The 1,153,433-nt window shown below is 38.9% G+C and overlaps 9 protein-coding genes and 5 long non-coding RNA genes across 50 annotated transcripts; 2 read left to right on the top strand and 12 right to left on the bottom strand.

Annotated features, from left to right (window-relative positions):
- Positions 1-147,970: 147,970 nt before the first annotated feature.
- On the bottom strand, positions 147,971-187,062 carry LOC120298759. The gene is made up of 3 exons (XR_005554204.1): positions 186,943-187,062; positions 160,323-160,541; positions 147,971-151,420 (listed from the first exon to the last, which is right to left on the bottom strand). It is a non-coding gene; the product is annotated as an uncharacterized LOC120298759 (long non-coding RNA).
- Positions 187,063-187,547: 485 nt separating this feature from the next.
- On the top strand, positions 187,548-826,386 carry ADGRL3 (adhesion G protein-coupled receptor L3). 28 transcript variants are annotated; one of them, XR_005554203.1, is made up of 30 exons: positions 187,548-187,661; positions 335,111-335,176; positions 403,129-403,249; positions 428,991-429,231; positions 456,988-457,201; positions 494,230-494,339; positions 520,537-520,551; positions 526,675-527,475; positions 557,137-557,217; positions 569,275-569,577; positions 580,113-580,216; positions 583,820-584,005; positions 597,023-597,061; positions 597,782-597,965; positions 608,888-609,010; positions 622,862-623,070; positions 623,466-623,642; positions 630,860-631,069; positions 647,770-647,990; positions 685,021-685,087; positions 687,784-687,875; positions 705,292-705,318; positions 721,023-721,191; positions 737,137-737,262; positions 744,765-744,861; positions 765,967-766,095; positions 806,774-806,825; positions 815,488-815,577; positions 821,006-821,070; positions 825,314-825,388. XR_005554203.1 is itself a non-coding variant. In XM_039322772.1 (30 exons), the coding sequence occupies exons 4-29, from the start codon at positions 429,174-429,176 to the stop codon at positions 821,035-821,037; spliced, it is 3,882 nt and encodes a 1,293-aa protein (XP_039178706.1). In that variant the 5' UTR covers positions 187,548-187,661; positions 335,111-335,176; positions 403,129-403,249; positions 428,991-429,173; the 3' UTR covers positions 821,038-821,070; positions 825,314-825,442. The 28 variants fall into 28 exon arrangements, 27 of the variants coding, with proteins under 27 accessions (XP_039178706.1, XP_039178705.1, XP_039178709.1 ...); XM_039322772.1 differs by having other exon boundaries at positions 806,774-806,791; positions 825,314-825,442; XM_039322771.1 differs by lacking the exon at positions 821,006-821,070 and having other exon boundaries at positions 806,774-806,791; positions 825,314-826,386.
- A 70,465-nt stretch (positions 826,387-896,851) lies between these two features.
- On the bottom strand, positions 896,852-975,411 carry SYCE3 (synaptonemal complex central element protein 3). 2 transcript variants are annotated; one of them, XM_039322790.1, is made up of 4 exons: positions 975,316-975,411; positions 945,348-945,375; positions 902,846-902,954; positions 896,852-897,113 (listed from the first exon to the last, which is right to left on the bottom strand). In XM_039322790.1, the coding sequence occupies exons 2-4, from the start codon at positions 945,348-945,350 to the stop codon at positions 896,947-896,949; spliced, it is 279 nt and encodes a 92-aa protein (XP_039178724.1). In that variant the 5' UTR covers positions 945,351-945,375; positions 975,316-975,411; the 3' UTR covers positions 896,852-896,946. The 2 variants fall into 2 exon arrangements, with proteins under 2 accessions (XP_039178724.1, XP_039178723.1); XM_039322789.1 differs by lacking the exons at positions 945,348-945,375; positions 975,316-975,411 and adding an exon at positions 906,558-907,093.
- Positions 930,086-975,411, bottom strand: FBXO40 (F-box protein 40). The gene is made up of 4 exons (XM_039322788.1): positions 975,316-975,411; positions 945,348-945,375; positions 941,362-943,245; positions 930,086-930,731 (listed from the first exon to the last, which is right to left on the bottom strand). The coding sequence occupies exons 2-4, from the start codon at positions 945,348-945,350 to the stop codon at positions 930,486-930,488; spliced, it is 2,133 nt and encodes a 710-aa protein (XP_039178722.1). The 5' UTR covers positions 945,351-945,375; positions 975,316-975,411; the 3' UTR covers positions 930,086-930,485.
- A 7,224-nt stretch (positions 975,412-982,635) lies between these two features.
- LOC120298752 (importin subunit alpha-5) lies at positions 982,636-1,032,211 on the top strand. 2 transcript variants are annotated; one of them, XM_039322751.1, is made up of 14 exons: positions 982,636-982,790; positions 999,204-999,337; positions 1,003,504-1,003,611; positions 1,007,401-1,007,500; positions 1,013,850-1,013,944; positions 1,016,825-1,016,956; positions 1,017,257-1,017,345; positions 1,017,742-1,017,841; positions 1,020,798-1,020,961; positions 1,022,177-1,022,255; positions 1,026,784-1,026,909; positions 1,027,391-1,027,518; positions 1,028,336-1,028,514; positions 1,029,574-1,032,211. In XM_039322751.1, the coding sequence occupies exons 2-14, from the start codon at positions 999,209-999,211 to the stop codon at positions 1,029,759-1,029,761; spliced, it is 1,617 nt and encodes a 538-aa protein (XP_039178685.1). In that variant the 5' UTR covers positions 982,636-982,790; positions 999,204-999,208; the 3' UTR covers positions 1,029,762-1,032,211. The 2 variants fall into 2 exon arrangements, with proteins under 2 accessions (XP_039178685.1, XP_039178686.1); XM_039322752.1 differs by having other exon boundaries at positions 982,787-982,805.
- Positions 1,032,212-1,036,980: 4,769 nt separating this feature from the next.
- LOC120298760 (protein FAM162A-like) lies at positions 1,036,981-1,061,654 on the bottom strand. The gene is made up of 6 exons (XM_039322787.1): positions 1,061,612-1,061,654; positions 1,047,876-1,048,065; positions 1,047,535-1,047,669; positions 1,043,092-1,043,194; positions 1,039,811-1,039,919; positions 1,036,981-1,037,400 (listed from the first exon to the last, which is right to left on the bottom strand). The coding sequence occupies exons 2-6, from the start codon at positions 1,047,889-1,047,891 to the stop codon at positions 1,037,311-1,037,313; spliced, it is 453 nt and encodes a 150-aa protein (XP_039178721.1). The 5' UTR covers positions 1,047,892-1,048,065; positions 1,061,612-1,061,654; the 3' UTR covers positions 1,036,981-1,037,310.
- A 14,683-nt stretch (positions 1,061,655-1,076,337) lies between these two features.
- LOC120298769 lies at positions 1,076,338-1,089,382 on the bottom strand. 3 transcript variants are annotated; one of them, XM_039322801.1, is made up of 12 exons: positions 1,080,796-1,081,576; positions 1,079,838-1,080,078; positions 1,079,655-1,079,731; positions 1,079,353-1,079,443; positions 1,079,003-1,079,076; positions 1,078,789-1,078,852; positions 1,078,627-1,078,688; positions 1,078,362-1,078,425; positions 1,078,205-1,078,270; positions 1,077,925-1,078,068; positions 1,077,398-1,077,484; positions 1,076,338-1,077,139 (listed from the first exon to the last, which is right to left on the bottom strand). In XM_039322801.1, the coding sequence occupies exons 2-11, from the start codon at positions 1,079,859-1,079,861 to the stop codon at positions 1,077,407-1,077,409; spliced, it is 744 nt and encodes a 247-aa protein (XP_039178735.1). In that variant the 5' UTR covers positions 1,079,862-1,080,078; positions 1,080,796-1,081,576; the 3' UTR covers positions 1,076,338-1,077,139; positions 1,077,398-1,077,406. The 3 variants fall into 3 exon arrangements, with proteins under 3 accessions (XP_039178735.1, XP_039178736.1, XP_039178737.1); XM_039322802.1 differs by having other exon boundaries at positions 1,079,003-1,079,443; positions 1,080,017-1,080,078; XM_039322803.1 differs by lacking the exons at positions 1,078,789-1,078,852; positions 1,079,003-1,079,076; positions 1,079,353-1,079,443; ... (1 more) ...; positions 1,079,838-1,080,078; positions 1,080,796-1,081,576 and adding exons at positions 1,088,849-1,088,912; positions 1,089,061-1,089,382.
- LOC120298771 lies at positions 1,086,957-1,088,199 on the bottom strand. The gene is made up of 3 exons (XR_005554207.1): positions 1,088,114-1,088,199; positions 1,087,587-1,087,673; positions 1,086,957-1,087,328 (listed from the first exon to the last, which is right to left on the bottom strand). It is a non-coding gene; the product is annotated as an uncharacterized LOC120298771 (long non-coding RNA).
- A 352-nt stretch (positions 1,089,383-1,089,734) lies between the features above and the next one.
- On the bottom strand, positions 1,089,735-1,091,355 carry LOC120298770. Its single transcript, XR_005554206.1, has 3 exons — positions 1,090,849-1,091,355; positions 1,090,075-1,090,136; positions 1,089,735-1,089,789 (listed from the first exon to the last, which is right to left on the bottom strand). It is a non-coding gene; the product is annotated as an uncharacterized LOC120298770 (long non-coding RNA).
- A 25,809-nt stretch (positions 1,091,356-1,117,164) lies between these two features.
- On the bottom strand, positions 1,117,165-1,122,400 carry LOC120298773. 3 transcript variants are annotated; one of them, XR_005554209.1, is made up of 13 exons: positions 1,121,621-1,122,400; positions 1,120,663-1,120,903; positions 1,120,480-1,120,556; positions 1,120,178-1,120,268; positions 1,119,828-1,119,901; positions 1,119,616-1,119,679; positions 1,119,454-1,119,515; positions 1,119,189-1,119,252; positions 1,119,032-1,119,097; positions 1,118,752-1,118,895; positions 1,118,225-1,118,311; positions 1,117,898-1,117,966; positions 1,117,165-1,117,530 (listed from the first exon to the last, which is right to left on the bottom strand). XR_005554209.1 is itself a non-coding variant. In XM_039322806.1 (11 exons), the coding sequence occupies exons 1-10, from the start codon at positions 1,120,684-1,120,686 to the stop codon at positions 1,118,234-1,118,236; spliced, it is 744 nt and encodes a 247-aa protein (XP_039178740.1). In that variant the 5' UTR covers positions 1,120,687-1,122,400; the 3' UTR covers positions 1,117,165-1,117,966; positions 1,118,225-1,118,233. The 3 variants fall into 3 exon arrangements, 1 of the variants encoding a protein (XP_039178740.1); XR_005554210.1 differs by having other exon boundaries at positions 1,119,828-1,120,268; positions 1,120,842-1,120,903; XM_039322806.1 differs by having other exon boundaries at positions 1,117,165-1,117,966; positions 1,120,663-1,122,400.
- A 4,896-nt stretch (positions 1,122,401-1,127,296) lies between these two features.
- LOC120298774 lies at positions 1,127,297-1,132,533 on the bottom strand. 2 transcript variants are annotated; one of them, XM_039322807.1, is made up of 12 exons: positions 1,131,786-1,132,533; positions 1,130,828-1,131,068; positions 1,130,645-1,130,721; positions 1,130,343-1,130,433; positions 1,129,993-1,130,066; positions 1,129,781-1,129,844; positions 1,129,619-1,129,680; positions 1,129,354-1,129,417; positions 1,129,197-1,129,262; positions 1,128,917-1,129,060; positions 1,128,390-1,128,476; positions 1,127,297-1,128,131 (listed from the first exon to the last, which is right to left on the bottom strand). In XM_039322807.1, exons 2-11 carry the CDS (start codon positions 1,130,849-1,130,851, stop codon positions 1,128,399-1,128,401), a joined length of 744 nt encoding a protein of 247 aa, XP_039178741.1. In that variant the 5' UTR covers positions 1,130,852-1,131,068; positions 1,131,786-1,132,533; the 3' UTR covers positions 1,127,297-1,128,131; positions 1,128,390-1,128,398. The 2 variants fall into 2 exon arrangements, with proteins under 2 accessions (XP_039178741.1, XP_039178743.1); XM_039322809.1 differs by having other exon boundaries at positions 1,129,993-1,130,433; positions 1,131,007-1,131,068.
- Positions 1,132,534-1,140,531: 7,998 nt separating this feature from the next.
- LOC120298765 lies at positions 1,140,532-1,142,273 on the bottom strand. Its single transcript, XR_005554205.1, has 4 exons — positions 1,141,937-1,142,273; positions 1,141,158-1,141,219; positions 1,140,796-1,140,872; positions 1,140,532-1,140,584 (listed from the first exon to the last, which is right to left on the bottom strand). It is a non-coding gene; the product is annotated as an uncharacterized LOC120298765 (long non-coding RNA).
- Positions 1,142,274-1,148,667: 6,394 nt separating this feature from the next.
- Positions 1,148,668-1,150,536, bottom strand: LOC120298764. Of its 2 annotated transcripts, XM_039322794.1 has the most exons (7): positions 1,150,270-1,150,536; positions 1,150,059-1,150,122; positions 1,149,897-1,149,958; positions 1,149,632-1,149,695; positions 1,149,475-1,149,540; positions 1,149,195-1,149,338; positions 1,148,668-1,148,754 (listed from the first exon to the last, which is right to left on the bottom strand). In XM_039322794.1, exons 1-7 carry the CDS (start codon positions 1,150,425-1,150,427, stop codon positions 1,148,677-1,148,679), a joined length of 636 nt encoding a protein of 211 aa, XP_039178728.1. In that variant the 5' UTR covers positions 1,150,428-1,150,536; the 3' UTR covers positions 1,148,668-1,148,676. The 2 variants fall into 2 exon arrangements, with proteins under 2 accessions (XP_039178728.1, XP_039178727.1); XM_039322793.1 differs by having other exon boundaries at positions 1,148,729-1,149,338.
- Positions 1,150,537-1,150,624: 88 nt separating this feature from the next.
- LOC120298753 lies at positions 1,150,625-1,151,346 on the bottom strand. Of its 2 annotated transcripts, none has more exons than XR_005554191.1 (3): positions 1,151,284-1,151,346; positions 1,150,922-1,150,998; positions 1,150,625-1,150,710 (listed from the first exon to the last, which is right to left on the bottom strand). It is a non-coding gene; the product is annotated as an uncharacterized LOC120298753 (long non-coding RNA). The 2 variants fall into 2 exon arrangements; XR_005554192.1 differs by lacking the exon at positions 1,151,284-1,151,346 and adding an exon at positions 1,151,105-1,151,210.
- Between the last annotated feature and the right edge of the window lie 2,087 nt (positions 1,151,347-1,153,433).

Consider the following 1,153,433-nt stretch of genomic DNA (forward strand, 5'->3'; position numbering starts at 1 on the left):
GACAGAACTCAAAAAAGGAGGACTGTCCTCCCAAAAGGAGGACGGTTGGTCACCTTAAAAGAGTACAAGAACAGTGGGAAAAACTCCTTGGATCAGGCACTCTAGGGTCATTGCTCTTGATTACCTCTTGCTTCCAATTAGGCCAGCAATTTCAATTCAGCCTGAGCAGTACCAACACTCTAGATGGAGACTGGGAGATTTTGAGAAAAAAGCATTTGTGTGGGCTGATTCCAACATTGAAGTGTTTGGAGGACAGTCTGGCCTAGCCTGCTAAAATCAAAAGAAGCTCTGCTTTCCTATAAAACACAATCTTTTTCAGAAATCTGATAAGCCTGCTTGCCTAATCCTTGAACTCAGAACACACACTTTTTCGCAACTTTTGATGTAACATTTTTTTGCAAAATGATTTGACTCAAGATTGCCTGAGGAGGGCGATGCATTTTGACCTGAGGTATTGAGCAGGAGAACATCCCCATTGTGTGGGCTGTGTAGACTATTCAAAGGGGGTGTTTTCCAAGGCATGTTGTACAACTGAAGTACTGCTCCTGAAGTGCTGAGCAACACTTGTTTCCCCAGCTGTCTGTGCATTTGTCTGAATGCACACATCACACTTCCATTGGCATGCCAGTTAAGCAGAGCAGAAAAGGAATTCTGGATGGATGGCTGAAAGGCTTTTAAAGTGTATTTGGTGATACAGAAAGTTCCAAGGGATTTGTAATGTTGTAATCCCAAGTCAATCTCCCAATTTTTTTTACAACTTTCAAGCTAATTTATTGTGCTTAATATAAGAAAATTATATGACATTGATAATATTTCTTTGCTGTTGAATAAAATAGTTATACACCTTATTTTAAACATTTAATAGTCTTAACTGAAAAATCTTGGTATTTTAGAAAAGAGTGATTGAACTTTATTCATCTGGGACCAAACTGACACTTTGCTTGCTAATCATTCTGCTTGCAAAATTCATTTTAACTCTAGAAAACTTTCTGCCTTTTTGCCTTTGCACTGGGCAAATTTATCAACAAATTTCAAAATGAAAGTAAGGAAAAAGAGAAAAAAGATGTAAATGTGTTTTAAGTGCAGGTCTGAGAAATGTTCAATGAAAGATTATATGATTTCCTTATGGTGGGAATTGTCTTAGTTGAAAAACATCCAAATAAATTTCAGATCTGATATTGCTAAGCGTCCCTCATGTTTGTTAATATTTTATGTACTGCTTAATGTTTTTATTAAGTAAGTAAAGAGCAATAGAATTGGGAGTTGGATAAAAAAAATCAATATTTGTGTAAGTATAATTATTTTAATTTTAATTATGCCATTAAGCAATAATAATAGAAAACATTGCTGCCACTTAAGCTTCATTGTAGTCTTGCACAAAAAAGAATCATGATTATATTTTAAATTTTGAATTTAAATTTAATTAAGTTAAATCATTTCTAATAATTATTTCTAAATATCTTCCTCTTAGATTAATGTGAAATCCAGTCACTCTTGAAACACTTTCTGTGATTCTTTGTCAGTGTTAATTATTAACATAGCAGAAAATGTGACAAGTTCACTTCTCAACCTACTGTGAGTTCATTTAATTCAGATTTCAATTGAGCCATATCTCTGCTGGTACTTTTAAGAAAATTAGCATATCATCCTGAAACAAATGCATTATGGTTAAATTCTTTGGCCTTAAATATTTTTACTCTAACATTCTTTGCTTCTATAATGTTACCACATAGTTCTTAAAATAGTGGATCCTTCTGGGGAAAAAAGGTACTAGTCCTCATTAGTACATAATACACAGGGATTCAGAGCCAGATGTTTTGAGATGTAACTCTCTGACCTGCACTGGACAGTTTCACTTTCTCTGTCAAATGTGTAACTTCTCCATGTGAGGCTGAAACACAATCTGGAGGTCCTCTTGGACTCATAAGTCAAAGAACAGGTGGCAGCTGAGACCTAAAGGGCCTTTGCACAGGTTCACCTTGTGCATCAGTCACATTTGTTCTGGGAAGGCCTCGTTCTATGGTCATCTTTCAACTGGATTACTGTAATGTGCTCTAAGTGGGGCTGCCTTGAAGACTACTTAGGAGCTGCATCTGGTCTAGAATGAGTGATGTGGACAGTGATGAGTATGTCTCAGAATGTACATGTCTCTACTGCTTGTTTGGCTTTTGGGTGGCTGTTTTTCTGCTACTTTATGATAGCAGCTGTTCTACCTGCAGTTACCCTGCTCTCAGATGCCTAGAGGACAGACATGTTGGGCAGCCCTCAATGAAAGGAGCTGCAAATAGATGCAGCAATGATCTCTGTTAGCATCTTCATGTATTTTTTTTCTTTTTTGTATTCCTCTCCTTTTGCTCTTTGCCTCATAATATCAGTCTTTACTGGTCTGTGGCCTTTTGAATTAGTTAGTTTGCATCCTGGTGAAAATTTCTTCTCTCCTGATTTAAAATAGTGAATTTCAGCTTCAGCATTTTAAGGAGAAATATCCTAACTGCAAGAGCATTTTAGAATCAATTATGCAAGGATATGCCAGCTCACTGGATATGCATGGATTCAGCCTGGATTTTCTACTATACTGGGGGATGGGAGAAGGACACGGTCTCTCCCTCAGACAAACAAAATACATTGTGCGCTGAAGGAAGCAACCAATTTATTTCTGCATAGAGTGGGTGATGGTGGGAGGGATGGACTATTCAGAGAGTTGCTTCATGCCTTGTCAGTATGCTTTTGCAGAAGCTGAAAAGTGATACTACTCTGCAGGCATACTGATTAGAATTTCAAGGTTGAGTCCCAAAGCCCTGAGTATGTTCTGTTAGACAGAGCAGCATACCTGAATTGCCAGATGCTTTAACAGCAATACAACCTCTTTGCTTCACCTCTCTCATTCTGCAGGCTTTCTTATAAACTCAACATCAATAAATTGCGTTCAGGTTATGTTTGTGTTTGGCTCATTTCCTAAATACTAAATTTGTCTTTGTCCCCACTGCTAAAACTGGCATGAAACAGAACCAAAGTCCTCTCCCTGCAACTTTTTACCCTAGTTAACACCCATGATTAAATTAATGCTGTTAATAATATATGACAACGGAGGTTCTGGCAGGCACTATAGCTCTTAGCCAATGCTTTTTGTTCAGCAGAAAATTGCTTTTCACTCAAAACAATTGTTGCTCTACTTCTGTTCATACAGACTGAAACTTGTTGATACTAACAAGCCAAAGGGGGGGAAATGCAAGTATTCAAGATATTGTACAATTTGATGAATGGGATCTTTGTGCTTCTTGGGAGATGGATAGGAGGTTACAATGTATTATCTAGGATTTCATGGGATGCAATAAATATATAGCTTGTTCCTCATCCCCCCCCCCCATTTGTCTTTCAAGCTTGATTCTTGGTGTCTTCATGGATATGTTTATATCATTTCCTTGGCAACAATAGGGAAGTGGTTTGCTACAGCTGCTGCCTGGAAGACTATTCCTTTTTTTGCTTTTTTGGGAGGGGGGTCTGCCCAGCACAATGTGCAGTCCTGGTATCCTTTGAAAATCTTATTTACAAGTACTAACAAGGTCAAACTCTGTTTAGTCACTGCTCCAATAGGATTATCCAGATGTTGCCACCTGCAGAAAGACATTTATTTTACATATACGTATCATTTTATAGAGCAGTGTAGCGGCAAATGTTTCTACCCTAGGGCACAAAGAAAAAATATCTGCTGTGAACTCCACATGGATCAGAAGGCATTTGGCCAGTAAACACTGAGCTCCATCCAGTTGCCCCAACTCTACCCCAAATTAAGGGATTACAGGGTTGTAAAAGGGAGGTTTCTTATATGTATCATTTTCTAATGTGATGATAACTCCCAAGTAAGACCCCCCTCAGCAAATCCTGGCAGGCCTAAGGGTAACTCCGAATGGACCCAATCACGCACAGGATGAAATTAACTTTCTATCCTGTTTGTTGTGCATGGGAATTCCACAACCCAGTCAATGGACTCATTTTGTGTATCTAGTTCAAAAATCCTGGAAGGAAAGACAAGTTCTCAGATTTACACTCCCTTGTAATTTGCACTCAATCACATTCCTTGCCAACCTTTTCTGTAATTGCTTTCAGTCAAATGATGATGCTCTGGACAGAAACATGTGATAAGGCAACAGGTGCATCTAAAAGGCATCCCCAAAGGCATGATAGGAGAGCCACACTTGAAACATCAGCCATATCTCCTGTTGGCCCTCCATCCCCCAAGAAATGCCAATGAGCACTAGTGAGAAAAGCACAGAATAAAAATGAAGATTACCAGTGACATTTTTGTTTTTGAGTCTTTTATTCCATTATGTGTCGACTTTAAAGTCACCTAAATTGAACATTTCTCTGTTCTACCATACTTATCCATCTCAACTATAGCAGACTTTACATTATAAAAAGTTAAACAGGTTGCTTAATGTTCCCCCAAGGAGTTGACTACACAGTTGTCCTACAAAGTTGGTTATCAAATTTGGTCTAAAAAAATTCAGCCAACTAATCACTCCAGAAATATATAACAACTTATGCTCTGTACCCAATTTAGCTTATTTCTCATAACAAACACAATGTAAATTCAGCATATATAAGAAGCAGAGCAACAGGACAAAACTGGGAAAAAAATAAGGTAAAGTAAGTAGCTGGTTGGAAGGCACTGTTAAATTTCAATAAAGGGCAGTACTTGGGCTGATACTTGAGTCATTGTGTAAATAAGGGTGGGAAATTAGCTTGGCTGGCTCAGGAATTCTGGCAGTTGAAGTCCACAAATCATAAATGGACCATAGTTTCCCACTTCTGCTGTAGATAAAGATCCCCTCTTCAGTGTTTTAATCATTCCCTTTTTGGGACCAAAAAAGATAGCATATTCTAAAGAAAGGAGTATGCTAAGAGGGAGTTTTTCCAACTATGGGTTTAAGATTGGCCATATAATATGCTTTGGCCTCAGCTGTCCCTACTGCAGTCTAGCAATAGGCACAGATCTGGGAATGGCCAAAGCTAGTCACAAAAATGTAGATCAAACATTCTGTAATGGACCATGATATCTGAAGGCTATGTTCACTGCTGTATTTATTAAGTTATTAAATCTTGATCCTTATTTTACCTTTGGTAAAAGGGGATACTTTGTTGGTATTAATAATTTTAGATATTTTTACTTTGTTGTAATTTTAGATGCTATCATATTTAATGTAGTGTTTACTTGTGATTTAATTTAGGCTGGATCCTGTATCTCACTTATAGATGTTAGCTTGGTTGTTTTATAAATGTATTTTAATTCTATCTTAAATTTTTATTGTCTATTATATATACTGGTCTATGACCACAATAAATTGGAATAGAAATTGAATAAATTGATGTCACACACATCTAATAATCCTGCTTCCTATTTTCTCTAGAATAACCACCCTATGAGAAGAGTTAAGTCGAGGGGGAGTGACTGGCCTAAAGTTACTCAGCCAGCTTTCATTCCTAGTTCATTAGAACTCAGTTTCCCTAACCTTTAGTCACTATGACAAACTGACTTTCTGAGTTGCTATCTTAGTTTCAATGATATATTGAGAAATTACCCCGTCTGCTCCAAGAAAATTGTGAATACCACTTCTCTATTCATTTACATGTGTGCGCTGAATGTGCACATTCAGTGCAATAATTATCTGGGAAACAAGTTTAAAAGATTTTTTAAAAATTAATTTTATTAAATATTTTAAAACATAATTAAGAAAAAAGAGAGAAATGTAGGAAAAGAAAAAGTAAATGGGGATTTAAAAGCATTATAAATTAAATATACATTTCAAAATATATAACATTTGTGTAGTTCAAGATACTAAAATTTATCATTTTAAAACTTCACATTTTTGAAAGCAAGATAATATGTAATATATATAAGAAATAACAGTAGAGTATGGATTGTAAATCAAAGTGAAAGATAATCTTTGATGTGTCTAATTTTTTTTAAATCTGAATTTAGCATGTCATGGAGAAATTTAAATGTGAAAACCTTATTTTAGAAGAAACTCAAACTTTGGATATGGTACATGATACAAGCCCATATGCAGAATTATAATCCAGGAATGGTTTCCATGATGAATTCATTTCTATAGTAGATTTAGCTTTTAACTATAAGATTATTTTTTGTAGTTAAAAGATAAATGTACTATAGAAATGATGATTGAATTAATGAATTAATTTTTTTTACATTAGACTACTCTTACAATTTAATTTGCCATTCTTTTATAGAAGGGATTATGGAATCTTTAATACTCCCTGAGCTTCTTTGCTTGCAGACATTTCATTCCCTGGCAAGGGAACATCATCAGGGCTACCTAGTAATGGAATGTCTACAAACAAACAACCAAGCTCAGAGAGCACAAAGGACTCCACAATTCAACCTTGAGCTACATACAATATATTCCATAGCCTAAGCAAAAAGAGCTATTATTTAAGTCCATAACAAGATAACATTTGGAAACAGCTGGGACAGATATCCCTCTAATTCACTGAATTGTAAGGAGGAGGAGGAAATTACAGCACAGACTTACAAGTTTCTGTTATTATTTCCAAGCTCAATAAAAGTAATTTTAGCATTCCTGTAGAGTTGATTTTCTGATCTGCTCTACATATTGGGGCTGACAGTATCCTAGCAGCTGTAACCATATTCAAAGCCAGTTCAGTATACTTTGTGAAAATATGAAGTATGATAATAGTCACTGGAAAAGTAGCAGTTTGGAAAGTGAATTCAATCTTTAGAATTTGTTTTATTCTGTTTTATATCATTTTCTAGAAACTGGGCTTTCAATATATAGCCACCAAGGATGAAAAAAAATTAATCAACCTGATTATTACATTTCCAACAATTTTTAGAGAATGAAATACCTGTTTTAGGAATCAGTACTGCAGTAATATACCATCAATAAAACATCTTGAATGGTTTTCTCCAACTGTAATATTCGCTGTAAATTTAATATTATTCTATTCGTATTCCCATTGTTGCATGTCACTTGTTTTGTTCATATTCTGCATTCATTTAATTATATTGTCATTGACTGAATCCCGTTTGAAGCAACTCCAGCAAATGTTATATGTTTTCTGTTGCAAGTTTTTCAAATTTTGACAAGTCTTTAAATAGTCTACTTCAATTTTGTAATTATACTTTAGAATTGTACTACCTCTCTGGAGATATTGAAACTACTCAGGTGACTGTGAATATTTCAAAGAAAAAAAATCAGAAAATATTTCACATTTTTCTTATTAACAGTCAAATCTTGCAGCTTTTGCAAGTTAGTATCTCTCTACAGGTCACATTTCTTGGAACATTCACCTCCATAGAAATAGACATTTAATACTGAAGCAAGAGGCAATAAGCCTGATCTAATTATATACTTTTAATATTCTGCTTATTAAATTTCTCTTACAGGTTATATTTTTTTCATTTGTATCCAACCAAAGATATTTATGCAAACCATCTGGAAGTCCTGTTCCCTCAACAGAAGCTATTCAGCCATAAAAGGATATAATCTAGCCAGTAATCCAAGTTAAACAGCCAGCTGGGTAACACTGGTTTTACTTCGATACTGCCTGATTCTTTTGAATCTTGAGAAATCTTAAGTTGGATCCCCAGTCTATGAGATCATATAAAATTAGACACTTGTCTCTATCGGTCTTCAATAATTATTAGAATGATTTCAAACAGAAAATTTGACAAAATGTTAAATTTTACTGCTGTCATTCTTCCCAATAAAGATAACTTTAATTTTCTCCACTATTATATTGTTCCAAGTGTGCAAATAATTAGTCTTAAATAAATTATTCATATTTGTTGTTGTAAAAAAATATTCTCAGGTACTTAGTCTTTTTATGATCCTATCTTTTTAATCAAATTGCCAACTATTGGCATCTATATATTTTGCACTTCACTTTGCAAAGATTACATCTACATCATTATCATCATCATCTATTTTGGTCATTGGATAACAACATTTATATTCATTACTAAAATTAAAGCCATCCCATTGTTCCAAGAGTCTAACCTACATCTGCTATAAGAATCATTAAAATTTAAGATGCTAGCAAAAGTATGAAAACATAATACTAAGCCAGTCCTAAAACTGTTTCTCAGTCAGTGAGGTAACCAGATTATCATTTCCATTAATCTGCCAATTTCTAGCATAGATGATCAGCCTATAATGCTGATGACATTCAGTGGACTAAATAATTTATAATTTTTCCCTTTTTATATATAAAGGCTACAATTGCCTGCCTCTAAATTTAATCTATTTACCAACTGCATTAAATGTAGACCTATTATATTGCCTCTTTTGTCTTTAGATTGTTTTATATCAACATTAGTTAAATCTCAGTCAGATGCCCTGGAATGAGCGAGTCATCATCTGCATCCATTTTGGCCCTAATGTCTCCAGCTAATATCTAAATTTTATTAATTTAAATAGATGTTCATCAAGCTAGTTCTATATCTCCTTTATCTGCAATATACTTACCTTTGAAAGGAGATCGACATTAATTGCAGAAGGAAATGTGCTGTAACCATGATGCAATTAGGTAGTATAATATTAATCCAAGGACTTCATAGATGAAGCCACAAGCTTGAAGGATACAAAAATAGCTCATTTAAACTTTGGAAGGCCCAAATACTAACGGTCAGGGAAAACCTTTTCCTCTGCCGTCACACATGAAACTGACTTAGCTTCCTTTCGGCATGAAATCCTTCCTCAAATTTAACTTGGTAGTTCATCCAAAGCAGATGGTGAAATTCCTGACCTTTGGAATTCTTGTTGCTATTCATTCATAACTATGCCAGACCATGACTTCCCACCAGGTAAACATTTTTTTTTAAAGCTCTTTCTTCTCCAGACTGTGTGCATTTCAGTCACAACACTTTTTACCATTAGGAATGTTCATTCATTGGCTAAAAATAAAGAGAGACCTTTTTATAAGATAAGAGGTAGAAAGTGGCTACAGGCTTTACATATTCTGACTTCTAGAAGGAGTAGAGACCAGTTCTTTCTTGTTTAATGGAAATAGAAATATGAGAATTATGGCTCATCCTGAGATGAGATCAGTTTCCCCCCTTTGCAAGCACCCTTGTCAGTAAGCCCTTGTGCTCCGTCACTGAAAATGGCTCTCATCTTCCAGAATCAGCAGAATCTGAATCTGTAGAATGGACCTTAGTAATTAATCACTGTTTCACTTTGTTTCTGTGACCTTCTTTTAGTGTTCTAGTACTTTCCCAGATTTAAGATTGCTCAGGTGAAAGTCATAGGAGATTTGAATACCTTAAGGGGATTCTAGCTTTGCACTGTCTGCCCTTTAATCCCATAAAATGCTGAAAAGATCAGAAACGTCAAGAAGGATGCTGACATATTGTCTATCCAACCAAAATTTAAAAATCACAAAATGCTTCATAGTGCAAATACAACATGAAACTGTACTTTTCTCCTAAGTTGTGCTTCGACAGGCAAATATTTGTTTGGTTGACTAAAACATCAAAATATCCTGTCAGAAATCAATGGAGGTGAAGTTGAAACTTGTAGAACCACAGTGAACCTGCAAGCTACTTGGTAAATTTCTAGAAATACAGGCAGCTCTTTGTATGGAGCTATTTGGTCAATCAGCCTACACTTTATTTATACTGAATTATTGCTCCAATTCCTTCAGCAAGAAGGAGAAAGCAAATTAAACTTAACAAATAGTAAAGCATTAAGGTCCTCTGAAACTGGGGAAGAGGGGAACTAGTGACTCTTGTTATCCTAGATGAACAATAATTTATCCAAACTGACCCACATGAGACATTTTTAGTACTCTGTTAAATCTATCCACCAATTTCTCAAGTGTTTTATTCCTGTGCAAAAACATATTAGTTTTTCTTACTTGGTGTCAAGGCTCCTTTTATTTTGGTGGTTCAGGCAGCCCTTGTTATTCACAGGGATTGTTCCAGCCAGGAAAACTACAGATAAAATGACCATAGATAATACAATTATGAGAAAACATGCTTTATACATGCACAAAATTCTGTCTACCATTTTTCAGATATCTAAACTCTACAACATTCAAATTGCAATTATGTGAAATCCTTCACTGTGGATAACAAGGTTTGGTCTGCCTTTTCTAGCCATGGATACTTGAAACTGCAGATAACAAGGCCACAGTTAATGAGGGCCTCCTGGTTTCATTTTTTTTCTTTTTTGTCTTATTTTACTGTTGTGTGATGCCAGAGGAAATGTATTCTCATTTGTTTTATAGCTGCTGCAATATGATACCCATTTTTGCCTTTATAGATGCTTAATCGTTTCTTTTTTCCCCCTTTTTTCTCCCATTCTTCCTTCAACTAAGCCTAGCCAGAGATTGTACTGTCAAAAACTATGCAATCAATCAGATTTGAATAAATGGATTGTATCACTGAGGGTAAATGAAGTCCCCTGAGAGAGAGGTTAAGTCATAGAATCCAATCAGGTATCACAAATGAACTAGAGGTCCAAAAAAGTTGCAGAGAGAACAAGGGAGTTTCAGTGCTACTGCTGAATTTCATAAAACAATCCTTCCCCTTCCAATTCAATATCCTTGTCACCACATCGGATATTAGTTGACCTGATAACCTTGGAAGTTCTTCATACCTGTGATCCCTTCATAGAAACTTCAGAAGCCAGTGGGCCACAATAGCACCCGTTTGCTCAAATTCTTCACATCACCTCTCCTCTTTGTCATCTTGCATGGCACAGTAGTGTCCCCTCTCTACTTAACAGACATCTACTATTTTCTTGTTCTTCAGTGCCTTTTTTTGTTCCCCAAAGGGTTAGAGTCTGCTTCTTCTGCAAGCTTTTTCTTCTTTCTAGCAATACAAAATATATTTTATGGTTCTTGTTTCTAAATTGTTACTGTCTGGCATGGGGCTTAGTCTTTTTTTAAAGATCTCTTCCTTAAAGAGAATTGCTTCCTCTGTCAGATCTTTTTTCTTCTTCATCTGATCAGTCTTTGTCCTCTCCTTACTTGGAATGTCCCACTAGCAGCTTTAGTCTTTTATGTTTCCCAAGAATGGTTACAAGTTAGTACTTGCTGCAAATGCCTGCAGCATTGAATACCATGACTATAGTGTCTTGGCCATTCATCTTTGAATGAATTTTTGAGATACCACTGGTAGAAGGCTCTCCCTCTGTGGATTTCAGATTATCCAAGTCTGTACTGCTAATTCAGAGGTTTTTTTAAAAAAAATAATACTCCCTGTTCAAACCTGCCAATCTTCCCTGGGAAATTCTTGTTCTTAAAAAGAACTTTTACAAAATGGTGGACCATCAGTATATGACATCAGAGAATTTATCTAGAATAGGGGTCCCTAACCCCTGGGCCACAGCCCATTACCAGGCCATGGCCCATTCAGAATCAGGGCACGGAAGTGGTGGGCGAGCGCATACACAGTTCTACTTGCACATGCAGCAGGCGGGCGAGCATGCAGGCACAACTCCATTTGTGCAAGTGGTAGACTCGTGTGTCTGTCACTTGTGCAAATGGAGCTGTGTGTGCATGCACACTCACCCACCATTCATGCAGAACCATCTCTCCCCCCCCCCCGGCCAGTCTGCAAACCCGAAAAGGTTGGAGAGTGCTAGTCCAGAAAGGCACTTCAAATTTATGTTGAAAATGTGAACAAAAAGTATCTGGTGGGTGTGTACAAAAACTAGAGAATTTTGGATTTAAGTACATACACAGATTCAGAAAATTTTAAAATATACAATTGAGAGCAGAATTTTTCCTCTTGGAACTGGTGGAGAAACAGTTGGTAAAAAATCATGGAACTTTGTTTTTATGTATGATAACTGCAGCAAGGTTATTGTACATACAAGATGAAAAGATTTGGCAATATCTACAATGGAGGAATGGTTGGTGAAGATGATAGAACTTGCTGAGATGCCCAGATTAATTTGCTTGGTTGGAGAAAATTTCTGCAATTTGCTAATTGGAAATCTCTAATGGGCATTTTGCATAAAACAAAAAAATAAACTTATGAATTATAGTTTTGATGATGAGTTAAGATAAATTATAGAGAGAAGAGAGTCATGATGTAACTTTAGAGAAAGAGGCAAATTTATTATTATACTTATAATTGGTACAAAAATTGGAAGCCACTTTTTGAATTTTTTTCTTGTCTTTTTTTTTCTTTCTTGCAGGCTTACCTCTGTCTTTGATTTTTTTTTCTCTTTTCTTCTTTATTCTACATTAATATATATTAATCTTTAGCTTTGTTTTTAAAACTTCTTGCACAGACAGACAGACACACACACACATATTGTAAAGTCAGTTCGGTCACATAATAGGTAAGCTCCATTATGGTTGTAACTTGATAACAACTGTGTTTATTCCTCAAGTAACAACCATAATGGAGCTTACCTATTATGTGATTGAACTGACTTTACAATCTTTTTTGCAATGGTCATTAAATGAACACTATAGTTGTTATGTGAACCAATGGTTTTTTTATGGGCTGGTTTTGCTGAAAACTGAAAACAAATGCCAGTTTTCAGCAAAATCACAGTAAAACATGGTCATCATGAGACATAGCAAATGGCCGTAAATGTGGACCAGTTGCTAAGCAGCCAACCTGCAGTCATGTGACCATAGGGGTGGGGCCTGTTGATAGGAATTCCAGTTATAAGTATCACCCAGGGATATCCATCATAATTTTGACTAGTCCTAAGTCAAAGACTACCTGTGTAGTCATTTGATCGATAGAACCCTTGTACTTGGTTCCCTTTAATATTTCTCTTTTTATTAATCAGGAAGCTGTGACTAATAACTTGCAAGACAAACCCATTCAGTGCATGATCTTTTCTGTGTTCACAACTGATCCCATCCCTCAGAATATAGAACTTTTCTGTCCTACCTCATCTCTTCCTTATCTTTTGCTCTTGTTGAGCTCTCCAATTGGCAAACTCCAATCTGTTTGCTGAGTGATCGTTAGAAACAATTTACAAGACTTTTAATTTTGCCTAAAAGTTGAGCTGGGAGTTGAGCAAGAGGAGCAATGATAATATAAGGCAATTTCCATACTGCCTGTAGATAGCAAACATAGTTAACCAATGGATGATGGAGGTCAATGGGCCATATAGTCATTAGATTATTTAACAATGTATTGTATGTTATAAGAAGACTGGGTACACTAATGACATTCACTGTTTCTGCTGCAGGAAATGGCCCCTGTGAGCAAAGATAAGCATTCATAGACTAGAATGTATGTAACAGCCAATCATCCAAATGAGAAAAATTCACTTGAGTGGTGTTTAATCCACTTACTTATCCAGACCTTTCATGAAAATAGAACTCTTAGTAATTTGCCAGCCAAGAAACTTGCTGTTCAAAGAACAGGCTAGTAATGCTAGGCAAACCTCATCTCAATTTAAAATGGGCTAAACTGAAGTACTCACAATCAGGTCTTTACTATAGGTATTAGTCTGAGATGAGCCAGAAGCCAAAACCTAGAAAAAGTGATCAAATTCAGGAATAAATGAGAAGCAAATCACCAGCAAGGAGGTACATAAGGTATGCAGATGGAGTTTCAAAATGCCAATGAAGAACAAAGGCCAATGTATGAAATAGTGTAAGGTTATGAAAGCAAGGAGGATTTAAAGTATGGAAAAACAGTATCAAGGGCATTATCTACTTAGATTGGTCCAGTTTGTTCAGTTTCTTTTTAAGAATGCTTGTTTTTCTAAAGAAGGAGCAAACCCAGGTCTGCTGCACCATCAGCAAACAGCTGTTCAGGCAGTTCTGGGTGATCATCATCATCCATGGTACTGGAAGAGACAGATCTTGGTTGAGCCTGGAGTGCCACATAAGCCTTCTTCCTTCTCTTCCACTTCCAGCTCTTCCTCCTCTCCAACAGTGGCAACTGGAGACCCAATGTGTCCAAACATATTGTTCCGCCCATATTTTCACCCTAGGCAGTCAGTTATCCAGACATCACTTTCCAATTAAAGGCTAGATCCCTAGAATGATATATTATAAGGCAAGGCTTTTCAACTAGTGGTACAGGTACTACCTATGGTACATTGGCACCTGGCAGGTCGTACGCGACCATCCTAGAAAAGTAGTGGGGGAGGGGAATGAGCTGAACTGATGACAGCACCTCACAAGCCTGGCTGGAGCTGCAGGGCTGTCAGGGCTCAGTGGAAGCGCCAGGATCAGCGCCAGGCTCCAGCTGGAGCTCAGCGCTGATCCTGGCGCTTCTGCTGAGCCCTGAAGAAGTGCCAATCAGCTGAAATGTTGCAGCATCTCCAGAGTTTTGTGATTTACATTCAGATGCTTGGTAACTGATTCATATTTATGACGGTCACAGTGTCCCAGGGTCATGTGAAGTGACCAAAACTTGCTGCAACCACCCAGCAGACAGGGGGAATAAAAACCAAACACCCCCCACCCCACCTCCGCTGCCAATCCTCAACAGAAATGCTCACAACAATGAAAACCTTGGACAGGAGGAAGAACGTCGCCGGGTGAGCAGGCAGGTGTCTTGCTCGGCTGTGGCTTGGGGGGCGCTTTTTTCAGTGCCATTGTAACTTCGAACAGTCACCAAGTGAACTGTTGTAAGTCAAGGACTACCTGTACTTTATCACTTTTTTCCTCTTTTTTTTTTTGGTCATCAAGTTTTTGATACCTTGCTAGGCGACTGGTGGTACTCGGATATTGCCATATCCTAAAAGTGGTACAATGGGTGAAAAGGTTGAAAAGCCCTGTTTTAAGGCATAAGTATCAGGTAGACAGGTGCCTTTATATGAGGAAGAGTCTAAATTCAACACAGAAAAGTTGTCTGCTCCTGGCTCTGCCTTAAAAGTGAAGCATTAAGAACAGGTTTCACTTGTCAATTCTGAAACAGAATGAGATAGACCACTTTCTTCTACAATTCTGCTATTTTAAGGACTTTACAGTTTTGTAGTAAGAACTTGAGTGCATGTGCAGGCAAGAGCATATATGTCTGTGCAATGACACGTTGATGGCTGGTGCTCTTAAATGGGTAATCAACAGTAGATGGAATCAATGAGTTGCAATAAACACAGCTAAGAGGTCAGTGAATGGAGTCACAAACCGCAAACTGCTTCCGCTTCTTCTTGTTCTTCAGAGCAGGCAAACGTAAATCACTAAATATAACAAGATACTGTATGCCAAAACATGGGTGCCTGGAGAGGGAAGAACTCTATAAAATATAGATAATGAGAAGATAAATGAAAATGTATGGAAAAAAACCCAACCATAATAGAAGAGAAATTTGGAATTCCTAAAACACATAGAAAATACTGAGGATCATTCCCTGGAAAATGGAATGGAGAAAAATAGGAACAGTCATGGAAAAACATAAAAACACAGCAAGGAGTTGTGAGTTCTTGGACAACCTCCACATGTGCCTAAAATTACATTCAGCACTCAAAATATCAGATGAAATTTAGCTTTTAGACTTTGGGTTTTAAAGATTAGACTAGATTTGACTAGAGAAATACTGTAGCTTTTTAAATATAAGATTATTTGCATTTGATAATTTACTGTGTGTTGGATAAAATTAAGACGAGAATATTTTACAAATATTGTATTTTCGGTATGTTGATTATTAGTATTTTAAGATATTTTATAGATTGGGGTTATTTATTTAAAGTTAGAGAGAGATGGTCCTATTGTTATTTGTTGTATTTTTAAAGAAAGTCAGAAGTCAACTTTGTTATAAATTTACTTGATGTATTTTTTATCATTTATCAGTTTTAAATTGTTTTGTTATTCCCTTGCCCTTTATGATGTTTGTATGTTAATGTTTAACATTGAACTTTAAGAAAAATATACATAAAAAAGTAGAACTACCTAATTGCCAAAGCTGTCTGGGCTCAATGTAAAAAAAAGAAAAATAAAGAAAGCATTTACTATATTTAACACTGGAAAATATAAAACAAAAAGTAAGATAATGCCCTCCTATATCTACTCATGCTATTGTATGCACAATACCAAATATCCACAATTATGCTTTAAGAAACAGAATCAAAATTGGAAAATAAAGACAATTTTAACAAAATTAAAAATGGGCCAAAATTAAAGAAAGATTATTGAGAAATGGAAGCTCTTGGGACAATACTCTATATTGCCAGTATTATTCCAAGGATGTTTATATATATATAGCTCTAGAAAAATCTGATCACAAACCCAAACTCTGGCTCAGATACGTAGACGACACCTTCATAATCTGGCCACATGGGAAAGAAAAACTGGACAACTTCCTCACACACCTCAACAGCCTACACCCCAAAATACAGTTCACCATGGAAACAGAAGCTAACAACCAACTTCCCTTCCTGGATGTCTTAGTCTACAAGAAATCCAATGGCTCCCTAGGACACACCATCTACCAGAAGAAAACACACACAAACCGCTATCTGCACGCTCTCTCACACCACCACCCAGCACAGATCAACTCTGTAGCCAAGACACTCATCTCCAGAACAAAACGCTTAGCTGACGAACAACACCTAAAACCCGAACTACACACTCTCACCAATGTACTAACATCCAATGGATTCCATAGAAATAAGATTACAAACCTAATCCAAAAAGAAACCCCTACTAAAATCCAAGACAAAGAACAAGAAAACGGCAAAGCCCTCCTCCCATACATAAAAGGCACCACAGACAGAATCAGTAAGATCCTCCATAAACACAACATCAAAACAGCATTCTGCACAAACAGAAAAATATCCACCATCCTTAGAAACCCCAAAGATAAAATTGAATTAGAAAATCAAGGAGTATACGAAATCCCATGCACCACTTGTCCCACCACATACATCGGACAAACCAACAGAAGAATAAGTGCACGCATTGAAGAACATAAGAACTCAGTCAAAAAAGAGGAACCAACATCTTCCCTGGTCCAACACCTTAAAGCCACAGGACATGAAATTGACTTTAAAAATACCAGAACCATTGCCAAAAGTGAACATTTTAATAACAGAATAATCAGAGAAGCCATCGAGATAGAAAAACGCCCACACAGCATGAACAAGCGAGATGATACCTCCCGCCTACCAGCCATTTGGAAACCCGCCCTCATTGACAAACGACTCCCTAACACAAAAAATGATACCAGACCCACACTCACAAAAACCACACAGGATGTCACCACCAAACATCCACGCAAAAAACAAACCCAAAGCCACACTGACTATGAGGCACGACCACAAACCAGAAGCCAGACCACAGCTGCATCATTAGCCACTTTAAACCCCCCCAATCCATACATGAAGCAAACTGACACCCTCCATGAAGAGGAAGCACGACCACGAACGCGAAGCCAAGGAATGGCAGGGCAGCCCAAAATCTTGAATCCCTCTGCAACTCAGACTAACCTGAGCACAACCAAACAGAACACTCCCCCAGCCAATCAGAGCACAGCCAACCCCCCAGCCAATCAGAGCACAGCCAACCCCCCAGCCAATCAGAGCACAGCCAAGCCCCTAACCAATCAGAACACACCTCCACCCAATCAGAACACAGCCAAGCTCCCACCCAATCAGTTCATACCTCCACTGGCAGTTAAAAGGAAGAAACAGCCAAGACCACACACTGCTGCTCGAGGCACGAAGCTGAAAGCACCAGCCTGAAGATGACGAATGGGACTTCGTCGAAACGTCGCCAAGACACTTCCAATTTTACGTGGGAGAAAACCCGAACAACCAAAGACCTACATATATATATATATAGATATATATATATTATATATATATATATATATAATATATAAAAAACATCCTTGGAATAATACTGGCAATATAGAGTATTGTCCCAAGAGCTTCCATATATATATATATATATATATATATATATATATATATATATATATATATATATATATATATATATATATATATATATATATATATATATCAAAATATACTTTGAAATATTTTTAATATATTTTCTCAATATATTTATTTGTTAATTTGGCTTCCTTTTTTTTAAAAAAGGAGGCCAAATTAACAAATAAATACACTGAAAATGACAAAGATGGGATGTGACTGAATGTTATTTTAATGATATACTTATAGATGTAGACTTATGATTAAAATGACATATAATCAGCCTTTATTAAAACTGTATCTCTGTCCAGAATGCTTTTCCTTTTCTTTTTCTTTTGGTTTAATTAAATAAATATAGGCAAAACATTAGGAGATGAAAACCATTAGTGACAACCATTCACTATCAGTGACTGTTGACCTTATGCAAAACAACTGATTCTTGAAATAAACTGAAGTAAAACTCATTGATGTTGTGATGTCCTCTCAGTTAATGTTATTGCAATCCAATATAGCTCCTCCCGGAAATGGAAGAAAACAAACAGACATTTTATTTATTTATGAAATTTGTAACCATATAAATTTATATTTATGTGTAAAACAATACACCACGAGCTATGAGAACTTAACTGCACACTGCAAGCTGGATCCTGTGGAAGGTTATCACCATGCTAGACAATTAAGGATGAATGTGGATGGTGAAAGAAGTCCACTTGTGAAAAGAGCATTGCATCAGTTTTGTAAGTGATACAGTATTGTACTCAATATCTCAAAAGGACAACTGAGAAAAGACAATCTGAATGAAAACAAGGGGCAACTTCATGCAATGTCACGACAATATAGAAAATTATCTTACCCTGTTTTGTAATCCTAGAATTTAAGGTTAACCCATGAAACTATTTGCAGTGATCTTTTGTATCATTTTTATAAAGGTAAAAGAAAAAAGGATTATTCAAAATTAATGTATGAATTCAGTGTCACAGAATATGTTGATCAATATTAGTTGTGACTCTTTTAAAGTAGTATTAGCGATACTTTTCCTTGCTGAGTTTCACAGTGCTCGCAAGTTAATATGGTTACCTGTATATGCAAGCTCTGAATCTGGAGATGATGTGGCTCTGACTATCAATAGCAAGGGAATAGCAATTTTTTTTTCTTTAATTGACTTCCAAAACTCCCTTGTGACAACTCCAGTGTTCCTCATTCTTCCTGAACCATTTCTCCAAACAAAGAATACTGCCAAATACAGAGGCAGCCAAATCTATATGAATTCACATCCTGGGCTGATTTCCCTTAGGACTCAGCCTTATGCCAAATGGGTTCTGCAGATACAATCTGAAAGACAGTTGATGAGGTATTGATTGATCTGCTTGAATTTCTTTCCTTAGAAGCTCCTCCATACCCATTACACTCCTAAAATCTCAGTTTGGTGAAAATTATTTTATCATCAAGTAGTTGGCAAACAATGACACCCAGTTATGCTTGGTAAGTATCCCAAAGGATTCCAGTTTCTGATAGGTTTAGGTTGTTAAAACTAGGGCTTTTTATTTAAAAAGAGCATCTATCCATTTCTGACTCCTGCTTGCTCGATTTGAGCAATATGCCAAACTGGAATCTTGATTTAATTTTTCTGAGTTGAAGTGTTACTTGTATAAACTCTTCAGTTTCCCTTTGATGATGGCAATATCCATTCAGTTGAATCCGACTCTTGGCCATTCTGTGAGGCAGGTCTCTTCTGATCTTGCACTATTTCTTTGAGCTTTTCTACGCTCTGGCTGTTGTCAACTTTGATACTTTCCCTGTACCTGCTATGTTTCTTTTCCCACTTCTATAACCTCAAATTATTCGAGCTTCTGGAAGAAACAAATTAATTTTAAATGAGGAATGAATGAATATGACATTTAAAACTTATATATTACTATGGGGCTCTTTTATTTCCTACAAATGAAACAAATAAGACTGATTCATTTTCATTAATTGGCATATTAATGAATGCCTCTAATGCAGCTACAGCTGTAAAAATCACATGACTGTATTTCATAGGAAAAGACAGCTTTGACTCTTAAATACAGTCATCACGTCTTGAAGTTTAAGCAACCATTTTATTCATTCATTCATTGAATCAATCAAATGTATTATAACTACCCAACTAAAACGCACTCTTATTCAAAACAAAAAAGCAGTCAGTCTTTTCAAGCACATTTTGCATTAAAAAGTTGGTCTATCTACCTTCATTCTTTGATTCATCAATCTGATGTGCTCTTTGCAAATTAAGTCCCCCACATTTTTCATCTTTTAATAAAATTATCTAAAAACCCTTCTTCCTGCTATAAACCCATTACTATTTTATTTCTAGAGTGAATTGTCAAACCACCAATGCTGCCATCCACTCCCACCCCCAAGTGTATGTAATAGAGCAGCGTTTCTCAATTTTGGCAGTTTGAAGATATGTGGACTTCATCTCACATAATTTCCCAGTCATGCTGGGCTGGGGAATTCTGGGAGTTGAAGTCCACACATCTGTGAACTGTCAAGGTTGAGAAACACTGTAATTAAGCTGTACTCTTCATCATCCCCATTGTTCTTATTTTGACAATGGACAAAAATCTTAACTATTTCCTATGGAAGTGGGATTTTTACTCTCTTCTTTCTCTTTTTAAATAAGTTTTATGATTTCTTATTAGTATTGAAGCTGCTACAGGAGAAGTCAGGGATGCTACAAAGTGACACATTGGGAGAGATGCTATATCATTATGCAGTGTTGTTCCTCGAAGAATTGTAGAAAATGCTCTTTGAAGAAGTGGCAAAATCTCGATGGGAATTTCACGCCTGATGAAGTAACACTGTTTCCAGAGACATTGCAGGAAAAACCCAAGGATGGCAATTATCTGTTCTAGAATGGAACTACATTATGACACCCATGTGTCTGTTTTCTCGTCTGTCCATGGTATTCTCAAGAGACTTCTCCCCCACCAAAAACATTAATACTTTATAACAGAGCTCAATTAAAGCTAAAGTTTTCTTACAGAAATGGTGACTAAGCAATATTTTTTAATCTTTTTTTAGATTTCTGAGGGTTTATCATCTACTTTTAAAAATGTGTTCTTTTTCATAGTACAGGTGGAACAAGTTACAAGGAGAGTTAATATTCATTTAGAGCAATTTGTATGGTACAATGGTCAGTTCAGCAGAGCAAGTGATATTGGTTCAACAACACCCCCAGTGCAATGACAACTTTGATTCTGGAAAGGAAGATTGTTGTCTTGAACTTGTTTTATGACTGAACAAAATGGTAACAGACTGCTCACTGCAGCCCCTCACTGAAATACTAATAAAATGTTAACTGAATAAAGAGTGAGCAGGAATGAGAACCAGTTACAGTCTTTTGCATCAACTTAATGGTAAGACCTATGAATCACTCAAAATATGAAGAAATCAGAACACTCCCCCTGAGCATTTCATGTCACCTTTAATTTTGATGAGCATTCCAATCACCATGACCTCTGGGTCACTAATAATATAGAGAGTAGTACAGGTACAGTAATACAGAATTGAACATTATAGCATTGCATTTTATCTCACGTTGGATGATCTGCTCTGGAATCTTCTCAGAAATCAGTGTCAGAATGATGATTTATAATTTTCTGAATCTTTATTTTCCCTTTAGTTTGAACATAAAAGTTATTCATTATAGTCTTCAGGCAATTCAACATTTCTCAAGAATAATAAATGTTATCCAGCTTATCAGCAGTATTGATCACTTTCTCCCACTATAATGCTAGTATGTATAACCTTTGTTAGAGCCCCAGCTGCAGAAGCAGCAGGAGCATATAATAATATGGAAAGTGGATTGTCATCTAGAAATGAGGGTGGAATTCAGCTCCTCTGAGGTATCCAATTTCAGCCAACTCTTCTACGTCACTGAAACCACCACTGATGAGTAGGCAGTAACAGCTTCGTTCCAATAGCCAATTTTAAAGCTGATTAAAGTCTGAGTTGTGAAAAGAATCTAACATTATGTACCCAAGGCCAGGATTTACAAATACCTATTTATTTATCAAAAGAGTGGCTATTTTCTTTCTCTTCTTAATATTTTTTGCCACCAGGGTTTCAGCAAATACTTGGTTTTTAGCATTTTGGAGAATTGACATAAATTTCAAAGTATTTTAATATTAAAGTTGATTTTACAATGTTCTCATTCCTGCAAGGTCCCTTGGAAAGCAGCCAAGAAAATAAATAAATAAATAAATTCATTCATTCATTCATTCATTCATTCATTCTTTGGGTTCAAAGAGGACATACTGTTGTACATTTCAACTGTTGACACAGAGGTGATTCTGCAGTCCCAATCTGCAATCTAGCACAATGGGGGCACTGAAAGTCCATTTTTGTAGTAATTGTAGGTGTTGTTCTGTGATGTTGTTTACAGTTTTCTATCAGTCTATCAGTATCTGTCTTTTATGGCATGTCTTTGGTCTAGATGTGTGTGAAATAAAAAGGCTGAGTACAAAACAACAGACTTTGAGAGAATTAAGTTCCAAATCACTCAAATACGTCAAACATTTCACCAAAAGGTATAATGGGGATTCTTAACCACCCCACTTCTCCTTGTTTTTCAAAAGTATACAGGTTGGTCATCCAGGCTGAATGTTATATCCTGTGCAATGGTTTAAGAAAAACCCCACTAACCACAGGAAGCTATAGCTATACGCTTTTTACAGCCTTCCCCAAGAAACAGCTGAACAATAGAGTTCAGCTTCAAAATCATTTAGGTAGGGTCATTTCAACAACACAGTCATGAACAGTCTGAGAACAGCAAAAAAAAATATGCTTTTCTGATTGTGGACTCATACTTCTTGTTTATGCAGATGCCTGGTACATACTTTTTACACTTGACAGCCTGCTTGCAAAAACAACACCAATAATGTTACAGAATTTGAATTTAGTGACCTGAAAACTCAATAAATAGCAACATTATCTGTTACCCACATGTACAATGTGTACAAATTTGGCACTTTTGTACCTGGTAATCTGTTTAAGAGGAAGAATATATCACATCACAGAATAGAATAACGTAAAATATTAAACTTAACTATGAAGCAGGCATGTGTGAAGTTTTAACTGCCTTTTTAAGGCCACAGCTGTCCTTGGAATCAATGTTGGAAAATATCTTAATGATCATCTAAACTAACTCACAGTTCAGTGCAGGATCTGCTCATATTTGGAACAGAATAAACTGCAAGGGACCTTGGAGGTCTTCTAGTCCAGGGCTTTTCAACCTTTTTACTGATTGTACCACTTTTAGGATATGGCACTATTCGAGTACCACCTAGCAAGGTGTCAAAAACTTGATGACACCTCCCCCGCTGCATTTCTTGCCTGTTTGCTGCTGCCAGCATAAGTGGCTGCCACAGCAGTTGTAGATCGGCTCATGGCCAGCCTGCTTGATCTCCTCTCCCCCCACCCTCCCCCTCCTTCTTCTTCCCCTTCGGTGCAGCTGACTCCCAAGGTTGCTGCTTTTTTTCTCTCTCCCTCTCCTGCCCAAACTGCCTCCTTTTATAGGCTCTCCTGTCTCCACCCCCCTCCTCCTTTCTCATGGGGGAGGGTGAGCCAGAAGTGAGCCTGGGGCCTTTGCAGCTCCAGAGGACTCTCTCGCTGTAAGTCCTTGCCTGTGCTGGCTCTTTCCCTCCCCCACTACACTTGGCTAGGCAGGGCTGCGTACCACCTGCCACTCATTAATGTACCACAAATGGTACACGTACCACCGGTTGAAAAACCCTGTTCTAGTCCAGCCTCTTGCTCAAACAGGAGACCTTATACCATTTCAGACTAGTGGCTGTCCAGTCTCTTCTTAAAAACCTCCAGTGATGAAGCACCTATAACTTCTGATTGCAAGCTGTTCCACTGGTTAATTGTTCTCACCGTTAGGAAGTTTCTTCTTACTTCCAATAAAGGAGGCCTCTTATTCCAATGACCAAAAGCTCTTACCATCAGAAAATACCTCCTAATATCTAACCTGAATCTACTTCCCTATAGTTTCAATGCTTTGATTTTAGTTGATGTCTCCAAGGTAACAAAGTCTACCCTCTTCTCTAATGACAACTCTTTAGAAACTGAAGGCTTCTATTGTATGCCCCCTCAGTCTTCTCTTCCAGAGGCTAAACATACCCAGTTCTTTTAACCAGTGCTTACAGAACCAGTTTTACAGTTCCTTCTGAATTCACTCTGGTTTGTCTTTTAAACTATTGCACAGTACTGATGCAGTATTCCAAGTGGGGCCTGGCCAAAGCAGAGTGATTGATAGATTGTGTGCCATAAAGTCATTGTAAGCTACATAGATTTTTCTCAGATAACCTGATCCTTCAGCTCTTCCCCCACCATCACTGTAATTGAATCCCTCTACCTGATAGATAGCCTTTCTTTTTACTTCTAACTTTCCCAGCATTAGAGCTTTTTCCAGAGAGCTAGGTCTTTGCATAATGTATCCAAAGTGCAGTAATGTGAACCTGGTCATTTGTGCTTCAAGTGAGAATTTAGTTATTTGTTTAATAAGCCATTTGTTTTCTTTTTTCTTAGCTGAACTCAGAGTAGATTGGGACAATTATTTCCTGTGATCTACAATTTTTATCCTATAAATACATCCAAAAATAGCACTTGCCTGTTAGCAGCTGCATCACATTCTTGGATCATATTCAGCTTGTGATCTGCTAGAACACCCAGATCCTTTTCACATGATTTACTATTAAGGCAAATCCTTGTATTTGTATCTTCTCTTTTTCTCCCAGATTAGTAATTCATATTTCATCCTACTTATTTCAGCCTGTTCAAGCCTGGCATGAAACTTTTTTTATCATCTCTTTTTCATCTGAAGTGTTATCCACTCCATCATGTTTTCTGTTATCTGCAGATCTGATACAATCCCTCAATCTCTTCATTCTGGTCATTAATAAAACAGGTGAGCAGCAGAGGGCACAGCACAAAGCAACATGGCTCTCATGAGATGCTACTTTCCAAGCTGGTATAAAGCCATTTGTGATTACTCTCTGGAGACAATCATTTGACCGGTTATGAATCTACCTACTAGTTGTATCACTTTGCCCAGATTTCACAATTTTATTAATAAGAATATTATAAGCCAGACTTCTGGTTAGGCATCGTGGTGTGACGGGTGAAGGAAGATGGAGCTCCATCTTCTGCATTCAATTTCACCCTGCTGGGGACCCTAAAAAGGGTTTAAGGTTGGCCTGGAGAGGAATGATGAAGGAGAGGACTCTAGTTGATTGCAGACGGGTGGTGGCCCCTCCGTTTGATCCAAGGAAGCCCTTCAAACAGGCAGGGGAAAGACTGGCTACACTTGGCCAGTCAGAAGCTGCTCAAACCGAAGAAAATAAGCACTAAGGAGCAACTTTTGAGCAATGTGAATGGAACTGGGTGAGACTATATCCTCTCTTTATGATTTTAAGACTTTTTCCTGGAAAAAAAACGCCCAAAGTAAAGAATTCTCCCCAATGAGAGAGGGAAGCGGAATTTCTCTCAGGAAAAGAAAAGCAGCAGATTAATTGCTTGGGGGAAAACAGAGAAAAATTACAAGATTAATTTGGAACCAATACAGATACATAGCTTTGAAATTTGGGGTCTAAAATTATTTCTGAGACTTTTTTAGAAAAGAGACTTGAAAAGTTTATAATATAAGTTTGGATTTTAAAAGCTGGAAGACAGCATTAATGACATCTAGTGGAGAACTATGGTATTACAATTTATTATTAAAGGAACTTGTCTTGAAGCCCAGACTCAGATAAGACTTTGGTTGTCCTTGGAAACTTTCACTTTTGAAGACCGCAGCTGGAAAAGGGAAAAAATATTCTTGGGCTGCTTATCTGTGTTAGGGACGTTAATGGATTATAAAAACTACATACAAAAACAAAATGAATATTTCATACTTAGACTTAAATGGTAAAAAATCATTGTTAACACCTGTCTCTGAAGCTCCCAGCTTGATATACCAACAAAAAATGTTAATGAATCTCAGAAAAAAAATCTTTCTATGTTGAAATTAATCCAACAGACAATTATTTTATTTCATGATGAGACTAAAAATAATGCAAATGAAATAAAAGAACAATTTTCTAATCTAAACTTACAAGTCCAGATAATGACTACAAAGAAGGAACTAGAACCCAGAAAACAAAAGGAAAATTAGAAGAAACGGATCCAAAGCTGGAGGACCTAAAAGAAGGAATTACAGATACACACAAATGAAAAATTAGAAGATACAGTGTTAACACCAGAAAGGGAAAAGATATCTTACTTGTCAAGATCTCAGAACACATTTGAGGATAAGAAAGAAGAGCTGATTGGATGATAAAGCTGTTAGGAGAAATTCTGAATATTGACAAACAAGAAATGAAAAGAAAAATGGAAGGAGAAAGATGGAGGCTGTTTAATGAATATAAATGGGTTGAGCATTCTTCCAAAAATACTTCAATCAAATTCTCTTCCTCACTTCAAACATTATATACAAAAACAGAGGAAGAATATTTGATGATTCAAATGTACTGACTTGGAAAGTTATTTAGCAAAGGAAGAAAGCTAAAGTAAGACTGAAGAAAATAGAGGTTTTGACCTATTAGATGGAATATTATATTATTAAACAGATGTTTGAACATGGTTAAGAAAATAGATAACTGTTAGAAATAAAATATTATAATTAGAAGGATAGGATTTGTAACTAGAATATTATATTTTGTTATGAGATGGTAAATATGAAAATTCTAAAAGGGTTTGAATAAGGGAAGCCTTTGGTTACCCAAATATAATTTATTACGAGAAAATTATAAGCAATAGAGATACTTTGAACATTGAGGGGAAATTAAAAAATTTTTAAAAATGGGAAAAACAGGATATTGATTGAACAAATGGATTTTAAGTGCAAATGCAATTGAGAGATGTTTTGGCTAGAAAAGATATTATAAACTGACATTATCGATATTATGTACAATACCAGAAAAATGTGATGAAGATGTCTATATTTAATTGTATACGTATTAACAGTAACAAGAATTATATTTGCCCAGTGTGGAAAAATGCATAACACCGGAAGAAGAGAGGGTCAAGGAAGCACTGGATGGTGTAGTATTGGAACTAGACTGAAAAAGTTAATATGTATCACTGAATTACCAATGGACCCAGACAACATGTTGTTTATTAAGTACTTACGATTGTAAAATTAGAAAATTAATAAAATATAAAAAGAGAGAATATTATAGAATATTATTGAATGGCCAGCTAGAAATTTGTTTATGTTCTCATCAAAGTCAGATTAAAAATATGTGAAGACATTCTGCCTTCTTACCATTACCCATTATTAATTTACTCCTTTCTCCATGCAACAGATGGCAGCCCCCTTATGTGTCCTTTTGTTTCTTAGCTACCCCAAATACTTTTTTCCCCTTTTCCCCCCAAAAGAGATTTTTCACTCTTTTTTTCATTAAAAAAAAATCAATTCAGTTCATTTCAATTCCTAAACTGCTTGATGACTATTTTGCATCTTTCTTAGGTGCTATGCCTCTCCTCCCATTTCCTACAGACATCTCCTTTATTTCTTCTTCTATTTTCTGTCAAATAAAGTTGCCAGGAAAAGAGCACAGGAGTGTATTTGTTGGACTTCAGACACTTGACAGATTTAGATTTCCAATAGATGTCAGTGTAGTTGAAATCACCCATTGTCACTATTGTGTGTTTAAGGCAGACAGCTGGTCATCTGTTGTCCAGGCTGTCTATAATAAACTCCCATGACAGCATCACTTTTGTTTCTCTCTCTCTTTATTCTTATCCAAACACTCTCAACAAGATTTCCATGCTGTGGTTCATTAACTTCTGTGGAGGTGCATGGTATGCTTTCTTTATGTGCAATACCCTCACAGACCCTTCCTTCTTAGTTAATTATTTTTCAGTAAGTTGTAGCCTTCCAATCATGTTTTGTCCAATATATTTGTCCTCTTGAGTAGAAGTTCATGTTCCTCCCATTTGCAAGATATATGGATACCTAAAACAACATGAATTACATCAATACCCTAATTAACAACTAAAAGCCACACAAAACCAGGCACTATATAATTGCCGTGTGTAGAACAGCTGGTACACACATTCTGGAGAAAGAGGTGTTTCCTGAAGATGGGCTCCAGCACAAGCCCAAAAGTTGACCTGATAGCATTTTGTATACCTCCTTGATACCTCAGCAGTCAGCAGTATTGGACTGACTTTAAGTTTGGAAGCTAAACAAGAACTGGCCTAGCTAATACATGGACAGCCATAAGTATTCTGGCAAAAGATCCCAAAAAAGACAATGACAATCACCTCCAATTATGGTCCAGAAAACTGAATACACATGACAATCAGTCAGGCACAACTCAAAGGAAACTTTTCTTTTATCTTTAATGTGTTAAGTCTAGCTCCATTAGAGTCCAGGTGAAGCCTGTATTTTTTGCACTTGCCTTTTGCACTTGTCACATGTTTTCTAGCACCTAAAGAAAATCTAACCACTTCACCTGTGAACCATAATTCACCTACTGAAATTGTCCAGCTTCATTGGTCTAGTTCTTTCTACACCTAGAACATGCTTCATTTTAGACAAAGCTTTTTTGAGCTTTTGGGATTTCAGCTTCCTATTCAACAACTTTACTGCCATATTCCAAAACCTCCCAATGACCTCTCTCCATTTCACATTAATCAATGTCATGTCCTCTTTATTGCTCACATTAGCTGGCTGCAATTCCAATATTTTGTTAATTTCTATGCTTTCTATGGGGCAACATTAATTGCCCCAATATTTCTTTTTCTTTTTTTCCTTTTTTATGTGCATTTCCCTAAAGCAGGTTTCCAAAACAAATTTCCACAATTGAAGCTCTTTTAAAATATTGACTATTGTAGGAGGAATAATATGGTGACATTCACATATGTATTCATCTTTAATACTCTAATACCTACAGAGATATGGCACATACAACTTCACTATATTAATTTATTTCTATGAGGATTATATTAAATGTTATGTAGCAATAGACATAAATATCAGGTTGGGCTACCAGATCAGGTCTACAAACTTTCCAGAAGCATTAACCAATTTCACCTTTAGATCAAGGAACAATATTCAGAAAACTGACTTATTGATGGCAATTTATCTCCCCTTTTAAAATTTTCCTGGTTTGGTTTACTCTCTTTGCACATTTGTTTGAGATTTATTGTGAAAACACATCCCATGAAAATTGCAGTATTTTTTTATTTTTTACAGTGTGCCTTCATTCACTTACAAATTGACTGGGTAAAATAGGATTAGAATTCTGTTCAGGGCATAAGAATAATAATTTATGGTGCACTCATTTTAGATCAGTCTTTTTTTTAATTTATGACAGAAGAGAACTCAGTTTTTTGGAGTTGAAAACTTTCCACTGAATTGTTAACTGCAGAGTATATAGCTATTGGTATGAATGGGTAATCTATTTCCTTAAAATAAAAGAAAATTCTTCCCATTGGTTACAGTAGCAAAAACTATATTTAGATGATCTTTCAACTTAATTCACACTTCTTTCTAGGTTAAAATGATCAACTTTGGCCTATGAATGTCCCGTTCAAAAGATTTTGCTACCTTACTTGAGTTACCATGTATTGCCTACAAAAATCTGAATGACCATTAGATGGCTACCTTAACAACCTCAACTCTCCCTGGTTATATCATCTCCTCTAAAACAAGGGCTTCACAAAGGACAGGTACATCAGTCAGTCACAACCCTAAATTCCGCAAAGGGATAGTCATTTGGTGAGGCTATCCTTAGTTGGTGAAACTGAGTGTTTTTGTTCCATCTAATTCCTCCTTTGTACTACCTTACAATTTGGAGGTCACTCTTAGTAAGTATACATATTTTTCAAATACCATTCTTGGATTTTTTTTGATGGTTTATCCCAGTGCAAAGTCCAAGGTCATGTCCAGAAGAATTTGTGACAGAATTCTTTTGCAGCTTGACAGCTGAGTTCAGCCCTAGTTCTATGTCCCAGGCTATTTACAGAAATCATGATATATAGCTTTTGTACCAGGTGGTAAGTTAAATGAGATCTACATGTTGATCACAGACCTACCGTAGATATCTCTGTCTCTGAGTGTCAAATTACCCACCAGTCTTCCACTTTCAAAAGTGAAATCCTGGGCATCTGAAGAATCTATTCATCCTCCAAGGAAGGCATCTCTTCAAAAGAAACACTTCCCTCTTCCTTACTGTGACATTTTCCTTCCTTGAGAGAAGGTGGCACCTGGAGAATGAGACATCACGATTACTTCCATTTATCCACCAGATTCTCCATCTCTCTTTCTCTCTCTCTCAATTTCTCCACAGCAATAACTTGTTCCCTGAGAAGCAAGAGCCATTTCACATAGTGTGCAATTGAAAATGTGGTTCAGCAGGCAGATAATCATACACTGAGGTGGTCGGGGACAAGCCACCCGCTTCAAAGAAGTTCCAGAAACAGACTGTTGCATGCCATTCATTGGTCAATTTATCTCACTTTATTCCTGGTATTTTGCCAAAATTAACCTTATTTTTTTCAGAACCATCCTATCCCTTTCTGGTATTTAATCATAAAGTAGTTGAATTCAAGCCATTGTGATGCATTTAGGCCTTTAAAAAGCAAAACCTTCTTTTCTCTTCTCAGATTGTCTGAAGACAATTCCTTACAGACAGGTCTACTGTCTCCTACCTCTATGATACACAGATAGTTTAGTGTAGTGCTTAAGGGATTATACTTCAACCAGGAAGGAAAAGGAAAAGTGTTTTAAAAAAATAACACACAGGTTAAAAAAATAAAGAGGGAACCAGAACTTCAATTCCACAGTTATATCTGCCATTTTGATTTTCTTTCCCCCCCCCTCCCCAGCAGAAGCCCCCAAGCCAGGCTGAAGTCGCTATGGAGATACTGGATGAGCTTGGGAGATTACTCAATCTCTCGCCTTGCTTTACTTCATGGGATTGTTGTGGGAGGAAATTAGGAGAGATATAAGCCATCTTGAGCTGATAAATAACAAAGACAAATATCCATAACAAATATAGCTCAAGTACTGCAAGGATGGTATGGATTTAGTTGGATTTGGAGAGTTTTGTTTTGTTTTTTGAAACCCAAATATACTGATCTCTTAGGAATATACTTTGCTTATTTTTTTAAACTCAATAGTGCAAATTAAGGACTTCTAAAAATAATTTTATTGCTTTTTAAAATAATAATAGAAAAGGAAAACAAGCAAAAAGAAACACAAAAATACATTATGAAAAAAATATATAAAAGCACTTTAAAAAGTTAAAAAAACTATAGCAGAAAAATAAGATATACAGCAGTATGTTATTAAAACAATAAATAGTTATAGTTCAGTGTATAATTATCTAATGCAAACATTATTCAAATACACATAAACATCACAAACATGCACATATATTCTATTACACTTATATGAGTCAGGTTTTTTTGTAACCTGAACCTATATTTTTGATATTTATCCATACAAAACCTACATCTACCAGCAATCTGCTCATAGGTAGGAAATATAATCAGGTCTTCAATTCATTGACTAAGTGGAGTTATATACATTTATCTTTCCAATGTTGAAATATCAGTTTTTTAGCTATAATAATGGCATGCAGAATCTATTTATGTTGTCTCTTGTCAAATTCCAGGTACTAATATAATTCAAGAGAATATTATTCTTTGAAAATTATGCCTTTTGTCACATAATTTATATTTGACTTCTTTTTCTCAAAACTTAATTATTATAGGACATTGTAAATACATGTTTTTAAAAAGCATTGTCCTTATTACATCTCCAACTAAGTTCTGTTCTAGACAATTCCTTTCTATACAGGAATACACAAAAGTCCAATAAATTCTAAATATTATTTTTGCTCTATAATGGACATGGGCACACTTGTTATAGAAGTTAAGACATTTTCCCATTGTCTAGGCAATATACGATACAATATAGTTTATTGATTAGTCAATTGACCATATCAAACGTGAGCATCAGACACAGTAAAATACAATAAAATGAAATGATACATAGAAGTGATATATAATAGCTATGGTGAGATAAAATAGAATTAAATACAGTAGGTACGATAAAATGAAGTTAAAAGAGTAAAATAAAATAATCTAGTAGAAGAATAAAGTAGAATAAATTTTAATTAATAAATAAATTTATTTTAAATAAATTTAAAACATTTTGAAATATTTGTTTTAAATAAATTAAAAAAATAAATAAATTTTAGAATAAAGTAATCTAATAGAAGAAGAAGAGAACCCCGTAAGACTAATAAATATATAAAACTGATCTAAAAACACAATAGATAAAAAGAAGAAAAAACTTCCTAACAGATCATCACCCCTACAGTTAACTCGAATCTGATCAAGGTATTCTGTCCTCTTCGAGGTGGCCTTTGAAATGAAGAGTGTAGTCTTACTGATGATGTGCAGATTTGTGTCCTGCAAGAATAAGACTGTTTCTCCCAAGTGCCCCAATATTTTTTAGTTTTTAAATAAAGATCGAAATACGTGGCCCTTTGTGGAGAGTACAACCTGCAGTCGACAAGAATGCATCCAATGTCTTCGGTTGCTGGTGCTCCATAAATGCACAAACTTTCTTCATTTAGGACTCCACGAACTTCCCATATCTTACCATGAAGTCCAGTTGTTTGAACTGAACTCTAGAAAAAGCTTTTCTGAGAAGCTGTTAAATATTTTTCCTAACTGAGAGGCTGTGTTGTGTTGTGTTGTATTGTTGAGCCAGCCACTTTAGAGACTTGACACATTTAAGTGCTGCAATGTCATCTTGGGCAGCCACATCAATAGTTCTTTGTTTGAAAGCTTCTTTGGCCTTTAGAGCTGATTGGACTGGGAATTGGATGGAGAATCCATATTGAGAGATGACATTTGAAAGTTGGGTGGCCAAGTGTGAGGTTGCTTGTTGTGTGAGTGTTCTTTGAGGTACAGCCTGCATAAGCAATATAGGAACCTCTTTTTACTCCACTCATCTCTTATCACCTGCATATCAAATTGATTTATAAATAACAAATAACTACAGAAAGTAATAGGAGGTTTTTTTTTAGTTTTAAAAGATTTAACCAGTTGTTCTTGTATCTCAGGTATTTGTGAAGCTAAAAATGCTGCTGGTCCAAACAATATTGTTAACAGATGTTGTAACTGGAAATATTGCTACTGAATTACATCTGATACATGGTATTCCTCTCTTAGCACAGTGCATTTAAAAATTCATTGCCATCATCTATCAAGTGATCCAAAGTCAATATCCCTGATTTCATCCAATTTTTCCATCTTTTTCCAAATTTTTAATGTTGGATTTACCTATAAAGTCAAATTAGCATGGGAAAAAGAATCAGATCTTTTTTTAGATATTACATTCCAAAGCTTTCTAACTAATGATTGTTTTCAAAGATGCTAGAGTTCTATTAAATAAATTTATCTGGGTTGTTTAGCAATTAAGGCAAACACTAAATTATTAAAGTGCCCTGGAAATTTAAATAAAAGAGGGGTAATCAATTGGTAATCATCTACAGAATGTCCCTATAGAATATGGGCTGTGGTTACTATGGCACCCATGTCACAGGGGCAGTACTGGATTTCATATCAAGTTATCATTCTTCCTGCATATAAATCCTCAGAAAGTATTGTGATGATGACACCGTACTGTAGCATGGCAACCAGCTTTTCCTAACAACTGCAACCAGAATTCTCAACAGTAATGGAATACTTGTGTGTGTGTGTGTGTGTGTGCATGCGCATACGTGCGCGCGTGTGCTGAGGGGAGTAATGATTTATTTGAGTCCAGATGCTGGGGTGAGTAAAGATGAGAAACTGACTAAAAGTCTTAGGAACAGAGAACCCCATCAGTAAGGTTGGCTCTACTACTAAGTTCATTGCTCGGGCAGTGGGAACTGAAGTTATGCAAAAGTTCCTGGAAGTGCAAATACAATCTGCCACCATATCCTGTAGAGCTCTTGGTTTCCACCTTAATAAAATGGCATTATTGGAGTTCACATTGAGGAGCCATCATGTCAGTTTTAAGAATAAAAGTTGGAGGGGCAGGGGTGGTGGCTAATACATTAAATTACTAAATGATATTGCTTAATTTAATTCAGTAAATTCAAAAAGTGAGTTTCTCAAATGATAAAACTCTTTTACAATGATGCCTAGCTGAACATTACATTAAAGTTTAAGAGAAATTTAAGTGTTCTAAAGTATTCATAAGAATAATTCTACTTCCTAAATGGAATCACCAATCAGAGTTTAGCGACAAGATCCCAGAATGTATATGTTTTAAAAGTACTATATTTTGGGCAATCTTCACCAAACTACCTATGATATTCCTACAGAAGGCCCAAGGCCTATCCCATTTTGATATTCTTAAAGTGTCTCCCTTGTATTTTATGAGCAGTACAGTATATTGGAACATTCAGAAAGAGAAAAAGGGGTGGTACATTTGAAGTTTCATGAAGAGAATATGCCATCCTATTATATTCCTATTTTAACATTTATTAAATATGTTATGTCCTGGGCCTGCTGAATGACTCAGCAGGCTCAGGAGGCTGCAGAAGGCCCGGGCAGACCATGTGGTTGCCTGGGATCAGACAGGCTGTCTCCAGCCTTGTGAGCATGTGCAAGGTGGGAGACTAGCCTTGCATTGATAGGCTGATGCTGTCCCTGCAAGTGCCAGTGCCAGTGCCATTTTGTTTGCTGTTTTGTTTGTGATCTCAATAAAAAAGTTGTGTTGTGTTTTGCTACTCCTGCCTCACTTCAATGTCTCTGATTCTAAAATAGAACATTGGCGACAAAGGTGGGATTGGCTGCAAGAACAACAGGAGAAGCTAGGCTGACTTACCAGAGGAGGCCTGAAGCGCTGGGAAGTTCGTTGTCCGGAGGAAGAGGTTGCCTGCCAGTACAAGAACGCTGGAAGTGAGCTCAGCTTCATGGGACCCCTTCTCATACCCTGCAGTGAGAGGCATCGAAGAGGATCCAGGCTGTAATGATGTCAAAGCTAGGCAGTCTATCGGAATTTGATACTTCTCACCATGAGCGCTGGTGCTTCTACGTGGCTCGAGTAGAGAATTACTTTCGAGTAAACAAGATCCAAGAAGACAGCCTTAAAGCTGCTACATTGCTGTGTGACTGTGGGCAAGAGACTTCTGATATCGCAGAGAATCTTGTAGCCCCAGCATCACTGGAATCAATTTTGTATGCTGCCTTAAAGAGGATGCTGTGAGAGCACTTTGTTAGAGAATTTTAATTTCTCTATTGGTGAAAAATAAATCAGAAGCTCTCACAGTTGACTGCATTTAGCTGATTCAAAATAACTTCTTTATATTTATATCAAAATATTTACAATACCATACATTCTTCTTTACAGCAACATAACTCAATTGAAGACTTCTTACAGAGAGATACAGAGACAGACCTGAGACTGGAAATTCAGCTCCTAACTCAATACTCTTTTGCACAGACTCAGTAGCACTTTCTTCACATTGGCTGACTGAGTTACCACATGACTCTTCCTGCTCATGAATATTCCAACACTCCTCCCTTCATGACAGGAAGAGACATCAGACCTATTGACTTAATACATTCTCCATATTGAACACTACCCAATGGTTTAGTCATCATGTCTGCCAAATTATCCACAGAAGAACAATGATGTAAACTAATCAATTTTCCTTTTACAGCTTCCCTGACATTACAATACTTAATGTCTACATTTTTACTCCTGTTCTTCACCCTGTCACCAGTTGCCATTTTTATACAGGCAGCATTGTCTTCAAATACCTTTACAGATTCTTTTACATTAATATTTAAATCTTGCAACAACTGTACCTCATTATTTGGCAATACCTTTTTCTTATATACCCACTTACAACCCACAGCTTTGGTTCCCTGTAGCAAAGTCACTGATTTAAATACTTCATGGTCTTCCATGGATTTCATCTCTTTATCCATGGCCTCCTTCCATCTTTCTTGTTCAGCTTTTGGTAATGTCAACACTTCTTTATAACTTCTTGGTTCATACCACACATTGCAAACCTTTACCTTGCTGGCAGAATACCTGCCAGGCGGAATTCGTTTGTTACATCGCTCTGACCTACGTGGTATTAACTGCTCCTGTGTCTCAATTCTTTCTGGTTTCATGTCTTGTTCAGCCTCTCCTCCCTGAACATTGACATCTTCAATAATCATTTTTATCATTAGATGAGTTATTGTCACTAAATAGATCACCATCATTAAGTGAGACATATCCAGAATTTGCATTAATTCTGTCCCAATTTTGTTCTGCAAAATTAGCAGACCTTGAAATTACAATTCTTTTATTTCCATTGCTAAAGCGATATCCTTTTGACCCTGGCTCATAGCCCACAAACCTGAGCTTTCTTGCCTTTTGCTGTCCCTTTCTTCTGATTGCTTTTGGAATATATACCCATGCAGTACTTCCAAAAATTCTCAAACGTGCCAGTGATGGCTTTCTCCCATATAGAATGGCATATGGAGTATTATTAATGGAGGAACTCTACAGCCTGTTAACTATATAATTGGCAGTCAATATGGCTTCTCCCCAATATGACCTGCTCATACCAGAATCCTCTAATAATGAATCTTTCATTGTTTGCAAAACACCATTCCTTCTTTCAGCTATACCGTTCTCTGCTGCTGTGTAAGGATTTGTACGTCTGTGTCTTATCCCCAACTGCCCAACCATTGTTGGAATTTAGTTGACATAAATTCAGTACCTCTGTCAGTTTGCAACTGACACACTTGTTGTCTGTATCTTCTCTCTACAAAACTTACCCACTGTTTGAATTGTTGTAGCACCTCTGTCTTTGCTCTAAGCAAGTAGCAAAAACTATACCTGCTTTAATCATAAACAATTACCAGTGCATATTTTGCTCCTCCCAAATTGGTTTGCATAAGTCCCACCAGATGTGCATGGACCAGCTCTCGAGCTCTTTTTGTTTGTCTTGTGCTATATTTACTAACTGGGAATGCCTTTGACTTCAATGCTTTGCATACTGCACAGTCCAAATATGTTTTGTATCCCTTCAAATTTAGCCCTTCTGCAAACTCTTGCATTTGCTGCAAAACTTTAAAGCTTGCATGGCCAAGTCTTCTATGTAGAAGATGAACACATGAATCATGCTCTGCAACATACTTAAATATATGGGAACATTGAACCTTTTGTCCCTGCAATACATATAGATTATCTTCCTTTATGCCTTCTGCACAAATATTCCCATTCCTTTTGATGAGACACTTCCCATTTACAAAAATGATCTCAAAACCTTGTTTGTCTAAATTAGACACACTTAACAAATTATGTTCCATCTCAGGTACACAAAGCACATTGGTAAACTTTGATTCCAAATATGGAATTTTTACATCGCCTTTTGTGATGACTTTTGCTTTCTGGCCATTTGCCAAAGCCACAGCTTCTTGTGGTACTGGAACAAACCTGCAAAATAATTCAGAGTCATTAACAATTGTTTGATTTGCCCCACTATCTATTAGCCACTTGTCTCTGTTGTTGCTATAGCAAACTTTTGCAACACCAAAATGTTCCTTTTGCAAATCAGTCCTTTTTGCTTCCACAAATGTCCTTTGCTGCAAATAGTTCCTTTGCAAACAGTTCCTTTTCAGATGGTTGTTTGCTCCACAAATGTAGCAATTCTTTTTTTGCTTAGCTCTCTGCCTGCAAAATGTTTCTTCTTCGGAGACTTGCAGTGTGGACACCCTCCTCAGAAATTTCACCTCCTCAAGGCTGCTTCTAAAATGGCGCTTTTCTTGTTCATTAAGCAAACATGCCTTTAAAGCCTCAAATTTAAGTCTTGCTCTTCTTTACACTCAAATATGGCAGAAACTGTGTCCCAGGTTTTATCTAAACTGTTCATCACCAATAAAACCTTCTGGGACTCAGGAAATTTAATCCCACGTTATTCTAAGTCCAAAAATAAACTTTGCATTTTATTTAAATGCTGTTCCACAGATTCACCTGGTTTCAAACAGGCCCTATAAAGTTTTCTTGACAATTTCACTATATTGCATGCAGAAACATTCACGTGCACAGCTCTCAACTTCAACAAAATCTCTTTTGCAGTCTTTAAATTTGCAACATTTAGAAATTGTTCATCATCTAAATTCAAGATGAGATAAGCCATTGCTTGATCATGACTCTTCTGATCAGCAGCTGCAAATACTTGTGGATTTTCTACAATATACCACAGCTCTTTAGCTTTCAGCAAACATTCCATTTTTGCAGCCCATATAATGTAATTCTTCTGGCCCAAATGAGGCACACAGCTTTCCTTAAATTCCATTGCAGCCATTCTGCTAATTCTGCCTTGTTCTTATACTTTCTAAACACAGGCAATTTCTTCCAGCTTTAAATTACAATGCAGTCCTTAGTAAGCTCTGGGCCCATAACCTGTTAGAGAATTTTAATTTCTCTATTGGTGAAAAATAAATCAGAAGCTCTCACAGTTGACTGCATTTAGCTGATTCAAAATAACTTCTTTATATTTATATCAAAATATTTACAATACCATACATTCTTCTTTACAGCAACATAGATCAATTGAAGACTTCCTACAGAGAGATACAAAGACAGACCTGAGACTGGAAATTCAGCTCCTAACTCAATACTCTTTTGCACAGACTCAGTAGCACTTTCTTCACATTGGCTGACTGAGTTACCACGTGACTCTTCCTGCTCATGAATATTCCAACACACTTCGAACCCAAGCTCTCAGTAATTGCATGGAGGCACGCCTTTGAGCAGAGGGATCAGAGGACTGGTGAGTCTGCTGCGGACTTTGTTGCTGCCTTAAAACATGTAGCTAGGCCGTGTGCATTTAAGGATCTAGAAGAGAGGCTCTGGGATCGTTTGGTTTGTGGCCTATGAAGTTGTGAGCTGCAACAGAAACTTTTTGCAAAAGAAGATGTCTCATTTCAAGATTCTTTGAGAGAGATCGCATCTGAAGAAGCAGTGGGAGGAGCTGTGAAGGCCATGCAGCTTGCCAAGAACCCCCCAACACCTAGCACCATCCATCACAGGTTAGCTGACTTTCTTCTTTGCCACCGCACCACACCTTGCACTGCCACAGGGAAGAGCCCAGCTGAACTCTGCTGGGGTTGCAGACTCATTACCAAACTGGACAGTTTGCACCCAGACCGGGTGGCTTCACAGATGTCACAGCCGTGGGCACCTAAGAGACTACAGGTGGGCGATCTGGTCTGGGCAAGGAACTATGGACCTGGACATCTCTGGGTGACCGCAGTGGTATGCAAGGTCTCTGGGCCACTATCATACAAAGTGGCCTTGGACGATGGTCGTGTGTTAAGGCAGCACATCGATCAACTACACAGGAGGCTTCCCAGTAACACTTCCACTCCTGGCTCTGCTCTCGGGGGGAGGAAGACCATGATTACAATCATGGACCACAGTCTCTCCATAAAAGTGGGGATAAACTGGCTCCAGAAGGGGGTTCTGCCTACAAGGTGGCTCCTGACTTGGGCACTGGGTCTACAGATTTGGCCAGCCAACCGGCACTACAGGCTTCTCCATCTTCTGGTCTTGGGCTCATCGGACAGTGCTTCCAAGAGGGGTCCATTGTGGACTCGGGGAATTCCACCCCACCAAGGAACTCTAGTCTGGGGTTACAGGCTCCGGCTAGTCAGTACGATAGAGGGTCGCCGGATTCAAGGGGGCATCTACGTCCTGGTCTGCCAAGCCTGGCAGGCGAGCTCGCAGGCCAGGCACCCACAACAGCTCTAAAAAGATCAGAGTGAGCAAGGGGTCCCCCCCAAGCATTTACAAGACTATGTAAGTTTCTTGTCAATTCCAGGACAGGCCTAATAGTCTTGTGAAAAAAATAGAATGTATGTAAGGGAGGCTTAATAGTTCTCTTGAACTCAGGGCACACTCAGAGTTGGGGTGTTTTGTTTGATAGTATTAAACAATATGTGGTATTCATGTAAATAGGAGAAATGTAATGATTGGGTCTGCCTGCATGCAGGCATAACTGTGTTTAGAAATAACAACATGTTTAATTGAACACATCTATATGTATGCTACTATAAAACAGTAAGTATTCACTTATTGTTTTATCCAAGGGGGAGGGGTGTTATGTCCTGGGCCTGCTGAATGACTCAGCAGGCTCAGGAGGCTGCAGAAGGCCCGGGCAGACCATGTGGTTGCCCGGGACCAGACAGGCTGTCTCCAGCCTTGTGAACATGTGCAAGGTGGGAGACTACCCTTGCATTGGTAGGCTGATGCTGTCACTGCAAGGGAAGTATAAAAGAGCCAGTGCCATTTTGTTTGCTGTTGTGTTCTGTTTGTGATCTCAATAAAGAAGTTGTGTTTTGTTACTCCTGCCTCGCTTCGATGTCTCTGATTCCAAAACAGAACAAAATACATTTCTTCTGCTGTTATACAATAATATGTGGCATCGCATATGGTAAATCTATTGAAGACATAGACACATAAACATACATTCACAGAGAGGGGGGGAGGGAGAGAGGGAGAGAGAGAGAGACTATGCATATGTTGACATTTCAGTTTCTGTAATATGTATCATAACAGGAGAACTCAATCTTATTTAAATAGAAGTCAATGGCTATTAAGGATAAATGCCACAAGGGTTTAAAATCTCTTGGAATTAATTTTAGGGTTAATTATCATATTTGCTTGTATATTTCACCAAAGAAAATGAATTAATTTGAAGCTTATGAATTTGCATATTGTTAAAAAAGTCTGAAGTGTGACTCATCATACTTGTATCTTAAAATAAAGACAAGAAACACATGGCTGATACTTTGTTAGCCACTCATCTGTAACCTCTGTCCCCAATTAACTTTCTTACTTTTTCTTAAGTAGCTAGTGCCACCCATCGCTTTGACATATTTTACGTCACCTTGACTCAGAGCCTCAGGTGCATTTTTTTATTAATTGCACATGGCCAAGGCACCCTGAAGTCAAAAATCAATTCAAAAACTAGCCAGCCTGGTAAAATGATGAGATTACCTGAACTCAGGACCCTAGCAATTTGCAAGCCTTGAGAGATTTATCTCTAAAGTAGAAATATTTTCAATTTCACTACCATAGGGTTCTGACATAAGGCCACCATAGTAAGTAAATAAATAAATAAGTGACTAAGTAATGGTTCCTTTGAGGGAATTTTCCAAGAGATTATTTTGTGGAGCTATAATTCCTCTACACTAAATAATGCAGTTCCCATGTAAAAGCTGATTAAAATATCACAAAATTTGAAATTCTCCAAAGCTGCTCTTCATACATTCAGAATGGCTGCTTTCAATGTAGCACTTGCCTAATTTTGATAACATTTTTTTTTACACATAGACCAGTCTGAGTGTATTTGCTTAAAGATTTCTGTGTTTAAATGTTTAAGGGGGAGGGACATTTTTCTACTACTTGCAGAAAGACGTTTTACTTGGAATGCTGTTTCTGCCAGCCATTCGGGTAATTATATCCAATTTGAATTTTTGTCTCATATGCTGCAACCCTTTAAAACTGTATGGCTTGGCTGCCATAAACACAACCCTATTCCTGTTTCTATCTGCAGTTATCTGGGGTTGGAAATGATTTTTGTCCCATGTTGAAAATGTTTTGGAAGGTTCAGACATGGTATAAGCAGAGCATAAACTCAACCACTCATTAAAGGACCCAAACTGTTTTTCATGTTTCCACATGCATCTTTTAAAAATGCACCACTGCTTTAAGAGTTGAATTAGTTTTAATGAGTGGATTCATTCTATGTCGTTTTTCATCTTTTTCTTTTCTTGGCCACCTTCCTTTTCTAAATGCTTGCTATCTTTCTCAGTGGTAGAAATGATCTCTTGATGAGGATGGCTGTTATTGGTCATATTCTAGTGTGAATGACATTCCTGTATGTACATTGTTTACATTCATCTGTCTTATCCTGATCTTGACATTAATAATTTATCAATAGAACAAGCCAAAATAGAAAAATATTTTAAGTACTCTATGTAATGCAGTTACAAGAGAAATTGGCTTGAAACTTGCATGTGGCTCTGAAGAGGAAACTTGCTTACTGCAGCTGTTAATTGCTAATCAGTTGCATCTCTTTGGTGTTTTGCATCTTTCCCCACTAAATTTCTCAGTGAACTTTCAAAGGCTTAACATTTAAAAAGATACACTAATTACTTTTTTTAAACTCCCAACTACGTTACATAACTTGGTTTATTAGCATTTTCAGATGATGTAGAAAGAAAGTTCTTATAGTCTTGTATCTAGATTATAAGTCATTACACTTTGGAACAAGGACTAGAAAAACAAGGGGAAGCTCAGGGCTGATTTTTGGAACTATTTGTTCCATTCCATTCTATATGTCTCAGTTTTGCTCCTAGATGGCTCAGCTCTCTTACCTTTTAGATTTTAGGATGTGGGAGGTAGAATTAGGAAATAAAGAATTGGGTCTTATACGTCGTCTTATTAGTTCATCTTTTTAAAAATATTATAGCATAGTTACTAGATAATTTATAAGTTTAATAAATATTAATAAATGCTCCTAAAAGGCACTTGGATGTTGGAATAATGTGGGGAGAGGCACAGCATGAGTGAGGGAATGAAAAGGTCAGATCTGATTGGTTAGAAAGTTGACAAGAAAGGTACAGACAATGCAAAGAAAATGAGAAAGGAAGAAAGTAGGCAACCTCAACAATGGTAGAGGTTGCTGCTTTAATTAATTTTTGTAAGTTAACTGACATGTTATGTTATAGAAAGAGCTACGGTTTTGTTGTATCTTCAGTAACTCAGCACATTAATTTTAATGTAAAACAGTTATAAATCATTGGAGTCTGGATTGATTGTACTCTGTCTCCTCTAGGCTTATGCATCTGTTGTAGCAGAAGCCCAATGTTGGGGTAGATCAGGTTGATTTAAAACAGGTTTTGTTTTAATTTACTCTGAAGCAAATGACTCTCAACTTGCTCCATTCTTATTCTAAATCTCCATAAAGCTTTGGTCCCAATCCGTTTTTTGAGAGAATCTCTGTGCTTCAAATCACTCAACCAGGCAGTCATGCCACAAAGAAGGAGAAGCAGAAGGAGTCTTTGTCATGTACAAAAAAGCATCACTGTGACTGGGAAGGCAGAGATAGAGGGGAAATATTGGATTCAGACCACTATTGATCTTGAAGAATGGGAAGATCTTGGAAGAAGATTCTTTGTTTTCCTATCTGACCTAAATAGTTCTGAGACAATTACTTTGTGAACTATGAAGTAGCTATGAGTTGTAGTAAGCATAACACTTGATTTATTTTATGGGAAAAACATAAATTGTTCTCTAACATTTCTGCTCACACTTTTAACAATAAACCAGAATCACTTTTTATTATAAAAACAGTTTAGAAGCATAAGTCAAAATACGGTGTTGAAAGTTCTACAACATTTGGGGCACTTGTGATTCCCTGCAGGAAAGATAAGCTGAAGAGAGGATGTTGTAAATCTCTCCATTTATGTAAAGCGTGTGTTACCCCATCACCTCTATCCCCCTTTCACACTTATAGTCACTTATAGTTAGTTGAAGTGGGACCTTATCAAGATGTAAATTCCCACTTCAACTAACCACCCAAGAAAGCAGAACTCTTGAAACAGGCATTGTCGCAAAAGGATACTTATTAGGGGTCAGTGATAGTAGGAAAGTCAAGGCAAGATCTGGGGATCTGGGGAAAAGCCCACAGAAACTGTATAGTTAAACAAGCAATATTCCTCCTCCCACCAAAGTCATAATGTCCATTTGAAATCCAGCCAATCCACAGGTGGCCTGATGAGTGGGTAACTGGCACAGTTGGTGCGCATCTCAAGGTCTTCTCCAGTTTCATTTCTCTGCAACCGTCTCCCTGATAAAGGGAGACACATTCCTATTTCAAGGGGATGGAGGGAGGAGGGGAATATAGAAAGCTCCCCCTCCCCCCAACAGAATGGCAGGCCCCAAAAAGCAGAATATATGGCTAAGGAAATGGAGGAGGGTTTTGGGGTCCTGACATACAGCCCCCCTAGAAGAACAGGAAATCCACTTGGGAAAACAAAAAGGGGAAGGGAAACAACAATATAAAAATTCAATGGAGTTTGTCTGGGTAGTTAGAGTGGAAACATTGCAAAAGCCTAGGGGCTTGAATATGTTTCTTATACACCCATTTGTTTTGGCCAGAAGGGAGATTCTTCCAAGCAACTAAATACTGTGTCACCCCATGGTGTATGTGAGAGTCCAAAATGTCTCTAATTTCAAAGTGTTGTTCACCCTCAACCATAATAGGAGTAGTCACCGGGGGTGCAGGAGGTCTGAGATTGGAAGTAATCTCTGGTTTTAGTAAACTGCAGTGGAAAACAGGGTAGATTTTCCATAGATTCTTAGGTAAATCAAGCTCAACAGTCACAGGATTGATGATGCATTTCACTGGAAAAGGTCCTATAAATTTAGGTCTTAATTTCTTTGAAGGTTGCAATGATTGTAGATACTTTATGGAAAGGAAAATTCGATCTACCATCTGATATGGTTTCTGATCCACCCTACGTTTATCCGCTTGAGTTTTGTAGGCTTCCCTGACTTCGTTCAGGGCTTTCCTAACCACTGCCCAGGTGTTTTGATACACTCTTTTAAAGAGGGAATTTCAGGATCTTTAGTGAGGAGTTCAGGTATCACAACAAAAGTGTGACCATTTGCTACTTGAAATGGGGTAAACTCGGTACTGGAGTGTACAGTGTTATTGTAAGCAACTTCAGCAAAATGTAGCAGGTCAGTCCAATTATCTTGTTAATAATTAATAAAGCATCTCAGGTACTGCTCTAGAACTGAGTTACATCTCTCTGTCCCCCCATTTGTCTGTGAATGATGGGAAGATAATAATAATAATAATAATAATAATAATAATAATAATAATAATAATAATAATAATAATAATAATAATAATAGTACTGAATAACTCAGGACATGGCTATCAAACATCAAAAACATCTGCCAGACTATCCCACCTCCTTTATATGGATGATCTGAAGCTGTATGGAAAAACATCATCTGAAATAGAATCGCTGCTCAACACTGTCCGTATATACAGCCAAGATATTGTAATGGAGTTTGGCTTGGACAAATGTGCCACACTTACTATCAAACAAGGAAAAGTAGTGAAAACTGAAGGAATCAAGATGCCCCACGAAAATAACATTAAGAGTCTGGATGAGGAAGAGTACTACAAATACTTGGGTATCCTTCAAGCTGACAACATCAAGCACACTGAAGTCAAGAAAAAGATTAGAGGTGAATACATCAAGAGAGTGAAGAAGATCTTAAAATCCCAACTCAATGGAGGAAATACCATAAAGGCAATCAACACCTGGGCAATCCCAGTCATTAGGTACACAGCTGGAATAGTGGACTGGACTCAAGCAGAACTAAAAGCAATGGATAGGCAGACCAGAAAAATAATGACAATGAATCATGCCCTTCATCCACGCAGTGACATTGATGGACTTTATCTACCAAGGCAAATAGGTGGGCGTGGAATGCTACAAGTACATCAGATGGTTGAAGAAGAAAAAATGGCTTTGGAAGAATATCTGAAGAACAATGATGAAGATGCACTGAAATTAGTATATCAGGAAGGCTTACTAACTACTGGAGAGACCATACTGGCCTACAAGAAAGACCAAATGAAGAACAGAATAGAGGCATGGGAAGACAAAGCACTACATGGCCAATACATGAAAAAAAATAGCTGGGAAAGCAGATAATAACAAGACCTGGCAATGGCTAAGAGCAGGAAAATTGAAGAAAGAGACCGAGGGACTAATTCTGGATGCACAAGACCAAGCCTTAAGAACAAATGCATACAAAGTCAAAATTGAGAAGACAGCAACAGACAGTAAGTGCCGCCTATGCAAAGAAGCTGAAGAAACAGTGGACCACTTGGTAAGCTGTTGCAAGAAGATTGCACAAACTGATTACAAGCAGCGGCATGACAAAGTAGCAACAATGGTGCATTGGAAGATCTGCAAAAAATATCATTTGCCTGTAAGCAAAACTGGTGGGATCATAAAATAGAGAAAGTCATAGAAAATGATAAAATTAAACTGCTCTGGGACTTCAGAATTCAAACAGACAAGCACCTGCAACATAACACCTCAGACTTAACAATTGTCGATAAGAAAGACAAAAAAAAGTCTGGATAGTGGACGTGGCAGTGCCTGGAGACAGCAGAATAGACGAGAAAGAACTGGAGAAGATAACAAAATACAAAGACCTACAAATAGAAATAGAAAGACTGTGGCAAAAGCAAGCAAGGGTAGTACCAATAGTCATAGGCTCCTTGGGTACAATCCCAAAACAACTGGAGCACCACTTGAACACCATTGGCATTGACAAATTTGCTATTAGTCATTTGCAAAAGGCGGCCTTATTAGGAACTGTTTCCATCCTGTGACGATATCTGTAATACCATCAAACATCCACATCTGCCTATCCCAGGTCCTGGGTAAGGACTCGATAGGTAGACAAAATGCCAAATCCAGTCTGAACATCTGGCTGACTGTGCGATGATCCATAATCATCATCATCATCATCATCATCATCTTTGGAAGAATATCTTAAGAACAGTGATGAAGATGCACTGAAATTAGTATATCAGGAAGGCTTACTGACTACTGGAGAGACCAAACTGGCCTACAAGAAAGACCAAATGAAGAACAGAATAGAGGCATGGGAAGACAAAGCACTACATGGCCAATACATGAAAAAAATAGCTGGGAAAGCAGATATTAACAAGACCTGGCAATGGCTAAGAGCAGGGAAATTGAAGAAAGAGACCAAGGGACTAATTCTGGCTGCACAAGACCAAGCCTTAAGGACAAATGCATATAAAGTCAAAATTGAGAAGACAACAACAGACAGTAAGTACCGCCTATGCAAAGAAGCTGAAGAAACAGTGGACCACCTGGTAAGCTGTTGCAAGAAGATTGCACAGACTGACTACAAGCAGCGGCATGACAAAGTAGCAACAATGGTGCATTGGAAGATCTGCAAAAAATATCATGTGCCTGTAAACAAAAACTAGTGGGATCATAAAGTAGAGAAAGTCATAGAAAATGATAAAATTAAACTGCTCTGGGACTTCAGACTTCAAACAGAAAAGCACCTGCAACATAACACTCCAGACTTAACAATTGTCGATAAGAAAGACAAAAAAGTCTGGATAGTGGACGTGGCAGTGCCTGGAGACAGCAGAATAGACGAGAAAGAACTGGAGAAGATAACAAAATACAAAGACCTACAAAGAGAAATAGAAAGACTGTGGCAAAAGCAAGCAAGGGTAGTACCAATAGTTATAGGTGCCTTGGGTGCAATCCCAAAACAACTTGAGCACCACTTGAACACCATTGGCATTGACAAACTCGCTATTAGTCAATTGCAAAAGGCGGCCTTACTAGGAACTGTTTCCATCCTGCGACAATATCTGTAATACCATCAAAAATCCACATCTGCCTATCCCAGGTCCTGGGTAAGGACTCGATAGGTAGACAAAATGCCAAATCCAGTCTGAACATCTGGCTGACTGTGCAATGATCAATAATAATAATAATAATAATAATAATAATAATAATAATAATAATAATAATAATAATAATAATAATAATAATTGGAAGGGACCCTGGAGGTCATCGAGTCCAACCCCCTGCTAGGCAGGAAACCCCACACCATTTCGGACAGATGGCTGTCCAGTCTCTTCTTAAAAACTTCCAGTGTTGGAGCATTCACCGCTTCTAGTGGTAGGTCGTTCCATTGGTTAATTGTTCTAATTGTCAGGAAGTTTCTCCTTAGTTCTAGGTTGCTTCTCTCCTTGATTAGTTTCCATCCGTTGCTTCTTGTCCTGGCCTCAGGTGCTTTGGAGAATAGCTTGACTCCCTCTTCTTTGTGGCAGCCCCTGAGATATTGGAACACTGCTATCATGTCCCCCCTCGTACTTCTCTTCATTAAACTAGACATACCCAATTCCATCAACCGTTACTTATATGCTTTAGCCTCCAGTCCCCTAATCAACTTTGTTGCTCTTCTCTGTACTCTTTCTAGAGCATCTTTTTTACATCGTGGTGACCAAAACTGGATGCAGTATTCCAAGTGTGGCCTTACCAAGGCATTGTAAAGTGGTATTTAATACTTCATTTGATCTTGATTCTATCCCTCTGCTAATGCAGCCCAGCACTGAGTTGGGTTTTTTTGGCAGCTGCAGCACACTGCTGGCTCATATTTAAGTGATTGTCCACTAGGACTCCGAGATCCCTCTCACAGTTACTACTATTGAGCAAGGTACCCCCTATACTATACCTGTACATTTGGTTTTTCTTGCCTAAATGTAGAACCTTACTTTTTTCACCACTGAATTTCATTTTGTTAGATAGCGCCCAGGGTTCAAGTCTATCCAGATCCTCCTGTATCTTAAGCCTATCTTCTGGAGTGTTGACTATTCCTGCCAGCTTGGTGTCATCCGCAAATTTGATGATTTCCCCATCTATCCCCTCGTCCAAATTGTTGATGAAGATGTTGAAGAACACTGGGCCCAGAACAGAGCCCTGGGGCAGCCCACTACACACTTCCCTCCATGTAGATGCAATTCCATTGAGGACCACATGCTGAGTACGGCCGATCAGCCAGCTACGAATCCATCTGGTGGTGATGCTGTCTAACCCACTTTTTTCTATCTTATCAAGTAGTAGGTTATGATCTACTTTATCAAATGCCTTACTGAAGTCCAAGTAAATTATATCCACAGCATTCCTCTGATCCACTAATTTTGTCACTTGGTCAAAGAATGCAATAAGGTTTGTCTGGCATGATCTGTTTTTGACAAACCCGTGTTGGCTTTTAGTAGTGATTTTGTTTGCCTCTAGGTGTTCACTGATTTTTCTGGAACCCAACAGCCAAAGTTCTTTGACTGATGGGATCCACAGTAGGCTCCTCTGCTGGCCTGAGCAGGACGGCCTGCAATAAGCTATTGATCATGCAGTAAATTTAAGTGAGGGCAGCTAGAAGCCTCCAAAAACACACTGCACACCGTGCAATTATGAACAATGGTGTCCATATAGGACAGTGGTTCTCAAACTTTCTAATGCCGTGACCCCATAATACAGTTCCCCATGTTGTGGTGACCCCCAAGTGGGTGTGGCCACCAATAAGAGGGAATAGGACGGCTAGGAAAAAGGGGAAAAAATGGCAGACAGCGTGTTTTGGCGACCCCCGTGAAATGGTCGTTCGACCCCAAATGGGGTCCCGACCCACAGGTTGAGAACCACTGATATAGGATAACTTGCAGTTGAATATGGTGGACAGCATCTCTGCTGGGTAACTTGTTCCAGGGTAGGGATGAGAGACCCATTTGCTGACTCTCATTTGTGTTAAGGAATCACCTCTTCAAGAAACTTGACAGGATTGGGATGAAAGCAGTATTCATTTTTATTTATTTTAACATTCATTTTCAATATTGAGGTTAGTGAAAGTCATAATACTATTTCAGTAAGTAATAATGCATTATGAAGAAAATTAACTGGAGCTTCATTTATATAGATTATGAGAGTTTTTATTATAAGAATAGATATATTAGTGAAGTTCTTTATATCTGCCAATGTGGAATGAAATTATTATAGCATCAGCAGAAAATTCCTAATGAACATGTATGAGTGTCATGGTTTTACTGAGCCCAGTAAAAACAGAACTCCAATGCAAGGGGTTTCCTTAAAGAACATATTTATTGGCTACAAAGTATCGGCACAGTCAAAAGTGAAACCAAGTCTGGAATTCCCTCCCAAAAATTATAATATTACAAAGTTGAACTTTCCCACTCCAGCACTATGTAATTATCCTCCCCCAATAGAATACTTTGGTGGACATTCTAATGGAAGGCTGAGCCAGCCAAAAGTCAGGCAGCAATGACCCACGGGACAATTTATTGTTTAGTCTAACCTTAAAACCACTGATCCCTCCTCCCAGTACTGTGGCAACTGAAAACAAAGCAAAAATGGCTTCAGCCAAGATAATTGCAGTGCTGACAATGAGAAGGTTTGCTATGTATTTATAGAGCTAATGAAGAAAAAGAAGCCATTATTGTCTAATGTCTCAACAAAACAAAACAGTACATTTGCTGCTATCTGTTAAATCTAACATATAGATTGCTGTGAAATGCTTACAACACTGGGCCCAGAACACAGCCCTGGGGCACCCCACTACACACTTCCCTCCATGTGGATGTGGTTCCATTGAGGACTACATGCTGAGTACGGCTGGTCAGCCAGCTATGGATCCATCTGGTGGTGATGCTGTCTAACCCACATTTTTCTATCTTATCAAGTAGTAGATTGTGATCTACTTTGTCAAATGCCTTACTGAAGTCCAGGTAAATTATATCCACAGCATTCCTCTGGTCCACTAATTTTGTCACTTGGTCAAAGAATGCAATAAGATTTGTCTGGCATGATCTGTTTTTGACAAACCCGTGTTGGCTTTTAATAATGACTTGGTTTGCCTGTAGGTGTTTGCTGATTCGTTGTTTGATTATCTTTTCCAGAATCTTCTCAGGTATTGAGGTCAGGCTGATAGGTCTGTAATTTCCTGGGTCCATTTTTTCCCTTTTTTGAAGATGGGAACTACATCAGCTCTTTTCCAGTCCTCTGGTAGTTCCCCAATGCTTCAGGATCTTTGAAAAATATAGTTCAGTGGTTCTGAGATCACATCTGCCAGTTCCTTGAGAACCTTGGGATGTAATCCATCTGGTCCTGGTGATTTGAACTCGTCTAGGCTGGACAGGTGCTCACTTACCATTTACTTGTCTATCTTAACTTGTGTTTCTATTCTGTTTTTTATGGCACTATTTTTGATAGGTTGGTCTGCTTTTTCCCCTTGTGTAAAGACAGATGTGAAAAACAAGTTAAATAGTCCTGCTTTCTCTCTGTTGCTTGTCACCTTCTTGCCACTTTCACCCACTAATGGACCAATCATTTCCACTTTTTTCTTGTTTTTTACATGTTGAAAGAAGCTTTTTTTGTTAATTTTGATTTTGGTCGCAAGCCTTAGTTCACTTTGAGCCTTAGCTTTCCTCACTTCATCTTTGCAGACTTGGGCTATTTGCTGATATTCTGACTTAGTTATGTGTCCCTTGATGATAGCCCTTGACTAGAACCCATCAAATCCAGAAAAGCTTTCCAGAACTTAGAAGTTAATTGAACTCCCCAGTCTGAGATTATATGTTGTGGAGTTCCATGGAATCGATATATGCTTTGTACAAAGAGTTTAGCCAAAGTTTTGGCAGTAGGAATCTTGGGGCATGGAATGAAATGAACTTGTCTGGAGAACAAATCAGTTACAACCCAAATTACAGTGTTTCCAGCACTTTCAGGCAGCTCCACAATGAAATCCATAAAAATCTCTCTCCAGGGTGCTGATGGGCTAGCACCGGCTGCAGCAATTCTGGGATTTCCCTTGTCACCTTTTAGCTGCAGCACAAGTAGGGCAACTGGCTACATAGCTTTCTATGTCTTTTTTTAATGCAAGCCACCATAATTGTCTCTTAATGAGATGTAAAGTCTTTACAAAATCAAAATGTCCAGCGGTTTTTGAATCATGACCAGCTTGCATTACCTTAAGTCTAAATGCTGCTGGGACATATAGTTTCTCCCCAATCCATGCCAAACCATCTTTCATTGCACACAGATTATTGTGATTGCGATGCCACTCATCAGTTTCTAAGGCTGTTTTAAATTCCTGTAATAGTCTTTTTAGCTGGATCTACTGGTTTAGATTGGACCCTGGTAATTACAGGAGCCACTAATTGGTAGAGTTGCAAAAATGGCTTTCTTGCCATTGTATTGTGGTAATCTGAATAAGGCATCAGCTAAAAAGTTTTTTCCTCCAGGGAGGTAGTGAATGGTAAAGTTAAAATGATGGAAATGCTGGGACCACCGTGCTTGCTTAGGGGAGAGTTTCCTGGGAATTTTCATAGCCTCTAGATTCTTGTGATCAATCCACACCTGGAATGGTATTTTATTACCTTCCAGGAAATGCCTCCAAGTAAGTAAAGCCCATCATACTCATAGGCTTCTTTTTCCCAAGCTGACCACCTTTGATCAGTCTCTGAGAGCTTTCTCGAGGTGTAAGCACAGGGTTGTAATTGTCCATCTTTATTTCTCTGTAATAATACTGCTCCCACAACAACATCACTGGCATCTGTCTGAATTATAAAAGGTTGGTCTGGGTCCGGATGTTTTAAAACCAGCTCCATAGAAAAAAGTCTCTTTATCTTTCAAATGCTGCTTGGCATTCTCCTGTCCATTTCAATGGTTGACTGGGCTTGGGCTTATCTCCTCCTCTTGTTTTCAATAGGTTTGTGATTGGTAGGGCAATTTGTGCAAAAGATGGGATGAATTGCCTATAGAAGTTTTCAAATTCTAAGAAACTTTGTAACTGTTTTCTGGTTTTTAGGGGAGCCCAGTCCAAGACTGCCCTCATTTTTTCAGGGTCCATCTCTATTCCTTCATTTGATATGTGATAATCTATGCAATCTTTGTGAAATTCACATTTTGGCAGCTTGGCATACAGTTTAGCAGAGCATAGGTTTTTTTAACACTGCTCTGACCAGTTTGATGTGTTCATCTTTGGTTTCAGTGTAAATAAGGATATCACCAGATAAACCAAAACCTCCTTATACAGATGATCATGCAGGACTTAGTTGATCAGCTGCATGAACACTGCAGGGGCCCCTTGTAATCCAAATGGGAGAATTTTAAATTGGTAGTAACCCAATGGGCAATTGAAAGCACCTTTCTTTATTCTTACATGGTAATAAGCCTCCCTCAAGTCCAGTTTTGAAAAAAAAATTCCTCTCGATAGGTGCACTAGCATGTATTTCATTAAAGGTAATGGATACATGTTTTCCATGCACACAGCATTCAGGGCCCTATAATTAATGCAGAGATGAAGACAGCCATCTTTCTTTTCTCTGAATAAAACAGGAGCTGGTTCAATAAAACTCTGCTCTAAGTTCTTTTTGATAATTTTTTCCAGTTCATTTAGCTTCCTAGGAGTCATCAAATACATTTTTGGCTTTGGTAATTTTGCCTCTGGAATGATCTCAATAGCACACTCTGTGGGTTGGTGATGGGGAAGCTCACCCACCCTCTGCTCAATGAATGCTTCAGCCAAATCTCTGTATTCCATTGGAAGGCTTTGCAAGTCTGACTCACTGAGGGTGGAGGCAAAATCATAATGTAATCCACATCTCCCACCTGTTTCTTTAGAGGTGGGTGGGGCTCCCTCCTGTGGGAATCTCAGCTGTCCTTCCTTCCAGTTGATCATGGGGTTCCATTTCTTTAATCAAGCCAGCCCCAGAAGTAATGGCCACTCCATATCCAAAGCCACAATAAATGCTAAAGTCTCTGTGTGTGGCCACCCAGGTCGATGTGTAATGGTCTGTAACAAAACTGGCAGGCACACCCCCCCCCCAGCGAATGAACCATCCAGTTGGCAAAAAATGATTGGGGTTTTTAGTCTCCTGAGTGGAATTCCCATTTTCCCCACTAGCTCTGGGCTAATCATACACCCCGAGTCCAGTAAAGCTGCTAATTTCACTGTCCTCCCAGTGCCTGGTATGAACAGTTCTAGGGGCACTGTAATGGGAGTTATAGGTGCACTCACCAAAGGGTCATCCCCATAGTCATCTTCTGTTGCTCCTGGATCATCATGGTGTGGAACCAGAGCTCGACCCTCTTGATTGTGGTCACAGGGGAACTCTAAGTTTCCTGAGACCTCATAGCAGTCTCCCTTGGGCATGATGGGGTTCTTGGGAGGGTCTCCTGGCTGACAGATGATCTCCTTTCTTAGCAGGTGTTTTGCTGTGGCAATCCACAGCTTGATATCCTTCCTTGCCACATTTGAAACAGGCAGTGGTGCGAGGTGGGGCAAGTGAAGATCAGGTGGTCTCCCCTCACTTCTCAGTCTGCGGCTTGAAACTTTATCTCACCAGGTGGTGCTGATGCTTGCATTGATCAATCACCACTTCCTCAGCTAGCAGGCACCAGTTGTACAGCCGCCCCAGGGCTCTGTGAGCTACGCAGGCATTGTACAGCTCTTTGTTGAGTCCATCTTGGAAACAGCTTACCAGGATGTCCTCTGGCCAACACAAGTGACTGGCTAACTCTTTGAACTCTTAGGTATATTCAGGAACTGGTTTTCTCTGTTGCTTCACCATTTTAATCCACTCCCGGGTTTTCTTATCGGCCAGCCGGTCTTCAAAGCGTCTGCGGAGGGCAGCCATAAAATGATTAAAATTCCTCAGCTGGGGTGTGTTGCAATTATACAGAGTCACCATCTAGTCAGCTGCTCCACCATGACTACTTGAATCTTCTCAAAATCAGTTGGCTGTGATCTCTCATAGATTTGCATGTAGGTGAACACTTGGGTCAGGAAATAGCTCAGTTGCTTTGGGTCTCCATAAACTTCACTCCGATTAGGATCGGTTTCACCTCGCCCAGCTGAGGTGCTATGCCTCTGGTTCCTTGAGATGGATGGCCCCACCACTGTGCTGGTTCTTGGGCTCCAGCCACTGCTCTCTTGGGAACCTCTGGCTCATCCTCCTCCAATTCCTCCTCCAACTCTTCTTCTGACTCACAACTTTCTTTCAGTTGCACCTTAAATTCATCAAATGTCTTTTTCACATATTCCATCAGAGCTTCCATTGGCCCCACTTTCAGCTCCTCTTTCTCTCTGTCTTTATCAGGAGGGGCAGGCTTTGGATTCTTTTTCTTTGCCTTCTTTTTTCCTCTTCCTCAGGTCAGGGTAACTTTGGGGGGGATTCCTCCCATCCTTCCTTCTTACTGACCCTGAGTGACCATCTGGCTCAGTCTTCTTTGCCAGAAGGTCCAACTTCCTCCAGGTCCCTGGAGAGGCTTTCAAATGCTTTCAAGCAAAGGAGATCTTTGGACCATTTCTCTGCCTGGAACTTCTCCATGTAGATTTCGTTTGCGACTCCCCCGGTAGGGCAGCAGCTTCTCTGGGTTGAGTACTATGCAGATCTCACCTTATATAAGGACCCACTTCAACTAACCACCCAAGAAAGCAGAACTCTTGAAACAGGCATTGTCTCCAAAGGATACTTTTATTAGAGATCAGTGACAGTAGGGAAGTCAAGGCGATATCTGGGGAAAAGCCTGCCGAAACAGAATAGTTAAGCAAGCAATATTCCTCCTCCCACCAAAGTCATAATGTCCATTTGAAATCCAGGCAATCCACTGTCAGGAAGTTTCACCTTAATTCCAGCTTGCTTCTCTCTTTGATCAGTTTCCAACCATTGTTTCTTGTCCTGCTTCTGGTGCTTTGATGAGTAACGTGACCCCCTCTTCTTTATGGCAGCCCCTCAAATACTGCTATCATGTATCCCCTAATTCTTCTTTCCTTTAGACTAGCCAAACCCAAGTCCTGCAGCCGTTCTTCATATGTTTTAGTCTCCAGGCCTTTGATCATATTAGTTGCTCTTCTCTGAATTTTTTCCAAACTCTCAACTTCTTTTTTGCGATATGGTGACCAAAATTGGCTGCAGTATTCCAGGTGTCTGTAGTTTCCTGGGTCCATTTTTTTCCCCTTTCTTGAAAATGGGAATTACATCAGCCCTTTTCCAATCCTCAGGTACTTCCCGGTGCTCCAGGATTTTTTAAAGATGTGGTGCAATGGTTCTGAGATAACATCTGCCAGCTCCTTTAGAACTCTGGGATATAATCTGTCAGGCCCTGGTGATTTATATTTGTCAAGGTTGGATAGGTTGTCTCTTACCATTTTCTTGCTTATTTTAATTTTTGTTTCTAGTTTGTCTTTTGCAGTGGTTTTTTAGTATGTTGGGCTATAGTTCCTTTTTGTGTGAAGACTGATGCAAAGTATGAGTTAAGCAGCTCTGCTTTCTCCCTGTTGCCTGTTATTTCCTTGCCATCTTCTCTCTTTAGTGAACCTATAGTTTCCTTGACTTTTTTCTTGTTGTTAATATGTTAGAAGAAACTTTTTTTTATTATCCTTGATTTTTGTCGCGAGTCTTTGTTTGTTCTGAGCATTTGCTTTCCTGACTTCATCTTTGCATGTTCTGGCTGTCTGCTGATAATTGGCCTTAGATATGTCCCCTCTTTCCATTTTTTGTATTTGTCCTTTTTGCCTTTCAGTTTGTCAGAGAGATCTTTGTGCAGCCATGCTGGTTTCTTCTTGAATTTCTTGTTTTTCTTTTTCAGTGGTATTGTGCTGGTCTGGGCTTTTATGATCACATTTTTCAGAGTTTCCCATGCTTCTTGGGTTGTTTTCCTCTTTAGGATTTTCATCCATGGGATCTTTCTTAGGTTCTCTCTGAGTTTCTTAAAGTCAGCTCTTTTGAAGTTCAAGACACTGGTTGGATTGTTTTCTGTTGCTAGTGTTATATTAAATTCCAGTATGATGTGGTCACTTTTGCCCAAGGCTCCGCAACTTCAACTCCCTCTATCACTTATTCTCTTTTAGTTAGAATTAAGTCCAATATGGCTTTACATCTAGTTCCCTCCTCCACCTTTTGGATGACAAGGTTGTTGGCTAAGTTGGTCAGGAATCTATTTGATCTCCCGCTCGCTGCAGAGTTTGTCTTCCAGTTGATATCTGGATAGTTGAAGTCTCTCATTACTACTGTGGCACGCATACATTTGTTAACTGTTGGCAAAGAGTTCATCTATTTATTCTGATTGGTTGAATCAACCATCTCTGTTGTTTTCATATTATTTTGCAAAAAAATGAAGTGATTACAGACAATTGATAATTTCTTGTAATAGCCAATTGATTAATCTTTTTTTCAAACTGAATTCCAAAACAAGATGGACCTCAAATCATACATTCAGATCAAATCATGCTCTCTTCAAATCTCAGCCTCCAGTAAAAATTGAATTAGGGCAGATTTGCCCAGAATTAAGATTGTAGAAATTGATTGTGCCAGGATGGATTTTTCAGTTTGTATCTTCCTCCTCTCAACCCTCTCTCTCATTGACCAATTATGACTTTCTCTTCATTTAACATTCTGTAATATTGGTTGAGATCCTTTTGAACGAATCAATAGAGCAGTAGCAGTGGCTTATGGTTATCCACACTGTTGCTAGGATATCAGGAATATATATAAACCAAGAGGAACATTGTTTAAGTGTGCAACTGCTAGAAAACATTAGGCCATATGTTATAAGATGAGGTCACAACAGGTTACAAAGTAGTGTTAATGTAACTGATTCAAACCCCTATATATTTTAAAATCTATCAGAAAGCCTACCAGATTAGAAGATTAACCAACTGATGCAAACAAAGAAGAGAACAAGATGTTTAGCAATTTGCATATCCCAAGACATGAGTGACTTTAACTTCTGAGTGTCTACTAAACTTGCCAGAGTATGCCACCAAAGGTATCATCTGGAAAAGCTCAGCTGGATAATGCTGGGAAGATGTGCTAGAAGTGATAAAGAAATGTTTTACCACTTATTTCCAAAGAGGGGTCGAGCAATACATCTTGAAGGGAGGGAGTTCTATTGCTATGGTGACTGAACACAGCCATCCTGTTTCTTTTGCTTCCTGCTGCATTTGATCTCTCCTTCTACGTTCCTGCCTTGACACCACAGACCTCACAATGAGTTGCATGTCACAACAGACTCTGTGAGTGGTGGCAAACCAAGACAAAAAAGTTTAGAAGAATTAACACCTTGAACTGTTTGGTGTGGTTCTTTGTTTCTCTCCGTTTATTCTTTCTTTTAACTTGGGTCTCATGCTTAATTTATAATGCAAACAGTTATAATGCACGTCAGTCCCATAATTTAGTATTAATCTCAGTGCTTAGTGGAATAATTAATCTAATTTTATTTCAAGGTTAACAATATGAATATTAGATCTGAGAAGGGAATTAATGGTGGGAAATAGAAATAGCATTACTAAGTTTCATCAAGAGGATCCAAGCTGATGGCAATGGTTGACAGGGCAAAGGAGCAAATTCTGGGACACTGATGTCAGAGCATCTATCTGAAAATAAAATATACAAAGAATGTCATAGTGATGAAATCCAGTTCTGTTCAATTTCTCAAGATCATGTTTATTTTTTATGCCACCTTTTAAAACCAAGTTTACCCAGGCTGGATTCAATAATAATGAAAACATGCCATAAAAACATTAATTAAAATGCCCAGTAAAAAGCAAGGGGTTAACAGTGAAAAGCTCTATCTTAAATAGTCATTCATTGCACTTCACAGATCTAGAACAAGTTAGTCATAAATGATCTTTTAATACAAACAGACTGTTGCTTGATGAGACAATCAGCTACTATGACCCATAGCTATGGAAACTTCAGATGACTACATAGTATCCCCATATGAACCAATAATGAACTGTTCATTATTGACTTTAGCTGTCAATAAAGATCACAGAAATTGGCATAGCTCATAATTCACCAAATCCACTCAATATTTTGCATTCACTGGAATTTCCAGATATCCTCTAAGGAATTCCTATATATAAGATAAGACTTTGCAGTCCTTAAAATTATAGGCTACTAAAGCATCAGTTGCTCTATAACCTTATCTCTATTCAAACATAAATGTAGTTAGTACATCAGTTTATATTAATTAAAAGTATTTCATTTACAGAGTACTTTTCTGTATGCACAGATAGATATAAAAGCACTTTCAAAGAATGAACTTGATCTCACAAAAGCAGTTCCACCCAATTCAGAAAGTATTTCCAGAATAGTGTTAGGTGAATTCACTGTGTCTTGAACATAGGTCATTCTACAAGGCAATCAAGAATCTAAACAATCCACTTCATGAAGGAGTATTTGTTTCTGATCAGTCACCACTCTCTGAGCACCTTGTCAAGAGATTAAAATTACTCACATCTGAATCTTATGTTTTTTTTTCAAGACTGGTCTCACAAAGGGCTCCTTTTCTGATGCCAAGCCCCCTTGCCTTTAACCATGAAACATTGATTCCTTAGCACAAGCATGACATTGTTTTCATCTTCTCCCCAGCCCATGATTAGGATAGGCTTAATGCATCCCTAGCTCTACCAGTATTAAATTAGTGCTTTCCCATTTCTATCAAAACTCTCAAAGTGTGTAAAATTAGTGTGGAGTGAATTTAAGTGGATATAAATGGAGAAGTGCTTATGGGATGAGTAGAGGGTACCTTTCCTCTTTTTCAGTCCCAGTCTCTGCCATTGTCTCCCTAAAAAACTGCATCAACCCAGGCTTTTTAAATTGTTCATAAGATATACCCAAGAACAACAGGCCACTCTACCCAGCAGCAAGGTTGAAACAGTTCAACTAGGAACAAGGGACCAACTCCTTTCCTCTGCTATTTTTGCCACCAGAACACAACACAGAGAAATTCAGACATTTATAAAGGTGACTATATAGAAGAAGGAAGGGAAGAAAATAATAATACTCTCCCCAAAGAGCCACTGTCAGAACTCTCTTCTATTCATATTTTGCACGCTTTATTCAACTTGTTTTTGACAAATAAGAGGACTTATCTCTGTCAAATAGTAGCAGGTGTGTGTGTGTGTGTGTGTGTGTGTGTGTGTGTGTGTAGAAAAAACAATTTCTAACAGAATACCTGACAGAGACTTGGTGTAAGATCCATCCTTCTACTGCACTGTGATTGGTGGATGTTTTTCACACTGTCAAGTGACAAACTAAAGGTCTACTGAACAAATCACTTCATTATCACACACTGCACACTATTCAGCAATGACTTAGAATAAAGATAGGATAAAGATTGGCACTAGGGACAGAAAATTTCATGCAGATGTTGTTTTTTGCCAACTCAAGGATAGGTCAATGACTCTTTAATTGTATAGTGAGAAAAGGCTCTGAGACTAGGAATACACCTTTTTATAATGAGTAATTTGCTGGTCTCAGATGAGTGTCCCATTCCTACAAGAGGCAATCAATCTAATGAGCAAGGTTCAAACAAGCAGGTCAAACCCTTCCATATACTGTCTCTACATCCATATAAGAGAATCAAATCCATATAAGAGAATCTGACTAGAAAATGGCCTTTAACTTAATTGGCTGTTTAATGGCCAAAATGGCAGTCTAGGTCATAATTAAAATAACATTCATTTTAAAACATCTAGCCAAGGCAATACCAAGGGTTGTTCCAAAGATGCTTTTTCACAAGGCAACTGGACTTTCTTGTTTTTCTTTGAAGGTGTTTCATTTCTCATCCAAGAAGCTTCGTCAGCTCAGACTGGATGGTGGGGAATGGAAGGATTTCTGCTCCTTGCAGACAGCTGGTCATTTGCATTCTTTTAGAGAGTTGTTGAGGCCACCTAGAGTTTATCTGTGTCTTCAGGGTCGCCTAAGTAGTGCAAATGAGTATGGAGCCTCCTTGGAACTGTTGAAAGGACTGTGTTGTAGACTGGAGATAGAGGATGTCCTATCCCTCCCCCTCTGTTGAGAGAGGATGGTTCAATTTTGTCATAGATGACCTCTTTGACCCCTCTTTCAAATCAGTAGTCCTCTCTCTCCAAACTGTGAACTTTGCTGTCTTCGAAAGAGTGGTCTTTGTCTTTTAAATGCAAATGGACTGCTTGTTCTCCTATGTCAAGGGTGTCAAACTGCTGGCCCGTGGGTCGGAAGTGTCATGGCAAAACTGCGCCCACCCCATTGCTGGCAATGGGAAAAAAGTCATGATATATTGTGACATGTCACATGACATTGTGAGTTTGACATCACTATCCTATGTTGTGCCATACATTTATCAATTGGTTGTTTTGTTTCCCCAATGTCCAGATCTGCACATAGCTCACTGCAATGTACTGCATATATCACATTGCTTAGTTTGTGTCTGTGTGTTTTACCCTTGGGGTGGATGAGCTTCTGCCTTAGTATATTCTTGGGTTTGAAGTGTGCATGTATGTTGTGTTGGCTGAAAATCCTCCCAAGCTTTTCCAATATTCCTGCAACATATTGAATGACTATGTTGCTTCATTTATTGTTTTCTTCATATGTTATGGAGGAGCTCCTACTCGGTCTTTTGGGAGATTTGATGAAGACCCACTTGGGATAGCCACATGTTCTGAGGACATCCTTGATGTGTTTTAGTTCTTTTTCTTTCTGTTTCCTGGTAGGCAAGTGGTGGTGTAGGGTTCTGATAACTCCCATTTTGTGCTCCAGTGGGTGGTGAGAATCAAAATGTAAATATTGATCTATGTGTGGGGATGTTCTGTAAACTTCAAAGCTAAGGCTTAAACTTAAACTTAAGGATTAAACTTCCTTAATCCATACTGCACAGTCCAAGTAGGCTAGACTATTTTCCTTAACATCTTCCCATATCTGATGTATCTGTCCACAGAGTTGATATGTTTGGTGAATGCTTCCAATTTCTGTGTTTTGATCTTGACCCAAGTATCGTGCCCTAAACTGCTTCACAGGAATTCCACCCACTCACTGGTATAGGTATGTGGACGATACTTGACCTTAATAATGACAGGTGGATGCATGTAGAATGGTGAGGAGGAAACATTGACAGTAATCCAGTCATATTCATTCTAATAAAAAGGCTTCTCTTTTGGAAGTCTTGAAGCAAGACTAAATTTGCTTTCTTAAAATTCCCCCAATGCATAAACATGCTTTCCTTTCTGGCCTACTATGCATCATGTTTTGCTCCATAAGTCTGCTTTCTCATGTAGGCCTCTCACATGGGAATGAAGTTGGCTGATGCACAAGAGTAAAATATCAACCTCATTTATTTAGATGCAAGGCATTATAAACAGGTAGATAAAAAGTCTGCAAAGTTTCAGGATGGCAGAAATGGCTCTTATGAAGATGAGCCTTTAAATTGAGAGAAAATGTTTCATTTGGGAGAAGGCATGAAAATGGCATTTATTATGGATGAATATTTAGACAAAATTCTGAAAATTTTCAGGCATACTAGAAAATTAGCTCTTCTGTCTGGCAAAAAATACTGGCTTTCTGATCTGCATAACTGTATTTGCTGGCACATTTATTTCATTGGAAAAATATTGGGAACTTTAGAATTGTGCAGCATTGTTTTTAATATATTTCTGATCAACGGGCTGGCTTCCTCATCCTGCTCCCCAACTCTATGAGTATTTAAGTTGAGAAGCTGCTTTTCATCCTGACCCCTTGTCAACAAGGCCAAGATGGTGTGACAGCTGGCACTTGCATAGTATTTGAGAAATGTCAATTACTGGTAAAAGTAACAGCAATGCAGCTATTGCAAATAACCTCAGCACATTTGCTAAATTCTGCAGCAGGGTTTTTTTAAAGATGCATAGAGATACGCTTAAGATTTGCTCATTGATATTCCACAGACTTCTCCCCCCCCAAAAAAAAAAAAACAAGACAATTTTCTTTATGCTGTGGGCAGCAATCAGTTGGAGACATACAATTATATCAGAAAGCTAGTATGGTCGGAATGACAGAGACATGGAATCTCTTAATAACTTAGCTGAAAAATGTACTGCTACACCATAAGGATTATTATATGGTAATTTGTCTCATAGTTGCATCCTCTAGGTGAATAAATTCTTAAGTCTTTGGGGAGCTATTCAAATTGAGGTTTTGAGTGTTTTCCAGCTCTTACTAGGTAACCTTCATGAATATTATCTGTATTTAGAACCTAAGATATATGACAAACTGCATATTTCTTAATTTATAAATAGCATAATTAATCTCCAATGAAGACTTTCAGCTGTGTAAAGCTGTATGTTCTATTTTTAATGTCCTGTTTTTTTTCCCCTTTAAGGGGCTCTCAAGTAATTCACAATTAAATAATATAGTGAAAATTTTAACACTAAAACAAACCTATAAAATAATGGGCAAGTATAATCCATTAAAATAAAACAAACTATTATAGAATGCCTATCATAAATGAAGAACAAGAAAATAGCTGAATCAAAAATATTAATGATAAAATAGTGTTAATGATGCTTTTGGAAACTCCTGAAATGGAATCTGTTGTTGCAAACCTTATAAAAGGATGCCACTAAACATTGAATTCATTGAATTCCTGCTTTCTTGTAGGGTTTTCTACAAATGCTTCTCACCATAAAACCACAGTATACTTATCACTAATGTTGTGCTTGGCTTAGTTTCACAACTCAGATCATTCTCTCCACAATAAAGAATTGGCTATAAGATCTCAACATTGAAGTTCAAAAATTCATGGAAATAGTGACTGCAGCCATGAAATACAGAGATTGGGAGAAATACTTGACATAATACTGAAAAGCAGAGAAATCACACTGATAAAAGAATGTGTTGTCAAAACCAAGATTTTCCCAGTTATCAGAAAGATTGAATCAAAAACAAGGGATTGTTTTTGAATTGTGTTAGAAAAAAATGCCTGAGAATATCTTGGACTGCAAGAAGGACTAATCATTTGATTCTAGATGAAATCAAGCCATTAGAAAAAGTACTAATAATGAAGCCCAAACTAGATATTTTGTACATATCAGGAGAAGGCAAGAGTAATTGGACAAGCCTCATAAAAATCAATGTTTGTTCATGTCCTTTAAGTCAGTATTGACTCCTGGCAACTACCTGTGTTAACTAAAAAGACTGGCTGATTCACTGAACCAAATGTGCAATAGCCAACAGACGCACTGAGTCCAGGAAGGCTTTAAAAGCTGTTTATTTCAGCACAGGAACAAAGAGGACACTTCCTTGATCTCTTAACCAAGAGGGACAGTTTAGTATTATTTGTGCATAACTTTTATATCCTCTTAAAACAAGGAAAATTATTCATTGGTTAATGGAATGCAAACTCACAAATCTAACATTTGTGTCCAAGCTTTGTCTATCCCATTATATTCTTAGCATGTAACATGTTTTTTTCATTATAATACTGAGGGATGTCTTTTTAATATTATAATGAAGCAAAGAGTGTAAAAGTTCACAAAAAGTTCACATCTCTGGACTAAACTAGTCTGATCTGAATTCTGCATTCTTTCTCTTATCATACCAATGCACAGACAAGTATTTACAAACCCCTCCTTCCCCTTTTCTGAAGACTCATAAATATTGCTATCCCCTGAATTAGTAGTTTTCTTGGGAAGATTTTCAGAAGTAGTTTGTCATTGCCTTCTACTTTCTCACTTGGTCTCTCCATACGTCATCCTTAGTGCAAACCAGTGCCTGCATTTCCTGCGTCGGATGAGGACAGCTCATCTTTCTCCTTCTGTCCTGGCCACTTTTTACAGAGGCAAAATTAAGAGCATCTTAACAAACTGCATCCATGTTCAGTTTGGTGGCAGCAGTGCCTCAGATAGAAGGTCCATACAGAGAGTGGTAAGGACAGCTGAGAAGATTATAGGAAGGTCACTTCCCGTGATTCAGGATACTGCTTACAAGCGCTATATGCTTAGAGCTCGAAGCATTGTTAGAGACCCCACACACCCACTTCAAGGTCTGTTTCTGTTGCTCCCCTCTGGGAGGAGGTTTTGAAATATTTCTAGCAGGACTATCAGATTCTGTAACAACTTTGTTCCCTATGCCATCCATCTGGTAAACTTGCAAGATTCGTTTTTCTCGCCATGTATATGTATACATCTGAACTAAACTGTATTGTTTGTTTGGGTCATACATGTGTGTGTATGTGAATATATGCATAATTTATTTTTTTGGTCATGTTTATGCAGTGTATATTGGAGTGGTTACCCTTTGAGAGTTGTATGCAATAAAATTTCATTTTTAATGTATGCTGATTAATATACATTTAAAGTGCCAAAAAGTTATTCTATCCTATCCTATCCTATTATATTCTATTCTACCTAGGTCTCAAAAAGAGTAACTGGCTCAAAATCATGCAGCTAGCTTCATGCCTCAGACAAGACTAGAATTCAGTCTCATGGTTTCTAGTCCGGTACACACCAAATTGGCTCTGTAAAAAACAGTCAATCAAAAATAGTCTGATAAAAGATAATGTAATTATATACAATCAGTGATGACCCAAGCTTGTGCTTTCAAGAACTCAAAAAAATAGTATTAATAGGAAATTCTGACAAAATAATGCTCATTGAGTCATGAAAAGTCAAAAGCAACTGAGCTACTGAGGAACTTGCAATCCAATAATCAAGGTGTGCCAAGTTTTTTTTTAGAAAGTTAAAAAACTTGCCTAACCTTATCCTGGAAGCAATATCATTAATAAAGGGATGGCTTTGCAGAAGATAGAAGTTTTACTGAATGCCTTCTCTGATTGTTCTTCTTCAAGGCTGCATTGCAATTAATAGCTGTTGTAACTGCTCCTCATTGTTTCTTGGTTGCATTTTCTATTGAGAGAGTAGAAAAAATTGTTCGGTAAGAGAGAAAGCATTGGATATTTTCTGTCTTTTATGTTTGCATTAAATACTTTTTCAGACATTTGAAAAGTAAGCAAAGCAACTTTGCATTATCTCTCTCTCATTCTGCCTTATGAGAAAATGTGACAAGGTAAACATACAACTGAGTCACAAATTCTAATTTAAAAATTAGAACTATGCATGAATCTAATAATGTTAAATCCTTCAGAGTTGCCTGAACCATGAGAAGGGCGGCAAATAAATTTGATGAATGAATGAATGAATGACTTATTTAAGAAGCCCTAATTTTTAAAAGTGTGGCTTAGAATGAAAAGTAAACCCTCTTGAAATGTTGGCATTCAGCACCAAATATCGCAAAGCAAATGTATTTGTTGGGGCCCCCACTTCACACCTGACACATTTTTTGGTTCTCCAAAACAGATTTAATTAAAGAAAACAGCCCATGACTGAACATTTCAGCATTTAAAAATTGCTCTATTATTTATTACTCTTTTCTCTAAATCCAAAGACTTTTACCACAGCATAGCTTTCAAAAGTATTAATTGTAGTAGCAAATTGAACTCTTTATATTCCTTCTTATCAGTTGATTCTTGAGAGGAAGTATATGTAACTATTCAGACATTACATTATTAGGACAAATATGAAAAGAAAGTCAACTGTCAGCCACAATCAGTTTGGAGAATAGAAATTACACTGAGTTTCTGGAAATTATCAAGACTGAAATTGGACACTACAAAACTGTCAGAATGAATTGCTGCAACTCCCACAGTGAAACCAATTATGGGATTTTCTAAAAATTCTTGGAAAAGTTCTCTCACTTGTTGATCTTTAATAGAATAGGACTGCCAAGTGCCCCTGCAAAATTATTTAGTCCTTGATTTGGGATATGATGTAATAAAAGCAATATTGTTCAACTCTATTACCAGCCACCCAACAAAGGAGAAGATAGGGATGATACTACTCAAAAACAAATTGGAGATCATCTAAAGTGGCATGAAATAATAGTGATCGGAATTTTTAATTACATATCTATTGGGAATGAAATATTTAACAACTGATCTCTTTAGGAAATTCCCGACCTTTCTTCATGAGCGATCCGCAGAGAGGAATAACTGCCTGTTTCAGATAAGCCATATTCTCAGATGCCCAAAGTTCTTTATTAAAATAGAGCTAGTATGTAGCCCTTATATAAACTGAATTATGGGGCTAAAGGTATTCTGCAACTAATGCCTATTCTCGCTTTCCAATGTTTTCAGACAACAAACACTTGCAATGACTGGTGCAAACACTTCCTATTAGGAAGCAATTGCTGTCTTATTAAAAAAATACCTTCAGAAGTCTTTTGTTGTAGAAATAATTTGCTAGCAGCTTGTTTATGAAAAAAAAAACCCCAAACAAACAGTAGGAATAAGCACAAAATTGTAGTATTTTTATCTTTGTTCTGAATATCAGAAGATATTCTGAATATCAAAAGATATTCTGAATATCAAAAAATATTCATTATAAAATCTATGACTACTCTCTCTATAAATCTCACTAAGGCTTCAGAAGATGAAGAGATGAATGTTTAGTCCAGTGCCAGACTCTGCAGGTTCCATAGTTTTAGTAAAAACTGCAGTCTTAAAACTTGGAGTTCTGCAGGCAGTCACTGTTGATAATAAAGATGGACTGTGGTCTGGATCAATTAAAAAAAAAATTCTCATGCTGCTGGACCTGCTTCCCAAGAAAACATATGGAGCTGTTAGTTTAATTAAAAAGACATCTGTGTCTCAATCTTGGAATGTGGCAGTGAACAAGGCATACACAGAAGCCCTTCTTTGAAGTTCTACAAAGTACCCCATAACATTCTGATTAGTAAGCCAGTTAAATGTGGATTGAAAGACGTATTTATTATATGCAGCCACAGCTGGCTTGAAAAGTGTATTCAAAGAGAGCTCATCAGTGTGGATGAATTATCAAATGTGTGCTGCAAAGGTCAACTTGGTGTCTTTCAGCGTTTTTATTAATGACTTGAATGCAGCGATAGAAGGAATTCTTCTAAGATTGGTGTATATCATTAACTTGGACAGGTAGCTAATACCTGGCAAGACAGAAATAAAATTCAACATTGGTTTGGTAGGTTAGAGAACTGAACTGAACAGAATGAAATTTATTAGACACAAATTGCAATATTTTTTTTATTTAACAAATAAAATAAAATAGCAGGTTAGATATGGAGGTATCTGGCTTGATTATAGTACTTGTGAAAAAGAACATGGGCTACTGACTGGCAGTCAGCAACATGACCTGGGAGAAAAAAATGTCAAAAGTTAAATTTAAGAATGAATTAATAAAAGTTTCAAAGTCAAAGAAACTAATAATTTCCATTCTATTTACATTGGTTAAATCCTTCCTTGAGCATTGTGTAAAATAGAAACTACCTCCTTTAAACTATATATTCGCTCAAAATTTAAAAGTAAGAATATTGATGTGATGAGTGCTATGTGATTTATTTGAATAAAATTTTCTTGAATATAAATTATTAAACTTCAACTCTTGCCATCTTCAAGCAGCAAGGGAAATAATGAAATTTGATGACTTTTTGGTGTGCTACTCAGAAGGTGGGAGTAGTTATCACGCTATCATTTTTTAGAATAATATAATTTAGTGCACTCTTCAAAACCTACCTATTGGTAATACTAAGGACCACAAGCAGCCCCAAATCATAGTTTGGAGCAAAAGAAGCTTTAAAAAGGGCTAATATAACCTGCATAAAGGTAGCAGTCCAATGACAACAGCACACAACCTACTTAGCCAGAAGCAATGCTATAAGCAGCTAATGAAGCAAAAGAAAGAAAAGGAGATAAAAGCAATATGGTTTCCCCTAATCCTGACATTCCAACAAAGAACCCAATCTTTTTTAGGTGTATCAGGGCACTCTAGTAATGGCCCACTTCATCTGAAGAACTTTATCTTGAGAGAAGTCTGGTGAAAATATTTCAATGAACTCTGTAAGTAAAGCAATATGGTGTGTAACCCTTTTTACAGCCATCAACAAATATGGACGCATTGCAATAACTGGGAACTAGCTTATCACTGTGTCAGTGTATAAGAAAAATAATAAAACTGACTCTGCTGAACCCATTAGCTTCTTCAATATTTCCAATGAACTCTATAGGAGACAATGCAATGAAAATTTGGAAAATGGCTGAAACAGGAAGATCTGTTTGCAGAATAAGCTGGCCACGACTGATCAGTACCGCATACTTCAATATATCATTGAGAAATGCACTTAGAACAGTCAGAGTAAATCTGAAAAGTCCCTAAAAGGTGCAAAGCAAGCCCATTGCCAGAAAATTCAGAACTTTTTTCAGGACCCAACAAATACCAGATGAATGTGGCAAGGGATCCAGGCCATTATGGATTACAAGGTGACTCCATTGAGATGCAAGGACAACACAGACTTCCTAAACAAACTGAATACATTTTTTGGTAGATTTGAGGCATCAAATAGTACTCCTGCTAGGAAAGCTGTGCCCCATCCTGATGAGCAAGTGCTAAGATTTGATGTCACCTCTGTCCGGAAAACACTGCAGAAAGTTAACATTCGGAAAGCAGCAGGCCCAGATAACATCCCTGGATGTTATCAGGGAATGCACAGAGGAGCTGGCTTGTGTTCTCACAGATATTTTCAATCTCTCATTGCAGCAGGCAGTGGTCCCATCATGTTTTAAGACAGCCATCATCTTGCCAGTGCCAAAAAAGTCCACAATTACAGGCCTCAATGATTACCGTCCGATTGCACTGACATCCACCATTATGAAATGCTTTGAGAAGCTGATAAAGGACATTATTGTATCTAGTCTCCCACCAGCATTTGACCCACTTCAGTTTGCCTACCGACCAAATCGCTCTACGGAGGATGCTATTTCTTCCGTTCTCCATCTGAGCTTGAAACACTTAGAGGAAAGAAATACTCATGTGCGTTTGTTGTTTGTTGACTTCAGTTCGGCATTTAACACAATCATTCCTCAGCATCTAGTAGACAAACTGGGCCTTTTAGGCTTAAACACTCCTTTGTACAACTGGATTCTTGATTTTCTTAGCAACAGGCCCCAATATGTGCGAGTTGGAACAAATACCTCTAAGCACAGATTTTCCTCAGGGCTGCATCTTAAGTCCGCTGCTGTTCACCCCATTGACCCATGATTGTTGTGCTAGGTTTGCCACCAACCATATTGTGAAGTTCACAGATGATACAACAGTAATGGGCCTTATTTAGGATGACAAGGTGGAAGCTTACGACAAGAAGGTTGAGGGGTTGGTGAACTGGTGTAAGGAAAACAGCCTAGTTTTAAATACTGGAAAAACCAAAGAGATCATTGTCAATTTCAGAAAAGGCAAGCACAGCCACACTTCTCTGTGTATTAATGATTCACCTGTGGAGGTGGTTACCAGCATCAAATTCCTGGGTGTGCAGCTAATGAGTAGGCTGGCTTGGTCACTCAACAGTGAGAAACTGGTGAAGCGGGCACAGCAGCGCCTGCATTTTCTGCATTGCATGAGAAAAGCACATCTTCCTTCCCCTGCCCTGACCACTTTCTACAGGGGGATGATCGAGAGCATCCTGTCATACAGCATCACAGTCTGGTTTGGAAGCATCACTGCTTCAGACAGGAAGGCGGTGCAGAGAGGGGTGAGAATGGCCGAAAAGATCATTGGCAGTTCCCTCCCTCCCATCAGGACATAGCACAGAAGCGTTGCTTGAGCAGGGTCTGTAAGATTATATATACACATCCTCTTCACGACCTGTTTTCCTTGTTACCTTCTGGGAGGAGGCTTCATGGTATCCATAGCAGAACATCCAAATTCAGCCATAGTTTCATTCCATATAGCATTAACCTTGTGAACTCTCAAGCTTCCTCCTTCCGTTACATATTCAAGATGGACAGTGTTTAATATTTATTTGTTATGCATATATAGGGGTGTGGGTCTATACATATGTTGTATATAGTATGTTTAGGTGTGTGTCATGTATGTGTTTCACTTTGAAAGCAGGCAACTAAATTTCATTTTTGATGTGTGCCGTTGTGTCTACAGTAAAAAATGACAGTAAAGTTTATCTTGCCTTGCCTTGCCTTGCTTTATCTTATCTTATCTTATCTTATCTTATCTTATCATCTTATTTTTGTAGAATAGTATCTCTCTCCTCTCAGTTTTTACTGATCTTAAAGCAGCATTGAATTCCATCTCCCAGACTAATCTGGGACCAGCTGAAAAATAATTTGGACTTAATATCATGTCTTCAGTGTCTTGTGGAATAGTGTCAAAGTGAAGGCCACTTTGTATCTCTGTAGGAATGATGATCCACAGGGAGGGAACCCTTCTTCTTGGTCCTGCTAGATAGATTTCCTTAGGAGAGGGAACCCATAGCATTCCTTGCCTCTCCACTCTAGTGGGTCAGGTAGATATGACTTGTAAAACACAGTCCTTTTCCCAAGTCATGTAGGGCTTTTAAGGTAACAACGAGCACCTTGAATTGGGCATGGAAGCATTGTTTATTTGATGAGGGAGGGTCATAGACCGGACCACAAGGTTCCCTGGGGTAGCACTGACAATCAGGAAAACTTTACCCTCAGATGCTGATCCTCTAATTATACTGCCATTTGCATTACTGTGATTGTAGATGGGCTTTTGAAATTTTGTAGTGGTGACTGGGCTGCCTATGTTTCTTCTTTTATATGGTTTTAAATTTATTTTGGGTGGGAGAGAGAGTTACTTTAACCTGTGATGGGGATGAGTTTAATGATGTTTTATGGTTCAGACTGTTTTTGTACGCACCCCGAATCTGGTGATATGAATGGCATAAAAATATTAACAATTAAATTAAATATTCAATTTAATACTGATTACACATGATTTTTTTTTCACTAACACTATACTGTAGTTACATATGTCTTACAAAATAGACAGCTATCAGTTACTATTTACCAAAAACTAGGTCATTATAAAGAAAAATCATAGTCACTGGTAAAATGTTAAATAGCAGCAAACCCACTTTAAACTTTCTTGAGGATACTCATTTTGTCACCTCCTAAAAATCTTAAAGCTCACACAGAAAGATGAAATCCAAACATAATTTATATATATTTAATGAAAAAAATAATCTTTCGTCTCATATAGTTCATTTTAAAACCCTGGTATACAATCTCACTGTAAAATAATTTTTACCAAATAAACATCATAAATCTGTTCTGTGGAGCTCATTTCTCTGGAGAAGCTGGTACTGAACGTAATTTACTTTCTTATTGCTCTACCTGGTACTTATCACGGCTAACACAATTGAGCCTGTAACACTAGAGAAATTTAAATCTAGTATGCTCTATTAAAAATATTTGCATCTTGCTAAACAATCTTGCTGTATGGACTTTTTACAAATACATATTTAAGCAGTTATATAGAGATGTTAATTAGTGCATGTCTACATCTCTTATAAAAAAGATTACAAAATAATTTTCATTAAATCACTGAGAAGCTCTGCAATTTAAATGAAAATATTCAAAAGTCTCTATGTAACAATGCAGCACTTAGATCAGGTCCATCTGGATTAGTAATTACTTCTCTGCAGTTATGTTTCATATTGCTACATTTACAGAAACTATTAATGTAATATATTAAAGGAGCATTCTCAACTTGATTTAAAATTTGTCTATTTTCTCATAACTTCGAAGTTTTTACAAACATTAACCCATATACCCAAATTATAGTACTGCAAATGGTATAATACATACCATCTGTGACATTATGCATAGTATAAACTATTTAGTCTATAATAATTGAGTAGCCTTACTGCAATATTCATAGTTATTTCAGGATGAGATTTATGTTGTTGTATACATGTATGAAATAAATAAGTTCCTAATTTATGTATCCTCCTGTACCTTGAAGTAGTAGCTAACTGACAGGTTGATAGGATCCTAAATTTAATTTTTATGTACCAATTTTTAATAAGAAAGAATGCAGAAGTATATTCTTAATTAACTCTAGTTCTCTATTTATCTTGTTTGAAAAAGATCTGAAAACACTAGTCTTTGTACTGTTATAACTAAACATTTTATGATACTTTCATAGCTGTCCATATGGCAAATTCTCCATAGAATAAGTTTGATGAAAATTTGTATAACATAAAAAAAAATCTATCAGCTTTTTGAAATTATAGAAAGAGGTCTTTCTTTCTGTGTTCTAATCTTATGCATCTAACTTTATACGTAATTTGTGATAATTTGCATTAAAACTATGTTCATAATTCTATCTTTTTAATTCATTAAAAGTCAACTTCTCAATTCCTTGATATATTATTTATCATTGGAAAGTGATAAACAGTTAGAAGATAGCTGTCCTATAAAGACCTATGAAGGAGATAGCTAGAGATCACATGTATTTAAGACTCATTGAGAATCCTTTTGTTGCAATTAAAATGTAATTTAAACCTGTTACTAGGAAATCAAAGAATTACATAAACTGTAGATACTTAATTCCTTATATTTTGGGGCCTCTGACACATGGATATGTATATTAGTATTATTAAAATAACATCTTATGTATTCAAATGCTACCAAATTTATTCATAATATCATTGTATCTCTTAGATTTTAAAGTTGTTTCACATGAAAATTGTAAAGTTTGAAGCACGTTTTTGCTGGTCTGGCAATTATTGCTTCTCAGCTTGCCAACAAACTAGATTGGAAGCAAACTGTATGTCCCTGATAGCCTATGACTACAAGTGCTGCAGAGGAGTCATGATGCTAAGCAAGCTGGACGTCTTGAATTCCTAAAGACCTTACACTTAACTAAATGACAGCTCTGGTGGCCAGGGATCAAGAAGGACAAAGAAAGTTATGTAAGAAGCTGTGTCGTGTGTACTGCCATGAAGTGGAGACCAGAAAAGAGTCTGGGATTGCTGCAGCAGGTGGTTGACCCGACCCGGACATGGGAAGCAATAGCCATGGACTTCACAGTTGAGCTTCCAGAAAGTGAAGGGAATATGGACAGTGATGGACCTGTTCTTAAAGCAGGCCCACTTTATAGCATACTCCAGCCTCCAATCAGCCCAGAGACTAGCCAAGATGTTCCTGCAACATATTTACTGGCTGCATGGAGTGCCTAAATGCATAGTCTCTGCCAAATTTTGGTGTGAATTTATAAAGCTGAAGGGTCCTCCCAAGATCTTAGTTTGGCTTTTGATCTGAATACTAATGAGGCCACAAAATGGTAGAAAAATATCTGCATTGTCAACTACCAACAATTTAATTGGGCAGAGCTCCTGCCATTCACAGAAGAGACATACAACAATGCAGTGCACAGTAACACGGGGCTTACCCCTCTTTAAGATAGCTACCGGAGTGGAGTTCATGCCAATGTCAGAATGTCTGAGCAAAAGCCTCAGTGACTGACTGAATGAATGGATTCCCGCAAAAGCACTGGGTATCAGAACCCATTTCTCTGATGGGGGGGTCTTTTCCTTTTCTTTTCCCCTTCTATGGGTTCTGCCATACTCCTGGGGGAGGGGGGAGACCTTTGGGGAATTGTATGTGTATTGCCCTTTTGCTTAGCTGCTACAATGTATCCTTTCCGCTTCCTCTATCTGCTTGCTCTTTGAACTATTCTCCCCTTGATGCAAACCTGGAGTGAGAAAGGAATGTGCCTCTGGCCATCTGGCTTATCTCCTGCTGCGGAAGAGAAGGTGCAAAGACCCAACATTTTCACAGCCTTGGGAACGGAGTCTTATCAGCTTCATTCCCACAGTGGACTTAACACCTGGGGATTGGGTCATTTGAACTGACCTGATGAACTGTTGGGGCGAGGTTTGCTTTTTGCTCTTTTAACCTATTGATTTGAGCAGGAAACCCTCAGATCCTGACTTCTATGCCTGCTGTAACTTCTCCTAATAAAAGTTCCTTTTGGGATGAATCTGTTCCAAGAGTTCTGCTTTCTTGGGAAAAGGTTTGAAGCAGGTCCTTACATTAGGCAGGATCTGCAGAAGTCAGTCATCCCAGAAGGAAGACCCTTGCCACGGGGACCACGCAAACCATGTCTGAATTAGGTACAGAGAAAGAGGAAGCCACCATGGGGGGAGAATTTTCCCTCCAGGCTGGCCCAAGCGGATGCAGCTCGCATTCCTCCAGCACCTCCGACGAAGCCGTGGTCATCGAGCACCGAGATAAGCCAAAGTGGTTGATGGGAAGAGGGAGGACTGGGAGCAGAAGGCTAGAAAGGTGATCCTCAAACATGGCAGTCACCAACTGGGATGGAAAGATCACTCTATCTCAGCAAGAATGAGGAAGAAAGACCAGCCCACTCCAGCCAGTTCCTAGAGCAAACCATTGACATGCTGAGAGTTGCTTTTGCCTCCCTCAAGGAAGAGAGAACTGATCTGTGTTGTGGAATAGTGAACCCTGGCACCGCGGAGGAGACAGGGGGTGATGAAATCCAAGTAGCAAACCCAGGTCCTTTTACCAGTACTTCAGAGACTGCAGCCACCACTATAGCAGCACTCACTCCCGCCCGAGCCACACCACCTGATGGAGCCAGTCACCGACCCAGGAGGAGGAGAGGCCACTGGGGCAGTTGGAAGTTCCCACAACTGGGAGTAAAGTACAGTGGAGAACCACACAGACTGGGGTTTTTCCTGGTTCACATCCTGAGCTACATGGAGGAGTATGAGCGAGACATCCCCAGTGACCATGGACGGGTGAGAATTGTGACCATGGCACTAGAGAGGGCTGTGGCCGAGTGGATGGTGAACCTCCACGATGCAGACATGCCCGAATTGCAGAATTTTAACCATTTCATGGCAGCCCTCAGGAGATGTTTCAAAGACTCCTTAGCTGATCAGAAAGCCAGAGAATGCATAAAAACTGTCAAGCAGGGCTGGTGCCCCATGACAGAATACACAGAGAAATCCTGAGCCCTTGCCAGCAAACTTATTTGGCCAGAAGATATTTTGGTGGGACATTTCAAAGATGGACTAAATGACGACCTGCATTATGCCTGCATTCCCTAGGGTGACCCTGACTTACTCCACAACTGGTACATCCTGGCTGAGGAGGCAGAGATCAATCAGGCCAGAAGGCAACGGCTTCTGGGGAGATCCTGGGGAAAATCCCTGGGGAGGCACCCCAGGAACTGGTGAAACAGACTCCCACTACTCCCCAAATAATGGGCTGTTTCAAATGTGGGAAGGATGGTCACCAAGCTGCCGAATGCCATGTGAAGTATTAATACCACTTTACAATGCCTTGGTAAGGCCACACTTGGAATACTGTATCCAAGTTTGGTCACCATGATGTAAAAAAGATGTTGATACTCTAGAAAGAGTACAGAGAAGAGCAACAAAGATGATTAGAGATCTGAAGGCTAAAACATACAAGGAACGGTTCCTGGAATTGGGTATGTCTAGTTTAATGAAAAGAAGGACAAGGGGGGACATGATAGCAGTGTTCTAATATCTCAGGGGCTGTCACAAAGAAGAGGGAGTCAAGCTATTCTCCAAAGTGCCTGAAGGCAGGACAAGAAGCAACGGATGGAAACTAATCAAGGAGAGAAGCAACCTAGAACTAAGGAGAAACTTCCTGACAGTAAGAACAATTAACCAGTGGAACTACCTGCTTCCAGAAGCGATGAATGCTCCAACATTGGAAGTTTTTAAGAACAGACTGGACAGCCATTTATCTGAAATGGTATAGGGTTTCCTGCCTGAACAGGAGGTTGAACTAGATGACCTCCAAAGTCCCTTCCAACTTTATTATTATTATTAAGTCCAACTTTGAAAAAAATCTTCCCTTTAGACAAATGCACCAGCATGTCCTTCATCAAAGAGAGGGAGTAAAGATGAAGGCAGGACAAGAATTAATGGATGGAAACTAACCAAAGAGAGAAGCAACCTAGAACTAAGGAGAATTTTTCTGACAGTTAGAACAATTAATCAGTGGAACTATCTGCCTCCAGAAGCTGTGAATGCTCCAACACTGGAAGTTTTTAAGAGACTGGGCAGCCATTTGTCAGAAATGGTATAGGGTTTCCTGCCTGAGCAGGGTGTTGGAATAGATGATCTCCTAGGTCCCTTTCAACTTTTTATTGTTATTGTTGTTATTGTTGTTATTATTGTTATTGTTATTATTGATCCAGAATGAGATCATTCACGAAGTGCTAGGCACTCTCGATTTGCCCATATTACTATGTGAGCTGCACTGGCTCCCAGTTTCTTCCAGTGTGCTTATAGAGTGGTGGTCATCTCCTTAAAACAGGCATGTCAAACTCGCATTGTCACGTCACGTTGCGCAACATATCATGACTTTTTCCCCATTGCCGGCAATGGGGTAGGCATGGTTTCGGAGTGATGAGATTTTCCCTGCCTTAAAAGCGCTAAATGGCACAGCGGCAGGTTACGTGCAGGACTGCTTCTCCCTGAAGGTATCTGCCCATTCCACCAGATTGGATAAAACGATCATGCTCCAGATTCCTTCCTTTAAATGTTGCCATCTGGTGGGACCTAGGAAATGTGCTTTCTCCATAGCAGTGGAACACACTTCTCCCAGGGTTCAGTAGATGCCCACAATTTTAGTCTTCCAGAATGCTGTAAAGAACTAACTTTTCTCCAAGTACTGGGAATAAAGTAAGATGGATCCTAGAGATTGCATAGATGAGTGGACAGAAATGATGGGTCAGGGGCCTATTTTTTCTTGTGGTGAGCCATCTTGAGTTGGGTGACCATATAAATTTTGTTTGCCAATGCAGACATGTCATTAAACCTCAACTGAGCTTCTTTAACCATAATTTAATGGAATTCCCATCAAAGTCTAGCTATAGTAGTTTTATGAGTATACTGTTCATTAGGCATCAGTCAATATTCCCTGTATGATCTTGCCAAAACCAAAGAAGGTCTATAGACTCTCTCTATACAGCATCAGCCATCAGTCGTAGTTGCATCCCCGCTGAACTCAGTTCTATTTACTTGCAAGAAAATGCTGGGGATTGCATTGCAAATGAATTATTGAAACTGCAGGCTACTGCATGCTGAACTTTTAGTTCTATTGTAAGCTCATGGTGCGAGTGAACAAAGAAATATCCCAAAGTCATTTCTCTTTTTTCCTATTGTTTCATTCCTGCACGCAGGATAAATAGCATATAGCTAGAGATAAGAAAAAGACTTTAAAACACTTACCATTTATCATTTTCTTTAAGTTATTACTATTTTGCTATCCAATGTTACTCATAGCGATATCTAAATGTAATATATATGCTGCTCAAACAATTGTTGGCAGGGATTTACCCAAATATCCTAACCTTAACCATCTAATAAGCAACATTTAACTTGCAAGAGAACAGGAATGAATAAGAATTGCACTATAGAACAGATTTTTGAAGACATGCCATTTGAATTATGATACTTTGTTATATGTATAATTAATTGTCTAATTATATAATGGCATGGCTTGTTAATCCCGAGAGGTTCTTTAGCAGAAAGTGATCATTTGAATTCTGCAATGCTCTTCTGATTGAAAAAAAAAGCAAATTAAAATTTCATTAGGTAAAACTATGGGGAAAAGTTTTTGGGAATTTCCTTTCATGCACTTGTTGGAAAATACATGCCAAACAGATACATAACATCATTTTTACAGGAGATAAATGAACATGGCTACTCTCTGCAGTGATTTAGAATTCAGCCTCTCTTGATGGGCACAGGCTCAGTTCATAGACTTCCGAATATCTGTCAGAAATCTAGAAAATTAAAGGATAATACAAAATTATCTTGTTGGAACAAGGAATCTTTTACTGTTTTTTTTTAATATTGGGTAGATAAAGCCTTCTAAAATAATCAATTCTGATAAATATAAGCATGTTGAATGTTACATTTTAAGCAATTGGGCTCAGAATAACAATTTGCTAAATATAAAATTTTTGTGATTGTTAGAAATTAGATCACTTAAGATTGAGAATACGTTTGACTGAACTCAGCTGGGTTTACTTCTGAGTAGACTAGTACTATAGCGCATTCTATGTGAGTTAGAAATTAAAGACATTGGGGAGATACTGTTCCATTTGAGGATAGGAAAATACTTGTTAAATCATCAGCCCAGTATCTGAAATATCTATGTGGTGTCTGTTTTAACAGCTTTTTTTTGTCATATGATGAAGGTCTGCCTATCTAGCTAAAAAAAAAATATGATTTTGACACCTTTTGTTTTGTGGCCTGTTATGTCCTGGGCCCGCTGAATGACTCAGCAGGCTCAGGAAGCTGCAGAAGGCCCAGGCAGACCACATGGTTGCCTGGGACCAGACAGGCTGTCTCCAGCCTTGCGCGCATGTGCAAGGCGGGAGATTAGCCTTGCATTGATTGACTGATGCTGTCCCTGCAAGGGGAGTATAAAAAGGCCCTGAGCCATTTTGTTGACTGTTCTGTTGGTGAAATTGAATAAAGACTTGTTTTTGTTACTCCTGCTTCGTCTCAATGCCTGTGACTCGCAAACAGAACATGGCCTTTTCTGGCTGAGTTCACTGATCACCAGATACCAGAATCAGAGTAATAAATGTACATTGTTTTGTCTCATTTTAGATGTTAGCTGCTTCTCCCCAAATCATTTCTGTTTCATTGTCCTGGGAGCAAATGTGTGTTTGGAGGTTTTCTATACTTAGATTCATTAATATCACCTACTGGTGTAGATGGTGCTTCAACTATCACATGAGGTAGAATAGCAAGTATTAATTCCTGCTTCATCTATCATAAAATATGACTCCAAATGGAATTAAATTTATGCTTGGTCTTATTCATTTATTTAGCTTATGGTGCTGTTGCATTAGCTAGGAGACTACAGTGCTAATGCAGACTAGTAATATGGCTGCCTAGCCCTCTTTGGTTCACGTTTGTGTGCTTTCTAAAGTGTGCCAGCTTTCTAAATTGTGCCAACTCCACCAGAAAGAAAGATAAGCACTATCCTATAGCGTCATGCTGGGCCCTTTTTCTCTACCAAAGCTGCCTCACAAATAGGCATTGCAATCGAGAGGATCCAGCGCCATCAGAATTTTAATGCACACCGAAGTGGTGCCTATTTATCTATTTGTATATAACATGCATTCAAATTGCTAGGTGGGCAGAAGCTGAGGTAAGTTACAGGAGCTCACTCTCCAGAAAGTGCTAGGACTCAAACTGCTGGAGCAAAGACCATCTCCATATCATTAAGCCACTGAGCCACTGTGACTCTTATGCTTGGTCTTATTCATCCTGAATTTGCAAATCTTTCATTTTACTATCTTCACTGCTTTCACCTTTCATTAAACTCAAGAATTGATGCAGCTCATTTCTGTACTCCGTAGAATGCCTTAAGCTTCAATAATATCACCAATAGAATAAGTAAGTCTATCTACAACAGATTTGGGACCAGTGAAATGATTAGGCATCTAGACTGAACCATATCCACTGAGCTTTGTGAATACAAAAGTGAATTATCTACCACTCCATCAAATGTAATGGAAATGCAAGCCTCAGGCTCAATGCTATTTTGACCAGCTGTACCACAGGCCGTTAGACATAAAATCCTGAGCCACTTGTGACTGAGCAACCTCAGCAATGATTGAAATATCCTAGGATCAAAAACATAGAATAATCTAATGCCATCCCAAAAATTACAACTTTTGCTTACTGAATTATCTCATCTCAAAGACTTGAGTTCAATAATTTGGTTCAACATCTGGATCAAATGTACTTTTTCATGAACCTTCTCAATGTCAAGACATATCCAATTTTAGCTTTTATATCTAAAATGGAGGGCAGGATTTTTTAATTTTTTTTTTTTTTGCTTGCACTATAGACAAATGTCAAATACAAATTTACTAACTTTTTCTAGTGAAAAAGAAATACCAAGAAGAGCATACAGCTCAGCATATCTAAGATGTATATTTCAGAGCCATTGTTTTCAATCAGATTGGTTCCTTTGGCAAAGAAGTATTGAAAGGTAGAAATAAAATTATGAACTGCAGACAGTCCTGGCAACAGAGCATTTTAAATTCCATCAAGGACTAAAGATAAAATAATCAACATGAGAGCATGCGCTAAGACAGGAGAGTTTGAATGTCTATTCACACTGTAAATTAACTGACATTTCATCTTGATTTGAACTATGAGGATATTTATGTTGTTTGCAATGACGTCAGGGTTCATCATGCACTGCAGGATTAGGAACTCATTCGAAATATGAAACTGATTTCAAGTTTCGGCAGCCATCATTATTGCTACCCACAATAGCATCTCTGCATTTGTCTTTTTCATGATAGTGTTTGAAGAGCTAAAGCGTACCTCAATTGTCTGATTAATTAACCCCAAGGGCCACCTATTAAACTTGGCAGGACTAATTATTTATTGCAGTATCTTTCCTCTGTCCCTATCAAAAAGATTCCTTCTGCTGAAGGTCAAATCCAATCTCCCATCCAGGCAAGGAGATTTAATGAGGCAGTAAGGTGGGGAGAGGGGAGTCTTGGTATATTCAGAAATAAAAGGACATTTGGCTAGGCAATTCACATTCTTCCTTACTGTTTCAAATATTATTCAAGGAGGAGGCATCACCTGCACTCAACAGCACAAGTTTCAACTACAATTGAGCAGGAAAAAAACCACTTTCATTTCTTTTCTCATTTATTACCTATGAAGCAGTATTGCTGCCTGAAATTCTCGAAGTATTAATAGGACTGAATTAAACCTAGAACATTTCTTACAGAATGAGGAAAGGAATTGTAGGAAAAAAAATTAAATGGCAGGGAAAATCTCATCAAGACAAAGCAAGAATAGCTGACTTACTAGTCCCCAAGGAAATTAAGAGAAGATGAGGTGTAACCCAGGACCCTTTTATCATGTGACACAGTCATCATAATTCCCACCAGGGCCACAACATTATTTTAAGTGGGTTGTTTCAAGAACTTTGGGAAGTGTTCCAAGACTGACACTCTCATTTGCTATTAATCAAATGAGATTTGAGTTAAATGGTTCAAATCTGAAGTGTTGCATTTCCATTGAAAGTTTTGTTAAATGCTCTGTATTAGGAAACTTGAACCAATATACTCTTAAGAACTTGAAAGTTCTGTCACAGCTTTTGTGTTTGACACACATCTTTGAGACATGTGACACATTTATAGTGGTCACTTGAAACCCATTTCCAACCATATAGTCCTTGAGGAGTCTATTTATTGATTCCAGCAGCATATGCTTGCCATAATTCCAAGAGATCTTTTTTTAATGTAAATTTAATTCAACATTTTCCAGATTGAAATGAAATACAGATTTATCTTCAAAAATATCCCAGAAAATATTCAGTTATGTTCATGTTCCTGCTCCTGCTTTATCATCATTTGATGGGTGGTTATATCACCTACCTTTTGGCCAAATTATACCTGTGATGATAATCCAATAGATACAATGGATAAAATTATTAATCTGATTTTTTTTCAGACTGACCTTTTTATTATTAAAATAGTTTTTGTTTTCTTCCCAGATGCTATAGCTGTTCAAAGATGGGAATAATCTTCAAGGGGCTGTGTAGAGAAATGTGCTATAAGAACATTTGTGACTCCTTTTCCCCTTTTCAGAATGGAGTTTTTCCAAATTCACCCTGCAGCTTTTAGGCATATTAAATATATTTCAAGAAAAATAAAAAAAGCATAGCGTGTTGTTTACACTTATTTAAATACTTTGCATTTGATTTGTGTGCCCTCCCAAAGAGATGAACAGAAGAAGTGAGAAATGTGTTACAAATTAAAAGCGATCACAACATTGTTCTGCTGACATATGGAATCAATCAACATCAGCCCTGAAGAAGCAAAATGTAAGTCAATTGTTTCAACATTTGGGGCACTGCCTTTGAGTGAAGGATGATGACTGAGAATAACCACAGGACTTTCTAATGTTGAAGCCCAGTTGGTATTAATCAATCCGATTATACTGCATGATCTTCTCACTGATCACACAGGAAATAATAGAAGACAAACTTTCATCAAGACAACATATTTCAAGCATCACTTGTTGGATTTTTTCACTTGTTAAAATATTAAGGCAAGATTAGCTGGGGCTCAAATATACCAAAAGTCTTTCATGCAGCATTGACACTGTCCAAACTAATTCATATGAAGTATTTTAATCCAGAATACAGACACATTCAGTCAATTATTGTTGATTTTTACATGGTATAGACTGCAGGTTTTGCTTTAAAATACAATATGAGTAAGGGCTTAGTTCTGTTTGCTGTAATTTACCAGTGCTAATTATTACCAATGCAGATTACAAGAACAATATCTTTATTTGTTCCACATGACTTACTTTTTTGATACTATGCTGGAAAAATAATATTCATTACTCATAAGTATAGGTATAGGTAAGAATGTCAAGGCTACAGTGTTCTTGTTTTAAGTAGTTTTTGCATTGGCAGATTATTTTTGCATTGGTCTACTTCATAAGGACCAAAACATAGAAACCAAGCATGCACATATTGTATATTAAAGCAGCTGAAAAGTTGTAAGTAAAATACATGTAAAATCCAAATCAGCTTATTGGAAATCTAATTATGAGCGGGGCTAGAAAAGTAAATACCCAATAGTAGTTGCAACTAATTTAGCAGCCCATCAAGAGATCTGGTGATCTATCAGCTAAGAGGAGGCAAATAATTTTCTCCTCTGATCTTGCATGTCTTTGGGTTAAGGGAGATGCTGTTACTTAATTTTGTCACATCATGTAGAAAGGTCATTACAATAGAATATGTAAGACAGAATAGAATAGAATAGAATAGAACTAGAAGGGACTTTGGAGGCCTTCTAGTCCAGCCCCCTGCTCAAGCAGGAGGACCTATACAATCTCAGATAAGTGACTGTCTAGCTTAGGGGTGTCAAACTGCCGGACCATGGGCCGGATACATCACAACGTAACCGCGCCCACTCCATTGCCGGCAATGGGGTAAAAGCTCTGATACATCGTGCGACGTCACATGATGTCACGAGTTTGACATGTCTGGTCTATCCTCTTTTTAAAAATCTCCAGTAATGGAGGGCTCACGATTTCTGGAGGCAAGCTATTCCATTGGTTAATTGTCCTCACTGTCAGGAAGTTTCTCCTTAATTCCAGCTTACTTTTCTCTTTGATCAGTTTCCAACCATTGTTTCTTGTCCTGCCCTCTGGTACTTTGGTGAATAATGTGACCCCCTCTTCTTTGTGGCAGCCCCTCAAATACTGGAATACTGCTATCATGTCTCCCTATTTCTTCTTTTCTTTAGATTAACCAAACCCAAATCCCATAGCTGTTCTTCATATGTTTTAGTCTCCAGGCCTTTGATCATCTTAGTTGCTCTTCTCTGAATTTTTTCCAAACTCTCAACATCTTTTTTGTGATATGGTGACCAAAATTGGCTACAGTATTCCAGATGTGGTCTTACTAGGGTTTTATAAAGCAGTAATAATACCTCACGTAATCTTGACTCTGTGTCTCTGATTATACAACCTAGGATTGTATTAGCTATTTTGGCTGCTGCTGCACACTGCTGATTGTTTCCATTTCTTTTAACGATGTGGCTCTTCTCTGGGTCACACAAAATGGTTGGCTAAGTATTTAGTATGAGGAAGCCTATTGTTTACAAACAAGGATTTTTGGTTAAATTCTGCTTGAATGTCAATATTGAAAGTCTGTTCTTTTTGTTCCAACCAGGTAAAATTTATGTGAAAATTACCATGGGAAATGCCCATTTTATTTTGCACCCAGCACATTCCCTGTCAATCCACCTTCAAATAAAAGCAAGCAATTTGAGTGAATTGAATGCTCAGCTAAACCAACAAAAGCCTATTATTTCAACCCTCAGAGCTGTATGTAGGGCTCTGATGAAATTACTCTGGATTCTAATCTTGAATGGAAGTTAGATATACATGTAAACTAAAATATCTATACTAAAAGAAGGCCTTAGAAATTTACATGAAATTGCCTCAATGGGTTGTGATAGTAAGACATTTGTGCACCATGGAGCAAATGAGCAGTGAACTTGGCTTTGAACGTTTTCATATCAGCTCAGACATGCTTATTTCCATTAATGGTTGTCAAAGTACAGAATAGCATTTGAAAGCTTATGAACCTAGGCCATGATAACTCTCCATTGTTCATTCCAGGTCATTGAGGCATCGAAGGAAATACCCAGATGTCTGAGTGCCCTAAATTGGTCAGTGCTGAAGCTATTAATTTTCCAGTGGTAATGGTCCCTTGGAGAACATGACAGCTTTGGTTTTATTGTAATTGAGGATAGGTTGCTCTTCTCTGCAATATTGGGCAATGGCTCAAAGGTTCCATCTCAGGCCCAGTTGCATTAAATACATATTTCAAGCTTTGGATAAGAACATGCATACCTGCCAAATGATACACGGGCTGCTTGTTCCCGTCCTAAATCTTGATACAAATGATGTTGCCTAGTGTTGAAATGACAGTACTTTTATATCCTGCAGTATTAATTCAGTACCCAGGTGTGTGCTTTCTACCACTGAAATCGATATGCAAGGGAAGAGTTGTATGTTATATGGCAAGGAACTGACTACAACACCAAAATATCTCAGTGTGACCCCAGACAGGACACTCTCTTTTAAACAGCATTGCCTGAATACTAAGGCTAAAGTTAGCTTGCAGAGCATTATCATCAGGAAATTGATAAACTATACCTGGGGAGTTCAACCATCTACACTGTGCACATCAGCATTGGCCTTGAGGGTCTCTGTAGCAGAGTATGCTGCCCTGGTATGAGTGCATCTGCACATACGAAATAAGTTGACAACTCTGTCAATGAAGCAGTATGCTTAGTGACAGGATGTCATAAAACAGATATGTCGAACACAAGGCCTACGGGCTGGATTCAGCCCACCATAAGCCCAGATTTGGCCCATGGGGCTGCCCCAAAGATGGTGAGGGACTGACCCTTGCTGCCCTGGCATCTTCAGCCTGGCCGGGCATCTCCCCGGCATGTGCCCAGGAGGCGGTGAGCAGACAGGGGCCAATGGTGTCTGGCAGCAGCTGCAGCCCACTGGCCCCTCAGTTAGTACACTCTGGGGCTCTGCAGCCCACTGCAACCATTGGGCCAGCCCTCCAAGCAGCAGACACAGCAGCACCAGCAGCAGGTGGAGGCAGAGGTGCAGAGCGCCTGCTCTGTCCCACCTTCTGTTTGTGCGGCCACTGCTTCTGGGATGAGGCAGGAGGCTGCATGGCCATATGGATCATGTGCCTCCCTCCTGCACCTCTGCCTTTGGCCCGCCAAGCAGCAGGTGTGGCAGTGGCACCAGCAGCAGGTGAAGACAGAGGTGTGGGAGGAGGCATGTGATCTGGCCTGCCAGATAGCCACGTGGCTGCCTGCCCCATCCCAGCCATGGTGACTGCAAATACAGAAGGTGGGACAGAGCAGCCATGTCCAGCGAGCCAGATCATGTGCCTCCCATCCCCCTACACCTCTGCCTCCACATGTTGCTGATGCCACCACCATGCATGCTGCTTGGGGGCCGGGCTGGTGGTCAAAGTGGGTTGTGGAGCTCCAGAATGCACCAGCCAAGGGGCCAGTGGTCTGCAACAGCTGCTGAACACCACTAGGCCCCACCTGCTCACCACTCCTGTGTGTGCACCAGCGAGATGAGGAGAGGCAGGTAGTGGGGCAGAGGTGGTGCCACACCATGGTCCCTGCGCACTTGGCCCCCACCGTCCAACCTCATTGTCCATTGAGCACCCCGGGAGCTCAAGGGCCAGGCCAGGCATCTGCCGTCCAGTCCCCAGAAAATCTTGCACTTCCGTCCGGAGGCCCCCCCATGCGGCCTGAGTGATCGGCGAGACTCCTCTGGTGATCAGGGCCCAGTGACTGACCTCGTCCTGACCCCCTCTGCCAGAGACCCCTAGATCCCCCCAGCCCTGGCTGGGCCCCCACAGGTGCTCCCTGACATGAGCAATGTTAAGATGGCCATGCCCACCCTGGCCACACCCAGCCAGTTGGCCAAGACCACCCCAGCCACGTCCACTCGGCCCCCTGAGGACAACCACAATGCTGATGCAGCCCTCAATGAAATCAAGTTTGTCACCCCTGCTATAAACCTGCACCAATTGAGAAAATATATCCTCTTGCTAGCATTGTCCCACTTAAGAAGAGAGGTAGCAGCAGATGCTAAGAGAACTAAACTTGATCCTTGACATCCTCTGAATGGACATATGCCCCCAACTGCTGAGTCGAACATTGTTGAGGGCATGCAAGAACAAACTTGAATTAAAAGATGGAGGAAGGAGACCATCAAGCAAGGAATAACATTGAAGGAGGATATGGCTGAAGGATCTGATCTTCTTTATACTACCTAGAGGACCTGAATAGGTTGAGAATTGGATTGCCTAAGTGTAAAATCAACATGCTGAAGTGGAGGCTTTTAACAGATAACAACAGGATGTGTGAATGTGGAGAGACACAAAGCCCGGCCCATCTGCTGGTATGTCGGCTACTACCAGAAACATGTACCAATAATGACTTATTTTTGGCCAACGACAAAGCCAAGAAGGTGGCTTCATTCTGGCAATCTAAATACAATCTAAATCTGGTACACAGAAGAAGTAGTATCAATTCACTGAGAGATAAATTGCATACACATTGAAAAAAATTGTTACATCAAATGTCTTAGGAAAGGAACAAAAGAAAAAGGAGGAAATAAGACAACAGCTTAATTTAGTGCTACAATTATATACTTTATTATATACTTTATCAACAACTTTGCTGTATACATCGTCTCTTTTTACTTCTCAGTTTTTCTGTTCCTCTATAAGTTCAGCTTACCTTGCCTGGATCCATAAACTAAACAGTGTCAGAACTGGTTGTACTTGGATAGGAGACCATTCAGAAATATATCCAAAACTGAGAAATTAAACAAACAACTTGAAAGAGGGCAGTGACAAAAATTATATAGCTAGGTCCATGGAGCTACTTGTTTAATCAATCCTATATACAGTGTGTGTGTGTGTGTGTGTGTGTGTGTGTGTGTGTGTGTGTGTTATGCTAAGAAAAACTGCCTCAAAGTAACCCAGACTAAAGTGTGTGTTTGTGTACATGTGTGTGTATGCATACACACACACACAAACACACGCTTTTGTCTGGGTGACTTTGGGCCAATCGTTCTTAGCATAAATCACCTCACAGGGTTGTTGTTATAGGGAAAATAGGAGGAGGAAGGAGTATTAGATATGTTTCCTGCCTTGAGTTACTTATAAAGTAATAAAGACAGAGAAAAAAATCTAATAAATAACCTATCTTCTACAAAATCTACAATGGTGAGAAAATGTGACAAAATTATGTGGAATTTTGTTTAATTATATATTATTAATGGTGCTGGATGCTTAATTCATAGAAATTTTAATATGTACTCTCAAGATAAATATTTAAAATATTTTTAAATATTTTAAAAATTAAAAAAAAGTAGCATGACTGCTTCTTCCTGGAATTTGTTTGCAAAATGTGTATTCAGAAATTGTATGCATTTCTTTGTTTGTTTCTGCTATTTTGTTCAGAAATATATAATATCAGTGCTTAATCCTTTCTTTCCTCTATGAACCTAAGCTATGTTTCCCCCTCATCCATCACTCTCATTGGTTAGTCTGCTAGACTGGCCAAAAATCACTCTGTGAGCCTCCATAGCAGAAGGGCCTCTTGAAACTGAATTCTTCCAATCCTCCCCTATCGTAATCACAACATGACCCATTCTTTCCATATTTTAGATTTTATTTTGCCCATATAGTATTCCTGTTTTCAATTCAAATAGCAACAGGTCTTTACTGGAACATATAGAAGTTAATTTGTAGCTAGTGCTACTGCTCGATTATTTCCTTACTGGTTAATTCTTTTTCTTCATCAGACATCTGCTGTAGTCTCAGAAATAATCCATGAAAATTAGATTTTGGTTGTCTTTCATAGTGGAATGTAGGTCATCTTGAATTTATCTTGGGGCAACTGGGGTGCCGGCCTGTGTTATTCATAATTCCAGATTGAATAATCATTTGACAGCCAGATTTACTGCAGCAAGCAGGGCATCCTATTTTCAGTCTTCTGTCTGATGTTTTCACTTAACTAGAAACTTGTTTCCCAGTTCTTGGTCTCCTTACTACTCTTTTTTTTTGTTGACTATATTCATCCTACTGATTAACTCTAGTGTGTTCTAATATCAAGTCACGTTCTGCTCTGGGCTAGGAGACATAAATCACAGCACCCTATAATTCAGGGAGACTACACTGCAGTCATTCTTTTACAGCTGTAAACATGGAATTCACATTTTTCTGCATTTCTTGTATCCACTCATCAGTCTCGTCCCAGACACTGTGAGGAAGAAGCACACTTTACTATTTATATTTGTGCCACATACCCCCACTCATGATTTATCTTCTTAAAGAATAAACAACAACTGATAATGTATCTTGCTAGCCTCTGATGCCTAAAAATGTTGAAAAGGGAATTGCAATCAAAGATTTCATTAGAAGAAAGCAATTTGCATTCTGGAGTTGCCATTGAAAATGTAGAGCTGTACAAATCCTTCAAAAAGATGTGCAAGCCTGGAAAATGATTTTGCAGCTCTAGCAGTTGGGAAAGGGATGCTCTGTACTAGGGCTGTGGTTTGGGTTTAAAAGGCTCGTGAATGCACAAACACACTCTACTTGGCAGCAGCTCCTTAAACCCAAACATATCTTTCCTGAGCTGTGAAGGGCAGGTACGTGATGCTGACGAAAAAGGCAGCCACTTTAAGGAGCTGTTGACAGGTGCTTGGTGAGCCTCCCCACTTGACTCAGAAGCACCTTTTTCCTTTTGAATCAAAGCATTGCACAGCCTTAGTTTATGCACACTCTCACACATTCTGAAAAACCTCTGTCACCTAATTTGTTCGATGATAGGTGTGGCTGCTGCAAAGACAGGTGTGGAGGTTGGTGGAATGCCCCCCCCCCCATCCATAGAGGAGGAAATAGATTGCATTAGAACTGATCAGAATTTTTCTGTCCTGATCCTTCTTCTCACCTCAATGTTTCCAAGTTACAATATCAGCAGTCTCGTATTTTAAAACCATTGCAACCAAATGCTGATTCAGAAGAAAACTGTCAATCAGGATTTAATCTTGGAAAAGTACATTGATCCCAGTCAAAATCCTGGTGTGGTAGACAAAGTGATATTCTGTCAAAGATCTGTATGCTCGGTTTTCAGAGGACATCGCTTGCAAGGTGGAGGCACAGCTCCTTATTGATTTATTGTGGAGTTGAGTCAATAAAATGACAGAACAATAGAGCTATGAATTTTATGGGACATAAGCTAAAGTTCACTTTACAGGCTCAGCTATGATGCCAGTGACATCAAAGATGGAACATTTTTCAGTCAGCACTGTGCTTGCCCAGAGGTATTTATCCAGCAGAGCTGAGTTTACAATAAAGTAATGGACATTGTTGTTTAGCATATGACCTCTTTCCTATGAAATTATCACTCTTCTGTGGTACTGCAGACCTCAATACAGACATACTTAGTAATTTTAGATCAGCTTTTCCCTTAACCTTAACATTTGTTTTTAATAGATTGTTTTTAATTTTAGTTTTCATTCTGAGTTTATTGGATTTATAAAATAATTCAGGATTTTTTTAAGTGAGAAGCATTATAAAATACTTTATACAAACCAATGAACTGTATGATAATCAAACTGCAGTGCAAAAGAAGAATCTTGAGGGAAAATGGAGTTACGTCCTGTTTATTCTATGGTTAAATCAATGGAACTGGTGCAAATTAGTAACTTGAAAGAAACACATGGAAATTATGTAGACTTCAATTTAGGTGGCGCCCAACTCCAAATTGACTCTGGGTGGCTCACAACATAACAAACAAAATAACAAATACAAATACAAAACTTGAATAGAAACAGTAAACATGGAACAAGATGACAAATCTGCTCAATATTAATATACACCCAACTAGGAGCTCCAATCATCCTAGCTCAGAGCATGGAAGAAGAACCAAGACTTTAAGACCTTATGGAACAACATCAAGGTGGGAGCCCCCGGGATTTCAAGGGGAACCTCGTTCCAGAGGCAGTTGCTGTGAGGGAGAAGGCATGCTTTGGGGGTTCCAAAAGATAGCATTGCTTAATCAAAGGGATCAGGAGTGCACTAACCTAGTCAGATCAAACCAGTTGGGCAGACAAGAGTTAGACATATAAATCCTTCTATTCCCCACCCATCCAGTTCAAAGATGAAGAGAGCTTCTTGGATGAGAAGCAAAACGTCTTCAACGGGGGGGGGGGAAGAAAAATAAAGGAAGTTCAGTTGCCTTGTGAAAAAGCACCTATAGGACAACCATGACTGAAAATCTCCATAGGCAAGAGTTAGACAGTTCTGAAGTAAATAAACCCTATGCCAAGTAGGGCTTTATTGGTCACTAGACAACGCCTGACCTGTTGGGTCATCCATAATGACAATTTGACATTCTGACCAGATTCCTTAATGCCTTCAACAATGACTTCTATGTACTGACTTCACTGAAAAAGTTGGGATACATTCAGAGATCTATCTGACTTCAAAATAACCCATGTTGAACTGTATAGCACAAGCAAACATCAGATCAGCAATGTTTTATGACATTTTGTACTGTATTGTCTCATATTCTGTTTTATTATAATGTTTATGTCATAAAACAGTGGTTCTCAACCTGTGGGTCGGGACCCCATTTGGGGTCGAATGACCATTTCACGGGGGTCACCAAACAACGCAGTCCGCCATTTTTTCCCCCTTTTCCTTAGCTGTGCTACTCCCTTTTATTCTATTGGCTTTTGAAAGCCAATAGAATAAACTCTCTTGAATAGAGTCTAATTCTATTGGCTTTCAAAAGCCAATAGGAATTGTCCAGGCTGTCTCTGCCCTGCTGAGCCCGCCAAAAGTCCCACTCTGCAAACGGTGCTGCACCAGTTGAGTAGTCCTCGACTTACGACTGGTTGAGTAGTCCTAGACTTACGACCAGTTGGGGGTCGCGGCATTAAAAAGGTTGAGAACCACTGTCATAAAATTTGCCAACTTGGCAAATTCCAAAGGAGCCATGGACACATTCTCTAAGTTAGCCCATTTTAAGTACCTTGGTTCAAAAAGTGTTGCCCTATGACATACCCTTTGTCTCAGTTAAAGGTTAGAGAGTTTTAATAGTATATAGATAACCAAGATCTTGAATCATACCTGGAAGTAATATGGCAATCAGTGTTATTCATGGAGCAAAGATGTCACATGGGTATACTGAGGCATATCCATTACTGCCTGCATTACTACGTTCTGGGCTTGGTTCTGATTGGTCTTCAAGGATAGCCCTGTGTAGAACATGTTGCAATAATCAAGTCATGAGGTCACTAGGACATGATTAAACGACTGACATGCCTCTCACTTCAGGAAAGTGTGCTCCGGTGCACCAGACAAGCTGTGCCAAAGCCTTCCTGGCCATAGCTCCACCTGCTTATTAAGCAGACACATTGAGTCCAGGAAAAACCTCAGATTACAGATTCCCCTCTTGAGTGGGGAAGTGCTACCACATCCAAAGGTAGAGATAGAATAACATCCACAGCCACTCAGTCTTGATAAGCTTGCATAAGAAATAGTTCTTCCAAATCTGTGTAGCCTCCAGGCACTGGGGCAGGTCCTTGGCTGGTCTGGGTTCAAATATATAACTGAGTATAATCAATGTACTAATGATATCAGATCTGGCAAATGGGCTCACTCAGCAGCTTTATGTAAATGTTGACTAGCTGTGGAAAGAATACCAAACCCTGTGGCATTCCACAAAATGGGGTGGGGGGGGGAGGCTGGGAAGCAACCTCTTCCCACAGCCAATACCAACTGAAAATGGTCTCAGAGGAGGGAAGAGACCCACCATAAAACAGTTCACCCTTCCCAATGTTTAGTGCTGGCCCAGAAGGGTACTAGGGTCAACAGTAGCTGTCAAGAGATCAAGGAGTACAAAAATGCATTACCCCTGTTCTGACTCCACAATAGATCCTCCACAACTAACTCTATCTCTATACTGAAAATATGTATTTACAGCAGTTTGAATAAATCCCAGAAAGCTAGGTATGGTTATTCCTTTGTATAAATAAGAATAGCTAGTCAAAATTCAGATATCAAGACCTTAAATAAGGGGAGAACTGAATGAGCATCCTTGCCAAGGATTGAAACTATATTTTTAATGCTATCAAGAATGTTACTCTACCAGTGGAAATGCAGACTACATTCTACTTTTGTCTCTTGTTCCTTAAATTCATCTAAGGATATTATTCATGAGTAGATGTCCACATCTAGCTTCATGATTTTCCTCTGGATTAAGCTCTATCTTGCTAGTTATAATTCCTATCTGGAAAAAAAAAACATATGTCAAACAAGTTCTTTTGAATGCAACACTCTATATGTCACCAAACAAAATTAATATGAATTTTTATCAAGCTTTCCATATTGTCCGAAATGGTGTAGGGTTTCCTGCCTGAGCAGGGGGTTGGACTCAATGACCTCCAAGGTCCCTTCCAACTTTATTACTATTATTATTATGATGATTTATTATCACTCTGCAGAGTCCAGATTGGCCATAAAACTTGGTTGGACTCTTAGTGAAGATGAATATTAACTTTCATTCTCAGCCCCTTCAGCTTCCTTAACAAATAAGAATATGTAGCATTTGCTAACAATGTGCTGATCTTAAGGCAAAGCACCTACAAGAAAGTTTCCTCTTACTTTGACCACCAGAGCATTTAAATACTCATCCCTTATCTTGCCTTACTGTACTTAGCTCTCCTTGATCCATGTGACAACTCCGGAATAAACTTTATTTTTCCTATTAAGACATAGTTCTTTGAGAATAGACTGCCTTGGAACTCTGTGTGAGTGTTCCCCATAAATCCCAGAAACCCATATAAAGGCCACACTGCTGAATGATATTTTTCTTTGAATTGGTCAATTTCTGATTTGCTTTGGATAGTTGTAATTTGTATATAGAAGTGATTGGCGCTTTCACACTTGTTGGAGCATCTCCATCAACTCTAATTTCATATTCATTTACACTTAGAATTATTAGTGAGTCTATTTTCAGTGGTGAAAGAACTTAATTTCAGCTTTTGGTTAATCATCCACACATTCTATAACAAGTGTCTTGGAACTGTGTTCCTCATGTTCCTTTAGCTTTCTATATCCTCTTTCCACCTTCCCATCGTAACTGTTTCTCTTCTGTTCTGCATTCTCTAGAGTACAAAGACATCCTCTTTTCTACTTCAAAGGTCTCCCCCAACTGATTCTGCACTTCTGTGTATTTACTGTGCTTGGCTTCTAAATGTTCAAACAGATTTGTAGTTCATTTCAGATTTCATGCATTGCTTTTGCAAGAATTGCAAACGAAAGAAAAGAATTTCTCTTGCTTCAATATATTATCCACAATATTTTCTCTGCCCCCTCTCCCAATATGGCATAGAAATTAGCAAATCTTGAGAAGATTTTCTGCCTTGAAAGGTAGGACATATATTTATAAAATAAATTATCAGTAAGAATGCAATCTTAAACATATTCCAATGGGCTTGCTTTCAGCCTTAGTATCCTTGTTAATGTTTAATATTGCTCCTAGAAGCAAGAAGCTGAAAGCACCAGCCTGAAGATGACGAATGGGACTTTGTCGAAACGTCGCCAAGACACTTCCAATTTTACGTGGGAGAAAACCTGAATAACCAAAGACCTACATACACCCGCAAAAACCTCAGAAAACATATATATATATATATGTGTGTGTGTGTGTGTGTGTGTGTGTGTGTGTGTGTGTGTGTGTGTCTTTGGTTATTCGGGTTTTCTCCCGCGTAAAATTGGAAGTGTCTTGGCGATGTTTCGACAAAGTCCCATTCGTCATCTTCAGGCTGGTGTTTTCAGCTTCGTGCTTTGAGGAGCAATGTGTGGTCTTAGCTGTTTCTTCCTTTTAACTGCCAGTGGGGGTATGAACTGATTGGGTGGGAGCTTGGCTGTGTTATGATTGGGTGGAGGTGTGTTCTGATTGGTTAGGGGCTAGGCTGTGCTCTGATTGGCTGGGGGGTTGGCTGTGCTCTGATTGGCTGGGGGAGTGTTCTGTTTGGATGGGGGCTTTGTTGTGCTCAGGTTAGTCTGAGTTGCAGGGGGGGTTAAGATGGTGGGCTGCCTTGCTATTTTTTGGCTTCGCGTTAGTGGTCCTGCCTCATCTTCATGGTGGGTGTCAGTTTGCTTCATGTATGGATTGGAGGGGTTTAAAGTGGCTAATGATGCAGCTGTGGTCTGGCTTCTGGTTTGTGGTCGTGCCTCATCATCGGTGTGGCTTTGGGTTTGCTTTTTGCATGGATGTGTGGTGGTGACATCCTGTGTGGTTTTTGTGAGTGTGGGTCTGGTGTCATTTTTTGTGTTAGGGAGTCATTTGTCAATAAGGGCGGGTTTCCAAATGGCTGGTAGGCGGGAGGTATCATCTCGCTTGTTCATGCTGTGTGGGCGTTTTTCTATCTCGATGGCTTCTCTGATTATTCTGTTATTAAAATGTTCACTTTTGGCAACGGTTCTGGTATTTTTAAAGTCAATTTCATGTCCTGTGGCTTTAAGGTGTTGGACCAGGGAAGATGTTGGTTCCTCTTTTTTGACTGAGTTCCTATGTTCTTCAATGCGTGCACTTATTCTTCTGTTGGTTTATCCGATGTATGTGTTGGGACAAGCAGTGCATGGGATTTCATATACTCCTTGATTTTCTAATTCAATTTTATCTTTGGGGTTTCTTAGGATGGTGGATATTTTTCTGTTTGTGCAGAATGCTGTTTTGATGTTGTGTTTATGGAGGATCTTGCTGATTCTGTCTGTGGTGCCTTTTATGCATGGGAGGAGGGCTTTGCCGTTTTCTTGTTCTTTGTCTTGGATTTTAGTGGGGATTTCTTTTTGGATTAGGTTTGTAATCTTATTTCTTTGGAATCCATTGGATGTTAGTACATTGGTGAGAGTGTGTAGTTCAGTTTTTAGGTGTTGTTCGTCAGCTAAGCGTTTTGTTCTGGAGATGAGTGTGTTGGCTACAGAGTTGATCTGTGCTGGGTGGTGGTGTGAGAGAGCGTGCAGATAGCGGTTTCTGTGTGTTTTCTTCTGGTAGATGGTGTGTCCTAGGGAGCCATTGGATTTCTTGTAGACTAAGACATCCAGGAAGGGAAGTTGGTTATTAGCTTCTGTTTCCATGGTGAACTGTATTTTGGGGTGTAGGTTGTTGAGGTGTGTGAGGAAGTTGTCCAGTTTTTCTTTCCCATGTGGCCAGATTATGAAGGTGTCGTCTAAGTATCTGAGCCAGAGTTTGGGTTTGTGATCCGATTTTTCTAGAGCTTGGGTTTCAAAGTGTTCCATGTAGAGGTTAGCAATGACAGGTGAGAGGGGTGATCCCATGGGTGCTCCTTCTGTTTGTTTGTATTTTTGTCCATTATAGATGAAGTATGTGTTGGATAGGCAGTGGTTGGTCAGATCTAAGATGTGTTTGGGGGAGTTATATTTGGTTTGGATAGCTGTCAAGGCTTCTTTGATAGGGGCTTGGCTGTGCTCTGATTGGCTGGGGGGCGAAAACCTCAGAAAACATACATATATACATATACATATACATATATATTTGTTTTCTGAGGTTTTCGTGGGTGTTTGTATGTAGGTCTTTGGTTATTCGGGTTTTCTCCCGCGTCAAATTGGAAGTGTTTTGGTGACGTTTCGACGAAGTATCATTCGTCATCTTCAGGCTGGTGTTTTCAGCTTCGTGCTTCTAGGAGCAATGTGTGATCGTAGCTGTTTCTTCCTTTTAACTGCCAGTGGGGTATGAACTGATTGGATGAGAGCTTGGCTGTGTTCTGATTGGATGGAGATGTGTTCTGATTGGTTAGGAGCTATATATATTCACATTAATATTTAGAATTATAGTGGGAATATTCAAGGATCAAAATGGTTATATACCAAATTATTTGAATGAACACCTACACCCATACAAATGTACCTTAGCTTTAGGATTAGCATTTTAAGCCCTATTGCTCAGTCTCAAAGAAAAGTAAGATGGCCTTACAACTTTAAAATGCTCCGTCCTCAAAGTATCTAAGGATTCTTCTTTGCTGGTCCCTTGAAAAATTATGTTATTCTTGTCTTCATGGATTGAGCGCACATTGCTTAATTTATCTGCTGTAATTATTTTGATGTTTTAACTATTTGGGTATTAAATATTATTTTCAGAGTTTGATTATGAATTTATATTTTAATTACTTTGTAAATTTATTTTTAAAACTGAAAGCACAATGAATATCATAAATATTTTTTTTTAATTTGTCCATCCATTTCTACCCCACAATTGGGCCTCAAGGCAGCTTAGGCTTACTTATGAAAAAATAATGATACAGCAATGTGAAATGAAGTTCAAAACAACCAGTAAATGCCCTCATGATAGGATGGTGCTGAGGACAATAAAAAAAATCAACATAATCCAAATGCTTGGAGAAATAAACATATGTTCATGTTTCATTGAAAAACCGATTGAGACAGAAGCCTGTCAGACTTCCTATGGGAGAAATTCCACATTCTGGGGAGAGCGCTTTAATAAGCCACATGCTCCATCCACGTCAATTGGATTTCTGAGAGAAACTGAACAAAGCCATGAACAAATTGGCAGACCCAGCAGATTAAACAACATTAAAACGATGTCTTGAAGAGCAAAACACCAGGTATTGCATTTTGCATTGAATAATGTTTCTGGATATTTTTCCACACCACATTTAGGAATCAAATCTATATCCGATGATAGAATATAAATGTAACAATGGATTTGGAATCACTGTTACAAAACCAAAGATTTATCTACATACAAACCACTTCAGAAAGTTGTCACATCAAAGCTGCACCATCTGTTACAGTGTTACTACTGTTAGAAATTTGGAAATGGAAAAGACATAGAGGCATACTTTATTCCAGTCCAGAACAATAATTCAGATTAAGGCTTTCCCTGAATTTGTGAACAAAGCATTTTAACAGATGCTTGGACTTTTAATATTAGTTGAAGGTACAACAAATGCCTCGAGTAAGGAAAGCAAATTAAAAGTAACAGCAGATCCGCTGAAATAGTATTAACCCAGAATGGGTAAGAACATGATAGAGCCCAGAGAGTGGGGAGGGTATAAATCTTCAACCTCCTTTCATGAACCCTTTCCAGGTCTTCATACCATGACTCTAATTTCCTGCTTTTGGTTTAGAGTAGTACCGTTGTAGTTCCTGGTTTTACCACCTGCCTTGCAGTGACCAGCTTATTTGGCATCCTTCTCCTAAATCCAGTGTGTGAGAAAAATCTATAACCTTCTGGCTATAATGCACTATGTGGCCTTCTTATACAGCAAGCCATGGTGGTGCTATACCAGAAGTGGGCACCATTTTGGAATTGTGGCCATTCACAAAATGGCACCTGCTTCCAGGATGGTATAAAGCTGCCTCTGTATAGGAAGGCTGTATGGTAGATTGGTTGCTTCTCCTTGGGAAACACAATCTTTAGAAAGGGAAAAAAAAACACAATGGGGCAGAGGGGAGAGGAGAACCAAGATATGGACATAGTTGTTAATGGTTTTTCTATTTACAATTATAAGAAAGATTAAAAGTAGACAAATTTGAAAATTTTAAGACTCACTTTGAAATGAAGTTGTATACAAATGATGAACGTGATTGCTAAAACATATAAACTTTACTGAAATTTGAAACAGATAAAGAACAAGAGAAAGAATGTATGATAAAGTGGGCTAAATTTTTGGGTGATGATAAAAAATATAACAATGGGAAAATATATGATTGAAAAGACTGACATTTACACTACGTTATAAACTTAAATATTTTTTTTATAAAATGATATATACCATTTTCTGTAAAAGAATAAAATGAATGGATCTATGGTTTTCATGACAGATAGGATAGATTATAAAAAGAAGAGACTCATGTTGTAATTTTAGACAAAGAGGTAAATTTACAATTGTACTTACAACTGCTTTAAAGAAGATTGGAAGGCACTTTTAAATATCTTTTTTTTAATATCTTTTCTATTTTTCTTCTATCTTTTTTTCTTTTTGAATTTTAGTTTCCTCATTTATTTATTTATTTATGTTTATTTTTTTCTTTCTTAATCTATTTTAGTTCATATTAACTTTTACTCTTATTTTTAAAACTTTCAATAAAATTATATTTTTAAAAAAGGAACCTCTGACTCTAGCAGTATGAAGATGTGCCAGAGCTCAGCTGTGGTTTTATCTGGATTAAGAGTGGCTAATGCTAGGAAGAAAAAGCCATAGTAATCCAACTCAAGTTTAATTTGTCTTCTTTTGAAAGACTCAAACCTACTTAATAAGGCAAAGTGGAAAGATGTTTCCCAAAGAATTTGCTTCAGTCAGTAACTAAGGTGGCATAGCCCCAGAATGGGCTCCAGAGGAAGCACAACCTAATTTTAAATGAATAAGAGAATTAAGGGTGGAATAAGGAACAAGATTGTTGCCTTTAAAATTTGGATAGCATATTTCTAGGCTGGAAGCATCCCTGTAGAAACAGATTAAACTCAAAACTTCAGCCTTGAATAGTTTAATGGCTGATAGTACATAGTTGTTGCCATGTTAACTTGTGTATCTAAATTGCAAAGGACACTTTGGGGGTTCTTATAAGAAGCAACTTTCCTTGATTGGTCCACTGAGTAGAAGATTGAAAGTAAATAGTACCTAAATACTTAAGTCACGACCTGCTGATAGATCTTCTATTGATCTTGGAGACCTGAAGCACTTTTTAGAGTTATTAAAATCTTTGTGATTAAGAGTAAATAATCTCAAGATGTTCCCTAAAGCATTAAGAAGATTATGCTTCTAAGCATCTATTCAGGCCACTTGGGTTATAGAAAGAATAGGTATATTGTCGGTATAGAGAAGAATAGGAAGAGGACACTGAGCGGAAGATTGTTAATGAAATTCTGATTTAGCAAAACAATTACAATATCATTAATGTGTAAGTTAAACAATAGTGGGACATGAATATATTTTATACCTGTAAAGCTGGGCATAGTTTAGTCTCCTCTACAAATTATCTTAATTTGTATGGTGGTATTAACATAGATGACAATTAATTAATATTCTGGCCAGTTTTCTTCAGTCTATTATGTAGTATGTATATATTATGTATAATATATACATACTACATATATATATATATATGTATGTTACACCCTGTGCTGTATGTTACACCCTGTTGCCCAAATATGGGAGAGAGAAATCTTTTGCCTTGTATCAGCTCAAACTAGAGCCATCCACAGGCAGCAGTCACAACTGCTGCCTGTGACATCATATACATTTCTCTCTCCCATATTTGGGCAACAGGGTGTAACATACAGCATTCTAGATAACTCCTCCCCTGTTTCTTCCCTCCCTAACACAGCTGGCAAAAGTGAGACAGAGCCTGTGGCCTAGAGGTTAATACAGCTGCCTAACATGCAGACAGCCCAGGTTCGAATCTCAGAAGGGTATGTCTGGTTGAAAAGAGCTAAAGAGTTCGAAATAGCTATTCCAGTTCTCCCTTAATTCTTTGCTAGCAATCCAAATTTTAGAAATATATAGGTCTTTGATTATTCGGGTTTTCTCCCGCATAAAATTGGAAGTGTCTTGGCGACGTTTCGACGAAGTCCCATTCGTCATCTTCAGGCTGGTGTTTTCAGTTTCATGCTTCGAGCAGCAATGTGTGGTCTTAGCTGTTTCTTCCTTTTAACTGCCAGTGGGGGTATGAACTGATTGGGTGGGAGCTTGGCTGTGTTCTGATTGGGTGGAGGTGTGTTCTGATTGGTTAGGGGCTTGGCTGTGCTCTGATTTGGCTGTGCTCTGATTGGCTGGGGGGTTGGCTGTGCTCTGATTGGCTGGGGGAGTGTTCTGTTTGGTTGTGCTCAGGTTAGTCTGAGTTGCAGGGGGGTTAAGATTTTGGGCTGCCTTGCTATTTTTTGGCTTCGCGTTCGTGGTCGTGCCTCATCTTCATGGAGGGTGTCAGTTTGCTTCATGTATGGATTGGAGGGGTTTAAAGTGGCTAATGATGCAGCTGTGGTCTGGCTTCTGGTTTGTGGTCGTGCCTCATCATCGGTGTGGCTTTGGGTTTGCTTTTTTGCGTGGATGTGTGGTGGTGACATCCTGTGTGGTTTTTGTGAGTGTGGGTCTGGTATCATTTTTTGTGTTAGGGAGTCGTTTGTCAATAAGGGCGGGTTTCCAAATGGCTGGTAGGCGGGAGGTATCATCTCGCTTGTTCATGCTGTGTGGGCGTTTTTCTATCTCGATGGCTTCTCTGATTATTCTGTTATTAAAATGTTCACTTTTGGCAATGGTTCTGGTATTTTTAAAGTCAATTTCATGTCCTGTGGCTTTAAGGTGTTGGACCAGGGAAGATGTTGGTTCCTCTTTTTTGACTGAGTTCTTATGTTCTTCAATGCGTGCACTTATTCTTCTGTTGGTTTGTCCGATGTATGTGGTGGGACAAGTGGTGCATGGGATTTCGTATACTCCTTGATTTTCTAATTCAATTTTATCTTTGGGGTTTCTAAGGATGGTGGATATTTTTCTGTTTGTGCAGAATGCTGTTTTGATGTTGTGTTTATGGAGGATCTTACTGATTCTGTCTGTGGTGCCTTTTATGTATGGGAGGAGGGCTTTGCCGTTTTCTTGTTCTTTGTCTTGGATTTTAGTGGGGGTTTCTTTTTGGATTAGGTTTGTAATCTTATTTCTTTGGAATCCATTGGATGTTAGTACATTGGTGAGAGTGTGTAGTTCAGTTTTTAGGTGTTGTTCGTCAGCTAAGCGTTTTGTTCTGGAGATGAGTGTCTTGGCTACAGAGTTGATCTGTGCTGGGTGGTGGTGTGAGAGAGCGTGCAGATAGCGGTTTGTGTGTGTTTTCTTCTGGTAGATGGTGTGTCCTAGGGAGCCATTGGATTTCTTGTAGACTAAGACATCCAGGAAGGGAAGTTGGTTGTTAGCTTCTGTTTCCATGGTGAACTGTATTTTGGGGTGTAGGCTGTTGAGGTGTGTGAGGAAGTTGTCCAGTTTTTCTTTCCCATGTGGCCAGATTATGAAGGTGTCGTCTACGTATCTGAGCCAGAGTTTGGGTTTGTGATCCGATTTTTCTAGAGCTTGGGTTTCAAAGTGTTCCATGTAGAGGTTGCAATGACAGGTGAGAGGGGTGATCCCATGGGTGCTCCTTCTGTTTGTTTGTATTTTTGTCCATTATAGATGAAGTATGTGTTGGATAGGCAGTGGTTGGTCAGATCTAAGATGTGTTTGGGGGGGTTATATTTGTTTTGGATAGCTGTCAAGGCTTCTTTGATAGGCACTTGGGTGAAGAGGGATATGACATCGAAGCTCACGAGTAGGTCGCTGGGCTGTAAGTTTTGTTTCTTTATGATCTCTATAAACTGGAATGAGTTTTTTACGTGTGAGGTGATGGATTCTGCATAGGGCTGTAGTTGTTTGGCGAGAAATTTGGCTAGGTTTTGTAGAGGTGAGCCTATGGAGCTGATTATAGGTCTGAGTGGGGTTCCTTCTTTGTGTATCTTGGGGAGACCATAGAGTTTGGGGCATCTGGATGATTTCTCTCTGGGAATGATTCTTTGCTGGATCTCTTCGCTAATGGGGGAGGCTTTTATTTTGGATATGGTGGTTTTTTCCAGGTAGGTGGTGGGATCTGTATTTAGGGGTTTGTATGTGGAGTCTTGGAGTAGGTTGGTTAAGCAGGTTAAGTAGGTTGGTTAAGTAGGTTGGTTAAGCAGACAAGGGCAACGCCACGGTGGTTATGAACACATCTGACTACCAAACCAAACCTATCAGCCTGACCTCAATACCTGGGAAGATCCTGGAAAAGATAATCAAACAACGAATCAATGAATACCTAGAGGCAAACAAAGTCATTACTAAAAGCCAACATGGGTTTGTCAAAAATAGATCACGCCAGACAAATCTTATTGCATTCTTTGACCAAGTGACAAAATTAATGGATCAGAGGAATGCTCTGGACATAATTTACTTGGACTTCAGTAAGGCATTTGATTAAGTAGATCACAACCTACTACTTGATAAGATAGAAAAATGTGGGGTAGACAGAATCACCACCAGATGGATCTGTAGCTGGCTGACCGGCCATACTCAGCGAGTGGTCCTCAATGGAACTGCATCTATATGGAGGGAAGTGTGTAGTGGGGTGCCCCAGGGCTCTGTTCTGGGCCCAGTGCTCAACATCTTCATCAACGATTTGGATGAAGGGATAGATGGGGAACTCATCAAATTTCAGACGACACCAAGCTGGCAGGAATAGCCAACACTCCAGAAGACAGGCTTAAGATACAGAAGGATCTGGACAGACTTGAACACTGGGCACTAACTAACAAAATGAAATTCAATGGTGAAAAAAGCAAGGTTCTACATTTAGGCAAGAAAAACCAAATGCACAATTACAGCATAGGTGGCACCATGCAGAGTCCTAGTGGACAATATGAGCCAGCAGTGTGCTGCAGCTGCCAAAAAGGCCAACACAGTGCTAGGCTGCATTAACAGAGGGATAGAATCAAGATCACGTGAAGTATTAATTCCACTCTTCAATGCCTTGGTAAGACCACACTTGGAATACTGCATCCAGTTTTGGTCACCACGAAGTAAAAAAGATGTTGAGACTCTAGAAAGAGTACAGAGAAGAGCAACAAAGATGATTAGGGGACTGGAGGCTAAAACATATAAGGAACGGTTGCGAGAATTGGGTATGTCTAGTTTTACGAAGAGAAGGACAAGGGGGGACATGATAGCAGTATTCCAATATCTCAGGGGCTGCCATAAAGAAGAGGGAATTAAGCTATTTTCCAAAGCACCTGCAGGCAGGACAAGAAGCAACGGGTGGAAACTAATCAAGGAGAGAAGCAACCTAGAACTAAGGAGAAACTTCCTGACAGAATAATTAATCAGTGGAACAGCCTGCCTCCAGAAGCGGTAAATGCTCCAACACTGGAAGTTTTTAAGAAGAGACTGGACAGCCATTTGTCCAAAATGGTGTAGGGTTTCCTGCCTGAGCAGGGGGTTGAACTAGATGACCTCCAAGGTCCCTTCCAACTTTACTACTATTACTAAAATGATATAAAGGGCACCTTTGGGAAGATTGTACTATTTCTCAGCTAGGTGGCGTAGCAATGTACTTTGGTCTATAGTTGAATAACCAGGTCTAAACTCTGTGTTAATGGTTTACTTTCATACTTTAAACTCTTGGACTGGAAAGCATTCAATCCAAGAGTTTATAGTATGAAAGTAAACCATTTTATTAATTACAGATAAAAAGCTGGTAATTTGCTGTGTCTGATTTGTCCCTTTTTTTGTGTACAGGGAGACTACTGGAATCGAGTCATTCTTAGGGAATCTGTAAGGAGTTATTTAAGGCATTAGAAAGGAGAGCTAGCATAGATGCTGGTTAAATGGTTAAATTTTGGAAGTTCTTTTAAAATAATGTCTTTGCCAGGGGCCTTGCTATTTTTTCAGTTGGGAAATTAATTTTTGAACTTAATATGTAGACTGGAGGCCATTCTGGAAGGAGGATCATCTGGTGGCAGAATGTACAAATCACCACCTGGAGATGTATTAAATAGGCCATGGACGTATACATTTCAAGACTCAGAAGAGATCAAGTTATTATTAGCCAGGTTAGATTTTACTGAGGATTGGGAAACGAGAACCGTCAGTCATCTTTATTTATTATGGCTTGTTGGATTCTGGTCCAGCTCTTTATTTCTTCTGATTCCATACTTTTGTTTCTTCTTCTTTAGAAGTCTTTTTATAACTGTTTTTGTAGAGGACAATAGGTTCCCTGGAAGAAAGATCATTGTTACTTTGAACATTCTTACAATCCAAGTACTACTAATCCTTGCACTGTGGTTTGTTCTGTATTAAAGCAAAGCTTAGATTGATTGCTGATTGAATTGAAGAGAGGAGGAGAGTTGATGTGTTTTAGATATTCTTGAGTTAAGCCAATATTTTTTTTTAAAAAAATACAGGGATTTATTCAAAGGCATTGCTAGTCACCTTTACAGCCTGTTGAGATGACCAACTGGCAGGGCTAGAAAGAGCTGAGTTATAATTACAGAGAGCTTCTTTGATGAGGATAACTGGAATCAGGAGAAAATAAAGGTATCTCTGCTTAATTAAATTACTAGCAAAGGATCTTGTGGAGGTAGGCATCTACTCACTACATGAAAAAGCATCAGAAATGTTAACAGTGAGGGATAAATATGTTAAAAATTAATATATAATCAAAGGAGAGGTTCCTCTAGAACCCTAAAAGATTAATTTTTCCTCTGGGTCATTGGGCAGAGGCCCATTAAAGGAACCTCATATAAAACACAGTTAATGTTGTGTTATGCGGAAACTGAAGGCTGGGAACCATCTTCCATTTATTTGTGTTTATTTAAATGATTATTTTCTTGTTTCCATGGGAACATTCCAGTGTACCCTCAGTCAAATGAAGCACCAACCCAAAGATAACATTTGAAAAAGCAAACCAAAAGCAGTCATGAGAGTAAAAATAATTCCACACATAATTTTAAAACAGACTGTCTAAATAGGAAATGTTAAACAGGATGTAAGGGCAAAACTTTTCTTCAATCTCCAACGCCTTCTTCCTTTAATCATTTTGAGAAACAGTCCAATGTCTAGTAAGAACAGAATCTCTGATACCCCAGAAAATTTATTTAAGAGGTTCCTAAGGAAGCATGTATAAGTGCATTGATGTACTTGTTGTCCCTGTCACACTTTAACTTTTTGCATTTTGCTCATTCAAATTTGTTATTTTCATTCGACAAATAAATAAATAAAAATTTAAATTGGGAAAGGAGGTAAGTATTTCAACACTAAGGCTTCTAGGAAACTTCTAATCTTCAGTACCTCTTCTTATCCTCTTTGCAGTCCTAATTTTCTGTGGATTTCTTTCTGCAGTCTATTTGCCATTATTCAATTTTCTCTTCCCAAATCTGTCATCTCATAATACAACCTTATAACCACTCATGAACCTTTTTGAACTTAATGGAACACAGTTCTGGACAAACATGTCCAGAATTGCCCTGTCTGGCTCTAAAAAAACTCAGGCACTTTCAGCTTCTTGGAAATAAGTAATTAGTCCAGCCTTTTCATCTTTGAACACAATTAGTTGATTGAAAGTCCCAAGAATATTTCATAACTATTTCTAAAGTGGCCATTATTGACTTTAACTTTATTCACTTTGTTCATGTCTCAGTAGTATTGAGCTGAATGCTCATGTTGTCCAATGTATGACAGTAGGCCTAGTATCTGCTTAGAAAATGCAAAGCATTCAAGCATTCATTCAATGATTAAATCTACTTTGCTTGCATTCCATCTGAGCAATCTACCATCAACTTCTGAACTCTGTATTTTCTAGTAATCTAAGTTATTTTCTAACCACATTATCATTTTTTTCAAATCCTTCTTATAAGCTTGTGATGTTTGTTCCACCTAAAATTATTTTGACAGCAAGGATAATAGAGCATAACACGTTTTTTTATTTTACTTTCTAACTTACAACTGTTAGAACCATTACCTCGAACAGTTATCCAATGACTGCAGCAGAATTTTAATTTAACTTTTTGGAAATAGTTATGGAGGGTTATGCTATAGGTTAACTACAAATGCATGAGTTAAGGAGGAAGATTAACCTGTTCAAGCTTGAATGAGAAGCATTCTTTTATATATGATTTGCTTTTGTCTCACAAGCACTTAGATAGCATAATTTTATCTGTTCCCCTTCTTTTGTAAGAAGAATTTGCTAGTCAGCTCAAATTCAACCACTGGTTTTGTTGATGGTTATTTTATGATGCTCAGTTGCTATGTGTGTTTATTTTATATTATGTATTTTGTTTTATCTATTATATTGAAAGCCATACAGAGTCATGCATGTGAGATGAAGGGCTATAAAAATTGAATAAGTAAATAAATGAACTGTCTGTGACAATGGTAGAGCCAGTTTGGTTTAGTGGTCAAGGCACAAGGCTAGAAGCCAGGAGAGTGTGAGTTCTAATCCTACCTTAGACATGAAAGTGAGCTGGGTGACTTTGGGTCACTTACTTCCTTTCAGCCTATTACTGAGACTTGGGTGACAAGCCAGTCAGTCAATTCCTTTTGCAACTCATACTCGGTTGATCTGAAAAAAGCAAGCCCTGCATTTGCAGGAAAACAAAACCTGTGACAATGGTATGACCCTCTTGAACAATCAGAGATTAACTTCCAGTTTGTTTGATTCCCTCCCCTTCCATAACTTTACTATGGATTCCCATCAAATTGACAGTGACTTCCCATCAAGATTCTTACTGCCACCAGTAATTCCCAATTATAGATTGTTATAATTGTTCAGAGTAATGGAGTAAATGCAGGACACTCTTGTAACTGTGGCTGCATCATAAAGGCAATATCAACAGATGGCACCTGCCATTAATAGGTCCAGCTGCAGGTAATTGTTCCTTGGTCTTGGCCAACTCCATTATTCACAGCCTTAGCCTTAAGCCGACTCAGGTTGTATGGAGGTAGCAGCGCCACATAAGTCAAGGACACAGATGTATTTTCATTATATTGGTTCTTATGCTGGTTTGGTTATCACTTCTCCCTCTGTTCCTAAAAGCATGGCTCAAGAAATTTACATCCTAGAAAGTAAATAGATATACAGTAGAACTGTTGCTGATTATTTTTAGTTTGTATTATGTAAAAAGTATATTGTCTCTTACAATTTAAACATGTACATATATTTTGATTTATCTATGTAGATAATGCAGCAACTTTTTAAAAAAGCTTGAAAAGCTTGCTTTTGTTATAAATATGAATCATAAAATACACATTCCCAACTTTGTCAATTTCTCACAATTAGAGTAGTATTCAGTTATGTATAGGAATATCAATAAATCTTTAAATGTCTGTCACTTTAATGTCCACATTAATAGGGGAGAAGGCCATTCCAATACTTTTCTAACAATATGTTTTTAAATCTTTCTAGAGTTTCATAATAATTTAACACCCCTGTTAATCTCAGATTGTATGAAAGCTGCAAAAAGATGGAAATAAAAGTTGTGTTTGCATTAAAACACACTGTCATTTTCAGTTGTAGTGCATTACATGCCACATAAAAGTAGAAGGAAAGTAGCCCTTCTCTTGATGTCATAGGTACAACTATAAATTTTTGAGGAACAGTATGTCTATGGTTTCTCCTTGTCTTGTATTGGATTGTTTTCTGACTTCCCTACCAAGCCTACAGTCTTCGAATTCTCTGGTGGTCTCCCAAGCCTGATCAGTAGCTTCCAAGTCCAGAAACAAATGGCTAAATGCTGCTGCATTGCTATGGTAAGTTTGTATGACCAATCACATGGTTTAAGCAGAGTATGCAAACATAGCAATCTGGCTTTAAAAATTGCAGACTCCATTGGCAGTTGAGAATGCAAGACAACAGATGGTTGACACCCTGTCAACCAGCAAACTTCGCATTAAATTGAATTGTGCCAAAGGATACTGAATTAGACATCTGATACTATTTCTGTTCAGTAGAAACTTCTTTTCTATCCAGATTTTAGAATGGTGCTACAACATATTTACTAGATTTCATTATTCATTAAATGTATTTGACAAGGAGCTGTTCTGCTGGGGGGGGGGGGAAATCAACAACCCCATCAATATCTCAATAATGAAAGGAATTCCCCTGTAGCTCCTACTCAAGTTGAAATATAAAAGACGCATGCTTAGCTTCATCTGTGATGGCACTATATTCCCATCTTTTTCATTTCTTGATTTGTTCAGCTCAGCAAGATGACCTAATTTTTTAATGTTTCACTCAACTGATCTAGCAAATAATTTTAGATTGAATTTCAATGTAGCAACTGCAGTTTGTATTTACTGTCTCCTCAACCATTTGGTCAACAGGAATGTATCCAAAATGATTGCTGGCATGTTGCTGAATTGAAAAGTATCCATTTACGAAGCTGTAATATTATTCCAGGTGTTCCACAGATAGTATCGCTAATAGATCTGTGCAGATTCATTTTGCAAAGGGATTCATGCCATGAAGACAACATGATTAGCTTCAGCAAAGCAAAGAGGTTGCCCAAATTGCCACAACAAAGCAATTTGGATGCCTTCATAGTACTTTAGGGAAGTGCTGTTGGAGAAGGCATTTTCTGAGTGATTAGGTTCATAGGAGCTTAATCCAGCTTCTTCTGGAAAAATCACAACTTGCCAAGATAGGAATCGTGCCATTACTGGACTTCAGTACACACAGCGTAGCATATTCTACAAGGCTATATTCTGAAAATATATCCAGAGGCATCAGTCAGTGCAAAATAGTACTCACTACCTGATTATTAGCCAACCCAAACATACAGATTTCATTCATTTTCAGTTAAATGTGGGATGCAGAGTATTGAAATTAGGCCTGGAGAAGAGGAGTCTCATGGGCAGGATGTATTTGTCCTTACATCCAAACAAAAATAAGCAGAGATATTGACATGTGGGGAAATTTACAATTTTGTGAATTTTTAAAACATAAATTTAACATTGTAAAATTTTAAATATCTCAATTACTGAAATATTTGGAATGCAGCCTGACAGAAACTGAATGAATGAACTTCTCATGAACTGACATCAAAAGACTAGACATTCTATTTTAACTGTATAGAAAGTTAGCAATAGGAGGGTTGTTTTTGATATCATGGGTCTCATTCTTGGATCTAGGCTCCCACAAATGACCTGGGAAAACAGCATGATTTGCTGCAATGCTGCTTCCTAATGAATATTTCTGTTCTGTTGCTCTGACCAAACTTCAATTTGGAGCACTGCTCTGGCTTGTCAAGTACATGTTTCAGTGATTAGTAATTTAAAACAGAAATGGCTGAATGGGTAGGTGACCCAGATGCTCACCAATTGGGCTCAAGAGGTAATTTTCAAAGGTAGACTCTTCCCCAGAGAATGACCAGGTCAGGGCTAAGGTTTAGCAAAGTTTTCATTATTTTAATAGTTCCAGAAATATAGGAGGAATAGATATATTTTCTGGCTTGAATCTTCATTCCATTGTTCTGCCTCAGATTAGCAGAATCTACCCATACCTTTTTCAAGTTCTATTTATAGGCCTGATCTTGAAGAATGAACCTGATAAATTGACTTGCTAATGAACTGAAAAAATATAGATAAGAAATTACAATAAAATAATAATTGTGTTGTGATTAGCAAACATCCCTACGTGAAAATCAGGAATGTTCAATGCACAACAATATATTGTTCACTAATCCCAGTTATTATATACAAAGCTAGCCTGTCAGCAAATTATTCTTATGTAGTTAGCAATATAAGAGAATCCCAGGACACTCAAACAAGGCCAAATCTGAGTAGTACTTACACACACAGACACACAGACACACACACACACACACATGAAAAAAGAGGGAAATAAGAAATATTTTCTTACTTAAACATAGATATGGTATTAAAAACAAAAATGTATTGTGCCCATGTAAAACATATGTGATAGTTTCAATTTTGATCTTAATCTACAATAACCTTAAACTAAATTTCAGGCATTTTTATGTGCTTTAATTGTTATAAATCTAAGCAGTTTATAGTCTCATCCATGGACATCCTGTTCCATTTTAGGATTGGTTCCCACTACTCCAAGACCGTAAATATCTTTTGGATGTGAATTTGGAAGATTTGTTAGATTGATACAAATGTTACAGCAATGGCTTTGAGGACCTAATCCATCTAGCAATAATTCTATTTAAAAGCCAACAATAGAAAAGTAAAATTGCTTTAAGCAAGCAAAAATCTAAAAGTTTATTGAAAACTTTGCAGAGTTTTTTGTATTTAACATAAATTAAATTAAATGGACCATAGCTAATTTTTCCAAAATAAATGCATCTGAATAACATGGAAGGGTATTTTCTTTCACTTCCCCTCCTGCTTTTTGTGATCTTTCCCATGTCTTAATTCTCCTGACATTCCTTTCTTATTATATTATTTAACATTATATTTTGTATAATTTATTCAGTATATTTTGATGTAGTAATAATGGTAATGTACTTGAGTGAAACTTTAAAAAGTAGTTGATTTTGATTAGATCACATTCCAGACATATTTGTGAACTACAATTGTTATATTTATCAGAAAAGAATACGAGTTTTTTTTCTCCAAATAATAACCAGTGAATCCAGTGGGGAGAAGTGGGGAGACTTTTTTTACATCCATTGAGGAAACAGTCATAGCTGAGGATATAGTTGAAGGCAGTGGATGGACAGAAGATGCAAATAAGTGGCTTAAGTCTGGCAGGAGACAGGGAGGAGTTACCAGGTTCATTCTTCTGTCCTCCTTTTGTTTTTTAGAAGACATTAACACAGAAAGATGCTGCTAAAAACAAGCAAATGGTGGGTGGGAGGTGGGGGTATTCAAATAATAGAATTCATGGCTTGAATCAAGCAGGAGAAGCAGCTGATACAGCATCATGCGAGTTTGGGACAAGCTCTTAGGTCATCTTTTATTTGCAGATAAGTGAAGGTTGCTAAGACTCTTCTGTCTGTGGAAGCTTTCAAGGTGGAGGAGGATTCAGGAAAATCCTAGTAGAGAGTTCCATGGATAGAGAAGGTCTCCATTAAAGGCTTTCATCTGTATATACTGCAAGAAACAGGAAGAAAATGGTGCTAGCACAGTGACTGCAAAGATTAATGATCCTCAACCTATAAGCTGCTGAATTCAGTGGGGCTTATTTACAGAATAATCACACAGAGTTGCCTGAGCTTGGAGCCCACCACAAAGACCAGCAGAAGTAAAAAAGACCCCCCCCCAAAGGATAACTTCCCCTGTTTCCACACTGTCTTGCTTAGCATAAGCAGAACTAAACAGATTGATTAACTTCAGAGAAGTAGCTTATGTATACTTATCTGAGAATATGTGAGCCTTTGCTAGAGAATAAACATTCATAGGTTTATGTGTATTTCAGGCAACTTTCTGAATGTGAGTGTATATTTGTATGTGTATGCATGAAAAAGTAGAGTATGAGACTATTAATCTGAGCTGAGTTTCTTGGATAAAGGAGGTACAAGAAATAATGTAGGAAAAAATGCAATTAAGGGTACTGTAGAAAAATATTAATTTTTGTGGGCCCTACAGTATATGATATTTATTTAGGAGCCAGAGTTAAGTAGTTTTCTGTAAGGACCCACCTCAGCTAACCACCCAAGAAAACAGAATTCTTGAAACAGGCATTGTCTCAAAAGGAAACTTTTATTAGGGGTTAGTGACAGTAGGGAAGTCAAGGTGAGATCTGGGGGAAATCCTGCTTACATGGTATAATTAAACTAGTAATCTTCCTCCTCCCACCAAAGTCATAATGTCCATTTGAAATCCAGCCAATCCACAGGTGGCATGATGTTTGGGTAACTGGCACAAGTTGGCACGCATCTCAAGGTCTTCTTCAGTTTTGTTTCTCCATAACTTATGGAGACACACTCCTTTCTCAAGTGGATGGAGGCAGGAGAGGAAAGATAGAAAGCAAAAGTTATCCCAAGTGAAAGCAAGTTCTCCCCTCCCCCCAACAGAATGGCAGGCCCCAAAACAAAAGCACATATGCAGGGAAAGCAATAAGGGTTTGGGGACCTGACATTTTCTTTCATAGATATTTATTGAAAAGGAATTTAATACTCACTAACCACATTTATTTGGGGACTATCACACAACACATACATCTGAAGGATAATGGAGATTTCTCTTTTGTTACACATATTTCTACCCAAGAGATTATTTGCAAAATTTTGATAAACCATTGCCCTCTGCTTTCATAGAGGCATAGATGTGATTTGGAGATTTTACTTACCAATTAGAGTCTTATAGAATATTCTAAGTCTTGTGATGGGGGTCTTAGGGGCGTAATTCTAAATGTTATTATTCAGTAAAAATCACATTCTAGTATTAGCTTGAAAATAAATATCCATTTTAAAATTGATTTCAAAAGTGTATTGTCTGTGTGTCTCTGTGTGCGCTCCTTGAGGGCAGTGTTGACTCCTAGTGACTGTCTAGACATCTCCCTGCAATTTGGAGGGCAAGATCCTGGAAGTGGTTTCCCCTTGTCTGCTTTCTAGGGCTGAGGGAGAATGACTGGTCCAAGGTCACTCAGTTGGCTTTGTATCTAAGACAAGACTAGAACTCACATTCTCCTAGTTCAGGGGTGTCAAACTTGCAACGTCACATGATGTGTCGCGATGTATCGCAACTTTTTCTCCATTGCCTGAGCTGGGGTGGGCACAGTTTCAGTATGACACATCTGGCCCGCGGGCCGGCAGTTTGACACCCCTGTCCTAGTTTCTAGCCTGATGCCTTAACCACTACACCAAACTGGCTCTTTAAGAAGACAAAGTGTGGGAAGAAAAATCAAGTCCTCCTTTCACACATTCTTCCCCCTGTAATTCAAAATCACAAATTTGAATAAGCTCCAGACAAACATCAAAGTGTAACAGGAAGCACCAAATGTGATCAGGTGAATATTCCTTTTTATCTGATCCTAACTTGACATCTCTTTGATCAACTAAGAAAAAGGGATTTTCTGAAAGAAACTCCTGCTTTCAATCAACAAACATAAACCCACATTCAACAGGATGCCTAACTACAAAGGCATCACTTCCTGGAAAACCAGTTAAGCGCATTTTCTTAGAATTCTTTGCTTTCAAGGAACAGTAGCAATACTTTCCTATATCAGGCACTATTGAGAGAGATTTAAACAGTGGCCACCTCCAACAGCTGAGTGTGTATGGTGCTCTTGGAATAAACATCACCTCTGAATCAAGTAACTACCTGCTTTCTTTATTCCCAACTGGGAAACAAACCTGGTAGACTTCTTTATAACAAAAGGCAATGGGAATTTTTTGTTTTCTTTGTCTCTTCAAAACAGTTAAATATAGGCAGTGAGTCAGAGAAGCAAAACAATGATTAATCCAAATGGTGAAGACAATGGCAAATTTAGGCAGGATTATAAAGAATAAGCACATTTTAGTGCCAATAACCTTCAGAATACTTGAAGTAATGGATTTTCTTATACTAATGTGTGGCTGTGAACATAGTACCATAAGAGAGGACAAAAAACTCTGGGCTGCAAGAAGCAGCAGTCAGTTCCAGACCAAATAAAGGTAGGCTGCTCTCTTGAAGAGATAATCAGCAAGCGCAAACTTGAGTACTTTGGGATGTGACTGATTATGATTGGCTAGCCTGAGGAAAACAGCAAACAGTCAGCTTTGCAGTTCAGAATATGCACTTTGCAGGTTTGCCAAAATCAAGATTTTTAAAATGTTAGTCCAATCTTTTATCCCCAAGCCACTTGCTTCCTTGACTGTTAGTTTAACAACGTTTCCTTAAAGCATGCCTAGAAATCCCTGAAAGATACCATAGACAACTTCCACTCCCATGAGGTACACCTGGCTATTGATGTTCTGAGTTAGGAATTGAAAGGGTAGCCCCTTTGAGATGATGTCTCTCCCACTGTAGAGTGAAGTAAAGTAAAAGTCTCCCTTGAGCTACTCCTGGTGACTATTTCTAGGCAACAATAAGGAAATAGTTTGTTATTACCTTCTTCCTCAAGTGCCTCAGGAAATTGTAAGACTGACAAGAGACTCATAACGGCAGTGGTACGTCTCTTGGCCGTATTAAGAAGGAAAGTTCTGAAAATGTTTTTCTCAAGCCTGCCATTAAGTGATGATAAACTTCTCCCAGCCCAATGCTGCTTTCATTGCTTCTGAAATCAAAAGGTACAGTAGCTGACAAGGTCTATTTTTATAGCCTTGGCCCTAATCTTAAAAGAAAACGAAGCATCAGCACAGCAGTGCTTCTTTGCCCATTTACCCTTGCTCCCTATTCTTTATACCCTTTCTCACAAACCTGGTTCCTAATCTTTGAGTATATCTAGAGAAAAGCCCATCATTCCAGGTCTTGAGCACTACTTATTTAGTGTGCAGTTGAAACCTGCCCAAGCAAAAACTTTTTAAAGAAAGGTTTCCAAAGCAATCAACTTGTGAAGGAGGCTGAATGGTAATAGCCAAGGGTGCTTGGCTTCACTGCAGCAACCCCTCAGACTGCTTTGTGAACCAACGTGGCCTTCTTGTACATATGTAAAACCAAAACAAAGAAGCCATTTTTTTTTCTTCCATCTCGATTGGCATTAGAAAGAGTTTACAGTCTGTGCACCAAATGCCTCATCCAACAATGCTTCTGGTTATCTACTGAAAGCTTCTTATGTCCATCAAAGATGTCAGTGAATGCTGTGAGGTTAAACAAAGCAAAAAATATTGTGTCATCACCTTGATTAAGAGAATCATGTCACAACCAGACATGCTAATTTGGTCTAGTGATTAAGGCACCAAGCGAGAAGCCAGGGAGATGTGAGTTCTAGTCCTGCTTTATGCATGAAAGCCAGCTGTCCAAAGCCAACTTTGGACAAGTTCCTTTCTCTCAGTGCAACACACCTCACAGAGTTGGTGTTATGGGGAAAACAGGAGGCGGAATGAGTAATTAAATATGTTTGCTGCCTTGAGTTATTGATAAAATTAATACAAGCTGGATAAATAAATACTGGATTATTCTAATATGCAGCTGGGCATATTGTGTGTGGTAGCAAAAAAAATCATGTTAGAACTAGGATTTTGTGCTATTGGGAAAATGGGGATTCACAAGAAATAGATGTCAAAATATATAAGAAACAATGAAAGAGAAAATTAAGATTGCCTCCTTTCCTTTCAACCACTTTATTAACATTTTATCTAGAAGCATTATATTGTTTCTTTTTAAATTTGTTAGATTTATACGCTGCCTTTCCATTGTGATAAAGAAACCTCTTCTATAGCATGTGCTATTCCTTCTCTCTCACTATAATCAACACATCAAAATCCTCCCCTTTTTTTCAAGATGGTTAGATTGTCACCTTCTAAAACTGGGGGTGGAGAGAAGCAAGCCTCTGATCAAATTCTTCAAGCAGCATCTGCTCTCTTGCATTTGCTAAGTCTTTGGTTCTGTGGCCTCTTCAATCATCCATAAGAACACAGATGCCCTAGGATGCCTTTCAATGAGTGATGGCATATTGTGATAAATATACTGGTTTTAGTTTTCTGACTCAACTCAGTTTCTGTTTCTGGTTATAGATTTCAACATGGCACTTGTGCTAATGAGACGTTCAACATCAGTGCTATGAAGCTTAGCTGCTAGGAGATGTGCCATGAGTGTTGTCACATTTCTGTCTTCATTGAATATAAAAGAAAATGGACTAAATGGCATGTCATTGTAAGAAGAACATTGATATTGTCAAGTTGAAGTATCTCCTCATATTCTCATGACAGCTCTGCCAGATCAATGTTTGTTCCTAGCCCTGTATGGCTTTCCAACTTTACTGAGGATTGGAATGTAGCGAAAACTTCATAATCAGGTCAGGATCCGCTTGAAAACACAGACTCAAGAACTCAACAAGAGAGTGAACCGTTTCATTTCAAATACAAACATTTATCCTGTCAGATACATACTGTTGGCATTTCTTGTTCATGTGGTTTGTTGCCAGATGAATTCTTTTCAGCCTTGCTGTTCCATCTGGCTACATAATCATTTCATCTCTGACAGTTGAGAGCCAGAGTTTTTTCAGGTCAAGATAGACTTCATCACCACACTCAGTTCCTTATTTGTTAACAGCAGAAACCTCACCGTTCAAATAGCCAGATGCATTTATTGCACTCAGGAATGTATGTATGTATGTATGTATGTATGTATGTATGTATGTATGTATGTTTTATGCCACTTTAATCAAAGAAATCAGTGGCATAAAAATGTAAGAATTTATGAAGTGTAAGAAATCCATGGACTGTTTCTTATTCAGATTTCTTCATAAAGAGATCTAGTAAATCCCAGGACACTACGATAAAAGCACAAATAAGAAGAAAATTATATCCAGATATTTTAAACTCTTGGGAAGTGAAAAACAGAGGACAATTAACTTCTGCAGTGTCAAATTCAAGTTTCTTGAATCTCAGCCATGAAGTGTGCATATATGTGCTAAGATTTATAAGCTGTTGAAATATGTATCAAATTTTGATTACTAAATTATTTGCAGATCAATCTAAAATGTTTGTTCAATGAGCACCACACTAGATTTTTAATAATTGGTAGAAGATTCTTCATTACTCTTCCTTTTAGACTGGAAGACAGCTCATAAACCAGACATGTTACTGATGTTCATCTATGTTCAAGGAAGATGCCTGCATGATTAAAATATTATTTCCGATTATTCATATTGTGTGTTATTGTTTTTACACTGTGAGTCATCCAGAGTGATCTGGAGTCAGGCAGCATTTAAACTGAATAAATTAAATTGAATGATTAGATGTTGTGGTCTAACTGCCTTGCTTCAGGCATCTTCAACTGCAGACAACACTCTTTTTCTTCCACAGTTATAGGATTCACTAAAAATTATTGTTTCTCATCACCAGATTTTGTTATGACTTTCACTACTTCTGATTCAATTCACTCTTCCATCTCTCTTCAGGGGAATATCAGTGTTTCTTTAGTCAATTTCTTAATACACAGCTTTTGCTACTTTCTGAGTGCTTTGCAGAAGTTCTGTACAGTCATTTGGAGACAAATACTAAAAGGTCAGTCCTAGGTATCAATTCTGCTTTATTGTAAGAAAAAACCAACTTGCTCCCAACTACTTTTGCACTCGCAGTCCATTTTTCAGTATTCCCTGTATCTGTAAAAGGAAGGAAGCTATTTTCCTTGGTAAGTTTTTATAGGCCTTGGATAGGCCTGGAAACATGTGCTGCCACTACATGTGTCACAGCTGACAACTGGAGTCTTTATGCTTTCACTGTACTAAGATTGTTCCAAATGTTTCTGAATATTCTCATTTCTTGTAAACAGTTCAATCTTTTGTCATAAATGGCATTTGAGTATTCTTTGCAAACAGTGTAGTTTATCATGAAACATATACCTAATGTAGCCAAAATTTCAAACACATCTCCAAGTTTTGATTGGAAGTTGGTTTTATAGCACTCTTGCAAACTGATTCCACCAGTACCTCCAGCCATGATGTGAGCTTCCTCAAATTGCTCCTGATTGTTGGCAAAGTGATAAGAGGGCTGCACAAGATGCTTTATTAATATCAGCACACACAGGTAAGAGGTTATCAGCAGCTGCTGTTTCTGCTGTGGATAATGAAGCAATAGACAGTGCAGTGTTGAGGAATTAAAGAGTGCATAAATCAAGAGATTTTAAACTTTTCGAGGTTGAAAACTGAAAGCTTTCTTTGAAGCTCCAGGTAAGTGTTGTGGCCAAATTAGCAGAGGTGAGAATTACAGGAGTTATTTTTTGCTTGCTCCCAACCAGCATGTGTCACAGCAGGTGGCAGCACCAAGCCAACAATGGCTGATTGCAGAAAAGGCTGAGTCATTCAGACATGGTTAGTACTTTGACGCATATCACTGGGAAATCCCAGGGCTGCAGGTTAAACAAAAAAGTCTCAAAAATCTTCTGGAAGAAGGTAGTAATGTGTCTATGGAGTCACTATGATTCAAACTCAATTTGAGGTAGTCTGTTTTTTAACCTTTTTAACCAAAGCACAGTATGTTAAGGTAGATTTGCAAGGCTGACTGACCTATTAAATTTATATTTTGTATTTCTTCTAGGAGCTCAAGTTAGTGAATGAAACACTCCCTTCTCTTCTTTTTCCTCACAGTAACAACACTTTAGTAGGTTGGGCAGGGAATGAGTGACTGGCCAAAATCACAGTCCAATAATTTTCTGTGGGTGGATGTCCCCATGGATGCTCCTACTTCAGACATTAACCACTGTACATACTGGTTATTATTGGATGTTTTTTTGGGAGGGGGAGGAATAAATGTTTTGCACAGAGTTCAAATTAAACAATGAACAAAAGAAACCCCATCATTTCAGGGTAGGCATTCATTTTATCTGCAGATTAAGCTTGGAGCTGAACATTTTATTTCAAGAAACATCAACTGTTCAGATGCTAGGTAGGTACCAATTAGATACCATAACATAAGCTGTCTTGAAATATTGTTTGATGGGCAAGATATGTGTTCCTGGGTACTTGTGGACAGTTCATACTAAAACTAGTTTCTGGAAGACAGTGATCAATATGATTTCTTCAAGTAAGTAAACTTCAATGGATCCTCTGCATAATCTGTCATCGTTGTCTGGGGCTGTAATGGTATGTGGGAATAAACATGGGAGAAAGGAAACGCAGCCAAGGGAATAATCATATACAAGGCAGCTTGGCCCACAGCAAGATGCTTGGAAGAGACCCTCCCCTGTTTCTTGGGCTATAAAGGGGACAGGGGAGAAATATACTTTCAGACTTGCAAGATTCTGTTCATGTAACCATACCACAAAGTAGAATTAGCTCATCTGGCTGTGTTTCCTGTCTGGACTACCACAAGGCTTGACAATAACCAAGGATGCTACCTTCATTGGTACAATCTTAAGTGGAGGCTGAGGACTTCCTCTGCCACTACTAAACCTGTCTCCCCTTGGCTGCTCTCAAGCACACTGTCTCATATTCTGTAATGCAATAATCATCCACTCAAAATAGAGAGACAAGTAGCAAATAAGAGAAGATTTGCAGAAGGAGAGGTAAACATTTGGGAGGAAGTGGAAGAAGAAATGAGAGTGCATGCACAGAGACTAACAGGGGACTAGATCAGCTAAATAGAAGGATTAATAATATATGGACTTGGGAACTCTAAGGAAAAACCAATACAAGAATAAACATTTGAACAAGATGTAACCAGAATGAGCTACTGAACAATCTCTACTATTCAAAAGTTCTCTATAAACAAAGAAGGTTCTCAAGGTGAGCGAGGGGCAACAATAACACTTTCCTTCCAATGAACTTGGATCTTGGAACTTGGATGCTTGTTTGGGGAAACCATCCCACTTTTTCATAGGACTGACTCCTTTCTTACATTCCTGATTCTGTGGTATTTATCAATCTAAATGGCAATTTAAGTGAATTGCATCTAAATGAGAAATTAGACATAATTGTTTTTTAATTTAGTGAAAGGAATATGCGTCCATCTCCTGTTTATTTTACCACATATTCATAATAAAATTATTCCAGTGTCTTGTATACAAGTAATTTTCAGCTAACAACCACTCATTCAGCAACCAATACAATGGCCTTGAACAAGTGATACCTAAAACCAGTCTCCAAAGTTCTGGCTATCCCAGCATTCTTATAGTCACGTCTTCATGATTTTGGTGCTTGGAAATTGGCTTGCACTTACAATGGTTGCAATGTCCTGCGGTCATGTGATTGCCATTTGTGCAGTTTCTTGACAGCTTCCGAAAAGCAAAGTCAATTGGAAAGCCAACAGGTAAGGTTGCACATCATTCAGATAAGTCTTCTGAACCCAGCAGCCACCACCCTGAGCTTCACTGTGTTTGTACTGCACTGTGCCAGAACCTTGAGACCCTTGTATGTCTTCCTTGTACAACAGCCATCCCAAGCCTCGCTGTGCTTGTGCTGCACCACACTGTCCGCTTACACACTCTCCAATGTTTCCCCACTCCACGGTAGCCACCATAAGTCTTGTTGCACTTGGCCACACCTTCCTAGCTGCCTGCACATCCTTGAGCACCCCATCTGTCAGGTAACAGCCACTTACCTGCTTGCCAGTCTGCTTGCAAGCCATCTGGGACTTTCTGACAGCTTCCACATTGACTTTAGTTATTGGAAGCTCACAGGAAGTTGCAAGAAGGTCCTTGTTTAATGACAGCAACAGGGCTGCAGATACTAACAGGTCTGGCATCCATGCTGCCCCTCCTTCTAAAACATGCAAATCTTTGCATCAGCAGGATGCAGTGCCATGTAGCCTAGGGGCACCTATATTACCCTTGAGCCAGCACTGCATTCTGATTTCAATTTAGCTAGTCATCCAGTTTCAAATAATGCAGTGGCTTTCAGTTCTTGATGCCTTCAGATAACTGAAAAATCAAGAGCAATCACTGCAATCTTATTTACCCCATAACTGTCCTGATACAGGTCATCTAGTTGGGTAATGAAGGTAAATCCAGCTTCTAAATTCTATTTGTAAAGCAGTAGGATGTTAATCTACCTCATCATTCTAACCAAGTTCCTCATCTGAAGTTCTTGTATCACTGCCGCTATGGAGGTATGGGCTGCAGTGTTAACAGGCTTTATATGTGAAGTCAAAAGGATGGCTAATTATATTGGATTTTCTATGACTTTACAGGAAATATTTGAACTTTTCTGTAGTGTAAAATCAGTTACATAATAACTGATGCTACAACCCATGTCCTAGCAAGCTTAGAAGACTAGGTTTCAGTCCTCTGAACATACATTCTAATACTATGTATTCTAGAGTTCATGGTAGCTAGGATACTGTGGCATAATTGTAATGATACATTGGAATAGTTAGTTTATTTATACTCATATCCTTTGACTTTGCTAGCATAGGTGACTTCATTGCTATCCAATTATCACTATGGAAATATCAGCAATTTGGTTCCCAAAACCTATTCCAATATGCTTAAATTTTAGTCATTGAAATAAATAAACCTTTTCAAAGCATCATTATAGAAACTGCATTTGAAAACTTTTTCTGTTAAGCTATGAAAAGTGTACCATTTTAATTACCCTTTCAAACTTATTGCTCCATGTTTGGTCAATTTCTTTCTGTATAACACATCCTGTATTCACAGTTCAATAAATCATACCCTAGAGGATCTGAAAACATTGTCTGGACTCTTTATATACAAAATATTAAGCCGCCTCCTAGCTCATTTATTTATTAAACCAAAATGAATAGCTTCCCGTCTACCAGAAGAAACTTTAGACCAGTCGTTCTCAACCTTTTTAATGCCGCGACCCCCCCAACCGGTCGTAAGTCGAGGACTACTCAACCGGTCGTAAGTCGAGGACTACTCAACTGGTGCAGCACCGTTTGCAGAATGGGACTTTTGGCGGGCTCAGCAGGGCAGAGACAGCCTGAACAATTCCTATTGGCTTTTGAAAGCCAATAGAATTAGACTCTATTCAAAAGAGTCTATTCTACTGGCTTTCAAAAGCCAATAGAATAAAAGGGAGTAGCACAGCTAAGGAAAAGGGGGGAAAAAATGGCGGACTGCGTTGTTTGGCGACCCCCGTGAAATGGTCGTTCGACCCCAAATGGGGTCCTGACCCGCAGATTGAGAACCACTGCTTTAGACAGTGAACAAAACAAAAATACAACAGAATAAAACTACAATTTAGAACAACAAAACAACCTGAGACCTCAATAAAGCATGGCTTCTTCTATCAACCACTCCATGTTGGTTTTATCAACTTCCTGGCTCCAGTGCCTTTTCTGAAGGCCAACAAGGTTGAGAACATCCACATCTCCAGCGAACACTGTTTCATAAGGCAGTTTCCATGACATAAAAGACTCCATCCAGAAACACAGCTTCACTGAGAGGACTCAAAGTTTGGGCCATGGTAAATGGAGATACAGGGTCAAGTCAAAGGAGAAGAAATATCTTAATTTGCCTTACTGAAATCAATTTAACAAATTTTCCAGGTTTGATTAAGAACTCAGCTTTCTTCTTCTCATATCACCTGGAAATCTGACCAGTGATTCACGCTCATTAAAACAAACAAATCTAATGCACTTTCAGAATAATCCAATCCTCAGATAATGCAGAGCAGAGCCCTAGAAACCTAGAGATAAAAGGGACCAGTTAGGCTTTCAAGTCCAACCTGTATCTCATTTCCTAAATGCAAATACAGCCAAACATATCTGAGAGACTGATATTTAGCCACTGCTTGAAAAGAGCGAACATTTGTCTCGGTAATTTGTTCTACTATTAAATGGTTATGAGGAAGCTTTTTCCTAAAATTTAGGGAGAAACTGCCTTCTTGTAACAAATTATTATTTGTCCTGCATTCTAAAGCAAGAGAGTGCATTTTTCTCTCTCTCTGTGACATGATTTTCAGTGTGTCTACAATACTGGATGAGCCCAGGAATAAACCTTGTGGAACCCCACTTGATACTCTTCATCCATTTGATGAGAGCTCACTGGGGAAGAATCTTTCAGTGCAGCTTTCAAGCCAGCTGTGGTTTCCACCAAACAGCCCTGCCATTCAGCTCCTACTTACGATAAGCTCTGTGTAATGAATTTTTTATCAAGATAGGAAAAATCAAGAAATTAGGGATAGAGCCAATCTTTTTTTACCAGACTTTCGCTCAAATAATAGGATTAGTCTTTTCTTTGCTCTCCCCTGTGCCTTACCCAGATCTGACATGAAAATCTAAATCCCTCCAGAGTAAAACTAGGGTGGGAGAATATCCATTGTGCTGTGAACTCTTCCATCAATGGATGGAGATACTTGAATACAAATCTGTAACTTTAGATTATTTTAAAAATTATTTCTTCTCAGCCCGTGACATCTCAAACATTTCTGAAGCAATTTATCACTATAAATCTATAATAAAATAATCTATTAAATAGACATGCCAAAAAGAATTCATGGCTGGAGGAAACTGTTGTTAAAAATGGTTTTTAAAATGATGCCTGAAATATGCCCTGTCATGCCAAACTAGGGAGAAAGGACAGATGCTGCTAAGAAACTTTTCTCCTTTTTCTTTATCATGTAAAATGATTTCGCCTACTTTTTTGTATTGTCTAGTTTTGTACTGTCACACTAATTTTCTTTGTTAAAGTTTTAAGGGAAAGAAACTGAAATAGAAGTGCTTTATAACAGCTTTAACTGAAGGAATAATTCCTGAAAAAAGTAAATATTTTCCCATTGGTCAATAATTCCTTCATTGTAAATTTTATATACATCTACCACTGTATTTTTATTGATTAGGCATTCCCATTTATACTTCAAAATTAAAATTCTGTCATTTTTAATGTAAATTACAAGTTAGATTGATGCTGATTGATGCCTTTTTTAAAAAAAATATTATATCCAGCTAGTGTGGCCTGTATATAGCTAAATTAGCAGGTCAATGATGGCTCCTCTATCTGTATATATGTAAGAGTACATAGTGAGAAACAGAGATCCATGTTGCATGCTCAAGTTTTCTCTAAGTTTTGTTCTAGTAGCAAAATAAAAGGAATGGAAAATTTGCAACAAGAAAAGGCATGGCAAAATGTAACCCAAGAAAACTGAAACTGGATTAGCTTGAAAATTCAGCATTTGTGCCTATACTACCACTCAAGTTCCCCTGGTAATATATTCAGTGGTGGGATTCAGCTGGTTCGCACCACTTCGGCAGAACCGGTAGCTAATTTTTTGTTGCCCAGGCCCAGAATGGACTTCTGGAAGTGGCATCCACACAGAGAACCAGTTGTTCACATATTTGAATCCCACCACTGAATATATTACTACTATCATTAATAGCTGCTATCTTCTGTGAATTTACACTGGTGGTCATTGTGAAATTATTAATTATGTTATTCAAGTACCTGCTATTTGACCAAATTCAAGAAAGAACTATTCCCATATTGGCAAATATAAGCACTTATAAGCAAACTCAAATGCTTATATGTGCCTTGACGCTTGCCAATTGCCAGTTTTCTTAGTGATATATATTTTTGGAACTAGTTTGCCCTTTCCTCCTTCCCAGGACTGAAAGAAAGTGGCTGCCTCAGAGTCACTCGGCTAGCTTTATGCCTAAGGTACGGCCAGAACTCCCAAGTTTTCCAGTTTCTAGCCTGGTACGTGAACCATTACACCAAATTGGCTTCCTAACACTTATAAACACCACAAGGTGGTAAAGGCAAAAGAGAGAGAATTTAGGAACCAAGTAGCTTTTTTTATTTTACTTCTTCTTTTTGTTGCTATTTATGTTTCTTTTATTTTTTTCTTAACATGTACAAATAATAATGAGTAATACAGCAGAGATCTTAGTAGTAAGTATTAAGGTTAAGATAAAAGCCTTTATTACATAATAATTTATTTTGCAATTCTTTGTTAACACCACATTTAGCTTTAGATGGAACATCTGAACTTTATGCTTATCAACATTTAATGTTTTAGAAATCTTATTAATATAAACTCTTTTTTATTTATATTTAAAGGCTTAAGTTATCTAAATATAACAGTTAACTCTGGTCAATACTGTATAAATACTACTATACCAAATAATAATAATAATAATAATAATAATAATAATAATAATAAACAACTTGTTTTTATAATAATACAATAAAACAATAAAAAACCTGTGCTATTTGAAGATGTATTTATTTTATCTCTCTCATATCTCCCACAATTAAGTTTTAGTGAATGATCCTGAATTTTAAGAAAGAGAGAAAATCCATGCAAGCTGAATATACTTTTTCATAGTCTCACTTTTTCCTCTTAATCTATTTAGCTCGGTTTTTTAAAAGTTAAGCTAAAAAGCCTTAAACATTATACCTTCTCTTCACAGGGGAGTTGTTCCTACCCTTTGACCATTTTGCTTGCCTTTCTCCACAACTTTTTCAGCTCTATAATATCATTCTGCATCCTTAACTCTGTTTTCTTTATGAACAAATTTAAAAGCACATCTCAATACAGACTCCCTGGTGTGTTCTATTTACTTCACTGCTTCACAAGAACTGGCCATTGATTTCTACAGTCTGCTTTTTTCCTTTAACAGAAAGTTTCTTTAAAAGGTTTTGTGTGATTCCAAAGTCTGCTTAGGAGTTCTGGTAGCAGATTGCCAAAAGCTTTGAGAAGGCCTTTTGTCTACAAGTCATCCCACCTATACTTTTAGCTACATTATTTTATATAGCAGGGTACAACCCTTGCATACTACTTCATGATTTTGACTTATGAAGTATTCCACTAATTGACAAGGAGGAGATATTAATTAGTTAGATGTAATGTACATTGTCCGTTAATACAAGGTATGTCAAATCCAAGTATAAAACTGTATTTCAGCCACTGTAAGTCAGCCCCCTTGAGAATGGAACAAGGATAACACAGGCATACTTTGCACCCTAATATCCTTATCTGTTTCATGAAATGCAGCATTTCAGAAAATGTGATTACTCCCTTATGAATAAGTTGTATGTTTTCTGCCATTAAGTTTCCTTAAAAGAAAGATTATCTTTTGGGCCCTATAAATAGTTATCATATATAGAATTGGATAGAATAGAATAGAATAGAATAGAATAGAATAGAATAGAATAGAATAGAATAGAATAGAATAGAATAGAATAGAATAGAATAGAATAGAATAGAATAGAATTGGTTAAGCAGGAGAACCTATACCATCTCAGACAGGTAATTGTCTAGTCTTTTTTTAAAGATCTCCAGTGATGAGGTGCCCAGAATTTCTGGGGGTAAGCTGTTCCACTGGCTGATTATCCTCACTATCAGGAAGTTATTCCTTAAATCTAGGTTGATCAGTTTCCAACCATTGTTTTTTGTCCTTCCCTCTGGTGCTCTGGTGAACAACTTGACCCCTTCTGCCTTGTGACAGCCCCTCAGATACTGAATACTGCTATCATGTCTCCCCTATTTCTTCTTTTCTTTAGACTAGCCAGACCCAAATCCAGTAGCTGTTCTTCGTATATTTTAGCCTCCAGGCTTTTGATCATCTTAGTTTCTGTTCTCTGAATTTTTTCTAAACTCTCAACATTTTTTTTGTATTATGGTGACCAAAATTGGCTGCAGTATTCCAGGTATGGTCTTACTAGGTCTTTGTAAAGCGGTACTAGTACTTCGCGTGATCTTGATTCTATGCCTTTATACAACCCAGGACTATATTAGCTTTTTTGTTTGCCGCTGAACACTGCTGGCTCATAGTCAAGTGATCATCCACTGGGACTCTAAGGTCCCTCTCACAGTTACTGCTTTTAAGCTGGGTCTTGCCCAATCTGTATTTGTGTCTTTGGTTTTTCCTGCCTAAGTGTAAGACTTTGGTTTTCTCCACGTTGAAACTCATTTTGTTGGATAGGGCCCATTGTTCAAGTTTGTCAAGATCTTTTTGTATCCTGAGTTTGTCTTCTGGGATATTGGCTATTCCTGACAGTTTGGTGTCATCTGCAAGTTTGATGTGTTCCCCTTCAATTCCCTTGTCTAAGTCATTTAGGAAGATTTGAAGAGTACTATGCCTAAGATGGAATCTTGTGGTACCCCACTGCTTATTTCTCTCCATGTGGATGTAGTGCCATTGAGGACTACTCATTTAGACAGTGGTCAGTATATAATGCAGATTCTACTGTTGCTTCTTTAAATGTTTGAATAGAAACTGAAGTATATATCACTTTATCACTTTTATTTTGGACATCTGGATTTGAACCAAATAGATTCTTTCTTGTTTCAGCATCATGTGTATTTCCATTTTTTAAAAAAATAATACTGCTTCTAGACTGACTTAAATATAAAGGGAGGGAATAAATATGCCTCATTGCTTATGTCATATTATAATATAATATAATATAATATAATATAATATAATATAATATAATATTATATTATATTATATTATATTATATTATATTATATTATATTATATTATTATCATTACATTGCATTACATTACTTTACTTTACATTATTAACTGTTTTTACTTATCTATTTTCACTATTCTTGGGGGAAGGGAGTGAAATGAAAATGAATATTAGCCTATATCTGTTTAATTTACATAGCAAATATATTAGTGATAAGTTTGGAAATGACAGCAATCAAAATCTGAGATACACAAACAACACCACTTTGCTGAAAATAAAGGAGACTTAGAAGAACTCATAAATAAGAAAAGCAAACCTAAGCTAATTGTTATGAAGGGCAAGGTGAACCTCCATGTTTAGTGGACTTACAATTGACAGTGAAGGTGGTTGTTTTGTATTCTTTGATTGCTACAATAGATCAAGACGGATAGTGTATTAGACATTTTGAAAGAAAATGAATCCTAGGAGGAAACAATGACTAGATAAGATTATGAAGAATAAAGATATTTCAATGACAACAAAAGTCTGAATATTTAGAGCAATAGATTTCTAGCAGCTGAGAGAGCTGTTCACTATGGAGTGAGAGAAAGAAGATAGATGTCTTTGAATTATGGATTTGGAGATAATTACTGGGAGTACCATGGACTATAAGAAGAACCAGTCAATCCATCATGAACCAAATAAAGGCTGACGGGATCTCTTGAGCGAACAAAAACAGTTTGGATGTATGGTTAGAGCAGATTATAAAATAGAAAAAGTAACTTTTCTACACAAGATGAAGAGAAGAGGAAAACAATAACTATGGCAGATGGATAGGATCTGAGATATTAATATCTGCTGAAGAGTGACTATTTTTGCTGAGGGCAAGGAAAGCCTGATTAAGTGCCATCTATATGACTACTATTTCTATACTTTACTTTCATCTAATATTAAAGTGAAGTTTATTTTCTTATGTGTCTTAATATGTACTTAATAATAATAATTACCTTTTTATCTTCTGCTATCCATTCTACAGATATTTATTACCATCCCTAATGACTTTGCAGCTCAGCATGCCAAGTAATCTATTTTTAATTGGTCACCCATTAAGTTTAATTTCCTTTTTCCATATACAGTTTCTTATTTTGATATAGAAACACTTGTTTTCTTTTGTATCATATTCCATGAGTGCTCAGTATTATTTATTCCTTTTAAAGAAGCTACCTTCTAGTCTGCTGTGATCATTTTACTGATAGAATGGGAGGGGAATGTAAAAATTAAAACAAAGAAAGGTTATGCATAATCCTAAATTAACCTTCATGGATAGCTGGTAAGAAAGCAGTTAATCCAGTTGACATATTCCTTTCCCCTGTAAACAGTCTGTTTTATTGGAAAGAATTAGTTACAAATAGGGAAACTTTATTTTCTCATAGAATAAAATAGGGCAAGAGTCAACTGTGCTAGTAATGAGATAAGGTCAATCAATTAATCAGAATAAAGCTGGAAGGGACCTTGGAGGTCTTCTAGTCCAACCCTGCTCACCAGGAAATACTATATCCTTTCAGATAGGTGGCTGTCCAGTCTTTTTAAAAAAAACCTCCGGTGATGAAGCACCCACAACTTCTGAAGGTAAGCTGTTCCACTGGTTAATTCCTCATTGTTGGAGGTTTCTATTTAATTCCAGGTTGCTTCTCTCCTTGATTAGTTTCCATCCATTTTTTCTTGTCTTGCCTGCTGATGCAATGGAAAATAAGTTGACCCCCTCTTCTTTGTAGCAGCCCCTCAAATACTGGAATACTGCTATCATGTCACCCCTAGTCCTTCTTTTCTCTAGACTAGTCATACCCAATTCCTGCAACTGTTCTTCATATGTTTTTGTCCCCAGACTCTTAATCATCTTAGTTGCTCTTCTTTGCACTTTTTGTTCAAAGTTTCAACATCTTTTGTAATGTGGTAACCAAACCTGGATGCAATATTCCAGGTGTGGTCTTAGTAAGGATTTATAAAGTGGTACTAATACTTCACATGATTTTCTTTCTATGCTTCTGTTTATACAACCAAGAATTATATTAACTTTTTTGGCTGCTGCCGCACATTGCTGGCTCATGTTTAAGCGATTGTCCACTAGGACTCCAAGGTCCCTCTCACAATTACTGTTTTTGAACCAGGTTTTGCCTAATCTGTACTTGTATTTTTGGTTTTTCCTGCCCAGGTGTAAAATCTTGCTTTTCTCCACATTAAATTTCATGTTATTGGATAGGGCCCATTGTTCAAGTCTGTCAAGATCTTTTTGGATCCTGAGCTTGTCTTCTGGGGTGTGAGCTATTCCTGCCAGCTTAGTGTCATCTGCAAATTTCATGAGCTCCCTTTCTAGTCCCTCATCTAAGTAATTTATAAAGATATGGAAGAGTATTAGGCCTAAGACGGAACCTTGTGATACCCTACTGCTCATTGTAGATGTAGTACCATTAAGGACTATTCTTTGAGTACAGTTTGTCAGTCAGCTATAAATTCATGTCATGGTGAAGTAGGTTGTGGTCTACTTTGTCAAATGTCTTGCTGAAGTCTAAATATACTACGTCCATAGCATTTCGTTGGTCTACTAATTTACTCACTTTATAAAAGAATGAAATAAGATTGGTTTGGCATGATCTATTTTTAACAAACCCATGATGGCTACTAGTTATAACTTTATTTGCTTCTAGATGTTCATAGATCTGTTTTTTTATTATTTTTTCCAATATCTTCCCAGGTATTGATGTTAAGCTGATTGGTCTGTAGTTTTTTGGGCCTGTTTTTTTTTTTAAACCTTTTTTGAAGATGGGAACCACATCAGCTCTTTTCCAATCCTCTGGTAATTCCCCAGTGTTTTAGGATTTTTGAAAGATATGGTACAATGGATCTGAAATAACATCTGCCAGCTCCTTCAGAACTCTGGGATGTAATCCTTCAGGTCCTAGTGATTTATATTCATCAAGATCAGACAGATATTCTCTTACCATTTTCTTGCTTATTTTAATTTTTATTTCTAGGCTGTCTTTTACAGTTATGTTTTTGGTAAATTGGGCTATAGTTTCTTTTTGCGTGAAAACTGATGCAAAGAATAAGTTAAGCAGCTCTACTTTCTTTCCACGGTCTGCTACTTCCTTGCCAATTTCTCTCTTTAGTAGACTGACTGTTTCCTTTATACCTACCAACTGGCTGGTATTTCTCTACCAACAACAGTGCCGACATTTTGTGACCTCTTTTTTACCTTGGGGGTGTATTTTAACCTGGTTGCCAATTAAACTGTATGATGCCACAGTTTTTTGATTGCAACCCTTGCTTTAGAACAAATCCCTGCACTTGTTTGGGGACTAAAAAGTCACAAGTGTCCTCTATTCTGCACAATAAAGCTTTTAAAGCGATTTCTGCCTTGCGTGCCTGATTGGTCTTTGCCCACCAGGTTCAAGCAACCCAGAGCTTGCTGGGACATTATTTTTCCTTAAACATTTAAATATCGTCTTCCCTTCTCTATATTTTGAACTCTGTATAATTACAAACCAGTATAAACGTTCAAACTGAGCAGGAAACTCTAGCAATAATGTTTCACAAAGGCTCATTTCCATCTCCAGTCCCCAGAATTTTGGATTTAAGTAAGCCAGTACTTCACTGAACAAGTGAACAAAGCATGCTAATATCAGAATTTTGCAGAAAACTCTTTGGAGAAAGAGGTTCATCTGCCTGGCTGCTGCTTGCCATAGACAGCTTCCCCACCACTGCCTGCCCACTGTGAACGACTGAATGCACCATGCTGAGCAAACAGAAGCTGTTTCACAGACCCTGAATCAGGGGTGCACAATTGCCACTGGCTCAGGCTCTGTACTAGGCTTTGTGTGGCATGTAGAGGCTTGCTCTTCTGAGGGGGCGGGGCATCCATTATTTCTTTCCTTTCCCCTATTTTCTTTTACAATGTTTTGGGTCATATAGTAGAATGGGAAGATGAAAAGAAAGACTGTAAAACACACAAAAGCTGGAACAAACAGACAGAAGGTAATATGTAGACTGAAATGAAGAATACATGTTCGCTGAAATAAGCAAAAATGGCTATGTACAAGTGCTTCTGCCCACTTTATGATATGGAAATGAGATTTGGGTATGTTAGAAGAAACAATGAATGCAACGAGAATGGGACATTGGAGAAGTGTGTGTAGAAAGGCTATGTTGAGGTTGCAAAACATGTGTATGTAGAAGGAGCAAATGATTGGGAGGAAGGGAAAAACAGAACATTGTGGTGGGATAATAGTGATGATAATCTAAAAAAAGGTTTAAAAAATAAAAAGCCTTTTGGTAAGCAAAATATGGACATAAAACAAGATGGCTGGTAAAGACAGAAAAGTACAGAGAGCTATAGTAAATAATGTTGCTGTACATTTTTATTTATCAATAAATATAAATTTATTTATCAAATTACTTTTTATTCCTGCCTCCAATTTCTTTTGCGTACTATTTCTATACTCTGCACATATCTTATTCTGAAAAAGAATAACATGATAGGTATATGCATGCATACAGACGTACTTTCTCTTTATTTATTTTAAAATCTTCCTATATTAATTTTACCTTATTACTTTTATTTATGCTTAGATTTGTTTTCTTTAATTTTTCACCATATTTTACTCAGAGGGAGTTATAAAAGCAAACTTTCAAAAAGCTGCAGAATTTTTCTTCACTAATAGGTAATGCTATGACATTCTACCTTTTTTTGATAGCTTCCATCACTGATTCACATTCAAAGCATTTTTGGAAGTAGTGGGGGCTAAAATGTGTTCTATAAAACTAGGGACACTTCAACAGACATCTTCATTTTAATTGCTTCACTTCAGGTGATGGGAGATTGAAGATTCTTATAGACTGACAAAGGAACTGTTACAGCATTACAAGAGACGTTCGCAAAAAAAAAAAGAGCTCAATGAATAAAAATGATTATCAGAAAAAGAAGATTAATGAGAAACTCTAATGAACTTGTGAAGAGCCCTATAGAGCAGAGAGGATGCAACAGCTAGTTGCAAAATAAAGAAAATAATAGGATGGTTCCGAGTTAGTGCCACAAGGAACAAAAAACAAAGGTGTCACCAGAACATTTGGCTCCAACAGGAATTGTGATAGGACAACCTCCTCAAATTCATCAGGTTCACCAATAATAAATGACTGCTTCCTGATAGATGTATAAGAACAACTGAGCCACCAAAAATAACTACATTTATTTTACCGCATACTTTTAAGTTCCAGGAAGAAAGCTCAAGAACTTGAGATATATTTTCCTCTGTTTTTGTAGTCCTGTTGGGAGGCAAATTAGATCATTCAATAAGAAAAAAAAATCAGAACAGAATCTTTATTTTAAAAAATAGAAAAATCATGAAATCAGTTGCCCTTATTATCTGGGCATTAACATTCAGAGCATGAGAAAAAAAACAGAATTAGATCTAAGAAGGAAGATGTTATAGAAACATATACTATAGAAATAACTAGACTTGTAAGATGAGTAGCTGGAATATAAAAATTGAAAACTTATACTATATACCTATTGGCTAGCCATCCCAAGGAGAAGAAATGGGTGATGTCTAAAAACAACTTGATAGTGATGGGAAATTTAACTATTCTGCACTCTTAATAGGCACACCAGCAAGCGTTCTTGACTTGTTAACAACTTTCTCCTTCAAAGTTGAAGTACACAGAGGCAACTTTTTTTTTTTTACTTAATACTAACCAGTTAGGAAACCCTAATCAGTAAAGTGAAAGTAGTAGCAATATTCAGGGAAGTGACATCTTAATGGGAGTATTTTTAAGCGAAAATAATGTAGAGTAAGAATAAAAATCTTGGACTTCACGTAAATTATTTTAATAAACTCAGAAAAATAACAAAAATGATAAAACAGTGTTAAGAGAAACTAATGGAAAAAAGATAATATGAGGAGGAATCCCTAATAAGGGGAAATACTATAGGCATAGTCTCAAGGAACTGGTAAAAGCCAATGTACAGTAGCTGCACAAAGCAAATTAGTGATGATCTGAAAATAAACAAGGACAGAAATTAGAAATTGGAAAGAGGAACATATCATCCAGTAAGAGTATCTCCAGGGATCCTGGAATTGTAATTATGGTGTCAAAAAGGCAAAAGAATAGAAGGAGCTGAATTTGGCAAAAAGGATGCTAACAAAGCAGTTGCTTCAGATATGTTCTAAAAAAGGATAGAAAGATACCAGTTCTTAGATATACTTGCAGGAAAGATGACAACATACTAACTGGTAATGAGGAAAAGGCAGAGATCTTCCTTTTCTATTCTGACTCAAGATTTGGCAGTTGTGCACTGCAGCTTAAAGGAATGAAATCATAAATGTTAGCCAGAGGAATGGGGAGAGTGCAAAAATGAGTGCCATAATGTCATGATAGAAACCCGATGTGTCACAAGTATGATGAGGTTTGCATTGGGTTATAACAATGTATGTTTTGTTGTTTTTATGTCATTGAGGTCACTAGCAAATGCCCATCAGTTGGACAGCAGTATGAGGATGAAAAGTCAGGAAAATCTGTTTATTTGGAATAAATTCAAAAGTCTAGGGCCAGAATAACTGAATTCAAGGATACTGAAGCAATATGGCTCAGGCAAGATGTATTATCTTTGAAAATTCTAGAGAGGAAGTTAAGTGCCAGACAGACAAATATCCTTATTTTCAAAAAGAAAAAAAAAGCATCTAAGGAACCAGACTAGTCAGTCTGATATCAGTATCTAGGGAGATTTTGGGACTGAGGGTTGATCAATAAGAACTTCAAAATTACTGCAGCAATTACTAAAAGTCAACAGGGATTTCTCAATAAAGATCCGAAGTCTTGATTTTTCAGGATTCTACCGTTATCTAGCTCTTTTTTCTAGAGGGTTAATTTTAAAGCATAAATATCACAATCATGTTTATGACCCAAGAAAAGCAAATGAAGTGAAATCAGTGGGTCTAGAATCACAAAAAATGATTTGGGAGATCTACTATATAGTGCCCATCTGTGGTCAAAAAAGCAAAGTGAATAGGTATTGTGAGCATTATTCATATGAGTTGCCATATAATCTGCTGTTTCCCTGATTTTATTATCTGACACTATGTGCTAGCATAGCATAGCATATAATTTTAGCTTTTTCTTTCTGCTAGAAATTTGGGTCTCGGTTGTTTTGGCTTTGTCCTGGTCTCTCAGGCCATACTGCAGTTCTGCCAAACTTTCACCACAATTGTATATGTATGCATGTATGTATGTATGTATGTATGTATGTATGTATGTTTAAAATAAGATGAGCACCAGAGTAGTTAAAACTATAAAAAGTTTAATTAAAAAACGCCAAGCTTTCGCCGTCACCTGCCGGCATCATCAGGGCTTAGAATGCTAGGAAGTGAGGAAGTCCCTTTATAAGCAAGCCAAGGTATGCGCCCAGCTCCTCGACCTTGTCATCGGACCTAATTGGGTGGATTGCACTCCGGTGATCCATTTCTTCCTGCACCACTTATCTACGTGTATGTCATCACTTGTCTTCTTTTCCTTGGATTCCAGGATAGGTGGAACGCCCTCCCTATCTCCCTGGTTGTTCTCACCCCCTCTTCCACTTTCCTGCTCGGGCTTGTTTAATGATTTGCATTTCCCCTTTTTCTTTTTCCCCCAATCCACATCCATGCAGCTGTTCTCTCTACGAGTGTTTTTTCTTTCTCCAATACCTCCCCCTCGTGCACAGTTGTTACTAGGATGGTCTTGTATGACATTCTGAACTATCTGGGTCACAGCGGTAAATTGGGGTGATTCAGTAAGCCGTTTGTCTGCATGATAAACCTCGTAAGTATGCCCATGCCCAGTCATCACGTCTCCCCCCCTTCTGCTGCCATCTCTGCATCTCCACATGCTACCATTGACACCATTGGTATGGGGGGGAGGTGGGATTTTGGTCTCCTCGGATGTCATCGTGCTCCTCTTCCATCCCCTCCTCCTCCGACGTTTCTTGTTCTTGCATAAGCATACTGTGGATCGTTAAGGTCAATGGGTGTTACCGGTGCAAGATGCAGCAAGCTGGTTTCATAAGTACCGCCCCCCCACATCCTCCCACCGGGATTCGCTCTTCTCCCTTCTCTTCGGGCTGTCCATCCACACGCCGTCACTCTCAACGTCATCCCGCATTCCATACGCTCTTAATTCGGTTGACGTCACTGGGCAGAGGAGCCGTCTTGTCCTCTTCAGATCGATTGCCTTTCTTCTTCCAAGCTGCAAATGGGATGTCAGTTTTAATTGTCTCTTCACCTCTCCGTCTGCGATGTTTTCCTGCGTTCTAATTGGGATGTCCCCAGTGTTCATAATGTGGGGATTTCGGGCTTTGATTTTTGCCGCCTCCCTGGTCTTTTGGAGGCACGTCCGTACTACAGGGGTGGTGGGGGCTTTTGGATGTTGCTCCTTCCCCTCTAAATTGTCCACAATCTGTTGGGGAGTTGGCATATCCTCCTTGATTTCTCTACTAAATATGCCATCAAGCTGCCGGTAACGGGGTGGGTGATTGGTCACACTCCATGATCTTAATGCCAAGTGTGATGAGCAGAGGTCAATATGCCGGTTAATAGAGTCCCTATTGGAGAGCCATGCTTCTTTGAGCAGCCGGCCTCCCTTTGTATTGTCACTTGCCAAGACGCATACCTCATTGAAGTTAAAGCGGTGGCCAAATTCCGCCATATGTGCCCATATCTGGGAGTGCTGCTCGCCCCTTTTAACTGCCAATTTGTGTTCATGGACCCTGGTCTTCACTCGTTTAGAGGTCTCCCCAACATAGTTACATGGGCAGTCCATACAATCAATCTTGTATATGACTGCCGATCTCTCCATGCTGGGGAGTGGGTCCTTGGGGCGCATAACAGCAGCATGTAGCATTTGATTAGGTCTGTGTGCTACTTTTATATTATATGGCGCTAGAATTCTTGCTGTTGCCTCTGAGACATTGCAGATATAGGGGAGGGTTACCCGTGTCATCTGTGGGCCTGGTTCGTCAGTTAATAGGTTGCTCCGGGATTCAAATGATCTATTATAATGATTAATGAATCCTACCGGATACCCATTGCGCTTGCATATTCGAAAAAGATGGTTTCTTTCCTCCTTCTTTGCTCTAGCAGTACTGCAGTGTGACTCCACTCGTTTAAATAAGGTTTTGACACAGCTGACTTTATGGGCTATTGGATGGTTACTCTCATAATGGAGAATCCTATCCGTACAAGTTGCCTTTCGGTATACCCTGGTGTTCAAAGACCCATCCAGTTGGGGTTGAATTAGTACATCCAAGAATGCTAATGAGCCCTGATTTTCCTCTTCCATTGTGAACTGGATGTCTGGGTATACCGAATTCAAGATGGCCATAAAGTCAGTCTTGTGCTGCTTCTTGATGACTACAAACGTGTCTGGCTCGGCAACCGCAAGCTCTGCACCATCAGTGTGGTGTGCAGCTGGTGCTGTGGGAGCTGTGGGGCCCACTCTACACGGCGGGGCTGCGCGAGGTGGGCGGCGGGGCTGGCGGGGTGGCTGCAGGCTGGGGTATGGGGGTGGGGGTGGCTGCACCAGCCACTCCAGCTCTAGAGGGGCAGCCCACCACCGATGCCCCCCATGCCTCACACATCATACTCTTAGGAACCTGTCTCGCTTTAAACTCCCCCTAAAATTCTTCATTCAGGCAGGCTTCCAGAGTTCGGCCAGCAGGATGCAGGTAACCCCTCCCCCCGTCCTGCCGCCTCCCACGGCACTGCACTGCTCCGCATCCTGCACCTTAAGCCTCCGTGGCACTGAATCGCTGGCATCCCCAATGGCCACTGACGTGCTCCCCACCGCCAGCGACCATTCAAGCCCTGGCAATTGCTCCAGCCAAAGAAGTGGGTGGCTGGGAGGCCACCGTGGCGCCGATCTTCTGTGCCTGCCAGCTGGCTACCCCCTGAATGTGAGCTTGTCAGCTGGGAGGTCTGGCGACGGAGCCGGCCAGCATGGAGGGCAATGGGGAGATGGTGGCTCAGCGGGCGGGTTCCCGCCTGCCTGCGAATGTCGGGCCCACGGGGCTCAACACAGAGTCGACGGTCCAACATAACTTCCCTCCTCAGATGTCCTTTCCCCCCCCTCAAGCGTCAACAGGAGGTTGCAGACAACTAAGTCAGCCGGTGCAGGAAGCCCTGGAATGGCCAGTCCAGGGCACCTGGTTGCAGTGCTGGATGTCTTTTGCTCCTCCTAGAAGCCGGTGGCAAGAAAAAGAAGTCGTTCAAACTTCAAGCTAGCCACTGAATACCTATTCACACTTTTTTCCTTTTCCTTTTTTTTTTTTTTTTTTTTTTGAGTACTTGTCTGCCAACCCACCCCATCTGTAAAAGAAAAAGTCTTCCATCCAAGCATAACTTTTAAGGATTTTAAGGATCTTTGAGCAGAAAAGAGGGAGAGAGAAATAGAGAGAGGGAGAGAAAGAGGGAAAGGGAAATAGAGAGAGGGAGAGAGAGAAAGAGAGAGTGACAGGGAGAGAGAGAAGGAGAAAGAGGGAGAAATGGAGAGAGAAAGGGAGACAGAGGGAGAGAAAGGGAGAGAGAGAGAGGGAGAGAGAAAAAGAAAGGGATACAGAGGGAGAGAAAGAGGGAGAGAGGGAGAGAGAAAGAAAGGAAGAGAGGAAGGAAGAGAAATAGAAGGGGGACAGAGAGAGAGAGAGGGAGAGAGGGAGAAAGGGAGAGAAAGAAAGGAAGAGGGAGGGAGAGAGAAAGAGAGGGAGAGAGAAAGAAAGGGAGAGAGGGAGAAAGAAAGGGAGAGGGAGAGAGAAATGGGGGGGAGAGGGAGAGAGAAAGAAAGAGGGAGAGAGAGATTAAATTAGTAACAAGTTGTTAAATGAATCTGGTTTCCCCCATTAACGTTGCTTGTCAGAAGGTTGCAAAAGGGAATCACGTGACCCTGGAACAATGTGACCATAAATATGAATCAGTTTCCAAGCATCGAAATGTAAATCACATGACCCTGGGGATGCTGCAACGGTCATAAGTGTGAAAAATGGCCATAAGTCACTTTTTCAGTGCTGTTGTAACTTTGAACAGTCACTAAGCTTGGCTCTCCATCAGGCTCTCTGCCAGAGCCTCCTCCCCTCCCTGGGCAATGGTGCAGAGCTGCTTGTGCGTCCTTGGCAGCGCCTCCCCCCTTCAATCTCCTTCCTTCTCCATCTCCTTCCTTTCCCTTTCAATCTTCCTTCCTTCCATCCATCCATCTCCATCCCTTCCCCTTCAATCTCTCCTTCCTTCCTTCCTTCCTTCCTTCCTTCCTTCTTTCCTTCCCCCTTCAATCTCTTTCCTCCTCCATCTCCTTCCTTTTCCCTTCAATCTTCCTTCCTTCCTTCCATCTCCATCCCTTCCCCTTCAATCTCTCTCTTCTTCCTTCCTTCTTTCCTTCCCCCTTCAATCTCTTTCCTTCTCCATCTCCTTCCTTTCCCCGTCAATCTTCCTTCCTTCCTTCCCCTTCCCTCCCAACATTTTTGAGCAAGGAAGAATAAGCTTCTCCATCAAGCATTGCTATATTGTTTTTGTGATTAATCACCATGCTTTAATTATGTTCAATTTGTAACAATGAAAATATACCCTGCATATCAGATATTTACATAACGATTATAACAGTAGCAAAATTACAGTTATGAAATAGCAACGAAAATAATTTTACGGTTGGAGGTCACCACAACATGAGGAACTGTATTAAGGGATCACGGCATTAAAAAGGTTGAGAACCACTGGTCTATGAGAAGAGAAGAATGGAATTGGGCGAAGTATGAGTATGACAAGTTAACATGGAGATGGGAGAGCATGCAAACAAGGATTTTAAACCAGTAGTTCCTATCTTGGAAACCCTATGCACATAATAAAGATGGCCTCCTCCAGTCCCTGGCAATTGTGTGTGAACTCAAGAATACTGCCTTGCATATATCATTAAGGACTGGGGATGGGAGAACAAACATAGATAATTGTTATCTTTTGTTGGGGGAGGGGGAAATATTTAATGTAAGCAATAAAATATTTTATTTAATCTACACAACCCAGAGAGCTATTCCAGAATTCCTGCCCAGTTGACTGGGTACTCTTTGAAAGAGCAAATGTTGTATACTTGCTTCTCATATGCAGGTATATCTTTTAAGTTAAAAAAGATAGTAGATAATAATGTATATATGAATTTCTACAAGAGGTCAAGTTGGATGTACTTGTTGTGTTTGAACAATGCAGAACTGCAGGCATGCAAAGTCACCTGATTACCTTCTCTCCAGAACCTTGTATTTCAAAAAATATATATAACCATTTTGGTTACACACTGGAACTGTGCTCTCCATGCTGTGGAATGGTTTGCATGTGTCCTTATCAAAATCATTTTCATCATACTCGTCTTTTTTTGTTTTATAACATTATGCTCCTCTGTTCATAGGGAATTAATAGCAACTAATTCTCTCTCTCTCTCTCTCTCTCTCTCTCTCTCTCTCTCTCTCTCTCTCTCTCTCTCTCTCTCTCTCTCTCTCTCATCTCTAATCTCTCATCTATCTATTGCTAAAACTCTGATTCCTCAATTGTGGTCATATGTTGAGGACTACCAGTATTCTAAAACATTTTATGATATCAAAATTATCTTAAAATAGTTTATGATGCAATACAAAAGTCATAAAATATTTCTTTGGTCAGCTCTTGATGTTTGATTATACAGTTCAACATGAGCTATTTTTAAGGCAGTTATAATTCTATTTCCCTGAATTTTTAAGAACCTTTCCACTAAAGGAAGTTCATTTGATGCTCTGTCATTATTCAAAGCATTGAGGAATTTGATAAGAATTCTGAGGAATTTGATAAGACCTCTGAAACAATGATCCAATGAGTCACAGGATGTCTAGTAAATAATAAAATATAAACTGTTATAAAATAGTTAAAAGTATTATAATTAACTGAAATTTTAAAAAAAGATATTCTTACAAAAAGATTTAGGGTAAAAATCAGTGGTTAAAGTTTGGTTTACTTATTTATTGCACTGGGGAAAGTTTTATTCATGAGTCTGTAATTCTGAATGGATAAGAGATATAACAATTGCAACAAAGGAAATTTTATGAATGTAACTAATATGTGGCCTTTGCAAGCTTATGCAGCAAAGTGTAGCAGAGTTTCCAGAAGCTTACATTAAATATTGCTGCTGGAATGGTTTTCCTTGTATTTTATTATTCTTGGAAAGGCAACCAAAAGCCATTAACCCTCCTTGTCTAAATGCAGTGACTTGGACTGAACCCAATTCCTAAAGGAGAGGTCTATGTTATGTGAAACATCCACACAGTTAGTAGTAAATGACACTGTACCTGACATTTCCATTAGAAAGCTGAAAGACTAGGTGATAGGAGCTGGTCTCTAACAGAGATATGTGCTACTTCCAGATGGTTTGCTAGTGTGTGAAAGTGAGAATCTGAAATCTCCAGAGGCCCCAAAGACATTGACTGCTCTGTTTTGAAAGTATGATAGATAATTTTAGGTGGAAATCTTTAGCCTTTCACATCAGACTCTGTACATCAACTTGGCAGTAATTTGAGATTTATTTTATTTTATTTATTTTTATTTATGAGACTTATATACCGCTTTAAGTGCAAGCACTCTCTAAGCGGTATATATATTTACATTGCCCCCAACAATCTGGGTCCTCATTTTACCTACCCCGGAAGGATGGAAGGCTGAGTCAACCTTGAGCCGGTGAGATTTGAACCACTGACCTGCTGAACACAGTCAGCTAAAGTGGCCTGCAGTACTGCACTCTAACTGCTGCGCCACCTTGAATCGGTACAGCTAGTCTAAGTTCTTGAGCAGCACAAATAGATAAGAAACTTTGTTGTATGCTAGGAAGAAGGCATTAAAAGAGGTGATTGCCCTATTGTCTTCTTAATAACCCCCTTCATCACCACCCTTCCCAGTTTAATAGACTTTTTCCCTCTGTTTTCCCAACTGAGAAGCCAAGCAACTCTTTTAGACATCTCAGAAATCCTGATTCACAGTTATTCTAGAAGATGTGGTTCTAGACTAATTTCCATTCATGCAAGTGAATAAGATGGTAAAGAAGAGATAGCATTTTGAATAATAGAAGGGATACTATTTTGGACTGAATCTGGAGAGCAAGCAAACAGCAAACATAAAGGCGGTTTTAGGCACAACTTTTGTTTATTTCTACATTCTCAATATGACATATCTAATAAAATTCTTTTTAATGTCCATGTTAATTTTAACTATCATATCATAAATATTCATGCCATCCAAATCTCAGGTATGATCTTCTAACCATAAAAGTTTATTTCTCAGCAACTTCTATTCTTTCATTCACACCAAACAATAAACAGTGAGGTACAATTTTAAATCCTCCTCTTTTGTTTGCATCCCGTAAAACTTTACGTTTAACTCTTGTTTTTTTTTCATACCTGTATATTTAGATATACAGGTAGTTCTCAACTTACAACCATTCATTTAGCAACCATTCAAAGTTACAATGGCATTTTAAAAAATGACTTGCAACCAGTCATTATACTTAACAACCATTGTGGCATCTCCAAAGTCACGTGATTCAGGCACTTGGTAACAAGCACATTTTTACAATGGTTGAAGCATCCCATGATCATGCCATTGCCATCTGTTACTTTCCCAGCAGCTTCCAACAAGTAAAGTCAATGAGGAAGCCAAATTCACTTAACAACTTAACAACCACATATTAAGCAGAGATTTGCTTAACGAATGCAGCAAAACAGGTTGTAAAATTGAGCTGTGACTCAGTTAACAAATGCCTTGCTTACCAATAGAATTTCTGGTCTCAATTGTGATTATCAATCAAGATCTATTTGTGTTGTTTTGTCATTATTTAATGGTACATCCATTGTCAAGGTTTCAAATTCAAGCTTTGTTTTTATTATTATTTAAGAAACAAATAGGGGGTGCAATGACACTGAGCTTGTCAGCTGGAAAGGTGACAGCCCGGGTTTGGGACCCAAGCTCTGTGTGATGGGGTGAGTTCCTGTTACGCGCCCCAGCTCCTGCCCACCTAGCAGTTCCAAAGCATGCAAATGCAAGTAGATAAATAGGTACCACTTTGGTGGAAGGTAACACCATTCCGTGTATCTTGGTGTACAGTCATGCTGACCCCATGACCACTGAGCCGTCTTTGGACAATGCTGGCCTCCCTTGGCTAAGAAATGTCCATTCTCTAGAGTCAGACATGACTGGACAGGGGAAAATTTTACCTTTACCTTTTATTTAAGAAAATAAGCCTACTCAGCTATTATGAATCCCACCAAGCATAAACAAAGCTGAAAGATATCCTTTGGTCACTTCATATATTTTAAGTATGTGCAACTTGTAAACCTGTCAGAGTTTTTGGTTTTTTTTTATGTTGAAGACGAAATGAAGCATCCAGAGAAGAATAAGCCAGAATACAGAAGGAAGAGGAAAATACAGAGAAAGCCCCAGAGGATAGCAACAATTGAGAACAAAAATTAAAAAAAAGAAAAGAGGTAATGGAAAAATTATGAAACTTTCCTGTCCTTTCATATGCAATCTACCTAGACATCAGATTCTTCAGACAAACAAAAAAGTGCATATATAACAAGTAGTTGGACTTTTGGAGGATTTTATTTTTAATAGTTATCTTTAAATGAACCTTATTTGATAGAGCATTAATTTATTTTATAAACCATTCTGAGTTATAAGTGGAAACATAATTTACTCAATAAATATATTTCTTTCCCTAAACTATCTCTCCTTTTGTTTTGCTGACTGCAGGTCAATTATAGTCTTGGAGGAAAAAAAAATTGCCTCTTGTCTTTGGTGGACTATTCAGGGGCAATGCCATATACATATTGCCATTTTGGAAATTTGTTTTGTATTAAAATTAATGTGGCTGTCAGTATGTAGATATGCTATAATTTAAACCCTTTCTAATAACAGAGACTGTGCTAAATCATTTCTTCATTTACTACTATAGTGACAAGGAAATTGTGTCATCACCCATGAAAATGGTATGGTGCTCTACTAGATATTGTAGCAATTTTTCCTCATTGAGAGAGTCAAAATTGATTCTGGGTGGAAAGCACATTTTTCAGCACTGTGAGTGCCTCTACTAAACATCTGTTTCTCCACCATAGGCATCTAGTAAATATGTGAATCAGATCAATCTATTGTACTTCAGACAAAAATCTTTGATTGTAAAAGGCAAAATAAGATGAATCCCACGCAAACCTATAAATGATTGCGCTTTAGAAGTGCAAATGTTTACAGCTCTCTGTATAATTCTACAATAGGGAAATGGGGAGGAAGAAGAGTGAAATTAAATGATTGAATTCTGTGCCATCCAATTTAATACTGTCTAACAGTATCACAGAACCTACAGGTGGCTCTGCCTTGGGCAGGGTTTGATCTAAAAGACTTCCAAGGTCCTTTTTGGCTCTATTATTCTATGAACTCATAGTTGGCTGTATGGCCACAACCAAAAGGTGCTCATTAATGACTGGAGCTTTTAACAGAAGTATCAAATGGAAGGCTACAGGGCTTTCTTTGGTTCTGGAGTCATCCTCTTCACCTTTTTTTTTTTTTTTTTGTAAATGAACTGAAGAAGGTGAGAAAGTCTGCAGATGATATAAAACTGCTAAGTCTGCAGATGCCATAAAATTAGATGATAGCCAATACATTCGTTAAGAAAGAGAAGACTTAAAAAAGATCTAGATAGGTTTAATTAATAGGTTGACATAAATGTAATGGAATTTAAGTTCTCCATCTGGGCAGAAAAAATGCAAGGCAGAAGAATAGGATGGGAGACACCTGGTATGGCATTAGTAGATGTGAAAGGGATCTGGGTGTCCTTGTTAATGTTAGATATGAACCAGCAATGTGATGCCGTTGCTAAAAGAGCAAATTCTCTTTTGGGGTTAACAGGACCACAGGACTCCAGTTCATGGGAAAGAGTTGCTTCATTCTATTCTGTCTTGGTCAAATCTAATTTGGAGTTTGGGTTTTAACTGTGATAAATGGGTGCAAGTTTGGGAATAGCCCTAAGAAGGTGGTGAACAGATGGGAAATAAAGCCCTAGGAGGAATAATGAAAGGATCTAGGTTTCTTATTCAACAATCTCCAGATGTCTGACCTGCTGTCCCACAGGAAGAGTAGGCTCATTCTCTGTTGCCCAAGAGGGCAGGGTTAGAATCAATGGATTAAAACTACAAGAAGGTGCATGCTTATCATCAGGAGGAACTTCCTGACCATACAACTTGTCAGCCAACTGAGCAGGCTGTTACTAGAGGTCCTCAAATGAAGGCTAGATGGTCATCTGAAAAAGATGCTACAGTACATCCTGCATCAAGCATGGGATTGGACTAGATGACCTCAAAGGTCCCTTACATCAGGGCTTTTCAACCAGTGGTACGGGTACCACCTGTGGTACATTGCACCTGGCAGGTGGTACGCGATCATCCTAGAAAAGTGGTAGCAGGGGAGGGGAATGAGCTGAACCAGTGACAGTACTGCACAAGCCTGAGAGAGAGACGGCTGGAGCTGCAGGGCTGTCAGGGCTCAGTGGAAGCGCCAGGATCAGCGCCAGGCTACAGCTGGAGCTCGGCGCTGATGCTGGCACTTCTGCTGAGCCCAGAAGAAGCACCGATCACCTGGAATATTGCAGCATCTCCAGGGTCTTGTGATTTACATTCAGATGCTTGGCAACTGATTCGTATTTATGACGGTCACAGTGTCCCAGGGTCATGTGAAGAGACCAAAACCTGCTGCAGCCACCCCGCAGATGGGAATAAAGACCAAACACCCCCCACCCCACCCCTGCTGCCAATCCTCAACAGAAATGCTCACAACAATGAAAACCTCGGACAGGAGGAAGAGCGCTGCCGGGTGGGCAGGCAGGTGTCTTGCTTGGCTGTGGCTTGGGGGGCACTTTGTAACTTCGAACAGTCACTAAGCGAACTGTTGTAAGTCGAGGACTACCTGTACTTTATCACTTTTTTCCTTTTTTTCTTTTTTGGTCATCAAGTTTTTGCTAGGCGACTGGTGGTACTTGGATATTGCCGTATCCTAAAAGTGGTACAATGGGTGAAAAGGTTGAAAAGCCCTGCCTTACATCTCTGATTCTATGAAAAAATAGTTCAGCCTCTGTTTGAATGCATCCAGTAAAGAGAATCCTGCTGTCAAGCTGAATAACTGATTCTATTACTGACCAGTCTTGCAAATAAAAATTTAAAAAACATTCAGTTGGAATCTAGTGCCTGTAACTTCAAACTATTATTTGGTGTCCTGCACTATATAATGAAAGAAAAGAAGTCTTGACCTTCTGTGTCCCATTCCTTCAAAGCACTTGAAAAGTACTCTCAATTCCCACTTTGTCCTCTCTTCTCAAAGCAAATATTCTCTGTTCTTTCAATCTCTCTTTAAAGCACTTCGTGTCTAGCCCCATCATTTTCTGAATCAGCTCTACTGTAGCTGAAGTAATCTTAAACTGTGGTATCCAAAACTCAACACAGTATTCAAATCATATTCCAGAAACAACTAAAGGATTAACACAATGTTGTCCATCACTTTGTTCTGAAATGTCTCCAAATCAAACTACTTGTTCAACATTTCCTGTTTTGCTTTGAGGAATTGTTTTGAGACTCAATTATATGCTTAGGTAATGGCCTTCTTTGCAAATATCATTTTATTCCATTCAAGAGTCTCTCCATCCAGGAACCGATTTTATTGGATTTATGGGAGACTATTTGGATTAGAAATGTTAAATTTACACAGGCCCAAAATTTGAGAGAAAAGTTTTACAAAATGTTTTATAGGTGGCATTTGGATCCTAAAAAACTGTCTTGTATGTATCCTAACTTACAAGTCAAATGTTGGAGGTGTGGTAGTATTGATGCAACTTATTTTCATGTTTGGTGGACCTGTAAGAATGTTAAAGCTTTTTGGATAATGATTTAGTGGAACATTCAAAAGATTTTTAAAAAGAAGATAAAGTTTACTCCTCAATTATTTTTGTTCGGTATTTTTATAGATTTAGATGTTAATGAAACTATTTTAATGTTGAATTTAATAACCGCAGCAAGGTTACTTGCAGGTTTATACTGGAAGAAGGATTCGTTGCCTACTCTAGAAGAATGGGTATTCAAGGTTTCTAATTTAGCAGAAATGGCAAAGATTTCTGCTTATTTAAAGGATCATACACAAGAAAAATATATTAGGGTATGGAGAAGATGGATAGATTACATTCAGAATAAATATGGAACTTTAAAGTTCCATTTATTTTATGATTATTTTTTTTTGAAAGAAATAATAATTATTATTTATAGAATTTTATAATAAATGATTTATAATAGATTTATTTATATTATTATGAAGTTAAAGTTTAGAGGGAGTTAAGGGTTAAGTATGAATTTGATTATTGTATAAATTTTTTGTTTTGAAAGTTATAGATTGTGTTTGTTTAGTTTACAATAATCCTGTATTCTGCTCCGGGAAGTGGGAAGGGTAGGGGGGTGGGAATGGGTGGGATTAAGTAGGTTAGATAAATAGAAATGTTAATGTATAAAATAGGTAGAGGAATTTAGAGAGAGATGCCACTCGGGTATCTCCCCTGAACTGTATCCGAAGAGGGATGAGAGGGGAGGAGGAAGGGAGGGAAGGAAGTAGGCTGGGAGGAAGGGATGAGGGGACAGAGGTGAAGAGAGGAGAGAGGGAGGAGGGAAGTAAAGTAGGAAGGTAGAGAGGGCGGATACAGTCGGGGGGGGGGAGATGGACGAGTGACACCTAAGGTTTTATGTATGCATTTATTTTAAAGGTATTTTTTTATATAATGTATTGAATGTATCAAATGTATTGAAAAATGAAAAAAAAAAATTTCAAAAGAAAAAAAAGAGTCTCTCCATGTCATTTTATAATTTGAAAGACTTTTTGCCAAAGGGAACCTATACAATTGCTATAGTTTTCATAGATGTTGCCCATCAAAAATTTGGGGAGCTTATTGGTTTTTTTTTTTTACTGCCCCAATGTTTCAAATATTGATTTTGGACAAAAAAATGTTTTGTTTAAAATTTGATAAGCTTTTTATTCATCAGAGGAAAGTCTGTATACAAAATGTTATATCCTACTGACCAAGAAATTACAACCCCCCCTTTTTTAGAAAGAAAAATAAAATTAAGAAAATTCATTGCTGTGAAATTTCTGAAACTGGACGTATTTCTTGGTAGACAGCCACCTCTACAAATTAATCTCCATTTTTTCCAAATTTTTAGATGTTTTCTCAGATGGTATATTGTGCCTATAGAATTCGTGGTTTACTATGCCTATAAAACTTTTCTGTTGAAAAGTTACTATTATTGGTGGGTTTCCTATGCTAGCCAGTGAAATTCATAAATCAATTCAATCGCTGTTAAACCAATGTATTTTCTGAAGGATCAATTACTACTGCAGGGATGGGCTATTCATAGACCACATATAGCTTCCAAATCTTTTTGCTGTTGTTGTTAAGCTCCAAGAGAATGCATTATTAACTGTGGCAAATCACCAAACTGTGGAGACAGAGGTGTAAATTGATTGACTGGCTTAATGCACGGTCTCTCCAAAATACACAGTCACGAAGGTCTCAAAATAAGTCCATCTTTGCTCATTTGTGTGACATTATTAATTAATTAATTAATCAATCAATCAGATTTATATAAAAGTGATTTTGGGTGGCATACATCAGTTGAATAAAGCAGCAGATTCAAAAATGAAATGTAAAAATCTACATTAATAGGTAAGTGTTATAAAAACAAATCATAAACAAAGAGTGGGTAAGAATGTTCAGCAATGGAGCCACATAAGGATATATAGAACATAGAATAATAGTTGGAAAGGACCTTGGAAGTCTTCTAGTCCAAACCACTGCTCAAGCAGAAGACCCTATACCATTCCAGACAAATGGCTGTCCAGTCTCTTCTGGAAAACTTCCAGCAACAGATCACCCACAACTTCTGGAAATAAGTCATTCCATTGATTAATTGTTCTATCTGTCAGGAAATTTCTCCTTAGTTCTAGGTTGGCTCACTCAACCATTTACTTCTTGTTCTGCCCTCAGGTGCTTTGGGGAATAGGTAGACCCCTTCTTCTCTATGACAGTCCTTCAAGTACCGGAAGACAGTTGTCATAACACTTCTATTCCTTCTCTTCATTGAATTAGGCATACCTAGTTCCCTCAATTGTTCACTAGTTTACCCTCCTGATACCTTATCATCTTTGTTGCTCTTCTCTGCATTCTTTCTAGGGTTTCAACACCTTTTCTGTATCATGCTGATCAAAACTGGATGCAGTATTCAAAGTGTGATCTCACAAGTGAATTGCATTTTGTTGGATAGGGCCCAGTGTTCAAGTTTGCCAAGGAATTTCTGAACCTTGAGTTTATTATCTAAAGTTGGCTATTCCTGCCAGCTTTGTGTTATCTGCAAATTTGATGGTCCCCTTCTATCCCCTCATCTAGATCATTTATGAAGATGTTGAAGAATATTGGGCATAAGACAGAATCTTGAGGTACCTCACTGCATGCTTCCCTCCATGTAGATGTGGTTCCATTGAGGACTACATGCTAAGTGCATGTAGTTTCAAATCCATCTGGTAGTGGTATTGTCTATTCCATATTATTCTATTTTATTAAGAAATAGGCTGTCAAATGTCTTACTTAATCCTAAGTAAACGATGTCCCCTGCATTTCCCTTATCCACTAATTTAGTCACTTTATCAAAGAAGGCAATAAGGTTTGTCTGGCATGATCTGTTTTTGACAAACCCATGTTGGCTTCTAATAATTGCATTGTTCATTTCTAGCTGCTCACAAATGCACTGCTTGATTTTCTAAGATCTTCCCATGTGTTGATGTCTGGCTGATTGGTCTGTAGTTTCCTGGATCCACTTTTTTCCTTTTTTATTTAGTTCCCCAGGAGCTTCAGGCCTGATAACATAATCAGGTCTCGAAGGACTTCTAGAATGTCAAAGAGATGGAGCTAATCTAATCTTGGAGGCAAGAATGCTCAATAGGTCATGTGTCATGGCAAAGAGGCATGTTCCCTGGGACCACCCAAATGCAGCTCTCTAATGATGGTACTTGCAGAATGCCCTCTCTGTAGATCTAATGTGGTGAGCTGATGTAACTGGGATAGGTGATCTCTCAGATTGCCCACCTTTAAATCTTAAAACCAACACCTTGAATGGGACCTGAAGCAAACTGGCAGCCAATGGACCTGACGAAGTAGAGCTATAACATGCGCTGTTCTATGACTATACATAATTGCCTGTATTGTTGCTGAAGCTTCTAGATATTTCTCAAGGGCAGCCCCATTTAAAGCACACTGTGGTAGTCAAAAGTGGAGTGACTAGGGCATGACTGATTGTAAGCAGGGTTTGCTGATTCAGGAACCCGTGCAACTAGCGCACAAGACAAAGCTGTGCAAAATCCCTTCTAGCCATGACCGCCACTTGCTAATCAAGTAGGAGTCATGAATTTAGGAGGACTCCCAGATGGCACACTGTATCTATCTGGGCCAGTGCCACCCCATCCAGCACTAAAAATGGCAAAATCCTGGAACCAGTAGGTTCATCAGAAGCCTGGTATTCTCGATCCAGACCCTCACAGCCTGCAGACACTGAGATAAGATATTCACGACATTGCTTAATTCACCAGGGGTGGGGGATGTTCAAATGGATTTCATCAGCATACAAATGATACCTCAACCCATGGCGACGGATGGACTCATCAAGCATGTGGATGTTAAAGAAGAAATGATACAATACCAAAGCCTATGGTATCCCACTTAGTAGAGGCTGAGGATGGGACCTCTTCTCCCTGATCATCAGACTTGAATTGACCTTGAAGGAAGGAAGCGAATAAGCACAACACTGGGCCACCCACTGCCAATCTTACTTCCTGCCTGGTCACTGCAGCCTTCTGCAAGTGAATATGATAAACAACTATCATCAAATATCATCTCATCTCTGCAAAAATGTATGTATTATGCAGATTATACAGAATGCACAAGGAAAGTCAGACACATATTTTAGTTTAGGTTCTTTGCCATGATGGATGCTAATGAATATAATGAGCAGCTAAGTAACCATCTTCTCTTTCCTAATCAGCTTACTAGGATTTCCTGCAAGATGCTTTCCTCAGTAGGATTCAGGTAAAGTATATCCAGATGTCTTAAACAGGAATAGGGTGGTTTTGTTTTCCTTTATTTTGTTTACCAAAACTCCAGGGAGCGGCATAATTTGCAGCCTATACAGGCAGGTCAAAATAAAAAATCAGAGACATGGTTATATTTATATTGCTCTGATTGTTTTCATATATAAATTAGGTAATGTCCATTATCAGAGTCTGGAATGCTTAGGCTACCTGGCAGTATTTACAATTATGAAAGAACCATCATGTGCCTAATTAATGGGCAAGTTGCTACTGGTGATAACTTAGGAATCATAGTTGAGTTTCCTACTGTCTTAGCCACAATTTCTTCTTACTGTACCCCCGTTTTCTTTAGCTGGATAGTAAATCAGTTTCAATATGAAAAGGACTCAGTTTGTTTCTGCTGCTTATTCTGAACATTTCTCAAAGCTGAGAAAATGTAATCTTGAATGTAAAGAATGACCTAAGAATAACATTGCTGGTGTTGGATTTGCTGTTGCAGAAACTGTACTGCAATATACAATTTGAAAATTTGCAAACATTTGATTTTGGTATGTTGTGTTCTCCAGTTATGGCTTTCAAATTATTAAAATGTCTGAACAAATCTTTCAATCAATATATTGGTAGCTGGTGACTGAGTGTTGGCATTCCATTCTTTTTCAGGAATTTCTGAAACTCTTGTTGGTGACTGTTCTGGAATATCTGTTTTCACAAGGAGTTCTGTCAATACATCTATGATATGTGACTGTTATTGAAGTTGCTCATCTCAGGACACTGAACACTCATCCTACACAGCTGAGCAAGTTGTGCTCATAAATAGACCTGAAAAGTCTATTTGAATTCTTATTTATTTATTTAATTTTTATAGCCACCCATCTCAGAAAACAAGTCTGGTCAGCTCGCAATTCAAAAACATATATTACTATTAAAATCATAAAAACAGTTTAAAACAATGAAAATAATAAAACCATTAAAATATTTAAAAAACATTCTTTGCCATTGTATGGCAAGGTATTCCTGTGACTGAACTGGATGTCTTTTGAACGTGTTTGAAATCTGAGCAATTCACTTCAGGTTGTTTAATTTGTTACTGTATTCCCAGCCAATAGAAAAACTACAAGCTGGCGCCTTCAATTACTCCAAGATGATGTTCAACACGCAGTCTCTTTGATCCTCAACATCTCAGCACAGGCACTACGATGACCCTCTCAATCCCGCATATAAAGCGACCACTGTCAAGCATGAGTTAATCAGGGCACTGATGAAACTCTATAAGCCAATGTTTTTTGTTTGCATTCCAGTTTACTGTAGCTTCCTGTGCAGTCTTGATCTGCGAGAGAAAAAAAATGCATCAAAGGTTGTGTCTGATTACATTGAAAATTCCACATGGGAGAATACATAGGCTCTGCTTATATAAAAATTACCAGAAAGGCCAGAAAAATCTTTATGTGAACCATCTTCTAGAACAGAGGTCCCCAACTTTTTGGGCACCAGGGACTGGTGCTATCAAGAAAGGTTTTTCCATAGACCAGAGGGGATGTGTGATTTTGAATACTGCCTGCATCCCAAGAATGGAGCTTTGCTTGTTTGTGTGGCCCGCTTGCTGGCATGCTGCTGACTGGTGCTGGTCCATGGACTGGGGGTTGGGGACCCCTGTTCTAGAAGATTCAAAACTCTTTAACACTACTGCTGTATCAAATTTAAAAATAAGGCATAAGTGGTGGTAGGAATATCCACTTCTGTTTTATTCATTGCTTCAGTTTTATTACATCCTAGCTATCTTGTTTTAGGTGATACACATTTTTTACCTTATAGATTGTATTATTTTACATTTATTTTTGCACAGGTACCATAAATGCCGGCGTACAAGGCGACCTGGCGTATAAAACAACCCCCGTCTTTATAGCCGGGCCGCATTCCTAGAACGTCGTCTTATACGCCGGAAACTACCAGTATTTCCGGCGTATAAGACGACTTGGCGTATAAGACGACCCCCGTCTTTGGTGCCGATTTCAGCGCTCGCGGAAGTCGCCTTATACGCCGGCATTTACGGTAATTAACCATTATAATAGTGTATGTTATATTTTTAAATTCCTGTTATGCTAGGATTTTTGATTTGATTTTTGACTTGTATTTTTTTTTATTTTTGCTGGTCACTGACTGATTAAAGATTATTTCATTATATATCAAAGGAATCTCCACCTGATGTGTCTTATTTATCACTTTTGGGCTAATAATCTATCCCTATCTACACAATTGTCTGGATTACCAAATTCTATTTTATATAGGTTCCTCCAATGAGCAATGCCTGATGGTACATTGGAACACTTGTAAATTAAAACTCTTTTTTTCTGGACATAAAATTGACAGTAGTGACTACAGTAATAAGCAATAATGACCCACCCATTCCATACAAGCACTGGGCGAAACATTTAGTTCCTCAACTAAACTCTGCACTCCCCATTCTCTTTGTGCCTAATTCTTTTCTGCAACTACACGAGTGATGTAAAACACTGGGCTTTCACTGCTGCCTTTCATAACACATGACATAACTGCACTGATCCCATTTTGTGAAATATCATAAGCCAATTTCACCAGTAAGTGCAGGTTATAATGGGTGAACATGTCACTTATTTTCTTTGCTTCTGTGAAATTTTTTTCAAATGGTTTTGTCCACTGCCATATCTTCTTTGCTTGTAATTCTAAATGTTGAGCACCAAGGCTAAAGTTGGCAAAAATATTTGTAATAATTAATTAACCTTAAAAGCAACCATTGTAACACATCTTGGGAAATGGGAAGGCCTTGGGAATTATGGCTGCTTGAATTGGGTCAGTCTTATGTGCTAATAGTATAACCACAACTATTAGTTTTTAAAGAACTAACATTTGCTTGCTTGAAAACTGTAGACTGCCGCTCCGCAGAATACTGCTTTCAAGTTTTGTAGACGGACCTCACCATTTTCTCAGGCATCAGGGATGTAATTGCATTAGCATAGAGTCCCACAACACTCATATATATGTGGCCCATGGCTCTCTGACAAAACCGTGGAGTTAATGCTATTCCAAAAATGAATCTGTTATAATTATATACATCTCTGAGTCTTTTTACATTGAGAAGTACTTTGGAATTTCCCCCCCCCCCACTTCCTTCTATATGTAATCAAGAAAGTTGCAACAGAGTTGGGAAAGGAATAGATCTCGTATAAAGTGGTAGGGCTTGCAGTAAGAAGCAAGGAAATTAACTTGGTTGTGAAGAATCTGGCTCTATGAATCCGTAATGAGAAGGCTTCAGAAGAAGAAAACAGGATCCTCAGATCTTAAAGTAAAGAATAGCAATAGTACTTAGACTTATATACCACTCCATAGTCCTTTATAGCACTCTCTGGGCAATTTACAATATCAGCAAATTGGCCCCAACAATCTGGGTTCTCATTTTACCAACCTTGGAAGGATGAAAGGCTGAGTCAACTATGAGCCAGTCAAAATCGAACTCCTAAAATGAAATATATCCTGGACTTCTTAAAAAACAGCATGGAATCTATAATAAAATTGGAACTGAGTGCCTCTGCAAGGAATGGGGAGATTGTCCCAAGAAATCTTAAAGGGCAGAAACAAAACTGAAAGACTCTTAGTAAGGGCATAAAACTATGGTTCCCTCCATTGGGCAAAAATTCTACAGCCAGACACTCAAAGAGGAGGTAAAACAGAGATGCAGAAGGCATGCTACGAAAACGAGAAAGCAGAAATAGTTTATATAAGGTACAGCTTAAGGCAGTAAAAGGATAACAGTCAAACAGAGGAAATTGATGAACTTTTTCTAGTCAGTTAACTAAGGTATATAGGAAACACATCACAACAGTAATGGGGGACTAATTACCCTGACATTAACTGGGAGACAAACTCTGCACCAAGTAGAAGATCAAACAGATTCCTGACAAACCTAGCAGACAACTTTGTCTCCCAAAAAGTAGAGAATGGAACTAGGGGATCAGTTATATTGGACTTAATTCTCACTAACAGAGATGAAATGATAGAAGGTGTTGAAGCCACAGGAACCTTGGGGGGAGGAAGTGATCATGCAATATTGGAATTCAACATTAAACAAGCACAAGCAATAGAACACAGTCAAACTAAAGTCTTGGACTTTAAGAAAGCTAATTTCAACAAACTTAGAGAGAGCCTGGGAAGGATTCCATGGATGAGAATCCTCAAGGGGAAAACAACTCAAGAAGCTTGGGAAATTTTGAAAAGTGAGATTATAAAAGCCCAGTCTAGCACAATACCAACAAAGAAGAAAAATAACAGCTCTCAAAAGAAACCAACATGGCTGCAAAAAAACAAAAAGGACAAGTATAAAAAGTGGAAAGAGGGGCACATAACTAAGGCAGAATATCAGCAAATAGCCTGAGCCTGCAAAGAGGAAGTGAGGAAAGCTAAGACTCAAAATGAACTAAGGCTTGCAACAAAAATCAAAAATAACAAAAAAAGGCTTCTTTCAACATATAAAAAACAAGAAAAAAGTTAAGGAAATGATTGGTCCATTAGTGGGGGAAAGTGGCAAGAAGGTAACAAGCAACAGGAAGAAAGCAGAACTATTCAACTCGTTTTTTGCATCCATATTTACACAAAGGGGAAAAGACAGTCCAATCTATCAAAAACAGTACCGTAAAAAACAGATAAAAAAACACTAGTTAAGATAGGCAATAAAATGGTAAGTGAGCACTTGTCCACCCTAGATGAGTTCAAATCACCAGGACCAGATGGATTACACCGCAAGGTTCTGAAGGAACTGGCAGATGTGATCTCAGAACCACAGAACTATATCTTTCAAAGATCCTGGAGCCCTGGGGAACTACCAGAGGACTGGAAAAGAGCTGATGTAGTTCCCATCTTCAAAAAGAAAAAAGAAAAAAATGGATCCAGGAAACTACAGACCTCAATTCCTGGGAAGATTCTGGAAAAGATAATCAAGCAATGAATCAGCAAACACCTAGAGGCAAACAAAGTCATTATCAAAAGCCAACATGGGTTGTCAAAAATAGATCATGCCAGACAAATCTTATTGCATTCTTTGACCAGGTGGCAAAATCCATCACCACCAGATGGATTCGTAGCTGGCTGACTGGCCATACTCAGCATGTGGTCCTCAATGGAACTGTATCTACAAGAAAAAACAAATGCACAAGTATAGTATAGGTGGTACCTTGCTCAATAGTACTAACTGTGAGAGCGATCTTGGAGTCCTAGTGGACAATCACTTAAATATGAGCCAGCAGTGTGCTGCTGCTACCAAAAAAGCCAACACAGTGCTAGACTGCATTAACAGAGGGATAGAATCAAGATCATCTGAAGTGTTAATACCACTTTACAATGCCTTGGTAAGGCCACACTTGGAATACTGCATCCAGTTTTGGTCACCACGATGTAAAAAAGATGTTGAGAGTCTAGAAATACAGAGTACAGAGGAGAGCAACGAAGATGATTAGGGGACTGGAGGCTGAAACATATAAGGAACGGTTGCTGAAATTGGGTATGTCTAGTTTAATGAAGAGAAGGACAAGGGGGGACATGATAGCAGTGTTCCAATATCTCAGGGGCTGCCATATAGAAGAGGAAGTCAAGCTATTCTCCAAAGCACCTGAAGTCAGGACAAAAAGCAACGGATGGAAACTAACCAAAGAGAAAAGCAACTAAAACTAAGGAGAAACGTCCTGACAGTTAGAACAATTAATCAGTGGAACAACCTGCCTTCAGAAGCTGTGAATGCTGCAATACTGGAAGTTTTTAAGAAGAGACTGGGCAGCCATTTGTCAGAAATGGTATAGGGTTTCCTGCCTGAGCAGGGGGTTGGACTAGATGACCTCCAAGATCCCTTCCAACTTTTTATTGTTGTTGTTATTATCATTATTATAAGTTTAAAGCAAGAGAGATGGAAAAACAACTTATGGGTAAGAAGTAAATAGGGAGAAAGCACAAATCCTGCTTCCCTTCAGCAGCAAGGAGAACTACCGTAGCCACTTCGAAGAGGAAGCAAAGCAAGCTGAATTCAAACAGGCCAGAATGAGGATGGATAAGCAAATCACATGACACTTTTGAAAAGGCAAGCTACAACTATAAGCATCTTTATTAAGGGGTGGGCAGAGATGGATTGCTTCAACTTGTATTGTTTTAAAGGTGTAATCCTCTTAAGGAGGTTAACACCATTGAGCAAGTTTTTCAGAATGTATGGATTCACGTCTATTGAATCAGCTCATTCAGCTCATTATGTCTGGTTGTTTAAAGTTATTCTTGTACACGTGTATTATTGTCTGTATACAATATCTGCATGGATACTGAAACTTAATGGAAGTTGTAAAGTAAAACTGTTATTTTCATAACTGGAATTTTGTATTCTTCCTATTGGATCTATGGAAGTGAATCGCCTCTTAGTCCTCCCCCTGCTAATTGGAGAGTTGGCAACTGTTTATAATGAAATGGATCAGTTGAAGGAATTCTGTTGAAAGATCCCCTTGGGAATCAGCTTCTGAAACTCAGGTCTAGCCCCTGCATTAAAGTAAGAGCTATATATGAGCTACAAATAAATAAGTCTTCTAGTCTAATGCTGAAGGTTATTAGATACAGTACTTAGCCAGGTACCCACTAGAAACAGAGACCCCAAATCAATTAGATTATGTGTTTGTGTGGTTTACAACTTTTATTATATTATATTACTTCCCATGGTCCTATTCCTTTAGGAATGCCTATTTACATCCCATAAAATAGCTGAGATATAATATTTGCTTCATAAACCTTTAATGCTGCTGGAATAAAAAAAAGCTACTTGTGCTACAAAATTTAAAAATTGCTGTTGTTCCCAGCAAAGAGTTCACACGTGTCTACCAACATAATATCTCTTAGAAGACTACACCAATGTTCTAATAAAATTACATTCCCATCAATTGGGCTTTATCTTTTCTTCTTTTCCAAAGACTAAGATCTTTTTAAAAAAATTAATGGCCAGCTGCTCTGCTATGTACTTAATCAGGACCTAGTGTTTTTTTTTTATTCTGATGAGAGAGATTAATAAATATCTTCATCAATTGTCTGTTGGCAAATCTAGAGGATAGAAAAACATTTAATAACTTAATTTATATAGAAATTAAACAAGGGGTGCAAAATACATTCTTGTCTCATATCTCTGAGTCCCTGATAACTCTCATTCACACATATTCTCATATAATGAGTTATTAAACAGAATGAAAATGGCAGTTTCTTCCTAACCCTTTCTTCTAAAAACTGAGTTAAATGCAGATCTGAAATCCACAAAGCATATAAAGACTCTTAGAATTGATACGTTTATTGGCCAAATGGTCGAAATCAAGCTTTGAATTATTGTCCTTTGTTTTGCTTTAAATCCCATCTACATGAACCATCTTACTATTGCAAATCTAGAAATATCTAATGCACAATTTATTTATGACATGTAATAAGCTGATCCATAACCAGCAGTGCCAGTTGTATCTCATTTTATAAAATGGATAAAGATCACAAGCCCTCAGCCTTTGGGCATATTCTCTATATAATCTATATGCTAAGAAGTGCTGCTAGTATGAGAATCCACCATTCAAATGTTCTGGATCCATAAAGCCAAGAACTTTCCCAGACTTCAGCTGTGAAATACACTTACACAAGTCAGAAGATGTAACAAGAGGCCATTCCAGTAATAGATAGATTCAATTAAAGATTCATTTCTGGAATCTATTGTGAAGATGGAACTAAAATATTCATGCCAGACATCAGCTGAGATCCTACTGCCAGTACTACGTCCATTACCCAATGCATCCCACGAATCAATGCCAAAAATGGCAGAACTTTTCAGCTTAGCAGCTGAAATATTGGTTGCCAGTTGCCTCCAAGGCATTCATCTTTTGCTATCTAATTAAAGTTTTTTGTTGTGATTTCTACAAATGCAGTATTTGTGGATGACTAGGCCAATTTTTTTTCCTGCAAACTTCTTTGGCAGGGAATCATGTTGAGTTGGAATTCATCTTTGAAATTGCTTAAAAACTATTACTAATTTCAGTCAGTACAGAGTGGACACTTTATCATTCTGGTATCATGACTGATAACAGACACATTGAGGAACAATGTGCAGATCCTCAGTGGGGCAAAGTACAAAAGGTACAAAGTACTCTTTAATATACAGTAGATGCTGACTTTTTTTTTCTGTCCTCAGCAGAAAAAATTCAACATCCTAGTGCTAGTTGCTCCAAATGAGAGTTTCCAACCATTGCTGTTATTTGCCAATTTTATGTTAATTATAAACTGATTTTGTTGAATTTGATGCATTTGACAGCTATTCATAATTTTTTTTATAAAAGAAAGATGGAGTGTAAGTAACAGCCAGGATGTCTTGTGGATGTCACTGTAGGCGGTTTAAGAGGGTGCTAGTCTTCCCCATCACATCTAGTTCTGGAAGATACTGTTTGGTCTTTGGAATACTTGCAGTACTTAGGCTGGATATAAGTAGTTGCATCCCATCCTTCCCTTCCAACATGGAGCAGCCTCTAAGTAACAAGAAACTGCCAGAATTCCCAGTCACCTTAGCTCAGGGGTAGGCAACCCAAAACACTTAAATATCATATATATCATAAAGGTAAAAAAGGATATATGCAGTGTTATCTTCATTTTAGATGTCAAAAGGGTCTCTCTGTCTCTCCCTCCCTCCCTCCCTTCCTCCCTCCCTCTCTCTCCCTCTCTTTCTGCCCTTGGTCTGCCAGTCCTCTTCCCCCACTCTCTCTCTCTCTTTCTCTCTCTCTCTTACTCTTTCTTTCTCTTTCTTTTTCTCTTTCCCTCTCTCTCTCTCTCTTTCCTCTCCCTCTCTCTCTTTTTCTCCCTCTCTCTTTCTGCCCTTGGTCTGCCAGTCCTCTTCCCCCAGTCTCTTTCTTTCTCTCTCTTTCTCCCCTCTCTCTCTCTCTCTCCCTCCCTCTTTTCCTCTCTCTCTCTCTCTTTCTCCCTCCCTCTCTCTCTTTCTCTTCCCCCCTCTCTTTCTCTCCCTCCCTCTCTCCGATCTTCTGCTCACCTGGCAAGCTGGCTTCAAGCTGTTCTCCAACAAGCTCAGGGGTAGGCAACCTTGGCTCTTTTATGACTCATGGACTTCAACTCCCAGAATTCCTGAGTCAGCATAGCTGGGCTAGCTAGCTCTCTCCTGCCCTTCCTGCTTCCTACAGAGATGCAGCCAAGGCAGGAGCCCCGCCCAATAAGCTTGTCAGCTCATCAAATAGGGTGAGGCCACTCTTTTTTTTACACACACACACACACAGAGAGAGAGAGAGAGAGAGAGAGAGAGAGAGAACACAAGTGCCTCTCTCTCTCTCTCTCTCTCTCTCTCTCTCTCTCTCTCTGCAAATGGCAGAGGAGGCTGGGAGCCGCAGGTTGCCGACCTGTGTCCTAGCCCATTACTGAGAATTTGGAAAACTGAAATCCATTTCTGGAAACTCAGTCCACTTAGCTGGACTTGGGAGAGGTATGAATTTGCCAGGATCAGAGAAGTATGCCACTATCTACAATGTCACAATACAAGCAGTATACCACAGTTGTTGTAATGCAAGGGGGATAATAAATAAATATGGTTTTTAAATTAATATTTTCTATTAGCATAATGTTCAGGGCAACCTTCAAGTCACAGAAATCTTGTGCCCAACCCCATCAAGCATAACTACCAGGCCTGATGTTTCTCGATTGCTGAAATGCTTATTGATGAACTTGTAGGATTTAACCTGATTTTTGTTTCACCCCATCCAGATTCTAAATTCTAGTTCAGGAATTATTCCTCTTTATTTGGAGTGGCGATGTGTAATTGAGTGTCATCAATATATTAATGGCACCAGATTCCAAACCAACGGATTTCTCTCAATGACTTCCCATTCTACTTTCACAGAAAACTTGTGAAACGGACAACTAAGTGAGCTTCATGGTTGAGCAATGATCTATATACAATTTTTTTTAATCTCCAAAATACAGACTTGACGAATGTTCCCTCACAGCATAGCACAGTTGCTTGAATTTTGCACACACACAGTGTTTTGGTACCACAAATCCCTTCCCAGAAGGAGGGATGGAGCTTCAAAATAGAATTCAGTCATGGAATATTATCTCAGTAAGCTAATGTACAGCTTTGGGTCTGTCAGCTCAGCTCACATTGTCCCATAGGGATTGTTCTTGCTATAGGAACTGATGTAGTAAATGCTCACCAGATATATTTCCTGTATGGCAATGGATTGCTGAACTCCTCAGGAGAAAACATTTCTTCCATAGCCATGTAAGTCATGGGCAACATCAGTAAATAAAGAAGCAAAAGACTCAGAACATCATTAAAAATTCAGTAGTCCAGTTTCCAAAAATGCACCAAAAGTGTTATTTGTACTCGGCAGATTTTATCTTCAAGGATATTACATTTCTTCTTGCTGTTCCTGTTTAAGAAATAAAATATAAGAAATCTAAGAACCCAAACCCACAGTTCCGTGTCAGAAAGTATGTCAGTACTATTTATTCTGTCATTAAGTTATATATAGTGTATTTAAAATCTTAAAAGGCTGTGACAAAAAGAATCCATGACATAGACTAAAATTTACGTATCTAGAGCAATTGTGACATTGAGAAACATATTTAGACTTGTGTAGGCTCATGCATAATATCAAAAAATTAATAAGTATTTTGTCCTGAAAAGGATTCTGCATATCAATGTGCATAGCAAAGAGTATATGAACTCTTTCTGCAAAATGCTTTGAAAGTATTGTTAGCACTGATGTTATATATGCTGGTTTGACATTAATTCAAGCCATATTTGTCTCCTCCAATCTGTGAATGGAGGGAATGTCAGCTCAGATTTGATGAATATAGTTTATAGAGAAAGAAGTTACTGAAAATGAATGGATGGATGGATTGGATGTATAAATTGTAATGAAAGCAAGTGGCTAAAATGGAAAAAAGTGAGTGAGAAGTGAAAGCAAGTGGCTAAAATGGAAAAAAGTGAGTGAGAAGCTGCTTCCTTCTTTTCAAGGACTTGGGATGGGATGGTGACCCTGCTATCCTTCTTGCTGTCATTACACGAGTAGAAGAAGCTATGAAAGGAAATGGTTGAAACTATGGCAGGACACAGAGAGATACTGCTTTTGTTCTTCATGGAGAGTTTCTCTTGTACCTCTCTATGTGCGCATGATGAGGGTTATCTGTGAAAGCCTTCTGTATTCAAAGGCTTCTTCCTCTAGTTGAGGACTCTGGAAAACTAGGATCTCAGTCAGTGGAAACTCCATTGATAGAGAAGGTCTCCAAGACTGACATTTATCTTCTACAAATGCAGAGGAACAGAGCTAGAAGCCTTAACCATATTTACTTGGGGAATAAGAACTGACGTAGATACCCATGCCAAACCACAATCATGCCAAAATGTGAAAAATCACAATGTAAATCCCACCTTTCCACACTTTTGTGCTACAACATCACCAGGAAATATTAAGGAATTAAGTTTTTTTTTAGGGCACTGACTGGGACTTAGCTTGGGATACTTGCTACCCTATGGATTCTTACAGCAATTGAATTTAATGAAAGTTATCAGAGTAAAAAAGTATTCATGAGCCATCTTGTTTACCTGATTGTAATCAGGGAGAAGAAGACTCAATATCCCAAGGATCCTACTTAGTTTTCACCTTAATTTATAAGAAGTAAGCCAGACTAAATAAATCTATCTCCTGTATACAAATAACCTGGGAATAAGAGTCATTTAATTCATAGAACTTACTATAGATTAAGCATACATAGTTAATGCTTCCTGGACCCAAATTTTCATAGTCTGAGGGAGAGAATTAGAGATGTCTGTAAGAAATGTTTATGTGTGTGCATACAGACAGGGAATCAATTATTTTTACAAGAGGTGTACATTATTCCACAGAAAATTAATTTGAATCATAGCCATTTATTTATTGAGCTGCATTTTTTCTACTGGTTGTGACCTTGATCTGGTTATGTAGCTTCTGGCTGCTTTTATCCAAAGTGTGTGTGTGTGTGTGTGTGTGTGTGTACACAAAATGTGGCTTACATGATTTTGCCAGTGGGCCTGGAGACCCCAGAGTGATGCTTCAAGTGGCTTGTTTGATTGTTGTTGCCAGGGGAGCAGGGTTCATTGGGTTTTTTATTGAGGTCTTACTTCTGTAAGCTGCCTGGCATCACAGTGAGTGAGTTGAGTGACCATATACATTTTCTTAATAAATAATATAAACTAGGCCAGCGATGGCCAAGGGAATCTGTCAGATGTCCTGGTACTAAGTTTTTTAGGACTATAAATCTCAAAAGCAGAACCTTTAACCTGGATTGTGGTAACTACTCTATTGCTGGATTCATAAAACTTGACAAGCCCAAGCTAGATAAACTATCTACAACTTAGTATGTATCCAGCTGTCTGCTGGATTTCAGCACTCCATTATCTTGGAATCAAAGGAGAAAGAAAAGTTTATTGGAGCAAGTAGATTCTTTGCCAACATCCTCCTGAGCCTTGGCAGAACAATAATTCAGTTCACCCATTGTGCTAAATATTGTTTTCTTTTAAAACTGTTCCTCTAGCTGTTCAAATCTAATCCTATCTGTTTCCCTGGGTGTCCCTGACTGGTATGTGATTTTAAAAAAATATTATACTTTTTTCCTCTTCCACAAACACACCTGCATTTAAAAGGAGAATACCTGGTGAAGAAACTGAATAACATCCTTTGAGATTAATCCTCTGAGATTAAACTCTAACAGCAGACCTTCGTATAAAAGCACCTCCCCTACGAAATAGTTCGCTCTACTTCACGCCCTGCTTGAATTTCCTACCAAAATGTTTCGAGGCAGAGAACACGAAAGCAGGATCTGACTTCCGCCAAATCCCCAATGTCACCCCGTGGAGCACGTTCAATAACATAAGGAATCGGATTTCGCCTTACCCCCACACCGCTCCCAATTCCAGCGTTTGAAAAGGGAGTTTGAGGCGCACGGGCATACTCAAACCACGTAGCACCCGGACCTCTTTCGCCAGCAGAAAGGCCGCGGGGCTTTCCCGGTCGCACCACCGAGCTCGCTCAGGGGGGTTAACTCCCTCAGCAATTCCACTTCAGCGGGTTTCCGCGTCAGGAAAGAGAGACTCTCTCTCTCTCTCTCTCTCACACACACACACACACGCTCGCTCTCTCTCTCTCTCTCTCTCTCTCTCTCTCTCACACACACACACACACACATACACTCTCGCTCTCGGTGCCGCTACTTCACCGGAGAAAGAGGCTCACCAGAAAGATAGTAAAAAGAGGCATCGGCACCACAGAGGCGCCGAGTTTCCTCGCTAACCGGGAGTTACCGCTGCTGCTTCCTTCAGCCCGGCTACACCGCTGCCCTGCCCCTTATCCTATTCTGCTTGCTTAACAAGCGCCGCACAGACCGCTCCCCTTTCTTCTCCCACGAAAGAAGAAAGCGCGCCGCGGACTCGAGCGACCTCTTCCCAGGAGCCCTCCGCCATCGGCTCAGTTCGCAGAGAGGAAAAATAACCAACCGATCGACCATTACCCGCACAAACTTTTTTCCCATCTCTGGAGCGAGTGAGGCGCTAACGGGCCTTCTTTCACCTCTTCGTCGGCGACCCGCTAGTTGTCCCAGAATAGCGCAAATGAAGGAGTCAAACCCCACGCTGAGAACGGCCAGGGTCGCCCTGACGGGTGGCAGCTGTCACTTCTCCTACCTTGCCTGCAGAACTCGCTCGCAGGTATACGAACAAGCGAGTTGCAGTAGAGGTGGACGGCCGACGCCGCCATTTAGGGTTCTGAGTGGACCCCCCCCCCCATCTTCGCCTCCTAAGTAAAGTGCAAACCAGCTTCTGGTTAGACAAAAAACGTGAATTAGAAGGAGTAAGCTAGAGAGGCATAAGTATTTCTTTCCATTCTCAGAGGACGAAACCCTGAAATAATTTTGGTGATTCCCAATTTGCAGTAAGCTTGATAATGATGATAATTTTGGTCTTCACAGATGCATCACAAATAACTCATTTATATCCACGATTACAGGTATACCAACCTGTAGCCTTAGTTATTATGGAGCAACTGGATTATGAATTCTAATATTTATGAATTCCTGGAACTTCATAACAGGAAAAGATTCAGTCATACTGAAAAGTTATTGTACTGTAGGGTAACCAAGCATAAACTATTGGGTTCAACTGCAGCAGAAGAAAAGTAATACAAAGAATTACAATCCTATTCCACTTAGCATAGTGCTTTAATGGATTGCAACTCAGGCTTGATGCTGGTTCCATGCATGATTCTTTTTGCAGTCCATCATTAATCAGGAGCTGTGCTGTTGGGCATTTTACAGTGTGAAGTGCTGCAATGGAGATGATTCACTCAAAACTGTTCAGTCCTGAAGCCAAACTGCACAAAGAAAAAAGCAGTTACGAGAAACAAAGAGTTAGTTAAACTGATCAAATACTATTTTGTTTTTTGAGGATTAAGTTTACTATTTGTATTGTGCTTAACTGATTGGTTGTCACAGTGTTAATTCTATGGAACCAAGATTAATTTTGTAATGTTGGATTCTTCAAGAAAACTGCTCCTTCCATACTCTCCTCTATACAGGTTGGATCTTTGCAGTCTGTAAAGTTCCATTGTTATTTGCTTGCTACTACTCCTTTGTTATCCTTGCAAGAATGATAGGACCAAGCACAATTTATTAAAGGCTGGATAGAATAAGCACAGAAGTAATTAGTGAGCAAATGAAGCACCCTACATAATTTCTCAGTTCATTAGAAATACTGCACTAATTCTACATCAACTCAATTAAAAATGTGCTTATATTAAAAAAATATAAATATAAACCACGGATTACTGAGTAGAGAGTGTATGAACATGCACAAAAACATAATTATTATAGGGGAAGCAACTAGGGGACATGTTATTACTTCCAAGATTAGACTTCATTCCTTCACACATTCTGTTTTCAAACTGCAAGGATGACATTTTTCTCTAAAGCTAGCATTTGTAATGATGTTCAGTAAAAGTCATGAATTCAACATTATATATTATTGAGCTGTTGTTCTGTTTTCGTATTTATTGTTATATATTTTCAATCCTATTTTTATGCTGCTTCAACTTCCTCATTAGGCAATTTTACAAACTGAATAAACAGATACAGAAATTAAATTTCTTCTGGAAAAATAAAAGTTCACATACGGATAATTATGTAGGTACATTCAGGATTCGGTCATTTTGAAATCTAAAAACACAAGTTTTGCCAAAAGACATAGAAGGAACTGTATGAAAAAGAATGTATGTATATCAAAGAAGCCACAGGAGGAGGATAGCTAGAGTGGCGAACAGGGAAAGAGGAAACAGAGTGGGGCTTGTGGGTCCACGCATACGTTCCCCCCTTGAGTCTTGAAAAGAAGGGCTGGATCTACTTTTAGGAAATAATTATAAAAAAAACCCCACTTTCTCTTCTCTTTGCTGGTGTAGCCAGTAGATGTCAAGACTAGGAAATGGGAACGCAAACTCATTAAGAAGCCACCCATCCATTTGTCTTTTGTGTCAGATCTTTCAGAGTATAAATCTGCTGACAGGAAATTTTTCAGTTGTAATTGTTGTTAAATATATGTTGTATATTAAAACTGTATATAGTTTAAAAACCCAATGCAATGTATTTTCAATATTTATATTCATCCCTTCCAATTTCCCTTCTTCGTTGATTTTCTTCCAGTTTATTCAGTTAGAAATTAATTGGATTTAAAAATATGTCAAGAAAGACTCGTATTCATTTTTTAATTTTTGAAAAAGGATACACTTCTGACTCTTAATTGATAGCAGGGTTAGATCTTCAAAGGGGCACTTTGTTTCAATTGAAGTTTACCAAAGTATTTCTGAAACAATGCCATGAAATGATGCAGGATCTTGTTGCAAACATTGGTGCAAAAGGAACTACTACACTTTGTTTTGAGCTGATAGGATTAGCTTCTTTACATCAAGTTAGTCTTGATTCTGTAAAGCAAAGGTCTTTAACAAGTCAGGACACTTCTTTTGCATGTGAAGACTCTCTTCAAAAGGCTTACATCAATAAATCAGAATAGAGCTGGAAGGACCTTGAAGTTCTTCTAGTCCAGTGGTTCTCAACCTTTTTAATGCTGCGACCCCCAACCGGTCGTAAGTCGAGGACTACTCAACTGGTGCAGCACCGTTTGCAGAATGGGACTTTTGGCGGGCTCAGCAGGGCAGAGACAGCCTGGACAATTCCTATTGGCTTTTGAAAGCCAATAGAATTAGACTCTATTCAAGAGAGTCTATTCTATTGGCTTTCAAAAGCCAATAGAATAAAAGGGAGTAGCACAGCTAAGGAAAAGGGGGAAAAAATGGCGGACTGTGTTGTTTGGCAACCCCCATGAAATGGTCGTTCGACCCCAAATGGGGTCCTGACCCACAGGTTGAGAACCACTGTTCTAGTCCAACCCCCTGCTCAAGCAGGAGACCCTATACCATTTCAGACATGACTGTCCAGTCTTTTCTTAAAAACCTCCAGTAATGAAGTACCCATAACTTCTGATGGCAAGCTGTTCCACTGGTTAATTGTCCTCACTGTTAGGAAGTTTCTCCTTAATTCCATGTTGCTTCTCTCCTTGATTAGTTTCCATCCATTGTTTCTTGTCTTGCTGTCTGGTGCTTTGGAAAATAAATTGACTCCCTCTTCTTTGTGGCAGCCCCTCAAATACTAGAATACTGCTATTATGTCACCCCTAGTCCTTCTTTTCTCTAGACTAGCAATACCCAAATCCTGCAACCATTCTTCATATTTTTTTTATCTCCAGGCCCTTAATCATCTTAGTTGCTCTTCTTTACACTTTTTCCAAATCCTCAAGATTTTTTGTAATGTGGTGACCAAAACTGCATGCAGTATTCCAGGTGTGGTCTTACTAGGGATTTATAAAGTGGTACTAATACTTCATGTGATTTTGATTCTATACCTCTGTTTAAATAAACAAGGATTATATTAGCTTTTTTGGCTGCTGCTGCACACTGCTGGCTCATGTTTAAGTGATCGTTCACTAGGACTCCAAGGTCCCTCTCACAGTTACTGTTTTCACCTAATCTGTATTTGTACCTTTGTTTTTTCCTGCCTAGATGTAAAACCTTGCTTTTTTCCACACTGAAACTCATTTTGTTGAACAAGGCCCATTGTTCAAGTCTGTCAAGATCTTTTTGGATCCTGAGCTTGTCTTCTGGAGTATTGGCTAGTCCTGCCGGCTTAGTGACATTTGGAAATTTGATGAGTTCCCCTTCTATTCCCTCATCTAAGTCATTGATGAAGATATTGAAGAGTACTGTGCCTAAGACAGAACCTTGTGGTATCCCATTGCTTACTTCCCTCCTTGTAGATGTAGTACCATTAAGGACTACTCGTTGAGTAGTTTGTCAGCCAGTTATAAATCTATCTGATGATGATGCTGTCTATCCCAAATTTTTCTAGCTTACCAAGTAGTAGGCTGTGGTCTACTTTGTCAAATGCCTTGCTGAAGTCTAAATATACTATATCCAGAGCATGTTGCTGGTCTACTAATTTAATCACTTTGTCAAAGAATGAAATAAGATTGATTTGGCATGATCTGTTATTAACAAATCCATGCTGGCTTCTAGTTATAATTTTATTTGTTTCTAGATATTCACAAATCTGTTTTTTGATTATTTTTTTCCGATATCTTCCCAGGTATTGATGTTAGGCTGATTGATCTATAGTTTCCTGGGTCTGTTTTTCCCCCCTTTTCTGAAGATGGGAACCATATCAGCTGTTTTCCTATCCTCTGGTAGTTCCTGGTGTTCCAGGATTTTTGAAAGACGGTACAATGGTACATCTGCCAGTTCCTTCAGAAGTCTGGGATTAATTAATCCATCAGTTCTCAGTGATTTATATTCATCAATATCAGACAGATGTTCTCTTACAATTTTCTTGCTTATTTTAATTTTTATTTCTAGGCTGTCTTTTACAGACTAGAAATAAATAGAAACTACAGACATTTTTGGTAGGTTGGGCTATAGTTTCTTTATATGTGAAGACTGATGCAAAGAATGAGTTAAGCAGGTCTGCTTTCTCTCTACTGCCTATTACTTCCTTGCCATCTTCTCTCTTCAGTGGACTGACTATTTCCTTCACTTTTTTCTTTTTATTTATATGTTGAAAGAAACTGTTTTTTATTATCACTTTTTTTGCAAGTCTTTGTTCATTCTGAGCCTTTGCTTTCGTGACTTCATCTTTGCAGATTCGAGCTACCTTATTTATATGTCCCTCTTTCCATTTTTTGCATTTGTCCTTTTTTTCTTTGTTTTGTCAAGGAGATCTTTATGCAATCATGGTGGTTTCTTCTTGTATTTCTTGTTTTTCTTTTTCAGTGGTATTGTGTTGAACAGGGCTTTTATTATCATATTTTTCATAGTTTCCCATGCGTTTTCAGTCGTTTTCCCCTTTAGGATTTTCATCTGTGGGATTTTTCTTAAGGTTCTCTCTGAGTTTGTTAAAATCAGTTTGTTTAAATTTTAAGACATTGGTTGGATTATATTCTACTGCTTGTGTTTGCATTATATTGAATTCCAATATGATGTAATCACTCATTTGTGACCATATCACAAGGAATCATTTGTGATCCACACAAGCTTATTAAAAGCGATTTTTTTCTCCGTATATGCAATTGTGCCATTACAGGATACAGAACCTTGGAACAGATGAACCTGGGAAAACTCTTTTTATAGTTTTATATTATTTCAGCCCTTCTACACCAGCTGATCATTATATAAGATGAGAAGGATTTTTAAAGTTCTTCAGTTATTTTCAGAAAATTCCATTAATGGTAATAAAATCCAAACTATGCATTCCAGCATTCATTTACTACAAACAAATCAAGCAGTAAACTATTCAAATGTGGAAAAAATATATTAAAAACTGCTGAGAGGTTGGCCATTTTTGTATCTTTGGATTCTTTAGATGGTTTGGGGTCTTCTGGTTTGACAAAACTGGTTTTACAAATTCTGGGCCATCTCCAAGATGATGTTCTTGCAGATTTATTGTTTTAAAAAGCAGATGTAACTATAAAGTGATAAAGAACACAAATGTACTAGCCAGCTGTCACAAACTCTCTGGAACTGACAAGCTTTTCAAAGTCCTGCCTGCAGTGAATCCTTACCCTGGTAAATTCCAGATTCTCTTTTGTGGGAAGGAGGATAATTAGCTGTAAACCTTTCCTTCAGTGCAAACTTTTGCACTTCTTTTCTTCTGTTTTGTTTCAATGGATTTTTTTCTTCTCCCCAGGGGGCTTCTGGTAGAGCAATGTGAAGAGGAAAGACAGGGAGAGAGGATACATAAAAAGCTAAGGAGACAAATTAGAGCTGCCGGAGACTTAACACGCAGAGCAGAAAATGACAGGTCTGAGGGATGGAATCACTAATGGATAGCAGGTAATTCTTGCCACTGCTACGGGAATAAATTTTTCTTTCAGTTCTCACTTCCTTTCTTAGAATCCCGGGAAGCCAACCACTCACTGCAGCATCCATGACAGACAGCTACCCAACACTTAGTTAAATGTACAAAAGCTAAGGAGATTCTGTCCTCTCCTCAGACAATCTCTTCCATTTTTGAACAACTCTTATCACTGAAGTTCAAGAAAAACTACAACCTTATAATTTGAATTAATTTCTGGCTGAGGAATTTTGGGAGTTGAAATCCACAAGTCGTAAAGTTGCCAAGGTTGGAGACCCCTGTTCTACATGACAGCCCTTCAGATTCTTGAATACAGACATCATGTCTCTCTGCAGTTTTGTGTTTACCTCATGCCTCTACTTGTTCCTTAAAGTATTTTCTTCTACATCCCTCATCATTCTGGTTGTTCTCTTCCATTTCTTAAAATGCTGCCCTTGGAATTGGATGCAATATTCTAAGCACAGCTTGACCAATGTAAAATAAGGAATGATGATTTCTCTTGATCTTGACACTGCATTGCTATTGTTGCAATAGAGGATTGGCGGTGGGGGGGGGGTTGTCCTTGATCACAACATTGGCTCATATTCAGCATGTGATTCACCAAGACACCCAGATCCTTTTCACATGTACTGCTGCCAGTACAGTCTCCCACCATGATATACTATTGCCTTTGTTTTTTTCCTACCAAATTACATTTTTCTCTGTTGAAATTTATCCTTCTGGATTTTGTCCAATATTTCTGCTTGTAAAAATCCTCTAAATTTTAATACTAGCCTCCAAAGTGTATGGTATTTTCCTTATCATTCTGTCATTTGCAAATTTGATCATCCTTATTTTTTTCACATCTTATCCAGGTCATTTTTAGGTACATTACGGAGCACAGGGCTTTCAATAGAGCTCCGTGGCAGAGCTCTCATCTACCAACCAGTCAGAAAATTGCTTTTTCTCTGTTTCTGTGTCAGAAGAACAGCCTCAATGAACTTTACAGCTGCTCTTTATAGAATGTTAACTGTTTCCAAAATGAAGGAGAGTACTATAACTAATGGCTACCCCTCTTCTTGACAATAGTAAATCTGGACCTTCAAGTAAGGCTAGGAAAGGTACAAGCCTGAAGAAAACCTGGAGAAGTGCCAGTGTTCAGCACAGACAATATTAAACCAAGACAGCTTTTTCTTTCCTACTGTCTCCAGTTTTAGAACATGGGAAACTTTCCCTGATTAATCATATTATATCAAATGTATATTTGATGTTATACTAAAAGAAAATCCAATATATTATTAAGAGTATTTACTACACTTCTATCATGGAATATAGTACTAACCAACCAAGCATTCAAGAAAAATTAACAAATGTTCATAACACAGAGTATTAGCATAACAACAACAACAATAATAATAATAATAATAATAATAAAAGTTGGAAGGGACCTTGGAGGTCATCATGTCCAACCCCTTGCTCAGGCAGGAAATCCTACACCATCTAAAGCTGTATGGAAAAACATCATCTCAAATAGAGTTGCTGCTCAACACTGTCCGTATATATAGCCAAGATATTGCAATGGAGTTTGGCTTGGACAAATGTGGCACACTTACTATCAAACAAGGAAAAATAGTGAAAACTGAAGGAATCAAGATGCCCCACGAAAATAATGTTAAGAGTCTAGATGAGGAAGATTACTACAAATACTTGGGTATCCTTCAAACTGACAACATCAAGCACACTGAAGTCAAGAAAAAGATTAGAGGTGATTACATCAAGAGAGTGAAGAAGATCTTAAAGTCCAAACTCAATGGAGGAAATACCATAAAGGCAATCAACACCTGGGCAATTCCAATCATTAGATACACAGCTGGAATAGTGGACTGGACTCAAGCAGAACTAAAAGCAATGGATAGGAAGACCAGAAAAATAATGACAATGAATCATGCCCTTCATCCACGCAGTGACATTGACAGACTTTATCTACCAAGGCAAATAGGTGGGCGTGGAATGCTACAAGTACATCAGATGGTTGAAGAAGAAAAAATGGCTTTGGAAGAATATCTGAAGGACAATGATGAAGATGCACTGAAATTAGTATATCAGGAAGGCTTACTGACTACTGGAGAGACCAAACTGGCCTATAAGAAAGACCAAATGAAGAACAGAATAAAGGCATGGGAAAACAAAGCACTACATGGCCAGTACATTAAAAAAATAACTGGGAAAGCAGATAACAACAAGAACTGGCAATGGCTAAGAGCAGGACAAATGGCTGTCCAGTCTCTTCTTAAAAACTTCCAGTTGTTGGAGCATTCACCGCTTCTGGAGGCAGGTTGTTCCATTGGTTAATTGTTTTAACTGTCAGGAAGTTTCTCCTTAGTTCTAGGTTGCTTCTCTCCTTGATTAATTTCCATCCATTGCTTCTTGTCCTGCCCTCAGGCGCTTTGGAGAATAGCTTAACTCCCTCTTCTTTGTGGCAGCCCCTGAGATATTGGAACACTGCTATCAGGTCCCCCCTCGTCCTTCTCTTCGTTAAACTAGACATACCCAATTCCAGCAACCGTTCCTCATATGTTTTAGCCTCCAGTCCCTTAATCATCTTTGTTGTTCTTCTCTGTACTCTTTCTAGAGTCTCAGCATCTTTTTTACATCGTGGTGACCAATACTGGATGCAGTATTCCAAGTGTGGCCTTGCCAAGGCATTGTAAAGTGGTATTAATACTTCACGTGGTCTTGATTCTATCCCTCTGTTAATGCAGCCTATGTTGGCTTTTATTAGTGATTTTGTTTGCCCCTAGGTGTTCACTGATTCATTGTTTGATTATCTTTTCCAGAATCTTCCCAGGTATTGAGGTCAGGCTGATAGGTCTGTAATTTCCTGGATCCATTTTTTTTTTTCCTTTTTTGAAGATGGGAATTACATCAGCTCTTTTCCAGTCCTCTGGTAGTTCCCCAGTGCTCCAGGATCTTTGAAAAATATAGTTCAGTGGTTCTGAGATCACATCTGCCAGTTCCTTGAGAAACTTGGGGTGTAATCCATCTGGTCCTGGTGATTTGAACCCGTCTAGGCTGGACAGGTACTTACTTATCATTTTCTTGCCTATCTTAACTTGTGTTTCTATACTGTTTTTTATGGCACTATTTTTGATAGGTTGGTCTGTTTTTTCCCTTTGTGTAAAGACAGATGCAAAAAACTAGTTAAATAGTTCTGCTTTCTCCCTGTTGCTTGTCACCTTCTTGCCACTTTCGCTCACTAATGGACCAATCATTTCTTTCACTTTTTTCTTGTTTTTCTACATGTTTTACTGTTCCCTGCCTTCTCCCAGCAACCTCAAGAAATTATTGCAATTTCCCATTCTTTTGTTAAATACGCAGAGGGCGTGACCGCCATAGTGCTGCTGGGCTGCCTGGGCAATCTGTGGTGGGCCCTGGAAGTGGTGAGTGGCCCTGCGGGCAGGTGGCGTGGGGGATGGGGGTGCAGCAGGGGCGGGACAGGAGAAGCAAGGCAGGGCCAGTTTTTGGGTACTTGGTCTCTAAAAGGTTCGCCATCACTGGTCTAAACGATTTTAAAAGTAAGAATTATATAATCTATGAAGAAGAAGGAAGAATTTTGCAATGTTGATCTGTAATTGGCAAGATTTCAGTAATTAATAGAATAGTGATTTTACAACGCATGAAGTGATTTTTTTTCATGAAGGGTCAAAATATAGTATAGCTATTAAAATGTTTGATAAGAATGATAGTTACAATTGAAATTTATTAAAATATAATTGAGATGCTTTTTATGTGTTAGGGAATAATGACAAGTTTAAACGTTTGTATATGTGCTCATAATTATTACTATAACAAGATGAGAGTTATGTATGTAATATCATTTTCTAATATATCTGTTATTTGATTAATGCTCAACCATTATATCATTCTTCAGGCTTGTGCCTTCCAGATGTTTTGGAATTAAATACAGATGAGAATTCTGGAAGCTAAAGTCCAATACATTTGGTGGACACTGGATTGGAAACAGCTGCACTGCAAGAAGAGCAAAGAATTATTAATATTTTATTTGGACTGGAGAGAAAGCAAGGTTAAGTAAGAAGTAGCATGTAATTCCTGGAAGAGCAACTGGTGAAGGGAGCAGCTGGCTTAAGTGACTGAGCTGGACACTGCTTAACATTTGGAGTATATTCATTTTGGGGTCCAAATCAATTTTCAAATCTTGAAACAGCTTTAATAAAATTAGTTTGCCCTCAAATATTGAGCTGCAGATTTGAATCTTGAATCCCCATCAAAAGTGTAACATGATCCCTGTGCTTTGCATCATTTAGCCGTTTAGCTGCTGATTTTGTGCAAAATGAAACTTTTGGACACCTGTTCTTTCTGGGGGAGTGCAGCTCCATCCTGTACAGGCTGAACCGTATCCAAGATTGATTTTGTATTGAGAAATGGCACTTCAATTTGCCTGGAGTCATTCTCTTAAAAGTACAGAGAAGGTGAACGTAGTAAAGATAACTTCATAAGTTAAACTAATTTATCTTGCAAATAGAATAGAAGAGTGAACATTGGTATCAGATAGCCAATATTTAGTGGCTATGGATACCTTGGATATACTTAAAAGGGGCTTTGAGGATAACTGTCTAATAATTCTATTCTATTCTATTCTATTCTATTCTATTCTATTCTACTCTACTCTACTCTATATTTTAGCTATAGATGTATAGCAGCTGATGTATATGCTGGAGAACATTAAGGGAGCTGATGTTTTATAATAGTCCATTTTGGGGGCTTCTCAGGGATGTTTATTAAGCTCTGTTGAAATAGAAGTTAGAGTACAGAATGCTATGGTTTCTTTTGATCCAGCCTGCCTTTTCTTATATTCTTAAGCAATTCATTTGATAGCTATCCTCTAAGCAAGTTATCTGGATGACAGATTGCTTGCATGAGGTGGATGGTACCTAACAGGGACTGACAAAAATATATTTGGTTTAAGATAGTAAACTTTACCAGAAATGCTTTAGAGTGAATGCTGTGAGAGACAGAGATAAAAACTCAGAAATTGTGCTTCATAGAAGGAGATAGAAGTGTTGTGTTAATATACCTGTGAAATAATCAGTTTAAATATAAAAAAGAACACTTTCATAAAACACATCGCCTTTGTTATTGATATGGTACATTAAAGCTTTTGTTAGAGACTTAGAGCAATCTCTGAGAATTCAGATGAAGATATTAGAGAAAGGATGATTAAAGCCCAAGCAATTTTTTGGGATTGGGAAGAGGAGGATGCTGTTGCAGAAATTGATAAAGTGTGTAGAATAAACTCTAGATTTGCCAGAACCAGAAATATTCCAAGGGATATGTATATTTTGTTAAGAAGACAGAAGATCAAGTTTTACAGCAGTTTTTTTAATACAGGATTTAAAATTGAGAGTACAGATATAATTGTTTTAAAAATAATTCCTATCAGAATTTTATGCAAGAGAAAAGAGTATTCTTTTTTTGTCTGAAAGATTAAAGCGGATAAAGATCCCACTGCAATGGGACAAATTGGAAGATATGATTCAAAGATTTTGATTGAATTCTGTTTAGAAGGTGAGAGTTTCTGGAAGATTTAAAGGAGAATTGGAGGAGACCCAAATGGAAGTGTCAGAAGAGATTACCACAAAGATTATAACAGCTGCAACAAGAATCTGAAAGACAGTGTACTGAATTAAGCGCTGCATGTAGTGACTTTTCTAAATTTTTGGCCTGATCATAGATTACCAATGGAACATGGGATAAAAATGGAGTAAATGCTCCACAAAAGAAGATTTCTCTAATGGAAACTGGACAGAACTTCTGAGAAAAATATTAAAAATATTAAAATCACTCAAGGCAAATTACCTTGAAGGTTTCTAGTTCTTTTAGATGGCTGAAATGTTACAGAAACAAGCAATAATGGAAGGCTGCAAGAAGAAACATAAATATTTTTTGAAACTAATTAAAATAAAGACACTGATTTAAGAATGATTTAGGATGAAAGTAATGTTTTTATTAGAGGTTATTTAATACAACATAATACCAAACTTAAGAAGAAGCAAGAGAAAGGATGAAGTACTCTGGATGAGATAAAAAGAAAAGAATAAGTATAGAAATTTCCAGAGAAGATAAGTATAACTCTCAACAAATTAACAATAATAGCTATCTATGTTAATAATAAGAGACATGGAAATAAAATTTAACTCTGTAAAGCAAAAAAACAAAACAAAACTTTGAATGTGTGAGTAAACCCGGAAACTAACTGACATTTAAAATAAGAAAAGAAAGAAAAACAAAGCTATATTGAAACTTCAAGAGGGAGATACTATTATGAACAGATAATGTGGCTATACAAAAAGCATTTCATCAGGATTACTCCAGTTTATATAAAGGACATGACATTTCTTTGGAGAAAATAGATGAATATCTTAGAAAACAAAATTTACCAAGGATTATAGAGAAACAAAGACAAATTATGAATGGACCTATAACAATAAGGAATATTTTGGAAGCTGTAAAAAAGAATAAACCAAGAAAATTGCCTGGATGGATTATCGAGTTTGTACTATAAATGTTTTGAGGATGAGCTTTTACAACCTCTATAAAACACAATGAACTTTATTCTGTAAGGACAGAAGATGCCAGAAATCTGGAAAGATGTCAGTATAACACTCATACCCAAAGAGGGATAAGATCTTGCTCTAATAATAAATATAGACCAATATTGCTTTAGAACAATAGCTAAAAGTTGTTCACAATTATTTTAGCTGAAAGACTGAAAATACTTTTGCAAGCATTTATTCATAAGGATTGATGTGGGTTTTTACCAAAAAGACAGTTAAAAGACAACATTAGAATTCTTTGGGTGTTTTGGAACATTAGGAACAACATAATGAAAAACAAGCTGCATTGATTTCTTTTATATGCAGAGAAGGCTTTTGACAGTTTGAATTTGACTTTCCTGTATAAGGTTTTGGAAGATACGAATGTTAAGGTGAATTTTATAAACTGGGTAAAATCAATTTATACTTCACAGAAAACATAAATAATTGTTAATGGAGATGTAACAAAACCATGCGAAAACAGAAACAAGACAAGTCTACTCACTGTCCCTTCTTCTGTTATTATGTTTCTTGAAATACTGCATAGAGACATAAGAGAGGATTGTTGGAGTAAATATTAAACAAAACTTATAAATTAAGAGCTTTTGCATATGATTTGGTGCTTGTTCCTTAAAGAGAACTGAAATATTAATGGATATCTTAAAAGAATTTGATGCATTGGCAGATTCTAAGATTAATAAACAGAAGATGAAGATGTTAACAAATATATGAAAATCCAAGATCAAACAGAATTGGTGGATAAAACAGGTTTTAAGATTGAAAAGAAAGTAAAATACTTGGGTATCGTTATGACAAATGAGGATTATTTCAAAATAATGTTAAGAATGGAATGAAAAAGATATATTAAGATGGAAGAAAATACAATTATTGCTGGGGAGAATTTCTGAGGTTAAGAAGACTATTTTACCTAGTATATTATTTTGGTTTCAGACAATACCAGTTTTGATATTGACATCTTGACAATGGCAGAAGGATATACTGTATATACATACATACATACATACATACATGAAAGAGTGGATGATTCTGAGAAATAGAAAGCATTTGGAATTAGAGTGAGATAGAAGGCATTTGGAGTGAGATTTGGGTAGCCTAGATACTTATGGTAGGACAAAATGTAAAAATCATTATGTCAGATATCCCATATTGAAAATTTGGAATATAGATAGTCCTCAACTTAAGACTAGAATTGAGCCCAACATTTCTGTTGCTAAGCAAGACAGTTGTTATGTGAGTTTGGCCCATTTTACAACTTTTCTTGCCACAGTTGTTAAGTTAATAACATGGTTATTAAGTGAATTTGGCTTCCCCATTGACTTTGCTTGTCAGAAGGTTGCAAAAGGTGATCACATGACTCAGGACACAGCAGTCGTCCTAAACACATGTCAGTTGCCAAGTGTCCAAATTTTAATCACATGAACATGGGGATATTGCAATGGTCATAAATGTGAAAACTTGTCATAACTTACTTTTTCAGTGCCATTATAACTTTGAACAGTCACTAAACGAATAATTGTAAATCGAGGACTATTATAGATACAAATTAGCTTTTGTCTGATGAACTTTATGACTTTCAGCATAAGAAGCATTGTATAGATCAGAAATGATAAGTAAATACAAATGGCCAACTTACTGTATGTAAGATATTAGGATTAAGATAAAATTAAGAGAAGTATTGGGAGTAGAGGGGATATATTTTTATCAAAGATTGAAGTGGTTGCTAAACAAATGGCTGTAAGTCAAGGACATTGTACCATCATTTGTTTGGATACATTCATCTTTGTTAATAATACTTTTTAAAATTAATTTTATTATATGTGTTCTTATTCGTCATTAGATCATGCTCAGTGCATTTTTATATATGTATGTAAGTAAGTAGCCTACAATTGGATATTTTATTGTTTCTGGCCATATGGCTGTAATAAACTGATTTGATTTGATTTATCAATGGTTTTCTTAATTATTAGAAAGGTTTAAAGAAAACAAAAGTATTTATGGTCTTGAACATTAAGACTGAATTTGAAATAGAACTATGTACAAATGATGAATATTGCCAATTGTCAAAATGTATACACTTTTATTGAAATTTGAAACAGAAGAAAAAGTGAAAGCATGAATGATAAAATGGGCTAAAACTTTTGGTTACAATATATAAATGAAAAATGGGAAACTGTGGCTGAAAGGATTGAAATTTGCATTAAATTATAACCTTGAAGAGATTTTTTATAACATTTGATACTTTTGGTATATGTTATTAGAAAAATTGTCTATCATGTATAAATATATTTCAAATCTATGTTGGAAATACGAACAACATGAAGGTACATTTTATCATGTTTTTGGTGGACTTGTAAAAATCTAAAAGGTTTTGGATACAATACAACAATTCAGAGGATCTTAAAGATTAACATACAATTGAAACCAGACACTTTTAGTTTGGGACTGATGAATAAGTAATTGGGAAAAAAATCATGGAACTTTATTTTTATATATAATAACTGTAGCAAGGTTATTTATATGCATAAAAATAATCAGCATAGTGGAAGAATGGCTGGTTAACATTGGTGGAACTTGTAGAGATGGCTGCATTATCCTATAAGTGACTTTCTTAATTAGAGAAAAAACAATATCTATGTTTACTGGACTGGAAACTCCTTGTAGATTTTTTTGTGTGGAACAGAAAAAAAAATAACTTACAATTTATGGTTTTGATTGTTAGAAAAAATAGATAATAGAAAAAGAGTTTTTTCTTTCAACCATAGAATAAGAGGTCATTTTGTGTTGGTACTTTTTCTTTTCTTTTTTTCCTTTCTTTCCTTTTTTTATATTAGTTTTTGTTAGTTTTTACCTTTGTTTCAAAATACTTAATGTTATTTGACATACAAAAGTTCAGTTTATGGGATAAGCTGTAGCTGTTAATATAGAAAAGCAAATATTATTAAATAAACATAACATATACCTTGACGGATAATTCCCATGCTTGGATGATAGCACTACCAATTGCTCAAAAGAAACAGAGTAACCATATAACATGTAAAATATATCCATATTTTATCAGAAAGAAACTTGAATAAACCAAGTGAAACTGTTGAATATATCTGGATTAAAGTAAGTGAATGAAGGAACTCATAAAAACAGTCCTTAGTTGTTGTCTCCTATTTCCTTGCCGAATCAAAAAGAAAGTCAATTGCAGAAAGTCAATTGCAAATCCAAAGAGATCTGTCATGGATTTGGTAACAGAACATGATAAGACTTGAAGAATGTTGGTTAGACAGCCAAGTAATTCCTACATACTTAAAAGATAAAATCAGTGTGAAATTATGAGCCTTTTTCTCTCTCTACAAAATATTAGATCTAGTTACCAAATGAGGCATTTTTGGATAATGAGGATGACTTCAGAACTAGTAAGAAGGGCCAGATAATAAAAAGAAAGGCCATCTCTCCTGCTGCACTTAAATGTAAAAAGCAAGCACCATTTAGAGGAAGCTACATTGATTTTGCAAAATTTCTTTCTGGTTAGATCATTATCCTGCTCTAACTAGAATGTTTGTTGGTTAAACTACAGGGCAAAATTGCTTGGACCAACTTAGGGTTTATGCTATCTCCAGCATGCTAAAGGTGGGGGAAAAAATACAACCTGGAAATTAATTGACACCCTTCCCCACTTCTATCACTGGAAGTTCCTACAAATACTGGAAAATATTCATAATTGGTCACCCCAATTGAAAAAAAAAAGAACTGTCAAGATGTCATAGGCTAGAAGAGTTAGGAACAAAGCTATTTCTTTTGGAAAATAGATTAATAAATATCTATTACTAGGCATTAACAGAACACAAAAAAATTCATTAAGAGATCTGAATTTTTAAAAAGTGGCGAACATTTTATTAATAAACCTGGAGATAGTAAAAAGAAAGCCAACAGATGCTAATTTTACAATTTCACCATTATAGAGAGGATAGTATGGAGACTTCTAAATTTACATTATTAGGTGGTAGAAGATCTTCCAATCCTGTTAAATTAAAAATATCACATTTGAAAATGTGATCCCAGAATAATACAAGAAATTAAAGTACTTAATTCTATATAGAATAATCATAAGTTTCATGCACATAAAACACAAATATTCGTGATTTGAAATCTGTAATTTGAATTATGCATTTGGAAATGATTACTAAGAATACTGCAAGAAAACCTAGTCAGTCCTGGATCAAATAAAGACAATGATCAGCATGGAGAAATGCACCTACAGTAGAAAAAATGTGTATTTTGGTTAGGTTGAAGGAAATAGAGGAGGAAAAGAGAATGCAAAGTCCCAAAAATGCTGGAAATTCCTTGGAGTGGCCATTCTTGGTTTTGCTTTAACTTTTCCTTGGGAAAAGCAAGAGCAACTAATTAACACAGAATCTCTATTTCTAAGTGTCACAAGCACTTTGAAGAAATTGTTTTATATTAATTCAGTTTATGCTTGTTTGTGTGAGTACCAGGGCTGAGAATAAGAATCTACCTAATTGACTCTGGAGGAGGAAGATATCCAGTACAAGGCTGTGCCTCCTATTGCTAATTGCTGGAACTGGTCCAGAAGGATACCATGATTAATGATATTGAAAGTTGTTGAAAGATCAGGGAGAGCCAGGATGGCCATCCTCACTCCTGCCAGTGGTTATTCACAAGCACAATGAGTGCTCCTTGTAATCAGTAGAAACAGAATCAAACTCAGACCAAATAACAAGACCAGACTGGTCAATTTCATGGAACCTGCATTATGGCCAGAGTTCAACAAGGAGAGAATCCCAAGGACTTTATCCAACAGATGCCTAAGATACTCCTTAGTAGACCTGTAAATGAGCCTTCAGCTATTGCTTCTTCTCAAGAAGGGATCAGCTTCATCAAAACTGTGTTGCTGGACAACTGTCTGCAGACACAATACAAGTGGAAAAATATTGGCCTTTTGCCACTCTTACTACTATGAAGTAGGCCCTTTTAGTGGCTCTAGCTCAAATTAGGCTGGGTCATCCCTATCCAGCTCCAATGGGGCTCTATGCATCTCTTGGTCTGTCTTATCTCTCTCAGAGCCACTATAAACTGAGGGAGAGCTGGGATGTGTAAGAAAATACAAGCCCCCCCCCCCCAGACACAAACACTCTTTACAAGCGTTGACCAAAACCTCTGTTAGACTGTGCACCAAGCTTTCAGGAACAATCCCAATCTAAATCCCATTCAGGTCCATCAGGTTCCTGGGATGGACATAGGAAACAGATGTGCAAATCTGTTCTTGCAGCTAGCAACATATATCTTAATAAATTCTGATACTTATTGTTTGTTTTCTGGAATTATTCATAATAGAAAAATATTTGTGGTTTCAATTCAAATTTCATTTTTTAATTCTTCAGAAGCCTTTGATCTACTTTTTCCAGTGCTTTTGAGGGTTTTTTTTTACATGAGTGCCATTTTTGATCAAATGTCCCTTCTTTGTTGTAGCATTAACAACATTTGTTATATGATTTGGCTATATTGTGGAGTTAGGCACCATCTGTAAAACATTTTATACCAATTTTCTTTCAAATTAAAGCTTGGAGTAAATGTTATTACATTTTTCCAGAGTTTTCCCCATTATTTTTCTGTGATCACTATTATTATATATATAATTATAATTATTTTCCTGCTATATTTTAATAACAATTTATATATAAATCCCAGTAATGATTTTGGTTTTTTTCACTATTTGAAATTCTCTCATCTTTTTCAAGGTCCTTTTTTTTTCTTGTGATCACTTTTTATTCTTCCAGCAATTTGTAAATACATCTGCTACAGTAGATACTATAATACTATCTATTACAGTAAATTTTTATCTCCATTAGGCAGTACTTGCTGGGCTGGCAGTCTATTTCCTGAGTTTGAACATAGAATATGGACATATGTGATTTAAATCTAACTGTACAGGTAGTCCTCGACTTACAACATTTGTTTAGTGACCATTCAAAGTGACTTATGACTGTTTTTCACAGTTATGACCTTTACAACATCTCCATAGTCATGTGATCAAAATTCAGTTGCTTGGCAATTGGTTCATATTTATGACCATGGCTGTGTCCCAAGGTCACATGATCTTTTTTTTTTTATTAAAAGTTTTACAAATTACAATATAAACCCACCCATCACCTCCCCCCCTCCCCCACTTCCCAGAGCTGATTGCAGGGTAACAAATAAACAAACACACTCTAGCTAACATAAACCAACTAAACTATCAATCAAAACCATAATACACTTTAACTCCTTCTCAAAACAAATATTAACAAATTAAGACAAAAATAATAATACCATTAATACTATTAATAATTATCTAAAATCTATTCAAAAGTAAGATAATACTTTTCAGTTTCATACTTCTTCTGAATATAATCAATCCATCTTCTCCAAACCATAATATATCTTTCTTGTGAATGATCCTTCAAATAGGTGGAGATTTTCGCCATTTCTGCTAAATTAGACACTTTAAGTATCCATTCTTCCAAAGTGGGCAATAAGTTTTTCTTCCAATATTGCCCCACCAATAATCTTGCAGCAGTTATGAAGTTCAACATCAAACTAGTTTCTTTAACATCCAAATCTACAATAATACCCAACAAAAATAATTGCGGAGTAAACTTTATCTTTTTCTTAAAAATCTTTTGAATATTCCACCAAATCTTAATCCAAAAAGCTTTAATATCTTTACAAGTCCACCAAATATGAAAATAAGTTGCATCTAAATTTCCACATCTCTAACATTTGGGCTGTAATTTCGGATACATGCGGGACAACTTTTGGGGATCCAAATGCCATCTATAAAACATTTTATAAAAATTTTCTCTTAAATTTTGTGCTTGAGTAAATTTTACATTTCTAACCCAAATTGTCTCCCATGTATCCAATAAAATTGGCTCTTGGATATTTTGCGCCCATTTAATCATACAATCTTTAACTCCGTTTCAGAGTCCAATTCTATTAAAGCATTATAAATTCTTTTTATATGAAATCGACTTTGATCTTTAATCTGTTTTACCAAATTCACATCCTCTAAAATACCAACCTTTTTATCTATATTCCACCTCAAAACAATTGATTATAATGAAACCAAGAATATACAATATTTTCTTGCTTCAACTCAGTTAAAGGCTTTAATTGCCAATGCTGCCCAACCAAACTAAGTAATTCCTTATAAGAAATCATATCCAAATTTACTCCCCTAGATACTCCCTCTATCACGTGTCCTGGAACCCCCCAAATTGGAATTTTATAATTTAACCTATAGTAATACTTTTTCCAGACACGCAGCAAGGCACTTCTCAAAATATGGGTTTTAAAAACCTGATCCACTTTTTTATCATAAATTAAATATGCGTGCCATCCATATAATAAATCCCATCCCTCAAGAGATAGGATATTCTTATTTGTTAAGTTGAGCCAATCACTAATCAAGGTTAAAGCCACTGCATCATAATATAATTTTAAATTCGGTGCCTTTAATCCTCCTCTTTCCCATGTATCCTGCATAATTTTAAATTTAACTCTCGGCTTTTTCCCTGCCCAAATAAATTTATTAATCCCCTTCTGCCATTCTTCCAAATTGGCATCTTTTTTTAAAATAGGTATCATCTGAAATAAACAAAGAAACTTTGAAAGTATATTCATTTTAACTGCAGAAATTCTCCCCAACAAAGATAATTGTAATTTTTTCTAATCATTTACCAAGGTCACATGATCTTTTGCTACCTGCCGACAAAGTCAATGGGCAATCCAGATTCACTTAACAATCGGGTTGCTAACTTATCAATTGCAATGATTTACTTAATAACTGAGGCAAGAAAGGTCGTAAAATGGGACAAAACTCACTTAACAAATGTCTCAACAACAGAAATTTTGGGTTCAATTATGGTTGTAAGTCAAGTACTATTTGTAGTTGTCCCTGAAGTAAAAACCATTTGATAGTGATGCTAATGATGCGATTGCCATACTCATATCTTCTGTTGTTTCTTTATATCACAAATAGCTATGAAGTCCAATAGTTAAACTAGCTCTTTCTATGACTGATATTCTGCTGTTCAGGGATTTTATTCATTCTATTGTTATAATAGACAATTTGTTCAACAATATAATTTAAGGGTGGGAAAGGCAAATCCACCAATTTATTTTGAATCTTCCAAAATTTTGAATCTTACTCTCAGTTTTTTCTCCACTTATTATTCTTTGCTAGTTCTGCAAGCTTTTGTCTATGACTGAAATTAGTGCCACTTGGAATGGGAAATCTATTTATGGAAGAATATTAAGTTTTACTGCTGTAATTTTTCCAAAATTGTCGGGATCTTATTTTATTTTTCCCCCCATTATTTATGATTTTTTAAAAACAAATGGTGATCTGGCCATGTCACGGGAATTATGATAACATCCCTACTGCCCCAACAGGGAAGCCAGTTCCAAGTGTGATCATAGTTACACACTGGGCCCTTGATGACTTGGGTCAGTTGATTCTGTGGCCATTAAATGTATCTTAAACCAGTGTTTATGTAGGAATGAGCATTTATTATGGGCCAATAAATTTACCATCAGTTCAGGCAAGGCAGAGATTCTGTAAAGAATTAGGGACATCAAATGGACTTATTCTTGGATCCATCATTGCCACTGATCACCAGGGCTCAGAGTTCTATTATTAGATCTGGCTGAAATACCAAATATAACCCTATTTGGACTGAGGTAGCCTAACAATTGCTATGTCCCCTTGACTAACCCCATTTAGGATACTGAAATTATACACAAGGCTTCACTCTCTCTAGATAGCACTCAGATTTAGCACGGCGATGATCCCTGTTGCCTATCTGAATTGTTCAAAATTATCTGAATTAAAGTGTAGTGCCTAGAACTGAATACAGTATTTGAGGTGAAGTCTAAATAATCCTGTTTCAAACAGAATTATTTCTTCCCTTGATCTGGAAGCTCTGCTTCCATTGATGTAGCATAAAATAATATTTGGCTTTTTTGCATCTACAATACTGGTTATATTCAGTTTGTAACCAACTACTATTATAAGAATTATTTTATAAGTGGTATTACCAGTCCAAGTAACCCTACACCATACCTATATGAATTCTATTTTCTCTGTTTGATTTTCTTATTTCCAACATATTTCTCTAAATAAGCAAGATGATTTTGAATTGTATTTCTGTCTGCTACAGAATTAGCTATCCCATTCATTTATTTTCTGTGGAAAAAATAGAGTTTGTGGGTTGAGATGCAATATTCTGTGTATATAGGAAAATGCAAAAATGCAAACCATGGTATAAAGGCATGCCATAGATGTTGCTACAAGTTTGCTTTCAGATAACAAATGCAAAAACAATTGTATTGTACAGGTTACCAAATGCAAAGCTTCGCCATGCGTGAATTGTAAATTCCTCATTTTAAGCTCTTGCCCTCCTGTTTTAAAGAGATGAAAACAACATCCCATGACTAGCTATCACTTCTTGAAAACAATAGGTTATTTTTATAAGTGTTTTTTCCTCAAGTCTCCCATTTCGTTTTGTGTCTTGTTTATAATATCAGTAGTAGATAGTGAAAACTGATACATTGTGGCGAATGATCATATAGCTACAAGAATATGCACACATTTCAGTATCTGTCTGTCTGTCTCACTTCAGTCAAAAGGCTAGCTATTCAATCCTTTTTCCAATCCAAATCTTTTTATTATCGCTGATGTTTGTTTCAGTAATCCTTCACCATTCCCACATGATAACCCAAATTATTTTGTAGTTTTCCTTTCAATATTCATTATGAGAAGAATAGAAAAGGCAATATTCATGGTGCTCAAGGAGAGGACCCAGTATGCTCTAAAGACTATATGCCAATGAATCTTAGATCTGCATTTCATTAACATAAAGCTTCTGATAGTTGCAGCCAGCAACAATTCTCAGAGAAAGGGCTATTATACTTATGTACAGTACAACAATACTGTAAAACCATACAATGAGAAATTAAGATTCTACAAAACCTAGCTACAAAAGATCATTTTTATTTACTGCTGAGCTGCACCAGTCCTGTGAAGAGAGATAGGAATAGGGAGAAGTTGTACATGTGGATTGTTGAAATGTCAACCCCCCCCCTTTTTTAATACAAATGACTTTATAGCCAGGCTATTAGCCTGCCCTCACTTCTCAACCTAATCTGAGTCATAGCACCCGTAGTGCTGCAATTTTTTTTTAATGTTAAGTTGTTTACTCTGGGGAGGTGTGTGTGAGAGTAAGAGGTAACAATACAGGGGGAAAACATTGACAAGGATAAACATGTCTGTGATTCAGACAAGTCCCTGATGCAAGAAGAAAATGGTCTTTTAGGGAAAGGAGGGAAAAATCTGTGTATGCGGGTGGGATGGGGGAGGGGGCGAGAGTGAAGATACCTAAGAGGAGCATTCTCTGGAAATGAAACAGCGGCTCTTTCACGGAATGCCTACAGAGAATGGTAATGTGGGAATGTTCCAAGACTTGAAGGCATCAAAAAGAAAATGACCAAAGGGACGTGGAGTTAGATGGGGAAAGAACCCGTAAATGTTGAAGACGAGAGGTGGAAAAGAAATACAGCTTGCAATTTCCTCCTAATATACTCAACAGTAAGAAAAGCGAAAAAGATAACCGTCCAACAGAGCCGGGGATCTACCGCCACTATTGCCCGAGAAACCAAAGTCGGACGGAGCACATAGCGTTGTTACCTCCTCACCCCTTCCCCGGCTCACTCGAGGGCGCCAAGCTGTAGGTGGAGCTCGCAACTCCAGTTAATCCAGATCCAGGTTTTCCCAGCGCGCCTCTCTCTCTCTCTCTCTCTCTCTTTCCCCTCTCCTCCTCCCCCTCTTGCTCGGTTCTGTGGGGCTTCGATCCGGGGGCTGAGAGCGGCGTTCATTGGGGAGAGGTGCCTTCCTCCATCCCTCCAGGCATCGTAGTCTTGGCTGTCGGCCCACAGCACTTCCGGGGTCTTACTTGTTCTTTGCTACTGTTCCTGAGCCCAGGACGCGAGCGGGAGCGTCGTTTAGGGCTCCGTTAGACCCTCGCTCGCCTGCCCAGCTGTCTCTCGCCCGGGGGAAGGGAAGGGGCGACGCCAGCCCGGGCTCTGGTCGGAGAAGAGCGAGGAGGACCAGGGGCCGCTGGAGTGGAGCGCACCGGCGGCGGGGATGGCGGCGACCGGGGGCTCGCAGTGCCTGGACAGGTGGCGGCGACGGCGCTGCGGCGGCTCTTCTGAGCACTGAGTGGAGCGCAGCCGCAGCGGTGGGGGGCGCGCGCGCGCGCGCTAGGGCGCAAGGCTGGCCGTCGCGGCGAGCGAGGCGGAGGGAGCGAAGGAGTACAGCGCGGCCCGCCGTGCGGGCGGCCTCTCCCTGGATTCTGGCTCGGACGGGCGCGGCGGTGCGGGACTCGCTCCTCTGGACCCTGCGGAAAGGTAACCCAGCTCGCCCCTCCTTTTCTTTGAGCTTTTCTGTCGGTGCCGCCGCCGGTCCCTCCCTCTCTGCCTGCCTGCTGCGGCTCTCCCGCGGGGACTGGCGGTGTTGTGTTCTGTCTTCTTGGGCGTGAAAGGTTGGAGAGTCTACTTCTCGGCGAGGAGCGGTGCCGGGCATCTGCCAGGAGGCTCCCCGGAAAATGGCCCGTAGATGGGCGTTTGGATGCCACCCACGGCAGCAGCGCTGAGAGAGGAGGGGGAGCGAGACGAAGGAGAGTGCTTTGTACTGGGCTGAGCAATGATGCCCCTCTTCCGCTGCAGCAATCTGATCCTCGCTGGCGGCAGGTAACGGCAGCCCCCTTTCTCCGTGAAGGGGTTGCGTGCATGAGCGGGAGGAGGTCAGCTACATAGCTCTGCGGCGGAGCTAATGTGCTAGGAAGCCAGGCGGTGATGCCATGAAAGGATGGCATCGCGCTTTCTTCCCTCCCCTCCCTTCTCCCCTCCCCTCCCCTCCCCGCTCTGTTTGGGTCGCAGGTACGCTGAGAAGCTCCATCTTTTAAAGGCGGGAGAGGCTGGAAGAGGGACTGGTATCTTTTGGCCCGGGTAGCCTTTAAAAGGGGGTAAGGAAAGATCGCCCGATAGACTCGAAGGGAAGCTGTGCTTCTCTCAGTTACTCAGTCTTTGAAGGGTTCTGGTGCCTGCTTTGGGCAATTTAATCCTTCTCTTGATGGGTCTTTTGGAGCCAGAAAACCGTCAATTTGGAGAGGAATTCTTCCCTTCCCTTCCTCCAGTGACTGTTAATGGAGCCTGCTTTACAGCGCCCCAAGTCTTGGCCCTACCTGGTGTTCTCATTAACGGGCGGGAATTCAATGTCGCCAATAGCAACGGTTCAGCTTCTTTTCAAGCCGCCATAAAAATGCGGTGGCCCAGATGTTTAGCTTTTCTTCTCCAGTTGCTAAGACCGGGGACTCTCTATTTTCTTTATTAGAATATGTGAGAATGTTACATTATTTTGCTTTATGTGCAGTTCTTCTATGCAGAAGTTACTGTTTATAAACCTTGAGAAGGGATTGGTAGAAGACAGATGAAAGCTTCCAGCTGTAATTGTCCAGGCATCCTTATCCTACACTTTAATGAATGAAATTTGTCTTTCCTGCCTTTCCTCCAGGAATTTAAGCTATAGTGCATTTTTCCTCATAATAGCAGTGCTGTGAGCCAGGTTGGACTCAGGGTGGACTTAAGCCTAGGGAAGAGTAGCTCCTGTTTTTATTCTTCATACTTCTGCTTTTTCTGCCATTAATTATCCAGGAGAGGTAACTATTTGCTAGTCTCTTCAGATCGACGTCTACACAAGTATTCTACTTTTATTAAGACAAAAAATAATCTGTTCAGGTGTGCCTATAAATTACATTATCTGTTTTTCCTATAAATGCATTCTTCAGATTGGAATTAAAAAGGAAAAACATTTTTCAGGGCCAAGTTGGTGATTATAGAACAGAAGCAAACAATGCCTTTCAATTTTTCTTGTGTTTTTTAAAGGTAAATCAGCTGTTCTTACAATCTTGCATCTACTGTGTTACTATCACTGAGGTGATGCAACCTCTCTCTTGTGGCTTCAGCTGCTGCTGTTTTGTTGTTTGTCATGAGTGTTATTCCTTTTTTAGCTTAGCATACTCAAAGGAACTCTGTTTTGTTGTATCCTGTTAAAGTACAAAGTAAAAAGAAGATTGGTATTCACAACTGATCTACAGCTGTGCAGAGTGCTGTTTTTTATGTATAGGCCTAAATGCACATTCAGACTGAATTTAAAAAATTTGAAATAAAAATATTTCAATTATGAGAATCTATAGAATTTCAGCAGACGTGATCAGAACAATATATTGTGAAACTGAGTAATTTTTGCATTACTCTAGAATGCAGTTGCCTGCAAACTCCTCAGATATATTGATGTAAGGAAATTATAATTTTTTGCAGTTTCTTTACATGGTGGTGTTTCTAACTTTGAGAAATTACCAAGTAGCATTTATCTTCCAAGATAATTTGGTGGTACATCCGGGCCTTCTGAAAGATGAGATTCGATCTATGTCATTTGTTTCCTGACAGCCAGTATTTTAGATTACTTGTATATTGTATAGACTATGATGTCATCTGGAAAATGAACATCAACTTGTATTCTATTGCAATAAAGAACTACCATGTAGCAATTTTAGTTGCCCCCTTTGTGTGCACTGCCTTTGTCCTTGGGTTTGTACAACAAATTATTTGGATATAGCCTGGAATTTACTTAAGTATATTGCCTCTAACCTGGACCTGTAACAAATAAATTTGGAATTAAAGTTTGCATTGTAGGTGTTAAAAAAAGGTGTAAAAATACATCTCTATCTCTCTTTAACATAAAATGTATGCATGGAAAACAACAGCAGAATTGATTCCCTCTGTTGGGAGTTTACAGTTATGATTATTCCAGGGAGCCTTTTGGAGTGCAGAAAGGGAAGAATACATATGCTAACACACAGTTGAGACAGCTCTGGATGTCCTTCCTTCACTCATGTTTGTTATTTATTGACTTATAGTGGGTGAATCTCTGCAGGAAAATGGGAGCTTCTGACAAAGGAATTGTGTTTCTTAAATCTAGCTCTATCTAGCAGTGATAATTTCCTTAGCAATGAAATAGCTTGCTGGTCACTAGAAACCAACATTTTACCATGTTATCGATTCCTTTCTGAGGGGAGAGATTATTTTAGTCTTCCCCAAACTCTTCCTGTTTTTCGACTTCAAATATCTGCCTTAATTCGACTGAAATTAAGATGCTTGTTGTCTAATCTTAGGAACATTTCAGAATTCTTCTGAATTTCTTAATGACCTATTTATATCCATTGCACAATAATGTTTGAAAGACTTCTTTTAATTATGCATAGATTGACATCTATGGGGAAATAATAGGTGTTTTATTTTTGCCAACAATGTATTTCAGAGGTGACCAATTTTTGGCCTAGAATGGTTTGCACAGGCAACTTACAATGTAAGTTTACAGTAATTTAAGAATCGAAAACGTATGTTCACATTCATGTAAATTAAAAACAGAAGAAACATAGTCCTTTAAAAAAGGGTGACTACTAACATGCATTTTGTTTTACATGGCTTTTAAGCTATATATTTTATATAGCTTAAAAGCCATGTAAAACAAAATGCATGTTAGTAGTCAACCTAAAACCAAATGAAGAAGGTAGCATTCTAATCACATCAAAGATAAAGTCTTGTCTTGTATTCCCACTCATTGAGCATGTTTTGGTGATGGGACAGCAAGGGGCTCTTCAGATATTCTAGCCCCAAATCACTTATAGGTAATAGCCAACAGGATGACTTATGCCCAGAGGCTAGTTGGCAATGGCACTGTTGGATTGTGGCCAGCCTGACTTACAAAGATCTTTCATCTCATGAAGTCACATTATTTTGCTTCTCTGAAGCATCATGGCAGAGCCAATCCACTGATAAGGTTTGCATTGCTTTGAGATAAGAGTCTTTGGTCATCAAAAGTAGAAGCCACTTTTGATGAGCAAAGCAATGCTCCAAGACCACTTAATTCTGTTGGTTAAAAGCAAAGTGCTGTAGTGTTTCATATTTCACAAGGTCTTTAAAGGGTGAAGGAACTTCAAATGAAGTACTGTTTCAAAGTTCTGCCCAGTTCTAGCAGCAGCCAGTGTCATTGATACAAAACTATACTGGTTTATTCAATAATGTACAGTATAAGCCAATCTGGCACAACATTTTGCACTAGTTCTAAATCCTGAGCACTCCACAAAAGGTTCCTCCATATCAAGCGATTCTCTCTCCCCCCCCCCCAGTCATTGCCACCATCACCGTATCTGAGTTGCCGGTGAAGCTTCTATCCAGTTGCCCCTTCTTATTCTTCCCCAACCAGAGCCTGGGCTGCCATTGCCCCTCCTCTCTTCCCTGGACGAGAGGCAGCTGGGCTGACACTGACAAGGGAGGGTCTATTGAGTCCTAAGTAATGGGCAAGCAAGACAAGCGATGATTTCAGTTTTGGATTTTTACTGTCAGCTTTCTTTGCTCAATGTTGGATCACGCTTCATAAAAACCTAGATTTTCCACAAACTGGCATTTCTGGAAGAGATAGGAAAAATAAGCTACTGTGGGATAGGGTAAAGAAAACCTGGTCAGCAAAATTACTATTGCTGCCCAAACACATCTGCAGGGATGAGACACAAACTGCAGTGCACATGACTGGGCCATAAATGTACCTCTCTGACTTTTTACTGCTTATTTTTCTCCCTTACCTGCTCTTCTGATTCTCTTCCTTTGTCAGTTGCCTCTCCCATTTCCAAATCAGAGAAGAGCTCATTGCTCTGTTCTGGTATGCCACCCGTCTCATCCCCTTCCAGGCCAATTAGAGTATGTGGGTGGCAAAGTGGAAAAACAGAAGCACATGCTCATTATCTAACTAGAACAGGAGTTGAGATTTGTTGCCATGGGCTCACTGCTTTTTTTGCCTGTGTGATCACTCACTATGCCATCCATCCTGGTGGTTCAGCTGCTTTCCTAAATACAAGACATCATCCTCATGCGGAAAGGGGGGTAGTCTCTCCTTGGACGTATTTGTGACTTAATGCTCTGTTTTGTTCGAGACAAACAATGCCCGAGTTACAGTATCGGGATTTCTGACAATGAAATTTTCAGATTGTTTTTGCAGCAAAAGTTTCAGAATGTATTTTTTTTAGAAAGTTTTATTAGTTTTTAATATACAATACAATCGAAATACAAAAGCAAATAGCGAAAAAGATGGGGAAGGGAAAGGGGAGTAGAGAAGTGAGGTAAGGGAGAAAAAAAGAAAGAAAGAAAAGGCATTGACTTCTGACTTCCTTTGGTGCAATAGAGAATCAACTTCAAACCTCAACTTTTTACTTTTACAAAATATTATAAACTAGCCATTTCAGTAACATCAAATCTATCTAATTGACAAAGCCCAAAATCAAAATTTCACTTTTTTCCATTTTTCCAAAAGTATTTAAATCTTTAAGCAAGAATCAGTGCTGCCTGCATGATGCTGTCTGCACTCCTTAAATCAAAGAGTGTGAAGTTGATTCTTAAAATGTCAATGTGCAATGCATACCTATAGAATCCTGGGCCTCTGATCTTTTAGAGTCTATTAATATTTCTAGTAGCAAGATAAACATCATCATCATGACCACCATCACCACCACAATCACCACAGAATTAACTGGAAGGATTGGAAGTTTCCTTGGAAATTATTTAATTCAATCCTTACACAGTTTAGGAAATCACTATGACATTTCCAAGAGATGACTATCCAACCTCACTTCCAGTAACAGAAACTGTACCCCCTCATTAGGCAAGCTGTCCCATTGTTGAATAGCTTTTATTATTAGGAAATGTTTTCCATAATGTTCAGCCAAAATTTACTTCTTTACAATTCAACCTCATTGTTTCCTCTCCTGTCTTAGGGAACAATTCTGAAATATTTGGCTCCACCTGTTGTATGATAGTCCTCAGATACTCAAAAACAATTATGTCTCCCACCTTCTTTTTGTCGTGGCTAATTATGCCCACTGCTTCATCATAGGCATTTCCTTTTATATTCTTTATCATCTGATTGATCTCCTCTGGACAGTCTTCAGTTTGTCAATGTCCTTCCTAAAATGCAGCGCCCAGAACTGGACATTATTCTATGTCTATTCTATGTCTGAGTGATGTAGAATAAACAGGATAACTGCTTATCTTGAAGTTGGCATTAAACATCTTCCGATGCAGCTCATGATTGTATTTGTTTGTTTTTCAGCTGCATCACATTGTTGGCTCATGTTAAACTTGTGATCTACCAAGCCAATCATATCTTTTTTTTTCATGTACTCCTGCCCTTTGCTGATGTTTCTGGGCTTTCTACCAAAATGAAGTTATATTTGTCCTTATGAGAATGCATTTTTGGGGATTCTGCCCATTTTTCCACGGACAGGCTACTCTCGAATCAACATATTGTTCTATAAGATATTTGCTATTCCTTATTTTTTGCAATCATTTGCAAATTTAATAACAGTGCATTCTAACTTTTCATTCATCTCATTTATAAATTGATTGCACAGTCGGCGCTCCAGACAATGCTCCTATTTCTCTTTAAGTAGCATCTTGAATCCCAAGATGGCATAATTACTTCCCCCATTGATTTTGTCTCTTCAACCAGTTTTTTCCAGTGATCAGGAACCCCTTATCTCCTTTTTAACATTTTGGAAAACTAATTGGTCAGTAACATCGATTAGTTAGCAAGAGTGCCAGATTGGGTTAGCTAGTCATTAAGGCACCAGGCTAAAAACCAGAAGACTGTGAGTTCTGGTTCTGCCTTAAGTATGAAAGCCTGCTGGATGACTTTGGGACAGTCAAGAGAACTATCTCATCTGGGGGTTCAAGATACTAGTGAAAGGAAAATAGGAACATGGTTTAGGACCCTGTACTGTGCAATCCATTTATAAACAAGCTTTCTCTCAGTCTAACCCACCTCACGTGGTTGTTGCGTCAAAAATAGAAGAAGAATTAGGTATGTTCGCTGCCTTGAGTTATTTAAACAAATTATAAAGGTAGAAAAATTAAACCTCCTGAGGAATCCTGGAGTCTTGGCTATGTTAGTTTTCCAACAGATGTCTAGATAGTTAAAATCTCCCACTATGTCTATATTTGTACTCCCTGAAGTTTTTTCTGTCCAGGAGAGGATTGTCCAAATCTTCTCCCTGGCTTTGTCTACAGCACTCCCCCTCACACAAAAAAAATGTTTTTCTTCTCTTTTTATTCTTACTCTAAAGTTTGTTACTGAACTATCACATTCAGGTTCCTGGATAAAGGCATATATATGTGTATTTCCTTCACACATAATGCCTCCCATCTCCCCCTCCCTCCACTTATAGCCTATTCCCTTTTGGTACTCTTCAGTCATTGTGCTGCATGCATGAATTTCTTGATGCAGGATCTAGAAGGCATTACACAATGAAATATATTTCAGTAATGCCTTCTAGATCCTGCTTTAAGATTTCTAATTATTTTTGATTGTTCACTATGGTCTGCATGTGTATAGAGGCTCTGGGATCTTTGGTTCATGCAGCCTAACTGATTCTTCCTGTATTTACATGGACATTATTGCATGCATGTATATCCTTTAAACCAGTGCTTCTCAAATAGTGGGGCGCGCCCCCCAGGGGGGGCGCGAGGCTCCGTAAAGGGGGGCTCGTTTGACCTCGGCAAATACTGTCATATTGGATTTCTAGATTGGATCATCCGACTCACTCGCAAGCGGCAGCCCGACGCGGAGGACAACATGACCGCCAACGCACATGACACATGCAAAGGACCCGATTGGATAGACATGATGCTCTATCCTGATTGGCCAAACCCACCCGTGTGACTTTTAGACCCGGAAATCGGTCCTCTGTACAGAAAAAAAATTTTTACAGTCACGTGGGGGGCGCGAAATGTTTTCTTCTTCCTAGGGGGGCATGACAGAAAATAATTGAGAAGCACTGCTTTAAACTCTTCCCAAACTTGTTCTCACTACTAGACATTGTACTTTTTTTTTTGTCTGTCTTCTTCCATTTCCACAGGAATTTTAGTTTTATTCAGGTTAAATCCTTCTAGATCAGATTTGCAAGAGGCTTTTCAAAAATATTCTCCCTGGTTCTCATTAGTGTACCTCATCTTTTGCCAGACATTTCTCACCTATGTCACATTTTTGTTCGACCCATTAACATAGCCAATTAATCACTTCCAATAGTGTTCTCTTTATGATCTATTATGCTCCCAGCTCCTGCACTCTTCTGCCTATCATTTAATAGTCATTGCAGTGCCTTCAAGGCTGATTCTGGTTGTGTCATTTGTTCCCCCAGGGTCAGTAGTACAGGGGAATGATTAGTGAGCATAAGAAATTTGAGGGAATCCCAAATGTATGCTCCAGAAAGTTTGCACATACATCTCTTGATAAGCTTTCTGGTTGCCAAATCTTCTCAGCTCTCAAGGACTGAATAGGAAGTATCCAATCATCATCACTCATTGCTTCCTCTTCTTCAACACCGGTACAAGAATATTTCACTCTACAGAGTTGTCTTCCTCACTAGCTATCTAATGGCAGTTGCTCTTCATCCAGGGATCCAGAAGTGACATCAGTGAAGAAATTCTGGAATCTGTTGTGAAGTTCCAGAGAATAATAGTTACTCTTGACAGATGTGGGCAGCTTACAGTGATAATCATTGACAGATAAATCTATTTCAAGAAATGTTGCATTTCCTCTGTGATACACCCATGTATGTATTTGTGTATTGTAGATATCCACCCATCTGTAAACTTAGTTCTTGTATTTAAATTAAAACTCATAAATATCCTTAATAATGTGACATGTTATTTGGATGTCTAAATTTTGCATTATGGACAGAATATAGATGAGAAACTTAGTTCTATATGATATTAATGAACATATATCATATATCACATCATATCACAAACTCAGTTAGGAAGTCTGGCAAATATTAAATATGTTTGAAAACATTTACATATCAAATGAATTCATTTCTTGAAAACTAGTAATAGCAACAGGATAGAATGGTTAAAACTGATGTTTTAAATTATAAGTGAATCAAGATTTTAAGCAAAACATAATAAAAATGAACACACGAATTGACATTATAGAGATTCTGATGCATACTCCTTTACATATTTCTATCAGAACTGAAGCCACCAGTGTTTTTAAGAAAAAAAAATTAGTTAAAATGATATTCTCCCCTCCCTTAGAATAGTAATTCTTAAAATACCATTTTTATTTTAGTACTTTAAAATTCTGCAGATGTGAAGCACCATCTTTAATGGGGTTTCTGTCCCTTCTGAATATAAAAAAAAAACTCATGTACTTCTTCTTTTAAAATTTGTTTTTATATCTGAAAATATAATGGATACATGTATTAATTTATCAATTTGTTTAACAGAATAACAACCTTACTTTCCATGAGTGGCTATAGTATAGGTGTTAATTTTCAATTTTGATTTGAAGGATCACCAGCAAACTTGTTTTAAATTACCTCCGTATTATTTGGAAAATTCCCATTTAAATTCTGCCTACTTATCATCAGCTGCATGAAAATAAGTGCATGTTTTATTATTTTTTATATTACAGTACAATATTTTTTATAGTTGAAGTGATGCAGTAAAATGCAGTAATTCTGGATTAATTTATTATGTATAGAAGGATGAACACTGACAAACATTGACTGCTATTTTCACTTAATGTATTTGCAACTTTATAATTTCTTCTCAGATTCTGAGTTGCTACTAGAAATCAAGACTTTTGTATGACATGGATTTGAGAATGGCCTGATGGAACTGATTTATCTTTTGCATGACCTCCCCATTAGCTTCTGTTCCAAGAAGCCATGCCTGCTTTAAGAGCCCTGGGCAGGCTGTGTTTCAGTCAACTGCAAAACTGCATTTCTTTTAGCTGGTTCAATACTTAAGATTGTCATGAAGCGTTTTTTCCAGTGCAGTTGGTTATAGTGACAAAGGGAAGAGCTTTCTCTGTTGCGTCACCAACATCACGATCATTTGGTGCTGCTAAAAAAACTTTTCAGTTGGGTGGTATGATAATACTGTTCTGTTGTATGTGCTGTCTGCTGTACTTGATGATAATTATGGTAATTATTTGTATTTCCTGCTTTTGTATAGTGTCCTCATAAGAGCAAAGAAGATAGTTAAAATGGTTAAGCTGTTTAAATGATACACAGTAGGTGGAAAGAAGAATTTTACTCCGTACCAAGTGCTTTATTTCAAAGATGAAAATAAGTGTGTGTGGTTGTAAGAGGAGTAGAGGTTCATGGTGATCTTTCAGCATTGAACAAATTGCCCAGAATTCCTGGTCAATTTGACGAATCTAAAATTTGACTTCATACTCCAAAGGTAAATGGACATCCTGCAAACTGATCAATGCTTGCCTGTTCTTGGTTATGTTTATATGAGTTTATGGCCATCATTGAGAGAATGTTTGCTTTTCTTCTTTCCAGAATAATTTTTGACTTCTAGTCTACTTCAGCATGGTTCTCAATACAGATAAGAGTCCAATAATTGTTTTGAATTTCAGCAAGGTATAATTGGAATGAAGGGGTAGGAGGTAGGTAGGGCTGACCAGGTTTTGCCACCTACCAAGACTGTCATACTGTAAGACAAAATAAGTAACACTAAAATCAAAGAATATATTCCAAAAGCTTTCAAGTGAAGTGAACCTTACAGAGGAATGGGGAAAAAATTAAGGAAAACCACTTGAGAAATAAATATACTGGGCATGAAGCAAAAGCAAACCACACCCATGTCATACATTTGACAATTAACCAATCTCCATGCTGTTGCCAAGAAAACTGCATAGATGTGCCATATTGTGAAGTTCTGGTTTTTGTAAAACAAGTTATATTCTTGATAGACAAATGTGTTTTAGAAAATTTTGCTAAAGGCTACCTTGGATTTTTAGCACTAAGTATTAGGAAATTATTACAAAATATCTTTATATTATAAAATATAATTTTGTTTGTTGCCTCTTATTATATGGACGTCTTATGAAAAGCACATTTCAGTGCATGGAGCTTTGGAACAGAAATTACTCTGATGTATTAAAGGACTCCGGGAGTGTTGCAGTATAGAATGGAATACAATATAGAATAGAAATGTTGCATTAATTCCCCTTCATTACTTTAGATAGGTTCCTACTATTGTCTCAGAGATTTGCAGTATGTACCCCTGTTCCACAGTGTTTTAGGTTCTGGCCTGAGGAGGTTTAAAAACGGACAGATTGGCCTGAGGTTTAGGGACGAAGCGAGAAATCGTCACTCAGTTTCACTGTTCTGCATGGGTGGGTATCCTGAATGCTAAAACGCATTCCATTGATAATTCACCCTGTGAGGAGCCTTTTCAATGGCTCCCTGTTTTCCCCCTTTTCCAGCTCTCAAAAGCTATTTTAAAAGGTGCCCCTCCCCCTGACTTTCTGAATAGATTCCATTGCTATGTAGAACGGGAAGGGTTTTCAAAGATCATGTTAACTTCTTCTTCTGCTTCTTCCTTTAAAATCAGTATCTTGTCAGCAATTGTATTATTTACATTTTGTCAATCCAAAGGGATTCACATTTTTCTCATATCCATCAGAGGATATTTCCCCCCAAATGTTATTAATTGTAAAGATTTCCTGTACAATTCACTCACTAAATTAACTGAACTCCTGTTGTGTGTGTGTGTGTGTGTGTGTGTGTGTGTGTGAGAGAGAGAGAGAGAGAGAGAGAGAGAGAGTTTTAACGGATTAATCCAGTCATAGCCATGCTCTGTTAGTATGTAGTATTCTATCAAAGTGACAAGAGTTGATAATCATTATTAAAGGCCAGAATCCTAATTGGGGTCTCATACTAGTTCTGGTGGCTTCTTGCTCCCCAAGGTGATTCCTGAAAGCAATATTTTCAGCAGCAAATAGCAGACAGGAAGAAAATAATTCATGCAGGGCCCTTATTTGGAATAGGAGCATCTTTTGCATTGGGAGCCTGGACACTGTTGTATCAAAAATAAACCCAGCCACAATTTAGCATGATGGTTCAATGGGTTTCTACATAACAGGTTAATTCTAGCAATTTTATTCCACAATAATAATTTTAGAATGACATAATTCCAAAGACATGTGAATAGGGCTGCAGCTTCAGTTGGTAAGTGAATTTAAGCTTATCTACATACTGTACAATATTTTACCTTAAGTAGAATAGTAAACACTTCTTTAATTTATGAAAGCACTTTTGCTTTGAGAGTCATCAAAGAATAAATCAAAGGCTCATTGTATGCAATTCAGCCACGATTTCTTCATATACTTGTGACTGAACTGATGATGTTATAGAATTTGGGAAATAAAACATCTGCAAGAAAACAACAAAGCTTGGAGACCACCAAGGACTCCTGATATACTTATGACATTGCCCCCCCCCCGCCCCCACTATTGTTGCTTTTCCATGGCAGACTGAGATAATTTTATTAATAGCCTCTAAGGAGTGTTAAAACTTCTAAAGTTTCTTCCCTGTTTCAGGCATAGATTTCCAGCTCTTTTGTGACTACACTGCAGCAATAGATACCTATGGAAAGGTAGATACAATCAGATTGAATGCAATATCTACATTTCCACCTGTCTCTACTGACAATTCAGAGCTCTTCCAAAGACATTCCAATGCTCTTTGAGATCTTGTCCAACCACTTTTTGTATTGTCTTCCCATTCTCCAGTTTTTCTCAGTTGTACCACAGATAGGACAAGATGACATCTATGGTCACCATGGGCATTTTTAAAACTCCTTTTATTTGAGTGAGGTTGTGGCTGTTGACGGAGGGAAATGAGCAGTAAGGGGGAAATGCTTTGTACATTAGACATTGTCCCACTCTGTGCAGTACATCAAAAAAAATATTTAAGGACCAGAGAGTCTATTTTTTTTCATTCACAATTGAAATGAGCAATACCTTTTTTTTAAAAAAAAATCTAGAGCTTCTTTCTCTATTTTTATTGTGCTGATTTTTTTTTAATTAGCATTTGTTAAAAAAAAAAAAACCCTCTGGCCAGTAACTTGTTTGTTTAATGAAAAGAAAGTGAATCTTGCTTTTTAAAAGGTTTTTGTCACCCTTTTATAATACAAATATGGCATATAACCAGCTATAGGCTTCAATTTAGACAAACAAATGTAGATCTGAACTTGTTTTATAATCTACAGATCATCCCAAACGTCACTTAAAGTTCTTCATTTCATTTTTTTTTAGGGTTGTGAGTTCATATGATTCTCAGCTGTTGGATTAAAAGAATCTGATCCATACGACTAAACATTATTGTATCCTCTGGCTTTCAGCCTTGACTTTTCTGTGCTATAGATAGTTACTAGGGAGTCAAAAGGCTGTTGTGTATGTTTGTTGGGGATCTTTACTTTGGTCCATATACCAATTATGAAGCTTCATCACAATTAAAAACTTTCTTTACCCCCAATACAAGAAATAATAGTATTAGTAGCAACAATATTGACTAATAAGCCAATCAGCTGCAACGCTATCAGAGTTAGCCAGGAACTTTCTCTGGTTTCATAAATTTAATTATATTTCCTACTTTATGAAGAAATATACAATAGTATATCGGTGATCTGATCCTCTCATAATTGGTAAAGTTTTACTTTGTGTGTGAAAAGTCTGTCTCTACTGATAATGACAACATTTTCAGAAACTAATATCTTACTAAGTTTGTCATCCATTCCCATTCTCATTATCGGGTGCAGTGTACTCATAAAGCTGTTTCAGAAGTTATAATTATGTAATAAATTGATAGTTAAGACCAGATGTCTATCTAGCTCAAGACAAGTATGGGAATGCATTTAAGGGTAAAAATAATTTGGTTTTCTCCTTTAAGGATTTAAGTTTGGCTAAGTTTCTTTTTATAATTTTATCCAATAATGTATAACTTGATATGAGAAGCTGCTGAAATCAAAGATAATAATGTAATTGTATCTCTGTTAAAATGAAATAAAACCTACCTCTTGTTCCATCTACCTGATAATGTTCCATCTACCTGATAATTTTTAAAACTCCTTTTATTTGAGTGAGGTTGTGGCTGTTGACAGAGGGAAATGAGCAGTAAGGGGCAACAGAAATATATTGAAAGACCAGTTAAAAGAAGTTTTAAATTAGTTTCAAACTATGCTATAACGTTTATTGGAGCCTGTTCTCAAATAGTAATAATATAAATTATACATTTCAACACTTCGGCTATTAAAGAATGGCATGCATATCATTTTAACATGCTGAAAAAAGAAAAACATATTCATATTGGAAAAGATGAAGATAATATTTTTTAAGCTAAACTCACATATAAATTACAAACTATTTTGGATTTGGAATGTAATTGTGATTCCTATACGAGAAAAAGCAGTGATATAGAAAGGAATTCAGATATTGATTTATGTCCTCCTCTAGTTGTATGATTAACTAAGCACTATACAGAAGTTGAAAACAAATGCATGTTTAATCTGGAAATTCCATAGTTCCATAGATTCATTTAAAATTATTAATGCTAAATATTGGTTGCCCATTTAAGCACCACTTTTCCTGTCGTTTTGTAGTTATTGGCATGTAGAAATGGAATTTATAATGTGGAATCTCCTGTTTAAAGAACATTTCAATTCTCAACTTTTGCAAATTGAGCAAAATTTATATATATTTGCAAGGGAATTTTTAACAGTTTGTTTTAAACGATTTTAAAAATCCTTGAGATATTAGAACTACAAAACAAATACAAGTCAGTTCCATTTAAAATCACAAATTCAAAAAGAACATAAGGACTAGAAATCATAAAGAAAAATGTCATAAATTATTGAGAGATGACATACAAGTGGTCCTTGACTTATGACCATTTGTTTAGCAGCATGCTGAACAAAGGGAGTTATGACCTGTGCCCAAAGTTTCGGCTGTTGTAGCACCCAGCAGTCATGTGATAAAAATTCAGATGCTTGTCAGGGTGTCCGTCCTTATGAACATGGGAACAGTTCCCCCTATCCACCTATCTCGCCCCAGATGAGGCCCAGGGCCTTTAGTACTCTCAGCCAGTAGCCACCCTCCCTGACCTTGGCTTCAGCCCTGGAACCATTGCTGCCACCAAGAAATGCTGCCTCATGCTGTCCTCCCAAGGCATGTGGGCCGTAGAGAATGGCAGTTGCTACTGCTGCCTAGCATCCCCTAAAATCTGCTATGTGTTGTTTAACTTTAGGTGTTTTTCTTTCTGCGTTGGGAGATCTGTAGGGCAGCCTCCTGCTATACCAGTTCTTCTTTCCCAAAGGCGCCAAATTTGCAGATCTTCAGAAATCTGAACATGTATTATGTATAAACTGGGCTTTTATTTGCTTTTATGTCTAGCATATAAAATTGAAAAGTATAATTATCAATTTACGGCTTCAATTTGAAATTATTACAACAGCCAAGCAAACAAATAAATGCTCTGTTACAAATAAAACTATAAACTTGTGAATTCTAAGGGAAATAGTAAGTATTTTTTACCAGTTTAAGCAAAGTGAGAAGACAAAACACTGACATTGGAATTAGAAGAAATCTTCAACACAAAACATTAAGAAATCCAGACATGTACAGAAAAAACTAATTTTTAGTGGAAAAAAAGGTGGGGGGGGGAGAATTCAGACTTGAAATGTACGTGAAATACTTTGATTAGTTTTATTTATATTTTTTTAATGTCAAGTATATAATTACTTGCATTTACTACTTTTTTATGAGCTTTTCTATTTATCTTTTTATCATTTCCTAAATAAAGATGTGCCTGTATTTGGATAAATGTATTTCCTAATATGTTTTTTTTCTGGATGTACAAAACCGAGGGTTTTTTTTTTTCATCTTAACTAATTTTAAAAGACTGCGTTAGGAAATTGTTAATTTTTCATAGCAAAAAAGAAAATAAATACTTCCTTCCTTGCGTTTTTTTTGGCACAACCCCCACTTTTTCACAGTTTGCATTACTGGACCCATTTTCCAGAGATTGAACTTTCAAAGGCTGTAAGTGCACTTCAATTCTCCTGTATCAATCTTTTCTCCCAGACAACAGTCTTTCATATTGTTGTCAATACATCTAAGTCATCTTTCTCAGTAAAGGCATCAACTTCAAGGTTTCATGGACATGCAGAAATGTCTCCTGTGGATTCCTTTCATTTCAGAAAAGCCATTGCTGCTGCCTTACATAGTTTCCTGCACCCAGTCCTGATAAATGGACTTCCAGCATACCAATTGATCCAAAATTCCTAAATTTTTGCAGTGGAAACCTAGGTCATGATGCAGTTTGACCACTTCTGGTTCACATGATAATTCAGTTGCTAATACAACAAAGATGGCACTCTACAGAGAGATTTGGGTGATTGAAGATTAGGTGGAAAACAGTTTATACCTTGCGAAATTAGAAGAGAACTTCTACAAGGGTATTTGGCTTACTAATCCTCCGTATACGAATACAAGGAGTATCTTAGCAAAATCCAGATTCTGAGAACCCTATTGTGAAAGTGGGCAGAGAAGCCATCATTAAAAAGATTCAGAAGTTTCAAATTCAAAACAGGATAAGCTCAAAATGCTCTTGAAAAAGCTCTTTTAGGTTTGAAAGAGATGGCTCTGGTCTCCCTCCCTCCCACATCCCGAACAATCAATGCCTTTGATTTCTATCAATGTTGGATAGCGACAATGAACCAGTTTCATATTAGACATACAGTATTATCTGTTCTTTCTACATAGATGCTAGCTTTTTTTTCCTGTTACATTGCTGTGTTCTCCCATTTGTTTTATACTCCAATTCCAATCTCTAAAGTTTCACTGCATTTCTTCATCTCTATGAAAGACTTTTACCTTGCCTTTTATTTCTTCATATTCTTATGTGAGGATTTTTTTTAAACACTTTTACTTTTACCACATCAATTCTAGCTGTTCTAGTAATTCAGTTCAAGGAATTGTAAATAATTTTTTATGAGAGTCAGAAATAAACCTTATATGTATTGTTCATAGGGTCAAGCATGAGGCTAAAAGGCAGGCTTTTTGTACTTCAAAGTAATTGTGTCCCAGATCTTCTGTCTTCAAAATGCACTACTATGAAAAAAAGAACCAAAAATAAGGGTGGAATAGTATGTGTTCTATTCAGTCTGTTTAGCAGCCACATAGGAGAAGAAAAAAGAAAAAAAGAAAAAAAATCCCTACAATTAAGAAGGAGTCAGGTAGAGCTGTAAGCTGTCTTATGCAGACATTTTGTGGACCACATTTCCTGCCAATGTCCTAAACTAGCTATTTGAAAGATGGTGTGTTGTACTGGGTTATATGTTTAAAATGATGACTTGGCAGTTTGGAAAATATTTGCATGAAACTGGAGCTTCCAAGTTAACAGGGTAACTCCCACTAAGTCCCATTGGTCAATAGCAATAGTAATAGGTTTTTTTTCAAAAATTTTACTCATGTACCTAAGTGTATTACAAGATATACTATGCAAGCTACAATATCTCATATGCAAATTAAAATACAGGATACAGTTAAAATGGAATTACTGCTCAGTACAACAACATAATGGCAAACGTAGTTTCATTAGCTAGAATCTAATTGCTGCAATAACCTCCACTAGATATCATATGTTCTTAATAAGCAAATAAAAATCAACCAGCAGTGCAATTTACATCAGCCATTTCAAAGTTCTGCTCACCACTACCTTCCATAAAATAATAAATACAATCCAGTGATATTGTTATAGCACTGCAAAGAAATGGCAGTCCTTCCACTAGCATGAGTGTGAAATAACACTGTTTTAGTCCTTTTTCATATTTTATTAATTCAGGGTTCAATGAAAGGCTCAAAAGCAATAAATTCCACAAGCCCATTATAAGATGCATAAAACCCCCAAATTAAGGTGTTGCGGTCATAATGAATAAAATCATCACAGGCTCCAGGCTGAGTTACTTATCCAGGCATAAGGGATTTATAAAATATGGAGATGTATAAGAATCTAAATTGATAACATGATTGAACTGGAAGCTCTTATAGTACTGCTTTGTATTCAAATAGTAAGAAAAAAGTGGAAGTCAGAAATACAACCATAAATGAAATAATAAATCAACTGTTCCACAGTTTTAGAGAATATACTTGCTACTTGTCCTCAAACTAGAAATTCCTTTTTTTTAAATTCAAATTATACTTTTAAGTTAATATACTTCACTCATTGTGAAGCAATTGTGTATCAGAACTCTCATGTCCCTGGCAGCTGTAGATGCCGAGAGAAACCAAAAGCAGGAGTAGTGAAGGAGAGGGAATATAGTCATGATAAAAACAATAATCACTGCTTTTCTTTTAGTTATTTCTGCCCATATTGAGTTTAAAGGTTTGGATAACATTCAAGACAAGATCCCCACAAAACGTTTCACACTATTGTAATCTAAAATGAGAATATGAGTATGTCTGGGTTCATAATGGGAAGAAAGAATCACCTTGAGGAAAAGGAAGAAGAAATTCAACCAAGAGAACGGTTAGATAAAATAAATCTTGAGTCCAGGCCAGAACTGCACTGGAGAAAACATCTCTGGCAAGACTCTCCCTAGTTCTCATGAAGATAAAGGGAAGGATGGGTAAGTGCAGACCAGACTTGCAGGATTCTCTTAGTGTAACCTTATAGTAAAAAAATAGCATTAGCATGCATAACTTTGATTTCCTAGTCTGGTCTGTCTTGAAGGTCTGATAGGATGTCATCGGCATAAATATATAACTGAAAAGGTAGAATTAAAGATTAAAGAAGAGAGAATAAAGAATAAATGGAAGCTGCTCCAAATCCTGAAGAACAACAAGTAATAAAGGAAAAACACAAGAGATAAAAGACATCTAGGTATAAAAATAATGTGCCATCTGAAAGATAAGATTAAAATTAGAAAATTGTGAAGAAATTGATACTAAGCAGAATATCAACATTTTAGATGCCAAAGCATCTAAAACGGATCTTCAGACTTGACCCTTTTATGACTTGTGGACTTCAACTCAGCCAGAATGCCTGGCTGAGGAATTCTGGGAGTTGAAGTCCACAAGTCATAAAAGGGCCAAGTTTGAAGACCCCTGATCTAAAAGAACATGGACAGATTATGTTTGATTGGCATTGACTGCCAAAAGATGATAAAGAATATTGGTCACGGAAGACTCATGAGAGTCCCATTTTGAAACCTCCTTAAAAGGAACCTAGAAGTGAAGTATAAACTATATAAAAATCAAGGACATGCACACTCATGTGCTTGTTCTCTGCTACCTATGAAACTCTTGCCGGTTAAACCATTTTAGGACCACAATATGTATTAGACAAGAGGCCGATTCTAATAAGAATTGAAAATTGCAAGTATATAAAGCCATCATGACTGAACCAGTCAGATTACTCTCCTATTTGCCATGCTGATTTTACTTCTGGTATGCTATATGCCAGTGTTAATCTTTTTTTGGACTCAGGACCCCTTCCCACTTTTAAAAATTATGCAGGATCCCAAAAGAGATTTTGTTTGTATAGGTTACATTTATCATATTAAAACTTAAAACTGATACATTTGTAGAATAGACATTTATTGATTGATTGACTCATGTAAAAATAATAATATTAAATCCACTAGATAAGTGGATAAAGTGGTACTTAAAAGTTTGTTAATTTTCAAAATATTGAAAAATATTCAAAATATCTACATCTAACATAAAATGTGATCTGTTTTTCATACAAGTCCTAAAACTAGAGAAAGAGAATCACATTAAACAAACAAACCTGCTGTTCCTTCATCACTGCTGCTTCTCACAATTATTTGCATGGATTTTAATATTTTTTAAGCATAGCTGGCTTTCATGAGAGGGTCTTGAGGGACCCCCAGTGGTCTGTAGACCACACTTCGAGAAACACTGCTATATATTACCGTATTTACTTGCCAAACTGTGTTGGAGATCATAGTTTCCTAGATCCTTTAAGAATGGATGACACCTAAATAAATTACTTTTTATTTTACAAACTTGAGGGAGTGGGGAGGGAGGGAGGGAGTGGGGAGGGAGGGAGTGGGAGGGAGGGAGGGAGAGAGAGAGAGAGAGAGAGAGAGAGAGAGAGAGAACCTTACCTATGTACCACTTAGGATTTAAGTTTCAGAACTCCTGATTTCCTCCATCCTGACTGTGTGAACTGTGCCTGGCTTTGCCCTACTTGATGGTAAAGTCAGAGGAGAGGTTCCATTAAAGTAAACACAGAACTAATATTCAGTCATAGGGAAAATGAAGTTTCTTGTATTTTGTCTTGGAAACTTAAGACAATCATTCTGTGTTATACACTATGACTAATAATCATTTTTAAACTTCAATAAAAATATTGAAAAAAAAAAACATTCTTACAGTCTATCTTAAAAGTTAATGGAATTTGAATCTTGAATCCTGCCAATAAATTATTTAATTGCATGATCTAATCTAGGTTGGTCACTGGGACCAGAGGCTTAGTCTTCCAACCTTTTGGACTCGTTTTGGGAGCCCATCCTCGGGGCTTCTTTCTCACCATCTGCTGAGACAGAAGTTCCCTGAGGATGGGCTCCCACAAAGTCCCAAACCTCGGAAGACTGAACCTCTGGTCTTGGTGACTGATAGAGACTGGATCCTGCAACATTATCCTGGGACATATATATTTGCTTTCATTCATAATTATTTAATTTTTCCACAGGAGTTTTAAACGACGTAATGTTATTTATAATCTTATTATATTTCTTAATTTAGTTCTCACTTTCCCTTTAAGAAAATGAAGACTGCTTTTCTAAGAAGCACAAAATGTTCATTGGATCATATTCACTACAACAAAACAGAGTCAAATATTGCATGATATTAGCAATGCCAAATAATGGTGCTGTCAGAATCCAATTATATTTCATCTCTAGTTATCAATTATAAAAAAACCCATTTCTGCCTTCTATGGATTTTGCCATACGATGAAGGGAAGGGGGTGAACAAAGGGGCTTTATGGCTCTCACTTCCTTCAGTATACTTCAAAGGAACTGGTTGTGTGTATTGCCAAAAGAGTTAACCATAAGAATGGGACTATTACCTTTCATGTAGTTTTCTTTGAAGTCTCCATCCAACCAGCAGTAAGAAAAAGGGGGTGGGAATGTAATGCCTGAGACTGTCACTGGAAGAGGAGGGTAATTGGGTGGGGCTACTGGGGAACCCCTTAAAACCTTGAATGGGAGAGCTTGGACCCCAAGTCCTGTTAGAATGCCTGCAACCATTTTCTCTTAATAAAGGATGCCTGTTGGAAGAATTATTCCAAGAGTTCTGTCTTCTTAAGATGCAAAGTGGGGTGGGTCCTTACATTAGACAGGACTTGCAAAATTAATCCACTTGGAAGGGAGACCCTTGCCGGGGGATTTTGCAAAAAATTACCATGTCAGACAATGGAGCAAGAAGGGGGGAAAACTCCCTGGAAAGAAAGCTGCTGACCAAATTGAAACCTTGACGGATGTTGGGATCCGAGGGGTCAGATTCCTCAGGAGAAGAAGTGGTGGAGACATGGGACCACAAGCTTCGCTGGTCAATGGGCATTGGAAAGAAAAGTGAGTGGGGAAAGGAATCAAGAAAGGTGACCCTGAGACGGGGGCCCAAGCAACCAGAATGGAAGCAGGAGATGGAGAAATCCCTGCACGCAAGTGAAGAGGGAGGAAGCTGGGCACCGTACTCAGACTGGATCCTAGAGAAAGCTATTGACCTGATGAAGAGAACTCTCAGCTCCCTAGGAGAGGAGAATCCTGAGCCCTACGGCCGCCTCAGCTCCTGGAGCTGCAAAGGGAGAGACACCGAGGGGGAGGTGGAACATGCAGCCCTGGGGACATCTGCTGATCCAGTAGTCCCCATCCCCTACTGAACCACAGATGGTGATCTGGACGGAGGACACTACCACCAACAACGGAGGCACCGATCCATTCCAAGACGTCCCCCGTTGGAGGCGAAATTCAAAGGGGAGCCAACACTCTTGGGGTTTTTCCTAACCCAAGTCCTCAGCTACATGGAGGAATATGGGCGGGACATCCCCAGCGACAAAGCCCGTATCCGGATCGTGCAATCTGCTCTGGACGGACCGGCTGCAGATTGGGTGGTGAACTTGCACGACTCCAATGCCCCAGAACTCAACGACTTCAACCGTTTCATGTCCTCTCTGAGAAGACGATTTGAAGACCCCCTGGCTGATCGCAAAGCCCGCGAAAGGATAAAAATGATGAGGCAAGGCAAACACCCGGTGGCTGAATATACACAAGAATTCTGGGCCATTGCCAGCAAACTGAACTGGCCAGAAGACATCCTCCTTAGTCATTTTAAAGACGGACTAAATTATGACCTATATGACACTTGCCTGCCCAGAGGGGACCCATACCAACTTGAGGAATGGTACATCTTGGCAGAGGAAGCAGAGATTGATATATTGAAGAGACACCGCCGAGGAAAACAATGGAGCCGCCCCCCGCCTGAGCTGACACACGAACCAGTGAAACCATTGGCTACAGCCAAGAAGCAAATGGGGTGTTTCAAGTGCGGAAGAGAAGGGCATCGAGCTGTAGAATGCCACTCCAAAGCCCCACAGCACAACCCAGACAGATCCCCAATCAGCAAATCCGGAAAGTCTTCAGCTAAGCCAAAAGAAACTGCCATGTGAATGATGGAAATTGCGGAACCCCCCACTTCTGCTCATCAGGGGGAAAGAACTCCAGCCTACACCGCAGGGCGTGTGGATGCCTCAGATGACAGCTCAGAGGGCGAACCCCTGGTAAGTAGATGCATCGCACCCATCTTCAAGACAGTGACTATATTAATTCACCCTATGCCTGAAGCCGTGAAGGTGAAAGCCTTAATAGACTCTGGCTACACCCGCTGCCTCATTAGCCCGACACTAGTGGGGAATCTGGGCATTCCATCGAGGAGACTGGAACAACCAATCTCATTTGGCCAGTTAGATGGATCCACAGCAGGGGGGGGGGTGCCAGCTACCCTAGCCACTCTACCAATACACCTCTCCGTGGGCAAACATGAGGAGGACATAACGTTTGTGGTGACCCCAGGCATGGAATGCCCAATGATCCTAGGGATGGAATGGTTGAAAAAATGGAACCCCTGGGTAAATTGGAGGACAACAGAAATCAAATTCCTGAAGGGGGACCCTATGGACTTAAAACCCCAAGGGGGGCTACCAGAATCAAGAATAGAAAAAGCATCCATGGGAGAGGAAAAGGGACTAACAGAAATACTAGAGGAATACAGAGACCTTGCTGAAGTTTTCAGTGAGGAGAGGGCGAATGAGCTCCCCCCCCCACCGACCCACAGACCGTGCCATTGAATTCAAGCCTGGGGCAAAACTCCCGAAGCCCAGATTATACTCCATGAGCCCAAAGGAGAAGGAGGAAATGGAAAGATTCATTTAAAAAAACCTAGAGAGAGGGTTCATTGAGCCAGCCAAGCCTAAAGTGGCTGCCCCGGTCCTTTTTAGAGAGAAGAAGGATGGCTCTTTACGCTTATGCGTGGATTATAGGGCCCTGAATACAATCAGTGAAAGCAACTTATACCCTCTGCCCCTCATGAAAGACATGCTGTCACACCTCTCGAAAGGGAAATTTTTTTTCTAAACTAGACCTAAGGGAAGCATACTATCGCATGAGAATTAAGGAAGGGGACGAATGGAAGACCGCATTTAACTGCCCCATGGGGTGCTATCAATTCAAACTCTTGCCATTTGGATTACAAGGGGGCCCTGCAGTCTTTATGCAATTAATCAATGACGTTCCAAGGGAGCACCTGTTTAAGGGGGTCCTTGTTTACTTGGATGACATTCTTATCTTCACTGAAACAAAAGAGGAACATGTCAACCTTGTCAGAGCGGTTTTAAAGAAACTGCGAGCCGCCCACCTATATGCCAAACTCTCAAAATGCGAATTCCACCAGGAAAGGATAGATTACCTAGGTTATCGCATATCCCCCCAGGGCATTGAAATGGACCCAGAGAAGGTCAGAGCAGTATTAGATTGGGCACCATCCCGCACAAGAAAGCAACTATAAAGTTTCCTGGGCTTTGCAAACTTTTACTGCCAATTCATCCCCTCATTTGCCCAGATAGCCTTGCCCCTCACTAACTTACTAAAAACGAAGGGAACATCCTCAGTAAAACCTAGCCAGCCACTAACATGGACAATGGAGTGCCAAGTAGTGTTTGAGAGACTAAAGAGACTTTTTTCTGCCGAACCAGTACTAAGGCACCCAGACATGGACAAGCCCTTCGTAATACAGGCAGATGCAAGTGATGTGGCAGTGGGGGCTGTTCTATTACAAGAAAACGATGATGGAGTATTGCAACCCTCTGCTTATACATCCAAGAAACTCACGGAAACAGAACAGTGCTGGCCCATATGGGAGAAGGAGGCATACGGGATACGTTGGACATTACTCACGTGGCGACAGTTCCTGGAAGGCAACAAAATCCCCTTCCAGGTGTGGACTGATCACAAAAATTTGGAAGCCCTGAAAGCGCCCAGGAAACTCAATCCCAAACAAGCCCACTGGTCCCAGCATTTTCACCAGTTCCAATTTAAGATCAAACATTTACCAGGGAGAAAGAACTTCCTGGCAGATGCACAATCTCGCATGCCCCAATATAACAGCGCATGAACCACAGACTCTAAACCAATAATGGCAGAGTCACAACTGGCAGCACCAGTAACCACAAGAACCCAAGCTAAATTAAAACCACAACTGGACAGCCAAACTGGAATTGAATTCAGGAAAAGTTTGGAAACAGACGAATGGTTCCAGAAAAACAAAAATGTGTGCACAATGAGAGACGGGTTGCCTTGGGTAGGGGAAAATTTATACATACGAACAACCCAAAGAATCACTTTCATGCAGCTTTGCCATGACACAAAATCAGCAGGGCATTTTGGATTTGTAAAAACTTTACACTTAATTAAATGGCAATTTTGGTGGCCATCAATAAAAAAGGACATAGAAAGTTATGTGGCCAGCTGCCCAAAATGTGCATCTGCAAAGAGGTTGCAAGGGAAATCACCAGGACTATTACAACCAGTGGCAAATCCCTCAGTCCCCTGGAGGGAAATAGCCATGGATTTTATAGTGGAATTGCCAGAAAGCAATGGGAATACAGTTGTCTGGACGGTCACGGACTTGTTTTCCAAACAGGTGCACTTTATCCTTTGCTAAAAGATTCCCACTGCAAAGGCCTTAGCAAAACTTTTCGTCCAGCACATTTACAGATTACATGGGGCACCCCAACGCATCATCTCTGATAGGGGAGTGCAATTTACGTCTGCATTTTGGAAGGAATTTTTATCCCTCTTAGGAACCACTCAGGGACTGACATCTAGCCATCACCCTCAGACAGATGGACAAACAGAAGGTTGTCATTCAGTACTTGAGCAATATTTGAGATGTTTTTTGAATTTCCAACAAAGTGATTGGACGGACTTACTCCCTTTTGCAGAAGTTGCCTACAATAATGCAGTCCACTCCAGCACAGGCTACACTCCTTTTCAAATAGCCAACGGTCAAAGTTTCAACCCCATGCCAGAATTAACCCCAAACAAACCAACGATCCCATCACTGAAAGAATGGATGGAACAATTACAAGATACCTGGCCAATAGTTAGAAAAGTACTAGGCAGGCATACAGAGCACAAGCCGATAAAAAAAGGGTTGAGCCTACACCATTCATTATAGGAGAAATGGTGTACTTATCTACAAAATACCTAAAGTCCCTACAACCCTGTAAAAAACTTGGACCAAAATATATAGGACCTTTTCCAATTAAAAAAATCATAAACCCAGTAACCGTAGAATTAGAATTACCCAAAAATCTCAGGCAAATACACCCAATTTTTCATTGCAGCTTGCTGAAAAGAGAGCGTCAGTCACCTCTACGGCCAAAAATCCCCCCACCACCTCCAATCATGGTAGAGGGCAAGCAACACTTCAAAATAAAGGAAATCCTTGATTTTAGGAGATATCATGGAGCGACTCAGTACCTAGTTGCCTGGAAACACCTCCCTCCTTCACAAAATGAGTGGGTCCATAAACGTCATTTATTTATTTATTTATTTATTTAAAGCCCTTCATGGCATAGGGCCAGGTTACTTACAGGACTGCATTCTGCCGCACAGCTCCCAGAGACCGGTGAGGTCCCATAGATTGGGCCTCCTTCAGGTCCCGTCGGCCAGACAATGTCGGCTGGCAGGCCCTTGGGGAAGGGCCTTTTCTGTGGTGGCTCCGACCTGGTGGAATCAACTTCCCCCCGAGGTTTGAACTACTCCCACCCTGCTGGCCTTTAAGAAGGCCGTTAAAACTCTCCTGTTCCGGCAGGCCTGGGGCTGATGTCCCCGGGGGGGCGGGATATGATCGGACTCGCGGTATGACTGTTTTATTTTATTGTTTTATCATTGTTTTAACTTTGTACACCGCCCTGAGTCCTTTGGGATTGGGCGGCATATAAATATTTGAAAATAAATAAATAAATAAAGTCTCCATCCAGCCGGCAGTAAGAAAAAGGGGATGGAAATGTAATGCCTGAGACTGTCGCTGGAAGAGGGGGGGTGATTGGGTGGGGCTACTGGGGAACCCCTTAAAATCTTGAATGGGAGAGCTTGAACCCCAAGTCCTGTCTAGAACACCTGCAACCATTTTCTCTTAATAAAGGATGCCAGTTGGAAGAATTATTCCAAGAGTTCTGTCTTCTTAAGATGCAAAGTGGGGTGGGTCCTTACAGGTGCCTATAGATTTTATAAGGCAATTTACAGTTTTATCCATAGGAAAAACATAAATAATCATTTTGTGGTCTATAGCGATAAAAATTAAGTTGCCTCTTAGTTTGTAACAAGAATGACTCTTGAATAAAGTGCTCACATTAATTTTGATTTCAATAAAATGCATATATAATTTAATTTACATATATTAAAAGCCTATTTTCATTAATTATTTAAGATTCTCTACATTTTTAATCCAGCTACATTTTTTTCTGATTGAGTTGATAAGTCTCTAGAGTTGGCAATATTACTTTGCAGTATTAAATGAATATTGGCAATAGTTTTGAAGCTTTTTTCAACATCAGACACTTAAGTGATTCTGAGTATCCATTCTGCTGGTAATTTTTTTAAAGAACATAAGAACTGTCAATTGTGAAAATAGTTAAAGGAACATTAAACAGCTGCCCCTCCCCTCATGCATGATAGAGAAAAAGAAACAGACTGATATTATGAGGGGGGAAAGTTTGACTCTTTGGGAACCCTCAGTCTAAAAACCAGTCAATTTCCAAGCAGGCTTTATTAATCCCAATATTTCTTAGAGCAGGACCATCCTTGTTCTGACTTACCTTTTATTGTTCGTTTGTTTGATGCTTTCAAGTCAGTGTTGACTCCTGTTGATTATCTGGACTACTGAAGTCCCTTGCCAAGTTTTATTTCAGAAGTGGTTTGCCCTTGTCTGTTTTCTAGGATTGAGAGAGAGGGATTAGTCCAAGGCCACCCAATTGGCTTTGTCCCTAAGGCAAAATCAGTCTCCCTTTTTTAGCCTGATGCCTTAATCAGTACACCAAACTGACTTTGACATATCAAACAGTAAAAAATAAGTTTCTCTTAACTTCCTCCAGGATGGGTGAGCAACAGATTAATCAGAAACAATTGAAATTGTGGATTGTAGATTTGTGTTGAAACAGACAAGTATAACTGCAATTTTAAGAATTATATAAAAAAACCCAAGGGCTAATATCAAGGGCTTACTCCAGGGGAAAAACATTTTTAATGGAAGGAAAGATAACACTGTGAGTCCAGAAAACCCAACATTCTGCATGGTGTAGGGAACTGCACAGCCAGAAGATCTTCTATCAATCTTATTTCTGGACCAGAACTTTTTTCTCATCTTTTTCCAAGACGACATCAGTATAAGTGTTTTTTGCCTACCAAACTATATTTTGGCAATATTTCGTTCCCAAATCAGCATCATTCACAAACATCAGTAGACATTTTTATTTTATTTGCAGATAGTGGCCTGTGCCCCATCTGAGATGTATTGAAACTTAGCTCCCATCTATCCTACTATTGACAATGATATTGGTTTGTGTCCATAGAGTGGGTTGACAGTTACTGTATTTCTGTTTTGATCTTTTGCTGTATCCTACTTGCTTTCTACATTCTAATGTTAGAATTTTCAGTTCATCATTTTACCTTTTGTTCTTACCAGGACTCTACAAATATTTACTAAATGCACAACGAGAATTGTAGCACATCTCTGCTTTCAGGGAATTAAGAGTCTTTCCTGTTGGACTGCTCAGCTCCTTCCTGCTTCTTCAAAGGTCTTTCACATTCTCAACTTTCAGTTGTTAAATCACTTAGTCGAGAGGTCCCCAACCTTTTGGCACCAGGGACCGATTCCTTGGAGAGAGGTTTTTCTGTGGACTGGAGGGGTCTGCCTGCATCTCGTGGATGGGGCTTTGCTTGTTTATGCGGACTGGTTGCTGGCGTGCCGCAGCCTAGTACTGGTCCACGGACCAGGGGCTGGGGACCCCTGACTTAGTCGACCTCAAAAAGACTCAGCTGTTTTTCTTGTAGTTTTTCACTTTATTGGTGCAGATCTGGACACAAGATGAGACATTAAACATTTTCCATTTGCATGGATTCTGCTTCTCCATAATTCAAATAATCTTTAATTATGTTGTGATGATAATTATAATAGTGTAAATAAAACTATTTGAATTATGAAGCAGAATCCATACAAATGGAGAGGCACAGCTTTATAATTATAATTCATAATACTTCTTTAGTACCAGAAAACTTCATTTTACTCTTTCCCAATGTTGCTAGGAAATATGGCCTCCATGATGGCTATTATCTTTTTGCCAGCTTATTGATGCATTGGTTCTTATAGTTCTTCCCAGCTTGCATACTCTCAGTACTAAAATAGCCATTTCACAATCCTTTCTCTGTTCCTTCCAGTGGTGGCTATTACAGATGCCTTTTCTGGGCATATTTTTGCAACTTGGACTTCTACCACTACCAATTCTAGGAACCAAAATTCATCAACCTGCCCTCAATACTCTCACTCTTATGATGTGGAAAATGTAGCCCTGTTTCAATACCAGTAAGATTGCTGAAGTTATTGTATTTTGCAAATCATCTATTAGGGAATCATGTAACTACAGACAAAAGAATTTCTCCTCATTAGTAGAAAAGAATTCTGTCACATGTGACATAGATCTTATCCTGGCTTTTCTCATTGCTTTAAAAGAACAGGATCTCTCCTTGTTGACTATCAATGGCATGTTGGCAGCAATCTCAGCATGTTGACTGCCAGTGAAAGGACCCTCAGTTTCTTCTCACTCTAAAGTTAAACGTTTTCCTTAACTGCTAATTATGCAAGTACATTTCATTAAAGACCCAGGCCCATTTGGAGCCTCTCCTTGATTCTTTATATATATTGACTAAAAAACACTTTGAATGGCTGACTCAGCCTATTTCAGTCTATTTCCTGACTGGAAAAAGTAGATGATGATGATGATGAGGATGATGATGATGATGATGATGATGATGATGATGAGGATTTCAGCAGAACAGGTGAACTTACTTACTAGCTCTTGAATCAGAGATGCTGTATTTACTCTTTCATGAGATAAAGTCATTTCATTTTCCGATATCCCTTATCAAAATTGCAGACTTTAATTTAAAGCAGGATAATATATTTTTCTCCACCCTATTTTCTTCCAAAATTGAAAATACTCACTTTCTCTTGCAACAGAATATCACTTTATAAAGAGCCTTACTTCGTTGTCTGTTTAAAGCACTTGAAAAGTACAGTCAGTTTCTTCCCAGCTGCTCTCTAACAGTTTTCTAACATTTTTATTGCTTTATCTTTTTTATTGCTTTGGTTCTGGCATTGATACGTGCCACAATGGGAACTTTGTAGAGCAGTAATCTGGTTTCATCAAGTCTGAGACTTGATATATGCTCAAAGGATGTAATTTTAGATTAAGCAATTTTGACTGCTTCTTGGGCTATGTAACCTGTCAAGGTAATCATGTCATTTTCCATCTCTATGTTTGAGTTGTAGAGACAATAATGAAAAACCTCGTGATAGCTCTTCTTTTCTGAATGATCCTTGTGAATTCATGCTAAAGTCTATTTCAAGTAGTTTCCTTTTTCCTGAGATCACCATAGCACTCACTGGAAAAATGCAAGGGGATGTGCCAAATTCACTGAGCAGAATGTTCTGTGGAAGGTCCCATTTAGTTCCAGGCCATGCTGTCTAGAGTGGTTTGATGGTTTCTGAAAGTAAGACCTCTGAACTGGAAGCAATCTGGATTTGCACACATTTTGGATATTTATGTTTAAAAACCACCAAATCACCCATGGAGTAGCATGAGTTCCCGGGTTCTTGAAAATGTTCTGTTCCTGGATCAGTGAATTTTGCACATTTCTTGGGCATACTACAGAAATATTCTCACTAAAACTCTCTCATGAGTTCTGGAAATTAACAAAGATGTGTGAATTTAGAAATGATTACTTACTGGAATTAAATAACCAGAGTTATCTAAGAACTCTGTGCCGGTTCTTTCCTTGGCATCTATTTTTTTTCGGTGTCTTTTCTTTCATAGAATGGTATTCAATCCTTCTAAGTCCTGCCTATAGCCTGAAGTGGCATAGCTAAGATGTAAAGGTTATTATATTCATAAGGACTGAAGCCATATGATGCTAATTTTGTATAGTTTCTTCTCTCCATTTTACTGTACAAAATTCAAATACCTATCTGCAATCTCTATTCCTTCTGTTCTGTGGATTTTCTAGCTATACATTTTATTTCTTTAATTTTGGTATAAAATTTTAGGGAATAATAAACATATAAACTGAATTGTAGTCTAGTATTCTATACCTACTTTGAATTTTCTTTAGTTTCAAAATATTTGCAGGTATGGGTGTTGGAGGGACAGCACCAGTGCCAACCGGAGAAAGAATTTGCATTAGTAGATAGTAGGATAAGAGATGATGAAGGGAATGAACAGGGAGAGGTGACAAAAGCAGAAGAAGTAGGGCAAAGGGGTGGAAGAACTGTTAGGATTAGAGTTAAGAGTTACTTTGTGAGCTAGCAGTAGAAATAATGGATGGTTGAAGAGGAGAGTGCAAGCCTAAGGCAGCAAAAGCAACAACAGTGGATGGTAACTAAAAGTTGGTGCAAAATCTTGGCAATATGGAAGACCTATTGTCAGAGACTTGTACATCTCTCTGCTAAACCATATTGAATTTATTCGTAACATATTATTTACATTTGTTGTGACTTTTCAATTTAAACATTATCTGATAATCTAGCAAGGTTACTTGCATTAGTTGCTGTCTACCTTTGCTTTTCTTCTCTTTTCAGAAGCACTTTCCCACATGCTGCAGTACTCGGGTTTGATTTCTTATTGTGCTTAACAGTGTTTGATTTCTTATTGTGCTTCAGAGGTTGTTGTGTATGTGTAGTATGCTGAGTTCTCCAGAACTTGGAGCTGAGGGATGGGTTATGAGATTTATACCTCCAGGCAGAATTATCCCTCTCTCTGGGCACTTCCCCAGGAGGGTTCTTTACCAGTTTGAAAGCAACTCTGGATCTCAGTGTTCCCAATTGGCAATAAGTGAGAGCAGATCTAATTTGCATTTGAATAATCAGTGAAGGGAGTATTATCTTTTTCAACACTTTGAAATGCTGAGGTTGTAGATAGTTCCATTCCCCATTGGCAGGAACTCCTGAGTTACCCCACCTCCTGGCTTCTGAACTCACACCAGCCATATCTCTTTCTCACTCATCTCTCAACAGAGCTTCAATTTAGAAATATCTCTGGGGACCTTCTGTTTCCAAGCAATCACTTGGACAAAAAAACAACCGGCAGTAGTGCAGTGATTTACAGCTGAATGGCCCTGGCAGAAGAGAAAAGGGAAACAGATAGCATTCTAATCCATTTTCACCCAGTTCACTTTACCTGGGCCACAGTACGCACAGAAAAAGTTGCAAGGTCCTCAACAGTCAAAGCAGCCCAGATCATTCCTGCCTGTGTTTCCCTATTCGTCCACCAGAGCTTAATAATCAACCATACTTAGAACTACTGTGAAAAATGCCTAGCTGTAAAAATGTTGACCCACCATCCAGTTGGTGTCATAATTTTCAGTGAGTTTTAAATAGAAATAGAATGAACAGCATCTTTGCAGCTGCTATGAGCCACCTTGTAGCAACTACTCGGGAATTTTGTTGAGTGCATACAATATGCTGTAATGTTTTCCCTGTTTGTGCAAAGTGGGAACAAGGAAAATCTAGTTATTCCAGGTATGACTTTGATTGAAGTTTTTATTTTATATTCTTCCCTAAGATTGTTTCGATAGAACACTGTTTGGCTCACGGTATTCTCTAGTTGTTCACAGCCTTTCAAGACAATTGTGGGGTAGCTTTAAACTGTTTTTGAGGGTGAGGTGAAATTGCCTTCTCAGTTCTGCAGTGCTAGGGCTTGTCATTCTGTCAGAACAGAGAAAATTACTCGCCATGACAAGTGTATTTCTGAACCCATAATAGTTTTGTCCTGCCTGACATGAGAAGTATTTCTTGTTCCATTACTGTAAAACTTTGGAGCAGAAATCCAGGATGCTGCTCTTAGGGAGAAATCAAGTGAAATACCATAACAGCAAAAGAGTGTAGTGGATCACTTCTAGCCAACTAGTTTCACTATCAATGCCTAGTGATGTCCTTTTTTTTTTTTTCTTCTTCCTTCAGCTTCTCACTCAGTTAGGCCATAGCAATAGAAGATTTTAATTAACATTATAGCCACCAACAAGGATTTTTCTTCCATGAATTTGACAAAATTGCCCTGTAGGCTGTGATTGCAATTTGTGCATATACACTTCTACATAATTTTTGGGATGTATGCTTTATTGCTTATAATCAAAACACTAGTCTTAAAAAATGGATATTTCTGGCAATGTTTTCATAACATTGACAACTTCACATAATTTGTCAGAAAAATGCTCCCAGAGTTATGGAATAATTTCCTTCGTCTTAGAGACATTTGTGAATACTCTGTAGCGAAAACAACAGAGCCTTGTTGCATCTCAGTTTAACAAAAGTATTACTATATAAGCTTTTTCACAGACCACAGGTGCAAGGGGAGTTGTGTTATATATGCATCTGTTGTTCTGGGAGTGAAATAGAAGAAATAGTAAAAGAATTCAGGAGGAAAGAAATGTAAGATGTAGAGACAGAAAAAAATACCAATTAGAATTTATAATTTGATTAATAAATAGTTTAGAAATAAAGAATTATTTGATAAAGTGTCAAAGGATGCTTGTGATGTGTCTGAAAAATTTGAAATGTTTTCCACAGATCTTAAAATGATCTGCCGTCTATTTCTCTCTCAAATACTTTGCTATATGTTATCTATGAGGCTACTAGAAGTGATTAAATAAGGCAACATGGGAAGGAAGGAAGAAACTATGAAAATGGTCCACATGGGTTTTCAACAATTCATTCTGAAAACTGAATGCTTGTGGTTTCTAAAAAAATGTAGACTCAGGGATAGTGAATAACATTTGATTTGTCTAGCAAAAGTCACAATAAGAATGGCTAGCAGTTCCATTGGAAATAAAGGGTATTGAGAATACCTGTTGACCTGATTGGGCTCTCCTGAAATAAATACAAAAGGTAACTACAAAAGGCATAGATTGTAACAGAGAATGGAATGTATCACTAAAAGAGACTAACGGGTGAGGAGAATAGGAGACATGGAGACATGCGAGGAAGAACAAATAATAGTTTCTGGGAAACTAAAAGACAAGGCTGGAGTGGAAACAGCAGTTCTAGGAACTGGAATGTTGTAGGGTTTTTTTTTATAGATGAAATAATGGCCTTGGGACTGAGATGTAAGGTGTGGGGAATGTCCTTTTCACATGCAAGTTTGTCAGCTTTTCCCAGATCCTTAGTTCTACTCAACACCTGATATTCCATTCCCCCAGGCTCTCATTTCCCATTCTAAAGCAGGCAACTCCTCAGCAAAGCCTATCACCAAATGCTCACCAAAACAGGAAAAGGAAGATAGGAAAAGCACAGAAAGCATAACTTCTAGAATTCTTTCCAGTCCCTTTATCGGTGGCCGTAGGAATTGTTTGTTTTCTTCTGTATAACAGAACAATGTGTTGTATGAAGATACATTTTTCTGCTATTCTCTTATACTATGTTTCTTTGTGTTTATGTGTAAGCATGCATTGGGAAACACAAAGTGGGCCATCCAGGTCACATGATTAGCAGGGAGGGGAGCTTCGAATGGAAGAATTGTAATCCTTCCAGATTCACTTGATTGAGTTGGGTGGTTATAGAAATTGAATGAATGAATGAATGAATGAATGAATGAATGAATGAATGAATGAAAATGGCAGACTTCTGAGTTGCTCGTCATGTGCTTGTCCCAGATTCAGAGGGATTCATGGGGCAGTTTTTTCTGTATTTTTCTTTACAACCCCAATATGGATCTGGCCCATGCTCCAACTTAATCTTGTTTTAACTTCTCATCCTACCATATTTCTGCTTAGTTTTTGGAAGGTTTCCCTACTGATGGAGAGTTCTGAACCCCTTCATAGGTAGTCGTCAACTTATGACTGTAATTGAACTTTGAATTATAGAGAATCATAGAGCTGGAAGGTACCTTAGGAGGTCTTCTAGCCCAACCCCCTGCCAAGGCAGGAGACCTTATTGCACCCCAGATGAATGGTTGTCTAATCTTTTCTTGAAAGCCTCCAGCGATGGAGCACGCACAATTCCACAAGGCATGCTGTTCCATTGAATTATGATTGCAGATTGTGCTGTCATTAAACAAATCACCATGTGACTATGCCTATTTTATGTTCTTTTTGATGGCAGTCATTAAGTGAATTAGTGTGATCATTAAGCAACCATTATGGTTGTAAACTGGACATAATGGTCATTAAATGAATCTATTGTCCACAATAGGTGTTTTTCCCCCCAGAAACTGGAAGTAAAAATGATTTTCTGTCAAAAAAAAAACAACCCAAATCAGAGTCATGGAATCAGAGGATACTGCAAATTGGGGCAAATGTAGGCCAGTTGCCAAGCACCCAAAAGGTGGTCCTGTGGCCATGGGGGGGGGGCAGCTGTTAGAACTCTAAATCTGGCTCCTAAGTAGCCCTGGGGAGGCCTGTCATTACTTTGAACAGTTGCTAAGCAATCAGTTGTTAACTCGAGGACTATATGGACATAATTTGTTTCCAATGTTCTTTTGGGCTGGAAATGATTAAAATTGCATAATATCACTATGACCAAGCAGTGGCAGGCAGTCCACTTGATTTATCACAGAAAAAAATCTTTAAAAATACATAATTAAACATTGGCTAATAATTTCAACTCAAAGAGAATTATGAAATAAACTGACAAAAAGAATATTTTAATTAAATTGCTGGGCTTATTCATCAAATTTCAAATTACCAATGTACCATTTCCTACAGTTTTTAATCTCAAGATTACAAAGGATTGTCCTCCAGTCTACCTATTCTATACAGATACAATCCATACAGTTACATTTCAAACCAATTTGTTCAGCCACTTTGCAAATGCAGCTTATATGGCACCTGTTTCTATATCCATTTTTGTTTCTAATGCTAGATTGCCCTTCACTCACCCCCTCCCTCCTTAGCTAAATTCCACCAACTCTATAATGAGATAAATTGAAGGTGTGATCATATACTGCCTCATACTGCCTCATTTCTTTCCTATTTCCCTCAATTGGTTTGAGAGCTGAGCAGAAAAGAAAGTTAAAATGCCACCATAATGCAGCACTGGATGGTTTGCTACCTGGAGCTTGCCTAGCAATTGTGTGAATGGGAAATTGGAAGAGAAAGAACGCTCCATAGTGAGGTTAATACTTCTAAGAAGGTAGACTGGGTGGGAGGAGTCTGAATCTGCTGGCAGCCCAATTGCTACTCTTCCATAACTGCGTTAACTTGCATCTCACTCTCTGTTTGCCTCTTCTCTGCCATTTCCCCTTGCCAGCAACTCCACCTAACTATCCACTGCTAGTGAGAATGTGGGAAGACTGAAAGATAATATCTCTGTTCTGTTTGGAAGAAGGATTTAATTTTGGAGGAAAAATACTGACATTTTATTGAATAACAGCACATAAAAGTGTTGGAACAGAATGAGCCCAGGATCTGTCCATTCACAGGGAGCCTACTAACTGCTTCTGACCTGGCAGTTCTGTCCTTGGTATAAGCTGATAACCTGATTGCATCGCCCCATTTAGGCATATGGTAGGACATCAACAGGAGGCATTACTCCCTGAGCCCATCTGGATCTCCCCGGTTCCAGTTCTGTTAAACTGAAAAACATAAATGGACAAATGCTTTAATGCTACGTTGAAAAGCTGCAATACACAAGGTACAGAGAATGATTTTGAACGATATTATGATTGTACTATTGTGAAGAAACTCAGAACCCCCCTCAAACAAACCAAATCATGTATATATTAAATATCTTTTTAACCCTGTTAATCAGTGGCTGATGTAAATCCAAGCTGGTTTGCCCAGGGACCCACACTCATTCTCAGTGGCCCTAGGGTCATGGAGAACAGCTACCACATTTATCTTCCACTCCATACCTTCCCTCCTAGTTAGCAGAGTCCATGCACCACCGAGAATTTTCTGTTTTTGTGTGTGTGTGTGTATTCATGTACTTGTGATGTTGTTGTTGTTAGTTGCAAAGTCATGTCCGATCCATCACAATCCACATATAAATTACAACATTAGAATGGTTTTGGATTATTCTTTAATTTCAGTGCTTCAGTTTAAGAATTTAATCCATATAGAGATTATATAGATCCAAATTAAAGCATCCTTGACAAATGACTGTTCAAACTTTGCTTGACACATCCAGTGATAAGGAACCACCATCTATCTCTCTGGATAATTGATTTGACTGTCAAGCTGCTTTTTCTATTACAAAGATTCAGCTTTTAAAACCATTCAGTAGGAATCTGCCTTTAATATAATATAAAATCATTATTCTATGCCCTTCATTTTGGGTTGTTGCTTTTGGTGTGATGCCACTTCAAAGGAGTGCTATCATATCTGCCTTTAGCTTTCCCAGGGCTGAGCATTTGGACATGCGGTACTGCTCTTCAAATTCAGTTCCTCAAAAGTGCTTTGAAGCATGCTTGTACTACTTGTCTGCAGCACTTTTTGCAAATAAATTTTATTAAAAGTTTTTAAAAAGAACATAAAAACTTACATAAATACAGAATTAAAGAAAAAGAAAAAGAGAGAAAAGAAAAAAATGCAGAAAGAAATGATAAATAGAAAAGGGCTTCTGATTTCTTTTGCAGCAAATATGATCACAAAGTTACCTTTACTGTAGGACAGTGGTGGTGAACCTATGGCACAGGTGCCAGAGGCGGCACTCAGAGCCCTCTCTGTGGGCACACACATAATCCTAGGCCTTCAGCTGGGTTTAATAAAACCTTTTCGCTTTAGGTTTCCGCCGCCGTGTGCAAAAAAAAAAAAAAGGTTCAATCAGTCATTCTCCAGCAGGATGTCTGTAGAATCCACCGGATGGGTTATTAACAGCCTTCCTGCTCAGCAGACTAGGTCAGAACTTTGGCCACACCCCTCCTTTGGGAGTGACCCCAGTTTTGACTTAGTCTTGAGCTCGCAGCACATGATTATTTTTGCTACGGATAGATTAGGTTTCTTTAACAGTGATTTTATTGACACAGTTTCAATTAGTTAGCATAAATTTGTTCTTTAATTGGCCTCATTTAAATTGAATACTCAAATTGATAAATTTAAATTTTTGGAGGCTGTAGGCATTCAGGCCAGCTGGCTGTGTGCCCGGTTTTTCTGGCCGATCAGGCGGCTCGCCTTTGGAGCCTCGATCGGCTCCTTGCAGACTCAGAGCTTCAATCAGCCAGTTTTCCTTTGGAGCATTAGATCAGCTCCTTGCAGGATCAGAGCTTCAATCAGTCGGCTTTCTTTTGGAGCGTTGGATCAGCTCCGTTACAGGCTCAGCTTTGGCTCGTCAGCTACCTTTCTTCAGGACACCTGATTCAGATTTGGATCTAAGGCGACCAGGAAACGCAAGTTGCTCAGGGTTTTCCCTGTTTACTGAGAATCTCTCTCTTTACTTAGTGCTCTTTGTCTTTGTTCCTTTCCTGGTTTCTTATTATTGCTCCAACGTTTGTTTACTATCAGAGAGTGCGGCAGCAACATGGCGTCCTGAAGGAGACAAAACACACCCTCAAAATGGCCGCATGTCTTCACTGGGGCGGCCATTTTGAGGGTGTGTTTTGTCTCCTTCAGGACGCCATCTTGAGTGTGTCCTTAGGCCCTCACCATATTGGGTGGACAATTTGCACAGAGATTTTTCCTGGTATTATTAAGAGTTGATTAGCCCTCAGAGGGTGCTTATACTACTTTTTGGGAGTCTGATTTCAGCCCCATATTGTGGGGGGGGGGAAGAAAAAAAAAAGACAATCGCAGCTCCTAGAGGAGAAGCAATATCTGAGTACTGATACTCTACCTCACTAATACCTGGTGAAGGAGTGAGAAGAGTGAACTTTATTCCAACTGTTCTGTTAGTGTGGCATTGTCACAGGCTTATCAAGGGGTTTTAGCAAATCACTTGACTGTCCGGCCATTGCAGTTGTACAGAGCGAGGATTGATTCTTTCCATCTCTGTCAATTGATCTGCGTACCTGGGTGCTCCCCCCCCCCACAGGTATTTCCTACTCGGTATATCTGTGCGCAATGGCAGACAGTGTCTCGCCTTCAGCTTCGCAGGGCTCCTCTATGCCTCCCCCACAACAACAAAAATGCAGATCCACTGAATCAGAGTCGGGGGGGGGGGAAGAAAAAGGCCAAAACAAAACATTTAACACAGAAGGAGCCCTCAAAAACGGCTGAGCGAGAGGCCTCGAGGAGACATTTGGCATTAGAAAAACAATTTTCCAGACCACAAAGACTTAGGGCCAATGAGGCTGACATGGTTTCCCCCGCCCAATTGGAATTATCCACACCTGAGTCTGCATTTGTTCCACATCAGGAAGTTCTCAGGACCTGGTCTCCTCAGGGGGAAACTGAGCAGATTGGTTCTCCTCGCTCCTCATCATCTGCATCATCAGATCATGGTCCAGTCACAGTGGGCCATAGTACCAGGTCTCAGGAAGATATTTGGTCTGCTCAGTTTCAGGCCTTTAGGCAGAATGCATTTAACCAGTTTATGTCTTCCAAGGGTCAACTGCCTCGTCAATCTTCCTCCCATAGAGGGAGGGCTACGGTTTCCGCCACAGAGGTTTCAGAAACCTCGTCTCAGGTGAGGCTGAGTTGGTTGACCTGGACGTAGCTGATATTCCCTTGTCGGACGATGAGGAGACTGTCCCTGAACAGACTCAGACTGCAGGTGTCTTTGACCCTTCTCTTCTTAAATCTCTATTAATCAAGGCAATTTCCACTGTTAATCTCACTTCTGTACAGGAGGAGAGACCTTCTACCAGTCAGGAGTCCAATCCTCTGTTCGCAAAGAAGGTAACAGGGGACAAATATATTCCTTGCCCAGAAGTCTTCCGTACCTCCTTGGAGGAACAATGGTTCTCTTTGGCTGCTCCACCTGCGCCTAACAGCATAGAGAAGAAACTGTTTAATGTCTCCCTGTCATTTTCCTCTCTGTTAGAGGTTCCTACTATGGATAGTCCTCTGATTTCTCTATTCTCTACATCAGCTATTCCAGGGGACATGGCAGAGGCTCTGAAGGCCGAGGATAAGAAATTTGAGCACTCTCTCCGTCGGGCTCACCAGGCTTCGGCATGGGCGGCCAAGGCGGCAACCTCTTCCTCCTTCTTCGCCAGGGCCTGTATCATGTGGCTACGCGAACTGCAGACCAGCGTACCACTGGATCAGGTTAGAACACATCAAACTTTGGCTAAGATTTTGGCTGCTTCACAATACGTAGCAGACACCACATTGCACTCCACTAAATATTCCGCAAGATTAATAGCTGCCACAGTTGCCTCTTGTAGGCTCCTATGGCTGAAGCATTGGAGGACAGACTTGAAAGCCAACTGGCGTCTGTCCACGTCCAAATACACCGGGACACTTTTGTTTTGTTCCATTTTGGATCCACACGTTAGTGAGGGCAAGGACAAGCGCAAGGTCCTAGTGCATCCCTCTAAGAAAGTAGACAGAAGGACATCTCAGGACTTCCGAAAACAAGCCTTTCGTACCAGCGGTCCCTGGGAGTGGAGGCAGCCCTTTAGATCAGGGCAATCCTGGGACTGGTCGAGAGGCTCGCGATCCTTCTATCCCAGACAGGATCGTTTCCAGGATCGCCAAAACACTGGAGCCAGAGGCCAGTTTCAGGCTAAGCGTCCATTCAGGGGAGCAGGAGGCCGCGCTTACAGGCGGTCTAAGTGACGCCAGGGAGGACTCTCCCATTGGGGACAGACTACAAAGGTTCAGCGACGTCTGGGAAAGCACCACCTCAGACGCTTGGGTGGTAGAGACCATCAAGTACGGTCTCACCTTAGAATTTTACTCCCCCCCTCCAAACCGCTTCATAAGTTGCTCTCTCTCCCGAAACAGGGTCAAGACAGACCTGATAACTTCGGCCATATCTCATCTACTCGAAATTCAGGCTATAGAACCAGTACCAAAGGAGCAGGAGGGAATGGGGTTTTACTCCATTCTGTTTCTGGTTCCCAAGTCCTCAGGGGGATGGAGGGCGATACTGGATTTAAAGGGATTAAATTATTTTGTGACCTACAGAAGGTTCAAGAATGCAGTCCCTAAAATCCATATTAGCCAGCATCAGGAAGGGAGATTATCTCTCTTTAATAGACCTCACAGAGGCGTATCTGCATATTCCCATCCATCCTCAGTATCGCAAGTTCCTCAGGTTTTGCTACGCGCACCGGCATTATCAATACAGGGCCCTACCATTCGGCCTCAGCCCCAAGAGTCTTCATGAAGATTTTAGCGGTCAGAGCAGCCTACTTCAGGCTGAGGCCGGTGCGCGTGCAATGTTACCTGGACGATATCCTAGTCCAGTCCAGCTCTTTTCAGGCAGCAAAACGGGATGTTCAAACTCCGATACTCATTCTGCAGAATCACGGGTTCTCCGTGAACTTCAAGAAGAGCCACATCACTCCAACAAGGAGATTACAACACCTGGGAGCGATAATAGATTCGTCCCATTGCAGGGTATATCTTTCTCAGGAGAGGCGGACCAGCATCAGGAAACTTGTTCATCTGGTTCGCAAGGACAAGAGAGTGCCACTGGCACAGCTGTCAAAGCTCCTCGGAAAGATGATCTCTTGCATGGGCATTGTGCCGTGGGCCAGGCTCCACTCCAGACTCCTACAATGGTTTCTTCTTCCTTACCAAAAGCGAAATCTCAGTGCTTCCAACAGGAAGGTCACAGTCCCACACCACACATTGCGATCCCTTTTTTGGTGGACAACATCTGCGATGACCAAGGGAGTCATATTCAGGGAACCGAACTGGGTCATCCTCACAACAGACGCGAGTCTGTTCGGTTGGGGAGCTCACCTGGGCACCCACCTGACCCAGGGACAGTGGTCCCACTCGGATCTCGCCCAAAACATCAACTGGCTCGAACTTCGGGCCATTCACCTGGCACTCCTTCAATTCTCTTCCCTAGTCAAGGGGAAGCATGTCCTCGTCAGGACAGACAACGTGGCGGCCAAAGCACATGTCAACAAAGAAGGAGGGACCAGGTCCTGGGACCTGATGCGAGAGGCATCGACCCTGGGCATCTGGGCAGAGTCAAACCTGGCCTCCATAAGGGCAGAACACATATCGGGGGAGGCAAATCAACAGGCAGACTCGCTGAGCAGAGTCAGGTTAGACCATGCGGAGTGGCAACTGGATCCGGCTCTGTTTCAGGAGATCACGTTGAGGTTTGGCCGACCCCACCTGGATCTATTTGCCACCCCGACAAATGCACAAATTCCCAGGTTCTTCTCCAGATTACAGACACAAGGAGCGGAGGGAACGGATGCCCTTCGCTGTCGGTGGCCGGCGCAACTATTGTGTGCCTTCCCACCTCTCCCCCTGATTCTGGTGACCATACGCAAGTTGATCCTGGAAGGAGCAGAGGTAATCTTGATTGCTCCACATTGGCCACGGCGTCCGTGGTTTGCCGACCTGGTGGATCTTTCGGTATCTCCTCCGTGGAGGATTCCTCCGGACCGAGTGGTTCTCAGCCAGGGCAACCTTTTGCATCCAGATCCGCAGTGGCTCCAACTAGCCGCTTGGCATTTGAGCGGGAAAGTTTAGCCAGGCAGTCTTATTTATCTGAGGTGATCTCGTTGATACAGGCCTCTAGACGCCCTTCAACAAACAGGATCTATGATGCCACATGGAGGGGTTTCTGCAAGTAGTGCCTTGTGCATGCATTGGACCCACTCTTGGTTTCTATACCAAACATTCTGGACTACCTATTGGACGGTCTGAACAAGGGTCTATCGCCCAATACTATCCGCAGGCAACTAGCGGCCCTTTCCTCTATTCTTTCCTGCGACAATTCCAGCCCTTTGTCGAAACATCCGGCAGTCAGCGCTTTCTTAAAAGGGGTGGTCAATACCAGACCTCCCGTTGTACATCGATATCCTTCTTGGGACCTGGCCAAGGTTTTGAAGGCCCTGACTTCAACTCCATTTGAACCTCTCAGTTCATGTTCTTTACATTTTTTGTCCTTGAAGGTAGCCTTTCTGGTGGCTATTACCTCAGCCAGAAGGATATCGGAATTAGCAGCCCTTTCAGTGAGGGAGGAGTTATGCACCTTCGATGACAGAGTGGTCCTTAGGCTGGATCCCACCTTCATCCCAAAGGTAAACACTATTTTTCACAGATCTCAGGAACTTATTCTTCCCAACTTCTGTCCTAATCCCAGGCACAGGTTGGAACGCGAGTGGCACAAGCTAGACGTACGCAGGGCTCTGCATTATTACGTGAAGCGTACTTCTTCCTTCCGTAAATCGGAGGCTCTATTTGTATCTTTTCAACCTTCAGCAATGGGGAAGAAAGTTTCTTCTTCTACCATAGGTAGATGGATTAGGGCCTGTATAACTCAGGCCTATTCTTCCTTGTCTCTTCCTGTTCCTTCACATGTCATGGCTCATTCGACATGCAGTGCCGCTGCGTCAGCCACGTGGTCCACGCAAGCCTCTGTGGAGGAGATTGCAGAGCCGCAACGTGGTCTTCTCCTTCGGAATTTGTCAGACATTACCGGGTGGATGCCTTTGCGGCGGCTGACGCCGCGTTTGGCAGGCGTGTACTTCAACAGGTTGTTTCTTCTCATGATTCTAGAGCCTAGACTTTTCCCTCCCGAGGGGACATGAGGGCTTTGGTATGTCCCATCCGGTGGATTCTACAGACATCCTGCTGGAGAAGGGGCGTTGTCTTACCTGAACGCCTTTTCTCAGCAGGATGATGTAGAATCCACACCCTCCCGCACAAATAGTCTAGGCAGGTGTATCACAATTGGAGCTATTGAGTTGAGATTCATCAGAGCTGCTTCGCCTCGTCAAAACTGGAGTCACTCCCAAAGGAGGGGCATGGCCAAAGTTCTGACCTAGTCTGCTGAGCAGGAAGGCTGTTAATAACCCATCCGGTGGATTCTACATCATCCTGCTGAGAAAAGGCGTTCAGGTAAGACAACGCCCCATTTCAACTTCTCGTGGGGAAAAAAATCTTGCAAAGTTGGAATTGATTGATTGAACTTTTTAGTCCCACCCAGTCTGCTGTTACCACCGCAGCCATGCCCACCCAATGGGCCACACTCACCCAATAGGCACACCCACCCGGCACCCGACGATGCGTAAGTGGGTTTGGGTTGCAGTTTGGGCACTCGGTTTGTAAAAGGTTCGCCATCACTGCTTTAGGATTACAAAAAGCTGGATTTTTTTCTGTTACCTAGATTTATTTTTCTAATCATCAAAACAAGTCATAAGTGCATTTTTTCTGTTTCATGCAAAAAGTCTATAAGGGATTTCCAGTCAATCATTCAAATGTAGATATCATCTTTTCTCTAATCAACGATGTCATTCTAGACATTTCTGCAAAATCCATCATCTTCAGTAACCATATTCTTTGTGTAACAATACTTCATTTAGTCTCCATCTGAAAGAACTAGATTTTCTTTAATAAACCAGACTCAGAGAATTAGTCTGAAAAAATCTTTGATAAAATCTCCACTTTTACCATTACTAATTTTAGTCTCTTGAAATCCAAATCATGTCTAGTCTTCAAAAGGAACCATATTTTTTTGAAAAACAAGATAGTCCTTGAACTTTTACCGTAATGGAGCCTGCTTATTAGGGTCATAAGCAATGATGGCAGTTAAGATAGCCTTGCTTAAAGACCTCCCATCCCCTGCTTTCCCTGATGCAGTCATTAAATGAATGTGTGGGTCATTAAGCAGAACATGGGGCACCTCAGGGGTCAGGGAGGACTTGGGAGGCCTAGCCCCAGCTTCCTCCACTCCCTAAGATACTCCATGCTCTGTCTCTCACCTCTTAGGCTCCCCACAGCTCTTGAGCCTTCTTTTGCCCCTTCACCGGGTCCTTTTTCCCCCACCAGGTCACCACAGGGCTTGGGCCTTCCCCCCCACCCTCCATCATCTATTGTGCACATATTTTTTGGAGATCTCTGAAGCTCCAGAGGTTTCCTCAGCACTGTGCAGACTGTACATGGGAACCAGAATGGAATGGTCTATCCCTGGGCTATGTAATAACCTCCTGGAAGCAACTGCCATTTCAGTGTGACCACTGGGGATCTGGGGCGTGTTGAAAATGGTGATGCTTCTGAAACTTTGTTCTGCTTCTCTAAAGCTACATAAGGAAGTATGGCAGCCACTTCCAGCCCAAGGGTAAGTGGTTTGTCCTCCTTCCCTGGAGAAGTTCGGAGAACTTCAAGAGGTATATGTGCACTGGATGATGGGTGGGTAAAGACCAGGTCCAAAGCCTTTGGGGTCCCAGTGGGGTGGGATTGAGGTGAGAGAGGCCATATCCCTGTGGTCAGTCATAAGGGCAAATGACTGTGGGGGTACTGCAACAGCTGCAACTTTAAAACTGAGTAATAAGCACCTTTGGGGGAGATGTGTAATAACTTCAAACAGCCTCTAAGTAACCAGTTGTTAAGAAGGACTACCAGTATACTCTCTTGTGCTGCCATTTGTCTTTCTATATCAATAACCCAACCTTCAAATGTCCATCATATCAAGGAAGACATATGATAATTTACCTTGAGTAATTTTATATTTTTCTCAGAAATCCTATCTACTGGGGGGGGGGGACTCAGTTCCAATCTTCCATCAAACTCCACAATCTCCCACTTTCTAGCTTGGTGCTTAACTACTAGACCAAATTGGCATTTTAAACATTTGTAATTCATACTCTGTCCCAAAATTTAGAAAAGTTCATACCTGTAGTGCCTAATTCAGTTCCAATTTTTCCGATTCCTGTTGCATTGTTATTTTTGTGCAGTTTCTATCTTCTTCAATAATCTGTTATGGCTGTCTAAAAATTCTCTTACAGTACATTCTAAACTGAATTCAATCTAAATCTTGAATCTTAAACAAAATTCTTTCTCATTTTCAGTAAAGCCAGATAATCCAGTTTTTTTTCAACTCTTTGCCATGATCCTCTATCTTATTTTCTAAATTTTATCATTAATTTGTTTTACTTCTCCAGATATTTGCTATTTAGAACTTTCCATTTTTTAAACATCTTCCTTCATCTTCTCTCTCAATTTACAAATCTTTCATCCATTCTTTTTTCAAAAGCGTCCATTTTATTTTCCATCTGTTCAAGCAATTTCTGGAGTATATTGTGTATATCTTTATGTTATTGTAGCGAGTCATCACCTGCCACTTCTAGTAGACATTTTTTAATAATAATTCAAAAGTGAAGGTGTCTCCAGCAAGCCACTCCTTCCCTCCTTTACTATCTTTTTGTGATTTTTACATTTTTTTTTGTTTTGATAGCTCTTTGTAGTTTCAGCCAAACACATATCCCATCTCCATGGCAACTAAGCATCACAGTCTTCTTTACTTTATCTTTTGTTATGTAGAATCCACCAATTAAATACACTCTTTAAGAATAAACAACAAGTATTTCCACATATATCTGGTCTCATTAGCTTAGTGCAAATTCATACCAAAGTACTGTCATCATAAGTAAAAATGATAAAAATGAAAAATAAAAGGACTGTCCCCTTATCCATTTTAAAACTTTCTTAGATTTTTGAATCTTTAAATCAAAATCTTTCTTCTGGTTTTTTTTGTAAATTGTAAAAGAAGGTTTAACTCATAGCCTGTGGCCTTATCTTGCTATAGAGAAATCTGTCTGTAGACTAATTACTTTCAAAAGTGATTAAGAAATGAGGAAGGCAAAGCTTAAAGTCCATCTCTGCTTCACTGCATTTAGGAACATAAATGGAATCCCCAGTCTCCTGGCAGCAAAACTCCTGAGCTGAGTGCAAAAATGTTTCCATTTCTGCAGTTTACTCACAAGGAACTGCCATCTGGCGTGCACATGGTTTATCTCAGCGTATCCCTTTTATCCAGAGGGATTGCGCTGGCCAGAATCTACCTTCCAGCTGTAGTGTCTCTCCAAGCCTTTGGAGAGTGTCAGCCCAGAATAATTCCCCATGAGAAGCTCCCACTTATCTGCAACATTTCAAATCAGTCGCATCCATGGAATTATATCTAATGTACAGCTCACACCTACTAAGTGTCCCATTTTCCAGAATCTCTTATTATAAGACATTTTCATGCTCCTGATCATTCCTATTGGTCTTCTGGGAACTTGCTCCAATTTGTCTAATTGTTTTGTTAAATTGAGATGAAGCCTGGTCAGTCGATAAGAGAGTGAAACTATTACTGCATGTTTTGGAAATGTTATTAATGCAATCTTTCTTATTTGCAGTCGTGTCGCTTGTTGACTTGGATTCTGTTTCTGAGTACAACTGCAAGATCCTTTTTGCAAGTTATGTCAGCCTTGAGTTTTTCTCAGTATTCCCCAATATGAACTTGTTCGTTTGATTTAATTTTTAGTGAAAGACTTTACACTTGTAACTTTTTTTCTAATTCTGGAGGTCCCTATTGTATTGTCCTGCTCATCAACATTTCTATTTGCAGCTATTATTTTCCATAGTCTGATTTTGTTTATATATTTTATTTTATTTTTAAAATAAATAAATAAATAACCCTGGCTTGATGCTACACAGAAATGATTATTGATGCTATTACTCCTGAGTGCCGTTTCTGTCTAGCTATAGCTAGAAATATACTGCAGTTTCTGAGGAAATTCAGTGAATGAACTGGCATATGGAATTATGCTGCAGCAGGATAATTTAGATAGATGGGAGCATTCCATTACAAATACCACACAGGCAAAAGGACAGCAAAGTGATCTTATATCACCATCCTCAGTGAACTATCCAGCAGAGCTTCATTGAGTAGTGGGTGAGCTGCCCAAGGATAATCCAGTGATAGAGATCCTGGTCATAATTCAATCACCTATTTAATAAATTTGTGAAGATAAGGTTCCTTGTATCTATTTCAGATTAAACCCTACATTTAATTAATAACCTACCGAGCTTATTAGGGCACTTCTGGCCAGAGATGGTGGGACTAGTGCCAGTTACTAAGGAAATCAATAGGGCACCCGTGGAAAAGTAATTACTAGTTCTCTGCTCCTTGGTTCATCATGGCTGGTAACATTGACCAATGAATTACGCTTTGTAGGTATTCTTTCGATGCAATCTGTGAAAAAGATTATGATGCAGCTTCTCATAAAAAGTTATTTTATATTTTAAAAGATGATTATAGAACCATTTCAGTTTAGCTCCAGGCTTAGATATAGCACCCAAATAGCTTTGATTATCCTGATTGATGACTTATTGGGTGAGAGACAGAAGTTCTTTATATTCTTCTGGTGGGCATATTTTGGAATTTTGAGAATATGTCACAGATACTCTCACAAAATGGCTGCCATGATGAGCTTGTTTATTTATAAAAGGTCTACTTTGGTGGGCAAATCCTAAAATAGCCACTAAACAGAAGATAAATTGATGATTTTTTTCCCTCTTAGTCTTATCCATATTCATGTGTGCAATTTAGTCAAAGTAATTGATATTCTACATTGCTGAGAAGAGAATGTTGGTGTAGCACTTTTTGTTCTTCTGTACCCTATCTGAACAAAAATATCAACTTTCATCACACATGATAAACATATTCTTCTCTTATGCAGCAATATCCAAATAATAAACTCCAATGAATAAAAAAATTCAAAGTGCTGTCAGATCACATTAGCCTTACTTAGGCTATGAAAAAATAACATAGGAAGGACTCAGTTTGAGTTAAATATATCTGAAGATAAGCCAAAAAGAGAGAGATCACTTACAAAAATTACTTTGCTTAAATTATTAATTCTCTAGAAAACCTTGGGTGATAATTATTGCCTATATCCTATTCAGATCAAGTTAAATATTAGTTTCTTCAGCTTCCATTGGATTTTTAATATTCTACTATATATGTGTGTGTGTGTGTGTGTTTTCTGAGGTTTTCGCGGGTGTTTGTATGTAGGTCTTTGATTATTCGGGTTTTCTCCCGCGTAAAATTGGATGTGTCTTGGCGACATTTCGACGAAGTCCCATTCGTCATCTTCAGGCTGGTGTTTTCAGCTTCGTGCTTCATGCTCAGTTAGCTGTTTGGGTGGCGTTTCAGACTCTTGTGAATGGTTTTTCCCTTGATGAAAATATCCAGCATGAGATTCTTGGGGAATTACTGTATTAGCTTCTGGTCCACCTTGAGAAGGCTTTGCTTGATAATTCAAAGTGATGTCTGAAGGCAGCACAAACAGCCCATCAAGAATCCCATCAATCATTGCTTGTAGATTGGAATCCACATTGGGATGAAGCTGAGTGAAGAACTCTAGTGCCACAATCCCAACCAATTGTTCCACAACAGAAGGACGCTTTAACAACTTGGTCACTAAGTTCAAAACTTCTTCCTTCATTGGTACTACAGGAAAGTTGAACCATTCTAAAACAGAAGTTTCTGGATAAGCGGAGTCAACTCGATTGGGGGAGATGCGGCATTAACATTGCACCCAGCCATCGCAACCGCCTTCCCAGAGAGGTCCAGGTTCAACCATTCGTCCCATTCGTCATCTTCAGGCTGGTGTTTTCAGCTTCGTGCTTCGAGGAGCAATGTGTGGTCTTAGCTGTTTCTTCCTTTTAACTGCCAGTGGGGGTATGAACTGATTGGGTGGGAGGTTGGCTGTGTTCTGATTGGGTGGAGGTGTGTTCTGATTGGTTAGGGGGTTGGCTGTGCTCTGATTAGATGGGGGATTGGCTGTGCTCTGATTGGATGGGGGGTTGGCTGTGCTCTGATTGGATGGGGGAGTGTTTTGTTTGGGTGGGGGCTTTGTTGTGCTCAGGTTAGTCTGAGTTGCATGGGGATGTGAGATGGTGAGCTGGATTGCTATTGTTTGGCTTCGCGTTCGTGGTCGTGCCTCATCTTCATGGTGGGTGTCAGTTTGCTTCATGTATAGATTGGAGGGGTTTAAAGTGGCTAATGATGCAGCTATGGTCTGGCAGAGCACAGCCAAGCTCCTAACCAATCAGAACACACCTCCATCCAATCAGAACACAGCCAAGCTCTCATCCAATCAGTTCATACCCCCACTGGCAGTTAAAAGGAAGAAACAGCTACGATCACACATTGCTCCTAGAAGCACGAAGCCGAAAACACCAGCCTGAAGATGACGAGTGAGACTTTGTCGAAACGTTGCTAAGACACTTCCAATTTGACGTGGGAGAAAACCCGAATAACCAAAGACATATGTGTGTGTGTGTTTTCTGAGGGGATTGGGTGGAGTTGTGTTCTGATTGGTTAGGGGGTTGGCTGTGCTCTGATTGGATGGGGGGTTGGCTGTGCTCTGATTGGATGGGGGGGTTGGCTGTGCTCTCATTGGATGGGGGAGTGTTCTGTTTGGGTGGGGGCTTTGTTGTGCTCAGGTTAGTCTTGAGTTGCAGGGGGATTTAAGATGGTGGGCTGCCTTGCTATTTTTTGGCTTCGTGTTCGTGGTCGTGCCTCATCTTCATGGTGGGAACCTGATGGGACCCTGAGGACTAAGGTCTACCATAAACCCACACACACTGACAGGGTTTTGCACTATCATAGCAATCACCCAGTGGCCCACAAAGTTAGCTGTATTAGGACACTCTTTAAGAGAGTGGACTCCCACTGCAATACAGCCAAAGCCAGAGCAGAAGAAAGGCAGTACCTCTTCCGCATCTGTAAGCAGAACGGGTATCCCACCAGTTTTGTTATGCGCCATGGTGCCCTGTCCAGACCTCCCAACAGTCCACAGACGGAGGTTATACCATCCCAGATGACACGTGTCACCCTCCCTTATGTTAATAACGTCTCGGAAGCCAGTGCTAGGCTGTTGGCACCCTATAATGTTAGGATGGCACACAAGCCCACCCCGACGTTATGGTCTTGTGCCATGAGACCCAAGGATCCACTCCCCACATTGGAAAAATCTGGGGTAGTGTATAAAATCCATTGCAATGACTGCCCCAGCAGTTATGTGGGTGAGACCTCTAAGAGGGTTAAGACCAGGATCCAAGAGCACAAGCTGGCCATAAGAAGAGGGGAGCAGTACTCCCAAATGCTTACACACATGATAGAGTCTGGTCATAGCTTTGATTTTGATGGGGTGCAGGTGATAGCTAATGACACCACGAAGAGTGGCAGGCTATTAAAGGAGGCCTGGCTTTCGTGTGAAGGATCCATCAACCGCCACATTGACCTACGCCCTGCGCATTTAGCTTTAAGAGTGTGGGAAGTTTATACTCGATCACTATGGAATGGACGACATAATAATTGTAGTCCCATCCCCTCACCTCAGAGAACTGATACTCGTGAGAATAACAGCCAAAGATCAGAAACCCTCCCGACTTTAAGGATGGATATGCACTTTCCATGTATGAGGCAACCCAACAATCTTAGAGACCTCACCCCCATCGGCCTGAACACTCCCCCCACTTGTATGGAAGCCCCTGTTACTGTGGACTTCCTCACCCACCCATATGGAATGCACTTGCACCCGTATAGAGCAGTGGAATTGCCACAAGACAGAAGGACAACGACATGCGCGTTCAACCCGCCTCCCTATTCACTGCGTTCGAGGAAAGCCACGCCCCCTGCGGTTGCATGGGAGGAGAGCGCTTGTGAGCTCCCTGTCTCAGGAACAATCATACATCCCCGGACAGCAGCGTTTCGAGCAACGAAAGAAGAGGGGGTGACTATTGGATGCCAATTAGATCGGGCGCTGAAACGATCACCCCGGAGAGTATCTGCCGCCCTGCTTAGCGGACGGCAGGAATCACGGACTGGTTCCCCGAATGGAATAGGAACTATTACAAGAAAGAAGGAGATTGATGCTGTCAAGGATTATAGCAGGGGGTTGGTTAGAAAGACTGAGTGTGAAGGGAAGTCAGATAGTGCGAGTGCATGCAGGATGTTTGTAATAGGATCTCGGAATAGAGAGCAGGAACATGATGGTGATGGATGTCGAAAGGTTGGAGGGGGAAAGAGATCCATCTGTGCAGAAGGTTTCAAGGGAGAGTAGGCGGGGAAGCCACTTGGTGATGATGATCACACACTGGATTGTAGAAAGACCGTATGCCCTCTTGAGTCACAGATGCAGAGAGGTGGGAAAATGAAAGCTAGTACGCATGTAGATGGGGGGAATGAGGACAAACTGAATAATTGTGTAGCAATTGACACAGGTGCAGTGATTGGCCGGTTGGGACCTGTTATGCGGTCCAGAAGTCGAGCGCAGGCACTGGCTTGTTTATAAATGTTTCTCCCATTGATTTATTTGCACCCTGATGATGTTGGCAGGAGCCAACGAAAGTTAGGTCTGCTTTTTAAAAAACTTTTAAATGTTTTATATTTAAACTTTTAACTTGGAGGGGGAGACAGCACAAGGATGACAAAGCAGGAAAATACAATGTTAGAGTACAAAAAAGAGAGGGCGGAACAGGCAAGGCAGTCACAGGCAATCAGGAAGAGTGGCCCTGTCACGAGGGCAATGAGTAGGCAATTGGATCAGCAAGGGGATAAAAAGAACTTCCCACCCCCTAAGCCCCACTCTGAGGACGTTGGCAGAGGACCAGCGAAAGCTAAGTTGTTTTAATTCTTGTATATAACTGTTTTTATTGTTTTAAATGTTGTTTTAACAATAAATAACTGGAGTATACTCTTCCCGGAGATCGAAGATTGCATCATTGAATGTACGTATACGTATATGTATATTAGATATAACAGCAAAAACTCAACTCTTGGGTATGTTCATATTAAAATCCAAAGAATAGCTCGATCACCAAGAGAAATAATAAAAGAGTTTTTAATAACCTAGCTTTCGTTGGGAATCATCCAACATCGTCAGGGTTCTAAAAGGTAGGCGCTGGGGATGTGCTTTTATAGGATATTAACAGCCTGCATCCGGCTTCTAGAACATGTCAACGGGCCCAGCTGATCGTGCCGTGCCTTAGATGTTTCATGTATGTCATCATACACTATTTTCTTTTCTATCCAATCGTGAGTATTTATCTCGTTAGTGCTGGGACTGTGTGGGATTCTTTTACACGCTGAGTATCTCCCTCCTTCCTTTCTCCCCCGCGTACCAAATGAGGGGGGAGGTTCTCCCTTTGCTCCACTGTTCATCTCAATATCGCCAATCCCCCCCTCCCGTTTCTGGCCAAGGCATGCCATCCTCCTCCTTACCCTCCACTCCACCGTCCTCCTCAACAGCTGTTAATCTCATATTGCTAGCACTCCTTTTCTCTCTCCCCTCCACCACCATGCCTTGCATACATCCGTCTGAGTGTTTTCTCCTAACACATCCCTCCAAATGTCTCTTCCTCGCACGGGTAACGACACCCTGAAATTCCGTGTGTCGTAAATCAGCCCTCTGTGTATCCCCACTCATTAGGGGATCCCCCTGTTTTAATTGGGTGACTGTCAATTTGGTATTCCTACTCTGTGTGGAGGTATCCAGCGTGATAGTGGAGGCGGTTCTCCAGCAGTTGGAACATGAGGTCATGACCCAATACCGGCCCAGGTTTTGGGCTCGGTACATGGACGACACTTTTGTCGTCATAAAACGTAAAGATAAAACCAATTTTATGGGAATACTAAATTCGATCTACCATGACATCAGGTTTACTGTGGAAGAGGAGGATAGGGGCTCGATAGCCTTTTTAGACGTATTGATACAACATCTACTGGATAATTCCATCAGTACAAAGGTCTATCGAAAGCCCACACATACAGACCGCGTCCTCCACTACAATAGTAATCATCTGGTGTCCCATAAAATTGGTTGCATCAAAACGCTGTTTAGGCGTGTATACTCGCATTGCAGCATGGAAGAATCCAGAGTGGAGGAAAAGAAACATTTGTTTCGCACTTTTCAATTGAATGGATACCCCCCTGGTTTTATAAGATGCCATAGCAAGGCGCTTGAACCCTGGCATGACCACCACAAAGAGGAACCCCAAACACGGACTGTGCGTGTTACTTTACCATACATCAATAACGTCTCTGAGGCCACTGCTAGACTCCTGGCCCCCTATAATATAAAGGCGGCTCACAGGCCTGACCAGACCTTGCGGTCGAAGATCATGCACCCCAAGGACTCGCTACTCACCCCAGAAAGATCGGGTGTGATATATAAGATCAGCTGTATGGACTGCCCGCGTAGTTATGTGGGCGAAACGTCCAAAAGACTAAAGACTCGTATACACGAGCATAAATTGGTCAAGAGGGGCGAGCAGCATTCGCAGGTCTGGTCACATATGGCCGAGAACGAACATCGCTTTGATTTTGACCATGTCCGAATCTTGGCAAGTGATACCACCAAAGGCGGCCGGTTGTTAAAGGAGGCCTGGCTCTCGGGGGAAGGCTCCATCAATCGGCATATAGATATGTGCCCAGCACAACTGTCATTGAGGACTTGGCATACTAATCTGGCTCGTAATCATCGGAAAAGACCACCCCCCAATCGAAAAGAGGACACCACCACCACCATGCAGGATGATCGGACTGGCAGGGAACTTAGAATATCCCAACAGACCACAGTCGGTTGTATCACGGTAAACCAACAACCCCAGGAAATTCCGTGGGAGGATGGAACTGATAAACATGATGGGGTAACTCGGTCCTACTTAAAGAACATGGACCCCCAGATGAGGAATTGGAATACCCAGTGCAACCGGGCTAATATGGAATCAACCCCCCCCCCCCGTGAGCTCCGACCGTCTGTCCCACGTATGTTGGCCAGCTCCGTGGAGCTTCCCCGAATGATGGGATGAGGAGACAGGGTGCGGGGATCCGTCCTTGCCAGAAGGGAGCAAATGGACTTCAGAAGACGATCTGGGACACCCCCTACGGCCAACGGACCACCGTGGAGGACCCCATTGCGATGCCGGCAATGGGATATTGGAGAATAAAGGGGAGTGCCCTTGCACGTGACAGGGGGAGTGGCCTTGCTTGGGGCGAAGGGGATGCTCTCCCAATGAACCCGATGTTAAAAAACTATACCAGACTTGATTTGGATGCCGGAACAGATATAGGCCATAAGATCAATGGAGAGAGAGGGGTGGGGAGAGGGGCAGTACAACCCCTCCCCCCGATGCAGTGAATGTGGGCCCCAGTACCTCTGCACAGAGTAGGAATACCAAACTGACAGTCAGCCAATTAGAACAGGGGGATCCCCTAATGAGTGGGAATACACAGAGGGCTGATTTACAACACAACAGGGTGTTGTTACCCGTGCAAGGAAGAGACATTTGGAGGGATGTGTTAGGAGAAAACACTTAGACAGATGTATGCAAGGCATGGTGGTGGAGATGAGAGAGAAAAGGAGTGCTAGCAATATGAGATTAACAGCTGTTGAGGAGGACGGTGGAGTGGAGGGTAAGGAGGACGATGGCATGCCTTGGCCAGAAACGGGGGGGATTGGCAATGATGATATTGAGATGAACAGTGGAGCAAAGGGAGAACCTCCCCCCTCATTTGGTACGCGGGGGAGAAAGGGAGGAGGGAGATATTCAGCGTGTAAAAGAATCCCACACAGTCCCAGCACTAACGAGATAAATACTCATGATTGGATAGAAAAGAAAATAGTGTATGATGACGTACATGAAACATCTAAGGCACGGCATGATCAGCTGGGCCCGTTGACACGTTCTAGAAGCCGGATGCAGGCTGTTAATATCCTATAAAAGCACATCCCCAGCGCCTACCTTTTAGAACCCTGACGATGTTGGATGATTCCCAATGAAAGCAAGGTTATTAAAAACTCTTTTATTATTTCTCTTGGTGATCGAGCTATTCTTTGTGTATATGTGTATGTATGTATGTATGTATATATATATGTATATATATATATATGTAGGTCTTTGGTTGTTCGGGTTTTCTCCCACGTAAAATTGGAAGTGTCTTGGCGACGTTTCGACGAAGTCCCATTTGTCATCTTCAGGCTGGTGCTTTCAGCTTCGTGCTTTGAGCAGCAATGTGTGGTCTTAGCTGTTTATTCCTTTTAACTGCCACTGGAGGTATGAACTGATTGGGTGGGAGCTTGACTGTGTTCTGATTGGGTGGAGGTGTGTTCTGAATGGTTAGGGGCTTGGCTGTGCTCTGATTGGTTGGGGGAGTGTTCTGTTTGGTTGTGCTCAGGTTAGTCTGAGTTGCAGAGGGGTTTAAGATTTTGGGCTGCCTTGCTATTTTCTGGCTTCGCGTTCGTGGTCGTGCCTCCTCGAAAACCTCAGAAAACATATATATATATGTATGTATGTATGTATGTATATATATATATATGTGTGTGTGTGTGTATATATATATATATATATATATATATATATATATATATATATATATATATATATATTTCTGAGGTTTTCGCGGGTTTTGTATGTAGGTCTTTGGTTGTTCGGGTTTTCTCCCGTGTAAAATTGGAAGTGTCTTGGTGCCGTTTCGACGAAGTCCCATTCGTCATCTTCAGGCTGGTGTTTTCAGCTTCGTGCTTCGAGGAGCAATGCGTGGTCTTAGCTGTTTCTTCCTTTCATCATCATCATCAGCCTGAAGATACAAATGGGACTTCGTCGAAACATCGCCAAGACACTTCCAATTTTACGCGGGAGAAAACCCGAACAACCAAAGACTATATACAAATACCCGCGAAAACCTCAGAATATATATATATATATATATATATATATATATATATATATATATATATATATATATATATATATGTAGGTCTTTGGTTGTTCGGGTTTTCTCCCGCGTAAAATTGGAAGTGTCTTGGCGACGTTTCGACGAAGTCCCATTCGTCATCTTCAGGCTGGTGTTTTCAGCTTCGTGCTTCGAGCAGCAATGTGTGGTCTTAGCTGTTTCTTCCTTTTAACTGCCAGTGGGGGTATGAACTGATTGGGTGGGAGCTTGGCTGTGTTCTGATTGGGTGGAGGTGTGTTCTGATTGGTTAGGGGCGTGGCTGTGCTCTGATTGGCTGGGGGGTTGGCTGTGCTCTGATTGGCTGGGGGGTTGGCTGTGCTCTGATTGGCTGGGGGAGTGTTCTGTTTGGTTGTGCTCAGGTTAGTCTGAGTTGCAGAGGGGTTTAAGATTTTGGGCTGCCTTGCTATTTTTTGGCTTCGCGTTCGTGGTCGTGCCTCATCTTCATGGAGGGTGTCAGTTTGCTTCATGTATGGATTGGAGGGGTTTAAAGTGGCTAATGATGCAGCTGTGGTCTGGCTTCTGGTTTGTGGTCGTGCCTCATCATCGGTGTGGCTTTGGGTTTGTTTTTGCGTGGATGTGTGGTGGTGACATCCTGTGTGGTTTTTGTGAGTGTGGGTCTGGTATCATTTTTTGTGTTAGGGAGTCGTTTGTCAATAAGGGCGGGTTTCCAAATGGCTGGTAGGCGGGAGGTATCATCTCGCTTGTTCATGCTGTGTGGGCGTTTTTCTATCTCAATGGCTTCTCTGATTATTCTGTTATTAAAATGTTCACTTTTGGCAATGGTTCTGGTATTTTTAAAGTCAATTTCATGTCCTGTGGCTTTAAGGTGTTGGACCAGGGAAGATGTTGGTTCCTCTTTTTTGACTGAGTTCTTATGTTCTTCAATGCGTGCACTTATTCTTCTGTTGGTTTGTCCGATGTATGTGGTGGGACAAGTGGTGCATGGGATTTCGTATACTCCTTGATTTTCTAATTCAATTTTATCTTTGGGGTTTCTAAGGATGGTGGATATTTTTCTGTTTGTGCAGAATGCTGTTTTGATGTTGTGTTTATGGAGGATCTTACTGATTCTGTCTGTGGTGCCTTTTATGTATGGGAGGAGGGCTTTGCCGTTTTCTTGTTCTTTGTCTTGGATTTTAGTGGGGGTTTCTTTTTGGATTAGGTTTGTAATCTTATTTCTATGGAATCCATTGGATGTTAGTACATTGGTGAGAGTGTGTAGTTCGGGTTTTAGGTGTTGTTCGTCAGCTAAGCGTTTTGTTCTGGAGATGAGTGTCTTGGCTACAGAGTTGATCTGTGCTGGGTGGTGATGTGAGAGAGCGTGCAGATAGCGGTTTGTGTGTGTTTTCTTCTGGTAGATGGTGTGTCCCAGGGAGCCATTGGATTTCTTGTAGACTAAGACATCCAGGAAGGGAAGTTGGTTGTTAGCTTCTGTTTCCATGGTGAACTGTATTTTGGGGTGTAGGCTGTTGAGGTGTGTGAGGAAGTTGTCCAGTTTTTCTTTCCCATGTGGCCAGATTATGAAGGTGTCGTCTACGTATCTGAGCCAGAGTTTGGGTTTGTGATCCGATTTTTCTAGAGCTTGGGTTTCAAAGTGTTCCATGTAGAGGTTGGCAATGACAGGTGAGAGGGGTGATCCCATGGGTGCTCCTTCTGTTTGTTTGTATTTTTGTCCATTATAGATGAAGTATGTGTTGGATAGGCAGTGGTTGGTCAGATCTAAGATGTGTTTGGGGGGGTTATATTTGTTTTGGATAGCTGTCAAGGCTTCTTTGATAGGCACTTGGGTGAAGAGGGATATGACATCGAAGCTCACTAGTAGGTCGCTGGGCTGTAAGTTTTGTTTCTTTATGATCTCTATAAACTGGAATGAGTTTTTTACGTGTGAGGTGATGGATTCTGCATAGGGCTGTAGTTGTTTGGCGAGAAATTTGGCTAGGTTTTGTAGAGGTGAGCCTATGGAGCTGACTATAGGTCTGAGTGGGGTTCCTTCTTTGTGTATCTTGGGGAGACCATAGAGTTTGGGCATCTGGATGATTTCTCTCTGGGAATGATTCTTTGCTGGATCTCTTCGCTAATGGGGGAGGCTTTTATTTTGGATCTGGTGGTTTTTTCCAGGTAGGTGGTGGGATCTGTATTAAATCTTAAACCCCTCTGCAACTCAGACTAATCTGAGCACAACCAAACAGAACACTCCCCCAGCCAATCAGAGCACAGCCAACCCCCCAGCCAATCAGAGCACAGCCAACCCCCCAGCCAATCAGAGCACAGCCACGCCCCTAACCAATCAGAACACACCTCCACCCAATCAGAACACAGCCAAGCTCCCACCCAATCAGTTCATACCCCCACTGGCAGTTAAAAGGAAGAAACAGCTAAGACCACACATTGCTGCTCGAAGCACGAAGCTGAAAACACCAGCCTGAAGATGACGAATGGGACTTCGTCGAAACGTCGCCAAGACACTTCCAATTTTACGCGGGAGAAAACCCAAACAACCAAAGACCTACATACAAACACCCGCGAAAACCTCAGAAAACATATATATATATATTCCTCTCTCTCTACTTTGTGACTCTCTTCTTTCCATATTCTACTCTTTCTAGTGATCAAGCCAAACAGCCACATGTTCATTTTTTCCATTTTCAGAAAAAGATCCAAAAAGAATTTCCAGTTGCTGATAAATATATTTGTTGTTTTTTCCCTCATCGAGCAAGTGAATCTCTGCAAATTTTCTCATCTTTGCCAGCCATTTCTTCATTGAGGATATTTTAGAGTCTTTCCATCTTTGTGCATATAACAATCTTGCTAGAGTTACCGTGTACAAAAAAAAATATCTTCCTTTGGTCTTTTTTAGTTGTCTATCTATTAGTCTCAAGGAAAAAAATTCTGATTTCAGTTGAATATTAATCTTTAAAATTATTTGATGATTTATTGATAATTTTGGAAAAATCATTTGGAAGGAACAGAAATATTAATATTTTAATCTAGCTGAGCTGTGTCTCTGAGTCTTCTGCCAAGTGCCACTAAGAGTTGAGCTAGGAAATATCAGGGAAAATTGATTTTCCAGACACTGAATTCTCCATACTAATTCTTCTCCTCCATAGTGCTTCCTTCATTTTTCTGGAACTCTGGCCTGTTATATATTTGCACCACAGCAGTTATACCAAATGGGGAAAAAGAGTAGAATGCCATGAGGCATATAGAATATTGGAACCGGGTTCTCAAAGTAAATTAACTTCAGGCCATAATCATCAAAACATTCTTGATCACAAAAAATGCCTGCTGGGTATGGAAAGTTGGAAAAAGATACCTAGTTTTGCTGTTTGCCCCATGAAAAGAGTATGCTTCTTTGCTGCTCCTTTTCTTTTATTCTTCTAAACTAGAAGATTTAGTATGGAAAGCATAACCAATTAGTTACATTTTTTCTGCAAAGGCTAAAATTAATTATAATTAAGTAATTCTAAATTCTTGAGAAATGCTTTACAAAATTTACCTCAAATCTCTCTAATTAATGAATTCTAAATTCTTGAGAAATGTTTTACAGAATTTCTTTCCACCTAAAGTGTCTCTAAAGTTTTACATTAATATTCTCAAGAAAAGGGATAGTAGGGTTGCTAAATTTGTCACATTCTCTTCTAATCCCTCTCTCTACAAACACCCCCTCAAATGTATTTCTGATTTATATGAAATTTGGCATTTTTAATCCCTATATAAGTTTTTAGCTTGAGTACAGAGTTTTTTCCTGCAGAAAATTAAAATAGCTCAAAGCATTTTTTTTTTCATTTGCACTGTTTGGAAGAAGGTATTTCTATTTTTTCAAATTCAGACTCTGACTCTGTTAGATTATACTATCCCTGAAATGAATAAAAAGGTCCAATGCATCTGGCCAACAAAAAACTATTTTGCTTTTGCTTTTCAATATAGGAAAATGACATGTCAAGGGAGAAGTTGAGTGACTGACAGATTTAATTTTGGAGCACAAGGAATGTTTACCCGGAAGGTCTTTTTTAGTGCTTTAAAGATAGTGTTTTAAAGATATTGAGTCTTACATAGTGGTGTATTTCATTCTATTCACTGCTTTTACCCATTGAATAATAGCGATCTTACTTGCATAATCTCCCAGCAGCTTTCTGTATTAAATTGGGTATGATTTATTCCTACAGAAACAGTAAATTTAACTTCAAAATCTCAATGAGTTTTGTTAAAAATGGAAAAGTCTTACATATTTCCAGTGACACCAACAAATTGAATCAAATAACAATGCAATCAGTTGGAGATAAATCAGCCCTTGCTTTTTAATAATTAGAGTCAAAATGAAATCTTGGTGGAGCCTATCACAAAATTTTAAGTCTTCTGTGATACTCACCTTTAATTAGGTGTTTCCTATTGAAGTTTGCTTTGCTGAATTTGTGGTCCATAAATCAGTTGATGGGTAAAACATTAATTCATCCCTGCAACATGGTTATTGTTAGATCAAGGTAAGTTCATGTGAAGTCTGAACATTGGAGGCTGGATGTCATGTGGGCAACAGGAACCAATGTATGATTCATTTGACTGACATATAGTGTGTCTTCTCTGAAAGGCCTTCCCTCTCAGAAGACTTACCTGGTGACAATCTTTGGATCTTTTTTTCTGTTTCTTAATCAGCTTCTGCAGATGATGGAAATGTGTTTCCCCCGATTTGAATTGAACAGTGGGGTGAACAAGCAATATGGTAGGTTAGAATTGTGCTTTGTGAAAGAGCAATTCTTGCTGGGAAGGAAGTGGCAGGGCAAAGAATACTGAAAATACAGATGTGCAAATACAGTAACAGGAAAAAAAAATCATCTGCTCTGTTATATCCTGAGACACACAGGCATGGTAGCAGGATTAAAAATGAGGTGCTTCAAACCAATAGAAAAAGTGGAAGATCCTGTCTGTCCTCCTGGCTAATTGCCAGATTGAAATCTTTGGTCACCGTGACAACCAGAGCAACAGGTTTCTTTCACTGCTGATTGAGTGAAGCCCATTGTCTTTGATTAACTCAAAACAAGTCCACAGATACCACTGTCGTATGATTTATTATAGTGATTGCAGTATTTTATAGATGCTTTATTTGAAAATAGTGATTGTGTACAGAAACTGATTGATTGCCACTATATGTTGATATAAAGTTTTCCAAATTCTACCCTCAAGCTTTATTCAATTGATTGCAGAATGGTTCAGAATATCTTTATACTTGATACATTTTCTCTAGCAGATACAGAATTGAGCATCCACAGATTTGTTTTTTGAATCTCCTGTACAGCATTTGCACCATAAAGCTACACAATTTTTTTCTCTGGGAAAAAGGAAAGAGTAGGGGTAGGGAGCAAGAAATTTCAAGATTTTGGCTTGTTCTTAAAAGTGGGCACAGTTACTGTAATAGCATAATTGCTTCCTTTTTCATATTATCTCTTGCATTTCAGATTCCATTTGTAAGCATTTCACAGCAATCTATATGTTAGATTTAACAGATAGCAGCAAATGTACTATTTTGTTTTGTTGAGACATTAGACAATAATGGCTTCTTTTTCTTCATTAGCTCTATAAATACATAGCAAACCTTCTCATTGTCAGCACTGCAACGATCTTGGCTGAAGCCATTTTTGCTTCACTTTCGGTTGCCACAGTACTGGGAGGGTGGATGAGTGGTTTTAAGGTTAGACTAAACAATAAATTGTCCCGTGGGTCATTGCTGCCTGACTTTTGGCAGGCTCAGCCTTCCGTTAGGATGTCCACCAAAGTATTCTATTGGGGGAGGATAATTACATAATGCTGGAGTGGGAAAGTTCAACTTTGTAACATTGTAACTTTTGGGAGGGAATTCCAGACTTGGTTTCACTTTTGACTGTGCCGATACTTTGTAGCCAATAAATATGTTCTTTAAGGAAACCCCTTGCATTGGAGTTCTGCTTTTACTGGGCTCAGTAAAATCATGACACTCATACATGTTCATTAGGAATTTTCTGCTGATGCTATAATAATTTCATTCCACATTGGCAAATATAAAGAACTTCACTAATATATCTGTTCTTATAATAAAAACTCTCATAATCTATATAAATGAAGCTCCAGTTAATTTTCTTCATAATGCATTATTACTTACTGAAATAGTATTATGACTTTCACTAACCTCAATATTGAAAATGAATGTTAAAATAAATAAAAATGAATACTGTTTTCATCCCAATCCTGTCAAGTTTCTTGAAGAGGTGATTCCTTAACACAAATGAGAGTCAGCAAATGGGTCTCTCATCCCTACCCTGGAGCAAGTTATCCAGCAGAGATGCTGTCCACCATATTCAACTCCAAGTTATCCTGTATGGACACCATTGTTCATAGTTGCACGGTGTGCAGTGTATTTTTGGAGGCTTCTAGCTGCCCTCCCATTCACTTAAATTTACTGCACGATCAATAGCTTATTGCAGGCCGTCCTGCTCAGGCCGGCAGAGGAGCCTACTGTGGATCCCATCAGTCAAAGAACTTTGGCTGTTGGGTTCCAGAAAAATCAGCGAACACCCTAGAGGCAAACAAAATCACTACTAAAAGCCAACACGGGTTTGTCAAAAACAGATCATGCCAGACAAATCTTATTGCATTCTTTGACCAAGTGACAAAATTAGTGGATAAGAGAAATACTGTGGATATAATTTACTTGGACTTCAGTAAGGCATTTGATAAAGTAGATCACAACCTACTACTTGATAAAATAGAAAAAAGTGGGTTAGACAGCATCACCACTAGATGGATTCGTAGCTGGCTGATCGGCCATACTCAGCGTCCTCAATGGAACTGCATCTACATGGAGGGAAGTGTGTAGTGGGCTGCCCCAGGGCTCTGTTCTGGGCCCAGCGTTCTTCAACATCTTCATCAACAATTTGGACGAGGGGATAGATGGGGAAATCATCAAATTTGAAGACAACACCAAGTTGGCAGGAATAGCCAACACTCCAGAAGATAGGCTTAAGATACAGGAGAATCTGGATAGACTTGAACACTGGGCGCTATCTAACAAAATGAAACTCAATGGTGAAAAAAGTAAGGTTCTACATTTAGGCAAGAAAAACCAAATGTACAGGTATAATATAGGGGGTACCTTGCTCAATAGTAGTAACTGTGAGAGGGATCTCGGAGTCCTAGTGGACAATCACTTAAATATGAGCCAGCAGTGTGCTGCAGCTGCCAAAAAAGCCAACTCAGTGCTGGGCTGCATTAACAGAGGGATAGAATCAAGATCACGTGAAGTATTAATACCACTTTACAATGCCTTGGTAAGGCCACACTTGGAATACTGCATCCAGTTTTGGTCACCACGATTTAAAAAAGATGTTGAGACTCTAGAAAGAGTACAGAGAAGAGCAACAAAGATGATTAGGGGACTGGAGGCTAAAGCATATAAGGAAAGGCTGCTGGAATTGGGTATGTCTAGTTTAATGAAGAGAAGGACGAGGGGGGATATGATAGCAGTGTTCCAATATCTCAGGGGCTGCCACAAAGAAGAGGGAGTCAAGTTATTCTCCAAAGCGCCTGAGGGCAGGACAAGAAGCAACGGATGGAAACTAATCAAGGAGAGAAGCAACCTAGAACTAAGGAGAAACTTCCTGACAATTAGAACAATTAACCAATGGAACAACCTACCTCCAGAAGCGGTGAATGCTCCAGCACTGGAAGTTTTTAAGAAGAGACTGGACAGCCACCTGTCCGAAATGGTGTAGGGTTTCCTGCCTAGCAGGGGGGTTGGACTCGATAACCTCCAAGGTCCCTTCCGATATTCTTATTATGGATCATCGCACAGTCAGCCAGATGTTCAGACTGGATTTGGCATTTTGTCTACCTATCGAGTCCTTACCCAGGACCTGGGATAGGCAAATGTGGATGTTTGATGGTATTACAGATATCGTCGCAGGATGGAAGCAGTTCCTAATAAGGCTGCCTTTTGCAATTGACTAATAGCGAATTTGTCAATGCCAATGGTGTTCAAGTGGTGCTCCAGTTGTTTTGGGATTGCACCCAAGGAGCCTATGACTATTGGTACTACCCTTGCTTGCTTTTGCCACAGTCTTTCTATTTCTATTTGTAGGTCTTTGTATTTTGTTATCTTCTCCAGTTCTTTCTCATTATTCTGCTGTCTCCAGGCACTTCCACGTCCACTATCCAAACTTTTTTGTCGTTCTTATCGACAATTGTTAAGTCTGGGGTGTTATGTTGCAGGTGCTTGTCTGTTTGAATTCTGAAGTCCCAGAGCAGTTTAATTTTATCATTTTCTATGACAGTGGTTCTCAACCTTTTTAATGCCGCGACCCCCAACCGGTCGTAAGTCGAGGACTACCAAACTGGTCGTAAGTCGAGGACTACCCAAACGGTCATCCCAGGAGCACCGTGCATGCGTGGTGCTGCCCCCTGCGCCGGCCGAGGTGTAGCTGGCAAGCGGCAGAGACGGTGCAGGCCAACCACCGGCTGGGCCACCAGCTGGCCCAGCCCAAGAGAGGTAAGGCACCCAACGGGCCCCACGCGCACCAGCAACCCTCCCTGCGCCCGCCGGCCTCCCACCTCCCACCCCTGGCCCTGTTGCTAATTTGTCATGCCGCTGCTTGTAGTCAGTCTGTGCAATCTTCTTGCAACAGCTTACCAGGTGGTCCACTGTTTCTTCAGCTTCTTTGCATAGGCGGCACTTACTGTCTGTTGCTGTCTTCTCAATTTTGACTTTATATGCATTTGTCCTTAAGGCTTGGTCTTGTGGAGCCAGAATTAGTCCCTTGGTCTCTTTCTTCAATTTTCCTGCTCTTAGCCATTGCCAGATCTTGTTATTATCTGCTTTCCCAGCTATTTTTTTTTAATGTATTGGCCATGTAGTGCTTTGTCTTCCCATGCCTGTATTCTGTTCTTCATTTGGTCTTTCTTGTAGGCCAGTTTGGTCTCTCCAGTAGTCAGTTAGCCTTCCTGATATACTAATTTCAGTGCATCTTCACCATTGTTGTTCAGATATTCTTCCAAAGCCATTTTTTCTTCTTCAACCATCTGATGTACTTCTAGCATTCCACGCCCACCTATTTGCCTTGGTAGATAAAGTCTGTCAATGTCACTGCGTGGATGAAGGGCATGATTCATTGTCATTATTTTTCTGGACTTCCTATCCATTGCTTTTAGTTCTGCTTGAGTCCAGTCCACTATTCCAGCTGTGTACCTAATGACTGGAATTGCCCAGGTGTTGATTGCCTTTATGGTATTTCCTCCATTGAGTTTGGACTTTAAGATCTTCTTCACTCTTTTGATGTATTCACCTCTACTCTTTTTCTTGACTTCAGTGTGCTTGATGTTGCCAGTTTGAAGGATACCCAAGTATTTGTAGTAATCTTCCTCATCCAGACTCTTAATGTTATTTTTGTGGGGCTTCTTGATTCCTTCAGTTTTCACTACTTTTCCTTGTTTGATAGTACGTGTGGCACATTTGTCCAAGCCAAAAACTCCATAACAATATCTTGGCTATATATACGGACAGTGTTGAACAGCTATTCTATTTCAGATGATGTTTTTCTTTGTCTGACTCCTCTAATGAGACCTTTCCAGTATGGCTGAACCTCTGGCATAGCTCTCATCTTCCTCAGAGTACCCAAGCCCCACAACCACGTCAAGATAGTGCCTCACTGGGGGAGGTGGTGCCTCAGTGGGGTTGTTGTTGTTGTTGTTGTTGTTGTTGTTGTTGTTGCTGTTATTATTATTATTATTATTATTATTATTATTATTATTATTATTATTATTATTATTATTAAGAGCCTTCTCTGCCACAGCACCTGCCCTTTTGAACATCCTGCCCTCCAGGGTAAGACTTGCCCCCAACCTCCTGTCCTTCCATAAGAGTCTAAATAGCTGACTCTGCAAATTGGCCTGGGGACCTGATGAGGAACTTCAACTCTGCAGGTGATAGTAGATTCCATGCCTCCCTCCCCCCGCTCTCTGCTCCCCACTTGTCCATCTTTTTTTTAAACTAATCATATTGATGTATTTTCTTTGTTTTTCTTTGTTTTCATTTTCCTTGGTTATTTTATTTGTCCTATTTTACTTTCACTTTGTTTAAACTTTCTATTTCTTCATTTTTTTATGGTGGTGAGCTACCTTGTGTAGCTCCATGGTGAGATAGGCAGCAAATAAATTTAATAATAACAACATATAAGCTACTTTTATGACAGCAACTCCATAATCAGACAAAATTAGCAGCAATCATAACAAGGCATCAATGGCACCCAAACACCTATTTAGCAGTTCTTTTATGCACTGAATAGCAGGATATGAAGGAGTTTCTGCTTCCTTAAATATGAAAGATTTTCTAGGGTAGATAACACAATATAAAGGGAAGGATGTGTGTCTTTAAATAATCTTTCCCTTATTGTTGTTTTCCTGAGGTTACAGAAAATGTATGCTCAAAAGATTGCTTTTTGTTGTGTCTCATTTCTGCACCACCAGTTTTGAAATTCTTTGTTCACTTTTCTCTGGAACAGTGGATGAATAACTGAAATAGGAAATGTGAATCTAAAGGAATTTTTGTTACTGTAACTATCTCCCCTTCTCCTTCGCATTTAGGATCTTATAATTTCTTATCTCAGTTCACTTCTCTTCATCCACCTTTTGGTAGAACAGCCTCCCCGTGGAGATCAGAGCAGCTAGCTTTTTAGTGGTCTTTGGAAAGCTTTTGAAGGCCCAATTGTTTTGGAGGCTCTTTCTCTGATTTGTATCAGTGTGATGTTGACTTCTGTTTTAATCTGTCTTCCTTGTATTGTTGTACTCCTGTTGTGTTTTCGTCTTTACCAGCTATGATTTTTTTTTCTATGTACAGTAAGCTACCAGGAATTGTTTTGATTGTATCACCTGTGGAAATATGTTTAATAAATTAATGTAAATAAATATAAAATGCACAAATGTACTATATAATATATTCAATAGCTAAGAGTATGCACCGGGAAGGTAATTAATTTGTAAATTATTATGACACCTTCTCTAGTTGGCTAGCATTCAGACCTTATAGCTCCCTTGCTGCTATGTCAGATGAGGAAATAGTGTTACTCTTTTTGGCAAGCAAGCAAGCATATAGAACAAGCCTCAAGACAGTTAGTTAAATTGTACACTATTGCTGTTGCCATTCAGAAGCCTAAATATTTATCTTCCAGACCCTCAATAACTTCTCAAGCCAGCTGGTTTAAAAAGTTTGATTTCTTTAGCATTTAGCATTTCTATATTTTTGTCTATATGTATATTGTTCATGTATTTTTGTTTTATACTGTTTTTAGTTTATACCCATGTTGTGGTTATCCATTTTAGGTTGGTGGTTTGTGACTAGTAAATATCAATCATCTAACATGAGCTATGAAGGCATTGGTTTAAATCGTATCTCTCTTATAAATATAGTTCAAATTTTTGTAAGAAACATCCAACTGTACTCTGTAACACTCATCTCTTTTTCAGATACACACTATATTTCAGTCATATTACTGATTTAAGTTAAATCACATGATTAAGTCTTGAAAGTAACATGCTTTGGGCCTATATCAGGACAGCAGAAATCTATATCAGCATTAATATATTTCTAAATTATTAGTTTTTATAATGACAACAATAATAAACAATCCTTGATCATTGCAAGAGAGGTGTAACAGGTTTTTTTTTCTTAACCCCCAGATGCCTTTTCAATGTTTCGGAGGGATGTCAGCTGGACAATCTTCATTTATTGAGCCACAGACAATATTGGTTAATTGCCAAGCTTAATCCCAACCCCATATCCTAATTCAAGGCTCATATTTTCTTGTTAATTTGTTCTCCTGAACATTCTAACTTCCTCCTCGATCTCCCCTCTTTTTATTGTCCTGAAGGTTTAAGTAAATGAGGTTCAAAAATGTCATTATGATCCAAGTCCCCTACCCCCCAGTGAGGCCTCATTTATAATCCTTGAATTGTTGTAGCAGTGGCAAGAAACGGCATTTTGCAGAGGCATCACTCAATACTGCATAGCAAGTGAATAAAGCTTTGATTCTTAAATCAATGATGACAATTTTTAATCTGCTAGATTGCTCTTGTTTAATCCAGAGGGCACTTGTAAGGTGATGTGTTACTATAAAAAGGAATGGAAAATACAAAGATTATTTATTGCATTTCTCTGAACAAAGTCTAGTAGCTTTTATTCACTAAATTATAGCTAGCATTTTCTTTAATATATCAAGATGGTACTTAGAATTTTGGCAGTGTGTAAATGTATTAAGATTAAATCTTTTAAAAGTTAATTGCATAATCAACCTGTTTCCGTCTCCCAGGGAAGAAAAACCTTTCCTTGCTTTGGTGCCCAATTCACACCATCACTTATAAATTTATTAAAACAATATAAAATAGAAAAATTAAAAGTGTAATCAGAACCACTGTATAATTTAAAACCAAACCTTTCCACGCTACTGCCATCAGAGGTTGCAATCATGAGACCAATGAGTGCGATGAATTAGCCAAAGGCTATATACAGTACTCAGATATCATAATAGATTAGACCAGACATGTCAAACACAAGGCCCGGGGGCCGGATGCGGCCCACGAAGTGGTTTCATGTGGCCCGTGAAGCCATCCTGGAAACAGTGAGGGAACGGCCCCTGCTGCCTTGGCCTTGGCCCAGGCTGGCTGGGAGCCAATGTACAATTTTGTGGTGGCCATCTATGCTGAAATGCATTCAGTCTTAGCTCCACAAGGCTGTCTGGAAACAGTGAGGAACCAGCCCCTGCCGTGTCGGCCCCACCCCTTGGGTGCATGCTGGCGAGGTGTCACCCTTTGTGAGGAATGAAGAAATGCACCATCACCTGGAAGTGGCCAGCAAAGGGCCCTCGCCTACTTCACATATCCGGCTTGATGGGCTCTGCCCCAGTCCCACCCCCTTCTGCCAGAGACCCTCAGATCTGTCCCACTCCTGCCCAGGCTCCCACAGGTACCTTTGACGCGAATGATGTAGAGCTGGCCATGCCCACCCAGTAGGCCACACCCATTCCATCCACACCCACCCAGTAGGCCACACATATCTTGGCCACACCTACACGCCCCCCCGGGCAACCGTAATGCTGATGCGACCCTCAATGAAATTGAGTTTGACACCCTTGGATTAGACTATTACAAAATGTGTGGTAACGCACATGCTATAGCTCTGCTGTGCAAATTGCATTGGTTACCAGTTTGTTTCTAGGTCCAATTGAAGGTGTTGGTATTGATCCTTACATCCTTAAATGTCATGGGCTTGGTATATTTCAGAGACCACCTGTTCCCGATTTCCTCTGTCCATCCCACCAGATCTAATACAATAGCTACGTTATGGATTCTGTTGGTAGGAAGCTACATTTGGTAGGTCCTAGGTGTTGGGACTTTTCTGATGTGGCACCTGCATTGTAGAATATTTTCTGCTTACCATTTCAGAGAAAAAGTCGACCTCATCACTCCTGAGCTTTCAAAGGTCCCTTAAGGCCTGGTCATGCCAGTAGGCTTGGGGACTCCAGGATGAACTTATAGGTGAGGTGGCTCTGTTATTCTTGATATCCCTCAGTCTATTAATTTTCTTTTCTTGTTTAGTTCTGCTTTTATAATTTTTAATGTTTCTTACTACTTATATATAATAGTTTTAGGTAACAATTGAGATAGGTTGCCATATAAATTTGATGAATTATAAATAAATAATTAAATAAAATACAAATGAATTTAATCCACATAAAAAACCATGGAGTTGTGTTCTTTGATTAGATTCATTTTGTTTTGTACTGTTTAGCACAAAAGTGGTTGTCATTAGGAGAATAAAAAAGAAGACAAAACAGTTTATAGATATGCAGGATTGTCTACTTCTGGTACCATCTTGACTCACTATCTCCTTAAGTATTTTTTTTCTGTGTCTATCCTACAAACAATGATGAATTTGCATTGGTCCTCCTCTTGGGGTGATCATTAGGTTAGACAAAACCACGAAGATAACTAAACCAAAGTGCCTGAAGGCAGGACAAGAAGCAACAGATGGAAACTAATCAAGGAGAGAAGCAACCTAGAACTAAGGAGAAACTTCCTGACAGGTAGAACAATTACCAGTGGAACAACCTGCCTCCAGAAGTGGTGAATGCTCCAACACTGGAAGTTTTCAAGAAGAGACTGGATAGCCATTTGTCCGAAATGGAATAGGATTTCCTGCCTGAGCAGGGGTTTCGATGAACTCTAAGGTCCCTTCCAACTTTATTACTACTACTACTACTACTACTACTACTACTACTACTACTACTACTACTTCTACTACTACTACTACTATTATTATTATTATTATTATAAATGTCAGTGGTGTTACTGGGAATGGTTATGGTTTGCTGCAGAAAAAGCTGCATTCTAATGCAAGTGAGGTTGAAAAGAGGTTGAAGGGGGGAACTTCTCTAAGGTTGTCATTGTACAGTAGGTATAACACTTTTTAGCTGATATTTATGTGTCTATTAAATATTTAACTTGTTTCTCTCCAGATAACATTAGGTCCCAGAACTGAGATTCTGTTTTCTATCAGCTCTGTTTGCTACCAGCTCTGTTGTTTGAGAAGCACCACTTTCTTATCCGTTTTAAAGAAATTTGGTAGCTAAACAAAAAAAAAAAAAGAAAGAAAAGAAAACGGTTGATAAAATGTTCATTTCTTTTAGGATGTGACTGTTATGCATGGATTGTAACACTTAAACCTTCCCTTAGGTTGTAGCAAGTCTGACTCAGTTCTGCCAGTAAAATCTCCACATAGTCAGTTTTGTTTTTGATTCTTTAAGATTCAGTGTTAATAACTGTATCTTTTGTATTATCGTCTTTATTGTTTTTTATTTAATTGCTGGATACAGATAGTCCTCATCTTACATACACAATTGGGACTAGAATTTCAGTTGCTAAGCAAGGCAGTTGTTAAGTGACTCATGCATAGGCTTATGGCTTTTTTTTTTTTTTGCAATGATTGTTAAGCAGATTACCGCAGTTAAGCAAATCACATGGTTGTTAAACAAATCCGGCATTGACTTTGCTTGTTGGAAGCTGGCTGGAAAAGTCGCAAATGGCAGTCACATGACCCTGGGATGCTGCGACTATCATAAATGCATGCTGGTTGCCAAGCACCTGAATTTTGATTATGTGACCCTAGGGATGCTACACCAGGTGAGTGCAAGAAGCTTTTGTAAGTCACCTTTTTCAGTGCCATTATAACTTCATATTGTTGGTGAATGAATGGTTGTAAGTCAAGGACTATCTGTATAAGATACTGAGAGATTTCATTTAGACCAAAGGAGCCAAACTTGCAACGTCACATGACATGTCGTGACATATCACGACATATCGCAACTTTTTTGCCATTGCCGGCAATGGGGTGGGCGCGGTTTCACTATGATGCATCTGGCCAGCCCTTTGATACCCCTGATTTAGACCATTTCTTGCCTGCTTTCCATTATGATTGTTAGGCCCAGGGCTTTTTTTGTCATAGAACGCCCAGAACAGAGTTCCGGCATCTTTTTTGGATGGAACCTTGTAGTGTAGGCAAGGCAGGTTGTATGATATGTGTGAGTTCTGGCACCTTTTTTTTTTTTTTTTTTTTTTTTACAAAAAAAGCTCTGGTTAGGCCTGTGCAGCATTTTGGATGCAAGGCAAAAAGTGTTATGAAGCATGCAAGGGCAGAAATGTAGCATTTGTCTGCAATCCTTAAAACAGCTGTATCTTTTCCTGGAATCATGTAGCAGCTACAGACAATAGCCATGCCATTCTGGAAGAGGCGTGGCTGCTTTAAGGAGTTGCATCCTGGTGTGATATACATATTGCTATGTGTTTTGGAGCATTTTTTTTTGTACACCCTAATGACAATAATCCCAAAATATGGTATTGATTTCTAGAGTTCTCCTTTCAGGTTTTCAGAATTTATTTATATTGTTGCCATTAATACTATCAGTGCTTCATGTGGGACCTACTATACTAAAAGAAAGTTAATTTGAGTAAAAATGAAGGTTGGAACAGGTTTAAAATATTTTTATCAGGATATGTTAGGAATGGGGATATTAGTCTTTCCCTATTGAGGCAAACCCTCCAAAGGTATTAAATCGGGGCAAGACACGCAGCCTCCAGAGAGAGAAAGCTTGAATGTCAGCAGGAGGCTCTTCTCTCCACCCACTTCAAAAACTTAAAGATCGTTGTCTGTGCCAGTTGCTTTAACAGAGGCTATTTTAGCAATAGAGTTCCAACCACTGACATCTTTCTTCAAAGAGGTACTTGGGACAAAAAGGATTGTCAGACTCTTGTCAGCCAGTTTTCCTAAAGGCAAGATTCTTATTGAATCTTCTTTTAACAAAGTTAGGTTATATAAATTTCAAGAACTCAATTTTTTTTTCAGCTAGGGCAGAGAATTCTTTGACTTTTTTCTAGTGATTCTTCCCGAACTTATGAGCTGGTTGTGCATTTCCAAGACAATTGAAGAAGATACAACTATAGAGTCAAGCACGAAAGACTGAATGCATTTCAGCACAGATGGCCACCACAAAATTGTACAGTGGCTCCTGGGCAGCCTGGGCTGGGGCCAAGGCAGTGGGGGCCATTCCCTCACTGTTTCCAGGATGGCTTCGCGGGCCACATGAAACCACGTCGCGGGCCACATCTGGCCCCCGGGCCTTGTGTTTGACATGTCTGGCCTATATGAATGCCTTCTGAAGTTCAAAGGCACATTTCTGCTGCTTACATACACCTGGTATTTCTGAGGTCCCATTTGTGTCATCCTGAATTTATAAAAAAAAATCAATTGTCTAACCAACGAAAAATATTTCATTCCTGAATCTTATAGAGATGAAAAGATAATTTGATAAAGTAAAGGCCATCACTGTATTCAGACTTTCTCTGAAGTGTGTTAAATATAGTTAAATATTCATGGCTCTCTTTCATGTCAATCAAACTGTAAGTCCCTCCCAAGTCTATTTTATAAAAAGACTTGCCATTAGAATCATTCCAGAAGATCAGAGACTTAGAAGTAATCTCTGATAGTTTCAGAACTAGTCTGAATTTACTTTTGGAAAGTTATTTACTCTGTACTTATAGAGGCAGGAAACAAATAAGATCTAATAAATTGTTTTGCAGGTTGTTGTTAGTATATTTTTTTCAACAAATCAAGTCAATAGATATGGAATATTGGTGTATAGCAAGAACATGCGCTCCAGAAACCAAGATGATAGAACAATTGCTATAAGGGAAAGGGGGAAGGGGCAAAGATAATATGTCTGCCTTTTCCTTTACAAAGACCTCAGAATATATTTCTGATAAAACTGAAGGAATGCCTGTAACTGATGGGTTTGACAATTATGGGCCCATTTCTAATCCATTTTAAGAACAATAGGAACATGTTAGGAAGAGATCAAATATAATTGTATGGTTTCCAAATCACCATTAGTGATAATCTGGACAATATGTTAGGACAGGGGTCTGCAACCTTGACAACTTTAAGACTTGTGGACTTCAGCTCCCAGAATTCCTCAGCCAGCACAGTCCACAAGTCTTAAAGTTGCAGACCCCTGTTAGGAGATCAGGCCAGACTATAAAACGTTTCCAACCATGGTTTCACTATGTATTGGCTGTTATGTTGTCTGAGGGGGTGAGACAAATCATTGTAAAATTGCTTTGCCAATAAAATTAGCTATTTTATGATGAGAACGGTATTGAGAAATATACATCAGAGCCAACTTAAAAGCAAATTTATGAGTAAGCTAACGTTGCTTTTTTACATTTTATGCTTTAGGCTCTCCTTAATTGCCCTCTTCTGGCTTCTGGAAAGGGCAGCTCTCTTGTTTCTTGAATTCTCATGGTTGGAGCGCTTACAAGCAGCATGACATTTGATTCCAAAGATATTGTAGAGAAGAAATTCAAAAATCATTATTCAAGCATCACTTTAAGCCTGGATAAACCTGCCCTGCATGATTCTCTTTACTAAAGAGGGGAGACACAGAATCTTTCTAGTCTCTCAACATTATCCTCTAAAATAGATAAAATTCTGATCAGTCATGTGATGTCTTATTCCTGGCCTTCTCTAGTTCAAACAGCTAATGGCACTTCAGAGCCAAACTTTTCAAGAGCCAGCTAGTGTACAATGTCCTGAATTCTCACAATGATGGCCATAACCATGGTACATCTGCATTGGTTTTCTATAGCTGAAATAGGTTCTATTTATCCTTAGATTCAGCTCCACAAAGATCAAAAGAATTGGAGAGAAAGAGGGAGTGGATGTAGGTAGATATAAACCTTCCTTTCCTCGGCTCTCCTCAATGTATCTCAGCTTTTCTAACATAGATTTCCATCTATAGACATGCAGTATTGGAACAATTTCTCTAAGATGTTTAGTGTACCCTGAGGAACTAGTTCATCTCACAATTCATGAGATGAGCCTTCTTAAATCGATCAATTAATTATTCCAGCCCACCTCTCTCAAATACAGTTGAGTTTCCAATATATGTGCCTCCACTCTTCACTTAATCTTCGTGCAATCTGCAAATTTCTTGATTAGTTGTGGTTGTTCTTATAGTATAATCAGAGGCAGTTTTCATCTTCTACATGCAACTGAAATAGTTACAGGAACATTATTGTCAATGATAGATATTGTCCATTTGGCAACCCCATCTGTCAAGAACTGAGGAATAAAATTGTGCTTGAACTCATTCTGTGAAAAAGTCAGCTGATCTAAAAGATATGTAGCCTAGGATTTTTCTGGGATTCATCATACTATCCTAAAAAGCAAAATAATCTGATTATAGGTTCAGAAATGATAAGTGGCATAAGTATGGTAGCTGCATTTGGCTGCTGTGCTTGACAGAATTGCTGCATCATTTCACTAGTGGCATCTGAATGGCTAATTCAGCTTGCCCTGTTTGATGGATGATGATATTTTTATCTTACTTTTTAAATATACTGTGTATAACTCAAGGTAGTGAACTTCCTTAATACTCCTGCCTCTTCTTTCCTTGAACAACTTTGTTAAATGGGTTGGACTGAGAGTGGCCCAAAGTCACTCAGCTGCTTTCATGTTTAAGGGAGGCCTGGTTTCTTGATCAGCACCTTAACTACTAGGCAAAGAAAGAAAAAGATTTCCCCTCCCTTCTTGTTTTCATTTTCTTTTCTTTTCTTTGTGGAAATCAAAATATTGTACATCAGACTCACATTTATTTATTAATTTATATCTTTCATTTAGAAATTCGAGAAACTGAGCATTGCATTCCCAAACTTCGTCTACATCAACAATTCTGTGAGGTAGATTGAACTGAGAGAGAGTTTCTCCAAACCACCCAGTGAGCTTCTGTGACTAAGGGTGGACTTGAATCTGGATTCCTCCATTCTAATCCAATTCTTTAACCACAAAAACATATTGCTTGTCAGTGTAATAAAAGGAACTGCTTATATTCTGATATTTTGGGAAAAAGAAGAGAGGACTTGTCAGAAATTGATTGTGAAGGGAATTTACCTTGCATATTCCATCATATCCCCATTCCTCAAGTCAGGAAAATCGGATTCTGAAAACATGGCAATGTCATTCATTTCAAGATTTCGTTTTCCTAAAGACAGGTGCATGTGGCAAATTGCCTGAAAACTTTGTCCCAATTTATTCACCTAAGTAAGGGAAGGTAAATTGCAAGTTGGTGTTTTGATTAATCTCTTGCTAGGAGGCTTTTTATATTATGCCTATATTCCAAACCCTTCATTTTAGTAGAATAAATGTTCATCTAGGACAGGGGTGGCGAACCTATGGCACGCGTGCCAGAGGCGGCATTCAGAGCTCTCTCTGTGGGCACTTCTCTGAACTGCTGATGGCGGGCTGCAGAGCCCCAGTGTGTGCTGGTCGAGGGGCCGGCAGGCTGTGCGCTTGCTCTGTGTGCGGGGACCGTCAGGCAGCAGCTGCCCCAGCCCCTGCCTTGCCTTGCCCTGAGATAATGGCACTCCCACCCTGCCTCGCCTCACCCCGCAGGACCTCCCACCCCTTGGATCTCCCCCAACCCTGCCCGGCCCCCACAGGTGTCCCTCCCCACAAACAACATTGAGGTGACCACGCCCACCTTGGCCCCACCCATCCAGTCTTGCCATGACCACCACAGCCACGCCCACCCAGTGGGCCACGCCCACCTGGCACCCGGCAATAAATGAGTTTTGGGTTGCAGTTTGGGCACTCGGTCTCTAAAAGGTTTGCCATCACTGAATTAGGACAATATATTTGTTTTTACTATTAAAAGACCACCTCTCAACGTAAAAGCTGTCCAGTAATTCTTGCAAAACAGAAATAATATGACTTTGACCTTTAATAAAAGTTAGTAATAATGCTGAGTTATTTAGTTCAGTAAATCTAGAATCCAACGATATTTATACCTATAACTACTAAGTTAAAATTCTCCTTCTAATGATGTCATGGCATTACTGGGCAAGCTCTTATACTTCTTTATAAAGTTGAGAACATGAGTTGTTTAACTTTAACCCCTCAGATAATGATTACTCCTGCAAGTAAACTCTGGAAGCAGGTTGGTTTTATTTATTTATTTCTTCAATTCCTATGGCCACCCATCTCAATGACTCTGTACAGCTTACAGTTCAAAAATATATATTACAGTTGAAAATATTAAAAACATTTTAAAACTTTAAAACCAATAAAAACTCTAAAAATTAAATTAAATTAAATATGCATAGGAGTAAGCTACTTGTCCAGTTAGCAATATAGCCAGAAAATAGAGCCCTTCAGCATCCCAGGCTTTTTAGAGCCTTGTGAAAGTCTAGCAGAGTTGAGGCCATGGGAGGATGTTCCATAGAACAGGGGACACTGTGGGAAAAGCCCATTTTCTAGTCTTTGACAACCAACACTCTTTGGCTGACAAGGTCTGCAGAATGCCCATTCTGCTCACCTGATTTGGACAGGTAGACTCTTGAAAAAAGATGATCCCTCAGGTACCCTGATCCCAAGCCATACAAAGTTTTAAAAGGTAACTACAAGCACCTTTAATTGCACCTGAAATACACCAGTAATCAGTGCAACTCATGCAGGAGAGTGTTACTTGTGCCAAATATCTAGCACCATTTACTACCTGTGTGGCTGCATTCTGCATCAGGTGGAGTTTCTGAATGGTCTCAAGGGGAAGCATGTTACAGTAGTCTAAATTGGAGGTTACAAGAGTGTGAGTTATTGTGAGTAGGGCCTCCCACGCCAGGTATGGGCACAACTGGCGCATCACCCAAAGGTCTGCAAAGGATCTCCTAGCTACAGCTGCCATCTGCTCTTCAAACAGGAGTCACGAGTCCAGGAGGACTCCCAGATTGCACTCTGGGGGTCTATCTGGGGCAGTGACCTCCATCCAGAACCAGAGATGGAAGAACCCTGTCTCCTTGGGTCAAAATACCCACTGCCATTCCATCTTGCTAGATTTGAGTTGTAGACTGTTTCGCGCCATCTAGTTCCCAACAGCCTCCAGACACTGGGATAGGATGTCCATGGCATCACTGCAAAGGCTTGGATTGAGATATATAGCTGGGTGTCATCTGCATTCTGAAGATATCTCATCCCAGGCCTCATGTAAATGTTAAATGGTGCTACTGTCTTCTGTTCATGTGTTGAAAAGAAATGCATACAAGGAATTGCTTGTTATGGTTACAGAGGCAACATGGTCAAAATAAAACAAAAGAGAGGGTGTACTTTGAAGAGCTGCTAGTGAGAACCTCCAAAATAGTTACGGCCATATAGTCAGTCTCCTAAGGCAGAGCAATGGCTGAAGTGTGAGTGTTTAGAGGAAACACAGAAATGAATTTCATTCCATACCATACTTTTCAGTTCTGATTTGTTGACTAAAGAGAAACTACAGGGTCTTATTTTCAATTCTCTTTCTAAGTAAGTAAAGTTTCTAGTTATCTTGATCATGGAGGCGCTCATTATATCTATGCTTGCTGAAAAGAAGGAAACTTCAAATTATGATTTTTAAAATTTGCTATCCTGTAAAGCAAAATTTGCTAAACAGTGCATGCTAATCTAAAGAAAAAGCTGATAATGATGAAAAACTAACTAAAAGTGTTCAGAAAATATTTAAAATTATTTAGGAACTTTACCGGTAAAAGAGCCTTTTTGTGACTATGTTAAGCTGTTAATCAGCAGTCACAGAAGACATAGTTAATGCTTCATGGCATCTTACTAATGTTATTTGTGAATTATATGAAACCAAAATCAATTTATGCAGAAGATGATGGCCATTGGGAACAGAACTTTCTGTTATTAATTTATGATAACATTATTTCTAAATAGCTATTGTCATGAGACGTAAGATTAAATAATGACAGAATTCAGTCACTTTCATAGTAATTAAAGTGCTGCTAAATATTCTTGTATTTGGAAAGATAAAAGTAGGGCAATAATGTTATAAATACTAACCTCTATTATATTATATGAAAGTAGATAAATAGGTATTACTTTGGTGGGAAAAATAATGGCACTAGATCTGCCCAAATGCAAAGTGATATCGTTGGAGGGAAAAAGTCCTGGATGATGATGCAGAATACCATTTGCCACTTTGACTTAGGTCGCCTACTGTGGTACACTTCTGGATAGCATGTGAACATGAACTGAATGGACTAGCAGACTTAGGCAGCCAAACAACTACTCTGTATTAGCACTATATTCTCCTGGTTAATGTACCATCACCATATGTTAAATAAATAAACCTATATTATATATCAAGGTCAAGAAATAAATTTCTTCTAAATTCCATACCACAAATGCTAAAATCTATTTAATTTGTATACAATTAACCAATCAAGTATCTCAGTCCCATCTTTCAGAAGCTTTAGAATCCACAAAAAGATACTGGTGGAAAGTTTTAGCAACTTTGTGGAGACAATGCTGTGAAAGTTATTGCTAACCACTGAGAATATTTGCTGTTAGATGAAATGACTGAAACTAGTTCCATCAGAGAGAAATCCTCTAACCCAGGGGTGTCAAACTCGCAGTATCACATGATGTGTCACGATGTATCATGACCTTTTTTCCATTGCCGACAATGAGATGGGTGCAGTGTCGCCATGATGTATCTGGCCCACAGGCTGGCAGTTTGACACCTCTGCTCTAGCCAGTTTTTGCCAGATGAACCCCTTTTGCCAAAGAAATCTAAGGAGTTCTGTGATCATTTCCCTTTGTGGTAGCAATCAGAAAGGGGTAGAGGGAAGTGGAAAAGTCTGATTCTTGATTAATCTCATCTCCTTTTCTATTTGATGCCCTGGTAATTTCCTCTGGTACCTTGTTCATAAACTAGTTTGCAATCTTTTCTAGGATTCTTTGACTTTTGGACCATTAGGTAGTGTGTCCAAATTTCAAGTGGAAGTAACTTCCACTGATGCTCAGGGAAGAAGAAGTTATAATTCAGGGGTCTAGTATTCTATATCCCTTCTCCAAAACTGTGCTGGTTAAAAGAGTGTTTAAAAGCATTGGTATTTATTTAATTATTTATATCCTTCCTTTATTATTTTTAGAGATAACTTAAGGCTGAAAACATATACAGCACACTTTTCTTATTTTCACCGCCACAACAACCAGCTGAGATGAGTTGGGCTGAGAGAGAGAGTGATTGGGCCAAAGTCACCCAGCTTTCTTTCATAACTAAGGTAGGACTAGAAATCACAATCTCCTGCTTTCTAGCCTTAAGCCTTAACCACTAGATCAGACTGGCTCTAATGATATAGAATTTTAATGATCTTGTTATCCATTAGAAAACTAACTCTTTTAAGCATGGTGTCTATAAAAATATTCTAGATAATATTTTCCTTTCATGAGTAATGGAAGACACAAAAGAATCATCTATGCTTGTTTACTGCTGTGAGGGAAGTGTTGTTGATTGGCAAAGTGGCAATAGCAGAGCTTGAGAAGAAAATCAGCAGGTAATGCTGGAATTCTTAAATAAAATGAAACTAAATATAACTAATGTGTATCTTGGACTTCAAGATACAGATGTTAGCAAGGCTAACTGAGATTTTCTAGCAGGAGAAACTAATAGGAAAACAAACTCAAGTAAGAATGCCTGAAGTGGAGATACTAAAGCAAAATCTCAAAGTAATGCAAAAAGTACAAAACAAAAAGTTCAAAGGTTAAGAATTACAACAGTTAGGACTAGGAGCACAGAAATCCTGGTTTTATCCACCTTCAACCAAAAATCTCATTGAGTGATTTTTGATCATGCACACTCACTTAGTAGGATTGTAATAGAGAAATAGGAAGGAGTGCTATGTACACTTCTGATGAAAGACAGGGTAAATATTTAATAAATTCACATGACTGCATAAAAAGGAAATAGAGGACATCTCCAAGAGGTAAAATAGAAACAGGTCACAAAGAAAAAGAATATACAAATAGCTTGTAAGTGTAAAGATGTTGTCAGAAAGATTGAAACTCAGAATGAGCTGTGATTGAATACTACTTCCAATCTGTAAATAACAAGGCAATAAGAAGAAACAGTATGATACCTATTTAATGAAGAAGTAAAATGTTAACAGGTAACAAAGGAAAGATAGAACTGTTTAATTTGTATTTTAGTTAAGTCCTCCCACAAGAGGCATTTATGAAGAAGAAGTTGTAGAATACAGATTGCACTTTAAGATCAATAAAGACATGGATGTGGAATACTTATTTTGTGTTCAGATCAGATCAAATCCTGAAGTTTGAGATTATCCATTGACTTTCAGAAAATCTGGAGAACCGGTGAAGTGTCCAACCACTAGAGGATAGCCAAGAGGGAAGATTCTGGAATAGATAATAAAGCAATTTGTAAATAATTTGGAAATGATGTAGTGCTTACTAGGAATGTGAGTGCATTTGTATAAAATAAAGTTCTGCATAACTTTGTATTTTTGTTTTCTATGCAAACCTGGTAAATTTCTTAGTACATTATCAGACTATAATATATATTATGTATGTTGATTTCAACAAAATATTTGACAAAGAACTCCTTGACAGTCAGATTAGTGAGCTGATTCAGTATAGATTGGATGATAGAGCAATTATATAGATATGCAGCTGGCACTGAAGACTAATCATCAGCGGTTCTTCATTGAATCATATGGAGCTACTGAATGCCACAAAGTACACAAAGTTCTGTACTTTTTACAACAAAAATTTAGAAGACAAGCGTTCATATTTACCATATATATTTAAGATACAAAATAAGTGGAAAATTAATTTTTAGAAGACAGAAACAAAATGATTTTCGTATGTTAAAAGGTAGAATTCCAACCTTTGTTCCAGTGGACACATTTGAAATTTGGAGAACATATCAAAGGAAGTCTCAGAAACCAGCTGTTTTGGAGGATGTGACCAGTAAAAAATACTTATCAACTAACTTTTTTTTCTGGACAGTTAGGTACAATTCTGATCAAATAATAGACTGCTATATTGATTAATATAATTAATTAAATTAATTAAGCATGACATTTTTAGGGAAGCCAGAAGTGTATGTGGTTCTTAAGATATTTGCAGAGTCAAAGACAATTTTGAAAATTAAGGTAATGGCTCAAATGTTCTTTCTGTTGCAGAATATTAGCAAAATGCTAGGTTAGCCTTTTTATTTTTTATTTATTTATTTAAAATGTATATGATTTGAACAAAGTAAGCTCTGCAAACAATGGAATGCAATTTAATATAGACAAATGCAAAGACAGGAAAAAGAAATAAAATATTTAGATGTGGCCTAGGAGATGCCTGACTAAGTTATAGTGCATCTGAAAAAAGATCTTAAAATAGGAACTATGAAAAACTGAATTTCAGTCTATAGCATAATGGCAAATGTCATTTTAATGTCTATCAAGAGACAGACAGCTGAGATTTTTTTCCAGTAGATTTATGGGGGGGGGGGGCACATGGATGGGGAGGATATTTTCTATTCACAGAGAATGGAAGATGCCAATGGAAGTAAATAAATGGGCAGGATATTTCAAAACTTAACTGCTGAAAAATCTGACACCTCTGAGAAGTAGGTATCAAAGATTTGATTTCAGAAGGAATGAATCTCTGCTGTATTTTAACCCCCTTTTCTAACATCTGCTGTTCTTTCTCAGATTGGAGAGAAAACCCATTTGTCAGATTCAGAAAGCAAGTTATAGGGCTAGAATGTCATGGTAAGTGGGCAGAGTGATGTGGAAAAGTGCCAGTTAGAGCTGCAAACTACACCACATATACAGACATGCAAATGTGGAACTGGAAAATTGGCACTCTGAGAGCAAGTACTGTTCGAGTTTAGAGATACTACCCAGGCAGAAAAGCTGACAGGAAAGCAGACAAACATGGGGTAGAGCTGGTACCATGAGAGAATATTCCATTCAGAGTGAGGAGACTGAATCAAGTCATGGAACTCAAGGCTGGCTAAGATGTTGGCTTGGGCACAAAGAAAAGGAATAAGTGACATAGACAACCATTTATTGTACCAAGGCACCTATAAGGCCATTTGCGACATTTTGGGAGTGGAGGTGTTAACCTTCCCACTCAGTACATACAGCAAATAAAGACTCTTGGGGCATTTTTTAGTTGCCAAGAGTATAATTTGCTGCACTACATGGATATGGAAGTAGTGAAGCCAATTCTAACGTTTTCGCAGACAAGTAGCATAATTAAACATTTCCTTTTCCCTCCCATTGTCACTTTATGCCATCCAATCAATTATGTTCAGTTTGTTTGGGGAACAGACTCTGATGAACTTTCCCAGCAGGTGACCTTGGAAAGCTGGTATGTCTCACTGCCCAGTTGGTGTTCTTGCATTCCATTACCCCCTGCCTTGCACTCCAACATATTCCCTCCCCTGTTGCTTCTCATCTGGCTGTGAGCTGGGTTTGTGAATCGAGCCATGACAGGAGGGCAGAAATGGAACAGGGAGAGAGAAATGATGAAGGCAGGGTAACACCTGGATTGAAGAGTGTTTGCAGTAGTAGCAAAGAAAATGTCCTAGTGGCATAGGCCTGTAAAAATTAAGTCTTGTGGCCACATCAGTAAAGATTGAGGAACTGTTTAAAGCCAGTCTTTCCTATCCCTTCTCTCTATTCAAACTTTTTTTGCAGTCTGCTCTCTAACCTCAAAACAAACCGATATTCATTTAGAGATAATTTAGAGTCATTTATCGCCTTTGCATTTTTAACAGAGGTATTTGAGGTTGAGGTTCATTTTAGGTTTATTCCCATTCAGGTAATCCTGGGATTTAAATTGTTCCAGGGAAACAAAAGAAAAAAACAATTCAAAGCAAAAATGAAAAATGGAGCAAGGGGAAACAAGTTTTGGTACATATCCAGTCTTTTGGTAGTTATAGCCAGCCTAGCAGGCAGGCATACACACAGAGGGAGAGGTAAGCTTCTAAATATAAGCTTTGGTAGTAGCTCTCAGATACAAGCAGCAGGTCACAGAGAAATTACCTGGTACAGAAAGTAGGTTGTTTCCTTATCTAAATAGCTTTAGAAGCTTTGGTTAAGGCTTATTATGATAATCTTTCACATTCCTTCAATGCTGAGAAAGTGAAAGCTGTCTTGGACAATCTGAATTAAAAATGTACCTTGGTCAATCTTGAGACAGTCTTTGGAATGATGAAAGCTGAGTTGCACCATCCATTGTAGGGAGAGCAGTGCCACAAAAAGTATTAGCTAAAGCAATAGCACTTAGACTTATATACCACTTCATAGTGCTTTACAGCCCTCTCTAAGTGGTTTACAGAGTCAGCCTATTGCCCCCAACAATCTGGGTCCTCATTTTATCTATCTCGGAAGGATGGAAGGCTGAGTCAACCTTGAGCTGGTGAGAATCGAACTGCTGGCAGTTGGCAGAATTAGCTTGCAGTACTGCATTCTAACCACTGTACTACCACAACTTTTTTAGTATTAGCACAAAACTAAACTAAACTAAACTAAAGTATTAGCACAAAACTAAAAAAATTAGAGAAATCTATGAAGCTTCTAATGCTGTTAGAAGCTTGACATGAGCAAGGTTAGATGCCCTCCTTCCACACACATATTTGCAGTCTTCCTTCTTAAAAGCAAGGCACATTTTGTATAATCTTAAAATAGTACAATACTTATTTGGAGATAAAGCTTGTTCACAACCTTGGTTTCTAATCTTAAAGCAATAGCATTTGGAAAATTGCCCTTTGGAAGACCTGCTCTCTCTCTTCCCAGAAAGAGGAAATGAGTGAAAGGCTGCAAATGGGTCTTGTTCCAAACAGTCATTAAAAAAATATGTGTCAGTTTTGGGGAAGAGGACCATTCATAGTCTTTCACTCAGTTTTGAGAGATTGAAACCCATGTTCCTGCATGATTATGCTGTGATCCTGCTATATTTGGTTTGGGGATGCCCCCACACTCCAGAGCAGTGTTTCACAATCTTGGCAGCTTGGCAACATGTGTGGACTTGAACTATCAGTATTCTCCAGCCTGAATTCTGGAAGTTGAAGTTCATACATCTTAAAGTTGCCAAGATTGAGAAACATTGCTCCAGAGAGTCCTGGATTACACCTGCACATCTTTTGAGAAGTAAGCATGAATAGGCAGCTTTATATTGTGCATTATCTTCAGTTGGCTACCTTAAACGTCCATTGCTCACATTGAGGACTGATGTTTATTGGCTGTTACTAAAGAGTCCTATCTTTCTCCCCTTTGTTGGTGCAGTCACTGACTAGAATGCTATTGGTATTTATATTCAAATGCGAACATATGCTGATAGAACTCCCATCCAGCAAAATGGAGTCTTCTCTTCCACTTTTGTTCATCCTAAATTTAAGCCTCCTGGCCATTCTTGGTTAGTCCATCTTCAACTGATACATAAAGCTAGTGCTTCTATAGATGCAGCCCCCTAGGCAGCGTTCTATATGTCAGTCAACACACACATCTGATAATGCACCTACCTACTTACCGAACAATGGCCTCAGCACAAATAACCTTGCTCAGTCCCATCACTGTATTTTATTTTAGTGAATGTTGAGTGGGACTCTTACACACACATCCTTCAATACTGACCTTAAAGAAGTAACATCAGGAAACATCCTGGTTGAGGAGGATTGTGACAGCACTTATTAGGTGAGTAGCCTTAAGGTCTTTTGTTTTGTTTTGTTTTGGGTTTTTTTTTTCTTTTGCTTCCCTATAACAGTTCTCTGGGTAGCAAAGACCAGATTAGGTAATAGCATATTAAACATAAATACAACCTGCCTCCAGAAGCGGTGAATGCTCCAACACTGGAAGTTTTTAAGAATCGACTGGACAGCCATTTGTCTGAAATGGTATAGGGTTTCCTGCCTGAGCAGGGGTTGGACTAGATGACCTCCAAGGTCCCTTCCAACTTTATCATCATCATCATCATCATTATTATTATTATTATTATGGATCATCGCACAGTCAGCCAGATGTTCAGACTGGATTTGGCATTTTGTCTACCTATCGAGTCCTTACCCAGGACCTGGGATAGACAGATGTGGATGTTTAATGGTATTACAGATATCGTCGCAGGATGGAAGCAGTTCCTAGTAAGGCCGCCTTTTGCAATTGACTAATAGCGAATTTGTCAATGCCAATGGTGTTCAAGTGGTGCTCCAGTTGTTTTGGGATTGCACCCAAGGAGCCTATGACTATTGGTACTACCCTTGCTTGCTTTTGCCACAGTCTTTCTATTTCTATTTGTAGGTCTTTGTATTTTGTTATCTTCTCCAGTTCTTTCTCTTCTATTCTGCTGTCTCCAGGCACTGCCACGTCCACTATCCAGACTTTTTTGTCTTTCTTATCGACAATTGTTAAGTCTGGGGTGTTATGTTGCAGGTGCTTGTCTGTTTGAATTCTGAAGTCCCAGAGCAGTTTAATTTTATCATTTTCTATGACTTTCTCTATTTTATGATCCCACCAGTTTTTGCTTACAGGCAAATGATATTTTTTGCAGATCTTCCAATGCACCATTGTTGCTACTTTGTCATGCCGCTGCTTGTAATCAGTCTGTGCAATCTTCTTGCAACAGCTTACCAAGTGGTCCACTGTTTCTTCAGCTTCTTTGCATAGGCGGCACTTACTGTCTGTTGCTGTCTTCTCAATTTTGACTTTGTATGCATTTGTCCTTAAGGCTTGGTCTTGTGCAGCCAGAATTAGTCCCTCGGTCTCTTTCTTCAATTTTCCTGCTCTTAGCCATTGCCAGGTTTTATTATTATCTGCTTTCCCAGCTATTTTTTTAATGTATTGGCCATGTAGTGCTTTGTCTTCCCATGCCTCTATTCTGTTCTTCATTTGTCTTTCTTGTAGGCCAGTTTGGTCTCTCCAGTAGTTAGTAAGCCTTCCTGATATACTAATTTCAGTGCATCTTCATCATTGTTCTTCAGATATTCTTCCAAAGCCATTTTTTCTTCTTCAACCATCTGATGTACTTGTAGCATTCCACGCCCACCTATTTGCCTTGGTAGATAAAGTCTGTCAATGTCACTGCGTGGATGAAGGGCATGATTCATTGTCATTATTTTTCTGGTCTGCCTATCCATTGCTTTTAGTTCTGCTTGAGTCCAGTCCACTATTCCAGCTGTGTACCTAATGACTGGGATTGCCCAGGTGTTGATTGCCTTTATGGTATTTCCTCCATTGAGTTTGGACTTTAAGATCTTCTTCACTCTCTTGATGTATTCACCTCTAATCTTTTTCTTGACTTCAGTGTGCTTGATGTTGTCAGCTTGAAGGATACCCAAGTATTTGTAGTAATCTTCCTCATCCAGACTCTTAATGTTATTTTCGTGGGGCATCTTGATTCCTTCAGTTTTCACTATTTTTCTTTGTTTGATAGTAAGTGTGGCACATTTGTCCAAGCCAAACTCCATTACAATATCTTGGCTATATATAGGGACAGTGTTGAGCAGCGATTCTATTTCAGATGATGTTTTTCCATACAGCTTCAGATCATCCATGTAAAGGAGGTGGGATAGTCTGGCAGATGTTTTTGATGTTTGATAGCCATGTCCTGAGTTATTCAGTATTGTTGACAGAGGAAACAGTGCAATAACAAATAGTAATGGTGATAATGAATCTCCTTGAAATATTCCTCTCTTGATATTAACCTCTCCCAGCTCTCACCATTGATCTGCAACTGTGTCTTCCATTGTGCCATCGATCTTTGCACAAATTTTCTGATGTTTCTACTGACTCCTGTTATTTCTAGGCACTTGATTATCCAATCATGTGGCAGAGAGTCAAATGCCTTTTTGTAGTCAATCCATGCCACATTCAGGTTGGTCTTCCTTCTCTTGCAGTTTTCCAAGATCATTTTGTCTATTAGGAGTTGATCTTTTGTTCCTCTGCTATTGGGGCGGTTTCCTTTCTGCTCAGGTGGAAAGAGATTGTTTTCAACTAGATGCTGTTGTATTGCATCAGCTATCACACCAGTTAGTAATTTGAAAGTTGTTGGTAAGCAGGTAATTGGCCTGTAGTTGCCTGGTGTTGCCCCTTTTGCTGGATTTTTCATTATTAGGTAGGTTTTTCCAGTTGTTAGCCACTTTTCAATTTCTCCTCCTTGTAGTATATTGTTGAATTGCTTGGCAATGAGTGGGTGTACAACAGTTAGATGTTTCAACCAAAACCCATGCAGTTCATCTTCACCTGGTGCTGACCAATTTTTGATTTTCCTTGCTCTTTTTTCCACCATTTTTGTTGTTATTACTAGTTCTTTCATTTCAACTTCTGTTTTATTTGCATCCACCTCTTTTAACCAAGCCGCATCCTTGTTGTATTTCTTTGGGTTATCCCATATCTGCTTCCAGAACTGCACTGTTTCTTCCTTGTCAGGTACTGACTGATTTCTTGCAGTTTCTCCATTGATGGATTGGTAGAAACGTTTCTGATTGGATTGAAATTGGAGGTTCTGCCTATAGTTTGCAATTCGAGCTTCATATCTACTGATTTTCCTGGCTATAGCTGTTATTTGTTGCTTTATTATTTCCAGTGCTTCCTTGATCTTCCTTGTTTCTAAGTGGTATTTCTTGATTAGGTATTCTTTGGTCTTCTTGTTCTTCAGCTTCTTTTCTTTCATCTGTTCTAGCTTGCTTGCATGTGATCTTAACTTGCTGATCTTATTTTCTAGTCTAACCTTCCATTTTTGTGGTGCACTGTTTGTTTTTCTTCTTTGTTGATTTTGCATCCCAGTATTCAGTTATAACTGCAGCTGTGCTGTACATTAGTTGGTTTGTTTCTTGCAGTGAATTGGTACTTATACTTGATATTGCAGTATTTGCATCTTTTAATGCTTGTGCTAGCTGTTTCTTTGAAACAAGCTTCAATACAGGCAGCCTTATTCTGTTGTTTTTTTGCTGTTCTAGATGCTCAGTTATTCTTTGTTTCAATTCTTTTATTTCTTTAGTTAGAGGGTTTTGTTCTTCCTGAGGAAGAGGTGCCTGGTTTCCAAATGAGAACAGTTGTATATCTCTACTGGATTCTTTCACTGCCAACTCCCCCTGGTTTGCCTCTACATTCTGAATTACTTCTTGTAAGGCTTTGATTTCTTTGCCCTGGGTAAACCTTTGCAGTTCGTCCAATTCTGTTTCTGTAAATACTTTATTTCGTGTTATAAATCGGCGTTGATCTGCTAGTCTCTGTTCTGTTATTTCTGATTCTGGATGTTGTTCTTTCCAGAACTGGTGCATTCGTTTTAGATATCCTCGTCTTGTTGGACTTGATCTGTAGTAACAGATCATTATTTCTTTGTTTTCCATCACTGTGTATCTGCGACGGGTAAACACCTTTTCTTCCAGTAGTTCTGCAGCTGCTGGCCCTGGTTGCTCAGCCAACAGTCCTGAGTCCTGTAACCCATTTTTCATCAGATATCCAGGAACTCCAATATCTAGCGTGGACCTTGTTAACCCGGGCGACATCCGAGCCGGTATGGCATTCTGTAATTTATGTCTCACCATATTTTTTATGGGAGAGACACTCTTTGTCAACCACGTCAAGGTAGTGCCTCACTGGGGGTTGTTGTTGTTGTTGTTGTTGTTGTTATTATTATTATTATTACAAGCTTACAGTTATAATACCATCTGGTTGCAGAGGTACCTCCATTTTTTAATTCCAACTTTATATTTAGGGTAGTTGTTTTTCACATTGAGCAACCAAGAAAAACTATGATGAAACTAGTTAAAACAAAATTGTATCAGTTATAAAAGACATATTTAAAAAATATGAGTCAGTGACTTTAATGTTCTTTAATGTTCTGAGCACAGGGATTATCACATCTGTAGAAGAAATTTTGTTAAATTGACTCTTTAAGAGTGCAGTGGGGATGTTATGCTATGCTATAGTAAACGCTGGGTAGAATTTTGGAACAGAGGACAAATTGAGATGCCTTGGAGTTGAATGATCCCCTATATAATTCAATTCCAATTGATTGAGTTTTATTTAGCTTATCCTGGTATCCCATGCTGGTCATTCATTTCTACTTGCTCAGAGTGATCCCTTGCAGTGTCCCCTGCATGCTTATGGGATGAAGACATAAGTCCTGCCTCCTATCCCATATCTTCCTTGCCACTGCAAGGCAAGGGCACAGTAAAAGTAGTGATAATGGTGCCTGCTGATAGAGAAGAACAGGGTTAAGTGGACTGTATCATGGAACCTCCCTGCTTCACCAAGCATACTCTCCATTCCTGGACTGTAATTCTTTCCAATCAAAAACTATAAAACTCCCTTTTTACCACCCTGTAATTCCTTAATTTGGGATATATATCAGTCTTTTGATTTGAATATATATCAGATTTTACATACATTTGCTCATGTTTAACTTACAGATCCAGTAACTGTCTAAAATTAGGGTGCTTCCACTTGATAAGACAGGGCAAGAATTGAGGATGTAATATTTTTGGAGGCCAGGAACATAAAGAAGTATTTTACTCTTGTCAGCCAACTTCTGCCTCTGGCACTAGCTGTACAGATTGCTGTTGCCTCAGCAAGTATGTCAGCATACTGATAGTGCTATAATGCCTTGCCTTGCCTCCTTCACTTGTGATTTTTGCAGTAAGAGCAGATCTGCCACTTATAAGAAATTATGCTACACAGTTCTGCTGTCTATGTCCAACTTCCATATTAGCAAACCAGCAATGCTGCATGAATTCAGAATGGTCTTGATCCACTGATGTAAATAATGGTCTTGATCCACTGATGTAAATAAAAAGAGCCCTTTTATGTTCAGAAGTTAAACATTACTGCCACTTCCCCATGGAAATCAGTACAGCTTTTAGAAAGGTCCCCATTCATAACCTATTCAGCATGATCTGTAATAAACACAGTTAATACGGTAGAGAGCCATGAGGTCGGTTTCCCTTAACCTTTGCAGCTGAGAGTGTTCATGTCATAATTTTGATATACTGCAGCATTTCTACTACTGCCTATTTCTGCTATGCTGTACATCTCTACTACTTCCAACTGTCTTTTAATTCTTTTTGCAGACATCCCCAGAATAAAAGTAGAAGCTTTACTATGGCCACTAACTACTGTCTACTTTCTTTCATGGGAAGAAGAATTCTGCCCTGAAAACTAGAATTCTCCCTCCCTTTTTGCCTCTTTTCATTTTTATATTGAAAAAAGATGCATTGGTTTTGCCCTAAGGATGTAACATACAATAATTATTTGTGAGTGCATATGTTGGACCACAACTGTAATTGTAACAATTGTAACAAAAAGTCATGGATTTGTGCCACTCACATCACAATGACACTAAAATAATACTACACTTCTAGGAGGCAGTATAGAACAAATCTGAAAAATGTAACCTAACAATAGAGTCAAACTGAAATTATGTGTGTATGTGCCTTAAATTGAATACGGGTGACAATAAATAATCTTATTTTATAACTCTCAAAATTAGAACTTCCTCTGTAACATAATTATTCTTTTCCATACCTTTGTGAGTTTATACATCTGATGTTTACAAAATCTTTGGCAAATTTATGTTTTTGTTATTTTCATAAATAATCCATCCGCAATTTAAGGCTTCAGATATATCTAATGAACATATTACTAAGAAATTAATTATCAATTAATAAATTGAACATATTAATTATCAATTAATAAATTGAACATATTAATTATCAATTAATAAATTGATTTTACAGAAGTATATAATATTTAATACTATTTTAATAGGACTAAATATAGTTGTCCAGGGAATAAAACCTGACTGGTCTGGTATAGTCTTATTTATAACTGATTTAAGATGATTAGCTATTAATTTAGCATATAGTTCAGATAGAATGTTAAGTAGTAAAATATGTATGTACTAACAAAGTTATGTCTTCTATGTTCTTGATTTGAGAAAGAAGAATTGGAATTGTGCTAGGTTGTTGGAAGATCTCTTTGCTATATTGAATTACATATTAATAAGAACTCTGGTATTAAAATATCCTAGGATTGTTTATAAATTTCATTAGTTAAGCCATTTGGGCTCAGTGATTTCCCACTTTTTAAGCTTTCTAGAGCAGGGCTTTTCAACCTTTTCACAGAATGTACCACCTTTAGGACATGACAATATTCGAGCACCACTAGTGGCTTAGCTAGCTGTCAAAAACTTGATAGATATCTTTTCAGGATTTCTACAAGTCCATTTTTCAAGACAAAAATGACCAGTCCATAATTAGAGATGACTCCCAGCACCTTCATTTGCATTCCCAGGAGATTAGCAGCCTATTTTCCCCATTTTAATCCTTAGAACTTCCACTCTTCCCCCCACAAAAGGCCACCAAACGCCACATCCAATGGAGCCCCTCTGTCCCCCAACCAAAAAAAGATTTTCCTATCCCTCCTCAGCCTGATATCTAGGAACAAGGAAGCCCTCCCATTTGAAGCTTTCTAAACTTCCTTCATCCAGATTTGGAAAATAAACTGTGGCTGCCTTAAATATTTACCCCAAACTAACCCAAATTCCAGAAATGTGGTTTTACAGCTGATCAGCTGTAGCTGCGTGCACCGATCCTGGGCTCCTGCCCAGCTCACTCGCTCGTGCTTCGCCAGAAAACACACTGCTTGCTAACTTAGTAGAAGCGCCAGGATCAGTGCCGGGCTCCAGCTGATCAGCACTTCTGGGCGGCTCAGCAGAAGCGCTGATCACCTGCAGCTGTGCATGCTGATCCTGGGGTCCTGCCCAGCTCACTGGCTTGTGCTTTGCTGGAAAACACGCCGCTTACCAAACCACCCTTTGCCTGAAAACACGTGCTTGCTAAATAGGCTGCTTGCTAACTCACCCTTCACCTGAAAACATGTGCTTGCTAAACAAGCCATTCGCTACCTCATCCTTCACCCAAAAACACACCGCTCACTAATGCACCCTTTGCCCAAAAACACGCTGCTTGCTAAACATGTTGCTCGCTAACTCACCCCTTGCCTGAAAACATGCCGTTTGCTCATGCACCCTTCCCCAAAAAACATGCCGCTTGCTAAACACACCACTCTATTGCTCGCTCGCCCTTTCCCCCAAAACATGCTGCTCCCTCTATTTGTCCCACTGCTTTGGTAAGAAAAGCCTCTTCTCACTCTGCTCCTTTTATACTTTCTCTTCTCTCTGCCCTCCTCCTTTTCTCTTCTGGATGCATCGGAAGCTCCAATTACCATGTTGCCACATGCGCTGATCCTGGGGATTCTGCCAAGCTCTGCTGATCTCCTCCAGCTGATCTCTTTGAAGCACCGCTTTAGCTGGTTCCCTCCCTTGCTACATTTGTCTAGGGCTCACGTACTACCAGCCAGGTGCTAAAGTACCAAAGGTGGTACATGTACCGCTAGTTGAAAAGCCCTGTTCTAGAGGTTTAATATTTTCAGAATCAGTCAATTTAGAACCTTAAGGACTGAAACTTTGTTTCAAGTAAAACATTCAAGGATCAATTAACTTCTAGACATTTAGAAAAAAAAGGAAGATTTGGGGATATGGGTCCATATCTACAACAGAAACTGAAAATATACAAGAATCAAATAGCTCCTTAGGCCATTTTTCATCCAGAAGATCAATGTAAAATAAATAAAATATATCATAAATTTATTACAAGTTCTGGTCCAAATACAGAGGAAGATATATGCATTATTTATATGAGGTATAGTACTTTTAACATCCCCAGAGGTATACTTAGGCTTTTATTATTGAATTGGCCAAATGAAAATGCAAAAAATACATGAGATAACACAAGAGGTTTTTAGAAAAAAAATCACTACCTTGTAATCAAGAAGAGATGAAACAACAATTAGAATATGTGAGTCTTATGGATTCAAATAGATTCACCCTCATGCACTAAAGATAGCATTTACAAATTGCATTTTCCTAGCCAGAACTTGTGTGCAATCAGAGGGTCCTCCTTGATTTGTAGTTTTTGTTCAAAGAGCAAGTGATTGCCATGACCAGGAAGGTCTTTGCACAGATTCATCTTGGGCACCAATTATGACCTTTTGAGGCCTGGGAGTTTTTCTCATGGCCATTAGTATCTTAAACTTTTGTTTTGATTAGAGCAAAAATCTGGAATGCAGTGGTATAACTAGTTATGGATGTTTCTTGGTTCATTGCTATAATATCTCAAAGTTGCAAACTGTAATTTGCTGTTGGCTTCCAGATACTGTACAATTCAAGACACTAGTTGTCACATGTAAAGCTCTGCAAGGCTCTGGACCTAGATGTGTATGAGATCACTTTGCTTTGATTGTTTTTGCTCATCTGATAAGATCTGATAAGATCTGGTTCAGCCCTGGTCTCATTGATAAAGCAGTACCATCTGACAGGGCTATGTGGACAGGCCTTCATTTGTTCCAATGGTCTATGCGGCCCCAATTCTGCTATTGTTATTTCGTAAAACCATGAAATGCAGGCTTTTCCAGGAACAGGGTGATTTGGGATCCTTCACACAAAGATATGTCTGAATGTGTTTCAATGTTCCTCAATATGTTTTATTATTATTATTATTTTGTTTTATTGGGGTGGGAAGTTGGCAAATTAAATTGTGTTACTGTTTTTCTTCTTTTGATTTCTTGCCTAGCAAATTGCAATTGAAACAATCTGTAAGACAGTTAGATTGATTGATTGATTGATTGATTGATTGATTGATTGACTGACTACAGGGTTTTTCTATTCATTTCATTTTTTGTTGTTGTGTGGAGGAAATAATTATTTTGACTCGAACCTGTTATGATGTGCTTTGGCCAAGTGTAGAAAAAATATCATTAAAATAGTAAGAATTATATTTGTCACCTTCAACTGAACTATATTTACAGTAACTAAGTGTTTGTAGTGCAGACTTTTGAGTAATCTAATAATAAGTCTTTATTGATTAGCCCTTGGGCCATATCAAAGTGCAAAGTTCCAGCAACAAATTATTACTAAAATTGGCTCAATTAATCTAATCCCATGAAGATTTTTGTCACAGAATGTGAATACTTTAACCAGGATCATGAAAATAAGTAAATAATGCACATGGAAGAGAAAATTGAATGTGGATTTATATATCTGCAGAAACACACTTTTTCATGAAGGCATTTTACTGCTAGTTGTGTTCTCATTACTTACATTTTGCTGAGGTTCCATCTTCTGATAATGTTTGCTTTCCCTGTATTCCTTGTATGATCTTTTTAAGGCAATAGTCTTCAGTTTTGTTTTAGTACTTGAAATTGTGATTCTGAAAGACCACGTAATTGAGAACTCAGTATTATATAAGAAATTTGGAAGAAGACAATTTTAATAGCATCCTTTCCGGGAATATTGTTTTGAAAGAAATTACATGATCTACTTGAAAATCTAGAGCAGAGGTGTCAAACTGTCGGCCTGTGGGCTGGATGCATCATAGTGAACCCGTGCCTACCTCATTGCCGGCAATGGCAAAAAAGTCATGATACATCACGACACGTCATGTGATGTTGTGAGTTTGACACCCGTGATCTAGAGGAATATGAGAACAAAAGCTCCTTTACTATCTTTCCCTGGAATCTAAATCCCTGTGAGGCATTTCCTGGGAAATGCTAGCTCATCAAAAGGACAATTATCACTGAAAGAATGAAAATATCTTTTTACCCAGTTTTTACAAATTGTTTATATGCTCTTATATATTCATTAAAACAAGATGACAGTCAGGTGGTCTTTTCCAAGAAACCAAGTTGATTAGAACTATCAAAAAGATTAAATATAATTTTAAAATAAATAATTACAAAGTTTAAAACAAAAGTACCGTATATGCCGGCGTATTAGGCGACCCGGCGTATAAGACAACCCCCGTCTTTATAGCCGGGCCGCATTCCTAGAACATCGTCTTATACGCCGGAAACTACCAGTATTTCCGGCGTATAAGACGACTCGGCGTATACGACGACCCCCGTCTTTGGCGCCGATTTCAGCGTTCGCGGAAGTCGTCTTATACGCCGGCATTTACGGTAAGTTTTTTAATAAATTTAATGGCTTACAATATTTGTCAATCTTCCATAATTCCCAGATGAATTACAAAAGAGGGATTTGTGGTAAACAAGTAGTAGTGTAAAGAGCTATCTCCAAATTAAAGTCCTAATTACATAGTTTATATATCATACCTCAGAGGTCCCCAACCTATGGGCCGTGGCCCACTACTGGGCCATGGCCTATTGGCCACTGGGCCACGTGAGTGGTTCGCCAGTGCACGCATGTGTGCATGCTCATCCCCTGCCCTTGTGCCGGTGCTCGCCAAGCTGTGAGGCTCTCACCGTCGCTAGCCGAGCTGCAAGCCATGAGGCTCTCGCCGGTGCTAGCCGAGCTGTGAGCTGTGAGCCTCTCACTGGTGCTAGGTGATCTGTGAGCTGTGCACCGGCGCTAGCCGAGCCACAAGCCATGCACCGGCTTTAGCAGCCCCATTTGTGGAGCACACATGCTCATGGCCCCATTCACGTGCACGCAGCCAAATTTGCGTGTGTGCACATACATGCAGAAAGGTGCCTGCCAGGATTAAAAATTAACAGAGAAAAGATTAAAATGTTAGCAAAAAATTTAACTGACAAACAAAAAAGGAAATTGGAAGAGAATTTGGGATTACAAGTAGCAAAAAAGATTAAATATTTAGAAATTTGAATAACCTCAAGGTGTTCCTCAATAAAAGAAGACAATTATACAAAATTGATATAAAAATGAAACAAGATCTTGAGACTTGGGGGAATCTCCAATTATCATTAGGCAGAATCGCATTGACTAAAATGAATATTCTACCAAGATTATTGTATTTATTTCAAACAACTCCAATAAAATTAGAGAAAACTTTTTTTATAGAATTGGATAAAATAATAAATAAATTTATTTGGGCGGGCAAAAAAGCTAGGATAAATACCAAAACATTAGAAGACAGTAAGAGTAGAGGTGGTTTTGGACTCCCTAAATGGAAAATCTATTATTATGCAGCAGGGTTATTATGGATTAAAGACTGGATAAACTTGGATAATGAAAGGATACTAATGATTGAAGGACATGATCTACAGGCGAGTTGGCATGCATTTCTATGGGGGAAACAGAAGAAAACATCAACGTATTTCCAGCAACATCAGATAAGAGGAACATTGATCGGGATATGGGAAAAAATAATAAAAAAGACACTATGGGAAAATTCCAAATTGGTTTTCGCCAATGGAGGCAGTAATGCATCCCAATACATTAGAGAAAAAAAGATGATTAGGTATAAAGAATTACTGGATAACCGAGGAAATCTCAAGTCAAGAGAAGAGTTGGAGGAGCAAAGAATACCCATAGATTGGTGGCCGTGTTTACAAATTCAATTGAGATATAATAGGGATAGGCAAGAACATGGAATTAGTCAGACCCCACACCAACTTGATAAAATTCTAATAAGTAAGGAAGGAAAACTATTATCAAAAATTTATAAATACTTATTAGAGATAGAGTTAGAGGAAAAAATAGTGAAGGGGCCAAAGATAGCATGGGCACGAAATGTGGGGCGAAATATAAATTTAAAGGAATGGGAAAGATTATGGAACATAAATTGCAATGTATGCAATCAACTGCGTACAGAGAGAATCAATATAAAATGATTTACAGATGGCATTTAACACCAGCAAGATTGGCCAAAATGTATAAAAACATAGACCCGAAGTGTTGGAAATGTAAAATCAGAGAAGGAACATTTTATCATATGTGGTGGCTGTGCCCTAAAGCAAAAAATTATTGGGAACGAATAAGAGATTGGATACAGGAGATAACTGAGATACAAATGGATTTTAAACCAGAATTATTTCTTTTGGGCATAATAAATTTATAGATGGAAAAACAACTCCAACACATCATTATACACATATTGACTGCAGCTCGTATAGCATATGCTCAATGTTGGAAGAGTGAAAATATTCCCACAAATGATATGATTATATACAAAATCTTGGAATGCGCAGAAATGAACAAACTTACGTTAGAATTAAAAGACAAGGAGGCGACAGAATTTTATGAAATTTGGAATAAATGTTATAATTGGCTAGAACAGAGAAAGAAAAAGACATAATTATTGATGTACATAAAATGTAAATAAGATGTAAAGAATGCTTAAAATGTAGAGGACTGTTCTGTTAAAAGAAAAGTTTTATGTTTATGAATTTTAAGTTTGTTTTGGTGTATGGTGTATGGTGAAAAATAATAAAAAAAAATTTTTTAAAAAGAAAGGTGCCTGCCCTTCCCTTTCCCACCGTGTTTTTTTTTTGGTCTGTGATTTGCAGTCTTGAGAATTCATCCAGCTCTAGTTCCTTCAAGAAAATGAAATTAAACAAACCTGAACAAATGTTTGGGAGAATTGTATGCTGATAATGAACATCCCATGAATACATATTTGAATCAACAGTTGAAATAGCTATAGCAATATGTCATTTATTGTCTTTTGAACTTGTGTATGGAAGGTGTCCTTTTTGTGTACAACATGATCTTTAACCATGTTTTCATTTAGAACCTTTCTTCTGGGGATAGATTAAAAGACAGGAAAATTGAAGCATAGATTCCCACAATACATATTGTTTCTATAAATAATCAAGGTGAATTCCTCTAATGTTAACTCAGTTTCATATGCTTTAGCTAGTTACACTAAAAATGCATGGCATTCAGGCTTTCAAGAATTTTAAAAAATGTTACTTAACAAATATTTAAATATGTTTTACTTTATTTATATTTTAAAGTCATTTAAAGGTAAATGGTCGAATATGAAAGTTAGTCTTTGTCCAGACTCCACTTTTAGGCCACTGGTACATCACTCAAAGGCAAGGATGTTTCTTGCCCAGAACAAGTTGCACATCCCTGACAATATTGTGATGGTCTCAGTTTTTCAGTCTATTTCTGTCATAAACCAACGCAAAATATATAGAATTACAGTTGTTTGAAGAATAAGAATTAAAAGTATACTATAATATTGACTGTGTATGTGCCATCAAGTCAGTGTTTGCCAAATTAGATTTTCTTCAGCACAATTTCTTGACTTGATTCTTCATATCTTTCAATGATGCACCGATTATTACTGCAGTTGAGTCTATCTTCTATGCTATTCTTCTCTTTTTCTTTTTCCTTCCACCTTTCCCAGCATTACAGATGTCTTTAGATAGCCAAATCTTAATATAATATTTCTAAAATATTATCTGATTCTGATCACTTGTGCCTTGAGTGAGAATTCTGGATTTGTTCTATGAGACATGTATTTGTTTTCTTTGTTATATGATATTCTTCAAAACAGTTTCTGAAATGCTCCTTGAAAATGGCTGATATATACAATCAACAGCATTATATATATCAGAGATGAGCACCGCTCACTAGAGTTGAAATGACTGGACAGGGGAAACCTTTATATATTCAAGATCATATTATGGAAACCGATTGGATTTCTTCTCCTTTGGCTTAACTTGAAACTTGCATAATACAGTGAACTTAATTTGTGTATAATCTTATCTGGTGATTTTCATGTATATAGGTTCTGTTTTGGTTGTTGGAATTCTTAGCAATGGGTGATTTATTGTATTGGCAGAAATAAATTTTACCTAACTGTTATTTTGGTTGCAGCAATTCCTCCTTCCTGTTCCTCAAGGTTATTCCTTCTTTCCATTACATCTTGGCCTTGCCATGGATATGGTTTGCCCTTGCCTTCTTCAGAGTCTAGCAAATAGTTCCAAAATTGCCATTCAATTGCTGATCAAGTCTAACTCTGCTTGGTATTTATGGTCAAGTTGATGCTGTTTTGTAAACACTTCTGGATCAAACTACAAATTTCAATTTTCTATGGAGAATGAACAATGCTATTGCTCAAAATAGTAGCCAGGCTTATTTATGTTGACAAAAATACATGTACACGAAACAGTCAGATAATATGCAAAAAAGAAGTTAAGGAACTCTCTTGGTCCTGTTTCGTTCTCTATTGCAAATATAGCTTTGAAAAGAAAAGGCTCAGTAGAAAACTCATAGAATTGCTCATTATCTTTTGTTTTGTCTTCACTTCTGATACATGTAATTAATTTGTCTCCTTATTGTATTACATAAAGTTTTCTCATAATACTTTCTGACATATTACCTGCAAACAGTATCTGCATAATTGGTAGTACATGGGAGAAAAGTTCTCTCTTAGCTTTCCTTCCTGCATCTGAAAGGCCTTCAACTTCACATTTTCTTCCAACCTGCTGTATTTTTAGAGCAGAGCCAGGCTTTAGAAAATGATGTTAAAGCAGACGTACATCAAGACAGGTGAGTTGAGTTTCCTTTCCTTCTGCAAGCTTTTACTATTGAAAATTAAACTCACTCCTAATTACAGCACAAAATGTGTATTAATTAGCATGCAGATAAAATATAATATACAGATAAGCACCTCCATAAAGGAATACTGTATAGCTAATACACACACATCTCTCAAATTTGTTTCAATTTCTTTTCGGTTGGTTATATTATCTTTTGGTTCACTGCCTAGAGTCAACATATGCTGAGAGGAGCTGCTATAAAAATGTAAACCAATAAATTAAAAATGTATTCTTTTAATTAAATTCATTTTATTTTCTTGCCTTTGAATATCAGGAGGGAAAGTGAAAGTTTCACAGTAATTAGCTACTAAGACTACTTGATCTAGAGCAGAAGTGTCAAATTCACAATGTCACGTGACATTTCATGACGTATTATAACTTTTTTTCCATTGCCAGCAATGGGGTGGGCGCGGTTTCGCCATGATGCATCTGGCCCACAGGCTGGCAGTTTGACATCCCTGATCTAGAGCTTCAGACAATCTGATTTGCCGTGGTTACTCTAAAAATAGTCTAATTTGATGCAGAGAGCCATAGAAGCTGTGATCACAAAATACCAGAACCATGGGACTATTATTCCTTAAATCAACCAGAATGGCTGGCTTCTACCAATACACTAAACCACTAACATAGTCATAGTGGTTGTGTTTAGATAAGACACTGAGTTACAAACATTTTATTCTATGGCTTAGTGTTAATCTAGTCAAAGAAAGGTTGAGCTCTGTTTCAAACAGGAGAAAAGACAGATGGCTGGAGTTTGTTTTTTAGCAGATTGGACTAGCTTTATGTGGTGACAGAATATGCCAAATGTTGCAGAATTTGGCACAGGAGATTGAGGAACCCTCATGCCAAATGAGTTAGATAAGTTAGGAAAATATTGTGCAAAAGAAAGAATAGTAAAGAAACTCAATTCTTCTTCCTAAATGTAGTGAAGCTGATTGACAAGCAAAATTTACCTTTGCTTATAGTGAATCAATCAGTTAACCTAGTTTAGCTTTCTAACTAATTGAAAGCAGGACCATCACATTTCAGGCAACAATTTAGGCAATAAGGCAAACAATAAAAACAAAAAGCTTTACTCCATACTACCAGAACCTCTTAAGAAGCTTTGACTAAGCCTAAGGCCATTAAACAGATTGAGACCTTTTGTGAAAAAAGTCAAGGATCAAAGTTATTCTTAGATAATTTTGTGAAATGTTGAAATACTTCTGGAGTTCAATACAGATTCATTTCTGGGGCAGAAGATAAAATTTGTAGTGGTACTAGCTTACCACTGGTATAGGTTTCCCTCCCTATAAGTATGTGTAGGAAGAAAGCACTAGGCAAGGAGAGAAATAGGACAATATCAATGTAGAGATGCTGAATAAAAGGGAGATTTGGTATGTTGTGACTGAGGATAAGTGATGTACTGGATTTATATAGAATACAACAAACTCTTTAGGATATCGCAAGGCTTGGGAATATCCTATATTCATCCAATGTATCTTTGAGATAGATCAGGCATGTCAAACTGCCGGCCCGCAGGCTGGATTCATCATACTGAAACCGTGCCCACCCCATTGCCGGAAATGGGGAAAAAGTTGTGATATGTTGCACAATGTCACATGATGTTGCGAGTTTGACATACCTGAGATAGATTAATGCTTTTTATTCAAGGCAATAGAATTAACTACTTAAAATATAATTTCCATTGTAGTTTCTGTATGTTGAATTTCCTCATGTTCTCTCCAGTAAATCCTGTGGATAAAAAAAGGTTATATTGACATAGGCTGCAGGGACAAGTAGGAAATGAAATGTTCTGTCCCTGAGCCTTTCAAAATGACCTTGAAGTCAAAATAAGGAATCAATAAACTAATTTTAGTAAAATTAGAGTATTGAAAAATTGGATAGCGTGGCAGAAGTTAATGGAAAACTTACTTAGACACGGGTAAGTTATATAAGAAAGGAGATACAAAAAAGGCAATCTCAAACATACCCAGTAACAATGGAAGAAATAAATGAAATAAATAAATAGGAATGTTTCCAGCAATCTGTGAAGAAAATTGTCTTACTTTGACCTACTATTCCAATAAGAGGCAATTATGAAGAAAAGGCTGAAGGAGCATTACAGTTAAAACTGATAAACCGATACACAGGAAATATTTACTTGGAATTCAAATTTCCAGGATTAAATCAATTGCATTTTAAGAAACTAAAAAAATAATTCCAGATGTTTGAGTTTAGCTATAGCCATTTCACCTCCACAAATCCTAGAAAACAGTAAGGCCAGACAACCGAAGGAAAGTGCATATTATATGAAAACTGTGATCTGATACTAATGCTGGAAAGATTGTATAACAGATGATAAAGCCATCTGTAAATATCTTAAAAACAATGCCATGATTAGTACAAATTGTTTTGTACTGCCAATTATATACAGAGCCAACTTTTTATACAAAGTCAGGTGGGATTTTTTTTTGCAGTTGTATATTCCTAATAGCAGTAACAAACACATTGCAAAATACAAATGTTCTGCTTAGTGAATGAAAACACAAAAGGTTACCATTCAGATAATCCAAAGAGGCAAAACAACAGTTCAGGAACAAGCCAAATGTCAGTTTCCAGTTCTAATTTCATTTAGGTAGGAAGGAATCCATAGCAGCACAGAGAGAGAGTTGCAGGTGGATGGGTGAAACATTCAATGCCACAAAAAATAATACAGTAGACCGCAGCTTCCTTCATGTATCCCTTACCAGCTGGATTAATTTGGTTCTTTCTCTCAAGTAAATGATTCAGATTAATTTCTGATGTGCTGCTGGGCTACATACGTTGCCTAGCTCATGCTTTTGATCAGCTGACTCAGCCTGTTGCACTTGTCTTTGCATGTATTACCTATGCTCAGCTTAAAGTGAAGCTCTTCAGCTTCTGAATCCAAAGACTCCAATTGATTCCTAAAAGGCATTGACATGTTTCCCAAAGAAAACATTCTTCCCAACTGAACTGAAACAAAATGCTAATTTTCTTAGTAGATCTGTTGGCACCTGATGGCCAGCCAATAAATTGTCTAGGATTAAAGGACAGTAGATTCAGGCCAGAGTGTAATGCTGAAAAGGATTTTGAATTAATATTAAGACAGTTAACAGAGAAAGAAAGATACTGCAATCCATATCTCTTCAATGTGCTAAATTGTTGTAGTCCTCTTTATCTTAATATAAGAGGCAAGCAAGATTGATAGAATAATATAATCCAGGCAGCTAAGTATCTTTTTCTTAGAGGATGGGTGGAGGAATTTATCATACATAAGTTGTCTCAGTTGGCTAAATAACCCTTTCTGCAAAGATATTTCTTATAGAGACAAAGGGAAAAAGGGGTTCCATCATTAATTGCTGACTAGTTTTTTGTGGTACAATTCAGGAGATTATGGAAACTTCGATTTCAGCAAAGCATTTGACAGAAAAAAAACTAGTCAGCTAATGCCCTATAGGTTCCATGGTAATACAATTAGGTAAATATGTAGCTGGCTCAAAAACTGAAATCAGAGAATGGTCATCCCATTTGGTTTGCCACCAGACTGATTATTCTTCAACATTTATAATGAGCATTTTGATAATGAGATGGAGGCAATATGACTCAAATCAGAAAAAATATCAACACTGGGAGGAAAATCTAAACAACTTTCAAAATAAACTTGATAGATTAGAAGATAGATCTTTAATCAGTTTGGGCCAATGGGCATATGTGAAATTTGGAGGACATATCATGGATATGTCCTGGAAAATGTGGCCAATCACAGAATACCAATCTCCTTAACTAATCTTTTCTTTTCCTTGGTATTTAAGCATATTTCTAAATAAACAATGAAGGCCCAAAACTATGTACGGTACTGTTTTTCTAAGTGCGGTTCTTAGGGTCTTTGCACAGACCCAAAGTCACTTATAGAAACAAAGTTGATGGTTAAGCTATACTGTGCTTTGTAGTATGTGACATTAGCATTTTATTATTTTAAGTAAAAGAATCTAAACAAAGTAAGCTCAGAAATTTACTGAAAACAATAGAATAGCATTTAATTGAATTAGATGCCAAATTCTACTGTTAGCATAAAGAAATCAAATACACAGATACAGTATGGAGAATGTGTTCTTGAATCCAATACAATTGGGATTTGATCAGAAATTGAAATTGTAATAATTATAGTAATGTTTCCGAAGAAACAAAAACAGCTGGGAGGCGGAGGCAACACGAACTCCGAGGGAGCTCTCTTTCACCCCCCAAAAAAAAATCTCTGGGGGGTTCAAGAGTCTCTACCTCTATTCCTGTGATTCTCTACCCCCTCCCTTCGCCCGGGAGGGGGATTTCGAGCCGCGGGACAGCTGGTATCCGCTGTGCTCCGCGGTTCTAACGCCGTCCCAGGAGGATGGCTACAATGTAGCCGCCATCATCGACGCTAGCCACCGGAAGCTGTAACCGCTACCATCTCCGCTTTTTTTTTTTTTTTTTGCTGGTGTGGAGAGTGAAAGTAAAATGGCGATTTGAAAGTGCTTTTTTTTTTTTCCTTTCTTTTCCGGAAAGAAGCAAGTTAAATGGAATGTAATGGACTACATAGTTCTTTCTTTTTAAACTTTCTAAACCTTTTTTTGAAAGTGGTTTTGTGGTTTTGAAATTTTTTTTGAACTCTCCTTTGTTTTTTTTAATTTTTGAGGGAAGAAAGAGGAAATAAGACTTTTTTAAAATGGCTTCAAAGAGGCAAGCAGCTTCTACAGTTCCTAAGGTGGCTTCTTCTCCTGCAATTTTACCAGTACAACAACCTAAAGCTACACCACCATCTTCCCCTCCTCTGCCAGTATTATCTGTACAAGATATGAAAGATATAATGGGAAACGCTGTATCCCAAATCAGAGAGGAAATGAAGGAGCTTCTAGATCAGAACAAATGTGAAATTAGAGGAGAAATGAAGAACCTCTTAGAGCAGAATAACACTATTTTGAGGCAAGATATAGTTATGGCTCTATCAGGACTTGCTTCTGTGGTTGAGAAGCTTGACTCTAGAGTGGAAGAGGTCGCAGATAAGGTTGATATTCTGGAAGATAAATTTGAAGGTATGGAAAAAAAGATGGAAATTTCACAAGATGATATTGTTATGTCTCAGTATAGAGAAATGGAATATGCCTTAAGAATCAGGGGCCTGAAGGAGGATATGAATCAAGATTTGATAGAGATTGTGGTTAATGATCTTGCCGTTGCTTTGAATAGGGAGAAAGATGGAATACTTAGAGAAGTGGAAAAAATTTACAGAGTTAACTCCTGGGTCGCAAAGCAGAAGAACTTACCAAGAGATGTGGTGATTTATTTTGCAAAGAGATCTCTGCGCAATGAAATTATACAAGCTTTCTATAATAAGAGGTTTCAGATTGCTGCTCAAGATGTTATCATTTTAAAGGAGATCCCATCTAAAATTCTAAGAAATAGAAAAGATTTTGCTTTTTTAGCCAATGAACTTAAAACAAGAATGATGCCATTTAGATGGGAGATTCTGATGGGTATTGTTGTGAGCCATGCGGGGACGCGTTATAGACTTAACACAGTTACTAAAGCAAAGGAGTTTTATACTTCGGTCCTGGGAGTAGGCTCATCATCATCCATGATGCAGAAAGTTTTGGATGGTAAAGAGGCGGAACAGCAGTCTGAAGGACTAGGTGTGATGGTTGCTGGAAAGTCACAGATGGAATGGTTGCGACAAACAGAGATCAAAGAGCAAAGAATGACCCGTGCAGCACATAGACGCAAGGAAAAGGAACAACAGAAGAAAGAAGTTAAAGAATCTCTTCAAGAAAGTGTTTCGTTGCCGGTGGGAGGAGCAAGACCCAAGAGTTCTGCAGCACATTCTTCAATGGCAGATCTTCAGGCAGTCTTCTCCAGGCTTCTGGTTAAGGGAGATGGTAAAGCTCCTGACTTGGAATGCTAATGGCCTTAATTCCCCGCAAAAGAGAAAGAAAATTTTCCATTACTTAAAACAACATAATAATGACATTATTTGCTTGCAGGAAACACATATTTTACTTAAAGACCAAAAATATTTAGTCAATGCTCGTCTGGGATCTCATTTTGTATCTTCTGCTCCTGGGAAAAAAGGGGGTGTAGTCATTTATGTTAAGCAAAATTTATCAACCTGTTTGGTCGAATCTGATCTTCAAGGGAGATATGTTATGATTGAAGTTGGTTTATATGGTAAGAAAATACTTATAGTTGGACTGTATGCACCAAACCAACAACAGGAACAATTTTATAGATTGTTGCATCAGAAACTAATTTTGTTGGATTATAGATCTGTGATATTAATGGGAGATTGGAATGGTGTGTTAGATATACAAAGAGACAAAAAAGGATCTTCCACTTTTTTTAAACAGGCTAAACTACCCAAAGCTTTTTTTGACTTGAAAGAGGACTGGGAGTTGCAAGATTACTGGCGTGAACGCAACCAGGAGGAGAGAGACTTCACTTTCTTTTCAGACAGACATCAATCTTTTTCAAGAATTGACTTTTTTTTAATTACATCTGATTTATATTTCAGGGTAAAGAATGTGAAAATTTTTCCTAGGACATTGACGGATCACAGTCCAGTTTGGATGGAGTTGGTTGATGAAAAAGAGGAGAGGAGATCGTGGAGGGTGAATGAGAATTTATTTAGACAAGAAAAAAATATTCAAAAATTAAAGGAGCATCTAAAGGATTATTTTGTTTTAAATATGCATAAGGGAACTTCAATGTCAATGGTATGGGATGCAGGTAAAGCTTTTATGCGTGGGATTTTGATACAAATGAATAGTGCTCAGAGACAAAAGCAGATTCAGAAACGTAAGGATTTGGAAGACGAGATTAAATTAAAAGAAAAATCTTTGATTTTAAATTCTACAGATGAAAAGGTTAAAGAATCTATAAAATTGCTTAAAACACAATTTGATATGTTGATGGCTGATCAAACTGCAACTAACTTATTGTATATGAAACAAAATACATTTTGCAATGCCAATAAACCAGGGAGATGGTTGGCTTACCAACTGAGAAAGAAACAGAGACAGAGAATTATAGATAAAATAAATTATAATGGTAAATTGGTGTATCAGAAGGAGTTGATTAAGAAATCTTTTTTAGATTATTATCAAAAACTATATAAGAGTACTAATGTACAAACTTTGGATATAAATAATTATTTAAGTGAAGCCAATTTCCCCAAATTAACAGAAGATCAGAAGCAAGAAATTAATGGTTTAATTACTAGTGAGGAAATTGTGACAGTGATCAAGGAATTAAAATTAGGTAAAGCACCAGGTACGGATGGCCTGACATCTATTTATTACAAAACTTTGGTAGAAGAGATGATTCAACCGTTATGTGAGCTTTTTAACAATATATTACAGGGTTTAGAGACTCCCCCGTCTTGGGGTAGAGCCTTTATATCTTTAATTCCAAAAGAAGATCAAGATTTTACTTTACCGAAGAATTATAGACCTATATCTCTTTTAAATGTAGATTATAAGATTTTTGCAAAAATCTTAGCTAATAGGTTTATGAGGGTTTTGCATCAGCTTATACATAAGGACCAAACGGGTTTTATAACTGGTAGGTATATGAAGAATAATGTTAGACAAATTATTAACTTATTAGAATATTTAGATAAGAATAACCAAGTTTCTGCAGGACTGATATTTTTAGATGCTGAAAAAGCTTTTGACCAATTGAATTGGCAGTTTATGTTAAGACTAATTGAGAATATGAATTTTGGAGAAAAATTTTTACAAGCTCTTAGTGCCATTTATCAAAAACAAACGGCACAACTTATAGTTCATGGGGGTTTGTCAGAGGTTTTCACAATAGAAAAGGGGACTAGACAGGGATGTCCATTGTCACCATTGCTGTTTGTTTTAACTTTGGAAATATTGCTGATTAAAATTCAAGAATCGCAGCAAATAAAAGGAATAGAAGTCAATAAAAAAGAATATAAATTAAGAGCTTTTGCAGATGACTTGGTGGTTACCCTGTCCCAACCTACTTATTCTGTAGTAGAGTTATTACAATTGATTTACCAATATGGACGGGTCTCGGGTTTTAAAATTAATAATAATAAGACTAAAATATTACCCAAAGATATGACTAATTTGGATAAGCAGACTTTGGTTAACTTGACAGATTTTGAAGTTGTTGATAAGGTAAAATACTTGGGGGTTATTTTATCTGTTTCTAATGTGAAATTGTATAAAAACAATTATGAAAGGTTGTGGGTCAGGGTACAAAGAGATTTGAAAAATTGAGAGAAGTTGCAATTATCTCTTTTGGGAAGAATTGCCTTGATTAAAATGAATGTCCTGCCAAAGTTTCTCTTTTTATTTCAAATGATACCTATCTTAAAGAATGAGGTTAACTTAAATGAATGGCAGAAAGGTATCAATAAATTTATCTGGGCAGGGAAAAAACCAAGATTAAAGCTTAAAATTATGCAAGATATTCGTGAGAGAGGTGGACTCAAAGTACCAAATTTGAAATTGTATTATGATGCTGTGGTTTTAACATTAATTAGTGACTGGGTTAATTTAATAAATGTAGAAATACTCCACTTGGAGGGTTGGGATTTACTTTTTGGATGGCATGCCTATTTAATTTTTAATAAAAAAGTTGACCGGGTTTTTAAATATATTATAAGGATTTCTTTACTTCGGGTTTGGAGGAAATATTATAGAAGTGATCTTAAAATACCATTTTGGGCTATACCTTGGCATGCAATAGAGGGGATAAGGAGAGGAGTTAAAATGGATAGTGTTTCTTATGCGCAATTACTCAGGTGGGATGGTAAAAATTGGCAGTTAAAAACTTTGGAAGATTTAGCACATGAAAATATTATATATTCATGGTTTCAGTATAGACAAATAGTGGATAGATGGAAGATAGATCGTAATGTGGGTCTGCTTAGAGAAGATGAAAATTTTTTTAAACAAGTAAAAGACCAAAGGCGAACTCACATTAAGAGAATTTATGGGGTGCTAGTAGAATTGGATTCAGAACCAGAACTAATTAAAGAATGTATGATTAAATGGGCACAAAATTTTGGTGAACCAGTTCTACTAGATACCTGGGAAAACATCTGGGTGAGGAATGTTAAATTTACACAAGCCCAGAACTTAAGAGAGAATTTTTACAAAATGTTTTATAGATGGCACCTTGATCCACAAAAAATGTCTCATATGTATCCTGACTTACAGCCTAAATGTTGGAGATGTGATTGTTTGGATGCTACTTATTATCATATTTGGTGGTCATGTAAAACTATAAAAGCTTTTTGGATTAAGATATAGTGGAATATTCAAAGAATTTTTAGAAGGAGGGTAAAATTTTCTCCACAATTGTTTTTGTTAGGTATCATTACTGATTGTGATACTAAGGAGGTTATACTGATGTTAAATTTAATTACAGCCGCAAGGTTGTTAGTAGGGCAATATTGGAAGAAGGAATCTCTGCCTACCTTGCAAGAGTGGTTTTTTAAAGTTTCTTATCTGGGAAATGGCAAAGATTTCGGCTTTCTTAAAGGACCAATCGCAAGAGAAGTTTTTTGCGGTATGGGAAAAATGGATAGATTTTATACAACATAAGTTGGATATAAAAAAATATTACTTAGTTTTTCAATAACTTATATATAAATTTTAATATTTTATAGATTGTATCTTTTTTCTCTCTCTCCCTATATTTCCCATTTTTATTTTATCTTTTTATATCTCTTTTCTTCTTTCTTTTCTTTTTTATTCTTTTTCCTTTTAAGTTTTTTCTTTCTTTTAATATTTATGTTTTTTTTACTTATATATTATTGTTAATTATTTTATAAGTTGTTTATGTAATGTATTTTGATTTATCTATGGTCTATACTTTTTAAAAAATTTTTTTTAAAAAATTGTAGAAATTCTAATTAAGCCTATATTCAGCTCTGGGAAGGTTGGGGGGATGGGGTGGGAGGGTTGGGGTGGGTTGGGTAGGGTTGTTTTTTTTCCTTTTTCTTTATTTGTAAAAATTTCAAAAATTTTCAATAAAAAAAATAGTTATAGTAATGTGATAGGACTCCAAAAAAGCAAATGCAGTGATAAATTGTATTGGTGGAAGCATATGTCCCAAACCCCATTCTGATTATTATTTCTAATTCTGACACACTTTAATGAAAATGTATATGCACACATTCAGAGAAAGGCAACAAAGATCTATCTCTTTACAAAGAAAGGAACTTGGAAAAATTAGTTTGAAGAGTGAAGCTAAGGGTCATACTATAGCATTGTTCAAATTCTTGAAAGAATATCATACAGAAGGTCATGACTTGCCAGGTTAAGAAAGAATTATGGAAGATAGTTTCCAATTGAATGTAAGGAAAAAATGTCTTAATGTAAGGGCCATGTAATAGTGGAACCAATTACCTTCACTAGGGGAGTTTCAAGCAGAGATAGATATCTTTTGAGATTCTTCAATTTAGACTTGCACTAACTAGGAATTTGGATTTTATGGTTTAAATTAATCCTTCATGAAGATCTATACCTTTAAGGACCCACTTCAATTAACCACCCAAGAAAGCAGAACTCTTGAAACAGGCATTGTCTCAAAAGGATACTTTTATTAGGGGTCAGTGACAGTAGGGAAGTCAAGGCAAGATCTGGGGAAAATCCCGCACAAACAGTATAGTTAAGCTAGCTATATTTCTCCTCCCACTAAAGTCAAAATAGCCATTTGAAATTTAGCCAATCCACAGGTGGTATGATGTGCGGGTGACTGGCACAGTTGGCGTGCATCTCAAGGTCTCCTCCAGCTTTCGTTTCTCTGTAACCTTATCCCTGATAAGGGAGACACATTCCTTTCCCAAGATGGTAGAGGCAAGAGAGGGAAAGTAGAAAGCAAAAGGTATCCCAAGCGAAAGCATCTCCCCCTCCCCCTAGCAGAATGGCAGGATTCAAAAGTAAAATAAATGTGCAGGGGAAACAGTGAGGGTTTGGGGACCTGATAATACCACCTGTATGGCTGACCCACAGCTAATAGAAATAAATGTTTCTAAACTGTGGTATTTTTCCATAAAACAAGTTCCATCTCTCTTGTTTCAAACTGCCAAATAAAGGATTTTTATAGTCTTTTGTCCCAAAAGCTTAAGAAACTTGGAAAAATCGAGAACAAGTCAAATGGATACTTTATGCATTCATACATTCGCTATCATCTAGGGCAGGCATGTCAAACTTGCGACGTCACGTGATGTCACGCAACATATCGGGCCGGTTTTGCCATTGCTGGCAATGGGGTGGGCGCGGCTTCCACGTGACGCATCCGGCCCACAGGCCGGCAGTTTGACACCCCTGATCTAGGGGCTTTCAGTTGGGTAATCTGTTTTTCACTCAATCTGATTTTGATCATAAATAAAATGGGTGAAAATACATGATTATCAGTCAAATCAACTCTTGGCTAAGTGGAGAGGTTTCCGAAACATTCTGATATCCAAATGATCCTGTTCTCCTTTGTGATACCTGCTTTGTCAGTTTTAACACACAAGCCCATTTTTTAGTCATCTAATTTGTCTCAGAACCCATTTTTCAAGATTAAAAATGGTGGGAGTGTGGCAGACATAAGAGGAAAACATGAGCAAAACTCCATTCTGCAAAAAGGGAAACTGATGCAACATCATCATCATCATCATCATCATAATAATAAATTAATAATCTCTTTCCACCTGAGCAGAAAGGAAACCGCCCCAATAGCAGAGGAACAAAAGATCAACTCCTAATAGACAAATTGATCTTGGAAAAGGAAGACCAACCTGAATGTGGCATGGATTGACTACAAAAAGGCATTTGACTCTCTGCCACATGACTGGATAATCAAGTGCCTAGAAATAACAGGAGTCAGTAGAAACATCAGAAAATTTGTGCAAAGATTGATGGCACAATGGAAGACACAGTTGCAGATCAATGGTGAGAAGCTGGGAGAGGTTAATATCAAGAGAGGAATATTTCAAGGAAATTCATTATCACCATTACTATTTGTTATTGCACTGTTTCCTCTGTCAACAATACTGAATAACTCAGGACATGGTTATCAAACATCAAAAACATCTGCGAGACTATCCCACCTCCTTTACATGGATGATCTGAAGCTGTATGGAAAAACATCATCTGAAATAGAATCACTGCTCAACACTGTTCGTATATATAGCCAAGATATTGTTATGGAGTTTGGCTTGGACAAATGTGCCACATTTACTATCAAACAAGGAAAAGTAGTGAAAACTGAAGGAATCAAGATGCCCCACGAAAATAACATTAAGAGTCTGGATGAGGAAGAGTACTACAAATACTTGGGTATCCTTCAAGCTGACAACATCAAGCACACTGAAGTCAAGAAAAAGATTAGAGGTGAATACATCAAGAGAGTGAGAAGATCTTAAAATCCAAACTCAATGGAGGAAATACCATAAAGGCAATCAACACCTGGGCAATCCCAGTCATTAGGTACACAGCTGGAATAGTGGACTGGACTCAAGCAGAACTAAAAGCAATGGATAGGCAGACCAGAAAAATAATGACAATGAATCATGCCCTTCATCCACGCAGTGACATTGATAGACTTTATCTACCAAGGCAAATAGGTGGGCGTGGAATGCTACAAGTACATCAGATGGTTGAAGAAGAAAAAATGGCTTTGGGAGAATATCTGAAGAACAATGATGAAGATGCACTGAAATTAGTATATCAGGAAGGCTTACTGACTACTGGAGAGACCAAACTGGCCTATAAGAAAGACCAAATGAAGAACAGAATAGAGGCATGGGAAGACAAAGCACTACATGGCCAATACATTAAAAAAAATAGCTGGGAAAGCAGATAATAACAAGACCTGGCAATGGCTAAGAGCAGGAAAATTGAAGAAAGAGACTGAGGGAATAATTCTGGCTGCACAAGACCAAGCCTCAAGGACAAATGCATATAAAGTCAAAATTGAGAAGACAGCAACAGACAGTAAGTGCCGCCTATGCAAAGAAGCTGAAGAAACAATGGACCACTTGGTAAGCTGTTGCAAGAAGATTGCACAGACTGACTACAAGCAGCGGCATGACAAAGTAGCAACAATGATGCATTGGAAGATCTGCAAAAAATATCATTTGCCTGTAAACAAAAACTGGTGGGATCATAAAATAGAGAAAGTCATAGAAAATGATAAAATTAAACTGCTCTGGACTTCAGAATTCAAACAGACAAGCACCTGCAACATAACACCCCAGACTTAACAATTGTCGATAAGAAAGACAAAAAAGTCTGGATAGTGGACGTGGCAGTGCCTGGAGACAGCAGAATAGACAAGAAAGAACTGGAGAAGATAAAAAAATACAAAGACCTACAAATAGAAATAGAAAGATTGTGGCAAAAGCAAGCAAGGGTAGTACCAATAGTAATAGGCTCCTTGGGTGCAATCCCAACACAACTGGAGCACCACTTGAATACCATTGGCACTGACAAATTCGCTATTAGTCAATTGCAAAATGCGGCCTTACTAAGAACTGCTTCCATCCTGCGATGATATCTGTAATACCATCAAACATCCACATCTGCCTATCCCAGGTCCTGAGTAAGGACTTGATAGGTAGACAAAATGCCAAACCCTGTCTGAACATCTGGCTAACTGTGCGATGATCCGTAATAATAATAAAGTTGGAAGGGATCTTGGAGGTCATCTAGTCCAACCCCCTGCTCAGGCAGAAAACCCTATACCATTTTGGACAAATGGTTGTCCAGTCTCTTCTTAAAAACTTCCAGTGTTGGAGCATTCACCACTTCTGGAGGCAGGTTGTTCCACTGGTTAATTGTTCTAATTGTCAGGAAGTTTCTCCTTAGTTCTAGTTTGCTTCTCTCCTTGATTAGTTTCCATCTGTTTCTTCTTGTCCTGTCTTCAGGCGCCTTGGAAAATAGCTTGACTCCCTCTTCTTTGTGGCAGCCCCTGAGATATTGAAACACTGCTATCATGTCCCCCCTTGTCCTTCTCTTCATTAAATTAGACATACCCAATTCCAGCAGCCTTTCCTTATATGCTTTAGCCTCCAGTCCCCTAGTCATCTTTGTTGCTCTTCTCTGTACTCTTTCTAGAGTCTCAACATCTTTTTTACATCGTGGTGACCAAAACTAGATGCAGTATTCCAAGTGTGGCCTTACCAAGGCACTTACCAAGTGGTATTAATATTTCATGATTGATTCTATCCCTCTGTTAATGCAGCCCAGCACTGTATTGGCCTTATTGGCAGCTACACACACTGCTGGCTCATATTTAACTGATTGTCCACTAGGACTCTGAGGTCCCTCTCACAGTTACTACTATTGAGCAAGGTACCCCCCTATACTATACCTGTACATTTGGTTTTTCTTGCCTAAATGTAGAACCTTACTTTTTTCACCATTGAATTTCATTTTGTTAGATAGCGCCCAGTGTTCAAGTCTGTCCAGATCCTCCTGTATCCTAAGCCTGTCTTCTGGAGTGTTGGCTATTCCTGCCAACTTGGTGTTGTCTGCAAATCTGATGATTTCCCCATCTATCCCCTCGTCCAAATCATTGATAAAGATGTTGAAGAGCACTTGGCCCAGAACAGAGCCCTGGGGCACCCCACTACACACTTCCCTCCATGTAGATGCGGTTCCATTAAGGACCACACGCTGAGTACAGCCGGTCAGCCAGCTATGGATCCATCTGGTGGTGATGCTGTCTAACCCACTTTTTTCCTAACTTATCAAGTAGTAGGTTGTGATCTACTTTATCAAATGCCTTACTGAAGTAAATTATATCCACAGCATTCCTCTGATCCACTAATTTTGTCACTTTGTCAAAGAATGCAATAAGATTTGTCTGGCATGATCTGTTTTTGACAAACCCATGTTGGTTTTTAGTAATGACTTTGTTTGCCTCTAGGTGTTCGTTGATTTATTGTTTGATTATCTTTGCCAGAATCTTCCCAGGTATTGAGGTCAGGCTGATAGGTCTGTAATTTCCTGGGTCCATTTTTTCCCCCTTTTTTGAAGATGGGAACTACATCAGCTCTTTTCCAGCCCTCCGGTGCTCCAGGATCTTTGAAAAATATAGTTCAATGGTTCTGAGATCACATCTACCAGTTCCTTGAGAACCCTGGGGTGTAATCCATCTGGTCCTGGTGATTTGGACTCATCTAGGCTGGACAGGTGCACACTTACTGTTTTCTTGCCTATCTTAACTTGCGTTTCTATTCTGTTTTTTATGGCACTATTTTTTGTAGTTGGTCTGTTTTTTCCCTTTGTGTAAAGACAGATGGAAAAAACGAATTAAATAGTTCTGCTTTCTCCCTGTTGCTTGTCACCTTCAGCCACTTTCCCCCACTAATGGACCAATCATTTCTTTCACTTTTTTCTTGTTTTTTACATATTGAAAGAAGCCTTTTTTATTATTTTTGACTTTGGTCACAAGCCTTAGTTCATTTTGAGCCTTAGCTTTCATCACTTTATCTTTGCAGGCTCGGGCTATTTGCTGATATTCTGACTTAGTTATGTGCCCCTCTTTCCACTTTCTATACTTGTCCTTTTTATCTTTCAATTTATCAGAGAGTTCTTTATGCAGCCATGCTGGTTTCTTTTGAGAGCTGTTATTTTTCCTCTTTGTTGGTATTGTGCTGGACTGAGCTTTTATTATCTCACATGACAAATAATTTCCCAGAGCACCGGAGCACTGTATTTTTATCAGTCATCCATTCAGTTACCTTGTTCCCCGGGTCCTAGGGAGGCCTTCCTCTTGAAATTGAAAATGGTGTGCATTTTCTGAGTATTTTAGGATAAGTGTTCACCATTGGAGATACTTGCAATTGTAAATATCTATACTTGGTGAAAAAGAGCAAATCAGGGCTTGCAGTTCCTGCTATAATAGTATGTATCTTTAGTGTTTTGTCATTATCTGCTGTTTGTTACCCTGTACAACAAGAGTAACATCACCTACTGGCATTGACTAGCATCTGACAGCATCTAGTACTCCATACTACTTTAAAATTGAACAAGGGTGGTATTTTTCCATTTGGGGATGGGATAATAGTTGGTAGAGGAATCAAATAGTCAGAGGACAGTTACATTCTGGAGGCATGCAATCTTTTTTTCCATCCATTTCAAGCAGTCATATTTCAATGTTTGTGATGTTTTGGGAACTGAGAGCAAAAGGCTAGGATTGTGTAGTGCATTAGATTAAATAAGGTCCATTTTTTTCTTAGTTTGTTTGCAGATACAAGATTGCAGATAAAATATTTGTGAATCAATAAATATCATAATGTTTAAAAATTCTCCTTAATGACAACATGGAATATGAAGGTGGACAGGAAAGTGGTTGTTCTCCAGCGTGACGAGTGGATAATCCACTAATGGGTTAACTTCATCTTCTGCCCGCAGACTAGTCGTCGAATTTTGCTCCGCCTCTCCTCCTGGGACCTCCCTGCCCCAGTCTCGACTAGTCTTGAGCCCATTTAGACTGAATTCTTGACTCCTGAAGTGATTCTTCTTTAAGGTCGTATATTTCTGATATTTTGGTCAATCCGTGGGGGAGGGGAGCCCAGCTGATTACCGGACAAACAAGGAACCAGACGCCATTTTCTGGTCACCAAGTGTGACCCTGAACAAAGGGAGAGACAATCTCCTTCCCCCCCCTAAACCAATCATCCCACAGAGCTAGGCAGGATAGCCAAAGCAAATTCACAATACATTAGCACAGCTGATCAGCGGGTAATTTAAACCTCCCGCAGATTATACGGAAGCCAGCAAGCCGCGTGGGTACAATAGGGGGCTGGTGAGGTGCAGAGGAATATCACAGCTCTCCAAGGCTCTTACCCTAAATTCAACTAAAGACCTCGAAGGCTTCTGTTGTTTTCCATTGCCTGAAGCGGGGATTAGCTGGTCGGCGGAGGACTTTTAAATTCCACAGCTCCCTCACAGAGTTTCCCTGCATCTCCGCAACTCCCCTGCAACTCATGCTAACTGTATTCCACTGAATACAAGCGCAGTTGTTTTTTTTTGGGCAGTCTCCAGGAAATTCAGCTGAGGGAGACACGAGAGAGATTGGGTTCGACCAATAACAACCTCAGCTCACCCAAGCTCAGTCCTTCTTCCTAGCCACATAGGAGTAATAATAATAATTAAAATAATAATAAAATAGTTTAAAAAAATATTAATAATAATAGTAATAATTGAAGAGCACAAGACATAGATCAGCTCACAATTACCCTGAACAAGACCAGAATTGAATTTTATTCCAGTTAAGAATGGCAGATACCAGCACAGTTCAAACAGCGCAGGAACCTGCCACCACAGCTCACATGCTTGTAAAAGACAGAGATCACCCAAGCAAGAGGTGGCTAGGAAGATAAAAGCCAAGGCAACATTGGCCAAAAGGCCTTCCAAAGGGAGGCTAAGCGACATCACCAGGCTCTAGAGAGACAATTCTCCCGAGCCGAAAGGAGACAAAACTCCACTGAAGATGAATTAGAGCCACCCAATTACAGGGAGGAGGAAATTTTTGGCACAAGGAAGCCCAGCCAGGAACCTCTGGAAACGGGCCGATACAGAACAGGGGAACGGCTCTCCCCTAAGCAAGGGGCCTGGAGATCTGGGTTCAGAAGCAGGCACCCGTCGCTCAGATAATCATGGAGCAATGTCTTCAGAGCACCTTCAATCCCTGATATCTCAGGCTGTCACACAGGCCATAGCCTCCTCAAGACACCATTGTTCCAGAACAAGATTTGTGGCCTCTAGGGGCAGCTCCCGCTTTTCTCAAGAGGAGGCCTCTGAGTACCAAGACTCTATTTCCTCCTCCAGGTCCTCCAGAGGCAGGAGGTCTCCAGCGGAGGACCATGAGCTGACGGATCAGAGACTGTCCGATGAAGAGGATGTATCTCCTTCCGTTTGTAGGCCTGTTTAATCCGTCCTTATTCAAGATGCTGCTACATAAAGCCAGTGGCACTGCAAATATCGAGAGGCCCCCAATTCCGCAGAAAGAAACCTCCATCAATCCCTCAACTAGTAAGGTCACAAACAACGAAGTGTTTTCACAGCCCACCTATACCCAACACTTTGTCCCCTGTCCACCTCTCTTCTTTGATTCTGTTCAGAACAACATGGGGACACCAGGTTCCTTCCTCCCAATTGGAGGGGGGGGCAGACAAGAAAATGTTCAACATAAATCTGGCACTATCAGAGATAATAGAAGTGCCAATAATAGATGAACCCATTGCAGCCCTCTTTTTTCCACCCCCAATAGCCAGGGATGCAGCGGAGGCCCTGAGATCAGAAGACAAGAAGATGGACCTCATCTTCCACACGGCACACCAGGCCTCGGCGTGGGCAATCAAGGCAGGCATCACTACATCCTTTTTCACCAGGACATCTCTTCTTTGTCTGCACCAACTCCAGCTGAGTATTCCCCCAGTGGAGGACAAAACTCACCAGAATTTAAGAAGGTTAGTGGTGGCAGCGGAGCTCATGTCAGATTCCTCCTTACACACAACCAATTTTTCTGCCAGAGCAATAGTGTACAACACTGGTGCACGCAGATTGCTATGGCTCAAGCATTGGAGAGCGCACATGAAGGCTAAGTGGCATTTAGCGGCGGGACCCTATAAGGGGGGGCGACTCTTTGGCGAGGCTCTTGACCCTTACCTAATTGAAAATAAGGACAAACGTAAGATCCTGGCCCACCTGACAAAGAGGACGGAGAGGAGAGCTCCCTCCTATTCCTGCAGATCGGCTTTCCCACCTGATGCAGGCATGGATCAGGGGACCTTTTCCCGTCCCAATCAGCCCAGCCTGGACCGTAGAGGTGAGAGAAACAATAACAGGGATAGGTTCAGACAACAGGCCCAAGCAAGGCGGCCCTTTCGAGGAGCCCGGGAGCATCCCTACTGCAGATCCAAGTGACAGCCCAGGGCCCCCCATTGGTGGCCGGCTAGCCCTTTTTGCCCACAAATGGCAAGCCACCGCCATGGACCTCTGGGTCCTAAATACCATCAGATTTGGCCTATCCCTAGAATTCCACTCAACACCCCTGAACCGGTTCATTCCTTGCTCATCTCCAAAATATCTGATCAAGAAGAACCTCACCAAGGAGACCATCCAACACCTCCTGGACATTCAGGCTATAGAACTGGTAGAAAAAGATCAGTGGGGACAAGGATTCTATTCCATCCTATTCATAGTCCCAAAGAATTCGGGGGAGGGGGTGGAGAGCAATACTACACCTAAAGAGTCTGAACAGACACCTGGATTATAAAAAATTCAAAATGCAAACCCTTCACTCAATATTAGCAAGCATCAGGAAGGGGGACCTTCTGACGTCCATAGATCTGACGGAGGCCGACCTTCACATTCCCATACTTCTGGATCACCGGAGATTTCTCAGGTTCTACCACACAGGTCAACACTTCCAATACAGGGCCCTATCTTTTGGACTTTCTTCAGCTGCCAGGGTATTCACAAAGGTATTGGCACCAATCACTTGATAACAATTCCGGTGCGTATCCAATGCTATCTGGACGACATTCTCATCCAATCCTCTTCAGTCCAGACAGCACAGTCAGACCTGGCACTGACTCTGAAAACCCTTCAAGACCACGGGTTCTCAGTAAACTTTCAGAAGAGTCAGACCGTTCCCTCAAACCATCTTCTTCATCTGGGAGCGGTCATAGACACACAAAAGTGCACGGTCCATCTCATTCAGGACCGTCAACGCAGCATTCGAACCCTTGTCAGGCTCATCCGAAGGAAACGGTCCTCAACACTGGCTACACTCTCACAGCTGCTAGGAAAAATGGTGTCATGCCTCACAATCATACCTTGGGCAAGGCTATCCTCCAGAGAGCTCCAGTGGTTCCTATTTCTGTTTCAAAGAGTGGGGATAGGCTCCTCAAACCAAAGAGTGAAGGTGCCACCAAAGGTCCTGAGGTCGCTCCAGTGGTGGTTCTCCCCAGCGATGGGGAAGGGACACTTATAAGGGTTTCGAGTCACCCTTACAATGGATGTCAGCCTATTCAGCTGGGGAGCGCACCTGCAATCACAGCCAGCACAGGGTCAATGGTCAAAGAAAGACCTAAAGCACAACATAAATTGGCTAGAACTCAGAGTCATACACCTGGCTCTCCATCACTCCCACAGCACAGTGGTTCATCGACACGTGCTCATACTCACAGACAACGTGGCGGCCAAAGTGCATGTCAACCGACAAGGAGGCAATGATCCAGGGCCCTCATGAACGAAGCACAAATGCTGGGAACCTGGGCAGAAAACAAGCTAGCCTCCATCAAGGCCGAGCACATCTCAGGAGAAGCCAGTCGCCAGGCAGACTTCCTGAGCAGGACAACGATAGACCACTCAGAGTGGAGCCTGCACCCTGCTTCTTCAGAGAGGCAGCAGAGAGATTCGGCCATCCAGTGTTGGATCTGTTTGCCAGTCCAAAGAACACTCAGATTCCGAGGTTCTTCTCTCATTTTCCAACACCAGGAGGAGAGAGAGCGGATGCACTTCAAGGCCACTGGACGAAAGGATTGCTGTATGCATTCCCACCTCTTCCTTTGATACAAGCAACCATCAGGAAGATATTGCAGGAGCAAGCGGAGGTAATACTCATTGCACTGCACTGGCCAAGATGGCTGTGGTTTGTCAATCTCGTAAACCTATCTACATCTCCACTGTGGAGGATTCCATATGACCAAATTTCTCTCAACCAGGGATCCCTGCTACATCCAGACCCACAGAAACTCCAATTGACCGCCTGGCGCTTGAGCGGAGTCTCCTAGAGAGAGACAACTTCTCACAAAGAGTCATTAAGACTCCCCAGGCCTCTAGAAGGCCTACAACTAACAGGATCTATGATTCCACTTGGAAAAATTATTGCGGTTGGTGCAACAGGCAACAACTAGACCCATGCAACATCTCTATCCCAGATATCTTAGACTACCTAGCAGAAGGCCTGGATAGGGAGTTAGCACCCAACACAATTCATAGACAGGTGGCTGCCCTATCAACCATTCTTACCTACAGCAACTCTGAAACTTTAGCCAGACACCCAATGGTGCGATCCTTCGTAAAGGGCGCATCTAACAGTAGGCCACCTGCGGTACCCAGATACCCTTCCTGTTATCTACCTAAAGTCCTACAGGCCATAATCTTACCTCCACTTGAGCCTGCCAGGACCTGTGACCTATAATACCTGACCCTCAAGGTCGCCTTCTTAGTCGCTGTTACCTCAGCAAGATGCATCTCAGAACTAGCAGCCCTGTTGGTGAGGGAGGACCTTTGTACCTTCCACATGGACAGGGTGGTGTTACATTTGGACCCCTCCTTCATTCCAAAGGTCAATTCCCTATTCCAAGAGCACAGGAGGTGGTGCTACCAAACTTTTGCCCCGAACTGTCCCATGAACTGGAGTGCAAGTGGCACACCTTAGACGTTCGCAGAGTTTTAAAGCAGTACATCAAGCGAACGGCACCCTTCCATAAATCGGAAGCACTGTTTGTCTCCTTCCACTCTCACACAAGAGGTCAGAGGGTCACTGCAACCACAATCGGTAGATGGATTAAAAGGTGTATAGTGGAGGCATACAGGGGACAGTCCTTGATGGTCCCCAGATGAATCACTGCACATTCCACGTGCAGTGCTGCAACTTCAGCAGCATGGGCAACTCAGGCTTCGATTGAAGAAATATGTAGAGTGGTGACGTGGACGTCGCCTTCCCCTTTTATAAGATACTACAAATTAGACAGATTCACATTTGCAGAGGCCTCCTTTGGCAGGAGAGTACTCCAGTGCATAGTATCAGAGAGTGGGACACAGGCCCAGACGGCATCCTACCCACAAGGACAGTGAGGCTTTGGTATATCCCACTGGTGGATTCTCCACTCGTCACGCTGGAGAAGGAGCATTGGTCTTACCTGAACTCCTTTTCTCAGTGTGACGATGGAGAATCCACTCCCACCCTTGAGGCCAGTCAGGTCCTGTAAGGGGAGAGGATGGAGTCAACGCAAGAAAACATAGCCAACTAGCTTTCGCCTCGTCAGGACTGGGGCAGGGAGGTTCCAGGAAGAGAGGCGGAGCAAAATTGGATGACTAGTCTGCGGGTAGAAGACGAAGTTAACCCACTGGTGGATTCTCCATCGTCATGCTGAGAAAAGGCATTCAGGTAAGACCAACACCCCTTCTGCCTTCCTCACCTGTAGTAAATATTTTGGTTGTTGTGTGAACATACTGAAAGAATATTCTTGAAATTAATTTTGCAGAAACTATGGGGCCAGACATGGGGAAAATATGTAAATAGCACCTCATCTAACTACAAAAGTAGCTCACTATGTACGACTCAAAGGATTTAAAATAACTGAAACAGTTTCTTTCAAATTATTTCAAATAAGGTCAGTGTTGCATAAAAGATACTATTAGGAAAGGAGGGAGGGACAGAAAAAAAATGCTCCAAACTTCTCTCTCTGTTAACAGGTGCTTTTAATAGAACTGAAATATTATGGAAGGAAGTAGAGTAAGAATTGTCCACTGTCCACCTTGTCTATGTGGAATTATTTTCTTACTTTCATCTGAAAAAAAAAATCTTTCTTGCTCCATTATGTTTCTTTCTGATCTAGCTTTTGACTCACCCGAGAGCTGTCTATGGCTCAGCCCTGACAGGAGCAGTAATAAAGACGCAGTGTATTGTTTATTACTTCAATGAATAGTTTAGAGGAAAAGGCAGGTGTTTGGGGAGTGCCTTCGCCAACCATTTGTTTTTGTTTGCCGTAATTAGGCATCCCATTATATTCATGCTGCATCTTAAGATTGCTATGCTTGGTATGTTCTGTATTGCACTGCAAGATGAAAATTGATCACCAATCAATACTGTGTAATGATTTAATGCTCACCACAGTAAAAGCTGGTTGGTGGAAGTCAGAATAGTGTATATGGGAGTGTGTGTGGGGTTTCCAGGCTAATCTTCTTGAAGAGAAGATACAGTTCTGTGAAAATGAGACAACCTGAGATGTATTTGATTAGGAATACTACCTTCACTCAAGGATGAAAGATAAATTTAGCAGACTTGAAACATTTGGGATTCCATTCCTGTTATAACAAAAATGGTTGAGATTTTATACATTCTAAAATTTATGGCTTCACTTAAAGTGAAATTATAATGGAGGAAAATGTGAACTTTGTGGCACCCCAAAATGAGAAACTGCTTGGATGACTTCTCCTCTTTCACTACCACTGACTGATACTGACACAGAGAAGTTCTGTGCAACACAGTGTCCCCAACTCCAAATCCTCAAAGTCCAGAAGAATATTGTGTTTGCTATTTTTGAAAACTGCTAAGGGCTCTAAGAATGAAAAATGTTGCATGCCCTAGTTATGTTCTGATGAAGGTTATCCACTAGGTTAACCCATTGCCTAGTTGCCTGATTGAAATAGATCTATGTAATCCCAGGAAGAGGCACATCACCATCTTCTTCAAGGCCACTGGCATTACTGCTTCTAAGATTTTGATAGCTTTATTCCAGCTCTTCACACTCCTACTGACTTTCCAAAGCAAAATGGATCTTGCCCACAAGTGGCCAAAGTCATCATCACTTCCTTGGAGTCCACAACCTGAAGTGTGCCCAAAATAACGTTGCAAAATACAACAGTAATCATATACACTAATCATCTAGAGTCAACAGCATAGAATTTGAGCGAGAGAGAGAGAGAGTCTCCAAGAAATTTTATCTTTACAGAATTGTATCTGTAAAGAAGTGTTGCTCCAAGATTTTTTTTTTAATACAAGTTTTATTAAGTTTTTCAGTTTTTACAACAAAGTGCTTAGGAAACAGCGTGGTGATGGGGTAGTCAATTATCCAAAAACCAACACATTTATGTATAATTCAAATTAACTCATTAAAAATCCCCTCTCTAGTTCCCACCAATCATGTAATGTATTCAGATTGATACATTTCTAATACAAATCCATCAATCAATAAAATATATGAAAAGCCATTAATTGTAAAAAAACCCAATCCTGTATTTAAGCTTTACAAAATTCCAATTACCATATTTCAATTAGCCATGACTAAACTTATTATTTAAACTGTGGGTATCCGTAATTTCCCTTTATTCATAACATAATAATTATAATATCTAAAAAGAAAGAGAAAAAAGCATATTCTTCCCACAATTACATTCTTATATTTCCTAAACATATTCTATTCTTGTTTTAATATCTCCTCATTTATTAATACCATATCTTTTATTAATACAATCCATTTTCTTATTCTCCTTCCAATACAAAATAATTGTCATACATAGACACATTAATTCAAAAAATACAGTCTATATCTCAGATATATATTCTACTAACCAAAAATTTTCCTCCCACTTATAATTCTAAATCTTAAACTTTAAGTCAATCCGTGTCTAAAAAGCCTTTTTAACCCATTGCATACAATTTTAGGTCATACTCTTAAGTCTTATTCTAGCTTTCTAGAATAGGTTTCCATAAAAGAGCCTTTATATAACAAATAAATCTCTCTTTATTCCTCGTGATATCATTTGAGTAAAAAAAAAAAAACATCCCATCCTCTGTTTTAGGAACTTGACTCCTTTGTAATTGATCCCTTGTTACTTTAAAAATTCAAATCTCGACATTTGATTCTGCTGAGTAAGACACACAATTATGTCCAATTTTGTGGTTAGTAGTTGGTTATCAAAATTGTCATAGTTCTCAATAGATTGTATTTGCATGTCCATTCCTGTTACTTTTGAAATTGTATATGGTTTAGTTAAAGTCACTTTTTGATCATCAGGAGTCTCAATAGATTGTATATAGAATGGCATAGAATCTTCTTTGGTATTGATTGATTCCTCTTCTGTTGTTTTTTGGTCTGTAGGATAGTCAAATGAAGTCTGGAGGTTGGTTTGTAAATTCAAAGCAGAGTTTCTGTTTTTTATTTCTGTAGTAATCTCTTTTATTTTAACACATACTTGGTCAGTGGCTTCATAGATTTTTTCCAATATAGGTTTACAGTTGAGTTGTAAATAGGGTTTCTCTATTTCAATAGTAACTAGAGACAATCCTATTATCTTTTAGTGGAGGCTATATTTAATAAGTTAATCAGTGTCCAGCCCCACAGATTTAACAGCTGTTGAACTTCTTTGTCTTTTCCCTTTTATGATGATCTGAAGGTCAAAACCAACCTCAGCATCCAATAAAAAAAACAGTTGCAGTTTTAAATTTCTCCACAAGGTGTCCTCAGTAGATTATAAAATCTCTTCCTAGATACCAAAAATAAGGTTAAGAAAATCAGGAGAAAATAGTATTCTTCACATATAAACTAAATCCAGTAATGAAATTCAATAATAAATTTTTTTTCAAGACCCCAAAGTAAATAGAAGTAAAAAATAGTCAATGAAATTAATTTTCTTTCTTTTTTTAAAGCTTCTTTTCCCACACTGACAAACGCCGCTCTCTCAAAGGAGGGAAATAATTCCAAAAATGCTTTTTACAAGGGAAAAAAAAGGGCTAAGAGAGGAAAGAAAAGGTCTCATCTGGATCAACCATGGTGGTTCTTTACGCTTAGGTGTTCTTCTGACTTTCGGTTACTGTAGCAAAGTGATCAGCCATTTTACTGGCCAATCTTTTCTCCTTTGGCCCTAAGGAGCAATCTCGGACCGCGGAAGGAGCTGCCGCCCTTCCACAGTCGACGAGGACCTCCTCAATGGTAGTTGCCCCTGCAGGGCAACTTTTCGACCCGATTAAAGGTCTACTGGCAGAGGGAAAGCAGCCAGCGAAGAGGAGTCTCCGCACGACTGCATATGCTGTGATCTGGAACCGGAAGTTGCTCCAAGATTTTTAACTACTCTGGGGGGAGATCCCCTTATCCTGTCAACTCCCCCAGCCCACAAGCATGTTATTCTAAAAAGGGAAGCCAGGGCACAATCTGTAGATGCCATAAGGGGAGAAAAGTGAGTATTTTTCACAGTGTAGGCTTGAATGTGAGCTTTTTTCTATGTCTGATCCAATTTATTCTTGGCCTTTTGGCTTTGCCACCTCCATAATCTCTCACTATACCAAGGAGACTCCTTCATGGTTGGTGGGATTGCCATAATATAAAAAAAAAAGATGTTGAGATTTTAGAAAGAGTGCAGAGAAGAGCAACGAAGTTGATTAGGGGACTGGAGGCTAGAACAGTTGCTGGAATTGGGTATATCTCCTAATGAAAAGTAAAATGTCCCCCCCCCCAAAATTAGAAGAGCACACCACCGCTCATATTATCACTCTGTGTTTTTTGCTAATAGGTTGTGATCTCTGATTACATGCAATACAAAAAAATGCTTTGTACTAAGAATAATTTTGAATCCTAAAGTTAATTTCCCAAAACAGAAATATTGCTTTTGTTTTCTACTTTTTTTAGCATTCAATTTCACAAAATTATTTGTGTCTTCTTGTCGAAATGACCTCTAGAAATACTTATAATTACAATTGTCTAGAGGTTGACAATTCAAAAATCGTACAATGTTTAATTTTTTTTTAAAAAAAGAATGCCATCTCATAGCTGAATTGAGTAACTAAAGAAGAATATCACTAATGCGAGTTTAGTCTTCATACATATTTTTATCATTATTGATTAAATGTATTTTCTTATGTGAGACACAATTTAAAACCACACTACAAATCAGAGAGAACAGTGAAATTCAATCAATATGTATTTACCCAGCTGTGTAATCAAGAGAGAAAAAAATACACAAGGGAAAGCTAATTAAAACATTTCTCTCTTATCAATATGTAATCTGGCAGACACCCATCTTGGTGGATTCCCAGGTGTAGTAGAACAGACTGGATTTCTTCTTCCTCTAATTAGAAAAGGAAAAAAAGTCTAGTTCTAAAAGTGAGAGAAACTGAACTTGAAAAAAAAAGAGTCCTGATTTTCATAGACATTTGAGAATTTGCCAAATGTCATCAATTCTGAAATTGGAAGGGAAAACAAAGGAGTAAATTGATGGGTGTTCCCTGCATGTGCCCAGAGAGGTTTTAAAATTTTTATTTTATACTTTATTCAGTTCATCTTGTTTTCAAGAGTGGTCCCATGTATGTACAATAACAAGGTGCTGGAAGGCAATGGAATGAGCACCAAGGCTACATTCCATTTCTCCAGGAGGGGGCATAACTGGCAAAATATATCCTTGTCATCCATAAATATCAGTCAGATAGGTAGAACTCTCAGGATTGAATTTTTTGTCTTATACTATCCCACAACAACAAAATACCAAATTTTCTCTGCCTTTATGTCAGATTATTGCTGTAGAGGGAAAAAGAAACTGGATTTCTCTGAACTAACAATTCAAGTCAGACTTATATCATCTTAGACCTTCATTTTCCAGAAAACCTCATTTGTAGTTTGCCTGTTAATTCAAACCATTGTTATTTGGCTACTGCTTCATTACTTGTATCTTTTTTCAATTAAAAAAGAAATCAAAGTATTTATCTATAACACTCCCACTGTCTAGTAAGGAAATTGAATGATATATCTTGATATCTTGTAAGTCATTCAATAAAGTACCTTATGGAATTTTGATTAAGATGCTACTCAAGGGTGTGCTGGGTGGCAAGACTGTTAATCAAAAGTATTTTTGTGAGTCTGGAATAGGATATTTTCCAGTTTTTCCAGCTGTGTAATATGGTAGTTTTTTTAAATAAAATCTTGAAACGCCTGATTAAGAGTCAAAGTATTAGTAATAGGAAATTAATCTGTATTGCATAAATGTGTACTTGAACTAGTCACAAACAATATAAATATAATACACATACGCTGAAGGTTACATACCTAGGATGGGTATGGCAGTTTAATAGTATGAAGGTGAAAAAATATGCAGGAAAATCACGATTTAGGATGTCACTTAGAATAAATCCCTGATTTAGGAATGCTGATGGTCTCATGCACAAAAACACTGTATGCCACATAATAATATAGATAGAAGCAATGGATTAATATAGTGAAATTAAACTTTTTTCCCATAGTGAATTCTTGGCTGAAGCCACTCGAGCTCTCTTCTTCGTCCTCCTGTCTGCCTGCCTTTAGAAACATGATTCTCACATATGTTCATGTAGGTTTACAGATAGTCTCATTTTTTCAGAAGAAGTCTCATTCCAAAGGGAGTTTGAAGACAGGCAGGGAATCAGCCTTTGTGCATGGGCACATGGCAGGGGAAACACAGCAAGACAACCCCTGCATGGAGCACTTGCAAATGCTGGTGATGTAGCAGGTTTGGAAAGGAAGAGCAGCATCAAGAGAGGCATGGAGGGCTAAGTGCATTTGAGCTTTTCCCCATTAGTAGCTATTCATGTCCTGCCAGAATCCTTAGGGTTTTGCAGAATCCAGTTTGGGTTAGAAGGTGGTACTCAATAGTGTCATTCAAATTTAATCCTGGGTGAGTAATCTTTCATGTTGTCATCAATGTTTTTCTTATTGTGCAAATACTAATATCCTGAAATACAGCTAGTTTGGTAGAGTGGTTAACAAACTAGTCTAGAAACCAGGAGATATGAGATATGAGTTCTAGTACCATCTTAGGCATGAGACCAACTGGGTGGTCCCATCTCTCAGCCTCAGGAAGAAGACAAGGACAAACCACTTCTGGAAGTCTTGCCAAGATAATCCGCAGTCACTAGTCAGGCAGTTGCCAAAAGTTTACATTGACAAAAGCACCCAAATCTCTCTCTCTCTCTCTCTCTCTCTCTCTCTCTCTCTCCCTCCCTCCCTCCCTCCCTCCCTCCTTCCCTCTCTCTGTGTGTTTGTGTGTGTGTGCCTGTGCCTGTGTATGTGTCATAACCAGAAGGGGCAAGTGTTCAGCATTTAACATTGTTTTTTGGGCGTACATGCTATATTAGCTATTCTACTATTGTACAGCAATCTCTCTCTCTCTCACTGTCTCATAGAACTAAATATTGTGAGGAGGTATTGTGAAAACAGTTATTTAACCTTCAGAAGGGAAGGCTGAGGGAGCACATGGTAGGATATTTGAGGTATCAAATAAATTTACTATTTATTCTGCCAGGAGGCAAGATTACAGAAAATGGTTTATTTATACCAAATAAATATTTGGAGAAATCTCTTAACAAGGAAAGCAATTTGACATCAAATTCCTTGGAAAGTAGTAAGATCCCTATTACCGGATGTCTTTTACCAGAAGCTGGACATCCAACTGTTATGAGTACTTCAATTCCAGGGTGATGGCTTTATAATCCTGATCAAGAGCATCCACAACAACAACAAATGGCAGTGTCAGATGCATGCAATGCCTGCCGGGTGCATAACAAAAGGGATGAGGCTTTAGTCAACCACTTGTGGTTGATCCCCTCCAAGCAGTGTATATCTGTATTTTTCCAAAATATGCACATTTTTTATTTAAACAAAGCTTATTTTATAAGGATTTTATGATATTTATGTGTATACCCCATTTTCTGATGTGCAATTAACAAGCCCTGCCTCCATTTTAAAAAATCCCAAGTGATGTTGACTTCAGAAACTTTATTTTCCCTAAAATTTATTTTAAAAAGGCCATTGAGGTTTTCTTCTCTCCATAATTTTTCCTAACATCCCATTCATACCCAACTCTTCCATCTCTAAACATATTTATCTTCCTTGCAATGTGTATAATATTCTCTCATGGGATGACACCTGTACTGTTTCGCAGCATTAGCAATTATGGCAATGATGATGTCAGTTGGCATAAAAATAGATGTTACAGTTTGCTATACATGTTTTAATTTATCTTTGGACAAATCCAAATGGATTATAGTATTATATATTATAATAAATAAAATACAGGTAATCCCCGAGTTATGAGCATTCCCTTAGCAAACATTTAAAGTTACGCGATAAGTGCCCCCTTGTGAAGAAGTCCCAAATTTATGAATGTTGCCGCACCACAGCAGTCGTTCACCCTTACAAGCGACTGCAGTGGCACTTTCACCCTGGCTATTCCTTCCCTCCCCCCCACCTCAGGTCTCCCTAGGCCAGTGGCTCACAACCTTTTCTATACCTAGAATGCTTCAGATATATTCTTGCACCCATTACAAAAGTTTGAAATAACGAATTATGCATATACACTATAATTTTGACCCAAGTTTTTGCACTCTTGGAATATTGTCTCACACCCCCGGTTGGGAACCCCTGCCCTAGGCACTAGGCCTTGGATACTCACCTTGCGAAGATCAAGATCCTTCGCTTTCTTAGCTGCTCCAGGCCTTTCCTGGTGCGTTCACAGACAGTGGAGGCCTAAAGTAACACAAGATCATGCAAGATCAGTGGTGCAAGATCTCATGGTACTGATCTCACATGATCTCACAATACCTTAGGCCTCTGCAACAGAGAATGAAACCAAAGCCAGGGGACGCTTCCATAGACCTCTGGAGCCCTGATCAGGCATAGGCCTTTTCTAGGCTGCTGTCGCTCAGAAAGGAGGCTGGGGAAAATTTCCATGGGCCTCTGGAGGTCTGTTCTGAAACTTGGAGGCCTCCTCCAGGCCTCCAAGGCCCAGAACAGAGGCCATGGGCAGCAGCCACATGCTTCCAGAGGTCTGTTCTGGGCCTCAGAGGCCTCCCTCTGCTCTTGCTGGGAGCAGAGAAAGAAACAGAGATTGGAGAGGAGACAGATCTTCACAAGGTACGTGACCCGGCGTGGCAGGAATGGGCGGGGGAGCAATTGTGCAGACCTCAGGGGAGGGAGCATGAGGTATCTCAGTGGGGATGGGCTTGAATGGTCTGAAGCAGATGGCCTGTACCATTATTAGGCCCCCCATGGCCTTCCCCACCCTGAGATACTTCATGTTCACTTAACGAGCTGTGAATTTGCCCATGCATTATATTAGCGAATGCATCGGTGAAGGCTGAGAGTGAATCACGTTCAATGTATGAGATTCACTCCTACAAATCCTTGAGTTACGAATGGAATGGGCAAGCTCCATTACATTTGTAAATCGAGGACTATCTGTAGTTATTTCTTCTACATATTCAAGATAGGATCAGTAAATATTTCTAAATTGATATGAGGAATTATCACTCGGGAGTATAACAGCTGGTGGAAAAGTTCTCTAAATACCTACTAGAATTTTTTAAATGAGTCTTAGAAAGCCTTAGAAAGTCTATATCACAGGAGGAAATTAGTGTTCATTAAAGTTGAATAAAGTTCTTTTTAAATCTGAAAATGTGGAAGGTCCTTTTAGTCCATCTTGTTCATCCATAAACGATCCAGCTGGAACCATCTGGGCCTACATATAGTGAGAGCTTTTTGCACAGATGCTTCTAAATCATCTGAGTCAACATTTTTGTGGCTTGATCAACTTAAAAAGAAGTGATATCATATTTGTCTGTTAATTCTTGTATAATAGAGGCCAAAAGTTAAATATAGTTCATTGATTGCATGCATTCAATGGAAGATTTAATCTGTTTCTTAATTCTGAATTTTATTCAGTCAACTATTCCATCAGTTTATTGAGGTGTAAAAGGTGCATGTTACAGCAGAAATTCCAAGTGAAAGAACAATTTATTAGTCAATCAAATAGATCCATTTGGGCTAGTATCCAGCCATTAACAGTTTGAATGAGGACCGTTATACTGAAATTTGACTTCCATTAAGGTTCCTGTCCATTCCCAAGCTAGCCTGCACCACTGGTATTCCATAGCCAAGAAAACTGTGTGATTGTATGGTTGTATCTCTGTCATTATCAGAAGTCAAGGACTTACTTACATTTGTATTTGATATTCCATCCCAAGAATATGACAGGAAGGTTCTATTTATAATTAAAATAATTGAGGTAAAGCAAATACCTGACTCAAAATCAGGGAGGGTAACATTTCATTACTTACAGTTGGTGGTACAATTTAACCATATGAAACTATATTAAGGAGCATATCACTTACTAAGTGGCAATTCAGTCAAATGAAGCTGTATCTATTTAATTGGACTCTACATACTTCTGTTCACATTATAATGGAAATAGAATCCCATTCATGATGGATGACCCAAAACAAATCTTCTTGGGAGAAGTAAGTTGCTACTAAAAGAACTGGAATAATCTATCAACAAGTAGACAATTTTCTAACCTTTGGATCATATATAGCGCTGATCTAGAACAGAGGTCCCCAACCTTTTGGGCACCACGGACTGGTTCCGTGGAAAAAGGTTTTTCCACAAACCAGAGAGGGCATGGTTTCGTATGCTGCCTGCATCCCACGGATGGGGCTCTCCTTGTTTGTGTGGACCATGATACAGGAATTAATGTTGGAAGGGTGGTTACCTTGTTCCCTCAACATCCCATAGTAAAATTCCCTCTTTCTGGCAAGCAGTGGAATCTAATATAGACTCTATTCATTACAAAGTTTTGGGAAAGGGAGAAAAATCTGCTTCTTCAAAATATTATTATAAAGGAAGGATGAGTGAAGAGATAATAGTTTTAAATTCTTTGTGGATTTCAGAGGAGAATATTCCACAGAACAGGTGCCACCACAGAGAAGCTCCATCTGTAAATAACTGTGACAGGAGAAAGAGCAGATACTTTGTGGAGTACAGGGCCTTGCTATATGATTTCTCCTAAGAGGGAAACAAATATATCTCTGCTGAAAGAAGCAGCTGCACCAAAAACAGGAAGCAGAGCTATTCTTAAATTCAGCCTCAGCTGAAAACAGAGAGAGTCAAGAAAGATGGAGAAATACTATACAATAGACAAAGCAACAATAACTGCACAGTCAGTATAGTAATTGAGTAATCAATAGAGTAATTTTCCAAACAATCAACACAGAAGGAATGTATGAAGTGTGTCTTCTATGGCAACATAATGTCAGAAAAGTTTGTGCACAAGTATATTGCATGCAGTATTTGTGAACCTCACTTTCAAATATTACTGAGCTTCAGAACTGACAATCAGTTTTTACCAGATTGTGATGTGCACTGATCACAATTATTTCTTGTAAAAAAAAAAAATAGAATAACAGCTAACTGGAAACTGAAAACGAGAGAGAATGAGATGTAGTTGCAAAGAAGACAGTTTTTAGGCTGCATCATTAGAAATATGTTGATCTAGTTGTGTTCAGTGGTTAGACACAATACTTCACTATAAAAAAGATTAAGCAAAAATGGAACAGGTTCAGAGAAGGGGACCAGGATGACCAGAGGACTAGAAATATATATCTATGAAGAGAGATTGAAAGAGATAATTGACTTTGAGAAAAAGCAGCTGAGCAAGGATATAATAACATTCTTCAAATACCCTAAAGCAGGAGTGTCAAACTGCTGGCCCACGGGCCAGTTGCATCATACAGAGGCCATGCCCACCCCAGTTCTGGCAATGCAAAAAAAGTCACAATATGTTGCAACACGTCACTTGCCCTAAAGCAGTGGTTCTCAACCTTTTTAATGCCGCAACCCCCACCGGTCGTAAGTCAAGGACTACCCAACCGGTCGTAAGTTGAGGACTACCCAACTGGTCGTAAGTCGAGGACTTTTCCTGCCCGGGAACGCCACGCATGCGTGGTGCCGCCCCCTGCGCCGGCCGAGGCGTAGCTGGCAAGCGGCAGAGACAGCGCAGGCCGACCACCGGCTGGGCCACCAGCTGGCCCAGCCCAAGGGAGGTAAGGCACCCGCCGGGCCCCACGCGCGCCAGCAACTCTCCCTGCGCCCGCTGGCCTCCCACCCCTGGCCCTCTTTTACTTACATTTTTAGTAGTTGCTCAGCAGGGAGGGGTGGAAACTACCAGACAGCTCGCCTTTGCTGCAGACAACTTGCAGCACCGTTTGCAGAATGGGACTTTTGGTGGGCTCAGCAGGGCAGAGACAGCCTGGACAATTCCTATTGGCTTTTGAAAGCCAATAGAATTAGACTCTATTCAAGAGAGTCTATTCTATTGGCTTTCAAAAGCCAAAAGAATAAAAGGAAAAGGGGGAAAAATGGCAGACTAAGGAAAAGGGGAAAAAATGGCAGACTGCATTGTTTGGCGACTCCCGTGAAATGGTCATTCGACCCCAAATGGGGTCCCGACCCACAGGTTGAGAACTGCTGCCCTAAAGGATGTCATGAGAAGAAAGTCAAGACCTCTTCTTTCTTGTTCCAAAGTGTAGGACAAAGAATGGCTGATTTTAAGTTACAAGAGGAGTAGTTCAACAGTGGAATCAATTACCCAGACAGGTGGTGTGCTCTCCTTCATTAGTGGTGTTCAAGGGAAGAGGGGATTGGCCTAAATGATCCCCTACAGCTTAGCGATCCATCATTATTTCCTATCTCAAGCTCTTCCTTGCACCCTGTGTTCAGAAAAAGAGTCCATGAACAGTTTACAATTCCTACAAGGTGCTCTGCAGGAGAAGGTATAATGTAGTATTATTAGGACTGCTATCTCCAAATGTTAAAAAGAGATAGTTCAATTCCGGTAGTAAAATTCAGAGACCAAGGAGAGATACATAAGAGTTCTTTCAGGATGTGAAAGAGGCAAAACAGGGATGGATACTTATGCTCCTAAATTTTGAGCTGAGCTTTTTTATTTCATTGCTAGAAATATTCACTAAATTTAGGAGACATGGGCTATTTATTTATTCGTGAAGTTAGGGACTCAAGTTTTTTAAAGCAGTTTGAAACTCTCAGAATCAAATCTTCTGGAATTCACACTGATTTGAAGTTTACCACATAATTCAGGAAGATCCACTTACTAATATCTCCTGGGAGTACATAGTTCATTTTAATATCTATAAAAGTTTGCCTTGGGCATTAGTGAATTTTGATGATTAGGGCAATAGAATTGGCTGCCATAATCCCATCTGGCTGACTACTAACTTGCTGACTGCTACTGGTACTTGCTGATTTCTGTCATCCTTACTTTAAAAAGCCAGGTATCACCCCAGCAGTTTCATCTAAATGTTAAACCTCATAGGGACAACTTCAGACTCAATGGGCAGTTAGGACAGTTATGAAAATTATCATGGTTGAAGAGCATTCTTCTAGCACCATTTTCTAGATATGGTGGGCTGGAACTACCCTTAATGCCAACAAGGCAGAATCCTCCTAGAAAATTAAAAAAGAATGCCATGGCCAATGACGTGGAATTCTGCCAATAACTTCAGAGGAATTAGTAGTTTAAAAAAACCCAGTTTTGATAGCATATCCTAGGTAAAAACTCAATTGGAATAGATCCAGGAAATCAGCATCATTGACAAGCAACTAGAACTACATGGTCACTCTTTTCTCAACAAACTATATTGCAAGGAGAATATTTGAATCTGGTGTAGAATTACAAAGATCTCCTGAGTCAAGGAATAATTTTCATTAGTAAAGGCCTCATTTCAGCCTTTACTGTTACGGTATTGAGGAAAATGGCTTCTTGCAAACAGGCATTGATCACATTTTCTAACCGTCTAATACTCATCCAAACATAGCAGCATGTCCTGGAAATTGGCAATAGAGCATCTGGTCAGCAAAATAAAATTGCTATAGACCAGCTATTTAATCTGCTCTAGCACACAGTAAGCTGGTCAACAAAAGGGAAGTATGAACTCCTTCCTCTTCTGTGTGCCAAATCTCCATCATGCACAGGAGGTCAGCATTTCATCCAGAATTAAATCCCGAATAAGAAATTATTTATGCTTCAAATAGATGTTTTAGCTTGCAAAAAAAGGGGGGTAAGTGGGTGGGTGAGGGGAGAGCTGTTTTCTGTTGAAACCAAGAACAGGATAGGAATCAAGAGGTTGAAAGCAAAATATAGATTCAGGGCAAGTATTAGAAGGAATTTCCTGATAAGAAAAGCTGTTAAATAATGGAACAATCTGACTAGAAGCATACTGGGTAGACTACCCCTTACTGGAATTTTCTCAAACCGAATGGAACTGTCAAGATAATTTATTGCATATTTCGAGTAAGCAGGGAATTGCACTGTAGATAAGTTTCAAATAATACATTTTTGAATGTGGCATTGAAGAGTGCAGCTTTCTAGGTTGGAGATGCTGCCACCATTGTGAACTTAACTCGCTTATTTGAGTGCTCTCTGAAAGAAAGGTCAGTCAGTGACTGTCTTCCTTTTCCTGCAGTGGGCAGGTGCATGTCAGGTATGAAAGACTAAGCCCACGTATGAAGGCCCAATTAAACTGATTTATTGCAAAAAAACCTGTGCACAGGAATCTTCTCCAGCAATGGAGATGGAGAATCCACCAATGGCAGAAACTGTTCTGGTTGCCATTTTAAAGCCAAAACAGACACAGCAGTCGCTCCATCATTTAACACAATCCCTCACAGGGATTCCTAAACTAACTTTATCTCTTCACTCCCCCTCCCCTATAAGCAGGGGAAAGCTGCACAGAAACGACCATTGTTACCGATGCTCCCCTTTAACACACAATCCACTCCTTCTCCCCCCTCCTTAATTCCTATTCTTCTTTAACAATAAATAATAAAAACATAGTAATAGATAATAGATAATAACAAATATTTAATTAATAGGAAATTAATTAATAACAAATTTTAAAAAAAAATCTACTCAGTCTTACACAATTCATTCTGAGAAACGCCTGCGCAGTAATCTGGTGCAAATTGTTAACCTGACCACATTAAACATATCTGCAGTCTACAGCTAGCAGGATTGCCGCAACAGTAGACAGACCGGACAACCTCCTACCACCGGTCAAGTGATCAGAAGAGCTGCTGTATCTGTTCAAAGCCAAAGCTAAGTCCATTTCTGGAAGGAAACCTTCCAAGTTGGCAGAGAAACAGGTTAACAGAAGGCACCAGGCTCTTGAGAAGGAATTCTCCAAAGCACAAAAGCAGGCCAGGACAAAGGCGGAGCAAATGGAGGAGGCACCTTTCGATCTGCCCTTGGGACCCTCTACCCAAGGAGTATGGTTTTTGGAAGGGACTTTCCAGGTCCCTGAGGAGGAACAAGCCCAAGCAACCATACCTCAGGTCACCTTCACACCCACAGCGGCAGGGCTAAGGGGGGGCGGAGACCAAAGGTCTCCCCTCCGAGGATCGGATCCAAACCCTAATTGAGCAGGCACTCAACAGGATACTGACTACTAGGGCTAACCACGGGTTGAGGACCGAATCCGTGATGGCCATTACCCCAACCTGCATCCAACCAGGGGAAACCAGATACCAGGACTCCTCCTCTCCACCACGGTCTTTTCAAAGCAGGGGCTCCTTCCCTACAGAGGATGATCAACAGGACCTGTCATGGTGGGAGGAGGAAGTCCCTACTCCAGACCCCCCTCCATTTGGAGGGGTATTCAACCTGTCTTTCTTCCTTCCCCTGCTCCACAGAGTCAGTGCTACGGCCAACATCGGACCAGACCATACCCTACAGCCAGACCCAGAATACTGACTTATTGTTTTTTAAATATTTTTTTTATTTTTCCAAACTCTCCCCCAATGTTAACATACATTCTTTTTACATTCTTATGTAAGATACTTTTAATAAAGTGAAATAAATACATTCACATGACTTTTGGTGTTGCTCGCCCATTTCCCCTTTCACTGTATCCACACTCCTTCTCTACCTTCTTTTTCTCTTTCTTCTCTTCCCTACTTCCCTCTTCTTCCTCTCCTCTTCTCTTTCCTTCACCACTCTCCTCCCCTTTCTCCCCACTTCTCCTCTTCTCCTCCAACCTTCCTACTTCCTTCTCCCCTCCTTTACTTTTTTTTCTCTCCTCTCCTTTCTTCCCTCTCATCCCTCTTCAGATACAATTCAGGGGTAATGTCCGAGCAACTCCTCTCTCCAAATTTCCCTATCTGTATTATATACAATAATATTAATTTTCTCTTACATTAATACTTCTATTTATCTAACCTTCTCGGTATATACTTCTATAAATATTTATACAACCTCCAGTTATTCAATACTGTGTTGCCTGGGTCTCCCTCCTTATCTGCTCCTTCTTCTTCCATCTAAATTGATGTTAACTATCTTTTAACCGTATTCTCTTTTCATCCAATCATAAAAAGTTCCCCAGATTTCATAGTAGTCTGACTCTGTCTTATCTTTAATTATCATTGTTAGTCTATTCATTTCTGCACATTCCAGTATTTTCCCAATCACCTCTCCCTCTGGGGGGGGGGGGGGCTTTCAGTGCTTTCCAATTTTGTGCAAACACAATCCTGACTGCCGTAATTATATGAATAATTAAATATGTTTTCTCTTTATTGTATTTCCCTGGTAGAATACCCAACAGGAATATTTCTGATCTAGTTCTATACATTGTTGTATAGAACTTTTCTATCTATGTTCTAATTATATTCCAATAAGTTTTAGCTTCTACACACGTCCACCACATATGGTAGAAGGAACCTGGTATCTGATGACATTTCCAACATTTCATAGGCCTGTTCTTAAACATTTTAGCTAATCTTTCTGGAGACATGTGCCATCTGTAAAACATTTTGTACATATTTTCTTTATACGCAGTTGCCATTGTCAATTTATAGTTTCTTTCCCATAGTTGCTGCCATCTATCTAATTCAATTGTGTATCCAAAATTCCTTGTCCATTTTATCATTGTCTCTTTCACTTGTTTCTCCTCTAACTCCATATGTAGTAGATAGTTGTACATCTTTTTAATCCATTTTTCTTCAGACTACTGAGTTAATGTGGAGACTATAACTATTATGGAATTGAAAAATAAGATAGAAATGAAATACTATATAACGTAAAAAGAAGGCTTAGCTTTCAGTCTTTTCAGCCTAGATTCTGAATCCTGAAATCTGTTCTGCAGATATCCTAATCCCCTCCTCCCCCCACTCATAAAATTATGCACTGACACTTGGATGTGTTTAGGTTTATATGCATCCATTATGTATACCTGCTAGAAGTTGTATTCCTTTATCCCTCAAAATGTAGACCCAAGACAACAACCTCCACAATTAATAATTTCTATTTAAAAATAATTTCCTGAAAAAAAATCCTCCTTTACAACATTAATTTATTTTTACTGGCATATATTCTTCTTTCTTTTACACTCAAACTACTTCCCCATAAGCACACAAAAGCAAAGATGCATGCGTTCCCCTCTCCCTTCCTAGCAGAATTAGCCCAAAAAGGAGTGACTGTCCTGAAAAGGAAGGAAAAAGAAGGGGAGAGAATGGATAAAGTTAAAAAGAGAGGAAGAAGTAACTGGGCAGTAAAGAAAAATGAAAAGAGAAAACCCCGGGTTGAGTAAGACAAAAAGGATTAACTAGCTAGACAAAATGCCTTCCCAAGGAACAGCATGTAATTGATAGGCTAATTTTCATCCATTACTAGCATCTTTACCTCTTGCTCCCTTTATCTTCAACAGCTGTTAATTTTATTAGACAATATAAGACATCGCTTTCCCCAATTCTCAAACTACTTCTTTGCACTGGAAAACCCTGGAGGAAGGAGGCAGGTAAAGTGCTATGCTAATGAATAATTCTTAATAAATTAAGAAGCAAATGTGAAGGTCTGTCACAGGAAGAAAAATTCTGAGAGGACCAAAGAGGCAAAAAGATGGCATACTGGTTAAATGGCTTTTTTGGATATTTGTCTGTTCCAGCACCATGCAAATCCCTGGTCACCTCCACTTTTCTAGTAACCATTCATTACCTCTCTATTTCTTCTGGCTCTGTGAGAACCTGGATTCTTCTGGTCTTAAAATGCCCCTAAAATGCAGCACCCATTAATCTAGGTTCTGCATATTTAATTAATTAATTAAATTTATATGCCTCCCTCACTATCCAAAGCAACTCTGGGCAGCCAAGAATATGACCAAAGGAGGCTAGCAGGCCCAAGGCATAAGTGGAAGGATACTTGGAAAGATTTCTGTGGGAATGCTATGGAAGTAAAATATATGAGGGAGTCAAAAGGTTTTGGTTGTCGAACATATCCTTTTGCAATATTGTGCATCACGTGCTGTTATGTTGATTGGGCTTTAACAGCTTGCCTAGCTACCATCCTCTCTCTTTTTTTCCCTCTGAAATATTTAAGTATTGTAGAAAATAGTACTGACAGTCCTAGGGTCTGGCTAACTTTCAAGGCATTAACATTTTATAGCTGTAATTGAGTTTTACACTTTGCGAATGCCATAGGATGAAACCCTCTTTAGGAGAGGCACTTCCTTTGCTCTAGAGTTGTCAGGAGAGTACAGTAGATATCTGGAGTTCTCTGCTCTCAAAATATTTAATTTTGTCCTATAAATATAAACAAAGCTTACCCAGCAAAAGTGTCTGGGTCGAGACAAATAGAATATCTCTCGGTCTGCTTGCAAGGAGATTGAGGTCTTATTGTAAACTTCTATCATCTCTCCTCATGGAATGGGACAATGCAGAATTTATTTATTTCTCACATTTATTGTTTATTCAAATAACTCAAGACAGCGAACATATCCAGCACACCTTCCTCTTCCTGTTTTCCTCACAGCAACCTTGTGAGGTGGGTTGGGCTGAAAGAGAGATTGACTGGCCCAAAGTCACCTAGCTGCTTTCATGCCTGAGGCAGAACTTGAATTCATGGTCTCCCACTTTCTAGCCTGGAGTCTTAACCACTAGACCAAATTGGCTGTTGTCTTCTATGCTATGTGTATTAGTATCTTAAGCAAATACAGATAGTGTTTGATTTACGACCTGTCTTTTAGCTACTGTTCAAAGTTACCTCCCCATTACAATCCAATTCCAACAGCAGTTCCTTTCCCTGCAGTCACATGACCACATGTTGGGCAATCTGTTATCATTTATGGCCATTTGTAGTGTCCTATGATCACAAGACTGTATTTTACAACATTTTGCTGAAAACCAGCATTTACTTCTGTTTTGTGGCAAAAATGACCCATAGCAAACAACTGATTTTCTGAACAACTGCAACATTCACTTGACGACCGCCACGGAAAAAGGGTCGTAAAATTGGGTTAATCATGTGAGTGACCTGATTTACAACTGTCAGTATTTATAGGGCAGACTTCATTATGGTTGTAAATGGAGGACTATCTGTAATACATTAATTTCAGGATTACAATCCAAGCAGGCTTCATGATCAGGTTTGCTTATATGTAAAAAATTGACTGTGTTTCAGGATTCTTACTTTCACAAAGCAATAGGTAGCATAGCAGTGAGCTAAAATTCGTCTCTCTCTTCCTGAAATTGAATGGGAATCCTGACTTGCATTTAAAATAAGAACAAATGACAAATCTGCTATGTTATGTAGTTTGCAGATATGTTTTTACTCAATTTTTAGTAATATGTTACAATAAGCAGCTATAGAATTTTGAAAAAAGTAATTTTATGGCAAATAATAGTTTTTTTTAATGAGATGGCATTGAACATGTAATGTTGCTTTAAGTAGCTTTCTTTTCTGTGTATTTTAACATTAACAAAATGGAGTCTCTGGGGCTGACAGAAGATTGCATTTTCAGGCTAGCTTTGTAATAGTTTCCTGAAAAAAAATTATAACAATTGTCTTCCAATTTAGCTGTGCAAATTTTGCAAAACCTCCAATCATATTTGAATAGATCCCTTCTCCTGCAATCTGCTGATGAGTATATAAGCCAGCAGTTCCGGAATGAAACATGTCCAATTTGCCATTTCATTCTCTTTATGGCTCTTATAAAAAGCAAGTGTAAAATTGGAGGTGGAAATGACAGGGAAGAGACTTCAGTTGGTGGCAAAAAGGATTAAAGAGCTAAGACAGCACAAACAAACCAAATACAAAATACTTGCTACAAACATGGAGGCACAATATAGTAAAAACGTTCATTCATTTATAGTGTTTCAAATCTAAACCAAACTACATAGTTGCAGAATTCTTTGTTAACAAAGATCTGCCTTCAATGACAGGATACCGAGGAAAAGGTCTAGTTGGAAGAACAAAATTTGTTTCTATTTATTTTATTTGGTATTATATTTGTATGCTGCCCAATTTCCAACTTTAGAAAAAACAAAAATAGGAAGTAAAAAATAGCAAGGTGACAGAGTCACACTGAATCGGGGGGGGGGGAGAATCCAAAGAGGCTTCACTCACCCTCATCAAAAGTCTGGGAGAAGACCTAGGTCCGTGATGGTGAACCTATGGCACGCATGCCACAGATGGCACAAAGAGCCCTCTCTGTGGGCACGCGCGCCATCGCCCCAGTCCTAGGCCTTCAGCTGGGTTTTATAAAATCTTTTCGCTTTAGGTCTCTGCCGCTGTGTGCAAAAAAAAAAAAGATTCAATCAATTTCAACTTGTTGCGGGAAAAAAAGATCTTACAAAGTTGGAATTGATTGATTGAACTTTTTAGTCCCACCCAGTCTGCCGTTATCACTGCAGCCACGCCCACCCAATGGGCCACACCCACCTAATGGGCCATGCCCACCTGGCCCCCGATGATACGTAAGTGGGTTTTGAGTTGCACTTTGGGCACTCGGTCTCTAAAAGGTTTGCCATCACTGACCTAGGTCTTCCAGTTCCTTCAAATCACTAGTTGGGTGAGGGCCATCCAGATCTCAGGGAGAACCTCATACCAGAGAGCAGGACTGCTAGAGAGGAGGCATGTTTCCAGGATCCTGATAGATGGCAAACCCAGAGTGTGCCAACCCTGCTAAATCGGATTTGGTGGGATAGATACTATCAAATATAAGTAACTAGGCTCTGTGCCATATAAGGCTTTATAATAACAACCAGCACCTTGAATCAACTTGGAAGCAAATTGTCAATCAGTACAGCTAACAAGCCAGAGGTGTTACATAGGCATACCTAGGTATACCTGTTACTGCTGCTGAATTCTGGACCAGTTGACTAAAGCATGTGAAATCTTTCTCTTATCTGCTGTTTGCTTGCCTGTAATCTAAGTGCTTTTCTATCCTGCTGATTTTCAATATCAGAAATTGGAAGACAAAAGTTTTGAGAGAGAGATTGAGGGGGTAAGAGCTGATGTGTATATGTGCTTTTATAACCCATGGGTCTCTATTGCTGTGATGGAAGGTGCATCTGGAGAAGGAGTGGGGGGAAATCGTAGCAGGAGCATCAGAATTTCCCAGCAAGAGGAGATCCATTCCAGAAAGAAATTCCAAAATTCCAAATTAAAATACTGTGGTGTTCCGAGCTAAATGGGAGAAGGGAAGAAGTTCAGGGTAGTCATATCGCAGAATCTCTCAGGATATATCTATTAGGCTACAGAGTTTTAGTTTTAGTCTGGTAAGAATCTGTCTATTAGGTATAAGCGAAGGGTTGGAGCTAGTTGGATTTCACTGTGTTGTCTTTGGGCTTGGGCCTGACAATTGCCATTTGTGTAAAAATGAGTTGAATACATTCCAGCTCTATTATCAGTAGTTTGGGACTGGAAAGGATTCTTTTTAACAGGTGCTAGCACTTAAGTGACCTTGGCTGACCTTGAAAAAGTTAAGCACCATAATACCTGGTTAGTATTTAGTTGGGGATCTCTGGGAAATCACCATTATGCATTAGGTTGCATGAACTGAAACATACATCTGGAAGCAGTAATGAACCATTTTTCTGTTGCTGCCAAGAAACAACATGGAAGCTGAACTTAACTTGAGTAAGACTTAGCTTTCACCTTTTTAAAGCTCCACTGAAGATGATGAACATTATTCCATATCTGACCTAAGTTGGAATTTCTATGATTATAAGAGTTTTATAGAAGAAGAAAAAAGGTCAAAGGAAGTCCACAAACACCATCTACTAGGATTCATTTGGTCACCTAAATTAAGAAGTTGAAGTACTATTAAGCACATTGCAGTTAAAACTCTTTTAATTAAAATGCAATTGCTCTGTCAACTTGAGAAGAAATTTATTCTAACCTTTTCCCATAACAAAGTTCTCTTAAATTACAGAATATATACTTTATCTTACAGTTTGATAAAAGTGTATTTGTTTTGAGGTGAACCCAAAGGGAAAACTGTCAGAACAAGCTTTTAAATTTTTTGTGTATCCACAAAAGCACCCCTTAAAAGCAGTTAAGCCTTTGAAGAAAGAAGAGGTGGAATTAGAGCAAGAATCGCTAAGGGCAATGCAGCACTGGAAGAGCTCCAAGTAATTCTAAGTTTAGGGAAATGAACTATTATTTTAAAGTATTTATTTATCTTTGTCCTTAATGTTTTTATAATGTTCAGTTGACAAAAGTCTATATCTTGAAATAGAAACAATTATGTGTAACTCTTATTGTAGCTTAAGTTTTTTAGAACTACCCCCCCCCCTGAAAATACTGACAGAAACTAAACTCTTTATTTCCCGTGCAAGGTTCTGATGCTTTATTTGCTCTACACAAAGTGTACGACTGGTTACTTGTTCAGAAGGACCATTTCATAACATCGTGAAAGAAAACTGGCATCGCCTTTCTCACTCACAAAGTCCTATGGCTCTGTACATTGACAATTCTTAGTGAAGCATCTTTTGCCGAATGCTGCAGTACACTTACTTTGGAGATTCTTCAGTCCAGTGAATTATGAGTTTTTACAGTTTGGTAATTGAGAAGGGATGAAATATGGGAAGAAGAGACTTTTTAATAAAATACTAGACAAAGTGTTAAGTCATTGAAATTGTTTTTATATATGGAATTGTTTATGAAAGGAGAGGGAGTCATCTTTTATATATCTTCTTTTTTCTCTTTTCTTTTCCTATCTCTTTGCATTCTTCTTTTTCTTAAATTTACTCTTTATATTTTCTTTAGTTTGTATTAGTTTAATTATCTTTGTACTTGTAAACTTTAATGAAATTATTTTTTAAAAAAAGAGACAGATCTCTACTCTGAGCTGACTTCTACCTTTTCTGTATATTTTCCCAAAGGATCAGGTGATCAAGGTCACACCAGGCATTTGCAAATGTAATAGTAGAGTTATGTTAAGGATTTGTATCTCGTTGCCACAGTTCCCTTCTGAAATAGAATCCTAGCAGTTTAGCTAAGTGTGGTAAGAATTATCTATAGTATTGGGAACCTTGATATTCCCAATATCACAAATATTATAACTACATTTTGGGGTAGATCAGATGAGGAAATTGATGCCACATAAATACTGGAACTCTGCCTTATCATTGTAGGCTATACAGTAATAACCCAATTTTGAAAGCTTGGCAGTGATTCTCTTTCTTCCCTCTTACATGGCTTGCTTTAATATAAGAGGGGAGAAAGAGAAATTTGACATCCCCCCATCTATTCAGGTTAACCTGAAGTTTACGTAACTCCGATGGCCACTGAAGACCAAATAATCCAGTTCTAGTCTACCCCTTCAGTCCCACCGTTAGCTGCTGGAGAGCACTGAGCTGCCATCACACTGACAGAAAATCAGAAGTCATTCTTGATCCACGAATGAAAGCAAAAATACGTGTCCCAGGATAATGTTGCAGGATCTCATCTTGGTCGGTCACTAGGACCAGAGGTTTAGTCTTCCAAGCTTTTGGATTCATGTTGGAGCCCATCCTCAGGGAACTTCTCTCTACCTCTGTACTTCTCTCTTCTCTACAATTCTGGTAGAGAGAAGTTAAATCCTGGTGTTGGACCCAAACTGGATCACTCTTGCTCCCGCTGCTTTTTGTCCTTGGTTATTCTGTTTCTCTGTTTAGGTAAGAAAATATTCTTGAAACAATGTTCCAATAGATTGCAGGTTGTCTATTAGAGATAAGAGATAGACAGATCATAAAAATAACATCGCCATGTCTGCTATGGTTGTTAGGCTGTTCTCCTTAGGTTGTTCTCCTAATCTCTATTGAAAGCTGAAATAAATGAAATCAATTATCAATCTATAAATGGCTCATTTGACTGTAGTCCTTTTAAGGTAATCTATGCAGTTCACAGAGAGCCAGTTGGTGTAGTGGATAAGGTACCAAGCTAGAAACTGGGAGGCTGTGAGTTCTAGTCTGCTTTAGGCACAAAGCCAGTGTCCTTCTCTCAACCTTAGGAAACAGGCAAAAGAAAACCACTTCTGCAAAATCCTGGCAAGAAAACGGCAGAGACTTGTCCAGGCAGTCGTCAAAAGTCAGCACTGACTTGAAGGCACAATAAATAAAAATAAATGCAGTTCTTGGATCCAGAGTAAGATTTAGAAAAACAGAGCTCCATTTATCCATATTTTTGCATGAGGAAGACCCCAACTGCTATAACCTTTTTCTTTTTCAGGAGAATGGAACAAAGATTTGTGAGAATTGCCGTTCATAAATGTCAGTGCAGTGCTGCAGAAATTGCTGAAAGAAACCTCAGAAACAAAGCAAAAGAGTGCAGCTGTTTTGTTTCTCTTTTAGAAATGGAGAAAGAGGGAACCTGCTTTGTTCATATCTATTTTGATGGTATTTGAATAAATCAGCTTCCAATTAAATCACTCCATCAGAACTTCTTCCAGCTTTGCTTTCTTTCAGGATTAAATGCCTCTAAATGTCAGCAATTGGGGAACAACTGGGTGTATTCTGAAAAGTCTAGTTGGGTTTTTATATCTAACTTCTTATCTTATACCAGTCCAGCCTCATGTAGTATGTTAATAGTAACATGGCAAGTCAGAGGGGTATAACATGGGCAGAGTGTGTTTCTTTTTCATAAAATTCTTCCTGACTAGGTCAAAATGGCCCCAATATTTATATTATTAACCTGGGTTTTTTTAAATAAAATCAAACGAATGTGGTTTGGAATATTTCCAAAACATTACTACTGTGGGCTAAAAGATTAATACTTCTCTTCTGAATTTGGTTTTTGCTTTTGAAATAGTGGTTCATTTAAAGAAATATTGTATGACATATTTAATTTAGTCCCCATGAAAGAACTTTGATAATGTGAGAAACCTATTAAGAACTACAATTAAGTTATGAAACAGCTATTTTTTAAAAAAATAAGAACTGTTGGAGGACAATAAAGGAGGTTAAACAAAGGAAAGATGTATTTTACAATATTTGCCTTTAACACTCCAGCAGTCCTACAGTGCTGCAAGATGTTCTTCCTGTCTTCCATTTCTTAATCCTAGAGGCATATGGAGCATGTACTAGACTGTTCTATTCTTACATTCCATTAGTGTACTAAAGTTTCTTGGAAAACACAGGAATGTACAGTTCATCTGCTTTGCCAGATATGACAGTTATCTGGAAGCAAAAGGGCAATTTTGCAGATCATTTCACCCATCCCATTTGATGATATGGTTGGTCTGACTGAGCTTAAATATTAACTTTCATGGGTATATTGCAGATGAGAGGTCATTAGAGATGTCCAGAACAAATAGGTGAACATATTTTGTTTTTTAAGTTTACTGTTGACTTTCTGTATAACTTTGGAACAGTACATTTTGCTAATTTGACTGTTGTACAAAATAAATAATTGGATTTTTTTATATAGCTTTTCAATTAATGGCATCAGTTTCAGCAAATATTCATAACAAATAGTAGATTTGGTTCAGAGTTATTTTTTACATCATAACCATCTAGCCATTTAGTTGGTAAGCCTGATTTATTTTACCCATTCTGAATTTTATGTGGAAAGACATAGATTTCATAATACATCCTATTATGGTGTATGTAAGTCTCTAAGAAAAACAATTCTGAAATAAAATTGCTGCATAAAGCTTTAAAGATAAACAGTGTGAGTACACTGGGAATAATTGTTTCAAGTGTTCTATATTCAAGGTTGAAGGCTTGTCTATAATTGTGAGAATTTATTGGACTCCCTTGTATGTAAGCATAATTTCTTCTTTTCTCCTTTTCCTTCAGAAATGCTGAATTTTATACTCAACAAAAAAGATATATGGATTTCGAGCAGCTAAAGAACTAATACAGGTAAATTACATTATATATTATAGTTGGATTTAACTAAAATATACACAGTAGCTACTAGTACTGCAAAATGTTTTGGAATGGCATAAATTTAATCAAATTTTACTCTACATTGAGAATTTATAGGCAACCTCTGCACCTGCAGTATAGAGGAGGTGCGCTATGTATTATATACATTTCTTGATAGATCTGTTGGTGAGCAGTTCAAAGGATACATGATTTGGGAGGTGCTACAGCAGAAGCTGTGAGGGCCATGAAGCAAAGCAAAGTGAAGCATTATGTTCATTTATCTTTGTTCTTATAAGCAATGTGACTGTTTTGCTTTGCAAAATAGCTTTGAGGAAGTGCTTCGTTCATTGCACTTATTTGTTTTGCATTGCACAACCCGCTGCTGTTAAAATTTTCTATACTTAGCCTATGGATTTGACAGCAATATATCATGATTTATTACACAATGTGTGCCTGGTCCTGGCTGATTGGATTGAACTTCTCCATTATCTATTTTCTGATTGATTCCAATGTTGTCCATTTTGTGGTATCTAAGTGTAGAATTTATGTTCATGTTTTTTGAGGCTGTCCTATTTTAGGTTTCAAACTCATATACATTCAGTTGCTAGATGAAAATAGCAATTTTCACAAGGCTGAGTAGATAATAACAGATGAGGAAAGAAATGTAAATCAAAACAGTCTCTGGGGAAGAACATTTGCTTGCATAGTATCACTTTCAGTAGGGACATCACAGAAGAGAAGTCAGATCTATTCCAAAATTCAGGAATTCAAGTCAGTCAGTCCAAAGATCAGGGTTTCAGGTATCACAAGCAGAATAGAAACAACAAGCCAGAGCAGGAGATCAAGAGTTGTTTCCAGCAGAGGAACATGAGTCAGGAGTATGTCTTAAATCAGCTGCAGCCAGCTAACTTTAATTAGGTTAGTTATTCTCCTGCTTGGCAAGGACCCTCATTGTGTGTCTTCAATCTGCTCTCTACTCTCTACTCTCTCTACTCCAAGGGCTTGGTATCCGTGCCTCATCATCTGATTGCTGCAGCTTTTTTGATGATACCTGTGTTTGAGCAGCCTCAAGTAATTCTTGACTTGGTGCCCCCTAAGGTTGATATTCCACAGGTTCAAGTGGAGCAGCTTCTTCAGAATCAAAGTCTGAATCCTGGGCCATGACAGAAGTGGAGTTGCTAATTATTAGCAAGTAATTAATGTAGCTAACTTCTGAACTGCTATTTCCTAGCAAGATCCAAACAATCTGCACCTGATTCAGTCTGTGGGTGTTAAATTCATATGAACCAATTTTCATGAAATTAACTCAAGAGCACTACTATATTTTTTTAGCTTTAGAATATTTAAAAAAATGAATAGTGGAATACCGTGGAGTTGTGCTTGGTTTTACAACATATCAAAAATATCTATCAGTTCCCAGAGGAGCTCTGTGTGTGGCATTGATTGACTTCAAAACAGCTTTTGATTTTGTTTCTAGACAACAACTGAAGAACAAATTGGAGATTGCTGCTGGCTCTTATTAAAACGTTGCGTGATAACATCTATGTTCAAATCAGATTGACAACCAAGGTCAGCTCTCTGCTATGGTGCCGACTTCCAAGAGTGTTTAACAAGGCAGTATTTTAGCCCATTGCTATTCAGTATTTTATATGAATGATATGGTGGAAAAATGCAGAAGTCTGGAAAATCACCTGCTATTTAGCTATTACCTCAACTTTGCCTCTTGGATTGAGAAGAGCATTAAGACCAATTGCCTTCTATTGCATATATAATTATCTGTTTATTAACTATGAGAAAACAAAAAAATTTTTTTAAAGCCTTCCAAGATTTAAATATAAATCGCAAAATAATGGAAGCATTATTGAATAGATTTTTTTTCCCATGCTAGAAACATCTGGAGGGCCAAAATCCAGTCATTAAAATTGGTAAAAAAGGAAAGTGGTCTATATCTTAAAGCAAAAAGAATGATAGTCAACATCTTAGATTTTTTTCAAATCAGAAATAGATTGTTATGAGAAATAGATGTTTGAGGCCGAAACAAATAGTATGACTTTTAGATATTTGCTTAGAAGGACATAGAGCTGTTGGATGCTGTTTAATTAGACATTTTTTTTGTTTCTACAAAACCCAGTCTTTAAGACATCAGTGGCATCAATGAAAACTTGAGTGTACATGATATATACTAATCCTTGGCTTAATAATACATGCCATTTGACTGCTGTGATTCTCCAAGATAAATTCTGGTCTTCCTGGTAGAAATCACTTATTTGCACTTCAAGGTATTGTAGGCTTTCATGTAATACACCAAATTCAGTGGATTTTGAAAGGGCAAATAATTCTTTAAGCAATTCTTCAAAGTGATTTCAGTTAGGCATATCTTTCTTTAATTGAGACCAATGAAAATTGTTGCACTTGCCCATTATTTGTTTGATATTACAAACCGGAATACCAGAACAGCTATCTATCTGTGATGACCCAGGGTCCCGAACGGAGGCAAAGCAATTAGCTGGTCAACATTCACCCAACAGCCCCCACATATGCTGGCACAAGTTCAATAAAACAGTCCACGGATTTAAACAGTTCTTTAAAGTAAAACAGATAAGAAACAAAGTATGATTTTTTCAATGCCCAGCTTGCCTGTAACCTGCAAAATGCAAAACTGATGACAGCAAGGAGAACTCAGCAGGAAACAAACTTGATCCAAAATACAAAGAGTCCAGTTACAAGAGCTCACATCATAAGTGTTCACGTTTGTTCCCGGCAAATGCCCCACCCCACAGCGTCTCCTTAAATACCTACTCCCCAGGTGTGTCTTGTGGAGTGGGGCGTGACGCTCTCCTCCCGAGCAAGTGAGCCTGCCTCCATTGTTCCTTCCTCCTCTCTGCTGTCCTTGCTCTGGGATCTGGTGGGGAGGGGCCTTGCTCCTCGCCTGAGCTCTGCCTTCCCTGTCCCAAACTTGAAGGGCCCTGGCCTGCTTCAGCCTGTTCCTCCCCACAGTCCTCCGAAGCCCACAGATACCCCCTCCTGGGCCTCAACAGGGAACTCCATGTTATCCTCAGAGTCAGGCTCTGACGGAGGCATCTATGTATCTATCTGTCTATCTATCTATCTATCTATCTATCTATCTATCTATCTATCTATCTATCAAGAGAGAAAGAGAGAGAGGGCCATACTTGGAACATTGCATCCTGTTTTGGTCACCACAGTATAAAAAAGCTGTTGAGCCTCTGGAAAGAGTGCAGAGAAGAGCAACACATGAAGAATGGTTGCAGGAATTAGGTATATCTAGTCTAGTGAAAAGAAGAACTAGGAGTGACATGATAGCAGTGTTCCAATATCTGAGGGGCTCTCATGAAGAAGGGGTTATCCTATTTTCCAAAGGACCAGCAGGCAGGACAAGAAGCAATGGATGGAAACTAATCATGGAGAGAAGCAACCTAGAACTACAGAGAAATTTCTTGAGAGAACAATTAAGCAGTGGAACAACTTGCCTCCAGAAGTTGTGGGTGCTCAATCATTGGAGATTTTTAAGAAGAGATTGGACAACTACTTGTCCAGAATGGTATAGGGTCTAATGCTTGTGCAAGGGGCTGGACTAGAAGACCTCCAAGGTCCCTTCTAACTCTGTTATTCTGTTATCATGATCAAATTATAAAAATATGCAGGTGCTTCTCAGCAAGGCCAGGTCTCCGAGAACGTGTAGATATAAAGGTTGGGCTATTGAAAGCTCTCCAGAAAAAGAACTGGCTTCAAGCTTTGGCCTGTCGCAGCCAATCTCCCAACAATAGCAGGATTTGGATAGATGGGCTAAACTTTTCCAATGAGCATGTCACTTTCCTGGAACTCTTGCCACTTTCGCAATCTGAGGCAGGCTCTGTTTCTGAGATGGTGCTGGCCCTAACAAGGAATCCAGCTAGGGAAGATAGGCTGAGAGGCTGCCTAAAAGAAGGAACGAGGAAGCAGTCAAGGAGAAGAGATTCAGAAGCAGCCACGATGCAGTGCTGTTCTTCTACCAACAAAGAATCGGAGCATCAATGAGTGAGCAACCAACCATAAGTCTCTCTGTTAGGCAAAGGGAAAAAAAGGAAGGAGTTTGCAAACCAAGAAAAGAGAATGGAAAGTAGACGAACAAAACACTAAAGGAATCGAAAGATCTTTTTGCTTAGAAAACAGAAGAAAACAGAAACAGGCGTGGGCACTCTTAGTAGAATTAGTTTCCTATATTATATCATCCTAGATATGATCTCAAAAAATATTGCATATTAATTCAGTAACAAAATATTGATGCTTTGCTTCATGAAAAATGGTGCCAACTAAATGGGCAAAATAAATGGCTATTGTTTCATAAATAGCTGCTTGACAATAGTTTTTTTAAATAATTCATGTAATAAATTTGTTTAATAGCAATTGTGAAATTTTTCTATTTCTTTCTTGATCAGCTTCTGCACCAATATATGAAAAGGCTTCAGTGTCTCTGCCTTCAGGCTACTAAGCTTGGCTTCATGCAGCACTTGTGGCTTTGAGAGCCCTGGTTTTAATGGAAATATATGTGACTATCCTGTGTTTCTAGGAATCCAACTTTGGCTATTAACACCATAGAAATATACATTGCAACTGAATCATTATAGATACAGCAACAATAGTTTTTTATGGAGTTAAAAACAGTAAATCTGTGGTTTTCAGCATGAAGCCTGTAGGGCTGTGCAAAGCTTCAAAGGAGTGCTTTGCTTCAATGATACTTCAAACAAAGAACTCTTTGGATGCTGCTTCTAAGAAGCCTCTGAAGAGCAAAGTGACTGGCTGAGTTGCTTCACTACATGTTGCATATTTAGTATCCAGAAGAGGCATTTGTTCATAGATAGAGCACTTGAAGAAGCATCTTCATATGCAAAGGCATACCCAAAAACTTTTCTTCTGTCTATTATAGGCATGTTCGAGAAGATTGTTCGAGCAATGCAGAGTGCCTCGTTGAATGCATTGCCTTTGTCTTAATGATTGTATGGCATTGACTTAGTTTACTACTACGTGTGCTTATTGGAGTCAAGCACTGAATTAAGGACAATCCAGGAATTTTTTATGTCAATAGAATTGTATACTTAGGCTCAAAATTTTTCCAAATTATACCTCAAGAGTCAGAAATTCAATCTGGGATATTCTGCAGGCGAAGGTCTAGTAATGAGTTAAAGAACTTTCCTGTGTTTTAGAGAAATGGTGGGTGGGCATTTTATAGAGTAGCAATGGAATCTATGCTGAATTTTTTTTTGCAGTAAGGATGGAGACATCCATAATTAATGTGGGACAAGGCATTATGGAAAAATGCTATTTTATAACCATCTTGTGAAATGTAAGGAGGGAGGAGGCAGATCTTCCCCTGGGGAAAATGTGTTTCAAAGCAGGGGAGATAAGTACTAAGAAGGGCTTGCCACCTGCCCACACTCTGTGTACTTTCCCTGAGGAGAAACCCAGCAGATCCTCTTGAGATGTTTCACTTGGATGAGCAGATTTAATTTTGGCAAGACGGTTCCTGATTGATCCCATTGTGATAACTTTTATAAGTGATAACCATTAAACCCCACATAGCTGGGCAAAATCAGAGAAGCAAAAACAAGCCATTAGATCAAAATAGGTTATATCTAATGCTAGTCTTGGTTGCAAAGTATAATAAAAAAATTATAGTCTTCTCTCACTGTGTGTGGTGAGCCCTTTCTGGAAGCATCCTCTTAATAAGTTCCAGCTAGGTCTTCTTTGCTCCATGTAATCTTCCATGCCATAAATGACTGGCTTGAAATGGCTTCTTTCCCAGCTGGCACGGAGCATGATTGGCTGGGATTTTCAGAGGCGATATACTCTTTCTTGTTCTGTTGTTGCTGACTGCCATTTTTTTCCCTTCCATCCAGGTGTTTCCTATTTTCCACTTCCAGCACCACTTCCTGATTCTTACCTACTTCTTACAAACCACTAAGCCCAAAGGAAAAAGTTGTAGTAAAATTTCTATTAGCTAATGCCTGTCCTAACCAACAACCAGTCTGGATGTTGTCTTTAAATATACAGATAGATTTCTTTTAGCAACTGCCTTCTTTAGCGATCATCTGCAGTTACGATGGTGATGAAAATGTAACTTTGCAACCAACCCTCACATTTACAACTTTTGCAGGTCTGTAAAAAAAGAAAAGCTCCACCCCACTTTCACTTCCCTAGAAGTAAATACAAGTAGTCCTTGACTTACAACTATGCATTCAATGACCATTCAAAATTAGAACAGCACTGAAAAAAGTGACTTATGACTGGTTTTCACACTTATGAACATTACAGCATCCCCAGGGTCACGTGAGCAAAATTGGACCACTTGGCAACTGGCATGTATTTATGATGGTTGCATTGTCCCAGGGTCATGTGATCACCATTTGTAACCTTCCCAGCCAGCTTCCAACAAGCAAAGTCAATGGTGGAAGCCAAATTTGCTTAATGACCTCATGATCCAATTAACAATTGCAGTGATTTACTTAACAACTGTGGCAAAAAGGTCATAAAATGGGGCACAACTCACTTAACAACTGTCTTGCTTAGCAACAAAAATGTTGGGCTCAGTTGAAGTGGAGGACTACCTGCAATAAATCACCAGAAATCTGGACAAGAATGATAGGACTGGAATAATTCCCAGTTTTGCTAGTGCCCAAATTTTTCAGTCTGGGCATAACAGTAATCTGATGATTTATATACATTGAAATAAAGAAACATAGAAGAAATCCCATATTTAAGTAACAGTTCAGTTAAAAACATTATACATTTTTTTCTTTTACATTATTTTTTAGGATAGACATCCTAATGCCCAATCACAGCTGCATCAAAATTTTGATTTCTGAACTGTGTTTCATGAAACCGTAATCATTTCCAGCAGGGAAAGTTAAAAAAAAAAAAGAATTGTGAATTTGGTTCTCCAGATGGTATGTATATCCATTATTGTCTGTACTAAATAAGAAGTACTATTTAGTTATTGGCAAAAAACATTGAAAAACAGAAAAAAAAACTTTTTTTTTACAAAAACTGATGGAAAAGTTAAATGTTTCCCCCCCAGAACTCAGTTACTAAAAAGAGATACTACTACTGTATATATTCAGCTACTATAGAATAGCTCCATTTTTTTTTTATGAAACTAGGAATCAGGGAATTATGGCTCATCAAAGAGGCAACTGTCTCTCCTGTTCCCCCAAGGATAGGCCCATGCATAGATCACTGGCAATAATACAGGCTTCTGGCATATTTGAATATACCAGGCATGTTAACATGGCTGGGTGAATTGCAAAAGCCATCTGTTTCTTTAGGAGTTTGGCAGAATTGGCATCTATGTCATTTTCTAGTTAAGAGCAGATTCTCCCTTAGTTAAACATTTTGTTGTTTGGGGGATTGGCTCAGTTTGCATGAATTCTGAGAGATTGCTACCCATGCTTAAAACAAGAAATTTTAAATGCTAAAATCTAAAACCTTTGGGCAAGTGAAGAAATAGAGAATCATGCTTTCAGGATCACCGTATAATTTGGTGCATTCTGAGCCTGGAAATTATGTAGCTAGGAAAAATCATATTCAACATTCTCACTTTAGAACAAAATGCTCATATTCCAAGAATTTCGCATAACGGTTAAGACAACATGAATCTGTCCTAACCAAAGCGAAATTCTTGTTTTGAGTGGCTATTTTGATTTTTCTGGATGAATCAGTTCATTTAATTGTTTTTTAATTCATGTTTGGCTCCAGTCTTTATTTTTTAAACAGAGAATCCTCCAGCTTTGACCAATAAAAGAGCTGGAAAAGGTTTCATCCATGTTGCTTTGGCTAGGTTTCATAGGGTGAGAATTAGGACTGGTGAGAGTAAAATTAGTAAAATACAGCATTGGCAATTACAATTCTAGGCTGAGAAGAATAATTTTGCATTCTGATGATATGGAACATGTCCTGTTTTGTTGTTGTTGTTATTGTTATGGGAGGTTAGAGAAGAAACTTTGCACTTGCTTTGTGTATTTTTTTTTTGGCAGAGTGACAGTTGGAAATTCAAAGTCAGACCAAGCATCTTTTGAGAGCAGTGAGTGACAGGGAAGACAATTGATGATGATGATGGTGATGATGATAATTCATTAAACTTGCATGCCATCCAATATACAGCAATAAAATTGTAATAAAGTCAATAAAAATATAAATAAAAGATGACAAGTGTGATGAAGTGAGGGTCTCCCTTTCATTCCCAGAGACTGATGAGGAATCAGGACTTCTCAGCTCTTCCTTGATCTTTATCAAGTCTACAGCCAGAAACAAATGTTTTGCTTGCTCACTTGCGTGTTGTTGACACTCATCTTTGACTATGTTGAATTTAATTCAGTTGATTATTATTATTATGTCTAGTCAAACTAGGCCAGGTTTGAAATGCAAAACCTGTGCAGGCTACAGGCCACTGGCCAGAGAAAGCAGGAGGTTTGCTGTTGCTTGTGGACTATCTTGAAAAGAGGCTTTTACTCTTTTACTCTTTTTCCATTGTCTCTGTTGCTTCTGGAAATTTTATAAGTGCTTCTGGTTTTTAAAGACTCCCTCTGGGCCTGGGCTTCTCAAAATTTGTGGTGCCATGCTGCCTAAAATGAATGAACTTACATATCTCTCCCCCTTCAGTAAAGTTATCACTCTTCAGACAGGAAAGAAAAAGTCTTGGCAGATTTCTGATGACTATGTATGTGTTTAATCAGAGCCCCATGACAGGGCTGGTTAAAGCTACCACAGGAGCACATTCTTATATCTGACGTCTTGATAAGAATGGTTCTGCCATCTAGAAGGACTAAGGGGTGACATGATAGCAGTGTTTCAATATCTAAGGGGTTGCCATAAAGAAGAGGAGGTCAACCTATTCTCCAAAGCACAGAAGGCAGAACAAGAAGCAATGGATGGAAACTAATCAAGGAGAGAAGCAACCTAGAACTAAGGAGAAATTCTCTGAAAGTTAGGACAATTAATCAGTGGAACGACTTGCCTCCAGAAGTTGTGGGTGCTCCAACACTGGAGGTTTTTAAGAAGAGATAGGATAACCATTTGTTTGAAGTGGTATAGGGTTTCCTGCTTGAACAGGGAGCTGGACTAGAAGACCTCCAAGGTCCGTTCCAACTCTGTTATTCTGTTATCTTTTACATCTGGATGCCCAGCTATGTTTTCTGGATTTGCAAGAGATGCCACACACATTGTTTCCAGCATTTGCCAGCCTCTTCTGAAATGGCCATTCCCTTATACTAATGTCTACAGAGAAAGAAAATCCCAAAGAGTGTGTTGGGCACAGATCTAGTCTTCAGAATTACAACCCCTCCATTAGTGAAATACATCAATATTTTAATAATTCTCTAGTTACACCTGCAGCATTACTATTTTTCAATGTTCTTATAGCATTTATTATAGCATTTTTTCATCATTTTTCTTGGATGCTAACATTTATAACCTTTGACTATACTACTTTTCCTCACTTCGTTTTCATGTCCAATCATTTCATCATTCTAAATAAAAAACAGCTTCCTTCCTCCCTCCCTCCCTCCCTCCCTCCTTCCTTCCTTCCTTCCTTCCTTCCTTCCTTCCTTCCTTCCTTCCTTCCTTCCTTCCTTCCTGATTCTTTCATTGTCCTCATATACCAAATAATTATTTTTTCTTCCAATTCATTAGTTAATTCATACTTTCTACCACTTACTCCTCCTACTTCCCAAGTCATAATCTTCCATATGCTACGGACAGTGCCAGATGGGCATACCTCCATCATCCAACACAGATTCAATTAATAAAGGTTTTCCCATAATGTTTTTAATAAGATAGAAAAATATAGATGGGTTATTGGTATTAGCTGTACCCATACTATATGCAGTATTCCTTGCTAATACTAAGGACAGCCCCAGAGAGTTTTGTCACATATTGCTTCGTATATCACAAGTGTAACCAAAGCCTGGTTTTACTCTAAGCATGCTCATGGAAACTGGTATTTCTAATCTAAAAACTACCTAGCAAGCTGCAGCTCACAACCCACAAACTAGGAGGCAAGGCATATCCAGTATTCTGATATGTTCTCAGAATATCTATATATATAGTACATGTATACACAAACACATATACAGTACATAGTTTTTAAAGAGAATATTTCCTAGAACTTTCTTTAAGGGTGAATAAAAACACCATTAGATATATTAATAAAGACTAGAAAATGTACTATATGTAAGTGGGAGGGAGAGAGGGAGTTGCTTATTTCTTTTATTTTCTACCATTGCTATTATTTCTTCAGTGTACTCTTTCTTGCTCATGGGAATAAGAATAGCTTGAACAGAGGAATTCTTATAAATGGAGAGAGGGGAAAAAATAATCGTAGAACTCTGTAATTTTTGATGAAGCTAGCTGCTTTGCGATAAAACAAAGACACAGCTAGTATAATACTTGGTTGGTATAAACATTGCAGATTTTAATAGTAGATAGTAAAGAGTATTTCATTATTTAACATCTTGGATTCTATGTTATTTATTTGGTTTTTCTTATTGGATTTATGTAATGTGCCCCATAATTCAATTCTCTGGATGTCTTACAAACAAATACAACAATGCAGTATGAAGCAGTACAAAACCAGAGGCAAAAAGCATGCAGAGCAAGGCTTTATATTTTTTCCAGTGCCCTTTACCAACAGTGGCTATATCAAGCATGGAGTTTTTTTCTGAGTGAAATGATATGTAGTGTCTATTTGCATGTATTTCTGTACATGCACTTTGTAAATACATTCATATGTGTTGCTTGTGTGCCTTTGAAGATCTAATCAGGGACAGTGCTAAGTGTTACCTCCTTTTGTGTCTATGTCTTTGTGCAGGAATTTAATTAGGGTGGGTGTATATATGTTTACCAGGTCTGTGTATGTCTAAGCAGGATTGAGGCCTATGTGTATTGTGTGTTTCTTCTCTCCCCTAATCTTGTGTCTACTCTATGTGTTTTGTATGAGTGCACTATGAAGCAAAAATGTGGGTAACATGTTCTAGATCAGGGCTTTTCAACTGGTGGTACGCGTACTTTAGCACCTGGCTGGTGGTATGCGAGCCCTAGCCAAGTGTAGGGGGGGAGGGAACCTGCTAAAGCAGTGCTGCAAAGATCTGGAGGAGATCAGCTGGAGTTGCAGTGCTTGGCAGAATCCCCAGGATCGGCGCATGTGGCATCATGGTAATTGGAGCTTCCGGAAGAGAAAAGGAGGAGGGCAGAGAGAAAAGATAGTATAAAAGGGACAGAGTGAGAAGAGAAGAGATTTTTCTTAACCAAAGCAGTGAGGAAAGACAAAGGGAGCAGCGTGATTTGGGGGGAAGCGCGAGCAAGCAAGCGAGCAGTGTGTTTAGCAAGCGGCATGTTTTCGGGGGAAGGGCACGTGAGCGAGTGGCGTGTTTAGCAAGCAGTGTGTTTTCAGGTGAAGGGTGAGTTAGCGAGTGGCCTGTTTAGCAAACTGTGTTTTTGGGCAAAGGGTGAGTTAGCGAGCAGCTTGTTTAACAAGCATGTGTTTTGGGGCGAAGGGTGAGTTAGCAAGTGGCCTGTTTAGCGAGCGGCGTGTTTTCCGGCGAAGCACGAGCGAGTGAATTGGGCAGGACCCCAGGATTGGTGCGCGCAGCTACAGCTGATCAGTGCTTCTACTGAGACGCCCAGAAGCGCTTTATCAGCTGGAGCCCGGCATTGATCCTGGTGCTTCTGCTAAGTTAGCAAGCAGCGTGTTTTCCGGTGAACCACAAGCGAGTGAGCTGGGTAGGAGCCCAGGATCAGTGCGTGCAGCTACAGCTGATCAGCTATAAAACCACATTTCTGGAATTTAAGTTAGTTTGGGGTAAATATTAAGGCAGCTACAGTTTATTTTCCACATCTGGATGAAGGAAGTTTAGAAAGCTTCAAATGGGAGGGCTTCCTTGTTCCTAGATATCAGGCTGAGGAGGGATGGGAAAATCTTTTTTTGTTTGGGGGACAAAAGGGCTCCATTGGATGTGGCTTTTGGTGGCCTTTTCGGGGGGGGGGAGAGTGGAGGTTCTAAGGATTAAAATGGGGAAAATAGGCTGCTAATCTCCTGGGAATGCAAACGAAGGTGCTGGGAGTCATCTCTAATTATGGACTGGTCGTTTTTGTCTTGAAAAATGGACTTGTAGAAACCATGAAAAGATATCTGTCAAGTTTTTGACACTTAGCTAAGCCACTAGTGGTACTCAAATATTGTCATGTCCTAAAGGTGGTACAGTCTGTGAAAAGGTTGAAAAGCCCTGCTCTAGATTACATGACAAAAGGGAGGAAGAGGAAGTACACTTTAACAGTGGAGTGGTTGGCAGCATGCTGAATTACTGTCCAGTTGTCTCTCCCATAGAGATGCTTGGGGAAAATACTTTCTCTGGATTATTTTCTTAACCAGTCTCTCTCCAAAATCCAACCACAACACATTTGAGCCCATTCTCTTCTGTTTTTGGAGAGTTATCCTGCTGATGAATAGACAGAGTCCTGAGATTTTTAACTCAATTACTTTTTAACATACTGTTGAGCTAGGAAAAAACACTAAAAAATAGAAAAAAAATTGGAATCAAAAGTTAAACAAAAACTAAAACAGCTGTTCATTCAATCACAGGGCATCACATATTGCAACACAACAGAAACCAATTGTATACAGATCCAGAAGCCGACTCTGTCATTTCAACTGCTCTGACAGTATTTTTGCAAAATATCTGTGGCTCATCTACACAGGCAAGAAACAGTAGTGGTGGCATCTTTGGCCAAATCCCATGTTTTGATGCAAAAGATGGCAGAACCAGCCAATGACCAGAATATGCTGTTTATATTTGTCAGAAATGACTCACTGCTTAGTAAACTAATCTATCTTTAGCCAAAAGAATAAATAGACTTGGAGTCACTGGGAATTGGGCAGCATATAAATTTAATACATTATAATTATTATTTTATTAGATAGAAGCAAATGTTATACCAGAAAGGGAATATCCAGCATCATTTCAATTCCCCAGGATGCTCCATGATGTGTGGGTTACCTTCCTGGAAAAAAATTTGCAGTTGGGTTACAAAATTGTTCAGCTAGAATTCATTCAAATATTTAATCCTGTTACCAATGAATTAGAGACAAATTTACCAGTGCAACAAGGTTTGTATTCAATATTGATGAAGAATTATTGATATAGACAGTTCTTATTTAGCAACCACAATTGACATTGGCATGCCAGTCATTAACCGAAGCAGTTACTAAGTAAAACATCAAAATTTTACTATAGTTTTCCTTTTCTTTGCAAACCTGCAAAAGGTGATACATGCGAAGATTGTAATTGTGAATGATGATTATATGAGGGAGTTCACTGTTTCCCATCTTGCTATATAATTGTATATATTCCTCACAAAAAAATACTGTAGGTATCATATATCTGATGAAGGGAATTATATGCAAAAAAAGAAAAGAAAAGTATAGCATGGTGAAACTTGAGGAAGTGTCTCACGTCAATGGGATTGGCCCACCCCCACTGGCACCAGCAGAGAGGGCATACTGCAAATCCTCTCAGCCAAAGAATTTCAGCTGGCAGGATCCAGGAGAAGAGCCTTCTCTGCTTTGTCCCCTACCCTTTGGAACATGTTACACCCCCCCCCCCGGGATGAGATTGGCTCCCATTCTTCTGACATTTCATAAGACCCTTAAGACTTGGCTTCTTCCAAGTGGCTTGAGGACATAATGGGGGAGCTTCTTATTGGAGATGGTTGACTAATTAAAACTTAATCCCACCTCCCATTCCCCTCCCCGTGTTCAGCTTCCTCTTTGACATGATGTTAATGATTTTATTTGTTAATGATTCTGTCTCTGTGTTTCTATGATTGATGATTTTAATGTTTTTAGTGCTCTAATGCTTTTATGTTCTAAGCTGTTCAGAGTCATTAGATATGAGATGGGCAGCAAACAAACAAACACAAACAACTTGGAGGAGCATTAGCTTCTAAGGTGGGAATCATCCCTGCCAAATTTTGGAATGGTCAAGTTAATTCCTGAACATAAAGTAGCTGATTTTGATATTGAGGCCAAATACTAGGTATTAATTTAGTGCACTTTTCCATAAATAATCTTGCTAATAGACCAAGTCAGCTAGCCAACACAGATAACAAAATATGCTGATTTAATCACTCAAGACAAGGGGCTAGATAAAATGTGGAGCTTTGAGTGGGATAATCAAAATAATATAAGCTAACTGTAGCTAAGGTAATACAAACTAACAATAACTAAGCATATTTTTCCCATGGACCAAAAGAGCCAACGTTACTTTTTATGTCTAAAATAGGAGAAAAGGATTTCAATCAACAGCCCATTTTGATGAGTTTAGAAAGCTTCACAGAATAAACTATTTGTCACAGAAAATGAAAGTAATCCTGCAGTACCTGCATCTTCTCTAATGCACATTTGTAGCACTGGTTTTGTCATGTTCAAAGGAACATCTATAAGGAAGCTGATGAATGTGTCTGAAGTTCCTTGGAGATATTTTAAGAGATTTCTTAAAACAAATCCTACCATAGCAGTTCAAGACAAAAAATGAGACAAACGGCCATGCATGTCCTGGAGGAAATGAGGTTATCCAATTTCCTTTTCTATAAGTAGCATACCATTGCTAACCTAAGTGAAGGAAATTGGCAATTACACCCATAAATCACTGAGTAACTGACTATGCGGCTGCTGCATGAGAACACCTATATGCAGATCAAGCATGCAACCATTGGAGGTTTTTATGCCCAATACTAGAAATGAAAGTGTTATACTTACTCTCCTGTTACTTAATTTTTCTATAGTCTACTAAATTTTTTCTATTAGAAAAGACATTTTCAAAACATGGATTTCATCTTCTAATCCAGTATTTGTCAACCTTGGCAACTTGAAGACGTCGTATGGACTTCCAACATTTCTAGCATGCTGGCTGAGGAATTCTGGGAGTTATATCTCCAAACTGCCAAGGTTGAGAAACACTGCTCTGACTTCAGGGAATAATCCTATATCCGTCCTACTTCATTTTGATGGCACCATCATTCTCACATGTAGACACAAACCAATCTTCAGCAGACCCTCCAGGTTCTAGTAATATGTTGACATGATTAAAAATTAAATGAAAGTGGTTTCATTTGTTAAGCAGTGTGCCAACTCCCACCAAAACTGGAAAATTTCAAACTGAACAGATTAAAGTATTTAAATATTTAGGAAAGTATTTTCTTTCATACTTGAAAAAACTGATAGCCTTTACCCAGAAGGCTTCAGGGCTTTAGTTAGATTTTCTGGTTACAATAACTTTGTTCTTGTAGCAGTCAAATTATTTTGAGTTAAAATCCTGAATCTCTTTCTGTATGAAGCACAGTTTTAGAATTTAAAAAAAAAAATATAGGAGCAACTTAGCAACTCAGTTAAAACTGGACTATGTTTTTGTGGATATTTAAATGAACATTTGAAATATTAACTAAAGCTAATTTCTCAGAAGGGAATCTGTCTTTGCCCATAAATTTATCTCCTGGAGATTCTCATCACAGTTCCTGCTAACATTTGGATTGAGGAAAGTCATGGTGGGGACTTTGATTTGGGTCTTACCAGTGACACATTCAAAGTCATTATTATGAAGGCCTAATTACTTTTCAGATAATCTCTCCATTTCTCACTGGAAGATTAATAAGGATTAATGTTTTATTCTCCAGTGAGTTGGAAGGCAGTCTAACAATATCCCATAGTTGAAATATCTCTGGCCATATTTGGATGGAGGCACTAAGACAATTCTGTAGGTTTTCTTGTATTGCACCACATACCATACTTGGGAATCCAAATTGACCTAAAATTGCAATCTATTGTGATTTTTATGAAAGTTACCAAATTCTGATCAATTTAATTGCTTTTAGATGCTGGATTTGAATTATTCTTAGACTGAATAGTCTAGCTAGATTTTCAGTTAATGTTTGTCACTAAATATCGTCATCTTAATATGTTAATTTCTTATTTTGTTTTCTTGGCTTGTAGCATATAATTGCTTTCTTTTTGGTCTTCAGCTGTAAATTAAATAAATATGCCTGGATAGGGTACAGAAAGAAGAGAGGAATATGCAGGCAATTGCTGTGAATGCCAGGCTCCTCACTTCTAATTATGTTATATCAGTTTGGGAGAAAAGTTGGTAATATTAGAAGGGGGAGATATTTGTACATTTTCTCTTTTTGCTGAGATGCTGGAAGTGTGTCCCATGGACTCTACTACCAAGGATATAATAGATTTGGGGGGAAGTGGGTGTCAGGCAATTGTCACAAATTTATAATGGACAACTTGCTATTTACTCTGATATTCCTTGGGGGCAGCCCTAACTGATTTAGTATTGTTTGGATGTTCTTTATAAATATTATACATTTACTAGCCATAAATCATTATTTTGAAGGTCATACTTAACCTTAACAATGTGAGAAGCCCTGTAATAAAAGGCCTTCTTATATTCAGAGTAATATTGCAATCTGTTAATGCCTTGGCCCTGAGGAATATACCCAGATGGTTGTAAAAGTACCAGCTTTATCTGAATAAGCTCACTGGACATCCCGTAGGAATACTATGCTTCAAGCTAACTAATAGAAAAGGATCACTCTCAGTTTTTTCAGCTTTTGAAATGATGTTTTTTCCCTAGAGTTCCCTTGATTTTTAGTCTTGGACTGTCTGATCAAGAGTCTGAGATACATTTATGTATGTATGTATGTACATATGCATTTAATTTATATACAGTAGCTATCCTCACACCTGTCATTCTGAAAGGGTTACATATTTGTTTCCAAGCCCCTCATGAAAGTTATATAAGAGCACTCTTCCAGAATAATGCTGCTTTTGGAGAGCAAGTCCCCATAAGCAAGAATTGGCTCTCATTACAGATTCTGAAGACACAGGAAAAAATAGTCATACCCCCAGACCCTATTTTATTTTATGTATTTTACTTCATGTATTTATTTGTATCCCACATTTATTTATTTTTTTACAAACAACTGAAGGCAGCTAACATGTTCCTCTTCCTATTTTCTCCACAACAAGAACCCTCTGAGGTAAGTTGGGCTGAGAGAGAATGACTGGTCCAAGGTGACCCATCTGGCTTTCATAGCTAAGGTAGGATTTGAATTAATAGTCTCCTGTTTTCTAACCTGGTGCCTTACCCACTAGATTGAATTGGCACTATTCACTTTTGTGTAACATCTATATGAAGCCACTGGGTGAGGTCATCTGTAGTTATGGCGTAAGGTAACATCAGTATGCCGACGATACCCAACTATACATCTCTTCTCCCAGTGAAATAAGCAATGCTGTTGACATCCTGCAGTGGTTTCAGTTTGCTTCTCAGTTCAATTCAAGATTCTGGTTATGACCTCTAAAGCCATACATTGGCTGGGTTATTGGAGAGACCTCCTTCCCAAATCATAACTATCTGCCTTATCAATTCCAACAGAAAAGACATGTTTCCATGAATGAATGTCATCTAATGGGACCCAGGAACAGACCCTTTTCTGCTATGGCATCCACTCTCTGGAACCATTCCAATTTTCAATTCAATCTTTATTACAGTCAAGGACCAACACAGAACATCTTCCCTTTAGGGTTAGAATGGCCCTGATCTTACTGGTCATCTGGAAGGACCTATCTGAACAGAATATTTTGGCAGTTATCCTGGGAATCTGATATAGTGGTTGCATGGAGCCTGCAAAATAACTGTGTTGTTAGTGAGATTTATTATACCCTTCTACAGATTATTATTTAGTTCTAGGATTTTGGTTATTTTAATTTTTAATACTCTTAACTTGTCCATGTATGTGAGATGAATGGCTATATAAATAGAATAAATAAATGTACAAATAAATGAATAAAACCTATGAGTAGAAGCAGAATGTTGTTGAGGAGAAAAAACAGGGCAATGTCTCTCTTATAGCTTGCAATATTGGGCACAGCCATCCTTTTTATTTTTATTTTTATTTTTTTTGATGGGGTAAGACAATGCTGGTTTGATTAAGAATTTTATCCTGAGATACTTGCTGGTTGTTTTTTTGTTTGCTGTTCATTGGAAGTTACATATTGGCTTTATTTTCTCCTGTTAATGAATTGGTCTTTCTAGCACATTCCTTACTACTGGAGTCCTTATCAAAGGAGGATCCTTGTGCCTGTTTTTTGATCTGTGGTAAACAAAAACTACTTTTATTAATCCCAGAGGTTTCCCTCATCTGCTGCATTGTCATGACACTGTGACCATGGATTTATCTATCATTTCTTTTTTAAAAAATAACTTTAAGAATTTATCTGACACTGCTCCAGGATTTCTTTAGTGTTTGTAATAGACCAAACTACAAAGTGCCTCTTCTTTATACTTCAGTGGAAAATCCTTTTAAGATACAAATTAAGCAAAGCTATCTGACTAACCCTCTCCAGTGATATTCCTACTGCTTTCATAGATGTAAGAAATGTATATATCAGAAAAACCAGCCACTTAATAATGTTAAAAAATATATGGAATATCTACTTTACAGAACATAATCTTACAGAGATAAAATATTTTAGAATATGTATCATACCCCATGTTTGAGAGAGAGATAAAATAATACTGAAAATTGGATGAGCCTGAACTCTTGCTTCTAAAATGAATGTGATAACCAAAGATAATTTTAACATTCCTTTTAAAATGAATTCATTTTTAGAGAAAGTAATAAAAATAAAAGAAATGGATAGACAGAAAGCTAGAGTAGCTACCAAACTCATGTATCAACCTATTAATCCAATGATTATAACATAGCATATTGTTATTACATAGCAATTATAATGAGTGTATTAAAATAATGGGTAAAATGACAGAGCAACTTAACTTTAAGCATATATATATTATAAATACTATTTGGTTCTGCAGCAAAAAGGATTCAGGGACTATTAAAGCTTATCTCTTAACTAGTAGCCTATTTAAAATTTGGCAAACATAAAAATCAGCTCTGCCCTGAGATCTCCTACCATACTTTAATTATAAAACTTGAAAATAGATATTATCTAAAATTATTAAAACTGGGAAAGGAAACTCTAATCGAAAATAAGAAATGTTTTAGACATGGTTTCATTAGATATTACAGTGAATAATTAGACAAATTAGATACCTTCTGTTTGGCAGCTGAAGATCTATTATATATTTTTAAATTTAATAACCAAAATGTTGTTCATTAATGGACTGGACTACATTAGCAACTGCACATGATCTGTGGAAACAAATTTTGAATTTGACATCATTTTGGCTAATATGAATGTGAGAAAATTCCTAATCAGAATAACAAAAAAAAAATCTTAAAGGGAATTTTCATTTAGGAGACTTAGTAATGAATTTGAAATCCAATCTCAAAAATGTGTTATGTAAGAACATTAAGAAGAGATATAGAAGAAACTGCTTTTTAAAGAACAGACTTGCAATAATCACTAATTCATAAATATGAAATGGAAATCTGACTTTGTGCAAACCTTCTGCAGATTTTTCAGGTGCCTCCTAATAATGTTCAGGATAATGCTAAAAGATTATTTAAGTTGATGTACTATTGATTTAATAATTATACAACTGACTTATTGATTTAGTCAACTGATTTATTACTATAACTGCTACCATTGTTTAAAATATTTTATGTATTACTTCAGCTAAGAAACAATCTCAATATTGTTTACAAGGATTATTTACAAAATTCTCTGAATAAAGATGAGAATAAAAACAATCAATAAAAACAATATATATTAGAGAGAAGTACAGTTTGATTACAAGGAAAGCTACCATAAAACCTGAATTTTTAAAAGATGTCTAAAACACATCTGCGTTAGTCACAAAGAGGAGACTGTTCTACAGGATTGTTGCCAGCACAACAATCTACAAAACACTTTATGAATGGTGAATAAAATGTCACCCAAAGTTCATATGTGCCTAGGATACTTATGGAACACAGACTTTCTCCAGAGTAACTTTGTATGAACTTGTTTAGAATGTTTGTTTTTTAGCATCAAGGTTTGATTGTAGTTTGATGACTGATCCTTTAACACAGATATAATATAGGCATGAAAATTAACTGATTTGATCTAGTGGTTAAGGACCAGGGCAGAATCCAGGAAAATGTGAGTTCTAGTCATGAAAACTGTCTGAGTGACTTTGGGCCAGTTACACTCACTCAGCCCATGATGCCAGGCTGAGGAGACAAGTCAATTCCTGTTGCAACCAATGAATCAATACTCAGTTGAACTGAAAAAAAGTGGAGCCTGTACTTGCAGAAAAATGCTGGGGAGGGAAAAAAAATGGGCATGAAAAGACTGTCCAGTCAATAACCCAACTACTGCCTTAAACACTAGTTGTAACATCTACCCCACCCCCCAAGCAGTTGAACATTTATTGAATTTTACTAGTCTTGAGAATACCACATAGATTTGAGCTGCAAATTGATAGAGGCAGTCCTAATTTAGCACCCACAATTGGGACTTGATCATTACACAAAATGGTTGCTAAGAGAAAAGTCCACAAGAGAAATTTGTGGCTGTACTTACAGTTTTACTCAGCTTTCCTTTCCTTTAGTCGAGTGACCCCCCCCCCCCAAATGATGGAGCAGGTTTCTGGAACTCAACTTATGAGGAAGCTGGGTAAGGGGTCAAATCTTGCAGCCCCTTTCCTCCAGTCCCTTGGCCTTTGTAATACTCACTGGGGCATTGGGATGATTAGTAAGAAAAGAATTGATGTTTATGTTTAAAAACATTGGAAAGGCAGGGATTATAAGAGTATAAGGGGACTGATCAGTGTCAAGCAGCAAGGGAGCAGCCACCTGGAGGATTCTTATCAACTAATTAAAGTCAGTGCTGAATTTATTAACTTGCAGTTAGTAGTTTTTAGGGACATCCTGCACTGCAAAGAAAAGCAGCTGAAGAAAGGATATCTCATTTAGGCAATATCTCCATTCTGCAAGGAAGAGGGGGAAAAAAACAGGTCAGGAACACTATTGGTGTGCATTGACTGTAACAGTGCACACATAGAGAAAGTGTGTGTGTGTGAGAGAGAGAGATGCTGTGGAAGTTGTAAATGATTGTGCAGTTGTAAAGTTACTTGTTCATCATAACTGTGAAGTCACTGTCCAAAGCAGTCACTAAATGAGGACTATCTGTAATCAGATTAGATAACATAAAAATGTTCCTTTGCAACGATATAAAAATAATTTACTGAACATTATAAACCCCATACATAAACACATTGTTTAATAATTAGGGAATAGTGTGATAATTTTCTTTGCTATTAATGTTACAGTTACAAAGTTGATATTTAGGGGAACAATATTGATGGGGTTCAGGGAATAAAACAAAGTTTTCTTAATAATGCAGTGGCTAAAACTCTTAAGCAATCAGCAAAATTGACACACTAGAAAGGCTATAAACTACAAAGGGAGGGAGGGAGGGAGGGAGGGAGGGAGGAAGGATTTTGGGGTATTAATGGCCTAAAACCAGGATACTTTTAAACCAAATTGATTTAAGAAGGCCTTTAAGAAAAACATACTGTGTACAGAATTGTATTTTACTTGTCCAGTTGTTATTATTAAATATATATTTGTAAGCCAGTTAGAATATTAATGCTATAGGAAAATGAGAAAGAAACTGATTGATTAAACAACATCTGGAGCTTGTGGCTGTGTAATATATAATAGCTGTCAATTATGGCTGAGAATTAAGCATCTAGCACTTCATTGAGTAAGTCATCATTTGATTGGCTTTGCAGACACTAATGACTTTTAATAAAAAAAATCCAAGGTAATTTTGAAAAGAGAAAGAAGGTAGGGGGAAACAGTTCAGGTAATCATTTTATAGCTAGAACTGAAAGTATATTAGAGTTCTGACAGAGCATGTAATTATTTTTAAGGTGTTTATATGAAGAATTAATAACTGGGCATATTTAAGACTCATAAATATCTGAAAGAGACTATTCAAATTAATGAATGCTTTATGATAGAGACTTGGCAGTTAATTTTCAAAAGATTTACGATACAATACTATACATGTTTAGTTAAATCCAGTGCACCATACTCTAGGCCAGCTGGGAAAGGGGTGTAGCATGAAATGTACATGTAGCTAACAGCTTTTTTTCTGATGTCACTCACAAAGATCCCAATGGCTATAAAATGGAAGGACCACTTTCATTATGAATTGAGGGTTGCTTGAACTTTTAACCCTGAAAGAAAAAGGAAGGAATAGTTTCTATAATTTATGGCTTCTGGGTGAACATAATATACAGTAGCCCTCCACTTATTATCAGTAGCTTGGCAACCTCCACAGTGTTGCTTATGGCTCAGATTTGAAGTTCTGATGGCTGCCGCCCCACCCCCCAAAATCACATGATAGCATTTTGCCCACTTGGCATCCGGCAACCATTTGCAGCATCCCACAGTTGCATGACTACAATTTACAACTTTTTTTTGCCAGAAACTTGAATACTTCCAGATTTTATCAAAACAAAAAAGCCCTCTGCAGACAATGAATTTGCTTAACAACTGCAATATTTGCCTAACGACCACTGCAAAAAAAGTGTTTGGGCGCAGTCACGTGGTAACCCACTTAATGACCAGCACAACATACAATGATAACCCTGGACTCAATTACCATCATAAGTCCAGGATTACCCATACTGTAATATAAGCTGAGAATAGATTTCATTGGTATTGCTTAACATTCTCAATACAGTATGTGTTCTTCTCCTACCTTTGAAATCCCCTTCTGTCAGTTGTTCTGTTTTTTTATGGGCTTCGGGTTTCCTTTTGTTTTCTTTGCTACCATCTAACAGTTTTAAGCAATTGCAGACTGTGCCCAGTTCATATAAGAGAAATGTTGCTGTCAAAACAGAGTGTGAAAGGTCTCTAGAAAAATGACAGGTTCCACGTGAACCACAATTGGATATGTTTCGCTTATGAAAGTATCTTTGATCATTGCAAGTTGTATTGGCATAGGGGAGTTTTAGATTTCTTTTCTCCTCAATTTATCTTGCTACAGGGACCTCTGCCAGCTTATGTAATGTCCGCAATTAATACATGTCAACGCATCCATGTTCTGTTAACAGGTAATTGATGCATCAATTGGGAATAACTACTGCAATCACTAACAAAAACTAAAATTCATAAATATGTATATATTTCTAAGTATTCATTTAGTATTATTAGATTAAAAGTTTATAAAATCACCTCTTTTATTTGCTAAAAAAATAAAAAAAACATTCTTTACTTTAATAATTAAGAAAAAATTTACACGATGCCATTAGAATTCAAAATGCTGAACACTAATGTGACTCTCTTAACAAAAATCAAAATATTAAATAAGTAGCCTTTCCAATGGTAATGAATGGCCAGGAGAGCTAGACATTTGAGAAAGTGTAAGACAAGATAGATGCCTTGAAATTATTGATTGGAACTTGGTTACTAAGAGTATCATGGACTGCAAGAAGAACCAATCAATCTGTCCTTGACTAAAGAAGAATAACTACTTCCCCTGAGGCAGTAATCAGCAAATAGAAAGTCCCATGTTTTGAGCAAGTGATGCAAATGGATGTTGGACTATTTTTTAAAAAAGTATGCTCTCAAAAGTTGAGAGAAGCAGAAGCAGAAGAAGGAGAAGATGACAGAAAGGGCAAAAGAGATGATTGTAATGACTTTGGAAATACTAGTAGTTATTACTACTGGTTGGGTTGGCAAATAAGGGTCTATATATCACTAGCAACTGAACCTAATTTAATGACACCTAAACACAATTAAAATAATAACATCTTTTCTCTTTCTGTATATAAGTTATCATCCTTATGTTTGTAACAAAGGCATGCATATTCTAGGATTTAAACTGGTATTAAGTGGACAAATAACATATCTTCAAAATAAAAGTTAGTATAAACTTGTATTTTAAAAAAGCAAAGAAAAAGAAAGCTGAGATATTCTGGAAGGTGAGTTCTTGAAGCAATGCCATTTCTGAAATTTTGCAAAATCCCAAATTTATGATAGTTTATGATAACATTTCTCCAGGCCTCTGGTTTTTTAATGCATGATTTATTCATTTATACATTTACTTTATATCCCACCTTTCTTTCCAATCACGCATTCAAGGCAGCTAATAAAATGCAAGTACAGAATGAAAAAGCAAGAAAAATATTTATTAACCTGGCAATTAGCAGTTAAAAGCCTTGCAGAAGAGATGTGTCTTGACTGCTCTTGTAAAGGAGACGGAGGGGAAGCTAATGGAAGGCAATGTACAGAAATCAGCGCAGGGGAAAAGAAAACCGTCTTCTGTTTGCCAGATGAAATGTATACATAATGTTTTGATTTTACTTTTAGAAGTGTATCAAGAAAATGATGCATGAGATATGATGACCTTGAGCAAAGTAGTGTAGTTTTTGATGGTTTAAATCTTATAAGTGGAAACTGTAGCAAAAACCTCCTGATTGGTTTTCCTTTATTTTTGCCCTAGGAGATACTCCACATTCCTTTTGGTGACTATTGTGCTGTTCTAGACAGTTTCCCACATGCTAGGTTTTTAAAAGTCTTTTAGTTCCTCTGAATTCAAAACTGCAATTTCATCTCAGTTGTGCCCATTTTGGTATTGTGTCTGTTTCTACACAGGTATTTATTTTTCAGTTACAAGGAGGCATAAGAATACAGGCAATAAAGTTAGTGGTGAAAGCCATAGTGGTGCAGTCATTAGAAGGCAATATTGCAGGCTAATTTTTGCAGACTGCCAACAGTTCAGTATTGACCAGCTGAAGGTTGACTCAGCCTTCTATCCTTCTGAGATTGGTAAAATAAGGACAGAGATTGTTGGAGGCAATAGGGTGACTCTGTCAACCACTTAGAGAGGGTTGTAAAGCACTTTGAAGCGTTATATAAGTCTAAGTACTATTGCTGTCACTACTGCTAGTATAATCACCTGTCTCTAGTAATAACAGAAGTGTGAAATACTACATGGCAAGAAAATTATTGGAATTTGCTCGTCATCCTCTGTTCATGCCCCTGTTGTCTTAATCCTTGCTAGTTTAACACCAATGTTATTTCTATTTCTGATTATTAAATGGTAACTTAACAGAAATGATTCTTGAGATATTAAGTCTATACTTGGGCTTTACCAGATCTCTAGGTGATACTAAAGTCTTTTGATTCATTGCAGCTAGTCTGTTATTCTAGCCATCTTTTACCTTCCCTCAATATTATTTTAATTTTTTTGATTTTTGTCAGCTGTCCAGGGTCATTGTAAGTCAAGGGCATACAAGTTTAATACATTATGGTTGACTACATAGTCAGCCAGATGTTTAGACCGGATTTGGCATTTTTATCCAAATAAAAATGTTCTTATCAAGTCTTTCCCAAGTCCTCCCATCCTACCAAGTCCTTTCTCTGAGATAGGCAGATGTTGTTGTTTAACAATAATATAAGAATCGTCTCAGGATGTACAATAAGCTGTTCCAAGTAAAGCTGGTTTTTTTGCAATTGATTGATGGTAATTTTGTCAGTGCTGATAGTTTTCAAGTAATATCCCAAATGTTTTGTGATTGCATCCAAGATGCCTACTACTATTAGTGGTATCTTTGCCTTTTTTGCCACGGTTGTTTTATTTCTATTGGCAAGTCTTTGTATTTTGTAATTTTTTCCAGTTCTTTCTCTACTTTCTTGCTGTCTCCAGGCACTGCTACATCCACTATCCAGACTTTTTTGTCTTTCTTATCAGCGGTTGTTAAATCTGGGGTGCCATGTAGAAGGTGTTTGTCTGTTTGAATTCTAAAGTCCCAAAACACTTTAACTCTTTCATTTTATATTACTTTGTCTGTTTTAGAGTCCTGCCAATTCTTGTTTGAATGCAAATGATATTTCAATGCACCATTGTTGCTATTTTGTCATGCCATTTGTTAGAGAATTTTAATTTCTCTGTTGGTGAAAAATAAATCAGAAGCTCTCACAGTTGACTGCATTTAGCTGATTCAAATAACCTTTTTATATTCATATCAAAATATTTACAATACCATACATTCTTCTTTACAGCAACATAGCTCAATGAATACTTCTTACAGAGAGATACAGAGACAAACCTGAGACTGAAAATTCAGCTTCTAACTCAATACCCTTTTGCACACTCAGTAGCACTTTCTTCACATTGGCTGACTGAGTTACCACATGACTCTTCCTGCTCATGAATATTCCAACACTCCTCCCTTCATGACAGGAAGAGACATCAGACCTATTGACTTAATACATTCTCCATAGTAAACACCACCCAATGGTTTAGTCATCATGTCTGCCAAATTATCCTCAGAAGAACAATGATGTAAACTAATCAATTTTCCTTTTACAGCTTCCCTGACATTACAATACTTAATGTCTACATGTTTACTTCTGTTCTTCACCCTGTCACCAGTTGCCATTTTTATACAGGCAGCATTGTCTTCAAATACCTTTACAGATTCTTTTACATTAATATTTAAATCTTGCAACAACTGTACATACCATGTTACTTCAGAACACAATTCAGATAAAGCAATAAACTCTGCTTCCGCTGTTGAAATAGCAACAGTTGTTTGTTTTCTGGATTTCCATCCAATTAGAGTCCCTCCAAACAATACTATAATCCCAGAATTTGATTTCCTTGTGTTTATATCATTTGCATAGTATATGGGAACATTGAACTTTTTGTCTCTGCAATACATATAGATTATCTTCCTTCATGCCTTCTGCACAAATATTCCTATTCCTTTTGATGAGACACTTCCCATTTACAAAAATGATCTCAAAACCTTGTTTGTCTAAATTAGACACACTTAACAAATTACGTTCCATCTCAGGTACACAAAGCACATTGGTAAACTTTGATTCCAAACATGGAATTTTTACATCGCCTCTTCCGATGCCTTTTGCTTTCTGGCCATTTGCCAAAGCCACAGCTTCTTGTGTTACTGGAAGAAACCTGCAAAGTAATTCAGAGTCATTAACAATTGTTTGACTTGCCCCACTATCTATTAGCCACTTGTCTCTGTGGTTGCTATAGCAAACTTTTGCAACACCAAAATGTTCCTTTTGCAAATCAGTCTTTTTTGCTTGCACAAATGTCCTTCACTGCAAATTGTTCCTCTGCAAACAGTTCCTTTTCAGATGTGTGTTTGCTCCACAAATGTAGCAATTCTTTTCTTGCTGAGCTCTCTGCTTGCAAAATCTCTCTTTTGATGCAACTTGGTCCCATCTGCTCCTTTTTTCTTCTCCAGAGACTTGCAGTCTGGACCCCCTCCTCAGGAATATTACCTCCTCATGGCTGTTCCTAAAATGTTGCTTTTCTTCTTCATTAAGCAAACATGCCTTTAAAGCATCAAAATTTAAGTCTTGCTCTTCTTTACACTCAAATATCGCAGAAACTGTGTCCCAGGTTTTATCTAAACTGTTCAACACCAATAAAACCTTCTGGGACTCAGGGAATTTAATCCCACGTTGTTCTAAGTCCAAAAATAAACTTTGCATTTTATTTAAATGCTGTTCCACAGATTCACCTGGTTGCAAACAGGCCCTGTAAAGTTTTCTTGACAATTGCACTATATTGCATGCAGAAACATTCACGTGCACAGCTATCAACTTCAACCAAATCTTCTTTGAAGTCTTTAAATTTGCAACATTTAGAAATTGTTCATCATCTAAATTCAAGATGAGATAAGCCATTGCTCGATCATGACTTTTCTGATCAGCAGCTGCAAACACTTGCGGATTTTCTACACTATACCACAGCTCTTTTGCTTTGAGCAAACATTCCATTTTAGCAGCCCACACAATGTAATTCTTCTGGCCCAAACAAGGCACAGAGCTTTCCTTAAATTCCATTGCAGCCATTCTGCTAATTCTGCCTTGTTCTTATACTTTCTAAACACAGGCAATTTCTTCCAGCTTTAAATTACAATGCAGTCCTTAGTAAGCTCTGGGCCCATAACCTGTTAGAGAATTTTAATTTCTCTGTTGGTGAAAAATAAATCAGAAGCTCTCATAGTTGACTACATTTAGCTGATTCAAATAACCTTTTTATATTCATATCAAAATATTTATAATACCATACATTCTTCTTTACAGCAACATAGCTCAATGAATACTTCTTACAGAGAGATACAGAGACAAACCTGAGACTGAAAATTCAGCTTCTAACTCAATACCCTTTTGCACACTCAGTAGCACTTTCTTCACATTGGCTGACTGAGTTACCACATGACTCTTCCTGCTCATGAATATTCCAACACCATTGTTGTCTGTGATATCATTTTATAGCAGCTAACTAGTTGATCCATTGTTTCTTCATCTTCTTTGCAGAGATGGCAAATGCTATCTGTTGCTCTCTTCTCAATTCTGTTTTTGTATCCATATGTTCTTGTGTAGTCAGAATTAGCCCCTCTATCTCTATTTTTCAATGTTCATGCTGTTAGCTGCTTTGCCTGCTAGTTTGTTAGTGTACTGGTAAAGTAATGCTTTGCCTTACCATATCTCTTCACTTGGTCTTTCTAGTAAGCCAGTTTGGTCTCTCCAGTACTCAGTAAGCTTTCATGTTGTACTAGCTTCAGTGCATTTTCTTCACTGTCTTTCAGAAATTCTTCCAATGCCATTTTTCTTCTTCAACTGTCTGGTGTACTTGCAACATTCCATAGCCAGCTGTACTTCTTGATAGAGTTTGTCAATGTTGCTGCATGGATGAAGGTCATGATTTATTTCTCTGGTCTGCCTATCCAGAGCTTCTACTTATGTTTGAGTCCAGTCCACTATTCTGGCTATATATCTAGCAACTGGAATTGCCCAGATGTTAATCACCATAATATTATTCCTGACACTGAGTTTCGACTATTAAGATCTTCTTCATTCCCATGATGTATTCACTTCTGACTTTCTTCTTGACTTTTATATGTTTGATGTTGTCAGCTGGAAGGTTGCTCAAATATTCATAGTAATCATCTTTATCCAAGCTTTTATGTTATTTCCATAGGGCATCTTAATTCCTTCAGTTTTTGCTATTTTATTCTTTGTTGATGACGATGGCAGATTTATCCAGTCCAAACTGTATGCAATATCTTGGCTGTATATATGGACAGAACTGAACAGTGATTCGATTTCACATGGTGTTTTTCCATACAGCCTCAAATGAAAGAAGTAACAAAAGAATCAGCACCAGGCAATTTCAAGCCAATCTCCTGTTTACCAACAACATTCAAACTGCTAACTGATGTGATTGCTAAAGAAGGTGGGATAGCCTGACAAATGATTTTGATGTTTGATAATCATGGTCTGACTTATTCAGTATAGTTGATAGAGGAATCAGTGAAACTGAATTACATCAGCTATCACATCAGTTAGCAGTTTGAATATTGTTGGTAAACAGGAGATTGGCTTGAAGTTGCCTGGTGCTGATTCTTTTGTTAGTTCTTTCATTCACAGGTAGGTTTTGCCAGATGTTAAACAATATTCAGTTTCACAATTTTGTTGTTAAACCTCTTGGCAATCAATGTGTGCATCAGATATTTCAACCAAAAACCATGTACCTCATCATCACCTGGCACTGTCTTTGGGGAATTTAGAATTCCAGCTGCATTTTTTGAATGGCAGGTCTGATGTAATACATCTCCCCGTATCCATGATTAAATGATAAGAGGGGAGAAGAGCATGCAAGAAGAACACTATGCAGAAGTTGCATGCAGAAGAAAGGAAAGTTCTCCTTTTGATAATGTGCCAATCCAGGTTTGAGGTTTTGCCCTCAGGATCACTCTTATGGCAGACGAGGAAGGATAGTGATTTTCATTCAGAAGGCTCTGCATGTATTAGCCCCCTAAACCAGGGGCCCCCAACCCCCATTCCATGGAGCAGTACCGGTCCGTGGCATGCCAGCAACCAGTCCGCACAAACAAGCAAAGCCCCATCCACAAGATGCAGCCAGCACACAAAACCACACCTCTTCCGGTTTACAGAAAAACCTCTCTCCATGGAACCGGTCCCTGGTGCCCAAAAGGTTAGGGACCTCTGCCCTAAACAGACCAAACCAGGAAACCAATTATACAGGAACACCTTATTGGCTGTAGTAAAAGAATCTTGCAGGTCTGTTTGTGCCCTATCTCCTCCTTCCTCTTATAGTTCATTGAATTAGAGGAGTGACTGAGTCATTTCCAGATCCTGTCTTGTTGTTATGGATTTAAATGTTTCAAACTCTTTTGTTTAGGCAACAGCTCCTGCTCATCTCTATCAAGGTCATCTTTTCTATTAAGATCGCTCTCTACAGCCAGTTAACAAAAGCTATGTTCCATATAAAAATGAATGTGAGGCCTTATTCCTGAGGCTGGCTGTGGAACTGTAGCTGATGTTCTGTTTTCCTGGTGCACAATTGCACCCTATCCAAACTTCTGGATCTATGTATCAAATTGGTGTTGATTTTCTCAGGTTTGTTGTTCTGGGGACTTCAATCTGCCTTCTTTGGTTGAGGGAATCAGAGGCAAGTAAAGATAGGTTTGTCATAGTCATCACAGGCCCAATGTATTAGAGATGATAATTATGGTAATGATTTTGAAGTTAATAAGATCTGAAGGTGGGACATATTAACATCACCCCACAATCCTGATGAATCAGTATTTTGTTTCCATGGAGATGACCAGTGCCACTGACCTTTGCAAGGAGAATAGTTCTATTCAGTCTGCCCCAAGGAACTTATGAATCCATTCACTACCTGTAGTTCTTCAGGGGTTGGTTTCAGGAGACTTTAAGCTCTTCAGCCTTCCATTATAGGGCTCCCCATAGTTCAGCTCTCTTCCATCTCCTTAATAATATCCATAGTATATGAAGCCACTAGGAGAGGTTATCTATTACGTTGTGAGGTTTATTCAACATGCTGGTGATACCCAATTATGAATCTCCACTCCACTCTGAATAGGATATCTTGTAAAGTTCCAGCAAGACAGACTGTCTATGGATTTAGAAACCAAGAGATTTCAATAGGATTCCATCTTTTGAGCCTCTATGGATTTTTTGTGTATACCTGGTGCAGAGTTGGTTCACAATATGAGTGTCCATTAACTGCTTCTACAAGAAGTTTGCAGGCTGCATCAAGAAAGATTAGTCCCATTTGTTTTTCATTGTGAGCTTCATAATATTCTAATACGTCCAATATGATCCTGACATTATTTTTTATGTATCTTTTGGGTAAAAAAACATTTTGATCCGTATGTATGAATTTTACTAAGAATCTTTCAAGACGTTTAGCTATTATGGCCATGAAAATTCTATTTTTTATTTCCAAATTTAATAGTGAAATAGGCATTCAACAATGTGAAATGGGATTTTATGTTTAACCAGTTGGAATACATGGATTTTGGGGAGAATTTCATAAACATGTTCAAAGCGATTTATTCCAGACAGGTAGCTAAAGTGATAATTAATGGAGAAACTACTAAAAGCTTTCAAATCCAAAAAGATACGAGGCAAGGTTGTCTGTTATCTCCACTATTGTTTATATTATCCCTGGAGGAACTAAACAGAATGATTCGGAAAGATGAGCAGATTAAAGGATTAGAGATCAAGAGAGAAACTTTCAAATTGCAAGCCTTTGCTGATGATCTTGTTTTTATAATCGAAGAGCCGTTACAATCAGGGATAAGGCTAATGGAAGTACTGGGTGAATATAGTGAAATGGCAGGCCTAAAGATAAATAAGGAAAAAACTAAAATGCTCATGAAGAATATGATTAGAACACAGAAAAATGAACTAGCTGACAGATTAGGCATCCAGATCACAAAGAAAATAAGATACTTAGGGATACAATTATCAGCTAGGTGTGTGACAATCAAAAGAGACAATTATGATAAATTAATGGAACAGATTAAAACATACTTGGATACCTGGACAAACCTTCAGCTCGCTTTTATGGGTAGAATTGCCATAATCAAAATGAACGTATTACCTAAAATATTATTTCTATTTCAATAGAAATTAAATTAGAAAAGGAATTCTAATTAAATTAGAAAAGGAATTCTTTCAAAATTTCAACCAATCCATACTTAAATTCATTTGGCAAGGAAAAAAGGCAAATTACAATTATTACAGGATGCTAAGGAAAGGGGGGGGGTCTCGGCCTCCCTGACCTGGAAAAATACTATCAATCTACAATCTTACTATAGGTGCAAGATTGGATTTGACTGGATAACCGGAGATTATTAAAATTGGAAGGTCATGACATGCAGACTGAATGGCATGCTATGTTATGGGACGAGAAACATAAAGTTCACCAGTACTTCCGGAGGCACTACATCAGATAGGTGTTAATAGATGTATGGACCAAAATCCGGCAACAGAATTATAGACAAGTTCCCAATTGGATTTCAACATTAGAAATGTATATACACCCAAGGTTTATCCAGTTAGGGTATGTGATAACTTATAAAAACATATTAGACGAGAGAGGAGAATTAAAATCGAGGAAAAATCTTCAAGATGCAGGGATAGAATTAGAATGGTGGGCATACCTCCAACTACAAGCAAGATATAGGAAAGACAAAAAAGAGTGGGGTATAAAAACAGAACCAACAGAACTAGACAAAATATTATTAGGGCCCGAGGATAAAATGATTAAAAAAATATATCACTTTCTTTTAGATCAGGCAATGTATGAAGAACAGGTCAAGGAGACTATGCTAATTTGGAGTAGGAATTTTGGTTTCAGTATCGATCTGCATATTTGGCAAGAATTGTGGGAAAGAAATAGGAAACTCACTCTAGCTACCTCATACAAGGAAAATCTCTACAAGATGTTTTATAGATGGCACTTCCCACCCGTAAGGCTAGCCAAAATGGGTCCAAATATCTCACCTTTATGCTGGAAATGTAAAACAGCAATAGGATCATATTACCATACGTGGTGGGAATGCCCAAAGGCTTGTGAGTATTGGAATAGGATACGAAGATGGCTGAAAGATATATTAATGTTGGACTTAGAGTTAAAACCTGAACTTTTCCTGTTGGGAATAACCACGGAGAAATACAATAAGGGAACAATCTATTTGCTGTTACATGTTGACTGCAGCTAGGCTTGCATTCACACAAAAATGGAAGAGCAAAGAAATTCCCACAGAGGAAGAGACTCTATATAAAATATTACAATGTGCGGAAATGGACAGGCTCACAATGGTATTGAAAGACAAATGTAGATCAGTTTATTTTGAAACCTGGGATAAATTTTACCGTTGGAAGGATTCGAGGAGGACGGTTGGGATTATAGGCTAGTGTTAAGATAGAAATATATATATATTGTATATAAAATTTAGATGTATATTCAGAGATGAAGAACTGATTGTAACATGTGGAATAATTTGATAAGAATGTATATACTGGAATGTCACGTTATATCCAATGTTTTTTTTAACTGTATTATAAATAAAATTTTAAAAAAAAGAAGAAGCTTGTAGGCTGTGGTCAGGAGGATCTTAGCACTAATTTGCACTAATTGTAGCCATTCCTAGAGTTGGAGGCTTTGTTGATTTTTACTTTTGTCTTTGTTATTTCATAGTTGGACACTTGCAACTTACTTTACCTGCCCATGAAGAGTGGAAGATTAATTTGTTCCAGAATGCACCAACCTGAGTAGAAATGGGCTCCATTTGGTTTGACACTACTACTCAGCGTGCTATACTGGTTGACAGTTCAGGTAGTCCTCAAGTTACAGCTGAAATGGGGCTGCCTGTTACGGTCATAAATAGTAATAGTCGTAAAATGAACTGGTCACATAACTGACCCAATTTTCAATATGAACATAGTGGTTGTAAAATGAATACCACAGTTGTTAAGTGACTGCTATGGTCTTTAAGTGAATGCCACAGTCATTAAGCAAACCCATTGTTTCCTATAGCACCGTTTTGCCAAAACCCAAAAGTCAATGCCAGGTTTTGGCAAAATCTCATAAAATGTGCTGCCATGACCATGGGATGCTGCCAACTTAAATGTGGCTATGTCGCCAAGCACCCATGGTGGGGTCATGTGAGGGTTCTTGACCATTGGAATGTCTGATCTGGGTCATAAGACCCTTTTCCAGGTAGGTCATAACTTTGTATGGTCACTAATTGATTGATAAGTTGAGGACTGCATGTAATTTTGCAATTCAAGTTTTTGGTTACCACCTTTAAAGTTAGAACTTGGGTATCTGTGTGACAGTCTTCTCCAGGGACAATCTGCTCATGAAGTAGGATCTAAGAATTGTTCCATGTACAAACTGACATTAAGAAGCCTGAGAATGAGCATTCCTTGTACAGCCCCCTCCTCTGGAACATCAGATCCACTGATATAAAAGTCTGCCATTTCCTTGCCATTAAAGGAATATCCAAAGGGATATTAAAACCTTTCTCTTCCAAATGGTTTGTGTGGATGCCATGGATGGTGAATCCTGAAGATGCAGCAGCATATATTTTTGAGGGATTAGAAGGGTTTAATAAGGACAATCATATATGGAGATGTTCTGTTTTCACTTTAATTATTTTGTACCTTAATTGTTAACCCAGTTCTGAATTGTGGAATGCATGTTGCTCAGAGTCATTTCTTATGGGAGAGACACATAAGCTCAAAGAGAAGAAAATGGGCACATGTTCAGTCACTAACGTTCCCCTGAGCGATCACATCTCTTTGAGTATAAAATCCTCTTTTGCTTCTGCTCCATAAAGGAAGGAGGAAAATGTTGCCCCTACTCTGTATTTTCTGTACATGCTGTGTGCATTTGTCTGGCCGTTTTCAAAAATGCCTGAGCGGTTTGTACAAAGACAAAAATCCCTGGACCTCAAGAGGCCATTCTTCCTGCATATAATTTTTCACTGAAAGCTGTAATTTTGGCACAGCACTGAAGATTTGTAGCCAGACACTTTTCCAACAGTTTCAACCATGGTTGTAGGTTGTAAAGCACAATCTCTATGTGAGTGTCGAGTTGGGAGAATAGTAATGGCTCACTCGATGAAATAAGAATTCAGTGCAGCTGCATTTATAAGCAGGCAAACCCAAACCAGGTAGGTTTTTTTAAGGGTTTCTGAAACAGTCTAGAAATTTACTAGAGTGATTAAGAGATTCATCATTAAGATTGTTCAGTAAATTCACTTCAAATTCAGTACATGAACTACACAGTGACCTGTATCCAAGTCCCCTGGAGTTCCTACGTTACAAATAACAAACAGAAGTTTTACAATTTGAGCAGTGTTGCCGCAAATCCAGAAAAAAAAAATTATTGAGTGTCCAAGAAGATTGATGGCATGGGTTCCCCAGGGCACACTGCCAATAAAGAAGTAATGCAAAAATCCTATGAGAAAGAGCCCATAATAAGAGAAGTACCTCATATAATAATGCTTTTTAGACTTTTCAGTTGCCCATTTGAATCTTAATCTAAGTTGGAGAAGGAAGGAATCTTGTTCTGGTAGAGCAATTTAGGATACAATTTTTCCACTGGGAATGACTGGTCCTCTTCCCTTCATAAGATTTACTGAGAATTTAGCTCAATATGTATTACATTGTTAGTACTGTGCTCATTCTCTCCCTCCCTCTCCCTCTCCCTTTCGCTCTCTCTCCCCCTGAAAAACTACTTTAGTCATGGTTATTGGGATGTCAGGTTTTCTTGTCTGCAGTATTTTTTACCCTTTTGTATTATTGTGAATTATGAATGAAAGGGAAATGTTTCTGCAGTGAGGGCTTTTATGTAACATAAACTGCCACAGTGCTCTGTTAATGAAATTTAGGAGCACATCCTTGATGGTTGGCAGGACTAGAGATTATGGTTGTGTCCTTCGCCCTCATCTAAAATGGGCTAATTTCCTTACCCTTGCAATCTGAACTTTTCCTCCTTCATTTGGAAGGCTCCATAAAGTTGATAAATTGGGAAAAAAAATCCTGAAAAATTTTTCACGTCTTCGGTGTATAATTATATAATTCTCTGTGGTTGGTGCTTCCCCTCTCAACAGCCATAACAACGTACTTCCTGTACTTATAATACCAGGAGCATCAAGTTATTAATCAAACATGTGTGTCACCAAGAAGCAACTATAGCTACAGCTGGTCAAAGAAAGTGTTAGGTGGCTCAGGGGCTTTTTGAAGAAGGTAGATAAATGACAGAAGACAAACATCAGAGGTGTGGTGTTTGCTGTTGGGTGGAGGAGGAGGAGGAGGAGGAGGAGGGGGGGGAGAAATAGCAAGCAATAGAGGAAGGAGACTATGGGACAGGACATGGAACTTCAAATAACAAGAAACAGGGAGAAAACAGAGCTGCTTAACTCAAACCACTGCAAAAGGCAAACTAGAAACAAAAATTAAAATAAGCAGGAAAATGGTAAGAGAACACCTATCCGACTTTGATGAATATAAATCACCGGGACCCAACAGATTACATCCCAGAATTCTGAAGAAGCTGGCAGATGTTATTTCAGAACCATTGCACCATATCTTTCAAAAATCCTGGAGCACCAGGGAAATACCTGAGAATTGGAAAAGGGCTGATGTGGTTCCCATCTTCAAGAAAGGGGAAAAAATGGCCCTAGGAAACTGCAGACTGATCAATTTAACATCAATACTGGGAAGATCCTAGAAAAGATAATAAAAAAACAGATCTGCGAACAACTAGAAGCAAACAAAGTTATAACTAGTAGCCAGCACGGGTTTGTTAAAAACAGATCATGCCAAACCAATCTTATTTCATTCTTGGATAAAGTGACTAAACTAGTGGGCCAGCGAAATGCTGTGGATGTAGTGTACTTAGACTTCAGTAAGGTATTTGATAAAGTAGACCACAACCTAGTCCTTGGTAAGCTAGAAAAAGGTGGAATAGACAATATCACCACCAGATGGATCTGTAGCTGGCTGGCAAACCATATTCAATGAGTAGCCTTCAGTGGCACTCCATCACTGGAGGTTTTTAAGAAGAGACTGGACAGTCACTTGTCTGAAATGGTATAGGTTCTCCTGCCTGAGCAGGGGGCTGGACTAGAAGATCTCCAAGGTCCCTTCCAGCTTCTATTCTATTCTATTCTATTCTATTCTATTCTATTCTATTCTATTCTATTCTATTCTATTGACAGAGAATTGGGCCTTGGGAACAGAAGCATAGCTAAGAAGAGGAGGTTCCATCATTTTTAACATTAGGTTGTATATCTGGTTGGTATTGTTTTTTCCTATCTTGCATAGATTGAACCTCAGGCACCCAGGCCTTGTTTATTACAAAGAATAGATGTTACCACTGTTTAGAATCCCCTAGATTTTCACTAGTCTTTTAAAAACAGGTGGATAAAAGGAGATCAACATTCTGCTGCCCTTGGGGAGGGTGATATATCCACTAGCTACACAATATATTAGACCAACTTTTACAACTGGATCATATCATGTTTTGGTGTGATTTTGGGGAACTCAGCAATTGTCTTACCACAATAGATGAATAAGATGATAATGATGATGATGATGATGATGATGATGATGATGATAATAGTAGTAGTAGTAGTAGTAGTAGTAAAACAAGGAAAAGTAGTGAAAACTGAAGGAATCAAGATGCCCCACGAAAATAACATTAAGAGTCTGGATGAGAAAGATTACTACAAATACTTGAGTATCCTTCAAGCTGACAACATTAAGCACACTGAAGTCAAGAAAAAGATTAGAGGTGAATACATCAAGAGAGTGAAGAAGATCTTAAAGTCCAAACTCAATGGAGGAAATACCATAAAGGCAATCAACACCTGGGCAATCCCAGTCATTAGGTACACAGCTGGAATAGTGGACTGGACTCAAGCAGAACTAAAAGCAATGGATAGGCAGACCAGAAAAATAATGACAATGAATCACGCCCTTCATCCACGCAGTGACATTGATAGACTTTATCTACCAAGGCAATGAGGTGGGCGTGGAATGCTACAAGTACATCAGATGGTTGAAGAAGAAAAAATGGCTTTGGAAGAATATCTGAAGAACAATGATGAAGATGCACTGAAATTAGTATATCAGGAAGGCCTACTGACTACTGGAGAGACCAAACTGGCCTACAAGAAAGACCAAATGAAGAACAGAATAGAAGCATGGGAAGACAAAGCACTACATGGCCAATACATTAAAAAAATAGCTGGGAAAGCAGATATTAACAAGACCTGGCAATGGCTAAGAGCAGGAAAATTGAAGAAAGAGACCGAGGGACTAATTCTGGCTGCACAAGACCAAGCCTTAAGGACAAATGCATATAAAGTCAAAATTGAGAAGACAGCAACAGACAGTAAGTGCCGCCTATGCAAAGAAGCTGAAGAAACAATGGACCACTTGGTAAGCTGTTGCAAGAAGATTGCACAGACTGACTACAAGCAGCGGCATGACAAAGTAGCAACAATGGTGCAGTGGAAGATCTGCAAAAAATATCATTTGCCTGTAAACAAAAACTGGTGGGATCATAAAATAGAGAAAGTCATAGAAAATGATAAAATTAAACTGCTCTGGGACTTCAGAATTCAAACAGACAAGCACCTGCAACATAACACCACAGACTTAACAATTGTCGATAAGAAAGACAAAAAAGTCTGGATAGTGGATGTGGCAGTGCCTGAAGACAGCAGAATAGATGAGAAGGAACTGGAGAAGATAACAAAATACAAAGACTTACAAATAGAAATAGAAAGACTATGGCAAAAGCAAGCAAGGGTAGTACCAATATTAATAGGCTGCTTGGGTGCAATCCCAAAATAACTGGAGCACCACTTGAACACCATTGGCATTGACAAATTCGCTATTAGTCAATTGCAAAAGGCGGCCTTACTAGGAATGCTTCCATTCTGCGACGATACCTGTAATACCATCAAACATCCACATCTGCCTATCCCAGGTCCTGGGTAAGGGCTTGATAGGTAGACAAAATGCCAAATCCAGTCTGAACATCTGGCTGACTGTGCAATGATCCATAATAATAGACAAAAATGCCAAATCCAGTCTGAACATCTGGCTGACTGTGTGATGATCAATAATAATATAATTATGTCATGTTTGAACATTGCATTTTAATGGGAAGTCGTGTTTGCTGTATTTTGCCTTTTTCTCCTAATCGTTTCACTCTGGCATCTATGAAGACAGGACTGCTAAGTTTGTTATAATTTCATGTCATTGTCCTTTTTTCTGATTTCTATTCCTTATACTGTGAAAAGCATTTTTCTTATTCTGAAGTGGTAACACCCAAAGCATGCCTGTAGTAGAAATTTCTGTTGAACTTTAAGATGTGTATATGGATGACTATCTGTTCTCAATACAATACATGCTATCCAGTCTCTGTAACAAAAATAAAAAATAAAAAAAATCTTGGCATTCTAAGGAGACAAAGAAATCCTGTGTACTTCCAGAAGTTGTAACTGAACAATTATTGCTTTCCCACACATAGTTGGCATGAAAGAAAAAGTCATGTTTGAGTATCTAGTACATGAACCATTGAGTACACAGGAGTCACCAACATTATTAGCTTTGAGATAATTATTATCTTTGCGGTATCCACAGGTAGTGACTCTCATGTGATATAAGCAATATACTTTAAACCAAGCTATTTGGTGAAAATATAGTATTTTGAGAAATTGTTAGTGAAGAATGACTGAATAAGATACAGTTTGCCTTAATTAACTGGGTTCATGAAGCATGATGTTTTGATTGATCAACTCGAAGAACTGTCTGTTGCTACTTTTATCTACAGTAGGGATGTCCAACTGCCAGTCCACGGGCTGGATGCATCATACTGAAACCGCGCCCACCCCATTGCTGGTAATTGAAAAAAAGTCACAATACATCGTGACACATCACGTGATGTTATGAGTTTGACACTCCTGACCTACAGGATGCTACCAGAACTTCACATTCTTTTCCAAGCTGTTTAATGTAGGGCTGTCATGCACAGATTCAGATAGAGTGTTATTAGTATATTTATTACACCTACTATTATTAGTCTATTCTGTTTGTATCAAGAGAGGCTGCACAATTGCTGATCTAGCATTTTTTGTGTACAGTGATGCTTTGGATGATGGTTAGTACATTAAAGATGAATAGGGAAAAGAGATTGACTGAAATAAGATAGTTCTTAGTCTGGGAATTAGATAAAGTGCATGTTCTCGATGTGTTTTCCCTTTCTGTGAAGGAATGGGTCATTCCCTGGTGATCTTCCACAATGAAAGTCTTTCACTAGGCACACAGGTGGCTTCAGGAGCATCAACATTTGTCAGGTATAATCAATTCTGTCTAGCTACAGTTTCTTACATTAATAATTTTATAATAATATTACTGGCAGCATTTGCAACCAATTACAATGCCATGCATATGGTGACATCATCATGTGGATGCTGCAGTTACATACTTGCATCTCAATGCCCAACAGAAGTGTGTAGTTCCTGAAATTTGCATGGTGATGTTAACACTCAGACTTTACCATCTGCTTCCTTGCCCCCCCCCATACAGATGCCCATTACTGTCATGCACTGTATAAGTATATGTATATAACTGTAAGTCTATTAAAATAAAGTAGATGCAACTATCTTTTTTAAAAAAATCTAGAAGCTGTAGCTGACATGAAAGGCTGCCAGAGATTTAAGTCAGATCATGTTTCACTAAGCCTTAAATCATTATCCTATAAGCTATCAGTTCTACTTGCTTACTAGTTCAGGAAGTTGTTACCTATATATAAAGTATCTCCACTGTCATCCAGTCAATTACTATTCCCACCCATTAAATCAGTACTTCTCCTTACTTGACACCCTGAAAAATAGATAGAGCTAGTTGTCATTGGTGAATTGATAGATGTTTCAATGTACCTTACTACAGAAAGGACTTCAGCATACTAAGGAACATTGAAAAATGTTTGGATTGTCATCTTGTTTCCTTGAATTAATATGCTTATTAAACAAAATGAAGCAAAATAAATTATATTTTAGCTGCCTGCCATGTTGAATAATATCAGTGCTTGAATGTCCGTGTTTTCAAGGATACAAAGGAGATAGAATACCATTCATGGGTTGATTTGTTATATTTTATTTAAGGTCTGTCTTCCAGGGGGATTTTATTTGATTCTTCGTTATCTGAATTCTGATTCATTTTGCTTCATATTCGTATTTGTTATTTCCTCTCAAGAAATGATACAGGTGAAGAAAAGGGGTAGCCAATAGTTCTTATCCCCTAGAACAGTGTTTCTCAATTTTAGGATTTATGGACTTCAAGTCCCAGAATTCCCACATGGCAGCTGGGGAATTCTGGAAGTTGAAGTCCTCATATCTTAAAGTTGCCAAGGTTAAGAAGCAGTACCCTATATATAATGATGTGGCAAAAGCATTTTAAGAATTTCATTGTGAATTTTCACCAGAAAGAAACCTGAGAGAACTAGGCTACTTCTTCATTTTTGGAGAACTGCCAAGGATCACCTTCTGATTTGGGCATATATATCGCCTCAAATAATTGTTTTTAATAATTAGATACATGAATATAATAGTTTTCCATTAGATTTCCTCTCCACTGAAGGAAAACAAAAGGGGAAAAGAGGAAAAATCAAGGACAGTCAATTTATGGCCACAGTACAGTCCATAATTATTGTTGACAAGAATAGATTAGATTAGATTAGATTAGATTATCACATTATTAATAACAAATGATTTTTGTGCTGTGGTGCTTCTCAGGATGATAGAAGTGGGAGAAATGAATTAGGAATTTACTTAATTGGGCAGCCATTTGTCCAGAATGATAAGGGTCTCTTGCTTGAGCAAGCGGTTGGACTAGAAGACCTCCCTTCCAACTCTGTCATGTTGTTACTGTTATTTACAAGACCATCTCTTTCTGATTGTTTCTACCTAGCCTTCTCATTCTGATTAGAGTGACATGTTGCGGGTATTGCTGGTTGAGGAAGGTTAGCTGATGGGATCTCAAAACGGGCTTCTCTGCTTCTCAGCCTGGGGCCCTGGGTGTAAGATGCTAACCATGTCCTGGCTGTGCTAAGAGCCTTGTATGATTCTCTGTGACCTGTGTGTGTTTTTTTATTTTTTATTTTAGTTATTGTATGCATTTTTGTTTATTTTTCTTTATTGGGGGCAACCTAGAGTTGTGTTTGTGAAATAGGTGGCCATATAAATCAAATAAATAAATAAAAATAAATCCTCTTTGGCAAATTAAGTATCTAATGGCAAAGGAAAGTGGCAATGAAGCATCAATGTCATTGCAACTATTTCATTTCCCTTCTTTTTCTTTTTCCTTCTTTTCTCCGACACAGAATTGCAGACAGCTGCTTCTTTTAAAATTACTGTATTTTTCCATGTATCAGATGCACCCTTGTATAAGACACTCTAGCATGCGAGTTCCAAGCTTACAACAAACAAAGTCAGCGCTGCGAGCAATTGCCTTCCAGTGCTCTAAATAGATGCCTCCCAGCCGACCCTCCACCCACCCACCTAGCCAGCATCTGGCACAATGAGCATGCATAGTCAGTTCACAGCAGTAGCCTTCCAACCCTGGTAAACAAATTGGTGTGAGCACTGGTATGATAGCAAGGCAAGGGAAATGAAAGCAGGTTTTAAACTCCCTGCTGTTTCTCCGTGCCAATCAGCTGTTTGGCGGAGTGCCGAACATCTGAGCCGGCAAATCTGGAAGTTCGGCCGGTGGCTATTATCGAGTAGGACGGTCTCACAGCTGCGTTTCACAGGGTCCCCGGCCAGCATACAGGTACGAGGGAGGGAAAGGATTGTTGCTGCCATACATGCTGCTGGTCCCATCTGCTGCCTCCGGACACCGCCATCCGATGATCTTGCCCCCTCCTGTTAGTGGGAAGTCCACAGGGGCTTGACACCTGCACCAGGTGGCATGGCAGCGGTATGTAAAGAACCCACACAGGCATGCCCTGGGCTGCGGAGGTTACCATTATTTTTTCGTGTATAAGTCGCTGCACTTGTATAAGGCGCACCTGATTTTTGAACAGGGCGTTTGCAGGAAAAAATAGTGTCTTATACATGGGAAAATACGGTAGCTCTGTATTGTTGGCTAAAAATGGTGAATTGAGTGCAACCACTCTGGTGTTTATTTGAACATTCTTTGTGAAGAGAGATGACAATGAAAAATGTCTACTTGTGTTAGCTGAGAGTTAAAGAATTGCCCATTACTAAATGTTCCATTTCCCACAGAATTGTTTGAATGGCAGTATTCTATGTTTTTTATATGATAGAAAGTGCATGTGTGTATCTCCCTCTCCCCCCCCCCTCTCTCTCTCTCACACACACACACATATTTTAACATCTTTTATTAAAGATAATACAATTGATGAATAAGGAGCATAAATGCAAACATAAAGTAGCCCCAAAATCTGGAAAAAATATTTTTTCCTCTTCTTTCTAAGAAAGCAAAATGGAAAGAGCCATATTCATCACTTAAGCTGGACCCTTAGCCTTAGTCTCAAATTTATCTTCATAAAACTTCCAATACCTCTTTGGATTCATAATTTGACTGATATCTGTCCTTGGTATGGTGATGTCTCTTGTCTCTTTTCTTCAATTACTGTGTATTCAGTTTAAAACAATGTTGGAGTCTTGTATTGATACCGATTCCATTCGGCTAAAGATCTGCTTTAAAAATTTGTTCCCAAATCATGTAGACTGAAATATATTTTCTGTTAAATTTATTTTGAGTTAAGAGATTTATTCACTAGAGAAAAAAGTTGCAAGCGAATGCAAATAGGGTGTTATTGTTTGAAAGCTGTGATATATTACTATAGGATATTAAAGCATGAAGGGTTTGATTTATAACATTGAATAGTCAAGGTGAACAAATAATAAATTATAGCATTAGCCCCGCTGTAGATTTTCCTTCGCCAGATGTTGTACAACTTGAAACTGAAACAAAAGGTCTCCTTTATTCTCCCTCATCATGCCCCATTGATAGCATTAAAATTACAGTGGTGTTGAAAATGCATGTCCCTCTGTGAAGTAACTCCCAGGGACTTCAATGGGAACAGGGGGGAAAATCTTTTAAAACCCTTAATAAGATTGGGGCAAACAACTGGAGGTCAGAGCCATCATTGTGCACCAGTTTTACTTGAAGCTGAGGAAGGAGTATATTGTCACTGTGAGATCTGCAGCTAAGGAATGGATAAAAATTAAATAAATGAAGGAACAAATCTATTCAGGAAGTGAAAAGCAACCCAACATTTTAGTCCTTGTGGAAAGTTGTATTATTAAATCTTTCATATTTCCTCTTTTCTTTACCAGGAATATACTGTACATATTGTGCTATGACTGAGTTCATGTTCTACACAGTTGTTGTATTTATATAACATGTTATACTGAACTAAGCAAACTGTTTTGTAGTTTGATATGATAGCCTGTTTCACACAATCTACTCTAGATAAACCGTGGCCATCTTCCCATAGTATGCCGAACCAAAGTAGCCAAGCACTGTTGAATATTGCACTATGAATATAATCTATCAGTTTTATAGAAAAAGGATGAAAATGTAACAGGATGTCAGTAAACTCATGTAGATGATTTCTTAGCAACCATAGGATTTTTTATTTTTTGGATTTCCCAGTGTGATATTGAGAGAAAATTTCAACTTGGGTAGAAAATCAAGAATCAGTAGTTAGACTTCCGGTCTTGTGCAGTAGTGCAGCAGCCAAGAGATTTCGGGGCTCCATGCCCTTTGGCTGAATTTCTTCCTGTTAGGGGATCCTAAATGAACCAAAGCTGCCCCGAAGAGATGGCAAAGAAGGAAGGAAGTCCCACGGACCACGTGGGAGTCTACCCGATCGGTCCAGGAGAAGCCTTCCAGAAACCAACAGGAGAAAGATTAGCCTAATTTCAAAGTCTAGCCCAAGCTACAAGCAACTGAAGTCAAAAAGCACTATTTTAAGCTGATTGTAAACAGCGTGTTTGAATCTGAGTAAGATCATTGATTTTCTCTATCCTACTTATTAACTTTCCCGGAAAAAAAAATTCCTAAGAAGCAAAAAACCTCTGAATGTGAAGGAGAGGGATTTTGCCCCACCCTTTTACTAACGGAAGCAGCGAATTATGGAGGACCAAAACATACAGAAATAAAATGAAATGAAATGAATATAAAACCTAAATTTGGGTAAGTTTGGAATTGTTGAATGGTTAAGATTCTCATTTTAAAGGCAATTTTCTATTTTGATAATTTGAAAAATAAACTGGTGCTGACATCTAGTGGTGGATAAAGACTATGACAGCTATGGCTTTTATACAAGACTTGGCAAAATCAGGGAAAAAACTAATCTGTTCTTGTGACCTTCAAAGCTATAACAATAGAGAACAGCTGTGACAAAAATGGAAATAATTTGGGTTGCAGACAAAGAGAGGCTGCATTAACAGAGGGATAGAATCAAGATCACGTGAAGTATTAATACTACTCTTCAATGCCTTGGTAAGGCCACACTTGGAATACTGCATCCAGTTTTGGTCACCACGATGTAAAAAAGATGTTGAGACTCTAGAAAGAGTACAGAGAAGAGCAACAAAGATGATTAGGGGACTGGAGGCTAAAACATATAAGGAATGGTTGCTAGAATTGGGTATGTCTAGTTTAACGAAGAGAAGGACAAGGGGGGACATGATAGCAGTATTCCAATATCTCAGGGGCTGCCATAAAGAAGAGGGAATTAAGCTATTTTCCAAAGCACCTGAAGGCAGGACAAGAAGCAACGGGTGGAAACTAATCAAGGAGAGAAGCAACCTAGAACTAAGGAGAAACTTCCTGACAGTGAGAACAATTAATCAGTGGAACAGCCTGCCTCCAGAAGCAGTAAATGCTCCAACACTGGAAGTTTTTAAGAAGAGACTGGACAGCCATTTGTCCAAAATGGTGTAGGGTTTCCTGCCTGAGCAGGGGGTTGGACTAGATGACCTCCAAGGTCCCTTCCAACTTTACTACTATTACAAATATTACAATAGAGGATTATAAACTTCAGGAAACCTTTTTGAACCTTTTTGGATTATAAATATCTACTAAACTGTGACTCTAAAGCTATTTGCAGAAAAAAGAAAACCTCAATTCTTGACCACTATGGAAAATTAGAGACTTGCAGAAAAAACTTATCAAGAAAAAACAATACATTTCAAGAGGTGACATATGAGATGCTGCAACGAATTCAAACAACAATGACTTCAAACCACAAAGAAATCCAAAATAACTTTGAAAACATAAACCAATTCATCCCCAATTTAACTTTACAACAAAAAATCCCAAGAAATAACAATAGAGAAGGAGCAGATAAAACAGATAATTGAACACAAATTCGAGGATAGAGACTCAAAGATGGAACTTAACACAACAAAGAAATATGATTTAACCCAAGTGGAAAAAAATTTACAAGAAATATTGGTTTTGGAAAAGGCAACTTATACTTTAAGACCACAAGACAAATTTGAGGATAAGAAAAAAGACTGGTCAAAATGGATTGCAGAGATGTCAGGAACACCACTAGAACTGGAGAGATAAGAGATGATAAGAGATACAGAGAGAAAAAGAAAGAAAAAAGATTTTCAACAAACATGAAGGAGCAAATACCTCTTACAAAGATATTGTACTTGTCTTATTTTTTATTTCTACAGTGACAACTACAAGAATATGGAAAGACTCTTTGATTCAGCAAATATATTGATTAAAGATATTGGACAAAAGAAGAAGGCCAAAGTGAAAATTAAGAAAATAGATGATGGGACTTATCAGAAAAAAATATTTTAAAAAGAAACACCTGGTTAAAGTAATAGAAATATTTTGGATATGAATTTTACTTTAAGAGGGAGAAGTCCCTCAAATAACATAGTACTCTCTCTTTCTTCTCTTATCTTATTTCTTGATATGAGTAATATAAAAGAGTTAGATGGGTAGCTCTTATAAGGACATATTTTAGATATTTAAATATGACTGATTTTAAGAAAATTACAATGGATTGGAAAAAAAATGTTTTGAATAAGAGTTAAAAGACCAGATGACTAGATTTATTAAATAGAATATTTAAAGATTAAATATATTCTTAATTATAGTAAAAAAAGGAAAAAATTTGGAAATAAATATGTATTATCTTAGGGGAAATCTGGACTTTCAGTAGTATATTATCTTTTTATCCCTCTTTTGTTCTTTTTTAAGTCTTATTTATTCCTTAAGTAAGGTAAAAGTTATGGGATGGTTTACATGAGAAAAAAATAGAATCAACTATCTAAATGTAATTAACTTTGAGAAAATCTTAACCAGTAAGAATGTCTTGAATATTGTGGGAAAAACAAATGTAAACAAGAATTGTAAATGGGATCTATGATGAGGCAACCAGAATGATTAGATAGAAAAGAAATATTATATTGATGTGATTATTATTTGAGGAAATATTAAAAATATATATATTCAATTATTACCTATCAAAACACTAAGAATTGTATTAATTTAAGGTTGGGCAGGGGAAATTTTTTTTTTCTATTTCAGGGAGAGAACGGAAATTATTTAGGAAAAATAATTAATATATATGTGCTATTTTCTACTGATTTGTGTTCAGTTTCCTATTTGAAAAATATAAAATGTATTATCTACATCTTGGTTTACTCATAAACATATCACATTTGGTATATTTCTTAGATGTAAAAGTATACATTAATCAGACAATAATTACATTTACTACCTGACTTTCCTTATTATTTTTTAAATTTCAGTTACAAATAGAAGTATAAACTATATAGGAATGATTTTATTAGTTTAAAAAGGAGGAAAAAAATCCACATGATAATCAATTATATTTTCTCCTTACAACTACAGACACTAGGTTCCTTTTTTAGAAAAGAAAACCTGGGAAAAAGTATACATTTGCCTTTAGACATGGCTTATTCAGTTCCATTTTATGAGCCAATCTTTGTGTAACTGATCCCCAGACAAATCATAAGGATTCTATTGCTTTATTCTTATAGGATTGTTTTATCAAATGTTGGTAGCAATATTGCAAAGTTCTGGTAACATCCAGAGATTCAGTTTCTTTGTATAGACCACTGAGAAGTCGGGGGTGGGGCATGCGTTTATCCTTGAATGGAAAGGAATATAGAGCTGACCTTGGAGAAGCAATGGCTGAGATGAAAGGATGAAAGTGACTCAGTCATGAGAAAAAAGGGAAGCATGAGAAATAAGCTCAAAATAGTCTTTGCCTTGATTTTGTTTATTATAAGATGGAGGTGAGAAAACTTGGGCAGACTTTCAAAATTATGTTATTCTGCCTATTACAATACAGAGCATTCCTGAAATTCTTGCTGGGTCTTCTTTCTTTTTCTGGTCTACCTCAAAGAGCTGGCACAGAATAATATATTAGCTGTAAGTAGGGCATGGAGAATTAGGGGATGGACACCTTCTTTGTCTAGATGTTGACTTCCATGTCCTAGGAATATTATATGATTCAAAAAAATATGGACAGGTCTGGTCTTACAACTGAGTAACTTCTTCCAAAAGTAACAATTATAGGGCAATGTACAAACATGTTTTAAAAGAAGCATTAATCTCATTCCAACCGGATTATTTACTCAAGCCTTTTCTGCAATGGAGTTCAGAAGACCTGAAATACAGAAACTTATTTGTCATTCATTCATACATAGATCTAATTCCACTAGAATATCATAATCCACCACAACCAATATAATGCTTTAAAATTAAATATTCTCCTCACTGTTACTTTTGAAACAGAGTGCCTTATTAATGTGAATAATCAAACTTCTCTATTTTATGTATCCCTATTTAATTGGAGTACTTTTGCTTCTCTAACATTTTGCTTCTATAAGAGATGCATGTAGGAAGCATGCATCTCATTATCAATTTGGAACATTATGTTGATGCTTAAAACAATTTTAAAAATTGTAATTCAAAGTGCAAAGTAAAAGCTACATTATTGCTTGAGCTGGTGACAGTCTTGACCTTTGTATTTTGTGTCTAATCAGATGGAGTAATTTACAGACTAGTAAAATGGGAAGCTTATAGACTAACTTTCAGATCCTAATTACGCTAAAGTTCATAGTCATCTTAACATTTCTAGTGTACAGTTTAGAAATTTTATGAATGTCCATGTCTTTGTGAAAATAATTAGAGCCTCTAGACATTAACCTTGCACTATATTTCAGTCTGCAACATGTAATTTAATTAGATGAGCAAAAGGCTTGTTGAATAATTGATGTTTTTCAGACTTGCAGTGTAGATATTGTCTGTAATTTAAAGAAAAAATATTTTTATTCCTAAACATTTTAAACAATAAAGTAAATATTTCATCAGTATGTGCTGACAGAGCATTAAAGCCAAGTTATTTATTCTCTATAAAACTGAAATGTTTCTGAACAGCTAATTATCAAGTCATCTATTTTATTTTTTTTAAAAAAATAAAGTCTTTAGCGATAGATAAGACATATTAAATTAAGCATCTTCAATGATTAATAGAACTTCCAACAATTCCAAGCTAGCAAACAATAATGAGAAAATGAAACATATACATATTGTGATTTTTCCAACATAACAACACTTCTTTATATTTCTAATTATTTGCTTGGATTTCTTATAAATATTTCCTGCTAGATTAAAACACTGCACTGCTTAGATATGTGTGAATTTGTCTTCATTTTTCTACTTTCAGAGGTTTCTATTTTTTAAAAAAAACCAAACTATTTTAATTAATAATATATTATGAATTGAATAATATATTCATCATTCTTCTATTCATAAATCTATTAAAAATAAACAGGTATTGGAAGTCCAACTCATTATTTATTAAACAGATATGGAAGTTGCAGCCCTTACCAATCCAATAACTATAAGAAAACATAGAGGAATTTCTAAGTCAAACTGGTGACCAATACTGTAAATGGCTATTACTACTGCAGGAAGATACTAAGCCAAAGTGTCAACATGAATTAAGCATTCTCTTTCAAAGGCATTTCTAAATCCTGATGTTCTTTTATTTTATAGTATGGGATTCCAGTAAAGCATTATGAGAAGACTATTTTTGATATCAAATAAAAAGAAAGCCAAAGAAAAACAAAGGGACATATTGATAAATGAATGTAAGCAATTGGTATCAAGATATAAGAATCTTGGACTTAGAATAAAAGATCAAAACAATCTGTAATCAGTTGGGCCCAATAGAAACAAATGAAACAGGAGAAAATGAACTTTGTTAAACTGAAATATTTTGAAAGAAATAACAAAACCAGACAAAATGCTGGTCCATTGAGTATAAAAAGAACAAGAGAAGAGAACTGTTGCTTCTATTTCAGGAAGAAAAAAGCTGGTTTCAACCAGAGATGATGAATCAATTTGTTAAAGATTATTTTTGATTGCAAAATAAGTATAACAGATTAAATCAAGATAGAATATCTAAATACAACAGAGGTAATGAAATTTAGAGAAAGGAAGCCCTAAATAAATCAGTTACAGAACATGGAACAAAAGAAGCAATACAGAGACTGAATCTACAAAAATAATAAACAAATAAACTTTCCGAGAAATGTTGATTACACTTTTAACTCAAGTAATGAATGAAATACAACAGTGCCAGATACATTTTTTTTCAAAAGAAGTTTTTACTAATAGTACAATATCCAGTACATTTTCAATGCAACATATATCAGAAAACAAGAAAGTGACTGTGATCTTTTTTGACTCAGAAAGCCTTTGATAATTTGGAATGGCCTTTTATATTCATAGCTCTGAAGAAGATGAACCATGGTTTAGTATACAAACATGGATATAGAGAGTTTGTAAAGACCATGAAGCTAAGATAATATTCAATGTACTTTTATCATACAAATAATATTCATTTGACTCTTGGTGACTGCCTGGATAAGTCCCTGCAGTTTCCTAGGCAAGATTTCAGAAGTGGTTTGCCATTGCTTATTTCCCAGGGTAGAGAGAGGGTGACTGGCCCAAGATCATCCAGCTGCCTTTGTGCCTAAGACAAGATTAGAACTCACAGTCTCCTGGTTACTAGCCTGATGTCTTAACCATCATGCCCTACTGGTTCTCTTCAATATTAGAATATCAGACAAGAATAAGACTCATGGAATTTATCCGAGGGGAAAAAAATATCTAAATCATAGAGTTCCATATTGTATTTAAACCAATTAAGCTTCTGCAAATTTATTGAATTAAACATATTTAGGAATAATTATTGGAAAATGGCTGTCTGTGGAAGCTTTGCAAATAGCTGAGGAAAGAAGGGAAGTGAAAGGCAAAGGAGAAAGAGAAAGATACACCCAATTGAATGCAGAATTCCAGAGAATAGCTAGAAGAGATAAGAATGCCTTCTTAAATGAACAGTGCCAAGAAATAGAAGAAAACAACAGAATAGGGAGGACCAGAGATCTCTTCAAGAAAATTGGAGATATGAAGGGAACGTTTCATGCAAAGATGGGCATGATAAAGGACCAAAATGGCAGAGACCTAACAGAAGCAGAAGAGATTAAGAAGAGATGGCAAAACTACACAGAAGAACGATACAAGAATGAGCTTAACATCCCAGATAACCACAATGAGATGGTCACTGACCTCGAACCAGACATCCTAGAATGTGAAGTGAAATGGGCCTTAGAAAATCTGAGCAACAACAAAGCTAGTGGAGGTGACAATATTCCAGCTGAGCTATTCAAAATATTAAAAGACGATGCAGTAAAAGTGCTACACTCAATTTGCCAGCAAATTTGGAAAACTCAACAGTGGCCACAGGATTGCAAAAGGTCAGTTTACATTCCAATTCCAAAGAAAGGCAATGCCAAAGAATGTTCAAACTATCGCACCATTACACTCATTTCACATGCTAGTAAAGTTATGCTTAAAATCCTACAAGCTAGACTCCAGCAGTATGCAGATCGAGAACTACCAGAAGTACAGGCAGGATTTCAAAGAGGCAGAGGAACTAGAGATCAAATTGCCAACATATGCTGGATCATGGAGAAAGCTAGGGAGTTCCAGAAAAACATCTACTTCTGCTTCATTGACTATGCAAAAGCCTTTGATTGTGTGGATCACAACAAATTGTGGCAAGTTCTTAAAGAGATGGGAGTACCAGACCATCTCATTTGTCTCTTGAGAAACCTATATTCGGGTCAAGAAGCAACAGTGAGAACTGGACACGGAACCACTGATTGGTTCAAAATTGGAAAAGGAGTCCGGCAAGGCTGTATACTGTCGCCCTGCCTATTTAACTTATATGCAGAGCACATCATGAGAAAGGCAGGGCTAGATGAATCAAAAGTTGGAATTAAGATTGCCGGGAGAAATATCAACACCCTAAGATATGCAGATGATACCACTCTAATGGCAGAAAGTGAAGAGGAACTAAAGAGCCTCTTGATGCGGGTGAAGAAGGAGAGTGCAAAAGTTGGCTTGAAACTCAATATTAAGAAAACCAAAATCATGGCATCTGGCCCTCTCAATTCCTGGCAAATAGATGGGGAAGAAATGGAGGTGGTGACAGATTTTATTTTTCTGGGCTCCAAGATCACCTCAGATGGGGACTGCAGCCAAGAAATTAAAAGACGCTTGCTCTTGGGAGGAAAGCTATGGCAAATCTAGACAGCGTACTAAAAAGCAGAGACATCACCCTGCCAACAAAAGTGCGTATAGTCCAGGCCATGGTTTTCCCAGTTGCAATGTATGGCTGTGAAAGTTGGACCATAAGAAAGGCTGAGTGCCAAAGAATTGAGGCCTTTGAACTACGGTGCTGGAGAAGACTCCTGCGAGTCCCTTGGACTGCAAGGCATTCAAACCGGTCAGTCCTAGAAGAGATCAACCCCGATGCTCTTTAGAAGGCCAGATCCTGAAGTTGAAACTCAAATACTTTGGCCACCTAATGAGAAGGAAGGACTCACAGGAGAAGGGCCTGATGCTGGGAAAGATTGAGGGCAATAGAAGAAGGGGACGACAGAGAATGAGATGGCTGGATGGAGTCACTGAAGCAGTAGGTGTGAACTTAAATGGACTCCAGAAGATGATAGAGGACAGGAAGACCTGGAGGAACATTGTCCATGGGGTCGTGATGGGTCGGACACGACTTCGCAATTAACAACAACAACAACATTGGAAAAAATAGAATGGCAAACGTTTTAAGATGGAGAACATTAAAATTGTCCTGATTAGGAAGAGTAGCAGTAATAAAAATGAATCTCTTACCAATGTTTAATGTCTATGGAGAATCTCAATCATCTAGAACATGGTTGTCCCAAAGGTGCTTTTTCAAGAGGTAACTGAACTTATTTGTTTTTCTTTGAAGATGTTTCGCTTCTCATTCAAGAAGCTGCTTCTTCAGAGCTGAAAAAAAGCTGCTTGGATGAGAAGCGAAACATCTTCAAAGAAAAACAAGTAAGTCCAGTTGCCTCTTTAAAAAGTACCTTTGGGATTAGTAATGCTCTATTTTCAATTTCAAATTTTCCCAATAAGAATTGAAGACCAGTATTAAATGAGTGGCAGAGACTAATAACTAACTTAATGTGAACAAATAGAAAAGTGAAGATTAGGCACCGTACAGTGTTTTACAATACCTGCAAGAATGAGGTGGACTGGCAGTACCAAATTTATTATCAAACCAACTGTCTAACTTGCATCACTGAATGGATCATATTACATTACACGTAGGTTACTTCTACTGAGACAGCAGGTCTCCTCGATGGTTTGCATAAACAGCTTTCACTTGGTACAAATAGAAATGCACAGCATATAAGAAATCATTCAGCCATAAGCAGTGAATTAAATATTTGGATAAACACTGTTATCACTCCTTGCCTCAATATTAATGTATTTTCATGAAGGAATATCTACAAAAATATGATCAATGAAGAGAGCCAAGTCCAAACCAGCAAGAACTAATTCTTAAAACAAAGACGAAATTATTTATTCACAATGGTCTGGATGATCTACAGCAGTGGTTCTCAATCTGCAGGTCGGGACCCCATTTGGGGTCGAACGACCATTTCATGGGGGTCGCCAAACAACGCAGTCCGCCATTTTTTCCCCCCTTTTCCTTAGCTGTGCTACTCCCTTTTATTCTATTGGCTTTTGAAAGTCAATAGAATAGACTCTTTTGAATAGAGTCTAATTCTATCGGCTTTCAAAAGCCAATAGGAATTGTCCAGGCTATCTCTGCCCTGCTGAGCCCGCCAAAAGTCCCATTCTGCAAACGGTGCTGCACCAGTTGAGTAGTCCTCGACTTACGACCGGTTGGGGGGTCGCGGCATTAAAAAGGTTGAGAACCACTGATCTACAGGTTTCAGTCACTTCAAACATGCAGTATAACTGAAAAGGAATGACACAAAACGGGGACTGATAACATAGAACTCAGAACATTTGTTGAGGCACATTTATAAGTTGCTATTGCTATTCAGAAACTGAACAAAGTTGAAGAGTGCAGAATTTTAAATAAGACAATAGATATGTAACAATGGGAATATCACTCAGGGAAAATTACTACAAGATGTTTTACTGCTGGTAGTATTGCCTCAGTGTTGAATACCAAAACAGATAACTCCCTTTCTAAAACCTGTTGGAGATACAATAATAGGTTAGATCATTTTTCATATTTGGTGGCAATGCTGTACAGTTCAACAATTTTGTAAGTCACTTTATGATAGAATGAAACAAATGTTAAAGGATGGATTCATTTTTCTGCCATCTATTTTTCTATTTCACATTATTAAGCCTAATATCCTCACAAAGCACATTAAGTTACTTCTGTATATGACTGTGACTGCCAGAACACTTTATGCTTATTATTGGAAATTACATATAGTTTCCTTTTAGAATGGCAAACAACCTTATCTGAAAAATGATAATTCAACTTGGAAACCATTTACCGATTATAATTCTACATATCCCTTCCAGAGTTGGAAGGGACCTTAGAGGTCTTCTAGTCCAAACCCCTGCTCAGGTAGTAAGCCCTATAGCATTTCAGACAAATGGTTGTCCAATCTCTTCTTTAAAAACTTACAGTGTTGGAGCATCCACAACTTCTGGAAGCAAGTTGTACCACTGATTAATTGTTCTGACTGTCAGAAAATTGCTGCGTAGTTGTAGGTTGCTTCTCTCCTTGGTTAGTTTCCATCCAATGCTTCTTTTCCTGCCTTCAGGTGCTTTGGAGAATAGCTTGACTCCCTCTTCTTTGTGTCAACCCCTGAGATATTGGAACCCTGCTATCATGTCATCCATAGTTCTTCTTTTCATTAAACTAGACATACCCAATTCTAGCAATATTTCTTTATATGTTTTAGCCTCCAGTCCTTTAATGATCTTTGTTGCTCTTGTCTGCACTCTTTCCAGAGTCTCAACATTTTTTATATATATTATGGCCACCAAAACTGGATGCAGTATTCCAAGTGTGGCCTTATCAAGGTAATGTAAAGTGGTATTAACACTTCATGTATCTTGATTCTATATCTCTGTTAATGCAGCCTAGCACTGTCTTGGCTTTTTTGACAGCTGCAGCATACTGCTGGCTCATATTTAAGTGATTGTCTACTAGCATTCCAAGATTCCTCTCACAGTTACTACTATTGAGCCAGGTAGCACCTATACTATACCTGTGCATTTGGGTTTGCTTGTTTGTTTTTGCCTAAAGGGAGAATCTTACCTTTTTCATCATTTAATTTCATTTTGTTAGATAGTGCCCAATGTTTAAGTACTTTCTCTGTTTTCTGGACTTAAGATACATTTTTGCAGTGATGATATATACCTTTTTCAACAAGGTCATCTTGGCTATCCATAAGTAATGATCTAATGTTAACTTGAAATTTTAATTTAATTTGTTTTCTGAGGTTTTTGCGGGTGTTTGTATGTAGATCTTTGGTTATTTGGGTTTTCTCCCACGTCAAATTGGAAGTGTCTTGGCGACGTTTCAACGAAGTCCCATTCGTCATCTTCAGGCTGGTGTTTTCGGCTTCTTGCTTCTAAGAGCAATGTGTGATCGTAGCTGTTTCTTCCTTTTAACTGCTAGTAGGGGTATGAACTGATTGGATGGGAGCTTGGCTGTGTTCTGATTGGGTGGAGGTGTGTTCTGATTGGTTAGGGGCTTGGCGTGCTCTGATTGGATGGGGGTTGGCTGTGCTCTGATTGCATGGGGGAGTGTTCTGTTTGGGTGGTGGCTTTGTTGTGCTCGGGTTAGTCTGAGTTGCAGGGGGGTTTAAGATGGTGGGCTGCATTGCTGTTGTTTGGCTTCACGTTTGTGGTCATGCCTCATCTTCATGGTGGGTGTCAGTTTGCTTCATGTATGGATTGGAGAGGTTTAAAGTGGCTAATGATGCAGCTGTGGTCTGGCTTCTGGTTTGTAGTCATGCCTCATCTTCGGTGTGGCTTTGGGTTTGCTTTTTGTGTGGATATGTGGTGGTGACATCCTGTGTGGTTTTCGTGAGTGTGGGTCTGGTGTCATTCTTTGTGTTAGGGACTCGTTTGTCAATAAGGGCGGGTTTCCAAATGGCTGGTAGGCGGGAGGTATTATCTCATTTATTCATGCTGTGTGGGCATTTTTCTATCTCGATGGCTTCTCTGATTATTCTGTTATTAAAGTGTTCAGTTTTGGTGATAGTTCTGGTCTTTTTAAAGTCAATTTCATGTCCTGTGGCTTTAAGGTATTGGACCAGGGAAGAAGTTGGTTCCTCTTTTTTGACTGAGTTCTTATGCATGCACTTATTCTTCTGTTGGTTTGCCTGATATATGTGGTGGGACAAGCGATGCATGAGATTTCTAACTCAATTTTGTCTTTGGGGTTTCTTAGGATGATGGATATTTTTCTGTTTGTGCAGAATACTGTCTTGATGTTGTGTTTGTTGAGGATCTTGCTGATTCTGTCTCTGGTGCCTTTTATGTATGGGAGGAGGGCTTTGCCATTTTCTTGTTCTCTGTCTTGGATTTTAGTGGGGGTTTCTTTTTGGATTAGTTTGGTAATCTTATTTCTTTGGAATCCATTGGATGTTAGTACATTAGTGAGGGTGTGTAGTTCAGTTTTTAGGTGTTGTTCATCAGCTAAGCGTTTTGTTCTGGAGATGAGTGTCTTGGCTACGGAGTTGATCTGTGCTGGGTGGTGGTGTGAGAGAGCTTGCAGATAATGGTTTGTGTGTGTTTTCTTCTGGTAGATGGTGTGTCCTAGGGAGCCATTGGATTTCTTGTAGACTTAAGACATCCAGGAAGGGAAGTTGGTTATTAGCTTCTGTTTCCATGGTGAACTGTATTTTGGGGTGTAGGCTGTTGAGGTGTGTGAGGAAGTTGTCCAGTTTTTCTTTCCCATGTGGCCAGATTATGAAGGTGTTGTCTATGTATCTGAGCCAGAGTTTGGGTTTGTGATCAGATTTTTCTAGAGCTTGGGTTTCAAAATGTTCCATGTAGAGGTTTGCAATGACAGGTGAGATGGGTGATCCCATGGGTGCTCCTTCTATTTGTTTGTATTTTTGTCCATTATAGATGAAGTATGTGTTGGATAGGCAGTGGTTGGTCAGATCTAGGATGTGTTTGGGAGGGTTATATTTGTTTTGGATAGCTGTCAAGGCTTCTTTGATTGGCACTTGGGTGAAGAGGGATATGACATCGAAGCTCACAAGTAGGTTGCTGGGCTGTAAGTTTTGTTTCTTTATGATCTCTATGAAATGGAATGAGTTTTTTTACGTGTGAGGTGATGGATTCTGCATAGGGCTGTAGTTGTTTGGTGAGAAATTTGGCTAGGTTTTGTAGAGGTGAGCCTATGGAGCTGACTATGGGTCTAAATGGGGTTCCTTCTTTGTGTATCTTGGGGAGACCATAGAGTTAGGGCATCTGGATGATTTCTCTCTGGGAATGATTCTTTGCTGTATCTCTTCGCTAATGGGGGAGGCTTTTATTTTGGATCTGGTGGTTTTTTCCAGGTAGGTGGTGGGATCTGTGTTTAATTTAATTGTATATAGTTTGTACATTTCTTCCCTGTTCTCTTTTTATCTGGTTTTTGTGTATTTCCTCTTGGCATTATCTTTAAATCTCTACTAAAATCAATAAATAAAATAATATATTGCAAATCAATATATTGAAATAATTCATTTTCAGAAACTTGTAGAATCCAATGGGTTTCCAGATGTGTGGAGGATTTTCCAGTAGTTGGAATCATCAATACTATCAGTCTTGTTTCTCAGATACAGAGCTTGACTGCCTTGTGAGTTTCTGGACAGCAATGAAGCTGATCAATGAATGTCCAGAAGACCAGGTGGCAGATGACTTGATAGGCTGAAAGAAACACACTATGGCTCATCATCATGCAATGGACACAGTTGAACTTCCATTGCATAGGAGGAATGCTTGAATAGCATTAATAAAATTATAGAATCTTAGAGTTTGAAGGAGGCATTTAGACCATCAGGTCCAAGCCTCCCCTCAGTGCAGGAATCTCAATTAACACACCTGGAGGCAATCTAGCTTCTTGAACACATCCATTGGCAGGGAGCCCACAACCTGTCAAGTTCATTGGTTGAATTGCTTTTAGTGTTAGGATGTTTTTCAGAACATCCATCAAGATCTATTTTTCTACAGTTTTAAATGCAATATTTCCTATATTACACAGATACTGACAGTCATCTGTGTGATGTTTTCCGATATTTGAATAATCTATCCTATGTCTCCCTCTCCAGCTTCTCTTCTAAAGTCTGAACTTGTCCAGTTCCTTCTATCTTCATAGTGCTCAACATTTAACCACCAATCATCTTCTTGGTCCTTATACCTGTTCTGTTTGCCTGAATCCTTCTGAAAGTATATACTCTAGAATTATAATTAATATATAATCAATAGTCAATGCAGAGTCAAGTGGAGTTTCTTGCAATTTGAAAACTATGCACCTAAAATTATATTTGCTTGTCTTGCACACATGACGTCACATTGCTGACTCAAATTCAGATTGTAATCAGTTGCTATTCTAAGATTTTTTTTCATAATCATTATCAAGCTAGGCATGCCCCATCCTGTAGTTGCTGATTTTCCTGCTTGCTTGGTATTTGTCTCTGTGAATATTTATTCTGTTACTTTTCAGCCAGTTTCTCTAACTTACCAAACTATTTTAGTAGGTGCTGTGATTCCAAATATTGCGTTATCTGTAAATTCCCTCCATCTCTTCATCTAAATCATCAACAAAATTGTTATGGGGTACAGGACTAAACCTTGTTAGCAGCCATTTTATATCTCACTCCAATCTGATGAGCAACCACTGATGAATATTCTTTGAAAATAACTTTCAAATCAACTATAAATACATCCATTTAATTGGATGTATTTATAGTTGATTTGACCCTATTTAACTATGTTGATAATCAGAGTCTAACGGCATGTAGGCTGCCAAGCACTCAGATTTTGATCACATTACTTTGAAGGTGCTACAATGACCATAATTTTAGGGACTGAACATGCCGTTCATTCTGCCCCATTATAACTTCAAATGGTCACTGAACAAATGGTTGTTAACTGAAGACCACCTGTATTTTGCAAAATAAAACCTCCTCTTTTCAGAGAAGACTGAGCTCACACTGGAATTGTTTAATTCTACTTTTTTTCTTAACTGTTGCCTTTTTGCCATCTTTACTGAGCAACTGGAAGATTGATCTTTTTCCTCTCTTTTCTTTTTATTTTGAATATAACTAAGAAGTCCTTTTTATTGTTCATCCTTCTCCTCCTTCAAATTTTTAGCCTTTCTGACACCATCTGGACCTCCTCTATATATCTTCCTTTGTGTCCGTCTTTTTATCTTCTATTTTTATTTTATATTTACTAAGCTTTTGGTGCAGCTGCTTTTGGTTTCTTCTATTGTGTTTGATCTCTCTCCCCATTCTTTTTAGAAACCTTCATTCATGTTGAACTTCTTTTTCTCATAGCTTCTTTGCCATGGAGTCCTACTTATTGCCATTCTGCATTTATTAAAATCCATTATGGTAGTGTATATACTCTGTATCCCTGGTATCAAGAAATCCAGGATTAAAAGATTATAGTACTGCTGCTTGTTCTGATCTCATTAACTAAATAGTACTAAATAGGTCTGGAGCAACATATGTGAAAGCATGAAATGCACTGGTCAGAATCAGGAGAGAAAAAGAACCATACCTAGAAAAGAAGGAAATAGTAGAACCCTCAAAAATAGTGGTGGTCATTTAGCAATTGGCTCATTTAGCATTTACAGTTATGACAACAGTGAAAAAGTAGCTTTACAACCAGTCTTTACATTTACAATCTGTACATGAAAGTTAAACTGAAGTAAGATCAGTTTCACTTAGTTGCCAGTCCCAAATGTGGTCACTAAACATGAAATGAGGATTACTTGTATCAGCCCAACCAAGGGAGGCATGTTACATGAAGACATACAAAATAATTTGTTGCACTTAGAGTTCCTTTGCTATCTGTTTCTACTATTTCTGAGTCCCCTAAAGGGAATAGATTTATGGGTGTAGATAGCCAAGGCATGCAAAGCTAAATTCCAACAAAATCAACCCAGCATGGTCTCCCACCACACATCTTCCATCACTATCATTTCATGCAACTTTGAAAGATCTGCAACCAACCAATGAACCAACCAAGAAACTTCTTTCTTCCTTTCTCTTCCCCTAACCATTTCAGATCTCTGACATTAGTCAAGACTGGAAAATAGCAAGCTATGGCCAAGAGAGTCTGATGTACAAGCCATTCACACTTTCAATCACCTCCCAATTGGATTACGCTTTATAGTGCTTCATCTAGAGCAGAGGTGTCAAACTCCCCATGTCATGTGACATGTCATGACATATCGCGATTTCCCCCCATTGCCAGAGCTGGGGTGGGCATGGTTTCGGCATGACACATCCTGCCTGTGGGCCAGCAGTTTGACACCCCTGATCTGGGGGTTGCCCTTGAAAAAAATTCAGAAACAGTTGCTAGTCCAGAATTCAGAGACACAGGTAGTAGGAGTATTCTTGTGTGTCCCTACTGCTGCATGGGCTGTACTGGTTACCAGATGATTTCTGGCTGCAATTCGAGGTGTTGGTTATCATTCAGAAAGCCTCCTCATGACTGAGGACCTGGTTATTTGAGGGATCACTTGTCTCAGAATTATTATTATTATTTTTTTGCCAATCTGTTGAAGTCAGAAGGAGTGGGCTCACTTCAGGTCCCATTGATTGAACAGTAATATCTTGTGGGACCCAAGAAGTGTGTCCTGCTGTCTGAAATGAGTTCCCTTAGGGATGCATATTGCTGCAACCTTAATGATTTTGTGCAAACTGTTAAAATCTTGATTGTTCTCCCTGGCCTTGAGATGCTAGATATTATGGTTTTCTAGATGTTATGATTTTGGGGTTTGTGATATGGAGTTGGTCTTCCACATGACCAGTCAGTCATGTGTGTGTGTTTGTGTGTTTATGTATATGTATATATTTCTATTCATTGTAAGCCATCCAAATTCATTGAGGAGTTAGGTGGTAACTAATAAATAAATAAAGATTAACTTTCTATGAGCCCTGATTAACAGGATTTGCTAAGTGAAAAGGATAAGGCTACACCACAAGAATTCTGATCAATACTTTCACTTTCAAATGTGAATTTTAAATACAGACAATCAAAGCTTCTTGTTTTATTTCTTGCATCCTAATGGTGTGCTGGGAATTAAAGCTGCCTCTCAGAGGAGCCAACTTTCAGCTGACTATAGTTTATACAACAGCTATTAACCTCTTTATCAATGTGGGAATCCATTCTTAAAAATCGCACACTGACTACACTGGCTGAAAACTTAAATCGAAACAAAAGCAGCACACATTAACTAAATTGAGATGGGAAGATGGACATGTTAATTAGTTTACATGTTAAACATACTTTTTTAAAAAAAATACTGTGGGTGGTATTTTTATTGTTTTAATCATATATTTTAATTATTGTATTTGCACTTTTTAACATAAGAATTTTGATTATTTTAGTCAGTTGTAAACTGCCCTGGGCAAAGCTGCTTATAGAAGAGCAACATACAGATTTGAACAACAAAATTAGATAATTATCTGTGTGCCAGACACACTGAGAGATACTATTCTTATTCAAATCTTGGGATTTCTGCTCCATTGTAGATACCACATCTTCCCTTTGGTTGGTGTAATATATAGTCTGGACAGGAAAGAGCAATTTCATGTTATAGTAAACAATATGGCAGTTGAATGATGGATGTAGAGGAAAGGACTATAGTGAACAATAAAATCCTCTATATATCAATGTATTTATTTATTTGTCTGTTTGTTTGAAATGATTCCTTTGAATGGATGCATTTTTAAAGCCTGAATATACTAGTCATGAAACTCCCGCGAGGGATAAACATTTGTCTTTTCTTCAGAAAAGATCTGTATCCACATTTGTTTCTGTGAGTATGCCAACACTGAGAATAAATGAAAGGCAGGAATAAGTATAATGTGTTAGGCTGGGAGAACGACAAGAAACCAAATTCTCTCTGACCAAACCTGTCAATTAAGCCATCCTGCTTTACAACATGTATTTTAACTGTGGCATAATTATTCCATTCAACTCCAAAGATAAACATAACTTTTGTGAATGCAATGTTATACTAAGAATATTCCTGTTTTTGTAATTAAAGGCTATGTGCTAATGGGAAGCAATGTGTGTATTTGCATGCCCATATCATGTGCTATTCTCTTTTTTATTTTTATAAGGCAAGTGTTTAATCAGCCAATCCTATTTAATTTGTTTTATCTCCATTAGGAACTTTAATTCTCTAACACTGCTATCAGTGTTTTGCATGCATGCATTATTCATCAGCAGTTGGCTCAGGAGAACAGGAGCATTTTTGCCAATTCTTCATGATCGTTTTAGACAATCCTACAGTTGCAAATGAAAGATAAATGTTTTAACGTTTCATTGGAGATTTTGATTACATTTTTCTAAGTATTATAATACCAGTGTTTAGCCCAAATTTTATTCTTTCTTTTAAAAAACCACTTCTGATACAGACTTCAATTTAAATTTGTCAGTATAAGAAATAAATTACATTGAGAAAAATATGTTGTAAAAAAAAAGAATACAGTTTATTGGAAACTAAGATTCACTCTAATCAGAAAAGAGTTGATCTGAGGCTAAGTCATCATGAAAGTCGCTGGTTTACTTGGAGCTGGGTCCTTTCTCTCAACCCAGATTGTCTTACAGGGTCTGTGTAAGGAAAAAGGAATAAAGCTCTAAATGCCGTCACATTCTTGTGAAGAAAGGCAGGATATAAATAAATGAATATCCACCTGCAGGAAGGTTTTCCTTATTGGAGAATGTATAGAAAACTACTTTGCAAGCAAAGATGGGTCCTTTTGGTTACTTAAACTTCTGCTTTGGATGATTTGCCTGCTTAGTTTGTGCATTGTTTCCATATAACTAGTACAGGTAGTCCTCTACTTACAACAATTCATTTAGTGACAGTTCAAAGATACAATGGCACTGAAAAAAGAGACAATATCATTCTTCACACTTATGGCCGTTTCAGCATCTCCCTAGTCACATGATCAAAACTGGCACATTTGGCAATTTATGATGGTTGCAATGTCCCAGGATCATGTGACCCTCTTTTGCAACCTTCTGACAACCAAAGTCAAGGGGAAAGCCAGATTCACTTAATAATCCTGTGATTAACTTAACAACTGCAGTGATTCGCTTAACTCCTGTGGCAAGAAAGTGTGCTCTCTCTCTCTCTCATTTGCACATACACATAATAGTGGTTTAGTAGGTTTATTAATATTCCCCAGCAATTCCCTTCACCAAAACCCCAGAACTGTCCCAATTAAGACCAGCCAAAAGCAGACCGATGCTAGCCCACAGAGCAATGGCCAATGAGTCCACAATGCACTTGGAAGTTTCCCAAACAAGACAAATCCACCAGGCAAAATTAAACCAACAATGTAAGAGGGTTCACAAGGTAAGAAAAGTTCAGAGTTCACAAGGCATGATCCAAAGTCAAGGCAGGAATCACAACGACCAGGAAACATGCAATTAGGAAATGAACACGTCCCCAGCATCGCCTCCATCTGTCTACTGTGCTAAATAGTGCAGCCCATCAAGAGGCACGAGACTGCTCCTCACCAGTAATCGGGCTGACCGTTGCTGCTCCCTGCCTTTTCTCTGCCCTACATGTTCTTGGATTAGGTGCAGAAGGGAGTTCTTCCTCATCATCACTAACTGGCTACATCTGTGGTCTTTCCACGCCTGAAGCCTCAGGGCTGTCCTGCTGTAGCTGTGCTTCAGCAAATCACTCTCAGCCGGCTGCTCGGAGCCATTGACCAGCTCCCATTCTTACATGCCTGGGACTGGTTTATCCTCCTCTGAACTATTATCTGGAGAGGTATCCAGGGATGCGTCTGGGGGAGTCATCACAGAAAGGTTGTAAAATGTGGCAAAACTCACTTAACTAATGTCTTGCTTAGCAACATAAATTTTGGGCTCAACTGTGGTCACAAGTCAAGGAGTATCTGTAGAGAGGCAACATAAATCATTTTTTACTTTTATATCTATTGATTTTTAATTAGTATCGCTATGCAATTATTTGTTGACCAGACTATATAAAGCATGTTAACATAGAGAATACATTTTGTATGTCAAAGCAGTGGCAGTTGTCTCCAGGTTATTAGGACTAAAATGATATTAAATGGTTTCTGAGATGCGAAAAGATTAATTCAAAATGAGTCAGCAAGAAAACCATTCTGGAAAATGTACATGTATTATTTTTTAATATTTAAACAATATCGATCTGAAGCCCAAAACAGCAACCATCATGAGATGAAATCTGCTACTAAGAATTAATCAACATTTATTACATAGTACTGATCTAGAAGACAATTTCCTTTGGAAACCATTACTGCTGAAATTGCTGCCTATCTGAGTATTCATTCAATAACTAGTGTATTATCATGGATAATTTTTATATTTCAGGTGTCCATTTATATGTTTGTAAATTTCTTTTCCCTTAATCCCCCTCACCATAAGTAGTATTGTAGAAACTGCAAAATTAATATTTCCATTACAAAACAACAATAGATAAGGTCACACTAATTGATGCATTTATTTACAAATCCCTCCCTCCCTCCCTCCCTCCCTCCCTCCCTTCCTTCCTTCCTGTCATTGACTGATATTTTGACTTCTCCCTTAACTATATACAGTATGTTACTTCTGGTTCCATTATAATTTTTTGAGGAATACAGGTAAGCTCCCATAATGTAATCATTCCATCTTCCTAATAGAAATACAGTAAGGAATATCTACCATCATTCTGAACTGAAAAGCATGCACCATATTTTCTCAAGCTTTTTAGTGTTAGTTAACCCCAAGCTACCTCTTATCTGGTAAAGATGATAAAAATTCTCAAGGTTTCTTTTTTTTTACACTATCAGTTCAGACCAAAGAATGCAAATCAAATATCTTGATTATCCTCTTCGACCAGCCTTTGCAGTAAAAAAAAAAAACAGTTTGATGCAACAATTCTTTATTGGGAAAGGGAAAAAAACAATACAACAATAAAGCAACTTATCTAATTAAATTATTGCACAGTTGTAAAACATGGAGAAGATATTTGGTTACTTGATATGTAGACTTAAGTTTACTTTAAAAAGTGTATTAGACAAGTTAAACAGTTAATACACTAAATAACTAATGACAGCTAATAATACACTATTATAATATAGATGTATGATGAGTTTTATCTGACAGTAAGTCATTCTTTCAGGGAGAAAATCTATGTGGTCACTAAGAGGTAACTCCAACATGATAGCACATCATTGCAATCATTGTCAATTCTATCTATGAATTATTACATTATCTTTTTGGTGGCATTGATAGCACAGGCCCCAGACTTCCCAGAACAGTTCTCTTGGAGATTGTAGGATACTGTAGGATGCAGTGGTAGCAGAAATATTTTATTGTCACCCTCACTATAGAACAGGCTTGACAAAGAATTCTTTACTTATATCCATTGTACTCATTCTGAGTATTCTGCTGCTCGTGCTATAGTGTTCTGCTATTCCTTTTATTTCATTGCTTCTAGGTTTCTAGGAGATGAAGGACCCAAACAAATTCTGTTCAGTTAGAGAGGCCACTTAGAAAACTCATGTCCATTGTCTGAACTAGCTCAAGCTGACAGATAGCTAAAGCTGCAACAAAAACTTCATTTTTAAAAAATTATATTTTAAAAAAACTATAGAGCACTTAGAATCATGTGGATTCATAAGCCTTTGTGCAGCAGCACACTATTCTAATTGACCCCACAATATTGCAGAATAGGAACACAAAATTAAAACTGTTACTTGTATATGTCTTGCAATGATCTGGAAACCCTGATAGGCAGCATCCAGAAAAATCCTGAAAACCAAATATATCAGTGTCCAAAGGTGGCAGGAATGTAGGGCAACAGTATAAGGAGTCTATTGACTCAGCCTCTAATCTGCCAGGTTACTTTCTCCATGCCGTATGAAGTCACACACACACACACACACACACACACACACACACACACACACACACACTCTTAGGTGCCTGATATCAAATTATATGATAGAGTATGCATATGAAATCTTGCTTAACAGTCAAACAGTACAATCAACTATCATTTATGGAAGCTTCTTAAATATATGCTAAAATTTGGTGAAGCGGCTTATATTCTACCTTGTGTAGTCTTTATATATTCCTTCACTGTCTCTGTTGCTACAAATTCCACCTCTATAGCCTCAAACTCAGCATTAAGGTCTAACACTACATAACAAAAAATAAACTTGCTGAATAAATCTTACGCTTCTTTGATCTTCAATACATCCCCACGTAACCCCTGAAAAGATTCCCTGGTAGATTAAGAGATCTATCATATATTGTAGACGGCATCCTTTAAGTCTGAGTGGGGGAGAGAAAAACAAATGTTTCAATTGAGATGCAGTATGTCTTATTGGTATTAAAAGCATGAAAGAATATAATCAGTCTCTCCATTCTCAGTTGTTTAATTGAGGTAGACATTGTTGGAGGTTGTTCAGAACCAGTATAGATCTCCATTGTAGTCCACAACCTACAATCACAATAGAAATTGGAAATTTCATCATTAAGCAGTATGGTCATTAAATGAGGCATTATGTGACCGCACCCAATTTTGCAACCTTTTTGTTGTGGTTGTTAAGTGAGCTGTATGGTCATTAAATGAGACATCACATGACTGCGACTTGTAACTTTCCATACTGGCTTCCCCATTGACTTTGCTTGTTGGCAGCTATCTGGGAAGGTTGAAAATGGTGATCATGTGACTGCAGGGACACTGGGCTGGTTGTAAGTCATTTTTTTCCATACTGTCCTAAATTCGAACAGTTTCTAAATGAATGGTCATAAGTTGAGGACTACGTATGGCATTTGAATGAAAGAGAAAAAGTGATATTATGAATTTTACTTCTGTTATGAACTGTTGAAGAAAGTGGAGAATCTAATCAGGGCAAAGGATAGCTGCCTGTTTATCTCCCCTTTCTTTTGCAGAAGGAATACATACTAAGGCAAACTATGTGAATGTTGCACCTAGTTTTCATTTCAGAGTGTTCTCTGGTGGTGGGACTGAGAGATGGGGAATCTATATATGAAAGGAAATCCACTTGTTTGTATATACAAGAAGTTTAATTAGAACTAAAATAGATTTCTATTATAACAATAACGAAAACAATTGTTAAGACAAACTTCCATATGGCTTCTATGTAGCGTTTATCTTGGCCTTCAAATACCCTAAATTGCATGAATAGAATAAATTAGAAACAGATATTTGGCCAAAATATCTGCATAATTAACTGTGACATCTCTGCTTCTGTTGACTTTTACTTTATTTTCTTCTAAAGAATTGTGGATTTAAAAGCAGGTGACTAATCTTTGTTTTTATATATTTTATTGGGAAATAGGTTATCTAGATGTCTTCAAAAAGAGGAAAACCCAAAACTAAGAAGCAGTGTCCATCACGGCACAGCAGTGGTGGCAGCAACTTTACCTTCTCCTTCATCTACCGACGAAGAAGATGAAAGGGTAATGTTTTATTCGAAATAAATGGATAAAAATATTATTGTAGATATAAAAGAATGGCAATTTGGAGAAATATACTTTAAGTGTATGCTGATTAATTCAAACAAGAATTAATAAATTAGACAGCAGTAGCTCCCTATTAATGGACAAGCAATCACTTACTGAAATGCTATAACAAATTTACAGAAAGCTAATCAAATGTTACGAATCAAGCTTACATACTTGGAAACACAATCATGCAAAAGCTTTGCTATGAGCTGCTATTCTGCTCAACACTCATTTCATAAGAGCATCAGTGTTCCTCGTTGAGTATATTCCCCTACATGAGCTACAGTGCATGATCACATACTGTAGGCTCAGTTTTCCATCTTGGTTCAGTATTATAAACAGAATCTTGGTTCCCAATGAGATGTCACTTTATTGTCAGATCGTCTTCTAGGTAAGAAGGTTGCTAGTCTAATAGTTGTGTGAATCACAGAGATAGTGGTAAATAATTGGTGGCCAACCTATAACTGCAGTTCACTGAACAATCAACTGACCCTTCTTATCTGCTTGATCTCACTATTCCTCAAATGTATTGTGTTGAAAACATTCAGCGCACTTGGTATGAGTATAAGACAAGAAATTTTAAGTTTTACACAGTTCTGAATGGGCTCTGCAGAAATGTATTGCCTATGTGAATGGACTCATAGGTGATCATTCAGAGAACTGCAATTATTGATAAATAAACAATCTTTCAGAAAGCTCAGAAGCAGCAAGAGCTGGGTTTAGTAAGAGTCAAATACTTTTTTTGACCACAGGAAGATAGTATGGCATGGTTCCTTCCATCCCAAAGAGGTAGCCAAAGGAAGAATTGCTCAGTATCTTATTAAATGTTCAGCTACATTTTCTATTTGCTGCCAGAATATTGGAAAGGTATTCAGAAGCCTGAAGCCATAAAACATTTTTTTCTGGCTTGGATCCACCTCCATTTCTTCATGAAACTTAAAAGTGTATTGAAAAAAATGCTCAGCAGGAGTAGTGTTGAGTTTTTATTTTTAATTAAATAACTTAGCTGGAGGAAGTCTCTGGGGAGAAGGAACATATTAACGGTTATCTGGTTCAGAAGTTAAGTTTTTTTAGGAGAGGAGTGGTTCCCCCATTTTCCGTCATTCCCCCCCATCCCCCCTCTACTTTGGAGTTCTAATAATTACTCTTCTTTGAAGACTTTATGGGCGATTCAAAATTGTAAATGTTGGTGTTTTAAAATGTTATTTTTGCAATCATGATTTTTTTAAAAAAAAATAATTGTATGCTTTGAACATTGTCTTTCGATATTTTGCTTGTCTGTGTATGTATATGTGTATATATTATATGTATTTGTGTGTGTTTGTATTTATCTCTTGGAATTAGTGTGTTTTTGAAAGTGTGATTTGGTACAGAAAATATAAGAATATAGGGCTTTTTTGTTTTTGTTTTACTAACTTTTACAAGTTTAAGGATAATATTTTTTTTGCAAGAAATATTTCTGTATAATAAAGAGGGAGAGTGCCAATATTAACACACAATGGTTTGACCCAAGCACCCCCCCCCACACACACACATCCAAGCCTTGATTACTTATACAGAATGCCAAACTGAACTCCAACTTATGTTGACAGAACTAGAATAAAAGTGTCACATTCTGCTAACCCAAGAGGAAATAGAGGCTCCCAGCTGGCCATGTTCAAGAAACTAAGAGGTGAGAAAATGAAGAAGTCAAATGTAATGTTAATCTTCCCACCTCAAAAGAGTTTTGATAGACAGAAAGTTTAGTGAGGTGATAAAGGTCATTCTGAGAATCCATCATTTTGCTTAACTCATCTTTTCAATCTCCATATATGGAACTAAAGTGGTCTGCAATAATATACAATTCTAGGTTTCCCTAGAGACAACAAAAGAGCCATTTACTCTTTTGCAGGTTCCTAATTTAACACTGCTTCAAAGCAGGTCCTTGTTTTAATTCCAAGACCTGTTCCACTGAGGTGATTCAGTATAAACTTTGTCAAATTGAGAGAAACTTTCACTTCATGAGAAGTAGAGGAAGAAATAATGTTAATAGGACCACTCAGTTACAGTTATTCCTACTTATACTTCCTCTAATATAACTAGCCTACATGGATAATCCCAGAGGTGTGGAAGAAGCTCTAAGCCTAAGGATTTTGGTTTTGGGAACTCCAATTGCATATACTCAAAACAGGTGAATCAAAATTTTGTGGCTTTCATGGGCTTCAGACTAACAATTTCAGAAGCTATGGGCAGGTCATAGTCTCAATCTGTTATTTGTTCTGAAAAGGAACGTTCATATATGAAAGACATAAAAGTGAAAATCTTGCCACAAGTGGATCAATATTTGATAAGGTTTTACTATTACAACGTATCCTTTCTATTCGGGTAAAGGCAAGATTAAATAAAGTAATCCCTAGAACATGATAGATTTTAAATAGTATTGGGTGAAGTTTTTTTGAACCTGGCTGGCCATCCTGTCAACAACGTGAAGCTTAGGAATTACCATGTTCAGTACCAGAAGACCTTGGTACCCAAAGCTGGGGAGGGGCCTATTTTATAAGCACTAGCAGGTTTTCTTGGTACTTGACATGGTAATTCTTTCATTATCCCTTGCAGTGTGTTATGTAAAATCATTGTATGTAATGAAGTGTAAGGGCAGTTAGTTCGAACAAGTATCATGGATTCATCCCCAGACCCCTCTCTGGGCGTGAGTTTGGAGGAAGAGGATAAATTTGAGTCAGCAGAGGAAAGTGGAGAGCCAAGTGATGGTCCGGATCGGGGCTCGGACAGTGCTAACCTGACAGAGGCAGCCTCAGTTGGGTTGATCGGACAAGCAACAGGCTGAAGCTGAGTGAAGTGAACTGCAGTGAATTGGCCAGGAGGCTTCAGGCAACGACTGGGAGCAGTTACTGCCCATTAGTGATAAGGAAGAGGTGGAGTCCACACCTCCTCCCGATCCAAGGACACTTAGGGCAGAGAGGAGACAGGCGCAACCCCAGTCAGCTAGATTGCATTCAAGGAGGCAACTTCACCCTTTGTGAAGGGCTACACCAGCATTGCCTACTTAATCCTGCCCCGAGGATTTGAACGTTACTAGAGGAACATGCCCAGTTCAATGCTTGTCTGTTTGTGCCATGTATCTTGACCTCATGGATTGTTTCCCTGGACTTCGTGTGTGCCCATTGGACTTGGTTTACCTAATGACTTTGCCGTGCTGAGCTTGGAATCCTTACCTGCACAGTGTGGGAGTTTTCTTAGGACCTGGTGTGTGTGTGTGTGTGTGTGTGAAGCAGGGAAGCATAGCAGTCATGATGTAGGTCCAAGACTGAATTTGATTAAGAATGATCCAGGCAGAGTCATAAGATCTCTTCCTTGGTTAGAGTGGCATAAAAGAGAAGCTGGGGCTGTTCCTTGATTCCATCCATGAAGAATCCTATTAGATCATCAGAACAATGACCTGATCTTTATTAGTTCTAGTAGTATTCCAATCTATTAGTTACGAAATAAATAAAATCTGTTTGATTTACACTGTATTTGTATTATTTGAATAATTCTGTAACTTTAGTAGTTAATGAAATCTCCAAGGAATTAGAGAAACTCTTGGATCTATTTGCACTATTATTTATAAATCGAAGCCCTCCCCTAAACTAAATATAAAGGTTCCCAAGACTTTGTGCTGTCAGTGATCATCCACTGATTAATAGTTATTTCTTGCAGATCAGAGTTACTTTCATACTGCTTTAAAAACAGGCAGTAGTGAAGCCATTGCTGAAGGGCCAACTTAGATCTACTTGCCAACCTGAAATATTGATAAAGAAGGTAGTGGCCTGCCACTCCAATTTTTAGGTCAAGGAGTTAAACCTTCTGTTTGACATGTACAAATTCTGTGTGATATGGTGAAGTTCATAAAGCAAAACTGCCCATGCTCATATTTCATTTTACTGTTTTAATTTAAATTATATATTATCATTGCCTTGTGTTTTCTCTGTTAGTAAAATTAAATTTACCAGAAGCTTGGGCTGTTATTTTCATCAGTAGTGATATTGAATCTTTCTCTCTTTATCACCCTTTTATCACCCTCCCTCTATCTCTTTTGGCTTATATCTCCCTCTACTGATAAAGAGAAAATAGTGCAGTGTTTGGGTTGTATATGTTTTTTATATATATATATATATATAAAACAGATGGAAGTGGAACTTGAAGAGAGAGGTTAACAGAGTAGGGCTACACTTTTCTACCAGGCTTAAAGCACCCATATTGCCATTTAATCTTGTTCAAACATAACAATGCAAAAAAAAAAAAAAAAAATCAAACAATTGATTTGAATTGAATTATTTATTTATTTATTTTATTTATTTATTTCTAAAATTTATATGCCGCCCAATCCCAAGGGACTCAGGGCGGCGTACAAAATTAAAACAATAATATAACAATAAAACAATATGCATTCTGAAGGGCTCAAGCTCTTTACACCAAACCCCTACATGCTGTGCTGTTTGCACTCTTGAATTGAGTTAATGTATTATCTAAATTCTTTTCAACCTGGTTTTATATCTGGATTTACCATGGAGGAAGCCTAGTTGTTCAAATGGATGACCTATGTTGAGAGACGAGAGAGGAAGTGGGAATGTGATCCTGTTAATACTGCCGGATCTCTTTGATTACCATTCGATGTGATGTTTCTTTGGTGGTCTTGCCATAGTAGAGGTTCATATTGCCACATTGCAGTAATTCCTTTCCCAGAAAATTGTGCTGAGAGTTTTTGGTGCATTCCCTTGGGAAATATCCCAGAAAGTGTCTCCCATTTTGTTAATAGCTATATGAAATAGTTGGAAAGGTTGTCATGAATGTGATGATGATATTCATCTGTCCTGGGAGCTACTGAGGTTGAAAGCCTCTCCTGCATGTAGGAGAATGAACTAGTGTTAAAGGTGGACAAATGTGGTTTCAGATTCTGGGTACTGAAATTCAGGATATAGAAGACATACTTTTTCTAGGTGGATTGCACTTCCTCTTAAGGTTTGCAGTGTAAGGTCTAGAAAAAATAAAAGAGAGAAAGAGATCAGATTGGGAGGCCCAGATAATCAGTTTCTAACTATCATCTTTATAGTGAACATTGAACATGTGGTGAATCCCAAGGTTCTGTCTTTATTTTTTTCCCTATATTTCTTTTTCTCCAAATAAATCCCATTTTTATATCTAGAAATTTGGCTCATAGGCTTAATATGAGAATTATTCATTAACACTTCCCCACTGCCAGAATCTGAAATTAGTTTGGGCTAAGGGGAAAGATTAGTCCAAAGTCACTTGTCTGGTTCCATGCCTAAGAAGGACTAGAAATTGGGGCTGCTCTCTCCTAGCATTTAACCTCTATACCACAGTAGACCCATAACATACACTTATGGCAGAGTTTATAAATAGTAAGAAGTAGTTGTTATACTTTATTTGCTTTGGTTAGATCAATTTATTTTGTTTTGCTGAGCTCCGTATCTGGTTTTTGAACCCACACTTTGGAGAATTAAGAGAAACAAGAACAAGTTTAGAAAATGACAGTAAGGATAATCCAGGGACTAGAAGTTTAGCCTATCCAGAGAGAATAAGGGGGAAAGGTTTGGCCTTGGGAAGACAAGACTGCAGAAGAATATGATTTCACTCTTCTAATACCTGAAAAAATATCACATAGAAGAAAGTCAAAGCCTCTTCTGGCTCTATATAGACTGCAGGGTGTGGAAAAATATACTCAGGTTACAGACGAACAGATTCCAATTGAATTTGAAGGTGGGGAAGACGACAACTGTAAGAGCGGTATGACTGTGATGGCTTTTCCTTCAACATTCAAGTAGAGGTGGGACAACTATTTGCTCTCAATACTTACATTTGCATTCTTGCACTGAACAGAGTTGGATTTGATGGCTGGAGTTGGATTTGATGGCTGGAATGGTCCCTGCCAGTATTATGGTTCTGTAAGTCACAAGCATGAGGAAACCTTAACAACACCAATTTCTCCACCAAACCACTCAAAGCATGTGATCCATGAAGCTGCAGGAAAAGAAAAATTCAGGCATACATGTCTACTGTTATGGTTCCGGCTAATGAAACACTTCAAAGAACTTCCAGGCATTGATTTTCCTAAAAGTCATTTATTGTTACAAAATGTCGGCACAGGCATAATGAAGGTATGCCAATATCTAAATTCTCTTCCCCTGAGCAATTAAATTATCAGCATGTTCCCTCCCTAAATTAGCTGTCATATATCACGTTATCCAATTAGTGTGAAGGTCAAAGGTTTCCTTCCTCTCTCTTTCCCGGGCTTTTCCCTCCACCTTCTTCTGCTCTGCATTAACTCTAAAAATACCAGACAGTTCTGCATATTGTCAAAGCAAGAATATACATTTGCAGCGTTGACATCTACCTTACAAAACCACCATTGTTTGTCTGATGGTGCTATTGAGAGAAACAAATAAATGAGATAAGTGGTTCCTAAATATATATGAATGAATGAATGAATGAATGAATGAAACTGAAAACAGGCAGTTGTAGGTTCAATTTCCTATCGTTATTCCAGTTTAATGAAAATAAGGACTAGGGGTGATATGATAGCAATGTTCCAATATCTAAGGGGTTGCCATAAAGAAGAGGGAGTCAACCTATTCTCCAAAGCACCTGAAAGCAGGATAAGAAGCAGGAAAGTAATCAAGGAGAGAAACAACCTAGAACTACGGACAAATTTCCTGGCAGTTAGAACAATTAATCAGTGGAACAACTTGCCACCAGAAGTTACGGATGCTCCAACACTGGAAGTTTTTAAGAAGAGATTGGACAACCTTTTTTCTGAAATGGTGTAGGGTTTTCCTGCCTGAGCAGGGGGCTGAACTAGAAGACCTCCAAGGTCCCTTCTAATTCCATTATTTTGTTATTCTGAAGTCTGATGCAAGACTGTATTTTCACCTCTCTCCTTCAAGAAAACTGCAGGGACTTGCTCATCAGTAGTCAACAATGACTTGAAATCAAATACATAAAAACAACTCTATTGGGAACCGCTCTACCTATCTTTAGTTAAATACCTATGAAGATATATTAAAAAACCCTTTTCACTATGCTTGTGAACTTCTGGATAATATATTTTATTGTTTCTTCACCACTCAACCTTGTCTGGAGACGGAGAAGGGAGTATTCTTGTATTAATGCCACTTCTCTGCTTTTTTTCTAAAATCAAGGGTAACTGAAATAAATACACATACATCTAGGAATCAACTCTACTGAATACATTTTTGAGTAACTAAACAGTTTACTCAGTCTTTGCAATCATGAAGAACCTTATTCAAATCCAGGATTATACTGAAAGAGTAAGGTCTTGGCAATTATTCTTGAAAAGGAAATTTAGAAGGTAGTAGCAGTTATTTAAATATAATTCTCTGTCTTGTCAGTCCATTTTATCCTAATGCTTTTTCTAAAGCTTTGAAATTGCTGCCTTTGGATAGAGCATATAAAAGAATAACATATAAGGTCTTCTTCAAATGATACTCATATTGGATTTACAGGATGAAAGCAACAAATGAAAAGTAACACCTGCTCATTACTCATCTAACGAAATATACCAATGTATATTTGATATATAAGTTTGAATTGTTCTTCTGGGAAAAAGAGAGGAATATTAGTTTATTGAATGTGATTTCTTTTTCTCATTCCATTATTCTTTCTTAAACTTCTAATTCTGCAGTCCCCTGTTAAGAAAAGCAAATATTATTTTCATTGTAATTGATTTGTGTGGGAGTTGGTGGTCAATGGGATATATTATTGGAACATCTGTCTAATAACTCAATCCTCATGGTGTAACATTAAAAATCATGGCATTTACATTTGAGAAAACAGATTTGAATTACAACCTCCACTTATGTATAGGTCTTAAAATACATTTGGATTATAGGTAAAGATTTATCATGGACATCATTCACACAGATATCATACAATCATTCAATAAAGAAAAGATTGTTGTTGACTTCTTTGCTAACATTAATGAGCAATACATTAGATATTCTAACTTCCCTAGTGATACAAAATAATTTCTAAATGGGAATGAAAGGAACTGAATTAAATGCTTTTGAAAACTTGTGGATTGTGTAGTTCAGTGATGGCGAACCTTTTAGAGACTGAGTGCCCCAAAACTGGCCCTGCCCTTGCTCCACCCCCTGCCCACCCCCACTCTGCCCCCCCATCCCCCACCCCACCTGCCCACAAGACCACTCACCGCCTCCAGGGCCCACTGCAGATCACCCAAGCAGCCCAGCAGCACTATGGTGGCCACACCCTCTGCCCATGCCCTGCAGCATCAATTGTATGATGGGGTGTGAGGGCAGAGTCTTGTCTATGCTGCCTGGCTGCTATTTCCTTGACTGCGCTGCTCTGTGTGGGCCATGCTTGGGGGCGACTTTCCTTCAGGGGGGCTGCTGGAGAGGAGAGGGTTGCGGGGGGAGGCAAGGCTGGGGCAACGGCACGTGTGTCCACAGAGAGGGCTCCGAGTGCCACCTCTGGCACCCGTGCCATAGGTTCACCACCACTGGTATAAATCCAAATATTTAATGTGCACACTACATGGGACAAATTTAAGTTTGTGAATGCAAGTCTTGGAAAAGGACCTATATGCCTAAAGCAAACAATTTGCCAATCTGTCACTCAGTTTTCATAAGTGGCTATTGTAAAGTACTTCATGAGCAAGTATGCTGGTGTTAATTAGGCAAATAGGTGGGAATGAGTTTCATTTATAAATGTATTATTGATTTCTGCCTTGTTTTTTTTATCAGGTGCTCTCAGGCACATGCAGTAGGCTCTTTCTGTAACTTAGAATGGGATGGCGAGGGCGGGAGATGGAGTGAAACAAACAAACAAAAAACAATACTCCTGAGCAGTGGCAAAGGGTATTTTGGTATTTGCTTAACCAACCTTGTAATTTGCATTTGGGTTGCCATATTATGATGCCTTTTCTTTTATATTTAGGAGGTAATGCTGAATCCTTAGTTGTTTTGTAATCTGAACTATACACATCTGATTTCCGCTCATTTCCTCAAAGGGTTTCATTAAATGTTGAGTTTTTCCCGTTAAAAATATTTCTGCAGTAAACATATGCTAATAATAACCTCCAACAAAATATGTCTACCACTCTATGTATAATTATTAGGAGTAATATAATTGAATTCTGAAATTACTTCTGAATAAAGTGCATAGGAGTGAACAATTGATACAGAAATAATTATTTTTGAATCATTACTTCCAGTGTGATAATGGTTATTCACCGTTACAATAAACATCATGAACATTATAATAAAAAAGTCATCATACTTATTTTGATATTGCTTTGGATTCTTTTCCTTCAAATGTCACATAAATTCAAATTATATCATGTATAATTAAAGAAATGTAGTTCACATAATATGCCATGTTCTAGTGTTATTTTGTCTGACTTTATTTTACATGAATACATCTACTTATGTATTTTTATTTTGTTCTTTATAATTTAATGTGTGAAGTCCTCAAATGCTATATACTATGGCTTGTTGAATAAACTATGGCTTAATGCAACATGTGAATTTAGACATTCCTTTGCTCTATATCAACATTTGATTTTCTTTTCTGGCACCAATTTAATATGCAGAAAGTGGTTTAGGTGCACAGCTAGTGCTATGTATCTGTCAATCTCTGGTCATTGGAAATGCAATTTGTTATGTCCCGAGCCTTGCAAGGGTTTGCAGGCAGTCCCGGGCAGGTGCAAGGCTGCCCGGGACCAGACAGGCTGTCGCCAGCGCCGTGCGCATGCGCGGGTGCTGGCGCGGGAAAAGTAACACCTTTACCTGGGAGTTGCCTATATAAGAGGCTGCGAGCGTTTGGGAAGCTTAAGGAAAGCCATCTACTTGTAAGCTGAACGCAGAATAAAGAAAACTGAGAACTCCAACTGCTTCTCGTGTCTGCTTTGCGCCAAGGACTCAACACTGGAGACGAGGATGGGATTGCCTTACACCACCTGGAAAGGAAGAAGTGTAAGCTTACCCAAGTGAGTCCTGAGCGGCGGAACGGCGTCGACTCGGCAGTTACCCGCCAATCCAGTGCGCATTCGGGGGTAGGCTGGCTGATAGACCCGTCTCCTGAAGATGGCGAAAATCGGAAGGCTTTCGGAGTTCGACGTCTCACATCCAGAGCGGTGGGAGTCATACGTAGCCAGGGTGGAGAACTACTTCAAGGCAAACCAAGTGAGGGAAGAGAGCTTGAAGGCTGCCACCCTGCTTTGTGTTTGCGGTCAAGACGCCTTCGACATCGCAGAAAACCTTGCAGCACCTGTTCCAGTAGAGTCTGTCAGCTACGCAGATCTGAAGAAGCTATTGAAGGAGCACTTCCACCCCAAGATGTCCGTCATCGCATGGCGCCACACCTTCGAGCAGAGGGATCAACGGCCCGGTGAGTCGGCCAAAGAATTCATCGCCGCATTACGGAAGGCCGCCAAGCACTGCGAGTTCAAAGACCTCGAAGAACGACTGAGGGACCGATTCGTGTGCGGGTTAAGGCATCGAGATCTACAACAGAGACTTTTCGCTAAAGAAGAATTGTCCTACCAAGATGCCTTAAGGGAAGTCACCGCAGAAGAAGCAGCAGGCGGCGCTGTCAAGAACATGCGGCCGATCAGAAACAGTCCAGAGGTTGCATCCGTGCACCAGGAAGACGTCCAAAGAAACTCCGAGGAGGATCCGGACGAGGAAGTCGACCGTCTCCACCCCACGAAGGAAGAAAATCAGAAGGGAAGCTCTTCAGCTCCGCTCAAGTGCATCGGCTGTGGAGGTCGCCACAGGAGAACCGACTGCAAGTTCCGCTCCGCTACCTGCCGGGCATGCGGCAAACAAGGACACATTGCAGCTGTGTGTCTGGGCCGACGAAAGGTACAACCTCAGGAAGAACTGCGCCTGAAAGGTACCAGATTCCCCAGCCAGAATAGGGTAGGGTTTTGCGCTTCGCGAAGAAGCATCCTTAGGACAGGCACACACAAGCCCATTAAGAAAAAGCTGTCACTCAAGGTGAAGCTACAAGGGGTTCCATTGTCTATGGAACTGGACACAGGGTCTGCCCTTTCAATCATCTCCTTGCATACATTTAGGAAGATTTGTTCCGGTAGTGGAACTCAGGCCAAGTTAAGGCCTTCTGACATTGTGTTAACAGATTTTCAAAATTCAAGAGTGTGTGTTAAGGGGGAGGCCACCCTTAACGTGCAATACAAGAGTTTTGAAGGTCCACTAGACTTATTAGTAGTAGGGGGTGAACGAACGAGTCTCATAGGACTCGATTGGTTTGAGGCCCTGGGGATACACGTCACAGGACTCAACAGTTTACAAACACTCGACCTACAGGAAGTCTGCAAAGAATTTGCAGATGTTTTCAGCCCCCAGCTGGGCACATTCAAAGGACCCCCTGTGTCCTTAAAGCTAGACCCCACTGTCACTCCCATTAGAATTAAAGCAAGAAGGGTCCCTTTTGCTTTAAAGAGTAAAATTGACACTGAGTTAGACAAACTGATTCAACAGGGAATCCTAGAACCTGTTGATTCCAGTCCTTGGGAGACCCCCATTGTCATGCCTCTAAAGGCAAATGGGGACATTCGCATTTGTGCTGACTACAAATGCACTCTGAATAAGGCATTGCAGCAACATGCCTATCCTGTTCCTGTGGTCAGTCATATTCTGGCCTCCCTCAAGGGGGGGCGCGTTTTTGCAAAGCTTGACCTAGCTCAAGCGTATCAACAGCTGCCTGTTGATGATGATGCTGCTATAGCTCAGACTATTGTGACCCACAGGGGAGCCTTTAAGGTAAAAAGGCTGCAGTTTGGAGTGAATGTCGCTCCTGGGATTTTCCAAAGCGTAATGGAAAACACACTGCGGGGCATACCGGGGGTTTGCCCCTACTTTGATGATGTCTTAATTGCAGGAGACTCCACACACATTCTAGCTGAAAGGCTAAGGGCTGTTCTGTTAAGGTTCAGGAAAACAGGCCTCAAGCTCAAAAAAGACAAATGCAAAATTGGGGTGCCTTCTACTGAATTTCTGGGATTCAAAATTGATGCTGCTGGAATTCACCCTGCTGAATCCAAACTAACTGCCATTTTAGATGCACCTAGGCCAAAGTCCAAGGCCGAACTTCAGGCCTTCCTGGGTCTCCTGAATTTCTACAATTCTTTTCTTCCACATAAAGCTAGTGTAGCTGAGCCTCTTCACAGGCTACTAGACAAGCAAGCAGTGTGGCGGTGGTCACAGACGCATGAGGCCTGCTTTAACGAAGTCAAGGCCTTGCTCACTTCTAACAGTGTACTTGCACATTTCAACGAGTCTCTTCCTGTGTGCATCGCGTGTGATGCGTCCCCTTACGGGGTTGGGGCTGTCCTGAGCCACCTCAGGTCTGATGGAACTCAGGTTCCTGTTGCATATTATTCAAGAACATTGTCTTCTGCCGAGCGCAACTACGCTCAGATAGACAGGGAGGCTCTGGCTGTTGTTGCGGGAATTAAAAAATTCCATGATTTTCTATATGGCAGGCATTTCACGGTCTTCACTGACCATAAGCCTCTGCTGGGACTGTTTACCACACGTAAGCAGACTCCCCAAATCATTTCCCCTAGAATGCTTAGGTGGTCTATTTTTTTGTCTGCATATGATTTTTCTTTACTCCACAAGCCTGGGAAAGATATGGGCCATGCTGATGGCCTCAGTAGACTGCCTCTGCCAACAGTGGAAGCTGACCGTGCGCCAGCTGTCAACATTCTATCAATCCAAGCCTTGCCCGAGCTCCCTCTTAGTGCCAGGGATGTTGCCGCTGAAACAGGTACAGATCACACACTTTCACGTGTCCGTTCCTGGGTTTTGTCTGGTTGGCCTGAGGACTGCCCTAGTACTGAGTTTCAGAGTTTCTGGTCCAAAAGGAACGAGCTGTCCCTTTCTCAGGGTTGTTTGCTTTGGGGAAACAGAGTTGTCATTCCCACCTCAATGAGGACTAGGGTCTTGGAATCCCTCCACGAGGGTCATCCTGGCATTGTTCGTATGAAGGCTCTTGCACGCAGCCACTTATGGTGGCCTGTTTTAGATAAAAATATTGAGGCTAAGGTGCATGCATGCCACCTGTGCCAACGATCTCGCCCAGAGATGCCCCAAGCTCCCGTGCACAGATGGGAGGAAACACAGTCCCCATGGTCTAGGGTGCACATTGACTACGCTGGGCCCTTTCAGGGCCATTTCTTCTTGGTCCTTGTTGACAGCCATTCAAAATGGCTTGAGGTTGTACCTGTCTCATCCACCACCACTGCAAAGACTATTCAGGTACTGAGGGGGATTTTTGCTGCACACAGGCTGCCAGATGTCATTGTGTCCGACAACGGCCCTCAATTCACTTCCTCTGAATTCCAAGCTTTTTTACAGGCTAACATGATTCGTCATGCCACGTCTGCGCCTTTCCACCCGTCCACCAACGGTATGGCTGAACGCATGGTGCGCATCACAAAGGACACCTTGAAAAGACTCACCTACGGGGACTGGCATCACAGGTTGGCTGACTTTCTCCTTTCTTACCGCACCACACCGTCCACTTCGACAGGGAGAAGCCCAGCTGAACTTCGTTGGGGGCGTCAACTTACTACTAAACTTGACCGGTTGCATCCGGACAGATTGCCTTCATCTACCTCACATCCTAGGGCACCTAGACAACTACTTGAGGGTGCCCCGGTCTGGACTCGCAATTACGGGCCTGGTCATACATGGGTCCCTGCTTCTGTCTCCAGGGTCACGGGTCCTCTATCCTACGAGGTAGCCCTGGACAACGGTCGTGTCCTGCGCAGGCACATCGACCAACTCCGCCCTAGGCGGCATCTTCCAGCTGAGACTCCTGGGTCTTTTCCAGGGGGGGGAGGGGGACCCTTTGGAGCAAAGGGAAGGGCACGAGCTGCTGCCCATCTCCACTGATGGAGCCACAAATGGCCCATCCCAGGGTTCCGCGAGAGCTCCGAACAAGAATTCTATGAGCCTACCCAACTACCAGGCATCCACGCCTACTCCAGCCAGGGAGTCACCCTGGGGGCATATTCACTTTCCACACATATCACACAGCACTCCAGTCACGGAGGATACCCGGGGGTATCCCAACAAATCATTCCCCGCAAGAGAGCTGGCACACAATCCCCAAGGTTGGCCTGACCTTCCCCCAAATCCTACAGGGGGTCAAACATACAGGGGGGTGGTCGAGGAACCAAGTCCCGACTACAACACCTCTAGCCCAAATCAGGGAGTAACTGAGTTTTGGGAAGGTACAGAAACCCACACAAGTCCGGACACAGAACGGGGTTCAGGGAATGGACAGCCTCCTGACAGGTCTTGGACGGACCTAGGAGGTTCAACAGAGACGCCCAGCAGTGGCTATCACTTCAGGGGGCCCGAGGGTCTACAGCTAGGCAGGTCAACCAGGTCACAAAGTGACAGAAGCCCTGGCCTGACGAGCCCGGTGGGCGAGCAAGCAGGCCAGGCATCAGGGCACAGCCCTTGAAAGGCACCAAGACAAAATAAGGAGAACAGGCTCACATCTCCCTCCAGTCAGGGAACTCCTGCTAGTAAACCAGAGCTGAGAAGGTCACAGAGAGCAAAGAAATCTCCTAAGTACCTAGAGGATTATATAACATTGCTGGCAAGGCAAAAGCCAGCAACAGTGGAAGCACTGGGGAGCGGAACGCTGTATAGAACAAATGATTATATGTTGGTAGTAGTTTCAGCCCGGGGGAAAGGGGTGTTATGTCCCGAGTCTTGCAAACGGCTCAGGCGTTTGCAGGCAGTCCCGGGCAGGTGCAAGGCTGCTCGGGACTAGACAGGCTGTCGCCAGCGCCGTGCGCATGCGCGGGTGCTGGCGCGGGAAAAGTAACACATTTACCTGGGAGTTGCCTATATAAGAGGCTGCGAGCGTTTGGGAAGCTTAAGGAAAGCCATCTACTTGTAAGCTGAACGCAGAATAAAGAAAACTGAGAACTCCAACTGCTTCTCGTGTCTGCTTTGCGCCAAGGACTCAACACAATTGGTCATCCTGCTTGATTCTGGGAATGATGGAAGCCAATCAAAAACTACTGGTGGGCATCAGGATGCTTCCCCGTGGAAGGGGGAAATACAGTGCTGAGAGAAAAATGACCATATCCCATTCCCCATTGCAAGGCCAACCCTCCTGTTTGCATAGATGCAGTCACCCAATGCAGTCAAATGAGTGATGGTGTGGTAGTGAGCACAAGAGATCTTGGCTGATGTCAGCAGAGCAAAGTCAGAAGAAGACTAATGGAGCAGCATGGAGCTTGGTGAGAGGCCTGGAACACAGTGAAGTAGCACTTCTCAATAACAAGCCTTAATTACTGGGTGGCAAGCAGAAGGAGCAGTAACCCAGAGAGCAGACAAATATTAGTGGGATGGGGGTGGAACAACTGGAGACAAATCATTACCAATGGCCAGCAGTCCCCTCTTCCCCTAGCCATAGCAATCATCAAGAGCCAAGCAAGAGCCACATCAGCCTGTCCATCCTACAAGTGTACTATTTATACTTGTCCTTTTTGTCTTTCAATTTATCAAAGAGTTCTTTATGCAGCTGGGTGTTTTTGAGAGCTTTTATTTTTCATCTTCATTGGTATTGTGCTAGATTGGACTTTTATAATCTCACTTTTCAAAGTTTCCCAAGCTTCTTGGGTTGTTTTCCCCTTGAGGAGTCTCATTCCAAGCTCTTTCTAAATTTATTGAAATTAGCTCTCTTAAAGTCCAAGACTCTAGTTCAGTGGTTCTCAACCTGTGGGTCGGGACCCCATTTGGGGTCGAATGACCATTTCACGGGGGTCACCAAACCATGCTGTCCGCCATTTTTTCCCTTTTCCTAGCTGTCCTACTCCCTCTTATTGGTGGCCACACCCACTTGGGGGTCACCACAACATGGGGAACTGTATTATGGGGTCACGGCATTAGAAAGGTTGAGAATCACTGCTCTAGTTTGACTTCGTTCTATTGCTTGTGCTTGCATAATGTTGAATTCCAATATTGCATGGTCACTCCCTGTAGCTTGAACACTTTCTATTATTTCATCTCTATTAGTGAGAATTAAATCCAATATTGCTGATCCCATAGTTCCCTTCTCTACATTTTGGGAGACAAAGTTGCCTGCTAGGTTTGTCAGGAACCTGCTTGATCTTCCATTTGGTGCAGAGTTGATGTCATTGTAATTAAAGTCCCCCATTATTATTGTGATGTGCTTCCTATATACTTTAGTTAACTGACTAGCAAAAATTTCATCTATTTCCTCTGTTTGGTTGGGTGGCCTATAGCAGAGGTCCCCAACCTTTTGGGCACCAGGGACCGGTTCCATGGAGAGAGATTTTTCTATGGACCGGAGGGTGCATGGTTTTGTGTGCTGCCTGCATCCCACGGATGGGACTTTGCTTGTTTGTGCGGACCGGTTGCTGGTGTGCTATGGCCTGGTACTGGTCCAGAGGACCCCTGACCTATAGTATGTACCTATGGCAATGTCATTTTTTCCCCTTTTATATTGACCCAAATGCATTCAAGGCAGTTTTCATCATTGTTGTGCTCTATTTCTATAGAAGTGCAGTTATTTCTTATATAGAGCGCAACTCCACATTCTCTTTTATTTGGTCTGTTTCGTTTAAATAATATAAATCTCTCTAGCTGTATATTCCATTTGTTTCATCGCACCAAGTTTCCATAATGGCAACAACTTCATATCTGGGCAATGAAGACTGGCCAATTTAAAAAAATGTAATGTTTTTAAAGTTTTTCTAAATGTGGTGGGTAAGGAAGATGAATTAATTTTTTTCTATTGTTTGTTGGTTATTCTTAGCTAATGTCATTGAAGTATCTCTTGTAAAAAGCATACCAAATTATAAAACAATTGGTGAATTGGTCTTGTAGTTTATGATAAAAGTCAATTACATTTCTGAAGAAATTACATTTGTACATTACACTTGAAGCAAATACTGACATTTTTAGGATGATTCCCAAAAGCCTACAACTGTTACAGCAACTATTTTAATATTGAAATAGTCCTCCAAATTTCCCAATTGCTCCAAACATTTTAATTTGCTTGCTGTAAGCCTATGATTTTCCCAGATATTGTGATTAAAAAGCTGATAATTACATAGGAACATTGTTAATCATGAACATTATTATATTGCCATGATTAATATAATACATTTGTGTGCACCGCCCATTTTTTTCTTTATTCAGGTTATTTAAAAAATTATAGCTTCCTTTTCTAATTTTTCTTCTCAGGAAATTTGGATGTAAAGTCATCAAATAACATTTCTCTCAGAAGATCCCATTATATAGAGAGATCAGATAATAGATGAGAGTCTTGGCTGCAGTGTTGGAGACTATAATTTATTTTTAATCAGGAATAATGTGCAGACAGCTTTCTTTTTCATAGTTTAAAAGGGACCAAATTAGAAGAAGGTGAAAAGCTATTCCAACATTTGAAAAAACTAATCAGTTCCTTATTGTAAATTGTCTTCCTATTATGTGTGGTCTTAGAACTATCCCATTCATCTGCATCATATTTAGGAAGAAAATGAAAAGTTTTCATTCTCATAAAAGAGAAATTTGAAGTTTTGTTGGATTAGAGTTGTCACAAGAGCATCAACATTTCTTTCTTATAGGATTCTGAGTTTGGGAAACTTGGGCCTGCCTCGCCGGGAAAACAGTTTTTCTAATGTTATACATTTCCATCCTGAACATGTCTCTTTTACTTAGCCTGCAGTGATATTTTCTATCTGGGAAAATTGATTTGTGTCTCTGCTGTTGATCTTTTATCTGAATATGAGATTCCCATATGGGGAATAATTTTCTTTGCTTTTTTGTCATCTTTTTTCAAAGCTGTTACAGATATTATGAACAAAAGTGACAAGAGAAGAAAGCAATTCTTTTCTTGACATAACATCAAGGCCTAGTTTTTGTAGGATTTTGCTGTCACGGCCAAATTTGTGTAGGACTTTATGCCAGAATATTGTCATAATAGTAATTTCAAATATTTGAGAGATATTTTTTTTAATTAAAGTGTCAGCTTCTAACTACACAAGTTATCTTTCTTTTGGAATCTTTTACAACCTTCATCAAGAGTTCCAAAGTCATAAGAGAAAGCAAATACTTGTGTGCCATCATCTCAGCTTGATCATGACAGGTTTTTGAAAGTGATCTGTAGGGTATTTAAAAAAAAAATCCACTACCAAGGGTAGAATATAGTTCTGAATTATGATCCACTGTGCATAGCTGCTGGATAAAAAGTAGATAAAGGCTTAGAAGGAGAAACAGAATGGTGTAGTGGTTAAGACACCAGTCTAGAAACTGAGGCACCTGGTTCTTGTCACACCTTAGACATAAAGCCAGATGGGTGACCTTTGGCCAGTCCCCCTCTCTGGCCCTAGGAAGCAGGCAATGGCAAACAACTCCCAAGAATGTAGTCACCAGGGATCAAGACTGACTTGATTGGGGGGGTCTTCCGGTGGTTTAGTGTCGGTGATGGCGGCTACTTTATAGCCGTCCTCCTGGGAAAGCGTGAGAACCGCGTAGAACAGCAGGCACCAGCTGTTCCGCGGCTCAAAACCTCCCTCCCAGGCGAAGGGGGGGAGGGGAGTATCACCTGAATAGAGGTAGAGCCTCTTGAACCCCCCAGGAATTTTTCCTTGGGGGGTGAAAAGAGAGCTCCCTTGGAGTTCAGGTTGCCTCCGCCTCCCAGCTGTCTTTGTTCCTTTGGGAACAAAGCAAAACACCGCTACCACCTCCACGCTTGAATGAGTTATTTTTAAAAAGCGGACAGAGTTGGATAAAGGATTTTTCTTATTGGATTTTATTTGGACTTTAGTTTGAAAGATTGACCTTTATTTCTTTTTCTCTTTTTTCTTCGTTTTTTCTTGCGTGGAGAGTGAAAGTAAAATGGTGACTGGAAAGTTTTTTTTTCTTGAAAAAAAGTGAGTAAAACGGAACGTTATGGATTAGATGGTTTTTTCTCTTTAAACTTTTTCTTAAGGTGGATTTGTGTTTTGGGAAGATTTTTTTTTTTTGTTAAACTCTCCTTTGTTATTTTTTTTTCCCTTTCAAGGGATTTTTTATTTTTTATTTTTTCAAAGAAGGAGGAAAGAAGAAATAAGATTTTTTCTTTTTGAAAATGGCTTCAAAGAGGCAAGCAACTTCTACAGTACCTAAGGTGGCTTCTTCTCCTACGATCTTACCGGCACAACAACCTAAAGCTACACCACTACCCTCTCCTCCTTTGCCAGCAATAACGGTACCAAATATGAAAGATATAATGGGAAATGCTGTAGCTCAAATCAGAGGGGAAATGAAGGAGCTTTTAGAGCAGAATAATACTCAAATCAGAGGGGAAATGAAGGAGCTTTTAGAGCAGAATAATACTACCGTAAATGCCGGCGTATAAGGCGACTTCCGTGAGCGCTGAAATCAGCGCCAAAGACGGGGGTCGTCTTATACGCCGAGTCGTCTTATACGCCGGAAATACTGGTAGTTTCCGGCGTATAAGACGACGTTCTAGGAATGCGGCCTGGCTATAAAGACGGGGGTCGTCTTATACGCCGGGTCGCCTTGTACGCCGGCATTTACAGTATCTTGAGGCAAGATATAGTTATGGCCTTAACAGGACTTGCTTGTGGTTGAGATGCTGAAAAAGCTTTTGACCAGCTGAATTGGCAATTTATGTTAAGATTAATTGAGAAAATGAACTTTAGAGAAAAATTTTTACAAGCTCTTGGTGTTATTTATCAAAAGCAAACGGCACAACTTATAGTTAATGGGGGTTTGTCAGAGGTGTTTACAATAGAGAAGGGGACTAGACAGGGTTGTCCATTGTCACCATTGCTGTTTGTTTTAACTTTGGAAATACTGTTGATTAAAATTCGAGAATCACAGCAAATAAAAGGAATAGAACAGTGGTTCTCAACCTGTGGGTCGGGACCCCATTTGGGGTCGAATGACCATTTCACAGGGGTCGCCAAACAAGGCTGTCTGCCATTTTTTCCCCCTTTTCTTTAGCCACCCCCCTGGCACCCAGTGATGTATAATTGGTTGGGGGTCACCACAACATGGGGAACTGTATTATGGGGGTCGCGACATTAGAAAGGTTGAGAACCACTGGAATAGAAGTTAATCAAAAAGAATATAAATTAAGGGCTTTCGCAGATGACTTGGTGGTTACCTTATCTCAACCTACTTATTCTGTAATAGAATTATTACAATTGATACATCAGTATGGACAGGTTTCGGGTTTTAAAATTAATAACAATAAGACTAAAATATTGCCTAAAATATGACTAATCTGGATAAGCAGACTTTGGTTAAGTTGACAGATTTTGAGGTTGTCAATAAGGTAAAATATCTGGGGGTTATTTTATCTGTTTCTAATGCAAAATTGTACAAAAATAACTATGAAAGGCTGTGGATCAATATACAAAGAGATTTGGAAAATTGGGAGAAGTGGCAATTATCTCTTTTGGGAAGAATTGCGGCGATCAAAATGAATGTTTTGCCAAAGTTTCTTTTTTTATTTCAAATGATACCTATTTTAAAGAATGAGGTTAATTTAAATGAATGGCAGAAAGGTATTAACAAATTTATCTGGGCAGAGAAAAAACCAAGAGTAAAACTTAAAATTATACAGGATATTCGTGAGAGAGGTGGACTCAAGGTACCGAATTTGAAATTGTATTATGATGCTGTGGTTTTAACATTAATAAGTGATTGGGTTAATTTAACAAATGTAGAAATACTCCTCTTAGAGCAGCGGTTCTCAACCTATGGGTCACAACCCCATTTGGGGTCGATCGACCATTTTTCGGGGGTCGCCAAAGGTGGCGATCCGCCATTTTCTCCCCTCCGGGGGCGCCGCCGTGCATGCGCGCCGCACATGGGGGTGGCGTGCGCATGTGCGCAGCGCCACACATGCACAGAACGTTTGTGTGACAGGGGTCGCCGTCACACAAACGTTGAGAACTACTGTCTTGGAGGGTTGGGATTTACTTTTTGGATGGCATGCCTATTTAATTTTTAATAAAAAGGTTGATAGGGTCTTTAAATCTCATATTATAAGGATTTCTTTACTTCAGGTTTGGAGGAAATATTATAGAAGTGATTTTAAAATTCCACTATGGGCTATACTGGGCCATGCGATAGAAGGGATAAGGAGAGGAGTCAAGATGGATAGTGTTTCTTATGCACAACTACTTAGATGGGATGGTAAAAATTGGCAATTAAAATCTTTGGAAGATTTAATACAAGAAAATATTATTTATTCATGGTTTTATTATAGACAAATAGTGGAGAGGTGGAAGATATTTCGTAATGTGGGTTTGCTTAGAGAAGATGAGAATTTATTAAAACAAATAAAAGATCAAAGACGAACCCATATTAAGAGAATTTATGGGTGTTAGTAGAATTGGATTCAGAAGTAGAATTAGTTAAAGACTGTATGGTCAAATGGGCACAAAATTTTGATGAACCGGTTCTATTAGATACTTGGGAAATTATTTGGGTGAGGAATGTTAAATTTACACAAGCCCAAAATTTAAGGGAAAATTTTTACAAAATGTTTTATAGATGGCACCTTGATCCACAAAAAATGTCTCGTATGTATCCTGACTTAGAGCCTAAATGTTGGAGATATGGATGTTTGGATGCTACTTATTATCATATCTGGTGGTCATGCAAAAATATAAAAGTTTTTTGGATTAAGATATGGTGGAATATTCAAAGAATTTTTAGAAGAAGGGTAAAATTTACCCCACAACTGTTTTTGTTAGGTATTGTTTCTGATTGTGATACTAAAGAGACTATATTGATGTTAAATTTAATCACAGCGGCAAGGTTGTTAGTAGGGCAATGTTGGAAGAAGGAATCTTAGCCTACCTTGCAAGAGTGGTTTTTTAAAGTTTCTTATTTGGCGGAAATGGCAAAGATTTCGGCTTTCTTGAAAGACCAATCGCAAGAGAAGTATTTTTTGGTATGGAAAAAATGGATAGACTTTATACAATATAAGTTGGATATAAAAATATTATTTAGCTTTTCAATAACTTATACTTAAAATTTAAGATATTCTATAGACTTTTCCTTTTTCTTTCTTCCTATTTCCTCGTATTTCCTTGTATTTTTGTTTTTTTATACATATATTATTGTTAAGTAGTTTACAATTTGTTTAATTAATGTATTTAGATTTGTTTATGGTTTATATTTGTTTTAAGACTTTTTGAAAAAATATTAATTAAGCCTGTATTCAGCTCTGGGAAGGTCGGGGGAGGGCATGGGAGGGTTGGGGGGGCTTGGGGAAGGGAACCGTATTGTTTTGTAAAATTTAAAAATTTTCAATAAAAAAAAAAGACTGACTTGATTGGTTATTCATGCAGTATTTTGTTGTTTTTGATGATGTTGTTTTTTTACTGCTCATTATCATGTCTATTCTTTGAAATTATTGAAATCAAGTACATATTTTTGAAGAATGCTAGTGATAATATCCCATAGGTTTATTCTGATGTGATTATCAATTATCAAAAAAAAATCACTGCTTTATGTCTTCATTGAGGTAATATTGCAAAACAAAACATCAGTGTTCTATATAAAAATGACTGGTATAAAATCAACGAAAGGAGAAAAACACTGCACTTAAAAAAAAATTCTGAATATGGGTACCCCCACAAAGGAGACAAATAACAAACATGTATCATGGACCAAACTGCCCTATACAAACTTGAGTGTGATGTCAGGACAAAAGTACAAAAAGGCACAGACATCAAGTCATGACATATATTCTGACAATTTGACATTACTGAGGCTAACTGCAGATGCCTACAGTATGACCTGAAGTGTTTTCATTCAAACCTATTTCCCCATTACTCAATGAATTTATCTCATATCTATGAATAAAAATGTGAAACATAGCTCTTTCCTTAAATTCTATATTCTCAAACTGGACAACAAATCCCACAAATCCAAAATAACTTTTATTGTAGAATTTTAATAAAAGATTGGAAGACTTTCTGGAAAAAGTTTTGTTATAGCAACAATGTACTGTACTTTAAAAGATTTCTAGTATCTTATTTCCTTGTACACCTCTCTCATTTTCATTTAATGTACATGCATGGTTTTCCTATGCAGTAAAACTGCAGAAATAATATTTTTTATTGTGACTGCTTTTTCTCCATAATTTTCAAAATCTTCCAATATGTTATGAAATTATTGAAATTTCCATCCACAAAAGCACATTTCATCATTATGAGTGAAAGTGTTTAATCAGTATTTCATGCCACTTCTGATTATGTGACCTCACCATTGCCTAGTAGAAGATGCCAGTTGTAACATTGAGAGGCAAGTGATGAAACTATTATGATTTCATGATGCAAACTCCACACCTTTGATACATGCATTACAACATTGTACACATATACGGTACATTCAGAAAGTATTCAGACTCCCTTCACTTTTGTCAATTTTGTTAGGCTGCAGCCTGGTTCTACAGCTGTTGAATTTTTTTTTTCTTATTAATCTCTACTCAGTACCCCATAATGACAAAGCAAAAACAGAATTTTAGAATTGCTTGTAAATTTATTAAAATGAAAAAAACAGAAATATCACATTGGTATAAGCCAGGGCTCTGGCTGGGCCACTTTAGGGCATTCACAGAGTTGACCCTAAGCCACTCTTGGTTTGTCTTCGATGTGTGTTTAGGATTGTTATCACATTGGAAAGTGAACCTTCAGCCCAGTCTGAGGTCCTGAGCACTGTGGAACAGGTTTTCATTGAAGATATCCTTGTACTTTGCTCTATTCAGCTTTCCCTCAACCCTGACTAGTCTCCCAAGTCCCTGCTGCTGAAAAACACCCCCACAGCACGCCACCACTATGCTTCACTGTTAGGATGATATTGGGCAGGTGATGAGCGGTGCCTGGTTTCCTCCAGACATAATGTTTAGAACTGAGGCCAAACAGTTCAATCTTGGTTTCATGACATCAGAGAATCTTGTTCTTCACAGTGTGAGAGTCCTTTAGGTGCTTTTTTGCACTGAGGAGAGGCTTTCATCTAGCCACTCTGCCATAAAGCCCAGATCGGTGGATGGCTGCAGTGATGGTTGTCCTTCTAGAACAGGGGTATCAAACTGCTGGCCCACAGGCCGGATACATCATGGCAAAACGGCACCCACCCCATTGCCGACAATGGAAAAAAAGTCACAATACGTCACGACACATCACATGACCTTGTGAGTTTGACACCCCTGTTCTAGAACTCTGTCCAATCTCCAAACATGATCTCTGGATTTCAGTCAGAGTGACCATTAGGTTCTTGGTCTCTTGCTAAGGCCCCTGCTCCCACAATTGCTCATTTTGACCAGCAGCCAACTCTTGGAAGAATCCTGGTTGTACCAAACATCTTCCATTTGAGAATTATGGAGGCCACTGTGCTCTTAGGAACCTTCAGTGCAGCAGAATTTGTGCCTTGCAGTAATCATATTTCTGAGCTCTGCAGTCGGGTCCTTTGACCTCATGGCTTTTGCTCTGTTACAGTATGCATTGTCAGCTGTGAGGCCTTCTGTAGAGAAATGTGTGCCTTTCCAAATCATGTCCAATTAATTTAATTTACCACAGGTGGACTCCAATCAAGTTTATAGAAGCATGACAACAATGGTCAAGAGAAATGGGAGGCATCTGAACTAAATTTCAGGTGTTGTTGCAAAGGATCTGAATACTTATGCCAATGTGATATTTCAGTTTTTTTCTTTTTTAATAAATTTACAGACATTTCTAAACTTCTGTTTTAACTTTGTCACTATGGGGTACTAAGTGTAGATTAATGAGAAAAAATGAATTTCAACAATTGTAGAATCAGGCAGCAGCATAACAAAATTAACAAAAATGAAAGGGGTCTGAATGCTTTCTGAATGCACTGTACATAAGGGATGGAACATTGCAATGCTTACTTGATCTTTCTGATGAAATCATCCTGCTGCTGATAACCTCTGTCTGGATTTATAATGGCATATGCCATAACAGTAGAATAAAAAAAAGAATCTGAAGTAAAATTGTACTTATTTGACTGATTATAATAGCTGTCTGAGAGACAATGAAATAAATAGATGCAGAATAAAGAAGATAGTAATAAAATTACTGCTTTAATCTGATGACTGTTTTAAAATTGACATTTAATATTGGTCCATACTGATACAGTTTTGAATTGGCTGTTTAGAGATCCTCCTAAGGCCTATCTCATTAGGATAATATATTGATAGTTGCTAAGAATCTGAATTTATCTCAAGGTACTTTAGGACACATATACCTAAATTAATTACTCCCTCACCCTATTCCCAACTATTTAATCTCCCTCATTCCTGGCTATTCTCAAATCTCTTTCAGTGAAAGAGCTATGGTAATTCCAACAAATCATATCTATTTAAACCCATAATGTCATGATTCTCTGGAACATACAGTATATTTATATATATGATGAAAGCATCACAATACTGTTTGACCTTGTCATGTTTTTTGTTTTGATTATCAAAATGTCAAAATATGCTCTTGACCTCTTGATACAGTTTTAAATCAGATGTTATAGTGATTATGTTGAACTGAATAACAGCACTTACTTTTTAAATTAACTATAACTTTTATTTTTATTTCTAGGTTTTGAGTTTTGGACATTTGTCGAAGGTGGTTTTAGTGCTAGTTTGTTCTGTTCTACATCTGCTTCACTGAATTGTGATTAAAGTGAATATTCCTGAGAGGACTACTATCAGAGAGAAATCTTTATATTTTTCTTCTGAGAACTTCCACTGTTGAAATAATTTTATATTTTGGGCCACAGTCATGTGGTCATCACAGTTGCTGCTGTTCTTCACAATTCTCTTGGTATCTACAGTCCATGGTAAGTACATAAAATAATGTTGGTTTTAACCATATGTAGTGTTTTCTGGGACTGAAAATTTCCAGCCCCTTCCAATTTGCAACTAGTGGAAAAGATTTTGCTACCAATTTCTTAAAAATAATTGGATAAATAAAAACATATTTCTTAAAAATAAAGAGGGGGAAACTTTTTCAGATAATTTTCTTTAATTTTGTTAAACATATCTTTCTAACCTGTTATTTTGCTAATCTAATCTAGATATATTTGTTGCTTGATAACAGCAAGTGTTCTTTTCTAAAGAAAGGAAAAGTCCATGTCCAGAAGTAAAATATTATGGAGGATTTTTTTTATTTCTACTAAAAAAGTGCAGCTGGATGAACAACTGATGTTTATGCAATGTTAATTGTAATCAGACCAGATTTAATAACTTAAATCAAGGAGTACCCAAGCCTGTCAATCCCACTCTTTGAGGAGATTGATATTTCTTTTGAAACAGACAGAATACTTATATTTGAATATTTTTTTCTACTGAACATTTACTGTGCTTCTGTTGTGCTTAAGTCTTGTCTTACTTCCCAGGGAAACTGATTACCATTGGGAATATATCAATTGTACTCACTAGTAAAGTAGAGGCAAGGGAACTAATAATAGATGAATTTAGAACTTATTTATTTATGAAATTAGAATGTATTTAAAACTACAGAAAATGTGGATTTAATTAGAACTTATTTTCTCCTTATCCTCCTTGATAAGAGCTATAAATGTTGAAAATGGTGAGCCAGAAACCAGTAGGCTAAAAGGAACTATTATATAAATTTTGAGCAAATGTTTCTGGGGTTCAAGGCCATGATAATGGAAAAGTGGCCATTGCCTTGAAAAGCAGGTGGGAAAGATGTAGAATTTAAACATTGAAGCAAACATATGTACAGAGGTTTCGGTGTCTGGATATTTTGTGTGTATATGGTTTGCACTTTATCTGCAGTAAATCTGATTTTGCCATATCTGTGAGTTTCATAGTGTCTGGAAAGACCAAATTTATTGCCATGCTTGGCATGAAGTCTGAAAGCAAAATTTTACTACCTATATTCTCAGTGTTACAAAAGAGCTTACGCCCTGAATCAATTTGTGATACAGATAGATCAGTTTACTCCAAAATAAACCAGGTAGAACAACATTGATCACAATCAAAACATCCCTAACAATCCTGGCCCAAATTCTGTCAGTCATTGCTAGAGCAGCTACAGTAGCCACAAACCTTCATTACTGAGTATCTGCCTTGCTGCCTGAGGATTAATATTAATGATCTAGTCAAACAAGTGACCACCAACTGTGAAATCCTTAACTTCCAATAAGGTAAGCACGCAGTGCAATATTGCTGACTTTCAGCTGTTAGTTTAGGATGTTGCCTGGCATTTACCAGCTTAAACAAGGACTGCCAGATGTAATAATGAGGAAACCCATTCAGCAGATCTTCTCAACTTCTGATATCTCTTATGCGAGGATGTAAGAAGAGAGAAGGACAAAAATGAATAGTGGTTTCTTTCCTTCCTCCTTTTACTCTGCCAGTTTCTTCAGTCTTCCATTGATACCCAAATTTGATTTAATACAGACTGTTTGGATATCAGAGGGATTTTTTTTTTTTTTTTTTTTTTGCAAGGAGGTACCCTAAACATCCCATATCTGGGTTGTCAGAAAAGGTGTCACTCAAACAATGAGTCTTAACATCAAATGTACCAAATGTATCCTAGACATATGTAACTATAGACAAATATGTTGTCATTTATTTTACTCTTCAAAGTCAGGCAGCAATACAGTTGCAAACCCTAATAGACTCTGGCACCAGATACAACTTAATTAGCATGTAACCTAGAATATTTTTTACCCTATGCCCTGCCTTCCATCTCTGCTCTGCTCCTGGAAACAGTTGGGCACTTTCCTGAGATATGGTCCACCTCGTGAGACTACTAGAGTCAGAAGGGAGACTTTTTCCTTATCTGAACAGATCTGTACTCAGCAACAGTAGGACCATTATGTTGTGATGGATTGTGCACCTGCAGGAGCAGTGGGGAAGACTTGGCAACACAGAACTTTCCCAGAAAGAGGTCCAGATTAAGAGACTGCACAGTCTGTAGCTGGATGGGGAGGGGAAGAAGAGGTTCACAGTGAACCGAGGATAGGACTCAGGAATCTAAATGATCACTTCCAACAATATGATTCTGTAGAGAACAGAAGGAAGGAATATTGGGGGACGAGGGTCACTCACAATTTGATTTAATAAGTTTTCTATTATCTTTCATACCTTGGCCATTGCTGGTTCTCTGAAAACAAGTCTATTCATATGACATACACAACTAGGTCAAGGGGGTTTTCCACCCAGCTGAGTCAAGGATATTATCTATAACCCATCAATTAATCCCAGATAGCTGATTAGAGCTAAATTAAATCTCCTACAAATAGGGCTGGGTGGTTTAATAAAGTGTTGTATCTATTTCCCTACTTCTAAAGAAAAGTTCTAGACAAGGCAGAACTCTTAGGTGCTCTGTCACTTTTTCTCTTTGTTTCCACTGAGTGCAGATGGAAAAGGGGCAGAAAGGGGATATGTATGCTACCAACCAATTTCATCCACAGTGTTGCTAATCCCAATCCAGTTGCTACAAATTGTTGTGCTTCTTTCACCTTTCTTCCTTTGCTGCCACCCCAAAAGTCAAGATTTGACAGCTGTTCAGCTTCCATTGTGATGACTGGGAGGACTTTGTTCCCTTGTAATTAAATGCTACCAATGGATAGGGCTAAGGGAATGGTTGACTCAGTCAGATCATGTTATGGTTGCCTATTGGTCTCCGGGTCCAATTCAAGGTGTTGGTTATTACCTTTAAAGCCTTATATGGCTCAGGGCCAGGCTATTTGCGAGACCGCCTACTACCTCATAGTTCCCTTCGTCCGGTTAGATCCCACAGGCTGGGCCTCCTTCAGGTCCCGTCGGACAAGCAGTGCCATTTGGCGGGGCCGCGGAGGAGGGCTTTCTCTGTGATGGTGCCCACGTCTTGGAACCAGCTCCCCCCGGAGATTAGGACTGCTCCCATCCTGTTGGTTTTCCGTAAGCTGCTTAAGACCTGGCTTTTCCGGCAGGCCTGGGGTTTATAAAATCTGACCCCTGGATGACTGTTCTTGTACTGTTTGTTTTGTTATGTTTAATGGTGTTTTTATTGTTAGCCTCCCAGAGTCCTCCGGGAGTGGGGCGGCTTATAAATTTTAAAAATAAAATAAAATAAATATTACAATCAAGTCACAGACTTGCAGCAGAGTTTCTTCAGAGGAAAAAAACATCTAAACTGCATGGCCTAAAGCAACAATATTAGCTAATTCACTGTGTCAGTACCAGTATATTTCAACCATCACTTTAGAATGGATAAGTAGCCATCATTTGAACATGGGTAGAGTGCATTATGTGTAGCCTTTGGGCTTTTGTTATGTGTATTAGTCATTTTTCATTGACTTTAATTCCTGCATTTTACTTCTCTACTCTGAAAAATGTGTTAGCCCTAAAAATGAGGAACTGATAGAATGGTTTTCCCTTTTTCAGAAAACTACTTGGTCATTTTAAAGGGGGGGGGAAGTATGATCACTTTTAATGTGATGTTTTTCAAGCTTTTTCCAAGTTGATTCATTAAAGCAGATGCATCTTTAAAGCAAGCTCTTAAAGCAAAACCATGAAAACAGAACAGGATACTTTAAAATGACGAATTCCCATATCTTTGTGTTTTGATGCTATCTTTTAAACTTTAAAGGATCCATAAAACATGCCAGCCCTATTAATATTAGCCATCACACACACGCTCATATACACACTATTTTGGATTTCTTGGTGGTGTTCATTTGTGTGAATATTATCACTTCTGTGTATATTTGAATTCAACAAGATTGAAGTGCAATCATGTTGAATTTAAATATTCTTAGAATTCTGTAAGTATAATTTTCTTTTCTGTATTTTTGGTGTCTTGTTGAAATAAATGTGAGTAGATGAATAGGTACCACTTTGGTGAGAAGGTAACAGAAACGTCTTTTGACAACGCTGGCTCAGTGGCTTACAGAAACAGACATGAGGACTGCCCCCTATAGTTGATAACAACTAGCGGAGTAAAATACACAGGGACACCTTTTACCTTTTTTTTTTTAACCTTGAAATAAAACTTGCCTGTTTCTATCAATCAAAAATTAAACTACTCCGTTTTTTTAGGATCAATTCTGAAGTTACTTTTTATGTTTTTTGTATTGTGGACGTATGCTTGCACAAAAGTGCACAAGGAAATGATGACACTCAGGAGGATTCTGTAGTTCCTTCACCCACAATCATGTAATTGAATCTTCTCTCTCTCCTGCTTGTTCTGCTGCCAGCATTCATTCTCTTCAGGACCAATCCCTCTTTGGATTGGTTTACTTTTCAAGCAGTTGAGTAGTAAATGTCCCTTGACTTTTCTGTGGTGCTTAGCTTAATGGAGAGAAGAGTGTTCCAAATTAGAATGAAACCAGTCACACGGTGCCTCCTGGTGGTCAATGTAACAGAATGAGTGGGTTGATTCAGTAAATAAATTCAAACCTTTTATTATGGATAACAAGATTAGGCAATTAATGTGAGTGAAAGTCAAAGGGAGAAATAAAAACAAAAATAAAAATGGCACAACTAATTTGAAGGGATTTGTCTCAACTGACTGCTTTTCAGACAAGATTATACATAAAGAACAAAAAACAAAGAAATAGGAAAACAGAGGCAAATAAATCAGTACAACTCAGATGATTTTTCAATATACATTTAATTTAAATTTAAATATAAATTTAATTTCTCATATAGCCTTAGAGCCAGCTTTTTACTTATTATTCTATCTCTAATCCAGCATTTTTGGATTCAGTTTTTTTCTTTATCTGGCATTTTTCCATCTATAGGAGAAATGTTTCTTCCTCTTAGGAGTAAAAAAAATCAAAATAAAGACAAAATACAGCTGCTATATTCTTTATTTTTTTAAGTTCATCTGATAGAGGAATTTTCTTGCTGCTGATTGTTTTTTCAGAGCTTGCTTTTCCAGGCTGTGATGATCAATGCCTAGTATCAGTATTGACAGTTTTAGATTGGACTGACAGATCAAATGTAAGCTTTTCTTTAACTTTTACTCTTTTCTGTTCTGGAACTTCTTGGGATGAGATTTCTTTCAATTTACAGTATTCAATCCATACACACACACACACACACAAATGTATATGTGTTATGTACTGTACATAAACAATAAAAGGACTGCCATAGGAAGCAAATATGTTTATGTACTTGTTGATGGTAACAGAAAATCAATACTAATTAGCAGTACTGGCACTGATGATGTTACTTAATAGGTAATGAAATATCTGCAAGCAAACAACCATGCTTTGAAAGTTCCAAAAACTCCATAGTTCAACCTTGAGCTACAGATATTCGCTTCTACTGGAACTAACATCAAAATCTATATTTGCTTAATCATCTGTTTCCCTGATTAAATAGGAAATCCAAACATGTGAGGGAATGACTTATTTATGACTTTATGTGAGCTCTTTGAACCAATCTAAACAAGAAGCCAAAACCATGAATACTAATGTTACCTTTATTGTGAGGCTAGAATAACAAAATATTGCTAAGGTGACCAACCATCCTCCTTTTGGGAGGACAGTCCTCCATTTGTGAGTTCTGTCCTTCCTCAAAAAGTGTCCTCCTAAATGTCCTCTTTTTCTATATTTGAAGACTAATCTGCAGGGCTTTTTTTCCCTCATAGAATGCTCAGAAGGCGTTCTGGGACCTTTTTTTTATGTTTTTTTTTCAACTTTTGCATGAGCTGTGCTACTCCCCCTATTGGCTTTCGAAAGCCAATAGGAATTGCTGCTGAGCGTGCCAAAACACCCAGGTGGCAAACTTTGCATGTGCAAGTTGCAGGAACTTTGCGCCCCTCACCATCTCCTACTTAGTTCCGAAGATAGCTGGAGGAGACTGGAGCGGTAAGTTTCTCTTGATCTTCCCTGTTCGGTTCTACACAGGGATGCGCAGGGTGGGCGGTGGTGCTGGGGAGCGGCGGGGGGGGGTGGCTGCAGGGACAGAGCCAGCGTGGCTGGTGCTTTGAGAGCCGCGGGGCTGGCTCTCTACAGAGGGCAGCAATGCTGGCAGTTGACCGTCCATGGGCCGTGCCAGCTGGTGGTCTATGCAGTGCTATCCTGTGCTGCCACCAGCTCGCCCTGCGCACCTACGTGGCCATCCTGGAGCGCCTGGCTCACAACACCTGCCTCCGCCGCCCACCCCATGCAGTCCAGCCATGTAGATTTTTGGACAAGTGAGAAATCGAGATTGAATGTTGATACTCTAGCTGCATCACTTGCCATAAAATTCAGTATGAAGGATATTTCTTGTTCAGATATTTCCAATATATTGTTAGAAGATGATACATTGACAAAAATATTCATTCAATGGAAAAGTACTCATTTAAATAATTAATAGGCATGTAAGCATAATTACAATATAAAATGTTATTGTTACAAATGTTTTTATTATTCATTTATCATATTATAGTGTATTCTGTATTATTGTTGCAATAAATACAATGTTTCTTTTATTTACGATATTTTTTCTTCAATTTATTCGTGTCCTCCTTTTCATTGTAAAAAAGTTGGTCACCTTAATATTGCTAATCTCAAAGTAGTCCTCTCCTCTCATGCCCTCCCTTTGCAGAAAACTGGGGGGGGGAGGGAGAGAATCTCTTCTGAGGTGCTTTCCACAGCCCTGTTCCTTCAGAGGGCCGAGGTATCTTTTGTCTGACCATTGTCTAGGCTGCTGTTCTTCCTCCTCCTGTTTCCCAAGGTGATTTTCACAGCCCATTACATCTTGCTTCTCTGTTCATAATAACACATATTAATTTTTAAAGCCACATCCCCTAACTGGTTTAGGAATTTAGCACTGGAGGAAGGCACAGGATTTCAGAAGGAAAAATGGGATATGGAGTTTGTGCTGGGCACAAAATCTTTAAATGTATATTTTTAAATAGCTCTTCATGTAAGAGAAAACAGCTGTAGCATTGAAGAATAGATCACAGAAATATGAAAGGAGGGAGGGTTCTACTCTACTCCATGCAGAACCCCTAAAAATGTATATCCCCTCCCATCCCATATGAGACAGGAAGAAAGATGCAGCTGTAATGAATGAATTATCTGAGTTTGGCCCCTTATACCATGTATGTATTTTGGTTTCCTTTTCTGCCTTCTTCCTTTAAAAAAAATCTGTGTTCATTTTATCACACATATTTTCATTGCCAAAAGGCTTAGAGGCATATTAAGAATTATCACCATAGAAACACTGCACACTTGTATCTAGCAAAACAGATCTGAATTCAAGATTATAGTCTAAATAAACTTTGAACACTAAGTGAAACAATTTTCATATTCTTTTCAAAAGTTTTTCCTTTAAATATATATTTATATTCATATTTTTGTTTCCTAATAAATACTATCAGTGGAAATATCTATTAATGTTCTGTGCCTAAATAATATCTAAAAATTCATACTAATTAATGGTCTATGTGCGACATACAGAAACAGTGCAATTGCAAACTTATGATAATGTCTGACATAAGTATATAGGTGGGTAGTACTTACACAATATAATCACTTACATGTTGACATTTAACCCCTTATGCCTGTTCCCATCTCCAAGCAGATTTGCATTAATATAACTCCCATCCCTCCATTCCTTTTGTTCCTCTGAAATAATTGCTATATTCCAATTATGGGAATCATCCTACCAGGTCTCTGTAACACTTATTAAATCAAATTTGCATTTCTTTACTATGAATTCAAACACATTTTGTTTATTTCTTTGAGATTAATGTGTAAATAACAAATAGCTTCAGCTTCTATAGCAATAGACATAGACTTCAGATCAATTACAGGCAGTGGTGGGATTCAAACATGTAAACAACCAGTTCTCTGTGTGGATGCCACTTCCAGAAGTCCGTTCTGGGCCTGGGCAACAAAAAATTAGCTACTGGTTCTGCTGAAGTGGTGCAAACTGGCTGAATCCCACCACTGATTACAGGGGCTTCTTAAGAAAACATATCTCTCTCTTTCTCTCCACCATAACAAGAATATCTTCTACAAGAATAAGAAAATATGTCACTAGATTTTTTTTAATTCCAATTATTAGAGTATATGACAGCTTCTGACAACATTTTTGAAATGAAATGTTTCCTATTTAATAGGGTCTTTTTTTAAAAAGGGGGGGGGGAGAGAGAAATTTCTTTTTATCTACAAGGATGAAAAAGCATGCTGTGTAGCATAAAAACCATACCATTTTATTTCCAGGGCCAGAGAGGTTTCCAGAAGCTCTACATGAGACAGAACATGTTCATATTTTCACCCTAGGATACAAGATACAGCTAATACTCTTATGAAATGTTGATTAATATATGAAATACATATTTCTTCCAAATACAGTATGAAGGCTTAAATAGTATTGAAAAATAAACAGTAATAAAGGATTCTTTTCTTTCTAGGAAATATCATAACAAGGGCTATTTTTATTGTCCATTTTTCATAAAAATAATAAAGAGTTAATAAGACAATTCATATGTAAACATCTTCATGAGAGTTCTGGGATTTATAGTCAATCTCATTTTCTACCAAAGACTCGTTTGATGCCAAAGATTCCTTTTATTTTTGGTGTTTGCTGTTTTGGTTTTTTGTTATGCAAGCACAGAGGGGATAAGCTTTGCTGATACTTTTATTTGGTCCTATATTTGAGAAATGTGTGGTGTTTACATATGTGGTAGTGAACTGAACGGAATTTGAGAATATGTAGAAAGGCACTAAACTGACCACTTCCGGCTGATACATGTCCTACTAAGGAAATTACTGTGACAAAGAAGATGAGCCTCTAGCTAAAGAAGTTGCTTTTTTAATAATAGATCAGTTGGAGTCCTTTCATCCATGATTATTTTCCTGGTCTGCTTATTTCAACTGGTTCCTGCTGCATTTGGTTTACTAGGGTCACATTGAAGTACTATCCAGCCTTAAAATTCCTCCCAGCTGAATTCCCTAGAGAAATATTTGGGTTGCTGTTGGGTTGTACTAGACTTGTTGTTTGTGCTGAGGTTGTTCAATTTTTAATCAGTCAGTTAAACATGTGCAACAAGATGCACACATGATTTCATATTCTTCCTGGATGAAGGAGGTGGAGGAACATAGGTAATTTTGTTTTAGACTAGCTGTTGGTATGCAGGAGCAGTGGAGAAGTTAAAATGTACTTTCGGTTATGTATTAATAGGTTTGTTTTAATCTATGACTTTAAGATAGTGTACGTTAGCTATATTGATCATCCTATTTGGCTAGAAAAACATTCCAAATGCTATGGAATGATTGGGATTCTTTGATTGTTTTCTTGGCTGTTTTTTTTCTTTGATGTTATTTTTATTCAATGTATAAATGCATTGCATTGCTACTAATGTATGAAGATACTAGTTAGTAGCAGTCATAGAAGTTTAGAGGTAAAGTTTGCTGTTGGAATTTAGTTCTGTTTTTCTGGTAACACCTGAATCAGGAGAAAACTATGAAAATTCTGATGCAGTGACTAGTGGTGTTACATTTAATGAATGAACAAACTATAGTTAAATTGTGATATTCTAAGTAGATGAATTGGGAAGTTTGTTGTATGACTGATTACATTTCTAAAGAGAAAAATAGAGATGCCTTTGGAGTCACTATTTTCTTAGTAAATAACAAATCTTCTCTGTTTAGAAACCTAGTTGACCTCTATCGCAAGAAGCATTATCATCTTCTGGTAGTGTATTAAATGTAAATTTTCTTGGCATGAATAACTTTGGCATTGGGAAACTCATATAAACCATACAATATGTTTTATATGGAGCCAACCATTTATTGTAGTACTGCATAATTGTACTGACCTTTTTAATAGTCATCAAGCCAGAATTAAAGTCTTGCTAATCATCCAGCCCAGTTACTTGGCAACTTGCTTCCCTTATATATATTTATGTGCTCTTTACACAGATCACTGAAAAAGACCTTGCTTTATACCACATTCTATAGACATGGATAAAAAAATGGGTACTGTGTTTCATAGACTCCCTGTATAGTGCTTTAGTACTAGTCTTTTTTTATATATCTACGATTTATATTTTAACTCTTATTTTCCAGTGTTATATCTAATGACTAAAGATCATCTGTAACTGTCCAAACCAGTATAAATGAACATATGATTTCTTAACTTTGCATTGTTTATATCTCATGTATATAGTTAGTTGCATGCACATTGAGAGAAATATCCAATAATGTTTTATTTAGTTGATAATGATGGCATTAATATTGAGTTTTGCTGTGGAAGTCACTACAGTCATTAACCTATAGACATTAAGCCAATGTTAAGAATAATAGGGATACAGGACAGATTTATTTTTTGTATGTTTCAGCTTCTCAGTTCATTTAGAACAGTGGTTCTCAACCTTCCTAATGCCGCGACCCCCATGTGGTCATAAGTCGAAGACTACCTGTACTTCCCTGCGGGCGGGGCAGGAGGAGGCGTGCATGCTCTGACTCCTCTCCTGCGGCTGGAGCGCACGCAGGGCAGGCCGAGGGTGCACACAGGCCATTACCTAGCAACCACCTCGGCCCGGGAGCGCCGCACATGCATGCTGCAGCCCCCTGCACCGGCTGAGGCGTAACTGGCAAGCAGCAGCGACAGTGCAGACCAACCACTGGCTGGGCCACCAGCTGGCCCAGCCCAAGGGAGGTAAGAAACCCGCCAGGCCCCATGCACGCCAGCAACCCTCCCTGCACCCGCCACTGCCCCGCTAGCCTTACCTTGGCCACCGCACGTTCGGTGTGGCGGCACGCAGGCCCAGGCGCTCCTGGGCAGCCATGGCACACAGCAGCAAGGGTGCAGGGGCGACCACTGTCTGGGCCACCAGCTGGCCTAGCCCAAGGGAGGTAAGGCACCTGCAGGGCCCCACACGTGCCAGCAACCCTCCCTGCGCCCGCCCGCCAGCCTCCCACCTCCTACCCCTGGCCCTCTTTTACTTACATTTAGTAGTTGCTCAGCAGGGAGGGGTGGAAATGTCCAGAAAGCTCGCCTTAGCTGCCAACAACTTGCAGACTGGGACTTTTGGCAGGCTCAGCAGGGCAGAGATACCCTGGACAATTCCTATTGGCTTTTGAAAGCCAATAGAATTAGACTCTATTCAAGAGAGTCTATTCTATTGGCTTTTGAAAGCCAATAGATTCTATTGGCTTTCGAACGCCAATAGATTCTATTGGCTTTCGAATGCCAATAGAATAGAGTCTCTTGAATAGAGTCTATTCTATTGGCTTTCAAAAGCCAATAGAATAAGAGGGAGTAGCACAGCTAAGGAAAAGGGGGAAAATGGCGGACTGCGTTGTTTGGCGACCCCCGTAAAATGGTCGATTGACCCCAAATGGGGTCACGACCCACAGGTTGAGAACCACTGATTTAGAATATAATGCAATCAAGGGTATAGATAAAACCAAAAAATATTCTATAATTTGATGTATAGTATATCAGTTTTTAGAACTGATTTTAGATATCTACATGTAATTCTTTTTCTTGTAACATGAAATCAAGTAAAACAAGTAGAAAACACCAGAGAAGCAGCTTGGAGAAATTTCTGAAGTGTAATTTAAATCATTATTTGCATATGAAATAGAGCATACTCTTCCTTTTCTTACAATGATTGGTAGAAGGTATCTCATTTTATTAAATAATATAATGTTTGCTTTTGATATGATTCATTTTTAATTTTTTACAAACCAAATGTGTTAATCAATAATCATGTTACTAGTAAATGCAGTTTACATATACAAATATGTATGCATTTCATAAAAACTGTCTCTGTGTCATTTCCTAACTTGCTCTCATCTGAAGCATAGGTAGCAATAAAGGAGAGTATTTGTAGTTCAAGGTTCAAATGAGGGGTCCTTGATGCTCTCTGAACTTGGTTGTTTTCTTGCAGACATTTCATTACCCAAACTAAGTAACATCACTTCCACAAATACAACTCAAAATATGGAATGGTATGTAGATGATGCCTTCACTATAATAAAAAAGGACCAATAAGAGAACACCCACAGAACCATCAATAATATCTTCAAAGGAATCCAGTTTACCAGAGAACAAGAAAATAACAATTCAGTACTCTTCCTAGACATCCTGATCAGCAGAGACCACAGTGGCAAACTAGAAAAACCACACACACACCAACCAAGTGCTCCACTACCAAAGCAACAGTCCAGCCTCCCATAAGAGAAGTTGTGTGAGAACTTTATTTAGACAAGCACAAACTCACTGCAGCAACGTTGAATAGCAAAAAAAGAAAACAGAGGATCTATACAACATATTCCAACAAAATGGATATCCATGCAACTTTATCAAAAAGTGCCTGACCATCAACCCAATACAGCACAACCAGCACAAGCCCTAAAAAGAATAACACTGCCATACAAAAGAATATCTCAGAAATAACCAACAGATTACTACAACCACATGGAATCAACTAAAACCCTTCAAAACATTGTAAGTAAACCAAAAGACCCAGCAGCCCCAGAAGAAAAAACAAGAGTCATCTACAACATACAGTGTAATGACTGCAACTACCACTATATAGACAAACAAGCAGAAGACTGGCAGAATGCATCCATGAACAGCAACTAGCAGTCACAAGAAATGATGAAAACTCTTTAATGTCACATGGATAGACCTAACCATAGTTTCAATTGAGAAACTGTGACCTTCCTAGACCAAGCCAAGTCAGAAAATACTAGAGAATTTCTAGAAGCCTGGCACTCTGACAAATTAGCTAGCAATAGACACATAGACATAAACAATATCTATGTACTATGCAAAAGAGACAATCAACAAGCCAAAAGGGGGACAAAAAGACCAATACACCTCCCCACCAGCAATCAGCACCTAGATGAGTATAAATTAACTCCAAGCTTAACATTAGACCAACAATCAAGTAAACAATACCCCTATCAAGGAACTTCCAAACAAGCCAACAGTAAACAGCCCAACCAAAGAACCTCCAAGACCACTCCCATCAAACATTATTGTAGGCAACTTCTGCAAAAGGAAGTAAGTCCGTCCAATCACTCTGTTGGAAATTTAAAAAACATCTCAAATATTGCTCGAGTACCGACTGGCACCGTTCCGCTTGACCATCTCCTTGAGGGTGGTGGCTAGATGTCAATCCCTGAGTGGTCCCTAAAAGGGATAAAAATTCCTTCCAAAATGCAGATGTAAATTGCACTCCCCTATCAGAGATGATGCGTTGGGGTGCCCCGTGCAATCTGTAAATGTGCTGGATGAAAAGTTTTGCTAAGGCCTTTGCAGTGGGAATTTTTTGGCAAGGGATAAAGTGCACCTGTTTGGAAAATAGGTCTGTGACTGTCCAGATAACAGTATTCCCATTGCTTTCAGGCAATTCCACTATAAAGTCCATGGCTATTTCCCTCCAGGGGGCTGAGGGACTTGCCATTGGTTGTAACAGCCCTGGCGATTTCCCTTGCAACCTCTTTGCTGATGCACAGGTTGGGCAGCTGGCAACATAACTTTCTATGTCATTTTTTATTGATGGCCACCAAAATTGCCGTTTAATTAAGTGTAAAGTTTTTACAAATCCAAAATGCCCTGCTGATTTTGTGTCATGGCAAAGTTGCATGAAGGTTAGTCTTTGAGTTGTTGGTATATATAACTTTTCCCCTACCCAAGGCAATCCGTCTCTCATTGTGCACACATGTTTGTTTTTCTGGAACCAATCATCTGTTTCAAAACTTTTTCTGAATTCAATCCCAGTTTGGCTGTCCAGTTGTGGTTTTATTTTGGCTTGGGTTCTTGTGGTTACTGGTGCTGCCAGTTGTGACTCTGCCATTATTGGTCTAGAGTCTGTGGTTCGTGCGCTGTTATATTGGGGCATGAGAGATAGTGCATCTGCCAGGAAGTTCTTTCTTCCTGGTAAATGTTTGAGCTTAAATTGGAATTGGTGAAAATGCTGGGACCAGCGGGCTTGTTTGGGATTGAGTTTCCTGGGAGTTTTCAGGGCTTCTAAATTTTTGTGATCAGTCCATACCTGGAAGGGGATTTTGTTGCCTTCCAGGAACTGTCGCCACGTGCGTAATGCCCAACGTATCCCATAAGCCTCCTTCTCCCATACGGGCCAGCGCTGTTCTGTTTCCGTGAGTTTCTTAGATGTATATGCACAGGGTTGCAATACTGCATCATCATTTTCTTGTAATAGCACAGCCCCCACTGCCACATCACTTGCATCTGCCTGTATTATGAAGGGTTTGTCCATGTCTGGGTGCCTTAGTACGGGTTCGGCAGAAAAAAGTCTCTTTAGTCTCTCAAACGCTGCTTGGCACTCCATTGTCCATTTTAGTGGCTGGCTAGGTTTTACTGAGGATGTTCCCTTCGTTTTTAGTACGTTAGTGAGGGGCAAGGCTATCTGTGCAAATGAGGGGATGAATTGGCGGTAAAAATTTGCAAAGCCCAGGAAACTTTGTAGTTGCTTTCTTGTGCGGGGTGGTGCCCATTCTAATACTGCTCTGACCTTCTCTGGGTCCATTTCAATGCCCTGTGGGGATATGCGATAGCCTAGGTAGTCTATCCTTTCCTGGTGGAATTCGCATTTTGAGAGTTTGGCATATAGGTGAGCGGCTCGCAGCTTCTTTAAAACCGCTCTGACAAGTTTGACGTGTTCTTCTTTTGTTTAGGTAAAGATAAGAATGTCGTCCAAGTAAACAAGGACCCCCTTAAACAGGTGTTCCCTTAGAACGTCATTGATTAGTTGCATAAAGACTGCAGGGCCCCCTTGTAATCCAAATGGCAAGACTTTGAATTGATAGCACCCCATGGGGCAGTTAAATGCAGTCTTCAATTCGTCCCCTTCCTTGATTCTCACTCGATAGTAAGCTTCCCTTAAGTCTAGTTTAGAAAAATTTTTCCCTTTCGATAGGTGTGACAGCATGTCTTTCATGAGGGGTAGAGGGTATAGGTTGCTTTCACTGATTGTATTCAGGGCCCTATAATCCACGCATAAGCGTAAAGAGCCGTCCTTCTTCTCTCTAAAGAGGACCGGGGCAGCCACTTTAGGCTTGGCTGGCTCATTGAAACCTCTCTCTAGTTTTTTTTTAATAAATCTTTCCATTTCCTCCTTCTCCTTTGGGCTCATGGAGTATAATCTGGGCTTCGGGAGTTTTGCCCCAGGCTTGAATTCAATGGTACAGTCTGTGGGTCGGTGGGGGGGAAGCTCATTCGCCCTCTCCTCACTGAAGACTTCAGCAAGGTCCCTATATTCCTCTAGTATTTCTGTTAATCTTTTTTCCTCTCCTATGGATGCTTTTTCTATTCTTGATTCTGGTAGCCTCCCTGGGGGTTTTAAGTCCATAGGGTCCCCCTTCGGGAATTTGATTTCTGTCGTCCTCCAATTTACCCAGGGGTTCCATTTTTTCAACCATTCCATCCCTAGAATCATTGGGAATTCCATACCTGGGGTCACCACAAACGTTAAGTCCTCTTCATGGTTGCCCAGGGAGAGATGTATTGGCAAAGTGGCTAGGGTAGCTGGCACCCCCCCCTGCTATGGATCCATCTAGCTGGCCAACTGAGATTGGTTGTTCCAGTCTCCTGGATGGGATGCCCAGATTCCCCACTAGTGTTGGGCTAATGAGGCAGCGGGTACAGCCAGAGTCTCTTAAGGCTTTCACCTTCACAGCTTCGGGCATGGGGGGGATTAATATAGTCACTGTTTTGAAGATGGGTGTGATGCATCCACTTACCAGGGGTTCGCCCTCCGAGCTGTCATCTGAGGCATCCACCGGCCCTATGGTGTAGGCTGGAGTCCTTTCCCCTTGGTGAGCAGAGGTGGGGGTTTCTGCAATTTCCATCATTCTCATGGCCGTTTCTTTTGGCTTAGCTGAATACTTTCCGGGTTTGTTGATTTGGGATCTGTCTGGGTTGTGCTGAGGGGCCTTTGAGCGGCATTCTACAGCTCGATGCCCTTCTTTTCCGCACTTGAAACATCTCATTTGCTTCTTGGCTGTATCCGATGATTTCACCGGTTGGTGTGTCAGCTCAGGCGGGGGGCGGCTCCATTGTTTTCCTCGGCGGTGCCTCTTCAATATGTCGATCTCTGCTTCCTCTGCCAAGACGTACCATTCCTCAAGTCGATGTGGGTCCCCTCGGGGCAGGCAAGCATCATAGAGATCATAGTTTAGTCCGTCTTTGAAATGGCCAAGGAGGATGTCTTCTGGCCAATTCAGTTTGCTGGCAATGGCCCGGAATTCTTGTGTATACTCAGCCACTGGGCGTTTGCCCTGCCTCATCGTTGTTATTCTTTCACGGGTTGTGCGATCAGCCAGGGGTCTTCAAATCGTCTTCTCAAAGAGGACATGAAACGGTTGAAGTTACTGAGTTCTGGGGCATTGGAGTCATGCAAGTTCACTACCCAATCCGCAGCTGGTCCATCCAGGGCAGATTGCACGATCCGGATGCGGGCTTTGTCGCTGGGAATATCCTGCCCATATTCCTCCATGTAGCTGAGGACTTGGGTTAGAAAAAACCCCAAGCGTGTTGGCTCCCCTTTGAATTTCACTTCCCACGGTGGACGTCTTGGAATGGATCGGTGCCTCTGTTGTGGGTGGTAGTGCCTTCCGTCCAGATTGCCATCTGTGGTCAGGTAGGGGGTGGGAGCTCCTGGATCAGTAGATGTCCCTGGGGTTGCAGGTTCCATGTCCCCCTCGGTGTCTCTCCCTTTGCGGCTCCAGGAACTGGGGCAGCCGTAGGGCTCAGTATTCTCCTCTCCTAGGAAGCTGAGAGTTCTCTTCATCAGGTCAATAGCTTTCTCTAGGATCCAGTCTGAGTACGGTGCCCAGCTTCCTCCATCTTCACTTGCGTGCAGGGATTTCTCCATCTCCTGCTTCCATTCTGGTTGCTTGGTCCCCCGTCTCAGGGTCACCTTTCTTGATTCCTTTCCCCACTCACTTTTCTTTCCAACGCCCATCGACCAGCGAGGCTTGTGGTCCTGTGTCTCCACCACTTCTTCTCCTGAGGAATCTGGCCTCTCGGATCCCAACATCTGGCAAGGTTCCAACTGGGTCAGCGGCTCTCTTTCCAGGGAGTTTTCCCCCTCTCTTGCTCCATCGTCTGACATGGTCAATTTTTGCAAAATCCCCCGGCAAGGGTCTTCCTTCCAGGTGGATTAATTTTGCAAGTCCTGTCTAATGTAAGGACCCACCCCACTTTGCATCTTAAGAAGACAGAACTCTTGGAATAATTCTTCCAACAGGAATCCTTTATTAAGAGAAAATGGTTGCAGGCATGCTAGACAGGACTTGGGGTCCAAGCTCTCCCATTCAAGGTTTTAAGGGGTTCCCCAGTAGTCCCACCCAATCAACCCCCCTTCCAGTGATAGTTTCAAGTATCACAATTCCACCCCGTTTCTTCTTTCTTCCGTCTGGATGGAGACTTCAGATAACTACATGAAAGGCAAATACTCTTCTTTGTTAATGCTAATGTTCTCTGGATGCTAACGCTTTGAGGTTACAATAGGTTACAATAAACACACATTCAGCATTCAGCTCTTTGAAGTCTACTGAAGGAAGTGAGGGCCATAAAGCCCCTTTGTTCTCCACCTTCTCTCCCTCTTATGGCAGAATCCAAAGAAGGCAGAATTGGGAGTTTCTATATTTGATAATTAAAGATGAAATATGATTGGATTCTGACACAGGGCAAGCAAGTTTGACACCCCTGCACTAGAATATAAACTTAGAGAAAACCCCACTTCTTACTAGCATTGATGATGTTACCTAATTTACACTCAAGCACCTATTATTATTACTCCTTCTCTTCTATTCTGCTGTCTTCAGGTACTGCCACATCCACTAGCCATGTTTTTTTTTTTTTGTCTTTCTTATCAACAGTTGTTAAATCTAAGGTGGTATATGGCAGAGACATGTCTGTTGAGTTCTAAAGTCCCAGAGTACTCTAGGTCCTTAGTTTTCTATTGTCTATTTTATAGTCCCACCAGTTCTTGCTTGCAGTTAGATAGTATTTCTTATAAATATTCCAATGCATCATTGTTGTTATTTTGTCATATGCAATCTTCTTACAGCAACTATGTGGTCCACAGTTTATTCAGCTTCTTTACAGAAGCATGCTTTCTTCTTAAGGCTTGGTTTTATGCAGCCAGAATTAGCCCCTCTATTTCTTTCTTCAATTTCCCTGCTCTTAGCCATTACCAGGTCTTGTTCTTGTCTGCTTTGCCTGCCCGTTTATTAGTGTACTGGCCATGTAATGCTGTACCTTGCCATCATTTGGTCTTTCTTGTATGCCAGTTCTATCTCTTCAGTCCTAAGTATGGTATACCAGTCTTCATGGTATACCAGCCTCAGTGTATCTTCTTTATTGTCCTGTAGATGTTCCTTTTAGTGCCCCCTTTTCTTCTTCAACTGTCTAGTGTACTTGCAACATTGCATGGCCACCTATTTTCTTTGGTAAGTAAAGTCTGTCAACATCACTGTGTGATTGAGGGGCATGATTCACTGTTATTACCTTTCTGGCCTTCCTACTCCATTGCAATATCTTGACCAGACATGTCAAACACAAGGCCTGGGGGCCAGATGCGGCTCGCGAAGTGATTTCATGTGGCCCGTGAAGGCATCCTGGAAACAGTGAGGGAACGGCCCCTGCTGTCTTGGCCCTGATTTGTTCCATATTGTTCACAGAGGAATCAGTGCAATGACAAATTGTAGTGGTGATACTGAGTCTCCTTGAACGATTTCTTTCTTGATATTGACCTCTCTCAGCCTATCACCATTGACCACCAACTGTGTCTTCCATTGTGCCATTGATCTTTGCACAAAGCTTCTGGTGTTTCTATTGATTCCTCTTATTTCCGGACACTTGATTATTCAATAACATGGTAGGGAGTCGAATGCTTTGTTGTAATCAATCCAAGCTACATTCAAGCTGGCCTTTATTCTATCATTATCATTATATTCTGAATATTATTATTATTATTATCCTGAATTAATACAGGACTCTTCATTAAAGGTTAAAGACAGTAATTTTCCACACTGATTCAGCATGTTAGATAGATGTTTGATGACTTCGCAGCCTAGGACTGAAAGAGGGTGACTGGTCCAAGGTGGGTGGCTAAGGAAGAACCTGGACATCTCCTGTTCCTAGTCCAGCTCCTTAAACTAAGCAGCCACATCAGAAATTTTAACCAAATTACTGTACTTTGCAACCTACTACTTTAAATTACTGTATTATTAATATAACAAAATAAGATGATAGAGGGGGACCTGGGGAGCTTTTCTGTTAGTGAACAGAAACTTCAGCACAAGAAAGCACATTCTTTTGAAATTGCCGGTTAGAAACTATTGATTTGCCTGAGAGTGAAGTCGATTTTTGATCTTAGTAAGTCTGTGATTGATGAACCTAGTGGAAATGAAGTTCTTTTATTTTCTTTTGTGGCTCAGGCTAACTGCTTGCAAATTGTATGGTCAATAGTATTCCAATAGTGTTACAAAACTGAACATTGGACATCTATGAACATATATAGTGTCATCCCAAAGGTTGGAAGAGGAGGAAGGGCTCAAACATTCTGTTTACCCTCTCCCCCCAAAACTCGGTTCTATCTTTTAAAAAATGTAATTATTTTTATTTTTAAAATACCAGATACAAGACTGCAAGAAGAAACATTGCTGTGTCCTAAAAAACAGCAAAACAGATTTTACATCTCTCTATAGCAGTTTTGTTCTGTTCCTAGACAAGTATCAGTGTCTGAAATTATACTATGAAGTATAATTCTAAAGTACAGTTTGACCCCCCTGTCTTAGACAGATCTCAGAATCAGTTATGACTTAATGGTGGAGACTCTCTCCAGGTGATGGAATGCATAATAATAATGCTTTGGTTCATTTAGTATGGAATCTTTAAAAATGGTCTTGGTCCACAGAACTGAATTACCAGATCATAGGTTTCTTTATGTTTCTCCAACTCCAGTCACACATTATACTGTATATTACATTCCTTTTCAATAAAATTTCATTTCCAAAGTTGAATGTGATATAATAGAATGCACAAAGGGTATTACAGACAGATTTATTTATCTATTTATTTGCACAACCAAGACCACATGCCCACCTGGAGTAGTTGTGTGGGGGGGTCTTAGCTACTGCTATTACTATCCCTGCAATTGTAATTTTAGTATAATTCATGACGATACTTTTATTAAACTTGCATAATTGCATAATTATGTTTTATGCATTCAGTACAAAGCTTGCTTTCAGAAGCACAAGAAAGCAAATAAGCAGTGAAGAGTTTTCCTGTTTGGATTTTCTTTATGAATTTACATTAACAGTTCTTTAATTTGTGCTTCCTTATGCCTGCCTTGTTAGATAGTTGTGTCATTGATTTTGAATCTGTTTGAGTATATAAAAGCAGTGTTGATTTTATACATCTAAAATTACTAACAGCTGATGTTTAAGCCAAAGATGTAAAACTGGAACAAACATTGATAAAACTTCCATTTTAAATACCCACCCCTGAATAGTTGTCACAAAACACAGATGGCCATTGGATGCCCCAAAGCATAATCCAGATTGCCAGAACAGCTGGCTGACAAACAGAGCTGTGGAATCAAGCCAAAGTACTGATTTTGATGTAATGCTTCATTTTGCCACTTTTTTCTGACAACCGCTGAAGATCTCTTAACACAGGGAGGAGAATGAAGAGGAGAGTGAGATATATCACATGGTTTGGAAAGGCAGGATGAATACAGTTACTTGAAAGCCATTATGTTACAGCTCCATGAGGAAATAGTTATCTCAGGATCTCTAATGGCATAGCTTCAGAAGCTCACCACCATGCTCGTCATAGAACATTGTAGGCTTTGCCAAATAGAGTTAGCTCTAGAACTGAAACAGAATCAAAATTAATTTGCCCGTGTTTCCAACTCGTAAATATATTGTTATCCTCTTGATGCTAAGTCAATAATGCTGCAAAAAGAGGCTGAACATTTCCAACATTTCAGTTCTAATTTAACTAAGAAAAAATAACTTGTTTGCCAGATGCTTGATTGTAATATCAGTAAATCTGGGCTAAATGTTCTGTTCTTTGTTCATTTCATTTTTAAAGTTCAAATGGGAAAATTTATTTCCCTTCCCCTTTCTATTTTTCAAGGTGGAATAATAGGTTATTGCTGGGGTTCTTGGTTTATTTTACTGTTCTCCATCATGTTGAAGTTTTCTGGCTATCTAGACTTCCAATTTGAAAAAAATGCAGTGGATGTTTCTTATGAAACACCTTCCCCCAAGATTTGGATGAGCCTCCTCTTTTATGGCCTTCCAGAAGGCTATTAAGAACTGGCTGTAGGTGAACCTAATATTTGTGTTTCTGAGAGGAGAGGGTCATAATATTTAGTGATATCTAAGAGGTTTTTTAAACTTGTGTATTTTGGTATAGTTAATATTTGTTAGCTAGTTCAGGTTATTTTATATAATATGGCCAGCCATAATTTTTTTAGTAAATTAATAAAACATATCTACTAGAGGTCTTTAATGCTGTACTTACCGAAGCTAAAATACCTAAGTCCTGGTTAGAGGCAAATATAACACTGGTTCCCAAAGCAGATGCAGAAAAAATATGGATACAAAATTATAGACCCATATCTTTATTGAATTCAGATTACAAAATTTTCGCTTCAATAATGGCGGGGAGATTTAAAAAATATTTAATAGATTTTATACACACGGATCAAAACAGCTTCTTACCAAATAGACAGATTAAACAGAATATGAGAACAATCTTAGATGTCTTAGAATTTTACGAGTCACATAATGATCGGCAAGTGGCAGTTCTGTTTTTGGATGCTCAGAAGGCTTTTGATAATGTTAATTGGCAATTTATGATACAACAATTAAAATTAATGGAAGTCGGAGGAAATTTTCTAAATGTTATAACAGCAATATATTCTAAACAATATGCGCAGATTATAATAAACAGAGTGGCCACTGATAGATTTAATATACAGAAAGGTATTAGACAGGGATGCCCTCTCTCGCCACTATTGTTTATCTATACTCTAGAAATTCTTACTAGAGCGGTAAGGCAAGAAGGACAGATTAGAGGATTTAAGATTAAGAATGAAATATATAAACTTCAGGCTTATGCAGATGACCTAACTTTTATTTTGGAAGACCCAGAACAATCTGGGCAGAAATTATTTGAAATTTTAGAAGTTTATGGAGATTATGCAGGTTTTAAAATAAACAAAAATAAAACAAAGATTATTACTAAAATATGAATGATATACAAAAAGGATCCCTCGAGGTTAAATTAGGAATACAAGTAGTTTCTAAATTTAAATATTTAGGGATAGTCATTTCTGCACGTTGTTCATCAATCAAAGAAGATAATTATGTTAAATTAATGCAAAAAATTAAAGTTGATCTAGAACGTTGGAAAAATTTACACCTCTCATTACTTGGGAGAATCACTGCTGTAAAAATGAATATCCTACCCAAATTGATATTTTTGTTTCAGAATATTCCGATTTACTTGGATAAGAAATTTTTCAAGGAGTTAAATAAAATAACTTTAGAATTTGTATGGTCTGGTAAGAAGGCTAGAATTAAATTAAAGGCTTTACAAGATGCCAAGGAAAGGGGTGGTTTAGACTTCCCTGATTGGGAATTATATTACTTGGCGGCAGCCCTGTCTTGGATTAGTGATTGGATAACCTTAGAGAATCAAAGATGTATACAGTTAGAGGGTTATGATCTTCAGCAGGGATGGCATGCTCATATGTGGAAGGGGCAAAATAGAAATTATCAATATTTTTTAAAACACAAGGTCCGGCAAGGGTTAATTAGAAGTTGGAATACTGTTAAATCTCAATATTATACAAAGATACCGACTTGGTTATCGCCATTGGAGGCAGTTATATATCCCAATTTGCTCAGGAAAGTTAAGGTTATCAGGTATAAAGACATTTTGACAGAAGAGGGTCTTTTAAAATCTAAACAAGAGTTAAGACAACAAGGAATAGAGATAGAGTGGTGGTCTTACCTCCAGATCCAAGCAAGATATTTGAAAGATAAACAGGAATGGGGTATTTATGGACAAGATACGGGGCTAGATAAAATTCTGCTTGGTCCGAAAAAAAACAAATAAAGAATATTTATAAACACCTATTGGAGTACAGGCTATTTGAAGAACAGGTTAAAGAAACAATGGTGACATGGGCGATAGATATAGGACACAACATTAATTTGGATCAATGGCAGCAGGTATGGATGCGAAATATTAAAATTACATTGGCATCATCATATAAAGAAAATTAATATAAGATGATTTACAGATGGCCTCTCCCTCCAACAAGATTAGCCAAAATGTACAAAGGATACTCATCTTTATGTTGGAAATGCAAAATAGAAAGGGGCACTTTTTTCACGTTTGGTGGTCATGTAAGGAAGCACAGGGATATTGGCGTATGGTTTGGGAATGGGTAACAGAAAATGAGTATGCAAAACATTCAGTATAAGCCTGAGACATTGTTGTTAGGAATTCTTGAAGAAAATGTTAGTAAAGAAGATATGTATTTATTCACTATGTGGTTACAGTGGCAAGAATTGTTTTCGCTCAAAATTGGAAAGCTACGGCTATACCTAGTGAGGAAATCTTAATTCATAAAATTATGCACTGTGCAGAATTAGATAGGTTAACTAAAAGACTTAAAAATCAGGATGGAACGGATTTTTACCAAATTTGGAACAAATTCTATAGATGGTGGGGGGGAAATATGGAAGTCATTGTAATGAGATAAGTTAAGATTGAGATAAGAGTTATGTTATTGTATAGATTTTTTATTAGTAACTAATTGTGAATATGAACTGTGATGTTTGTCAAATCTGATTTACTATGTTCAATGTTTTTAATCTTTTTTTTTCTTTTTTTGTTATTCAATAAAATTTTAAAAAAAATATTAAAACCGCAATGATAGCTCCTATCAAACATAGAGAATAATGGAAAAGTACAGAACGCGACGGAAAACCATTTCAACATTTCTCAAAATTAGGAGGAGTTGAAAACCACAGTCTGGGATTTTGTTGGCAGTCCAACCAGACAGAGTCCCATCAAAGGTTGTCCTTGACTTGCGTCCACAACTGAAAAAAAAAATAAATAAAACATATCTTCCTTTGGGTCATCATTAAAGTTTGGAAAGCAACAGAGGCTGGAGAGATGATTATACACAATGAAAGTGAAGACATTCCTACACACTTGGCTACTTTGTAATTAAGCTATTTTGAGAACATCACAGTTCATCAGTCATCAAAATTTCACTAAAAGTCTCTTCTCCTTTGAAAGATGTTAAAAGTACATTCTTTTTCATCACATTGAATAAGAAATGGTAGCGAAAAATGCAGATTTTTCTCTATATGGCATCTAGTAGTATTTCATCTCATTCTACAATCACACAGATAAGATTAAGAATGTCCTTTATATTTTCAGTGATTGTACATTTTTCTAACTAGATTGTTCCAATTTTAATAGAAGATAAATAAATAAATATTCCTCCATACTCCCAGTGATTCTGGACAGTTAAAATATTTAAAAACAAGAAACAATACAAATATACACAAACAGAACAAACATATTTTCTTTGTTATATTCTGCACAAACCTAACGGGTAATATTTGTCTGTGAGATTTTCTAGCCTGCTTGTTTATAAACAATGTCATTTTTGGGATTTCTCAGGAAAAAAAAATCTTTTCATTAGATAAGATGGAGTTCTCTAGCCTGTTTTCCTACCAGAATGTCCAAAGTTATGGAGAATAGTTGTATGGGTTTGTAGCTCTGATTTGGAATTTAGTTACATTACCATGTTGTAGATATTATTATTACATTATTACAAGCAAATTAGCAGTCCTAATGAGCTTGGAGAATCACAAAATCTTCTTTTACCCCAAAATATATTACTGAGCCTTCTCCCTACTTACCCTCATACCTTCCATATTGGTCTCTAGTGACTTGATTTTGTTTTACTTTGTTTTGTTTCTGGGCAGTTGCCACACTTGTAAGCAAGGCTGCAGCCATTCACAATTTTATCTCTGCTGTTCATTGGAAGGTAATGGTGTTGTTCAAGATCTAGGCTCTTTCTAAAGCTGGTTTTCTGCAGCATATTCACTTCTGTGATGAATTGAAATAATCCTAGGACACCATGATACCCAAGGATACAATTTTGGGACAGAGGACAAAAATTAATTGATTTGATCTTAGTTTACAATAATGTAGAGACTCTTCCCAATAAAAACATCAGATGCCATTATTGGGCAATTCTTTTTCTCCAAGGGTAGAGAATTAGTTCCTGTCACCCTTAAAACTTATAAAGCCAAAACACTAGCTCTGATATTATTCATAACTCAAATGGGAATCTATGCAATGAAGAATACCAAGAAAGTACTACAAACCAAATTTTTAAGAGCCATTCTTGCCGCCCCAAAGATGTAGCCCTTGGCATTCTTAGACTTGAGTTGGGGATGCATATAATAGAACTGAAGGCCTGGAACATTAATTATTAATTATTAATTAATTATTCTACAATGGCCTATTAGGATTAATTATTCTCCAGTGGCCTATCAGCCTTAGTATTAGTGGAGGACTAGTCTCTTACCTAGAGGGGTGCTATAAAGTCTGAGTAAGCATGTTATATGCTTCTTACTCTGAATTATGAAAAGACCAGGCATGTACTCCCATAACGGATAGATGTTATAGAGGTCATTAACATGCCCCAGAACAGCAAAGCTGGATGTCAAGGGGACCTTGGTTGCCAGCCAAATATTAAACATCTCTCACATTCCCTGGGCTGAGGAAGGATTTCTTTGGACATGCAATAATACATTACCATCAACACTCCTACTGAATAGACATGCCAACCCCATAGGTTTGCTCTTGTAGTTGAAAAGATATCAAAGCAATTGTCCATGTACTCATGTATTGCAATTTCCATAGAGCATAGTGATTGATGGTGCCCATTTATCTGAACACTTGCATTTTTAGAATGAGTTTGAAGGGGGGGAGGTGTTAGCACTCTCTAAGTTTTGGCAGCTTAGGTCACTGCCTACTCTTAGTCTAAAAGGAGCCCTGACAGGCACATATGGAATTCCCTATCTGTAACAGTATTGTAAAAAAACAAACTTCGATTAAATAAAAGTCCTGATTTCATGTTCCAGTGCTAGTATTATCAGTAATAGGACCACATTCTGTATTATTGTGTTTGAAACACGCTATCAAACATTGTATCTCCAATTACTATGGTTTTATATGTTTGTATATGGATCGTTGATCATCATCCTGATCAGACAAGGGCCACTGAAGTGAAAGTGCCAAACAGATGAAGAGTTCTATTTTCATGAAGCTTATAAGTCCAATATCAATTCTCTGCAACAAATTGACTGTTTTAAGCACCACTGATCCTAAAAATAGACATTTTCCTTACAAGTTTCCCCCTTCTGCAAGTATTTTCATGTTTCTTAGAACCTTGCTCTGGAGGGAACATTCTTAGGTTATCCCTGGCTTTATTAGGGGATCTAATCTTTAGGGGATTTATCTTATTTCATTTTTGTTACGCTCCTAGCCCATTCATATTAGTAAGAACAAATTAAAACTCACCATGGATATAGAAGAAAGTACAGTATGTGCTCAACATCAATGTTGAATTAACTTTATATTATGGGTAGATCTTATAAAGTAAGCTGTTCAGAAATGCAGAGTGACCTCAAGAGTTTTTTATAAACATCTGACCAGCTATTTGGGAAACCGAATGCTGGACTGATGACTATTTGGCTTGATCTATCAGGAGTTCTAAATGAACTGAACATTAACTACCATGTATTGTAGTGTCCATTTTGGATGCAAAATAAACCACTTTTCCAAAAATTGTAACTTTCAGAAAAAATGGAATCTTGTGATGGAGACAGCAATAAAGGCAAAAAACTTTTTTAAAAAACATTTTTCTTCTCTATGAACTACTTTTCAAAAATCAAATCTGTTTACAGTTGATGGGCTTCTTGCATTCTTCCAGAAGTCAACATCTGGGAATAGAATTGGTTTCTTCAATCTTATGTTTGCAATATCTATAGGCATGGGCTGACCACAAAGATTAATATGAAAAATAATTTCTTTCTACTATAATAATAATAAACAATAGCTATCAAAAGAGGATGAATGATGTGGACTGAGGAGAACATTTTTATTAATATTTAAAAAAATAAAAGTTTGTGGGCTCAGTTCTGATAAAGAAAACCCATCTTTAGAGTTAAGGCTATGCTGTGCTTTGGATTTAATTCTGAAAAGATGTTTTGGAGTGCATGAGATTGTGAGGCAGTGCCTAGTAGAATCGTGTCATTTGCTATATTTGCACTCCTATGTACCCGGAACACTGCACAGTCCTACCATGAAGCAACTTGCTTCTAAATTCTTGCTTGCTGCATAAATAAGTTTCTCCAGTTATTCATGGGTGAGTGGAAGATACTCTTCACGTGCTTGAAGATATGTTTGAAAGACTACAGAGAATGACCCAAGTCACTTTGCAAATCATTTGATTTGACACTCCTGTAGACTATGGGGAATATTTTTGTTTTAGATGCTGTGGTTTCTACTAAGCATCTCTCTTCTTTCCACAGCTTTTAGTCGTGCTCCCGTTCCTATGGCAGTGGTCCGGAGGGAACTCTCTTGTGAAAGCTACCCAATAGAACTACGTTGCCCAGGAACAGATGTTATCATGATTGAAAGTGCCAACTATGGCAGGACAGATGATAAAATCTGTGACTCAGATCCTGCTCAGATGGAGAATATACGCTGTTATCTGCCAGATGCTTATAAGATTATGACTCAAAGGTAAGGGTTGAACATTCTTATTGGATGGGTTTTGTTTTAATCTTGCTTCCTATTTATGAAAGTCTGTTATTGTTTGAGGGTGTTAAGGTATTTGCAATCTGTTTTCATGCTTCACAGCCATGGTAGTGTAAAAATGAACAAAACAGTGAGTTACAATTACAGAACTTTATTCAGAATTTCAGAAATAATTTAAACTTAAACTTAAATTTAATTTAAACTCAGTATTTATTGTACAAGAACCCCATGTTGTTATGACCTTAATTTAACCATGTTTCATCTGTGGTCCCTTTATAGTTTTATTTCCTTTTATCTGATGCCTTTTCTTTTCTTTTTTTCTGTTGACTTGCCACCTAAAGCACATGTCTTATCTTGTCCTAAATTTCCCTGGGATTAGAAACTAGTCATGGAATTATGTATTACATGTTAATTATGTTAACTTCAGATGTGACTAGAAAACATTTAGAAGTGGATTTTTTAAATTGGGATCCTTCCTTACAGCTCCATGCTTTGTTTTTGTTTTTCCTTTTTTCTTGTTTGAATTAGTTCCACTTTCAATTTAGACTTTGTAGATGTCACAGATGCTTCGTATATGTTCTCTCCATAGTCCTTGCCCAGCCATGTAAGGTGAGTTGTAGATGAGGGACCTGAAACTGAGTGACAGAGCTTTAAATTACTGAGTTCATGGCAGAAGCTAGAATTAAACCAGGATTCCTTCTTTAATAGTCCATTAGTTTAGACAGCACACCACACATAATCATAAAATTTACTTCAAAATTTAATCATTCCTTTTCTGATATTCTCATCCTCACTATTCTGCCCTCTGGTATTGTTCCTTCTTTAAAACAAACAAACAAATAAGCCAATCACTTCTGAGTGTGATACTCACATTTACTACCAGCTGAAGATTAATGTATAATCCTGTTCTTGGTCTAACACTACTGACTTAATCTTGGTTCCCTTTAAATGTATATTTGTGCAATGTTATAATCTCTGTTTGAACAAATATATTTATGTAAGCTTTGAGTTGGCCTTTTCTTTATATAAGTATGTCATGATTCTGACAGACTGTCTTACAAAGAACAGCATCATTCAACAAAATGTTCCTAAATTTCACATATGACCTCAATGTTCCCAGAGATTATCCACAATTTTTTTCTGAAATACTTAATGTCTATTTTTGTTGAAAAGCTTTCTGAATATCCGACCGCATTTTTTTTATCATTTCATTTTAAATCCTCATTAACATTAGCTATAGTAAGCATTTATATCCAGAAAATATAAAACTAAATGCATTTTAGTTTGAAAGGTAGCCTGACATGCTTTCATCTTAAAATAATAATTGATATTTGAACTTGCAACGGAAATGATGGCATACATTAACTACTATCTAACTTTGCAGTTTCTCTCTCTCATCTCTATTATTTAAAAAGTTTAGTGATGCTTTAACTATAAGACTATTTATTTGCTGCTTATTTACTCTTTTAGAGGCATGCAAGATTTTCAACTTTACATACATTATATATGGTTTTCACTTTAATAAAAATATGTTCATGGGAAAATAAATTCCAGTAAAGCAAACCTGGACTGTTTATGTGCAAGAAATACAAGCAACACATTGAAATACTATATGCCTAGTATTCTTGTCATTTGAAAGACTGTCATTCCTATATTTTTTAAGTGTCTTCTTCTTGGAAGAATACTAATCTGTAATTTTGTTGTTAGGGCCCTGATAAGCTGAGTCAGGACTTTGAAATTGCCCATTAAGAGTTGCTAGCAGGCTAGATAGGCAGGCATATGGGCCACTTATAATTATAGGGCTGCAAGGGACCTTGGAGGTCTTATAGTCCAGTCCCCTACCCAAGGCAGGAATCCTTATATCATCCTGGACAAATAGATGCCCATTTTTTTTATTGAAAACCTCCAGTGATGGAGCACCCACAATTTCTATAGGCAAGCCATTCCACTGATTAATTGTTCTTGCTGTCTGGAAGTATCATATGGCTTTACAATAATGTAGAATTAACTTATGTAATCATATTTCCTGTCTGGTTTACGCAGCTGGGCTGATAATGTGTGAGAGCTGTTATTAGGGTCTGTCTTATGGCAGTAAGGTGGTGAAGCCACAGTAGTACTCCACCATTATTGCATCCATGAATTGGTTTTTTAGTAGCTTTCTGGGCTGGGGGGACCTGGATATTCCAAGGCTGTGCAGAGGAATCATCAGAGGATCTGTGGATAAAATCACTCAAATTTGTTCCCAGTCCTGCAGAAATGCCTGGGTCTCAGTCTTGCTCTGCTGTTTGGCAACAGTTTGAACTTCTAGGACCTGAGGAAGTGGACAAGATTCTTACAACTCAGTCACTTGTTCATTAGACTCATGCCTCTCCTTGCTGGCTCAGGCTACTGGGGTGTATATGTGTGTATCATGTGGTGTCTCGTGGAAAGCCTTTTAACTCAAAAGAAGCAGAAAGGACATATTTGCAAATTCTTATTTTTCCAGAGGATTTTCCAGAGCTTTAAGAGTAGGAGTGTTTATCTCATTAGATAAGGGGTCCTTGGTGTTCTCTGAGCTTGCTTGTTTTCTTGCAAACGTTTCATTACCTAACTAGCACTGATAGCATTGATGATGTTACTAGTTAGGCTAATGAAATGTTTGCAAGAAAACAAGCAAGCTCAGAGAGCACCAAGGATCCCTTATTTCAACCCTGAGCTATAAATATTCTCCTTCATTGATAATGAGATACACACAAGGATATATATTAAGAAAAATCCTTGTAAAAAGTGTACAAAATAGGGAAATAATGTACAAAAATGTCTCTCAGAAAAAGTATCATGGGTGGACAGTGAGCAACTCTCCATTATTGTTTCTGCTATTGTGGTTGCAACAATCCTCCCCAAATAGCTTACAGGCAGGGACCACTTGTACAAACAATTATAGATCAGAATACAATAAATACTACTTAAAAACAAATGAATGTTATGGCATCTTCTTGCACAGCAGTTGGTACCCATGGCCCTATGAGAGGAAAAATCCAGCTGAGCTGCCTTCTGCAGTCTTTGTTGTCTGCATTTCTCCCTCACTCCAATTTTCTAATGTGATAGCATAGTGTTAAAAAATCAAGGGAAATGCTATTTAATCCATACTGGGCATTAGAGGTTGGTGGTGATCCTCTTACAACTCTCCTAGTGGGAGATCCTTTTCAAGAGCAAAATCACCACTCCATTAGTCTCTTCCTTACAAATTGGATATAGGCCAAATTCACAGAGACATGATGTACAAAAGAGAAGGGGAGAAAGGGAAAAACTATTACATTTCTTTTCTGCTCAGTTAGAAAGCAGAGATGGGATTCATTTGACTGAAATAGTAATATTCCAGATCTCTGACCAAACATAGTCAGAAATTATTACTGACTTTAAAAAAGTTCAAATCTCCTGAGGAGATTAATTTTATCCTGGGGTACTGAGGAAGAAAATATAGATAATCTTTATGTTTTTGTTTTTGCTTTGAGAAAACATGGAAGAAGCATCAGGTGATTGAGGAGAGCCAATATCCCCACTTTCAAAGGAGAAAAGGAAAAAAGGAACTGTAGACCAGATTAGACAACCTGTGACCCACTGGGTCATTGTTTTAGAACTATTCCCTTACTTAAACTGAAAAACAGACTGACCAAGAGCAAAAGCAGTGGGAGCAGGAACAACTTTTGACTCCTGCTGGCTTGACTGACTTCTGACATTCAAAGTTGGGACTGGTCTATAATCTCTGGAGCCTCTGGAGGGCTAGGACGAGACCAGTCTGATTTCCAGTGGTGGAAAGAGGGGCCAGTCTAACCTGGACGACTAGGGCAGGACTGGTCTACTGAACTTCTGGGCAGTGGCATAAAAACATGGCAGGATTGAAGCAACCACAAATTTGCTGAATTTCAATTCCTCAGAAGTCATAGGTCCCAGATTTTGGATGCTCTTTGTAAATTCACCATTTTGAGATATCTTTGTTCAAACTCTGTTTCTCTATGATGTACTGTTTTGCCCAGTTAAAGGTTACAGATACGAGAGTTTCAGTAGTATATAGATGGTCTGATGCTGATATCTGGGAAGATACTAAAGGAAATCATAAATTTAATTTTTTGTACTAAGAAGGGAGTTGTATTCATTAACCAAATGTTCCTTCTGACTCTGTAATTTTATTCTGTGAATCTGTGTTGATGAACACTTTGCTTCCAAATATGCCTGATAACTTATGTGATTTATTTTTATCTATTTATTTATTACATTTTTATCCCTTCATTTCCTTTAATTGGTTAGGGCAGCATTTAGATCCCCCACCTTCATAAGAATTGGTAAGAATACTGAAAAATACCGTAAATGCCGGCGTACAAGGCGACCCAGCGTATAAGACGACCCCCGTCTTTATAACCGGGCCGCATTCCTAGAACATCGTCTTATACGCCGGAAACTACCAGTATTTCCGGCGTATAAGACGACCCCCGTCTTTGGCGCCGATTTCAGCGCTCGCGGAAGTCACCTTATATGCCGGCATTTACGGTAATATCCAAATATTTTCAGTTGATATTTTAGAATCATTTAAAAACTACAATCAAACCATCCTTTCAGTGTCAAATCCAGCTTGCAAATCCAAATAAAACTCCAGATTCATTCTGTTTCCGAAACTCTTACAGTTTATTGAATACACAGCATGATAATGTCGAAGCAAAACTAACTTTGAGATTCCCAGACACCAGTTCATAGAATTAAACAATAATTTTTCTTTACCAACCCCCGCACTCTCACATAGATCATGTAAGCAATTTCACTTTGTTACGGAACCGTCTGCTTCCTCTACCCACCTGCTGCAGTGTCCTTGGAAAGGTTTCACACTCTCATGTTCTTCAGTGGAATCATAGAGGTTTTGTTTCTTCATCTAATCAATTCTAAAACAGCATACTCCCCCTTACTCTAATGCCAAGTTGAAACGAAGAGGCACATAGCTGCCAAAGTTTCATTCTTGACATACAGTCAATCAAAACATTAATATGCCTAAATGCCAGAAGGGGGGGGGAAACATTAGAAGGATTTTAACCATGTTGAAAAGTCCCAAGCCTGCAGGTTGTAATTCTTTTTTAACTTCTGGAGAGAAAGCCTTTAGCACGCTCCTCAAAAATCAAATGTTCTTTTCACAAAAATTTAGTGCATCCCTTCCATACACTCATCCTGCTCATCAATTGTAGTTGTCATCCGAAATCCTGTTCAGCAGTTCATTATGAAGGAGTTCTTTTTCAATGTCATTATTAAAGCTTGGGACTATATTTGATTATTTTTTAGGTGGACAGCTAAGTCTTCTTTTATTCCCTTACTTTTAAATTAGTTTAATTGTTGTCAATCCTTATTCATGTTGTTTACTTTTTATTTATTTATTTGTCTTTTTGAGTCAGTGTTAGCTTCTGGTGATTGTCTGCACTAGTCCTTGAAGTTTTCTTTACAATGTTTTTGGAACTGGTTTGTCCTTACTTACTTCCTATAACTGAGAGAAGGTGACTAGCAGAAGATCACCCAACTACCTTCATGCCTATGACTTGAAATTTATTTATTTACTATTCATATTTATATAGCCCTTCATCTCACAGCTCTGGGCAACATACAAATAATAACAACAAACACCAATACAAAAATATAAAATCCAGAATTATTTATTAATCAAATTTATATAGCCACCATATTTGTTACAAAGAATCAGTGGTATTCCACCTATGCCAGATATATATTTAAATGATGGCTACTCTTTATATTTTCTCTTTAAAGACTGCATCAATTAAATAAAAAAAGATACAAATAGCATACGTAAAATGAGTTAGTACATTATAGCAGAAGGGAAGAAAGAATGAAAAGGAAATCTATAATATATACTGTATTGTAACTCCAGATAAATTAATTACAGTGATACCTTGGTACTCAGCTGCTTTTGAAACTCTTCAAATTTGGTACTCAATGCTTTTTGACATGAAAATTTTGTCCTGGTACTCATCGTTTGTTTGGTACTCAAGCTAGAACCTGTTGGTGTTGGCTGCCTTGTGACTCACTACATATTTCTTATGGGAAAAAAATGTTTGATACTCATTGTTTTTGGTACTCATCGTGCCTCCTGGAACCAATTAATACTGAGTACTGAGGTACCACTGTACATTTTTTCAAAATCCTTTTCCTTCCCCTTTATTGAAGCCAAACAAATTTGCAGTGACAAATAACATATAGTTCTTTCAGAATTCTATAAAGTTTCTTTGGATTATCCTCTACACATGGAAGATGTTTATTTATTTCTTTGTTTCATAAACAACATTCCTATGTCACTCCATTTCAACCAGCTCCGAGTAGTGTACAACATAAGCAAAATCAGAAACGGCAAAAAATAAAATCACAATTATTGCAATCATGGGGCAGATTCACCCACCTTGATGTTGAGATATTTCAGATCCTGGGATTGTATCCAAGCAGAACAGATACATCCATTACCAGTGGTGCTTAAGACAGAATCCAGTTAACAGTTTTGTCAATTTAAAAAAATCTAGAAAATAGTAAATTCAAGATTTAGCAGTTAATGTATCAAGTTTTAAATCATATCACCAATAGCAAGGCAACTGGACCCAGCTTTTATTAACATTATCGAAGGTATCCAATATATATGTATTGTCCCAGCTGAAGCCACTCCTGTAGTTGATCATTATTCCCCACTGTCAGGGCCCACTTCAAAACCTCACCCAAGAAAGCAGGACTCTTGGAACAGTTTCTTTCCAAAAGGAACTTTTATTAGGAGAAGCTGATAGCAGGCATGATAGGCAGGATCTGAGGGGTTCCCATTCAGATCAATAGGTTAAAAGAGTCCCAAGCATAATCCCATCCCAATAGTTCATCCAGTCAGTTTGAATGGGCCAATCCCCAAGTGTTAAGTACACTGTGGGAAAGGAGCTGATAATGGGTCCTTTCCAATGCTTGTGAAGATGTTGTTGGGTCTTCGCACCTTCCCTTCCGCAGAGAGAGATAAGCCAGTTGGCCGGAGGCACATTCCTTTCTCACCCCAAGGTAACATCAAGGGAAAGACAGTTCAAAGAGTAAGTATGTAGGAACAGTAGAAAGGATACAGTACTTTGTAGCATAGAAGAATAACATACCACAGAGCTTTCCCCCTCCCCTTCAGGAGAATGACAGAATCCTCAGAAAGAAATGAATTAGGAAAGCAATGAGATAGATCCCCCCCCCCAGGGAAAGAATGGGTTCTGACACCTGCAGAGATATTCTGAGCAGGATCTCTTCCAATGTCTGTTGAATTTATTGTTATCACTGCTATCAAATCTTTCTTCACAAGGGGCTATATGGGTCATTTCTCCCCTCCCCCATCCAATAAATTCCGAAATGCTTCTGGTTATGAACATGCAAGGCAGTTTTAGTTTAATGCATGAATTCAGAACTAAAGTGAACATCAGCTCTAGTTTACTACTTATCATTAAAACAACACAGTTCTACAACTAGATTTACAGATACATAAACATTAGAATTATTTTATGCAATGGCTGGTAGTTCAGCCAAACAGAAAGGCATTTAGTACAGCAAATTTTTGGCTTATGAGAAAAAGTTTCAATATTTTATTAGCCTCAGGGTATTTTTATTCTCAATTATTTGGACAGAGTTCAGAAATATTTGCACAGTGCTGCTGAGGCCAAAAAATTTCTTATCTTCAGCTCCTGCTCAAATCTCATTGGAAGATTGCAAATGTTCCATATTCTGTGTTTCTGCTTACCACCAACTTCAGGCTACTTATCTTTACCTTTTAATTAGACTTTTCTTTGTTCTATATAATTGACCTTGATAATAGAAAAAATGTTGCCGCAATGGACCCTTTTCCAGCTGTGATTAACCTTTTCCTTCCCCTCCTCCCCAGCCTCATGGTTTTTCATCTCAAGTAAGCTTGCTGAAAATTTATTTGGCAGAAATAGTTTTTTTCTTTTTTAACTTTTCTATCCTGTTGGTGTATACTGTACTATTATGGCTAATAATTACATATTTAGTACATGTAGGCACTGTTCAAATATCGGCTGCAATAACTTTTGACTAAGGCAGGTTGGGAATTTGTATGGCTCAACCACAGGCTTTCCAGTATTAGTTCATCACTGCTTCCATCCTTTTCAGAAGATGTAACACAACTTTATATCCCATTTTAAATTATAATACTTGCCCACCAAAATTCCTTATATTTTGCAGGAGTGTATGTATGTGTATAGTTGATGTTTCCCAACATGAATACCCCTTCTTTCACAGTCGTTCACAGTATTCCCATGCATGGCCCTACCATTATGGTGCAAGTTCTGCCTCTTTTTTATGCAGATAATCCTCAACTTACAACCAATCACTTAATGACCATTCAAAATTACAGAACAGTCAAACAAAGTTACGACCCATCCTCCAAATTACAATTGCCACATCACTCCAACGAAATTGATCATATTTTGGTTGTTTGGCAGTTACATCATCTGGTAAAATGATTTTCCAACAAAAAAAAAAAAACAACCTTTGGAGAGTTGGCCTGGGACCACATGATTTGCCTGACAATTATGTGATTCTTTTAATGACCATGTGACTTGTTTAAACAACTTTGTAAAAACAATTGTAAAATCAAGTCATGTGGTGACTCAATTTAAAATCGCAACAACGTATGACCCATATTCTGGACTCAAGTTGTGATTGTAAGTCAAGGACTACATGTGTGTGTATGATGTCATGTGGCACATATCAAAGTGGGGGGAACTTACATTGGGACAGCACAACGCTGCTTTCATTATTTGTCTTCTGATGCCCTGACCAAAAGTTCCTCATACTTTTTTTGCACATAAACATATTTGTTTCCTTTCAGTATTTCAATAATTATTCTCTTTTAAAGTAAAACATGTGAGAGATGTATTATTGACTATGCTGCCACAAAATTAAGCAGTTCAGTTAATAATTAAAATTGCTGTCTTCAAATGATTTGAACAATAGATTTATTGAAGAATAGATATATTGAAGAATAGGAATTTCATTAAGGAAAAATTGAACTATTTCTCAAATCAGTAGGGACTCAGTTTGATCTCTGTCTTTGATAGGTTATATAATAAAAGCATTTATTATGTTTTCTTCTATGAAAGCAACCATATGTTGAGTTAAATCCTTAGAGAATAAAATGGAAGAAGGCATAAGTTCTTCTCAGAGATACAGATCCTTGGTCTTTGCTAAATATCACCTTAACAAGTTTTTATCCTGCTGAAATCTATATTACACGTTAAAAATTGCATTGTATTGTTTCAGGTAAGGATGGAAAAGTAGAGATAAATCCTTTTTAGATTTAAAATAAGCAGCATAACTGTGTGTATTCTATTCATGAGAAAAATGGGAAGATATATACCTATTTGTGAATAAGTTTAGATTTTATTTAAAATACTATATTTCCAAATTCTAACCAACAAATGAGCTTGATTCTTTCTTTTTTTAAAAAGTGAGATTATCACAGTTACCAAAGGACTAATCTTGCTTTATTACTGTATCTTCAAGGAATTGCTACATTTTATGCAGTTTTCAGCATTCTGATAATATAATTTTAATTGATATGATTGTTTTAAGTTAAAATAGGCAAAATTTGGGTATTATTGTTATGGTTGGTCGAACAGTCAACCACATGTTTAGACTGTATTTAACACATTTATCTATCTATAGAGTCCTTCCCAAGGCCCTGTGATAAACAGATATTGTGTGATGGTGTTAGAGGTATCATCATACAATGTAAGATAATTTGGTATGGCACCCATAAAACTGATTACCACCGCGATCACCTTGCCAATTTATGCAATAATTTTCAGTCTTGATTTTCAGATTTTGATATTTTGTGATTTTCTCCAATTCATTGTCTTCTCTTTTCCTGGTGTTGCCACATCAATTATCTACACTTTCTTCTTTGCACTATCACGGAATCATAGGGCTGGAAAGGACCTTGGAAGTCTTCTAGTCCATCCCCCTGCCAGGGCAGAAATCTTTATTCCATCTTGGACAAATGCTTGTCCAATCTTTTCTTCAAAACCTCTAGTGATGAACACTCAAAACTCTAGGAGGCAAGCTGTTTGGTTTCTCTTGTTGTCAGGAAATTTCTCCTTAGTTCCAAATTGAAACATTTGATGATTTTTCAGTTCTGGCCTTGACTTCATTAATTTAAATAGCTTAATCTTGAGCAAACAAAAACAAACCTTCGGATTCTTTTTTTAATGTTCCATTTGTAAGCCATTGCTTTGTTTTATCTTTATCCTTTTTTCCCTTGTCTTTGTAAAAATTGACCATGTAATGCTTTTCCATGCCATTTCAATATATACATTTTATTTCTTGTACATTCAGTAAGTTCCTATTTTTAAATGCTTATTCTTGTATGTTTTATATAATCAGCCAATGCATTCTTCTCTTCAGTAGTTTGTTTGACTTGAAGTAAATTTCTGCCTCCAATTGTGCAGGACTTATCTGAACTATCAATATCACTACAGGGATTCTATGCATAGTCATAACTTTCTTGTTTTTCGGTCCAAACTATCCAGTTCAGCTTGTGTCCAGTTAATATTTCCAGCAGTGCATCATATAGAGCCAGTTAGATCTACTGTAGCTCTTAAGGCACCAGGCTAGAAAGCAGTAAACCATGAGTTTAATTCCTGCTTTAGCCATGAAAGCCAACTGGATGTCCTTGGGCAATCACTATATATATATATCATGGTTATTATAATTATATTACTTTTTAAGAAGCTGCTGATATATCATGAATTTTTCCCAAAGTTATGTAGTTTGAAAGAATGTATTTAATTGATGAACCATGTGTAATTATCAGATTAAGTTTAAGTTTAATCTTTTTTTTTCTTGAATAGCTGACAAATCAGAAAGGCTCAAGGCAATTTCTACTAAAAACTCAATAAAAAAAATAAGATGAATGTTCATAAAAATGAAATAAAACTATTATGTATATCATGGTACTTTTCAGTGTTCTCAGTAATAAATGACATAAATTGTGGTTTGAGAGTGTATATTTGACTCTGTTGCTTATAGCAGTATGTTGTGTCAGTAGCATTCTGAACTAATACACATGTTCTGATAAAGCTCTAATCTGGACACAAATGAAGAAAAACATAGTTACTGTGGGTATTCTTTTAAATATATGTAGTAATTTACATAAAATCAAGTTAAATGTAACTCTAAAGCTGATACATATTTTGACATAATCTTATTCTTTATACTATTTCTAGCAAATGTCTAGGGTATTAAACATTTTTTGGTGGGATACTTCTCAAAATTTTAATTGTATAAATCCAGGATCTCCAACCTCTGGCTGCAGCCTGTTCAGAACTGGGCTGGGGAAGAGGCAGGTGAGCATGCACAACTCCATTTATGCAAGTGGCTGGCACACATGCCCGCAGCTTATGCAAATGGAGCTGCATGTATGCCTGCCACTCACACAGACCAATCCCCTTCCCCCCCTTGCTGATCCAGAAAGGTTGGAGACCACTGGTATTGGTCTCCAACTTTTCTATTGAGAAACATGAATTTAAATTTTCTCAATTTCACACTTTTTATTTAGCCTTTGTTTTGGCTCTCATTATTTGTTAGAATAAGGGACTTCTCTCGGAGTTCAGTTTGTAAAGTGTTTGTTACGTGCAATGAGTTCTTTCTTTCTAATAGTATTGGTTTCCAATTCTTAATGCTACATGAGAGACAGAAAACCTAGGGTTGCAGATACAATAAATAATAACACTGATCCTTTTGCACATCAAAAACTTTCATTATAGAAATTCCGATTTTAAAAGTGTTGCTAATTCTGTTATTTAAGTAATTTAGAGTTCTGGTATTATTATTTTTGACCAGTTTAGTTCTGATATAACTTGTTTTTTAATCTTTGTAAAACACCATTTAGTTTACCTAATAGTACTTCTTGGCAGTTTATTTAAGTTATGCACTCCTTTCTTGGGCTTTTTCATTCTGACGCTATTCTGAAATACCTCCGGTCTTAAGGTTTGAGAAAAATAAGTTGAGCAGGCAATACCTTTGAACAAGAAGTTAAAATTTTATTAGATTGATATAAATTATTGATATCTACTTTGGAAATATAAAGTTAAATATTGTGTTTGTATGAACCAGTGGCGAATGTGGTGGTTATACTTTCCGAGAGAGAGAAATCTTTTTTTTCTCTCTGTTGTGAGTCCTTACCTATACTGAGATAGCTACACAGCAAGAACAGACAGTTTCAGTTCAATTCCCAATCCTTAGGAAGGATTAAAGATTATAGCACAGCCTTCTCCTCTGCTGGAAGATTGAAGTAGGTTTTCTACTGAAGTGATGTGATGTGATGAAGGAGCCGGAGTCAATTTCCAGGGTCTCGGGGGAATTAACGCAATATTATAATTAGCACACAGTCTTGTATTCATTTGAAATGAAGCTAATTGCTCTTAGTGATAGATATATGGAATTGCCTGCAATTTTACCAATTTTAGTGAATGTTTCATGATCAAAAGGATTTCGTTGACCATGGATAATGGAGTATAATTATTAAAATATATAGTTGTAAGATATCAAAAGTTGGAATTAAGATTGCCGGGAGAAATATCAACAACCTAAGATATGCAGATGATACCACTCTAATGGCAGAAAGTGAGGAGGAACTAAAGAGCCTCTTGATGAAGGTGAAGAAGGAGAGTGCAAAAGTTGGCTTGAAACTCAACATTAAGAAAACCAAGATTATGGCACCCGGCCCTCTCAATTCCTGGCAAATAGATGGGGAAGAAATGGAGGTAGTGACAGATTTTATCTTCCTGGGCTCCAAGATCACCACAGATGGGGACTGCAGCCAAGAAATTAAAAGACGATTGCTCCTGGGGAGGAAAGCTATGGCAAATCTAGATAGCATACTAAAAAGCAGAGACATCACTCTGCCAACAAAAGTACATATACTCAAGGCCATGGTTTTCCCAATAGCAATGTATGGCTGTGAAAGTTGGACCATAAGAAAGGCTGAGCGCAAAAGAATTGAGGCCTTTGAACTATGGTGCTGGAGAAGACTTCTGCAAGTCCCCTGGACTGCAAGGCAATCAAACTGATAAGTCCTAGAGGAAATCAATCCTGACTGCTCTTTAGAAGGCCAGATCCTGAAGTTTAAACTCAAGTACTTTGGCCATCTAATGAGAAGGAAGGACTCACTGGAGAAGAGCCTAATGCTGGGAAAGATTGAGGGTAATAGAAGAAAGGGATGACAGAGTATGAGGTGGCTGGATGGAGTCACTAAAGCAGTAGGCGTGAGCTTAAATGGACTCCAGAAGATGGTAGAGGACAGGAAGGCCTGGAGGAACAATGTCCATGGGGTCGCAATGGGTCGGACACAACTTCACAGCTAACAACAACAAAAAGATATTGTCAGAGGTTTTTAAACCTCCCTTCAAAAATAATTATTTTTCTTTGTTTTTTTTGTGGTGGAGAGTGAGAGTGAAAGTAAGATGGCGTTTTGAAAGTGCTTTTTTTTTTTCTTTCCGGAAAGAAAGAACGGACTTAAATGAAACGTATGGACAGCACAGTCCTTCTTTCTTTTAAGTTTTCTTTTTCTTTTAAAGTGTTTTGGAGGTTTTGAAGTTCTTTTCTTGCACTCTCCCTGGTTTTTCTTTTTTAATCTTAAGGATTTTAGTATTTTTCTTTTTTTTTAAGAAGAAAGAAAGAGAGAATAAGATTTTTAAAAAATGGCTTCAAAGAGACAACCAGCTTCTATAGTTTCTAAGGTGGTTTCCTCTCTTGCAATTGCAACCGCACAACAACAACTTAAAGCTATACTACCAGTGCTGCAACCTAAGGTTATACCTCCACCTTCTCCTCCCTTGCCAGGCTTATCTGCACAAGACATTAAAGACATAATGGGAAATGCTGTATCTCAAATCAGGGAGGAAATGAAGCAACTTCTTGAACAGAGCAAGTCTGAAAGCAAAGAGGAAATGAAGGATCTTTTTGAACAGAATAAATCTGAAACTAAAGAGGAAATGGAGGAGCTTTTAGTGGAGAATAATATTATTTTGAGGCAAGACATAGTTACAGCTTTATCAGGCTTGGCTTCTGTGGTTGTGAAGTTGGATTCCAGAGTGGAAGAGGTTGTAGAAAAAGTAGACCTCCTTGAGGACAAATTTCAAGATATGGAAAAAAAGATGGAAATCTCACAAGAGGATATTCTTATGTCTCAGTATAGGCAAATGGAATATGCTTTGAGAATTAGGGGTCTTAAAGAAGACATGAATCAAGATCTGATGGAGATGGTGATCAATGATCTAGCTCTTGTTCTGAATAGGGATAAAGATGGATTACGTAGAGAAGTGGAAAAAATTTATAGAGTTAATTCCTGGATTGCGAAACAAAAGAACCTGCCAAGAGATGTGGTGATCTACTTTGCAAAGAGATCTCTGCGTAATGAAATTATACAAGCTTTTTATAACAAGAGATTCCAGATTGCTGCCCAAGATGTTATCATTTTAAAGGAAATCCCATCTAAAATTTTAAGAAATAGAAAAGACTTTGCTTTTCTAGCTAATGAGCTTAAAACAAGATTGATGCCATTCAGATGGGAGATCCCGATGGGTATTGTTTTGAGCCATGCGGGGACACGTTACAGACTTAATACAGTTGTTAAAGCCAAAGAGTTCTATAATACGGTCCTGGGAGCAGGCTCATCTTCATCTATGACTCAGAAAGCTCTGGGCGGCAAGGAGGTGGAACAGCAGTCTGAAGGATTAGGTTTGATGGTTGCTGGAAATTCACAGGTGGAATGGCTGCGCCAAACAGAGGTCAAAGAGCAAAGAATGACTCGTGCAGCATATAGACATAAGGAAAAGGAACAACAGAAGAAAGAAGTTAAAGAATCTTCTCATGAAAGTGTCTCAATGCCGGTGGGAGGAGCAAGACCCAAGAGTTCTGCAACACATTCCTCAATGGCAGAGCTTCAGGCAGTCTTCTCCAGGCTTTTGGTTAAGGGAGATGGCAAAGTTCCTGACCTGGAATGTTAACGGCCTTAACTCCCCCCAGAAAAGAAAGAAAATCTTTTACTATTTAAAGCAACATAATAATGACATTATTTGTTTGCAGGAAAGGAATGTTTAAAAATTAAAGGAGTGTTTAAAGGATTATTTTGCTTTAAATATGCATAAGGGAACATCAATATCAATGGTATGGAATGCAGGTAAAGCTTTTATGCGTGGGATTCTGATAAAAATGAATAATGTCCATAGACAAAAGCAGATCCAGAAACGTAAGGAATTGGAAGATGAGATTAAATTAAAAGAAAAATCTCTGATTCCAAATCCTACAGATGAAAAGATTAAAGAATCTATAAAGTTGTTAAAAACACAATTTAACATGCTGATGGCTGATCAAACTGCAACTAACTTACTGTTTATGAAACAAAATACATTTTGTAATGCTAATAAACCAGGGAGATGGTTTGCCTATCAATTAAGAAAGAAACAGAGACAGAAAACTATAGATAAAATAAATTATAATGGCAAATTAGTGTATCAGAAGGAGTTGATTAAGAAATCTTTTTTAGATTATTATCAAAAATTATATAAGAGTACTAATGTACAAATTTTAGATATAAATAATTATTTAAGTGAGGCTAATTTTCCTAAAGTAACAGAAGATCAGAAACAAGAAATTAATGATTTAATTACTAATGAGGAAATTGTGACAGTTATTAAACAATTAAAACTAGGTAAAGCACCGGGTGCGGATGGTTTGACATCTATTTATTACAAAACTTTAGTAGAAGAGATGACCCAACCTTTATGTGAGCTTTTTAATAACATATTACAGGGTTCAGATATTCCTCCGTCATGGCGCAGCGCTTTTATATCCTTGATTCCAAAAGAGGATCAAGATCTTACCCTACCAAAGAATTATAGGCCTATATCCCTCTTAAATGTAGATTATAAGATTTTTACAAAAATTTTAGCAAATAGGCTTATGAGGGTTTTGCATCAGCTTATACATAAGGATCAATCGGGTTTTATAACTGGTAGGTATATAAAAATAATGTTAGACAAGTTATTAATTTATTAGAACATTTAGATAAAAATAACCAAATTTCTGCTGGGCTGATATTTTTAGATGCTGAAAAAGCTTTTGACCAATTGAATTGGCAGTTTATGCTAAGAGTAATTGAGGAGATGAACTTTGGAGAAAAAATATTACAAGCTTTTGGTTCTATATATCAAAAACAAACAGCACAAATTATTGTTAATGGGGGCTTGTCAGAGGTTTTTGCAATAGAAAAAGGTACAAGACAGGGATGTCCATTGTCACCGTTATTGTTTGTTTTAACATTGGAAATTTTGCTGATTAAAATTCGAGAGTCGCAGGAAATAAAAGGAATAGAAGTAAACAAAAAAGAATAAAAGTTAAGAGCTTTTGCAGATGACTTGGTGGTTACTTTGTCTCAACCTACCTATTCTGCAGTAAAGTTATTACAATTGATTTATCAATATGGACGGGTTTCGGGTTTTAAAATTAATAATAATAAGACTAAAATATTACCTAAAATATGACTAATCTGGATAAGCAGATTTTGGTTAATTTGACTGACTTTGAGGTTGTTGATAAGATAAAATATTTGGGGGTCACTCTGTCTGTTTCTAATGCAAAATTGTATAAATATAATTATGAAAGGCTGTGGGTCAGGGTACAGAAAGACTTGAAGAATTGGGAGAAGTTACAGTTATCTCTTATGGGAAGAATTGCAGTGATTAAAATGAATGTTTTACCAAAATTTCTTTTCTTGTTTCAAATGCTACCCATTTTAAAGAATGAGGTTAATTTAAATGAATGGCAGAAAGGTATTAATAAATTTATTTGGGCAGGGAAGAAACCAAGGGTAAAGCTAAAAATTTTGCAGGACTTCCGTGAGAGAGGTGGACTCAAGGTACCGAATTTGAAATTATATTATGATGCTGTGGTTTTAACATTAATTAGTGATTGGGTAAACTTAACAAATGTAGAAATACTCCATTTGGAGGGTTGGGATTTACTTTTTGGATGGCATGCCTATCTAATTTTTAATAAAAAAGTGGATCGGGTTTTTAAATCTCATATTATAAGGATTCCTCTACTTCGGGTTTGGAGGAAATATTATAAAAGTGATTTTAAAATACCATTATGGGCTATACCCGGGCATGCGATAGAGGGGATAAGGAGAGGAGTTAAAATGGATAGGGTCTCTTATACACAATTACTTAAATGGGATGGTCAAAATTGGCAGTTAAAATCTTTGGAAGATTTAGTACATGAAAATATTACCTATTCATGGTTTCAATATAGACAAATAGTGGATAGATGGAAGATGGATAGCAATACAGGCTTGCTTAGAGAAGATGAGAATCTCTTTAAAAAAGTAAAAGATCAAAGGCGAACTCGTATTAAGAGAATTTACGGGGTTCTAGTGGAACTGGATTCAGAATCAGAATTAATCAAAGATTGTATGATTAAATGGGCACAAAATTTTGGTGAACCAGTTCTATTGGATACCTGGGAAATTATCTGGGTGAGAAATGTTAAATTTACGCAAGCCCAGAACTTAAGGGAGAATTTTTATAAAATGTTTTATAGATGGCACCTTGATCCACAAAAAATGTCTCGTATGTATCCTGACTTACAGCCTAAATGTTGGAGATGTGGATGTTTGGATGCTACTTACTATCATATCTGGTGGTCGTGTAAAAATATAAAAGCTTTTTTGGATTAAGATATGGTGGAATATTCAAAGAATTTTTAGAAGGAGGGTAAAATTTACCCCACAATTATTTTTGTTAGGTATTGTTACTGATTGTGATACTAAAGAGATTATATTGATGTTAAATTAAATTAGAGCCGCAAGGCTGTTAGTAGGGCAATATTGGAAGAAGGAATCTTTGCCTACCTTGCAAGAGTGGTTTTTTAAAGTTTCTTATCTGGCGGAAATGGCAAAGATTTCGGCTTTTATAAAGGAGCAATCACAAGAGAAATTTTTTGCCATATGGGAAAAATGGATAAATTTCATACAATATAAATTGGCTATAAAAAAATACCATTTAGCTTTTTCATAACTTGTATTTAAATTTGATATTTTATAGATTGTATTCTTTCTTTCTTTTCTTTTCCTTTATTTCTTTTTTTCTTTTTTTTCTTTCTTTTCTAAGTATTTTTCTTTTTTAATGTATATGTTTTTATTGTTATATATATCTTATTGTTAATTACCTTATAAGTTGATTAATTTTTTTTAGAATTTTTAAAATTTTAATTAAGCCTATATTCAGCTCTGGGAAGCTCGGGGGGGTGGAGGGGGGTGGTTTGGGAGGGTTTGGGGGAGGGTTGTTTTATTTTTTGTTGTTGTTTTTTTTTTGTTTTTTGTAAAACTTTTAAAAAATTTTCAATAAAAAAAATAATTATTTTTATCAGTGATGGAGCACCCACAACTTTTGGAGGCAAGGCATCCACAACTTCTTTGTGAAGGAGTTTGTGGATCATCCACAGTTACTGGAGGTACTATCAGGAATTCACTGTGAATTTCATTCATTGAGTTTAGGAGAACTCTACTATATTTTGTTAAATGAATGGAATGCAATATAGAAGAAATGAGCCTGATCAATGAAGCTTAGAAGAATAAATCATAGTGCGGCTATTTTGTGTTCTTTATGTATGCCACAGTAGAGTACACACCTGTCATTGACATTTCATATTGATTGCTAAACTGATTGTATTGTTCTTCAAGCATTGCATAGCAAGATTAAGCATTTTTTGTATTGTTATTATTTTAGTAAAAATACATTGCACAAAAGACAAAATGTTAAAAAAAATGGACTGCTAAAACATAAACCAAAAAAACCCCTGATGTTACAAATCATTAGTGAGGCTAACTGTTTGATTCAAGTAGACAGCACATTACAGAAAATCGGAGGCTAGATTTTCATCCCAAACTGTTTCTGTTCTAGATGTCAGTCTAAACTAGGAAATATAGAAATGAATGTTAGTATCAAAGAATATGTTGCTATGTCACTTTAATATATTTAAATGGAAAATGGAGAGTTATGCCACAGGCATCAAGATATTTTTTCAACAAAACCCACAAAATGATTGAATGCAAAAATGTAGTGAAGCCAGATATTAATAATAATAATAATAGTAGTAAAGTTGGAAGGGACCTTGGAGGTCATCTAGTCCAACCCCCTTTATTGACAAGAATAAAGTGTAGCAAATCCTGTGGTTAAACTACAACTTAGATTGCATTCCCTTTTCAACTGCATTTAATTTAGTTTCAAAGTTGGTTTGCTTTTTCTCACCACTGAACTGCATTTTATTGCATAGAGCCAATGCTCAAATCTGTCAAGATCCTTCTGAATTTGTACTCAGCAACAATTATCTTTCACTGCTTTGCCATCTGCTTTCCTGGCCCTGAGGTACAAAGCAAGGGATCAAGGTTGTTCCTACAACTAGTATATTTAAATGTTTCAAATTTTGTTCTGCTGAAGCATGAAACACTGAGTCATTATTATCTGAGCAAATAACACCACAGAATATTGTAGGAGAGACATGTGTCCCCAAGGACTGAAGAAATCCAAGAGCTATCCTAAAAAAAGAGGGGGGATGTTGTAATGATAATATTCTGTATTAAGGCAGCTATGTGCAAGACTGATAGGATGTTTCAGGAGGGGTGTATTGTTTTTTCAGATGTCTTTATATAGGATGTGGTTACCAAGACTGTTTAAACCATTGCCAACTCTCCTCTCCTGTTGATCCATGTGAAATTGAATGAAGATGGCCACTAGCTTTAAAAGAATTGTGAAGACAACAAGACCTGGGGCAGTAGTTTTTCATCAAATCTTCATAAAAGTATCATGGGTGCAAGAAAAAAGAATAATCCTGGATTTGCTAAAAATGGTATTGCTTAGGAAGGTTTAGATTCTACAGCAATGGCCTATGTTACGTTCTTCACAAAAGTTTCCTGGGAAGATACAGAATATATCTACAGTAGCTGGGAAAGAAGGGTTTGGGACACACCACATCAGTCTCATCAGGAAAATGTCATACTAGAACAAATGAAGAGGGTAGCAAAGCTCAGAAATGAATATTCTGTCAAGGGTTGGAACCAAGGAATGATGCGAGGGGAGCAGCCTCAGAGTGCGGTCTCAGACTCTGTGCTTTCAGAGATTTGAATATTTCCCAAATCCATTACTGCATAAAGCTATGCTGAACAGCAGTGAGACCACAGAATTTAACTTGTGCATCGTTGCATCGTTCATTTATTATGAAAGACTCAACTTGTGATTCCATCAAATGAGGTAAGTACTTTGAAGAACAAACATGTAGAAATACAATATTTTAAAAAATAATACAGACCTGAAAATAGAAAATAACGGTGAATCAAACTTAAGACAGGAACTCCCAAATACAAAAACAAAGAACAAGCATTTGATCATTTCTTTCTGCATAGATATATTTCATTATTCATTTATATGACTTTAAATAAGTTCTTAAGCCCTGAAATTTATATGAATGCTGATGAAGCATCTGAAATATGAGTGTGCTTTATGTTGGTTAAATAACCTCTGCTTTCCAATCCTAGAAAGAAGAATACCAAATATGTGTCTTTTATTGTATGGTAAAATGTATAAACATTAAAATATACTTACCTAACAAAGAAAACCCCATAAATAAGCAATAAAGGCTCTTCTTGACTGAAGAATATAGGAATAGGAATATAGGAATTCTCTCCTTTAATAGAAGACTGAAGCAGTAACCAAGCAACAACAGGAGACCATCTGGCACATTGGTTAGATTTTTAGTTTAGAAAATTTTGTAGCTGAGGTGTAGGAGCACAGGAAGAAATTATACCAGGAGATTCAAAGGTGGCACGTGCACAGAGCTCAACAGAGCCCCCAATCATGCCAGAATTCCTGATTTCAAAAAAAGCCGGGGTTTGGTTGATCAATATCCATGCAATTGAATAGGAATGGTTGGGTTCTTAAATTATATATATAAGAGTTATTAAGCATTCTGGAGGTTTAGGATATTTCACTGTCACAATAATATTTAGTATGGTGACTGATGCGTATTGTAGACCAGGAAGGAGACATGAAATGCTTGGCATCATGAGACAAGTTGGACCAAAACTGAACTGCAAGATCCTCAGTTTTGATCTTACTGTATAAAAAGATCTTCTGACAAGCAATATAAATGTTCTGTTTTCTCTTTTAAAATCTTGCGTAAAACATACTACATTTGACTGTCTTGTTTTGATCATTCCTATCAAGGAGCGTATTCACTCTGATAGCTCCTGAAACCATTGCCAGCAATTTGTCATATTTGATTCAATTTCCTGCTTTCAGGCTTTACAGCCATGACGACTGTAAGAGATTGTTAACTTCCTGGATTTCCCTCTCACTTTGAAACCAAGCTGAGTTGATGTGTACAATTGTAACTACGGTATTTGAAATTGAATATAAATAATATCCTCCTAACCATTGCATGCTTCTGGCTGGTCCTGCATTTGTTAGTGTGTTGTTATCATTATTTTCTAATTAGGAAGGAATATTATGTGCATTGATAGGAAGAATTAGAAAATTAGATACTTTGAAGTAGGTACTCCTAGATAAATTTGATAGAGGGGGTTTTTAATAGCATTGCCCTGAAATAGTTTCAGTGAACTCAAAATTGACATTTAAATGCTTTCACTATAATGGATAGCTTCAGTGGCATCCCCAAGACTAGGCAAGAAGGCAGAATGAAGCAGCAGCAGGAGCAGTATGCTGCTGTGACACAAGCTCCACTCCTTTTGTATGTCTGTCATGATACCACATATATATACAAAAATGGTGGAACTGGGTGACCTGATGTTGCTTTTGCCATTTTGATGAAAGCAACAAAATCTGGCAAATGGGTTGCTTTGTTTGGCAGATAGAATACTTATTGCCTCCTTTTCTTTTCTGTCCTGAGTTAATTTTAGGCAACAGGGCTCTGGATGCTCTAAACAGGATTTGAAAGAAGTTATTTCCACCTTGGGTAAGCACATGTTTCGGCTATTGATTAAAACAGACACATCTTTTTCCAGGCTTCCATACAAGCTGGGGGAAGATGCCAGTGCCTTCATGAATCCAATCATTGCATCAGCGTATCTTTAATGCAACTCTTAAAGAAGCAGCATAATAGTTTTGGGCTTGTGTGGAAGCCAGTAAAATAATGAAAGGCCTGTTAGGACTAGCAAAGTGATGCTACTCTTGCAAAGACTCTAAATCATTTTCAAAGTTTGCTGCTTTCTTGGGCAATGCTTGCCTCAGAGCTTTTTCTTGTTCCTGTCTCCCAAAAGAGATCTGCATTTTTGTGGATTATCTTAGCTCTGTAACATTGTGCCTTTTCAAGCTATTCCCCATTCAGAAGAGAAAAGCTTCTTGTCTTTGCTGTAGTGGTGTGGATATGTAAACCTGGAACAGTTTTTTTCTGTCAGAACAATTTTTGTTTTCATGTTTTTAACTGCTCATTTTATTGTGGCTTCTGAGAACCTTAGCACAAACCCAAATAATTTCTGTTTCAAAGTAATAAGGACTCCTTTTGAAGTAAGGCAGTGAATAACTCTGTGCCAAGTGAGTCCCAGTAGTAAAGCTACTATATAAGCCTCAACATTAGTACAAAACCCTGCCAGCAAAATGCACATCATTATCCTCAGAATCATAGCAGCTGTGTGTAGTTGATAGAAGATATATAACTGTCATGGTAGTAGCTACTCTTCTCAAATAAGGCATTTTTCTTGGTTTTGAATTGTAGACATAGTTGGCATCTGGGCTGTAAGATATTTTTGTTTTGTTTTCAATAGTATATGATAGATAGTTGTGTAAAAATTCACCTGTCTGCTGGTCCATTTTAATTTTCATTCATGTTGCTTAGAAATATTTTAAATGTTTTCTAAAGTGAACCAAACTGCCTCAGTGGTACTACATCTACATGGAGAGAAATAAGCAGTGGGGTACCGCAAGGGTCTGTCTTAGACCCAGTATTCTTTAATATCTTCATAAATGACTTAGATGAGGAAATAGAAGAGGAACTCATCAAATCTGCAGATGAAACTAAACTCGTAGGAATAGCCAACACCCCAGAAGAGAAGCTCAGGATCCAAAAAGATCTTGACAGACTTGAACAATGGGCCCTATCCAACAAAATGAATTTTAATGTGGAGAAAAGCAAAGTTTTACATTTAGGTAGGAAAAATCAAAGGTATAAGTACAGATTAGGTGAGACCTGGCTCAAAAACAGTAAGTGTGAGAGGGACCTTGGAGTTCTAGTGAACAATCACTTGACTATGAGCCAGCAGTGTGCAGCAGCAACCCAAAAAGCCAAAACAATCCTGGGTTGTATAAACAGAGGCATAGAATCAAGATCACATGAAGTATTAGTACTGCTTTATAAAAACCCTAGTAAGACCACACCTGGAATACTGTAGCCAATTTTGGTCACCATACTACAAAAAAAAAAAAAAAAAGATGTTGAGACCTTGGGGGAAAAAAAAGTTCAGAGAAGAGCAACTAAAATGATCAAAGACTGCAGGACTTGGGTTTGACTAGTCTAAAGAAAAAAAGAAATAGGAATGATATGATAGCAGTATTCCAGTATTTGAGGGGCTGCCACAAAAAAGAGAGGGTCAAATTATTCTCCAAAGCACCAGAGGGCAAGACAAGAAACAATGGTTGGAAACTGACCAAAGAGAGAAGCAACCTGGAGTTAAGGAGAAACTTCATAACAGTGAGGACAATTAACCAGTGGAACAGCTTGCCTTCAGAAATCATGGGTGCTCCCTGTGATGCTGTGGGGGTGGATGTTTTTACATTAAACAAAGCCTCTACAAAAAAGAAAAAGAGATTTCCTTTTAAGAGTATTAAAATGGAGAAACCTCAGATACAACTGAACTGTGCACTTATATTGAAAAAGATTTATGAGGCCACTGCAGAAATCTGTGCTACATTTAAAAACTGTACTTTAGAATTAAGATCCAGAGACTCTACTACATTTGCTCAAACTGATGTCCAGGTTACAACTGATCATGTCATAAATTAAAATGTACCAGAAGAGGAATCTACAGAGATAGAAGTGGAATTTACTTCATCTGACAATCCCCTCTTCAGCAACTTAGAGAACCAGAAGAAGCAAAGGCTAAGACTTCAAAATACAAAGCAACTATATTGCAAAGAGAACAGAAAAAGATGTTTACTGCAGAGGAAGAGATCTATACTCTCTCAAAAACTACTACAAGCAATAAGAACTGATCTATTGGTTGAAAGAGAAAAAAGACGTTTAGTGCAGAGAAAGAGACATACATTTGCTCAAAGATTATTACAAGCATTGAGAATGGACTTATTGGTTGAAAGGGAAGCGTTTTTATGGAAGCCTGTGTGGCATAGAAAGAAACCCAGAATTAGATTGAAAAACAAATTTAAAAATCTTTAATGGAGTAAAAGGCAATGTTGACTTCATGGATTGTTTTAAAGATAATGATCTAGAACGGAAAAATGCAATTATTTACATGCGTGTTTAAATTAGTAAAAACTGTTTAATGGATTAAAAGGCAATGTTGGTTCTATGGATTGTTTTAAGGATAATGATTTAGATTTAGAAGTAAGAAATCTACAATTATATTTATGTGTGTTTAATTTAGTTTGATGACTTTTTTGTTTTATGGAAATTTGATATGGAAATATGAAAGTTAAATAAATAGTTAGAGCCGAGGTGGCGCAGCAGTTAGAGTGCAGTACTGCAGGCCACTTTAGCTGACTGTGTTCAGCAGGTCAGTGGTTCAAATCTCACCGGCTCAAGGTTGACTCAGCCTTCCATCCTTCCGGGGTAGGTAAAATGAGGACCCAGATTGTTGGGGGCAATGTAAATATATATAAACATTGTTTACTGGTGTACACCGCTTAGAGAGTGCTCGCACTTAAAGCGGTATATAAGTCTCATAAATAAATAAATAAATAAATAAATGTGGAGTGAAAAAAGAAACTTGGCTTTATAGAGACTAAGAATGCATTTCTTGGAATAATAGATTGATTTAGATTGGAATTTTGAAATGCTTAATTAATTAGGAGATTTTTGTGTATAATAATACGGCTTGATATGGTATGATAATTAATTGGATGGAATTTGGTTTCTTTAATGAATGGAAATGAATTAAGTCAAAGACTACTATAAGTAACAAAAATGGACTTATTGGCTGAAAGGTTAAGGATAACGATTTAGATTTAGAAGTAAGAAAACTATAACTATATACATGTGTAATGTTTAATTACTTAAGAGATGTTTGTGTATAATAATATGATTTGATAAGATATGATAATGTTTTTTTTAATTAAACTAGTTATTATTGGAAGAAGAAATAAATAAGATTGCTGATAAAAAAGGGATGAGAGGGATTAAGAACTTGAATATATTTGCAAGAGGTATTTGAAGTGATAATAGTGTAAAACACTATCTGATTATGGTAATTGAAATTGATTTAAAGTTTTAATAAACAGGTTTAGTAGTAATAGAAATTTAGGATAGAAATGAAATATATTAAATTTACCATGTTACTTGAGGGAAATAGAGAGATGATAGCAAATGTATTAAGTTGAGCTGTAATTGTGTGATTTTATGTTGGAATCTTTGTTTACCCAAACACCACGGTGTGTCTTAAACACTTTTTGTTAAAACTATAAAACCAATAAAATATATTTTAAAAAAAAAGAAATCATGAGTGCTCCATCACAGGGGGCTGGACTAGAAGACCTCCAAGGTCCCTTCCAGCTCTATTTTATCCTTTCTTTGAAATGAGGGAGGAGAAGGAAAAGCATGGAATACAAGAGAGAAACACTGCCTTCTCCTTAATTAAATTGAAGGGGAGATAAGGTAAGGATACATTAAAGAAAGCTTTCAGTATATGGTAAATGACTGTTGTGGACTTCTATTTTTCTCCAGACTTTTTACTAGTTCATAATATGTCAGAACACAACGCCTCCCACCCCCTAATCTTTCCATTGATTTTTCACCATCTCTTTCCTATGATCCAGTTCTGGATTAATACTTCAAATAAAGGAGGTGTAGCTGACCATATTGGGATGCCCATTGGATAACCAAAACCTCCAGCTTTGAGGTAACGAAAGAGCAAATTATTTAGCGACCATAAAGCCTGGGACTCATAACAAAAGGTGAAAAGTCTAACCTTACATTTGGCAAGAAAGATACCTATTTCAGCTACTTACCTTATTCTCTTCCAAACGTAAGCTTCCAGATACGTTAAATTTCCAAACCCCTAGCTGGCACTACCAGTTCCATGGTATCTGCAGGTTATGGGAGAGAAAATCCAAAAGATGTGGAAGACCTCATGATCTCTAGCCTGATTTTACTTATGAAGTCAGCGAAGACTGACAATTTATTAGAGTGCTAATTTTCTAGAAAATTCCATATTTATTTTAAGAACAATCTTTAATCTATTCTTCTAAAACAGTGGTTATAATTCTGAATCAGCTCACTCCCAAGGGGTAAAAGTGTATTCTGAATCATTGCCAATATGGATGGAGACATGACATCTGCACAAGTTTAGAAACCTCTCACAACTCCCAGTCTCTCAAATGGGTTTATCTGATCCTGCTTGTAAGAAACTCAAGGTAGAATTCAGAATCCTTGTATAATCCTTCTTCAAAATTCTCACTAACCACTGTACTTCACTGCACTACACTACATTCTTTATAAAGGAATTAAGGATTCAGTATGAAATGATTTTATTTTCATTCATGACAGTTCAAACAAGAACCATGCTTAGCAGGAAATAAACACTATTGAAATAATTGAGGCTTCTTTCTGAGTAAGTGTTCAGTCTGATGAAATAGCTTTCTCCCACTGCAAAACTGTGATGTGTCCTCAGAAAATGGTAATTGCAGCAATGAAATTAAGCTTTTGGAGTAGCAAGACAAATCTAGAATGGGAATAAGGAGGGAATTAAGTAATTTCATTGGAAGAGTCAGCCTAGCTGCTACTTTTAAAATTTTAGGTATCTTCTTATATGGGGGGGGGGAACCTGGCTAATGGATAGAAATGTGGTAGCAGAGGAATAGGACTGAATATTGTCACATTGTTCAGGTTCTATCAGGATAGTGTATGTGTGTGTATTTAAGAATGGATGGACAGACTTAGGATTCAGGTTGAGGAGTGAAACTACCTCATTTTCTTTCCATCCAGATGGTCATCAATGTGTTGAAATACTTCAACAATCAGGAATGCCTTCAATATACTTCTATCTGTTTAAATCACTTTTCTGCTAAAGTGATTTCTACTAAACCAGAAAAAGAATAATCGGCATTTTCAATCACTGTTGTTTCTCAGCAGTGTCCCCACCTACAGAACAATTTTTTACAGTTTTGAGTTGCTGTAAATAAAATAACTTTCTGTCCCTCTGAGTTTTTGTGTGCAAGCTCATAATGACTTGTTGTGGGCTGAGCCCTGTTGGTTCTTGGCTTCCTTTTATTCCAGGTTCTCCATTCATAGTTTCATTTTTTTCCCCTCTATGTACTGTTTCTCAGTACATTTATTCCTTGGCCTCATTCTCTTAGGAATTGATTTTGAGTAGGCATGAAAGAACGTATTTATTTAATGTCACCTATTTGATTCACGAGGCCTAGCTTTTGCTTGATACTTGCAATTTAGAGTAGCTAGATTTTTTTCAAATGTGAACCACCTAATGTAATCCCTCACCAGATAAATGGAAATGCAATTCATTATACATGATAATTCCATCTCAGGATGCTGTTTGGCTTAAAAATCATGTACACAATTACATAAAATTGTATATTTAGGGAGATCATAGAATCATGGGGTGATATTGTTGGGAGGGATCTTGGAAATGTTCTTGTCCAGTTCCTGCTCAGGGAAGAATTCATTTTGTAGAAAAACATGGAAAAAATAGAGATATGTAAAAGATGCTATTGGCTATGATAGCAAAAGTTATATATGAAAACAAATAGTTTTTATAGTTAAAAATGATATGAACCATCGGTGAAATGAACTAACAAATACAAGTGATACTAATGCCAGCTGGATATGGATAAGTATGGATTTGATGCTGTGGGACTCTATGTACATTTATTATTCATTGGGGAAGAGAGGGAGAAAGGATAGTAGTGGAAATCTGAAAGCGTATCTGATTACTGTGATTCTTATATTTGCTATAATTCAGATTTATCTCTTACAGTATCAGATTTATCTCTTACAAAAATAGACAGTCATTTCATATTATCAGAAATCATCTCTTGAAACTTTCCAATGTTCAAACCAAAGAACTGTTTTTTTAGAATTAGGAATTGTGAGGCTGCGCCATTCAGATTTATTTTTTAAACTTAATGTGACTCTGACCCTTGCCTGCTTATTTGTGCACTAATACTGAAGCAATCACTTTCAGCTACATTTAAGCAAATGTATCAATTGATTTTTTTTGTACAAATTCTCCACTATTTTGAGTCTATCACATTGATATGCAAGACCAGGTTTGTGACACAGATAAATGTGAAGTGCTTCTCTGAGTCAGGGACTGTGCTCATTAGGAAGTGCTTTAGCTGTCATGTGGTTCAATATAAGATGGATCAGCTAGCAGAATTTTATATTGTATAGTTCTCCAGCAAGTGAAGATTGGCTTGTCCAGCTGGAAGCAAGACATTTGTTATCTTAATACAAGGAAACCCATTCACATGACATTGTGCTGCTTATAATGGATCACCTACAAAAGTACCAGATTGGGGGCATTTGGCCATGAATGCAACTAGTGGAGATAGAATTATTCTAAGATTGTAGTTCCAAGAATGTTCTCTAAGATAGCTCTGTAGGTATCTTGCTTAGAGCTCACCTGCTTTTCTCTCTCAACTTTAATAATTTTGTAACTTCTACTCATATTCTCCTTATATTTTACTTTTTGCCTTGCCTTTCATTTCAGTGAAATTAAGAGCAGCTGGTACACAAAGTGACAATGGATGTCACAATAAAGATTTCAGAAGAAATAAGAATAGGTACTATCACTGATCCAATTGGACCCCAGGCCAAACAAGCCATTTCACAAACTACAACTGATGACTGATTGAACCATATGTAAATCCTGGGATTATCTGCTGAAAGCCTTGATTTCTTGGCATTAATTGCAAAGAAAACTCATTTTGTGTGACTGATTTACTCTAAGGCAGCTGCAGATTAGGAAACAAATAACAAAGAAGATTGTTTTGTAAAACCCTTCACCGTTTAAAATACTGTAGATCTTACAGATCAAATTGCAAAAAGTGTTTCTCTCAGAAGCTTCAATCATTTCTATATGCAAAATATAAAAAGTATGTGAGAATGTATATGCTATCAGTGCTTATATTTTTAGAAGTTCTGCTTAATACATACAGAAAATTTTACTGGTTTTATTGTTAAAGGAATGAAATTAATATAGAAAGATATGTTTCTGCTAAACTAAAACTCAGATGAGTTGTCGATTGAAAACAAATTTGATAAAATATAAAGAGAACCCTGGAATGCATTAGTGTCCTTAGACTGTTGTGACTGCATTAGCATCATAAGACTATTATGACTCATCTCATCTCTCAAGTACCATAAATAAGAAACAGTGGAAAATAACCTAGCAGAAAATAATCTTTTCACCACTCTGACTGTAGAACAGAAATGTCAAACCTGCGAGGTCACGTGATGTCACTTAACGTATCGGGAAAGTTTTGCCATTGCCGGCAATGGGGTGGACATGGCTTCCACATGACGCGTCCAGCCCGTGGGCCGGCAGTTTCACACCTCTGCTGTAGAACATCATGTTAGAATAGCCAGTTAGTAAAACATTGCAGTTAATGCAAGTTAGGTGTCAAACCAATTAAATCTAACACAAAACCTCCCTTTTTATGACCCTGTAATACAGTACCTTAATTAGAGTCAGAGCATCTGGATGAAGTTGAAGGTTTATTGGATGGCAGAGTATAATAAGTAAAAATAAATAAATTCTTGGTTTTTTTAATGCTATAGATGTTTTAGAGCATAGAATAATAGAATTGGAGGAACAGACCTTGGAGGGCTTCTAGTCCAACCCCCTGCTTGAGCAGAAGACCCTATACCATTTCAGGAAAATGGTTGTCCACTCTCCTTTTGAAAGCTTCCAGTGATGGCGCACCCACAACTTCTGAAGGCAAACTGTTCCATTGATTGATTGTGTTCACCATTAGGAAATTTCTGCTTAGTTCTAGGTTGCTTCTCTCCTCAATTAGTTTCCATCCATTGTTTCTCATCTTGCCTTTTGGTGCTTTGGAAAATAGTTTGACCCCCTTTTCTTTGTAGGATTAAATTTTGGAACACTGCTGTCAGGTCACTCCTAGTCCTTTTTTTCATTAGACTAGACATACCCAATTCCTGCAACCATTCTTCATATGTTTTAGCCTCCAGCTCCCTAATCATTCTTGTTGCTGTTTTCTGAACTCTTTCCAGAGTCTCAACATCTTTTGTGGTGACCAGAACTGGATGCAGTATTCCAAGTGTGGTCTTATTAAGGCTTTATAAAGTGGTACTAAAATTTCACGCAATCTTGATTCTATGCCTCTATTAATGCAGACTGGGATTGCATTGGCTTTTTTGGCTGCTTCTACACATTCTACACAGGAAGACCTGGAGGAACGTTGTCCATGGGGTCGTGATGGGTCGGACATGACTTGGCAATTAACAACAACAGACAACACATTGTTGGCTCATATTGAAGCAATTGTCCATTAGGGCTCCAAGATCTCTCTCACAATTACTGGCATTAAGCCAAGTTTCACTTAGCCTCTGCCTATGCAGTTGATTTTTCTTGCCTAAGTGTAAAACTTTACTTTTATCACCGCTGAATATTATTTTGTTGGATAGGGCCCAGTGTTCAAAACTGTCAAGATCTTTTTTGAACTTGAGCTTGTCTTCTGTTGGCTATTCCTCCCACCTTAGTGTTGTCTGCAAATTTGATGAGTTCCCCTTCTATTCCTCATCTAGATAGTTTATGAAGATACTGAAGAGTATTAGGCCCAAAATGGAACCTTGGGGTACCCCGCTGCTTACTTCCCTCCTTGATTTGTCAGCCACTTACAGACCCATCTGATGGTGGTAGTGTCTATCCACATTTTTTAAATAATATTTTTATTAATTTTCCAATTTTACATTTAAGTATTTAAAAAGCAACATGGTGGCTGGGTTAATCAATAGTTCGATAACATATAAAAATCTTTGGTACAAATCTGAAATTACAACATCAAATATTTCCTCTCTTTTTCCTTTAACATTTACTGTCTCGTATTTAAGCTAATACAGTTCTTATTATATCAACTCAGTAAAACATCATTGTTACATTTATCAATAATTTTTTAACTTATACGTATCTTAATTACCTTTAACATTCAATCTTCATAAACAATCCATATCCTGTTATTAATTTTTCCCCAGTTTTTAATTTCCCATCAATATTCCAATTTAACCTTTGATATTTTTAATTTTCAGGCTTTAAGTAACCAAAATTTCCCTTATCTCAATTCATAACAGAATCTAATATTCAAAATACACATTTTATCAATTTGACTATAGTCTTGTTCTATTCCTAAAAGTTATCTATTTCCCACCATATTAAATCATCTACTTAATAATACAATATCCCCTTTAATAAATCTAAACCATTATATATATATTGCCTGGGTTAATCAATAAATCAAACATATTTGTAATATTTTTTTCTTTTAGGTCTAATTTTTAAATATTAAACAGAAAAAATCCTTATTTTCAACTAATTTCCAAATATTTTATTTTATTTTTAATTTTTATTTTTAACTAACAAGACAAAGCAGAACAAAGCAAAACATAACACACATACATACACAATATATACTCCTCCTTTTTTTTTACAGCAATTAAATAACGGTAATCTAATATTTATATTTCCCCCTTATTCTTCTTTAGAATATTTGTCCTTATAGCCCCATTATTTCTTATTTACATTTTTCTTCCTTCATGTTCTACTTCTTACTAAGAATAATTCATATTATTATTATTATACATTATTATACACATATTTTCACTTTTGACCTTTCCATATTTATTCTCCTCTATTATTTCTAGTCTCCAACCAGACATACACCTTGTTCCATACTATATAATACTCTGTGTCTTCCTTTTCTTTTATCTCTTTTGTTAATTTGTCCATCTCAGCACAGTCCAGGATTTTTCTTATTACTTCTTCCTCTGATAGTATATTCTCATTTTTCCAGCACTGTGCATATGCTATTCTTGCCGCCATTATTATATGTAAAATTAAGTACCATATTTCTTTACTATATTTTCTATTTAAAATACCCAACAAAAAGATCTCTGGTTTCCAGTCTACAGATTGGTCTAGTATTTCTTGGATCCATTTTCTTATTGTAGACCAGTATTTTTTTGCAACTGGGCATGTCCACCATAGATGATAATATGTTCCATGTACTTTTTTACATTTCCAGCATGTTGGCGAATCATTCTGGAACATCTTGGCAAGCTTTGCTGGTGGAAGATGCCATCTGTAAAACATTTTCAACTGGTTTTCCTTGAATGCCGCCAACATAGTCAATTTTATATTTATTTCCCATATTTTTTCCCATTTCTCCAATTCTATATTATATCCGAAATTTTTTGCCCATCTAATCATTGTGTCTTTGACAACCTCGTCTTCCATTTTATATCTCAATAGGTATTTGTATAAATTGCTAATTAATTTTATTTCTGTTCCATGTATAATTTTATCCAATTCTTGCGGCTCTTTTTGGATTTCATATAATTTTTTGTCCTCTGTATATTTAGATTGAATTTGTGTAAATGTCCACCAATCAATCTCTCTGCCAATGTCTTGTTCCAATTCTTGTTTTGTTTTCAAATTTCCCTGTTCATTTACTAATTCCTTGTATCTAATTATCTTATTTATATCCAATAGGTTTGGGTATTTCAGAACTTCTGTTGGGGATAACCACATTGGAATTCTTATATAATGTTTTTGTTTTATTTTTTCCCAAGTCTGTAGCAATGCATTCCTAACTATGTGTCTTTGAAAATATCTGTGTATTTTATGTTTTTCATCCCATAGGAATGCATGCCACCCTGCTTGCAAATCATATCCTTCTATTGTTAAAACTCTAGTATTTTTCAAATCCATCCAATCTTTTAGCCAAGTTAAGCTTGATGCTTGGTAGTATATTTCCGACTCTGGTAATGCCAATCCCCCTTTATCTTTCGTATCTTGCAAGAGTTTTAATTTAATCCTGGGTTTTTTCCTTTGCCATATAAATTTAGTGATCAATTTATTTAATTTTTGAAAGAATGTTTTCCCTAATTTTATTGGATAATTTCCAAATATTTTAAATCTAATGACCACTGGGTGAGATCTGATCTTCTCTTTATCCTAAGTATTTTTTTTTCCTGTAAAAGCTGCCCAAAGTTTCTTTCCCCCCTGTGAGGAGAGAGGGAAGGGAATTTCTATCCCACCCTGTAAGAATAGCGGCGACTGACTACCGTATATGCCGGCGTATAAGGCGACTTCCGCAAGCATTAAAATCGGTGCCAAAGACGGGGGTCGTCTTATACGCCGAGTCGTCGTATACGCCGGAAATACTGGTAGTTTCCGGCGTATAAGACGATGTTCTAGGAATGTGACTCAGCACCAAAGACAGGGGTCGTCTTATACGCTGGGTCACCTTATACGCCGGCATATACGGTACCCAGAGGAATTAAAGCACTAAAAGAACAATTTTAATCTAATTGGATTTATATGTTCCTGAAACTTGGGGACCAAAAATTTTCTTATTTTTATTGGAGACTTTTCCTTTTATTTACACAAAAGAAATAAAATTGGAAAAAAGATTATAATAATTTTGGACTTAAAAAACTTTAAATAGCAGAAGAAATTTGAGAAAGAAAAAGAACACATTGAATGGAAGATAAGCGTATCAGGGCAATCATGGGGAATTGGAATAATAGGGAGACAACTTAATAAATATAAATGGGCTAGCGCTTCCCAAAAAATGGCAGTTAAGTGGTCTCCTTTATTTCAAATTATATAATTATAAAGGGAGATCTATTTGATGATCTAAAAGCACTGATATGGAAGGCTAGTTGGCAAAGGAAGAAAGCCAGAATAAGGCTGAAGAAAATTGGGGCTTTGATTTATTAGAGGGGATTTCATATTAAGGACACTGGTTTGATTATCTTCTGTTGCTTGTGTCTGCTTTATATTGAATTCTAATATGACCTGGTCACTCTCCCCTAAAGTTCCTGCAACTTCAATTCCCTCTATCACTTCTTTGCTGTTGGTAAGAATAAGGTCCAGTATAGCTAGTTGCCTCCCCTACCTTTTGGGGGATGACGTTGTCAGCTAGGTGGGTCAGGAACCTGTTTGATCTCCCACATTGCGGAGTTTGTCTCTCAGTTGATATCAGGGTAGTTAAAGTCCCCCATTACTATTATGATGTGTTTCCTACATGCATTGGTTAACTACATTGGTTTTAAAAGGAGTAATCATAAATTATACCACTACTAATACATTCCAATAAATAAATAACTTAACAGAACCCTTGAATTGCCTGCTTATTATACCTTTTCAGATTTCAGATAAATAAATACATTCTTCATATTACAGATAAACAAATGCTACTTATTTTCTGGCACAATAGAAAATATAACATAAACTGCAATTATACATCAAAGAAAAAATAAAAGCTTGTTATGTCATTTTTTTTGGAAAAACTGAGGAATTGAGATAGGGGACTAGCAATAACATGTGGCATAATAGGGTCAGTTTTCTGGGAGATGAAATAACTAATATATAGAGAAGGAAAAGGAAACATTTCTATTTATATGTTTTAGTTAAACTTACACTTTTTGATATCTATGTTGCTGAAATACGTATATTTTTATCTATGCAAATTAATTCAAAAGCAACTACAATAGTGAAATATTTTAAATTCCTTGACAGAAAAAGAAAGAAAAATAGTATTACAATTGATCAAAAAAACTTTACTGATGTACTTTTTATCACATTTTTTGGAAATGTTGCCTAGGATATGTTGAGAGACAGACTTGTTTGTGGAGTTGTTACTATTTCAAAACATTTTAGTAAATAAGGACTGTGTGTGTGTGTGTGTGTGTGTGTTTATGTGTGTGTGTGTGTTTATACACACACTTTCTCATATAAAGTATGTAGGTATATGATATACAGTATAATGTATATAATTATGTAAATTATTAGGTAAGTGTTACAGAAATAGTAGTAAAAAATTTATAACATTGGCAGTTAGCAGAAAAATAAAAAACATATTACTCACTTTGAGTCCATAAATCAAGGTCATAACTCACTAAAACTATGAAATATAGTGAGATATTTAGCTGTAAAAATGTACTTAACTATAATTTATAGATATTCAATAATCAGTGGGCCATTTAATAACTAGGGTATACACAGTGTAACTTCAAAATGGAATTGCACTGAGATATTTATAAAAAATACTTGTTTTTGTAGGGAATGTAAACATTCTTCAAATACAGGTACTCCTCACCTTACAACCACAGTGTAGCCCCAAATTTCTGTTGTTAAGCAAGACAGCTGCTAAGTAAATTGTGAATTAAGTGAAAAGGTTGGGGACTGCTGCCCTCTAGGATACACTTTAGTTATTAGAGAGCCAGTTTGGTGTAGTGTTTAAGGCATCAGGTTAGAAACTTGGAAACTATGAGTTCTACTCCCACTTTGGGCACAAAGCCAACTGGTCACCTTGGGCCATCACTTTATTATTCTTATTCCAGCTGATTAATTACTAGTATGATCTGAAGCATAACTATTAAGGCCCTAAATATCTTGATTCCATCTATAGCTCTGTTTTCAGGCATAAAATAATAACTTGTATTTTGCTAAGTGTTTTGTTAATTAGCTTTCAGTGTTCTGAACTGGTGTTTCAATATATTATTTTATATATTTATATCTATCTATATCTATCTATATCTATATCTATATCTAGATCAGTGCTTCTCAATGTTTGTGTGACGGCGACCCCCATCACACAAATGTTCTGCGCATGCGCGGCGCCCCCCCATGCGTGACGTGCATGCACGATGACCCCACGCACAACTCGTGCGCACGGCACCCATGCGCAGTGTGCATGCGCGGTGGCGCCCATGCGCGGTGCACGTGCACGGCGGCGCCCCCATGCACGGCGTGTGTGCAAGGCGCCGCGGAAAATGGCGGATCACCACCTTTGGCGACCCCCGAAAAATGGTCGATTGACCCCAAATGGGGTTACGACCCATAGGTTGAGAATCGCTGATCTAGATAGATAGATATAGATATAGATATATTTAAGGTAAACTTTTTTGCCATCAGTTTAGGTACTTTTACTAGAAAAATTAAATAATTGTTTAAAATCAATACAATAGTGGAAATTTCCTGTTCTAGACATACATTTTTATATTAATATTGTTGTTGTTGTTATTTCAATATCAATTATAATATTGATTCTTGTTTCATTGTATCGGGTAGCTTTCATGGATGGATAGATGGGTAGGTGGGTAAGTGGATGGGTAGGTAGGTAGGTAGGTAGATAGCTAGATAGCTAGATAGCTAGATAGATAGATAGATAGATAGATAGATAGATAGATAGATAGATAGATAGATAGATAGATAGATAGATAGATAGATATTCTGCTTTTAATAGATGGCAGTATTACTGTCAAGAAAAATCCATGGACACATATCTGAAGTCACCAGGAACCAAACTTGTCTTGAAAAGGGCTGTAACTTTCTAAAGTACTGCAGTCATAATATTTTTGAATTAAATGAAATATTGGCCTGGATGTTTCTACACTTTGGAATCATTATCTACGTTACTCCAATTTTTAATCTGATTTTTATTTTCATTTTTCAGGTGTAGCAACCGGACCCAATGTGCAGTGGTTGCCGGCCCAGATGTGTTTCCTGACCCTTGTCCAGGAACATACAAGTACTTGGAAGTGCAATATGAATGTGTCCCTTACAGTATGTATTATTATTACTATAGTAGTTGCTATTATTGTTGTTAGTGGTGTACCACTATACCAAATTGCTATAATTGTTGGCTTTCGGTTTTTTAGGTTATTTCATGCTTCCATAAGTGTCTTCTGACAAACTGAGCAGTGGTGTGATAGTAAAGAAATTGACTAACGTAGAATTGTGGTTCTCAACAGAAAGCCATCAAGTTCCGTTTCCCCATCCCCGGTATTTTTATTTATCTCACAGTAATTATAGCCTTATGAAAAGTAAATGGAATCTTAAGTTCTGAAGCAGTATACAGGTAGTCCTCGATTTACCACCATTTGTATAAAGACAGTCCAAAGTTACTACTCTTATGGCTTATAATACATTTCTGACTGTCACAAAATGTTGTGTGCACACCCTTTCGGCCACATGATTGCAACTTGGATGCTTGGCAGTTGGCTCACATTTATGTCCAATTGCAGTGTCCCACAGTCATCTGATAATGATTTGCTTTTTCTTTTGCTTTTTTTGCTGGTTTCTGGGGAAAGTTGATTCAAACGAATGACAGCATGTTAATGACCATGTGATTTGCTAAATGACCACAGTGACTCTCTTTAGGATCATTTAAAAATGGTCATAAAATTGGATCTGGTCACATGTTGATTCAACCTACGACCGCAGTGACTTACAACCAAAATTCCGGTCCCAGTTATAAACTGAGAACTTCCTGTATTCCATTCCAATTTCTGAAAGAGGACAAACAAGGAAGATTGTTTCCATATTTTCTTTTGGGATCTGCAGATAGTCCTAGTTTAGCAACCACAATTGGGATTACAATCTTCCTTCAGCTTTCCTTTGATTTATAAACCTATGAAGCTCATAAATGTGAGGATTGGTCACAAAGTTACTTTTTCATTATTGTCATTAACTGCAAACAGTTGCTAAAGGAGGCAATTGGTAAATGTGGACTACCTGTGTTAAAAATCAGTTGAGAGACAGATAAAATTTTGGTCATTTCAGCACTCTTTGTCTTATATAAAGAAATGGGAACTTCTGCAGTACTTAGCATGAATTTGTAGTATAATTATTGCTTGTAGTTTAATTATTGCTTAATTATTAATAAAATCTATCTTTTTGTTGTGATATGTATGAATATATCATTTCTGCACTGCTCTTCTATAATTACTCTCAGAACAATCCTCCCATACTTTCTTTTAGTGTAACACAATTTCAGACATGTAATGTTTGGACAACTTTGCATTTACTCCATCACACTTGTAAGATTTTCACAAAAGTAAACTTGAGAACTGTCTTTCAGATTATACTGTATTATTCATCTATCTAAATGAGCATAATAACACTTGAGAATATTTCATAAAATGAAATGTTTCTGAAATTAGTAATATCTGAGACATTTTTAGGCTGAAATCTTATCCACCTGCAAATAAGGCCCATTGATTTTTTTTATTGAAAAATTTTTATTAACAATTAACAAAAAAAAAATTTAACCCACAAAGTAGAGTAATTTCAGGAAAAGGGAATGTGTTTGAAGGATGATTAATAAATGAAAGAAGCAAATCTGAGTAGGAAACTGAATAGATATGTAAATAGATTTTTGGTCATGCCCATTTTGGGCAGTATTACTACTAAAAGAACTTACATCATTCCCACAATAAACTGTACCCAAAATATATATGATCTGTCTGTCTGTCTGTCTGTCTGTCTGTCTGTCTGTCTATCTATCTATCTATCTATCTATCTATCTATCTATCTATCTATCTATCTATCTAACAGGGTTGGCAAAAGAGCTAATAACGCCTTTTAAAATGGTTTAAGTGTTGTTTTACAAAAAGTTCAAATCATCTTAATTCAAATACTGGATAACACACTCAGTCACATTCACTTAAAATGCCCTGTCCAAATAAATTCATCTTTATTATGGCTTAATATGATAAGCAGCATTACACAACATTCAGAGGTAAATATAGGTTCTCACAATAAGATTGACTCCACTATCCAACCTCATTTTAATCTACCGTATATGCCGGCGTATAAGGCGACTTCCGCAAGCGCTAAAATCAGCACCAAAGATGGGGGTCGTCTTATACGCCGAGTCGTCTTATACGCCGGAAATACTGGTAGTTTCCGGCGTATAAGACGACGTTCTAGGAATGCGGCTCGGCGACAAAGACGGGGGTCGTCTTATACGCCGGGTCGCCTTGTACGTCGGCATATACGGTAATCTCATATTTTATACAAATCTAAGGTCTTGAGTATCTTTCCAAAAGGCAGAGTAGTAGGGAGTTAGATTTGATTCCATAGGTTAGGAACAATGCAAGAAAATGTTCTCTTCTGTGTATCAACAAACATATTTGTGCTGTGTTGTGCCTCCAAAGGTAAATGTATATTTAAGAGGATTTCTTTTGCTGAAGTTAGTGTGAGAAATTCATATTAAAAATTTGGTCCTAAGTTGGTTAAACCATGAACCATCTAGTGCAGGGGTGTCAAACTACCGGCCTGCAGGCCGGTTTCATCATACCGAAGCCACGACCCACCCCATTGCCAGCAATACAAAAAGTCATGATACATCACGTAACATGGCGAGTTTGACACCCTTGATCTAGTGCTTTAAAGTTTAGAATTAAAATTTTCAACTGTTTTGTATCTATGAAGCACTGGAGATCAGGATAGGTTTTTCAACTCAGACAGTAGTGCTAGCTAAAGGGAGAGTCACTTTGGTGACAAACAGATTCGTATCCTAGATCAATTTATGGCCTTGAATTCCTTGTTTGTTGCCATAGTAACTAAGAGTCTTTCTATTCCTTTCTTCTTAACGCTGCTTGCTGGCAACCTTGAAATAACAACCCCACAAAAAATAAAGAGGCAACCATCATCACCACCATCCCTCTCAAATAATGCAACCTCCTGTTATTCTGGGTGTTTAAATACTGTGATATTTTCATCTTCAAATGATTGATCATAAATAACTAAAACAATCTGTTCTCTCCTTGTACAGCAGAGTACTGTACTTGGAGAGATAGAATTTGTCAAAAAGAAAATATATATTTATTTTAATTACTGGTCTTGGGGCAGTTGTCTTGAAAAGTTTCTAGAGAAGTAACTTGCTAGATACTAGCATTACATAAAATTCTATATGACATATCAAGATGCCAACTTTTTTCTTATGTCTACTCTGGCAGTATTATAACAGGATGAAACAACATCTTCCAGAGCATCACAAGATTGTAGAATGACTCATTTTCACACTTGACATAGCCTTCCACAGTCTCCAGTACTGCACAAACTAGCCAGTTTTTGCACACTCAAAAATGTCACAAAGCTGTCATGAGAAATATAAATACCAAAACCAGCTGATTAGAGGGGATAATTTAAAATCTCCTGGCAGACCTTTTCTTCCAAGGGGTCCCCAACATATATTTGTTATGATGGATTATCAATAGTGAACACCCTGATAAACCACAGGGTGTCTGAATAGAGAGATCCTAGCCCTTGTATCTATTGCTTGCATTGCTTGTATTTTTTATTTTATTTATCAAATTTAGAAACCACCCATCTGGCCACAGAAGCAGCAGGCAAGCACGCGAGCATGCAAAACTCCATTTGTGCAAGCAGTGGGCACCTTCACACATGAAGCTCCACTGGTGCAAGTGGAGTTTTGTGTGCAAGTGCATACACACCCGCCACTTACACAAAACCATCCCTTCTTCCCCCTGCCACCATTGCCGCCACTGTCGGCCAGTCCACAGAGCCAGAAAAATTGGAGACCGCTGGTTTAGAACACTGTTGTGCTATGCCAAAGCTGGGATGTTGTCATATATGAAGCATAGGACACACTGATCCTATTCAAATGCTAGGTTCCATAAGGGATATCTAAAAACCAGGAATGTTCACAGGGCAGATGAAGAGTGAGGATGGCAAACAGAGCATTAAAATGTAAACCTCATACATTTTGAACATGCATTCATATACAAAAGGGGCAGTGTTGCATTGTGATGTTGCATCCCCCAACACTGCCCCTTTTTCTACTCCCTGCAAATGTTCCTGGAAAAAAACAGCTGATCATGTACAGATAAATTATAATATTACCAAAAGTTTGCATCTAGAACCTACTTATTTCAGTGTAGACACTGAACTATACTTGTGGAAGCTGGCTTTTCAGTGAAGTCACCAGTGCAACTTCATTCTTCCCCACATGTGTTGAATTTTATCCAAAGAGTAAATGGCCCAACAGCTACTGTTTTTCATGTCAGTAGTTATACATGAAATGAAGAGTTATAAATACAGTTTTCAATGCAAAGCAGAAGAACTAGAATTCATCAGAAGAGTTAGCCTCATTTCTGATGTGCTCTGCGGAATGGGATAACTCGCCTTGGCCAACTGGCCATGGCCATCTCACCACAGCCAACTTAGTGCAACCATTTCACCATGGCCATTTTGCCATGGCCACATCGCCACAGGACAATTCACTGTGGGATAGTTCCACGTGGGATAACTCAACATGATAAATGTTATCTGCTACTATTTCTTCAACATTATTTCCATTGACAAAAATGGAAATAATGTTGAAGAAACAGTGGTGTATAACATCTATCACATTGAGTTAAACTGTGTGGATTGTCCTGTGTCAAGTTGGCTGTGGCGAGTTATCCCATGGCGAAATGGTCGTGTCGGGTTGGCCACGGTGAGATGGCCATGGCAAGCTGTCCTAGACCCTACTGAATTTGTAGCAGGGGTTCTTATCAAAATATAGTTTTCATAAGTCATCTGGTACAGTAATATCTTATGTCACATTTTATAACTATTTTAATTGTTAAATATTTCAAAACCTGTTTTGTTCTTATTTTATCCACTGCCAGTAACCAAAATTTTTGTCATTTTTTTCATAGCAAGACAGATTTTTTCCATCTTTGCCTTCAGTCCATGGAACAACTGTGTTTGTTTGCATTTCTCTTCTCCTTTACCCGTTTTCTTCTCAGAACAGTCATTGTTTATATTAGCTGAAATCTAAGTTATTCCCTTGATAAATCTGTTAGCATTTGTAAAGAATACCTTTTTTAATGCCATTCTTTGCTTTCTCCTCCACAGGTCCCTAGAATCAGAAACTGTTTCTGATTCTCACCTAAGAAACTTTATGTGCAAATTGATTTTTTGTGCATAGTTTTACTCAAGACACTGATCTTTGTAAATCTATATAATGTTTTGTTTTTAAAGAAATGTTTACCGATTCATCTTTAAATCAAAGTTCAGCTGTTTGCCAACATCTATTGTGATAACATGTGGAAGAATAGGTAGCTAATACTGGAATGAAATGGAAAAAAAAATGAGGATATTTTTGTTAAAAAAACAATGTTTAGTTCCCACTTAGAAAGACATTAAAAGAGTTCATACTTCCATAGACTTTCATTTTGAAATATATTTCTGAAGCAAACAAATACAACAAATGTCATAATATATAAAGTAGATCATTGTTAAAAACACTAAAACACTAAAAATGGAGATAGAATATGAAGCATATTCACCCACACACACACACACATATTCACATACATACATATACATGACATATACATATACATTATTTGCATCACTATACTGTCTACCTTTTTTATTTTTATAAACCTTCCTTAGTTCCATCATGACTGTACATCAATTCATATATTGCATTTTGTTTTTTAAATTTTCCAATTCTATCAAACCACAACTTCCTCAATCTTCCCCTTCCCCTAGACACATTTGCTACTTCTCCTGCAGTATATTTATTTTGCAGTTGGATCATCATTTTTACTCTCAACAACCTCAATATACTTCTTTCACACTAGTCACTCACTTATTTGTTCAGTCCACATTTATAAGCACACATTAATCTCCAACCTTCTTCTTGGGTTCTCACCAGGACAAGTAACCCATTCCTGTTTGCTTCTCCTATCATACTCAGTTTTCACTTCCATACAACAAGTAGGCAGAAGCACATTCTTATGCACAGCCATTTTCATTTCTTACAGTAAACAAATAATCTCCCAAATGGATCACCTATTACCCTGTAGCCTTTCTTATCAATATTTGCACTTTGTAAAATTTCTTTATCTGCTTTCCTATATTTAGTAAACTTTCTACTAAGGTACACAGGTTCATCTTATTTGCTCTAGTTTTTCATCATTTATGTATATCTTACAGTCATTCACTTAATTTTCCACCCAATTCCTAGAGTGTTTCTTATGAACTTGTGACTGTGACCTTTCTTGTCTGAGTACATTTGTCTCAGTGGATGACTGCCCAATCGGCTTATGTGGGATTTATCCAGATGCTTATAAAACATTGAGTAACTTTGCAATGCAACTAGTACTAATTAAAGCTGATTAAATGTCAACACTATTTTGATCACTGTATGGAAGGCAAGAGCAACAGGAACTGCTTAGAGAGCTTATTGCTTAAGCTTAACAGCTTAGTCGCAAGCTTAAATGTTCAAACTTCTTGGAATGATGGAAGACCAAGATTGAGCCTTGGATCTTCGGTATGCATGTGATCTACTTCTAAACCATGGACAATATTCCTAGCTAGCTTCCCAGGGAAAACAGTAAACGGGACCCCTTTTATCATACATAAAAGCAAAATTCCATATGTTTCCACTTGCTTGTTCATTAAACCCCAAAGAAAAATCTATTTACATTCACTTTTAAAATCTTCTAAATCAGAATATATACATGATCCCAATAATTTCTAGCATTTTTGCATGTCCACCAAAGATGAAAAGTGTACCCTCGGTTTGATTACATATCGAACAAAATCTGAAATTCGCTTGTATATGTTTGATGGCTTATCTGGCATCATATACTAGCAACCCATCATTTTTTTTAAAAAAATTACTTTTTAAAGATTAAATATAAATTTCAATCCTTTCTTCCACATATTCTCCTATTGATCCAACTATATATTATATCCAAAATGTTTTAACCATTTTATCATACAGTCTTTAAGTTGCTCGTCCTCTGTATCCATTTTCAATAAAGGTTTGTACATCTTAGCAATGATATGATCATCATTGGTACACAAATCCACATCTAATTCAGTCTTACCATTTTCAGATTCATAATTCTTCTTAAAAGTTTAAAACTTTCCGCTAACTCATCAAAGAGAAACCAATGGAGTATAAAGCCTTCCAACTCTACATTTTCTCTTGTTTTAAATTTAAATTCTCCTTGGGAAAAGTTTAGCAGATCAGCATATTTTTTACTATTTTTGTTTAAATATCATTTCCCTTCTCAAATAAGCTTCTTGGGATGAAAACCATAAAGGGATGTTAGGAAACAATTTTGCCTTATACCTATTCCAAATTCTCAACATGGCAAGTTTAATAAAAGGATTTTTAAAATCTACATTAACCTTAACTTTATGATACCACAAATAGCCAAGCCAACCAAATTTTAAATCATGTCCTTCCAATTCCAATAACCGCTTATTTCTTACAGTCACCCATTTTTTAATTCACGCTAAGCAACAAGCTGCAAAATACAATTTCATATCTGGTAATCCTCTCTTTCTTTAGTATCCTGCAGCAGTTTGTATTTAATCCTTGCTTTCTTGCCTTGCCAATCAAATTTGGAAATATCTTTTTGCCATTGCTTAAATTTGTATCAGTTGTCAGTACAGATATTGTGTAGATTAAGCAAAGTTTTATTATGTTGAGTATGAGTATAACCTTTGTATAACTTATTGGTGTTTCTCTCACCATTTTCTGAACTAGCTGTGAGTTTTCACTATCTTTCACTATATTTTGTACATCTTTGGATGCACATAAAAATTTTTTGGGGATGTGAATTTTTTATGTGTGCATTTTTATATATGCATTTTAAATCGTTTTATGTGCATTTCAGATGCACATAAAACAGGCAGAAATATAAAACCAGTTATATATTATAACCTGGATAAAAGGACTGCTAGTTACTATCATAGTAAATGAAAACATAAACTCAACTGTTTTTCTCTTGCTGACAGAAAACTGACATGGCTTACCCATTAGTAAAAATTAGATATGTTCATACTACGGTAATGCAGGATAAGAATTTAATGAATATTTCCAACTCAGCAAAAATTTAAATTAAATCTTCTCTTTTCATCAGGCCTGAAACACAGTAAATAAATTTTATGAAGATCCAGACAATACAAAATAATGATATTTCCACTGCTTTTGACATTACTAATGGGGGGGGGGGAATAAGGCAAAACTGCAATCTGAGAAAAAGTGAGAGCTCTTTTCTCCAGGACTACTAGACTACTAGTTCTTAATTAATTTGGTGCCAAACAATATTTAGGGGAAATCAGACTTTTTTTCATAGATTTAGAGGCTCTTTAAACTAATGATTCAAAGTGCCTGCTCAGTATAGAAATCTATATTAATGCATCACTAACAGATGGCTGCCTACTGACTACCATATTTGAATGCTTCTGAAGAGAAGTCCACCACTTCTCTGGGTAAGTGGACCACTGTGTACTCCCTTCTACCTTGAGATTCATTTTTCCTATTATGTTTACCTGTGATGAAATCCTACAAAATAATTGATCTGAATTCATTCAAATTCACTTTTTGAAGTCCAAAATATGCTTGTATATTGCAGTCAGCTTTAGTTCTTGTTAAAATAAAAGCTCCAGTCTTAAATGTTAATTTTGCCCTAATGTTTCAGCTACTTTCATTTCCTTGACTACCTTTTCTCTATTGGTTTATATCAAGTCAAGATAGTTGATCCTCTTTTGGCTTCCTTTGTCCTCTAAAGGATAAAATTGCTCCAATCATTTAAGAAATCACTGGAAGGACTGTCTTAGTAGAATGTGTCTTCCAGCAGATGTCAAAGTAATTATAATCAGTACTAATTATGCCTGTTCACAATATCTGTATTGCTGTAGGATGGCATCACCAACATCTTTTCTTCAACTGGGCAAACATCTTTTTTAGTTTGATTATCTTTACATTGCTTACTATCCTCCACAAAATCACAAAACTAGTTTAAAATGATTGTTTTTTTCTTATATATATTTGCCTCCTCTTCTTACAAAAATAAGGAGCCGTTAGACACTGAGATGGGTGGCATATAAATTAAATAAAGAAAGAAAGAATTTGGATAGATTCTTGGTTATTGATTATGTGCCATTACATCAGTGTTGATTCTGATGCATAGATTTCTTATATCTGACCCATGCTTCTTTGTTGGAAACAACCATCTGATATCTTTAAATTTGCTGGCATATTTGGTGAGAAACTTTACAGATTCTTCTTCTGTTGCTTGCCATATTTCTGTACATATTCCATCAATTCCTGTAGCTTCTGATTTACTAAAGACCGGAGTGCTGATTTAGCGTAGTCTTTTATTGTAGAGCTACTTGTAAATAGGGGATAATTTCTAAGACATCTTGGATGTTAACATCACTGTGTACAGAATTTCAGTACACAGTTAACACAGTAACCAGCTGATTGGAAGTGATTGGTTTGTATACCAGTACCAAAGGACACTTAACAGATTATGCAAAATACTGTACAATATCCTTAATTTCAAAACCTAGCAAACACTAGCAAAATAATGTTTAAAGCCCTATGTGAAAAGGGAGATGTCAGATGTTGAAGCAGGCTTTAGAAAAAACCAAGGATCAAGACAATGTAAATGGAGCAAACCAGGATATGAATTCCCAGGAAGATTATAACTATTTTTACTAAGATTAGCTGTTGTAGCAGAATCTTACAAGTCTTGCTGTGCCTCCTCTTCCTCCCTACAATTCAGTGAATTAGGGAGTGTAGCTGAGCCAGAAGGCAAGTCAAATGCATTGTCAGTCTGGAGTCCCTAGGCCCCTAAAAAAGGTTTAAGTCCAGCCCCCCTTGAAGTTCATTGACTCTGATCTGACACCAATTTGCATCAACCATTAATAGATCAAATTCTTGTGAATGGGTTCAGTGGAATAAACTTGCAGTGCTTTTGAACTCTGCCCTGGCTTCTTGGTTTCTTGCACCTGACAGGAAAGAATCTACTTTTGAAAGTTATTTTGCTGGACTTAAAAAATACTTCAGCCCCTTTTGCCTAGGTAACAACTCCTTCAAATCTCTGATAAGGACATCCTTCTCACTCTATGTGCTAACACATTCTGGATTAGTAAAAAATACAAAAAAGAAATCAGCATGTGTTTAACATAAATAAATATTTGATTTTATTTGAAATCAGTGTATGCTTCACTGATTATAGAAATACCTTCAGTTGTATCAAGCTGTGAAGTGTCCTTGGGAAAAGAGGGGTTCCATTGTCTTCCTGAGGACAGAAAGTTGCATCCATTACCAAACAAGGCAAAACAGATTGGCTCAAAGTCAACAAAGTGAGCCAAGGCTGAACAGGTAGTCCTCAACTTATGACCTGTCACTTAGCAACTCTTAAAATTTATGATAGACCCCCCCAAAAAGCTACTTACAATCCAGATTAGATGTTCTGACAGCTACCCTTCCCCCCATAATCATAAGCGTATTTTGGATGCTCAGCAACCAGTCCACTGACATTCCTTGACTGACAGGTCCGCAGCATCTTCCTTCAGCTGGAATGAGTAGGGCAGGCCAATTTCCCAGGTGGAGATTGTTTTAGGGGATTTAAAAGTCATAACCAACATCATGAATTGGACCCATAAGCAAACCATTTCTCCATTATTGCTGTTTCTTATTCTTCCATCTTTAAACCTTGCAATTTTTTGGGGTGTTTTTGATTTTGTGCTTTAATCATTGCATTTATTTGTTTATTTATATAGCTGCCCATCTCACAATTGCAACTAATTCTGCTGTCTTCTCATTCAGTTTCATCAAGTTTCATTCAGACAACAGCTAGTTTCTTCAGTAACTATGATGCAGTTCATCTGGCCTTGGAAATAGGTTTTCCCTGACCGTATTTATTTAAAGTTTCAGTCATGCTTCTTCATCTTACTTTTCACAATTTCCTGTCAGTCCACCTAACTTTGTGGTAGAAAAGACTGAACTGAAATAGCTGAATAACTCTTTTTTTTCTGTTACTTTTTAGCGTTTTGCCAGTTCCTTGTGTAGCTGGTATATTGATTCTTTTCTCTTTTTCTTTTTATAGTTCTTAATGTTTTTCAAAAACCAACTACAATTCATTCTGAGATTTAATTTTCTTGCCACTGTTACTCCAGTTCCAGAATATATCTCTATTATTGGTCTTTGTTGATCTAGCCCTCTTTCTATTTCCTATATATGTCTTTTTTCCCCAGATCTTCACTTCTCCTCTGGGTATAGCTACATTGGTCTCTTCTGTTTCCATTTTTTTCCCCAAATTAAAACTGAAAGTTTGCTTTCAATATCATTTTTAAAGACTCATGCCCATCTTGATGCCTCATCATTCTGATTCTCTTTTCTTGAAAATACATTTTTAAATTACACTTAGCTTTAGCTTCTCTTAAAATTAAATATTTCAGAATTAAATGGTCACTTCTTACTATTTTTGCTTCCTCAATTAATTATACCTTATTGATTAGAATCAAGTCAGGGATCCTTTGCTTCTTATTTCATCCTCTGGAGCAGAAAGATAAGCTACACACTTCCTTGAAGGAAAGAAGCTTGACAAATTCTGCCCTCAAATATTGGGGTAATTGAGCTCTCTCAACCATTTTTCCATATATATTTGAGATTTGCAATTTGCTTTTAGAAGCAGTAATTCACATCTTGCTTGCGCAAATCATGGTGGATTCTAACAAAGGCATTGTTTTTATTCATTCTAGTTTAGCCCAGGGTCTTTTTACAGTATAACCAAATAAATTCACTAGATTTCTAAGCAAAAATGTAACTGTTCCCTAACTTTTATTTCTATTCCTTTTCAATAAAATATATCCTTGACTCACTAATAGAGACACCCCACAAACCTCCATTATGCCTGTTAAAGTGTGTTTCCCCTTTCTATAATAAAACGTTCAGCTCATTTCTATTTATTTCTCTAACTCTGAAGAATAATATAGAGACAAATTGTCTCTGTTTCTGTCACTATGGACAAATTCTCCATGTCTCAAATCACAAGACAATATTGATTATAGGTGGTATCTATAATTGCTCAAGGAATTCCTATAGCTTCCTATTTTGTGCCCTGCTTCTAATAATAATAATTTCCCTTTCAAGAAAGCAAGCTACTATAGTTTTAAATTATTTTTTTAATTCACTTACAAGAGGCAAAGCTCTACAGGAATAAACCTGCATAGGTATGAGCAGAAAGATAGGACAGGAATTCTCATGAACAATAACAACAAAAATGAATCACTCACAAATCTACAATGCCATACAAGTTCAAGGAAAGATAACAACTTTGCTAATATTTCTAGTAAACCTGAAGTAAAATAAAAAATCAGTACCATGAAGCAGCTGTTGTTATAATATCAATCAAAAACCAATCTGAAATTGGGGCAGAACACTTATGTAAAGGTACCATGACTACAAAATGCTGCAGCTCTTGATTTTAAGGAAAGCTAAAATGGGCAGGCAAACATGTAGCCTGGATTTCAAGTGTGCTCACTTTAATTCCATCAAAACAAAGCTAATTAGGATTTCATGACAGTAGAAGCTAGTGGGCAAATGAGCTCAGGATGGTGGAGTGCTTCAATTAAAGCAATACTAAAAGCAAAACAGCAAACAGTTTCCAAGTGGAAAAGCAGAAATCGGAGTGTCTGTACAAAAAGATTACTAAAAATTGAAAACAAAAAAGAGCAAATACATAAAGGGCAAAGGAGGCAGGATACATTTAGTAAGATGAAGAAAAAAACTGGATTTCGAGAGAATTATTTGAAGTGATATCAAAAAGTAAAGCCTCTTCTTTATTATCGTATAATCAAGAAGAAAGCATTAATGGAGTATTCTAGCAGTAATTTGATGGTAGAACCAATTATCCAGTTAATGATGATCCCATTTATTTAATGTGCTCAAGAAAAGGGGCAACCATCTCTGGTTAATGCTCTTATAGAGAGCAGGGGTTGTATTTGATAGCCCAATACCCCTTCCAACTCTGTTATTCTCAAGAGATCACTAAGGAAGTTTACAGATAAAGAATTGAAAAACAAAAGCTCACAATGAGCAAAGATTAATGAAAAATACTAAGAAAAACAAAAGCCAGAAAAAGAAATAATATACCTGCTGCTTCATGAGGATAACAAAATGTTAACTCATAAGTATAAAAAATAGTATTACTCAATTTCTCTGGCTCATCCCCCTCCTATGGGGGAATTTGTGTTCCCCCAGGAATCTGTGATGGACAGACTGAAGGAGCAGGATGCTAATTAAAGAGTAAAAATGATATGATTAGTCAATAACTATTAACTCTGAATGAGTCAAATTTGTGGAGCTTGATTAATTGTATCCTAGGATACAGAAAAAAATCTGATGGACATTTTGTGAACTTGTATTATTATTTTTACATATAAATTTTGAAAATGTGGTTCCAATGTTTTAAAAGTTGAGACTAGAGAAGACTATAGACTGGTTGCCCATGCCATAGTATAATTTCTTGCAAGGATTTTATTGATATTGATTGATCTATTGATCTATAAGCACCATGAAAACAGTGCAGTGATTACTGGTATAGTGAAAAACATTCTGAGCTTGAAATATTTCTGAACTCAGTGGCCATTTTAAGTTTTTGAAGTAAGTACCCATATTCAAAGAATTTACACTGACCTAAGAACAGTTGGCTGTTTTGTAGTGAGATTGGAACAAAACCATGTCAATTATCACAACTGCATTGTTATAATTGTTGCTACTGCTATTTTTTACATTAGATTTGTCTTTAGACAAAAGTCCAGCAGAAACCTAGTAAAACAGCAGGTATCAGTTATTTCCTTGCTACTATTAAGTTGAGATTAAAAGGATAAGAGCAGGGTAGTGAATATAAGAAACCAGAACATGTAAATAGTTAGGGCAGTGGTTCTCAACCTTTTTAATGCCGCAACCCCCAACCGGTCGTAAGTCAAGGACTACTTAACCGGTTGTAAGTCGAGGACTAAACCAGTCATAAGTCTAGAACTAACCAACTGGTCGTAAGTCGAGGAGAACCGCTGAGTTAGGGTATCTGCAAGAAAGCAACCAAGCTAAGAGAGCACCAAGGACCCCTTTCAACATTGAACTACAAATATTATTGGTTCATACTACATAGCATGATAAGTAAGTAGATATAAAGCTGGTGCAAAAATTGTACACAAAAGATAGTCATCAGTGCTTCATTATCAAATTGAAATGAACTATTGAGCGGGATGACACAAGGTTGAGTTCTATATCATCTACTCTTCAAAAGTTTGAATAATGACTTCAGTGAAAGATAGAATGAGTTTGCAGAAGACATAACATTAAAGGGCACAATTAGCGGACTTAACATTCAAAACAGCTAGGTTAAGTTTAACAGAAACAATTCATCTAGGAAATTAAATGAATTAGGAACAAAATAGTGGATGCCAAGCTTGGCACTATTTGGGAGAAAAGATATAGGGATAGTACTTAAACATATCCTGACTATAGCTGTGGTGATCTAAATTGCATTGTAGTCACTATTTCCAGGATGAGATCAGGGATATATCCAAACTGTTTGGTCTCTGGTTGCTTTCTTCACTAACTATTGTTAGGCACATATTTAAAATAGCTAGAAATACTCTCTTTGTTGTATTTTTGAAGATTCCTGTTACTAATATTTCTTTTGCAGATGTCTAATTTTGTTTTCTACTTTTCTATTGGTTATCTGGATTAAAGAGGAAATTGTATGTTGACTATTGTGATACTGTAAATAATATTGTCTTCTTTGTAAGTTTCAGCCAATTGTTATGTTATGTCACCTCTTCCACATATAGAGTAACACTACTCCCAATACTCATTATATCAGGATTATTTAATCTTTTTGGATCAAGAGCGCCACTTGGATTTGAGCTGACATCCAGGGTACACATTACAAGACCCAGGAAAAGACCGAGCAAAAAATTGAAAAGGTGGACAGGACAGGACAAAGAGTTCTACCGTACAGAATAAAAATCACACCTTCAAAACTGAGGCCTCCCTAAGGATTTTCATAGACATGGCAGCAAATAGTAGTGAAATATTTCAAGGCATCACAAACTGCTCCCCAAGGGAACCTACTTCTTTGCTGCAGAATTGCATTCACAGATAATATATCTTGTTGTTCCTCTATTTCACCAGGTGCCTAATGATGTGCAGTATTTATGTTCAGTTTTGCCATCAGGGACTTCCATATCTTCCCCATTTTGATTCTAAGATATTTTCTTTACCCTGCGCTGTTCTATTCTTGTTCTTTGCTGCCTTCTTCACCAGCTATTACCTAACTCACTTTCTAGAGATGTTCCCTGCTCCAGTGACTGTTACCATTTAGCATCAATAGAAATAGAAAGTAAGCCACAAATTTAGAATCAGACTATGCTAATAGAGAATATTGGTCTCCTATTTATTTATTGCTTGTTTTTTATATATTTATATATATATATTGGAATGATTTTATACGAACTGAATTGTTCCTCTTCTAACTGGCTCAAAGCAAAAATGCAACAATATAAACATAATCATAAGGGAGGTATAATACCAGTACAATCATGTTTAAATTATTACTTTAATTATTCTTCAGAGTCATGCTCAATCTCTCTGCTTCAAGGACTTGTGTCTCAGTGTTTCAACCATATCTCAGAAGAGGAAGCAGCATTCTCCAGGGTATATCCAAACAAACAAACAAATCATTTTTTAAAAAATACACCCCCACTGGGCTGCTTTCCAACCATAATAAAAAAAATTAACAAAGAATAAAATCAATTTACAGTAAGCCGCCCTTCTGTCACTCTCAAAATCTGCTCACAAGTACTTCCACCAATCAGTTTGTTTTATTGAAGAAATAGTTTTAAATCCATCTTAAATGGATCCAAGAATGTAAGGATCTGGAATAGAGATGACAAGTATTTTATCATTGAGGACCTAGATCCTAAAATGCATACAAACATGGAACATGCAAAACAGGATCATGCCAAGACGGGAACTGGGACAATGACTAACACAGGACCTAAAACAGTAGCATTAAGAGCCTGAATTGAGTTCTGGTCATAAGGCAGAACTGGTATACAGATAGTCCTCAACTTATGACCACAATTTTCTTTGTAAGTCATTGCAGTTGACAAGACCTATTTTTAGTATTGTTGTAAGTCGAGTCACTATGGTCTTAAATGTGAATCCTGAAACTCAGCAAAAACATGTTGCAAATCCTGATTACATGACCATAGAATGCTGCAATTGTTCATAAATGTGGGCCAGTTGCCAACCTCCTGAACTGACGATGGTGGTGGATCTATAGTCATACATTTGAATTTAGGATGTAACTGGCTTTTTCAGAGGTTGTCGTTAATTCAAACTGACTACCCACCTATAAAGCTCTGCAGAGGGAGAGTTTGTACTGCTAAGTTCTGGACCAATGCCAGTACTTGAAATGAGGACAAAAGAAGCCCTTCCATAGACTTTTGCAGTTATCCAGGCAAGAGATCACTGCCTTTATTGAATTAATAAATGCAGTGTCAATGTATAGGAATTGCTAAATTTGATAGATCTTCAGTAAAAGTGAAGATTAGGCTGTCTCATTGTCGCCACTATGCTTTAGAACAAAAACCACACAGAAATATGCAGAAAGGAATTCAGAATATACTTAGTGATATGATGCAGCCATTCCTTTTTGTAAATGCTTTCTAGATGGAAGGACACTTCTTTTAAAGAAAACATTGCTTGTATTTAAATCAGGCAGCAATCTTATTGACAGTTACTTGAGAATAAGCCACATTAAAAAAATTGAGGGTTTTTTTTCTGAGTTAGTATGTATAGGATTTATGCTATATTAGGTGGATTGAGGAGATTGCTTTGCAGTGCTACAAATAGATTTGGATAATGACTACTATAAATATATTTTGAATGGTATTTGCCTTCATTTGGCTTTGCCTGCTGACTCTAGTGGAAGCAATCTGTGTCATCTGAATGATCAAATATTTGTTTGTTTCTTCTTCTGGAGATTAAATATGAACTGTATTAATCATAGGAAAGAAAATAGATTTTAGGGACACTCTTACAAGATAGCATAGCTATGTGTTTGATTTTCTTTCTCTAAATGATCAATTAGCATCTTAGCCAACAATGTGGTGTGTAAAGAAGAAAGAGTGGGATTGGAGGGCAATGTGGGGAGAAGGGTGGGGTGAGGGGATCAGGGATTGCAGAGATGGGAGGAAGGATTATAACAGACATTTGAAGTTTTTGGCAGCCATGTTCATCCTTGTTCTAGGATTATCTTCAATAGGTGCATTCATGGTTGCTAGTCATTGATAGAAAAAACAGGTTGGTATTTAGAAAATGTATCAGAGCAGGCTATCAGCACCCTCATGTTTTGGAAATTTATTCAGAAGTTGAAATGTTAACTTTTATTTGGTGGTGCTTTGTGCATTCCTAGTTAGTGTACAGGATTGAAGTGTTGACATGGTTTTGTTTGTGTGTCTTGTTTTTGTTACAGGAGAGGGTGAAAAAAGGACTTTGAGTACATATGATCATATTTTCTTAAGTGCCTATAATGAATTTTAAATAAAGTGATATTATATATGAAAGTATGCTTTTGGAATAGTTGAATAACTGAATTCAAGATCTGTTTGAGATTTTGTTATTGGAACGTTGTTATGATTTGCTTCTCTGCATTAATAAAGCTCAAATATACAAAAGGGGACTACAATAAAAGAGCATGTGGAGAAAATGGGTTGCATATGGAAAAGAACAGTGTGAGAGAAGAGACAAAGGAGACCCAGAGGAGAAGGAGTGTGTGAGAAGAGGAAGCACATGTAACTTTATTTCTTTTATGGCTTAGTGGAAGTTGGAATATGGGATGATTGGAATTTCAATGCACAAAAAGAAGAGGATTGTATGGCAGGGATACACTGGATTGTATTTATATATAGCAAGGATATGGCTGGGAAGGTGACTGTAGAAGAAGAAGATGCTGAGTGAATCTCAGAGGGAATGAACTTAGTTGGAAATAAAATATGCAGGAAGTGGAGTATATATAGAGGAGTATGTGAGAAAGGCAGCAGTAGAATTGAACCTGGTGCCTTGTTGTTGTTGTTGTTAATTGCGAAGTTGTGTCCGACCCATCATGACCCCATGGACAACATTCCTCCAGGTCTTCCTATCCTGGTGCCTTTTATACAGGAATAACTTGTATGTGAGTGTGCAGAAGGGAATGAAGGATGGAATGTCTATCTGGGATGGGAATTATAAAAGATAGAGGAAAGGTAGCACAAGTGGTAATAGGCAGTGCTTTTTTGTAAAAAAAAAAAAAAAAGGTGCTGGAACTCATACATGTCATACCTGCCTTGCCTACCCTACAAGGTTCCATCCAAAAAAGGTGCCAGAACTCCGTTCTGGGCATTCTATGAGAAAAAAAGCCCTGGTAATAGGTATATTAGGAGACAGAGTATTCTTGCAGCTGTTGAGGATGTGTTTATCTTTGCAGAGGGGAGAGTATGTGTTTGTAGATCTAGAGCAGTGAGATGGATGTGTATGGAAATGGGAAGAGGGATTTGTGTATGTTACGTGCCATACTGGAGTGGAGGATGTGTTTGGGGAATGGCAATGCCTATGGAGGTGAAATGGGGCAGAGTAGCATGTGGAACGAATGTTGAATGAGTGAGGGAAGTCAGATAACATGCAAACAAAGTGTAAGCACAGGTCTTACTATATTCTCCAAGCTGTTAATTTGTAAGTTGCAGGGCCCTCTGGAATTAATGTCTTTCAGATGAATTAGGTCATATGAGATTTGACACCATATTTGTTCCATTGTGTGCTGCAGTCAGCTTGTGCTGAATGATTAAAATCTATTTCAAAAGAGTGCTTTGGGCCATTTAGGTGACCTCGTTCACTTGGAAGATGCTAAGAGATTATGCATTTTGCTTCAGTGAAGTGATTCAGATAGCCTCAAATTGTTTTGCAGGAAGCTCCTAAGCAGCACTCCAAGGCTCACTGCCCACCCTGTCCCAGATGTGTTCATTTTGCCAGATATGCTGGTCAGAAGCTATGAACAGCCTACTGAGAATTTTGGCAGTGTGAATCAGAGATTTTAAGGCATGCTCAGCTGTTTTCCCTAACTTGCTTGGATCTTTCACAAGCACAAAGGAGGTGCTGTAGTTTTTCATAAGGTAATCAACTTAAAGAATTCCCCACACACATACAACAATGAGGGGGCTCTGAACCCTTGGCAGCCCAGGCTAGGATAGCAAAGATCCTGGACAATCCATTGTGTGCAGCTGTGATGGTGCACTTTCCCTCAAGGATAGGGCAGCATCATAATTTGAACCAAAACACCCTTGATATTAATTGGAAAGTTGTGTCATGGTTGACCACGGAGCTGCAATATAAGCAGCAAGCTTAAAGTCACTAGTGATTTACTGACATAGAGGGAGGAGGAAAAGGCCTTGAGGGTGAGGAGGAAGAGCTATTACTAAGCCTGAGGTGAGATTTTTAAAAAAAGGACTGAGTCCAGGGCAGGAATGTAACTAGCCCTTTTCTCGAGGCATGAAAATAAAAAGAGGAAGGGGAAAGCTCATTCAGACTTGCAAGATTCTGTTACTGTAGTTTTACAGTAAAAGTAGTACTGACCTACAGGACATGGCTTCCAAATCTGATCTACCCCAAAGGACTGGCAACTCTGGGATACCATACAGTCTGCCCAAAAGCTTGACAGATTACTTGCACATGGCCTTGCATGGATCATCCCCCAAAGTCCATGGTGTTTCACAGTTGTTATATATATGAGGAGGTTTGGAGCTATCCTGAGGAAACCCCTCAGCCAGCACTTTGGGAAAAGTCTCCTCTGAACCTTCTCCAACAAGCTCCTCTCAACTGACTCTCAGACTCAGCAGTGCTTCATTCAGAGCTCTGTGTATCAAAGCATTCCTTTAAAGCAGGGGTGTCAAGCTGCCGGCCCATGGGCTGGCTGCCTCATAGGGAAACTGTGCCCACCACATTGCCAGCAATAGCAAAAAAGTCACAATATGTTGTGACACGTCATGTGACGTTGTGAGTTTGACACCCCTGCTTTAAAGCTTTGCGTAGTCATAGAAATATCCTTTATCTTTCATGATCATGTCTAAGTCTTTCATTGCCTTTCTACCTAGGATGAAAACTTGTTTACTTCTTCAGCACTTTCTCCATTTTTGTCTACTTTTGAGCTCCAGAAAATAAAGTTATCTCTCTCCTTTAAATCTGATCATCAGCTACAAATTGACTATCCATGCAGTTTTATGTCTTTAAAAGAAAACTTGATTTATTTACTTTCATAATACATTCTTTTAACTTCTTGTTACTTTTGAATAATAATGTTCTGTCCTCTGAATATATCAGGCTGTCATTGTTCTGGCTAATTGTGATCTCTTTTATTCCTGCCATTCTTATACTATATGCGTTCTGTAAGATATTCAAAAATGGACACATATCATTGCCCCATTCTCTTTTCTTTTCTGGTTCTCCAAATTCAGTTTTTATATCAGCTTCTTGTCTTTATAAAGGCTGCTAAGAAACATAATTAGAATTTATGGCATTCATATAAACCTTACTGTGTTTCACTTTCTAAGACTTAAAAGTGGTAATAATTAGTAAAGATAAATCTCCTCCATATATTCTTTTTCTATTACCCATCTTTCATTTTTTCTGCCTTTTCTGAAATCTTATGTTTTTGGGGCATTATTGTCTCTATGCTTCCTAGTAATATTTTAAACAAAAATTGTCTAAAGAATTAATCTAATTTGTACTCTCTCTTAATCTCTGTTGTTTAGGTTAAGCATATAAACCAATATTTTCCAATTTCTAGACCCTCAATATAATTTTTTACACTTGACATTATTAGCAGTTATTAGCACTTTAACTACATTTTCTTCTGAAACTCTGAAATAGTTCTGTCTGTGAGTCAGTACAGCTAGTTTCTTAGCTGTACTGACTCACTTTTTAATGGAGTCAGCTCCTGAATATATATCCTTTCTACAAATATTTTTGTCATTCTGTAAGTCCATTTGAAAAGGGTTCAGTATAATCTTCCTTTAACCTCATTTGCCTCTTTCAGATCTTTTCGGTGAGTGCGCTTTAGTATTCCTATATTAACCGTACATCCTCCTGTGGTTTCTCTGTTCTTCTCTCATTTACCTTTTCTTTTTTAGATTCCTCTGTTTGTTGACGTGCTTGATTAAGCTATCTTTTCTAGCCCCATCTTACTTTAGAGTTGAAAGTCTCTGTTCAGTCATTGTATAGCCCTGTTGCCCAAGGCTATCCTGATAGCTTGTTCTGAAAGTCCCATAAATCTTTTCCTCTTGGGAATAGTCACTTATTCCCATGTCTTTTCAGGTTCTCTTTCACATAAGGAAGTGTACTAAATTTGTTCCTTACATTGACTTTATATTGTAACTATATATTTTTCAGGTTATGTCTTTCTGGAACACCTAGTCTCATTAATGTAACACGATTTATTTATTCAGCATCCTGTCAGCTTCAACTGAAATATGGTTTTGGTCATAAAATCAGCACGGGAAACCATAACAGAGTAAAATTATAATAAATACACATAATATAAATAAAAAACTACAGCTTTGCACAACTAGAAAATCCCTTAGCCTCCCAAGTTGTTCTAAATCATGCCAGCTAAACTTGAACCTCAGAGGAGGGTGGAGGCTATTCTATAAAAATGGGGACCATTACAGAAAAAAAAATTCCCTTTGGCCACATTTCTATCTCCAGACCTACTTATTATGAATGTTCTATGTCTGCTCCAATAACTAGAAGATCTGAGCATTTCCTCATCTGACACACAAACTTACTTAAATATTATAGACATGTCCGGTAGTTTGCAAGGGTCCTTGACTGTCGATACAGACGTGGTTTGCCATTGCTTGCTTTCACATTGATTTTAAAATTATTTATCATAGGTAGATTTACTTCTTTCACTTCTGCAGAACTACTGTAGATCTGCCCTCTGCTAGCTATAGATTATTCTTACCTTTTCCCTCTCTTTTTAGTATTACTGACAAGAATGAATTTAATAGGAGTTCCAGCTTCCAGCTTATACTGATCTCAGAATCAATGAAGTTAGTGAATCCTTTCACTCACTAGAATTGACAGGTTTGTGACATAGCTATTCCTATCTTTTTATTAAGAAGTACCTCAGAGCACTTAATTCAAATTCACCATCAATGGTAAAAACTAGTTTTCTTTGCAATGAGTGGAATTTGAAAGCTAGATTACAAATGGTTGTTGCTGTTGTTATTAGTATCTTTCTGAAGATTTCTGAAAAGGAGCAAATATAATGAACACATTAGATAGGTTTTTTTTCCTATACATACTTCTCATACACCCCAATAGGGTTCAATCTATTGAACAAACCCATTTTGGAATAATTTATTGTATACCACTTTCAGATACTTGGCCAGCAAAATTTCTTCCATCATGTCATTGACATTCTATTTTCTTATTCTACTCTGTTATTCTATGTTCTGAGTTCTAAAGTTTTTCATGGTGAGCAGGAAGATATGTATCTTCCACTCATATGTATAAGTGTGATTGTGTGTAGAGGTAGTCCTCAGCTTACAACCATAATGGAGCCTGCCTATTACAGTCATAAGTTGTGGCAATTCATGTGACTGATCCAATTTTATGACCTTTTTTGCTAAAGCAAATGCTGCAGCTAAAGCAAATGTTGCAGTTGTACAGCAACTCATTGTTCATTATGAACATTTTTACTAAAAACTGGAAATGATTGCTGATTTTCAGCAAAATATCATAAAAGTGCTGGCTACATTGCAAACATCCATAAATGAAGGCCGTTGCTAAGAGCCCAACATGCAGTCCCATGACCACGGAGGGGGGGAGGAGGAATACCGTATTTTTCCGCGTATAAGAGGCTATTTTTTTCTGCAAACACCCTCTTCAAAAATGAGGTGCGTCTTATACACGGAAAAATAATGGTAACCTCCGCAGCTAAGGGCATGCCTGGGTGGGTTGCCATGCCGCCTGGTGCAGGTGTCAAGCCCCTGTGGGCTTGCCACTAACGGGAGGGAGGAGGGGGCAAGATCTTTGGCTGGCCAAACTTCCAGATTTATACAAGGGTGCGTCTTATAGATGGAAAAATACAGTATGCAGACATCTGTGTAGGTGTGGTAGAGCAGTAATTTAGAATCCACTTTTAGAAAGTAGACAGTTTTGTCTTTTCTAAACTAAAAGATACCTGATATATTAAAATAAGTGCTAATAGCTCAAAGAATTGCAGAACAATCTACATGGATGTAATTGCAAGACTTTTTTTTGGGACTTCAGGAATTAATGGAGAAGAAAATCATCTGATTTGTACCATCATTTTATTTGTATTTGTAATACAATACAGGTAGTCCTCGACTTACAATGGTTTGTTTAGTGACTATTTGAAGTTACAAGTGACTTATGACAATTTTTCACACTTATGAAGATTGCAGCATCCCCATGATCATGTAATTGACAACTGATGCTTGACAACTGGTTCATATTTATGATGCTTGCAGTGTCCCAGGGACATGTGACCATATTTTACGACCTTCTGACAAGTAAAGTCAATGGGGAAGATTCACTCAGAATTGCAGTCTAATTAACTGCTGATTGCTAGGAGTTCGATTCTGACTGACTCAAGGTTGACTGAGCCTTCCATCCTTCCGAGGTCAGTAAAATGAGGACCCAGATTGTCGGGGGCAATGTGTTGATGTTGTAAACGGCTCAGAGAGGGCTCTAAAACACCATGAAGTATAAGTCTAAGTGCTATTGCTACTAATTTAACAACTACAGTGATTCATTTAACAAATGTGGCAAGAAAAGTCATAAAATAGGACAAAACTCATTTAACAAATTTTTCACTTAGCAACATAAATTCTGGACTCAATTGTAGTCATAAGTCAAAGACTACCTGTACAAACTAATTTACAGATCACAAACCTATATGCAAACCAAAATTAAATTTTGATTCATTTTTGTACTTCACTTTTATCAATGCATAGCAACTATAGTAGAAGAGCTATTTAACGTATAGGACTAAAATATTTAGTTGAGATGAGGAAAGAACCAGGAAATACATTAAAATAAAAAAATATCATTCCTTCCCAGACAGAATGATGTAAGGAACCTGACTCATTTTTAATATTTGTTCTTACTAGCTTTCTAGCTGTTCAGTTGTGCTGCTTGTAATACTAGGGGTTTGGCAGTTGCATATATGGGAAGTCAGAAGAAGAAATAATGTAAACATAAGGCAGCAAGACCTGAGGAGGAATGATGACTCTATGCCAAATCTACTTCCTTCGTGTCCTGTCTTCTAGTGACCTGCTAAGGAAATGAGTTTTGTTTTATTAATGAAGGAAAAGGAGACTTCTGAATAAAAAAATGCAGAACACAGTCCGGTCTCAAGTGTGCTTCCATAACAATCTCCATACATGCTTGTTATCTGTAACAGTGAGTACTAGCTCCCAGTCTCCCAATTGCCTCTAATTGGATAATCCCAGGCACTCATCCTGATTTATTCTATCAAAGCTCTCATGTTCTCAGTTCTTCCCTGGTTAAATAGCCTGGTGTTTAAAATTCTGTTGTTAGATTTCATCTCAGCATTCTGTATTATGTTCACAGTGTTTAGCTCCCTTTGGGGGTTTCCTTCCCCCCCCCTTCCATTCATGTCCAATTGATTTCAAATTCTCAGAGATCTCCTGGGTAGGTCCCTGCGGTTTTCTTCCCATGTCAGAAATGCCTTTGCCTCCTTCCTAGGGCCAAGAGAAACACTAGCCCAAGGTCACCCAGCTAGCTTCATGCCTAAAATGGGACTAGAACTCAGGTCTCCCTGTTTCTATACTGATGCTTTACACCAAGTTTGCTAATTGGGAATGGAGAGAAAGGATGTTGGAGACAAATGTGCTTGGGAGCCTTTCTTTGGTCACCAATGTCCCATTCTTAGAACAGAGTCCTTCCCTCCTCCTTCTCTCCTACTTCTTAGTATTCCAAACTATGAATTGGGTAAATACTTATCTAACATCCTAGGCCAGGACGTATCATCCAAGTACTCCAGGCCAGCTTGACCTTGGGCCAGTCATACCCTCTCTGCCCAACTCACCTCACAGGGATGTTGTTGTGGTGAAAATAGGAGGAGGAAGTTGTGCTGGATATCTTGGCTTCCGTGAGTTATTTGTAAATATAATAAAGGTTGAATATAAATAAGCAAATTCCAGGCCAGTTGCTGAGTCTAGTGTCACAACTCATTGTTTTTTTACGTACTTCCCTGTTTTGGAACAAGAATTATTTGTGAATTTATGTGCCTGTATGTTCACTTTGATTACAAATAGAGAAAACAACACATTTTTTCCTGTATTTTAATCAGAAAAAAATAGATCAAATACAATATTGTATGATTAAAAACTTTAGTTTTTTATTAATGAATTCATCAATGGTATATTTTTTTAAACCAACTGCCCATCAATTAAGCAATATAAAACTAATGATTTATAAATGCACTAAGTAATTGTTTTCTCAATGACACACAGTTTTCAAAAACTAATAACAGGAATTGATTTAGAAAAAGCAAAAAGCACAATAGAATATCATTTGAAGGATTTCAACAAGTTTTGGATTGTTGCAGACATTGAAAGGCTTTCTGTGTGATATCAAAATTGGAACATAAGGATGGAAAAATCGCACTGTATATTCCTATATTAAAACAACAAAGAGAAACTTCTGAGCTCATATTTAAAGAACTCCTGTTTACTAATGTAATACTATTGGAGGTTGCAGGCAATGACATCTTTTCGGGAATATATTCTCATTTGGAGACAATTCCTGGAATTGATGTAATTAGGGATTTTCAGTCATTAGGATCCTAAAACTGTTCACATTAAAATTAATACAAGTTTTACAATGTTGTTAATGGTTTCTTGGAAATGATGCTGCATGCCTTTTAACACTGTAATGTGTTTTTTTTTTATTTAAAGACCTTAGATCTTAGATACATCATGTTCACAAACTGTAATTGAAAATGAACCAGAGGTTAATACTTCAATGCAACAGCAAAGATGTCTGCTCAGTACAGTACCACTAATCTATTTTCTTTTTCTCTTTCTTGCTTTTCTTCTTTCTCTTCAATAGAAGTGGAACAAAAAGGTAATTAAATAGTTTTCACCTGTTTTATACATATACTCATTCTAAGCAATTAGAGGATAAAATGTTAAACTCTTGAATGTTAGTTGAAGCTCTTTCATCATTAACCTATACCACTTTAATCTCTTTTATTAAAGATTTGGTCAGGGAAGGAGTGGCTGCTATTTAATACTAACATGTCATCTTTTTGCAAGAAATGTTTAATAGTACCATTCTTCTTTCCTACAGATTGTTTTAACAATTATAATGTATTCCTTCTGCTTCCTCACAATTTATGGGAAGCATATGAAATAATTTGCAAGAATACTCACATACTCTCGTATTGAAAATTGTTTTTATATAATATTAAACATTTAAAGGTACAGTCTCATGCATGCCTACTTATAAGTAACTTTTTGGGTTTCAGTGGTATGTCTTTTTGAGTGTGTACAAGCTATAGCTTCAAAGTATAAACTGAATGAAGAAGGGTTTGAATAGTTCTTGTCCAAAAACTGAAAAGCTAAATTTTCTGTATATGGTTTGATGCCTATTACACTTGAACAGACAGCAAAGGATCAAGACCACACTGCATAGAGTATTTTTTCGAACTTACTATCTATGACACTTCACCCAAGGCTCTCACTTTTGGGAGAGTTTGGATCCATAAGTATATAGGGAACATGTACCTCTGCATTTGAGTGTATACTGTTCAAACGTAATATAGATTTCTGAAGATCTAGGATAAAGTTGATTGGTATACTTATTACACATTTTGTTATTAAAGTTTGCATTATCAAAACCCTGAAAAATATAATAGTACAGTATCACTTATTTAATAATGAATTTATTTGTGCACTTACTTGCTTGTTTTACTCATTTATTTATTATTGTTTGAAACTGACCATGCAGTTCTCAGGGCAATGAATAATCAGCTGAAATCATATTAAGGAAAACCAAACAATATAAAAGAAAGCATAGGAATTGTCAGCGCAAAATCACTAGCAACAATAAAAGGAAGTAACATAAACTCGCACTAATGAAGCAAGTCATTAAAAAAGTTCTAAAACCTTTAAAATTGTTTTTAAATGCTGGCATTATAGAGCACTAAATATATATATATATAAATATATATCAGAAAACATATATATATATATATATATATATATATATATATATATATATATATATATATATATATATATATGCCAGACAAACAGGACATCATCACTTTTGTGACTTCCCTTCTTTGGTGAGAGCAGATTGAGATACCTATAAATTTTTGAAGGCCCAAATGATTCTTCAGGATACATCCTTTAATGCTGTTTTGTCTAGACTGAATCTTTCTTTATTAGCTCTTTAACCAATTCCTTGTTCTGCTTCTGAATATCAATTGCCTTATTTGTATTAGGAAAGGAAGGCTGGGTGAAATCCATTTCATAATTTCCATGAAACACACAATCATCTCCTCAGTGCCACTTTTTGAATTAGCTATCCAAATAGGAGGGGAACCATTATGATAACTTCTTCTTCGTCCTAATTTGTTCATAAGGATAGTATGGTGGATGGGATTAAAAGTTATTGAGAGAAAATGACTTTAATTCAAAAGTGCCCAGTGAGGGTAACATAATTGTTTTAAATATTCAACCTGCACTAATAATAATAATTTATCAAACTTGAATGCTGCCTGGGTCTTAAATAGCAGTATACTCACAGCTTCTTTTGAAGAGGCTGGAACAGCCCATGTTCCTATGGCAGTTCCATAAGCATCATCCAGTTAACTGAGAAATCACATGTGGGCTTGCATTTTCATTGGGCAAGGCTCCTCTGAGGAGCATTACACACATGCACACACAAACACACGGTACCTCTCCAGCTTCTTACTCTTCATTCCTGCTATTTTTTTCAACCTTCAAGAAATAACCAAGCAGCCGCACAATAATTAGCTAAGAGAGTATTCCTTAATTTTCATCTGAGTATAAATTGGTTTCATTGGACACAAAAATGCCCTTGTGTGAGCACTTGCAGCTATCATTTTAAACATACCATATTTTCCGGCGTATAAGACGACTGGGCGTATAAGACGACCCCCGACTTTTGAGAAGATTTTCATGGTTTAGAAAGTCGTCTTATATGCCAGAAAATACGGTACATTTTTAATACCTCATTCCATTTTCAATGCAAAGACAAAGGGGCTTGTTTCCCCTACAATTTGCTCAGTTCAAAGTTCTAGTATTTACTATGCTTGGGAATACCCATGTTTAAGATTACAAAAAAAGAGATGAGGAAAATGTGTCTATTTATAATCATAATTTGAAAAAACTAATATCAAAATAAATTATCTTATTAATCAGTTCAAATCCTCCAATTTTAAATGTATTCATAGTGATATCTTTTAGTGACAGTCCAAAATGCTCAGTATTTGATTGTGAGAGGGATCCCTTAGGGCACTTTCACAGCATCAGTGTTTCTGTCACCCCTCATCTACACAAAAGGAAATAAATTGCTACGGAATTTTTCCATTCATGTTTTTAGTATAACAATTGTGCAGATTTGTCTGATGTTCTGCAAAAGAAAAAAAAGGTTGCAGAGTCAGAAATGAAAGTTCTGAGAATAAGAACTCAGTTCCCCCAAAAAAGTGATATTCAAAGCTAATCATGAAACTATATGTTGGGTGAAGGTGCTCTTATAGTGCCAGTGCAAAGGAATACTACTGTAGAAAGAAAGGGAATAAATCTTCCTTTGAAATTATATTTTTAAAAAAAGATTGAAAGAAAAAGAAGATAACGTTCCAAATAGTAGCATGAAAGCTGAAAGTTCTTTTTCTATTTTGAGCTGCTATTGCATTTCAGCCATTCTTTTTTTGAGGGACAAAGGATATTTGCTGAGAACACTCAGGTCCAGGGGTCCTTGGAAATTCAGTCTGACCTTAAAGGTTTGATTATGGCTGTCCAACCTTTTGGCTTACCTAGGCGACTTTGAGTGTAGGCAAATTGTCGTGGGCCGCATAGAAAATATCACTAATAACTACTTACTAATGTTAAAAATTTACGATCTTGTGGGGCTGCATTTTTAGCTATCCAGGGCCATATGTGGCTCACGAGCCAAAGGTTGGACACAGCTGATCTAAGGCACTATATAAGATTAAAAGATGTCTTTGATTCTTTTAGCCAATCGCAAGGTACCAGAACTAAAGCAAATTAGGAAAGCCTGGTTTAAACACCACCACCACCACCGCTTCCCTACACTCAACTAAATATTACATTATTTACTTAGAATTAAGGTCCAGAGCAAGTAGGCTTAGGATGAAAATTGCTGTTGGAAGAAACTAAGCATTTGGAGGGGTTCATTTCTAAATAGAAAGAAACCCAAAGTTCACTATACTAGCTTCAAAGGAAGAGCCAGAGCTTATATTTCTCCTCAGGTTTTTTTTTTTCCTCAGAAGACACCATAGAGTATGTGAAACATTTCCCACCCCTAATGGTCTCTGGCAAAGCAAGTACATTCCTTTTTCCTCATGGAACTGTAATTCTAGGGATGGGCAGTTCTGATTGGCTTGAGGGACATACACAATAAGCAGGGATAGGGTTGCCATCAGGAACTCTAGAAGGTAATATGGGTGCCTTGTACTGTATGTCAGTGGGAGTTGGTCAATGGGAAAGGCTGGAAAAGCACCAAACAGGTCAGCATCTTTGCCAGTTTGTAAATGGAGCTGACTTAGAATTGGAATATTGACATAGACATACAGAGTTTCTATCCTACTTCCTTCTCTGTTCTTATTTTTTAGTCATGGCTGTTGCTGAGGTCAGATCTCTTACAAAACTCTCTGCATCCCAGTTTCAATATTAACATATATTTGCTTTTGAAATACCAGTCTTGATGCCAGGTTGAGCTTTAGTGAGCGATTGACCTCAATAGGTAAGGCTCCCCATAGCAGCTGGCTCTGCTATATAGCTTATGTTGGAACACTTCTATCTGCTCATGCTTTGCTTTGGTCTTTCCAATCCAAGATGATGTTGCATTCATTCTTTGAATGTCTTGTAGAAATAACAATTGAGAGCCCTCCAGGCACAGGTACCAGTAGAAATTTTTGAAGATGGATTAATGCTGTAAGAAAATTCTCCTTCTGCTTCAAATGCAAACACCATCCAGTATAAGGATTGTCCTCAGGATCAAAACAGGAAAGGAAAAGATTTGCAGGCCATACTTGCTATTGTCCATTAATTGGTACACAGCTGATGCTGTTTTCATTTTTATAAACCAACATATTAAATTTCATGTCATACCTTGTTTGGTTTAGCTTTAGACAGGATAGGGGAATTTTATGCATTGTATCATTTTTTACTACTTTTACTGAGATAATGGGAACAGAACTTAATGTAATAACTGTATACAAAAAATAAACCTTATCTGAACCAAAAATACATTATAATGCAATGGATTACATTCTGAAAAATTAAGTACAGGTAGTTCTCTACTTTTTTTTTTTAAATTAAAAGTTTTACAAATTTAATACAATATAACCCAAGCCCCTCCCACCCCTTCCCCCCTCCCCCACTTCCCAGAGCTGATTACAGGGTAACAGATAAACAATCATAATCTAACTAACATTACCCGCCTATACTATCAATCAAACCATAACATACTTTAACTCATTTTTCAAAACAAATATTAACAAATTAAAAACAAAAATAATAATACAATTAAGCCATAACACTAAAAATAATATAAATTCAATCATATTAAACTATTAATAATAACCTAAAATCTACTCATAAGCAAGATAATACTTTTCAGTCTCATATTTCTTTTGAATATAATCAATCCATCTTCTCCAGACAGAAATGTATTTTTCTTGTGAATGATCCTTCAAATAAACGGAAATTTTTGCCATTTCTGCTAAATTAGATACCTTAAGTATCCATTCTACCATAGTAGGCAAATAATTTTTCTTCCAATATTGCCCCACCAATAATCTTGCAGCTGTTATAAGATTCAACATCAAATTAATTTCTTTAACATCAAAATCAACCATAATACCCAACAAAAATAATTGTGGAGTAAACTTTATCTTTCTCTTAAAAATCTTTTGAATATTCCACAGGTAGTTCTCAACTTATGACCACAGCTAGGACCAAAATTTCCATTACTAAGCAAGGCAGTTAAATGAGCCACACCCAATTTTGTGACCTTTTTACCATGGTTGTTAAGCAAATCACTGCAATTGTTAAGTGAACCATGTGGTCATTAAGTGAACTTAGTTTTCCCCATTCATTTTGCTTGTTGGAAGATGGTTAGGAAGGTTCCAGATGGTGATCACCTGACCCCTGGGCCACTACAACCATCAGGGCCAAGGGCTCAAAATTTTGATCATGTGACTATAAGGATGCTGTGATTCTTGTAAGTGCAAGGTCTGGTCATAAATTACTTTTTTTCATCGTACCTTCGAGTGATTACTGAATGAAAGGCTATAAGTCAAGGACTTCTTGTATAATAGTTTATCATATAACAAAGTCAGCATTTAAAAATGTTTCTTAAAAAGAATTATATCTAAAACCATATTTTGGTGTTGGAGGGAAAAAGCATTAATTACAAGATCTGTGTAATAGAACATCTCAGCAGGGCTGTCTTGGCAGTTATGAATTGCTTAAGTAATATTTTTATTTTTACATACAGTATTTCAGAGGACATTTTAATGCTTTAACGTAGCCTTCCTGTATTGAATTTCGCTTTTCCCTTTTTATTGATCCTGTTTTTTTCCTTCCTCAGGACACATTATTTAATTGTTTATTATTTGCTATGAATGCATTCTGAATGTATTTATGTGGCAATTGCCCACCCCTTTTTAATATTTAAACTGCACACTGTAAGAATTATTTCTCTGAAATAGAGTTTAAATGTCTTTTTAGTTGCTTTTTTGGTTTTAGAGTAGTATATGTTGTTTATGTCACGTCATAGTTATAATTCCTATAAATTTCCCCTTAGAACCATGTTAGTTCAGAACATTATTCATGTATTTCCAGAGTTAGGAGAAGATTGATATTTTTATTCTTCTCCTGGAACTTGAGTTATAAATGTCTAAGTGCCAAAAAAAAGTTTTCTATCACATTTAATAATCAATTTTACTTTTAACCTCTTCCTTCCCTTCAGTTTTTCTTTGCCCTGGACTACTAAAAGGAGTATACCAGAGTGAACATTTATTTGAATCTGATCACCAGTCAGGAGCCTGGTGTAAGGATCCACTGCAGGCTTCCGATAAGATTTACTACATGCCATGGACACCTTACAGAACTGACACTCTGACAGAATATTCTTCCAAAGATGATTTCATTGCTGGAAGGCCAACTACAACTTACAAGCTCCCACACAGAGTGGATGGCACAGGGTTTGTGGTGTACGATGGGGCTTTATTCTTCAACAAAGAAAGAACAAGGAACATTGTCAAATTTGATCTACGGACAAGAATAAAAAGTGGGGAAGCTATCATTGCTAATGCCAACTATCACGATACATCCCCTTATAGATGGGGAGGCAAATCTGATATAGACCTGGCTGTTGATGAGAACGGTCTTTGGGTGATCTATGCAACAGAACAAAATAATGGTAAAATAGTCATAAGTCAGCTAAACCCTTATACCTTGAGGATTGAAGGGACATGGGATACATCCTATGATAAAAGGTCAGCTTCCAATGCATTCATGATCTGTGGCATTTTATATGTAGTTAAATCTGTGTATGAAGACGATGATAATGAAGCTACAGGAAATAAAATTGACTATATATACAACACTGAACAAAGCAAGGAAAGTGTAGTGGATGTTCCATTTCCAAACTCATATCAGTATATTGCTGCAGTGGATTATAATCCAAGGGATAACCTTCTTTATGTATGGAACAACTACCATGTGGTTAAATATTCATTGGATTTTGGACCAATGGACAGCAGAACGGGTAAGGTTCTTTGATAAGTTTTATTTTCTGTCATATCTTGCTTTGCAACTAATTTAGTCTGTGGCTAAGGAGAGTTTTTTTCCTTCCATTAAAAGCAGCAGGATGGGAGTTTGACGGGAAAATAGAACAAAAACTTTTCTCTGTGAATGTTTTTCTTTCATCTTAAACAGCCTTCCTCTCCTTGGCTACTACTCCAGTGGAGATGAGAAAGACAATGATGGGATTCATGTATCCCTTTATGTAAGCCTTAGGAGGTTTATCATTTATTCATGTTGTGGGTACAAGTCATTGTTATTCATTTGCATTGTTATTTATAGAAACATGGAAAACTGACAGCAGAAAAAGACCTAGTGATCTATCGAGTCTGTCCTTTGAATGTTTTTATTACGTGATTTTATTTCTATTTGTGTTGGATGATGAATGTGTATTTATCCCAAGCATATTTAAACTCAGTTACTGATGACTGACTCACTACCCCCATTGGAAGTTGGTTCCAAGCTTCCACTACTCTTTCTGTGAAATAATACTTTCTAACATTACTTCTGAAGTTCCCTCCTATCAGTTTGAGGTTGTGCCTCTATGTTCTTGATTTTTGCTTAATATTGTACAGGCTTCTAGAACCTTATTCACAGCCTTAATATATTTAAAGGTTTCAATCATTTCCCTTCTGTCCTCTAGGCTGTACATATTCAATCTCTCTTGATATGTTTACTCCCTCAGACTTTGCATCATTTTTGTTGCCCATCTCTGGACTTGCACAATGTTATCAATAACTTTTTATAAGTGAGGTCTCCACAACTGGACACAGTATTCCAAATGGCATTTATCTAAAGTCCTATATAGATTATGATTTAGATTTACAATTTGATGTTATATGTAAATTCACAAATTGTGCACTATTCAACAACCATGTTTAAACAAAATATATAGCTTATATCTTCGAACACAGTCATAATCTTTATAGTTAGTAAATATATTAAACCTCAGGTAGCAAGCCAAAGAGTGTTCAGTTTTAGGTTAACTCTGCATAGTTGCAATATATTAGAAAAAGCTGCTTTAGAATGTGAGGATGCATGTAGAAAGCATCTTTTGAATAATTAAATAGCCGTCTTTCTAAGGTTTGTGCTGCTTCAGAAGCATCTCTACAAATAAAGGCAGAGGCAGAGGCAACCAAACTAAGCTTTCAAAAGCTTTCGAAATATGCACTTCCTTTACCAATTCAAAACAAGGTACTTTGCAAATTCTGCTTTGCATTCCCAAATTCTGCTTTGCATTCTAAGCACCTTTTGTAAAGATTGAGAATGTGGGGGTGCCACTAGTTCACTTTGCAATAATCATGGCATTTAGGTTGGTTAATGTTTTACATGTGCGTAGGTGAGGCAACTCTTGTAGTGCCTCCTCTTTCAGGATGCTAGGCTTGGGAAGCTTGGAAGTCTGGAAGGTGAGATGTCCCACCTCCTTGCTCTTCCCATCTATCATGCCTGATTAAATTATCTCTGCCAGCAGTTTTGTTTAGCTGTGGTACTGCCTAGAGAAAAGGTGGAATCCTGATGAGACAGCAGACATCATTGGCTGAGCAATAATTTCCTTACATCACTTTTGAGACATGATCCCACAGGAAAAAAACAGAACTCTTGTAAAAATACTGCCACCAATGTCCTGCCAGTTGGTCAATGACACCATGTTCATGGTGATGGAGTGGCAGCTTCCCTGTTGAACTCCTAATGATGTTCAGTAGCAGGGAAAACTGATTTTCACACACAAAAAGTATCCCAATTAACAAAAAAACTACCAAAAGTGAAAAAGGCTGCCATTTGGGGACCATGTATTCAAAGTAAAACATAAAATATAGGATCCAGAGAACCTATTTGCTGAAAATATAGTGACTTCAGTGCTACCATCCTTAAGAAGTTGATCAGTGTGGAGTTCACTGGTGAACTCCAGTATTAATTCAACATGCAGAATGTAGATGAACTTGGGAGACAGAAAAAGTAAATTTTAAAAAGAAAGCAAATCATTAAGAAAAGTGGCTTGGCCTGAATATAGAGGAAATATTTGAAGCTTTATTAGTTGGGATGCTTCAGAAGAGAAATTCATCACCCTTATAGAGAAGATATTTCTGACTCATGGTTAAGCATACCGGTAACATGATAGAAGATCACTATACATGCAGTTTGTAGGGGGTTTTTTGCTAAAAGCAATGCTTCAGAATATATTTTCCAGTTATTGAAAGAAAACTTGTATTTACTTATTAAATTTATATCCTGTCTTTATTTTGTGCAGTTCAAAGTAATAATGCTCCTCTGTCCTTTTATTCCTTTTTTCCATACAACAACAACCCTGTGGGATGGATTGGGCTGGGAGAAAATGATTGGCCCAAGTCACCCAGCCAGCTTTCATACCTACCTGAAGGCTTAAACTCACAGTCTCCCAGATATTCCAAGCTTTTCTAATTGATCAACAGGATTTTTAATTGATTACCTTAACAACTGTTACATGAATTTTGTATTGTTTTAAAGCAATGTTTACTGTTTAAGAAAAAAAGTATATTGTTGCAGTGTTGAACTTTTGTATACTGTTGTTTTCTGGAAACTTTTATGTAGATTGAAATGAGATGGTGATTCCCATTTTGTACTCAAAGGAATGAAACCAAGGAATGGAGGAATTCAGAAGAGAATTAGCAGACCATCAGTTTTCAGCAGCAGAACAGACAAAATGGAGATTAAATAGAAACACAGAGAAAGGAAATGGACTCGTGGTTTGGTTTGGCAAGGAAAGAAAAGTGCCTTGTGTAGTACAGGGAATAGAAAGATAGCCATCAAGATATGTTTTTATTTCTTTTGTTCCTATAGCACTGATTTTTTTTGAAGAGCAACACTTTACCTAATCTCTGGAGTGACATAGAAGAAATCTAAAAATACACACCTGTGACTCATTTACTAGAAGAATGTTGTGTCTGTTCTTACACACTATTTTTCAGTACAAACAAATCTGAACTTGTTTATACTATAGCTTTAAAATATCAATTGGCCCTTAGTACCATCCTGTTGAAAATGTCATTGCTGTAGTTGTAGAATACAGGCAATAATTCTTTATGGAGATAATTGTCTAAAGAAGGTCATGAAGGGCATCTTGCAGGTCCTCTGTATGTAGTGTAGCTTTTCTTTTCAGTAGCCATGATTGAGTAAAAATCTTAAAATATATGTCCCCTAAATCAGGGCTTTTCAACCAGTGGTACGGGTACCACCTGTGGTACATTGGCACCTGGCAGGTGGTACGCGATCATCCTAGAAAAGTGGTAGTGGGGGAGGGGAATGAGCTGAATCGGTGGCAGCACCACACAAGCCTGAGCGAGAGACGGCTGGAGCTGCAGGGCTGTCAGGGCTCAGTGGAAGCACTAGGATCAGCATCAGGCTACAGCTAGAGTTCGGTGCTGATCCTGGCACTTCTGCTGAGCCCAGAAGAAGCGCTGATCAGCTGGAATGTTGCAACATCTCCAGGATCTTGTGATTTACATTCAGAAGCTTGGCCACTGATTCATATTTAAGACGGTCACAGTGTCCCAGGGTCATGTGAAGTGACCAAAACCTAGTGCAACTACCTAGCAGACGGGGGGGAATAAAAACCAAACACTCCCCCACCCCAGCCTCACTGCCAATCCTCAACAGAAATGCTCACAACAATGAAAACCTTGGACAGGAAGAAGAGCGCTGCCGGGTAGGCAGGCAAGTGTCTTGCTCTGCTGTACCTTGGGGGACACTTTTTTCAGTGCCATTGTAACTTCGAACAGTCAATGAGCGAACTGTTGTAAGTTGAGGACTACCTGTACTTTATGACTTTTTTTCTTTTTCTTTTCTTTTTTTTCTTTTTTTTTTTTTTTGGTCATCAAGTTTTTGACACCTTGCTAGGTGACTGGTGGTACTCGGATATTGCCATATCCTAAAAGTGGTACAATGGGTGAAAAGGTTGAAAAGCCCTGCTCTAAATGATACAAAATGATACAAAAAATAAAATAGAATATTTAAAAGAAAAAATACCAGCCCCGAACAACAGAAACAATAGCAACTGAGACACTAACAAACATTGCTTAGTAGCAATGATCACCTCCCACATTATCAATCTTCAAAGGCTTTTTGGAACAGCCAGATTCTGGATGCCTTCCTGAAGGCCAACGGAGATGGTGTGAGTTGACCTCGGGTGGGGCTTTGCTTCAAAGGAGAGGAGTAACTACAGAAAAAACATACCCTCTTGTTCCTGATTATGGGAAGGATAGTACTTCAGAAGTCATTTATCAATGGATTAGCAGAAGCTATTGAGAGAATATGATCACACAAATATCCAGAGCCTAAGTTGTAGTTGTCAAGACTGAGGCACAATTAAAAGTTACACAAGATGCTTATAGCTCAGTCCAGAGAAGCAGCTCTCATCTCTACAGTAGTGGTAGTAATAATTAATTGATTGGTGTTATGGCCATATCAAATAAAAATAAAATACAGGGTCTAATTCCAGGGTAAAATAGATAAAAGGAAATACCCACAGGAATTTCCAGGAACAAGGTTAAGAGTCAGAAGTTTATCAACAGACTCAAAATCCTAGACTATGTAAATACCACCAAAGGATGACAAACTACAATCCTCACGTCCTACTCATTTTCCTTATCTTCAAACTTAAAGCCTCTGACTTCTCAAATCAGAGTGATCCAGAAACATGCAAGTTACAGAAACTGATTTTTTTGAATCAGAATAATCCCTAGATGCTATTAAAGTAACAAGCATACTTATCACTTCAGAGATAGGAAATTGACATTTTAACCTTATCTCTTATATGTTTCTGGTTTACATATCAATTACAGCTCAAAGGAAGGAAAATATAGTAAAATAGGACCCATTATATTGTAAAGGAAAACCAAACTGAAGAATATTGTTTCAGGAAAGAAAAACAAAGGAGTATAAGTTGTTCTATACTTTCATTCTTTTGGATACATTAAGATGGTGATAAACTGAAAGCCTCAGGCTAGTTATTTTAAAAAACTGTAAATGAACCCCCTACAAACAATTGCTGCCCTTTCTATTATAATAAAATACATAATATCAATAAAAATAGAAGAATACTTTCTGGATTTATTAAAAATTAAAACTTTTAATGGAGTATTTAATAGAATTTTTACTTACTTATTACAGATAGATATAGTTGTAGATAGACATAGACATACAGTAGCCATATGCATACACATACACATACCTTTAAATCTGAGACATTGATTTCACTTGACTGGATTTGGGGGATTTTGTGTTTTTTGTTTGTTTGTTGTTTTTCCCACAAGGCAACCTAAAATTTTGTGCAGCATAAAAAATAGTTCCATATAACAGGACATATAGAAAAAATTAAAATTCCTCTTTGGAAGAACAAACAAATCACTCAAAAGAGTTATAGATTCAATATAAGATTCTAAAATATTTTGTTAATAAAAATAGAAATGACTGGCACTAAAGGAATCCTGGTGGAAACTAATACAGACAGCCAAGATGAGAAATTCATCCCTTTACTAGAGGACTGGAAAAATTGCTGACTCCTCTACTTCATCAAGTAGCCCCTCAAGCCTGGAAACAATATTTTAAACAAGCTATATTCAGACCCAGCTTGTAATATGAACAAGACTCAGATCAATTTGGATGAAATATATAATAGTGCCATTATGGACATGCTTTGGGGAATGCAGGAGATTAAATCATGTTTTTCATCCTGATTTATTTTTAAATTATTTTTTTATAACAAGTTTTATTAATTTTTCATTTTTTACAACCAGGTAATTAGGAAACATCATGGAGATAGGGTAATCAATAGTCCAATAACAGAGTCATTCATATAAATAAAAAATTACATCTTTAAAAGTTCCTTCTCTATTTCCCTTAATTATTGTATCATGTTCAATTTAATACATTTCTTAATAGAGCTCAATCAATCAATACATTTATGGACACAATTTTAATTATAGATATCCAAGTCCTGATTTTGAGTTTTACTTCATTCCAATTACCATGTTCAAATTTAGCCTTTAATAACCATAATGTTTAAATTTCGGGTAACTCTCGTTTCCTTACAGGATAATTATCACAGCTAAAGTATATATATTATTCCAAAATTTAAATTCTTATTCCACTAATATATTCTGTTTCTCATCCTAATAGCTCCTCATTTACTAATAACATATCTTTCATTGTCACAAGCCCATTTCACATAACAGTTCAACACTGTAATCTAAGAGTTAATTTTCATTTCCATTATAAATCTAAATACTAAATATTAAATCAATCAGTGTCTCTAAAAATCTCCTTAACCCATTATTAGGTTATTAGGTGAAATTTTAAGACCCACTTTTAAATCTAACTCTGGCTTTCTTTTTGTGCCAAGCAGGCTTCCATACTAGTGCCTTTAAATCCTCTGATGTGTCTTCCTTCATTCCCACACATGCTGTTTGAATCAAGGGAGAACATCCAGTTATCAATTTTTCAAAGGAACTGGCCCTTTTGTAGTTATTAGGGTGCTGCCCTAATAAGTCAAATCTCCATGTTTGGTTTAAAATGTTTGTCATCAGTTCAGTTTCTCCTCCTCCTCCTCCTCCTCCTCCTCCTCCTCCTCCTCCTCCTCCTCCTCCTCCTCCTCCTCCTCCTCCTTCTTCTTCTTCTTCTTCCAGTTTGCTCTGAGTAAAATAAAAAATCATATCCATGTTGTCATTGTTGTTTGCTTATCTAGATCGTCAGATTTCTCACTATATTGTAGTTGTTGTTCAGTTCCTATTGCTTTGAAAATTACAGGTATTTTGGTTAAAGTCAGTATTTGGCATCAAAGTTCTCAATAGGTTGTATATATTGTTGCACAAAATCTTCTTGAATAATGGGTTGTTCCTCTTCTGTTGTTTTTTTGATTTAGAAATTGGTCAGGTGAAGTCTGAAGTTCACTTTGTAGTTTGGGGATAGCATCTTTGGCTTTAACTCTGGAATTCATTAGCTCAGTGGCTTCAATACTTTTTTCAAGTATAAGTTTATAGTTAAGTTGTGCATGGAGTTCCTCCATTTCTGTGGTAGTTAAAGATAGTCTTTTAGTGGAGGCTATGTTTAAAAAGAGTCAGCCAATGTCCACCTCCACAGTTTCTAGAAATTGTTTTCACCGCCCAGTTGTTTCCAATTCTTATCTTTTTTGATAATGTGAAGGACAAATCAAGGGAGCCAACAAGCTTCACAGTCAGAAAAATTCAGTTGCTGTGCCAGGTTTCACCACATTATGTCCCCAGTAGGTTATAAAAGTGTTTCCCAAACAACAATTATGTTTTTATACACTTAAGAAAAAAACAGAAGGGTATTTTTCAAAATTAAGGAGCTGCCTCAGCTCAAGCGGAAGGGCTGCCGCCCTTCCACGCTCAAGTGAGGGTCCTCCTCAGTGGTGGTTGCCCCTCCAGGGCAACTTTTGACCCTTTCCAGGGTCTTTCGGCAAAGGAAAACCAGACGGCGGAGAGGAGGCTCTCCTTGAGCATCTGCTAGCGCCGCGATCTGGAACTGGAAGCCTTTATTTTTAAATTATTAATGTAACTAATTAAATATGTACATCAAACCTTCAGCACAACTGCATGTTAATTTTTAAAAAATCCAAAAATTGATACCATAAAATAAAGAGTTAAAAGTAAATTAGGAACAAAAGGAGGCAGACATATACTTTATCAGGCAAGATTTACATTGTGAATTTTAAATGTTAGAACATGCTCAAAATGCATGCAACTTTTTTTTTAAAAAAAAGAAAACTACAGCGGCACACAGTAGGAAAACAGACTATTGATTTACTTATACAAACAATGAGATTCTAGGCAGTTTACAATAAAGCAAAAACATAAATATCACTAAAACATTAAATATTAAATTGCATATACATAGTGGTTATTTCTTGATTAGGGAGGAAGACAGAAGGTCAGGTAGCATGAAAAATAGAGTATATCTGACAATAGGTACTACATACTGAAGCTATTACTAACTCAGTCCAGAGTTTTCAGACTGTTTTATTCCCAGAATAGTAGATTTTCCACATATTATCTCTACTAACATTTCATCTTTTCTTTCCTGTTGATGCTGTTTCTTTCTTTCTTCCCAGGTGTGCATTCCCTCCTAGCTCAAAATATGAGTGGATATTGGAGGATATTCCACCAAACAAGATACTAAGTTTATTCATGTAAAGAACATAGAAATAAGAGACAAAACCCAAATAAAATTCAGAGCGTTAGGTCCCAAAATCCTCCCCAAAAAGCTCTGTCTTCAGCTTTTTCCAGAATGCAAACAATACTGAAGAAAAGATGAAACTCTAATGGGTGGTCATTCCAGAGGGCCAGCTCCCTCACTAAAAAAAACAGAGGTTCTGGACTTCAGCCCTTTACCATCTGAAGATGAGGGAACACTAGTTGTTTCTCCCAGCATAATCAGGCTTATTCTAATAGGGAGATGCAATCCTGCAGATAACTAGGTTCCAAGTCCTACATGGCTTTATGGGTTAATACCAGCACTTATATTCCACTTGGAAGCTACTGTACTGGGAAGCCGATGCAGGACCTGCGAAATTAGTGCATTATGTGCCTAGTAGCCGACTCCTATGGGCACCTGAGCCAATGCGTTTTGTATGAGCTGAAGCTTCCAGGTGTTCTTTAAAGGTAACCCCATGTAGAGTATGTTGTGTTGATCTAAATAGCTGGTTATGAGGATATGAGCCACTATAGTCAGGTCCTCTCATCCAAAGTAAGACTGCAACTGATGCATTAGTTCAGTGATTCTCAACCTTCTTAATGCCGCGACCCCCAACCGGTCGTAAGTCGAGGACTACTCAACTGGTGCAGCACTGTTTGCAGAATGGGACTTTTGGTGGGCTCAGCAGGGCAGAGACAGCCTGGACAATTCTTATAGAATTAGACTCTGTTCAAGAGAGTCTATTCTATTGGCTTTCAAAAGCCAATAGAATAAAAGGGAGTAGCACAGCTAAGGAAAAGGGGGAAAAAATGGCAGACTGCGTTGTTTGGCGACCCCCGTGAAATGGTCGTTCGACCCCCAAATGGGGTCCCGACCCACAGGTTGAGAACTACTGCACTAGTTAAAACTAGGCAAAGGTCCCTTTGGTCACAATTTCTACATGCTGATCTGGCAAGAGCCCTGAGTACAGGAGGACCCTCGAGCCATGGATTTGCTCTTTCAGTAACACTGTACAGAGATTAAATGGGGTATAGAGCAGCCCCAATGCACATGCAAAAACACTAGCTCTTTCTTCCTAGAGTTTTATTTTATTTTTTTGTTTCTTCCATCCACACCCACACAGCCCTCGGGCACCAAGACAGACAGCTTCTCTGGCCTGAACTAGGTTGCCATGCATAGTTGGATACCATGTTATATTGATGATACTGGACCACAATCATAAGATATTTCTCCAGCAGCTACATGTAGATGATAAATAGCAAGAGAGAGAGAGAGAACACTGACCGCTGGGGTATTCCACAAAGGAGCAAGCATGGTACTGATCTCTCTCCTCCAACTACCACTGATTGTAACAAAATGCTAAGAAATGAGCCGAACCACTTGCAGACAGTGCCTCCTCCAATCACTAATCACTAATCTTTACAGCCATCTAGAAGGACACATCGGTCAGTGGCAGTGCTTTTTTTGTAAAAAAAAAAAAAAAAGGTGCCGGAACTCACACACGTCATACAACCCACCATGCCTACCCTACAAGGTTCCATCCAAAAAAGGTGCCGGAACTCCGTTCTGGTCGTTCTATGAGAAAAAAAGCCCTGGTCAGTGGTATTAAAAGCTGCTGAAAAGTCCAAAAGCACCAAGTCCCTGTCTAGGTCTCAACATAGGTCATCTGCGTGCTTTACTTCCAGATACTCATTTATTAGATGAAAACTTATATATATATAAAAAAGGAATACATTCACCAGATAAATGATACAATTATCAGTTCTCCACTGCCACCAACCCTTTTCTGTGCAGGACAGATTAATCTATGGAAGCACTATTTCATAATTAAATAAATCTATAAAATACAGTTCTAGAATTAAATTACTTTTTACAAATTTTCTTTTCAATATAAGCATAGTTGTTCAGATCCAGAACAATAGTAGTATGCACATTAAAATAAGTATGAATATATGGACATCTTAATTATGGGGTTTATAAAACCTTACCCCTGGATGATTGTTTTTGTATTGTTGTTTTGTTATGTTTTATGTGTTTTTTATTGTTAGCCGCCCAGAGTCCTTCGGGAGTGGGGCGGCTTATAAATTTTAAAAATAAAATAAAAAAATAAATTAGCTGAAAGCAGTAGAACTATATTTTAAAATATAAATTTATTAGTATTCATCTCTTTTTCGGTGACCTAGAATTCAAACAAAAAATTGTCCACTATTTTCTGTCTCCTACATATACTTTGGGAGCTGCCCAGTGTTATATGAATTCTCATCCCTCAAAAGTTTTGTTACACTATCAGTATCTGAAGAACTGTTCTACTGCCAAATAAAGTCTGTCCCTCCAAAAAATCCTTCTTGAGGTGGCATATAATTGGGAGGAGAATAAATAATGTGATTTTTTTTTTAGTTTCTTCCCTACAATAGAATAATTCATAATGAACCAAGGAAATGTGGACAAATATCCCATAGAGGATTGTTGGAGACCTGACATACATTTTAAGGCAAGAAAAGGAAGAATAAATTTGGAAAATAGGGTAATTTATCATGCTTGCTTTTAAATTTATGATACCATTTGAAAAAAATGAAGCTATTGATGATTTCCATGTCAGCCCCAAATCATAGTCATAAATCTGGCTCCGTGGGTTGACTCTGTTATAAATAAATACGTTCAGAGCAGAAGTAATGTAATTCAGATTTGCTCTTGGTGGATAAATTTGAACTCGGCCTCCTGATCTCAACTATTTTTGACAGTATAAATAGATAAATGATACCTTGGCATTTATCAAGGTTATAATACTGATTTATTAATTCTTGCTATTGTACATGGTACAGAGGTTTCTACTTGTAGGAATGCTGTTGGAAGCCCAGGAAGAAAAGCACAAATTGCTCAGTAAACTTATTTTGTGAGAATCCATTGAGCCTTATTAATATCTATTCTTTACATAGATTTTTCAATGTGGGAAGAGGAAAAAAGCATTCATTGTATAGCAGATTACTTAGACTGAGTCAAGGAGAGAAGCAACCTAGAACTATGGAGAAACTTCCTGACAGTTAGAACAATAACCAGTGGAACAACCTGCCTCCAGAAGCAGTGAATGCTTCAACACTGGAAGTTTTCAAGAAGAGACTGGACAGCCATTTGTCCGAAATGGTGTAGGGTTTCCTGCCTGAGCAGGGGGTTGGACTCGATGACCTCCAAGGTCCCTTCCAACTTTATTATTATATTATATATTAATATTATTGAATGAGTCTGTGTCTGTGTACGTACTTCTTGTCCTGCTAGATCTCTCGGTGGCATTTGATACAATCAACCATGGAATTCTTTGGAGTACTTCAATGGCACAATATTGTTTCTGTACATTCTGCTGTATATTTCTTGAGTGAGTAGTTCTATGTGCAATACACCAGGCAATGCCAAATTTAGGCATAAGCTAAAAAAGCTACCACTTAGGTCTAGAATCATAGAATCATAAGGCTGGAAGACTTGGAAGTTCCAGACAACCACTGTCCAAGGCAGGGGACCTTTCATTATCCCAGAGAAATGGCTGTCCAATATTTTCTTCAAATGCTTGAGGGATGGAGGACCCATAATTCCAGGAAGTAAGCTGTTCCATTGATTAAATATTTTTACTATCTTACTTTCATCATATGGCTTAGCCTCCAAACACTTTATGACAGACATGTCCAACTCAAGGCCTGCAATGGGCCCAGATCTGGCCATGAGACCACTCCGGAAGTGGTGAGGGACCGCCCCTCACCGCCCTGGCCCTGGTTGACCCAGCTGAGCTGGGTGTCTCTCTGGGCATGAGCACAGGAGGTGGTGAGCACTCAGGGCCTGGCAGCAGTTGCAGCCCGCCAGTTCCCTGGCCTCCCATCAGCCCGTGCACCCCAGGGCCACACAGCGCAGGTGGGTCTGAGCGCCATGGCTGCCAGGCCAGCTGTCCAAGTGGCAGGCGAAGGCAGAGGGGAGGCGTGCGATCCAACACGCTGGGCAGCTGCTTAGGAAAGCAAAACTGGGCCAGGCCGCAGGCTCCCGACACCCCAGGAAGTTGAGGGCTGGACCCCCACCTCCTGCCAACCAGGGCCCTGGGCAGCCTACTCCACTGTCCAGGGGCCACACACACAGCCTGAGAGGGACAGCAAGGTTCCTTCGTTGGACTAGGCCCCTGCACCCACCCAGTCCCGTCCCCTCTGCTGGAGACCCCTGATTCTCTCCTCACCTGATCCCCCACAGGTGCCCCCTGATGCGAGTGACATCGAGCCAGCTATTCCCCCCTGGCCACGCCCACGCAGTCGTCCACAACCACCCATTAAGAGCAACCACAATGCTGATGCAGGCCTCAATGAAATCAAGTTTGACACCTCTACTTTATGATCTTTGTTGCATTTCTCTGCACTAGGGCTTCAGCATCTTTTTAATACTGGGATGATCAGAACTGGACACAGTATTCTAAGTGTGGCTTTGCTAATGCAGTGTAGAGCAGCACTGTTACTTCTTGTGATCTTGATACTATATCCCTCTGTTGATACATCCTAGAACTTTATTGGCTTTGTTGGTAGCTACAATACACTGCTGGCTCATACTTAAGTGGTGGTCCATCAAGACATCAAGATCCCTCTCACAGTTAGTAGTGTTGAGCCATGTACTGCCTATTCTATAGCTGTGCTTTTGGGGGGGGGGTTGCTGCCAAAGTCCAGAACCTTGCTTTCTCTCCACTGAACTGCATCTTGTCTATGGCCTAGTGCTCAAATCTATCAAGATCCTTCTGAATCATGAGTCTATCTTCCAGCTGTTAGCAGTTCTCCCCAGTTTGGTGTTTTCTGCAAATTGCTTGAGTTCCGTTTCTAACCTCTCATCTAAATCATTTATGAAGATGTTGAAGAGCACTGCGGCCAAGACAGCACATTATATATAGCTTCCTAGCTTTATATAGCTTAGGGCCTCACCAAATCTAAATAAAGCACTGGTTCCAGGCTAAGCCCAATTAGAAATAAAATGTATGTTGACTGTTCTGGCCCCATTTAAAAAAAAAACTTTAAAGTAATTATTTTGGTGGTCAGATGATTGATTACTAATTCTTATTTGCAGAATTCATCCATCTTTGTGAACCTACCAACAGACTAACTGGGCTGAGGGAATGTGAACCAATGACATTATTGTCAATATATATCAAAATAAGTACTTTTTAGTCCAGAATATGGGAAAAACTGAAGAGATGAAAGCTCAAATACTAGATTTTTTATTTGAAAAGAAAAAGGGACAAAATTCTTTTTTATAGTTCTTAATACTTTCCATTCTAAAACTTTTCTAATGAATTGTTATTGCTTTTTAAATAGTAATAGAAACAGAGAAAAAAAAACAAGGATACAAACATAACAAGTGCATGAAACAAATAAAAATACAATAGAAAATAAAATAAAATATTGAAGGATTTTACTTTATATAGCACTGGTGTGACTTTGGAACCAGCAATTAAAGTCTATTAATTGCAGGTGCTTTGGCTAGCAATTATTGACTACTAAGTCAAAGGCAAACAGAGCCAAGCAAAGTCTAGAAAACTTGCAAAGATATTTCCAAGAATCATTTATTTATTTAGAATAGGGATGTCAAACTCAATTTCATTGAGGACCACATCAGCATTGCGGTTGCCCTTGGGGAGCCAGGTGGGTGTGGCCAGGGTGGGTGTGGCCTACTGGGTGGGCATGGAGTGGGTGTGGCCTACTGGGTGGGCATGGCCAGCTCTACATAGTTCGCATTAAGGGGGCCTGTGGGGGCATGGCCAGGAGTGGGACATCCAAGGGTGTCTGGCAGAAGGGGATGGGACCAGGGCAAGTGCCAAGGCCTGTTCCTCTCAGGCCATGCGGGGGGGCTGGATGGTGGTGTGGGCTGCCCAGAGCCCTGGGCAGCAGAGGTCAAATGCCCAGCCTGGCCCTTGAGGACCCGCGGCCCCAAGCCCAGCCCCACTTCCCCAAGCGAGCACCCAGCTGCACTTACCTCCTCCTCAAGGCTGCTCTGCTATGCTTGCTCTCCTTAGCCGGGTTGCTCATGATGGGTACGAGGGCAAAGTCAGAGGGAGGCCCATTCCCTCTCCATGGGAGTAGACCCAGCTTTGTATCCAAAGCTTCCTTAGCAATAGGATGGAAGACCCCCAGGATAGGCCAGGAGGAGGGGGCAAGGGGATGGTGAAAGGGCAGCAGGGCAGGAGTTCCCTCAGACCCTCCCTCTCCTTCCTTCCTTCCTTCCTTCCTTCCTTCCTTCCTTCCTTCCTTCCTTCCTTCCTTCCTTCCTTCCTTCCTAAGTACAGAGCGGTGGGAAAATATTTGAGATGAGGGAGAGAGAAAAACAGGCAAAAAACGCAGCTGGGGAGGTGTTACCCTTCATGAGGAATGAAGAAATGCACCATCACCTGGAAGTAGCCAGCACATGGCCCTCACCTACTTCACATATCTGGCTTGCTGGCCTCTGGGAGAGGGGATGCCATGAGCAGTGTGAGAGTCAACATTACCTGCACAATGCTGCCCAGCCCCCAGCCTGCCTGGTTTCGGCAGGCAGTGGGGCACTCTCCTCACAGCGCCGAGATGTTGAGCTGGGTAGTACGAAGCTCATCAGCTTTGCACCTTGCTGGCTGCTGAAACTGGGCAGACTGGGAACTGGGCGGCCTCGCACTTCTTTTGGGATTTGTGGCGTCCAGTTCAGCCTCTCGATGCTATGAGGAGAGTGCCCCACTGCCTGCCGAAACCCCTCCCCCGGAACCCATCAAGCTGGATAGGTGAAGTAGGCGAGGGCCATTTGCTGGCCACTTCCAGGCGATGGTGCATTTCTTCATTCCTCACAAAGGGTGACACCTCCCCAGCATGCACCCAGGAGGCAGATTAGATTTGGTCCTATTGTTTTGTGTGTCAGTGTAGGGCAGCTTTACCTCACTCCCAAGTGACTCCATACTTTTTGAATTATATTTTCTTATAGGTCCTAAATAAGAATGCAAATGGAAGTTGCTTACAGGTTATTTTACACTAAATTGCCAGGTCTCCAATAAGAAGCATACTGTATAATCTATTCTCAGCTTAAAACCTCTAAACAAAACAGCATACATTAGGAAAATATATTTAGGGAAATTGTTCAAAGCCACTTATTAAAAGAGGTTGTATAAAAATAAGCACTTATTGATCATTTTGTTATCAACAGTTTACATTAGGAAAAGTTGCATAACTTTAAGATAAAGAATACAGAATTCTGAACAACAGACTTGGAAGAGTACTTGGAGGGCTTCTAGTCCAACCCTCTGCTCAAGCAGAATATCCATTCCAGATAAATGTCCGGTCACTTCTTCAAACCTCCAGTGACAGAGCACCCATAACTTCTGGAAGCAAGAACTTCCGCTGATTAATTGTTCTAACTGTCAGGAAATTTCTAAGTTGAGTCTCTCCTTGATAAGTTTCCATCCATTATTTCTTGTCTTGCCCTCAGGTGTTTAGGAGAATAGGCTGACCCTATTTTCTCCGTGACAGCCCTTCAAAAATTGGAAAACTGCTATCATGTCACTCCTAGTCCTTCTCTTCACTAGACTAGACATACCTAGTTCCTGCAACCATTCATCATAGGTTTTAGCCTCCAGCCCCCTTATCATCTTTGTTATTCTTCTCTGCACCCTTTCTAGAGTCTCAACATCTTTTTTGCATAGTGGTGACTGAAACTGGATGCAGTCTTCCAAAAGTGGTCTTATCAAGCAGTATAAAGTGACACTACCATGTTTCCCCCAAAATAAGACCTACCCTGAAAATAAGCCCTAGCTTGATTTTTGGGAGTGGACCTAACATAAGCCCTATCCCAAAAATAAGCCCTGGTTTTGGGGCGAGGCACACCTAAAGATCAATCTAGGGTGGGGTGGGGGTGGAGCTGCACCACATGCCCTGCATCCATTCAGTCCATAGCTCAGTTCTGCAAGGCTTCTGCAGCCGAGAACTGAGCTATGGATTGAAGCTCAGTTCTCGGCTGCAGTGGCCTTCTGGAAAGGCCTTTGACTGCAAAATGCAGGCCGGAGCTCCATTCTCAGCTGCAGAATGAAGCTGCTGCTTCAACTGCAGAAGAAGTGGGCCGGCTAGGCGGTGCCGTCGGTGCTGGAGGTGAGTGGAAAAGACACACACACACACACACACACACACACACACACACACACACAAAATAAGACCTGCTGCCTCTTTTGGAAACACAGTAATAGCACACATGATTTTGAGACTATCCCTCTACTGATGCATCCCAGGACTGCATTGGCTTTTTTGTCAGCTGCAGTACATTGCTGGCTCATATTTAAGCGATTGTCTACTTGGATTCCTAGATCCCTCTCACATTTACTGCTGTTGAGTAGGTACCACTTATTCTATACCTATGTACTTAGTTTTTCTTGCCTAAATGTAAAACCTTAATTTTCTCACAGCTGAACTATATTTTGGTGGATAGGGATATTCAGGAAATAAACAATTTTCATGCAGTTATACCTTGAATATTTACTTCTATAAAGTGAATATTTTCAAATTGATTCAAGCATTCATAAATCAAGGGTACCCGAAAAAGTCAAAGAGGAGGACAAACTATACAAATTTTGGATTCTTTTCCCATGCTCAGTTTCATAATTGCTAGAAGAGGTTTAATCAGCATGCTGATTTTTACTTAAAGACATGATGTTGTCTGACTAGATAAACTTTTGCTTTCCTTTCAAGCTAGAAAGCCCAATAGTATAGCATCATTTTAACAAGCAAAGAGCCTGGTGATTTTACTATTTTATTTTATTTTAATCATTTTGAGAAATTTTTGTTGCCCTTTCTTTTCTTCGTCTTGTTTCGCTTTCAAAATGTCATAGCCAATCATAACAGGCAATATACAATTGAACTATTTCTTTATATTAGAAATGTTGAAGGTGAGGCTAAAACTCTCATCTCTGAGAAGGACAAGCAGGTATAATCCATACAGATGACATAGTCTGTATTTGGTATTCTAGTTGTCAATATCCACTGCCAAGTTGCATTGCAATGCAATGTAAAGTTCTGATACAGAGTCACCAAGCAAAATTTCCATAGGATGAAAAATGCAGGATAATCACATGAATCTAATTATCAGTAAATAAAATGGCTAATGGGAATATGCTCCCATAAAAATAGACATTTTCCCCAACTATGCTATCTGCAGCAGAGTTGGAAGAACGGAAACACAACCACAGTAATTAATAGTATTTAACCTATTTAACTATTTAATTGTATGATAAAAGTAAAGGTTTCCCTTGTCCAGTCCTGTCTGACTCAAGGGAGTGGTGTTTCTTAGCCCAGAGAGCCAGTGTTGTTCAAAGACATTTCTGTGGTTATGTGGCACCGAACACTGTTTTCTTCCCACTGAAGTGGTACCTATTTATCTACTCGCATTTGCATGCTTCTGAACTGCTAGATGGCAGGAACTGGGGCAAGTAATAGGAGTTCACCCCATTGCACAGCACTCAGGTCTCAAACTCAGGTTCTCAGCTTTCCAGCTAACAAGGTCAGCAACCACTGAGCCATTGCACCCCCAACTATATACAATAAAAACTATATAATTTTTCCACTAATAATTTCAAAGAGAGGACAATATAAGCATTGTGAAAGTGTTATATTGAGAAAAGGTGAAATATAACTCTAAAATAAAAGCAAACAAAAAAATATATCAGGGTAGTTTGAAGGAATGTTATTGCTGAAATATATTTCTACAAAAAATAAAATAAATATTTATTTTGTACTTAGGTTTGTCTTAAGACAGTTTATTATATTTTAAGAAAATGAAATATTAATAAAACCAACAAGCTATAAAAGTTATAATCTCTTCTGAAGTACCAGCATGCCTATTTTGATTGGAATATCATAGATATTCAACATTGATACATACTCAAGGAATAGATACATACATAAACTTGTTAATGATATTTTAATCAGCATGTATATAAGCCTATATAATATTTATTACTCTGGTAATAAATATTATATAGGCTTATATACATGCTGATTAAAATATCATTAACAGGTTTATGTATGTATCTATTCCTTGAGTATGTATCAATGTTGAATCTGTAGATAGCTATGCGTGTGTTTAAAGTATTTTTTTACCATTTTTACCATTTTTTAAAGCTGAAAAGGCCCAACAGGAATCTGACGATCAAAGAACAATCCAATCCTTGCCCTTATCTTTACAGTATAAAAATAAGGACAAAAGAAAAGAAGTTTAGCAGTAAGGGAAAACTATAGATCAATTTTTAATGTTATCCAGCTGTGCGGGAAAGGGCTCACAGTTCAAAAGTAAGCTTTGGGAGATCTTTAAGAAATAGTCTTATAAATCTTGTTTTACATAGGTGTAATACAGACTGAAATTCTGTATTACAGCTTTATATTTCTAGTTTTTTCTATCAAAGCTAATCCTGCTTGTAGAGGGAGCCAGATGATGTGACCATTCTCATAACAGAGGAACCTGTTGTTCTTCTGCACTGGGCAGTTGCTTCTAATATCCTTTCTGAAGGAGGAGTTGTCAAAAGCAGCAATAAGTGAAGAGGGCAATACTTCGATGGCTGCTGGGTCTTTTCTACTTCCTTGGATACTTAGTATTTGGGGTATAAAAGAAGTTGTATTACATGTTTCTTTCAAAGTAAAACAGAATCTATCAGGGCACAAAATTTAAAAAAATATATAGCACACATTTTAGAAAGTTGAGTGGGGAAGTAATAAAGATTTGGAAAAGCTGCATCAATGGGGGGTTGCATAAAATAATTTGTATATCGGAAAGTTGTTTATCCTTAATATCTATGAAGGATAAATGTGCAGAAAAATACACCTATACTAGGGAATTTATGACAACAAATATTGGATTTTTAGTTTTTTTAAATGCATGTTATAGTGAACATTTTTAAATTTTTTAAAATGCATGTTTTGCCCAGTTCTAATTAGAACATTAGGCATATTAATATTATTATTTATAACTGACTCTGCAAAAGGAATAGGAGTCCCAACACCAGACTGAAGCCAAACAAAACAACAAAACAGATGCATAGATATAGGGCAGAAGAAGCCTGACCTTGTATGAATTGTTTCTTGTCATATCAAATTGTAATTTGTAACAAGCTCGACAAGAATAACAACTGAGAAGCAGCTGCAGTGAAAGCTAACTCAATTTTAGACTAAAGAGAAATACTGTTTTCAACTCACAAAAACATAGAAGTTCGCTTTAATTCACCCTAATCAAATCACACCTAGAGAATTGCATCCAGTTCTGCCATTAAAGTTTTAAATAGGGTATAGACACAATAGAGAACACCATGAAAGACAGCTCTTTTACGACTTGAAGAAATATTGAGCAAATTGGATATACTGAAGAAAAGACTGAAAGCAGAGAGAACATGACAGCATTCTTCAAATACTTGAGACACTGTCACATCGAGGAAGACAAAGATTAATTTTGGCAGTAGAACTGTAATGCAATTAAGTTACAATAAATTAAATTTAAGTTGAATATAAGGAGAAATATCTTAAAAGTAAAAGCAGCTCAGTTGTGGACTCAATTACTTAGAGCAAGGGTAGGCAATATGATGCATGCAGTATCAGTATGCTTCCCAGATATTTCTCTTACGACCAGCCAGACATATGAAGACCGATGGCCAGTCTAGAGAAAAAAGGACTGGGAGGACATGATAGCAGTATTCCAGTATTTGAGAGGCTATCAGAAATAATATTTTCCAAAGCACCAGAAGGCAAGACAAGAAACAATGGATGGAAACTAATCAAGGAAAGAAGGAACCTGAAATTAAAGAGAAACTTACTAACACTGAGAACAATCAACAGTGGAATAGCTTGCCTTCAAAAGTTGTGGGGTCTTCATCACTGGAGGCTTTTAAGAAGAGACTGGACAGCCATTGTATGAAATGATATTGGTCTCCTGCTTGAGCAGAGGATTGGATTAAAAAACCTCCAAGGACCCTTCCAACTCTATTATTCTATTACCTGATTAAGGTTGATGGTGAAGAAGCTCTCAAAGTGCCATCTTCCTGTATTGGATTGCCTGGACTTTCTAGGATTTTGGTGAAGCTTACCTTGGTCATGCAGCTGGCAAGTCATAGCTATAGTGCTTATTTTCCATCTGTAATAGAGCCCAATATAGGAACATGTCTATAAAAATAAGTTCTAATTGATTTACATCTGGATGAAATTCAAAGAATAGCAAAAGATTCAAAAAACAACTGAATAAAGTCTAATGCAATACACAGAATAAGTATGGGAGAAAAACAGATGATACTAAGAGAGGAGGAATGTATTATGGAGAAATCTGTTCTACAGAAACAGGCAAGGCAAGGCAAACTGGGAAAAAAAGGCAAATTATTTCTCATAGTTCATAAGCACAAGTCAGAACTAGAGGAAATCCTCACAATACCCAAAAGCAGACCTTGGAGTCCACCTTACATCCCACAGAAATACCTATTACTTAGAAAGACAATCAAGTGTATGTTAAATTTGAGATCACTATTGCAAAGCTGCAAGTGGAGAAGTGGAGGGAAAAATTATATTCTGTGAAACAAGAATGGCTTGGTAATATACAAATGTTTCTATTACAGGAAGAGCTTATTTCTGAAAAATGAAGAACTAAATGAAGGATAAGGTTACTAGCATAATAACGGTTGAATGCACTGACCTACCAAACAAAACATTAGAATGTTCCATTAAATGTGTGTTTTTCATCTCCAAAGCAGAATTCATTGAAATAAATAGGAAATGAAAATATGGGGGTTGGGATAAAAATTTAATAGCCCCGAAACAGAGAGATTAAGTTTGCAATTTTATGCATAAATTCCTGGAACTGAGCACCATTGTACTTAGTGGGGATGAATACTGAATAGATGTGCAAAGGATTACACTGTTAAAAATAAAGCAGCCTAAAACAACAAAAAGAGATTTGAAAGAAACAAATCCCCAAAAGAGATTAGAAATGTAGTAGACTGTTTAAATACTCTGAGACCTACTCCAGAATAAAGCTGTATAACACAGTACCACAAATGATAGTTAAAGTAGCCAAATATCAACTTAAGTCATCAAGGATTCTATCATACATATTAAATCTTCAGCTGATAGGCTGCAGATAATTAGATGCAATTTTGAAGTTGCTCAGCCCATCCCACTGGTTGATTTTGCTTTTCAACTTTGTAATGTACTTTTGGAAGTGCAAGTGAGCAGAACTGCACACAGTGTTCTGAACATAGTCATATTATAAAGTTGTTGAAATTGTAGCATCTTTATGTCACTCTTAATTCTTTCTCCCAGTACGGAGTTTAGCTTCTTTATAGTATTTGCCTGGTGGATTCACTTTCCAGGCCATTCATGGTCAGCTCTGACTCCAGTAGTATGCCTCTTAAAGAAAATTTAGAATAGGTTGAAATAAAATTAATGACGATGAGCAAGAGACTGTGAGGAGAGACTGAGATTTTCGTCTTTGAGAATAATAGGATAGCTTAGTTCAAGCTTGTGAAAAAATGTCAATCAAAAGAAACTCATGCCCTGCACTTTAACACTGTAAAAATAAGATATGGCATGACATGAAATAATAATATACTTGCTGAATATTATGAAGGAATTACCTAGGGGAAACATGGGTATTTTTTCACTAAATTACCTAGGGAGATCATGGATATTTTTCACTAAAAATTTTCAAGAAAGGGTTGAAGGGACATTTGTCTGGATGTTTTAATTTTGGCTTTTTGTATTGAGCAAAGATTTGGAAGTGATAGGACAGGGGAAGAGAAAATTCCATCTTTAGAGTTTTTAATAAATCTGCTGGCAGGGTCCAGGAGAAGAGCCTTTTCTGCCTTGGTTCCTGTCCTCTGGGACATTGTGCCTCTGAGATGAGAGCCACATCTACCCTTTTGGCCTTCTGAAAAGGCTTGAAGACCTGGCTCTGCCAATTGGGCCGGGGACCCAATGAGGGTGTATCATATTGGTGGTGGTTAATGAACCGAGATAAGGCCTCATCTTCTCCCTGTGTGCATCTTGCCCCCTTTCTTTCTTTCTTTCTTTCTTTCTTTCTTTCTTTCTTTCTTTCTTTCTTTCTTATTTTTAAGTCGATCTGACTGTAAATAGCTATTATTTTAATGTTTTACCTGATTCATTTTATTGGTTGGAAGCTGCCTAGAGTCACCTCTAGGCAAGATGGGAGACATATAAGTTTAATAAATAAATAACTGCACTCTGTCTACAACTAAGAGCCTTAATATACTCTCCACCATTATGAGGTGAAGAGAAAGACATGCGAGAAAAAAGGTTAAACTGAAAGAGGAAGGGATGAAAGTTCTTCAAGTAGTTTTCAAGCAATGACAGGCCACTTAATGACCATTCAAGGTTATGACTGACACCCAAAACTACATATGACCATGTGGTCATTCACCCTTACAACAGGCCACAGGGATGCTGCAGCGTCTCTGCCTCTCTTCCTTCCAGTCCACCCCGACAAGACCCCACAGCGTTTCGCCTGCTCCCCATGCCTCCTACAGACAGCCACCATTTTAAGCGTTCCAACAATTCCTTGCAGAAATGGCAGGTTTTTCAGAGTTTTCTGCCTCGATCATCTGGATATCAGGGGACTGCAAAGTTCTCCTGGATGGCTATTGCTATGCTTTGGGAAGCCAGCCTTGCATGAAAAGGGATCAGCTTCAGGACAAACTTCACAAAACCTTCCCCTTGCTTAACCCCTTCCCTCCCCTAGAAACCAACATTTCTTCAATAAATGAAACAAAAAAAGCTGGAAGGGACAGACTTCACCACCACCAACATCACCCCAGTTAGGTGCTAAAACTCATCCTGAAGCTGCATGCCTTTGCATGCAGGGCTGGCTTCCCAAAGCCTAGCAATAGGCAGCCAGGAGAGCTTTGCACTCTGCTGATGGGACAGAAAGCTTTGAAACACTAGGGAACTTTTTTGCCTCAGGAAGGCAGGGCACCTTGACAGGAGGAAGGGCAGGGTCAGAATTAGGAAAGGCAGGCCCTTTCCTAATTTTCCTTTCCTGTTGCTATGCAGCAGACCATCCCTTGGGGTGGGGAAGGCCTTGGGAGGCCTGAGGCAGGTGGGTTGTGCCTGCATTAAGTCTCGCAGGATCTCTTCCACCACTGAGCTCCTTTTAATGACCCATGCATTCATTTAATAAATACACCAGGGAGAGCAGAGATGGCTGGTCATTACTAGAGATAGTTAATTTAACGTTTGTCAAGACTGTAACTTGAGGACTACCTGTACCAGTCTACCCACTCAGAGGCATGTTACAGAGAGACATGAAGAGTTTATATTTTCAAAAGAGGTTATGGGTGATAACAGTACAGATTATCTCTGAACTTCCGGTTTGTGTCATGGCGTTGCAGCCAAAGGAAAGCTGGGCTCCACTTCCCATGGCTGATTTCACCCTGCCAAGAGACTCTAAATGGGCCTAAAGTTGCCCTGGAGAGGCAATGAAGAAGGAGGGGAACCTCGTAGACCATGGAAAGGTGGCAGTCGATCCGTTGATCTGAAGAAAGCCCTCCAAACTGGCAGGGGAAAGGCTAGCTGCACTTCTGTGGCTAACCCAAGCCATCAACAACCAAATAAAGAAAACACCAGCATTATCAGCATTTTAAACAACCTGTGTGGAACTGGGTGAGATTATTAATCCTTGGATAAGACAAGCTCCCATAAAGCAAGAAATCCCCAAGCATGAGAAGGAAGGGGACTTTTGCTCCCCCCTTCCAGAGGAAAAAAAGCGAATCCTTTATGGGGGAAAAACAAGGAAGAAAATAATAAGAATATAATACTAAAGTGGAAGCTCTACAAGACAGAACGTTGACAAATTGCAAAATTGAGAAATCTCTTTGGAAAGAATATTGAGGTGAAATTCAAGAAACTTTAAAGCGAAAATAATTGTTTATTTTAAGTGTTGGAAAATGGACATCTGAGGACATCTAGTGGTGATAGAGGTACAGCATTAAGCTTATTGTGGCTAGAGCATTTGGCACAATGCCTAGACACAGATAAATTCTCAGCTTCTTTGACCTTCAGCTAAGTTTTCAGTTCAACAGAGAACAGCTGGCAACAAAGAAAATATTTTGGACTACTCTGTACTTGGTGGAAGATACAACTGTTTTGAAACTTGCTGACTATTCTGGACTACAAATATTGACTGAATCTTAATTTTTGACTTTCTGCTTCTTGGTTTTTCTTTTTTACTGGGGGGAGACTAAAAGATTGACTTTAATGTGGTTGGACAATGTGGATTATAAACATTGTTTGGATTGAAATCTTTGGACTCCTGGACAGAAGAGTTGTGACAAAATACCCCTTGTTGATGATAGACCTATATTGTGGAACTTATTGGATCACAAAGGGTACACACAAAGACTATAATTTTAAGTTGTATATTACTGTATTAATTATATTGATTATAAAATTGGTCCTGTCAAACAAGACTAACACCTGGGAAATATAAATAGAGGGAGGGAACAAAAATGAGTGCTCCACATCTAGCTAAAAGTGGTTAAAAAAAACCACGCCAAGTATCTGCCTCTGAAGCCTACAATATAACATACCAGAGACAAAGAACTAATAATTTCCAGAAAGAAATGCGACTTATATTGCAATCAATTCAAGAGGCAATTGAGCTACATAGAGAAGATTCAAGAAGAAACCACAAAGAGACTAAAGAAAACATGAATAAGATAAATGATCAAGTTCTTAACTTAAAATTTAAACTAGGGAATCCCCAGAAAATGACTACAAAGAAAGAACAAGGAACCCAGAAAACAGAAGACAGGTTAGGAAAAAATGATCCAAAGACAGAGAAAATAAAGGAAGGACACAGACAAAGAAAAATACTGAAGACCCAGAGAAAATATTGGAAATGAAAAGAACACACCATCCCTCAAGACCTCAGAATATACTTGAAGATAAGGAAGAAGATTCTATAGAACAGACTATAGAGCCCTCAGAACACGCGTCAGAAACTGGGAAACAAGAAATGAAAAGAGAAGTTGAGGGAGGAGGAAAGTGGGAGCCTTTCAATGAATATGACTGGGCTGAACTCTCCCTCAGAAATACCTTACTTAAATGGCTTTTCCTATCATAAAGAACACCCATAAAAATTGAGGAAAAATGCTTTGACGATTTAAATACAAGGTTTTGGAAGCCTATCTGGCAAAGAAAGAAAGCTAGAGTTAGACTAAAGAAAATAGAGGACTTGATCGATTGGTTGGGGCTTCATATTACCAAACAGGTATTTGAATATGGCTAGAAACAGATAGCTTTTAGATATTAAAAGACTATATTTAGAAAGATATGATTTATACTTAGTATGATGTATTTTTCTATGAGATGGAAACATGAAAATAACAAGATGGTTTTTAATAAGGGAAGCTTTTCACCTCAATGTAACTACTGTTGAGAAAATCATAATGTATGAAGATATTTTGAATACTGAAGGGAAAACAAAATGGAAACAGGAGCTAGGAAAACAGGGTATTGGTCTAATAAAGTGACTGTAATTGCAAATAAAATTGAGTTACAAATTGGATAGAAAAGATACTATAATTTAAAAGCAATGTTAATAGATACAATATTAGAAAAATATGATGAAGAAACACAAACATGTGTTATATGTATTAATAATAGAAAGAATTGCATTTGTTTAGTGTTTGAAAAGTGAAGAAACATTACTTGAAGAAGAGAGGATTAAGAAAATGTCAGAATGTGCAGAAACTAAGAACGATATTGAAGAACAAAGAAAAGGAAGATATAAAATAATTTTAATATGTATTGTTAAGTAAAAAATGAACCCAGACAACACGCTGTTTATCAAGCACTTATGATTTGTAAAAATTAGAAAATCAATAAAATTTTATAAAAAAAATTAGTACAGATTATCTCTGCTAATGTCTCTCCATCTTTATTCCTAGTGATCAATAGGCTTTTAGATGCAGAAAGTCAATCCATTCCAATATTTCATTTTCAAATTCTGGGAATATTTAACAGGGCTGCAATTACCTGGACCTCGTAGTATCCTATTGTAAAAACTGAAATTATATTAGACATGTTGTATTCCTCTAGAATTATGTAACATTTCTTAAGACCATATCTATCACATTGTTCCACTGAAGCTCAGCAATTTCACATTCAAGTTATTTAAGAATACTTCCTAGACCAATTATTTACTGGTTTTCTATTTGACAGGAATGTTTAGAGCTCTATTTATTGACATCACATCCTCAATCTTTAGTTTGCTTTGCTGATAATATCAATTTTGCCCTGCATCTTCCACCACAAAGATAATAATTCATTTTTCTTCTCAAGATGACCCTGAACATTTTGGCTTAATAAATAGTAGCTTGTGCCTAGCACTAAATTATTGTGGGAAGGCATGTTGAAATTGTCCTCCAGAGTTATTCTATAGAATCTGGCCTATTTCCTAGTTTACTTGATATATGGAAGATATGTATCATACAGCTGTTTTTTTTCTAATCGTTCTTCTGGAGTTTATATTCAGAGATGACTGTATTGTACTAGGTCTTTTAATTCCATCAAGCTTTCAGTATGCTTTCTTTTGAATCAAGGATTCCAGCACCCTGTTCATGCTTTGGAGGTATCTAATATTTGCTTAAAAAAGCACTCTCTATTTTTCTCCACCTCTTTGGTTTATGCATTGTTCCTTGTGGCCTTCTTGACTAGCTGTCATATTCATACTCTTTCACTGTGCTTTACCTACTTATATAGAGGGCTTGGTCTCCATATTCCATAATTGAACTAGCTGTTGCCAATCAATAAAAGAGGATAAGACAAATACCGTGACCATATGGAAAGACAATGTGGAGAGAAGTATTAAGAAGGAATACTGCTGTCAGCAGCCTAATTATATGTGCAGGGTTAAAGGAACTAAGATAGTGTCTCCAAGGACTACAGTTTGAAATGATCCTGAAGAGTGGACTCCTGCATTTTTACTTAGGATCTGTAATTGGAAAGTCAACAACTTTCTCCTTTGTTGCTAAAGGTCAGCAGCCTGATTTGCCCTTGGTTCTCTGATTTTTCCCAAGCTTAGTGAATTTGAATATTATGTTTACTTTTTACTCTGTTTCACAGTCTTATACACCTCTTGAAAACTCTAGGAGCCAAGTTATTTTTCTAGTTCATAATGAGAAAATTTTCAAGAAGATTTTCTTGAAAGTCCTGGTCTCCTATCAGGGAAATTATATTTAGATTTCATTTGGTAAATTAATGTCATGAAACAATTTCCATGTCATTAGCACTGGGATGCACCACAATTGCTAATTCCATTTGTTATTATCTATCTATCTAGAGCACAGGTGTCAAACTCCCCACATCATATGACATGTCGCGACTTATCACAACTTTTTTTGCATTGCCAGAGCTGGGATGTGTGCGGCCTCCATAAGATGTAACCGGCCCTCGGGCTGGCAGTTTGTCACCCCTGATCTACAAAATCTGTGATATGCCCAGCTGATGCAAATTGGCAAGGCATTGTGCAATGTACTGTACTTATACTGATTCTGTATACAGTATACATACCTGTACTTTTCATGATCAGTTTGCCCATCGCTATGTGTCTTGTGATTGTAGAAGCATATCTTCATTTTGAGAGGATGCAGGTTCAACTGCAAGCATTGTACTTCATTCTCAATCTCTTCAAGTAACTAATTCTTTCCCCTGAACTCTCATTCTCTGTAACTGAAGAGGGATAATGCTATCTCATCCCTGAAGTTTCCAACCACTGGATATATAGAAAAAAATAGAATTTAAGTTACAGAATCTTGGAAAATGGACATATATGGATGTTTATATGGTCTTCATTGCTGGTGACTACATTAAAGTGAGGACTCAACTCTCTTTTGCCTTTGATTCTCTAACAGAATATTGATTGAATGAGGAGGATGTTAATCCTTTATTTCTATCACAGATATGTGTTGTTGTGCTATATTTTGGAAATTCACAGGCTAAAACAGGGGTGTCAAACTGCTGGCCCACAGGCCAGATGCGTCATGCCGAAACCACACCCACCCCATTGCTAGCAATGGAAAAAAAATCACAATATGTCATGACACGTCATGTGACGTTGCAAATTTGACACCCCTGGGTTAAAAGAATTCCATCACCCCAAAGTGGTAAGCTTTCATACCTGGTTTCTGGAATTGCCTATTTGCTTAACTGCCTGTTTGTTTGTTTGTTTGTTTGTTTATAAAACAAATTTATATAGCTGCCCAACTCACATACAGTAAATTGTCATTCTAACCCTTTGTTCCAGCTCATGTCTATCTGATCTCTAGGTCTTCCGCCATTTGCTCCTTTTGTTACTTCCAGTACATATAAAGAAGAAAGGCCATTATTAGCCTCTATTACATTTTTGAATATTTTCAAAGAAATTCTGTAAACATTTATAATAAGATAAATAACATTTATTAAATTGTTTTTGTATAAAGTGTTTTTAAATTGCTATACTCAATGGGAACAAAATAAAGATGGTAACAGGAAAATGTTCAAATAGATATATAGGAATGTGTATATTTAAAAAGATTATTAATCAAGGAATGATTTTATAAAGTTATAAGATGATAGATGAGTGCATTGCTTCCAAGCAAAATAAATAAAATGATTGAAACTAGAATATTGATGGTAATTCTGAGAGTTGTACAAACACATTTATAATATGAATTTATATTATAAATAATGAGGATGATTTAAATTTATTAGAATATTACTGCGGCAACTAAATCTGCAAACAATGGGCAGAACGAAATAATATAAAACATTTATTAATGTTTTGTGTATATTAATCATATGTAACTCATTATGTGGCAAAATATTTTAACAATCAAGAACTGGTCTGTTTATCAGTGTTCTTAAAAATGATTTGGGACATAAAAAATAAATACTTTTGCTTCAAACTATTGAATAAATTAAATGTTTAAGGAAGTTCAAATATTAACCATCCCCTCACCAACTTCTTTTACACTTATGCCAAGCCATGATTTTGCATCCATTATCCTTGATTTGTAGGAACCAAATGTGGAACTTAATTGTTTTATGTAAAATATAAAGTTATATTGTGAAGTAAACCTTTATTTGTATGGCTACCATAAGAACAGTGTAATTTGTCACTATTACGATATTCAGGATCGAGCTTTAATCCCAACTCATAACACAGCATTAACCTTCTTTCCCTTGCTGTTTTTTTCCCCCTTTTTTAGCACATTACTTCCTGGCCTATTCTTGCTTTCAGATTCATGGGTCATTTACATTACCTGTATTGTATTACCTTTAGTAATAAACTTTAATATTACATAATTTGAATGCAATTAGATTACTTTGGTGGGGTGAATTAAGACTGCCAATATGAATAGAAGGGCTAGAAATTCATGTGTTCTGTTTGTCAACAGGGCAAGTACATCATGGTCAAGTATCCTATCTTGTTCCTCCAATTCATCTAGACTCAGATCATGAAAAACAATCATTTAAGGGTGAGTTGCTAATTAAATCATTCTACACTGAAAAGATTCATTTGTTAATAAGAGTTTGTCTACATATTGATCCCACAAAATTCTTGAAAGGATTTGCTGTTGATGAACAGATTTGAAACAGATTTATTTCTCTGGAATAAGATTTAGTCTGTATTTTATTGCAATATTTTCATACATTTAATTCATGGTTGTTTTTCTAATACTTTTGTTATACTATCTTGTTCAGAATGAATCAAATAATTCCCTAAAATTCAGATTTAATATGTATAATATAACTGAACACACACTTTGTTAATCTAGTTGTGCTATGTTCTATTCATATTTCATATTTAATTTTTTATTTTTGTTTTCATTTATATTTAATATTTTCCATTGTAATATGGTTTGTTACTATTCTTATAACCTGCCAATGTCATTTTTTGTGAGATGAGCAGCTTATATATTTGCTAAATAAATAATTATAGAAAACAAAAAAGTACACCACTAATCTCAAAACAATTTAGAGTCATCAAAAATGATAACAGGGTAAAAAAGATACTGGCTATCAAATTTAGGCTATAGTCTAGTGGGTGAACAGAAGTATTCATATTGTATTTTATTTTATTTTTTTAAATTTTTATTAAGTAAACATTTAAAAACAGATTGAACACAGTGTGACTTTTCCGGCTGTTATTTTGCCATACATACTTTACCGTATACCATATATCTTCCTAGTCATTGATCTTTTATACCATTTACATATTGCATTTTACACTATTTACATATTTATATATTTACATACATATTTACATCTATTTATAACATAATTTCCATTTCCATTCTTATTTCATATTCTTTCTGATCTCTATCTTATGCTCACTTTGAGGTTGAAAATCTATATTTTGTCTCTTCTAGACGAGCTTTCTTTCTTCTGACTTTTTCTCCTCGAATCTAACCAATAATACATCTTGTCCCAAACTTTATAATACTCTGTTTCATCCTTGTCCTTAATTTCTAAGGATAATCTACCCATCTCTGCACATATCAAAAAAAAGTTAATTAGTCCACTCTCCACTGGGGAATTTCCATTTTTCCAGTTCTGGACATACACCAACCTAGCTGCTGTTATAATATGCAACATTAGATATGTCTCTCCTTTGTTGAACTTCCCATCTATCATTCCCAATAAAAACAATTCTGATCTGGAATCTATCTTCAATCCCAACATTTCCTCCAGCCAGGTCTTTATTAGCCGCCAAAATTCTTTGGCTTTGGAACAGGTCCACCATGTGTGATAATAAGTACCTAACATTTTCTTGCACTTCCAACATTGTGGCGATATATCTTTTCTCATCTTTGCCAATCTTGTTGGGGAGAAATGCCACCTGTAAAACATTTTATACAGATTCTCTTTATATGAGGAGGCCAAGGTTAGTTTTCTATTTCTGTCCCATAACATTTGCCATTTGTCTAGGTCAATATTATATCCAAAATTTTGGGCCCATGTTATCATCATTTCTTTAACCTGCTCCTCTTACATTTTATATTCCAATAAATATTTATATGTTCTTTTGATTGCTTTCTCCTCCATTCCTAATAATATTTTATCTAGTGTTATCAAACTTCTCCGTATACCCCATTCCTTTTTGTCTTTCTTATAATGTGACTGAACTTGCAGGTATGCCCACCATTCCAATTGTACCCCATTTTCTTTTAATTCTTGTCTAGATTTAAATTCCCCTTATTCATTTAAAATATCTCCGTAGGTGACTACTTTTCCCAAGTTCATAAAGTTTGGATGCACTAGCGCTTCCAGTGTTGAGAGCCATGCTGGTGTTTCTGTATAGTTCTGTTGTTTAATTTTAATCCACACATTGAGTAATGCTGCTCTAATATAGTGTCTCTGGAAGTATTGATGAACATTATATCTCTCATCCCACAAAAATGCATGCCATCCAGATTGTAAATCATGAAGTATCCATATTTTCAATTACTTTCCAGTTTAAGAATTCAAATTTTTATCTTTTATTTCAGTAGCAATATATAGTGCTGCTATGCATTTATATCAAATATTTTAACAGTGGAAATTAACTCTACTGTCTTCAGCTTTAAAGGGATGCTCTGGCAGATGGTTTGTCTGAATGTTTATCTTCTGTAATTTGCTACTGATCTGGATAAACCTTTATGTATTAATCTGATAGAATAGATAAATGTCATATCTTCCAAAATAAAAAAGGGGGGAGAGAATCCAGATAATTAAAGACCACTCAAGCTGTCATTATTACTCAGGAAAATTCTAGATCCAAACAGCACTTTTAAAATAATATGATAATTACTAAAAGTAAATATGTAATTCTAGAGAACAAAAATTGCCAAATAAATCTTATTTCTTATTTTTATCAGATATCTTCTTTGGAGATTCTGGGAAGGCACATAAGATATAAATATATCTTCTTTGTAACAAAGTGATTGATCCAGTGAACATTCTAATTAAATGTAGGCTAAATGACACAAGTCAATACATAGGGGGCTTGAAAGTCAACTCAGAACTTTTATCAATTTGGGGAAAGTATTGTATAGAAGGTCAAAAGATTCAATATTTGTCCTGTATTCTTCAACAATTTTTATTAATGAGATGGATGAAAAGATGAAGTGAATATTTACCAGCTCTGTAGATTGTCTAAAATTGGGTGACATAGCTACTCACCAAACTTAAAAAAAAAAAAAATCCATCTTCATGTGTTAGAGAAATTGCCTGAGAAATAACAGGATGAAATTTAACAAGAGATGACCTAAATTTGGCTTGGGTCTTTTTCTTGTGAGAAAGAATTTGAAATAGCTGTTACAAATCAAATATAAATCAATAGAATATTGATGGCTACAAAAGGATCAAATACAATATGGATTGGAATTAACAGAAATATAGTTTTCAAATCATGAAAAAAATGGTGCATTTTCTTTCTATGGTGGTCAGATTACTCAGTGAGAAGGATTCAGAGAAACTGAAACAGATTCAAGAAGGGCAATGAGAACAATCAGGGATTGAAAAATAAATATTCCATTGAGAGATTTAAGCTACTTGGAATGTTTACTACTGAAAATAGACCTGAAAATAGAACTGCAAAAACTCAAATATGTCACACAGAAAGTAGCCAAAATTTATTCCTGATTTTAAGGAATGAAAGAGATGAAATAAATTTCAGAAATAAAGATTCTTATTGAAAATTGGACAGGAGAGGAAGTAGGGAAGGTCTTCTTAACCATAAGAACAGTTTGTGAAACAAATTTCCAGAGCAGCTAAGGGTTTTCTTTCATTCAAATGGGCAACAATTTATAGTGGAGCTTCAAAGAAAGAAATTAATACCAAAGATTCTTGAATGTCTAAAATGAGAATGAAATTAATTGGGATTGGTCCATTAAAACACATACATTCCTAGCTTTATGTTGGGAATGTATTTAAGCATCAGCTTGAGTTTGGGCAATGAAAAACCATATTGTCTTAGTAGAAGCTAAATTAGAAGAAAAGGTAAACACGAGCTTGGTTCAAAGGCAGGCAGACAACCACCTTTATGAGGATTTGATAGGGGGCGATGCTAATCTCTGTTTCGGAGGTCTTAGATCAATGGAGACTACGTAAGACAAATATTAAAAACAAATAAACTTTATATTTCAGAATAAATGTGTATTATCACTACATCACTCAGTAATTTCTTCATGGACGAGATCAAATCTCCTTCCTATCTTTTTTTGCATTTAGATGACAATTCCCCAAAGCCAAAAAAAAAAAAACCCTCTTACAGTCCATTGGTGTTACACTCTTATGGAACTATTCTTATGGGTTCTATTACTATTTAATTCTTTTAGTGCCTTCAAGAAAAAGATCCAATAGTATCTATCGCATATCCTTACAGTCAGATCACTTGGGCCAATGGACCTTCTGCCTTCCTTTTAAGAATCAGGTTCATTTCTGCATTCTTCCTAAGGATGCACCACAGCAGATGTGGAAGGAAGATCGAAAGCCCTACCCATACCTATACCCCTTGGGATGCAAGCCCTATCCCTTTTGTATATGCATTTACTCTTTTTCAGTCTCACCTTTCCAGTATTCTTGTAGGACTATAACCTAAAGAGCTTCTTTAAAAAGTGTAGCTCCTTCTTCAGTGTCTTACATTGAAGCTCTTGGTTACTCCCGATCAAAGCTTTACCATCAAAGTGTTTGTCCACTTCAGAATTTTTTTTTAAAAAAAGGGCAATAGTACAGAAAAATTTTCTCTTGCCTTTCTAATTTACCATTTTTATTTGACTTGTCAAAATGATAGGTAAACCATTTTAGATACTGTAAAGTTACTTTAAAAGCTAATTATTCTTGAAAAGAAATTTATTTAAAATTTTTTTCTGAAAATATTTAAAACACTCCTCAATGGAATTAAGAGAACCATCAAAGGCAATTTATATCATATTTATATATTATTTTCTCAATAATGAATTGCTCTATCATTTAAGATACATTAAGTAAAAATTAGACTAATTATAACAGGTTTAAAAGCATAAGATAATAACAAATAGAGGAGATAAAACTTTCTGGTTCAGTGTGTTTAAGCATGACTGTGGCTAGACTACACTACACTTTAACATATGTTTGCCTTTAGCAAACATTCTTGGATTATATCGTTGATAGTTTAAGGATGAAGAATAATCCAAACCTACAGATCAATGTTCTTGATCCTGTTATGCTGTTTAATATTGTGTGCTATCTTAATTATTATTTTGTACCAAGGTCATATAAAAAAGTTTTGTACTAAATATTTTGTACTTCAACTTTTATTACTCCAAGAAATATGGCCAATGACATGACATTTTGGGAGATTTAGACCATCTAGAAGACATCAGATTGCCTGCTCTGAGTATAAACTAATTTCATAGAGTGACATGTTAAAATGATATCCTTCTTTTCTTATTGCCGGTGGCTATATAACGATAAAGTCTTATGTCACTCAATCAGTTGATAAAAATATGTAAAAGGAAAAGGAAAACAGAGAGGGGAAGTTGTTCTCCAGACAAAAATATTTTGACATTTGAGGGAGGGAGGGAGGAAGGAAGGAAGGAAGGATAACAAGAACTGTACATCATCTGCATAATATAAAAATGTCCAGTTCACAGCTCAGTCTGCCATTCCCTTCTCACAAAAAGTTTCACTTGGGCCTGAAATTGGTCACTTCTTTTCCTGTTCCTCTATCCCAGTGGTTCTCAACGTGTGGGTCGGGACCCCATTTGGGGTCGAATGACCATTTCACGGGGGTCACCAAACCATGCTGTCCGCCATTTTTTCCCTTTTCCCTAGCTGTCCTACTCCCTCTTATTGGTGGCCACACCCACTTGGGGGTCATCACAACATGGGGAACTGTATTATGGGGTCACGGCATTAGAAAGGTTCAGAATCACTGCTCTATCCCATTTTTATGCTTCTCTTTTGTAACTTTGGTGACTACTTTCTCTTTGCTTTCTGTCTCTGGGAATGTCTCAGGGAAAGACTATCCATAGGGAGATATACTTTTCTCTATACTACAGTGACTTTTATCCTTTCCTTATATCAGTGGTTCTCAACCTTTTTAATGCCGCGACCCCCAACCGGTCGTAAGTCGAGGACTACTCAACTGGTGCAGCACCGTTTGCAGAATGGGACTTTTGGTGGGCTCAGCAGGGCAGAGACAGCCTGGACAATTCCTATTGGCTTTTGAAAGCCAATAGAATTAGACTCTATTCAAGAGAGTCTATTCTATTGGCTTTCAAAAGCCAATAGAATAAAAGGGAGTAGCAAGGCTAAGGAAAAGGGGGAAAAAATGGCAGACTGCGTTGTTTGGCGACCCCCATGAAATGGTTGTTCGGCCCCAAATGGGGCCCCGACCCACAGGTTGAGAACCACTGCCTTATATGGTAAGAAAACCCCATGTCTCCTCCTTGTAGAAGATTTTGGGATGAGCAAAACAAGAGCAGAGTGCTTTTGGGGAGCAGTAATTTTTGCTAAAAGAAACAACAAGTGTGACTATTTGAGGCAGCACTATTCAGTACTTAATTTAACTCCATGTCACAACTATTTTCCCAGAGGGCTATTCATTCGCCTGCCTGGGTGTGGGCAAGCTAGTAGGCTCTTTTTAATCTGCAACCTGCCCTTTTAGTGAGGGTCACAAGCATGCATATAGGCTCATGATTAGAAAAGAGAGCCAGCGATGATTAAGGCTAGAAACTGTGAGTTCTAGTCCTGCATTAGGCACAAAGCCAGCTGGGTAACCTTGGAGTGACTCACGTTCCCTCAGCCTGGGAGATAGGCAACAGCAACCCACTTCTGAAGTCTTCTCAAGATGACTGCAGGGACAAGTCCAGGTATTTGCCAGAAATCAAAAACTGATTTGAATGCACCCACCACACACACACACACACACACAGACAGAGAGAGAGAGAGATGATTAGAAATTTCTGACAATAATATTTGTGGAATGCCCACATTTTTCTGTGCTGCATAATGTTTTATTTAAAAAAAGAAAGGAAACTGAGTGTCCAGCATTGGAAGAGGACATGAAGAAATTGCTTTTTCCTTTAGTAGCATCATTCCTTCAAGCCCAGACAAGAAAGCAATACCATGAATACTTACACCATTGGAGCTTTATTATAAAACTACAATAATATAATATTGCAGGTATGAAACCATATCCCCCCCCTCTTTGCCTTTTCTTTCCAGAGAATTAGGGAGGGTCCCTTCTGAGACACTTACCATGTCTCATTTCTTCTATGGACTGAGTTGTCTCTTATCTGATCATTGCCCTGGCTATAGTTCCTCTTCTCCTCCTTCCCACAGGCCATAACATCTACCTGTTAGCTCACTTCTGGCATGGAGAACAAGATTAAAACTTAAATCAACCTAAGCAATTTACAGACTATTTCAAATTTTATTTACACTGCATCTTCCTTTTTGCATTTTTACTTTAAAGAGCTGATCTTTTGGCTTGGTGTATCTTAGGAATACAGCTTTGCAAATATTGTAAAACAAAACCATTTGTTACAAAAATAAGTATTTATAAGAAGAAGTAAAATGGAAAGCAGGTTGTCCAACATAAGCAAACTCTTTGGGACTAGAAAATATACATCACTGAATATTGCTGAAATTCCAAATTGTCTATATTTAATTCTGTAACAAAATTCTAACTATGCATTCTTTTTATTTAAAATTTCCCCACTGGTTATCATGAAAACTTTGCGCATCTGTCTTTGAAAGGCCCCAGCATGAATGATGCTTCATATATATATATATATATATATATATATTCTTCCAGCTAATCACAACAATCTTCTGTTGGGAAATATTTTCTGAGTCAATAAAAAAAATCCTTAGAATCAACAGATTCTGGTATTTTGTAATACCCAAACTTCTGGATGTTTTCTGGTATTTTACAATTGTTAATTAATTCCACATTTAGCTTTGGGTGTAAAATTTAAATAACTTTATGGTTATCAATGTTAACAATTTAGAAATCATAGTTCATATTGATATAAAATTATTTTTATCTATAAGGGTTTGAGTTTTCTAAACATCAGAGTATTAATAATCTCCAGTCAACACTGAATAAATACCACTGAACCCAAATAATATAAAATATTACTTATGTTTTATAATAATACAATAAATAATATAAAGGAAAAATCCAGTTTCCCATTCCATGCAGGAATACAATTTAAACATTCACAATAGCCTCTGTTTAAAGGCATTCCAGTGAAGGCTAATAACCAGAGTAATTATTTCTGATACTAAGTGACTGTTATATTTTCCCCTAACAGAATCTGGCTTTCTATAACTGAAATTTCATTGTACAAAGGAATAGTTTTCTTACAGTACAGATATGTCAAACTCACGACATCACGTGACGTCACACGACGTATCGGGATGGTTTTGCCATTGCCAACAATGGGATGGGCGTGGCTTCCAGATGATGTGTCCGGCCCGCAGGCTGGCAGTTTGACACCCCTGCAGTAAAACATAGTGAAGAAAAATTGCAAATTTACCTAAGAATCATATGTTTGAAGAGCTCATATAATCTTCTATTTCCATGCCATAATCCAAATCAGAACACTCACAAAATATAGCTTCCAGTCTCTGATTGATTGCATTCCACTGTAGGAAACCCATAACCTCTTTGATTTATTAATAACACTATCAAACAGCTATAATTATTTTTTAACAAAACCTATAAATGTTAATCATTTTTCTTAGTTTTCTCCTGTTTGGATATTTAAGATATTTTGAAGTATTCTAACATATCGTCTCAGTTTTAACTTTTCAAAATTAATATTGCTTAAATCTTCCTTCATTCAACTTAGGATCTAGTTTCAGGTCTCCTGATTATACTCATTGCTCCGTCTGAAAATGCTCTGCTTGTGGAACTCTTTCTTTAAGAGAAGTATCAATTCCTCATACAGTTTCATGAGTTGAATATGCTTTACATAACATTTTTGAACCAGTTGTACATCTATTTACATGTAATTTGTTTCCTTGTCAGGGACAGTGTTAATCCAGTGTGACTTGTTCTTAACAAATGCATAATGGATTGTAGTAATTGCTTGGTTTCAATGTGTTTTGCTGATCATCATGATTGTGTATGGACGCCTGACTGTATTTTCCTGTGTCCCTGTTTCCCCAATTTTGAGGACAAGCAAAATATTTGCATTCCTCCCGTCTGACACATCAGCTTTTGTTTAGGATTCATCAAAGATATAGTAATAAAATTTCACCCAGACCATCAGCAAGTTCCGACAATACCATATCAGCAATTCATTTGGCTCTAAATTTTAAAACTCATCCAGGGTTAGTTCAATTTGCTGATTCTGCTTCTGTTATTCCCAAGCTTCAATCATGCCTCTGTATTCTGCTCTTCACAATTGCCTAGTGAAAGACATATTTTCTTGTTGAAGAACATCAAATTAAACTGGAGTTTGAGTAGTTTTCCATTAAGCAGCCTCATACTTTTTTTCCCCTTTCCCATTTCTCTTCTTACCACGTGCTTCTTCTGTGCTGCCACAGAAGAAATACAGTCACTTCAACTCCCCATACCCACTTTATCTCCCTCCTCCAAGGGAAAATAATTATGGCTCAGCACGTGTGGCAGTGCGTGGGCATCATTGTGGATATTGGGATAGCTAAGCAGACAAAGTCTTCTTGCAGGGTATCTGGGGCCCATGGCCGTTCAGGACATTGGTAATGGCAGATGTGTCCCTGAGTCACAAGCATCGCCGGCTAAGGCAGCAGGTGCCCCCACACCTCAATCAAGACTTAAAAGCTTACAACTATGCCACTCCTTCCTCCCTGTCGGCTAGTGCTGCCTCTGCTGCATTGCTGGGGATTTCTTTAGTTTAGCTGCAGTAGTTGGTGTTTACATAGAAAAGACAGAACTTTTACCTGAGGGAATAAGGAAAGGTACAAAACATAAAAGAGGATGCAAGCTGGTGCAGAGATTTTACATTTGGCAAACAAACTGCTTTCTTCTCTGCATTGCCCAACTTGAACACTTATGCACTGGTCACTCCCATGTGCATTAATAAGCAATGCGATTGGAGAAAGTTCACATGTACATCTGCTTGATTGGACAATGTCACATGCCATTTTCCTTGTTATTGGTTAGAGTATTCTGCATGCCCACCTCTGGAATTTTGCCTGCTTTGCAGAAAGAAGACTGGGCCAAGAATGGGTAGATTCTGTCAATGCTGAGATTTCCTCCACCCCTCATTAAAGCCTTCAGGCCCATTTTCAAAGAGTGTTTGCAACATCAGCTGCAGAGTGTGCACTGCACCTCTTGGAAGGCCATGCCCCTCCACTTCCTCCAGTTTTTCCTCCACCCACATAGCACCCTCCACTCAAGAAAGTGCCAGCACCTCTTTGCACCCTCACCATGTGCATCCCAGTGCTGTCCCCTCATCCAGTGCCTGGATCCCAGGCCACCCAGCAGGAGGAAAAACACAAAGTTACCTGGAGCAGGGGTGGTCCATAATAACAGGGTTATTATGTTGCAGAAGGAAGGGCACCCAGAAGGGCAGAGATGGGGGTGGAAGGTGGATATGGGGAGTTGAATGCCCCTGTGGTTGTAAGTCAAATCATGTGACCATAGGGATATTGCAACAGCTGTAACTTCAGGCCCAGGTTGTTCAGTACCATCATAACTTCAAACAGATGCTAAATGAGTAGTCATAAGTCGAGGACTACTTACACATGTCTTTATCTGAGATCCTTCCATTAGACAGTTTTGTCTCCAACCATCATAAGATTCAGTTTAAAGCTGTTGTGATAAGTTTTACCATGCTTCAGTGAAATAAATGTTTGCCAGTGCAGTCAAACCCACAATATATACTCTAGAGAAGTTGGAAGATACAATAGTTCCAGAGACCAAGAGCCTCTTCTTTCAAAAATATATCAGTGGAAGGTATCTTTTAGCCTTTTCTCAGTTCTCCTACCTCTATATGTAGGTTCTTCTTTCATTTTTGTGTACAATATCATGATTCACACATAACAGAGGCAGAGGTAGCATTGCAATGGTGCAACCCTGTTTTTACCATTTTGACAAAGCATTGGATCATGCACACCATTCTAGGAGGATGGATAAGAATAAGAAGGGGTAACTAAATATAAATAAATAAAGTTAATAAATACATAACTGTCAATAACTTGATACATTTTGATAGTTCTCTCATCATTTTAATTTTCTGGCTTAGCATACAGCACCCTTTAATAGCCAGTTGATCTAGTTTGCATACCTTAGTTTCTATTCCTAATAACAGTGAGTTACCATAACTTTTCATTTTGCATGGTACAGCTACATTCCCTCTGCCCTTTGGCAACCCACACTCCTGTTCAATAGTTCTTTTTCCCTGTTTCTCTCATCATCTGTTTTTGGTTGTTAGTGTTGTCCATTAGGCATGCTTCTTTGGTTGATTCTCTTCTTTATTGGCATCTTCTTTCTTTGATCGAATACAGTTTTGTCTTCCTTTATAAAAAAGACAGTTTTGTCTTCCTTTATTTGTCTTTCCTTTATTTGTCCTCCTTTATTAATCTAATACAGTTTTGTCTTCTGAGCTTTTGCCCAAGCATTATTTATTTTTACATTTATTTCATGGAGGAACTCAACCATCTCTCAGGTTTTGTAAGTCTTGACTCTAAAGTACTGTCTATTTATCTTCACTTTTGTTTATTAAATCACTACTTTCAGGTTAATGAAGCAATATTCAATTTGAGGAAAAGTTCATTAGGTACTTCCTGCTACTGAATTTTTACACCAGAACTCTCTGTAGCAGGCTTAACTCATTTAGCAGGGAGCAGTCATTCAGTTCTCCCAACAATGGGAATTAAGATACATTCCTTGTAATCAGTAGCTATTAAGGAGATTAGGTTCCCTCACCCCCTTGTCTTTTTTTCCTGTTGAATTCCATTGCTGATCATCTGTTTGCTCTTCTTCACTCTCTTACTAATTTCAATAAATATTGAAAACTTTGTTTCAAGATAAATTCATTCCTTTGGATTCAGAAAGAAAAAAAACAGAGTAGTCTAAAAATAATTTAGCTTCATCACACGTTTCAAGTATTGATTATAGAACCATAGAATCACAGAGTTGGAAGGAACAGTGGAGGTCATCTAGACTAGTCCTCATGCCACCCTGAGCAAACAGCAGTTCAGTCTTTTCTTGAAAACTCCAAAGATGGAACATCACAAGATTTTAAAAATAAGTTGTATGCAATGATAAAATCGTCCCATGTATTGTCCAAAGTCACCCCAGTTGTTTTACCACAAATGTACAATTATAATTTGAATGTAACTGTATTCCTATCGAATGTCAAGTAGATGTGCTTATCTTAACATTATTGTAACATTATTTTTTCTCTATTGTATTAAGTTGGATTTAATTTTTTCTGGTAATTTAATTTCCTTAGATTCCCTAAATAATCATTTATATATTCTCAACTCTAGCAGAACATTTCATGTTTAGGAAGAGGAACAAAAAACATAGGAATTGCCACTAACTTGTTTTTGCTTTGAATTGATAGCATCAACAGCTGGAGGAATAGGCCTGGGTGGTACTACCACAGGCACAACAAACAGAGCTATTACAAGCAGTACTGTACACACAACCACTGCATCAGCCTTGGGTAGAAGGAACAGAAGCACAACTACACTTTCTCCAGCTTTGGATAGTCCGAATGAAATGACAACACATCTGCCACCTGCCTCTTCCCAGTTGCCTGCAGTTGGTGCAGAGAGTTGTGAAACTGTGGAAGCTCGTGAGATCATGTGGTTCAAGACCCGACAAGGACAGATGGCTAAGCAGCCATGCCCAAAAGGCACTGTAGGTAAGCCCTAGCCCAGTGGTGGCGAACCTATGGCACGTGTGCCAGAGGCGGCACTCAGAGCCCTCTCTGTGGGCACACGTGCCATCACCCCAGCCCCACCTTCCCCCATGGCCCCCTCCTCAACAGCAGCCTCCCTGGAGGAGAGTTGCCCCTGGGTGCGTCCCGCACATAGCAGCACAGCCAAGGACATGACAGCCGGGCAGCAGGGACAAGACTTTGCCCTCAAACCCCATTGTGTGCAGATGATGCTGCAGGGCATGGGTGGAGGGCATGGTCCGGGCCACCCGGACAATCTGTGGTGGGCCATGGAGGCAGTGGGTGGCCCTGCGGGTGGGAAGGGTGGGAAGGGTGAGGGTGGAGCAGGTGGGCTGGTGCGGGGGCGGATAGAGCGGTTTTGGGGCACTCGGTCTCTAAAAGGTTTGCCATCACTGCCCTAACCCAATGCTATTTCTTTGCTCTATTAAAATGTTTAAGCAGGAATTACTTAATATTAAACAAAAAAGAAAGTTTTCAAAGGTCTCAAAGTTTGGCTGATCATTCGCCTTCTTCACCTTCACCTTCACCTTCACCTAGAAAGAGTGCAGAGAAGAGCAAAAAAGATGATCAGAGGACTGGAGGCTAAAACATATAAGGAACGGTTGCTGGAATTGAGTATGTCTAGTTTAGTGAAGAGAAGGACGAGGGGGGACATGATAGCAGTGTTCCAATATCTCAGGGAGTGCCACAAAGAAGAGGGTGTCAAGCTATTTTCCAAAGCCCCTGAAGGCAGGACAAGAAGCAACGGATGGAAACTAATCAAGGAGAGAAGCAACCTAGAACTAAGGAGAAATTTCCTGACAGTTAAAACAATTAATCAGTGGAACAACCTGCTTCCAGAAGTTGTGAATGCTCCAACACTGGAAGTTTTTAAGAAGAGATTGGACAATCTTGTCTGAAATGGTATAGGATTTCCTGCCTGAGCAAGGGGTTGGACTAGAAGACCTCCAAGGTTCTTTCCAACTCTGTTATTCTATTCTGTTATTCTAACATAGTATTGGATAATACAACTATAATATTTAATATTTGCCCAGTCACTACACTTTCAAATTCTATTCTGTCTTTTTGCAAAATGATCTGTGTGGAATTTTTAAAAAAACATTAGTATCAAAAGGCCTTTGTTTATTAATCACCTTTTTTAACAATGGTTTAGACTAAGAGAGAGGATTGTTCCAACGTCACCCACCTGGCTTTTGATACAGATCCTAACAAGCTCCCTAACTTTCTCATTGAAATTGGCAGGATAGTACATGGAATGCTAGCCCAAGGTCCGTGAATCAAATTAAATCAATTTTTATTGCATTCCTGAAGCAGTACAAAGCAAATATAACAGTATGCCCAAAGATGTAAGAAAATGTAGATAAAAAGCTTCACTCAGCAGTAGGCCTCAGGATAAAACTAAAGGATTAAAATGAATAACAGAGAGTGAGTGTAAGACAATTTCAGCTAAAAGAACATTAAAAGATTAAAAGCTTCACTAAAAATACGAGTGATTTTGATTTTTTAAAAAAGAAGAACTTTTTTAGCTAGCTGGCTGACCGGCCATACTCAGCGTGTGGTCCTCAATGGAACCGCATCTACATGGAGGGAAGTGTGTAGTGGGGTGCCCCAGGGCTCTGTTCTGGGCCCAGTGCTCTTCAACATCTTCATCAACGATCTGGACGAGGGACTAGATGGGGAATTCATCAAATTTGCAGATGACACCAAGCTGGCAGGAATAGCCAACACTCCAGAAGACAGGCTTAGGATACAGGAGGATCTGGGCAGACTTGAACACTGGGCGCTATCTAACAAAATGAAATTCAATGGTGAAAAAAATAAGGTTCTACATTTAGGCAAGAAAAACCAAATGCACAGGTATAGTATAGGGCAGGGGTAGGCAACCCAAAACACTCAAAGAGCCACTTGGACCCGTTTCCCACCAAAAACAAAACACCGGGAGCCGCAAAACCCTTTTGATATGTAAAATGAAGATAACACTGCATATATCCTTTTTTACCTTTATTATAGGTGTGTGTGTGTGTGTGTGTGTGTGTGTGTGTGTGTGTGTATGTGTATATATGTGTATATGTGTGTGTATACACACACACACACACACACACATTAAAAATAAAAGTAAAAATATCACTCTTGGGAATATCCATACTATTAAAACAATGATCACCAAGAGAATGCTTTAAGAGAATAAAATTACATACACACACAGGTAAAAAAATGATATATGCAGTGTTATCTTCATTTTAGATGTCAAAAGGGTCTCTCTCTCTGTCTCTCTCTCTCCCTCCCTCTCTATCTGCCCTTGGTCTGCCACTCCTCTTCCCCCACTCTCTTTCTCTCTCTCTCTCTTTCCTCTCTCTCTCCCTCCCTTTCTCTCTCTCTCTCTCTCTCTCTCTCTCTCTCTCTCTCTCTCTCTCTCTCTCTCTTTCTCCCCCCCTCCTATCTGCTGCTCACCTGGCAAGCTTCAAGCTGTTGTCCAACAAGCTCAGGGGTAAGCAACCTCGTCTCTTTTATGACTCATGGACTTCAACTCCCAGAATTCCTGAGTCAGCCTAGCTGAGCTAGCTAGCTCTCTCCTGCCCTTCCTGCTTCCTGCAGAGACGCAGCAAAGGGAGGAGCTCCGCCCAGAAAGCTTTTCAGCTCCTCGGAGAACACTGTGAGTGCACTCTCTTTTTTACACACACACACACACACACACACACACACACAGAGAGAGAGAGAGAGAGAGAGAGAGAGAGAGAGAGAGAGAGAGAGAGAGAAGCAGGGAAGCGCAATTGCCTCTCTCTGTCTCTGTCTCTCTCTGCAAAGGCAGAGGAGGCTGGGAGCCACAGGGGAAGGCTCAAATTGCCGCATGCGGCTCCGGAGCCGCAGGTTGCCGACCTGTGGTATAGGGGGTACCTTGTTCAATAGTAGTAACTGTGAGAGGGATCTCGGAGTCCTAGTGGACAATCATTTAAATATGAGCCAGCAGTGTGCTGCAGCTGCCAAAAAAGCCAACAGTGCTAGGCTGCATTAACAGAGGGATAGAATCAAGATCACATGAAGTATTAATACCACTTGGTAAGTGCCTTGGTAAGGCCATACTTGGAATACTGCATCCAGTTTTGGTCACCACGATGTAAAACAGATGTTGAGACTCTAGAAAGAGTACAGAGATGATCAACAAAGATGATTAGGGGACTGGAGGCTAAAACATATAAGGAACGGTTGCTGGAATTGGGTATATCTAGTTTAACGAAGAGAAAGACGAGGGGGGACATGATAGCAGTGTTCCAATATCTCAGGGGCTGCCACAAAGAAGAGGGAGTCAAACTGTTTTCCAAAGCGCCTGAAGGCAAGACAAGGAGAAACGGGTGGAAACTAACCAAAGAGAGAAGCAAAATAGAACTAAGAAGAAACTTCCTAACAATTAGAACAATTAACGAGTGGAACAACCTGCCTCCAGAAGCGGTGAATGTGCCAACACTGGAAGTTTTTTAAGAAGAAACTGGACAGCCATTTGTCCGAAATGGTATAGGGTTTCCTGCCTGAGCAGTGGGTTGGACTAGATGACCTCAAAGGTCCCTTCCAACTTTATCATTATTATAATTATTATTATTAATCCTTAACTTAGAGTTAGACCGTGTCTTGATAACCGTAAACAAGAACTCCAGGTGTTTTTTTAGTTATTTTCTTATTTTAGATGCAGTCAGTAGAAGTTGGCTATGGCAACTATCACAGAGCCTTTCAAGTATCTCAAAGAGTGCAACATTTTCTAGTAATATTTACGGTGGAACATCCCAAAGTGCTTTTTTTGGACCTGTGAAATAAGAATATCCTCTAGATGTTAATATAAGCTTGTTGCCTACATTTGAAATATTGTTTCAGTTCAGGGTACTGATGGATCAGGCTAATGAAAATGAATTTTCATGGCACAAAAGCTTCCATTAGTGCAGAAAGTAGTTGCCTGAATATTAATAGAGGCATCCCAAAGTAATAAAGAGGGATGTTATTTGCATATTCATTGCTGAGCTAGATTAAAAGTATTAGTGTTTAACAGAGTTGTTTGTTTGGTGAGATGGGCATTTGGAAAAATTGGAAAACTTAAAAAATAGAACAAATAAAGTCAATAATACATGCTAAGAAAAATGCCTTTTTAGTGGGGATGCCCTTTTTTATATAAAATAAGTTTTATTAATTTTTCAAATTTTTACATCCAGGTGCTTAGGAAGCAGCATGGTGATAGGGTAATCAATAGTCCAAAAGCAAAATCATTCATGTATATCTCAGGTTACATCAATAGAAATTCCCTCTCTAGTTCCCTTAAATATTATATCATGTTCATATTAATACATTTCTAACTAATGCTCAATCAATCAATACATTTATCAGTGACATTTTACTTATACATATCCAGGTCCTGTTTTTAAGTTTTACTTAATTCCATTGCCATGTTCCAATTTGGCCTTTTATAACCAATATTTAAGTTTCAGATAACCTTAATTTCCCTCATTTCATTATAAAATACTTAACACAACTAAAATAGACATGTTCCAAAATTTACCTTCTTACTTTGTTCACAAATATATTCTATTTCATTTACTAACAACATATCTTCCATTATCACAAATGTATTTCCATCTAACAATCAAAACTATAATCTAACAATTAATTTTAATTTCCTTTATAAATCTTAATCCTAGATATTAAACCAATCACCCCAAAAAGCTACTTAGCCCATTAAGTGCATTTTTAAGTCCCATTTTTAAATCTAACACTGGCTTTCTTTTTGTACCAAGCAGGTTTCCATACCAGTGCCTTTGAATCCACTGATATGTCTCCCTTCATTCCCATACATGTTGTTTGAACCAAGGGAGAACATCCTGTTATCAATTTTTCAAAGGAACTGACCCCTTTGTAATAGTTAGGCTATTGTCCTAATCATTGAAATCTCCATGTTTGGTTTGGAATATTTGTCATCAGTTCAGTCTGGTCCTCTTGTTCTTCTTCCAATTTCGTCTGGGTAAAGTAGAGAGTCATATCCGGTGTTGAAGTTATTGTTTGGTTAGCTAAATTGTTTAAGTTCTTGATGTAGTATGTTTGTTGAACGGTTCCTGTTGTTTTTGGAGTTACAGATACTGTAGTTAAAGTCAGTGTTGGGTTAGCAAAATTCTTAATAGGTTGTGAATGTTGTTGTTCCTCTTCTGTTGTTTTTTTGGCTTGTAAGTTGATCATCTAGAGTCTGGGGTTCGATTTGTAGTTTTGTAGTTGAAAATATCCTCGGCTCTCACTTTTGACTTGATTAGCTCAGTAGCTTCAAGAATTTTTTCAAGAATAAGTTTATAGTTGAGTTGTGGGTAGAGTTCCTCTGCTTCCATGGTGATTAGAGATAGTCCTTTAGTGGAGGCTATGTTCAACCAATGTTCACCTCCACACTTTCTAAAAATAAAATTTCCACCTGCCAGCTGTTCCCAATTCTTATCTTTTGGATAATATGAAGGACAAATCAAGGGAGTCAACAAGCACAATTGAAAAAAAAAAAAGAAATTCAATTGCTATGCCAAGTTTTGCCACAAGATGTCCCCAGCAGACCACAAAATCTTTTCCCAAAGGCCAATTTGCTTTTTTATTTTTCGGTTAAAAAAGCAGAAAAAAAGGTATTTTCCAAAATTATTAGTTTAGGTAAATGATAGTTTGGGTAGTTTAAGTAAATGATAAGTCTCTATAATAAGAAGTTTTGGGGACCCAAGGTATCCACAAAACAAAAATCCAGTTATCTGGTTGTTAAAATTAGTTATTTTTTTCTTTTCTTTCCAAAGCTTAAATTCCCAAGTATGCAAACGCTGCTGAATTGAGAGCAGGGAGAGAGTTTCAAGGAGCTTTCACATGAAGGTAGTTAGGGTAAAGACAGAGATAAGTAAAGGTCTCACCCAGATCTTCCACGGTGCTTCATTGAGCTTAAAGTGCTTTTGGCTTTCGGCTGGTGCAGCTAGGTGGTCAGCCATCAAGATGGCCAATCTTTCTTCCATCGAGCCAAAGGAGCTGCATAAGCTCAAGCGGGAGGGCTGCCACCCTTCCACGCTCAGGCAATGGTCCTCCTTAGCAGTGGTCGCCCCTCCAGGGTGACTTTCGACTCTTTCCAGGGTCTTTCGATGGAAGGAAACCAGACGTCGGGGAGGGAACCCTTTCCGTGCATCTGAAGGCGCTGCGATCCAGAACCGGAAGTCAGATGCCCTTTTTTGACTACCCTTTGAATTACATTTATGTTGGCAATTATTTAATTTGCCCTGGTATTGTATCAGTTAGGCAGTCTATTAATAAGAGTTGTTTTATAATTTTGCTACATAGTATGGCATTGTAGCATTTTATACCATTGAGAATACCATTGAGAAAGAAAAACAAGAAATCCACGAAGAAACCAGCATGGATGCACAAAGATCTCACTAACAAATTAAAAGACAAAAAGGACAAATACGAAAAATGGAAAGAGGGGCACATAACCAAGGCAGACAGCCAGAACATGCAAAGAAGAAGTCAGGAAAGCAAAGGCGCAGAATGAATAAAGACTTGCAACAGAAATCAAGGACAATAAAAAAAGTGTCTTCCAACTCATTAATAACAAGAAAAAAGTCAAGGAAACTGTAGGCCCACTAAAAAGAGAAGATGGCAATGAAATTAGAGGCAACATGGAGAAAGCAGAGCTGCTTAACTCATACTTTGCATCAGTCTTCACACAAAAAGAAACCATAACCCAACACACCCAAAAAAAAAAAACACTGCGAAAGACATACTAGAAACAAAAAGCAAAATAAGCAAGAAAATGGTAAGCGAACACCTATCCAATCTTGACAAATATAAATCACCAGGACCAGACAGATTACATCCCAGAGTTCTGAAAGAGCTGGCAGATGTTATCTCAGAACCATTGCACCATATCTTCCACAAATCCTTGAGCACCAGGGAAGTACCCAAGGATTGGAAAAGGGCTGATGTGGTCCCCATCTTCAAGAAAAGGAAAAAACAGACCCAGGAAACTACAGGCCAATCAGTTTAACCTCAATACCTGGGAAGATCCTAGAAAAGATATTTAAAAAAAACAGATATGTGAACAACTAGAAACAAACAAAGTCATAACTAGCAGCCAGCACGGATTTGTTCATGCCAAACCAATCTGATCTCATTCTTCATCTTGCAGATGGCATCAAACTGTCATGAGTAGCCAACACCCTAGAAGACAAAGTCAGGATCCAAAAAGATCTTGACAAACTCGAACAATGGGCCCTATCCAACAAAATGAGTTTCAATGTGGGGAAAAGCAAACTCTTACACTTAGGCAGGAAAAACCAAAGGAACAAATACAGATTGGGCGAAACCTGGCTTGGAAGCAGTAACTGTGAGAGGGACCTTGGAGTTGTGGTAGACGATCACTTAACTATGAGCCAGCAGTGTGTAGCAGCAACCAAAAAAGCTAATATAATCCTGGGTTGTATAAACAGAGGCATAGAATCAAGATCACGCAAAGTACTGGTACCACTTTATAAAGCCCTAGTAAGACCACACCTCGAATACTGCAGCCAATTTTGGTCACCATGTCACAAAAAAGATGTTGAGAGTCTGAAAAAAAACTAAGATGATCAAAGGCCTGGAGACCAAAACATACGAAAAACGGCTGCGGAACTTGGGTTTGGCCAATCTAAAGTAAAGAAGAAATAGGGGAGACTTGATAGCAGTATTCCAGTATCTGAGGGTCTGCCACAAAGAAGAGGGGGTCAGGTGGTTCACCAGAGCACCAGAGGGAAGGATGAGAAACAATGTTTGGAAGCTGATCAAAGAGAGAAGCAACCTGAAATTAAGAAGAAACTTCCTGACAGTGAGGACAATCAACCAGTGGAACAATGGAACAGACTGGACAATCACCTGTCTGAGATGGCATAGGTCCCCCTGCTTGAGTAGGGGGCTGGACTAGAAGACCTCTAAGGTCCCTTCCAGCTCTATTCTATTAATATATTACCAGGATATTTTATAATACAGTGTAAATATACAGACTTAAATATATGGTTGAACTTGTTAGTTCATTAACAAGCTATAATATTAATATTAAATACCTCTTTTCCATTGGATTGGTATTAAAAGATTAGAGACAGTACTTCCATTTAAGATCCAAATTAGTAAATTGGAATTAAAACACAGCTGGTCCTGTTTTAACATAACAATGTGTGGAAGACTGGAGGATGGAAGGCAAATTATTTTGCCCAGCATTTCTTCCTATGTTCAGAATGTATACATGAACCAGCAAGATTCAGAAATAAGATCCTTTGCTTTACTTTAATAGTCAGTGATTATATTTTAAAAAATATTGTAATTAGTGCAGTTATTAAATAGCTATTTGAAGGTTTAATTTTTTTCCATGAAAAAATATTTTTGAATCCTCAACATTTTAACATAAATGTAAAGACTGTTGGATTGGCAGAATTATTTTGCATTTTGTTTTTCCCACAATTTCAATTATGGGAAATCATCCCTGTGTTGGCTTCTGGCTTATTGTTACAATTCAGGGACCCTTCTATGCAGTTTTTCTTAAGAGTGTATCAACTATGAAGGTCTAAGGCTTTATTTGTAGTATTTAAATGAGGGGGACATTTTTAAATGTTATCCTTGCCATAAAATAATGTGGATTGAGAGGACTCCTTTTGTCTTTCAATCACATACAACGGACCATATTTTTAAAAAAGCTTCAGTTTCATTTAAATTTAAGTTACATAAAAATTCATTTCTCAGAATGCCTTTCATAAGATCACCCATTGTATGAAGGTGGAGATTTGTAGGTTGGTTTCCGAAAGTTTCGTTACCAGGCTAGGTAATATCTTCAGCAGAATTTAGAGGATGTCAATGTCAGTGTATTTCTATTTATAAGGGCTTCGTGTGGCCAGTAGGTCTTGTGATGGTGAGGTCATGTCAGGTGAGGGTCCCATCAGATCAGAGTCTTGTGATGGGTCAGGTGTGAGTGTGTCAAGTGAGGGTCTTGTTGTGGGTCTTGTGATGGGGAAGTTACATCAGGTGAGGGTCATTGGGAGGTGAAGTGCTGGTTGGTTGAAGGTCAATGCTGTCTCTGGTTCGCTGTGCAGTTTATTTGAATTCTTTTTTTTTATTAAAAGTTTTACAAATTTAATACAATATAACCCAAACCCCTCCCACCCCTTCCCGCCTCCCACCCCTTCCCCCCTCCCCCACTTCCCAGAGCTGATTACAGGGTAAGAAATAAACAATCATAATCTAACTAACATTACCCGCCTGTACTATCAATCAAACCATAACATACTTTAACTCCTTTTCAAAACAAACATTAACAAATTAAAAACATAAATAATATAATTAAACCATAACACTAAAAATAATATAAATTCAATCATATTAAACTATTAATAATAACCTAAAATCTACTCATAAGCAAGATAATACTTTTCAGTCTCATATTTCTTTTGAATATAATCAATCCATCTTCTCCAAACCGAAATGTCAGCTTATTTGAATTCTGATGGGTTTGGAAGCATCACTGGTTTAGACAGGAAGGCGGTGCAGAGAGTGGTGAAAATGGCTAAAAAGATCATTGGCAGTTCCCTCCCTCCTATCCAGGACATAGTACAGAAGCGTTGCTTGAGCAGGGTCCGTAAGATTATCTGGGACACTACACATCCTCTTCATGACCTGTTTTCCTTGTTACCTTCTGGGAGGAGGCTTCATGGTATCCGTAGCAGAACATCCAGACAGTTTCATTCCATACAGCATTAACCTTGTGAACTCTCAAGCTTCCTCCTTTCATTATATATTCAAGATGGACAGTATTTAATATTTATTTGCTACATATAAGTAGGGATGTGGGTCTATACATATGTTGTTCATAGTATGTTTAGGTGTGCGTCATGTATGTGTTTCACTTAGAGAGCGGGCAACTAAATTTCATTTTTGATGTGTGCCGTTGTGCCCACAGTAAAAAAAATGACAATAAAGGTTATCTTATCTTATCTTATCTTGTAGGTTGGGTATAGGTTGATGTGTCTGTTGATGGAATTGCTTGTGGAGTGCCAGGTTTTGATGAACTCACAAAGCGGGTGGTAGTGTGGCCGATGATTCTTGTATTGCTTCAATCAAATGGGTGCTGTCACCCATCATATATGTAGTAATTTCTCCTTTCGGGCACATTAAACCCTATAATTCTCTGACTTTTTTTTTCAAGCTTTGGGAGCTGCCTCTAAGAATTCAAAGCCTGTGTAGAATTCTGGACTTCAAAGTAGCATTCTATGCCAGGAAATTTATTTTGCATCATCTCAGTGATACCATGAGTTTTCAGTCCTGATAGTTGTATCAGAAATATAGGAACACAAACAATGTTTGTTTTCTTAATCACGATGAGATTTTTCTAAGATATAAATTAATGCTTGGATTGGGAGGAAAAGAATTTTCTTCTTCAAAAAGTTATTTTATTGAATATTAATTCAAGCATGACATTGTCATTATAATTGCAGGTGTTTCAACGTTCCTTTGCATTGCTCCTGGTGGAAATTGGGATCCTCAAGGGCCAGACCTCAGCAATTGTTCCTCACTTTGGGTCAACCACATCACTCAGAAGGTAACTGTTCACTTAGACTTGATATATTTGTACTAACAGTGTATGTTACCGTCATTCTGCATTCATTTAAAAACAAGATTTTAGTAATCCAAACTTTGAATAAATGAAAGCAAACCATTGTATGCAGCAAAAGAAAGAGCCTTGGAGAATTATGTTAGACTAAGATATAAAAGAGGCTGAAGATCAGTTTCAGCATGACTTATCTTAAGTCAGAGTTTGACTCAAGGATTTCGTGAGAATAATCAGAAATGTGAATCTTTATAAATTAAAACTTTTAGATATATTAAAATATTTTAGAAGTGGTTTTATTATGTAAAAAAAATCAGAATCTAACACCATGAAAATTCAAAAAAATACTTTCAGATTTTACTAGTATGGATGTTAGCTGGAGAATTACTTATTATAACCACTAGTCACAATGCACATATACAACATTTCAGGAGCACATGAAATAGTATTGAAAATAAGTACTTTGTGCAGTTCCTACATTTTATTACCCTTAGATATCATATTTTATTACTCTTATCTTACTTTTTTTCTTATTCTCTCAGCATAATATGTCATGCATCTCATGAAGTAAAATTTATGTCATAATAAGTTATTATAAATATCTAGTGGTTTAAGATTTAAAAAGAGTCAATATTTGAGGAAAAATTATGTGGAATTTTTAACAGAATTATGATTTTTATATAATGTGCCCGAAATTTCAAGTTGCTTTACAATAAAATATTTAATTGGTCTAAATAAAGCTATTTTTTAGAAAATGTACCTAATGGACAGAGATTATTCATTTAATGAATGTTTTAAAATATTCTGTTTTTTAACTAAAGTGCTTTGCATGTTTCAAGATAGCGAGAGTGACTCTTATGGGCGCCAAGTGTGTGTGAATAAGTGAGAACTCTTCAAATAGGAATAAATAAATATGACTAAATAAGGACATGATTACACTTTCAGTTCCAGCTTTGTTTGGATCTTTTCCCATACTCTGTCCTGTAGAAATGAAGGAATGGAATTATCCACATTAAACTAGCTTCAGTTTCAAAGAATTGCATTATATTAAGTAATCTAATCTTCTTTTCAGAAAATGGATTGAAATGTCATTTAATTACTCAATTTTAAAACGTTGTTATGATTGCTAGTTTCACATTATAAAATGAATAAAGACTTTCTCAAATCTTTTTCAAGTTTTACAAAACTGTTAAAACTATTTATAACAGAAAAACAGGATTGGAAGGGACCATAGAGGTCTTCCAGTCCAACCCCCCTGCTCAAGCAGGAGACTCTATACCATTATTTGTGAAATAAACCTGAGCAGAAGTTGTTCTAAAGTGTTTTTTTTTTCAAGGACTTAACATTTTTATAATGTTTCATGGAAAGTAGCCTCTAATAACTCATTTTAAAATAATCTATATTTTATTTATTCTATAATTGATGTGTTATCTTGTTCAAAAAAGGGAGGAATGGTTTTATTAATTTGATTGCTCTTTGGATTATGTGTCCAAACATTGGTCATGCTAGATTTTTATTGCCTTTATATTTTTATGTGTTTTCATTATTTACAATATATATCAAAATTGCCTTTATTCTATGGATAAATGACACTATTCCTTAGCTGCCTCCAAAGATAAGACCTTCAATTCACCCAGTTTTTGGAGGCACAGAGATTGTTGACAGGGGACAACAAAATGGCAGGTGCAATCAGGGAACTGAATTTCTGCCCCTTTTTATGTCTGTGTGATATGTGAACAGACCTTAAAAGGGAAATGAGCTTCAATCACCTGGTCACACTTGCTTTTGATCACTCTTGTGGATGCTTCAATAAATATTACACATTGCTTCTTTTTCAATTAAGCAGCGATCATTGCCAGTGATCATTGCAACCCTGATGTTTTGTGATTTGGCTTCTTTAATTTCTTAAAGCAATTAGTTTCAAAAAACCCCAGTGAAATAAAGCCACTGTCCACAGTTCAATGGATTTCATAAAAATTATACCGTAAAGCAGGGATAGCCAATTTATGATCTTCAAATGATGCTTCCAGAAGCCCAGTCAGTATGATCAATAGAGAGAGAAATAGGGAGCTATAGTTCAATATCATCTGAAGACCACAGATTCATCATTCTTGGCTGAGGCTGCAATCCTATTTAGTTCTACTTAGAAATAAATCCCCTTGAAATCACTGGTGCGTATCATATAAATAACTATACAGTTGCATTCTCATTAGTATTTGCAACTTCATTTTGTTGAAAAACAAATATTTGATATGTGTTTTACCTACACTTTTTTCAATCCATTTTCTTCCCAAAACCAGGATATATTTTTTTTAAAAAATCCAATATTTCGTATAGTTTTCTATTCAAAATATAGATCAGCTATTTCTTTCTTAGTCCTTATTTTAAACAAAGCAGTGCTGCAACAGGCAATTGCTCATTGGTTATCACAGAGCTGATAATCTAAATCTGTTCCATATGGCCCAGCTGTTTCCAGTCAGAACATAAATATTGTAGCTATTATACATCTCAAGTCACTCTTCTCTTCTTAATAATTTGTATCAGGATGGTATATACAATACTGTCAACTTTTCAGAGTGACATACAGATGTTACTTTATGTCATGCTCCTTGTGTATGAGGTTTACTTCCATCCCCTGAAGAGCTACAAAGACTTGACTTAGGAAGGTCTGATGATTTCCAATAAGGTTAAAAGTGGTCACATATTGCCACCAGATGGAGATACTGGTTTTCCTGTTACTTCCCTTCTTTCTCTTTTAGTTTGCATTGATTAGTCTAACTTTTTCAGGTGTATGGCTCATTAGTTCGCATGAACAGAAATATAATTGTTGTTTTAATAATTGTCAATTATTAAAATTTGTATTATTTATTATATTGTATTATTCAAAAAATTCAACACAAATAAGAAAGCTCTTTCCTGTGATTAAAACAAGCTGTACCAACACAGCTAAAGAGATCAAGATGTCCTCCTTGTGAAAAAGGACTGTACAAAGGGCAAAAGATCCTTCTAAAATGGGTGAATGCCACAAATGTATGGGGAGGAAAGCACCTGCCTGTTCTCCATAGGTGACATCTTTTGATGTGATTAGCAATGAGCATTTTTTGACAGAGAAATTGTATGCTCTGAATTATGGGAAGGTGTTGTGCAAAGCAATTTGGTGTTTAAGAATTTTTTAAAGAATCTGATCCACTGTGATTTCAGAATCTATCTACAGAAACGTCAGAATATGCCTTATTTCAACAGATTATTATATTCCTTGCAGCTCTAGCAGGAAAATTTATTGCCCCTACCACTTTAGAGAACTCATGTAGATTTTATTAATATTTAAAGCATTTGTGTTTGACATGAATTCTGTTCAAAGAACATTTCACACAGAATTCCAAAATTCCAATGACTGAGTTTAGTCATTTGTTTTAAGAATTATAATGGCCTAGGAAATGCTTCAAGCCCTTTCAAAATTTCAAAAATGCTACATTGCTATTGTTGGTATCAGCTGGGCTGCCTTTAATGGTCCCTCATCATGAAACATACATTTCTCTTAGGCTAGTCCATAAAATATCTTGACATGTTTTCACATTTTTTTTTCAACCATAGTTGAAATCAGGAGAGACAGCTGCCAATGTTGCTAGAGAACTTGCTGAACAAACAAAAAGCCACTTGCATGCAGGGGATATCACTTACTCAGTTCGTGCCATGGACCAGTTGGTGGGGTTATTGGATGTGCAGCTTCGAAACCTGACACCTGGTGGAAAAGACAGTGCAGCACGAAGTTTAAACAAGGTAAGAATCACATCTTTTAAACTTATGATTGTAGCTTGTGCATTTGGCCACGAGAATTCCTCTGTACTTATTACTGGGGATGGGGCCTTATGACCCTTCTGAACAGAGCTCTTTGCTTTTTGTGAAATCAGCTGCTATTTATATAACTATGGTTTCAGAAAATATCAAGATAAGGAATTGTGTAAAATAATTTTCTCAACTTTAATTTCTATGAATTGTAGGAATAAATAGAAAGATACACATAAATAGTAAAACATATTAATACACAAAAAATCCTCCGTTTTTAATTCTCCTTTCCAGATAAAATAGAGTTTTAATTTCCCTTTACCCAGTTTTTAACTTGAAGGTATAGGATAGATTATCAGTAAGATAGTAATTCTACAATTTCTACCCATTATACAATTTCTACCCAGTTATCTGGTGGTATGTCTCTTCTTCAGTAGGCCAGATAACATTTTACTAGATTCTAAAAATATGCTTTAGTTTCTCCTAGCATAGCTATTTCAATGAGCACTGGAGATATAAACTAGTCTGGTCACAAAAAATCTGCAAGCAAACAGCCAAACTCAAAGACCACCAAGAAATCTACCATTCAACCCTGAGCTACATATATTTTATTGATAGATAATCCTATGGATTTCTTAGGTAGTTTTTCCTTTTGTGAATGACAGAAACAGAAACGTAATATCAGGATAACCTATGCTGTAAAAATAGTTTGAATATCTACACCAGATTGAGGAAACTCCAGTTTTTACAGCACTAGACAATGTTACTGAAGGTTTTTTTTCCTTACTTCTTCATTTAGTCAGTTTTGCTTCTACAAATCCCTCCCATTCCTCACTTTCCCCCTCTCCTAAGAACACTTTCCAATAATTACCATGTGAGAAAAGGAAGAGGATTACAAACATTACACAGAGTTCCTAGCTCTGTGTAATGAGGTTCTGAATATACTGTAGATGAAACTAATGGAATTTGAGACCCAAAGCATTTGGGAGATTGGAGAACACCAAATTGCACCGGCAATGTAAACACCATGGAAGAGCTCTGGAACTTTATTAATTCTTACCTTTTGCCTTTCTTCCTAGCTGTCATTCTTTTCCTGCCCTTTGCATTTATGGGAAAAGGAGGAGGGAGAGACTAGCCCCAAGACCCAAAGAGAAAAGTGATGATATGCTTACTCGCTGGCTTTCTTTATGGATTTCTAATAACCTCCCCTTTCCCAAACTTGTTTTCATTGTTACTTTTGAAGACCACCACCCCAATTTTCTTCCTCCTCATACTGCTGTGTTGATAGCTGAATCTATAACTATGCTATTGTGAATCTGATTGTATAAAAAGTGTAGTATGCCCCAGATATCAATTTGATAACTCATGTAATAAGTATTTATTAGATTCATGTTGAAGTGAAAAAGTGAAATCACTGCTTCATATGCAAAACTTGGAGAGACATAACAGACTAGCATGTTAAAGAAAAGACTAGGTTAGAATATCATTATTATGGAAAATTTTGTTCATTTACATGGAGAAACATTCCATCATTTCTCTACTAGTATAGCTTAAAGTAAAACTGCCCAGAGATTTTTCAGTCCAACATAATCAAAATGTTATACAATATCTAAAATAACACATTATAATTAATTGTTGAAAGCATTGAGGGTTACATTCTAATTTTTTTCAGCTCTGGGATTAAAAATGGCAAGCAGGATAAGAGAAATTCATCAATGGAATGAATTACCCCAATGCAGGGTTTCCTCTCCATTGGTTGAGCTCAAGCAGAGTTGAATCAATCATTCAGCTGGGATGTTTTAATTTGGATCCCCTCACTGAACAATAGGATTGGTCCCAACTGCCTATCTAGTTCCTTCTAACTCTAGGCCTCTATGTTTCCTTAGGTACTCAGGTACAAGGTTTATAAGTGACTCTGTAGACTAACATCACTTTTTTGTACTGATTCCAGAAGAAAAGGAGGTGCTGTCAGGAAGATTTGATATTCTGACTTCTGCCCAATATTTATCAAATGTTAACAATATTTGACAATATGGCAGGGTTTTCATTGTGATGTCATAATATGCACATGTAGTTGTTTTGCATGATCATGGTTAGGAACCATCCTGAAAATCAGCTTATTTCAATGTGATCTACAAAAACTCCCAATCAAATAATTAAATAAAATAGATAAAAAGTATTTCTGACTACAGCCCTATTTGAATATCCTGAATACAATCAGAACAAAATAATTCAAAAATAAACTTAGACTTTCAGATCACTTAGAGCTTTTGCTGTAATCCTCTTCTTGTTTCTCCTCATGGGGTCCAAAATCCTAATTTACAGCTTTTAAGATTAGAGTTCCCTTAAATTTAAGGGAGGATTACTAGAAACAAAGTCTCATCAATTGTTATTTGTTTAATTCATTGGGTCACATCTACGAATGCAAAATATACACATAACTGAATAATGACATGACAAGGTAGAATAGAATCTATTGATAGTAGAATCCTATTTATGAGTGACACTAATACATATAAAGTTACCTAATACATGTGAGGAGGAGAGCTATAAGGCAAGCCTTATGCCTCTTGACAAATTTACTTTCTATTGTATAATTAGGGTAACAGTAGCATAATTTCCCAATTAGCATGGTTCATTCTGTTATTTAATTAGGTCCTTCTTGAAATCAGTGGTTCAAGTGCTAGTGTGCCCACTAGTTTTTATAACTATTCTAATTGTGTGAACAAATTCATTGCATTTGGCTATTAAGAGATAATATTCCTCTTGTTGAAATCCCTGAGCAAAAGCTAAACTTAAAAGAAATCAAAATATTTTTATTCAGTTATCCCTGAAGTTGCTAAGCAACCAAAATGTCAATTAGATTCCTTGGGAGTAAATACTGGCTTCACAGACTTCAGGCATCCCATTGGGACCAGGTTGTTCTCTTTTTATAAAGAAGAGGTGATTATACCTATCCTTAGTGTTATTTTATTTATTTTACATTTTACAATATACCTGAATTATATTTAATAGGAGTAGAAAATTTATTCATCTATATGCATTTATCTGGAATACATGTGGCTGTAATTCAGTAAAGGATACATCTTTTAATAGTAGTCTGAAAGGTGATACCAGACTCTTTCTGATTTCTTTGGACATTTCTCTCCAAACACATTCATGGCCAAAGGAGGCAAAAATTAAGAACAGTTAAGAAATATTTTGCTGAAAATCTTTCACATAAGGAAGAAATGGAGGAATGATGCAACTCAAGAATAAGTGGCAGTTATGCTTCCAGTTCAGTTCTGATTACAGCCATAGGATCCATATTAAAATTATTTTATCTAGAGCAGGGGTCTCCAAATCTGGCAACTTTAAGACTTCTGGACTTTAACTCCCATGACTGCCTGAGGAATTCTGGAAGTTGAAGTCCCCAAGTCTTAAAGTTGCCAAGTTTGAAGGCCCCTGATCTAGACTAAGGCTAGAATAAAGTTTGCACAGCCTCCATTAGCAAGGCATACTAATATCTTCATGAATTATCATTATCTTCACCTCAGTGAGACTCTTGATAATCTTGCTGTTAGTGCAAGAATGATATTGTTCAACATGGAAGTATAATTCATTGAAAGATACTGTATTGTGACTCTCCCCCCATCTGCTAGCTGATAAGTAAAAGACCCCCATTCCAAAAGACAATGTTTCATATTATTCACTGCAATTACTTGGACCGATCATGTGGGGGGAAAAGCTATGTAATCCTTTGGGAGGTGGAGAATAAAGAGCATTAAAGGCCACATATGATTTCCTATTCTTGCTTTAAGACAATACAAGAATGAATATATCAGCTTAAGAATAACATTTTAACACAATTTGTTAATAAATTTAGTAGGCATTCCATTTTACTACTTCAGTCTCAGCTCTCCCTTCTCCAGAATTAGGAAAGGACTGAGCTAACCCTATGGCACAGATGTAGAGGCCTTCCAGAAACCATTAAAGGGAAATTATAACCCACTGGGATACTATTTTGCAATTCTGTGGTAGCAAATGGTGGCAAAGCAATTAGTTTTAAAAGAAAAGAATGCAAATAAAGAAACTTCTGTGTTACTACCATCACCTGCTAAGATAAGTTCCCTCCAGGGCATACAGCTGTTTACATTTTCTTTTCTTTGTGTCCCTCAAATCACTATTTTGCTTTTTCCTCCCTCTTCCCCCCCTTCCTCTTATTTCCAAGAATCACATAGCAATGAAAATGTCAGCAGAGCTTAGCCAAGATGCTGGGTTAATTCTGACTAGTTTACATTTGATTTCAGGATCTCATATAATTTTGATAAATTTGTCTATTAGTTTTAGGCCTCAGTGTATCAAATTGTCCTCTCAATCTCATTTCTTTCAGAATCTCACTCGACAAATATAGTTTCATGGAACATTCATGATTCTCAACAAACATTTTTTTTAATCATATCATAATGATGTTTAGGATACTAAGTATATATTTTGGAGTTTTTCCATTGATCAAACAACTTGATAAATAAAAAAATAGTATTTACCTTCCTCATAGAAATAAATTATAGCTGCTGTTGGAGTATTACTTAGGGTTTAAATAATCTTTTTTTATAATAATTGTTATTGGAAATTAAAATTCAAACATAAAAAGCTAATACAAAATGAGAAAAATATAAAAAATAAAAAGTGTAGAGAGGGGAAAGGGGAAAAGGTAAAAATTTAAAGAAAAAAAGATATATAAAGAAATAATTTCCCCTTCATCAAGACAAGTCGATAACTTACTACTTTCTCAAACAGTTCAACCAAAACTTTCTTCATCCCATATCTCATTTTTATCTATTAGTAGATAATAAAGCCTCATCATTCAATCAGCAAGTATCCATTAAAACATATACCTGCATGCACGTCCAGTTTTGCGCAGTAGTGTAGCAGCTGAGGGATTGTGGGGCTCCACACTCTACAACTGATTTCTGCCTGCCAGGGGACCCTAAATGGGCCTGAAATTGCCCCACAGAGGCAACATAGAAGAGGGGAAGTCCTGCCGATTGCAGAGAGATGGCAATCGATCCAATTGGTTTGGGAAAAGCCCTCCAGAAACCGGCAGGAGAAAAGCTAGCTTAACTTCTGAGTGTAGCCCAAGTTACAAGCAACCGAAGTCCAAAAGTACTACTTCAAGCTGACTATAAATAACATGTTTGTAACTGTGATTTTCTCTCTTGTACTTGGAAATTGATTTCCTGGGAGAAAAAAAAGAAAACCCCAAGAAGCAAAAAGCCTTCAAAATTGAGAAGGAGGGGGACCTTTGCCCCACCCTCCTGCACATGGAAGAATTTCAGGGGGAACAGAAATATGTTGAAATGAAAAGAATATAAGAATTAATTTGGATAAGATTGAAATCGGTGGAATCTGTTAAGATTTTCCTTTTATATCAGGCATGTCAAACTGCCGTCCCATGGGCTGGATGAGTCATGCTGAAACCATGCCCACCCCATTGCCAGCAATGGGGGGAAAGTTACGATATGCCACGCGATGTCACGTGACATTGCGAGTTTGACATGCCTGTTTTATATCATGAAAATAGAAGTAAATAATTGTCTATTACTGAAAAGAACTGAAAGAACTGGTGCTGACATCTAGTGGTGGATGAAAATATACAACAACAGCTGCTCTATTACAGGGACTGGCAAGGCCCATGAAAAGATAAATTTGATTCTGGTGACCTTCAATGTGTTAATAACAGAGAACAACTGTGACAAAAGAAAAAGAAAAAAGAAAACATCTTGGGCTTTCTACAAAGTGAAAATTATAAACTAAAAAAAAAAAAGAATTGACCTTTCTGGATTACAAATACTAACTCAACTGTGATCCTAAAGTTGTCTGCAGAGAAAGGAAAACCTTGATTTTTGGCTATCATGGAAAACCAGAGATCTGCAGAAAAAATATATCAAGAAAAAACAAATACTTTCCAGAAGGAGATCTATGCTATGTTGCAACTAATCCAAACAACAATAATTTCAAACCATGAGGAAATTAAACATAACCTTGAAAATATAAATGAACACATCTCCAATTTAACTTTACAACATAAAAATTTTCAGAAAATAAAAAGAGAGAATAAGCAGAAAAAACAGACAACTGAATACAAGGCAGAGGAGAGAGATTTAAAGATGGAATTTAACAATACAAGGAAGTATGACTTAACCGAGATGAAAAAAAATTTACAGGAAATTCTGGACATGTAAAAGAAAAACTACACTTTAAGATTACAAAATAAGTTTGAGGATAAGAAAAAAGATTTGGCAAAATGGACTTTGCCAGAAGAATTACGAGAACTTGAGAGACAAAAAATAACAAATAAATTCAAGAAAGGAAAAAAAGGAAAAGATTTTCAATGAATACGAAGGGGCAAAATCTTCCTATAAAAACATCTTACCTGTTTTACCTTTTGTACCTGCAACAACATTTATAAGATTATGGGAAGATTCTTTGATTCATTGAAGCATATTGAACAGGGAAGATTTTGGGCAAAAAAAATATAGTGTAAAGTGAAAATTAAGAAATATAGTATGCCTTCTTTCTTTTTCTTTTGTGTTTGGTTTTTTGACATGAGAAATATAAAAATGTTGGGATGGTTTACATAAAAGAAATGTTTTCTCTGTTTTTTCTTTTTTTCTCTCTTATTTTTCTTTAAGACATGAGAAATGTAAAAATGTGATGGCTTGTATGAGAAAAAAGACTTAAATACTTAAGTGTAACTAATTTTGAGAAAAACTTAAGCAGTAAGAATGTTTTGAATATTGTGGGGAAAACAAATTTAAATAAGAATGTAAACAGGATGTAAACAGTGGGGTGCCCCAGGGCTCTGTTCTGGGCCCAGTACTCTTCAACATCTTCATCAACGATTTGGATGAAGGGATAGATGGGGAACTCATCAAATTTGCAGATGACACCAAGCTGGCAGGAATAGCCAACACTCCAGAAGACAGGCTTCAGATACAGAAGTATCTGGACAGACTTGAACACTGGGCACTAACTAACAAAATGAAATTCAATTGTGAAAAAAGCAAGGTTCTACATTTAGGCAAGAAAAACCAAATGCACAAGTACAGCATAGGTGGCACCATGCTCAATAGTAGTAACTGTGAGAGGGACCTCGGAGTCCTAGTAGACAATCACTTAAATATGAGCCAGCAGTGTGCGGCAGCTGCCAAAAAGGCCAACACAGTGCTAGGCTGCATTAACAGAGGGATAAAATCAAGATCACGTGAAGTATTAATACCACTCTTCAATGCCTTGGTAAGGCCACACTTGGAATACTGCATCCAGTTTTGGTCACCACGATGTAAAAAAGATGTTGGGACTCTAGAAAGAGTACAGAGAAGAGCAACAAAGATGATTAGGGGACTGGAGGCTAAAACATATAAGGAACGGTTGCTAGAATTGGGTATGTCTAGTTTAACGAAGAGAAGGACAAGGGGGGACATGATAGCAGTATTCCAATATCTCAGGGCTGCCATAAAGAAGAGGGAATTAAGCTATTTTCCAAAGCACCTGAAGGCAGGACAAGAAGCAACGGGTGGAAACTAATCAAGGAGAGAAGCAACTAGAACTAAGGAGAAACTTCCTGACAGTGAGAACAATTAATCAGTGGAACAGCTTGCCTCCAGACGCAGTAAATGCTCAAACACTGGAAGTTTTTAAGAAGAGACTGGACAGCCATTTGTCCGAAATGGTGTAGGGTTTCCTGCCCGAGCAGGGGGTTGGACTAGATGACCTCCAAGGTCCCTTCCAACTTTACTACTATTACTAAGGATTTATGACGAGGCAATCAAGATAATCAATGAAAAGAAGCTCTATATTGACGTGGTTATTATTTACAGAAACATGAGAAAAATTTTTATATTCAATTATCATTTATTTAAATAAGAACTGTATTAATTTAAGATGGGCAAAAGAGAATATTGGAAGAAAAGGAAATCAAGTAAAGCTACTATATGGACTACAGAATTATAGAAATTAATTGTTATTGATTGTTTTTTAAACACTAACCCAGACAATATGATGTTTACCAAATATTAAGGTGTATGTTAAAAATTAATAAAACATGTTTAAAAAAAACATGCACATGCAATTTCATATTCCTTTCCTTTAAACAATAGCTTATCATTATACTTTTAGGGAAAATATATCATTTTCTCTAAAAGTACAACAAAAAAACCTTTTTCTCATATATTATCTCTTATCTATAAACAACATTTAAAGCTTCATCAAGTAATAATAATAAGTAATAATAATAAAGTTGGAAGGGACCTTGGAGGTCATCGAGTCCAAACCCCCTGCTCAGGCAGGAAACCCTATATCATTTTGGACAAATGGCTGTCCAGTCTCTTCTTAAAAACTTCCAGTGTTGGAGCATTTACTGCTTCTGGAGGCAGGCTGTTCCACTGATTAATTGTTCTCACTGTCAGGAAGTTTCTCCTTAGTTCTAGTTGCTTCTCTCCTTGATTAGTTTCCACCCGTTGCTTCTTGTCCTGCCTTCAGGTGCTTTGGAAAATAGCTTAATTCCCTCTTCTTTATGGCAGCCCCTGAGATATTGGAATACTGCTATCATGTCCCCCCTTGTCCTTCTCTTCGTTAAACTAGACATACCCAATTCTCGCAACCGTTCCTTATATGTTTTAGCCTCCAGTCCCCTAATCATCTTTTTTGCTCTTCTCTGTACTCTTTCTAGAGTCTCAACATCTTTTTTACATCGTGGTGACCAAAACTGGATGCAGTATTCCAAGTGTGGCCTTACCAAGGCATTGTAAAGTGGTATTAATACTTCATGTGATCTTGATTCTATCCCTCTGTTAATGCAGCCTAGCACTGTGTTGGCCTTTTTGGCAGCTGCAGCACACTGCTGGCTCATATTTAGATGATTGTCTACTAGGACTCCGAGGTCCCTCTCATAGTTACTACTATTGAGCAAGGTGCCACCTATGCTGTACTTGTGCATTTGGTTTTTCTTGCCTAAATGTAGAACCTTGCTTTTTTCACCATTGAATTTCATTTTGTTAGATAGTGCCTAGTGTTCAAGTCTGTCCAGATCCTTCTGTATCTTAAGCCTGTCTTCTGGAGTGTTGGCTATTCCTGCCAGCTTGGTGTCGTCTGCAAATTGATGAGTTCCCCATCTATCCCTTCGCCCAAATCATTGATGAAGATGTTGAAGAGCACTAGGCCCAGAATAGAGCCCTGGGGCACCCCACTACACACTTCTCTCCATGTAGATGCGGTTCCATTGAGGACCACTCGCTAAGTATGGCCGGTCAACCAGCTACAGATCCATCTGGTGGTGATTCTGTCTACCCCACATTTTTCTATCTTATCAAGTAGTAGGTTGTGATCTACTTTATCAAATGTCTTACTGAAGTCCAAGTAATTTATGTCCACAGCATTCCTCTGATCCACTAATTTTGTCACTTGGTCAAAGAATGCAATAAGATTTGTCTGGCATGATCTATTTTTGACAAACCCATGTCGGCTTTTAGTAATGACTTTGTTTACCTCTAGGTGTTTGTTGATTCGTTGTTTGATTATCTTTTCCAGGATCTTCCCAGGTATTGAGGTCAGGCTGATAGGTCTGTAATTTCCTGGGTCCATTTTTTCCCCTTTCTTGAGGATGGGAACTACATAAGCTGTTTTCCAGTGCTCTGTGCTCCACGATCTTTGAAAAATATAGTTCAGTGGTTCTGAGATCACATCTGCCAGTTCCTTGAGAACCTTGGGGTGTAATCCATCTGGTCTTGGTGATTTGAACTCATCTAGGCTGGACAGGTGCTCACTTACCATTTTCTTGCCTATCTTAACTTGTGTTTCTATTCTGTTTTTTATGGCACTATTTTTGATAGGTTGGTCTGTTTTTTCCCTTTGTGTAAAGACAGATGCAAAAAAACGAGTTAAATAATTCTGCTTTCTCGCTGTTGCTTGTCACCTTCTTGCCACTTTCACCCACTAATGGACCAATCATTCAAACTTAATCAAGAAAAAAAAATCCATTGCTACCAAAAGCAATATATTGAAAATCTTGATCTTCAATCCTTTCAAATAATGTCCCACAAATTAATTTGTTATCATTTTTTCTTCATCTTCTCTTAGAAACTCCTTCCCAAGTTTAACATTTTCCTTCAATTTTAACACTAGAGCTTATCATTTTCTCTAACCATGCAACAACAAAAAACCCTCATCTTTTATAAGTCCAAAATAAGAAAGTTGTCCAAGTCACAGTTTTGAGTACAAATTCATATATTCAAAGTCAATTCACTTTAGAAATTTAAGTGACCCTTTCAGCTATTAAAACATCTACTCACTTCATCTGTAAGTCCTGGCAAATATTCTTGTAACCTATCATTTTTAAATCTCTATTCAAAACAGCCTGATTCTTAGCATTCCTATTCTATCTCCAATTATTAAATCCATTTTTATAATAACAGACAATCTAAGAGAAAGTTCTAAGTTCATTGTTGCTAAATATCCTTGAATGCTTCCAAAGTTAAAATAGTTTTCTCTAATGGTGGGTCTTCTCCTTTAATTATAACCTTTAGTTTTTTCTTGTTGCCTCTAGTAACCAGCCTTCACAGTCTTCTCTTATCATGTTTTCTCTAATCCACAACATTTTCCCATGGAAAGATTTCATACACTTAAGACTCATTCTCTTCGTATACTTTAATAAGATTTTAAACAAACCACAGGATTATTTGGATTTTTATAATTAGTTCTGAAATCTTATTTCCAGTCAATCTGGCCTCTTATACATTTATAACTATCCAAAATATGGATAAAGAGATTGTCCGATTACTGTTTATTTCCAAATAAAACATTTTCTTTAAGTTTAAATGTAGATGAAGTTTCTTTTGCTAAGGATTGAAAGAAAATTGCTCAGTGTATAAAATATGTCTTTCTATAGGTAGTATCCAAAAAGCAATTTACAAGCCATTTCCAAAAGTGATTAAGAAAGGAAGTCTGTGAACCAATCTCTTTTTGAAGGCTTCAAATTATGGCTTGGGCAAAACTGTCTCTCCTGGCTCTAAAACCCTCCAGACATCACTATTTTATGGTCTCACCATTGGAAGCATCTTGATGAAGCCCAATGGGGGATCCAGCTCCTCCCATTTATCGGAGAACAATTTTGAGGCAGCAATCCATTCATCACATCCTCATTCTGCCATGGTTATTGGCTCCATTGCAAGCAAAACTGTCTTTAGTCCACCATTGTTCCCTGGTTTAAATAATCTGATAATAGTCCATATTACTAGACAATTACACTAATATAATTTTTTTCTTTAATTCTGCTGGATAAAGGATTAGTTAAAGACAAAGCTTAAAACAAAATCTATGAATTGTCTTTGAATAGCAATTATAATGCCAATAATAAAATAATAAATGTTTCAAATATATTGATATGATTATATACTTATAAAAATGTATCAAAACAGATTTGGGGATCAAGGTTTGTTATTCTTTATTCACCCTTTATTCAAGCCAGCCTTTATTTATTTCACCCTTATAGAGTCACCTGTGGGGTGATAGGAGGCATAAAAGATTAATACATGAATAAATAAATATAAATTCATTATAGTAGTTTTTCTTGGATTTTCTTCTATATCCTCTCAATGAAACAGCTAACAATTTTGGCAAGGATTTTCACTGAAGTAGTTGGAATTTGTATAAATCTGTGCAGTATACCCAAGAAAGAAAATATTCAATTTGTAACAGTTTTGCAACTTCTTTATCTTTCCTATATAAGCAAGAAAATTATAATTTACTCAGTTTAAATATATTTTGAGAAGGTTTTTCTCAATATTGAATTGTTTGTACATTTAAAAGATGAATGTTCTGAAACAGCATTGTATATACCCAAATATATACATGGTCTATGCAAGGCAGTCTTAACAAGTGTTTGCACTCATGGACATTCTGCTACAATGCAAAGCACTTTCACTTTTGAGAATATTTCCATGTTACTGGAAAATTTTTAATTTAAAAAAGTATAAATTGTAGAAAAGCCACCAATTCTTAGAGCCACATTATTGTCAGATAATATAGTATTTCCATGAGATCAAGGAATAATTATCTATCATGAAATTTAGGACTTTCAAAATGTTATTGTGGAAGCATATTATATTGGCCCACTATGATTATTGTAGTGGTTCTCTTGAATAATGACCAAGTAATTTATCTGCTTTAATAAATATTTTATAGGTACTTTCAAAAACTCTGTTATTTATGCTGCTTTGTTTCTGATCACTCAAATATTCTCAACTAAATTCACTTAAGGAGATTTCCTAAATTTCCATAACACTCATTATGCTGTTTCTAAGTTTTCTATGTTTTTTATTTTATACATACACACACACACACACACACACACACACACACACACTAAGATTGTAAAAATGTAAATGTAAGCTTGCTATTGCTTCATAAATTTTATTTCATAGAAATATTCTTTATAAGTTCTACTTAAATTTCTCTAAAATAAGTTAGTTTAGCATATTTTAGTTTAGTTTATTTTTTTAAAAAAAGATGTACAGTAATTAGATAATTGACAAAAACTGCAGGTTCTCTTAAATTCTGTTCTGATGAATGAAGTTCTATATTTGCCAAGAGACTGATTGAAACTGTTGAGTTATAAGATAGGACATTCCCTATGGCAAAATCCTAATTGGAAATCCTTTTCCCTAAGTCCTAAATCTTTGCTTGATTTTAGTGCACCATAAGTTTTAACTTTTAAGTAATTTAAACATCTTAAATAAAGAGATATTTTTAGGATAGAAGGATTTGAATGGAAATCTATAATGTTTACACTTTGAATAATTTTTAATAACTTACATATTTGTACCTGGTGTTCATTAGTAAGATGCTTAGCCTAAAGTCTACAATATTATTAAGAAAAAAATACTATTGTATCATTGTTTTATATATTTTGTTTTCTCCTGATGCTAATTTGTTAAAATTCTGTTTTCATAACTGCCATCTTTGTGGAACCAGCTTCAGAAACGGGAACGTTCCTGTAGAGCCTATGTCCAGGTATTTTCCATTGTCTCGTTAAATATATCATTGTTTTGTCTGCTCTTTTTTACTACTATTATTATCTACTACTATTACTAGAAAAAATGTACAAATCTCAGAAAAATAGATAATTATATAGTATAGGGAATCATTAATAAAAAAAATAGAAAAAAGGATAATAAAAAATATTGTTGAAAAGTAGAATGTATTTGAAAGTAAAGCTCTGATCAGAAAAATTCCATTAATTGGAGTAATTATTTCTGCAGCAACCTATTCCTTAGATAACACTACCAGCTACTACACCAGTTATTATTCTTACTTGTTTTAGCTGAATAAGCACAAAGTATATTTTGATTCCAGGACGAAGAATTAAACTATAAAAGCACACAGCTAATTAAAGACTGGTCCCAACTTAAATGTTGGTTTTTATTTATAAAGGATGAGGATTACACTTGAAAGTAAAAGTGGAGGTCCATTGAGGCTAACATATAAGCAAGCTCATATATAAGTCTCTCTGTTTATAATTTTTATTGTAGAGATTTTAAGGTGGGTAATTTAACATATATCAATTTACAATCTTTTTAGTTCGCAATCATAAATAATTTCTCTTTATTTATTAAATACCTCCTGATTAATTTGAAAGGTGTTATTTTTGCTCCCGTGTAACTATTCATTTTTAAATCTTCACTAATATTTAGAAGGGGCTTGCCAAAAATCCATCTTTCTCCTCTTTCACAGGCCATGGTTGAAACGGTTAATAACCTCCTGCAGCCACAAGCTCTAAATGCATGGAGGGACCTTCCTGCACGTGATCAGCTGCGGGCAGCCACCATGTTACTGGACACTGTGGAAGAAAGTGCCTTTGTGCTTGCAGATAACCTCCTTAAGACTGATATTGTGAGGGAGAGCACAGACAACATCCGTAAGTAGCAAAAACAAATCTTCTTTCTTCAGTTGTATCTTAGTTACTTTTTTGAGAACAAATAGTCCATTATTTGTATGTGAGAGAGATATGGGAGAACTCAGTTCTAAAAATCTTTAACGAAAGCTGACAAATACAGTGTTAAGAAGACAATGTTACATGTTGTATTCTAGCTGGAATGAATAAAATATGATAGTTCCTGCTTAGTGAAAATGTCAAACACTTTTTCATGGGTTATAGAAACCGTTAATAAGATCAGTGGCATTTCCCAATAGCATTCTGCACATTTCTAAAAGGAGGTCTCATCATACTTACTTGCTGCTTTGCTTTATTTAACTAGCATAGTTAATATGATACAAAATACATTAGGTAAATTCATTCAGTATACTAACAATTTACTGTTATCAAGAATGAAGGCATATCCAATAAGCAGACAAGTAACACGGTAGATTCTTTGTAAATTATATTTATTGGAAAGGTAAAATACAAATGCCAATGCAGTCATAGGCTGTATTAATAGAGGGATAGACTCAAGATCACATGAATCATTAGTACCATTTTATAATACCTTGGTATGATCACACTTGGAATATTACATCCAGTTTTGATCGCCATGATATAAAAAAAGATGATAAGACTCTAGAACAGTGGTTCTCAACCTGTGGGTCCGGACCCCATTTGGGGGTCGAACGACCATTTCATGGGGGTCGCCAAACAAGGCTGTCCGCCATTTTTCCCCCCTTTTGTTTGGCCATGCCCCTGGCACCCGGTGATGTATAAGTGGTTGGGGGTCACCACAACATGGGGAACTGTATTATGGGGTTGCAGCATTAGAAAGGTTGAGAACCACTGCTCTAGAAAGAGTGCAGAGAAGAGCAACAAAGAGGATTAGGGGACTGGAGACTAAAACATATAAAGAATGGTTGTAAGAATTGGGTATGTCTAGTCTAATGAAAAGAAGGACTAAGGGTGACATGATAGCAGTGTTCCAATATCTCAGGGGCTACCACAAAGAAGAGGGAGTCAAGCGATTCTCCAAAGCACCTGAAGGCAGGACAAGAAGCAATGGATGGAAACTAATGAAGGAGAGAGCCAAATCTAGAACTAAGGAGAAATTTCCTGACAGTTAGAACAATTAATCAGTGGAATGGCTTCCAGAAGTTGTTGATGCTGCATCACTGGAGGTTTTAAGAAGAAATTGGACAACCATTTGTCTGAAATGTTATAGGGTTTCCTGCTTGAGCAGGAGATTGGACTAGAACAGTGGTGGCGAACCTATGGCATGCGTGCCAGAGGCGGCACTCAGACCTCTCTCTGTGGGCACGTGCACTGTCGCCCCAGTCCTGCCTCCCCCCGCAGTCCCCTCTTCACCAATAGGCCCCCCGGAGAGTCGCCCCCAGGTGTAGCCTGCACGGAGCAGCGCAGTCAAGGACATGGAAACCGGGCAGTGGGGACAAGACTCCGCCCTCGTGCCCTGTTGCACACAGATTATGCTGCAGGACGCAGGCGGAGGGCGTGGTAGCCATGGTGCTGCTGGGCAGCCTCAGCGATCTGTGATGGGCCGTGGAGGAGATGTGTGGCCTTGCCAGCAGGCAGAGCAGGGCGGTTTTTGGGCACTCGGTCTCTAAAAGGTTCGCCATGACTGGACTAGAAGTTCTCCAATGTCCCTTCCAATTCTTTTATTCTGTCTGCTAAACAGTAAATAAATGAATAAATGACATGAGACTTGAGTAATGTTTATTGTTTCTATCCTATCTGTTACACATGGACTGATGCATTCAGAAATTGGAGTATTGCACTATTTTCCCTGCAGTAAAATTCATGTTAAGCACCAAAGTGAACTGAAGTAAATGTTGTCTTACAGTCTCATTATGGTGGGGGTGAGCAGTGAAGATGTTTCTGGGAGGAATGAACAAAGAACATTGAGAGTATATGCCAAGAATATATAATGAACCAAGGCATGAAATTACAACAAGCAGGCAGCAGCAATATGAGAGGATGCTAGAAGTAGTGGTAACATGATTTCATATTGCACAAGAGAAGACAATAGTAAACAACCTTCTGTACAATAAAACCACATTAACAAACAAGATAAATTGATGATGAAGTAGTGCTGGATTTTGGACCTCTCAAGCTGGAGGGCATTCAATGTGCTACCAGGAAGAGCTAAGGATGGCACAATAGATTAAAGCCATCTATTTACTGATGTTAGTATGCAGGAAAATAAAATTAAATCTGCATAGACAGAATTACATTGAGAACATGGAAAGTAAGAAGCATGAACAAGGGAAAGCTCAACACAGTGAAAGACTAAATGAATCAAATTCACATTAATGTCTTAGACAGCAGTGCATTGAAATGGGCTAGAATTTAACTTTGCTAAAAAGATCATATTATTTATTATGCAAGATAGAAAAATCATAGTTTTGCTTGCTTCCAAAGCCAGAAAGCATAAAGCAAGGCAGTATATGCACTCAATGATCAAATAATATTGCTTAGACTTTGCAGATAACTCTTTAATACAGACAGTTTTCAAGACACTTAGTGATGGTTCAAAGTTATAACACCCCTTCTCCCAAAAATATTTATGATCCTGTCCCGAAGTTATGTATGTTGCAACACCACTGCGGTCATTTGCCCTTATGACTGACCACGGAGATGCTGCAGTATGTCCCCTGCCTATTTCTCTCACAGGCACTGGGCCTGCTTTGCTAGCCCACTTAGTTCCACATGCTCCTCCCAACCCCATCACTGATTACTCACTTACCTTACAAAGATCTCCAGAGTTCAAGATGTTGGGGTAGGAAAGGAGAATAGACTGGGCCATGTAGCAGAAAAGTGGCCGTCTTTTTCTCAGACACTGGCGTAGCTGTTTTCCTTTCATTGGTAGATGCTAGCCTACCCTATCTCACACCATTAGCTCCATTAGTCTTACACTAGCAGAATTAATGGTGGGGGAGGGAAGGCATGCAGCCAACGGCAAAACTCTCCTTCCTGCAGGCCTCTCTCCTCTTTGCAAAAGCATTTTTGTGAAGAGGAGAGAGGCATGTAGGAATGTGAGATCTACTGCATTCTTTTGTAAGGATGGTTGAGTAAAGGAAAGGAGAACACATGGGTATTTAAAGTAGGAGATGAAAAGGATCAAGTCAGTGACCATGGAATATGCCCATCATAAATTGATGCCCACCTGATGTTTTGCACTCCTGGTTTAAACCAGAGACAGCATTGCTATAGTAACCTTAGAAGGTGGAAATTGTACTTCAAAACATCAAGCAACAATAATATGTTACAGCAGGAGTGTCAAATTGCCGGCCCACGGGCCGGTTGCATCTTGCAGAGGCCGCGCCCACCCAGCTCCGGCAATGTGAAAAAAGTTGTGATATGTTGTGACATGTCACATGACACGGCGATTTTGACACCCGTGTTTTACAGCATATTGCTACTAAGCACCTTTGCTAATGGCAATTGAATCACATACGTATTATCTTCAGTATGGAAGCCTTGACACAGAAGCATGCACAGTTCTGATATTTTTTCCTTGTAAACTGTCCAAAGTCACTTAGGTGAAAAGGGGGATGTAAAGATAGATAGATAGATAGATAGATAGATAGATAGATAGATAGATAGATAGATAGATAGATAGATAGATAGATAGATAGATACATTCACTGAGTTAGTAACTAATGTATTTTTTTGCACCTCAATTGAACCATTTCTATGCCTATGTTTCCTGTATCTCCATTTTATAAGTACCAAAACTATTTGTAAAAGAAAATTGATGTCCCCTTTCTCTACTGAGGTAATTTTTACCATGTTTATTGAGAAGAAGAGACTGAATTAATATCTTTAAAAGAATCATTGATATATGATATTTCAACAAACATACCATTTGATAGAGGATTTTCTAAATGAGTTTAAGTTTTAATGCCAGACCTGGAATGGAACCATACTTAGGAGATTTCAGCAGATATTATTTAAAAATGAATTTGGCTGTCTCATAAATATATCTTGGACTTTTGAATCTAGAATCAGTTGAAGTGGCATGTGTTAATTATGATATATTTCAGGCCAGCTGTCAATTGTATGCTTACATTTGCTGAGACATGGTATTCCAATAGCCACAATCAGCTATTCTGTGGTTACAGACTGAATCAGTGAGGCCATTACTTTTTGGGACAGTAGTAGAGGCCACTAATGATTTAATCATGGACTGTTAAAATACAATGCAGTGTCAGAGTTCAATGAGCTCTTTACCCCATTGTATCCGAAACATTTCCCTCAGGCTACATGGCCTGATAATTTGGTCTCAGGTGGCTCATGTCCCAAGAACATTATTAAATATGAATGCCATAATTGCTAGATGCCAGGGTAAAGGAGAGGTAGTTGGAAAAAAATATGCCAATGGTCTCCTTGTTAACCTTACTCCAATACTTGGAGAAAAGGTACCAGTTTGCCAGATTTGTCTGTTGCAATACCTGGAATTAGCTTCTTTCTAGGACTTAATTAATCAATCAATTAATCAATTAACTAACTGATCAGGAAGAGTCTGATTAGTTATTTAATTCATTCCTAATAAAAATGCATTCATACATATATCCACCTGTATTGAGTGTAGACATAATTTTGTATGAGGTACATTCTATATACTTTTTTTTTTTTTGCAAACATATAATTTTATTTCCCTTTTGTATGGATTACACCTGCGGTGGCTTTTTTCCTGCTTTTCTTTTTTTATTTATATTATAAACTTCCATTTTTGTGCATAAAGTAATTTTGCTGCCATCAACTTATAGAAACATCAGAGTTCCAATTTTTTTTCCAAGTCTTTTTCCATTAAATCCAAAAGAAACATTTCTGGTTTTATTCCAATATTCACTTTAAGAATCTTCTGAATTAGGATATGAATCCTACTCCAATATTTCTTTGCTTTATCACATTTCTACCATATAATATTTTTTATAAAATTGAGTGATGGAAGGGCCCATCATTCTAAGCTCTTTGCTCCATGCAAGAATCCAAGTTAAAGCACACCCAAAAGATAGCTGTCTAGGCTCTACTTGGACATATTTGGTGAGGGGAAATTCAACATCTTTCCAATTATTAACACTTAAAGGATGTTTTCTTCCCCTAACATTTAATCAAAACTTACTTTTTTTATAACTCATACCCATTGTTCTGTGTCCAGCCCTTTACATCTTTTCAGATATTTGAAGAGAGCTAGTGTATATCCCACTGTTGTGTCCTGGGCCTGATGAGGAAACTCAGCAGGCCCAGAATTGTTGCAAATGGGCCCGGGCATTCTAAAAGCTGCCCAGGACCAGAAAGAGCAGCTCCAGCCTTGTGCGCATGCGCAAGGCGCGAAGAAAGAAGAACTCTTATTGGTTCACTCTATCCGGGGTTCAAGCCCTAAAAAAGGCCTGTGTGCCTTTTGCTTCTTGCTTGGAGTTGGAGTAGAAGAAATAAAGCATTGTTTATTGCCACCATGTCTCTTCATCATTCGCAAGTGAACGGAGGACTTAACACTGGCAACGAAGGTGGGATCTTTTGCAAGCTAAAGAAAAAAAAAGTTTTAAGGACTCACCCAGAAATCCTGAAGAGGGGAAAACGGCGTCTGAATCAGCGTCCCAGCCTGCCAGTATGGCGTCGGTGGAGAGTGAGCTCGGCTACAAGACCCTTTCCACAATAGAAGTTTGCAGAGGAGCGAGTGGTGAAGGTTGCAAACTAAAGGATGGCGAAGATTGGCCGCTTATCTGATTTTGATGTCTCACACCCTGAGAGATGGACTTCATATGTAGCACGAGTTGAGAATTACTTCAGAGTAAATCAGATAAGAGAAGATGGCCTGAAGACAGCAACTCTTTTGTGTGCCTGTGGACAAGAAGCTTTTGACATCACAGAAAATCTGGTGGCCCCTGCACCTCTGGAGTCAGTAACATATGCTGATTTAAAGAAAATGTTGAAGGAACACTTCCAGCCGAAGTTGTCCATCATTGCTTGGAGGCACGCATTCGAGCAGAGAGATCAGAGGCCGGGTGAATCTGCTGCGGACTTTATTGCGGCATTAAGGCAAGCAGCCAGACCTTGTGAGTTCAAGGATCTGGAAGAGAGGCTGCGAGATTGTTTCGTATGCAGTTTGAGGAGCAGAGACTTACAGCAGAAGATCTTCGCAAAAGAAGATGTCTCTTTCCAAGATGCTCTGAGAGAGGTGACAGCAGAGGAAGCAGAAGGCGGGGCTGTGAAGGCCTTACAGCCCACTAGGAACCCTCCAGAAACAGCTACAGTACATCAAGAGGACACTTGAGAAGAATCAGAAGCGGATCCTGAAGAAGAGGTGGATAAGCTTCACCAGTCAACTGGAAAGAGGCAGAAGGAACATCTGGACTAGGTCCCAGCAGCTCTTCAATGCTTCGGGTGCGGAGGACACCACAAGCGAGCTGACTGCAGGTTTCGCTCTGTCATTTGCAGAGCGTGTGGCAAACAAGACCACATCGCATCTGTCTGTTTGGGTCGCCAGAAGGTCCAACCTTGTGAAGAATTGCGTCTGAAAAGTACTAGGGTCCCCAACCAGCATAGGGTGGGGTTCTGTGCATCGCGCAGGAGTATTTTAAGAACAGGGATACACAAGCCCCTTAAGAAGAAACTTTCCATTAACGTAAGGTTGCAAGGGGTTCCCTTATTGATGGAGCTGGACACAGGGTCCGCTCTTTCCATTATTTCAATTAATACCTTTAGAAGGATATGCAGCAGCAGTGGCTTTTGAGTTAAACTCAGGCCATCCAAACTAATTCTTACAGATTTTCAGAATTCTGTGGTGTGTGTTAAGGGGGAGGCCACTCCTAAAGTACAACATAAGGATTTTGAAGGTCTCCTGGGTGTGGTGGCTGTTGGGAGTGAACGCATGGGTCTTATTGGACTCGATTGGTTCGAGGCCCTGGGAATCCAGGTCATGGGGCTGCACCATTTGCAAAAGTCTTGCAGAAGTCTGCAAGGAATTTGCAGATGTGTTTAGCTCAGAGTTAGGATCCTACAAGGGCCCCCCAATTTCACTACGATTAGACCCAAACATCACGCCCATCAGGGTTAAGCCTAGGAGGGTACCTTTTGCCATCAAAGGCAAGATAGATGCTGAACTGGACAAATTGCTCCAGCAGGGCATTTTAGAACATGTTGATTCTAGTCCATGGAAAACTCCCATAGTAACGCCTCTAAAGGCTAATGGGGAAATACGTATCTGTGCAGACTACAAGTGTACACTGAATAAGGCATTGCAACAGCACGCTTATCCAGTCCCTGTTGTAAGCCACATCCTGGCCTCCCTCAAGGGGGAGCGAAACTTTTTTTGCGAAACTTCACCTGGCACAGGCCTATCAACAGCTACCTGTTGATGAGGCAGCTGCAGAGGCCCAGACTATTGTAACTCACAGAGGGGCATTCAAGGTCAAGAGACTGCAATTTGGGGTAATGTTCTATCCCAGCTTATTGCCGTCTTTGTTAAAGGCACAAGGACCAAACCCCTGCTGATACAATAGGCTGGAGACTTTAAAACAAAACAAACCCCTTTTAATATGGGTGACATATTGGATCTGTTACAAAATAGAATCAAGTCATTCCCATGATTCAGACATTGTGCTTCATTTGATTTTAAAATTTCATTTCCCTTTCTTCTAATCACACCACATTGCCAACTCATTTTCAGGTTGTAATTAAGTACTGGTCCTAGAAACATGAACTGGTTGGCCGCAGTCATGGCCACTCTTTTCACTTATAGAAACTTTCTTTCCTGATCACTGAAGACTGAAGTAGATCAATCATGATATGCAAAAGAGAGAGAGAGAGAGAGAGAGAAGGATCAAGTTAACTTCTACCACATCAGCTGGATGGTGCAGGATAATATTATGGTAGAAGAATAAGCAGAGGAAGGTCAACAAAAGTTCAGTGTTCTATTTTTCTCTACCAGATAGAAAAATATATCAGTTGTCCACACAGAACCATCTATAATGTCTTGATTGGTTTAAATACAGATGTTATTCAATCTCTTAGAACCAGGCTCTGGGAGAAGTATCTCTTTCTTCTATTGATGCCCTTTGCTATCAGTTATGAAATTACATAAGATGGAATCAAGTTCATTGCAATGCTTCAGAGCAGTGGTCCCCAACCTTTGCAGCTTGGTGGCCCAATTCCAAATAGGCCATGGCCCAGTAGTCCAGCCACTCGTGCAGCCCAGTTCCGAATAGGCCACAGCCCGTTGTTGGGGATGGGGATCCCTGCTTTAGGGTGCCTATAATGTGTATTCATAAAGAGGTGGTTGTGCAAAGTTGCATTTTGGTGCCCCTACTACTTAGTTTTTATATTTGTTCAGTGGTCTAGGTTTTGATAAAACTTCAGTTTCCCCACTACCAGCCATGCTCAGCAGTAGACCTGTTTTTGGCCTATCTAATAGATTTATATGGCTGCCCATCTCATATACGTAATGCAAGGCAGTGAACAAGTAAAACTAATAAAAATATAGTAAAACCAGAATTTAAAAAACAGGAGCTGCCAAGAATCTTCATAACTTCCTACACGCTCAGAGTTTTATAAGTGGACAGTGCAGCTCCTTCTAGCATATATGAGTTTGAGATGCGACCTCTGTACTCTTGTCCATTATTGCAGAGGAACTAATCATTAGCTACAACAAAACTAAAATAGACAAAAGCAGGGCTTTTTTTTTTCTCATAAAACGCCCAGAACAGAGTTCCGGCACCTTTTTTGGATGGAACCTTGTAGGATAGGCAAGGCAGGTTGTATAACATGTGTGAGTTCCAGCACCTTTTTTTTTTTTTTTTTTTAGAAAAAAAGCACTGGACAAAAGATATATTCTATCTATCATTCCTAGAAAATCAAAGCTTCAGAATGTATCAAATTAAGGTTTTTAAACACTTGGACATATCCTTCCAAACCATGATGACCTGGTATCATCAGCAAAGAGATGTTACTACTAGGACATATAATCTCTCAAATGCAATTCTGCATATTACTAACTGTCACAGCAATAACCATATTCCAGCTGCAATGGAAGTCATCAGAGCCAGGATCATTAGCCACCTGTTTTATATACATAGGTGTTTTTCTATTCCAATAAAGCTCTAGAGATGTTGTTCAATCAAAAAATTTTAGAGCTTGTGGCAAGTGTCCCATTCTGTATCAGATTCCTTTCTGAGACTGGAATCTAGCCTAGCTATCATGTGCAGTTGCTGCTTAAAATATTGGAATAAAATTTCCTATTTTTTGTCTTGTTTTGGCAGCTCTATGGCCATCATATGGGACAATTTGATCTGATCTGAGTTGATGATACAAAGGGCCTTTACCACTGACATTCAGAGTGACCTAAGCAAAACCCCAATCTTCTATGGACAAGATTTATTTGGGAGCTCTGTCTTGTACAAAAGCTTTCACTTTTGCCTTTTATGCATGTTTGCAATTCATTAATGTCTCTGAACAAAATATATTTTGCACCTGTTCAATAAAATGTGTTTCTATTTTCATATGCCCTGATAACATTGCCTAATACCTTCTTAATCCATTCTCATGCCAGTTCAGAGAAGAAAACCTTTCTAGTGTTAGCTAATAACTCACCAATTATCTGCTATGTTTTGGGGCCATCATCAGGTTTCATATCATTGCAAGCAGTCAGCCTGGGATCAGATTAATTCACTACTAAAACAAGAGACAGCTGGAAATAGTCCCTTCTGCCCCAAAGATAATGTTGTAGTCTTATACCATGTTGGTGGGAGAAAGCAGTGCAAAAGTTTGAACTTTGATTTCATTATAAATAATACTTTCACTTGGTACATAAGAACCATTTGAATTATTTTGTTAGCTTTATTAACTTTCCTACAATAAATTAACTCATCAGATTGCCATATTGTTAAATATATATAATTTGTAATATTGAGAGAAACTAGTTGACTTCTCTAGCAATTTCTTCTACAGAAGTATCCTATGTAGGCTATATGGTTCTGTTAGCCAGGATGAGTTGAATCTGTATTCTTATTCAGTGTGATGGATAGTTGCTAAGGAGAAAAAATAGTTTTATTGCATATGATTGAGATAAAACTATGAGCCTCCATTTTGCCAGATCAAATGAAGAGTTTCCCAGTTGTAATAGGAATATTACTGAATATCTGAAATATGTGGAAACACAATTTCTATAGAAAGCTGACAGAGTCTTTGGAACAAAATGTTGCCTTATCATGGAAATTATGACATTTTGATATGGATTGATTTGGTTATTTTGCTTGTGTTTAAGTCTAAAATGATAAATTATAACTTGTATGGTGCTCATAAAACTAAGCTCATTTCAAAGCACATTTTATCCTTTGGAGAAACATGGCTAATGCTTCAGATAAAGGGATATCATTCTGCCATGCCAAAAAGACAATCCTCCTATATTGCTTAAGATTCAAAAATACAGAAGATATTGCCACATTTCTATATCACAGAACCTGAATATAAGCATGTTTAATGAATTTTCTCTGCCTTGCAAAAGTTTGTGTTCATTTGCCAGCTAATCATCTAAGAGAAAGAATATCACCACCTTTTTTTGTCCTTCGGCTGTCACTACATCCTTATGTTTCAGTGGGTGAAATTCTTGCTAGGAATTGACTTCCTTCTTCCAGCCAATTTTCCCATGTCCAATTTGCAATGGGAAAAAATTGTTGAAAGGTAATATTTGGTGAGCTCCTCACAATCCCTACTGTTTTAGTAAATGTCGAACAATATATGGTATGTATATATTCCATCCTACGGTATATATATATATATCCTATTTAACCCCTCTATTTAAGGCACATTGATTTGAACAAACTGTTCTTCCTCCTTTTGTCCTATAATGCATTATCAATACGTTGCATTTACACACATTCCATTTTTCATACTAATAGAGCTGGAAGTTGCAAGGCTAAGCACAGATGGAAACCTGGAAGATCTTAAATTTCCACAGAATACTGGCTTTGGCAGCACCATCCAGCTGTCAGCAAACACACTGAAGCAGAACGGTCGAAATGGTAAGCTCAGCTCTTCACTGATGGTTGTGGGAATGGAGAAATCTTTTCTTTTAAGTTTAAATCATACTACTTTCATTATCTTTCTTGCTATAATACATTATTAATGTAAGTCAAATTGCTTTATTGAATCAAGCAGACAACATAACAATGGCTGAATCCTCAGAACAAAGTTTCTGGATCCTTAGTTGCCCTGGTCTCTAGCAGCAGCAGCTGCTACTGCTAAATACCAGGTCAGCCTGCAACTGAGACATATTTATTGTACATGAGAGGGCTGGGCTGGCATAAATAACTGAGATTGAATAGAATGGAGGTGGAAGGAGGTAGAAGTCTTCTAGTCCAGCCCCCTGTTCAAGCAGGAGAACCTCTACCATCTCAGACAAATGACTATCTAGCCTCTTTTTAAAAATCTCCAATGATGGGAGTGCCCACGATTTCTGGAGGCAAGCTGTTCCACTGGTTAATTGTCCTCACTGTCAGGAAGTTTCTCCTTAATTCCAGGTTGCTTCTCTCTTTGATCAGTTTCCAACCATTGTTTCTTGTCCTGCCCTCTGGTGCTTTGGTGAATAAGGTGACCCCCTCTTCTTTGTGTCAGCCCCTCAAATACTGGAATACCGCTATCATGTCTCCCCTATTTTTTCTTTTCTTTAGACTAGCCAAACCCAAGTCCTGCAGCCATTCTTCGTATGTTTTAGTCTCTTGGTTGCTCTTTAAATTTTTTGCAAATTCTCAACATCCTTTTTCTGATATGGTGACCAAAATTGGCTGCAGTATTTCAGGTGTGGTCTTACTGGGGTTTTATAAAGCAGTACTAGTACCTCACATGATCTTGATACTATGCCTCTATTTATACAACACAGGATTTTATTAGCTTTTTTGGCTGCTGCTGCACACTGCTGGTTCATGGTTAAGTGATCGTCCACTAGGACTCCAAGGTCCCCCTCACAGTTACTGTTTTAAGACAGGTCTTGCTCAATCTGTACTTGTACCTTTGATTTTTCCTGCCTAAATGTAAGACTTTGTTTTTCTCCACACTGAAACTCATTTTGTTGGATAGGGCCAATTGTTCAAGTTGGTCAAGATCTTTTTGGATCCTGAGTTTGTCTTCTGGGGTGTTGACTACTCCTGCCACTTTGATGTCATCTGCAAATTTGATGAGTTCCCCTTCAATTCCGTCATCTAAGTCATTTATGAAGATATTGAAGAGTACTGGGCCTAAGACAGAACCTTGTGGTACCCCACTGCTTACTTCTCTCCATGCGGATGTAGTGCGTTGAGGACTACTCACTGAGTATAGTTAGTTAGCCAGCTACAGATCCATCTGGTGGTGATGTTGTCTATTCCACCTTTTTCTAGCTTACCAACGAGTAGGTTGTAGTCTACTTTATCAAATGCCTTACTGAAGTCTAAGTATACTACAGCCCCAACATTTCGCTGGTCTACTAGTTTAGTTACTTAATCAAAGAATAACATAAGATTGGTTTGGCATGATCTGTTTTTAACAAACAAGTGCTGGCTACTAGTTATAACTAGGTTTCACCAGAGCTGCGGGCGCACTTTTTGATGGAGGGAAAGGAACTGGGCATTCTGCCGCTCGATGCCCAGGTTGTCCACATCTGAAGCACTTAATCTGGGGTCCAGGGGAGGCTCGAACGGACCCACGCATTGTGATGGGTGGAGGCCGCTGTGACTATTGATGCCTCACCGGGTCTCGCTTTGGTTGCGGTCCTGAAGCAGCAGGTTTGTGGTACTGGGTCAACTCGATAACCATGTCTGTAGCTAAGCGGTACCAATCATGGATTTGATTAGGATTGCCTCTGCAGATGCATGTCTAGAATAGGTTGCGATCCAATCCTGCTTTAAAATAGTGGATCAATGACTGCTCAGGCCATTGCCTGATTCTCCCTGCCAACCTTCAAAATTCTCTTATGTATTCTTTCATTGGCCAACCCTCTGCTTCATATCATGCAGGTCTTTTTCTGCTTGTACTGCCTGGGATTCATCCTTGAATTTGGCTCTCAGTCCATGTGTGAACATATTGAACTTCCATAGCTTGGGCGCTTGCTCCTCTTATAAAACAGCCACCCATTCTGGAGCCTCCCCCTCCAAGTTGGCAGCTATGGCATCAATCATCTCGGCTTCATCCAAATAAGCCCATACATAACGATTAACATGAGACCACACCTGGTTTAGGAAGATGGTCACCTTCCCGGGGTCTCCATCAAAAGTGGGTTTAAGAGGAGGTAGGTCAGGTGGGCAGCAATACCATAGAGCTTGCAGTAAGTCAGAGAACTGGCTGGGGCGCTATAATCCCCCTCGTTGGAAAACTCCTGGTGGAGGCCTCGGGCTGGCAGGATGCCAATGGTGATTGGGGCTAGCATAGCGCCAATAGCACTCAGGGCTTGGTAATGACCGGGGCTAGGTGAACGACAGTGCCAATCTGGGCTAAGAGGACACCTGCGTCCCTTAGGACTGATGGAATGTCTGTAATATTCAGGACTGGCCTGTCGTTGGGGTCGATCCAGACTGGCCTGGCATTGATGGTGGTTGGGGCTCCGCCATTGCACTGGGCTCGATGTCAGGTCAGGCTTTGGTAGTGGGGAGATGGTCCACTCAATCACCACAGGGCTAGAGCTTCATTGGAGCAGCAGAGGTTCCAGCGACCACTTATTCTCTCGCCCACCTGTAAATATCTGACGGGTACCCTGTCGCCCTTTGCCCATGTCCAGCCGATCGAACTTCTCCCTTAGGCGTTCCACTGAGTGGCTGTAGATGGCCATCAGATACTTCCACTCACCAGATTCGTCCCAGGCTGCTGGCCACTTTGCCTTCATCAGTACAGATGAAGGGAGATCTTGTGATGAAATCAATGGGAATTCAACCTCTGTAGCCCTCAGTGTACTCTTTAGCAGCAATGCAGCATCAGACCACCAAGTCCCTGCAAGGATGATGACTTCCTCCTTCTGAGTCAGCCTCTCCACTGAGACTTCATGGGACTTTAGTCTAGCTCCAGCTGCCAGGACCACACTTTCCACAAAAGTAGCAGCCTGTGTCTCATCCGCTGCAGCTGCCCCCAGGCTTGGGATTGATTCTTTTCCATCTCTGCATCTTCCCTTTGTCATTCTCTCAAGGTTTGGATAGGTGACTGGGGCTCAGGACCCCATGGATAAATGAAATTTGGAGTCTTGGTTTAATATCATGGTTCCAATAAATGAGACCAGAAGAAATAAGAACTCTGAGGCAATTGCTTTTCTCAAAGAACAATTTTAATGGCTACATAATATCAGCATGAACAAAAGTGAAACCAAGACTGAAAGTTATCTCCCCCAAAAGATTAAAAAGTAAAAGTTGAACTCCCCATTTATTGATGTGTCATAAATCACAATCCCCAATTAACACCTTTGGCGGGCTGCCTAACGGTAGCTCCAGCCCGCCACTTAAGCTGCTTGACCTTGGTTTCCACAAGAAAGTTATTGTTTTGACTAAACTATAAGAATGCAGTCTTCCCCCTTCCATTGCTGTGGCATCCAAAAAATGAAGAAACATGGCTGTATTCAGAGTGTTTGAAGGTCTGACGAAAGTATGAGTTAAGCAACTCTGCTTTCTCCCTGTTGCCTGTTATTTCCTTGCCATCTTCTCTCTTTAGTAGACCTATAGTTTCCTTGACTTTTTTCTTGTTATTAATATGTTGGAAGAAACTTTTTTTTATTATCCATGATTTCTGTTGCAAGTCTTTGTTCGTTCTGAGCCTTTGCTTTCCTGACTTCATCTTTGCATGTTCTAGCTGTCTGCTGATAATCAACCTTAGTTACGTGCCCCTCTTTCCATTTTTTGTATTTGTCCTTTTTGTCTTTCAGTTTGTCAGAGAGATCTTTTTGCAGCCATGCTGGTTTCCTCTTGAATTTCTTGTTTCTCTTTTTCAGTGGTATTGTGCTGGTCTGGGCTTTTATGATTGCATTTGGTCACCCTCCCCTCTCAATTTTAGTTTAAATCTATCCTGATGAGTTGGGCCAGTCTTTTTCCAAGTACATTTTTCCCTGTTTTCTTGAGGTGCAGCCTATCCCTTGCTAGGAGTCCTTCACATAGGAAATGCAGTCCATGATCCAGGAAACCAAAGTTTTCTTGGCAACACCAATCCTTTAGCCAATGGTATATTTCTAGAATTATTTTTTCTGTCAGTGGATATTGGTCTTTTTTTGGGGAGTACAGATGAGAACACTACTTGTGCTCCTAGCTTCTTAACTTTATTGCCTAGTTGTTTGTAATCTCTCACTATTGTATTCAGGTTCTTTGTTGTGTCATTCATCCCAATGTGGAGGAGAAGAAAAGGGTAGTAATCAGTAGGCCTAATTATTTTGGTTAGGTTCTCAACCACATCTTTGATTTTTGCTCCAGGGAGACAACATACCTCCCTAGATTGTGTGTCCGGTCTGCAGATGACTGGTTCCATTCCTTTGAGAATAGAATCTCCTATTACCAACCAACACTTGCCTTCCTTTTTGGGGGGCTACAGTCCGAGGTGCTTTTCTGTTTATCTCTGGTGTGTTTGTTGATGTGACTTTTTAAGGGATATTTGAAGTTACTTTTTAGGGATATTTGAAGTTGTTTCTTTGCATGTTTTCTTTGATGGGGAGGTTGTGGGTCTGCGTGTTTCCATCTAAGACAGGCTGCCAGCCTGCGGGCTGGATGCATCATGCCAAAACTGCATCCACACTATTGTTGGCAATGGGGAAAAAGTCACGATACATCACGTGACATTGCGAGTTTGATATGCCTGATCTAAAGGAAGAAATCAATTGCTCAGTTTTAGTGGGGCTGTTTCTGGTTGGGTTGAATTGGGCAGAAGGGGTTTGTTAGTTTTATCCTGCTTCTTTCTATGAGTATTGTGTTTCCTTCTCTGTGTGACATATCTCTACTTGTCTTCCTCCGAGGGTTTATCAGTAGGGTCAAATCCTCTGGGAGTTATTTGTTCATTAATTGGTTCGGTTTGGGTATAGCTTTCTTTCATAGATTGGGGTTTCGCTAGAGTTGCCTCTAAATTCCTTACTTTTTCCTCCAGTGGTTTACACAGTTTACATCTAATGCTTGTATAGTTTGGGTATTCTTTGGGCATAAACACATACATGGAACATGTATTGCATACCACAATAGTATCTGTCACCTGTTCCATGAGTTTGTTGTTTGAAAATCCCTCTTTTTGGTTTTTGCCGTCTGCAAGCCCTGGTCTACTGCTATCCATAGCACTTGGTCTGCTGCTGTCTGTAGGCTCTGATCTATCACCGTCTGTAGCACTTGGTCTGCTGCCGTCTGTAGGCCCTGGTCTACTACCATCTGTAGCACCTTGTCTGCTGCCGTCAGATCAGCCTGAGCATGGAAGGAAGTCTCCTCTTGGAAATCTGACTACCCAGCTACAACTCCAAGGGCAGGGGAAGTGAAGTGGCTGTAGTCATTTGGGAGAATGATGGCTTTGAGAAGTACTGCTCTGCAGATAACCATATGAAGTCCTGTTTGTGCAGTAGGGCTTTAGTGATCAGGTAGAATTCCTGTTCCCATGCCAAGGGTCCTGTTGCATAGCATCTCTCAACCAGGACACCATGATTTTGTTGCTAAACTTACAGTTTTTCAACATATATTACTTCAATCTGCCTTCCTTGCATCCAGAATCAGAAGTGCCCCTGGAGTTCAGGACCACCTTAGGCACGAGGCTAGCTGGACACTGGCCTGGTGCCTAAGTCACTCTCTCTCTGCTCTAGAAAGGAGCCTATGGCAAACTATTTGAGCAGCTATCAAACAAAATTGTTTGGATTTGCTTTGAGCTGGACTTCACCTATGTCAGACCTATCGAGTTGACTGAGACTAGTCTGGCTTGTTATTTGGGAAGAGTTTGAGTCTTTTGGTCCCAAGGAAATTAATAGAATCCTTGGAGCAGCAAGTGTGTCTACCTGTGTATTAGATCTGTTATGTCCCGAGCCTTGCAAATGGCTCGGGGCGTTTGCAGGCAGTCCCGGGCAGGTGCAAAGCTGCCCGGGACCAGACAGGCTGTCGCCAGCGCCGTGCGCATGCGCGGGTGCTGGCGCGGGAAAAGTATCGCATTGACCCGGGAAATGCCTATATAAGAAGCTGGGAGGTTTTGGGAGCTTCTGAAGCCATCTACTTGTAAGCTGAACACAGAATAAAGAAAACTGAGAACTACAACTGCTTCTTGTGTCTTGCCTTTCCGCGAAGGACTCAACACTGGCGACGAGGGTGGGATGCCTTACATCGCCTGGAAAGGAAGAAGTGTAAGCTTACCCAAGTGAGTCCTGAGCGGCGGAACGGCGTTGACTCGGCAGCTACTCGCCAATCCAGTGCGCATTCGGGGGTAGGCTGGCTGATAGACCCGTCTCCTGAAGATGGCAAAGGTTGGAAGGCTTTCGGAGTTCGACGTCTCACATCCAGAGCGGTGGGAGTCCTACGTAGCCAGGGTGGAGAACTACTTCAAGGCAAACCAAGTGAGGGAAGAGAGCTTGAAGGCTGCCACCCTGCTTTGTGTTTGCGGTCAAGACGCCTTCGAAATCGCAGAAAACCTCGTAGCACCTGTTCCAGTAGAGTCTGTCAGCTACGCAGATCTAAAGAAGCTACTGAAGGAGCACTTCCAGTCCAAGATGTCTGTCATCGCATGGCGCCACACCTTCGAGCAGAGGGATCAACGATCCGGTGAGTCGGCCAAAGAGTACATCGCTGCATTACGGAAGGCCGCCAAGCACTGCAAGTTCAAGGACCTTGAAGAACGACTGAGGGACCGATTTGTGTGCGGGTTAAGGCATCGAGATCTACAACAGAGGCTTTTCGCCAAAGAAGAATTGTCCTTCCAAGATGCCTTAAGAGAAGTCACCGCAGAAGAAGCAGCAGGCGACGCCGTCAAGAACATGCGGCCGATCAGAAAAAGTCCAGAAGTTGCATCCGTGCACTAGGAAGACGTCCAAGGAAACTCCGAGGAGGATCCAGACGAGGAAGTCGATCGTCTCCACCCCACGAAGGAAGGAAATCAGAAGGGAAGCTCTTCAGCTCCACTCAAGTGCATCGGCTGTGGAGGTCGCCACAGGAGAACCGACTGCAAGTTCCGCTCCGCTACCTGCCGGGCATGCGGCAAACAAGGACACATTGCAGCTGTGTGTCTGGGCCGACGAAAGGTACAACCTCAGGAAGAACTGCGCCTGAAAGGTACCAGGGTCCCCAGCCAGAATAGGGTAGGGTTTTGCGCTTCGCGAAGGAGCATCCTCAGGACAGGCACACACAAGCCCATTAAGAAAAAGCTGTCACTCAAGGTGAAGCTACAAGGGGTTCCATTAACTATGGAACTAGACACAGGGTCTGCCCTTTCAATCATCTCCTTGCATACATTTAGGAAGATTTGTTCCGCTAGTGGAACTCAGGCCAAGTTAAGGCCTTCTGACATTGTGTTAACAGATTTTCAAAATTCAAGAGTGTGTGTTAAGGGGGAGGCCACCCTTAACGTGCAATACAAGAGTTTTGAAGGTCCACTAGACTTATTAGTAGTAGGGGGTGAACGAAAGAGTCTCATAGGACTCGATTGGTTTGAGGCCCTGGGGATACACGTCACAGGACTCAATAGTCTGCAAACACTTGACGTACAGGAAGTCTGCAAAGAATTTGCAGATGTTTTCAGCCCCCAGCTGGGCACATTCAAAGGACCCCCTGTGTCCTTAAAGCTAGACCCCACTGTCACTCCCATTAGAATTAAAGCAAGAAGGGTCCCTTTTGCTTTAAAGAGTAAAATTGACACTGAGTTAGACAAACTGATCCAACAGGGAATTCTAGAACCTGTTGATTCCAGTCCTTGGGAGACCCCCATTGTCACGCCTCTAAAGGCAAATGGGGACATTCGCATTTGTGCTGATTACAAATGCACACTCAATAAGGCATTGCAGCAACATGCCTATCCTGTTCCTGTGGTCAGTCACATCCTGGCCTCTCTCAAGGGGGGGCGTGTTTTTGCAAAGCTTGACCTAGCTCAAGCATATCAACAGCTGCCTGTTGATGATGATGCTGCCATAGCTCAGACCATTGTGACCCACAGGGGAGCCTTTAAGGTAAAAAGGCGACAGTTTGGAGTGAATGTCGCTCCTGGGATTTTCCAAAGCGTAATGGAAAACACACTACGGGGCATACCGGGGGTTTGCCCCTACTTTGATGATGTCTTAATTGCAGGAGACTCCACACACATTCTAGCTGAAAGGCTAAGGGCTGTTCTGTTAAGATTCAGGAAAACAGGCCTCAAGCTCAAAAAAGACAAATGCAAGATTGGGGTGCCTTCTACTGAATTTCTGGGGTTCAAAATTGATGCTGCTGGGATTCACCCTGCTGAATCCAAACTAACTGCTATTTTAGAAGCACCTAGGCCAAAGTCTAAGGCCGAACTTCAGGCCTTCCTGGGCCTCCTGAATTTCTACAATTCCTTCCTTCCACATAAAGCCAGTGTAGCTGAGCCTCTTCACAGGCTACTAGACAAGCAAGCAGTGTGGCACTGGTCACAAACACATGAGGCTTGTTTTAACAAAGTCAAGGCCTTGCTCACTTCTAACAGTGTACTTGCACATTTCAACGAGTCCCTTCCTGTGTGCATCGCTTGTGATGCGTCCCCTTACGGGTAGGAGCTGTCCTGAGCCACCTCAGGTTCCTGTTGCATATTACTCCAGAACATTGTCTTCTGCTGAGCACAACTACGCTCAGATAGACAGGGAGGCTCTGGCTGTTGTTGCTGGAATTAAAAAATTCCACGATTTTCTATATGGCAGGCATTTCACGGTCTTCACTGACCATAAGCCTCTGCTGGGACTGTTTACCACACGTAAGCAGACTCCCCACATCATTTCCCCTAGAATGCTTAGGTGGTCTATTTTTTTGTCTGCATATGATTTTTCATTACTCCACAAGCCTGGGAAAGAAATGGGCCATGCTGATGGCCTCAGTAGATTGCCCCTGCCAGTAGTAGAAGCTGACCCTGCGCCAGCTGTCAACATTCTATCAATCCAAGCCTTGCCCGAGCTCCCTCTTAGTGCCAGGGATGTTGCCGCTGAAACAGGTACAGATCACACACTTTCACGTGTCCGTTCCTGGGTTTTGTCCGGTTGGCCTGAGCACTGCCCTAGTCCTGAGTTTCAGAGTTTCTGGTCCAAAAGGAACGAGCTGTCCCTTTCTCAGGGTTGTCTGCTTTGGGGAAACAGAGTTGTCATTCCCACCTCAATGAGGACTAGGGTCTTAGAATCCCTCCACGAGGGTCATCCTGGCATTGTTCGTATGAAGGCTCTTGCGCGCAGCCACTTGTGGTGGCCTGGTTTAGATAAAGATATTGAGGCTAAGGTGCATGCATGCCACCTGTGCCAACGATCTCGCCCAGAGATGCCCCAAGCTCCCGTGCATAGATGGGAGGAAACACAGTCCCCATGGTCTAGGGTGCACATTGACTACGCTGGGCCCTTTCAGGGCCAGTTCTTCTTGGTCCTTGTTGACAGCCATTCAAAATGGCTTGAGGTTGTACCTGTCTCATCCACCACCACTGCAAAGACTATTCAGGTACTGAGGGGGATTTTTGCTGCACACGGGCTTCCAGATGTCATTGTGTCTGACAACGGCCCTCAATTCACTTCCTCCGAATTCCAAGCTTTCTTACAGGCTAACATGATTCGTCATGCCACGTCTGCACCCTTCCACCCGTCCACCAACGGTATGGCTGAACGTATGGTGCGCATCACAAAGGACGCCTTGAAAGACTCACCTACGGGGACTGGCATCACAGGTTGGCTGACTTTCTCCTTTCTTATCGCACCACACCGTCCACTTCTACAGGGAGAAGCCCAGCTGAACTTCGTTGGGGGCGTCAACTTACTACTAAACTTGACCGGTTGCATCCGGACAGATTGCCTTCATCTACCTCACATCCTAGGGCACCTAGACAACTACTTGAGGGTGCCCCGGTCTGGACTCGCAATTACGGGCCTGGTCATACATGGGTCCCCGCTTCTGTTTCCAGGGTCACGGGTCCTCTATCCTACGAGGTAGCCCTGGACAACGGTCGTGTCCTGCGCAGGCACATCGACCAACACCGCCCTAGGCGGCATCTTCCAGCTGAGACTCCTGGGTCTTTTCCAGGGGGGGAGGGGGACCCTTTGGAGCAAAGGGAAGGGCACGAGCTGCTGCCCACCTCCACTGATGGAGCCACTGACGGCCCATTTCAAGCTTCCGCAAGTGCTCCGAAAAGGAATTCATGGAGCTTACCCACACAACAGGCACTCACGCCTACTCCAGCCAGGGAGTCACCCCGGGGGCATACTCACTTTCCACACACATCACACAGCACTCCAGTCACGGAGGATACCCGGGAGCATCCCAACAAATCATTCCCCGCAAGAGAGCTGGCACACAATCCCCAGAGTTGGCCTGACCTTACCCCAAATCCTACAGGGGGTCAAACATACAGGGAGGTGGTCGAGGAACCAAGTCCCGACTACAACACCTCTAGCCCAAATCAGGAAGTAACTGAATTTTGGGAAGGTACAGAATCCCACACAAGCCCGGATACAGAACGGGACTTAAGGGATGGACAGCCCTCTGACAGGTCTTGGTTGGACTTAGGAGGGTCTGCAGAAATGCCCAGCAGTGGCTATCACTTCAAGGGGCCCGAGGGCCTACAGCTAGGCGGGTCAACCAGGTCACAAAGTGACAGGAGCCCTGGCCTGACGAGCCTGGTGGGCAAGCAAGCAGGCCAGGCATTGGGGCAAAGTCCTTGGAAGGCACCAAGGCTTGATAAGGGGAACAGGCTCTTGTCACCCCTCAGTCAGGGAACATCTGTCAGAAACCCAGAACTGAGAAGGTCACAGAGAGCAAGGAAATCTCCTAAATACTTAGAAGATTACATAACATTGCTGGCTAAACAAAAGCCAGATAACGATAGGAGCACTGGGAAGCAGAACACTGCATAAAATAAATGATTATATGTTGGTAGTAGTTTTAGCCCGGGGGAAAGGGGTATTATGTCTCGAGTCTTGCAAACGGCTCGGGGCGTTTGCAGGCAGTCCCGGGCAGGTGCAAAGCTGCCCGGGACCAGACAGGCTGTCGCCAGCGCCGTGCGCATGCGCGGGTGCTGGCGCGGGAAAAGTATCGCATTGACCCGGGAAATGCCTATATAAGAAGCTGGGAGGTTTTGGGAGCTGCTGAAGCCATCTACTTGTAAGCTGAACACAGAATAAAGAAAACTGAGAACTACAACTGCTTCTCGTGTCTTGCCTTTCCGCGAAGGACTCAACAAGATCCATGTCTCTTCTGGTTAGTCAAGGCCTCCAAGGAGATGCTGTATGGTTAAGTTCCAGTTGTGCTCCTTCAAATTAGTCTTTGAAGGAGATGATCCAATCTGTGCTTAAAGAATCTGCCCCCTCTTCAAGAAGCCATTATTGCACTGAATGGTAGGCACAATTTTTGAGGAATCTTGTTGAAAAAGTGATCAGGCTACAGCTTCAGGGACAAATTATCTGGATCTCTTTCAGCAGAATCAGAGTTCTGGCTCATCTGGTCCAGCAGTTTACTCTCTTAGTGGTCAACCAACTGCACAAGGAAACTTTTTATCGGTCAGTTGATAATAGTTAATGTTAAATTTGATCACAGCAAAAAGGCATAGAAGGAAAGAGCATTATTAAATAAAATTTTATCCATAGTTTGAACTAAAAACATTTGTCTCTAAAGTAGACTAGCCAAAAACCACAGTTCATTTCTCTGCAATTTGTCATGTAGATTGATTGAAAAAAACCATTTATTAGGAAAAATGTGTACAGAATGTATTATCAAAAGAAGGTTGCTTGCCAAACTATCTATATTAAATGAAGTTGCATGAAAAACATATATATTAGGAAATATATGCACCAAAATGCATAGAACTTTAAAGATGTTCCTGAGCACAGTATGGGTGATGGAAAAAATGCAAATAAGTTTTTTTTATTTAGGTTTACAACACTGTGTGGAACCATGGTGGTCATTTCTGTAATTTGATTAAAAACTGACCAGAATTTAAGAAATGCTTGTTTAAATCATATACAGCAGGGGTGTTAAACTGCCAGCCCGCGGGCTGTTTGCATCATACAGAGGCCACGCCCACCCCAATTCCAGCAATGCAAAAAAAGTCGCAATATGTCGCGACACGTCATGTGATGCAGCAAGTTTGATACTTGTGATATACGGTATCATTCCCATTCTTTAACAACCTTGGCAACCTTAAGATTGGAGAGGAGGCTGCAGTCCACTCACCTTAAAGCTGCCAAGATTGAGAAAGCACAGACAGCCATAATATCTTCATTTTGTAGAAAGCACCTCATATACTGTGCATCATTATGACCAGCTTCGCATTCAGTGGTTTTGGCAAGCAGCAGCAATGCCTTTGCAGTACTATATGCTAGAAACCTGGTTTCTATTTACTTTACATTTACTTCCCATATGGACATATCTGTTATGATTGGGAACTTATTAGCCCAAGATGTAGCTTTGCTATTATGGCTTTGAAATTGGAAGAGCAAACTCGGGAAGTGTGTTTTGTGTTGTTTTATATTTTCTCTATCCTTTCTTGTTTTATAGTTATTTATGGTCTGTGGTGATTCAGATTCCATTTTCTGACTATTTTGGCTTCGTGACTGCTACTTTTTTGTTAAAATAAGGACATACAGACTTTTTTAAAAATTAAAAATGTGTTTTTGAAAGGGATGAAGGGGCTGGATGCATATCTGGTTCTTTGGGGAAGAGAACTTGATGTCTATTACATTCCAAAACACCAATATTTCTTTCCCCCATAACTCATTAACTTTATTGTTGTCATTGGCCAATATTAATTGACCTGATAAATACCATTGTGATAAACACCAACTAGAACGGAAATCTTCATGTAGGCTTTTAGCAAAAGAGTAAAGAGAAGGCAAAAAGGAAATGTAATAAGACCAAATTATCAAACTGGCATTATTTTCCCAGCTTTACAAATTACAACTTTGCTTTGAAATTGCAGCAGTTTTCTTCTGTTCACAGGTACCATTAGGGGCATAAATATTAATGAGTAGGTTCTTTTTGTTTATCCTATTTCGTCCTAAGTCACCTCTTAGCCCTCCTATCCTGAGGGTTTGAGCTTAAGACTGAACTACTAATTACTAAGGAAGTGATAGTTGGTAGCACCTAGACTTACACTAGTTGTAAAAGACAGACACCTCTAAAGTGGTGCAGTTAATAGTAGTTTGCTAATGCTAAATGAATCACTGGGCTTGTGACCACTACTGAGGTTGAAAGTCATGAAACATGTCCATGTTTTCCTGCAAATACCTCAATTGGGGGAATAGGGGAGGATTATAGTTTGATTAAGAAAGCACGTTTATAAAATTGACAGAAGAGTGCAAAATGTCATGCATAAGCCTTCCAAAAAGCCCCTCTAAGTCACACACAGATTATCTCATGGCTGAGCCTGAGAATCAATAGGCTTATATATGTCTAATTGCTTTTAATGCTGGAAAAGTAACCAAATTCCTATTTTAATTAGTACCAAGAACTAGATAATAACTCTCACACTGAGCCTGCAATATTACAAAGTAGCGCATCTTTATATATGGCTGTATTAGAACTATATTTATTGCAATTATATGTACAGCAACTCTGATTACTTACATTAACCACTTTGTTCATATTAGTAGGTTGCTGCACCTCCAACCCTGCAACCAGTTCTGCAATTTTTTAAACTCCATTAAGAGAATGTTTTTGTTATAGAGCAAAAGATTGTGAATTAGAAATTCTGAGAACTGATTTAATCTATTACCAAATTTTCTGTTTCAGGTGAAATCAGAGTGGCCTTTGTCCTATACAACAATCTGGGCCCTTATCTGTCCACAGAGAATGCCAGCATGAAATTAGGGATGGAAGCCATGTCTACTAATCATTCTGTCATAGTGAATTCTCCCATCATCACAGCAGCAATTAATAAAGAGTTCAGCAATAAGGTTTACTTGGCTGACCCTGTTGTGTTCACTGTCAGACACATCAAGGTGAGGACTTGCTTCCCTGGCAGAAAGTCTCACATTTTGGGGGGGATTATTTGTCACTGTTCCTGAAAACATCATAGAAAGTGTTCACTTCCTCCCCTACCCACAATATATGACACTTTTCAGGAAAAGCAAACCCCCGTCCACGAAGTTATCTTAGCTACTTAAAAAAAAAAATCTTCATAAACCACTTGGGGTTTATAATTGTTTTGTAATAGAAATGAAGTAATTCTGCAGAGCTGACTTTAGCTCTAAACAAATCAAATAATTGGGCATGGGATAATTTATAAAAGTGAGAACAGCAATGTTCCTGGGATGTCCATTACCCTCTGCTGCTAATGGTTAGAAGAACAGAGATGATTTCATTTAGTACTTCTTCATCTATTTCTTCCCTATAGCAGTCAGAAGAAAATTTCAACCCTAACTGTTCATTCTGGAGTTATTCTAAACGCACAATGACAGGATACTGGTCAACTCAAGGTTGTCGGCTCCTCACAACAAACAAGACACACACAACATGTTCCTGTAATCACTTAACCAACTTTGCTGTTCTGATGGCCCATGTGGAAGTGAAGGTAAGTGATGGATAAATACATTTATTAAAAATAGGAAATGGTTACAGAGTGGAAGGTGGTGTCATCTATATGTGGATGATACTACAGTTTAACACCTCATACTGAGCAAGTGATGCCATTCACTTGTCTACCCAGTGCCTGCCTGGGGATGAACCAGTTAACCAGTTAACTCAACCTTGGCAAGACAGAATGGCTTTGGGCTTTTATTCATGCTTGGGGGCCTGGTGATTTGTCGTATTTGATAAGGTAGCACTCTCTCCAACAGAGTTGGTAGGCAATTTGGGTCTCCTGGACTCATGGTCCTGCTACAGAAGCAGGTGGCAGTCATGACTAGGGAAGGACTTTGCACAAGTTCATCTTGTGTGTCATTGCACTCTTTCTTAGAGCTGGGAGCCTTGCTCACTCCTGGGTTATCACTTCTTAGCTTAAATGTGTAACATGCTCTGCATGGGGCTGCCCTTAAAGATTTCCTGTAACTGGTGCTGCATGCAGCAGCATGCAAAGTTCTGTGTGCTTAATATTTCACCCATGTTACATCACTGATACATAAGTTGCACCGCTTTCAGTTGTTTTCACGGTACACTTTTATCACTTTTAAAGCCCTACATAACATGTGGTAAAGTTAGTTATGGAACTGCCTTTCCATGAAGGTATCTGCCCATCCAACCAGATCAGATAGGCTTGGCATCTTTAGGTCTCTTCCCTTAAATGTTGCTGTCTGGTAGGATTTTGGAGGTGTGCCTTCTTCGTGGCTGTCTTCTTGTTTTTCATTTTAATTTCTGTCTCAAATGACTTTTGAAAAGTTCTTTAGAAAAAAATTAATTCAGCAAATTCACCATTGGCTCAATTCATCATGTAGATACAGCTATTCCTAAAAATGGAGAGGATGTCAGAATTCCAATGTATTTTGTATTTCTTTCCTATGACCTCATTTTCGCCTTCTATTATTCTATTGTGGGAAGGGGAGGCCTAAGGTTGTTCTGCTGTATACTTCCTTTTCTTTATTCTATCCTCTTGAAGTATCTTTCTTGGGGTGTGAAAGGAATGTGCCTCTGGCCATCTGCCTTTTCTCCAGGCGGAGGGGAAATAGCACGGAGAAACCTGACATCCTTGAGAACAGCGCCTTATCAGTTCTTTCCCACAACAACTTAACCCCTATGGATTGGCTCAATTCAAACCAGCCTGATGGACAGTTGGGATGGGGTTTGAAAGGGCTCTTTTAATGTAACATTTCACTCAGGAAATCCTCAGATCTTGCCTTACTATCCTGCTATCAATACCTTCCAATAAATGTTCCTGTTGAGACAATGCAAGTTTCAAGAGTTCTGCTTTCTTGGGAGGCTTAACTGAGGTAGGTCCTTACAGAGGATCACATTATACCTGCTTGTCATATAACTGCTAAAGGCAATTGGTTAATCTGTCTTTCAAGTTGTTTTATTATTGCATTCTCTTCTGTTTCTTTATGACTATACATTTGGGGTTCCATTTTGTACACTGCTTTCTTGTCATTTGATGAAGGGTGCTTTAGAACTATTTTAATGAATACATAAATAGATGGGTGCTTTTAAATGAATGCATAACTTCAGAGCCAAATGAATTTCATTCTGGTTTAATAAACACAATTTAATGGAACTTGCTGATGCACTGTTAGTCTCTTGTCCCTATATTCATAAGAGGTGAACACACAGCTAAAGCAGAGAAAAAACAAGCTTGTCAGTCAGAGATAGATACTAGGGAAAATACTATAATATAACTCATTGTTAGTTATTTTATAAATACCCTGATAACCGTACAGTGATTTATAGATGTTATCTTGAAAGCAGACTCTTATAGAAAATTTAATTGAGATTGTACTTTGGAGAGCAAGATTATAGAGTTACCTCTAACCTGGACTTGAAGATTAAGTCGTCTTTGGTTCTCTTAGATGCTAGTGATCTTGTCATTCCCATTCCTGATGCACACAAAAAGTTTGGATATGGTTTTCACTGATCTTATTCTTAATCCATCTTTAGAATGATATATATCATTCATTTTCTTAAGCTCTTACTTAGATAACCACATACTTAGTCTCTCTTCAAGCCATAGATTCAAGGTAGCTATTCTCATGCAACAGATAACATGACCTCTACTACTATGATCATTCCATTGTCTTGCTCACTGTAAAGCTTTCAAAACTTATTGTATTCCAGATGAGAAACGGGCAGATAATTACTTTAACCTCAACTACATAGGAACCAGGCTTGATGGTTTACTCTCCTTGGTTCTTAAAGGAAAATTACCAAAGTCCCCATGTCTATGAGGACCATCAAAAACACACTTTCAATAAAGTGTGTTGGCTTATAAAAGGTGCCACCAGACTTTTTGTGTTACATGATTAACAGCTAACACTTGGATTTCATAGAAAATATTTCATTTCAGTCTAATGCTGATTCTGGATATTTTTGTACAGATTGTTTGCCTGGAAGATATGTTTAACATATTGAATCTTAGTATTCAATTAAATGAACATTGACTTTAAAATGTTCAAGGGAATAAGACAAGGTATATTCAAAGTTCACCATAGGATTTGGTGGAAACCCTCCTATGACAATGGAAGACAGTGTTACAGTCATGACCTATACTTGAGCAATACCTTAGTTACAAAGCAGAACATTACATTGAAAGAGCTGTTTTACTAGCAAAAATAATTATAGGATAATTGCTGCTTATGCTAATGGAGGGAATGAATGGTAGAGTTGTGATATCACCTAATATTTTGTATGTGGTGATGCAGTTGTCTCCTGGAGAAGTATTTCTATTGTTTTGAGTTCATCCCTTCATGGGCACACAGCATCTGGACATCATTACCACCATAATATTTGGTCACTGTGATATTTCCATCCATGTTTCTATTTTCTAGTTATGTATTACTTAAAATCCAGCTTTCACTTAAAAGTGGTAAACTGAAAAGTGTACTAGTATTATAAATATGCTGTCTGCCAGAAATGAAGTGCATGTTTTGTATTTATATGATTTGCAGAATTATCCTTGATGTAAATCTTCCTTGATGGTTTAGATACTAAATTACCTCAGGTCATATTCTTTTTTATCCAATTTTTTTAAAAAAATAACTTTGCATTGTTTAAGATTCTTTGTTCTCAGGGGAGGGAGGAATATACAGGTAGTCCTCAAATTACGAGTGTAATGGAGCCTGCCCATTCCACACATAACTCAAAAACTCGTAGAGTGACTCTCGTTCAAGGTATGAGATCACTCTCTTATTCGTTAAAATGCACACGGCTCATTAAGCTGAACATGAGGTATCTCAGGGTGGGGAAGGCGATGGAGGGCCTAGTGTTGGAACAGGCCCCCAAGGCTTCCCCAACTCACCAAGATATTGCATGCATCCCCCTCCCTTCTGGTAGCACCGGACTCACCTAGAAAAGATCTGTCTCCTCTTTGCCACAGTTCCGTGACCCCGTGGCCCGATCCAGGCTCCAGAGGCCTTTTTCAGGCCGCTATCACCTGGATTTAAGGCCAGCAAATGCTTCCGCAGCCCCCCACGGCCCAATCAGGCCTGGAAAAGGCCTCCGGAGCCCAGATCGGGCTGCAGGGGATTGCAGGTGGCAGGGCCTGGAAAAGGCTTTCGGAGCCCAGATCGGGTCACGGAAGCATTCCCCGGCCTCAAATCCAGGCAGCAGCAGCCTGGAAAAAGCCTCCGGAGCCTCGAGCAGGCCATGGGAGGTTGCATGGAAGCGTCCCCCAGCTTCAGTTCTGTTCTCTGTTGCAGAGAACAGAGGCCTAAAGTACCATGAGATCATGCGAGATCATGCAGTAATGCATGATCTTGCATTACTTTAGGCCTTCATTCTCTGCGAATGGACCAAAGGTTTGGAGCAGCCAAGAAAGCGAAAGATTTTGATCTTTCCAGGGTGAGTATTGAAGGCCTAGTGCCTAGGGAGACCCGGGGCGGGGGTGGGGAGGGAGGTGAATGTTACAGGGCCACTGCGGTCGCTTGTAAGGGTGAACAACTGCCATGGTGCTGCAATATTCATAACTTCAGGACTTGCTTATAAGCACTAGGGGGCGCTCATCACATAATTTTGAACTAGTGTTAAGTGAACGCTCATAACTCAGGGATTACCTGTAGGTGCCATTTCATCCAACACTGATGAAATGGCCTCTTTCAAGAATTTTATTATCTAACATGCTAGTTGAAATATTAGGAAAGTGTATAAACCTTCTGATGGTGACTCTTTTCCCATAGGTCTTCCATTCAGTATGTAGAATAATTGTCTATTTGGGGCAAAAGATATGTCCTAGAATCAGTGATGCTATCAGGATTTCCTAATACTAAGGAAGTGCTTGACCTACACATATAGGAATATAATGTCTAACAAATCTAAAGCTGATGACTATGAGGAGAGCTTTTATCATAAGATTATTTATAAGTCTCACAAGTCAGAGTACCACTTGCATGTTTTCATGTGTTTCCATTGCTTCCTATCCCTCTGCTTGGGTGGCAGGTTTTGATGTATACTATACTCAGATTGCATCTGCCCCCTTGTGCCAGTGAGATGCCCCTGATAGTTTAGGCCAGTGGTTCTCAACCTTTCTAATGCCGCGACCCCATAATACAGTTCCCCACGTTGTGGTGACCCCCAACCACTTATACATCACTGGGTGCCAGGGGCGTGGCCCAAGAAAAGGGGAAAAAATGGTGGACAGCCTTGTTTGGTGACCCCCGTGAAATCATCATTCGACCCCAAATGGGGTCCCGACCCACAGGTTGAGAACCACTGGTTTAGGCGCTATTAGATTGATTGTATTACAGATACTCATGATTAAAAAGTGCTACTGCTATATTTCCCAATCTCTTCAAGGGCAATTTTAATCATCAAAATTTCATTACATGAAGAAACAGATGACAAATGAAACAGAGAAAGAAAGATGAATTAATTTCTATAAAGCTCTCTTGCAGAAAGAATAAATAGTGATTATCTCTAAACTGAAGGAACTAAAATATTCACTATCATTGGTTTCTACCACTGATGAATCCCTCAAAATGTTGATGCAGACAGTTAATTGATATAGACCATAGGTGTCAAATTCGCTGCATCATGTGACATCGCAACTTTTTTTGTATTGCCTGAGCTGGGGTGGGCGTGCCCTCCATATGATGCAACCAGCCCGTGGGCCAGCAGTTTGACACCGCTGATATAGACAGATTCTGGGGAACTTGGTATACAAAACAAGGCTTCTCTGTAAAATCCAGAAGGTATATGAACTAATGACAAAAAACAAAGGAATTATTCACTCTGGCTTGTCATTAAGCTGACAATTAAGTCAACCGTTCTGTCTAAGATGAACAATAAAATAATTCTGCCAGCATCTCTGGGAAGGGCCCTTCTAAACAAATTCCTCATGCAGTCCTATTATATACTATGGAATTTCAGCAAGTTATGTGTATTAGGGAGAAAAACACATTTTATTAAGTTGAATTCAAGTTCTAATGATGCTTCAAAGACATGAACACTAAATTATGACTGGAATGAAAATGTATCTATGCCTGCAGATAGGCAAGTGACTGCTTTGAATATTAGAGAAGGAAAACATTGTAGTTAATTTAATTGAACTCATTCACCATCTGTTTCAATTCAAACTTGTGGAGGGATTTCATGCTGAGGGGAAGCTTACTCAATCTACATATGGCTGCTGTATTGTCTTACTAATATAGACATACAAGTTAGACTTTCAAGCTACGGATTTCAACAAGTAATGTAGTTCTATTACAGGAAACATGAAGTATAGGTTCTTTTGAGATAAAAAAAATTTTAAAAGCAAAGAGAAAGGTGAATAAGTTTTCCTTCTATCCTTGGAAATTTCATTAGATATATAATCTTGATCTACAGTACATATGACTACAGAGGAAAATAATGTGGTCAGGTGGAAATCAAATACAAAATATTTGACAATTATGTTAAAATTAACATTTTCAAAATTGCTAGTTTTGCCTTCTTAATATTCTAATACTATAATAGTTAAATCATTGCTATATATACCGTTAAAGTATTTAATCTATACTCTAATAGTTTAAAAAGTGGAAATTCATTTTGATGTTTATTGTTAATGTCTTTTATCTGTTCTTTTGAAGGGTTTCATCTGTTGGAATCATGACATTATCTTCTTGAAAGAAATCACCATACTTTTAAAACATTGCCAGTATGAAAGGATGAAAAATGCAATCATTATTCTCTCTAAATATTTTATTTCATTTATTTAACTATATTTATAACCTACCCCAATTCAGGCAGAATCTCAGCGGGATCCATCAATATTGCAGGCAGAGAATTAAAAAATATAATTTATTAAAATAATCAGTGAATAATCAAAAACCTCATAGGGACCCTTGAAGCAAAACAAATTAAGGGCCAATATCATATTGATCTATAATTGGCCTATGCAAAGTGTTTTAGATTCATTTCATTTAAGCAATTCTTGCCTTGGAAATGATGCAGTTTTCTGTACTGAAATGAAGATGTAACCTGCTTTACTTGTTTGAAATAACTCAGGTAATGTTAGGTACTTCAGACCAGTTTCAGTTGGAGAAAGACCTCCTCAGCATTCTCCTGCAGCACTGACTGAAAATATTCCAGGCCAGATAACTTCAGGATTCCACAAACCAAAGTTGTCCACCTAGCAGACCTTCAGAACATACCAAAGATGTTGCACCCTCAGAAACTGTCAGCAAAAATTCCTCTCAGACTTTCCAAAAAATAGCTTCCTTTTGTTTTCTCCCATAGTGCAAGCTTTGTAGGTGAAGTCTAAAGAGAGTTCAAACCAGTCTGATGTGAAGCAACATGATTGCTTTGTATTTGAAGTAACTTGTTTTATTTAAAAATTCGTCAAAGCAAAGAACCCTGCTTTAAGTCTCATACTGCAGTTCAGATTTGATCTAGATTACTAATGCTATTAATCTATAATATGTGTCATTTATGTTCATTGTCTTTGTGTAGCTGAGATCTGAATTCAGATGATGGCTCTTCAGGATACTAATTTTTAAACAAAACAAATGAGGGGAAAAACGCAAGCAAACAATTAACATAATCTGCAATTATTTTAATGTGCACACCATGCATTTGTGAGAGAAAGGTGGAGACTATCAAAGTGTCTTAAATAGCTTCCTTAGATTTTGAGGGTCGATATATAATTGATGACTTTTTTTTAATTATTTGCAGCATGGAGATGCAGTCCATGATCTGATCCTGGATGTCATCACTTGGGTCGGCATTCTTCTGTCCCTTGTCTGTCTCCTGATCTGCATTTTTACTTTCTGCTTCTTCCGTGGACTACAAAGTGACAGAAACACTATCCATAAGAACTTGTGCATCAGCTTGTTTGTGGCAGAACTTCTCTTCCTTATTGGAATCAATAGGGCAGACCAACCAGTAAGTAACCAGTAAGAAAAGCTGAAATGTGTTCCTTATCTTAGTAATATTGCACCACTGGCCTATTTTCCGTTAAAATTAAAATTATAGCTAGCTAATTAGAGTAATCACTTGGAATTGAAGGGGCAGCCATTTTCAAATACATTTTCAAATAAAATGTCCCAAAACCATGAGAAAGCTTTCAAGCTCACAAAAATTCATTTTCATGCTGGATTTTAAATATCATGAGGGGTAGAACTAGAGATAACCATTACTGTAGCCCTCAGCATTTAGAAGGGGTTTTCAGCTATACCTTTTCTATATGATCTATTTTCTGGCTGACTGGCATTTTCATAAATACAGAAAGCTTACGTTGGTTTTATATTATAAGTTTTGATTTTGTTCAGTCATTCAATTTCTTCTATCTCTTCATGACCCAGTGAATATTTTTTTGTGTTCTTCTTGCGGTCCAAGGTCTTCTCAACAATATTCTCTAGTATTGCGGTGCCGCACTTTTTTTTTCTGGTTGCCTTTTCTGATGGTTTGACATTCTGATGTTTTCACATTGATATGTTATATGTAGGAAAACCATTGTTTTGACAATATATAGTGTGATGTTTAGTATTGTTTGTAAATCAATACTAGTTCTCCTCTGAAGTATCAGATATGTCTTTTCATGTCATTAGTTACCAACTCTATGCATTTGGTGTCTAGGAAGATAAAATCTGTTAGTTGGTTAAGGTTTGGGACTAAACATGGAAGAGACGACATTCAGGTGCACTCTAAGCAAGGGAAGCCCTCAGGTGGCTTTGAGTTAGTCAATTCCTCTCAAATCAGCATCTGACACAATTGTTGCTTTGGAAAAAGAATAGGAAAAGAGAGGTCAACTTGAGCATCTAAATTAAAGCTCTAAATCAGAAGAACTAACCAGCAAACCTTTCTTCCACCTATTTGAATATTATTGAAATTGCCTCTTCAGAACATTTATTTTTTTCATTTTAATACTGAGCAGCAGAATCAACAAGAGATTCTTCAACTCTTCCCTGTTTCCATTCAAATAATATCATTAGCATCTCTTTTTGAACTTTTGAGGTTTCTCCCAGCAATTTTAATTTGAATTCATATTTCTTCTAGTCCAACATTTATTATGTTATATGGTGCATTTAAATTAAATAAATAAGGTGACAATGTACGCTATAGACAAACTTTTTCTAATCTGCACTATTTATTTGCTTCATTTTAAAAACCTCCCTTTTTACAACCCTGTAGTCCCTTAATTTGGGATAGAATCGTGGAGATTGGATGGAGCAGAGCATTTACTGGCCAAATGCCCTTCCTGATGCCTACGTGGAGTTTGCAGCAAATATTTTTTCTTTGCACTTAGGAGAAAAATATGTGCCACTACCAAGGATTGAACTCTCAATCTTCCGAGGGAGAGGCGAGCATCTTCACCATTGAGTCACCACAACATTCATTCAATTGCTTTATAGTCTGTACTAATCAGTGCTTTTTTTGTTAAAAAAAAAAAAGGTGCCGGAACTCACACATGTCATACAACCCGCCTTGCCTACCCTACAAGGTTCCATCCAAAAAAGGTGCCGGAACTCCGTTCTAGGCGTTCTATGACAAAAAAAGCCCTGGTACTAATTACTGCTTCCTGGTCCTTATGTACATTTTTCAATAAGCAGACGAGATGACTCAGTATGCCTACATTTTTAAGGACTAGCCACAATTTTTGGTTGTCTATATAGTCAGAAGCCTGTAGAGCAAAAAAAAAATAAAATAAAATAACAGTCTTCTTAAAGTCTCTTGCTTTTTTCATTATCTGTTAAATGGAAATAATATGCATTCAAATATCTCTGCCTCTTCTGAATAAACTTGCACAGTTGTTATTCTATGTATTTTTCCAGTCTGGATTGCAAAATATTGAAGACTATCTTGGTAGTGTAAAAGATAAATGTATTTATTTAATATCCCAAAGGTGCTTTTTTCACGAGGCAACTGGATTTTCTTGTTTTTCTTGAAGACGTTTCGCTTCTCATCCAAGAAACCTCTTCAGCTCTGATTTATTTATTTAATAGTTTGAGCATTCTTTACTACTGCCTTTTTTTTGTATTGGAATATGTATTGACTTTTTCCACTTTTCTAAACTGCAAACAGCACTCCAACTACATTATCATGCAAAATATTAAAAGGTATTGATTTCATCAATTTCTGCACTTTTGTTGTTAACAGTTCGTTTGTTCTGCTTTTTAATACCTGGTTCCAGAATGTCTGGGTTTAGTTTAGCAATCAGATCTTCATATTTAACAATATTTTTGTATACTTCCATATATTTCATAATATATCTGCTTTATTTAAAAGATCTTTGCTCTGTTTGTTCTAATTGTGCCCATCTTAACATAAATGTTCTTGATTTCTGTGATTTTTCTCGGACATCTTTTCCATTCAATTGTTATCCCTAGTTTCTTTGCATTACTTATTTCAATACAACTTCTTCTCTTATATGCCGTTTTTACCTGGGGAGATTTCTGCTTGAATCTGTTGTCTTTTGCTTTCTTTCTTCAGCTGCTTCAATTTATCACTTAAGATTTATTTCACCTTCTTTTGCATTTGGGAATATTTTTGTTTGCTTCATATTTAGCAATATCAGAACTTTCTGAAAAGCATTCTGCAGCCATCTTTTATCAGATGTAATTGATTTTACTTTCACTGCAGAATTGTATAGAATACTGCTGGAATAATTGTTAGGTGGAAGGAACCAAGAACAACACAAGATGTTACTTCACAGCAGTTTATAACAACAACAACAACAATAATAATAATAATAAAAAGTTGGAAGGTACCTTGGAGGTCATCTAGTCCAACCCCCTGCTCAGGAAACCCTATACCATTTCAGACAAATGGCTGTCCAGTCTCTTCTTAAAAACTTCCATTGTTGGAGCATTCACAACTTCTGGAAGCAGGTTGTTCCACTGATTAATTGTTCTGACTGTCAGGAAATTTCTCCTTAGTTCTAGATTGTTTCTCTCCTTGATTACTTTCCATCCATTGCTTCTTGTCCTGCCTTCAGGTACTTTGGAGAATAGCTTGATTCCCTCTTCTTTGTGGCAGTCCCTGACATATTGGAACACTGCTATCATGTCACCCCTAATCCTTCTCTTCATTAAACATACCCAATTCCAGCAACTGTTCCTTATATGTTTTAGCTATCTTTGTTGCTCTTCCCTGTCTCAACATATTTTTTACATCATGGTGACCAAAACTGGATGCAGTATTCCAAGTGGTATTGTAAAGTGGTATTAACACTTCACGTGATCTTGATTCTATCCCTCTATTAATGCAGCCTAGCACTGTGTTGGCTTTTTTGGCAGCTGCAGCACACTGCTGGCTTATATTTTAGGTGATTGTCCACTAGGACTCTAAGAGCCCTCTCACAGTTACTACTATTGAACAAGGTACCCCCTATACTATACCTGTGCATTTGTTTTTTCTTGCCTAAATGTAGAACCTTACTTTTTACACTATTGAATTTCGCTTTGTTAGATAGCGCCCAATGTTCAAGTCTGTCAAGATCCTTCTGTATCTTAAGCCTATCTTCTGGAGTGTTAGCTATTCCTGCCAGCTTGGTATTGTCTGCAAATTTGATGAGTTGCCCATCTATCCCCTCATCCAAATCATTGATGAAGATGTTGAAGAGCACTGGGCCCAGAACAGAGCCCTGGGGCACCCCACTACACACTTCCCTCCATGTAGATGCAGTTCCTTTGAGGACCACATGCTGAGTATGGCTGGTCAGCCAGCTATGAATCCATCTGGTGGTGATGCTGTTAACCCACATTTTTTTTATCTTATCAAGTATTAGGTTGTGATCTACTTTATCAAATGCCTTACTGAAGTAAATTATATCTACAGCATTCCTCTGGTCAACTAATTTTGTCACCTGGTCAAAGAATGCAATAAGATTTGTTTGGCATGATCTGTTTATGACAAACCCATGCTGGCTTTTAGTAATGACTTTGTTTGTCTCTAGATATTTGCTGATTCATTGCTTGATTATCTTTTCCAGAATCTTTCCAGGTATTGAGGTCAGGCTGATAGGTCTGTTTCTTTATTACTGTTCACCTATAGACAGGAATCTTGTCAGACTAAATCACAAATCTGCATAATTATTACATATATCCTGTCTGGGCTAAGCTGCTTATTTGCTCCCTGGGAAAGACCTCCTCCATCATGTGACTCAGAGTCACCTGAACCATCAGATAAATGGCAAATAAATTTGATAAATAAATAAAAATAAATAAATCTGTACTATATTCCAGCACAATAGTCCTGTTCATCTAAAAAATGTATGTCAAAATTGGCAGAATATGATCCATTTATCTGGTGATAAGACTTATAAGCCTCTATACCACAAGGTTATTCTTTTGATTTATGAGTAGAGAATGTTTTTTTTCAGTTATATGTTTTGGATCATTTTTTTTTTAATTGAATTTTTTAAAATTTTTCAAAAAACAAAGCAACCCACCCCCAAACCTCCCCAACCCTCCCATTCCCTCCCCCGACCTTCCCAGAGCTAAACATAGGCTTAATTAAAATTTCTTCAAATAATCTTAAAAAAAAGAAATATAAACCATAAATAAATCTAAATATTAAATACATTAATTAAACAAACTATAAGATAATTAACAATAATATATATATATATATATATATATATATATATATATAAACATAAATACCAAAAAAATAATACTTAAAAGAAAAAAGAATAAAGAAAAGACAAAAAAATATAAAAAAATATAATAAGAATAAAAAATAAAAATAAAAAAGGAAATAAAATCTATAAGATATTTTAAATTTTAAATATAAGTTATCGAAAAACTAAATAGTATTTTTTAATATCCAACTTATATTGTATAAAATCTATCCATTTTTTCCATACCGCAAAATACTTCTCCTGCGATTGATCCTTCAAAAAAGCCAAAATCTTTGCCATTTCCGCCAGGTAAGAAACTTTAAGAAACCACTCTTGCAAAGTAGGCAAAAATTCCTTCTTCCAACATTGCCCTACCAGCAGCCTTGCGGCTGTAATTAAATTTAACATCAATGTGGTCTCTTTAGTATCACAACCAGTAACAATACCTAACAAAAACAATTGTGGGGTAAATTTTACCCTCCTTCTAAAAATTCTTTGAATATTCCACCATATCTTGATCCAAAAGGCTTTTATATTTTTACACAACCACCAAATATGATAGTAAGTAGCATCCAAACAACCACATCTCCAACATTTAGGCTGTAAGTCAGGATACATACGAGACAATTTTTGTGGATCAAGGTGCCATCTGTAAAACATTTTGTAAAAGTTCTCCCTTAAGTTCTGGGCTTGTGTAAATTTGACATTCCTCACCCAAATAATTTCCCAGGTATCTAGTAGAACTGGTTCACCAAAATTTTGTGCCCATTTAATCATACATTCTTTAATTAATTCTATCTCTGAATCCAATTCTACTAGCACCCCATAAATTCTCTTAATATGAGTTCGTCTTTGGTCTTCTACTTGTTTAAGAAAATTTTCATCTTCTCTAAGTAAACCCACATTACGATCTAACTTCCATCTATCCACTATTTGTCTATACTGAAACCATGAATATATAATATTTTCTTGTGCTAAATCTTCCAAAGATTTTAACTGCCAATTTTTACCACCCCAACTAAGTAATTATGCGTAAGAAACACCATCCATCTTGACTCCTCTCCTTATCCCCACTATCGCATGCCAAGGTATAGCCCATAATGGGATTTTAAAATCACTTCTATAATATTTCCTCCAAACCCGAAATAAAGAAATGCTTATAATATGTGATTTAAAAACCCTGTCAACTTTTTTATTAAAAATTAAGTAGGCATGCCATCCAAAAAGTAAATCCCAACCCTCCAAGAGGAGTATTTCTACATTTGTTAAATTAACCCAATCACTAATTAATGTTAAAACCACTGCATCATAGTATAATTTCAAATTCGGTACCTTGAGTCCACCTCTCTCACGAATGTCTTGTATTATTTTAAGCTTTACTCTTGGTTTTTTCCCCGCCCAAATAAATTTGTTGATACCTTTCTGCCATTCATTTAAATTAATCTCATTCTTTAAAATGGGTATCATTTGAAATAAAAACAAGAACTTTGGCAGAACATTCATTTTGATCGCCGCAATTCTTCCCAAAAGAGATAATTGCAATTTCTCCCAATTTTTCAAGTCTCTTTGTATCCTGACCCACAACCTTTCATAATTATTTTTATACAATTTTGCATTAGAAACAGATAAAATAACCCCCAGATATTTTACCTTATCAACAACCTCAAAATCTGTCAACTTGACCAAAATCTGCTTATCCAAATTGGTCATATTTTGGGGTAATATTTTAGTCTTGCTGTTATTAATTTTAAAACCCGAAACCCGTCCATATTGGTATATCAATTGTAATAACTCTACTACCGAGTAAGTAGGTTGGGACAGGGTAACCACCAAGTCATCTGCAAAAGCTCTTAATTTATATTCTTTTTTATTAACTTCTATTCCTTTTATTTCCTGTGATTCTCGAATTTTAATCAACAATATTTCCAAAGTTAAAACAAACAGCAGTGGTGACAATGGACATCCCTGTCTAGTCCCCTTTTCTATTGTAAAAACCTCTGATAAACCCCCATTGACAATGAGTTGTGCCGTTTGTTTTTGATAAATAACACCAAGAGCTTGTAAGATTTTTTCTCCAAAGTTCATTTTCTCAATTAATCTTAACATAAATTGCCAATTCAATTGATCAAAAGCTTTTTCAGCATCAAGAAATATCAATCCTGTGGGAACTTGATTATTTTTATCTAAATATTCTAATAAATTAATAATTTGTCTGACATTATTCTTCATGTACCTTCCAGTTATAAAACCCGTTTGATCCTTATGTATAACCTGATGCAAAACCCTCATAAGCCTATTAGCTAAAATTTTTGCAAAAATCTTATAATCTACGTTTAAAAGAGATATAGGTCTATAATTCTTTGGTAAAGTAAGATCTTGAACTTCTTTTGGGATTAAAGATATAAAAGCTCTACCCCATGACGGGGGAATCTCTAAACCCTGTAGTATATTGTTAAAAAGCTCTCTTAAAGGTTGAATCATCTCTTGTACCAAAGTTTATAATAAATAGATGTCAGACCGTCCATACCCGGTGCTTTACCCAATTTTAATTCTTTAATCACTATCTCAATTTCCTCACTAGTAATTAGACCATTAATTTCTTGTTTCTGATCTTCTGTTAGTTTAGGGAAGTTGGCTTCATTTAAATAATTATCTATATCTAAAACCTGTATTTTTGTACTCTTATATAATTTTTGATAATAATCTAAAAAAGATTTCTTAATCAAATCCTTATGGTATACCAATTTACCATTATAATTTATTTTATCTATAATTCTCTGTCTCTGTTTCTTAATTGATAAGCCAACCATCTCCCTGGTTTATTAGCATTGCAAAATGTATTTTGTCTCATATACAGTAAGTTAGTTGCAGTTTGATCAGCCATCAACATATTAAATTGTGTTTTAAGCAGTTTTATAGATTCTTTAACCTTTTCATCTGTAGGATTTGAGATCAAAATTTTTTCTTTTAATTTAATCTCATCATCCAATTCCTTACATTTCTGAATCTGCTTTTGTCTATGAGCATTATTCATTTGTATCAAAATCCCACGCATGAAAGCTTTACCTGCATCCCATACCATTGACATTGAAGTTCCCTTATGCATATTTAAAACAAAGTAATCCTTTAAATGCTCCTTTAATTTTTGAACATTCTTTTCTTGTCTAAATAAATTTTCATTCAACCTCCACGATCTCCTCTCCTCTCTTTCATCAACCAACTCCATCCAAACTGGACTATGATCCGTCAATGTCCTAGGGAAGATTTTAACATTCTTTACCCTACAATATAAATCAGTTGTAATAAAAAAAAGCCAATTCTTGAGAAGGATTGATGTCTATCTGAAAAGAAAGTAAAGTCTCTCTCCTCCTGATTGCGTTCACGCCAGTAGTCTCGTAGCTCCCAGTCCTCTTTCAAATCAAAAAAAGCTTTAGGTAATTTAGCCTGTTTAAAAGAGATAGAAGATCCTTTTTTGTCTCTTTGTGTGTCTAACACACCATTCCAGTCACCCATTAATATCACAGATCTATAATCCAACAAAGTTAATTTCTGATGTAACAATCTATAAAATTGTTCCTGTTGTTGGTTTGGTGCGTATAGTCCCACTATAAGTATTTTCTTACCATATAGGCCAACTTCAATCATAACATATCTCCCTTGAAGATCAGATTTTACCAGACAGGCTGATAAGTTTTGCTTAACATAAATAACTACGCCCCCTTTTTTCCCAGGAGCAGAAGATACAAAGTGAGATCCCAAACGAGCATTGACTAAGTATTTTTGATCTTTAGCTATAATATGTGTTTCCTGCAAACAAATAATATCATTATTATGTTGCTTTAAATAATGAAAGATTTTCTTTCTCTTCTGAGGGGAATTAAGGCCGTTAGCATTCCAAGTCAGGAGCTTTACCATCTCCCTTAACCAGAAGCCTGGAGAAGACCTGAAGATCTGCCATTGAAGAATGTGCTGCAGAACTCTTGGGTCTTGCTCCTCCCACCGGCAATGAAGCACTTTCTTGAAGAGATTCTTTAACTTCTTTCCTCTGTTGTTCCTTTTCCTTGCGTCTATGTGCTGCACAGGTCATTCTTTGCTCTTTGATCTCTGCTTGTCGCGACCACTCCAACTGTGACTCTCCAACCACCATCACACCTAGTCCTTCAGACTGCTGTTCCGCCTCTTTACCATCCAGAACTTTCTGCATCGTAGATGATGGTGAGCCTGCTCCCAGGACCGAACTATAAAACTCCTTTGCTTTAGTAACTGTATTAAGTCTATAGCGTGTCCCCGCATGGCTCAGAACAATACCCATCGGAATCTCCCATCTGAATGGCATCATTCTTTTTTTAAGTTCATTGGCTAAGAAAGCAAAATCTTTTCTCTTTCTTAGAATTTTAGATGGGATCTCCTTTAAAATAATGACATCTTGAGCAGCAATCTGAAATCTCTTATTATAAAAGGCTTGTATAATTTCATTGCGCAGAGATCTCTTTCCAAAATAAATCACCACATCTCTTGGTAAATTTCTCTGTTTTGCAATCCAAGAATTAACTCTGAAGATTTTTTCAACTTCTCTGCGTATTTCCTCTTTCTCTCTATTCAAATCAACAGCAAAGTCATTTACCACAATCTCTCTCAGGTCTTGCTGCATATCTTCTTTCAGACCCCTGATTCTTAAGGCATATTCCATCTCTCTGAACTGAGACATAACAATGTCATCCTGTGAGATTTCCATCTTTTTTTCCATGCCTTCAAACTTATCTTCCAAGATGTCAACCTTGTCTGCAACCTCTTCAACTCTAGAGTCAAGCTTCTCAACCACAGAAGCAAGTCCTGATAGAGCCATAACTATATCTTGCCTCAAAATAGTATTATTCTGCTCTAACAGGTTCTTCACTTCCCCTCTGATTTCAGTTTTATTCTGATCTAGGAGCTCCTTCATTTCCCTTCTGACTTGAATTACTGCATTTTCCACAATATCTTTCATATCTTGTACAGATATTGCTGGCAGAGGAGGAGAAGGTGGTGGTGTAGCTTTAGGTTGTTGTACCGGTAAAATCGCAGGAGAAGAAGCCACCTTAGAGACTGTAGAAGCTGCTTGCCTTTTTGAAGCCATTTTAAAAAAAATTTCTTATTTCCTCTTTATATATAAAAAAAAGAATCCTCAAAAGATAAAAAAAAACCAAGGAGAGTTTAAAAAATGTTTCAAAAACACAAAACCACCTTCAGAAAAAAGAAAAGAAAAGTTTAAAAAGTTTAAGAAGAAAAAGCTATATAGTCCATAACGTTCCGTTTAACTCACTTTCTTTTTCCCCGGAAAAAAAAAAAAACTTTCAAATCGCCATTTTACTTTCACTCTCCACACTAACAAAAAAAACAAATAAAAAAATCAACCTAAACTAAAAAAACAAATAAAACTCAATAGATCCAATCCTTTATCCAGCTCTGTCCGCTTTAAAAAAAAAAAAATCACTCACCCGGTCCCTTTAAGCGCGGAGATGGTAGCGGCGTTTCACTTTGTTCCCGAAGGAAACAAAGACAGCTGGGAGGCGGAGGCAACCCGAACTCCGAGGGAGCTCTCTTTCTACCCCCCAGAAAAAAATCCCTGGGGGGTTTGAGATGCTCTACCTCTATTCGGGTGATTCTCTCCCCCTCCCTTCGCCCGGGAGGGAGATTTCGAGCCGCGGGACAGCTGGTGACTGCTGTACTCCGCGGTTCTCACGCTGTCTCAGGAGGATGGCTACAATGTAGCCACCATCATCGACGCTAACCACCGGAAGTCATGTTTTGGATCATTTTTAACAAATGGGTATAAACAACAACAGAGCATTGTTTCAGAACCTGATTCCATCACATAAATTCATCAACATTAAACAATAAATAAAATAATAGATAAATATTTAAAATTTCCACCCATATTTATATCAATTTATCATAATTAAATGAATTCACAAGAATTTAAATGATTTTAAGTGATTTTTTTTACAGTTCTTCACTGATGATCACAGAACTGCTGCTCCAGGTTATGTTTCTTTGTACATAAGGACATAACATTCTCAATTTGTAGTGAAGCTGCTGCTAATTTGAGTCTTAATTCCTCAAAGCAGGAAGCCTGCAGAGGACAAGAACAAGTTGGAGTACTGCTCTTTCCCTCTCAGTCTCTCCTCTGCTGAACAGGACTTAAAATCTTTAGGTTTTAGGTTACAGAAGCAGTGAATGCTCCAACACTGGAAGTTTTTAAGAAGAGACTGGACAGCCATTTGTCTGAAATGCTGTAGAGTTCCTGCCTGAGCAGGGGGTTGGATTCGATGACCTCCAAGGTCCCTTCCAACAACATCATCATTATCATCATCATCATCATCATTATTATTATTATTAAGATTCAGTTCAACATTTGGACAAACCTTTAATAGGTAACATAGTTGAGCAATCAAGCCAATGACATAACAAAATGAGTTTTGCTTTACTGGAGCTCTTCAAGCAAAGATAGCCATTTGGTGGCAGTGCTGTAATGCTGGATTTTCTGTTTCAAGTAAGAGATTAGATGAGATGACCTAGAAGGTTCTTTCCAACTCTATAATTCTATGATTCCATCATAAAGATCACCATGTGTATCTCTGTTTCAAAAAAGGAGCAATGCTTTTTTCTAAATCACTGTTGAAGCCTGAAATTTATATACATGAAGCAATGTAGTTTAATATCCCCTTCTTCCATTTCATGACTATTACAGACTATGTGTTGTTAGAGCGCCAGCCTTTTCCCCAGCTCCATCTGATCCCTGTTATCTGTAGTTTAATATCCTGGAAAGCTATCAACTTCCAGTGGAACAAAACAAGGGCATTAGCATTTAAAAAAACTTTTATTAATTTGATTTGATTTATTTACTAAGTTTATTTTGACCCATATTATCTCTTGCATATACTATATATATAATACACTGGACTTAAGTGCTATGTATAGTCCCAAACTAAAAAAAACATAGAAGTATTTCCTTTTTTTATCTAAGTAAGATACTGTATCTCATAACGCAAACAGATGGTTCAATCTATTCAAGATGGTACTGCTTCAAATAAGGCACATGTTATAGAAAAGAATCACTTTTAAATAGAGCTTAAAATGATTAAATATGCCTCCTGAAACTTTAAAGATCTGACTCTCAAGGTCTTTATATCAATTTATTCATGATGAAAAACACCTCTAAGAACAGAGATCCTGCCCCTGTGATATTGCTAGGTTGAATTTATAATTTTGGCTCCCCATTCATTCAGTTCAGTTATTTTATATTAGCAATAAATGTAATGATAAATACCCCACAAAAGTTAAAGCACTACAAAAGATTGCAGTGTACTGAAGAATAATGTTCATGAAAAACCCTCACTCATGTCGTCCTAGCTATATAATCTTTAAAGAAACTCTGTTCTTCATGAGAGTATATTCTCTATAAAGGCAGTATAAGAAAAAACCAAAGTATTCCCAGGTTTGGTTTGGTTTGGTTTGGTTTTTGACTTTATCCCCATTCCAGCCCCTCGAATCTTTTTCTGAAATAATTAATTTGACTTTTTTTTCCATGAACAGAGGTATCAGAACTTAGATTCCAGTTAGGTCAACTATATGATTTTGAAGTAACTGGCTCCTTTCAGACTCATGTTTGTTTGCTTGGTTGGTTGGTTGTATTCTGCCTTTATTATTTTTACAAATTTTTACAAAAGCAGCAAACATATCCAATACAGCTTCCTACTACTACTTTCATTTGCATGTTGAGAGAAAAAGATGACATTTATCTAGTTTGGGACACACTTCCAGGTATATCATGGAGTTTATTCCAGTCCCATTTATGCCAATTCCCACTAAGGGCAACAGAATTATCAACCTTATTGTATCTAGGTACAATAGGTATCCACATACTTTTGGTTATCATCTGATATGTAGCCAAATAAAAGTAGTGCCAATGTCAGGAATTTGCCCAGGCTGCTAAAAAGCAACTAAGTCTTTGTAACAAGTCTCTCTCAGCCCAGTCTCTCTCAAATCTTAAGAAAACCAGGATGCTAAATATTACATGAAGCAAGTAACTATAATGTATCTCAGACACAAAATCGAGTGGGAGATCAGACAGATTCCTAACCAGCCTAGCTGACAATTTTGTCACCCAAAAGATGGAGGAGGGAACTAGATATAAAGCTATACTGGAGTTAATTCTTACTACTAGGGAAGAAGTGATAAAGGGAGTTGAAGTTGCCACTTGGGCAAAAGTGACCACATCATACTGGAATTAATATAGTGCAAAACATTAGCAATAGAAAACAACCCAACCTGTGTCTTGAACTTCAAAAGAGCTGACTTTAACAAACTCAGAGAACCTAGGAAAGATCCCATGGATGAAAATCGTAAAGGGGAAAACAACCCAAGAAGCATGGGAAACTCTGAAAAATGTGATCATAAAAGCCCAGACCAACACAATACCACTAAAAAAGAAAAAGAAGAAATTCAAGAAGAAACCAACATGGCTGCACAAAGATCTCTCTGACAAACTGAAAGATAAAAAGGACAAATACAAAAAATGGAAAGAGGGTCATATAACTAAAGCTGATTATCAGCAGACAGCCAAAACATGCAAAGATAAAGTCGGAAAGCAAAGGCTCAGAAGAAACAAAGATTTGCAACAAAAATCAAAGATCATAAAGTCTCTTACAACATATTAACAAGAAAAAAATCAAGGAAACTGTAGGTCCACCAAAGAGAGAAGATGGCAAGAAAATAACAGCAAACAAGGAGAACTGCTTAACTCATACTTTGCATCAGTCTTCACACAAAAAGAAACTATAGCCCAACATACCCAAAAAACCACTAAAAAGACAAACCAGAAACAAAAAATAAGCAAGAAAATGGTAAGAGAAAACCTATTCGACCTTGATGAATATACATCACCAGGACCTGACAGATTACATCCCAGAGTTCTGAAGGAGCTGGCAGATATTACCTCAGAACCATTGCACCACATCTTTCATAAAACTTGGAGCACCAGGGAAGTACTTGAAGATTAGAAAAGGGCTGATGTGGTTCCCATCTTCAAGAAAGAGGAAAACAATGGACCCAGGAAACTACAGACCAATCAGTTTAACATCAATACTTGGGAAGATCCTAGGAAAGATAATAAAAAAATAGATCTGCGGACAACTAGAAGCAAACAAAGTCATAACCAGTAGCCAACATGGGTTTGTTAAAAACAGATCATACCAAACCAATCTTATTTCATTCTTGGATAAAGTGACTAAACTAGCGGACCAGCGAAATGCTGTGGGTGTAGTGTACTTAGATTTCAGTAAGGCATTTGATAAAGTAGACCACAACCAACACCTTGGTAAGCTAGAAAAAAAGTGGAATAGACAACATCACCATCAGATGGATCTGTAGCTGGCTGGCAAACCGTACTCAATGAGTAGTCCTCAATGGCACTACATCCACATGGAGAGAAGTAAGCAGTGGGGTACCAAAAGGTTCCATCTTAGGCTCAGTACTCTTCAATATCTTCATAAATCACTTAGATGAGGGAATTTAAGGGGAACTCATCAAATTTGCAGATGACACCAAACTGACAGGAGTAGCCAACACCCCAGAAGACAAATTCAAGATTCAAAAAGATCTTGACAAACTTGAACAATTGACCCTATCCAACAAAATGAGTTTCAATATGGAGAAAAGCAAAGTTTTACATTTAGGCAGGAAAAATCAAAGGTACAAGTACAGATTGGGTGAGACCTGGCTTAAAAACAGTAATTGTGAGAGGGACCTTGGAATCCTAGTGGACAATCACTTGACTATGAGCCAGCAGTGTGCAACAGCAGCCAAAAAAACTAATACAATCCTAGGTTGTATAAACTGAGGCATAGAATCAAGATCACGTGAAATATTAGTACCGCTTTATAAAACCCTAGTAAGACCACACCTGGAATACTGCAGCCAATTTTGGTCACCATATCACAAAAAAATGTTGAGAGTTTGGGAAAAATTCAGAGAAGAGCAACTAAGATGATCAAAGGCCTGGAGACTAAAACATGTGAAGGACTTGGTTATGGGTAGTTTAAAGAAAAGAAGAAATAGGGGTGACATGATAGCAATATTCCAGTATTTGAGGGTCTGCCACAAAGAAGAGGGGTCACATTATTCACCAAAGCACCAGAAGGCAGGACAAGAAACAATGGTTGGAAATTGATCAAAGTGAGAAGCAACCTGGAATTAAGGAGAAACTTCCTGACAGTGAGGACAATTAACCAGTGGAACAGCTTGCCTCCAGAAATTGTGGGCGCTCCATCACTGGAGATGTTTAAGAAGAGGCTAGACAGTCACTTGTCTGAGATAGTATAGGTTCTTCTGCTTGAACAGGAGGCTGGACTAAACAACCTCCAAGGTCCCTTCCATCTCTATGCTATTCTATTAAGCATTTGCATATACATGACATTTAGAAAACAGTGTCTTATAGCACAGTTGAGGAATGTTGAAATATAGTTCAGTGATTAAAAACTCTCATATACACTTGCTTATTCGTCATTGAATATCCTATACTATACTGCCATTCAGAAGGGATGATTCAGACAATTGTTAAGTGCAAATAGAGCATACATATCTCTTCCCATTTTAAATAGGAAAATTACTGATGTGAGAAAAGTCAGTGAGATACTTGGAACTGAATTCTAGACCAGTGGTTCCCAACCTTTTCTATACCCCACACCCCTAGAACACTTCTAATATATTCTTGCACCCCTTACAAAATTTCAGAATGAATTATGCATATACACTATAATTTTGAAACTTCTAAACCCAAGTTTTTGCACCCCCTGGAATATCATCTCACACCCCCAGGGAGTATGAGCATCCCTGGTTGGGAAGCCCTGTTCTAGATATTCAATTCTAGTTTTACTAGTTTTACTAGATTATTAAATACAAATTTCTTTTTAAAAGTGCCCACCAAATTTGTGAGCCAAGAAACTGAGCGACGGAAAATTTTCCAAAAATGTCTCAAAGGCATGATTCCTCAATTAATGATGATAGTAGCATGACTGTTGGGACAACTCCCTCATGATCTCTTTATTTGGGATTTAATAATAGTATGAAAAGCCAAGGAAGTTCCTGACCACTGAACAAACAGAGGTGTGGTATTGAAAAACCAAACACTAACATGGAACCCATTTGAGGATCCAATCTGAGTTGGTCACCAGAACTTACTCTTCCAAACTTTTGGACTTGTGCTGGAGCCCATCCTCAGGGAACTTCTCTCATTATGCTGGGATACATATATTTGCCTTCATTCATGAACCCAATTGAATCACTGAAAGGAAGCAGTCCTGTTTCCATATTCCATGTATAGCAGCTGACTGGATGATAAGTTGAAACTTGCTTTATGTTCAGGATAAGGAGGATAAAATCTTCAAATGCAGTTGATTGCAGCAAACTGGCTTAAGCCATTTAAAGCAGGCTTCTTAATATGTACAGCTTTGTTTTTCAGGACTTCACTGCCATTTCCTTCCTAGTATTAAAACCACTGCTGTTGTCATGTAAATTACATAAATTCAAACTTGAGTCAGAGATTTAGCTAAAGGGAACATGATCATTTATCACATTTGTAACTACTGATATGTTATAAATCATGAAATCATGTGATTGGAAGGAGTCCATTATGCCATCGGCTTGGTGCACAAAACAAAATTAGAACAACCCTGAAAAAAATCGGTTATACTTCAGCTCTTTGTATAGTTGATTCCCTTTCCTTTAGTTTAGTCTGATACTGTATCACATACACATGTGTAAGACATCATAATGGTATTATAGCATTTTTCTTTACAACAATAATTAAATGGTTGAATCCTGAAAATAAAGAATAAATAAATCACAAGATCCATCCGTACATTTATACCTTCAGTTTAATATGTAAACAGCAGAAGGCTCACCTAACTGCATAATTTTCACCCACGCTTAATCAACACACACATGTAACTACTGTTCTACTTTGTCTTTTTTCTTCTCCCAGATAGCCTGTGCTGTGTTTGCTGCTCTCCTACATTTCTTCTTCCTCTCTGCTTTCACTTGGATGTTTTTGGAAGGAGTACAGCTCTACATAATGTTGGTGGAAGTCTTCGAGAGCGAACATTCACGTAGAAAATACTTCTATTTGGTTGGCTATGGCATGCCTGCTGTAATTGTAGCTGTTTCGGCAGTAGTAGACTACAAAAGTTATGGCACTGGAAAAGTGTGAGTTTCATTTTGTGTCCAATTTGTGGTTTGGGAGGGGAATCTGAAAAACTAGTAGGAGTAAATATGGACTAACAGAAACAACTGTAAATAAATAGACACAATAGGCATTCTAGTAAAGGTAAGTTTATAGACTGTGTGGAAGAGCCATTTTCCATTTTAGAGGAATCAAAATGTGCCCAAGATTAAGAGAGCCTGGAACATACAAATATCAAAAATATGAACTAACTACAAATTGTGCCAAGGGAGTAGTGCGGTACCATCGCTACACTAGTTTTATTTTTTTTAATCAACAGACCTTTGTATTAATTTCCAAAATATGGTGAATAATTGAAAGCAAATTTTATCACTTGTCATTAGTCATTTATTAGAACATTTTGACATCTGTGAATTACATTACACAAAACCACCAATATGTTAAATAGGGTAGAAATTTTATCCTGTGTGTTGAAAGCAATAAAAAGACATTTTAGTGCTATAGAAGTATGCTATCCATATACTAAGAACTGCTGTCTCCAGAACTAACATTGAACTGGGGTGCTCAGACATCATTTTGCCCACTCTTTAGAATAGACACAACAATACTGAATCTTAGCCTCCATCCTTCCTTTGGCAGTATGAATTTATCAATGAAGGATTTTTTTCTGCATGTAATGGCAGGATATTTGTAAAACAGATCTCTAGATATATTACAAATCCATCCTTTTGTTTCGGGGTAAACACGTTAATGCCCATCACATGGACACCAAAAACCTGCATTTCTTAAGTGTTTCTGATGACAAGCAATCCTTTCCTATTACAGAATATTCTTTTAAAAAAACTCTTCTTTGTTCAGGCATTTTGCACATTATTTGTTGGTAGACTGTTCATTATTTGGCTAAGAACACAGAAAAGCTTCAAAAGGCATTTCTTTACAGAGGAGCAGAAGACTGGTTACACTTTTGGCTGATATCTTGGCTCATAGACATTTCAGGGTCCCTTTCTTAAAGTTGAGAATCACAATCTTTATGGCTCAGCGAGATTTACATCTGATCCCCCCCCCCCCATGGTGTCTTTGTCAGGTATTTATTTTGTACTTTGCCAATTTTCTCTGTGAAATGGGGTTGTGGGTTTTGTTGAGAAGAAGTAACATGAACCCCATTTGTACTCTGAAATATTTAGTCTGCGCCTGTGGTGGCAAATCAAGCAAAACTAGGCTGATTCGGGGACTTTGTGAGCTAGAAAATTGTGGCATGGCTCTAATTTTAACATGTGTGAAAGAAATTTGAGAATTTAGTTAAATCACTATTTATGTAACTTTTTCAAATCAAAAATAGAAAGAGAATATTTCAGTATTATATTAGCAGAGGTGGAATATGTTGAAACATAATTGAGCTGGAGAAGAGGAGATTCAGGGTCTAGACAAGGTGGATATTGTGGACAGGTGTTTTTTTTCCCATTCTGCTAAAATGCTTTATAAACTCTTGGTCTCAAGAGTCTGCCCAATGGAGCATCCCACCTTCAGTCACGTAGAGCCCTTGTTTCATGCAGGCCCTGTTGCTTTCATTGCTTTTCTGGCTTATCTTAGGTACCTGGGAGTTTAGGAAACAGTTCAGTTTTAAAAAGTAATTAGTGTCTAGAAACTTGTGGTCATGCACAGCATCTGCAATATTTTGATTCTCATTGCCCTTAGAAACTGTCTTCTTAGACTTTACTTTCTTCAGCCTGTTTAACACATTCTCTCAGCACATCACATTCACAAGCTTCACAAGTAATGTGAAGGGGTCATTCTGTCCCAAACAGAACATGGATGAAAGATCACAGCGTAAAGCTTTGGATTAATAACTAGATTAAATAGGACTTCACAAATTCTATGTGTACACATATTTATGATTTATGACACAGTGCTCAGTGATAAACAAAGTATCCATCCAATATCTTGCTATCACTCCTATTTTAAATATCAAATATTTAAATATCAAAGATTCTTAAATTGTTATTAGTATATGTTACTACTTTGAAAGGTGAGAGATTATTTATCAAGTTAGGCAGAAACCAAATGTGTTTTTTTAGGGTATTTTGTAAGAAAAAAACTTTACTTGAATATGGTTTAGAGTTGCTTCCACATTTTTGGCCTGTCAGATAGCAGTGAGCAAGCCTTGCAATGAAAATAAATTGAAAAAAACCAAGTCAGACAATTCTATTAGTTTTATTTTTCCTACATGCTGCCCTGCATTGCCCAGCATCTCCCTTTTTCCTTCTGGAAAAGGCAGCCCCGTTTCCTGCAGCTTTTCCTCCCAGCGCAGCTCCTCCCTCTTCCCGAAAGCATTTCTTTGCTAACCTGATTTCCAGCTCTGGTACTTTCTTTTTGCTGCAAGGAAACGGAGTTTGTGGGACTAAAAAAAAGTTCAGCCAGACCTTCCAACACCTTGTGAGAACTTTTTTTTTTCGTTAAAAGTTGGAAGGTCTGACTGAACTTTTTTTAGTTCCACAAACTCCGTTAGAAAAAAGGTGCTGGAACACCATTCCGGTGCATTCTATGACAAAAAAAAGCATTGGGAATTACAACTCAGATGTTTAACAGTTAAGACCAATATTTTTACTGAATATTAATTACCGGCTATTTTCCACAGTACTAGCTGAACATTTGAAAAATTATATTTTAGAAATAATACATATGAACAAATTAGGTTATATTCCTGAGAGAAAAATGATGGACAATAGCCGATGTATAATAAATTGTTAGAGCACATCAATAATAAGAAAAAGAAGGTGGCAGTAATATTTTTAGATGCAAAAAAATGCTTATGATAAGTTGCAGTGCTCTTTTTTATTAGCCGCTTTAAATTAAATGAATGCAAGAGAATATTTTAAGACTTGGATGGAAAATATATATCACCAGCAAACAGCAAATATTACTGTTGGAATACTCTTCCCTAGTTTCCAAAAAAAACAAAGGCTCCAGACAAGGATGTATACTTTCTTCCTTCTTATTTGTAATTGTTTAGAAATTTAAGTAGACAAGATTCAACAGACAAATAAAGGAACAACTGGAGGAGACACATGAAACAATCAATATCTTCAAATTTACAAGGAAAGAAGAAAATAATAACACACTACTCTTCCTGGATATTCTCATCAGTAGAGGAGACAACTGCAATTACAAATATATCAAAAACCTAGAGTAACCAAGTGCTTCATTACCAAAGTAACAACCCAACTTCCTACAAGACGAGCTGTATTCACTACATTCAGACCTACAAATGCACTGCAACAACCCAGAACACCAGAAAAAAGAAACAGCATGCCTATACAACATCTTCCAGCAAAATGGATACCCACACAAATTTATCAAGAAGTGCCTGACCACTCAAACCTACTACACAACAAACAATACAAGCTATGAAAAGGATAACACTACACATCAACATATCAAAAACATATCAGAAACAAACCAACAGATTATTACAACCACAAGGCATCAGTAGCACACAAAGCAACTGAACCTCTCCAAAACATCCTAAGTAAATCAAAAGACCCAGTACTCCAATAAGAAAAAATGGGAGTCATCTATAACGGGTCCCCAACCCGCCAGTCCGTGGACCACTACCGGGCCATGGCATGCCAGCAACCAGTCCGCACAAACAAGGAAAGCCCCATCCACAAGATGCAGGCAGTCTCCGGTCCACGGAAAAACCTCTCTCCACGTAACTGGTCCCTGGTGCTCAAAAGGTTGGGGACCTCTGATCTTTAACATACACTGTAAGGACTGTAACAGCCACTAGATAGAACAGAGCACCTCCGTGAATGCTAACTAGCAGCCAGAAGACACAAAGAAAACTGCTTAATCTCACAACACATGGATAGACTCAACTACGAAACTGTAAGCATCCTAGATCAAGTTAAATCCCCAAATGCCAAAGAATTCCTGGAAGCTTGGCATTCAAACAAATCAGCCATCAATACACACATAGTCACGTGTTTTGTGAGATGGGTGGTTATATAAATTTATATAAATATAAATTAAAAAAAATAAATAAACCATATTTACACACCATTGAAATGAGCCAATAGAAAAGCTAAGAAACAAACAAACAAACAAACAAAAAAACAGAACACATTCTGTCCAGCAGACAACACCCAGATAAGGAGGGATTAACACCAGACAAACAATCAAGCAGAAAAGAAAACCCTAATCAAGGAACTGCTAGGGAGAAAACCACATCCCCATTAACACTGGCAGGGCAAACTATCGTATACAAACAGGGAGAAAACCCAGTTGGGTAGTGAAACATCTGCAAGCAAACGATTAGGCTCAAAAGCACCAAGGACTCAACAAATATTTGTTTAAAATATTAAAATTGATTAAAATTCAGAGAGGAATACAAATTGAAATGCTTTGCAGAATAATGTAGCATTATCATTATAAACCCACAGAGCACTCTAATACAGCTGATAAAAACACTGAATTCTCTGTATACAACATCAATGAAATGAAAACAAAGCTAATAACAAGATATTTAACACCAGAAGAATAACAGTTGGTGATAAAAGAGCCTGGTTGTGAGATAAACAACAACAACAACAACAAAAAAAGCCTGTGAAATTTGAGGACTTTATATGCAGGATGCAATAAAGACATACTCTATTTCAGAACAATTGTAAGAATGTATGAAAAGAAAAAACATATCTAGAACATGAAAGATCTTAAAATGTTATTGGGTAGGACTCATTATTATAGTAAAAATGAATATATTGCCTAATATGAACTATTTTAAATGGCATCTATTCAAATTTCAGACAAAAACCTGAAGATTGGCAGTTAATAGGAAGGTATAATAATAATTAACAAAACATTTGCAAGATTCAGAAGAGATAGACTAGCATTTCCTCATTTTAAATTTTACATACTTGTGCAAGCTGTTTATTATAGATAACAGAAATGGATAAAATCTCCAAATAGTAGAATATTAATTGTGGAAGGAGCTGGTTTGTTAAGGGGAAAAGAATTTTAAAGAGATACCGATTTAAGATAAAGCTTGATTTAAAAAAATATGGAACTTTCTAAAAACAAGATTAAATCCACAACTTTACCATTGCCTTCACCATCATTTTTTAAAAAACTTCAGGGACAACCACAGTAAGAAATACTTAATCACATGTGTCACTATGGTGCATCTACATGCAAAAAATAGTTTAAAGACAAGCAAGAATTGTTCAGTGAAGGTAGAAATTTACCATGGTTTGCAAATTTCTGGGAGAATAAAAAGTGACCTCAAGAAAGAAGGAAGGACTTTGAGGAAGATAACAGAATTTGAAACATTTATTTTAAAAAATAAGATCATTGACTAGGACATGTATAAATATAACATAGAACAAATGAAAATGATAAAGTGAATGCAAAACTTCAAAGAACTGCTCACCAAAGAAAAACTGCAAGAGTTCCCAAAGGAGGAATGGTTGGTAAGGATGATGGCACTTATGGAGGTGGCTAAATTAACCTCTTTGATGAAAAAAAAGCAGTATTTACATTTATGGCTGACTGGAAACCCCTTATAGCCTTTTTGCATAAAGCAGAAAAGTTGCACTTATTTGTAGTTTTGATGATTAGAAAAAAATGGACAATAGAAGCGTGCTCTTTCTTTTGTAATCATAGAGTAAGAGGTGAATTTGAAATCATACTTATATATGCTGCAAAGGAAACTTGAAGCTTCTTCCTATTTCTTATTCCTTCTTTCCTCTCTTGCTTTTTTTCTTTCTTCTTTTCTTTCATTACTGTTTTTACTCTTTATTAGTTTGTTAGTGTTGAAATTCTTTGTAAAACTGTCAATAAAAATAAGTTTTAAAAAAGAAAAACAGGAAGGTTATAGAAGACTCAATAAAAATTATGCAAAGCTATAATTTGTGGGGAAAATGGCATACTGTGTTTTGCAGATGGTAAATAACTCTGTCAATAATAACTTAGGTAGACAGATCATTTAAGGACAAACATTGAAAATTAAATAATAAGGTTGAAGAAAGTGGTGATTGTGTAAAAAAACCTCAAAAGTTCTGGAAAGAAATCATTATAATATTCAGAAAATCCTAAAAGTAGCATTTGAACTAAAACTACAAGGATTTTTATTAGGAATAAATCCAGAAAACATAAATGAAAAGTATCACAATTTACTAAGATATATGTTGATAGCTACAAGAACAAAATTGGCACAACATTGGAAACAGGAACAATCTGCCAACATTATCAGATTGGGGAACCAAAATACGCAGCAAGGGCAATTCATAATAAGAGCTTAACTAAATTTATGCAGGAATGGTTCCCTTAAATAACACACACTACACCTCAGGGCAAATTTAAACATTTGGAATATGGTTTCTAAAAAAAATTATGAGATCAATTAAAAATAACAGATGAAAATACTTAAGCAGAACGCTTTAATGTTCAGTATAATGTTCAGTGTAAAGTGTAACTATCTAAATTATGGTTAGTCATTTGGGGAAACAAATGAAAGAGAAGGGAGGAATATGTTATTAAAAAGTTTTCCCACAATACTTTTTATTCATGCTTAGCAGTTGTTTCTTTTTATTCCATCTTATTTTCTTTCTTTATTCATTTCATTATCTTAACACTAAAAATAGTTAAAACCAAAACAACAACTAAGCAACCTGGTTTGAGTGCTATAAGCTCAATTTTTTTTCATAATACTTATCCAAAATGCAAATTTAGGTAAAACTATTCAATCAATAAATTGAGCAAAATTATTATTTGCTCTTAATGCAACACAGTAGGCTTCATAGATAGGGTTCTCTAACAAGATTAGCAAAATGTTGCCACTTGTAGGTTTTGATTTTTTATTATCATTGCTAAAGATTTTAATTTGTTCACATTTAATTTTTTATCACATGCTGGTTCTCCATGTCAAGAATGTTAGCAACAGATTTTGTTTTAAAGCCATTTTGTTATTTTTGCTGTGATTTGAAGGAAATCTCAGGTTTCTATAAGCATGAAGATGGTTAATCTACCGTAGGTTGGCTTGCTATTTAACATATTTCATTTATTTTTCCTCTGTGACAGAAATATCACAGAACTCTTTATAGTTTAAATATTTTATAGTATTTCTAATTATTATAGAAATTTGCAAACATTTTATAGCAAATTTAGTTTTGTCTTGATGTGCAGAATGTTTCAGTTGTTTTTACTTTTTTAAGGTAGCATTTCCCATCTATAAAGAAAACATTTTTTTAGAACACCCTTCAGATAATTCATTCTTTGTTATTGTGCCAACTACCCTTCATGAATTACACTGTTCTCTACCTAGAAAATGTCATTCTTTTCCAGTTGTACTTGTTATCTCAATCATGTTGATCAATAAATGGCCCTGACTGCTAGCAGAGCCAAGTAGTAGCTAGCTAACATAGATAGAGAAAGCAACCCTGGGAAAGAAGGGGAAAGAATGCTGGACAAGACTCAACATGTTCAGAAGCAGCAATTTATTCCAATTGATGATGAGTGTAAAGTGGAACCAGAAAAATCTTACCAGATTGTAAAGAGTCTAACCCCACTATAGCCTAGTCTTGTTTGGCGCAAATCCAACCAGTCAGTTGCTTTGTACTAATTTAAACATTGGTTCGATAGTCTAGTACTATTGTACTGGTATTGTATAATACTGATATTGTGCTAGTACAAGTAATGGTATTGATAGTCCAGTACTATTGTCTTCTACTACTGTCTGAGACAGTTTTTTTTTCCTAGCTCTAGGTAGTGATGCCAGAGTTTCAGTCTAGAAACAACCAGTCATTTTGTTTGTACCTGTGAAAGTCAGCCTAAATTTGTACCTATGTATATAAATTAACATATGTACAGTAATTATTATGCAATTATATTCAGGAAATAAGTATATTGGATTTTTTGTTTAAAAAAAGAAAATAATAGTCTTTCTGAAGGACAAATTGATCCAGACTTTCTTATAAAAACATTGAAGAAAGAGTACTCTGTAGTAAGGTTCTTATTTCAAGGTGACAATTAAGATCCTGTACTGAAATGGAGAGTTGAGTGAAGTAATATTTGGAAACAGGTAATCATCAAGCTCTATTATACCATCTTGGCACAAATCAGGAAGAAAAACCAATTTGGAGCAAACGTGTACTTTTGCCATACTCCGTTCCATCAGATATGAAAGCAGCAAAAACTTAAAGGTCAAATTTGCAATACTGGCCAAGGAAAGACTTATTTCAAATGAACATTAAAATACAATAAACAAGAGCAAAAAAATCAAGGACCTGAATTTAACAGCAAAATGAAGATTGGTTCCACAGAGATGGTCGGGAAGAATTTAAGAAGATTCATTTTGAGGGCTACAAACTGATTCATCAACTCATGTGCCAATCCTGTGTCAATTACAAAATTGCATAACCTTCCTTTGTCTTGCCATCTCTGAAATGTAAGCCTGAACCGTCTGACTCTGAAGACAGGAGATGTTTGAAGTGATTGAAAGCAAAACAAAAGCCAGAAGAATTATAGGACAAGCTTTCACCTGAGTGGCAAATCAGCTTGAAATTGACACCATTAATGATTGGAAGGGTTAAAGGGTTTTCTGTCTCCTAATAAGTATGATGTCCTTGCTTAAATGTGACAAAAAAAATATGGAAGGACAAAAAGAGGATATATTAATTGCCTAGAGCGTGTACAAGAATGCCAAGATTAAACCATGTCCACACTCTCTCAATATATTCATTTCCACAAAACCTTACAAACAAATAGTCTGGAAGGTACAGACCTAAATAATATAATGGCAGAAGAAAAATCATTGGCAAAAGAGTGAATAGACGAAAGAAAGAGAGAGAAATAATCAATCTGAAATTCATGAATTATTTCCAATTAAATAGAGAACATCGGCAAAGAGGAGGATGCCTTTTTCATCATTTTTTAAAAAAAGAAATCATGCTTTACCACCCCAGTTTCTTCTCAATGTTTCTAATAATGAAAGAATGTTTGTGGAGATTTCAGATAGCATGATCCCTTGTTTTTCAAGATTATCTCACCACCCCAACCTTTACTGCCCAATTTTGTTGCAAATATAGTCTTTAAGGTCATATGTTCAAATATAGGAGACATAAAAAATAAATAAAAATACATTAAGAATCCTATGCAAGTAAAGCAAAATGAAAATAAAGTTCTCTCATCTCCTAATGAGGTCAGACACAAGCAAATTGCTCTTAGTGGTAATTATATTAACTGAGCGCAGATTAGAAATAATTTACCAGGAAATCTCTGTCAGAAGGTAATCTGCTGAATTCTGGAGGGGTTTTTGATTCAGATCTGTGAACTTTCCAGAATATACTAACAGATTTAATAAAGCAGAGAGAAAGAGCATTGATTCAAGAAACAAGTCAGTTGTTTGGAGTCTATGGAGTCAGTGCCATGGAGTATATGGCAATGAGCTTCACATTTGACCCTTAGACTCTCCCCAGTGCCCTCCCCAGTGAAATTAATCTAGATGAAAACAGAAACGAGATGAGGGTTATCAGAGCTTGTGGATTGATTTCCCCACCTTTCGTTACCAGGCTAAACTTCAGCAGAGTTTAGGGAATGTCAGTGTCCGTGTTCTTCTGTTTATAAGGGCTCCCTGTAGTCAGTAGGTCTTGTGATGGGTCAAGCATGGGTATGTCAAGAAGGTTCAGAAACCAACCCACAAGCTCAGAGAATGAACCTTCACCCTCATCCTACACCCGAGCTATAGATAATCACCACTTTTGTAAATAAACAAGATGATAGTCATACAGCAGAGACTCCATTCAACATTAATTCTCATCCTGAGCACAAATCTGTAAATGAAATCAAAGATCAAATCAAATTAAAGATCAAAAGCCATCTAGTGCCAAGGGCTTACGACATAGTTTCATTCCAGGAAAAGAAATAAATATATTTGTGAAAAAAACAACCTAGAAACCCCTAAGGCAAAAAAAGAGGTTTAACCTTCTGAAACCAAGGAATGAAATTCCTGATGCATTGAGTCATAGGCCATGGCTGTTTATTTTCCTGCAGCTCAGATAAAACAATTGTACCATAATTGCTCCCCTTGACTGACATTTGTGTTCAAATTCTGCAAGCCAGTTCCCTCCTCTTTAATAAAGGTCTTCAGAAGAAAGCTTCTGCTTGTTTCCTGACACATAGTGGGTTAATGGCCAAATGCAGTCTTAAATTTGAGCTCATCTTTGTCCAGGAAGCTGATGTCAGGCAAAATGCAGATCGATAGATATTCTTTAGACAAAATGAAAGTGGGAGAAATGCCAGGCAAGGATTTGCTACTTTTATTTCCACCAAACCTAAATGTCACATGTTAAAGAGCTCCATATAAAAAGTGTGAAGTAATTACATGATTTACACTTACATTCTGCTGCCTTTTACTAATAACTGTGTATATTCTTTCTGCTATCTGTATCCAACTACTATTCAAGAATGATGCTGCAGACCCATAAATTTGATAATAAATTTATGAGTCAATTCCCTGGAAATGCTAGCAGCTATAGGAGGTGACTTTAATGCTAGGGTGAGGTTCTTCACTTTAAATTTTAACTTGCTGAACAAATTGAACAAACATTTTTACAGTCAGTGACCACTACAAAAAAAGAGAAAAACTATGCATATGTAAGTAAATAAATAAGTAGGTAAATTTAAAATAGCATAAAAAGTCTAGGTATAAAACCTATTTGATCTAATCTAGTCTAGTTAACTAATCCTTTAAAACCTAGTATCTATAAAATGTATCTGCTTTATTTGCTATATTACAGTATAATCCTTGGCTGGGTGCACATATGAATAAATAAGAGAAAATGAAACAACTTTCTGGCATACAATATTAAAGGGAGATGAAACAAGAATTTTGCCTAGCTGAGCCTGCTGATATTGAACCTACATTGATAACATAATTTCTCAGCTTCCCCTGAGAAATACACATACATTTCATAAAATAGCTATACTTATCAATTTTGAAGTTGTATTGATTCTTTAAGGCTGCTGTATGTTCCTATTCTTTTATTTTGATTAGTTTAGCGTAATAAAATTAATAAATTAGTTTAGCGTAATAAAATATAACTTTTAAATGGTTCCAGTACCTCCATTACCCAAATTTGCCCCAACTAAACAAAAGGTATACCATTGTAGCCCATTAGTGAAATATGATATGCAGCTTTCTTGCAGGCCCCTTCGTTCAGTAATTTATAGCTAAAAATATAAATGGAATATTTTTTAGATGTAAATTAGTGAAAGTGGGGATTGACCAGTAGATACTATGAGTGCCATCAATGGTTCAATATTCAGTGGTGTCTTCTAGGACTGCTTCAAAATGAATAAATAGTCATCTTCTGTCTGGGAATTATTTGTGGAGAATTTGTCCCTCCCAAGTTTAAATGCAGAAATGAGATCTTATATTCAAGTGGTTGAGAAAAGTTTTTTTCCCCTTACAGAGCCTTATAATTTAGCTTTTGCTTATCCATTTCCACACACCAAAAGCACCACAATACTCGTAGTGCTACAAGACTATGCACACATTTGTAACAATTTGTAAACAAACACTCATCCAACTTGGTTCTATAATGAAAAACCCTAGTTTGACAAGGAATGTGTTAAAACAATGAAGTATCTGATTGCCAGCTAGTATGCTCACTTAGAAGCAACTCTAGCCAAACCCCAGCATACGAAAGAAAGCTCCACCAAATGGAACCAAACAACAAACAAATAACTCCCAGAGGAGTTGACCCCACCAATAAACTCTTGGAGGAAGACAAATGGAAGTATGTCATACACAGAAGGAAACACAATACCCAAAGAAAGAAACAGCATGCAACAAACAAACCCCCTCTGTCCAACCCTATCCAACCAGAAACAGCCCCACTAAAACTGACCAATCGATTTCTCTTCTTAGATGGAAACATGCAGACCCACAACCCCCCCCCCCAAACAAGACATGCAGACACTTAGCAAAAGGACAACTTCAAACATCCCTAAAAAGGTCACTTCAAATATCCCTAAAAAGCCACATCAACAAACACACCTGAGATAAATAGAAAAGCACATCAGATTGCAGCCCCCCAAAAAGGAAAGCGAGTGTTTGGTAATAGGAGATTCTATTCTCAAAGGAATGGAACCAGCCATCTGCAGACCGGACATACAATCTAGGGAGATATGTTGTCTCCCTGGACAAAAATCAAAGATGTGGCTGAGAACGTAACCAAAATAATTAGGCCCACAGATTGCTTCCTCCTCCTCCACACTGGGACAAACAACACAACAAACAACCTAAGTGCAATACTGAGGGACTACAAACAGCTAGGCAATAAAGTTAAGAAGCTAGGAGCACAAGTAGTGTTCTTGTCAGTGCTCCCAACAAAAGGCCAACACCCATTGAGAGAAAAAAGAATTTTAGAATTAAACCACTGGCTAAAAGGATTGGTGTCACCAAGAACACTTTGCTTTCCTGGATCATGGACTGAATTTCCTACACAAGGGACTTTGGGCAAGAGGTGGGCTACATCTCACAAAAACAGGCAAAAATGTACTTGGAAAAAGACTGGCCCAACTCATCAGGAGGGCTTTAAACTAAAACCAAGGGGGGGGAGGGTGACCAATCTTTAGAATCTCTAGAATCCAAAACCAATAACAAATCCCAAGAAAACAAAGCAAACAATGAAGTTGTCAACGCTTCTAACATTGGATGTTCTTGCTCTAACAAAATATGCAGAGTTGTGTGGTATTTTTAGAGTTAACTCAGATTACGCTGGGAGAGGAGGAGAAAGAATGTATGTGGGTAATTATATTAGATAAAAATCCTTGCTGTAAACAGAACCTGATAGGAGAACGTGATTTATGACAGCGGATTGAGGGAGGGAACATGCTGGCAAAATATGTGCTCAGGGGAGGAGAATTTAGATCTTAGCATCCCTCTTCCTGCCATGCTGACATTTTGTTACATGAATAAAAGACTTTTTAGGAAAAACAATGCCTGGAAATTCTTTGAAGTATTTCATTAGTCGGAACCTTGACAGAGGTAGGCAGTGATGAAAAAAAGAAAAACTCAAACAACAACCAGGAGACACAGGAAACACTCACATGGACAGGCACAAAAATCTTAAATGTTTATATACAAATGCTCAAAGCTTGGGGAACAAACAGGGCAAACTAGAAGCAATAGTGCATGAGGGAGGGTATGACATAGTTGGCATTAGAGAAACCTGGTGGGACGAAACCCATGAATGGAATGGACTGATGGATGGATACAAATTGTTCAAAAGAAACAGGTCTACAAAAAGAGGATGGGGAGTTGTGCTACATGTAAGAGAACACTACTTATTTGCAGAAATGCACATGATCAAAGATAAAATCTCTCCAGACTGTATATGGGTCAATATAAAAGAAAAAAAATGACATTGCCATTTTTGTTGTTAGTTGCGAAGTCGTGTCTGATCCATCACGACCCCATGGACAATGTTCCTCCAGGCCTTCCTGTCCTCTACCATCTTCTGGAGTCCATTTAAGCTCATGCCTACAGTTTCAGTGACTCCATCCAGCCACCTCATTCTCTGTCATCCCATTCTTCTATTGCCCTCAATCTTTCCCAACATTAGGCTCTTCTCCAGTGAGTCCTTCCTTCTCATTAGGTGGCCAAAGTACTTGAGTTTCAACTTCAGGATCTGGCCTTCTAAAGAGCAGTCAGGGTTGATCTCCTCTAGGACTGACCGGTTTGATCACCTTGCAGTCCAGGGGACTCGCAGGAGTCTTCTCCAACACCATAGTTCAAAGGCCTCAATTCTTTTGCGCTCAGCCTTTCTTATGGTCCAACTTTCACAGCCATACATTGCAACTGGGAAAATCATGGCCTTGACTATACGTACTTTTATTGGCAGGGTGATGTCTCTGCCTTTTAGTATGCTGTCTAGATTTGACGTAGCTTTCCTCCCCAGGAGCAAGCGTCTTTTAATTTCTTGGCTGCAGTCCCCATCTGAGGTGATCTTGGAGCCCAGGAAGATAAAATCTTTCACTACCTCCATTTCTTCCCCATCTATTTGCCAGGAATTGAGAGGGTCAGATGCCATGGTCTTGGTTTTCTTAATGGCAGATCTTAGCATTTCCACCATGCCATGCTGACATCTCTGTAACACTAATAAAGGCTTTTTAGGTTAAAAAAAATGCCTGAAGGTTCTTTGAAGTGTTTCGTTAATCAGAGACATGACATTGAGTATCAAACCAACTTTTGCACTCTCCTTCTTCACCCACATCAAGAGGCTCTTTAGTTCCTCTTCACTTTCTGCCATTAGAGTGGTATCATCTGCATATCTTAGGTTGTTGATATTTCTCCCAGCAATCTTAATTCCAAATTTTGATTCATCTAGCCCTGTCTTTTTCATGATGTGTTCTGCATATAGGTTAAATAGGCAGGGCGACAGAATACAGCCTTGCCATATTCCTTTCCCAATTTTGAACCAATCAGTGGTTCTGTGTTGTTAGAGAATTTAATTTCTCTGTTGGTGAAAATAGATCAGAAGCTCTCACAGTTGATTGCATTTAGTTGATTCAAATAACTTTTTTATATTCATATCAAAATATTTACAATACCATACATTCTTCTTTACAGCAACATAGCACAATGAAGACTTCTTACAGAGAGATACAGAGACAGACCCAAGACTGAATAAAAAATCCAGCTCCTAACTCAATACATTTTTTGCACAGACTCAGTAGCACTTTTTTCACATTGGCTGACTGAGTTACCACATGACTCTTCCTGCTCATGAATATTCCAACACATGTCCAGTTCTCACTGTTGCTTCTTGACCCGCATATAGGTTTCTCAAGAGACATTATAGGCCATCCAACCAATCAAAAGAAATAGACGAGCTCTTGGCCAATCAGTTAACAAATGCATGTAGGAAGTATACACAGTAATAATGGGAGACTTCAATTATCCAGATATCATCTGGGAGACAAACTCTGCAGTGAGCAGAAGATCAAATAGATTCCTAACCAAAAAAGCGGACAACTTTGTCACCCAAAAGGTGGAGGAAGGAACTAGATGCAAAGCTATAATCCTTACAAACAGAGAAGAAATCATAGAGGGAATTGAAATTACCGGAACCTTGGGCGAAAGTGACCACGTCATACTGGAATTTAATATAACGCAAACACTAGCAACAGAAAACAACCCAACCAGTGTCTTAAACTTCAAAAGAGCTGACTTTAACAAACTTAGAAAGAACCTAGGAAAGATCCCATGAATGAAAATCCTAAAGGGGAAAATGACCCAAGAAGCATTGGGAACTCTGAAAAATGTGATCATAAAAGCCCAGACCAGCACAATACCACTGAGAAAGAAAAACAAGAAATTCAAGAGGAAACCAGCATGGCTGCAAAAAGATCTCTCTAACAAACTAAAAGACAAAAAGGACAAATACAAAAAATGCAAAGAGGGGCACATAACTAAAGCCAATTATCAGCAGACAGCCAGAACATGCAAAAATGAAGTCAGGAAAGCAAAGGCTCAGAACGAACAAAGACTCGCAACAGAAATCAAGGACAATAAAAAACAGTTTCTTCCAACACATTAACAACAAGAAAAAAGTCAAAGAAACTGTAGACCCTCTAAAAAGAGAAGATGGCAAGGAGATTATAGGCAACAGGGAGAAAGCAGAGCTGCTTAATTCATACTTTGTGTCAGTCTTCACACAAAAAGAAACTATAGCCGAACACACCAAAACAACCACTGCAAAAGACATACCAGAAACAAAAATTAAAATAAGAAAGAAAATGGTAAGGGAACACCTATCCAACCTTGACAAATACAAATCACCGTGACCCAACAGACTACATCCCAGAGTTCTGAAGGAGCTTATCTCAGAACCACTGTACCACATCTTTCATAAATCCTGGAGCACCAGGGAAATACCTGAGGATTGGAAAAGGGCTGATGTAATCGCCATCTTCAAGAAAGGGAAAAAAACGGACCCAGGAAACTACAGACCAATCAGTTTAACATCAATGCCTGGGAAGATCCTAGAAAAGATAATCAAAAAACAGATCTGTGAACAACTAGAAACAAAGTCATAACTAGTAGCCAACACGGGTTTGTTAAAAACAGATCATGCCAAACCAATCTCATCTCATTCTTCAATAAAGTGACTAAATTAGTAGATCAGGAAAACGCAGTGGACTAGTATACTTAGATTTCAGTAAGCATTTGACAAGATAGACTACAACCTACTCCTTGGTAAGTTAGGAAAAGATGGAATAGACAACATCACCATCAGATGGATCTGTAGCTGGTTAACTAACCATACTCAATGAGTAGTCCCCAATGGCACTACATCCACATGGAGAGAAGTAAGCAGTGAGGTACCAGAAGGTTCCATTTTAGGCCCAGTACTCTTAAATATCTTCATAAATGTCTTAGATGAGGGAATTGAAGGGGGAACTCATCAAATTTACAGATGACATCAAAGTGGCAGGAGTAGCCAACACTCCAGAAGACAAACTCAGGATCCAAACAGATCTTGACAAACTTGAACAATAGGCTCTATCCAACAAAATAAATTTCAGTGTGGAAACCAAAGATACAAATAAAGATTGGGTGAGACCTGGCTTAAAAATAATAGCTGTGAGAGTGACCTTGGAGTCCTAGTGGACGATCACTTGAGTATGAGCCAGCAGTGTGCAGCAGCAACCAAAAAAGCTAATACAATCCTGGGTAGTATAAACAGAGGCATAGAATCAAGATCATGCAAAGTATTATTACCACTTTATAAAACCCTAGTAAGATCACACCTTGAACACTGCAGCCAATTTTGGTCACCGTATCACAAAAAAGATGTTGAGAGTTTGGAAAAAAATTCAGGGAAGAGCAACTAAGATGATCGAAGGTCTGGAAACTAAAACATATGAAGAACGGCTGCGGAACCTGGGTTTGGCTAGTCTAAAGAAAAGAAGAAATAGGGGAGACATGATAGCAGTGTTCCAGTATCTGAGGGGCTGCCACAGGGCAGAGGGGGTCAGGTTGTTCACCAGAGCACCAGAGGGAAGGACGAGAAACAATGATTGGAAATTGATCAAAGAGAGAAGTAACCTGGAATTAAGGAGAAACTTCCTGACAGTGAGGACAATCAACCAGTGGAACAGCTTACCTCCGGAAATTGTGGGTACTCCATCACTGGAGATTTTTAAGAAAAAACAGTCACGTGTCTGAGATGGTGTAGCTTCTCCTGCTTGAGCAGGGGGCTGGACTAGAAGACCTCCCAGGTCCCTTCCAGCTCTATTCCTATCCTATTCTATTCTATTCTATTCTATTCTATTCTATTCTATTCTATTCTATTCTATTCTATTCTATTCTATTCCTATAGATGTTCAAATGCAAAGTAGATAAAACATGGGTATTCTATTTACGGCATTGTATTTCTTTATAAAATAGTTGTAATAGTATAGCATTGCTTATAATTAGGAAAATTCCTGGATATCCTCATGATTTCTTTATCAAATAAATTCTGGTAGACCAAGTCCTAGACATCACAGTTCAAATTCTTAGGTTTATTATTATCCCTGCAAGTCTAGGTGCCAATTTACAGCTGAGTAGACTATAATCTTGCTTATACTGGATCCTAAAGTTTCTATTCATATTGAAAATTACATGTGCCATTCAACTGCTGTCTTGTATTTTGATCTGTGCTCATAATAAAAAAATTATCTATCCACACTGTATAAAATCAAATATCACTTCAATAAAAGGTTGACTAAAATTAAAAAATATAATCGGATTATGGAATTCTGCTGTCTTAAATATCTGGCAACAAACTAACAAGCTAAAGCTTAAACACATACAGTCTGGGATTGAATTGTCCAAGTTTCTTCACAGCAGAGGTAGCAGGAAAAATATGGTTGAGGAATGATCCAGTGGTCAAGATACACAGACAAGAGAGATACAACTAAGCAGCAAGATGTTATATAGATATCAGCAGAAATCAGTCATTCACAAAGCCACTTTATTCAGGTATATGATTGAGAAGCCATTATTTATTTACTAGTTACCCATTTGATTTTTATCCTTTTATTTTTGATCAACTCAAGGTGACATAAATTCTTAATGCTTCTGCCTCTTTTCCCCATAATAAATGTACAAGACATGATATTGATGTTGAGAATCCAGTGTGGTTGGGTGGCCGATGCAAATCCACTGGTTGGGCTGCCATTTAATAAATGATGATGATGATGATGATGTTCCAGTAGTAAAATGATCTCAGGGAGAAACTTTTATAAGTTATAAAGGAAGCTTTCAAGCCCTCATCCAAGTCCAACCAGAACTAATTCTCCAGAAGCAGGACATGGTCTGCTTGGGAGGAGTTCCTGATTCCCCAAAAATAAACCATTACCTCTATGATAGCCTTTCTAGAATTTGGATTTTTTTTTTCTGTGCCTCTGTACTGTCATCTTGGTGCAGCCACCACTCTCCAAGACTTGGTGAAAGTGTAATTTCATCAGAGCTAAGTTCTCTGCAGGAGACTTTGTTCTTTAGGTCAAGATTCTGCAGATTTCTCACCCTATTCTTCTCCTCCTCAGATAAGGAGATAGGAGCATGAACATGTTTGTGAATAAAATAATTAACATGTTCAAAAATAAATTAACTAAATTGTATGCGTGCTACCATTGTATGCTTAGTACAGCTGTATGCTTAAACACACTTCCAAATCAGGCTTCACTCCATTTCTTAGCAATGGTACATAAGTGATTCCTGATTGTCTTATTCCAGGATGATTCTTTTTATTCCCCAGACTAACCTAGACCAAGTAATGTAAAATTAGTTGTTCAATATTTCCATCATAACACCTTAAGTAAAAGTGGTTTGTTGTAAGGCAGTGGTTCTCAACCTGTGGGTCAGGACCCCATTTGGGGTCAAACGACCATTTCACGGGGGTCGCCAAACAAGGCTGTCCGCCATTTTTCCCCCTTTTCTTTGGCCACGCCCCTGACACCCAGTGATGTATAAGTGGTTGGGGGTCACCACAACATGGGGAACTGTATTATGGGGTCGCAGCATTAGAAAGGTTGAGAACCACTGTTGTAAGGGATACAATAAAGATTTTTCCCTGGGATCTAAGTAGAAAGGGCAAAACAATCAACAATGCTGAGAACTTTCATTTCAGTCAACATTTCAGCTATGATCTACCATTGGAATTTCTTTTCTTTGAGGGAGGGGGAGGACTATAGTTTTAGTTAAGGAAATTATAGAAGGCAAAGAGATTTTATACAAGGATGGCAGCAAATACAAAGAAAGTGAGGATTTTCTGAACAAAGAAGTTAGTGCAAAAATACAGAACTGAATAAAATGAACTCAAAATCATGATTTTGATCTGTGTTCAGATCTATATTTTTGTACCATCCATTTCATATTAAAGCACATATCAACATTAAGAATGTTTGATATTTCAGGCCTCAAATAAAGCACTCTGGAATCTAAATACTGTAAATGCCCTCTAACTTTTAAATAAAGCCAGCATCTCAAGACAGTATACTCTTCAGATAATGGTTTTGAGATGACAGGTTGAGAAATAGAAATCACTTAAAGCTATCCTAAAATAATGATTTTAAAAATAAATGATTGCTTAAATCATTTGGTTCAGTAGACTGTAAGTCTTCTACGCAAAACTTCAACACTGATGCATTCAGTTTCCCTTTCTTTGTTCTTTTAGCCAATATCATTTAATAACACTATGGCTTAATCTGCACCCATCAAGAAAATAGAAGTAAGCAAATGTTACTAGAATGAAAGAAAACACCTAGAAAAAGTGTCAAAACTGTGAGATCTGTGTCCTCCCCAGATTTTTGTTTAACGGACAGACAGACAGACAAGACTGGATCTATTGTACATCCAACCAAGTTAAAATTTCTATACAGAATATATATCTGAAAATAAATGATTGAATGAATAACTGAATGATTATACTACCCTACAAATATATTCAATTCAAGATGGGATACAGTGATTCTATTTAGGAAATAAAAATCCATTAATCAGTGTAAAGTAGCCATGAAGCATAGGGATATTATCAAGCTGGTTTGATCTGATTGGCCTGAACAGAGTGTAATTATTTTTCCTTTCTTTCTGAGGTTCTTTTGGAAGGATGTTGAGTTCTGGCTCCTGAGCTCTGGATCTTCCAGGCCTCTTCTCCTTCTTGCAGAAAGGAGGCTAGGGTTTTCTGCAGCTTGGAGTAATTGCCTATATCTTACAGTCAACTGGTGGATGCACATTGGAGCCATTTCTGTGCATAGGGATGGAGTGGGGAATAGAAGCTGTTTCCTAATATAGCTGCAGTTTTAGTTAAGAGACAAATGTAATAGTGTCCAACATTTTGAATTCAAAGCAATTTGAGTTTGAAGCGGCCATTCTGTCCTTAGTAGAATTGTCATAGTACTACACTCATGGCATACTAATTTTAAGCTTGAGATGTTTCAGATTGAAAACATTTTTATGCCCCTAAAAAAAAAAAAAAAAGAGGAAGAGGAAGTGGAGGGAGAAGCTCTTCTCCCTGCAAGAGCAAATACACAACTCAGATCACTTCTGCATAAGGCTTCTCTGCCAATCTGGAAATCTGTTTTAGACTGATATGCTTACATAAATTTGGCAGGGTTAAGGAACAGAGCTGGCTGGATTTAATATGGGGTGCATGAACAGTTTTGTTTTTTATTTTGTATTGTTGTTCTGTCTAGTTCAGCAGTTCTCAAGCTGTGGGTCGCGACCCTTTTGGGTGTCGAACGACGCTTTCACAGGGGTCGCCTAAGACCATCAGAAAACACATATTTCCGATGGTCTTTAGGAACTGAGACACCGCTTCTCTACCCGGCCGCCGCCGCAACCCTCCTCCGCCACCCTCCTCCTCTCCTCCGCCTCCAGGGCGCCCTTCTCCTCCAACAGCGCCTGCTCCTGCCGCTGCGCACCCCTGACGCCGCTCTGGGCTGGCTCAGTGGCCAGTCTGAGCCAAGCTGGGTCTGGGCCGTTGCTGGCGCTGCCGCTGGGCTGCTCCGCCGCTGCCGCCACTGCCAGCTGAGCTGAGCTGCAGCGCCGAGCCGGTCTCCACGTCTCCTGGTTGCCCGGCCGTGCTCCACCCCCGGCCACCCTCCACACCGTGCAGGAGCCTTCCCTATGCTGCCCAGCCAGCCTCCCTCACCATTGGAGGCTGCCTTGGCCCTCTGGCACCCGGCGCGGCTGTGGGGCTTCTGGGCAGGAGTGGCTCCTTCCCGGCTCGCCGGGCTCTGGGCCTCGGAAGCGGCCGGGGGCAGGGAAGAGATTGAGGTGGCGGCGATGCCCGCGTATGCATCAGGAGGGGAGAAGCAGTGCCTTCCAAGTGCAAGCTGGCACTCCGGCCATGCCCCTCTCGCATGTAATGGGCTGCGCGGCGTGGAAAGGGGCTCCCGCGACCCCGCCACTGCGATGGCACTCAGGAGGCTGGAGGTGTGGGCAAGTCCCAGGGACGGCTGGAAGAGGGCAAGAGGTGCCGGGATGAGGATGGGGGGCTCCAGGTTGGCGGGTGTGAGAGGGCAGCCGGAGGCTCCGAGGCGCACGGATCCTCCATGCAGCTTCCGAGGCCCCAGGTGTGCCGCCGCTTGGCTCTCCACCAGGTTCTCTGCCAGAGCCTCCCCCCTCCCCGGACAATTGTGTGGAGGTGCTTGTGCATCCTTGGCAGCGCCTCCCCCCTTCAATCTCCTTCCTTCTCCATCTCCTTCCTTTCCCCTTCAATCTTCCTTCCTTCTCCATCTCCTTCCTTTCCCCTTCAATCTTCCTTCCTTCCATCTCCATCTCCATCCCTTGGCGGGTGTGAGAGGGCGGCCAGCGGCTCTGAGACTCACGGATCGTCCGCGCAGCTTCCGAGGCCCCGGATGTGCCACCGCTTGGCTCTCCACCAGGCTTTCCGCCAGAGCCTCCCCCCCTCCCCAGGCAATTGTGTGGAGCTGCTTGTTCATCCTTGACAGCGCCTCCCCCCTTCAATCTCTCTCTCCTTCCTTCCTTCCTTTCCCCTTCAATCTCCTTCCTTGTCCATCTCCTTCTTTTCCCCTTCAATCTCCTTCCTTTCCCCTTCAATCTTCCTTCCTTCCTTCCTTCCTTCCTTCCTCCTTCCTCCATCCATCCCTTCCCTTCAATCTCTCTCTCCTTCCTTCCTTCCTTCCTTCCTTCCTTCCTTCCTTCCTTCCCCCTTCAATCTCCTTCCTTCTCCATCTCCTTCCTTTCCCTTTCAATCTTCCTTCCTTCTCCATCTCCTTCCTTTCACCTTCAATCTTCCTTCCATCTCCATCTCCATCCCTTCCCCTTCAATCTTTCCTTCCTTCCTTCCTTCCTTCCTTCCTTCCTTCCTTCCTTCCTTCCTTCCTTCCTTCCTTCCTTTCTTCCCCCTTCAATCTCCTTCCTTCTCCATCTCCTTCCTTTCCCCTTCAATCTTCCTTCCTTCCTTCCTTCCTTCCTTTCCCCTTCAATCTCCTTCCTTTCCCCTTCAATCTTCCTTCCTTCCTTCCTTCCTTCCTTCCTTTCCCCTTCAATCTCCTTCCTTTCCCCTTCAATCTTCCTTCCTTCCTTCCATCTCCATCTCCATCCCTTCCCCCTCAATCTCTTTCTCCTTCCTTCCTTCCTTTCCCCTTCAATCTCCTTCCTTCTCCATCTCCTTCCTTTCCCCTTCAATTTTCCTTCCTTCCTTCCCCTTCCCTCCCTCCCAACATTTTTGAGCAAGGAAGAGTAACCTTCTCCAGCAAGCATTGCTATATTGTTTTTGTGATTAATCACTATGCTTTAATTATGTTCAATTCGTAACAATGAAAATACACCCTGCATATCAGATATTCACATTATGATTCATAACAGTAGCAAAATTATAGTTATGAAGTAGCAACGAAAATAATTTTATGTTTGGGGGTCACCACAACATGAGGAATTATATTAAAGGGTTGTATGATCCAGCCTCAACATAGACTACCTGGTTTCGCTCCCATTGTTTTTTTCTTTATGTGGAATTGAGCTGAAGGGAGCAGTACAGAATGTAGCAATGGTTTTTCAATTCTTAGTCTTGCCATGTCAACTCAAGTGACATATAACAAAGGAAACCTGTTCTAGAGGGTTTGAGAAATGACAGCTAGCAGTACAAAGTCACTTTAAGAGCAACAGGGACAGAATGTATCCTTACTTATTTTATCCATCAGTTAATATAGATGGCTTTAGTTAATGCCTTTTGTATAGCAATTATGTATGGTATTAGGTTACTGCAATATCGGCACACATCCAAGTCATATTTCATCTATATTAGTTACAATTAGTGACTGATTCATCGGTAAACAAAAAATTGATGAAAAAACGGTTAAAAGCTGGTGTGGAATGCTAAGTTGAATCCTAAATAAAACAGAGACCTGATCATTTTTACTTTTATTCTTTCTAATCTATATCATAAATAACATACATTCCATTCTTGAATGTATGAAATATATAGCAGATAAACAATCAGAGGTTGCAATATGGTATAGATAATTACTGGGATTAGATGATTCAGTTTTGTAAATATTGGTGCAACTGTGCTTTGCAGTCATTCTAAAAGGAAATTATCATATAGATTGATGTATATAAAAAACCTAGGTAAAACTGGAGACCATCAGTCAATGTCTAATGTTAACATCAGAAAAGCTATATTTTCTTTGTGGGCTTAAATTACCTAGAAACCCTTTTTAAAGCTTTACATGCTTTTTCAGCTAAAGTTCCAAGTAGCATCTCCATAGTTATTTCTATTTCTATTTCTATTTGTTATATTATACAAATATAACAAGATTGCATTATAGAGTGGAATTTTTTCCTGTATCCAACTGAAATCTATTTCCCTCTAGTTTAAACCCATTGTTTCTTGTTTTCTGGAACAACTCTGAAAAATTCTTCCCCATCAGCTTCTTCAAATACTAGAAGAAATGTCTCTCTTTAATCTTCTCTTCCTCAGGTTAAATAACCCAATACTTCTCCTGTATATTGACATTATCTTCCTATATGTTCCACACAGTCATATTTAGTCAACTTTAAATTTGATAATCATATTTCCTAACCTTATTCAAAATATAGAGCACACAAACCAGTCCTCTGAATAATTTTACTGGATACGCTTATTCGGTGAGAGTTGTGGTGGTGCAGTGGTTAGAAGGCAGTATCACAGGCTAATTCTGCTAACTGCCAGCAGTTTGATTCTCACCAGCTCAAGGTTGACTCAGCCTTCCATTCTTTTGAGGTCAGTAAAATGAGGACCCAGATTGTTTGGGACAATATGCTGACTCTGTAAACCACTCAGAGAGTGCTATAAAACACTGTGAAGCAGTATATAAGTCTAAGTGCTATTGCTATTGTTATTCAACCAGTTTTATATCCATCTAATAGAAGCATTACCTAGCCTACACTTTGCCATCTTTTCTACTAGTATATCATGGAAAACTTTTCAAATGCTTTGTTGAAGTTGAGTCACACTTATAGTAAATCTAACATACTCCTGTGTTCAACTAAACTGTTGAACTCAAAGATAAAATGACCAAATAGAGTTAATTTATCGTGATCTATTTTTGATAGATCCTTGTCAACTTTTGGCAAATGGTGCATTATTTGCAAAATGCTCATCAGTAAACTAATGATCTGTTTCAGAGTTTTGCCAAGTATCTACATCTAGCTAACTGTAAGTACCTGAAGCTTCATTTTTCCCATTTTTTAACATATCCAATATTTTGACACTATGATCATTCTCCACTGTCAAAAATCAAAACAGGAAGGAGATCCGAGATTACATTTGCAAGCTGCTTGAAAACTATGGGCTGGAATTGGGATCCTCAATCTATCAGGCAATCCTTAATATAAATGCCATATATAATAAACAATGAAACAGAGTTTCTGAGCAGAAAAACATCATCAGCAGATAAAGGAAGGCTATACACATCAATCAGTAGCAAAGTTCCTTTTTCAATAATAGAATTCTTACTATAGACCTCTTTGCATTTGAAATCAAAGTTTTGTTTTTGTATAATAATTTTATTAAAACTTTTAGTTACAACAAAATTGAATTCAGACTAAAAAAGAAAAGAAGAAGGGTGCAATAAAGCAAAGGATAAAGAGAAAGAGAAAGAAAAATTCCTAAGAAAGCAACTTCCTATACTCAACACAAATATAAAATATTTCACTATTTTTTCACCTCTTAATTTACAAATATAAAATTCCTCATCCAATAATTCATCTCTTAAGTATAGGCATATAGAATAGATAACATATTTCCAATCCATGTATCAGCAAAATGTCCAAACAGAGCTCTAAAACAATAACATTAATTAACATATGTAAAACTAAACATTCCACATCTCATTTCTTAGCTGTAAGCAAATCCACATTTAAAAACCATAAGTGGTCGCAAGTGTGAACAGAAAAATTAAAAATCCCCAAATAACAATATGTCACATTCAAATAAACATTTCATATGTCAATTTTAAGCAAATCCACATTTAGAAAGCAAAAAGGAATCCTAGTATCCTAATATAAACAAAAGACTGGAATTTAACATAACAAAGATTGATAATATTTCCTTTAAATAGAACAAGCACACAAAATTTCCGAACTTTTAAGTAAAACAACAGTTACAAAACCAATTTAAATGCTGTCAGATTAGGATACATAAAGAAATTGTAGGGGAAAAGCTTAAACACCATGTTAACTGTAAGTAGGTCCAATACATAAATGTTTTTCCAGTCCAGATATCAGCAAATTAAAAAAAAACCCACCCAAAATTGTAATATTTTCCCTTTTTTTAACCCTGGTCAAATAAACTGATTCCGTGCTCCTTTTTACATAAAACAATCTTTTTCTTTAATCCATTCTGATTATTGTTGATCCTTGCTTCAAATTTCTTCACAGACTTTAAACAGATGCTTTTATAACTATAACAAAAAGAAAATATTCCAATTACTTTATGGGGTTGTCATTTTTATTTCATTCTTAATTTTTAAAGACTCATCCAGAATATTTTATGTCTAATAGAAAAATCTTATTCAAATACTAGTTTATGTTGTTTTGGGATATATTCTGTTGCATATCATTTATTGTAACATCTTCTTTTGGGAACATTTATTCTTTAAAATTAATTTCAAAGTCTTCATATCTAAAGTCCAATATTCCAATGATTTTTAAGTCTTTAATCCATTTAAAAATTTCTAAAGCCAAAACCTTGCCTTGCTTCTTGCTGTTTATTTTAAATGCTTAAAGGTTGTAAAGATGCATCTTCATTTTCTTATATTAAGGATTGAAGGTATTCTCTTGATGTTTTCAGCCTGAAGGTGTCTAACTCCTTTAAAACAGTTAATAAGCAATTTCTGAAAGAGGTTAACAAGAAAAGTGCAAAGTCAGTGCCCTTTGAAAGACTCTGTTTGCAACTACAGCAAGTATGGCAAATTCCTCCCTCTACCAGTTCTCCAATCTTCCAGAAATTGCTGCTTTGCAGTCTCCTGGTGAGAAGCAATCCTATGGAGCACATCTTGGGTAATCTCATGTTCTCCTTTTATTGAAGAGCTGGAGCTATCTTTGGTCTGCCATTCTTTCTGGGAAGTCCTGAAATCAAAGTTTGTGTGCCACATTTGCCAACAGAGTAGGATAGGAAAGGGGGAGAGCAGTGGTGGAATTCAAATATGTGAACAACTGGTTCTATGTGTGGATGCTGCTTCTGAGAGTTCATTCTGGGCCCGGGCCACAATGAATTGGCTACTGGCTGAATTCCACTACTGGGAGAGAGGTACTCCTCTCATACCAGACTCCACTACTACATGCATTTCCCCCCATCCTTGTAATTATAGGAGTGCTGAATAGTTTTTAATAAGTCTTCTCATTCTGAGAGGACCCAGGCAACCTTGATTTTAAACATTACTTCAGATATACAAGAACTTCTGCTTATACCTTCCTCATTGGCAATGCAATAGTCAGTTGTCAAACAGTCAAAAGCAACAGTCTGGTACCAAATCAGTCAATTAGCAAAAGTAAGAAGCAGATTAAAAGGCTCCTTCCAGTCAAAAGATTGGCTTCTAATCAATCTTTGACTAGATGATTGCTTGAGAAGGACAAAGAACTACAATTATGTAAACCTTCATTTTATTATTTTCTAATGGCCTCATTAACTTTGCTACAATAAATCTACTCATCAAACTATGGGTATCCTTGAAAGTCAATTCATGCAGTTTCTTACCTAACTGACTAAGAAAAGTCTGACAAATCTGATATCCTCTCTCAGGATTAAAAATAATGACACCTGACCTGAAGTTAAGTGTGCTTTATGCCGTTGATTGTTCCCTAGCAGATGTTTCCTCTGGGTTGATCAATGTGTACTATATGCAAAAAGCCATCACCCAGTGCAATTAGAAACTAAAATGGTTGAATTTCTTGACCTGATAATCCAATGCATATTTTATTTCACTTACCTCTCCAAGCCAAGAGATTATAAAACTCGTTGATGCATGTTTCTTGAATGGCTTGGCAGAGGTCAAACATTGAAGGGACACAGAAGGGACACTAGAAGTCTCCTTCCCACCAAAAATCTCTACCACAGCAATTAAGGATTGGGATGGGATCTCCCATATGCACCTGGTGAGCCTCAGTCACATTTAAGCAATTAATTCTTTAGCAAGCCTTGACTAATAATAGTTAATCACAGTTTTAAAAAGTTTTTTGTCTACCCATAGGAGAATTATTAGATTCATTTAGTTATTCTTAGCATATTTTATTACTCAAATTAGTTCTTTTCCCCTTGTGTTGCCATTTTTGAGAATGTGAAGCACTATCATCTGATGGCATATTTATTAAGTATGGTGTAAATGAGTCAATTATATTCAGGAGTTTATCTGTCTTAAATCTTGCATTTGCTTGCTTCCATAATTTATAGTGCAGTACTTGCACTGACTTGCAGTGACCTCTCTATCTAATATCTAATATCATCCCTAATTAAATATTTTCAAACCTAAGAACTAATTTAAGGGGAAATGCCACATTCATATATATCATCAATTGTTTAAGACTGAACAAGTCAGAAAGGATGAATTTATATTAGCAGGATATTGAAAATGGTTCCTTAGTGATATTTAGATATCAATGATTTTAAAGGAAAATATGCTCAGTCCAATGGAACTATTTAATCAGGGAACTACTTAAAGTCTATCAATGTCTTGATACTTGAAGGACTAGTAACCCATTAGTTAGAGATTATATAGCAATTAATCCTCTAAATTATTCAAGAAAAATGGTATCCAAATCTGATTAAGTTCATATAGTTAACAAAGATACAGTTGTAACAGACATGATCTCCCATTCCATTCCATTCAATCTGCATGCTATTTTGGCTCTACCATACTTTAGTTTTAAACAGAGATCATATCCTTTTTCTATTGCAGAATATTTTGATTAAATACTATATTCAGAGGATATACAAATGATTTTCAACTAAATGAATGTAGGCCCTATGTTTTATGGAATGCCACGAAAACTGCCTCTAATAGATATTTATATAAATTGTATATCATATTTAAAAAGAATTACAGTATGAAAAAAATAATATAATACAACAGAAGTAGGAATTAAATTTTAAAAAACTGGATTTCCTGAAATTTATTCTGTTTCAAATACAAACTGTAAGGATTTATTAATACTGGACATTGAAGTTATTAATGTACCTTTCATTTATATGAAATATAGAAACTATGTGTTTGAAAATCATTCAGTTTTATTAGCCCCAAGGATATTGGAACACTGTACTATTGGATATATGGAAAGAAGACAGAAATGCAAATGGAAAGTGATGGTCTATATGTGAAAGAGAAATAAAGCTCATACCTCTGAAGATTGTCTTAGCATGGAAAGTTGATCCAGCAATGTATGATAATAAAGAATAGTGATAAAAATCATTATAAATCTGCAGATGTAATGGTGCCAAGACATATTTAAAGTGAAATATTGTGTTTATATACAAAAAATACAGGATGGATTGAAGGCAAATTATAGAAAATTGCACTAATCCGTGCAAGAAGAAAAAAAGCTAAGGAAGTTAAGGCCTGTTCTTTCGAGCTTATCCTTATTGACTCTGCTGCTCTATCCAAAAGCATTTTTGACAATTGTTATGATGGACTGGATTTATTTAACCCATTTTTCTATTCTCTTGAAGCATTAACTATCTGCCAATTTTTTTAAGAGAATGGGTTCACTTTACTTATTCAGATACTTCTGGTAAAAATGTATAAACTCAGAAACACTGCAGTTGTAACAAGTGACCAATTTCAACAGGAAGAAGTCATATAGTAAAAAAAAACAACCCTTATGAACAAAAATTAAAGTGAAGCATAGTAAAAGTGAATAATGGAAATTATCAGCTGTGGAAATTCAACATGAAGGTGCTCATCTCCTTCTCCAAGGACCTGGTCAACATCAGAAAGAAAGGTGCAGTGCAGTGAGAGGTATATGCATATATTGCACAACTCATGAGATGAAGCCACCAAGCTAGTAAATGTACAAACAAATGTATTTCTTGCAGGAACTAGTAGAACAGAGGAATAAGGGGGGAATGAACACCAATCCTTTTAAGGTTAGAGAAGTTATCAAACAGACAAACAAGTTTCTAAAGAAAGACTAGACAGGCACCCAGAATGCACAAAGAAAGGACAAAGACAAGCCCCAAATCAGAAAAGGAATGAGTGAGATACTGCAGAATTATTTGATGCACTGACTTTACAGCAAGAAGCAGAAAACTAGATATGAATCGCAACATCAGCGTAGAACAGTGGTTCTCAACCTGTGGGTCGGGACCCCATTTGGGGTCGAACGACCATTTCACGGGGGTCGCCAAACAACGCAGTCCGCCATTTTTCCCCCTTTTTCTTAGCTGTGCTACTCCCTTTTATTCTATTGGCTTTTGAAAGCCAATAGAATAGACTCTCTTGAATAGAGTCTAATTCTATTGGCTTTCAAAAGCCAATAGGAATTGTCCAGGCTGTCTCTGCCCTGCTGAGCCCGCCAAAAGTCCCATTCTGCAAACGGTGCTGCACCAGTTGAGTAGTCCTCGACTTACAACCGGTTGAGTAGTCCTCGACTTACGACGGTTGGGGGTCGCAGCATTAGAACCACTGATGTAGAAGGAGGGGTATGGATTTATCTTTGGATGTCACAGAAATGAGTACATCATTCAGCACAGAAACATTTCTAATTAATGGATCTGCAAGTGAATACACATACAAGTCAGTGGTGGGATTCCGCCAGTTCGCACCAGTTCAGCAGAACCAGTAGCTAATATTTTGTTGCCCAGGCCCAGAATGGACTTCTGGAAGCAGCATCCACACAGAGAACCACTTGTTCACATATTTGAATCCCACCACTGATACAAGTTATCCACCTGAGGCAGAAATGTCTTTGAATTGCACCATAAGTCAATTCATACTTCATCAAACATGAGCAACCAAAGAGAGACAAGACACAAATTCCACAGAGACTTCTGCCAGAGCACAGAAGGCACTAACAAGTAGGGAACATCTGAGAACAAGTATTTTATCATCTTAACTGATGATTGTGCCATTAAAATATATCTTACAAAGTATAAAGATACAATAAATAAATGTAGGTGCTGGGCACACCAAAGTGTTCCTGTATAATGGCCCCAAGGAAATTATTCAAATTGGAGGGCAGTTGTGCAAATTTCATAAACTCAGCTGTGGTCTCCAAAAGACTTGGGTGAGGGCAGAATGAGTCATGATTAATGTAAAAAGTGCTGCCTCCACAGCCTACCTTTATCATACCACAGATCCTTTTCCCTCCATCCCCATCTCATTTGCCCAGAGGGGAAAATCCACTGCTGTACTTATCACTGTTCTGAACATATGGAAGGTATATGTATGCATGTCACTCTGAGCATCCTTCACCTACTCCAACCATCAATGGAACATTTTCCCTTTTTAAAAAAAAACCCTCCAAGTTTACATTAATTTTTTAATTTGTGCATTGCCATGGGAATATCAATCAAACAATGTCCTAGAACAGGTGTATCAAAATGCTGGCCCCGTATGCTGGATGCGTCATGTCGAAACCGCTCCCACCCCATTACTGGCAAAGGAAAAAAAGTCGTGACACGTCGTGACACATCACATGATGTTGCGAGTTTGACACCCCTGTCCTAGAAGATTAAGACTAGGAGTTCAGCATCTTGCAAAGGTTCTGCATGAGACATCTTGAATGACAATGCCAAGGAAAACATTAGTTTTGAGAGAGAAAACCTTAGATCAATGATAGCAAACACTAGAAGCAGCTGATTGAAATGAAATGTCCTCAGCAAACAGTTATTGGAGTATTGTGTCATTCTCACATTAGGATGTTAGGTATCCCAAAACTAGATCTGAAGTCTGATTCTAAACAGATCCACCTTAAACAACTTTCCCTGAAGGACAGGGGCTATGGTACCATGCAGATTTCTGGCAGAAAATTTCAGTAGGTAGCTGTGACCACAGAAAAATACATAAACTGCTTGCTTTCATGGGGAAAGGTCTCAGCATCTCTGCCCAGAAATTATGTGCTGGACAAGTAGGATCTACTTTAAGTATACTGAATGATCTTAGCATTAGCCAAGCCTAGTCATATAGATCAAAACCAGCTCTTTGAATTGAATCCAGAAGGCTATATTTTGATCTTTTTGAAGCAGAGATGCCAACAGACGTAGAAGAATACATAGATAATCTTGGAGAAAACATATAGCATTGGTTAGTAAAACATGAGTTTAGCCTGAGAAAACCTGAAGGTATAAGAAAGAAATTCAACTTTGCCTCACTCTGGCTCTTTTTGATATAAGAGGGAGGGGGAAATGCATCAAGATTTCAAGGTTTTATTTATCATTTATCTATTTGTTTGAATGTTTTAGCTGCTAAACTTCAATGGACTCTAAGATAATGTTATTTTAGCCAATGCCAATTAGATATACTTAGAGTTCTAGTATTTCTTATGATGTTAGATTCCTGACTTTGCCTACCTTGCAAATAACAACTCTTATTCACTAATGAACAGGGTGCTGAATTTTAAAGGCAATCTCATGTAGAGAGCACTGCAGTAATTTAGTCAGAAGAAGAGTATGAGTCACCATTTGCAGGGTTATCTCCTACAGAGAGTGCCACAACTGGCACAACCAGTTTAAGCTGGACAAAATCTCCCTTCCCCAACCATGGTCTCCTTCCCCAACCATGGTCTGATTTTTGTCATGAGCCTGGAAAGACCTCCTCAGACCATGTACCTTCTTTTTGAAAGAAGGTGCTGCTCCATTGAGATAATCATATGTTTTTGGTCAAATAGTGACCAGTCTTTCTGGGATTCAGTTTCAATCTATTTCTCCATACCTGGGCCCACGATCCAGGTACAAGGTCAACACTTCCATTATATTACAGGCTTGAGGCTCAGATGTCAGTCTGGATATTGCAGTATATTCATGATAGTCCATCACAAAGTAAGAGAAAATTTCTCCCATTAGGTTCATGTAATTTATTCTCTGCCCATACTACCACTTGCTAAAATCACCTACTTAGGAAGGAGCAGAACCACTGCAAAATAGTGCCCCTCATTCCCAATCATTACAGGAATCTCCGAAGATATGAGCAATGGAAGATAATTAGCGCCAATAAGAAATAAAAAAAAGGACTAGAAATGACTCATTGTCCTCATCCAGATCCCAAATAGCACAAACATATTGGTTCCTGCTGCCTGTCTGGGCATGGAATGAGAAGAATCTAGATAATCCACTGATATGGCCAGATCCAGGAGGAGCCACTTCAAGACAGATTGTACCTTTGCCTTATTCAGGGCACATACACTAACCCTCTTCAAACAAGGAGTTATCATCTCTCTTAACATCCAGCCACTGTCCAAGTGATGACTAAATCAGATTGCAAGGCATTCTTCTCCTGGAATGGTCCAAGTCTAAGGGTCACTTCATTCTCACACCTCAGAACAGATACTGCTGATTGTCCCAAAGATACTTTTTCACAAGGCAACTGGACTTTCTTGTTTTTCTTTGAAGATGTTTTGCTTCTCATCCAAGAAGCTTCTTCAGCTGTGAGCTGAAGAAGCTTCTTGGATGAGAAACAAAACGTCTTCAAAGAAAAACAAGAAAGTCCAGTTCCTGCGTGAAAAAGCATCTTTAGGACAACTATGACCTGGATGATTGAGAATCTCCATAAACAGATACTAATGATGTTATGCCCATAGACTGTTTGCATTGTATTGCAAAAAATGTGATCGTATCTGAAATAGGAATGACTTGTGGAACAAGTGGTAAAGAAAAAAAGTGGTAAAGAAAAAAATTAGGTTTCACATCAAGATGGAGCAAACTGAAGCTTAATTCACTTAAGAAAATTATATTAGCTTTAAAGAGAGAGGAGGATTTTCTGGTTTATAAAGTTAATCTACCTAGCCATGTGTATCCTGAAAAGCTCTGCTCATCAGTTGGAATAACTGCAAGGACAATTATTCTTTGGCTAACTCATATTTTTCAAATGGGGAAAAGTATGATACAGTTGAAGTTGCTCCTTAAAGGGTAGACTATCATGGCTCCCAATTTGTATGAATTATGAATGTCCATGAAGAAAATATGGTGAGGCATCTTTCCTCTTTGGGTCATGAGTAAACAAAAACATTTTTTTGCAGGATAAACAAAGAATATTGCCTCCCTACTTTATCCTGCATGGACTTCTCTGTAAATGCAGGAGGAGACAAAGACTACCCAGTTCCTTCTTCTTCCTACACAAACTTATGATATAATTGGAAATACTTATATATTGTGGAATGGTGGTCTTCTCACTACAACCCAGCCCCAAGATATAATTTTGCCCACTGGAATAAGTGGGAAATGAAATCACGACCCTATGCTAGAAATAGTTCTCTAAAGTTCCATATATGTGTCTATGTTTGTGTGTTTGTTTCTCTCTCTATGTATGTACGTGAATAAGCTTATGTAATGAAGACCTAATTAGTGATTTCTCAGCAGTCAGGTGGGGTTACTTAAGCAAGTCTATCCTGTTGATCTGGTAGAGTAGGCATGTCAAACTCCCGACGTCATGTGACGTCGTGCAAAGTATCGGGCCGGTTTTGCCATTGCCGGTGGGCGTGACTTCCACGTGACACATCTGGCCTGCAGGCCGGCAGTTTGACACCCCTATAGTAGAGGATGCTTTTAAAAGTATAGCAATTTTCTCAGGCTGAACCAAATAAAATCTGACAGATTTTTATCTTATTTGATTTAGTATATTGTATTCAAGCATTTCTGCTGATAGGCAACTTTGAGGAGCAGGATGAATAACCACAATTAAAGTTTGATGTAAACATGGTAATAAAATAACTATTTCGATGAAATGAGTTTCCACAGAATTTGACGAATTGCATCATAGGGTATTGTAGAAACTTCATGATGTTCATGTCTTTTAACATGATTTTTGAGAAAACTTGGTGAACTGATAAAATACAGCCTGACTTCATTATAGGGACTACCTCGACAACCATTTACAAATACTATGGTAACAAATGATAGCAAATAGTAGTAATGTAACCATTTTACAACCAATGTGGATAATTACACCCAAATTTCTGCACCTGCAACCATACATGTTGGAGCAAGAATAACACTGGCATTGCTGACTAAGAGAACTTTATCTAAATGAGATGGCAGCAACCTGCAAACTTTGTAGCCTCTCTCTCTCTCCCTCTCTCCCCCCCTCTCTTTCTCTCTTTCCGTGTGTGTGTGTGTGTGTGTGTGTGTGTGTGTGTGTGTATGAAATAGTTTGTTTAGTGACAAATTTGTTCTGTTTACCAGAACAAATTGCAATTGCAAAATAAGGACATACTGAAACATACAATTGGAGCAAGGTAAATATTGTCCATACTTTGAAAAAGAGAGTAGAAAAGATGGTATCAAAAGAAAATCCAAAGAGCTATAGATTGGTCAGTCTGCCATTATTATCTGGAATGATTCTAGAGCATATTCTAGAGCAGATTCAGACCTTGATCAGTGGTGGGATTCAGCTGGTTCGCACCACTTCAGCAGAACTGGTAGCTAATTTTTTGTTGCCCAGGCCCAGAATGGACTTCCGGAAGTGGCATCCACACAGAGAACTGGTTGTTCACATATTTGAATCCCACCATTGACCTTGATACCATTCAGTAATAACCACATTTGTTGAAGGTAACTCTTTCCACTCTAGCCTTATCTTGTTTTTTTCATTAGGTAATTTCCTTAACAGATTTTGGAAATGCTATAGACTCTGATGATTTCAGCAAAGCATTTACAAAGTACTTCCAGACAATCTCATTAATCAAGCTAGTTAAGTGTATGCTAGATAGCATAAATCAGTGGTTCTCAACCTTTCTAATGCCGTGACCCCATAATACAATTCCCCATGTTGTGGTGACCCCCAACCACAACATCACCGGGTGCCAGGGGCGTGGCCAAAGAAAAGGGGAAAAAATGGCGGACAGCCTTGTTTGGCGACCCCCGTGAAATGATCGTTCGACCCCAAATGGGGTCCCGACCCACAGGTTGAGAACCACTGGCATAAATCAAGGGGATACATGACTGATTCAAAAATATTACTAAAAGAGTGCTCATCAACAGCTCATCAAAGAAATTATTATCAACAGAAAGATTTTTTTGAAGATGACAGAAAATAATAATTTCCTTTTATTTTGGCTTGGTCAGACTCCAGATGAATTATTGCGTACAGTTCTAGATATTACATTAAAAAAGATTCAGACTAACTGGAATGGATGTAGAAAAGAGCAACAGGGATAATTTTGAGGCTAGAAATAAGTCCTATGAAAACAGAGTGAAGGACACCTGGAATGTTTAGCTTGAAGTGATAAAACTCAGAGGTGATATATTTCTTGAAAAGTTGTCAACCCAATCACTGGAGAAAGCAATTATGTTTGGAAGAGTTAGCAGCAAAAGGAAACCAGGCTGCCAAAGAACATGGTGGCTGGACACCATCAAAGCTGACACCAGCCAGAGCATAGAAAAACTCAAAGAAGTAACACAAGATTGAAAGATGTGGAAAGACCTGGCCCCTAGGAGCACTAAGAGTCAGATATGACTGAACGGATAACATCATCTCCATGTCAAACCAAAAGAGAGGAGGACCCATTTTTTATCATTCCAGGATGCAAGATGTAATGATTTAAATTATAGAAAGATAGGTTCTAAGTTAGGAAAAAAACACTTCCTAATAATAATAGTACTTTGACAGCAAGAGAAATAATGGACTCCCCAATGGAGATGCTCAAGTGGAGGCTAGATACTAGGCAGCCATTTGTTTAGGATTCATAATTTGAATTTCTGCATTGACCAGAGGCTGGGCATAATGGCTTAATGGTACCTTCCAGTACTGCAATTCTGTTTGTTTTGTAGCTAGTGATATCTATTTTGTCGCTACAGAAACTAGAAATGGAAATTTTATTTCTAAGATCATTAAGCACTAGGGATATTAAACATAGACAAAATTAAGTGATGAATAATTTAGATTACGAATCTCCTGGCTTAATCATAAGATTCATTTCTAGGAATATTCATGAGGAAGGGAGAAACCTGAATCTGGTTAAGTTTCATACCTGCTAATTTATTTTTCTCTTCACTTACTTTTTAAAGATTTTCTTAAGCGAAAAAGTCAGCTACTGTGAAGCTGATAGGCTGCAAAGAATGGTTGTAAGCTAGATTTTATGGTTGTTTTCATAATTATTTTTAATTGTGAACATCTTCAAGTAAAATTTGTGCTATTTCCTTGTTTCCTCCAGAAGTTAATACTTGACTTTGTCAATAACATTACCAAACATAAACCATATGATCCAATTTCACTGAAGAAGCACTGTAGCATCTCATGCCTCTTAATGCAATATTATACAATTCTCATTTCTCTCTGTTATTCACTTACTCCTGATATCAATTTCATGTGCTATCCCTGAACACCATTTTTCTTGCATTATCATTACAGATGTTGGCTTCGACTTGACACCTATTTCATTTGGAGTTTTATAGGACCGGCAACTTTGATCATTATGGTAAGAATTCTTAATTAGCTGTTTTCTGGAAATGCATCTTTAGGATCTTGCATGTCTTGCATCAAATGTAACTTAATTGGGAAAAGATGATGCCAGAAACCTGGCAGTGGTATTTTCTGCCATGGAAGAACATTATAAAAATGTTTTGCTTTAAATCCCTGAAGATATTGTCACTGAATAGGAAGAAGCAGACTTGGCCACATAACCATAGCTCAAAGAGAACAGAGAGTGAACCTTTGCAGGGGTACAGCTAATGTACCAGTTAGGCCCTTTGCTGGATCTGGAGGTCCCTTGGATAGTTGTTCATGCCCTGTCACTTCACAAAATGGATTAGTATAAAGCATGGGGTTGCCTTGGAGACCACCCAAAGCTACAGCTGGTACAGAATATGGAGGTACAGACAGTGATGGGGATATTGTGTTATGGTGACATGACCCCACTGCTTTGGGAGCTATACTGGTTACCAGTTGGCTTCTGGATGCAATTCAAGAAGCTCTTCCGAGCTTTGGACCTATGTCTCTGAGGGAATATTATCTCCAATTATTTTGTGACCATCTGATACAATCAAGAAGGGTGGATGTGCTCAGGTCTAATCAATTAGGCAATCTCATCTTATGAGATCTGGGATATCTCTTTTCAGTTGCACCATCTGCCCACTGGCTTAACACCCCCCAGAGGTTCATATGGCTCCTACCTTTAGGATGTTCAACTCCAAACCTAGTTGTCTTTCCAGGTCTTCACTCAAAGTGGCCCCTTTAGTTAAGTTTGGTTTTATAGCTGGCTGAATTCTTGTTATATGTCTTGTTTTTTTTCCTTTTTATTTGTAAGAGTTAAGGAGTTGGGTAGCCTCAAAAATGCATAATAAATGAGTAAATATGCATAGTTCCTTAAAAGACCATTTTTCTTTAAAACTTTTCTTATATTAAAGTTTTCAGTTAAAATTAAATTCAGAGGGAACTTTTTGAGAACTCACACTAATTTGCATGAAAATAAATCTCTGGTAGATTTCTTCAGGATTAATTGTTATACCTGTATTCTTTTACAAGTGTTTTCCTTGTAAGAAAATGATTCAGTACAAATGTATCAATATTTTTTCACAAGTATTTTTTCCCATGCTATTCCTAGACAAGATAATGCAAAGACAGACTGATAGACAGACTGATTGATTGGCTTTTGGGGATAATTTATTTGCTTTGTGTTATTTGAGAGCAATCAAATTCTACAATGCATCATCCCAGCCAGCATGTCATAATATTTGTGAGTTTTGAAAGTAGAACACAAATCTGAAATAGAAGAGAATTTAAGATTTTAAATGGAAAGTCACATTCCAGGTATCATAATTTATGTAGCCCTATACAGGCAAATCAGCAAGATCTATATTTTTATAGCTTTAACTTTTTCACTAGTTATTTGTATAGTGATTTTTTTAGAAAACCAAGAGGCTCAATGGAGTATTTTCCCTTAAAGGCTCATATCTCCTGAATGTCTTTCTTTTTAAGCGAGGGAAGACATAAGTAAACTCACTCAACTGTCTCCTCTAATTCACTCGAATTCTTGGTGTCTATTGGAAACATTATCCTTCAGAGAAGGTTTGCTACTTACAAAATCACTGCAGCAAGCTTTGAGAAAATACAGAAAGCCCCTCTGAGTGCAATCACATTGAAATAATCTTTCTATAATTCAGTGTAAGATTATGTTATAACAATGGTGTCCCCAAAATTAGAAAAGATATAAGGATTGATGGCTCCCTTTAAAAGGATCAAAGTCTTTTGGAGATTTTTTGCTTTGTAAAAAACACTCTTTTTAAAAATGTTACTTTGAAAATTTCTACTGAGCAGAGATGCTAAATTTGGTTTATTCGGGGTTAAAGGTGACATTTCTTTTAATCCAGAATCTTAATGACTTATACCAAACTAGTTTGTTGAATATGGTAAAATTGCTTGGTTTTCACAATGTTTCAGGACATTTATAGAAACAAAACTCTTTTAGTGTAAGGGTGGGGAGGGCAAGGTATCTCTACATTGTCTATTAAAATCTACTTTGTCTATCCTTATGGTACTGCTTTTTATTTTGCGGTGTGCTACATTACTTCATTCTGTCTTTGTTCAATCTTACAGAATCTTACAGTATATATATTAATCCTAGAATGTGCTGGAAGAATAACGATAAACACACTCCAGAGACTCAGAAAACCGATGTGTCATTTCTCTTTTACTATTAGAAAAAACATTAAAACAAGTTGCTTTGATATTGTGGTTGGGATAGTTTTGTGAGTTTTGTTAATTGCTTTTCTATGTACAGCTTTCTGTTGTCCATGCAAACTAATAAAGTCCAGTGGACTTTATCTGCTGTGGATAATGCAAAAGAATATTCAAGTCTATTTTTCATTGAGTACATACCAGGTTATTCCTCTTCAGACTTGGAGGGGACAAGAATTCATCCATATAAAATGAATAATTATTTAAATATACTGTCAGAAATAAAGTTCCTAATCTTCTGGGGTACATCTACTCCTTAGAACATAGATTCACTTTACTGTGTGGTATGGAAAAGTAATTGAGTCTTGAGCATCTCTCTCTGCTTTTGGAACTATTATAGTCCATAAATAGTTGTATAATATCAAAGAAAACTAGGTTCATCCTTTTTCCTCTTCTTATAACTTGCCATTTTATTTTACTTATTTGATTTTATTTCAGCTTAATGTAATCTTCCTTGGAATTGCCCTTTATAAAATGTTTCATCATACTGCCATTCTGAAACCTGAATCAGGGTGTCTCGACAATATCAAGTAAGTAAATCCTTCCCACTTTCTTTATTGTTTCCAGCTGAATTACACAATGGAGTACTAAACTAAGATATTTGTGTCCTGATACTGTACTTATGTCCTGAATGAAATTAAGGGTGTCGGGGACCAACTAAATACAAAGACATCTAAATAACTAAATTAACTGCAGTCAATTTACTGTGGACTTAAACCATCCCGTTAGTGTCCATATTTTATTATTCAGTTTTTCATACGAATGTCTTGCTTTGGGGCGAAGGACAAATAAATCATATTCAGGCATAGCAAGCACATTGGAGTTTCGTCTTCATGGTAAGGCCAGTAATCTTTTCAAATGATGGACATAGGTGTCAAAATAGTAAAAATAAAATAGCAAAAATATCATAAACTTGATGAGTTTGCTGACGTTTTAGCAATGTCTTTCTCGACATTTTGTGTAAGAATTCAGAAATCTTGCGAGACTTTGGCCATGTGATCGTATAGAGTTTGGCAGTTATATGGGTGCCATTTAGGTTAAAAATATAATTTGTACTGAACATTGAAGCAATGAATGCAAAAGCAGGAAATAATTTTATGTTGTTGATTTATTTTGTATTGCTAACATGGATGGATTTTTTTATTGATTCAATGCTAGCAAGTGTAATATCTGCCCCACTTTTCTATGGTATAATATATTGAATGGCTGCTTCTGCTTCTCTGCTGGACTGATTACAAGGGCCTTGGATGTTCATGCTTAAACAAACCAAAACAGAAACAAATCATGAGCACAGCTTTAAAAATGAATAACAGCATCTTGGATTAAACAAAACTGGAAAACAGATTCCCCCCCCCCCCAATATTAGAGGAAAGTCGGGCCCATTATTTAAAAATAATATTATTAAAACTAATATTTAGAAAGACATTACACAAACTGTATTAGAAAGGTCAGAGATTATCACCAAAAAGAATACCTGCTCGCCTTTCATGAGGAGATTTACCACCTTTGCAGTATCTTTCCTCTGATGCTTACAAATACTTTCCAAAATTACATTTAGAAGGAAAAGCAAGGAACGGGTATTTCAGATCTTTAGCTACTCTTAATCTTGTAAAGTGATCATTTCTTCCTTCTCCTCATGTAGACCACTATCTTATTGTCAAATGCTCTTGCAAATTATTTTTTGCCCATGCACACAAACACACACACATACACACATACAAGAATGCGTGCCTCTATATATTCATAAAGATCTGGTGACTTCCTTCAGCAGCACAACAGCTACTATTTCTATTTTTTCCCCTCTTACAGTGATTGTTTGGACATGTAAATGTCAGGTGATTACTGTTGAAATAAAGAAGAACGCACATACTGAAGTTATTTTGGGGGGAAAAAGTGTTTAAAATGGTAAAATAGATTGAAAAGGCAATTGATGGTCTGTATTTGCTTTTTGAAGAGAAATTGCTCAGCTTATGGAAGGATTTCTCTTTTAAAAGCAATAGAAAAAGAATCAATCCATCATTCTTGTCAGTGAGCACACACAAACCTCTATCCTGCGTCTTCATCCCGTGTGTGTGTGTGTGTGTGTGTGTGTGTGTGTGTGTGTGTGTGTGTGGTGGGGGAAGGTGAAGAGAAGTGTTTGAAGAGAACTTCAAGAGGACAACTGGTCTATAATACTCTTCAAGATCTCTATGAGTTTGTGGCCCATAAACTGGATAATAATCTCTTAGTTTGATTCAGTAAGGTTTTTTGTGTCCTATCTTCCTTGATGCTTATCTGGGGAAAAATTCTATCTACTGTATCTAATCTACTTCCTTTTCCAGCATTCCTAAGATTTCCAGAATTAAAAAAATAGGTTTAGTAATACTCTTAATGATAAGAATAAACTTAATAAGGGTAGTTTTCTAAGTAGATATGTAGGTATGTAGATGCATATGAACAAATCATAGACAAATTTATGTCTTATCCCTATATCACATACAATCGCTGACAGAGAGATCTTATAAGATTTGGGGAGCAAGATGATGACCCTCTTCTCCTGGAAGGTGATCTGGTTTCTCATATGCTGGAGAAGAGAAATAGAAATAAGAGCATGTCATGGCAGACTGCCATGCTGGTTGTCCTATCATCTTACTTGAAGGTCAGGAGCCATCCTCTTGGTATTGCTGCTGATCCATAATCATGGGTCATCATGGCTAATAATTACTGTAAACACCCTCCAATTTCTAGTGATTATAAGACAACACTACTGCAATTAGAATACTTAGTTTGTAATCCTCTCTTGGAAAATCCTCAGTCTCATAATGATCACTACTTATAAAAAACAATGTATAGATTAAAAGTACACCAAAATGTCAGCCATAATTATCAGAGGCAGAAAAATCTTTTTTCCAAATAAAGCTGTAAGATTTGGTTTAAAAGCTGAAATATAAAATTATGTGTAGTGTGAGATAAATTACATCCATTTCTGTCTGTTATCCAATGAAGCTGATTTGTACCAAGAAAAATTTATAGCGTGATGCAATGCCTTGCAGCCAAAAGAATCAAAAGGAGCTTAAGAACAAACTGGTTGCAAATGTAGCAATTAGACTATAGAATACTAGAGTTGGAAGAGACCCCTTGCTCAAGCAGGAAACCCTATTCCATTTCAGACAAATGGTTATCTAGTATGTTTTTGAAAACCTCCAGTGATGGAGCACCCACAACTTCTGAAGACAAGCTATTTCATTGGTTGATTGCTCTAACAGTTAAGAAATTTTTCTTTAGTTCCAGGTTGCTTTTTTCCTTGGTTAGTTTCCATCCATTGTTTCTTGTCTTGCCTTGTCTTGCCAGCAATTGTCTGCAATCCATTAAAGCAGCTGTGTCTTTTCCCAGCATCACATTTTTGCCCTCCACAGCTGCTGTATGATAATGGAAAACAACTTATTTGGTTGAAGGAGTTGGAGAGAAATGCTGTATTCATAGCTCTGCATAGTCCAAAATACCTTTTTCCCTTGAAATTCAAAGTATATATAATTTACATAACTTACTTTTCCCAGGAAGCATTACTAGTCTATAAAGGTAATTGGTTTAAACTGGAAAATAAGAATACCATCACCACCACTTCTTTTATTGTTATTTGTCACATTATTATATGTTACATTCAATATCTGAAGTAATTAACTGAAAATTGTGAGATTAGATATTAGATCACATTGGTTAATCTAAAGCAAAGTTCTTCTTTGCTTATTAGTTTAGTTAATAAATGCTGACACACCTGGTAGGCCTACCAGGTGTGTCAGCATTTAAAGTGATAAAAAAATTGAATACATGTTTCTTCAGATTGCTTTTTATAGTATAGGGGTGTCAAACTGCCTGCCCATGGGCCAGTTGCATCAGATGGATGCTGCACCCACCCCAGCTCCAGCAATGCAAAAACAGTTGTGATACATCCCAACACATTACATGACGCAGGAAGTTTGACACCTGTGCTATAATAGATAGGGATACATCTCTACTTAGAACATTTAATCATTGATTGTACAGAATAAAGTTTCTGTATTACTTTATCTTCAGCTAGACTAATCAGGGAGAGAAACTGTGTTCAATATTATTCACAGAGATACATTTCCAATGAAATGTTCTTGAGAATCTGAGAATGAAACAAATGAAATAAAAAGAAATAAAAGCATTTCTACTGATACTGTCTTAAGAGGTTAAGATAAGTACACACAACTCTGCAGTCAGAAAAAGAACCTGCTGTATATTTGCAGCAAGTACAAAGTTATAGTCATGCTTTGTACTAGTAAAGAGAACTTGGAACAGTCAGTGGCCATATTTCAGCTCTTAAGAAAAGACGAAGTGTGATTATATCAAATCAGCTCTGTGAAATTGGAATTCAGAAATAACTTTTAGATCCTCACAGAGGAAAAAGCTCTGGTTCCCTAGACAAAGCATAGGAAACTATGCGGAACGGGTGGCTAGAAATGAACAGAATGGATTCAGATTGTACCTTCAAGAGAACAAAAAGTGTTGTAATAGTTGGTTACTTGCTATTATGAGGAATAGAAACTAGAAATAATATATGCTGGCCAGATTGGCTCATTTTGACTGTGTGCTGTTTCCCAGAAGGCACATGAAAAAGCAGGTGCCTAGATTCATCAAGTAAACTTTTCAAAGAGTCTGTGGAGATCAGGTCATGGTTCTCCAGGTGATGGTTGTCCCAAAGGTGCTTTTTTCAAAAGGCAACTAGACTTTTCTTTGTTTGTTTCTTCTTGAAGACATTTCACTTCTCATCTAAGAAGCATCCTCAGTTCTGACTGAATGGGGAATGGAAAGATTTATATTCCTTGCAATCATCTGGTTGTTAGCACTTTGAAGGTCGGTCATGGTAAAAGAGGCCATCTATCTTAAAATTTAATAGCCCTCTCTCAACAAAGGGGGAAGAATACAACGCCACCTATGCCCTGTTTACAACACATTCCTTTCAGCAGTTCCAAGAAGATTTCACAACCATTTGCACTCTGATTCAGATAACTCTGAGGGGATCTCCAACCTGTGGGCCGTGGCCCAGTAGTGGGCCATGGGCTTCTGGCCACTGGGACATGGGACAGGCTGGCCAGTGCACGCACATGTGCACGCACCCCCCCACACACTTGTGGTAGTGCCATGGGGCACAAAAACAGGCTGCCACCACACCTCATGGGGGGAAATGGGACACCACCACTGCTTGGGGGGAAACAGGACGCCGCTGCCATACTACGGGCACAAAAATGGACAGCGCTATGCCGTGCAAGAACAGAGCAGGGATAGCAAATATCATGCAAGCGCTAGCCCCGTCCCATTTGCATCACGTATGTGCTTGTGGCCATGTGCACGTAAAATGCTTCCCCCTCCCTTTCCCTCTGGTCTACCAACTGAGAAAGGTTGGTGACCTCTGGCATAGATAACCCCCAGCATTCAGTCAGAACTGAGGATGTTTCTTGGATGAGAAGTCAGGATGTAGCAGACTCAGTAATTGCCTTAATTTCTCTTGGGAAACAAGAGCTGCAAAATACAGTCATTTTAGGAAATTCCTGGCATTTTTTTTCCTTCAAAGGGATAGAGGAAAGTATTTGGGGCTTAACTATTGTTGACTCAATTGTAATTAATTTAGTCAAATTTTACTATTTAATATTGTAATTTTTGCTCAACTCTAGCTTTGCATAATCATAAGTGTAGGTTAGATTTATAAAAAGGCAATTTTAATAAATCTATAGCCATGATTAACAGGGAGCTGAAAATGGGTAGAACTTCCTAAATAAGTCATTTTAAAAGCAGAATTGCAAACAATTCCATGGTACCCAATGCCCTGCTCATAAAAGGAATACAAATTAAAGCATTCCTGAAATGAATGTGCAACTTAATTGGTTAATTGGTTCTACTGTCAAACTCCCAGTTAGAACATTTTTTGAAAATCCAAACTTCTGTGTCATCTCTTTCCAGAAATCTGCATGGTATTGATATAGCTTCCTCACCCATGAACTTTTTTTCTCAAAGCTACCCATTCCCAGCTCTTTGCAATTTCTTTTTATAAATTTGATTTCTGCCCCAGCTTCTTTGATTTTTTCTTAGAATTGGACAGAGTGCTTGTAGTGAGGCCTGAGCAAAGTAAAATAAAGTGAAACAATTACTTCCTGTGATTTGAAAAAATATGCTTTTCTTGATGCAGTCTAAAAATGAGTTTAACATTTTTGCAGCCACATCACACTGCTGACACATATTCAGTTAGTAATCAACTACTATTCCAAGATCTTTTTCACAAGTACTTTTACTTAACGAGTTATCAGACTGTATCGATACATTTGATTTCTGTTTCCTAAATGCATAACTTTGCATTTGTTAAATTTCATCCTTTTAAATTTTCATTACCTTCTTCTAAATTCCTCTCTTCTAAGGTATTAGTTATTCCCCTCAATTCTGAAACAACTACAAATTTGATAAATTCCTCTATATCATGATTATGATGATATAACAATTTAGATTAAACATATTATTTTACATAATGAAATGCTGAAAAGTGCAGGGCCCAGGATTTAAGTGTATAGTCACTCAGTATTAACTACAGTTTGACAGTGAACTACTGATTAGCAGTCTGACTTCAGTACAATGTTAAGCCATCATTGTATCCATCTAATTGCTATCACATTATCCAGCCAATGTTTATCTAACTATTGAATCAGAATGTCAAAGAGGATTCTGTGAAATGCTTTGCTCAAGTCAAAATATGTCAACATCATTCCCATGGTCTACCAAAGAAGAGATAAGGCTGGATTTCAAAGTTGTTTTGACAAAATCATGTGGAATTTTGATAATTAGTGCATGGTTTTCAACAGTGGTGGGATTCAAATATGTGAACAACCAGTTCTCTGTGTGGATGCCGCTTCCAGAAGTCCATTCTGCGCCTGGGCAACAAAAAATTAGCTACCGGTTCTGCCGAAGTGGTGCGAACCAGCTGAATCCTATCACTGGTTTTCAAGCTTTTTAGAGACTGATTTTTTTTTTTTTTTGCTTAAGAATTTCCCAGATCTAATCTTTGTCTCCTATGTCTTCTTTTCCCATATTGTTTTACTAGTATCTGACACATAACCGTGGGCAAGCATTTTGTTAAATAACTGTTAATCATAAGAATATTAACAATGATTTCTGTACTTTGTTATAATTTACATTTTGTTCCCCATGTTTTTTCATTTTTTTTAATTTTTATTTTTCCTTTTTCACTTTACAAAAACAAAATACAAAATACATTTTTTCCTTATATCTCTTACATTTATTTACAATTATTTACATCACTTCTCATACTTTTTTATTCCTCAGTTCTAATCAGTTGTAACACTTATCCCACATTTCATAAAATTCTGTAGCTTCTTTGTCAGAGTAAATTTGTACATCTCAGCGCATTCTAGTATCTTGGAAATAATCATATCATTTGTTGATATTTTTCCCTTTTCCAGCATTGCGCATATGCAATGCGTGCCGCTGTTATTATATGTACAATGATGTGTTGAAGTTATTTTTTCATCTTTGGATTAATTATACCTAATAAGAATAATTTGGTGTTGAAGTTGTTTTTTCATCTTTGGATTAATTATACCTAATAAGAATAATTTGGGTTTAAGTTCGATTCATTCTTTTGTTATTTCCTGTATCCATCTCCTTATCTGCTCCCAATAAATCTTTGCTTTGGGGCATTGCCACCACATATGATAGAATGTTCCCTCTTTGTTTTTGCATTTCCAACAGTCCAGATTCATATTTTTATATATCTTGGCCAATCTCGCCGGTGTTAAATGCCATCTATAGAACATTTTATAATGGTTTTTTTTATATGCAGTTGACAGTGTTAGTTTGCAATTTATGTTCCATACTCTTTCCCATTATTCTAATTTTATATTTCTACCTATATTCCTTGCCCATGCTATCATTGGACCTTTTACTATTTCTTCTTCTAATTCTAGTTCTAATAAATATTTGTAGGTTTTTATTAAAAATGTTCCTTCCTTACCTGTCAATATTTTGTCCAATTGCTGTGGTACCCGACTTATTCCATATTCTACCATATCTTTGCTATATTTTGATTGTATCTGTAAGTATGGCTACCAGTCAATAATTATTCCCTATTCTTTTAATTCCTCCCTTGATCTGAGCTTTCCTTGATTATCTAATAGTTCTTTGTATCTTGTCATCTTTTTTTTGTCCAGTGTATTTGGGTGGATCATTGCCTACATCGGTGAGGCCCAATTTGGTATTTTCGTATAGTATTTCTTTTTAACCCTTTCTCACGTCCAAATCAGCACATCTCTTATCTGGTGCCGGTAAAAATCTGTGTGTGACTTCTTATATTTTCCCCATAGAAAGGCATGCCAACCAGCCTGTAAATCATGTCCTTCAATTGTTAAAACCCTTTTATTTTCTAAATTTATCCAATCCCTAATCCAAAGTAATCCCGCTGCTTGGTAGTAAGTTTCCCATTTTGGGAGCCCAAGGCCACCTCTACTTCTACTATCCTGTAACACTTTAACGTTTATTCGTGCTTTTTTACCCAACCATATAAATTTATTAATCATTTTATTTAATTCCTCAAAAAAAAATTTCTAATTTTATTGGAACTGTCTGAAATAGATATAATAATTTTGGTAGAATATTCATTTTGATCACAGAAATCATTCCTAATAATTGTAATTTTCCCCAAGTCTCTAAATCTTTTTTCATTTGTAATATCATTTTTTATAATTGTCTTCTGTTATTGAAGAACATCTTATAGTAAGCCAAATCCTAAATATTTAATCTTTTTTACAATTTGCAATCCCAAATTTTCTTCTAATTTTCTTTTTTGTCTTTCAGTTAAATTTTTTACTAACATTTAGTCTTTTCCTTATTAATTTTTAGTCCTGCCACTATCCCATATTTTTCTATTTCATTTATTAAGATATTTCCTCTCTCTAGTGGTTCCTCTATAAAAAACACCAAATCGTCTGCAAATGCCTGTGTCTTATATTCTTCTGTTTTAATCCTTTTATCTCTTTATTGGTTCTAATTTGGGTTAGTAGCACTTCTAGCATTAAAATAAAATGTAGAAGTGACATTGGGCATCCCTGACTTACTCCTTTATTTATTTCAATTTTCTCTGTATTCTCTCCATTGATTATTACTCTAGTCTTTTGTATCTTATATATTGCCTTTATCATTTTCTCGAACTCTTATCTTTGTGAAGCTATTTTTCTCATATTTTTGTGAAGCCATTGAAAAAGAAATTTGGCACTCTTTCCTGAGCCCTCAAAGCTTCCTTCATAGCTGATATGAAGTTCTGGGAGAAGACATCTATTGTTTAAAATAATATTGTCAGGTGCTCTATGCACATCTGCATGCTCTCTGAAGCACACATTGCCTCTTGAATCTGGATTTCTGCACAGACATAATATGTAATGGTGATGGTGTTCACATAATATGTAAAAAGAAATCAAGATAGTGGTTTTGACTGCAACAAAAACTCCATCTACTTTATGTCTGAGGCAATTCTGAGAGTTTAAGTCCACACATCTTAAATGTCTAATGGAGATTCTTGAAAAAGCAAGACACATATCTTGCCAAGTTTGAAAAACACTGGACTAGATTATATGCCCATTATATTTATCCCCAGATGACATTGACACCCCACCAAAACTCTCTGAGGCAAAGGACAAAGCAGCTAAGAGGAGACAGAGCCTAGGGTGATATCGTTCATTGTTTAAGACACAGGACTGTTCCACTGAGCTTGTGAGACCAAACGCAGGTAATTTGCTAACAGAAAAATCTAAAGGAAGTTCAAGTGCAGAATTAAGTTTGCCCATGCTTTTCAACTCATAACTAAAATTTTTTTATTTGTCTCTTCTTCTTCTTCTTCTTCTTCTTCTTCTTCTTCTTCTTCTTCTTCTTCTTCTTCTTCTTCTTCTTCTTCTTCTTCTTCTTCTTCTACTTCTTCTTCTTCTTCTTCTTCTTCTTCTTCTTCTTCTTCTTCTTCTTCTTCTTTGCTCTTTCTTTTATTGGACTCACAAAATCTTTCTCCAAAACCTTTGCTGATTTTCTGTGGAATCACAGCATCACTGTTACTGCCATTGAGATGCTTTTCTGTGTTCAATATCACCTTACTTCACTATCCCACTTCCACAATCTTCTTTTATTTTGGACGGAAAGTTTGGTAGGCAAAATAACTAAAATAGTAATGTACAGTTGACACATAGCTTTATTCTGAGTCTCTCCATTCATAAATTCAGAATTGTGTCTTGATTTATTCCTCCAAGCCAGTCAGAGCAGTATTGGGGGGAACAAAAGAGAGCAGTATATTTAGTTGTCCTGGTCTGTAATCAGAGGACTTTGGAGTGGAAATGAACATGCACAGAGTAAGTAAGGCAAGTAGGAAACAGAAGAGATCCCTAGTAATAGGGATGCAAGATACCATTACTTCAAAACAAGGGACTGACTTATATGATGGGTTTTTCTCATTTCCTCCTAGGTAAGATAATCAAGTCTCTTCTGTCACTGTGACAGCTCATAGACATGTCTGTCTCTTCTGTCACATGTGACAGCAATTTTTTCTTCAGATGGAAAGAGAAAATACTTTTTATACTTAATTCTTGCACTGAAGGATTAATGTCATGGTTCCAACAAATGAAACTCTTCAAAAGACTGACTACGTGCTGCGGACAGGTACTTCCACTCATCCAAGTTCTCAGCGATAGATGGTTTTGCAGTTTTCCACTGGTCTGGGGAACATGAGGTGCAGGAGTCCCTTCATAGCAGCTCAGCCCGGTCTGCCTTTGAAGTACTTGAGGGTGGCAAGGCCGTCTCAAGGTGTCTGGAGTCTTTGCTGGGTAGGGTCCATTCCGACTACCAGATCAGCTGTCTTCGCGGCTTGGGCTTTGCCCCCAACTGGGAGGCCTGAAAAAATTTCTTTCCCACCGGTGCTCTGGCTGTCGCTCGCCCCTCTGGGGTAGCAGCCACTGCTGGGGTGCTGGATTCAGGAGTTCTCTCTTTCTCCATGCTGAGATCTTCCCTGAATCTTTGTCAGCTTATCCCTCCTTTCTAGGGACAGTAACTGGGGCTCGGGACCCTGAGATAGTTAGGAAAAGTTGGTGAGTTTGGCTTAATGTCATGGTTCCAATAGATGAAACTCTTCAAAAGAACTTTGAGGCACTGTTTACCCTAAAGAATCTTTATTTTGAGTAGCATAATATCGGCACTGCATAATCGAAGCAAAAACTGAATTCCCCTCCCCTGAGCACATAATATCAGAGCACAGTTGCCTCCTTCAATTAACAGTCATAAATCACATTCCCCAATTAGCTTGAAGCACAGGCCTCCTCTCCAGCTCCAGCCCGCCAATTCCTTATCAGCTCTGGTTACAATAACCTTGTTTCTCATGTTAGGTTTGGTGTTGTTAAGTCTAGCTGGACTCTCATTCACATCCCCCCATCCCAGCATCATCTAACTCTAAAAGCAATAGGTAAAAGATGGCTATATTTCCATCTGTTGTCAATGCAAAAACATCTGATGTTAGCAGCGTTGACAATATTGTAGATATAAAATTAAACTTTTATATAAGGTCTTTTTAGATGTATATATATATACAATAAAATAAAAATAAAATAGCCAGACTCACACTAACTGTTCTAACACCTCACTTATTTACCATATAATATGCTTTTACATTGTCCCAGTTTGCAAAATATAAACTATTCTAAAATCATTGACAGATCTATTCCATACCATTACTGAGATATGAGTCAATAGGCCAAGTTTCTTTCCTTTAGCTTACTATCAGGGATCAATTGTGTGTTGATTGAACCTCCCACAATGGCATTAGCTGCTATTGAAGACTTGGACAGTTCTGTCTCAATAACTACCAACATGGGAGGAATATCATTTTACATCAGAAATATCGCCTCAGTATTGGCTAGCTCACTTTTTTTTTACACCAGATGGTAACAAATTTATCATTTGACCAAAATAATAAAAATAAAATATTGCCAATAATAATAATATATATATATTTAAAAAATAATTAAAAATTAAAAAACAGAGCCTCTTTGGAAATGGATGGCATAGAAATTGCAATTATAAAATGGAATTAATGAATAAATAAGTAACATTACTGGCATTACACTGAAGGCTGCCAGGTGCCTACATATCATGTTAATTGTGATCAATTATTTAATGATAGAGACAATATACATAATAACTGATAAATCACTTACAGAAGTCTCTTTTGTAACACTATTTTAAATGCACTAGTATAACACTAAATGATCAAAAACATATCTCCCCCCCAGCGAACCTTTTAAATCCAACTGGGCTGATGGGAACCTAGAATGCTATTATTACATTTAATTATTATGCTATCTAAAATATTTTTGACATTTTTCCATATTAAAACATCAAAGCTTTATAGTAATCAGTGCAACAATTATCAAAATCATAGACAATGCAAATATATATCTTGCACAGATCATAATTTACTTGGGACATTTGATTATCTAATGATGTACTATTTTGCTACTATAAAATAAGTGTTCTGTGCTGTTTACTCTTGTCAGCACTTCCAAATAGGTCAATTCAGGAACTATAAAAACACTAAAAGTTAAATGTACTGATATAAGCTATCTTAAGAGAAAATTGAAAGTCTTACAGAATTTCTCTCTCCCTCCCTTTTCTCCCAAACAGTGTCAAGGTGGACCAGTCTTAGGGTTCCTCCTTATTCCTTTCTGTCTTTGTAAGTGCTACAAAAGCTTTGTAAAGATTTAAAAAAATCCCCTATCATGCTAGCAAGTAAAAGTAATTTTAATATCTTATCCCCATATTTTAATATTACATATACTTTCATAACCCCTTAAGTCATCTTCTAACTAAAAGCCAAAAGTGTCATCATTTGTTCTTTATCAGCAAAACTCCAGTAAGGGAACTAATATAAGAGATATAACTAATTTTCTATTTTAATCTTGATCAAATAAGCCAACCCTGTATTCCTTCCCTGAACTTTAACCAGTTTAATTTTTAACCCTATCATATATACTTCCAGGGCTTGTTTTCTATTCACTTTTTTTTTTACCCAAGAATCTTTCAGAAATTTAACACACCTCTTTTGTATATCCAGTAAGTAAAATTTGCCCTTTTTTATCACTTCTCATAAAGTCTTTCAGTACTTAACGGACTTTCTTTTGGATGCAATTTCTGGATCTAATTTCTAACTATAAAATATAACTCATTCCTCTTCTTTTATATATCTCTGGAAATGATGATCCTAAATAGTAACCTTAGCTTCTGAAATTGCCCATTCTTTTTATTCCCTACAGATAATTATATTTTAAGATCTTTAAGGGAGGTTTAAGCATATCATTCATGAATTCCTGATTCAAATTAGACCTTGTTTGCCTGCAAATCAGCTATATACTATGTATATAATGCTCAACCTTAGAGACAGAATCTACTGCATTTTTGCTTTTGAAACAAGGCAGGGCTTTCTAAGAAATCATCTCCCTTGGTATAAACTGCATGACTTCCAAGGGTAATGGAGATTAATTCTCATTAAGTCAACTAATTAATTTTTTTTCAACTCTAAGTTCCCCTAGGAAATTGGATTAGGTCCCTTTTTGTTGCAAGCAACACCTACTGAACTCAATCCTTAAGTTGCCATAGTAGCCCTCTTTCCTACCCATCTCATAATTCTTAATTATATTTTGAGTGGTTGGATAAAAAAGACATGAGTTAATAAAAGGATTTGTCTGACATCTCCAGGAACAAACAATATTTACAGTTGCAAGATCCAATCTGGCTCAGTCACCAGGACCAGACGTTTATTCTTCCAAGCTTTTGGACTCATGCTGGAGCCCATCTTCAGGGAACTTCTCTTTACTGGAATATGTGCTTTGGTTATTCTATGAGAGTAGAATATTTACAGTGATCTTTTTGCTGTATCTAGGGGTACTGTATCTGCTTTCATTCTCTCTTTTCTCCTACTCTGGGTGAATGGCTACTCTCAGTAGATGGCTATTGGGAATGAACTTCATGAGCTCTCTTAAATATTTTGTGAAAAGAATAGATCTGGAAGGAACCTTGGAGGTCATCTAGTCCAGCCCCCTGCTCAAGCAGGAGAACCTGAGATGGTATATGTTCTCCTGCTTGAGCAGGGGGCTGGACTAGAAGACCTCCAAGGTCCCTTCCAACTCTATTCTATTCTATTCCATTCCATTCCATTTCAGACAAGTGATTGTCTAGTCTCTTCTTAAAAACCTCCAGTGATGGAGCACCCACAATTTCTGAAGGCAAGCTGTTCCACTGGTTAATTGTCCTCACTGTTAGGAAGTTTCTCCTTAATTCCAGGTTGCTTCTCTCTTTGATCAGTTTCCAACCATTGTTTCTTGTCCTGCCCTCTGGTGCTTTGGAGAATAATTTGACCCCCTCTTCTTGGTGGCAGCCCCTCAAATACTGGAATACTATTTCACCCCTATTTCTTCTTTTCTTTAGACTAGCCAGACCCAAGTCCTGCAACCGTTCTTCATATGTTTCAATCTCCAGGCCTTTGATCATCTTAGTTGCTCTTCTCTGAACTTTTTCCAAGGTCTCAACATCTTTTTTGTAGCATGGTGACCAAAATTGCTTACAATATTCTTACTAGGGTTTTATAAAGCGGTACTAATACTTTGTGTGATTTTGATTCTGTGCCTCTCTTTACACAACCCAGGATTGTATTAACTTTTTTGGCTGCTGCTGCACACTGCTGGCTCATGTTCAAGTGATCATCCACTAGGACTTCAAGGACTTCAAACTTGAGCCAAGTTTCACCTAGTCTGTACTTATATCTTTGATTTCTCCTGCCTATATTTAAACTTTGCTTTTCTCCATATTAAAATTCATTTTGTTAGATAGGGTCCATTGTTCAAGTCTGGATCTTTTTGGATCCATTTTGAGGATCCATACTTTGAGTATGAGAAATGCTTGGATGATGTCCAAAGCTTCCACTTTCTGTTAAAGCAGAATCTCCTAAACTGTGAGATGTACCTCCCTTGTAGAGTCCAGAGGAGTTTTGGAGAGCCTTTTAGTTGCATAGGTAAAATAGATCCACCTTTCCCAAAGTTTCATTGTATTATTTTCATTATTCATTTGTGTTCATTTTGGTGTTTAGATTTTAGGGGAAGTGTGTACTTTAAAATTATACTAAAGGGAGGTAGGATGGAAAAAAATTAGGAACCCCTATTTTAAGACAAACAGAAAGTCTGTCCTTCCATCCCCAAGAACAGTAGTTTTGAAATTATTTAAATTCTAATTACCTTTCAGGTTTTGTGACTGTGTGTCCATGTGTGCACCTATGCCAGAGAGATGCATTCAAATCTTTTTATATAGTTTGAAGTCAGTATGTAAAAGGTTTCACTTACCTGGCTTATTTCAAACTTCATGCTTCTTGGCCATCATTGGTAGCTAATATTACTAATTTCTTAAGTAATGTACTTCTAGCAAAGTAAAAGTGCAACTTTCTACACGCAGATGTCATGCAACAATAAGAAGTCCCAAGTCTATAAAACAAACTAGAATAAAAAAAAGTCCTTTGGCTAAAAATGTAGTATTGTCAGTCAAATTTCAAAGACAGGTCTGACTTATATTGAAGTATAATACGGAAAAGATACTGTAGCTCACCAATCAACATTGTTAACACTTGGATTATTGCGATTGGTCTTCCAACCTTTAATGGTAAGTATCAAAATGTACTGTCCAAATGATTACTCAGTAAGTGTGATTCTTTTTTAAAACTTTGGGTAATAATGCTTCAAACGGCAACACAATTGAGAATTATAGAAGCCAAATAGTGAATTGAGTGAAATTTTCATGTCATTTCAAGGGCCACATCACTTATAACTTATTATAATAATAAAATAGGAAAATTAATACTGAAGTTAAATTCTGTCCAGAAATAGCTGCTTTTAGCAAACAGCTGAAGCTGGTGAAACATACTCCAAGAGCTGTTAAGATCCAATAAAGAAAAAAATGCTTCAGATTAGGCATGGCTGTGAACCACCAGAAAAATAGATGTTTCAGTTAAGGAAGCATTATGGAGGTCCTTCATCTTTCTTTGGTTTAGTTACATTTAAAATTGTGGAAGTTGTTTTGGTGGAAATTAATATGATGTCAGCAAAGAGCTTTGAAGAATCTTAGAGTCGAGAATAGATTTAAACAAATTTGCTCATCATTCCTGACAGTTTTTCTTAAAAGATTATGTTTCTCTGCACAAATGTTATATTTTTAAGAATGATTGTGTTTAAAATGTTTGTATTTTTCCTTGAGATCACATATGTATTCATACACATATACAGACATGGAACTGTTTTGTTTTTTTTTTCTGTTTTTATTTGTCTTCCTTTTTAATTCTTCGGGTTTTTTTGTCTTGATGTTTTTCTGTGCAGTTTTTTTTAAAATAGGGACTTATGATCAGTTGTGAATTCATTTCCTTTCGAACTAGCAGTTTTTCATATTGATAGAAGCAGTTTATTTATTTACTTATTTGATTTTTATAATCACCCATTTCAGCAAACAAATCTGGGTTGATCACAATTAATATGTACTATATCAAACCAGTATACTATTAAAAAATGATGTGCCATATCAGTGTAGTGGTTAAGGAGTTAGACTAGGAATAGAGAGACCCAGATTCTAGTCCAGCCTCAGCCATGGGAGCTGGCTCAGTAACTTTGGGCCAGTCTATCTCCTTCAGCCAGTCTTACTTCACAGAGTTATTATGTGGAAATAATAGGAGAAAACACGGAGTTATTATGTGGAAATAATAGGAGACAGCACCTTAAACTCCTGTACAAAAGGTGAGATACAAATCTAAATGAATAATAAATTTAACGACTGAAAGAAAAGAAAATGTTTCTAACTTTTTAACTCTGAAATCTCATCTATTCCTTCTTATACCTTAATTTAGCTAAATGATAATTTTGAGAGGTATCCCAGTAAAACAATTCAGAATTCTCAATAGTCAGTGTCTGGTTAGCAGACACTGGAAGAGCTTTCCTCCAGAAGTTGTGGGTGTTCCATCACTGGAGGTTTCCAAGAAGAAATTGAACAAAATGTTTGTCCTGAATGGTAGATAGTCTCCTGCTTAAGCAGGGGTTGGATTAGAAGACCTCCAAGGCTTATGTTGTATAGTTACTTTTAGCATCATCAGTATAGTGTAATGTGTACTCTTATTCTAAGAGAGCTGATGGAGAAACAGGTTCAGTGAAAAACCTCAAAGTGTTTGGAGTAATACACTGATCATGGCATAAAAGTTTATAGACATTTTTGTTCCACTTATTCAGATGTAACTGATGAAGTGAATTATAGTCAACATCATTCTTTGTCAGTTTGCTGACATAGACTACATACCTACCCTGCTATAAAGACACCTAAACTTCCAGAAAATATCTATTCAGCAGTAATGGATATGAGAAGGAAAACAAGATTTTTGAACTACAGCTTCATCCTTTTTTCAAAAATTCATGTAGATCATAATTTTCATATTATATTTTAAAAAGAAATTATCATGTGTGGTTATTTACATATTACAGTATGTTTGTTTCTGAAAAGACTAATTTCAAAAGCACAGCATGAAAATCAATGCTTAATCAGAAAGAATATAGCTGCAAAAAATGTATTCTTATTAAAGGCTGTAGAAATGTATTGTTAATTAAACAACATTGGTGATTTTTCCTTGGTTGTTCACATTATTAGTAGGCTGACAAAACATTATCTTTTAATGGCATTAAAAGAGGTTAGTTTTCAACCTGGTTGTCCAATTTTTTTCTCTAGCTTTCTATGATTTGAATTGGAGATGTACTTGTTTGATTGCTTACCTATATGGTACCTTTTTGTCATTATATTCTAATGCTGACATTCTTGTCTTTATGTCTATGCATTCTTCAGCTTTGAGGATAACAGACCCTTCATCAAGTAAGAATGACCTGAATGACTGATAAATTCTATTTATCAGTGTGTTCCCATGAACTGGCTGTCAGATCAGTATTTAAAAATCATTACAGCTTCTGTCATTTGCCTTTGAGAGAGGTAGAAGAGCAAACTGTGAGGGGAAAACTGTAAGGCCTAAAGTTTTATGCTGTATTTATCTTGACTGGCAATTACTTGCACATCTTATTCAATACTATTTATTATAGATTTGAGATAACTTCTCTATTATATTCAGAACATTTATTGTGTTTTAGTTTATACTGGCTGATGCAACTGATTGGCAGGATTCTTTTTAAATGCAGGAGTCCCAATGCTCTTTATTTCATATGAAAAAAGGATCCTAAACTGACAATTTAAAGATACACAGAAATAATTAATCAAAAGTATTTAGATCGCTTATTTACATTTTTTAAAAACTGAAGATTTCTAATAACACCCTTGTATTTAGAACAGCTGATTGTTAAGAGACACAGCAAAATATTAATTATGGGCCTTAGATAATGCACTGCACCACCACCTCAAATCCTGCAATCAGTGGTATTATCTTTGCAAGTGCTACTACTTTACAGTGGACTTTCAGTTTGTTCTTCTGGTGAAGAGTCATTTATGTTCATTTATTTTGTCTCATTCTCATCATTGTCATTCTTTTACACAAGACTGTGAGATGCAGTCTATTACATTGGGTTGTGATTACTATATAAAGTCTAAATCTTAATTATGTATAATTGTTAGCCAGTGTTAAAATATACCAATTTATAACAACATATTATCAGCTGCACTTTTTACATGTGTCAGTTTTACACACAGACACACGACATGGAGAAAATCTTTAATAATGTACTTCCTGCTTGATGTACATCTGTTACAGATTTGATTATACATTTCCTAAATCAATCATCCATCCTTCCTGCATTTAACAAAAGATTAAGAGGAAGATTTTCTACTATATATTTTAGGAACAATAGCAGCCTCAAAGAAAAAAAGTAGAAGAGTTGTTGAATAATTATAGTGCTTTTTGGTAGTGGGTGAGATGAATAAGCTATTAGAAGTTCTAGTGGGTCTTAATTCCTACAATAGATTTTCCTCTCTGCAGGTGGTTGCTTCAATATGCCAGCAGAAGCCTCTACCACTACCATTATTCCAGTGGTAATTGGGTAAATGGAGTGTGTTTAGTTTGGAACCATGGATTCTAGAAGTCAGTGGAAATCTTTAACTAAAAAAAAGATCAATTAATGGGGAAAGTGCAGCAAAAATTGAAAAAACTATTTCCTCAGCTTCTACCTTAGCTGATCTATGTAGTCCTAGGAAGTGCTCATTTCTCTGCCAAAGATTTTTTCCAATAGCATTGATGGGACAAGATCCTTAAAATATAGATTGAGCTAATACTTCTTTCAATAACTTCCATTATTGCCCTTAAATTTTGGATGAAGAGCTAAAGGTGAAATAAAATACTTGTCTAATTCTTGAATGTCCATTGTGGTTCCCTGGACACATTTCTTGGTCCTGCCAAACTCCCACCCCTGTTTGACTGTTCATATGTATTTTTAATTATATTTATTTTTAAGAAACTGGCATCTTACAAAGCCTATGAACAGATCTCCAACATTGTCTTTATTTATAGTATGCCTCAGGTCAGGTATAAAATATACAAATGGGGGGTGAGGGTAGCAGTCATCAGTTTGCCTTCTAAATGTAGAAATGCTTTGAAAATAACTGTGCCCACTGTAACAGTCATTCAGTGAAGCGATAAGACCTCCCTGGAATCTTCCTGTGAAAGGGTCCATTACATGCTCTCAAAATTCCACATGTTCTCACCAACACAAATATATATGGAATCTTGCTCCACATCAACTTCTAAATTCATAATATGGTTGTCATGTGCACTAGAAAATTTCTGATTCACAATCCATTTTCTTAGCAAATGTACTATATGGCCTAGCTGACCTTGTTCATACTTGTTCAAAAAGCTATCCAAGATTGGATTTGGCTAGTACGCAGAGGAGAGACAGCCAGATCAAAAAGCACTAGCAGGAGGCACTGTCAAGCACTTCTATGCTGTTGTCAAGAAAACTACAGGAATATGCCCATGAAGTCTCTCAAAGAGTAAATTTTAGATTTTTATAGGCAATTCTTATCTCTCTTAAAAATTGACAAATTAAAAAATTATATATTTTTTAAAAAATAATCTAAAATGAGATTACAGGAATCATTTTGTTGTATCATTACGTTCCATGCATTTTTAAAAGGGAACTCTGAATGATATTATCTTCATTATTATAGCACCTTGTTGCACTATATAGCTTCTCCTAATTCATTCTACTTAATTACAAATTATTATACTTGTTCAATTTTTTATCCTACATTTATCCTTTTTAGTAATATATCAAAATTACTTTAGATGGTCAGATACCTTAACCCTTAGAATATATACACTACATTGTTGTTTTGCAGTACCTAAAACTCAGCTAAATCAGATTAGTACTTTATTTCAGTCATTGATCAGCCTTAAGCAACATAAGGCATAGAAACATAGTTACATAAGATTAAAAGATGAATATGATATATAAATGGAATAAAGAAATATAAATAAAGCAATAATGGGTGAAAATTTCTTAATTCAAATAAGCCAGTTAGATCTCTGATGCTATTAGCAATAACTCTTCAGTTAAGAAGTTGAGGTTGGCTAGATAAGAAACAAGACAACACATGGATTCCTAGAAACTTTAAATTATTTTTGTACATCAACATAAACAAAAAGTAGAGAAGGGAACTAGGGGATTAGCCATATTGGTCCTAATTCTCACTATCAGGGATGAAATGCTAGAAGGTGTTGAAGCCACGGGAACCTTGGGGGGGGGAGTGATCATGCAATATTGGAATTCAACATTATGCAAGCACAACCAATAGAATACAATCAAACTAGAGTCTTGGACTTCAAAGAGTTAATTTCAATAAACTTAGAGAAAGCTTAGGAAGGATTCCATGGATGAGAAACCCCAAGGGGAAAACAACTCAAGCTTGGGAAGTTTTGAAAAGTGAGATAATAAAAGCCCAGTCTAGCACAATACCAACAAAGAAGAAAAATAACAGCTCTCGAAAGAAACCAGCATGGCTGCATAAAGAACTCTGTGATAAATTGAAAGACAAAAAGGATAAGTATAACAAGTGGAAAGAGAGACACATAACTAAGGCAGAATATCAGCAAATAGCCCGAGCCTGCAAAGATGAAGTGAGGAAAGCTAAGGCTCAAAATGAATTAAGGCTTGTGACAAAAGTCAAAAATAACAAAAAAAGCTTCTTTCAATATGTAAAAAACAAGAAAAAAGTCAAGAAAATGATTGGCCCATTAGTGGGAGAAAGTGGCAAGAAAGTGACAAGCAACAGGGAGAAAGCAGAACTATTTAACTTGTTTTTTGCATCTGTCTTTACATAAAGGGAAAAAACAGTCCAATCAATCAAAAACATACCCTAAAAATGGATTAGATAGTCAAGAAAATGGTAAGTGAGCACCTGTCCAACATAGATGAGTTCAGATCACCAGGACCAGATGGATTACACCCCAAGGTTCTCAAGGAACTGGCAGATGTGGTCTCAGAACCACTGAACTATATCTTTCAAAGATCCTGGAGCATTGGGGAACTACCAGAGGACTGAAAAAGAGCTGATATAGTTCCCATCTTCAAAAAAGGAACAAAAATGGATCCAGGAAATTACAGATCTATCAGCCTGACCTCAATACCTGGGAAGATTCTGGAAAAGATAATCAAACAACGAACACCTAGAGGCAAACAAAGTCATTACCAAAAGCCAACATGGGTTTGTCAAAAACAGATCATGCCATACAAATCTTATCACATTCTTTGACCAAGTGACAAAATTAGCGGACCAGAGGAATGCTGTGGATATATTTTATTTGGACTTCAGTAAGGCATTTGATAAAGTAGATCACAACCTACTACTTGATAAGATAGAAAAATGTGGGTTAGACAGTATCACCACCAGATGGATTCATAGCTGGCTGGCTGGCCATACTCAGCGTGTAGTCCTCAATGGAACTGCATCTACATGGAGGGAAGTGAGTAGTAGAGTGCCCCAGGGCTCTGTTCTGGGCCCAATGCTCTTCAACATGTTCATCAATAATTTGGATGAGGGGATAGATGAGGAACTCATAAAATTTGCAGATGACACCAAGCTGGCAGGAATAGTCAACACTCCAGAAGACAGACTTAAGATACAGAAGGATCTTGACAGACTTGAACACTGGGCCCTATCTAACAAAATGAAATTCAACGGTGAAAAAAGTAAGATTCTACATTTAGACAACAAAAAACCAAATGCACAGGTATAGTATAGGGGGTACCTTGCTCAATAGTAATAATTGTGAGAGGGATCTTGGAATCCTAGTGGATAATCACATAAATATGAGCTAGCAATGTGCTGCAGCTGCCAACAAAGCCAACACAGTGCTAGACTGCATTAATAGAGGGATAGAATGAAAATCACATGAAGTGTTAATACCACTCTAAACTTGGAATACTGCATCCAGTTTTGGTCACCACGATGTAAAAAAGATGTTGAGACTCTAGAAAGAGTACAGAGAAGAGCGACAATGATGATTAGGGGACTGGAGGCTAAAACATACAATGAACGGTTGCTGGAATTGGATATGTCTTGTTTAATGAAGACAAGGACGAGGTGAGACATGACAGCAGAATTCCAATATCTCAGGGGTTGCCACAAAGAAGAGGTAGTTCTCCAAAGTGCCTGAAGGCAGGACAACAAGCAACGGATGGAAACTAATCAAGGAGAGAAGCAACCTAAAACTAAGGAGAAACTTCCTGACAGAACAATTGATCAATGGAACAACCTGCCTCCAGAAACTGAATGCTCCAACACTGGAAGTCTTTAAGAAGACTTTAAGAAGAGATTGGACAGCCATTTCTCTCAAATAGTATAGGGTTTCCAGTCTGAGCAGGCGGTTGGACTAGATGACCTCCAAGGTTCCTTCCAACTATTATTATTATTATTATCAATCATCGCACAGTCAGCCAGATGTTCAGACTGGATTTGGCATTTTGTCTACCTATCGAGTCCTTACCCAGGACCTGGGATAGGCAGATGTGGATGTTTGATGGTATTACAGGTATCGTCGCAGGATGGAAGCAGTTCCTAATAAGGCCGCCTTTTGCAATTGACTAATAGCGAATTTGTCAATGCCAATGGTGTTCAAGTGGTGCTCCAGTTGTTTTGGGATTGCACCCAAGGAGCCTATGACTATTGGTACTACCCTTGCTTGCTTTTGCCACAGTCTTTCTATTTCTATTTGTAGGTCTTTGTATTTTGTTATCTTCTCCAGTTCTTTCTCTTCTATTCTGCTGTCTCCAGGCACTGCCACGTCCACTATCCAGACTTTTTTGTCTTTCTTATCGACAATTGTTAAGTCTGGGGTGTTATGTTGCAGGTGCTTGTCTGTTTGAATTCTGAAGTCCCAGAGCAGTTTAATTTTATCATTTTCTATGACTTTCTCTATTTTATGATCCCATTATTATTATTATTATTAATAATATTATTATTATTATTATTATTATTATCTGTTCAGGCCCTACTCCCGTGGTGGCGAACCTGTGGCACACGTGCGCCTCTCTGTGGGCACGTGCGCCGTTGCCCCAGTCCTAGGCCTTCAGCTGGGTTTTATAAAACCTTTTCGCTTTAGGCCTCTGTTGCCATGTGCAAAAATAAAAGGTTCAATCAATCAATCAATTTCAACTTCTCTCGCAAAGTTGGAACTGATTGATTGAACTTTTTAGTCCCACCCAGTCTGCCGTTACCACTACAGCCCCACCCAGCCAATTGGCCACACCCACCCAATGAGCTACACTCACCCGGCACCTGACGATACATAAGTGGGTTTTGGGTTGCAGTTTGGGCACTTGGTCCCTAAAAGGTTCGCCATCACTGCCCTACTCATACTAAACAAACCAAGGTGCGATTATTTTGAGTTTCTTTCTCATACTTCCTTCTATTGCTAGACTGTGACAAACACTAGAAAACTTTTCTCCAAGTCTCTCCATAATGCCTTCCTTTTTCTTTCCCCCTTAATGACTCTCTTCTACAAGGTCAGCTCTATATTTTTTACAAGTAACCATCATAAATTATAACTAGAAACAGATAAAAAGTTAACAGTTACTGTTATTGTTAAACTATAAACAATTTTAATCAAATCAAAATATACCTACTGAGATCCTGCCAAATCTTTCTGGCTGTTAAACAGAAGTTGACAATTTTATAAGAGAATGCATCACTCTGGCCAGCTAAAAGATAATTGAGATAAAAACATTCAGAACAGCCTGGATATAAGTTAATAAATTTACAACACAGATGTGTGTGAGCTTCTGTTTCAATGGCTTCTGATTTATAGTGACAAATCCAGGGCTTTTTTTTATCATAAAACGACCAGAACGGAGTTCCGGCACATTTTTTGGATGGAACTTGTAGGGTAGACAAGGCAAGTTGTATGACGTGTGTGAGTTCCGGCATCTTTTTTTTTTTTTTTTTTTTTTTTTTACAAAAAAAGCACTGGACAAATCCATTCAATGTATGAGGTTTTCTGGAATTCCAGAAGACTGCAGTTTGCAAGGCATTACATTGTATAAAATCCAATTATTTCATGCTTAATAAAAGTAGTATGATGACAAAAAGCATCATATTGATTGCTCCTCTTCCCCATTGTGCACACTGACAATGAAGCAACACATTATCATTCATGTAGTCTAATATGTCACCAAGAAGGTAAAATATAAAACAGTAGAAGTGATATCTAATTTCTAATAGGAAGATCAGTTTGAAGGCTCATTCAAATAGCCCTTCCAACTGCAACTGGAAAATGCTTTACTAATCATTCTTTAAGGACAGAGCTTTCATCTCAACCAGAGTTAATTTGCAGTTCATCTATACTGAAATGAGGCTTCCCAACAAAGCTGGTGAGAGCAGGAAGCCTCTTCCATCTCTTGGAGGAGGTTTGATTGATGGCTAAGCCTGTGAGTCTAACCGTTTGTCGAAACTCACATCCTCTGCTGACCCCCATTCACATTAGGGAAAGCAGCTGGTGATGTCGCTCTCTCATCAGGAATTCCAAGGATCACTTTCCTTAATGTATTCCCTATTAAAGCTAAAGAGGCAGAAAGAGCTAGACTGTTGAGACGGAACAAGTGATGCTAGAATGTTTTGTGCCATCTCATAGGCTGTCCATAACACCGTATGCCTGAGAATAGAAACATGTACCCAGACATTTGGTAGGTTACCCATCAATAGATGTGTTCAAGAGAAGCCTAGCCAGAAGTGCCTTAAGTCTGGTTTCCTGTACTGGACTTAATGATCTAGATCCTTCCTATTCTATGATTTTGTGAAGAAGAAGAGGAAAATCCAAACTTGTTACTACAGGAACACGAATAATCAATATACAAAATCATCTATTCAGATTTAAACCTTTATACACAGATGATTAGTCTGGCTAAAACACATATGCTGTTGGAGGACTATGGTCCTGCTCCTTCATTGCTACATAATGCGCAGCCCTTTGTCTTTTCTTTTCTACTAGAAATTAACACACCAGCTAACTACTTCTTTCTGGGATCTTCATTTCCATGTAAGATATGAGCTTCTCTTTCTCCTAGTCACCAGTTACAAGCAGATCTCTTCCTTTGAATAAAAAAATATGAAATTCATAAAATGTTTATAAATCGAGGAACTTTGATCTGTGACCCTTAACCCTGTTTCTGAAAATTTTGTGAATGTGGGAGCTTCATGTAAGGCTGCAAGTGTCTTATATTCTGTCAGCCTTATCAGGTAGATTAGACAGAAAACATGACATGATCAGCTAATTCTACTTTATTGTTAAAGGTTAAAGATATCAACAGAATCTTGCACGTTTGAAAGTCCAATTCTCCCATCTCCTCTACCCCCAAGATATTAGGGAGGGTCTCTTCTGAACTCTAGCCTGCCCACTATCCAGCTGTGGACTATGCTCTCTCTTATCTGACCACTTCCTAGGCAGCATTTCTGGGCCCAATCCCCTGAGGTCTGTCCCATGTAAATTTTGCCTATTTTTGCCTTGATAAGTGTTGAGTCCTTGGCGAAAAGCAGACGCGAGAAGCAGTTGTAGTTCTCAGGTTTCCTTTTATTCTGTGTTCAGCTTACAAGTGAAGGCTTCAGCAACGCCCAAAAGCTCCTAGCCTCTTATATAGGCAGTTCCCAGGTAAATGTGTTACTTTTCCCGCGCCAGCACCCGCGCATGCGCACAGGCGCTGGCGACAGCCTGTCTGGTCCCGGGCAGCTTGCACCTGCCCGGGACTGCCTGCAAACGCCCCGAGCCCGTTTGCAAGGCTCGGGACATAACAATAAGATCAAGATATTTGACTCTATTTCTCTACGGTTTCTGTTTCAAATTGTCTTTTCTAACAGTCTCATTCAGCCTTGTTATCTTGGTTGTGATTCTGACACTATGATGATTATCAAAGTGGAATATGCAGACTGTGTTTGCATCAGAGAAAAATTTTCTATAAAATAAGGAGAATTAGAGTACAGTTTATTCTCAGATATGAAACCAGGATTTATAATTAGTTGTGCAGGCCCAGGGCATAGGTGAGAAAAGCTTTCAACAGAATAAAATGGGTTTGAACCATTTTTGTGTATCTCCCTGTTGCCTTGTGAATAGTTGATACTGATTGTCATATGAATAAATTTATTCTTCTAAGCAAATTGTGCAAACTTTTCTCCCATGATCAGTGAGGCCTTGTTATTAATTTATCAGGGCATTTTTATCTAACTATTATGTTTTCTAAAACAATTGATGAGAATAGAAGATTGGCTGTTGTAGTCTGAGAATGATGGAATTACAGTCTATATCAACTACCGTAAATGCCGGCGTATAAGACGACTTCTGCGAGCGCTGAAATCGGCGCCAAAGACCGGGGTCGTCTTATACGCCGAGTCGTCTTATACACCAGAAATACTGGTAGTTTCCGACATATAAGACGATGTTCTAGGAATGCGGCCCGGCTATAAAGACGGGGGTCGTCTTATACGCCGGGTCGCCTAATACGCCGGCATATACGGTAAATGCTTCTGGCCTCTAAATTCATAAATATTAAATTGGAGTTAATATTTACTCCAATTCTCTTCCAGATTCCTGGCACTGGAGCAAGAATTAGTGAGTTTTTATTTACTAGAAAAGTTTATTCTTCTGGCAAGAATCACAAACAGACAGACAGCTACAAAAATTTAAAGAGTGCAAATAGTTTTATACATTCTATGCATTTAATGATGCCTAATTCATCTTTTCTTCAGTACTTTGTGCTACATTGCACATAATACTGTAACAATTCTGTCAACATAGAGAATTAATATATGTAATGTTATACATCTCTCTCTCTGCAAAGAATAGGTTAAATCTAGTGGGCATGCTATGTGAATGTCTTGTACGAAGTCTACTATTGCTTTGAGTCAGCAGAAGTAATATGTTGAAAAAAAGTGATCGGAAATAGTTTTTGAAGCAGCCATTTCTGTTTCATTTATTCTAAAAGTCAAATTAAGCTTGAATCAGATAACACTACTGGTTATCACAAAAAATATCCGCTACTATAGTTGTTTTCCATAGATAATATGCAATACAGGGGTAATATCTTATAATGTGGAGAATCCCTTAGCATCTTGTTGCTATAATTCAAAACTTTTGAATTATATCAGGGGAACCAATGACCTGAGACATGTGTATAGCTGGAATGATTCTAGCCATAAGCTGCAGCTCTCCTACATGATCTGGAAAAAATATATCCTTGCCTTTTCCATTATCTATTAGATATTAACTATGTAATCTCAAGCGTCTCTGCCTTTTCTGAATCCAGCTTGCACACCTGTTATTTCACGGTCCATATATTGATAACATTTGGATTAAAAGATATGGAATACGATCTTGCTAGCATGTGAGCTACGTGCAATTGATTCATAGTTTGAGCATTCTTTAATACTGCCCATTTTGATATTAGAATATAAAGCAATCTTTCCAAGTCCCTTTGTCTTTTCCATACCTGCCTATAAACCACAAGTAAAACCTCATACTACTGTAAGATTGTTCAAAGTTCTGCTGGTATTTTACCAATTCTTGCCATCTCGTTATTAGCGATCTTTTCTCATACTTGACTTCACTTTCCAGACTGTCTTTTTCTAGAATATCTGGGTCTAGTTCAGGGATAAAACTTTCATATGTATTCATGACTTGGACATTTGTTCTCTATAGTTTTTTTTTATAGCATCTCTTCTTTAAAACTTTTTTTTAAGTAAATCTTTGCCTTTGTTTTTTATTGTGCCTATTTTTGCATAAAGGTTTCCCTCCACTGCTGTATTTTTCACACATAAATCTCTTGTCATTCCTATTTGATTGTTATTTTTCTGCACTATTGATTTAACTGAATTATCTTGCTGTACTCAGAAACCTTGTATTTATTCAGGTAAATTTTCCTCTTGTTTTTTGCCTGTTGCTTTCTCCTGTTCTTCTCCTGTTCAGCTATATTCAGCAGAACAATTGACAGCTATTTCACTTTCTTTTGCTTTTCTATTTTGGAATATTTTTGTTTGCTTTATCCTCAATAATGTCATAAATTTCAGAGCAGAATTCTTTGGGCACCCTATTCATCGAGTTAAATCAAATAAATGTATTTATAACCACTACATATAAAATGTTGCTGAGGTCATGTTAGGTTTGACTGATAATTTTGTTTTCTTTAATATCAATTCTGCAAGAAGTTCAGGATCTAAGCTACAGTCAATTTGATAAGGTCATAGTTTCTCCATCTTGATTTGCATTGTATATAATTAATTAATTGTGGTGTTGTCCATATAGTGATGTCCATGTTTAGCGTCATCTTTTAGGTTGTTGGAAGAAGGCATTTCTGATAAACACAGAATTTTCTAGGCACAATTCCATTAATATATTTCTTTCATTTTGTACACCATGGCCAAATATTTTACTTCTTATTATCATTTGATTTCCAACTTTAGCATTCCAGTTTCCTATAATTTTTTTGTTCAGTTGGAATCTTTCACTTCCTCTGTATCTATGGGTGAAGCATAGATTTAAATCATATTGATTGGCTTTTCTTGGACCTGAATCAAGATCACTCTATCATTCTATCAGAGTTGTATCCTAGCACTGATGGCTACTTTATTTCTTCTATGATTTTCTTGTCTGAGGTAGAAGATTTGATTGTTTTTGTATGTAAAGTGACTTATTACAGCGAGTTCTAGAATATCAAACTTCAGTTTTGGTATTTAATAACATAAGGTTTGTCCAGGTTCATGGCTATAATGATGGTATAAATAATTGTGCAGCATCAAACCTTTATCTTTGGTCACATCAGCAGCGAGGTTTCTTTTCAGATTTAATTCAAAAGAAACAATGCCACTCTCCTAGTTGCTCTTTTTCCCTATAGCCCTCTGGAAACTTTCTGTCTCTGGGGGATCATCTTCCAATATCATGTTGACATTAACTTAGGTGTTAAATGCACATTTGTTTTCTTGACAGATTACTGAAGTGGATTACTTCCATCCTCCAGTGGATCATATTTACTCTGATCCCTTGGCAATTATGAGTAAGCCTTCTGGGAGTATACAGCTTCAGCAGTATAGCTCATGGTTTCATTTATACAAGTTTTTTACTACTAAAAAGCAACAGTCCATGAAGAGGGCCGCCTTATACAGGCCTCAGCATCTTCTGCAAGCTGCTATGTTCTTTGATGAAAGCAAGCACTCCCACAGATCAAGTTTTTTCCTGGGCAAAAATATTGATTCCATAGTCTGAAGACAAAACTCAAATTATTATTATTTGCAGTAGCAACACGGATCAAAATTTTTTAAAAATTGCAGTGTCTGTGATTCTATAGTCACATGGGGAGCACCTATCTGGATTTTTATTTCATTTCCTATAGCAATTCTGTTTCCAGATGGCTTTCCAACAAGACTCCTAATATCAAAAATTTCTGGGGGAGCAAACTGCACAATTAGTCCTTACATCTGGAGGACTTAGAAGCAGGAATTTCCAAAACTGCTGAGTGATTCAAACTTTCTGACACTCATTAATTTTTAATAAAATGGCTGGAGATTTTTCATTAAAAAAATATTAACTTAGTTTATTTAAGGAATATAAATGGCCTTATAGTTCTTTTGCAAATTTTCTAGTAGAAATTTCATTCCTGCTTGTGTGGCTTCCTCCTTTTCTTATAAGATAGTATCTGTTGGGCATATTCACTGCTTAGAAGCTCATTTCATTACAGATATACAGATTTATTCATAGACACACAAACACAGAGAGGGGGTGAGAGAAAGAGGAGGAGAAAGGAGGAGGGAGGAAAGAAAGAGAGAGAGAAGGATTATGCATAATATTTATTAGACTTCCTATGAGAAAATTTAGAGATGCATTCCATCATTATAGTAATATTCTCAGGCATACAGTTTGTATCACTGGTAAAACTTCTCATGGCCCATGAAAACTAGTGAGACAGCAGGATACTGTTAAAAATCATTACTTTCCATGATATTTCAGGATTACTATTCTTTGAATAATCAAATATTCCTTGATAATCTCATATTTGTCCTGAACTTCCAAATAGAAAATAAAATTATCTTCCATTTTATTTTGTCACACTGCATAATTCATTTAATGCATTCTAGAATCATATAGTCTCTCATATCTGGGTTGCAAAAATCTGAACAATCTCTAATTTGCAGCACAGAAGCATAGATGGCATCTAATGGTCATCTGAATTTTTGCATATTTCTATGATTGTTCTACATAATTTCAAACCACATGGGTCTATAACAGTTCCAATAGCTGCTAATTCTTGCATCTGAATTCTCTCACTACTACTTTGTTATCTATGAACAGTATAAATTTTAAATTGCTTTTGCTGCACCCACAGTCCTATTGCTCCTATTTCTTTCATTTCTAATTCAGTGAAAATGTTGAATAACTTTGGTATTAATCAAACAAATTTCTGGTTTCTAAGTTGATCCAATAACTGTTACTGTATATCCCACAATATTCCTGGTAGTTTACCCACCTTTAGACTCCATGAACCTATTGCTAATACAGGAATGCTTTGTCTACTCACTGAAATGGCCTACTATAGACTTGAAGTATTCTCCTGTACACAGAATGGAACTATCCTGGATCAGGCTAATCCACAAATTATATACTGCAACCTCCTATAGTTAAAAAAAAACTCTAACAAATTATCTGATTAATTTGAGTCAAAGTAGCTATGATGTTCATAGTCATATAATATTTTATAACCCAAATTCCACCACCAAGGAAAATGGTAGATCACTTACCACTACTACGTTTCTGTCACCATTATTTTCCTGATCTTTTTCGTTCATTTAGGGACAGTTTTTTTAAAAAATGGAATGTGTGTAGGGGCTCAATCTTTCTAAATTCTTCCGAAGAGTATTCAGAGGCCTTTTAAGTATGTGCCTAGAAATTCTTCCTTTGAATTTTGTAGTGATAAACACTGAATGCTTCTTTACTTATTCATGTGTTATTAACAACATTTGTATATGCTTCATATTCTGAAAACCTGAACTGTTTTCAATAAATAGACAAGTATGAAGTTAAACAGATCATAAACAGAATAGAAACAGAATAAAAACAATGCAGCCCCTCTCCAAATATTAGTGGAGCTAATGGCTAAGAAAGTCAATTATATTAAGCCAATGTTTCAAAGATGCCTAAACACAGGGGCCAGCATCATAAGAGAGAAAGTCATTCCAGAGAACAGGTGCCTTGCAGGAAAACCTCCACCAACTGTCAAGCTTCAGATTGCAGAGCAAAGAACAGAGCTTCGCTGGAGAATTGTATTGTTGATACCTGGGGATATTTAATTGTTTCAGTTTAGTAATACCAGCTCTCTGGGTGAGTACTAGGCCGGCAATCAGTGCAGAGATACATTCATGATAATGTTCCCTATTCAGGAGACTAGATGATGAATTGTAGGTTCCAGAATATTCCAAAGGAAAGCCCTAGAATGTGGATAATATTAATGAGTTTTGAAGTTACTGATGCCTGAATCTGTCTAGCCAAGCTATTTTTAATCAACAATGGGCTCCACAAAGATCACCTGTTCAAGCAGCAATGACAGATCTAGGAAGCCCTTCAGAATAGGAACCTGTTCCTTCAGAAGTCCACAATTCCATCCAGAATACCTTCAATTCCTATTCCTTCCCAGGAGCCACTGACTCACAATGCTTGTGTTCTATTGATGTGGCTTTTACAGTATCTGTTTTCCGTTATTGCATTCAAGCAACAATTTAAGACTTGCATGACCTGTCATGATTCTGAGATCATCAAGTAATAGAGCTGGGTTGACACCTCACCCCAAATGTTCTCATTACTGTATCAAGCCACTTTATAGACATCATAGATGACAATGTAAGTAAATTGAGGCATTCCACATAAAGACTGTCAGGAGGCCAAACTACAGTGCTGTGTCCCAATGCTAGGACTACAAAGTGCTCCAGCAGTTCCGAATCCATAGAGCCAATACAGGTTGACACTGTAATTAAATATAGCAGAGAAATCCCACAAGAGAACAGATTGAAAGCATTTTCAGAATAGAAAAGGGAGGTGATGAATGACATTCACGTATTACGATATCAGAATGCAAATTTTGACCATTACATAGTGGTGTGTGCTGTTACATTGATATATAACTTTCATGTAGACACAAGAAAAAAAATTCAGTTGTACTATAACATCATGACAAACATTTTGTCATTTTGGCACTATGGAACACAGTTGTTGGTATGTCCATACCATGTCCATAATGATTATGTTCCTCTCACAGGAAAGTAATCCAACACAGTAGCCAAGGGAGATCCTCTTATAATTAGGCCAGAACAGAACCCAGACTGAAGTGGATCTAGAAAATCAGTACTTATTAATAATTATTAATACACCATTTTGGAATTTCTCCTTTTAAAAAACAAGCAATGCTTACAACAATATAGTTGGGCAAAATTTATTTTGAAAGTTGGCTAGGTTATATTTAAATTTTGGTTCAGGTTATTTAATATATAATTCACTTGAAAATACATTTTGCAAAGAATTTTGGAGCCAGCTAACTGCAGAAAATATACAAAATATATAAAGCCATCTGCTAGTGTTCCACTATTACACTTTTTCAAAATAATAGGACTGTTGTTCTCTTAATTGTCCTTCAATATCATGAAGCTATAACATTAGGCATGTAAGGGATGGAGGCAAATTTAAAATATTTTTTTATTTTCCTCTACAGTGTCATATATCTCTATATTTTATTACATCTGCACTGCTCTGCACAAAAACATTTGCTAAAAGCCTGTTTTTCTAGAGAGGCATTTTCATGCTCATGACATTTTCCATCTATATATTTTCTTCAGATTATGAATTTGATAATAAACTGCATTGAATCCAAAAAATTCATTTCTCACAAATATTCACATTCTGCCTTTCTTTTCATCAAAGAATAATTTAAAATACTGTTGTGTTCATTGAATTGTTTTCTTTATCAGTCAAATACACTTCTTTTCTGTCCTTTCTTCTTTCCTTCTTTCTTTCTTTCTTTCTTTCTTTCTTCCTTTCTTCCTTCTTTCCTTGACAGGTCATGGGTTATAGGTGCAATAGCTCTGCTCTGCCTATTGGGACTCACCTGGGCCTTTGGACTTATGTATATTAATGAAAGCACGGTGATCATGGCGTATCTCTTCACCATTTTCAATTCTCTGCAGGGAATGTTTATATTCATTTTCCATTGTGTTCTCCAAAAAAAGGTAAGGACGATGCGATGTTGATTTTGATGGTGGTGGAGGTGGTGGTGGTGGTGATGATGGATATTTTAAATAAAGCAAATCAGGGGTTTAATAGCCTAATAACTACAACATTTTTTTATATACAGGGTCTTATATTTTGCACTTGTTGTGGTTTGGTTTTGAACTGGTTTGCCTGACAATAGAATGTGTCTGAACTCATGATAAAAATGAGTAGTTATTAGTGATCATGGAGCTTTTCATTAAATGTACATTATTTAGAAATACATTTAAAAAATAATCCCTTTGAATTTCTCTTTGAATAGTATTATTCCAATTGATTTTACCCTGGCAGCAGTGTGGCACTAAAATCTACAGCTTTTCAGGAGGTAGAATATTGATCTGGTTTTTGTGGTAAAAGAGCTTTTGTGATAAAGGAGAGCCAATTTGGTGTAGGTACTAGGCTAGAAACTAGGAGACCCTGAGTTCCAATGCTGCTTTAGCCCTGAAAGCCAGCTGGATGACGTTGAGCCAATCCCTCTCATCTCACAGGGTGGTTGTTGCCAGGAAAATAGAAGGAGGAAGGTGTGTTTCCTGCCTTGAGTTATTTGTAAAAATAATAAAGGTGGGATATAAATAGGTAATGAAGTATTTTTGAAGAATTTGCTTTTGGCAGATATTAGTACAAGCTGATTTCATCTGCTCCATCCAGATAAACATAGAGGTGGGGATTTTATTAGCCATCAAACAACATAAATTTTCAATTTCAGTTTATCAGGATCAAAAATTAGCCAAAAGAACTTGCATTTCATTGAACATAATATTGGTATACATTAAAATATAGAACTTGAGGTGAAAAATATATTTTGAACTATGTGTTTTGAGACTAAGTAGTCCCTAGAAATCTTCTTTAAAATTATAGATCCATCTCTTGTACAGGTGGATACAGAAAATTATAGGCCAGAGAGTTTTAACGCATCCTGGATAAATTGGCATAATGCAATAAAGTAATTATTATTAATAAAATCTTGCTAAACAGAGTTTTTCTAATGTTAATCTTACTTCACAGCATTTAAAATGGCTTTGAATGTCAACAGACATATAAATGGGTGCAATCTATGTAAGTTAATTTTATCCATTGGAATTTGAATTGGTTGTTTCCAAGTTGTTCCAGTGATTCAAGGTTTAGGCTTCAAAAAGACTTTAACAAAGTCTTTCACTAAGACTCTAGAGTAAATTTAACATCATTGGGATAAAAGGAGAGTTTTAATTTGATTCTTCTGAGTAACTGGACTCAGTGACTTGTGGGTTCTTTCTAACTCTTTGATTCATTGAAGTCCTTTAATGGATTGCTAACTGATTAAAGAACAGGGAGCAGAAAGAAGGAATTAATGGATAATTTTCATAAGGTGGAAGTATCCAAAGTGAGGTCTCCTAAGGATTTGCAGTGAGATTGCTTTTTAATATATTCATAAACCACCTGGAATTACAGATGAGCAATATGGCATACATCTCGAAAATTAATCTTTCCAGCCTGGAAAAGGGACTTTAAAATGGCAAATGTAATTCACCCTAAGCAAGCAGCAAGTGATGAAATACCATCCAGGGCCTTAAAATTCATGGCAATGTACTGTGCAGCAGCATGGAACCTTTAGAGGATTAGAAGCGTTTCTCCAATGCTTCCTGGAATGGCAATATGTCCACAGAATAAAATGCACGTTGAGATGGTCATTGCAGGTAGTGAAGAAAAGAAAAAGCAAACATTTAACATCGACAGGATGAGAAAAGTGCATGTGGAAGCAGGAGTTTGGCAGGGAGATTAGCAAGGGAATTCAAGGGGGAGACCCTTTTGGAGTGTGTACTCTTTTCTTTTTCTTTCCGTCTGTCTTCTTTCAGTCCACTCTAGTCTTCATCTAGAATTTCTTTGCACTCAATGCCACAGGAAGCAAATAGTAAAGATTTCTGTGCGAGTTTTGGCTAGGAGAGTTCATAGGGAAGGATCCAAGCTACGTGGACAATGACCTGAAAAATAGATAGAATGGACACCTTTCTGCCTGGACTATACTTAAAGGATTGGAGGAAGAGGAAGAGCTTGGATGAGAAAGCAAAGAGGCTTAGAAAAGAGTTTCTAAATTGACATGTATAAGAGAAAATAAGACAGGATAGCTGAAGTTCTCAAGAATTAGCACAGATAAAAAAAATTATGAGAGGAATGAAAGACAATGGAAAAGACAAGCATATGGAAAAATCAAGGTGATTAGGATGCAATTTGTGCTTTGTTGTTAGTTGTGAAGTCGTGTCCGACCCATTACGACCCCATGGACAACGTTCTTCCAGGCCTTCCTATCCTCTACCATCTTCTGGAGTCCATTTAAGCTCACGCCTACTGCTTCAGTGACTCCATCCAGCCATCTCATTCTCTATTGCCCTCAATCTTTCCCAGCATTAGGCTCTTCTCCAGTGAGTCCTTCCTTCTCATTAGGTGGCCAAAGTATTTGAGTTTCAAATTCAGGATCTGGCCTTCTAAAGAGCAGTCCGGGTTGATCAATTCTAGGACTGACCAGTTTGATCACCTTGCAGTCCAGGGGACTTGCAGTCCAGGGGACTTGCAGGAGTCTTCTCCAGCACCATAGTTCAAAGGCCTCAATTCTTTGGCACTTAGCCTTTCTTATGGTCCAACTTTCACAGCCGTACATTGCTACTGGGAAAACCATGGCTTTGACTATACGTACTTTTGTTGGCAGGGTGATGCCTCTGCTTTTTAGTATGCTGTCTAGATTTGCCATAGCTTTTGTGCTAGTGCAACTGAAAAGTGAGTACAAGGCTGTCCCTAAAGGAGGACCAATAGTCACTTGAAGAATGTATGACATAACACTTTCAGAAGTCCCTGAGCCCTTATGGGAAAAAGAAATCCAGAAGGATCACAGAAAGAAAAGGCATCTCATGATGTTAACCTTCGAAGGCAGACAAGACTAGGAAACCAATGCCATGTAGACCAGTACTACCTTTATTGAAATCTTACAAGTCTGAATGCACTTCCTCTTCCCTTCTTTTCCCTTCCCTTCCCTTCCCTTCCCTTATCTTTATGTGAACTAGGCAGTGGCTTGTCTGAAATGTTTTACCCTAGTTACATTCTTGGCTCAGGTTCAGGCCTCTTTTATCTAACCATTGCCTTGGTAGTGGTGTGTCCTTCAAGGCCATTCCTTCTGTCATCTGCACAATAGATGATTTCTTATTAAGGTGGGCCAAAAATGTGCAAACCGAATAAGAGAATGCAGAGAAGTAGGGTTTTCCAGGTACTTTTGTATAGGATGTATTGGTGAACTTATCCAAAATATTTAAATGTTAACTATCCTTCTTTCTAATATATGTGAGGACAAATCACCTGCTCAGAGAGACACTTAAAGAGAGACACTATGAGGCCTTGGCCAGAAAGGTTAAGGAATTGGGAATGCAGGTAATTTTGCCATTAATCTTTCCAGTTGAGAGTCATGATACAAGAAAAAAAAGTAGATCTCACAAGTCAACAACTGTATATGCAAACAGGAATTGATGAGAAGGGCTTGAATTCTGGGACAGAGGCCTGTAGTAACTTCATGAAGGACTTCTGAGAAGAGATGGAATACATTGTGCAAAAACTGAGAAAAGTCCTTGGATAGGCATCTCAACATTTTCATTGGAAAAATGTTAAATTAGGGGGAAAGTGGGAGGAAAGTAAAAGCCCAGAACTGAATTAGCAGCTAAGAACTCAGGCCAAAGAATCAAAACACAAAGAGAGTAGAATAGACATAGCAAAAGAAGGAACTCAAAACATCAAATGGTTCTACCCTAGTGCACAGGTATAGGGAAATATACAGTGAGAACAAAAGACCTTAACTCAGGAAGACAAATATGATAGGACAGGCATTATTGAAAGTTGGAGGGATACTTAGGCACACAGCACTCGAATGTTATACTTTATTCAAAAGAAGGAGATTTGATAAAAAGTGTGGGAGTGTTACACTGTATATAAAGAAAAAAAAAATGCAGAGAAATTCAGGAATCCTTTTGAAAGTATTTGAGCAAGAATAAAAGTAGAGAGAAGCAAAAGTGATACCATGATAACTTTGGGGGGAGGGTTGTTAAAGAGAATTACCTGAGCAGACAGAAGATACAGATGAGGTATTTCTGCATCAGATGAACAATCTTTCAATGAGGCATACAATAGTGATAGTGGAGGGTTACAATTGTCTTATCACCTTCTGGAAATCTATATCTGCCCGGAAATCATTTCTTGTCCTCTCTTACTACCAACCTCATTTGTGAGATGGTGGAAGAAAAAACAAGGGGCTCCACTATCCTGGATCTAATCTCTTGCCACAGGGAAGAAATGGATGAAGTCTGTAGACTGAACAACAACCTAGGGAGGTATATTGTCTCCCTGGAGCAAAAATAAAAAATATGACTGAGAGCATTACTAAAATAATCAAGCCCATAGATTACTATCCCTTTCTTCTCTTTCGTGTGGGGACAAATGATAGAACAATGAAGCTGAAAACAATATTATCTGCACTTCCAATGACAGATCAACATCCAATGAGGGAACAAAGGATTTTAGAAATAAGCCACTGGCTTAAGGAATGGTGCCATCAAGAGAACTTCAGATTCGTAGACTACAGACTGCATTACCTACAAATACTGCATCAAATGGGAGATCAAACAGGTTCCTTATGAGCCTAGCTGACAACTTTGTCATCCAAAAAGTAGAGGAGGGAACTAAAGGGTCAGCAATATTGGACTTAATTCTTAGCAAAAGAGATGAAATGATAGAGGGGGTTGAAGATACAAGAACTTTGATGGAATTCAATACAATGCAGACACACACAATAGAACAAAATCAAACTATTATCTTAGACTTTAAAAGAGCTGATTTCAAGGATCTTAGAGCTTGGGGAGGATTACATGGATTAAAATCTTAAAGGGGAAAATAACTCAAGAAACTTGGAAAATTCTGAAAAATGTAGTTATAAAAGCCCAATCCACTACAATACCACTGAAAAAGAAAAGTAAGAAATCCAAGAAGAAACTAGCATGGTTGCATAAAGGATTCTCTGATAAATTAAAAGACAAAAGGAATAAGTATAAAAAATGGAAAGAGGGACACATAACTAAGACAGAATACCAGCATATAGTCTGAATCTACAAAGATGAAGTCAGGAAAGCAGAGGCTCAGAATGAACTAAGACTTGCAACAAATGTCAAAAATAATTTTAAAAGTTTCTTTCAACATGTGAAAAACAAGAAAAGAGTGAAGAAAACAATCAGTTCACTAATGGGAGAAGATGGCAAGGAAGTAATGGGCAGCAAGGAGAAAGCAGAGCTGTTTAATTCATTTTTTGCATCTGTCTTCATGCAAAAACAAAAAATAGCCCAACCAACCAAAAACAGAACTGTAAAAGACAGACTAGAAATACAAATTAAATAGACAAGAAAATGGTAAGAGAACACTTGTCTACCTAGATGAGTTCCAATCACCAGGACTAAATGGATTGCCCAGAGTTCTGAAGGCAGACATGATCTTGGAATCATTAAACTATATCTTTCAAAGATCCTGGTGCACTGGGGACTGGAAAAGAGCAATGTGGTTCTTATCTTCAAAAAAGAGGAGAAAATGGATCCAGGAAACTACAGATCAATCAGCCTGACATCAGTACCTGGGAAGATTCTGGAAAAGATAATCAAGCAATAGATCTGCGAACACCTAGAAGCAAGCAAAATTATAACTAGAAGTCAATATGGGTTTGTCAAAAACAGATCACGCCAAACAAATCTTATTTCTTTCTGTGACTTAATTAGTGGACCAGCAAAATAATGTGGACATAGTATATTTGGATTTTGGTAAGGTATTGGACAAAGTGGACCACTACCTACTTCTTTAGTAAGTTAGAAAAATGAGGGATAGATAGCATCACCACCAGATGGATTTGTAACTGTCAGGCAAACCATACTCAACATGTAGTCCTTAATAGAACTAGATTTACATGGAGGAAGTAAGCACTGGTGTACCCCAAGGTTCTGTCTTAGGCCCAGTACTCTTCAATACCTTCATAAATGATTTAGATGAGGGAGTAGAAGGGGAATTCATCAGATTTGCAGATGACACCAAGCTGGCAAGAATAGCCAACACCTCAGAAGACTAGCATTCAGAAGGATCTCAGCAGACTTGAGCACTGTGCTCTATCTAACAAAATGAAAAGAGTGCAGAGAAAAGCAACAAATATGATTAGGGGGCTGAAAGCTAAAATATATGAAGAACATTGCAGGAATTGGGTATGTCTAGTCTAGTGAAAAGAAGGCGCAAGGGTGGCATGATAACAGTGTTCCAATATTTGAGGGGCTGCCACAAAGAAGTGAAGGGATCAGCTTATAGCACCAGGACAAGAAGCAACGGATGGAAACTAATCAAGGAGAGAAGCAACCTAGAACTAAAGAGAAATTTCCCGACAGTGGATGATCCCTCACTAGAGGTTTTTAAGAAGAGATTGGACAGCCATTTATCTGAAATAGTATAGAGTTTCCTGCTTATTATTCTGATCCCTTCCAACTCTGATATTCTGTTAACTATCTGTTCTGTTAAGTAGTGAAGGTGATTGGCACCTTTAAAAAAGTGAGTGTTACCCTTGGTTCTCTGATATCCAGGAGGAGGAGGAACTAAAAAAATCAGACCTGCATACTGGACTCCAGAAAAATCAGACTTTGAATTGCTCAGGGGAAATGTAGGTGAGATCCAATACCTTGAAATCCTAAAAAAGAAAAATATCCAGGAGGGATGGGAGATGGGAAATTCTATAAAATGAGATATTGAAGGAGCCATAGAAATGATTCCCATAAGAAGAAAAAATGGGACAAAAGCTAAAGAATTCAGTTTGGATACATGCAGAATTTTCTAAAACATTGAAAAGCAAAAAGGACATGCTTACCCAATGGAAAGAGGGATGATTACAATGTAATTTCTAGAAAGGATCTCTATCAGAAAAACTAAAGCTTAGAACAGTGGTTCTCAACCTGTGGGTCGGGACCCCATTTGGGGTTGAACGATCATTTCACGGGGGTCACCAAACAAGGCTATCTGCCATTTTTTCCCCTTTTCTTTGGCCATGCCCCTGGCACCCAGTGATGTAAAAGTGGTTGGGGATCACCACAACATGGGGAACTGTATTATGGGGTCGCGGCATTAGAAAGGTTGAGAACCACTGGCTTAGAATGAGCTGAGGCTTAGGAGAGATACCAAAATAAATAAATAAAAAGGGTATGTTAGAAATAAAAGGAAAACCAGAGACAATATAGATCTAGTTTTGGTTACCATGATGTAGTTTTGGTCACCAAGATATAAAAAAGATGTTGAGAGTCTAAAAAGAGTACAGAGAAAAGCAACAAAGATGATTAAGGGACTGGAGGCTAAAACATATAAGGAACAATTGCTGGAATTGGGTATGTCTAGTTTAATGAAGAGAAGGACGAGGGGGGACATGATAGCAGTGTTCCAATATCTCAGGGGTTTCCACAAAGAAGAGGGAGTCAAGCTATTCTCCAAAGCCCCTGAAGGCAGGACAAGAAGCAATGAATAGATACTAATCAAGGAGAGAAGCAACCTAGAACTAAGAAGAAATTCCGTGACAATTAGAACGATTAACCAGTGGAATAACTTGCCTCCAGTAGTTGTGAATGCTCCAAAACTGGAAATTTTTAAGATTGGACAACCATTTGTCTGAAATGGTATAGGGTTTCCTGCCTGAGCAGGGGGTTGGACTAGAAGACCTCCAAGGTCCCTTCCAACTCTGATTTCTATTCTATTCTGTTCTGTTCTATTCTATTCCATTCCATTCCATTCCTTGGAGGTCATCTAGTCCAACCTCCTGCTCAGGCAGGAAACCCTATACCAGTGATGGCGAACCTTTTAGAGACCTAGTGCTCCAAAACCACCCTGTCCCCCTGCCCTATCCCCCTGCCCACAGGACCACCCACCACCACTCACTGTAGATTGCCCAGGCAGCCCAGCAGCATCATGGCAGCCATGCCCTCTGCCCGCACCCCACAGCATCATCTACACATGACAGGGCGCGAGGGTGGAGTCTTGTCCCTGCTGCCATGTGCTTGGCTGCGCTGCTTCGTGCGGGCTGTTCCCGGGGGCAACTCTCTGCTGGGGGGGCTGCTGGTGAGGGCAGGGGCCATGGGGGGAGGCAGGGCTGGGCAATGGCGTGCATGCCCACAGAGAGGGCTCCGAGTGCCACCTCTGGCATGTGTGCCATAGGTTCACCACCGCTGCCCTATACCATTTTGGACAAATAGCTATCCAATCTCTTTTTTAAAATTTCCAGTGTTGGAGCATTCACCACTTCTGGAGGCAGGTTGTTCCATTGGTTAATTGTTCTAACTGTCAGGAAGTTTCTCCTTAGTTCTAGGTTGCTTCTCTCCTTGATTAGTTTCCATCCATTGCTTCTTGTCCTGTCTTCAGGCGCTTTGGAGAATAGGTTGATCCCCTTTTTTTGTGGCAGCCCCTGATGATGATGATGATGATTACTTTGAGGGTGTACAATATTCAGTGGATCTTGCTCTTGTCACGTCAGCCTGTTAACAGGTTTAGCATGTAAACATAGGATGATTGAAGAGTGGCTTTCCAGCAAGCCAGAAACACTTAGTCAGGTTTATTCTCCCTTTCTTTCTCTGATATCCACCTACGTATTCTTTGGCAATAGCCTAACATAGAAACTCATTTTTTCATCAGCAAGATTACATAGAAACTGGCCCCCAAATGGCATGTCTTGATCTTAAGAATGACCACCTACCTTGAAAGGTCAGTCAGCGAGCTGGAAACATGACTAGTCTTGATGCCTGCTACTTTTAATCCAGTTCATTTCCACTTGAGTAAAAGGGCAGGGACCAGCTTGACTCTACTAGTCATTTTGATTAATCTATTAAGATTCATGTCACTATTATAATGGTTTATCTTTTGATGAATATATGGAAATGTTATGAGATTGTTTTGAGTCATTTTGAGCAGTTTGTCATGGAAAAATGGCATGCAGATAAGGATAGTAATGGAAGGCTGTACAGTAGCTGCAATCCAATATATGGCCTGGGGAGTACATATTGCAAAGAATCTTTCTTCCCATGAATAGGTAAATAAAAAGGGAAGCATACTTGCTGTTTTATGCCATGGTTGGAAAACGATGGAAAAATGTAACAAGTTTAGCCTTAACAACATAATGTCATGGTTCCTATAGATGAGACCAATAAAAGCAGAACTCCAAGGCAAGAGGTTTCCTTAAAGAATATATCTATCTCTCTACAAAGTATTTAAGATTCAAATTGCCTAATATAAAATTAGGACCAAAATTCTTCGGTCCCTTCCCCATAGTTCGAATTATAAACCCTGTTACAGTAGAATTAATACTCCCTCATCTCTTGGGAAAAGTCCACCCTGTTTTCCACTGCAGTTTACTAAAACCTGTCAGGGAATCCTACTTAAGACCTGTTCCCAAAAAAGTAGTTGGTCCCCTTTTAGTAAAGGGGAGACCTATTATGAAATAAAACAAATTCTTGATTGTAGGTTGTACAAGGGAAAATTACAGTATTTAGTACAGAAGCTACTTAGGTAAAAAGTACTGATGTCAAGGTAGATAGACTGATATGTAGATTTTTTGATAAGCACATTCATAAGCCTCGGGCAGATTCCTAACTCTAACTTTTCTTCATCTGCTGGATTTGTTCTCTATCTAGGGGAGCCAACTGTCAACACTGCAACAATCTTTGCTAAAGCCATTTTTGATTCATTTTCAGTTGCCACAGTACTGGGAGAGGGGAATGAGTGGCTTTAAGGTTAGACTAAACAATAAATTGTCCCTTGGGAAACAAGGTCATTGCTGCCTGACTTTTGGCAGACTGAGCCTTCCATTAGAAAGTCTGCCAAAAGTCAGGCAGCAATGACCTTGGTTCCCACGGGACAATTTATGGTTTATTCTAACCTTTAAACCACTCATCCCCCCCCCCCGCCAGTTCTGTGGCAACAGAAAACAAAACAAAAATGGCTTCAGCCAAGAAGATTGTTGCAGTGTTGACACATGTATTCTGGCACCCTGAAAAAGTTTCTCTGTCACTGACTAGTCCCAAGGATTACTACTACAATTATTCAGTATTACTACTCTTAATGCCGCTGCTCATACTAAATAGCAGTAACAACAGGTACCTTTTTAGTTTGTTTTGAATAAGGAATCAGCAATGAAATGGTCAAACTCAAATCAGTTGGCATCTAAAACAAAAAAATATGTAATTCAAAAACTTGTCCAACAATGGTTCAAATGTCAAATGTAGTTTGATGTGACTGCAAGTTGTAAGACAAAGTGAAATCTCTATATTTAATAATTAATAATAATACTATCCCAAAAAATCTTGGTTGTTAACAAAATTTCCATCTGTCAGTTCCAAAAGGCCACACTGCTTGGATCCACAACACACACTACACCAATACATTATGACATCCTAGCTCCTAGGGAAGAACTGGGTGCAAATGAAGGCCAAAACTTGCTAAACGAGCTGTGGTTTCACATTTTTGTGTCTTTAATAATTTATTGTTTAGCTATTATGCCAGATCAAAATAAAAAATATTTTATAAAATGATTATAAAACCATTTGTTATAAAATAGAGTAAAAGACATAACTAAATGAAAATGAAACTGGTATTTCTGTGTCATCCATACAATTAACCAACCAGATCCACATATGCAGTTCTCAGTTGCGCTGTTTTGTTCAGATAAAGGGCCATATTACATATAATTTTGAAGTTCTGACCTCACATGAAGTAAGTTGTTTTAATGCAAAGATCCCAAAAGGCTGTTTGTCTAATGTGGAGTCCAAGATATGACTCTCTCTTTCTTATACAGTTGACATTCAAATAATATTTGTGCTGTCTCCTCTACCTCTAGAGCTTTAAAAAAAAAGCAAGTACATTCATCATAAGAAACTTGACTAAACCTTCCATTTTTAATCATTATGTCCAGCTGCCCAAATCTCACTCAAGTAAATAGCTCCCTAAAATTCTTGAGCATTTCTATATTTAATACTTTGTAATTTGAAAGTTGTGTTTAAAACAGCTAATCCATTTCAATGTGCCAGCTTACTGAGGATAGCTGTATCTTTTGGAGTATCTAGTATATCCTAAATTCTTTGTACAGAAATCTTTTCTCTTGTCTTCCAGAGAGAGTCAGACAAGTAACAGAGAGACCATACATTCCTGATATAATTTGTCCAAAAGGTCCCTAATTAAAAATTTTGCCTATTCTATTAGACACAATTTTTGTGATCTGTAAGTTTCATAGCATTGATTTGCATCAATAATTGTGTGGGCTGATTTTAGACAAAGAACAAATTGTTTAAATTTCTAATTCAACTCTAACTGCAGCAGCTGAGGTCCTTTTATCCACACCGAAAATACTACTCAGATGCTATGATTTTGTTTGCTCTAGTAATGACTTGTGTTATAAGACCCAAACTTCATCTCCATATAAAAGCATAGGGGTAGTATTGACTCTGCATGCCTTAATAATTGGGGCTAAAGAATTTGAATCATAATGCTTTGTTATTTTTAACATTGAATTTCTATCTGCCCTTCTCAGGGTGAACTCCTTTGATGGTGAAGGAATCAAGATCCAGTCTCATAGGAGACTACATCTAGATAAGGAAAGATGTTGACTTGCTTAGTTGATTCACCATTTAATAGCCATCTATGGCTGAGATGGTGTTTTTTAAAAAAGATCTTTATTTTGATGTATTAATAATCAAAGAATTATTAGGGCAGTAGTAGCGAAATCCTAACAATGAATGCAACCCAAAATAGAATAGTAAAAATCATATTGTCAACACATAGCAACATATGTTGAATATCACAGTCATGTGTAGTTCAGAATCCTTCATCAGTCATGGTAAGTCGTTAACATATAGAGTGAATAGCAGTGGTGCAACTATGCACTCTTATTTTACCCCTTTGTGAGTAAGACAGTCAGTCCTCCTTGTCATGACTTCTTTAATCCTAAATAGAGTTTACAGTATACTCTTTGTATAAAGGACTTTGGTCAGTGCAAGCAGGCTGGGTTCTGTATTGAGGACAGTTAATTTTAATTTCCTCTATAATATTTTTCTGTTTACTCAAATGCTGAACTAAGGTTTATAAAGGCATCAATCAGCTGTGTCCCCTAACTGACATATTTAGTAATTAGATGGTTCAAGACAAAGCAATAGTGGATTGACTGTGCCTGAAACCAGCTTGTTCTTTTGCAAGAATGTGCAGTACTTGTCAGCCACCCAACTCTCAATTCTCCTCAAGAGGAACCTGGCATATATTTTAGCCACAATACCTACTAGATGCATGAGCCTGTAATTGCTAGGATCCTTTTTAGGAACTACAACTGCCATCTTCCCCTTGGCTGCGATACGGCAGGTGCTATTTATATATATAAATAAACTTACCAAGAGAGGGGCCCATGGTTGAGTATTTTTTGAACAGCTTGGCTGGTAGAAGGTCTTCAACAGGAGCTTTATTCATTGCTCTTCGTGCCTTTTGTAATAGATTTAATCTCATTTTCTAATATTGGTGGCCAGAGGGGTATAGTTTCAGTTGGTGGTAAATTGTTATTTAGTAACTGTTTCTCAACAGGTTCCAGAGAGCAAACAGGCGATGATAATAATTTTCCCAATCCTCAATTGTGATTGGTATATTGAATATGAATCTCCATTCTTTCAGGATCCCAGCTACAGAGTGCCAAAATATAGCTGAATTATGACTTCTTGCTGACAGCTCATGTCCTGATCAATTTGAAGCAGCATGGCTTCCCCCCCCCCCTTTGATTTAACAAGCTTTTTATATCCTCTTCTTAGAGACAGCATTCTAGCCTGTATATGTACAAAGGAATGCCTCGGAGCAAATCTCATCTGTGTCTTCAATTGCTTTTTCATCATTGTCAAACCAGGGAGATCTATCTATAAGGAAACTTTTGGAGGAGGGTTTGGTTAATAGATGTTCTTTCTCAACCTATGGAACAAATTTATGAATACATTGAAGACTGATTGCTTGTCAACCATGAGTGAATGGACTATTAAGACCCAACTGATAGCATTCTCTGATTTGAGACTATACAGCATTGTCTTGATAGACATTCTTTGGACCATATTAACCTTTTATTTTATTCTGATTCACCTCTCAGTAAGTTATAACCCATGTTATATGAGTTTAAGTCCATCAGACTAGGAAGTTCACACTCACTGGCTGGTGATCACTCTCTCTTGGATCGACAATGACCTCTGAGAACATTGGCTTTACTTTTTGATACACAAATTAAATCTAACACATTTGAGTGTAAGGTATACATAATTATTGTCCTTGCCTTCCAGAATTTGAAGATCACATTTAAAAATCAGCAATGTCAAGTTTAGATCAGCAGTATTATCTTTATCTCTTGAATGCCAATGATGATTATCAAAAAATGTATTTGGAAGTTCACTATATTGATTGTAATCATATCATGTAATAAAAGGATGTATTTGATGCAATATAAACATTTACCAGTACAAGCTCAAAATCTTTATATCTGAATTTCATGGCCAGTATATGAAGCCAATTATTCCTGTTATATGTTTTCTCACCCCGCTATTGCAATTCTTCCTTTGTAAGAATACATAATCCCCCTGAAGCTCTCCCTTTATACTTTAATTTTTGGGCAGAGGTGTACCAGCATTAAAAACCTGGAAGTTGTAATGAGTCACCCTCTCCTACTAAGCAGGTGTCTTGTAAAGCTATTTTCTCAAATTCAGAAAAGAACCTTACCAAATCAATTGATATTCTATACTAGAAACTATTCTAGAATTGTTTCAAATTCAAAGAAGTTCTATTTTGAGCTCAGAAATTAGGAATTTCATTTTGGACACCTTTCTGAAATGATAGGGACACAAATAGGACACTTCCAGGTAGAACATGTGTGTGGAAGTTGGTGTTAGAGAGCAGTTAAATTCTTTAGGTATTCTTGAAAAGTTCACCAATAAAATACATCAAATGACAACAAGGGCACGTTCTAGGTGAAATTCAGATGCCAAAATACAGTATATGTTAGCTAAATATTTCCTCCTTCAATATCTTTAAAGTCCAATTGAGAAAAGAAATGCAAAATAGCTAAATAGGTTTTCCAGAATCTGTAGCATTATACTTCAGAAGTGAGTAACTGAATAGAAAGGCTTTCTGGCAGAAGATGTCTAGCTACCACTGAAGAGAAAATGTTATACAGTATTGATCCTTGCTCTGAATGGGAAGCAAGGAGCCTTCCAATCTTAGACAAGTAAACAGTTCTCTGGGATATGCTGAATTAAAAATGATTAGTATATTAGTATATTTGGCTTAGTAGGAGTCTGGGTGCTTCTGTGATCTCATGGGCATTATTTTACCTGGACTGTGTGTTAGTAATTCTTTTGGTGAGTTCTTATAAGCATATGATTATGTCAGCAATATCCAGCTTCTTTTGGTCTTTAATTCTAAGAAGCTGGGGATATTTCTTAATAATCAGTGCAACTTCTCCTCCTTTTCCATTGTTCATGTTCTTTTTAAAGAAATGCTATCTTTTCATTGCTGTATTTCACTTATAGATTTCTTATTAGGTCTCAGTTAATAGCTATAGTCATAATCTGATTATAGAAAATGAAAGTAATGAAATTTAGGAGTAATGATCTTTCTGAATTTTTTTAACTGAGTTACTCTCTCACATCCTCATACTGGGCACAAATCATTTGTCATAAGTCACTTTGTTTATTGTAGGAAAAGAGAGGTAGAAAATTAATAAATCAATAAATTGGTTTATTACTTACATTAAGTCCTTCTGAGTTGCTATCTCCAATTAGCACAAAATTCAGCTGAAACACTTTTAATCAAGAAGAAATTTTTTGTCACAGTTTAGTCAGCAATGAAATGGTCTCATGGAATGGAATTTGAATTAAAAGTAGTTGAGAATCATTTTGTATGGTTTGCATTAATAGCCAGAAAGCTGTGTTTGTCTGGAACTACAGTTGATTTATTTATTAAAGATTGATTGGTTGAATTTATATTCTACTTCTCTATTCATATTGAATATTCAAGGAGCAACTAAAACACAATATTCAAAATTTAAAACAAATAATAGGAAAATATATTTAAGTGAGGTTTTTTTTTTAGTTTCCCAATTTATGCTCTGTTTTTTTCCCCTGTATTTATACGTTTCTATTGCAATGGACTCTGGCTAAACAGAAATACATATTGACTTAACAGTTAACAGAATATAGAGGTTTTTCATGTAAATTTGTTAAAAACATAAAGCATAAAAATATCTGCATCCTAGTGACTATATTACAAATAATAATTTACTGAGAAATTAAATTCAATAGAGTTGGCAAGAAATACATGTGACTCTGATCCTGATTATATGTCTTTTGATCTACATAGCCATAGATAGAATACACTGTTCTATTCTACTTCATTTTGAAGAGGTTTTAGGTGGATTTACTCTGCTTTATGTTTTCTCGTGCTCTTCATTTTGCTGGTTTATATTTTAAAGTTTAAAAAATTCAATCATGTTGTACTTATCTATGTTGAAAGGTGATTATATGAATGAATGAACCATAAATACAATGATGTAGAGCATATTGGTAGAAAAAAAATGGAAATTTCTGAATTAGATAGATAGACTTTCCTTTTGTACCCCCAAAATTTTATTTCTTATTACTCCTTGAAAAGTCTGGATTTTTAATTGAACACCTTCATAACAAATACTATATATTTTAACATATGACAGTAGCAGCCCTAATAGATATTCAGAAACAATTATAGCTGAGTCAATTTCCCAATATGCACACACATAATCATTTTCAAAATTGAAGAATGGATTTTCTGCTAATAAATATCACAATTTAATTTACTAGGTACGTAAAGAATATGGGAAATGTCTGCGTACACATTGTTGTAGTGGGAAAAGTACAGAGAACTCCATCGGCTCAGGAAAAACTTCTGGGTCACGAACTCCTGGACGGTACTCCACAGGATCACAGGTAAAAAGTATTTCTTAAGTTGAACAATTTGTTACTTTGCCCAAATAATTAACATTTCAGTCATAATTATTACAGTTCTTTTCAGCTCAGTTTCTATAGCAGTTTGCTTATACAATATAAAATGGGCTGACTGGAGTTTATAAAATATAAGATTTTCACTGCATGCCAGATTCTGCCCCAAATTCCTGTGTTTTGAGAAAAAAATTACTTAGCTGTTGTTATTAATTGGACTTGCATCCCATTGTTACTTTTGAAAAAAAAATGTGTTCAATATGGCTAACAGGAAAAAATACATAGAAAATATTATAAAAATGCAGTCTTAAAAGCATTGTCATCATGACTTATTCAGAACTTTGAAAAGCTCAAAATGAAAAGCTCATTTTGGGCAGGAGTCCCATTTTTTGTGTGCCTGTCATGCAGGCCTAGGCACAGGTCCCTCTAGTCCACTTCATTTCTCTTTGAGGGCCACATCACAGCACCTTTGATGATATACAATTATCTTTTTTCGTATATAATTTATTTCTAGAAACATTAACAAATCCTTGGAAGGAGACATAGACATAAGCAAGGAATAAGCAAGATACTTAGTCTTGGTCCCCTGATCCTGAGGGTCCTAAGCTTTTCCTTCAGGTGATTGCAGAGTTGTCTTACATGTCTTGGGGAAGACACGTGATGAGTATCTGTAAATGCTTTAGGCATTTACTAAAAAAAGGCTTACTGCAATTATTCATTATAGCTACAAGCAAATCATTGGATGTAAATATGAAAGCCACAGCTTGCAAAGGTACAGAAGGTCCTCCACTACTGCTCTGGCACTCAAAACTTTCATCATGTCTCCAAAATCCTCTGGAAATTATCATGCTTTGCCTCGTGCTTGTTCAATGTCAACCATTCAAAGTCACTAGCACTCAAGCAATATGAATGAATGAATAAATGAATGAATGAACGAACAAATGAACAAACAAATATAGATTGCTGTGACTTTGGGTTCTTCCACACAAATTGTTAACCATAGCTAGGCAATGCTTCATCAGTCTCATTGAGAGGCTTGAACAGATCGTATCAGTTTCATCTTGCCCTGTCTCAGCATGGAAGGCAGCTTGCAATTGAGCTTCCTTGTCTCATCTGCTTCATGTGTGATATTTTCCAACTTACACCTGCATTTAATTTTATTGGGGCAATGTGTGTCTACCTATTGGTCACTCTATGGAGATACTGGCACACACATATCTTTCTGTTCACTGGTCACAGTTTCAACAAGCATTCTGCATACAAAGAGAAGGGCAAGCACCTATAAATCCTGATTGGTTCATCCTTTCCTATCTGCATGTACAACAGGTATATCAATGGTTAAAGCAAGTGAGAGATGATCAGAAAGGACTGGACTTTTCACATACATACAGCACATCCTGAAACCAGTAAAAAGAAGACAGGCTAAAAAAAAAAAGATGTGTAAATATAGCAAATACTGGTAGAGATTCTTGGAAAAGCGACCTCTTTGGTAAGCCAGTCCCAAACAATGTAGGGCTTTAAAGGTGACAACCAGCACCTTAAATTGCATCCAGGAACATACCAGTAACCAATGCAGCTCATGCAGAAGTGGTATTGTGTGTTTTCTATCTGGCATTTTTCATTACTCACACAGCTTCATTCTGCCAGAGTTGAAGCTTTTGAATCTTCTTCAGGGGCAGCCCCATACAGAGCACATTTGCAGTATCTAAATGAGAGGTTAAAAGGGCTTGAGTTACTGTGAGCAGGGCCTCTAAGTCCAAGAACAGATGCAACTGGCATACCACTAAAGGTGTACAAAGTCTCTCTTAGCCATGGCCTGCCAACTGCAGGAGCCATGAGTCTAGAAGGAGCCTCAGATTGTGCACCAGGTCTACACTAACCCTATCCACAACTAAAGATGGAAAGTCCTTGTCTCCACAGGGTCCAAGAACCCATAGCAACTCTGCTTTGCTAGGATTGAGTTGGAGTCTGTTTTGTCTCATCCAGTCCCCCAAATATGCCACCATTATAGAAAGATGGGATACTTAATTTACTTTCTTTTTTGGGGAAGGGATTTGTTTATTAATATAAAATGGAGAAGATGGGGAAATCTGTTCCTGGCCAGTAGATGAGCACTGAATGACTGTGATGTGTCTTGCTTACCATGGTGGGCAGGAATGAAACTTTATCAACTGCTACCAGATCTGGCCAGATTAGCCGTAATAAAATATTTCTAGTGTCTTGATGAGTGAAATGGTATGAACAGTCCTGGTTCATTCATTCTAATTTTGAAATAAAGAAAAAATAATGGATAATGAAACAGTCTGTCATCTGGAAGTGTCCATAATTGTCTGGATGAACAGTGTTAGAGAAAGGGGAAAATTTGTTGTAAATAGGAAACACTCCCCCCCCTTCTCTCTCCCTCTCTCTCTCCCTCCCCCCCTCTCCCCTTCTCTTTTTGGTGTTTCTGCTTGGACACCTGAATAACCTGAATAGGATGCCTTCCCATAACCAGAAGTTATGTTTTATTCCATAGTCCAACTTCCAATGCTGTAGCCCCTTTTTTGTAATAGACCCATGAAGTTACTCACAATTTTCTGTGCCTTTCAGAGGCCTGATCTCAGATTATTGTCCATTATTCTCCCACTTGCTTCACAATAAATATCATGAAACAGTTCAGCCCTTTCTATGTTCCTTTCAAAGTCCCTCATTTCTTTCTTTGCCCATTATTAATCACCAACAGCTGCCTCAGACTTAACTTGTCCATCTCCTATATAATGTGCTTCCTGAAAAAACTAACATAGTGACATCACATTTTTTAAAAAAAGACAAAATACTGGTGCAATTTCCTATTATGAGCTTATCCTTTATAAAGGGCTCAACTACATCAGAATAGGTTGTACTGTTGGGAAGAGAGCTAAACGAAGAAAGAAAACTGAAGCCCTGAAGAGCTAGGAGAGAGCAGAAGCAGCAATGAAGGAGAGAGAGCGACACCAGAATGATAGCAGTGATCCAGGGACATCAGATGACCCCCAAGCTTCTAACAGAAGTTCACTCACTGGTAGTGAGCCAGAAAACAGCCCACAGCACTGGCATTGAAGAGCAATCCAAAGACTAGCTATTCCTTTGAGATTTCAAGAATGTATCTAAGGGCACAGCTTCAGGCCTAGAGCAGTTATTAGCAGCAGAAGAGAGTCTATGAAAAAATCCCAAATTCTATCAGACAGCAGGACCAAGTGCTCGATAGCTCTTTCTATCTCGTCCACACCATGTGATCTTGAAGCAGGTTTTCAGTGTGAAAAATATAAACAATGCAATAAGTATAGGACAGAAAGCATAGCATAAAATGTAAGTTATTGGTTAAGAGATAAAATAGGATCTTGGATTATAAGCGATAAGACTAGTGGCATAGTGATAGAATACATGAGTAGGTTAAACAACTGTAGGAAGAATGTTTTAGAACAAACGAGATTGAACACTCAGTTGTATAAAACTTTTTATAATAAAAAGACTGCCTTCTTCCCTGTCTGACTATGTCCCCATGCCCAAACTGGACCTATAACTCTTACCTTCTGCTGTTTAGCAAGTATTTGTCTGCCACGTTCTTTGGCTTGGTCTTCTCTCTTCTCCTGTAAACAAGGGCTCTTCCTTTATATAATCTTCCGATTGCAGAAAGGGGAAGGATATATTAAAGCTCTGGTCTGACTTCCCCCACAAAAATCATGGTACAGAGTGCTGAGAAATGCTTCGTGTTAGCTGCTTTACAGATGTTATATTCCCATCAAGAAAGACTTGGTGGGTCAACTTGTGCTCATAGGCACCACACCGGAGACTCATCTCTCCACTCTCCTGACCTTGATCATTCAACATTTAAGTTTTTAATTGGTAAAGTACAGAAACAGATTCAAGAAAGATGAGGGTTTTTGTTTTTTTTTGCAAATTTACTATTGCATTAAAATGCATAAGGAATTTTCTTTTCTTTTTTTATCTTTACTTAGGAAACAGCACTTGGGCATCTCTGGGGTGTGAAGGGGCTGATAAAACCCACTGCAAAAAAGCAACACAAACTACATGCATGCACTTGGTGTCATGACACAGGTCTTAAAGGGCAGTGTAGTGTCACAGTACTATGCCAGAATGCACACTTTGTTGCTTTGGCATTGAATCAGCTGGTTCCCCACTGATTAATAGAATGAACAAGGTTTAAAGTGTTGATTGGAACACATGAAATCCTAACAGCTCAGGATACTTTGAAGGGCATTGCTTCCACATGGTTCTCACTAGTTAGAGATTTGATATGCTGGCTGTCCAGGCAATGCCCTGAATACCAGGGACTGATGGGGGAGGCTGGAGGAAATGCTGTCAGTGGCCCTAAGAAAAACCAAAGCTGTCTTCAAGTCAGGTTCAACTCTGACAATAATAGGAAAGGCTTATAAAGTACCAATATTGATATTCATCAAGCATCGTTCTTTTTCTTTTAAATTTTCCAAGGCTTTTTCTAAGTAATTTGCACTCCTGCAAATGTGATTGGCTTTTGTAATGTTTTTAGCCAGATTGTTAGTCTGAATTAATTGTTCATTAAATAAATGGAAGTTCCTTGTTGTTAAAAATACAGAGTAGCCAATAATAATAAATATATAAAAAGCAAATGTTCTTTTCAAAAATGCTAAGAACAGATAAAACTGTCAAAAAGTGCTAATGTTATTCATATCCTTAACATCATTTAAAAGTCATTAATACCTTGTGAAAGTATTTTTGACCCAGAATTTCACAAGCAGAAGGATGGGGTTTGTGCTGGGAGATAAGCAGCAAAATTAGAAGAACTTAAACAGAATTTGCAAGCTAAAATGGTTAATTTTGGAACCCCATCTTTGCCATCTCAGTTTACAGATTTGGAAGGTTAGACAAAGCCATCTAGATCATTGTATATAAAAAATGATGTGCAAAATATTACCTGTTCACTGTGTTCTTTGTGTTCCACCCCTTTCCTTGCTTTACTTTTAACAAATCTTTATCAAAATTTGAAAAAAAAATATCTTGAAGTATGCTTGTGAGAGAAGGAAGCTCAAGTAGGGTGTGAATGAATCTTAACATGATTTTTCTAGCTCACACTAAGGAAGTAGCAGAGAAGTACTGAGAATTTTTAAGGCCCAGGCCTCTACCAAGAAAGAACCTCTAATATTTTATTTACTGCAATGCATTTTTTTAAGCATAACATCAGAACTGTTTCACAACTTTTCAAGTTTCTGAAGCAGTCAATAATGATATTCTTAATTTGGTTTGAAATTTCTGCAGTGGGAAAATAAGCTTTGTGTTGGATTACAATAGCAACATTTTACCTCTAGGAAATAATTGACATTTCTTTCTTGCACAGATTAATGAAATGGTTTGCAACAGTTAGTTACGGCATGCAGATTTATTATAGATCTATTTATGTAATTGACACCCTTTTCTCCAGAAGCAAAAGGCAACGTATGTGATATCCCACATCTTTTCCTTCAACATCCCTGTTAGGTAGATTGAGTTGAGATATATAGAGAGAGATAGATAATGATAGACAGACAGACAGACAGACAGACAGATATATGGCAGATAACTTGAATCAATTTTTTACCCTGTAATAACCCTCTATTTCCACACTCCTGAATTACTGAAATTATATTAATATCGATTCTTAATAGAAAAAGACAAAAAAATCTCTATATGTAGAGATTATAACTATAAACATTTTTATAAATAAATAAATAATCACCTCTGACATTGATATTTTACTAAATTGTATAATGTATAATAATTTTTAGCAGTTATGCTGATCTCATTTTACTCTTGTGCATGAACAATATTTTTTAAATTTGTTTTGCTACTATCCAACATCTTGTGGAACCTTGGAAACATGTTTTTGTTGTGGTGACACCTGTCTTCTGGAATCTCTCTCTCTCTCTCTCTCTCTCTCACACACACACACACACACACACACACACACACACATCCAGATGACCCCACCCTGAAAACTTGGCTGCTCTTCCAGACTTTGGGGCAAGATGGTAGTTGAACCACTTTTATATGGGGGTACTTGTCTTCAGCTACTTGTGATTGCTTTGTGAAGTTTTTTTCCCTTTATTTTTTTTAAATACTAGAACATAAAAAATATAATTACTGTAGAGGAAAGCTAGAATTTAAATTTAAATTAAATTCAGGTTTCTCACCAGGTATACATCTTACCTTTGTTTGAAGGGTGGAATAAAAAGTTGTCCTTTGAGTTCAGCTTGAGAATTATTATTTTATTTTACTGAAATTGTTTACATGTATATATGCATTATATTTCATTAACAGAATTTAATGCCAAAAAGGTATATGGTAAATGCTGAAACTTATTGCAAGTGAATTATTAATGTAGCTAGTGAAAAATATAATCTAAATTACTGCATTAATTTTCTCTCAGACTAATTTAGACATAGAGCATCAGGTATGCCATATTTCTCCTCCTCGATACATTTCTAGACTTGGGAATTTGAACATACATTTCAATTTATATATCAATTTATGAAACATTTACAAGCACCTCTCTCAGATACTTGCATACAAAAATATTACCTACTTCCCTAGTAACAGTCTGAACATTGGAGAGGTAGAATGAGTATTATGTTTTCATGACATTAACTAAGTAGGAAACTCTTTTGTTTTTATTTACTTAACTGATTTTTTATTCAGGAGCTCAAGGCACCACAAATAGCATTTCTCCTCCTCTTATCTTTTCCCACAACAATGACTTGTGCAATTGGACTAAGAGAGATGGACCAACATTAACTCAGCCAGGAATGTTCTGTGGCTAAGGGTATACTGAAGGCAACATCTTAACTACTCTGCAGCACTGGCACTTGTACTGCTTGCAAGTTTCCAATTTGGAAAAAAATAGTGGATTAGATGGATTTGTTCGTATTTCGGCATAGCTTTGGATAGCTTTCTGGCTTGAAATCTATTTTATTACTTTTTACCTTGTTTAAGGTACAAAAAAAGAGAAGGATTCATGAAGTTGTGTTATTATTAGAGTGAGGGGAGCTGAAAATGATAAACCTATTTTTGCATTTTTGATGAATTCTAAGAAGTGGAAATTGTCTTGAACTTTAACATAACATTCTTGAATAGGAACAAGTGACTCCTCCCCCCCCCCGTTCCAGGGTAGAAGGTGTTAAGTGGTCTTATAAGTGCATGAGCTTCTGAAAGGCTTAATGCACTTGGTTTTCCCAAGTCAGACAAAAGGTCCAAGACTTTCAACTTGACCCACTCTGGGCGGCTCTGGAGGTCATACATGTAAGCTGCATATTGCTCTAGGAAAAGCAGGGAGCTCTTTGCCCAGAGAGAACAATTTCAGAGAGAAAATCAAAACACCTTGCTTACTTCCTGCACTGCCAGAAGCCATCTCCACAGAAACAGGAAGAAACAGGTCATTATTTCCTATGGATCCTCTGCTTGATGTTCATCTTCTGCCCCTTCTTCTTGTGCTTCTGCAGAGCCGAATTCGCAGGATGTGGAATGACACAGTTCGAAAGCAATCAGAATCCTCCTTCATCACTGGTGATATAAACAGTTCAGCATCACTTAACAGAGGTAATTATGGACTTTTCAAATACATATAACCTTTGTAATTATGAAGAATCTAAACAGCAATGCTTTGTTAACCTTGCAACATGTAGCATCTTGTTCCCTTGAATTAAAATGTTACCACAGAATGAAAGATCCATTGTGCACTGTATTTCATTAATAGAAAATACTTCTTTTAACTTTCTCTCAGTTCTTTAACATGGATATTAAATGTCGCTGAAAGTCAGTTGTAGAAGGAGTAGTGGCAATGAGGGAGAATAGTTTTGAGGTCAGGCTGCTGGTCATAGACATAAATAAAGATACCTGTCTTCTTAATGTTACTGCTATTGCTAAGACAAATATTGTCGAACTTAACAGCCATCCATGAAAGCTGTTGGTACATCCTGTTAAATGCTGAAGTCCAAGAGAAGGCTCCATGATGGAGAAAACCTGCTGCATAATGTGGAGTTATGCCATTTCCCCAGCATAGCCTTCCTGATACACTACAGATATCACCTATATGTAGTAATGTAATGAGGATGTTTTCAGCCAGGCTCAACACTGGATCTAAAATTAAACTTTTCCAAAATTGAAGAAACCAATGTTCCAAACTCTATTAAAAGACATGCCAGAATACTGAGGATTGGAAAAATATTCCTCTCAGGGAATGCTCCTTCCCCTCCCCCTCCCCCCCACACTCACCCATTGTGTCTTTTTCACTGCCACAACCACCACCATCGCTAGCTCTAGAAAACAACTTTCTCAAAGATTCTGGGAAGGTTAATTGGAGCAGCAATGAGGGTAAGTGTATGTTTGTGTGGGAGAATGAGGGTAAAAGTAGTGCTGAAAAACAGAGCTGAAATTGCCTATCAGATTTTGGCTACAGAGAAACTGCCATTGGGGAGGAGGAAAGGCAAAACAAGAGTCTTTGAGTATCACTTCGCATTGCCTTTTTTCCCTCTGAAAATCCCAAGAATGATACAAGATGATGGGTGTTAGTCTTCTGGGGGAAAATGAAAATAATGGCAGTTTTTTTAATGGTTTCCTCTACCCTTCTGGGGGTATGAGAACTAGACCCAGGAAAATAATGGCGTTTTTACTCATGCTTCAATAGTTGTAACAGAGGACAGATGGGTCTCTAACTTAAAACTATAGCCAGAAAACAAAAAACCTGAGGCTACCATAATTCTATTTCATGTTTGATATACTACCATATCCTTCCCCGGTCTTGCCTTTTCAAGGCTGAATTTACACAGTTCTTCCAAGTATTTTCCATTCATTCCAATGACTTTCCTGATTTCCCTTCTGTGACCTTGTTCTTTTTCTCAACTCTTCTTAAGCATGGTATCCAGAACATTATTAAAATCTTAAGAGCAGCTTAGTAGAATACAGGAAATAATAATCCTGTGATTCAGGAACCTTATTTCCCTTAATACAGCCTGTGTTTGCCTTTTATACTCCAATGTTATACTATAATTAATTATAACTGAAATTTCATGAACTTTTTCACAAAGCCAGTGATTCCCATTCCATGCTGACGTCTATTAATCCCTGCATTGTTTCCAACGTGTTTATATCACTGCATGATACCCTGCTCTAAAATTTTCCCAGGTAGATGCCATGCTCTTATCTTTAATTCCCCATATTCTCCTGGAGAAGAAACAATGATTGCCCTCCTTCAGTCATTTGGCTCTTTACCTGTTGTCCAAGATTTTTGAAAGATAATGGACAATACTTTGGCCAGACCGTCAGTCAGTGCCTTCTATATGTTAGGATATAGTTCATCTGTCCTCTGGTCTAAAGCTCATTCAAGCTTAGCAAGTGTTCCCTAGTTACAGGTGTATTAACCTCAGACTACAACCCTTCAGTATTCTCTTTATAATCACCTAATGGACCACAAACTACCTTATTGGAAAAGACTCAGACCAAATAGGAACTAACTTCCTTTGTTAGCTTATTCTGCCATGAATGTCTAACCACCATTGCTGTAAATTTATTAAAAATTGCTCAAATTCAAAATATTACAAGAGTAAGAAAGAAAACTTTGATGGAGATGAATGAAACCTTTAAAAAACCACAAGGAAAAAAACAAGCAAAAATTTGCAGAAGATGCTAAGATAGATACCTCCCTAATTTAAATGAGCATAAAAAGGAAATGAGGTATAGTCCAGTAAGATTTGAAAGATTGTTCTCAGCAGCACCAGACAGACGAGACCAAAACTAAACTGCATGTAACCACTTAATAAAAGTAGTCTTAACCTCATGTGAATTAGGAAGATGTCTGTGTTTAGAATGATTTTGCATTCACCATCTCTGCCCTGTCACCTTTTCATTAACTAACCAAATATAACTTTTCTATTACTTAAATTCTGAGCCATATACAATACATGCTCTTGGGACATTTATCTTTGTTACTGAAAGCATTTCTGATCATCTAGAGTAGCTGATCTAGTGAGAATCTATTTTCTGTAAGTTCACCAACTGAAATTAATATTTTCTTTCCCTAGCTTCCCTCAGCTGTGTCAGTCTTTCCCACAGCCTCAGTATCCTCCACATATATAAAGTTTTATTCCCCAGAATTCTCAGCAATGGCCAATCTAATGATGATTCTTATTCTCTTTCTTTCTCTCTTCTTTCATTCAGGAACTTAAATTAACATGCATAACATTCCCTCCTTCTGTTTTTTCCCTACAATGTAAGAGAGACAACTAGACAAGTAAACTTCTGTGGCAATTAGCACACCAGAGCATGAGTTTTCCCATTCCTGGTCCAACACCTTAATTACTACACCATATTGTAGGAATTAAAGTTTACATTTCAGGAGATTGCCCAAATTAGGAAGACTGAATTAGATAATTTTCCTTGGTCTAGGACTCTGCACTAATAACAGACACATGACTTGGGTACCATAATAGAAGTTCTTTCCAAGGTAAGAAAAACACTAATATCTGAGCAGCTGCATGTCATCTTGCCTAAGTGCAATGTTTCCTCAATAAGAGAGTAAGATAACAATGAGATAATAAGAGGCATATACTTTTCCTGAAGATAATGTGAAAATGGCTTGCTATTGCCTTCTTCTGAGGTGTTTCTTTGATTCTCTGGTCTATCCTACAGCCCTGGGATTCCTGCATGGTCCCACCTCCAAGTATTAACCAGGTCAGTCAGGCCCAGTTTCTAAGCCCAGATACAATAAGTGAGGTATATTTTTCATAAACAATACCCACAACATCAAGAGATTGAAGACACTGAATTATTCTGCAGGATTATCATTTATATTATCACTTTTCCTTTCCTTGCAAGTATAACCATAAGAAGGAGGAACAAACTAACACTCTCTCAATCACCATCTGACCTTTTGCAATATGTCTGTTCCCATAAGAGAGCACCTATTATCTGTTTGAACTTGCAGAGCAACTTTGAAAAAAATATTTCAGCTATTGAGGAACTCAGAAGAAGCATTATTGTTTAAAAGAAAGGTCTCACTTTAAAATATTACAAACTCCCCCCCCCTTTTTTTGCCAAACAACTTATTGCCCAATTGCAGCTATGCCCACAAGGTTGAAAAGAGGTTTTAATTTTCTCCCACTCATCTTGCTAGACATACCAGCAGCATCAAAACCATACCTGTTTCCCAGTTAGCCTGTCAACCTTACTTAAAATGTAAACTCCTGCCCCCCTCAGATGAGAAATAACATTTCAAGTAAGTATTCTTACAGCAGTGCTAGGAGAAACAAATTCTTATCATCCAGGAACCCTATCTGAACAATTCTGCTAAAAAGAAATAGTAAATGTTCACGTTAAAGTGCAGAGATTCCTTTAGTTAATTTATGTTTCAAAATGTAATAGAAGCAAATTCAGAGTACTTTTTTTAAAAAAAAAAAAGTGTAAATATTGAGGGCAACATTAATTACTGCCTTTTAAAAAGCTTTCTCCCCAGCTAAATGCAGACAAAGCACTTGTAAGCTATGGATCATCAACACTCTCATCTTGACTTGTCTTGCTGGGAGCCCTCATTGCTTTAATCCCAGCTCATGGTTTTAAATAAATTATTTGGCAGCATCTATCAGCAAAAGATGCCACATTTAGGAAGCAGACAAACAGCAGAAGAAAACCTGCAGCAGCTTCTGATCCTGAGAATATGGAACAAGGAAGACATAAATATTTTTAGGCTTAAATACTGTAAGTTCTATGACATGCCAGTAACTTAGCTGTCCTCTGCAAAAACAAATAAAATGCAGGGCCTTCTGATTTTCTAATCCAGTTGCGTTTTTTTCCAGCTTTTAACTGCTATTTTTAAAATGTTGACATGTTTCAAATATTGTTTTCCTTCTTGAGTCATCTCAAGATCTTTCAATTTATTAAATTTGTTAGGGCCACCCACTTCATTAGATATTAGGTGATTTTATCTGTTTCCAAGATCAGTTGTTTTCCAATGACTCAAACCTCCATGTAGTAGACATAAATTTATATTGGTAACGCCTATACAATATCCAGTTCTGTTGCAGACCCATAGGTGATAGTATTTGGTAATATCTGAAAGAAACAGTGAGCAGGGATGGCAGGGGGGGGGGGGGGGAGGTGGTGGAATTCTGTCAGGAGCAGTCGCATTCTTGGCCCTCTGCTTGGGGGGGGGGGAGTTAAATGGCTTTTAGAAACCTCATTGCCCCCAAAGAAAGCCTAGAACTGGGTATGTTGATCATTCTCATGATTTGGGTACCTGTTCACCCTCATTTATGGCAAAGAGGGGGATTTTTTCCATAATGTAATCCTACTGGTAGGGAGCAGAGAGCAAACTGCAGGCACATTCACCTGAAAACCTCTTGTTTTTCTGTCCTCTATCAAGCCCAACGCAGGGAAAATTGTGTGCAATGTATAATTATCCTATTTCCTTCCTTACCTATTTTCCTTCACCTACTGTATGTTCTCTCCTTTTCTCTACCCTGCAGATTCCCTTCCCCTTTAAAGCCCTGAATTCTGTCTGATCACTTATTTCATTTTTTATTTGCTGCTCCCCTCCTTATCATCTAGCCAGCTGCTGACAATCCATTTGACAATCTGATTTTATATTCTAACTTTATTGTAAAATGAAAATTCATATTTGGTTTGTGCATACAATATGCTTAAATCATTATGTGTGGAGGTTTATGGTTATATAAAACACACAGAGATAGTTGTATAGGAATGTGAGTGATAGAGAAAGAGTACAGATGGATGAATGAAAGTTGTGTGTGAATAAAGGGGAAAATAGAAAATGCATTGGCATGGAATTACAACAAAAAGGATGGAAGGTTACTATGGTAATAGAGAGAAGAAGGTAGTGAATTCTGGTTGTTGTTTTTTTTTTTGCTTCAGAAATAAAAAAAATAAAATAACTATTTTAGCTTGCCTACAGTTGTAGCATTTGGGTTTGTCCATAAGAAAAGTATTTCTGAAGTGTAGAAATTCCCCTACCCTAGTGAACTAACATGGCTATTTTTTGAGAGTTGGATTTAGTTTTTGATCCAAATAGCCTTTCCCTTGCTTCTTATTCTAAAATTATTGTAATCTATTGAGATACAGCTGCTTCATGAGGAAGTTAAATGAATTGTTCAAATTAATGTATATGGGGCTTCCTTTGTGTAATCCAAACTTTACATTGACTGAGTCCCACCAAAGAACCCATAAAATAAGGGGGGATTCTGGGGTGGGAATGGGGTGGATAGAAGAAATATCCCAATGCAGAGGTAAGAGCTGAGCCTATAATTTCCTGATCCTTAACTCAGGTTCTACAATGTATCAGCTCTACTTTCCTTTGCACTGAGTAACATCAGCTTTTTCTGCTGTAAATAGATGATTTGGGTGATTTTATCTCAGTTTAGTTCGGTTTGAAATACTATTTTCCAGCTTATATTGCTTTTATGTAACATAAATCCCCCCCAACTATCCTGTACTATGTGGCTTGAGTCAGAATCATTTGGGTAATAAGGTATCAGTGGTTTGGTATTTCACAGTTTAGCTCTCACAGGGACAATTATGTTACAGTCTTTTGAAAACTTCAGAACAATTACAAGGAGAGTAATTTGTAAACTCATGAGAAGTGGCTTGGACTTGCCTGAACAAGGCTCTGCAATTCTCCTTGTCATGGCAACACAATCTGCTTCAAGGAGGTACTTCATACAACATAAAGCCTCAACTGTCATGAGCAGAAGACTCTTGCAGGAATGGGAATTGCTGAACAACATAAAGCAGGAAGGACAAGGAAATCAATGCAGTGACAGCATATTGCTACCATGCTATTTGGCCAAGTGCTTTCAAAGGAATGGCTTGTACAAAGCCAGGGGTGTCAAACTGCTGGCCCGTGGGCCGGTTGCATCATACGGAGCCCGTGCCCACCCCAGCTCCAGCAATGCAAAAAAAGTTGTGATACATCGCGTGATGTGATGTGGCAAGTTTGACACCCGTGTTCAAAGCATTGGGCAAGTGACAAAGCTTTGCATGGTCTTAGTAATTATGAATGCAGTGAGAGAGCATGGTTTTTTAAAACTCTTTTCCCCAATTCCTCCAGAAAGATAACAGGCCCTGAAAAGAGCCCCTGACTTTGCTTTGACACAGGGGGAATTTCCTTGAGACTGAACTATCTCTCCAAAAGTGGCTATTCAGTAAGGGAAGGGAAAGGAGGGCACCGCCATGCTTGCTCACTTCATACAGAAACTAGCATTGCACACAACGTACCTACTGTTTATTTCCCAAGTTTTCTCTACATTTTCTCTACTTGTGGGAGGGAAACTGGGCCTCGCTTAGGCCATCCCTTAGCTCTGCCTATCCTCTTTCTAGTCCTTTTGCAAAGCAGCGTCAAGCAGCCAGAACTCCACTTTTGTTTCCCTGTGCTAGATAAAAAGAACAAGTGGCTCAGAGCAGAAAAAATAGCCCAGAAGGACACTTACCCATAGCCAGTGCTTAAAGAAAATGTACAAGGAGCACTTGCCACCTCCAATCAGGGTGAGAGAGATGTAGATCTTCTGCCAGAAAGACCTTGACAGCTGGGGAAGAAGGCTCAGACTGAGGGAAGTGAAAGGATGGGAGATTTATTGAATAGGTAGATGGGCTTAAGTCAGTGGTTGGCTCATCTACTCTCTCTCTCTCTGATATATTCTTCCTGGAATTTCTTTTGGCATGAGTTATGGGCAAGGATGGTCTCAACAATTATTTATTCCAGCACAATGGGAAGAAGCATAAATTCCAAACTAGAGGCAGTTTCTTCATATGTTTCTTTGTTAAATTAGTTTGCCATCCTTCTCGCTAGAAGGCGACTCTGGAAGGCTTACAACATTGAGGCTATCTGAATAAATACTGCATGTATTAGAAATGGCTGAAGTAGAAGGAGTGGCAGCTGTCTCCAGGCAGAGAATGAGAAGTGCTGCAAATGTCCCATTGGATCATTCTGTCTTTGCTTGATGGCTGCTGAGAAGAGGAGCAAGACCAAATAGATATCTTTCCTTGTGGGCCCACCCAGGTGAAAGGGGTGGATTACAGAGACTGACTACATTAAGGAAAGGAACGCTGCCAACAATGTAACACGGAAGCTTCCTGCAGTAGAGAGGAAAGGGGTGTTAGCTGCTCAGGCGGAAAGGAGGGACCAAGAATGTGGAATGACAGCTGCGGAGAGTACAGTAGTGAGCCTGGAAGGGGAAGAATAATCCTTTCATGTTGTTCAAACCACACACAATAAACACAGTAGGGAATTACTTTCTCCATGGGTTTTGCAAGACAGAAGGATGGCAGTCAACCAAAGCATTTGGCTTTGCTTGTGAATTCCCTGGCTCTTCCTGCCACCTGTCACCCTGCCCTACTAGCCCAGTTGAGCACCAGCCACAGTTGCATCTTCGCTATCTCTGATTATAAATGCAAATTTAACATTACTTTTAGCTATCATGTCAGACTAAAACATAATAGTGGATTGGCATTCCGCCTTCTACTTTGTGCGGCACACAGAAATGTCAAGATTGGGTAAAATTCCTGTTCACTATTCTAAAAGCTTCTAAATATTCTAAGAAATGTAGGTCCTTCTAATTGTGAATATAACATATATGAGTATTTTTTTTTCCATTTCTGATTCTCTGATGACTTTATTCTATGTGAAATGAAAAATATGTGTAAAACGTAAATGAGAAAACAATATTGGTAACAATAGCGAGAGATAATAACCAGTTTAACTGGTCTATATATATTCTCATGAACTGAGTAAATTAAACCCATATTCAAGCAGGGAGACCCTGCATCTGAAAGGCATCTAAAAAGCAAAATTTTCATAACCTGATTTGTATCTGATGAAACTTAAATATTTTCAAAACTGAATTGCTCATATCACATTTTCTGATACTGTAGTTAAGGTGTGGCGTATGATATCATTCATCCAGCAAACCACTCCCTCTCCCCAAATGCACAAATAGGTTTCCGATGGATTTTTAAATCCTTGTTCTTAGTCTTTGTACATCACAATAATGTGCATCACATTATAAGAAATGTTAGGCTGCTGAGGAAAAATTTGGCTGGAGCTACATCCCACAATTCCCTCAGATTTTTTTTTGGGGGGGGGAGATGGTTTTACTGCCACAGCAATAATGTTCTTAGGTCTTTCTCTGTCTTTCTCTTGTGAAAACACGGAAAAAGTTATTTTTCCAATTTATTTTCCTCATGCTTCTTTTCCTTTTCTTATATAACATACCTCTGACTTTTGACTTATGGCAAAAAGCATCTGAATGTTCAGAAATGTGAGAGCAACTTACCGCCCATGGCACTGTCATTGTGTACTTTGTCTTAAATGATAGCAGATAGTTTCCCATCCTGCCAGAATGTACAAAACAGACCCATAATCTCACCTTTGTGTAACCACTTGAGAAAAACGCTTTTCGCTACTCATCCAAACCTGAGGGACTTGTCTACAGTCTCTATTCCCACTCATGGAATATCTGTCAGACCTATCTCTGGTGCCTTAGCTACCTTCTATAGTTTCAGGCATATGAGTGAAAGAGGCATAATTACTAATGTTTCCAACTGGTTCCACATCCTGTTGAAATAAAGATAAAATGGAAAGAAGCAGCCCTCCATTGACTCAGAAAAGAATAGAAAGAAGCCCACATGTCATTTGTCAGGGAGGCAGAAATCTCTGTTTCTATCTCCAAACCTTTCTATTGCATTGTTGTCAAACCTCCTTTTGCTACCTTCTTTATCTATCTGTTGCCCTAGTTCTGACAGTGAGTATCAGTTCATTCCATCCTTTGGACTGTGCTCCTTTTTGGTTCGATTTCAGATGAAGAAATTCAGAAATCTTGTAAGAGGTTCTGTGGTTGAGCATCAGTCCTGTCCCTCTTGGTCCTGATCCTCATAACATAATACAACATGATGGGCTAGTGTTAGTATTTTGGAGAGAAACGGAAGAAGTGATTCCCTGTAGCCACTCCTTCTCCTCTTTGTGAGTTTCCCTATTTGAGTTTCTACTGTATCTCTCTCAGTTTTCTCTTCTTAGGGCTGTATTTATACAATTTTCTTTATGGTACTTTCCAGTATCATACTCCTGATTTCATACCTGAGATGAGCATTACAGGCTGATTGAATGGATGTTTCCATGTCTGAAATAAGATTCTAACACTAAAATATACAGCAAAGAGTGTTACAAAGTGTATAGGATTCAGTATTACAAATGTCTGGGTACAAATTATCAATATACAATCTTTAAAGTAGGATTTTTTTTCCCAGTAATGTAGGAAAAACATATTAAAGTTTTAGTACTCTTGGGTATTACTTTTTCAGAATTAAATGTTGAAAGATATCTTTCTAATCTCACATTCAGAAAGCTAAAGTAAAGCTGTTAACTGTTAAAATATGATTCTCTTGGATTAATTAGTTCTTTGTGCAGTTGGTATATGTATACAGAATCAACTTTTTATTTGATTATTACTTTCATAGAATTATAGAATAGAGTTGGAGGAAAATACATAGGTCATCAATCTTTTGCATAAATACAAGTATCCCTTTCTATACCTAATATATTTGATTATTTTTCCTAAGTGTAGAACTTTGCATGTTCTATTACATTTCATTCGAGATATTCAAGCTAGATTGTCTAACCTATCAATGTTGAATTTTATTTCTGTCTTCTAGGGTATTATTTATCCCACCCAGTTTTGTGTCAGCTGCAAATTTGATAAGCATTCTTCCATCTCTTCATTCAAGTCATTAATGAAACTGTTGACGATAGAGGACCCAGGATTGATCCTTGTGGCACCCCACTTGATACCTCTCTCCAATTTGATGAGGAACCACTGATGAACACTATTTGAGTATGATTTTCAAGCCAGCTGTGGATCCATGTAATAGACATGCTATCCAATCCATACTTAACTAGCTTCCTAATCAGGCTTCCTGAGATTAACATATTTAATGTCAACTGAATCCCCAAATCTACTAAAGAAATTTTCCATTCAGAAAATAAGGAATTCTTCTTGACAATTCCATGTTGACTTCTGGCAATTTCTGTGTTATTCTCAAGCTGCTTACCAATCAGTCTCTTTATGGTCTTCTCTAAAAAATTTCCCAGCTACAGTGTCAGATTGATTGGTTCTGTGTTGCTAGATCCTGCTTTTTCTCCTTTTTGATAAGGACTGCAATTGCTCTTCTCAGTCATCTGACATCTCATCCAATCTCTGAGATATTGAAGATCAGACATTAAGGATCAGCCAGACCATCAGCAAAGTCCTACTGTACTCTAGAAAGCAATACACCTATCCCTCATTCAAAGAATTCCTTGACAATCTTCTATCACTTTCAAGTTTCATTTCTGCCCCTTCATGTTCCTCTTCATGTTCCAATTGCCTTGTTGCATTTTAGCATTTTGTCATCTTCATTAAACAGCTGGAATACTATGATTTTGCCTTCTTTTTTATTGACATAATTAAATAGTTTCTGTTCTGTTTGGCATTATGTACCAACTTCACTTCCTGTGAGTTTAGTTTTTCTGATGCCATCTCTACAGTTTATGTACATGTATCCTTTCTTGGTGATCTATCCCTCTATCTCCCATCTGTGTTCTTTTTTATCTTCAGATCTTCAGTAAATTTTTGTGCAGCCACGTTGACTTCTTATGCTGTCCTTCCTATTTCAAAATTGTTTGCAATTTTGTTTTTAGTATATACTTTTTTTAAAAAAAGCCTTCATCTTCTCCTGCTATATAATCCTATTTATCTTGTTCTGACTTTATTAAACTATGTTTTGAGATTTTGCAAAATATATTTTTGACTACACTCAGCCTGTACTTTCCCTTTTTGTTTCTGTTTCTTTTGAATAAATAATATTCTTCACTTGCAATATTTGAATCATGAGAGACATCCTACCAGATCTCTGTTATGTCTATTAAATCTATGCCTTCTTAAGTTAAGAATTTTAACATTAGTATGAATATCGCAAAAGCTGTAAATTTTATGAGTCAGTGTTGTTTCAGATTTTGCACTGAATGTTTAATAAGATCCATTGTAATAATATAACCTCTTCTCCAGTGCACAAGTCCTTATTGTAGGATTTTCATCTTTAGGTTGTACACATTTCAGTAAGTCCTGCTAATCAAGTTTGCCACATTTTGAGCAAAGATAGTTTTAGAAGTCCTTCTGAAATGCAACCCATTTCATGTCAGGTAGCACAAACAAGGATCAAAGAAACCAAATCCCTCCCACTGAGTTTTTGGGATGTGTAGGCGCATGCTTGCAGGGCCCTCTCCTAGTTTCTTGGTAGGAGGGCTGCCCCCACAGCCACATTGCTGGATGACAAAAGGAGCATTGGGTCTGGGTGCTTTAGAATCAGCTCGGCCGCAAACAGGCATTTAAGTTTCTCAAATGTCGCTTGACATTCCATTGTCCATTGGAGTGACTGGCTGGGCTTAGGCATCCCCCCCCTTTTGTTTTTAGCAAGTTTGTGATGGGGAAGGCAATTTGTGCAGTTGCTGGGGGTCTCCATTAAACTGTACACCGGGGGGGTGTCTTGCAGGCTATCCTTCACCCCAGGGATGGTCCTGCAGGTGCTCCCTGCCAGGCAGCCATCCCTGGCACTGGAGTGGTAGCAGCCACCACCATTGAGCTGGCTGAGGTTCCAGTTGTCGTAGCAAGGATGGAGACTCCATCGTCAGCTGTGGTAGGGGGTGGATGCGCATCAGGTTGCCACCTTTGAGTCAGGGTTTCGTGCACTTTGAGGTTCTCAAAGCCCCCTGCATGAACTTTATGGCTTGTTCCATCATCCAGTCCATCCAGTTGCTTTCTCCGCACCCATCATCACTCTCTTTCTCCAACCCTTTCAACTGGGCTTGCTTTCCACATTGGTGGCTGCCCCTGCCCTCATGGGTGAATGTCACCCCCTGAGGTTTCTCTTCTCACTCCTCTTTTCTTCCAACCCCTAGGGACCATCAGGGTCTCAGTGGGTCGTCTTTCCCCACTGTCTGACTGGTACAAACAGATCCAGTCCTCCCAGAGGGGGTCTCATAGATACCTCTCCCTAGGTTTCAATTTCTTCTTGGTCAGTCCCTCAAGTCAACATTGTATGCACAGTCCCCACAGTAGAGGTAATATCCTCTCCGGGTTGACCAAAATTGCAGTTTCTGCCTAATGTCATACCTTTCCCCATACAAACATTTATGAAAGCAGACTCTCAACTCCAATTGATTGAAGTGGAAAAAAAACTTTTACTAAAGATGTTGGTTGCAGGAAAGTGAGGCAGACACTGAAGTTCCCGCACATTGATACAAAGAGCCAAACCCAACGTTCCCCATTCCTCTCCCAATGTCTGATCTGTTATAACCCAATCTGGGATCGCTGCAGTGTTGTGGGAAACTCTGGGTTATTTAGGCTGCTGGAATTTAACACCTAAAGCAAGTAAGTAGCCTTGATGATCCCTGGTATAAGCGGTACAAACAGCTCTGGTCTTCCTCACATGTCAGCTCCCCCTCCCCATTTCCCAATTTTAGATACACAAGTATGGATTGCCCCAAATACCTCCCTTCCCCTTTGATGGCAAGACGCAGCAAGGCACCAAGCCAACGATGGCGACCCTAACAATGTGCATATTCAGTTATTCACCTACATTCTTCTTTTTTCCTTTTATACTCTTGTATAACTTTATAGTGGTCATGTGATAAAAAACCATACAATAGCATAAAAGCATAAAAATGCTTACATAATTATAAAATCCTGAAATTAAGACAATTATTTTTCTGCAGAAAGCAATGGCAAAAAAAGCAAATAAAATAATACTTAGACCAGGTGGAACTTCATTAGCAAATAGAGTTCAAGTTGCTATAGAAAGGGGATTGAAGTATATGTAGGCAAATTTGCATTGCCAAAGAATACTGCAAAATGGCTGAAAACAAGACATTAAAGTGGACCCCAAATCAGAATTCTATGTATGTTAGAAAGGTAATACTGAATAGGTAATTTGCTGGCCTGAAAAATTTCCTGTTTTCACCACTTGAGCTTCCAAATTCCTGAGCTTCTTCTCCAGATTTTCAAATATCATAGTAATATGGTTGTAACTGTTCTTTGCAGAATCATTGTCCTCATGGTATAGAAAAAAAAGAATAATTGATAGTGGACTTGATAAGACTTGAGCTTGATAAAAATGATAGACCTGGGAAATGGATGAAGAGCCAGATAATTGGAAGAGGGCAAACTTTTCCATCTTCAAAAAAAAAGAGAATAGTAAAATGCCAGGAATTAAGATTACTCATCTAACATTTGCAGACAGGTCTGCTTATCAGAATTGCCAACAAAGAAAACCTGGGTGGGATAGCTAATACCTGGAAGGCAATCTTTCCAAATGCTCTTGAGGAATTGGCTGAAAATAACATTTAGCAAAGACAAATGCAGCATTAAGCAGTTCATACATTTTCTAGGAACTGTTTCTGTCAAACTCCAACTAAAATCCTGCTTCTGCAACCTACAATTCACAATTGCCTGAGGGAAAATATAACTTCTTATTAAATAAGAGTCAATAAAAATAAAAGTAGAGTAATTCTGACCTTTCTTTTAATTGTTTGCTATTTGACATCTTCTGGTACACTGCTACTGGTACACTGTTTCTTTTCATGTTTTATTTGGAACATGTCAAAATAGGCCATTTTTGTTGCTGTTAGCATCTCTCAGTAACCTTAGCAGATTTTGTGCATTTCATTTCCCAATACAAGCTCAGTAATTGCTGTAATTCTTTAATTTCAGACATTCTTCTTAGTTCACAAGTTCCTGTTTTCATCTCCAGTATGGATCTGAGTTGATTTTCAGCTTTTCAACTTAGTCAGCTGACTTCCTTCTTTCCCTTCTTGAAACAATATGTTATGATTGCTGTAAGTCTCTATCCGTGTAGTTTTCCTTGCAAGAGTATAGTCACAATCCTCTATAGATATGGTTTCTTCCCTGATTGTGCAGTGAGGCCTACAACCCCTGGATTTCCGCTGTTCTCCCACCAAATACTAACCAAGCTTGACCTGGCTTAATTTTTTAAAAACTAGTTAGCTAGGAACTGCCACTTGCTGTTTTTGTTTATTTGTTTAATTTGTTAATTTGTTTTATTTTCTTAAAATTCAAAGTAGGCGTTTGATTTATTTTCTTAAAATTCAAAGTAGGCGTTTGATCACCTTTTATTTCCTGTAAAATCAAGCACTCTGCCATTACATGATGCCCTTTCCCACTCTAAGAAGTCTTCTTTCTGAATCGGATCAAGGATATCTGATCCTTTGTTTCTTTCTTTGTCAGCAAGGGAAGTCCAAGATTTCCCAAAGTTAAAATATTTGGTCAATTTTGTCTTCAACAAATTCAAGTTAAATAAAGTCCACTACCATTACTATTCATTTATTTTTCTTTCAAATAACTGCAGTTACATCCCCTAACTATCATCATTGTCTTTCTTTATTCTTAGTCCTGTTTAAATCCTTTTCAAGATGTCCAGGATTAGAAACAATGAATGAAATGTGGTTTGCCCAGCAAGACTGTAGTGATAATAATTTGGAGAAGGAAGAGAGAGAGTCTAAAAAAAAGTGCTTGCCTTTTTTAATAGCTATATCTCTATATTCCAGGATTTTTCTCCCACAAATACTCTTGCCACACTAAACCTCTCTTCAAGTTTAACACTGGTGCCATTCTTTTTCACTAATGCCTTGGATGAAAAAGTGGAGGAAACCCTTATCAAAAATGATGTTAATACAAAACTGGGTAGAATAGCTAATACTAAAGGAAATAGAAACAAAAAAATATTTTGATAGATTAGAGAAATGAACCAGAAATAATAGAATGAATTGTTTTAAAAGGCAAAAGCAAAGATCTTCACTTAAAAAAGAAAAGCTAGAAGAGAAGAGAAGAGAAGAGAAGAGAAGAGAAGAGAAGAGAAGAGAAGAGAAGAGAAGAGAAGAGAAGCTGGAAGGGACCTTGGAGGTCTTCTAGTCCAGCCCCCTGCTCAAGCAGGAGAACCTATACCATCTCAGACAAGTGACTATCTAGTCTCTTCTTAAAAACCTCCAGTGATGAAGCGCCCATGGTTTCTGAATGCAAGCTATTCCACTGGTTAATTGTTCTGTCAGAAGTTTCTCCTTAATTCCAGGTTGCTTCTCTCTTTGATCAGTTTCCAACCATTGTTTCTTGTCCTGCCCTCTGGTGCTTTGGTGAGTAATGTGACCCCCTCTTCTTTGTGGCAGCCCCTCAAATACTGGAATACTGCTATCATGTCACGTTTCTTTTTTAGACTAGCCAAACCCAAGTCCTGCAGCCATTCTTCATATGTTTTAGTCTCCAGGCCTTTGATCATCCTAGTTGCTCTCTCTGAAACTTTTTCCAAGGTCTCAACATCTTTTTTGTAGTATGTTGACCAAAATTGTTTGCAGTATTCCAGGTGTAGTCTTACTAGGGTTTTATAAATTTAATATTTCATGTGATCTTGATTCTATGCCTTTGTTTACACAACCCAGGATTGTATTAGCTTTTTTTGGCTGCTGCTGCACACTGTTGACTCATATTCAAGTGATCAACCACTAAGACTCCAAGATCCCTCTCACAATTACTGTTTTTGAGCCAGGTCTCGCCTAATCTGTACTTATACCTTTGATTTTTCCTGCCTAAATGTAAAACTTTGCTTTCCCCCACATTAAAATTCATTTTGTTAGATAGGGCCCATTGTTCAAGTTTGTCAAGAACTTTTTGGATCCTGAACTTGTCTTCTGGGATGTTGGCTACTCTTGCCGGTTTAGTGACCTCTGCAAATTTGATGAGTTCCCCTTCTATTCCCTAATCTAAGTCATTGATGAAGATATTGAAGACTCCTGGACCTAAAATGGAGACTTATGGTGCCCCATTGCTTACTTCTCTCCATGTGGATGTAGCACCATTGAATACAACTCATTGAGTATGGTTTGTCAGCCAGCTACAAATCCAGTGGTGGAATTCAAATATGTGAACAACCGGTTCTCTGTGTGAATGCCACTTCCAGAAGTCCATTCTGGGCCTGGGCAACAAAAAATTAGCTACTGGTTCTGCCGAACTGGTGCGAACTGGCTGAATCCCACCACTGTACAAATCCATTTGTTGGTGATATTGTCTATTCCACATTTTGCCAGCTTACGAAGAAGTAGATTGTGGTCTACTTTTTCAAATGCCTTACTGAAATCTATGTCCATAGCATTTTGCTGGTCTACTAATTTAGTCACTTTATCAAAGAATGAGATAAGATTGGTTTGGCATGATCTGTTTTTAACAAATCCCTGCTGGCTACTAGTTATAACTTTGTTTGCTACTAGTTGTTCGCAAATCTGTTTTTTGATAATCTTTTCCAGGATCTTCCCAAGTATTGATAGTATAGGATAGGGATGACTTGAGAACAGTGTGTGAGAAATACATTTGGAGATTGTATTTTATTTGAAAGTAATCAAAAATTATTAATGAATCAATAAACATGGCTGCTAAAAAGGGACGTACAAGTACAGGATTGCATCAATGAGTTTACAAATCAAAAGGAAATATTATTTCTTTGCTCTTTGATTAGAGCCCCTCTTAGTTACTGCTTCCAGTTCTGAGCACCACATTTTAAGAAACATGTCAGGGAAGCTGGAACTGGTGCAAAGAAAAACAAAGAGGATGATCAGGGACTATAAACAAACCCTTACAAAGATAAAGAGAGTAAGAGAACAAAGCATATTTACTTTTCAGGATAATCGATCAAGAAAAGAAGCAATAGAAATTTTCAGGTCTAGTGTCACATACAAAAAGATTAAGGCTCTTTTCAGAAAACAGCAAGTGAAATAATGCTTTTTCCAATGTTAAGGAAAGTAGCCTATCAAGGATAGTGGTGATTTCTCCTTCATAAGATGAACTAAACTGTCTATGCCCCATCCCAAACTGTGAAGGAAATCTTTCATGCTAACAAATCATACTGCCAACTACAGGTAATTTTTGTTTAGTTACCATAATTGGGGCCAACAACTCAGTCATTAAGTTAAATGGTTACTAAGTAAACTTTTGATTGTGCTTATGATCTTAATTCAGCTTGGCTTTGCTTTACAAATATGTGAAGGTCTTAAATGCAAGGATTAGTGGCAAAGTTACTTCTTCATCACTGTCGTAACTGTGAAGGTTGCTGTACAAGGCAGTTGCTAAATGAGGACTACTTGTAATTTAAAATCAACTGACAGTTTGACTAGTCCAAACTAAATGTATTAAGGGCTTTAGCAGATATCCATTGGTGTTAGGCAGCCAATACATTTAAGATAGGTTGTACTATCTCATATTCTAAGTTCTTTCATTTCTGTCCTTTCCACAAAATATACGAGGAAGTAGGCATTAAGAAAGCTCTTTTAAAAGAAAATTGGGAAAAGTATCCGGCCAGCTAAAGAACATGAGTAATTGTTTTCTGGTGGTAGTTTCAAGTGGCCCATAAACATTCCTTGAACAAATTATTCTGTTCATTTAAAGTTGATAGCACAGATACTAAAATATGGAGAATACTGCTCAGACCTCTTTCCATCCAAGTCACATGCATTTTGGTTATGTGTATTTAGGTAATTACTGTAAATATAGCCAGGATGTCTTACAATAATAAGTGAAGCAGGTCAGCTGCAGCTGCCAAAAAAGCCAATGCAATCTTAGGCTGTATCAACAGAGGGATAGAATAAAAATCTTGTGAAGTGTTAGTACTGTTTTATACTGTTGTGGTAAGACAACCCTTGGAATACCAGTTTTGATCACCATAATGCAAAAAAGATGTTGAGTCTTTAGAAAGAGTGCTGAGAAAAGCAACAAAAATTATTAGGGAACTGGAGACTAAAGCATATAATGAATGGTTGCAGGAACTGGATATATCTACTCCAGGGGTCCTCAACCTTGGCAACTTTAAGACTTGTGGACTTTAAAGCTGGCTGAGGAATTCTGGGAGTTGAAGTCCACAAGTCTTAAAGTTGCCAAGGTTGAAGACCCCTGATCTAGTCTAATGAAGAGAAAGTCTAGCAGTCTTCCAATATTTGAGAGGCTGTCACAAAGAAGAGATGGTTGACCTATTCTCTGAACACCTGAGGGCAGGACAAGAAATAACCGATGGAAGCTTATCAAAGAGAGAGCCAATCTAGATTTAAGGTGAAATTTCCTGTCAGTGAGAACAATCAGTGGAATGGCTTGCCTTCAGAAATTGTGGGTGTTTCATCATTAAGAAGTGATAAGACAGCCATTTATCCCAAATGATATAGAGTCTCCTGCTTAAGCAGAAGTTTGGCCTGGAAGACCACCCAGGTTCCCTTTCAAGTCTGTTATTCTGCATTCTGCATGTCATGTTGTTTTTAATCTAGTATTTGCTACACTTGTTTTAGTGCACAAAATATGCATTGAAATCATTTTAATACTTGTACACTCTCTCTCTCTCTTCATCCTAAAGCAGAAATGGTTTGAACATTTGGAACTCATGAGTGAGTTTTTATTCTCAGTGCAATTAGTATACATTCAAACCAGTTCCATCATACTTCATGCATATTGTTACTCTAAGTCACTTTTTCCAACCTGCTAAACTTGGCATAGCCATGCTGGCTAAAAGTGATGGGAATTGTAATCCAACTCATTGTTGGATTACAACAATTACAACAATATAAAGAACAGTTTGGGAAGTCTGCCCTAAATCATTATTTCCTATAAATTAAAGTAAGGTGGGAAGTGAGTATGCTTAGATTTATAAATTATAATTTGGTAATCATGATTTGCATTACTATGGAATATGGCATATACTGTAGATCTTGGCAATTAAGCTCAAATTTTAATGCTAAAATAAGAATATTAATTCAAAATAAAACACTGAAATGCAAATTATTTTTATTTTTAAATGTAGTTTCAAACAGGCTGTTTCAAAACTGTACAACTTTTGTCAATGTTTTAAAAAACATCCATTCCACATTTAGTGTGGTATAGCAGTTAAGAGCAAAGAGACTCAGGTTCAACTCAAATCCCAGCCATGGATGCTTATTGTGTCACTTTAGGATAGTCACTATCACACAGGCTTGTTGGTATAAATACAAAATTGCATCAGGGAGCCTTATGCACGCCACCTTGTGATCTTGGGAAAAGGTTGTTTTGATCAGCAGAGGTTTCTGAAGATGTCCCCAATGTCAGAAGTTTGATGTTCAGGTCTGTAAGAAACAACCTTCTCCTTTTGGCTCCTTAGTGGAACACACTAAGCAGGTTGCTTCTTCCCTTCTTCCAGGATTTAGAAAGATGATAAAAGCATATCACTCATTGATTTTAATGTTGGTATTTAATGTTGAGATAGCAAAGCCCTTCTGAAAGGTTTGCCTTGTATACTTTTATATCATTATTGTCACCATTCTTTCCTCTCCTTTAGTTTCTATAGCAATTTATTGGCAACTGCAATCAGAACACATACCATCCATCAGGTTTTAGCCCTGCAGAATTATTTCTTGCACAAGGCCAGCATCCTGGAATTATGTCAGAACCTCATCTTGTGCCAATTGTTGGCAGAAAGCGATCCATTTTTAAAAAACAGCAATTCTTGAAATGCAATTACCGTTCCAACTCTATTAAAATAAAGGAAAGCTTTACAACAAGACAATAATCTTTAATCTGGCTTTTTGTTTAGGCAGACTTTGGAACTTGCTTGTTTACTCTCATGCTGGGCAAAAACATTTTTGTTCTTTTAACAATTGCTCATATCAATCTTGTCTGGAATCTAATTTCTATAGAAAAGGGTTTTCATATCTGTGACCGCTGAATTATAAAGAAGGGAAATAACTTCTTATTTCTGGGTGGATATACTTTATATCAAGAGCAAAGTTGCCTTTATTCAAATTGGGCTTTGTTGGATGCACCATTGGAAGAGTTCAAAGATGAGATTAGGGACAGTTCATCATGAAGAAAATCTATCTCTGTGATTGTTGAGAGTCAACAGCAATTTAATGACACACAATCAATCTTGAAATCTTGCCAATTTTGGGTACTAACAAGTTTGAGAGTTAGTTCTTTGTAAAAAAAAACAGAACAGAACAGAACTGTAAATATGGAATGTGAAATCATAATATCTGAATGTGGTATAATAAGCTTTTGTATCATCACAAAGTATTCACCAGAAGTACATCCTGACCTAGGAGAGGTCCTGTTAGAAAAGGGCAATGAATGTTATAGCATTATTGCTCAAAATAATATTTTTTACTTTTTGTGGTGTTAATTGAATATCCTAAATCATTTTGCCTAGAACCTAGAGAACTCTGAGGAAAAATTTGTGACTAACACAATGGAGTTAATTGTGCCATTTTGTTCTGGCTGTCTTCCTTATATTTGTTTGGCTTTTTCTATCAAGTTTTCACAAGGGTTGAATGTGGCAAGCATGCAGAATAACTCTTCAAGTTACATTCTCAAAAGTTGGTTTTGCATCACCGCAACCCATTTCTGTCTTCATTGTTGGCAGTGTGTGCTTTGATGGCATTTAGCTTGCCGCTTGAAATAACTGGCTGCTTTTAATCAGGACTGTTTAAATTGTTGTCAGTCTGAATATTTTCTTTTCTTTTTTTTAATTCAAATTTGCCTGATTGACTTTTTTTTTGCTTTTTTGTTTTGTTTTGTTTTGTCTTTCTCTTGGCTGCTCCAGGAGCCATGGCTAACCATCTTATAACCAATGCTCTCCTTCGTCCTCATGGCACTAACAACCCTTATAACACATTGCTCGGGGAATCGGCCGTCTATAACAACCCTTCTGTCAGCATGTACAACACACCAGGTGTAGTGGAGTTTCTCTCATTTTTTTAGTGAGAGTCCCATGATGTGCTTTTATAGACACAATTTTTCTTTCTTTCTATTTTTTTTTCTTTATTTGTAATTGAGCACAAATATTTCCCCATGCATTTCACAAAGTCGTTCCATTTCTTCCAGGCTTTTTGGCAAAATGCCCAAATTAATTTTGGAAAATATTTTTCCATTCTATTAATCAGATTATATATATCTTTTAATTTTGATGTTTTCAATTTTATTTACTCTTCAGTTTTATCCATTTAATCTCTTGCATATTTATTTGTCAATCATTCATTTGAGAAACAGAAACACTGCCAAGGTAAGTGATGCTTACCATTTATTTTCAAAATTTAAAGCATAAGTAGAGGAGGACAGAGTATAAGTCAGCTATGTCTCCCTCCCAAAAAATGGTAATAAATTGAAGTTGACTATCTGTATGTTCCACTGAAATTAGTACAGCTGAATATTAGCAAATTGTCCACTAGTTTCATTTTAAAAGCTACAATTAATTAGTATACCATTCCATGTGACCCAGATTGAATTAGTTGATCATTGTCTTACATAATAATGCATATATGTTATTAATTACAGCCAAGCTTGTTTTATATCTTGCAATTGTTGCCTGAAATTTAAGTCATAGCAGTCACTTGAAAAAAGATCCTGGAATAGGTAGATGATTTTTCTTTCACCCACAGAGATAAGAAGCATTTTATGTTTTAATTGCATCTAAAAGCTACTGTTCAATAACTATAGCATTACTCATATGACTGTATTTTATTTTCAAAAAATAATTCAAATAAAAAATAATGGATAATTGTGTTATACATAAAAAATTATTAAAAGTTTTCCTTGCAAATATTATGTGATTGTTACAAGATTACTATAACTTCTTAATTTTTACACCAGATAAATCAGATTGGAACTAAATTTCCCCCATAGAATTTTACATATGTCTAGTAAGAAGTGCCACTGAATTTTAAGAGACTTAGTGCCCTCCCAAGAAAGCATATTCAGAACTGCAACATTATAGCTCAAAGTGTTCCTGTACAACATCTTCATTCTAATTTGCACCTTATTATATTAAAGTTATAATACATATTTTCAGCTGGAGATTTAATTGTGAAAAAAGAAAACATGGTCCCTGTCAGCAAACTGAATGGCAGAATTATTCATTTAATCATGTGTTAGGTTTGCATGCTTTTTACACAAAGTTACTTTTGTTTCATATGAATTTATATGCAATTTCAGAAAACATTGTTTGGTCAAATGTGATCTCAGGGCTTATCTTGCTAATGCTTTAAATCTATGTTTCTTGGTAAATAAATGTTGTCCTGATATACAGGTATTTCATTTCATCTAAAGATTGCAATAAATCACCATTATGTTGAATTTCCAACATATTGCAATATGTTGCAATAAATCGCTATAATTAAATCCATAGTAGATTATGGGATCTTAAATTTTTTCCTCTGGATTCATTCTGCTTATCAGATTGGTTTTCAAGATCAATTTGTATCCATCTACAGGTAGTCCTCAACTTACAACCATTCATTTAGCGACTGTTACATTGTGGCATTGTAAAAATTGACTTGCAACCAGTCCTTGTAATTATGACCGTCCGGCATCCCCATTGTCACATGATCAAAATATGGGCAGTTGGCAACCAACATGTATTTGCAATGGTTGCAGCATCTCAGGATCAAATATGATTGCCATTTGTGATCTTCCCGTTCAGCTCCAACAAGCAAGACCAATAGGGAAAATTGGATTTATTTAAATGGCATGACTCAATTAACAACTGCCTTGCTTAGAATGAAAATTCCAGTCCCAATCTTGGTCATAAATCAAGGACTATCTGTACTCAAATAAAGTCCTCTACAACTGATTCTGAAGTTATACAAAACTCTGATCCCAACATATTTCTATGCAGATAAAGTGGCACAGCTTTGCACAGGCATACACATGAAAAATATTTGTGTCATTTATGTAAAATTACATGATGTGGAAAAGAGGGGGGGAGGGAGACTGTTGAATTCAGCAGTTCATTGATTTGCCCTGGAATTATAATTATGACTGTTGATTAGCCCCATCACAGTTCTCTAAAAAGCAGAGAAACTCTGGTGGGAGAGAGAAATCCCTAGGACAATAATTAAAATTATGTATCCTGATTAATTGTGACAGTTTTTATGCTAGCTGCATTAGCAAGCTGGCCTTGCCTAATGACCAACATTGTAGAAAAAACCAGCAAGTTCATCTCATATATTCGCACCTCAACTCCAACATCCAAACTGCACTTCTTTTAGGAAAGGATCATCATTCCTTGCTAAAAGCTTAAACCTTATTTGAAAACCATGCACAATTTGTACCACACCTGGCATATTTTCTCCTTGCATAATGATCTAACTTGCCTGTAGATTTCATTCTGTTTTATTAATTGATTAAAAACTACAGCCATTTCTGCTTTTTCTCCTCATAATAGACTTTGGAGAAATGGAACTCCATTTATCTGAAGCTTGGTCTGAATGAAAACACATAATCAAATTGGGCTATTTCCAAATAACCCAGATCAAATTCCAGCAGAATTCCTAAATAGCCTGTTTTTAATAGACCTAAGCTAATATTCCCTATTTTTGAAAGTAAATAATAATCTGACCCCCTCAATATCAAGTATGAACAATTATCCATCTGCCTCTCTGTCTGTCTGTCTAGCTAAAAGGTTTATATGGGTGTTCATCACAATGTAATCCTGGGCAGCTAACAAAAAATCAAACTCATTTAATATAGTAAGAATAACTCCCTTCCAAGGTAAAAAAAAAAAAGCATACTCTAACTAGACATTATAATAACCTCACATCCTGGCCCAGGGCCTGGGAACCATGCAACCTCTTCAGACCTTTTAGAATTTCAGTAGGGTTGAGCCCTCATCGGGGAGAATTGAATGGGCACCACTACAAAGTGGGTCCCAACAGATAACAGATAACATCATTTGATAGATGGGATTTTCTAGTAGGGCAGGTGAATGCCTTCAAATCAAATCCCGAGGGTGGGGGAGGGAACTGTTGCAAATTGATTTTCCAGACAATCACTAGAATACATGAATAAGGAACTTAGACTAGAAATCTACCGTAGTGTGTTTTCTTGTGTCTAATTAAAAACTGCAGGATACCTGAATCACACAGCAAAAAAATTCCGTGTTGCATAGTCAGAGAAGTAAAGGTTGATGTAGAACATCTCAAAATTTGCTATATTTAATGCACAGCCTTACTATCCCAGGAAATAGAATTTATAACAATAATAAAATAACATAAAATAAAATAATCTTTTTAGTGACTACAATTGAGGCAGACACCTTAGTTGTTTAGTAAAGCATTGCTAAGTGAAACCACAATTGTGCTTATTACCTTATTTCAACTTTTCTTTGCTTAACATACCTGTGAAGGTCTTCCCAAGGGTGCTTTTTCAAGAGGCAACTGGACTTTTCTTGTTTTTTCTTTGAAGGTGTTTCACTTCTCATCCAAGAAGCGAAACGTCTTCAAAGAAAAAACAAGAAAGTCCAGTTGCCTCTTGAAAAAGCACCTTTGGGACAACCATGACCGGGATGACCGAGAATCTCCATAGACACCTGTGAAGGTCATAAATGTGAGGATTAGTTGCAAAGTTACTTTTCCATCAGCATCACAACTATGAACAGCCACTAGAAAAGGTAGATGCTAAACAAAGGACTACCTGTATGATTTACATGTGGGATGTGATCTCTTGTCTGCAACCCCTGATCTCAAAAGATTGGGATATGGAGGCATGAAATGAAATCCTAATTTTTTTCTGCCAGACATAACTTGTCAAACTAGGTAGTGAGTTGACACAAAGCCTGGGAAAAATCAAACACTAAAGAGCCAATCAGGAGTAAGAACAACCTTTAATAAAAGAAAGGGGCAGCTCCATTTTTTCTCTTTTGCTTTTTTTCTCACAGGAGGAGCTAAACTATCTCCACCGATGCTGCCTCCTGATAAATCAATGCCCTGAGCCTTTAGAATCTGAGTTTGAAGATCCTGGAAAAAATAATTCCATTTAGGGGATAGTGATGTTGGATTCTGATTAGAGTTTTGGATTTCATTTAGTGAAAAATCATTTATACTGTGTAGTGGTTATATTTTGCTTTACTTATTCTGCCTTCAATCTGTTTGTGTATTCCTGGTTGGTAAGTAAATTCTGCAGAAGGCATTGTCTTTTGTTACTGTTTTATTTTCTACTTTTGTCTTCAGATCTTGACTAATTCTTTATTTGCCTAATAAAAAATTGAATTCTAAATTCTAAAAACTGCTAAATCTTATTCTGACAAGGAATTTAGCCGATAGCATATGCCAGCTGTCTGACTTAAAACTAGTGAGAATAAAGCAGGTTTGGAACTTGCCTCTGCTTTAGTAGACCATTGCAATGAGAGGCTTTCACTGGAATTTACTCTGTAGACTCTTTCCTGAGAGTTGTGAAGTATGCAAGAGAGTTGTAAGTGGAAGATCAAGAGTTCTTCCTGACATCAAACCTGTTTGATGTTTGTAAAATTCCTTATGACCTAAATGGCAGATATTGAGGGGCTGAGGGAATAGCCTGGAGGGTATGTGTGTTATGGTTGTTCCTCAGTACTTAGGATAGGGGTCTTCAAACTTTGCCCTTTTATGACTTGTGAACTTCAACTCCCAGAATTCCTCAGCCAGGCACACTGGCTGAGGAATTCTGGGAGTTGAAGTCCACAAGTCATAAAAGGGCAAAGTTTAAAGACCCCTGACTTAGGATGTTATCTATTACATAAATTATATTGTTATTTTATTGTTTGTTGCTATGCTTAGTGTTTAATCTTACTACTTTTCTGGAATATAAGCCATTCGGAATCAAACTTGACTGAAACAGCAGATAGGCATAATAAAATAAATAAATTTAGATAAGCCAAAGTACTTAGGGTTCTTGTTCTATTTGTAGGTAGTATAAGCATATCTTACTGCATAGAAATTTTCTTTGGTTTAGAACAATGGTATCTTTTGACCAATACTTCTCAAAAATTGATAAACTGGAAAGCATGGAAATCTGTTTTATCCCACTTCCACTCCATGTGTTCTACTATAGAGCAAAGTGCAATGAGTTTCTTCCTTAAAAGCCAAACATCCATATGTTTCCAAAATATTGTTTTTTCACCTTAACGTATCTAACCTCCAGCATTCTTAGATCAGTGGAAATTGTTGATGAAGACTTAATTAAGTCTTCTTAATTAAAGGAAAAATTCAGATCCAATGGAGGAAAACAGAGCCTTGGTTGTTTCTATCCAGGCCCGAGGAAGAGCAAACATCAAAAGAAAAGAGAAAATGGAATTTTTTCCCTCCAGGAAAATGGAGGGAATTACATTAGGAATCATCTGAGATATCCAGGTATAAGCGAGACAGGGAAATACTATTCATTTAACATTATCTGAGGAAAGCATATAAGAAGCATCATGGCCCAAAATTCCAGCAGTCATCTGCAACAAATGTGCCATGTTTGTTCTTCTCCCTGAAATAATGCAGATTTCATCTAGAATTAATTAATGAAGTTCTAAAAGCAAAACTTGGTGGATTTAGAGGCATCATCCCTACACCTTATTTGTCAAGATGGAGATTTATTGAATAGCAGCAGGGAAGTCATTGCTCACTATAAGCAGGAGGCCAAATTCACACATACAACTTCACCAAGAGACCTGGCCATATATCACTTTTAAAAGCAAAATAATCACAAAGCAGACCATTTTTGTAGAAATTAGCAACCAATTCCAACCTCCACTATCCATAGCAGCTTCTAGAAATATAAGTGAGCCCCAAAAGTCCTTCAAAGTTCAAAATTCTGCCAATTTTTCACAAAGGAAGTAATCCATCACTAGCCAAGAAAAACAAGAGGAGAATTGCATTTGTAGATGATTCCCTCATGACAGGAACAGAAGATAACATTTTTCACTAAGACTTTTCATTTTGACATATATTCTGTCACTCAGCTGCCCAAATTCAAATTAAGATGGAAAGAATGACAAAGTTCACTGGACCTGCTGTTCACAGACCCCTCCTATTTATCCATATGGCTATACTTTGGGAAGGAGAGTGAAGGATCTTTGGATTTAGGTGATCTTCTCCATTAGGACTTCCCTTTGAAGATAAAAAACTATCAAAAAAAAGAGAAAAAAATCAAGTGAAATGATTGCATAGTTGGTCCAAGCAACAAAGCATTTTTCAACAATGATGCAAACTTCTAGGATATGTAGTTGCTTTATGGGAATAGAATTCATCTTTTTTTAGATGGCAACTAAAAAAATAATCTTTGGGTGACAAATTGATCATTTGATCAGGACGGTTTTAAAGTAGAATTTAAGGAGGCAGGAATTATAAGAACCATTGCTGAGTAACAAATTGATAAGTAATAGTTAAATACAGCAGTATTTTGGAAATTATTACTATAAGGACCACACCAGCTGGCCCCTCAGAAAAGTAAGAGTCTTGAATCCATGTGGTTGAATCAAAAGACTTTTACTGAGAGAAAGTGGTTGCAGGAAAGTCAGGCAGAATTTTAAGATCCCGCTCCAAACACAAAGCTATTCTTTCATCTTTCCCAAGTTCCAACCCCCCCCGATCAGTCCACTGGCACCCAATGTGATGCAGCAAAGATGTTTTAAGAACGCTGAGGTGCTAGGCAGATTACAGGTCACTCTCAGGGCATGATAGCCTTGGAACCAGGCTGGAAGTGGCTGGGAGGGAGTCTGCTTCGTCTCCGAACACAGTCCCCCTCCCTAATTCCCAAGCCTTACAGCAAAGTGAAAGCACCCCAAATATGCCAACATTCTCCCTCCGCTCCAACAGAATGGCAGGACATGAAGGTGGACCTGATATGTTGCCCCCCATGAACAGTGATGTTAGTCCTGCAAAAGAGAGCAAAACAAACATGGAGGGAAGGTTAGGAGAACCACTTCATCTTGGTTTATCAGGGTATTGGTTATGAAAATACTCAAGCAGTTTAAGAGCCTTAATGTGGTGGTAATCAACCCACTCGTTTTGGGATTTGGGAAAATCCTTCCAGGATATTAGGTATTGGAGATTCCCTCAGTGTTTATGGGGATCCAAAATACTGCAAACCTCAAAATGTTGTTCCGCCTCAATCATTAATGCTCTGGGTAGTGGCAGTTCAGGTCTAAGGGGTAAAATAACCCTGGGTTTTAATAAACTACAATAAAACACTGAGTAGACCCATTGAAGCTCTACAGTTACTGGAATAATGATGTGTTTAATGGGGAAGGAGCCCACATATTTGAGCCCTAACTTCTTTTCTGTGTAGATTTTATTAGTTTTTATAGAGTTAGGAATAAGGTGAGGTTGGGGTTGGGATTTGGGTTAGGGTTAGGATTAGAATTGGGGTTGGGGTTTTTCCAAATAATATTCTCAATATTTAGCAAACAACATGATGTCTGGGTTCATGTGTTTAACAAACAATAATAGATAGTAGTTAATTATTAATTAATTAGTTACTCAATAGCCTTCTTGCTAATATATATTCAAAATTACATATCACATTCCTTTCTCTCTAACTCGTTTTTCTAGCCATTGATAGAAATTATCCCATGTTCTAAAATACACTGAGTCTTCTTTCTCTTTAATCTTTAAAGTCAATCTATCCATTTCTGCACACTCTAAAATTTTCTTAATTAGTACTTCTTCAGCTGGTAAATTTTCATTTTCCAATGTTGGACAAATACAATTCTTGCTGCCTTTAATACATGTAGTATTAAATATCTGCAATCTTTCTCATAATTTGCTCCTATTATTCGTAACAAAAATAATTGTGGCTTAAAGTCTATTTGTTTTTTAGTCATTTTCTCCAACCATAAATGTATTTTAACCCAAAATCTTTTTGCTTTAGGGCATGTCCACCAGAAATGATAATAAGTATCTGGTCTTTGTTTGTATTTCCAACAGTTGTTTGAAGTATTTTTAAACATTTTTGCTAATTTCACTGGTGTCATATGACATCTGTAAAACATTTTATATAAGTTTTCTTTATATGCCATTGCTTTAGTTAATTTAATATTTCTTTCCCATAACTTTTACCAGTTTTCTAATTCTATATTATATCCAAAGTTTTTTGCCATGTTATCTTTGTTTCTTTTACTTGTTCTTCCTCCATCTTTAAGTTTAACGGAAATCCATAGTTTCTTAATCAACTTTTCATCTGTTTTTAGCAGTGTCTGATCAAATTCTGTCTGTTCTTTATAAAATCCCATTGTTTTAACATCTTTTTCATATCTCGTTTGAATCTGCAGATATGGCCACCATGCTATATCAATACCTTGTTCTTGTAAATCTTGTCTGTCTTTCAATTTTCCTTCATTGTCCAAGATATCTTTATAGGTCACAACTTTGTCGTAATTAATTAAATTTGGGTAAGCAAAAGCTTCCATTGTTGAAAGCCATTCAGGTATCTTAATATATATATATTTTTATTTTTTCCCATTCTGAAAGAAGTGCATTCCTTATAAAATGGTTTTGAAAGTATCTATGTATTTTAGTCTTCCCATACCACAGAAAGGCATGCCAACCAATTTGTAGGTCATGCCCATTCAAGTACAATAGTCTTTTGTCTCTAAACATTATACATTCTTTAAGCCATGTTAAAATAGATGCTTGGCAGTATAACCTCCAGTCCAGCATTCCAAATCCTCCACTTTCTTTCACTTCTTGTAGCATTTTTACTCTAATTCTAGCTTTTTTTCCTTGCCAGATAAATTTCAATATTGTTGTATTCAGTTCACCAAAAAAGGCTTTTCCCAGCCTTACAGGAATCGTTTCAAATAAAAAGAGTATTTTGGGTAAGATGCTCATTTTCACTGTTGCTATTCTCCTCAACATTGAAAGTTGGAAGTTTTTCCACTTTTCCAAATCCAATTTTATTTGTTTTAGCAGTCTTACATAGTTATCTTTTTTTTATTGTTACCCATTTTGCTGTTAGATAAATTCCCAAATATTTAACTTTTTTAACTGTTTGAAGATTTGCTTTTTTTTGTTAGTTGATTTTTTTGTTTTTCTGTTAGATTCTTTATTAGCACTTTAGTTTTTTCTCTGTTTATTGTCAACCTTGCCACTTCTCCAAATTTTTCTATTTTCTCCATACGTTTAGTGCTTGTTTCCAATGGATCTTCCAATATGAAAACCAAGTCATCTGCAAATGCTTGTAGTTTATATTTTTTATCTTTTATCTCCAGTCCTTTAATTTCTGTATCTTGTCTAATGTTTCTATTCAGTACTTCCAATATTAGTATAAATAGTAATGGAGATAGTTGGCATCCCTGTCTTGTGCCCTTTTTAATATTGAAGTTTTCTGTAAAGTCTCCATTTACAATTATTTTGGCTGTTTGTTTACAATAAATTGTTTTGATTACATTTATAAAGTTTTTTCCAAAGTCCATTTCTGCAAATTGCTGGAACATAAATTGCCAGTTTACATTGTCAAACACTTTCTGTGCATCAAGGAATATTAAACCCATCTGTTTCCCTGAATGAATTTCATAGTACTCTTAACACATCAAGAATCATTCTTAAATTATTTTTATCTGTCTTTTAGGTAGGAAACCATTTTGGTCTGTATGTATAAATTTGATCAAAAATTTCTTTAGTATTTCTGCCATTATTGAGTTGAAGCTTTTATAATCTACATTTAATAGTGATATTGGTCTATAATTTTTATTTGTGTTAAATCAGAGTCTTCTTTGGGTATTAAAGTAATGTTGTCTTCAGTCCATATATTTGGTATTTTAGCCTCCAGGAGAATTTCATTACACAATTCTTTCAGGATCGGACTTAATACATCTTGTGATTTATAAAACTCTGCAGATAATCCATGTGGGCCAGGAGTCTTATCCTTTTTTTGCCTTTTTATAGCCTCTATAATCTCCATCATTGATATTTTTCCATTTAATATGTTTTGAATATTCTCTGAAATTTTTGGTAAGTCTGCTTTTTTTAAATACTGCTGTATTTTTTCTTTTGGAATTTCCTCCGCCTTATAAAGTATCTCATAATAATCTTTAATAATTGTTTTAATTGTATCATTTTGAAACTGTAATTCACCTTTTGGATCTTGCAGCTTGTTTATCAATTTTTTCTCTTTTTCTTTTTTCAGTCTATATGCTAACCATCTCCCTCGCTTGTTGGCATTTTCAAAGAAGTTTTGTTTAGCCCTTTTAATCTGTTGAGACATTATTTCCATCTCGGCTAAATTTAATTTATGTTTTATTATCTCCATTTGTTTCGTAAGTATTTTCTTTTGTGGATTTGTTTGTAATTATGATTCTAACTTTTCGTTGTTGTTTCTTTTCTTTATTCTTTTTAGCGATATAAGTTATAGCCAATCCTCTGAAATATGCTTTAGCCGTATCTCACACATTTTGAAGACATGTTTCTTCTTTCTTGTTTATTTTGAAGAAAAAATCAATTTCCTTTGTCACTAGTTATAAAAATTCTTTTTCTTTCAATATAGATTTATCAAGGACCATCTTAATTTTTTCTTAGTTCCTCTCCAAGTCATCTTTATTGGATTATGATCTGCCCAAACATTAGTTTCTATTTTAATTTCTTGTATCATCATATTAAATTCCAAAGATGTCCATATCATATCAATTCTAGACCATGACTTATGTCTATTTGAGTACAATGTATATTGTAATTTCTTTGGATTTTTTTCTCTCCATATATCTTGGATACAGAGTTCTTCTATCATTTTTAAAAATGGTTTAGGTAATAAATTTCCTCCTTTTCTCCCTTGTTTGGCACTTTTGTAGTCCAAAGTTCCCTCTGTTACTGCATTAAAGTCTCCCATTATACAAAGATTTTGATAGTTTAAATCTAGTATTTTTTATATAGTTTTTGATAAAATTGTTCTTGTTTATCATTTGGTGCATATATTGCTACCATCAGTATCTGGTTTTGATCCATCATTATTTCCACCATTAATATTCTCCCCTCTTCATCCACATAGATTTGTTTGGGGTTCATTGTTTCTTTAATGTATAGAGCTATTCCTTTTTTCTTTTGAAGTGCTAATGCAAAGTGAAGTTTAGCAATTTTCGGATCTTCTAACAATTTATAATGTTGTCTCTTAATGTGTGTTTCTTGAAGACAAATTATATCCATTTTTAGTTTTTGTAATCATATAAAGATTTTTCTCCTTTTTGAAGAACAATTTAGTCCATTTATATTCATTGACAAAATCCCACTCTCTTCCATCTCTTTCAAATTATATCTAGGTCTTAATCTACTAGTCGATCTTATCTATTGTTATCGAAGAATTCCATTGCTTTAAGTGGTATATTCAGTCTATATCTTTTCGTATCCCAGTAAATTAAAATCCCTTCTGGAATCAGCCATCTGAAATTCACTCCTTTTCAATTAATTTCCTAGTTAGAAACTGGTATTGTCTTTGGGGTTCTCTTATTCCCCTAGGAATTTGTTTGAGGACTACAATTTCTTTTTCTTTGTATTTCAAAGGTTCATCTCTTACTCTTCTCAAAATCTTGTCTCTTGTAGATCTTTTAAGAAATCTAACATTGTACTTCCCTGGGGACTTTATTTCTTCTACATAGTTTGAGTTGACTCGGTAGATCTGGTCTAATTCTCCTTCCATTTGCTGTTTCCCAGTTCCTAATGCAGGGGTGTCAAACTCAATTTCATTGAGGGCCGCATCAGCATTGTAGTTGCCCTAGGGGGGCTGGGTGGGTGTGGCCAGGGTGGGTGTGGCCTACTGGGTGGGTGTGAATGGAGTGGGTGTGGCCTACTGGGTGGGCATGGCCAGCTCTACATCGTTCGCATCAAGAGTGCCTGTGTGGGACTGGGCAGGAGTGGGACAGATCTGAGGGTCTCTGGCAGAAGGGGGTGGGACCGGGGCAAGTGCCAAGGCATGGTCCATTTATTCATTCCTCACAAAGGGTGACACTTTCCTAGCATGCACCCAGGAGGCAGGGCCGATGCAGCAGGGGCTGGTTCCTCGTTGTTTCTAGATGGCCTTGTGGAGCTAAGACTGAATGTGTTTCAGCATAGATGGCCACCACAAAATTGTACATTGGCTTCCGGCCGGCCTGGGCCAGGGCCAAGGCAGCAGGGGCCGTTCCCTCACTGTTTTCAAGATGGCTTCGCGGGCCACATGAAACCATTTCGCTGGCCGCATCCGGCCCCCGGGCCTTGTGTTTGCCATGTCTGTCCTAATGTGTCTGCCAATAATTCTGTTATCAAGCCTAGGAGATCCTCTTCCTTATCTTCCATTATATTTTGAAATCTTAAAAAGTATGAGGCTCTTTCCATCTCCATCCCAGCTATCGAGTCTTCTAGTTCTTCATTTATTTGGATCAACTTCTGATTTTCATCTTTTAAAACTTCTAGTTTCTGGTCAACCTCAGTTGATTTTTCTTCTATTTTTTGAATTCTTTGTTGATTATTTGTGATCATCTGTTTAAACTTTTCAAATTGAGAATCCATATTGTTAATTTTTTGATTCATTTTATCAAAATCACTTTTCAACTCCTCATGGTTTCTTGTTGTGACCACTATGTGAGTAGCAATTACCTCTTGAATTGCTTGTAGGGTTGCTTGAGCGTCCTTTTAGAAAGTATTAGCCTTTTCTTGTTGAAGCATTGTATCAATTGATCTCTGATGGACTGGACTTGCAAAAGCCGAAGAGGGAGCAGAAAATCCTTTTTTTCCAACTTTAGATAGATTAGGAGTGGTCATCTTTATTTTTAAATCTTACATTGTAATCCACCCAGTAATTCAAGATTTATAATCCAATAGGCTCCTAACAAATAGGAGAGGTAAACAATAAAAATAGTAAATGAGGAAAAAGAGCAAAAGAGAAAAATAAAAAGAGAGAAAAAGAGAAAAAAAATACCAAAATTTATAATCCAAAGTATTCTGTTCGAAAAGATTTCTTGTTATCCACTCTTTCAAAGCAGCTTGTAAAAATTCCAGGTCAAGCTGCATTTGTAATCCAGGGAAGTCCAATGACTTCAAACACAGTTTTTATTTATAATTGTAGTCCATCCTGTAGGACAGAGCAATCCAAAAAGAGTCTTTCTTTTTCAGCCACAATTGTCAGGATGTTAAATTCCAAAGACACCAAAATGTTTAAACTATAACCTATGTCTGGGCATACAGCCAAGTTTTACTCCAATCAGAGCAACTCAGTAAAAAACAAGGAAAAAGAAAAGCAAGGTTGCATGTAGTTCTCAGTTTTGCCACTAGATGTCATTAGATGTCCAGTCCCACCATACTTTTAAAAAAGTTTAAGAAATTTAAACCTGATGGTTTCCAAACAAGAAATAAACAAAAAAAATTTTTATAAATCCAAAGGTTTTCCATGTTATCCTTCTTTTATGCCTCAGTCATCTTCACAATATTGTTATAAATCAGTTTTAATTTCCTCAAAGCGTAAAGCACCACTTATAGTTCAGGAGGGAGGGGTAAGGAAAAAATCCCCCCCTCCCTGGAGCTTGGGGATTTTGCTTTTGAATGCTGTTTCCCAGAACCGGTATTTCCACTTGTAGAGAGATAAGGAAAGTAGTCTCACCCAGATCAGCTGTTTTGCCTTCAGCTTTAAAATTTGGTCTCTCCGACGATCAGCTGCTTCTGGCAGACCACATGGGTGCAGTCAGCCTTTCTTCCTGCCGGTCCTGAGGGCTCCTTTGGATCAAGAGGGCCAGCTACTGCTGGCCCGCGATCTGCAGTTTCCCCCTTTGGCCAATTGCCTCTACGGGGTGACCTTCGGTCCTATTGGACTCCCCAACTGGTAGAAATCAGGCTTGGGGAAGAGAGATTCATTTCCCAGTGCCCATCTTGCAGCGACATCACCAGAAACTCATCAGGCCCTAACTTCTTTGATGGTTGCAGAGACTGTAGGTAGCGAGTGGACAGGTAGACACAATCTTCAACGTTGAAGGCTTTAGGTTCCACACATTTTTTGTCAGCCTGCTTCTTATATGCATCACAAGCTTCTTCCAAATATTTCCTCATAACAGGCCATGTGTTGCGCAGCTGAGTGACCCATTTCTTTTAGGAAGACACAGGGGGGTCACTTGGTGGTAATTTGACATCGGGCTGAAGTCTTGTCCTAAAAGTGAAATCAGTAATACTATAAACTGAAGTTTGCCACCTCTGCAAAAGGCAATAGGTCAGTCCAATTGTCTTGTTCCAGTACTGAGTTTGCACTTTCACAGACATGTTCATTTCAGGGGAAGTGACTGGAGCTAAGTTCCTGGTCAGTACCAAGGAGATCTAGAAATGCTCGCCAGAACTTGGAGGTGAACTGCATCCCTCTATCTGAAATGATACGTTGGGGGCTACCATGTAGTCAGTAAATGTGCTGTATGAACAGTTTGACTTGTATACGCGCTGATGGAATTTTTTGACATGGGACAAAATGCACCTGTTTTGAGAATAAATCTGTTATCACCCAGATGAATGCATTTCCTGAGCTTTCAGGGAGCTCCACTATGAAATCCATGGTGAGATCTCTCTCCATGGTGCTGATGGTTCTGCTATGGTTTGAAGGGACCCTGGGGTTTTTCCTTGCTTGGCTGATATGCATATGGGACAACTTGCCACGTAGCTTTCAATGTCCCTTTTTTAATGATGGCCACCAGAACTATCTCTTAACAAGGTGTAAAATTTTAACAAATCCAAAATGTCTGGCGGCTTTGGAGTTGTGACTCTTCCCCAAAACAATCAGTCTCTGGTATGTACAGCTTAGCCCCCATCCAAGCCAATCCATCTCAAATGCTTGTGGCACTGAAACGTAGCGCAGTTTTAAGGGCCGCAGTTACTTCATTATCCACTCATTGCAGTTTTTTAGCCTGTGCTCAGGTGGTTACTAGGGCAGCCAGTTTGCAAAAATGGGATCAATGGCTGAATCACGTTTGCTTTACAGTTATCATTTTGAGGCATTCATGATAAAACACCTGCTAGGAAATTCTTTCCTCTTGGGAGGTAGTATAAGGTAAAATTAAAGCAGTTAAAGTACAGCGCCCATCGGACTTGCTTGGGCAAAAGCTTCCATGGGGTTTTCAGTGCTTTGAGGTTTTTATGATTGGTCCATGCCTCATATCCTTCATAGGAGCAAGTGGTAAACCCCGTTAAGCCCTCTATAATCAATACATAGATGGAGCAACTTGTCCCTTTTCTCTTGGAACAAGATGGGGGCTGCCACTCAGTCTTGAGTCAATTGAGTGAATCCACAGGCAAGGTTTTTGTCAATGAACACCCACAGTTCATCTAGCTCTCTTGGGGTCATTGAGTAAAGTTTCAGCTTGGTAGTTTAGCTCCCAGAAGAATCTCGATAGCACAGTCTGTCAGCCAGGGGGGAGTTTGACCCCTTTTTGCTGAACACCCTATCAGGTCCCAATATTCTTGGAGAATAGAAGCAAGGTCCTCCCCTGTGCTGCTGCCCCTGACTCACAGTGGGAGGAAGCTGCCCCTCAGGTCTTAATGGCCCTGGGTGGAAGGGCCATTTGCACAGATCTTTAGCAGTCCCTTACTCCAATTCATGTAAGGATTCCATTTTCTCAGCCACACCAGTCCTAGCACCAAGGGGCACTCCATTCCAGGAGCTACTATAAAGGACAAGTCTCTATATGGGCCCCCATCTGCATTTCTATGGGCTCGGTGATAACTGTTGCTAGTAAGCTTCCTGCTACCAATCCATCTAATTGGCAAAATGCAACCAATAATTTCAGCTGCCTCAAATGGATCCCCAATTCCTCTACAAAGGCTGGGCTGACCAGGCATCTAGTGCAGGCTGAATCTAAGAGGGCTGGTATAGTGGCTGTCAGTCCCAAAGTTTGAAAACTTAACTCTACAGGAACCATTAGTGGGGTGATCAGGCCACTTATCAAGGGATCATTGTCAGTGTTGGTATTGGTTGGTTCCCTCATTCCTTTTTGAGAAGGGGGTGAACTCAACAACCTCCATTCCTTTCAGCACCATTTCCTTGGGCCATTGCAGTGGTTTGGTGGCCTTCCCAATAGGACTAGGAGTGCCTTTCTTGGGACAGCTGGTTTTGCATTCCACTGCTCAATGCCCTTCCTGGCTGTACTTGAAGCAGGAGAAGGAGCATGGCTATGAGTTAGCCGGTCTCACTGTCTCTCTCTTCTCTGGAGGTGACTACTTCCATGGCAGAGCCAGGCGATAGTTTTACGCCTGGCCGATCTCCACCTCTTCGGCTAGGATATACTACTCATGAAGGGTCAAAGGGCTCCCCTCAAAATGCAAGCATTGTATAAGTCGTTCAGCTTGTCTTTGAAGCAGCTGATGAGGATGTCTTGCATCCAGTTGTTGAGTCAGCAAGCCTGGTCACAGAATTTTTTGGTGTATTCGGATACCCCTCTGAGCTCTTGGTGAACAATTTTGATGCAGTCTCTTGCTTTGCGGTCAGCCAGGGGGTCCTTGAACCAGCAACAGAGTTCCATCATAAAATGGACGAAGTTCCCCAGCTCTGGAGCATTCACATTGTGAAGTGTCACCATCCAGCAGGCTACAACCTCTTCCAATGCCAGCGTGATGCTCCTCACCTTGGTGCCTTCAGTGGGTATTTTGGGGATATACTCTTGCATGTAAGTCAGGACATGGGCCAAGAAGAACCCCAGTTATTAGGGATCCCTGTTGAACTTGCACCAAGGGGTGGAGTCTTCTGACTCTTCACCCTCACTGAATTAGTTATCATGGCGGCCCCAGGCCTGGCAGGTCCCCTCAGTGCTGTGGCTCTGGCCACAGCAGTGCCCGCTGGTGTCATCAAGACTCCTGCTGTGGGGTCCAGTGGCAATGCTCTTGCCTCATCTTCCTCCTCTTGGGTTTGCTGGGCCTCACTGACAGCAGCTTTGGCATGGGATTCACATGTCTTAAGGATTTGGAAGGCATCCATCATGAGCTGCATGGCTTGCTTCATCAGGCGGTTGGCATGGTCGGGTTCTTCACTTTCTTCTCCTCCTCCTCCTCAGGTTCTTCCAGTTGCTGTTCCTGTCATCAGCCACTACAACTACCTTGGGTGAGAGTCACCTCTTGGACTCTCCCTTCTCAGTTGTCTTTCTTGCCAATGCCTATGGACCACCTAGGTCTTGCTGAGTTCCCAGGGTGGTGGCTTCTTCCAACCACTCAGATATGTCCAGTCTGGAGGGAGCTGTGGAAGGCTTCCTCCCAGCATTCACCCTCTTTCTGGTCACTGCCTTGAGTTGACATCACGTGCACGGTACACCTCTCCAGGTTGACCAATTCCATCTAATGTCCCAGCTGGTCCCTCGGGAAAATAAGACTCTTGAATCTATGTGGTTGAATCAAAAGAAATTTTACTGAGAGAAAATAGTTTAAAAGTCAGGTAGAATCTGAAAATCCCGTGCCAAATACAAAGCTATTCTTTCATTTTTTCCAAGTCCCAACCCCACTACCAGTCCATCACCAGCTGATATGATGCCATGAAGATATTTTGAGAACACTGAGGTGCTGGGCAGATAACAGGTCACTCTCAGGGCACAATGGCCTTGGAACCAGGCTGGAACCGGCTGGGAAGGAATCTGTTTTGTCTCCAAAGACAATCTCCCTCCTTAATTCCCAAGCATTACAGTGAAACAAAACCATCCCAAATATGCCAATATCCTCCCTCCCCTCCAAAAGAATGGCAGGACAAGAATGTGGACCTGACAATTACTTTAACAAAGAAGCAAAGGAGAAACTGAATATAGAACATCTAACCCATTATGTTAAATGTCTCTACATGTCAGTCCTATGAGGTAAGAAAAGCCAAGAAACAGATGCAAAGGGATTCCAGGAATATTCTATATTATTGCAGAGTAACAGAATTTGGAAACCTTGTCAGAATTTGTTCTGCCTCATCTTATATCAAACAAAATCAGAGTGGGATTATTTTGAGTTTCTTTTCATAATTTCCCAGAACTCATTTTTTTCCTCCCTTAATTGTTCATTGCTCTCTTCCCTTTCCATGGCCAGATTTACATTTCTTTATACTACACTAACACACAAATTATGAGTAACAAGAAACATCAGCTAGATATGATAAGACACAAAGTCAAATATAATATAATAAGGTTCTCCATCTCTGGAGATTTTTAATAAAAGATGGACAGCCATCTCTAAAGTTTATTTAACTAGTTTTCCTGCACACTGCAGAGGGTTGAATTAGATATATGTTGTGGTTCCTTCTAATTTCAAAATTCAATGTTTCCCTTTTCATTGGTGTTAATTCCAAAGGAGTAATTCATATACCCACCAAAATACAGTAGCAAGTTACTATTACAAAGTTGATTAAAAGGAAGAACTCTAGCAGAGGAAAGCAGGAACTCTGATCTCCATCATGTTGTCTACTATTGCAAGGACCATGAACTGGGTGAGGGAATATGGTAAAGAGGCAGGTATATTATCTGTGAAAAATTTATACCCTCCCCATTTTGAGTTTTTATACTATAATGGCAAATCAACAGAAATAGTTCTCATTTGATAAGCCTGGAAGAAAAACTTAACAAGTTACCACTAAGTGACTTTATAACAGAGAGTTAGCAGGCTGAGGAAGAATCCAAGTCAGTTAATTAATTCTGAACTTTGAGTAGCCAGAAAGTTTATAATTCTCAAAGGGTGGATTTTTAATAATGTTCAGATTACTGTGAAAATAAATGAGTCCCTCAGTGAGAGATATGTCTGGAACTATTTAGTTTATTTTTTTAGTCTAACAGAAATAGAGGTATAGAAGAAATTTGACAAATTGAAAGCTGGGTGCTAACTCACGGTTAATAAGGCAATCCAGACAGAAACTTCAACCAGTTTGTTTTTATAGGAATCAAATTCTTCATTGTGGTTTAATATCCTTTTTAGATGAAGCTAGTAAAATGATCAATTATACAAGATTTGTGGATACATTAAACTGCAACAAGTCTTCTTTTTTTAATGATCAAGAATAGAGAGGAAAAAATAAATGAATAAAAACAAAATACAAAAAGAGAAAATAAAACAATGCAATTACAACAAGATAAACTGTATGATTAAATCTATTCATTCACAGATAAATGAATGTATGATTCTTTATATAACAGTTCAGTAAAAAAATAATCCCATTCCATTGCAATTCCCCTGTAAGGTCTTTAGGCAGTTCATTTATAAGATGCAAGTAATATCATCTGTTTAATTCCCTGGGTAGCTGGGGCCATAAACATGTCTTTCAGTATTGAAGAACTGATCTTGTGGCAATAGTACGAGCACAGAGAATCTATTTCCATTGTCCAGTTCTCTGTTTCCATGCAGTAGCTATGAGATTCCAAAGACTGTGAACATCTGAAAAGATTAAACTTTGTTTGAAGTTAATGTATGCAATTATTTCTTCCCCTAAAATAATTATTCAGGAAATTGCAATACATAGATTTTAATGATGCACATTCTTTTTCTATATAAACAACATAGGCTTTATGAAAGTCATATTATTTTTTTGTTACATAAGCCAAATTCTAAGACCTAATGAAGTTATCCATACTGAGGTTAGAGTACTTTAGGAAAAATATCGGTCACTAGTTTCTAATGACACTTAGTCCTTAAGCCTTGAATTGATGTATTGATAATGAATATTTATAAAGACAAATTGTAAACATTGGGATCTCATAGTATTTGATTTGATTTAATTACTTTGAGGCTGAACATGTCACTGGTCCAAGTAAAGATATCAACAAATGTTTTAATTTTACATACTGCCAGAAACTGATAAATGTTATTCATTTTTTAACATAGAAAATATTTTTTAAAATGCATAGTAATATAATAATAACCATCAGCACCAGCCAGTTTGAATGTTCAGTTGACTGAGGTTCATGTCTAGTGAATAAAAGATAATAATAATAATAATAATAATAATAATAATAATAATAATAATAATAATAATAATAATAATAATAAAGTTGGAAGGGACCATGGAGGTCATCGAGTCCAACCCCCTGCTCAGGCAGGAAATCCTATACCATTTCTGACAAATGGCTGTCCAGTCTCTTCTTAAAAACTCCCAGTGTTGGAGCATTCACAGTTTCTGGAGGCAGGTTGTTCCATTGATTAATTGTTCTATCAGGAGGTTTCTCCTTAGTTTTAGGTTGCTTCTCTCCTTGATTAGTTTCCACCTGTTGCTCCTTGTCCTGCCTTCAGGCGCTTTGGAGAACAGCTACGGTCAGCCAGCTACGAATCCATCTGGTGGTGATGCTGTCTAACCCACATTTTTCTATCTTATCAAGTAGTAGGTTGTGATCTACTTTATCAAATGCCTTACTAAAGTCCAAGTAAATTATATACACAGCATTCCTCTGATCCACTAATTTTGTCACTTGGTCAAAGAATGCAATAAGATTTGTCTGGCATGATCTTTTTTTGATGATCTGATGTAGAGAACCTAGTGTCTATCCAGATGTTCCATAATTTCAAATTAATTTGGAAATCTGGATTATGTCACAACATCAATTTAGCATTAGAAAGATAAAAATTTATTTGACTAAATAGTAACAGGTGATATAGCAAATCTATTTTGTTTTTAATCCCAAACAATCCAATTAGCTAAAGGTGTTATATACAAACATTCCAAAAAAGCACAGAAAATTTCTTCCAGGTAAAAATATAAAACTGGTACTAGTCAAAATATATACAGAGTGGTACAATTCAAGATTCAGAAAACTGAAACCTGCATCTTTAACTGACAGCTAATATTTTTTTTCAAAGATGTATTTAGAACTGAAGAACTCAATGAAACAATGTGTATGAAACAATGCACTGAGTATCTGAAAATGTTTTCTGGGTATGTTTATAGGAAATCCACATGCCTCTATTTTCTGCAAGTTTCCTGATTATTATTTACATAAATTACATGAATTAATGCAAAAATGATCATATAAACCAGAGTTCCCCAACCTTTCCACCTTTGCGGACTGGTGGAGGGGGGGAAGAGGAGATGGATTCACACAAGCAGAGGACACACATGCCCTCCACTCGCAGAAATGGAGCGTGCACTCCTGCCCATTGCTTGCTCATGTCAAGGTGGGTGAGCACGTGCTCACCGCCCATTTCCACGGCCTAGTTTTGAACAGCTCAAGGCCTGCTAGAAGGCCATGGCTCGGGAGTTGGGGACCCCTGATATAGGATCTTATGATAGGATCCTAATTTATTCAATTTTGTGACAGGAATGGGTTTTTCTGTTTATCCCAAAGCAAAGTGGCACTTGAGAATCTCTTAATTGTTAGCAGAAAAAGATCCATTTTAAATATCCCAAAATCACATCAAAAAATCAAAAGCTTCTTAACTCACATTTAAGGATTATCATCTAGTATGACTAGTAGTTTTTCTTTTTCATTGTTCTACCTATATCTTTTACCCCTGTAGCATAAAGAATCACATTATTTGTATTTGCCTGCACAGCAGTTAAGGAGCAAAAATAGACTTGGAGAAAGCTATATACATATTCATGACACTTTTTCCCCCAACTTTTTAATTTACCTTAGAGAAGAGAGCATTTACTGTATATATATTCTATTGCTGTTTTCACCTTTAAACACACCTCCTAAATTAGTTTATAAACATTTTTTTTTCTTAATTTGTTTATACATTTTAAAGACTTCATACATAACATTCCTACTATAAATGCCATGAAAAATGCAAACAGTTCAAAGCAAATGTAGTATTAATACTGTGAGCCCAGTGGCTTTTTCTATCTACAATTACTACCTGCCATCAGATAAACAGTTTGCTGCTTATTTCAAAATTTAGCATAATATCAACCTAATAAAGGATAAATATATCTTTACATAGGATTTGTTAATTTTTACATGTTGCCAACATCCAAAAGCATACAGATAGTCCTCAACTTACAACAGTTTGTATAGTAACTATTCAAAATTACAACGGCACTGAAAAAAGTGACTTAACCATTCTGCACATTTTGCATCCCTGTGGTCATGTGATCAAAATTCAGATGCTTGGCATCTGAGTTGTAGTGCAACCTTCTGATGAGCAAAATCAGTGGGGAAATCAGACTCACTTAACAACCATGTTACTAACTTAATAACTGCGGTGATCCACTTAACAACTGTGGCAAGAAAGGTCGTAAAATGTGGCAAAATTCAATTAACAAATGTCTCATTTAGCAATAGAATTTTTGGGCTCTATTGTGGCTGTAAGTCGAGGATCACCTGTATTTAGAACAACAGAAACATAAAGTTGAACTGAGCCACTTAGGTTATTGAGTCTAATCTCCTCTTTAGTGCAAGATTCCAGGGGAGTTCTCATTGGCTGTCTAGCCTCTGGTTGAACACACCCAGTAAAAGGGAGCCTATCACCTCTTTGAGCAATGAGTTCCACTGATAGGGAGCGTGATAGAGAGAGGTTTTTTTTTCCTAACATTCAACTGAAATTTGCTTTACTTAACTGAAATCATCATTTGGTATCTTGCAACTATAAAGAATACAGTCTGTGTAAGATACTTTCAAGTACTTGAAGAATGTATTCCTATTCACTGTCCCCTCAACATTATTTTTTTAATTTATTTTATTAAGATTTTTTCTATAAAATAAATGATAAATCAAAAAAGAAAAATAAAAGAAAATAATAAATGAAAAAAGAAACAAAATAAGAAAAACATAAATTGACTTCTGACCTTCTTTTCAACAGACAATTACAATCTTATTGTGTTTTCTACCTCTCAGATGTTTATGCAAGGCTCCTCAATACCTCATTTAATCCACATCTTTTTAAATCCATAAATCATGTCATTTTTTTTATTTCAGCAAAAAGTCACTAATCAGCCTTAGTTATATGCCCCTCTTTCCATTTTTGTATTTGTCCTTTTTGTCTTTCAGTTTGTCAGAGAGATCTTTGTACAGCCATGCTGGTTTCTTCTTGAATATCTTGTTTTTCTTTTTTAGTAGTATTGTGCTGGTCTGGGTTTTTATGATTGGATTTTTCAGAGTTTCCCATGCTTCTTGGGCTGTTTTTTGCCTTTAGGATTTTCATTCATGGGATCTTTCCTAGGTTCTCTCTGAGTTTGTTAAAGTCAGCTCTTTTGAAGTTCAAGACATTGGTTGGATTGTTTTCTGTTGCTAGTGTTTGCATTATATTAAATTCCAGTATGATGTGGTCACTTTCGCCCAAGGTTCCGGCAACTTCAACTCCCTCTCTCACTTCTTTATTAGTTAGAATTAAGTCCAGTATGGCTTTACGTCTAGTTCCCTCCTCCACCTTTTGGATGACAAAGTTGTTGGCTAGGTTGGTTAGGAATCTGTTTGATCTCCCGCTTGCTGCAGAGTTTGTCTCCCAGTTGATATCTGGATAGTTGAAGTCTCCCATTACTACTGTGGTATGCTTCCTACATATATTTGTTAGTGGGTTGGCAAAGAGTTCATCTATTTCTCCTTATTGGTTGGGTGACCTAAAATATATATCTATGGTAATGTCACTTTTTTTTTCTTTTATATTGACTCATACATTCTAGAGAGATTTTATCTTGGATCATGTGCATTTCTGTTTTGATAGTTACTCAGTATGGCCTAAAGATTTATTTTTGGTTGTTTCATAACCTTAATTTAAGCTTAATGCCAGCTAGGACAGAGTGTCTGGGTATCTACATTATTCTTAATTATATAATTCCTTAAGATTTTAATGTCATCCAGAAAATATGTATTCTGATATTGAGATGGTATGATTCTTTGTTCTCTAAATATAATCAGCTGGTAATGATGGGCGATTTTGCAAAAAATAGAAATTAATAATTACTTTAAATATCTGAATATATACTTCAGTGAGTAATTTATGTGGAGTTCTCATAGGGTGACAACTAGAACAAATACTTGGATTATTTTTCTCTCTCCATGGCTAGCCAGTTGGTAGATTTTACATTCTGGAGAAAGTTATAATTCAACTCTTTTATGACATACAGGAAAAAGCATTAACAAAGTTCCTGGGATTTCACAGCAAATATCTATAGTTCTTCCTCAAAGGCTTTCAGTAGAATCTTTAGGAATAAAAACTTGCCATTCTACAATAGCAAAAGGTAATTGGGATCTAACCAGTGCAGAATGAAGTAGAGTTATTTCCTGAGAATTGGGAACTAGACTTTTGTTCTTCTGTCTAAAACTATATTTTACTAATAATTTTAGAAGGAACAGTTCCAGACATATAATAGGAAAGTTAAGTTATTGAACAAGATATCAGCTTAATTATAAAATGTTGTTTGGATGAGTTATCATTTTGATTCTATCTTCCAAAACATTTAACAAGAATGTTCATTTGGAGACAATTTTTAATCATATTCTGCTTTCTGGGTCAATGTCAGTCACTGAAGACTGAGTTCCTCTTCTTTCAAATGAGTATGTTTGCACAGTGCATATTTTTGCATTTGGCAATCCACTTTTAACTGCAATTAGATTGGACCACATTGTATAAATATAAAAATCAAAACTTTATTCCCTAAAATACAAATAATGCTCTTTTAAGTTCTTATAGAATTGGAATTATGACTCTTAATATGTGTTCCTTAATAGTGTTCTGGCATTAAGTTCCCCTACAACAAACACATTCCCTAGAGGAAAAGTTATAATCAATGAATATATAATATGAATATGGGATGCCCCTGGCCCTGATGAAGTTGACAGGGCACTTGCTGCTGTCAGTGCCACCACCTGTCAGTTAGATCCTTGTCCCTCCTGGATGGTGACTAGCAAGTAGGTTGAGACAATGATTAATACATCATTATCAGAGAGGACATTTCCGGATACTTTTAAGCAAGCCCTGGTTTGCCCCTTCTTTAAAAAACCAGCACTGGATCCCACCTGCCTGGACAATTTTCGTCCAGTTTCCAACTTCCCATTCTTAGGGAAAGTTTTAGAAAAGGTAGTGCCCTGGCAATTGCAGAGGGTCCTGGATGAAATGAATTACCTGGACCCCTTTCAGTCAGGATTCAGGCCTCGTTATGGGATGGAGACAGCACTGGTCACATTTGTTGATGATCTCTGGCGAGAGAGATGGGGATAGTGCAACCATCTTTGCTCTCCTTGATCTCTCAGCCGCTTTAGCTACCATCAACCATGGTATCTTTTGGGGCCAGCTGCAGGGGCTGGGGCTGGTGGCACAGTTCTGTTCTGGTGTGGCTCCTTTGTTTGTGACAGGTCCCAATCGGTATTGATAGGGAGGGAGAGGGCCAACCCTCAGCCGCTATTCGGTGTGTACTACAGAGCTGGGTACTTTCTCCACTCCTTTTCAACAACTATATGAAATTGCCGGGTGAGATCCTCCGTCACCAGGGGTTGAGGTATATCCTGTTTGCTGATGACACCCAACTCTGTATTTCCAATCTTGATGACCCAAGTGATACTATGGCTGCCCTGGTGGTACTTGGAGGCTATGGGGCACTGGATAGGGGACAACAGGCTTCAATTGAACCCTAGTAAGACCAAATGGCTTTGGGTTTGTGGGGCTCTTGGATCTGGAACTTTGTCATCTTTGACTCTAGATGAGGTGGCATTGCTCCAGAAAGACCCGGTCTGCAACTTGGGGGTTCTCCTGGATTGCAACTACATTTTCATACGTTGTCCTGCTGCCACTGTGCCAAGCTCCAAACTGAAGAGGCCGATGATGGTGATGGTGGTGGCAGCAGTAATGAGTGGGGTGAGTAGCGAGGTGGCAGCAGCCAGGGTGTCCCATTCTCACACCCACCACTGCCACCACACTGAGCTCCAAGCCAAAGAGGCTGGAGATGGTGGTGGCAGCAGTGTGTGTGAATATGGAATGCCCCTGGCTGCCAATGCCTCCTCGCCCACTGCCCCACCCACCACCACCACTGTCCCTGGCCTTTTCAGCCTAGAGTACAGTGGCAGCAGTAGCAGTGGTGATGGGATGTGTAAAAATAGGAAACTCTACCCAACACTGCCACTCTGCACTCTGCCCACCTGCCTACCTAGCTCTTCCTCCAGCCACCCATTACAGAGTTGTCTCCACAGTGAATTGGCTATATGGAGTTATCCTGCAGCAACGTGGTGAGTTGGCAGAGGTGAACTGGCCATGCCAAGTTGTCCCATTCCCAATAATGTTAGCTCTCGAACAACTGCCTGCCTGAAAGAACTATTTGCAATTGAAGTTCCATCGACCTTTTGCATGCAATATTTGGGACTTTGATTGTTTGGTCTTACCCACCATTTGATGCTTCCTGTAATACATTGAATGCCTCTGGATTTCAGAATTTATGAGCTCATCAGTATCATCCAATGAATAAAACAGTTTTTTTAAAAAACGTAATATATTGTCAGTAGTTGCATTAGTAAATTGTATTCATTTTACAAAACTGCAAAGATTATTTAAAAGTGCAATTATTTTATTGAGAATATTTATCCTATTTTCTGCTGGTGTTTTCTGAAATAAATTAACAGCCATTTTAAACATGAATTCAAGCCAAATGTCATACTTGCTTCCTATTCTCTCACTGGCTGTTGTACACCAGCTATTCCTTCCCCTCTTCTGGCATGTCTTAGCCTCCTCCCAAGCAATCATGCCCTGCAGCAGCTATTCCGGAAATGAGGTCCCTTGGGTGCAAATAAGATATCAGACGTGTTGCACTGTTGGAGCGTGATTACATTGTGTCTTGATGGCAGTGCCTGAGGACAAGGTTTCAGCTATTCGTAACCTTGCCCTCTCAAGCTACATTCTTGTTAGACTCATCAATCTAGCATGCATAAATTTGCAGCTGGAAATATAGTCCCAGTTCAGTTCAGTTCAGTTCCTCTCATAAGCAGAGGTTAATAAGGCAAAGCAGTGTTTATTATCAGTCAGGCCATGGTCCTGTTCCTAATCCCCCCCCCCGCCACCTATTTTTATCTTCTTTTCCTTCCATATCCCTGCTGCCTGTCTCCTTGTTTAATCGAGATATTGATAATATAATAATAATAAAGTTGGAAGGGACCTTGGAGGTCATCTAGTCCAACCCCTTGCTCAGGCAGAAAACCCTATACCATTTCTGACAAATAGCTGTCCAGTCTCTTCTTAAAAACTTCAAGTGTTGGAGCATTCACCGCTTCTGGAGGCAGTTTGTTCCACTGGTTAATTGTTCTAACTGTCAAGAAGTTTCTCCTTAGTTCTAGGTTGCTTCTCTCCTTGGTTAGTTTCCATCCATTGCTTCTTGCCATGCCTTCAGGTGCCTTGGAAAATAACTTGACTCCCTCTTCTTTGTGGCAGCCCCTGAGATACTGGAATATTGCTATCATGTCCCCCCTCGTCCTTCTCTTCATTAAACTAGACATAACCAATTCCAGCAGCCTTTCCTTATATGCTTTAGCCTCCAGTCCCCTAATCATCTTTGTTGCTCTTCTCTGTACTCTTTCTAGAGTCTCAACATCTCTTTTACATCATGGTGGCCAAAACTGGATGCAGTATTCCAAGTGTGGCCTTACCAAGGCCTTGTAAAGTGGTATTAATACTTCACGTGATCTTGATTCTATCCCTCTGTTAATGCAGCCTAGCACTGTGTTGGCTGTTTTGGCAGCTGCAGCACACTGCTGGCTCATATTTAGGTGATTGTCTACTAGGACTCCGAGGTCCCTCTCACAGTTACTACTATTGAGCAAGGTACCCCCTATACCACAGGTCGGCAACCTGCGGCTCCGGAGCCGCATGCGGCTCTTTGAGCCTTCCCCGGTGGCTGCCAGCCTCCTCTGCCTTTGCAGAGAGAGACAGAGACAGAGAGAGGCAATTGCGCTTCCCTGCTTCCTTCTCTCTCTCTCTCTCTCTCTCTCTCTCTCTCTCTCTCTCTCTCTCTCTGTGTGTGTGTGTGTGTGTGTGTGTGTGTGTGTGTGTGTGTGTGTAAAAGATTGCACTCACAGTGTTCTCTGAGGAGCTGAAAAGCTTTCTGGACGGAGCTCCTCCCTTTGCTGCGTCTCTGCAGGAAGCAGGAAGGGCAGGAGAGAGCTAGCTAGCCCAGCTAGGCTGACTCAGGAATTCTGGGAGTTGAAGTCCATGAGTCATAAAAGAGATGAGGTTGCCTACCCCGGAGGTTGTTGGACAACAGCTTGAAGCTTGCCAGGTGAGCAGCAGATAGGAGAGAGAGAGAGAAAGAGAGAGAGAGATGGAGGGAGAGAGAGTGGGGGAAGAGAAGTGGCAGGCAGACCAAGGGCAGATAGAGAGGGAGGGAGAGAGAGAGACAGACAGAGAGAGAGAGACCCTTTTGACATCTAAAATGAAGATAACAGTCCATATATCCTTTTTTTACCTGTATGTGTATTTGTATGTATGTGTATATATATGTGTGTGTGTGTGTGTGTGTGTGTGTACATACACACACACACACACACACACATATATATACACACACACACAAACACACACACACAAACACACACACACCTATAATAAAGGTAAAAAAGGATATATGCAGTGTTATCTTCATTTTAGATATCAAAAGGATTTTGCGGCTCCCGGTGTTTTGTTTTTGGTGGGAAATTGGTCCAAGTGGCTCTTTGAGTGTTTTGGGTTGCCTATCCCTGCCCTATACTATACCTGTACATTTGGTTTTTCTTGCCTAAATGTAGAACCTTACTTTTTTCACTATTGAATTTCACTTTGTTAGATAGCGCCCAGTGTTCAAGTCTGTCCAGATCCTCCTGTATCCTAAGCCTGTCTTCTGGAGTGTTGGCTATTCCTGCCAGCTTGGTGTCGTCTGCAAATTTGATGAGTTCCCCATCTATCCCCTCGTCCAAATCGTTGATGAAGATGTTGAAAAGCACTGGGCCCAGAACAGAGCCCTGTGGCACCTCACTATACACTTATCTCCATGTAGATGCGGTTCCATGGCCAGTCAGCCAGCTACAGATCCATCTTCTGGTACAAGGATTCATGGGATACCGGGCACTTCCTGGAGAGGGTAGTAGGGTTTCTGTAGTCCTCAATTGTGACTTTTGTACTAAGTACTGATGAAAAATACAGGATAATTCTTTGTTGTGTGAGTCTGGAAACTTGAGCGTCTCAAACATGTCCAGTTCCCTCAATCCCTTTATAGAGACATTGGAAGATCTTTCATCTTAGTTTTTACAGCGCTTTTTGACCATATTGATTGTCATGTCTTTGCTCTTCTTTCTGATTATAATCCTACCATTCAGTGTTGTTACATTTTGTACAGCAACTTGAAAAATTTGCTGGGACTTAACCAGCAATAGAAGTTAAATATAAAAAAACCCCTCACTTAAATACTTGTGTTGTATTTCTGTGCAGAATAGAATCCTCTCAATAGCAGAGGTTCTAGGTCACCTTGAAAACAGTGTGTTTATTACAAGAAGAGAATATAGATTGATCAAGCAGAAATCTAGCCAGAATAAACTGATTTCACTTTTTGATTAATCTATTTGACCGTGGGAGTACTGCAGATATATTTTTATTTCAGCAAATCCATTTTGATAACTAAACCAGTGAAGAGTTTGTGACATGGCAAAACGTGCTTGAGAAGCACAGTCAAAGAATTCTCAATAGTGCTCATCAGACTGAAGGGAGGAAGGGAGGTCACTCATAAAGCCTGAATCTTTAGCAATGTTATGAATGATTTCAAGAAGAAAATGGAAAGATTGCTATACAGGTTTGCAAATGGCATACAACTGGACAAGAATGCTAATAATCTAGAAGGTAGAAATAAAATGAAAAATGAGTTTGATAGATTAAGGCAGGGGTGTCAAACTGCCAGCCCATAGGCCAGTTGCATCATGCGGAGGCCGTGCCCACCCCAGCTCCGGCAATGTGAAAAAAGTCGCAATATGTCATGATATGTCACGTGACACAGCGAGTTTGACACCCATGGATTAAGGAAATGAGCTGAAAATAACAGAATTAATCTAAAAGAGATAAATGAAAAGTGTATGTGCTCTAGGATACAAATTAAATTCAGAGGTTTAAAATGGAAGGATATCTGACTTGCCAACAGTGCTGATGAAAATGATCTAGTGACTAGTCTAGTGATTAGACAGTCACTTGTCTGAGATGGTATCAGTTCTCCTGCTTGAGCAGGGGGCTAGACTAGAAGACCTCCAAGATCCCTTCCAGATTCTATTCTATTCTTTTCTGTTCTGTTCTATTCTATTAGAAGTTAATTACAAACACCAGTGTTATATGACTACGAAAAACAGCAAATGCAATTTTAGACAGCATCAATAGATGTCTAATTTTTAAAGCAAACTTCTAGTGCCACTGTGCCACTATGTAAGAAGAATCTACACAAATTGAAACAGTTATGGAGAAATTAAGAAATATCAGAGGACAAAGAAGAAATGGAGAAAATTGACAGATCTAAAGATGCGTTAGCTTTCTCAATATTTGTAAGAGCTGCAATTTCTTTATTGTCTCTGAACACAGAGCTCAACACAATGCTTTAAATTATAAGAAGTCAGATTCTAGAAAATAGAAAAAAACATAGTCATAAGAGCAGCTTGATGTTTAATACCAATTTCCTAGGGAAACGATGAGCTCCCATCCACTAAGCTCAAATGGTAGTTGGACAGCCATCTGTTGGGCATGATTTTCATTTAAATTTCTCCTTTGAGCAAAGAATTGGACTGTATAGTTAAACAGCTTCTTTCAATTCTATGGTTTCATAAATATTAATGATATGTTTTCCTCCATAAACTATAGTAAGAAACGCTGTGCTATGGCTATGGTAATAAAAATGTTATGAGAAAAGAATAGAGAGGTCTAGCTCAGTATATATTAATGAGGGAATAAAGCATTTCATTTGCAAGGAGTGAAAAAGAGAAGGTAAAATAATATACATCTTTTAATGCAGTATTAGAAAAAAGAGAATTTCTTAATTTGAAAGTGCATTCTAACACAATTATTAGAATTGATGGAGGGTGGTGTTGCTATTCCTAACATAGTTCATGTTCGATGTTTGACATAATTAAGAAGTACGTTAATATTCAGCATGCCCTTTAAATACTCACAGTCTGAGTTATTATTTATTAAACATGGAAAAATCAAATTTGCATCCATGCCCTCATTCAGAGGCATAAGGTCTGCCTTTAATTTCAACAGAGTTAAATAATTATTTAACAGAATTAAATAATGTGGCTTCAGCACATTATTTCCACAGAGGGAAACCACAATATAACTTTTAACTATCCACTGAGGTTTTTTTTTTTTTTCAAGGAGGCAGTCATGAAGAAATTTTCTTTGGGAAAGTGATTGATTGGCCTCAATTGCACCATTTTTTGCTATAATAAACAACAGTATCTGGAGGGTGCTGTTATCTGGACCCACTTGACTTGTGTTTTTAGCTAGGATATGTGAGCATGACTGCTTCTGCTGCCTTTGATACTAGGAAGCTGAGGAGTGTGGGGATTTTTTATTAGTTTCCTTTGACCTTTTATTAATGTCCATAATTTCTCTCAGGGCCACTTTGAAGGATTGGTTCTTGTGAACACCTTTAGCAGTGGGTTTTAACCTTTTGGTCAGACCATATTTGCTGTTGATTACTGTTTGATATCTAGATTCCATTTTGCGTTTATTATTTATATAAGACTATTGGGAGAGATCATCATATCTTTGAAGTATATTGTCACTATATGCTGATGATGTCTAGTACTCTTACTGTCTGTCTCAAAAGAGGCCATTGATTCCTTTAATCAGGCTTAAAGTCTATCATTGATTAAGTATCTTCTAGTATACCTTTTTATGTATTTCTCAAGCGTGGCAAGTTTAAGATGGGTGAGCCAATTTCCAGAATTCCCCAGCCAGCATTACTACTTCAGTGTAAGGGGACAGCTGCATAAACAACTTCCTAGCATAGCACAGTATAGCATAGCATTTGCATTCCTTTTAACAAATGTAGGGAAATCTAATTGGTATACAAATATGGTAAAGAGCCTAGATATACCATTGACATGGGGAAGAAAAGTGTATGTCTATGAAACTTAAGAGAAAGGGAAAGGATGCAATCATCTGAATGAAGGTAACCTGCTCTTGTGAAGTGGGTGGAGATTTTGAAGACACGCATAGGTATAGGTTTAACTATAACAAAAAAAAGTTTAAACAAATATCAGAAAGTATGAATTGGTGTCATCCACATTATTTTATATTGCAAATGAAAGTAGGAAACTATAATCAGATAATGCAATAATTGTATCTTATACTTCAGTAAAGTATGACAATGGAAGATCTATAGATGGAGAAAACCATGCAACCTTTTGAATAAATGAGAAGCAGGGGAATGTTCTGAGAGGGAAAAGAAAATAGAAAAAAACGATCATTTGACAAATCAAGAATGCCATTTGGAGTAGAGAAAAATGTTTATTTGTTCTGAACAGATGGTTTATTCATGCACCAAGATGAAAAAGAATGATTAAAAGGAGACTGAGTTGACAGATTATAATCAAAGATTTAGAGAGATAGTAGTGAAGGATACAAGAATGCAAAGAGTTTCTGAATATGAGACAGATAGCTATTTCATAGTATCAAGAGTAGATCTTGGGAAAATAGACAAAAAGATGTAAAAAATGGATAGAAAGATATAAAAGAACCTAGAGTGAAATTTAAAATGGTAGTAACAGAATGGATGAGTCCTATAGATCAGAGGTCCCCAACCTTTTGGGCACCAGGTACTGGGTCCGTGGAGAGAGGTTTTTCTGCAGACCAGAGGGTGCGTGGTTATGTGTGCTGCCTGCATCTCACGGATGGGATTTGCTTGTTTGTGCAGACCGGTTGCTGGCATGCCATGGCCCAATACTGGTCCATGGAATAGGGGTTGGGGACCCCTCCTGTAGATAGATCAGTATAGATTAGAATATAATTAATCTTGCAACAGAATAAGTGAAAAGTGAATGCAACAGATTTTCCTGTAGAATGAATGGAAAGTAAATGCAAGAAAAGAAGGGTTGGAACTTAGTGAAAAGAATTATGTGAAAGAAGCAAAGGAAGGAGAAAGAGGTGGAGAGGGAAAAGGAATGATGTGGAGAGAAAGATGGCATCAGAACAGAATGGCATTGGAAGACATGCAGCATGACAGTTCAGAATGGCACAAAGACAATTTTCAGTGCAGCAGCTGAAATAGTGCAATACAACATATTTTAGCATCAACTCAAGAAAGAGCAAAAGACAATAAATAAATAAATAAATTCCTGAATAAATCTGATTTTTTTAAAAAAAAATTAATTAAACTTTAATATATTTTTTTAAAAAATAGATTTTGAAATTTTAGAATTTTTAAAAATCCTACTCCATTATAAGTGCCCTGCAAGGTTTATAAGCAGTTCATTCATTCATAAGATGCAAGTAACATCAGCGCTTCTATTCCCCGGGTAATTGGGGCCAGAAATGTATTTTCTCTTTTTTGTATTTCGTTTTTATTCATTTCTGTTATTTTTCCCTCTCTGTTTTTGATTTTTAAAAGAACAAAGGGCCCAAAGCAGCGGTTCTCAACCTGTGGGTCGCGACCCCATTTGGGGTCGAACGACCATTTCATGGGAGTCGCCAAACAACGCAATCCGCCATTTTTTTCCATCAGCCGGCTCAGGGGGCGGCGCTGCGCATGCACGCCGCGCAGGGGGCAGTGCAGGAGGCGGCGCTGCGCATGCGCGCCACGCAGGGGCAGCACATGGGGCGGCACCGCATATGCGCGCCACACAGGGGGCGGCACCCCGCATGCGTGCCACGCAGGGGGCGGCGCCACACATGCGCGTCGCCTGCTTATGACCAGGGTCGCCGTATAAAAAGGTTGAGAACCACTGGCCCAAAGACTAAAAAAATTAGATCATTTTATTACCAAAATATAAAACCTTTCATAAAACCATTTTTTTAAAAAAATTAAAAATCTAAATCTTTAAGATTTTTAAAATTTTAAAAGAAAGGAGGGACCCAAAGGCTACTAAAATACACAAAATTAGACAAAATTAAAAATACTGCTAAGAGACAATACCCTGCCTTCAACTACTGAAAGCAATTGAGAATTTGCTATTGTTCTATAAACCTTTCACAATAATTGAGAGCTAAGACACTATTTTTTCTTTTAGTCTTTTCATTTCTTCCCTCTGTGGATTACAAACTGTATATTGAAGGAAATCTGATTTGCCTTTGAGGTATTACAATTAAAGCTTTTGCAAGAAAAATAAAATACTCATGGAAAAAAACATAATCATGGAAAAAAGACTATGACTGTTGTGATTTGCAAAATAAGTGCCATGTATGTATTCATGCCCATAGAAGAACCAAATTATATCCGTATCAAATGTAAACTAAATGAATTACTCAAAGAAAAAGTTGTCTGGAGATAGGTCATACCAACTCTGAGACTCAAAAAACAAAACGAGAAGCTCCCATTAAAAGAAGAAGATGATAATCAAACTGAATACAGTACAGAACAAACAACCAGAAAAAAATGAAGCTTTAGAGATAAACCAATGGCAACTTGTCACTCATAGAAAAAAAAATCCAGAACAATGTCTATGCGATCCAGCCCAGTCCCACTAGAGCTAAGCAATCATTTTCATATCCTTTCCCTGGAATAAAGCGTGCAGTCATCTGGAGAAGAGACATTATCAAGTTTACCAGTGACAGGAAGAAAAGTAGTCCAGACTTTCCCAAGGGGAAAAAAAAGTTGTGTGTTGGTGATAGGAAACTCACTTTTCATTGGAATGGAATCACCAATTTGTAGAACAGACAATCTATCAAGAGAAGTATCTGTCCCCTAGCAAGAAAGATGAAAGATGTGACTGATAGGCTTACTAAAATCTAGACTATATGTTCTACAGAATAGTGCCAAAATGCATGCAGTTACCCTGATGTGAAAAAAAGAAACAAAAAATACTTGATGGAATGATGGACAAAAATAGGCTGTGGATGAGGGGGAGAAATGCATACTGCAAAAATAAGAATGAGAGAAAGATATATAAAAAGAATAAAGATAGTTGAAGAATTTGGAATCAAAGAGAACAACAATTAAGATTAAAAGAGACAGAAAAATATAGAGCAAGGTTTAGTTCTAATGATTTTGGAAGGGAACAAAAAGAGGAAACAAGTAGCCTACAGAAGAACGAATAGGAATTAAAAACAATTTGGGATGAAATTGAAGAGGCAGAACACCAGAGGGAGTATTTTACAGATTTGTATGGGAAAGCCAAGGGAAATCATCAAAACAATTAAAAAACGAAAATTAGAATATTTCGGACATGTGATGCGACACCCAGAAAAATACGGCATACTCCATTTAATCCTCCAGGGAAAGATTGAAGGCAAACGAGGTCCAGGCAGAAGAAGAACATTATGGCTTCAAAATCTAAGGGACTGGTTTGGACAAAACTCAGCAGCACTTTTTTGTGCAGCTGCTGATAAAAACAGGATCGCCAACATGATCGCCAATGTCCGATAACGGATATGGCACAAGAAGAAGAAGATGGGAATAATATGTTGAGAAGTCAAACTGAAACAAATGCTTTAAATTTTATTGCCCAAGAAAAAATAGATGAAAGGAATTCAAGGCTGTGAGAATGCTGAAAAATACTAAGGCTCCAGGAGAAACATTACAGTGGGAGATGTATTAGGTGATGGAGGTGGTTTGTGTAGGGAATGGTTGTGCATCTTGTTTAATGGTTGTGTGAAGATTGTTTGTGTGCCTGATTATTCTACTGCTCCAAGAGGATATAAAAAGAGTTGAGTGCAAAACTGCAGGGAGATTACTACACTAAGTGTGCTTGGTCAGGTCTTGGTGGAATGGGGCAAGGATGATAATGATCGAAGATAATAATTAATTGGGAACTGCATATTTTGGGACAATACTTTGTCAGGTAGGGTGAGAAAAAGGTATAGATGTGAGAAAGCTAATTTCATGCCTACTGATATAGAGAAAGCATATGAAGAAGTGATTGGGCGGAATTAAAATATGGAGCTGAAAGTTGTTAGCACAACGTAAAAAAGAGCAATATATGATGGAAGAAAAGAATGAACTGAAAGCGTAAATTGAATGCTTAGCAAATTGTTTAATACTGAGCAGGGAAAATGACAAAGAAATGTAGATGAATTAAAGTATTTTAGCAGAATGCTGGTGAATAAATAGTATGTGGATATATTGCAGTGAACGTCTGTCAAAAGGAACAAAACTGACTTTGCATAAGAAAGTGCTTTTGCCCACTTAATTGTGTGCAATTAGAGCTGGGGAAATCTAAAAGTTCAATGCAATGGGAAAACTAGAATATAGGGTAAAACACAGTGGTGGAATTCAAATATGTGAACAGCCGGTTCTCTGTGTGGATGCCACTTCCAGAAGTTCATTCTGGGCCTGGGCAACAAAAAATTAGCTACCGGTTCTGCCGAAGTGGTGCGAACTGGCTGAATCCCACCACTGGTAAACAAGAGGAAAAGGTGAAGAGTGAATAGATCAATGGAGAGGTAATGCAAGGGTGAGTGACTGATATAAAAAAAAGTACATGGAGGTGGTTTGGATATAGAGAGAATGTATGAAATCTGAGTCTTCAGAGAGATGTGTTAAAGTAGTACGAATGAAAGAAAAAGATGATTAAGAAAAGTCATGGCTGAACGAAATTTATATGTTTAAGAAACAAAGGGCAGTTTACCAAGCAGTTGTATGAATGTGGCGACATAAGAATGGTTTGTAGGGTTCCGAAGGTATACAGAGGTGTGATGAGTGGTGCTATTGCGAACTATATTTATTTCCATTCCTTTTTCTTTCCTCATGGTTTATTTCTTTGGCTTACTATTCCTTAGTTCTTTTCTGCACTTTGCAGAACATTGTTTTCCCCAAAAGGAAATAACGGCAGGATGGATTTTTGCATGTTTAAGAAATTATTTGAGGGTTCATTTGCTGTGATAAAACATTTGAAAATTCAGTTCCAATTGATTAGCTTGTAGTTACTTCATATTTTTCTTTGCCATGTCCAGTTTTATCTCTTCTATACAAGTGTTTTACAGATTAATTCCTCAACTCTCTATGTGAAATCAGTACTAAGTTCTTCAGTGCTGGGACTTATTTTCTGTATAGGAACTGATTACGTGGAAAAGTCTCCTGTCTCTGTTTCTTCTTTAGGAAAGATAATTTCTCCTGATTGCCAAACTGCCCTATGAGGGTAATTTAATCACTCATGTAACAATATCTGTGAGAAGAATAGAGATCCACTGGAACCAAAGCAATAAAGTTCTGAAACAAAATTTCTTTATCGTGTTAAAATGCTCTCTAACAATGACCTCTGGGCTCCCAGTCAAACAGACCAAGACCTCTGAGAAGAGTTTGGCAAAGGAGAGAAGCAGTGCATAATGAAGCACTGATTGCATTATGGACACATGAAAATCCCCCAACTCCATAGATTCAGCCAAAAGACATTCCTTCTAGTATTATCGTTAGATGGTTTTATTCACTCTACTTGAAATACAAGCCTGGGTCTTGTTATCTGCTACTTTCTTCTTCAATCTCAGAGTCACTTTAAACTGAATTATTATATCAAAGAACATTCTGAATTCCAACAAGTTTCTTATTTTTCTGCAATTGTGTTTACACAGGAAACATGATTTAAATATGAACAATCAAGATTTCAACTAAGAAAATCTATTTCAAAGAACTTTAACTTTCAAACTTTGCATCTGTCATTGCATTAGTCTAATGTATAATATCTAGTTGCAGGAAAGAACATGACCAATATCAAAGATATTTCAAATTTTAATTAAATCAGTAACTCAATTGGCATAAACTATATAAAAATATTACTATTAACAATGTTAACTTTGTTCATTAAAATGGCCTAGTAATAATTTAATTTTACTGTTGAAACTGAATGGAAAACATCAAAAAGAAAAGGAAAACCATAGAAGCAGAAGCAACAGAAGCGGTAACAATTATAATAATGATAACAGATATATCTGGGTTACCCAATTTAGGCTCAGAGATATCCCATATCTTAACTATGTTAAAAAATAGGCCACATTTTGTAGAAATTAGTATGAGTAGGCATTACTATAAGTTATACATATGGAAAAACCTAAGACCATCATTTGGGGACAAAATCTGAAGAACCTTAAAGCAAGAACGCTCTTCATACTGCATACCTTCTGTGGCAAGTTCAGATAGATTCATTGAGGGAGTTCTGTACAAAGGAGAAAAATATTTATGCAAAGCAACACACACACACACATCTGATTTTTTGATTATAATGAAGCTGATTGTTGGAGTTTCAGGCAGTAGTACAAGAGATGAAATCATTTTTCCCCTCAAATGAAATCAGTTTTATGTTCAACTAATTCACATAGCTGCTCATGATGGGAGGCAGAGCCTCATCAGGAAGCAAATACTAAAATTAAAGGTTTCTCTTTCTGTATCACTAGTCTTTTTACAAATTCTGTTCTTTTTCCCTCAGGCACTTTTATTCATTTATAACATCAGAAATTAAAAGTAGGGTGTTAAAATACTACACAGAGTTCTAGTTCTACAGTACATGTCTAATGAGTCTTGTAGGTGTCACTGAGAATTGGTTTGGTGTAGTAGTTAAAAGTACTCCGCAAGAAACAAGGAGACTGCGAATTCGAATCCCATCTTAGGCATGAAGCAAGCTGGGTGACTTTGGTCCGGGCCCTCTCTCTCAGCCTTGGATGTAGTCAAGAGCAAACAACTTCCATGATCTTACCGAGAAAACCAAAAGGATTTGTCCAGACAATCACTAGGAGTCAAGACTGACTCAAAGCCGCAAGAAAAGAAGTGTCGCTATGTATTCAGTGATTATTTGGTAGTTAGTAAGATGCTTATCTGTATATTACTATGATCTGAGTAAGTTGGAAAGCCAAACGAGAGTTTTCACATCTACAGGTGGCCCTTGTTTAACAACTGATCACTCAGTGACCATTCAAGTGTATGACAGCACTGAACAATATTGTATATTGTATATTCTTGCTTTTGACAGTATGACCACTCCTTATGGCCATCAGTGTCCCCATGGCCCTATGATCGTGATTTGTAATCTTTCCTTTCAGCTTCAATGGGAAGGGGAATCAATGGAGAAGCTGGCAAGAAGTCACAAGTCAAGTCAAGTGAAGTTCTTGCTTAATAACCCACACAGTCCTCATTTGACAACAATAACCAGGAGAGCCGTAACTGCCCTTGCCAAGTAGCACATTATCTGGTCTTTTCTATGTATGACCATGTTGTGTAACAATGGAGTTTCTGTTCCTAATTAGCATTGTGAAGTGAGGATTACCTGTATTCCATTTTTCATTAGCTTCTGTCTGCTGCCGTGTTGGTCGAACAGTGTGGAATGGACAGGAGTTGTGCAAGAATAAGGGCAGAACAGCACAGAGTAGATGAAGGCATCTTTCAAAAGGGGTATTGTGGTGACAAAAGTGCTGAATGGGGCAGTTGCCCCAGTGTGAGTTTCATTTAATCTGCTTAGCTGTATTTTAATCTCCAACCTTCGCTTTAAAGCATCTGCAATGTTTGTTTTTTCAAAAACTTACAGAGGAATATAAATACTGTAGTAGAAGTATAATTGCTCTTTAAAACATAGCTTTTCAGAAGAGAAAAACAGCAGTTATGAAAAACAGCTAGTTTATGCTAATTTAGGTTCTCAGATCACCTTATTTTGGTATGAAAACAAAAAATTGTCAGTGCTATTCCTATTCCATATGAGAAACTACTTCACATAATCCAGCAAGACTACGCCACCTGGTATAGTGCATATATGTGCAATCAATCATACACTTTAATATAGCTACAGTTAATATTTCTATCTTTCATCAAAACTAGACAAAATGTCTCCCAAGAAAACTGCAATTTCTTACATAATAAAACATTCATTCTCTGTAAAGTTTTGTATATACTTTACAAGTATATGTGAGATCGCTGCTATGTTTCTTGTTAGCTTCTACATTAGCTTTGTTAGATTAGGAAGGTCCTGTGCATAAGTTGGGTAAACTGAGTAAGATCTAACTGTGGAAATCCAGGGAAAGTAACCTATAGTAAAATGAATTTGGATTTTCAACATTGTTGAAGGCTAATTTATTTATTCCAAGCATTTCCATTTATTAAGACCAGTCTTCACTGACATTTTCCTATTAGACTAAGAAGTGTTCTTGGATCTAAACAGTATTTTAACAGTTGCGTCAGGCTCTGTACTAGAAGCTGGGAATGCTTAACGTTGTTTCTGAAATGTTTCTCAAAACAACAGTGTTTGTTTAAGAGTACATTGACTGTTATGTTTGAAAAAAGCTAACATGATGTCCATAGAGGGAAACAACCATGTTAATACAGAATTGGATGATGTAATTAACAAAAATAAAAGTTTTTATCAGTATAATAAACATTAAATATTTTTATATATGGATATATACCATGATACTTTCAATTTCAGTTTCTAATTTTGAATTTTTCTTTTAAAAAGCTGATGATGAGATGAAAACTTCATTTATTATTATAAATATGTGACTTATACTCAAACAGAAACAACCCATGTAAATAAGTTCATTTGCTTCAGGGAGTTGAAATAGTTTCTGTTAATACTTTTTTCTGCATATCATCAATTTGCTTTTGATTCATATTTCTTCTATTGTCACTGTAAGCTTACTTGTTGTTTTTTCTTTCTTTTTCTTCATGCTGTCGTTTAGAGCCCTACAGAGAGACAAGTATGGGAGTAAAGCTAAACATTGCATATCAAATGTAATTTTTAGTTCACTTTTTAATGCATCATATATCAGTGATGTACATATTTAAAACAATTCATCTCTCACAATACAGAATCAAGAATAATAAGCCATATTTTATAACTATATATAGATAATAGATATGTTGTGTCTGTTTCATTTTGTCTTTCATCCAGTATGTTTAGTTTTGTGTAACTGTATACGAGAATGACATTTCTTTTTAATTACGAATATTTTTGTCTGCAAAGTCATGCTGTTTTCTTGCTGTGGCACATTTCATGAGAACTGTATTTCATTTTCAATGCAAGGAAATCTTTTATTTTCCTCAAATATATAAAAATGATAACTTCCAACTAATAATTGTATGCTTTTGCTGAAAAAGCAAGGAGCAATGCCTTAATGGGTAGGCATAACCAGTGATCCACTAATCTTTGCAACCTCCAATCATTATGAGGATTGTTAATACCAATTTAAACTATAAAAATGAATGATTTTGTTCTGCATCTATAATGGCTATTTTTCACTCATACTTTTTTCTGTCTATATCAGTGGTTCTCAACCTGTGGGTCGGGACCCCATTTGGGGTTTAATGACCATTTCACGGGGGTCACCAAACAAGGCTGTCCGCCATTTTTTCTCCCTGGCACCCAGTGATGTATAAGTGGTTGGAGGTCACCACAACATGGGGAACTGTATTATGGGGTCGCGGCATTAGAAAGGTTGAGAACCACTGGTCTATATGAAATACAGATACTATAATACCCAAATTTCAGTATGTTAAAATAAACCTGAAAACATGGGAGGAAAACTTGGGAAAAATGTACTTGAAATCAGAAAAATTGCAAGATTTGCATGTAATAACACTCCCCAGTCCATAATGCCTCACAGATGCAGACTGAATTCATTGTTTTCAGAAAGTTTGTCTTCTGAAAGTGAATGGCCAAAAAATGGTCAACAATTTACTTCAACAAAACAGTGCTGGTTTAGCCTCATCCCGCTCTTTCTGGCAATAGCATCAGAATTAATAGAAAAATGTGAACCCTTTGCATGTCTCATCTTTTGCATGCATTTAAAAGATTATAATATTAGGGATACTCAGATGGATCATGAGTACTTGAAGACTGTTAGTTATTCTAAATAAGGGTTATCGCCCAGAAGTTGCAATGAGATGCTTTTTTGGTACTTCCAACTCCAGCTATTTGAGAAGTATGTTCATTCACATGACTGACAGAACCAAATAGGAACCATATCACAATACTTTTAATAGGATCAGCTAAGAAAAGTAGCTAGTTTTTGAATGTCATAGTGCTTGCCCTAATGTTAAAAAGAACAAAAGTATGTTTTTTGTGTTGTATGACAAAACAGTTTGCAGTATGCCCTCAGCTAGGAACTCAGTTACTTTGCATCTACCAGGGAAGTGTGAAGATGCAGCTAGGCATGCTAAGACAAAGCAACCGTGCTTATGCCCCTGTTAAAAATACCAAAGCTTCAAATCTCAGTCATTAGTAAAAAATAATGCAAAGAACAGAAAACATCTACTGTAATAAATCTGGATATGTCTTATAGTTGTCTGACGCTTGTCAGAAGCCAGGCAGAAGCAAGACTACTATGTAGTCTTGGTCAGTGTTTTTCAACCTATGCAACATTAAGATGTGTGGACTACAAGTCCCCAGCCAGCAATTTACCATGTAATTTTCTCAGTGAACATTAAAGCTGGAAAAATAGTTTTCTCAAGAGGATTTTTTTAACTGAAAATATACATTGATCTAAACCAGGTTCCCCCAAAGTGGTCAGTATTGACTCCCAACAATTGATGAGACTATCCAAGATGTCAGTGGGGCTATCCCAAGGGGTTACTGTTGTTATTAGTAGTAGTACTATAAAAGTGGTATTATTTTTATATAATAAATACTTTGAAATTGATGAACAATCTAAAGTTTAATGAAAGGCTTGATGAGCTGAAGTGTTTGGGGGGCCCTGATCTAAACACTCATTGATGCTATAAATATCTCTCCTTCGTGTTGTTGTCCACTATTAACAATTATTATCTTTGTAAAAGAGACTGAGACACAGGCTCACTATTTGCCTGTACTAAAATACTTTTTATTAAATGTTTGATAAACACGTTTTAAAAAATGCACAATTGTGCCAATATGGTATAAATTTATATAACAAATCATACCAAATAACATATTCTTATTGAGAGGCAATGGGCATCTGCTTCTGGACATGTTTATATCTTCCAAAATAAGATAACAGGCATCACCACTTTATTGCATTCTTCTAAAATGCTGCAGCAAAAGGTTTTTTTTAAAAAAATAAAATGGGGGAAGTATAATTATAGATGTGATAATTATCACAATTCTGTAGATAGCAATCACTACCAAGTTAAAATAATGGATAGACCAGTATCCAAGGATATGTGTCAGCAGAAGCGGTTTTTCGTTTTGGTTTCCCTTTACTATACTTCTGTAGCTCAGAGCTTTTATTTTTGCTCCCATTGGCTTCAATAAGGAGAAAATGACAAAGGCAACATGCAGTATATTTGTAAAGGAATGGAGTGTGGATCTAAAGCCACCATTGCTTTGACCTCAGAATTCCCCAGCATGTTTCTTCTTTGCCTTAATCACCAGTCAGTCATCTACCACTCTCAGGATAGCTACAGTAGAAAGTACTACAGTTATCCAGAAGAAGTTACACTGAATCTAGGAAAGACTTACAGGTACCCTTAATGGTCTCTAGGTATGGACGCCCTCAGAGGGATTCCAAAACTGGAAAACTAGGCTGTAGGCTAGATTCAAAAGTCGAAAAGCATCTGGGAAGAAAGCAGCAGCAAGCTACTTCCACATCATTCCAAGAAAACTGCATAGGCATATCCCTGAAGTCATCTAGGGCTGAGTTTGACTTGAAGCTGTGTGCATATGGTCTGATTGTGCAAGCTCATTGCCAAGAAGCAATTTGGAGAATTAATATTGTAAATGAAAAATGATTTTTTTAAAATGCTATAATATCCCTTTCATTTAAAAAATCATTAATCTGATTTAAATAAGCAAAATTTTAGATGAGAAAAGAATTTATTTAATTTGTACATATCAACTATAAAAGCAACATCAAAACTAACAGCAGGAATTAGTTAATTGCTGCTAGTTCTGGCCTCATTGCACTCCAAGTGGCCTTATTGTTTATATCTTTTGCTTGGAGAACTTGGTCATTTCTTTGCAACATAATCATGAATATGTTTGTGATAGAACCCCCAGCGTTCACTGAATGTAGAAATCTTGTTGACTGTTTCTAGTTCAATGGATCAATTAAGCCTAACTAAGTCTGGGTCAAACAGGGCTAACCGGATGTGTTCTAGAAATCCATCAGGGGAACACCAGAGAGAATGCCTTTTTTTCTCTCTTACATACTAGTTATCTATATTTAACGCATATAAGTCTTCCATGTTGGAGGTATGATACAGTCATTAATGCTATCAGTCATTAATGGCACTGTCCTCCGTATCTAAGCCACCTTTCCAATATTTTTAATTGATGTGTCCTCCATACATTTTAACTATAATAATTTCTATAGGTTAATGTTAATATCATGTAGCTCTTTTTATCAGATTTGCATGCTCTGGCTCTTAATTTCAGGAGGCAACTTCATTTTCTAATAACAGAGCCAGTATAGCACAATATTTGTGCCATTCAATTGTGGAGAGCCCAATACTCTCTCAGTCCAATTTAGCTCATAGAATTTTTATGGGAATAAAAGGGGGGGGGGAGACTTTTGAGCTCTCAGGAAAAAAGGGAAGGATTGAAACAATATTGCTAATTAAAGCATAATTGGGTTTATGGTTTCTAAATTTGCTATGCAGGAGATTTTGGTGCATGACCTTTTGGAAGTTCGAATTTCCAGCTTAATCTGAGATGAATGTACTCAGAAATGTATTCCACTGATTGAAATTTTATGCAGGCTTAGAAATACCATCCACTACTAGATTTGCTACTGGGTAGGAATGAAAAGAAGTAAGCAAACATCACTTGGTTTGCAGTACACTGGATTCTAGTGCTTATTGCTTTAAAAACAAAATGAAAAGAGATATATCAGCAGTTTATTCAAATGTGTATTGTTAGGTCAAAACTTCTGAATAGGAATAAAGTAGTGAATAAGATCTCCTCCCCATCCCTTTTGCCTGTCCTCCCTAAATGATTCTACAACCCCAATTTGCTGTGTCCTCCATGGGGACAGCCATACTATACCATGCCTTACTGATCAAATAGCTATCCAGGAATCTGAAGCAGTTATCTGAGCAGAAAGTAGGCTGAAATCTTATCTGGTTTAATGTCCAAAGGTAGCATTTTGTTCAAACAGGGTTTTGTTCAAGAAAAACAAACTGAAAACAATTTCCAATATTTATTCTTGCAATTGTGCTTAATGTAGACAATCGTTATGTACATATTTATGTATATATGTAAGGAAGAATGTGAATTACTTAGAAGCCCCTTTTAAAGTTCAGGTTATTCTGCTTTGTCATATACTGGTACATTTTCTCAGAACTAATTTTTTCCTTCAATTTTTCCTAATAGAAGCATTTTTAAAGATATGGCTATACCTGTGCATGCTCAATTTTCAACAGCAAACCTCTTTCCTGATATGTGTATATTTTCAGACTAATTAAGTTAATAATGTAATGCCCAATCCCACTGAGTCTCAACTGAATTGCTGGCCATTTTTATAGCCCTTGCCAATACAAGCTAAATTGGAAGGTGGACTTTTCATTTTGTTTTAAAGATAATGCTGTCACAAGCCCTTTAAACTGATTCCATGAATTCTATACATTCCTGTTTCCAGAGTCATTTTATTAGGGGAGGGTGCAGGGTCTTCTCCATGATTCCACAGTAATTCTTTTTCTCTATGCCTAGCTTCCTAGTGTAGTGAATTGCAGTCAGGGGTACTAGAGGAGATGGCAGGGACTATCTTCAGTGGTTTACCTCCTGGAACTCTCTGTCTGGACTGAAGGTTTCCAGATGCGTTTGGTGGACAACCTTTGGCACCTAAACTCATGCAATTTAAGGACTTTTTTGTGATCTTGGAAACATAGAATCAGAGGGTTAGAAGGGAGATTGGATGTCTTCTAGTCCAATTCCCTGCCCAGTGCAGGAATCCTCATACCATTCTGGAGAAATGGCTATGCAGTCTTTTCTCAAAAACCCTCAGTGATTGAGTAGCCATATCTTCAGGAGGCAAGCTGTTCCTCTGCTTTTGAGTGTCCCAGAATCATACCATCACAAGAGGATTCTCATTGCCCTAAATTTTGCTCACTTGCATATTGTTAAGATATTAGCATTCTATTACTCATCCCATCCCGTGCCAGATTTTTCTGGCCACACAAAGCATATAGTTGCAGAAGAATGTCTGGCAACTTGACTGAACTGCTGGACCTTACCTCACTGCTTCTCAGCCACAAAAAGAGCAAGACTCAGAATGGCCCCAACTGCACCTGAAAGCCCACATTGTGGCCTCTAGAAAAGGGAGCATTTAAGTTGGAAACTAAATTATTCAAAAGTCCTGCAAGAGGAGTTTTGAGGAAATGTCATGCATGCTTATTCTGTTGGGTCTGCTGAGACCTACCTCTAAGGGATTGCATCTTACATGATTGCTTGGAATTAGTCCTAGAAATATCCTGCTAGGTATATTAACTGGTTTCTCAGCGTATGGCTGACCCTCTAGTTCCCTTCTCTGACTTTTGAAAGACAAAGTTGTCTGCCAGGTTTGTCAAGAATCTGTTTGATCTTCCACTTGGTGCAGAGTTTATCTCCCAGTTGATGTTAGGGTTGTGATCCCCCGTTATTATTGTGGTATGCTTCTTGCATACCTTAGTTAGCTGATAACAAAAAGTTCATCTATTTCCTCTGTTTGGTTGGGTGGCCTATAGTATACACCTATGGCAATGTCATTCTTTTTTCCTTTTATATTGACCCAAATGCATTCAAGACGATTTTCATCATTGTTCTGCTCTATTTCTGTAGAGATATAGCTATTTCTTATATATAGTGCAACTCCACTTCCTCTTTTAATAGGTCTGTTTCTTTTAAACAATTTAAATTCCTCTAGATATATATTCCATTCATGGGTTTCATCCTGATTTTTGATCTGATATGATCTCCTTGCAGTCCAAGGGAGTCTTCTCCAATACCAATACCACAATTCAAAAACATCAATTCCTCAGCACTCAGCCTTCATTATGGTTAGGACCATTTAATACTCTACATATTTACTGAGAAGGACCTGGAAACCTTTCTTTCCTAAGCAGGGTCGATAGGGAACTGCATGCATCCAAGAGCCTTTTTTACACCCAGCATATTTTGGAAGGCAGATCTAACCTTAAAGCTCAATGACATAAAGCAGCCAAAGAGCTGATGAGAATAGCTGGCCTAGATAGTTATTACCTTGACTGCTAAAGTGTAAAGTGGCCTGCTCCCTGCCCTGATGATCTCATTATAATTATTGTCTTGGGAAATGTATCCTCATGGGCACCTCTCACCAAATTCATCTGGAGACCCTTCCCAATGATCTGGACATCCTTGCCTAGGACTAGCTACTGGGAAATTTGCCTGGGAGGGAGAATAAGGACCACCAGCAGCAGGAAAAGTAGAGGACTTTCTTCACATCTCTAACAGCTCTAAAAATGGTAAGCTCTTTTAGACTACTGCTATTGGGAAGGATTCTATTGGACCCTGGGTGTCTTCCCCAATGCTTTTACATAAATTAATACTGCCTTAGTTACCTTATCAGACAGAATTGGCCACCCAAAACCTGGTCCATTCCATTTCTTTTTTATTCTTGATTAGTAAATGCAAATGAAATAATTGATTGAAAGGCTGTTATTTAAGAAGCATGGCTGAAGTGGGCAATTAATTGAAGATGAATCAATTTGAGTTGATTAGGAGTACAGATGTAAATTAAAGGAACAGATTAGCTGGGGTTGATTTGAATTATCACCATGATTACACAAACCAAGTATTTCAGACTCTTGATATGATCACAGATGCTTATTTTATTATTTAAAATTTTTAACTATATTATCTGGGTGATAAAGCTCCATAGGTAGGTTTAGTTGTATTACAATAATATGTCAAGACTGTAGTGATAGCAAATGGAGTATGGTCAGAGGGATAGTGGGAAAATGTTCTGTGTTTATAATTATAGTACATATTTGTGTTTAAAGGAAAGACATAAGAAATATTAATTCCAAAATATAAATTAATTAGCAGGGGCAATATGATTTTATTCAGAAAACTAACATGAGAGAAAGAATTAAAATCAATCCTCCCAGTGTTACTTCCCAAATCTCATCCATTTTGTCATCCATTGGCACATCCCTGCTCTATTCTAAAACAAAAACAGTGGAGAATCGAGTGACAGGGGTTGAGGTTTTTTGGGTTTTGGTTTTTGGGGTTTTTTGGCATTTTAGCTGTTTCGCATTTAAGGGAATGCAATAAACATGTGATAGTTCATAATTTTTAGGAACTTTGTATGCCTTAATTTGTGAATGGGAAAAAAGTAAATCTGGATCTTCTGATAGATCTCTGAAGTGTTGCCGAAGTTAGATTGTGGAAATGTCAAACATTTAACAATTTAACAGTAGCAGTAACAAAATTATTCATCTCTCCCCATCCCTATTCTAATAATATAGCTGGTATGAAAACATTTATGCTAATTAGGACAGGATTTTAGTATCAAAGATTTCTGAGCCGGCTTCCTACTGGTATTCAGACCATATTTCTATACTCATTGTTTGTTATATAATTTACAACAAGCTCAGTTTCTCAAAATTCTAAGGGGGGGAGAATGAGCAGAAGCCTGCCTAGCACTGCCTTACTCCCTCTTTGATTATATTTGATGTGCTTAACAATCATAATTAGATACATCTGAATTGTCAATGCTTAGGTCATTTAGAATAAGATGGGGAAACTTATGGCCTTCCAAATGCAGGACTATAATTCCCATATCTAAGGTTTTGTCTTCAATATTAAATATATAAGCTGAATAAATTGCAATTAAATCTGTATACTATGCAGTTGCTTCTAATCAGCAAGAAATTAAGTTTTGGGATTAGAGTCTAGCCTGAAAAAATAGCTCCAGAGCCTAGGAACTTTATAGCAAGACTGTCTGAAGGAGTGTCTTTCTCAGTATGAAAGTGAGCAGGCATTGAGATTTGCAAGCAAGGCCACTGTTTTTAACGCCCCATTTGTTGAGCACAAAACAAAATACCTTTACTTATGTCAATCCCACTTTATTTTAATTGCCTTTAACTCCCTCTCTTTTAGTCTACAGGAAAAGAATCAAGCTCTTTCTCTTCAACCAAGCCTTTTGAGTTCAGATAGTAATAATTTAGAGTTTTTAAATTGGATTTCAACTGTTTGTACTTTATATGTTGACTTTTTAGCCACCTTCAGTGTACTATGGAAGAAAAACAATATATAAATTGAAACAATAATTAATGGATAAGATTTAAATCCACATTTTCCATGTCTTGAAACCCAGTATCATATCTTTTCTCTTTATTCCTTTTTACACAATTACTGTATATTGCAACGAACAGTATATTGTTGTTTCTTAGGACAGTAGCCATGCTGTATATACAAATATTTTTTGGTACAAATCAAATTTTCTTGTGTGATATTTTTCAGAGGGGCTTCTGAACAATGCCAGGGATACAAGTGTCATGGATACTCTACCACTGAATGGTAACCACGGCAATAGCTACAGCATTGCTAGCAGTGAGTACTTGAGCAACTGTGTGCAAATAATTGACCATAGCTATAACCACAGTGAGACTGCCTTAGAGAAAAAGATTCTGAAAGAACTCACTTCCAATTATATACCTTCCTACCTGAACAAACATGAATGTTCTAATGAACAAAGTAGGAATCTGATGAACACATTTGTCAATAATCTTGGCAGTGGGAGTGACAATGATGCCATTGTTCTTGATGACGTCACCTTGTTTAACCAGGAAGATAACCTGGGCTTAGAACTCATTCATGAGGAATCAGATGCCCCACTGTTACCCCCAAGGGCATATTCTGCAGAGAACCACCAGCCTCACCATTATAGCAAAAGACGGATTCCACAAGACAACAGTGAAAGTTTTTTTCCTTTGCTAACCAATGAGCACACAGAAGACCTCCAGTCACCGAATAGGGATTCTCTTTATACTAGTATGCCTGCTCTGACCAGCATGCCAGGCACAGAAAGTGTCACCACCAGCACTCAGACCGATCCCCCATCAACTAAAGGTGGCGATGGCGATGACGTGTACTACAAGAGTATGCCAAACCTGGGCTCCAGGAACCATATCCAACAGCTACATACTTACTATCAGTTGGGGCGGGGCAGTAGTGATGGATTTATAGTTCCACCAAACAAAGATGGGACCCTGACAGAAGAAACCTTGAAAGGACCAGCTCACTTGGTCACTAGTCTATAGAACACTAAGTAAACATTTTAATAAAACAAATGCTCCCTGTACAACATCTGGATTATTGTCTGGATTTAAATCAAAGCAGTGGTAATATTGTGTGTTCTCCTACTCCATATTGTTCTAAACAACCAACAATTCTCATAACTTTTTAATGGAATTGATAGGCCCATGCAGGAAAAAGGCTAACTCCCTGTTGTTCCCCCTCACACATACACTGGCGTCACATCAGAGAGACCATATGCTAAAGAATGAAATACAAAAGGAAGTGGTCCACTGTGTGGCCTTCTCACATTATACTGTATTTGTTTAAGCATCTTTGGGTGCTGTCTTCTTAGTACCAAGGACCTGACTTACAAAAGGCCAAACATGCATTTGAAACTACTAGCAATGATGCGTCTAGATTGGAGTGCTGCACAAAACAGAAGCAAAAATAGCAAAACTGTTTATTCTGAATCTGTATCACATAATAGTTTGGGATTTTGGTTTTCGGTTTGAGGGTTTTTTTTTTTGTGTGTGTGTGTGTGTGTGTCTTTCTCTCTCTCACCACTTAATTTAGCCAAAGCTCACTGAACTGTGGAGCAAACAAAATCTAATAAAATAGAAAGAAAGTTGGTAATTGTATGCTACATGGTATATTTTTATGTTTTTCTGTATTAACTGATGATAATTCTAATGACAGAAAAAATGGAACAGTTCCTATGTAATGTACAGATACTAGCATTGCACATATAATCTATTCTTTGTTCCGCCAAAACTTGCGTCCCTGTTAATGTGGTGGAAAAAAAAAACTTTTTCTGTTGTGCTGGTCTTGCAAGTTTGTCTACCAGTAGAAACAATTCTTTTCATGTATACTTTATTTGGCCTTTTTTCCTCTCATTTAAAAAACACTGAGTAAACAAAGTAATGATTCTTTAATTTTGGGTTATGTGATATCACACTCTGTTTGTGCGTGTGTTTGTGTGTCGGTATGCAATATATATAAATGTGCATATAGACACAGATAAACACCCATACAATATACTGTTTCTTCTATCTACGAATATGCCAACGGCTTCTTTTTTCCAGATTAGAAACTTGATCCACGTGTTTCCAGGGCACAATTGATGAGATGCAGCAGCCTTTGTGGTCCTCAGTCCCTTCACCAAGGCATTATGTCCCTTCTAGTAGCTGGGATTTCATAATGGGACTTATGCAGATGAGCATAATGCCTTTACAGGAGTCAAAATCTAACCTCAGGCTAGGAACTTTCACTGCGATGGTTTGAAAAACTGCTTCATAGCAAAGATATTTTTAAAAGCCTATTTTGAAGTGGTAAAAAAGATATATACAAACCCTACCATTATTTTTCCTAACAGGAAATGTATTTATTTGACAAGATTTAAAATAATGTAGACCTTCCCAGGAGGTAAATTAGCAGCACAGATTTTACTCTTTTTTTTTAATTTATGATGCATTTTGTATGGTCACCCAGTTGAATGACCTCATTACTAATATTTGTTGTAACAGTGAAATTTGTTTGCCAACCAATAAACAACTGATTAAGATTTAGCAGGCACTGTATATATGTCCTGTACAATCAGTCTCTTCTGATTTATCTCCCTTTCTATCTTTAGAAAAAGAATATTAGTTCTTTTAGTGCTGAAGGTAGCTATACAAATAAAAGGATTACTCAGCACAGACTGATGTAGAGAAGGAAATAAGCCAGGTATCTAGAGTCGTGAGGGAGGCATAAAAAGGAAGGGCCTGGAGTTTAGCTGGGGACATGCTGACTTTAGCTTTAGCTAAAAAGAGGAGCTATTTTTTTTACATACATTTTTCTACCATATTTATACCGTATGTTTGATAGATCTTTGTAGATCGTACCAGCCCATAACACAGTGGCATGAAACAGTCCCTGTGCACCTTTAATGTAGCCATTTTGAAGAGTTAATTCCAACAGATAACAGAAGGCGATTAGCTCCACTACTGATATTATGTGAGTGCTGTAGGCACTCCTAGAGTAATCTGTGAATGCAGAATTCATGTTTGCAGTTGTGGATAATAACAATAGCCCTTATGATACTCACAGGTGACAAAACTGGAATTAAGTCAGACTTCCTGTTACAGCTATCCAGAACACTAGAACTGGACATAGTACAGGTAGTCCTCGACTTACAACAGTTCATTTAGTGACCATTCGAAGTTACTACAGAACTGAAGAGACTTGTGACCATTTTTCACACTTATCTTTGCAGCATCTCCCTGGTCACATGATCAAAATTTGGACACATGGCAGCTAACTCATATTTATGACAATGGCTGTGTCTCAGGCTCATGTGATCACCTTTTGCGACCTTCTTACAAGCAAATTAAATGGGGAAGCCAACTGTGTCACTAACTTAACAACTGCAGTGATTCACTTAACAACTGTGGCAAGAAAATGGAATAAAAACTCACTTAATAAATGCCTCGCTTAGCAATAGAAATTTTGGGCTTAATTTTGGTCATAAGTCAAGGACTGCCTGTATACAGAGCAAGGGTCTTCTTGATCAGGTTTGAGATTTGCTTAATTCTCTTCTCCCTGTCATAATCCCAAGAAAACCCCCAATTGTTACATTATTTCCATTTTCAGAAGCATTTGGGTGAATTCCTTGAAACAGAAGTAGCAGTTGTTTCAAGGACGTTCCAGCTCTTACTTAGTTGAAGCTACTGTATTATGAAGGGCACATTACTTGCATTAATGACATTCACGTACAGTAATGGCTAATTTGATTCTGTTTTGTGAAACAGAAATACAAACACCTTTGAAGTCTCTCCTAGATCTTTTGTTCTTGTTTTACTACTTGGTCCTTGTTAATACTCTGGAAAGGCAATATTACTTTCAGTTGTTTTAACTGACTTTAACCATGGAGAAAGCCCTCTAAATTCAGGAGGAGATCAAATAGCTGTGCTGAATTGTATCCTTTGAAGAGATGTGGATAAAATCCCTTTGCTATTCCATACACCCCCAACCTAAGTGCTCTTTTGTTAATACTTGCTTGCAGGATTTTGCAAAATAAAATTAAAATCCACCAGTTCTATCTGAAGTTGATTTATTGAGACACATTAATTATTTTTAAGCTGACTTGATTAGGAAAAGATTCGAATAAACAAAGAAAATAAAGGAGGACATCTCAGGAAATGAGATGTGACCAATATAATTTATTACTTTGTGAGTGTCATGCACATTTTTCCAGCTTTTAGGAACATCTCAGGTAGATTTTCCCTGAATTTACATTGAAGCAGACCAATATTTTTCATACCCATATCTTTTAGCCCTGTGCAGGGGATAATCAAGACTGAATCAATGTGTGGAGGGAAATGGCATTTCATCCACTCTTCCCATCTCCCAATCAACACACAATACAGAAATGTTCATCAATGATAATTGTCCTTTGCAAATGACAGTTCTTTTATTACTGCATTTTTCTTACTTCAGCATGCTAAAATCAACAGCATGGACTTCCACAAAACCACCGCCTGTTGTCATCTTTCTCTTTTACGTGTATTCTCCTGCCACACAAATGTGCAAATGTCAGCCCACAATCATTCAGCTCTATGCCAGAGGTCCCCAACCTTTTGGGCACCAGGAACCGGTTACCTGGAGAGAAGTTTTTCTGCAGACCAGAGCAGGTGTGATTTCGCGTGCTGCCTGCATCTCGTGGATAAGACTTTCCTTGTTTGTGCGGACTGGTTGCTGGCATGCAGTGACCCAGTACTGGTCCACGGACCAGGAGTTGGGGACCCTTGCTCTATGCAGGCATAATGCATTGTCAAGATTCACTTGACTACCTACCTATCAGCTGGGTACCCATAAACCTGACCAACAGAAGGTGTTCTGCTTCCTTGCCATATGTGCAGGGAACAGTAAAAAAAAATAAGAAAGAAAGATAAAGGCAGCTGGTGAAACCGCAACTGTTGCAGCTTCTGTGAGAAAGAAGGTCTTGGTGAGAGATAAGTCCAGGAAGAAAGCTACCATGAAAGAACAAGTATCAATGAGTATATGACTTAGCTCTGAGGGGCAAACAGGAACACATAACACTTAGAAACTCACAGACTACTAAACTCTAGGTGGTGGGAGAGCTATTTCATTGACTCTGCAAGACTTAATTGCTGAACATAAAGCTTGCAACCAAAGACTAATTCTTATACTTCTCCCTCTCTGATTGTCAGCTTATTTGGTCACACCTCATGACGTGTCTTCCTGCATAGACACCACATTTCAAACATACACTCAAAACCTTTTTACTGTATGTTAAATGGCCATATGCCAGAAGCATAAATTAGGACAGAGACTTCTCAAAACACCAGTTGGGGTCCAAAAACCAAGAAAGACACACTGAAGTTCTTCTAAGCAGTTTTGTTTATTGCTTCTCACTCATAGATAAAATCTTGCTAAACTAAAACAAACTATGGACTCCTATGGAAAAGCTGTTCTGGCTCTCTTTCTCTCACTCAAATGATCTAAACTTCACCGTCTTTTGCTGTCTGGAATGCACTCCCTTCTTCCTGGGAATCCAGACTCCATTCCATCACAACACCTTATTAATATAATTATTCAACTAATAAATGGTCCTTGTAAACAAAAATATTGTAATGTATGACAACTATATAAGATTGCTATTGTTCAGGATTCCGCTCAGGACAGGAAACTAAGAACTCAGGTGGCACAATTACACTATTTTCCTTTCTGTCTTTAAACCTAGATCTTGCTGAACTACAACTCCAGCAAACCTAGCCAACATTGTCAATAATTAGGGATGCCACAAAGGTAAGGAATGAAGAATGACACATTATTCATCCCTACCCTAGGCCTGTGTCTACTGCACTATATTTTATTAAAGGCAGGTTTAAGAGTGGCCGGCATTCCTAAACTTATATAATCTTAAATATACTCCTAAATCTATAGGTTATATGGTGATGTAGGATGAGTATAGGAAAATGGGCATTTGAAAATATCCCCATATAGAAAAAGGAAATATATTTTTTAAGTTCATGATGAACATCCTCCAATCTTAATTCCTACCACTGCTACCATGGTTCTAACACAGTGGTTCTCAACCTTTTTAATGCCGGGACCCCCAACCGGTTGTAAGTCGAGGACTACTCAACCGGTCGTAAGTCGAGGACTACTCAACTGGTGCAGCACTGTTTGCAGAATGGGACTTTTGGCGGGCTCAGCAGGGCAGAGACAGCCTGGACAATTCCTATTGGCTTTTGAAAGCCAATAGAATTAGACTCTATTGAAGAGAGTCTATTCTATTGGCTTTCAAAAGCCAATAGAATAAAAGGGAGTAGCACAGCTAAGGAAAAGAAGAAAAAAAATGGCAGACTGCGTTGTTTGGCGACCCCCGTGAAACGGTCGTTCGACCCCAAATGGGGTCCCGACCCACAGGTTGATGAGAACCACTCTTCTAGCAGAACAGGCCCTTTGTTCCTCTGCAGTCCTTTTCCTTCCTGCTTTCCACTTCCCACTTTAGAAAAAAAATGCTACTTTTCATTCCAACTTTGAAATGCTGTCATCCCATCCCTGTCCTTCTCTTGTTTCTATGAGGTTCTAACATTCTGTGTCCCAATGTTCTGTGACCATAGATTTAATTGATACTTACAGAAATCTTATTAAGGTATTCAAAGTATTTGTGTGTACCAAACACATAGAAAAGTCTAGCCAGAATGTGTATAACGAATGCCCACAAAGGGGGGGGGAACCAAAATATGCATCACATCACAAACTTTGTCTTAACACTGAGATATCATTTCATGGTCAAGCTTTCTTGACCAGCATTGTTGACAAATCATAAGGATATCCATTCTCATTGTACAGCAGTTTCAAGACGTTACTGTTTTTAATATCTGAACAAACATTTTACTGCCAAAAATTTGTACTGTATATATTTGTTTATATGTTTTACTTCTTTTTTATTTTCTATTAAGTAATATTATCAAGTAAGTCATATAATGACTTCAACATGACATGAATTTATAGGAATTGACAGAGAATAGCTATCCTTCCAATATTGCCCTTTTAAAATAATTTTTATTTGCAATCATAAAACTATGCAATATCTAACTATATAGTCTCTCTGTTAATTTCCAATATAATTAAGAGAATATGATCAACAACAAAAATCATGAATACTCAAAAAGGAAAATAAATTTTCTTTCAAAGGGAGCCACCATAGCACAAGACCAAACCTTATTAACCAATGTTGCATTTTGAACACCAGATCCCCAACAATTATCTTCATCTATACCATTTCCCCCAAAAAAGGTTTATATATCCACCCATGAGACTTTTTATTGAATTAATTCCCTGCATCATGGGGGGGGGGAGAGATAGGAAGCAAAACTTACATGCAGTCATTGATAGGTAAAGCCCTCTCTTTTCCACTGCGTTCTCCATATCTTCTGTACCCGTGTCCCAAACCTTATTAACTAATGTTGCATTTTTGAGCAGCAGATCCCCAACAATTATCTTTATCCACACCATTTTCCCCCAAAAGGTTTACATTTTGCCACTTTCCTGATTCCTTTGGGCCCTTCACCTCCTTTTTTTAGGACAGAAGCTGATATGAAAAATGCAAGAACTGACAGCAGACATTTACCTAAGAAAAGCCTTCATATGAATGACTTGGATGATCAAAGTGAACCCAAACATGCCCTACCATAATTAGGAATCATAAACTAAGTTTGCTGTCTGGTAGATGTATGTACACTTCACATTCTGATATGAACTCTCCATTCCTCTTGAGTCGTATCTGCTGTTTTCTTTCTTTTACCTCCCTCACACTTGCCAGATACAATAATTATTTTAGTTCATTATCCATTCATATCTTCACAACAAGTTAAGCTGCATCCTTATGTCATATTTGGGATATGTGTATGAGTGTGTGCAAATTTAAATATTCCCACAGTATCTTGGAAATTTCCCTGGTACTGAGGAACTAATCCTTTATTCATTTTTTACACCAATTTTGCTTCAAGCGAGGAGTCGGTTGCCTGAGTTTGGAATTGGACAGAACAAATACAAACTGAAAACGATTACATTGCAGAGTATTTCTGATTAGGATTCCAAATGCTCCATTCTTTTGAGATGTTCCCGAATCGTGCAAAATCGTTATTATTTTGCTTACAAACACAGGCACTTTCTGTATTGAGCATAAATGCAATATAAAGGGAAAGTGGTAAAAAAACAGCACGTGAAAGGGATTCTTCCAATGTGAGGCACACCTTTTCAGAATTCTACTCCAAATTCTAGTTTTATCCTCTTCATAGGGACACATTGCCTCTCTCCCTTGAATTCCCCCTCCCCCCCACACACACACATAAGTGTTTTGTGCCCATGGAGAACATCTGTTTCACAGGGCTTTTGGAGAGCACGCTTCTGCTTGAGTCTTTTATCATTTTCTGCATTTTGCCACTGTTGCCTGGTACTTTCTTCCCATAATGGATAGTTTTGGCCCTGGGAGAATTGATTAACTCTTAGAATAAACATGCAGGTTACTCAGGGTCTAAGCCAGTGTCTAAAGAGGTTAGAAAACAGAAGTATCAAAAGCAGGAATATTTATTCTAAAGTGGACTTTATTTCAGGTGCAATTCTTTTTTAAAAAGTTCTAAGCATTTACAAATGCAGCCAATCTGCATGCCAGTCATTGCATGTAGTGAAGTGTGAGTACTGATCTGAGAACTAATCCAAGGAAGATCTTAAGCAGCCCAAGTTTTGGCCTTAAATGAACACTGAGCAACTCCTTCACACAGCCTTCCAACCTGCTAAGAAATATAATTGGGAATCTGCAAGGTTTCCTTCCCCTATTCTCTCAGCCCATCTTGAAAGAATTGACAGAAAATCCCGATGAACAATATAAATGATCAGAATTAAGCTAATTTACCAGAAAGCTATGAAATAAAGAAATATCCTAATTATCACATCTATTATCATCCTGGAACAAACCCCTGCATTCTGATAAAACCTAATTAGGCTCTTCATCCTTTGGTGTCTGAGAAATTGGTAACATGTTAGAAAGTTTGAATAATCCAGATCTTATGTTTCCTTCTCTAATATGCATTTAAAACTCTCCTGTATCACATCAAATTAGAAGGTTTTTTTAATCATTCAAATATATGGCCAGCCTCTAGGTAATGGTGACTATGATGCAGAAATGGAAAGTCTCTTCCACAAAAACCTCCCAGTTTTCACTAAAAGACTGGCATTTGCTGATCTCAGAGATACATAAAAAAATGAGATTCTCAGCCTACCTAATAGCATCTAACCTCGATGCTCACTGGCTTTGTTTTCAAACCAACATCTCTGTACTGCTTTTAAAGCTAAGTTCCAACTCACCCTGGTAACATGTAACTAGCTGATTTTACTGATTTCATATAGACTCGTGTGTTTGTTGCCTTCCTTAATCTTCCTGTCTCCTCTCCATATCCAAATAAACTTGTTTTTATATCTGGACATTTGGGTCTATTGTTTTTTTTTATAAAGAAATTCTCATAAAAGGTTTTTAACATAGTAGGATTTTGTTCAATTGTTTGTTGAGTTTTTGTTCTGTTCTGTGTTTGTACTTCTGGGCTATGGGAAAGGAATTACAAAGTCACTTTCTTCTCCCTAAAGCTAGGCTGTGGGTGTCCTCTGTCAAAATGCCCAGAAACTCTTCCCTTGGCCAGATGCCCATCTTTCCTGGGAGAAGAATCCTTGGAAAGCAGCAGATTGTCACAAGCAAAGCTACTCCCCAAATCCCCGTCTGCCCCAGACCTCTACAGGCTATTTTCCAACATATTCCTTTCTATTACAGAGCAGCTGATTTACAAATAATATTCAATTGTGAATTGTTACAAAAACTCTATGTACTATTGATAAATTTAACATCTTAATCTGTTGACAAATACTTTCATGTAAAGAAAAAGCACCTGGTTATATTTCTATGAAATGTTAACTTTGTTTGCAAAAAGAAAAAAAAAATCTTTTATCAAGTCCAGTTTCTGAAGCCTTCCTCGGGATTCTTTTTCAGCCAACAGCCTTGGACTGACCATCACCAACAACAACAGTCACGACCATTCTTCTATAGAGATCAGCCCTGGCCACCCTGACCTGGGCTGGATCTCTCCCTTCGTCTCAACAGGAGGAGTGTCTGACCAGCTTTGTGGGGACATGGAAAATGCATACCAAAACAAAAACAAAAACCCCACATAAAAAGCCTAACACCACTTCCAACAACTCCACTAATGCAAGATTTACAAAACCACAAATGCAAATCCCAGGGAATATATGCACCTTCCCATACCTACAAATTTTCCATATCTACAAAAAGCACATATTTTGTTAAAGGTATAAATATAGAAAAATCTGTAGCAAAAAAACAAAACAACAGCATGGTATATGCTGTATAAGACAGCTTTTCTCTGCTTCTCAAGTAGAAAGAAAGAAAGAGCAAACCAGGAACTGGCCAAAAAAGAAAGTATTGTACAGTATGCAAGATTGACTAAGATTTGGTAACAAACTATTATTAACCCTAGAGATATGTACTGTTTCATAATTACCCATATTTCACATTAAATGGTTTGAATTTATAGCAGAACTGCAACTGTATGTACTAAAGCAGAATCCCAAAGTGAATCTATGACTTCAGCCTGGGATTGATCAATGATTTAGAACTTCAAAATGCCACAAAAAGCGGAGGCTGATATCTATAAAAACTTTTATATTGTTTTGGATTCTCAATACCATACAACACCATATTACTGAGACTAGTTTTCATATAGTTAAGCGTTAGAAATTTGAAATAACCCAAGGTCCCGGGATCAAAACAGTTAATAAAGAGATGATACAGCTGTTTTTGAAGTTGAAATAAAGTATTTCAAGCTGTGGGCATTTCTAATTTGCATTTTGTACAATGATGTTTTCTAGTTACAGAACTATGGAGAAGCCCTTCATCTGTATCAAATGGACTTGCACTATGATGCAGAATGCCCATTGCAAAGCATTGATTCATTCTAAATAGCTATAGGATATCATAGAAGAAATAACCAGATGGTAATAGGAAAATTTATGGACAATCCCCACAGTTTAGTATTAATGTTTACGGTATACTCAAATTATTATAAATATTTAAATAACCACATCTTATTAGCAAATGTCATTAGTAGTAACAAAAAAATGAACTCTATCAGTATGTAATGTGGCAGATTTCTTGTCATAGGGCATATTTAAAATTTTCACTCAATAGTTACTAAACAATGAAGAGGAAGAGGTCAATTAATATTACTCTCAACATCTATACTCCTTTTAAACAAAAACTTCCATTTGTTTCAAACTGGACAAGCGTTTTTCTCCAAATAGTAGCTAAAAAAAAAAAGTAAAAGTTTCCCCTGTCCAGTCATGTCCTAATCTAGGGTTGGTGCTCATCTCCATTTCCTAGCTAATGGGGGCAGCATTGTCTGAAGATGCTTTGTTACCTTATCTACTTGCATTTGCATGCTTTCAGGAGCAAGGTGGCTTGCGTGGTTGGGGTGCCGAGTTGGAGGTTAGCAAGCCCTTGTCAAAAACCCAAGTGTTGCTGTGGGGCAGGGTGAGCTTCCATCCTTTGCTCCAGCTCCTGCCAGGGACATAAAAGGACCCCCAACTGGGCATCCCCAGGCAATGGTGATGTCATCAACTAATCCTTTAAACCCAGAAGCATCTTGGAGTTTCTGACATGAGTGTGATGCAATGCATGATTTCAAACTGCTAGGTTGGCAGGAGCTGTGGTAAGAACGGGTGCTCAATCTGACATGTGTACTTGGGGCTCGAACTGCCAACTTCCGGTTGACAAGCCCATCATCTTAACTGCTGGGCCACCACGCCTGCTAAAATAGTAGCTACTACCTGTGCAAATTATATTTCATTCTATAAATGCTGTACCCAAGCAGCAGAAATCTGTATGATCACAAAAAATAAGAACTCCTTGTGCAATCTAGTACTGCGTGGATTTTGCAATCGAGATATAATAGTCTTAGTTTCGTACACTTAAAACAAATCATTTAAGACTTTAGCTCTAGTCCTCCTGTACCAATTTGTTTACCACAAATGGTCCATCTCTTCAGATTTTGCTATGCTTGCACACATCATCCACTTTGGTAGATTTTTTTCCCCATGCTACACAAAGGGATTTAATAATCTTTACAGGTAGGCCACAAACAAAGCAGACAGCCCTGATTTTAGCCCTGAACTGAAGTGGATTGCTGGACAAATTCAATTATTATTGTCAGTACCTATTTCTAGTAAAAACAAATTCATGGGTATCTAGGGCAGTGGTTCTCAACCTTCCTAATGCCACGACCCTTTAATACAGTTCCTCATGTTGTGGTAACCCCCAACCCCCCCATCCAGCTGGCCAGGGGGGTATCAAAAACTTGACCAAAAAGAAAAAAGAAAAAATGGGAAAGTATAGGTAGTCCTCGACTTACAACAATTCACTTAGTGACTGTTTGAAGTTACAACAGCACTGAAAAAGTAAATTATGATCATTTTTCACACTTATGATTGTTGCAGCATCCCCAGGGTCATGTGATTTACATTCGGATGCTTGACAACTGATTCATACTTACGACGTTCACAATGTCCCAGGGTCACGTGATCAATGGCCAGGGGGCATGGCCAGCTGATCACTCAGGTTGCAGAGTGCCTGTGGGGGGGAATCTGTGGGTCTCTGGGATGGGACTGGGGTGGGTGCCTGCCTTTTCCCTCCCATTGTCCCTTCCTTCTTTCCTTCCTTTCTTTCACCTCCTTCCTAGTCTCTTCCTCCTTCCCTCCCTCTCCCACTGTCCCTTCCTTCCTTCTTTCCTTCCTTTCCTTCACCTCCTTCTTAGTCTCTTCCTCCTTCCCTCCCTCTCTCCCATTGTCCCTTCCTTCCTTCTTTCCCTCCTTTCCTTCACCTCCTTCTTTGTCTCTTCCTCCTTCCCACCCTCTCCCATTGTCCCTTCCTTCCTTTCCTTCCCCTCCCTTAGTCTCTTCCTCCTTCCCTCCCTCTTCCATTGTCCCTTCCTTCCTTCCTTTCCTTCACCTCCTGCTTAGTCTCTTCCTCCCTCTCTCTCTTCCATTGTCCTTTCCTTCCTTCCTTCTTTCCTTCCCCTCCCTTAGTCTCTTCCCCCCCTCTCCCATTGTCTCTTCCTTCCTTCTTTCCTTCATCTCCTTAGTCTCTTCCTCCTTCCCTCCCTCTCTCCCATTGTCCCTTCCTTCCTTCCTTCCTTCCCTTTGTCCCTTCCTCCCTTCCCTCCCTTCCATTGTTCCTCCCTTCCTTCCCTCTCTCATTGTTCCTTACTTCCCTCCCTCTTCGTCCCTTCCTTCCTCCCCCCCTCCCCGTGCCCAGGAAGGGACAAGGGGAGGGGGGATAGGCTGCCAGCATGGCTGGGGACTTTACTGCCAGCAAACCTGCCTGTGCACAGGCAGAGACAGAAGAGAGCTCGCCCAGCTCACTTGCTCAGCTTCGCCGAAAGGCATGCAGCTTGCTAAGTTAGCAGAAGCTCCAGGATCAACGCCGGGCTACAGCTAATTCGTTAGCAAGCTCATGTTTTCTAGTGAGCAAGTTTGCCGGGCAGGAGCCAAGGAGAGCAGCTATAGCTGCAGAAGCACGGATCAGCTGTAGAGGCTCGCCCCGATCCTGGACAAGAGGGAAGGAAGGAAAGACAGAAGGGACAAGGGGGAGAGGGAGGGAAGGAGGGACAAAGAGGGAGGCAAAAGGAAGGAAGGAAGGAAGGGAGGGAGGGAGGAAGGAAGGAAGGGAGGAAGGAAGGGAGGGAGGGACAAGGGGGAGAGGGAGGGAAGGAGGGACAAAGAGGGAGGTGAAGGAAAGGAAGGAAGGAAGGAAGAAAGGAAGGAAGGGACAAGGGGAGAGAGGGAGGGAAGGAGGAAGAGACCAAGAGGGAGGGAAGGAAAGGAAGTTCCAGCCAGGAGAGACTTGGCAGCCCGGCTGCCGAGGAAAAGAAGAGCGCAAAGCCAAGGAGAAGAAGGTGGTTGTTTCCTCCCAAAGGGGGCTCCTTTTCTCCACCCCTTCCCTGGGTTTGTGGGGAATTTCTCATCACCAATGCTGGCAGGTGCTGCTTTGAGCCCGCCGTGAGCTTTCTTGCCCCCTTTGCTTCTCCCCCCTCCCCCGCTTTTGTGAGGATTGTGGCGCCCTTGGGAAGTTGATTGTGCTTTGAAGCTTAGGAGAGGAGGAAGTCCCTTCCTCCTTCCCTCCCTCTTGCATCAGCTGACGCAAGTTCGGGGGTCACCAGCTGACGGGTGCAGATGTTGGGTGCTGCAGCGGCCTCCCCTTTGCTGACCTACGTGCACAAGAAGAAGTCAATCCGGTTGCTGCACAATGAGTCTTTGGGGAGGGTGGGGCCTTGCTCTGCGCCTGCGCTCTTCATGCGCCCCATGCAGGGCACATTTGGTAGAGTTCGTGCAGACTGCCGCCAAGCAGCATATTTTCCACAAACAAGTGAGGTGGAGCGGGGGGGAGGGAGAGAAGGCGGTTGACAAACCCTGCCTAAGACCATCGGAAATATATGTTTTCCGATGGTCTTAGGCGATCCCTGTGAAAGGCTCGTGCGACCCCCAAAAGGGTCGCAACCCACAGGTTGAGAACCGCTGATCTAGAGGAAGGATGAAGCCAACATTATAGAATCACAGTAGAAATTTCATTATTATGGACTAGTGTCAGTCATTGAGCTACAGATACTAGAAGTGCATTGAAGATGTAATTTTAGAGAGAGAGATTAAAATATAATTAATATATAATTGTACTTATAACTGCTATGAAAATTATCAGAAGCCACTGCTTTGTATGCTTTTCCTTTTCTTTCTATTTTTCTTAAAGTTTTTTCTTTTCTTGCACTTTTTGCTTTTCTTTGATTCCTTTCTTCTCTTTTCATCTTTATATTAGTTTGTATTAGTTTTTAATTGCCTTTTTAAAAAGCTTTTAATAAAACATACCTATAAAAAGAGATGCAAGTACTAACACCAGCATTGACTTCTTGATATATTGTACACTTGCTATCATTTTTCTTTACTGCTGCTTGCTGTAGATGCCACTGAGGAAATCTCGACATTTGCTTATTACTCTATACGATGACAGGTTTTTATCTACATGAATAACAGAGCATGTATTAATATTGCTTGTATGAGAACTTGTGATTTGTCTACATGCAAATTAGTGAAACCACTGAAACCTAACCTAAGTAACTCATATATAAGAAAGTAAAGTTGCTCTTGGCAAGCATCATTAGTGGAATTACATATTTTCATGCTGTTCAGCAAAATTTCCCTACAAATAGAAACCTGATATAACATGCCAGATTATATCATTACCTTGCATTGGAGGGTTTTACTGAATTCATGATTTCAAGGCACATAAGCCCCACAGGCTTGAGTGAGATCTACTATATGTCCTCCAAAAGATGAAGGAGAACTACCTACCTCCCCTTGACAAGTGGGAGAGTACAGTCTTATGTACTTTTTGGAATGTGATCCTCTGAATCCTAAAGCAGCTCTTGACTGGAATAAATACTATGGCCTAAGGACAGCAGCCTAAAATGATTCACAAAGAACATCACATGATCTTGTTGAAAAGAAGAGAGCGGGCTACAGAAGCTGGCTACTCAAGGTCTAGGAAAGCATCTACAAAGTGGTAGTGAGAGGTTATACCTGGTAGCCAACATCCCATATTGTACTGATTCAGCTGCTTTCCCCAGTAGATGTATTTAGAGCCATTTTGAGCCTTAACCTTTGTCAGTGGTAATGGTGGCAAAGGCCTGTCTGCTCCCAACTCTACTTACGTGCTTATAAAAAACTGTGGACAATCTATTTTGTAGCCTCACAGGTTTTATCTGTAGAAAGGAAAGAGCTTAAATGGGAAAGGATGGAAGGACAGAAAGATCAATTTAGGTACGTATGGGTCAAGCATGGTGTGAGTGGGGATTTTGAGTGTATGTGCGATAGTTGTAAAGCCAAGCAACAGTCACTGGCTTAAAACCAGTTGCTTTCAGCGTTCAGAGACAGGAAACCTACATTCAAAAGTGTCAATGTTTCAACTAAGCAAATTAGAGACAAAGAAGTGATATAGATCCCAATAAACACTACGTCTGTTTTGTACTCAAATCTTGAGCTCCAACAATAGGCTCACTCACTCATTCTGTCCCAGGATTGGAAAGTATCTTTCAGTTTCTTCCTAGGAGAGAATTATGGAGGGGGGTCGCTACATTAGCATTTTTCATCGCCCTTAAGGAGCTGTAATTCCTTAATTAGGACCTTTGCCTTTAAAAGTGAAAACAAAATCCCCCAAATTATGCACATGTATTATTTGTAATTGTTTATATGTTTTTCAAAAAACACACTGATTTATTAATGATTTAGGGAGAAATTAGATAATTAAGGGAAGAAGACTAAGTAACTCAGTAACTTCTCCCCCTTGTCTCTATTCTCTACCTGTCCATCTTTTTGGTCGTCATATTGATATATTCTCATTGTGTTATTTTTTCATTGTTTATTCTATTGTTCTATCATTTTACTTGTGTTTACACTTTTTCATTTTTCTATGGTTATAAACCACCTAGAGAAGGGGTAGGCAACCCAAAACACTGAAAGAGCCACTTGGACCCGTTTCCCACCGAAAACAAAACACTGGGAGCCGCAAAACCCTTTTGATATCTAAAATGAAGATAACACTGCATATATCTTTTACCTTTATTTTGTTTGTTTGTGTGTGTGTGTGTGTGTAAATATATATTTACATAATAATATTAAAATAAAAGCATGATTCCTGGGTAAATTCATCTTCTAGGTAACCAGTAAAAATGTGAACACCAGGAATATTATAAACTAAAAAAGTTTAATACCATCACCAATCACCAAGCTTTCGTCAGAGACTTCTGACATCGTCAGGGTTAATGCTGGTCTATGGGAGAGCTCCTTTATAGGTAAACTGCCGTTTGCACCTGGCTTCTGGATCTCGTCACAGATCCTAATTGGTTTGACTGCGTTCTAATTATGGCTTTTGCATCAATGACTCCTCTTTTCTTGCTTCCCCTACCTATGTATATGCTACTGCTTACTTCTGCCTCACACGATCCTGGGTTGGGGAAGTTCTCTCCCCCCCTTTTTTGGTTGGCCAAATCCTCTGTATCTCTGAGCTGTTTCCTCCTCTCACGCTCCCTCTGCCCTCGCCCCAGCTGTCCTGTTGTGATGCATTCTCTGTCCCCTTTTTCTTTCCCCTGCTCCTTACTCACTTTCCAGTTGTCATCCCTTGTCCTGTGGAGCTGCATCCTCAGCCTTTCCCCCTGTCCCATGCTTCCCACTCCCCCTCCTTTGTCTGAGCAGTCCCCATTTCTGTAGTTGCTATATCGCCCGGCATCTGCCTCCTCCCTCCTGTTTCTGGTGCTCTCGATCTCCACTCCAAATCGGGCATCGCGAACGCCTTCTTCCTCCTCGCTAAGCCCCCTGTCCCCCCTCCTTTTTTGGGTGTGTGTACCCAGTTCCTTCGTTCCTTCCCCTCCATCGACCTGATGATCCTTTCTATAACTTCCGTCCGGTTCAGCCTCTGTTTTCTTTTTTCCCCCATTCTTAGTGTTCTCAGCCTCCGTATCTTCCCGGGCGTTCCAAGTGACGCTCCGTTGTTTCCGCTGGTGGGCCATCACTGCGGGGCAGGCCAGTGTGGCCATCTTCCTTTCCGGGTATGGCTGGATCATCACCACTCTGGGTCGGTCTTTCACGTCATTCCTAGTCCCATCCTGTTTCTGCGCTCCATCATCCACGGTGGAGCCCCAAGCGCCGTCAGTTGGGCAATATATATATATATATATATATATATATATATATATATATACACACACACACACACACACATTTATACAATACACACACACACATACACATACATACATAGACATACACACACACACATATACATATACACACACATATACATATATACACACACCTATAATAAAGGTAAAAAAGGATATATGCAATGTTATCTTCATTTTAGATGTCAAAAGGGTCTTTCCCTCCCTCCCTCTCTCTCCCCCTCTTTCTCTTTTTCTTTCTTTCTTTATCTCTTTCTTTCCTTTCCCTCTCTCTCTTTCCTCTCCCTCTTTCTCTCCTCTCCCCCTTTCTCTCTCTCTCTCCCTCTCTTTCTCTCCCCACCTCGCTCTCTCTTTCTCCGATCTTCTGCTCACCTGGCAAGCTGGCTTCAAGCTGTTCTCCAACAAGCTCAGGGATAGGCAACCTCAGCTCTTTTATGACTCATGGACTTCAACTCCCAGAATTCCTGAGTCAGCATAGCTGGGCTAGCTAGCTTTCTCCTGCTTCCTGCAGAAATGCAGCAAAGGGAGGAGCTCCGCCCAAATAAGCTTTTCAGCTCCTGGGAGAATACCATGAGTCCACTCTTTTTTACACACAGAGAGGGGGGGGAAAGAGAGAGAGGGGGAGAGAGAGAGAGAGAGAGAGAGAGAGAGAGCAAGTGCCTCTCTCTGTCTCTGTCTCTCTCTGCAAATGGCAGAGGAGGCTGGGAGCCATAGGGGAAGGCTCAAAGAGCCGCATGTGGCTCCGGAGCCGCAGGTTGCTGACCTGTGACCTAGAGTAACTACACAGTGAGATAGATATCAAATAAATTTAACAAACAAACAAATGGTAGAATTGAAAAACAATTGAAATGCAGTAAATGTGTTGGGAAAAAGTGAAGAATGGAAGGGGAAAGGGAGGACTAGAAGTTTAGATTAGAAGATCAAAGATGTATATAAAACTGGACACAATTGCATAAAACCACTTACCGTAAATGCCGGCGTACAAGGCGACCCGGCGTATAAGACGACCCCCGTCTTTATAGCCGGGCCACATTCCTAGAACGTCGTCTTATACGCCGGAAACTACCAGTATTTCCGGTATATAAGACGATTCGGCGTATAAGACGACCCCCATCTTTGGCGCCAATTTCAGCGCTCGCGGAAGTCGCCTTATACGCCGGCATTTACGATACATTACATTCTAAGTGGTGACCGTAAGCAGAACTGAATATACATCTGTGTGTCTCTGTGCGCATTCGCGTGTGCATGTTTCTTCATCCATTCATTCTATCCCCAGTCATAAGCTTACTACTCAAAAGCCTGTAATTAGGCTGTTAGTTTGAGGATGGAGCTATCAAACACTGAATATTATAGCAACTCTTTCTTCCCTAACCAGTAAGATGCTTCATACAAACAGGTTCAAAATACTTTATAAATTTTCCCATTTTCTATGATTGTCCTAGCATTATTCTTGGCAGCCTCACAGAGGTCCTAAACTACATATCAAAATAAATTCACAAGGGTTTGGAATCAGATAGGCCATCTTAAATGCTTCAGGAATGTTTCATTCTTCAATAAGAGTTGAGATTTGCCTAGAATGGACACACAATCCCATCAAATACCAAGCTTGATTCCTCTTTCCTTCTTCTCCTTCCTGATTCCCTTATTACAGACTTCTTCCTTGGCACCAGGGTTATTTTAAGATATTTTCATTTTTTTAAAATTCTGACAATACATATTGCATTTTTGGACTGCAAACATATACTGTACTTTCCTCTGACATAGCTAGAAAGGAATCAAGTTCTAGAGATAACTGACATTTGTGTATTTCAATATGGGATTTGTAACTACAAAGGTATTTCTCTAATTGGAACAGGAATATAATTGCAATTTATGGAATAACTTGGATAAAGGCAGGAGTTTTGAAAGATGGATGAAGTCACAGTTTTGTTTTTAAGTAGAATGGAACAGAAATTTTGAGCACTTTTAAAATATTGGAAGCGGCTGACTATATTGACCAAAATCTCCATTGCCAGATTAACAAATTTCCTGAATTTTGCAATCACAGACCATGGCTAGGGCTTCATCTGAGGAAAAATGTTCATGATTCATAAAACTCAAATCATTTTAACAATCCTGGCTGTTTTCTAAATGTTCATTCTTTTTTATTCCATAATATGCAACTTGATTTTATAAACTCTTCAATGCAGTGGTGGGATTCAGCTAGTTCACACCATTTCGGCAGAACTGGTAGCAAATTTTTTGTTGCCCAGGCCCAGAATGGACTTCCGGAAGTGGCATCCACACAGAGAACCGATTGTTCACATATTTGAATCCCACCACTGCTTCAATGGATATCACTTTTTACATCCACAGATGACTAATTTCAGGAAATATTGAGGGTCTGTCTGCATGTAAGGAACAATTGTTGAAGGACTTGTGCCAAAAATATAAGTGTGAAGTCCTGTGTATACAGGAGACTCACAGAGACAATCCTCAGAAAAGACCTAAAATTCAGAGCATGCAGCTTGTAGCAGAGAGGCCTCCGCAACAATATGACAGTCCAGTCTTTGTGAAACCTGGTATCCAGGTTTGATCCACAACAATATCAGAAACAAATAACACAGAATAACTGTGGAGCTAAGCAACTGTATGGTCAATTCAGTGTATAAACTGCCATCGATTAAGATCAAGGGTAATGAATTTAATATATTTAATAAGGATAATATACATTTTCTATTGGAGACTTTAATAGTCACAGGAACACCTGTGGATATCCTGACAACAATACAAATGGGGAGGCTGTGTTACAGTGGGCAGATTTGAATAACCTAGCTCTTTTACATGACATCAAATTACCAGTTTCATTCAAGAATGGAAGGTGGTGTATACCCCGAATTTTGTGAACGATCATATAATCCAGCAATGTGTTAAAGTAATTTGCCCACCTATTCCAAATTCCCAGCACCGGCCAATTATGTGTCAGGTTACCACTGCAGTTCAACCCACAGATACCCTTTAGACATAGGTATAACTTTAAAAAAAGTCATCTGGCCAAATTTTTAAAGACTATTCTAAATTTCTAAATTCAGAATAAATATTCTACATTTCTGTAACTACTGGTATTTTGGAAACTATTTTGGAAACTAAAGTTCAGAAACTATGGGCAGTGTTGTTACTCAGTTAATACCTAAACAGAGCCATTACCACAGATTTGTGGAAGGCTAAAGGGGTAGCTGGTTAACAAAAATTGTCCTGGATATCAATCCCACCAAGCTCTAAAACAAACAATATCCAAGGCCTTACAGCAGAAACAAAGACAAATTGCAGAAGTATCTCACTCTTTTTCAGTGCTTTTTTTGTAAGAAAAAAGGTGCCAGAACTCACTCCCCCCCCCCAGCCAGGTCATTCCTTGATTGGCAACCTTTTGCTCCCCTCCCGAGTCGGACTGCCATGCTAAGGTAGATGGGATGGGCGGGGATGAAATTATTACAACAACTCATGAAACAAGAATAATACTGTGTGTCTAAGCATATTTATGCAACAGCATCCCTTCTCAAACAACACTACAACTCCCAGCAGACTTTGCTGGTTATTTACATCCACTGAGCCAAGAGGGAAGACGGAGGTGGGCAGGGTTACGGCTGTTGCCATAGCTGTATGAGTGATGTATAGGATTGGGGGCAGTTCTATGATGGGCCATGACTCAGTCGGGGGATGCTTGGGGCTGATGTGCTGCCGAGGGCTGGTATATGAGAACAGTCAGTGTTGGGCTTTTGGCCTGTGTGGCCAACTAACCTGATTGACGGTTCAAGGGCGGGAGGGGACCCAGGGATCACCTTTCACCGCCACGTCTACCTCAGCACCTCAGGAGCAACCACAGCATCTTCTAGGGACCCTCCTTCCCCTCCCCGTTTTCCTTACTTCCTCCGGGCTGGGGTTCTTGGTTGGTCGCTCTCCTTGCGCAAAGTCCAACCATGTCTGGGCTGCTGGGAAAGTTGTTTGGGATCGGCCCAGGGGAGAAAGGCGGCAGGAAGGGGCCTTGTCCCTAGGAGGCCATCCAGAGGCTTAAAGAGACCAAGGACATGCTGAGTAAAAAACAGGAGTTGCCAACCTGCTTTCCAGCTCTGGCGTGTTTCTCTTCTGCTGCAGGGAAATGGATTTTGTGGGACTAAAAAAAGTTCAGTCAGACCTTCCAACTCCTTGTGAGATCTTTTTTTTTCCGCAAGAAGTTGCAAGGTCTGACTGAACTATTTTTAGTTCCACAAATTCCGTTGAAAAAAGATGCCTTCCATCTTTACAATATGCAGGCTGCTAGGAAACTGTGTAGTATATAGAAAGGGACCTACAGCCCTAAATATTTAGAGGTCACTCTAGATAGGGCCCTAACATATAAGCAGCACTGTATCAACACTAAACTGAAGGTTAGTGGACAAAATAATAGCCTCAGGAAACTAATCAGCTCTACCTGGAGTGCCAAACCAAGAGTCCTTAAGACAACAGCTTTAGCTCTTTGCTACTCAGCAGAATATGCCCGTCCAGTCTGGTATAAATCAGCACTTGCTAGGAAAGTAGATGTTGCTCTGAATGAAGCTAACAGAATTATTACCGGATACCTTAAACCTACCCCTCTAGATAAGATTTACCAACTAGTCAACATTACCCCACCTGCTGTTCACAGAGAAGAAGCAGCATACAAATGGAGACTTAAATCAACACCCTCTCTATAGCCTACAATCAGTTCATTAGAGATTAAAATCCAGAAAAAACTTGCTTTGGTTGATGGAAGACTCCAAAGAATTTAAAAGCAGAGAGGACCTATGGAAAGTAACAAAGAACCAATATTGAATGGAACCAATGAGGAGTTGGCATCTGGGTCTGGCAAAATCTGAGAAGTTTGGAAATTGTTGAATAAACTGTGCATGGGTATAAAAAAATCCAGAGATACTCTGAATAAATGGGACTATCCAGTGATTTCTGCCCTTTGCGGTTGTGGTGACATGCAGACAATACATACATATGTATACCTGTTCTTGTGTCCTCATCAGTACACATTTGAAGATTTCATGGCAGAATGACAGAACACCATTAATATTGCTAATTTCTGGGCAAGATCCGCTAAACCTGTACATATTTTAATCTTGTATTTTATATTTTAAATGTTATGTCATTTATTATCTCTTATTTTAATTGTAATGCTTCTGACATGAATAAACCAACGTTTTACCAAAGAAGAAGCTAATTTTAGTAAAAATAAAATACTATTACCCTTGAATTATGCTCAGGGTAGCATTATTTTTGTTAAATTTTAACTGACAGATCCTCACACTTGCAGAAATTACTAATGAGAAGACTTTTTCATATGTCATGGGTTACAGGTTAGCACACTTTAACAATCACAAATTGAAATGGGTAATGCAGCTTTTAAAATAATTCCTAGCATAAAGTTTGACAGGAGTTGGGCAACAGAGGCAGTTGATATTTTAGGAAATGCATATGACAAGAAGCAGTGTTGGAAGTGGGTGAATAGTGATCATGTCAGTCATGAAACAAGACAAAAAAGGCTGAGGAAAAAGCTCAATATGTGACAAGAATCTTTCTTTCTTTCTTTCTTTCTTTCTTTCTTTTTAATGAAAATATATAATCTTTAAGAAAAGAACAAGGGATAAAAAGTAAAACATATACCACAGTAGTAATTGGAGTCTTTAACTACCCTGATATCAACTGGGAGACAAACTCTGCATCAAGTTGGGAGATCAAACAGATCCCTAACCAACTTAGCTGACAACTTTGTCATCCAAAAAGGTGGAGGAAGGAAATAGAGGAAAAGCTATACTAGACCTAATTCTTACTAATAGAGAAGAAGTGATAGAGGGAGTTGAAAATGCCAGAACCTTGGGCAAGACTGACCACATCATACTGGAATTCAATATAATGCAAACACAAACAATAGAATTTAATCCAACCAGTGTCCTAAACTTCAAAATAACTGATTTTAACAAACCCAGAGAGATTCTAAGCAAAATTTCATGGATAAAATTCTTAAAGGGGAAAACAACTCAAAAAGTGTGGGAAACACTGAAAAATATGACCATAAAAGCCCAGTCCAACACAATACCACTAAAAAGGAAAAACAAGACATCCAAGAAGAAACCAGCATGGTTGCATAAGTATCTCTCTGATAAACTGAAAGACAAAAAGGATAAATACAAAAATGGAAAGAGGGACACATAACTAATATCAGCAGATATCCGATTCTGCAAAGATGAAGGCAGGAAAGCAAAGGCTCAGAATGAACAAAGACTTGCAACAAAAGTCAAAGATAATTTAAAAAGTTTCTTTCAACATATAAATAACCAAAAAAAAGTCAAGGAAACAGTCGGTCCACTAAAGAGAAGTAACAGGCAGTACAGAGAAAGCAGAGCTTAAGCAGCTCTTCTTTGCATCAGTCGTCACACAAAAAGAAACTATAGCCCAACCTATAAAAAACATAACTATAAAAAACAGACTAGAAATAAAAATTAAAATAAGCAAGAAAATAGTAAACAAATACCTGTTTGATCTCGATGAATATAAATCAACGGGACCTGAGTTCTGAAGGAGCTGGCAGATATTATCTCAGAACCATTGTATCATATCTTTAAAAAATCTTGGAGCACTGGGGAACTACCAGAGGATTGGAAGAGAGCTGATGTGGTTCCCATCTTCAAAAAGTGGGGGGAAAACAGACCCAGGAAACTACAAACCAATCAGTTTGACATCAATACTTGGGAAGATACTGGAAAAAATAATCAAAAAACAGATCTGTGAACATCTAGAAACAAATAAAGTTATAACTAGTAGCCAGCACAGGTTTGTTAAAAACAGATCATGCCAAACTAATCTTATTTCATTCTTTGACAAAGTGACTAAATTAGTAGACCAATGAAATGCTGTGGACATAGTATATTTAGACTTCAGCAAGGTATTTGACAAAGTAAACCACAACCTACTTCTTGGTAAGCTAGAAAAATGTGGGATAGACAGCATCACCACCAGAGGGATTTGTAACTCACTGACAAATTGTACTCAACGAGTAGTCCTCAATGGCACTACATCCACATGGAGAGAAGTAAGCAGTGGGGTAACACAAGGTTCTGTTTTAGGCCCAGTACTCTTCAATATCTTCATCAATGACTTAGATGAGGGAATAGAAGGGGAACTCATCAAATTTACTTGTGGGTGCTTCATCACTGGAGGTATTTAAGAAGAGACTGAACAGCTACCTATCTGAAATGGTATAGGGTCTCCTGCTTGAGCAGGGGGCTGGACTAGAAAACTTCCAAAGTCCCTTCCAGCTCGATTCTGATTTGTACTTTAAAATGCATTATTATCCCTCCAGTGAGGAATTTCTTATGCTTTCCTCTATATAAAACAAAACATTTGATAGTGAGATAAGAGGAGAAAAATCTGCCATTATTTTTTCTATATTTACCCAAACATTCAAACAATTTCTTATTAAATAATAAAAAGAGAGAGCCAATTGGTGTAATACTGAAGATGCTGGTGTAAAAACTCAGAGATTAAATTCTATGCTTGCCTTTGGTATGAAAGGCGGATAGATGTCTTCTCATCTTGGCTTTTTTTGTAAATAAGTCAAGGCAGTGAGCATACGTAATACTTCTTCCTCTTCCTATTCCCCCCCCCCCAACAACAACAACCCTGTGAGATGAGTTTAGCTGAAAGAAAGTGACTGGCCCAAAAGCAACTCACAGGGTTGCTGTTGCAAGGAAAATAGGCAGGTACTGTATGTTACTGCTTTAAGTTTTATATATATATAAGGCAGGATGAAAAATCTCATTATTATGGTTGCTTGCATAGTCAGCCAGATGTTTAGACTGAATTTGGCATTTTTATCCACCTAATGAATCCTTTCAGAGACCTGAGATAGGTAGGTGTTGTTTCATGGTGTTAATGGTATTGTTGCAGGATGTAAGCTCTCCCAAGTAAAGCTTGCCTTTTGCAATTGACTGATGGTGATTGGTCAATACCAATGGCATTCAAATGGTACTCCAGAAGTTTTGGGATTGCATTCAAGGCATCTATTACTATTGGTACTATCTTTGCTTTCTTTTGCTAGTTGTACTACTTTTCTTTGTATTTTGTGATGTTCCAGTTCTTTCTCTTCTATTCTGCTATCTCCAGATTCTGCCACATCCACTATCCAGACTTTTTTGTCTTTCTTATTGATAGTTATTAAGTCTGCAGTGTTATGTGTCAGTTGACTCCCCGTTTGGATTTTCTGTTACTTTATCTATTTTATGGTCCCACTAGTTCTGCTTGCAGGCAAATGATATTTCTTGTAGATATTCCAATGCATTATTATTGCCTTTTTGTCATGCTGTTCCTTGTAGTCTGTATGATCTTCTTGCAGCAGCTAACGAGCTGTATCTTCAGCTTTTTCCAGAGGAGGCACTTGCCATCTGTTCTTGTCCTCTCAATTCTAGCTTTGTATGCATTTGTTCTTAGGCTTGGTCTTGTGCAGTCAGAATTAGCCTCTCTATCTCTACTTCAATTTTCCTGCTCTTAGCCATTGTCGGGACTTGTTATTATTGTCATGGTTCCAACAGATGAATCTCTTCAAAAGAACTTTGAGGCATTGTTTACCTTAAAGAATCTTTTATTCGAGAAACAAAGTATCAGCACTACATAGTTGAAACCAGAAACTAAATTCCCCTCCCCTGGATACAAAGTAACAAAGTGCAATTCCCTCCTCCAATAAACAGTCATAAATCACATTCCCCAATTAGCTTGAAGTGCGGGCTTTCTCCTCAGCTCTCCAATCCGTCAAAACACTATCAGCTCTGGGCCCAATGTCCTTGGATTCCCACTGCTGAGTTATTATTGTTATGACTAGCTGGACTCTCATCCCTATTCCCCCTCCCAGCAGCAACTAATTCTAAAAGCAATAGAGAAAATGGCTACATTTCCATCTGTTGTCAAAGCAAGAACATCCAATGTTAGCAGCATTGACATCTGGCCCTCCTTACAAAAAGGACAGATCCTGTAATGCAAACAAAATCATAGGTTAAGGGTTGCCTCTAGGTTTGTTAGGATGTTTCTTTTATATAGATATATATATAATTTTTATTTTTCATTTTTCCAATTTACAAAACGATAAATATTTTTATTTTTTTAACAGTACTGTGTCATGTATCTCTTACAGTTATTTACATTTGTTGCTATACATTTTTATTTCTCTGTTCTAACCAATTATACCACTTATCCCATACCTCATAAAATTCTGTTTCTTCCTTGCCTTTCATTTCTAGCGTAAGCTTATACATCTCGGCACATTCTAATATCTTATGGATAATCATATCATTAGCTGATATATTTTCAAGTTTCCAGCATTGTGCATAGAAAATATGTGCTGCTGTTACTATGTGTACAATAATATATTGGAGTTGCTTCTTTATCTTTTGATTAATTATTCCTAATAAAAATAATTCAGCTTTAAATTCAATTTGTTCTCCTGTTATCTCCTGTAGCCATCTTCTTATCTGTTCCCAGTATTTCCTTGCTTTAGGACATTGCCATCACATGTGATAAAATGTTCCATCCTTATATTTACACTTCCAACAGTCTGGTTTTATATTTGTATACATCTTGGCCAATCTCGCCGGTGTTAGGTGCCACCTATAAATCATTTTGTACTGATTTTCTTTATATGCCGTTGATAATGTTAATTTGCAGTTTTTGTTCCATACTTTTTCCCATTCTTCTAAATTTATATTTTGGCCTAAATTCTGTGCCCATGCTATCATTGAACCTTTCACTATTTCTTCTTCCATTTCTACCTCTAATAAATATTTATACGCTTTTGTTAAAAAAAATTCTTCCTTACCTATCAATATTCTATCCAATTGTTGTGGTACCCTTTGAATTCCATATTCTTCCATATCTTTTCTATATCTTGACTGTGTCTGTAAATATGGCCACCAGACTATAATTATTCCCTGTTCTTTTAGTTCTTCCTTTGATTTAAGATTCCCCTGACTATCTAATAATTCTTTTTTTTTATTCAATGTATTCGGGTAAATCGTTGCCTCCATTGGCAAGACCCAATTTGGTAATTTCATATAACGTTTCCTTTTGACCTTTTCCCATATCAACGCTTCTCTTATTTGATGTCGGTAAAAGTATGCATATGTCTTGTTACGTTTATCCCATAGGAAGGCATGCCAACCGGCCTGTAGATCATGTCTTTCAATCGTTAGCACCCTTTTATTGTCTAAATTTATCCAGTCCCTAATCCATAATAGCCCCGCTGCTTGATAATAAATTTCCCATTTTGGAAGTCCAAAGCCACCTCTGCTTCTACTATCTTGTAGCGTTTTAATATTTATCCATGCTTTCTTACCCAGCCAGATAAATTTTTTAATTATTTTATTTAGTTCTTCAAAAAATCTCTTCTCTAATTTTATAGGGACTGTCTGGAATAAATATAATAATTTTGGCAATATGTTCATTTTAATCACTGAAATCCTTCCTAATAATGATAACTGTAACTTTCCCCAAATCTCTAAATCTTTTTTCATTTGTTGTATCAATTTTTTATAATTATCATCTTTTATTGAGGAATACCTTACAGTAAGCCAAATTCCTAAATATTTAATCTTTTTTTCAATTTGCAATCCCAAATCTTTTTCTAATTCTTTCTTTTGTTTTTCAGTTAATTTTTTTACTAACATTTTAGTCTTTTCTCTATTAATTTTCAATCCTGCCACTGTCCCATATTTTTCTATTTCATTCATTAAGGTGTTTCCTGTCTCTAGCGGCTCCTCTATAAAGAACACTAGATTATCCACAAATGCCTGCGTCTTGTATTCTTCTTTCTTTACCTTTAGTCCTTTTATCTCTCCATTAAGTCTAATTTGGGTTAGCAGCATTTCTAACGTCAAGATAAAAAGAAGAGGTGACATTGGACATCTCTGTCTTAGTCCTTTATTTCAAATTTCTCTGTATTATCCCCATTGATTATCACTTTAACCTTTTGTGTCACATATATCGCCTTTATTATTTTCTCAAACTTCCCTCCAAATCTCATATCTTTGATCTGTTGGAACAAAAACTGCCAATTAAGATTATTGAATGCTTTCTGGGTGTCCAAAAATATTAATGCCACCTGTTTTTCAGGATGTGCTTCATAGTACTCTAAGACATTTAACACCATTCTCATATTGTTCCTAATTTGCCTTGTAAGTAGGAAACCATTTTGGTCCGAATGTATTATTTCATTTAATATTAATTTCAATCTTTCCGCAATTATAGTAGTATAGTAGATTTTGTAATCTGTATTCAGCAAGGGGATTTTATCTGTTTGGGTCTGAACCTTCTTTTGGAATAAGAGATATATAAGCTTCTGTCCAGGAGTCTGGTAATTTAGCTTTCTCCAATACATCATTATATACTGCTAGTAATATCATTTCAAAATCCTCAAAGAAGCTCTTATATACCTCACCTGGAAGTCCATCTGGCCCCGGAGTTTTGTTACTTTTTTGTTTTTGCACTGCTCTTCTTAATTCCGTGGCTGTTATTTCCTTATTTAATATTTCCCTCTGCTCTTCTTTTAATTCCAGCAAACCATTAACCCTTAAATATTGTTTTATATTCTCCTCATCTATTTCTTCTTTTTTATATAATACTTCAAAGTAGTTCTGGATTATTTTTTTCTTTTTATCCATTTTATACTGTAACTCTCCATTCTCATCTTGTAATTCCTGAATCAATCTTTTTTCCCTATCTTTTTTTAATTTATAGGCAAGCCACCTCCCAGGCTTGTTTGCATGTTCAAATTTTTTTTGTTTTGCCGCTTTCAGTTCCCTTGCCATTTTCTCTTGCTCCACCATATTTAGTTTATGTTTAGCAAAAACCATTTCCCCTTTAATTTTTTTCATTCTGGGGCTCCCTTTGTAATTTAGATTCTAATTTTTTAATCTCCTCCTGAAGTATATTTTGCCTTTTCTCCTTATTTTTTTTTTTTGCTATATAAGCCAGACATGTCAAACACAAGGCCCAGGGGCCAGATGTGGCCCACAAAGTGGTTTCATGTGGCCTGCAAAGCCATCCTGGAAACAGTGAGGGACCGGCCCCCACTGCCTTGGCCCTGGCCCAGGCCAACTGGGAGCCAATGTACAATTTTGTGGTGGCCATCTATGCTGAAACGAATTCAGTCTTAGCTCCACAAGGCCATCTGGAAACAGCAGGGAACCAGCCCCTGCTCTGTCGCCCCCCCTGGGTGCATGCTGGGGAGATGTCACTCTTTGTGAGGAATGAAGAAATGCACCATCGCCTGGAAGTGGCCAGCAAATGGCTCTCACCTACTTCACATATCCAGCTTGATGGGCTCCGGCGGAGGGGTTTCAGCAGGCAGTGAGGCTCCTCCAGTGGACCATGCCTTGGCATTTGCCCCAGTCCCACCCCCTTCTGCCAGAGACCTTCAGAACTGTCCCACTCCTGCCCAGGCCCCCATAGGCACCCTTGATGTGAATGATGTAGAGCTGGCCATGCCCACCCAGTAGGCCACATTCACTTCATCCATGCCCAACCAGTAGCCGCAACCACCCTTTGTCACACACACGCCCCCCTGAGGGCAACCACAATGCTGATGCGGCCCTCAATGAAATTGAGTTTGACACCCGATATAAGCTATCGCTATACCTCTCAGATATGCTTGTATCCCATATAATTTGTAATGATGTTTGTTGCTTTGTATTTTCTTTAAAAAATACTTCCATTTCTTTTCTAATCCTCGAAATAAATTCTTTTTCCTTTAAAATTTGAGAGTTCAGTGTCTACCTTCTCCTAACTTTTTTCTGTCCTTTCCAAATTATTTTCAAAGGATTATGGTCAACCCACGTATTTGGCATTATTCTATTGCTTCTATATCTTTTCCTACCTCTCCATTCATCCATGCCATATCTAACTGGGACCAAGATTTGTGTGGGTTCGAGAAAAAGGTATATTCCTTTTTCTTTTTTTTTGGATTCAATTTTCTCCACTGATCAAATAAGTTAAGTTCATGTACCATCTCAAAAAATGTCCCTGGTAGTGTTTTTCATTTCTTTTTATTTTTCATACTGCTAACATAATCCTTTTTTTCATTCATCACCGCATTATAGTCTCCTACTATACAAATATTTCCCTGTCCTATTTCTATAAGTTTTTCATGTAATTTGCTGTAAAATTCTTTTTGATTCTCATTTGGGGCATAAATTGTCACCAACAACCATAACTTCTGCTCAATTTGTAGTTCTATCATTAACACTCTTCCATCTATATCTTGATATTTTAATTTAGCCTTTATTCCCTTCCTAATATATAGTGCTATTCCTCTCTCTTTTTGTTCCGCTAATGCTGTGTATAGTGTTCCTAATTTCGGGAATTTCAAACATTTCCTATGTTGCTCTTTTATATGTACCTCTTGTAGGCATGCTATATCTATACCTTGTTTTACTAATTTTGTTAATATTTGTTTTCTTTTGGCAGGAGCATTTAATCCGTTAACATTGATCGATACTAACCTAATTTTTTCTTCCATTGTTCTACTTGTATATTTGTCGTGTTCTCAAACCCACTCCTTTTTCTCTCCTTTGTCCTTTTTCTTCCTTACTTTCTATTTCTCATTCTATTTCTTTTGACTCCTGTTGTCGGTCTTCCTAACTTCTAGATTCTAATTCCTCTTTACTACTACTCTCTTCTTCCATAGAGTTCTCGTGCCTTATCTAAATTATCTATCTTGATCTTTCTCTCCTGCCACGATACCAACATCTCTTCTGGGATTAACCATCCAAATAGTATATTTCTTTTAATTAGCTGTGCTGTGAGAAACCTATAATCTCTTCTCTGCTCTCTTACTTTCTTCGGGACTTGTTCTAGTGTTTGTATTTCTTTATCCTTATAAATCATTGGGTCATCTCTCGTGATCTTATAAATTATATCTCTGACTTTCTTTCTCACAAATCTTATATGGACTTCTCGTGGTAGTCTATTACACCTAGCGTAGCTCGTGTGAATTCGATACACCTCATCGATCTCCAGTAATATTTCTTGCCTATCCCTTTGTAGGGCTCCCGCTATCAGCTCTGCTATAACAGTACCCAGATCTTCTTCCTTTTCTTTCATTACATTCTGGAATCTTAAATAAAACACAGCTCGGTCCATTTCCAAGTGAATAATTGATTCTTCCATTTTTTTGTTAATTACCTTCAATTTTTTGTCTACTATGTCCACGTTTTTTTTTCCATTTTTTCCAACCTCACCTCCACTGTCTTTATTCTTTCTTCATTTTTCTCAATTGTTTGTTGTATCATCTCTATCCTATTGTCTAATTTATTCATATACCCTTTCAGTTCTATATGGTTCTTAGACATTGTTTCCTGCATTTTCAACATCGTTTCCTGAATAGCCAATAACGTTGTCTGCATAGTTTGCATGTTTGATATTACACTCTGTTTTTCCATCCCCAACATTCCTTCTATTGTTCTCTGGCCTGATGGGGATGAGGGTGTCAATGATGGACTTGATGTTGTTTTCTTTCCTGTTTTCAATGTTGTCATTGCAGTACTTGTCCTATTCCTCAAATATACAATATTCTTAATATTCCCTTATTTAGCTAGCAGCACTTTTTCTCTGAACCTCCGTTTCTTTGTTTTTCTTTCTCTTCTCTTCTACATCTATATCCACTGCCATCACAAGGTTGATGATATAAGATTGGACAAGGAAACCGGAGCCTTAGAGGGACTGTGTGTCAAGCAAGAAGGAAAAAAGAAAGTGAATGATGTTGGAGAAGCAAAAAAGAGGTTTGGGGGTGTTAGAATGTTTCTTATAGAATCTATTAATGAGTCTGTCAGCTTTTACATCGCTAGATTTCACCCAGGTGGCTTCAGACAACGGATACCCCTTCCATTGCACTAAGTACTGCAATTTCCCTTTAAAAATTCTAGAATCAAGAATATGCTTCATTTCATAGTGAGTCTGTCCTGCTACTATGAGAGGTACAGGTGCCTTCTTAGCGGGAGGGAGTATTTGTTTTACATGCTCACAGCGTTCAGACTTTTATAGTCCACACAGAGACAAAGCGACCTGTCTTTTTTTTCTTTAAATAACACCGGGGCTCCCACGGCAGACTTGGCCCATTCGATAAATCCTCTCACTAGGTTCTTGTCCACATACTGCTGCATCTCCTCCATTTCAAGGGGGGACATAGCGTACATTCTTGTTCGCGGGAGTTTGGCTCCCAGTAACAGTTCGATAGCACAATCATTAGGTTGGTGGGGAGGCAGGATGTTGCATTCTTTCTCACTAAACACCTCCACTAGGTCCCGGTACTCGCTTGGGATGAGTGGCTTGCCTGGTTGAAATAGGGAAGCTATTTGCGCTAGCTCATTAGGTGGGCTGAGCTCTCCTGTAACGTACGTCAAGTTAAGAGGGGGCTTGGATCCTACAGGTAACCTCACAGTCCTCATTCCCTTCTCCCACCAGATTAATGGCTTCCATTTGTCTAACCAGGCTAGCCCTAGGATCACAGCCTCAGACATTTTCGGAGCCACCAGAAAATGAATGAACTCCCAGTGCTCACCTATTTCTAAGCATAAGGGTTCAGTTAATTGCGTGATTAAAGTTCCTCCCATTAGGGAGCCATCAGCTTGCTCAAACCTCATGGGTTTGGAGAGCAGCCTTGCTTGTATGCCCATTTTCAGGGCAAGTGACAAACTAATAACACACCGGGAGCATCCTGAATCCACTAGCACTTTCAGATCTACCTGCACTCCTATCTTAGGGATTATGAGCTTGACAGGCAAAGAGAAAGGTGGAATGGGTCGACTCACCATCGGGTCGTTCTCTCCTTCGTCGTCACTCTCATAGGAGGGTAGAGCAGCAACAGGTCCAACTTGGGCCTCAGCACTCTCGTGCGTGGGGGATGTCACTTGGGCAATGGGTTCCTGTGTGATCCAGTTGGATTTTTCTTTCGCTGGCTGCTGGGCTGGTTTCTTCCTTACTGGTGGTCCCGGTCTATTCTGCTGTTGAGGGTAAGGGATTGGGCAACTCGCTGCTTGATGTCTCTGTTGTCCACATGTGAAGCATTTAATCGGTGGGCCTGCAGGTGGCTTGGGGTTTTCCGTAGCTATGGTGGTTGGAGGTTTTTGGGGGGAGTGGCGGCCATTTGGGATGATCTGGCCTCAGCCCAGCTTCTTGCAGTGGGGGTTTCTTATAGCGGGCAAGCTGGATGTCCAGTCTTACTGGTGCCTGATACCATTCTTGCAACTGATTTGGGACTGCTCAACAGACACAAGCCTGGGAGAGGTAGTAATCCAGTCCCTCCTTGAAGTGATGAACTAGGGATTGCTCGGGCCACCTCTCTATTCAGCCGGCTATCTTGCGAAACTCTCACACGTATTCCAGTGCAGATCTGCCAGCTTGTCTTATCTTATGGACTTGCTCCTCTGCTTTGAGGGCAATGGATGGGTCCTCGAATCTTGCTCGCAGTCCTAGAAGAAAGAGATGGAAGTCCCCCAATTTGGGTGCTTGCTCATTGTATAAATTGTTCAGCCACTTGGATGCTTCCCCTTCTAAGTTGGATGCAACCACGTTGACCATAGTGGCTGGGTTCAGGTAAAAATAGGCACAGCGGTTCATGTGGGAATGCACCTGGTTGAGATAGAAGATCAGCTTCTCTGGGTCTCCAACAAAAGTTGCTCTAAGGGATGGCACCATCAGCTGTTTCTGTGCTCCCCAGGGAGCCTGCATTCCTGGTGGTTGCTGGCCTCCCCACTGTGGAGGTTGCACCCCCAATGGTTGCTGGCCTCCCCATGGTGACTACTGCATCCCCAGTTGCTGCAGGCCTTCCAGCAGTTGTTGCACGTTTGGGGGCTGTTGCTGCACTGCCGGCGGTTGTGGCATCCCCAATTGCTGTATGACCCCAATGGTCTCAGCAGCTGCTAGAATGGCACCCCCCATTGCTGTAGGCCTCCCAGTGGTTGCTGCATGTTTGGGGGCTGTTGCCACCCCCACTGCTGCTCACTGCAGGTGGTTGTGCCATCCCCAGCTATTGTAGGCTCCCCTGCGGCCCCAGCGGGGATTGTTGCAGGCCCAGTGTTGCAGGCCTCCCCATGGTGGCGGCTGCATCACCCCCAGTTGCTGCACAATTGGGGGCTGCAGCCACCCCCATGGCTGTTCCTGTACCTCCAGAGGCTGTTGGCCTGCCAGCTGTGGGGGCTGTGGCATTCCCCATTGCTCTATGGGCCTTAGGCTGGGTGGCTGACAGGCACATCGATCCGGGCTTTGGCTGTCCCAGTGATGGCTCGTGCTCTTGTCTTGCCGGCAGTGGTCTGGGCTTTTGGAGGGCGACAACTGGAGCTGTCCCTCCTTGCAGGGCTGGAGGCCATGGTAGTGGTTTCATGGACAGAGAAGCTGTTTGATCTATACAGGTGGGGCTGGGGCTTCCCTCGACATGAGTTGATGGTTGCCTCACCAATCATCATGATTGCACGCATATGAAGAACTGGAAGGATGTTCCCCACTTTTCATCTCTAGCTCCTCAAATCTTTCCACCAACTTCTCCACTGATTGACTACAGACTGCAAACAGGTACTTCCACTTACCAGAGTCCTCAGTGGTAGTCAATTTCATGGCTCTCCATCGGTCCAGGGAACGCGACTTGTGGGAAGCCCCTCTTTGCAGCTCGACCTCATCCACCTTCAAAGCACTTGATTGTGGCAAGGCTGTCTCAAGGTGTCTGGAGTCTCCACTAGGCAAGGTCCATTCCGATGACCAGATCAGTTGACCTCGCAGTTTGGGCCTTGCCCCCATCTGGGAGACCTGAAAAAGGATCCTTTTCCACCAACACACAGGCCTGCGCTCCCTCCCCTGAGGTAGCAGCCACTGCCAGAGTGCTGGTTTCAGGCGTCCCTTCCTTTTCCATGTTGGGATCTTTCCTGAATCTTTGTTGGTCTATCCCTCAACTCTAAGGACAGTGACTGGGGATTGGGACCCCAAGATAGATAGGTAAAATTGTTAATTTCTGGTTTAATGTCATGGTTCCAACAGATGAAACTCTTCAAAAGAATTTCAAGGCATTGTTTACCTTAAAGAATTTTTTATTTGAGAAACATAGTTGAAACCAGAAACTAAATTCCCCTCCCCTGGATACAAAGTAACAAAGTGCAATTCCCTCCTCCAGTAAACAGTCATAAATCACATTCCTCAATTAGCTTGAAGCGCAGGCTTTCTCCTCAGCTCTCCAACCCGCCAAAACACTATCAGCTCTGGGCCCAATGTCCTTGGGTTCCCATGGCTGAGTTTTAATGTTATGACTAACTGAACTCTCATCCCTATTCCCCCTCCGTACTTTTTAAAAATGTATTGGCCATGTGATAGTTTGCCTTGCCATGTCTCTTTCTATTTTTCATTTGATGTAGACCAGTTTGGTCTTTCCAGAACTCAGTGAGCCTTCATAGTATGTTAGCTTCAGTGCATCTTCTTCATGATCCTTCAGGTATTCTTCCAATGCCACTTTTTTCTTCTTTGGATGTCTGGGGTACTTGCAACATCCCCCCACACACACACACAAATGCCTATTTTCCTTGGCAAGTAGAGTCTGTCAACATTGTTGTGTGGATGAAGGGCACGATTCATTGTCATTATTTTTCTGATCATCCTGTCTAGGGCTTTTAGTTCTGCTTGAGTCCAGTCCACTACTCCAGCTGTATATTTAATGACTTTTGAAAGCTGTTATATTGCCTAGCTAAGACAAAGTTTTTCCCATGTAGAAATATCTGTTATAATTTTCCAACCTGGTAAGCAATTATTTTTAAATATACCTTCTTGTTTTTTTCTCAGGTAAATTCCTAAGTATTTGAACTTTTTTACAGTAATGTGGAACTTTGTTACCATGTACAGATATTGCTTTTCTTCCTCTGCTAAATTTCATGTCAACATTTGGGTGTTTTTGCTCATTAATCCAATAATAATTTGCAGAAAAACATATTGCTTTTATGTCACTAAGAGTACAGAGATGTCATTTGGCTTGATTACTGAGAGTACATAATTAACATTTCAATTTATGAACTTGAGTTGCTAATGTAATTCTCGAAATATTATCTTGACATATTTTCATTGCTAATGGTTCTAATGCCAGTAAAAATAAAAATGGAGAAAAGAGGTGACATTGTGTTCCCTGCAGATGGTGCATTGTTATGTTAAAGAGCCATTTATGTTGCCATGGATTTTTGTTCTTTATAAATATTTGTATCCAAGTGAAAAAATATGATCACAATTCATCTTTTTCATAACTGCAAATATGGAAGCCATTCCAAATTGTCAAAGGCTTTTTCTACATCAAGAAAAACCATAGTTCCTTTCTTTCTTTTTTTTACTTTCTTTCTTTCTTTCTTTCTTTCTTTCTTTCTTTCTTTTAAAATATGATTCATATCTCTCTGGAATAAATCCAATTTGATCAAAATGTATCATTCATTTAGTACTGTCATGAAAAATGTATCATCTACTATTAATAATAAAATAGTTTGGAATGACTCTGGGCAAGTCAAATTTTTCTTTTCTTTATCTAAAAAAAAATAAAATTAAAATTTCCTTGCATGATTAAGGCAGTTCCTAAATCCCATTCATCACTTCAGTTAATGATGTAACCAAAAGTTATTGGAAAAACGTGTTGCAGAAATATCATCGTCCTGCATCTTTATTTTTGTCTTCAGCTGATTAAGGGATTCTTTTTCTTGAGCTGTAAATTTTGTAAATAATGTTTTAATAAAATATTTGTTAATGTTTTGGGGATGACATCTGCTTTATAATCTGGAATAATGATTAACAAATTGCTCTCTTTTGTCTTGGAAGTATGTTTAACTCGATCCTGAATAGACATAATAGTTTTTTATTGTTTCTTATATATTTGATATGTCAATTTATCTGAATTATTGCTATTTTGAAAATACGTTTCTTGATTAACTTCTTATAACTTGTTTACTTCCATTATCTCTACCTAATTCTGTATTACTTATTTTTTGTTCTAAATCTGAAACTAGACTGAATTTATGCCTTTTTTTCTAATGGTTTTAGATCATTGATCATTAAACCAATGAATCCTTCTGTTTTTTCATGTTATGCTTTCTAATTTAATGCCAGAGAGATCAACAAACATCTCATGAATATTTTGCTAACATCCCATACTGTGAATAAAGAGATATCAGAAGTGAAATTGATTTGAAAAATTCACAATTTCTGATAGCACTAGAGTATAATAGTCTCTTGTAATATAAAAATCATTAAGTCTCCACCTTTTTGATCTGGAAGTTTCTCTGTCTAATCTTACGATCATTGAACTATGATCTTGATAAAGAGATGCCACTTCCACATTTATGAGCTCGGTTAACAAGAAATTAGAAATCCAACACATGTCTATCCTTGAATACATGTTAAACTGAAGAATAATAAATATTCTCTCTGTAGGATAAATATATCTCCACACATCCAAGAGAGACAGCGATGATATACAGGCTTAGAGGTTTGGGAAGGTTTGCCAGTTGAGAAGAAAACCTCATTCATATCTCCAAGAATCATTTATTTATATGGCCACCAACTCAAACAATTTGACTGAGCAGCATATAAAATCATTAAAAAACACAAAAATAGCATATTATTAGATTCCAGTAAAACAAAACAATTAAATGTATTGTATCCTACCAATCTACTCATCTTAGCCTAAATGCTTGAGGGGTGAGAAATTACTTTCTAAAGGTCTACAGGATTGCAGCCAACTGTATATGGGAGGAGGGGAGTCATTCTAAAGATCACAGTCTGCCAACAAAAAGGCATGTCTCCTATGTCTCATAAGATGACATTCTTTTAGAGAAGGGACCCAGAGTCTGTCCTGCCTGCCAGTCAGATACCGTTGGGAGAATATGATTCCACAAAAAAACTGGGCCTATGCCATATATACTACATAGGTGATATCTAGTACCTTGAATTGCATCCAGAAGCCTATTGAGAGCCAGTGCAGTTTGTGATGAAGAGATGCTACATAAATATAAGAAATGCCCATTACTACCTGCATCATTGCATTCTGGACCAACTGAAGCTTCTGGATGATCTTCAAGAGGAGCCCCATGTAGAGCATATTGCAATAATCTACTCACAGGACAATTAAGGCATGAATGACCATGAGCAGGTACCTTTGAGCCAGTAATGATTCAACTGGCATTAAGACAAAGTTATACAAAGACTACCTTGGTTACAGCTGCTACCTGTGAAGGACCCCCAAACTGTGCATCACATCTGAACAAAGCAGTGCCACTTGCCTCAGAGACAAAGATGAAATCCTTCCAGTTCCAGAATGTGTAAAGCCCCAAACTCATCCATATCTCCACAGCCTCCAAATACTGGAATATATTGACAGTTTCACAGGGGACAAATATATGCAATTCAATATCCTTAGAATATTTATTTATTGATTTATTCATTCAATATAGCCGCCCAACTCAGCCAGGTGACTCTATTGATGACACTAGGCTGGAAGGAATAGCCAACATCCCAGAAGACAATCTCAGGATCAAAAAGATCTTGACAGATTTGAACAATGGGCCCTGTCCAACAACATGAAATTTAATATGGAGGAAAGCAATGTCTTACACTTAGGCAAGAAAAACCAAATGTACCAGTATAGAATAGGTGAAACCTGCTCAATAGCAGAAACTGTGAGAAGGACTGTGGAGTCCTAGTGAACAATCAGATATGAGCCAGCAGTGTGGCAGTAGCCAAAAAAGGTAATATAGTCATTGATTGTATAAACAGAGGCATAGAATCAAAACCACATGAAGTATTAGTACTGCTTTATAAAACCTTAGTAAGACCACACCTGGAATACCGCATCCAGCTTTGCTCACCACATTAAAAAAAGATGTTGAGACTTTTGAAAAAATGCAGAGAAGAGTAACTAACATGATTCAAGGCTTGGAGACTAAATCACATGAATTGGAATGGCTAGCCTAGAAAAAAGGAGGACTAGAGTGACATGATAGCAGTATTCCAGTATTTGAGGGACTGCCACAAAGAACTTATTTTCCAATGTGCCAGAAGACAAGACAAGAAACAATGGATGGAAACTAGGAGACCCAATACCATTTCAGACAAGTGGCTGTCCAGTCTCTTCCTAAAAATCTTCAGTAATGAACCACCCATTAACCAGTGGAACAGGCAACCTGTTCCACTGGTTAATAGTTCTCAGTGTTAAGAAGTTTCTCCTTAATTCCAGGTTGCTTCTCTCCCTGGAATTAAGGAGAAACTTCTTAATACTGAGAACTATTAACCAGTGGAACAGGTTGCCTTCAAAAGTTGTGGGTGGTTCATCATTGGAGGTTTTAGGAAGAGACTGGACAGCCACTTATCTGAAATGGTATAAGGTCTCTTGCTTGAGCAGGGGGTTGGACTATAAGACCTCCAAGTTCCCTTCCAGCTCTATTTTGATTAATGACTACACTCTGTGTTGATGGATGACCTCTCTCAACATTTCATATAAATGTTAAAAAGGAGAGGATAGAGCCATGAGACAACCCACAAAACAGGACTACTCCCCCAATCATGAACTGAAATTGCCCTAGAGGAAGAAGAAGCATGATAAAACAGTGCCCCCTCTCAAAATCTCCTATGCCGATCCACTAGGATTATGTGGCTGAATGTGTTAAAAACCACTGATAGATCAAGGTCACCATCCTAAGCCCACCATCAACAAATGTAACTAAAACTGTCTTAGTACTGTATCCCTGTCTGGCTCCTGATTGGAAGGAGTCCAGATAACCCACTTCCTCTAGGACCCTTTGGAGTTGTACTGTGGTCTTTTCAACTAGGACATGTTGAAGTGGATGAAAATTATACATATCTCAGAGATCTAGCAATAGTCCCCTAAGGAAGGGGGGACACTTCAATGCTGGAACAATCCCTCTTTCAAGAAAACATTTATCATTTCACAGATTCATCCAATGTCTCTCTCTGGAGATTATGACCAACCAGGATTGGCATGGATCTAAAATATAGATTGACACACCTGTACCCCCAAGAGAACTTTCTAGTTCTTCAGGACCAATAGGATACCAGTTAGGATATTTCCTTCTGCAATTTCAAGAAATAATTGAAAAAACCTTTCATATACCCCCCTTTTTGTCATTTAGAGCATGAATTGAGGCAATTGCTTTTTTTCCAGATTTTGTCTAAAAATGTAAATATCATAAATATTTCTTGGACTTTTTCCAGAGCTCATGATACATTTTTCACAAATATACTGTGGCTACTAGTTTTTTTGTGTGGGTTTTTTTTAGCTATCCAAGGCCATACATTTTTTACCACAATGTTTACATTCTGGCAGATTTACATTATTGTTTTCAATAGGTATCTTTTAAAAGCATAGGTGTTTCTTTCTTTTATCAACTTTAAAAAGTGTTTCCCTTTTAGATAAAACATTTATTGTATTAATATTGTTTGAGAAAAATTAATTTAATCCATGATAGCAACTTGTAGGTTAATTTATTATGAGGTAGTAGTTGCCTGGTCCATTTTTGATCTGTCTGTTTTTAGCTTTTATTTTCCTGTTCTGTTACAGATAAGAAATCAAACCTTTTGTTATCGCTATTGATAAAATATACAAAAAAATGACTACAGCTATAAAGACTTCCAGATGAAATGGAATAGCCTATCTGTGTCTGTTCTTTTTATCCTGAAGAACTGTTGTCAACTCAACTGAACATTTCATTTCAAATAAATATTTCTTATGTTGGAGCTCCCTCTAGTGGGTGAAAGAAAAAGTAAGGGAATTTTAAAAATTAAATTATGGATTTCAATTCAAATTATTCCAAACAAGTTGAATAGCATATAATGTGGTAGTTTCAGCAAAGTAATAATGACTAGAAGATTTGAATTAATAAAATGCTTAGCTCTACAACTGCATTAAAATCTATTTTATGTCAAAGCAGTGTTCCTCTGTGTTTCTCAATGTGTCTTTTTAGTAGCTAGCTGTCCTTGTAAATAAATTGTACAATTCTAAATTTAATTGAAATGAAAACTATTGCACTACTGAGTAATTCTGCAGAATTACTACACAATCTACAAAAGAAAATTACTTTCTATGTGTCTATTCCTTTTTGACATAAACAACAGTGTGTAAAGCACAAAAAAGAAATAGTAAAATAAAAGACAAAAGAACATGAGAAAAGGAAATTCAGCCAGATCTAGACTACACCCACAACATTTGCTACACCTCTCATTTTTTTTTTATTGAAAGTTTTAAATTTTACAGAACAAATCCCTTCCCCAAACCCCCACCCTCCCGTACCCTCCCCCATCTTCCCCAAACCTCCCATACCCTCCCTCAACCTTCCCAGAGCTGAGTACAGGCTTAATTAAAATTTTCAAAGAAAATAAAAAATAGAAAAAAAAACTTAAAACACATATAAATCCTAAACAAATCTAAATACCTTAAATTAAACAAATTATCTTCTCTAAAACATAATAGTTGCAAACATTAAACACACATTATAATATACTTTAAACATTTTCTAGTATTATACTTATATTATTATCCATCATTCTATATAGAATCCCCAAAACACAAATTTAAACATTACTTTCTTTAAATATCCATACCTACAATATAAGATCTAATCTCCCTCTTTCTTTACTCTAGAGCACAAAAATAAGCATATAAACATTCATTATACCATTAAGACTGGATACTCTTTTGAATAGTTAAACTAAATACTTAAATTTAAACTTCTTATCTAAAATTTTCGTTCAATCTCCATAATCTTCTCTCCTATCAAGAAAAGAATTTAAACATTACTTTCTTTAAGTATCCATACCTACAATATAAGATCTAATCTCCCTCTTTCTTTACTCTAGAGCACAAAAATAAGCATATAAACATTCATTATACCGTTACGACTGGATACTCTTTTGAATAGTTAAACTTTCAGTATGAGTTATTAAATACTTAAATTTAAACTTCTTATCTAAAATTTTCGTTCAATCTCCATAATCTTCTCTCCTATCAAGAAAAGAAAAAACTTAAAAAACATATAAATCCTAAACAAATCTAAATACGTTTAATTAAACAAATTAGCTTCTCTAAATAATAATAATAATAATAAATCCCATAAACATAACTTAAAACATTAAAATTCCCTTATACCTGTTTAAATCTTTACCAATAACAAATTCCTCCACAGTAAACACATTCCTTCTCTTATCCATAAACCTCTTAAAGGTAATTCCAAAAAAGTTAAATCTTAGTTCTCCCACAATCTCAATAGTCTTCTAAATACTTAAACTAAATACTTAAACTTCTTATCTAAAAATTTTCATTCGATCTCCATAATCTTCTCTCCAATAGCCAATTCCATCCACTGTAAACACAATCCTTATCAGTCTCTCTTGTCCATAAATCTCGAAAGAAGTACTTTAAAATCTGCCCTTAAAGGTAGCTCCAAAAAATTTGTAAGTCCTGGTTCTCCCACAAACTCAGGAACCAATACTTGTGAGGCTTCCTTAACCTCCTTCTTCTGTTGGTCTTTCTCTTTACGTTTATATGTTGCACAAGTTGTCCGCTGCTCTTTCATCTCGACTTGTTGAGGCCCCTCAAACTGAAGTTTCCCAATTTTCATAAGTGTAAGCACTTCAGATTGCAATTCTGCCTTTTTATCTTCCAAAGCTTTAAACGTGATAGGTGGCGATGAACATACCCCCAGGACCGAAGTATAAAAGTCTTTTGCTTTAGAAACAGTATTAAGACTATAACGTATCCCCAGGTAATTCACCACCATTCCAGTCGGAACATCCCATCTAAACAAAATTTGTCTCTTTTTAATTTCGTCTGCTAAAAAAGCCAACTCCTTTCTTCTTCTTAAAATTTTAGATGGGATCTCCTTTAAAATTATAACATTTTGTGAAGCAATTTGAAACCTCTTCTTATAAAAAGCTTGTATAATTTCATTGCGCAGGGATCTTTTCCCAAAGTAAATTACCACATCTCTTGGCAAATTCTTTTGCTCTGCCACCACAGAATTAACTCTAAATGTCTGTTCAATTTCACTAAGTATTTCCTCTTTTTCTCTATTCAAAATCACAGCAAAGTCCTTTGCAACCATCTCTCAGATCTCCTTGCACAGACTCATCCAAACCTCTGATTCTTAAAGCATATTCCATTTGTTTATATTGAAGCATAAGAATCTCATCTTGAAAATTTTTCATCTCTTTTTCCATACTTTCAAATTTTTCCTCCATCAATTCCACATTTTCTACTACTTCTTCTACGCGAGAATTCAACTTTTCAAGAACAGAGGCAACTCCTTTTAAAGCCAAAACTATCTCTTGCCTCAAAGTCTTATTGTTTTCCTCTAGAATCTCTTTCATTTCTCCCCTAATTTGAAGTATAACATCTCCCATCATATCTTGCAAATCCTTCACCATTGTTGACTGTGGCAAAGAAGAAGATGAGGCTATTAATTTAGGTTGTTGCGCTGATGATGACACCGAAGAAGAAGCCACTTTAGAAGCTGTAGGAATTACTGGACGCTTTGGAGCCATCTTAAAAAAATCTTTACTCCTTCTTAGAAATTGCAGAAATTAAACAAAGGAAAAAAAGAAGTTAACTCCATAAAATCAAAAAAAAAAAAATCCTTCAAGAGGAGATTATAATAAAAAAAGAAGTTCAAAAAAAAAGAGAGAAAGAAAAAAGAATAATTAAATAGAAAAAAATCCATTCCATTTTTTTAAAAATACAAACAGTACAAAAAACAAACCAAAAAAGTACAAAAATAATAATACTAACACTCCATTCCAATCATTAAAAAAAAACAAAAAAAAGGAAAAGGGAAAAAAGAAACCCCCAAAAGCCTGCCGGTCGCCATTCTACCTTCCGAAAAAAAAAAAACCACCGAAAGGCTTGCCGATCGCCATTTTACTTTCCCTTTCAACAAAAGAAAAAAAAAATAAAAAGAGGGAATATAAAAGTAAAAATAAATCTTTGAACTTAAAATCCAAATAAAATCCAAGAAAGCAAAAACTAAATCCTCTACTCAGCTCTGTCCGCTTCTAAAAAAAACCTCACCAGTTAACTTTAATCGCGGAGGTGGTTGCAGCGGCTTGTTTTGTCCCTAGGGACAAAAGCAGCTGGGAAGCGGAGACAGTCTGAACTCCGTGGGAGCACTCTTTTCACCCCCCCAAAAAAAACTTTGGGGGTGCATAAGAGGCTCTACCACTATTCAGACATACACCTCTCATTTTTTATATATTCCTGCACTCTGTTCTTGCTTCCATCACATCCATGCACCATTTCATACATTTTTTTTCTCACTTGTCTCTAATAAATTCATACATTCCATCCAAACTTTTTCTGTTTTTAACTTCCTCTCAAATAAGGAGAAATTTTTTGACAGTGAGAAACATTAATCAGTGCAATAGCTTGCCTACAAAAGCTGTGAATGCTTCATCACTGGAGGTTTTCAAAAATAGACTGGAACAGCCATTTGATTGGGATGGTAAAGGCTCCTGCTTTGACCAGGAGTTTGGACTACAAGACATCCAATGTCCATTCCAGTCCTATGAATAGAATAGAATAGAATATGAAAGGAACCTTGGAGGTCTTCTAGTCCAGCCCCCTTCTCAAGCAGGAAATCTATACCACATTTCAGACAAGTGACTGTCTAGCCTCTTCTTAAAAATCTTCAGTGATGGAGTGCCCATGATTTTTGAGGACAATTCTAGGTTGCTTCTCGCTTTGACCAGTTTCCAACCATTGTTTCTTGTCCTGCCTTCTGGAGTTTTGGAGAATAATTTGACTCCCTCTTCTTTGTGGCAGCCCCTCAAATACTGGAATACCGCTATCATGTCACCCCTGTTTCTTCTTTTTTTTAGACTAGCCAAACCCAAGTCCTGCAGCCATTCTTCATATGTTTAGTCTCCAGGCCTTTGATCATCTTAATTGCTCTTTTCTAAATTTTCTCCAAAGTCTCAACATCTTTGTTCTATCCCATCTTCACATATTTATTTTGCAATTCTCACATTCATCCCTCTATATGATTTAATCATTTCAGCATACTTGATTTCTTTTTATTTTAGCCTCTAATCATTCAGCATACAACCTCTTTTTATATCACACACACTTCTCAAGCTCCCCATTCGCATTGCATTCAGTCTCATAAGACTCATATCTAACTGCCATATAATAAAATAGCTAAAGAGTCCCATACACAATCATTTTTGCTTATTTCAAAATTAATTTCTTTATACACACTACTGTACATGTTATCCACTTCTACCAGCATTTCAAATCTTAACATCATTCATTTTTCCATTTTTAGTTGGTACTGTATCAAGATACACAAAACCATCTACTTGTTTTTGTTCTTTGTTATTTATATATAATTTCCTCTTGTTCACTCTCTTTTCCCTGTCAAACACAACTATTTTAGTCTCTGATGCATTAATTGCAAATTCATACCCCTTGTTGCAGCATGTAACCTATTTTAACATTAGCTACAAATAATTTAGGGGTTGTTTTTGCATAGTGTCACGCTGAATAAATTGCAATAGCTACTTCATCAGCAAGCTGCACCCATATTTTAATATCCATTTCCAATTATATCATATTCTCTTCCAATCTTAACATTTTTCAATGTTCTCTGACCATTAATAACTTCATTTTTATCCATTTTTTCTGGACAATTATTCCATATTTTAATAGATAAATAGCAATAGCACTTAGACTTATAAACTGCTTCATAGTACTTTACAGTCCTGTCTAAGAGGTTTAGAGTCAGCATATTGACCCCAACAATCTGGGTCCTCATTTTACTGACCTGAAAAGAATGGAAGGCTAAGGCAACCTTGAACTGATAAGAATCGAACTGCCGAACTGCTGACAGCTGGCAGTCAGCAGAAGTAGCCTGCAGTACTTTAAAAGGGAGCTTCCAGCATGCCCTGACTTGTTTTATCTGAAATTATTTCTTCACTTCCACTTCTACTTATGTACTTCTCTGGAAGTTCCTTGTGTAGCATTTTTCAATTACTCCCAACAGCTTTAAAAAATTTGCGTTGAAATTACTCTGCATTTTCTCTTTCTTTTCGTATACATTGCTGTCTTTGATTCCATTTTTGCTGGAGTCATCTTTTTCTTTAGATACAAATTGTACAATAAACATCTCATCATATTTGCATCATCAATACATCCAAGTATTTGACTCATTCAAAGCCTCTTTTGGTTCATTATTCTACCCAGCATCCTTTTTTCCACTTTCCATTTGTATAATTCCATACATATCTTTAACTTTTATAATGCAATTACTTTCACTCTGTTCCAAGCAGCTTCCACATCTTTTCTTACTTTCATTTTCCATTCAATTTGTTGAAAGATTAATTTTTCCTTTTTTTTCATAGAGGGTTCATATTTTCTTGCAGTCATTCTATTTTCACTGTACTTACTTTCTTTATTTATTTTAAAGGGGAAAACATCTGCATTATATATTAATAGTAGAATATAAAGAAACAAACAAATATACTAAGCATAAATAAAAACTTTTTACTTACAAATTCTCTCATTCCTTTCCACTGGTTTCTCCAACCACTGTCCACAATCTGAATATTTTTTTCTTTACAGTGAATACTGAAGAATGTTGTTAGTATCTATTTAAGTCTTTTCATCTATTATTTTTGACTGCTCATAACTTTTTTTCCTCAAAATCATATTCCAAGTGTCTACACTGTCTTGTTTATAATATGTAATATATAGGACAGTCATTCAGTTTGGTTAGACCAGACATGTCAAACACAAGGCCCAGGGGCCGGATGAGGCCCACGAAGTGGTTTCATGTGGCCCGCAGAGCCATCCTGGAAACAGTTAGGGAATGGCCCCCGCTGCCTTGGCCCTGGCCCAGGCTGGCCGGGAGCCAATGTACAATTTTGTGGTGGCCATCTATGCTGAAACACATTCAGTCTTAGCTCCACAAGGCCATCTAGAAACAGCAAGGAACCAGCCCGTCGCGTCAGCCCTGCCCCCTGGGTGCATGCTGGGGAGGTGTCACCCTTTGTGAGGAATGAAGAAATGCACATCGCCTGGAAATGGCCAGCAAATGGCCCTCACCTATTTCACTTATCCGGTTTGATGGACTCCGGGGGAGGGGCTTTGGCAGGCAGCGGGGCACTCTCCTCACAGCAACGAGAGGCTGAGCTGGGCGGCGCAAATCCAAAAAGAAGTGCGAGGTCACCCAGCTCCCAGCCTGCCCGATTTTGGCAGGCAGCAGGGCGCTCTCCTCACAGCGCCAAGAGCTGAGCCAGGTGGCGCAAATCTGATGAGAAGTACAATGCTGCCTAGCCGCCAGTCTGCCCAGTTTCAGCAGGCAGCAAGGTGTAAAGCTGATGAGCTTAGCACTGCCCGGCTCAACCTCTCAGCGCTGTGAGGAGAGCGCCCCACTGCCTGCCGAGACCAGGCAGACTGGTGGCTGGGCGGCATTGCACACATAATGTTGACTCTCATGCTGCCCATGGCATCCCCTATCCCAGAGCCCACTAAGCCAGATATGTGAAGTAGGTGAGGGCCATGTTCTGGCTACTTCCAGGTGATGGTGCATTTCTTCATTCCTCACGAAGGGTGATACCTCCCCAGCTGCATTTCTTGCCTGTTTTTCTCCCTCCCTCATCTCAAATATTTTCCCACCACTCTGTACTTAGGAAGGAAGGAAAGAAGGAGAGGGAGGGTCTGAGGGAAGTCCTGCCTTAGTCCTGCTCTGCTGCCCTTTCACCATCCCCTTGCCCACTCCTCCTGGCCTATCCTAGGGGTCATCCTATTGCTAAGGAAGCTTTGGATACAAAGCTGGATCTCCTCCCACAGAGAGGGAGTGGGCCTCCCTCTGATTTTACCCTCGTACCCATCATGAGCAACCTGGCTAAGGAGAGCAAGCACAACAACAGCAGCCTTGAGGAGGAGACAAGTGCAGCTGGGCGTCCCCTTGGAGTAGTGGGGCTGGGTTTGGTGCTCAAGGGCCAGGCTGGGCGTTTGACCTCTGCTGCCCAGGGCTCCAGATAGCCCACATCACCATCCAGGCCCCCCCGCATGGCCTGAGAGGAACAGTGAGGCTCCTCCAGTGGACCATGCCTTGACACTTGCCTTGGTCCCATCCCCTTCTGCCAGAGACCCTCAGTCTGTCCCACTCCTGCCCAGGCCCCCACAGGCACCCTTGACGCAAACTATGTAGAGCTGGCCACGCCCACCCAGTAGGCCACACCATCCATGCCCACCCAGTAGGCTACACCCACCCTGGCCACACCTACCCACCCACCCAAATTTCTCTATCCAGGAGAGGTGGGAAGCATCAGAGGAGTTTTAGAACAGTTGCCCCTTAATTGTGCAAGGGAGAATTACACAAATGGGAGGATTGCTTGGAAAGGCTCTGAAAATATTGAGTTGTAAAGGTCTGTCCAGAAATCCAGAGGGTCTTGTTCTTACGTTTGCCAGCCTGGCTGGATTTCCCAGGAGACAATTATTCCACTTCCTCCAGCTTGGGCATGAATTCCCACCAGCTTCATTGCCAAAACTTGCTTACTTCTGAATAAGTAAGAACTTACTTCCAAGGTACAAGAATGGACCCCATCAGAAAAGCTCTCCTGCTCCTCAACACGCTCCAGTGTCTGAGTCATTCACAGTGGCCATTTTTTGAATCTACACAAAAATAGCGGTTCAGAACCCTGTTCCTTAGCAACAGTGGAAATACTGTATCTCCGATAGCCACTTTTTGAACCTACACAAAAGCGTCACTTCTCTTAGGCCAGTTACCACTGGGCAGCAGTGTCCTTTGGCCTCTGTCTTTTGCATGGCAAACTGTCTGTTCATGTCAAGTCTAGCCCCAGAATGACATAGAAAGATCCAGCAAAAGTTCAGTTCTTTATTTGCTGATGACTAATAGGCAGAACCTTGCCAGATTAAATCAATACTACTCTTAGATAAACTCTGGGAGATTCTAGGGAGGAGCTTCTCTAACTGCCTCTGATCCAGCTTTGAGCTATGTTGTCTCTTGTCTTGTCCTCCCTCCTTAGAAATATGTTCCTTCCTTACTGGGAAAGTGCTACTTCAACTGTACCCCATCTCATCATAGCACAGTTCAGTCATAGTTCATGAGCAATGCAAAAGCCCAGTTATGTGTGCTACAAAGCAGTGAGAGATAGGGATAGCAACTTGTCTGTCTGCTGGGCCTCTTGGGTAATTTAAATTTTCTTTCCCCTTCAGGCTAGCATAGCTTATTACCCCCTGCCCAACTTTCAACAGGTCCAAGTCCTATCTACTCAGAGGAGAATTCTCTTTTTCCTGGCCTGGGAACCCAAGGGCACGAAAATGGAGACAGAGTTTGGGGGATATGCAAGAGGGTCATCTATTCTCTGGCTTCTGATTGACAACTATGGCAAACTAAGACATCTCCGAGGAAGTGGACCGGTGATATGGCAACAGGTCCAGCCCAGGGCAGGATAAGGAGAGATGAAGATTGCCCATCTGCAGTCTAGACAGCTGCTCCTCATGAGGAGACTGCAAGATTTGATGATCCTGGTCATTGACTCATGAGTGAAGCAGCTGGGAGATGAGGACAAGACATCAAGCTCTCAGCCACAATGGAGCCCTTAAGAACAGGATTCAACCAAAACCTCACTTGGATATAATATTGTTAAAGTTAAAGATCTTTGAACCAGCAGGAGGAAAAGAATTTACTTAGTAAGTCACCTTTCCTCCAGATTCATCAGCCTGTACAGGCCCCTAAGCCTCAAACATTTCCTCCTGGGAAAACTGCACAACATTTTCACCCTCTGAGGTGCCACCTACCTTGATGGACTCATTTCTCACTTCACACCCCTTAGAATGCTGGTCTTGCTGAGGGACAGGTTTCTTCAGATGATTTGTAAAATTACATCCCAAACTTTTATCAGAAGCAAAAAATGAAAGTGTTGCTGTTGTCTTTTAAAGAAATTATTTTTGCAATATTAATGGGCCAAAAGACAATAAGGCAGAATAATCCAACTCAGAATGGTGGACTACATTCTCCTTCAAGCCAACAAACTACTAAAGTCCCTCAAAGCTCCCATGAACTATTGAATCTTATTACTTTTATGAACTGCTGAAAACAGAGTATATACAGTATTAAAAACATATGCAGTACTTCATGAAAGCATTTTGTAACTTCAGTAGTTCATCATCTCAAGGAAGGAGAATAGTGTCCACCATTTTAAGTTCTGTAACGGCCACCTGCCGTCTTAAGTACTATAAAATGTCAGCCCTCTGCCATTTTGTAACAGACAATTTGATTTATATCTAAGGATTATCTTTAAGTCAGACATTCCTAACCCAGCAACTGCTTATAATAGTGGGCAAAACAGAAAAATCCAGGAGGGGAGGGAGAGAGGAATTCAATCCAGGATTTGCAAGGAGGTTGCCACAAAGCAGTCTAAAATTGTTCAGCTAAAGCCGTGGTGGCAAATCTATGGCACGCATGCCAGTCGGCATGCAGAGCCATCTCTGTCAGCACACGCACCATTGCCAATGATAGAGGGATACCAGGCAGAGTGCTCCCCTCCCTCTCTCCGCGCATGCAGAATCTGGGAATAGGTGAGAGATCTGGGTGGGGTGAGGCTATAAAAGGAGCAACTTTGGCGGGAGCAGCATTTAATGCAGACAGCGAGCGAGCGAGCATGAGCCAACAGTGGTAAGTTTCAGCAGCCGGCCACGCAGGGGAGGAGGAGGAGGATGTGGGGCGGCCTGGTGTCTGAAGCTGCCTCGGCTGGGTGCTGGCCTCAGCAGGCCCCAACAAGGCAGCATTCACTCACCAGCTGCACAGCCTCGTGGGATGATTGCGATGGTGGCGGCAATGGCGAAGAAAGGCATGTAGAAGAGGGGACAGCCTGCCTGGTGTCTGAAGCTGCCTTGGTATACTGGTTCCTTACCTCTGCCCGGTTTGTTCCACGGCCTCATGGCAGTGGCACTGGGTGCGATGTGCAAGGCAGCAAATGGCCGCGGCTGGCAGCAAAAAGCCACATTGCACTGAAACCGGCCATTTGCCACCTTCTGCCCAATGTCCCTGCCATGAGGCCACGGAACAAGCTGGGCAGTGGTAAGAAACCGATATACCAGTTCCTTACCTCCACCCAGCTTTTTCCGCGGCCTCATGGCAGTGGCATTCAGTGCAACATGCAAGGCGGCAAGTGGCCATGGTCGGCAGCAAACCGCTACGTTGCGCTGAATCCAACCATTTGCCACTTTGCGTATCGCGCCCAATGCCGCTGCCATAAGGCTGCAGAACCAGCAGGGCGGAGGTAAGGAACCGGTATACTGATTCCCCCCTCCCCTACTCCACCTGCTGAAGAGGGTGTTGCTGTTGCTTAAGAGAGAAATATTTCAAAGGATAGAACTTCCAGGCAGGTGACAAAAGCTGCCATCCTCCATGACTCCAAGCCTGCTCAAGGCCTTTGTCTCTCTACCCTGTCTTCCCTCTTCTTTCAAAACCATCCCAACTGATACAAATGAAAAGGCACTGGAAAGTGAGAGACAAAGCTAGAGGAAATGATTCCTGATTCGTCTGATAAGAACCTCTGTGATCTATTCTGTCCACAGGGAAGGAGACAATTACTGTTCTAAGATGGATGGATTTGCTCCTCAGCTGCCTTCCAATGGACTGACATAGGCAGCAGCATTGATTGCTCTTCCTTCTCCACTCTTAACACTATTTCCACACCAATATTCTTGATGATTTTTACAACTTTTTTACTCTTGGATCAGGGGCAGACAGATGAAGAAACATAATGGAGCAAAATCATGAAATAACATAAGCTACAAAAGTCAAAAATAGCATTTTGCTTTTTATTGAACAACTTTAACAATGTAAACAGCCAATGTAGGGTGAACGTTGTTACAGAAAAGGAAAACAAAATGGATGAGTCTAATGACAGATAACAGGTAAAAGTCCTTCCCAGCCTTGTCAACCAGTGACTGACTCTTGCCTTCTGGAAGCATTTTCGTATTGAGAAAAAAAGCAAGTTGCTCCATTCCTTGATGTTCTAAAGCACATGGCTGTAGTCTGGAAGCAGTGCCAATTCTTGAATAGCCATAATGAATTCTGGGTCTTCAAAATAGTGTTTGCTTCTGGAAGGGAACATGGCCTAGGGAAAAGAAACTTGCCAGCAACAAACAATGGGGAAGGAAAATGCTGGGTGCCCACCTTTCCTATTTTTGCTGCTGCCCTTCCTCCTGCCCAGGTGCCCCTGCCTTTCTGGGGCAAAGACCAGTGGTGGGATTCAAATATGTGAAGAACCGGTTCTCTGTGTGGATGCCACTTCCGGAAGTCCGTTCTGGGCCTGGGCAACGAAAAATTAGTTATCCGTTCTGCCGAAGTGGTGCAAACTGGCCGAATCCCATCAATGGCAAAGACTAGTTCCCTAGCCTTTCTGAGTGTTCTGCTCTTATCAGCTATCGGGAAACTGCAAACCCTCTCCTGGCTTGTTAGGTTTTAGAAAATCTGCAAAGGCACTTTTAGAATGAGTTTCCAAAAACCTTTCCTTGTTTTAATTCCCTCCCTCCTCCAGAAAGTCACATTATTAAACAAAAAAAGCTGGGAGGGATAGACTTGTTGAACCTCCCCCCCCCCAGTTAACTGCTAAAACTAAATTCTCCACATCAGCCCTCCAATTTTTATCTCTGTTAAAAACCTAATTTGCTAAATTACTGCATGCCTGGAAACTAGTTTGAGTAATGAAACATTTGAAAGAAAACAACCAAACTCAGAGAGCATCAACGATCCCTCATTTCTACCCTAAGCTACAAACATCCTTCCTTAAAAGTACCTGGAAAGAAAACAAAATCTGTAAGTCACTTACTTTGACTCCAGGCTGAAGAGTAGAGGAAAGGAAGCAAATAAGCCAAAAAAAATATTTCTACAGTGCCCATATAGCAAGTGAAGAAAAAGTTCAGCCCAAAAGCACAAATGTGCTGCAAATGGTCACTTTGGAAAGCTTTTTGCTCCCTGCCCTTAGGATCCAGTTTCTGCTGCATGTTTGGGCTTTTGGGCTGATCTTTTTCTTCAGCTGTTACAGGCACAGTAACTTACAGAATTTTTACCCTCTTTCCAGCTATGCAGTAATTTAGCAAATGAGGATTTAAAAGGGGATAGAGATTGGAGGGCAGAGAGTTTAGTTTTAGAACCTAATTGGGGGAGGGAGATCAACAAGTCTGTCCCTCCCAGCTTTTGTTTTGTTTTCTTTAGTGAAAGATTGTAGTTTTCTGGGGGAGGGAGCAGGTTAAGCAAAGGAAAGGTTTGGGGAAGCTTGTCCTGAAGCCACTGCTGGGTGACTAGCTTCTCAAAGGCTAGCAAGAGCCAGGAGAGGTTTGCAATTTTCCAAAGGCTGGTGGGGCAAAAAGCTGAGCACTGAAAATGGCAGCTGTTTGTAGGAGGCACGGAGAGCAGACTGAAGCTCTGCAAGGTCTCGTCAGAGTGGGATGGGAGGGAGAGAAGTGGGGGGCACTGCAGCATCCTCATGGTTAGGTGGTAGGGGCAAATTACCACGGGGAACATGCAACTGTCATAATTTTGAAACATGGTTGTAGGTAGTTTGGGGATGTCTGTCATAACTTCAAATGGTCATTAAGTGACCTGTTGTATCTAGAGGAGTACTGTATTCTCCCTGTGAAATGGTTATCCCCATCCAGTGAGGCATTACTCATTTTTTTCTACAAAAATATACAATTATTAGGTAGAAATGTAATTTTCATGAAGAAAGCATCTGAACAGAAACCATCAAAATAATAAACTCTTCATAATCCCAGAATATGAACCATGGTGGCGCAGTGGTTAGAATGCAGTATTGCAGGCTAATTCTGCCAACTGCCAGCAGTTTGATTCTCACTGGCTCAAGATTGACACAAGGTCAATAAAACGAGGACTCAGATTGTTGATGGCAAATATGCTTAGAGAGAGTTACAAAGCACTATAAAGCGGTATATTAAGTCTAAATGCTATTGCTATATGAATATTTTATTGGGGTGAATCCTAGATTCTGGTTATTAGGCAGTATGCATTTTTTGTAAATAAATCATTGAAATAAGTTGCTCATTTAATTATACATTTGGCCCTTGTTCTGTCAGTGTTTCTCCTTACTGCTGCTAAGAAAACTACATGGATGTTTTTGAGAAGTCACCGGGAAGCAAACAAAACTCAAACAGGATTTTAGCTGTTATGGGATAAAAAAAATTACACTGAAACAATTCACTTAAGCAGGGGTCCCAAACTACCAGTCCATGGACCAGTACTGAGCCGCAACATGCCAGCAACCGGTCCGCACAAACAAGCAAAGCCCCATCCATGGGATGAAGGCAACACACAAACCCACGCACTCTCCGGTCCGCGGAAAAACCTTTCTCCACAGAACCAGTCCCTGGTGCCCAAAAGGTTGGAGACCGCTGCACTAAAACACTGTGGCTTAGAATGCAAATGGGCCTATTATTCTTATATGTGATTCCTAAGATAAAGCACTCCTTAAACATATCCATGGACAAAATAATTAAAAGAACAATTTTGAAATTAACTCTTCTACCTTTGTATAAATTTGGATCTGAACTTTGGATTTAGGTTTTCACTGTGTCATTGGGTTGCATAATGAAAATAATGGATGATCCAGAAAGTTGTATATGAAGTAGAGTCTCATGATTGTTACAGGAAATGGTTCCAAATCTATTGTTCAATAATAAAGTACATCTGCAGCTGAAGCTTTTTTTGAAAAAGCAAATGAAAATCACTTTCTAACAATCCACTTTAAATTGCATAGTGTCCTGACAATTTCAGGACATCTCGAATATAGATAGTCTAGTCTTCCACCTAACGTGATGGGCATTGTCACCTGAGATTCAACAGTTTCACTTAAAAACATTTCTGCCCAGCCAAAAGCTTCAACCTCAAACTCAGAAACGTTTTCACATCTTTGACAAAATGCTGCCTTCCTCATTAAGTATCCTCATTAAGTACAGAGCTTCCTGTGACTAGAAAGCTGCACTCTGGCCAACGGGATATGGACAAAAAAATAGCACTCAGGCAGCATCCATTTCCATTCTTCTATATAACTTTTTTCATACAGTAGCATTATTGGTAAATACTATCTTCTAATTCAAGCACAGGATTGTTAACAGCTAGGTAATGTTCTCATTTGGTGGCTCAACTCATGATATTAGAATGAAGTACTTGGTTTGATCGGGGAAAGCAACATTTAATTCACATACAAAAACCTCCCTGTTTCATTTTATTTTCTGTATTCTATAAATTGTGAGGGTAAGCCTCAAAATAAACCACAGCAAGGAGAGCCTGCCTAAGAACATCCAAGGAGACCCAAGTCATTTTTCACTATTTTCAAGCAGTAGTAAATAACAGTCAGCATAATATGGCTGATGCAGCAGGATGGCAGTCCTGACAATAACTAGTACAGCAGGCTGTCTGCACTTCTTTTTATTTGGAAATCTATGACTGCTGCTGCCTTCTCTTGATTTTCTCATTTTCCCTTGTTCTTGGTAAGCATGGCTGCCCTGGTTTAATAGCAACTTCCCTATATCCAAACCCTACGATACCAAAGCTAGTTGTTCTGTTTCAGAACTGGCTCAAGCTTTCTTAAATTCTGTGCTGCTGATTTCAATCAACAATTTTCCAGAGTCCTGCTTTTCTGTTTAACCTACTACTGGAATCAGGAAAAAAAATCCATAGAAGGGCAACTGAACAAATTAGATTGTCACCAAATTCAACCAGATGGTTGGCAGTGTATCCCAATTGTCTTTTTTCCAGGCAATTCCTGGAAAGGACAATTTTAACTTATTCTTTTTACAACATGCTTTCCCTAATCCTAACATAAAGGTAGGGGATATTGAAGAGAGGAACAGTCTATGAAATGGAGAAAAAGACAAAACCTCCATACTTTGTACAAAGTTTGAGCCTAAGAAAAACGATAGCTTTCATGTCTGGTTGATCAGTTGGATGCTTTGCTTGTTTACTGATATGCTGAAGTAGAGACTAAAAGTGTATCCAGTTTAGTACTGAGGTGACAACGTTGAAATTAATTTTACAATAGTAAACAGTGTACTTTTCACCATAGAGTGATGACTAGAAGCCCAGGAGAGTTTGCAATCATGGGAAAAACATTTAGAAAAACCACAAATAAATTATTATTCGTTATATGAGATGTTGTTTAATTAAATCTGTATTTTGGCTCCAGCAAAATTTATCTTTTTTCCAAAACACTGACAATACATATTCTGTTAGAGCAGCGGTTCTCAACCTATGGGTCGCAACCCCATTTGGGGTTGATCGACCTCTTTTGTGGGGTCGCCAAACGCGGCGATCCGCCATTTTGTCCTCTCCGGGGGCGCGCCGCGCCTCCGGGGGGGCGGTGCCGCGCACGTGCAGCGCGCGTGGGGGCGGCGGCGCACCTCCGGGGGGCGCCACCGCGCATGCGCGCCGCGCGTGGGGGCGGCGCCACGCCTCCGGGGGGCGGCGCCACGCATGCGCGCCGCGCATGGGGGCGGCGCCGCACCTCTGGGGTGGCGCCGCGCATGCGTGCCGCATGCGGGGGCCCCGCCCCCATGCACGCTGCGCATGGGGACGGCGCCGCGCATGCACGCCGCGCGTGGGGGCCCCGCCCCCATGCGCGCCGCGCCGCGCATGCGCATAACGTTTGTGTGACGGGGGTCGCCGTCACACAAACGTTGAGAACCGCTGTGTTAGAGTATCCAGTATTTTCATAAGAAGATTCACTCTTTGATGTATTGCACAGCCAAAACTCTTGAATGAATCTGTCCATGAATTCTGTAAAATCATAAAATCATTTTCAGTTTGTTTCCTGTGTGTTGCAAGTTCTGCTGTTGGCTAACATTGTGCTGGCTCAGTATAAAGTATTTTTGGCTTCTGCTTTGCGATCACGGCGTTGGCAGACGTGTGGGGCGATCGCTCTCTCCACCATCCGGTTTTCTCCCACTGGGGGACCCTGAAGAGGGTCGGAAGTGGCCGTGTAGGGGCGACGAGCGAGAAGAGGACCCCCGAGTGATCGTGGAAGAGCGGAAGCCCTCCCGTTTGATCCGGGGCAGCTCTTCAAACTGACGGGGAAAAGATCGGTCATCAACATGGCCCATCACTGAGCTGCTGACAGCTGAGGCCAAACTTACCAACAAGCACTTTGAAAGCAACATGGAGGAATTGGGTGAGATCTTACCTTCTCTGTACCCTTAGTGCTTTTCTGTAAAAAGCTTCTTGAAATTTCTTCCCCCTATGAGGAGAGAGGGAAGGGAACTTTTTCCTCCCACCCTCTAAAATGGCGGCGTCTGACTACCCAGGGAAAACAAAGCATTGAAAAGAACAACTTAATATAATTGGATTTACATCTTTTTGGAATTTGAGGACCCAAAAAATTCCTACTCTGACTGGGACCTGCTATTTTATTCTATTTGCAAAAAAAGAATTTAAATTGGATAAGAACCTAGCCCGAGATCTGAAAAAGACTTTAAGTGCTATTGGGGACATCTTGTGGTGGTACAGCAATTTATTATTTCTGACAAAGAGACTTGCTCACAGCCCAGACCTGACCTTGGTATGAGAGAGCAGCTGGGCAGTGAAATTGGTCTCTAGGAACTGTGGAGGTGAACACTTACTGACTCTTATTTAATAAATAGCCTTCACTAGAAAGACCATCTACAACTATGCCAGAAATGGAGGAGGGTCAGCAAAAAATCTTGGCTATGCTAAAATCTATACTTGAAACTATTCTTACAGCCAGCGAGACAATGAGATCTAATCTGAAAGACCAAGGTGCCAGCCCAGATGTACAAAGCAAAACCTTGACTGCAACTAAAGAACCAACAATCCCAAAAACAACATAAGTGGAAGAAGTGAATATCAAGACAGAGGGCTTTAAAGATCAACAAGTACAGTCCATCGAAAATCCAGACAATGAAACAACAACTTTAAAAATGGAAATGACTTTCTACACAAACCAGAAGAAATCTGAGAAAGAAGAAGACCAGATTGAATTGAAGACAACTACACCAGAGCAAATAGGGGGATCTGGGCCACCAGGGCGACAACTTAATGATTATAAATGGGCCAGTTCTTCCAGAAAATTGGCAATTAGATGGTCTCCTTTAATTCAAGTAACATACACAAGAATGAAGGGAGATCTATTCGATGATTTAAAAGCATTGGTATGGAAGCCTGGTTGGCAAAAGAAAAAAGCTAGAATTAGGTTGAAAAACTGGGCTCTTTTGATTTACTAGACAGGATCCTAAATTGTCAACCAGTGGGCTAAAGGGAGATTTTGAGACAAGGGAAAATTTGATTATTAGATTTAAAATAATTGGAAAGTAGTAAAAAAATAAGGGATTAATCTGTTTAATATTGAGGACTTAGACTTACAAGGGAAATGAAAACTAACTATTAGGAAATAGGTTTGAACTATTGATTAGCCCAGATAATATAGATGATAGACTTGAGCTAACAAAGGATACTCGATTATTAAGATGGTGATATAGTCAAATACTATGGATATTAAAGGTTAAAATTGGAGTACTGTAGTTAAAAACTAAAAATTAGATAAAACTTAATAACAGGATTGTTTATGAAGATCTATTAAGATATGTATAAGCAAAAAATGTATTAATGTTTTCACTGAGTTTGATACAATTAGAAATTTACTAGCTTAAATACGATATAGCAAATGTTAAGGGAAACAGAGAAGAAACATTTGATGATGTAACCTGAGATATGTAATAAAGATTTTGTTATTGAACTATTGATTAACCCAATCATCACGCTGCCTTCCAAATACTCAAATGTAATATTGAAAACCCAATTATATATATATATTTGTTCTCTGAGGTTTTCACGGGTGTTTGTTTATTGGTCTTTGGTTATTCGGGTTTTCTCCTGCGTCAAATTGGAAGTGTCTTGGCGACGTTTCGACGAAGTCTCATTCGTCATCTTCAGGCTGGTGTTTTCGGCTTCGTGCTTCTAGGAGCAATGTGTGATCGTAGCTGTTTCTTCCTTTTAACTGCCAGTGGGGGTATGAACTGATTGGATGAGAGCTTGGCTGTGCTCTGATTGGATGGGGGGTTGGCTGTGCTCTGATTGGTTGGGGGAGTGTTCTGTTTGGGTGGGGGCTTTGTTGTGCTCAGGTTAGTCTGAGTTGCACGGGGATGTGAGATGGTAAGCTGCATTGCTATTGTTTGGCTTCGTATTCGTGGTCGTGCCTCATCTTAATGGTGGGTGTCAGTTTGCTTCATGTATGGATTGGAGGGGTTTAAAGTGGCTAATGATGCAGCTGTTGTCTGGCTTCTGGTTTGTGGTCGTGCCACATCATCGGTGTGGGTTTGGGTTTGCTTTTTGCGTGGATGTGTGGTGGTGATCTCCTGTGTGGCTTTTGTGAGTGTGGGTCTGGTGTCATTCTTTGTGTTAGGGACTCGTTTGTCAATAAGGGCGGGTTTCCAAATGGCTAGTAGGCGGGAGGTATCATCTCATTAGTTTGAAATAAGATTACCAAATAAGAAATAAGATTACCAAACTAATCCAAAAAGAAACCCTCACTAAAATCCAAGACAGAGAACAAGAAAACGGCAAAGCCCTCCTCCTTTACATAAAAGGCACCACAGACAGAATCAGCAAGATCCTCCACAAACACAACATTAAGACAGCATTCTGCACAAACAGAAAAATATCCACCATCCTAAGAAACCCCAAAAACAAAATTGAATTAGAAAATCAAGGAGTATACGAAATCCCATGCACCACTTGTGCTACCACATACATCGGACAAACCAACAGAAGAATAAGTGCACGCATTGAAGAACATAAGAACTCAGTCAAAAAAGAGGAACCAACTTCTTCCCTGGTCCGGCACCTTAAAATCACAGGACATGAAATTGACTTTAAAAAGACCAGAACTATCACCAAAACTGAACACTTTAATAACAGAATAATCAGAGAAGCCATCGAGATAGAAAAACGCCCACACACCATGAACAAACAAGATGATACTTCCCACCTACCAGCCATTTGGAAACCCGCCCTTATTGACAAACGAGTCCCTAACACAAAGAATGACACCAGACCCACACTCACAAAAGCCACACAGGGTGTCACCACCACACACGTCCATGCAAAAAGCAAACCCAAACCCATACCGATGATGAGGCACGACCACAAACCAGAAGCCAGACCACAGCTGCATCATTAGCCACTTTAAACCCCTCCAATCCATACATGAAGCAAACTGACACCCACCATTAAGATGAGGCACGACCACGAATACGAAGCCAAACAATAGCAATGCAGCTTACCATCTCACATCCCCATGCAACTCAGACTAACCTGAGCACAACAAAGCCCCCACCCAAACAGAACACTCCCCCAACCAATCAGAGCACAGCCAACCCCCCCATCCAATCAGAACACAGCCAAGCTCTCATCCAATCAGTTCATACCCCCACTGGCAGTTAAAAGGAAGAAACAGCTATGATCACACATTGCTCCTAGAAGCAAGAAGCCGAAAACACCAGCCTGAAGATGATGAATGGGACTTCATCAAAACGTCGCCAAGACACTTCCAATTTTACACGGGAGAAAACCCGAATAACCACAGACCTACATATATATACATACACACACACACACACACACACACACAAAGTCTTTAAGCAGGATATACATTTCCTCCTGCTCCCATATGGAAGCGATTGAAATTCTTCTTCTGTCATTTATACCACAATGTGGTGTAAAAACAATATATAATAATATCAGCAAATGCATGCCTGTATCTCATGATTTTTCTATCCCTGAAGCATTTTTGTTATTAAAACTTCCTCATTGCTAGCTCTTTGGTTGAAAACAAATATTACAACTGGTCCAAGAATACTGGTCATTTTTGTTTCAAGAGAATCTAAAAGAGCTGAGGAAGCATCACCAGTGGGAGGCTTGTCTGATGGATCTGTTATAATTTTCTGATACTCAAAATGAATTAACCTTTCACTGTAGTCTCCTCCAATATAAAATATAATAAAAATTATCATCACATAGGCTTAGAAATTAGATTCCAGAGTTTCCAGTAGTATTTTTTTATTTTTTATACACATTACAGAAAAATACAAGAAATAGCATGCAAGGAATTATAACATACTATCTAGATCAGGGCTTTTCAACCAGTGGTACGCGACCACATGGCTGGTAGTACGCAGCATCGCCTTCCTCCCCCCGTGGCGTCGCCTTCCTCCCCCCCGCTCCTTCCCACCTCACTTGTTTGTGGAAAATATGCTGCTTGGCGGCAGCCTGCACGAACTCTACCAAATGTGCCCTGCAGGAGGCGTGTGAAGAGCACAGGCGCAGAGCAAGGGCCTGCCCTCCCCAGGGACTCATTGTGCAGCAACCGGATTGACTTCTTCTTGTGCAGGCAGATCAGCAGGATCCATATTGCCCTTCCCATCTCTCTTCTTACTTCACAACAATTGCTAGTCTGATAGAAGACAAAGCCGTCTACTCCATTGGCAGGAAGGGGTTTGAGACTGCAGGAAGGGGTTTGAGATTGCTTGCATCACGGCCCTGAGCGTGAACATCACAACCGCCCCTCCTTCTTTTCCCCCTTTTCTCTCTCTCTGTTGCGGCCTCACTCTCTTGCATCTTCTTTTCCTTCTCCCCCCCCCCATGAGCTTGCGATATCCCTCAGGGCCCTCACATTGCCTCCTGGAGGACTCAGCTGTTCGGCGGCCAGAAGTTGGAGCCGCTCAGCTGTTGGTCAGGACACCCACGGAGCCAACACCCACCCTGCCAGGTAGAACGGCGCCGGCCGCTGGTCTCCTTTGCCGCCCTGCACGTCGTCCTCAACCCCTCCCCCCGCCTGTTCACGTCGAGCCCACTTGGCTAGGCTAGGCAAAGAAAAGCCACAGAGCTGCGAGCTAAGATCGCAGGCAGGCCGGGGAAGGGGGTGAAGAAGAGGAGGGGGATTGGGAGAGAGGAAACGCCAAGCTTGTCCTCGCCTCTCCCAAGGACCTTATGCGCACCTCACAGGAACACCTGGTTTCTGATTTATGCCGCAAAGGTTTTTCTCACGCAGAGGAGAGAGGAAAAACAATTGCACAACACTCGGGAATCCTTTGCAAGGCACCATGTACCTTGGCACTTATTTCCTAACACCTTCCCCGTGTTTTCTGCTCCACCCCGAATTCGCCTCCCTTCCACTCTCCTTACGCAGCCATCTATCATCTTAATACAGCCCTAAGTCTGTCTCGCTTTCAACTCCCCCTAAAATTCTTCATTCAGGCAGGCTTCCAGAGTTCGGCCAGCAGGATGCAGGTAACCCCTCCCCCCTGTCCTGCTGCTCCCACAACACCGCGCCGCTCCGCATCTTGCGACTCAAGCCTCCGTGGTACAGAACCATTGGGGTGGTCCCCAATGTCCACTGATGCGCTCCCCGCCGCCGGTGACCATGCAAGCCTTGGCAATTGCTCCAGCCGAAGAAGCGGATGGCTGGGAGGCTGCCACGGCGCTGCTCTTCTGTGCCCGTCAGCTGGCGACCCCCTGAATGTGCACTTGTCAGTTGTGAGGTCTGGCGACGGAGCCAGCTGGCGTGGAGGGCGATGGGGAGGTGGCTTGGGGGGTGGGTTCCCGCCTGCCCACAAATGTCGGGCTCACGGGGATCGATACAGAGTCAACGATCCAACATAACTTCCCTCCACGGATGAGAAAGAAGGAATCTCTCCCGCCCGTGTCCCTTCCCCCCCCTCAAGCAACAACAGGAGGTTGCAGACAACTAAGTCAGTTGGTGCAGGAAGCCCTGGAATGGCCAGTCCAGGGCAGCTGGTTGCAGTGCTGGATGTCTTTTGCTCCTCCTAGAAGCCAGTGGCAAGAGAAAGAAGTCATTCAAACTTCAAGCTACCTACTGGACGCCTATTTGCACGTTTTTTTTTCCTTTTTTTGAGTACTTGTCTGCCAACCAACCCCATCTGTAAAAAAAAAAAAAGTCTTCCACCCAAGCATAACTTTTAAGGATTTTAAGGATCTTTGAGAGGAAGAGAGGGAGAGAGAAACAGAGAGAGGGAGAGAAAGAGAAATAGAAAGAGGGAGAGAGGGGGGGAGAGAGAAAGAGAGAGTGACAGGGAGAGAGAGAAAGAGAGAGAGAAAGAGGAGAGGGAGAAAGGGAGAAAGAAAGGGAGACAGAGGGAGAGAAAGAGAGGGAGAGAGAGATGAGAGAAAGGGAGAGAAAGAGGGAGAGGGAGAAATAGAGGGAGAAAGAGGGAGAGAGGGAGAGAAAGAGGGAGAGGGAGGGAGAGAAAGTGGGAGAGAGAAAGAAAGAGAGAGGGAGGGAGAGAGGGAGAAAGAGGGGGAGAGAGGGAGAGAGAGGGGAGAGACGGAGGGAGAGAGAAAGAGGGAGACAGAGAGAGAGAGGGAGAGAGAAAGAAAGAGGGAGAGAGAGATTAAACCAGTAACATGGTTGCTAAGTGAATCTGGTTTCCCCCATTAACGTTTCTTGTCAGAAGGTTGTAAAAGGTGATCACATGACCCTGGAACAATGTGACCATCATAAATATGAATCAGTTGCCAAGCATCGAAATATAAATCACATTACCCTGGGGATGCTGCAACGGTCGTAAGTGTGAAAAATGGTCACAAGTCACTTTTTTCAGTGCTGTTGTAACTTTGAACAGTCACTAAGCAAATTGTTGTAAGTCAAGGACTACCTGTACTTTATCACTTTTTTCCATTTTTTTTGGTCATCAAGTTTTTGACACCTCGCTAGGTGACTCGTGGTACTCGAATGCTGCCATATTCTAAAAGTGGTACAATCGGTGAAAAGGTTGAAAAGCCCTGCCTTAGAGTATTTGCTATGAAGCACAGATCCATGCATATGGCCATGGGTGGAGGGAGCCTGAGGTCAGGAGCCCATTCCTGCACTGTGCCTATTTATGCCCTCTTGAAAGCTCTAGTATTGGGTGAACTTTTTGTCTCTCAAGAGCCTTCTTATCCTGGGAGAAGCAGGATGGAGACCTGTAAGTGGGCATTGCGCACTGCCAGAGGCTACCATACGAGAACAAATTATGCACTGTAAAGATCGCTTGTAGGTGGGAGATACTTCCAATGTAATTTACCGGATCCCCTGCATGAATTGCCTCTGGGACTAGGTAGGACAAATGAAAAGGAAGCTAAGCACTAGATTGCAAGAATATAACTGAGTGGTCAGATGAGGAGACCCGAACTCATTGGTAGCCTCACATTGCAATGAACAAGGACACATATTTAATTTCGCAGCAACTAAGATCATTGGCCATACAGGTACAAAGATAACCAGGGAAATGATTGAAGCCTGGGAAACGGGCCCCTTGTCAGTTAACAGGCGTGCTGAATTACCACCAGCCTATCAAATACTTAGGAGCCGATGGCTTGGCAGCTCAAGAAAACATCAGCCAATCACCAGCCATCAACACACCAATTAGCCAATAGGAAGGCACCACATAAACATGACTCTCAGAACAGCCCAAAGCACTATTCCAGTAAAGAAATGCCCTGAAGACGGACTCAAGCATGAGTCCAAAAGCTTGGAAGAGTAAATCTTTGGTCCGGGTGACCGACCTGAATTCGATTTCGCATCATTGTCTTGGGACACATATATTTGCCTTCATTCGTAGGATGGAAATTGTTTGCCAATAGTTAAGTAGGTCAAAGCTAATAATGGATCAGGTTGCCCATTCACTTGCTTTCTGAAATCTTTTTTTTTACCCTGGCATTTTTTTTATTGCTTCTTTCCTATTGCTGGCACCTCTTTTACTGTCCCTTTCAATGCATCAGACTTGTAAGGAAGGAACAGCCCAGAACTGCCAGAGATACGAGCAGCTTGTTTGCAGGGGGCATCGATATCAGGATGAGAGCCATCAGAAACCATTATATGGAGTCCAAATTTTAGGTATAAGTTTCAAGACTGGTGTAAGGACCCACCCCACTTTGAATCTTAAGAAGACAGAACTCTTGGAATAATTCTTCCAACAGGAATCCTTTATTAAGAGAAAATGGTTGCAGGCGTTCTAGACAGGACTTGGGGTCCAAGCTCTCCCATTCGAGGTTTTAAGGGGTTCCCCAGTAGTCCCACCCAATCACCCCCCTCTTCCAGTGACAGTTTCAGGCATCACAATCCCACCCCTTTTTTCCTTTCTGCCGGCTGGATGGAGACTTCAGATAAACTACATGAAAGGTAAATAGCCTCCTTTGTTATGATAAGGCCTTTTGGTGCTAACCACATTCAAACCCTTTGAAGTTGTACCAAAGGAAGTGAGGGCCATAAAGCCCCTTTGTTCACCCCCCTCTCTTTCTTTATGACAGAATCCAGAGAGGGCAGAAATGGGGTTTTCTATAATTGATAACTGGAGATGAAGTATAATTGGATTCTGACATCCGGCCCCTCTTAAAAATAAGAGAGATCCACCTGAAAGAAAACAAACAAGTATAAAAGTTAGTCAGGCTTGTTAGGATACTCTGTGTGAAACTTCTTCAATAGCTTCGGGGCTCTGATATGACGTTTATGGACCCACTCGTTTTGTGAGGGAGGGAGGTGTTTCCAGGCAACTAGGTACTGAGTTGCTCCATGATATCTCCTAGAGTCAAGGATTTCCTTTATTTCCAAGTGTTGTTCGCCCTCCACCATGATTGGAGGTGGGGGGAATTTTTGGCTGTAGAGGTGACTGATGCTCTCTTTTCAGCAAGCTGCAATGAAAAATTGGGTGTATTTGCCTGAGATTTTTGGGTAATTCTAATTCTACTATTACTGGATTTATGATTCTTTTAATTGGAAAAGGTCCTATATATTTTGGTCCAAGTTTTTTACAGGGCTGTAGGGACTTTAGGTATTTTGTAGATAAGTACACCATTTCTCCTATAATGAATGGTGTAGGCTCAACCCTTTTTTTATCGGCTTGTGCTTTGTATGCCTGCCTAGCTTCATCTAGTGCTTTTCTAACTATTGGCCAGGTGTTTTGTAGTTTTTCCATCCATTCTTTCAGTGAACGGATCATTGGTTCGTTTGGGGTTAACTCTGGCATGGGGTTGAAACTTTGACCAGTGGCTATTTGAAAAGGAGTGTAACCTGTGCTGGAGTGGACTGCATTATTGTAGACAACTTCTGCAAAAGGGAGTTTGTCCGCCCACTCGGTCTGCTGGAAACTAAGAAAACATCTTAAATATTGCTTAAGTACGGAGTTCATTTTTTCAGCCCCCCCATTTCCTTGTGGGTGGTGGCTAGATGTCAGTCCCTGAGTGGTTCCTAAGAGGGATAAAAATTCCTTCCAAAATGCAGACGTAAATTGCACCCCCCTGTCAGAGATGATGCGTTGGGGTGCCCCATGCAATCTGTAAATGTGTTGGATGAAAAGTTTTGCTAAGGCTTTTGCAGTGGGAATCTTTTGGCAAGGGATAAAGTGCACCTGTTTGGAAAACAAGTCCGTGACCGTCCAGACCACAGTATTCCCATTGCTTTCTGGCAATTCCACTATAAAATCCATGGCTATTTCTCTCCAGGGGGCTGAGGGACTTGCCACTGTTTGCAATAGTCCTGGCAATTTCCCTTGCAACCTCTTTGCCGTGGCACATTTTGGACAACTGGCTATATAACTTTCGATGTCCTTTTTCATGGATGGCCACCAAAATTGCCGTTTAATTAAATGTAAAGTTTTTACAAATCCAAAATGCCCTGCTGATTTTGTATCATGGTAAAGGTGCATGAAAGTGACTCTTTGAGTTGTGGTATATATAACTTTTCCCCTACCCAAGGCAACCCGTCTCTCATTGTGCACACATTTTTGTTTTTCTGGAACCATTCATCTGTTTCCAAACTTTTTCTGAATTCAATTCCAGTTTGGCTGTCCAGTTGTGGTTTTAATTTGGCTTGGGTTCTTGTGGTTACTGGTGCTGCCAGTTGTGACTCTGCCATTATTGGTCTAGAGTCTGTGGTTCGTGCGCTGTTATATTGGGGCATGCGAGATAGAGCATCTGCCAGGAAGTTCTTTCTTCCTGGTAAATGTTTGAGCTTAAATTGGAACTGGTGAAAATGCTGGGACCAGCGGGCTTCTTTGGGATTGAGTTTCCTGGACGTTTTCAGGGCTTCCAAATTTTTGTGATCAGTCCACACCTGGAAGGGGATTTTGTTGCCTTCCAGGAACTGTCGCCACGTGAGTAATGCCCAACGTATCCCATAAGCCTCCTTCTCCCATACGGGCCAGCGCTGTTGTGTTTCGGTGAGTTTCTTGGATGTATATGCACAGGGTTGCAATACCCCTTCATTGTTTTCTTGTAATAGAACAGCCCCCACTGCCACATCACTTGCATCTGCCTGTATTATGAAGGGCTTGTCCACGTCTGGGTGCCTTAGTACTGGTTCGGCAGAAAAAAGTCTCTTTAGTCTCTCAAATGCTCCTTGGCACTCCATTGTCCATGTTAGTGGCTGGCTAGGTTTTACTGAGGATGCTCCCTTCGTTTTTAGTAAGTTAGTGAGGGGCAAGGCTATCTGGGCAAATGAGGGGATGAATTGGCGGTAAAAGTTTGCAAAGCCCAGGAAACTTTGTGGTTGCTTTCTTGTGCGGAGTGGTGCCCAATCTAATACTGCTTTGACCTTCTCTGGGTCCATTTCAATGCCCTGGGGGGATATGCGATAACCTAGGTAGTCTATCCTTTCCTGGTGGAATTCGCATTTTGAGAGTTTGGCATATGGGTAGGTGGCTCGCAGCTTCTTTAAAACCGCTCTGACAAGGTTGACATGTTCCTCTTTTGTTTCGGTGAAGATAAGAATGTCGTCCAAGTAAACAAGGACCCCCTTAAACAGGTGCTCCCTTAGAACGTTATTGATTAATTGCATAAAGACTGCAGGGCCCCCTTGTAATCCAAATGGCAAGACTTTGAATTGATAGCACCCTATGGGGCAGTTAAATGCAGTCTTCCATTCGTCCCCTTCCTTAATTCTCACACGATAGTAAGCTTCCCTTAGGTCTAGTTTAGAAAAAATTTTCCCTTTTGATAGGTGTGACAGCATGTCTTTCATGAGGGGTAGAGGGTATAGGTTGCTTTCACTGATTGTATTCAGGGCCCTATAATTCACGCATAAACGTAAAGAGCCATCCTTCTTGTCTCTAAAAGGACTTTAGGCTTGGCTGGCTCAATGAAACCTCTCTCTAGGTTTTTTTTAATGAATCTTTCCATTTCCTCCTTCTCCTTTGGGCTCATGGAGTATAATCTGGGCTTCGGGAGTTTTTCCCCAGGCTTGAATTCAATGGTACAGTCTGTGGGTTGGGGGGGGGAGCTCATTTGCCCTCTCCTCACTGAAAACTTCAGCAAGGTCTCTGTATTCCTCTGGTATTTCTGTTAATCTTTTTTCCTCTCCTATGGATGCTTTTTCTATTCTTGATTCTGGTAGTCTCCCTTGGGGTTTTAAGTCCATAGGGTCCCCCTTCGGGAATTTGATTTCTGTCGTCCTCCAATTTACCCAGGGGTTCCATTTTTTCATGCCCTGGAATTATTGGGCATTCCATGCCTGGGGTCACCATAAACGTTATGTCCTCTTCATGTTTGCCCGGGGAGAGGTGTATTGGTAGAGTGGCTAGGGTAGCTGGCACCCCCCCTGCTATGGATCCATATAACTGGCCAAATGAGATTGGTTGTTCCAGTCTCCTCGATGGGATGCCCAGATTACCCACTAGTGTTGGGCTAATGAGTCAGCGGATGCAGCCAGAGTCTATTAAGGCTTTCAGCTTCACAGCTTCGGGCATGGGGGGGATTAATATAGTCACTGTCTTGAGGATGGGTGTGATGTGTCCACTTACCAGGGGTTCGCCCTCCGAGCTGTCATCTGAGGCATCCACTGGCCCTGTGGTGTAGGCTGGAGTTCTTTCCCCTTGGTGAGCAGAAGTGGGGGGTTCCGCAATTTCCATCATTCTCATGGCAGTTTCTTTTGGCTTAGCTGAGGACTTTCCAGATTTGTTGATTGGGGATCTGTCTGGGTTGTGCTGGGGGGCTTTGGAGCGGCATTCTATAGCTCGATGCCCTTCTCTTCCGCACTTGAAACACCCCATTTGCTTCTTGGCTGTAGCCGATGATTTCACCGGTTCGTGTGTCAGCTCAGGCGGGGGGCGGCTCCATTGTTTTCCTCGGCGGTGTCTCTTCAATATGTCGATCTCTGCTTCCTCTGCCAAGATGTACCATTCCTCAAGTTGGTGTGGGTCCCCTCGGGGCAGGCAAGCGTCATATAGATCATAATTTAGTCCGTCTTTGAAATGGCTAAGGAGGATGTCTTTTGGCCAATTCAGTTTGCTGGCAATGGCCCGGAATTCTTGGGTATATTCAGCCACCGGGCGTTTGCCTTGCCTCATCGCTTTTATCCTTTCACGGGCTTTGCGATCAGCCAGGGGGTCTTCAAATCGTCTTCTCAAAGAGGACATGAAACGGTTGAAGTTACTGAGTTCTGGGGCATTGGAGTCATGCAAGTTCACCACCCAATCTGCAGCTGGTCCATCCAGGGCAGATTGCACAATCCGGATGCGGGCTTTGTCGCTGGGAATGTCCTGCCCATAGTCCTCCATGTAGCTGAGGACTTGGGTTAGGAAAAACCCCAAGCGTGTTGGCTCCCCTTTGAATTTCACCTCCAACGGTGGACGTCTTGGAATGGATCGGTGCCTCCGTTGTTGGTGGTAGTGTCTTCTGTCCAGATTGCCATCTGTGGTCCAGTAGGGGGTGGGGACTACTGGATCAGTAGATGTCCCCGGGGTTGCAGGTTCCACGTCCCCCTCGGTGTCTCTCCCTTTGCGGCTCCAGGAGCTGGGGCGGCCGTAGGGCTCAGGATTCTCCTCTCTTAGGGAGCTGAGAGTTCTCTTCATCAGGTCAATAGCTTTCTCTAGGATCCAGTCTGAGTATGGTGCCCAGCATTCTCCCTCTTCACTTGCGTGCAGGGATTTCTCCATTTCCTGCTTCCATTCTGGTTGCTTGGTCCCCCGTCTCAGGGTCACCTTTCTTGATTCCTTTCCCCACTCACTTTTCTTTCCAACGCCCATTGACCAGCGAGGCTTGTGGTCCCGTGTCTCGACCACTTCTTCTCCTGAGGAATCCGACCTCTCGGATCCCAACATCTGACAAGGTTCCAATTTGGTCAGCGGCTCTCTTTCCAGGGAGTTTTCCCCCTCTCTTTCTCCATTGTCTGACATGGTAAATTTTTGCAAAATCCCCCAGCAAGGGTCTCCCTTCCAGGTGGATTAATTTTGCAAGTCCTGTCTAATGTAAGGACCCACCCCACTTTGCATCTTAAGAAGACAGAACTCTTGGAATCATTCTTCCAACAGGAATCCTTTATTAAGAAGAAGTGGTTGCAGGCGTGCTAGACAGGACTTGGGGTTCAAGCTCTCCCATTCAAGGTTTTAAGGGGTTCCCCAGTAGTCCCACCCAATCACCCCCCCTTCCAGTGATAGTTTCAGGCATCACAATCCCACCCCTTTTTTCCTTTCTTCCGTCTGGATGGAGACTTCAGATAAACTACATGAAAGGTAAATAGCCTCCGTTGTTATGATAAGGCCTTTTGGTGCTAACCACATTCAAACCCTTTGAAGTTGTACCAAAGGAAGTGAGGGCCATAAAGCCCCTTTGTTCACCCCCCTCTCTTTCTTTAAGACAGAATCCAGAGAGGGCAGAAATGGGGTTTTCTATAATTGATAACTGGAGATGAAGTATAATTGGATTCTGACAACTGGTAGGTAGCAAGTAGAAGTTGAGGTCATGACAATGTTCCATTGAAATGTTTGTGACTACCTGTGACATATTTAGAAACTGATTTTTTTTAATAAACTCAGGAACAATGATTATCTTAAAAATGAGGGAGTTAAGCATGTGTGTAGGGTAGCATACCTTGCTTAACTTTGGCTGCTCAGTGTATGTAGGTCAGGTGTGTGTACATATGTATATGGGTATGTATGTATGCAGAATAGTTTTTTACAGCATGTGTGTATATAGTTTTAACAGCATATGCTGGAAAAACTATTCTGCCTTTTGAAATAAACAAGTTAGAAACAGTCTATAATTAGCATATCATGGACTGTCTTCATAATTAACATTGGCAGCTACAGCTTAAATATCAGGCCATTGCACAAAATTTCATTACAGACTGTCAACAACCTACTCTATGTTAAATCTATCGTTATTTTTAGTTATGTTACTATCAAAAACGTTATCAGCTCATCTCTCCAAACTATAAATGCTATGTTTAAAGTAATGTGAATTATAAACCATATCAATAAATACATTTTATTTATACTATAAATACTTTGTGTTAAAAACACATAATTTGCAGAAAGTTCCACAATTTCCTAATCTTTGTAAAATTGTAAACAGTAAAAATTGAAATTACCTGAGCAGACTCTTTGGCAAGTCTATAAAGCCATTACCATAAATAAAAATACAAAAGAGGCTAGGAGCAAAAGTTCTTTAGAAATAATAGCAGAAAAGATTTTGTTTGATTTGCATCTTATTATAAAATTTTGCATAATTTATGTATTTAACAATATTTATGCTGAAGACTGAGAAGCAGCTTTTTTCAGGCAACTAGACAGATGAATTGCTGGGTTTGCTTTATAACAATTGTCTAAACAGATTTGCCAGGTTTCTGTTTCTAAAAGTTGCTTGACTTGGGAGAAAAGCAGTGAATATTGAATGATCCTATACAGATCCCAGAAATGATGCAAACCATTTTCATTAGGCTTCCAACCCACTACAACCTCATCTGCGACTCACCTTTTAAGGTGAGCTTTGCATATCCCAAAAATGGCAGTGCCCAGGACTAAATCTTCATTTCATTGTTTTATTTATTTATGGTTATTTTATTATTTTTATTTTATTTTTAAAATTTACAAGCCGCCTGACTCCCAAAGGACTCTGGGCGGCTAACAATAAAAAAACACATAAAACATAACAAACAAACAGTACAAAGACAGTCATCCAGGGGTCAGGTTTTATAAACCCCAAGCCTGCCGGAAAAGCCAGGTCTTAAGTAGCTTACGGAAGACCAACAGGGTGGGAGCGGTCCTAATCTCCGGGGGGAGCTGGTTCCAAAGCGTGGGCACCATCACAGAGAAAGCCCTCCTCCGCGGCCCTGCCAAATGGCACTGCTTGGCCGACGGGGCCTGAAGGAGGCCCAGCCTGTGGGATCTAACCGGACGTAGGGAACTATGAGGTAGTAGGCGGTCTTGCAAATAGCCTGGCCCTGAGCCATATAGGGCTTTAAAGGTAATGACCAACACCTTGAATTGGACCCAGAGACCAATAGGCAACCAGTGCAGCTCACGGAGGATAGGTGTAACGTGGGTGTATCGAGGAGCACCCACTATCACTCGCGCGGCTGCATTCTGGATCAACTGTAGTCTCCGAATACTTAGATATATTTTAAATTATTTATCACAAAACATGAGTCATTTATTAACCAATTAATTATTAACTATTGTTTATTAACCAATTCTAATTTGAAACCATCATTTGGAAACCTAGTGAGTCTACACAAGGCTTTCCAGGGCCAGTGGTCATGACCTACTCCATTTTCAGTTCATGGAAGACCAGAAACAAAGTTCAAACAAATGAACAACTTAAAAAACATAATGGAATAGAGACATCAGAGCTTAGAACTTCTCTGTATCATAGATAAGCCATAGGAGATGACAAAGAAGGAAAGTAAGAGAAATGAAAAAGGATAACAAGAGGAAGAAAGAAACTGAACAAAGATAAGAATACTGTAAAAGGAACCATTTAGAGAAAAGCATATTTGAATTGGGTCTCCATTTCTTTTCTTTTTTTTGCAGATTGTAGTCCCTTCCCAATGTTGACCTCATACCCTCTGACCCTCTTTGAGCCAACAACAGCTCTACTGCATGAAAACTGCTCTCTCCACTGCTGATGCCTGTCTTTATTGCCCATGTCTCTTTCTCATCCAGTTCTGTTGGGTCCGTAACAGCCTTGGGCCTGCTTTCCATTCCACTGGTCCCACAGCATTCTCTCTACCTTTAAAAGAGCTCCGAGGTGCGTAGGAGGGAACATGACAGGCTGTTAAGGTTCCTCTGCAACCCTCAGCTGCAGGGTTCCATCCCAGAAGCCAGTGCCATTTTCAGAGCAGCCACAATTCATTTCAGTCACTCCAAAAATGGTGCCTGCTTCTGGAAGAGAGCCATACAGCCTAGGGATGGAGCAGCCTGTTCTGCGGTTACTTTTCTCCAGAGATTGCATTAGGTAAGCAGAGCAGGCTACTCTGTCCCTAAGCCACATGGCTGTGTCCCAGAAACAGGGGCCATTTTCAAAGTAGCTGTAATATATTCTGGCCCCTCCAAAAATGGCACCTGCCTCCAAGATGGAACTATGCGGCCTAGCAACACCAAGGGGTATAGTGCCCTGCCCGCCTTATCTCACATGATCTCTGGAAATCTTCTGAAGATAATTGTGCAATTGATGATGGGGACTAGAGAAGAGGCTGTGGGACTTGACCAAGGCCTCCAAAGACTTGAGGGACAGGAAGCAGACCATTCGGTGCTTCAGTGGCTGGGGGAGGCCTTGGGAAGTCTAGGCCAGGTGAGCCTGGGCCTGTGCTATGCCTCCCAGAACCTTTCCTACTCAAGACACTTCATGCTCAGCTTAATGCCCTGCACGGTCATTAATGACCTGTATGCTCAGTTAATAACCACTGGAGAGCATGCAACTGTAATGGGTAGGCTCTATTGTAATTGTAGATCCAGGTCCACTGTCATAATTCAGTTATATTTCTTTTCTATCTTCTCTGATCTAAAAGCAATTCTTGCCCTTCCCTGGATCCTGCCATACTCCCAAGGGGAAGGGGGGAAGATGCATGCGGGTTTATTATGTTCACTTCCTCTATTCACTACAAAGTAACCTTTTGTTTATTCCCCTTGCTAACCATTACAATGTAACCATTTGCCCCTCTGAACTTCTCCTCCTTACCGGGCAGATAGGAAAAGGAGGGGTGAAAAGATACAGACTTCCGGGATTTGATTTATTTCTCCGTCATCAAAATAAGATGTGAAGAGCTGTTGAATGATCGTGCACAATGGAGCCGGATTGATGTTATGTTTCCTGGATTTAACACCTAGAATTTTGCCAGTCTGAATCGCCCGAAAGAACTGTGGGGTGGGGTTTCCTGAGGGACACTTTAAAACATCGATATGTAAGGGAATCCCTCAGATCCTGTCTATTATGCCTGCAATCAACTACTCTTAATAAAAGTTCCTGTTGGAAGATATTATTTCCAAGAGTTCTGCTTTCTTAAGATGTAGGTTGAAGTGGGTGAAGTTTATAAGAACAGATTCCAGCTTCCTAACTATGAAGGCTCTGGAGAAGCAGGAAATGAAGATTCATATAAACTCATTTCCTGAGTAAAAATGATTTGGCAAAAGGAAAGGAAGGTTTCTCAGTCATAGACAATAGACCTTGGAAATAAGTAAAACATTTCCCTATTAGATACAATGACTGAAGTTGAAGCCAATACAAAGCACTTTCACTTGTTTATGAAGTGCTCTTATTTATCTGTTTAAAGGCAAAAACAAATCAAATTATTCAAATCAAGCTCAATTCCTGGTGACTTTGAAACATCTATGTTCCCCGAGAACAATATTGTATAGAAACGTTTCTATCTTTTTCTGAGACTTTTTTTCATCTTCCAGGGTAACTTACAGCCCAAACTTCCGTAGTGGTCTCCCACCTTCCAATTAATCTGGTCTGGCCTGTCTGGACTTTTCTTCAGCCAAAGTTGGTCAGGTACTACCTGATAAAATCATCTCTGATTCACACTTTAGGCATCTCACCGTTGAGTAATCACTTGTGTAATTCACAGAATGCTTCTTGGCTTTTGAAGAGAAGCAAACCTTTGAACCAGTCTTCTAAATGTTTTCTTGACAACCTTTGAAATTCAGAAACCTAGGAACATTTTTCTTAGATTTCATTCTTGGGATACTGGGATGTCATAACAAAATCATGGAATATCTAGAGTGGAGTAAGTAGCTATTCACAGAATGCTGGGACTCAGTCACTGATTCATCAAAGCACATAGCACATTATACCGGACTGAAGGTCTGGTTCACATTATATAGTATGTGTGATATTCTTTGTTGCAGCACCTGTTCTCTACACACACACCCCAGGTTTCTTTTATGGCACTTATTTATGCTGGATGAAACTCTATGTAAGTCTATATGCTATATGCTGATGTTACTGTTATTTGAATAAACACAAGAAAAAGGTTTATATTTAACTTTATATGTATTGAATTTTAAGAATAATACTTGCTTAATCTTGACAAAATATTATGGGATGAAGAGAAGATCAAAAAAATATATCATTAATATATTGATTATGGAACTATAGAGAGTGGTGGCGCTCCAGCTCCGACGGTCTCTGGATGAAGTGGATTACCTAGACCCTTTTCAATCTGGCTTCAGGCCCAGCTTCAGCACAGAAAACTGCTTTGGTCGCGCTGATGGATGATCTCTGGCGGGCCCGAGACAGGGGTTATTCCTCTGTCTTGGTGCTACTTGACCTCTCAGCGGCTTTTGATACTATCTATCATGGTATCCTTTTGCGACGACTTGGAGGGGTGGGAGTGGGAGGCACCGTTTTACGGTGGTTCTCCTCCTACCTCTCTGGCCGGTTGCAATCGGTACTGGTGGGGGGGGCAGAGGTCAACCCCAAGGCCCCTTGAATGCGGGGTGCCGCAGGGGTCGGTCCTCTCCCCATTTAACATTTACATGAAGCTGCTGGGTGAGATCATCAGACAGTACGGGGTGAGGTTTCATCAGTATGCTGATGATACCCAGCTATATCTCTCTTCCCCGAGCTCTCTCAGTGAAGCGGCTAATGTGATGGGCCATTGCCTTGAAGCCGTGAGGGTCTGAATGGGGATTAACAGACTCAGGCTCAATCCTGACAAGACCGAGTGGCTTTGGATGTTGCCTCCCAAGGATCATGTTAACTGTCCAGTGTTGACTCTAGCAGGGGAAAATATACCCCCTTCGGAGCGGGTTCGCAACTTGGGTGTCCTCCTTGATCCACAGCTGAAATTGGAACATCATTTGACGGCTGTGGCTGGGAGGACCTTTGCACAAGTTCGTCTGTTGCACCAGTTGCGACCCTACCTGGACCAGGAGGCTCTCCTTACAGTCACTCATGCCCTTGTCACCTCACGCCTGGACTACTGCAACGCGCTCTACATGGGGCTACCCTTGAAAAGTATTTGGAGACTACAGTTGGTTCAGAATGCAGCCGCGCAAGTGATAGTGGGTGTTCCTCGGTACACCCACGTTACACCTATCCTCCGTGAGCTGCACTGATTGCCTATTGGTCTCCGGGTCCAATTCAAGGTGTTGGTTATTACCTTTAATGCTCTATATGGCTCAGAGCCAGGCTATTTGCGAGGCCGCCTACTACCTCATAGTTCCCTTCGTCCGGTTAGATCCCACAGGCTGGGCCTCCTTCAGGTCCCGTCGGCCAAGCAGTGCCATTTGGTGGGGCTGTGGGGAAGGCTTTCTCTGTGATGGCGCCCACGTCTTGGAACCAGCTCCCCCCAGAGATTAGGACCGCTCCCACCCTGTTGGTTTTCCGCAAGCTGCTTAAGACCTGGTTTTTCCGGCAGGCCTGGGGTTTATAAAATCTGACCCCTGGATGAATGTTATTGTATTGTTTGTTTTGTTAAGTTATGTTGTGTTTTTATTGTTAGCCGCCCGGAGTCCTGCTGGAGTGGGGCGGTCTATAAATTTTAATAATTAAATAAATAAAATAAAATTATTATTTTTTTAAACATATGAATACAGACAACACACTGTTTATTAATCACTAAAGAATGTTATTGTAAAAATTAATAAAATATATTAAAAAAGAGAGAAACTTTATGTAAGTCTAATTACTACACTAGCTGATATACTATAGGATTCATCCATCATTCTCCTCAAGGTCTCCATCTTCTACTTCTTCTTCATGGCTTACCCCAATGGCTCACTTACCACTTGTGATCCATGATAGCATTCCTGAATCATTGACCCAACAGGTCAGACAACCACTGGCTTTGAGACCACCTATGTTTATCACCTATTACCCATACAGTACACAGGCGAAGCTTTGGCCATCAGCAAACAATAAAATTCAGATGCCAGAGCACTAATCAGTATCATCACAAATTGCCTGGAAACTAAAATACTGATCTTTTGTTTTTAAATCTGCTATTGGGAAATTGATTTTCATATGGATCAGATGTATGAGGTCTGCAGAGGAAAACCAGTAATTAAAGCTAAATTACTAGTAATACCATTGGGGTGATATAGATGCTTATGTGTGCACACCACTATATATATTAAAATTATAGAATAATAAGGTTGGCAGGAACCTTGCTTTCGTATTAAAATGTGCAATATTATTTTATGCTACACAATACTACAATATATACAAATGCTAGTCCAAATGATTTCTTTTGTGCATATGTATGTTCTGTTGTGTTCTACTGAGGTTTGGGGCACACATCTTAAAATTTGTATGATCTTTAAAATATACTGAAAATTCCATAATCTACAGCATAGAAGACCTCAGAAAGTCAACTTTTCCTGTCCCTCCCCTCTCCCCAAAACATTCTCATTCACTAGATTGGCTGGCTAATCAAGTTTGCTCTTTTGGAGTTACAGTCTTGCTTTTGAGTGCATTTTTTAAAAGCAACCCTTTTAAAGATTTTGGTGGCTTGCTGAACCTTTGTTCTTTATTGCATTTTGGGTATTCACTTATACCACTTATACCTTCTGCTCCTGTGTTCTGCCACTACAGTCCAAATTTTGCAATTTGTTGCAAAAAAGCCCATGTTTGAAATAGCTGATTTAAGTTTGTCCATCTGGAATTCTGCTCTTCTGGCATTTCAAATATAAAATATTATTGTTCCGCTGAGCAAGGATATGTACAAAGCTCACAACAGCTCTTTTTGTGCTGCTGAGTGTTTTAGGAGTAAATGCTAGCAGCTGCCTTGGTGGGGATTTCTCGCCTGTGGTTGTTTTTTTTAATATCGTTAATGTTTCCATTCCACCAAGCTGAAAACAGAATCTTTTGTTTTGTTTTATTGTTTTCCACAGCTAATCAGTGCCATGTTGCCCAAAACAACATAATTTTGGTGACTGAACCTGCAAAGTTCTAGATTGCTGATAGAAACTTAGACAACTTAAAGAGATTTTAAATATTTTTTAAGAAATCTTGTTTATATCAGTAGGATGGCCAAAAGTAATTAGTTTAATAGCCTACCCTAGAAGTTTCTGAAAGGAATGTGGGAAGAGTGGAAGATGTTCTAAACAAGGGGAGTGAGGGGGAAGACAGAGAAAAAAAACTAATACCTTTTCACATTTAAGGTCAAAGGAAGAATATCTGACTACAAGTGAAATAGTTCACTTGTTTCCATACAGTTGATATAATAGGCCTTTGCAAAAACGTTTTAAGAATAATCTGTAGCCAGTTTTTCTACAAACAGGTTTGGAGCAGTCAGGTGGTCTACCACATCTTTTCTATTACTGTTATTCTTGTGGTGGGAGAAGGGGAGAATCAGGAACAAGGAGCTTGCTCAGAATTCCTATAGCTTCCTATGTTCACAATGCTCAAAAACATGTATGTTTTCATATAGAGATCATTCTGAAAATCTTAGAATTCTAATCTTTTTTCAGGTGCAGGTGCATCCATAGGACTAATGAAAGGAAACATGGAAGCAATGTGTGCTGCTGTACCTCCTGCTTTAAGAAACAACTATGGGTGTTCAACATTCAAGATTTGTATCAGTGCAGAAATGGATTCTGATCATACTATTTTTGACTGGGTCACATAGTAATTAAGAAAAAATGGAAGAGTGATTACTAATGACTAGAAAGTAATTATCAGTAACTCTATTCTGGCAATATGGTATACTTGCCATGTACTGTAGTTGAACTACCGACTCCCATGTAAAGGAACTCTCTATAAAGACGTCTATGGAGATTCTCAGTCATCTAGGTCAAGAGCTGAAGCAGCTTCTCGAATGAGAAGCGAAACGTCTTCAAAGAAAAAATAAGAAAGTCCAGCGCCTCTTGAAAAAGCAGCTTTGGGTCCTCTATAAAGACATGTTATCCGAATTATCAATAGTTCATAAATACATGCAACTACATGCTCTATGAAGCTTCCTTGTCTTATATTCATGGAGATAGGTGTCAGCTATGCCTGGGGAGTACACGTTCATGAAAATATATCATCACCTGAGTGGGACTTGTATACACAATAAAATTGCAATAATAAATAGTAGCCAATGTGTATTATAGCAAAATGTAATAAAAACCTCCTTTCAGCAGTCTTTGCATATACCAAACAAAATTTCAATAAAGACTTTGTCTCCAGATTCTGTATAGTATGTATTGTCTGACAGAGCAGTCGTGACAATGGTCACTTCTCAATTAGCTTCACTGGAGATTTCAAGTGGGTGGAACTTCAGCCTCCTTCTCTGCATGCATTGCATGACATGTCTGTGTCTGGAGACTTGCAACAGTACTAGTGCAGTTACTACCATAAAAACATACTCAGTACTCTTACTCACTCTCATAATAGGTAAGATGCCCTCAGATGCCCTCCTATCTTTTGAACACAAAGAAGAGAAAGAGACCTTGATCCAAACAGCCCCTCTGTATCTTGGTATACATATGGTTTTTGCATCTACCATAAGGTACTACCTTACAAGGGTAACTTTTCACTCTCGTGAGGATTCACTTCCCAGTCTTGAATCCTTTCTGCTCCTCCTTTGCCTGTCATTTTCCCATCCCCCTGCACCCTCTTGAACATAGAAAAGGGAAGAAGAGAGCTAAGCAGATTCTTTGCCTTTTCTTGGTGCATCCATGCTTCTATCTCATCACTTTCCAAAGATGACTGATCTCCTTGTCAGTCAATGCCAAGAATTTCAAACATATCTTCTTTCACTCTGCTAATTTCACTAGTATAGGTAGCCATTCAGTGTATTCTTTATCTCATGTGAGGAAGTACTTTTCCCTCTCCAACTCCTCATGGCTTGCCTCAAATCAGAAAAAAAGAGAGTAACTATCTTTGTTTTATCTTCTACCCCGTCATTTCTTAGGAATTATATTATTCTATTTCCATCTTTGACTTTAACATATATTCAGATATCCCATCTCTTTTCTGAATTATCTATTAACCTGAGGTTTTACTGTCTATATGGATACAACCTATACTGTTGGCATTCTGAGGTTTGTCTTTCTAAAATTGATCCTATGTGTGAGTGCCATCTTGTGGTCAAATTATTCCCATCTTACTTATTTGTGATTTAGGGCTGCACTCCTACAAATGGTATTGGGAATAAACTGGATCGAATTTATAAATTTTTCTTTCTTGTAAATTTAGATAGCAACATCAAGATCAGTAACTTTAGTTTCAGTAACTCCTATTCTTATTAATTTTACAAGTTAATAGAGAAACTAATTTGATAAGAATAAGTTCTGTGACTGACATCATCAATGATGAAAATACAATAAAATCATACTGTAGTTGTACATACCACCTAAATGTTTGAAAGCATTTCCATTGAAGAATAAAAATTGAAATAGACACAGCTCAGAAAAATATTTTTTAAATGTATTTTGTAAATAAACACTGACCACACTACTCAAGACTAACTCTTCCCAGGTCTGAATTTCCACCAGAGATTTCAAAACCAGTTATTGTTTTGGTTCAGCACCTTTAGTCTCCTTCAACATTTCCTGCCAGTTTTTCTCCATTTCTTCCTTACAAGTGAGAAAGGCATCTTCCAGACGTCTCATTGAATTGGCCAAGTCTGGATTAGCGCGCATTACCACCATATCATAAGCCATCCAAGTAGCCTGCACTGGGACAACCCAACAGATAAATTCAGTGATTCAATGGATGAATTTGAATGGGATGAATGAGAAAATAATAAAAAATAAACAGTAACAGAACTGCCAATTCTAATTCCAAATATTTTTTTCAAATGTCTCTATTATACTACAAAAAATAGTTTATTCATCTTTGTTTACCATTTCACTAATCCTCAGGATAATTCTGTGTCACAATTTTTAATTACAAAAATTCTTGTTCTGACTATATGTGCATTCTTGATTACTTTTAATATGGACATTATGCTGTATAGAAATGTGATAAACAAATTTGTTAAATAATTAATCACACAATATTAAGTCAGTCTATTAAAAACAGTACTGTGGTTTTGAACGAATCAGGAATTGCTCCATTAAAAAAGAAATTAAAATATTTCCTGAAATGCATTCCTGATGAAAACAGGAATATGTTATTATTGGAGTTTTTTTGTCAGAGTTTTTTCTAATGCACTAAAGTTTCCAATAATCCAATATTCTTTCAAGAACTGGAAAACCTAATCTGTAAAGAAGCATTTCAATACAGAGAGATAATGGATTAAAGATATTTAATCTCACACACACACACATACACACACACACATTCTCTGCTTCCTTGACAACTATTTTCCCATATGTTTTTAAAGGCTCTTAATACATATGCAACATTTTAAATGGAAAGGCAGAAAAAAATTGCCTGCCATGTTTAACCAAGATAATTTTTAACCAATTTACATTTTTGTAAAAATTTACTAGTGTGTTTCTAATTGGGTATGCACATATGCAAAATGATACTTCTAGTAAGAAATTATTTTAATTTAGTACTTTTTAAAAAAAACATTCTTCTGAAAAATAAAAAGAAATGGTGGTATTTAAGTATTTATGGAAAAATACTTAAATGAGCAATTTTTCTGGCAAAAGGAAAGTAAGAAAGTTCATAAGAACAAATGACATTAAGCTTCATTCCATAAAATACTAATCTGCAGAAACAGATCAGGTTACATAAAACTGTTCTAGCATAAAAATCCATAGTTCTTAACTATGTGCTACATATGACCAATGCTACCAAATGAAAATGTACATCCAGCACATATATAGAATAGAATAGAATAGAATAGAATAGAATAGAATAGAATAGAATAGAATAGAATATGGAAGTCTAGTCCAGCCCCCTGCTCAAGCAGGAAGACGTATACCATCTCAGACAAGTGACTGTCTAGCCTCTTTTTAAAAATCTCCAGTGATGGAGCGCCCACAATTTCTGGAGGCAAGCTATTCCACTGGTTAATTGTTCTGTCAGGAAGTTTTTCCTTAATTCCAGCATGCTTCTCTTTGATCAGTTTCCAACCAATTTCTTGTCCTGCCCTCTGGTGCTTTGGTGAATAACGTGACCCACTCTTCTTTGTGGCAGCCACTCAAATACTGGAATACTGCTATCATGTCTCCCCTATTTCTTCTTTTCTTTAGACTAGCCAAACTCAAGTCCTGCAGCCATTCTTCGCATGTTTTAGTCTCCAGGCCTTTGATCATCTTAGTTGCTCTTCTCTGAATTTTTTTCAAACTCTCAACATCTTTTTTGTGATATGGTGACCAACATTGGCTGCAGTATTCTAGGTGTGTTTATTAGGGTTTTATAAAGCGGTAATAATACCTCGCATGATCTTGATTCTATGTCTCTGTTTATACAATCCAGGATTGTATTAGCTTTTTTGGCTGCTGCTGCACTCATGGTTAACTGATCATTCACTAGGACTCCAAGCTCCCTCTCACAGTTACTGTTTTTAAGCCAGGTCTTGCCCAAACTGTACTGGTACCTTTGATTTTTCCTGGCTAAATGTAAAACTTTGCTTTTTTCTACATTGAAACTCATTTTCAATGATAGGGCCCATTGTTCAAGTTTGTCAAGATCTTTTTGGATCCTGGGTTTCTCTTCTGGGATGTTGGCTACTCCTGCCAGTTTGGTGTCATCTGCAAATTTGATGAGTTTTTATAATTTACTTGGACTTCAATAAGGCATTTGATAAAGTAGATCACAACCTACTACTCGATAAGATAGAAAAATGTGGGCTAGACAGCATCACCACCAGATGGATTCGTAGCTGACCAGCCGTACTCAGCATGTGGTCCTCAATGGAACTGCATCTACATGGAGGGAAGTGTGTAGTGGGCTGCCCCAGGGCTCTGTTCTAGGCCTAGTGCTCTTCAACATCTTCATCAACGATTTGGACGAGGGGATAGATGGGGAACTCATCAAATTTGCAGATAACACCAAGCTGGCAGGAATAGCCAACACTCCAGAAGACACACTTAAGATACAGGAGGACCTAGACAGACTTGAACACTGGGTGCTATCTAACAAAATGAAATTCAATTGTGAAAAAAATTAGGTTCTACATTTAGGCAAGAAAAACCAAATGTACAGGTATAGTATAGGGGGTACCTTGCTCAATAGTAGTAACTGTGAGAGGGGTCTCGGAGTCCTAGTGGACAATCACTTAAATATGAGCCAGCAGTGTGCTGCAGCTGCCAAAAAAGCCAACTCAGTGCTGGGCTGCATTAACAGAGGGATAGAATCAAGATCACGTGAAGTATTAATACCACTTTACAACGCCTTGGTAAGGCCACACTTGGAATACTGTATCCAGTTTTGGTCACCACGATGTAAAAAAGATGCTGAGACTCTAGAAAGAGTACAGAGAAGAGCAACAAAGATGATTAGGGGAATGGAGGCTAAAACATATGAGGAATGGTTGCTGGAATTGGGTATGTCTAGTTTAACGAAGAGAAGGATGAGGGGAGACATGATAGCACTGTTCCAATATCTCAGGGGCTGCCACAAAGAAGAGGGAGTCAAGCTATTCTCCAAAGCGCCTGAGGGCAGGACAAGAAGCAACGGATGGAAACTAATCAAGGAGAGAAGCAACCTAGAACTAAGGAGAAACTTCCTGACAATGAGAACAATTAATCAGTGGAACAACCTGCCTCTAGAAGCAGTAAATGCTTCAACACTGGAAGTTTTCAAGAAGAGACTGGACAGCCATTTGTCCAAAATAGTGTAGGGTTTCCTGCCTGAGCAGGGGGTTAGACTTGATGACCTCCAAGGTCCCTTCCAACATCATCATCATCATCATCATCATCATATTATTATTATTATTATTATTATTATTATTATTATTATTATTATTGGATCATCGCACAGTCAGCCAGATGTTCAGACTGGATTTGGCATTTTGTCTACCTATCGAGTCCTTACCCAGGACCTGGGATAGGCAGATGTGGATGTTTGATGGTATTACAGGTATCGTCGCAGGATGGAAGCAGTTCCTAGTAAGGCCGCCTTTTTCAATTGACTAACGGCAAATTTGTCAATGCCAATGGTGTTCAAGTGGTGCTCCAGTTGTTTTGGGATTGCATCCAAGGCGCCTATGACTATTGGTACTATCCTTGCTTGCTTTTGCCACAGTCTTTCTATTTCTATCTGTAGGTCTTTGTATTTTGTTATCTTCTCCAGCTCTTTCTCTTCTATTCTGCTGTCTCTAGGCATTGCCACATCCACTATCCAGACTTTTTTGTCTTTCTTATTGACAATTGTTAAGTCTGGGGTGTTATAATAATAATAGTAGTAGTAAAGTTGGAAGGGACCTTGGAGGTCATCTAGTCCAACCCCCAGCTCGGGCAGGAAACCCTACACCATTTCGGACAAATGGCTGTCCAGTCTCTTCTTAAAAACTTCCAGTGTTGGAGCATTTACTGCTTCTGGAGGCAAGCTGTTCCACTGATTAATTGTTCTCACTGTCAGGAAGTTTCTCCTAGTTCTAGGTTGCTTCTCTCCTTGATTAGTTTCCACCTGTTGCTTCTTGTCCTGCCTTCAGGTGCTTTGGAAAATAGCTTAATTCCCTCTTCTTTATGGCAGCCCGAGATATTGGAATACTGCTATCATGTCCCCCCTTGTCCTTCTCTTCGTTAAACTAGACATACCCAATTCTAGCAACCGTTCCTTATATGTTTTAGCCTCCAGTCCCCTAATCATCTTTGTTGCTCTTCTCTGTACTCTTTCTAGAGTCTCAACATCTTTTTTACATCGTGGTTGTCTGTTTGAATTCTGAAGTCCCAGAGAAGTTTAATTTTATCATTTTCTATGACTTTCTCTATTTTATGATCCCACCAGTTTTTGCTTACAGGCAAATGATATTTTTTGCAGATCTTCCAATGCACCATTGTTGCTACTTTGTCATGCCGCTGCTTATAGTCAGTCTGTGCAATCTTCTTGCAACAGCTTACCAGGTGGTCCACTGTTTCTTCAGCTTCTTTGCATAGGCGGCACTTACTGTCTGTTGCTGTCTTCTCAATTTTGACTTTATATGCATTTGTCCTTAAGGCTTGGTCTTGTGCAGCCAGAATTAGTCCCTCGGTCTCTTTCTTCAATTTTCCTGCTCTTAGCCATTGCCAGGTCTTGTTATTATCTGCTTTCCCAGCTATTTTTTTAATGTATTGGCCATGTAGTGCTTTGTCTTCCCATGCCTCTATTCTGTTCTTCATTTGGTCTTTCTTGTAGGCCAGTTTGGTCTCTCCAGTAGTCAGTAAGCCTTCCTGATATACTAATTTCAGTGCATCTTCATCATTGTTCTTCAGATATTCTTCCAAAGCCATTTTTTCTTCTTCAACCATCTGATGTACTTGTAGCATTCCACGCCCACCTATTTGCCTTGGTAGATAAAGTCTATCAATGTCACTGCGTGGATGAAGGGCATGATTCATTGTCATTATTTTTCTGGTCTGCCTATCCATTGCTTTTAGTTCTGCTTGAGTCCAGTCCACTATTCCAGCAGTGTACCTAATGACTGGAATTGCCCAGGTGTTGATTGCCTTTATGGTATTTCCTCCATTGAGTTTGGACTTTAAGTTCTTCACTCTCTTGATGTATTCACCTCTAATCTTTTTCTTGACTTCAGTATGCTTGATGTTGTCAGCTTGAAGGATACCCAAGTATTTGTAGTACTCTTCCTCATTCCTTTCGTGGAGCATCTTGATTCCCTCAGTTTTCACTACTTTTCCTTGTTTGATAGTAAGTGTGGCACATTTGTCCAAGCCAAACTTCATAACAATATCTTGGCTATATATACGGACAGTGTTGAGCAGCGATTCTATTTCAGATGATGTTTTTCCATACAGCTTCAGATCATCCAGGTAAAGGAGATGGGATAGTCTGGTAGATGTTTTTGATGTTTGATAGCCATGTCCTGAGTTATTCAGTATTGTTGGCAGAGGAAACAGTGCAATAACAAATAGTAATGGTGACAATGAATCTCCTTGAAATATTCCTCTCTTGATATTAACCTCTCCCAGTCTCTCACCATTGATCTGCAACTGTGTCTTCCATCATCATCATCATCATCATCATCATTATTATATTGAAGAATACAGGGCCTAGGATGGAACCTTGTGGCACCCCACTGCTTACTTCTCTCCATGTGGATGTGGTGCTGTTGAATTCGATTTGCCAACCAGGTACAGATCCATCTGGTGGTGATGTTGTTTATTTCACCTTTTTCTAGCTTACCAAGAAGTAGGTTGTGGTCTACTTTATCAAATGCCTTACTGAAGTCTAACAAGTTACTCATAAGCATTGTAATCCGAATGCACATCTACAAAAACTGCAATAAATTCTTATTTCTCTGAACTGACAATTTGTTAGCAATATATAGATACATTCAGGAATATGTCACACCTGATAATTTTTCCATGTCTTCCAGAAGTTTTTCCAAATCCCTGTTCAGATCCTCAAGCATTTTTACCATGTTATCATAACTTCTTTCGCAGGGTTCACATTTAGCCACCTAATCGGGGGGGGGGGGGGGAGAGAAAATGATATTAAGAGTAGTGCACCTGTGTGAATCTATATTTAATGCATGCAATCAAGTGATTGTTTTAATATTTTTTAATATTTATTCTAAGCATTTTATCAAACCAGAAGATTCCCAGCATAATTTAGAAACAATAAAAATAATTCTTGAGTGCCAACCCAATCAGGTTTCAGAGAGCATTTGAGATTGTTCTTAGGTTTGATTGAGGCTTTGGTTGCTGCTTGAATAAAGCATTGCTGAATAAGACGATAGATCACACCACTGCGGACATTTCTTGTGCACAGACTCTGGCATGCTTCCTAGTTTCAGGAGAATCTCAGAAAGATTTTTGGAGATGAAACAGCAGAAGAAATTCCTACAGCATGACTGAGAAGATACCTGCAGTTCTGCAGTAACAACTATTATCAGCACCTTGTGCATCAAATTGCTTAGATTTGTTCCAAGTTAGACTCCAGCTGGGCAAGTCCTATGGTTTTGACTAAAGCTTGATCCTGTGTTATTTATAATTATTTTGATTCTAGGAAACTTAAGGAAGTGAATAAGGTCCTTAGTATTGTGGATACCGTACCTGTGATTTTGATTCAAGCCCTTCCTGGTTGATCAAGGCCAGGAAGATGGCATGTGGATGGATCTGTCTAGTGGCGAATTATTGAGAGAATGGATGGTCCTGATGCCTGAAACAGGCTATAGTCTATACTCTTTTTCAAGAAGAAATAATCACTGGATTCTACATATCTGGACAATCTTTATCCAGTCTCCAACATGTTTTCCTGGGAAGGTCCAGGTTTTAAAAAGTCCTAGAAGAAATGAATTATGTGGATCTTTTCCAGTCAAATACCAAGCCAGGATACAGTCCTGAAAAAGCTTTGGTCACACTTGTAGATAATTTTTTGGTGGGCTCAGGATGGCAGTAATTCATGCATCCTATCCTTTTTTTTTTTTACCTCTCAGCAGTCTCCAATTCCATTAACCATGGTAATACTTTGGACTGGCTTAGTTGATTGAGTACTATCCTGCAATGGTCTCCTCCTTCCTTCAGGTCCAATTCCAACCAGTGTTGTTGGAAGGAGAGTAGCATGTTTTCTTAGCTAGCATTTTTTTTCTCCAGAGAGAAGGACGCTAGAGAAAGACATAGATTCCAGAATCCACCTCTTTTGCTAGCATCCTTCTCCTCACCCTTCTGTATGTTCTGAAATCCTGAGGCTCAGAGTGTTTAGCATTTTCTCCTTGGAGGGATAGTTGCAGTTGGCTTATAAGAAGCTTCCTAAGAAGGCCACCCAAACCATCTCAGGCCAAAGAAAACTGGCAAAAAGAGGAGGGCTTTGCCACTGGAAAGCTAAACTTGCAAGTTACCAAAGATGCTATTTTAAACATTTCAATGATTTAAGGCAGGTTCCCCAAACTCTTCAGTTCATTGACTTGTATAAGTTTTTTGTATGAAAATAATTTAATAATTCTACTTTAACTAATAGTACAAATAATAATACTGCCCTTTGGTTAGTCCCATCAAACCTGGGGGTCGAGACTGACTATTTTGTGGAACCTTGATCTAAGGGTTCTTTCCACTACCAGTAACAAATAAATAGTACAAGCTGTAGTACTGTTTGTATGTTTTTAAATCAGCAGAATGTTACGGTATATCAGAATGAAATATGCTACCCATTACTCTCCCTCTATTATACCTATACTAGGTTATTGAGCAATACCAGATTTACACATTTTAAGGCTGCACTTAAATAATATTAGAATAAAGGAGAAAATACTATTACAATACTGGTATAGCTAATGATGATTTATGCCTGTCTCACAGATGAATAGATGAGATAAAGACTAGTGGTGGCGCAACAGTTAGAATTGCAGTACTGCAGGCTACTTCTGCTGACTCCTGGCTGCCAGCAGTTCAAGTCTCACTGGCTCAAGGTTGTCTCAGCCTTCCATCCTTCCAAGGTTGGTAAAATGAGGAGCCAGATTGTTGGGAGCAATATACTGACTCTGTAAACTGCTCAGAGAGGACTGTAAAGCACCGTGAAACGGTATACAAGTCTAAGTGCTATTGCTAAAGGTAAAGTCATGGAAACGAGGTAGAAAAAATATGCTGGCATTGCATATTTATATCTTTTTGATATGTAAGTCTGGGAACATAGCCTATGTTCTGGAAGTTCAGTTATTCTTTGGTAGGAATTCTTCACGCTGGGATAATGCTAAAAACTAATGACATCTCTCCTTTGTTGAGTGGCAAAATATTGTCTGTACTGTACAAGGTCTTGTTCTTATTTTCTGTTTGTGAATACAAATACTTTTATATACTAGTCTGAATACTGTCAATACATTTTCCAAACACTGAATGATTTGTAAATAATTTGTAAATTGCTTCCCAGTTGGAAAAAATGATATTGAATACCTTTTACAACTGAAGAAGACTTTATAGTTTCAAGGTTGAGGTACATAGCTATCCCACATGTATCAATGAATCTGAAATACTTAGGGACTAATCTCCTTGACAGCAATAATAAAAAGTCATTCAAACCTATTTATTGGATTTGATTAGATTGTGGATTAAAAATGTGCCAAATGAAATATTGCAGTTTTGTTTTATCTACTAAACTACTTTAATTCTGCAATGACCTACTTATATAGCAATATATTCATAATTAATTTAATGGATGTTTATTAAGCTTGCATGTAATACAATATAGCCACATGAATCTTAACATTTAGTCAGAAGTCTATGGTATTCCATTTAATAGCATTTACATTCAAAGAAAGTTACACTTAACATTGCTAAAATATAATTTATCATTCAGGTAATTTTTTTTTACTCCAGGGGTACGTACGTCTCCACGGACAAAAACATATGTTTATCTGCAAGTAAATTCAAATCGATTAAGAAGGGATTTGATATATGGTAAATACACAGCAGGATACTCACAGGAACTAAGGAACGACCTTAGTTCCATGAAAATCTGTGTCAGATTGAGGTATAAATTAAACCGTCATTATTTCCTGCCCCCATGAAGGATAAAATAATTTTTGTACAAGACTTTTATAGAACCCTAGGGATAAAGTGCTCGCCGCCCCTGCCATTGAGGAAGACTGGCTTAATCTGGTTTATTCCACTTATCTTTTTTTACAATACATTTCATTGAGGTTTAACACACGCAACACACACACACGAGAAAGGACATAAATATTTTAGGTAAAATAAAATAAACTAGGATCACCGGTTTTGTCGTTGAGTGGAGTCAAGAAACGCGAACTTCCTCAAGAGTTCTCAACTACCGCCAAACGGCTTGGCTAGAAAAACTAGACAGCGGGGACACGCGGGACTTTGAAAATACCCGCAAATAAGTCTTGGAAGGAGGACGGCAGCCCTTTCTCCTGTTTCAATTAACGACCTTCACATTAAACCTAACTGGGGAGGGAGAGTGAGTCAAGCCAGCCTCCTCTCGGCCGCCCTCAGCCCCGTCCCTATCTCCCAAACGACTTCTAACGGCCTGCCCGTTCCCCTCCGCAACCAGTGTGAGTTCGACCTGCGTCCCTTGGGCCGCCTAGACCAGCCACCCTGGGCCGACCTACCTTCTCACCCGCCATCCCCCGCCTTTCCCCCGGGGGCCGCTGAGGCTGGACCTCCGCTCCACCGCTTCGCCCGACGAGGAAGGACGCCGCGCGGTTGGTGCAGGAGACGTCCTCACGCGCCTGTTTTCTCGGCTGCAGCAGCAGGAAGATCCCTGGGCGTTTGCACCCGGTTCTTCTGCCGACAACTTTCATCCAAAGTGTAACGTTAAAGAAAAAAAAAAAACACTGACTTTTCGCGCCCAGTAGCACGCTTAATGTCTCACGACACACAAGGTACATGATTTTGTCGTTCAACTGAGAAAAAAATATATCTTCATTCTGCATCAAACACTATGTTCTGATTTGACTTTTCTACTCTAATGTTCATTTATAGTACTAGGTAGATTTATGATTTAAAAAATCGAAGTTGGGTTTTAATTTAAGAATATTTTTATAAAACTCATGGTTGTTCAGTCATTAGCACACAAAATATAAGTAAAAGTGAATGCATATGAAAATTAATAAGCATATGTTAAGGTAGAAAATATACTTTATAAAAACAGATATGAAGCAAAAATTAAGTTTTTTAAAAAGCCATTAAAATCTACGGTAATACAGAACTACAAAGGTACCCACATAGCTGAGCTCTTAACTCACGTGGATCTATGCACATTTTGATTTTACTACCTCCTACCTTATATTCTTAATGAAAAAAACAGAATCACTTGGGGAAATGTTATTGTGCTCCTCAACAAAAGTGCTGGCTATGTATTTTGCCTTTTTGATAGCTATTCAAATAATGTGACTTAATCAACTGAAATAGAGTCCAAGCAGCCATTTGAAAATTTATCTTGCTATTTTTCATCCCAATGAGTTCAATTGTCTAGTTTTTCAAATATGTAACATAGGAAGAAGATTGAAACTCAAGGACCTAATGCAATCAAATTTAAGTAAAATGAAAAGAAGGTTAGAGGAACCCACATTCTGTTTATATTCTCCTTGGATTACAGCCAAAATAAGAAATCTGTCCCCATGCCATCAGCTCCAATAAGTTGAGTCTCCCTGAACTATCTTCTCACACTCTTTTAAAGCAGAAATTGGGTTTTGCAGAGACATGGTGAACTAACAGCCAATCAAAAGCTTTGATTTTGTGTCTGTTAAATGATGGTTTGTTTAATAATGATTTATTGAATAAGCTACAATTGGCTGAGTTTGTTTAACATAGAGGTATGTGTAATTGGTACAGAGTTGGGTACCTTTGATAAGTTTAATATATAAAGTAAGGGTTTTTTATTTTTATTAATTTTTTCTTTGTTTACAGTTTTGTTTAATTGGGTATTTTTCTTTAGTGTATATAGGTGTTTTGTTAATTTGTTTTGTACTATAATTGATATTTTGAAAAATAATATTTTAAAAGAAAAAGTGATAGAAGGAAGATCACCTTCCTCCTGTTTGGAGGAATATGACTGTTGTCATACTAATCAGGGCTTCAGTGGCTGAAGGCATAGCTTAGCAGCAACAGTTTGAGATATTTGGAAGCCTATCTTTGTGAAAGACAGGTGAAATGTTTGGACATAATAGAATGGCTGTTCTTCCAAAACCATGGGCAGGGTACACAAGGATGCATGTAATCCATGGGATGTAAGATGTAGGCTTTTTGTAGAGAGACTTCGCAAAAAGAAAGCTTTTTAGAAACACTCTTTGTCTCCTGCCTTTGTCTCTGGCCACTACAAAGCACTTATTTTTCATTCCCCCCCCCCTACTTCTTCTGCAGCATTTGTGAGAATCTTAAAAACAATAATTATTATCATTATTAATTATTTTTAATTAATGGAATGGGAATGGAAGGATTTATATTCCTTGCAGACAGCTGGTCATTTGCATTCTTTAAAGCTGCAAATATAAATGAATATAAATCCTTCCATTCCCCACCATCCAGACAGAGCTGAAGAAGCTTGTTGGATGAGAAGGCAAAGGTCTTCAAAGAAAAAGCACCTTTGGGACTCTCCAAGTCCTAGAAATCCTGTCCTATCCTGTCTTTTTTTTTTTTTTTTTTTTTTGCAAAATCTAAACAAAAATGCTTCCTGGAAACTCTGGTGTTAACATAAATCAGCAAATCAGAATCCTCGTCTGTGTATTCTTCTAGATTGTTACCAGTGGCACCAAATCTGATTTACTTCAGATTTATTTCTACAGTAACCAGAGAGGATTCCCAAATGAGGCATGAAAGAAATGAGGTTAGATAGAGCAGAAAAGGAAGATTACTAGCATTTTTAGGCTCTATTTGCCTTTCCCCCAAAGTAGGACCCACTGTTAACAATCAGCTGGAACTAATGGGTGGACTAAATCTTATTGATCCTTGGTATAAAATTATGGGGAAGCTCAAAATGATACAGAAAACTTTCTCAGAGTCCGGAGAAATTATAACTATGGACTCTTGTCTATTCTGAGGAAAAAGCAGAACTTGACTTTTAAGATCTGCTATTGTGAGAAGCTTGGTGATCCTGCATAGATCCAGCCTTGTCAGCAGCACAGCAAACAACTGGAAAAACACCTTGCAATTGAGGCTGCGAAGTAGCACTTAAAACCTTTGGATCCACATTTATCAAGGAAATTGATCTATAATTAGAAGTGATAATAGGATACTTGCCCTGCTTAAAAATAACTATATTTGCCTCATTCAGATTAAAAGGCAGGGCTATATTTGGAAAAGTTCCTCCACTTAATGATAATAAAAACAAAGATGCATTCCCATATAATTTAGAATAGAAATAGAAATAGAATAGAATAAGTTGGAAGGGACCTTGGAGGTCTTCTAATCCAACCCCCTGCTCAGGCAAGAAACCCTGTGCCATTTCAGACAAATGGTTGTCCAATCTCTTCTTAAAAACTTCCAGTGTTGGAGCATTTACAACACGTTGTTCCACTGGTTAATTGTCCTCGCTCTCAGGAAATTTCTCCTTAGTTCTAGGTTGCTTCTCTCTTTGATTAGTTTCCATCCATTGCCTTTTGTCCTGCCCTCAGGTGCTTTGGAGAATAGGTTGCCCCCCCCCATCTTCTTTGTGGTAACCCCTGAAATTTTGGAACACTCCTATCGTGTACCCTGATTCTTCTTTTCATTAAACTAGACATACCCAAATCCAGCAACTGTCCTTTATATGTTTTAGCCTCCAGTCCCTTAATCATCTTTGTTGCTCTTCTCTGCACTCTTTCTAGAGTCTCAACATTTTTTTTAACACCATGGCGACCAAAACAAATTACCAAGAGTCTTCCCCAATCTTATAAGAAGTTCAACCATAGTGACAATTTCTGAGAGCAGGAGAAATGAAACAGAATCTGTGCAACATTCTGGCCCTGCGGTAAGTGGAGACTCACATTCTGTTAAAAAGTGAGAGATATCAATTGATAAAGAACTGAACATCAGAGAGTGAAGGGTGGGCCAATTCCACTGCTCTCTTCAGTTCTCCAACCCTTTTACATTCATGCCTGAAGAAAGTGGAAATTCTTGAGGTTATCACAGCCCAAACCTTGTTGCTTTCAATGTGAGAAAACTGAGAACTGCTATAGTGAAACTTGGAGCAAATGGAATAGTCGGCACAGAGCCAATAGATGCACATTTATAAAAGTTATGTGGCTTAAAATGCTACATTTAAGCCTTCTTGCCAAAGTGCATTACAATTTCACCATCTCATTTTTAATCTTTTATTTAATATTGTCTGTGGGGGGAATGGTGCATGTCAAAAAGCTTTTTTTTTTAATTTACTAATTTACTAATCCTCTGCTGTTCAGAGGATTTCAGGCCAACTCTAGAAACAACAAACCCAGGTTAAAAAAAAAATTAAAAATGCATTTAAAGCATATAATTTAAAACACAGCAGAAGAAGCAGGCACCACTTCTTAGGAAAGTGCATTTTTCTTTTAAAGTGAACTTTTTAAAATTTGGAAAATTTTATGATATGTTTGTTTTATGATATGTTTGCTTTAAACCTATTGTTGTTTGCAGCAAGGCAAATATTCTCCCTCAAACAGCTGAACTGCCTACACATGGCAGTAAATCAAAAGCTAATGTTTAAATCCTTTTTATGGATTACTGCCTTGTCGTAGCGAAGGGGCTTGCGTAACTCAGTGAAGCTATGAGCTATGACGTGCAGGGCCACCAAGACGGACAGGTCATAGCAGAGAGTTCTGACAAAATGTGATCCACTGGAGAAGGAAATGGCAAACCACTCCAGTATCTTTGCCATAAAAACCCCATGGACAGTACTAAAAGGCAAAACGATATGATGCTGGAAGATGAGCCCCTCAGGTGGGAAGGTGTCCAATATGCTACTGGGGAAGAGCAGAGGGTAGTATCGCCAGAAAGAATGAAGCGACAGGGCCAAAGCTGAAAGGATGCTCAGCTGTGGATATATCTGGTGGTGAAAGGAAAGTCCGATGCTGTAAAGACTTTTTCTCCATAGGAACCTGGAATGTAAGATCCATGAATCAAGGCAAGCTAGACATAGTCAAACAAGAGATGACGAGACTGAACATCGACATCTTAGGAATCAGCGAACTAAAATGGACAGGAATGGGTGAATTTAACTCAGATGACCATCAGGTATACTACTGCGGGCAAGAATCCCTCAGAAGAAATGGAGTAGCCTTCATAGTCAATAAAAGAATAGGAAAAGCAATACTGGGATACAATCCCCAAAATGACAGAATGATCTCAATTCGAATCCAAGGCAAACCATTCAATATCACAGTAGTCCAAATCTATGCCCCAACCACTGGTGCTGAAGAGGATGAAATTGACCGGTTCTATGAAGCCCTACAGCACCTTATAGAATTAACACCAAAAAATGATGTCCTTATCATCATGTGGGATTGGAAGCCAAAAGATAATCGGAATAACAGGCAAGCTTGGTCTTGGAGTACAAAATGAAGCAGGGCACAGGCTGATAGAATTTTGTCAAGAGAGTACCATGGTCATAACAAACACTCTTTTCCAACAACCCAAGAAACGGCTCTACACATGGACATCACCAGACAGTCAACATAGAAATCAGATTGACTATGTGCTCTGCAGCCAAAGATGGAGAAGGTCTATACAGTCAGTAAAAACAAGACCAGGAGCTGACTGTGGCTCAGATCATGAGCTTCTCATTGCAAAATTTAGGCTTAAATTGAAGAAAGTAGGGAAAAACACTAGGCCACTCAGGTATGAACTAAATCATATTCCTAATGAATATGCAGTAGAGGTGACAAATAGATTTAAGGAATTAGATCTGATAGACAGAGTGCCTGAAGAATTATGGATGGAGATTCGCAACATTGTACAAGAGGTAGCAACTAAAACTATCCCCAAAAAAAAGAAATGCAAGAAAGCAAAATGGCTGTCTGAGGAAGCTAGTGGAGATGACAGTATTCCAGCTGAGCTATTCAAAATCTTAAAAGACGATGCAGTAAAGGTGCTACACTCAATTTGCCAGCAAATTTGGAAAACTCAGCAATGGCCACAGGATTGGAAAAGGTCAGTTTACATTCCGATTCCAAAGAAAGGCAATGCCAAAGAATGTTCAAACTATCGCACCATTGCACTCATTTCACATGCTAGTAAAGTTATACTTAAAATCCTACAAGCTAGACTCCAGCAGTATGTGGATCGAGAACTACCAGAAGTACAGGCAGGATTTCGAAGAGGCAGAGGAACTAGAGATCAAATTGCCAACATATGCTGGATCATGGAGAAAGCTAGGGAGTTCCAGAAAAACATCTACTTCTGCTTCATTGACTATGCTAAAGCCTTTGATTGTATGGATCACAACAAATTGTGGCAAGTTCTTAAAGAGATGGGAGTACTAGACCATCTTATTTGTCTCTTGAGAAACCTACAGTATATGGGGAAGAAATGGAGGTATGACAGATTTTATTTTTCTGGGCTCCAAGATCACCTCAGATGGGGACTGCAGCCAAGAAATTAAAAGATGCTCCTGGGGAGGAAAGCTATGGCAAATCTAGACAGCATATTAAAAAAGCAGAGACATCACCCTGCCAGCAAAAGGCCATGGTTTTCCCAGTTGCAATGTATGGATGTGAAAGTTGGACCATAAGAAAGGCTGAGTGACAAAGAATTGAGGCCTTTGAACTATGGTGCTGGAGAAGACTCCTGTGAGTCCCTTGGACTGCAAGGCGTTTAAACCTATCAGTCCTAGAAGAGATCATCCCTGACTGCTCTTTAGAAGGCCAGATCCTGAAGTTGAAACTCAAATACTTTGGCCACCTAATGAGAAGGAAGGACTCACTGGAGAAGAGCCTAATGCTGGGAAAGATTGAGGGCAATAGAAGAAGGGGATGACAGAATGAGGTGGCTGGATGGAGTCACTGAAGCAGTAGGTGTGAACTTAAATAGACTCCAGAAGATGGTAGAGGACAGGAAGACCTGGAGAAACATTGTCCATGGGGTCGCGATGGGTTGGACACAACTTTGCAATTAACAACAACAACAATGTTTAAATACACGTAGTCCCCAAGTTCCGAGTGTTTACTTAACGCTCGTTCGAAGTTACGCAATAATCACCCCTAGTGGTTATGAGCAAGTCCCGAAATTACAAATATTGCAGCACCACGGCAGTCGTTCGACCTCACGAGTGACTGCAGAGGCTCTGCTACATTCACCCTGGTTATTCCCTCCTTCCCAACACTCACTTCGGATCTCCCTAGGAACCAGGCCTTCAATACTCACCCTGCGAAGATCGAGATCCTTCGCTTTCTTGGCTGCTCCAGGCTTTCAGTGCGCTCTCAGAGAATCACACGAGATCAGTGGGATGAGATCTCACGCTACTGATCTCGCATGATCTCATGGTATTTTAGGCCTCTGTTCTCTGCAACAGAGAACAGAACCAAAGCTGGGGGACACTTCCATGTGCCTCCGGAGGCTGGATCAGGATGTTGGAGGCCTTTTCCAGGCCATTGTCACCCAGAAATGGGCTGCTGGAGGGCCGCAGAAGCGTCCCCCAGCCCCAGATCTGGGCAGCAGCTGCCTGGAAAAGGTATCTGGTGCCCAGATTGGGCTGCAGAAGCATCCCCCAGCCTCAGCTCTGGGCAGCAACAGCCTGGAAAAGGCTTCCAATACCCTGATCCAGCCTCCAGAGGCACATGGAAGCGTTCCCCGGCCTCAGATCCGGGCGGCAGTAGGAACTGCAACAGAGAGGAGATGGATCTTTTCAAGGTGAGTCCAGTGCAGCAAGAAGGGAGGGGGAAGCATGAGGTGTCTTAGTGGGTCGGGAGGCCTTGGGGGCCTATTCCCTCATTAGGCCCTCCATGGCCTTCCCTACCCTGAGATACCTTATGTTCACTTAACGAGCCACATGTGCCTTAATGAGCAAGGAAGTTATCTCGTTCGAGATATGAGATTCTGGTCCCACGAGTTTTTGAGTTATGAGTGGAATGGGCAGGCTCCATTACACTCGTAACTCGAGATTTACTTGTAATTGCATTTGTATGGTTGTATGGATTCCTTGGTTACTGGCAGCACATACAGTTGATCTTGAAAAGGTATATAGGATGTTTTAAAACTTTAAATCCATGGCTATGGACTGGATTAGAGACTTTTAATATATGTGTTTTAGGAGAAAGCAACATTAAAACATTTCTCCAATTTTGCCAGGAAAGCAACAAGGATATTTTCATCTGCAGCCTTGCTTGCTGGTTTCAGAGAACGGTGAGCGGGAGCAGGCAATCCAATCCCTTCACATTTAATTTATTCCACACTGATGGTACTCATGTCAGAGTGCTATAAACCAGTGACTGTCGCTGACTCTGGTTGTGCTCAGTAAATTAGGAGGAGCTAAGCTGGTTTGAGAGAGACTTTGATGTCATCTCTGTCAACACTTAGGTTGCCTAGAAAATGGGCAGGGCCTCTGTGGTGGTTGTTCGGCCTCTCTAAGCCCTCTCCCAACCAGCAAAGCAACCTTGGCTATTGGTTGGTGTATAGGAGAGAGGGCGGGGGTGTCCATGTGTAGAAGAGAAGGAAGGAAGGATGTGTTTCATATGGGGAAATAAACCAGTCAGAAGTAGCCAAAAGCAGCTGGAAAAAAGAGTTCCTTTTCTCCAGGAGAAGGACTCACAAGGAGATCTGTTCTCAGATCTGTTCCAGCCACTAAGCGCAACTAAGCGGTGCATATCTAACATGGAGTTGGCCAATAAGGGGGCTTAATTTCAGAGCCTGAGAATGGGGACCCGCAGAGATTTGGCTGCATTGCAGGGATTTTGTGATGTCATCCAGCTGCTTTATGACGTCTGCCTGATGTCACAGAGAACTGGAAGGGGAAGCTCAACTCCTGGTGGTTCATTGACAGCTGTCTGGCGGTAAGTGAAGCAAGTTGTGAATAAGACTTTCCCCTTGCAGAGGTTCTGTGGATCAGACATTCTGCGATTCGGAGGGGGTTGGACTTTTAGGCATGAAAAGGCCAGGATCCCATAGCTGCCCTGAGTTAGAAGTGGACTGACTGACTCATTGGGGGGGGGGAGGTGGGGGGGGGAATTGGAGGGTAGAGAAAGTGCTCAAAAAAGGTCCACAGTCTTTTTACTGTCTCTAGTTGGAAGACATTCTACCTTTTGTAGGTCCATCTGTTGCCTTTCACAGAGTGGTAGCTGGTTTAAGGACCAGGGGACGGTTCTTTTAGACCCCCGTCTGCCTCTGTGTCCTCCGTTTTTTTAGAATTTGAAGAATGGTCCCTGCTAGCTTGTAGGAGACCCTTGCAAACATTCACCTTCCTTCTTTTTTTCCTTTTTTCCCTCTCGCTTCCCCTCAGTGGTTTGGTTTTCCTCTCCATTGCTTTGCTGTTGCAATTTTCAGAGACCGTTTGCTTTGGCAAGGTGAACAATTTTATTTGATTGAACTGTTGCTTTACTAATAGTTTATAAAAGAGATAGATAGATAGATAGATAGATAGATAGATAGATAGATAGATAGATAGATAGATAGATAGATAGATAGAAATAGGGGGCAGAGAGAGAATGAAATGACTTTAAGAATTGTTTGGTAATAATAAAACCTCAATTTGTTCTTTTCAGATGTTCTAGCTAGCATTTCATAATCAACTAAAGTTTGGTTATCTTGTGGAAATCTGTGAGAATCAACTATATTAACAGGAAAACAATGTTTTATCTTTTTTTCCCAGCCTTTCAGTAAGTTATATCGGTAACTTACTGAATTCTAAGATCTTCCAGCTATCCATAGGAGGTAGGTGTGAAAAATGAGTTTCAAACTTCTTAATTATTTATTCTGCCTGTTTTATTTATTTATTTATTTATTTATTCCTTAATTCACAGCTGCCTCAGATATGTGAGTTTGGGCACCTTACAGCAATTAAAAACAATATAACAGATTAAAATATTAAAAAGTAAACACACAGACACACACACACACACACACACCATGTAACAGAATATACAGAATGAAAAGCAATCAACATCAAAATTATTCATTTTTTTGTTTGATAAGATAGCCATTTATCTCAAATACTAAATGTTTATTCCATATATTTCTAAAACATATATTCAGGATACACAATGTTAAATTTCTTGGATGAAGAATAATTAACTTTGCCACCTAGAAACCTTTTTAAGAAATTATAGCCCAATAAACATATTTTATAGCATCATACTTTTGATGGCATCAGTATCCTGAACCAAATTTTATTAGCTTAGAGATGGCAGCAATTAATTTATGATCTGTCACAATGAATATTAATGATACAAAACTAGTTTCTTTATTATGACTCTTATTGTGTTTACAACCATTGGAGAATAATCATTGCATCATTTATCTTGCATAAGAGTACCCAGACCTTCAGAGATATATAGAATTCAATTGTATGATAAGAATTCATGAGCCTTAATGCTTACTTGAAAAACTATAATTGACCCTTTAGGTGAACTTTTCTCATTCACTGTGACCTTTCCTTCCTTCTGGCAGATAGTCCTCTTCTAGAACAGGGATATCAAACTCAATTTCATTGAGGGCCGCATCAGCATTGCGGTTGCCCTCGGGCCGATTGGGTGTGGCCAGGGTGGGTGGAGCCTACTGGGTGGGTGTGGATGGAGTGGGTGTGGCCTACTGGATGGGCATGGCCAGATCTACATTGTTCGCATCATCGGTGCCTGTGGGGGCCTGGGCAGGAGTGGGACAGATCTGATAGAAGGGGGCAAGCGCCAAGGCATGATCCATTTCTTCATTCCTCACAAAGGGCAACACCTCCCCAGCATGCACCCAGGGGGCGGGGCCAACACAGCAGGGGATGGTTCCTCGCTGTTTCTAGACGGCCTTGTGGAGCTAAGACTGAATGCGTTTCAGCATAGATGCCCACCACAAAATTGTACATTGGCTCCTGTCCGGCCAGGGCCAAGGCAGCAGGAGCCATTCCCTCCCTGTTTCCAGGATGGCTTCGTGGGCCACATGAAACCACTTCATGGGCTGCATCCGGCCCCTGGGCCTGGTGTTTGACATGTCTGTTCTAGAGGGATCATCCTCTATGGATGAGCTGATGGAGTGGCTGATATGTTTGGCCTGGGATGTATGTGAAGAGCAGGTATAATTTCCAGTTTTTTAAGGACCTGACCTTTGTTACTGAGAGTCTCACTTAACGACCTACATGTTTCTTTACCGATACATTGGGGAGAGTCGAGGGGGGTCATTAGGTCTGCCTCTCTCTTTCTCCTGATCCTTCTGTGTGTGACGATATTACCTCCTTCCACTAATCAGGTCTCGGATCACACGTCATTTGGACGTGCGTCCTGGGACGGGTGTGAAGAGCAGGTACTAATTTCCCATTTTTTAATCTTTCTTATTGAGGGTCTTGCTTACAGGGTAGGGAGGGAATATGCAAGAATCTTGATTTTTGTCTTAAGGAATGGGACATGGTGAATTGGGAGGCTCCTGCCTTATTCGTATCCCAGTTGGATTATGACATCTAAGTCCCCATGGGGTTTCCCTCAAAGACCATCTAGAAGTTACAAAACCATGTAACATCCACTGCTCCACAAGCTGTTGGGGGACCCAAGTATTTTATTGACGCTATCATGCCGACCTTTGAAAAGGCACTAAAAACCAGATTTTGAAAATAGCCAAGACTGAATCCCGCATTTTGGAGGCCATCAACAAAGACCATGGCTGGGAGATGCTCAAAGATCCCAAGGACCAACACAAAGGCTTTGCCTCTCTAGGAAAGTAAAGTGCAGAATCCCTTCTTGGGACTTTAAAAGATGATGTTTAACTTCTCTACTTGGAAAGGAGATCTTCTACCCCTAATATGAGCATTTTCGCCTTTTCAGAGCAATGTGGATGTGCAGAATGGATGACTTTCCGGAGAGACTCATTCCTGATTTGTTTGAATACTTGTTTTTCGAAAACGAGGCTGGGAGAAAGGATTATGCTGCATGTTTTGCAGAGGTATGTTTTTCACAAATAGGTAAATAGAGAGACGATTGGCCTGACCATGCAATGCCCTTATTTCCCTTGAAAACAGAGCAGGGAATTAGGAAGTGACCAGACTGGGCAGTTTAGAGGCTTTTTAGTATTCTCAGCTTATTTTATGGAGAAATGGAGCTGCTGCTTAAGAATTTAGGAAACAGCTAGAAAAGGAGGGTAGAGCTGTGAGGAGAAGCTGCAGGGGAGAAATTCAGAGATTTAAGGCTGCATTCTTTGGTTCAACATTTTTATCCCAGCTTTGCTTCTTCCAACGGCATCAAACAGAGCCATGGAAACAGGAGGGAATGTATGAAAGGGAACATTTTCACAATTGGACTGGAACAAATTCAGGTTGTCCTTGACACACAACTGTAATGGAACCTGCCCATTATGGTGGTACAGCCTAATGGTCATGAAATGTGTCAGTCATGTCAACAACCTGATTTTGTTTGTTGATGTTGTTAAGCAAGACACCATCAGGAAGCAAAGCAATGGTTTCCTAGGGGCCTGGTTTTGCCATAAGCTAGAGGGAAGGGCTGGTTTTTGGCAAGAGCATCATAAAATGCAGTCGGGGTGGCCAAGCATGCAAAGTTCGGTCCTGTGACCCTGGAGGAGAGGTTCAACCATCAGAATTTCAAATCCAGGTCAAAAGTTCTCTCTATGTCAGTCTGGACAGATCAAGGACATACTTTCTAATCATGTTGTCTCTTAATTCTATGTCTTCCTTTTTCTCAACCCCTCCCAGGTCAGGTACCCCAAATAACATCTCATATGGGGACAACCCCAGGTCTTTCCTTGGTCTAGTCCTTTATCTCAACAGGGCCAAAGGGAGGCACTTTGTTCATGGTAATTTTAATTCTAGTATTAATTTTGTTTAAAAAAATTAATCAATCCATTAGCTCTTTCCACCTTCCCAGAAGATTTAGGGTTACAGGGAGTGTGGTGATCCCATTTTATCCCCAATGTATCCATCACCCCTTTTAGGACTCTCGAGGTAAAATGCGTCCCTTGGTCACTGCCAATATGAGTCATTACTCCATATCTTGGTACAATATGCTCTAGCAGGATCCTTATGACAGTAGAGGCAGTGGCTACTGCTGTGGGATAAGCTTCTACCCATCCTGTCAAATGATCCACCATTACTAGCAGATATTTCATTCTGCCATTACGTGGCAGCTCTGTGTAACCGATTTGAATATGTTCAGACAAGTCTCAAAGCTGGAGACCTTCCTTCTGAGGTAGTTTTTCTTAAAATTTGTTTATTTATCTTTTTACAAGTTATACACTTGTCTGTTACCTGTTTAGCCACAGTGTATACTCCTTTACATCCATACCTTCTCAAGAACAAGTCTACCAAAGCTTGAGAACCCCAATGACTCCCTTCATGAAGAATATTCAAGATTTCTCGAGTTAGGGATTTATTAAGCATTTGGCATCCATCCGTTAATTCCCATTTCCCTTCCCTATATTTGTCAATTCTTTCTTCTCTTTCTCACTAAATATTGGGATTATTTCTTCAAGAACTGAAGGAACATACAACAGTTCTGCTTCCTCCATCATTCCCAGCTCCTTTGCTTCTTTATCTGCTAAGTTATTTCCTATGGCTTCAAAACTAGATCCTTTCTGATGTCCTTTTCTTTTGGTAATTGCAGAGCTCGCATGACCTTTTTCACTAATTCTTCATGCCCCATCTCCTTCCCTTTTGCCGTTATTAATTCTCTCTCTAGCCAAATATTTCCAAAGGTGTGGACTACCCCACAAGCATATTTGGAGTCTGTGTATATAGTTTCCTTCTGCCCTTCCAGTAGTTGCAAAGCCTACTTTTGGCATGTAATTCCCAAGTTTGAGCTGACCGAGTTTTGGGTAAACTGACAGCTTCTAAAAGATTTCTACTTTGTCCATCCACAATAACATATTCACTTCTCCTTTTTCCTTCTACTATTCTTGATGACCCATCTATGAATATATACTCTCCTTCTTCAAGAAGTTCATCATACAAGTCTGGTCTGATTTTGATTTGCAATTCAATAACATCCACACAAAAGTGTTCCAAATTCTTTTCTCCTGCTAGAAACTGATCAGAATTCAGGTTGTAATCTATAGTAAAAATTAGGTCTGGCTTTTCCATTAGGATGGCCTCATATTTCAAAATTTTAAAGTCAGTGAGCCACCATCCTGCTTTTTGATTTAATATGATTTTTACTTGGTGTGGGGTGCTAACTATAAGTGCTCCTCCAAAGGTGAGTTTTCTACTTTCTTGGACCAGTATAGCTGTGGCTGCAATAGTCTGAATACAAACTAGCCATCCCCTTATGACTGGATCCATGATTTTTGACAATAAAGCAGTAGGATTTTTCTTATCTAGCTATTTTTTAGTAAGTACCCCTTGTGCCATCCCATTTTCAGTATTCACATATAAATGGAAAGGCTTCTCCAGATTGAGTGAGCCAAAAACAGGAGAAGTATTCAGGGCAGTTTTTAAAGTGTCAAAGGCCTGGGTTTCTTCTGGGGTCCATATTAATTTCCAAGGCTTTTCCTCTAGTAATTTAGCATACAAATTCTTGTTAACTGTGCATAATTGTTAATCCATAACCTACAATACCCTATCAGGCCCCAAAACTTTCTTAATTCTCTCTTATTTCTTGGTAAGGGGTGAGTTATTATGCCTTCAATTCGTGCTGGAGTTATGTGTCGTTTTCCTTCACTGATTAAATGAACTAAATATTTCACTTCCTTTTCTACATACTGTAATTTACTTTTAGACACTCAGAGGGCTTTCTCTCCCCAAAAGCCCAATAATTGATTAGTTGCCTACTTCAGCTTATCCTTTTTTTTCCTTGACAGCAAAAGATCAGCCACATATTGCATTAGGTTGATCTCCTGTGGCACTTGATATTGTTCTAGTAATTGCTCCAGGACTTGTCCAAACAGATTTGGGGACTCAGTGAACCCCTGAGGAAGGACTGTCCATTGGAATTATTGCTTCCTTCCCGTATTCAGGTTTTCCCATTCAAAGGCAAACATTTTTCTTGAATTCTCATGCAGAGGACAGGCCCAAAATGCATCCTTTAGGTCTATTACACTAAATCAGGAGTGATCAGGTGGAATCCATCCCAATAAAGTATTTGGGACTACAGGATGTCTAGTCACCACTATGGCATTCAAGAGGCATAAATCTTGAACCATTCTCCATTTGCCATCTGGCTTTCTTACTGGTAGAATTGGGGTATTGAATGGGGACATAGTTGATTCAAGTAGGCCATCTTTTATTAAATCATCAATTACAGGTTGAAGTCCCCTTCTCCCCTCTAGTGAAATATTATATTGCCTTTGTTTCACTGGTTCATATCCCTCTTTCAATTGTATTTTTAAGGGGCAGATTTTTAATCCCCCTCGATTGCTTTCGTGGACCCAAACTATAGGGTTTATCAATTTTTCATCCTCCTTGGTTAATATCATAATCTGTGGCAATTCTACCCTTTCCCCAAATTGAATGGTCAGATTAAAAGTGTCCCTCCCTAACAGATTTATTCAAGCCTCAGATAATGAATAACATCTTGAGACATATGGTTTTTCCATTTTTCAAACAAATTTCAGTATCTTGTATTTTTCTTACTTCAAAACTTTCTCCTTTTACCCCAGATATCTTCATACTTTTTCTTGTAATTTTTATCCCCTTAGGGAGACTACTAATAGAGATTCGGGAGGCTCCAGTATCAATTAAAAATACAATTTCCTCCTTATTGGGTCCCACTAATAAGTTTATCAAGGGCTCTTGATGGGATGCCCAAATCAAGTACCCCTGAACTCCCTAATCATCCTCATCCCCCTCCATCAATTGGTACACTTTCTTCTCTTCCCTCATGACAGGGCAATCTTTCTTAAAATGGCTGACCTGGCCACACCCAAAATATTTGCGCAGGCTCGGTCTTCTCATTTCATTGGGTGGCCATCTTCTTTCTGGTTGCCAACGCCCTCCTTCCCTCCATTTCAACAACAGTCTTTCTATTTCTTTCTCTTGCCTTACTACTTCCCTCATAGTTGCTACCATCATCGTTGTCCAAATTTGGTCTAACTATGGGGTACTTCTGTTCTCCTATTTTATTGTTGGGGTTCTCTTTATTCCATACTCCCATGGCGGCCGTCCGGATCAACTCCCTCTCTTCTCCACTGAAAAAAGTGGTGAGTATGGAATTGAGTTCCAACTGACCAGCCACCCCTATAGGGTCTTCTACCAGGCTTTTAAGTTCCATTTAAACATTCTTACTTCTGAGATTTTTAGAGGATCTTGGAATAACTAATAATTAGCATATTATTTTGCACATTTAATCCATTAGACACTTCCCTCAAGGGGAATAACGTATTTTCTTCTTCTAATTTTTCTCTCCTTTTTTCTGGAAAATGGCTTGGGGTTTTTTTTATAACAAATTTTATTGGTTTTCCAGTTTTACATTTAAGTATTTAGAAAGCAGCATGGTGATTGAGTAATCAATAATTCAATAACAAAATCTTTAGTACATATGTCAGGTTACATCATCAAAAATTCTTTCTCTATTTCTCTTAACATTTGCTATATCATATTTAAACAAGTAAATTTCTAATTATAGCAAGCTCAGTTGAGACATTTATCAATATATTTTTTGCTTATACATATCCATATCCTGTTTTTAAGTTTTACCTAATTTTTAATTACGGTATTCCAATTTAACCTTTAACATCCATAGTATTTAAGTTTCGAGTAACCCAAATTTCCTTTATTTCACTACATAAAAGTTATAATATCTAAGATACACATATTATTTACTTAAATATATTCTTAATTTATTTCAGAAACATTTTCTATTTCTCATCCTAGTATATCACTACTTACTAATAGAGTGTCCTTTATTGTCTCAAATCCATCATCTGTATTATCTGGGCTAAACAATAATTCGAAGCTATTTCCAATAGTTAATTTTCATTTCCCTTATGAATCTAAATCCTAAATATTAAGCCAATTAATCCCTTATTTTTTTATCATTTTCCAACAATTTTTAAATCTATAATCACATTTCCCTTCATCTCAAAATCTCCCTTTAGCCTATTAGTTGAGACATTAGGATCTTCTATCATAAATCAAAAGACTCTATTTTTTAAATCTAACTCTAGCTTTCTTTTTATGCCAACCAGGCTTCCATACCAATGCCTTTAAATCATCAGATAGATCTCCCTTCATTCTTGCACATGTTATTTGAATCAAAGGAGACCATCTGGTTATTAATTTTCCAGAGGAACTGGCCCATTTATAATCATTAAATTGTTGCCCTGGCGGCTCAGGTCTCCATATTTGTTCTAGTGTATTTATCTTCAATTTGATCTGGTCTTCTTCCTCAGGTTTCGTCTGGTTTAAGTAAAAAGTCATGTCCAATTTTATGGTTGTTGTTTGGTTGTCTAGTTTTTCAGCATGCTGTACCTGTTGATATTTAACACCTTCCATCTTGGTATTACTTTCTTCTGCTTCTGTTGCTTTTTGGGTTGTAAGTTCTTTAGTTGCAATCAGGGTTTGGTTGCCTAGATTTTCAGTACATTGTAATTGTTGTTCTTTAAAATCCTCTGTCTTGATATTAATTTCTTCCACTTCTGTTGTGTTTTGAATTGTAAGTTCTTTAGTTGGAATCAGGGTTTCATTTTGTAGGTTTAAGCTGACGCCTTTATCTTTCAGTCTAGATTTAATTATCTCAGTAGCTTCAAGAATTTTTTCAATATAAGTTTGTAATTAGCCGAACTTTGTTGCTGGTCCTCCTCCATTTCTGAGATAGTTATGAATGGTCCTTTAGTGGAGGCTATTTTTTAAAGAAGAGTCAGTAAGTGTTCACCTCCACAGTTCCTAGAAGCCAGTTTGACCACCCAGCTGTTCTCTCAGCTTTTTATCTCTCTTAGATAATACCAAGGACAGGTCTGGGCTGTAAGCAGGTCTCTTAGTCAATAATATTCACTTGCTGTACCAAACTTCACCACAAGATGTTCCTGATAACATTTATAATCTTTTTCAGGACGGGCTGGGTTTTTATCCTTTCATCTTTTTTACAAGTAAATAAGGTAACAGATCCCTGTGAAAGTAGGAACTTTTTGGGTCCCCAAATATCAAAAAGATGGAAATCCAAATACTTAGTTGTTCTTTTCAAGGCTTTATTTTCCCAAGTAGTCAGACGCCGCCATTTTAGAGGGTGGGAGGAAACGTTCCCTTCCCTCTCTCCTCACAGGGGGAAGAAATTTCAAGGGGCTTTTTGCAGGAAAATACTTGGGATACAAAGAAGGTAAGATCTCACCCAATTCCTCCGTGGTGCTTTCAAAGTGCTTGATGGTAATTTTGGCCTCGGCTAGTAATGGCTTAGTGATGGGCCATATTAATGGCTGATCTTTTCCCCGTCAGTTCGAAGAGCTGCTCTGGGTCAAATGGGAGGGCTACTGCGATCTTCCGCGATCAGTCAGAGGTCCTTTTCACACTCGTCACCCTTCCAGGGCGACTTCCAACCCTTTTCAGGGTCTCCCAGTGGGAGAAAACCGGACAGTGGAGAGAGCGATCGCTCCGTGTGTCCACCAGTGCCATGAGCACAAACCGGCTAATTTTTCTCTCCTTTTTTTGTCTCTTCCCTCTTTCAGTTTCTAGCTCGCAGTTAGCAAAAGAGAGATTAGCTAAATCTCACTTGCATTGCTCTACCTCCCTCCTGAGTTTTCATATTGGGTTTTTGGTAGCAATGGTAGGGTGTGTGGAACCGATGCCACTATCTGAGGATTATATGCATTAAGAACAGTAAATCTAAAAGTGTTGTGCATGCTTCAAAAATTATTCAGAACAAGCTCCTTAGACTTCATTCAAGATAATGCCTCTTTGCTATTGATTAAAGCTATTCCTTTTCTTTCTGGTTCCTGTTCTAACCTGAAAAAAAAACATGTAATGTTCTTTAAGAGTTGCAGTAGCTGTAAAGAGTCAGCTCCTTAAAGCAACCATACTTTAAGCAGCTCATGACAACTGGACAAAATTAAAAATAGAGTAAATATAATGAAATACAGAGTACACTAAACACATAGTATAATTAATGCTCATAAGATGTCCAGGTGTGTCATTGAAAGCTTTTGGTTATCAAGACTTATCAAAATACATTATAAAAATATTTTGTACCTGTAGTAAAGTTGGTTAAACATTTATCATCATCATCATCATCATTTTAGCCATTGTCTGTCCACTGCAGGACAAAGGCCTCTTCTGCCTGTTTCCAACCAATACGGTCCTGAGCTCTCTTTTCCCAATTGGGCCCGCAATACTTGCTGATGTCATTGATCCATCTTGTTTTAGGTCTCTTTTGTGGATGCTTTTTATCAAGTGGGATCCAGTCTATGACTGCCTTGGTTCACCTGCCGTCATAATTTTCAAGAACAAACTCCGATTATGCCTGAAAAGTTTTCAATCAGTGTGTGTTACCTGCTCTAACATATACTGGTGAAACATGATCACTAATCTCACAATCAATACAAAAGCTACGCGTGGTGCAAAGAGCCATGGAAAAATGCATGCTCGGCAGTATAAGACAAGATAGAAAGATCTGCACATGGATTAGAGAACAAATAAAAGTATATGGTATCATCAAGAGAGTAAAAGAATTGAAATGAAAATAGGCTGGTCATATAGCAAACATTTATTTATAGTGGGATATAATAAAAACCTGACCTATGATATAAATCTGACCCACTTATTGCATACATGTTGAATTTGTTCTCTGAGAGGTCAAGGCAGTGTAAATGGCATTTCCTAATTTTATTTTTACAAGAAACCTGTAAATTTAGTTGGATTGAGAAAATGGCTAATCCAAAATCATTCATAGAACTCTGTGGTTGAATAGAGGTAGTATTCCAATCTCTCCATTTCTGATTCATGTTAAATACATATTCATTGCAGGATGCAAATCTGAATCCTCAGGATCACATGTTATGGCCCCCAGGCCTAGATGCAGTCTTTATAGATCCTTCATATTTGCTGCTGAATTCTAAAGTATTACATCATGAAACTGAAAAATTATGAAATACATAAAAGTGATGACATAAAATATTTATTTAGATAATTTATTTGTTGTCCAACTTTAACTTACAAGGACATTCTCCTAAAAAAGCAGCTCTCAAGGAGCATTAAAGCATTAAATAAAATAGTATTAAAACATAATTAATATCAAATATACACAGTGAAACAGTACTTTTAAATATACATCCAAATTCATAACAAACAAATGAAATCTGCTTTCTTACAACAAGTTAATGCATTCTGGAATAACAGATTAGGCTTTCTTTCACTGAAGAAAGCTATTGTATTCCCTTGTCCCTCCCCCCTCCAACTATATGGATACCACTCTTGATGAGCCAAGAGGGATAATTTGAAGGATCACATCGGGCATCAGGACCGTTTAGGCAATAAGCAATGAATGGGGAGGGGGGTAGCAATTTTGGGAATGTAAATCAGCAGAAAAATTAAAAAAAACGGGAAATATAAAGAAAAGTTTAGGGATTCAGAGAACCAAGCATCAAATCTGAAAAGCAGAAAATTTGGGACTTGGGCAACCAGAAAAAAAGTTGGGCAGGAGAAAGTATGCAGAGCTTCCTCTATCTCCTGACCTCTGCAAAAGTAAACTCTGGTGTCCCAGGTTGTGAAATACAATATATATATATATATATATATATATATATATATATTCCTTCAATTAAAGTGCAGTGTACATCTTTGACATATATGTTTGAGGAAATTTTCCATTTGGAGCTTTCTAGTGGTTAAAAAGATTGAATTGAGAGAACTGATGATGAAAGTGAGAATCGAACCCAAGTAATATTAGACCTTTTATTGAAATAACTGAGGAAGAACCTAAACAATTTATTAAGCCTTGGGTCTAATATATTGGTGTTCACATTTTACCATGAAAAATAAGAATGTTTAAAGTTTTTGTATGTGTCTAAAGTGCAAAGGATGTAGCCCACACAAATTTGTTCAGTCTTCAGAACTGATCTTTGATGCTCTCTGAGCTTATATAAAAATAAGAGTAAATCCCACTCCCTACTAGCACTGATGATGTTACCTAGTTTGATAATGAAACGTCTGCAAAAAAACCACCAAACTCAGAGAACCCCATAGTTCAACCCTGAATTGCAAATATTATCTTTTGATTCCTTCCACTATCTTATCTAAGTCTTTAGTAGAAATATTAATGATTAGAGAGGCCCCAAATTGAATTGTTTGGCACCCCATCCCACTTGAATCTTCATTCTACTTATGTTATGTAAAAAATAAAGATATGTCTACCACATTTCTCACAATCAGTTAAATAAATAATCTAATAAAAAATTAAATAAGGAAAGTATAGCAAGACTTCTTCTTGAGAAATCCATGCTGACCAATGTTATCAAACTGTTTTATAGAAGACTCTCTCCTCAGAGCTAAAGTAATTTTATTCCAATGCACATTTGACCCTTCAATTGGGTTAGTTTAGTTTTAGGTATATTTAATGATATTTGTTAATGTTTTTAATAATATTGCTTTTACATTTGTTTATTAAATGTCCAGTCGTAGACCAAAACAGCAATAAGAATTTAAATAAACCAGATAAAATAAGCAGCAGATTACAAAATCTATAGGAAAGAGGAAAAAATGGAAGATAATAGCATTGTTATATATAATAGTCATAGATAAAAAGGTCCTCTAGAACAAGGCTTTTCAACCTTTTCACCCATTGTACCACTTTTAGGATATGGCAACATCCAAGTACCACCAGCCGCCTAGCAAGGTGTCAAAAACTTGATGACCAAAAAAAAAAAATGAAAAAAGTGATAAAGTACAGGTAGTCTTTGACTTACAACAGTTCGCTTAGTGACTCTTAGAAGTTACAATGGCACTGAAAAAAGTGCCCTCCAAGCCACAGCCGAGCAAGACACCTGCCTGCCCACCTGGCGGCGCTCTTCCTCCTGTCCGAGGTTTTCATTGCTGTGAGCATTTCTGTTGAGGATTGGCAGCTGGGGTGGGGTGGGGGGTGTTTGGTTTTTATCCCCCCCCCACTGGGTGGTTGCAGTAGGTTTTGGTCATTTCACATGACCCTGGGACACTGACTGTCATAAATATGAATCCGTTGCCAAGCATCTGAATATAAATCACAAGACCCTGGAGATGCTGCAACATTCCAGCTGATCGGCGCTTCTTCTGGGCTCAGCAGAAGCACCAGAATCAATGCCGCTTTCTAGCTGATTGGCGCTTCTTTGGGGCTGTCAGGGCTCAGCAGAAGCACCAGGATCAGCACCATGCTCCAGCTAGAGCCTGGCGCTGATCCTGGCGCTTCCACTGAGCCCTGACAGCCCCAAAGAAGCGCCAATCAGCTAGAAAGCGGCACTGATCCTGGCGCTTCCGCTGAGCCCTGACAGCTCTGCAGCTCCAGCCATCTCTCGCTCAGGCTTGAGCAGTGCTGCCACCAGTTCAGCTCATTCCCCTCCCCCGCTACCACTTTTCTAGGATGGTCGCGTACCACCTGCCAGATGCCAATGTACCACAGGTGGTACCCGTACCACTGGTTGAAAAGCCCTGCTCTAGAACAGGGCTTTTCAACCTTTTCGCATATTGTACCACTTTTAGGACATGACAGTATTTGAGTAACACCAGTGCTTAGCAAGGTGTCAAAAACTTGATTATAAAAAAGGGGCAGGGATTTGGGGTTTTACTGATTAGATTCATTTGTTGTTATAGAAATGGCTAGTTCAGTGGTGGCGAACCTATGGCACGCGTGCCAGTGGCGGCACTCAGAGCTCTCTCTGTGGGCACGCACGCCATTGCCCCAGCCCCACCTCCCCCCCATGACCCCCTCCTTACCAGCAGCCCCCCTTGAGGAGAGTCACCCCTGAGCGCGCCTCATGAAGCAGCATAGCCAACATCATGGCAACCGGGCAGCAGGTACAAAACTCCACCCTCACGCACTGTTATGCGTAGTTGATGCTGCGGGGTGCGGGCAGAGGGCGTGGCCACCATGGCGCTCCTGGGCTGCCTCGGCAATCTGCGGCAAACTGTGGAGGTGGTGATTGGCCCTGTGGGCGGGTGGGGTGGGGATGGAGCGGGGGCAGGATGGAGATGGGGCGGGAGTGGAGCAGGGATGGGGATGGGATGGTTTTGGGGCACTCGGTCTCTAAAAGGTTCGCCATCACTGGGCTAGTTTATAATATTACAGAAAAGTAAAAAGTTGAGGTTCAAAGTTAATGCTTCCTTATACTGCAACAGAGGAAGTCTGTTCTTTTTCCTTTCTCCCCCTCCCCTTTCCCCCCTTTTTCCTCCCCACTGTGTCCTACTATTTGCTTTTGTATTTTTCTATGTTATTCTATAATCTAATAAAATATTACAAACTGTAGAAAAAAGGAAAAAAGTACCAGTTTTAATTTAATCAGTGGCTGTTCCTTTGCTGAATCACTTTCTCTTTGCACTGACAAATGTATGATGAATTTATCCACATTTATTAATATGCACCACTACCAGCTAGTTCAGGGGTCTTCAAACTTGGCACTTTTAAGACTTGTGGACTTCAACTCCCAGAATTCCTCAGCCATCATGGCTGGTTGAGGAATTCTGGGAGTTGAAGTCCACAGGTTTAAAATTGCTAAGTTTGTAAACTCCTGAGCTAGCTGATCGGCCATTCTTCCTCTCTCTCTTCTCAGCTCTTTCCACAGGGTAGTAAGAATGAACCCCCCATCCGTTCCCTGTATCTTTAAAGACACAGGAATCAAGTGCAAAGCAAGAAAGGCTCTCAAAATAAACACATAAATTCCAATTTTTTTTCCTTTTGTCACGTGTCACAACATTGCAATCCAAGACTGAAATGCTCCGGCAATTGCAAAAAGCTTTAGCTTTAAATTAAGCCTGTTTACCTTCAAAGAAAACTTTTTAAAAGCCATAGACAGACTCAATTAAAGGAGTAAAACTAATTACATTTGTTTAAAGGGATTAAACCTTTCTCTGTTATCGTTTTTTTCCTTTTCCCGCCCAAACCACCTCCTTTTATAGCCTCTCTCCCCCCTTTTTCTTCAGTTCACCTCCAGCTCCGGAAGCGCCAATCAGCTGGAACCAATCAGCCGGAGCTGGAGCCAATCAGCTGGAGCCTTGCCAGCTCCTGGGGCTTCTGCCGAGCCCAGACATTCCTGCAGTTGCAGTTGCCTCTCCCTCAGGCTTGGATCGCTTTGGCTCATTTCCCTTCCCTGCTACACTTCTCTAGGATGGTCACATACCATCTGCCATGTGGTAAAGTACCGCAGGTGGTACGTGTACCACCAGTTGAAAAGCCCTGCTCTCGAACTTCTAGAGCCAGAATAGGAATCAAAAATTATAAAATTAGAGCACAGCATGTAATATCCTGACGAATCAGCAAACTATAAAAATACCTTGTTGACCTATTAAAGCAGACTATGCAGTGCATTTCAAAGAATCCCAAATGCTTTGACATATGCTTTCAAAAATCAGTGCAATCTTCTTGAAATTTCTTGGAACCAGGTCCACCTCCACGTCTGCGTTTAAATGTGGAAACCAAATTCTCTTCTGTTTGTTCTTGAGATAAAAGCATGCTAGTAAGCAAAATAGGATCCTTTTTATGTTCCACTTCATAGAAAGGGCAAGTTTTCAAGTGTAGAGCTATGGATGGAATATTGCTGAGTTGCCACTTATTGATAGTGGAGAACAGGGTGCTAAATTTCCAGACCTAGCAAAAGAGATGAACAAAAGATAGTAAGAAAATATTGTGATAATAAGATCTTGCAAATAGCTCTTCCCTATATGAACCAAAGGAAAGCATGGACAATATTTCTATATTCATTATTTCACTAACTTTGTCATGGTAAAAACAGGAAAGTGTTTATGTATTTTATTTATTAAATTTATGTGGCCATGTTCATATTTCCTTAATTCAAATTCAAAGTATATAATTCTTTGGATTCATGGAGGATCTAAATACAATCCAACTTGGAACTAAAAAGAAATTTCTTGACAGTGAGAACAATTAACAATGGAACAGCTTACCTCCTGGACTTGTGGGTATTCCGTTACTAGAGGTTTTCAAGAAAAGATTAGAAGCCATTTGTCCAGGATGGAATAAAGTATCCGCTTGGGCAGGAGGTTGCACTAGAAAATCTCCAAGGTCCCTTTCAGTCCTATGATTCTATGATCCTTACTTGCAGATGTTATCACCTAGCCAGATTTGCAATAGGATATATTGTCCCTCAGATTGTCAACCTCTAAGTCATTTTATGTTTCAGGATTAACTATAATGCACTATTCTACCTGTGAGAAAATTGATAATCGATGCAGACTTCCAATTATAAGTATTATATGTCCTTGAACTTTGCACCTGTTAACTGTCTAGCTGCCTCATTTTACACTAGTGGTAACTTCTGACATTTGTAAAAACATTCCTAGGTATTGTACACTAATCATCCAAAGGTGTAACCAAAGCATATTCTTGACTCTTTCAGGGACGTTTACAGCTGGTACTGTAGTCATAATTGCATAAAGATGCTCTTCACCCCAGCTGCCAATTAAGTTCAGTGAGAGATAACAATCAAAGAACACTGCCATGCTGCATATCTATTCTTTCTGAGGTAATATATCATCACACAAAATAGGATAAAACTCAGTTTCTATATTCAGCTCCTACTGATCAACACCAATCCATCTTGCTGGATTTAATTTCAGCTTTCTTTTTCTAGCCTATGGTGTGGGGAGATTTTAACTTGACTTTTTTCTGGGAGAGAATCGGTGACAACACAGGCATTCATGGTCAAGCCACATTTTAAATCTGGTTTTTATCTCGGAGAGATGCAAAATACCTTAGACTGGGGGACATCTTGAAGGAAGTAGTGATTTACCCTTTTTTCATGAAGCCATTAATTTCCTTTCATAAAGAGGGTTGATGAGAATATCTTGGACTTCCAGTTGCAGAGACCCCTGAAAAAAATGACCTGGATATTTTTAAACCTAATTGCTATGCTATTGCTAGTCAATTGTTTATTCTTTGGGCAAGAAGTTTGAATTTGAATTTAAAGTACTTAGCTTGCATCTAGTAATGATCCACATGTGGATATGCAGTTGGAGGTTCTATGGGTCCATTGCAATAGTCACATTTTGTATTTTGTCATAAATTGAAATTGCTAAAATTTTACATAGGCAGTATATTTGGAAAACTTTTTTATAATAATTTGGAAGCAACGTCCAAGATTCTGCACTACACAGAAGCATTGGAAATATTAAAGATTAATAGAAGTGCTTTTGCTAGCAATGCTAATGCTATTTTATTTGCCAGAGACATCATATCAGTCCTCCAAAGGCTGAGGCAACCTGGCTGATTTGATTGTTGATACCAGCTATGGCAGTGGTTGCTTTTCGTTTTTGAACAAATGAGCTGAGATATTGAAATTGTTCAGCTTGCTCAATTTGAACTCCATTAAAGTGGATGATTGCCTGAGAATCCTCAGTTATGAATAGTTTGGTTTTGTCATATTAATAGTTAAGCCATGTGGATCAGCAGTTCTTACATCAAACCGAATGCCATAGGCTTCTCTTTTAACCTCTGTAAAAATCACCCTGTCATCAGCAAACATGAAATCTATGATGAATTCCTTGTCCAAATTTTACATTATAATTGGGCTGTTGGTTTGATCTCCGAGCTTGACGATTTAATTGCAAACGTTTCGTCTCCATTTGGGGGGACATCTTCGGTGCGCTTTGAATTGTACAATTCATAGGTGTTGCCACTTAGCTCAATGGAGCTGATATCACATTATTTTATCAGTTAATTAAAAAAAATTATTTTCATTTATCAAATTTTAAAATCGCCCATATCCCTCACAAAAGGACTCTGGAAAACAATGTTAAAAGACAGGGGCTTTCAAGGTGCTAACCAGCCTCATGCTGCTTGCCCAGAATTACGCAATGCATAACTGTTTGTCACTGAGATAAAAAAAAATGGAGCTTGGAATCTAATGTTACATGGCAGAGAAGATTACCTCATGAATTGAGGGCAGAATCTGATTGTGCTGGTACTTGGATTACAAAATTCATCAATTATGAAGTAAAAATAAAGACAAAATAATGGAATTTCCTATGGTCTGGCCAATCATTTTGAAATTTGGAGACTGTGACCTTCATTTCAGAAGTTTAAGTCAAATCAAGGATAATAAAAAAAAAGTTTCTTCCAACGCATTAACAAGAAAAAAGTCAAGGAAAATGTAGGCCCACTAAAGAGAGAAGATGGCAAGGAAATTACAGGCAACAGGGAGAAAGCAGAGCTGCTTAACTCATACTTTGCATCAATCTTCACACAAAAAGAAGCTATAGCCCAACATAACAAAAAAAAAAAAACTACTGCAAAAGACAAACTAGAAACAAAAATTAAAATAAGCAGGAGAATGATAAGAGAACACCTATCCAACATTGACAAATATAAATCACCAGGACCCGACATTACATCCCAGAGTTTTGAAGGAGCTGGCAGATGTTATCTCAGAACCATTGCACCACATCTTTCATAAATCCTGGAGCACCGGGGAAGTAGCTGAGGATTGGAAAAGGGCTGATGTTCCCATTTTCGGGAAAGGGAAAAAAACAGACCCAGGAAACTAGAGACCAATCAATTTAACATCAATACCTGGGAAGATCCTAGAAAAGATCTATGAACGCCTAGAAGCAAACAAAGTTATAACTAGCAGCCAGCACAGGTCTGTTAAAAAAAGATCATGCCAAACCAATCTTATTTGATTCTTTGATAAAGTGACTAAAGTAGTAGACCAATGAAATGCTGTAGACATAGTATAGTTAGATATCAGTAAGGTATTTGACAAAGTAGATCACAATCTACTGCTTGGTAAGCTAGAAAAAGGTGGAATAGACAACATCACTGTTGTGTCTTGAGCCTGCTGAAGCATTCAGCAGGCTCAGAAATGTTGTAAATGGTCCCGGGCAGACCAAAAGCTGCCTGGGACCAGACTGGCATGTGCAAGGCGCGAAAACAGCCGGATTTCTATTGGCTGACACTGTCTGGGTTTTGGACACTATAAAAGGCCTGCGTGCCTTTTTGCAGTTGCTGGTTGTGAGAAGAGATCAATAAAGGAAGCTTGTTTATACAATGTGTCTCCGCTTAATGCCTCGATCCTGCAAACATAAAACTGGCGACGAAGGTGGGATCGCTGCAGGCAAGAGGAAGATCTAGGAAGCACAGAAGGTCCTGAAGCTTGGGAAGTTGGCATCCAGCATAGCAACTCAGCCTGCCAGTACAGCATCGCTGGAAGTGAGCTCGGCAAATGGACCCCTTCCCCAAAGACAACGCTTGCAGCAAAGGCATTAATGAGACTGTAAGGCTTAAGATGTCTAAGAATGGCCAGTTATCTGATTTTGATGTGTCTCACCCGGAGCGCTGGAACTCATACATGGCGCGGGTGGAGAATTATTTTAGGGTCAACCAGATAAGGGAAGATGGCCTCAAAGCGGCAACCCTGCTATGTGTCTGTGGACAAGAAACGTTCGACATAGCAGAGAATCTGGTGGCCCCTGCACTTTTGGAGTCAGTAACGTATGCTGACTTGAAGAAAATGCTGAAAGAACATTTCCAGCCTAAACTTTCTGTAATCGCTTGGAGGCACACATTCAAGCAGAGAGACCAGAGGTCGGGTGAGTCTGCCGCCGACTTTATTGCTGCCTTAAGACAAGCGGCCAGGCCTTGTGAATTCAAGGACCTGGAAGAGAGGCTGGATTGTTTCGTTTACAGCCTAAGGAGCCGGGAGCTGCAACAAAAGATCTTTGCCAAGGAAGAAGTTTCATTCCAAGATGCCTTGAGAGAGGTTGCAGCTAAAGAGGCAGCGGGCGGCACTGTGAAAGCTTTGTGGCTCACCAGAAACCCTCCAGCCACCGTGACTGTCCATCAAGAGGTTGCTCGAGAAGATCCAGAACCGGATCCTGAAGAGGAGGTGGATAGGCTACACCAGCCAGCAAAGAGAAGGCCGAAGGAGTGTTCAGACAGGGCCTCAGCATCTTCTCAGTGCTTCGGTGTGGAGGACGTCACAAGCGCACTGACTGCAGATTCCACTCTGCCATTTGCTGGGCATGTGGCAGGCAAGGCCACATTGCCTCCATCTGTTTGGGTTGCCAGAAGATCCAACCTCAGGAAGAATTGCTTCAGAAAGGTACCAGGGTCCCCAGTCAACACAGGGTGGGTTTCTGCGCATCGCGCAGGAGTATTCTGAGGACAGGGACACACAAGCCCCTTAAGAAAAAGCTTCGCATTGACGTGAAGTTGCAAGGGGTTCCCTTATCAATGGAGTTGGACACAGGGTCCGCTCTATCGATCATTTCACATGACACCTTCAAAAGGATTTGCAGCAGTAGTGGCCTTCAAGTCAAACTCAGGCCATCGAACTTAATTCTCACTGACTTCCAGAATTCCAGAGTCAGTCTGAAGGGGAGGCTACGCTCAAAGTGCAGCGTAAGGCTTTTGAAGGCCTACTAGATGTGGTAGTTGGGGGTGAGCGCACAAGTCTCATTGGAATTGATTGGTTTGAGGCCCTTGGAATCCAAGTGACTGGGCTGCACAGCCTACAAACACCAGGCCTTGCAGAAGTCTGCAAGGAGTTTGCTGATGTGTTTAGCTCAGAGCTTGGCTCCTACAAGGGTCCTCGCATTGCCCTATGCTTAGACCCAATTCACACCTATTAGGATTAAGCCTAGAAGGGTGCCTATTGCTCTCAAGAGCAAAATTGATGCAGAGCTCGACAAGCTGCTCCAGCAGGGCATCTTAGAACCTGTGGACTCTAGTCCAGGGGAAAACCCCATTATAACGCCTCTAAAGGCTAATGGAGAAGTTCGAATCTGCGCGGACTATAAATGTACATTGAACAAAGCACTGCAACAGCATGCATATCCAGTGCCTGTGGTAAGCCACATTCTGGCCTCCCTCAAGGGGGGGCGTATTTCAAAGCTTGATTTGGCACAGGCCTACCAACAGTTACCTGTTGATGAGGCAACAGCTGAGGCTCACACTATTGTAACGCACAGAGGAGCCTTTAAAGTCAAAAGACTACAGTTTGGGGTTAATGTAGCCCCTGGCCTCTTCCAAAGTGTAATGGAGTGCACGCTCTGTGGTATTCCTGGGGTCTGTCCCTACTTTGATGACGTCCTCATTACTGGGGAGTCATCCCTAAATTTTGCTGAGAGACTAAGGGCTGTCTTGCTTCATTTCCGCCAAGTGGGTCTGAAACTGAAGCAAGACAAGTGTAAAATTGGAGTTATTTCCACTGAATTCTTAGGATTCAGAATTGATGCTCAAGGCATCCATCTTGCTGAATCCAAGCTTCAAGTGATTCAGCAGGCCCCAAGTGCCAAGTTCAAAAGTGAACTGCAAGCTTTCTTGGGACTCTTAAATTTCTATCACGCATTTCTCCCCCATAAGGCTACAGTGGCAGAGCCATTACACCGGCTCTTAGATAAACAAGCTCCATGGCAGTGGACTAAAGCCCATGAAAGGAATTTCAATGAGGTTAAGGCCTTGCTCTCTTCAAATGCTGTATTAGCACATTTTAATGAGCAATTGCCTGTATGCATAGCATGTGATGCATCCCCTTATGGTGTAGGAACAGTATTTAGTCACCTGAAGACTGATGGGACCCAAGTCCCTGTGGCCTACTATTCAAGGACTCTCTCATCTGCAGAGCGTAATTACGCTCAGATTGACAGAGAAGCCTTGGCCATAGTGGCTGGCGTAAAGAAATTTCATGATTTCTTATATGGCTGCCACTTCACAGTCTACACAGACCATAAGCCTCTGCTGGGTTTGTTTACTACAAACAAACACCACACATCATTTACCCACATATGCTGAGATGGTCTATTTTCCTGTTAGCATATGACTACACACTAATTCACAAACCTGGGAAAGAAATGGCCATGCAGATGGCCTCATCAGATTACCTCTAAAACAGATAGAGGCAGATCCTGCTCCCACTATTAATATTCTTTCCATTCAGAATCTCCCCTCAGTGCTATGGACGTGGCAAGTGCAATGGCCACTGATCACATGCTTACACACATGCTGACATGGGTGTTATCAGGATGGCCTGACACGTGTCCAGATACTGAGTTTCAAAGCTTCTGGCAAAGGAAGAACGAGCTTTCCACATTCAAAGGATGCCTGTTATGGGGTAGTAGGGTAGTCATCCCAGCCTCATTGAGGTCTAGAACACGGGTCGGCAACCCGCGGCTCCAGAGCTGCATGCAGCTCTTTGAGTCACCTCCTGCAGCTCTGGAGCCTGCTCTGCCATTTGCAGAGAGAGAGAGAGAGAGAGAGAGAGAGAGAGAGGCACTTGCACTTTCCTTCTCTCTCTCTCTCTCATGGGACTTGCCCCCTCGCAGGGCTCTTGATTGGCCCTGCGCCTGGGTGCCCTGCCCTCTGGGAGAAGGGCGGCCAGGAAACCCCTTTCCCAGGCTGGCTCAGTCCGAGGCACACATGGCTGGGGAGCCGCGCAGGGAAGCCCCAGGATCCCCCCAGAGAGCGGCCCACTGAAGCCTCCGCTAGCATGGAAGGCTCCAGCGTCGCTGGTGGACAGAGCTGACCGGTCGGCAGGCTGTTGCAGCGGCTCCGACCCAAAGATGCTGGCAGCGCAGAAGATGGCCGGCTCGGTGGCCGGGGACAGCCTGGGAAATGATGCCATTGCTGGCCACCGCCCCAGCTGGGACTCCACGCTGCCCAGGCTCGCCCTCTGCCCATGGGATGTAGCCATGGGGGAGGCTAGTGCCATGACAGGCCGTCCCTGGGCGGCGGTGGTGGCGGCAAGCGCTGCTCCGGGGGTGCCCAGGCGGCATAGCAGAGGAGGGAGCGGGGCGGTGGCGGCAGCAGGCAGGACACGCAGCGTGTCAGGCAAAAGGCTCTCCAGGCTCTTGTTGGCCTGCTGGCGGTGCAGCCCCACCTGGGTGGCCATGATGCACTGCCACTCTTGTGGCTCTTCAGCTGTGAGAGCACGCCGTGGTTGCAGCAGCACGTGCAATTGGACGTTTGCTGCAAGGGTGCCCAGGCTGGCTGAGCCAGCAGGCCATCCATGTACAGGTACGGGGAGCTGTAGCTGTTCATGGCGCCCTCACCACAGCCGCTAGATTTGCCTCACTCGCGCCAGGGCCATGCTCAGCCAAACATAGCGGCGCTGAACTCGCCCTCGGCTCCACTGCAAGTTGGCTGATGGCTCCCTCACCTACCTTCCCCACCTCTCAGGCCGGTCTGCAGTGCCCTGGGTGCCTTTCAGCGCCTTCTGCTGCCTCCTGCCCCCCTCCTTCAGCGCCGGCAGCCCACTCACCCACCTCCTGGCTTGAGAGCGGAGGCCCTGACCGTCTTTTACGCTGGCCAGCCCAGCATTCACACCACTACGTGGGGCGGGGTGGGGCTGGCGAGAGAGACGCACCTTCCCCACCCGGCGCAAACTCCTGCAGTCCAGGTGGGCATGGAAGTTGGGAGGGGGAGAGGGCGGCTGGATGCTCTTGCGGGGTCCCACCTGGCTCTGGTACCGCCTGCTCTACGCCAGCCATCCCCAGTGCTGCCCAGATGAGCTCCTGCAGGGTCTGGATCAGGCCGGGCAGAGGGGCTCAGACAGGGCAGGGGGGAAAGCGCAGAGGAGCTGCCCCCAAATGGTAGGGCAGAGGAGGAGACCCGAGTCATTTGCCAGAGTCCCAGTATGTCTTGCTGGGCATGGACCTGATAGGTTTGTTCACCAGGGTCCTGGCTGGAAGAGGGGAGGTCCCGGGCCGGGCTTGCTCTCTGCCTCTCTCTCTCTCTCTCTCTCTGAGTGCGATTGCAAGCTCGTTGCCTGGCCAGGGAGGGGAGAGCTTAATAGGGGCGCAGGGGGGCACTCAGCCACCATTCTGGCTGCTGCGTCTGGGCACCGGGGCTGCTACCCTGTTTGTGGCAGCGGCATCGCCTTCCATGCTGGTCCCATCACAAGCTAGGCACACCCCCGCACGCTCATGGGAAGGATGGGGAAAGGGGTGGCAGTGCTGTTATTGGGGTGGGGGGAGCGTGTGGGGGGAGGAAGAAGGGATCCGTGGAGGTGTGGAGTGTGGGAGGAAGAGTCGGAATCCAAGATGCTCAAATCTGGGTGGGCTCCCAGCAAACACGCGCCGAAGAAGTGAGGGGAGAAGGTAGAGAGGAAGAGAAACTGCAGGTGGGGGGGAAGCACCCCGTTCCTTCTTCTTCTGGTGCAAACTCTGCTGAAGCCAGAATGGGGGGGGATGAGGAGGAGGAAGAGTGGCGATTTACAAACTGTGCCAGCCAATCTCTTTGGGGGAGGGGGCGCAGGGTGGAGAGGAGGGCAGCTTGCCTTGGAGAGGGAGAGACAGACCCTTTTGACATCTTTATATGTGTCTCTGTGTGTGTATGTATATGTGTGTGTGTGTGTGTGTGTGTGTGTGTGTGTGTGTGTGTGTGTATAGGTAAAAAAGGATATATGCAGTGTTATCTTCATTTTAGATATCAAAAGGGTTTTGCGGCTCCCACCAGCCATCAGAAGGTCACACCGGGCCAAGGGCCCACCTAAACATCTTGAGGACTATGTGAGGTTTCTGACAAGTCAAGGGAATCTTACTAGTCCTTAAACAAGATGCAGCTCTAACACTCAGAAAAGGGGTGTTATCCCCAGTATATTATTTGTTGTATTTTCTTTCTGAATAATTATAAGTGTGCAGGCAAACTGTGTTTCAGATCAGCCTCCAGTCCCTTGAACACACGTACCTGTGCTGTTATATCATAAGGTATATTGTTTTATCTAGGGGGGAGGGATGTTGCGTCCTGAGCCTGCTGAAGCATTCAGCAGGCTCAGAAATGTCGCAAATGGTCCCAGGCAGACCAAAAGCTGCCTGGGACCAGCATGTGCGCAAGGCGCAAAAACAGCCGGATTTCTACTGGCTGACACTGTCCAGGTTTTGGACACTATAAAAGGCCTGCATGCTTTTTTGAAGTTGCTGGTTGTGAGAAGAGATCAATAAAGGAAGCTTGTTTACACAGTGTGTCTCTGCTTAATGCCTCGACCCTGCAAACATAAAAATCACCACCAGATGGATTTGTAGCTGGCTGACAAACTGTAATCAATGAGTAGTCCTCAATGGTACTACATCCACATGGAGAGAAGTAAGCAGTGGGGTACCACAAGGCTCTGTCTTAGGCCCAGTACTCTTCAGTATCTTCATCAATGACACCTAATCTATAATTATATCTTTGATTTTTCCTGCCTAAATGTAAAACTTAGCTTTTCTCCACATTAAAACTCATTTGTTGATTAGGGCCCATTGTTCCAGTTTGTCAAGATGTTTTTGAATCCTGAGCTCAGATGATTAAAGGCCTGGAGACTAAAACATACGAAGAACACCTGCAGGACTTGGGTTTGGCTAGTCTAAAGAAAAGAAGAAATAGGGGCGACATGATAGCAGTATTCCAGTATTTGAGGGGCTGCCACAAAGAAGAGGGGCTCACGTTATTCACCAAAGCTCCAGAGGGCAGGACAAGAAATAATGGTTGGAAACTGATCAAAGAGACAAGCAACCTGAAATTAAGGAGAAACTTCCTAACAGTGAGGACAATTAACCAGTGGAACAGCTTGCCTCCAGAAATCGTGGGCACTCCCATCATTGGAGATTTTTAAGAAGAGGCTAGACAGTCACTTGTCTGAGATGATATAGGTCCTCCTGCTTGAGCAGGGGGCTGGACTAGAAGACCTCCAAAGTCTTCCAGCTCTATTCTATTCTAAATCTTATGATCATGCAATTCTGCTTGTCACAGGATTGTTTAAACTATAGTATGTGCATGCTTAACTAAAATTACAAGTAGTTCTCAACTTATGATCACAACTGACCTCAAAATTTCTGTTATTAAGTGAGACATTTGTTAAGTGAGTTTTGTCCCATTTTACAATCTTTCTTGCCACAGTTGTTAAGTGAATCATTACAGTTGTTCAGTAGTAACCTGGTTGTTAACTATATCTGGTTTTCCCATTGACTACTTGTCAGAAGGTCACAAAAAGTGATCCTATGACCTGGGATACTGCAAGTCATAAATATGAGTTAATTGCCATGCGTCTGAATTTTGATCACATGATCATGGAGATGTTGCAACTGTTGTAAGTGTAAAAATGGTCATAAGTCACTTTTTTCAGTACTATTGTAATTTTGAACAGTCAGTAATAATTGTATGTTGAAGACTACCTCTACTTTATAATGCTAAAAATATGCATAACCTAGAAGCCAATATAAGTATCTCTCTGTCTTTCTATCTGGATAATTCTGCTGTACTTTTTGGTACCCCCAGTACTTGCCTTTCCACAGACTCTCCATAATGTTCTTCCGTGAGAATATCGCTTCTTTTTCCATAACAGAAAAACCATTCCTCTTTCATGCAGCAGAGTAGCACAGATATCCCTCATCTGTACTGACACCTGAGCCAGCTGAGACAAGCTAACACTATCCAAAAATCCAGCAATGTACTTCAGAATCTCCAAGGGAAGACTAGTTAGAGCCATCCTTTCATTCCTTTGTCTACTTCTTATAAAGTTACTTTTCTTGGCTTCTGAGAGCACAGGGTCAATCTCTGGCTTAACAGCAAATGCCATAAGATGCGGATTGTAGATAACATTTGCCTTTTGCCCAGGAGGATGCCAAGGATATTGAACAAAAGTGCATCCCAAATAGGCAAGTGGGCAGCGACGCTGGAACCACCCATCTAGGGAGGACTGGATATCTGCATGAACATTCTTGAAATGCGAAGAAAACTCATCTCTCCTAAAAAAGTGGTTGCAAGAGAATGTAAATGCAGAGCTGCTTTTGTTGTATCTCTGGGTTACACTCTCACTATGGAGCTGTAGATGGAGATCCAGTGGGTCTTTTGTAACTAAAATATCTGCTAGAACAGCTCTTGAAGAAAAAGGTTGGGCAACAAAGCTGTATGTTTGAGTGCCAGTATCAATATATAAGGCATCAGTGGACTTGGTTTTAGATATCTCATGACCTTTTAGTTCCTTCTCAAGAGCACACAACAGAGTAGTTTTTATTGTGTTTGATTTGGGAAGTTCTTTAACATCTATGTCCAACTCTGAAGTATCCAGGGATATGCTCTTACTTGGCTTTTTATGTGCCACAGGATCCCCAAGCTTTGTTCTTTTGCCACAGTAACTAAGTGGCGGCCTGAAGGTGGTCTCAGTCTTCAGTTCTTGAACTTCCAGGTTTCCATATACAAAGTCTTTTTCTCTGGGAGTGCAAGCAGGCATCTGACCAAAATGAATGAGCATCCTTCCATGGTGTACCAAGTACATGTTATACTCGCCAACAGGAACCTCATTCTTCAGCCTCTCTAGCACTCCATCTTGCCAAGGAGCCAACCCTGTTTTTTCAGCTGCTAAATTGATTTGATGGATTTTGTTTTTTTCAATGCCTTCTGTACTGCTGGCTTCTTCCACAGTGCTACCAGAAGCATGTTCTTTATGTGGAGATCCACTTTCAGATGCATTTTTTGTATTGCTGGGCGACAGTTCTGCTGCTTGGCATGCTTTAAATTCTTTACTAAACATATTTTCCCAGCTTTTGTAACCAATCAAATCCACCCCATCTTTATTTTTTGCCAGATTTTCACGTTCCTGCTGAGTGAGCACAGCTGCCTCAGCTTTATTTGCTATGCTCTGCTCAGCAATTCCTCCAACAGCTTTTTCTTCAAAATAGTCAATATCATCTGTTGTTTCTTCCAGGGTACCAGCCCCTCTGCATTCTGGGAAGAGCTCAGCCATTTTGAGTGCTTTAAAGAGAGCTGCCTGATCTCTCAGAGCTATGGCTACATCCAGGCACTCTTCCTTGGGCTGTTGCTTCATAATGTTTTCATGAAGAACAGCTTCAGAATCTGCACATGGCCAACGGTTCCATTCCATAGAACAGGAAACTATGCTGGCAGGGCAAACTTGGAGATGTTTTGCCACTTTAAAACGGGCCATTGTAAAAGGGCAGCCATAAATAGAATTAAGGCATGAAACTTGTTCCAGGGGACACAGGAGTTTATGATCATCTTCTTTGCACATATGAAAGACAGCACCACAGTGAGAGCGGCAACTGATCATTACACATGAGACTGAAGGCTCTGCTAGAGTTTGGCAGTATTTGTTGAAACACTTCTCACAGTGCTTATGTAGTCCAAGTGGAGTCCGCCGTCTGCTAATCTAAAGGAAGGCAGGGGAGGAAAAGAGAAGCAAGTATTCAAAGCATTTAGGAACACTGAAACAATGTTTGAGGCTAAAAGGATTCTGCATGTTGAAATGCACAGGAACTATTTTACACAAAAAGGGTTTGGTAAGTGACCAGCCACTTTCAAAATATCTGTGAGATGTAGCTAAACTCTGTAAAATTTTAATATATAAATCAAGTAACAATTCCAGTTCATCCATAACCAATAAGAAAATTAAGGCTATCTGAATAATTGCAAAACTTGAATTCTGAACCTACAGTGCTGAAATTTATTTCCCTTTTACCCAAGGGCCTTGACACTGAAGTGCTTGGCTATTTTCTCTTTTAAATGTGATTGTCAGCCTTCAATCAGAGAAGAGTTTCTGAAGCAACCAGTGTTTGACCAACACGTCATTGGAGAGAAATCAGGCCTAAACTGAACCTGTTTGGAAGCATATTATAGGTAGTCCTCTACTTACTACCACAATTGACCCCCAAACTTCCATTGTTAAGCAAGGCAATTGTTAAGTGAGTTGTGCCCCATTTTATGACCTTTTTGCCACAGTTGATAAGCAAATCTGTGCAGTTGTTAAGTGAATCATGTGGTCTCTAAGCAAATCTGACTTATCCCATTGACACTGCATGTTGGAAGCCAGCAGGGAAAGTTACAAATGGTGATCACATGACTTTGGTACAGTGCAAATGTCATAAATACCTGCCAGCTGCCAAGCACCCAAATTTGATCACATGACCATGGAGATACTGCAACAGTCATAGGTGTGAAACTGATCATAGGTCACTTTTTTCAGTGCCATTGTAACTTCAAACAGTTTGTGTTATATTTTCTGTTTTTCTTCTCTACGTTGCACTTAAGACAAAAATAATGCTGCAAGTGTACTAATATGTAAGTGGACTAGTTGAATGTACCAGTGGATAATTTGGGAAGAAAAGAGAATAAGCCCCCCCAAAAGTAGATAATTAAGAAGAAAACAAGAAAATGTCTTAATTGTCCTCTTAACTAATTAAACAACTTGAAATAGGTTATTTTCTCTAAAATATTTCATCTTTCCAAAGCTGAAACAAAAAATCTGAATTTATACCCGTAAAAATTTAAAGCTTACTTTGTTTGAAAAGGACAGTGATATAAATGTTTAACTTTTTTCTATATTCAGATCCTAAGAGCTTTAATAATTGTACGCTATCTTATGGGTTTGGGATTTTTCTTTGTAAAATACAGTCTCTAAGCCATGTTTGACTCTTGACATCTTCAGGGAGCTATCAGACTGTTAGAAAAATATTCTAATATCAGCAGTTTAACAGTGGGATGCTGTATTCCAGATAGTGATAGGTTCCCCTTTACTAGGAAGCTAGTAAAAGCTAATAAAGTATTGTCCAAGCAGACGCTGGACACCATCAGCCTGGAATATACAATATCAATTTGCATTCCTTCACTGAGTAGAGAATTGAGATTTGGAAATCATAGAATTTCAATTATAGAAATGTGCTTATTTCTACATTTAATTTTTAACTGTAGTTGAGGCCCCCCACCCCAGAGTTGCTTAAGATAGGTGGCCATATACATTTTTTAAAATAAATAATTTATACACACCAGCACAAAAAAAGCAATTAGCATCAGATGGCTATTTTCCATAAAAAGGGGTATGAAATTATTAAACTATTAATTTAAGCAATATTCAACAATACCAAGTGCTTTTGGAGCTTATCGTTCATTTAATTATTGGATTAATATCCCGCTTTTTCATTTAGGACTTAGAAAAAAATAGCAAGGAGCTGAGAAACAAAAATTTAAAAGAAACCCACTCATCATTTTAAACCATCACATGGTTTATTTGTTTCTGTACGAAAGTGGCCATTGTAGTTCATTTTATAAAACAGAGGAACAAACCTGATTTAGCAGACTATGCAAACTCAGTTAACATTTGAAAGACAGTCATATTGGCTATTATTGTAAAGAACCATTATTATATCACCACCTCAAACAAAACCGAAGAGTAAAAAAATTTAAAAGTATATTGTAAAAATGACATTAAACAAAAAACACATTTTTTCTTCTTTATTATATTTCAAAAGTACCTACCATAGTTCCAGTCAGTTGTCTTTGATGTCTGTAAAGAAAAATTAAAATAGTTAATAAAAAGAACTATTTTCTGGAATTTAGAATGAGATACCTGATACTGTATTTAAAGAGATACTATCAAAAAACAATATTATTTTATATAACTATGGTGTTAATGCCATTAGCTTACAGACTGTGTTATTTGACATTTTATTATTAGTAATAAGGATAAAACAGACTTTTTACCAGAATTCCTAGGATGGCTTGAGGTTCTATTACCCTTGAAATTTATACCTATTCCTTGCATCATTAGGCAGGGCCCAAGCTACTCTTGTGCCCTTCATAGAAAGATCATCTCTATTGTTTATGCCAGCATTGAAACATATTTGATCTCAAATAAAATAATGTAATTTGGGCAGTGGGAGTTAATACAGTGATGACAAATCCCTACTTCTCTTTCTCCCAGTCAAGAGCAACAGTGGAACAAAGAAGGAATGTTGCACTATTAATACAGCCAACCAGATCCTACATATAATCCTGAACACTGCCTACAAAACCCCTATATTTTGTACTGTCACCATGTTAGTGACTATATGTTTTTGGTAAATCAAAGTGAATGTGGTCTTCTTATTCTTAATACTAAGGCTATGCTATAGCAATAGATTTTCTCTGACTATTGTTGTTGTTAGTTGCGAAGTTGTGTCCGACCCATCGCGACCCCATGGACAACATTCCTCCAGGCCTTCTTGTCCTCTACCATCTTCTGGAGTCTATTTAAACTCACGCCTACTGCTTCAGTGACTCCATCCAGCCACCTCATTCTCCAGCATGATTGGATGGAGAACCCACGGATGGGTTGTCTTAATCTATCTGCTCCAATTAGACTAAGTCTGAAATTTAGTACCGCCCCCTCTGTGCCAACTGCACCCCAGTTTTAGACTTAGTCTCTTTGCTCTCAGACGCATTTTTTCTTCGCTCCTGGAGCAGAAGACTGTGTATTTTCCCCTTTTTCTTATTCTGTTAGCCTAGCTCTAACTACTCATTTTTCATTATTTAATTGATTTCATTAATTAATTTCATTAATATAAAGAAGATTTCCAGCGATTGGAATCATCCTCACCTGACTGCCCGGCCGGGCTGACAGGCTGGGCATCCATAGACCCTTTTTTTCCTCTCCTCTTCTGAGAGCTTCCTTGAATTGCTGCTAACAGAGCCAAGCTCTAGTCTGACTTTTACAACTGTCTGCAGCTCCGGAAGCTCCATAACTTCACCGAGGCCTGAAGGCCTTATCGGGCCTAGGCCAGTCTCAGCGCCTCCCAGCTGACCATCTAAATACCCTCCACTGCATTAGGAGCCCAGGCGATTTTCTGGAACGAGGGCTCATCGCAGCTTAGGCCTCAAGCCTCACAGACCTTCCTTCCAACGGCCATTTTTGGCGCACAGAGCTGCGGCCGCCATTTTGAATCCTCCGCTGCGTTAGGAGCCCAGGCGATTCTCTGGAATGAGGGCTCATCGCAGCTTAGGCCTCAGGCCTCACAGGCCTTCCTTCCAACGGCCGTTTTTGGCGCACAGAGCTGCGGCCGCCATTTTGAATCACCTCCCGGCCGACATTTTGAGACTTACAGAGGCCCAGACTGCCTGCAGGAATATTCCAGAAGGCAGTTTCTGACAATTTGAGGCAGAGGCCTCTAAAATTGATGAACCTTTCACAGGCAGATCGGATTGGGGAGGGCAAGCTCGTTCCGGAAGGACGCACTGCCTACCAACCCCCCATTGCCCACCCCCCTCACCGGGCCGGATCATCTCTGCTGGGCTCCCTTAGTAAGTTACAACGCTGAGGGGGGGGCGTTTTTGCTGAGATTGAGCCCAAAGCAGATTCATCATGGAGAGAAAAGTCTACCAACGAGCCGGCCAAGAGGAAACATACTACTGAGGCAAGTGGAAAGAATAATTCCAAGCGAGCCAAGTCAAGCAGGGAAACCACTAATCCACAGAGGGCAGCCTCCCCAGGTCAGACAGGCACAACGGGAAGGTCCATTTTTGAACCCCTTTCCTCACATTGTGCCTCAGCCCCAGGGGCCTGGTCTCCCCCCAGGGGAATTTCCCAACCAGAACCAGCCACAAGAGTGGCTCCAGGGACAGGCTTGACTAGCCAGGATACCCTTAATTTGGGCCCTCAGGCCACATTCATCCCCACTGCAGCAGGGCTTCGCCCTCCTGAGAACCAGACTCTAAACTCGGACTACCTTCAGTCCATGGTAGCCCAGGCTGTGGCTCAATTCATGGCTTCCAACGCCCAACAGCCACCCCCACAATCCATGTATCATTCCCAATCTCCAGATATCATGGATGAACCTTCATCAGATCTAGAATCAACAGGGGGTGAACCATCGGGCCTGATTATGTCAGAGGACGAAGATATCACTTCATCTGACCCCACCCATCCTGTCGGTCTCTTTGACCATTCACTTTTTAATTCCCTGCTAATCAAGGCCTGCACAACTGCAAACCTCCCTCAAGAGCAGGAGACCCCACCTACAACATCCAAGGGTCCCCACGCCATATATACCGAGCCCTCAGTCTCTCAGAACCATATTCCCTGCCCTCCCCTTTTTCTCAATATGGTTCAAAAACAATGGGAGAATTTAGGATCCCTCTCAAGTCCTGGTGCCGTAGAGAAGACATTATTCAATGTTGCCCCTTCTCTGACCTCCCTATTGGAGATTCCTGAGATTGATGAGCCCTTGAACTCATTGTTTCCCAATGCTAACATTCCTGGGGATATAAATGAGGCACTTAGGGCGGAGGATAAAAAGATTGAGTCCGCATTGCGTAGGTCCCATCTGGCATCAGCCTGGGCAACAAAGACGGCAACATCCATGGCCTTCTTCGCCAGGGCTTCAGTCCTTTGGTTACGTGAGCTCCAGGACATGATCCCTCCAGACCAGCTCAGAGCTCACCAAAATCTGGGTAAGTTAGTGGCTACGTCCCAGTACCTGGCCGACGCTTCTCTGCACACGGCTAGATACACTGCCCGGACCATCGCTGCAGACATCTCAGCACGAAGGCTCCTTTGGTGGACATCTCTTTGGTAAGGCACTAGAATCATACTTAACTGAAGGTAAGGACAAACGTAAAACTCTGGTTAACATAAAAGGAAGGAGATAAACGCTCGGGGAACAGCATGTCACAGAGCAATTACAGGAGGTAGCCCTTTCGGCCAGCTCCATCCTAGGACTGGGCCCAGGCATCTTGCTATTCCTTTCAGAGACAAGAACGACAGCAAGATCGTTCAGCATACAGAAGCAGACCACAGATCCAGGCCAAGTGGCCCTTTCGAGGCGCGGGGGGGCGGCGTTCCTTTAAATGAGGCAAGTGATCTCGCAGTCTCACCTCCCATAGGAGGCCGTCTGGCCCTTTATTTCAGCACTTGGGTAGCCACCACTACAGATGCATAGGTGTTAGACACCGTCACCCAAGGTCTGAGACTAGAGGGCTGGGGCACAATGTGAGGAAAGGGGTTCAAAAATGGACCTTCCCGCCTAACAAATTCCACTCTTGCCCTATTCCAACGAGCAGGTCCAGAGCTGATCTTATGTCAGAGGCCATAGCTCATTTATTACAAATACAAGCAATTGAACCAGTACCACAAGACCAAGAGGGATGAGGGTTTTACTCAAACCTCTTCGTCATCCCTAAGACTTCGGGGGGCTGGAGGGCAATCGTAGACTTGAAAGGTCTAAACCTTTATTTGAGGTATAAGAAGTTTAAGATGCAATCACTTCAATCAATCCTGGCCAGCATCAGGCAAGGTGACTTTCTTACCTCAATAGACCTGATTGAGGCATATTTGCACATTCCTATTTTTCCCGACCACCGCAAATTCCTCAGATTCAATTATGCCCAATGCCACTACCAGTACAGAGCCCTACCTTTTGGCCTCTCATCTGCACCGAGAGTATTTACAAAGGTACTGGCAGTGCTCGCAGCCCACCTTAGACAAATTCCAATCAGAATTCAATGCTATTTAGATGACATACTAATTCAGTCATCATCATTCCAAAACGCTCAGTCAGACCTCGCCTTAGCCATCAGGGTCTTTCAGGAGCACGGGTTTTCTGTTAATTTCCAGAAAAGTCATACCGTACCAACAACCCGGCTCCTCCATTTGGGCGCTGTTATAGACACAGACAATTGTACAGTCTACCTATCTCAGGACCGACAGAACTCTATTCAGACTCTTGTACGTCGGATCCGAAGGGACAGAGTAGTCACATTGGCCTCCCTATCACAGCTACTGGGGAAGATGGTGTCCTGCGTGCAAATTGTGCCATGGGCACGTCTCCATGCCAGAGAATTACAGTGGCTTCTCCTTCCATTTCAGAGACTTCACACCAGCACATCCCACCAGAAGGTCCGAGTTCCACGGTCGGTGTTGAACTCCCTTTGATGGTGGGACTCCCCGGCTCTGTCACGGGGAGCAGAATTCAAAGAACCAGACAGGATTACCATTACCACAGACACAAGCCTGTTTGGGTGGGGGGCACACCTCCACACGCACGGGGCTCAAGGTCGGTGGTCCAAGCAGGATCTAAAGAACAATATAAACTGGCTGGAACTCAAAGCCATACATATGGCTAAAGAGATTCAGCGATATAGTACAGGGCCAACATGTCCTGATTTTAACTGACAACATTACAGCCAAGGCCCATGTCAACAGACAAGGGGGGACAAGGTCCAGGCCTCTCATGCAGGAGGCCAAATTGCTGGGGTCCTGGGCGGAACTGAATCTTGCCTCCATCAGGGTGGAGCACATATCCGGAGTGACCAACCAGCAGGCGGACTCACTGAGCAGAGCCACTGTGGACCATTCCGAATGGCAGCTGGATCCGAAGGTGTTCAGAGAGATTGTGGACAGGTTTGGTTCCCCAACCTTAGACCTTTTTGCCTCCCCAACCAACTCACAACTTCCCAGATTCCTTTCCAGGTTCCCGTCTCCATCAGTGGAGGGAACAGATGCGCTCCGCAGTCCCTGGCCCAGGGAACTGCTCTATGCCTTCCCTCCCCTGCCGCTTCTTCCTGCCACGATCAGGAAGATCCTTCGCGAACAAGCAGAGGTCTTCCTGGTTGCGCCGCATTGGCCGAGACGCTCTTGGTTCGCCGACCTGATGGAGCTCTCCGCGTCCCCTCCATGGAGGATCCCAGCAAATCGCATCTCCCTCATTCAGGGGGAAATACACCATCCGGATCCTCAATGGCTCCAGTTAACCATCTGGCACTTGAGAGGCAGGCCTTAGGCCGAGACTCATATTCATCAAGGGTCATAGCTATGATTCAGCAATCCAGGCGACCCTCGACGAATAGAATATACGATGCCATGTGGAAAAGCTTCTGTAATTGGTGTTCGGTTCACAAAATTGACCTTTTGGCGGTTTCAGTGCCAGTTATCTTGGAGTTCCTGATGGATGGTCTGGACAAGGGGCTTTCCACAAGCACCATCCGCAGGCAGGTAGCAGCACTTGCCACAGTTATTTCCTGCGGCAATGAATCCTTAACACATCACCCTATGATACGCTCCTTCCTGAAGGGAGCTAACAACGCCAGACCACCAACTGTACATAGATACCCCTCATGGGATCTTCATCAGGTTTTACAGGCTCTTGTTTCGCCACCCTTTGAACCTATTGACACTTGTTTGTTCAAACAGTTATCGATGAAGGTGGCATTTCTTGTTGCTGTAACTTCAGCCAGAAGGATCTCTGAACTGGCTGCTCTTTCAGTGAGGAAGGACCTGTGTACTTTCCATAAGGACAGGGTAACCCTTAGGCTAGACCCCTCCTTCGTGCCCAAGGTTAATTCCTTGTATCATAGATCTCAGGAAATAGTTTTGCCGGACTTCTGTCCTAACCCATCTAATGACACAGAGGTTCAGTGGAACAAATTGGACGTGCGCAGGGCTTTATATTGTTATATACAGAGAACCTCATCCTTCCGCAAAACAGAGGCTCTGTTTGTGTCCTTTCACCCTTTGTCACTAGGACAAAAGGGTTTCTTCACCCACAATAGGTAGGTGGATTAGAGCTTGTATTTCTCTGGCATACCAGACTCAGTCACTGCAAGCTCCTAGGCATATCACGGCCCATTCCACCCGGGGCACAGCTACTACAGCTGCCTGGTCTACCCAGGCCTCCATAGAGGAAGTTTGTAGAGCAGCAACATGGGCATCGCCCTCTTCCTTTGTCCGTCACTACAAGATGGATATATATGCCTCTTCTACGGCTTCATTTGGCCGCAAGGTTCTAGAGCACGCATTAACGTTGGATGGGACCCAGGCCCAATCTAATTCCCCACCCTAGGGACACAGGGCTTTGGTATGTCCCATCCGTGGGTTCTCCATCCAATCATGCTGGGGAAAGGGGCGTTGTCTTACCTGAACGCCTTTTCTCAGCATGATGATGGAGAATCCACTCCCTCCCATAAGGTCAGTTGGCCTGGTTCCCATATTGATCAGACGCATCGGACTAAAGTCTGAGTATCGCCTTAGCCTAAAACTGGGGTGCAGTTGGCACAGAGGGGGCGGTACTAAATTTCAGACTTAGTCTAATTGGAACAGATAGATTAAGACAATCCATCCGTGGATTCTCCATCATCATGCTGAGAAAAGGCGTTCAGGTAAGACAATGCCCCTTTCTCTGTCGTCCCCTTTTTCTATTGCTCTCAATCTTTCCCAGCATTAGGCTCTTCTCCAGTGAGTCTTTCCTTCTCATTAGGTGGCCAAAGTACTTGAGTTTCAACATCAGGATCTGGCCTTCTAAGAGTAGTCAGGGTTGATCTCCTCTAGGATTGACTGGTTTGATCACCTTGCAGTCCAGGGGACTCGCAGGAGTCTTCTCCAGCATCATAGTTCAGAGACCTCAATTCTTTTGTGCTCAACCTTTCTTATGGTCCAACTTTCACAGCCATACATTGCAACAGGGAAAACCATGGCCTTGACTATACATACTTTTGTTGGCAGGGGGATGTCTCTGCTTTTTAGTATGCTGTCTAGATTTACCATAGCTTTCCTCCCCAGGAGCAAGCGTGTTTTAATTTCTTGGCTGCAGTCCCCATCTGTGGTGACTATAATAAACATTTACTTTTCGTCCTGGAGGCAGAAAAGCCACATATTCTGATATAAACTCTTCAATGCTATTAGTTGACTACATAATGAATTTACAGCTTCCTCCATAGTGTAACTGATGCCTCCAATGCCAGGATTACTGTATTAGGAGTAAAACTAATTAATTGATATAAACCTAGAGACAACAAAAAGTAACTGACTATCCATTGTTCATGTTTCTGTATTAAAAAGATATGCAACTTTTATAAATGGACTCCTCACAGAAATTTTCAAACTGTTCAACATATGATCAGATATAACTGACTTTGTGATCATGTCTGTAATAAAGATGGAAAGCTTCACTAGATGATTCTCATTATTTCAGTCATTAAGGTCTGAGCTCTTTTAAAGAGTTTGCTTCTTCAGATTATGATGTTATTAGAATCAGTTGGACAAAATATATTAAGTGAGATTGCATTTGCATAATAGTAATATAAACACAAATATTTACTTTTCTAAATAAATACTTATTATGTGAATTATTTCAAAATATTATTTAAAATTTAAATAACCTATGAGACTCCTATTTTTACAGATTTCCATAGATAAGAGCCTATGGGGAGCATGTGAAACTTATTTCAATTAATTGATAATTTATCGAATGTCCATACTATATTAATTAATTTTATATAGAACTTTGATAATTATCAATCAGATATATATCATCAGCATGCAATAATAATATTGTATTATTCAGAATATTATATTGTATTCATAATATCCTTCAATTGTCCGGTAAGACAAGTAAATGGTCTCCAGGTCTAATTAACTACATGAGGAGATGAAAGCCATCCTTGATGAATTCCACAAGGCATCCTGATAGGTGAGGAAATAATTCAGTTTGTAATATTCTTGGCTCAAATATTAAGATAGCACATCTTAATGCAGTTAGTAAAAAAGGCAGCTGTTAAATTAAGATTTGTTCTGAAAATTTAAATTATTTGGCTATCTCAGATATTCTATACCAGGTTGAAATGACCTCTGTTTTTCTTCTCACATGGACTTATAATACAATTATTTTTCCAATTAACTAAGGAGAGGGGTGCTAAGAAATATGTCAGGAATAAATCTGAACTGAAGAAAGTATATTCTTGTTGCAAAGAATTTAACTACCAAATTCAACTTTAGTGCCTAAACTTATAGCATTTTCCATGTAGGAGAATAAAAATTAGTTGAAACTGTATTATAGCCCAGAAAGGAAAAAATTCCAGCTGTAATTACCTGATCCATAACTACAACACTAAAAATATTTAAAATATGTCTATAAAAATCTGAAAAATGCTTAATTAGGCCAAAATAAATAATTCATGCAACTTGGTTCTAACTTTTGGTAACTACAGCAACAACTTCTGAAAGAGAAGTACAAGACAATCACAGTTTGTCAGCTCCCTAACTATAATTAAAATAGAAACAACAAATAACACAAGTCCAAAGAATCATAATATTCTGGAGTTGGGAGGGACTATGAGGATCATCTAGTCCAACCCTTTGAAACATGCAGGAAAACTAATCAAATCATCTTTGTGACATAACTTTTTATTTGTCTTCAAGTCAGTGTTATTATTATTAAATGTATTTGTCTTAAAAAGATATTGTTAAACTATGGAACTGTTGAACCACTTTCTGCTCACAAAAGTCTTTAACAGCTAAACTGAGCTACTGATATCTAGCAAAGCAATAAATCCAAATATTCCTCCCAAGAAGTCAAGAACTATTCAGTTTGGTAATATTCCAATTTCATAAATTAAGAGCAAAAAAGCTGACCACAGCACAGTTAAATTTACAGATAATCTTTGACTCATGACCACAAATGAAGCAGGAATTTTGGTCATAAGTCATTGTGATCATAAATCGAGTCACTACATGACTGGATTCAATTTTACGACCATTTTAGATGACCATTAAATGAGTCACCTGGTAATTAAGCAAATTACATGGCTGTAAATCCTAATCCAGTCTATCCAATGGATGTGATCATGTGACTGCAGGACACTGCAACCTGTTATAAATGCAAACCGGTTGCCAAGCACCCAAAATGCAATCACATGACTGTAGAAGTGGTACAGAAGTTGTAACTTTGAGGACAGGTTATAAGTAACCTTTTCAAATCCTTCATAACTGGTTGCGCAACTTGTCATAAGCTGAGAACTACCTGTACTTCTACTGTTGACATAAAGATTTACAAAGAGTTGTCAAGCAGACCCATTAGAGAGATGCCAGCTGAATGCCAGCTGAACTGACAAATGTATGCCCTTCAGTTTGACAGAATATAGGTCATATAGTTTAATGAATCTGAGATCAAAGAGCTAAATTGGAGAAATAATGACTTTTGGGTGATTATAGAACCAGCTTACATTTATCCTGATCATTGCATTAACTACTGAATTGCATATTAATAGCTTGTCAAATGCTGACAAAGTATCTATAACAACATTTACTAGATTCACAGGACAACCACAATACTCAGAACAGTAGCTGGCTCCAAACTGATTCATACGTTTACCAGATTGTCAGACCTGCCCCAAGGTAATCATTTAAGAAAGCAGACTCTCGACTTCAACTGATTAAAGTGAAAAGAATTTTTACTAAAGATGTTGGTTGCAGGAAGGTGAAGCAGAAATTGAAATGTGGGGTGAGTTTTTTGGGACGCATGGTTGCAGGGCCTCCTCCTGGTGTTTTTGTATGAGGACTGCCCCCACGGCCACATTGCTGGCATCAGTTTGGATGACAAAAGGAGCATTCAGGTCTGGGTGCTTTAGGACCGGCTTGGCCGCAAACACGCATTTAAGTTTCTCCAACGCTATTTGACATTTCCTTTGCCCATTGGAGCAACTGGCTGGGCTTGGGCATCCACCCCCCTTTTGTTTTTAGCAAGTTCGTGGTGGGGAGGGCGATTTCTGCGAACAAGGGGATGAATTGCTGATAGAAGTTTGCAAATCCCAAAAAGCTCTGCAGTTATTTTCTTGAAGATGCCTGGCATAACTGGTACAAACAGTTCTGGTCTTCCTCACATGTCAGCTCCCTCTCCCCATTCCCCACCATTTCCTTCCCCTTTGATGGCAAGATGCCAGCAAGGTGCCAGTCAGTCAATGGAAATCCTGACAGCAGATGTTACCAAATATCATAGTATATAGCCCAACTGTCTAACAGACTGGAGCTTTGAATATGACAACAAAGATAGTCAATAGTAGGGAATATATACTGGACCACCAAGAATGCTAATACTGTGTTGTAGATTACTATGATGTTTTCTACAACCTACAATCAAAATTCAGTAGCTCAAGTTAATGCTATCTGCTGAATGATAATGACCATTCTTATGAACTTTAAATGTAGACAAACAGAAGATATGTCTTGCCATTAATTCATGCTATCTTCATAAGTATTCATATGATCTTGGTACTCTTCCATTTCTTTAGTTTATTAATCTGCCTTTTGATTCATTCAAAATAGATATATATTCCTTGTCTATCTTTCTGTCAATAATAAGTGCCAATCTTGCTCTTTCATTCCCGTTAAGAAGAGCGCATATATTGTTTTGCTTAAAAAAACTGAGCTAAAATAGGAATTTAGTAGTTTTGCCATCTTTCATGCTTTTTTTAGAAACTCAACTAGTTTACTGATTCTTGTCTCTTCCTTTTATTTTGAATATACTTTCATTGTTCTTACCACTTTTTCTTTTCTTTTTTTGCTATATGTGGCTGATTTTGTCTTTAGCTTTTCTGACACTTTTTCTACATATACAAAATATTAGCACATACATTTGTAGGCATATTCATACCAATTGAAGATTTCATCAAAATGGCAAAGCATGTATTGTGATATCACAATCAAAACTCCTCCCATTAGTACTTACAAACAAATATAAAAAAGAAAGGGTTTGAGCATTTGCCTCCATTCACCTCCATGGATGCCCATGTACCTTTGCTTGGTGTTCTTTCCTCCCTTTCTTTATTTTTACATCTTACATTTTTGCACAGCCACATAAACTGCTTCTAATTATAGTTAATGTTGTTTTTCTTAATTGGAATTAGATTTCTTTAGAAGTTTCATTCATCTTGAAATCCTTTTCCTACTGTTGTCTCCTGCCTCAAAATTGTTAGTTTGCTTCGGTTTATTAAAAAAAATTGTGGTACAAAATTTGTGTACAAATGAGGTGGTCAGGAAAAAGTTCATAAATATATACCGTAAATGCCGGCGTACAAGGCGACCCGGCGTATAAGACGACCCCCGTCTTTATAGCCGGGTCGCATTCCTAGAACGTCGTCTTATACACCGGAAACTACCAGTATTTCCGGCGTATAAGACGACTCGGCGTATAAGACGACCCCCGTCTTTGGCGCCGATTTCAGCGCTCGCGGAAGTCGCCTTATACGCCAGCATTTATGGTATATATATATATCTTAATAGGAATGCTGGATGCTGTTTTTACTAATTTGATTTTTCTTAAAATCAAGAATTTCAGTATCATTTTGATACTTTTTCCACAGCATTTCTGTTGCTCCCTCATCATCAAGTCAGTCTTTTCTATTTAGGAAATCTGCTGCATGATAATATCTGAGAATCAGTGATATCATGGCTAAACAGTACAGTGTGTTCCAGTACAATCATCTTTATATTATACAATGACACTGTAACGTCTTTCTTATGAGTTTGAAATCTGTAAGTCAATTAAAGCAATTTTGATTCCTCACAATTGTAGGAAATTGAGGGTCTTTTTGTCTCCAGGTATGGCAGATTCTACCAAAGTTCTATGTAAAACTCTAGGTCAGGGGTGTCAAACTTAATTTCATTGAGGGCCACATCAGCATTGCAGTTGTCCTCGGGAAGGGTAGGTGTGGCCATGGTGGGCATGGCCTACTGGGTGGGTGTGGCTGGAATGGGTATGGCCTATTGGGTGGGCATGGCCAGCTCTTCATTGTTTGTGTCAAGAGTGCCTGTGGGGGGCTGGGCAGGAGTGGGACAGATCTGAGGGTCTCTGGCAGAAGGGGGTGGGACTGGGGCAAGCGCCAAGGCATAGTCCACTGGAGGAGCCTCACTGTTCCTCTCAGGCCATGCGAGGGGGAGCTGGATGGTATCACGGGCTTCCCAGAGCCCTGGGCAGCAGAGGCCCTCAAGGACCCGTGGCACCAAGCCCAGCCCCACTTTCCCAAGGGGGTGCCCACCTGCACTTACCTCCTCCTCAAGGCTGCTGCTGCTGTGCTTGCTCTCCTTAGCCAGGTTGCTCATGATGGGTACGAGGGCAAAGTCAGAGGGAGGCTCACTCCCTCTCTATGGGAGGAGACCTGGCTTTGTATCCAAAGCTTCCTTAGCAATAGGATGGGAGATCCCAGGATAGGCCAGGAGGAGAGGGCAAGGGGATGGTGAAAGGGCAGCAGAGTAGGATTAAGGCAGGACTTCCCTCAGACCCTCCCTCTCCTTCCTTCCTTCCTTCCTTCCTTCCTTCCTTCCTTCCTCCCTTCCTCCTTCCCTCCCTCCCTTCCTAAGAGCAGAATGGTGGGAAAATATTTGAGATGAGGGAAGGAGAAAAACAGGCAAGAAACACAGCTGGGGAGGTGTCACCCTTTGTGAGAAATGAAGAAATGCACCATCACCTGGAAGTGGCCAGCACATGGCCCTCGCCTACATATCTGGCTTGGTGGGCTTTTGGGGGAGAGGATGCCATGAGCAACATGAGAGTCGACGTTACCTGTGCAATGCCGCCCAGCCCCCAACCTGCCTGGTTTCGGCAGGCAGCGAGGCGTTCTCCTCACAGTGTCGAGAGGCTAAGCCCAGGCACCGTGAATCCAAAAGAAGCATGATGCCATCCAGCCCCCAGCCTGCCCAGTTTCGGCAGGCAGCGGGGCGCTCTCCTCATAGTGCCAAGAGACTGAGCCAGGCAGTGTGAAGCTCACCAGCTTTGCACCTTGCTGCCTGCTGAAATTGGGCAAGCTGGGGGTTGAGCGGCAGCACACTTCTTTTTGGATTCACGCCACCTGGCTCAGCCTCTCAGTGCTGTGAGGAGAGCGCCCCGCTACCTGCCCAAACCCCTCCCCTGGAGCCCATCAAGCCGGCTATGTGTCACTCACAAAGAGTGACACCTCCCCGACGTGCGCCCAGGGGCTGGAGCCAATGCAGCAAGGGCTGGTTCCTCACTGTTTCCAGATGACCTTGTGGAGCTAAAACTGAATACGTTTCAGCATAGATGGCCACCACAAAATTGTACATTGGCCAGGGCCAAGGCAGCGGGGGCCGTTCCCTCACTGTTTCCAGGATGGCTTCACAGGCCACATGAAACTACTTCGTGGGCCGCATCTGGCCCCCGGGCCTTGTGTTTGACATGTCTGCTCTAGGTGAATTTCTATCAACTTTTTTATATGAATGACCATTCATGGTATATGAATGGCTGAGGGAAAAAATGAAATTACTACATTAATTGCAGGTGGAAATCATAATTCTCTGAATTATACCAAGGTAATGATTTCATATTCTCTGATTTTTCAGCTTAACGTCTTACCTGAAAAAATATGATGCCTGTCAAAAAAACCCACCATTTTGGAGATAATATATAAAATCTCTTCCATTTATTCCAGCTTCCATGATGGCTCAACAGAGCCCCTTTTAAGGTTGTCTCCCCTTCAGCATGAACTTTCATCAATCTTTTCAAGTATGGGCTATTGACTATAAAGATTATCAAAAACAAATTAAAGAAGCTTTCATGTCATCTACTTTCAGCCAGAGGAAATAAGCCTTTCCTTTAAGAAATCAATGAATATTATGTAGTCAGTTTTGATTACTGTCAGGCTTTACACTGAGTACAGCTATAAATCTTGGGTCTCCCGACACTTAGCTCCTTATTCAGTTGAGGGCTTATTTGGCAAAAGACTCACAGACACAACTCAGCAAAATGTCTTCAATAAAGATCTCTTTCCATCCCATCCATGCTCCACTACAATTATTTCATCAGAGCTGAAGCAGAATAGGTTATCATAGTTTGTGGAATCCCTTCATAAATGAGATCATCCTGTATTTTGCCTGACAGTTTTTTATACCAGTTGGTTGAGTTTATTTTGTCCTAGTCCAAATTCTGAGCTAATACATAGTTGAAACTCAGTGAATACTTCTGAACAAAGGCTTAACCTGTTAGAGATAACAGATTTCATAACTGGCAGACACTTGTTTGACGAGATTCTTGAAGTTAGGCATGCTACAAAATTAGTGAAGTTATCCAACAGAGATTGCCATTTCAGCTTCCCCTGTAATTAGGCTAACCTGAACCCTACTTGAGCATAATGAGAAAAATCATAGTTTCATAGAGATGGTTAATTTACTGTGAGCTGTAAGTCTACTTGCATTCTTATATTTGTGTAGCAAGGAGTCAAATACTCCCTGTCAGTGCTTGCTACTTCAGCTGCAGTACAATGTCTTGGGCCAGGACTCGTACAGGGGCCATGTGTTGGGCTTACAGTTAAACCACCTGAATTGACACACATTGTTAATCATTTGAGTCTCATGCTGGAGCAAGGCATTGGCAACTGGATGAATTTAGAGCAGGGGTGTCAAAGTGCCAGCCCGCGGGCCGGACGCGTCATCAGGAGACCGTGCCCACCACATTGTTGGCAATGCAGAAAAAGCTCCAATACATCGTGCGATATCATATGACTTCGCGAGTTTGACATGTCTGATTTAGAGGTTCAACACGCAATGAGTGTTATTTCCAGAAAATATAAACAGACCAATGAGCCTAAAACCAAAGATCTATACTCTCAAAACTAAATCATTCTGTAAACTGCCATGGCTCTGGATTGCAACTGTATTTGGTTGAAGGATGAATCAATCAAGAGTAGCAAAGAGTGAAAGGTCTTTTGAAACTGTTCCATTCTTGAAGAAGAGGCATTGAGACAAAGCAATGGTTTCACACAGTCCTTCTTTATTGCAAATACCAACAAAACAGCTTACAAAATGGTGCAGCCCCCTTTTATAGCCCCTCTGCACAATATCTTGCTGACCAATCATTGCAAAGGATCTTTTCCTGCCTTGCGCATGCGCACAAGGCTGGGAGCAGCCTTTCTTGTCCCGGGCATCCACGTGGTCTACCCGGGCCAATCGCTTCAGCCTGCCCCTGCCAGCCCAAGACATAACACCTCTCCCCCTTGGATAAAATAATAAGGCACACATTATTTTAAATACTCCAATACTCCATTACATTGCTTACGTTGCATCTATATATACACAACACTACAGTTTTGCTACAGCCATACTCCCCACTCCTCTTGAGCTACATTACTTAACCCAGACTACTAGGCCTGCCCATGAACTGACAAGGACCGTACATAGACTTGTAAGTATTTGGAAGGACCTCTGGCCCGCCCTGATCTTCTCATGGCCAGTGAGTGTGCCTGGCTTGCCAGCTTGCCTGCTGGGCTGGGCAGACCAGGACTTTGTTGCCCCAAGGACCCAGGTGACCCACCCAGCTGCTGACTGGCTGTATCCGCTAAATCCAACCCAGGGTTCCTTGCGGGGGTGGAATTCCCCAAGTCCAGTGGTGGGGTGGAATTCCCCAAATCCACAATGGACTCCTCTTGGGAGCACTGTTCCTCGAGCCCAAGACCAGCAGCTGGAGTGGCCTGAGTGGCTGATGTGCCCCAATACCCCATGGCCCCCGTGTATGTGCCGGAGATGCTAGAGTCAGGAGCTGCCTCCCTGGCGAACCCTCTTTCTGCAGACTCCCTATTTGCAGCAATAGCTGAAGCCTGGGGATGTTGGAGAGACCGTGGTCCACAATCGTAATTGTGGTCCTCCTCCCCCCTGAGAGCAGAGCAGGAGCGGAAGAGTTGCTGGGAAGCCTCCAACGCAATTGGTCAATGTGACGTCGGATCACATGACCATCGTCCAAGGCCACTTCATATGACAGCGGCCCAGAGACCTTGCATACCACTTCTGTGACCCAGAGATGTCCTGGTCAATAGTTCCTTGCCCAGACCGGATCGCCCACTTGTAGTCTCCTAGGTGCCTGAGGCTGTGACACCTGTGAAGCGACCCGGTCTGGATGCAACCTGTCCAGTTTCGTGATGAGGCGGCGACCCCAGCGGAGTTCAGCTGGGCTCTTTCCTGTAGCTGTGCAAGGTGTGGTGGGGTGGCAAAGAAGAAAGTCTGCTAACCTGTGATGCCAGTTCCCGTGAGTGATCCTCTTTGAGGAATCCTTGGTTGTGCGCACCATCCGTTCAGCCTGGCCGTTGGAAGCTGGATAGAACGGTGCAGATGTGGCATGCCGGATCATGTTGGCCTGGAGGAAAGCCTTAAACTCAAAAGAAGTGAATTGGGGCCTGTTGTTGGAGACAAGGACATCTGGAAGTCCATGTGAGGTGAAGATCCCTCTCAGCACCTGGACAGTCCTAGCAGTAGTAGTGGAAGAGACAGGCACGACTTCTAGCCACTTGGAATGGCTGTCCACGAGAAGTAAGAAGAATTGCCCCTGAAAGGGCCCAGCGTAATCGATATGAACCCTCGACCAAGGGGTATGAGTCTCCTCCCATGTATGAACTGGGGCCTGGGGCATCTCAGGCCTCAAATGTTGACACACAGTGCACCCGTGGACCTGGGCCTCGATGTCTTTATCGAGTCCAGGCCACCAAAGATGGCTGCGCGCTAACGCCTTCATCCGGACTATTCCAGGATGTCCCTCATGCAGAGACTGCAGGACTCTAGTCCTCAATGAGGTTGGGATTACCACCCGGCTACCCCATAGGACACACCCCTTGAAGGTGGAAACCTCGTGCTTCCTCTGCCAGAAGTTCTGGAATTCTGAGCCTGGACATGTGTCAGGCCATCCAGACAACACCCATGTCAGCACACTACCTCTACCTGCTGTAATGGCAACCTGCTGAGGCCATCTGCATGGCCCATGTCTTTGCCTGGCTTGTGAACCAGTGTATGTCATATGCAGACAAGAAGATAGACCACCTCAGCATTCGTGGGGATATTATGTGTGGGGTTTGTTTGTTCGTTGTGAACAACCCAGCAGTGGCTTATGGTCTGTAAAGACCGTGAAATGGCGGCCATATACAAAGTCATGGAACTTCTTTATGCCAGCCACTATGGCTAAGGCTTCCCTATCTATCTGTGCATAATTGCGTTCAGCTAATGATAGGGTTCTAGAGTAGTATGCTATTGGGACTTGCATTCCATCAGCCTTCAAGTGACTTAACACAGCTCCAATTCCATAAGGGGACGCATCACAGGCAATGCACACCGGCAATTGCTCATTGAAATGCGCCAGGACCACGTTTGAAGAGAGCAAGGCCTTGAACTCTTTGAAACTCCTTTCATGTACTTGTGTTCACTGCCAAGGGGCCTGTTTGTCCAAGAGCTGGTGTAACTGCAGCCTTGTGGGGCAGGAATGCATGGTAGAAGTTTAACAGTCCCAGAAAGGCCTGAAGTTCGCTCTTGGATTTGGGACTTGGGGCCTGCTGAATTGCTTGCAGCTTGGATTCAGCAGGGTGAATGCCCTGAGCATGAATGCAGAATCCTAGAAACTCAGTGGAGCTAACCCCGATCTTACACTTGTCTTGCTTAAGTTTCAGCCCTGCTTGGCGGAAACGTAGCAAAATGGCTCTCAGCCTTTCGGCTAAATTGTCAGCTGAATCCCCAGCAATGAGGACATTGTCAAAGTATGGGCAAATGCCACGGATATTTCGGAGCGTTCACTCCATTACACTCTGAAAGATGCCAGGGGCCACATTTACTCCAAACTGCAGTCTTTTTACCTTGAATGCCCCTCTGTGAGTCACTATAGTTTGGGCCTCAGCTGTTGCCTCATCAACTGGCAATTGTTTATAGGTCTGAGCCAGGTCAAGCTTAGCAAAAAATCTGAACCCCCTTGAGAGAGGCTAGAATGTGGCTGACCACAGGTACCGGGTTCGAATGCTGCTGCAGCACTTTGTTAAGCATGCACTTGTAGTCTGCACAGATTCAGACTTTACCATTGGCCTTCAGTGGCGTCACTATGGGGGTTTCCCATGGACTACTGTCCACAGGCTCTAATATACCTTGCTGAATCAGTTTATCCAGCTCTGCATCTATTTTACCCTTTAAGGCAAAGGGCACCCTGCGTGGCTTGATTCTAATGGGGGCTATGGCTGGGTCTAGCCTCAGAGAAATAGGAGGGCCTTTGTAGGAGCCAAGTTCTGGACTAAACACATCTGCAAACTCCTTGCAGACCCCAGCCAGGCCTGTTGTTTGTACTATGTTTATTCCAGTCACCTGAATCCCCAGGGTCTCAGACCAGTCGAGTCCAATGAGACTCGTGCGGTCTCCCCCAAGCACAACTACATTTCAGCCCCTCAAAATTCCTACGCTGCACTTTGAGCGTGGCCTCCCCCCACACGTTGACTCTGGAATTTTGGAAATCTGTCAGGATGAGGTTTGATGGCCTGAGTTTAACCTGTAGGCTGCTCCTGCTGCAAACCTTAAAGGTGTCTAGGGAGATGATCGATAGAGCGGATCCTGGGTCCAGCTCCATCGACAAGAGGACACCTTGCAACTTCACATCGATGTGAAGCTTCTTCCTAAGTGGCCTGTGGACCCCTGTTCTAAAAACGCTCCTACATGATGTGCAGAAGCCGACCCTGTGCTGGCTGGGGACCCTGGTACCTTTCTGAGGCAATTCTTCTGGGTAACATTCCTTCTGGCGACCCAGACAGACACAGGCCCTGCAGATGGCAGAGCGGAAACGGCAGTCTGTGCGGCGATGGTGGCCTCCACACCCGACGCACCGAGGGGATTATGCTGGCTGGGCCTTCCCTCCGTGAGGCCTTCTCTCTAGAGCCTGAAGCAGCCGGTCCACCTCCAATTCATGATCCTGTTCGTATTCTTCATGAGTGATCTCTTGATGGACAGTGGCTGGAACTTGAGGGCGCTTGGCGAGCTGCAAGACCTTCACAGCTCCACCTGCTGCTTCTTCAGCTGAAACGTCCCTCAAGGCATCTTGGAATGTGAGGCCTTCCTTCGCAAAGAACTTCTGCTGCAACTCCCGGCTTCGCAGGCCACAAACCAGCCGATCTCTCAGTCTCTCTTCCAAGTCCTTGAATTCGTAGGGCCTAGCTGCTTGTCGCAAGGCCGCAACAAATTCCGCAGCAGACTCACCAGGCCTCTGGTCCCTCTGCTCGACCGCATGTCGCCAGGCAATCACTGAGAGCTTGGGTTCAAAATGCTCTCGAAGCATCCTCTTCAAGTCTGTATAGGTGATTGATTCCAGTGGTTCTGGGGCAACCAGATTCTCTGCAATATTGAAGGTCTCTTGCCCACATACACACAGCAACGTGGCAGCTTTGAGGCCGTCTTCGTGAATTTGATTCACCCGGAGGTAGTTCTCTACCCGGGCCACGTACAAGCTCCAGTGTTCTGGGTGAGCTGTGTCAAACTCTGACAGCCGGTCTATCTTTGCCATCATTGCAGCCCAGGAATTTCGTCCACGCCTCTTGCTGCAGGGTTTGAGAAGGGGCCCTCTTCGCTGAGCTCACCTTCAGCATTTCTGTGCTGGCAGGCCGAGTCGCGGTGGCCGGGCCGTCTCCAAGCTGCAAGCCTCCCGTGGTGAGTCAGCCTGGCTTCTTACTTCGTTTCCCCTGCAGGCATCCCACCTTCGTCGCCAACGTTCCGTTCTCGAAGAAGAAGCATTGAGACGAAGCAACGGTTTCACACAGTCCTTCTTTATTGCAAATACCAACAGAACAGCTTGCAAAATGGTGCAGCCCCCTTTTATAGCCCCCTGCACAATACCTTGCTGGCCAATCATTACAAAGGATTTTTTCCCACCTTGCACGTGCGCGCAAGGCTGGGAGCAGCCTTTCTTGTCCCGGGCATCCACGTGGTCTGCCCGGGCTAATCACTGCACCCTGCGCCTGCCGGCCCAGGACATAACAATAACCATCTTTGATTTGTCTGAGGATTGAATTATGAGCACCTAATTTGTCTGTCAGTCAGGTTCACTGGCAAGATTTTAAAAGAATTTCGTGAACATTTGATATGACTTGACTTGTACTTGGCTCAGTGCTCTTTGAAATACATACAAAGCAGCATGGCTGGGTAATATAAATCTTACTGCATGCTAGAAAGGAGCCACTAAAGCAGTGAATTGTCTTTGTCATCATGAAGATTTAGTTATCCTCATTATATCTGCTGTAGCTTAAGTTTTTTCTTCTTTTCTCCTATCCTTATCATCCTTTAACATACTTTATGCTCTGCCTATCTTGGCCTTGAAGCTGGATAAGTCTGGATACACGTGTAACTGACATCTTTCCCCTGAGAAATTCTGGCTCAACTTAACTCTGAAGTGGTCTAGAGTAAAACCAAATTATCAAGCACTAGAGTTAGACTTAATGATGGCTTTTGAATTGTGGTGTTAAAGAGAGTTCCTTGGACTGCAAGGAGATCAAATCAGTCAACCCTAAAGGAAATCAACTCTGACTGTTTTTGGAAGGACAGATACTGAAGCTAAAGCTCAAATATTTTGGCCACCAAATGAGGACTCATTAGAAAAGACTCTGAAGCTGGGAATGTTTGAAGGCAAAAGGAGAATGGAGTGACAGAAGATGAGATGGTTAGATAATATCATTGATAGAGTAGGCATGAGTTTGGACAGACTCAGGGAGACAGTGGAGGACAGGGAGGCTTGGGATGCTATGGTCCATGGTGTCACAAAGAGTTAGACATGACTTAGTGACTGAACAACAACAGAGTTAGGCTTAAGTTTACTTTTCTACCCCTTCATAGGTGGGGACCTTGTCTTAGGTGAGAAACCTCCTTCAGAATAAAAACTAGGTTAGGGAGTAGAATTTCTCCCCCTCCTTAACATGGTCTATTGTAGTGGGACCTAATCTTAGCAATGTTGTTTCTTACTTTTCTCTCCTCAGCCTATGTAATTCTATGTCCACTGAGGCTGCATCCATTGATGAAGTTTAGTGGGTGCCCTAGTTTCTATTCATCACAATAATCAAGAAAAGTGTTAAAAGAAAAGCCATTAATCTCATCTTCATGTTGACCGGGGTGCTATTTGAGGATGTGACCAATTCTCCTGGGTCATCAGAATGTTCCAACTCCCACTAAATGAAGGAAAGAGCACTGATGCTCTTTCTCATAAACCAAGTCTCTTGTCAAATCCTGGTTATACAACACAATTTTTCCAGGAAAATTTGTCTAAGTTTGTGAGGGCCATAAAAATCTCTCAGTGTATGAAAACAGGAGTGAAAAATTAAAAAAAAACAATGATTTTTAAAATTGCCCTAAGTGCAATATTTACTAAAGACCCTCTTATTCTACCAGTAGATGTGGCAAATCTAGAAGCAGGATTATCCTCCCCCCCCACCCTTGCAAAATAATTTTGCAAGAAAGAGAAGTAAACATGAAAGGTTAAAAATCCCTGGAAAAAGATGTATGCATTTCAATATGTAGATAGATGGTTAGTCTTCTGAAAAGAAAAAGGCATGGAGATTCTTCATTGTAATTGTGATTAACATGTAGAAGTTTCTGTAGTTTATTGAATATTATTATCTTTATTGCTGTTCGCAGAAGGCTTATTTGTATATGCCATATAACTGAATTATTGCTAATAAAGTATTTATATTAATGGGCAATGCTTCTATATTTGAAATATGACAAGTACTGTACTAGTGATTTATAACATACTCCAGCCACTGTTGTAGCAATATATCATTACCAAAGACAGGCTTTATATTACTACAGCAATATATGAATACTGCTGTAAACACCTAGTGCAGAAATGTTATATATCACATTGGTTTACCTTTTAAAAAAATATAGCCTAATGCTGGGAAAGATTGAGGGCAATAGAAGAAGGGGACGACAGAGAATGAGATGGCTGGATGGAGTCACTGAAGCAGTAGGTGTGAATTTAAATGGACTCCAGAAGATGGTAGAGGACAGGAAGACCTGGAGAAACGTTGTCCGTGGGGTCGCGATGGGTCGGACACGACTTCGCAATTAACAACAACAAATAGCATTGAAGATGCAACTCCAAAACATTGACTATTTGTACTTTTATTCTTGTGAGCATAAGAAGCTTAGGGACAGAGAGCCAGCCAGAGATGGAATACTTACTCTCCTTTCCCCTGATCTGAAGATATAATCTTCAGTGTCTGCTTGACTTTGTCAGGGCTGGCAAGGAAGACAAAGATGGGCCTGGTTAATATTTGGATGTCCAAATTACATTAGGTCTATGGGCTAGAGTGGGAAGTTGAAAAACATCCCAGAAGGTGGCACTCCTATGTTGCGAAGAAACTTCTTCAAAATGGTCATAAGGAGACAAGATCAGCCTGAAGATCAGAACTCTTCCTTTGAACCTGCGTCCTGCAGTACTTTTTCTCCCCTAACTTCTATAATGACAGAAAACTGAGAGAAAGTTGTCATTTACTTTGGCAAACTCTGTCCTCATGAAATCAGCATGAGCAATCACGATTGGCATTGGAAAGTATGGACAATGTGTACGATGAATAAGTTTGTCTCTCTGTAACCACTTTTCTAATCAAATAAAGACAGAAACTCTATCTGCTACACAGTTCTGGTGAGAAAAAATTAATCCATGAAATGTTACCATCATCATCAGAAGAAAAACGAATACTGTCCTTTGCAACTATTTAAAATTAGCATTCACTCCCAGGGTCTTGAAATTATATATATATAATTTGTGTTCAAGTCTGTCAAAATCCTACTGAATCTTGGGTCCATTTTCTAAAGTATTGGCTATTCCCCTCAGCTTGGTGTTATCTGCAAATTTGACAAGTTCTCTTTCTATTCCCTAATCTAAATAATTTATGAAGACACTGAAGAGCATTGGACCTAAGACAAAACCTTGAGGCATTCCACTGCATGCTTCGCTTCCCTCCATTGAGATGTAGTTCTACTGAGGACTACACATTCAGTTTAGTTGGTCAGCCAGTTGAAAATCCACATCCATCCTACAGTTTTCTATCTTACCAAGAAGTAAGCTATGGACTAATTTGTCAAATGCCTTACTAAAATCTAAACTTTTATTTACAGTATTTCCCTGATCAATTAATTTAGTCACTTTGTCACAGAATGGAGTCAGATTTGTCTGGCATTTTCCAGGATTTTCTCATGTTTTGATATCAGGCTGATTGGTCTGTAGTTTCCTGGATCCTTTTTTTCCCCTTTTTGAAGATGGGAACCACATTAATACTTTTCCGGTCCTCTGGTAGATTCCCGGTGCTCCGGGAGCGTTGAAAGATTTGATTCAGGTTTCCGAGATCACATCTTCCTTCAAAACCCTGGGATGCAGTTCAACTGGTCCTGGTGATTTGAATTCATCTAGAGTGGATATGTGTTCTCTTGCCATTTTCTTGCCTATTTTGACTTGTATTTCTATTATCTTCAACCCCTTCTATCATTTCATCCCTATTAGTAAGCATTAAGTCCAATATAGCTGACCTGCTGGCTCCCTCCTTTACCTTTTGGATAACAAGGTTGTCTAGAACCTGTTTTATCTCCCACTTGGTGCAGAGTCGGTCTTTCAGTTGATGTCAGGATAATTAAAATCCCCCACTACTACTGTAGCATGTTTCCTACACAGCTTAGCTAACTGAGTAATAAAAAGTTCATCTATTTTCTCTGCTTGGTTGGGTAGTTTGTAGTATACATCTATAGCAATTTCATACCTTTTTCCTTTTATATTAACCCAAATGCATACAAGGTTTTTTTCCTTTTTTTCTTTTTTCTTTTTTGCATTTCTGTAGAGGTGTAGTTACTTCTTATGTATTCTACCTCCTCTTTTGTTAGATTTGTTTTTTGAACAATTTAAATCTTTTTAGTGGTATGTTCCAGTCATCGGTTTCATCCTAGTGGACAATCACTAGTGGACAGTCCTAGTGGACAATCACTTAAATATGAGCCAATACAGTGCTGGGCTGCATTAACAGAGGGATAGAATCAAGATCACGTGAAGTATTAATACCACTTTACAAGGCCTTGGTAAGGCCACACTTGGAATACTGCATCCAGTTTTGGTCACCACAATGTAAAAGAGATGCTGAGACTCTAGAAAGAGTACAGAGAAGAGCAACAAAGATGATTAGGGGTCTGGAGGCTAAACATATAAGGAACAGTTGCTGGAATTGGGTATGTCTAGTTTAACGAAGAGAAGGATGAGGGGGGACATGATAGCAGTGTTCCAATATCTCAGGGAGGGAGGAAGAGGGACTCAAGCTATTTTCCAAAGCGCCTGAAGGCAGGACAAGAAGCAATGGATGGAAATTAATCAAGGAGAGAAGCAACCTAGAACTAAGGAGAAACTTCCTGACAGTTAGAACAATTAACCAATGGAACAACCTTTCTCCAAAAGTGGTGAATGCTCCAACACTCTAAGTTTTTAAGAAGAGACTGGACAGCCATTTATCCGAAATGGTGTAGGGTTTCCTGCCTGAGCAGGGTGTTGGACTCGATGACCTCCAAGGTCTCTTTCAACTTTACTATTATTATTATTATTATTATTATTATTATTATTATTATTATTATTCCACCAGGTTTCAGTAATGGCAACAATGTTGTACCTGCTCTCATGTACTAGGACTTCAAATTCGCCCTGTTTGTTCCTCATACTTTTAGCCTTAGTGTATAGGCATCTATATGTTTTATTTTATTGTCATGTTTTTCCCTCACCCAGGATTCCAGAAAACACACAGTTTTGAAACTTCCCAACTCATTCAAGCTCCCTACTACAATTAGTGGCCTTCAGATATATTGAGACTATATGCCAGTACTTTGACTTGGGCTGGATATACTGTAAATCTCTGCTTATCTGTGATTATTATAGCTAAGTTTACTCAGCTATGATTTGAGGGTTTATACATGCTGGCCTATAGGAGTTTTCTCACAATTCAGTAAGCATCACTTGGAAATGCCCCACTAAACATTTTTAGAAAACACGTTTTCCTGATTTAGTATTTGTATCATCCCCTATTGTGAAGACAGCCTAACTTTGTAATAGCTGTTCAAGTTTTATACTCCTCTTTGGAGGAAGTCTTGCCATTTGAATGATGACCATGCCTCAGCTCACAATCACATTGAGGATATGATCAGGGGCTTGCATTTGCTGAGCTCCTATGTCCAGTTGAGGCATACCCCCCCCCTTCTCCAATTCCTAGGAAATGCTTCCATTGCCACTTTGATTTGGGCTACAAGAGAAACTGGACCCCTGATTTCTACAGTGACAACTGCTAATGTAATGCCTACTCCACATTTTGCATTACGATATGTGGGTTCCTTATATGTACATGTTCAGTAGACCAGGGCTTTTCAACTTTTTCACAGATTGTATCACTTTTAGGACATGATAATATTTGAGTACCACCAGTGCTTAGCAAGGTGTCAAAAAGGGGTGAGGAATTTTGGGTTTTACTGATTAGATTCATTTGTTCTAATAGAAATGGCTAATTTATAATATTATGGAAAAGTAAAAAGTTGACGTTCAATGTTAATGCTTCCTTCTACTGCAACAGAGGAAATATGTTCTTTTTCCCTTCTCCCCCTCACTTCCCCCCTTTTTCCTTACCACTGTGTCCTACTATTTGCTTTTGTATTTTTGTATTTTATTCTATAATCTAATAAAATATTACAAACTGTACAAAAAAAGAAAAAAAGTACCAGTTTTAATTTCTTCTGTGGCTGTTCTTTTGCTGAATCACTTTCCCTTTGCACTGACAAATGTATGATGAATTCAAACTTGGCAATTTTATGACTTGTGGACTTCAACTCCCAGAATGCCTTAGCTCTCATGGCTGGTTGAGGAATTCTAGAAGTTGAAGTCCACAAGTCTTAAAGTTGCTAAGTTTGTAGACTCCTGAGCTAGCTGGTTGGCCATTTTGAGCTTTTCCAATCCCTTCCCTGTACCCTTAAAGACACAGGAATCAAGTACAAAGCAAGAAAATAAAGAAACACAAACTGAGTTTTTTTTCTCTTTAAGCTGCCTCAGGTGTGTCACATGTCACAATGTTGTAATCCTTGACTGAAAGGCTCTGGCAATTGCAAAAAGCTTTAGCTTTAAATTAAGCCTGTTTACCTTCAAAGAAAACTTTCTAAAAGCCACAGGCAGACTCAATTAAAGGGGGTAAAACTAATTACATTTGTTTAAAGGGATTAAACCTTTCCTGATGTCTTTTTTCCCCTTCCCCCATCCAAACCACATTCTTTTATAGCCTCTCCCCCTTTTTTTCTTCAGTTTACCTCCAGCTCTAAGCTGCTTCTGGAAATGCCAATCAGCTGGAGCCAATCAGCTGGAGCCCTGCCAGCTCCTGGGGCTTCTGCCAAGCCCAGACAGTCCTGCAGTTGCAGCTGCCTCTCCCTCAGACTTGGCTCGCTTTGGCTCATTCCCCTCCACTACTACACTTGGCTAGCAATCATGAACCACCTGCCATGTGGCAAAGTACCACAAGTGGTAAGCGTACCACCGGTTGAAAAGCCCTGCAGTAGATTTCCAAACACCCTTTTGGGCACCTACTGATTTGTGATAATTTCAGAAGAAGCTGTTGGTAGTGCTCCAATTCCATGAGGTGAAGTTTCCTAATGGAGCCATTCTCATCACTGAAAAACTACAAAGGTCAGATAATTCTATTCTGGAATGTCAAAGGCCCTTTCTTATAATCACTATTAATGATTGCCCTAATTGCTTAGTAAGGATTTTTTTCATTTATTATAAAAGTAAAAAACAGATTATGCCAGACAAATCTTATTGCATTCTTTGACAAAGTGACAAAATTAGTGGACCAGAGGAATGCTGTGGATATAATTTACTTAGACTTCAATAAGGCATTTGACAAAGTAGACCACAACCTACTACTTGATAAGATAGAAAAATGCGGGTTAGACAGCATCACCACCAGATGGATCCGTAGCTGGCTGACCGGCCGTACTCAGCATCTGGTCCTCAATGGAACCGCATCTACATGGAGGGAAGTGTGTAGTGGGGTGCCTCAGGGCTCTGTTCTAGGCCCAGTGCTCTTCAACATCTTCATCAACGATTTGGACGAGGGGATAGATGGGGAACTCATCAAATTTGCGGATGACACCAAAGTGGCAGGAATAGCCAACACTCCAGAAGACAGGCTTAGGATACAGGAGGATCTGGACAGACTTGAACACTGGGTGCTATCTAACAAAATGAAATTCAATGGTGAAAAAAGCAAGGTTCTACATTTAGGCAAGAAAAACCAAATGCACAAGTACAGCATAGGTGGCACCATGCTCAATAGTAGTAACTGTGAGAGGGACCTCGGAGTCCTAGTAGACAATCACTTAAATATGAGCCAGCAGTGTGCTGCAGCTGCCAAAAAGGCCAACACAGTGCTAGGCTGCATTAACAGAGGGATAGAATCAAGATCACGTGAAGTATTAATACCACTCTTCAATGCCTTGGTAAGGCCACACTTGGAATACTGCATCCAGTTTTGGTCACCACGATGTAAAAAAGATGTTGAGACTCTAGAAAGAGTACAGAGAAGAGCAACAAAGATGATTAGGGGACTGGAGGCTAAAACATATAAGGAACGGTTGCTAGAATTGGGTATGTCTAGTTTAACGAAGAGAAGGACAAGGGGGGACATGATAGCAGTATTCCAATATCTCAGGGGCTGCCATAAAGAAGAGGGAATTAAGCTATTTTCCAAAGCACCTGAAGGCAGGACAAGAAGCAACGGGTGGAAACTAATCAAGGAGAGAAGCAACCTAGAACTAAGGAGAAACTTCCTGACAGTGAGAACAATTAATCAGTGGAACAGCCTGCCTCCAGAAGCAGTAAATGCTCCAACACTGGAAGTTTTTAAGAAGAGACTGGACAGCCATTTGTCCGAAATGGTGTAGGGTTTCCTGCCCGAGCAGGGGGTTGGACTAGATGACCTCCAAGGTCCCTTCCAACTTTACTATTATTATTATTAAAATGAAATTCAATGGTGAAAAAAGTAAGATTTTACATTTAGGCAAGAAAAACCAAATGTACAGGTATAGTATAGGGGGTACCTTGCTCAATAGTAGTAACTGTGAGAGGGATCTCGGAGTCCTAGTGGACAATCATTTAAATATGAGCCAGCAGTGTGCTGCAGCTGCCAAAAAAGCCAACACAATGCTAGGCTGCATTAACAGAGGGATAGAATCAAGATCACGTGAAGTATTAATACCACTTTACAATGCCTTGGTAAGGCCACACTTGGAATACTGCATCCAGTTTTGGTCACCACGATGTAAAAAAGATGTTGAGACGCTAGAAAAAGTACAGAGAAGAACAACAAAGATGATTAGGGGACTGGAGTCTAAAACATATAAGGAATGGTTGCCGGAATTGGGTATGCCCAGTTTAACGAAGAGAATGACAAGGGGGGACATGATAGCTGTGTTCCAATATCTCAGGGGCTGCCACAAAGAAGAGGGAGTCAAGTTATTTTCCAAAGCGCCTGAAAGCAGGACAAGAAGCAATGGGTGGAAACTAACCAAAGAGAAAAGCAACCTAGAATTAAGGAGAAACTTCCTGACAGAACAATTAACCAATGGAACAACCTGCCTTCAGAAGCGGTGAATGCTCCAACACTGGAAGTTTTTAAGAAGAAACTGGACAGCCATTTGTCCAAAATGGTATAGGATTTCCTGCCTGAGCAGGGGGTTGGACTAGGTGACCTCCAAGGTCTCTTCCAACTTTATCATTATTATTATTATTATAAAGGGTTTCCAACGCTTAGGGGGCGGTGCTCATCTGCAGTTCTTAGCCAAAGAGCCAGCACACGTAACATTGTTACCTTCCCACCAAAGTGGTACCTACCTATCTACTCATATTTGCATGCTTTTGAACAGCCAGATGGGCGGAGCTGGGGCAAGTAATGGGAGCTCACTCATCACGCAGGGCTTGGGTCTCGAACCCAGGCAGTCAGCTTTCCAGCGGAGAAGCTCAATGCTGACCTATTGTGCCCCCTTCATTTATTATAAATCATCATTAATACTTAGTACAAAGTTTTTTCATTTACTACGATTCCTCCTTATTATTTGATACAAAGATAGACAGATTGAGGGCTATATGCAAGTATAAAATCTCTTTTTTAAAATGTCCCCAACCTCCTTGCTCCCAGAAATTTCATCTTGGGTGAGTGTTGACAAATTCCTGAAAAATATAGATACAGTTTCCCCCTGGTATTTGTCACAAAACAAGAATGGTATATAAATCACAGTTAGGCTTAACACACTTCAAAAATAATGCACAACCACTGACATTCCAGTTCCAACAACTGTGTGATGTCATTACATTATCATTCTGTCCACTCTGGCTCTAAGCTGATCAGAAAAGAAATAAGAGCACTCCTGTCCTTCTTTTGATTTAATGTCTTAAGGGACAGAGCCCTGGCACTGAAAACAGATTCTAAAGATGAGATCATGCCTTAGGTTGACTATCATCTGTTGATGGAAGTAGAATAAATACACGACAGAAAAGAAAGTAACCAAGATAAGTAAACTTTAAGACTACATGTAAACTGTGCAAGTGCTGATGGATTTTAGGGAGGTAAGTATCTGAAGCAGTTAGCTCAAATAAGTTAATGCTTAATATCTCTCTTTAATTAATTAACTTGATATATATTCCTTATTTTCTAGTGAAAGTACAGTATGTAAGCCTGCAGTCCCAACTTTAATCAATCCTTCAAGCTTCAAAATAGTCTAAATATTTGGACAAAAAATTTGCAAATTAACTGCCAGTTATTCTTTTTGATGGTGATTTTGACATAACAATATAGCGTTTATCTTTCAGCTTCTGTTTGAAAGGGTTTTCTTTTTTTAAAAAAAAAGCCTTACCGTTAAATGTACAATCTCTTTTCATGTACATAAAGTTCTCTTGGATTTATCCAGCTGAGCTGAAATGGCCGGAGAATGCTTGGAGCAAAGCATCGCACAAAGAAATCTGAGGAGGCAGGGGAAAAAAAACTGAAATGGATCCATGTGACATGGACTGTTAAAAATAAAAGTGATGTACTCAGCAGCATGATTCACTTTATGGAACACTGTCCTTTCATGGTATTTACTCTCTGCTACTGCTAGAGTGATATTTAACACAGTTGCTGTTGAACATATGATTCATATCTTAATAAAGGACAACATTACCGGTAAAGGGCAATGTTTGCTGTATTATAGAGGAAATTTTGCATCCCTTCTTCCTTTTATTTTTCACTAAAAATATTTTTCCTCAACCTTTTCCATACATAGCAGCCAGATCACAAATCTTTATTTAGTACAAAATATTAGCTTTCTTGTCTTAAAACATGAAGTTCAAACTATCTTTATGAATCTTACTGACATTAAAAGTTAAGTAATAAACCAAAGTCCAAATCATGGTTTGGATGGTTGTCCCTTGTTTGCATCTTAGCAGCAGCTTTTTATTCCATTTACTAATGAGTTTCACTCTGGATTTTATATAATATATGAGGCCTGAATTTTGACTAATGCATGGATCCTAGTATCTTACACCTTGCAAACCTCTTTTTAACTTAATTTTGAGGCATAGCTACAGTAACCACATTTTCTTGGGAAAAATAAAGGACAAACCAGAAAAAGGCGCAAATCTAAAAGAGGTTCATAAGGATAAGAATATTTAATTGCTATTGTCGAAAGAAAAATCTTCATCAGGGTCTAGTCCAAGCCGGGAATAAACAAGATGAAGACTTATTTAGAAAGAAGGTTGTAGTTTATTGAAAAGGAGAGCCAGACAGAAAGATGGTTCTGGAAAAACTGATTGTCATGGTTCCGACAGATGAAACTCTTCAAAATAACTTTGAGGCATTGTTTACCTTAAAGAATCTTTTATTTGAGAAGCAAAACATTGGCACTACATAGTTGAATTCCCCTCCCCTGGGCATAAAGTAGCAAAGCACAATTCCCTCCTCCAATTAACAGTCATAAATCACATTCCCCAATTAGCTTGAAACAAAGGCTTTCTCCACAGCTCTCCAGCCCATCAAATCTTAATCAACTCTGGGCTCAGTAACCTTGGATTCCCACGGCTGAGTTATTATTGTTATGGTTAACTGGACTCTCATCCACATCCCCCCTCCCAGCATCAACTAGGTCTAAAAGCGAAAGAGAAAAATGACTGCATTTCCATCTGTTGTCAAAGCAATAACATCCAATGTTAGCAGCATTGACACTAATCACATGTAGTAGGGAGTGGTGGGTTTTTATACCTTCTTGAGCTTTTGTTTGGAGTTGTTCCTGTGGCATGTACTTTGACCTGAGTCTGAGTTGCCTTTCTGGTATTCTGATGGTGGTGGGTTAATCCTATTATGTCCCGAAGGTCATATCCTGCTTCCCTGGGGCTGTAGGTGATGACTGTTGGATTTTTTGGTGTGAGGGATTGTTGATTCTAGGGACCTTTCTTTCTAATCCCAGTTTCCTGGCTCCAATCTTTCTGACAAGATTATCACATCTGCATTTCTGCAGACCTGGTTTCTGTTTGGGGCAGAAAGACTTGGGGGAGGTTGTTTTCTGCCTTTAAAATATATTTATATTTCCCAGTGGGGAAATATATTCTGCCTTTTTAATATTTCCCAAAATATTTCTTTCTCTGGATTCTTCCCACACTATGTTTATAACTTTGCTTTACAAAAGAACATTTAAAGAGCAAAACAAAGAAAAACTTTATAAAAATGTATATTCTAAGAAAATATCTAAAATCAAATAGTACATGTACATTTATTTTAAAAAATCATTTTCCATATTTGTACATGTGAAAGATTGTATTAAGTGGTACTATTTGTAGATTAAAAGTTAAATGTGAGTTTTTTAAAAAATAATAATCTAAAGTACGACTTTCTGAAATAAAAGACTGCCCTTTATAATAAAGAATACATGATCACTACAGACATACAGTATGATGTCTAAAACTGAAATAGTTCCCATTATGGCCAGTTTGCTTTTGGATAGCATTATAAACTTCCATGTTTTGTTAAAATGTAGCACATAATATGAGAAAATAATGACACATGCATAGACTTTGTTTAAATCCCTGTCTATAAATTGGTCAGCAGCAGGTTGTGATTTAACTTGCCATTCCATTGTTAATTTTTTCCCATCACATCACTATTCTGTGTATCTTTCTAGCTGTATAGTAACTGTAGTTGTTAACTTACAACAGTTCATTTAGTGAGCGTTCAAAGTTACAATTGCATTGAAAAACACTTTTCACAGTTATGTCCATTGCAGCATGCCAAAAGTCACATGAACAAAATTCAGATGTTTGGCAAAATCAGAATCAATCTTTATTATGGTCACAGACCAGCACAAAAATTAAACATTAAAATAAATACATTCTCTAAAACTTATTGGAAAATAACTAAGCAAAGTAGTAATATGAATAAAGATCTTTAATTCTTTAGGTATTTTTTTCCTTATTATCACTGCAGCAGCACAAAATTTTGCTACTGCATTAGTGGTGGCTGGTTTTGAATCCTGAAGGAGATGGTACATGTAGAAATTATCTGATGTCCCTAGAAATCTCTCTAATAAGAGGGAGAATGTTGGTAGATCTGATGTCCCTGTAGAACTTGCAGCACAACAGGACATGTGAGATATCTTCAACTTCCCCATTGCCACATGTGCACATTTGCTCAGCTTATTGGGGTTTTATCATACTTGCCCTGCAGAAGTGCTGAGGGAGGGATATTATGGTAGGTCTGGCTCTAAAAAATGGTATTCTACTCTTAGGAAAAGTCAGGTCTTTCAGATACCTTGCTGGTTCCCACAGATCACATTTAATCTGATTTCTGCTGTGGAGAGATATCCTGTTAAGTTCTAACTGGAACTCCCTGTCTCTTATTCTATTGGCAAGCATTTGCTTGGCTTGATCATAGCCTAGGGATATTAAAAACAGTGGGGAAAGTCCACAGAAGGCCAATTTATGCTCTATTGCCTATTTTGAGGAAGAGAGGAAATTATCTATCAGAACTAAAGGGGTCAAGTTGTCTGGGTAGAACTGAATTTTCAACCAGTAAATTATCATCGTCTTCCAGGCTCTTACCTGGATTTGAAGCATTCCTGTCTCAATTCTCAACTGGGTTCCTGATGTCCTGCTAGATCAGCGGTTCTCAACCTATGGGTCGCGACCCCATTTGGGGTCGAACGACCATTTTACGCCAAACAACGCGATCCGCCATTTTTCACCCTCAAGGGGCGCGCCGCGCACACGTGCCGCGCATGGGGGCGCCGCCACGCATGGGGGCGCCGCGCCACGCATGCGCGCCGCGTCCATGTGACGGGGTCGCCGTCACACAAAGGTTGAGAACCGCTGTGCTAGATGCAGCTAAAATGGATTGCAGAAATTTTGTTTGTATGGTTTCTATAGACTCTTTCTTCAAAAAAATCCCTGTGCCCTGTAGAGAATTTGCATCAGTGTTTTAGTCTCAAAGAGTTTTAAGGCTGCGGGGACTAATCATACTCCACTTGTGTTAAAAAAAAAAGTGCTTGATAGGACCTAAAGTCCAGATGTGCCTTTCAAATACTTTTTGTATGGAAAATCACCTCAAGGTACTTGAATATATTGACCTGTTCTAGATTTTGTCTTTCTACCCTCCAAGAGTATTGAATAGCTCTTTTAGCAAAAACTAGGATTTTTGATTTATCGAAATTGAGGATCCGATTATTTTGTCTACAGTACTTTAATATTGCTGAAATAGCTCTCTTGAGTCCAATAAGAATTTGTGAAATAATAGTGGCAGCATAAAGAAGTATCACTATTTTGCGTTGTGCTAAGTTGAGAGGATGGAAGTCTGGGTTATACAGAAGATCTATCAGCAAGTTAATATAAAGATTGAAAAGGGAAGGGGCCAAGATACATCCCTGGCGTACTCTTCTTTGTAAAGTCCCTTGTGGGTTATACCTTACTTTTAAGGTGGAGTTAGAATGCAGTTTTTTCATAAGATAGAGAAGGCCACAAAAAGAGAGGATTTCTTTTTATATGTATATTTTTGTACAAGGTGGTAAAGTACTAAAATATGGTCAACTGTTGATCTCTCTTCCCTGAATTCAGCTTATTTATCTTTAATTATGCCCTCTGAGATTATCCAATCTTGAAGCTTGTGGTTTAGATGGTTAGCATACAACATGCTAACAATACTCAATAGACTTATGGGTCTTTAGATACATGGATCGTTTTTACTGCTTGGCAACTGGATCATATTTATGATGATTGCTGTGTCCTGGGATCATGTCACCTTTTGCAGCTCTTTGAGATTTGCTTAACAACTGCAGTGATCTACTTAACAACTGTGGCAAGTAAGGAAGAAAATGAGCCAAAACTCACTTAACAACTGTCTCACTTAGAAACAAATTTTGGACTGAATTGTAGTCATAAGTCAAGGACTACCTGTATATGTTCACCAGCCTGTTTTCATGGGTAAAAGTGGCAACAGAAAGTATTAAAAAAAACCTGCAACAGCACTCCAACATCACAAGCAAAAAGGGAAATGGGGGTACCTTTCCATTCTCGTTTCCATTCTATTTTTTTTTGTAAGTAATATGCGGTATATGTTAGATTCCAATATAAACTCTAATACCCAAATTTGAGCTGTAGAATTATTCTTCCATTAATAGTATTTTAGAAATGCCTTTGAAATGAGATTTCCTATTTTTGACTTTCACAGCCTAACAGCCTATCATTTTATTCCACTCACATTCGGGAATGACTTACAGACTGGGAGAACGGATCATTTAAATCTAGCCGTCCATTTTCCAAGAGTAATCATATGAGGGTTTGTTCCTATTAAAACTGAAGCTCATGACAAACTATAGTTAGTATTGCTGGGGAGCTTAGTGCTTCTCCCTTTAATCCAGTATTTAAAAAAAGGGGGGGGGAGTGTTTTAAGACCTCCTGCCAAAGCTCAGGAATTAACAAATGTAAGGAACTTGGTATCTCTCTTGAAATTCAAGGATGGTTCTGTGCTGCCTCGCATGTAATTATAGTTTAACTCTAACGTTTGATTTTTAAATCAGTGAGACCAAGTCTCTAGATATCAAAATGAGTTTATTGGGAAAGCTTTATGTAGTCAAAAATAAGGCAACAAGCACAAACAGAATTCAAATTAAAATTGAATTTTAATGGGTCTATAGCATGAGTCCAGGATATTTGCAGAACCGTCTTTCCTCAATGGGATTGGCTGACCCCACTGTGCTGGCAGAAGGGACCCACTGTGGATCCCATCAGCCAAGGAATTTTAGCTGGTGAGATCCAGAAGAGCCTTTGGAATATTTTGCTGCAGGAGGTAAGATTCCCCCCCCCCTTTTTTTTTTAGCCTTCAGGAAAAATCTTAAAACTTGGCTATGCCAGCTGGCATGGAGTTCTGAAGGAAAAGCTGTTTGACTAGAAGTGGTTGGTGCATTAAGACAGAAAACACACTCACTTGTCCTACCCCATGGTTTTTTAGTCAGTTTTAATTTTTTTGTAATTTTATATTTATTGGATATTTGCATATTTTATCATGCTGTAAGTCACTCAGTCACTTCGAACCATGAAATGGGTGGCAAATAAATTTAATAAAAATTAATGTTATTTAATATAACTATATTAACTAGATCTACAGGATCTTGAGACTTCAAGCCTTTAGAGTTCATTGCAGAAAGAAGACTGGAGATAATTCATATGGAACAGCTTATCCATTCAGATTTTCAGCATGGCACTAACTTACTAGATGACTTATTGGCTTGCCAACAATTGTGGCAGCCCCTGCCCTTCCTCCTGAAGTTTAACCTCTACTCTCCTGGTCCTTGCAAAGTACTGAAGACCTAGCTTTTCCCACAACTGCTGGGATAAGATGAGGCAACTGCATTATCAGAAGCTTGACTTGGCACCAGGTTTTTCTTTAATGTGTTAGGTTATCATTTTAATATGGTTTTTGTGTTTTAATTTTAAATTGAAAGCTGCTAAAGTTTGTTGTAAGATGGGCAGTTATATAAATGTTTCAAATAAATAGTTTTTCAGCCAGGAGCTGAATGGGAGAAGTACAGCCATATTAGTACTATGAGACCATAGGATATCAACACTCTGGACTGCCTGGTAGGCTATAGTAGCTATAATCTTTCCTGTTGTACCATGTCCATAAGATAGTGCTGGGAGATTGTTTGGCATCTCAGTTCTTGTCTTCTAAGGTCCTTGTTCATCGCCCACTCTTATATGACCAAGGAAATTTGTTGCGGCTAATGCATGGTGATGATGATGCAGGGATATTACCATTTAGGATAAAATTGGGAGTTCTGACCCTTCCCCCCTTTTTTGTGTGTGTGCATTAAAAAGGGTTTTAAAGTACAATAAATTAAGTCTGTAGGAAGCTTAATTTTTTTTAGTGTGAAAACATTCTACTCAATGCAAGTGACATGATGGGTGGGAGAGTTCTCTTGGCTGCAGAAAAGGAACCTGAAGAGGGGAAAGACTTTTAATGTGGCTATAGACCAAATAAATGATTCAATATAGAAAAATACAGATGCCTCTCAATATAGCCATAGCATCTTCACCTAGTAAGATCAAGGGAAGATAGCCAATTCTACTATAACAGTCTGTTACAGTATTTGAGAGGAGATGGAAATCAGGTGGAGGACTCAGAAAAAAATCCTAGCAATGGAGGCAGCCTATCAACCACAGTCAGAACTGGGGAATTAACTAAAAATGTAGCAGGCACTATCCTTTCCTAGATATACAATTGATCCCTTATATGTGCTCAATAAACAAATGATTTGAGCCACTCAGTGCAAATCAACTTTTAATTCAACGTTATTAAGAATGCTAATGGCCCATCTGCCGCTTTTTCTTGTGAATTCTTCTTTGTGGGCAACCCCGCTGGCTTTAGTTGCCCTGTCGAAATAACCATAACCAAGAAAGGAACAGCAACCTCAGTGGCTCGCTGAGCAAAGCGATGCATCTCGCCCGGTTATACTTTCTGCACTAGTAGCAGGTAAAGAGACGGCTCGTTCCTACGACCGTTACGCATCTCGCGCGTCTTACATGGCATCTTTCTTGCCCCCCTTCAGCAGATTAGCCGTACATAGCCTTCACTCCAGATCGCATCAGAAACATAACTCTACGGCCCGGTTCTGTCCCTAGACTGACTGACTTACTTACGTATAGGCGGACCGGAAGCTGCGCCAAATGGCTGGCTCAACGGCGCCTGCGCGTTGTAGCTTTTCGCACCCGGCTTCGCCTTGCGTAGAGGGAGAGGCGCCTGTGCGCGCCTTGGGCCCAAGAAGGATTTTGGTACAGTGTAGGCCGGCTCTTTAGCCGGCCGCAGCAGCAGGTACTGGGGCTGGTGGTAGGTCAGCTATGTGCGCCTGATTCGAGGGGCCGGCCTCGCCTAAGAGAGTGCGGCCGCTGGGCTGCCTTTCGCTCAGGGCTGTGAGCAGGCCGGAGAGGAGGCAAAAGGAGGGCTGGGAGGGTGCGCGGCCTTTTGATTGGGGGCGCCCGCAGGCTGAACCTGGTGTCCCCAAGGGGGAGCGGACAGGAGAGGGCGAGGCCCCTCGAGAGCTTGGCAGGGCTGCTGCTTCTTACTCGCGGGGCGTTGAGGGTGGTGACTTGCGGCGCTAGAAGGTAGGGGTTACTCGGAAGGCATGAAGTAGCTGGATACGGCCTCTTTTCGGCTGCCAGTGGCCTTCCAGGATTTAAAACAAAAGTTCGTCTTGACATTTCCTACCTGGGATAATTTGGCACCTGTGTAAGACTTGAGTACCCTTTTCCCATTATATGAAGCCTTTTTAAATACTGTACAGAATTTTCACACCAGTCTTATTTCCAGTGGGGGAAAAACACAATCCTGTAAATTGCCCCTCCCTCTCCTTGTACATACAGTCTTGCCCAAATATTTACGAATGTACAGATCTTTATTTTTCTGTTACCTGTTATCGTTAGACCCATAGTATAGTTGTTCCAGATGAGACAATTAACCAAAATGTTTTTCTGGGAGATAACAGTATTGTAAGTAGTAAATCCTGTTGACTTGCACACAACTTAAGGGATTTCTGAGGTACATTCTTGTGAGGTTCAGGGGTCAGTCACTGAAATTCCATATCCTCCTTTGACATCCGTCTTTCTTTCTGATACCTAGTTTTCTTCTTTCTAGATGCTGATTTTGGATTCTTCCAGAGTCAGAACTGTATGATCACTTAGCCAATCAATTAAAAAGAATTGATGTCCTGGATAGAGAAATGTTAGATATGAAGAGGTGTATTGATATTAAAGATGGATTAAAATCATTATAGAATAGTGTTTTGTCCAGTTGCGTCCATTCTGTTATAAAGTGAATTTCACTTCCATAAAAGATCAAATATGTGGTTTAGGCATTTTCCAATTCAAAGGAGGACAGTTAAATCACTATGAGAATGATTGATATAGTTTGATCCCTATACTAAACCTGTACTGTTTCCAAGTGAAATTCAAGATACTTGTATTTACAAAATTCTAAACAGTTTACATCCAAGCTACAAGAGGTATGTCTCTTTTGGTACTCTCTGAGCTTCTTATCCTGACAAATCAGAAGTCCTCTGTCCCCTAGTACTGCTTCATTTAAGGAATGTTTTCCCCAAGAGGATCACTTATAATCTTTGTTGTGGTACTTTGGTACCATACATTTTTCCAGTCATTCTAACAACTTTTAGCACTTCTAGAATGTTTTATTGCTTCATTTTAAAAGTATAGAATGCGGAATCAGTTTATTTTAAAATATGGATTTTAAAATTATGTTAAAATGTGATATGTTTATAAATTGTGTAAGATGACACTTACATATACCTAGCATACATTGATTGTATCTTTGTACCTGCTTATCTTTCTCTGGCCACATGTCCCTGTATGTTCCTCAGTAACTAAATGTGGCCCTTGAGCCAGACAAGATTGTAGATCCAAATAAAGTTGGAACCACTGATAATTTACAGTGCTTGCTTATATTAAGTCTATGAGAACAACTTTGACCCAGTTAGTAGATAAAAAAACGTAAAGATAACTTATTTATTACATGCATGCTACAATACTTCAAGCTCAGAGAAATATGGAATATTTTATTTTGAAGCTATGATTCTTACATTTTCTTTAATAATAATGATGATGATAATAGCATATACTGATCCCTTCCCCTTACGTGCAACATAGATATGTCTATAAAATGCTACTTGGAGATAAGGAATAGATAAAATATAGAATATCTTACCCAAAGTATTCCCTAAGAATGGAAAAGATAAGAAACTACTTGATGTTCATGTTCCTACAGTAAATGCAGTAATCAGTCATGTAGTTCTGAAAAATATTTCAAATGTTTATATTGGAATCAATTTCCATTTCAATATTGTACAAACATTATGTATATATAAAACTGAAATATTTGTCAGAATGCTTGTGCTATTTATTTTAGGAGCATTGCCAACAAGACATGAAGGAATTCTTCAGATTGCTGTTTTCAATTCCTGCAATATATTTTGGGTTTAACTAGATGTTTTATTCCATCTCTAGCTGTAACTTTTTCTTTTTATATATCAATCTGCCTAATTCACAATGAAATCTATTGTAATTGACTAAATAGATGTGATCTTAATTAAGGATTTTTTCTGAGCTCATTGCATGTAGGTACCATATTTTTATTTTCCCTCAATTGACATGGTTTATGTTTCTGGAATGGTAGCTCAGGAGATGTTGTTTCTGTTTTCTTGGTCATTCTATTAAGTACTTTGATTCTGAAATGGTAGCCTCTGTGTCTCCCCCCTCCACTGGAATTACTCCAAAACACACTGCAGTTCTGTCCATGCTTATATAAGAGTATCTAAGTGGAACTTCCTAGTAAGTAAATTGCAAATGTTTTTTTGGATGCTTCTAAACTCTTTTTAGAAGATTTGTTAAATTTCTGAAGTTCTTAATTATTCATTTTGTCTTTTGATATTACTATATAAGTATTCAAAATACCCTGTTCTGGTAGTGCAACTTTTGTCAGCTTGAGGATTGCTTCAGGCTTTATATCATAGGGTTGAACTACATAAGTAGGCAGAATAGATCCGTTTTGGGGAGTTTGGAGTGAAATTGATGCCTTAAGCCCCAGCAACATCTCTCCAAATTGTACTTGTCAGAGGATTTATGGACAGCTCAATGAATGCTGCATAGGCTGAACATTATTGCTAATTTAATATAGTTTATTTCAATATAGTTTATTTCAAAATAAAGATAATAGAATAGAAAACATCATTTGTATTTATAGGACATTTCAAATAATGTTAACAGAGTTTGATTATAATTACTTTATTTGCCAATGCACTTCTGTAGTTAGAAGATTAATTCACAGGCTTCAGCTTATTCTGTGATTGACATATTTTGGACTATTTTCCACAATATTATTTATATGATTATTAATAGAAAGCCTGTGTGCCATAGTGATTTAGCATCATAGAGAATTCAAGGGTACAAAATCATGGAAACTCACAGAGTTTCCTACAACCAAGATTACTTTATAGGAGGGCTGTTGTAAAGAGTAAAATAAGGAAAGATTCTCAAGCTAGCTCAGGCCCATGGAGAAAGATAGGATACAAATTTAGTAAATAAGTAAATTATTTTGCTTATCAATGATGCATATGCATCCTTGGCTGTGTTTTATAAATTTGGAATTGCAGAGGGAAAGTAGTCAAAAGAATGAATACAATAATAGAAAGATAGCTATACACTAGGATTATTGAAAGGTGTGGTTTATCAATGTTGGAAATAGCTTTTTTCATTTTTTTTCTCTTCTGGACGAAAGAATAAGAATTTTTAAGCAAGTTGACACACTCTTTTGGAATTTTTCTGTTTCTGACACAATTTTCCAAGAGTTTTTTCCTTTTGCAGTAATATATGTAACACATTTTTCTGTTAGTTTGTTATATATGTTACTTTCCTGAATTGTTTTTTCTTATACTACATTGTTATAAATCTGAAAAGTTGTAAGAAATCTATTAGGGTGATTACTGTGTGTTATTATCTCTCCAGATTTAAGTTGATCCCAATTACCTTCTTTCTGTCTGCCTCATGTCTTATTGTTAGTTCATCACAAAGGCTTATTGTCCATTTCCATTTTAGTGTCTGGATTTATATATGTCAGTAGTCTTTGATTTTGTTTACAGCAGTTTGATTACAGTATGTTTATTAAAATACAAAATGCCCCCAGAACTGACCATGCCCATTCCAGTAACATATTGTCATTATTCTCCACAGCGCATGGAATTGTTCTCTTAAGAGTCTGTGATCTATGCCACAAATAAACCCCACCTTGCTTTATTGAGTCAGTTTTGTCTTTAAGAGAAATTTGCAGACATACAAATACATTTTTTTTAACTTGGATAGGAGTCACCTCTCTCTATGGAAAAGCAATAAATGGCAGAGGAATAATAAAAAGGGAGAACTGAAGAGCCTAATTAATGAATGTTTATGGAATTGGATGACAAGTCAGGCACGAAAATGCAGGTTTATGGAGGAGATTGGCAAATTTATAGATGAATTAAGAGGAAAGCTGGCATTTAATGCAACAATATTTAGGTTTTGGTAGCAGAGACTGGGTTACTGATTGCACATTATAAGCTTGCAGAGGTGTTGGGAGTACATTGTTTAATATAATGCTAGAGGGAAAGGAGATAAATTTAGACTTTTCTATCAATCTGAATGAAAAAGAGAAAATATCAGATAGCAATAGCACTTAGACTTATATACCACTTAATAGTGCTTTACAGCCCTCTCTAAGCAGTTTACAGAGTCAGCATATTTCCCCCAACTATCTGGATCAGGGATCTTCAAATTTGGCCCTTTTATGACTTGTGGACTTCAACTCCCAGAATTCCTCAGCCAGCACAGCCAGCACCTGGCTCAGGAATTCTGGGAGTTGAAGTCGACAAGTCATAAAAGGGCCAAGTTTGAAGACCCCTGATCTGGATCCTCATTTTACTGACCTTGCAAGGATGGAAGGCTGAATCAACCTTGAGCCCATAAGGATTGAATAGCTGGCAATCAGCAGAATTAGCCTGCAATACTGCATTCTAACCACTGCGCTATCATAGCTCTTGTGCTTTGTAATGAGAAATTAATGGAAAACCAGTTCTTCAGACCATAGTATTAACAGAATAGTAAGAAATTTCAAAATCAAATCTGGGTCTAGAATCTTCTGGATGAAGATCTAGGCAAGCATCAATTCTGCTAAAATATATTTGTTTACTATTCTCTAATAATTCCCTTTTACTCCAGCAAATGTGATGTTGTGTTATGAAGCAACATTTCATAAATACTATTAAGCATTTTCTCAAAATTAATTTCAATTTCTCTATTTGATAATAGGTTCACATCAGACTAATTTCTGGCCCAAATCATGTGTCTGTTAGATCTCATTCTAGAATCCTCCTTTCCCACTTCTGTTTATGTGGCTTCCAGCCTAAGTAAAGCTGAGTGGAAGATTAATATAGCAGATTACTGATACTAACTACCCATTTTATTTCTGTTTTATTGACCAGAAGTGAAGTCATTCGAAAAGAACAGAACTTCAAAATATCCATTTATGGTGGATCATTTTTTTCTGTGTTCATATTTGTCATAGATAAATATTCCTAGTCCCTATATTTAATCTTTCAATCCTCATCAATAATTGAGGAAGATAAGTCATATTTTTGTCTTCCATCAGAGAATTGAATGTGATAGCTCAGAAGCTGATTAAACATATATAGTAATATATTTAGTTGGATGTTGAATATGCTAATAAGGAGCTCCCCAGTATTTTAGAGTGGTTGAAAAAGTATATGGGATAAAAGTTGGGTTCACCCACTGTTGATCGTCCAGATAGCTTATCTTGCCATGTTAATCTCAATGGGTATTAATTGCCATTGGAAATGGCTTGGTATAGCAAGCTATTTAATATTTGTAAGGGGTACTTTACAAAATTGTGTTGGTGTAAGGAAACTATATCCTGCCGAAGGCTGGTTACTTCAAAGGCTTTGCCATTTTGCCTGCCTGTGTAATATTCATAGATAATTGTTTTACTGATGAAGGCAAGTAGTTGTTTATACTTCTATCTATAGAGATCAGATGAAGTCTTCAAAGCAACTGTTCAAATCCTTCCAGTGTTTACATTAGCTTATTGCTTAGGGGTAGTGGTAGTTTTGGTGCCAAACACCATTTTGGAGCATACCCTTGAATACTTTGAAAATTTAAAAGCAGTATAAGTAGAAATGTAATGAGCTATATACTTTATTTTTATTTCTTATTTTTCTGGCCTAAAAGCAAAAACAAAAAAGTCCCTGTGTTAAAAGTCTACAGTAACTTTCAGAATAAAACACAGCAAAATAAATAAATTCAATTTGTAAATCAATTATAGTATACATTTTACAAGGTCAAGAAAATTAAAGATACATCTATATATGGGAAGAAAGCTTTTTGGATGTCTTTATTAATCAACTTTATTACATTTCAAAGAAGGGTAAAATACAAAATAACAAGAAAAAATGGAGGGGATCAAAAAGGAAAAGTTAAAAGTGGGATTTTTTTAAAAAAAAAGGTTGACTTCCAACATTTTTCAGTACAGATTCAGTTATAGTATAAGTTAAAACACAGACATAATATTAAAAAATACAGATTAAACAAAATAACATTAGAATTTTGTAACAAAAACGTCTTATATTTAAACTGAAAACAAACATAAAAGAATATATAGTATACATATCTAATAATAAAAACAGATAATACTTTTATCAGAGCTAATAGTTGAATCCTAAAATCAAAACTTCATTTTTATCCTTCTCAAGCAAAAAGTCCAAAATTCTTCTCAGAGTGACAATTGTAATTTATTCTATCTCACTAGATCTTTGTTAATATTATTCCATATTTCATAATTATTCTGGAGGGGGAAATCAAACTAGACGGGGAGAAGAGAAGAGCTACAAAAATGATGTTAGGGGACTGGCGGCTAAAGCATATGATGAGCAGTTGCAGAAATTGGGTATGTCTAGTCTAAGGAAGAGAAGAACTAGGGGTGACATGATGGCTGTTTTCCAATACTTGAGGAACTGTCACAGAGAAGAAGGGGTCGACCTGTTCACCAAAACAGCAGAAGGTAGGACAAGTAATGAGTGTAAGCTTGTTAAAGAGAGATCCAATCAAGAACTAAGGAGAAATTTCCTGACAATTAACTGTTAATTAATCATTGGAACAACTTGCCTCCTGGAGATGTAGGTGCTCCATTGCTGAAGTTTTTGAGAATAAACTAGACAGTCACATGACCAGGATGGTGTAAGGACTCCTGCCTTGAGAAGGGGCTTGGATTAGAAGGTCCAAGGTCCCTCCCAGCTCTGATTCTGTGATTCAGAAACAACATACCAACATATAAATCATGTTAATTAGCATAATCCCTAACTACTTAATCTTCCTCTCAATTCTAAACCAATCTTTCTCATTAAAATCACTTAGACTTGTATATTCATATTTTTAACCAAAATCTCGATCTTTTTGTTGACCTTAAAACCTGCCAGTCTACCAAAGTCCTTCAGCTTCTTCATTAAATGTTCTATACTATTCTGGGATTCTGGCCATATCAAAACCAAGTCATTGAGAAAAGGTCTCAATTTTTGAGGATCTTTATTTTCAAACTTTTTGTCTATATATAACACTTCTAGAACTAAAATAAATTATAAAGGTGATAAGGGACATCTTTGTCATGTCTCTTTCTGCATCTCATATTTAGTCAAATCATTTTCCTTAAAAGAATTGCAAAGTTGTAGTGCCACAACCAAAAGGGCCTTGTTCCTGGAAATCAGTAATCAAATACAGATGTTTCTAATGATTGGCCAAAAGAATAGTGATTATAATATTGTGTAGGTTCACTTTGGCAAGAGTGGTTCTTAAGTTGAAGCCTCATTTTAATTGAGACTGGAAATATTTGTGTACTGCATTCTGACACTCTCACCTTTTTTTGTCCTTAGTGATCTAGATATGAAAAGCAATTTAGATAAAAGTTTTGCCTAATAAGAATCAAGTCTTCTTCCACCTTTTATTCTTTTTTTGAAGAAAAAGATGATAGTGTTGCTAGAGAAATGGGCAGCATATAAATTAGAAAAAAATACAGCGAACAGATATATTACAAGAGTAGGGTTATATCATTAACTTACTACAATATTAAAATGGCTTATTGTGAAGTCATTTTTTTTTGTTTCCCCACACCAGAAATGGGTGTTTTCCATTACAAAAAACATTTTGAAAAATAAAGGATTTTTAGAATTGCTGATATTGACAGCAGTTTTCTGTTTCCAGAAACAAAAGATGGAGTTCATGCTGTAACTTATCTATTTTGTGTCAAATACACACACACACACACACACACACACACACACACACACACACACACACACACTTTATTGGTTTTAACTATAACAATCTCCAGTGCCTAGTGTACAGCATGCTGTCTTGGTTTATGTTTTAATAAAAGAAAAAAAAGACAATAATCAGTAATGATTAAGTTTGATAATTCCATAATTAGTATATTAATTAATAATATATTTCTTTGATCTTCTCCCGTTTATATTCTCCTTCTTCAACTTTAAACAAAATGTAATTCTTTATATTTTCATTATATAAATAGTTAAATATAAACACATTTTTTAATATTTGTACAAATAATAATCTCTGTGTATAGCATTTTTTTAGCTTATATTATGCTTATAACTATCATCTCATTAATTCACCATGCATCCTATTTTCGTAAGTTTTGTTTAAGGTTAATTTCCCTTATATTCAATCCAATTCTTATCAGTCATAAATTTCTTTATATATTAGTCATCTAAATGTCCAAATTTTCCCTTTCGTGCACTATAGAAATCCTGTACTTGTTATCTATCTTATAGTATCTAAGTATAATATCCTTTTAAATCAGTTTATATTTCACTTATATTAATAAAAGTTACATCAGCCCACTATTTTTACTTTTCATATATTGTAAAGCATACTATATTTCACTTATATTAATAAAAGTTACATCAGCCCACTATTTTTACTTTTCATATATTGTAAAGCATACTATATTACTTAAATCTCTTATCCCTCTTCTTATAGGGCCCCTTTATGTTCGAGGTTCTCTATTCTTTTAACCATATTCAAACAAGTGTTTGTTTATGTAATAGTCCATCTGATAGGGCAAGTCAGATCTCTTGCATCAGTCTCTGGTCTTCTTCTTTTGCCGATTAACGTTCCAAGTTGATATAATCTGCTTACCCGGCAGTTCCTGTATTTTTGCAAATGTTGGGAATACAAAAAATGAAGTAAGTAAGATGTATACTTTCTATCTCCCAAACTCTGATAGTTCTCCTAAAGTTCTATAGTCCATTCCATTTTTATTGTTGTATCAGAATCTTTTTTCCTGTTTGTATTATATTGTAATTCTTTTCATTTGTTGTTTCATCAGTGTGGTCATATTCTTCTAATTTGTGGTCTGTTGTCTAATTTCTTTGTTCATTTGTCGTTATTTTCTGGATGTTTTTTAATTGTAGATTTAAATTAGAAATATGCTTATTTAAATCATCAAAGTTGTTTTGAATTTCCTTGTGGTTTGAATCTATTGTCATTTGTTTTGTCGTAACATTGCATTTATTTTCTCCTGGAAAGTATTTGTCTTGCTTGAAATATTACTTCTGGAAGTCTTTGATTTTCCAGGCTAAATCTTTCAGGAGAAAATATTGAATATGGCATCCTGTCATTTTTTTTATATGTATAGATATCCATATTGTCTCCCCCCTTCAGATAATCTTTCATCAGTATTTTAGTTCAAGGGTCAATTATCAATCAGTTGAAAATTATAGTTCAGTATGTTAAGCCACTTTAAATCCTTCCTGTAGATTCTCCTTTAAAAGATTAGCCAAGAGCTGAGGTTTTTCTTCTTAAATTTAAACAACAGTCCAGGTATTATTTTTCTTTCAGACACTTTTTAATCTTATAGCTGGCCTAGCTCTTCCTTGTTCCCAGCTGTCTTCAATGTTATTTGCAATTCAGAGGAACAGATTATTCTTTATCACTGAGCATTCTGCCGGTTTCTGAGTCCTTATTGTTAGTGTTCTATGCTCTGATTCTCCACTAGGTATTAGCAGTTATTTCTTTTTTCAGTTTTTTTTTCAATCAAAAAGTTATTTTTGTTATGTATTTTTTATAATTTCATCAAAACACTTTAGGGTATAATCTTGCCAGTTCTTTAGTTCCTAAATTTATCCAGACTGTAGTATTTTAAATTGAATTTTAATATATCTCTTTCCTCCTTAATATTAATTCGCTGCTTCCGTCTATAAGGGAATGGAGATATAGTCCTCTCTCTTCCCTTCCAAAGCTTTTCTTGCTTTGGGGATCTTTCTCAAGGATTCAATTAATAGATAGAAGAAAGAAGAACATACTCTCACCAATTCCAAGTATGCTGTTCACCGATGTTCGGGTTCGTGCTCTTGGACTTCGGCTGCAAGTAGCTTGGGCTAGACGCTGATCTCACACTAACCTTTCTCCTATCGGGTCGGAGGCCTTCCCCCAGATCAAACAAAGTGACAGCCGTCACTTCGTGATCAATGGAGCAACCCTCCTTCATGGTCACTTCTTCGGGGTGACTTTGGACCCATCTAGGGTCCCCCTGGCAGGACAAAACCAGCTGTGGGAAGCAGAGCTTCACTCTCCCTTGACCATGCGCTACGGGCACAAAACCGGAAATCCTGTTACAATTTTTTATGTCTTGTAGTATCCTTTGAAACAAACAGAGACATCTTCTTTTCTGTTTTAGAGACCCAGCTCCTTTGTAAGTAATCCCTTGTTTAGAAAAGTCAAATCTCCACGTTTGAAACTGTTGAATGGCCGGCTCAATTATGTCCAACTTTGTAGCTAATAGTTGTTTACCCAAACTACCATAGTTCTCAATTCATTGGGCTTGTCTGTCCATTTCTGTTAGTTTTAGGTTTGTAAGTGGTTTAATTACAGTCCTTTTTAATTCCTCAGAGATCTCATCAGCCTGCGTATGAAGTAAAATGGAATCTTCTTTGCCTTTAGTTAATCCCACTTCTATTACTTCTTGGTCCATAAAGTGCTCAGACAAGGTCTGGGAGTCAGTTTGTAAGTTCAGAGCAGAATTTCTGTTTTTTATTTCCATCGTGAATTCCTTTATTTGCAAATGTATTTCATCAGTAGCTTCATAAAGTTTTTCCAGTATAAGTTTATAGTCAAGTTGAACCAAGTGTCAACTAATGTTTCATTAGTCGGAACCATGACACCAAGAGTTGCTCCATTTCAAAGATAATTAAAAACAGTCTGTATTATTTAGTAGAGGCTGTGTTCAGAAAACATTTAATCAGTGCCACCCCTACCAGTACAGCTGTTAATTTTCTTTGTATTTTCCCTTTATGGTAATCTGAAAGTCAAGGTCAGTGCAATCCTCATAAGAGAAAGATGCAATTTTAACTTTTTCCACAAGTTGTCATCAGTACAATGTAAAATCTTCTCCCAGAGACCAGTAATCTCATAAACAAGATCAGGAGACACAGAAAAAGGAGGAATTCAAGTCCAATAGCAGATTCAATATTCACAAAGTTTTCCAAGACCCCAAAGTGAAGAAAAAATAAATAAAAATAGAAAAAAAATCACTTTAACTTATTTCAGTCCATTTAAGCTTCTTTTTCCCACACTCACAAATACCGCCTTCTTAAAGTAGGGAAGTCATTTCAAAAGTGCTCTTTACAGGCACAAAAGAAAAAAGAAACCCAAGAGAGGGAGAGAAAAAAAAGTCTCACCCAGCTCAGCCACAGTGGTTCCTATGCTTAGATGTTCTTCTGACTTCGGGTTGCAGTGGCTAGATGAACGGCCATTTTACTGGCTGTTCTTTCCACCGTCGGCCCAAAGGAGCAATCTCGGTCCTTGGAAGAAGCTGCTGCTCTCCCAAGGACAACGAGCACCTCCTCACCAGTAGCCGCCCCTCCAAGGCAGCTTTTCGACCCGATTAAGGGTCTACCGGCAGCGGAGAATCAGCTGGCGAGGACAGCCGTCTCCTCGCACAGCTGCGAGCGCCGCGATCCGGAACTGGAAGTCTACAACCTGTTTTTGTAATTGTGACAGCCACACCTCTCTGTGTGCAGTCACATGATCATATTTTGGGCTCTTGGCAAATAGCTCACCTTTACTGCCATTTGCAGCATCCCATGATCACATAACCATGATTTCTTGCCCATTGAGAAAATTGACTTGCTTAATAACCGTGTTACTTGCTGAATGACTGCTGCAAAAAAAAAGCCAAACAATAGGGTCCAGTCATGTGATGCCTTGATTTACAAACGAAAACTAGTTATGACCATAATTCTGGGCTCAGTTACATTTGCAAATTAAGGATTACTTATAGTCCACTGTCCATATTTCAAGCCAGAAGTGAGTGTTGAGTTTCATTTATTTTCTAGCCAAACATTCCCCATAGATAGTATCACTGCAGTGAAGGTTGATTAACTCAAATTTTTTCCTCATATCCTAAAATCAGTTTAAATAGAAAACTTGTGCTCTATTAATGTACCTAAAGATTTTTAAATGTTTAAATTTTGAAGGCTTTGGGGGGAAGGGGATAGGGAAGTTTTTATTAAGTGCTTTGCTGCTCTTTATTTATAGGAGCTGTGTTGTTAGCTATATTAACATCCAATTTCTCCATTATTTTCTGGGAACAGCTATCACTTCTTGACTATGGTGTCTTTACTTCATATAAATTGGTCTTGTATCTGCACTGAACATATCTCTAGCTAAAATTTTAGGAGGCAAAAAAAAAAAAATTCCTTCCTGAGTGTATGGTCACAGAGGTGACCGTCTCATTTCCTATAGCAATTGCATTTCTCTTGGCCCTGATATTTAAGTTGTAATCTCTTTGTTTGGGTTAAAACCCATGCCATGTTAAGAACAAATATGCCTAAACTGCCTAATGTTGGTTGTCTCAGTACTGATGGCCTTTAGCTCTGCTTTTCCTTGACGATAGTAAAGCATATTTAAGAAAGAAGATAAAACATCTTCTATTGACTGGATATCTTAAGAATTAAAAAAGAGGGGCAAGTCTTTTGAGAATAAAAGAAACTAGCCTTCGTACTGTCCTCTACCTCAGTGTTTCCCAAACTTGACAATTTTAAGGCATGCGAACTTCAGCTCCCAGAATTCCACAGCCAGCGTTGCTGGCTGTGGAATTCTGGGAGTTGAAGTCCTCATGCCTTAAAATTGTCAAGTTTGGGAAACACTGCTCTACCTTGATGGCCAAGGTTCCTATAAACTGATGCATAATCAGCATTACCTCCATTACCCACTCCAGGCTCTCCAGTTGTAGAATCCCTGTTGCCCTACCTCTGGGAAGGCCCGAGGAGCTGACTTCCTTTCTGTTGAACTATTAAAGAATAATACAGAGTGGTGGATACCAGTCCTGGCGGCACTATTCTCTTATATGAATACCTTATGTTCACTGTTCATATACTTCTCTTCTAGCAGCTTTGCCAATGGAAATTGTTTTGCCATTTGTTTTACTCCTAGTGTTATTTATGGCCCTGGACCCAAAGTTGTCTGTTGAGTGATTATACTTATAATGAACCCTAAAACCTACAGGGGAAAAGCTTTTCCAGAAACCCCACAAGTGTTCATACCTTGGTCTCATATTCTCTTTGGGGTAGTAGTTTAATATAGTGTTTACTGCCACTATCTGTGGTCCAGGGGCATTTCACCTGACATCTCTCCAGGATATTTTTTTTAACCCTGTGCTGCTTTTCTAATAACTGAAAGATCAGGATAAACATTAAAATAATTTTAATCTGAGATTTAGAACAGAAGTGAAAATAAAACTAATTCACAACTGCATTGCTTGAGATTGACTGCCATAATAGTTATACTATTTTATAGCACAGTGATGGTGAATCTGTTAGAGACCACGTGCTCAAACTGCACCCAAAAACCCACTTATTTATTGCAAAGTGCCAGGGCCGCATCAGCATTGTGGTGCTCTCGGGAGCAGGGCGCACAGCACCACTCCCTGCGGTGATCACAGCAGACTGGGTGGGCATAGCCGGGATGTGCGTGGCCACCTCGATGTTGATCATGAGGACGCTTGTGGGGACTGGGCAGGGTTGGAGAAATCCAGGGGGTGTCTGGCGGGTGGGCAGGAGGCTCGTCCTGCAGGGTAAGGCAAGGCGAGGCAGGGGGCAGGACAGGATGCCATTGCTGCGAGACGAGGTAAGGCAGAGGCAGCTGCTGCCTGACACCATCGGCCCCCGCACACAGGCCAGTGAGCACATGGGGGCCAATGGTGTCTGTCAGCAGCCACAGCCTGCCGGCCCCTCAACATGCACAGTCGGGGGCTCCACAGCCCACTGCCAATACCAGAGCAGCTCTCTAGCAGCAGGCGGAGTAGGGGAGGGGGGAGGCATGTGATGCAGACCTCCGGACATGCCTACTCCATCCCATCTGTTTTTGCTTGTAGTTGGAGAGCAGGTCACTGCTGGTCATCTCCTTGGCCCCCTCGTAGATCTTGCCCTTGGCCCGTGCATGGGGCCTATTCCCTCCACACCTCCAATGCATCTTGGCCCCGCCTTGGGCCAGCGCCTCCAGCAGCTCACACAGGTCCATGAGGCTGCCGTCGCCACACAGAACACCTAGCCTGCCCAGCAGAAAGGAGGCAAAACGGCCGGCTAGCAAGCTTGAGTAGAGGTGGTAGAGCATGCCCATGCCCAGCAAGCCAAAGGCCATCCCAAGCGGTGAAAGTCAGATCCACATCAGTGCCATGGCCCCCCAGTTCCAGCTAGGATTGCGTGCCTCCCCCCCATCTCTGCTGGGCCTGGGCAGCCATGACACTGATGGGGATCTGGCTTTCCCTGCTCGGGTGGCCTTTTGCCTGCTGGCCCTGGGCGTGCTCTTCAACCTTTACGCAGGGCTTCCTAGCTGACTGCTTCGTCTCCTTCATGCTGGGCAGGCCTGCAGCTCTGGGAGGCGGCCTAATGGACCTGTGAAAGTGGCTGGTGGGTACCAAGGTGTGCAAGGGGAATGTACTTTACCCGTGGGCCAAGGGCAAAACCATTGAAGGGGCTGAGGAGATGACCAGTGGTGACCAGCTCTCCAACCAAAAAGAGATGGGACGGAGTAGGCATGTCCGGCAGTCCACATCACGTGCTCCCCCAACTGCTGCTGGAGGGCTGGGCCAGTATTCACAGCGGGCTATGCAGCCCCTGCTGCCAGATGCTGTCAGTCCCCATGCACTCACCGCCTTCTGTGTGTGTGCCTTAGGGGCCACCAGGCTGGGCGGGGCCAGGGCGGCGGGGGCCAGTCCCTTGCCATCTCCGGGGCATCTCCGGGGGGTCAACGCCGCTTGCTCACTTTCTTCCTGCTCCATCGCTTCCAAACGCCACATGCTCGCTCACTTACTCACTGCCCTGTTGCTTCCAGATGCCGCTTGATCACTACTTTCCTGCCCCATCACTTCCAAAAGCCACATGCACGCGACTCTGGCAAACTCTGTTGGGGCGACGGTGTGCGTTCCCACAAAGAGGGCTCTGAGTGCCACCTCTAGCATGCGTGCCATAGGTTCTCCACCACTGGTATAGGTTCTCTTGCTTGAGCAGGGGGTTGGACTAGAATATCTCTATGGTCCTTTCCAACTCTGTTATTCTGTTAAGCATATTTGATAGATTTGTCCTTCCTGAACCCTAATCTCCTTGCTTGCTTTCCTTTGGATATGCTCCTGTTTGTCAGGTTTTTCTTAAAAAGCATTGTCTAGAACTATATGCAGTATTTGTAGCCAATCTACTGTACAGTTGAGTTGCTGAGGAAGGTTGGTTTGATTGTATCAGGATGAACTAATCTTAAGTATGAGATAAAAAATAAAATAAAAAGAGCCATATCCCAGTAGGAAGCTCCTATGTATATATGAAATTGTAACTGGTGAAAGTTTTGGGCCAATCTTACCTGGAATTGTAAACTAAGACTGATCAGTATTTGAGATTTACATATATAGATATCTATGTATTTACATATATAGATATGAAATTATTCAAGTCAAGCTTAAGTTGAAAAATACATTACTTTTAGGTGACTTAGAATAAGAATATATTTGTGTAGGATTTTTTTTTTTCCTGGGTGTAATTTTAGCTTTGTTGGATTTAGGAAAATTACCTAAGTGGTCAAGAAAGATTGAAGAATGAGCAATAAAAAAGGGGAAAATAGCAATGTGGCTCTTTAACATTACATCTGTAGTGGCAGTAAATTATGTGAGTTTCAAAGGAGAAGGGAAGTTGTAGAAATTTGAAAGATGAACTAAATTTAGTCCAGAGAGAAAGAAATCACAGTGATTGTGGGTTCATTTTTCCAGGTAAATTTATTCTGATTGTAATCAAGTGGCACTTATTTTCAGATCTGGCTCGTTCCAGGTTGCTTGTTTTTTTCTTCTCTTTTATTTTTGAGATTATGTTTAATTTGCTTGTTTTTCTTATTAGGGCAAGACAGTTACTCAGAAATATCTCTGATAATAATTAGAGGAAATGAGGCCAATATTAGGAGAAGGATAAAAATAGCTTATCAAACTATGTTTTTTCTTCTCAAACAAGATAATTCCTCCAAACCCTTTTCACTATTTATTTTAAATAATACACTTGAAACAAAAGCATGAAATTATATGTCAATTGACACAGATTTTCTTTCTGATTACTTCATTGTTTAGAAACCATGACATCTTCAGGAAAAGAGAATTTTCGACTCAAGAGTTATAAAAACAAGTCTCTGAACTCTGATGAAATGCGGCGGCGGCGGGAAGAAGAGGGCCTTCAATTGCGGAAACAAAAACGAGAGGAGCAGGTAAAATGAAATTCTATGAACACTGAAAATGGAAAGGGCTGTATTCATGCATGTACACACACATACATTCATACATATGTACATCCATGAATACATATATACGTAGAACATTTAGTAGAAAATCAAATTATCAAGGAACAAAACAAAAGGGGGGAAATGGAACAAAAATATTCCTCCCAGAAAGTCATATGTTCAAAGATAATTAAGAAAAACTCTGTTAATAAAATTAAGAAATGAATAAAAAAAGAAATGAATAAAATTATCTCTATTGTAAAATTTTATGTTTTATGTTCCTGCATTTTAATTTTTTTAAACCAAAGGATTTCCCAAAATTTTAATTGGTTTAATGGAATTCTTAATTGATTTTAAGAAAGACATACTTTCTGGCAGGTAATAAAAGCATTTATTTTATATATTTGTGATAACAGTTTAGAAATTTTTGAATTTTAAACAGTAAAATGATGTAATTATTTACCAAAAGTACTATATTGAAAGAATTTATTGGCAGTGCCATATCTATGAATTTCCTGGATGATGAAGTGCCAATTAAGTAAAAGAAGCCAAATGTTGACTTTATCTTAAAAATAAGAAAATGTTCCAGGAACTAAAGGCCAATCAGTCTGACTTTGATACCTAGGAAGATGCTAGTGCAGTTCATAGTGACAGATCTGTAAACATTTGAAAAAAAAATTCAGTGATTACTTGACGTTAGCATGGATTTCTCAAGAACATATACTGTTAAGATTCACTTGATTTCAATTTCAAGGCATAGGCATAGTCTTTCATGCCGTGATCTCACAGAAAATGCGTAGAGAGTATATAACACAGGTAGTAAATAAAATAATAAAAGTCGAGAGAGTTACTGCAGCATTGCGATCACTCTTATATATTAAACAGGCATTATTTATTACTTGAATACTCCAAGTGTTAGAGCTCAGCTGTTTTTTGTGCCCAACTAAGCTTGTACAATTCCTTGTTCTTTTAGAAAGCATTCAGATTAAATTTCAAAGGAACATTCCAAATTCCTTGCTGTATCTCAATTGCAGATCTTTTCTGTGAGACTGGCAGTATAATTGAAACCAACACTTGTTTTCATATTTTTACATACCGGGCCAAATTTTTTCATACTATCACCTTAAGTCTGGCACCCTGAATTCTTATTCATAATTTTGATTTATCCTGGAATTTCCTTAGATCAGCCCTGCATGTTCAAACATGAGAATGGAGCAGCAACTTTGAGACAATGAATTGAGACAATTGTTAGCCAATTAAACTTAGCATCTCTTCCTGAGGAAATATTTTTGATTAGCCTCTTCATCCTGCCAAATATTTAACCAAATCACAATCCTTTAGTATAAGAAGGCATTCTCCCTTGCTCAATTCACAGGCCATCCCACAGCAGTCTTAGAAGGGAGATAAAAGGGCATCCCCTTTGACTAAGGCTTTGCTCATGTGATGAAAGGGCTAACAAAACTATAAAATACGTTTATTTCAGTGCCTCTTTTAAGCTGGCACACATTCATAGTTGATAACACCACATTTAAAGAAAACTGTTCATTCTTACTGGTTCTGTTTATAATTTTTTCTTTCAAAAGGACATGGTTCTGTTATTCTAAGTATATCTAAATGTCGTTATGTATGTTTCCCTTCCCATATACATATAACATGTTTTAGATTGGAATACATTTTATTATATATTGTTCACTGAACATAATAAATATTTTTTCTTCCCTATTACTTAGAAAATTAAATTTCTTAAATGTGTAATTATATTCTCGTGAAATAATACAAAAGGAGAAAACATGAGCTTTTGGACATGCTTTTGATGTTCTTTGGTTTCAAGTGCTGGATAAAAGAGTTCCATTCGTAATGTTTTATATAAACTTTCTAAGATTGTTGTGCTGAGTAATTTAAAGAATTCACTTTATATTCTAGATGAAATAATGTAAAATATGTTGAGTATTCTGCTACTGGAAACTATTGAAATTTGGAAAACTTCTGTTGTTCCACCCCAGGCCACAAAAATTAGTAGGATATCAGATTATGCTTATTATTACCTACTCACCAACTTACAGAAAATATGTCACTGATTATTTTTAAATATGTGAACTAAACAGGTTTAATTAGGAGCTGTGAGCACTTTTCAATATCTAGTTCTATGACTTATAAACTAAATAAATTAAGGAAACCAGCAACTAAGAAAGTTTGGAAACTTTTGATCTAGTTGATAATCTTCTGGAAGGGCTAGTATTTCATGTTTTAAAACTGCTATAAAGAGAACTGGATGATCCTGCTCCACTATACTCTTAAGTCCCGCTTAAAGCAGACTAACAAAACTGAAATTCAGAGACCATTACTTTTTGTTGAAGAATATTATTAGCCTTTAGTCATTCTGTTATGGATGTACCAGCAGAATATCCACAGTCTTCTAACTAGATAAAGATAGACATCACAGTTGAAAGTGTGTGTGGGGGGGGAGTAGGCTTTTTCAAGTATATTGCACAATTGTTTTGTATTTTGCCTCAATTTACACACTTTTCCATAATATACAATGGATATAGAAAGTCTAAACATCCCTGTTAAAATGCCAGATTTTTGATAAGTAAAAAAAACCCAGACCAAAATAAATCACATCAGAACTTTTTCCACCATTAATATAACATATAAGCTATATAATTCAATTGAAAAACAAACCAGAATTTTTTAGGAGTAAAAATAACAATGAAAACTTACAATAACATGGTTGCATAAGTGTGTACACCCTCATAAGTAGGGATGTGGCTATGTTCAGAATTAACCAATCACATGCATACTGAAGTTAAATATTAGTCAGTACATACCTGCCATCAATTAAAGTGACTGACTAAACCCGTATAAAGTTCAGCTGTTGTAGTAGATTTTTTCTGACATTTACTCAGTTGCCTCTTATAGCAAAAGCCATAGCCTGCAAAGAACTTACAGACCATCAAAAGGATCTTATTGTTGGGAAGTATTAGTCAGGAAAGGGTACAAAAAATTTCCAAGGCATTAGATATATCATGGAACACAGTGAAAACAGTCAGCATCAGATGGAGAAAATAGACCACAACAGTGACATTATTAAGAACTGGACGTTCCTCCAAAATTGATAATAAAACAAAACTGGTCCAAGAGGCTGCTAAGAGGCCTACAACAACATTAAAGGAACTACAGGAAGTTCTGGCAAGTACTGGTTGTGTACTTTATGTGACAACAATCTACTGTATTGTTCATATGTCTGGGCTTTGGAGTAGGGTGGCAAGATGGAAGCTTTTCTTACAAAGAAAACTTGTTGCAAAAACCTATGTCAAGTCTGACAAAAGCATTATGGGAAAATGTGTTATGGTCTGATGAGACTAAGGTTGAACTTTCTGACCATAATTCCAAAAAGTACGTTTGGCACAAAACCTTCAGGCCTCTGATGCTGATAATGAAGAGGAATTTCACTTTTCAACATGACAACAATCCAAGGCATACCTCCAAGTCAACAAAAGAATGGCTTCACCAGAAGATCAAAATTTTGGAATGACTCACCCAGGATCCAAACCGGAATCCAATTAAAAATCTGTGGGATGACCTGAAAAGCTCTGTGTACAAGAGATGCCCTTGGAATCTTGACAGATTTGGAGCACTTTTGCAAGGAAGAATGGGCAAAGATTCCAAATGCCCAAGATGTGCCAGGCTCCTACCCCAGAAGACTGAGTGCTGTCATAAAATCAAAAGTGCTTCACCAAGGTATTAGTGTAAGATTGTGCATCTTTATGTGACCATGGTTACTGTACATTTTTTATTTTTCCCCCAAAAAGATTTCAGATGTTTTTCAATTGAATATTACAATTTATATATTATGTTAAAGCTGAAAAAAAAATCTGAAGTGGTTTATCTTGGTCTGGTTTTTTTTACATCTCAAAAACCTGGCACTTTAACAGGGATGTGTAGACTTTCTACATCCATTGTATATAGTTGATTGTATAATCTTCATTTTCTTCAACAGTTATATTATTTCATGTCCCTCCCAGCATTTATTTTCAAACATTACTGAAGAGGTTATAGAGTCTAGGACCCTATGATTGTTTGATAAATTGTGAATTGTTTTATTCTCAAAATTACATACCTTTAATTTTAATATCATTGCATTTCTTTTCTAGTTATTTAAACGTAGAAATGTTGCCACAGCTGATGAAGAGACAGAGGAGGAAGTTATGTCAGATGGCGGTTTCCATGAAACTCAAATGAATAACATGGAAATGACATCTGTAAGTCCATAATGAAATGCCAAATCCATTCTGAACATCTGGCTGACTGTGCGACCAACCATTTTAATAATTTCATTAATGATATTTTCTAAAGCTGTAAACCAAAATGCAATTCTCTGGAATCAAGATATCTGCTAATTGCATGAGCATTCTCAAATTAAGTATGCTGCATTTTTGCGCTGGGGAAAAAACCCAGATAAACAACAGTTGGTCTATCTACTGTATATGTGTTATAGTATTTATAAGCTCTATTTTCAGTAATTTCAAGCCACTGGCAGATAAACAGTTTTAAACAATTGAAAAAGTAAATTCTTAGAGCTTTTTTAAAAAGTCTAAATCTATATTTTTAAATTTAATCTTGCAATTAACTGAACAGATATTTGGACTCTTTGGTTTTGATAGGTTTACAGGATGTAATTAAAGAGAGGATGACTTCTCTTCCAGTAGTTTCTTTCTTTGCTTTTTAAAAAGTTTAAAATGTAGAGAAGGAAAGGAAGCAGACACTGGCTTCATGTACTTTTGAAAATGTACAAGGTACATAAGTCATTCTGTTCTATATAGGAGAAACAATCTCTCTGAAAACCTCCAAGCTACAGTATTTCTGCAGGATATTCACACTGCTGAGGGAGGGGGGACCCTAGCCTAACATCATTTTCAAAGCTATATCTGATTATTTAAAGGGAGACTTGAACCACTGAACTTCATTCTTGCTAGCTTTTGTCCCATATCTTCTTTCAATCTCATATTGCTTCTAACAAAATCAATGGCGTATTATTTTTTTTACACCCCTGATTCAAACTGAAAATGAAATAAATTGATTTTCCATTGTATCTTTCTTTGGAACTTTTTTTTCCCCATTCAGTTGGGCCTAATTCTGGACAGGTCCCTGCAGTTTTCTTGGCAAGATTTTTTGAAGTGATTTGTCCTTACCTGTTTCCTAGGGCCCAAGAGCTGGCTTTGTGCCTAAGCTGTAAATTAGAACTCATGGTCTCTGGGTTTGTAACTATCACTACACCCAAACTGGTGCTCTCTGGAACTTAAGCAATTTCTTATTTGAGTGAGGTTTTTCTTTGGCTGCCATTCTTTCCTAGCTGTTTTTGGTATTGTCTGGTTTTAATCCTATGTGTACAACAGAGTTGCAATTATGAGATGGCTGGTCATATAAATTGATATAAGAAATAAATATAAAATAGCCAGAGACCTAATTTAGGAGAAACTGTGTGTGGATTTGGAAGTAAATGCCCAGTAAGCATTCTGTAATACTCCATACCAATACTAGTTACCATTTTAGTTTCCCTCTGAAGGGTATTTTAAATGATTGATTATTTAGTAATAAGTCTAATGCTGAATCTCCATCAACACATGAGCAACATGTTATGGCCTCCTAGTGTTCAGAGGCTGGAAACGGCAAACCTTACACCTCCTTCCTTTTACAGGCAAACTTTCTTTGAGATCTGTTCTTATCAATAGAAACTTCCTCAAAAGGCAATATTTCTAACTCACCTGCAATGCCTAGATTCCTTTTGTAGAACCTACATGTTCTCAAAGCCTCACTGCCAAATTACTTCAACCAGAGGTCGGTTTTCTCTCAGCCTTTAGTCCCTAAAGGTCTTCAGCACAAAGCCGACAGCCCTCTCAATCTCCAAAAAAATCTCTGTCTCTTAGAGCAGAGGCCCCCAACCTTTTGGGCACCAGGGACCGTTTTCTGTGGGAGAAAATTTTTCCACGGACCATAGGGGTCATGGTTTCATGTGCTGCCTGCATCCATTGGATGGGGCTTCACTTGTTTGCATGGTCGGGTTGCTGGTATGCTGCGGCCCGGTGCCGGTCCACGGACCGGGGGTTGGGGACCACTGCCTCAGAGGGGATTTTGTCAGTTTGAATTAGATCTTTCACAGGTCTCAAGAGATTATTCTCTCACCCATCACTTTTGCTGCAATTGGATTTACATCATTAAAAATCTGTATTATTAAAAATACCTATTTTTTTTTGACTGGCTGCATCTTTTCACCTGGCCTAATGGTTAGGGCCTAACTTACTTAGCTATATATAGTGAGATATTTCCAGAACCCTTTCACTACAGTTCCCATTCTTTAGGGTCACAGCTGTCTTGTTAGTATACTCTGTTAATGTTTCTGCACTGGAGACAGTGCTGCCACTTGATCTAACCCTTTCAAATTCAATAATTTACAAAATTAAAGTGTGGCTTTGCAGAAGAAGCTTTTGAATGTTAAGGTTTACCACAGGTCCTTTTTGTTTCATAGGTTCAGTGGGTTGTTTCCATTCTATAAAAAATAGTTTGAGTGTTGTTCCATGTTTGGATGTCTTCAAACACCAAAGGGGAAAGAGAACATTAGTCAACTATTCTGAAGATCCTTTATAGTTTGGTGTGAATGAGGTAGAGGTAGTCCTTGAGTTATGACTACAATTGAGCCCAACATTTATGTTGCTAAGTGAAACATTTGTTAAATGAGTTTTGCCCCATTTTATGAATTTTCCCCACAATTGTTAAGTGAATCATTGCATTTGTTAAGTTAGTAACAGGGTTATTAAGTGAATCTGGCCTCCCCATTGACTTTGTTTGTCAGAAGGTCGCAAAAGTTGATCATATGATCCAGAGCGCTGCAACCATCATAAATATGAGTCAGTTGTCAAGCATCTGAATTTTGATTATGTGACCATGGGGATGCTGCAACAGTCATGTAAAAAATGGTCATAAGTCACTTTTTTCAATGCCGTTGTAACTTTGAACGGTTACTAAATTAACTGTTGTAAGTTGAGGACTACCTGTATTAGGTCATATTTCACTTGCAGTGACTTTCCTTGGTGTTTAAGTAACCCCATCTAAGGAATGGGAAGATTTTTTCCACTCTTGCATCAGTTATTTCAATAGGGGTTCTTTGACAGCCTTTTAGTTAGTCATGATTAAGACCTGAAATGAGGACTTTGGCAGAACTAGTATAACAGCACCCTTTACTAGTGTGGTTCTCTTAGCTTCCCAGGATGTCTCCTTTGCATCAAACCAGAGAGAATTTTCACAGCAAGTGACTCACCTTTCTCTTTTTTGTAGAGAAAACAGTTCATGCAACTATCACAATTATCTAAAAATATTTTTTCCAGAACTGTTGTTTTGATCATATTGTACTTAAATTGATTATACCTTTAAAATAAATAGATGAATTCTAAAATAAATAAATAGATAAATTCTTTTTAATTGACTCAAGGTTCTAATGGAGACAGTTCTATGTGTGCTAAATAATATTTAAATGCACTCACTGTATAGTTCTTAATACTTCACTAAACTTCAGTATTCTTCCTTTTCTTTATAACTTTCTTAGCCATTGTATATCAGTATAAATATTAATAAAGCAATAATGATAATATATAGCACTATTATATGTTTCTTTCAAGAACGTAGCCCTGTTCATATGAATTCTGTTTCTGTTATGTGAATATATTCCTTAAATTGAATATGGATATGGAAGGAAAAAAAAAATCATCTTTGCAGTTATCCAAATCTTAGCTCCCAGAGTTGCTTTTGGAATTTTTATTTAATAATGAAATATATTTTAAGATTTTAATTTCTTCATTTGCACTTGGAATTGTTTTTGTTGAATTCAGTTGTCTTTTTGAAACTACTTATTTTACAAAAAAACCCTCGTGAATGAGAACAATGACTCTTAGAGTCCAATTTAATTACTTAAACGTTCTTAAATTTAAGAATTTCAATTTAATTTTTTGAATTTTGAAGCAATGTTTTTAAGTATTTTTCCCCATTTGGAATTGTAGAATGCAGTGATCACCTCTGACATGACTGAGATGATCTTTTCCAATAGTCCAGAACAGCAGCTCTCAGCTACCCAAAAGTTCCGAAAACTTCTTTCAAAAGGTGAGTGCAAGAGTACTAGAGAAAGTTGCTGCTCCTAGGCATGTATTATGGGTTTCCATCGAAGTTGTCCTATTATTAGCAGTTACTACACATTAACAGGATGCCAGGTAAGGAGCCCAGGAATACCAGTGCCCAAAGAAACCTCCCTGGATGTTCATCAGGCTCATTTCCATTCAACTTCCTACCTTTAAAAAAATGATTTAAAATATTGGATGGATGGCATCTTGCAAATGTAGAGCAAATGTGCAACTATTTCATTATTTCTGAGAATGCCTGTGATCCCTAAATTCTCCTAGAAAAATGCATGGTGAATGGCTGCTTCCCTGTATTTCTGTTTCATGTCCAGAAAATAGACAAAGGTAAATAGAGGTCGTAGGTCATGTCTTGGTGGAGACTCTCTCTGGGAAATCGGTGCCTTGAAACTGGTAGAGCTATACAGTGATGTGAATTCAGAGGGCAAAATGTAATCCAGAGCATTCTTAGATATGTGCATTGCACCTGACTCAAAAAGTTTAAAGCAGCTGCATTTTTTCTTGGTCTTGGGGCTGGCACAGCAAGAATAGAGTCTTAGGAAAAGTTACATTTAGTTAGGAAATCCTAACAGGTTTCTATTTATGTATCTTCAGATCTTAATCACTGCATTGCTCTAGCAACTGTTTATTCCAATCCGGGTATATGCCCACTCAGTAATCATTTTGCAGCTGAACTCATAATGGGTTTTCAGAATACCAGATAATACCCACCACCCAAAGAGATTGTAGACCTATTTTCACGATATCAAGTTTAAAAGAGGAAAGAAATTTAGAACACAGTGAAAAATAATTCATATTTTATATAAATCTTATGGAGAAATATTTATGTATAGGAGAAGCAGGTGGATGAAATGAGCTTATAATTCTAAACAATATATTTTAATTACCTATTCCATTCATTATTCATTCATATACATGTATACTCCTCATACTACAATGTACTTTTGGAGGTGAAGTCATAGAAAGTGCAAAGTCGGAAAATAGAGAATGAACTAGTGCATTGTCCATAGAAGTTACATATGTAGATTACTCTGTAGATGAAGTCTGCTCTGCTCTTTCTCTACATGATTAGACTTTATATAGATCTATAGTTCATTCAGTTTTTTTTTTAATTGAAAATTTTTAAAATTTTACAGAACAATACAAATCCCTTCCCCGAACCCCCCAACCCCCCCTACCCTCCCCCGACCTTCCCAGAGTTGGATACAGGCTTAATTAAAATTTTTCCAAAAAGTCTTAAAATAGATATAAACCATAAGCAAATCTAAATACACCAATTAAACAGATTATAAAATAATTAACAATAATATATATATATAAAAAAACAAAAATACAAGGAAATACAAGAAAATAAGAAGAAATAAAGAAAAAAAAGAAAAAGAAAAAAGGAAAAAAAGGCTATAAAATCTATATAATATCTTGAATTTTAAGTATAAGTTATTGAAAAGCTAAATAATATTTTTTTATATCCAGCTTATATTGTATGAAGTTTATCCATTTTTTCCATACCAAAAAATACTTCTCTTGCGATTGGTCTTTCAAGAAAGCCGAAATCTTTGCCATTTCCGCCAAATAAGAAACTTTAAAAAACCACTCTTGCAGGGTAGGCAAAGATTCCTTCTTCCAATATTGTCCTACTAACAACCTTGCTGCTGTAATTAAATTTAACATCAATGTAATCTCTTTAATATCACAATCAGAAACAATACCTAACAAAAACAATTGTGGAGTAAATTTTACCCTTCTTCTAAAAATTCTTTGGATATTCCACCATATCTTAATCCAAAAAGCTTTTATATTTTTACATGACCACCAAATATGATAATAAGTAGCATCCAAACATCCACATCTCCAACATTTAGGCTGTAAGTCAGGATACATACGGAACATTTTTTGTGGATCAAGGTGCCATCTATAAAACATTTTATAAAAATTTTCCCTTAAATTTTGGGCTTGTGTGAATTTAACATTCCTCACCCAAATAATTTCCCAGGTATCTAATAGAACCGGTTCTTCAAAATTTTGTGCCCATTATAGTTCATTCAGTTTTGTAAAACATACATTTAGGGATCCAGTGTTCCACAGTGGAGGAAATTTTCCTTATCTGGGTTGCTCTTCTCCACTTGCCCTAAGAGGAGGATCAAAACATACAGTATATCTCTGATTTCCCTGTCTTCCTCCTAAAATCTTTCCAAACCCCTCGGCAGCAGCCTCCCTTCCACAGACTACCCCAAGAGCAGTTCTTGGCTCATACAGCTGAGTCAATAGATTCCACAAGGTGCCATCTATAAAACATTTTATAAAAATTTTCCCTTAAATTTTGGGCTTGTGAGAGACCCTCACCCAAATAATTTCCCAAGGTATCTAATAGAGGTTCAACGAGTGCCCATTATAGTTCATTCAGTTTTGTAAAACATACATTTAGGGATCATCAGTGTTCCACCATTGTGGAGGAACCATTTTCCTTATCTGGGTTGCTCTTCTCCACTTGCCCTAAGAGGAGGATCAAAACATACAGTATATCTCTGATTTGAAGAGGTACCTGTCTTCCTCCTAAAATCTTTCCCCTACCCCTCGGCAGCAGCCTCCCTTCCACAGACTACCCCAAGAGCAGTTCTTGGCTCAACAGCTGAGTCAATAGATTCCACTTGTGCCACCTCTGCAGGTGAACAGAACTCCCTCAAACCCCATGAAGAGCTGAGAGACCATGGGGTAGGAAGGGACTAAGCCTAGAGACAACGAGCAGCCAATCTCCCACCTCCCACGACCAAGTGATCGGCGTTTCATCTGGACTTCTGCCATTGGATGCACCAGGTAACCTTGGCAGACCTCTCCCCATACAACCCTCATGACCCATCTCCCCCGAGGGCAAAGGAGACTACACTACCTCACAGGGGGCCTCCTCTCTATGTAACCAATATCTTGAGGGAGAGAAAAATTGCCATCTTGATGGGCATAGACTGTTTCTATCCCTTTCAAGTGAATGCTCACCCAGCAGAGGAAGAGAAAACACCTGTTCCTGTTTATCTTTTGTTTTTCATCCTTCTCTATTCTGAAGGAGTTTATCTCAAAAACTGAAGGGGAGGGGCTGCTTCCTTCCACAGTGGGAGCATGCGAAACCTTTAGTTATCAGACTGAATGGGAGGAGCAACCCAGAAGAGGATTTCCCTCTATCCACTGAAGGAAAAGGATCTTCATGGTAATTGCAAGGATTTGTTTGCTTCAAGTAGATTTCACATAGCATCTTTGCTGTTGGGTTCTTCTTTTATAGATCACTTAACACTCACAACATCTTTTATAGTTTTCCTATATCCTTTCTCATCACACACCCTTCTTTAAAATATTTATGTAATCATTTTCTTAATTCTGCAACACAAAATGAAGATCCAAATGCTACTCCTGGTCTTTATTAATACTTAAAGGCAATGTTTAATATCTAATCACTAGCATATTGAATATAACTGGTTGTTACTGCATAGTTTATCATGTTTCTTTTTTAAGTTATGTCCACAATTTGTCAAAACTCTATTTTCCCACCTGTTAAAACACTTGTATAACCTAATTGAACTTTGCCTTCCTGCAACTTAAATCCATGGTTCTATTTGGATTCTGCAACAATGGGGAACACCTTCTGCATGAGATATTTGAACAGGGCTTTCCTATTCTCTTTTAAATATTCTGTCCTTAAGACTTGATTTTGCATAATTCTTTCAACTCTCTTCACAGTACTTAGGTTTTGGTCCCTTGATCATCTTCTTCACTTTTCCATGAACAGTTCCAGTTGTCCTGAATCCTTAAAATATAGGGCTCAGAATGAGACACAGTATTTGGGATGGTTAGAGCAATGCAGAATGGTTTAGAAATTACAATTCTGTTGATCAAGAGTTAACTTATATTTGCCATTTTTGCAGCTAGATCATCATAATTTCTTTTTCTAATAAGAATATTAACTATCCCATCCAATTTTAAGCCATCTACAGATTGAATAAGCATTCTGCCACCTCCTAAATAAAGTAATTATGTAAAAAAAAAAAGGTACTAGGCCCTAATACTGATTCTTATAATTCTATGCTCAATGCATCCATCTTTATGCTCAGCATCTTTCACAAACTCTGAACTTTAGCTTTCAATAACACTATGTTTTTTAATTGTCACATGGGCTTCTTTTCATGCCTCTGGAATTTTTATTCACTGGAATTGTTTGTGATAGTGCTTTTAGTATCTTCTTTTAAAGAAACTCTCATGTATCTTAAGCTCCTTTTCCCATAAGAGTGTTCTGCCACAGGATCCACTTTTTGAGGTTTAAGGTATGTTTTTGACTATAGTCAAATTTAATTAAATCTTAATGTTTTTATTAGATTCATGCTAAGAATAGCTGACCTTCCTTCACCCTCTGAAGGAGTAATTTGACACAAGTCAGAAATTTCGTCAGAATTATACTTGGCAGAATTTCTTTCAATGGTTGGTTTGAATGATTAAACTCATCCCCTTCCCTTTTTAAAATATTTGTAATTTGGTTTTAGATACACTTGCAGCATCTTTTCCATATGTGGGCAAACAGTAATTGACACCAACATAGTAGTTTTTACTTGTTACCCCACTTGTTTTTTAATCCAGATGTTCTCTATATTATTACTAGATTTGTTCAGTTGAATTTCTGGTTAGATGTAGAGCAGTGGTTCTCAACCTTTCTAGTGCCGTGACCCCATAATACAGTTCCCCATGTTGTGGTGACCCCCAAGTGGGTGTGGCAACCAATAAGAGGGAGTAGGACAGCTAGGGAAAAGGGAAAAAAATGGCGGACAGCATGGTTTGGCGACCCCCATGAAATGGTCATTCGACCCCAAATGGGGTCCCGACCCACAGGTTGAGAACCACTGATGTAGAGTATTCACTATTGATTTATTTAATATTTTTCCTTTCTGTTTCCAAAAACTCAAGATAAATGGCACAGAAATAAAATAAAATTAACACCAGGAAAAGTTAGGTTTAAAATTCAATATAATAAATATTGAAAACATTTCAAAATGCCACATAAAAAGATGCTTCTTTTACTTTTCTGCTTTAGAGAGTAAAGTCACATTCCTAAGAAAAATTGTTGAACAGATTTAGGGGCTGCAGATTGAAATAGAGATGCAGATATTTAGCATAAAAAAGCTGGATTATTGGTAATTACAATTAAGTGCAATAAAATCCAATAACATTAAATTGAAGAAAACTTATGAACAGGAAAATGCCTTCTAGAATGAAATATATAGATCCCAAATAGAATTGCTGAATTTCAGCTGCATACCTTCTGTCTCTGTATTTGCAGTATATAACTGCAAATTTTTGTTGCTTTCTCTTATTGAAGTAGAAATTGGGGATGTGTATTTCTCCTAGAGTCACCTGTTGTATCATTCCCACATGCTGCTTTTTTTTAAAAAATGTCCTTTTCTTCCTCCTCTCTCACTGTGGAAGACAGAGAATTTTTCAGCAAACACTCTTTTTCCAGAACCATTCAGCTATAGCTAAATTAAACAAATAAGTTTGAGACTATTCAGGTTCCATTCCTGGTTCCACACACTTGTTTGCATATTTGTTGTCATCATTAGATGGGAGGAGGGACTGGGACATTGAAAAGTGTGGTGAAGACTAGTTTTCCATTCTCCTTACAATGACCCACTTTCAAATTTCTAGTCTTGGGGCAGGCACTTGCATGAAAGAAACTAAAATATAAGGTTTATTAAGGAAATAACATAATGATAAAATAGCTGGATTATTCAAGTCTTTTTACAGTTTACAGTCTATAATGTACTTTTCTCTATTATGGAGAAAAAGCCTATCAGGTGAGAACAGGCCAGAGCTGAAGGAGAAAGAAAACTGAACTGAGAGGAAAGCGAAGGGAAAGAAGCCTGGAGAATTTCAGTCTATCTAACTAGAGGCATGTTCTTTAGAGGCAAATAAAATAAGTCTTTTAGAAAGGGAAAGAAATAAAGAACATAGACCCTGTCTGCATGTGTTTCTCTAGAATCATTTGATTTATAGGTACAGAAAGCTAGTTGGTGAAAAGTTAAATTCTACAAAGTGGTATGTGAGAGAGAAATAGTTGGGATGATACATGAGTGCACAAATTGTTTAAAACCTTTAACATGAATCTATTTATGTACTTTATACTAAATTCTATCATATATTTTATAATTAAAATCAGTTAAAAGATCAGTTACATTTATGATACAAACCATACTATAGCTACCTGCTCAAATGTTAAATTGCTTCATATTTAAAGGATAACAGTGTTATTTTAATATATTTTTATTTTGTATCATTTCAAACAGAACCAAATCCACCTATAGATGAAGTTATCAGCACACCAGGAGTTGTTGCCAGGTTTGTGGAGTTCCTGAAGCGGAAGGAAAACTGCACATTACAGGTGTGATGTTTGTGTGTATTTGTTAGTTGTAAAATGCATATTCATACATAATTTTAAAAAATCTAAACTCACTGAAGTCAAAGTACTGTATGACAGCTCGAAATCTTTTATCATGAAGAACTTAATAGTTCAGCTTTAAAAAAAATTATTTGTACAAAGAACATTGTCTCATTTTAGTTTATTTCCACTCAGTTGGGAGGAGTGAATGTTAGTTTTTATTTCCTATTTCTTTGCTTATAAATTGTTTAACCCCAAAATGGATGCATAAATATACATGTAAATGCATCTTTAATAGTAAACTTTAATGATGCTCTTGATATGCTATAAATACAGGTGTCAAACTCGATCGCGTCACATGACATATTGCGACATTTTTTGCCTTTGCGGAGCCGGAGTGAGTGTGGCCTGCACGTGACACATCCAGCCCGCGGGCCACCAGTTTGACACCCCTGTGCTATAACATCTTCCCCTCTACTAGTGAGATGTTTGTGTGCAAAATCCCTTCAGTTTAAATTAAGATGGAAGACAGAATTCATCAAGGCATTTTCTCACTATCAATTCATCTAATCTCCCAAGGATGTTAAAACTAATGTATTTTTCTTATATTACTCTTAGGATTCTATATTTTAATCATAACATTTCTTTTTGTTTGTTTGTTTTATTAGTTTATAATATAAAATACAAATACAAAAGCAAATAATAGGAAAAATAGGGGAGGGAAAAGGGAAAATGTAGAAAAGAAGGGGAAAAGAAAGAAAAGGCATTTACTTCCAGCTCCCTTTGGTGCAGTAGAATAAAATAGTAACATCATTTTACTTTTACATAATATTATAAATTAGCCATTTCTATAACAACCAATCTATCTGATTAGTAAAATCCAAAATCAAAGTTTCATTTTTTTCCACCTCAAGCACAAAGTCTAGAAGCGGTTTCCAAGTAGAAACAAAAATAATTTTTTTTTGATCAAATCAGTCAATTTAGTTATCTCTGATAAATCATACTATTTCTTAACCAGTTATGTTGGTATATATACTAGGGAATACATCTAACAGATGTCAGCAACACTTGCTGTTGCATAAAGTTACCTACCATAAGGCTACAAAAGTGGAATATGTTTGTTTGTCACGATTTACATTGTGTTGTTTGGTAGAGTTCTTTACACAAATCTGTACAAAGGATCAGTATTAGTGTGAATTAATACTGGTTTCAGACAGTTTGGTCCATGAGCCTTGTAATGTTGTTCAGGTAGTAGATTGAAGACTAAGGGCTGCTTTTTCCCTTCCCTGAAGCTTTCCCTATTGTTATCAATTTCTGTCTGTCTCTCTCTAAAGCATGGGTGTCAAACTCGCCACATCATGTGATATGTTGTGACGTATCGTGACTTTTTGCATTGCTGGAGCTGGGGTGGGCGTGACCTCTACATGATGCAACTGGCCCATGGGCTGGCAGTTTGACACCCCTGCTCTAAAGGGATACAAGCCTGGACTCAAATATTTTAGTATCTATAATTGGAGTTATGAAAATAAAGGAAGATAATTCTGGAGATTTTAATGGCATTATCTCCCCTTTTAATTACACCCCAAGATGTTCATTTTAAAAGGGTGGGCTTTAAGCAGCCAAATCTTTTCTTTCTCTTCCTTTTTATTTGTTTTCCCCATATTAATCACTTTGAACATGTGCCTTAAACCACTATTTGCACTATGGCTTGTTTATAAAAATGTGACTTAAGGCAAATTATCCAAATAGTGTGCGCCATTGTACAAATAACATGCACATGCTTTGAATGGCTTCTGAAATCTGAAACCTCATAAGACTGTGCCTACCATTTTTCAATTTGCACATGCTGTTCTTGCAATGCATTGGAAGGCCTCAGAAGCATTGTGAGAATGGTGTGCACAATTTGGAGACTGGTGTGCACAACCATCTTGCAATGCTTTGGAAGGCCTCAGAAGCTTTTAGAAGCATTATGAGAATGGAGCATGCTATTTGGAGAAGGGCGCAAGCAGCCTTGGGAAGAAGGCCTGGCATAACCAACAGCCACAGAGGACCAGGTTGGTCAGTGGACCTTGTTAGCAATGAAAGGAAGATGATGAAGGTCAGTTGTGTATTGCAGGGCAGCAGTGATGGCTGGGCCTTTGCAGCTGTAACTTTGAGGATCAAGTGTAACTATCATTTGTTCATTGCTTCGGTAACTTTGGTTGTTGAATGAATGGTCAATAAGCAAGGACGTCTCAATTGTGAACTACTAGCAACCATTTGTGGGCGAGGCTTACACGTAATTAGCAAAATTTTGCTACTTTTAGAGAAATTTCTCTTGACTATTTGATAGATGATGCAACTAAAAACTATCAGACTACCCAGGAAATTTAAAGAAAAGAGAGGCCATGAGCTGGTGCTGAACGTCCCTGTAGAACTGGCAGTACAGAAGAAGATGGGGCTCTGGTTTCTATAGCACCCATATCATAAGGGTGGTATTGAGTTTCGTATGGAGTTTTTTTTATATTTCCCTTTCAGGAAGCTATGGGGAGGATATTAAATGGAGCTGAAGATAAAGCTCTTCTAAATTTGAGAACTGATACAATATAAATAGGCTGTTTTAGACACTAAAATATGGTTATTTGCAATTATATTGTGAACGAAAGCAGTAATTTCTGTTTAACCTTCTATATCCTTTTTCTTAGATCTAGTTTGATCTGACTTCTAAGTTAGATCACTGGAGAAACCATAGATGCTTAGATACTAGATACTCAGATATTAAACACATCCCTGTGTTTCTTGTTATTGGTAATTTATATGTGACCCTGTAAATAGAAATAAAATGGAATTTCATATTATATTTTAAAAATCAGTGGCTGAAGCTTTTTCTGTCTCCTAATGCAGTTTGAAGCTGCCTGGGTTCTGACTAACATTGCCTCTGGAAATTCCCTTCAAACTCGGATTGTGATCCAAGCAGGAGCTGTTCCTATCTTCATAGAACTACTCAGCTCAGAATTTGAAGATGTTCAGGAACAGGTTAGATTCTCAGAAAATAAAATGGGGAAAAAAGAAATTAAGTAGTATGGATTTCTCCAAAATTGAAAATGGTCTTTATAGTGTTACTTTATCTTACTAGATTGCTATGTTGTGTCTTGTTTTACTGTGACTTTATGATTTATTACTGTTTAAAGTGTATTATTATTTTACTGAATAGTTAGCCTGGAGGTTTAGTCTTTAAATCTTCTTAGATGCATAATATAATATTAGAAAAGTCTTTGTAGTGGAGCACAGGACACTGAAGATTATACTAAACATATTTAATTCTTTCTTTCTCAGGCTGTTTGGGCTCTAGGTAATATTGCAGGTGATAGTACCATGTGTAGAGACTATGTACTCGACTGCAACATCTTGCCCCCTCTATTACAGTAAGTGATGCAAATGGTACTCAGGTTTATTAGCAAGGGTGATATAATCTTTGTGAAAAGCAAATATTTACCAGCAAAGTGCAGCAGAATAATGAATTCCAGTTTATGAACTGACAGGCCATGCTACAACTAAACAATGTGCTTGGATAGAATACTATAGAGGAAACTGACTTATATCACCTTCATTTCCTTGATAAAGGTGAAATATAAAGTGTAGTGTAGATAAAATAAGAAAGTGTTTCACAATTGGTAATTTCTTATTAAAAATAAAAACATCCTTACAGTTGGTTCATAGGTAGAGCATCTCATAAGCCTGAATAATAAATATAATAATAAATATATTGTCAATTCACCTCGCAAGAAGATGATATTGCAACCCTCTATTTCTACTTTCAGATTGCTTTCCAAACAGAATCGTCTTACCATGACTCGGAATGCAGTATGGGCACTATCTAATCTTTGCAGAGGGAAGAACCCTCCTCCAGATTTTGTTAAGGTACAGAATAAAATTCAAGAGGAGTTAATGTCCCAAAGGTGCTTTTTCCAAAAGGCAACTGGATTTTCTTGGGGTTTTTTTCTTTGAAAACATTTCGCTTCTCATCCAAGAAGCTTCTTCAGTTCTGGTTTTTCCTGTTACTTTTTCTAAAAGTTGTTCACATAGGTTTATTTTCTCAGAATGCCTTGTTCACAATTACTTTCTCATTCTCAGCTGTACCAATTATTACTATTTTTCTGTAAGCTATAAATAATCTTTCTGGAATATTTCTTTGGAATAGCAATCAACTCCTGCACAGAGAAGAAGTGGCTAATTTCTCATTATTAATAATAGAGGGGACAAAGTACCTCAAGTACAGTAATTGAGAAACAAAGGGAAGTTTCTTTCCCTTTTTGCAAACTTATTGAAAACCATTGATTTTTTTTCAGAGTGAAAAACGAGATCTACATGGAAGAAGACAGGGGTCCAAACTCTATAGAAATATATCATAGGAGGTAAAACATAGCTCCTATGGCTAAATAAAAACATTTCTAAAGAAACAGTAAGCCAGATTTGCCAACAACATCTACTTTATTTTTGGTATTATTGCACAGGATGTCAGTTTTTGTGATTATCTGCCTAAATCATAGGCTTGTGCTTGGTGCACTGATCTCCTGTGCTCAGGGAATAAGTTTGTTTTCTTGAACACCAGATAGTTGAGCTAGAGAGATGGAGAGATACAGAGGGGAGATAATTTGGGATGTATTAATTTTATTTCAGTCTTCAAAAAAAAAAAAAAACTCCTTTGCTGTCAAGAAGAACAAGGAACTTGGGGAAGGACATAATTGTGATGGCCTCCTCAGACACTTCCCTGGACACCTCTTCAGACGCCAGCTCAAAGGAGGTTGAGCCGGTTCCAGACATGTGATGGGCAGAGATGACAACACGTCCGGAGGCTGCCGGTGGCTCTGAGCAGGGAGCAACGAGTCCAGGCACAGTGGAGAGATCATAGGGAGAGCAATCAGCTGAGCAGCCAGCTGAGCATGGGTCAGTTGAAGCACAGCTGCAACAGGACTGCCCTGAGGCTTCAGGTGGAGAGAGCGTGCAGCTGCAGGTGGCCAGCAAGGAGAAGGAGGAACTGCCTCCTCCACCAGTCCAAGAGCACACAGGGTGAAGAAGGGATAGGAGGTCAGCCTGGCTACTTGTGAAGCAGCAGCCTTGCCCCTCTGGATAGGCTGCATTGGGCACCAGCTATTTAGCCCAATGGAAGGAGGGAAACAACACTGGGAACAATGCATCTGTTTTGATGCCTAGCATTTGCCAGCCTCTTAGTTGAGCTTCCTGACCATGACCATGGATTTTAGACCCTGGATTTGTGTCTTGACTCTTGGATCTGCCTGTTGGACCTGCCTTTGCCTTGAACCCAAACTATCTCCAGGCCCCCAGTATTTATACCTTGCCTGGCTTCTATTTTGTCTTGCCTTGTGGAGTTCTCCAGCTTCATGGATTCATGCTGGAGTCATTCCAGAACTGAGCTGTGAACTTGGGGGGGGGGGTTGTCCAAGGATTTTCTGGGGAAGATTCTTGGAAAGGCTTGGAAAGCCTCAATAAATTCTTTGAATTCTCTGAGGTGTGTGAGCTGGAGCAGGACAATAATTTCATAGAAGACTGAGATGTTCCCAAAGAAGAGCCCTAATCCTTGGATGATGAATGCATATTCTTTCATACCAGGAATCCTCTCCCATAGAGTTGAAGGCTTTTAGTTGTAGATGATTTGATGAAGGATGAGTTTGTTTTGGATACAGAATACATAGTAACTTGTCTACCTGAGGAAAATATTATAGATAAAATATTACAATAAGCTGCCGTATAGCACTGGGGAAGGGGAAAACCCAATGTGGAAATACTGTAAATGTAATATATCTTGATTTCATGAGCAAAACATTTTAGAGCGTCAAGAAATGGCCTCAGCAATATTGTACGTTTGGACTTTCAAAAATTATTTGACAGAATTATTAATCAAAAGTTTTCGAATAAACCTAATGGTCAAGGGATAAGAGGAACTGTCTTCATGAATAGTTGCATTATTTTAAAAAATAGTGAATTTATACAGTGTTAAGATTTTAGAGCACTGGTGTAAAACTCGCATCACATGACATTTCGTGATGTATCGTGACTTTTTTTGCCTTTGCGGAGCTGGGGTGGGTGTGGTCTGCGTGTGATGCATCCAGCCCACAGGCTATCAGTTTGACACCCCTGGTTTAGAAGCTGTATTGCTGTTCTAGTGTGAGAGTCAGAATGTCCAATTTTCTACTGTTTGTTTTCTCATGACTTACTCCAGAGTAAGCATTCAAATCTCCACCATTCTTACTGTTTAAAAAATGTTCTCCAAGAGACTCAAAAATAGAAAATCTTGATAAGTATTTTTTTTTCTTTTTGAACGACATGTACTGGTAATTATATCTGTAACTTGTGTTAAAGCCACAGTTGTACTTTAGGAATTAGGTAATAAGTCAGTAATTACTATGTGCATTGAAAGCAGTCCTTTCCCTACAAAATGTTTCTTTACCTCTGTAAGGTTTCAAGTGTTGTGCAAAATCAAACACAAGACGCAAATGTATTACTAAATGGAGAGGTATTTAAAAGACCAGCAATTTGTCATAAGCAATACATATTTCAGTTTAGGTAAAAGGAGAATTGGTTTGTAAATTTTGGTTTTCAGTGGAAACTATGTGAAATTGTTCTTAATTTCAAAATATTAAAATGAACAATGATAGTCCAATTGTTCTTACATTTTTTCACCCCAATTATTTATTGTTGGACTGGTTCAGTTTTACAATTTTCACTTGATGTATAGTGGAACACTCTTTTTATACATAAGAATTCAGTTTTGGCAACCTTCAGAGTAAGAAGAAGTTCATGTGTCATTTTAATAGAAACCATTTGATTAATTATTTTCCTCTTTCTTCCTTTGCAGGTATCACCCTGTCTGAGTGTACTCTCATGGCTGCTGTTTGTTAATGACACAGATGTTCTAGCAGATGCATGTTGGGCTCTCTCCTACTTGTCTGATGGACCCAATGATAAAATTCAGGCTGTGATTGATGCTGGAGTGTGTAGGAGACTTGTAGAGCTGTTAATGTAAGGATTTTAGATCAAATAAATGATCTAAATAATTTATAAATAAATTAAATTATTAAATTATTGTTTCCAGTATCAGTGTAAGATTGAATCAGTGTTCAGTAACTGATTCATCTGGTTCCAGTGCCTCTTTTTAGAATAGCATTTAAATAAGCAGTCATCTTGGTTTTACAGCACATCTTTCCAATATCTGTTCTCTTAGAATATTACAAAATAGCTAGCTATGATCTTGATGAAGATTAAGTAAGGTCTTTATTTGGAAGTAAAACTTCCCTATATTGCAATATCTCTTGTAGTTGCCCAGTCTTTGAGGCCTATTTAACCAACTCTTCCTCCTATGCTTCACAGTTTATAAAAAACTGGGAAATGACATCTTGACATTGCTGGACATGTAACCAAGATTAACAGTTGGAGGCTTTTGTGAACTAAGGAGAAACTTCCTGATAGTTAGAACAATTAACCAGTGGAACAATCTGCCTCCAGAAGCAGTGAATGCTCCAACACTGGAAGTTTTTAAGAAGAGACTGGACAGCCATTTGTCAGAAATGGTATAGGATTTCCTGCCTGAGCAGGGGGTTGGACTCGATGACCTCCATGGTCCCTTCCAACTTTATTATTATTATTATTATTATTATTATTATTATTATTATTATTATTATTAAGGATGACTGGGTTATCTACACTAAATGACAGTAGAAGATAGATCCCTATTCATTCTCCATTTTGTATGTTTTAATTATTGGCTATTTAAATCTGCATAATTTTCATATATGGATTCACACAGTATCTTCTCAGATTGATGTAGCTCTGTCTACTTTTGATATGCAGTTTTTGTTTAACCATTCATGACTCATTTTCAAGGAATGTGACAAATTTGGTTTCAGCCTTTGACAACAACTGTACAGCAATATTATAATAAACAATATTTAGTATTACTATTACATTCAACCCAAAAGCAAAACATACCCAGAAATATTACAGTGTCATACGTTCATGAGTATTCATTGAAAAAAGGTAGTATAAAAACAATGACATCACATAGTAATCATCACAAAATATCTACATTTGAATAAATATTTGTCTGTATTTTACAGTCTAGTAATAATTTCCTGTGTGGTATTTTTTTAATCAGATTTGGATTTTTGGGAGTCTTAACTGTGCTTCTTGATTATAAGAGAGCATTACATCTGTTACTGCATCCTTTTCTTGTTTTAGGCACAATGACTACAAAGTAATATCACCTGCCTTGCGAGCAGTTGGGAATATTGTTACAGGAGATGATATCCAAACCCAGGTATTAATTTTTTATACTGGAACTTAATGTATTCATTTCAAACGTGTAAATTTGCCCATCTGAGGGACATCATAAAAACACAAGGTTTTGGGGCAAAGGACAATATAGTTTCCTTGTTGTATTTCAGATTTTAGTGCTTTGAGGTTCAATGAAAATTACTTCAGTTATTTTACAGGGTCTGAGACATATAATTTGCTGAATAGGTATGTTTCTGCCTATTAATTGTATTTATTTGAAGTGCAGTTAAATCTTTAGATCTTAAATAATTTCACATGATCTGCTACATTCCTTCTTAATGATTTAGAAATAGGATTCATCTGTAAATATACATTGCCTTTTCATTCTTACTGCTCAACTCTTGGTAACAGAAAATATAAAATTATTAAGAATTAGTACCTAACCCTGAATAATGTTATGTTTACATAGAATTTGAATAAAAACTGGTATAAAATGTGAGATGGCAGAGGTAGGGCCATGCTCCTTCCTCACACTTTTCTTTTTGTGAGAGTCACACATATTGTTGCTTATTAGTATATTAATAAGCTTGCTGAGTGATTGAGCAGATGTTTTAACCAGATCTATATATGTTTGAATTTTCTGCAATGCCTGGAGATTCATCACATCATATATGGTGTAGAAATATTTAAACAGAAATGAAAATATTGCAGTAAGCTCCTAACTGTAAGGACCTGCCTCAATCCCTCTTCCGGAGAAAGCAGAACTCCTGGAACAGCTTCATTCCAAAATGAACTTTTATTAGGAGAAGTTAACAGCAGGCATAAAAGGGAGGATCTGAGGGTTTCCTGCACGAATCAAAAGATTAAAGGAGCAACTGGCAAACCTCACCCCTATAGTCCATCCGGTCAGTTCAAACGAGCCAATCTCCAGGTGTGAACCTGCTGTGGGAACGGGTTGATAAGTTCCCAAGGTTGTTAGGCTGTTGGGTCTTCGTGCTTGTTCTTCTGCAGCTAGAGATAAAGCAGATGGCTGGAGACACATTCCATTCTCACCCCAGGCTGGCAGTAAGGGGAATAGATCAAAGAACAGGCAGATAGAGAAAAGCGGAGAGGATACATTGTAGTGCCCATCGCTTCCCCTTTCCACCCAGGAGTATGGCAGAACCCGCAGAAAGATAAAGAAATCAAACCCCACCCAATAACTGGGTTCTGACTTCAAAAACTTCCTGAAATAATAGAAATTTATTGGACAGTACTGTTGAAATGAACCTAATCATTTGTCTCTGGGTAAGGCCACTTCCTACATTTGTAGGTGTTCCTTGATGATAGCTGCTTTTTTAATACAAGAATGTTAGTGTTTTCACATTTGGTTCTGAACATGTTCTCCTTCCTCAAAATGAATCTACAAATCTAAATAATCTGATCTTAGTGATGTTTAAACAGGTGAGTGGTTGAGTATCAAGTAATGTAGTAATCTGTATCTATAAATATGCTTGTTATTTTCAAATGCCAGACTTGGAAAGTCTGATTTCTCTTAGTAAATTGCCCTGTAACCAAATTGATTCCAATCATTGGGTTTTGAGATGGGTGCAAAGGAGGGAATGCAGTATGCTTAGGCTTCAAGAAAAAGTTGTTTAGATGTTGAAAAATAGTATAAGTCTGTGCTCTAGGCTAACATTTTCTTTCTCGCTCTGTATCCTCCATCACTTTAACCCCATCCTTGAATCAGAATAGCCAATAATTGCCAAAGATCAACATGGATTATTATTAGTGTTTTATTTGCTGTATGCATTCATTAATATTTGATGCAAGCATTTGATAAAATATTCTATGATACTCTGATTAGCAGTGATTAAGCATTGATTTTATGGTTTAACAGTTAAGTGTACATGCTATTTAGGTAGAAAACTATTGTTTTGAAAATGACCAAGGCTTATCAGCTACATGAAAAGCTATTATGTGTTGGGCCATCCATAATTGATAATTTTTGGCTAATATTTCATATATTCTATAAGTGAATAAGGCTAACCTTTTCATTAGACTTCATTGGGTCATTTTTAAACATATCCCCAGACTTCCCATGATCTTCCAGCTTATATTCTGTTCTGTACTACATTGAATCTGCTGTTCTATCACATTTTAAATACTCCTTATTTTTACAGGAATTGACACCATATCTTTCTCTGTGTTTTCTAACTACCAGTAGGAGAACTTGGCCATTTACTCTACTCTTTGTTTTGTTTTTTAACCATCAATCATCCATTAAAGCGGGTTCCCCAACACCCAGTCTGCAGATTGATACCAGTCCGTGGCCTGCTGGGAACCAGGCTGGGCAAGTGGTGGGCAAGTGCGCGGAGCTTAATTTGTGCATGGGTGGGATCTAGATTGCACATGTGAAACCATCCCTCCACAACTGCCGCTGCTGCTACTGCCAGTCCATGAAGCCAGAAAGGTTGCATTAAAGGATAGGTCAATGAGGAATTTTATCAAAGACACTTTGAAAATCTAAGTATATTGTGGTGATTGGAGATGTCTCCATCCACATGTCTGTTGATATTCCAAATATTTTAGGTTTTCCTCTAGAAAGACTTTTCCTTTAGGTAACAGCTTTTTTTTTTCTTTGCCTGGAAGGAGTTTAAGCTAAGGGCTCTTCAATTTCCCAGATCTTGTCAAAGTCCTTTTAAAAAATATAGCTACTCTGTTTTTATGACCCTGTAGTCCCTTAATTCGTGTTAGAGTTGGGACAAGATAAAAAATTCTGTATAACTCAGTACAGCTGTCAGATAACCAGTCAAATATGTGGCTCTCCTATCATGTCTGATATGTAAATTGGCTTTACCGAATGGTTTTGCTTTCAGGTTCTTTCCTATTCTGTTATTATTTAGGCAGATGTAGCAAAGATTTTAGCTATCTGCAGGTATATGTGCTTCCATTCCCTTAGGATTATGAGTGCCATTCAAAACTATATATACAAACATTTTTTAAAATTTTTGTAAGCTACCTAAAAATCAGTTAAGCTCAAAATCCTAGTCCACAGCCCTTTCCTCTATCGTAATATAACTTGTGTGGTAGATGCCAGTCAGCATAACCTGCCATTGATCTGCAATTCAAGTTCAAACAGGAGATCCAACATGTCGAGAGAATTGCTGGTAGCCTGGTGGTGGCTGGCTGTTAGAAAATAAAACTGTGTATTCAACTGCTGCTTATGTAATACTTCCATGAGAATTTCTTTGAAAACGTATTGGTTAGATTTTTTTTCTCCAGGAGCTCAGAATGGCTTACGTGGCATACTCAGCTTTAATTTTATCTTCACAACAAAACATCTGAGATTGATCTGAGAGATTCAAAATAACCCAGTGAGCTTCTGTGCAAATTACATCCCCAAAGGCCTCTATAATCCTAACCCAATATTTTTATCATTACATACACACTGGCAAAAGCTGGATTTTTTAAAAAAAGAAGGCAAGATTGCTGCCCCTGCCCAAGCTCCATCAAAAAAACAGAAAGCTCCGCCTGGGTGTAAAAATCCTCTCTACAGAGCTTTTTGCCTCCTAAACCTTTCTGTGTAGCATAAAATGAGCAGCTATGTGCTTATAACACTCAACTGCTCAGCAAAAAAGATATTTTGCTTTTTATACCTAAAAATCTTTTTTAAAAAAATAGCAATAGCTTCTCTCTAAAGCAGAAAGGCACAGGCATGTACGTCCACAGAGTTGCTTCATGATGCTATGAGTAGAGCAGGCTTTTTCAGTCTAGGCTCTGGTCTGCTGCCAGCGTGTTGGCTCCGTGATGCATGTGCCTGGTGGGCTACAAAGCAAGCGTATGATTTCAAACCTGCCTTGGTCAGGGACTGTTGCCTAGCAGCATTAAGATCATCTGCTCCCCACTAGCCATGTGTGAATGCAGATGGGTCCCTCAAGTGAACTACATGAGATCTCCATCCAGGATCTAGTAAAACCAGGGAACTACATGGAATCCATGCAGCTTGGTTGGTATCTCCCTTTAATACTCTTTATTATTCTAGTTCTTGTTTTGAAATTCACATTTCAAAATCTTCACTTAAACATCTCCCTCCCCCCAAAAAACCTATTAAACAGCCCCCCTCCAAAAAACCCACATCAGCATAGAGTGCTGCTTCTGATGCCACAGCATAATAGCCCTCAGCCATTCTTGGTTAATCTTCAAAAGCCTAGTTAGGAATGGACCTAGTTAGTACTTGAATTGGGGGACTGTAAGAGGATCCCAGGGCTATACTTGAAAAAGCATCCCAGAACTTGGGAATGGACCATATTTCTGCCATGAGCTCCACACAAGGGAGAGTTTGCCTTTACCCTTCAGCCTTTGATAATAATTACTCATATTGTTTCCACTGACCATCCCTCCAGTCCTATCTCACTGGATAAGCCATCTGCTGTCACTTATCTCTCTGAAAGCTTTTCTTAAAGTTCTTTCTTAATTATTTGTTGAAGTTTTAGGGCCATTGTTTCTGATATTGTTGTCTTTGTGCTTCAATTAATTATCCTTATTACATCATCCAAGTATAGTCTAAAATCTATTCTCCCTCTTTCTAGGTAATACTGAACTGTGCAGCCCTGCAAAGTTTATTACACTTGCTAAGTAGTCCTAAAGAATCAATCAAAAAGGAGGCATGTTGGACAATATCAAACATTACAGCTGGAAACAGAGCACAGATTCAAGTAATTAATCATTTGCGGGGGGGGGGACATATTAAAAGAACGTAACTTTCTTCTGATAATCCAAGTAATGTTATATAGTATTTCTAAGCAGAAACTTTAAGAGAAGTAAATTCCAGCTATATTGACAGTTTGGAAATATAGGTAGTCGTCATTCAGCAATCACAGTTGGGAGTGGCAACTTGGCTGTTAAGTGAAGCAGTCATTAAGTGAAACCACAATTGGGGTTATGATCTTACTTCAGCTTCATTTGCTTTACAGACTCAAAGGTTATAAAAGTGAGGCTAGTTGCAAAGGTAATTTCATCACCACTGTAACTGAATGGTTTCTGTACAAGGCAGTCGCTAAACAAGGACTACCAGTTAACTGGTGCCAAATAATATAGTGCAGACGTAAATATTGCCATGAGTGTCACCAAATTAACTCTAGGAACTCTAGGTATTTTGTCTACAATTTTTATTTGATATTTAATTCTCTTTTTCAGACTGTCATAGATGCCAATATTTTCCCAGCTCTAATAAATATTTTGCAAACTGCTGAGTTTCGGACAAGAAAAGAAGCTGCTTGGGCAATCACTAATGCAACATCAGGTGGCTCTGCTGAACAAATAAAGTAAGTAATAGTGAATTGCTCATAGCTGATTGATGAGAACCATTACAAAACATTAAGGGTGGTGATCCAGGAGCTGCATGTTCTTGACGACTTTAAAACACCCCCCAAAATCTTGTTATTGAAATTCATCAAAGTGCAATTTTTGGCAATGCATATATTTATATTATTGTGGTTAAAAGTGCAGAAGAAAAACCATAAGCTTCTATAGTGCTTAATGCATTATTTTACATTTTAAACCTCCCAGACTTTTCAAAAAATGAAAATAACCAATTTTGGTTCCATCTTCCAATGACATCGCTGCCAACTTTCTTCTATTCTTTGAAAACCAGACCCCCTCCCTCCCAAAACTGAGCATCAACCAAACCCTATCTCCATTCCACAGCTATTGCCTGTCTTTCTTGTAATTGCTCCCAAAGATACTTTAAAATAGAAGAATTGTGTTAGGAACTGATTCCATGTTTTATTTTGTCTTGCCTGGAACCAAAATTTTGGTAATTTTTGCTAATTTTATTAGTTAATTTTATTCCATCTTTATTTGCTAATTTTATTTGATATATCTTCATTAATGCTTTAGGCTGACCTTTTAATACTTTTTAGCAGTTTTCCGATTCTTTATTTTACTACTGACTAAATACTTTCCCAGAGAAAATGTATTAATTTTTCAGGAATAGTCTTCCTTATGTACAGCGTATTTAGAACATTTGAGCCATATTAATTTTACATTTCAAAATTATCTGTGCTTTTAAATGATATAACCATGATGTGCATCTTGACCAACAAAAACTTCTGGGTAACTTCCAGTTGGTATGGTTTTCAGATATCTAGTAGAACTTGGTTGCATCAAACCACTCTGTGATCTCCTTACCGTGATGGATTCAAAAATTGTGCAGGTAGCACTTAATGGACTGGAAAACATCCTGAGGCTGGGTGAGCAAGAAGCAAGAAGAAGTGGCACTGGCATTAATCCATACTGTGCGCTCATCGAGGAAGCCTATGGTAAGGATGATGACTAGAAATCAGGAGATTGAGTTTGCTCTAAGCCTCCCTTGGCATGAAAGCCACTTGGATCAGCTCCTCTCTCTCAGTTCAGCCTGCCTCATAGGGTTGCTATGGGGAAAATTGGCAGGACTATTTATGCTTGCTGCCTTGAGGTGACATACAGACATGCATAAAAAAGGTGGGATGAAAATATAATAATATCCAGTAGATTAGTCTTCGCTTACTTCCCATGGTTTATTTTAATCTGAATTTTAGTGTGGTGTGCCTATTCTTTCAGTCCTTTTATTCTGTTATAACCCAACAAAAGATTGTGGGAGCCATATCTTGACCTTAAGATGTACTTGGCTACTTTGGGTAAAACAAATCGTATTTATTTGAACTGTAACATTAAGAGATTTGGAGAATATTTAATTATTTGTATACCGCAGTGATGGCAAACCTTTTAGAGACTGAGTGCCCAAACTGCAACCCAAAACCCACTTATGCATTGTCGAGTGACAGGTGGGTGTGGCCCATTGGCTGGGTGTGGCCAATTGGGTGGGTGTGGCTGAAGTAATGGCAGACTGGATGGGACTAAAAAGTTCAATCAATCAATTCCAACTTTGCAAGAACTTTTTTTCCTGCAAGATGAAATTGATTGACTGATTGAACCTTTTTTTTTTTTTTTTTGCACATGGCGACGGAGGCCTAAAGCGAAAAGGTTTTATAAAACCCAGCTGAAGGCCTAGGACTGGGGCGACGGCACACGTGCCCATAGAGAGGACTTTGCGTGCCACCTGTGGCACACGTGCCATAGGTTCGCCACCAGGGGTATACCGCATTCTCTGTTGTCTAACTGGCATCTGTGGGTTCTAAGATAGTAAAGAGAACATTAATTAATAAGCCTCAACCAACTTTAGTACATCTTGAATAGCGCAGAGCTAGTCTTCTTTACAATTTGCATAAGAATAAGTGAGTTCAGGCTGTCTGTTAGTTCAGTTTCTAGGGTTAGGGAAAGGCTAAAACACTGTATCTTCCAGTTCAAAATTTGATGGAAGTTCTTGTATTTTTTTGCAGGCCTGGATAAGATTGAATTCCTGCAAAGCCATGAGAACCAAGAAATATATCAAAAGGCCTTTGACCTGATTGAGCATTACTTTGGGACAGAAGAAGAAGACAGCAACATTGCCCCACAAGTAGATATTGGCCAGCAGCAATACATCTTCCAGCAGTGTGAGGCTCCCATGGAAGGTTTCCAGCTCTGAAGTGCTCCTGTCTGCCCTTAATGTAGAGCTCCGAGTGGTCTCATTTGCCATAAATGTGTGAGCTGATTTGCTTGCTTTGCACATACACTACCTTAAACACAACTGGAAAAATATTTGCCTCTTAGTTGTAGGATGTCACTTTGGTAAGGGCTTATCTTAAATACTGAGCCCATTGTTCGGAACTGGCACACTTCTGTAAAGATACCGTTTTTCCTGATTTTTCCTATTTTCCTAATACACTGAAAAGGTAACCCTAGAATCTCAAACAAGGACAGCGTTTCCATGTGGAGCATTCTTCACAGTCTACTGAGACTTCTGAGAGACTCTTCCTTCCCATGCATTCCTTTAGGTGCCTGCCTTGTTCAATGAATTTAAGAGGAATATTTAATGCACACTCAGAATTTGAGTGGCATTCTTCTGTGCGACAGCCTGGATTCCTGTTAATTTATAAGCATATATGGTTAGAATTATCCTATTCCTGCAGCCCATGAATACTTTTCTCCAGGTTCTAGGAATATTGTTAATTGTCAGCAAGCTGATTTCAGTGCTCCCATTTTGACTGCATAGGATTTGGAGTTGCTCACTTTCTTCAATGCAGACAGAGAATCAGCTCATCCTTCTATTAAAAATATAGCACTTTCTTTGACATGTCCTAAATTGTGCGATTGATAGAGAAAATCTACCAGTCTAAATTAGCACTCTCTCCTAAAGCATACTTTCACAACCTCACTAGCACAGTAACGAAAACTCCCAACTTAATTTTTTGTACAGCTTCATCAAACAAAGCTGTATCTAAGTGGTTAATATTCTAAATTATTGATGCTATGGTAGGATACTTGATCCCTGATTTGCATCTGCTTTCACAAACTGCAGTTTTTAAATCAAAGCATACAGATTGGTTATTAGCAGTTTCATTACAAATAGCGGAAACAATCTGCCCTGTATACTAGATGTCAACAAACCCAAATAATAATCTATTTCACAGTTAAATTATAAACACTTCAGCTGTTTAACACTCTTGCACCTATCATCTAGTTTTCAATACAACTGTCCCCAATGAAAAACTAGTACTTCAGCTTCTGTAGCAGCTAAGAGATTCCATTTCTTAAAGAATACCCTTTGGGTAAGATGATGTTGGGGGTCTCTAATAAGCTTGGATTTAAGGCCTTGGAAATGAATACCAATTGCTTTGATCTTCTCCATTCATGTCCACTGATCTTGATAGCATAATATAATTATTTCAGGAGTGTTGTCCTATGAATGAATTAAGTGGCATTTTCATTCAGTTTAACTTTTCCAAACACATACCTTTGTTTACAATTCACAAAAGAAAACTAGCACCACCTACAACATACTACTTTGTCAAAGTCTGATCTGTAACCTGTGTCCCACATAGCTTCTGTTGATATCTATTCTTCAGCAGCCACCTCAATCCAAATTACTGTATTCTCTTATGCTGAAGGTGCACCATAGGTTACAATGCCAGTTGAATTTCCATATTGTTTGATCTTTGGATTTTAAAAATAGAGCTAAGATGGCTAGGATGGTACTTTCGCAATAAACTAATTGTCCATTTTGTTGATTGTCCAGATTGTTGGGCCCCAAGTGAGAGAAGAAATTTATGGGCTCATGCTAATTGTTGTCTACATAACATGTTTGACTCCAGATGATGTGACAATCATGCTTCCTGATTGGCTAGGATTGGTTTGGGAAGAGATCCCTATTTTTAACACCAGAAATCAAGATGGGTAAAATAATCTGTTACACATAGGAAAGTAAACAATATGCAGCAGGGGTCTTCAAACTTGGCCCTTTTATGACTTGTGGACTTCAACTCCCCGAATTCTTCAGCCAGGCATGCTGGCTGAGGAATTCTGGGAGTTGAAGTCCACAAGTCATAAAAGGGCCACATTTAAAGACCCCTGATATGCAGTTTGTAGTTCAAAAGTAAATGAGCAATCTTTAACAATATTTTTAATTTTATATAATCATCTTTCTTAAAGAATGGTAGAAACACTGATGAAAAGAAGAGGCCATTTCATTTCCACAAGGATTTTTTTTGTGTGTGGCTGGGTTTTTAAAGGGTAAATTACTGACTACATGTCATTTCTATATAATATGCTTTAAATCGTGTACTTTATTGCATAGTTGTTCTAGAGAGAGAAGCTACATATTTTGTAAATTAGCTTCAATGAAGTGTGTATGTGATACTGAAACGTATCACGTACACCAGTACTAATAAGTGTGTGCATATTTAGCTTGTACATGCACATACACACTCTTCTGGGACAGTTGCTAATGTGTATGTATATATGTATATTTACACAAACTTCACAGTGGAAGTTTTTCTCTGAAGCTCTTAGAACAATAATGGTGCATTGGTGTTTCTTCTAGTAAGTAATGACAGTTCTCTCTTTAAAAGGGTGAATTAAATCATATATTCAAATGAATGGAGTGTGTATGTGTTTATAGAAGAACTAATTAGATTTTTTTATCATATAGGTGAAATGTAGAAGTAGACTGTACAGTCCAGAGTTTATAATTGAAGTATTTTAGATAGCCGAGGCTGCAAAATGTTACTAGTTATGTAACCTGTTGAAGGTAGTTCTTTGTTTTTTTTTTTTAATGTGGAGTAAGGAGAGGAGAGAAACTCCTGAAACAAGCGTCAATACTTTTCATGTGTGCACTGGGTGGATTGAATGGAATGTGAGAGGACTGTAATTATTTTGTTGTCTTAAAAGTGATTCAGAAAATGGCTGGGGGAGCTTGGAAAGATCTTTTTTGAAGTGCTTGTAAACCTTTTGTGTAGGTAACAGGAAAAGCCAACACTGGATTTAGTATCTTATTTACATATCCAGTTATAGTCACAAGATTTTTGGCAGTAGCAATTCTTCTAATACCTTTCCGGCTTAGCTGCCTGGGGGAGGGGAGATGGCATGGTTCTGTGTGACTGGCAGGTGCATGTGCATGCACAGCTCCATTTGTGCAAGCGGAGCTTTGTCCGCTCATACAAGTGTCCACTGCTTGTACGAGCACCCACCACTCACACGAGTGGAGTTCCGCATGCTCGCCCACCACTTGTGTGGCCCAGTTCCAAATGAGCTGTGGCCTGAGAGTTGGGGGCCCCTGCTCTTAATAGTTCCAAGGTAGGTCAGAAGAGTGAAGGAAAATGAATGTGGAAGGCAGAACTGTTCTTTTCCTTCCATGATAGCCTGTACTTTGCCATCACTTCATGAATTCAGGGCCGATTTCAAAAATTAAGGCTATCCCTCTTCTATTACTCTACAGTCCTCAACTTACAACCACAGTTGGGACCTGAATTTCAATTATTGCAGTTATATGTCAAGATACCACATGACTGGACCAAATTTTTAGAACATTTTAACAGTCATCATTTAGTTAATCATGTGGTTGTAAGTCTGAATCCATTGTGCAGAAAGGGCATTTTTTGCTGGAAATTCAGTCTTGTGATCATCGGGGTGATGTTTTGCAATGGCCAGAAGTGCTATACAGATTATAAAGCACCCTTTCTGAGAATGTTGTAACTTTGGTTGTTAAACAACTGATCCTTAGTAGACTACCTGTAGCTTGAACCTGAATTGCAGTGGACATTTTCAACAGGAAAGTAATGAAGAATCTGGTTCTGTGAATAAGCTTGGCCAAAACTACAGAATATAATCAGTATTATTCAAGTGAGGAATTACATTTCATAAAATGTTTTCTTTTTGTCTTAAGAAAAATGTGTAATTTTTAAAGAAAAAGTTACATGTCACTGACAAATCCCAAAAATACAACAGCAGATTTAATTTAGCATTAAGGCAGATGAGATGATCTTTGTCATAGTTTTTGGGGAAATGTCAAGTAAAATAATGAGAATTTGAATTTCAAGTTGCTATCCAATTGCTAGAATGTCATTGATAATTATGTATGGACAGCATAATGGTTAACGTAACTGCTGTGTAAGGACAGCCCCAATGGAAAATTGGCTCTTCTGCCAAATAGTTTGCAATTAACAGCTAAGAAAATCTGCAGTTGGGAAGAGACAGATCTTGTGTGTCCTAGTGAAATGTCATTTTGTTCTTCTGACCAAAATCCTAAGTGAAAACAGTTACTAACCTGCAGTTTAGCACCTTGGATGTTGCCTTATGAAATGCATGATCTATATACCGTATTTTTCCGTGTATAAGATGCTATTTTTTCCTGCAAATACCCTGTTCAAAAATCAGGTGCGTTTTATACAAATGCAGCATCTTATACACGGAAAAATAATGGTTACCTCTGCAGCCTAGGGTATGCCTGTATGGGTTGCCATGCCGCCTGTGCAGGTGTCAAGCCCCCCTGTGGGCTTGCCACTAACGGGAGGAGGGAGGGGGCAAGATTGTCAGCTGGCCGAACTTCCAGATTTGCCAGCTCAGCTATTCGGCACTCCGCCAAACAGCTGATCGGTGCAGAGAAACTTGCATGCCAGAGCATCTTATACAAGGATGCGTCTTATAGACGGAAAAATACGGTAACATTCTTATTAAGCACAATACAGTAAGAATTTGAGCATAGGTTGCCAAGAGTATCCAACAGTGATCTGGTTATTATAGAGAATCCTTTCTGTGTCCCAGATACAGATTCCATGCTGAATAAAGCACAGAAGAGATTTTAGTAAAGCCTGTATGGTTCCATTAATAATGCACAAGGGACTCCAGTTCTCCTTTGATCATTTATAAAAAGTTGAGCTGCATCTTATTTTTAATTTATATTTCCTTTCTCAGTTTTTTCCTGCCTTTAATTTAAATTTAATGCTTTAATTTTCAAACTTTTAAACATATCTTCTATGCATTGCAGTTGGGATCCCATCCGAGTTGTATTGTCACTGAAACAGCAAGGTAGGCAACCTGCTATTAAGGTATCATTAGACAGTTGATTGTCAGCCATGTTCTCTGACAATCTGACTTCATTTTTAAAGAATCTTTTAATTTAACTAATTTTGAAATTGACATGCTCCAGCCCACCTAATACCCATAGACATTTTTTTGCAATGGAAAAAGGCAAGTGGCTTCAACTGAGGGCTTTTTGGTGTGTATCCCCAATTGTCCGTTAAAAAAAGATGAAATAAGCAATGGATGATATCATGCCCTTCCACTTTATCCTTTGATTGGCCATACCCATCATGGAAGTCATTTTGTGAGAATACTTCCAACATGCCTCCTCCCCCATTTGTTCTGCTACTGCATAATCCTGAAATGTATTTGTCCTGAATCTCACAGATAGGAATTCATCTTCATGGGTGTTCATTTTTTGGCATTTGGATGTGATTTTTTGTACTATTCCACAAGACATTCCATGGTACAGGTAGTCCTCAACTTACAACAGTTCATTTAGTGACTGTTACAACACCACTGAAGAATGTTTTTCAAAGTTACAACCTTTGCAGCACCTTCATGATCATGTTGTCAAAATTCAGGTGCTTGGCAACTGGTTCGTATTTATGACCATTGCAGTATCCCCAGGGTCACATGATCACCTTTTGCAACCTTCTCACAAACCAAGTCAATGGGGAAGCCGGATTCATTTAATAACTGAGTTACTAATTTATAAACTGCAGTGATTCACTTAACAACTGTGGCAAGAAAGGTCATAAAATAAGGCAAAATTCACTTAAATGTCTCACTTAACAGAAAATTTGGGCTCAACTGTCGTAAGTCAAGGACTACCTGTATTAGAAACTACTGGGTATGACCAACTTTCCTCAGTCAAGATTAATATTAAAACCAATGTTCAAAACAGGCTTTTTTCAACTCTGTTCTTACCATAGTTCATCTCCCCATCCATTGACCTTACATTACAAAAAAAAATTAAATATGACCTTTCCACCTGATGCTACCTGCTTTGCTTTTAATATTGCCAGCTATACTTCCATAACTATTGGGCAAAGCTGGTTCAACACCAACTCTGCACATGCTGTAACTACAAGGTTAAGATTCAGTGCTATTACCAGCCAAATATGATACACAATAACATCAATTTTAATACTTAGATGAAAAACTCATATTAAACTTTAGTAGCAACTTTTGGAATGGATCTGACTATTTTTTAAATTCCAGCCTTTTGCATCTTTTCAAATGTTCATTTAATAACAAAAATGAGTTCCCATTTGAAATAAATATTGGCATGAGCAATATTGGGAAGCAAGTAAAAGTGTGCTGTACGATTTCTTAAGTTTTCATATTCTAGGTAGCTTTTGGATAGCTGTTGTTAGATTATTGTTTATTAAATACCATGCATTTCTTCAAATGTCAGGAAATGATTCCTAATTTCTTAGGCTTATGTCAGTCCAGTATTCTGGTTTGAAATTAAATCATACATGACACTTATTTCATGAAATGGAAAAAAATGCCCAAGAGTAGAAAGAACTTTGGATACAACTGCTATATCAGTCAGCCACAATTAATAAGACATACTAAAGCAGTGATTCTCAACCTTTTTAATGTTGTGACCCCAACCGGTCGTAAGTCGAGGATTACCCAACCAGTCGTAAGTCGAGGACTTTTCCTGCCTGGGAGCGCCACGCATGCATGGTGCCGCCCCCTGCGCTGGCCGAGGCGTAGCTGGTAAGGGGCAGCAACGGCACAGGGCGACCACCGGCTGGGCCACCAGCTGGCTCAGCCCAAGGAAGGTAAGGCACCCCCCGGGCCGCACGCGCGCCAGCAACCCTCCCTGCACCCGCCCACCTCCCACCCCTGGCCCTCTTTTACTTACATTTTTAGTAGTTGCTCAGCAGGGAGGGGTGGAAGCTTCCAGACAGCTCGCCTTCGCTGCAGACAACTTGCAGCAACGTTTGCAGAATGGACTTTTGGCGGGCTCAGCGGGGCAGAGACAGCCTGGACAATTCCTATTGGCTTTTGAAAGCCAATAGAATTAGACTCTATTCAAGAGAGTCTATTCTATTGGCTTTCAAAAACAATAGAATAAAAGGGAGTAGCACAGCTAAGGAAAAGGGGGGGGAAATGGCGGACTGCATTGTTTGGCGACCCCCGTGAAGTGGTCGTTCAACCCCAAATGGGGTCATGACCCACAGGTTGAGAACTGCTGTACTAAGGAGATACAACTTGGGAGTATAGTAACAAGGTAAGTACCATTTACTGCTTCTTTAAATTTACATTTAAAATCAGATAAGTGGGAATAAGTATGAATTATTTTATCATTCATGCATGTTACCCAGTTCAGATGAATTCAGTATCCTGGATAGATCCTTTTATTGTTAGAGCAGGATGTATTTTACAGGTTACATAGATTTTTTATACATATCCAGCATCCAGGATTTAAAGAAACATTCTAATACAGAGAAGAGATTCAGCTTTTCAAAAACAAAAAGTGCTTTTGTTTTAGTCAGAAATGGGAGTCTTTCTATGAGAAAGGGTGAAAATTTTAGAAGTATCATTGAACTATAAATTCTCTTTTTGAAATGTGAAAAAATGAAGTAAATGTTTCTCAAGTTGCTCTTCCAATTCATGATGAAAACCAGCTTGCACACCAACAGTTCTAACCACCTTTTTGATCATGGCTTGGCAGAAGCACTTTCAGCAGCCTCTTCTATCTGCTCAACGCTCGTGTTCATATACCGTAGTGATCTATATTTTTGAACGTCCTGCAGAATGATCATAACACGGAAAGTAAGAAACAGTTAATTCTGTCATTATTTCTACAGCATGGCAAATAGATGCTTTAATGTTCACTTATCTATAATTCTTAAAACATCCCTTACACAGGAGTGGACAGAAGATAGATCTGGATATCTAGTTAGATTACTGGATAACACAAGAGTAAATCAGCAAATATTTCAGATTTCTCCAAAACACCAGAGGGCAAGACAAGAAACAATGATTGGAAACAGACCAAAGAGAGAAGCAACCTGGAATTAAATTAAGGAGAAACTTCCTAACAGTGAGGACAATTAACCAGTGGAACAGCTTGCCTTCAGAAATCGTGAGCGCTCCATCAGTGGAGGTTTTTAAGAAGTGACTAGATCAGGGGTGTCAAACTGCCGGCCCACAAGCCGGACATGTCATCCGGAAGCCAGCCCCACCCCATTGCCGACAATGGCAAAACCGTCTTGATAAGTTTACGATGTCATGTGACATCGCGAGTTTGACATGTCTGGACTACACAGTCACTTGTCTGAAATGGTATAGGTTCTCCTGCTCGAACGGGGCTGGACTAGAAGATCTCCAAGGTCCCTTCCAGCTCTATTCCTATTCTAATAGCGAGAGCAAAAAATAACTGCTTCCTAAAATAAGCCATTTTTAAGCTACAGACCTTCTTCAGATCACTTTGGGCTATGGCTCATAAGAAGAAAACAAATATTACCTCTCTCTCTCTTCATTGCCACCATTTTTCCACTTACATTCATTGTTCTAAGGATATACATGTGTATAATTCTACAAGCCTGAAATCTGCAACAGAAGAGAGGTAAGGAGAGTAGCCTATGTTTTACTGGGTTACTCCTTCATGTTCAAGTTTGTATCTCTTGGATTTATGTACCGCTCATCTCTTCTAGAGGTGATTCTGGGCAGCTTACGAACATTAAAATCAGAAACATTAAGAATAGTAACAGTAATCATACTAAAAATTGATTAAAAGGGAGGAGAAAGCATAAATACAGGGGGGGGAGGTTGGGTCTTTAATCTACTAACCACCTCCACAGTTCCCCTGCACTGAGGCATGCTAGTAGAGCGAGGTCTTCAGGCCCTTGGGAAGGTCAGGAGGGTCAGTGCAGATCTCACCTTGGGGGGGGGGGTATGAAGTTCCAAATGGAAGGGGCCACAGCAGTGTCTTCAGGATCCCACCTGTTAGAATTCTTTGGCTGACAGGATCCATAGCATGCATGGATGGGGCGGGCTGAATTCATTGGGGTGAGGCAGTTCCTTAGCTGGGACCCAAGCCATACAGGGCTTTAAAAGTAATAACACCTTGAATTGCAGCCAGAAGCAAACCAGCAGCCAATGAAGCTTGTGGAATGGCAGTATAACATGGGCCAATTGAGCCTCCCAAGAACTGCATGCATTGCTACATGCTGCACCACTTATAGCTTCTGAATACTCTTCAAGGGTAACCCCATTAGAGTGCATTGCAATAGTCCAGGTGTGAGATGTCTAGGGTTTGAGCGACTGAGTGCAGGGACTCCCGATCCAGGAAGAGGTGCAACTGGTGCACAATGTGAAGTTGGGCAAAGACACTCCTGGCCATGACTTTGAGCAGAATTCAAGAGTCCAGGAGAACTCCCAAGTTGTGCACTGCGTCTGTCTGGGGTAATGCAACCCCATTCAGAACTAAATATGTTAAAGAATTCCAGATCTTGAAGTTCCATGCACCCAAAGCCATTATGTCTTGCCAGGGTTCTGCTGAAATTGTTGTCCCCCATCCGGGCCCCTCCCCACTGGAGGGTGGCAGCAGCATCACTTGGATCACCAGGGGTGGAGATGCAAAGAATGTAGTCTGGAGTTCTTTGGACAAATGGTGGATACAATAACATTAATCAAACTGTTATGTATATAAGGAAGAAGGCACCCAAGGGGCTCATTGGGTATTTAGGATAGATGACTGACTGATTTATTTATTTATGAGACTTATATACCGCTTTAAGTGCAAGCACACTCTAAGCGGTGTACACCAGTAAGCAATGTATATATATATTTACATTGCCCCCAACAATCTGGGTCCTCATTTTACCTATCCCGGAAGGATGGAAGGCTGAGTCAACCTTGAGCCGGTGAGATTTGAACCGCTAAAGTGGCCTATGATTGATTTGATTCATTGGCTCATACAACCTAAGTGTTTCCTACTGCATGGAAGATGTTTAAACAAAAGTCAGAAAATAATGCGATCCTATAGGACAGTTGCAGATTGATTGGCAGGAGCTAAGAAAGTCACATTTTTGTGTCAACCATTACAGAGAGTCTTCTCCACACTATTTTCAATGAGCTTTGAAATATAATTGAATGGGCAATGCATTAATACTTTTGTTTCCACTTTCAACCCCGTAACAATTTTATACTAACCTGTTTCCCTAGCAAAACTGCAGATACAAAACCTACAAGCAGGATAGCCATTCCGAAGTAGGCTACCTTCACACGAAGCTTGCTCCTTGATGCACTCATCGTCTTTGCCCTTTAAAAAGCAATCATAATGTTATCCCATGGAAATAGGGAGCCAGGGAAATGGCTATATTGCACGTAAGATCTTGAAGGCAATTCTCCCATGGTTTTAGCTTACACTTAAATTTTTACTTGTTTAGTAGTTTAAAACATTTGCTCTGTTTTATTGCGCTTTACCCAGAGTTGCTTTCATGACCTGCATGGCCATTTAAATTAGAATGATAAGAACCTAGATGCTTACACATTACCAATTTTCAACAGGAAAAAATATCAAATCTATCTACTGGATCATCTCTCTTGCAATTCTAGCTGTCTTTTCTGCATACTGATAGCTGGCTAAAACAATACATTTGAAGAGACTCCACAGATGAGTCATTGAAAAGCAATCATACTTCCTGTTAATTACAATAGGATGTTTGCAATTTCCTATATGGACTTATGAGAAAAGATGAAATAGCATATTTGCATGACAATAGCAATGACAGTGAAATATAAAGGATAGGCTTGTACTATGAAAGTTATGAACAGTGGACAGCTTTGTGTTCTGCCCAGACGGAACTCGTGGCTCTGAATTCAATCTAAACAGACAGATAACTCAATAGAAATGATTTAAACAAACATTTATTGTCCAGGAATTCTAAGCAGAGACTTACTATGCTGTAGATGCATCTGGTTTTCCATATTTGTTCATTCCTATAGGTAATTTAATATTGAATTTTCCCCTCTTCTTCTGCTGAGAGTCACATGTTGGCAAAACACATGTGGCTGGATGAACAAAGGCTTCCATCTGGCTTGTGTCCAGGAAGTCTCCCAATGACCCTTTTTGACTCCTCCCACTGACCCATCAACATACCCAGCATTTAACCCAATAACTGCCAGATATTCTATCATACTAGAACATGCTCCCTAGTTAGAGTTACGTAGGTCTATGCTAAGTCCAGAACACTTGTACTATGAAAGTTATGAACAGTGGACAGCTTTCTCCAATCTGAATGTGATTCAGATGTATGAGCTTCAAATTCCAGAATTTCCATTGCTCATATGAACTAAGGAAAACAAAAAATCTGGAGTGAGATGAGTCTGAGAAAAGCCAATAGAGCTTACTGAATCATACCTACAATTACTCTTTAGTTCAGCATCCTAAGAGTTTTACAAGAGCTTTTCTGCAGATAAAATAGGTCCTCTGAACAAGACATTCCATTTAACTGCCAACAGACATTCTCATCAAATTTACAGAATATAGAATAACAGCTGGAAAGGAACTTGAAAATCTATTCCAACCCTCTGCTCAAGTAGGAGACTCTATACCTATACCCTATTGACCCCCTCTTCTCTGTGACAGCCCCTCAAATATTAGAAGACTGCTATCATATCTCTAGTCCACTTTGTTAGACTAGTTCTTGCCATTGTTCACCATACACACTAGCCTCCAGTCCCCTAATCATTTTTTTATCAAATTTATAAATTTTATATACAAAATTATATTTTTCTTTTTAAAAAACCATTATTTAAGCCAGTGGTCTACCAATAACTATCAATATCGTAATTTCATACAAGTATTCAGCCTTATTTGGCTGAAACAGATGACAATCCACTTGACTGGATATCCCAGAGGTCATGTTTTATAAGTCTGTTATGTTTTATAAGCCTCTCTATCTGAGCTAAATAGACAAACATTTTGGATAGTTCTTCATAAAGAAATGGCTTAAGCATTTGGTGTGAGTTTCCAAATCACAGGTAGTAATTCTGTTCTATTCTACATTTGTCAGCCTATACCTAGAGTTCTGTGTCAAGCTTTGGACAAACAGTACTTCAAGATTCAAAGAAACTGGAACAGGAAGAGGAAAAAATGGTCATAGAAAGAGAGATTGGGGGAAACGGGTTTAATCTTGAGAAAGAGAATTTTGTGAGGATATGATAATATTCTTCTAGTTCTTGACGGAAGTATTTTATAGACAAAATCATTATCTACTGTCCAGACTGCAGTTTATAGAAAAATAATCTTAAAGCAGATTATGTTTGAATGCTAGGGGAAATCTAATGATAGATTTAAGACAGGTTGCTTGTGGAGGTAATGGATTTTCCTTTGATGGACGCATTTAAGCAGGAACTAATCAATATTTGTTTGGAGATATTTTCATGTGGATATCTGTATTACAGATATTCTATGATTTTAAAATCGGTCCTGGATGCAATTCCAACTAAACAGAAAAACATCAGTGTGGGTATGGCTGTTATATATTCAACATTCAAAATACTTTCATCATTTAAAGTTTAATTTGTTGAATATATATGCTGCAAATCCTTAACACCTGATCATGTGAGATCATTTTTGCCCAAAGAAAACAATTTTGTTGCTTAGCTAACAAGATACAGCAACTGGCAATCTACTTGTTCTTGCTGGTGTTGGGTATATTCTTATGTTGTTTGCGAGCATTCTGCACCTGTAATCTTATCAGCTTCTGCCTTGAACTAAACAGATGGATTTACATTTAATTATACTTAGAGAAGAGTTACTGAAATGAAAAGTGGCAGTATGGCAGATTTTAATAGGCATACTTTAAACCTTATTATTTCTGAGTAGAACTCTTAGAGGATTGTTTTGTACATTTCATAAATACATATAAGAGTTAACACTGAATATGCTAAACACTGCATATTATTAAAGCATAAAATAGAGTTTGATTTTTAAAAAGAACTGATATTCCCCTCAAAGGAAGGAATTAGCAGTCTCCACATTCTCCAAAGACTACTTAGTGGTCCGCAATTGCAGAAACTTTGAAAGTCTTCTCTAGTATGTGCTTATTGAAAGAAACATAAACAACTTTCTGTAACTGGGTTAATTCCTGATCACTTATGATCTTAAGTGAGATTTTAAGGCTTCTCTGCTAAAAAGCATTTCATACAACTTTTAAGGGACAACCTTGCACTTTGCAAACTGCATTATAGACAGAGCAAATTGGCTCAAATGACAGCAAGTCCAAAGTCAACTTCAGACTAAAAGCTGCACCAGGGCTTCCAAGAATGCAGCACGTTGGCTTCAGATTGCTGCTCTTGTATTAATATGCTGCCATCCCCCCACCCCACGACCATCTGCCTTTTCAACACATGAAAAATAGGTATCTACTTGAAACAATTGGCGTTGGCAACAATCATTTTTAGTGGATAAAGAAAACTGAACATACGAGATGTCCTGAGGTATATCTTCTCCTTTCTTGAAGCGGCCTGACCACACCAACAGTTTCTTATCCCATTCAGAAACTTTGTGGTTGAATGGAGAGGAGAGGCCTGCAGGAGAAACAAAAGAGAAAATGCACCCACCTGAAACCCCAAGGACAAAAGGCAGCATCAGAACTGAACTCCAGCATCACAGCCAGCATCAAAACTGATAACAGTTTTCCTACGGGTAACATACTTTATAGACAAAGAGTACAGGGTTAGAAGAGACCTTGAGAGATCTTATAGTCCAGGGGTGTCAAACTCGCAACGTTACGTGACATGTCGCAACATATCGCTACTTTTTTTCCATTGCTGGCAATGGGGTGGGCGCGGTTTCACCATGATGCATCCGGCCCGTGGGCTGGCAGTTTGACACCCGTGTTGTAGTCCAATCTCCTGCTCAGGCCAAAGATCCCATACTGTTCTGCACTAACTGTCCAGTTTCAACAATGAAGACAGCTTTAGTTCACCACGAAGAGAAGCAACTGTACAGTTAACATTCATTCTCCACTCCCATGTGATAGCGGAAGTAGCTATTTCACTTCTGTGACTCCCAGACTTCCTGCCTTTATTCCTTCTTTCATTGTTCTCTCTTGATATTCAGATCAAAGGGATATTTTCATAGCAGCCTTTTCTAGAGAGCTGGATGCAATATATCTGAAGCAGGATAATTTGACCTCATCATTTGTGCTTCAAGTGAAAACTCTAGGTTGACTTGTAGTTTTCTTGCTGTCTGTGGTACTCACGACCAACACCAAAGATCAAAAGCATCAACAATCTGCCTCTCTTGCTTCAGTCCAACTTTCACTTCCATATAGCGTCACAGGAAATATCATGGCTTCATACTAAGTAAGCTCAGTTTTACATTTTTTTTTTTTGCCATGGTCGCTAAGTAAATCACTGCAGTTAAGTGAATCTTGCAGTTCTTAATTGAAACCAGCTTTCCGCATTGACTTTGCTTGTCAGAAGCCAGGTAAGAAAGTCACAAATGGAGATCACATGACCCTGGGATGCTGCAACCATTGCAAAGACATGTTGGTTGTCAAGTGCCCAAATTTGGATTATGTTCCTGTGGGAATGCTGCAATAGTTTTAAGTGTGGGGAGCAGTTGCAAGTCACTTTTTTCACTGCCATTGTAACTTCAAACAATCGCTAAACAAATGGTTGTAAGTCAAGGATGACCTGTATATGCTGGAAAATCAATGTTCAGTGCTGCAATCTCAAGCAGGTAGTTTTTCAAAATAGTAGACAGATCTCCCAGGAGGAGAATGCAGCCAGCACTGTTCTATCATCAGCGGTGGATAGTTCCTTGGAAAAACTCTGCAAGACACTCTAACCCACTCTTTCTCAAACTTGGCAACTTTAAGCTATGTGGGCCAACTCCCCAAATTCCCCACCCAGCTTAAACTTGCCAAGGTTGAGAAAGACTGCTCTCATCATTATATCTGAATATTCAGCCATGTCTGTTATTTTGATTCTTGTGAACTTGTACCAAAAAAATAGCACACGATTCCTGTGCAGTTTCATTTGATGCAATAGTGGAACTGACAAATGCGCCACTAGTGGCCAAGTATGCAATTCCGTGCTTCTGTATACTCATAAACTGCAATGGAATGTGCGCCTCCAGGAACAATTGGGAAGGAGTTTTGAGAATAGAGAGCTTTCTCAGAGAGAGGCTCAGATTAAACAACTGCACAGTCCTGTGCTGGATAAGGGAAGGAGGAAGAAGTTCAGGATAGTCACACCCTAGATCTCTTAGGAAATTAATAGGGTAGAGGGTTAAAGCTTTGGTTTGGCAAGTTTTTCTCCATTAAGTATAAGCAAACAAAGGACTGGACTCAATTGGATTTTGCTGTGTCACAGGTAGCTCAATACAACTCTAAGCCTTTACAAGTAGCTCAGATTAACTGAGAAGCTTTGTTAATTTAATAATCAAGGTCTCAAGTGTTCTCAGTGGCTATCCCCTTTTAAAGCAGAGAGCCTAGTTTCAAGAAACTTCACATGCTAATTGTGGCTTGCTTAAATGTGAGAGAATCTAGAAACTGATCTTGATCAAAACAGGTACCTATCCCAACTAAGTGGTATGTAACTACACACCTGTCAGTCTGCTATCAATGAATAAGATTCTAGATCAAACATAAAGTGATCAATATGAAAACATACTAAAACAATTATCATCCATATGTCAGTTCAGATTTGTCAAAAAGTCAGATTAACCTTATCTCATATTTTGATTGAGTAACTTCCTTAACAAATTGTGGAAATATTGTACATCATGATATTCTGATTATTCAACTAATTAGACAGTGGTGGAATGGCATGATAATTAAAGAAATATGTAATTGGCTCCAAAGCTATAACTCAATTTCTTGTTGTAGATTCCTTGTCAGACTTTAGTTATAAGCCCTCTACTGTATTCAATATTTTTATTAATGAGCTGGCTGAAGAGTTGGAAAGACTGCTTATCAAACTTGCAAATGACACATAAGTGAATGGAATATGATAGAAATTTCAAATAATTAACCTCTTGAGAAATAAACCTGAGGATAACAGAATGAAGTATAGACTACTAAATGCATTCAGGAACGAAAAATGCACAGATACTGTAGATAATGAAGAATTATCTTGTGAGGAAGTTATTGGAAAAGGAAAAGTGTGTTAATTAAAAACTGAGCATGAGTCAATAATGCAAACGTACAGAATGCAAAAAGTAATATTTTTCATTTATTCCGTATTAGTTTGATCTTATTCGGATTATTATTTTCAGCTTTGTGTATCACACTTTAAAAAGGATTCAAACAAAACAGTCATTCAAAAGTCATTCAAGACAGATATTCAAAGAGCAAAAAGGATGATGAGAGACTAAAAACAAAAATTTACACGAAAAGATGGTAGGAACTGGAAAAGTTTTAATTTTCAGAAGAAAAAATTGCATAGGAATGTTTCAAATACTTGAAATGATGTAATATAGAGAAGGCTACATCTGTTCTTTATTGAACTAGATCACGTGAAACAAATTAATGGATTTAAGCTATCAAAAGGAAGATTCTGATTGCTTTCTAACTTTTATTTATATATATATTTATAGCCTGCCTTTATTTTAATAAATAACTCAGGCCGGTGCACATGCCTAATATTCTTCCTCCTCCTATCGGCCAATAGACAATTCAATATTGAAATAAATTACCCATTGATATAGTGGTTTCCTCTTACTGGATTGTTCAAGCAGAGACGTATTTATTTGGAATGTTTAATTTGAATTCACACATTGAGCAAAGAGTTAGACTATATGACTAAGTGGCTCCTTCTTATCAGCTATTAATAGAATATTTACTCTGCCTTGACATTTTCAAATACTTCAGTCAAGGGAATGATACAGAAATCCAACACAGGAAAGTGCCTTTTTTTCTAATTTAATATACCCTCTTTTCCAAAAATAGTGATACCAGACCCTTCTCTGCCATCCCAGAATCTATATACGGGGATGACTGTATATTATTGGTCCACTCTGTTCTAATAAATTTTAAGTATATTTAATATCTTGTTTTGACATCCCTATGTCAACGTTTGTACAATGTTAAGTCTTAGTTCCATATATTTCTTGAGTGTGAATTCTTTATAACACAAAAAAAGGCGCAAAAAGAAACCTCTGACTTCCTGGAGAAGGCCAAGATTTCAGAAAAGGCTTGCCCTTGCCTGCTTCCTACAACTGAGAGAGAGGAATTAGCCCAAGGGCACTTAGCTGGCTTTGTACCCAATACGGGACTAGAACTCATGATTTCCTAGTTTTTAGCCTGATACCTTAACCACTACACCACACTATCATTTTTTTTCTAGGGGGCAAATTAAAAATTTGCTCTGAATGGTTTGGATGTGGGAGTTTGGTACTTATATACAACTTCCTAGAGTGGAGTTTTTCTTTCTGCATATAACAGCTTTGAAACTGAGGGAATAGAGCACACAATGTAGTCATCTACTGGCTGTGTTCATCCAGAAACATAATCCATGGTCCATCGAACCAGAACAAACCACAGTTATATGGATTGACACACCATCGAGCTATAAAAATCACGGTTTGCTAACAGTGGTTGAGTTCACATAACATACTAACAATCACATTTTGGTTCAGCATACTGTGTGAACCCACAGATGTGTCAACTTCCATTCATACTCTTGAGGCCCTTAATATCTTCTCATTTGTTCCAAGTTAAAAGCCTGATCAAAACCAAATTTAATTACAACACAGATCTTAGTAGAACTAGAGGGCACAAGTTCCTCGAAACGCAGACTATAAATCAAACTCAAATGCACCTGACTGCATTTTTGGACATAAATCTACATCCATGTAAATTGTTTCCCAACGAAGCATACAAAGGATTCGTCAAGAAATTATGAAGGCTCCACTTTACCTGCTTCTTTGAAATGCGGGTTTTTTCCATCGGCCTTCTCAGTTTTGCAATACAGTCTATTGGTGATCAAATACGGTGTTTTAGCAGGACGTGCGACCGAAAAAATGCGTTTGTCCAGCCTCCTGACAATTTTGCCTGGACGAAAAAGAAACAGCCTTATTAAATTAACAACGAGAAACCAGTAAGTAACCCATCGCTTGGCTTCCGATTCCTCTAGCTCGAAAGAGAACGGACAGATGGTCGATCGGGAAAAGTTCACGAGACCGAGCGGAAAAGAAGGAGCTCCGTTTTGGGAGGCGAGAAAACCTAAAAGCTGCCTAGGAGCCAGCAGAAGCACCCACCGACAGCCAGCGACATGATTACGATTCGCCCTTGGATTTCCGCGGCCCGACTCTCCGTTTCCGGCCCTTCCGCTCTCCTGGTCCAGCCCTTCGAGCCAGCTTCTTCGCGCACTAGCTCGATGGCACCGCTCGCCTCTTGCCGAGCGGGAGAGGTTGGGTAGCTGAGGCCGACTAGTGGGACCAGCGCGAACTGCAAATAAAAGGGAGAGTGGAGTGCAAAGAGAAATGATTGCTCCTTAGGATAATACGGATTTCTGCTCTTTACTCTAATACGGATTTCGCCTCTTTACTCTAGAAACTATTTTTATGTTAACTTTAATGCGATGAAATGTGTTCTATTACGGGGGTGGAAATAATTTTCATTGCCCTTCTGATGCTTTCCTACTGTTAATATACATTTTTCTTTAATATGCCAATATGTTCTGATAAAAATATCAACATGTTTATATTAGTTCTTTCACTGGAAAAGGTAAAATATATGCTGAATAACAGTGGAACGCTAGAAAAATGGCCCTAAAATATAGCCTTGCTTTTATTGAGGCTAGAATGATGGATCTAGCCTGGACAGAAGGGGCCAATAATAAAACTGGAATTGTAATTGTTGAAAGAAAAATCTTCAGTTCAGTCCAAGCTGGGAATAAACAAAATGGAAATTGCTTTAGAAAGAAGATTGTAGTTTATTGAAGAGCAGAACCACAAAATATGTGGCTCTGGAGCAGCTGACCACATGTTGCTGCGAGTGATGGGTTTTTATACCTTCTTGGGTTTTTGTGTTTGGAATTGTTCCTGTGGCATGAACTTTGACCTGAGGGATTGCTGGTTCTAGGGATCTTTGTCTTTCTAATCCCATCAACTCTAAGCTTCCTGGCTCCAGTCTTTCTTTCAATCTTTCTGAAAAGATTATCAAATCTGCATTTCTACAGACCTGGCTTCCATTTCTAAACGGATGAGCCCAGTGTTACATGACACTTTGTAAGATGCTGCAAAAATAATAAATTTCATCAAAAGCTGGCCATTGAATGGACGTTTATTCTGGCAATTATGCAAGGATTTGGATTCTGAGCACAGCACTCTTCTCTTTCATACAGAAGTAGTTGGTTGTCAAGATGTGAAACATTATCGAGATTATTCGAGCTAAGAGATGAAATGCACCTGTTCCTGACAAATGTTTCATCACCTTTAGCAGAAAAAATTGAAAATGTCTTCTGGGTAGCCTGCCTTGCCTATTTGGCTGACATATTTAAAAAACTAAATGAACTTAATCGGTCACTGCAGGGCCACGGTCATAACGTGTTTGTTATGGAAGACAAAGTTTGTGCATTCCACAAAAAAATCTCCCTGTGGATAGAACAAGTTAAAAAAAGGAAATATTGCCTCATTTCCCAATGTATCAGACTTTATTGAACTAAATTCTATTGTTGTCACTGAAGGCATTGAAACTGTCATCAAAAATCATTTGGAAAAATTGCACAGAGTTTGCATTGTAATTTCCATTTGTGTCAAGAGGATGTGATACTAGAATTTGCTGGGTTGCATCACCCTTCATCATGGACAATGTTGTGAACTCTGACTTTTCCTCTCCAGAGCAAGAGGCACTTCTGGAATTGACATCAAAATGCAATTTGAAAGAACTTTTTAATGAAAAAACACTGACCGAGTTCTGGAGCCAAGTTGCAAAACTGTACCCGGAAGTGGAGGGGAAAGCTATCGCAGCCTTACTGTCATTTGGTTCCATATACTTGTGCAAGAAGGCATTTTCTTCAACATGTATAAAAACTAAGGAAAGGAATTGTCTTCAGCTGGAATCTGACTTAATTCTGTCAGTAAGCATTCTCCAGCCACAAGTGCAAAGATTAATGGCAGAGAAGCAGGCACAAGTTTCCCATTAAAAGTGTGGGTAAGTGGATGTACTTTATCACTTTTTTCCTTTTTTGGGGGGGGGTCATTAAGTTTTTGACACTTTGCTAAGCCACTAGTGATACTCAAATATTGTCATGTCCTAAAGGTGATACAGTCTGTGAAAATGTTGAAAAGCTCTGCTGTAAATGAACTTAAAACATTCCCTCCTGACAACTTTGGGCCGTTCTTACAAAGGGGGATTGTAGGAAGACACCCCCCCCCAGAGAAAGAAATATTTTGGGGAATATTAAAAGGCAGAAACCTTTCCCTCTCCCCCAGCCAGAAACTCAGGAAGCCAGGTCTGTAGAAATGCAGATTTGATAATCCTTTCAGAAAGTCTGGAGCCAGGAAGCTTAGAGCTGATGGAATGAGAAAGACAAAGATCCCTAGAACCAGCAACCCCTCACCAATCCAACACAGGACAGCCATCAGCCCCAGCACCAGGGAAGCAGGATATGACCTTTAGGCCATAATAGGATTAACCCACCACCATTAGAATACCAAAAGAACACACTGAACCTCAAGTCAAAGTTCATGCCATAGGAACACCTCCAAACACAAAAGCCCAAGAAAGTATAAAAACCCATCACTCTCAGCAACATGTGGTCAGCTGCTCCAGGGCCACATGTTTTGTGGTTCTGCTCTTCAATAAACTACAACCTTCTTTCTAAAGCAATTTCCATTTTGTTTATTCCCGGCTTGTACTGGACCCTGATGAAGATTTTTCTTTCAACATAATAGTCCATTCAAGTTGGTCATCACCCAGAATTAACAGTTTATAGTGACATAGCATTCCTAGATTGGACAAGTCCCCTTACCCACCCTCTAAGTTACAATAAGAATCTGATGAATTCCTTAAATGCCTGCATTGTAAGTAAACATTTTTCTCATTTTTCCATCACAGAGAATCACAAAGCCTATCCTCATTTGCACCTAAATAAAATACAAATATACCCTGGCAGCATCTTATTTCTACCGTACCCATGAAAATAATACTACTGGTAACATCTTCTCCCCATCCCCATGAGCAAGACATGCTTAAAAAGTCCTTTATTACCACTCCCTCCTTCAAGCCAATGGGATCCAACAACAACTATAAGGTTTGTTTGTGTAAGATACCTTTCACCCCCCTTTTACATCAGAGGGAAAGTCAGATGACCAGGACCAAGCAGCATTTATTGGTTATTCCAGCTGATACATCTCCTCTCTTCTGATTCCTGATCAACCTCATTTGCTCTCATAATACTGTTGTTTCCTTACAAAGTTGGATTCAGTAGCTCTAAGACACTGGTCTACCCCACTGCAGCCCTATAACTTTTGCCTGTTTAGTGCAAAACTGAAATGGAACCATGGGCTTATGAGAGTTCTCTCCATTATTTTGTAAACAGAGATCAAAAGAATCTGGAAGTTGATACCTAGAAGTTATTCTTCACCAGCTGTAAGGGCTTCATTTTTGAAAGATTTGCAGTTGGATAATTGGTGGCTGTACACCAAGGCTGGAAAAGCTAATGCATAATTCCACCTGATTGGGAGTGGAATGGGGGGTATGTATATATGTATTATTTATCAAATTTATATAGTTTCCCAATTATATACTATATAAAATATAGTTCCAGAATGTCAAAAGAGATGGAGCTAATTTCAGAGGGGGGGGGGAGAATGCTCTATAATATGGTACCATGGCAGGTATGTCTTCTGGGATGCACAAATGTAGATTTCTAACTGATGGCCAAATCTAATATAGATCAGGCTGAAATATCTGGGGAGAAACAGTCCCTCAGATAATCTGGTCTCATGCCATGAAGGGTTTTAAAATGTCTGTCACAATGCAAATATGCCCCTTATGTGCAACCTTGCCAGATTGGACGAAGACCTCCAATATCCCTTCCAGCTCTACATTTCTAAGATTGGAGAAACAGCTCCTAATTTGGGGGATTCCTCCAGCTTGGGAGATGCATCATGCAACAGAAGCATCCTCTCTTTATTCAATTTGTACTGAAATAGAAATTGTGAGTCTCTTTTCCCTTTGTGGCCACAGAGGAGTTACTGTCATTGACAGGATTCCCTCAAAAAATTAAGAGCTTTTGCAGATGATTTGGTTTTAACTTTAGTACAACCTACTCAAGTAGCTGGTCACTTGTTGGAAATTATATCTCAGTATGGAAAAGTTTCTGGTTTTAAAATAAATAATAATAAAACTAAAATGTTATCTAAAAATATGTCTAATAAGGAAAATGAAATTTTAGTTGAACTTACAGGTTTTCAGATGGTGAAAAAGGTTAAATATTTGGGAGTATATATAACAGCTTCTAATGGTAAACTATATAAGAATAATTATGAATTATTATGGGCAAAAGTACAAAAGGATTTAAATGACTGGAAAAAGTTGCAATTGTCGTTGTTGGGGAGAATATCAGCGGTAAAAATGAATATTCTACCAAAGTTTCTTTTTTTGTTTCAAATGTTATCTATTCTAAAAAAAGATGCAAATTTGGACGAGTGGCAAAAGGGTATTAATAAATTTATCTGGGCTAGGAAAAAACCAAGGGTAAAGTTTAAGATTTTGCAGGATGCCCGAGAAAGAGGTGGGCTTAAAGCACCCAAGTTGAAATTTTATTATGATGCAGCCACCTTAACTTTGATAAGCGATTGGCTTAATTTAACAAATAAAGATGTTCTTTCTATTGAAGGGTGGGATTTATTGTATTGTTGGCATGCATATTTGATTTTTAATAAGAAAGTAGATTGGGTTTTAAATCACATATTTTAAGGAATGCTTTTCTTTGAGTTTGGAAGAAGTATTATTATAGGTTAAATTATAAAATACCTATTTGGGGGATTCCTGGACATGTAATTGAGGGAGTTTCTAAGGGGATGAATTTTGATAAAATTTCATATAAGGAGTTATTAATTTGGTCAGGTAACGATTGGGAGCTAAAATCTTTAGATGTATTAAGACAAGAAAATATTTTATATTCATGGTTTCAATACATACAAATTGTGGATAGGTGGACAGTAGATAAGAAAGTTGGAATAACATTAGGAGATGAAAACTTGATTATTCAGATTAAAGATCAGAATCATGCTCATATTAAAAGAATCTATGATGAGTTAATAAAATTGGATTCAGAAACAGAGTTCGTAAAAGATTGTATGATTAAATGGGCTCAGAATATCCAGGAACCGATTTTATTGGATCAATGGGAGAATAGTTGGATTAGAAATGTAAAATTTACACAGGCCCAAAATTTGAGGGAAAATTTTTACAAAATGTTTTATAGGTGGCATTTGGATCCCAAAAAATTGTCTTGTATGTATCCTAACTTACAGCCCAAATGTTGGAGGTGTGGTAGTACTGATGCAACTTACTTTCATGTTTGGTGGACCTGTAAGAAGGTTAAAGCTTTTTGGATAATGATTTGGTGGAACATTCAAAAGATTTTTAAAAAGAAGATAAAGTTTACTCCTCAATTATTTTTATTGGGTATTTTTATGGATTTAGATGTTAATGAAACTATTTTAATGTTGAATCTAATAACTGCAGCAAGGTTACTTGTAGGTTTATATTGGAAGAAGGATTCGCTGCCTAATTTAGTGGAAATGGCAAAGATTTCTGCTTATTTAAAGGACCATACACAAGAAAAATTTATTATAGTGTGGAGAAGGTGGATAGATTATATTCAGAATAAATATGGAACTTTAAAGTTCCATTTATTTTATGATTAACTTTTTCTTGATGTAATAATTATTATTTATAGAATTTTATAATATTCGATTTATAGTAGATTTGTTTATATTATTATTTTTAAAGTTTAGAGGGAGTTAAGGGTTAAGTATGAATTTGTTTATTGTATAAATTTTTTGTTTTAAAAGTTATAGCTTGTGTTTGTTTTGTTTACAATAACCCTGTATTTTGCTCCGGGAAGTGGGGGGGTAGTGCGGGAGGGGATGAGTGGGATTAAGTAGGTCAGATATATAGAAATATTAATGTATAAAATAGATAGAGTAATTCAGAGGGAAGTGCCGCTCGGATATTTCCCCTGAACTGTATCCGAAGAGGGATGAGAGGGGAGGAGGAAGGGATGGAAGGAAGTTGGATGGGAGGAAGGGATGAGGGGAGAGAGAGGAGATGACAGGAGAGAGGGAGTAGGGAAGTAGGAAGGAAGTTTGAGAGGGTGGATGCAGTCGAGGGGAAATAGATGAGTGACACCTAAGGTCTTATTTTAAAGGTATTTATATATATATATATATATGTTTTCTGAGGTTTTCGCGGGTATTTGTATGTAGGTCTTTGGTTGTTCGGGTTTTCTCCCGCGTAAAATTGGAAGTGTCTTGGCGACGTTTCGACGAAGTCTCATTCGTCATCTTCAGGCTGGTGTTTTCAGCTTCGTGCTTTGAGCAGCAATGTGTGGTCTTAGCTGTTTCTTCTTTTTAACTGCCAGTGGGGGTATGAACTGATTGGGTGGGAGCTTGGCTGTATTCTGATTGGGTGGAGGTGTGTTCTGAATGGTTAGGGGCTTGGCTGTGCTCTGATTGGCTGGGGGAGTGTTCTGTTTGGTTGTGCTCAGGTTAGTCTGAGTTGCAGAGGGGTTTGAGATTTTGGGCTGCCTTGTTATTTTTTGGCTTCGCGTTCGTGGTCGTGCTTCTTCTTCATGGAGGGTGTCAGTTTGCTTCATGTATGGATTGGAGGGGTTTAAAGTGGCTAATGATGCAGCTGTGGTCTGGCTTCTGGTTTGTGGTCGTGCCTCATCATCGGTGTGGCTTTGGGTTTGTTTTTTGCGTGGATGTGTGGTGGTGACATCCTGTGTGGTTTTTGTGAGTGTGGGTCTGGTATCATTTTTTGTGTTAGGGAGTCGTTTGTCAATAAGGGCGGGTTTCCAAATGGCTGGTAGGCGGGAGGTATCATCTCGCTTGTTCATGCTGTGTGGGCGTTTTTCTATCTCGATGGCTTCTCTGATTATTCTGTTATTAAAATGTTCACTTTTGGCAATGGTTCTGGTATTTTTAAAGTCAATTTCATGTCCTGTGGCTTTAAGGTGCTGGACCAGGGAAGATGTTGGTTCCTCTTTTTTGACTGAGTTCTTATGTTCTTCAACGCATTGAAGCCACACTGATGACGAGGCATGACCACAAACCAGAAGCCAGACCACAGCTGCATCATTAGCCACTTTAAACCCCTCCAATCCATACATAAAGCAAACTGACACCCTCCATGAAGAAGAAGCACGACCACGAACGCGAAGCCAAAAAATAACAAGGCAGCCCAAAATCTCAAACCCCTCTGCAACTCAGACTAACCTGAGCACAACCAAACATAACACTCCCCCAGCCAATCAGAGCACAGCCAAGCCCCTAACCATTCAGAACACACCTCCACCCAATCAGAACACAGCCAAGCTCCCACCCAATCAGTTCATACCCCCACTGGCAGTTAAAAGGAAGAAACAGCTAAGACCACACATTGCTGCTCGAAGCACGAAGCTGAAAACACCAGCCTGAAGATGACGAATGGGACTTCGTCGAAACGTCGCCAAGACACTTCCAATTTTACGCAGGAGAAAACCCGAACAACCAAAGACCTACATACATACATACATACATACATATATATATATATATGTATGTATTGAAAGTATTAATTGTATTGAAAATTGAAATAAAAATTTTTACAAAAAAAAAAAAGAAGAAAGATATATACCTTAAAGGATGTTAGCAACCTGAAAGAATTTGCTTGGGATATGGGATATCTATTTTCTTACAACCATTGATGAGCTGCCACTCCTTCTCCAAAACAATGGCTCAAAGGCATCACAGGTAAACCCACAGTTGTGACTGGGATTGCTATTGTGTGTGGTTATAAAATAATGTCACATGACTGCACCAACCTGCAACAACAACTCCCCATTGTAGTTAACCAAGAATCATTGGTTGTTTAGCACAAACTCAGGTCAAGTCAAGCCATTCTTTGTGTCACCCAGCCACAAACCTTGGTAAGCTTTCTGAAGGCTGCACAGGTGGAGGGTGGCCAGAGGCAGAGATGGAGGGAAATAAGCAGGTGTGGGAAGTTGCAGCACCCTTGTGTTAAGTGCAGGTGGGCTGCCAAGCCCTGGAATTTTAATCATGTGTCCAATGGCCAGAACTTTGGTCACAGTGTGTAAGTTCCTTCATGCAGCAGAATCATTACTTGGGTCACTGAACAAATGGTCATAAATTGAGGAATACCTCTAGGTCTTTTGCACTAATTTAAAAATGTATTTGGTGGAAGCCTTACAAGGTGGTGGCTGTGGTGGGTAGAAAGAATCTGGTTCACTTTATTTGTTTGTATCTGGCCTTTATTATTTTCATAAATAACAAGATGGCCAACATATCCAACATACATTCCTCCTCCTATTTTCCGCACAGCAATCCTGTGAGGAGGGTTAGGCTGAGAGTGACTGGCTCAAAGTTACCCAGCTGGCTTTCATGACTGAGGCAGGACCTGAACTCTTGTTTTCTAGCCTGGTGCCTTAACCACTAGTCCAAAGTGGCTCCACCCACTTTGCAGGTTCCTCACTGGAGAAACTGGTAGCTGCTCTTGCTCCACATTGGTTAAAGGGCCAAAGGCTTTTCCTGGATTCCCTTCCCCAAGTCTCTAGCCTTCTGCCTTTGTCCTCCTGCTCACAAGCAGTTTTTCTGCTCACCTAGCAGGGCTCTTCACCTCACTGGTCCAAATACTCTTCGTTTCTTCTTTCGCCCTCTGCCTTGCCACCTCCAAACCTGGCATTCAATCCCCTCCATGTTCCTGTCTTATTACAAGAACGATCCTTTTCTTGTATCTAGCCAACTAGCATTTTAGCTGAGCACTTTTAAGCTGCCTTCTGCCAACCTGGGCTGACTTTTTCTTCCTTCATGGGTTTTTCTATTTTACTGTCTTTTGCCCCAATATTACCGTAAACAAAATGAAGTCGAATTCCTAAAAGAGTGATTGAGATATCTGAAATCCATGGTACTGAAGGGTCCTATAACTGGAACAAAAAGAAATTGTTTAGCCTAACTATTGTTATCTCGCTTTCCCTCTGATGTAACTCAATCTTTGCTGGAGATTTTGAGGTTATAGATAACATGTTGTTTTGACTAAAAGAGAGCCTAATGTTAGACAATGGAAAGAGGAAGAAAACTGATTTGTTCATAGATGAGTCTAGCAAAGTAGCTGAAGGGGAAAAAAGGCATGATGGATGTGTGATGGTGAATGGGGAGGAGAGAATGTTGGTGGAGGCTGGGGGACAGCTTTCCCTCCCTTTGGTCAGCTCAGGCTTGTGGGCTCTACAGCAGGCTCTGAGGTTGTTGATACAAGGGGAATATGGATACTTTTGGAAAAAGTTGGAAACAAAGAAGATTGATTAATAATAATAATAATAATAATAAAGTTACTCAAGTAAAGTTGATAGACACGTGGGAAGTTGAGAAGGGCATGCAGCTGCAAGAAGGAGGAGTTAGAGAATGTGTTTTGTTTTGGGCTTATGTTGTGGGAAGTACACAGTGGCTGGACAGATTGTGACATCTAGTGGTGAAACCATTTCAATACAGGCCTCAGCTCTGGAAAACTTGTTTGAAATGATGTATGGGAGTTGCACAAAGGTCAAGAATGTCAGTGAAGAAGAGAAGAATGTTACTCAGTTATTTGCATAATCTGGCACAGGTTTTGTCTTCTATCTCAGTACAGACCCATGCTGCCCTATCACCTGTCTCCAATTCTTGTTCCTGGAGAGTGGGTTCAGGTGAAAGAACTGTCACCTATACCAGCCCTAAGTGTCCCAGCCCCGTCAAGTCCTCCTGAGCACATTAAGATAGCATTAACATTAAGACAGCATTCTGCACAAACAGAAAATATCCACCATCCTAAGAAACCCCAAAGATAAAATTGAATTAGAAAATCAAGGAGTATACGAAATCTCATGCACCACTTGTCCCACCACATACATCGGACAAACCAACAGAAGAATAAGTGCACACATTGAAGAACATAAGAACTCTGTCAAAAAAGAGGAACCAACTTCTTCCCTGGTCCAACACCTTAAAATCACAGGACATGAAATTGACTTTAAAAAGACCAGAACTATCGCCAAAACTGAACACTTTAATAACAGAATAATCAGAGAAGCCATCGAGATAGAAAAACGTCCACACAGCATGAATAAATGAGATGATACCTCCCGCCTACCAGCCATTTGGAAACCCGCCCTTATTGACAAATGAGTCCCTAACACAAAGAATGACACCAGACCCACACTCACAAAAGCCACACCACACGTCCACGCAAAAAGCAAACCCAAACCCATACCGATGATGAGGCACGACCACAAACCAGAAGCCAGACCACAGCTGCATCATTAGCCACTTTAAACCCCTCCAATCCATACATGAAGCAAACTGACACCCACCATGAAGATGAGGCACGACCGCGAAACCAAACAATAGCAATGCAGCTCACCATCTCACATCCCCAAGCAACTCAGACTAACCTGAGCACAACAAAGCCCCCACCCAAAGAGAACACTCCCCCAACCAATCAGAGCACAGCCAACCCCTCATCCAATTAGAGCACAGCCAAGCTCATAACCAATCAGAACACACCTCCATCCAATCAGAACACAGCCAAGCTCTCATCCAATCAGTTCATACCTCCACTGGCAGTTAAAAGGAAGAAACAGCTACGATCACACATTGGTCCTAGAAGCACGAAGCCAAAAACACCAGCCTGGAGATGACGAATGAGACTTCATCGAAACGTCGCCAAGACACTTCCAATTTTACGTGGGAGAAAACCCGAATTGGAAGTGTCTTGGCGACGTTTCGACGAAGTCTCATTCGCCATGTTCAGGCTGGTGTTTTCGGCTTCGTGCTTCTAGGAGCAAGAAGCACGAAGAAGCTCCTAGAAGCACGAAGCCGAAAGCACCAGCCTGAAGATGACGAATGAGACTTCGCTGAAACGTCACCAAGACACTTCCAATTTTACGTGGGAGAAAACCCGAATAACCAAAGACCTACATACAAACACCTGCGAAAACCTCAGAAAATATATATATATATATATATATATATATATATATATATATCATAAGGGTAAAAAAGATATATATATATCATAAGGGTAAAAAAGAATATATACAGTGTTAGCTTCATTTTAGATATCAAAAGGGTTTTGTGGCTGCCAGTGTCTTGTTTTCAGTGGGAAAGGGGTCCAAGTGACTCTTTGAGTATTTTGGGTTACCTACTGCTGGTATAGGTAGTCTTCAACTTACACAGTTCATTTAGTGACTGTTGAAAGTTACAGCCCTGCAAAAAGTGATTTTTGACCGTTTTTCACACTAGTAGTCCCATGATCATGTGATCAAAATTAAATGTTTTGCAATTTGATAATAATAATAATATTAACAACAACAACAAGAAGAAGAAGTAAGTTGGAAGAAGATGGATAGATTATATTCAGAAAAAATATGGTACTATAAAGTTTCATTTTCAAAAACAAAAAATAAAGCCCAGGTTCAAAGTACCCAGCTTCACAACTTGTACTTTAGTTATAGTGAAATATTAAACCACATGCTTCACAGAAACAGAACAAATTTTTATTTTTTTTCATGTTTGCAGGTTTACTTCCGAAACATCTATCGTTTCACACAGATATTTTTTTTCTTCCTCCAATGAGAGGATTCCAATTTATTTTCATATTTTAAATGCTGTCCTTGTATCCTCTTTGAGTGTATAAATATGTCTAACTTTGATATGATGCCCCAAACAGGAACAAACGTAGTTAACGTCATGACTGTCTTTCTGAAGCATGGACTTCAGAGTTGTGAAGTGATTAGAGAAATTTCAATGGAAGGTAGAGGAAAACTATTGGAAGCAGGATCAAGTACACATATTGCAGGTAGTCTTCAATTTACAACAGATCATTTAGTGACCGTTGAAAGTTACAGCCCTGAAAAAAGTGATTTATGACGGTTTTTCACACTTACGACCTTACTAGTAGTCCCAGGATCATATGATCAAAATTCAAATGTTTTCCAATTTGATAATAGTAATAGTAAATTATATCCACAGCATTCCTCTGGTCCACTAATTTTGTCATTTGTTCATACTTATGACTGTTGCTATGTCCGAAGGTCATGCGATCGCCTTTTGCAACAATTTGAAAATCAAAATCCTTACAGAAGCCAGATTCACTTAACAACCCTGTTACTAACTTAACAACTTGATTCACTTAACAGCTGTGGCAAGAAAGATTGTAAATGTATAAACATAAACATGAATATAAACTAAGTGGAGGAACTCAGTGTTACTGTCCTTTGATTGATGAATCCAAGATCCAATCACCACTCACTGAATTTCTGGACAACAGAAATGGCCTCCTCCTTTCCCAACACAGGGCCTAAAAATCCGTCCTGAGCTGAGGAAGGTCTTTAGTCCCTGCGGTTTGTTCTATTTTAGTCACCCCTCGGGCTGAGACAGGTAATATTGTCAATTGTTTCCACACTTTTTTGCAGTGAAGACAATTGTGGGCAAATACAAAATTCTATAAATAACTATAAATAGGATGATGGTGGTGATAAATACCAGGGCAAAACAAGGCAAGGCAACAGGAAGGAATGGTTACACTGGATTTGGGAGCAAATCTTTAAATCTCTGTTCCAATTTCCCTCTCTCTCTCTCTCTCTCTCTCTCTCTCTCTCTCTCTCTCTCTCTTTCTCTTTGTGTGTGTTTATTTGTTTAGTATGTGGCATATCATACCTGGATTTGCAATATATATTAACATTTCATCTAGACTAATAAAACAATATAATATAAATTTGAGAAATATCTATGTTGTAAACCAATGTCTAGGCCATGGGTAGGCAACCTTGGCTCTTTTATGACTCGTGGATTTCAACTCCCAGAATTCCTGAGCCAGCATGGCTCAGATTGGAAACCTCTCCATTTCTCCTCAGCATGGCTGGCTCAGGAATTCTGGCAGTTGGAGTCCACGAGTCAAAAAAGAGCCAAGGTTTCCTCCCCCTGGTCTAGGCCCTCTAACCCTTGAAGCGAAGCATCATGTATATTTTAAAATGAGAAACTGTATATGCCCTCAGTTTACAGTGGGGCATGATGTGATGTACAATTTGACGTGGGATCCTCAGTTTGTGTGTGTTTCAACACCTGTTTGCTGTTTCTGAGACCTAATGCTAATTGTTGTTTAAATTGTCCTGGCCCAGAATTGTTCCTCATCCTGTTAGTTCCCTTTCTTTTCTGCTTTGCTGGCAGAATGTAGTGGCTGGTCTTTACATTTTCTTCAGCTGGCAGGCCAAACCTTTACATTTATTATTTAACCTTATGTCAAGATTGAGCTAGACCAGGGGTAGGCAACCCAAAACACTTAAAGAGCCACTTGGACCCGTTTCCCACCAAAAACAAAACACTGGGAGCCGCAAAACCCTTTTGATATCTAAAATGATGATAACACTGCATATATCCTTTTTTACCTTTATTATAGGTGTGTGTGTGTTTGTGTGTGTGTGTTTGTGTGTATGTATGTGTGTGTATATATGTATATGTATATATGTATGTATGTGTGTGTGTATATATATATACACACACACACACACACACACACACACACACATACACACACAGGTAAAAAAAGGATATATGCAGTGTTATCTTCATTTTAGATGTCAAAAGGGTCTCTCTCTCTCTCTGTCTCTCTCTCCCTCCCTCTCTATCTGCCCTTGGTCTCCACTCCTCTTCCCCCGCTCTCTTTCTTTCTCTCTCTCTGTCCCTCCCTCTCTCTCTCTTTCTCCCCCCCCCTCCTATCTGCTGCTCACCTGGCAAGCTTCAAGCTGTTGTCCAACAAGCAACCTCGTCTCTTTTATGACTCATGGACTTCAACTCCCAGAATTCCTGAATCAGCCTAGCTGGGCTAGCTAGCTCTCTCCTGCCCTTCCTGCTTCCTGCTTCCTGCAGAGACGCAGCAAAGGAAGGAGCTCCGCCCAGTAAGCTTTTCAGCTCCTCGGAGAACATGTGAGTACACTCTCTTTTACACAAAACCACACACACACACACAGAGAGAGAGAGAGAGAGAGAGAGAGAAGCAGGGAAGCGCAATTCCTCTCTCTGTCTCTGTCTCTCTCTGCAAAGGCAGAGGAGGCTGGGAGCCACAGGGGAAGGCTCAAAGAGCCGCATGCGGCTCCAGAGCCGCAGGTTGCCGACCTGTGAGCTAGACTAGTACAGGTAGTCCTCAACCTCCTACAGTTCACTTAGTGACCGTTTAAAGTTATGACAACAGCAAAAAAGTGACTTATGACCATTTTTCACACTTATAGTGTGACGTGATCAAACGTTAGATCCTTGGCATACTTATGTTCATACTTATGACTCTTGCTGTGTCCTAAGGTCACGTGTTCACCTTTTGCAACAGTTTGAAAAGCAAAATCAATGCAGAAGCCAGATTCACTTAACCTCCATGTAACCAACTGGATAACCCAGTATAATTTTGCAGGGTTCTTCGTTTCCTCTCAATACACTCTACTAAAACAACGGCTTTGTAAAGGTGGGAAAGAGCTATAGCCATTCGCACTTCCTTAATTTATCTCAACATGACATCTTAGATTCTCTTTTTTATCATGCCTTTCTCTGTTTTGTAGGATATTATGGTAAAACAGTAGCTGCTCAGTCATCGTATTTAGTGGATTTAGCAAACGAGTGGACTTTATGAGAAGAATCGTGGAAATGGCAAGTAGCGGGTTTTCCATAGTTGTTAGTGACAGACCTATTGCATTCTGGCCCTTGTTGTTGTTATCACATGGCAATAACATCGGGGAATGCACTGATTGAAATAACAGCTCTGGTGTCTCTTAAAAATCAAACTTTTCTTCTGCATTTATGCATTCTTTGCCTCCTAGGACTTCTGATAAAGGAGGATTCGTTCTTCTGTTATTGTATTTCATTTTGACAACCCATCCTTACTATACAATATTTGTGTAGCTCGGTTACTGTGGTCAGCGGCCTAGAGCAGTGCTTGAGTGGCATTGGGATGTGGGGAACTTGGAAAATGCTGAAAAGTTGGGAGTTATCTCTAGATAATCAATAAAGCTTTTTCTATTTCAATATATATAGGTACCCATTTGCAATATGACTTTTGGCAGTAAATAATAATTAACATTAATCATTGCAATATTGTCGGCATCATCAACGACCAAAATACGCATCACACCAGAAGCAACTCATGTGTCTACATTCACAGCCCCCTGAAAAACATCCTGGCCCAAGGGAGCTTTTATCATTTACGGTGGACATGTGATAAAGTAAAGAAATATTGGAGTAGGATTTCTATTCTAATACAGAAAATTCTGAAAGTGAATATAAAGGTAAAAGCAGAAACTGTTCTTTTTGGCTTAATGGAAAAAAGACTTGGAAACAATGATGGAACTTCAATGTTATATACGTTGATGGTAGCAAGACTACTTTATGTACAAAAAGGGAAGGACATTTCGATCTCCACAATGGAGGAATGGTTGCAAAAGTTGATGGAGGTAGCAGAGATGGCTAAATTGACTCCTTTGATGAAAACAACAACAACACATGAGTACTTTTTTTTCAACTTGGAAACCCCTTCTTCACTTCTGGAATTCTAGGAGGTTGGACTAGAAGATCTCCAAGGTCCCTTCCAACTCTGTCATTCTGTTAAATTCAGCTTCTAAGTGACTTTTATGGCCTCTGATAAATATCTTTTTGGGGTTTTATCTTCCAGCCTATTATTAAATGGTAAATATAGAATCTTTCTTCTGTAAGTAAACTCGTATTCCAAAAATGTTTCCAGGTTGGTTATTTATTTTAAGATGTATATTGCAAGACATCACCAGTGCTCCTTGTCTATAGAAGAAATAGCCCTCCAAATTACAGGAAGTCCTCAACTTACCACTGTTCATTTAGTGACCATTTGAAGTTACAACGTCACTGAAAAAAGTGACATATGTTCGTTTTTCACAGTTACCCCCTTTGCAGCATCCCCATGATTCTGTGATGAAAATTCAGATGCTTGGCAACTGGTTCATACTTATGACCTTTGCTGTGTCCCAAGGTCATGTCACCTCCTTTTGTGACCTTCTGACAAGCAATGGGGAAGCCAGATTCACTTAACAACCAGGTTACTCGCTTATGAACTGGAGTGATTCACTTAATAGCTGTGGCAAGAAAGGTCATAAAATGGGGCAAAATTCCATTAACAAATGTCTCTCTTGACAACAGAAATTTTAGGCTCCATTGTGGTTGTAAGTCGAGCACTACTTGTACTTTTGGTTGGGAAGTTGACATGTGTTTGCCTGTGCCAGATGAAATTGGTGCCTCTCTGTAAGCGGTCAGATTGCAGTCGCTGTCAGGCCACCATTTACATGGAGAGAAATGGCCAGTCTGGGAGTTGCGCTCACCTCTCCAGAGAAAATCGGTTAGAGGGGTTGAATTGCAGAGCTGTATGCAAATGCGGTTTTGTAGATGGAGATGCACAGAGGATAATACTGATAATCTTTCATATCTTTAAAAAAAGAGTAATAGCATTTGGCACCTAATACCAGTCTGGAATTAAGACGGTAAGTCTTACTGGTGATTAAGTAGGACATCATGTGACCAAACCTATTCTACAACGGTGTTTGCAGCGGTCATTAAATGAAAGCTGCAGTCGTTAAGTGTACCCATTTTTCAGAATGGGCATTTTTTACCAGATATTGGTAGTCAACGCCAGCAAAACATTGTAAGCTGTAGTCACGTGATTGTGGGATGCTACAAAAAGCTCTGAATGTGATCTGGTTGCTGATTGCCCACAATGCAATTGCATGAGTGCAGATGGGGGAGAGGGCAAACATCAAGCCTTTGAATCCAAGCCCTAAATACCTTATATTCTTATTCTTAGTAAACGTGAAGCAACACATCTTTTTCAATGGAAAATGTAGTACCAATTAACAAGGTTACTGAGAGGAGAATAACAAAGCAAGGTATGCAATGTTGCCATTCACATGATCATTTTTATTTACAGTTTAATGGAAATCACTGGCATGGAAATTGTTCACGTCTGGATAGGACATACACTTTCCTTGCCATTTTAGCTGTCCCATTTGTGTATCTTATATACGGTATTTTGCTAGTGTGTGCAACAATCTAGCATGAGTTGCAAGAAATTATTGCCTCTTAGCCAGTGTAACTTGGGTATTCTTCTGTAAAATTCCTTCTTCTGGAAGAATGCAAACTTTCTGCCCCCATAGCAGATCTACAGTGCTTTCTGTGCCTCCAATCATGATGTTCCAAGGACAGATCTTCCTGATGTTGCTGAACAAAATTCTCCTTCTTACTAGACAATACACTGGTTGATGTTCAGAAAGTACAGGTAATCCTCCACTTATGACAGTTCACTTAGTGACTGTTCAAAGTTACAACGGCACTGAAAAAAGGCACTTATGATCTTTTTTCACACTTACGTCCGTTGCAGTAGCCCCTTAGTGACATGATCGATATTCAGATGCTTGGCAACTGACTCATGTTTATGACTGTAGCAGTGTCCCGGGGTCATGTGATCAACTTCTGAGTCCTTCTGGCAAGCAAAAACAATGGGGAAGCCACATTCTCTTAACAACTGTATTACTATCTTAACAACTGCAGTGATCTGCTTAACAACTGTGGGAAGAAAGGTCGTAAAATGGGGCAAAAGTCACTAAACAAATGTTGTATTTAAAAGATAAATTTGTGTATCCATTGTGGTAAGTTGAGGACTACTTGCGCGTAGCTGAGGAACCTCCGGAAATGTCAGGTTTCCATTAATATTGTAAGTGAATACTAATCACTGTATCCCATAGAACGGTGGAAAAAATACGAGAAAACAGACAAAGAAGTTTGTTGAAATTCTGCATTTAATGAAAAGTTTGTTATTCCTAACAAAAGTGTAATGAAACTAGGTTTAAACTAAATTAGCAGATATAAAGAATTTTTTAGTTTTATTCTAAAACAACAAGAACAAAAACAAGAAGATGCACAACAACAACAAGTACAACAAAAAGAATTACAACAATAACATTAACAAGACGCAGGAACTTCCTCGTTGGAAAGTGGCTCCTCACAGGGCTTCGCTGCTGGGGCTGATTCCGCCGTCCGTCTATATGCAGATAGAATACCAGAACAGAATACCAAGAGTTGGAAGGGACCTTGGAGGTCTTCTACTCCAACCCCCTAGTCATGAATGCATTGTTCCCAGCATGGCCTCCATTTGTCTGCTGTGCTCAATTGCCAGCTTCTGGTGCAGCCCATCAAGAAAGGCAAGACTGCCTCCTGTGAGTGAAAGAACCACCCTTTGCTGCTCCTGCCTTTTCTCTTCCCTAGTTGTTCTCGGATAGTGCAGAAAGCAGTTCCTGCTCAAAGCTAACCATCTGCAGCTGCCCGGACGTCTCAGGGCTCTCCTGCTGCAGCTGTGCTTCAGCCAAATCACTCTCCGCTGGCTGTTCGGAGGCATTGGCCAACTCACCTCCTGATGTGCCAGGGACTGGTTCATCCTCCTCCGATCTACCTTCTGGAGAGGCATCTGGGGAAGCGTCTGGGGGAGGAATCAAAGGCTATTCTTAGTACCACACTCTTTCTATAAAAGTATACAAACTTTGTTCTTTCTGGAGTTACTTTTGATACTTTTTGTGGGGTATCAAAAGTAAGGAGAGGGTTGCCATTTCCTTCTCCCGTGGACCACGTTATGTCAGCACTCTGCACTATGACCTGTCTGACTTGGGTGACCCTGCCCGTCAGAGCTTATTGTTTCCTTGAGCAAGGCATTGATCCACAAAGAGGCTAAAATAGGTACCTCTTTTAATTAGAGACTGAGGTCCAGGGAGTCCTCCTCCAGGCTGCTGACATTGTCCCGCGAGGCTTCCCCTTCTTCGGGAGAATCCTGTGAATGACAATGATGACTTTTTATCCATCAGTGAAAGGAGACTCAGAATTCCTAAAAGGGGCCCAATTGATTTGGGATTTCCATCAGAAACAATGCTTCTGTTGCAATCCCCACTCCCACCCACTCTGCCCGTTAAAGCCCTGCCTGGAAACAGCAGGTTGCTGGAGAAGATGACGCAGAAAAACGAAAGGGATAAACAGGATGGGCTATATCTATTTAGGACCCCAGTCCACTGAATTGGCCCTTCCCTTCTGGTTTGCAGTAAATCAATCGCAACACAGCTTGGGTGCTTCTAGTTAGCCTAAGTACCTTGTCCCAAGGGCCAGATGTCACCTTTATCCACTGCCCAGAGCTCTCCAGCACAGTTCACTCAGATTAGGAGAACTGAATAGAGGGACTCTATCCCTCCCCAAGAGAAAACACTTTGTCTGTCTTACCCACGGACTGGACAAAAGGCTGGCCTCCGAAGCCTCTGCAGCCTGCTCCCAGCTTCCCTCAGACTCCTCATCCAAGAGGGCAGAAATGGAGTCAAAATCCTCCAGGCTGTTGTTCCGGGAGCCCACCAGGACTTCCATCGAATCCTGCAAATGACAGTATCGAGGATAAATCCTAAGCTTTCTGCATCCCAATAAGATTGCTAAAGGATAGGGTGCATTCAGGCCCTGTGCGCCAACAGCAAGAGAGCCTCCATCGGCCCCATTGCCAAGACTTTCTTACCTCCGAAGTATGCGTCTTCTCCCCAGTAGGAGAGAGCTGCTCCTCCGCCGGCTGGTCTTCTTCGTCCTGAAATAAAAAGGCAAAGATTCTGTCTGTTGGCATCTCCACAGAGACAATGGTTCTTCGTTTAGTGGGGTAGAAGTTGTTCGCGCCTTACCAATTCTCTGCAGATCTCTGATCTGGGGGGGAGTCGCGGCCTCCAGTGCTCTTCCTTTTCCTCTCTGGGGAGAGAAACGAAGGAGCCAAACATCAAAAACAGCCATGGGCCCTTTTTAAAAAAGTGGTGACATGGAGGCTCTAAGAACCCTTCCAGCTGGCCTGCCAAGGAGATTGGCCTTTGACTCTTCCTTTAGCAGAAGCAGAGGCAGAGGGCAGAGATGCCTCCTCTCTGCAATGGCTTCACCCTCTGAGGTGTTACCTACCTTGATAGGCAGGCACTGCTTTCCTCCTGCACCTCTCTTGGTCGGTAGTCTTCCGAAGGATCCTGAAATAACAATGCAAATATTACAAATGTTGGCATATCAACAAATCCACAGTGAAAGGGCTTCTGCCATTACCATGGTGAGGAGCTGGTCTGGGCTTACCGACTCAGTGCAGGTCTCCCAGATGGTTGAGAGCCGCGGCCTCCACTTCGCTATCTTCTCATTTCTAGGGAGAGAATGAAGGGCCAAAGATCAAAACTAGCCATGCGATGCCCCCCCCTGCCTCTGCAAAGGTTTCTTCTAGCCCTTCTCTTTAGGGCTTTACTGCGGCTGCCTTTTAGGGGGCTTCAGAATACTTAATCTGCGAACACCTACCTCACTGAAATGAGAACTGGCATCACCTCTTCCTTCCTGGGGCTCCGGGCGGTGGCACGAACACCCATCAAACCCTGCAAGTAACAATTGAAAGTATAAATTAAAAGTCCCCTGCATGTTGTGGAACGTTTATCTTCCCCAGGAGGGAAAGACTGCATTCAACAGGGAAAGACAAAGCAGATCATGGAAGATTTGGCTGATAGGAAGCCATCAAGATCTTTCCATGAATCCAAAAGGCTCCTCTTGTTTTTGCTAGGCTGGCCAGGTTCCCCCAAGTGAGAATTCCTCCCTTTCCCCATCCGGTTATGAGGGATGAGCCCTGACTGGCCATGTCGCAGAAGCATCCTTACCCCTTGGGAGGAAGGCCTGCGTCCATCGGACACACGAATCTGTGTCTGCCATTCTCCCTTCTGGTCCGCCTGTTCATGTGCCTCGTCAGTTCTGACCGAAAGAAAAAGATGACATGTCAAAAAATATCCGCCTCTCCTTTCTAAGACCAGCCAGCCAGTCAGCCTTCCCATCTTTTGGCCTCTGCAAGCCGCTTGCCGAGAGAAAGCCATCTTGGGGAGAGGCTGTTAGAGACCTTGCAGTCCATCAGTGGTGCCCCACCATGCCCAGGGTTTGTGGAGAAGTGGGTGGTACCTGTCAGGAGGCACAGGAAGGTCCTCTACGTCGCTCTTCCTGCAGCAGAAGAGCGCCGAACATCTTTTCCAGATGTTCTGTGAAGAAAAGAGAAATAGAGATTAGCCAGTCGGAAGAGTTGCGAAGCATGACTTTCTCCCCTACTACTGCCAGTTTCTTGGCAGCTGAGACGGCCACACTTACTCTAAAAAACCTCCGTACAGCCATGACCCCAAGCAGCTGTTTGTCCTTTCACTGCACGAAGGGAGAATGGGCAGTTGGGCCCTGGTTGGTGGCTTTTCAGGGAAACTGACAACCTCGTTGCCTCGGCAACTAGGTAAACAAGGGCCACATTCTAAACCTACCCAAGGAGGGCAGCTCACCTGGGTTTAGCAGTGTCTGGGCGGCCCGGTGGCTGACTCCTTTGGTGGCCTTTGGCCTCTTCCTTTCATGTGGGAACAGGAACAACAGAGAAGCACCATCATTGTGGCACAAAGCACAGAAGGAATCATACAATCCTAGGGTGTGGCTCCTCACACAGGGTCTCCAGGGAGAGGAGGGGACATAGTGCACTCTCCCCTCGGGGCTGCGGAGGCTCTGATCATGTGCAGGGCTCGCGCTCCCCTTTCAGCTCCTCCCAAGCTGGACGTGTGCCAGTGGATGCCCCGCTTGACTGGGACATGGCTCCAATAAGGCTGGCCAGACGTGCATCACCTCCTCCCATGCCCTGGCTCAGGAAGGCCCAGGGCAGCCCCTCCTCTCCCCTTACAGATCTAACAGCTCTGAGGGTTTTCCCTAATAAAATACTATTATTTAATCGTTATAGGTAGTCCTCGATTTATGACTGCTTGCTTAATGACCATTTGAAATTATGAAGAACTGACCCAGAACTACTTATGACTTATTTTAATCATTATGGTGTCCGCATATCCCCACCTCCATGATCACATGATCCCATTTTGGATTCTTGGCAACTGATTACCTTTAGAACTGTTTGCAGCGCCCCAGCGAACACTTAATGACTTCAGCATTCGCTTAACGACTACAGCATTTGCTTAACAACTACTCTAAAAATGTTGAAAATTTGGGTCCAGTCACATGATGCCTCGACTTGTGACTGCAGCAACTTACCACTGTAATTCAGGGCTCAATTTCAGTCTTACGTTGAGGACAACCATTACTGGTAATGTGACTTCAGGCTCGAAGAGAAAAAAGTTAGAGATTTTTAATGACCAGGAGAGAGACTCTATTCTTAAATCTCTTCTAAATAAATTTTGAAGCATTCGCTGCCCTAATAAATGAATTTCTGGACAACAGAAATGGCCTCCTCCTTTCCCAACACAGGGCCTAAAACTCCGTCCTGAGCTGAGGAAGGTCTTTAGTCCCTGCGGTTTGTGCTGTTTTAGTCACCCCTCGGGCTGAGACAGGTAATATTGTCAATTGTTTCCACACTTTTTTGCAGTGAAGACAATTGTGGGCAAATACAAAATTCCATAAATAACTATAAATAGGATGCTGATGGTGATAAATACCAGGGCAAAACAAGGCAAGGCAACAGGAAGGAATGGTTACACTGGATGTTTCCCATTTGGGAGCAAATCTTTAAATCTCTTCTGCTGAGCGCAACTACGCTCAGATAGACAGGGAGGCTCTGGCTGTTGTTGCTGGAATTAAAAAATTCCACGATTTTCATGTATGGCAGGCATTTCACGGTCTTTACTGACCATAAGCCTCTGCTGGGACTGTTTACCACACGTAAGCAGACTCCCCAAATCATTTCCCCTAGAATGCTTAGGTGGTCTATTTTTCTGTCTGCATATGATTTTTCTTTACTCCACAAGCCTGGGAAAGAAATGGGCCATGCTGATGGCCTCAGTAGATTGCCTCTGCCAGTAGTAGAAGCTGACCCTGCGCCAGCTGTCAACATTCTATCAATCCAAGCCTTGCCGAGCTCCCTCTTTGTGCCAGGGATGTTGCCGCTGAAACAGGTACAGATCACACACTTTCACATGTCCGTTCCTGGGTTTTGTCCGGCTGGCCTGAGCACTGCCCTAGTCCTGAGTTTCAGAGTTTCTGGTCCAAGAGAAACGAGTTGTCCCTTTCTCAGGGTTGTCTGCTTTGGGGAAACAGAGTTGTCATTCCCACCTCAATGAGGACTAGGGTCTTAGAATCCCTCCACGAGGGTCATCCTGGCATTGTTCGTATGAAGGCTCTTGCACGCAGCCACTTGTGGTGGCCTGTTTTAGATAAGGATATTGAGGCTAAGGTGCATGCATGCCACCTGTGCCAACGATCTCGCCCAGAGATGCCCCAAGCTCCCGTGCATAAATGGGAGGAAACGCAGTCCCCATGGTCTAGGGTGCACATTGACTACGCTGGGCCCTTTCAGGGCCAGTTCTTCTTGGTCCTTGTTGACAGCCATTCAAAATGGCTTGAGGTTGTACCTGTCTCTTCCACCACCACTGCAAAGACTATTCAGGTACTGAGGGGGATTTTTGCTGCACACGGGCTTCCAGATGTCATCGTGTCTGACAACGGCCCTCAATTCACTTCCTCCGAATTCCAAGCTTTCTTACAGGCTAACATGATTCGTCATGCCACGTCTGCACCCTTCCACCCGTCCACCAACGGTATGGCTGAACGTATGGTGCGCATCACAAAGGACGCCTTGAAAAGACTCACCTACGGGGACTGGCATCACAGGTTGGCTGACTTTCTCCTTTCTTATCGCACCACGCCGTCCACTTCTACAGGGAGAAGCCCAGCTGAACTTCGCTGGGGGCGTCAACTTACTACTAAACTTGACCGGTTGCATCCGGACAGACTGCCTTCATCTACCTCACATCCTAGGGCACCTAGACAACTACTTGTGGGTGCCCCGGTTTGGGCTCGCAATTACGGGCCTGGTCATACCTGGGTCCCCGCTTCTATTTCCAGGGTCACAGGTCCTCTCTCCTATGAGGTTGCCCTGGACAACGGTCGTGTCCTGCGTCGGCACATCGACCAACTCCGCCCTAGGCGGGACTTTTCAGATGAGACTCCTGGGTCTTTTCCAGGGGGGGAGGGGGACCCTTTGGAGCAAAGGGAAGGGCACGAGCTGCTGCCCATCTCCACTGATGGAGCCACAAACGGCCCATCCCAGGGTTCCGCGAGAGCTCCGAACAAGAATTCTATGAGCCTACCTAACTACCAGGCATCCACGCCTACTCCAGCCAGGGAGTCACCCCGGGGGCATACTCACTTTCCACACACATCACACAGCACTCCAGTCACGGAGGATACCCGGGGGCATCCCAACAAATCATTCCCCGCAAGAGAGTTGGCACACAATCCCCCCTGACCTTACCCCAAATTCTACAGGGGGTCAAACATACAGGGAGGTGGTCGAGGAACCAAGTCCCGACTACAACACCTCTAGCCCAAATCAGGGAGTAACTGAGTTTTGGGAAAGTACAGAAACCCACACAAACCCGGACACAGAACGGGGTTCAGGGAATGGTCAGCCTCCTGACAGGTCTTGGACGGACCTAGGAGGTTCAACAGAGACACCCAGCAGTGGCTATCACTTCAAGGGGCCCGAGGGTCTACAGCTAGGCAGGTCAACCAGGTCACAAAGTGACAGAAGCCCTGGCCTGACGAGCCCGGTGGGCGAGCAAGCAGGCCAGGCAGCGGGGCACAGTCCTTGGAAGGCACCAAGGCAAAATAAGGAGAACAGGCTCACATCTCCCTCCAGTCAGGGAACTCATGCTAGTAACCCAGAGCTGAGAAGGTCACAGAGAGCAAAGAAGTCTCCTAAATACTTAGAGGATTACATAACATTGCTGGCTAAACAAAAGCCAGGTAACGATAGGAGCACTGAGAAGCAGAACACTGCATAAAATAAATGTTTATATGTTGGTAGTAGTTTTAGCCCGGGGGAAAGGGGTGTTATGTCCCGAGCCTTGCAAACGGCTCGGGCGTTTGCAGGCAGTCCCGGGCAGGTGCAAAGCTGCCCGGGACCAGACAGGCTGTCGTCAGCGCCGTGCGTATGCGCGGGTGCTGGCGCGGGAAAAGTATCACATTTACCCGGGAAGCGTCTATATAAGAAGCTGGGAGGTTTTGGGAGCTGCTGAAGCCATCTACTTGTAAGCTGAACGCTGAATAAAGGAAACTGAGAACTTCAACTGCTTCTCGTGTCTGCTTCCCGCCAAGGACTCAACATAACCAACTGGATAACCCAGTATAATTTTGCAGGGTTCTTCGTTTCCTCTCAATACACTCTACTAAAACAACGGCTTTGTAAAGGTGGGAAAGAGCCATAGCCATTCGCACTTCTTTAATTTATTTCAACATGACATCTTAGATTCTCTTTTTTATCATGCCTTTCTCTGTTTTGTAGGATATTATGGTAAAACAGTAGCTGCTCAGTCATGGTATTTAGTGGATTTAGCAAACGAGTGGACTTTATGAGAAGAATCGTGGAAATGGCAAGTAGCGGGTTTTCCATAGTTGTTAGTGACAGACCTATTGCATTCTGGCCCTTGTTGTTGTTATCACATGGCAATAACATCGGGGAATGCACTGATTGAAATAACAGCTCTGGTGTCTCTTAAAAATCAAACTTTTCTTCTGCATTTATGCATTCTTTGCCTCCTAGGACTACTGATAAAGGAGGATTCGTTCTTCTGTTATTGTATTTCATTTTGACAACCCATCCTTACTATACAATATTTGTGTAGCTCGGTTACTGTGGTCAGCGGCCTAGAGGAGTGCTTGAGTGGCATTGGGATGTGGGGAACTTGGAAAATGCTGAAAAGTTGGGAGTTATCTCTAGATAATCAATAAAGCTTTTTCTATTTCAATATATATAGGTACCCATTTGCAGTAAATAATAATTAACATTAATCATTGCAATATTGTCGGCATCATCAACGACCAAAATACGCATCACACCAGAGGCAACTCGTGTCTACATTCACAGCCCCCTGAAAAACATCCTGGCCCAAGGGAACTTTTATCATTTACGGTGGACATGTGATAAAGTAAAGAAATATTGGAGTAGGATTTCTATTCTAATACAGAAAATTCTGAAAGTGAATATAAAGGTAAAAGCAGAAACTGTTCTTTTTGGCTTAATGGAAAAAAGACTTGGAAACAATGATGGAACTTCAATGTTATATACGTTGATGGTAGCAAGACTACTTTATGTACAAAAACGGAAGGACATTTCGATCTCCACAATGGAGGAATGGTTGCAAAAGTTGATGGAGGTAGCAGAGATGGCTAAATTGACTCCTTTGATGAAAACAACAACAACACATGAGTACTTTTTTTTCAACTTGGAAACCCCTTCTTCACTTCTGGAATTCTAGGAGGTTGGACTAAAAGATCTCCAAGGTCCCTTCCAACTCTGTCATTCTGTTAAATTCAGCTTCTAAGTGACTTTTATGGCCTCTGATAAATATCTTTTTGGGGTTTTATCTTCCAGCCTATTATTAAATGGTAAATATAGAATCTTTCTTCTGTAAGTAAACTCGTATTCCAAAAATGTTTCCAGGTTGGTTATTTATTTTAAGATGTATATTGCAAGACATCATCAGTGCTCCTTGTCTATAGAAGAAATAGCCCTCCAAATTACAGGAAGTCCTCAACTTACAACTGTTCATTTAGTGACCATTCAAAGTTACAACGTCACTAAAAAAAGTGACATATGTTCGTTTTTCACAGTTACCCCCTTTGCAGCATCCCCATGATTCTGTGATCAAAATTCAGATGCTTGGCAACTGGTTCATACTTATGACCGCTGCTGTGTCCCAAGGTCATGTCACCTCCTTTTGTGACCTTCTGACAAGCAAAGTCAATGGGGAAGCCAGATTCACTTAACAACCAGGTTACTCGCTTATGAACTGGAGTGATTCACTTAATAGCTGTGGCAAGAAAGGTCATAAAATGGGGCAAAATTCCATTAACAAATGTCTCTCTTGACAACAGAAATTTTAGGCTCCATTGTGGTTGTAAGTCGAGCACTACTTGTACTTTTGGTTGGGAAGTTGACATGTGTTTGCCTGTGCCAGATGAAATTGGTGCCTCTCTGTAAGCGGTCAGATTGCAGTCGCTGTCAGGCCACCATTTACATGGAGAGAAATGGCCAGTCTGGGAGTTGCGCTCACCTCTCCAGAGAAAATCGGTTAGAGGGGTTGAATTGCAGAGCTGTATGCAAATGCGGTTTTGTAGATGGAGATGCACAGAGGATAATACTGATAATCTTTCATATCTTTAAAAAAAGAGTAATAGCATTTGGCACCTAATACCAGTCTGGAATTAAGACGGTAAGTCTTACTGGTGATTAAGTAAGACATCATGTGACCAAACCTATTCTACAACGGTGTTTGCAGCGGTCATTAAATGAAAGCTGCAGTCGTTAAGTGTACCCATTTTTCAGAATGGGCATTTTTTACCAGATATTGGTAGTCAACGCCAGCAAAACATTGTAAGCTGTAGTCACGTGATTGTGGGATGCTGCAAAAAGCTCTGAATGTGATCTGGTTGCTGATTGCCCACAATGCAATTGCATGAGTGCAGATGGGGTAGAGGGCAAACATCAAGCCTTTGAATCCAAGCCCTAAATACCTTATATTCTTATTCTTACTAAACGTGAAGCAACACATCTTTTTGAATAGAAAATGTTGTACCAATTAACAAGGTTACTGAGAGGAGAATAACAAAGCAAGGTATGCTATGTTGCCATTCACATGATCATTTTTATTTACAGTTTAATGGAAATCACTGGCATGGAAATTGTTCACGTCTGGATAGGACATACACTTTCCTTGCCATTTTAGCTGTCCCATTTGTGTATCTTATATACGGTATTTTGCTAGTGTGTGCAACAATATAGCATGAGTTGCAAGAAATTATTGCCTCTTAGCCAGTGTAACTTGGGTATTCTTCTGTAATATTCCTTCTTCTGGAAGAATGCAAACTTTCTACCCCCATAGCAGATCTACAGTGCTTTCTGTGCCTCCAATCATTATGTTCCAAGGACAGATCTTCCTGATGTTGCTGAACAAAATTCTCCTTCTTACTAGACAATACACTGGTTGATGTTCAGAAAGTACAGGTAATCCTCTACTTACGACAGATCACTTAGTGACTGTTCAAAGTTACAACGGCACTGAAAAAAGGGACTTATGATCTTTTTTCACACTTACGTCCGTTGCAGTAGCCCCTTAGTCACATGATCGATATTCAGATGCTTGGCAACTGACTCATGTTTATGACTGTAGCAGTGTCCCGGGGTCATGTGATCAACTTTTGAGTCCTTCTGGCAAGCAAAAACAATGGGGAAGCCATATTCTCTTAACAACTGTGTTACTATCTTAACAACTGCAGTGATCTGCTTAACAACTGTGGGAAGAAAGGTCGTAAAATGGGGCAAAAGTCACTAAACAAATGTTGTATTTAAAAGATAAATTTGTGGTTCAATTGTGATAAGTTGAGGACTACTTGCGCGTAGCTGAGGAACCTCTGGAAGTGTCAGGTTTCCATTAATATTGTAAGTGAATACTAATCACTGTATCCCATAGAACGGTGGAAAAAATACGAGAAAACAGACAAAGAAGTTTGCTGAAATTCTGCATTTAATGAAAAGTTTGTTATTCCTAACAAAAGTGTAATGAAACTAGGTTTAAACTAAATTAGCAGATATAAAGAATTTTTTAGTTTTATTCTCAAACAACAAGAACAAAAACAAGAAGATGCACAACAACAACAGGTACAACAAAAAGAATTACAACAATAACATTAACAAGACGCAGGAACTTCCTCGTTGGAAAGTGGCTCCTCGAAGGGCTTCGCCGCTGGAGCTGATTCCGCCATCCGTCTATATGCAGATAGAATACCAGAACAGAATACCAAGAGTTGGAAGGGACCTTGGAGGTCTTCTACTCCAACCCCCTAGTCATGAATGCATTGTTCCCAGCATGGCCTCCATTTGTCTGCTGTGCTCAATTGCCAGCTTCTGGTGCAGCCCATCAAGAAAGGCAAGACTACCTCCTCGTGAGTGAAAGAACCGCCCTTTGCTGCTCCTGCCTTTTCTCTTCCCTAGTTGTTCTCGGATAATGCAGAAAGCAGTTCCTGCTCAAAGCTAACCATCTGCAGCTGCCCGGAAGTTTCAGGGCTCTCCTGCTGCAGCTGTGCTTCAGCCAAATCACTCTCCGCTGGCTGTTCGGAGGCATTGGCCAACTCACCTCCTGATGTGCCTGGGACTGGTTCATCCTCCTCCGATCTGCCTTCTGGAGAGGCATCTGGGGAAGCGTCTGGGGGAGGAATCAAAGGCTATTCTTAGTACCACACTCTTTCTATAAAAGTATACAAACTTTGTTCTTTCTGGAGTTACTTTTGATACTTTTTGTGGGGTATCAAAAGTAAGGAGAGGGTTGCCATTTCCTTTTCCAGTGCACCACGTTATGTCAGCACTCTGCACTATGACCTGTCTGACTTGGGTGACCCTGCCCGTCAGAGCTCATTGTTTCCTTGAGCAAGGCATTGATCCACAAAGAGGCTAAAATAGGTACCTCTTTTAATTAGAGACTGAGGTCCAGGGAGTCCTCCTCCAGGCTGCTGACATTGTCCAGCGAGGCTTCCCCTTCTTCGGGAGAATCCTGTGAATGACAATGATGACTTTTTATCCATCAATGAAAGTAGACTCAGAATTTCTAAAAGGGGCCCGATTGATTTGGGATTCCCATCAGAAACAATGCTTCTGTTGCAATCCCCACTCCCACCCACTCTGCCCGTTAAAGCCCTGCCTGGAAACAGCTGGTTGCTGGAGAGGATGATGCAGAAAAATGAAAGGGATAAACAGGGTGGGCCATATCTATTTAGGACCCCAGTCCACTGAATTGGCCCTTCCCTTCTGGTTTGCAGTAAATCAATCGCAACACAGCTTGGGTGCTTCTAGTTAGCCTAAGTACCTTGTCCCAAGGGCCAGGTGTCACCTTTATCCACTGCCCAGAGCTCTCCAGCACAGTTTACTCAGATTAGGAGAACTGAATAGAGGGACTCTATCCCTCCCCAAGAGAAAACACTTTGTCTGTCTTACCCACGGACTGGACGAAAGGCTGGCCTCCGATACCTCTGCAGCCTGCTCCCAGCTTCCCTCAGACTCCTCATCCAAGAGGGCAGAAATGGAGTCAAAATCCTCCAGGCTGTTGTTCCGGGAGCCCACCAGGACTTCCATTGAATCCTGCAAATGACAGTATCGAGGCTAAATCCTAAGCTTTCTGCATCCCAATAAGATTGCTAAAGGATAGGGTGCATTCAGGCCCTGTGCGCCAACAGCAAGAGAGCCTCCATCGGCCCCATTGCCAAGACTTTCTTACCTCCGAAGTATGCGTCTTCTCCCCAGTAGGAGAGAGCTGCTCCTCCGCCGGCTGGTCTTCTTCGTCCTGAAATAAAAAGGCAAAGATTCTGTCTGTTGGCATCTCCACAGAGACAATGGTTCTTCGTTTAGTGGGGTAGAAGTTGTTCGTGCCTTACCGATTCTCTGCAGGTCTCTGATCTGGAGGGGAGTCGCGGCCTCCAGTGCTCTTCCTTTTCCTCTCTGGGGAGAGAAACGAAGGAGCCAAACATCAAAAACAGCCATGGGCCCTTTTTAAAAAAGTGGTGACGTGGAGGCTCTAAGAACCCTTCCAGCTGGCCTGCCAAGGAGATTGGCCTTTGATTCGTCCTTTAGCAGAAGCAGAGGCAGAGATCAGAGATGCCTCCTCTCTGCAAAGGCTTCACCCTCTGAGGTGTTACCTACCTTGATAGGCAGGCACTGCTTTCCTCCTGCACCTCTCTTGGTCGGTATTCTTCCGAAGGATCCTGAAATAACAATGCAAATATTACAAATGTTGGCATATCAACAAATCCACAGCGAAAGGGCTTCTGCCATTACCATGGTGAGGAGCTGGTCTGGGCTTACCGACTCAGTGCAGGTCTCCCAGATGGTTGAGAGCCACGGCCTCCACTTCGCTATCTTCTCATTTCTAGGGAGAGAATGAAGGGCCAAAGATCAAAACTAGCCATGCGATGCCCCCCCCCCGCCTCTGCAAAGGTTTCTTCTAGCCCTTCTCTTTAGGGCTTTACTGCTGCTGCCTTTTAGGAGGCTTCAGAATACTTAATCTGCGAACACCTACCTCACTGAAATGAGAACTGGCATCACCTCTTCCTTCCTGGGGCTCCGGGCGGTGGCACGAACACCCATCAAACCCTGCAAGTAACAATTGAAAGTATAAATTAAAAGTCCCCTGCATGTTGTGGAACGTTTATCTTCCCCAGGAGGGAAAGACTGCATTCAACAGGGAAAGACAAAGCAGATCATGGAAGATTTGGCTGATAGGAAGCCATCAAGATCTTTCCATGAATCCAAAAGGCTCCTCTTGCTTTTGCTAGGCTGGCCAGGTTCCCCCAAGTGAGAATTCCTCCCTTTCCCCATCCGGTTATGAGGGATGAGCCCTGACTGGCCATGTCGCAGAAGCATCCTTACCCCTTGGGAGGAAGGCCTGCGTCCATCGGACACACGAATCTGTGTCTGCCATTCTCCCTTCTGGTCCGCCTGTTCATGTGCCTCGTCAGTTCTGACCGAAAGAAAAAGATGACATGTCAAAAAATATCCATCTAGCTCTGCCTCTCCTTTCTAAGACCAGCCAGCCAGTCAGCCTTCCCATCTTTTGGCCTCTGCAAGCCGCTTGCCGAGAGAAAGCCATCTTGGGGAGAGGCTGTTAGAGACCCTGCAGTCCATCAGTGGTGCCCCACCATGCCCAGGGTTTGAGGAGAAGGGGGTGGTACCTGTCAGGAGGCACAGGAAGGTCCTCTACGTCGCTCTTCCTGCAGCAGAAGAGCGCCGAACATCTTTTCCAGATGTTCTGTGAAGAAAAGAGAAATAGAGATGAGCCAGTCGGAAGAGTTGCGAAGCATGACTTTCTCCCCTACTACTGCCAGTTTCTTGGCAGCTGAGACGGCCACACTTACTCTAAAAAACTTCCGTACAGCCATGACCCCAAGCAGCTGTTTGTCCTTTCACTGCACGAAGGGAGAATGGGCAGTTGGGCCCTGGTTGGTGGCTTTTCAGGGAAACTGACAACCTCGTTGCCTCGGCAACTAGGTAAACAAGGGCCACATTCTAAACCTACCCAAGGAGGGCAGCTCACCTGGGTTTAGCAGTGTCTGGGCGGCCCGGTGGCTGACTCCTTTGGTGGCCTTTGGCCTCTTCCTTTCATATGGGAACAGGAACAACAGAGAAGCACCATCATTGTGGCACAAAGCACAGAAGGAATCATACAATCCTAGGGTGTGGCTTTTAGACCAACCCCCTGCCCAAGGAAGGGCTCCTCACACAGGGTCTCCAGGAAGGGGAGGGGACATAGTGCACTCTCCCCTCGGGGCTGTGGAGGCTCTGATCATGTGCAGGGCTCGCGCTCCCCTTTCAGCTCCTCCCAAGCTGGACGTGTGCCAGTGGATGCCCCGCTTGACTGGGACATGGCTCCAATAAGGCTGGCCAGACGTGCATCACCTCCTCCCATGCCCTGGCTCAGGAAGGCCCAGGGCAGCCCCTCCTCTCCCCTTACAGATCTAACAGCTCTGAGGGTTTTCCCTAATAAAATACTATTATTTAATCGTTATAGGTAGTCCTCGATTTATGACTGCTTGCCTAATGACCATTTGAAATTATGAAGAACTGACCCAGAACTACTTATGACTTATTTTAATCATTATGGTGTCCGCATATCCCCACCTCCATGATCACATGATCCCATTTTGGATTCTTGGCAACTGATTACCTTTAGAACTGTTTGCAGCGCCCCAGCGAACACTTAATGACTTCAGCATTCGCTTAACGACTACAGCATTTGCTTAACAACTACTCTAAAAATGTTGAAAATTTGGGTCCAGTCACATGATGCCTCGACTTGTGACTGCAGCAACTTACCACTGTAATTCAGGGCTCAATTTCAGTCTTACGTTGAGGACAACCATTACTGGTAATGTGACTTCAGGCTCGAAGAGAAAAAAGTTAGAGATTTTTAATGACCAGGAGAGAGACTCTGTTCTTAAATCTCTTCTAAATAAATTTTGAAGCATTCGCTGCCCTAATAAATGGCGACGTTTCTTCTTTCTTCAGGAATGAGCTTGCTAGTAGCAAATATATTCTTTTTTCAATTTCCAAATATTATAAACTAGAAACAAAAACAAAAAATAAAGCCCAGGTTCAAAGTACCCAGCTTCACAACTTGTACTTCAGTTATAGTGAAATATTAAACCACATGCTTCACAGAAACAGAACAAATTTTTATTTTTTTTCATGTTTGCAGGTTTACTTCCGAAACATCTAATGTTTCACACAGTTTTTTTTTTCTTCCTCCAATGGGAGGATTCCAATTTATTTTCATATTTTAAATGCTGTCCTTGTATCCTCTTTGAGTTTATAAATATATCTAACTTTGATATGATGCCCCAAACAGGAACAAACGTAGTTAACGTCATGACTGTCTTTCTGAAGCATAGACTTCAGAGTTGTGAAGTGATTAGAGAAATTTCAATGGAAGGTAGAGGAAAACTATTGGAAGCAGGATCAAGTACACATATTGCAGGTAGTCTTCAATTTACAACAGATCATTTAGTGACCGTTGAAAGTTACAGCCCTGAAAAAAGTGATTTATGACGGTTTTTCACACTTACGACCTTATTAGTAGTCCCAGGATCATGTGATCAAAATTCAAATGTTTTCCAATTTGATAATAGTAATAGTAAATTATATCCACAGCATTCCTCTGGTCCACTAATTTTGTCATTTGTTCATACTTATGACTGTTGCTATGTCCGAAGGTCATGCGATCGCCTTTTGCAACAGTTTGAAAATCAAAATCCTTACAGAAGCCAGATTCACTTAACAACCCTGTTACTAACTTAACAACTTGATTCACTTAACAGCTGTGGCAAGAAAGATTGTAAATGTATAAACATAAACATGAATATAAACTAAGTGGAGGAACTCAGTGTTACTGTCCTTTGATTGATGAATCCAAGATCCAATCACCACTCACTGAATTTCTGGACAACAGAAATGGCCTCCTCCTTTCCCAACACAGGGCCTAAAAATCCGTCCTGAGCTGAGGAAGGTCTTTAGTCCCTGCGGTTTGTGCTGTTTTAGTCACCCCTCGGGCTGAGACAGGTAATATTGTCAATTGTTTCCACACTTTTTTGCAGTGAAGACAATTGTGGGCAAATACAAAATTCCATAAATAACTATAAATAGGATGCTGGTGGTGATAAATACCAGGGCAAAACAAGGCAAGGCAACAGGAAGGAATGGTTACACTGGATGTTTCCCATTTGGGAGCAAATCTTTAAATCTCTGTTCCAATTTCCCCCTCTCTCTCTCTGTCTTTCTGTCTCTCTCTCTCTCTCTCTCTGTCTCTCTCTCTCTCACTCTCTCTCTCTCTCTCCCCTTCTCTCCCTCTCTCTCTGTTTGTGTGTGTTTATTTGTTTAGTATGTGGCATATCATACCTGGATTTGCAATATATATTAACATTTCATCTAGACTAATAAAACAATATAATATAAATTTGAGAAATATCTATGTTATAAACCAATGTCTAGGCCATGGGTAGGCAACCTTGGCTCTTTTATGACTCGTGGATTTCAACTCCCAGAATTCCTGAGCCAGCATGGCTCAGATTGGAAACCTCTCCATTTCTCCTCAGCATGGCTGGCTCAGGAATTCTGGCAGTTGGAGTCCACGAGTCAAAAAAGAGCCAAGGTTTCCTCCCCCTGGTCTAGGCCCTCTAACCCTTGAAGCGAAGCATCATGTATATTTTAAAATGAGATACTGTATATGCCCTCAGTTTACAGTGGGGCATGATGTGATGTACAGTTTGATGTGGGATCCTCAGTTTGTGTGTGTTTCAACACCTGTTTGCTGTTTCTGAGACCTAATGCTAATTGTTGTTTAAATTGTCCTGGCCCAGAATTGTTCCTCATCCTGTTAGTTCCCTTTCTTTTCTGCTTCGCTGGCAGAATGTAGTGGCTGGTCTTTACATTTTCTTCAGCTGTCAGGCCAAACCTTTACATTTATTATTTAACCTTATGTCAAGATTGAGCTAGACTAGTACAGGTAGTCCTCAACCTCCTACCGTTCACTTAGTGACCGTTTAAAGTTATGACAACAGCAAAAAAGTGACTTATGATCATTTTTCACACTTATAGTGTGACGTGATCAAACGTTAGATCCTTGGCATACTTATGTTCATACTTATGACTCTTGCTGTGTCCTAAGGTCACGTGTTCACCTTTTGCAACAGTTTGAAAAGCAAAATCAATGCAGAAGCCAGATTCACTTAACCTCCATGTAACCAACTGGATAACCCAGTATAATTTTGCAGGGTTCTTCGTTTCCTCTCAATACACTCTACTAAAACAACGGCTTTGTAAAGGTGGGAAAGAGCTATAGCCATTCGCACTTCTTTAATTTATCTCAACATGACATCTTAGATTCTCTTTTTTATCATGCCTTTCTCTGTTTTGTAGGATATTATGGTAAAACAGTAGCTGCTCAGTCATCGTATTTAGTGGATTTAGCAAACGAGTGGACTTTATGAGAAGAATCGTGGAAATGGCAAGTAGCGGGTTTTCCATAGTTGTTAGTGACAGACCTATTGCATTCTGGCCCTTGTTGTTGTTATCACATGGCAATAACATCGGGGAATGCACTGATTGAAATAACAGCTCTGGTGTCTCTTAAAAATCAAACTTTTCTTCTGCATTTATGCATTCTTTGCCTCCTAGGACTTCTGATAAAGGAGGATTCGTTCTTCTGTTATTGTATTTCATTTTGACAACCCATCCTTACTATACAATATTTGTGTAGCTCGGTTACTGTGGTCAGCGGCCTAGAGCAGTGCTTGAGTGGCATTGGGATGTGGGGAACTTGGAAAATGCTGAAAAGTTGGGAGTTATCTCTAGATAATCAATAAAGCTTTTTCTATTTCAATATATATAGGTACCCATTTGCAATATGACTTTTGGCAGTAAATAATAATTAACATTAATCATTGCAATATTGTCGGCATCATCAACGACCAAAATACGCATCACACCAGAGGCAACTCATGTGTCTACATTCACAGCCCCCTGAAAAACATCCTGGCCCAAGGGAGCTTTTATCATTTACGGTGGACATGTGATAAAGTAAAGAAATATTGGAGTAGGATTTCTATTCTAATACAGAAAATTCTGAAAGTGAATATAAAGGTAAAAGCAGAAACTGTTCTTTTTGGCTTAATGGAAAAAAGACTTGGAAACAATGATGGAACTTCAATGTTATATACGTTGATGGTAGCAAGACTACTTTATGTACAAAAAGGGAAGGACATTTCGATCTCCACAATGGAGGAATGGTTGCAAAAGTTGATGGAGGTAGCAGAGATGGCTAAATTGACTCCTTTGATGAAAACAACAACAACACATGAGTACTTTTTTTTCAACTTGGAAACCCCTTCTTCACTTCTGGAATTCTAGGAGGTTGGACTAAAAGATCTCCAAGGTCCCTTCCAACTCTGTCATTCTGTTAAATTCAGCTTCTAAGTGACTTTTATGGCCTCTGATAAATATCTTTTTGGGGTTTTATCTTCCAGCCTATTATTAAATGGTAAATATAGAATCTTTCTTCTGTAAGTAAACTCGTATTCCAAAAATGTTTCCAGGTTGGTTATTTATTTTAAGATGTATATTGCAAGACATCATCAGTGCTCCTTGTCTATAGAAGAAATAGCCCTCCAAATTACAGGAAGTCCTCAACTTACCACTGTTCATTTAGTGACCATTCGAAGTTACAACGTCACTGAAAAAAGTGACATATGTTCGTTTTTCACAGTTACCCCCTTTGCAGCATCCCCATGATTCTGTGATCAAAATTCAGATGCTTGGCAACTGGTTCATACTTATGACCGTTGCTGTGTCCCAAGGTCATGTCACCTCCTTTTGTGACCTTCTGACAAGCAAAGTCAATGGGGAAGCCAGATTCACTTAACAACCAGGTTACTCGCTTATGAACTGGAGTGATTCACTTAATAACTGTGGCAAGAAAGGTCATAAAATGGGGCAAAATTCCATTAACAAATGTCTCTCTTGACAACAGAAATTTTAGGCTCCATTGTGGTTGTAAGTCGAGCACTACTTGTACTTTTGGTTGGGAAGTTGACATGTGTTTGCCTGTGCCAGATGATATCGGTGCCTCTCTGTAAGCGGTCAGATTGTAGTCGCTGTCAGGCCACCATTTACATGGAGAGAAATGGCCAGTCTGGGAGTTGCGCTCATCTCTCCAGAGAAAATCGGTTAGAGGGGTTGAATTGCAGAGCTGTATGCAAATGCGGTTTTGTAGATGGAGATGCACAGAGGATAATACTGATAATCTTTCATATCTTTAAAAAAAGAATAATAGCATTTGGCACCTAATACTAGTCTGGAATTAAGACGGTAAGTCTTACTGGTGATTAAGTAGGACATCATGTGACCAAACCTATTCTACAACGGTGTTTGCAGCGGTCATTAAATGAAAGCTGCAGTCGTTAAGTGTACCCATTTTTCAGAATGGGCATTTTTTACCAGATATTGGTAGTCAACGCCAGCAAAACATTGTAAGCTGTAGTCATGTGATTGTGGGATGCTGCAAAAAGCTCTGAATGTGATCTGGTTGCTGATTGCCCACAATGCAATTGCATGAGTGCAGATGGGGGAGAGGGCAAACATCAAGCCTTTGAATCCAAGCCCTAAATACCTTATATTCCTATTCTTAGTAAACGTGAAGCAACACATCTTTTTCAATGGAAAATGTAGTACCAATTAACAAGGTTACTGAGAGGAGAATAACAAAGCAAGGTATGCTATGTTGCCATTCACATGATCATTTTTATTTACAGTTTAATGGAAATCACTGGCATGGAAATTGTTCACGTCTGGATAGGACATACACTTTCCTTGCCATTTTAGCTGTCCCATTTGTGTATCTTATATACGGTATTTTGCTAGTGTGTGCAACAATATAGCATGAGTTGCAAGAAATTATTGCCTCTTAGCCAGTGTAACTTGGGTATTCTTCTGTAATATTCCTTCTTCTGGAAGAATGCAAACTTTCTGCCCCCATAGCAGATCTACAGTGCTTTCTGTGCCTCCAATCATGATGTTCCAAGGACAGATCTTCCTGATGTTGCTGAACAAAATTCTCCTTCTTACTAGACAATACACTGGTTGATGTTCAGAAAGTACAGGTAATCCTCCACTTACGACAGTTCACTTAGTGACTGTTCAAAGTTACAACGGCACTGAAAAAAGGGACTTATGATCTTTTTTCACACTTACGTCCGTTGCAGTAGCCCCTTAGTCACATGATCGATATTCAGATGCTTGGCAACTGACTCATGTTTATGACTGTAGCAGTGTCCCGGGGTCATGTGATCAACTTTTGAGTCCTTCTGGCAAGCAAAAACAATGGGGAAGCCATATTCTCTTAACAACTGTATTACTATCTTAACAACTGCAGTGATCTGCTTAACAACTGTGGGAAGAAAGGTCGTAAAATGGGGCAAAAGTCACTAAACAAATGTTGTATTTAAAAGATAAATTTGGGGATCAATTGTGCTAAGTTGAGGACTATTTGCGCGTACCTGAGGAACCTCCGGAAGTGTCAGGTTTCCATTAATATTGTAAGTGAATACTAATCACTGTATCCCATAGAACGGTGGAAATAATACGAGAAAACAGACAAAGAAGTTTGCTGAAATTCTGCATTTAATGAAAAGTTTGTTATTCCTAAGAAAAGTGTAATGAAACTAGGTTTAAACTAAATTAGCAGATATAAAGAATTTTTTAGTTTTATTCTCAAACAACAAGAACAAAAACAAGAAGATGCACAACAACAACAAATACAACAAAAAGAATTACAACAATAACATTAACAAGACGCAGGAACTTCCTCGTTGGAAAGTGGCTCCTCGCAGGGCTTCGCCGCTGGGGTTGATTCCGCCGTCCGTCTATATGCAGATAGAATATCAGAACAGAATACCAAGAGTTGGAAGGGACCTTGGAGGTCTTCTACTCCAACCCCCTAGTCATGAATGCATTGTTCCCAGCATGGCCTCCATTTGTCTGCTGTGCTCAATTGCCAGCTTCTGGTGCAGCCCATCAAGAAAGGCAAGACTGCCTCCTGTGAGTGAAAGAACCACCCTTTGCTGCTCCTGCCTTTTCTCTTCCCTGGTTGTTCTCGGATAGTGCAGAAAGCAGTTCCTGCTCAAAGCTAACCATCTGCAGCTGCCCGGAAGTCTCAGGGCTCTCCTGCTGCAGCTGTGCTTCAGCCAAATCACTCTCCGCTGGCTGCTCGGAGGCATTGGCCAACTCACCTCCTGATGTGCCTGGGACTGGTTCATCCTCCTCCGATCTGCCTTCTGGAGAGGCATCTGGGGAAGCGTCTGGGGGAGGAATCAAAGGCTATTCTTAGTACCACACACTTTCTATAAAAGTATACAAACTTTGTTCTTTCTGGAGTTACTTTTGATACTTTCTGTGGGGTATCAAAAGTAAGGAGAGGGTTGCCATTTCCTTCTCCCGTGGACCACGTTATGTCAGCACTCTGCACTATGACCTGTCTGACTTGGGTGACCCTGCCCGTCAGAGCTCATTGTTTCCTTGAGCAAGGCATTGATCCACAAAGAGGCTAAAATAGGTACCTCTTTTAATTAGAGACTGAGGGCCAGGGAGTCCTCCTCCAGGCTGCTGACATTGTCCAGCGAGGCTTCCCCTTCTTCGGGAGAATCCTGTGAATGACAATGATGACTTTTTATCCATCAGTGAAAGGAGACTCAGAATTCCTAAAAGGGGCCCGATTGATTTGGGATTCCCATCAGAAACAATGCTTCTGTTGCAATCCCCACTCCCACCCACTCTGCCCGTTAAAGCCCTGCCTGGAAACAGCAGGTTGCTGGACAGGATGACGCAGAAAAACGAAAGGGATAAACAGGGTGGGCCATATCTATTTAGGACCCCAGTCCACTGAATTGGCCCTTCCCTTCTGGTTTGCAGTAAATCAATCGCAACAGAGCTTGGGTGCTTCTAGTTAGCCTAAGTACCTTGTCCCAAGGGCCAGCTGTCACCTTTATCCACTGCCCAGAGCTCTCCAGCACAGTTCACTCAGATTAGGAGAACTGAATAGAGGGACTCTATCCCTCCCCAAGAGAAAATACTTTGTCTGTCTTACCCACGGACTGGACGAAAGGCTGGCCTCCGAAGCCTCTGCAGCCTGCTCCCAGCTTCCCTCAGATTCCTCATCCAAGAGGGCAGAAATGGAGTCAAAATCCTCCAGGCTGTTATTCCGGGAGCCCACCAGGACTTCCATCGAATCCTGCAAATGACAGTATCGAGGCTAAATCCTAAGCTTTCTGTATCCCAATAAGATTGCTAAAGGATAGGGTGCATTCAGGCCCTGTGCGCCAACAGCAAGAGAGCCTCCATCGGCCCCATTGCCAAGACTTTCTTACCTCCGAAGTATGCGTTTTCTCCCCAGTAGGAGAGAGCTGCTCCTCCGCCGGCTGGTCTTCTTCGTCCTGAAATAAAAAGGCAAAAATTCTGTCTGGGGAGAGAAACGAAGGAGCCAAACATCAAAAACAGCCATGGGCCCTTTTTAAAAAAGTGGTGACGTGGAGGCTCTAAGAACCCTTCCAGCTGGCCTGCCAAGGAGATTGGCCTGAGATTCTTCCTTTAGCAGAAGCAGAGACAGAGGGCAGAGATGCCTCCTCTCTGCAAAGGCTTCACCCTCTGAGGTGTTACCTACCTTGATAGGCAGACACTGCTTTTCTCCTGCACCTCTCTTGGTCGGTAGTCTTCCGAAGGATCCTGAAATAACAATGCAAATATTACAAATGTTGGCATATCAACAAATCCACAGCGAAAGGGCTTCTGCCATTACCATGGTGAGGAGCTGGTCTGGGCTTACCGACTCAGTGCAGGTCTCCCAGATGGTTGAGAGCCGCGGCCTCCACTTCGCTATCTTCTCATTTCTAGGGAGAGAATGAAGGGCCAAAGATCAAAACTAGCCATGCGATGCCCCCCCTGCCTCTGCAAAGGTTTCTTCTAGCCCTTCTCTTTAGGGCTTTACTGCGGCTGCCTTTTAGGGGGCTTCAGAATACTTAATCTGCGAACACCTACCTCACTGAAATGAGAACTGGCATCACCTCTTCCTTCCTGGGGCTCCGGGCGGTGGCACGAACACCCATCAAACCCTGCAAGTAACAATTGAAAGTATAAATTAAAAGTCCCCTGCATGTTGTGGAACGTTTATCTTCCCCAGGAGGGAAAGACTGCATTCAACAGGGAAAGACAAAGCAGATCATGGAAGATTTGGCTGATAGGAAGCCATCAAGATCTTTCCATGAATCCAAAAGGCTCCTCTTGCTTTTGCTAGGCTGGCCAGGTTCCCCCAAGTGAGAATTCCTCCCTTTCCCCATCCGGTTATGAGGGATGAGCCCTGACTGGCCATGTCGCAGAAGCATCCTTACCCCTTGGGAGGAAGGCCTGCGTCCATCGGACACACGAATCTGTGTCTGCCATTCTCCCTTCTGGTCCGCCTGTTCATGTGCCTCGTCAGTTCTGACCGAAAGAAAAAGATGACATGTCAAAAAATATCCATCTAGCTCTGCCTCTCATTTCTAAGACCAGCCAACCAGTCAGCCTTCCCATCTTTTGGCCTCTGCAAGCCGCTTGCCAAGAGAAAGCCATCTTGGGGAGAGGCTGTTAGAGACCCTACAGTCCATCAGTGGTGCCCCACCATGCCCAGGGTTTGAGGAGAAGGGGGTGGTACCTGTCAGGAGGCACAGGAAGGTTCTCTACGTCGCTCTTCCTGCAGCAGAAGAGCGCCGAACATCTTTTCCAGATGTTCTGTGAAGAAAAGAGAAATAGAGATGAGCCAGTCGGAAGAGTTGCGAAGCATGACTTTCTCCCCTACTACTGCCAGTTTCTTGGCAGCTGAGATGGCCACACTTACTCTAAAAAACTTCCGTACAGCCATGACCCCAAGCAGCTGTTTGTCCTTTCACTGCACGAAGGGAGAATGGGCAGTTGGGCCCTGGTTGGTGGCTTTTCAGGGTAACTGACAACCTCGTTGCCTCGGCAACTAGGTAAACAAGGGCCACATTCTAAACCTACCCAAGGAGGGCAGCTCACCTGGGTTTAGCAGTGTCTGGGCGGCCCGGTGGCTGACTCCTTTGGTGGCCTTTGGCCTCTTCCTTTCATGTGGGAACAGGAACAACAGAGAAGCACCATCATTGTGGCACAAAGCACAGAAGGAATCATACAATCCTAGGGTGTGGCTTTTAGACCAACCTCCTGCCCATGGAAGGGCTCCTCACACAGGGTCTCCAGGGAGGGGAGGGGACATAGTGCACTCTCCCCTCGGGGCTGCGGAGGCTCTGATCATGTGCAGGGCTCGCGCTCCCCTTTCAGCTTCTCCCAAGCTGGACCTGTGCCAGTGGATGCCCCGCTTGACTGGGACATGGCTCCAATAAAGCTGGCCAGACGTGCATCACCTCCTCCCATGCCTTGGCTCAGGAAGGCCCAGGGCAGCCCCTCCTCTCCCCTTACAGATCTAACAGCTCTGAGGGTTTTCCCTAATAAAATACTATTATTTAATCGTTATAGGTAGTCCTCGATTTATGACTGCTTGCTTAATGACCATTTGAAATTATGAAGAACTGACCCAGAACTACTTATGACTTATTTTAATCATTATGGTGTCCGCATATCCCCATCTCCATGATCACATGATCCCATTTTGGATTCTTGGCAACTGATTATCTTTAGAACTGTTTGCCCCAGCGAACACTTAATGACTTCAGCATTCGCTTAACGATTACAGCATTTGCTTAACAACTACTCTAAAAATGTTGAAAATTTGTGTCCAGTCACATGATGCCTCGACTTGTGACTGCAGCAACTTACCACTGTAATTCAGGGCTCAATTTCAGTCTTACGTTGAGGACAACCATTACTGGTAATGTGACTTCAGGCTCGAAGAGAAAAAAGTTAGAGATTTTTAATGACCAGGAGAGAGACTCTGTTCTTAAATCTCTTCTAAATAAATTTTGAAGCATTCGCTGCCCTAATAAATGGCGACGTTTCTTCTTTCTTCAGGAATGAGCTTGCTAGTAGCAAATATATTCTTTTTTCAATTTCCAAATATTATAAACTAGAAACAAAAACAAAAAATAAAGCCCAGGTTCAAAGTACCCAGCTTCACAACTTGTACTTCAGTTATAGTGAAATATTAAACCACATGCTTCACAGAAACAGAACAAATTTTTATTTTTTTTCATGTTTGCAGGTTTACTTCCGAAACATCTATTGTTTCACACAGTTTTTTTTTCTTCCTCCAATGGGAGGATTCCAATTTATTTTCATATTTTAAATGCTGTCCTTGTATCCTCTTTGAGTTTATAAATATATCTAACTTTGATATTAAAGTGGTACCTGGAAAAATATTAATGGTCTGACAACAAATGTGGGTAAAAAGCAGATGGCCCACCAAAGATTGTGTGTGAAAGGGAGGTTTGTTTTGCTTACTAGACAACTCTTAAATTTAGGATGGCCAGACATCCTGTTCCCAGCTCTGCACATGATATATTACTAACTGCCTGTCACATGGTGTAACTAAACTGCTTAACACTTGATATATTGCTGATTGCTAAAAGCATTCCAATGTAAACGAGGAGCTATCGATTATAGATCTGTCTAGTAGTTTTCCTATGTTAGAAAAGGACCTATAGAATGTGGTATGGAATGTGACCTGCTCAGGAAATAACCCCCGCCTGAAGGATTATAAAAATGGTCATCAATGTACAGTCTGTGTTCAGATTCTTTAGCCATGATGGCTCTCTGAACCTGCGCAATAAACTTCCCTTTCCTGGAAAGAGCTGACTCAAGTCTTTCAATTCTACAACATTTTCTGGTGCATTGGCCGGGAAAAGCTTGAGTGAGGCGATATTTCGCTGAGGACGGCTGGACCCTTCGGACCTGCTGGTAAGCCATCTCTGAACAATTCTCCAGGCGCCATGGGGGTGTGTTTCCTCCAGGAGACAGCTGTGGCTTCTCAGCAGAGCCAACAGTACTGAAGGCCAGTCCAAGAACCCTTTGGGAAAGGAAAGGAAGTCTGAACCAACTCCTGGCCAGGACGGGTGTTACAAGGCAGGCGAGTATGTGTTGAAAGTAATGGTAGATAGAAGAGGGGGCCTGATCACTCCCCTGGACTCGGGACGGCGATCCTAATGAAGTCCGTGTTAGGTTGTGTGGGTGGTTAAGCCAGTGCATTCCCTACTAGTGACCGCCGGCGCTGTAGGTCATTGGCAGTGTGTTAGGATGGGGGGGCGTAGTATGGATGTGGGGTGGCCCCCAGAGGGGACTTTTAAGAAAACTATCCTAACCAATTTCAGTATATAGATCAGTGGGGTGATGCAGTAGCAGGACGAGCTGATGAGTTATTGCAATGTCAGGCTGAAATGGTTCGTTTGTGTGTGGCTAGACCCAAAGGAAAAAAGCTTCAAGTACAAACTAAAAGAGTGAAAGATGTGAAGATTTCAGAAACTAAGGTGTCAGATGCTAAGAAGGAGATAAGGATGGAGGTAGAAGAGTTGATTCTCAGACCTCCTCCCTACGTTCCACCTTTCTCCCCCTCCCCCCCAGTGCCGGCTGCGGCAGCAGCTGCTCTGCCGGAGGAAGGGCTGATTGCCCCTGCTGTGTCCGAAGAAAGGCAGCCAGCTGTGAGACGAAAACAGAAAGGGGGAGGCTGTCAGCCCCCAAGGAGGAAGGGGATTTGGAAGATCTCTCTGTAAATGTGAGGGGAGAAGTAAGTAAAGAGGACGTGGCAGGATGTACAGCAATTGTTGAATACTTTGTTGACTCCTGAGGAAAGGGAGAAGTAGAAGGCTGCTGTTAGGCAGTGCTTGAAAGATAGGTTACCAGCTGTATGGGATATACAGCCAGAGTTGGAAACAAGGGCACCAGAGAAGGATCCAGAATGGAATGCACAGGATCCAGCACAGATGAGATTGCTGAGGGAATATCAGAATTTAGTGGTGGAGGCTCTTTGCAAGGCTGGAAAGCCTTCAGTGAATGTGTTAAAGCCGTCTTTTGTGATGCAGGAGGCAGATAAAAGTCCGGAAAGTTTCTTGCAGAGGTTGATTGAGGCTTATGAGCTTTATACACAGGTTGATCCAAGGAGTGCAGACAATGTGCGAATGTTGAATGAGAGGTTCATAGCACAGAGTTATGAAGATATAAGAAAGAAGTTGCAGAGGTTGGAGGGAGCATTAGGAAAGAACACTACAGAATTGTTGGAGGTGGCCAGTAAGGTGTTTGTTAATAGGGATGAGGTGGAAAAACAGGAAAGAGATGCTAGAATGCATAAGAAAACTGAGTTGTTGGCTGTGGCATTGCAAGGAGGGATCACGCTGGGACCCAACCAGTGTGCTAATTGCAAGGAGGAAGGTCATTGGCAAAGAGAATGTCCAAGAAGGCAGATGCGAAGTAGAGGTTGGAGAGGAAGAGAAGGCAGAGGACGTGGAGGTGTTGGCAGTGGGCCCCCCATACACTCCCCCTTCATGGGTAGAGGCAGAGAGGGGCTCCAAGGAATGTGAGAGATGGTCCAAGGAAGGTGAGAGATTGGAATAGAGACAGGGAGATTGAAGGAATTGGATTGGCAGGGACTAACTGGTCAGATTGACGAGGACCTAGCTTGAAGGAAGCCCCCCCTGAGCCATTGGTTACTTTAAATATAGGGGGCAAACAGACAACGTTTTTGGTGGATACTGGAGCAGGAAGATCAGTTGTGGATTTGAAAGCAGAGTCTTTGTGTGTGAAGTAAATATGACTGTTACTAACCTCAAGAGAAAAGAAGATACCAAAAGAAATAACCTCACTCTGTTTGTCTGGCCAACAAACAAAGTGAAGAAAGATGTGTTTGTTTATTTATTCTCTCCCTCTTAAGAACAGCCCAAAGTTACCTACTCAAGCAGGAAATCCTACACCATTTTCTTGCCCATTCTGCTCTCTCCCTTTTGCAAATGTTAGTGTGTTAATGCCTTTTCAAACTCTATCTGAAGACACAACCCCCTTTCCCCCCCTGCTTTTTTCTGGCTGTGTTGCTTTAAGAGGGAGAGAGATAGAGAGAGAAAGGAGAAAGAACTTTTTCTCTGCTTAGAATTCAGGTTTGAGAAAGGTTGGGTGGCTGTGAAAATTTAATGCCCACTTTTGCAATTTTTTCTATTCAAAAGAGGAGTCAGTAATTGTTGGACAACTTTTTTTGGAAATTTTTGAGTTTAAATTGTTTAATATCAACCAAAAGAAATGATTCTAAATTGTTTGCTTAGATTTGTAAATGTTCTCCCTATTTAATGGAAATTTAATGGAAATCTGTTTCCATCTGAATGGAATTTGATTAAATTGGAATTTGACTAACTTTATATTAAAAGCAATACTAGAGTTTGGAAAAAAAACTTTCAGTAACTCAGAATATCTTATTAAACTTGTTTATTTTTTGTGTGTGAAGTTAAAACGAAGTTGAGAAAAATTTTGGGATTATAAATAGCTGTGCTGTTTTGAGTAAAGATTTGTATGCAAAACTGTTAGAAAAAGAGCTTGTATTAATAAATGCAAACAGGGTTTGGTGAGCTCTCCTTTGTTGGTTCTTTGCTAGGTAATTTATTTATAACCAAGGACAAAGGTTGGAGGAGGTTTTGACCCAGAAGTGTGTGCGTGGGGGGGAAAGGCAGCCAGTGGCATTTTTATCTAAAATTGACATTTGGGGACATCTTGGTGGTTAGCATTTCTTATCAAGTGTGGACAATTTTAATCAGGAAGCCTAAAGGAGGTATACACTTGTTCATAGCAAAGTGGTTTTCAGTTGTGGATCTGAAAGATGCTTTTTTCACGATTCCTATTCACAAGGCTAGCCAGCCGTTGTTTGCTTTTGAGTTGGAAAATCCAAATACAGGGCAAAAAAGGCACAGTATTCCTGGACCAGGCTGCCATAGGGCTTTAAAAATTCACCTACCCTGTTTGGCACAGCCCTAGCAGAAGATTTACAGCATTTTGTGCCCCGACAGAGGGGTGACACGCTTCTGCAATATGTAGACGATGTGCTGGTGACAGGCAGAACTGAAGAGACATGCTGGGAGAACACAGAATCTCTTTTACAGTTACTGTTGAAGTGCGGCTATAGGGTTTCCAAAAAGAAGGCACAATTAGTCAGACGGAAGGTGAAGTATTTGGGATATGAGATTGAGGAAGGGCATAGGGCTTTAGGCTGGGAGAGGAAACAAGCTGTGCTAGCTATTACTGAACCCCTTAATAGGCGGCAACTGAGGGGCTTTTTAGGTCTGGCAGGGTTTTGCAGGATATGGATACCAACTTTTGCTCTATTAGCAGCACCTCTTTATTCAGCTACAAAAGGAGGTGATAGAGAACCTTTTGAATGGGAGGGAGAACAAAAGAATGCCTTTAGGGAAGTGAAACGAGCCCTCACATCAGCTCCAGCTTTAGCCTTGCCTAACGTAGAAAAGCCTTTCAATTTGTATGTTGATACCAGGAAGAATGTTGCCTTGGGGGTGTTAACTCAACAATTAGGACAGTGGCAACGCCCGGTGGCTTACTTATCTAAGCAATTAGATGGGGTTGCCCAAGGCTGGCCACATTGTCTGAAGGTTCTTAAATTGACCTTCTCATGTCCCATAAGTGTCCACACCCCTCATGCAGTTCATTCTATCTTGGATAATAAAGGGCATTTGTGGATCAGCAGTCAAAGGCTTTTTAAGTATCAGGCAATGATGATTGAAAACCCTCAAGTGAAATTAGTGGTGTCTAACCGGCAAAACCCCAACTATTGCCCACAGAAGTGGATTCAGAACACAACTGCTTGCAAGTTTTGGAAGCTGTATATTCAAGCCGTCCGGATTTATCTGATATTCCTCTTCAGGATGCTGCCATGAATTGGTATACAGACGGCTTGAGTTACATGCAGGATGGGAGGAGGGTTTCTGGATATGCAATTGTGAATGATGAGGAAGTGGTGGAAAGTAGTCCGCTAGGAGCAAGCTGCAGTGCTCAAGTAGCAGAATTGTGGGCATTAATTAGGGCATTGGAAAGAGCTGAAGGGGAAACTTTAAATGTCTGGACAGATAGTAAATATGCTTTTCTAACTCTGCATGCTCATGGTGCTGTGTATAAGGAGAGGGGATTCAGGGATTCGGCTGGCAAACATGGGTTACATGGACACTTGATAAAGCATCTTCTCGATGCAGTACAAAAGCCAGCAAAGGTTTCAGTTATGCATTGTAAAGGGCCATCAGGGGGGAGTATGGGGGAACTGAATAAGCAAGTGGAAAAACTTAGGGACTATATTGTTGAACAAACACCTTCTAAACTAATAACAAGATGTCATCCCTTTAAACCAGGGGATAAGGTGTGGGTAAAACATTGGAAACATGAACAACTGGAGGGGAGATGAAAAGGACCTTATGAAGTAATAATGGCCTCTCCTTTAGCAATAAAGATTGCAGAATCTAAATCTTGGATTCACTGGACCAGAGTTAAAGCAGCTGCAGAACCTCTGTGGACAGTGAACAGGGACCCCAAGGTTCCCACCAAACTCACTCTTAAACGTGTTTAGTATGTTTAATGAATATTTTATTGTTTGTAAACTAGATATTGTATTAGCACAAGTGTATCCTGCACATATATCTACGGCTGTCTGGCTGAAATTCAACCCCCTGCTAAGCCACACCCGGAAGCTGGCTTTCTACGCACGGGAGAAGAAAGGATGAAAGGCTTCCTTCTGCTTTTATGTAGTACTATTGTTGCATGTAATAATGTTTGTCTTTCTAATTTAGGCCAATGGAGCAAGCCAGAAGAAGCTCCACGCCTTATCCAATCTTATGCTATAGGCACGGGCACTTGTAAAGGTCACCCCCTATTGGATTTTCCCCAGAATGTTGGAATGGTATCTTGCCCCATCCATGTCAATTTCCTCAAGCATTTGACAGAATAGTTAAAGAAGCTTGTATGTATGACAAGACAACCTGTCAATCCCGAAGCCTGTCAGTATGTTGGAGATATTCTTAGGAAAGGCATATGTGTAAAGGCCCCATATAAGAAGCCTCCTCCTCCTGTTACTCTGGAGTGTGGGCCTCCCTTATTCTGGGGATGGGAGCGGGTCACCCTAGTCTCGCAGTTGAAGACGGGATGGAAGGGGACTTGCATCGTACATGTTATCCAGGTGGAATTTGGAGTAACTATCCAAAGACCCCCAAGGAAGCGCCCAGAGAGAAAGCGAAGTAAAAGGTCTCAGCAGAATAAGGATATGCCCCATCCATTGGAATCAAGGATGCAATATAATTTGTGGGTCCAATTGGCTAAACTAGCCAACACAACTGATTTTTGCCTTTCTGAAGCATATGACATGCAGAATCTGCTGTCCACATGTTTAATACCAGTATGTGTTCCTGTCACAGCAGCCAAGGAGTTCAGTCACCACGAGTTTAAAGAACATATAGGCTATGAAACAATGTACAGCTGGGGTCACATTTCCAAGTTTCTACCCACTGATGCTTTAGCTTTACATACTCCTAACGTAGCCATTCCAGAAGACTTACAATGTGCACATATCACAGGGTGTGAGCAGAATACACCTTCACCTCATTGCCTGAAAGTGAGCCAAGAAAGGCTAAATTGCACATCTTTCCAAACAATGTCTTTTGGGTATGCAAACATATGGTTACCTAAAGGGTGGTTCTTCACTTGTGGGAAAGACACTTTCAATTATATTCCTGCCAACATACATACCTCAGACCCCAGTGTTACAGAATGAAACTTACCTGGATGGATGAGATAAGTCTCATCAGGGGGGAATAAAGTGGTACCTGGAAAAATATTAATGGTCTGACAATGAATGTGGGTAAAAAGCAGATGGCCCACCAAAGATTGTGTGTGAAAGGGAGGTTTGTTTTGCTTACTAGACAACTCTTAAATTTAGGATGGCCAGACATCCTGTTCCCAGCTCTGCACATGATATATTACTAACTGCCTGTCACATGGTGTAACTAAACTGCTTAACACTTGATATATTGCTGATTGCTAAAAGCATTCCAATGTAAACGAGGAGCTATCGATTATAGATCTGTCTAGTAGTTTTCCTATGTTAGAAAAGGACCTATAGAATGTGGTATGGAATGTGACCTGCTCAGGAAATAACCCCCGCCTGAAGGATTATAAAAATGGTCATCAATGTACAGTCTGTGTTCAGATTCTTTAGCCATGATGGCTCTCTGAACCTGCGCAATAAACTTCCCTTTCCTGGAAAGAGCTGACTCAAGTCTTTCAATTCTACAACAATATGATGCCCCAAACAGGAACAAACATAGTTAACATCATGACTGTCTTTCTGAAGCATAGACTTCAGAGTTGTGAAGTGATTAGAGAAATTTCAATGGAAGGTAGAGGAAAACTATTGGAAGCAGGATCAAGTACACATATTGCAGGTAGTCTTCAATTTACAACAGATCATTTAGTGACCGTTGAAAGTTACAGCCCTGAAAAAAGTGATTTATGACGGTTTTTCACACTTACGACCTTACTAGTAGTCCCAGGATCATATGATCAAAATTCAAATGTTTTCCAATTTGATAATAGTAATAGTAAATTATATCCACAGCATTCCTCTGGTCCACTAATTTTGTCATTTGTTCATACTTATGACTGTTGCTATGTCCGAAGGTCATGCGATCGCCTTTTGCAACAATTTGAAAATCAAAATCCTTACAGAAGCCAGATTCACTTAACAACCCTGTTACTAACTTAACAACTTGATTCACTTAACAGCTGTGGCAAGAAAGATTGTAAATGTATAAACATAAACATGAATATAAACTAAGTGGAGGAACTCAGTGTTACTGTCCTTTGATTGATGAATCCAAGATCCAATCACCACTCACTGAATTTCTGGACAACAGAAATGGCCTCCTCCTTTCCCAACACAGGGCCTAAAAATCCGTCCTGAGCTGAGGAAGGTCTTTAGTCCCTGCGGTTTGTGCTATTTTAGTCACCCCTCGGGCTGAGACAGGTAATATTGTCAATTGTTTCCACACTTTTTTGCAGTGAAGACAATTGTGGGCAAATACAAAATTCCATAAATAACTATAAATAGGATGATGGTGGTGATAAATACCAGGGCAAACAAGGCAAGGCAACAGGAAGGAATGGTTACACTAGATATTTCCCATTTGGGAGCAAATCTTTAAATCTCTGTTCCAATTTCCCTCTCTCTGTCTCTCTCTCTCTCTCTCTCTCTCTGTCTCTCTCTCTCTCTCTCTCTCTCTCTCTCTCTCTCTCTCTGTTTGTGTGTGTTTATTTGTTTAGTATGTGGCATATCATACCTGGATTTGCAATATATATTAACATTTCATCTAGACTAATAAAACAATATAATATAAATTTGAGAAATATCTATGTTGTAAACCAATGTCTAGGCCATGGGTAGGCAACCTTGGCTCTTTTATGACTCGTGGATTTCAACTCCCAGAATTCCTGAGCCAGCATGGCTCAGATTGGAAACCTCTCCATTTCTCCTCAGCATGGCTGGCTCAGGAATTCTGGCAGTTGGAGTCCACGAGTCAAAAAAGAGCCAAGGTTTCCTCCCCCTGGTCTAGGCCCTCTAACCCTTGAAGCGAAGCATCATGTATATTTTAAAATGAGAAACTGTATATGCCCTCAGTTTACAGTGGGGCATGATGTGATGTACAATTTGACGTGGGATCCTCAGTTTGTGTGTGTTTCAACACCTGTTTGCTGTTTCTGAGACCTAATGCTAATTGTTGTTTAAATTGTCCTGGCCCAGAATTGTTCCTCATCCTGTTAGTTCCCTTTCTTTTCTGCTTCGCTGGCAGAATGTAGTGGCTGGTCTTTACATTTTCTTCAGCTGTCAGGCCAAACCTTTACATTTATTATTTAACCTTATGTCAAGATTGAGCTAGACTAGTACAAGTAGTCCTCAACCTCCTACAGTTCACTTAGTGACCGTTAAAAGTTATGACAACAGCAAAAAAGTGACTTATGACCATTTTTCACACTTATAGTGTGACATGATCAAACGTTAGATCCTTGGCATACTTATGTTCATACTTATGACTCTTGCTGTGTCCTAAGGTCACGTGTTCACCTTTTGCAACAGTTTGAAAAGCAAAATCAATGCAGAAGCCAGATTCACTTAACCTCCATGTAACCAACTGGATAACCCAGTATAATTTTGCAGGGTTCTTCGTTTCCTCTCAATACACTCTACTAAAACAACGGCTTAGTAAAGGTGGGAAAGAGCTATAGCCATTGGCACTTCTTTAATTTATCTCAACATGACATCTTAGATTCTCTTTTTTATCATGCCTTTCTCTGTTTTGTAGGATATTATGGTAAAACAGTAGCTGCTCAGTCATCGTATTTAGTGGATTTAGCAAACGAGTGGACTTTATGAGAAGAATCGTGGAAATGGCAAGTAGCGGGTTTTCCATAGTTGTTAGTGACAGACCTATTGCATTCTGGCCCTTGTTGTTGTTATCACATGGCAATAACATTGGGGAATGCACTGATTGAAATAACAGCTCTGGTGTCTCTTAAAAATCAAACTTTTCTTCTGCATTTATGCATTCTTTGCCTCCTAGGACTTCTGATAAAGGAGGATTCGTTCTTCTGTTATTGTATTTCATTTTGACAACTCATCCTTACTATACAATATTTGTGTAGCTCGGTTACTGTGGTCAGCGGCCTAGAGAAGTCCTTGACTGGCATTTGGATGTGGGGAACTTGGAAAATGCTGAAAAGTTGGGAGTTATCTCTAGATAATCAATAAAGCTTTTTCTATTTCAATATATATAGGTACCCATTTGCAATATGACTTTTGGCAGTAAATAATAATTAACATTAATCATTGCAATATTGTCGGCATCATCAACGACCAAAATACGCATCACACCAGAGGCAACTCATGTGTCTACATTCACAGCCCCCTGAAAAACATCCTGGCCCAAGGGAGCTTTTATCATTTACGGTGGACATGTGATAAAGTAAAGAAATATTGGAGTAGGATTTCTATTCTAATACAGAAAATTCTGAAAGTGAATATAAAGGTAAAAGGAGAAACTGTTCTTTTTGGCTTAATGGAAAAAAGACTTGGAAACAATGATGGAACTTCAATGTTATATACGTTGATGGTAGCCAGACTACTTTATGTACAAAAAGGGAAGGACATTTCGATCTCCACAATGGAGGAATGGTTGCAAAAGTTGATGGAGGTAGCAGAGATGGCTAAATTGACTCCTTTGATGAAAACAACAACAACACATGAGTACTTTTTTTTCAACTTGGAAACCCCTTCTTCACTTCTGGAATTCTAGGAGGTTGGACTAAAAGATCTCCAAGGTCCCTTCCAACTCTGTCATTCTGTTAAATTCAGCTTCTAAGTGACTTTTATGGCCTCTGATAAATATCTTTTTGGGGTTTTATCTTCCAGCCTATTATTAAATGGTAAATATAGAATCTTTCTTCTGTAAGTAAACTCGTATTCCAAAAATGTTTCCAGGTTGGTTATTTATTTTAAGATGTATATTGCAAGACATCATCAGTGCTCCTTGTCTATAGAAGAAATAGCCCTCCAAATTACAGGAAGTCCTCAACTTACAACTGTTCATTTAGTGACCATTCAAAGTTACAACGTCACTAAAAAAAGTGACATATGTTCGTTTTTCACAGTTACCCCCTTTGCAGCATCCCCATGATTCTGTGATCAAAATTCAGATGCTTGGCAACTGGTTCATACTTATGACCGCTGCTGTGTCCCAAGGTCATGTCACCTCCTTTTGTGACCTTCTGACAAGCAAAGTCAATGGGGAAGCCAGATTCACTTAACAATCAGGTTACTCGCTTATGAACTGGAGTGATTCACTTAATAGCTGTGAAAAGAAAGGTCATTAAATGAAAGCTGCAGTCGTTAAGTGTACCCATTTTTCAGAATGGGCATTTTTTACCAGATATTGGTAGTCAACGCCAGCAAAACATTGTAAGCTGTAGTCACGTGATTGTGGGATGCTGCAAAAAGCTCTGAATGTGATCTGGTTGCTGATTACCCACAATGCAATTGCATGAGTGCAGATGGGGGAGAGGGCAAACATCAAGCCTTTGAATCCAAGCCCTAAATACCTTATATTCTTATTCTTACTAAACGTGAAGCAACACATCTTTTTGAATAGAAAATGTTGTACCAATTAACAAGGTTACTGAGAGGAGAATAACAAAGCAAGGTATGCTATGTTGCCATTCACATGATCATTTTTATTTACAGTTTAATGGAAATCACTGGCATGGAAATTGTTCACGTCTGGATAGGACATACACTTTCCTTGCCATTTTAGCTGTCCCATTTGTGTATCTTATATACGGTATTTTGCTAGTGTGTGCAACAATATAGCATGAGTTGCAAGAAATTATTGCCTCTTAGCCAGTGTAACTTGGGTATTCTTCTGTAATATTCCTTCTTCTGGAAGAATGCAAACTTTCTACCCCCATAGCAGATCTACAGTGCTTTCTATGCCTCCAATCATTATGTTCCAAGAACAGATCTTCCTGATGTTGCTGAACAAAATTCTCCTTCTTACTAGACAATACACTGGTTGATGTTCAGAAAGTACAGGTAATCCTCTACTTACGACAGTTCACTTAGTGACTGTTCAAAGTTACAACGTCACTGAAAAAAGTGACATATGTTCGTTTTTCACAGTTACCCCCTTTGCAGCATTCCCATGATTCTGTGATCAAAATTCAGATGCTTGGCAACTAGTTCATACTTATGACCGCTGCTGTGTCCCAAGGTCATGTCACCTCCTTTTGTGACCTTCTGACAAGCAAAGTCAATGGGGAAGCCAGATTCACTTAACAACCAGGTTACTCGCTTATGAACTGGAGTGATTCACTTAATAGCTGTGGCAAGAAAGGTCATAAAATGGGGCAAAATTCCATTAACAAATTTCTCTCTTGACAACAGAAATTTTAGGCTCCATTGTGGTTGTAAGTCGAGCACTACTTGTACTTTTGGTTGGGAAGTTGACATGTGTTTGCCTGTGCCAGATGAAATTGGTGCCTCTCTGTAAGCGGTCAGATTGCAGTCGCTGTCAGGCCACCATTTACATGGAGAGAAATGGCCAGTCTGGGAGTTGCGCTCACCTCTCCAGAGAAAATCGGTTAGAGGGGTTGAATTGCAGAGCTGTATGCAAATGTGGTTTTGTAGATGGAGATGCACAGAGGATAATACTGATAATCTTTCATATCTTTAAAAAAAGAGTAATAGCATTTGGCACCTAATACCAGTCTGGAATTAAGACGGTAAGTCTTACTGGTGATTAAGTAGGACATCATGTGACCAAACCTATTCTACAACGGTGTTTGCAGCGGTCATTAAATGAAAGCTGCAGTCGTTAAGTGTACCCATTTTTCAGAATGGGCATTTTTTACCAGATATTGGTAGTCAACGCCAGCAAAACATTGTAAGCTGTAGTCACGTGATTGTGGGATGCTGCAAAAAGCTCTGAATGTGATCTGGTTGCTGATTACCCACAATGCAATTGCATGAGTGCAGATGGGGGAGAGGGCAAACATCAAGCCTTTGAATCCAAGCCCTAAATACCTTATATTCTTATTCTTAGTAAACGTGAAGCAACACATCTTTTTCAATGGAAAATGTAGTACCGATTAACAAGGTTACTGAGAGGAGAATAACAAAGCAAGGTATGCTATGTTGCCATTCACATGATCATTTTTATTTACAGTTTAATTGAAATCACTGGCATGGAAATTGTTCACGTCTGGATAGGACATACACTTTCCTTGCCATTTTAGCTGTCCCATTTGTGTATCTTATATACGGTATTTTGCTAGTGTGTGCAACAATCTAGCATGAGTTGCAAGAAATTATTGCCTCTTAGCCAGTGTAACTTGGGTATTCTTCTGTAATATTCCTTCTTCTGGAAGAATGCAAACTTTCTGCCCCCATAGCAGATCTACAGTGCTTTCTGTGCCTCCAATCATGATGTTCCAAGGACAGATCTTCCTGATGTTGCTGAACAAAATTCTCCTTCTTACTAGACAATACACTGGTTGATGTTCAGAAAGTACAGGTAATCCTCCACTTACGACAGTTCACTTAGTGACTGTTCAAAGTTACAACGGCACTGTAAAAAGGGACTTATGATCTTGTTTCACACTTACGTCCGTTGCAGTAGCCCCTTAGTCACATGATCGATATTCAGATGCTTGGCAACTGACTCATGTTTATGACTGTAGCAGTGTCCCGGGGTCATGTGATCAACTTTTGAGTCCTTCTGGCAAGCAAAAACAATGGGGAAGCCACATTCTCTTAACAACTGTATTACTATCTTAACAACTGCAGTGATCTGCTTAACAACTGTGGGAAGAAAGGTCGTAAAATGGGGCAAAAGTCACTAAACAAATGTTGTATTTAAAAGATAAATTTGTGGATCAATTGTGGTACGTTGAGGACTATTTGCACGTAGCTGAGGAACCTCCGGAAGTGTCAGGTTTCCATTAATATTGTAAGTGAATTCTAATCACTGTATCCCATAGAATGGTGGAAAAAATACGAGAAAACAGACAAAGAAGTTTGCTGAAATTCTGCATTTAATGAAAAGTTTGTTATTCCTAACAAAAGTGTAATGAAACTAGGTTTAAACTAAATTAGCAGATATAAAGAATTTTTTAGTTTTATTCTCAAACAACAAGAACAAAAACAAGAAGATGCACAACAACAACAAGTACAACAAAAAGAATTACAACAACAACATTAACAAGACGCAGGAACTTCCTCGTTGGAAAGTGGCTCCACGCAGGGCTTCGCTGCTGGGGCTGATTCCGCCGTCCGTCTATATGCAGATAGAATACCAGAACAGAATACCAAGTGTTGGAAGGGACCTTGGAGGTCTTCTACTCCAATCCCCTAGTCATGAATGCATTGTTCCCAGCATGGCCTCCATTTGTCTGCTGTGCTCAATTGCCAGCTTCTGGTGCAGCCCATCAAGAAAGGCAAGACTGCCTCCTAGTGAGTGAAAGAACCGCCCTTTGCTGCTCCTGCCTTTTCTCTTCCCTAGTTGTTCTCGGATAGTGCAGAAAGCAGTTCCTGCTCAAAGCTAACCATCTGCAGCTGCCCGGACGTCTCAGGGCTCTCCTGCTGCAGCTGTGCTTCAGCCAAATCACTCTCCGCTGGCTGTTCGGAGGCATTGGCCAACTCACCTCCTGATGTGCCTGGGACTGGTTCATCCTCCTCCGATCTGCCTTCTGGAGAGGCATCTGGGGAAGCGTCTGGGGGAGGAATCAAAGGCTATTCTTAGTACCACACTCTTTCTATAAAAGTATACAAACTTTGTTCTTTCTGGAGTTACTTTTGATACTTTTTGTGGGGTATCAAAAGTAAGGAGAGGGTTGCCATTTCCTTCTCCCGTGGACCACATTATGTCAGCACTCTGCACTATGACCTGTCTGACTTGGGTGACCCTGCCCGTCAGAGCTTGTTTCCTTGAGCAAGGCATTGATCCACAAAGAGGCTAAAATAGGTACCTCTTTTAATTAGAGACTGAGGTCCAGGGAGTCGTCCTCCAGGCTGCTGACATTGTCCAGCGAGGCTTCCCCTTCTTCGGGAGAATCCTGTGAATGACAATGATGACTTTTTATCCATCAGTGAAAGGAAACTCAGAATTCCTAAAAGGGGTCCGATTGATTTGGGATTGCCATCAGAAACAATGCTTCTGTTGCAATCCCCACTCCCACCCACTCTGCCCGTTAAAGCCCTGCCTGGAAACAGCAGGTTGCTGGAGAGGATGACGCAGAAAAACGAAAGGGATAAACAGGGTGGGCCAAATCTATTTAGGACCCCAGTCCACTGAATTGGCCCTTCCCTTCTGGTTTGCAGTAAATCAATCGCAACACAGCTTGGGTGCTTCTAGTTAGCCTAAGTACCTTGTCCCAAGGGCCAGGTGTCACCTTTATCCACTGCCCAGAGCTCTCCAGCACAGTTCACTCAGATTAGGAGAACTGAATAGAGGGACTCTATCCCTCCCCAAGAGAAAACACTTTGTCTGTCTTACCCACGGACTGGACGAAAGGCTGGCCTCCGAAGCCTCTGCAGCCTGCTCCCAGCTTCCCTCAGACTCCTCATCCAAGAGGGCAGAAATGGAGTCAAAATCCTCCAGGCTGGTGTTCCGGGAGCCCACCAGGACTTCCATCGAATCCTGCAAATGACAGTATCGAGGCTAAATCCTAAGCTTTCTGCATCCCAATAAGATTGCTAAAGGATAGGGTGCATTCAGGCCCTGTGCGCCAACAGCAAGAGAGCCTCCATCGGCCCCATTGCCAAGACTTTCTTACCTCCGAAGTATGCGTCTTCTCCCCAGTAGGAGAGAGCTGCTTCTCCGCCGGCTGGTCTTCATGGCTCTAATAAGGCTGGCCAGACGTGCATCACCTCCTCCCATGCCCTGGCTCAGGAAGGCCCAGGGCAGCCCCTCCTCTCCCCTTACAGATCTAACAGCTCTGAGGGTTTTCCCTAATAAAATACTATTATTTAATCGTTATAGGTAGTCCTCGATTTATGACTGCTTGCCTAATGACCATTTGAAATTATGAAGAACTGACCCAGAACTACTTATGACTTATTTTAATCATTATGGTGTCCGCATATCCCCACCTCCATGATCACATGATCCCATTTTGGATTCTTGGCAACTGATTACCTTTAGAACTGTTTGCAGCGCCCCAGCGAACACTTAATGACTTCAGCATTCGCTTAACGACTACAGCATTTGCTTAACAACTACTCTAAAAATGTTGAAAATTTGGGTCCAGTCACATGATGCCTCGACTTGTGACTGCAGCAACTTACCACTGTAATTCAGGGCTCAATTTCAGTCTTACGTTGAGGACAACCATTACTGGTAATGTGACTTCAGGCTCGAAGAGAAAAAAGTTAGAGATTTTTAATGACCAGGAGAGAGACTCTGTTCTTAAATCTCTTCTAAATAAATTTTGAAGCATTCGCTGCCCTAATAAATGGCGACGTTTCTTCTTTCTTCAGGAATGAGCTTGCTAGTAGCAAATATATTCTTTTTTCAATTTCCAAATATTATAAACTAGAAACAAAAACAAAAAATAAAGCCCAGGTTCAAAGTACCCAGCTTCACAACTTGTACTTCAGTTATAGTGAAATATTAAACCACATGCTTCACGGAAACAGAACAAATTTTTATTTTTTTTCATGTTTGCAGGTTTACTTCCGAAACATCTATTGTTTCACACAGTTTTTTTTTTCTTCCTCCAATGGGAGGATTCCAATTTATTTTCATATTTTAAATGCTGTCCTTGTATCCTCTTTGAGTTTATAAATATATCTAACTTTGATATGATGCCCCAAACAGGAACAAACGTAGTTAACGTCATGACTGTCTTTCTGAAGCATAGACTTCAGAGTTGTGAAGTGATTAGAGAAATTTCAATGGAAGGTAGAGGAAAACTATTGGAAGCAGGATCAAGTACACATATTGCAGGTAGTCTTCAATTTACAACAGATCATTTAGTGACCGTTGAAAGTTACAGCCCTGAAAAAAGTGATTTATGACGGTTTTTCACACTTACGACCTTATTAGTAGTCCCAGGATCATGTGATCAAAATTCAAATGTTTTCCAATTTGATAATAGTAATAGTAAATTATATCCACAGCATTCCTCTGGTCCACTAATTTTGTCATTTGTTCATACTTATGACTGTTGCTATGTCCGAAGGTCATGCGATCGCCTTTTGCAACAGTTTGAAAATCAAAATCCTTACAGAAGCCAGATTCACTTAACAACCCTGTTACTAACTTAACAACTTGATTCACTTAACAGCTGTGGCAAGAAAGATTGTAAATGTATAAACATAAACATGAATATAAACTAAGTGGAGGAACTCAGTGTTACTGTCCTTTGATTGATGAATCCAAGATCCAATCACCACTCACTGAATTTCTGGACAACAGAAATGGCCTCCTCCTTTCCCAACACAGGGCCTAAAACTCCGTCCTGAGCTGAGGAAGGTCTTTAGTCCCTGCGGTTTGTGCTGTTTTAGTCACCCCTCGGGCTGAGACAGGTAATATTGTCAATTGTTTCCACACTTTTTTGCAGTGAAGACAATTGTGGGCAAATACAAAATTCCATAAATAACTATAAATAGGATGCTGATGGTGATAAATACCAGGGCAAAACAAGGCAAGGCAACAGGAAGGAATGGTTACACTGGATATTTCCCATTTGGGAGCAAATCTTTAAATCTCTGTTCCCATTTCCCTCCCTCTCTCTCTCTCTCTCTCTCTCTCTCTCTCTCTCTCTCTCTCTCTCTCTCTCTCTCTCTCTCTCTCTCTCTCTGTCTCCCCCTCTCTCCCTCTCTCTCTGTTTGTGTGTGTTTATTTGTTTAGTATGTGGCATATCATACCTGGATTTGCAATATATATTAACATTTCATCTAGACTAATAAAACAATATAATATAAATTTGAGAAATATCTATGTTGTAAACCAATGTCTAGGCCATGGGTAGGCAACCTTGGCTCTTTTATGACTCATGGATTTCAACTCCCAGAATTCCTGAGCCAGCATGGCTCAGGTTGGAAACCTCTCCATTTCTCCTCAGCATGGCTGGCTCAGGAATTCTGGCAGTTGGAGTCCACGAGTCAAAAAAGAGCCAAGTTTTCCTACCCCTGGTCTAGGCCCTCTAACCCTTGAAGCGAAGCATCATGTATATTTTAAAATGAGATACTGTATATGCCCTCAGTTTACAGTGGGGCATGATGTGATGTACAGTTTGACGTGGGATCCTCAGTTTGTGTGTGTTTCAACACCTGTTTGCTCTTTCTGAGACCTAATGCTAATTGTTGTTTAAATTGTCCTGGCCCAGAATTGTTCCTCATCCTGTTAGTTCCCTTTCTTTTCTGCTTCGCTGGCAGAATGTAGTGGCTGGTCTTTACATTTTCTTCAGCTGTCAGGCCAAACCTTTACATTTATTATTTAACCTTATGTCAAGATTGAGCTAGACTAGTACAGGTAGTCCTCAACCTCCTACCGTTCACTTAGTGACCGTTTAAAGTTATGACAACAGCAAAAAAGTGACTTATGATCATTTTTCACACTTATAGTGTGACGTGATCAAACGTTAGATCCTTGGCATACTTATGTTCATAATTATGACTCTTGCTGTGTCCTAAGGTCACGTGTTCACCTTTTGCAACAGTTTGAAAAGCAAAATCAATGCAGAAGCCAGATTCACTTAACCTCCATGTAACCTGTTATGTCCCGAGCCTTGCAAACGGCTCGGGCGTTTGCAGGCAGTCCCGGGCAGGTACAAAGCTGCCCGGGACCAGACAGGCTGTCGCCAGCGCCGTGCGCATGCGCGGGTGCTGGCGCGGGAAAAGTATCACATTTACCCGGGAAGCGTCTATATAAGAAGCTGGGAGGTTTTGGGAGTGCTGAAGCCATCTACTTGTAAGCTGAACGCTGAATAAAGGAAACTGAGAACTTCAACTGCTTCTCGTGTCTGCTTCCCGCCAAGGACTCAACACTGGCGACGAAGGTGGGATGCCTTGCACTACCTGGAAAGGAAGAAGTGTAAGCTTACCCAAGGAGTCCTGAGCGGCGGAAAGGAACGGCGTCGACTCGGCAGCTGCCCGCCAATCCGGTGCGCATTCGGGGGTAGGCTGGCTGATAGACCCGTCTCCTGAAGATCTGAAGATGGCGAAAATCGGAAGGCTTTCGGAATTCGACGTCTCACATCCAGAGCGGTGGGAGTCATACGTAGCCAGGGTGGAGAACTACTTCAAGGCAAACCAAGTGAGGGAAGAGAGCTTGAAGGCTGCCACCCTGCTTTGTGTTTGCGGTCAAGACGCCTTCGACATCGCAGAAAACCTTGCAGCACCTGTTCCAGTAGAGTCTGTCAGCTACACAGATCTGAAGAAGCTACTGAAGGAGCACTTCCACCCCAAGATGTCCGTCATCGCATGGCGCCACACCTTTGAGCAGAGGGATCAACGGCCCGGTGAGTCGGCCAAAGAATTCATCGCCGCATTACGGAAGGCCGCCAAGCACTGCGAGTTCAAAGACCTCGAAGAACGACTGAGGGACCGATTCGTGTGCGGGTTAAGGCATCGAGATCTACAACAGAGACTTTTCGCTAAAGAAGAACTGTCCTACCAAGATGCCTTAAGGGAAGTCACCGCAGAAGAAGCAGCAGGCGGCGCTGTCAAGAACATGCGGCCGATCAGAAACAGTCCAGAGGTTGCATCCGTGCACCAGGAAGACGCCCAAAGAAACTCCGAGGAGGATCCGGACGAGGAAGTCGACCGTCTCCACCCCACGACGGAAGAAAAACAGAAGGGAAGCTCTTCAGCTCCGCTCAAGTGCATCGGCTGTGGAGGTCGCCACAGGAGAACCGACTGCAAGTTCCGCTCCGCTACCTGCCGGGCATGCGGCAAACAAGGACACATTGCAGCTGTGTGTCTGGGCCGACGAAAGGTACAACCTCAGGAAGAACTGCGCCTGAAAGGTACCAGATTCCCCAGCCAGAATAGGGTAGGGTTTTGCGCTTCGCGAAGAAGCATCCTTAGGACAGGCACACACAAGCCATTAAGAAAAAGCTGTCACTCAAGGTGAAGCTACAAGGGGTTCCATTATCTATGGAACTAGACACAGGGTCTGCCTTTTCAATTATCTCCTTGCATACATTTAGGAAGATTTGTTCCGGTAGTGGAACTCAGGCCAAGTTAAGGCCTTCTGACATTGTGTTAACAGATTTTCAAAATTCAAGAGTGTGTGTTAAGGGGGAGGCCACCCTTAACGTGCAATACAAGAATTTTGAAGGTCCACTAGACTTATTAGTAGTAGGGGGTGAACGAACGAGTCTCATAGGACTCGATTGGTTTGAGGCCCTGGGGATACACGTCACAGGACTCAACAGCTTACAAACACTCGACCTACAGGAAGTCTGCAAAGAATTTGCAGATGTTTTCAGCCCCCAGCTGGGCACATTCAAAGGACCCCTGTGTCCTTAAAGCTAGACCCCACTGTCACTCCCATTAGAATTAAAGCAAGAAGGGTCCCTTTTGCTTTAAAGAGTAAAATTGACACTGAGTTAGACAAACTGATCCAACAGGGAATCCTAGAACCTGTTGATTCCAGCCCTTGGGAGACCCCCATTGTCACGCCTCTAAAGGCAAATGGGGACATTCGCATTTGTGCTGATTACAAATGCACTCTCAATAAGGCATTGCAGCAACATGCCTATCCTGTTCCTGTGGTCAGTCATATTCTGGCCTCCCTCAAGGGGGGGCGCGTTTTTGCAAAGCTTGACCTAGCTCAAGCGTATCAACAGCTGCCTGTTGATGATGATGCTGCTATAGCTCAGACTATTGTGACCCACAGGGGAGCCTTTAAGGTAAAAAGGCTGCAGTTTGGAGTGAATGTCGCTCCTGGGATTTTCCAAAGCGTAATGGAAAACACACTACGGGGTATACCAGGGGTTTGCCCCTACTTTGATGATGTCTTAATTGCAGGAGACTCCACACACATTCTAGCTGAAAGGCTAAGGGCTGTTCTGTTAAGATTCAGGAAGTCAGGCCTCAAGCTCAAAAAAGACAAATGCAAGATTGGGGTGCCTTCTACTGAATTTCTGGGGTTCAAAATTGATGCTGCTGGGATTCACCCTGCTGAATCCAAACTAACAGCTATTTTAGAAGCACCTAGGCCAAAGTCCAAGGCCGAACTTCAGGCTTTCCTGGGCCTCCTGAATTTCTACAATTCTTTTCTTCCACATAAAGCTAGTGTAGCTGAGCCTCTCCACAGGCTACTAGACAAACAAGCAGTGTGGCAGTGGTCACATACACATGAGGCTTGCTTTAACAAAGTCAAGGCCTTGCTCACTTCTAACAGTGTACTTGCACATTTCAACGAATCTCTTCCTGTGTGCATCGCATGTGATGCGTCCCCTTACGGGGTAGGAGCTGTCCTGAGCCACCTCAGGTCTGATGGAACTCAGGTTCCTGTTGCATATTACTCCAGAACATTGTCTTCTGCTGAGCGCAACTACGCTCAGATAGACAGGGAGGCTCTGGCTGTTGTTGCTGGAATTAAAAAATTCCACGATTTTCTATATGGCAGGCATTTCACGGTCTTTACTGACCATAAGCCTCTGCTGGGACTGTTTACCACACGTAAGCAGACTCCCCAAATCATTTCCCCTAGAATGCTTAGGTGGTCTATTTTTCTGTCTGCATATGATTTTTCTTTACTCCACAAGCCTGGGAAAGAAATGGGCCATGCTGATGGCCTCAGTAGATTGCCTCTGCCAGTAGTAGAAGCTGACCCTGCGCCAGCTGTCAACATTCTATCAATCCAAGCCTTGCCCGAGCTCCCTCTTTGTGCCAGGGATGTTGCCGCTGAAACAGGTACAGATCACACACTTTCACGTGTCCGTTCCTGGGTTTTGTCCGGTTGGCCTGAGCACTGCCCTAGTCCTGAGTTTCAGAGTTTCTGGTCCAAAAGAAACGAGTTGTCCCTTTCTCAGGGTTGTCTGCTTTGGGGAAACAGAGTTGTCATTCCCACCTCAATGAGGACTAGGGTCTTAGAATCCCTCCACGAGGGTCATCCTGGCATTGTTCGTATGAAGGCTCTTGCACGCAGCCACTTGTGTGGCCTGTTTTAGATAAGGATATTGAGGCTAAGGTGCATGCATGCCACCTGTGCCAACGATCTCGCCCAGAGATGCCCCAAACTCCCGTGCATAAATGGGAGGAAACGCAGTCCCCATGGTCTAGGGTGCACATTGACTACGCTGGGCCCTTTCAGGGCCAGTTCTTCTTGGTCCTTGTTGACAGCCATTCAAAATGGCTTGAGGTTGTACCTGTCTCATCCACCACCACTGCAAAGACTATTCAGGTACTGAGGGGGATTTTTGCTGCACACGGGCTTCCAGATGTCATTGTGTCTGACAACGGCCCTCAATTCACTTCCTCCGAATTCCAAGCTTTCTTACAGGCTAACATGATTCGTCATGCCACGTCTGCACCCTTCCACCCGTCCACCAACGGTATGGCTGAACGTATGGTGCGCATCACAAAGGACGCCTTGAAAAGACTCACCTACGGGGACTGGCATCACAGGTTGGCTGACTTTCTCCTTTCTTATCGCACCACACCGTCCACTTCTACAGGGAGAAGCCCAGCTGAACTTCGCTGGGGGCGTCAACTTACTACTAAACTTGACCGGTTGCATCCGGACAGACTGCCTTCATCTACCTCACATCCTAGGGCACCTAGACAACTACTTGTGGGTGCCCCGGTTTGGGCTCGCAATTACGGGCCTGGTCATACCTGGGTCCCCGCTTCTATTTCCAGGGTCACAGGTCCTCTCTCCTACGAGGTTGCCCTGGACAACGGTCGTGTCCTGCGTCGGCACATCGACCAACTCCGCCCTAGGCGGGACTTTTCAGATGAGACTCCTGGGTCTTTTCCAGGGGGGGAGGGGGACCCTTTGGAGCAAAGGGAAGGGCACGAGCTGCTGCCCATCTCCACTGATGGAGCCACAAACGGCCCATCCCAGGGTTCCGCGAGAGCTCCGAACAAGAATTCTGAGCCTACCTAACTACCAGGCATCCACGCCTACTCCAGCCAGGGAGTCACCCCGGGGGCATACTCACTTTCCACACACATCACACAGCACTCCAGTCACGGAGGATACCCGGGGGCATCCCAACAAATCATTCCCCGCAAGAGAGCTGGCACACAATCCCCCCTGACCTTACCCCAAATTCTACAGGGGGTCAAACATACAGGGAGGTGGTCGAGGAACCAAGTCCCGACTACAACACCTCTAGCCCAAATCAGGGAGTAACTGAGTTTTGGGAAAGTACAGAAACCCACACAAGCCCGGACACAGAACGGGGTTCAGGGAATGGTCAGCCTCCTGACAGGTTTATCTCAACATGACATCTTAGATTCTCTTTTTTATCATGCCTTTCTCTGTTTTGTAGGATATTATGGTAAAACAGTAGCTGCTCAGTCATCGTATTTAGTGGATTTAGCAAACGAGTGGACTTTATGAGAAGAATCGTGGAAATGGCGAGTAGCGGGTTTTCCATAGTTGTTAGTGACAGACCTATTGCATTCTGGCCCTTGTTGTTGTTATCACATGGCAATAATATCGGGGAATGCACTGATTGAAATAACAGCTCTGGTGTCTCTTAAAAATCAAACTTTTCTTCTGCATTTATGCATTCTTTGCCTCCTAGGACTTCTGATAAAGGAGGATTCGTTCTTCTGTTATTGTATTTCATTTTGACAACCCATCCTTACTATACAATATTTGTGTAGCTCGGTTACTGTGGTCAGCGGCCTAGAGGAGTGCTTGAGTGGCATTGGGATGTGGGGAACTTGGAAAATGCTGAAAAGTTGGGAGTTATCTCTAGATAATCAATAAAGCTTTTTCTATTTCAATATATATAGGTACCCATTTGCAGTAAATAATAATTAACATTAATCATTGCAATATTGTCGGCATCATCAACGACCAAAATACGCATCACACCAGAGGCAACTCGTGTCTACATTCACAGCCCCCTGAAAAACATCCTGGCCCAAGGGAGCTTTTATCATTTACGGTGGACATGTGATAAAGTAAAGAAATATTGGAGTAGGATTTCTATTCTAATACAGAAAATTCTGAAAGTGAATATAAAGGTAAAAGCAGAAACTGTTCTTTTTGGCTTAATGGAAAAAAGACTTGGAAACAATGATGGAACTTCAATGTTATATACGTTGATGGTAGCCAGACTACTTTATGTACAAAAAGGGAAGGACATTTCGATCTCCACAATGGAGGAATGGTTGCAAAAGTTGATGGAGGTAGCAGAGATGGCTAAATTGACTCCTTTGATGAAAACAACAACAACACATGAGTACTTTTTTTTCAACTTGGAAACCCCTTCTTCACTTCTGGAATTCTAGGAGGTTGGACTAAAAGATCTCCAAGGTCCCTTCCAACTCTGTCATTCTGTTAAATTCAGCTTCTAAGTGACTTTTATGGCCTCTGATAAATATCTTTTTGGGGTTTTATCTTCCAGCCTATTATTAAATGGTAAATATAGAATCTTTCTTCTGTAAGTAAACTCGTATTCCAAAAATGTTTCCAGGTTGGTTATTTATTTTAAGATGTATATTGCAAGACATCATCAGTGCTCCTTGTCTATAGAAGAAATAGCCCTCCAAATTACAGGAAGTCCTCAACTTACCACTGTTCATTTAGTGACCATTCGAAGTTACAACGTCACTGAAAAAAGTGACATATGTTCGTTTTTCACAGTTACCCCCTTTGCAGCATCCCCATGATTCTGTGATCAAAATTCAGATGCTTGGCAACTGGTTCATACTTATGACCGTTGCTGTGTCCCAAGGTCATGTCACCTCCTTTTGTGACCTTCTGACAAGCAAAGTCAATGGGGAAGCCAGATTCACTTAACAACCAGGTTACTCGCTTATGAACTGGAGTGATTCACTTAATAACTGTGGCAAGAAAGGTCATAAAATGGGGCAAAATTCCATTAACAAATGTCTCTCTTGACAACAGAAATTTTAGGCTCCATTGTGGTTGTAAGTCGAGCACTACTTGTACTTTTCGTTGGGAAGTTGACATGTGTTTGCCTGTGCCAGATGAAATTGGTGCCTCTCTGTAAGCGCTCAGATTGCAGTTGCTGTCAGGCCACCATTTACACGGAGAGAAATGGCCAGTCTGGGAGTTGCGCTCACCTCTCCAGAGAAAATCGGTTAGAGGGGTTGAATTGCAGAGCTGTATGCAAATGCGGTTTTGTAGATGGAGATGCACAGAGGATAATACTGATAATCTTTCATATCTTTAAAAAAAGAGTAATAGCATTTGGCACCTAATACCAGTCTGGAATTAAGACGGTAAGTCTTACTGGTGATTAAGTAAGACATCATGTGACCAAACCTATTCTACAACGGTGTTTGCAGCGGTCATTAAATGAAAGCTGCAGTCGTTAAGTGTACCCATTTTTCAGAATGGGCATTTTTTACCAGATATTGGTAGTCAACGCCAGCAAAACATTGTAAGCTGTAGTCACGTGATTGTGGGATGCTGCAAAAAGCTCTGAATGTGATCTGGTTGCTGATTGCCCACAATGCAATTGCATGAGTGCAGATGGGGGAGAGGGCAAACATCAAGCCTTTGAATCCAAGCCCTAAATACCTTATATTCTTATTCTTACTAAACGTGAAGCAACACATCTTTTTGAATAGAAAATGTTGTACCAATTAACAAGGTTACTGAGAGGAGAATAACAAAGCAAGGTATGCTATGTTGCCATTCACATGATCATTTTTATTTACAGTTTAATGGAAATCACTGGCATGGAAATTGTTCACGTCTGGATAGGACATACACTTTCCTTGCCATTTTAGCTGTCCCATTTGTGTATCTTATATACGGTATTTTGCTAGTGTGTGCAACAATATAGCATGAGTTGCAAGAAATTATTGCCTCTTAGCCAGTGTAACTTGGGTATTCTTCTGTAATATTCCTTCTTCTGGAAGAATGCAAACTTTCTGCCCCCATAGCAGATCTACAGTGCTTTCTGTGCCTCCAATCATGATGTTCCAAGGACAGATCTTCCTGATGTTGCTGAACAAAATTCTCCTTCTTACTAGACAATACACTGGTTGATGTTCAGAAAGTACAGGTAATCCTCCACTTACGACAGTTCACTTAGTGACTGTTCAAAGTTACAACGGCACTGAAAAAAGGGACTTATGATCTTTTTTCACACTTACCTCCGTTGCAGTAGCCCCTTAGTCACATGATCGATATTCAGATGCTTCGCAACTGACTCATGTTTATGACTGTAGCAGTGTCCCGGGGTCATGTGATCAACTTTTGAGTCCTTCTGGCAAGCAAAAACAATGGGGAAGCCATATTCTCTTAACAACTGTGTTACTATCTTAACAACTGCAGTGATCTGCTTAACAACTGTGGGAAGAAAGGTTGTAAAATGGGGCAAAAGTCACTAAACAAATGTTGTATTTAAAAGATAAATTTGTGGTTCAATTGTGGTAAGTTGAGGACTACTTGCGCGTAGCTGAGGAACCTCTGGAAGTGTCAGGTTTCCATTAATATTGTAAGTGAATACTAATCACTGTATCCCATAGAACGGTGGAAAAAATACGAGAAAACAGACAAAGAAGTTTGCTGAAATTCTGCATTTAATGAAAAGTTTGTTATTCCTAACAAAAGTGTAATGAAACTAGGTTTAAACTAAATTAGCAGATATAAAGAATTTTTTAGTTTTATTCTCAAACAACAAGAACAAAAACAAGAAGATGCACAACAACAACAGGTACAACAAAAAGAATTACAACAATAACATTAACAAGACGCAGGAACTTCCTCGTTGGAAAGTGGCTCCTCGCAGGGCTTCGCCGCTGGGGCTGATTCCGCCATCCGTCTATATGCAGATAGAATACCAGAACAGAATACCAAGAGTTGGAAGGGACCTTGGAGGTCTTCTACTCCAACCCCCTAGTCATGAATGCATTGTTCCCAGCATGGCCTCCATTTGTCTGCTGTGCTCAATTGCCAGCTTCTGGTGCAGCCCATCAAGAAAGGCAAGACTACCTCCTCGTGAGTGAAAGAACCGCCCTTTGCTGCTCCTGCCTTTTCTCTTCCCTAGTTGTTCTCGGATAATGCAGAAAGCAGTTCCTGCTCAAAGCTAACCATCTGCAGCTGCCCGGAAGTTTCAGGGCTCTCCTGCTGCAGCTGTGCTTCAGCCAAATCACTCTCCGCTGGCTGCTCGGAGGCATTGGCCAACTCACCTCCTGATGTGCCTGGGACTGGTTCATCCTCCTCCGATCTGCCTTCTGGAGAGGCATCTGGGGAAGCGTCTGGGGGAGGAATCAAAGGCTATTCTTAGTACCACACTCTTTCTATAAAAGTATACAAACTTTGTTCTTTCTGGAGTTACTTTTGATACTTTTTGTGGGGTATCAAAAGTAAGGAGAGGGTTGCCATTTCCTTTTCCAGTGCACCACGTTATGTCAGCACTCTGCACTATGACCTGTCTGACTTGGGTGACCCTGCCCGTCAGAGCTCATTGTTTCCTTGAGCAAGGCATTGATCCACAAAGAGGCTAAAATAGGTACCTCTTTTAATTAGAGACTGAGGTCCAGGGAGTCCTCCTCCAGGCTGCTGACATTGTCCAGCGAGGCTTCCCCTTCTTCGGGAGAATCCTGTGAATGACAATGATGACTTTTTATCCATCAATGAAAGTAGACTCAGAATTTCTAAAAGGGGCCCGATTGATTTGGGATTCCCATCAGAAACAATGCTTCTGTTGCAATCCCCACTCCCACCCACTCTGCCCGTTAAAGCCCTGCCTGGAAACAGCTGGTTGCTGGAGAGGATGATGCAGAAAAATGAAAGGGATAAACAGGGTGGGCCATATCTATTTAGGACCCCAGTCCACTGAATTGGCCCTTCCCTTCTGGTTTGCAGTAAATCAATCGCAACACAGCTTGGGTGCTTCTAGTTAGCCTAAGTACCTTGTCCCAAGGGCCAGGTGTCACCTTTATCCACTGCCCAGAGCTCTCCAGCACAGTTCACTCAGATTAGGAGAACTGAATAGAGGGACTCTATCCCTCCCCAAGAGAAAACACTTTGTCTGTCTTACCCACGGACTGGACGAAAGGCTGGCCTCCGAAGCCTCTGCAGCCTGCTCCCAGCTTCCCTCAGACTCCTCATCCAAGAGGGCAGAAATGGAGTCAAAATCCTCCAGGCTGTTGTTCCGGGAGCCCACCAGGACTTCCATCGAATCCTGCAAATGACAGTATCGAGGATAAATCCTAAGCTTTCTGCATCCCAATAAGATTGCTAAAGGATAGGGTGCATTCAGGCCCTGTGCGCCAACAGCAAGAGAGCCTCCATCGGCCCCATTGCCAAGACTTTCTTACCTCCGAAGTATGCGTCTTCTCCCCAGTAGGAGAGAGCTGCTCCTCCGCCGGCTGGTCTTCTTCGTCCTGAAATAAAAAGGCAAAGATTCTGTCTGTTGGCATCTCCACAGAGACAATGGTTCTTCGTTTAGTGGGGTAGAAGTTGTTCGCGCCTTACCGATTCTCTGCAGGTCTCTGATCTGGGGGGGAGTCGCGGCCTCCAGTGCTCTTCCTTTTCCTCTCTGGGGAGAGAAACGAAGGAGCCAAACATCAAAAACAGCCATGGGCCCTTTTTAAAAAAGTGGTGACGTGGAGGCTCTAAGAACCCTTCCAGCTGGCCTGCCAAGGAGATTGGCCTTTGATTCTTCCTTTAGCAGAAGCAGAGGCAGAGGTCAGAGATGCCTCCTCTCTGCAAAGGCTTCACCCTCTGAGGTGTTACCTACCTTGATAGGCAGGCACTGCTTTCCTCCTGCACCTCTCTTGGTCGGTATTCTTCCGAAGGATCCTGAAATAACAATGCAAATATTACAAATGTTGGCATATCAACAAATCCACAGCGAAAGGGCTTCTGCCATTGCCATGGTGAGGAGCTGGTCTGGGCTTACCGACTCAATGCAGGTCTCCCAGATGGTTGAGAGCCGCGGCCTCCACTTCGCTATCTTCTCATTTCTAGGGAGAGAATGAAGGGCCAAAGATCAAAACTAGCCATGCGATGCCCCCCCTGCCTCTGCAAAGGTTTCTTCTAGCCCGTCTCTTTAGGGCTTTACTGCGGCTGCCTTTTAGGGGGCTTCAGAATACTTCATCTGCGAACACCTACCTCACTGAAATGAGAACTGGCATCACCTCTTCCTTCCTGGGGCTCCGGGCGGTGGCACGAACACCCATCAAACCCTGCAAGTAACAATTGAAAGTATAAATTAAAAGTCCCCTGCATGTTGTGGAACGTTTATCTTCCCCAGGAGGGAAAGACTGCATTCAACAGGGAAAGACAAAGCAGATCATGGAAGATTTGGCTGATAGGAAGCCATCAAGAACTTTCCATGAATCCAAAAGGCTCCTCTTGCTTTTGCTAGGCTGGCCAGGTTCCCCCAAGTGAGAATTCCTCCCTTTCCCCATCCGGTTATGAGGGATGAGCCCTGACTGGCCATGTCGCAGAAGCATCCTTACCCCTTGGGAGGAAGGCCTGCGTCCATCGGACACACGAATCTGTGTCCACCATTCTCCCTTCTGGTCCGCCTGTTCATGTGCCTCGTCAGTTCTGACCGAAAGAAAAAGATGACATGTCAAAAAATATCCATCTAGCTCTGCCTCTCCTTTCTAAGACCAGCCAGCCAGTCAGCCTTCCCATCTTTTGGCCTCTGCAAGCCGCTTGCCGAGAGAAAGCCATCTTGGGGAGAGGCTGTTAGAGACCCTGCAGTCCATCAGTGGTGCCCCACCATGCCCAGGGTTTGAGGAGAAGGGGGTGGTACCTGTCAGGAGGCACAGGAAGGTCCTCTACGTCGCTCTTCCTGCAGCAGAAGAGCGCCGAACATCTTTTCCAGATGTTCTGTGAAGAAAAGAGAAATAGAGATGAGCCAGTCGGAAGAGTTGCGAAGCATGACTTTCTCCCCTACTACTGCCAGTTTCTTGGCAGCTGAGACGGCCACACTTACTCTAAAAAACCTCCGTACAGCCATGACCCCAAGCAGCTGTTTGTCCTTTCACTGCACGAAGGGAGAATGGGCAGTTGGGCCCTGGTTGGTGGCTTTTCAGGGAAACTGACAACCTCGTTGCCTCGGCAACTAGGTAAACAAGGGCCACATTCTAAACCTACCCAAGGAGGGCAGCTCACCTGGGTTTAGCAGTGTCTGGGCGGCCCGGTGGCTGACTCCTTTGGTGGCCTTTGGCCTCTTCCTTTCATGTGGGAACAGGAACAACAGAGAAGCACCATCATTGTGGCACAAAGCACAGAAGGAATCATACAATCCTAGGGTGTGGCTTTTAGACCAACCCCCTGCCCAAGGAAGGGCTCCTCACACAGGGTCTCCAGGGAGGGGAGGGGACATAGTGCACTCTCCCCTCGGGGCTGCGGAGGCTCTGATCATGTGCAGGGCTCGCGCTCCCCTTTCAGCTCCTCCCAAGCTGGACGTGTGCCAGTGGATGCCCCGCTTGACTGGGACATGGCTCCAATAAGGCTGGCCAGACGTGCATCACCTCCTCCCATGCCCTGGCTCAGGAAGGCCCAGGGCAGCCCCTCCTCTCCCCTTACAGATCTAACAGCTCTGAGGGTTTTCCCTAATAAAATACTATTATTTAATCGTTATAGGTAGTCCTCGATTTATGACTGCTTGCCTAATGACCATTTGAAATTATGAAGAACTGACCCAGAACTACTTATGACTTATTTTAATCATTATGGTGTCCGCATATCCCCACCTCCATGATCACATGATCCCATTTTGGATTCTTGGCAACTGATTACCTTTAGAACTGTTTGCAGCGCCCCAGCGAACACTTAATGACTTCAGCATTCGCTTAACGACTACAGCATTTGCTTAACAACTACTCTAAAAATGTTGAAAATTTGGGTCCAGTCACATGATGCCTCGACTTGTGACTGCAGCAACTTACCACTGTAATTCAGGGCTCAATTTCAGTCTTACGTTGAGGACAACCATTACTGGTAATGTGACTTCAGGCTCGAAGAGAAAAAAGTTAGAGATTTTTAATGACCAGGAGAGAGACTCTGTTCTTAAATCTCTTCTAAATAAATTTTGAAGCATTCGCTGCCCTAATAAATGGCGACGTTTCTTCTTTCTTCAGGAATGAGCTTGCTAGTAGCAAATATATTCTTTTTTCAATTTCCAAATATTATAAACTAGAAACAAAAACAAAAAATAAAGCCCAGGTTCAAAGTACCCAGCTTCACAACTTGTACTTCAGTTATAGTGAAATATTAAACCACATGCTTCACGGAAACAGAACAAATTTTTATTTTTTTTCATGTTTGCAGGTTTACTTCCGAAACATCTATTGTTTCACACAGTTTTTTTTTCTTCCTCCAATGGGAGGATTCCAATTTATTTTCATATTTTAAATGCTGTCCTTGTATCCTCTTTGAGTTTATAAATATATCTAACTTTGATATGATGCCCCAAACAGGAACAAACGTAGTTAACGTCATGACTGTCTTTCTGAAGCATAGACTTCAGAGTTGTGAAGTGATTAGAGAAATTTCAATGGAAGGTAGAGGAAAACTATTGGAAGCAGGATCAAGTACACATATTGCAGGTAGTCTTCAATTTACAACAGATCATTTAGTGACCGTTGAAAGTTACAGCCCTGAAAAAAGTGATTTATGACGGTTTTTCACACTTACGACCTTATTAGTAGTCCCAGGATCATGTGATCAAAATTCAAATGTTTTCCAATTTGATAATAGTAATAGTAAATTATATCCACAGCATTCCTCTGGTCCACTAATTTTGTCATTTGTTCATACTTATGACTGTTGCTATGTCCGAAGGTCATGCGATCGCCTTTTGCAACAGTTTGAAAATCAAAATCCTTACAGAAGCCAGATTCACTTAACAACCCTGTTACTAACTTAACAACTTGATTCACTTAACAGCTGTGGCAAGAAAGATTGTAAATGTATAAACATAAACATGAATATAAACTAAGTGGAGGAACTCAGTGTTACTGTCCTTTGATTGATGAATCCAAGATCCAATCACCACTCACTGAATTTCTGGACAACAGAAATGGCCTCCTCCTTTCCCAACACAGGGCCTAAAACTCCGTCCTGAGCTGAGGAAGGTCTTTAGTCCCTGCGGTTTGTGCTGTTTTAGTCACCCCTCGGGCTGAGACAGGTAATATTGTCAATTGTTTCCACACTTTTTTGCAGTGAAGACAATTGTGGGCAAATACAAAATTCCATAAATAACTATAAATAGGATGCTGGTGGTGATAAATACCAGCGCAAAACAAGGCAAGGCAACAGGAAGGAATGGTTACACTGGATATTTCCCATTTGGGAGCAAATCTTTAAATCTCTGTTCCAATTTCCCTCTCTCTGTCTCTCTCTCTCTCTCTCTGTCTCTCTCTGTCTCTCTCTCTCTCTCTCTCTCTTTCTCCCTCTCTCTCTGTTTGTGTGTGTTTATTTGTTTAGTATGTGGCATATCATACCTGGATTTGCAATATATATTAACATTTCATCTAGACTAATAAAACAATATAATATAAATTTGAGAAATATCTATGTTATCAACCAATGTCTAGGCCATGGGTAGGCAACCTTGGCTCTTTTATGACTCGTGGATTTCAACTCCCAGAATTCCTGAGCCAGCATGGCTCAGATTGGAAACCTCTCCATTTCTCCTCAGCATGTCTGGCTCAGGAATTCTGGCAGTTGGAGTCCACGAGTCAAAAAAGAGCCAAGGTTTCCTCCCCCTGGTCTAGGCCCTCTAACCCTTGAAGCGAAGCATCATGTATATTTTAAAATGAGAAACTGTATATGCCCTCAGTTTACAGTGGGGCATGATGTGATGTACAGTGTGACATGGGATCCTCAGTTTGTGTGTGTTTCAACACCTGTTTGCTGTTTCTGAGACCTAATGCTAATTGTTGTTTAAATTGTCCTGGCCCAGAATTGTTCCTCATCCTGTTAGTTCCCTTTCTTTTCTGCTTCGCTGGCAGAATGTAGTGGCTGGTCTTTACATTTTCTTCAGCTGTCAGGCCAAACCTTTACATTTATTATTTAACCTTATGTCAAGATTGAGCTAGACTAGTACAGGTAGTCCTCAACCTCCTACCGTTCACTTAGTGACCGTTTAAAGTTATGACAACAGCAAAAAAGTGACTTATGATCATTTTTCACACTTATAGTGTGACGTGATCAAACGTTAGATCCTTGACATACTTATGTTCATACTTATGACTCTTGCTGTGTCCTAAGGTGACGTGTTCACCTTTTGCAACAGTTTGAAAAGCAAAATCAATGCAGAAGCCAGATTCACTTAACCTCCATGTAACCAACTGGATAACCCAGTATAATTTTGCAGGGTTCTTCGTTTCCTCTCAATACACTCTACTAAAACAACGGCTTTGTAAAGGTGGGAAAGAGCTATAGCCATTCGCACTTCCTTAATTTATCTCAACATGACATCTTAGATTCTCTTTTTTATCATGCCTTTCTCTGTTTTGTAGGATATTATGGTAAAACAGTAGCTGCTCAGTCATCGTATTTAGTGGATTTAGCAAATGACTAGACTTTATGAGAAGAATCGTGGAAATGGCAAGTAGCGGGTTTTCCATAGTTGTTAGTGACAGACCTATTGCATTCTGGCCCTTGTTGTTGTTATCACATGGCAATAACATTGGGGAATGCACTGATTGAAATAACAGCTCTGGTGTCTCTTAAAAATCAAACTTTTCTTCTGCATTTATGCATTCTTTGCCTCCTAGGACTTCTGATAAAGGAGGATTCGTTCTTCTGTTATTGTATTTCATTTTGACAACCCATCCTTACTATACAATATTTGTGTAGCTCGGTTACTGTGGTCAGCGGCCTAGAGCAGTGCTTGAGTGGCATTGGGATGTGGGGAACTTGGAAAATGCTGAAAAGTTGGGAGTTATCTCTAGATAATCAATAAAGCTTTTTCTATTTCAATATATATAGGTACCCATTTGCAATATGACTTTTGGCAGTAAATAATAATTAACATTAATCATTGCAATATTGTCGGCATCATCAACGACCAAAATACGCATCACACCAGAGGCAACTCGTGTCTACATTCACAGCCCCCTGAAAAACATCCTGGCCCAAGGGAGCTTTTATCATTTACGGTGGACATGTGATAAAGTAAAGAAATATTGGAGTAGGATTTCTATTCTAATACAGAAAATTCTGAAAGTGAATATAAAGGTAAAAGCAGAAACTGTTCTTTTTGGCTTAATGGAAAAAAGACTTGGAAACAATGATGGAACTTCAATGTTATATACGTTGATGGTAGCCAGACTACTTTATGTACAAAAAGGGAAGGACATTTCGATCTCCACAATGGAGGAATGGTTGCAAAAGTTGATGGAGGTAGCAGAGATGGCTAAATTGACTCCTTTGATGAAAACAACAACAACACATGAGTACTTTTTTTTCAACTTGGAAACCCCTTCTTCACTTCTGGAATTCTAGGAGGTTGGACTAAAAGATCTCCAAGGTCCCTTCCAACTCTGTCATTCTGTTAAATTCAGCTTCTAAGTGACTTTTATGGCCTCTGATAAATATCTTTTTGGGGTTTTATCTTCCAGCCTATTATTAAATGGTAAATATAGAATCTTTCTTCTGTAAGTAAACTCGTATTCCAAAAATGTTTCCAGGTTGGTTATTTATTTTAAGATGTATATTGCAAGACATCATCAGTGCTCCTTGTCTATAGAAGAAATAGCCCTCCAAATTACAGGAAGTCCTCAACTTACCACTGTTCATTTAGTGACCATTCGAAGTTACAACGTCACTGAAAAAAGTGACATATGTTCGTTTTTCACAGTTACCCCCTTTGCAGCATCCCCATGATTCTGTGATCAAAATTCAGATGCTTGGCAACTGGTTCATACTTATGACCGTTCCTGTGTCCCAAGGTCATGTCACCTCCTTTTGTGACCTTCTGACAAGCAAAGTCAATGGGGAAGCCAGATTCACTTAACAACCAGGTTACTCGCTTATGAACTGGAGTGATTCACTTAATAACTGTGGCAAGAAAGGTCATAAAATGGGGCAAAATTCCATTAACAAATGTCTCTCTTGACAACAGAAATTTTAGGCTCCATTGTGGTTGTAAGTCGAGCACTACTTGTACTTTTGGTTGGGAAGTTGACATGTGTTTGCCTGTGCCAGATGAAATTGGTGCCTCTCTATAAGCGGTCAGATTGCAGTCGCTGTCAGGCCACCATTTACATGGAGAGAAATGGCCAGTCTGGGAGTTGCGCTCACCTCTCCAGAGAAAATCGGTTAGAGGGGTTGAATTGCAGAGCTGTATGCAAATGCGGTTTTGTAGATGGAGATGCACAGAGGATAATACTGATAATCTTTCATATCTTTAAAAAAAGAGTAATAGCATTTGGCACCTAATACCAGTCTGGAATTAAGACGGTAAGTCTTACTGGTGATTAAGTAAGACATCATGTGACCAAACCTATTCTACAACGGTGTTTGCAGCGGTCATTAAATGAAAGCTGCAGTCGTTAAGTGTACCCATTTTTCAGAATGGGCATTTTTTACCAGATATTGGTAGTCAATGCCAGCAAAACATTGTAAGCTGTAGTCACATGATTGTGGGATGCTGCAAAAAGCTCTGAATGTGATCTGGTTGCTGATTGCCCACAATGCAATTGCATGAGTGCAGATGGGGGAGAGGGCAAACATCAAGCCTTTGAATCCAAGCCCTAAATACCTTATATTCTTATTCTTACTAAACGTGAAGCAACACATCTTTTTCAATGGAAAATGTAGTACCAATTAACAAGGTTACTGAGAGGAGAATAACAAAGCAAGGTATGCTATGTTGCCATTCACATGATCATTTTTATTTACAGTTTAATGGAAATCACTGGCATGGAAATTGTTCACGTCTGGATAGGACATACACTTTCCTTGCCATTTTAGCTGTCCCATTTGTGTATCTTATATACAGTATTTTGCTAGTGTGTGCAACAATCTAGCATGAGTTGCAAGAAATTATTGCCTCTTAGCCAGTGTAACTTGGGTATTCTTCTGTAATATTCCTTCTTCTGGAAGAATGCAAACTTTCTGCCCCCATAGCAGATCTACAGTGCTTTCTGTGCCTCCAATCATGATGTTCCAAGGACAGATCTTCCTGATGTTGCTGAACAAAATTCTCCTTCTTACTAGACAATACACTGGTTGATGTTCAGAAAGTACAGGTAATCCTCCACTTACGACAGTTCACTTAGTGACTATTCAAAGTTACAACGGCACTGTAAAAAGGGACTTATGATCTTGTTTCACACTTACGTCCGTTGCAGTAGCCCCTTAGTCACATGATCGATATTCAGATGCTTGGCAACTGACTCATGTTTATGACTGTAGCAGTGTCCCGGGGTCATGTGATCAACTTTTGAGTCCTTCTGGCAAGCAAAAACAATGGGGAAGCCACATTCTCTTAACAACTGTATTACTATCTTAACAACTGCAGTGATCTGCTTAACAACTGTGGGAAGAAAGGTCGTAAAATGGGGCAAAAGTCACTAAACAAATGTTGTATTTAAAAGATAAATTTGTGGATCAATTGTGGTAAGTTGAGGACTACTTGCGCGTAGCTGAGGAACCTCTGGAAGTGTCAGGTTTCCATTAATATTGTAAGTGAATACTAATCACTGTATCCCATAGAACGGTGGAAAAAATACGAGAAAACAGACAAAGAAGTTTGCTGAAATTCTGCATTTAATGAAAAGTTTGTTATTCCTAACAAAAGTGTAATGAAACTAGGTTTAAACTAAATTAGCAGATATAAAGAATTTTTTAGTTTTATTCTCAAACAACAAGAACAAAAACAAGAAGATGCACAACAACAACAGGTACAACAAAAAGAATTACAACAATAACATTAACAAGACTCAGGAACTTCCTCGTTGGAAAGTGGCTCCTCGCAGGGCTTCGCCGCTGGGGCTGATTCCGCCATCCGTCTATATGCAGATAGAATACCAGAACAGAATACCAAGAGTTGGAAGGGACCTTGGAGGTCTTCTACTCCAACCCCCTAGTCATGAATGCATTGTTCCCAGCATGGCCTCCATTTGTCTGCTGTGCTCAATTGCCAGCTTCTGGTGCAGCCCATCAAGAAAGGCAAGACTACCTCCTCGTGAGTGAAAGAACCGCCCTTTGCTGCTCCTGCCTTTTCTCTTCCCTAGTTGTTCTCGGATAATGCAGAAAGCAGTTCCTGCTCAAAGCTAACCATCTGCAGCTGCCCGGAAGTTTCAGGGCTCTCCTGCTGCAGCTGTGCTTCAGCCAAATCACTCTCCGCTGGCTGTTCGGAGGCATTGGCCAACTCACCTCCTGATGTGCCTGGGACTGGTTCATCCTCCTCCGATCTGCCTTCTGGAGAGGCATCTGGGGAAGCGTCTGGGGGAGGAATCAAAGGCTATTCTTAGTACCACACTCTTTCTATAAAAGTATACAAACTTTGTTCTTTCTGGAGTTACTTTTGATACTTTTTGTGGGGTATCAAAAGTAAGGAGAGGGTTGCCATTTCCTTTTCCAGTGCACCACGTTATGTCAGCACTCTGCACTATGACCTGTCTGACTTGGGTGACCCTGCCCGTCAGAGCTCATTGTTTCCTTGAGCAAGGCATTGATCCACAAAGAGGCTAAAATAGGTACCTCTTTTAATTAGAGACTGAGGTCCAGGGAGTCCTCCTCCAGGCTGCTGACATTGTCCAGCGAGGCTTCCCCTTCTTCGGGAGAATCCTGTGAATGACAATGATGACTTTTTATCCATCAATGAAAGTAGACTCAGAATTTCTAAAAGGGGCCCGATTGATTTGGGATTCCCATCAGAAACAATGCTTCTGTTCCAATCCCCACTCCCACCCACTCTGCCCGTTAAAGCCCTGCCTGGAAACAGCTGGTTGCTGGAGAGGATGATGCAGAAAAATGAAAGGGATAAACAGGGTGGGCCATATCTATTTAGGACCCCAGTCCACTGAATTGGCCCTTCCCTTCTGGTTTGCAGTAAATCAATCGCAACACAGCTTGGGTGCTTCTAGTTAGCCTAAGTACCTTGTCCCAAGGGCCAGGTGTCACCTTTATCCACTGCCCAGAGCTCTCCAGCACAGTTCACTCAGATTAGGAGAACTGAATAGAGGGACTCTATCCCTCCCCAAGAGAAAACACTTTGTCTGTCTTACCCACGGACTGGACGAAAGGCTGGCCTCCGAAGCCTCTGCAGCCTGCTCCCAGCTTCCCTCAGACTCCTCATCCAAGAGGGCAGAAATGGAGTCAAAATCCTCCAGGCTGTTGTTCCGGGAGCCCACCAGGACTTCCATCGAATCCTGCAAATGACAGTATCGAGGATAAATCCTAAGCTTTCTGCATCCCAATAAGATTGCTAAAGGATAGGGTGCATTCAGGCCCTGTGCGCCAACAGCAAGAGAGCCTCCATCGGCCCCATTGCCAAGACTTTCTTACCTCCGAAGTATGCGTCTTCTCCCCAGTAGGAGAGAGCTGCTCCTCCGCCGGCTGGTCTTCTTCGTCCTGAAATAAAAAGGCAAAGATTCTGTCTGTTGGCATCTCCACAGAGACAATGGTTCTTCGTTTAGTGGGGTAGAAGTTGTTCGCGCCTTACCGATTCTCTGCAGGTCTCTGATCTGGGGGGGAGTCGCGGCCTCCAGTGCTCTTCCTTTTCCTCTCTGGGGAGAGAAACGAAGGAGCCAAACATCAAAAACAGCCATGGGCCCTTTTTAAAAAAGTGGTGACGTGGAGGCTCTAAGAACCCTTCCAGCTGGCCTGCCAAGGAGATTGGCCTTTGATTCTTCCTTTAGCAGAAGCAGAGGCAGAGGTCAGAGATGCCTCCTCTCTGCAAAGGCTTCACCCTCTGAGGTGTTACCTACCTTGATAGGCAGGCACTGCTTTCCTCCTGCACCTCTCTTGGTCGGTATTCTTCCGAAGGATCCTGAAATAACAATGCAAATATTACAAATGTTGGCATATCAACAAATCCACAGCGAAAGGGCTTCTGCCATTGCCATGGTGAGGAGCTGGTCTGGGCTTACCGACTCAGTGCAGGTCTCCCAGATGGTTGAGAGCCGCGGCCTCCACTTCGCTATCTTCTCATTTCTAGGGAGAGAATGAAGGGCCAAAGATCAAAACTAGCCATGCGATGCCCCCCCTGCCTCTGCAAAGGTTTCTTCTAGCCCTTCTCTTTAGGGCTTTACTGCGGCTGCCTTTTAGGGGGGTTCAGAATACTTAATCTGCGAACACCTACCTCACTGAAATGAGAACTGGCATCACCTCTTCCTTCCTGGGGCTCCGGGCGGTGGCACGAACACCCATCAAACCCTGCAAGTAACAATTGAAAGTATAAATTAAAAGTCCCCTGCATGTTGTGGAACGTTTATCTTCCCCAGGAGGGAAAGACTGCATTCAACAGGGAAAGACAAAGCAGATCATGGAAGATTTGGCTGATAGGAAGCCATCAAGATCTTTCCATGAATCCAAAAGGCTCCTCTTGCTTTTGCTAGGCTGGCCAGGTTCCCCCAAGTGAGAATTCCTCCCTTTCCCCATCCGGTTATGAGGGATGAGCCCTGACTGGCCATGTCGCAGAAGCATCCTTACCCCTTGGGAGGAAGGCCTGCGTCCATCGGACACACGAATCTGTGTCCACCATTCTCCCTTCTGGTCCGCCTGTTCATGTGCCTCGTCAGTTCTGACCGAAAGAAAAAGATGACATGTCAAAAAATATCCATCTAGCTCTGCCTCTCCTTTCTAAGACCAGCCAGCCAGTCAGCCTTCCCATCTTTTGGCCTCTGCAAGCCGCTTGCCGAGAGAAAGCCATCTTGGGGAGAGGCTGTTAGAGACCCTGCAGTCCATCAGTGGTGCCCCACCATGCCCAGGGTTTGAGGAGAAGGGGGTGGTACCTGTCAGGAGGCACAGGAAGGTCCTCTACGTCGCTCTTCCTGCAGCAGAAGAGCGCCGAACATCTTTTCCAGATGTTCTGTGAAGAAAAGAGAAATAGAGATGAGCCAGTCGGAAGAGTTGCGAAGCATGACTTTCTCCCCTACTACTGCCAGTTTCTTGGCAGCTGAGACGGCCACACTTACTCTAAAAAACCTCCGTACAGCCATGACCCCAAGCAGCTGTTTGTCCTTTCACTGCACGAAGGGAGAATGGGCAGTTGGGCCCTGGTTGGTGGCTTTTCAGGGAAACTGACAACCTCGTTGCCTCGGCAACTAGGTAAACAAGGGCCACATTCTAAACCTACCCAAGGAGGGCAGCTCACCTGGGTTTAGCAGTGTCTGGGCGGCCCGGTGGCTGACTCCTTTGGTGGCCTTTGGCCTCTTCCTTTCATGTGGGAACAGGAACAACAGAGAAGCACCATCATTGTGGCACAAAGCACAGAAGGAATCATACAATCCTAGGGTGTGGCTTTTAGACCAACCCCCTGCCCAAGGAAGGGCTCCTCACACAGGGTCTCCAGGGAGGGGAGGGGACATAGTGCACTCTCCCCTCGGGGCTGCGGAGGCTCTGATCATGTGCAGGGCTCGCGCTCCCCTTTCAGCTCCTCCCAAGCTGGACGTGTGCCAGTGGATGCCCCGCTTGACTGGGACATGGCTCCAATAAGGCTGGCCAGACGTGCATCACCTCCTCCCATGCCCTGGCTCAGGAAGGCCCAGGGCAGCCCCTCCTCTCCCCTTACAGATCTAACAGCTCTGAGGGTTTTCCCTAATAAAATACTATTATTTAATCGTTATAGGTAGTCCTCGATTTATGACTGCTTGCTTAATGACCATTTGAAATTATGAAGAACTGACCCAGAACTACTTATGACTTATTTTAATCATTATGGTGTCCGCATATCCCCACCTCCATGATCACATGATCCCATTTTGGATTCTTGGCAACTGATTACCTTTAGAACTGTTTGCAGCGCCCCAGCGAACACTTAATGACTTCAGCATTCGCTTAACGACTACAGCATTTGCTTAACAACTACTCTAAAAATGTTGAAAATTTGGGTCCAGTCACATGATGCCTCGACTTGTGACTGCAGCAACTTACCACTGTAATTCAGGGCTCAATTTCAGTCTTACGTTGAGGACAACCATTACTGGTAATGTGACTTCAGGCTCGAAGAGAAAAAAGTTAGAGATTTTTAATGACCAGGAGAGAGACTCTGTTCTTAAATCTCTTCTAAATAAATTTTGAAGCATTCGCTGCCCTAATAAATGGCGACGTTTCTTCTTTCTTCAGGAATGAGCTTGCTAGTAGCAAATATATTCTTTTTTCAATTTCCAAATATTATAAACTAGAAACAAAAACAAAAAATAAAGCCCAGGTTCAAAGTACCCAGCTTCACAACTTGTACTTCAGTTATAGTGAAATATTAAACCACATGCTTCACGGAAACAGAACAAATTTTTATTTTTTTTCATGTTTGCAGGTTTACTTCCGAAACATCTATTGTTTCACACAGTTTTTTTTTCTTCCTCCAATGGGAGGATTCCAATTTATTTTCATATTTTAAATGCTGTCCTTGTATCCTCTTTGAGTTTATAAATATATCTAACTTTGATATGATGCCCCAAACAGGAACAAACGTAGTTAACGTCATGACTGTCTTTCTGAAGCATAGACTTCAGAGTTGTGAAGTGATTAGAGAAATTTCAATGGAAGGTAGAGGAAAACTATTGGAAGCAGGATCAAGTACACATATTGCAGGTAGTCTTCAATTTACAACAGATCATTTAGTGACCGTTGAAAGTTACAGCCCTGAAAAAAGTGATTTATGACGGTTTTTCACACTTACGACCTTACTAGTAGTCCCAGGATCATGTGATCAAAATTCAAATGTTTTCCAATTTGATAATAGTAATAGTAAATTATATCCACAGCATTCCTCTGGTCCACTAATTTTGTCATTTGTTCATACTTATGACTGTTGCTATGTCCGAAGGTCATGCGATCGCCTTTTGCAACAGTTTGAAAATCAAAATCCTTACAGAAGCCAGATTCACTTAACAACCCTGTTACTAACTTAACAACTTGATTCACTTAACAGCTGTGGCAAGAAAGATTGTAAATGTATAAACATAAACATGAATATAAACTAAGTGGAGGAACTCAGTGTTACTGTCCTTTGATTGATGAATCCAAGATCCAATCACCACTCACTGAATTTCTGGACAACAGAAATGGCCTCCTCCTTTCCCAACACAGGGCCTAAAACTCCGTCCTGAGCTGAGGAAGGTCTTTAGTCCCTGCGGTTTGTGCTGTTTTAGTCACCCCTCGGGCTGAGACAGGTAATATTGTCAATTGTTTCCACACTTTTTTGCAGTGAAGACAATTGTGGGCAAATACAAAATTCCATAAATAACTATAAATAGGATGCTGGTGGTGATAAATACCAGCGCAAAACAAGGCAAGGCAACAGGAAGGAATGGTTACACTGGATATTTCCCATTTGGGAGCAAATCTTTAAATCTCTGTTCCAATTTCCCTCTCTCTGTCTCTCTCTCTCTCTCTCTGTCTCTCTCTGTCTCTCTCTCTCTCTCTCTCTCTTTCTCCCTCTCTCTCTGTTTGTGTGTGTTTATTTGTTTAGTATGTGGCATATCATACCTGGATTTGCAATATATATTAACATTTCATCTAGACTAATAAAACAATATAATATAAATTTGAGAAATATCTATGTTATCAACCAATGTCTAGGCCATGGGTAGGCAACCTTGGCTCTTTTATGACTCGTGGATTTCAACTCCCAGAATTCCTGAGCCAGCATGGCTCAGATTGGAAACCTCTCCATTTCTCCTCAGCATGGCTGGCTCAGGAATTCTGGCAGTTGGAGTCCACGAGTCAAAAAAGAGCCAAGGTTTCCTCCCCCTGGTCTAGGCCCTCTAACCCTTGAAGCGAAGCATCATGTATATTTTAAAATGAGAAACTGTATATGCCCTCAGTTTACAGTGGGGCATGATGTGATGTACAGTGTGACGTGGGATCCTCAGTTTGTGTGTGTTTCAACACCTGTTTGCTGTTTCTGAGACCTAATGCTAATTGTTGTTTAAATTGTCCTGGCCCAGAATTGTTCCTCATCCTGTTAGTTCCCTTTCTTTTCTGCTTCGCTGGCAGAATGTAGTGGCTGGTCTTTACATTTTCTTCAGCTGTCAGGCCAAACCTTTACATTTATTATTTAACCTTATGTCAAGATTGAGCTAGACTAGTACAGGTAGTCCTCAACCTCCTACCGTTCACTTAGTGACCGTTTAAAGTTATGACAACAGCAAAAAAGTGACTTATGATCATTTTTCACACTTATAGTGTGACGTGATCAAACGTTAGATCCTTGACATACTTATGTTCATACTTATGACTCTTGCTGTGTCCTAAGGTGACGTGTTCACCTTTTGCAACAGTTTGAAAAGCAAAATCAATGCAGAAGCCAGATTCACTTAACCTCCATGTAACCAACTGGATAACCCAGTATAATTTTGCAGGGTTCTTCGTTTCCTCTCAATACACTCTACTAAAACAACGGCTTTGTAAAGGTGGGAAAGAGCTATAGCCATTCGCACTTCCTTAATTTATCTCAACATGACATCTTAGATTCTCTTTGTTATCATGCCTTTCTCTCTTTTGTAGGATATTATGGTAAAACAGTAGCTGCTCAGTCATCGTATTTAGTGGATTTAGCAAATGACTAGACTTTATGAGAAGAATCGTGGAAATGGCAAGTAGCGGGTTTTCCATAGTTGTTAGTGACAGACCTATTGCATTCTGGCCCTTGTTGTTGTTATCACATGGCAATAACATTGGGGAATGCACTGATTGAAATAACAGCTCTGGTGTCTCTTAAAAATCAAACTTTTCTTCTGCATTTATGCATTCTTTGCCTCCTAGGACTTCTGATAAAGGAGGATTCGTTCTTCTGTTATTGTATTTCATTTTGACAACCCATCCTTACTATACAATATTTGTGTAGCTCGGTTACTGTGGTCAGCGGCCTAGAGCAGTGCTTGAGTGGCATTGGGATGTGGGGAACTTGGAAAATGCTGAAAATTTGGGAGTTATCTCTAGATAATCAATAAAGCTTTTTCTATTTCAATATATATAGGTACCCATTTGCAATATGACTTTTGGCAGTAAATAATAATTAACATTAATCATTGCAATATTGTCGGCATCATCAACGACCAAAATACGCATCACACCAGAGGCAACTCGTGTCTACATTCACAGCCCCCTGAAAAACATCCTGGCCCAAGGGAGCTTTTATCATTTACGGTGGACATGTGATAAAGTAAAGAAATATTGGAGTAGGATTTCTATTCTAATACAGAAAATTCTGAAAGTGACTATAAAGGTAAAAGCAGAAACTGTTCTTTTTGGCTTAATGGAAAAAAGACTTGGAAACAATGATGGAACTTCAATGTTATATACGTTGATGGTAGCAAGACTACTTTATGTACAAAAAGGGAAGGACATTTCGATCTCCACAATGGAGGAATGGTTGCAAAAGTTGATGGAGGTAGCAGAGATGGCTAAATTGACTCCTTTGATGAAAACAACAACAACACATGAGTACTTTTTTTTCAACTTGGAAACCCCTTCTTCACTTCTGGAATTCTAGGAGGTTGGACTAAAAGATCTCCAAGGTCCCTTCCAACTCTGTCATTCTGTTAAATTCAGCTTCTAAGTGACTTTTATGGCCTCTGATAAATATCTTTTTGGTGTTTTATCTTCCAGCCTATTATTAAATGGTAAATATAGAATCTTTCTTCTGTAAGTAAACTCGTATTCCAAAAATGTTTCCAGGTTGGTTATTTATTTTAAGATGTATATTGCAAGACATCATCAGTGCTCCTTGTCTATAGAAGAAATAGCCCTCCAAATTACAGGAAGTCCTCAACTTACCACTGTTCATTTAGTGACCATTCGAAGTTACAACGTCACTGAAAAAAGTGACATATGTTCGTTTTTCACAGTTACCCCCTTTGCAGCATCCCCATGATTCTGTGATCAAAATTCAGATGCTTGGCAACTGGTTCATACTTATGACCGTTCCTGTGTCCCAAGGTCATGTCACCTCCTTTTGTGACCTTCTGACAAGCAAAGTCAATGGGGAAGCCAGATTCACTTAACAACCAGGTTACTCGCTTATGAACTGGAGTGATTCACTTAATAACTGTGGCAAGAAAGGTCATAAAATGGGGCAAAATTCCATTAACAAATGTCTCTCTTGACAACAGAAATTTTAGGCTCCATTGTGGTTGTAAGTCGAGCACTACTTGTACTTTTGGTTGGGAAGTTGACATGTGTTTGCCTGTGCCAGATGAAATTGGTGCCTCTCTATAAGCGGTCAGATTGCAGTCGCTGTCAGGCCACCATTTACATGGAGAGAAATGGCCAGTCTGGGAGTTGCGCTCACCTCTCCAGAGAAAATCGGTTAGAGGGGTGAATTGCAGAGCTGTATGCAAATGCGGTTTTGTAGATGGAGATGCACAGAGGATAATACTGATAATCTTTCATATCTTTAAAAAAAGAGTAATAGCATTTGGCACCTAATACCAGTCTGGAATTAATACGGTAAGTCTTACTGGTGATTAAGTAAGACATCATGTGACCAAACCTATTCTACAACGGTGTTTGCAGCGGTCATTAAATGAAAGCTGCAGTCGTTAAGTGTACCCATTTTTCAGAATGGGCATTTTTTACCCGATATTGGTAGTCAACGCCAGCAAAACATTGTAAGCTGTAGTCACGTGATTGTGGGATGCTGCAAAAAGCTCTGAATGTGATCTGGTTGCTGATTGCCCACAATGCAATTGCATGAGTGCAGATGGGGGAGAGGGCAAACATCAAGCCTTTGAATCCAAGCCCTAAATACCTTATATTCTTATTCTTACTAAACGTGAAGCAACACATCTTTTTCAATGGAAAATGTAGTACCAATTAACAAGGTTACTGAGAGGAGAATAACAAAGCAAGGTATGCTATGGTGCCATTCACATGATCATTTTTATTTACAGTTTAATGGAAATCACTGGCATGGAAATTGTTCACGTCTGGATAGGACATACACTTTCCTTGCCATTTTAGCTGTCCCATTTGTGTATCTTATATACGGTATTTTGCTAGTGTGTGCAACAATCTAGCATGAGTTGCAAGAAATTATTGCCTCTTAGCCAGTGTAACTTGGGTATTCTTCTGTAAAATTCCTTCTTCTGGAAGAATGCAAACTTTCTGCCCCCATAGCAGATCTACAGTGCTTTCTGTGCCTCCAATCATGATGGTCCAAGGACAGATCTTCCTGATGTTGCTGAACAAAATTCTCCTTCTTACTAGACAATACACTGGTTGATGTTCAGAAAGTACAGGTAATCCTCCACTTACGACAGTTCACTTAGTGACTGTTCAAAGTTACAACGGCACTGTAAAAAGGGACTTATGATCTTGTTTCACACTTACGTCCGTTGCAGTAGCCCCTTAGTCACATGATCGATATTCAGATGCTTGGCAACTGACTCATGTTTATGACTGTAGCAGTGTCCCGGGGTCATGTGATCAACTTTTGAGTCCTTCTGGCAAGCAAAAACAATGGGGAAGCCATATTCTCTTAACAACTGTGTTACTATCTTAACAACTGCAGTGATCTGCTTAACAACTGTGGGAAGAAAGGTCGTAAAATGGGGCAAAAGTCACTAAACAAATGTTGTATTTAAAAGATAAATTTGTGGATCAATTGTTGTAAGTTGAGGACTACTTGCGCGTAGCTGAGGAACCTCTGGAAGTGTCAGGTTTCCATTAATATTGTAAGTGAATACTAATCACTGTATCCCATAGAACAGTGGAAAAAATATGAGAAAACAGACAAAGAAGTTTGCTGAAATTCTGCATTTAATGAAAAGTTTGTTATTCCTAACAAAAGTGTAATGAAACTAGGTTTAAACTAAATTAGCAGATATAAAGAATTTTTTAGTTTTATTCTCAAACAACAAGAACAAAAACAAGAAGATGCACAACAACAACAGGTACAACAAAAAGAATTACAACAATAACATTAACAAGACGCAGGAACTTCCTCGTTGGAAAGTGGCTCCTCGCAGGGCTTCGCCGCTGGGGCTGATTCCGCCATCCGTCTATATGCAGATAGAATACCAAGAGTTGGAAGGGACCTTGGAGGTCTTCTACTCCAACCCCCTAGTCATGAATGCATTGTTCCCAGCATGGCCTCCATTTGTCTGCTGTGCTCAATTGCCAGCTTCTGGTGCAGCCCATCAAGAAAGGCAAGACTACCTCCTCGTGAGTGAAAGAACCGCCCTTTGCTGCTCCTGCCTTTTCTCTTCCCTAGTTGTTCTCGGATAATGCAGAAAGCAGTTCCTGCTCAAAGCTAACCATCTGCAGCTGCCCGGAAGTTTCAGGGCTCTCCTGCTGCAGCTGTGCTTCAGCCACATCACTCTCCGCTGGCTGTTCGGAGGCATTGGCCAACTCACCTCCTGATGTGCCTGGGACTGGTTCATCCTCCTCCGATCTGCCTTCTGGAGAGGCATCTGGGGAAGCGTCTGGGGGAGGAATCAAAGGCTATTCTTAGTACCACACTCTTTCTATAAAAGTATACAAACTTTGTTCTTTCTGGAGTTACTTTTGATACTTTTTGTGGGGTATCAAAAGTAAGGAGAGGGTTGCCATTTCCTTTTCCAGTGCACCACGTTATGTCAGCACTCTGCACTATGACCTGTCTGACTTGGGTGACCCTGCCCGTCAGAGCTCATTGTTTCCTTGAGCAAGGCATTGATCCACAAAGAGGCTAAAATAGGTACCTCTTTTAATTAGAGACTGAGGTCCAGGGAGTCCTCCTCCAGGCTGCTGACAGTGTCCAGCGAGGCTTCCCCTTCTTCGGGAGAATCCTGTGAATGACAATGATGACTTTTTATCCATCAATGAAAGTAGACTCAGAATTTCTAAAAGGGGCCCAATTGATTTGGGATTCCCATCAGAAACAATGCTTCTGTTGCAATCCCCACTCCCACCCACTCTGCCCGTTAAAGCCCTGCCTGGAAACAGCTGGTTGCTGGAGAGGATGATGCAGAAAAATGAAAGGGATAAACAGGATGGGCCATATCTATTTAGGACCCCAGTCCACTGAATTGGCCCTTCCCTTCTGGTTTGCAGTAAATCAATCGCAACACAGCTTGGGTGCTTCTAGTTAGCCTAAGTACCTTGTCCCAAGGGCCAGGTGTCACCTTTATCCACTGCCCAGAGCTCTCCAGCACAGTTCACTCAGATTAGGAGAACTGACTAGAGGGACTCTATCCCTCCCCAAGAGAAAACACTTTGTCTGTCTTACCCACGGACTGGACGAAAGGCTGGCCTCCGAAGCCTCTGCAGCCTGCTCCCAGCTTCCCTCAGACTCCTCATCCCAGAGGGCAGAAATGGAGTCAAAATCCTCCAGGCTGTTGTTCCGGGAGCCCACCAGGACTTCCATCGAATCCTGCAAATGACAGTATCGAGGATAAATCCTAAGCTTTCTGCATCCCAATAAGATTGCTAAAGGATAGGGTGCATTCAGGCCCTGTGCGCCAACAGCAAGAGAGCCTCCATCGGCCCCATTGCCAAGACTTTCTTACCTCCGAAGTATGCGTCTTCTCCCCAGTAGGAGAGAGCTGCTCCTCCGCCGGCTGGTCTTCTTCGTCCTGAAATAAAAAGGCAAAGATTCGGTCTGTTGGCATCTCCACAGAGACAATGGTTCTTCGTTTAGTGGGGTAGAAGTTGTTCGCGCCTTACCGATTCTCTGCAGGTCTCTGATCTGGGGGGGAGTCGCGGCCTCCAGTGCTCGTCCTTTTCCTCTCTGGGGAGAGAAACGAAGGAGCCAAACATCAAAAACAGCCATGGGCCCTTTTTAAAAAAGTGGTGACGTGGAGGCTCTAAGAACCCTTCCAGCTGGCCTGCCAAGGAGATTGGCCTTTGATTCTTCCTTTAGCAGAAGCAGAGGCAGAGGTCAGAGATGCCTCCTCTCTGCAAAAGCTTCACCCTCTGAGGTGTTACCTACCTTGATAGGCAGGCACTGCTTTCCTCCTGCACCTCTCTTGGTCGGTATTCTTCCGAAGGATCCTGAAATAACAATGCAAATATTACAAATGTTGGCATATCAACAAATCCACAGCGAAAGGGCTTCTGCCATTGCCATGGTGAGGAGCTGGTCTGGGCTTACCGACTCAGTGCAGGTCTCCCAGATGGTTGAGAGCCGCGGACTCCACTTCGCTATCTTCTCATTTCTAGGGAGAGAATGAAGGGCCAAAGATCAAAACTAGCCATGCGATGCCCCCCCTGCCTCTGCAAAGGTTTCTTCGAGCCCTTCTCTTTAGGGCTTTACTGCGGCTGCCTTTTAGGGGGGTTCAGAATACTTAATCTGCGAACACCTACCTCACTGAAATGAGAACTGGCATCACCTCTTCCTTCCTGGGGCTCCGGGCGGTGGCACGAACACCCATCAAACCCTGCAAGTAACAATTGAAAGTATAAATTAAAAGTCCCCTGCATGTTGTGGAACGTTTATCTTCCCCAGGAGGGACAGACTGCATTCAACAGGGAAAGACAAAGCAGATCATGGAAGATTTGGCTGATAGGAAGCCATCAAGAACTTTCCATGAATCCAAAAGGCTCCTCTTGCTTTTGCTAGGCTGGCCAGGTTCCCCCAAGTGAGAATTCCTCCCTTTCCCCATCCGGTTATGAGGGATGAGCCCTGACTGGCCATGTCGCAGAAGCATCCTTACCCCGTGGGAGGAAGGCCTGCGTCCATCGGACACACGAATCTGTGTCCACCATTCTCCCTTCTGGTCCGCCTGTTCATGTGCCTCGTCAGTTCTGACCGAAAGAAAAAGATGACATGTCAAAAAATATCCATCTAGCTCTGCCTCTCCTTTCTAAGACCAGCCAGCCAGTCAGCCTTCCCATCTTTTGGCCTCTGCAAGCCGCTTGCCGAGAGACAGCCATCTTGGGGAGAGGCTGTTAGAGACCCTGCAGTCCATCAGTGGTGCCCCACCATGCCCAGGGTTTGAGGAGAAGGGGGTGGTACCTGTCAGGAGGCACAGGAAGGTCCTCTACGTCGCTCTTCCTGCAGCAGAAGAGCGCCGAACAACTTTTCCAGACGTTCTGTGAAGAAAAGAGAAATAGAGATGAGCCAGTCGGAAGAGTTGCGAAGCATGACTTTCTCCCCTACTACTGCCAGTTTCTTGGCAGCTGAGACGGCCACACTTACTCTAAAAAACCTCCGTACAGCCATGACCCCAAGCAGCTGTTTGTCTTTTCACTGCACGAAGGGAGAATGGGCAGTTGGGCCCTGGTTGGTGGCTTTTCAGGGAAACTGACAACCTCGTTGCCTCGGCAACTAGGTAAACAAGGGCCACATTCTAAACCTACCCAAGGAGGGCAGCTCACCTGGGTTTAGCAGTGTCTGGGCGGCCCGGTGGCTGACTCCTTTGGTGGCCTTTGGCCTCTTCCTTTCATGTGGGAACAGGAACAACAGAGAAGCACCATCAGTGTGGCACAAAGCACAGAAGGAATCATACACTCCTAGGGTGTGGCTTTTAGACCAACCCCCTGCCCAAGGAAGGGCTCCTCACACAGGGTCTCCAGGGAGGGGAGGGGACATAGTGCACTCTCCCCTCGGGGCTGCGGAGGCTCTGATCATGTGCAGGGCTCGCGCTCCCCTTTCAGCTCCTCCCAAGCTGGACGTGTGCCAGTGGATGCCCCGCTTGACTGGGACATGGCTCCAATAAGGCTGGCCAGACGTGCATCACCTCCTCCCATGCCCTGGCTCAGGAAGGCCCAGGGCAGCCCCTCCTCTCCCCTTACAGATCTAACAGCTCTGAGGGTTTTCCCTAATAAAATACTATTATTTAATCGTTATAGGTAGTCCTCGATTTATGACTGCTTGCTTAATGACCATTTGAAATTATGAAGAACTGACCCAGAACTACTTATGACTTATTTTAATCATTATGGTGTCCGCATATCCCCACCTCCATGATCACATGATCCCATTTTGGATTCTTGGCAACTGATTACCTTTAGAACTGTTTGCAGCGCCCCAGCGAACACTTAATGACTTCAGCAGTCGCTTAACGACTACAGCATTTGCTTAACAACTACTCTAAAAATGTTGAAAATTTGGGTCCAGTCACATGATGCCTCGACTTGTGACTGCAGCAACTTACCACTGTAATTCAGGGCTCAATTTCAGTCTTACGTTGAGGACAACCATTACTGGTAATGTGACTTCAGGCTCGAAGAGAAAAAAGTTAGAGATTTTTAATGACCAGGAGAGAGACTCTGTTCTTAAATCTCTTCTAAATAAATTTTGAAGCATTCGCTGCCCTAATAAATGGCGACGTTTCTTCTTTCTTCAGGAATGAGCTTGCTAGTAGCAAATATATTCTTTTTTCAATTTCCAAATATTATAAACTAGAAACAAAAACAAAAAATAAAGCCCAGGTTCAAAGTACCCAGCTTCACAACTTGTACTTCAGTTATAGTGAAATATTAAACCACATGCTTCACAGAAACAGAACAAATTTTTATTTTTTTTCATGTTTGCAGGTTTACTTCCGAAACATCTATTTTTTCACACAGTTTTTTTTTCTTCCTCCAATGGGAGGATTCCAATTTATTTTCATATTTTAAATGCTGTCCTTGTATCCTCTTTGAGTTTATAAATATATCTAACTTTGATATGATGCCCCAAACATGAACAAACGTAGTTAACGTCATGACTGTCTTTCTGAAGCATAGACTTCAGAGTTGTGAAGTGATTAGAGAAATTTCAATGGAAGGTAGAGGAAAACTATTGGAATCAGGATCAAGTACACATATTGCAGGTAGTCTTCAATTTACAACAGATCATTTAGTGACCGTTGAAAGTTACAGCCCTGAAAAAAGTGATTTATGACGGTTTTTCACACTTACGACCTTACTAGTAGTCCCAGGATCATGTGATCAAAATTCAAATGTTTTCCAATTTGATAATAGTAATAGTAAATTATATCCACAGCATTCCTCTGGTCCACTAATTTTGTCATTTGTTCATACTTATGACTGTTGCTATGTCCGAAGGTCATGCGATCGCCTTTTGCAACAGTTTGAAAATCAAAATCCTTACAGAAGCCAGATTCACTTAACAACCCTGTTACTAACTTAACAACTTGATTCACTTAACAGCTGTGGCAAGAAAGATTGTAAATGTATAAACATAAACATGAATATAAACTAAGTGGAGGAACTCAGTGTTACTGTCCTTTGATTGATGAATCCAAGATCCAATCACCACTCACTGAATTTCTGGACAACAGAAATGGCCTCCTCCTTTCCCAACACAGGGCCTAAAAATCCGTCCTGAGCTGAGGAAGGTCTTTAGTCCCTGCGGTTTGTGCTGTTTTAGTCACCCCTCGGGCTGAGACAGGTAATATTGTCAATTGTTTCCACACTTTTTTGCAGTGAAGACAATTGTGGGCAAATACAAAATTCCATAAATAACTATAAATAGGATGCTGGTGGTGATAAATACCAGCGCAAAACAAGGCAAGGCAACAGGAAGGAATGGTTACACTGGATATTTCCCATTTGGGAGCAAATCTTTAAATCTCTGTTCCAATTTCCCTCTCTCTCTGTGTGTCTTTCTCTCTCTCTCTCTCTCTCTCTCCCTCTCTCTCTGTTTGTGTGTGTTTATTTGTTTAGTATGTGGCATATCATACCTAGATTTGCAATATATATTAACATTTCATCTAGACTAATAAAACAATATAATATAAATTTGAGAAATATCTATGTTGTAAACCAATGTCTAGGCCATGGATAGGCAACCTTGGCTCTTTTATGACTCGTGGATTTCAACTCCCAGAATTCCTGAGCCAGCATGGCTCAGATTGGAAACCTCTCCATTTCTCCTCAGCATGGCTGGCTCAGGACTTCTGGCAGTTGGAGTCCACGAGTCAAAAAAGAGCCAAGGTTTCCTCCCCCTGGTCTAGGCCCTCTAACCCTTGAAACGAAGCATCATGTATATTTTAAAATGAGAAACTGTATATGCCCTCAGTTTACAGTGGGGCATGATGTGATGTACAGTGTGACGTGGGATCCTCAGTTTGTGTGTGTTTCAACACCTGTTTGCTGTTTCTGAGACCTAATGCTAATTGTTGTTTAAATTGTCCTGGCCCAGAATTGTTCCTCATCCTGTTAGTTCCCTTTATTTTCTGCTTCGCTGGCAGAATGTAGTGGCTGGTCTTTACATTTTCTTCAGCTGTCAGGCCAAACCTTTACATTTATTATTTAACCTTATGTCAAGATTGAGCTAGACTAGTACAGGTAGTCCTCAACCTCCTACCGTTCACTTAGTGACCGTTTAAAGTTATGACAACAGCAAAAAAGTGACTTATGATCATTTTTCACACTTATAGTGTGACGTGATCAAACGTTAGATCCTTGACATACTTATGTTCATACTTATGACTCTTGCTGTGTCCTAAGGTGACGTGTTCACCTTTTGCAACAGTTTGAAAAGCAAAATCAATGCAGAAGCCAGATTCACTTAACCTCCATGTAACCAACTGGATAACCCAGTATAATTTTGCAGGGTTCTTCGTTTCCTCTCAATACACTCTACTAAAACAACGGCTTTGTAAAGGTGGGAAAGAGCTATAGCCATTCGCACTTCCTTAATTTATCTCAACATGACATCTTAGATTCTCTTTTTTATCATGCCTTTCTCTGTTTTGTAGGATATTATGGTAAAACAGTAGCTGCTCAGTCATCGTATTTAGTGGATTTAGCAAATGACTAGACTTTATGAGAAGAATCGTGGAAATGGCAAGTAGCGGGTTTTCCATAGTTGTTAGTGACAGACCTATTGCATTCTGGCCCTTGTTGTTGTTATCACATGGCAATAACATTGGGGAATGCACTGATTGAAATAACAGCTCTGGTGTCTCTTAAAAATCAAACTTTTCTTCTGCATTTATGCATTCTTTGCCTCCTAGGACTTCTGATAAAGGAGGATTCGTTCTTCTGTTATTGTATTTCATTTTGACAACCCATCCTTACTATACAATATTTGTGTAGCTCGGTTACTGTGGTCAGCGGCCTAGAGCAGTGCTTGAGTGGCATTTGGATGTGGGGAACTTGGAAAATGCTGAAAAGTTGGGAGTTATCTCTAGATAATCAATAAAGCTTTTTCTATTTCAATATATATAGGTACCCATTTGCAATATGACTTTTGGCAGTAAATAATAATTAACATTAATCATTGCAATATTGTCGGCATCATCAACGACCAAAATACGCATCACACCAGAGGCAACTCGTGTCTACATTCACAGCCCCCTGAAAAACATCCTGGCCCAAGGGAGCTTTTATCATTTACGGTGGACATGTGATAAAGTAAAGAAATATTGGAGTAGGATTTCTATTCTAATACAGAAAATTCTGAAAATGAATATAAAGGTAAAAGCAGAAACTGTTCTTTTTGGCTTAATGGAAAAAAGACTTGGAAACAATGATGGAACTTCAATGTTATATACGTTGATGGTAGCAAGACTACTTTATGTACAAAAAGGGAAGGACATTTCGATCTCCACAATGGAGGAATGGTTGCAAAAGTTGATGGAGGTAGCAGAGATGGCTAAATTGACTCCTTTGATGAAAACAACAACAACACATGAGTACTTTTTTTTCAACTTGGAAACCCCTTCTTCACTTCTGGAATTCTAGGAGGTTGGACTAAAAGATCTCCAAGGTCCCTTCCAACTCTGTCATTCTGTTAAATTCAGCTTCTAAGTGACTTTTATGGCCTCTGATAAATATCTTTTTGGGGTTTTATCTTCCAGCCTATTATTAAATGGTAAATATAGAATCTTTCTTCTGTAAGTAAACTCGTATTCCAAAAATGTTTCCAGGTTGGTTATTTATTTTAAGATGTATATTGCAAGACATCATCAGTGCTCCTTGTCTATAGAAGAAATAGCCCTCCAAATTACAGGAAGTCCTCAACTTACCACTGTTCATTTAGTGACCATTCGAAGTTACAACGTCACTGAAAAAAGTGACATATGTTCGTTTTTCACAGTTACCCCCTTTGCAGCACCCCATGATTCTGTGATCAAAATTCAGATGCTTGGCAACTGGTTCATACTTATGACCGTTGCTGTGTCCCAAGGTCATGTCACCTCCTTTTGTGACCTTCTGACAAGCAAAGTCAATGGGGAAGCCAGATTCACTTAACAACCAGGTTACTCGCTTATGAACTGGAGTGATTCACTTAATAACTGTGGAAAGAAAGGTCATAAAATGGGGCAAAATTCCATTAACAAATGTCTCTCTTGACAACAGAAATTTTAGGCTCCATTGTGGTTGTAAGTCGAGCACTACTTGTACTTTTGGTTGGGAAGTTGACATGTGTTTGCCTGTGCCAGATGAAATTGGTGCCTCTCTATAAGCGGTCAGATTGCAGTCGCTGTCAGGCCACCATTTACATGGAGAGAAATGGCCAGTCTGGGAGTTGCGCTCACCTCTCCAGAGAAAATCGGTTAGAGGGGTTGAATTGCAGAGCTGTATGCAAATGCGGTTTTGTCGATGGAGATGCACAGAGGATAATACTGATAATCTTTCATATCTTTAAAAAAAGAGTAATAGCATTTGGCACCTAATACCAGTCTGGAATTAAGACGGTAAGTCTTACTGGTGATTAAGTAGGACATCATGTGACCAAACCTATTCTACAACGGTGTTTGCAGCGGTCATTAAATGAAAGCTGCAGTCGTTAAGTGTACCCATTTTTCAGAATGGGCATTTTTTACCAGATATTGGTAGTCAACGCCAGCAAAACATTGTAAGCTGTAGTCACGTGATTGTGGGATGCTGCAAAAAGCTCTGAATGTGATCTGGTTGCTGATTGCCCACAATGCAATTGCATGAGTGCAGATGGGGGAGAGGGCAAACATCAAGCCTTTGAATCCAAGCCCTAAATACCTTATATTCTTATTCTTACTAAACGTGAAGCAACACATCTTTTTCAATGGAAAATGTAGTACCAATTAACAAGGTTACTGAGAGGAGAATAACAAAGCAAGGTATGCTATGTTGCCATTCACATGATCATTTTTATTTACAGTTTAATTGAAATCACTGGCATGGAAATTGTTCACGTCTGGATAGGACATACACTTTCCCTGCCATTTTAGCTGTCCCATTTGTGTATCTTATATACGGTATTTTGCTAGTGTGTGCAACAAGCTAGCATGAGTTGCAAGAAATTATAGCCTCTTAGCCAATGTAATTTGGGTATTCTTTTGTAAAATTCCTTCTTCTGAAAGAATGCAAACTTTCTGTCCCAGTAGCAGATCTACAGTGCTTTCTGTGCCTCCAATCATGATATTCCAAGGACAGATCTTCCTGATGTTGCTGAACAAAATTCTCCTTCTTACTAGACAATACACTGGTTGATGTTCAGAAAGTACAGGTAATCCTCTACTTACGACAGATCACTTAGTGACTGTTCAAAGTTACAACGGCACTGAAAAAAGGGACTTATGATCTTTTTTCACACTTACGTCCGTTGCAGTAGCCCCTTAGTCACATGATCGATATTCAGATGCTTGGCAACTGACTCATGTTTATGACTGTAGCAGTGTCCCGGGGTCATGTGATCAACTTTTGAGTCCTTCTGGCAAGCAAAAACAAGGGGGAAGCCACATTCTCTTAACAACTGTATTACTATCTTAACAACTGCAGTGATCTGCTTAACAACTGTGGGAAGAAAGGTCGTAAAATGGGGCAAAAGTCACTAAACAAATGTTGTATTTAAAAGATAAATTTGTGGATCAATTGTGGTAAGTTGAGGACTACTTGCGCGTAGCTGAGGAACCTCTGGAAGTGTCAGGTTTCCATTAATATTGTAAGTGAATACTAATCACTGTATCCCATAGAACGGTGGAAAAAATACGAGAAAACAGACAAAGAAGTTTGCTGAAATTCTGCATTTAATGAAAAGTTTGTTATTCATAACAAAAGTGTAATGAAACTAGGTTTAAACTAAATTAGCAGATATAAAGAATTTTTTAGTTTTATTCTCAAACAACAAGAACAAAAACAAGAAGATGCACAACAACAACAGGTACAACAAAAAGAATTACAACAATAACATTAACAAGACGCAGGAACGTCCTCGTTGGAAAGTGGCTCCTCGCAGGGCTTCGCCGCTGGGGCTGATTCCGCCATCCGTCTATATGCAGATAGAATACCAAGAGTTGGAAGGGACCTTGGAGGTCTTCTACTCCAACCCCCTAGTCATGAATGCATTGTTCCCAGCATGGCCTCCATTTGTCTGCTGTGCTCAATTGCCAGCTTCTGGTGCAGCCCATCAAGAAAGGCAAGACTACCTCCTCGTGAGTGAAAGAACCGCCCTTTGCTGCTCCTGCCTTTTCTCTTCCCTAGTTGTTCTCGGATAGTGCAGAAAGCAGTTCCTGCTCAAAGCTAACCATCTGCAGCTACCCGGAAGTCTCAGGGCTCTCCTGCTGCAGCTGTGCTTCAGCCAAATCACTCTCCGCTGGCTGCTCAGAGGCATTGGCCAACTCACCTCCTGATGTGCCTGGGACTGGTTCATCCTCCTCCGATCTGCCTTCTGGAGAGGCATCTGGGGAAGCGTCTGGGGGAGGAATCAAAGGCTATTCTTAGTACCACACTCTTTCTATAAAAGTATACAAACTTTGTTCTTTCTGGAGTTACTTTTGATACTTTTTGTGGGGTATCAAAAGTAAGGAGAGGGTTGCCATTTCCTTTTCCAGTGCACCACGTTATGTCAGCACTCTGCACTATGACCTGTCTGACTTGGGTGACCCGGCCCGTCAGAGCTCATTGTTTCCTTGAGCAAGGCATTGATCCACAAAGAGGCTAAAATAGGTACCTCTTTTAATTAGAGACTGAGGTCCAGGGAGTCCTCCTCCAGGCTGCTGACAGTGTCCAGCGAGGCTTCCCCTTCTTCGGGAGAATCCTGTGAATGACAATGATGACTTTTTATCCATCAATGAAAGTAGACTCAGAATTTCTAAAAGGGGCCCGATTGATTTGGGATTCCCATCAGAAACAATGCTTCTGTTGCAATCCCCACTCCCACCCACTCTGCCCGTTAAAGCCCTGCCTGGAAACAGCTGGTTGCTGGAGAGGATGATGCAGAAAAATGAAAGGGATAAACAGGGTGGGCCATATCTATTTAGGACCCCAGTCCACTGAATTGGCCCTTCCCTTCTGGTTTGCAGTAAATCAATCGCAACACAGCTTGGGTTCTTCTAGTTAGCCTAAGTACCTTGTCCCAAGGGCCAGGTGTCACCTTTATCCACTGCCCAGAGCTCTCCAGCACAGTTCACTCAGATTAGGAGAACTGAATAGAGGGACTCTATCCCTCCCCAAGAGAAAACACTTTGTCTGTCTTACCCACGGACTGGACGAAAGGCTGGCCTCCGAAGCCTCTGCAGCCTGCTCCCAACTTCCCTCAGACTCCTCATCCAAGAGGGCAGAAATGGAGTCAAAATCCTCCAGGCTGTTGTTCCGGGAGCCCACCAGGACTTCCATCGAATCCTGCAAATGACAGTATCGAGGATAAATCCTAAGCTTTCTGCATCCCAATAAGATTGCTAAAGGATAGGGTGCATTCAGGCCCTGTGCGCCAACAGCAAGAGAGCCTCCATCGGCCCCATTGCCAAGACTTTCTTACCTCCGAAGTATGCGTCTTCTCCCCAGTAGGAGAGAGCTGCTCCTCCGCCGGCTGGTCTTCTTCGTCCTGAAATAAAAAGGCAAAGATTCTGTCTGTTGGCATCTCCACAGAGACAATGGTTCTTCGTTTAGTGGGGTAGAAGTTGTTCACGCCTTACCGATTCTCTGCAGGTCTCTGATCTGGGGGGGAGTCGCGGCCTCCAGTGCTCTTCCTTTTCCTCTCTGGGGAGAGAAACGAAGGAGCCAAACATCAAAAACAGCCATGGGCCCTTTTTAAAAAAGTGGTGACGTGGAGGCTCTAAGAACCCTTCCAGCTGGCCTGCCAAGGAGATTGGCCTTTGATTCTTCCTTTAGCAGAAGCAGAGGCAGAGGTCAGAGATGCCTCCTCTCTGCAAAAGCTTCACCCTCTGAGGTGTTACCTACCTTGATAGGCAGGCACTGCTTTCCTCCTGCACCTCTCTTGGTCGGTATTCTTCCGAAGGATCCTGAAATAACAATGCAAATATTACAAATGTTGGCATATCAACAAATCCACAGCGAAAGGGCTTCTGCCATTGCCATGGTGAGGAGCTGGTCTGGGCTTACCGACTCAGTGCAGGTCTCCCAGATGGTTGAGAGCCGCGGCCTCCACTTCGCTATCTTCTCATTTCTAGGGAGAGAATGAAGGGCCAAAGATCAAAACTAGCCATGCGATGCCCCCCCTGCCTCTGCAAAGGTTTCTTCTAGCCCTTCTCTTTAGGGCTTTACTGCGGCTGCCTTTTAGGGGGTTCAGAATACTTAATCTGCGAACACCTACCTCACTGAAATGAGAACTGGCATCACCTCTTCCTTCCTGGGGCTCCGGGCGGTGGCACGAACACCCATCAAACCCTGCAAGTAACAATTGAAAGTATAAATTAAAAGTCCCCTGCATGTTGTGGAACGTTTATCTTCCCCAGGAGGGAAAGACTGCATTCAACAGGGAAAGACAGAGCAGATCATGGAAGATTTGGCTGATAGGAAGCCATCAAGATCTTTCCATGAATCCAAAAGGCTCCTCTTGCTTTTGCTAGGCTGGCCAGGTTCCCCCAAGTGAGAATTCCTCCCTTTCCCCATCCGGTTATGAGGGATGAGCCCTGACTGGCCATGTCGCAGAAGCATCCTTACCCCTGGGGAGGAAGGCCTGCGTCCATCGGACACACGAATCTGTGTCCACCATTCTCCCTTCTGGTCCGCCTGTTCATGTGCCTCGTCAGTTCTGACCGAAAGAAAAAGATGACATGTCAAAAAATATCCATCTAGCTCTGCCTCTCCTTTCTAAGACCAGCCAGCCAGTCAGCCTTCCCATCTTTTGGCCTCTGCAAGCCGCTTGCCGAGAGAAAGCCATCTTGGGGAGAGGCTGTTAGAGACCCTGCAGTCCATCAGTGGGGCCCCACCATGCCCAGGGTTTGAGGAGAAGGGGGTGGTACCTGTCAGGAGGCACAGGAAGGTCCTCTACGTCGCTCTTCCTGCAGCAGAAGAGCGCCGAACATCTTTTCCAGATGTTCTGTGAAGAAAAGAGAAATAGAGATTAGCCAGTCGGAAGAGTTGCGAAGCATGACTTTCTCCCCTACTACTGCCAGTTTCTTGGCAGCTGAGACGGCCACACTTACTCTAAAAAACCTCCGTACAGCCATGACCCCAAGCAGCTGTTTGTCCTTTCACTGCACGAAGGGAGAATGGGCAGTTGGGCCCTGGTTGGTGGCTTTTCAGGGAAACTGACAACCTCGTTGCCTCGGCCACTAGGTAAACAAGGGCCACATTCTAAACCTACCCAAGGAGGGCAGCTCACCTGGGTTTAGCAGTGTCTGGGCGGCCCGGTGGCTGACTCCTTTGGTGGCCTTTGGCCTCTTCCTTTCAGGTGGGAACAGGAACAACAGAGAAGCACCATCATTGTGGCACAAAGCACAGAAGGAATCATACAATCCTAGGGTGTGGCTTTTAGACCAACCCCCTGCCCAAGGAAGGGCTCCTCACACAGGGTCTCCAGGGAGGGGAGGGGACATAGTGCACTCTCCCCTCGGGGCTGCGGAGGCTCTGATCCTGTGCAGGGCTCGCGCTCCCCTTTCAGCTCCTCCCAAGCTGGACGTGTGCCAGTGGATGCCCCGCTTGACTGGGACATGGCTCCAATAAGGCTGGCCAGACGTGCATCACCTCCTCCCATGCCCTGGCTCAGGAAGGCCCAGGGCAGCCCCTCCTCTCCCCTTCCAGATCTAACAGCTCTGAGGGTTTTCCCTAATAAAATACTATTATTTAATCGTTATAGGTAGTCCTCGATTTATGACTGCTTGCCTAATGACCATTTGAAATTATGAAGAACTGACCCAGAACTACTTATGACTTATTTTAATCATTATGGTGTCCGCATATCCCCACCTCCATGATCACATGATCCCATTTTGGATTCTTGGCACCTGATTACCTTTAGAACTGTTTGCAGCGCCCCAGCGAACACTTAATGACTTCAGCATTCGCTTAACGACTACAGCATTTGCTTAACAACTACTCTAAAAATGTTGAAAATTTGGGTCCAGTCACATGATGCCTCGACTTGTGACTGCAGCAACTTACCACTGTAAGTCAGGGCTCAATTTCAGTCTTACGTTGAGGACAACCATTACTGGTAATGTGACTTCAGGCTCGAAGAGAAAAAAGTTAGAGATTTTTAATGACCAGGAGAGAGACTCTGTTCTTAAATCTCTTCTAAATAAATTTTGAAGCATTCGCTGCCCTAATAAATGGCGACGTTTCTTCTTTCTTCAGGAACGAGCTTGCTAGTAGCAAATATATTCTTTTTTCAATTTCCAAATATTATAAACTAGAAACAAAAACAAAAAATAAAGCCCAGGTTCAAAGTACACAGCTTCACAACTTGTACTTCAGTTATAGTGAAATATTAAACCACATGCTTCACAGAAACAGAACAAATTTTTATTTTTTTTCATGTTTGCAGGTTTACTTCCGAAACATCTATTGTTTCACACAGTTTTTTTTTTCTTCCTCCAATGGGAGGATTCCAATTTATTTTCATATTTTAAATGCTGTCCTTGTATCCTCTTTGAGTTTATAAATATATCTAACTTTGATATGATGCCCCAAACAGGAACAAACGTAGTTAACGTCATGACTGTCTTTCTGAAGCATAGACTTCAGAGTTGTGAAGTGATTAGAGAAATTTCAATGGAAGGTAGAGGAAAACTATTGGAAGCAGGATCAAGTACACATATTGCAGGTAGTCTTCAATTTACAACAGATCATTTAGTGACCGTTGAAAGTTACAGCCCTGAAAAAAGTGATTTATGACGGTTTTTCACACTTACGACCTTATTAGTAGTCCCAGGATCATGTGATCAAAATTCAAATGTTTTCCAATTTGATAATAGTAATAGTAAATTATATCCACAGCATTCCTCTGGTCCACTAATTTTGTCATTTGTTCATACTTATGACTGTTGCTATGTCCGAAGGTCATGCGATCGCCTTTTGCAACAGTTTGAAAATCAAAATCCTTACAGAAGCCAGATTCACTTAACAACCCTGTTACTAACTTAATAACTTGATTCACTTAACAGCTGTGGCAAGAAAGATTGTAAATGTATAAACATAAACATGAATATAAACTAAGTGGAGGAACTCAGTGTTACTGTCCTTTGATTGATGAATCCAAGATCCAATCACCACTCACTGAATTTCTGGACAACAGAAATGGCCTCCTCCTTTCCCAACACAGGGCCTAAAAATCCGTCCTGAGCTGAGGAAGGTCTTTAGTCCCTGCGGTTTGTGCTATTTTAGTCACCCCTCGGGCTGAGACAGGTAATATTGTCAATTGTTTCCACACTTTTTTTGCAGTGAAGACAATTGTGGGCAAATACAAAATTCCATAAATAACTATAAATAGGATGATGGTGGTGATAAATACCAGGGCAAACAAGGCAAGGCAAC

The sequence above is a fragment of the Crotalus tigris genome, unplaced genomic scaffold, assembly GCF_016545835.1.
Source record: "Crotalus tigris isolate CLP2741 ecotype Arizona unplaced genomic scaffold, ASM1654583v1 scf7180000024124.1850442, whole genome shotgun sequence".
Lineage (NCBI taxonomy): Eukaryota > Metazoa > Chordata > Lepidosauria > Squamata > Viperidae > Crotalus > Crotalus tigris.

Coding starts and splice junctions, on each gene's coding strand:
- ADGRL3 (XM_039322760.1), top strand. CDS start 429,174: ATGTGGTCATCACAGTTGCTGCTGTTCTTCACAATTCTCTTGGTATCT. Junction 685,088..687,783: donor CGGCAACTTTGATCATTATG/GTAAGAATTCTT, acceptor ATTTTATTTCAG/CTTAATGTAATCTTCCTTGG. Junction 721,192..737,136: donor ATTGTGTTCTCCAAAAAAAG/GTAAGGACGATG, acceptor TTAATTTACTAG/GTACGTAAAGAATATGGGAA.
- SYCE3 (XM_039322789.1), bottom strand. CDS start 906,881: ATGCAGAATGAAGATATATTTTTTTCTCAGTTGAACGACAAAATCATG. Junction 902,955..906,557: donor GGGGGATGGCGGGTGAGAAG/GTAGGTCGGCCC, acceptor CCCCCCGATTAG/GTGGCTAAATGTGAACCCTG. Junction 897,114..902,845: donor AGACATGGAAAAATTATCAG/GTGTGACATATT, acceptor GGGTTGTCCCAG/TGCAGGCTACTTGGATGGCT.
- FBXO40 (XM_039322788.1), bottom strand. Junction 930,732..941,361: donor TATGGAGAGTCTGTGGAAAG/GCAAGTACTGGG, acceptor CTCTTTTGCTAG/GTCTGGAAATTTAGCACCCT.
- LOC120298752 (XM_039322751.1), top strand. CDS start 999,209: ATGACATCTTCAGGAAAAGAGAATTTTCGACTCAAGAGTTATAAAAAC. Junction 1,007,501..1,013,849: donor CCGAAAACTTCTTTCAAAAG/GTGAGTGCAAGA, acceptor CATTTCAAACAG/AACCAAATCCACCTATAGAT. Junction 1,028,515..1,029,573: donor GCTCATCGAGGAAGCCTATG/GTAAGGATGATG, acceptor ATTTTTTTGCAG/GCCTGGATAAGATTGAATTC.
- LOC120298760 (XM_039322787.1), bottom strand. Junction 1,043,195..1,047,534: donor CCCGCATTTCAAAGAAGCAG/GTAAAGTGGAGC, acceptor TTTCTCCTGCAG/GCCTCTCCTCTCCATTCAAC. Junction 1,039,920..1,043,091: donor GATATACCTCAGGACATCTC/GTATGTTCAGTT, acceptor TGCTTTTTAAAG/GGCAAAGACGATGAGTGCAT.
- LOC120298769 (XM_039322801.1), bottom strand. CDS start 1,079,861: ATGGCTGTACGGAAGTTTTTTAGA. Junction 1,078,689..1,078,788: donor GGGAGACCTGCACTGAGTCG/GTAAGCCCAGAC, acceptor TTGTTATTTCAG/GATCCTTCGGAAGAATACCG. Junction 1,078,271..1,078,361: donor CAGAGACCTGCAGAGAATCG/GTAAGGCACGAA, acceptor TTTTTATTTCAG/GACGAAGAAGACCAGCCGGC.
- LOC120298773 (XM_039322806.1), bottom strand. CDS start 1,120,686: ATGGCTGTACGGAGGTTTTTTAGA. Junction 1,119,902..1,120,177: donor GCAGGCCTTCCTCCCAAGGG/GTAAGGATGCTT, acceptor TGTTACTTGCAG/GGTTTGATGGGTGTTCGTGC. Junction 1,119,253..1,119,453: donor AGCAGTGCCTGCCTATCAAG/GTAGGTAACACC, acceptor TTCTCTCCCCAG/AGAGGAAAAGGAAGAGCACT.
- LOC120298774 (XM_039322807.1), bottom strand. CDS start 1,130,851: ATGGCTGTACGGAGGTTTTTTAGA. Junction 1,129,845..1,129,992: donor CCAGTTCTCATTTCAGTGAG/GTAGGTGTTCGC, acceptor TTCTCTCCCTAG/AAATGAGAAGATAGCGAAGT. Junction 1,129,061..1,129,196: donor AGAAGACGCATACTTCGGAG/GTAAGAAAGTCT, acceptor TGTCATTTGCAG/GATTCGATGGAAGTCCTGGT.
- LOC120298764 (XM_039322793.1), bottom strand. CDS start 1,150,427: ATGCAGTCTTTCCCTCCTGGGGAAGATAAACGTTCCACAACATGCAGG. Junction 1,150,123..1,150,269: donor CCAGTTCTCATTTCAGTGAG/GTAGGTGTTCGC, acceptor TTCTCTCCCTAG/AAATGAGAAGATAGCGAAGT. Junction 1,149,541..1,149,631: donor CAGAGACCTGCAGAGAATCG/GTAAGGCGTGAA, acceptor TTTTTATTTCAG/GACGAAGAAGACCAGCCGGC.